At 46.1% G+C, this 1,069,686-nt stretch overlaps 1 protein-coding gene across 1 annotated transcript; it reads left to right on the top strand.

The window, feature by feature from the left end:
- The first annotated feature begins 275,644 nt into the window (after nucleotides 1-275,644).
- Nucleotides 275,645-976,362, top strand: LOC146857530 (uncharacterized). The gene is made up of 10 exons (XM_085648074.1): nucleotides 275,645-275,790; nucleotides 497,472-497,822; nucleotides 653,378-653,689; nucleotides 659,748-659,858; nucleotides 741,129-741,548; nucleotides 773,553-773,918; nucleotides 865,670-865,999; nucleotides 913,648-913,959; nucleotides 969,590-969,908; nucleotides 973,714-976,362. Exons 1-10 carry the CDS (start codon nucleotides 275,691-275,693, stop codon nucleotides 973,772-973,774), a joined length of 2,682 nt encoding a protein of 893 aa, XP_085504200.1. The 5' UTR covers nucleotides 275,645-275,690; the 3' UTR covers nucleotides 973,775-976,362.
- The last annotated feature ends 93,324 nt before the right edge of the window (nucleotides 976,363-1,069,686 follow it).

Genomic DNA, 1,069,686 nt, shown 5'->3' with positions numbered 1-1,069,686 from the left:
CCCTACATTGCCCAAACACCACTACACTGCCCTAAACCCTGAAACACCACCCCCAGCAAGACCCCCTACACTGCCCGAAAACCACTGCACTGCCCTAAAACCTGAAACACCAGCCCCAGCAAGACACCCTACACTGCCTGAACACCACTGCACTGCCCTAAACCCTGAAACACCGCCCCCGGCGAGACCCCCTACACTGCCCGAACACCACTGCACTGCCCTAAACCCTGAAACACTGCCCCCAGCAAGACCCTCTACACTGGCCGAACACCACTGTACTGCCCTAAACCCTGAAACTCCAGCCCCAGCAAGACCCCCTGCACTGCCCTAAAGCCTAAAACACCACCCCCAGCACGACCCCCTACACTGCCCAAACACCCCTGCACTGCCCTAAACCCTAAAACAATACCGCAAGCAAGACCCCCTACACTGCCCGAACACGACTGCACTGCCCTAAACCCTGAACACCATCCCCCGAATGACTCCCTACAATGCTCGAACACCACTGCACTGCTTTAAACCCCGAAACACCACCCCCACACGACCCCCTACACTTCCCGAACACCACTGCACTGCCCTAAACCGTGAATCACCAGCCCCAGCCTGACCCCCTACACTGCCAGAACACCACTGCACTGCCCTAAACCCTGAAACACCATCCCGAGCAAGACCCCCTACACTGCCCGAACACCACTGAACTGCCCTAAATCCTGAAACACTGCCCCCAGCAAGACCCCCTACACTGCCCGAACACCACTGCACTGCCCAAAACCCTGAGACACCACCCAAGCAAGACCCCCTACACTGCCCGAACACCACTGCACTGCCCTAAACCCTGAAACACCGCCCCCAGCACGACCCGCTACACTGCCCAAACACCACTGCACTGCCCTAAACCCTAAAACACTACCGCAAGCAAGACCCCCAACACTGCCCGAACATGACTGCACTGCCCTAAACCCTGAAACACCACACCCAGCATGACCCCCTACACTACCCGAACACCACTGCACTGCCCTAAACCCTGAAACACCAGCCCCAGCACGACCCCGTACACTGCCCGAACTCTACTGCACTGCCCTAAACCCTGAAACACCAGCCCCAGACCCACCCCCTACACTGCCCGAGCACCACTGCACTGCCCTAAACCCTGAAACACCAGCCCCAGTAAGACCCCCTGCACTGCCCAAACACCACTGCACGGCCCAAATCCCTTGAAACACCAGCCCCAGCACGACCCCCTACACTGCTCAAACACCACTGCACTGCCCTAAACCCTGAAACACCAGACCCAGCATGACCCCCTACATTGCCCAAACACCACTACACTGCCCTAAACCCTGAAACACCACCCCCAGCAAGACCCCCTACACTGCCCGAACACCACTGCACTGCCCTAAACCCTGAAACACTGCCCCCAGCAAGACCCTCTACACTGGCCGAACACCACTGTACTGCCCTAAACCCTAAAACTCCGGCCCCAGCAAGACCCCCTGCACTGCCCTAAATCCTAAAACACCTCCCCCAGCATGACCCCCTACACTGCCCAAACACCCCTCCACTGCCCTAAACCCTAAAACAATACCGCAAGCAAGACCCCCTACACTGCCCGAACACGACTGCACTGCCCTAAACCCTGAAACACCAGCCCCAGCACGACCCCCTACACTGCCCGAACACCACTGCACTGCCCTAAACCCTGAAACACCAGCCCCAGTAAGACCCCCTGCACTGCCCGAATACCACTGCCCTAAACCCTGAAACACCACCCCCGCAAGACCCCCTACACTGCCTGAACACCACTGCCCTAAACCCTAAAACAATACCCCAGCATGACCCCCTACACTGCACAAACATCACTGCACTGCCTAAACCCTGAAACACTACCCCAGCACTGACCCCTACACTGCCCAAACACCACTGCACTGCACTGCCCTAAACGCTGAAACACTACCCCCAGCATGACCCCTACACTGTCCGAACACCACTGCACTGCCCTAATACCTGAAACAACACCCCAAGACGACCCCCTATACTGCCCGAACACCACTGCACTGCCCTAAACCCTGAAACACCAGCCCCAGTAGGACCCCCTGCACTGCCCAAACACCACTGCACTGCCCTAAACCCTGAAACACCACCCCCAGCACGACCCCCTACACTGCCCGAACATAACTGCACTGCCCTAAACCCTGAAATACCAGCCCCAGCACGACCCCGTACACTGCCCGAACTCTACTGCACTGCCCTAAACCCTGAAACACCAGCCCCAGACCCACCCCCTACACTGCCCGAGCACCACTGCACTGCCCTAAACCCTGAAACACCAGCCCCAGTAAGACCCCCTGCACTGCCCAAACACCACTGCACTGCCCAAATCCCTGAAACACCAGACCCAGCATGACCCCCTACACTGCCCTAAACCCTGAAACACCACCCCCAGCAAGACCCCCTACACTGCCCGAAAACCACTGCACTGCCCTAAAACCTGAAACACCAGCCCCAGCAAGACACCCTACACTGCCTGAACACCACTGCACTTCCCTAAACCCTGAAACACCGCCCCCGGTGAGACCCCCTACACTGCCCGAACACCAATGCACTGCCCTAAACCCTGAAACACTGCCCCCAGCAAGACCCTCTACACTGGCCAAACACCACTGTACTGCCCTAAACCCTGAAACTCCGGCCCCAGCAAGACCCCCTGCACTGCCCTAAAGCCTAAAACACCACCCCCAGCACGACCCCCTACACTGCCCAAACACCCCTGCACTGCCCTAAACCCTAAAACAATACTGCAAGCAAGACCCCCTACACTGCCCGAACACGACTGCACTGCCCCAAACCCTGATACACCACCCCCAGCACGACCCCCTACACTGCCCGAACACCACTGCACTGCCCTAAACCCTGAAACACCAGCCCCAGCACGACCCCCTACACTGCCCGAACACCACTGCACTGCCCTAAACCCTGAAACACCCGCCCCAGTAAGACCCCCTGCACTGCCCGAATACCACTGCCCTAAACCCTGAAACACCAACCCGCAAGACCCCCTACACTGCCTGAACACCACTGCCCTAAACCCTAAAACACTACCCCAGCATGACCCCCTACACTGCACAAACATCACTGCACTGCCTAAACCCTGAAATACTACCCCAGCACTGACCCCTACACTGCCCAAACACCACTGCACTGCACTGCCCTAAACGCTGAAACACTACCCCCAGCACGACCCCTACACTGCCCGAACACCACTGCAATGCCCTAATACCTGAAACACCACCCCAAGACGACCCCCTATACTGCCCGAACACCACTGCACTGCCCTAAACCCTGAAACACCAGCCCCAGTAGGACCCCCTGCACTGCCCAAACACCACTGCACTGCCCTAAACCCTGAAACACCACCCCCAGCACGACCCCCTACACTGCCCGAACATAACTGCACTACCCTAAACCCTGAAACACCACCCCCAGCAAGACCCCCTACACTGCCCAAACACCACTGCACTGCCCTAAACCCTTAAACACCACCCCCGCATGACCCCCTACAATGCCCGAACACCACTGCACTGCCCTAAACCCTGAAACACCACCCCCGCACGACCCCTACACTGCCTGAACACCACTGCACTGCCCTAAACCCTGTAACACCACCCCCGAACGACCCCCTACACTGCCTGAACACCACGGCACTGCCCTAAATCCTGAAACACCACCCCAGCAAGACCCCCCACACTGCCAGAAGACCACTGCACTGCCCTAAACCCTGAAACACCACCCCCAGCACGACCCCCTACACTGCCCAAACACCACTGCACTGTCCTAAACCCTGAAACACCACCCCCAGTGTTGGACTTGGCCCTTCTGGCAGGTTCACCCCTGGACTTTTTGGCTTTTTATTGGTGACTTGGTATGGTGATTGTTTGGTCTCTGCGCACTTTCCCTGTGTCCCAGGGTAAAGTGCGTGCGTGCGCTGAGTGCATGTGGTGAGATAGGCCTGCCCTCCCATAGGAATGCATGGGGAATGTATGTGTCCCTAGTAGTTCCTGATGCGTGGGGTGTGCAGGCCCGAGTTTGGTATGTGCGGACTCGTGGGAGTGAATGCTGCGCGATGATGTGTGCGGCGTGCATGTACCTAGTTTGGAAGTGCCACTTCTAGAAGTGGGCACTTCTGTGTGCAGTGTGTCTGTCGCGTGATTGGCTGGTCGTGTCATGTGACGGGCTAGGGATTCCCCAGTGTCAGGATGAGTCACCCAGTGGTGAATGGGGAGATCAGCAGCTAGATGGGTGGGAGGAGTCCACCTGGGTCCTGAATAGGACAGGGTTTTCCAAACACAATGCTGGCCCCGCCCCCTGTGGTGCGACTGACGACCCTAGCCCTTCCAGTGAATAGAGTGAGGGGCTGAGCACATCAAGGGTGCTCCCCAACCAGCTGCGACTGGTTTTCCCCCTCACCCTGAACCCAGAACAAAGGGTTTGCCTGTATAAAAATGGGGCTGTGTCCCCACAGAAACTGTTCTCTGCCAGGATCTTACCTGAGGGGGGCTGCTGCTGCTGCCGCTGGACCAGAGGACCGCCACTTGGACTACCTCCCTGCCTGGAGGCCCAGTGAGCTGGCTCTGGGTCCAGCCTTGCCCCCCACCCCTGCCCTGCTGCATGCAGGGAAGAACTTTGCTGGACTTTGTGGTTCTTTTTATCCTAAAGCACCAGGAAGTGCTTTCCTTTCCCTCATGGCGCTGGGAGCGCTTTTCTTGGCTTCATAGCGCTGGGAGCGCTTTGTTTGGGTCCCCTAAGCGCCTGGAAGCGCTTTTCTTTCCCCCAACGCGCTTGGATTTGCCTCTAGCGCTCAGGAGCGCTTTATTGATGCCATCCCTAGCGGGTGCCCTCCCCGCCAGGGACCTTGCCGTAGTGAATTTCACCCCCCCTCGCGGGTGCCCACCCCGCGTCACCACGATCGCATATCACCGCTGCAGCCCGGCTCCGGACGACAGGAAGTCAGGCAGAGTTCTGGTGACGTGGGCGGGGCCTCGCCTCAAGCCGGAAGTCGACGGGAGCCCACCCCGTGCTCCGGTGAGCGAAGGAAGCCACTGGGAAAGGAGAGAGAGCCCCCGAGGAGCGGGAGCTCCCTTGTGCCGGCCGCCACCTACGAGCGCGACGCCATCCCGGAAGACCCTGCCGGGAGCCTCGCCTGTTCCCCCGTGAAGTCCTGGTCCCAGGAGAGGGACCGGGCGAAGAGGAAGCCCCGCAGCGCGACAGGAGCAAGCCGGTGAGTCGCGCAGGGCTGGGAGGCTCCGTGGGGGAGTGCGAGTAGTGCCAGTCCTCCCAGATCAGCTTCTGGCCTGAGCGGGACCGCCGCTGCGGGCCGCTCCACCTGTGGGGCATTTTGGTTGTGCCTGAGCGAGGCCCTTGGTCTTCTGTTGTGCCTGAGCGAGGCACTTGGACATTTCAGGTGCCGGGCGGCCCCGGAAGGCAGCGGGCCGCCCCGACATTGCTTGGGCCTATATTTGTTAAAGAGCCCCCGAGGTTCCAACGGGGGGCACATCATTTTAGAGCGCTGGTGCGCTCCAACAACGGGGACATTATTCATTCGTTTCAGAGCCCTGGGAGGCTCCAACGTTGGCCCCAGCATTTCCCCAGTTGCCCAGCACTTAGTGGGCAACTGCAACGTTTAGGTTGTGGCCTCGGTGTTCTGGCTTGCGCAGCCTGCGCCGGCGCGCCCTGACTTTTCTGGACGCAGGGCGTCCTTGCCCCTACAAGGCCAGTTGGCCTAGGGACTGCCACAGTGGTGGCTAATGTGAGTTTTTGCGCCATTGTACCCTTCCTGCACCTCTGAATGTGTTTATGCGTCATGTGCTTTGCTTTACACCTCTGAATGTTATGCATCATGTGTTTATGTGCTTAGACCCCTACAGGTATTGTGATACTTAGGTGGTTGTTTTCTCCCTAGTACAGGTGGTGCTAGTGAGGTCCTGATTCCCTGCGCAATATTTTCCTAAGGTGGTTAGGGTTGCGTAGGTGGTACTTACCTGATACCAGTAGTTACTGGTTGTGTGCTACATATGTTATTTTATACTACAGTATTATTCCTATGTTCTAAGAGTGCTAATTCCGGACAGCGGTCCAGGTGGCCCTGTCCCCTGTATATATAATCCCTTGTAAATTCTGCCCGTGCCTGTTGGCACATTGTAGAGTGTGTGTTTTTATCTAATGTGTTGTGTATAATACAAAGGCTATTTTTATAGAATACCTTGTGTGGAGTTTCCTTTGTGGTGGGCCTTGGGTGTTGTTGCTGGGTGCGCGCGCAAACGCTTTACACATCGCCTCAGAGATAAGCCTGACTGCTCGTGCCAAGCTACCAAGGGGGTGAGCAGGGGTTATCTTTGGCGTGTAACTTCCTTGCCCTGACTAGAGTGGTGGTTTCTGCCTGACTTTGGCGCAAGCCTTAGCCAACCAGAAATCGCCATTTCTAACATTGGTGATCAGCGGTGGGATTTGGACTTGCGTTTGCGCTGTACCGCAGCAGCAACTGGCCACACTACAAAACTCTGCATTTAGATAAATCACATGGTATAGGGATTATTGTTTTAAAGTTTGTTTTTAACTTGTCATTTCTTTGGAAATGTGTTATTGTGCACTGTGAGTTAGGTGTCCCTAGCTCGGGAGGGTAGATCATCCCCCTTAGTGCATTGTGTTTCTGGATTCACCAGAGGGTGGGATCCAGTGGTGGCAGCGTAATAGTGTCCTGTACATTTGTCCCCCGCCCTGCGCCCAGAGTTGGTACCTGTGTCACGTGGTGGTCAGGTTGAGGAATCAGGGGTGGTAGAAACTGCCTTACCAGTCCGAGGGGAGGGTTGTGTGTGTGGATGAGTGGCACTAGGCAAGTGAGTGTGAGTTCTCTGGGTTAGAAAGCTTGCTGAATCCTTTTGTGAATTGTGTGCTCCTGTGTGAAACTCAGACCCCTAGGTTCCCTGTATAATTGTTACTATAACGTCCGCCAGAATGGAGCCTGCTTGTGATCCCTATGAGCTAGCTTGGCGCCAGAGGCAGGAGTTAGAAAGGTACTGTACAGAGGAAGAGTCAGAAGAGGAGGTAGAGGATGACAATACCTGGACGCCAGTAGAGAGTGAGGACCCCATAGGTAGGGCGTCCCTTGCTGGGTCCAGCGTAGGAGGCAGCGCCTCATCCCTTTCCCTGTCCCCAGAGGAGTGGGAAGATAGGAGGAAAGAAAGGGAGCACCAGCTGGCGTTAGAGAAGCTCAGGTTAGAGCATGCTCAGGCGATGGCGCAGCTGGAGGCCAGGAAGCAACAGCGAGAGACTGAGTGGGTCTTGGCGCGGGAGAGGGTAGAGGAGGCTGAGAGGGCCTCCACCAGAGGCAAAGTAGCTCTGGAGGGTAGACTATCCCCTGCGCGCAGTTTTAATTTTCTGGGCTCCCCAGGGAGGGTTGAGTCCAGTGGTAGTAGCGATGTAGATTCCAGTGTAGGAAATCCCAGTCCCAGTTCCCCCAGTCTGGTACCTGTTCCCCAGGAGGAGGAGTTAAGGTTGAAATTCAGGGGCAGTAGGAAACTGTCTCACCAGACTTGGGAGGAGTTTGTGGATGGATGTGAGGATGCAATGTTTGATTGGATTTCCACAGCAAGTGATTTTGATATACTGTGTAATCTGGTTCTCAAAGAACACCTGCTCAGTTGTTGTGTGCCAGGGTTGCGCCAACACCTGTTGGGGTGTGGATTGTCTGAGCCCCTTGAGCTTGCGGCGGAAGCAGAGCGCTGGGAAAGGGCTAGAGGTTCTCTAGAGTCATTAGGGAGTGACTCCAACAATAGTGGGTCAGGTATCTTCCAGCCCAGCGTGGTGGAAGAGGCTCAGTGTAGCCCAGCTAGGTCCCAGGATAGCGAGGAGGGTGTAGGGGCTCACTGCCTGGCTCAGTGGAGCAGGAGTGAGAGGGTGACCGAGGGTCCCCGGACGTACGAAACCCTGCCTCAGGACTTGGATGGTTCCATGAGGGAACACCAAGTTGGGGACCTAGGCTGTCCTGTTAGCCCATTTGAGGGAGATCTCCTGGTGAGTAGAGGACCTGGAGCACCTGTAACCAGGGCTCCTGTGGTTCTAGAGTCTGGCAGTACCGCTCCGGTAGGGAGGGTACAGGAGTCCAGTGTGAGGAGTGATTGGGGGATGAGTTTCCCAGTGGAAGAGCCTGTGGGTCAGGGACTACCCAGTTGGGCTAGGATCCCGTGTAGTGACCAGGGTGGCACCACTTCTGTTCTGGGGGATCTCCGCGCACTGTCAGGTGGACAGGGGACGGGAGATCAGCGCCAGACAGACAGTCGCTCGACATATGTGTCCTTTGATAGCCTCAGGGGGATGGAGTGGAAATCCCCAGAAGTCCTGGAGTGCCAGGCAATTATTCCACCAAAGGTTCTAGGCCGGAGGTTGGAAGGCCAGGTTCGGGATCAGCCTGACCTGAGGGGTGGGACGTCTGTAACCAGCGTCCCGACCAGTTCTTCTTCCAGAGGTACCGCCCCAGTTGGTAGGGAGCAGGGCTCTGGAAGGGGGTGCAGAGGGTGGGAGAGCCCACCTCTGCCCCCGGTACAACCTGAGGGGTTAAACCCTGGGTTGGGATGGCGTTCTAGGTGTACCCCTCGCCAGAGGAGGAGGAACCCTAGGAGAAGAGGTAGGGGGAGGAGAGCCTTCCCTGAGACTCCTGGTCCGCCTGAGGGTGTAGACCCTAGGCTGGAGAACCAGTGGCAGTCTAGTCCTGTCGTTCAGAGAGGAAGAGTGGAGAATGGCCGCTATGTGCCAGGGGTTACTACCCCCCACTCTGTGGTTAGGCAAAGACCAGTGGCACCTGGGTGGCCTAGGGCCTGGTCTTGGCCGCGGACAGCTTGGGAGTACCAGTGGGGTAGCCCAGTTGGTCCGGACAGTGGTGTTAAAAAGAATTCCATGGGTTCACCGTGGCGTAGAACCGGAGGGTGTCCATGCAGTTGCGGGCCCGCGTCCGTGTTCTATCGCCCCAAGCAGGGAAGTCCTTCACGGTGGTGATTGGTCTGCCCTGCGTTTTGGCTGGAAGGGGGTTGTGTTGGACTTGGCCCTTCTGGCAGGTTCACCCCTGGACTTTTTGGCTTTTTATTGGTGACTTGGTATGGTGATTGTTTGGTCTCTGCGCACTTTCCCTGTGTCCCAGGGTAAAGTGCGTGCGTGCGCTGAGTGCATGTGGTGAGATAGGCCTGCCCTCCCATAGGAATGCATGGGGAATGTATGTGTCCCTAGTAGTTCCTGATGCGTGGGGTGTGCAGGCCCGAGTTTGGTATGTGCGGACTCGTGGGAGTGAATGCTGCGCGATGATGTGTGCGGCGTGCATGTACCTAGTGTGGAAGTGCCACTTCTAGAAGTGGGCACTTCTGTGTGCAGTGTGTCTGTCGCGTGATTGGCTGGTCGTGTCATGTGACGGGCTAGGGATTCCCCAGTGTCAGGATGAGTCACCCAGTGGTGAATGGGGAGATCAGCAGCTAGATGGGTGGGAGGAGTCCACCTGGGTCCTGAATAGGACAGGGTTTTCCAAACACAATGCTGGCCCCGCCCCCTGTGGTGCGACTGACGACCCTAGCCCTTCCAGTGAATAGAGTGAGGGGCTGAGCACATCAAGGGTGCTCCCCAACCAGCTGCGACTGGTTTTCCCCCTCACCCTGAACCCAGAACAAAGGGTTTGCCTGTATAAAAATGGGGCTGTGTCCCCACAGAAACTGTTCTCTGCCAGGATCTTACCTGAGGGGGGCTGCTGCTGCTGCCGCTGGACCAGAGGACCGCCACTTGGACTACCTCCCTGCCTGGAGGCCCAGTGAGCTGGCTCTGGGTCCAGCCTTGCCCCCCACCCCTGCCCTGCTGCATGCAGGGAAGAACTTTGCTGGACTTTGTGGTTCTTTTTATCCTAAAGCACCAGGAAGTGCTTTCCTTTCCCTCATGGCGCTGGGAGCGCTTTTCTTGGCTTCATAGCGCTGGGAGCGCTTTGTTTGGGTCCCCTAAGCGCCTGGAAGCGCTTTTCTTTCCCCCAACGCGCTTGGATTTGCCTCTAGCGCTCAGGAGCGCTTTATTGATGCCAGCCGGTTCCCACCCGGCGTTGACCCCGCTTATTGGTAAATTAATATCCCTAGCGGGTGCCCACCCCGCCAGGGACCTTGCCGTAGTGAATTTCACCCCCCCTCGCGGGTGCCCACCCCGCGTCACCACGATCGCATATCACCGCTGCAGCCCGGCTCCGGACGACAGGAAGTCAGGCAGAGTTCTGGTGACGTGGGCGGGGCCTCGCCTCAAGCCGGAAGTCGACGGGAGCCCACCCCGTGCTCCGGTGAGCGAAGGAAGCCGCTGGGAAAGGAGAGAGAGCCCCCGAGGAGCGGGAGCTCCCTTGTGCCGGCCGCCACCTACGAGCGCGACGCCATCCCGGAAGACCCTGCCGGGAGCCTCGCCTGTTCCCCCGTGAAGTCCTGGTCCCAGGAGAGGGACCGGGCGAAGAGGAAGCCCCGCAGCGCGACAGGAGCAAGCTGGTGAGTCGCGCAGGGCTGGGAGGCTCCGTGGGGGAGTGCGAGTAGTGCCAGTCCTCCCAGATCAGCTTCTGGCCTGAGCGGGACCGCCGCTGCGGGCCGCTCCACCTGTGGGGCATTTTGGTTGTGCCTGAGCGAGGCCCTTGGTCTTCTGTTGTGCCTGAGCGAGGCACTTGGACATTTCAGGTGCCGGGCGGCCCCGGAAGGCAGCGGGCCGCCCCGACATTGCTTGGGCCTATATTTGTTAAAGAGCCCCCGAGGTTCCAACGGGGGGCACATCATTTTAGAGCGCTGGTGCGCTCCAACAACGGGGACATTATTCATTCGTTTCAGAGCCCTGGGAGGCTCCAACGTTGGCCCCAGCATTTCCCCAGTTGCCCAGCACTTAGTGGGCAACTGCAACGTTTAGGTTGTGGCCTCGGTGTTCTGGCTTGCGCAGCCTGCGCCGGCGCGCCCTGACTTTTCTGGACGCAGGGCGTCCTTGCCCCTACAAGGCCAGTTGGCCTAGGGACTGCCACAGTGGTGGCTAATGTGAGTTTTTGCGCCATTGTACCCTTCCTGCACCTCTGAATGTGTTTATGCGTCATGTGCTTTGCTTTACACCTCTGAATGTTATGCATCATGTGTTTATGTGCTTAGACCCCTACAGGTATTGTGATACTTAGGTGGTTGTTTTCTCCCTAGTACAGGTGGTGCTAGTGAGGTCCTGATTCCCTGCGCAATATTTTCCTAAGGTGGTTAGGGTTGCGTAGGTGGTACTTACCTGATACCAGTAGTTACTGGTTGTGTGCTACATATGTTATTTTATACTACAGTATTATTCCTATGTTCTAAGAGTGCTAATTCCGGACAGCGGTCCAGGTGGCCCTGTCCCCTGTATATATAATCCCTTGTAAATTCTGCCCGTGCCTGTTGGCACATTGTAGAGTGTGTGTTTTTATCTAATGTGTTGTGTATAATACAAAGGCTATTTTTATAGAATACCTTGTGTGGAGTTTCCTTTGTGGTGGGCCTTGGGTGTTGTTGCTGGGTGCGCGCGCAAACGCTTTACACATCGCCTCAGAGATAAGCCTGACTGCTCGTGCCAAGCTACCAAGGGGGTGAGCAGGGGTTATCTTTGGCGTGTAACTTCCTTGCCCTGACTAGAGTGGTGGTTTCTGCCTGACTTTGGCGCAAGCCTTAGCCAACCAGAAATCGCCATTTCTAACATTGGTGATCAGCGGTGGGATTTGGACTTGCGTTTGCGCTGTACCGCAGCAGCAACTGGCCACACTACAAAACTCTGCATTTAGATAAATCACATGGTATAGGGATTATTGTTTTAAAGTTTGTTTTTAACTTGTCATTTCTTTGGAAATGTGTTATTGTGCACTGTGAGTTAGGTGTCCCTAGCTCGGGAGGGTAGATCATCCCCCTTAGTGCATTGTGTTTCTGGATTCACCAGAGGGTGGGATCCAGTGGTGGCAGCGTAATAGTGTCCTGTACATTTGTCCCCCGCCCTGCGCCCAGAGTTGGTACCTGTGTCACGTGGTGGTCAGGTTGAGGAATCAGGGGTGGTAGAAACTGCCTTACCAGTCCGACGGGAGGGTTGTGTGTGTGGATGAGTGGCACTAGGCAAGTGAGTGTGAGTTCTCTGGGTTAGAAAGCTTGCTGAATCCTTTTGTGAATTGTGTGCTCCTGTGTGAAACTCAGACCCCTAGGTTCCCTGTATAATTGTTACTATAACGTCCGCCAGAATGGAGCCTGCTTGTGATCCCTATGAGCTAGCTTGGCGCCAGAGGCAGGAGTTAGAAAGGTACTGTACAGAGGAAGAGTCAGAAGAGGAGGTAGAGGATGACAATACCTGGACGCCAGTAGAGAGTGAGGACCCCATAGGTAGGGCGTCCCTTGCTGGGTCCAGCGTAGGAGGCAGCGCCTCATCCCTTTCCCTGTCCCCAGAGGAGTGGGAAGATAGGAGGAAAGAAAGGGAGCACCAGCTGGCGTTAGAGAAGCTCAGGTTAGAGCATGCTCAGGCGATGGCGCAGCTGGAGGCCAGGAAGCAACAGCGAGAGACTGAGTGGGTCTTGGCGCGGGAGAGGGTAGAGGAGGCTGAGAGGGCCTCCACCAGAGGCAAAGTAGCTCTGGAGGGTAGACTATCCCCTGCGCGCAGTTTTAATTTTCTGGGCTCCCCAGGGAGGGTTGAGTCCAGTGGTAGTAGCGATGTAGATTCCAGTGTAGGAAATCCCAGTCCCAGTTCCCCCAGTCTGGTACCTGTTCCCCAGGAGGAGGAGTTAAGGTTGAAATTCAGGGGCAGTAGGAAACTGTCTCACCAGACTTGGGAGGAGTTTGTGGATGGATGTGAGGATGCAATGTTTGATTGGATTTCCACAGCAAGTGATTTTGATATACTGTGTAATCTGGTTCTCAAAGAACACCTGCTCAGTTGTTGTGTGCCAGGGTTGCGCCAACACCTGTTGGGGTGTGGATTGTCTGAGCCCCTTGAGCTTGCGGCGGAAGCAGAGCGCTGGGAAAGGGCTAGAGGTTCTCTAGAGTCATTAGGGAGTGACTCCAACAATAGTGGGTCAGGTATCTTCCAGCCCAGCGTGGTGGAAGAGGCTCAGTGTAGCCCAGCTAGGTCCCAGGATAGCGAGGAGGGTGTAGGGGCTCACTGCCTGGCTCAGTGGAGCAGGAGTGAGAGGGTGACCGAGGGTCCCCGGACGTACGAAACCCTGCCTCAGGACTTGGATGGTTCCATGAGGGAACACCAAGTTGGGGACCTAGGCTGTCCTGTTAGCCCATTTGAGGGAGATCTCCTGGTGAGTAGAGGACCTGGAGCACCTGTAACCAGGGCTCCTGTGGTTCTAGAGTCTGGCAGTACCGCTCCGGTAGGGAGGGTACAGGAGTCCAGTGTGAGGAGTGATTGGGGGATGAGTTTCCCAGTGGAAGAGCCTGTGGGTCAGGGACTACCCAGTTGGGCTAGGATCCCGTGTAGTGACCAGGGTGGCACCACTTCTGTTCTGGGGGATCTCCGCGCACTGTCAGGTGGACAGGGGACGGGAGATCAGCGCCAGACAGACAGTCGCTCGACATATGTGTCCTTTGATAGCCTCAGGGGGATGGAGTGGAAATCCCCAGAAGTCCTGGAGTGCCAGGCAATTATTCCACCAAAGGTTCTAGGCCGGAGGTTGGAAGGCCAGGTTCGGGATCAGCCTGACCTGAGGGGTGGGACGTCTGTAACCAGCGTCCCGACCAGTTCTTCTTCCAGAGGTACCGCCCCAGTTGGTAGGGAGCAGGGCTCTGGAAGGGGGTGCAGAGGGTGGGAGAGCCCACCTCTGCCCCCGGTACAACCTAAGGGGTTAAACCCTGGGTTGGGATGGCGTTCTAGGTGTACCCCTCGCCAGAGGAGGAGGAACCCTAGGAGAAGAGGTAGGGGGAGGAGAGCCTTCCCTGAGACTCCTGGTCCGCCTGAGGGTGTAGACCCTAGGCTGGAGAACCAGTGGCAGTCTAGTCCTGTCGTTCAGAGAGGAAGAGTGGAGAATGGCCGCTATGTGCCAGGGGTTACTACCCCCCACTCTGTGGTTAGGCAAAGACCAGTGGCACCTGGGTGGCCTAGGGCCTGGTCTTGGCCGCGGACAGCTTGGGAGTACCAGTGGGGTAGCCCAGTTGGTCCGGACAGTGGTGTTAAAAAGAATTCCATGGGTTCACCGTGGCGTAGAACCGGAGGGTGTCCATGCAGTTGCGGGCCCGCGTCCGTGTTCTATCGCCCCAAGCAGGGAAGTCCTTCACGGTGGTGATTGGTCTGCCCTGCGTTTTGGCTGGAAGGGGGTTGTGTTGGACTTGGCCCTTCTGGCAGGTTCACCCCTGGACTTTTTGGCTTTTTATTGGTGACTTGGTATGGTGATTGTTTGGTCTCTGCGCACTTTCCCTGTGTCCCAGGGTAAAGTGCGTGCGTGCGCTGAGTGCATGTGGTGAGATAGGCCTGCCCTCCCATAGGAATGCATGGGGAATGTATGTGTCCCTAGTAGTTCCTGATGCGTGGGGTGTGCAGGCCCGAGTTTGGTATGTGCGGACTCGTGGGAGTGAATGCTGCGCGATGATGTGTGCGGCGTGCATGTACCTAGTGTGGAAGTGCCACTTCTAGAAGTGGGCACTTCTGTGTGCAGTGTGTCTGTCGCGTGATTGGCTGGTCGTGTCATGTGACGGGCTAGGGATTCCCCAGTGTCAGGATGAGTCACCCAGTGGTGAATGGGGAGATCAGCAGCTAGATGGGTGGGAGGAGTCCACCTGGGTCCTGAATAGGACAGGGTTTTCCAAACACAATGCTGGCCCCGCCCCCTGTGGTGCGACTGACGACCCTAGCCCTTCCAGTGAATAGAGTGAGGGGCTGAGCACATCAAGGGTGCTCCCCAACCAGCTGCGACTGGTTTTCCCCCTCACCCTGAACCCAGAACAAAGGGTTTGCCTGTATAAAAATGGGGCTGTGTCCCCACAGAAACTGTTCTCTGCCAGGATCTTACCTGAGGGGGGCTGCTGCTGCTGCCGCTGGACCAGAGGACCGCCACTTGGACTACCTCCCTGCCTGGAGGCCCAGTGAGCTGGCTCTGGGTCCAGCCTTGCCCCCCACCCCTGCCCTGCTGCATGCAGGGAAGAACTTTGCTGGACTTTGTGGTTCTTTTTATCCTAAAGCACCAGGAAGTGCTTTCCTTTCCCTCATGGCGCTGGGAGCGCTTTTCTTGGCTTCATAGCGCTGGGAGCGCTTTGTTTGGGTCCCCTAAGCGCCTGGAAGCGCTTTTCTTTCCCCCAACGCGCTTGGATTTGCCTCTAGCGCTCAGGAGCGCTTTATTGATGCCAGCCGGTTCCCACCCGGCGTTGACCCCGCTTATTGGTAAATTAATATCCCTAGCGGGTGCCCACCCCGCCAGGGACCTTGCCGTAGTGAATTTCACCCCCCCTCGCGGGTGCCCACCCCGCGTCACCACGATCGCATATCACCGCTGCAGCCCGGCTCCGGACGACAGGAAGTCAGGCAGAGTTCTGGTGACGTGGGCGGGGCCTCGCCTCAAGCCGGAAGTCGACGGGAGCCCACCCCGTGCTCCGGTGAGCGAAGGAAGCCGCTGGGAAAGGAGAGAGAGCCCCCGAGGAGCGGGAGCTCCCTTGTGCCGGCCGCCACCTACGAGCGCGACGCCATCCCGGAAGACCCTGCCGGGAGCCTCGCCTGTTCCCCCGTGAAGTCCTGGTCCCAGGAGAGGGACCGGGCGAAGAGGAAGCCCCGCAGCGCGACAGGAGCAAGCCGGTGAGTCGCGCAGGGCTGGGAGGCTCCGTGGGGGAGTGCGAGTAGTGCCAGTCCTCCCAGATCAGCTTCTGGCCTGAGCGGGACCGCCGCTGCGGGCCGCTCCACCTGTGGGGCATTTTGGTTGTGCCTGAGCGAGGCCCTTGGTCTTCTGTTGTGCCTGAGCGAGGCACTTGGACATTTCAGGTGCCGGGCGGCCCCGGAAGGCAGCGGGCCGCCCCGACATTGCTTGGGCCTATATTTGTTAAAGAGCCCCCGAGGTTCCAACGGGGGGCACATCATTTTAGAGCGCTGGTGCGCTCCAACAACGGGGACATTATTCATTCGTTTCAGAGCCCTGGGAGGCTCCAACGTTGGCCCCAGCATTTCCCCAGTTGCCCAGCACTTAGTGGGCAACTGCAACGTTTAGGTTGTGGCCTCGGTGTTCTGGCTTGCGCAGCCTGCGCCGGCGCGCCCTGACTTTTCTGGACGCAGGGCGTCCTTGCCCCTACAAGGCCAGTTGGCCTAGGGACTGCCACAGTGGTGGCTAATGTGAGTTTTTGCGCCATTGTACCCTTCCTGCACCTCTGAATGTGTTTATGCGTCATGTGCTTTGCTTTACACCTCTGAATGTTATGCATCATGTGTTTATGTGCTTAGACCCCTACAGGTATTGTGATACTTAGGTGGTTGTTTTCTCCCTAGTACAGGTGGTGCTAGTGAGGTCCTGATTCCCTGCGCAATATTTTCCTAAGGTGGTTAGGGTTGCGTAGGTGGTACTTACCTGATACCAGTAGTTACTGGTTGTGTGCTACATATGTTATTTTATACTACAGTATTATTCCTATGTTCTAAGAGTGCTAATTCCGGACAGCGGTCCAGGTGGCCCTGTCCCCTGTATATATAATCCCTTGTAAATTCTGCCCGTGCCTGTTGGCACATTGTAGAGTGTGTGTTTTTATCTAATGTGTTGTGTATAATACAAAGGCTATTTTTATAGAATACCTTGTGTGGAGTTTCCTTTGTGGTGGGCCTTGGGTGTTGTTGCTGGGTGCGCGCGCAAACGCTTTACACATCGCCTCAGAGATAAGCCTGACTGCTCGTGCCAAGCTACCAAGGGGGTGAGCAGGGGTTATCTTTGGCGTGTAACTTCCTTGCCCTGACTAGAGTGGTGGTTTCTGCCTGACTTTGGCGCAAGCCTTAGCCAACCAGAAATCGCCATTTCTAACACCCAGCAAGACCCCCTACACTGCCCGAACACCACTGCACTGCCCTAAACCCAAAACACCACCCCCGCATGACCCCCTACAATGCCCAAACACCACTGCACTGCCCTAAACCCTGAAACACCACCCCCGCACGACCCCCTACACTGCCCGAACACCACTGCACTGCCCTAAACCCTGAATCACCAGCCCCAGCAAGACCTCCTACACTGCCCGATCACCACTGTACTGCCCTAAACCGTGAAACACCGCCCCCAGCAAGACCCCTTACACTGCCCTAAACCCTGAAACACCACCCCCAGCACGACCCCCTACACTGCCCAAACACCACTGCACTGCCCTAAACCCTAAAACACTACTGCAAGCAAGACCCCCTACACTGCCCGATCACGACTGTACTGCCCTAAACCCTGAAACACCACCCCCAGCATGACCCCCTACACTGCCCGAACACCACTGCACTGCCCTAAACCCTGAAACACCAGCCCCACCACGACCCCCTACACTGCGTGAATACCACTGCACTGCCCTAAAGCCTGAAACACCAGCCCCAGAACGACCCCCTACACTGCCCAAACACCACTGCACTGTCCTAAACCCTGAAACACCAGCCCCAGTAAGACTCCCTGCACTGGCCAAACACCACAGCCTGAAACCCTATGACACCAGCCCCGCAAGATCCTCTACACTGCCTGAACACCACTGCCCTAAACCCAAAAACGCTACCCCAGCATGACCCCCTACACTGCACGAACATCACTGCACTGCCTAAGCCCTGAAACACTACCCCAGCATGGCCCCCTACACTGCTCGAACACCACTGCACTGCCCTAAACCCTGAAACACTACCCCCAGCACGAACCCTACACTGCCCGAACACCACTGCACTGCCCTAATCCCTGAAACACCACCCCAACACGACCCCCTACACTGCCCGAACACCACTGCACTGCCCTAAATCCTGAAACAAAACCCCAGCACGCCCCCCTACACTGCCCGAACATAACTGCACTGCCCTAAACCCTGAAACACCACCCCCAGCAAGACCCCCTACACTGCCCAAACACCACTGCACTGCCCTAAACGCTTAAACACCACCCCCGCATGACCCCCTACAATGCCCGAACACCACTGCACTGCCCTAAACCCTGAAACACCACCCCCTCTCGACCCCCTTCACTGCCTGAACACCACTGCACTGCCCTAAACCCTGTAACACCACCCCCGCACGACCCCCTACACTGCCTGAACACCCCTGCACTGCCCTAAATCCTGAAATACCACCCCCAGCAAGACCCCCCACACTGCCCGAACACCACTGCACTGCCCTAAATCCTGAAATACCACCCCCAGCAAGACCCCCTGCACTGCCCAAACACCACTACACTGCCCTAAACCCTGAAACACCACCCCCAGCAAGACCCCCTACACTGCCCGAACATAACTGCACTACCCTAAACCCTGAAACACCACCCCCAGCAAGACCCCCTACACTGCCCAAACACCACTGCACTGCCCTAAACCCTTAAACACCACCCCCGCATGACCCCCTACAATGCCCGAACACCACTGCACTGCCCTAAACCCTGAAACACCACCCCCGCACGACCCCTACACTGCCTGAACACCACTGCACTGCCCTAAACCCTGTAACACCACCCCCGAACGACCCCCTACACTGCCTGAACACCACGGCACTGCCCTAAATCCTGAAACACCACCCCCAGCAAGACCCCCCATACTGCCCGAACACCACTGCACTGCCCTAAACCCTGAAACACCACCCCCAGCACGACCCCCTACACTGCCCAAACACCACTGCACTGTCCTAAACCCTGAAACACCACCCCCAGCAAGACCCCCTACACTGCCCGAACACCACTGCACTGCCCTAAACCCAAAACACCACCCCGCATGACCCCCTACAATGCCCAAACACCACTGCTTTGCCCCAAACCCTGAAACACCACCCCCGCACGACCCCCTACACTGCCCGAACACCACTGCACTGCCCTAAACCCTGAATCACCAGCCCCAGCAAGACCTCCTACACTGCCCGATCACCACTGTACTGCCCTAAACCGTGAAACACCGCCCCCAGCAAGACCCCTTACACTGCCCTAAACCCTGAAACACCACCCCCAGCACGACCCCCTACACTGCCCAACCATCACTGCACTGCCCTAAACCCTAAAACACTACTGCAAGCAAGACCCCCTACACTGCCCGATCACGACTGTACTGCCCTAAACCCTGAAACACCACCCCCAGCATGACCCCCTACACTGCCCGAACACCACTGCACTGCCCTAAACCCTGAAACACCAGCCCCACCACGACCCCCTACACTGCGTGAATACCACTGCACTGCCCTAAAGCCTGAAACACCAGCCCCAGAATGACCCCCTACACTGCCCAAACACCACTGCACTGTCCTAAACCCTGAAACACCAGCCCCAGTAAGACCCCCTGCACTGGCCAAACACCACAGCCCGAAACCCTATGACACCACCCCCGCAAGATCATCTACACTGCCTGAACACCACTGCCCTAAACCCTAAAATGCTACCCCAGCATGACCCCCTACACTGCACGAACATCACTGCACTGCCTAAGCCCTGAAACACTACCCCAGCATGGCCCCCTACACTGCTCGAACACCACTAAACTGCACTGCCCTAAACCCTGAAACACTACCCCCAGCACGAACCCTACACTGCCCGAACACCACTGCACTGCCCTAATCCCTGAAACACCACCCCAACACGACCCCCTACACTGCCCGAACACCACTGCACTGCCCTAAATCCTGAAACACCACCCCAGCACGCCCCCCTACACTGCCCGAACATAACTGCACTGCCCTAAACCCTGAAACACCACCCCCAGCAAGACCCCCTACACTGCCCAAACACCACTGCACTGCCCTAAACCCTTAAACACCACCCCCGCATGACCCCCTACAATGCCCGAACACCACTGCACTGCCCTAAACCCTGAAACACCACCCCCTCACGACCCCCTACACTGCCTGAACACCACTGCACTGCCCTAAACCCTGTAACACCACCCCCGCACGACCCCCTACACTGCCTGAACACCCCTGCACTGCCCTAAATCCTGAAATACCACCCCCAGCAAGACCCCCCACACTGCCCGAACACCACTGCACTGCCCTAAACCCTGAAACACCACCCCCAGCAAGACCCCCTACACTGCCCAAACACCACTGCCCTAAACCCTGAAACATCACCCCCAGCACAACCCCCTACACTGCCCAAATACGACTGCACTGCCCTAAATCCTAAAACACTACCGTAAGCAAGACCCCCTACACTGCCCGAACACCACTGTACTGCCCTAAACCCTGAAACACCACCCCCAGCATGACCCCCTACACTGCCCAAACACCACTGAACTGCACTAAACCCTGAAACACCAGCCCTAGCACGACCCCCTACACTGCCCGAACACCACTGCACTGCCCTAAATCCTGAAACACCAGCCCCAGAACGACACCCTACACTGTCCGAACACCACTGCACTGCCCTAAACCCTGAATCACCAGCCCCAGCAAGACCCCTGCACTGCCCAAACACCACTGCCCTAAACCCTGAAACACCACCCCCGTAAGACCCCCTACACTGCCTGACCACCACTGCCCTAAACCCTGAAACACCACCCCGCATGACCCCTTACACTGCCCGAACATCACTGCACTGCCCTAAACCCTGAAATACCATCCCCAGCAAGAACCCCTGCACTGTCCTAACACCACTGCACTGCCCTAAACCCTGAAACACCACCCCGCATAACCACCTACAATGTCCGAACATCACTGCCCTAAACCCTGTAACACCACCCCTGCATGACCCCCTACACTGCCCGAACACCACTGCACTGACCTAAATCCTGAAACACCACCCCCAGCAAGACCCCCTGCACTGCCTGAACACCACTGCCCTAAACCCTGAAACACCACCCCCAGCATAACCCCCTACACTGCCCAAACACCACTGCACTGCCCTAAACCCTGAAACACCACCCCCAGCACGACCCCCTACACTGCCCGAACACCACTGAACTGCGCTAAACCCTGAAACACCAGCCCCAGCACGACCCCCTATATTGCCCGAACACCACTGCACTGCCCAAAACCCTGAAACACCAGCCCCAGCAAGACCCCCTGCACTGCCTGAACACTACTGCCCTCAAACCTGAAATACCACCCCCCGCAAGACCCCCTATACTGCCTGACCACCACTGCCCTATACCTTGAAACTCCACCCCTGCACGACCCCCTACACTGCCCGAACACCACTGCACTGCCGTAAACCCTGAAATACCGCCCCCTGCAAGACCCCCTACACTGCACGAACACGCCTGCACTGCCCTAAACCCTGAAACACCGCCCCCAGCAAGACCCCCTACACTGCCCGAACACCACTGTACTGCCCTAAACCCTGAAACACCGCCCCCAGCAAGCCCCCTACACTGCCCTAAAGCCTGAAACACCACCCCCAGCACGACCCCCTACACTGCCCAAAAACCCCTGCACTGCCCTAAATCCTGAAATACCACCCCCAGCAAGACCCCCCACACTGCCCGAACACCACTGCACTGCCCTAAACCCTGAAACACCACCCCCAGCAAGACCCCCTACACTGCCCAAACACCACTGCCCTAAACCCTAAAACATCACCCCCAGCACAACCCCCTACACTGCCCAAATACCACTGCACTGCCCTAAATCCTAAAATACTACCGCAAGCAAGACCCCCTACACTGCCCGAACACCACTGTACTGCCCTAAACCCTGAAACACCACCCCCAGCATGACCCCCTACACTGCCCGAACACCACTGAAAAGGACTAAACCCTGAAACACCAGCCCTAGCACGACCCCCTACAGTGCCCGAACACCACTGCACTGCCCTAAACCCTGAAACACCAGCCCCACCACGACCCCCTACACTGCGTGAATACCACTGCACTGCCCTAAAGCCTGAAACACCAGCCCCAGAACGACCCCCTACACTGCCCAAACACCACTGCACTGTCCTAAACCCTGAAACACCAGCCCCAGTAAGACCCCCTGCACTGGCCAAACACCACAGCCTGAAACCCTATGACACCAGCCCCGCAAGATCCTCTACACTGCCTGAACACCACTGCCCTAAACCCAAAAACGCTACCCCAGCATGACCCCCTACACTGCACGAACATCACTGCACTGCCTAAGCCCTGAAACACTACCCCAGCATGGCCCCCTACACTGCTCGAACACCACTGCACTGCCCTAAACCCTGAAACACTACCCCCAGCACGAACCCTACACTGCCCGAACACCACTGCACTGCCCTAATCCCTGAAACACCACCCCAACACGACCCCCTACACTGCCCGAACACCACTGCACTGCCCTAAATCCTGAAACAAAACCCCAGCACGCCCCCCTACACTGCCCGAACATAACTGCACTGCCCTAAACCCTGAAACACCACCCCCAGCAAGACCCCCTACACTGCCCAAACACCACTGCACTGCCCTAAACGCTTAAACACCACCCCCGCATGACCCCCTACAATGCCCGAACACCACTGCACTGCCCTAAACCCTGAAACACCACCCCCTCTCGACCCCCTTCACTGCCTGAACACCACTGCACTGCCCTAAACCCTGTAACACCACCCCCGCACGACCCCCTACACTGCCTGAACACCCCTGCACTGCCCTAAATCCTGAAATACCACCCCCAGCAAGACCCCCCACACTGCCCGAACACCACTGCACTGCCCTAAATCCTGAAATACCACCCCCAGCAAGACCCCCTGCACTGCCCAAACACCACTACACTGCCCTAAACCCTGAAACACCACCCCCAGCACGACCCCCTACACTGCCCGAACATAACTGCACTACCCTAAACCCTGAAACACCACCCCCAGCAAGACCCCCTACACTGCCCAAACACCACTGCACTGCCCTAAACCCTTAAACACCACCCCCGCATGACCCCCTACAATGCCCGAACACCACTGCACTGCCCTAAACCCTGAAACACCACCCCCGCACGACCCCTACACTGCCTGAACACCACTGCACTGCCCTAAACCCTGTAACACCACCCCCGAACGACCCCCTACACTGCCTGAACACCACGGCACTGCCCTAAATCCTGAAACACCACCCCCAGCAAGACCCCCCATACTGCCCGAACACCACTGCACTGCCCTAAACCCTGAAACACCACCCCCAGCACGACCCCCTACACTGCCCAAACACCACTGCACTGTCCTAAACCCTGAAACACCACCCCCAGCAAGACCCCCTACACTGCCCGAACACCACTGCACTGCCCTAAACCCAAAACACCACCCCGCATGACCCCCTACAATGCCCAAACACCACTGCTTTGCCCCAAACCCTGAAACACCACCCCCGCACGACCCCCTACACTGCCCGAACACCACTGCACTGCCCTAAACCCTGAATCACCAGCCCCAGCAAGACCTCCTACACTGCCCGATCACCACTGTACTGCCCTAAACCGTGAAACACCGCCCCCAGCAAGACCCCTTACACTGCCCTAAACCCTGAAACACCACCCCCAGCACGACCCCCTACACTGCCCAACCATCACTGCACTGCCCTAAACCCTAAAACACTACTGCAAGCAAGACCCCCTACACTGCCCGATCACGACTGTACTGCCCTAAACCCTGAAACACCACCCCCAGCATGACCCCCTACACTGCCCGAACACCACTGCACTGCCCTAAACCCTGAAACACCAGCCCCACCACGACCCCCTACACTGCGTGAATACCACTGCACTGCCCTAAAGCCTGAAACACCAGCCCCAGAATGACCCCCTACACTGCCCAAACACCACTGCACTGTCCTAAACCCTGAAACACCAGCCCCAGTAAGACCCCCTGCACTGGCCAAACACCACAGCCCGAAACCCTATGACACCACCCCCGCAAGATCATCTACACTGCCTGAACACCACTGCCCTAAACCCTAAAATGCTACCCCAGCATGACCCCCTACACTGCACGAACATCACTGCACTGCCTAAGCCCTGAAACACTACCCCAGCATGGCCCCCTACACTGCTCGAACACCACTAAACTGCACTGCCCTAAACCCTGAAACACTACCCCCAGCACGAACCCTACACTGCCCGAACACCACTGCACTGCCCTAATCCCTGAAACACCACCCCAACACGACCCCCTACACTGCCCGAACACCACTGCACTGCCCTAAATCCTGAAACACCACCCCAGCACGCCCCCCTACACTGCCCGAACATAACTGCACTGCCCTAAACCCTGAAACACCACCCCCAGCAAGACCCCCTACACTGCCCAAACACCACTGCACTGCCCTAAACCCTTAAACACCACCCCCGCATGACCCCCTACAATGCCCGAACACCACTGCACTGCCCTAAACCCTGAAACACCACCCCCTCACGACCCCCTACACTGCCTGAACACCACTGCACTGCCCTAAACCCTGTAACACCACCCCCGCACGACCCCCTACACTGCCTGAACACCCCTGCACTGCCCTAAATCCTGAAATACCACCCCCAGCAAGACCCCCCACACTGCCCGAACACCACTGCACTGCCCTAAACCCTGAAACACCACCCCCAGCAAGACCCCCTACACTGCCCAAACACCACTGCCCTAAACCCTGAAACATCACCCCCAGCACAACCCCCTACACTGCCCAAATACGACTGCACTGCCCTAAATCCTAAAACACTACCGTAAGCAAGACCCCCTACACTGCCCGAACACCACTGTACTGCCCTAAACCCTGAAACACCACCCCCAGCATGACCCCCTACACTGCCCAAACACCACTGAACTGCACTAAACCCTGAAACACCAGCCCTAGCACGACCCCCTACACTGCCCGAACACCACTGCACTGCCCTAAATCCTGAAACACCAGCCCCAGAACGACACCCTACACTGTCCGAACACCACTGCACTGCCCTAAACCCTGAATCACCAGCCCCAGCAAGACCCCTGCACTGCCCAAACACCCCTGCCCTAAACCCTGAAACACCACCCCCGTAAGACCCCCTACACTGCCTGACCACCACTGCCCTAAACCCTGAAACACCACCCCGCATGACCCCTTACACTGCCCGAACATCACTGCACTGCCCTAAACCCTGAAATACCATCCCCAGCAAGAACCCCTGCACTGTCCTAACACCACTGCACTGCCCTAAACCCTGAAACACCACCCCGCATAACCACCTACAATGTCCGAACATCACTGCCCTAAACCCTGTAACACCACCCCTGCATGACCCCCTACACTGCCCGAACACCACTGCACTGACCTAAATCCTGAAACACCACCCCCAGCAAGACCCCCTGCACTGCCTGAACACCACTGCCCTAAACCCTGAAACACCACCCCCAGCATAACCCCCTACACTGCCCAAACACCACTGCACTGCCCTAAACCCTGAAACACCACCCCCAGCATGACCCCCTACACTGCCCGAACACCACTGAACTGCGCTAAACCCTGAAACACCAGCCCCAGCACGACCCCCTATATTGCCCGAACACCACTGCACTGCCCAAAACCCTGAAACACCAGCCCCAGCAAGACCCCCTGCACTGCCTGAACACTACTGCCCTCAAACCTGAAATACCACCCCCCGCAAGACCCCCTATACTGCCTGACCACCACTGCCCTATACCTTGAAACTCCACCCCTGCACGACCCCCTACACTGCCCGAACACCACTGCACTGCCGTAAACCCTGAAATACCGCCCCCTGCAAGACCCCCTACACTGCACGAACACGCCTGCACTGCCCTAAACCCTGAAACACCGCCCCCAGCAAGACCCCCTACACTGCCCGAACACCACTGTACTGCCCTAAACCCTGAAACACCGCCCCCAGCAAGCCCCCTACACTGCCCTAAAGCCTGAAACACCACCCCCAGCACGACCCCCTACACTGCCCAAAAACCCCTGCACTGCCCTAAATCCTGAAATACCACCCCCAGCAAGACCCCCCACACTGCCCGAACACCACTGCACTGCCCTAAACCCTGAAACACCACCCCCAGCAAGACCCCCTACACTGCCCAAACACCACTGCCCTAAACCCTAAAACATCACCCCCAGCACAACCCCCTACACTGCCCAAATACCACTGCACTGCCCTAAATCCTAAAATACTACCGCAAGCAAGACCCCCTACACTGCCCGAACACCACTGTACTGCCCTAAACCCTGAAACACCACCCCCAGCATGACCCCCTACACTGCCCGAACACCACTGAAAAGGACTAAACCCTGAAACACCAGCCCTAGCACGACCCCCTACAGTGCCCGAACACCACTGCACTGCCCTAAATCCTGAAACACCAGCCCCAGAACGACACCCTACACTGTCCGAACACCACTGCACTGCCCTAAACCCTGAATCACCAGCCCCAGCAAGACCCCTGCACTGCCCGAACACCACTGCCCTAAACCCTGAAACACCACCCCCGTAAGACCCCCTACACTGCCTGACCACCACTGCCCTAAACCCTGAAACACCACCCCGCATGACCCCTTACACTGCCCGAACATCACTGCACTGCCCTAAACCCTGAAATACCATCCCCAGCAAGAACCCCTGCACTGCCCTAACACCACTGCACTGCCCTAAACCCTGAAACACCACCCCGCATAACCACCTATAATGTCCGAACATCACTGCCCTAAACCCTGTAACACCACCCCCGCATGACCCCCTACACTGCCCGAACACCACGGCACTGACCTAAATCCTGAAACACCACCCCCAGCAAGACCCCCTGCACTGCCTGAACACTACTGCCCTAAACCCTGAAACACCACCCCCAGCATAACCCCCTACACTGCCCAAACACCACTGCACTGCCCTAAACCCTGAAACACCACCCCCAGCACGACCCCCTACACTGCCCGAACACCACTGAACTGCGCTAAACCCTGAAACACCAGCCCCAGCACGACCCCCTATACTGCCCGAACACCACTGCACTGCCCAAAACCCTGAAAAACCAGCCCCAGCAAGACCCCCTGCACTGCCTCAACACTACTGCCCTAAGCCCTAAAACACCACCCCTGCAAGACCCCCTACACTGCCTGAACACCACTGCCCTCAAACCTGAAATACCACCCCCCGCAAGACCCCCTATACTGCCTGACCACCACTGACCTATACCTTGAAACACCACCCCTGCATGACCCCCTACACTGCCCGAACACCACTGCACTGCCCTAAACCCTGAAACACCGCCCCCTGCAAGACCCCCTACACTGCACGAACACGCCTGCACTGCCCTAAACCCTGAAACACCGCCCCCAGCAAGACCCCCTACACTGCCCGAACACCACTGTACTGCCCTAAACCCTGAAACACCGCCCCCATCAAGACCCCCTACACTGCCCTAAAGCCTGAAACACCACCCCCAGCACGACCCCCTACACTGCCCAAACACCCCTGCACTGCCCTAAACCCTGAAACACCGCCCCCAGCAAGACCCCCTACACTGCCCGAACACCACTGTACTGCCCTAAACCCTGTAACACCGCCCCCAGCAAGACCCCCTACACTGCCCTAAAGCCTAAAACACCACCCCCAGCACGACCCCCTACACTGCCCAAACACCCCTGCACTGCCCTAAATCCTGAAATACCACCCCCAGCAGGACCCCCCACACTGCCCGAACACCACTGCACTGCCCTAAACCCTGAAACACCACCCCCAGCAAGACCCCCTACACTGCCCAAACACCACTGCCCTAAACCCTGAAACATCACCCCCAGCACAACCCCCTACACTGCCCAAATACCACTGCACTGCCCTAAATCCTAAAACACTACCGCAAGCAAGACCCCCTACACTGCCCGAACACCACTGTACTGCCCTAAACCCTGAAACACCACCCCCAGCATGACCCCCTACACTGCCCAAACACCACTGAACTGCACTAAACCCTGAAACACCAGCCCTAGCACGACCCCCTACACTGCCCGAACACCACTGCACTGCCCTAAATCCTGAAACACCAGCCCCAGAACGACACCCTACACTGTCCGAACACCACTGCACTGCCCTAAACCCTAAATCACCAGCCCCAGCAAGACCCCTGCACTGCCCGAACACCACTGCCCTAAACCCTTAAACACCACCCCCCTAAGACCCCCTAGACTGCCTGACCACCACTGCCCTAAACCCTGAAACACCACCCCGCATGACCCCTTACACTGCCCGAACATCACTGCACTGCCCTAAACCCTGAAATACCATCCCCAGCAAGAACCCCTGCACTGCCCTAACACCACTGCACTGCCCTAAACCCTGAAACACCACCCCGCATAACCACCTATAATGTCCGAACATCACTGCCCTAAACCCTGTAACACCACCCCCGCATGACCCCCTACACTGCCCGAACACCACTGCACTGACCTAAATCCTGAAAGACCACCCCCAGCAAGATCCCCTGCACTGCCTGAACACTACTGCCCTAAACCCTGAAACACCACCCCCAGCATAACCCCCTACACTGCCCAAACACCACTGCACTGCCCTAAACCCTGAAACGCCACCCCCAGCACGACCCCCTACACTGCCCGAACACCACTGAACTGTGCTAAACCCTGAAACACCAGCCCCAGCACGACCCCCTATACTGCACGAATACCACTGCACTGCCCAAAACCCTGAAACACCAGCCCCAGCAAGACCCCCTGCACTGCCTCAATACTACTGCCCTAAGCCCTAAAACACCACCCCCGCAAGACCCCCTACACTGCCTGAACACCACTGCCCTCAAACCTGAAATACCACCCCCCGCAAGACCCCCTACACTGCCTGACCACCACTGCCCTATACCTTGAAACACCACCCCTGCATGACCCCCTACACTGCCCGAACACCACTGCACTGCCCTAAACCCTGAAACACCGCCCCCTGCAAGACCCCCTACACTGCACGAACACGCCTGCACTGCCCTAAACCCTGAAACACCGCCCCCAGCAAGACCCCCTACACTGCCCGAACACCACTGTACTGCCCTAAACCCTGAAACACCGCCCCCATCAAGACCCCCTACACTGCCCTAAAGCCTGAAACACCACCCCCAGCACGACCCCCTACACTGCCCAAACACCCCTGCACTTCCCTAAACCCTAAAACACTACCGCAAGCAAGACCCCCTACACTGCCCGAACACGACTGCACTGCCCTAAATCCTGAAACACCACCCCCAGCACAACCCCCTACACTGCCCATACACCACTGCACTGCCCTAAACCCTGAAACACCAGCCCCAGCACGACCCCATACACTGCCCGAACACCACTGCACTGGCCTAAACCCTAAAACACCAGCCCCAGTAAGACCCCCTGCACTGTCCGAATACCACTGCCCTAAACCGTGAAACACCACCCCCGCAAGACCCCCTACACTGCCCGAACACCACTGCACTGCCCTAAACCCTGAAACACCATCCCCCGCATGACTCCCTACAATGCTCGAACACCACTGCACTGCCCTAAACCCTGAAACACCACCCCCGCACGACCAACTACACTTCCCGAACACCACTGCACTGCCCTAAACCATGAATCACAAGCCCCAGCCTGACCCCCTACACTGCCAGAACACCACTGCACTGCCCTAAACCCTGAAACACCATCCCCAGCAAGACCCCCTACACGGCCCGAACACCACTGAACTGCCCTAAATCCTGAAACAACAGCCACAGCAAGACACCCTACACTGCCCGAACACCACTGCACTGCCCTAAACCCTGAAACACTGCCCCAAGCAAGACCCCCTACACTGCCCGAACACCACTGCACTGCCCAAAACCCTGAGACACCGCCCCAGCAAGACCCCCTACACTGCCCGAACACCACTGTACTGCCCTAAACCCTGAAACACCGCCCCCAGCACGACCCCCTACACTGCCCAAACACCACTGCACTGCCCTAAACCCTAAAACACTACCGCAAGCAAGACCCCCAACACTGCCCGAACATGACTGCACTGCCCTAAACCCTGAAACACCACCCCCAGCATGACCCCCTACACTACCCGAACACCACTGCACTGCCCTAAACCCTGAAACACCAGCCCCAGCACGACCCCGTACACTGCCCGAACACTACTGCACTGCCCTAAACCCTGAAACACCAGCCCCAGACCCACCCCCTACACTGCCCGAGCACCACTGCACTGCCCTAAACCCTGAAACACCAGCCCAGGTAAGACCCCCTGCACTGCCCAAACACCACTGCACTGCCCAAATCCCTGAAACACCAGCCCCATCACGACCCCCTACACTGCTCAAACACCACTGCACTGCCCTAAACCCTGAAACACCAGACCCAGCATGACCCCCTACATTGCCCAAACACCACTACACTGCCCTAAACCCTGAAACACCACCCCCAGCAAGACCCCCTACACTGCCCGAACACCACTGCACTGCCCTAAAACCTGAAACACCAGCCCCAGCAAGACACCCTACACTGCCTGAACACCACTGCACTGCCCTAAACCCTGAAACACCGCCCCCGGCGAGACCCCCTACACTGCCCGAACACCACTGCACTGCCCTAAACCCTGAAACACTGCCCCCAGCAAGACCCTCTACACTGGCCGAACACCACTGTACTGCCCTAAACCCTGAAACTCCGGCCCCAGCAAGACCCCCTGCACTGCCCTAAAGCCTAAAACACCACCCCAGCACGACCCCCTACACTGCCCAAACACCCCTGCACTGCCCTAAACCCTAAAACAATACCGCAAGCAAGACCCCCTACACTGCCCGAACACGACTGCACTGGCCTAAACCCTGAAACACCACCCCCAGCACGACCCCCTACACTGCCCGAACACCACTGCACTGCCCTAAACCCTGAAACACCAGCCCCAGCACGACCCCCTGCACTGCCCGAACACCAGTGCACTGCCCTAAACCCTGAAACACCAGCCCCAGTAAGACCCCCTGCACTGCCCGAATACCACTGCTCTAAACCCTGAAACACCACCCCCGCAAGACCCCCTACACTGCCTGAACACCACTGCCCTAAACCCTAAAACACTACCCCAGCATGACCCCCTACACTGCACGAACATCACTGCACTGCCTAAACCCTGAAACACTACCCCAGCACTGACCCCTACACTGCCCAAACACCACTGCACTGCACTGCCCTAAACGCTGAAACACTACCCCCAGTACGACCCCTACACTGCCCGAACACCACTGCACTGCCCTAATACCTGAAACACCACCCCAAGACGACCCCTATACTGCCCGAACACCACTGCACTGCCCTAAACCCTGAAACACCAGCCCCAGTAGGACCCCCTGCACTGCCCAAACACCACTGCACTGCCCTAAACCCTGAAACACCACCCCCAGCACGACCCCCTACACTACCCAAACATAACTGCACTGCCCTAAACCCTGAAACACCACCCCCAGCAAGACCCCCTACACTGCCCAAACACCACTGCACTGCCCTAAACCCTTAAACACCACCCCCGCATGACCCCCTACGATGCCTGAACACCACTGCACTGCCCTAAACCCTGAAACACCACCCCCGCACGACCCCTACACTGCCTGAACACCACAGCACTGCCCTAAACCCTGTAACACCACCCCCGAACGACCCCCTACACTGCCTGAACAGCACGGCACTGCCCTAAATCCTGAAACACCACCCCCAGCACGACCCCCTACACTGCCCGAACACCACTGCACTGCCCTAAACCCAAAACACCACCCCCGCATGAACCCCTACAATGCCCAAACACCACTGCACTGCCCTAAACCCTGAAACACCACCCCCGCACGACCCCCTACACTGCCCGAACACCACTGCACTGCCCTAAACCCTGAATCACCAGCCCCAGCAAGACCTCCTACACTGCCCGATCACCACTGTACTGCCCTAAACCGTGAAACACTGCCCCCAGCAAGACCCCTTACACTGCCCTAAACCCTGAAACACCACCCCCAGCACGACCCCCTACACTGCCCAAACACCACTGCACTGCCCTAAACCCTAAAACACTACTGCAAGCAAGACCCCCTACACTGCCCGATCACGACTGTACTGCCCTAAACCCTGAAACACCACCCCCAGCATGACCCCCTACACTGCCCGAACACCACTGCACTGCCCTAAACCCTGAAACACCAGCCCCACCACGACCCCCTACACTGCGTGAATACCACTGCACTGCCCTAAACCCTGAAACACCAGCCCCAGAACGACCCCCTACACTGCCCAAACACCACTGCACTGTCCTAAACCCTGAAACACCAGCCCCAGTAAGACCCCCTGCACTGGCCAAACACCACAGCCTGAAACCCTATGACACCACCCCCGCAAGATCCTCTACACTGCCTGAACACCACTGCCCTAAACCCTAAAATGCTACCCCAGCATGACCCACTACACTGCACGAACATCACTGCACTGCCTAAGCCCTGAAACACTACCCCAGCATGGCCCCCTACACTGCTCGAACACCCCTGCACTGCACTGCCCTAAACCCTGAAACACTACCCCAGCACGAACCCTACACTGCCCGAACACCACTGCACTGCCCTAATCCCTGAAACACCACCCCAACATGACCTCCTACACTGCCCGAACACCACTGCACTGCCCTAAATCCTGAAACACCACCCCCAGCACGCCCCCCTACACTGCCCGAACATAACTGCACTGCCCTAAACCCTGAAACACCACCCCCAGCAAGACCCCCTACACTGCCCAAACACCACTGCACTGCCCTAAACCCTTAAACACCACCCCCGCATGACCCCCTACAATGCCCGAACACCACTGCACTGCCCTAAACCCTGAAACACCACCCCCGCACGACCCCCTACACTGCCTGAACACCACTGCACTGCCCTAAATCCAGTAACACCACCCCCACACGACCCCCTACACTGCCTGAACACCCCTGCACTGCCCTAAATCCTGAAATACCACCCCCAGCAAGACCCCCCACACTGCTCGAACACCAATGCACTGCCCTAAACCCTGAAACACCACCCCCAGCAAGACCCCCTACACTGCCCAAACACCACTGCCCTAAACCCTGAAACATCACTCCCAGCACAACACCCTACACTGCCCAAATACCACTGCACTGCCCTACATCCTAAAACACTACCGCAAGCAAGACCCCCTACACTGCCCGAACACCACTGTACTGCCCTAAACCCTGAAACACCACCCCCAGCATGACCCCCTACACTGCCCGAACACCACTGAACTGCCCTAAACCCTGAAACACCAGCCCTAGCACGACCCCCTACACTGCCCGAACACCACTGCACTGCCCTAAATCCTGAAACACCAGCCCCAGAACGACACCCTACACTGTCCGAACACCACTGCACTGCCCTAAACCCTGAATCACCAGCCCCAGCAAGACCCCTGCACTGCCCGAACACCACTGCCCTAAACCCTGAAACACCACCCCCGTAAGACCCCCTACACTGCCTGACCACCACTGCCCTAAACCCTGAAACACCACCCCGCATGACCCCTTACACTGCCCGAACATCACTGCACTGCCATACACCCTGAAATACCATCCCCAGCAAGAACCCCTGCACTGCCCTAACACCACTGCACTGCCCTAAACCCTGAAACACCACCCCGCATAACCACCTACAATGTCCGAACATCACTGCCCTAAACCCTGTAACACCACCCCCGCATGACCCCCTACACTGCCCGAACACCACTGCACTGCCCTAAACCCTGAAACACCACCCCAGCATAACCCCCTACACTGCCCAAACACCACTGCACTGCCCTAAACCCTGAAATACCACCTCCATCACGACCCCCTACACTGCCCGAACACCACTGAACTGCGCTAAACCCTGAAACACCAGCCCCAGCACGACCCCCTATACTGCCCGAACACCACTGCACTGCCCAATACCCTGAAACACCAGCCCCAGCAAGACCCCCTGCACTGCCTGAACACTACTGCCCTAAGCCCTAAAACACCACCCCCGCAAGACCCCCTACACTGCCTGAACACCACTGCCCTCAAACCTGAAATACCACCCCCCGCAAGACCCCCTATACTGCCTGACCACCACTGCCCTATACCTTGAAACACCACCCCTGCACGACCCCCTACACTGCCCGAACACCACTGCACTGCCCTAAACCCTGAAACACTACCCCAGCACGACCCCCTACAATGCCCGAACACCACTGCACTGCCCTAAACCCTGAATCACCACCCCCCGCACGACCCCCTACAATGCCCGAACACCACTGCACTGCCCTAAACTCTGAATCACCACCCCCGCACGACCCCCTACACTGCCCGAACACCACTGCACTGGCCTAAACCCTGTAACACCAGCCCCAGCATGACCCCCTACACTGCCCGAATACCACTGCACTGCTCTAAACCCTTAAACACCAGCCCCAGCAAGACCCCCTGCACTACCTGAACACTACTGCCCTAAACCCTGAACCACCACCCCTGCACGACCCCCTTTACTGCCCGAACACCACTGCACTGCCCTAAACCCTGAAACACTACCCCCGCACGACCCCCTACAATTCCTGAACACCACTGCACTGCCCTAAACCCTGAATCACCACCCCCGCACGACCCTCTACAATACCCGAACACCACTGCACTGCCCTAAGCCATGTACCACCAGCCCCACCACGACCCCCTACACTGCCCGAACACCACTGCACAGCCCTAAACCCTGAAACAGCAGCCCCAGTAAAACCCCCTGCACTACCTGAACACTACTGCCCTAATCCCTAAAACACCACCCCCGCAAGACCCCCTACACTGCCTGAACGCCACTGCCCTCCAAACTGAAACACCACCCCCCGCAAGGACCCCCACACTGCCCGACCACCACTGCCCTAACTCCTGAAACACGACCCCTGCACGACCCCCTACCTTGCCTGAACACCACTGCACTGCCCTAAACCCTGAATCACCACCCCCGCACGAACCCCTACAATGCCCAAACACCACTGCACTGCCCTAAACTCTGAATCACCACCCCCGCACGACCCCCTACACTGCCCGAACACCACTGCACTGGCCTAAACCCTGAAACACCATCCGCCGCACGACCCCCTACAATGCCCGAACACCACTGCACTGCCCTAAACCCTGTAACACCACCCCCCGCATGACCCCCTACACTGCCCGAACACCACTGCACTGCCCTAAACCGTGAAACACCAACCCCAGCTACACTGCGCGAAAACCACTGCACTGCCCTAAACCCTGAAACACCACCCCCAGCCCGACCCCTACACTGCCCGAACACCACTGCACTGCCCTAAACCCTAAAACAACACCCCCAGCATGACCCCCTAGACTGTCCGAACACCACTGCACTGCCCTAAACTTTAAAACACCACCCCCCGCACAACCCCCTACACTGCCTGAACACCACTGCACTGCCCTAAACCCTGAAACACCACACCCAGCAAGACCCCCTTCACTGCCCGAACACCACTGCACTTCCCTAAACCCTGAAACACCACCCCCAACACGACCCTCTTCACTACCCGAACACCACTGCACTGCCCTAAACCCTGAAACACTATCCCCGCACGACCCCCTACAATTCCCAAACACCACTGCACTGCCCTAAACCCTGAATCACCACCCCTGCACGACCCCCTACAATACCAGAACACCACTGCACTGCCCTAAGCCCTGTACCACCAGCCCCACCACGACCCCCTACACTGCCCGAACACCACTGCACAGCCCTAAACCCTGAAACAGCAGCCCCAGTAAAACCCCCTGCACTACCTGAACACTACTGCCCTAATCCCTAAAACACCACCCCGCAAGACCCCCTACACTGCCTGAACACCACTGCCCTCAAACCTGAAACACCACCCCCCGCAAGGACCCCCCACACTGCCCGACCACCAGTGCCCTAAATCCCTAAACACGACCCCTGCACGACCCCCTACCTCGCCCGAACACCACTGCACTGCCCTAAACCCTGAATCACCAGCCCCCGCACGACCCCCTACACTGCCCAAACACCACTGCACTGCCCTAAACTCTGAATCACCACCCCCGCACAACCCCCCACACTGCCCGAACACCACTGCACTGGCCTAAACCCTGAAACACCATCCGCCGCACGACCCCCTACAATGCCCGAACACCACTGCACTGCCCTAAACCCTGAATCACCACCCCCACACGACCCCCTACACTGCCCGAACACCACTGCACTACCCTAAACCCTGTAACACCACCCCCCGCATGACCCCCTACACTGCCTGAACACCACTGCACTGCCCTAAACACTGAAACACCAACCCCAGCAAGACACGCTACACTGCCCGAAAACCACTGCACTACCCTAAACCCTGAAACACCACCCCCAGCCCGACCCCTACACTGCCCGAACACCACTGCACTGCCCTAAACCCTAAAACAACACCCCCAGCATGACCCCTAGACTGTCCAAACACCACTGCACTGCCCTAAACTTTAAAACACCACCCCCCGCACGACCCCCTACACTGCCTGAACACCACTGCACTGCCCTAAACCCTGAAACACCACACCCAGCAAGAACCCCTTCACTGCCCGAACACCACTGCACTGCCCTAAACCCTGAAACACCACCCCCAACACGACCCCCTTCACTACCCGAACACCACTGCACTGCCCTAAACCCTAAAACACCACCCCCAGCACGACCCCCTTCACTACCCGAACACCACTGCACTGCCCTAAACCCTAAAACACCACCCATAGCACAACCCATTCACTACACAAACACCACTGCACTGCCCGAAACCCTAAAACACCACCCACAGCACAACCCCCTACACTACCCAAAGACCACTGCACTACCCTAAACCCTAAAACACCACCTCCAGCATGACCCCCTACACTACCCAAAGACCACTGCTCTACCCTAAATCCTGAAACACGACCCCTGCACGACCCCCTACCTTGCCCGAACACCACTGCACTGCCCTAAACCCTGAAATACCATCCGCCGCACGACCCCCTACAATGCCCGAACACCACTGCACTGCCCTAAACCCTGTAACACCACCCCCCGCATGACCCCCTACACTGCCCGAACACCACTGCACTGCCCTAAACCCTGTAACACCATCCCCCGCATGACCCCCTACACTGCCCGAACACCACTGCACTGCCCTAAACCCTGAATCACTACCCCCACACGACCCCCTACACTGCCCAAACACCACTGCACTGCCCTAAACCCTGTAACACCACCCCCCGCATGACCCCCTACACTGCCCGAACACCACTGCACTGCCCAAAACCCTGAAACACCAACCCCAGCAAGACCCGCTACACTGCCCGAAAACCACTGCACTGCCCTAAACCCTGAAACACCACCCCCAGCCTGACCCCTACACTGCCCGAACACCACTGCACTGCCCTAAACCCTGTAACACCACCCCCCGCATGACCCCCTACACTGCCCGAACACCACTGCACTGCCCTAAACCCTGTAACACCATCCCCCGCATGACCCCCTACACTGCCCGAACACCACTGCACTGCCCTAAACCCTGAATCACTACCCCCACACGACCCCCTACACTGCCCAAACACCACTGCACTGCCCTAAACCCTGTAACACCACCCCCCGCATGACCCCCTACACTGCCCGAACACCACTGCACTGCCCAAAACCCTGAAACACCAACCCCAGCAAGACCCGCTACACTGCCCGAAAACCACTGCACTGCCCTAAACCCTGAAACACCACCCCCAGCCCGACCCCTACACTGCCCGAACACCACTGCACTGCCCTAAACCCTAAAACAACACCCCCAGCATGACCCCTAGACTGTCCAAACACAACTGCACTGGCCTAAACTTTAAAACACCACCCCCTGCACGACCCACTACACTGCCCGAACACCACTGCACTGCCCTAAACCCTGAAACACCCCACCCAGCAAGACCCCGTTCACTGCCCAAACACCACTGCACTGTTTAAACCCTGAAACACCACCCCCAACACGACCCCCTTCACTACCCGAACACCACTGCACTACCCTAAACCCTAAAACACCACCCGCAGCACGACCAATTCACTACACAAACACCACTGCACTGCCCTAAATCCTAAAACACCACCCCCAGCACGACCCCCTACACTGCCCAAACACCCCTGCACTGCCCTAAATCCTGAAATACCACCCCCAGCAGGACCCCCCACACTGCCCGAACACCACTACACTGCCCTAAACCCTGAAACACCACCCCCAGCAAGACCCCCTACACTGCCCAAACACCACTGCCCTAAACCCTGAAACATCACCCCCAGCACAACCCCCTACACTGCCCAAATACCACTGCACTGCCCTAAATCCTAAAACACTACCGCAAGCAAGACCCCCTACACTGCCCGAACACCACTGTACTGCCCTAAACCCTGAAACACCACCCCCAGCATGACCCCCTACACTGCCCAAACACCACTGAACTGCACTAAACCCTGAAACACCAGCCCTAGCACGACCCCCTACACTGCCCGAACACCACTGCACTGCCCTAAATCCTGAAACACCAGCCCCAGAACGACACCCTACACTGTCCGAACACCACTGCACTGCCCTAAACCCTAAATCACCAGCCCCAGCAAGACCCCTGCACTGCCCGAACACCACTGCCCTAAACACTTAAACACCACCCCCCTAAGACCCCCTAGACTGCCTGACCACCACTGCCCTAAACCCTGAAACACCACCCCGCATGACCCCTTACACTGCCCGAACATCACTGCACTGCCCTAAACCCTGAAATACCATCCCCAGCAAGAACCCCTGCACTGCCCTAACACCACTGCACTGCCCTAAACCCTGAAACACCACCCCGCATAACCACCTATAATGTCCGAACATCACTGCCCTAAACCCTGTAACACCACCCCCGCATGACCCCCTACACTGCCCGAACACCACTGCACTGACCTAAATCCTGAAAGACCACCCCCAGCAAGACCCCCTGCACTGCCTGAACACTACTGCCCTAAACCCTGAAACACCACCCCCAGCATAACCCCCTACACTGCCCAAACACCACTGCACTGCCCTAAACCCTGAAACGCCACCCCCAGCACGACCCCCTACACTGCCCGAACACCACTGAACTGTGCTAAACCCTGAAACACCAGCCCCAGCACGACCCCCTATACTGCCCGAACACCACTGCACTGCCCAAAACCCTGAAACACCAGCCCCAGCAAGACCCCCTGCACTGCCTCAATACTACTGCCCTAAGCCCTAAAACACCACCCCCGCAAGACCCCCTACACTGCCTGAACACCACTGCCCTCAAACCTGAAATACCACCCCCCGCAAGACCCCCTACACTGCCTGACCACCACTGCCCTATACCTTGAAACACCACCCCTGCATGACCCCCTACACTGCCCGAACACCACTGCACTGCCCTAAACCCTGAAACACCGCCCCCTGCAAGACCCCCTACACTGCACGAACACGCCTGCACTGCCCTAAACCCTGAAACACCGCCCCCAGCAAGACCCCCTACACTGCCCGAACACCACTGTACTGCCCTAAACCCTGAAACACCGCCCCCATCAAGACCCCCTACACTGCCCTAAAGCCTGAAACACCACCCCCAGCACGACCCCCTACACTGCCCAAACACCCCTGCACTTCCCTAAACCCTAAAACACTACCGCAAGCAAGACCCCCTACACTGCCCGAACACGACTGCACTGCCCTAAATCCTGAAACACCACCCCCAGCACAACCCCCTACACTGCCCATACACCACTGCACTGCCCTAAACCCTGAAACACCAGCCCCAGCACGACCCCATACACTGCCCGAACACCACTGCACTGGCCTAAACCCTAAAACACCAGCCCCAGTAAGACCCCCTGCACTGTCCGAATACCACTGCCCTAAACCGTGAAACACCACCCCCGCAAGACCCCCTACACTGCCCGAACACCACTGCACTGCCCTAAACCCTGAAACACCATCCCCCGCATGACTCCCTACAATGCTCGAACACCACTGCACTGCCCTAAACCCTGAAACACCACCCCCGCACGACCAACTACACTTCCCGAACACCACTGCACTGCCCTAAACCATGAATCACAAGCCCCAGCCTGACCCCCTACACTGCCAGAACACCACTGCACTGCCCTAAACCCTGAAACACCATCCCCAGCAAGACCCCCTACACGGCCCGAACACCACTGAACTGCCCTAAATCCTGAAACAACAGCCACAGCAAGACACCCTACACTGCCCGAACACCACTGCACTGCCCTAAACCCTGAAACACTGCCCCAAGCAAGACCCCCTACACTGCCCGAACACCACTGCACTGCCCAAAACCCTGAGACACCGCCCCAGCAAGACCCCCTACACTGCCCGAACACCACTGTACTGCCCTAAACCCTGAAACACCGCCCCCAGCACGACCCCCTACACTGCCCAAACACCACTGCACTGCCCTAAACCCTAAAACACTACCGCAAGCAAGACCCCCAACACTGCCCGAACATGACTGCACTGCCCTAAACCCTGAAACACCACCCCCAGCATGACCCCCTACACTACCCGAACACCACTGCACTGCCCTAAACCCTGAAACACCAGCCCCAGCACGACCCCGTACACTGCCCGAACACTACTGCACTGCCCTAAACCCTGAAACACCAGCCCCAGACCCACCCCCTACACTGCCCGAGCACCACTGCACTGCCCTAAACCCTGAAACACCAGCCCAGGTAAGACCCCCTGCACTGCCCAAACACCACTGCACTGCCCAAATCCCTGAAACACCAGCCCCATCACGACCCCCTACACTGCTCAAACACCACTGCACTGCCCTAAACCCTGAAACACCAGACCCAGCATGACCCCCTACATTGCCCAAACACCACTACACTGCCCTAAACCCTGAAACACCACCCCCAGCAAGACCCCCTACACTGCCCGAACACCACTGCACTGCCCTAAAACCTGAAACACCAGCCCCAGCAAGACACCCTACACTGCCTGAACACCACTGCACTGCCCTAAACCCTGAAACACCGCCCCCGGCGAGACCCCCTACACTGCCCGAACACCACTGCACTGCCCTAAACCCTGAAACACTGCCCCCAGCAAGACCCTCTACACTGGCCGAACACCACTGTACTGCCCTAAACCCTGAAACTCCGGCCCCAGCAAGACCCCCTGCACTGCCCTAAAGCCTAAAACACCACCCCCAGCACGACCCCCTACACTGCCCAAACACCCCTGCACTGCCCTAAACCCTAAAACAATACCGCAAGCAAGACCCCCTACACTGCCCGAACACGACTGCACTGGCCTAAACCCTGAAACACCACCCCCAGCACGACCCCCTACACTGCCCGAACACCACTGCACTGCCCTAAACCCTGAAACACCAGCCCCAGCACGACCCCCTGCACTGCCCGAACACCAGTGCACTGCCCTAAACCCTGAAACACCAGCCCCAGTAAGACCCCCTGCACTGCCCGAATACCACTGCTCTAAACCCTGAAACACCACCCCCGCAAGACCCCCTACACTGCCTGAACACCACTGCCCTAAACCCTAAAACACTACCCCAGCATGACCCCCTACACTGCACGAACATCACTGCACTGCCTAAACCCTGAAACACTACCCCAGCACTGACCCCTACACTGCCCAAACACCACTGCACTGCACTGCCCTAAACGCTGAAACACTACCCCCAGCATGACCCCTACACTGCCCGAACACCACTGCACTGCCCTAATACCTGAAACACCACCCCAAGACGACCCCTATACTGCCCGAACACCACTGCACTGCCCTAAACCCTGAAACACCAGCCCCAGTAGGACCCCCTGCACTGCCCAAACACCACTGCACTGCCCTAAACCCTGAAACACCACCCCCAGCACGACCCCCTACACTGCCCGAACATAACTGCACTGCCCTAAACCCTGAAACACCACCCCAGCAAGACCCCCTACACTGCCCAAACACCACTGCACTGCCCTAAACCCTTAAACACCACCCCCGCATGACCCCCTACGATGCCTGAACACCACTGCACTGCCCTAAACCCTGAAACACCACCCCCGCACGACCCCTACACTGCCTGAACACCACAGCACTGCCCTAAACCCTGTAACACCACCCCCGAACGACCCCCTACACTGCCTGAACAGCACGGCACTGCCCTAAATCCTGAAACACCACCCCCAGCACGACCCCCTACACTGCCCGAACACCACTGCACTGCCCTAAACCCTGAATCACCAGCCCCAGCAAGACCTCCTACACTGCCCGATCACCACTGTACTGCCCTAAACCGTGAAACACTGCCCCCAGCAAGACCCCTTACACTGCCCTAAACCCTGAAACACCACCCCCAGCACGACCCCCTACACTGCCCAAACACCACTGCACTGCCCTAAACCCTAAAACACTACTGCAAGCAAGACCCCCTACACTGCCCGATCACGACTGTACTGCCCTAAACCCTGAAACACCACCCCCAGCATGACCCCCTACACTGCCCGAACACCACTGCACTGCCCTAAACCCTGAAACACCAGCCCCACCACGACCCCCTACACTGCGTGAATACCACTGCACTGCCCTAAACCCTGAAACACCAGCCCCAGAACGACCCCCTACACTGCCCAAACACCACTGCACTGTCCTAAACCCTGAAACACCAGCCCCAGTAAGACCCCCTGCACTGGCCAAACACCACAGCCTGAAACCCTATGACACCACCCCCGCAAGATCCTCTACACTGCCTGAACACCACTGCCCTAAACCCTAAAATGCTACCCCAGCATGACCCACTACACTGCACGAACATCACTGCCTCTGCCTAAGCCCTGAAACACTACCCCAGCATGGCCCCCTACACTGCTCGAACACCACTGCACTGCACTGCCCTAAACCCTGAAACACTACCCCCAGCACGAACCCTACACTGCCCGAACACCACTGCACTGCCCTAATCCCTGAAACACCACCCCAACATGACCTCCTACACTGCCCGAACACCACTGCACTGCCCTAAATCCTGAAACACCACCCCCAGCACGCCCCCCTACACTGCCCGAACGTAACTGCACTGCCCTAAACCCTGAAACACCACCCCCAGCAAGACCCCCTACACTGCCCAAACACCACTGCACTGCCCTAAACCCTTAAACACCACCCCCACATGACCCCCTACAATGCCCGAACACCACTGCACTGCCCTAAACCCTGAAACACCACCCCCGCACGACCCCCTACACTGCCTGAACACCACTGCACTGCCCTAAACCCAGTAACCCCACCCCCACACGACCCCCTACACTGCCTGAACACCCCTGCACTGCCCTAAATCCTGAAATACCACCCCCAGCAAGACCCCCCACACTGCTCGAACACCAATGCACTGCCCTAAACCCTGAAACACCACCCCCAGCAAGACCCCCTACACTGCCCAAACACCACTGCCCTAAACCCTGAAACACCACCCCCAGCATAACCCCCTACACTGCCCAAACACCACTGCACTGCCCTAAACCCTGAAACGCCACCCCCAGCACGACCCCCTACACTGCCCGAACACCACTGAACTGTGCTAAACCCTGAAACACCAGCCCCAGCACGACCCCCTATACTGCCCGAACACCACTGCACTGCCCAAAACCCTGAAACACCAGCCCCAGCAAGACCCCCTGCACTGCCTCAATACTACTGCCCTAAGCCCTAAAACACCACCCCCGCAAGACCCCCTACACTGCCTGAACACCACTGCCCTCAAACCTGAAATACCACCCCCCGCAAGACCCCCTACACTGCCTGACCACCACTGCCCTATACCTTGAAACACCACCCCTGCATGACCCCCTACACTGCCCGAACACCACTGCACTGCCCTAAACCCTGAAACACCGCCCCCTGCAAGACCCCCTACACTGCACGAACACACCTGCACTGCCCTAAACCCTGAAACACCGCCCCCAGCAAGACCCCCTACACTGCCCGAACACCACTGTACTGCCCTAAACCCTGAAACACCGCCCCCATCAAGACCCCCTACACTGCCCTAAAGCCTGAAACACCACCCCCAGCACGACCCCCTACACTGCCCAAACACCCCTGCACTTCCCTAAACCCTAAAACACTACCGCAAGCAAGACCCCCTACACTGCCCGAACACGACTGCACTGCCCTAAATCCTGAAACACCACCCCCAGCACAACCCCCTACACTGCCCATACACCACTGCACTGCCCTAAACCCTGAAACACCAGCCCCAGCACGACCCCATACACTGCCCGAACACCACTGCACTGGCCTAAACCCTAAAACACCAGCCCCAGTAAGACCCCCTGCACTGTCCGAATACCACTGCCCTAAACCGTGAAACACCACCCCCGCAAGACCCCCTACACTGCCCGAACACCACTGCACTGCCCTAAACCCTGAAACACCATCCCCCGCATGACTCCCTACAATGCTCGAACACCACTGCACTGCCCTAAACCCTGAAACACCACCCCCGCACGACCAACTACACTTCCCGAACACCACTGCACTGCCCTAAACCATGAATCACAAGCCCCAGCCTGACCCCCTACACTGCCAGAACACCACTGCACTGCCCTAAACCCTGAAACACCATCCCCAGCAAGACCCCCTACACGGCCCGAACACCACTGAACTGCCCTAAATCCTGAAACAACAGCCACAGCAAGACACCCTACACTGCCCGAACACCACTGCACTGCCCTAAACCCTGAAACACTGCCCCAAGCAAGACCCCCTACACTGCCCGAACACCACTGCACTGCCCAAAACCCTGAGACACCGCCCCAGCAAGACCCCCTACACTGCCCGAACACCACTGTACTGCCCTAAACCCTGAAACACCGCCCCCAGCACGACCCCCTACACTGCCCAAACACCACTGCACTGCCCTAAACCCTAAAACACTACCGCAAGCAAGACCCCCAACACTGCCCGAACATGACTGCACTGCCCTAAACCCTGAAACACCACCCCCAGCATGACCCCCTACACTACCCGAACACCACTGCACTGCCCTAAACCCTGAAACACCAGCCCCAGCACGACCCCGTACACTGCCCGAACACTACTGCACTGCCCTAAACCCTGAAACACCAGCCCCAGACCCACCCCCTACACTGCCCGAGCACCACTGCACTGCCCTAAACCCTGAAACACCAGCCCAGGTAAGACCCCCTGCACTGCCCAAACACCACTGCACTGCCCAAATCCCTGAAACACCAGCCCCATCACGACCCCCTACACTGCTCAAACACCACTGCACTGCCCTAAACCCTGAAACACCAGACCCAGCATGACCCCCTACATTGCCCAAACACCACTACACTGCCCTAAACCCTGAAACACCACCCCCAGCAAGACCCCCTACACTGCCCGAACACCACTGCACTGCCCTAAAACCTGAAACACCAGCCCCAGCAAGACACCCTACACTGCCTGAACACCACTGCACTGCCCTAAACCCTGAAACACCGCCCCCGGCGAGACCCCCTACACTGCCCGAACACCACTGCACTGCCCTAAACCCTGAAACACTGCCCCCAGCAAGACCCTCTACACTGGCCGAACACCACTGTACTGCCCTAAACCCTGAAACTCCGGCCCCAGCAAGACCCCCTGCACTGCCCTAAAGCCTAAAACACCACCCCCAGCACGACCCCCTACACTGCCCAAACACCCCTGCACTGCCCTAAACCCTAAAACAATACCGCAAGCAAGACCCCCTACACTGCCCGAACACGACTGCACTGCCCTAAACCCTGAAACACCAGCCCCAGCACGACCCCCTGCACTGCCCGAACACCAGTGCACTGCCCTAAACCCTGAAACACCAGCCCCAGTAAGACCCCCTGCACTGCCCGAATACCACTGCTCTAAACCCTGAAACACCACCCCCGCAAGACCCCCTACACTGCCTGAACACCACTGCCCTAAACCCTAAAACACTACCCCAGCATGACCCCCTACACTGCACGAACATCACTGCACTGCCTAAACCCTGAAACACTACCCCAGCACTGACCCCTACACTGCCCAAACACCACTGCACTGCACTGCCCTAAACGCTGAAACACTACCCCCAGCACGACCCCTACACTGCCCGAACACCACTGCACTGCCCTAATACCTGAAACACCACCCCAAGACGACCCCTATACTGCCCGAACACCACTGCACTGCCCTAAACCCTGAAACACCAGCCCCAGTAGGACCCCCTGCACTGCCCAAACACCACTGCACTGCCCTAAACCCTGAAACACCACCCCCAGCACGACCCCCTACACTGCCCGAACATAACTGCACTGCCCTAAACCCTGAAACACCACCCCCAGCAAGACCCCCTACACTGCCCAAACACCACTGCACTGCCCTAAACCCTTAAACACCACCCCCGCATGACCCCCTACGATGCCTGAACACCACTGCACTGCCCTAAACCCTGAAACACCACCCCCGCACGATCCCTACACTGCCTGAACACCACAGCACTGCCCTAAACCCTGTAACACCACCCCCGAACGACCCCCTACACTGCCTGAACAGCACGGCACTGCCCTAAATCCTGAAACACCACCCCCAGCACGACCCCCTACACTGCCCGAACACCACTGCACTGCCCTAAACCCAAAACACCACCCCCGCATGAACCCCTACAATGCCCAAACACCACTGCACTGCCCTAAACCCTGAAACACCACCCCCCGCATGACCCCCTACACTGCCCGAACACCACTGCACTGCCCTAAACCCTGAATCACCAGCCCCAGCAAGACCTCCTACACTGCCCGATCACCACTGTACTGCCCTAAACCGTGAAACACTGCCCCCAGCAAGACCCCTTACACTGCCCTAAACCCTGAAACACCACCCCCAGCACGACCCCCTACACTGCCCAAACACCACTGCACTGCCCTAAACCCTAAAACACTACTGCAAGCAAGACCCCCTACACTGCCCGATCACGACTGTACTGCCCTAAACCCTGAAACACCACCCCCAGCATGACCCCCTACACTGCCCGAACACCACTGCACTGCCCTAAACCCTGAAACACCAGCCCCACCACGACCCCCTACACTGCGTGAATACCACTGCACTGCCCTAAACCCTGAAACACCAGCCCCAGAACGACCCCCTACACTGCCCAAACACCACTGCACTGTCCTAAACCCTGAAACACCAGCCCCAGTAAGACCCCCTGCACTGGCCAAACACCACAGCCTGAAACCCTATGACACCACCCCCGCAAGATCCTCTACACTGCCTGAACACCACTGCCCTAAACCCTAAAATGCTACCCCAGCATGACCCACTACACTGCACGAACATCACTGCCTCTGCCTAAGCCCTGAAACACTACCCCAGCATGGCCCCCTACACTGCTCGAACACCACTGCACTGCACTGCCCTAAACCCTGAAACACTACCCCCAGCACGAACCCTACACTGCCCGAACACCACTGCACTGCCCTAATCCCTGAAACACCACCCCAACATGACCTCCTACACTGCCCGAACACCACTGCACTGCCCTAAATCCTGAAACAACACCCCCAGCACGCCCCCCTACACTGCCCGAACATAACTGCACTGCCCTAAACCCTGAAACACCACCCCCAGCAAGACCCCCTACACTGCCCAAACACCACTGCACTGCCCTAAACCCTTAAACACCACCCCCGCATGACCCCCTACAATGCCCGAACACCACTGCACTGCCCTAAACCCTGAAACACCACCCCCGCACGACCCCCTACACTGCCTGAACACCACTGCACTGCCCTAAACCCAGTAACACCACCCCCACACGACCCCCTACACTGCCTGAACACCCCTGCACTGCCCTAAATCCTGAAATACCACCCCCAGCAAGACCCCCCACACTGCTCGAACACCAATGCACTGCCCTAAACCCTGAAACACCACCCCCAGCAAGACCCCCTACACTGCCCAAACACCACTGCCCTAAACCCTGAAACATCACTCCCAGCACAACACCCTACACTGCCCAAATACCACTGCACTGCCCTACATCCTAAAACACTACCGCAAGCAAGACCCCCTACACTGCCCGAACACCACTGTACTGCCCTAAACCCTGAAACACCACCCCCAGCATGACCCCCTACACTGCCCGAACACCACTGAACTGCCCTAAACCCTGAAACACCAGCCCTAGCACGACCCCCTACACTGCCCGAACACCACTGCACTGCCCTAAATCCTGAAACACCAGCCCCAGAACGACACCCTACACTGTCCGAACACCACTGCACTGCCCTAAACCCTGAATCACCAGCCCCAGCAAGACCCCTGCACTGCCCGAACACCACTGTCCTAAACCCTGAAACACCACCCCCGTAAGACCCCCTACACTGCCTGACCACCACTGCCCTAAACCCTGAAACACCACCCCGCATGACCCCTTACACTGCCCGAACATCACTGCACTGCCATACACCCTGAAATACCATCCCCAGCAAGAACCCCTGCACTGTCCTAACACCACTGCACTGCCCTAAACCCTGAAACACCACCCCGCATAACCACCTACAATGTCCGAACATCACTGCCCTAAACCCTGTAACACCACCCCCGCATGACCCCCTACACTGCCCGAACACCACTGCACTGCCCTAAACCCTGAAACACCACCCCCAGCATAACCCCCTACACTGCCCAAACACCACTGCACTGCCCTAAACCCTGAAATACCACCCCCATCACGACCCCCTACACTGCCCGAACACCACTGAACTGCGCTAAACCCTGAAACACCAGCCCCAGCACGACCCCCTATACTGCCCGAACACCACTGCACTGCCCAATACCCTGAAACACCAGCCCCAGCAAGACCCCCTGCACTGCCTGAACACTACTGCCCTAAGCCCTAAAACACCACCCCCGCAAGACCCCCTACACTGCCTGAACACCACTGCCCTCAAACCTGAAATACCACCCCCCGCAAGACCCCCTATACTGCCTGACCACCACTGCCCTATACCTTGAAACACCACCCCTGCACGACCCCCTACACTGCCCGAACACCACTGCACTGCCCTAAACCCTGAAACACTACCCCAGCACGACCCCCTACAATGCCCGAACACCACTGCACTGCCCTAAACCCTGAATCACCACCCCCCGCACGACCCCCTACAATGCCCGAACACCACTGCACTGCCCTAAACTCTGAATCACCACCCTCGCACGACCCCCTACACTGCCCGAACACCACTGCACTGGCCTAAACCCTGTAACACCAGCCCCAGCATGACCCCCTACACTGCCCGAATACCACTGCACTGCTCTAAACCCTTAAACACCAGCCCCAGCAAGACCCCCTGCACTACCTGAACACTACTGCCCTAAACCCTGAACCACCACCCCTGCACGACCCCCTTTACTGCCCGAACACCACTGCACTGCCCTAAACCCTGAAACACTACCCCCGCACGACCCCCTACAATTCCTGAACACTACTGCACTGCCCTAAACCCTGAATCACCACCCCCGCACGACCCTCTACAATACCCGAACACCACTGCACTGCCCTAAGCCATGTACCACCAGCCTCACCACGACCCCCTACACTGCCCGAACACCACTGCACAGCCCTAAACCCTGAAACAGCAGCCCCAGTAAAACCCCCTGCACTACCTGAACACTACTGCCCTAATCCCTAAAACACCACCCCCGCAAGACCCCCTACACTGCCTGAACGCCACTGCCCTCCAAACTGAAACACCACCCCCCGCAAGGACCCCCACACTGCCCGACCACCACTGCCCTAACTCCTGAAACACGACCCCTGCACGACCCCCTACCTTGCCTGAACACCACTGCACTGCCCTAAACCCTGAATCACCACCCCCGCACGAACCCCTACAATGCCCAAACACCACTTCACTGCCCTAAACTCTGAATCACCACCCCCGCACGACCCCCTACACTGCCCGAACACCACTGCACTGGCCTAAACCCTGAAACACCATCCGCCGCACGACCCCCTACAATGCCCGAACACCACTGCACTGCCCTAAACCCTGTAACACCACCCCCCGCATGACCCCCTACACTGCCCGAACACCACTGCACTGCCCTAAACCCTGAAACACCAACCCCAGCTACACTGCGCGAAAACCACTGCACTGCCCTAAACCCTGAAACACCACCCCCAGCCCGACCCCTACACTGCCCGAACACCACTGCACTGCCCTAAACCCTAAAACAACACCCCCAGCATGACCCCCTAGACTGTCCGAACACCACTGCACTGCCCTAAACTTTAAAACACCACCCCCCGCACAACCCCCTACACTGCCTGAACACCACTGCACTGCCCTAAACCCTGAAACACCACACCCAGCAAGACCCCCTTCACTGCCCGAACACCACTGCACTTCCCTAAACCCTGAAACACCACCCCCAACACGACCCCCTTCACTACCCGAACACCACTGCACTGCCCTAAACCCTGAAACACTATCCCCGCACGACCCCCTACAATTCCCAAACACCACTGCACTGCCCTAAACCCTGAATCACCACCCCTGCACGACCCCCTACAATACCAGAACACCACTGCACTGCCCTAAGCCCTGTACCACCAGCCCCACCACGACCCCCTATACTGCCCGAACACCACTGCACAGCCCTAAACCCTGAAACAGCAGCCCCAGTAAAACCCCCTGCACTACCTGAACACTACTGCCCTAATCCCTAAAACACCACCCCGCAAGACCCCCTACACTGCCTGAACACCACTGCCCTCAAACCTGAAACACCACCCCCCGCAAGGACCCCCCACACTGCCCGACCACCACTGCCCTAAATCCCTAAACACGACCCCTGCACGACCCCCTACCTCGCCCGAACACCACTGCACTGCCCTAAACCCTGAATCACCAGCCCCCGCACGACCCCCTACAATGCCCAAACACCACTGCACTGCCCTAAACTCTGAATCACCACCCCCGCACAACCCCCCACACTGCCCGAACACCACTGCACTGGCCTAAACCCTGAAACACCATCCGCCGCACGACCCCCTACAATGCCCGAACACCACTGCACTGCCCTAAACCCTGAATCACCACCCCCACACGACCCCCTACACTGCCCGAACACCACTGCACTACCCTAAACCCTGTAACACCACCCCCCGCATGACCCCCTACACTGCCTGAACACCACTGCACTGCCCTAAACACTGAAACACCAACCCCAGCAAGACCCGCTACACTGCCCGAAAACCACTGCACTACCCTAAACCCTGAAACACCACCCCCAGCCCGACCCCTACACTGCCCGAACACCACTGCACTGCCCTAAACCCTAAAACAACACCCCCAGCATGACCCCTAGACTGTCCAAACACCACTGCACTGCCCTAAACTTTAAAACACCACCCCCCGCACGACCCCCTACACTGCCTGAACACCACTGCACTGCCCTAAACCCTGAAACACCACACCCAGCAAGAACCCCTTCACTGCCCGAACACCACTGCACTGCCCTAAACCCTGAAACACCACCCCCAACACGACCCCCTTCACTACCCGAACACCACTGCACTGCCCTAAACCCTAAAACACCACCCCCAGCACGACCCCCTTCACTACGCGAACACCACTGCACTGCCCTAAACCCTAAAACACCACCCATAGCACAACCCATTCACTACACAAACACCACTGCACTGCCCTAAACCCTAAAACACCACCCACAGCACAACCCCCTACACTACCCAAAGACCACTGCACTACCCTAAACCCTAAAACACCACCTCCAGCATGACCCCCTACACTACCCAAAGACCACTGCTCTACCCTAAATCCTGAAACACGACCCCTGCACGACCCCCTACCTTGCCCGAACACCACTGCACTGCCCTAAACCCTGAAATACCATCCGCCGCACGACCCCCTACAATGCCCGAACACCACTGCACTGCCCTAAACCCTGTAACACCACCCCCCGCATGACCCCCTACACTGCCCGAACACCACTGCACTGCCCTAAATCCTGTAACACCATCCCCCGCATGACCCCCTACACTGCCCGAACACCACTGCACTGCCCTAAACCCTGAATCACTACCCCCACACGACCCCCTACACTGCCCAAACACCACTGCACTGCCCTAAACCCTGTAACACCACCCCCCGCATGACCCCCTACACTGCCCGAACACCACTGCACTGCCCAAAACCCTGAAACACCAACCCCAGCAAGACCCGCTACACTGCCCGAAAACCACTGCACTGCCCTAAACCCTGAAACACCACCCCCAGCCCGACCCCTACACTGCCCGAACACCACTGCACTGCCCTAAACCCTAAAACAACACCCCCAGCATGACCCCTAGACTGTCCGAACACAACTGCACTGCCCTAAACTTTAAAACACCACCCCCTGCACGACCCACTACACTGCCCGAACACCACTGCACTGCCCTAAACCCTGAAACACCCCACCCAGCAAGACCCCGTTCACTGCCCAAACACCACTGCACTGTTTAAACCCTGAAACACCACCCCCAACACGACCCCCTTCACTACCCGAACACCACTGCACTGCCCTAAACCCTAAAACACCACCCGCAGCACGACCAATTCACTACACAAACACCACTGCACTGCCCTAAATCCTAAAACACCACCCACAGCACAACCCCCTACACTACCCAAACACCACAGCACTACCATAAACCCTAAAACACCACCTCCAGCACGACCCCCTACACTACCCAAAGACCACTGCTCTACCCTAAACCCTAAAACACGACTCCCGCACGGCCCCCTACACTGCTCGAACACCACTGCACTGCCCTAAACCCTGAAACACTACCCCCTGCACGACCCCTACAGTGCCCAAACACCACTGCACTGCCCTAATCCCTGAAACACCAACCCAACACGACCCCCTACACTTCCCAAACACCACTGCACTACCCTAAACCCTAAAACACCACCTCCAGCACGACCCCTACACTACCCAAAGACCACTGCACTACCCTAAACCCTAAAACATGACCCCCACATGGCCCCCTACACTGCTCGAACACCACTGCACTGCCCTAAACCCTGAAACACTACCCCCTGCACGACCCCTACACTGCCCGAACACCACTGCACTGCCCTAAACCCTTAAACACCACCCCCAGCACGACCCCCTACACTGCCCGAACATAACTGCACTGCCCTAAACCCTGAAACACCACCCCCAGCAAGACCCCCTACACTGCCCAAACACCACTGCACTGCCCTAAATCCTTAAACACCACCCCCGCATGACCCCCTACAATGCCTGAACACCACTACACTGCCCTAAACCCTGAAACACCACCCCGCACGACCCCCTACACTGCCTGAACACCACTGCACTGCCCTAAACCCTGTAACACCACCCCCCGCACAACCCCCTACACTGCCTGAACAACACTACACTGCCCTAAATCCTGAAACACCACCCCCAGCAAGACCCCCACACTGCCCGAACACAACTGCACTGCCCTAAACCCTGAAACACCACCCCCAGCAAGACCCCCTACACTGCCCAAACACCACTGCCCTAAACCCTGAAACACCACCCCCGCAAGACCCCCTACACTGCCTGAACACCACTGCCCTAAACCCTAAAACACTACCCCAGCATGACCCCCTACACTGCACGAACATCACTGCACTGCCTAAAACCTGAAACACTACCCCAGCACGGCCCCCTACACTGCCCAAACACCACTGCACTGCCCTAAACCCTGAAACACTACCCCCAGCACGACCCCTACACTGCCCGAACACCACTGCACTGCCCTAATACCTAAAACACTACCCCAAAACGACCCCCTATACTGCCCGAACACCACTGCACTGCCCTAAACCCTGAAACACCATCCGCCGCACGACCCCCTACAATGCCCGAACACCACTGCACTGCCCTAAACCCTGAATCACCACCCCCGCACGACCCCCTACACTGCCCGAAAACCACTGCACTGCCCTAAACCCTGTAACACCACCCCCGCATGACACCCTACACTGCCCGAACACCACTGCACTGCCCTAAACCCTGAAACACCAACCCCACCAAGACCCGCTACACTGCCCAAAAACCACTGCACTGCCCTAAACCCTGAAACACCACCCCCAGCCCGACCCCTACACTGCCCGAACACCACTGCACTGCCCTAAACTCAAAAACAACACCCCCAGCATGAACCCCTAGACTGTCCGAACACCACTGCACTGCCCTAAACTTTAAAACACCACCCCCCGCACGACCCCCTACACTGCCCGAACACAACTGCACTGCCCTAAACCCTGAAACACCACACCCAGCAAGACCCCCTTCACTGCCCGAACACCACTGCACTGCCCTAAACCCTGAAACACCACCCCCAGCACGACCCCCTACACTGTCCGAACACCACTGCACTGCCCTAAACCCTGAAACACCACCCCCAACACGACCCCCTTCACTACCCGAACACCACTGCACTGCCCTAAACCCTAAAACACCACACCCAGCACGACCCCCTTCACTACCCGAACACCACTGCACTGCCCTAAACCCTAAAACACCACCCACAGCACGACCCATTCACTACACAAACACTACTGCACTGCCCTAAACCCTAAAACACCACCCACAGCACGACCCCCTACACTACCCAAACACTTCTCCACTACCCTAAACCCTAAAACACCACCTCCAGCACGACCCCCTACACTACCCAAAGACTACTGCACTACCCTAAACCCTAAAACACAACCCCCGCACGGTCCCCTACACTGCTCAAACACCACTGTACTGCCCTAAACCCTGAAACAGTACCACCTGCACGACCCCTACACTTCCCGAACACCACTGCACTGCCCTAATCCCTGAAACACCAACCCAACACGAACCCCTACACTACCCAAACACCACTGCACTAACCTAAACCCTAAAACACCACCTCCAGCACGACCCCCTACACTACCCAAAGACCACTGCACTACCCTAAACCCTAAAACACGACCCCCACATGGCCCCCTACACTGCTCGAACACCACTGCACTGCCCTAAACCCTGAAACACTACCCCCTGCACGACCCCTACACTGCCCGAACACCACTGCACAGCCCTAATCCCTGAAACACCACCCCCAGCACGACCCCCTACACTGCCCGAACATAACTGCACTGCCCTAAACCCTGAAACACTACCCCCAGCAAGACCCCTACACTGCCCAAACACCACTGCACTGCCCGAAACCATTAAACACCACCCCGTATGACCCCCTACTATGCCTGAACACCACTGCACTGCCCTAAACCCTGAAACACCACCCTCGCACGACCCCCTACACTGCCTGAACACCACTGCACTGCCCTAAACCCTATAACACCACCCTCCGCACGACCCCCTACACTGCCTGAACACCACTACACTGCCCTAAATCCTGAAACACCACCCCCAGCAAGACCCCCCACACTGCCCGAACACCACTGCACTGCCCTAAACCCTGAAACACCACCCCCAGCAAGATCCCCTACACTGCCCAAACACCACTGACCTAAACCCTGAAACACCACCCCCAGCATGACCCCCTACACTGCCCAAACACCACTGCACTGTCCTAAACCCTAAAACACTACCGCAAGCAAGACCCCCTACACTGCCCAAACACCACTGTACTGCCCTAAACCCTGAAACACCACCCCCAGCACAACCCCCTACACTGCCCGAACACCACTGAACTGCCCTAAACCCTGAAACACCAGCCCTAGCACGACCCCCTACACTGCCCAAACACCACTGCACTGCCCTAAATCCTGAAACACCAGCCCCAGAACGACACCCTACACTGTCCGAAAACCACTGCACTGCCCTAAACCCTGAAACACCAGCCCCAGCAAGACCCCCTGCACTGCCCAAACACCACTGCCCTAAACCCCGAAACACCCCCCCCGCAAGACCCCCTACACTGCCTGACCACCACTGCCCTAAACCCTGAAACACCACCCCTGCACGACCCCTTACACTGCCCGAACATCACTGCACTACCCTAAACCCTGAAATACCATCCCCAGCAAGAACCCCTACACTGCCCTAACACCACTGCACTGCCCTAAACCCCGAAACACCACCCCCGCATAACCACCTACAATGTCTGAACCTCACTGCCCTAAACCCTGTAACACCACCCCCGCATGACCCCCTACACTGCCCGAACACCACTGCACCGACCTAAATCCTGAAACACCACCCCCAGCAAGACCCCCTACACTGCTCGAACACCACTGCACTGCCCTAAACCCTAAAACACCACCCCCAGCACGACCCCCTTCACACCCAACACCACTGCACTGCCCTCAACCTAAAACACCACCCACAGCATGACCCATTCACTACACAAACACCACTGCACTGCCCTAAACCCTAAAACACCACCCACAGCACGACCCCCTACACTACCCAAACACTTCTCCACTACCCTAAACCCTAAAACACCACCTCCAGCACGACCCCCTACACTACCCAAAGACCACTGCACTACCCTAAACCCTAAAACACGACCCCCGCACGGCCCCCTACACTGCTCGAACACCACTGCACTGCCCTAAACCCTGAAACACTACCCCCTGCACGAAGCCTACACTGCCCGAACACCACTGCACTGCCCTAATCCCTGAAACACCAACCCAACACCACCCCCTACACTACCCAAACACCACTGCAGTACCCTAAACCCTAAAACACCACGTCCAGCCCGACCCCCTACACTACCCAAAGACCACTGCACTACCCTAAACCCTAAAACACGACCCCCACATGGCCCCCTACACTGCTCGAACACCACTGCACTGCCCTAAACCCTGAAACACTACCCCCTGCACGACCCCTACACTGCCCGAACACCACTGCATAGCCCTAATCCCTGAAACACCACCCCCAGCACGACCCCCTACACTGCCTGAACATAACTGCACTGCCCTAATCCCTGAAACACCACCCCCAGCAAGACCCCCTACACTGCCCAAACACCACTGCACTGCCCTAAACCCTTAAACACCACCCCGCATGACCCCCTACTATGCCTGAACACCACTGCACTGCCCTAAACCCTGAAGCACCACCCCCGCACGACCCCCTACACTGCCTGAACACCACTGCACTGCCCTAAACCCTGTAACACCACCCTCCGCACGACCCCCTACACTGCCTGAACACCACTACACTGCCCTATATCCTGAAACACCACCCCCAGCAAGATCCCCTACACTGCCAAAACACCACTGCCCTAAACCCTGAAACACCACCCCCAACATGACCCCCTACACTGCCCAAACACCACTGCACTGTCCTAAACCCTAAAACACTACCGCAAGCAAGAGCCCCTACACTGCCCAAACACCACTGTACTGCCCTAAACCCTGAAACACCACCCCCAGAACAACCCCCTACACTGCCCGAACACCACTGAACTGCCCTAAACCCTGAAACACCAGCCCTAGCACGACCTCCTACACTGCCCAAACACCACTGCACAGCCCTAAATCCTGAAACACCAGCCCCAGAACGACACCCTACACTGTCCAAAAACCACTGCACTGTCCTAAACCCTGAAACACCAGCCCCAGCAAGACCCCCTGCACTGCCCAAACACCACTGCCCTAAACCCTGAAACACCACCCCCGCAAGACCCCCTACACTGCCTGACCACCACTGCCCTAAACCCTGAAACACCACCCCTGCACGACCCCTTACACTGCCCAAACATCACTGCACTACCCTAAACCCTGAAATACCATCCCCAGCAAGAACCCCTACACTGCCCTAACACCACTGCACTGCCCTAAACCCTGAAACACCACCCCCGCATAACCACCTACAATGTCTGAACATCACTGCCCTAAACCCTGTAACACCACCCCCGCATGACCCCCTACACTGCCCGAACACCACTGCACTGACCTAAATCCTGAAACACCACCCCCAGCAAGACCCCCTACACTGCTCGAACACCACTGCACTGCCCTTAATCCTGAAACACCAGCCCCAGAACGACACCCTACACTGTCCGAACACCACTGCACTGCCCTATACCCTGAAACACCAGCCCCAGCAAGACCCCCTGCACTGCCCAAACACCACTGCACTGCCCTAAACCCTAAACCACTACCGCAAGCAAGACCGCCTACCCTGCCCGAACACCACTGCACTGCCCTAAACCCTGAAACACCACCCCCAGCACAACCCCCTACACTGCCCGAACACCACTGAACTGCCCTAAACCCTGAAACACCAGCCCCAGCAAGACCCCCTACACTGCCCGAACACCACTGCACTGCCCTAAACCCTGAAACACTACCCCAGCACAACCCCCTACACTACCCAAACACCACTGCACTACCCTAAACCCTAAAACACCACCGCCAGCATGACCCCCTACACTACCCAAAGACCACTACTCTACCCTAAATCCTGAAACATGACCCCTGCACGACCCCCTACCGTTCCCGAACACCACTGCACTGCCCTAAACCCTGAAATACCATCCGCCGCACGACCCCCTACAATGCCCGAACACCACTGCACTGCCCTAATCCCTGAATCACCACCCCGCACGACCCCCTACACTGCCCAAACACCACTGCACTGCCCTAAACCCTGTAACACCACCCCCCGCATGACCCCCTACACTGCCCGAACACCACTGCACTGCCCTAAACCCTGAAACACCAACTCCAGCAAGACCCGCTATACTGCCCGAAAACCACTGCACTGCCCTAAACCCTGAAACACCACCCCCAGCCCGACCCCTACACTGCCCGAACACCACTGCACTGCCCTAATCCCTAAAACAACACCCCCAGCATGACCCCCTACACTACCCAAACACCACTGCACTACCCTAAACCCTAAAACACCCCCTCCAGCACGACCCCCTACACTACCCAAAGACCACTGCTCTACCCTAAACCCTAAAACACGACCCCCGCACGGCCCCCTACACTGCTCGAACACCACTGCACTGCCCTAAACCCTGAAGCACTACCCCCTGCACGACCCCTACACTGCCCAAACACCACTGCACTGCCCTAATCCCTGAAACACCAACCCAACACGACCCCCTACACTTCCCAAACACCACTGCACTACCCTAAACCCTAAAACACCACCTCCAGCACGACCCCCTACACTACCCAAAGACCACTGCACTACCCTAAACCCTAAAACACGACCCCCACTTGGCCCCCTACACTGCTTGAACACCACTGCACTGCCCTAAACCCTGAAACACCACCCCCGCATGACCCTCTACAATACCCGAACACCACTGCACTGCCCTAAGCCATGTACCACCAGCCCCACCACGACCCCCTACACTGCCCGAACACCACTGCACAGCCCTAAACCCTGAAACAGCAGCCCCAGTAAAACCCCCTGCACTACCTGAACACTACTGCCCTAATCCCTAAAACACCACCCCCCCAAGACCCCCTACACTGCCTGAACGCCACTGCCCTCCAAACTGAAACACCACCCCCCGCAAGGACCCCCACACTGCCCGACCACCACTGCCCTAACTCCTGAAACACGACCCCTGCACAACCCCCTACCTTGCCTGAACACCACTGCACTGCCCTAAACCCTGAATCACCACCCCCGCACGAACCCCTACAATGCCCAAACACCACTGCACTGCCCTAAACTCTGAATCACCACCCCCGCATGACCCCCTACACTGCCCGAACACCACTGCACTGGCCTAAACCCTGAAACACCATCCGCCGCACGACCCCCTACAATGCCCGAACACCACTGCACTGCCCTAAACCCTGTAACACCACCCCCCGCATGACCCCCTACACTGCCCGAACACCACTGCACTGCCCTAAACCCTGAAACACCAACCCCAGCTACACTGCACGAAAACCACTGCACTGCCCTAAACCCTGAAACACCACCCCCAGCCCGACCCCTACACTGCCCGAACACCACTGCACTGCCCTAAACCCTAAAACAACACCCCCAGCATGACCCCCTAGACTGTCCGAACACCACTGCACTGCCCTAAACTTTAAAACACCACCCCCCGCACAACCCCCTACACTGCCTGAACACCACTGCACTGCCCTAAACCCTGAAACACCACACCCAGCAAGACCCCCTTCACTGCCCGAACACCACTGCACTTCCCTAAACCCTGAAACACCACCCCCAACACGACCCCCTTCACTACCCGAACACCACTGCACTGCCCTAAACCCTGAAACACTATCCCCGCACGACCCCCTACAATTCCCAAACACCACTGCACTGCCCTAAACCCTGAATCACCACCCCTGCACGACCCCCTACAATACCAGAACACCACTGCACTGCCCTAAGCCCTGTACCACCAGCCCCACCACGACCCCCTACACTGCCCGAACACCACTGCACAGCCCTAAACCCTGAAACAGCAGCCCCAGTAAAACCCCCTGCACTACCTGAACACTACTGCCCTAATCCCTAAAACACCACCCCGCAAGACCCCCTACACTGCCTGAACACCACTGCCCTCAAACCTGAAACACCACCCCCCGCAAGGACCCCCCACACTGCCCGACCACCACTGCCCTAAATCCCTAAACACGACCCCTGCACGACCCCCTACCTCGCCCGAACACCACTGCACTGCCCTAAACCCTGAATCACCAGCCCCCGCACGACCCCCTACAATGCCCAAACACCACTGCACTGCCCTAAACTCTGAATCACCACCCCCGCACAACCCCCCACACTGCCCGAACACCACTGCACTGGCCTAAACCCTGAAACACCATCCGCCGCACGACCCCCTACAATGCCCGAACACCACTGCACTGCCCTAAACCCTGAATCACCACCCCCACACGACCCCCTACACTGCCCGAACACCACTGCACTACCCTAAACCCTGTAACACCACCCCCGCATGACCCCCTACACTGCCTGAACACCACTGCACTGCCCTAAACACTGAAACACCAACCCCAGCAAGACCCGCTACACTGCCCGAAAACCACTGCACTACCCTAAACCCTGAAACACCACCCCCAGCCCGACCCCTACACTGCCCGAACACCACTGCACTGCCCTAAACCCTAAAACAACACCCCCAGCATGACCCCTAGACTGTCCAAACACCACTGCACTGCCCTAAACTTTAAAACACCACCCCCCGCACGACCCCCTACACTGCCTGAACACCACTGCACTGCCCTAAACCCTGAAACACCACACCCAGCAAGAACCCCTTCACTGCCCGAACACCACTGCACTGCCCTAAACCCTGAAACACCACCCCCAACACGACCCCCTTCACTACCCGAACACCACTGCACTGCCCTAAGCCCTAAAACACCACCCCCAGCACGACCCCCTTCACTACGCGAACACCACTGCACTGCCCTAAACCCTAAAACACCACCCATAGCACAACCCATTCACTACACAAACACCACTGCACTGCCCTAAACCCTAAAACACCACCCACAGCAAGACCCCCTACACTACCCAAAGACCACTGCACTACCCTAAACCCTAAAACACCACCTCCAGCATGACCCCCTACACTACCCAAAGACCACTGCTCTACCCTAAATCCTGAAACACGACCCCTGCACGACCCCCTACCTTGCCCGAACACCACTGCACTGCCCTAAACCCTGAAATACCATCCGCCGCACGACCCCCTACAATGCCCGAACACCACTGCACTGCCCTAAACCCTGTAACACCACCCCCCGCATGACCCCCTACACTGCCCGAACACCACTGCACTGCCCTAAATCCTGTAACACCATCCCCCGCATGACCCCCTACACTGCCCGAACACCACTGCACTGCCCTAAACCCTGAATCACTACCCCCACACGACCCCCTACACTGCCCAAACACCACTGCACTGCCCTAAACCCTGTAACACCACCCCCCGCATGACCCCCTACACTGCCCGAACACCACTGCACTGCCCAAAACCCTGAAACACCAACCCCAGCAAGACCCGCTACACTGCCCGAAAACCACTGCACTGCCCTAAACCCTGAAACACCACCCCCAGCCCGACCCCTACACTGCCCGAACACCACTGCACTGCCCTAAACCCTAAAACAACACCCCCAGCCCGACCCCTACACTGCCCGAAAACCACTGCACTGCCCTAAACCCTGAAACACCACCCCCTGCACGACCCACTACACTGCCCGAACACCACTGCACTGCCCTAAACCCTGAAACACCCCACCCAGCAAGACCCCGTTCACTGCCCAAACACCACTGCACTGTTTAAACCCTGAAACACCACCCCCAACACGACCCCCTTCACTACCCGAACACCACTGCACTGCCCTAAACCCTAAAACACCACCCGCAGCACGACCAATTCACTACACAAACACCACTGCACTGCCCTAAATCCTAAAACACCACCCACAGCACAACCCCCTACACTACCCAAACACCACAGCACTACCATAAACCCTAAAACTCCACCTCCAGCACGACCCCCTACACTACCCAAAGACCACTGCTCTACCCTAAACCCTAAAACACGACTCCCGCACGGCCCCCTACACTGCTCGAACACCACTGCACTGCCCTAAACCCTGAAACACTACCCCCTGCACGACCCCTACACTGCCCAAACACCACTGCACTGCCCTAATCCCTGAAACACCAACCCAACACGACCCCCTACACTTCCCAAACACCACTGCACTACCCTAAACCCTAAAACACCACCTCCAGCACGACCCCTACACTACCCAAAGACCACTGCCCTACCCTAAACCCTAAAACATGACCCCCACATGGCCCCCTACACTGCTCGAACACCACTGCACTGCCCTAAACCCTGAAACACTACCCCCTGCACGACCCCTACACTGCCCGAACACCACTGCACTGCCCTAAACCCTTAAACACCACCCCCAGCACGACCCCCTACACTGCCCGAACATAACTGCACTGCCCTAAACCCTGAAACACCACCCCCAACAAGACCCCCTACACTGCCCAAACACCACTGCACTGCCCTAAATCCTTAAACACCACCCCCGCATGACCCCCTACAATGCCTGAACACCACTGCACTGCCCTAAACCCTGAAACACCACCCCGCACGACCCCCTACACTGCCTGAACACCACTGCACTGCCCTAAACCCTGTAACACCACCCCCCGCACAACCCCCTACACTGCCTGAACAACACTACACTGCCCTAAATCCTGAAACACCACCCCCAGCAAGACCCCCACACTGCCCGAACACAACTGCACTGGCCTAAACCCTGAAACACCACCCCCAGCAAGACTCCCTACACTGCCCAAACACCACTGCCCTAAACCCTGAAACACCACCCCCGCAAGACCCCCTACACTGCCTGAACACCACTGCCCTAAACCCTAAAACACTACCCCAGCATGACCCCCTACACTGCACGAACATCACTGCACTGCCTAAAACCTGAAACACTACCCCAGCACGGCCCCCTACACTGCCCAAACACCACTGCACTGCCCTAAACCCTGAAACACTACCCCCAGCACGACCCCTACACTGCCCGAACACCACTGCACTGCCCTAATACCTAAAACACTACCCCAACACGACCCCCTATACTGCCCGAACACCACTGCACTGCCCTAAACCCTGAAACACCATCCGCCGCACGACCCCCTACAATGCCCGAACACCACTGCACTGCCCTAAACCCTGAATCACCACCCCCTCACGACCCCCTACACTGCCCGAAAACCACTGCACTGCCCTAAACCCTGTAACACCACCCCCCGCATGACACCCTACACTGCCCGAACACCACTGCACTGCCCTAAACCCTGAAACACCAACCCCACCAAGACCCGCTACACTGCCCAAAAACCACTGCACTGCCCTAAACCCTGAAACACCACCCCCAGCCCGACCCCTACACTGCCCGAACACCACTGCACTGCCCTAAACTCAAAAACAACACCCCCAGCATGAACCCCTAGACTGTCCGAACACCACTGCACTGCCCTAAACTTTAAAACACCACCCCCAGCACGACCCCCTACACTGCCCGAACACAACTGCACTGCCCTAAACCCTGAAACACCACACCCAGCAAGACCCCCTTCACTGCCCGAACACCACTGCACTGCCCTAAACCCTGAAACACCACCCCCAGCACGACCCCCTACACTGTCCGAACACCACTGCACTGCCCTAAACCCTGAAACACCACCCCCAACACGACCCCCTTCACTACCCGAACACCACTGCACTGCCCTAAACCCTAAAACACCACACCCAGCACGACCCCCTTCACTACCCGAACACCACTGCACTGCCCTAAACCCTAAAACACCACCCACAGCACGACCCATTCACTACACAAACACCACTGCACTGCCCTAAACCCTAAAACACCACCCACAGCACGACCCCCTACACTACCCAAACACTTCTCCACTACCCTAAACCCTAAAACACCACCTCCAGCACGACCCCCTACACTACCCAAAGACTACTGCACTACCCTAAACCCTAAAACACAACCCCCGCACGGTCCCCTACACTGCTCAAACACCACTGTACCGCCCTAAACCCTGAAACAGTACCACCTGCACGACCCCTACACTTCCCGAACACCACTGCACTGCCCTAATCCCTGAAACACCAACCCAACACGAACCCCTACACTACCCAAACACCACTGCACTACCCTAAACCCTAAAACACCACCTCCAGCACGACCCCCTACACTACCCAAAGACCACTGCACTACCCTAAACCCTAAAACACGACCCCCACATGGCCCCCTACACTGCTCGAACACCACTGCACTGCCCTAAACCCTGAAACACTACCCCCTGCACGACCCCTACACTGCCCGAACACCACTGCACAGCCCTAATCCCTGAAACACCACCCCCAGCACGACCCCCTACACTGCCCGAACATAACTGCACTGCCCTAAACCCTGAAACACTACCCCCAGCAAGACCCCTACACTGCCCAAACACCACTGCACTGCCCGAAACCATTAAACACCACCCCGTATGACCCCCTACTATGCCTGAACACCACTGCACTGCCCTAAACCCTGAAACACCACCCTCGCACGACCCCCTACACTGCCTGAACACCACTGCACTGCCCTAAACCCTATAACACCACCCTCCGCACGACCTCCTACACTGCCTGAACACCACTACACTGCCCTAAATCCTGAAACACCACCCCCAGCAAGACCCCCCACACTGCCCGAACACCACTGCACTGCCCTAAACCCTGAAACACCACCCCCAGCAAGATCCCCTACACTGCCCAAACACCACTGCCCTAAACCCTGAAACACCACCCCCAGCATGACCCCCTACACTGCCCAAACACCACTGCACTGTCCTAAACCCTAAAACACTACCGCAAGCAAGACCCCCTACACTGCCCAAACACCACTGTACTGCCCTAAACCCTGAAACACCACCCCCAGCACAACCCCCTACACTGCCCGAACACCACTGAACTGCCCTAAACCCTGAAACACCAGCCCTAGCACGACCCCCTACACTGCCCAAACACCACTGCACTGCCCTAAATCCTGAAACACCAGCCCCAGCAAGACCCCCTGCACTGCCCAAACACCACTGCCCTAAACCCCGAAACACCCCCCCCGCAAGACCCCCTACACTGCCTGACCACCACTGCCCTAAACCCTGAAACACCACCCCTGCACGACCCCTTACACTGCCCGAACATCACTGCACTACCCTAAACCCTGAAATACCATCCCCAGCAAGAACCCCTACACTGCCCTAACACCACTGCACTGCCCTAAACCCCGAAACACCACCCCCGCATAACCACCTACAATGTCTGAACCTCACTGCCCTAAACCCTGTAACACCACCCCCGCATGACCCCCTACACTGCCCGAACAGCACTGCACCGACCTAAATCCTGAAACACCACCCCCAGCAAGACCCCCTACACTGCTCGAACACCACTGCACTGCCCTAAACCCTAAAACACCACCCCCAGCACGACCCCCTTCACTACCGAACACCACTGCACTGCCCTCAACCTAAAACACCACCCACAGCATGACCCATTCACTACACAAACACCACTGCACTGCCCTAAACCCTAAAACACCACCCACAGCACGACCCCCTACACTACCCAAACACTTCTCCACTACCCTAAACCCTAAAACACCACCTCCAGCACGACCCCCTACACTACCCAAAGACCACTGCACTACCCTAAACCCTAAAACACGACCCCCGCACGGCCCCCTACACTGCTCGAACACCACTGCACTGCCCTAAACCCTGAAACACTACCCCCTGCACGAAGCCTACACTGCCCGAACACCACTGCACTGCCCTAATCCCTGAAACACCAACCCAACACCACCCCCTACACTACCCAAACACCACTGCAGTACCCTAAACCCTAAAACACCACGTCCAGCCCGACCCCCTACACTACCCAAAGACCACTGCACTACCCTAAACCCTAAAACACGACCCCCACATGGCCCCCTACACTGCTCGAACACCACTGCACTGCCCTAAACCCTGAAACACTACCCCCTGCACGACCCCTACACTGCCCGAACACCACTGCATAGCCCTAATCCCTGAAACACCACCCCCAGCACGACCCCCTACACTGCCCGAACATAACTGCACTGCCCTAATCCCTGAAACACCACCCCCAGCAAGACCCCCTACACTGCCCAAACACCACTGCACTGCCCTAAACCCTTAAACACCACCCCGCATGACCCCCTACTATGCCTGAACACCACTGCACTGCCCTAAACCCTGAAACACCACCCCCGCACGACCCCCTACACTGCCTGAACACCACTGCACTGCCCTAAACCCTGTAACACCACCCTCCGCACGACCCCCTACACTGCCTGAACACCACTACACTGCCCTAAATCCTGAAACACCACCCCCAGCAAGATCCCCTACACTGCCAAAACACCACTGCCCTAAACCCTGAAACACCACCCCCAACATGACCCCCTACACTGCCCAAACACCACTGCACTGTCCTAAACCCTAAAACACTACCGCAAGCAAGAGCCCCTACACTGCCCAAACACCACTGTACTGCCCTAAACCCTGAAACACCACCCCCAGAACAACCCCCTACACTGCCCGAACACCACTGAACTGCCCTAAACCCTGAAACACCAGCCCTAGCACGACCCCCTACACTGCCCAAACACTACTGCACAGCCCTAAATCCTGAAACACCAGCCCCAGAACGACACCCTACACTGTCCGAAAACCACTGCACTGTCCTAAACCCTGAAACACCAGCCCCAGCAAGACCCCCTGCACTGCCCAAACACCACTGCCCTAAACCCTGAAACACCACCCCCGCAAGACCCCCTACACTGCCTGACCACCACTGCCCTAAACCCTGAAACACCACCCCTGCACGACCCCTTACACTGCCCAAACATCACTGCACTACCCTAAACCCTGAAATACCATCCCCAGCAAGAACCCCTACACTGCCCTAACACCACTGCACTGCCCTAAACCCTGAAACACCACCCCCGCATAACCACCTACAATGTCTGAACATCACTGCCCTAAACCCTGTAACACCACCCCCGCATGACCCCCTACACTGCCCGAACACCACTGCACTGACCTAAATCCTGAAACACCACCCCCAGCAAGACCCCCTACACTGCTCGAACACCACTGCACTGCCCTTAATCCTGAAACACCAGCCCCAGAACGACACCCTACACTGTCCGAATACCACTGCACTGCCCTATACCCTGAAACACCAGCCCCAGCAAGACCCCCTGCACTGCCCAAACACCACTGCACTGCCCTAAACCCTAAACCACTACCGCAAGCAAGACCGCCTACCCTGCCCGAACACCACTGCACTGCCCTAAACCCTGAAACACCACCCCCAGCACAACCCCCTACACTGCCCGAACACCACTGAACTGCCCTAAACCCTGAAACACCAGCCCCAGCAAGACCCCCTACACTGCCCGAACACCACTGCACTGCCCTAAACCCTGAAACACTACCCCAGCACAACCCCCTACACTACCCAAACACCACTGCACTACCCTAAACCCTAAAACACCACCGCCAGCATGACCCCCTACACTACCCAAAGACCACTACTCTACCCTAAATCCTGAAACATGACCCCTGCACGACCCCCTACCGTTCCCGAACACCACTGCACTGCCCTAAACCCTGAAATACCATCCGCCGCACGACCCCCTACAATGCCCGAACACCACTGCACTGCCCTAATCCCTGAATCACCACCCCGCACGACCCCCTACACTGCCCAAACACCACTGCACTGCCCTAAACCCTGTAACACCACCCCCCGCATGACCCCCTACACTGCCCGAACACCACTGCACTGCCCTAAACCCTGAAACACCAACTCCAGCAAGACCCGCTATACTGCCCGAAAACCACTGCACTGCCCTAAACCCTGAAACACCACCCCCAGCCCGACCCCTACACTGCCCGAACACCACTGCACTGCCCTAATCCCTAAAACAACACCCCCAGCATGACCCCCTACACTACCCAAACACCACTGCACTACCCTAAACCCTAAAACACCCCCTCCAGCACGACCCCCTACGCTACCCAAAGACCACTGCTCTACCCTAAACCCTAAAACACGACCCCCGCACGGCCCCCTACACTGCTCGAACACCACTGCACTGCCCTAAACCCTGAAGCACTACCCCCTGCACGACCCCTACACTGCCCAAACACCACTGCACTGCCCTAATCCCTGAAACACCAACCCAACACGACCCCCTACACTTCCCAAACACCACTGCACTACCCTAAACCCTAAAACACCACCTCCAGCACGACCCCCTACACTACCCAAAGACCACTGCACTACCCTAAACCCTAAAACACGACCCCTACATGGCCCCCTACACTGCTTGAACACCACTGCACTGCCCTAAACCCTGAAACACCACCCCCGCATAACCACCTAAAATGTCTGAACATCACTGCCCTAAACCCTGTAACACCACCCCCGCATGACCCCCTACACTGCCCGAACACCACTGCACTGACCTAAATCCTGAAACACCACCCCCAGCAAGACCCCCTACACTGCTCGAACACCACTGCACTACCCTTAATCCTGAAACACCAGCCCCAGAACGACACCCTACACTGTCCGAACACCACTGCACTGCCCTATACCCTGAAACACCAGCCCCAGCAAGACCCCCTGCACTGCCCAAACACCACTGCACTGCCCTAAACCCTAAACCACTATCGCAAGCAAGACCGCCTACCCTGCCCGAACACCACTGCACTGCCCTAAACCCTGAAACACCACCCCCAGCACAACCCCCTACACTGCCCGAACACCACTAAACTGCCCTAAACCCTGAAACACCAGCCCCAGCAAGACCCCCTACACTGCCCGAACACCACTGCACTGCCCTAAACCCTGAAACACTACCCCAGCACAACCCCCTACACTACCCAAACACCACTGCACTACCCTAAACCCTAAAACACCACCTCCAGCATGACCCCCTACACTACCCAAAGACCACTACTCTACCCTAAATCCTGAAACACGACCCCTGCACGACCCCCTACCGTGCCCGAACACCACTGCACTGCCCTAAACCCTGAAATACCATCCGCCGCACGACCCCCTACAATGCCCGAACACCACTGCACTGCCCTAAACCCTGAATCACCACCCCGCACGACCCCCTACACTGCCCAAACACCACTGCACTGCCCTAAACCCTGTAACACCACCCCCCGCATGACCCCCTACACTGCCCGAACACCACTGCACTACCCTAAACCCTGAAACACCAACTCCAGCAAGACCCGCTATACTGCCCGAAAACCACTGCACTGCCCTAAACCCAGAAACACCACCCCCAGCCCGACCCCTACACTGCCCGAACACCACTGCACTGCCCTAAACCCTAAAAAAACACCCCCAGCATGACCCCCTACACTACCCAAACACCACTGCACTACCCTAAACCCTAAAACACCACCTCCAGCACGACCCCCTACACTACCCAAAGACCACTGCTCTACCCTAAACCCTAAAACACGACCCCCGCACGGCCCCCTACACTGCTCGAACACCACTGCACTGCCCTAAACCCTGAAACACTACCCCCTGCACGACCCCTACACTGCCCGAACATAACTGCACTGCCCTAAACCCTGAAACACCACCCCCAGCAAGACCCCCTACACTGCCCAAACACCACTGCACTGCCCTAAACCCTTAAACACCACCCCCGCATGACCCCCTACAATGCCTGAACACCACTGCACTGCCCTAAACCCTGAAACACCACCCCCGCACGAACCCCTACACTGCCTGAACACCACTGCACTGCCCTAAACCCTGTAACACCACCCCCCGCACAACCCCCTACACTGCCTGAACAACACTACACTGCCCTAAATCCTGAAACACCACCCCCAGCAAGACCCCCCACACTGCCCGAACACAACTGCACTGCCCTAAACCCTGAAACACCACCCCAGCAAGACCCCCTACACTGCCCAAACACCACTGCCCTTAACCCTGAAACACCACCCCCGCAAGACCCCCTACACTGCCTGAACACCACTGCCCTAAACCCTAAAACACTACCCCCGCATGACCCCCTACACTGCACGAACATCACTGCACTGCCTAAAACCTGAAACACAACCCCAGCACGGCCCCCTACACTGCCCAAACACCACTGCACTGCCCTAAACCCTGAAACACTACCCCCAGCACGACCCCTACACTGCCCGAACACCACTGCACAGCCCTAATACCTGAAACACCACCCCAACACGACCCCCTATACTGCCCGAACACCACTGCACTGCCCTAAACCCTGAAACACCATCCGCCGCACGACCCCCTACAATGCCCGAACACCACTGCACTGCCCTAAACCCTGAATCACCACCCCCGCACGACCCCCTACACTGCCCGAACACCACTGCACTGCCCTAAACCCTGTAACACCACCCCCCGCATGACACCCTACACTGCCCGAACACCACTGCACTGCCCTAAACCCTGAAACACCAACCCCAGCAAGACCCGCTACACTGCCCAAAAACCACTGCACTGCCCTAAACCCTGAAACACCACCCCCAGCCCGACCCCTACACTGCCCGAACACCACTGCACTGCCCTAAACCCAAAAACAACACCCCCAGCATGAACCCCTAGACTGTCCGAACACCACTGCACTGCCCTAAACTTTAAAACACCACCCCCCGCACGACCCCCTACACTGCCCGTACACAACTGCACTGCCCTAAACCCTGAAAAACCACACCCAGCAAGACCCCCTTCACTGCCCGAACACCACAGCACTGCCCTAAACCCTGAAACACCACCCCCAGCACGACCCCCTACACTGCCAGAACACCACTGCACAGCCCTAATCCCTGAAACACCACCCCCAGCACGACCCCCTACACTGCCCGAACATAACTGCACTGCCCTAAACCCTGAAACACCACCCCCAGCAAGACCCCTACACTGCCCAAACACCACTGCACTGCCCTAAACCATTAAACACCACCCCGCATGACCCCCTACTATGCCTGAACACCACTGCACTGCCCTAAACCCTGAAACACCACCCCCGCAAGACCCCCTACACTGCCTGAACACCACTGCACTGCCCTAAACCCTATAACACCACCCTCCGCACGACCCCCTACACTGCCTGAACACCACTACACTGCCCTAAATCCTGAAACACCACCCCCAGCAAGACCCCCCACACTGCCCGAACACCACTGCACTGCCCTAAACCCTGAAACACCACCCCCAGCAAGATCCCCTACACTGCCCAAACACCACTGCCCTAAACCCTGAAACACCACCCCCAGCATGACCCCCTAAACTGCCCAAACACCACTGCACTGTCCTAAACCCTAAACCACTACCGCAAGCAAGACCCCCTACACTGCCCAAACACCACTGTACTGCCCTAATCCCTGAAACACCACCCACAGCACAACCCCCTACACTGCCCGAACACCACTGAACTGCCCTAAACCCTGAAACACCAGCCCTAGCACGACCCCCTACACTGCCCAAACACCACTGCACTGCCCTAAATCCTGAAACACCAGCCCCAGAACGACACCCTACACTGTCCGAAAACCACTGCACTGCCCTAAACCCTGAAACACCAGCCCCAGCAAGACCCCCTGCACTGCCCAAACACCACTGCCCTAAACCCAGAAACACCACCCCCGCAAGACCCCCTACACTGCCTGACCACCACTGCCCTAAACCCTGAAACACCACCCCTGCATGACCCCTCACACTGCCCGAACATCACTGCACTAACCTAAACCCTGAAATACCAACCCCAGCAAGAACCCCTACATTGCCCTAACACCACTGCACTGCCCTAAACCCTGAAACACCACCCCCGCATAACCACCTACAATATCTGAACATCACTGCCCTAAACCCTTTAACACCACCCCCGCATGACCCCCTACACTGCCCGAACACCACTGCACTGACCTAAATCCTGAAACACCACCCCCAGCAAGACCCCCTACACTGTTCGAACACCACTGCACTGCCCTAAACCCTAAAACACCACCCCCAGCACGACCCCCTTCACTACCCGAACACCACTGCACTGTCCTAAACCTAAAACACCACCCACAGCACGACCCATTCACTACACAAACACCACTGCACTGCCCTAAACCCTAAAACACCACCCACAGCACGACCTCCTACACTACCCAAACACTTCTCCACTACCCTAAACCCTAAAACACCACCTCCAGCACGACCCCCTACACTACCCAAAGACCACTGCACTACCCTAAACCCTAAAACACGACCCCCGCACGGCCCCCTACACTGCTCGAACACCACTGCACTGCCCTAAACCCTGAAACACTACCCCCTGCACGACCCCTACACTGCCCGAACACCACTGCACTGCCCTAATCCCTGAAACACCAACCCAACACGACCCCCTACACTGCTCGAACACCACTGCACTACCCTAAACCCTAAAACACGACCCCCACACGGCACCCTACACTGCTCGAACACCACTGCACTGCCCTAAACCCTGAAACACTACCCCCTGCACGACCCCTACACTGCCCGAACACCACTGCACAGCCCTAATCCCTGAAACACCACCCCCAGCACGACACCCTACACTGCCCGAACATAACTGCACTGCCTTAAACCCTGAAACACCACCCCCAGCAAGACCCCCTACACTGCCCAAACACCACTGCACTGCCCTAAACCCTTAAACACCACCCCGCATGACCCCCTACTATGCCTGACACCACTGCACTGCCCTAAACACTGAAACACCACCCCCGCACGACCCCCTGCACTGCCTGAACACCACTGCACTGCCCTAAACCCTGTAACACCACCCTCCGCACGACCCCCTACACTGCCTGAACACCACTACACTGCCCTAAATCCTGAAACACCACCCCTAGCAAGACCCCCCACACTGCCCGAACACCACTGCACTGCCCTAAACCCTGAAACACCACCCCCAGCAAGATCCCCTACACTGCCAAAACACCACTGCCCTAAACCCTGAAACACCACCCCCAACAAGACCCCCTACACTGCCCAAACACCACTGTACTGCCCTAAACCCTGAAACACCAGCCCTAGCACGACCCCCTACACTGCCCAAACACCACTGCACTGCCCTAAATCCTGAAACACCAGCCCCAGAACGACACCCTACACTGTCCGAAAACCACTGCACTGCCCTAAACCCTGAAACACCAGCCCCAGCAAGACCCCCTGCACTGCCCAAACACCACTGCCCTAAACCCTGAAACACCACCCCCGCAAGACCCCCTACACTGCCTGACCACCACTGCCCTAAACCCTGAAACACCACCCCTGCACGACCCCTTACACTGCCCAAACATCACTGCACTACCCTAAACCCTGAAATACCATCCCCAGCAAGAACCCCTACACTGCCCTAACACCACTGCACTGCCCTAAACCCTGAAACACCACCCCCGCATAACCACCTACAATGTCTGAACATCACTGCCCTAAACCCTGTAACACCACCCCCGCATGACCCCCTACACTGCCCGAACACCACTGCACTGACCTAAATCCTGAAACACCACCCCAGCAAGACCCCCTACACTGCTCGAACACCACTGCACTGCCCTTAATCCTGAAACACCAGCCCCAGAACGACACCCTACACTGTCCGAACACCACTGCACTGCCCTATACCCTGAAACACCAGCCCCAGCAAGACCCCCTGCACTGCCCAAACAACACTGCACTGCCCTAAACCACTACCGCAAGCAAGACCCCCTACCCTGCCCGAACACCACTGCACTGCCCTAAACCCTGAAACACCACCCCCAGCACAACCCCCTACACTGCCCGAACACCACTGAACTGCCCTAAACCCTGAAACACCAGCCCCAGCAAGACCCCCTGCACTGCCTGAACACTACTGCCCTAAACCCTAAAACACCACCCCTGCAAGACCCCCTACACTGCCTGAACACCACTGCCCTCAAACCTGAAACACCACCCCCCGCAAGACCCCCCACACTGCCTGACCACCACTGCCCTAAACCCTGAAACAACACCCCTGCACAACTCCCTACACTGCCCGAACACCACTGCACTGCCCTTAACCCTGAAACACTACCCCAGCACGACACTCTACAATTCCCGAACACCACTGCACTGCCCTAAACCCTGAATAACCACCCCCTCACGACCCCCTACAATGCTCGAACACCACTGCACTGCCCTAAACTCTGAATCACCACCCCCGCACGACCCCCTACACTGCCCGAACACCACTGCACTGCCTTAAATCTTGTAACACCAGCCCCAGCATGACCCCCTACACTGGCCAAATACCACTGCACTGCCCTAAACCCTGAAACACCAGCCCCAGCAAGACCCCCTGCACTGCCTGAACACTACTGCCCTAAACCCTGAAACACTACTCCCGCAAGACCCCCTACACTGCCTGAACACCACTGCCCTCAAACCTGAAACACCACCCCCCACAAGACCCCCTACACTGCCTGACCATCACTGCCCTAAACCCTGAAACACCACCCCTGCATGACCCCCTTTACTGCCCGAACACCACTGCACTGCCCTAAACCCTGAAACACTACCCACGCACGACCCCCTACAATGCCCGAACACCACTGCACTGCCCTAAACCCTGAATCACCACCCCCTGCACGACCCCCTACACTGCCCGAACACCACTGTACTGCCCTAAACCCTGAAACAACAGCCCCAGCAAGACCCCCTGCACTGCCTGAACACTACTGCCCTAAACCCTAAAACACCACCCCCGCCAGACCCCCTACACTGCCTGAACACCACTGCCCTCAAACCTGAAACACCACCTCCCGCAAGACCCCCTACACTGCCCGACCACCACTGCCCTAAATCCTGAAACACCACTCCTGCACGACCCCCTACCTCACCCGAACACCACTGCACTGCCCTAAACCCTGAAACACCATCCGCTGCACGATCCCCTACAATGCCCCAACACCACCGTACTGCCCTAAACCCTGAATCACCACCCCCCTGTACAACCCTCTACACTGCCCGAACACCACTGCACTGCCCTAAACCCTGTAACACCACCCCCGCATGACCGCCTACCCTGCCCGAAAACCACTGCACTGCCCTAAACCCTGAAACACCACCCCAGCCCGACCCCTACACTGTCCGAACACCACTGCCCTCCCCTAAACCCTAAAACACCACCCCCGCACAACCCCCTACACTGCCCAAACACCACTGCACTGCCCTAAACCCTGAAACACCACACCCAGCAAGACCCCCTACACTGTCGAAACACCACTGCACTGCCCTAAACCCTAAAACACCACCCCCAACACAACCGCCTTCACTACCCAAACACCACTGCACTGCCCTAAACCCTAAAACAACATCCCCAGCACAACCCCCTTCACTACCGGAACACCACTGCACTGCCCTAAACCCTAAAACACTACCCACAGCACGACCGATTCACTACACAAACACCACTGCACTACCCTAAACCCTAAAACACCACCCCCAGCACGACCCCCTACACTACCCAAAGACCACTGCACTGCCCTAACCCCTAAAACACGACCCCCGCACGGCCCCCTAGACTACCCAAAGACCACTGCACTTCCCTAAACCCTAAAACACGACCTGCTATACTACACAAACACCGGTGCACTACCCTAAACCCTAAAACACGACCTGCTACACTACACAAACACTGCTGCACTACCCTAAACCCTAAAACACTACCCCAGCACGACCTTCAACACTACCCAAACACCACTGCACTACCCTAAACCCTAAAACTCTAACCCCAGCAGTACCCCCTACACTACCCAAACACCACTGCACTACCCTAAACCCTAAACCACTACCCCCAGCACAACCCCCTACACTACCCAAACACCACTGCACTATCCTAATCCCTAAAACACTACCCCCAGCACAACCCCCTACACTACCCAAACTCCAGTGCACTACCCTAAAGCCTAAAACACTCCCCAGCACAACTTCGTACACTACCCAAACACCACTGCACTACCCTAAACCCTAAATCTATCCGCAGCACGACCCCCTACACTACCCAAACACCATTGCACTACCCTAAACCCTAAATCTACCCCCAGCACGACCCCCTACACTACCCAAACACCACTGCACTACCCTAAACCCTAAAACACTACCCCCAGCATGACCGCCTACACTACACTACACCACTGTACTACCCTAAACCCTAAAATACTACCTACGCACGACTCCCTACACTACCCAAACACCACTACACTTCCCTAATCCCTAAAACACTACGTCAGCATGACCCCCTACACTACACAAACACCACTGCACTGCCCTAAACCCAAAAACACTCCACCCAGTACAACCCCCTACACTACACAAACACCACTGCACTACCCTAAACCCTAAACCACTATCCCCAGCACAACCCCCTACACTACCCAAACACCACTGCACTATCCTAAACCCTAAAACACTAACCCCTGCACGACCCCCTACACTACCCAAACTCCAGTGCACTACCCTAAACCCTAAAACACTCCCCAGCAAGACTTTCTACACTACCCAAACAGCACTGCACTACCCTAAACCCTAAATCTACCCCCAGCACGACCCCCTACACTACCCAAACACCACTGCACTACCCTAAACCCTAAATCTAACCCCAGCACAACCCCCTACACTACCCAAACTCCAGTGCACTACCCTAAAGCCTAAAACACTCCCCAGCACAACTTCGTACACTACCCAAACACCACTGCACTGCCCTAAACCCTAAATCTATCCCCAGCATGACCCCCTACACTACCCAAACACCATTGCACTACCCTAAACCCTAAATCTACCCCCAGCACGACCCCCTACACTACCCAAACACCACTGCACTACCCTAAACCCTAAAACACTACCCCCAGCATGACCGCCTACACTACACTACACCACTGTACTACCCTAAACCCTAAAATACTACCTACGCACGACCCCCTACACTACCCAAACACCACTGCACTACCCTAAACCCTCAATCTAACCCCAGCACAACCCCCTACACTACCCAAACACCACTGCACTACCCTAAACCCTAAATCTAACCCCAGCACAACCCCCAAAAACACTACTGCACTACCCTAAACCCTAAAACACTACCCCCAGCACGACCCCCTACACTACACCAACACCACTGCACTACCCTAAACCCTAAAATACTACCTAAGCATGACTCCCTACACTACCCAAACACCATTGCACTGCCCTAAACCCTAAAACGCTGCCCCCAGCATGACCCCCTACACTACACAAACACTACTGCACTGCCCTAAACCCAAAAACACTACCCCCAGTACAACCCCCTACACTACACAAACACCACTGCACTACCCTAAACCCTAAATCTACCCCAAGGACGACCCCTTATACTACACAAACATCACTGCACTAGCCTAAACCCTAAAACACTACCACCAGCACGACCCCCTACACTACACAAACACCACTGCACTACTCTAAATCCTAAAACACTACCCCCTAGCACGACCCGCTACACTACACAAACACCACTGCACTACCCTAAACCCTAAAACACTACCCTCAGCATGACCCCCTACACTACCCAAACACCACTGCATTACCCTAAACCCTAGAACCCTAGAAAAGTAACCACCACCCCATGCCCAATCCCCCTTAGCTTTCACTCCTCTTGGTTCCTCTCTCTTCGTGGTTCCTGCTTCATGTCGTCTCTGAGGGGCGGTGCACGTCGTTGTGAGGAAACGGAACAGCCTCTGTTTCGTTACAATGATGTGGATCGTCTACAGTTTTTTTAGAACTCATGGTCATTTACCATACATACCTTTACAAAAAAAAATTGTTGGAAAGGCATGCGTGGTAAATAACCATGGGATCGAAAAAAATGCGTAGTAATGACTTCGCGATATACAACACATGCGTGGTAATGCATGCGTTGTAATGGTATCGCGAAGTAAAAAAGTTGTTGTAACGGCTGTTTACCGATTGAAGCTGGCCCCTGTTCTTCAGTGAGTCGTTTATTTGATAAATTAGGTGGAAGGAATGTGTTTTTTTTACCGAAAAGTGCATTCCCGGCTGTTGTATTGTGAAAGTGTCCGTGTGGCCTGGTTTCACTTCCGGTGAGAGAGTGGAAGGGTCTGTTTGGATCTAAAGGGGTTCTGCTGTTGGACGGGGCCGGCGTGACACGTCATCAGAAAACACAGCTAATGGAAAGCGTTTTCCCTGAAGTGTGGAGCAGTGCCATGAGAGGTCAACAAGTGTGCGTCCCACCGCAGTATGACCGTACCGCGTGACCCATGTGCCGCCTCCAGTGTAAGGAAGGCAGAAGCGGCATCCATCGCAGGTCCTCTTGAAGACCATTGTAGCACTAATTCTACATTTTTGAATTAGGGCATTTTAACTTTGTTGTTCCTGCCAGATACAAAGAGAAGATCCTGTGTTATTCAGTGCCCTCGCTACCTTTTCTGTGGGTAGCGGTGCTTGTCACTTTGCTGCCCCGCCGGTGCACCCGACTGGGCTCCCCACCTCGTGTGCCATCTGCAGGGCCTCTGCCCTCGGATCACTGCTTTCTTTTTCTGGAGTGGCAACATAAACAGTTGCTCCAAAAGGACTAGCCTGAACACTTAGGTGAATATCCCCTGCGTCAGCATTCCGCGGAAAATCTTTCCAAGCTCTCCCACGTCGATGATGATGTCATAATAGCACGGCTCCGCTTGCGACACTGTATGAGGTCATAGGAGCCATAAGAGGACCTTGTCGGCGTGCTGACGTCAGTTCCACCCATTTTCTCCGTGCCACCGAGGTAAACAGGTGGACCGACACATTTTGACATGTATATGTAGTATACTAAATATATGAATATATATATATACAAATGCATACCCAATAAAGGCATAAAGAAATAGCAACAGATCAAGCATTTCTCACTATTAAAACATAAGCATGATTAAGACATATTAAAAACATTCATGCCAAACAGTAAAAGCATATTTTTGGTAGAAACAGGTGGACAACGGGGAGGTGGGTGGGACAGTGAGGAATCCACAGGCAGATACTGTATCCACCAGAAAAAGCGTTACCGAAGGTAAGTAACTTGCTCTTCTGATGGATACTTCTGCCTGTTGATTCCTCACCTTTTGACTAAAATCCTCAAGCCGTACCTCACCCGGAGGAGGGTGTCCACCTGACTAGACCAAAAAATCTTGCAAAACAGATCGAGCAAAGTGGCCATCCCTCCTAACCTCCGAATCCAATAATAATTGAATAATTTTTAGTCGAAATTATATTGAAAATAATACTTTAAAAATACTTTTATTAATCAATTTAGACAAACACTTAAAGGAAAACTTTTAGTTATAATTAATTAAAAAATATTTCATACTTTACAAATTATGCCAAAGTCGCAACCTCAGCGTGACTTTTCAAAATGGCTACCGGAATGCGCGCAGCCATCGTGTAGGGTGCGCGAAGGGTGTGCAACTTCTGTACAATATAAAAAAAAAAAAAAGAATGAATATAGTTTTCCTAACTAAAAATTATTCACATTTTTTTAAATATATATATATATATATATATATATAAAATTAAAAAACCATAGGATTGAGGTACATTAGACTTACAAATTTTCATTTAAAAAACCTTTGAAATTCATTGGAAAAACCATAGGTTTCAGGCATGTTATAGTTAGAAATTAGCATTTAAAAAACCATAGAAATTCACTGAAAAAACCATAGGTTTCAGGCACGTTATAGTTAGAAATTAGCATTTAAAAAAACATAGAAATTAACTGAAAAAACCATAGGTTTCAGGAACGTTATAGTTAGTTGGACATTTCACTCGTACAAAACCATAGAAATTCCGGCGTTATAGTTAGTTCAGCTAACTATAACTCACGGCCCTGCAATGCACTGCTGATGACGTCACATATTACATCAGGGTCTTGATTCTATGATTGAGGATGTCATAAGTTAAAGTCTGTGATGATTTTTGTGTTCCCCTCTGATCAGGTGCAACCAACTCTGTGCTTCCGAATCCAAAGGTATGTGCCTATGAGTTGTGAATGACCACTAGATTTGGTGTAGACTGCAGTTCGCAGGGTTCACAATTTAGATTGCGTGGTGATTGTTTATTTACAGAATCCAGTAGTTAAGTAATTAGAATGTCTATTGAAACATATACAATATTGTTTTAGTATACTTGCTTCAAGAAGTTTTTTATATCAGTTATAGGTTTTCTTTGCTTCGTGTATTGCAAACTGTAGACCTCAAGTAAATGCTACGTGACTGTGGGCCCTTGCTGAACTCTCTCTCTGGCCTATACTGCAGACTTCAGTGTTCACATTTGACATTGAGTCGGTATTGTAGATGATGCAGTCCTGTAGGAAAAGACATTGCTCCAGTGTGCTCTGTCTGCACTACTCATGTGCATCATTGCGGGCTCTGCACACTTTTTTTTGTTGGTTTGTGTATTGCAGACCGTAGAGCTCAAGTCAATGCCACGTGACTGTGGGCCCTTGCTGACCGCTCTCTCTGGCCTATACTGCAGACTTCAGTGTCCACATTTGACATTGAGTCAGTATTATAGATGATGCAGTCCTGTAGGAAAAGACATTGCTCCAGTGTGCTCTGTCTGCACCACTGATATGCATTATTGCGGGCTCCGCACACGTTCTTTTTTGCTTCGTGTATTGCAAACTGTAGAGGTCAAGTGAATGCCACGTGGCTGTGGGCCCTTGCTGAACGCTCTCTCTGGCCTATACTGCAGACTTCTGTGTCCACATTTGACATTGAGTCGGTATTGTAGATGATGCAGTCCTGTAGGGAAAGATATTGCTCCAGTGAGCTCTGTCTGCACCACTCATATGCATCATTGCAGGCTCTGCACACATTTTTTTTAGTTTGTGGATTGCAAACTGTAGAGCTCAAGTGAATGCCATGTGGCTGTGGGCCCTTGTGACCGCTCACTCTGGCCTACACTGCAGACAGCAATGTTCACAATTGAGATTGAGTCACTATTGTAGATGAGGTAGTCCTGTAGGAAAAGACATTGCTCCAGTGTGTACTGTCTGCACCATGCATATGTATCATTGCAGGCTTTGCAGACTCTTTTTTGTTGCTTCGCTGACGACAAACTGGGTAGGTGAAGTCACTTTATGTATCTGTGGGTCCTTTGTGACCGCTCTCTATGGCATACACTGCAGACAGCAGTGTTCATAATTCAGATTGAGTCGGTACTGCAGATGATGCAGTGTTGACGGCAACAGATATTGCTCCTAGTACGGCCTGTCTACAGCACGCATTATCGGTGGCTGTGCACTAGGCCTGGGCGAAAATTTCGTTCCGTTCGCGGAAATTGCGTTAATTTGACATTTTCGCGTTCCGCGGAGAGCGCAAAAATGTCAAAAATTCCGGTTTCCGCAGCTTGGCGATAATTTGTTTCTTGCTCGCGCTGTAAAATAATACATTCTCGCGCGTGCGCGATCGCCTTACCTGAATCCCTGCGTTCGCCGACAAGTTTTCTTGATCCGGTCGCGTTCTCCATGAGATGTTGTATTGTTTTTAGCCATTTGCACTGTCTCGCGACAGTTCGCGCCCGCAGTGACGTCATGCGTCGCGCGATCACGTCTTTCTTCTCGCGATCATGCACCGCGAGACAACTCAAAACAAGATGGCCACACCCGCAAGCAACCACATGGGTAAGTTGGCGACCCGCAGCCATGCAGAAAATCTCGCAAACATGCCGGAAAAAAACTTCCGCATCTTCGCGATATTTCCGCTTGTTTGCGATAATTTTAAACATTTTCGCGATAATTTGCGAAAGTTAATTTAGCAAATTCCGCCCACCCCTACTGTGCACATGCTCAATGCTTTTGATGTGGTTATGTGAGTGCACTAGAACTGATGGAGTGTTTATGATATAATCTTTTTGTGTATTATTTCAGATCTATTGATTGTGTGTCAGTATACCACAAGTTGTTGTTCTTTTACGATGGAATTATTTCTGTATTATTTCACATCTACTGTCCCTACCTTACTGCAGCATAAATGATTGAGTCTTTTAATATTGAATCTCTTTGTGTGATCCATTGATTACTGTTGTAGTTGATGCTAGCAGCAACCATTGTCTGAAGGCTGGTTTAGACTTACCGCACACACATCCAGCACAGACGTCACTAAATATGTCACCATAGTAATAAAAAGGAGTCGAGCGTACGTGCCCGTATCCACTTCCACTATCTATCTGTGTCCGTGTGTTCATTATCTATGCATGACACTGTCTCTGGGCCGTAATATATTACGTTGTGTTGTGGACAGCGTATTGAACCATGTTACCTGTGGTATTGGAGAAAATTTCGGTAATGTAACTTTTAGGTGTTATAGTATCATAGGTGGAAGGCTACTTTACAGAGCATAAATATTGATGAAAATGATGGTTGCATGTTGTGTGTAGTGTAAGATATGTGTATATTGCAAAAGGTTTAGAACAAAGCTCTCTAAGTAGAAGAGGTGTGTCTCATGAAATGCAGTACAGATATTGACTAAAATGGGTGCCGTTTTCGAACTGTTACAATGGGAAATGTTATGAACTAATTAAAGTTTTATTTTTATGGTTACAAGACAATCGCACAGCCAGTGCGCAATGAGACCAAACCCGATGTGATTTTGAGAAAATATATTTATTATAATATAAGTTTATTAGAGTTAGAAATATATAACTGTTTAAAGTATTTTTAATTATCGCTTGCTCTCATATACACCTTAAAGTTTTTTACAGATAGTTTTGACACAAAAAAATGAGGGAATGGCGTATGCGGCACGACATCGTACGTCTATGATGTAACACAGGGCGTGGCAGCGTCCACTCGTCGCATACACAACACGCAGCGGGCATGACCCTATACGTACATGATGTAATGCGCTGCTTGGTAGTGCGTACCCGTCGCATACCAAAGTAGCAGCTGGTGTGACCTCATATGTACATGTTGTTATGCGGGACGCGGTGCGACAAACCCATCGGATACGAAATGCGCATCATTTAAATGTGGTGGATAGAGTTCGCATGTTGATCGAGCTTGGTATACTACCGGTACGGGACTGTAGTTTTCTTCCCCCCCAAAAAAAAGACATACATATTTTGTGGGGAAGATATAAAAGATTACATAATTTGTAAAGTTTAAAAAAGGATGATAGAGTTGCAAAATATTAAAAAACAATTTGAAAAAATATAGGTTTTATAAATATTAAAATATGAAATTAACATTTAAAAAACCTTCGAAATTCACTGAAAAAAAACATACGTTTTACAGACGTTATAGTTAGGAACTAGCACTTAAAAAACCTTAGAAATTCAATGAAAAAAGCATAGGTTTCAGGGACGTTATAGTTAGTTGGACATTTGACTCATATAAAACCAGAGAATTTTGCCTGTTATAGTTAGTTGAGCTAACTATAACTCGCGCGCCTGCAATGCGCTGCTGATGGCGTCACATATTACATCACTCATGACATCACTGATGACATCTCAAATGACATCACTGATGACATCATCCACATGATAGTCTGACACACCTCTTCACACTGTAATATAACCTTTGATAGACGCACTCTAAAATACAGACTACCGTTTTGAAAAGCATAGACACACCAATACCAGATACTAGATATCCATCCACTGATTCCTATCTATATATTGTGAGCCAGTTAACACTGATACAGTCACTCATACATGGTGTCACTCATCATTACATCAGTATAATATCCACTCATACATGTATATATACATTTACACAGTGCTACTGATCCATAAAGTTACTCACACATCCATTCAGTCATGCCAAAATCAATCATAAACCCATGTACTCACCTATTCAGATATATACACAACACCTGCCTTATTTATACACACATCACTTTCCTTATTTATATAGATACTATCACATACTTACTCTCTTAGACAATCACTAATACATGTACACATTCGTGTATGTAGACACTCTTGCAATCATTGTCTTTCACGTAGTCAATTATACACCCCAACACTCACATATTGTGTGTAAAAACATATATAGTTACTCACATATATACAACTGAGACATCAATTCACTAATCAACACACCTGTTCACACAGTCAGCTATCTATACAGCCCTTCTGAGATGCACTTTTGAATCTATAGTACCAGTGAATCGGCCATTCAGGCATGTATGCACAAAGTCAGACACCACCCACACACCCACATAGACAGTCAGACCCCATACAGATACTCATACAATCAATGAAAAACAAATATATACACTTATGTAGCTACTCACCAAGCCATGCACCTGCTTACACACCAAGTGAGAGACTAAGAGAGACATTCACACAGTCTAGTCACTAATCCATGCATTCAGTAACATACATTCAATCAGTGACTTATAGAGTCAGTCATGCATCTACTAAATAATGTTTTCAGCCACTTTTACTTCGACTTATTCTTGAATAGACCTTGGCATAGATATATATGAAAAATATTTAAACTTTACAGAAACACACATTTACTGGATGTCATCAGGGATGTCATTTGAGATGTCATCAGTGATGTCACGAGTGATGTCACTGACCATGTCATGAGTGATGTAATATACGACGTCATCAGCAGCGCATTGCAGGCCCACGAGTTATAGTTAGCTCAACTAACTATAACAGGTGAATTTCTCTGGTTTTATATGAGTCAAATGTCCAACTAACTATAACGTCCCTGAAACCTATGCTTTTTTGAGTAAATATATATACATATATATACATTCGCTGAAAAAACCATAGGTTTCAGGCCTGATATAGTTAGGAATTAGCATTTAAAAAACCTTTAAAATTCCCTGAAAAAACCATAGGTTTCAGGCCTGATATAGTTAGGAATTAGCATTTAAAAAACCTTAGAAATTCACTGAAAAAACAATAGGTTTTAGGGGTGTTATAGTTAGCTGGACATTTCACTCGAACAAAACCATTGAAATTCCTCCGATATAGTTAGTTGTACTAACTACATCTCGCGCGCCCGCAATCCACTGCTGATGATGTCACATATTACATCATTCATGACATGGTCAGTGACATCACTGATGACATCTCAAATGACATCACTGATGACATCACTGATGACATCATCCACGTGACAATCAGATACACCTCATCATACACTAGTATAACCTTTCATCACTCACTGTAAAATAGAGAGTGCGAGATTTAAAACCATTGACACACCAATACAAGTTTTTAAACACCCACTCAGTGATTCCTGGATCTATACACACATCTAATCACTTACCTATAGATTCACTCATACATGTTGTCAATGATCAATAGAACACTATCAAATATACTTATACACTTATATCGACATTATACACCAGCACACATCCTAATCACTTATGAAGTCATCCTACTCACTTATGCAAACAATGGATCATACTTACTTTTACTTAGCTATACACTTATAAAAGCACCACTTCATCTATTCATATAGATAATAACTCATACTTAGTGTGTTATAAGAACACTATTACAACTATACAGTTATCCATACAGTCACTCATACAATTACTGAGTCTTATGTATGCTTACAGTTGTTGCAATGGGCAACACAATTTCAAACACAAAGCAAAATTGAGCTCAATGTGAATTTCTAGTCAAATGCAATTAGTTACTTTATGGATTACTTTTCTAACCACAGGACTGGATGCTAGATTCAGTCCTTGGACATCTCCTGTAAACAGTTGAGTAAAAGCGTTTTGGTTACAGTAGTGATTTTTAAGGATTATTATTGTATTTTAAAAGATGACACTTAGAAAATGTTTCACATAGAATCACCAATGTTATCCTACGGCAGAAAATTCACTTAGCAGGTAAGAACTGTTATCATTACTTCTTCTTACTCAGTGGTGGATCCTGGATCCAGCACAGGTGAATCTCCTGTAAACAGTTGAAAGAATGTGTTTAAGTCATACAGACAATTTTTTAGGAATATTTTTAGTTTGTGAAAATAGACACTTAGAAACTTTTCTACTTAAAAGAACACAATGGATTTCTATGGAAGGAAATACATGTTACTGGTAAGTACGCTTAGAATTATTTTCAGGGTCAGTGCTGGTCTAAAAGAGGCAGCCCTGGGTTCTCTCCTGATAACAGGTGAGTAAATTGGAATTCGTAGTTCGGCTGATTTTAGAGTAATATTTGTATGTTTCAAAAATGGACACAGAGAAACTTTTCTGCTGAAAACCACACAATGGATTCCTATGGAAGGAAATACAAGTTACTGGTAAGTACGCTTAGAATTACTTTTCAGGGTCAGTGCTGGTCTAAAAGATGCAGCCCTGGGTTCTCTCCTGATAACAGGTGAGTAAATCGGAATTCGTAGTTCGGCTGATTTTAGAGGAATATTTGTACAATGGTAAAGGAATGGGGCGGGGCCTGAGGTGACGTGTGCAAACATGCCCTGTGGCGCGTTTTAAGTTGGGGAATTAATTCCTCATCAATCCTGCTGTCCCCTGGGGGCCAACTAGCCCACCAGGTACCTCCAGTATGCGCCAAGGAGCTGCGTTGCAGAGAGGTGTTCAGAGGTCACGTCCCTTTTTACAACACTCTGCTATGCAGCTCCGTGGCACTTACTGGAGGTACCTGGTGGGCTAGTTGGCCCCTAGGGGACCTCTGGATTGAAGAGTAATTAATTCCCCAACTTAAAACGCGCCACAGGGCGTGTTTGCACACATATCACCTCAGGCCCTGCCCCCTACCTTCACCACTGTGCAAACGCGCCCGTGGCGTGTTTTAAGTTGGGGGATTAAGTCCCCTTGAATCCTGAGGTCCCCTGGTGGCCAACCTGCCCACCAGGTACCTCCAGTATGCGCCAAGGAGCTGCGTTGCAGAGAGGTGTTCAGAGGCCACGTCCCTTTTTACAACACTCTGCAACGCAGCTCCGTGGCGCTTACTGGAGGTACCTGGTGGGCTAGTTGGCCCCTAGGGGACCTCTCGATTGAAGAGGAATGAATTCTCCAACTTAAAACACGCCACAGGGCGTGTTTGCACAGTATCACCTCAGGCCCCGCCCCCTATCTTCACCACTGTGCAAACGCGCCCCTTGGCGCATTTTAAGTTGGGGGATTAAGTCTCCTTGAATCCTGAGGTCCCCTAGCGGCCAACTAGGCCACCAGGTACCTCCAGTAAGCGCCACGGAGCTGCATTGCAGAGAGGTGTAAAAGGGGCGTGGCCTCATTACACCTCTCTGCAACGCAGCCCCCTGGCACATACTGGAGGTTCCTGGTGGGCTAGTTGGCCCCCAGGGACCCCCAGTATTCAAGGGGAATTAGTTCCCCCTCTGCAAACGCACCAGGGGGTGCGTTTGCAGAGTGGTGTAAGGAGGGGCGTGGCTTCCGGCCCATCCCGTTTTTTTTCCTTCTTATTTGTAGAAGGGGGGCTGTGTAGCCCCCCTTCTTTTTCTATTTTTGTGGCCCTGGGGACCCCATCCCCCAGGGCTTGACCCCAATCTTTATTTCTGAAAAAAAGAAATCGGGAAGGGGGCCGTGTGGCCCCCCTCCCGAGGCAATATTTTGCCCCGCGGTCCCCCACCCCCAGGGCATGGGCCTTTTTTTAAAAACTTTTTTTTGGAGGGTGGCCACTTTAAGGCCCTGGGGACCCCATCCCCCATGGCCGGCCATTGTTTTTTTAATTTAATTTGGGAGGGGGTCACGTGGCCCCCCTCCCGGGCCACTTCTGGCCCCGGGGACCACATCCCCGGGGCCTGGCCTCTTGTTGGAGACCATGGGGGGGTCCCCAATACCCCAACGATCCCAGCCGGCTCCCCGCCTCCTGCTGGAGCCGGCATTGCTTTTCCACATGGGGAGCAGCTAACATGCTGCTCCCCATGTGGAAAAGCAATCTGCTCTGCTTCATTGAAGCGAGGGCAGGTTTCCCTGCTCTCGCTGTAATGAAGCAAAGCAGTTTGCAATGGCAGGGTGGGAGCCGCGAGGCAAAACAGCAAACAGCAGTGTCCCGGGGGTGGGCACCCCGGGACACTGCAGGAGCTGGCCCTGGGGGGTGGCGGTCCCCAGGGCCAATACAAGGCTCCAGGAGGGGGGCTGCATGACCCCCCTCCAACATGTACAAGTTGCCCCAGGGGTGGCGGTCCCCGGGGCTGGGGGGGCCTGAGAGCCCACCCACATCAAATAGTTTTAAGTCCCGGGGGGTGGAGGTCCCCGGGGCTAGGGGGCTGCGAGCCCCCCACCTATGATAACGAAGCCCCGGGGGGTGGCGGTCCCCGGGGCTGCGGGGGGCCGTGAGCCCCCCCCGCATATACAAATTTGGAGCCCCGGGGGGTGGCGGTCCCCGGGGCAGTGTAGTGTAGCTGTGTAGTTTTTGAATCCATAGTGGTAGCAGCTATCTTTAAATCTTCCCCAAATATCAGTTCATAAAATTGCTAGGTAAAGCAACGCCGTTTCTGCTGCTTCTCTCGTGCCACGTAAACCGATTCAGAGTGGCAAGAGAGAAGCAGCAGAAACGGCGTTGCTTTACCTAGCAATTTTATGAACTGATATTTGGGGAAGATTTAAAGATAGCTGCTACCACTATGGATTCAAAAACGACACGGACCAAGATGCAAAGCTGGTATACGCCCATGGGGGCGGGACTATGAACTTTAAAACGAGTGAAAAAATGTAACGCAGCTGTTCTATCTCCCGTAGCCTGCCAGTGAACAAGGGAAGAGGTTTCCATAAACGCGTATGGCAAGAGGCTTGATTATTTGCTGAGATGAGCACGCATTGCTCTGCTGCTGCCTACTGAATAAAGAAGGTATAAAAGTACGTTGTGTGGGCGCTTCTCTGCGTGAGCAGTTTTCTGATGGATTTATAGTGGCCCGCTCTGGTCACGGAGCTGCCCCACTGCAAACAGCAGGCAGGGTGTTTCTAATGTTTAGCACCATGAGGACAACGTAAACCGATTCAGAGTGGCACGAGAGAAGCAGCAGAAACGGCGTTGCTTTACCTAGCAATTTTATGAACTGATATTTGGGGAAGATTTAAAGATAGCTGCTACCACTATGGATTCAAAAACGACACGGACCAAGATGCAAAGCTGGTATACGCCCATGGGGGCGGGACTATGAACTTTAAAACGAGCGAAAAAATGTAACGCAGCTGTTCTATCTCCCGTAGCCTGCCAGTGAACAAGGGAAGAGGTTTCCATAAACGCGTATGGCAAGAGGCTTGATTATTTGCTGAGATGAGCACGCATTGCTCTGCTGCTGCCTACTGAATAAAGAAGGTATAAAAGTACGTTGTGTAGGCGCTTCTCTGCGTGAGCAGTTTTCTGATGGATTTATAGTGGCCCGCTCTGGTCACGGAGCTGCCCCACTGCAAACAGCATGCTGGGTGTTTCTAATGTTTAGCACCATGAGGACAACGTAAACCGATTCAGAGTGGCACGAGAGAAGCAGCAGAAACGGCGTTGCTTTACCTAGCAATTTTATGAACTGATATTTGAGGAAGATTTAAAGATAGCTGCTACCACTATGGATTCAAAAACTACACGGACCAAGATGCAAAGCTGGTATACGCCCATGGGGGCGGGACTATGAACTTTAAAACGAGCGAAAAAATGTAACGCAACTGTTCTATCTCCCGTAGCCTGCCAGTGAACAAGGGAAGAGGTTTCCAGAAACGCGTATGGCAAGAGGCTTGATTATTTGCTGAGATGAGCACGCATTGCTCTGCTGCTGCCTACTGAATAAAGAAGGTATAAAAGTACGTTGTGTGGGCGCTTCTCTGCGTGAGCAGTTTTCTGATGGATATATATATATCACTGAAAAAACCATAGGTTTCACACACGTTATAGTTAGGATTTAGCATTTAAAAAACCTTGCAAATTCAGTGAAAAAACCATAGGTTTCACACACGTTAAAGTTAGCGGACATTTCACTCATAAAAAACCATTGAAATTCCCCCGTTATAGTTAGTTAAGCTAACTATAACTCGCGCACCCGCAATCCACTGCTGATGACGTAACATATTACATCACTCATGACATGGTCAGTGACATCACTCATGACATCACTGATGACATCTCAAATGACATCACTGATGACATCATCCTGTGAATGTGTGTTTTTCAGAAAATGAAATATGTTTTATAGATGTATATCTCAGGTCGATGGAAGAATAAATGGGTATATAAGTGTCTAAATGGATGATTTGTTTTTGAAAAATTGATTGTATAACTGACTGATTAAGTGTATCTTAGTGAATACATGGCTTAGTGAGTAATGTTTAAATATGTAAATATCTGTATCAGTCTCTCACTTTGTGTATAAGTGGCTGCATGGGTTGGTGAGCAGCTACATGGGTGTTTATATAGGATATTAGGTGGTTTTTTGAGTATCAGTCTGAGTGTCTGCATGGTTCGGTGGGGGGTATTACGTAGTGCATAGATGCATGAATGATTGACTCACTGTTTTTATGTGTTGAAGACAGCATGTGTGCATGACTGTATGGTTGGATGAGTGTGTGTATGGGTGTGTTAGTGAGTGAATGACTGTCTCAATAGTGTCTTTATGGGTTACTAAATATGTTTTAAAGAAGTATATTTGACTATTGGTGTATATAAGTGAGTATGTGTGAGAGTGAGAGATTGAAAGAGTTCCTGTATGAATAATTATGTGTTTTTATTAGTGATTATTTAAAAGAGTAAGTATGTGTAAGTTTCTGTAGAAGTACGTGATGAGGTGTGTGTATAACTGTATATGCAAGTAAATGGATGTTTGACTCTTTATTAGCATGAGTGACTATGTGTGTGAGTAACTCTATGGATGAGTGACAATGTGTAACAGGATGTATAGGTGTATGAGTACATATGATGAGTGAGTACATGTATGAGTGACTGTACAGGACTGTTGGTGAATGAGTGGATGTGTATGTGGATCTTAGAATTACTGAAGAGGCTGTTGTAACTGGTATTGGTATGTCCATTTTTGTGAAAATTTCAGTCTGTATTTTTGAATGTTTGTATCAAAGGTTATATTAGGGTGAGAGGAGGTCTACCACTCTGTCACAAGGATGATGTCATCAGTGATGTCATTTGAGATGTCATCAGTGATGTCATGAGTGATGTCACTGACCATGTCATGAGTGATGTAATATGTTACGTCATCAGCAGTGGATTGCGGGTGCGCGAGTTATAGTTAGCTTAACTAACTATAACGGGGGAATGTCAATGGTTTTTTATGAGTGAAATGTCCGCTAACTATAACGTGTGTGAAACCTATGGTTTTTTCACTGAATTTGCAAGGTTTTTTAAATGCTAAATCCTAACTATAACGTGTGTGAAACCTATGGTTTTTTCAGTGAATTTGCAAGGTTTTTTAAATGCTAATTCCTAACTATAACGTGTGTGAAACCCATGGTTTTTTCAGTGAATTTGTATGGTTTTTTAAATGCTAATTCTTACCTATAACATGTGTGATTCCCATGGTTTTTTCATTGTTTTTTTATGATTTTTTTAATACAAATTCTTATATTTTTTTTTTTTTTTTATTTGCAAGTTTTTTGTTTTTTTTAACTTTATATTCTCTTAATACACTATGCTTAATTTTAAAAAATTCTGCAATATATTATTTTTTTTTTTTTTTTTTTTTTACTAAACAGGGAAGATATATTAGTATAACATAGAGATTTTTTTTTTCCTTTTTTTTTTTTTTTTAAGTGCGCGTACGGTAAGCTTACGGTAAGCGTACGGTTTGCGTAATATACGTAAAATTTCTACTCTTTTTGCGTATGGTTACGCAATTTACGTAGCCGTGCGTACTGCGTATGGGGCGCGTAAGCGTGTATGCTACACGCGTACGTTACGCGGAAGTGTTGGGGAGTGCCTGTTATGCGCATGCGCGTGTCTTTTTTACGCGCATGCGTACTTTTACCGTAAGCGCACCGTAAGCGCTCCGTAAGCGTAACGTAAGCGTAACGTACGCGCACGGTGGGTCATGTGATCATGAAACAAAACTTTTGATTGGTTCAAAGTAGTTTCAGTTCTAGAACTCTCCTACACCACACCCATTCCCCTCATTTCTGCTTGTGATCCCTTAGGAGAAGGAGCTGAGTTGTCTTTGGGATACGATGGCAGACCAGCACTCTTCTACTGAGAGTGAGGCTAGCAGCACCACCATCAGGCAGAGAAGGGGGAAACAGAAGAACTCTTTTATATGGGAGTATTTTAGTTTTCCAGAGGGTGAGAAAAAAGTCAATGCTGCTTTGGTGACTTGTAAGCTGTGCCAGCGTGTACTTTCAAGAGGTAATCCTAACAAGAAGTATTCCTTCGGGAATCACACTATGTTACGACACCTTCCCGATGTCCACCCTAGGACACATGCTCGACATACTGGAGGAAACCCTTCAGTAAGTCAACCAAGCACATCCACAGCAGCTCAGCCGAGTCCTTCTTCGGAAGCTCAGCAGAGCCCTTCATCTGTGGGGGCAGATTCACCTTTTTCTGATCCTCTGGAAACGAACCATCGGTTTGCGAGGGTTACAATGCGGTGTTCATTTTGCCATGGTCTAATTGTTCATAGGGAGACCAATCTTCCCCTCATTAACAACAAAATAGACCAGCACATTTGTCCTACCAGCTAATGTTCCCATTCTTCCTTTCCTCTGTCCCTGCATGAACACAACGACTCTTTTAAGAGCCAACCTTACCTCTCAACTTTTTTTTATTTTTTCTTAAAAACTTTTTTTTTTTTTACCGTAAGCGTATTTTTTTTTTTTTTTTTTTTAAAAAACAAAAAAACAATTACCACATTTCAAGATCCTTGAGGGATTAATAACTAAATACTGTAAATCTGTTTGAAGAGAAGTGGAAGAAAGAGACCATCCAATTTTTGACTTACCTGACCCACCCAACAATTTAATTTTTAATTAAAATTTAAATTGAAATTACTTGTAAAAATGGTTGTTTTTTTTCGAAAATTATCTTTGACAATCTGAAAAAAAAGAAAAAAGTATTAATATTTAATAAATCATTATATAACACAGTACGCGTATTTACATATTTTCCTTTTTGCCTTTTTTTGCTGTTTTCAGAATATATTGCATTTCACTATAAATCGTGAAAGCAATTGCATTCATCACTTAACAGCGGGCAAAAAAAAAATAACAATCTCAAAGATTGTTTTAAAAAAGCCCAGAATCTCTTCTCACTTAAACATAACATTATAGAAATGCAAAATATTCAAAAAAATATCATCCAATAACAATAACTATTTCTTTAAAATGCCGTCTGACAATTTTGTTACAGAAGCATAATCACAAAAATAATATATCTCAAATAACTCCACAATACATCTGGTTCCCTTTCCTTTAGGCCAAATGGTAATTTTAAAATTCTTTTTTGATTAAATTTCCAATGGTAATCCAATAAAATTCCAAAATTTAAATTGGACAGATGTTACCGATTCTCTCTAAAATTTTGGTTTCCGAAAGATTAATTAGGAATTAAATAAGTCCACAATAAAATTGATTACCTTTCCTTTAGGCCAAATGGTATTTTAAAAAATCTTTTTTGATGAAATTTCCAATGGTAATCCAATAAAATTCCAAAATTTAAATTGTACAGATGTTACCGATTCTCTCTAAAATTTTTGGTTTCTGAAAGATTAATTAGGAATTAAATAAGTCCACAATACAATTGGTTACCTTTCCTTTAGGCCAAATGGTAATTTGAAAAATCTTTTTTATTTGTAAATTCCAAAGGTAATCCAAAAAAATTGTAAAATTGTTTTGTACAGATCTTGCCAAGTCTCTCTAAAATTTAGGTTTCAGAAAGATTAGATAGGAATTTGCTAAATCAAAAGGCAAACGTTGCTTGAAAATCAATTGGGAATCATTACACAGTGTCCAGCCTTTTTCACATTTAAGATAAACTGTGTAATGTCCAGAAGTTACAGTAGGTCCTTCATGGAAAATTATTGCAACTGTTACAAAAGTTTTTCCTGAAATTGATAATTGCTGTCCTATAAACTTCTTTATTAAAGTATCCAATTTTGAACCATCAGCTTTACATCGTTGCATCATTAAAATTACATACTGTCCGTATTCCTTTAAAATTAACGTTGAAAACATGTCAGATTTACACTCACCGCATTCCATGCTATGATTAGCATCTTTAACTAATTTAGCAAAAGTGACTGTTTTACTGTCTGGCAATGTTAAATAAATAAACCTTTAAGAATCAACATTAGAGCCACATGTATTGAAACAGTTTTCACAACTATGTTCCCATTTATAAGAGACACCAAACATATTTTCAATTGGCACCCCTTCTTCTTCCAGTACCTGAAGAAAATACATCAAGAATTCCTGTGCGTCTTGCTGTACATTTTGAGAAAACTGTGTTCGTCCTGAACATACATCTAAAAGTTTTCTAATTTCAGTAGCACTTTCTATTTGAGTTTTATCATTACTCAGCTTTTGAAAAAGGACACTCAACTCAGAAGAGAATCTTTTTCTCTGATTTACTATTATCTGCTCTTGCAAACTTTCCAGATAAAATGCAACATTCAGCACTACATTAGCGTAGCAGTTGACACCAGAGCTATTTTCAAAATGACATCCTACAACCTCTTCAACATTTTCCTTTTTCTTTTTGCTTGCAATTACATCACTCCTCTTTTTTTTCCTCCTCTCTACATCCTCATTACAGATATTCTCAATTCTCCTTTTTCGAGAAACTACACGTTTCTCTAACACAGGATACTGACCTAAATGAGGAGCATAGGTTCTTCTTAATCTATTATACTCCTTTACACAGTTTGTATCAGCACTAACTTTTGAATCATCAAAGTCTATCATGAATAAACCAGATAATGTTTTCACTCGTGACAAAGCTACATAAGCCATACCTTCTTTGAACACAGTTGAACCAATGTTTACAAATGCACAATCTACAGTCAATCCTTGAGACTTGTGAATAGTTACAGCATATGCTAGAGAAAACGGAAACTGTTTCCTTTGTACATATAAGTCTTTCACAAGCATGAAACAAACTGTACAACGACAAATGTCTATAACTTCTTCTATCTGATCAAATTTTATTTTTAAACATTCAATTCCATCTTTTTTCTGATAATTAATAAAACCCACAACTCTTCCCATAGCTCCATTAACTAAACCTTTTTCAACATCCAAATTTCTCCTTAAAAATACTCTACAGTTCATGCAAACATATAGATTTTTTTCTAATCCAGCAGTTTTGGAAATGTTCTTCTCTAGTGAATCCAATTTATTTTTCAGTTTGCCTGTTAATGTGATAGTAATTCTTCCATCCTGAATTTTGTCCACTGCTTCCGATTTCCTGATATCTTCCTTTTCCAATTTCAAAAGCTCCTCATTGAATATTGAGCATTCACGTAGAGTTGGCATTAAGCAGATGACATTTTTTTTTCTGCAATGTTCTTGTATATCTTCTCTGCAACTATTTCTTCCTTTGGAAATAAATTATGTAGCAACCGACTCTGTAATGCTTTTGTGCCAGCTTCAGTGAGTAGTCCAATTCTGATATTTTTCAGAATACTTCCATATTCTTCATCGTTTGCTTGCCTCATATTAGTAGTAAGTTCCTTGTACTCAAAGAAGGACCAAATATTTGCATTACCAATGCTTCCCAATGACTTCTTTGTGTCTTCATGTGTCACAGTATTAAACACTGGTTGTCCTTTAACTGGAGTAAGCTGTAGAAGATCCCCAAAAACTATGACATGTTTTCCACCAAATAACACGTCATAGTCTGTCCTTAGAATTTGCTGCATTCTTAAATGCACAAAGGCAAGCATTAAGTTTGATACCATGCTCACCTCATCAATAATGAGAACTTGCATCTTCTTCAATACTCTTGAAACTTCCAAGCATGCTTCTCCAGTTAGCTTGTGGTATTGTATTTTGTTCTCATGCTCCACTGGTAACATTAGCAAACGATGTCAGGTGATTCCTTTTATGTTATATGCTGCTAACCCAGTTGTAGCAGTAACCACACAAGACAAAGTTGAATCTGTTTTTTGCTGTAGGTAGCTTCTGATGTCTTTTATTAAGAAACTTTTTCCAGTTCCAGCTTGTCCGCTTACATACATCCTGATTGGATGAAATGATGTGCATGAGCACTCTTTTTTTTCATGTAGTAATCCGTGATCAATTTTGTTTCTGATCTCTTCATAAATTTGTTGCTGCTCTTCATTCAGTTGTCTTTCCAAATTTGGTAAGTCTATAAATTCTTCTTGAGCTTGATTCATAGCCGTTTCCACTTCATTCATGGCTATTGCAGCTTCATTTTCAACGATTGGTTGTCCTAGGGGATCTTGACTGAGTGTTCCTGAACTTTGGCTGTCTTGAGAACTGTCTCTAGCTACTTCAGCTGCAATTGTAGTTTCCTGTTCAATTTCTTCATTTAACATTTCCACATAATTTGTGAATGTACTACATTCTATGCTGTCTTTGCAAGCATTACATGAATCTTCATAGCTTTGAAATTCTCCCAGTAGTTCATCCTCTGTACGCCATGGTTTAAACAGCTGTAAAAGAGCCAAGTAGTAAAATTCCTTTTTGTCAGTAGTGTCGCAACTCAGCTTCCTGTGATTTATCAAACTTCCTTTTGTTTGCTTCACCAAACATCCTTCCTCACCAATGACTTTATATTTTCCATTGTTGATGTCTTCTGTGGCTTTCCGTGAATAAATGTAGTTCTGCAGCACTTCATAAAGACACATGTTCTCTAGGTCAAGACTTCTCTTGGGATAATATGTGTCCAACATGTTTGATTTCAAAATATCTGTACTTTCTGGGTCATTCTCGGCCAAATATTCAATTTCTCCAACAGATTTCAGTACCCGATTTCTCATTGCTGCAAGGCCTAAACTTGCCCAAATTATTCTTCTTGATTTCGAGTAGAGACTTGCAGAAGATAACCTATCTGAACATTCGTAGGATCCAATTTCTCGATGCAATAACATCTTTAAACTGAAACTGTACAGCTTCTTACTGACAGTCTTCTCGTGAGAAATCTCTTCCCACATTTCTTTCAATTCAGTTTTTTCTGATTTAGTAATGTAAGATGTTACATATCGAGCAACAGCAATGGAATTGTCAGCTACATACTGTATATCCATGTTAGCATTCCACATGGATAAAATGACTGGGTTGTAGTCATTTATATTTTTTGATTCTTCTTTTCTTTTAAGGTTGTAGGTATTCTTAGGTGATTTTCTTGTAATAGTATGTCTCACAGATGACATAAAACTGTTTACTCTTCCATTTGAAAGAACAGGTCTAGGAAATCCAAGTCGACATTTAGTGTAGTATTTATCTTTGCTCTTGTATTTCCGTCGACAGTATTTTCCACACCGATGACTTTGGAAACGTAAAACTTGCTCCTTTAACTTTTTCTCTTCTGTGCTTTTTGGTATAGCACATGTTGCATATTCTTCAATGAAAGATAACACTGCTTCATCAGTATCTGTTCCAAACTTTGGGGCATCCTTGATCCACAACAGCATATGAATATGAGGAGCACCTCTTGCCTGGTACTCTTTTCTCCAAAAGAAATCCACTACTTCTCCAAGAGGTGGATTTTTTTATTGCAGATGAAGGACATCATAGCCTCAAATCTATGATTGAAATATCTGCAAACATTAACCGGATCCAATAAGCACAATTCTCCTGCTGTCTTGTATTCGATGTTTTTAATGTTTGAATTTGACTCTCGTAGAAAATCCAGAAGATCATCCCAAGCGTACTCAGCACAGCTTAGGGTAAGGAACCATGTTGGTGTTCCTAAATTCCGTAACATGCATTTTAATTCACCATGGCGTCGGTACCAATATTCATTTGTCCCACGCTGACAAGCCATCAGATTGATCAGTTGTGTTTCCAAATGATCATCTCGGTGCTGCACTTTCTCCATAAAATCCTTAGCAGACACATTTTGTAAATGTACTCCACTTTTTAAAATGTGATTTACTGCATATGATAATGCAGACAAGTCGCTTTCAAATAAAAGATGGAACAAATAAGGAATACTTTGTCGAAATCTGGGATCTTCTGCATATAGTCTTGTAGTTCGATACTCAGAAGCTGGAATCTGTTCTGGACGTTCATCGTATCATCCTCCTTTTCCTGTAGGAAACAGCTGGGGAAAACATCGAGCTTCCAAGCTCTCCTCCCATACACTCACGGGAGTTCCTTTTGCTTTCTTCATCTGAAACAGATCAATATTGTCTCCCATAACTTCTTTTGAATGAAGAGGATGTATGCTAAAATGTTCATAAATTTCTTCTTCCTTAGACTTGTCCACTTTTTCAATTTGTCCAGTTGGTGTTTCTGTGTCTTCTTGTAAATCTTCTTCTTCTATATAAATTGATTCATACCATTTGTTATTCCTTTTCAAATACAAATTTGCTCCTTGTACTTTCCGTACATCTACCAGCTCCTGCCAAATCTTCTTATTCTTTGTAGGTACACCATTAACCAGAATAACTAATGGTTCAGTTTCCAAAGTATCTGCATCAATAGTTTCCATATTTTTTTTCAAATCCAAGGGCAAATACACCACTCTACCTTTTAAACCTCTCAGTAAAACTGAAGGAGGTAATTTACCAGTTTTGGGCTCCATACGTACTATGGTCTGGAACGGATGAACACATTGAATAAGTATAGACTCATATGTATTTAATTCAGAAAGTTCGGCAGGAATAGCATCCAATTCTAAATTATTATGTACAGCTCTGGTCGGCATTCTATTTTCCTCTAACTTGTTGTAACAGTATTTACAAATACGCTGATCTTCACCCAATTCAAAACAATTTTCAAGAAATATATATGTGGCAAAATCCTTCCACTTATAATTATCTTCATTTTCACTTTTTCTGTAGAGATCAACATTCCTGGTTTGTTTTCTATAATGAGTTCTGCGGCAACAAATACAAGTAATATTTGGTCTTTCATTAGAGATTATTGCAAATTTTGTTATGTGATCATTAAATGTCTTACTTACAGAGGGTTCTACATTCTCTTCCACTTCTTCCTCATTTACTGTGTCCTTTTCTGCACTGTCTTGTTCAGGACCAAAGTAACAAAACTGAATTTCATCAGTAACCTTCTCTACATCTGATACCGATCCACGGAACAGAGCCCTATTCAAATCATCTAACTTTATTGCTGGACTTTTAGCAAAATACAACCGTCTCACAAACTTTCTCATTTCAGTATGATGAACAGCCAGCATCCTAAAATGATGAAAAACACTTTTACACACTTTTCTAGATAGACAAGCCAGAGAATGTCCCTGCAAACCAGTATTCTCTCTCACTCTGCATGGATATAGACTTTGAAGCACCTTAATCTTCTGTTTAACACTTTTTTTACTATATTCTCTTAGAAACTCATGAAATTTATCAATAGATTCCTGACGCACAGTGCAAATACTACTACAATTCCAAGTGTACACTGGGGCTTTAGGACGTCTCCCCATAGCCTCATCCGCCATCACTTGTACCTCATCTCTTGGAACCATTTTCTCCTTCTCCATTATACAACCATTTTTCACTTCATAAGCACGACCTCTGGTGTCAACTGCATGCAGCAAATTATTTGGCAATTTGAAAGCACACTTACTACTGTTTTTTTGGCAAGTGATAAGTACTTTTACAGTCTGACACATTTTGAATCCACTTTTCAGATTCTTAAAAAAGCACATGTCCAAACAGCTTTTTGAGACCAGCAACATGTGTAACCTGGGTGACTGACTACACTCCAGCAAGGGCAACCAGCCTTAGTGATGCTGAATGTATTTGCATTACTGACTGCAACCTCAAACCCCACTCGGTTGTGAATACTATGCATGATTCCACAGGATAAGCAGCTGGGTGTGTGCTAAGAGTCTGCTTCTGCAGAAAAAATAGCTCCCCCTTTCCTACTAATGCAACTGTAAAATTACCAGAGTAATACGCAATAAATCTCTGCCTATAATTCCTCTTTGCACACAGAGTCATGGTTTCATATTAGTCAGAAAACGAAATTTCTTTGCCAATTTGAAAGCACACTTACTACTCTTTTTTTTTTGCAAGTGATAAGTACTTTTACAGTCTGACACATTTTTAATCCACTTTTCAGATTCTTAAAAAAGCACATGTCCAAACAGCTTTTTGAGACCAGCAACATGTGTAACCTGGGTGACTGACTACACTCCAGCAAGGGCAACCAGCCTTAGTAATGGTGAATGTATTTGCATTACTGACTGCAACCTCAAACCCCACTCGGTTGTGAATACTATGCATGATTCCACAAGATAAGCAGCTGGGTGTGTGCTAAGAGTCTGCTTCTGCAGAAAAAATAGCTCCCCCTTTCCTACTAATGCAACTGTAAAATTACCAGAGTAATACGCAATAAATCTCTGTCTATAATTCCTCTTTGCACACAGAGTCATGGTTTCATATAAGTCAGAAAACGAAATTTCTTTGGCAATTTGAAAGCACACTTACTACTCTTTTTTTTTGCAAGTGATAAGTACTTTTACAGTCTGACACATTTTTAATCCACTTTTCAGATTCTTAAAAAAGCACATGTCCAAACAGCTTTTTCAGACCAGAAACATGTGTAACCTGGGTGACTGACTACACTCCAGCAAGGGCAACCAGCCTTAGTGATGCTGAATGTATTTGCATTACTGACTGCAACCTCAAACCCCACTCGGTTGTGAATACTATGCATGATTCCACAAGATAAGCAGCTGGGTGTGTGCTAAGAGTCTGCTTCTGCAGAAAAAATAGCTCCCCCTTTCCTACTAATGCAACTGTAAAATTACCAGAGTAATACGCAATAAATCTCTGTCTATAATTCCTCTTTGCACACAGAGTCATGGTTTCATATTAGTCAGAAAAAGAAATTTCTTTGGCAATTTGAAAGCACACTTACTACTCTTTTTTTTTGCAATTGATAAGTACTTTTACAGTCTGACACATTTTTAATCCACTTTTCAGATTCTTAAAAAAGCACATGTCCAAACAGCTTTTTCAGACCAGAAACATGTGTAACCTGGGTGACTGACTACACTCCAGCAAGGGCAACCAGCCTTAGTGATGCTGAATGTATTTGCATTACTGACTGCAACCTCAAACCCCACTCGGTTGTGAATACTATGCATGATTCCACAAGATAAGCAGCTGGGTGTGTGCTAAGAGTCTGCTTCTGCAGAAAAAATAGCTCCCCCTTTCCTACTAATACAACTGTAAAATTACCAGAGTAATACGCAATAAATCTCTGTCTATAATTCCTCTTTGCACACAGAGTCATGGTTTCATATTAGTCAGAAAACGAAATTTCTTTGCCAATTTGAAAGCACACTTACTACTCTTTTTTTTTGCAAGTGATAAGTACTTTTACAGTCTGACACATTTTTAATCCACTTTTCAGATTCTTAAAAAAGCACATGTCCAAACAGCTTTTTCAGACCAGAAACATGTGTAACCTGGGTGACTGACTACACTCCAGCAAGGGTAACCAGCCTTAGTGATGCTGAATGTATTTGCATTACTGACTGCAACCTCAAACCCCACTCGGTTGTGAATACTATGCATGATTCCACAAGATAAGCAGCTGGGTGTGTGCTAAGAGTCTGCTTCTGCAGAAAAAATAGCTCCCCCTTTCCTACTAATGCAACTGTAAAATTACCAGAGTAATACTCAATAAATCTCTGTCTATAATTCCTCTTTGCACACAGAGTCATGGTTTCATATTAGTCAGAAAACGAAATTTCTTTGGCAATTTGAAAGCACACTTACTACTGTTTTTTTGGCAAGTGATAAGTACTTTTACAGTCTGACACATTTTTAATCCACTTTTCAGATTCTGAAAAAAGTACATGTCCAAACAGGTTTTTGAGACCAGAAACATGTGTAACCTGGGTGACTGACTACACTCCAGCAAAGGCAACCAGCCTTAGTGATGCTGAATGTATTTGCATTACTGACTGCAACCTCAAACCCTAAAAGTATTCCTCATTTATAACAATACACCTTATTTTATGGTGAAAACATAGTCCATATTATTTTACATGTTCCTCACATTTAAATTTCTCCCAAAACACAAAACGATAAACACAACTTCAACAAAAGGAATTCCAATTCTATTATTCATTTCTTAATTTACCATATACATCCCCTCTCAAACTCATAACTCACCTTTAAAATTAGTTAGTTGTGAAAGAAATGTGGCACTCAAACAGCAGATTATCAGAGCCAGGATCTCTGTTCTGTACACCTCTCTCCTCTCAGCAGAACCAGATAATGGCAATGTTTCCCTCTCTTTTTCCACACATATACATGTTAATTTCAAATCTCAGTGCTTCCCCCTTTTTTTCAAATGTAATCACACATTTCTATTGGTTGAAAACCAACCCTTTTCCAAAAGTACCCTTCCCCCAACTTGACTTCAGCCTAGTACCCTTCCCCCAACTTGACTTCTGCCTGCTACCATAGCAACAGCTCTTGAAACACTGCTGTGTAGAGTTAGGTCAGAAGTTCACCACACAATGTTTCATTTCCAAAGAGCAGGAGTGCTTGACTTTTCAAACCTAACAGCAAATCCATAGTACTGTTCTTTGGTAACACATTTTTCTGTACCAATACAAAACATACTTCTATAAATTGACACATATAGCCTAGATTTTAGTGTAGAATGGTATGAAACAGCCAATCAGTTCTTTTTATTTAAAAAAAATATGTATGCCTCCATTTCCAAACTGTCTTTCATTTCTTTTTCCCATTCTACTGAAATACACCTCCTGAGTGCATCCAGTTCTCCTTTGAAGATGTTCACAGTGTGGATTGTAGGGCACAGCTATGTCTTCTGGAGTGAAAAGTATGCAGAGAAAACAGGTATGGTGAGAGACCTTGCTTTGCCAAATGTAGACATTAAATGGATTGGTCAGAGAGGGTTAAAGTGGCACCAATTGATGCCATTGGCAAATCCAACACCCTGACCTCATAATAGTGCACGGGGGTGGCAATGACCCAGGCAATTTGACTGGGGTAGGTCTGGAAATGCTTATGAAGGAGACCTTTGCACAACTGTTTTCATTTTTCCCTAAAACTGCCTTTGTGTATTCTAACATATGCCAAAGGCAAAAATGGAACTGGTCCAATCATTTTTGTCCGCAGATTGACAAAGCAAGAAAGCACGTCAACAAATCTGTTTCTGCTTTCCTCCGAGACTATGGTATGGGTTCCATTTACCACAACAACTTGCGTTACGACATGCAAGACATTTATAGAGGAGATGGTGTACACTTCACTGATGAAGGGAACAGAGTCTTCCTCTTGAACCTTAGACTCTGCATCGGTACTTACTTGTAGGTACCACTAAAAAATCAAATCACTTCATAAACACAACGGCTCTTTTTAGAGCCCCCTAATATCTAAACACTTAAATCTGTATTTTATTTATTTTTTTATTTTTTTTTCTACCGTACGCGTACGGTAAGCTTACCGTAAGCTTACCGTACGCGTACCCCGCGATTTTTTAAAAAATTAATAAATGTTTTTTTTGTACTTTTCTGTCCTTCTTTGACCCCCTTTCAAATGTTAGGGGGTCTGTAACTCTCTTCCTTGCCCCCTTTTCAAGTTATCACCCTTTTTTTTTCTGTGTGAAACACACAAAATGGCGGCCGCCGCTTCCTGGTTTTGACCGATTCGAATGTTTACTAAGATCTAACAGCCAATCAGAATCGCGCTCGCGCACGTCACCGTACGCGTACGGTAAGCTTACCGTAAGCGCACGGTAAGCGCACCGTAAGCTGGCTCAGATATATATATTGATTTAAATGCTATTTTCTCAGGAACTACTGAACAGATTTACACCAGACCTACAAAAGGCACTTCCTTGACCTGAGGACTACCTCTCTGCCAAATTTCAAGTAACTCTGTTCAGCCGTTCGGGCTGTAGCTGTGTCTAAAGGTCCTATGGAAAAACGCATGGGAAAAACGCGTTTTGGGACCCCCATTTTTTCTCAGCCCCCGCTTGACGAATCCCCCCGAGACTTTCAGAGTAGGAGCGGAGCGTAGCGCCCCATTAGTTTTGAAAATTTCGCGACCGCCAGTAGGTAATATATGCATATATATTTTATATATATATGCATATATATTTTAGATATGTATATATATATATATACATATCCAAACAAACATACATGCAAATAAATGCATGTAATTTTATATGCATATGCACAAATATATATGCATATATATACATATAGGTAGATAGATAGATATTTCTATAAATATAGATTTGTATATATATATATAAACATGAAGATGGCCTCAAAGCCGTCAAATACTTCTTGGGCAACCGCCCTATCAAACTATGGTCACATACTCAAATGCTGCTCTCCATGATCTCTACTTGCCTGAAAAACAATTTTTTCCTCTTCAATGACCAACTGTACCAGCAGACATGCGGTACAGCGATGGGCACCTGCTTCGCCCCAGCTATGCGAATTTGCATATGGGCTGGTGGGAGGAGCAGGTGGTCAGGGCCATGCATCAGGAAGAATGGGAGGAAAATGTGCTGCTCTGGAGTCGATACATTGACGACCTTTTTGTCATCTGGAAAGGGTCAAAACTAACAGCCCAAAACTTTATTGACAAATTACAAAGCAATGATCTGAATTTAAGTTTCACCAGCACCATCAGTGAAACTGAAGTAAACTTTTTAGATCTTACTGTCTACATCAAAGAGGATAGGGTCCATACCAAACTGTTTAGAAAACCAACCTCCAGCAACACAGTACTTCATGCAAAAAGCTTCCATCCCTATAGCCTGATTAGAAGTATTCCCTACGGCGAGAGCCTCAGGACAATTCGGAACTGTAGTGAGGAAGAAATCACTGAGCAGGAACTCTCAGGTCTAAACAATCGCTTTAAGGCCAGAGGGTATACTGATGAGGTCATTGGACAAGCTATAACAAAAGCGAAAAAAAGATCTAGAGAGGATATTCTCTTCAATGTGAGCCACAATAAAACTAAAAGAAACAACAAGGATATACGAATGATCACTACCTACAGCACAAATCACAGACAGATCAGGGGCATACTCACCAAACATTGGCACATAATTTGTAATGACCCTCTTCTGGGGAAATTTGTTCGGAAAAAACCGGCAATGACTTTCCGAAAAGCTAGATCCTTTAAACAGATGCTAGTATCTAATATGCTGACACCTAAAAAACAAGTGTCCAAAGGCAGTGCCTGGCTAATGAGAAAACCGGGCTTTTTGAAATGCAATAAATGCAAGGCCTGCATTCACGGTAAAAATACCGTTTCTTATGCACTAGGTCTGTCAAAAGGAGTAAAAAAGATCAAAGGTTGTTTCACTTGTAAGACGGATTTTGCTGTCTACGTACTACAGTGCCCTTGTGGCATGCGGTACATGGGCAGCACAATCCATCCGGTGCATAAGAGGATCTTACAGCATCTGAGGGCCATCAAAAACGGGGACCGAACATACCCAGTGGCCCGTCATTTCGAATCCCATCATGCCAAGAATGAGAAAGGCTTATCCTATTTTGTCATCGATTGCATTCTGCCGAATGTAAGAGGGGGCAATCGCGAGAAGAATTTAAGGAGACTTGAATCTTCTTACATCCTTGCTTTAAACACACGTACCCCCATAGGTCTTAATATGGAAGAAGACCTTATTACGCACTTATAAATAGCTTAGTAGGGCATTAATGAAGATTTGCAGCCAAGAAACCTCCCTCGATACTGTTTTTAATGTAATGTCTTTATGGTGTTTGTCCTTTGCACGGTATACGATATATGGAATTCAATCTGTCTGACACAACAAAAGGTTAGACCTTGATGATTATAAATGAACCTAGGCCCACTTGGGCTGTATTTGGTGAAAAACGTGGTAAAAAACGTGGGAAAATATGTGTGGTGAAAATTTAGTAACTTTGGCAAAGTTGGGAAATTAGGCATAATGTAATTTGACTGTGGTCGATACTCCACCAGATGCGGCGATATCAATAGTAATATCCTGTGCAGTTGCACGTAACTTTTTTATCACGATAATGAATGTGCCAACATACTATTTTCCATGAAATAAGATTTGTGTCTATTTATATTAAATCACGTATGTTTTTACCAAAGGTAAATGATTTTCCCGTAGAAACTACGAGTCTGTCTTCCATTGTACTGTGACTGTAGTCACGTCACGTGATTTGGTACGAACACGAAAACATGTAAATAAGGTTTCGAAATGTGTATGAACAGTTGGTGAACAAGCCTGCTGGGCAGGCAAAATGCGTCCAATCCGGCTGTGTATGCAATAAATTTCTTTTTTGAACCTGGACACGGCGTCGTCATCCTTTGACACGGTACAGAGTACTTAGTGATATATATATATATATTCACTGAAAAAACCATAGGTTTCACACATGTTATAGTTAGCGGAAATTTTACTGATAAAAAACCAATGAAATTCCCCCGTTATAGTTAGTGCAGGCAACTATAACTCACGCGACCGCAATCTTCTGCTGATGCTAATACTGTATTTAGACACTTATTTGCCCATGTCTTCTTCCATACATTTTTAGCTATACATATATTACAAATATTTTTTTTTCAAAAAGACACATATGTCATCAGCAGAAGATTGCGGTCGCGTGAGTTATAGTTGCCTGCACTAACTATAACGGGGGAATTTCATTGGTTTTTTATCAGTAAAATTTCCGCTAACTATAACATGTGTGAAACCTATGGTTTTTTCAGTGAATTTGCAAGGTTTTTTAAATGCTAATTCCTAACTATAACGTGTGTGAAACCTATGGTTTTTTCAGTGAATTTGTACGTTTTTTTAAATGCTAAGTTACTTTACGCCATTCGTGGCGTGCGTGCCCACTTAACGCAGTTCGTTCCGTGCGCGCACGGTGCGCTTCGCGCACTGTGCGCGCACAGTGAGCACGCGGTGCGCTTTGCGCACCGCGCGCCCACTTTACGCAGTTAGTGCCGTGCACGCACGGTGGGCACGCGGTGCGCTACGCGCACCGCGTGCCCACGTTACGCTAGATGGGCCATGTACGCACGATGCGCTTCGCGCACCGTGCGCACATGGAGGACATATGATGCACTTCGTTTTGAAAGGTAATATTTTAATTTTTCGCACATCTAATAAGCCATGGACAAATGGTGCCCTTCGGGCACCATTTGCACACGGGGTGGGGAGAGTGTGGATAATTATTTTTTTTTTTTTTACCGTACGCGTACGGTAAGCGTAATCGGCGAAATTAGCGAAAAAATAAAAATTCGGTTTTTGGCCTTGGGGGATCTTTGGGGACTCCCTCAACATGGCTAGGTGTTTTGGAGCTGTCCAAACAGCCCCTTTACATGTTTTTGTGCTTTGTGTTTTAATCATCACTCTCAGTGCGAGAGAGAAAATGGCGGCCGCCGCTTCCTGGTTTCGGCCAATTCGAATGTTTACTAAGATCTAAGAGCCAATCAGAATCGCGCTCGCGCACGCCACCATACGCGTACGGTAAGCGTACCGTAAGCGCACCGTAAGCTGGCTCAGATATATATATTGATTTAAAGGCTATTTTCTCAGAATCTACTGAACAGATTTACACCAAACCTACAAAAGGCACTTCCTTGACCTGAGGACTACCTCTCTGCCAAATTTCTAGTAATTCTGTTCAGCCGTTCGGGCTGTAGCTGTGTCTAAAGGTCCTATGGAAAAATGCATGGGAAAAACGTGTTTTGGGACCCCCCTTTTATCTCAGCCCCCGCTTGATGAATCCCCCCGAGACTTTCAGGGTAGGAGCGGAGCGTAGCGCCCCACCTATTTTGAAAAATTTGCGAGGATTCGTCGACCGGCGCCAAAGTTATTCAAAATAGAATGTTGCGGATTTCCTATGGAAACGTGGTCCTAACTATAACTACCTACTGGCGACCGCCAGTAGGTAATATATTTATATATATATATATATATATATATATATATATATATATATATATATATATATATATATATATATATATATATATATGTATACCTTTTTCAGGAATAATTTCTAAATGCATGCAACCATATATGTATATGCGTGTATATATTATCAAGGTACTATATATATGTATAAAGCATGTCGCTATCTATGTATATGTCTATATGCATATATGTACATATATATAAATCTGCATATCTATAAATCTGCATATCGATATAAATGCATATATACCCATACACATATAAATGAGCATATATATGTACATTATATAAATGTATATATGTATATAAATATGTATATATACATATATATGCATATGTCGACCATACAAATATGTATATATACATATATATGCATATGTCCACTCATATATAAATACATACATATATATGCATTTACATATGCATGTATATCGATATCTATAAACATATATACATCTTTATATCTATAGAACTGCAGATATATACACAAGCACCCATATATATGCAGACATACATATATACACATATATGCATATATATGTGTAAATGTATGTGCATATATAAAAAGTCATATATACACATAAATATGCATACATATATATGCATATAAATATATATATATGCATCTGTCTATACACATAAAATATATATATGCATTTATATATCGATATATCTATATATATATATAAAACTCCACACAAAAGAACTTCATTACTGGGGGCCTCCAACCCTGCAGGGAGGCTTCTGCCTTCAAGAATGGAGAATCCTGTTGAAACATGCATCGCGAAGAAAATTGCAGAAGCCCAACTCCGATTTAAAACCATGCTGTTGCTTTATTCATCATAAAAGTGGCAGCCAGTTGACTCATTCAGTCCTGACGCGTTATATATATAAATATATACATATATAAGCATAGATATATACATTGGCATATCTATATAAAGGCAATTTAAATACATGCATACATATGCATATAAATGCATACATATGCATGTATGCACATATGTTTACACATATATATACACATATATACATGCATACATATATATGCATATATATCGATATAAATATGTATAAAACATGTCGCTATCTAGGTATATGTCTATAGATATGCATATAAATACATATATATACATCTGCATATCTATAAATCTGCATATCTATATAAATGTAGATCTATATGTACATATATATGCATATTCATATAAATGAGCATATATATGTACATATATATAAATGTATATATGTATACAAATATGTATATATACATTAATATGCATATGTAGACCAAACAAATATGTATATATACATATATATGTATATGTCCACCCATATATAAATATATACATATACATGCATTTACATATTCATATATATCGATATATATAAACATATATACATCTGCATATCTATAGAACTGCAAATATATACACAAGCATCCATATATATGCATAGACATGCATGTATACATATATGCATATATATGTGTATATGTATGCGCAGATATAAAAAGGCATATATATTCATAATAAATATGCATACATATATATGCATATAAATGTGTATAAATATATATATATTTCGAAACAGTTGATTCCTGGCCAAGAAAAGAATCCACACGAGCCCACTCGATCATCAAAGCAGCTTTATTCCTCAATATTTATGTATAGATATATATATATATATTCACTAAAAAAAACATAGGTTTCAGGGGCGTTATAGTTAGCTGGACATTTCCCTCATACAAAACCCTAGAAATTCCCCTGTTATAGTTAGTTCAGCTAATTATAACTCACGCCCCTGCAATGCACTGCTGATGACGTCACATATTACATCACTCATGACATGGTCAGTGACATCACTCATGACATTACTGATGACATCTCAAATGACATCACTGATGACATCACTCATGACATCATCCAGTGAATGTGTGTTTTTCTGAAAAGTTTAAACATGTTTTATATATTTATAGTGAAAGGCCTATGGAAGAATGAGTGGGTGTGTAAGTGTGTGAATGGGTGATTTTCTAGGTGCGTAACTGACTCTATAAGTGAGTCATTAAATGTATCTTCCTGCAGACTAGTGACTAAACTGTGTGAATGTCTGTATGTGTCTGTGTGTTGGTATATAAGTTGCTGCATGGTTTTGTGAATATGTATATGAGTGTCTATATGGGTTATTGATTGGTTGTCTGAGTATCTGTATGGGTGCCTGAGTGTTTGTGTGGGTAGGGTGTGTGTGACTCTGTGCATAGATGTGTGAGTGGGTGATTCAGTGGGTGCATGGTTTTAAGAGTGCATCTGTGATGGACTGTATGGTTCGGTGACTGTATGTGAGGGTGTGTTAGTGATTGAAGGTATATCTCAGTTGTACATGTGTCAGTAACTACATATGTGAAACACAGTGTATATGTGTGTAAGAGTATATAACTATTTATATGTGAGAGCGTGTGATTTTGGGAGTGGCTGTATGGATGAGTGTGTGCTTGTATCAGTAATTGTGTAAGAGCTTCAGAATTTGTTAGTATTTTTATGAGTAAGTGAACTTGAGTGTGTTTAACTGTATAGGTGAGTAAATTGGACTGTAATTAATTATTTGCATGACTGACTAGGTGTGTCAGTACCTCAATGGATGATTGGCGGTGTGTGAGTGTCTATATAGGTGTATAAATGCATATGATTGTCCTGCACTGAGTGACTGTAAGTATGAGCGACTGTACAGGTGAGTGAGTGGAGGTGTATGTAGACCTAAGAGTCAATGAGTGGGTATGTAGTTATTGGTATTGGAGTATCTATGGTTTTGAGAATGGCCGTCTGAAATTTTGAGTCGGTGTATCAAAGGTTATATTAGGGTGTGAGAAGATGCACTAATTTATCACATGGATGACGTCATCAGTGATGTCATCAGTGATGTCATTTGAGATGTCATCAGTGATGTCATCAGAGATGTCACTGACCATATCATGAGTGATGTAATATGTGACATCATCAGCAGTGCATTGCGGGGGCGCGAGTTATAGTTAGCTGAACTAACTATAACAAGGGAATTTCTAGGGTTTTGTACGAGGGAAATGTCCAGCTAACTATAACGCCCCTGAAACCTATGGTTTTTTTAGTGAATTTCTAAGGTTTTTTAAATGCCAATTCCTAACTATAACGCCCCTGAAACCTTTGGTTTTTTCAGTGAATTTCAAAGGTTTTTTAAATGCCAATTCCTAACTATAACGTGCATGAAACCTATGGTTTTTTCAGTGAATTTCAAAGGTTTTTTAAATGCTAATTCCTATCTATAACTTATCTCTAAAGATATCATGTTTAATGATTTTCATTGGATTCCTATATTTTTCAAATTCAGTGTGTCAATTTCATTAATTATATTTTTTGAAATTCTTTTTTATCACCATTTTTTAATTTTAGTTTTTTTTAATTAATTCTTTTGAAAATTAAAAAATATTATTTGTTTTTATTGTGTTTTCAAACATATTTTTTTATATTTTTAAAAATATTTCTTTAAGTATATGTTCAAAACTTTATTTTACATATTTTTTTTCCATGTTTTTGGATCCGCGCACCCTATGCGCACCGTTCTCGATCCCTACGCGATAGCATCCGCGCATGGTATGCATTGGGTACGCGTTTAGTGCACGATCGCAATGCGACAGGTACGCGACTCCCAGCCTATACACGACACGTTCGATGTACGTAACGCGATGATTATGCGCTTCCGCGATGCATCATCTGCGTCTATGACACGGTAGGTGCGCGGATCCCGTGAAATATTTAACATTTAAAAAAACATATATATATGTATTTCATGTGAATATTAATTGAAGACAAACTAGTCTTAAAACTAATATATTTTTACATCTAATCCTATAATTTTTTTTAATTCAATTTCGCGTATGCGCGCTGGGTGCGTGATGCGTATGCGTCCCATGTGACCTGCAAAAAAAGAGATTTGATTGGTTCATTACACTTCCTCTTCTAACTATTGAAAGAGCCCACCCAATTCAATCCTTCTTCTTTGACCTTCTTTGGAGGAGCATCTCTTTGCAGAGAAGAAGATTTTTTTTAGACTAAGTTTACACTTAGCTCTAACTTCTTTCAACTAAAAATGGCTTCAGGGCAGCAGGCATCACCTGCATCTCCTCATACATCTGAGGATGAATTTTTGGAGGAGGCACCACGCAAAGAACTTTTTTCTTCAGTGGTGTGGAAATTTTTTACTTTTCCCGAGGGGCAGAATAAGACCAATGTCCCCTTGGTCACATGCAAGATTTGCAAAAGAGAACTGTCGCGAGGGGATCCTAACAAGAAATACTCGTGCGGCACGGCTAGTATGATGAAGCACCTAAGGACCCTTCATCAAAACAATCTTGCACGAGAAGAGTGCTAACGGATGAGAAACACTCCTGCTCCTGCGCCTTCCACCTCATCGCAGCCGAGCACTTCAGGAGTGCATCCATCAGCACAAAATTTGGACATCCATCCTCAATTTCAATTTTTAAAAGTGCTCTGCACTAAGTGCAATGCGACTTTGTGCTACGGTGAGCAGTCGATCGATCTGATCTGCCGCCGGCAAGAAAGTCACATTTGCTAGTTTTTTTTTATTGTTCCCTGAAGTTCATTGTTTGTTTCCTCCTGTTTTGTTTTTTGTTTTTTTTGCAGAAAAACCAAAAAAATTAAAAAATTGTTCAGAAAACCCCCCAAAAAATATAAAAGAAGAAAGAAGAAAAAAAAAAGTTCTTGTAAGAACTAACTTTCCTGGTTTAAAAAAAGAGCTACATTTCTTTGTTAGTGTGTGAAAGTTTAGATGAATGTATATGTAGTACGTAATTGACTAAATGAATGCATTAGTAGCGTATGGTGAATGTATAAGTGCAGAACTATGAGGAAGTGCTGCAGCATCACACAGTAACCTTTTTAACTACAGTGTGCTGTAGTACTTCCGAAGCACAGGGATGCAACATATGTACATAAATATGTTGCACATCTATGCTTCTCTCTGTACGGCTGCTTAAACTGCAGCCATGTGGTGACACAGGCACCCTTGCACCATAGTGCAAGGATATCTGTGTCACACCTTCCTGCACAAAAAACAATCAGTAAAAGCAGTTTTCTCCTTCAATGTATGCTGAACATTGTGGCATGCATTGAAGATATAAAAATGTGGAGAAATGAAAACAATTCTCCTTGTTGTGCTTTCCTACACCAATTTTAGAATGGTGCAGCATTCACACACATATCGAGATTCATGATTTCTAATAAATCTAGACATGTGTCTTGTTCTATGAGTATTCAGTGCAATCATGCACAACAACACTTATAGAACACCCTTTCAACGCAAACTGGTGTGCATAATGAGGTTGTATTTACATGGAGTATAAAAAGTGCACAGAGTGCCTTTTCCTCTCTTTGTAAATATGAAAGAGTGTCTTGCGCAATAACTATGTTACAAAAAGTGACATATTTCCAGTTTTAAAATTCCTTGCGAATGATAGAAGGTAAGCACAGAGTTTTGTCTGCAAAGATGTTCAAAGAAGAATGATTGAAATGATTGCGGTCCTTCAATAGCTACAATGGGAAATATTATGAACCCCTCAAATCTCTTTTTTTGCAGGTCACATGATAAATGATTATGGTCAGATTTTAAAACTACATAGGTATAAACAGAGTGTTTTTACAAACGTGTTTCAACTTTATAGCTTCTTGCAGACCTCCTCATTCTGCATATTGAGACTTAGTTAAACTTTACAGTAATAAGAATAAAAAATGGTATACATTTTTTTCAGATTTTCATTGCAATCTAAATTCATATAAATTGCTTATTTTAAAATTTGGATCTGTGAAAGAAAAGAAAAAATTATAACATGTAAAAATACATTTTTAACAACACAGCATAATTTCCACAAAGTAATTTCTTTGCCTTTTTTGCTGTTCTCAGAATATATTGAATTTCACTAGAAATAGTGATTTCAATCGTACTCATCACTTAACAGCGGGCAAAAAAAAAACAATCAGAAAGATTGTTAAAAAAAACCCAACATGCTATTCTCAGTAAAATACCAGAAAATGCAAATCACACATATATGAAATGTTTACGGCTAACAAAATGTTATAACTTTAACTTATAAAAACTGTAAATATTGCCACATTCAAATATTCACTGAATCAATGACCACCAAAAAGTCCATAATTTAAAATATACCTTTCCTTGAGGCCAAATGGTATTTTTGCACTCCTTCTTTATGCAAATTGTCCAATGGTAGTCCTATTAAATTATAATAATAAATTCCTCAGAGAGTAAATTATCTTCCTAAAACTTTGACTTTAAAAATATTAGGTAGGAATTCTGTAATTCCCTAGGCAAACGTTGTTTAAAAACCAACTGGGTATCATTACAAAGTGTCCAGCCTTTCTCACATTTTAGATAGGCAGTGTAATGTCCAGATGTGGTGGAAGGACCATCATGGAAAATTACTGATTTACATTGGCTACACTCCATGTTTTGATTTGCACCTTTAACTAATTCATTGAAAGACACTGATTTACAATCTGGTAATGGTAAATACAGACATCTCTCAGAGTCTACATTGGTGCTACATGTATACATGCAATTTTCACAATGATGATCCCATTTGTAAGAAAGGCCAAAAATATTTTCTATTTCTACACCTTCATTTTAAAAAATGGTAAGCATATACATTAAAAATTCCTGAGCATCTTGTTGGATATTTTGTGTAAATTGTGTAGAACCAGAACACACATCCAAAAGACTACGAACATCTGAAACAGATTGTATTTTACTTCTATCTGTTGTCAATTTTTATAAACAGAATGCAACAGAGAACATAATTTGTTTTCCTGATTCTGTATAATTTGTTCTTGCAAACCTTCCAGATAAAAAACAACATTGACCACTACATTAGCATAGCAGTTGACACCAGAACTATTTTCAAACTGATAACCAACAATCTCTTCAACAGTGTCCAATTTCTTTTTACCTGCAATCACAACATTATCTTGTTCTTTTCCCTTCTTCACACCTTCAGAACAGATATTCTCTAACCTTCTTTTGCGACCAACCACACGCTTTTCAAATACAGGATATTGACCTAAATTTGGTGCATACGCCCTTCTTAACCTATTATACTCTTTTACACAGTTTGCATCTGCAGTAACCTTTGTCTCATCAAAATCAATCAAAAACAAACCAGATAATGTTCTGACTCGCGACAAAGCAACATATGCCATACCCTCTTTAAATACAGTGGATCCAATGTTCACCAATGCACTGTCTACACTTAATCCCTGAGATTTATGAATATTTACTGCATATGCCAGAGAAAATGGAAATTGTTTCCTACGGACATATAAATCTTTAACAAGCAAAAAACGAACTGAACAACGACCAATTTCTTTAACTTCATCAATCTGATCAAATTTAATTTTTAAAAATTCAATTCCTTCTTTTTTCTGATAATTCACAAAATCCACCACTTTACCCATTGCACCATTAACTAAACCTTTCTCTACATCCAAATTGCGCCTTAAAATTACCCGACAGTTTACACACGCATATAGTGTCTTTTCTAAACCAGCAGTTTTTATGTTTTTTTTCTTCTAAACAATCCAATTTTGATCTCAACTTTTCCGTCAAAATAATAGTGATTCCTTCATGCAGTATTTTATCGATGGCTTCCATTTTTACAATTTCTTCATTTTCCAGTTTCAATAATTCTTCGCTGAATATGGAACACTCACGCAGTGTTGGGATTAAGCAAATCACTGATTTATTTTTAGCAATTTCCACATACACTTTTGCAGGAACTGCATTTTCATTTGGAAAGACATTGCAAAGTAATCGACTCTCCAAAGCTTGTTTTCCTTGTTTTGAAAGAATTCCAATTTTTATATCTTGAAGAATACTTCCATATTCAGCATCATTTGCCTGTCGCATATTTGTTGTCAGTTCTTTGTATTCAAAATGAGTCCAAATGTTCACATTACCAACACTGCCAAGAGACTTTTTAGTATCTTCATGGGCTAGTGTTTTAAATACCGGTTGTCCTTTTACCGGAGTCAGTTACAGTAGATCTCCAAAAACTATGACGTGTTTTCCTCCAAATAACACGTCATACTCTGTTTTAAGAATTTGCTGCATTCTTAAATGCACAAAGGCAAGCATCAAGTTTGAGACCATGCTCACCTCATCAATAATGAGAAGTTTAATTTTCTTCAGCACTCTTGAAACTTCACAACAAGCTTCTCCAGATAGCTTGTGGTATTCCAATTTGTTCTCATGCTCTACTGGCAGCATTAGTAAACAATGTAAAGTAATTCCTTTAATGTTATGTGCTGCCAACCCAGTTGGAGCAGTGACAACACAAGACAAATGCGAATCAGTTGTTTTCTGTAGATAACTTGTAATTACTTTAATTAAGAAACTTTTTCCTGTTCCAGCTTGACCACCCACATACATTCGGATAGGTTGAAATGATGTACATGAGCACCCTCTCTTTTCATGAAGTAATCCATGGTTAATCTGCTCTTTCACTTGCTGATATATGTGTTTCTGTTCAACATTTAGTTGTTCTTCCAAGTTTCCTAACTGTATAGCATCTTCTTGAGCTTGATACATTGCTGTTTCCACCTCATTCATTGCAATCTCTGCTTCATTTTCAACAATTGGTTGTCCTAGTGGATCTTGACTCAGTGCAGCAGAACTTTGACTGTCTTGAGAACTGTCTCTAGCAATCTGAGCTGCAATTGTAGCTTCTTGATCAATTTCATCATTCAACATTTTGACATAATTTGCGAAGCACTGCATTGTGTGCTATCTTTAGAAGCATTAAATGAATCTTCATAGCTGGGAAAATCTCCAAGTAATTCCAGTTCTGAACGCCATGGTTTGAACATTTGCAAAAGGGCTAATTAGTAAAATTCCCTTTTGTCATCAGTGTCGCAACTCAGTTTCCTGTGATTAATTACATTTCCTTTCCTTTGTTTCACCAGACATCCTTCGTTGATGTTCTCTGTAGTATTCCGTTTAAAAGTGTAGTTTTGCAGCACTTCATAGAGACACATGTTCTCAAGATGATGACTTCTATTTGGGTAGTATGTGTCTAACATATTTGTTTTCAAAATATCTGTACTTTCTGGTTCATTTTCTGCTAAATATTCAATTTCTTGAACAGATTTCAGTACCCGATTTCGCATTCCTGCAAGACCTAGACTCACCCAAATGATTCTTCTACTTTTGGAATATAGACTTGCAGATGATAACCGATCTGAACATTCATATGCTCCAATTTCACGATGCGATAACATCTTCAAACTGAAACTGTATCATTTCTTACTTAGAGTCTTCTCCTGAGAAATCTCTTCCCACATTTCTTTCAAATCAGTCTTTTCTGATTTAGTAATGTAAGACGTAACATATCGAGCAACAGCAATGGAATTGTCCGCAACATACTGAATATCCATGTTAGCGTTCCACATGGATAAAATAACTGGATTGTGGTCATTTATGTATTTTGATTCTTTGCTTCTTCTTAAGTTGTAGGTGTTTTTCGGAGACTTTCTTGTGATGGTATGTCAAATAGCTGACATAAAACTGTTCACTCTTCCTTTGGATAATACAGGACGTGGAAATCCAAAACGACATTTGGTATAGAACTTATCCTTCGACTTGTACTTTCGTCAACAGTATTTTCCACACCTGTGGCTTTGAAATCGTAAGACTTGTTGTTTTAAGTTTTTATCTTCTCTGCTATTAGGAAGAGCACATGTAGCAAAATCTTCAATGAAAGACAAAACAGTTTCATCTGAATCTGTTCCAAATTTGGGGGCGTCCTTGATCCATAACAACATATGTATGTGAGGAGCACCTCTTGCTTGATACTCCTTTCTCCAAAAGAAATCCACAACTTCTCCAAGAGGAGGATTCTTTTTATTGCAGATGAAAGACATCATAGCTTCAAATCTATGATTGAAATATCTGCATACATTGACAGGATCCAAAGAGCACAATTCTCCAGGTGTCTTGTATTCAATATTTTTTATATTGGAATTTGCCTCTCGAAGAAATTCAAGTAAATCATCCCAAGCATACTCGGCACAGCTTAGTGTAACAAACCATGTAGGAGTTCCCAAGTTCCGTAGCATACATTTCAGTTCTCCATGTCGACGGTACCAATATTCATTAATCCCACGCTGACATGCCATCAGATTAACCAACTGAGATTCTAAATTATCATCTCTCTGATGCACTTTATCCATAAAATCCTTTGCAGTTACATTTTGAAGATGCATTCCAGTTTTTAAAATGTGATTTACTGCATATGAAAGTCCAGACAAGTCACTTTCAAACAGAATATGAAACATATAAGGGATACATTGTCGAAATCTTGAATCTTCTGCATATAATCTTGTTGTTCGATATTCAGATGCAGGAATCTACACTGGACGTTCATCATATCGTCCACCTTTTCCTGTTGAAAACAACTGCGGGAAACAACGAGCTTTCAAGCTCCCTTCCCATACACTCATGGGACTTCCTGTTGCTTTTTTCATTTGAAACAACTCAGGGGCCGATTCCGAACCTGGAAAAAAATTTCCCGTACGAATCGTATCCGGATTTTTTTCCGTCTGAATCGTACAAGTACCGTACAAACTGGCAAGTACGATTTGCATGGGAAAAAATACATACGAATCGCATTGGGAAAATTCCCCCACACGTCCTCGGGTCGGAAAAAGTGTCCGACACGTCCCCGGACGATTTTATGTACGAATCGGAAAACTGAAGTCCGAGCGCGCAAGTACGATCCATCCCGTCCGTCCGATTGTACAACCGTATGGAAAAAACACCGCACGGAGCGAACTTCAATACCAACCATGCAGACATGTGCCTGCATACGCGCCGTCCCCCCCAGCCCCCCGTATGTACGCGCTGTCCCCCCCAGCCCCCCGTATGTACGTGCCGTCCCCCCCAGCCCCCCCCGCGGATGTATGTGCCGTCCCCCAGCCCCCCTGCGGATGTACTCACCGTCCCCCCAGCCCCCCGTGTATGTACGGTGCATACCCCCACCCCCGTAGGTACAGTGCATACCCCCACCCCCGTATGTACGGTGCGTACCCCCAGCGTGTATGCACCGTACCTACGGGGGTGGGGGTACGCACCGTACATACGGTGGTGGGGGTATGCACTGTACATACGGGGGTGGGGGTACGCACCGTACATACGGGGGTGGGGGTATGCACCGTACCTACGGGGGTGGGGGTATGCACCGTACCTACGGGGGTAGGGGTACGCACCGTACATCCGCGGGGGGGCTGGGGGGACGCACCATACATCTGCGGGGGGGCTGGGGGGATGGTGCGCACATACGGGGGGCTGGGGGGGTACGGCGCGTACCAGGCCCCCAATTCCACTCGCATCGCGGCGTACTTCGCTTTCCCGGCACTTTTTGGGTGCCGTAAAAATATTGCCGTCCGGACTGCTGTCGGTTCGAATCGTACTTCCTGGTTCGTGAAACACAGCCTGAATGCGTCCCGACGTCACGTCGGCGCTGTCTCGGATCACATTGGTATGTATTTTTTCGTCTGTCGGTGTTTTTTATGATTCGTACAGAAATGGTGTTTCCGTGCGAATCGTACTTGCATGTTTGTAAGGTTTTTTTCCCGGGTACATGTCGGACGGAGAAAACGCTCCGACCGACGGTTCGTACCCGGTTTCTCCAGGATCGGAATCGGCACCTCAATTGTATTCCCCATCACCTCTTTGGAATGAAGTGGATGTACACTGTAATGTTCATAGATCTCTTCACATCTGGACATGTCCACTTTTTCTATTTGTCTACTTATTGTTTCAGTATCTTCTGCTAAATCTATTTCTTCTTCTCCAACAAACACATTTCTATAGTACTCTTTATTTTTTAACAGATACAATGACGCCTTTTGCACTTTTCTAACATCCACTAACTCTTGCCAAATTTTCTTATTCTTAGTAGGAACACCATTAACTAGAATGACTAGTGGCTCATTTTCTGCATGGTCTACACCAATAGTTTCAATATTTTTCCTTAAATCTAACAGTAAATACACAACTTTCAATCCTCTTTGCAACTCTGATGGAGGTAATTTACCTGTTTTGGGCTCCATATGAACAATAGCCTGAAACGGGTGAACACATTGTATGAGAATAGCCTCATACGTATTTAAATCTATCAGCTCTGATGGAATAGCAACCAACTCTAGATTATTATGAACAGCTCTAGCAGGCATTTTATTCTCATCTAATTTGTTATATCAATATTTGCAAATACGCTGCTCAGATCCCAAATCAAAACAATCCTCTACCAACAAATAAGTTGCAAATTCCATCCACTTATCATTATCTTCTATTTCACTTTTTAAATACAGATTGACACCCCTAGTCTGATTTTTATAGTGACTTCGCCGACAACAAATACAAAAAACATTTGGTCTTTCACCTGAAATTACCTTAAACTTTGTGATTTCATCCTCAAATTTTTCTGTAATTACGGGTTGTACATTGCCTTCAACATTTTGTTCTACTAATGTGTCAGTTTCTTCCAAAGTAACAAAACTCAATATCATCACAGACCTGCTTCACATCTGATACTGACCCACGCAAAAGAGCACTGTTCAACTCACTTAACTTTAGTGCTGGACTTTTTGCATTATACAACTTTCTCACTAACTTCCGCATTTGAGTATGATGTACTGCCAGCATTCTGAAATGGTGAAAAACACTTTGACAAACTTTCCTAGAAAGACAAGCCAGAGAATGACCTTGCAAACCAGTATGGTTTCTCACTCTGCAAGGGTCTAGTCCTTGCAACAGCTTAATCTTTTGTTTTACAATTTTTTTTAGTATAGGCTCGTAAAAAAATACTTAATTTTTCAATAGATTCCTGTTGTACACTGCAAGTACTACTGCAATCCCAAGTGTACACACGGTTTTTAGCACATCTCCCTAAAACTTCATCAGCTATCACTTCTTCTGCATTTCTTTCAACCATTTTCTCTTTCTCAATTGGACAACCGTCTCTAACCTCATAACCTCTACCACTGGTGTCAACTGCATACAATAATTTTTCGCTCTGTGAATAACTCTCTTCGTTAAAAAAAGGCTCTGAACTGGAACTGTGTTTCCATTCTCCCAAAAAAAATCACACATTTTTTTTTATTACTAACTCTTTTCCTCCTACTTTTGACCTTCATTACATGGATTGGTTTATCTAGTGATCGAATTCTGTTTAATACTAAAATAAACAGTTTCCTTTTTATTTCAAAAGCCTTTTCCACAATGTTTTCAATATGCTTCTTCTTTTTTATAAAATAAAGCTCTCTTTTTATATTTCTTCACATCTTTCAGCAAATTATGCACTACTCTCTTGTAAAATATTTATTGGCGTAATTCCTTATACTGATTTTGTCTTCTTTTACCATACTTTGTCTCCTTTGACTGACCATTTGTTTTTTTGCTTTTCCTCTTATTTTGAATTTTTTTCTTACTTGAACAATTCTCAGTAGTTCCAACATTATGTACATTCTGTTTGGTCCTATAAACATTTTTAATAAATTGCTTTGTAATCTTACCAGAGATTCTTTTCCTTTTAGCCACATTATCTTGTACATTCAATACTTGTGGTTGATGTTTCTTCAAGTAATCCTCCTGTCTCTGTTCTTTTCTTTTTCTGGCATGATTTCTCTATTTTAACGTTGAAAAACAGTATCTGTAAAAAAGAATCACAAATAAATGTATATTAATAACTTTCAAATTTATACTATTCTATTACTGTAGAAACACATTTTATATAAAAACTGACTAAGAAACTATAGCCCTGAAGCACAAGTGTGACAATGGTTAAAACACTACATGCATAGTGCATACTACTTTGAAGCAGTTCATACCCTAAAGCCTACCTCACTAAAAGACTACATGCTAACTGACTGAATGATTACAGTACTATAAGGAAACACATTGGGTGAGTGACAGGGTGTTTGCTAGAAGTGTATGAATACTGACTGGGGAATTGAAGGTGTGAAAGACAAGTGTGTAGGTGGTTAGAGGACTGCATGCATAGTGGATAGGTGTTTGAAGCAGTTCATGTGCTAAGGCCTGGCTCACTGCATGAGTACTTGGGTACTGACTGATTGATTAGAGTACTGCAAGGAGAGTGCCTCGGTGAATTTATAAGTGGTTGGCTTTTGGCGCAGTGAATTGATTAGTACTTGGTACTGAATTGGTCACTAGAGGAGTGCAAAGGGAGTGACAGGGTGTTTGCTGGACTGTATGGATACTGACTAGGGAATTGAAGGTGTGAAAGACAAGTATGTAGGTGGTTAGAGGACTGCATGCTTAGTGGATAGGGGTTTGAAGCAGTCCATGTGCTAAGGCCTGGATCGCTGAATGAGTACTTGGATACTGACTGAATGATTACAGTACTGCAAGGAGAGTGCATGGGTGAATTTATAAGTGTTTGGGTTTTGGCGCAGTGAATGGATTAGTACATGGTGCTGAATGGGTCACTAGAGAAGTGCAAGGGGAGTGACAGGGTGTTTGCTGGAGTGTATATATACTGACTGGGGAATTGAAGGTGTGAAAGACAAGTATGTAGGTGGTTAGAGGACTGCATGCATAGTGGATAAGCGTTTGAAGCAGTCCATGTGCTAAGGCCTGGCTCAGTGCATGAATACTTGGGCACTGACTGAATGATTAGAGTACTGCAAGGAGAGTGCCTTGGTGAAATTTTAAGTGTTTGGGTTTTGGCACAGTGAATGGATTAGTACATGGTGCTGAATGGGTCACTAGAGGAGTACAAAAGGAGTGACAGGGTGTTTGCTGGACTGTATGGAGACTGACTAGGGAATTGAAGGTGTGAAAGACAAGTGTATAGGTGGTTAGAGGACTGCATGCATAGTGGATAGAGATTTGAAGCAGTCCATGTGCTAAGGCCTGGATCGCTGAATGAGTACTTGGGTACTGACTGAATGATTACAGTACTGCAAGGAGAGTGCATGGGTGAATTTATAAGTGGTTGGCTTTTGGCGCAGTGAATTGATTAGTACTTGGTACTGAATTGGTCACTAGAGGAGTGCAAAGGGAGTGACAGGGTGTTTGCTGGACTGTATGGATACTGACTAGGGAATTGAAGGTGTGAAAGACAAGTGTGTAGGTGGTTAGAGGACTGCATGCATAGTGGATAGGGGTTTGAAGCAGTCCCTGTGCTAAGGCCTGGATCGCTGAATGAGTACTTGGGTACTGACTGAATGATTACAGTACTGCAAGGAGAGTGCATGGGTGAACTTATAAGTGTTTGGGTTTTGGCGCAGTGAATGGATTAGTACATGGCACTGAATGGGTCACTAGAGAAGTGCAAGGGGAGTGACAGGGTGTTTGCTGGAGTGTATATATACTGACTGGGGAATTGAAGGTGTGAAAGACAAGTATGTAGTTGGTTAGAGGACTGCATGCATAGTGGATACGCGTTTGAAGCAGTCTATGTGCTAAGGCCTGGCTCAGTGCATGAATACTTGGGCACTGACTGAATGATAAGAGTACTGCAAGGAGAGTGCCTTGGTGAATTTATAAGTGTTTGGGTTTTGGCACAGTGAATGGATTAGTACATGGTGCTGAATGGGTCACTAGAAGAGTACAAAAGGAGTGACAGGGTGTTTGCTGGAAGTGAATGAATACTTACTGAAGAATTGAAGGTGTGAAAAACAACTGTGTAGGTGATTAGAGGACTACATCCATAGTGAATAGGCATTTGAATCAGTCTACGTGCTAAGGCCTAGCTCACTGCATGAATACTTGGGTACTGATTGAATGATTAGAGTACAGCAAGGAGAGTGCCTGGGTGAATTTATAAGTGGTGGTCTTTTGGCACAGTGAATGGATTAGTACTTGGTACTGAATGGGTCACTAGAGGAGTGCAAAGGGAGTGACAGGATGTTTGCTGGACTATATGGATACTGACTAGGGAATTAAAGGTGTGAAAGACAAGTGCATAGTATGTTAGAAGACTGCATGCATACTGCATAGACATTTGAAGCACACTATGTGGTAATGTATGGTTCACAACATGAGTACTTGGAAACTGACTAAATCATCAGACTACTGCTAGGACAGTGCCTGGGTAAAACTTTTAAATTTTCAGTTCTGGTGCAGTGAAGAGAATACTACATGGTACAGCACGTTAGTGTCAAACCCTCACTCATTTTATAAATGCATAACAAAAGACTAGCTTCAAATGCTACTAAAACTTGACAGCATGACCAGTTTTAAAACAGTTATCTATCAGCAAATACACGATCTACCAAATGCTTATCTCACAGTGGTTCCCAAATGCACACAGACTCACAGTGTGATTCTAGACAAGCACCACTATCCCTAGGAGTTTACCAAAACTCATTCACTACTGTGGAAGTGGTAAGGGAAGTGCACACAATCTACATATTTCAGGACTGCACTTTTGTGTCAAAGCCTAACTTATTTAATCAACGCATCAGCAAAGACTGGCTTCTAATGCTACTAAAACTTGACAACATGACAGGTTTTAAAAGAGTTATCTGCCAGAAAATACATGATATTACCAAATGCTTCTCTCACAGTGGTTCACAAATGCACACACACTTACAGTGTGATTCTAGACAAGCACCACTATCCCTAGGAGTTTACCAAAACTCATTCACTACAGTGAAAGTGGTAAGGGAACTGCACACAATCTACATATTCCAGGACTGCACTTTTGTGTCAAAGCCTGACTCATTTAATCAAAGCATAAGCAAAAACTGCCTACTAATGCTACTAAAACTTGACAACAAGACAGGTTTTAAAACAGTTATCTGTCAGCAAATACACAATGTTGCCAAATGCTTCTCTCACAGTGGTTCCCAAATGCACACAGACTCACAGTGTGATTCTAGACAAGCAACACTATCCCTAGCAGCTTACCAAAACTCATTCACTACTGTGCAAGGGGTAAGGAGACTACACACAATCTACATATTAAAGTACAGCACATTAGTGTCAAAGCATGACTCATTTTATCAATGCATAAGCAAACACTGGCTTCTAATGCTACTAAAATTTGACAACATGACAGGTTTTAAAAGAGTTATCTGTCAGAAAATACATGATGTTACCAAATGCTTCTCTCACAATGGTTCCCAAAAGCACACACACTCACAGTATAATTCTAGACAAGCACCACTATCCCTAGGAGTTTACCAAAACTCATTCACTACAGTGGAAGAGGTAAGGGGAATGTACACAAACTACATATTTCAGAACTGCACTTTAGAGTCAAAAACTGCCTTCTAATGCTACTAACACTTGACAACAAGACAGGTTTTAAAACAGTTATCTGTCAGCAAATACACGATGTAACCAAATGATTCTCTCACAGTGGTTCCCAAATGCACACAGACTCATTGTGTGATTATAGACAAACAACACTATCCCTTGCACTATACCAAAACACATTTCTTCATCTAGAAGGAGTACTACATTTTAGTGTAGAAACATAACTCTTTTCACAAATTCATAAACAATGGCTGGTTTCTAATTCTACCAAAATATAAAAACAGCACAGTTATCTGTCTGCAACCACATGAAAAACACAAATGCTTATCACAGAATGGTTTCTACATGCACACACACTCTCAATAAGATTGTAGAGAAAAAAAGTACTCCCTACACTTTAGCAGGAGAAATACATTAGTCTGATTAAAATCAAAATAGTCTACATACATCCCCTCACAATTAAATAACTCACCTTTCTAGTTGTTTTGTAGATTAAGAAGTATATCAGTCACACACCAGATATCAGTCACACACCAGATTTTCTTACACAGAATCTCTGCACTGTGCACCTGTCAGCAGAACCTAATGAATGGCAAAGTTTCTCTCTCATTTTCCCCACATATACATGTAAACATCAAATCACATTCCTTCCCACATAAATTCAAAACCAAACACACATTTCTATTGGTTAAACATTTCAACCCTTTCCAAATGACATACATTTGAACCCTTCCCTCAATCTGCCTTCTGTTACCATAGAAACAGGTCATGGAACACTGTACTGAGCACACAGGTCACAAGTTCAGCACACAATGTTGCTAATCAAGACAGCAAGTGTGCTTGACTTTTCAACATATCAGCTTATCATATATAATGTTCCTTACAATCAGTTTTTGTTAACCAATAAGAATCATACGTTTAAAAAACAGAAATATGCACCCTACCTTTCAGTGTAGAAGGTTGTCAAACAAACAATGATTTCTTGTCTTTTTTCAAAACTGCATCTTAGCCACCCTTTTAGAAAAATCTTACTTTCCAAACTGCCATTTCATTTACAGAGACCATCTGAGTGCATCCAGACCTCCTTTCAAGATGCTTAGAGTGTGGATTGTGGGACACAGCTATATTTTCTGAAGCCAAAGGTATGCAGAAAACAAAGACATTCACAAAAACCTAGGTTTGCCAAATGTAGACATTAAATGGATTGGACAGAGAGGGTTAAAGTGGCACCATTGGATGTCATTGGTGAACTCCTTCATGCATATCCAAAACCCTGACCTCATAATAGTGCACTGTGGTGGCAATGACCTAGGCACTTTGACTGGGGTAGGTCTGGAAATGCTTATGAAGGACACCTTTGCAGAACTGATTTCACTTTTTCCCAAAACTGCCTTTGTGTATTCTAACATATGCCAAAGGCAGAAATGGAACTGGTCCGATCATTTTTGTCCACAAATTGAGAAAGCTAGGAAACATGTGAATAATTCTGTTTCTGCTTTTCTCCGAGACTATAGAATGGGGTCCATTTACAATAACAATCTGCGCTTTCATATGCAAGAGATGTATAGGAGAGATGGAGTACACTTTACTGATGAAGGAAACAGAGTCTTCCTCAACAACTTTAGACTCTGTATAGGTACTTACTTAGAAGTACCAAAAACTCTCAATGAACACAACGGCTCATTTTAGAGCCACTCAAGAACAAAACACTTAAGCTTGATGTTTATCTCCCAAAAATTTCATTTTTTCTTTCCTTGGATCCGCGCACCCAACGCGAGAGAATCTGTGCACCCAACGCGATAGGATGCGCACACCGTGCGCGCATTTCACCGTTATTTTTTTTTAAAAGGGGGCCCAGGGGGTCCTTCTGGGACCCCCTAAGCACCTCTAGAGGGTCAGAGTATTTCCACTCTGCCCCCTTTATATGTTTTACACACTTATTCCCCTCGCTTCTTCAGCCTCGCTTCTACAGATGCAGAAAATGGCCGCTAACAGTTCCTGGTTTCAAATGTAGACAGACACTCGACAGCCAATTAGCATTCAGCGGGCAATCGGGAGGGTGCGCGCTCGGTTCGGGGAGGGTGCGCTTACGGTACGGGTAGGGTCCGCGGATCCTCCCCGGCCATAGATATCACTAACTTTTTTACCCTAATTGTCTCAGGAACTACTGAACAGATTCACACCATTTATGCAAAAGACATGAGTCTGTACTGAGGACTACCTCTTTGCCAAATTTGGTGTCATTCCGTTCAGCGGTTCGGGCTGTAGCTGCGACAACAGATCCCATGGGAAATTGCATGGGGAAAACGCGTTTTGGGACCCCCCTTTTTTCTCGGCCCCCGCTTGACGAATCACCACGAAACTTTCAGGGTAGGAGCGGAGCGGAGCTGGCCAAAAGTTTGGAAAATTTTGTGAGGATTCATCAACCGCGCCAGACTTATTGGGAATAGAAAGTTGCGGATTTCCTATGGAAAATAGGTCCTAACTATAACTATCTACTGGCGACCGCCAGTAGATAATATATATAAATATATATATATATATTCACTGAAAAAACCATAGGTTTCAGGGGTGTTATAGTTAGCTGGACTTTTCACTTGTACAAAACCATTGAAATTCCCCCGTTATAGTTAGTTCAGCTAACTATAACTCGCGCGCCCGCAATGCACTGCTGATGACGTCACATATTACATCACTCATGACATGGTCAGTGACATCACTCATGACATCACTGATGACATCTCAAATGACATCACTGATGACATCACTGATGACATCATCCAGTGAATGTGTGTTATTCTGAAAATTAAATATGTTTTATATATGTATATCTCAAGGTCGATGGAAGAATAAATGGGTATATAAGTGTCTAAATGGATGATTTGTTTTTGAAAAATTGATTGTGTAACTGACTGATTAAGTGTATCATAGTGAATACATGGCTTAGTGAGTAATGTTTAAATATGTAAATATCTGTATCAGTCTCTCACTTTGTGTATAAGTGGCTGCATGGGTTGGTGAGTAGCTACATGGGTGTCTATATAGGTTATTAGTTGGTTTTTTGAGTATCAGTCTGAGTGTCTGCATGGTTCGGTGGGGGGTATTACGTAGTGCATAGGTGCATGAATGAGTGACTCACTGTTTGTATGTGTTGAACACAGTATGTGTGCAGGACTGTATGGGTGGATGAGTGTGTGTATGGGTGTGTTAGTGAGTGAATGACTGTCTCAATAGTGTCTTTATGAGTAACTACATATGTTTTAAACTAGTATATGTGACTATTGGTGTATATATGTGAGTATATGTGAGAGTGAGAGATTGAAAGAGTTCCTGTATGAATAAGTATGTGTTTCTATAAGTGATTGTTTAAAAGACTAAGTATGTGTAAGTTTCCGTAGAAGTAAGTGTGGTGGTGTGTGTATAACTGTATATGCAAGTAAATGTATGTTTGATTCTTTATTAGCATGAGTGACTATGTGTGTGAGTAACTCTATGGATGAGTGGCATTGTGTAACAGGATGTATAGGTGTATGAGTACATATGATGAGTGAGTACATGTATGAGTGACTGTATTGGACTGTTGGTGAATGAGTGGATGTGTATGTGGATCTTAGAATTACTGAAGAGGTTGTTGTAACTGGTATTGGTATGTCCATTGTTTTGAAAATTTTAGTCTCTATTTTTGAATGTGTGTATCAAAGGTTATATTAGGGTGAGAGGAGGTCTGCCACGCTATCACAAAGATGATGTCATCAGTGATGTCATCAGTGATGTCATTTGAGATGTCATCAGTGATGTCATGAGTGATGTCACTGACCATGTCATGAGTGATGTAATATGTGACGTCATCAGCAGTGCATTGCGGGCGCGCGAGTTATAGTTAGCTGAACTAACTATAACGGGGGAATTTCAATGGTTTTGTACAAGTGAAAAGTCCAGCTAACTATAACACCCCTGAAACCTATGGTTTTTTCAGTGAATTTCTGAGGTTTTTTAAATGCTAATTCCTAACTATAACGTGCCTGAAACCTATGGTTTTTTCTGTTAATTTCAAAGGTTTTTTAAATGCTAATTTCTAACTATGCCTACAGAGATAGGTCATGTGAAGAAAGAAGAAAAAATGCACAGAAAGAAACAAAAGAAGTGCAGAAAGAAGCAACAGAAGCCCTCAAATACGAAGATAAGTGCAGGAAGAAGGATAACGTGCAGAAAGAACAAAAAGAAGAGCAGAAAGAAGCCTTGTTGCAAAATCATCCTGTACCCTCAACTTTTTCAGACGGATACTGGTGGTAACTGAGTCTGACTAACCAGTCCTAGAGCCAGTGCTATGTTAAAAGACACTTAGAATACAGTGAAAACACCTACATACACTAGGGAACATTATGCGTTGGGGTCCCCCTGTGATTAGCCTTACCTCCTCTATAAGCCCCTAGTATATAATAGGGCATGGGGATTAAAACTACATCTTAAAACAGGCCACAGGGCGTTTTTGCACACGTTAACTCAGGCCCCGTCCCCTCCTTTCACCATTGTGTAAACACGCCCTGTGTCCGTTTTTAGTTGGGAGATTAAGTTCATTTGAGTCCTGAGGGTCCCTAGGGTCCAACTAGCCCACTAGGTACCTCCAGTAAGTGCCACAGAGCTGCGTTGCAGAGAGGTGTAAAAAGTGGCACGGCCTGGACCACCTCTCTGCAATGCAGCTCAGTGGCGCTTACTGGAAGCACTTGGTGGGCTAGTTAGCCCCCAGGGGCCCTCAGTATTGAAGGGAAATTATATCCCCAATTTAAAACGTGCCATGGTGCGTGTTTGCACACGTCACCTCAGGCCCCGTCCCCTCCCTTCACCACTGTGTAAACGCGCCCTGTGGCTGTTCTAAGTTGAGAGATTAAGTCCCCTTGAATCCTAAGGGTCCCTAGGGTCACACTAGACCACTAGGTACCTCCAGTAAGCGCCACAGAGCTGCGTTGCAGAGAGGTGTAAAAAGGGGCTTGGCCTCAGAACACCTGTCTGCAGCGCAGCTCCCTGGCGCATACTGGAGATGCCTGTTGGGGGCGCGTTTGCAGAGTGCTGCATGAAGGGGGCATGGCCTCCGGGACGATGCCAGTCTTTTATTTATTTTATTTTTTTAAGAAGGGGGGCTGTGTGGTTCCCCTTCTTATTCTAATTTATTGGCCCTGATGACCCCATCCCCCAGGGCCTGTCTCCTAATTATATTTTTTTGACCCCAATCCCCAGGGCCGGCCACTGTTTTTTATTATTTTAAAAAAATATATATTTATAGACACACCTAGGACATGCTGGACAAACCGTACGTACCTATCACCATGACGATTTGCGTGATATTCATTAAAAGGCGACTATGCATGCAATTAATCCACGTGGAATGTATTTACACCACTAGTGAAGCTCTGACATGTCTGATGCTCTACCGTGCCTAATCCCGGTAGACACCCTTGTCGTTTATTTCTACAAACATGGGTAGCTATTGACGGGCACATTTAATACACATGCACACCAAGCCATTCAAAGGGGATTCGACAAAAATTCGACCAAAACTATGCAAGAAACCCCCCTCACAGTTAATAAAACACACATCCACTGCCGGATGTGTAATACTTTTTATTTTACTCTCTGGAAAGGGGACGAACATCACTTGCGAGTCACAGCGCGCTCCTGACAGAGCCCAATGCTGTGTTACACCCACCATTGCCTGCCGAGTGCCACACACCTCTGTATTGTATTCCACTAGCTAGTGCATATGCTATGACACTCTCTAGCCCATGTGCACTGTAACACCACCCCGTGAAAATGTCATGCCACACTTGTCTTCGCACGGGTTATATTGCCCCATCTAACGTGCCTTCCTCGATGCCTATGTTATAACGCACAGTGCTATGCCATACATATTACAATTTGGGATCCATATCTTTGTCACAGTGCATATGCAACGTTACACTCCCCAGCACATATTTTATATTACAACTTTAGAGACTAGTTAGGTTACACAACACTGCCCTGTGCATATTACACTCCAAGGCGCATATCGCATAGCACGCGCTAGTGCCTGTGCTATCTCGCGCTCTCCAATGAATCTGTCATTGCGCAAAATGTATTGCATATTATATTTCACGCCTGGTTCATCTTATATCACACTTTTTGGTGCATAGTTTATACCATACACTATATCTAGTTTTAATTTTCAATCGTGCTCTCAGGACTATGTTCTATATAACACTGTGTTCACCTACCCTTTTCACGGGCATTACATTTTGCGATAGGGGGTGGAGGGTCAGGGGGTGTTTTTGCCAAGTGAGCCCGGAGTCACAGTCACTAACGTCTTCTTCTTCCTGAATAAAAGTGAGATTATGCTGCATACTTGTTCATATTTTAATTAGTTTGCACAGACAAAATGTTTTAAAAACAATAAAGTTTCTAATACCCGCCTTCTCTGAACAGTTAGCTTGCTGCCCCATCCCCCTCCTCCCTATCCTCTGTTGTGTGAATCCATGGACTAGCCTCCTCCCTCCTGCCATGCATGGTCTGATGTGCTGCCACTGCCCTCAATTTAGTATGATGTACCAGTCCACTCCTCCTGCCCTCCATTGCCCAATTCTATGCCCCATCATTGACCTCCTGCTTAAACTCTGTGCTTAGCTTGCTGCCCCTATTCTCCTTCCCCCTGCCCTCCGATGTCTTTGTGCATGCCCCTGCTCCATCCTTTTTGCCCACCATGTCCCATGGACCTGCCACTCCTATCTACTCTGAGTGTTCTGTTGAGCTGCCACTCCCCTCCCACCTGCCTAGCATTGTCAGATGACTGTAACCTGTCCCTGCCACCTCCACCCTGCCTGTCCACATGCCATGCCTCTATCCTCTTCCTCCTGTCCTACATGGTCCATTGTACTGCCACACCCTTCTGCCCTCCCTGGTCTGTTGTGCTGCAACTGCTCCTCCTGCCTGCCCCGTGTGGTCTGTTGTGAGGCCCCTTCCCCTGAACTTTCTTGTCTGTGCACAGGTCCTGACCCTCCCTTCTATCCTCCATCGTCCTTTGTGCATGCCCCTGCACCCTCCTTCTTGCCCATCATAGCCATTGTGCTTCCACTAACCCTCCCACTTGCCATGCATGGTCTTCTGTGCTGCCATGGCCCCTCCCACCTTCCCTGTGTGGTCAGTTAGCTGCCCCTGACCCCCTCCCACCTTCCCTCCATGGTCTGTGTGTATGCCATCACAGTCTCACTGTTGCTCTTCATGTTGTGTCTTGCTTCTAGTGCCCATCCTGCCTGACCTCCATGGCTATCTTGCTGCTCCTGCCCTGCCCCCTTGCCCCCAGCCCTCTGTTTACATGTGCAGACCCCTACTCCCTCCCTCCTGGCTTGTCTGTTCCATTGTAATGCCCCTGATCCGTCCCTCCTGCCCTTTATGGTCTGTTATGCTGCAGCCTTCTCTCCTGTCTGTCCATTATGGTCAGCTAGCTACCATTGCCTCTTGCCCCTCTGTTCTCTGTTGTCCATGTGCATGGTCCTGTCCCCTCCCTCTTGCTTTCTATGGATTGTTGTGCTGCACTCCCGTCCTGCATGCCCTGTGTGGTGTATTGTGTTGCTGCAAACCCTGATGCCTGCCCTGCAGGGTCAGTTTGGTGCACCTCTCCATGTCTCTCCTGTCCTCTGTTATCCAAGTCCATGTCCCTATCCCATTTCCTTCCATGATCCAATGTACCATACTTGCGAACATTTTGAACTTGGTAAGAGGGAGATTTTGAAAAAAAACTGGGGTATTGATTTTCCCCTTTGAGTTACATTGAAAAAGAGGATATTGTAGACAGGAGACAGATCAAATAAAGCCCATTTGAGCTTAAAAACATTAGACGTTTCCTGGCTGTATCGGGTCTGTTGGCATGTATGGTTGTACTACCATTGCCTCTTCCTTCTGCCCACAATGGTCTATTACATTGCCACAGCCTTGAAGGAGGGTAGATTTTGTATCACAGGGGGCCCCTGGCCCGTTCTGTCCACACCTGAAGTATGAGACCCTTGTCCTTGCCCTGCCAGCCGCATTTGTAGGCCGTATTAAATTGACCAGCGGGTCCTGTGTTGCTATATAATTATCCTGAGACATCCTTACCACTCAGCCAGCATAAAACCCCTGTGTAGGCCCTTCTGTTCAATATGTAGGCCTCTTTGTTAAATTGACCATAGCTCTGCAATTTTAGTGTATAGCAGTCTGAAGGCAGGTCTGCGAGGCCTTCTGCTCCAAACTAGTAGCCCCCACCCTACCCGAGTGCTCCGTGCTCGGTATCAAAGTTCAACATCCCCCTGAAGCTGTCGACATACAGTAGGCTGCATCCTGGACTGGTACTTGCTTCCTGGGCAGGTTTCCCGCTTTTAAGGAAGTGGCAACCGCAGAGCGTCAAGTTAGGAGAACTGAGGAGATTTTATACATGAATATATTGAATTCCTGTACAATACCCATTATTTTCTGCTTGCTCTATGGAACTTACGATAAGCGATTGGCCTGAGAGACTGACCTTTTCACCCAGTCCATTGTCAGCATTAAGTGGGTAAATGACGAAATGTCTGGTAAAATCTGCAGACGAAGCTATTGGGTAGCATACGTAGGTAGATGTAGCGTGCAAAGGAGCCCACAAAATGATATAAAAAGGGAGCACCCACAGATATCGACGGACAACCTCGCCGTCTGTATGTAGGTTAACAGGCTGTGCAGGTTTTCCCCAAGAACTGGGAGCTCTTGTCTTCCTTTGCTTAAAATGTCTTGCTCTGCTTTGCTTGAAGTATCTTATTCTATTTTACCTATATGAAATGTCATGTTATGTTTAACCATTGTTCTCTTTACTTTTGCATTTAAAAGATGTTGTATTGTAATTGCAGGTATGCTTGCTCTAAGGGTAAATGTGAGTGTCCCTAGGTAACATTTTCCTTGGTGTAACTTGTTTCTCATGATGCATTTATAGATGTGTTTTCTCTCTCTCTCTGTCAGTACATTAATTGAGATACAGAGAATATCATGACAGCTGTATGATTATCTGGATTCTGTATTTTGTACTTTATGTCTCTATTCTGCGGTTTCTTTGAAGTTGCATCTTCTCATTAAACTGCCATTGTATTCTGCCTCCAATTCCATGTCTCATATGTCTGTTTTCTTCATTTTTGGAGCAAGCGTTCCTAGGCACCCCGGCTCAAATTAAGGTGCCCCTTTTGTCCCTGACTCACTCTCCTGCTCAGTTCTGTGGTGGCTCCCGGGGCTCTGGGGATCGCCCCTAGCTTCCTTGACCCGTAATAGATCTTCCCTCCAACAGCCTCTCTTGCAAGTCCTGTATTGTTGGTTTGTTGCCCCTGCCCCCCTTTCCACTGCCCTCCATAGTCTGTTGTGCTTCCACGGCCCTTCCTGCCTGCTCAGTGTGGTTAAATTTTTGCCTTTGCACCCTCCTACCTGCCTTCAATTTTCAGAGTCCGTGCCCCTGGCCTCTGCCTCTCAACAGTATCCTAATGAACAACTAGATTGCTAACATTCTATATTTATTACAAAAGTGTGGAACGCCTGACATCATCTTAATGTAATCAAAACTGTAATACCTAGAGCATTCCTTTAGAAATTACATATATGAGAGGGTCTTATTGGCTTCAAAATTATGGTTAGTGCTCTAAAAGACTAAAATAAGGACATATTTTCTGAGTTTTCAAATAGCGACAAAGCACTTTTAAATTATTTGTTATCTTTATGTTTTTTTATCTAGTCGACAACTTGATTAAATGTTGCACTTAGGGGAGAGGATGTGGTGTTACTTCCAGAACTGCAGACTTTGCAACTGGGGAACCAGGTTGAAGTTTCTGCTTCAGCTCGACATTCTGTGATTCTGGTCAAATCACTTAGTCTCCCCATGTCTACAACCAAAATGAATTTGTTCTTGTGTGATGTAACCAATGCTCATGTAAAGCACTCCAATACCTGACAAGTCTGCACTATATAACACTGCAAAAACACAAAATAATAAGTGTTTTGCACACTTCTGTCATTGGGCTATATTTGGGCTATATCTGGGTGATTTTGGGCTACATTTGGGCTCTTTTGTCTCCGGTGGCCATCTTGGGAGATTTATTTGTTATGAAGTTTCCTAATTTCCTCATGTACTGCAGTCTCCTCAGTCGGAAATGCTTTCAGTTTTTTACTTTGATTCCATCATGAAGGTATTCAGATATGTCACACATTTGCCATAAATTCTGAATGTTAGCACTCTAGTTGCTCATTAGATCACTGTAGTAAAACTACTGTTCACCATGGAAGTCTGCTCCTGGTATTAAAAGTGCATGTTTCAGTCTGCATGTCAGAATTTTTTAATGAAATAGAAGAGGATTTGAGAAGTCACTCAAAATGTGCCCTCATTTTCTTTCTTCAGCATTAATCATAATTTCTATGGCAAAATGAACCCCCTCATTGTGTTCCTTTTTAAATTAAATGTTTTAAGTGTTACCAGTTTATTCCAATCAAGATGGCTTCAGGTGTGCCATACTTTTGTCATAATGAAGACAGTAAGTGCTCTAGTTGTTTTTAAGAACATTCTTGGACATTCTGTCATTGGGCTATACTTGGGCTACATCTGGGTGATATTTGGGCTACATTTGGGCTCTTTTGTCTCTGGTGGCCATCTTGGGAGACTTATTTGTTATGAAGTTTCCTAATTTCCTCATTTACTGCAGTCTCCTCAGTAGGAAATACTTTCAGTTTTTTACTTTGATTCCATCAAGAAGGCATTCAAATGTGTCACACATTTGCCATAAAATCAGAATGTTAGCACTCTTTTTGCTCATTAGATCACTGTAGTAAAGCTACTGCTCACCAGGGAAAACTGCTGCTGGTATTGAAAGTGCATGTTTCAGTCTGCATGTCAGAATTTTTTAATGAAATAGAAGAGGATTTGAGAAGTCACTCAAAATGTGCCCTAATTTTTCTTTCTGCAGCACTAATCATACTTTTTATGGAAAAATGAACCCCCTCATGTTGTTCCTTTTTAAATTAAATGTTTTAAGAGTTACCACTTTAATCCAAGCAAGATGGCTTCAGGTGTGCCATACATTTATCATACGTAGGACGGTTAGCGCTCTAGTAGTTCTTTGGAACACTCTGGAAAGCTGCAGTAGAACACAAAGGAATCAACTGACAGTCTCTGCCCTTGTTGGATGTACATGTTTTACTGAGAATGTCAGACTTCATTCTCACATGACTGAGAAAGATAATGTGAATTTACAGAAAATAAGCTCTCAGTTTAGCTTATAGATCACCTTCCAAACCTCTGTGGTAAAAGCATGAGAAAATATTTTTCTCTCAATCATGATATCCCAGCAGAAGGCTTTTTCACATGGTGAAATCACCTTAGAACATACCACAATTCCTAAAATGAGTATGGTACCATCAACAAATGATTTATAATGTAACTAAAGTCTTAAAACCTTCTATTAACTGCAATGCTTTTTAATGAGGTGCTATCATGTATATTGGTCCCAAGATGGCTGCCAACACTTCTTGGATGAAGTGCTGACAGCCAATCAGATCTCAGGATGAGATGTGTGGTTAGGCTCCGCCCACATATATATATTGATTTAAATGCTATTTTCTCAGGAACTACTGAACAGATTTACACCAGACCTACAAAAGGCACTTCCTTGACCTGAGGACTACCTCTCTGCCAAATTTGAAGTAACTCTGTTCAGCCGTTCGGGCTGTAGCTGTGTCTAAAGGTCCTATGGAAAAATGCATGGGGAAAACGCGTTTTGGGACCCCCCTTTTTTCTCAGCCCCCGCTTGACGAATCCCCCCGAGACTTTCAGGGTAGGAGCGGAGCGTAGCGCCCCACCTATTTTGAAAATTTCGCGAGGATTCATCGACCGGCGCCAAAGTTATTCCAAATAGAATATTGCGGATTTCCTATGGAAACAGGGTCCTAACTATAACTATCTACTGGCGACCGCCAGTAGATAATAAAGATACATATATAAGCATATATATACATTTGCATATCTATATAAATGCAGATATGAATGCATGCATATATATGCATATAAATGCATACATATGCATGTATGCACATTTGTTTGCACATATATAAATACATGCATACATATATATGCATATATAGATTCACTGAAAAAACCATAGGTTTCAGGCACGTTATAGTTAGGAATTAGCATTTAAAAAACCTTAGAAATTCACTGAAAAAACCATAGGTTTCAGGGGCGTTATAGTTAGCTGGACTTTTCACTCGTACAAAACCATTGAAATTCCCCCGTTATAGTTAGTTCAGCTAACTATAACTTGCGCGCCCTCAATGCACTGCTGATGACGTCACATATTACATCACTCATGACATGGTCAGTGACATCACTCATGACATCACTGATGACATCTCAAATGACATCACTGATGACATCATCCAGTGAATGTGTGTTTTTCTGAAAATTACATATGTTTTATATATGTATATCTCAAGGTCGATGGAAGAATAAATGGGTATATAAGTGTCTAAATGGATGATTTATTTTTGAAAAATTGATTGTATAACTGACTGATTAAGTGTATCTTAGTGAATACATGGCTTAGTGAGTAATGTTTAAATGTGTAAATATCTGTATCAGTCTCTCACTTTGTGTATAAGTGGCTGCATGGGTTGGTGAGTAGCTACATGGGTGTCTATATAGGTTATTAGTTGGTTTTTTGAGTATCAGTATGAGTGTCTGAGTGTCTGTATGGTTCGGTGGGGGGTATTACGTAGTGCATAGGTGCATGAATGAGTGACTCACTGTTTGTATGTGTTGAAGACAGCATGTGTGCAGGACTGTATGGGTGGATGAGTGTGTGCATGGGTGTGTTAGTGAGTGATAGACTGTCTCAATAGTGTTTTTATGAGTAACTACATATGTTTTAAACTAGTATATGTGACTATTGGTGTATATAAGTGAGTATATGTGAGAGCGAGAGATTGAAAGAGTTCAGGTATGAATAAGTATGTGTTTCTATAAGTGATTGTTTAAAAGACTAAGTATGTGTAAGATTCTGTAGAAGTAACTGTGGTGGTGTGTGTATAATTGTATATGCAAGTAAATGGATGTTTGATTCTTTATTAGCATGAGTGACTATGTGTGTGAGTAACTCTATGGATGAGTGGTGTTGTGTAACAGGATGTATAGGTGTGTGAGCACATATGATGAGTGAGTACATGTATGAGTGACTGTATAGGACTGTTGGTGAATGAGTGGATGTGTATGTGGATCTTAGAATTACAGAATAGGTTGTTGTAACTGGTATTGGTATGCCCATTGTTTTGAATATTGTAGTTTCTATTTTTGAATGTGTGTATCAAAGGTTATATTAGGGGAAGAGGAGGTCTGCCACTCTATCACAAGGATGATGTCATCAGTGATGTCATTAGTGATGTCATTTGAGATGTCATCAGTGATGTCATGAGTGATGTCACTGACCATGGTAACTGACATCTATGCGCATGTCCATCCCTGAGACACATGGCCAATTGGATGACTGTGAAGGTGAGTACTAGCTGTGTTCCCATTGCACATCAACAACAATCTCTCAACCCCCCAACGTAGGCACACATCCATGTGTTGAATAGGGCTGTGTGTAGGAGTGACCAAAATGGTAGCAGACCAGGAGTGGTGTCCTACACCACGTGTGACAACAGAACTTCACATCTTATACCTACTTACACACATCTGTGTGGAAACATTCTGTTGTGATATATGACATTGCTCCACATGATCAGAGGTTGTCGACCAGCACCTATCAAAAAACAATATCTGGCCCACAGAGGTGGAGCTTGCCAAAGTGACACCCCCCCATTGCACATGCGTCAGTCAGTTCCTCCCTGTCTAGGGATAATGCTCATTGTGGTACACCAGTGGACAATCGACACAACACACCTCACAGTTAGACACCAGTGCAGTGGCATAGACTTTATTGGCATGGGCGTGTCAGTACGGACGAGGCAACAGCCACAACAGGCAGGGACATGCTTAAGGCACTTACATGCTGCATGGGTACATGTCGAGGTTAAGTTAATGTTGCGGCTGAAATTGAGAACATTCATCACGGACGCCAACGCTCTCAGCCCACCTTGCCTTGCTGGATGAGTCATGTGTTGCTTGGCGTCTGCCCATTCCCCCGTGTGAGGGGGCACGACTCACTGCACATGGGATCTCCATAGTGCTCTGCCTCCGGAGTGCCCCGATTGTCTGCTCTGCTGACAGTGATCAGGTGTGAGTGTCCGCAAGGGTCACATGTCATGTTACATTGCCATGTGTGTGCTCTCCCCCAGTAGTGTGTCCGAATTAGCAACATTAACAAACGGCGCTGTGTTGCTCCGACCATGGAGCTGCCTCACCTTGCACATGTGTGTGTACACACGCGCTGTTCCATGCACATGCATCCAGAGCCTGGACAAAGGCAGACGTGTCCTCTGTTGTGTTGGGATATGTTAGCAATCTCCACAATGAAACAGGTTGTTAGGACATGTGCTGTGGGTGACAATCGGATGTGGCTGCAGGAACGTAGTTACTCGTCCATGAAAGCCCGTGCAGCTTCATGTGCAATGTGTTCCAATAGTACGTCGTTGTCGTGTTCAAGGAACACCAGGGTGAGCCAATCTATTAAGTGGTCTGGGCAGTGATGTAATATGTGACGTCATCAGCAGTGCATTGTGGGCGCGCGAGTTATAGTTAGCTGAACTAACTATAACGGGGGAATTTCAATGGTTTTGTACAAGTGAAAAGTCCAGCTAACTATAACGCCCCTGAAACCTATGGTTTTTTCAGTGAATTTCTAAGGTTTTTTAAATTCTAATTCCTAACTATAACGTGCCTGAAACCTATGGTTTTTTCAGTGAATTTCAAAGGTTTTTTAAATGCTAATTTCTAACTATGCCTACAGAGATAGGACATGTGAAGAAAGAAGAAAAAACGCACAGAAAGAAAAAAAAGAAATGCAGAAAGAAGCAACAGAAGTCCTCAAAGACGAAGAAAAGTACAGGAAGAAGGATAACGTGCAGAAAGAACAAACAGAAGATCAGAAAGAAGCCTTGTTGCAAAATCATCCTGTACCCTCAACTTTTTCAGACGGATACTGGTGGTAACTGAGTCTGACTAACCAGTCCTAGAGCCAGTGCTATGTTAAAAGACACTCAGAATACAGTGAAAACACCTACATACACTAGGGAACACTATGCGTTGGGGTCCCCCTGTGATCAGCATGACCTCCTCTGTAAGCCCCTAGTATATAATAGGGCAGGGGATTAAAACTACCTCTTAAAACGCGCCACAGGGCGTGTTTGCACACGTCACCTCAGGCCCCGTCCCCTCACTTCCCCACTGTGTAAACACGCCCTGTGGCCGTTTTAAGTTGGGAGATTAAGTCCCCTTGAATCCTGAGGGTCCCTAGGGTCCAACTAGACCACTAGGTACCTCCAGTAAGCGCCACAGAGCTGTGTTGCAGAGAGATGTAAAAAGGGGCACGGCCTAGACCACCTCTCTGCAACGCAGCTCAGTGGCGCTTACTGGAAGCACCTGGTGGGCTAGTTAGCCCCCAGGGGCCCTCAGGATTCAAGGGGAATTATTTCCCCAACTTAAAACGCACCACAGGGCTTGTTTGCACACGTTAACTCAGGCCCCGTCCCCTCCCTTCACCACTGTGTAAACACGCCCTGTGGCCGTTTTTAGTTGGGAGATTAAGTTAATTTGAATCCTGAGGGTCCCTAGGGTCCAACTAGCCCACTAGGTACCTCCAGTATGCGCCACAGAGCTGCGTTGCAGAGAGGTGTAAAAAGTGGCACGGCCTGGACCACCTCTCTGCAACGCAGCTCTGTGGCGCTTACTGGAAGCACCTGGTGGGCTAGTTAGCCCCCAGGGGCCCTCAGGATTGAAGGGGAATTATTTCCCCAACTTAAAACGTGCCATAGGGCGTGTTTGCACACATCACCTCAGGCCCCGTCCCCTTCCTTCCCCACTGTGTAAACATGCCCTGTGGCCGTTTTTTAAGTTGGGAGATTAAGTCCCCTTGAATCCTGAGGATCCCTAGGGGCAAAATAGCCCACTAGGTACGTCCAGTAAGCGCCATTGCAGAGAGGTGTAAAAAGGGGCACGGCCTGCACCACCTCTCTGAAACGCAGAGCAGTGGCACTTACTGGAAGCACCTGGTGGGCTAGTTGGCCCCCAGGGTCCCTCAGGATTGAAAGGGAATTATTTCCCCAACTTAAAACACGCCACAGGGCGTGTTTGCACACGTCACCTCAGGCCCCGTTCCCTCCCTTCACCACTGTGTAAATGCGCTCTGTGGCCGTTCTAAGTTGAGAGATTAAGTCCCCTTGAATCCTAAGGCTCCCTAGGGTCAAACTAGCCCACTAGGTACCTCCAGTAAGTGCCACAGAGCTGTGTTGCATAGAGGTGTAAAAAGGGGCGTGTCCTCAGAACACCTGTCTGCAACGCAGCTCCCTGGCGCACACTGGAGATACCTGTTGGGCTAGTTGGCCCTCAGGGACCCTCAGTATTGAAGGGGAATTAATTCCCCAACTTACAACTGGCCAGGGGGCGCGTTTGCAGAGTGTTGCAAGGAGGGGGCGTGGCCTCCAGCGCGATGCCGGTCTTTTATTTATTTTATTTTTTTAAGGAGGAGGGCTGTGTGGCCCCCCCTTCTTTTTCTAATTTACTGGCCCTGGGGACCCCATCCCCCAGGGCCTGCACCCTAATTTTTTTTGTTGAAAAAAATACATTTGGCCCTCCCAAGGCCTTAATCGGCCCCGGGGACCCCAACCCCCGGGTCATGGCCTTTTTTTATTTAAATTCTTTAGGAGAGGGCTGCGTTGCCCCCCTCCTCAGGCCACTTATGGCTCCGGGGACCCCATCCCCCGGGGCCGGCCTTTGTTTTTGTTTATTTTAAAAATATATATATTTATAGAAACACCTAGGACATGCTGGACAAACAGTATGTACCTATCACCATGACGATTTGCGTGATATTCATTAAAAGGCAACTATGCATAGAATGAATCCACATGGAATGTATTTACACCGCTAGTGAAGCTCTGACGTGTCTGACGCCCTACCGTGCCTAATCCCGGCGCCCCCGCCGGTGGGTACTCTCCAAGTAGACACCCTTGTTGTTTATTTATACAAACATGGGAAGCTATTGACGGGCACATTTAATATACACGCACACCAAGCCATTCAAAGGGGATTCGACAAAAATTCGACCAAACTGTGCAAGAAACCCCCCTCACGGTTAATAAAAAACACATCCACCGCCGGATGTGTAATACTTTTTATTTTACTCTCTGGAAAGGAGACAAACCTCACTTGAGAGTCACAGCGTGCTCCTGGCTGAGCCCAATGCTGTGTTACACCCACCAGTGCCCGCCGATTGCCTCACACCTCTGTGTTGTATTCCACCAGCTAGTGCGTATGCTATGACACTCTCTAGCCCATGTGCACTGTAACACCACTCCGTGAATATGTCATGCCACACTTGCTTTCGCACGGGTTATATTGCCCCATCTAACGTGCCTTCCTCGATGTGTATGTTATAACGCACAGCGCTATGCCATACATATTACAATCTGGGATCCATAACTTTGTCACAGTGCATATGCAACGTTACACTCCCCAGCACATATTTTATATTACAACTTTAGAGACTAGTTATGTTACACAACACTGCCCTGTGCATATTACACTCCAAGGCGCATATCGCATAGTACGCGCTAGTGCCTGTGCTATCTCGCGCTCTCCAATGAATCTGTCATTGCGCACAATGTATTGCATATTATATTTCACGCCCCGGTTCATCTTATATCACACTTTTTGGTGCATACTTTATACCATATACTACATCTAGTTTTCATTTTCAATCGTGCTCTCAGGACTATGTTCTATATAACACTGCGTCCACCTACCCTTTTCACGGGCATTACATTTTGCGATGGGGGTGGAGGGTCAGGGGGTGTTTCTGCCAAGTGAGCCCGGAGTCACAGTCACAAACGTCCTCTTCTTCCTGAATAAAAGTGAGATTATGCTGTATACTTGTTCATATTTTAAGTAGTTCCCACAGATACACTTATTAAAAACAATAAAGTTCCTAATACCCACCTTCTCTGAACAGTTAGCTTGCTGCCCCATCCACCTCCTCCCTATCCTCTGTTGTCTGAATCCATGGACTAGCCTCCTCCCTCCTGCCATGCATGGTCTGATGTGCTGCCACTGCCCTCCATTTAGCATGATGTACCAGTCCACTTCTCCTGCCCTCCATTGCCCAATTCTATGGCCCATCATTGACCTCCTGCTTAGCCTCTGTGCTTAGCTTGCTGCCCCTATTCACCTTCCCCCTGCCCTCCGATGTCTTTGTGCATGCCCCTGCTCCATCCTTTTTGCCCACTATGTTCCATGGACCTGCCACTCCTATCTACTCTGAGTGTTCTGTTGAGCTGCCACTCCCCTCCCACCTGCCTAGCATTGTCAGATGACTGTAACCTGTCCCTGCCACCTCCACCCTGCCTGTCCACATGCCATGCCCCTATCCCCTTCCTCCTGTCCTCCATGGTCCATTTTACTGCCACACCCTTCTGCCCTCCCTGATCTGTTGTGCTGCAACTGCTCCTCCTGCCTGCCCCACGCGGTCTGTTGTGAGGCCCCTTCACCTGAACTCTCTTGTCTGTGCCCAGGTCCTGACCCTCCCTTCTATTCTCCATGGTCCTTTGTGCATGCCCCTGCACCCTCCTTCTTGCCCATCATAGCCATTGTGCTGCCACTAACCCTCCCGCTTGCCATGCATGGTCTTCTGTGCTGCCATGGCCCCTCCCACCTTCCCTGTGTGGTCAGCTAGCTGCCCCTGACCCCCTCCCACCTTCCCTCCATGGTCTGTGTGTATGCCACCATAGTCTCATTGTTGCTCTCCATGGTGTGTCTTGTCTCTAGTGCCCATCCTGCCTGACCTCCATGGTCATCTTGCTGCTCCTGCCCTGCCACCTTGCCCCCAGCCCTCTGTTTCCATGTGCAGACCCCCTATTCCCTCCCTCCTGGCTTGTCTGTTCCATTGTAATGCCCCTGATCCGTCCCTCCTGCCCTTTATGGTCTGTGATGCTGCAGCTTTCTCTCCTGTCTGTCCATTATGGTTAGGCCTGGGCGGTAAATTCCGTTCCGTTCGCGGAATTTGCGGAATTTTGGTAATTTCGCGTTCCGCGGAGAACGCAAAATTGCCCAAAATTCTGGTTTCAGCGACTTCGCGAAATTTTTTCTTGTTCGCGTTCTCAAAATGCGTGTTCGCGAGATATTTCTCCCCGAGCACGAAAACAGCAACTGTGAACAGGAAAAAAGCATCGCGAACAAGCAATTCCGCGTGTTCGCGGAATTTCTGCATGTTCGCGGAGATTTTTTACCGTTTCGCGGAGATTTGCGTAACGCGATTACGCAAATTCCGCCCACCCCTAATTATGGTCAGCTAGCTACCATTGCCTCTTTCCCATCTGTTCTCTGTTGTCCATGTGCATGGTCCTGTCCCCTCCCTTTTGCTTTCTATGGATTGTTGTGCTGCACTCCCGTCCCGCATGCGCTGTGTGGTGTATTGTGCTGCTGCAAACCCTGATGCCTGCCCTGTAGGGTCAGTTTGGTGCACCTCTCCATGTCCCTCCTGTCCTCTGTTATCCGAGTCCATGTCCCTACCCCAATTCCTCCTGCCTACCATGATTCAATGTACCATACTTGCGAACATTTTGAACTTGGTAAGAGGGAGATTTAAAAAAAAACTGGGGTATTGATTATCCCCTTTGAGTTACATTGAAAAAGAGGAGATTGTAGACAGGATACAGATCAAATAAAGCCCATTTGAGCTTAAAAACATTGGACGTTTCCTGGCTGAAACGGGTCTGGTGGCATGTATGGTTGTACTACCACTGCCCTCCATAGTCTGTTGTGCTGCCACTGCCCTTCCTGCCTGCCAAGTGTGGTCAAATTGTGGCCTCTGCACTCTCCTACCTGCTTTCAATTTTCAGAGTCCGTGCCCCTGGCCTCTGCCTCTCAACAGTATCCCAATGACCAACTAGATTGCTAACTTTCTATATTTATTACAAAAGTGTGGAACGCCTGACGTCATCTTGATGTAATCAAAACTGTAATACCTAGAGTATTTCCTTTAGAAATTACATATATGAGAGGGTCTTATTTGCATCAAAATTATGGTTAGTGTTCTAAAAAACTAAAATGAGGACATATTTTCTGAGTTTTCAAATAGCGACAAAGAACTTTTAAATTATTTGTAATCTTTATGTTTTTTTATCCAGTTGACCACTTGATTAAATGTTGCACCTTAGAAAGAGGATGTGGTGTTACTTCCCGTGCTGCAGACTTTGCAACTGGGGAACCAGGTTGGAGTTTCTGCTTCAGCTCAACATTCTGTGATTGTGGTCAAATCACTTAATCTCCCCATGTCTACAACCAAAATGAATTTTATCTTGTGTGATGTAACCAATGCTCATGTAAAGCATTCCAATACCTGACAAGTTTGCACTATATAAAACTGCAAATACACAAAAAATAAGTGTTTTGCACACTTCTGTCATTGGGCTACATGTGGGCTATATCTGGGTGATATTTGTGCTGCATTTAGGTTTTTTTGTGTCTGGTGGCCATCTTGGGAGATTTATTTGTTATGAAGTTTCCTAATTTCCTCATTTACTGCAGTCTCCTCAGTGGGAATACTTTCAGTTTTTTATTTTGGTTCCATCAAGAAGGCATTCAGTTGTGTCACACATTTGCCATAAATTCTGAATGTAACACTCTAGTTGCTCATTAGATCACTGTAGTAAAACTACTGCTCACCAGGGAAGTCTGCTGCTGGTATTCAAAGTGCATATTTCAGTCTGCATGTCAGAATAAAAAATTAGCTAGCATTCCCGCCAAGAATTTTCAATTCTATTAAGGACACGGAGGCGAGGATTATGCTTCTCTTTCATTTACTGCAAACCAACAGCAGCCAATGAGAATCATGATAACATTTTAACATAACATTCCCAGAATGCTTACAGTAAGAAAAATCACAACCATAGAGACTAGCTCTATATAACAGTCAGCCAAACCGGAACACTTCCTCTTTCTTTGCCCAATGAGCAGAGTCCAAGTCCATCAGTATAAGTCCGATAACCACCGTTAAACATTCAAACCGCTCCAACAGGATGGAAACCCCAGGAAACGTAGAACTGGCAAGTGAAAACGTGGAACGCACTCTTCAGAGGATCACCATCTGGTCTACTCTCCTTTCTGATCAGCGCCTGAAACAAAAATATCATACTCGTAACAGCTGTCATCGACTGATAACTCAGGGTGGGTAACATGACATTATGAAGCATCACCACTATTCAGTTGTCCCTGAGCGGGATAATCCTCGCCTCCGTGTCCTTAATAGAATTGAAAATTCTTGGCGCGAATTCTAGCTAATTTTTTATTCTATTACAGGACCGGAGGCTTCAGATTATGCTAGTTTAACGCTTATGTAATACCACAGAAGCAACATCGCCCACAGGCTTATAATAAAACTGTTTGAAAGTAGAGCTGGAGGACCAATCGGCCGCTTTCAAGATATCTTGTATACCGGTACCCAGCATGAAAGACTTGGAGGCCATAGCACCTCTGACTGAATGTGCCCCAAACACAGTAACATCAATGCCTGCTTCCGACATAACAAATCTTAGCCATCTGGCAATAGTAGCGGAAGTCACCGGGTTAAACGGTTTCTGCAAGGCAATAAGTAACCTGGAACAACCAGCAGGGCAAATTGGTTGTGTACAATCCTCATATACCTTAAGACATTTGACCACACAAAGTTTTTCATTCAAAGGAAAAGCATTGTAATCTATAGACCTGGAAAAAGTTTTTGTGCGAGCAGTGATAACAAATGACACTCCTTCAGGAGAAAAAATTCTACCCTCCAAATCAAGCACTTTAACATCTGACACCCTGCGGCATGAAGATAAACACAACAACATGGCAAGTTTAGCTGACAGTTGCTTACGAGACAATAATTCATTATCCAGCCATGCATCAAACAGGGTCAAAACATTTGAAACATCCCACAAAGAAGTATACTTAGCCTTAGGTGGATTGGAAACGCAAATTCCTTTCAGGAGCTTACACACCACAGGGTGCATGCCTACCGGCCGGCCATCCAGCTGTGAATGCCCTGCTGAAATGGCGGAACGAAAATGATTCACTGATCTGTAGGATAGGCCCTCGGCGGCCTTTTGAGATAGAAAATTCAATATGTGAGAGAGATCTGTTTCCACGGGATCCAGGTGTCTCTCCAAGCACCAACCCAACCAGGCCTTCCAGGCAGATCCGTATCTCTTTCTGTTAGAAGGGGCCCAAGCTTGCTGAATAAAAGCGGAAGCTTGCTCCGAAATTCCTGGCAACGACCACTGTTGCCGGAAAGCCTCCAGGCCATCAGGGACAGCTGCCCCGCTAGAACTAGCGGATGGAGCTCCCCCTGAGGGTCCTGGAGCATCTGAGGGAAGCTAGGGAGCCGAAGCGGGCAGTCGCACTCCATCTCCAGGAGAACTGGGAACCACGGCTGCGACTTCCAAATCGGAGTAATTAACACAATCTCCGCTCCGTGCCAAGACACCTGATTCGCCACCCTGGGAATCAAAGGAAAGGGGGGAAACGCGTTGTGAAAATTCAGGGACCAATCCTGAGTGAATGCATCCGTCGCTTTCGCCAAGGGGTCCGGCCTCCAGCTGAAGAATGCCTGGAGCTGACAGTTCAGTCTGGAGGCAAAAAGATCCATGTGGAAGGGGCCCCACAGCGCTTCGATCTGATGGAACAGGGATGGATGGAGTTTCCAATCGCTGTAATCCTTCAGGTGGCGTGATTGCCAGTCCGCCACCGCATTGTCTCTCCCCGGAAGGTATTCTGCAATGACCGATATCTGATGCGCTAGGCAATAATGCCAAAAGTCTTTGGCTATCTTGGCCAACATCTGGGACCTGGTACCCCCCAGCTTGTTGATATAGCGTACAGCTGAAATGTTGTCCATTCTCAACAGAATACAACAAGAAACCTTCCTGGGGGAGAGGGTGCGAATCGCAAACGAACCCGCCAGTAGCTCGAGACAATTGATATGAAGCTCCAACTCCTGGCGAGACCATCTGCCCCTGTCGTGACCTCCCCGCAGCGGGCTCCCCAGCCCGACCTGCTGTCATCCGATTGTATGATCACTTCGGGGTGAGATCCGAAGATTGCCCGACCGTTCCATGCCTCCACATGGGTCAACCACCATTGGATTTCTACTCGGGCTTCCTCCGAGAGCGGTACAAGGTCGGAATAAGAGAGGCCCTTGTGGAGGTGTCTGATCTTCAAGCGCTGTAAAGCGCGATAGTGTAGAGTGCCCGGGAAGATTGCTTGTATGGATGATGCTAGCAAGCCCACCAGACAAGCGATCTCCCTCAGAGACATCACCTGCCGGTCGTGAACCTTCCTCAATTCTTTCTTCAGGTCTCTGATTTTGTGCTTGGGCAGAAGCAACTGCGCCGACTGCGTATTGACCACAAATCCCAGGAATTCCAGAGATTGCGTCGGAGCGAGGATCGACTTCTCCCTGTTCACGACAAAGCCCAGACTCTCTAATAGTGACATCGCCAGCTGCAGGTGGAGAGATGCTACGTGCGCTGAAGGAGCCATAATCAGAATATCGTCGAGATAAATTATAAGACGTATGCCCTGCTCCCTGAGATGCGCTACCACTGGCTTCAGGAGTTTGGTAAAACACCACGGAGCCGAGGAAAGACCAAAAGGTAGGACCAAATATTCCAGGCGCCTGCCGCGCCACTGAAACTGTAGAAATCTGCGATGGGGGGGAAAATGGGCACTGTAAGGTATGCGTCTTTGAGATCGAGGCGGACTAGCCAATCCCCCCGTCTCAAGAGATCCGCCAGAAGATGGATACCCTCCATCTTGAAATGTCGATAAAAGACAAAGGAATTGAACCCCTTCAGGTTGAGAACCAGACGGAATCCCCCACCCCTCTTCTGTACGAGGAACACGGTGCTGCAGAAGCCTACGGGACCGCCGTCCTCGCAATAGTTCACTGCATGCTTGCGCAGCAGCTCGTCTAACTCTAGATCTATAAAATGCACGTCTTGTTGGGAAAAATATAGGGGTTTGGGAGTCGACTCCTGACAAGGAGTCTGATAGAAATCTATGTGAAAACCTTGCACTGTTTGAAGAACCCAAGCGTCCTGAGTAAGGGCCTGCCAATTGTGAAGAAAATGGCGAATCCGACCCCCCAGAGGATAAACAGACAAAGACACTGGGCTTACCTGCTGTAATCTGAGGACGGGAGTGTCCTCTGTTGCCACCACGGTGGAAACCGCGACAATTGGATCACCTCGTAGGGTAGAAGGTGCCACCTCTTGTTGAATCTTGAAAGTCTCCGCGGCCTCGGCCATAACCACCTCTCGCGGGACCTTGCTGGTACTGGCGGCCTGACGAGCGGCCCCTGCCTCGTCCGGCCCTTCCAAAAAGCCCAGTGGTGAACACCCTTTTGATATTTGACTGGGCTTTATCTAGACTCGTGAATGTCCCTACATACTTAGAGACGTCTTTCACGAAACGGTCTCCGAAGAGTAAGCCGTCCGCCAGGGGGCCTGGTTCCGCCCCAGCCAATTCCGTCAGGTTAGTATCCATGCGCATCAAGAGGGATTTCCTGCGCTTGGCTGAAATGGCGCAGTTTGCATTGCCTAGGAAGCATATCGCACATTGAGTCCAACCTGCCAAAATGTCAGGGTCAATCAGAGCTCTAGACTCTTTGGCCTTCAGAGCCATCTCAAAAAATTTTGATAATGGGCCCATAGTGTCTAACAACTTATCTTGGCATCCGCGCCAAGCGCGGTCGATGCCCTTCTTAGGGTCCTTCTGAAACTTTTTTAAGAACGCTAACATGTTTGGGTCTATGTCCGGGGTCTCCGCGACCTTGTCCGGAACATCTGGAAGGGGGCATTCGGACCTCTGGCGGTTCCTGACACTCCTATCGAAACTACGCCGTAAATTCTGGTGGATGTAGTCCGCCACCTCCGGAGGAGGCGCCCAATCCGAAGACCTAGGGTGCACTATATCTTGGGGATTAAAGTCAAAGGGTGTAGAAGGCTGATAGACGGGGGCGGGTATCAGTATCCGTGACCACCCTGGACGCCGCAGGCAAAAGATTAGGGGCCCCAGAATATGGGTGGTCCCTAGACGCAGGGGGAGGAAGAGTGGTGATTGTTTGGGCATGAGGCCAATTGGAAGATTTAGATTTAGATTTACCCCCTGACTAAGTAGACGCCTGTATGGTATCTTGGTGCAACAGTCCATGCCGCTTGGCGAAAGTTTCCAGCTGCGCTGTAATGGGCTTTAATGCCACAGCCAATGCTTTATTAACGGTCTTAGGGACCGCCACCTCCACCGCCTTAGTGACGGAGTCCTGAACAGAGGCGTCTAGCGCCTGTACAAGGTTGTCCTCGAGGGGGGCATGCTCCTCCTCATAGTACCCATACTCGTCCTCCACAAAATAGGCCCAGTCTTCCATGTCCACCAGGGGAAGGCGGCACGTCAAGACTTCAAAATATATAAAGATATATATAGAAATCCCAAAGGGATCAGTCAAGGGGGAGCCACCCTGGTGCAAACACACTGGAACAAAGTCTCTATATATGCTCCTCAGCAAAGCTGTACTCAAGACACCCAAAGGGCATGGGGAGCCTAAATGATCCTACCAGCCTGCACACAGCTGGGGGCCAGCCACTATTTTTCAGCCCGGGAAGGCGTCAGCTCAAGGGCACTCTCTCCGGACAACCTTTTGCTCCAACGCGCGAGGCAAAAAACGCGTGGAAAAACGTTGTGTAGCCCAAAAGGAGCCCAAAAGGAGCCCAATTGGGCTACACGACGCGAGGCTCCAGGACTGCGGGCTCAAACTAGGGGGAGCACCGCCCGCCACACTAACGCGGCGAAAATATACTGGCACAGGGAAAAAACGGCGATCGGAAGGTGAGGAGCGCTTCAAAGGCAGAACCACCACCTTCCGATCGGCCACTAAAGCGCGCGAGCGCGGTGCACTGTGTAGACGCGACCAAGCGCGCAAGATTCAAAAGAATGCACAAGGAGAGACGCGCTGGATATTAAATGCCAAGTAAAACCATAATCAAGGCTGCAAATATTACTGACACACAACGCACGAGACAGAGCAAGATATGCAAAATCGAGCACTTATCTCTGTGTAGGAGCAGCAAAGAAAGAGGAAGTGTTCCGGTTTGGCTGACTGTTATATAGAGCTAGTCTCTATGGTTGTTCTTTTTCTTACTATAAGCATTCTGGGAATGTTAAGTTAAAATGTTATCATGATTCTCATTGGCTGCTGTTGGTTTGCAGTAAATGAAAGAGAAGCATAATCTGAAGCCTCCGGTCCTGTAATAGAATTTGTTTATGAAATAGAAGAGGATTTAAGAAGTCAAAATGTGCCCTAATTTTTCTTTCTGCAGAACTAATCATAATTTCTATGGCAAAATGAACCCCCTCATTTTGTTCCTTTGTAAATTAAATGTTTTAAGTGTTACCACTTTATTCCAATCAAGATGGCTTCAGGTGTGCCATACTTTTGTCATAAGTAAGACTGTTAGCGCTCTAGTTGTTCGTTAGAACACTCTGGGACATTCTGTCATTGGGCTATACTTGGGCTACATCTGGGTGATATTTGGGCTACATTTGGGCTCTTTTGTCTCTGGTGGCCATCTTGGGAGATTTATTTGTTATGAAGTTTCCTAATTTCCTCATTTACTGCAGTCTCCTCAGTAGGAAATACTTTCAGTTTTTTACTTGGTTCCATCAAGAAGGCATTCAGATGTGTCACACATTTGCCATAAATTCTGAATGTTAGCACTCTAGTTGCTCATTAGATCACTGTAGTAAAGCTACTGCTCACCAGGGAAGTCTGCTGCTGGTATTCAAAGTGCATGTTTCAGTCTGCATGTCAGAATGTTTTTATGACATAGAAGAGGATTTGAGAAGTCAAAATGTGCCCTAATTTTTCTTTCTGCAGCACTAATCATAATTTCTATGGCAAAATGAATCCCCTCATTGTGTTCCTTTGTAAATTAATTTTTTTAAGTGTTACCACTTTATTCCATTCAAGATGGCTTCAGGTGTGCCATACTTTTGTCATAAGTAAGACTGTTAGCACTCTAGTTGTTCGTTAGTACACTCTGGGACATTCTGTCATTGGGCTATACTTGGGCTACATCTGGGTGATATTTGGGCTACATTTGGGCTCTTTTGTCTCTGGTGGCCATTTTGGGAGACTTATTTGTTAGGAAATACTTTCAGTTTTTTACTTTGATTCCATCAAGAAGGCATTCAGACGAGTCACAAATGTGCCATAAATTCAGAATGTTAGCACTCTAGTTGCTTATTAGATCACTGTAGTAAAGCTACTGCTCACCAGGGAAGTCTGCTGCTGGTATTGAAAGTGCATGTTTCAGTCAGCATGTCAGAATTTTTTAATGAAATAGAAGAGGATTTGAGAAGTCGCTCAAAATGTGCCCTAATTTTTCTTTCTGCAGCACTAATCATACTTTATATGGCAAAATGAACCCCCTCATTTTGTTCCTTTTTAAATTAAATGTTTTAAGGATTACTACTTTATTCCAACCAAGATGGCTTCAGGTGTGCCATACGTTTGTCATAAGTAGGACTGTTAGCGCTCTAGTTGTTCTTTAGAACACTCTGGGAAGCTGCAGTAGAACACAAAGGAATCAACTGACAGTCCCTGCCCTTGTTGGATGTACATGTTTTACTGAGAATGTCAGACTTCATTCTCACATGACTGAGAAAGATAATGTGAATTTACAGAAAATATGCTCTCAGTTAGCTTATAGATCACCTTCCAAACCTCTGTGGGAAAAGCATGAGAAAACAGTTTTCTCTCAAACATGATTCATGATATCACAGCAGAAGGCTTTTTCACATGGTAAAATCACCTTAGAACACACCACAATTCCTAAAATGAGTATGTTACCATCAACAAATGATTTATAATGTAACTAAAGTCTTAAAACATTCTATTAACTGCAATGCTTTTTAATAAGGTGCTATCATGTATATTGGTCCCAAGATGGCTGCCAACACTTCTTGGATGAAGTGCTGACAGCCAATCAGATCTCACGATGAGATGTGTGGTTAGGCTCCGCCCAGATATATATGTGATTTTACATTTGATTTTCTCAGGAACTACTCAAAGGATTTACTCCATTTAAGCAAAAGGCACATGCCTAACCTGAGGACTACCTCTTTGCCAAATTTCAAGTAATTCTGTTCAGCCGTTCGGGCTGTACCTTCGACTAAAGGTCCTATGGGAAAATGCATGGGGAAAACGCGTTTTGGGACCCCCCTTTTTTCTCAGCCCCTGCTTGACGAATCACCCCGAGACTTTCAGGGTAGGAGCTGAGCGGAGCGCCCCATTAGTTTTGAAAATTTCACGAAGATAAGTCAACCGGCGCCAAAGTTATTCAAAATAGAATTTTCAGATTTCCTATGGGACCTCGGTCCTAACTATAACTATCTACTGGCGACCGCCAGTAGATAATATATAAAACATGTAGAGAGATATATATATGCATATATGTTTACACATATATTCAAAAATATGCACATATAAACATATATATATATACATCTGCATATCTATATAAATACAAAATTAATACCTTCATATATATGCATATAAATGCATACATAAGCATGTATGCACATATGTTTACACATATAAATGCACATATATACATGCATACATATATGCATATATAGATATATAAATCGTGTAAAGATACATATGTAACATATATATAAATCGAAATATCTATATAAGTGCAAAATAAATACATGCAAACATATGCATATAAATGTATACATTTGCAAGCACTCTTACACTCCGCGATTCTCCCGCCAGCCACGGAAAAAGAGCACGGACCACAATCCTTAAAGATCGAAGTTTTTTAATGTCCTTAAGTTACATCCTAGTAGCAGCCATTACGCGTTTCGTCCCTGCTCGGGGACTTGATCACATGACGCTGAACCACCAGTTGAATTGCACTTTTAAAGGGGGTAGGGCTACATGAATTTCAACAGTTTTTTTCACTAATGAAACATTTGAAACTTTACTCACTGTCCGTTACATACATCACTGTCCAAGTCCTTAACGTGTCATTTCCTTCGAGTTAATAAAGTGATTATAATAACGATTTAAATATCGGAATGAGCAATCTGATGTTAATCGTGTCATGTTTAAAAAAAGATAAAATCTTCAGAATAAATATATAAATATATATAAATATGTAAACATGTAACGATAAAATCTTGTATAGATACCTAATATACATAGACATTCAGACACATAAAAACGAATAAATATATGCATAAATATATAGTATAAATACGAAAATACCAAGAATTCCGAGTGTAAGAATATAAAATACATCTCAATTTAAAATTCAGTATTGCAGTTCATTTAGTCTAACATGCCCCTGTTAACTGATTAGGTTAGCATATTGGGAGCCACGGTTATTTATGTTAGATGATCACTGACTCGAAAGACTAAAGGAAATAGATAAAAGGAAGGACCAATGAGATTGCCCATTGTAGAGTTATCCCCGATATGTTTCGTCACATAGGAATGATTTTTGTTATTGTTTTAGTAGTTTTCCACTAATTATTTAGATTTTTTTGTTATTGTTTTGGTATCTACTTAGAAATTGGTGTTGACGTGCTAAAAAGTGCTTAAATTGCAAAATTCTAAAAAAGTGACTGGTGATAATTAAATAAGAATAAAAATATGTAAAAATGTGTATGTAATAATAAAAATATCATATATAAAAACAGAGACCTGAGAGAGGACGCAAGCAGCTTATAAAGATATAAGTAGCATCATGGACACTAAAATTGTTTTACAGATATACGTATAGTGACCAGTTGCTAGGGCTTGAAAATAAATTGAGATACAGGTCAACCAGGGATCTTCTTTCAAACCTTGAAATTGATTTAGATTCATAATAAACTGGGGAACATCAAAGAACTGTAGTAATTTATGTAAAAATGTGTGTATCAGGATTATAACATAACTAGGTGTACATGTTTACAGGCTAGCGTGAAGCTCCTCCGAGCTATTCAATCCATGTGGATATTTACTGTCAAGATTAAGAATGTAATACATTTCCAAAACCCTAAGTGATTTTTCGCGGTCACCCCCTCTTTTGTTTTTTGGCACAGAGTCAATGAGAAAGTAACTTAAATCCTTAGGGTTACCCTCATGGAATTCTTGGAAATGACGTGCCACTGGATATGCCTGATCGTGGTTCTTAATGGCACGAATGTGTTGTAATATTCTCTTGTGTCCAGGGAGAATGGTACTCCCAATGTACCTTAGTTTACATGTACATTCCAACACGTAAATTACATGGTCAGATTTGCAGTTCAATGATTTGGTGATCTCCCGGTTGGGTCCCCCAAAGGGTGTGGTGTAATTAGTGGTGGAGATTCCATATTCACAGGCCTTACAGATCCTGCATTTGAGGAATCCCCGCCGTTGGGAAAGCCAAGAGCCCTTGACTCCCACCCCACATGGATCATTGTCTACCAACATATCTTTCATGGAGACTCCTCGTCTATAAGTGATAGTTGGTCTTTTAGGGATTTTTTTACCAATTATTGGGTCCTGTTTGATGAGGTACCAGTTCCTGTTAAGTATTTTCCTTACTGCCCCCTCTTGTCTATTGTATTGGAAGATGAATCTAAAGTTATCAGGTGTATCTGTGTCAGGGGTTTCAAGTTTGGTCGTAGGACAAATCAGAGTATCCCTGTTGACCTGGTTGCATTTAGTTAGGGCTGTGTTTAGGCATTTGATGCTGTAACCTCTCATTTTGAAACGGTTGATGCATTCCTGGTGTGCTACTTTCAGGGATCCTTCATCACTGCAGATACGTTTTATCCGTAGCAATTCCCCATAGGGAATGCTATGAATAAGGTGTTTGGGGTGGGAACTGTTGGCATGCAGGATAGAGTTGCCTGCTGTTGGTTTTCTGTGCAATTTCGTTTGCATCTTGCCTTGTTCTATGTATACCTCCACATCCAAAAATATTATACCCTTTTTACTGATAGTGGAGGTAAATTCTAGGTTTAGGTCATTGGTATTTAGTTTATTAATGAAATCCCTAGCGCCCTGTTCTGATCCCTTCCACACCACAAACAGGTCATCAATGAACCTGAACCAACATTGAATATTACATTCAAAGATGTCCTGATATTTGGTCATGAGTACAAGCTCCTCCCACCAGCCCATGTGTAAACATGCATAGCTGGGGGAGAAGCTTGCACCCGTCGCCACCCCACGTAATTGTTGGAATAATGCATCCTGAAACATAAAAATGTTGTTAGTCAGACATAGTTCAACCATGTTAATTAACATCTGGTTATGTTCAGCGTAGAAGGTTCCTCTTCTTGCTAAAAAATATTTCAAAGCTCTTAATCCATCATTATGTCTGATTGATGTATATAGTGAGGTTACATCTAGCGCAATCAAAAGGTAATCTTCTTGCCATTCAAAGTCTTTTATTTTCATTAAGAAATCGCCTGTGTCTTTAATATACGATGTCAGGTTTTGAACAAAGTCCTGTAGGAAAAAATCCACATATCTGGAGGTTTTTTCAAAGATACTGTTACGAGCAGAAATTATTGGTCTTCCTGGCGGGTTAATTTTGTCTTTGTGGATTTTGGGTATGAAGTATATAATAGGGATAACTGGTTTTTGAGTCCACAAATATTTATACTCCTCAGACGTTAACAGTCCCATTTCTCGCCAGGCCATTAGTTTTACTTGATATGTTGAATTAATTGAATTCCACGTGGCTCTATTGCTCGTCACATAACAAGATTTGTCATTTAGGTGGTTCATGGCTTCTTTCAGGTAGTTTTCTCTTTTTAATAACACCACGTTACCACCCTTGTCTGCATTGCGAATTACTATTTCCTTGTTGTTTTTTATTTTGGTAATCAGTTAATGATATTGTAATTCTTTGATGTTTTTGTTTCTTGTTTGCCTAGCCTTGCTGGTTATTTTGTTGAGATTCTTTAGATCAGCTATAACCTGTTCCTGAAAGCTATCAATTGTATCCTTGATTGTAATAGGGTAAAATTTAGAAGGTGGCTTGAAGGGGGTTAGACATTTGCCCACCCCCTGTGCGGTTTGTTGAAGTTGACTTGTTGACGAGATTTGACTTGTTGGATCATTGTCATTTTGTAAATCATACATAATATCGACTAGCTCTTGTGTGTTCAATGCCTTCTCATTTCCCTCAAGCAGTTGTGATGTTGAGGTTGAAGCTATCGGAGCTGCCACCACCACTTGTCTGTTGGATTGAGCATGAAATTTCATTAGCTTCAATTTCCTGACGCTTTTGTAAATGTCTATGCGTGATTTGGCGTAGTTAAAAGAGCTTTCGGGGCAGAATGAGAGTCCTAGGGCAAGTAATTGAATTTCCGCCCTGTTGAGAGTGAGGTCCGTCAAATTGATAACCGTTGTTTCATCGGTTTCAGTTGGGTTAGAGCATTCTATTTCTTCCAATACCTCTTCGGTTGCTTCTTCTGTAGTTTTTTGTTTGCTCCTTCTCCGGTTGGCTTTTCTTCTCTCATTTCGTTTTTTGTTTTTCCCCGATTTCCGCTGTTCGGCTGTTTTCGTGGTCTTAGTGATTGTAGGCGTTCCAAGCATAAAAAATCGACCTCATCGGTAAGTGAGTGTCTGCGGGGGTCTGCCCGTGATTTGTTGCGTGCCCCAGTGTCAGAGTCACTTTCCACTGCTGAACTGCCTCCCGATGCCGGGGTGAGATCTTGCTCTTGATTGTCATAGTTGTTCCGTTGTTTGCCACTGGAATTGTCAGCCTTAAGCGCATCGTATTTTCGCGCGAACGTGAAGATTCTTCCCTGTTCGTAGTCACATCGATCTCTGTGAAACTTGAATGTTTTTCGCTCTCTTATTATCTCTTCCTCCTTTTTGAGACGTTTTTTCAGATCACTTATAATTTTCTCAGCCTCCTCCTTTTGGTCCATAGCGTCAATTTCTTTTGTTAGATTGTCAATCTCTACTGCTAGTTTAACGCAGTCTTTTTCCGCATATTTCACCAGTATACATAATAACTTCCTGGATGATTCAAGGTTAGTCTCGGCCCATTCACGCATCATGTCTCGATCTGGAGCTTCATAACTTGGGGCGATTAGAATTCTCAAGCCACGGGGTACTCTCCCCACATCAATGTACCTTTGAAGAGACTTTGCCTCCCACCAGCGTTTTTGTTCTGTCCTTGATAGTTTTTCTAATTGCTTGCATTTTTCTTTGAGCCCAGCGTTCACACCCAGTGTTGTTGCATTCTGGGTAGTTGAGTTTTGTGCCGGTCCCGGTTCATCACTGAACATCGAAGCTGCTGCTTCCTCTCTTTCTCTGTAAGCGTCTGCTGCTGACATGTTAGTCTGGATGTGTTAACGTTAAGGGTGTATTGAAAAAATCTCACTCCACGAGTGTTGCGATCACTGGAAGTTATACGATTTATAAAAGGTTTCTCGCTGACAACACCGTGTCAGGTAAATCGTTTGCTTTCAGCTATGGATTACCCCACACCCAACTTGGAGCTTGATATGTCGGGGCTTCGTTGAAACGTCCGTTGCCGGGCGAAGACTCCTTTGAGGCTGGAAAGTCCGTTTGGTGGAGGGGTCCGTGTAACGACAGGAGGGGTCAAAACCTGCCGGTAATATTTGCAAGCACTCTTACACTCCGCGATTCTGCCGCCAGCCACGGAAAAAGAGCACGGACCACAATCCTTAAAGATCGAAATTTTTTAATGTCCTTAAGTTACATCCTAGTAGCAGCCATTACGCGATTCGTCCCTGCTCGGGGACTTGATCACATGACGCTGAACCACCAGTGTATGCATGTATACACATATATATGCATATATAGATATATAAAACATATAGAGATATTTATATCTGCATATATCTTTACACATATATGCATATATATATGCACATATATACATATACATGTGTATATGTATGCACATATATGCATAATGTATACATCAACCCACATTTTATATATATAACAATTCTAAGAAAAATGTTCTCAACACATTTTGTGTCAATCCTATTTTCAAATGCTATTTGTATCCATTGTACTTCTTGCCCTTACCTTCATTATTTCATCACTATTGGTGACATTAACATACATGAATCTGAAATCTGAAACTCGATGAGTATAGAAACACTTGAGTGAGTGGTTGAAAATTATTTAAAAACCACCAATCATACATACATTCATCACATAGAAGGGTTAAACTATCAATAACTGATGGCTCATAATCAATCGCTCATCATTAAAGGTACTTTACCGTGATCTAGATTTATCCCATATTCCATTTGCCAAACCTTAAGTTAAACAATTGTTTAATTTTTATTTAATGTCATCACTTCTCACAGTGGATAATCTATCGTAGTCATTTGATTTAAATCATGTTTTACTTTAAAACAACATATTTCAACTATCGATGCAATTTCGTCCAGTATGTCTTCACTTTCCATCATTGTAATGTTTCTTTAAATGTACACTCTGGACACCGAGACTCTATGGTCCAGTCGAAGGCCGAGTGCCGAAACGCGTAGACCGTCTCCTGTGCGTGTTACTTCATGTTTATTTGAAAATAAACACTAATCGAGTGTCTCCTGTGGTGCTGTGTTCCTTGACGCGACGAACCTCCGGATTCGAGGGAGAAGCGAGAGGATTTTTGTTATATATATATACATATATATTAACGAAAGCTCGCCTCACGTCTCCATACCACTCCGCAGGAAAAAAGCGAGAAAGGACCCAAATAGGTGCTTGATTCGTTTATTTTTACAAGCAACACCCCACCATGACGCGTTTCGGCAGCTCCTCTGCCTTGATCACATGACAGCGCTTACACGGAAGAACTTCATTTTTAAAGTGCTATCGTTGGGTCACATGCTATAATAGACATAGAAAACCAATTTATGTCGTTGCAATGATATATAACTCTAAAAAGAAACATCAGCTTTACAATATTATTGCTAAGCCCCTACATATTGTGATGTATTAAAAGTTTATGACAATTATAAGAATAATATTCCTAAGTGCCATACATTCTAAGTCTTCTGAAAGAATTGATTAATTGCATACATATATATATATCCAAATACCACTCCAAAGCGCTTCACGGCACCTTCTTCTTTGGTTGATACTGCAGCTGCAGTAACGTTTATTCAAATCATTGATTCAGTGCAAACTCGGGAAGACACGTTTCGGCCAACGCAGTGGCCTTGCTCACATATATATATATATATATATATGCATTTATATACGTGTATATCTATATAGATATATATATATATATATATATATATATATATATATATATTACCTACTGGCGGTCGCCAGTAGGTAGTTATAGTTAGGACCCTGTTTCCATAGGAAATCCGCAACATTCTATTTTGAATAACTTTGGCGCCGGTCGACGAATCCTCACGAATTTCTCAAAATAGGTGGGGCGCTACGCTCCGCTCCTACCCTAAAAGTCTCGGGGGGATTCGTCAAGCGGGGGCTGAGATTAAAGGGGGGTCCCAAAACGCGTTTTTCCCATGCATTTTTCCATAGGACCTTTAGACAGGGCTACAGCCCGAACGGCTGAACAGAATTACTAGAAATTTGGCAGAGAGGTAGTCCTCAGGTCAAGGAAGTGCCTTTTGTAGGTTTGGTGTAAATCTGTTCAGTAGATTCTGAGAAAATAGCCTTTAAATCAATATATATATCTGAGCCAGCTTACGGTACGCTTACCGTAAGCTTACCGTACGCGTACGGTGGCGTGCACGAGCGCGATTCTGATTGGCTGTTACATCTAAGTAAACATTCGAATCGGTCGAAACCAGGAAGCGGCGGCCGCCATTTTCTCTCTCGCACTCTGAGGGGGGGGCTGTAAACAAAGGCAAAAAACATATAAAGGGGCTGTTTAGACAGCGCCCATGCACATAGCCATGTTAGTTGAGTCCTCAAAGATCCCCCAAGGCCAAAAACGGTAAATTTTAATTTTTTGAAAATTTCGCCGATTACGCTTACCGTACACGTACGGTGCGCTTACGCTAAAAATTTTTATAAAAAAAAAAAAAACACTCTCTGTGCATGGCATATTATTGTCATCACTTACAAATTAAATTTAACAGATTACCTATCACAAGGAAGCGCATAATATGTCCTCCATGTGCGCACGGTGCGTAACGTGGGCACGTACGGCACTAACTGCGTAAAGTGGGCGCGCGGTGCGCGAAGGGCACCACGTGCTCACTGTGCGCGCACGGTGCGCGAAGCGCACCGTGCGCGCACGGAACGAACTGCGTTAAGTGGGCGTACACGCCACGAATGGCGTAAAGTAACTTAGCATTTAAAAAAACGTACAAATTCACTGAAAAAACCATAGGTTTCACACACGTTATAGTTAGGAATTAGCATTTAAAAAACCTTGCAAATTCACTGAAAAAACCATAGGTTTCAGACATGTTATAGTTAGCGGAAATTTTACTGATAAAAAACCAATGAAATTCCTCCGTTATAGTTAGTGCAGGCAACTATAACTCACGCGACCGCAATCTTCTGCTGATGACATATGTGTCTTTATGAAAAAAAAATATTTGTAATATATGTATAGTTAAAAATTTATGGAAGAAGACATGGGCAAATAAGTGTCTAAATACAGTATTAGCATCAGCAGAGGATTGCGGTCGCGTGAGTTATAGTTGCCTGCACTAACTATAACGTGGAATTTCATTGGTTTTTTACGAGTGAAATGTACAGCTAACTATAACTTGTGTGAAACCTATGGTTTTTTCAGTGAATTTGCTAGGTTTTTTAAATGCTAATTCCTAACTATAACGTGTGTGAAACCTATGGTTTTTTCAGTGAATTTGTACGTTTTTTTAAATGCTAAATTACTTTACGCCGTTTGTGCCGTGCGCGCCCACTTCACGCAGTTCGTTCCGTGCGCGCACGGTGCGCTTCGCGCCCACTTAACGCAGTTAGTGCCATGCACGCACGGTGGGCACGCGGTGCGCTACGCGCACCGCGTGCCCACGTTACGCTGGATGGGCCATGTACGCACGATGCCCTTCGCGCACCGTCTGCACACGGAGGACATATTATGCGCTTCGTTGTGAAATGTTTTCTATTATATTTTTTATAAGTGATATGCCATGCACAAAAGGTGCACTGCGGGCACCTTTTACACACGGGGAGGGAAATATATGGATTTTTGTTTTTTTAATTAAATTTTTACCGTACGCGTACGGTAAACGTATTCGGCGTTTTTTAAAAAAAAAAAAAAAATTATTTTTTGGCCTTGGATGGCCTTCTGGCACACCATAAACAAGGCTAGGTGGTTAGGAGCTGTCTAGCCTGCCCCCTTTTTATGATATCCAACTTTGATTTTCCTCCACCCCTCAGAGTGCGAGAGAGAAAATGGCGGCCGACACTTCCTGGTTTAGACCGATTCGAATGTTTACTAAGATCTAACAGCCAATCAGAATCGCGCTCGCGCACAGCACCGTACGCGTACGGTAAGCTTACGGTGCGCGCTCGGAGCGCGCTTTCAGATATATATATTGATTTAAATGCTATTTTCTCAGGAACTACTGAACAGATTTACACCAGACCTACAAAAGGCACTTCCTTGACCTGAGGACTACCTCTCTGCCAAATTACAAGTAATTCTGTTCAGCCGTTCGGGCTGTAGCTGTGTCTAAAGGTCCTATGGAAAAATGCATGGGGAAAACGCGTTTTGGGACCCCCCTTTTTTCTCAGCCCCCGCTTGACGAATCCCCCCGAGACTTTCAGGGTAGGAGCGGAGCGTAGCGTCCCATTAGTTTTGAAAATTTCGCGAGGATTCGTCGACCGGCGCCAAAGTTATTCCAAATAGAATGTTGCGGATTTCCTATGGAAACAGGGTCCTAACTATAACTACCTACTGGCGACCGCCAGTAGGTAATATATATACATATATAAGCATATATATACATCTGCATATCTCTATAAATGCATGCATGCACATGTTTACACATATATATGCACATATACAAATGCATATATAAATATGCTTATATATAGCGAGTAAAGTCTATGTACATGTTTTTATTAGCACTAACTGGCCGTATGGTTTTGAATGCTGGGTTCCGCAGTACAAACAAGCATCACAAATGCAATAAGTGTTGCCTTTCATTAAGTTAAAGCTGTTTGCTTTGCTATACAATACCATTAGCAAAGCAAATGGCTTTAACTTAATCAAAGGCGAGACCTATTGCATTTTTAATGCTTGTTTTTTGGTATGCCAAGGCCAATTTTTGATCCCAATCTAACCCTGCCGAGTGTAGTAATTCTTGTAAACTGTAGATGCAAAATGGTTGGATTTGTACATGCTTGTTCCTGAATGACAGCACATAAAGAACTTCTATCTTACTTACATCTTGGCAAATAAGTTTAAAAGAGTAAACATTACTACCATCTTTCATGCACAATAAATAGCGCCCTCTAGTGTCAGTTCTTATTTTTGCCCTTGATTCACGATGAAATCAAACTTCTTTCCTGGAACTAAAGCGCTTCTATATTGATATCAGTCACTGTACTTCAAACTTATAAAACAGTTTTAAAAAAATACAGAGACGTTTCTTATTAATTCCTGTTCTCCCAAAAATATTTTAACCAGCCATATCACCGAAAGGCGTTGTAAATTAAATTAAATTAAATTAACAACGTGTGTGTTTACCAATGCCACCTTCTATAGGCAAAGCTGCTCCAATGTAGCATTACTGAAATAAACCCTAATGGGTTGAAATAAGCACCAACTTAACAATAAAGTTCTCTAGTTAAAAATGTTGTCAACCACATTTCGCCCTCCTCAAATCATTCTGTCTACCATCCAAGTTCAGACACTTTGATCTACATGGGCCAGACGGTCACTTCTTGCATTCAAATACCTCCTAAAGGCCTGCAAGTCAAGGCACAGAGGTCTGTGTGGACAACTCCCCACACCTTTCCATCTCCAGGCCCAGGAAACTCTGTAGTCTGTATATATTATGCAAATCTGTCCCTTTTTAAAATATTACTATTACGTACCTGCACCATACCACTAGTAACAGCACAATATATAGCTTTTTTACATAAACAAATAATAACACTGTAACAGACTTTCTGTAACTTATATTGAACAACTACTCAGCAAGCTACAACTTCCAAAAAAACAGCTTATTACTGTTCACATAGGGAAACCTAATGCATTTACCAATGCTTGTTATGAGTATTTTCTCCTGCTTTTAACTCATTTTTTACTTCTTTTGCCTTCCTCCCCCCCTTTTTTTCTGAGTGCTGTATCCTGGTTTTTCCTCGCTTTTCACTGTTTCTCTGCAAAGCAGCTAGCAACTCTAGCGCCTTGAGACCCTCGTGGGTGATTTGCCGCACTTTATAAATCCTGATTTATTGATTGATTGATAATAGCAGCTTTGGCCCTGGTAGAATGAGCATGCAGTTCTTCCGGAGTCTGCTTTTTGACTGATCTTAAAGCAGGACATTATTCAGTGAGAGATGGTTTTCTTCTGCACTGCCTTGCTTTTTTTCGCTCTAGAAAACTCCACAAAGAGCTAATCATCAACCCGGTGTTCCTTGGTATGATCAATGTAAAAGCTGAGGGCTCTTTTGGGACACAAGGGATGGAGCCTTTCCTCCTCCTTAGCGGGGTCAAGTGGAGCATAGAACGCAGGCAGGGTTATAGTTCTTCCAATGTGGAATGGCGGCACAACTTGGGGGGGGGGAGGTCATTATGCTTGTGTCAACATAACATAAGTTTGTCTCAGGGGATGGTAGTGTACGATAGATCGAGACAAGGAGCCTGAAGCTCTTCCACCCACCATGTCCAGGTGATTGTAATGAGGAACACCAACTTAATAGTAAGGAGCCATAAGGGACTGCTGTGAAGTGGCTTGAACTGAGTGCACATCAAATAGGTGAAGACCAGATTGAGGTCCCATTGGAGCAACTGGTGACTTAAACAATGAGGGTTGATCTGCCAACCATAAGAAGGCTGAAAGAGCCAAAAGATAGCCGTTAACTGTACCCAAAGGAAAGACTTGCCGGACAAGAGAAAACGAACAACAAAGTATCAGATAACTTGCCCTACAGATGGTCAATTGGGCACCAGACCACAAATTTGTCTCAACGGCAGGCATATACAGTTTGTCAAGGGATGCCGGGCTGCCAAGACGACATCAACCACCTATGGAGGAAGCTTGAAGGTGTTCAGCCATCGCCACGCAATCTCCAAGCATGAAGGTCAGGATTGCAAAGGCCGGGGTGCCAAACCCTGCCTTGTTGCTGAGACAGCAGGTCCTCCTGGAGGGATAGCCTGATCGGAGAACATAAGCTCAAGCCCAGGAGCACTGGATACCATACTCTCCATGCCCAACCTGAAGCTAGTAGGATGACTTGGGCCCGGTCATTCCTTGTCTTCTTGAGAACTCAGGGCAGGAGTGGAATCGGCAGAAAAGCATACAGGTGTCTTGGGTTCAACTGGAGGCATAACACATCTCCGAGAGAGGGAGGTCTTGGAAACTCCAACATGCAGAATGCTGACACTGCACATTCCTGGGGGTGGCGAATAGACCCAGCCACGATTTTCCACATCCGTCAAACAGGCCTTGTGCCACCTCCGGGTGTAATTGCCACTTGTGATCTGCTAGGCTCTGAAGGCTGAGTTATTCTGCCTTGGGATTGAAAGAGCCCTCCAGGAGGTTTTTCACCAGGAAAATTCCCTAGTGGCCCAGCCATTTCCAGAGGCACAACACTCCCTGGCACAGGGTTTGAGACCCCACCATGCCCTGTTTGTTGCAATTTCACATGGCAGTGATGTTGTTCATGAGCAGTTTGAGCACCTGAACCAGCAGACCCTTAATGGATGAAAAAAGGCTATTAGCACCTCCGTTCCAGAAGCCGCACTCCACCAGAGACTAGAGGCCTCTGATCTTTATCCTTTCAATATAGCCACCACTAGCCATAAAAATACATTGTTTATCACTCTCAGTTCTGGGTGGGGTCGAGAGAGGGGTCTGCCACTGACCCAATCGCAGTTCAGCATCCACCACTGCAGGTCTTTGACAATCAACCACAATCAGATTTCAAAGGAAGAGAAGTCCCCTTAGTATTGGGCCCACTGGGACTTCAGATACCTCTGCAGAGCCCATGTGTACCACCTAGCCTGCTTGGCCAGCAGGATGCAAGAGTAATGTCTCATTTGACCTCATTGAGATTCAGGACCAAAGTGATAGGAACTCTCGTTCCCGGGGGAAGGGCACAAAATAGCTCCGATTAAAGTGGCATCTGAGATGGAGCCAGGTGTGACTTTGGCAGGTTGATAGCGAACCTCAAGGATGATTGGAGGTTCGCAATAGTCTGAATGTCGTTGATGACTTCCTGGGGCAAAGTCGCTTTCAACAGCCAGCCATCGAGGTAGGAGAGGAATGGCACCCATGACCTCCGAAGGTGTGCTTCTATCACCGCCATTACTTTCGTAAACACCTGAGGTGCACTGATGAGTCGAAATGGGTCCACCATAAATTAAGCAAGCATTTGCAATGCAATCGGTCTCGCATTTGTTAAAGTTTGAGCTTTTGGCATCGAAAATGAAAATGTTTTTTATTTTTGTTTTTTATTCAAGACTAGTATAGCTTGTTGAAATGTTTCCATTCTACCATGGTTACATTTGTGAATGTCTGAAAGTGGATTCTTGGAGTGAAAGAAATCCTAATGTCTGAAGAATCTCAACATGCTAGGAGAGTATTTCTGCCACTTGGAAGCCCATGTTGTCTCAAATATGTCAAATGAATTTTAGTACCTCTTTTGCTGATAATGGCAACGCCCTCCCCTCTTTTCAAGTTGTAAATAAATAGCATATTTGTCTGGTGAGTAGGAAGGTAATGAAATGGAGGACAAAGTGACCTATAAACAGGAATATTACATGGTCTACTCTTCCTGAGTTTAGAAAAAAGCTGGTTCCTGTTTTGACTGGAGGGGTGTTGTCATCATATTTTGGCAAGTTTCTTTCTGGACCAGCATTTCACCAGGGCCACCACATACAACACAAATCAAGATGCTAACAAGTGACCATGAATTACTGATCAAAATATCAATGTAGCAACTAAGAGCAGGTTAGCTACTCTGTGCCACAACCTGTGAAATGAAAGGAAATGAAATGAAAAGTAGTATTTATAAAGCGCTGACTGCCACTCCCAAAGGAGCATCCTGGCGATGGTATGGAGGTGAGCATCTTCTCTGAGTTTCTTAGATGAGTGAGCACAACTTTCCATCTCAGCACAGTTATATTAACATCATGTCATAAAATATGCTGCATTCATGTTGTGCCCAGACCCCCCAGCTAAAGACTGACCTTCAGCATTACTTGTGCTTGCTTCCAATTAGTTGAAAAGACCTATGTATGCTGAAGACAAATAATACCTAGAAAAGCGATTCAGCATGGTGAACCTCCAAATAACACACCCATTTCACTCACAGATATGGCATTTACATAACAAAGGTTGTAGATAATGTTTAAAGCAGTGTTTGCACACAATGAACTTGCCTTCTGCATCTGAAGTATTGATGCCAAAGAATATCAGATCAGATCAGATCTTTCTGGCATAAGCAGTACATATGTTATATCTTAACCAGAGCCAGTTAAACCCAACCTCCACCCAGGTAGAAGTCCCTATAAGCACAGGGGTCCAACAGAACAAGGACACAGCTAGTGGACATTTTGTTTCTTTAAAAGACTGACACAATGGGAGAGTTTTGTATGATCCATGTCTTATTATTCTGGACATCCCTAATTAAAAAAAAGTGGGCACAGATGAATGTCAGCAGCGATTTATTGGTCATATGATGCAGATGCACTGTGTATTTGAGGACTAAGAAAGTCGATTTCATCAATAACAAAACTTAACAAGCATTTGCAATGCAATAGGTCTCGCATTTGCAAGAGTTGGAGCTATTAGCAGTGTAAATGACAATGTCTTTTACCTAAGTTGTGTGCAGTGCTGTGCATTGGCCTTTGGGACCTTGAAGGTGTTTAACAACGCAATATATTTTCCTGGGTGCTGTGCCGCCAGGGATTGAATAGCTATACAATTACTATACATTGGGACATGCAGTCTGTGTATTCCCCACAGGCATAAATGAAGACAATGTCACGCATAAACATACACGTGGAGTAACATAAATTTAACACTAAACACCCAGGGGCTTATTTAAAAAAAAACCTGCGCCAAAGGTACGACACTTTTTTCCATGTTAAAAGTGACGCACCTGCGGCGTAAGGGTCCTGTAAATAAGCCCCCTAGTATATGCACTTTGATTTTACGTTGGTAATTTTCGGGGGTAGTAGAGTGAGCTAGAGTTGATGGGCCGGTGAGGGCTTTATTTTACCTGCACCGACAGTTAGCAAGCACAGTCAGCTGGTGTATAGCGCACACAAGTCAATAGTGCAAGGTGGAAGTCAGCAGAATAAGGCGATTGTTTTGTCATGGTGTTGGAAGCCAAAACAAGCCGGTATGCGTGAAAAGACATGAATGTGACAAAATCAGAAATAAAGGGGGTTGGGTACAACCATGTGAGAAAGGAATGAATACATAAAGCAGCACACAACATTGAATACAAATTATGATGACAACTGCAGCCAACCCGTACCTTATACCGCCCCATGCGTTAAATCTGACCATCGGTGACCTCTGTGCTCAGTGGAAGTTTGTACCTCATCCACTTGCGCAATAAATATAAAAGTGCCTGCCTGTACGCTATATCAACAAGCTGGGGGGTACCAGGTCCCAGATGTTGGCCGAGATAGCCAAAGACTTTTGGCATTATTGCCTAGCGCATCAGATATCGGTCATTGCGGAATACCTTCCGGGGAGAGACAATGCGGTGGCGGACTGGCAATCACGCCACCTGAAGGATTACAGCGATTGGAAACTCCATCCATCCCTGTTCCATCAGATCGAAGCGCTGTGGGGCCCCTTCCACATGGATCTTTTTGCCTCCAGACTGAACTGTCAGCTCCAGGCATTCTTCAGCTGGAGGCCGGACCCCTTGGCGAAAGCGACGGATGTATTCACTCAGGATTGGTCCCTGAATCTTCACTACGCGTTTCCCCCCTTTCTTTTGATTCCCAGGGTGGCGAATCAGGTGTCTTGGCACGGAGCGGAGATTGTGTTAATTACTCCGATTTGGAAGTCGCAGCCGTGGTTCCCAGTTCTCCTGGAGATGGCGTGCGACTGCCCGCTCCGGCTCCCTTGCTTCCCTCAGATGCTCCAGGACCCTCAGGGGGAGCTCCATCCGCTAGTTCTAGCGGGGCAGCTGTCCCTGATGGCCTGGAGGCTTTCCGGCAACAGTGGTCGTTGCCAGGAATTTCGGAGCAAGCTTCCGCTTTTATTCAGCAAGCTTGGGCCCCTTCTACCAGAAAGAGATACGGATCTGCCTGGAAGGCCTGGTTGGGTTGGTGCTTGGAGAGACACCTGGATCCCGTGGAAACAGATCTCTCTCACATATTGAATTGTCTATCTCAAAAGGCCGCCGAGGGCCTATCCTACAGATCAGTGAATAATTTTCGTTCCGCCATTTCAGCAGGGCATTCACAGCTGGATGGCCGGCCGGTAGGCATGCACCCTGTGGTGTGTAAGCTCCTGAAAGGAATTCGCGTTTCCAATCCACCTAAGGCTAAGTATACTTCTTTGTGGGATGTTTCAAATGTTTTGACTCTGTTTGATGCATGGCTGGATAATGAATTATTGTCTCGTAAGCAACTGTCAGCTAAACTTGCCATGTTGTGTTTATCTTCATGCCGCAGGGTGTCAGATGTTAAAGTGCTTGATTTGGAAGGTAGATTTTTTTCTCCTGAAGGAGTGTCATTTGTTATCACTGCTCGCACAAAAACTTTTTCCAGGTCTATAGATTACAATGCTTTTCCTTTGAATGAAAAACTTTGTGTGGTCAAATGTCTTAAGGTATATGAGGATTGTACACAACCAATTTGCCCTGCTGGTTGTTCCAGGTTACTTATTGCCTTGCAGAAACCGTTTAACCCGGTGACTTCCGTTACTGTTGCCAGATGGCTAAGATTTGTTATGTCGGAAGCAGGCATTGATGTTACTGTGTTTGGGGCACATTCAGTCAGAGGTGCTATGGCCTCCAAGTCTTTCATGCTGGGTACCAGTATACAAGATATCTTGAAAGCGGCCGATTGGTCCTCCAGCTCTACTTTCAAACAGTTTTATTATAAGCCTGTGGGCAATGTTGCTTCTGTGGTATTACATAAGCGTTAAACTAGCATAATCTGAAGCCTCCGGTCCTGTAATAGAATAAAAAATTAGCTAGAATTCGCACCAAGAATTTTCAATTCTATTAAGGACACGGAGGCGAGGATTATCCCGCTCAGGGACAACTGAATAGTGGTGATGATTCATAATGTCATGTTACCCACCCTGAGTTATCAGTCGATGACAGCTGTTACGAGTATGATATTTCTGTTTCAGGCGCTGATCAGAAAGGAGAGTAGACCAGATGGTGATCCTCTGAAGAGTGCGTTCCACGTTTTCACTTGCCAGTTCTACGTTTCCTGGGGTTTCCAGCCTGTTGGAGCGGTTTAAATGTTTCACGGTGGTTATCGGACTTATACTGATGGACTTGGACTCTGCTCGTTGGGCAAAGAAAGAGGAAGTGTTCCGGTTTGGCTGACTGTTATATAGAGCTAGTCTCTATGGTTGTTATGTTTCTTACTATAAGCATTCTGGGAATGTTATGTTAAAATGTTATCATGATTCTCATTGGCTGCTGTTGGTTTGCAGTAAATGAAAGAGAAGCATAATCCTCGCCTCCGTGTCCTTAATAGAATTGAAAATTCTTGGCGGGAATGCTAGCTAATTTTTTATTCTGACATGCAGACTGAAACATGCACTTTGAATACCAGCAGCAGACTTCCCTGGTGAGCAGTAGTTTTACTACAGTGATCTAATGAGCAACTAGAGTGTTACATTCAGAATTTATGGCAAATGTGTGACACAACTGAATGCCTTCTTGATGGAACCAAAATAAAAAACTGAAAGTATCCCCACTGAGGAGACTGCAGTAAATGAGGAAATTAGGAAACTTCATAACAAATAAATCTCCCAATATGGCCACCAGACACAAAAGAGCCTAAATGCAGCACAAATATCACCCAGATGTAGCCCACATGTAGCCCAATGACAGAATTGTGCAAAACACTTATTTTTTGTGTATTTGCAGTTTTATATAGTGCAGACTTGTCAGGTATTGGAATGCTTTACATGAGCATTGGTTACATCACACAAGATCAAATTCATTTTGGTTGTAGACATGGGGAGATTAAGTGATTTGACCACAATCACAGAATGTTGAGCTGAAGCAGAAACTCCAACCTGGTTCCCCAGTTGCAAAGTCTGCAGCTCTGGAAGTAACACCACATCCTCTTGCCAAGGTGCAACATTTAATCAAGTGGTCAACTGGATAAAAAAACATAAAGATTACAAATAATTTAAAAGTTCTTTGTCGCTATTTGAAAACTCAGAAAATATGTCCTCATTTTAGATTTTTAGAGCACTAACCATAATTTTGATGCAAATAAGACCCTCTCATATATGTAATTTCTAAAGGAAATACTCTAGGTATTACAGTTTTGATTACATCAAGATGACGTCAGGCGTTCCACACTTTTGTAATAAATATAGAAAGTTAGCAATCTAGTTGTTCATTGGGATACTGTTGAGAGGCAGAGGCCAGGGGCACGGACTCTGAAAATTGAAAGCAGGTAGGAGAGTGCAGAGGCCACAATTTGACCACACTTGGCAGGCAGGAAGGGAAGTGGCAGCACAACAGACTATGGAGGGCAGTGGTAGTACAACCATACATGCCACCAGACCCGTTTCAGCCAGGAAACGTCCAATGTTTTTAAGCTCAAATGGGCTTTATTTGATCTGCATCCTGTCTACGATCTCCTCTTTTTCAATGTAACTCAAAGGGGATAATCAATACCCCAGTTTTTTTTTTTAAATCTCCTTCTTACCAAGTTCAAAATGTTCGCAAGTATGGTACATTGAATCATGGTAGGCAGGAGGAATTGGGGTAGGGACATGGACTCGGATAACAGAGGACAGGAGGGACATGGAGAGGTGCACCAAACTGACCCTACAGGGCAGGCATCAGGGTTTTCAGCAGCACAATACACCACACAGCGCATGCGGGACAGGAGTGCAGCACAACAATCCATAGAAAGCAATAGGGAGGGGACAGGACCATGCACATGGACAACAGAGAACAGATGGGAAAGAGGCAATGGTAGCTAGCTGACCATAATGGACAGACAGGAGATAAAGCTGCAGCATCACAGACCATAAAGGGCAGGAGGGACGGATCAGGGGCATTACAATGGAACAGACAAGCCAGGAGGGAGGGAATAGGGGGTCTGCACATGGAAACAGAGGGCTGGGGGCAGGGTGGCAGGGCAGGAGCAGCAAGATGACCATGGAGGTCAGGCAGGATGGGCACTAGAGACAAGACACACCATGGAGAGCAACAATGAGACTATGGTGGCATACACACAGACCATGGAGGGAAGGTGGGAGGGGGTCAGGGGCAGCTAGCTGACCACACAGGGAAGGTGGGAGGGGCCATGGCAGCACAGAAGACCATGCATGGCAAGCGGGAGGGTTAGTGGCAGCACAATGGCTATGATGGGCAAGAAGGAGGGTGCAGGGGCATGCACAAAGGACCATGGAGGATAGAAGGGAGGGTCAGGACCTGGGCACAGACAAGAGAGTTCAGGGGAAGGGGCCTCACAACAGACCGCGCGGGGCAGGCAGGAGGAGCAGTTGCAGCACAACAGATCAGGGAGGGCAGAAGGGTGTGGCAGTAAAATGGACCATGGAGGACAGGAGGAAGGGGATCGGGGCATGGCATGTGGACAGGCAGGGTGGAGGTGGCAGGGACAGGTTACAGTCATCTGACAATGCTAGGCAGGTGGGAGAGGAGTGGCAGCTCAACAGAACACTCAGAGTAGATAGGAGTGGCAGGTCCATGGAACATGGTGGGCAAAAAGGATGGAGCAGGGGCATGAACAAAGACATCAGAGGGCAGGGTGAAGGAGAATAGGGGCAGCAAGCTAAGCACAGAGGCTAAGCAGGAGGTCAATGATGGGCCATAGAATTGGGCAATGGAGGGCAGGAGGAGTGGACTGGTACATCATGCTAAATGGAGGGCAGTGGCAGCACATCAGACCATGCATGGCAGGAGGGAGGAGGCTAGTCCGTGGATTCAGACAACAGAGGATAGGGAGGAGGTGGATGGGGCAGCAAGCTAACTGTTCAGAGAAGGTGGGTATTAGGAACTTTATTGTTTTTAATATGTGTATCTGTTGGAACTACTTAAAATATGAACAAGTATGCAGCATAATCTCACTTTTATTCAGGAAGAAGAGGACGTTTGTGACTGTGACTCCGGGCTCACTTGGCAGAAACACCCCCTGACCCTCCACCCCCATCGCAAAATGTAATGCCCGTGAAAAGGGTAGGTGGACGCAGTGTTATATAGAACATAGTCCTGAGAGCACGATTGAAAATGAAAACTAGATGTAGTATATGGTATAAACTATGCACCAAAACGTGTGATATAAGATGAACCGGGGCGTGAAATATAATACAATATAATATGATACCACACCCTCTCCCTCGGATCCCCACTCGTTCCAGTGCCCACTCCCCAGCTGAAGAGACTTTCTCATGATCGCCGCCAGGTTCTGAACATTTTTGGGATTGGTTTCAGCCATGTCTTGAGGCCGCTGTCGCTAAGATGGGTCTACTAGGAAGAACAGATCAGGAACAGACACACTCAACAGCCATTCTCTGGTGACAGTCCAACAGACTAGGTTACTCACATCTGGTGAGAACGAGACTGCTCAACCACTCTTTACAGTTATCTAGTGACTCTGCCATTACCTGGTCGCCCATGAAACGAGGTAGTGCGGAGGACAGGAGGGGTGGGGCACAACCCTCCTGTGTGGGACAAGACATCACCACATACAACTTGAGGAGCACAAGCAGTTTCGCTGATAACTTGTGCAACAAGCCAACTACAAGAGATGGCGTTTCCCTGGACTGCTATGATTGGATAAAAGTCTTTATCCACGGCAACGAGCCACCTCATTGATGATGTCACAGATAGCCTGCCTCTCGCTGGTAGAAACAAGGTAGGCCAACACAAACAATCCATGAGAAACACTTATGAAAAAGACCGGTGTGGCCGTGAGCAGCGAGGTTGGAGGGAATCAAGGGGTGTTTGGCTGCAATGCTCATACAGGAGGAGGGGCCATCACACGCTGTACAGTGTGATGGCAAAACAAAACATTCTCTGAGTGAAATTGCCAAGGAGGGAGCTAAGCCCACAAAGGAGGGACATTTAAACAAATGCACCAATAACAAGCCAACATTTGTTAATGGCACAGATAACAGCCAATGGCAATTGGTGGGTTTGCCAGAGCTCATAGAAGAGGATACAAAAGTCGGTCGAGGCTTGAGCTAAAAATGCTCCTTTCCCACTACAAACATCAGGTAGTGCCTGCAGGATGGGTATCGGGAAAATAGGCCCCTGCAGGTCTAGAGCCACTGTCCAGTCTCCTGGGTTGACGGCAGATAAGAACTGGACTAGGGTGAGCATTTTAGATTTCTCCTTCCAGAAGAAGATGTTAAGAGGGCACAAGTCAAAAATAGGCCATAGACCTCTATCTTTCGTGCCCTACGTCTGGTGCTAGCAATCTCTCGACAGCTCCTTTGGCAAAAGGGGCTTGCACTTACTACCACAAAATGGATAGATGGTAATCTGTCAGTCATTGTGAGGATGGTGGAAGGTGCAGCAGGGAAGAGAGCAAGGATAAAGCATATCCCCCATGAACGATCTGTATGACCCACCTGTCTGGTGATATTGCCAGCCAACCTCAGAAGAATTGCTGGATTGTGCCTCCCACCGGGTGGCTGTGCTCCTGTAAAGGCACGCTAAGAGGCTTGGCAGGTGGGGCTGCAGGGGAAAGGATATATTGGGAGGCCCAATGACCTTGTGCACCACAGGTTCAACCTCAAAACTGCTTGGTTGCTTGTTGAAGATGGACAGCCTGACAGTATGGGGCACCTCTACCAAAGCCATGAAAGGAACAGTTGAACTTTTGGGGTTGGTGAAGTGGGGCGGACAGGCCCAGAGACAGTGCAGCAGCACTACTCTCTTTAAAATGCTCTTGAGCGGAATCAGCGTATCCCTGAACAGGCAAGTCCATTTGAAGGGCATGTCCATCAGGGAGGACTGGACATCCCTGGAGAACAGAGTCGAATACAGCCATGCATTGCGGCGAATGGCTACACTGGTGCCGATAGCCAGCCAATTGGAATTGGTGGTGTCCAAGCCACAATGTATTATTAACTTAGCCGCATCTTGAATTACCTGAGCAAGAACAGGCTGTAGATCTTAAGGCACACCAAGGAGGACTTGTGGCACAGGATTCTAAAGGGCATGGGAATAGCGCCTCAAAAAGCAGCTGACGTTTGATTGGAGTGCCAGGCTGCTTGGTAAAATAATATTTTCCTCTAAAATTTCTACTGGCCTAGACTCCCTCTTGGGGGAATAATCAGAAAGGTGTTGGGGTTAGACCTACTTGTGGAGGCTTACACTTCTAGACTTTTGGGGAAAGGGTGCGAGAGAAAAGCAGGGTTGCCTGTGGAAGGGCTATGGCGCCTGGCAATTTGTAGACTGACTGGGGGACCAGAAGAAAGTTTGGCCCAAGCTTCTAATAAGGTATCCGTCAATGCCTAATTAAATGTGGGAAGGGGCTCAGAATATGTTTCCTTCAGTTAGATGACTTCTGTCAATACATTTGTCTTAACCTCTAAGATGGAGAGCTGGAGATCAAGCACTTCTGCCGCCCTATGAATGATCATGGTGTAGGAAGTGGATTCCTCTGTGGCTGGCGCAGGTGGTGGGAGCAGGCCTGTTTCCAGAAAGGTATTGTGACCACTAGCTTTCTGTAAGTCATCATACCAATTATCTTCCTGGTAGATCTAAGCATACTTATCATTGAGACTACCAAAATGTTTACAGATCTAGTCTGATGGCTGGGGAATATTCAAAAGATGAGGAATCTGCAGTTAGAACTCTATATCAGAAATTGAGTTGTTAGTTGAGAGGGGAGAGAGCCCTACTTAATAAACACAATCCATGTCACTGTAAACCACAGAAGACACTAAATATCCTCTGCTTAACCCTAAGGTAGCTCAGCATAAAACCAGTCAGGCTTAACTTTAAGTGATGTACAAATACTCTATTTTTCTAAATTTTGTTGTATTTTCACGTTATTACTTTTAGAGGTAATGTGTAGAGACAAGTACATCAAATGAGATCAGGTTAACAACATTTCAATACATAGAACTGGAGATATTAATTTGTAAAGGATGAAGTAAAAATTGCACCAAAAAGCACAAAGTGACTACTGCGGTTTTCTGGTTATCCGGGTCAAAGTCAAAATTTAAGGTGGACTGTGATAGAGTGCAGGTTGGACACGGGGATCACGTTCATCTTGGTGGAAAGTTTACCTTTGTGATTTGAAGCTTTTGTGGATAAAAGTCCTCATTGACAGTGTCGTTGGAAGTTGGGGTGCAGACCGGATCTGGAGAGGGGCTTGTAGACAATCGTTTACTGAAGTCATACTTCTCACTTGGATCTTCACATAGGTGGGGCCGTGTGGGTGAAGTCTACAGGCTGTAGCTGGGTCTCGCTGACAGTCGGATGCAGTTTTTGGTTTGGCCTCTACAAATTCCATTCGCTAGGAGACTGGGGATGGTTGTTGTCAAAGAGAGAAGCTCTGCAGCCTAATTATTCCAACAGGTGATTCGTTGACAGCGGCTATAGTGTCAGCAGCGTCCCAGTATAAGCCTCTGGTTCTTTTGGGGATATGCTTCTAAGTGTTCAGTTTTGCAGTTGTTGGGCAAGAGAAGTACACTCTAACACCACTCATGGGTCCAGGACCACTCACTTTGTGGAGGCCAGTAGCAGGGTCCGAGGTAATTGCAGTTCGAACTGGTCAGCAGGAATAGCATGAAAGTTACAGAAGATGGCTGACGACCTGGTGAGCTAGAGGGACACAACAAGCTTCTAGACACCAACTGACCCTTGGGGTTACTTCAGGGGTCCTGGGTTCAAGTGAAGCAGGCTTTGTCTTCCTTCAGGCTTCAGACATCAAAACAGTCTTCCTTCTGAGTCCCCACAGGTCCAGGAGTCTTCTGATGAGAGCATCAAGGTTTTCCACTTTTATGTACATTGCCAGCCTGTGGGTAGGAGGTACCCTATTTATCTAACCCTAAACTGGTTCTGGTCAGTTCTTCCTTTTCCTCTCGGTCTGTCTCAAGCCTGGCTAGTGAAATACAGGGCAGGCGGGCCCAGATGTGACTTACATTTGCCACTGACAGGGCAGACATCTTCTGAAGTCAGTAAGGACTGGGTACAGCCCACAGGCTATCCTTTGAAGGTCAGAAGCGGACTGGGTACAACCACCCAGGCCATCATGCTCAGGAGTGGAGTTCCTTTCCCCGCACCCAAGGCCCTTTTGTCCACTGTCTGGAAAGAAGACAAATCACACCCCAGAAGAGCCATTAACAGCCATGTGACCCTGGACACTGGCAGAAAGGCACATTTGGTTTAGACAGAAAAATACAAATTTTCTAAAGAATAGGGTAATTACCTTCGGTAACACCTTATCTGGTAGAGACTCTATCTAACTGCAAATACCTTACCTTAAAATATTCCCCAAGTGTCAGACTGAATATGGAAAATCTTGAGCAATACCTCTGCACGCTAGTAGGTGGCGTCAATCGGCTCCACATTGGCAATGTCCTTGCCAAAAATGATGTGCACAGTGCTTATATAGATGCCACCTCAGCAGACTGCTATCACATTTTCATGACATTTCTGCACCAAAAGCACAGAGCTACAACAGGATGCTGATGGACTAGTAGGCAGACACTAAAGACCTACAGGGGCTATACTAGACAGAAAAAGCTATTTTAATTAGGAAGAATGGGAGGGTTGGTATAGAACCTGCAGCTAGATTGAGTCTCTACCAGATAAGGCATTACCGAAAGTTAGTAACTTGTTCATCTGGTAGAGAATTCAAACCACATATTCAATACCTTAGAATAGACTCCCAAGTAATACCTCTCCAGAGTAGGGTCTGTGAACAGAAGTAGTCTAGGAAGTCCTGGAGGACCGAATGCGAAAAGTGACATACCTGACAGTTCAGGTAGGAGTGCTTGGTAAATGTGAGCAGAGATACCTATGCTGGAATCTGACAGATGTCCAGGACAGAAACTCCGCCAGCTAACGTAGGGGTCGCAGCCTTGGCTCTGGTGGAATTAGCTTGCAAGCCTTCAAGGGATTTCTTCTTGGCCAGTGGCTAGCAGGTATAGTCCATCCAGAGAGGGTCCATTTCTGCACAGCTTTTCCTTTCTTTGCTCTGCCAAACCCAATGAAGAGTTGACTGTCCCCCTTGTATTCATTCTTATATCAATGTAAAACAATAACAGTCTTTTGGGGTCTAGTCGATGGAGTCTCTCCTCCTCTTTGAAGGGTGCATCAGAGCAATGAAGGTTGGCAGTGTGATAGCCTAGCCACTTTTGACAGGAAATACATGTATTCTAAGATGAAAGTTTGTCTGGAAAAATGTTGATGTATGGAGGGTGCACAGAGAGTGCCTGCAGTTTGCGAAATCTCCTGCCCGATGTATTGGCCACTAGAAAGGCTGTTTTGGTGGTCAAATGGTGCAAAGGGAAGCTATCCATAGGTTCCTTTTTTTTTTTAGCTTAAACGTAGAATTTTATTTATCCGAAATCCAAAACAATACAAAGCAAAAATAAACAGCAAAAACTATTGAAATATAATGCACAGGGATAATAGTAAAATCAAGAAAATATTACATGGGGGGGGGGGGAGAACAGAGAGAGAGGGAACAAAAGAAGAGAAAAACAACTAATATGACCATAATATTATCGTATTATTCAAGAAATAATAGTTCAAAATTATCAATATCTGCACGTAGAAAATACAATATTATTAAGCATATAAACAATAAAAAAGCATAACAGGGAAATTATCGAAAATATAATCTAAAATTAGATAAAGACAACAATGCATCATGGAGGCTTCCGAACTTCATCAGCAGTTTGGACATGTGGAGTCTTGGGTGAGACAATAGAAGTTAAGTAGGAGGATAGAGGAAACCATAAACGGTCTCTTTTGATGGAAACAGAAATAGGAGTGACAAAATTGGTATCAAGTCTATGATGAAAGCAAACTGCGTTCCACCAGGTTCTGAAGGTGACTTTATCAGCTTGTTTCCAATTTGAGGTAATTAAATGAAAAGCTATTGCTAATAATAAATCAATCAACTTAAAGTGAGAAGGTGATTGAGGCCAATGAGGTGATAGAGAACCTAAAAAAACATTAGAAGGGGAAAAGGGGACATTTGTTTTAAAAATTTTGTTGATTTGGGACCAAACTAACTGCCAAAAGCAATTTACAGGAGTACAGTTAAAAAGCATATGAAACAAGTCAGCATGTGAGCAAGAGCAGGACCAACAGGCAGGAGTACAATCCGCATTAAAGGAGGATAATTTTGCGGGAGTGTATAAAATACGCTGATACACAAAAAAGAGGGATTGAGAAGTGTTAGCAGCTCTGGACGTTTTATGAATTTTGAGCCATATTTTATCCCAAAAAGGAATTGTCCAACAAACCAACAACTCCTTCTCCCAAGCCAATTCAACCTTTCATTTGTTTCTGTCCGAAATAGAAGACAAACCTTTATAGAGAGATGAGGCAGAAGAAGAACCAGATATTAAAGGGTAAAGCAAGGAGCATTTAGAGGATGGAATGGAAGTCATTGGTAAGGAAAGAAGGTATTGACAGAGTGCAGGATATAAATGATCATATTGAACTTTACAAGAAGAAGGCAAGGAGAATTGTGTTTGAAGATCTGAAAAGGACAAAGGAGTATTATTGAAAACTAATTGTGAGATCCAAAGCAAACCTTTGTTTCTCCATACTCTCCAGTAAAGGGAACAATTATTAATACGTAATAAATTATTATGCCAAATGGGCTGTTGACACAATGAAGAAAAGGAAGGAACGGAGGAGGGTAACAATGGAGCAAGAGTTTTACAAGTGTGAGAGATGACTGGGGTCCGTAATAAAGAAATATTTTTAGAAAAGGCAAGAGATTCATTAAAGGTAAATGGTGATAAAAAGTGTCTTTCTATAGTCAACCATATGGGCGGGTGTACATTCTGATCCGAAGATAGCCAACGAGAGGAATGTTTTAATAAGAACGCATGGTGATACTGTTTTAAATCAGGAAACTGGAGACCGCCAGAAGATTTGGCTTTCTTTAAGGAGGATAAGGCTATTCGGGGTATCTTATTTTTCCAAAGAAATTTCGTTAATAAAGTATCAATTTTTTTAAAATAAATACCAGGAATACGTACAGGAATCATAGAAATAATATACAGAATTATGGGAGAGAGCATCATTTTAATGGAATCAAGACGACCCCACCAAGATAGGAAAAGTGGATGCCAGCGATCGATGGAATCAGATAAAGTTTTAATTACATGGTCAAAATTAAGTTTAAGTGTTTCTGGAATATTTGAAGAGAACCACAAGCCTAAATATTTTATCTTAGAAGTTTGCCAAGAGAAACCGGTAGAAGTGAAGTCCTTTTTAAGGCATAGCACATTCAGGGGAAGTATTTCGCATTTATCGGAATTAAGACGATAGCCAGATACTTGGGAAAAGAAATCAACTTGTTCCAAAATGGCCAGAACGGAAGAAGAAGGATTGGAACAATATAAAAGAATGTCGTCTGCATAAGCAGATAATTTAACCTGGGAGGTATTAAGTTGAAAACCGGTAATTTGAGGATCCTGCCTAATCTTGGTTAAAAAAGGTTCTAAAGCAATTATAAATAAAAGAGGAGAGAGAGGACAACCTTGACGTACTCTCTGAAGGGGGAAATAATCTGAGACACTACCGTTAACAAAAATAGAAGCCTTAGGACCTGAATACAATAATGAAATAAAGGAAATTAATTTAGGAGGGAACCCTATCCACTTAAGTGCGTGGAACATAAAATCCCAACCAATCCTGTCAAATGCTTTCTCAGCATCCAACACAATGGCGGCTATGGGATAAGGGAGAGAGGAGGCTTTACTGAGAATATTAAAGAAGACTCTGGAATTATCGGAGGATAGACGACCTTTTACAAATCTGATTGTTCCGATCCGATTAAATGAGGTAAGATGGGATCAATACGAAGAGCAAGGATCTTCGCAAAACATTTATAATCAAGATTAACTAAGGAGATGGTACGATAATTTTTACAGAAAGAGGGGTCTTTATTGTCTTTGGGGATTAAACAAATCATGGCCTCCTGAAAGGTGCCAGAAGAAGTGCCATTTGTAATAAAGGAGTTGAAAAGTAATAGAAGGCGAGGAAGAAGTATATTAGCAAAGTGGGCATAAAATTCAATAGTGAAGCCATCCGGACCCGGGGCCTTCCCCCGCATTAGTACTGAAATGGCATGCGTGATTTCTGACAAAGTGATGTCCTCCTCTAAAGAGGAAAAGTCAATATCGTGAGCTAAAGGAGGAGAAAGATTTTGAAAATAAGTGGAGAGGTTAGCTGGAGTCGGTTGTTGTTCAGGAGAGTATAAAATTTGATAAAAAGAAACAAACTCCTTTAAAATATCAGAATCTTTAAATAAAGAAACGCCAGCGCTATTCTGTATGGACTCAATTGTAGTCCGATCACGTCGTATTTTCAAATAATTTGCCAATAATTTCCCCATCTTATTTTGACCCCCATAATAACGAGCACTACTCTTTAAAAGATAAGTAGATGCGGCTTCAGTAGAGGATTTATTAAATTTGAATTTTGCGTCGATTAGATTTTTTAGGGAAGAATCTGAATTCGAGTGATAATAAACGTATTCAAGTTTTTTAATTTCTGCTAGCATTTGAGAAGATCTGGCCTGAAAGTATTTCCTCTTGTGAGAAACAAAATTTATAACAAAGCCTCTGGCAGCCGCCTTAAAGGAATCCCAAACCATGACAGGAGAAAAAGAAGGGACAGAATTGAGAGAGAAGAATTCAGATGCAAAAGCATTGAATTGACTTGTAAAGTTGGGGTCAGATAGTAAAATATTATTAAAACGCCATCTGCGGGTATGTGAAGTAGGGGGCAGCAAATCAAAATCAACGAAAACTGGGGCATGGTCAGAAATTAAAATGGAACCAATTTCGGAATGGGAAACTTGTTGGGATAAGGACTTACTAAGAAAAAGGTAATCTATGCGAGATTGCGAGCGATGAGGGGGGAATAAAAGCTGTATTCTTGAATGTCAGGATTACAAAGTCTCCAAATATCAACCAAGGCCTTGCGTCGTATAGTGGAAGTAAATTGAGAGTGCATTTTGGTGCTGGAAAATCTAACAGAAGAGTGTCTGTCCAATATGGAGTCAAAAACTTGGTTGCAATCACCCCCAAAAATAATATAATCATCGTCCAACAAAAGTAATTTTTCGGAAATATGCGGCCAAAAATTATTGTCAAAAATAACTGGTGCATAGATGTTGAAAAGAACTAAGGGTATTTGATTAATGAGCAACTTAACTATTATCCAACGACCTTCCAGATCACATTCTTGATAAGTAACTGATAATTGATATTTTTTATGACATAAAATAGACACTCCATTTTTTTTGCCTAAAGCTTGAGAAGAAAAAACATCACCTACCCAACCTCTCTTCAACTTAGATGCCTCAGCGTCAGATAAATGTGTTTCTTGTATCAAAGCTATATTAGCATCCAACTTAGCCAAATGGGTTAATATATGTTGTCTTTTTATAGGATTGTTTATTCCCTTAACGTTCCATGTAACAACTCTAAATGAAACCAACAAAACTTAATTCGAGCATTGGGAGGCAGATATTGAAAAAGCGAAAAAGGTTGCTAGAGAATTGTTGAAAATGAGAATAAACATGCATCTGAAAAACATTAAATCGAAGCAATAACATATGAATAATGAAAAGAGTAACTGTAATATTAAGCAAATAATGAACATTAGAACAACATGAGGGAAAATTAGAAAGCCAGAATAGAAGTGAAAGAGAAGTTAGAAAAAAGAGGCCATCAAGAAAAATAAGTAGAAAGAAAAACAGAGAAAAGAGAAAGGAGAGATAAAAGTAAAAAGAAGATGTGAAGGAAAAAGGAGAGAAGAAAAGAAAACATGAAAGAAGAAAACAAAACAGATCAAATATTAAACGAAAAATTATACGAATGTCAAAAAGACATACCACAAAAGACCCAAGAGGATGGGGATGGAGGAGCCACATAAGGAAGATGGCACACCAAACGGGAAACTCCGAGCGAGCGTGAGAAAGGAGACACATCCACCGGGCAATAAACTACACGGGTAAACATCAAAAAGGATCACCAGACTGCAACTGATAACAAGAAAAGGAAAAAGAAAAAAAAAAAGAAACCATTAGGGGGGAGATTCAGAAGATCACAACTACAGCAAAAACAATCAATTCAAATTATGATCTGTCTCCATAGATTCCTCTCCGCGTGAATTGAGAAATTGCTGGAGAAGCGCAGGATCTTTATAGTTTGTTGTTTTGTTGTTATAAGTCACTTTGAAGAGACAAGGGTGGAACAGTCCGTAACGCGCATTCAAGGAACGAAGAGCAGGTCTCATATCCAGAAATTTTTTGCGGCGGTCAGCAGTAACTTTTGCGTAATCTTGAGCAAAAAAGAGTTTCGAGCCCTGCCATGTGATTTTTCCTTTTTGTTTGGCAGCTAGTATAACCTTGAGCAGGTCTGTATACTCTAGGAAGTACAAGATGACACCTCTAGGCTTCGTCAAAGTGGAAGAGAAGCTGGCAGAACGTGAAAGTTGACCCAAACGATGTGCTCGTTGAATATTCAGGGGAGGAGAACTCGGAAGACCAAGAAGCGTGGGAAAGAAAGATTGAAAGAAGGATATAGGATTGGACCCTTCAAGACCTTCTGCCAGACCGTAAATACGTAGGTTGTTTCATCTATTTCGGTTTTCCAAATTTTCAACCTTTTGTTTAAGGGATTGTATTTCTCTGTGTATTCTGGGCACCTGGTCAGAGATTAATTGTACTGCAGTCATTTTCCCTTCAAGGTCCGCAACTTGTTGTTCCGTGTGGGACCAGTTATCCTCTAGATGTTGAAGACGAGCGTTCATTTCGGCCATATAAGGTTTAAGTGATCGTATCTCATCAAGGAGAAGTTCCATGGATACGGACGAAGATGTATTAGTGGGAGATGGGGGATTCGCCTTTACCCGCTTCCCTGATGTGGAAGGTATTTTGGAAGTAGGTTTAGTGTTTGAGCGAGACGAACTAGGAGAAGAATTTGTTGCTCCAATAGAGTCAATAACTGCATCGTCCATATTATCCTGCAATACACTGAAAGGGTTGACGTCGTCAGATGGTACGCAGTTATCCTAAGTATGATGAGATTTGCTGCGATTAGAGCGAGCCATTATTACCACAGTTGTGAGTAAAAAGGATATCAGCAAGCAGTCACAAGATTTCAAAATGCCGTCTCAAAGGTGAAGATAAATTAAAAAGTTCAGTCAGAGGGCTTCAAAATAAAATCTTTGCCCAAAAATTGTAATCCTAGATCCAACAATGAAGAAATAGAAGCTGCAGAGTAAAAATGAAGTCAATTAATGTATGTATAAGCTGAAGAGATAAGCAAATGAAAAAGTCTCCAAAAAGCCAAAGGAAAGTTATTGCCTCAAGAAGATACAGGAAATTTAATGTTTGAGGAAAACATGAAGAAGATAACCGTTGTTTAGGTTCCAAATCATTGTAAAGTTGAGCAGTAAAAAGAAGTAATGCAGAAACAGGACTGCAGGCTCTCAAAATGGAGGCCGCTCATGACTAACGAGCCGAGTCCGAGGAAAAATGCCGAAATAAGGCAAATGAGCTCACCCCGCAGCACCGCTTCCTCAACATTGCGTGGAGTAGCATTTCCGATGCCTTTAAGTGAAGCGCTGTGTCTGGCGAAGCAGCGTAAGCGCCCGGAGAAGTCCCGTTACTTCACGGGCTCTCGGAGCGTCTCAGAAAGGCGGCCATTTCCTACGGCGCCTAAACCACGCCCGTCTATCCATAGGTTCTAAGGACAAGCACATCAAAAATGTCAGAACTAAGTTCAGGTCCCAGTAGGACGTGACTTGTGTTGGATGTTGGTTTAGAAAACAACAGGTGACTTGAACAGGGAGGGTTGATCTGGCAAACGCAAGAGAGTCAATATGGCTGAAATATACTTAACTGTGCCCAAAGCAAAACCTTGCTGGGCTAATAAAAGTACAAATAACAACACAATAGTCAAAAAAGCAGAGAGGGGATCAACATTTTTGGCAGTACACCACACCACAAACTTGTGCCAACGGCAGGTGAATACTGCTTTGATTGAGGGGCACTTGACTGCCAATATGACAGTATGTGACCTCCCTTGAGAAGTCTGAAATGTCAGGTGCCAATGTTCAATCTCTATGCATGTAGGCGAAGCATGCGCAGGTTCGGGTGCAGGACCTTGACCTGTTGCTTCAGCAGGAGATCCTCCCGCAAGGGCAGCCTGATTAAAGGACCAATGCTCATACTCATAAGTGTGGGATACCATACTCTTCGTGCCCAATCATGAGCCATAAGAATGACTTAGCCTGGTCATTCCTGATCTTCTTGAGAACTCTGGGCAGAAGTGGTAATGGCATAAAGTCATACAGGAGGCCTGAATTGCACTAAAGATGAAATGAGTCTTCTGTGCGCTGGAGATTCCAAGGTGGTTTTTGCTCAAAGTGCTGACATCGCCACCACCGAGAACGCGCAAATAGGTCTAACCAAGGTTCCTCCCCAATCGATTAAAGTGACCTTACACCACCTCCGCATGGAGATGCCATTAGTGATCTGTGACGCGTTGGCGGCTGAGCTCTGCTGTTCAGAGTGCCTACCAGATGTTGTACGACCAGTAAAATGTCCTGATGTTCCAGATATAACCAAAGATGCAGGGCCTCTTGATACTGCTAACCTACGTTTCGCAATACCATAAGGCAATGGTGTTGTCCGCAAACACCTGAAACAACATTCACTTGAGGGAAGGAAGAGAGAGTTTTAATGCCAGGCAAATCACTCTTAACTCTAACAGGCTGATGAGGAGCTGAGACTCCACTGGAGACCTGGGTCCTTAGAGGTGATGTTATGTTTTTTGCATTTGCATGGTACAGCTTGTCACCCGTGAGGGAATCCAGGTGCTTTATCATGAGTGTGGGATTGGCGGTGCTCTTAGCTGAAGAGTCAGGTCTTTAGCTTCTTGTGGAAGTTGAGAAGTGGAGTGGCAGTTCTGATATGTTGAAGAAGTTTTTGGTGGTGATGAAGGAGAAGGTGTGCCCTCTTGGCTTGCTTCAGCAGAGTATCCTGCAAGGGAGAAAGAGGTGGAGCGTATTTGTCTGGAGGGTTGGTAGAGTTGGTCGTTGAGGTAAGCTGGTGCTGAGTTGTGGAGGGCTGCGTAGGCCAGGATGAGCAGCATGAATTGGCAGTCTTTCTGGGTGGGTTATCAGTGGAGTTCAGTCAGGTAGGGTCTGATGTGGGCATTCTGCGGATATCTTGGAGGAGTCTGATGGAAGTGTTTTGGATTACCTGGAATATTTGCATGAGTTGGTTGGGGATGCCGATGTAGAGTGCTTTGCCATGCTGGTGATTAGGGCCTGGGTGTCTGTGTGTCTTGAATGCATGGGGACCCATTTGAAAATCTTACGAAGCATTCTAAGAATGTAGCAGCAGGATACGATCACGCCATTGACCTGTGTGCTCATTGTGAGATTGTCATCAAGGATGATGCAGACAATTCTGGTGTGGCCTGTGGAGGTGGGCATGAAGCCCAGATTTGGTGGCCACCAGAAGGAGTCCCAGGGGAGTTAATATTTCCGAAGATCAGGATCTCCATTTTGTCCTTGTTGAGTTTGTGGCAGTTCTCTTGCATCCAGTTGGCCATGTAGCATATGCAGGTGGTGAAGCTGGTCCTGGTGGTCTTTTTTGTTTCATGAGGGAGAGGATGAGGATGAGGATGTTGATAGTGAACCTCAGCAAATGCAGGAGGTTCGCAGTAGTCTGGAGGTGGGAGATGCAGAGCTGTTGAAGGAAGGCTTACCCCAGGCAGTCGTCCCAGTAGGGAACCACTGGGACCTCTGACCTCCGCAGGTGGGTTGCGACCACTGCCATCACCGTTGTGAACATTTGAGGGGCGCTGATAAGGCCAAAAGTTAGCAAAGTAAACTGAAAGTGCTTACTGATTAGTCTTTATTTCTTTGGATCCTGTGTTTTAGCATTTGTCATGCTTTTAGTCACGCTTTATTTCTCCTTGAGCTTTCATGCCTTTTCACGTGGCATCCTTTTAAACCCCTGGATACTTGGCCCAACACTTCTGTTTTATTTCTATAATGCCGCTCATTGATAACCGGCCGCCCTAACTAAATATTTATCTTTCTTTGCGCCACCTTGTTGGCTCATACATCTTTTTCCCGTAATTGTCACGCCTCTACACGTTGCTACTTTACGCATTGATTATGGGTATTTACTTTATCACAACACTTTGAACTCGGCATATGTAGCTCAAGAATGTATTGCTTAATGCTACGCTTGGTTCTCAGCTTTAGTAGCTTCTACAGATACTTTGAAACTCACTGCATGCCGATGGTGGTTATTATTTTCGAACCCTTACTCTTCGTTCTCTGTCTGTTTTCTTTCGCACTCCTAGACGATTAGCCTGGACATTTGGCTATGATCTTTTGACTGATTAGCCTGAAGCCTTTGCTATGACCTCTTTGGTAAGTGAGAATTGTTCAACAGATTGTGATATACCTCGACATGAATTTTTTGGCAACCTGATGAAACTGTAAATCTTGTCTCACTATTATATTGATATGGCACATATATTCATGAAATGTTTTTACTCTGTACTTGTACCATTGCGTATTTCATATGGGAAGTCCCTTTTTTTCGTTCATAATGTATGTGGGTTTTTATGTTTATTGGATCATGACATAACTGGATACAACATGCCTGAAAACTTAATGAAACTTTATTTCTTATTTCACTATCTGATTAATGTGACACATGTATTCATAATACGCTTGCACTCTATATTTGTACCGTTGCCTTCTACATATGGGAAGTCCCCCATTTTTGCTTTTTTCCGTTTTCAATATGTCTCTCTATACCTTAGAGAATAGGCACCAAGTTATAGGCTTTTGATAAGGATACTGCCTTTGTATATATATATGTTTAGATGGGCTCTGCCTAGTAGGAAATATACTCTTATAAATGATTTAGGTCTCACTTTTTTGTTCATCTAAGATGGTAAGTTTCTTTTGTGTTACCGATGATGACTAATGTTAATTTTATGATGTTTTCTCTCCCCTTTATTTTCTCTTATCCCCCCTTTTCCCTTTGTCCTGGATATTTAGCGCACTTACCCTTGCATGGCACTTTGTTAACAGCTACTCTTTTAGACCTCTGACGTGGAATCTTTGCATATTTGCACAAACATTTCTGCTATTTGGAATTATTGTATTAATTGTAAATTTTAATCGGCTTCTCTTTTAAATACATTGTGCTATTTGCACCTAGCATTTTCAGGCTGTAACTGTGTTTTATGGGTGATTGAACATTGCGGTAGAATTTTTAATCTCACCTCTGAGCACTTAACAAACGATAGAATCTCGGCGTTCGGCCCCTGCGGATCCCGGAAGTTGGTCGGGACCGCACTGCACTGGGGTTGACGCTCTAGTCTTCCTGCCTACCACCGTTATATCTCACACGCATGCGCGTCCGCGCCGCCGGCGCACCTAAGGCGCGCCAAAGGCAAGCCCATCTGCGCCCATCGGCGCCCGAAGCACGACCAGCACCAGAACCCCTGGCCTAATTGGACCAGCTAGATATGGTAGGCAAGCTCTGCTCGATTAAAAATCGAATATATGTGCTCCCCATAACATATCTTCACAACATGACACCGTAGTAGACGCTCCGTGCCCAAACTGTACTTTTAGATTGATCACTGATATAATGCCTGGCCCCATGCCTCTACATGAACTAGAGCAGGGGCGGGGGGTAAAGGAACTTATCAATGATAGAAATGGGGAAATGGGAACTAGAGAGAAGGATGCGGAGCAGAAAATCAGTAACCTTAAGGCAGCAGCAACAGAATATGCTAGATGTCTGCTGGTGAATGCCCGCTCTGTGGTCAAACACAAATATGAATTGGAAGATCTTATTCAAACCTCTTCACCAGACCTAGTTTTCTTAATGGAAACTTGGACTGATAGCACTTCCGCGCCAGACTGGAAGGTTGCTGTTCCAGAGGCTTATGCGCGTTTTTCCCTAGATAGAGTGACAGGCAAAGGAGGGGGAATAGCTAATATTTATCGCGGTAATTTCAAAATACAATTGGAAACGATCTCTACTCTCCCGGCAGAAGCATTGCATTTTCAGATAAAACTTAATAACTTTCAGATCTTTCAAGGGATACTGATATACCGCCCTCCAGGCACTAGAGGTGCTTTCTCCCAAGCCCTTCTGACACTCCTGGAATCGTATACTGATTCTCATTCCATCACTATTCCGGGAGATTTTAACTATTACTTAGAATCGAACAACAATACAGACACTACTAGGCTGCTAGACAATCTTGAGGCGTTTAACCTCAAACATTTGGTAATTGGACCAACCCACCAAGCAGGTCACACGATGGACGGGATTTTTACTAGTAACTTGGATATTACTTTTTCCAATTCACTAGATCTGCCATGGACAGACCACAAGGCTTTATATTTTAATCTGAAAACCTCTCAGATACATCCTAGAGCACAAGCCAGTACCACTAAAATACCGATAAGGCGATGGGATAAAATTAAGGATGGAGTTTTTGAGTCGGCACTTGACTTTTTTCCAACTGTTTTAGACCCTGATAACAACAAGGCAGTACTGCAGTTTAACGACTGGTTACTGTCAGCAGCTGATAAGGTCGCACCAGAGAAACTAGTAAAAATAAAAAGAGTCAAGATATCAGCCCCATGGTATACTACAGAACTCAAAAGTCTAAAGATTAATTGCAGAAAGGCAGAGCGTTTTTGGCGGCAAGACTACGATAGTCAAAAGAAAGCTATTTACAATCACACTATTCTGCTATATAAGGAGGCAATAGTGGCTGCAAAAAAACAGTTTTTTACAGTAAAAATTAAGGAGGCAGGTAATTCCACAAGAGAATTGTTCAAATCCGTCAATCTGCTGGCTAAACCCCAGCAAATTAGTGCTTTTAAGCCAGAACAAAACCTATGTAATAAATTGGCGGATCAATTGTCCATCCCCAGTGGAGACGGTTACCCTTAGACCCACTGTGAAGCTCAAGTAACGTCTGCTGTGGACCCTGGGTGGTAGCATTTCAGTTGTAAGATGCTTATTTTCATATTCCTGTCCTGCATGCCCACAGACAGGACCTGAGCTAACGTGTGCATCCTTGAATTTCTCCTTCTTCGGGAAGAAGTTTAGAGGACAGAGGTCTAGTATAGGGCGTAAGCCTCCATCTTTTTTAGGTGCCAGAAAGTAACAGGAATAGCAACTGCAAATAACTTCTGAGGCTGGCACCCTTTAAATGGCTCCTTTAGCCAAAAGAGCCTTTATTTTTGGACAGATCAGGGAGAGGTGGTCCTCCATCAGCGAATCTGAGGATGGTGGCATAGGTGGCAGGCTTTCTGTGAATGGAAGGGTGTAACCCCCCTGAACAATTTGAAGCATCCATTTGTCTGATATTAGGGGTGAGAAGTTGGCCTGGTATATGCTGTCCACTAATTGTAGTGGGCACCTTGTACCAGTCCAAACAACCCCTAATTGATGATAGTTTAAAGACAACCTTAATTGAAAGTTATCCTAGTGGTAGCTATGGAGAGCAGCCTTCAGGCTAAGTCTTGAAGGAATGTAAAGCATCTTGTTTTACCAGTCTATAATCTCTTGAACGGCTAAATAAAAGACAACCACACCAGGTATATATATATAAAATATATGTATTAATTTCTAAACACCCTCTCCTAGTCTCTTTATGAGGCTAGAGGTCAAAACACCTAAGTTACACTTCAAATATGACAGTAAAATAGCACAACTACACGTCAGGCCCACGGGGCGAGCCAAACCATATATTAAAATAGTGGTATAAGAACTAGACACAAGGCCTAGAGCCTTTCGAATCGCTGGGACCCCAAGGAACCACCCAAGGTAGTGACACAGGAGACCCACGGGGGCCGGGTGCAGTGTGAGAACACAGCCGCGAGCTCCGGTTAGCTTCTATGGGGAAAGTCGCTGTTAGAATTTTAAAGATTAGGGACACTTAGAAATGAACTAGGACCAAACCCTTTGGGACTTAGGAAGTTCTAGGGTCAACACCCACGGGAGCACCGGAGTACTTGTGTTACCTCACCCAGGGAAGCCGGGTGCTTTGGTGTGAAATGGGGTCGGGTCGCGTTGTCGATTTCAATGGGAGCTGGCAAACAAGTGCTGCTGCCGGGAAGATGCGAAGTGTCCGAAGAGATCCAATCCTGGATCGAAGATGAGAAGAAACTGAAGGCAGAGGGGACAGAGTCTGGGTCACTTGCCAGTGACCAGGAGGACGATAGGTGAATGGCCACTTATGTCGGGTGCTTCAGGTGAAGAAGGTGAAGCTTGACTCTTCAGCCACGAGGACCAGGAGGCATCGAGGACAACCAGGAGCTGGATTCGAGCTGTCCCATGAAGGATGTCAAATGCTGCAGTGTTGGTGCCTGGATTGGATACAACAAGCCTTGGTAACAGTAACCCAAGCAGAAAAGAGAAAGATGCTTCGGTGCAGACCATAAAGGTCTGAGGGACTCACCACTTGGTTGGGAGTCAGGGCACATCTGGAGCAACCAGAGAAGCCCAAGGAAAATCAAAGTTACCTTCACAGGGACCCACGAGTCGACGGACCAGGGATCGCGAAGAGACCTCGAGAGGAAACACAAAATGGCAGTCCACGAGTCACTCAGGGTGACTAGGCCAATAATCTTTGGTGGATTCTCTGCTCGAGGTAGGGACTACAAGTAAACCCAAGCACGACGTCGAGAAGTCAATACACTTGCAAAAGTGCACGGTGACCATGAGTTCCGGTTTCACACTACTCGCGAGGACTGCGGGTTTCAGCTTTGCTGGGAACTTGGGTCGGCCTCTGAGATGTCTGGAAATCCTCTTCCTGGGCTGCAAATACTACAGAGTCTTGCGGGAGCTTCGGAGATGCAGACCGGCAAAATGCTTCGTTGGTGCCTGCCAAGCAGGGGAGTCACTCCTTGACCGCAAGGGAGATTTCTTCAGTCCTCTATTCTTTAGTAGAGCGTCGAAGTTCCAGGATTCAGCTTCAGAGTTTCATTCAGGGATATCTAAAGTTCTGGTTACAGAGGTTCCTTACTTATACCTAAGGAAGGGGTTGGACTAGCTCTGGGGACCCACCTATGGGAGGGTTTGTAAAGAGGGGTGGCTACACCCATTTCCTTTGTCCAGTGTTGTGCCAGAGGAGGGGCTGGAAGCCCCTGAACCAGTTTGAGCTGGACTATGCACAGGGACACCAAATGTGTCCCCAGTGCAGGACTTCAAAGCACTCTGAGAGTGCTCCCACCCAGCCCCAATACACATCTGCCTGTCTGGGAGGTGGTTACACCTCCCTGTGACAGGAAACCTATTGTCCAGGCCTCCCCTGCTGGAGTTTCGGTCAGCAGCAGGAGGCCAGACTTGTGTCTGTGGCTGCAGCATCCATTTTGTGATGCCAGGGCTCTGTTAAGTTTCTACTGGGTATACCAGTACTGCCATGTCTCTCCCTCTAGAAGGGTGGGATCATATCCTCACATCAAGAACTGATGTGGGGGTAGGATTCCAAGGTGTTTGACACCAAACACAACATGTTTCCGTGCAGCCAGTCCAAAGTTAGCATTAACCGTTTAAGATATAATGCACTTAAGAGTATATGGTCAGGCTGCACCACTGACAACCCCGGAGAAGAGATTCCAAAGGCTGCAGAGGGGCTCAGCTCATGCCTGGGCACCCTCTCACACATAGCCAAGCACTCTGCCTTCAGGATTGTTAAGGCCTGCCATAGGAGTGACTGATAGGTTTGTATGTGCAGTGATAGGTGAGGTATAGTGAACCTATACCTCAGTAAGGGGTGCCTGCACCACCTTACCCAGGCTGCAGTAGCAGATCTGTGGTGTCATTTTGGGTGGCTTTCCAGGGGTGGCATAATACATGTTTCAGCCCCTGGTAGGCCTCTGGGGTACCTATGCCCTGGGTACATAGTAGACCATATACTAGGGACTCACAAGGGTACCTAAGGATCCAATCTGTGGTGTACCTAAAGTACATGCAATAAATTTAGAGAGGAAGCAGCTAGGCTGGGCCCCTGAATGGCAGGCTCCCAGCCAGACTAAAGTCGAAAAACAGTGACACACCAGCAAAAAGTGGGGGCACCATAAGAGGCAGATCCTACTCTTCTACACAACCCCCCCAAACGCAGGGACATTAAGCTAACCTTGACCAGTTGAGTGTTCATGTTCTAAGTGGAAATATCTGGAGAGTCCATCTGCATTGGCATGGTTACTCCCAGGTCTATGTTCCACTGTATAGTCCATCCCCTGTGGGGAAATGGACCACCTGAGAAGTTTGGGATTCTCACCCTCCATCTGTTTTAGCCATAAGAGGGGCTTATGGTCTGTCTGAACAATGAAGTGAGTCCCAACAAGTATGGCCTCAACTTCTTCAGAGCCCAAACCACAGCAAAGGTGTCCCTCTTAATGGCTGATTAATGTTTCTCTCTGGGGGTCAACCTTCTGTTTAGGAAAGCTACTGGTTGATCCTGACCTTCATCATTCAACTTTGACAGTACAGCCCCTACCCCCAACTCAGATGCATCTGTTTGGACAATTAACTTTTTGGAGTAGTCAGGACTTTGCAGAATGGGAGCAGTGCACATGGCCTGCTTCAGGTCATCAAATGCCTTTTGACAGCTAGCTGTCCACTGAACCTTTTTGGACATTTCCTTAGAGGTTAAGTCATTCAGGGGTGTCACTGTTGATCCGTACCCCTTAACAAATCTTTTATAGTACCCAGTCCATAATGGTCTGGATTTTGCTCTGCAATGGTTGAACCTGGCCTTCACCTACAAGGTGGCCCAGGTACACAACCTGACTCTGCCCTATCTGGCACTTAGTAGCCTTGATAGTTAGGCCTGCTTTTTGCAGGGCCTCCAAAACATTCCTCAGGTGGAACAGGTGATGCTCCCAGGTGGAGCTAAAGACAGCAATATCATCTAGATATGCTGCACTATAGTCTTCTAGGCCTGTAAGGACTTGATTCACCAACCTTTGGTAAAGTGGCAGGTGCATTCTCCAAACCAAAGGGCTTAACCACAAATTGATAATGCCCACTAGGGGTAGAAAATGCTGTATTTGGCTTTGCATCATCAGCAAGTCTGATCTGCCAGTAGCCAGCTGTCAAGTCAAATGTGCTTAGAAACTTAGCTGAGGCCAAAGTATCTATTAGCTCATCTGCCCTTGTGATGGGATGGGCATCAGTCTTAGTGACTGCATTGAGACCCTGTAGTCCACACAAAACCTCATCTCTCTGTTGCCATCTTTGATGTGAGGTTTAGGTACCAGGACTACTGGACTAGCCCAAGGGCTATCTGAGGGTTCAATGGCTCCCAAATCCAAAAATCTTTTGGACTTATGTCCATATACAGTCCCTGACATGATCAGGTTGCCTGTAGATCTTATTCTTCACAGGCAGACTGTCCCCAGTGTCCACTTCATGAGTGCACCGGGTGGTCTGACTTGGAGTCAGAGAACACATAGGTCTGAACTGGCTGAGGAGTTTCCTGCAGTCAGTTTGTTGCTGGACAGTGAGGCTGCCTTCCAAGGCTACACCATCTACTGATCCATCATCAGGGTTCTGAGAGAGCAGGTCAGGGAGAGGGTCACTCTCTTCCTCCTGTCCCTCATCTGTAGCCATGAGCAAGCCCATGTCTGCCCTGTCAACATATGGTTTTAGTCTGTTGACATGAAGTACCCTGTGGGGACTCCTAGGGGTTCCAAGGTCTACCAAGTAGGTGGCCTCTCCTTTCTGTTTAACAATTGTATGGGGGCCACTCAATTTGTCCTGGAGGGCTGCTAGGCCACAGGCTCCAACACCCACACTTTCTGTCCTGGCTGGTAAACAGTCAGTACAGCCTTTTGGTCATGCCAGGCCTTTTGCAATTTCTGGCTAGCCTCAAGGTTTTTAGTTGCCTTTTTCATGTATTTAGCCATCCTGGAGCCGAGACCAAGTACATAGTCCACTATGTCCTGTTTAGGGGGTTTGAGAGGTAACTCCCATCTCTCCTTCACCAGACACAAAGGACCCCTAACAGGATGGCCAAACAAAAGTTCAAAAGGGCTGTAACCAACCCCCTTTTGTGGCACCTCCCTGTAGGCAAACAAAAGGCAGGGCAAAAGGATGTCCCATCTTCGCCTAAGCTTCTCTGGGAGACCTTTAATCATGCCCTTTAAGGTTTTGTTGAATCTCTCAACTAAACCATTGCATTGTGGGTGATAGGGTGTGGTGAATGTATAATTCACTCCACACTCCTTCCACATTGCAGTTAAGTACCTTGACATAAAGTTTGCATCTCTATCACATACTACCTCCTTAGGAAAGCCTACACTTGAGAATACGCCCAAGAGAGCTCTTGCCACCACAGGGGCTGTAGTGGTCCTGAGGGGAATGGCTTCTGGGTACCTGGTGGCATGGTCCACCACCACCAGTATAAACCTGTGCCCAGATGCTGTCTGAGGATCCATGGGACCAACAATATGAATCCCTACCCTCTCAAAGGGAACCCCCACCATACGTAGTGGTATCAGGGGGGCCTTTGTGGTTCCACCTGCCTTGTCATTGGCTTGGCAGGTCACACAGGAGCGACAAAACTCCTTAGTGTCTTCAGACATGTGGGGCCAGTGAAAGTAAGGAACAATTCTATCCCAAGTCTTGTTCTGGCCCAGGTGTCCTGCAAAAGGATTATCATGAGCTAGTGTCAATAGGAAGCTCCTAAACCTCAGAGGTATAACCAACCTCCTGGAAGCACCAGGCTTGGGGTCTGTACTCTGTGAGTAAAGGAGTCCATCATCCCAATAAACTTTATGGGTGCCACTAGAATTCCCAGCAGCTTCATCAGCAGCTTGCTTTCTAAGGGGCTCAGGAGAGGGGCAGGTTTTCTGTTCCTGGCTCAGATCTTCCCTGGAAGGGCCCCCTGACCCAAGAACTCAACCTGGTCAGGTTCAAGCTCCTCTGGGACAGTTCCTTCTTCAGCCTCAAGATCATCTCCCTGAGGAGGCTGATCTGTACTCTGAGCCAGGGAGAAGGCACTGCCTTAACCCTACTGCTCCTCCTCTTGGAGGCACCTGGTCCATTCTTCCAGAATCCAGGGCCTGTCCAGTGTTAGACATTTTGGCCTGTGACCTAGTCACAAATTGATAGTGCCCACTTTGCCACTGGATTCAAGCAAGCCTGGCTGAAGACGGCTGAAATGCCAGAAACCGGTCCTAGGAAGCTTGTTTCCGGTCCGGGGAAGGCATGGCTTGGCAGTTCGGGCTAAACTGTTCCCATGTGGCACAGGGTCAGACTGATTTGCATATGGCCATGTCTGAACTGGGGTGGCAGAGTGGGCTAAAGCACGGTGATGGATCAAACCCAGATCTGTTGACTGGGTGTGAGTGTTTGATTGGTTTTGATGCTCCGTCCATCACCACCCCCTTTTGTACCGCTTTGTTCGCCATAAGTTGGCAGGGTATACTCAGACGTGAGTCCCTTGCTCACTTTGCCACTGGATTCAAGCAAGCCTGGCTGAAGACGGCTGAAATGCCAGAACTGGTCCTAGGAAGCTTGCTTCCGGTCCAGGGAAGGCATGGCTTGGCAGTTCGGGCTGGACTGTTCCCATGTGGCACAGGGTCAGACTGATTTAAATATGGCCATGTCTGAACTGGGGTGGCAGAGTGGGCTAAAGAACGGTGATGGATCAAACCCAGATCTGTTGACTGGGTGTGAGTGTTTGATTGGTTCTGATGCTCCGTCCATCACCACCCCCTTTTGTACCACTTTGTTCGCCATAAGTTGGCAGGGTATGCTCAGCGTGAGTCCCTTGCTCACTTTGCCACTGGATTCAAGCAAGCCTGGCTGAAGACGGCTGAAATGCCAGAAACCGGTCCTAGGAAGCTTGTTTCCAGTCCAGGGAAGGCATGGCTTGGCAGTTCGGGCTGAACTGTTGCCATGTGGCACAGGGTCAGACTGATTTGCATATGGCCATGTCTGAACTGGGGTGGCAGAGTGGGCTAAAGAACGGTGATGGATCAAACCCAGATCTGTTGACTGGGTGTGAGTGTTTGATTGGTTCTGATGCTCCGTCCATCACCACCCCCTTTTGTACCGCTTTGTTCGCCATAAATTGGCAGGGTATGCTCAGACGTGAGTCCCTTGCTCACTTTGCTACTGGATTCAAGCAAGCCTGGCTGAAGACGGCTGAAATGCCAGAAACCGGTCCTAGGAAGCTTGTTTCCGGTCCAGGGAAGGCATGGCTTGGCAGTTCGGGCTGGACTGTTCCCATGTGGCACAGGGTCAGACTGATTTGCATATGGCCATGTCTGAACTGGGGTGGCAGAGTGGGCTAAAGAACGGTGATGGATCAAACCCAGATCTGTTGACTGGGTGTGAGTGTTTGATTGGTTCTGATGCTCCGTCCATCACCACACCCTTTTGTATCGCTTTGTTCGCCATAAGTTGGCAGAGTATGCTCAGACGTGAGTCCCTTGCTCACTTTGCCACTGGATTCAAGCAAGCCTGGCTGAAGATGGCTGAAATGCCAGAAACCGGTCCTAGGAAGCTGGTTTCCGGTCCAGGGAAGGCATGGCTTGGCAGTTCGGGCTGGACGGTTCCCATGTGGCACAGGGTCAGACTGATTTGCATATGGCCATGTCTGAACTGGGGTGGCAGAGTGGGCTAAAGAACGGTGATGGATCAAACCCAGATCTGTTGACTGGGTGTGAGTGTCTGATTGGTTCTGATGCTCCGTCCATCACCACCCCCTTTTGTACCTCTTTGTTCGCCATAAGTTGGCAGAGTATGCTCAGACGTGAGTCCCTTGCTCACTTTGCCACTGGATTCAAGCAAGCCTGGCTGAAGACGGCTGAAATGCCAGAAACCGGCCCTAGGAAGCTTGTTTCCGGTCCAGGGAAGGCATGACTTGGCAGTTCGGGCTGGACTGTTCCCATGTGGCACTGGGTCAGACTGATTTGCATATGGCCATGTCTGAACTGGGGTGGCAGAGTGGGCTAAAGAACGGTGATGGATCAAAACCCAGATCTGTTGACTGGGTGTGAGTGTTTGATTGGTTCTGATGCTCCGTCCATCACCACCCCTTTTGTACCGCTTTGTTGGCCATAAGTTGGCAGAGTATGCTCAGACGTGAGTCCCTTTCTCACTTTGCCACTGGATTCAAGCAAGCCTGGCTGAAGACGGCTGAAATGCCAGAAACCGGTCCTAGGAAGCTTGTTTCCGGTCCAGGGAAGGCATGGCTTGGCAGTTCGGGCTGGACTGTTCCCATGTGGCTCAGGGTCAGACTGATTTGCATATGGCCATGTCTGAACTGGGGTGGCAGAGTGGGCTAAAGAACGGTGATGGATCAAACCCAGATCTGTTGACTGGGTGTGAGTGTTTAACTGGTTCTGATGCTCCGTCCATCACCACCCCCATTTGTACCGCCTAGTCACAGCAGAGACATGAGAAGGGATCCCTAACATTTCTACATGTGTCCTGAGCTCCACTTCAGCCCATCCTGAAGTTTCTAGATCATTGCCAAGCAAGCTTTCAACTTGTAGGTCTGCACCTACCACAACCTTCTTAAGGGCAGTTACCCCTCCCCAGGAGAAGTTAACAACTGCCAGAGAATGGTCTGTTCTGACATTGCTAGCATTTGTCACTTGGTACATTTCACCAAGTATAATCTGCCCAGGATCCACAAGATCTTTTGTCACCATTGTGACACTTGCTCCTGTGTCCCTGAATGCCAAAGCCTCTTTTCCATTAATTAAAGGCTGCAGTCTGTATTTGCCCAAGTTACTGGGACTCACAAATGGGGACATATCTATGCCCCCATCACATATCAGGACAGCCTGAGTTGGAACTCTGACTAGGCCAGAGTCCATCTCAGAACCCAAATACACCCTTATTCTGAACATTACCACCACCAATTGTAGCTGCATTAGGGGGAACAGTTGCCTTAGGGGCAATGGTGGCTGGAGTTGAGTCTTTGGACTTGGTGCAATCACTTGTCCAGTGAGTCTTCTGTTTACAGATTTTGCACCATGGTTTCTTTTGGCCTGTTCCCTTGTTAGACTGTGAATCCCCACCTGAAGAAGATTTTTGGGGATCTTGTGAAGACTTCTGGTCTTTACCCTTCTCCCCATCCTTGTCAGAGTTTTTAGGATCTTGCTTCTTGAGTTCACCACCTTGGTTCTGTACCTTATGCCTCACCCTGGTTCTGACCCACTTGTCTGCCTTCTTTCCCAATTTTTGGGGAGAGGTCAGATCCGAGTCCACGAGGTACTGGTGCAACAGCTGATTTTGACAGTTATTAAGGATCTGCTCCCTCATAATTAAATTGTACAATCCTTGAAAGTCATGCACTTTGCTGCCAAGTAACCAACCCTCCAGAGCCTAAGTAGCACAATCTACAAAGTCTACCCAGTCTTGATTCTGTGCCTTTTGGATATCCCTGAACTTTAACCTGTATTGTTCAGTGGTTAGGTCAAACCCTTCAATTAATGCACTTTCCAGACTGTTATAATCATCTGCCTCCTCCTATCTAACAGTGAGGAGTTTATCTCTAACTTTGTCTGCAAAGGAGAGCCATAAGATTGCTGCCCACTGCTCCTGGGGGACCCTGTGAACTTTACAGGCCCTTTCCAGTGCAGTTATCCATTTGTGGATGTCATCCGCACTCTGGTAGGGAGGGACAATCTTATTCAGGTTTCTATGGCACATTGTATGGAGTGACGCTTGGGTGTGGGCAGGGTGTTTGAAGCAAGAAACTGTGTTTTTAAATCTGTGATTTTGCAAATTTTTTAAACAAATATCTTTTTGCTCATTTGCACATGAAGTACTGACCAACGCTTTTAAAATAAATAATCGAACATCCGAGTACCGACCTGAACTAGCGCCGACTTGCTAGGAGGTCAGCACTCTAGTTTTTTGTCTGTTGGCGGCTATTTTACGTCGCTCTGGAGCGACCGCGCACCACTAGACACATTGTATGGAGTGACGCTTGGGTGTGGGCAGGGTGTTTGAAGCAAGGAACTGTGTTTTTAAATCTGTGATTTTGCACATTTTTTAAACAAATATCTTTTTGCTCATTTGCACATGAAGTACTGACTAACGCTTTTAAAATAAATAATCGAACATCCGAGTACCGACCTGAACTAGCGCCGTCTTGCTAGGAGGTCAGCACTCTAGTCTTTTGTCTGTTGGCGGCTATTTTACGTCGCTCTGGAGCGACCGTGCAGCGGACGCGCACAGCGGGCACGCCGGCGGCGTGCCAAAGGCATGCCAAAGGCAAGCCCGTCTGCGCCCGTCTGCACCCATCCGCGCCTCGGTCGCGCCGTGCGCCACATATGATGCCGCCTCAGTCTCTCTGCCTTGCGAGAATTTGGACGCTGTGCAGCACTGTTACTCCCTGAAGCAGTTGTATGAGTTAGGTAAGTGTAGTCTGATCCCGGGGGTGCCAGAATTAAGGCCGACGCTGAGGAATGCTGCTTGCTCATTTCATGAGGAAGGGCCGAACTGGGGTCTCCTCAACGTTAGGTCTCTCCCTAAGCACGCTACAGAAATTCAACTGCTAATTGAGGAACATAATTTAGATGCATTGTTTATGACGGAAACCTGGCTAGAGCCTGGGTTAGACCTAGAATTGGGTTCAGTGTGCCCTTCTGGATTTAAAGCCTTCCATAAGCCTAGATCTAGTGGCAGGGGAGGTGGAACTGGGATTATCTATAAAGAAATGTGGGACTTCTCGCCACTGGATATTGATGAGATTATGCATTTGGAAACTCTGGGCTTTTCTCTAAAGGACAGGTCTGGCCATCTCTTGACCGGTTTAGTCTGCTATAGACCCCCAGGGACTGTATGTGAACAGTCACAACAGCAATTTCTCGATGTGATCAGTAACATGGCACTTACTCACCACAGACTGCTGATTTTGGGAGATATTAATCTTTGGCCCAATGTAACGTTGAAAACAGTTTACAACAATATTATTCAATCGTGTGCCAACCTTAGTCTACCACAACGAGTGTTAGAGGCCACCCACACGGCTGGCCATGTACTGGATTTGGTATTCGCTGGGGATAACGTGGTGGCCATGGGCGACATCCTACCAGTGGACTGGTCCGACCATCATCTGGTCAAATTCCGAATGCTGCCGGTCCCAAGAAGTAGGCCCCCTTTCAGAGAGGAAAGGAGTGTCTTGGTCAGGGATTGGAAGGCCCTTATGAGGAAGGCCCAATCAGCGCCACTTTTTGATGCGGTTCCCCTCTTTGATCCAGGGAAGTCGGTTGATGATAACTATGGGGCGTTGTGCAGTTACTTGGTAAATACTATTAATCTGTCCGCTCCTCTGAAGCGGCTTAGGAAAAGGGGATCTCCTTCTGCGCCATGGTTTTCGGAGGAATTGCGGACTTTTAAGATTCAGTGTAAACACGCAGAGCGGCAGTGGCGCAGCCAGTACTTAGTTAGTGACAAAATAATCTGGAGGGATCTGCTAGTCAGATACAAAAAAGCCATAGCAACTACTAAGGCGTCGTATTTTGCGGACCTCATACTGAAAGCACCCAACAGTGTGAAATGTGTTTTCAACATCTTGAGAGGCATTACCAACCCAGAGTGCTTGGGTAATAAGATTATTCCTTCACAGGTTTTATGTGATGGGCTGGCAGCCTTCTTCCATAATAAAATTAATGGAATCATTGAGGGTCTGCAATCTGACCCCTTGCTAACCACTAAGGTTGGGGCGGCTTCACTTATAGCCAGCCAGCCCGGCGGCATGGACTCCGGGGATAATCTGTCTTTGGCAGGGCCTTCTCTTGATCATTGGACTTGCCCTTCCGAGGAGGAGTTCACCAGGCTGGCCAAGAAAGTATGCTCTGGTTCTCCATTGGATCCTATCCCGCAGAAATTCTGGAAGGAACTGGGCCCGGAGACTTTTCCGCATCTTCATCAGATTGTTATGCAGTCACTCAGTAGTGGAGTGGTTCCGGCCTGCTGAAAGGATGCGTTGGTTTCTCCCCTTCTGAAGAAACCTTCGCTGGACCCCGCTTGTTACGGGAATTATCGACCTATATCCCTGTTGCCTTTCCCGGTTAAGATAGTGGAGCGCCTGGTTAGTCAGGAGCTCTCCGGTTTCCTGGAGGGCAACCACATGCTGGAGGAGAATCAGTTTGGCTTCCGCCCAGGGCATGGAACCGAAACCGCACTGGTCACCGCTTTGGATGATCTTCGGATGCGTGCGGATAAGGGGTATTCTGCAACTTTGATATTGCTAGACCTATCCGCCGCATTCGATACGGTTAACCACGACATCCTCCTGCAAAGACTCGAGGAGGTGGGGGTCACAGATCTGGCTCTGAAGTGGCTCTGCTCTTATCTTTCGGACAGACGGCAGGCAGTATTCTTGCCTCCGTATGAATCCCTTTTCCTGCCTAATAAACATGGTGTCCCTCAGGGCTCTTCAATCAGCCCAGTTTTGTTTAATGTATACATGCGACCTTTGGTCAAAATCATTAAATCTAACAACATTAGGGCAGTTAACTATGCGGATGACACACAACTGATTATCTGGAGGGTGACCATGCGGACTCTCTAACCACCTTTCACAAATGTATGACAGAAATGGCGTCTTGGCTGAAAAATAATGCCCTGCAGTTCAATAGTGCTAAGACTGAGATTTTACACTGCACAGTGGGCAAAGTGCCACAGGCTTTGCCTTCTAATTTCTGGCCTCTTCCCTTGGACACATCCCTGATCCCGGTGAAGACTGTGCGCAATTTTGGGGTCAGCTTCAATGAGAAGCTGAGTCTTGTGGTAAATAATTTAATTACCGGGACTTAATTTGGTACAGAAACATAATAAAACAGCTCAGTAAATAAGAGGCAGAATCCGTGGTATTAGAGGTTCGGAATGGGCTTTATTCCAATGATCGATTATAATCGGTTGCTCCAAGTTCCGTCACCACGAAGGTTCAGGAAGTGAAGTACATACATTATTGACAAGAAATGACTTTTATAGAACATACAATACAATGAAGCGAATGCGGTAGGCGTAACAATTGATAAGGAAGATGACGATTCACCTGCGTAACCGAAAATGGGCGTAATGAGGAGTAAAAAGGAACATAATTGGTTATGATGTCATATATAGGTGGATCTATAAGATTATACTTGGCATAGATGCGTGCGCAGCAGCATGACGTGTGATTGACGTGCAACTAGGGGGTGAAGGGGACTTGACATTTAGCTCTACATGTGGAGACAAGAAGTCTGGAGGGTCAAGTCAACCTAATCCCAAATCATATCTAACATCCCATGTTTAAAGAACTATGTTATCCACAAAGGGAGAACTCTTGGACAAAATCTATTCTATACTGACTGTGTGTGCGTGCACAAGCGTCTAAGTGTCTAAGTGTCTATATGAGATGCAAGGGGCAGAAACCTTCCATGGTAACAGGGCTATGAATTACTTGCATGAGGACAGAGAAGCCGAGCCTTTGCTCGGTAGCTGGAAGAATGTTTACTTAAACTACTAGACAGGAATGCATCGGGCAGGGAACGAAGCAGATAACTCGAAGGTGAAATACAGTTTTTGGCAGGCAGGCAAACCGGCCGAGGCAGGCACCGTTAGCCGCACAGGGAGTAGGACAAAGTTCATGGATACAGATGTGAGCTCAAACTGAAGCTGTCAGAGGCAGAGAGCAGAGAAAAGCTTGATGGCAGAATCGGGCCTACTCGCCTGAACTGCAAAAATGGAGTAACTGAGCCATATAAAGTCGGTGGCCTTTCGTACTTAGGAATTGAATATCCAGCCCATTCATGGCGGATCTGACAGAGGACATGTTGACGGTGGACGCACATGTGTTTGCGTCTTCAGAACTAGAACTGGAGGGAACATACATGTACTTGTGATTCATACATGGAACCGTTGGGGTCCAAGATAGGGGACATAACTGATCAGAAAAATCCATATTTCCACATTCCCTCCTTGTCCCCTACTTGCCCTTTAAGAGATATCAATCTTCATCAATCCATTGATCTGTTCATATAACATCATTTGTTCTTCTTTCTTCTTCCGTGACGAATGAATTCTTGGTGGTGGAATACACGATGTGGCACACAGACCACAGATCGCTGGTCCACATTGTAGACATAGACAGCAACTGAATAGTATGAGAAGGCCAATACCTAGGAAAGATAGGACCTTCCATCCAAAGGTAGATAATATACTCCAAAACCAACCGGACCAAGTCCAGGTGCCTGGGTTCTGGTGTATCTGGCTTACAATCTTATGAAGGCGAGTTATGGCCTTATATACAGATGGCGAATTTTCTGGTATGAAAATGCAACAGCTTGATCCGATGACCCTACAAGCTCCGCCCCTATCAGCCAGGATGACGTCAAGGACAAGACGATTTTGAAGCACAACAATCCGCATAGCAGACTGCTCTTCTGTTAAATTGCCTAAAGCGGAAATAGTTTCATTCACTACTGCTTCAAGGGTTCTAGTTAATCTACGTATCAGCTTACTATTAGTAACAGTACCTATATAGGGAAAGAGACCTTTATTGAAATCTGTGTATTTTTCCCATGCTGTTTCAGTGTAATCGACTATTGGGAGATCTCTCCTTACTCTACTATTTACTAAATGAATATTTCTGTGATAATCAGGAGGAGCTAAAAAAACAGGTGGCAGAAGGAATCCAATATAGCAAGTACCGTCCCAGTCTAGAGGCAAACGTACATATGCCGTCTGACCACATATGAAATAGGAATGGCGGGAAGCTCTAAATGTGGACTTGCCTTGATCACTAAACTCTACTACAGTCGTGCATTTACTATGGCCCATATGTATGGAACCATTTTTCCTTACACATAGTTCACCCTTTACTGGAAATATTGACATAGCGGGCAAAATTGGAGTAGCTTCGGATTCGACATTTAGGATCATAAGATTAAGCGTGAAATTACCTAATCCATACACTTCGTTTTCTAGATCAGTTCCTGTTCTCTGGGGAAGTCCCTCCTTGTTGGGGTAGCAGACCTTAAGTAAAATTAAGTTCAAATTTCCCCATACCCAGTTATCTTGATAAACTGCAGAATTCGAATCTAGAGAATTAATTAAACTAAACCATGCTCCACAGGAGCCGTTGTGTGTGAACGGGTATGGAAAGAGAGGTAAAATTCCTTTATAATTCTGATAGGGAGGGAGTCGGCCACATATCCAACAATTTGTAGCATTGCTAACCTGATGGGAGTGATGTAACATACTAATAAAAGTGTTATTGCGCAGCGCAAATCTATAAGACAACTCAAGCGGAGGTAATTCACTAAAAGAATGTTCAGCAGTAACATTGTAAACAGGTCTAGAAATAGGATAATATATGTGCAACAATATACTTGCAGTAATTATTAAAAGACTCAAGAAAAACAAAATTAATAACGTCATTATGCAATGGCTACGCAATGATTTACAGTACGCATGTCGCTTCAACATTTTTCGCGATTTTCCATGATTCAGGTCTAAGGGATACATGTCGGAGACAGATTCAACCGCTTCACCTTGGAGAGGACTTAAACAATCAAATCGTCCGACGGTTTAGGCCTGAGTTTCAGTTTATAAAGTTCCTGACTGTTGGCCTCAGCCAAAGGTAGTTTTGAGTCAATGGGTGAAGACACACGAGGTGGGCTATTCACATCCGAAGGAAGTCCATGAAATTTCTTGATATGACTTGAATGCACCCATCCTTTTCTGCCTTTGATCTTCACGGCTGTCCTTGTGGTGAGCAGGACCAATTTGGGTGATCTCCACCTGGGCTCCAGCTGAGTCTTTCGGTCGAAATTCCTCACAAGAACGAGGTCCCCCGGAACTACGTCAAGGGGTTTCACCTCAGTGTTGTCGGGAAAGGCTGCAGCTACCTGTGAACGACAAGATTGTAGTGCAGACATCAAGGAAGCTAAGTAATCTGTCAGCATATTACAGTCAATATCAGTTATTTTTCGTGGCATAGGCGTCCCCCACATATTTGGTGGTCTGCCGAAGATCACTTCATACGGGGATAGCCCTGTTCGAGAGTGTGCTACCATTCTTGTGTAAAAGAGTGTAACTGGTAGTGCTACTACCCAGTCGACACCTTTCTCCCTGCATATTTTGGACAATCTAATTTTCAGGGTCTGATTATGTCTTTCTACGAGACCTGCTGCCTCAGGGTGTCGGACACAGTGGAATTTCCACTGATAACCTAACAAAAGTGAAACATGTTTCATTAATTCGGATGAGAACGGCTGGCCGTTATCTGAGTGAACAACACGTGGTAAACCGTATCGTGGGAAGAATTCTCGAACCAACTGTTTGGCAGTAGTCGGGGCAGTGTAATCTGAAACCGGGTATGCCTCCGTCCAACGGGAAAGAGCACAAACAACTACGAGAACGTATTTGAATCCTCGACATCGTTCCATCTGGATATAATCCATCTGGAGGACTTCAAAAGGGTGATCAGGAGGATGAAATCCACCCTGTTCTACGGGAACGCTTTTTCCTGGGTTGAACTGGCAACAGATCATACAGGTACGGACCTTTTGTTTGGCTGCTGCTCGTAAATGTTTATTGAACCAAGTGTGTTGAATGCTATCTAGCATAGCTTTTTCTCCTAGATGTGCTGGACTATGTATAGTGTTAATTATAACTTGGACCATTGAATCAGGAAGGAACCACACAGACTTTTCCTTCATAATCCATCCTTGATCCGTTTGGATCCCTCCTAATTCGGTCCATTTCTTTATTTCATCTGGTGTAGCATGTGTCTGGATGTCAATTACGTCAAAAGTAGGATCTTTAACTGTCATACAATGTGTCGGCGTCGGGACTATTATCTTTGTCATGTCGGATGTTTGTGTTTGAGCAGTCTGTTTAGCTGTTCTGTCGGCTAGATCATTGCCTTGAGAAATGATATCAGTGACTTTCGTATGAGCTTTACATTTCATAATTGATATTGCAGTCGGTAGATGTATCGCATCTAATAAAGCATGAATGAGGGGTCCGTGCTGAATGTGGGCACCGTGGGAAGTTAAATAACCTCTCTCTCGCCACAGCACGCCGAAGTCATGTACAACTCCGAATGCATAACGTGAATCAGTGTATATGTTGACTTTTTTACTTGTGGCTTGAATACAGGCTTGTGTCAGAGCGATGAGCTCTGCGGCTTGAGCTGACAAAGTATTTATATGATTTGTTTCAATGACTTCAGTATCTGTTGTGACTGCGTAAGCAGCCACTAACTCTCCTGTATTTGTTCTCATACATGAACCATCTACATACAATGTCAGGTCGGGATCTTACAATGGGACATCGGTTAAGTCTTGTCTGGGTTTCGTCGTTATAGTAATAACTTCAATACAGTCATGGGCTAGTGGGTCTGTTCCGATTACTGGCAAAAGTGTGGCAGGATTCAATGTGTTACAGCGTCTGATTTCTATATGTGGCTGGAACAATGTAAGTTCGTACCCTGTAAGTCGCGCTATAGTCAAGTGTTGTGTTTGCGTTCTATTTACAAGAACCTCTACTGCATGTGGTACTTGAACTGTCAATGGATGTCCTAACACTATGGCATCGCTTTGTCTTATTGCTAAAGCTGTCGCTGCCACTGATTTCAGGCACGCAGGAAGAGCCTGAGCTACTGGATCTAATGTACTAGAAAAATAAGCACATGGTTTGTGTGCTCCTGCTTGTTCCTGTGTGAGTACTGACAAGGCAGTACCTTCGCGCTCTGTAACAAAGAGTGTAAACTGTTTTCTGTAACATGGCGTTGCTAAAACAGGTGCTTGACATAAAGCTTTCTTTAGGCTTTCAAAAGCTTGTGTATGTTCCTGAGTCCAAGGGAGAACAGTCGATGTGGCTGCCTCCTGTGTTGTCAACTGAATGAGCGATTTTGCTAGAAATGCATATTGAGGGATCCACTGTCTACAGTATGAAGTGAGGCCTATGAAAGCCCGTACTTCCTTTTGTGTCTTAGGTATTGGCATGTTAGCTATTAACTGAATGCGGTCGGGTGTAAGCTGCCTTCCCTCCTTGGACAGCGAGTGTCCAAGATAAACAACTCGCTGGACACAGAATTGCAGCTTAGAAGGGGACACCTTGTGTCCCTTTTCAGCTAGAAATTGTAAAACTGTCAGTGATGCTTTCTCACATTCGGGTTCGCTTCTAGCGGTGATCAACAGATCATCGACATATTGAAGCAAGGCAGTGTTAACTGGCATGTGGATACTGTCAAGTTCTCGTTTCAGTGCTTGGCTATAGATGCTGGGGCTTTCTGTAAATCCTTGAGGTGCGCGTGAGAATTTAAAGCTACGTCCATTTAAACTAAATCCGAACAAATATTGGCTTTCCGGATCTATTGGGACGCTGAAAAAGGCGTTTTTGAGATCAATTACAGTAAAGAATGTTGCTTCGGAATCAATGGCTGTCAATAATGACGAGATATCAGGGACCACAGGGAATTGTGGCACAATGCACTTGTTTAATTCGCGCAGATCAATAACCAATCGATATACTGGCAGGGCCTTTGGATCTGTTCGTTTAAGAATCGGAATTATTGGTGAATTACATACATTGGAGTCTGTTTCCACAACTACTCCTTGGGCAATGAACTCGTCAATGATTTGCAGCAAAGCCACTACAGCATCTGGGGGTAACTTGTATTGTCGCATTCGTGGTAGTACCACTCCTGCCTTTAATGTGACTCGATATGGTGTAATATTCATGCAACCAACATCAGTAGGGCCTTGTGCCCATAGATGTGTAGGTAAAGTCTGCAGTCGGGGATCCATGTCTCTAGATACATAGTGACCTTTAAAATCACGTAAAAACAATCTTACTCCTTCCGGAGAACAACATATTATGGCTCCTAGAGCTTTCAGTGTTTTTATTCCTAACAGATTTTCTGGACATGATTTAGTAAGCAATAAATCGGTAGTTCGGGTCAAAGGTCCTATCGTAAGTGGAAGAGGTTGTGACACTTCATTAACAATAGGTTTTCCTGAAAAACCAAGGGAAATATTCTGAGAGCCTGAGAGGGGTGCCCCTGGAACTTCACTACGTTTTATGGTCGTTCGACTTGCCCCTGTATCGAGTAAAAATTTTCTGTCTTGGCCTAACAATTCACTATGTACATAAGGTCCTTCTTGATCTACAGGGATCTCGATAAGGGGTAAGTCAACTTCCCTCTCTAGGCTGGTTCATGCGTATCGTTGGTAATCAGGATAGTCGTACTGTGCGGTCTGGTACAGTTGTCGTGTCGTGGTTTGTGTGGCAGCAACAGGCAGCGCTGGTGCAGCCGGCACAAACTGTACAGACTGTGGTGGAGCTGGCATGGACTGTGCATGCTGCGGAGCTCCTTGTTCATTCTGATCCTGTCTAGGTGGCCGTGGTCTTTCTTTTGTATTACCTATGGCGATATTATGTTTCAAAACTGGACAATCGTGTACGTAATGACCTGGCTTTTTACAATAATTGCATGTCCCTTTTACAGGTCCTGCTGAATCACCGGAATGTGTCATACCCTTTTTATGTCCTTCAGCTGGAACTGTCTGAGAAACTAGCATTTTCATTTTTGTGTCTTTCATGCGTCTGTGTTCATGTTCTTGTTCCTCTCTAATTCTATTGTGATGGTACTGTAACATTTGTAACATTTGTGATGGAGTGTTACCTTGCCAGGTACTCTCGAATTTTAATACTCTATTCTTTACTTGGGGCAGGGCATTTTCTACTAATTTTGTTACAAACAGATGTGGGTATGATTCGCTACTTGCTTTTATGCCACTATTTATACCAAAACATTTTTCAAATCGGGCATAGTAATCACTAGTGTCTTCATCTTGCTTCTGTTTACAGGCTGAAATTGTACCCCAATCTTCCTTTTTCGTAGTTAATAAACGTGGCAGTACCTGTACTAATAAACCTGGTAGTGCTTTAGTTTTATCCCCAAGTCCTGCTCCTGCAGTTCGGGCCTTTTCTTCTGCTTCTAATACTGACCATTCTATCTTTTGGTCTCCTACCTCCCACTCTTTTTCCCTGAGTTTCTCATAAATGCCAGCAGGCATTAATACCTTTAATATTGTCATAATGTCGGGATAGGTATACTCTCCCATGAGTAACATGTCTTTAATTTCTCGGTGAAAACCCGCTGGATCTTTGTCATGACTGGGTACCACTTTCTTCATTTCTAACAATTCTATTTTTGATATGGGCGTGTATACAAATACGCGTTTAAACTCATTGTCCTCGCCCTTTATTGGGTGTACTTCTCGTAGAGGATTCTGTCTGTCCATGTAATACGTGGTTCTTTCCTTAATGGGTAGTGAAACATGTTCTGAACATACAAAAAGAATGTATTGCTTTCTTGATTCTAGTATTTCTTTAATTAATTTAGTACCTGAACCTCTCCATCTATTCATGAGTAATTCAGTCAATATATCAGGTAAGGGACCAGGGTCCGAATGCTGACTCTGATATAGTATAAGGAGTTGTTGAATCATATAAATCCCAGCTAAACGCTGTTCATCTGGGGTGAGATTCAAAAATGTGCGTGCTACTGTATCATCACTATATTTTCCGGGACTGTCAACCCAATGGACAGCTGACCTGGCTAATTCTTGTTCATCCATAGAATCGAGAAAATGATAACCCCTTCGTTCTCGGAGTAATTTGTCAGCTGCTTGGAACGAATGCTCGTTAGACCTTATATGGACTATGGGTGTTGGGAAACTCCTGTTATTGTCTGGACATATCGGACGTATCGGGTCAATAAGACATCTATTACTATTACAAGATCTTCCTCTACCTACATAGGCTATAGTGTCTGACTGTCCTGTGGGCAGTCCTGATCCTTCTTCCTCGCTTTGTTCGAACTGGTCTACCGCTAATCTTTCTTCGTGTAGGCGTTCTATTTCTTTTCGGATCTTTCGGCACATGGCTATTATACAATTCTGCTTATCATGTCTTCCTTCTGATATATTCTGACTCCATCTGGTAAGAATTTGCATTGCTTCCGGGTCTACCCCTGGTCGGTCTTGATTTCTGATCACACAATTTATGAGGAAACGTAACAGTTCCCCCTGTATCTCCACTTTCTGATATTCCATAGCTCTGTTAATACATTCAGAATCTCGCCCTGTTTGAACAAAATGATATATATTATCTAGATGCGCAGTCATTCCTGGTAACTTCCCTAGATACACCGCGGCTCGTCTGATACGTAATGATGCCAGGGTCATTTCGTCCTCTTTGCCGGGCACAGGGTCATATCTACAATCTACAAGAAGTTCCTTAAGCGTGCGGGCATTTATGAGTTTGGGTGTACGTGAATGTCCTGACTCTTGAAAAGTAAGTTTATTTATTCTGGGTGGCGTAGAAAAAATGTTGCTAGTACCTCCCGTAGCCCCATCTGGGGTGTCGGGCGTGAAAGGATTCGTTGAACGCGATACAGCAACTATAGGTGTGGACACAGCTATAGAAGTATCTGCAGGGACAGATGTAGAAACAGATGTGCTTGCCGGAACTCGTTGCTGTAGAGATACGGGTACTGGATCTTGGCGTTCAACCTCCCTGACAGGCGGTCTATGTGGGGCGGAATTAGCATACTCGGGAGCTGCGTCATCTAAATATGAGGAAAGAAAAACATCTTCTGCGGTTCTAGGATGCCCCTTAGGATGTACCTTTATTGGAAACAATGGGGTTGGCAAGTCTTTTGGTATCTCTGGAGTAGCCTTAGGTAATCCTTCGGCCAGAAGGAGATACATACCATTCATAAGGGTATTTCTTTGTCTGTCTACTTGTTCTGATTTTACTCGGATACCTTCTTCAATTAATAGATTTTCTCGAACTTTATTTGAACTCTCTTTATTCTTCTCTTCCTGTCGGAGTGCTTTTTCTGTACGTCTATGAGATTCTTTACGCCATAACTCAACGGCATCTTTCTGTGACTGTCTGACTTTCCTTTTCCATAACTCTTCCTCGACTTTCATGATGCACTCTGCATCCCAGGTCCCCGCTGCGGGCCACCTCTGACTTTCTGGTAATTCCTTGGTGTAGTCTACCCATAAATCAAGAAATAATATAGCGTCTAAGCCATGTTTATGATACATGAAGTACCCTGGAGTGTCCCTAGGAGGAATAGGAACGGCTTCTTCGAGTACCCCTTTTCTTGTTGTGATCTGTCTTAATTTTGAAAAGAGCGGCATATTGAGAACTGATCTGATACTTGATTTAAAACAAAACTTAATACAGTAACCATGATAATGAACAGTCATTCACACCACAATATGCAGAACGTACTTAAAACATTTAACATTTAACATTTACCTGAACAATCAATAATGATGACGATCTAAGGAAAACTTAAATCACTAAACATAATACTCGACATTAACTGAATTATATACTTGATATACTGCTAAACAGTACAGATACACTGCTGAAACAGTGCAGACCGGATTTGTGTACCCAAACCCGTCTTGACCGGCACAAACTATGTGCACGTCAGAAAGCCTCCCCAGTAATGGTACTCACCGGGTAGCTCGGAAACGGAAGGCCTCGGAAACTGGACTGAACTTGAACCGGACTGGACTCGACTCGAACACTGCGGAGACTGGACTCGACTTGGGACTTCGGAAACTGGTGGGCCTCTGTATACCTCGGATCTTGCTCTCTCAGCTAGGCTCTGGTCGGGATACTTCGCACTTCTCACCGCCTCGTCTGGGTGTTGATCGCAGCCTCAGTCGCCCCCGCTTGACCGGAGGGAGATACAGGAAATCCTGCTGGTACGCGTTATTGTCCGTCCAGCTGTGGCAGGAGACCGTGCCTGCAACTCACCGCCGGCGCGTGAGATGAGAAAGTGTCCCTATTCGGGCGCCATTCATGTGGTAAATAATTTAATTACCGGGACTTAATTTGGTACAGAAACATAATAAAACAGCTCAGTAAATAAGAGGCAGAATCCGTGGTATTAGAGGTTCGGAATGGGCTTTATTCCAATGATCGATTATAATCGGTTGCTCCAAGTTCCGTCACCACGAAGGTTCAGGAAGTGAAGTACATACATTATTGACAAGAAATGACTTTTATAGAACATACAATAGAATGAAGCGAATGCGGTAGGCGTAACAATTGATAAGGAAGATGACGATTCACCTGCGTAACCGAAAATGGGCGTAATGAGGAGTAAAAAGGAACATAATTGGTTATGATGTCATATATAGGTGGATCTATAAGATTATACTTGGCATAGATGCGTGCGCAGCAGCATGACGTGTGATTGACGTGCAACTAGGGGGTGAAGGGGACTTGACATTTAGCTCTACATGTGGAGACAAGAAGTCTGGAGGGTCAAGTCAACCTAATCCCAAATCATATCTAACATCCCATGTTTAAAGAACTATGTTATCCACAAAGGGAGAACTCTTGGACAAAATCTATTCTATACTGACTGTGTGTGCGTGCACAAGCGTCTAAGTGTCTAAGTGTCTATATGAGATGCAAGGGGCAGAAACCTTCCATGGTAACAGGGCTATGAATTACTTGCATGAGGACAGAGAAGCCGAGCCTTTGCTCGGTAGCTGGAAGAATGTTTACTTAAACTACTAGACAGGAATGCATCGGGCAGGGAACGAAGCAGATAACTCGAAGGTGAAATACAGTTTTTGGCAGGCAGGCAAACCGGCCGAGGCAGGCACCGTTAGCCGCACAGGGAGTAGGACAAAGTTCATGGATACAGATGTGAGCTCAAACTGAAGCTGTCAGAGGCAGAGAGCAGAGAAAAGCTTGATGGCAGAATCGGGCCTACTCGCCTGAACTGCAAAAATGGAGTAACTGAGCCATATAAAGTCGGTGGCCTTTCGTACTTAGGAATTGAATATCCAGCCCATTCATGGCGGATCTGACAGAGGACATGTTGACGGTGGACGCACATGTGTTTGCGTCTTCAGAACTAGAACTGGAGGGAACATACATGTACTTGTGATTCATACATGGAACCGTTGGGGTCCAAGATAGGGGACATAACTGATCAGAAAAATCCATATTTCCACAGTCTGGAGTCGCATGTCAATAAAGTGGCCTCAAATTGCCACATGATTATGAGAGGCTTACGTAAAGTCTTACCACTGCTTCCTTCCCATGTCAGAGGAACAGTGGTTCGCTGTACCATTCTTAATCGCCTGGATTATTGTAACGCCCTGCTGCTCGAGTCTCCTGGCAACTTGATTCGGCGACTTCAACGTATCCAGGCAGCAGCTGCAAAGATTGCCCTTATGAGACCGCTCACAGCTTCTAGCACTAAGGCACTATCAGAGCTACATTGGCTCCCTGTGCAACAGAGAATCTTGTTTAAATCTCTGTGCTTAGTTTTTAAAGCTCTTCATGGGCTTGGCCCTGGACCGCTGCAACGTCTATTCAGCTGGTATGTCCCCACGCGTAGCCTGCGCTCTTCGGCAGCCAGGCTGGCCAGGATTCCTAAGATGAAGAGATCCACCTTGGGGGGTCGAGCTTTTAGCGTTGCAGCCGCCCGCCTGTGGAACAGTCTCCATTTAGAGTTAAGACAGGTCCAGGAATTGACATTGTTTCATAAGCAGATCAAGACCTGGCTCTTCCCCAGAGCATAACTCCTATGGGCTTATTCGTTTCACTGTGTCGTCAGCGCCAGGATGCCCGTAGGGTTACAGTGCGCTTTATAAATGAAAATACATACATACATACATATGGTCATGAGACCTCTCCCTATCTCTAGGGATTTTGCTGCCACCACGGGACTCTAGTCCCAACTTTTTTCTAGCTCTGTAGAGCTCTAGGGCCTCCTTATCTAGGGCTACCTGCTTTCTTCTGATTTCAAGCTGTGCTTCCTCATACTTAAGCAGTCTCTCCCTCCTCTCCTGAGAGGTTTCCCTCCTATGAGAAGAGATAGAGGTCCCTATAGATCAACCAGAATGGTTAGACTCCACTGAGGGAGATTTAGACCTTCTAGGCCCACCACCAACACCCACGGGAGCACCGGAATACTCATGTTACCTCACCCAGGGAGGCAGGGTGCATAGGTGTCAAATGGTGTCAGGTCGCTTCGTCGTCGATTTCAATGGGAGCTGGCAAAGAAGTGCTGCTGCCGGGAAGATGCGAAGTGTCTGAAGAGGTCCAAGCCTGGATCAAAGATGAGAAGAACCTGAAAGCAGAGGGGACAGAGTCTGTGTCACTTGCCAGTGACCAGGAGGACGATAGGCGAATGCCCACCGATGTCGGGTGCTTCAGGTGAAGAAGGTGAAGCTTGACTCTTCAGCCACGAGGACCAGCAGGTGTCGAGGACAAGCAGGAGCTGAATTCCAGCTGTGCCACAAAGGATATCGAGTGCTGCAGTGTCGGTGCCCAGATTGGACACAACAAGCCTTGGCAACAGCAACCCACGCAGAAAGAAGAAAGATGCTTCAGTGCAGACCAGCAAGGTCTGAGGGACTCACCACTTGTTTGGGAGTCAGGGCACATCTGGAGCAACCAGAGAAGCACAAGGAAAATCAAAGTTACCTTCACAGGGACCCACCAGTCGACGGACCAGGGATCGCGAAGGGACTTCAAGAGGAAACACAAAATGGTGGCCCACGGTGTGGAAATTTAGCGTGCACACTGAACATTATCTGCGCCATCTTGCCTCTCCCCAGCGCCACGCATAGCAAATGCACGGTCGCCATTTTAGGCACCCCACTCTCTCTCCCCACTCACTCTCGATCGCCAGCGCTTTCCCCCGGCGCTGCGAGCATCCCCCGCGCGCCGGCCACCCCCGCTCTCTCATACAGGCCATAAACCCTCTCCTTCTGCGCGACCCTGCTACGGGACCACTTCCGACCGACAACCCATACATGGTCATGCCTCTCCTTTGATAACCCCCTTCCTCTGCGCCCCATTGTCCGAACTGGTCCCAGGCCATCACCTAGCCCTGCGGATGCAGTTTATTGCCCCTACTGTAAGGGAAACACCCCGCATCAAAGGGATTACAGTAGATCAAAGCCCCTACCCCCTGAGACCCGGCCGGTTGCACACACCCCCGGGAATTAGCGGAATTCCCTGCTGCGCGATAGCCATCTCCCACTGCGGGTAGGGTGGGAACCTCTACTGTAACCATGTGTGGGATCGGATCTGAGCCGGGGCTTCAGGGGATGTTCTTTCAGGCATCAAGAGAATCTCAAGAATGTACTATATGTAATAAAGCAATAAACCGGTGTATAAGAGACCAGGTCTCAGAGATGCGGTTAGAGCACCTTGTGACGATACCTTGCTGTCTGATCTGATGTGTTCTGCTCCGACGGAATAAAACTTTGTTTCCTGCCTTCCAGTCTCCGGCGCCTGCCTCTTTTATTGGTAAATTATCGAGTGGTATGAGAGGCGATTACCGCCGGGCAAATACTTGAAAGGTTACCAACTGAAACTGCCGCTACCATTTAACAATTGGCGTCCCAAACGTGGGGCCCATCAGCGACACATGGATCCAGTGGGAGAGGTCCCGACGACAGAGTGAACGACTGCAACGATCGGGAGAGCTCCTGCCCAATAGACCCTCGTCTGGCAGCCGATCATCCAAACTTCACTGGTTCCGAGCAGACCTCTCTCGAGTGATCTACGGTCCTGACTGGGAACCATCAGGAGTGCCGCGGCAAATACGGAGAGTAGAGGACGATCGGGCGCTGGAGGCGGAAGACGAGAAACTGTCCACGCGGTCCGGGTAAGGTCGTGATACACGACAAATTGAGAAATAATTGATTGATTGTTTGATGCTTTGGAAATACTAGTATTGCTCATTGATTGTGCTCATTGATTGTTCTCTTTGAGATATTCGCTGTCTACAAACGGGGAGGAGTAGAAATACTCTCTCTCTCTCCCTTTGCAGATAGTGAAGGGTAGGTAACGCAGACTTTTGTCCCCGTTGAAACCCGTCGTGCCTATCTTTATCTCCCCATTGATTGATTGTCCGAACATTGATTGTTTTGGAGAATAGTGCTTTTTGAGATATTCTCTGTTTGCTAATAACGTAGAATAGGAATATTCTGTCTAGTCTTTGCAAATAGTGAAGGGTAGGTAATGCTGACTTTTGTCCCCGTTGAAACCCGTCATGCCTATCTTTATCTCCCATTGATTGATTGATTGATTGATTGTCCGAACACTAGTTGTTCGATATTGGTTCTTTGGAGGTATTCTCTGCTTGCAAATAACGAAGAATAGAGATATTCTGTCTAGTCTTTGCAAGCAGTGAAAAGATAGGTAGTGCTGACTTTTGTCCCCGTTGAAACCCGTCATGCCTATCTTCTCCCCACTGATTGGTAGTTGGTTCTGCCCGGACCGCTTATTAGAGGTGAACCATCCGGCTCCTCTGGAGGGCACCCCTAATAAGGACATGTTCACTAAATATGGACTAGTCGCCGTAGCTTATACCAAGCTATGGCATGAATATACAAAGAAGGACCCCGAGAGTCAGTGGCCACTGATGGGATCCTTCGACGACCATAAGATAGAGGCGCTAGAAATAGCTCTGCGTAGCAATAAGACGACGCCTACTATGCTTGACAGTATCGGCATGTGGCGCAAAGAAGCGACGCAACGGAAAAAGAGGGAAGAAGTAAAAGCAGAAAAGGAATTACGAAAGGCAGCTCACCTTGCCGCTAGAAAGTTAGAAGAAGACATAAAGGAGAGAAGGGAAACTAAACTAAGACAGGAGCCCGAAACCTCAGGCCAGTACGCTGTTAGGACCCCTTCTTTGCTCTACCCTGAGTTGTCCTCCAAGCAGCGAACGAATGACGAGTTACTGTTAGGTCCCCCGATCATTTACATGCCCCCTCCGTATGCACCCTCCCAATCAATAGTGCAACACCCACAACCCCCGAACACGAGCGAAAGCAGTACAGGGGCCTCGGCCCTCACGGCCTCCGCGCCGGCTGAGCCTCTTGTGCCGAACCCAACGTCGACTACAACGCCAGACGACCATGAGATAGGAAAGAAAGAGTCCACCAGAATGAATCGATTAACTAAGGATGAACGAGCAGGAATTGACAAGATAGTAGGGACGCTGGTGGAACGAAAAGAAAGTGAGGAGTATATAACAGACGTGTATAACTCGTATGCCGACAGCCGCAGACGACACTTCGTCGTACGGCTCTGTTATCACGCCCTGAATGCATATGAGGATAGGTACCACGATAAAGGTCCCGAAGGCTTAGCGGCCCTATATAGGAAGGTAGACATTGGGGAAGAAAGAGAGGGCGATGTAACGAACCTCTTCACTCGTACACTCGAGGTCTACCGACACCTCAAAGAACATGGACAGACCACCAAAACAGAAACCCCCATAGCAACTAATCCCCAGGGAGGAAGGGCCGATGCCATGATGCCCATTAAAGAAGCTGCCCCCTACTGGGTCCCCCCACGGGGTCAGGGAACACACGACGACATCAACAACCCAGATGCGAAGGGAAGGGTTGTATATAACTGGGTCTATCAGCCGTGGGACCGACAAGATATTTTGACTTTTAGAAAGACTCTACCCGACTTAAGAAAGAACCCGACTGCCTTCTACACGGAATTGGGTACAGCCTTAGGCTCAACGATAATGACGTTAGCAGATATCGACTTGTTCTTTGGGCTATGTCTGCCGGCTGATGTGTGGAAACAAATCCGGAAAGTTGACCACGCTGAGCCGTTCGGATATACCTGGGTACAACTCGATACCATAGATAAACAGCGAGAGCCAGGACAGAAACCCCCGAAAGCCATCTTAGAGCTCCCAGACAAGATTGTACAAAAGCTGAAGACTCTAATCCCAGAAAGAAAGGTAGACTGGTCGATAGTGACGGCTTGCCGTCAGAAACCCCAGGAAGATGTGTCTGAATACTTCTCCCGATTCGAGACTGTGTTTTCCGATTACAGTGGCCAAGACATGACCACCGCAACCGGACACCACCTCTTTGTCCAGAATTATGTAAAGGGTCTGTCACAAGAAGTTTCCCAGAAGCTACAGACCAGCGAGAGTAGTTGGGCAGCCTCCAAACCCGCAGCAATTCTCCAGATGGCCCAATACTACGAAAACCAGAAGAACGAGAACGATAGGGCGTCAGAGAAGAAGAAAAAGGAACTAAAGGAGAGGGTAATGATAGCACAGTTGCAAGGGGTGACCATAGGAAGAGAACCTCCAAAAGAGAATTACCAACCAACGCCCCTAGAAAGCTACCCCCTAGAGACCATACACCTACACCCTACAACGGACGGAGGGACTTAGATGGGAATCAATGCGCGTTCTGTAGAGGGTCCGGACACTGGAAATCCCAGTGCCCGGTCCTTCTGGAAATGAACAAGAATAGGGACCCCAGAGACACAGCATATGACCCCAGAAATAGAGGACAGGGACGAGGGCACACGAACAACACCATCAACGACAGGCCAGGCAGACCAAACACCTTTGATCGCCCCTGACAAAACCAGTGTCAGCAGTCCGACTATGAAAGCACCCATGACTTCGCATAGGACCGCCAGGGGCAAGGGAGGGATCCAGTCGAACTCCGTGTTGACCAGCAAGGCCCTTACGTCACTGCTAAGGTCTTGGGCACAAAATCCCCATTCCTGGTAGACACTGGGGCGACACGTAGTGCGTTATCCAAACGACTGATCCCTAGGGCACCCTTGTCTGGCTCACATGTAACCTCAATAGGCTTCGATGGAACGCCCTCCACTAACCCCTTATCAGCACCAATCTCCTTTGACTTAGACGATAACACCACTGACACGACCTTTCTGCTCTCCTCCAACACCCCCGATGCTATTATGGGACTTGATTTGCTAAAACATTTTCGAGCTACCATCAGATGCTCCCCAGACGGAGTTCGAGTCATCCTACACGATAACCCAGATCTGTCCAGACCCTGTCACACACGGCGTATGCTCTCTATAACCGATGCTGACATGTCCCTACTCGACACATTACCTTCACATCTATGGGCTAAAACCGACTCAGATGTAGGGCGCATGGTGATCGACCCGGTACACATAACCGTCCGACCGGACGCAGTGCTCCCAAAGCTTCCACAGTATCGGATATCACCCGAAGGCGAGAAGGCATTGGTGGAAATCATCGAGTCCCTAGTCGAGGCAGGAGTGGTAGAAGAAGTAGTGAGTAATGTTTGCAACAGCCCTATCCTACCCATTGTAAAGAAGCAAGGCGAGGGGGATGAGAAAGCCTACCGTTTCATTGTTGACTTGCGAGAGGTTAACAAAGTAGTCATACCCCAGTACCCCGTGGTCTCAGACATCACCACCATCCTCACCCTGATCCCATCCACTGCCACCATCTTTACTGTTATTGATCTCAAGAACGCATTCTTTTCCATCCCCATCCACCCAGACAGCCGCTACCTGTTCGGATTCACTTTAAAAGCCCGTTCATACAGATTCTGCAGGGCACCCCAAGGCTACACTGAGAGTCCCAGTATTTACAGCCAAGCCCTCAAGAGGCAACTGGATGCAGTCCAACTACCCGATGGAGTGGTGTTGATACAGTACGTCGATGACATTCTTTTGGCGGCCGACACCGCTCCACTTGCCGTCACAGCCACCATTCACCTCCTCCACTTCCTTGCGGAGAACGGTCACAAGGTCTCCAGAAAGAAATTGCAATTCTGCCAGCCCCAAGTAACGTATCTAGGCCACCTACTATCCAAAGACGGGAGGAAACTTACCCCTGACCGAATTCAAACCATTCTAGAAACCCCTGTTCCCAAAACTCAGAAGCAAGTGCGGTCCCTAGTGGGCCTCACCTCCTTTTGTCGACAGTGGTTGCCAAATTTCAGTCTTATCGTAAAACCTCTGCTTTCCCTGCTGGCTAAAGACACCCCCTTCCCCCTCCCCTGGACACCCGAATGCCAATCCTCCTTCAAAGAATTACGAGACGCCCTCTGCTCGGCCCAAGTCCTAGGAACCCCAGACTACACTAAACCTTTCTCCCTCTACACCCACGAAAGGGAGGGATGTGCGTTGTCTGTCCTAACCCAGTCCATAGGCCCTAAGCAACGCCCTTGTGCCTACTTCTCTGCCACTCTTGACCCCGTAGCCAGAGCTTTGCCCGCCTGCCTTCGAGCAGTAGCCGCCGCTGCTGTCTCTATCCGGCAAAGTGAGGGGATCGTGCTCTCGAACCCCCTCACAGTATTGGTACCCCATGCTGTTGATACCCTCCTGAACCAAACCAAGACTCAACACCTGACTAGCGCACGACTGACTGGGTATGAACTGACTCTGCTTGCACCCCATATCACATTGAAACGATGCACCACTCTGAATCCAGCTACTCTACTACCTCTCCCTGACGCTGACCCCAATGCATCCCCTATACATGATTGCGTGACCCTCACCGACGAACAAACCAAGAGTAGGGTTGACCTCCGGGATACTGCCTTCCCGGACCCTGACGGAGAACTATGGGTGGATGGCTCATGCATCAAGCTCCCTGATGGCACCACCTCAGCTGCCTATGCAGTCACCACAGCTCGAACAGTTGTTGAGACAGCCCGCATCACACAGCGATCCGCACAGGCGGCTGAACTAATTGCCCTCACACGAGCCTGCACCCTGGCAGCAGGGACAACCGCAAACATTTACACAGACAGTCAGTATGCCTTTGGGGTAGTTCACCACTTCGGGCTCTTATGGAAAGAGAGGGGATTCTTGACTTCTCATGGCACACCCATCCTGCATGGAGATCTAGTCTCTGCCCTGACTGAAGCAGTCCTCCTCCCCACACGGTTAGCTGTGATCAAATGCCAGGCACACAAGAAGGTGACAGACATTATAGGACAGGGAAATGCACTGGCTGACATTACTGCCCGAACCACAGCCGAAAATAGGTCCACGACCCGTATGTACGTGACCAGGTCACAAACTGAGAAATGGAAGGATACTAGGGAAACAATTAGGGATATCCAACTAGCCAGCACACCACACGAGTTAACTGAATGGGCCCGGGTGGGATTGAAGGACGATGACGGTTGCTGGCGAACCAAAGACTTGAACAAATGGTTGTTACCAGATTCATACTTGATCCCCATGCTGACCATGGCACACTCCCCCGCACACATAGGGTCTGCCCCCATGATCGAACTCATCTCCAAAGTCTGGCACAACGACAGAATACCAGACTCAGCCAAACGTCTGGTCCAACAATGCCTAGTATGCCTCCAACACAACCCTGGGAAAGGAACTGCTGTACCCCGGGGAGGGTTTGGGGTCCCCAATCACCCCTTTGAAGTCCTACAAATGGACTATGTCCAGCTAGAAAGGTGCCAAGGTTTAAAGTATGTACTTGTCGTTGTGTGTGCCTTCAGCAAGTGGGTGGAAGCCTACCCAACCCATGACAACACCGCTATGACTACCGCAAAGGTACTGCTGAAGGAATTCTTCCCCCGATACGGCCTTTGTCGAATTTTGTGGAGCGACAATGGCCCCCACTTCGTAGCCGAAGTTATCCAACTCATCTTAAAAGGGTTGGGTGTAAAACAGAAGTTCCATGCGGTCTTCCATCCCCAATCTGCAGGCCTGGTTGAGCGACACAATGCCACATTGAAGCTTAAGATAGCAAAAATAGTCGCCACCACAGGACTAAGATGGCCAGACGCTCTCCCACTAGCATTGCTATCAATGCGTTCCACCCCCACCAAACACCACTTAACCCCCTACGAGGCCGTCTTTGGGCGGCCCATGAACCTTTGGACTGCACCAAAACCAACATCCATCCACGACGTCCCGGACGTCCTCATGTCTGACTATTTGTATAACCTAACTAAGACGTTGTCTGTTATCCATCAGCAGGTGCTGCACGCCATTCCCGATGTTTCCAGGGGCCCAGGACACGACATCCAACCCGGTGACTTCGTCTTAGTGCGTAACTTCCAGCGCACCAAGAGTCTGGAGCCCCGGTGGACGGGCCCCCTGCAAGTCCTGATCACCACCCGAACAGCTCTTCGAGTGGAGGGGAAACGCAATTGGCTGCATGCACACCACTGCAAGAAGGTATCACCGACCCTGACAACCACGGACAACATCACCGCCCAAGAAGAACTTCTGGACAAAGACCGACCATCCCTGAGCCGCTGCCCGGATACAGAGACACTTGAATTGATTGAATATCCCGATCCCACTGTGCCATCCAAAGAAGGGTATAACTTGCGACGAAAGGAGAGAACTTCGGCTAAGCAGACCACAGGCTGAGTGGAAATCTCAGAACGGTAGCCTAGTCACCTCAAAGGCCACCAGGAGAGAAACTAAAACAAAGTCTGTGGTTCTGCCCGCTACCGAGTCTCTTGAAGGTGATGGAAGCACCCGACATGAAGATGATGGAAGCAACCGGACGTCCGAAGATCCACTTCAAAAACCCAAAGACTGACCGAATGCACAGCTTTAAGACAATAGCGCTTTTCATTTCCCTTCTCTTTTGCCTTCTCCTCGTGATCACCTTCTGGATCATGGAGGAGAGCACACCCGCTCATAAGACATTGCTGACTACCGTTCAACCTACCACCACGAAAGAACACCATCTGATCTCACTTTCACCCCAACTCCGAGAAAGGCGTAAGGAGTTCTGGAATAACTCTTTTGTGCAGTTGCTCCACCAACACAATCTTGCCACCAACGCCACTATCTGTGGATTGCTGCCCCATGCCACTGTGCACTCAATCCCCTTCATCCCTTCACCTTTTTCTGTCCATGGTTCCTGCCTCGCCTGGCTGATCCTCCTGCAGGAGAGCTACAAGGACAATGCCACTTCCGGCAGAACCATGTCACACTTCTACCATGGGTTCTGGCTGAACAAAACTGGTAGAACCTCCGCCCTCTTCTGCCCTCTGAGATCAAACACTTCCTTTCACATGGACATCCCCGCCAAAGAACGAATTGAAATGCAAGTGTTCAACAATCCAGCCAGACCCACCTTCTCTTACCTCCGAAAACGGACAGCCGCCACCCTAACAGTGGCCCTGTCCGTCATCAACATCACTGGATCTGTATGCCTCGAAGGCCTGGGGGCACAGCTGGTGGGCCACAGCTCCTGCCTCATCACCCGAACATTGGACTCAGTTGACCCACCCTCCTTTGTTGCCTCCCCGAATATGTACTTCGTCTGTGGTACTAAGGCCTACACCTGGCTCCCGAAAGGTTGGGGAGGCACCTGCTACATCGCCTTTGTCCTTCCTCCGACGTATGTGGCTCCAGCAAACCATCACCGACAGAAACGTGCCAAAGACATTGTACAAACCGACTCCACCGGAGCACAGTTCATGGACGCAGTAAAGGGTCTTGTTCCGCTCTGGGGTCCGATGGCAAACAGCCGTGCCATCCGCCACTTAACCCAGGCAGTCGAAACAGCAATGAACATTACAGCTGGCGCCCTCGCCAACAACACCGCTGAGCTTCAGGCCGTCCGCCTGGTGGCTCTCCAGAACCGCCTTGTTCTAGATGTGGTTCTGGCTGATCGCGGAGGAGCATGCCGCATCATTGGGTCCAGCTGTTGTACCTACGTACCGGATAACTCACCCTCAGTCTACAAAGCAATTGAACACCTCCACAGACTGTCCACAGAGGTCCATCAAGAGCAAGAAGAATGGTCACTGGGGAGTTGGTTTTGGGACACTATTAAAGGTTGGGGATGGAGGCTGTTTTCATTTATCCTCATACCAATCATGATACTATGTGGATGTTGCTTGGGGATTCAGTGTCTGCCACCTTTATGTTCGCTTTTTATGAACTGCATCTGCCCTAAGACTTTGGACTTTGAAACTGAGCGGATGAAAGCTCTGAATGAGGTGGAGGTACGGGGTATTATGGGGATAGATCCAAACTAGGCAAGCTGGCGAGACATGTTAAAAGGGAGGACTGTGGAAATTTAGCGTGCAAACTGAACATTATCTGCGCCATCTTGCCTCTCCCCAGCGCCACGCATAGCAAATGCACGGTCGCCATTTTAGGCACCCCACTCTCTCTCCCCGCTCACTCTCGATCGCCAGCGCTTTCCCCCGGCGCTGCGAGCATCCCCCGCGCGCCGGCCACCCCGCTCTCTCATACAGGCCATAAACCCTCTCCTTCTGCGCGACCCTGCTACGGGACCACTTCCGACCGACAACCCATACATGGTCATGCCTCTCCTTTGATAACCCCCTTCCTCTGCGCCCCATTGTCCGAACTGGTCCCAGGCCATCACCTAGCCCTGCGGATGCAGTTTATTGCCCCTACTGTAAGGGAAACACCCCGCATCAAAGGGATTACAGTAGATCAAAGCCCCTACCCCCTGAGACCCGGCCGGTTGCACACACCCCCGGGAATTAGCGGAATTCCCTGCTGCGCGATAGCCATCTCCCACTGCGGGTAGGGTGGGAACCTCTACTGTAACCATGTGTGGGATCGGATCTGAGCCGGGGCTTCAGGGGATGTTCTTTCAGGCATCAAGAGAATCTCAAGAATGTACTATATGTAATAAAGCAATAAACCGGTGTATAAGAGACCAGGTCTCAGAGATGCGGTTAGAGCACCTCGTGACGATACCTTGCTGTCTGATCTGATGTGTTCTGCTCCGACGGAATAAAACTTTGTTTCCTGCCTTCCAGTCTCCGGCGCCTGCCTCTTTTATTGGTAAATTATCGAGTGGTATGAGAGGCGATTACCGCCGGGCAAATACTTGAAAGGTTACCAACTGAAACTGCCGCTACCATTTAACAACGGGTCACTAGAGATGACTAGACCGACAATCTTTGGTGGATTCTCTGGTCGAGATGAGGGCTACAAGTAACCCCAAGCACGACTTCAAGAGACGACGAGAAGTCAATGCACTTGCAAAAGTGCACGGTGACCAGGAGTTCCAGTTCCACGCTACTCATGAGGGCTGCGGGTCTCAGCTTTGCTGGGGCCTCGGGTCGGCCTCAGAGATGTCTGGAAATCCTCTTCCTGGGCTGCAAATACTTTGGCGTCCAGCGGGAGCTTTGGAGATGCAGACTGGCAAAATGCTTCGTTGGTGCCTGCCAAGCAGGGGAGTCACTCCTTGACCCCAAGGGAGATTTCTTTAGTCCTCTAGCCTTTAGTAGAGCATCGAAGTTCCAGGATTCAGCTTCGAAGTTTCATCCAGGGATATCTAAAATTCTGGTTACAGAGGTTCCTTACTTATACCTAAGGAAGGGGTTGGACTAGCTCTGGAGACCCAACTATGGGAGGGTTTGGAAAGAGGGGTGGCTACACCCATTTCCTTTGTCCAGTTTCGTGCCAGAGCAGGGGCTGGAAGCCCCTGAACCGGTGTGAGCTGGACTATGCACAGGGACACCAAATTTGTCCCCAGTGCAGGACTTCAAAGCACACTGAGAGTGCTCCCACCCAGCCCCAATACACATCAGCCTGTCTGGGAGGTGGTTACACCTCCCTGTGACAGGAAACCTATTATCCAGGCCTCCCTTGCCGGAGTTTCGGTCAGCAGCAGGAGGCCAGACTTGTGTCTGTGGCTGCAGTATCCATTTTGTGATGCCAGGGCTCTATTAAGTTTCTACCGGGTATACCAGTACTGCCATGTCTCTCCCTCTAGAAGGGTGGGATCATATCCTCACATCATAAACCGATGTGGGGGTATGATTTCAAGGTGATTGACACCAAACACAACATGTTTCCGTGCAGCCAGTTCAAAGATAGCATTAACCTTTTAAGATATAATACACTTAAGAGTATATGGTCAGGCTGCACCACTGACAACCCCGGAGAAGAGATTCCAAATGCTTCAGAGGAGCTCAGCTCATGCCTGGGCACCCTCTCACATATAACCAAGCACTCTGCCTTCAGGATTGTTAAGGCCTGCCACAGGAGTGACTGATAGGTTTGTATGTGCAGTGATTGGTGAGGTATAGTGAACCTATACCTCAGTAATGGGTGTCTGCACCACCTTACCCAGGCTGCAGTAGCAGACCTGTGGTGTCATTTTGGGTGGCTCTCCAGGGGTGGCATAATACATGCTTCCGCCCCTGGTAGGCCTCTGGGGTACCTATGCTCTAGGTACATAGTATACCATATACTAGGGACTCACAAGTGTACCTCAGGATCCAATCTGTGGTGTACCTAAAGTACATGCATTCAATTTAGAGAGGAAGCAGCTAGGCTTGGGCCCTGAATAGCAGGGTCCCAGCCAGACTAAAGTCGAAAAACAGTGAAACACCAGCAAAACGTGGGGGTAACCATGAGAGGCAGATCCTACTCTCCTACATTAGGGACTACCGCTGGGCCAGTTGGTGCCTGATCCTGCTGCTGAACAGTTACCCATGAAGGCTGCGGCTGCTGGTGGGGTGGGAGTGGTGGACTAGGCATACTTCGAGCCTTGGGTCCCGTGGGGCTTGTGGGAGCTGAGTCCATTTCCACAAAAGGAGTGCAAAGCCTGTTGGCCTTGATGGCTGGGTAGGAATGAACGAGGTTGGTAGCCCTTACCATAGTCTTGCCAGGAGTAAAATGGTAGAATGGCACCGGTATGGGACTGTGGAGAGTCTCAATGATCCGGCAGTGGCACTGCTGTCTTTAAAGTGCCCGAGCACTGAATCTGCCTTGTCGCCAAAGAGGAAGGTGCCATCGAAGGACATGTCCATAAGGGATGGCTGGAAATCTCCCAAAAAGACAGTACATCTCAGCCAGGCTTGGCTTTGGAGACTCAATGATGAAGAAAGTGCTCTGCCTAGCAAGTTGATAGTAGCCAATCCGTACAGTATGGTGTTAGTTGTTTTGTCCCTGTCATCAGCATTAGCCTGGGTCAGGATGGCTCGGTCCTCCTATGAGACCATGAGCAGTATTTGCATAATCAAATAGCAAACTGTATGAATATACCGCCCAACAGGCATGTGGTTTTCATAGACAACAGTGAAAGGCTGATGGAAAATAACATACTCTTGCCAATGGGATCCAGCCTCTCCGGTGGTTTGGTAGAGAATAAGCCAGCGTTAATTTTGAAGGGGAGGTCTGAGTAGCAGGCTCTCAGGGTGGGGTGCTGGGTGATGAAAGCTGGGTCCCCAGAAGCGGGTGGTGGCGGTGGGCCTAAGCCCTGAGCAGGACATCTGTGAAGGCTTCATTAAAAGAGAGCAGAGGGTCTGTGGGGGTAACAGCCAGCTGAAGCATCTCTGTCAAAATGTTCGTCTTGACTGCCACTGAGGGCAGTGTAAGCTCTGGGACCTAAGTGCCCTCCTCATCACCATGGAAAATGAAGCATCTTCGTCCATATCCATACTAGGAGGAGAAGCTAAGCCAGTGTCTAGGAAGGTATCCAAACAACTGGCATCCACCAGTCCCTCATACCAGTTATCTCTGGGCTCTTCCACAGGTTTAGGGTAGCCATAAGGATCTTCAGATCTTCCCCAATCATACTCTCCATAGGGCCTATCGAAATAAGCAGGCCCTGGCTCTGACTCAGAAGGTAAACTTTTGGCCGGCGCAGGACTCGAGATAACGCCACGCCAGTCTGACTCCATTTCAGAGTTGGTATGACTATGGGGTCGGCACTGCTTTGTGGCGTTGGTGCTGCTGGGATCTGAGCTGAGCCAAGCTGGACCCAGAAGTGGATTCCAGGGGCCCAACTGGAACCAAGGACGAAAATGCTGGTGAAAATCTAGTGGGGTCACCTGTTGAACCTGTGGGACCCGAAGGCGTGCCAAAGGGGTCAGCACATCCAAATATGAGGAGTATGGTGTTATAGAACTTCTTTAATTGGACGCGGGCTGTTCCTGCTCCACGAAATACCAGGAGGCATGGAGCAGACTCAGGCTCCATGGCTGACATGTAGAAGTGGGGCCTAGATCTATGGCATCGTTCCTGCCTCTCGTCTTGGACCAACATGGCATAGTCGACAAGAGCGTTGAATTCTTAGACATTTTAGATTTCTTATGTGACTTCTCCAAAGATGACTTCAACAGCCCATTGACGAGCACTGGGAACAGCTTCGCGAGTGGCCCTGAGACCTTTAGTGCTACTGGGACCTGGAGCGCCGCAGAGTTGACTGTTGCTAAGTGCCCAAGAGGCAAAACCAGGTGGGAGTCCTTCACAGACATCTATCTGTGACAGAAACCACACGGTTTAAACTACACAGGTTTTTAGTGGAAATCCCTATGCATTACTCGGAGCAAAGCTCAAACAATCTCAACAAAATGTTGAAAAAATAGTAAAAAAATGGACTGAGGTAAGTCTATCAATATCTGCGCTGATGGCAGAGAAAGAAAAGAACTGACGTCAGTGTGCAGGAGTGAGGGATATATAGGCACAATGCATGCCACTTCTGGCACAGACCACGCCAACACAGAGCTAGGGGTGGGCGGAATTTGCGGAATTAACCTCCGCAAATTATCGCGAGAATGCAGAAAATCTCCGCAAACACGCCGGAAATATCGCGAAGATGCGGAAGTTTTTTGCCGCCTGTTCGCGGTATTTTTTGCGTGTTCGCGGGTCGCCAACTTACCCATGCGGTCGCTCACGGGCGCGGCCATCTTGTTTTCACTTGTCCCGCCCTCTGGCGTTGTTTACTTCCTGTTCCGGGTCGCGCTATGCATGTTCGCGGTCGATATTTCCTGTTCGCGATCGCTTTTACTTGATCGCGTTGCTTTTTGCTTGCTCAGGGAGAAAATATCGCGCGAACTTGCGCACGTGGTCGCAACGGGCGCGGCCATCTTGTTTTCCACTCTATTGCATGGTTCTGGGGCCTGATTTTCAATCCTCCCTAAATCTTTTCAATCCTTTGTTTATAGCCACTTTTTTCGGATCTTTATTACTTATTATTTCTCTAACTATTTTCCTGTCTCTATATTTTTGGTTTTTGTGTACCTTTTTTTTTGTTTTTTAGCTACTTTTTCTCTTTGTATTGCCTGCTATTTATTTCCTTTACTCCTTTATTTATTTTACCTTTTCTTTCCCGCCCCGTCCCCAGAACCATGTCCAAGGGCAGGGCTGTTCGCCGGCGCAGCCAGAGCCGCGACCGCCTTCCTTGCGGAAGGCGGCGCCCACAAGGGGTGCATGCACGGGCCTTATTTGGGGAGGCGGAGTTGGCTGCACTAATTTTCTTTGTGCAGCGCCACCTCCCCTCAACCCTGGCAGCAGGTGGCAGGCCTGGGTCCGGGTACGGCCTCCGGGAGCGTCGGCAGCGGTGGGGGAAGGTGCGCCGGGCAGTGTCTCGCATCTCTGGGGTCCGGCGCACCCAGGCACAGCTGACGCACCGGTGGTCCGACATCCTGGACCGTGAGCAGGACCTGCTGGACCTGCTAGGAGTGGAGGTTCCGGGGCTTGGTGAGTACCTATTTAATTATTACAACTTTGTGTCTGTTCTTCTGCTCTATGTTATATATTGCGAATATCTTTTTTTCCTTCCAACCAGATAGAATGTTGCTGCTTGCAATACATTCCAGGTTAATAACGTTTAAAAGTCTTCTGTGATTATGACACAGGTGCTCTTCTGCGCTACTACTAATCTTACTTGTTTGCAGCTTTGCGCTTGCTTAGCGTGATTCTTTACGAGTTTATTTTAGAGAAATTAAGTTACGTAATGCTACAGTGACTCATGTCCACTCCTTACTTTGTCCTGTCACTAATAGATAGGGGCGGATTGATACATAGGTTTAGGTACTTTGTATGAGCTTCTAATTGGTTAGTGGTATGCGTGATGCCCCCTCACTCAGTTACGTGACGTGCTGCTAGTACGCCAGTCTTTAGAACCTTTCTAGTTTGTTCAATGAGTGGAGGTAGGCTTTGCAGTTACTTAGCAGTAGCAGATGAGCATCAATCAAACCAAAATTGTGTATATACAAAAAATGTAGTCATGTTAATGTGTCCTCCATGATTGGATCATACACATTGAGGAATACAGTCGAAATGCATACTTAATGTACAATTGGCATGCCTGGAATAGGTGGGCTAGGTTGGGTGGTAGGTTGTACTAATACTTAGGCTTACTTGTAACTTAGTTTTCTGGAATCAGAATGGAAGAATGGATTACTGTTGATAAATAGTAACTTAAGTAGTCGAACTGCGAATCCCCCGATATTACATGTTGACCAGATGAGATCGGTCAATGTAGTTATTGCAATTGTTTACATAAGTGTTTTTTGACCGTTGTTGAAAAAAATTGTATTTGCTTAAGTTGACACCATCCATCAATGTTTGTCTTTCTTATATCTTTCCTGTTCATCAGCACCCAGGGGCAGACGGGCAGGGACTGGGCAGTCGGCGGGACAGGAACACCACGAGGAGGACACCGCTGAGGGCTCCTCTGCTGGCCCCAGTAAGTCTTCTTGTTTTTAATAATATTTCTTATTCCATAACTTTTACTGCCCCATTTCTCCCGAACTATAGTGTGTTTCCAAATGCTATTTTTTTACCACCAATTATCCTTCGATCTGTACGGTTTCAAAAAGCTTATCCCTGCCTCCGCTATGATGACTGAGTACTACTACATACTATCAGTCTGTCTGTCTGTACTGTAGTAGCTAGTCTTGCCCAGTGCCACTCTTTGTGAAAGGTTGTAATATAAAACTCATATTCACCAGTAGCTCGTACAATCCGTTGGGTCGTTGTCTTGTACTACTTTTTACTCTTGTTGATGTTTAGGCTTTGAAAATTCACAGCAACAGCCCTACCAGATTTCTTAATATTTTGATATGATACCCTATAGGACATACAACTGTTGTAGGGATCTTGCACATACATTTGCACCAGAAAATAGGATGTTGGTGATGGTAGGTTGGACCTTCCTTGCACACCTCAATCAGAAATTCCGCACCCACCACAATTCCACTGCTTGACTATAGTACTGTCTTGTCATACCTATTAGGTCTCGGAACCCTCCCCCCAAGACAACCAACAAGTAGACAACCCAGAACATTAACACACCCAACCTCTGTCGTGGAAGCAATTCACATGCACACCCTTACTTTAATTTGCTCAATCGTGTAAGTTAGTCCACTCCACACCAAATACCACAAAGTCTATGTAAGTTTAAAATTTTTATTTCAATTCGAGAAGGTCTGTACACTGTTTTCTTAGCAGCACCAACCGGCAAATCAATAACATTAAAACAATATACATTGTTACACTTATACAGTTGGGAAATAAATCATGATAACTGAAGTGGTGGAAGGCAGCACCACCATCCCATAGCAATTTAGTTTATATACATTTATAAATGAAGATGTGAGTGAAGGGACCCCTCACCTCAGAAGAACCTAGTACTGGTAGTTGGTGCATCGTTCAGAAGCTCTGGTTCGTAGAAGCGAATCTTGCGTCTGTAATGCGAAAAAAGGAAATGGTGTGCGTTAGTATATTGCAACTTGCAAGCATTTCTCAGCCGTGCCAAAAAGTGTAGCATCTATGGATAAGCAATACGGACTAACAGTAACAGTAGTACACCAGTTCTTCCTAAAAAAGTGGCTTGTTAATGTTTGTTGACCGCCTGTACGCAGCGCGTAGACTAGACAGTAGCAGTGTGAGGCAGGTCATGTGGGCTCAAAGGTGTCTTAAGAAGCTGCAAGGTAAAGGTAACGTCACATGTGCATGGCTAGGGCTAATCAAGCAAATGCTACAATGATCATATAACTTAGTGTCTACTCTACTACTACCTGATTTGTACTAGTGATTTATGTTAGTATTAACTCATTTTTCAACCTTGCTACTGATCAATAGGGGGGAGGTGTATATGTTGCCTAATAAATGTGTAATGTTTTCTAGGCGCACTACCGACCACCATTGCTGGGGCCAGCGACGCAGAGGGCGAGGATGCGGCAGTTGCAGATAGCAACGGAGGGGGAGTGGCAGCACCAGTGGCAGGCGGTGGTAAGTTAGATTCATAATCTTTAACTATTGTTGAACTTGACAGCACACTCACTGCAAAGGTGTACTGTATGTATATGTATACTGTAAAGTTGTGAATTAGGGCCCCATTAGGATGGTGGGCGTATTGCCCCCGCCGGGCTGGCTGGAATTCACTGCCGTCACAGCAGGGGCAAACCTCCCGCCATCCCTGTAGAAAATATTCAGACATGTCTAGGCGGAAAAGGGTTCAATATGGCGGTGGTGTCTCTCTCACCACACCGGCAGCCATATAATCTGCATTTTGGAATGCCTTTGCGTGGCGGCATTACCGTCCGCCACGGAAAGGCATGCACACATTGCAGAGTATGCTTGGGGGCCCCCATGGAGGGTACCTACCGATGCTATGGTACCCCCCCGACTTTCAAAGCAAAACGTGACAGGCTCCGTGCGAGGCCCGTCATGTTGTGCTTGGAAAAGCAGCACAACATTTTAGCATTGCTTTCAGCAAAGCCAACCAGAATTTAAATTTAAAATAACAGGGTGCGCCCGCCACTGTGCCGGGCGCCTCATCCTAATTAATTGTCCCCACGGGACCCCCACCCTTTTTAGCAGTCGGATGGCGGGCGGACAAAGTCCGCCCGCTATCCGATGTCGTAAGTAAGTATGAGTTCTTGGGGACGTTTGAAGAGTGAACTAGAAGACTAGAATTCCCTTTAATTGGTATAGGACTAGGAGCCAGAGTATTGAGTAACCAATGGCCTCATCTATCTGATTTCAACTCCGCTTTGAAAGTTTTATGGAGAAGAGCACCTGGTGCACTGTTCAACTAAAAAGTGTAAGACAGGTGGAAGGAAGAAGGACGGGCGACATTTAAAATGTTATGTACTACTGTGCTTTATTTTATAGTGCTACTCTACCATGCCACTATGTGTATAAATAATTACCTTGTCCTACTGTTTTATTAAGACTATATTTTACAATTGTCTTGTTTTTTTCTTTTTGGTACACAGCTACTCCGAAAATCAACCAGAAGGAGTTGGCCGCCAAGGCACGGCGCCGGAAGCTTGAGGCAATCCAGCAGGAATACCGGCGGCTGGTGGTCCTAGCCGAGGAGGAGGAGGAGAGTGCAGCAGCAATTCAAGCCTCCTCCAGTGCCCCAGGCCCCAGCCACCGCCCTCCAGCGGTACGGCGCCACCGTCTGGCGGCTGCCCGCCGCCACCGTGCCATCTCCGGTGCCCCCCCCCACTGTGGCTGCAACTGCCGCGGCCTTAGACGCCGCGTCGCCCATTTAGAGGACCAGATTCGTGTCCTCCTCCAGTCCCGCCCCACCAGTTAGTCCCTGTCACTGCCCCTTTTTTAATTCCTGTTTGTTTCCTCACTCGTTTGGGCGTTCTCTATTTCTATGGACAGTCGTTGGGGTTAGGGAGGGGGGTGGGTCAGCTTTTGTGGGTTTAGTTTATTTGTTAGGGTCAATTAAATATATTTTTCTATGTTACATGCAATGTTGTTAATGTTTTGTAGGTGGGGTAACTGTTTTACATCACACTGTTTCTTTGCTGGTGCATGGCCGCCCATAGCGTGTGTTTGATTTCAATAATTTGCTGACTGTATAAGACACAAACAGATAGATGCGACACACCTCACTCATTGACTGGTCCTACTATGCATTCTTTGGAGTGGTGTTTGAAACTGACATCATTGACAACATGTCCATTATTGATTCTGCCTCCCCCAAACTTCTCTCTTACCGGTGCTTGATGTTTATGTCCAACTGTGGCACAGCACTGGCTGCATGGTGAAGATGGTTTCCTTTTTCATACATGCCATGATTGGGGTGGTGGTGGTAGTATAGTAGTAGTATACACTGGCAGGGTGGCAGCATTTCCAAAAAAAGAAAAGGAGATAGTCAATCGCCTTTGAGAGACTGTTAGAGGAGTAGTTGAATGAAGTACATCACAGAATTTACCGAGCAACAATTATATGCTCAAATATTTGACAAAAAAACTGAATGCTGGATATTATGAGGATAGCCTACTAGACAGAGTTACAAACTATAGTTTTGTCGACTTGGCTATGCCTACAGTCTAACAGTTAGTGCTGTATATGAGGAATGACAACAAACAAATCAAATCAATGCCGGCAATTCATGCTGAGGTATATGTTCCTTTGTTAAATAAAATAACCTGTGAAATATCCTACTCATGGGTGGGCAAGCAGAAGAAGATCATCGCTCTGCATTGAAATTGAAGTAGTGTTGCTTTCACCACATCCGCCCCAGCAAGTGTGTGATTAAGTATTGGTGTACATTTAATTTAGTTACACCTCGACAATAAGTCACACAGCCCGGGGGAAGAGGGTTAGGGTCCGTTGATTGGATGGGAAGGGGGATTTTGGGAAAGTTTTGACATAGAAAAACAGTATGCATACATAGACAAACAAACGACAATCATTGAAGACTACCATACCATATCCATTCCATATGTTAAGGTATAAAAAAGGAAATGCATGCATGATGAGACCCGGATTACATACACTTCTATTTCTTGTTCTGTTCCGGCCTTAATACTTTAACAGATAGCAAATAGAAATTTTAAATATTGGTAGTGAAGAATCGTAAACACAGAGCAAACGTAATGATGATTGATAATAACAACTCCAAGAACACACTGTTGTAAAGAATGTATACAAGATATTAATCAAATTATTTAAAAGAAGTGAAAAGTGGATACTGTTACTGTCTTATCCTGGTCAAAAATGTGGACTGGTTTTTTGCATCTCGGCATTCCTCTTGCTCCTCTCGTCCATCAATCTTGGGTGTGTCGCCTCACCACTCGCCACTGCCCGGCTGGAATAAAAAGGTGATTGATTGGTAAGGTAATTAATATGCATTGTAATGTTTTACAAAGTTTTGGACAAGGCCCGGCCTGTAATTTTAGATTGAAAACCAAAGGGGATATTCAGAAAGAAAGTGAAAACAAATGCAAAAGTGATGGTGTAGTGCAACAAGCACACTTTCCGAGGTGGCATGTATGCATATGCATCATCTCTACTGTAGCCTGTTTCCAGCATAGACCTTCAACAGTAACAGGAGAGATCAGGCCCACAGTGCTTACCATTAGCACATCCTACGTTAACACTTTAGAGTCCTTTTTTTTTTTCTCTCAAAGAGTTGGACAAACGCAAAGCACATTATCCATTCCAGACATAGCATTTTACAGTTAAAGTTAGTAAAATCAATGCACTGCAGTCATCCCACCGCTACACTCTATTCAACTTCTACACAGACATTTGGGTGTGCTGTGGTTGTGGTTCACGTGTTTACCTTTAGGCTTCTCCGTTTTATGCCACTCATGAAACATCCTCCTGACTTCATCATCAGCTCTGATACTTCTACTGACTGAAGATCGGCCTGCAGTACAAGTGTAATTTTTAGAACACAACAAGAGTAGAAATATAAATATTACTGACTTGAGTCATTCTTTATTGTGTACAGAAAGATAGATTAACACTAGTACACTTTGACATCACTTTGTGCACAACAAACAACGCAAACACAAAGACCAATAGCTCAGAGTCAGGTGTCCAATGCATGCCATTAATTATCATCATTTATTACCTGTTACTTCTCATCTTAAGTTAACGGGCCGTCTCTTTCGCCATCATCATGACGGACGGTGCTGTTAAGTCACAGTCATTTGCATTGCGCAGATTGAGTGAGTCCCCTTCCTGTATTGAATTAAAAGCAATGTATCACCAAGATGCAGGAGAGAAGTACACATTTCTTGTTTGCCAGAAGGGGAAAATTAGTAATTACTAGTGTGTTCTGTAGAAAGTTTATTAGTGGCAGTGCACAATTCCATCAATTCATGCGCAACACACCACAAAATCTACATCATTCAGTCTGCTATTCTGCGGCCAATGCATGGCATCAATCATTACCTGTTGCATCTCATCTCGTTAACGCTGCAGGCCGTCTCTTTCGCCATCATCATGATGGACGGTGCTGTTAAGTCACAGTCATTTGCATTGCGCAGATTGAGTGATTCCCCTTCCTGTATTGAATTAAAAGCAATGTATCACCAAGATGCAGGAGAGAAGTACACATTTCTTGTTTGCCAGAAGAGGAAAATTAGTAATTACTAGTGTGTTCTGTAGAAAGTTGATTAGTGGCAGTGCACAATTCCATCAATTCATGCGCAACACACCACAAAATCTACATCATTCAGTCTGCTATTCTGCCGCCAATGCATGGCATCAATCATTACCTGTTGCATCTCATCTCGTTAACGCTGCAGGCCGTCTCTTTCGCCATCATCATGATGGACGGTGCTGTTAAGTCACAGTCATTTGCATTGCGCAGATTGAGTGATTCCCCTTCCTGTATTGAATTAAAAGCAATGTATCACCAAGATGCAGGAGAGAAGTACACATTTCTTGTTTGCCAGAAGAGGAAAATTAGTGTGTTCTGTGGAATGTTGATTAGTGGCAGTGCACAATTACATCAATTCATTCATGCGCAACACACACAACAAAATCTACATCACTCAGTCTGCTTTTCTGCGGACAATGCATGGCATCAATCATTACCTGTTGCATCTTATTTTCAGTTAATGGCCAGTCTCTCTCGGCTCTGAAGGAGGATAGCTATAGAAGTCATCAGATTCATGGTCCACTTGTTTTGGAAGGACGAGGAAAGTTTGAATTTGCTGTTACCATCATCCAATCATCATTCATGAGGGAAATGGAATTGACCAGGAGATGCAGTATGATCGAGCGGAGGAGCTGGATTCTGAGGACTGTAGTGTCAAATGGCAGACACCTGAAACTTGTATCTTAAATTAGAAGATTAGAAGACGGTGATAATGCATTGGTTGCGATTCACAAGTTGATAACCGGAACAACAGACACAAACAAAGGGGGAAAAAAGGGAGGAAGACAGTAAGTGCGAGCCTAATTGTCAGGGAAGTATAGCTCGTCCTCAAACTCTGGGGGATCTTCCAGTAGTAGGTAATCATCTGACACAATACTTCCGTCACCTGAGCCGCTGTCCTCATCTTCCTCTGTTGATTCATGCATTGTGTAATTCGGTGGTATGAAGTGCTGATTCATTTTGATCATTGTTAACCTCTCCACGTTTTTGGGAGATAGACTGGTCCTTCTCAAGGTTACAATGGAACCTGCAGCACTGAAAACACGTTCGGAAGAGACACTTGCGACAGGGCAAGCCAGATAGCTTATCGCCAGCCTGCTGAGCTGTGGCCATTCAGACCTTTTCCTATGCCAATACTGCACTGGGTTTTGATCAACGTACACCTCTGTTGGGTCGTCCAGATAGGCCTGGACCATCCGCTCAATGTTCAGGGTTGCTGCTGGTAAGCTTTTGTGCTGTTTTTTCTGTGCATCAGCACTGTGCTTAAGGCCCATCTTTACATACCAATCTGATAATGATTGTACTCGGCAGAATGATCCAGTTATTGTTTTTGTAGTCGATGGTGATGGTGAGTGTTGCGATTGTGAGCCAACCGCACTGCCCTCAGCCGACGAAGTTGCACTTGATTCTGCATGGCCTGCTTCAGTATCAGTACTTGTTGTGGGTTGATGTGGCGGGCTTTTAATTAGCAGCCCTTTGTTTTCAAACTTGATGGCTGCTTCAGCTATACTACTTTTGTAGCGGGCAACATCAGTGTCGGAAAAAGAACGGAATAGTCCTAATTTTGCACGTGGATCCAGAATTGTGGCACAAATGTAATGGTCTTGTGACAAAATTTTATTTTGTATCCTTACATTTTCTGATAAGCGCCTGGATAAGCTCTCCACCAAGTCATGGGCTTGCCTTCTGTCCTCTACACCTTTGTAGGATTCAGACACATTATTCAGCTCATGCTCTAGCATTTGCAACAATGGGATAGCTTGGCCCATTGTACAGTCCTCCTTGCTGACTTCACGTGTGAAGACCTCAAAAGGAGACAGCATCTCAGTGAGGCATTGAATTAGGGTCCATTGCTCCCTCTGAAGGGTCATGCCTTTAACACTAGCATCACTGCTTCTGTACCAGACATAATCATTGAGTGACCTGTGCTGTTCGTACAGACGATCAAGCATGTAATACGTTGAGTTCCAACGTGTTGCCACCTCCTGGATGAGTGCCTTGACTGGCATCCTACGGTCACGTTGGATGATCCTCAGCTGCTTCCGAGCTTTAAAAGAATGGCTGAAATGAGTGCATATTCTTCGGCAGATGGACAGTAAATTGCTTACTATGGGTTCTTTTTTCAGAAAGTCTTGCACTATAATGTTTATGCAGTGTGCCAAACACGGAACCCTGAAATAGGAACCAAGTTCCATGGCCTTAAGTACATTACTGCCATTGTCTGTGGCAACAAAACCAATACCAAGCCCTCTGGGCTGCAGCCATTCCAAAACCTTGGTGCGAAACTCTTCTAAAATGTTTTCAGCCGTATGAGATTTCTCCATGGCGAACATGGCTACAGTTGCATGTTTCCGAGTACCTTCAAAAATCGCAGCTGTGTCAACAACACCTCGTGCAGATAGTTGATCTTTAACCCCCACAAAAGAGATCCAGTGTGCAGTGATACACATGTAATCTGTGGCTTGGCAACTGGTCCACATGTCTGTTGTCAGGTGGATATTGTGCACAGCACTCTTCTGCAAAGCTTGTCCAACCAATTCCAGCACATCATGATGTAGTGCCGGAACAGCAATTCTTGCGAAATAGGACCGGCTTGGAACTTTCCATTTCGGGCAGATGGCAGACACAAATTCAAGGAAACCCACCCCTTCCACAAATGAAAAAGGAAGAAGGTCCAGCGCTAACATTTTAGCCAGCTTCGCATTGTACAATCGTGCCGTTGGGTGGTTGCGTTGGAACTGCCCCTCCAACCTAAACATGCTGTCAATGGTAGGCTGGCTTACTTTCCTTAGTGGTGCCATTAACCCACTAAGGCTGAACGACACAGATTGTCTCATTAAGGTACTCGCCGCCGGTCGCCTTGGTGTCTCACCCACACTCTGAGTATGGCTCTTACTGCGGTGCCACTCTGATGTTACTGAGGAGGATGTGGGCATTACCACTGCAGTGACTGCACTACTGGAGACAGGGCTAGAAATGCCTCCCTGTTCTTCACCTGCCACCACAATAATATCGCTCCCTGATTCCTGACCAACTTCAAAGGGTTTAGTTTTCCTACTTTCTTTTAACTTAAGTAGGTGATCCTCCCACACAATAGTGTGGTGTATTCTGAGATGACTTGCTTGTCCTCCGGTACCATAGTTTGTACCAAGCTTACCACGCCGAACACCTTGCCGACAAATTGCGCATATAGCAATGTTCTCCTCCTTGGCGCTAACAGAAAAGAAGTCCCAAACTGGGGAGGAGAACTTTCTGGCACTGCTGGATGTGCCACTTTCAACACCAGATGAACTTGAGGGGGTCCTTGAAAATATGTGACCCTGTCCACCTACACTGTGACTTTTACTACCACTTCCTACTGAGGTGGTTGAGCTGGATGTAGGTCCCTGCCGGGCCTTGGAAAATATGGCAGCTGGAGATAGTGGTGGTGTAACCTGTGTTGGTGAGATCCGTGCTGCATCCCGCTCAGTAGCAGCCTTTCTGGATAGGGTTAGAATGTCGGTCTCCAATCCCTTTGGGGCGGGAGTAATGTGCGTGATGACTGGCTCGTCTTCATCAACATCATCACCCCCCTGTTCTACATCTACCTCCATAACTCTAAGTTTTTCTGGGACCTTCCTTTTCAGAAGCAATGTCTTGTGGCGTACTTCACTCTCAGACCGAGCTGGTGGGACCCAAGTGTCATCACGATCATCAGAAGCGGGGCTTGAAGAAGAAGATGATGGACTAAGCCTCCTTTTCCTTGCTGGTGGTCTGGAAGACAATAGATGTTCTGAAACAGTGGTTTGACTTCGCTCCGCTTTGTCTGCAGGAAGCTCGATTTCCTGAAATGCCCCTACGTCAGGAGCAACAACTACTATGGTGGGCTGTTGTGGCGGCTGCTGCTGTTCTGGTTGCGGCGGCTGCTGCTGCTGTTCTGGTTGCGGCGGCTGCTGCTGCTGTTCTGGTTGCGGCGGCTGCTGCTGCTGGTCTGGTTGCGGCGGCTGCTGCTGTTCTGGTTGCGCCGGCTGCTGCTGCTGTTCTGGTTGCGCCGGCTGCTGCTGCTGTTCTGGTTGCGCCGGCTGCTGCTGCTGTTCTGGTTGCGCCGGCTGCTGCTGCTGTTCTGGTTGCGGCGGCTGCTGCTGCTGTTTTGGTTGCGGCGGCTGCTGCTGCTGTTCTGGTTGCGGCGGCTGCTGCTGCTGTTCTTGTTGCGGCGGCTGCACACTGATCTGCTGAGTTTGCGCCTGCGTTGAACTTGATTGTGTACTACTTTGCGGTAATGACATTTCTTCAACATCGCTGCCCGTTAGTAGACTGGCTACCTCTGCGACAGTAAAGCCCTTGGGCCTAGGTTGGTGGGGTTGCTGGACCGCTGTGCTGCTCCCAGCTTGGTTCCCGGACAACGCTTTGGTGCCAAAAAAAACCTTGGCCGGCACACCACCAGTCGTGGTTAATGGCACTTCCTTTTTCTGTTCCTTCTTCTCACCAGCAACTTTCTTGGTACTGGACCTGGTACCTTTCTTTGGGGCCATCTTATTCCGACGTCAGGCAGGAGGCAGATGCACAACAAGTTCTGGTCACACGTGGGCGTGATGCGCAGCAGGACTTCTGTCTGGCTGGCAGTACAACGGGTAGCCAGGTGATGCCGATGACACCTCCTACTCTGTCTTTTGTGCACCTAAAAGCAAAGAAGACAGGAGAAGAACATCAGTGAAATGTTGCATTTGTTTTTGTGGTTCAGTTACTTAGTACTGTACTAGTGCAAACAAAAGATAGTCTAGCCATTTATGATTTTTTTTTAACTAGAGCTATGTTATACTACTAGTACTGTGTACAGCCACACTACACTCTCAGGAAGGTGATGTCTAAAAATTCAACAGATCACATAGAAAACACTTGATCAATAAAGCTGTGGCTACCTGCTCTGGTAGCAGTGGATGAAAGCAGGCCTGTTGGCAGACAAGGCCAGGCAAGCTTGCAGGCCTAGGCCTCAAAATGGCCACCAGCCACATGGCGAGCCAAGACAACATCAGCAAGGCCACCCCAAAAAACACACTTCCCCAACTCAATCCAATGCCATCCATGCCCAAAATGATGTCTAAATTCAACAGAACACACAGAAAACAGTAGATTACTAAAGCTGTGGCTACCTGCTCTGGTAGCAGTGGATGAAAGCAGGCCTGTTGACAGACAAGGCCAGGCAAGCTTGCAGGCCTAGGCCTCAAAATGGCCACCAGCCACATGGCGAGCCAAGACAACATCAGCAAGGCCACCCCAAAAAACACACTTCCCCAACTCAATCCAATGCCATCCATGCCCAAAATGATGTCTAAATTCAACAGAACACACAGAAAACAGTAGATTACTAAAGCTGTGGCTACCTGCTCTGGTAGCAGTGGATGAAAGCAGGCCTGCTGGCAGACAAGGCCAGGCAAGCTTGCAGGCCTAGGCCTCAAAATGGCCACCAGCCACATGTCCAGGCCCAAGAACATCAGCAAGGCCACCCCAAAAAACACACTTCCCCAACTCAATCCAATGCCATCCATGCCCAAAATGATGTCTAAATTCAACAGAACACACAGAAAACAGTAGATTACTAAAGCTGTGGCTACCTGCTCTGGTAGCAGTGGATGAAAGCAGGCCTGTTGGCAGACAAGGCCAGGCAAGCTTGCAGGCCTAGGCCTCAAAATGGCCACCAGCCACATGGCGAGCCAAGACAACATCAGCAAGGCCACCCCAAAAAACACACTTCCCCAACTCAATCCAATGCCATCCATGCCCAAAATGATGTCTAAATTCAACAGAACACACAGAAAACAGTAGATTACTAAAGCTGTGGCTACCTGCTCTGGTAGCAGTGGATGAAAGCAGGCCTGTTGGCAGACAAGGCCAGGCAAGCTTGCAGGCCTAGGCCTCAAAATGGCCACCAGCCACATGGCGAGCCAAGACAACATCAGCAAGGCCACCCCAAAAAACACACTTCCCCAACTCAATCCAATGCCATCCATGCCCAAAATGATGTCTAAATTCAACAGAACACACAGAAAACAGTAGATTACTAAAGCTGTGGCTACCTGCTCTGGTAGCAGTGGATGAAAGCAGGCCTGTTGGCAGACAAGGCCAGGCAAGCTTGCAGGCCTAGGCCTCAAAATGGCCACCAGCCACATGGCGAGCCAAGACAACATCAGCAAGGCCACCCCAAAAAACACACTCCCCCAACTCAATCCAATGCCATCCATGCCCAAAATGATGTCTAAATTCAACAGAACACACAGAAAACAGTAGATTACTAAAGCTGTGGCTACCTGCTCTGGTAGCAGTGGATGAAAGCAGGCCTGTTGGCAGACAAGGCCAGGCAAGCTTGCAGGCCTAGGCCTCAAAATGGCCACCAGCCACATGGCGAGCCAAGACAACATCAGCAAGGCCACCCCAAAAAACACACTTCCCCAACTCAATCCAATGCCATCCATGCCCTAAATGATGTCTAAATTCAACAGAGCACACAGAAAACAGTAGATTACTAAAGCTGTGGCTACCTGCTCTGGTAGCAGTGGATGAAAGCAGGCCTGTTGGCAGACAAGGCCAGGCAAGCTTGCAGGCCTAGGCCTCAAAATGGCCACCAGCCACATGTCCAGGCCCAACAACATCAGCAAGGCCACCCCAAAAAACACACTTCCCCAACTCAATCCAATGCCATCCATGCCCTAAATGTGATTGAAAATGAAATATATTCAAAAAACAAAAGGAACAGTTGCTTCATCATGCACACACACACCCATGAGGCCATGCCCATGGCTAGCTCGGGCCTACTACTACAACCCACAAAATTAAAATAAATAAAAAAAAAAAAAAGGAATGATGATAATTAATTATCAAAAATAAATTGTAGTTACACAACAACTGCAATGCCCACAATCAAACACAACAACCACTTACTTGTAAAATATCCTATTCCAAAAATCCTGAAATCCAATTGCAATGATGCAGCAGACAAAAAGAGTGATCTTTCCAGCTCCAAATCCAAAGGCAGAATGAGCAGGAGATGGACAAAGCACTGGGAGGAGCCTGCTGGACAGGAACAGGAAGTTGGAGAATCTGTGTCACTTCCTCCCTCTCTCCACCTTGTAAAAAAAAAATGACTCCTGGAGTCCTTGCACAAAAAAGGAAAGCCAAATGTGAATGTAAGGAGTTCTTTTCATCCAAAATCAGTATTTGCAGATGGTTTCATGCTGCTAGAGCCGATATTCCTCTCCAAATTGTAAATTTTACGTTGTTGAGTTCTCCAGCTTCACATTACTTCCGCCGGCGTGTCGAAAACGATATGATCGCGTTCTCTTCTTTGTCCCTGTCGCGTTGGATATGACGTGTTCGCGGTCTCTTTCTCCTGTTCGCGTTCGATTTCATGTGCCCGCGTCCTCATTCTCTGGCTCGCGATGTAGAATGACATGTTCGAGATCTCAATCTTCTCATACTCGCGCGGTGCATGATCGCGAGAAGAAAGACCTGATCGCGCGACAAATGACGTGATCGCGTGAAAAATGACTTGAATGCGGCCGCGAACTCTCGCGAGACAGCGCAAAATGGCTACCAAAATCCAACATCTCGTGGAGAACGCGACCGGGTCAAGAAAACTTGTCGGAGAACGCAGGGATTCAGATAAGGCGATCGCGCGCGCGCGAGAATGTATTGTTTTACAGCGCGAGCAAGAAAAAAATTATCGCTAAGCTGCGGAATGCGGAAATTTTGACATTTTCGCGCTTTCCGCGGAACGCGACAATGCCAAAATATCGCAATTTCCGCGAACGGAACGGAATTTTGGCCCAGGCCTACACAGAGCCAATCAATGCCACCTACGGGTGCGCAGAGGTACCGCTCAAGATTTTCTATATCCAGTCTGACGCCAGGGGAATATAAGGTAAGAAATCTATGACTTGAAGTCTCTATCAGATAGTGGCAATTTCAAAATTGTAATTCAGAATCTGAATTTAACACTGGTTTACCTTATTAAGTTTTAAAAGTGACAGTTATATTCTAGATGCGCCCATAATTAATTTTCTTCCACTCAATTTGATTGCAATTTAAAATCCTCTTTAATGGTAGGCTGTGGGAGAGCTAGCATTGCTACAGTGAAGGGTGACTTAGTTTTTTTTCACTGCTAGGACATGTAAAACATGAAATATACATGTCCTACTTTTCATATACCATGCACTGTGTCCTTTGAGCTGCTAGGGCTGACTTTATGCAATACATATTAGTATTAAAATGGAAGGTTTAAGCCTGGCAAAGGTTCATTTTGCCATGCCAAACTGTCAATGATAAAACTGAGCTACAGGCTGCAGTAGCAGGCCAGAGACATTGTGCCACCCACTTAAGTAACAATGGAAAATATGAATGCTGCAGCATTTCATTTAAAGGCCCTGGGTAAATGTAGTACCATTTACTAGGGTCTTTTAAATATCAACCAGGTGTAGACCAATTTTATCATGTTTTATGGAGAGAGCACAAGCACTTTGAACGCTTTACCCCTGCTAACCAGTGGTAGAGTCTTAGTCCCCCAAACTTTTTGCCCTCACACCATTGTAAGAAGTAGAAAATAACAGTCATTAAAGGCATGAGAAGATAAAAGGATTAAGACTTTTGTGGAATGGAAGGATGGGAATGTCCGTGTCTTGCAGATGTATGACCGATACCTTTAACAGTAGGCAACAGAAGAGAGACGAATGGATGGAGAAAGAGTAACAGGAAATGAAAGTGTTTGACAAGAATTTGAAAATGAAATTAAATTGGAGAGAGACATTCTTAAAGTGAAGAAGTGGGCAAGGTTACAATGGGAGATCATTCAGGATTAGGCAGCTGTAAAACAGTTGAAGATTTTGGGCTAGATGTATGAAAAAAGCATTTTGCAGTTCCCAAATTACGAATTTTACTGAATCCCTATTTTGGAAATCGCAAGATGAAATGTATCAAAAAATTCACAACAAAATACTGATACTATAAAAATCGCATTTGCAAATACAGAATCAATTGGTGATTTTCAAATAGCAAATATGAGTTTAAAGAATTGCAAAATTGTGAATCTACTATTTCGATGCGGCATGATGACCGCACAACCAGGAAGTGTGGTTTCCCATGCTGTTCCTGAGGGCCTGAGGCTGTGTAGGATGTTGAGAGCGGGAGCACACCACTCAGGAGAACATTCAGATTGCAGAGGGATGAACAAATAATCTGCATGGCATCACAGGAGAAGGCAAAGGAGGTTGTAGGACATAAAACAAAATTAAAATTCGGCGAAAAAGAATTGGAGGTCCTAATGAGGAAATGGTCAAGATCCATGATCAATAATTTGGTAAAAAAATCCCTCCATGTACCAGAGTTAGAGAAAAGAAAAATGTGGCAGGACATCCAAGCAAAAATAAATGCAGTAGGGGGTCACACAGCGCACAAAATTAAAATTCAGCGAAAAATAATTGGAGGTCCTAATTGAGGATATGGTCAAGACCCATGATCAATAATTTGGTTAAAAAAATCCCTCCATGTACCAGAGTTAGAGAAAAGAAAAATGTGGCTGGACATCTAAGCAAAAATAAATGCAGTAGGGGTCACACAGCGCTCCATTGCAGATTTATGCAAGCGCTGGTATTATTTGGGGTCAAGGGCAAAGGAGAAGGTGGCAAGCAGGCTTGTGGACGCCAAGAAGACCACTGGAGGACCATCCACCTAGCCTGCATCTAAACATCTTGAGGACTTGCTGGAGTCGACCGTACCGTCTAAGTCCACCAGTGGTGGTACGGACATCGACACCTCAGCTGCCCCCTCAACGAGCCATGGTAGGATGCCTGCTAAACTACACTTGCCCCATAACTCACAAAATGCTATCCTAGTAAGGTGAGAAACATTTTTGTAAAATCCCACTCCAGTCCACTTCTTGGTTAACACCCAGCAATGCATCATAGGAGATGCAGTCAGGCACACTAGATTTTAAAAAAACGTCTATCAGCATAGGCGCAGTTGAAAACCACATGCAAGTGACCAATGAACACACCGTATTTTGGTAGATCAAATCCATTTTCATTAAAGTTCTAAATGTCACAAAGCTGTACACACATCATACTGAAGTAGGTATGTTACATTCACAGATACCCCAGCGCCACAAGGTGATGACACAGCAACACATGAGCCAGAAGAGACCCAGGAACAGGCAGGGAAAGAAGAGACAGTCACCACAATGCCAACAACACCTGCACCATGAACACAAGTAGGTAGACTGTGTCCCCACTACAGGAGTTTGAGGTAGAAGGCGAAGACACCCAGGAAGAGTTACAGGCAAGTCCAGATGAGCAGACACAGACCCAAAGTGACCAGTCCCACTTGCAGCATCACAACACCTATCGTAGGAGACGTAGAGCAAGAGCACACTGTGCTGTTGGAAAGGAGAGGGCTACTCTGTCTTTTCTGGGCTGGAGGGCACCATGGTGAAGGTGCAGCATCTGCAACTAAAAAAACATGCGGTCGATACAAACCCAGCTGGTGTGTCTGAAGAACAACATGGTGGACATTAAGGACAGTATTAGGGCGTTGCCCAAATACAGTGGCAGAGGGCCATAGGGCAAATTCTGAAAGTCTCAGGGACATGACAGTAACCATTAGAGACCTCTATAACACCATCCACTGGGGGTATACCTCCACACACAGACAAAGTAACCACCTTTTAGGCAGTTTGGATGGTTACACCAAGGCAATAAACCATCTGAGCAATGCCACAGCTGTCCTGTCCAGACCCACTGTGGCCATGCAGGTGGAAATGGCCCACTGCACATCAGATGTAGCCAGGAGTTTGGTGCAGGTCACCACTGCTGTAGAACAGTTACAGGCAGCTAGTATAGCTGTGACTAGTGGTGTGCTCGGTGCATAGGTTAGTGAGGAGGCCTCCAGCCTCAGCAGCATCACTACCTCAGCGACTGAGACCAGAATGCGGAGAGCGAGGCAAGGTCTGACATCCGAGGCCTCGTCAAGGGAGGCCAGTGTACACACTGACCATTCCAGTGCTGTGCGTGCCCGTAAAATTTAGATAGGAATGTGACCTAGGCATGCCAATGGGTGAGGTAACCTATTGCATGTGATGCTCAGTGTAGATTGTTGTGCATGTTTATTTGAAATCCTATGTTGTCATACAAATTTACACACATGTAACATGATGACGGCTGTGTGCATACAGTTTACCCGAGGTTAAGGTGAATAAAACACAGTAGCAAATAAGTCATGAAGTGCATTGTCACATCATTACTCACTTAAACAATGTTCTGTGCTATTTCGGCACTTCTTTGTCTGCCATCTGCTGCCCTAGCACCGTCTGCTGCTCTGCAAAACTGACGTGGTTCATCCTCTTCATCAGACTCTGAATCTGTCAAGTCCAATGGTATGCCCCTGGTTGTTGCAAGCTTGGCAACATGGCACAAGTAGCCACAATTTTTGCAACATATCTCCGGCCTATACTTTGGTGCACCTCCACTGTTGTGTAGGCAGCGAAACCTAGTCTTCAGTAGGCCGAAGGTCCGCTCTATCACATTGTCTGTAGGCTTATGCGCAGCATTGTATTTCCTTTCACTTTGAGTTGCAGGATTCATGTATGAGGTAAGTATGAAGGAGTGCACAGCCTATGCGTTGTAACCTACAGGTTAAAGGCAATAGAACATGTACTCATTACCTGAGGGGGAACAAATGGCTACATGTGTACCATCAATGCACCCAGTTACATGGGAGAATTGGGCTATCTGGCAGAAATCTAATTTGGTCTGCTGGAATTCTTGTGGTGTAGTGGGGAATCTAATGTAATGGTGTATCCTCTGGGCCATTGCGTCCAGGAAGGCATTGAAAAGGCCTTATGGATGCAAGACTTTGGGAGACCCCTCCTGCTGCTGCTATCACCCCCTGGTAGCTCCCTGAAGCTAGAAGGTGCAGTCAAGATAGAACCTGCACATGCGTGGAAATGGCATTGGTCCTTCAAGTATAATGCTACAGCAGTGGATAAAGTTCAGCTATCAGGTCTAGGATTGTGGCGCGGAGTCTAATCTACATTTGTCATGGATTTCTTCCTCTGTCTGCTGAAACAGTGTTAGGCGCACTCTAAAATTGTTTTATTGTCTCCTCCTCCTTCTCTGTGCTGCTGCAAGAATCCTCATCCTCCTCGCTATGACATACAGCGCTGCCATTGTGAAACATTCTGAGACCCTCTGGGCCTGTTTAAATAGTTTGCACCTGGTTACCACCTGATTGGAAGAGATGGTAATTTGCACGTACAAAATTACAAATTTTGGATCAGTTGCAATTTGGTAATGGTTCATACATTGGTCTGCGATTATCAATTTGCGAATTCGCAATTTGAGTTCGCACAATTATTATTTGCAAAATTACAATTCACATTTTTTGCGATTAGCAATTCTGCGGATGCGAACCCTTTCATACATTGGGAAAGGACATTGTGCATCCGCAAACAACCAAATTTTGAGAACCGCGAATGCAAAATAGTTTCATACATCTGGCCCATAATTCGTAAATGCTGAAGTTGAAAGGGGAAACAACATATAAATATAGGACTCTGCTTGAACTGGACAATGAAAATCAAAATGATTAATAACAGGTCAAAGTATAGGAAAGACAGAGAAAATAAAATAATGCAGGGCAGACCCGTAAGAGCCATCATTTGGTAACATAAATGAATTTGAGTTCTGGCCTGTCCAGCAAACAAAACTGATGCAACCAGAAAGTGAGGAAGGGCACCAAGAGCAGAGGCAGCCATTCTGAACAACAGCTATCTGGAGCAGAGGCTGCCATGAGCAATTAGCCATGTCTTAGCAGAGAAAGGTTACAGTGTCAAGCATAAGTTACAGCCAGTGACAGAAACCACAATGTGTAAAAAAGCTCCTGCTTGTCTTTACATTGTATTTTCGATTAAATACTACAACAGCTGCGAGGATAACATGATGAAACCAACATTGGCAAAGCCAAGAGGCCTGGTGTTGGCTGACAGCCTATTTTTACTTAGGCAATTCTTGTTTTGTTCTGTCACAGTATTTTCAAAATTTTATTGTTGGGGTAGCTGCTGGACCCTCATCAATCTAAATAACATTGAGTAAAGGAAAACATATTTTGGGGGGTTCAAAAAGGCATACATTGCCAAAGCAGTCCCTTGCACTGCTCTATGTGGATTTGCTCCATATGAAATGGAAGCATGTTTTAACTCACAGTGAAGTCTGACTAAGGCTGGAGATGGCAGTGGGTAAAGGAAAGTAAATAGAAAGTATGAAAGGAAAGAAAGAAAAGGAAAAAATAAGGAATGAAACAAGGGAAGAATGAATGGAAGAAAGAAAGAAGTAACGATTTGGTGCGCATCTGTTTGTAGTGCCCCTGACTAGTTTTGAGGGTGCATCGGGTTGCCACAAAGCACAGAGTGGGAGCCGCTGGTGTATGCTATAGTAAGCGGAAGCAAAATATGAATGACACAAAAACCGAGGATGAACAGAAGAGGTTGAAGGCCCCTTTACGTAAGTATATTATACATATACTTTTGGTATAATCAAAAGTTTAGGGCTAACACCAGACCTAAAAAAAGCCAGCTCTAAAAAGAACTTAGAACATCATTAGCAGCAGGAAGGAACTGATAGATATGGAATGTGCCCTGTACTGTGAAGAGCAGGTTAGAAAGCCTTCCACTATCACACCTGGCGCTAAACACAAAGGTAACACTATAGTAATAATTAAGTACCAACAAAAACACTTTAGTCAGAAAAGTAATCCTCTTTGGATAACTTAAAGCATCATAGCAAGTACACCCAATCATACAACTATATCACCAGAACATAACACCTTCACATCAAAAGGGCCGAGTGTTGAACACATTTAAAAAATTCAACTTATGTTATTAAGAATAAAACCAAACATCTGCTCACAGATAACATTATTTGCAACAAATTATTAAAAGTCTTGTCATCAAATTAAAAACATTACATATCACAAATGTTAAGCATACAATTAAAACCGATTCATTCAGTGCAAAATTGGGAGAACCTGCAAGAAAAATTGTTCTAGTCATTGGAAAGGCAAATACATTGGACCAAGATCATTTGTCCAATATTTGATTTTTTATCTAAATCTTTCGATAATCATAACAAATGTCTCAACAGTCTAGAATGCGCCTTTCTATTAAAAAAGCATCAAGGCATTTCGGTGGTTTGTAATTGTTTATACGCCACCTTCTTCAGGACAAGAGACGATATCTCCCAAACTTCAAAAATCGAATCTGTACATAATTATCAACATAAGAAAGAATAAACAACAGTTAACCCCTGATAGATATATACAGTGTTTACATCCTGGTGATACTCATCACAACTGTTCACCACTCTCATACAAGAAATATACTATAGGTAGCAATGGTAAATGATCTTAACACAAGCAAAACTCAGAGACACAGGAGTACCCTAGGGTATCTGTCTCCAGCATATACTTAACACTACATGTGTCTTAATATTATCAATACACACACGCCTCCACAGACACAACAACTATTAATTCCGATCTAGAAACCTTTTTTTGTATCCTAGGTGCCTGTCAGATATAAACAATGGCTGAAAACCTATCCGCAACACTTTAGAGGATGAAAATGCCTCCCTTTCTTTTTCGGATGGACACACCTTATGTTCTGTGAAATAAATCAGAACAAACTGTATCATCATCTTATTGTTGATACAGTATATCCTCCAAAATAGGCTGTTATTATATAAAAAGAAAAACTCTTTTACCTCCAACCTCTTTATTTCCTGCACCAGATAGTTTGATTAAGGCCGGTATTTGCCTTTGTACTAAACAAATACACAGACAGAACATTAATCATTATTCTATCCTGTTTTTATAACTCAAATACTTTGTATGGTCTTACTGCTCCTATTAAAGCCACCTTTCTCACCTACGCACCAACCATCCAAGCATAGACTTGAAGCCCCTTCAAATATCCCTTTATCAGTAGGCTTCGAACTTCAATTTTCTAATTCTTTGGGGTATTTTTTCTCCTACATTTCCGCAATTATTTCTAAATCTGCCCTACATAGAGATTTGTTAACAAACATAATTCAGGCCTGCCTAAAGCAACCACACCAGCCTCTATATCAAATCAAAGATGTGATAAAAAAGAATTAAAGGAAATCAAGGAGTTTCCACTATTCACTAGTAAATCCACCCCTAAATCTCAACATCCTTCACCCTCCTCCTTAGGTGTATCTACTCTAGGGCCGGCTAATACATCAGCTACAGAAAAGGGCATGGGAGGAGCTGATAGTCACCCCGGGATGACGCAACAGATTATCGAAATATCTGGCTCAGTGGCTCTCCCACATCAACAGCTTAATACCCAAATGAAGCAACCTCGACCGCAAGCTCAGCTTCAGCTTCAAATACGAGCAGAGCAGACTGAGCAAAATCGCTTGACATCTAATTCTTCGAATATAATGGATAAAGAAATACAGAATACCGACCACTCGCTTCAGGAGCTACTCAATAAAAACTGTAATTCTATGACAAAGGCACCGACAAGGCCACTTATAGGGTTAGCGGCGGCCACTCCATTGGAAAGTAGGAGAGCTGCCCCAGCTGAGATCGTAGCTCTCCCCTCAATTTTCCTGAGCCAAGCGGTTTCCAAGGCAGGAGAGGTAAATGCGGGCATGAGAGATCAACTTACCAACGCTTGCCAGAGTGCTGAGATTAAGGAAACGCATCAACTAGATATTAAGGATATGTTAAATCTAATCCTCGAAGAAATACGAGACATGAAAAATACACAACAAGCTGAGATCGCTGCACTCCACACAAGATTGGGAAAGATGGAAGAGACAATGGCAGGGCTCCCGAATAGACTGCAGGAGGTGGAGTCTCGGGTTTCAATGCTAGAGGACCAAGTATCTGTTGCTATGGGAGAGGTCAAAGATGTAAAAAAAAAGACACTCACTGTTGAAGCTAAGCTGGAGGAACTCGAAAATTATTCTCGTAGATCGAACCTCAGAATTGTTGGGGTTCCGGAAGGGCTAGAAGGAGCCCAAACAATCCAGTGGGTGACCTCATTCATTAAAAAGCAAGTCCTGCCAGAACTTGATGGAGATCTCACAATAACAAGAGCTCATCGAGTCCCAGCACAACCCTTTCCTAATTCTACATATCCTAGAACAATATTACTAAACTTTGCAGATTATAGAATAAAGGAAAGAATTTTCGCAAAGGCGTTCCAGCAGAGACAGTTTCCAGTAACAGAGACTTGTAAATGTAAAATATTCTCAGACATGACAGCAGCCGCTGCTCGTCGGAGAAAAGAATTTGTTAAAATTCTTCATCTATTTAAAGCGCATGGCGCCCAAGCTACAATTTCACACCAATCTAAACTTAAAGTGCTGGTGAAAGGAAAGTTTTTTTTGTTTTCTGATCTGGAAGAGGCTCAGGCCCTGTTGAAGGAAATCTCAGAAGGTTCTAGTAGATGATGGTGGTTGGTAGATGTAATGTAAGAGATCCTGGGTGTGAGACGGAAAAAAGTGCTGTTGTATACACCCGGTGATTTTAAGGATAGGCCCGGGATTTAATACGACTGCTGGATCAAGTAGGGGGTTGAGCACATAGGGTTGTATATCACTCACAGGATACAGGAGGGGAAAAAATAAATCAATATATGAAAAAAAAAAATGTTTCATTAGAATGGGCGGGATTTGGGGATAAGGGCGGGCTCACCCTGGGCGTAACTCCAAGACGCCCATAAGGTTTTTGGGAGGGGTGCAATGTGGGCAGCGTGGCAGCTAGGAGGGTTTCCACATTGTAAGGGGAGGGTAAGTGGTAGGTGGTGGGGACAGGGGGGACCTCGGGTCAGTAGGGGGGGTGTAAAAGCGAAATAATAATTAGCAGAAGCAGAGCAGAAGTTGAAAAGGTTAAATTAGTTAGGTTATGGATGGTTAAGGTAGGCAGGCGATGGATAGGATATGTTTTTCAAGTAATTGGTGGAAGGAATATTGAATTATATAGGAGATGACAAACTTGTGTAATATATACTCTCTAAATGTTAACGGGATCTTAAATAAACAGAAATACGGGGCCCTTATTAGATGGCTTACCTCCCTGACACCTCAAGTCTTGTTTCTACAAGAAACACATTTAAATTCAAATTCTCCAAATCTATTTCTTCCTCGTTAGTTTTTGCATGTCTTTTTCGCCTCTGCCGGACTGGCCTGCAGAGGAGTTGCTATATATTTTGGCAAAAATCTTCCTTGGGAATTCGGCCAAATAGTAAGAGATCCTCAGGGTAGATGGATCTGGGTTGAAGCTAGATTAAAGGGTGCTACATTTAATTTTGTGAATTATTATGCTCCTGTAATGGATGATAACGCAGCTTTACTAAAAATAGGGGAAACACTTAGGGGGAGACCGGGGAAAATTATTTGGGGTGGAGATTTAAATTTTATCCAAAACTTAAAAAAGGATACCTCAAATAGGAAAAAAAGGAGCTGAAACCCCAAACCAAAAAAGTGTTAGAAGGTTTAATAACAGAACATGTTTTAATAGATCCTTGGCGTGATGCTAGTCCCCTTAAGATGGAATTTACCTGTTACTCCAATAAATACAATACAGCATCTAGAATTGATTTGGGTATAAGAATACAGAAATATTGACAAACCCTTTCTCGGATCATTCCCTAATCAAAGTGGAGATAAAAATTAATGAAGAGGTGAGATCAAGATCCAAGTGGCAAATGGATCGACTCCTCTTACAGGACAGTCAGTGGGTGAATAATACGGAGGAATGGATAGAAGAATTTTTCAACAGAAATGAGAATACGGCAGACATATTTTCTGTTTGGGGGGTTGTTCAAGGCTGCCCTAAGGGGCCAAATAATAGCCTACTCGGCCGCCCAAACGAAGCAGAGGAGAGAAAAAATCAATAATCTCCAACAGAATGTTGAAAAGGCAACAAAGGCAGTAAATAATCGGTCTGTAGCGTTAGAGGAGGATAAAAGGCATCTCATTAAAGCTAAATATGAACTAAAAGAATTTTTTATTATGGAAGAGATAGCTAGTTCAAGAGCTTACCAGCAACGAGTATATGAAGAAAATCAGTTGATTGGTAAAATGCTTGCTGGCTCTACTAAAACTAAGCAAGAGTCAGCAATGATCACTGAAATCTTTGACCCTAGAAATAATGGCCTTTTAACTGAAAAAGGAGAGATTGCACAAACATTCTTGGAACATTACACTAAATTATACGCAACCCAATATCAGGCTGGAGTAGAGCAGATTGATCAATTCTATGAGGAGGTCGATATACCCAGTCTTACAAGAGAAATGGTAGAGCAGCTCCACATGGATATATCCAAAGATGAAATAGAAAAGGCCACAGGATCAATTCCAGGGGCAAAAGCCTGTGGAGCGGACGGGCTCCCGATTGAGCTGTATAAAACTTTTAAGAAGACACTAATTCCCTTTTTTTAAAAAATATTTACTTATATTAAGCAGGGTGGTAAGGTTCCCAGAACTTTTACGGAATTTGGGCTCAGCGCTTTACACCCATAGCCCAAGTTCTAATTCATCCGGATCAGACTGGGTTTATTTTAGGTAGATCTATGTCAACGAATACCCGGTTTTTAATTCAGACTTTAGACTTTGTCACTGTAAATAAATTACCCATTTTTATTACAATGGTCGATGCTGAAAAAGCATTCGACTTAGTGAATTGGGAAGCTCTTTTTATCGGTCTATCTAAGTTTGGGTTCCCTAGCCAAACTATAAAAATGCTAAAGAATATATATCAAGGAGCTCATGCCAAACTGATTATAAATGGTGAATCAATTGGGGAAGTAGAAATAAAACGAGGGACAAGGCAGGGCTGCCCCCTTTCACCCATCTTGTTTACATTTTTTATAGAGCCATTGGCATGTAGAATAAGGGATAATCTTTTAATTAGAGCTCCCATTTATGGGATGCCAAAAATGAAATTATTTGCAGATGACATAATCTTGTATCTATATCCGGATGAAATGAACTGGAGCGAGGCACTAGCGGAGTTTAGAAGATTTGAACAAACAGGGGGTTATAAAATAAATCAAAATAAAACAGAAATGTTAATATAGAATAATGATTATAACTTTCTACCCCCGAATTTAAAACCCCAGGCGATGAAAACAGACCCAATAAGGTATCTAGTCATTTATGTCTCCAGCCAAGTTGATCAACTTTTTAGCTTGAACTATACGACAATGAAATGTAAGATCAAAAGTTTATTGGACAAGTGGTCTATATTACCATTGACTTTGATAGGCCGGGTCGGGCTTTTAGAAATGTCTATTCTACCCTTATTAAATTTCTTATTTATTAATATTCCTCTTAAGATAAATGTAAAGTTCTTTAAAGAAATCGATTCAATGTTTAGAGATTTGATATGGAATAATAAGATTTCCAGAGTCAAGCTCTCCACACTACAATTAGAAATAGATCAGGGGGGATTGGCTCTACCCAATATCCAAATCTATTATGAGGCTGCCCTACTGGACATAACTGCCCGTCTACTTGTTTGTAATGATTTGACAAAAATTTTTTACTATGAAAATATGCTTAGTGAGTCTCGAACACAATTATCAGCTTTTCTTAAAACAACCAAACTACCTAAGAAATCCCGCTATAAGACAATACGGGACTTCTCCAAACGCCTTTTATGCTTCTTTAAACAAATTAACTCTTCTGGCTACATTTTTTTAAATCTCGAAGAAATTAGATCTTTGGGGCTGCAGATGCATTCTCGCCTGTTAACAAAATGGAAGGACAATGTTTTTTTTGAGCTGGGTAGCTTTTTTATAGCTCAAACCTTTATGTCCTGGGAACAGGTTGTAGCCAGATGTGGAAACATGGAGAAACCCGCATTCTTGGAATATTTACAGATCTCGCACCTGATTAAAAAATATGATATTTGCCCAGACCGGGTACCAGGGGGGCTTGTGAACGCGCTCTATAAGATTAGATTGAAAGGCGTAGGAAATTGGTACTCTCTACTCTTAAAATATAGGTCACCTCCTATAGTTGAAACTTTTTTGGGAAAAATCCTTCAAGAAACTAATTGCAAGTTCTCCCATCAAGAGTGGCAGCAGATTGCCCTAATGGGTAGTAAAGCATTGAGAGCGGCCAATTTTAAAACGATGGCCTTCCTTTCAAGGGGGATGGCATATTATACTCCGGCAGTATTAAACAAGCGCCATGCCGGGGTTGATAATAACTGCTTTCGGTGCCAGGCCTTGGGAGAGGGAGACTGGCTACATATTTGTTTTACATGCCCAAAACTTCAGATTTTCTGGAATAAATTTTTTTCAGCTATAAGCTATGCCATTGATAAAAATTTCGATCCTGAAACAGAGGTAGCATTGTTTGGGATCTCTAGAGTAAGAGCTGACCTAAATAAAGCAGAAGCAACGTTCGTGGCTATTGGCGCTGTAATAGCACGGTCATTGATCCTACAAAAGTGGAGAACAGAAGAGATCCCTTCCTACTCGGAATGGTTAATTAAAATGTGGAGGACTAGGAGATATGAAGAAGCATATGCCAAGCGGATTGGGGCAGTAAAAAAATTCACTTTGGTTTGGAGGTTTTTAGATAAGTATCAAGCTATATAGAATTTTAGTATGGTAGTGGCGCAGCACTTTAGCATTAAGCACCTTAGCATTCTGCACTTTATGACAATTTGTATTTTTGCACAATTTATTGTTGATTTGATGAAACAGATTAAAATATGGCGGGAAAGAAGGGTGGGATAAAGCAAATGCTTCTCTTACTGTGGAGTGGAGGCCATTAGACAAATTGTTGCACTTTAGCACATAGCACTTAAGCATATTGCACTTTAAGAAAATTTGTATTTTTGCACAATTTATTCTTGATTCGATGGATAGATTAAAATATGATGGGAATGAGGGGTGTGGAAAATCAGATACTTTCCATATCATGGACTGGAGGTCAGCAGATAAATTGTTATCAATATAAAATTGAAGTCTTATAGAAAGCCCAATAGTGCTGTACACTGCATTTTAGTAGTTTTACACTTTTTTTTAGATTACTTATATGGCATGTACTTTAGGCATTTTTACACAATTTATTGCTGATTCGATGAGAGACCAATAGTGCTGCACACTGCACTTTAGTAGTTTTACACTTTTTTTTTGTTTTTTTGTTATATAAGTCTATATCCTCGATCTTAGATTGGTATGTTAGGATGTGTTGTTCCAGATGCTTACATGTATCAGAAAGAAATTGTAAAATCGTTTAAAAATTGTCTTTCATTTTATCCTGCTCTCCTCTGCTCAATAAAATATTATAAAAAAAAAAAAACATAATTCAATGTATATTCGTTCTTAAAGCTATCTCTCTACTTATGGGTCCGTACTCTCAACCTACAATTTTATTTGGAGGACAGGGACAATAAGTTCCCTTTTCAATTTTATGCTGCCTCCGTCGATGTCATAGGCCTTACAATTTGTATTATCCCAATTATGGTGCCCAGCATCTTCCCAGTATATTATAATCAGTCAGACTCAAGTTAACCTTAGCATACTACTTTCTATACTGGACAAAATTTAAAGCAGCTGATAACCTAATCATCCTCCCTTTCTTTTGTATATAGATGGAATGTAAGCGCAATGCCGTGTTTTTCACACAAGACAGGTGCTCTCTCTTGCCTGCTATTCATCGTATATGTGTGTCGGAAGCCACCTACTTTACATATAAATTGGCGCGCTTGCTCTCTTAACCCGACCACACCACTAACCGGAGCTGAAGCACCCGCTTTCCACTTAGCCTCCCCCTTGCCTGCTAGCCTTTGTATACTTGTGTTGGAAGTCACCTGCTTCCCTTACAATAGGCATGCTCGATGTCTTAACCCAGCAGCACCAAAAACCCGAAGCAAAAGCACCCGCTATTCACTCAACCTCCCAATTTGGGTCAGCCCGGTGTTATACTATCTATATTCCATCTATATACAAAAGAAAGGGAGGATGATTAGGTTATTGGCTGCTTTAAATTTAGTCCAGTATAGAAAGTAGTATGCTAAGGTTAACTTGAATCCGACTGATTATAAGATACTGGAAAGATTCTGGGCACCATAATTGGGATAATACAAATTATAAGGCCTATGACAGCGACGGAGGCAGCATAAAATTGAAAAGGAAACTTATTATTCCAGTCCTCCAAATAAATTTGTAGGTTGAGAGTACGGACCCATAGGTAGAGAGATAGCTTTAAGAATGAATAGATATTGAATTATGATTGTTAACAAATCTCTATTTAGGACAATATTAACCTCTTCGGTGCCCGTGACGAGCTGGACTCGTCATGGGCCGCGGTGGCGCTGTGCCCATGACGAGTCCAGCTCGTCACAAACCCCGCCCGCTAATGTAACGGCCGGCACAGGGCGGGGAAAGGGGCGGGCACCGAAGGGGTTAAGAAGTGTTTTATCTTATTACAGATTTAGAAATAATTGCGGAACTATAGGAGAAACAATACCCAAAAGAATTAGAGAATTGAAGTTCAAAGCCTACTGATAAAGGGATATTTGAAGGGGCTTCAAGTCTATGCTTGGATGGTTGGTGTGTAGGTAAGAAAGGTGGCTTTAATATGAGCAGTAAGACCATACAAAGTATTTGAGTTATAAAAACAGGATAGAATAATGATTAATGTTCTGTCTGTGTATTTTTTTAGTACAAAGGCAAATACCGGCCTTAATCCAACTATCTGGTGCAAGAAATAAAGAGGATGGAGGTAAATTAGTTTTTCTTTTTATATAATAACAGCCTATTTTGGAGGATATACTGTATCAACAATAAGATGATGATACAGTTTGTTCTGATTTATTTCATAGAACATAAGGTTTGTCCAACCAAAAAAGAAAGGGAAGCCTTTTCATCCCCTAAAGTGTTGCAAATAGGTTTTCAGTAAAACACACAAGATGATGGACGGAATGTTGCACATTGGCAAAACATTCACCCCCAGTCACAGATCTGGGTTTAATCCATGGTTATGTTGCTCACCACGCCACCCCAGTTCACACATGGTCATATGCAAATCAGTCTTGACCCTGTGCCTCATGTGAACAGTCCAGCCCGAACTGCCAAGCCATGTCTTCCCTGGACTGGAATCAAGCATCCTAGGACCGGTTTCGGGGTTTCACCCCTCTTCAGCCAGGATAGCTTGACTCTAGTGGCGTAGTGAGCACGGGACCCACGTCTGGGCATACCCTTCCCACATAGGGCGAACAGCAAAACACACAAGATTATGGACGGAATGTTGCACATTGGCAAAACATTCACCCCCAGTCACAGATCTGGGTTTAATCCATCGTTATTTTGCTCACCACGCCACCCCAGTTCAGACATGGCCGTATGCAAATAAGTCTTGACCCTGTGCCTCATGGGAACAGTCCAGCCCGAACTGCCAAGCCATGTCTTCCCTGGACCGGAATCAAGCATCCTAGGACCGGTTTCGGGGTTTCACTCCTCTTCAGCCAGGACAGCTTGACTCCTATTGTTTATATTTGACAGGCACCTAGGATACAGAAAAGGTATATGGGTCGGAATTAATGGTTGGTGGGACTGTGGAGGCATGTGTGTATTGATGATATTAAGACACATGAAGTGTTAAGTATCTGCGGGAAACAGATACCCTAGGCTACTCCTGTGTCTCTGAATTTTTATTGCTACCTATAGTATATTTCATGTATGAGAGTGGTGAACAGTTGTGATGAGTATCACCAGGATGTATACACTGTATATATCTATCAGGGGCTAACTGTTGTTTATTCTTTCTTTCTTATGTTGATAATTATGTACAGATTCGGTTTTTGAAGTTTGGGAGATATCGTCTCTTGTCCTGAAGAAGGTGGCGTATAAACAATTACAAACCACTGAAACATGTCAATGCTTTATTAATAGAAAGGCGCATTCTAGACTGTTGAGACATTTGTTATGATTATCTAAAGATTTAGATAAAAAATCAAATATTGGACAAATGATCTTGGTCTGATGTATTTGCCATTCCTCTGACTAGAACTATTTTTTTGCAGGTTCTCCCAATTTTGCACTGAATTAATTGGTTTTAATTGCAGGCTTAACATTTGTGATATGTGATGTTTTTTATTTGATGAAAAGTTTTTTAAGAATTTGTTGCAAATAATTTTATCTGTGACCAAATGTTTGGTTTTATTCTTAATAAAATAAGTTACATTTGTTTAATTTGTTCAACATTTGGCCCTTTTGATGTGAATGTGTTATGTTCTGGTGATATAGTTGTATTATTTGGTGTACATGCTATGATGCTTTAAGTTATCCAAAGGGGATTACTTTTCTGACTAAGGTCTAATTGGTGCCCTAGTCCTTTGGTGTAAAAGGGCCCCTCTCATTTATTTGAGATATATTGATACAGCCTGTTGGCCGGAGAGTCTCCGGTTTCGGAGTTGTTTTGAGCTAACATCCAATGGATCAATTTAAAACTTTGGTTTTAGTGATGATCAATGTAACAAAATTATCAATGCTAAAAATGAAAATAAAATTATGGTAATCACTGGAAGAGGAGAAAATTGGGGCAAACTAATCAATCTTAAAAAAAAGTTGATTCGAACAGAATCCCATGCAGACTTTTTAATTGAATATGTTAAATCTGGGACAATCCTGATTGGCTTACAGGTTCGCAATGAACTGGGCCTATTTGTAGAAAACAAAAAGAAATTGAAATATGGGCTCAAATTTCGAATAGATGCAGCCGTGACTGGATGCTTCTTATTATCGAAACATCCCAGGAATTGATTATAATAGAGAAGGAAGCAATAGATAAATTAGAGACAGAATTATTGGGTAACACGGCCCTAGAAGACGCAAAAAGGAAACTTGATGAGATAAATAGAGATCTGGAAGGGTATAGAGATTACCTTTTCAATAAGAAAACTAATAAATTAAAAAAGGATATGGGTAGATTTAGTACTGAATCTACTTGCCCATATTTGAAGGAGAATTACTACCAACAGAAAAAGGACCAGGGCTGGGAAAGACCTGCTAACAGACCGGTATATAGTAGAGGAGGAAGGAAAGAAGTTACTTTCTCCGATACGTTGGGGTCAAGCAGTGAGGATGATAATACTTCTAGAGAGGATAACACTAATAGAGGTAACCCAAAGGAATATGGAGTTTTTTAGACCAGAGACCAAGACGAGGGCAGAGAAACAATGGGAACCAGGGGAGGGGTCAACAAACCCTGGGCCCTCCTCCCCCACAACAAGAATATCTGTGGACAAGGAACCAGCGCTACTGGCGTCAGATCGAGCACCCGTAATCAATTTGTCTAATAGAATACTTACGGAGGCAGAAGTTATAGTTTTAGGAAAGGGTTTTAGTTTTGTCCCATCGAATGGAATTAATAAATATCAATTGGAGAAGGATCTTCGAGCCTTCTTTAGGAAGATAAGACTAAAGAGGTTTTTTGAAGGTCGTCCTATGAGGGAGACTGGGAATATGTCTGGGTTGAAATCAAAGTCTTCCTTTACTCCATCACTGGCCATGGTAGTAAAAAATCCTTGAGGTTTTTGAGAAGGCCGTTGAAAGTGGAGTGCAAAATTTTTTATCTGAGAATCCCAGGTCATCCACACAAAATATGAGTAGGATAGAAGGAGACGCTATGAAGTCATTAAAAGAAGATCTTAGTTTGACGATTAAACCCGCCGATAAAGGTGGAGGGGTAGTTGTTTTTAATACCTTTGACTATGAGGCTAGGATGCAGGAGATGTTGCGTGTTGTGGAACAGTATAAACCTGTATAGATGAGTGTACTCACTATTTTAGCGACAGACTGTCTGAAGCTTCTTATGGAGGCAAAAGAAAGCAGCCTGATTTGTGAAGATGAATTAAAATGTTTAAATAACACAGAACCTAGGATTCCGGCTCTATATGGCTTACCCAAGGTACATAAGAGCAGTGAAAATCCCCCTATGAGACCTATAGTTAGCAGTATTAACTCATTAATGGAACCTCTGAGCAAATATATTGATCAGTTTTTTATGTCCATTAGTTAGTGGTCTGAAATCATTTGTTAGGGATTCTTCCCATGTTCTCTCACTCCTGGAGGGGACTCTGTTCAATAGAGAGACTCAATGTCTGGTTACTCTGGACATTGAGTCTCGTTATATGGATATTCGTCAAGAGGCAACAGTTGAAGTTGTACGTAAGGTTCTCAATGATTTAGATCTGGAAGAAATGAATAAGGACTTTATAGTAGAATATGCCAGGATGGTTCCGATGAATAACATTTTTTTATTTAAGGACGAACTTTTTAGAAAGAAGAAGGGGACCAGCATGGGTGCTACCTGTGCCCCCAGTTTAGCATGCCTTTATGTAGGGGAGTTCGAGAAGATGCACATATACAACGAACTCGCACCTTTCTACGAAAATGTGGCAGGTTGGTACCGCTACATAGATGATATTTTCTTCATTTGGGAAGGTGACTCTGAACAGCTAGAGGAATTTTTGGTATGGCTAAACATGGGGGACCCCAATCTTAGATTTACATCACAATACAGCAGGTCTAAAGTTGACTTTTTGGATATCTCCATTAAGGAGAAGGATGGGTCCTTGGAGGTGGAACTTCATACCTAACCAATGGCAAAGAATACCCTGCTTCATTATTCAAGTTTCCACCCCAAGTCCCACAGGGATAATATCCCTTTTGGTCAGTTTCTCCGAGTACGGATAAATTATTCCGATATAAATGATTTTTATAAACTTGCTGAAATTTTGAAAAATAAATTCAAAGATAGGAAATATCCCAAGAAATTAATATCACACTCATGTAAGCGAGCCAGATTTTACGATAGGGAGGCAATGTTAAACAAGACCGGACAAAGAAAAAAAGAAGTGGAGAAGGTAGTTTTTGTGAGCAATTTTGCCCACATCAGAAATAGGATCAAACATGTAATAAATAGTAATTGGCACATTGTAAATGATGAAGAGGAGATGAAACTAGCTAGAACCCTGTTTGCTTTTAAAAAAAACTGAAATTTAACGAATGAGTTGGTCCATACTTACAGGGAGCCAGCACGCAGTACGCAACGTACATTAGATAAAAAACCAGCCATAGGAAATGTCATGTGTGGTACGTGTAATGTTTGTACCCTGTGCATTGAATCTAAGAGCATAGAGCATAGTTGTTGTCACATCGAATCAAAGACCTTGAATATTTGTAGGAGTAAAAATATAGTGTATCTCCTGCGTTGCCCATGTGGCAAGGGCTACGTAGGAGAAACAAGCAGGGAACTCTGAACTAGGCTCCAGGAACATCTATCTGCCATTAGGACAAAAAAACTCAATGCCCCCCTGGTAGCCCATTTTCTTGCAATGGGACATAATAAGCAGGTCATAAGATGGTTTATTTTGGAAAAGGTCATCATTTGTAAACAAGGGGGTGACATTGATCTCAAGCATAAAGCAAGAGAGCAGTGGTATATCTCATAGCTGAATACGGTCCGACATGGCCTTAACTCTAAGGAGGAAAGGGAGCGCTTATTAGGGGCCCCCTAAAATAACTGTATAGATATGTATTGATGGCTCACTGTGTAATATGTTTCCTAGGGCTCTTTTCTGGATAAAGTATAATATGTACGGAGAGTGCCCAATAAATCTTAAGGTGGAGGATAATTAGACCAATAAACCACTGCATTTTATGGGTAGAGTGTTTTTTTGGGTAGAAACTATAGGTTTATTTGATTCGGAATATATAGAAACCAAAAGGGCTAGAGATTGACATATATAGCCATTTCATAACATGAAAAGCTAGGCACTTCAAAATGACCGCCATAGTAGAGATGGCCGCCATGGGAGCATGGGTGTAATAAGCCTGATAGATTTATGTTTGAAGAAAAATTAAAATACTAGTTTGGTTTATCTAAGGGCCTGAATTGGATATAATTGAAGGTTGAGGTCCCAAATTTATAAAACTAAATTAATTCTGTCTTCGTTCCTAATATGACAATGTCGATGAGAAATAGAAAGCTTTATGGCTATTTAATAGTGTTCTAAAAGGAACTCATTTCGAGAATTCTTTTTTTTCAAACGACTATATTTTTTAATGGAGATCGTAAATATTTAAGCACACAATAAGAAGCAGGCCAACATGGCCGCCGTGTTGTCCGGCAGAAAATCGAGGAACAACTCCATGATTACGTAGGTGGTTACATGGTATGGGAGGGGAGCTTAAAAATCGGCTTCCGCTGTGGCCATGGAGAATTTACTCTATTTTGTGGAGGCTATCATACCCTGTATGCAGATAACAGATAGAAGGTAAGAGAGAGCACTTGTTTTAACGGGGATTGTTTTGACAACTGGGTATTTAAATCCTGATTGGTGTCAGTTTATTAACCGTACACGGCGTAGATAGTATAACACCAGGCTGACCCAAATGGGGAGGTGAGTGAATAGCGGGTGCTTTTGCTTCGGGTTTTTTGTGCTGCTGGGCTAAGACATCGAGCGCGCCTATTGTAAGGGAAGTAGGTGACTTCCAACACATTTATACGATGGATAGCAGGCAAGGGGGAGGCTAAGTGGAAAGCGGGTGCTTCAGCTCCGTTTAGTGGTGTGGTCGGGTTGAGAGACTGAGCGCGCCAATTTATATGTAAAGTAGGTGGCTTCTGACACACATATACAATGAATAGCAGGCAAGAGAGAGCATCTGTCTTGTGTCCCAGTGTGAAAAACGTGACTTTGCGGGCATTTAATCAGGCGCTTACATTCTATCTATATACAAAAGAAAGGGGGGATGATTAGGTTATTGCTTTAAATTTAGTCCAGTATAGAAAGTAGTATGCTAAGGTTAACTTGAATCCGATGGATTATATTATACTGGGAAGATGCTGGGCACCATAATTGGAATAATACAAATTATAAGGCCTATGACATTGACGGAGGCAGCATAAAATGAAAAGGGAACTTATTGTTCCTGTCCTCCAAATAAAATTGTAGGTTGAGAGTACGGACCCATAAGTAGAGAGATAGCTTTAAGAACGAATATATATTGAATTATGGTTGTTAAGAAATCTCTATGTAGGACCATATTGAGAAGTGTTTCATCTTATTACAGATTTAGAAATAATTGCGGATATATAGGAGAAAAAATACCCAAGAGAATTAGAGAATTGAAGTTCGAAGCCTAGTGATAAAGGGATATTTTAAGGGGTTTCAAGTCTATCCCTGGACGGTTGGTGCATAGGTGAGAAAGGTGGCTTTAATATGAGCAGTAAGACCATACAAAGTATTTGAGTTATAAAAACAGGATAGAATAATGATTAATGTTCTGTCTGTGTATTTTTTTAGTACAAAGGCAAATACCGGTCTTAATCCAACTATCTGGTGCAGGAAATAAAGAGGTTGGAGGTAAAAGAGTTTTTCTTTTTATATAATAACAGCCTATTTTGGAGGATATACTGTATCAACAATGAGATGATGATACAGTTTGTTCTGATTTATTTCACAGAACATAAGGTGTGTCCAACCGAAAAAGAAAGGGAGGCCTTTTCATCCCCTAAAGTGTTGCGAATAGGTATTCACCTATCGTTTATATCTGACAGGCACCTAGGATACAGAAAAGGTATCTAGATCGGAATTAATAGTTGGTGTGACTGTGGAGGCATGTGTGTATTGATAATATTAAGACACATGTAGTGTTAAGTATATGTGGGAGACAGATACCCTAGGTTACTCCTGTGTCTCTGAGTTTTGCTTCTGTTAAGATCTTTTACCATTGCTACCTATAGTATATTTCATGTATGAGAATAGTGAACAGTTGTGATGAGTATCACCAGGATGTATACACTGTATATATCTATCAGGGGCTAACTGTTGTTTATTCTTTCTTTTTTCTTTTTTATGTTGATAATTATGTACAGATTCGGCTTTTGACGTTTGGGAGATATCGTCTCTTGTCCTGAAGAAGGTGGCGTATAAACAATTACAAACCACCGAAACGCGTCAATGCTTTTTTACTAGAAAGACGCATTCTAGACTGTTGAGACATTTGTTATGGTTATCGAAAGATTTAGATAAAAAATGAGATAGTGGACAAATGATCTTGGTCCGATGTATTTCTCTTCCTATGACCAGAACTATTTTTTTTGAAGGTTATCCCAATTTTGCACTTAATGAATTGGTTTTAATTGTAGGCTTAACATTTGTGATATGTGATGTTTTTAATTTGATGAAAGGTTTTTTAATAATTTGTTGCAAGTAATTTTATCTGTGACCAAATGTTTGGTTTTATTCTTAATAAAATAAGTTAAATGTGTTTAATTTGTTCAACACGTGGCCCTTTTGATGTGAAGGTATTATTTTCTGGTGATATAGTTGTATGATTGGGTGTACATGCTCTGATGCTTTAAGTTATCCAAAGGGAATTACTTTTCTGACTAAGGTCTAATTGGTGTGAAAGGGCCCCTCTCATTTATTTGAGGGCCAACAAAAACACTGCCATTGACAGGAACTACATTTTGTGTTGATGTGCTCTCTGCAAAAGAGAACAAGCATTGGCATAGCCAGTAGGTCTCGCTTTTGGGACCTTATAAGTGTTTAGCCATGCAACAGTTGCATAACTAAATACTTATAAGGTGCCAAAAGCGAGACCTATTGGCTATGCCAGTGGTTCCCAAACTTTTTTGACCCATGGCTCCCTTGACCCATTGGCTATTGCCCGTGGCTCCCCACTGTTAGTTTCTTGGGGAGGGTGGGGTGGATGTAAGCCCGGCCTCGGGAATACTTGCATTTCTCTCCCTGAAAATAATTGGGATGAAGCTGATGAACGTATTATAATCATATACGCAGGGTGTTTCGAATTACTAAGGTGGCGCCTCTAATAAAATATTCCTAGTTACACTTCTTTGCCCATGCCTTTTTTAGAGTACTCTCTCCAACTTTAATATCCTACTTACACTGCGGGGTTTCCCCGCTGGCCGTGGAGGGTGCCAACGCTTCTGACTTCCCACTCAAGACAGCTGGGGGTTGCAAGGGGCGGAGCTGTTGGTCAGCGCTCTAGCTCCCCCTGCACTATTTAGCTGTCAGGCCTTTCCTCTCGCGCAGCGGACGCACGCAGACATATGTCAGTTTCTCCTCTTAATTGCTGAATATCTTGCTTGAATACTAAGCTGAGTGTTTGAACTGCTTGCCTTGTGCTTTTAAAAATTGAAATTGTGTTCCTTGCATTCTGAATCTGTGTTTTTATAGAACTACTCCTGTGCTCTTAAAACAAACGAATCGGTGATTTTACCCTGAACTATCTTTTAAAAAAACAAACCTCAAAACTGCTTTTAACTTAGGCTACCAGCACCTAATTTCGCCCAAATCGTACCTTGCACTCGCCTTCCCTCTGGGTCTCACGCCAGCATCCTGGTGCACTACGGGGTTTCCCCGCTGGCCGTGGAGGGTGCCGACGCTTCTGACTTCCCACTCGAGGCAGCTGGGGGTTGCTAGGGGCGGAGCCGTTGGTCAGCGCTCTAGCTCCCCCTGCACTATTTAGCTGGCATGCCTTTCCTCTCGCGCAGCGGACGCACACAGCGGGGGCGCCACTGGCGCGCCAATGGCAAGCCCGTCTGCGCCCGTCCGCGGCCATCTGGGGCCAGGGAACAAACACTATGCCCTTTTTCATACTTACACAGCGTCTGAACTGAGACACCTACACGGTAACTGGCCCATTAGCACTAGTGCCAAGGCCCTTATCAACAACACAGGGATTCTCAACTGCAGAGACTCCTTTCCAGAGTTCTCTGCCCTACCTGCTGAGCAGGGCTCTTCTGCCCCCATCAAAGTCCCACCCGTACCTACCCCCTCCGAGCCTCGGGAAAATAGGACCCTGGCAATCAGCTACTTAAACACCCGTTCGATGGCTAAGCACCAACTCAAAATCTTCCAGCTCCTAGATTCCGACAAACCAGACATACTTCTCTTGTCGGAAACATGGCTTACTATTGAGTCTGGGCCTGATATTCTTGCATCAGTTCCCACAGGCTATTACATACTTCAGGCCAATAGGCCCTCGGGGAAGCCCGGAGGCGCGGTTGCAGCCAACATCCACCATAAACTCAGGTTTACTGCTCTAGGAATCGCTGACATACCCTCAGTCGACAGCTTCCTTTTTACATTTGAATCGCTACAATCCCCCTTTATCTGTGCTCTCTTTTACCGACCCCCCCACCATATGCCCTCTATTCCACAATTGCTAGGTGAAATGATTTCCCAACTAGTCATTAATCATGCTAAGATTGTTATTATAGGAGACTTCAACTACTGGCCCACTGATGCACAGGAGAGCACCAGCTCCATAGAATTCACGGAGCTCCTATCCGGTTTGAACTGCACTCAGCATGTGCATGTTGCCACCCATATTAAGGGACAGATCCTGGACCAAGTCTGGACCTCCAACTTGGAAATCACAAAACCATTAATCTCCCCATGTCCATGGTCAGACCACTCCATAATCACATTTACTATGGCCTGTACCCCCCCCTCTAAGTTTTCCCTGACGGGTAACCATCTGGCTCAAAACTGGAATCGGGCCAATATCGGCGACTTCTGTACCCTACTAAAAGTCTCATCACCTAGCGAACAAGACTCCCTCTGCAATCAGGCAACAAGCATCAAGAAAGGGCTTGAATTAGCCAGTGACATCGTCGCTCCTTTTAAGAGAACCAGACTGAAACGCCCTCATGATGCTCAACGCTGGTTCTCCGACGAGCTGAAATTAAAGAAACGAGCACTCAGGCAAGCCGAGCGCAGCTGGAGACGAGACTATGCCCCAGATAAAAAAGCCACCTACATTACCCTGCTAATAGACTATAAAAACTCTATCCTCCAGACTAAGGCAACCTACTTTTCCTTGAAAATTACGAACTCAGCCACTAAGACCAAGGACATCTTTTCTATAGATGACGAGCTCTCACAACCCGACAGACTGATATCAAAACCTGTCCCCTCACAATCACTATGTGATACCCTGAACTCGTATTTTATGGAGAAAATTACCACCATCAAAAGCAGCATCCCCAATCCCACACTCTCAACAGCCTCCCCCACCACATGCAAAAATCACCATGTATTGGATCAAATCCCCCTGATCTCCAGAGAAGAGCTTTTTGTCTTACTAAAAAAAGTCAGATCAGGCTCCCCCACTGATTGCTGCCCCCCTCATATCTTACAAGAAGCTTTCCTTACCTGCCCAGACTCCCCCCTCGCGCTCCTCAAGAACTCTCTGAGACAAGGCATTGTCCCTGACACCTTTAAATATGCCGAAATTGTCCCAATCCTAAAGGAACCCAACGCTGACCCCTTGATCCTGAGCAACTTTTGCCCTATTTCGTTACTCCCTTACCTTAGTAAGATTCTAGAGGCCCACGTAGCAAACTGCCTTAGCTCATTCATTGAACGCTCTCTGTTCCTTGACCCCCAACAGGCTGGATTCAGGCCAGCACACTCCACGGAGTTAGTCATCCGAGCAGTCATGGACGAGTTTAGGAGGGGAGCCGATAAAAACATCACTCAGGCCCTGGAACTTTTGGATCTGTCAGCCGCTTTTGACACGGTCGATCATGACCTTCTGATCGATCGTGTCAGTAATGCTGGCATCCAGGGACTGGCTCTGAGGTGGATCTCCTCCTTCCTACACAATCGATTCCAGGCAGTCCGTCTTGCCAACTTCTCAGCTGAGAAACTCAGGTTGACCTGCGGAGTCCCTCAGGGGTCCTCTCTATCGCCACTTCTGTTCAATCTATATATGCTACCCTGGAACTGGTCCTTATGCAATAGTAAAGTTGCCACTTTTAACTATGCCGACGATCTCCAGTTGGTGTTCGAAATTGATTCTTCTAACATCTCAATTTCCAACTTTTAATCCACCATGAGCTTTATTAGCGGATGGATGTACGCCAATCAACTAAAGCTCAACCCTGACAAAACTGAGCTGATACTGACTGGAGGCACCTCAAACCCTTGGAACTATAACTTCTGGCCCCCTCTCCTAGGCAGTCTTCCTCGTCCAGTAGAATCTGTAAAAAGCCTAGGGGTCATAATCAGCAATGATCTGTCTATGAAATCTCAGATTGGCGCGGTGGTATCTACCTGCTTCTTCCACCTACGAAGAATCCGGAAGATCTGCAGATTCCTGACCACCGAGGCATTGGCCTTAGTTCTTCAGGCCTTGGTCATTTCTCGCATTGATTATGCCAACTCACTTTATGTTGGCGTTCCGGCCTATCAACTCCACCGTCTGCAACTGGTTCAAAACCAAGCAGCCTGGCTCATCTTCCATCAACCCAGACACCAACACTTCAGCCCCTTGATGAAGAGCCCCACTGGCTTCCAGTGGATAAACGCTGTGCATTCAAATTGGGCTGTACCATCTTCAAAGCCCTTGCCGGTCACGGCCCTGCATTCATCTTGTCTAGGATCCTTTGCTATGTCCCCTCTCGCGAACTTCGATCATCCCATCTGAACCTGCTCACCATCCCCACTTTTAGACGGAAAAAACATGGCGGCCTTAGATTCTCTCTCCTGGTCCCTCACTTCTGGAACTCCCTCCCCACGGAACTCAAATCAGCAACCTCTTACCCCCAATTCAGAACACTCCTTAAGACCCTTCTGTTTTCTCAGGCATATGTGTAAAGCTCCTGTCATTATACCACTGTCGCCCTCCCGCCCATAGCGCCATAAAACCGTCTGGTGTAAATGCGCTCTACAAATATTTTTAACATAACATACTTACAGTGCTAGATAGCACCCCTATGCATGTAGGCCCCATTGCCAAACTGTTCCTGTGCTTGAAGAATATTTACATACACGTCCATTTCTACCTATGTCATACGTGCCAACACACCTGTCTCAGCAGGGTGACTCATGATTTTTTAAACCACATACAGCTTTTTTTTTGGTGTTTCCTCCCTAAAATTGCCTCCAAATCAATGCAAGTGAAATATATTCCTGAAATTCTTTTTTTTTTTAACATCCCTCTTTCCTGCTTCCAAATGTTGGCGTTATGCCTTCTATGGTGTTTTACTTCCCTGTGCGCAAGGAGGGAGCAGGCCTGTCTGGAAATGTGTGTGTACTTAAAGGAATGTGTACTGGAAGTACCTATGATTCAAGTACAAATGTCAATACTTAATAATATTTAGTGTGTTTAATAAACAGGACTACTGTACTTTCCTGATAACTTGCATTGGTGTAAAATGCATTTGGAAAAAAACTAAACTATTAACGAGTCTAACAAAATAAATCAGGCATCTTCCGCTTACTTTGAGAGTGTTGGAACATGGTGATCCAGTGAAATATGGAGGTCATCTCCCTCGACATGCCATCAGTTAAGCACTACATTTACAGCTTTAGGCATGTCACTTACAAATCATCGACATCATGCGTTTAAGTCTAATTAGTTTAACTGAAGTCAACAGACCCTTCAACATTAAATGCATTAAAGTGCTTGGTGTGCGGCTCCCCTGGCTAGGTTTGATGGCTCCCCAGGGAGCCACGGTGCACAGTTTGGGAACCATGGGGCTATGCCAATGCTTGTTTCTGTTTATTACTGCTCTGTGGACTGGTGGCGCACGGGTGCCACCATTACTACATAGAAGTAATAAACAGGAGAAAAAAAAACGGGCTCACGGAGAACATTAAAGCGGCCATGCGGCCGCGAAAGTGAAAGTGATCGCAATCGCGATCAAACATCAAAGCGGCCGCGAAAGAGAGGCGTGCGCGCCCGTGTGCATGCACTGTAGCTCTATGCTACAGTGGTAGCACTTTTTTGAGCCCTCACAATAAGTCTCGCCAGACCAGCGCATGCGCTGGGTCAGGCGAGACCTAAAAATGCTGTCACTCAAAGTGAAGTTAGCCAGTGGCTGAAGTCAGCTGATCCACTGACCCTTGCTGCATGCTGTAGTAGGTTTGAGCAAAATGTGGCTGGCACAAAACCAGACCAATGGGTGAGCTGGCTGAAAGCCCCTTTGAAATACATACCTACATTTTAGAACAGAAAAGTGGGAGATTCAAAAAATAAAATAACGAAAATGTATTTTCCTAATGAACCTTCTATTGAAGCAGAGGCAATTTCAGGCGATAGACATCCAAGACATTTATTAAGTTAAAAAGTTCGGGAATCTCCCGCTCGAATCCGGTCTGTTGGCACCAATGCTTTAAGTAAATATATTATGCATACATAATTTATGTAGAATCAAAAGGTCTTGGCTAACGCCAGACTTAAAGCGTGCCCAACGCTCTGCACTGCTGGATATTTGGAAGCCCCCTTCTGATCCAGCGTAGTCCTGAGAAACGAGGAGATTGAACCATAATAGACCGTAGTACAAAATTCAGCAGCTGCTGCGTGTGAAGTGGTTTCTCACAGTGCGCTACAGTCAGAATGCCACTTTACCTGTTCTGGGCGTTGCCGGCGCACACGGTCAGAGTGGCACCTTACAGGGTTCCGCTTATCTCAAGCTGCGACGGACGCAAAACAGAAAGTGAAACATTCGCTGCTGCTCTCGCCAAGTTCCTGGGCAAAGTTCTCACTCGGGACCCAGACCCAGCGACCTGAGATGGCGCGTCGTCTGGCGTCGCTGCTCAGGGGGCGCTGGGGCACAGTTACCCTGGCACCCCTGGCGCTCTGCTATCTCGCCTTCTTTATACCTTCTGCAGGTAAAATGTTTTTTTTTGCCCGGGATTTTGGTAGGGCAGGGGATAGGAGGGCGGGCCTGCGGGTTTGCAGAAGGAAAATATATAGTACATATATCAACATAGGTTTATGAATGCAGCTTCATGCGCCGATGTGGATGTTCACAAAACCGAAAAGAAATGGAAACAATGTTTAGGTTGCCCTTGGTGAGGGAGCTTCGGAAGTCTGTGCATTGTGCTCAGGGACACAGATTGTGAATGATCATAGCTGGCAAGTTTTACGTTTGCTTATGTGTGATATTTCAAGGTTTCTGTGTACTTAGGAGTGACACTAAAAGTGTCCACATCTGGCTGTAAAATGACACTTCTCTTTTACTGTGGGTATTGCAATCAATCCGGCCGTATAGTTTAAACTGCGTGTGATTGAGCCAGCTACTTAAAGGCGAAAGATCAATGGAAATACAGACATAATCCTTTTGTTCAACTTAACTTCATTGCCCAACGCTCTAACTCTACTATCGATGGTGCCGGAATCACCTGTGCCAGCTAAAAGTCACTGCCAGGGCAGGACGAGGCTGTCTGTAAAGGACGCCTTGGGACCTGCGGTAGCGCGTGCCGCGGGACCGCCTGGATGCATCATCGTTTCTGTATTCTGCCCTGAGAGCCGTGCTACACCGCAGGCTGTCTTCTGCTGCTGCTGCCAGCCTCTGGAGAAACCACGGCCACACTGCCATGGACGCTGCTTGGGAGACGATTTGTGACAAATGAGCGCAGACTAGCAAACCGCTCGGTCGCTGGCATGAGACTGGACTACAGGGACCCCACCCACACTAGAGGCAGGAGGGCAAGATGAGGCCTTACATCCTGCCTGCAGTGGGACAGTGTGAGAGTGGATTGTCTGTCAGAGCTGGAGGCTGGGGCGGTGGGCCAGGGCTACAGGAGTTTGAACACACTATCAAAACGACCTACCTGACCTCCCCCCTCCCACATTCACTTGGGCACTCTGCAAGGCAGGGGTCGAAGTGCATTAAAAACAAGCATAGGCATAGCCAATAGGTCTCGCCTTAGGGACCTTATAAGTGTTTAGCCATGCAGTATATTCCCCATTATATTATATTAGCCATTGTGGTAAATCAATCAATGGTAAGCAATGGGTGGGCTATTAAGCACCTTAGTTTCCTGTTAAATTCACAATTGGTCTTGCACAACTAGGCAGCTTGCACTGTCTGGTAGGTGAGACCCAAAAACACAATGACAACCCTTTATCAGCAATATGATAGAACAAGAGCTTGAACTATAAACAAACCCAGCCCTTAACAGGTTGGAAATAGTTTGTTTGGACCTAACGATTTTAAACCAAGCCAAAGTTGTTTGGCAATCTATATTTTTTGCAGACACTTATCACATGGAACCCTTAGGCAGGGCTGGCGGCAAAGTAATTACAAATTACTCCTAACACAGGAAGCAACCTAACGAGCAAACCGCAATTTAGTGTTGATGGCTCCAGAATGACAAGGGGGACACTCCCAAACAATCCACAAAATTTAAAAATTAACTAAAAAAGGCATACATTTAGTGCCGTTTACACAGACATTTCACCATTCATCACCCCTGAAAAACATGAAGCCAAACTTAATTAGCTCTGTCCACGATATATTGATTAGTAAGCATTACATAATACATTTTCAGTGAATATATACTTAATAAATAGTCAAGTACTTCTGACACTCCTGTCTTAAAATCAGCCTTCTCCGAGATGTGTCTCAAATAACCATTTCAGAGAAAACACTTCATAAGTGTGCAACCAGCATTTAACACGTTTTTTCAAAGCAACAAACAAGTCTTTGTCGGCTATGTAAGGAACAAAATAGCACAGCTGTGTACTTCTCATTTTAACTACTTTTTAACACGCATGTTTCACATATTATTTTGCGTTTTTCCCATCAATTAAACGATTAAAAACATATATATAGCTATATATAATACATTATTTCAAATTTCAAATAATTGCTAAAAAATAAAAAATATGCGTCAATAAACTCCATCTAAAAATAACCATGCAATGCACTCCTTGCGGTTTTAGCGCCGGATACTGCGTATCTAATACCTGCTCCCCACTGGAAGTTTGTAGAAACAAGACAGAGAGAAATAAACACGATTTGCCCAGGATCACACAATGTTGTTGGCACGGGAAAACATGTTTAAAACCTTGGACCACAGATTGCATAAACTGCAACGTAGCCTTGACAAACGTATGAGATCACATTCCATGTGCATTAATGCACAAACAGTGGCGTCACTAGGGGGTGCGGGGGTGCGGACCGCACCGGGTGACACCCTCACGCGGGGTGACACCAAAGGGCCGGTCACTGTGGTGCAGACTGCAGAGCCAGGGGCGTAACACAGGCCCCCGCGTTGCGGGGGGGCCCCCACGCACCAGGGGCCCCGTCGGCAGCCAGCAAGCACAACACATCAGTCTTGCTTGGATGTGATAGGTTACGTAAGTTACGCTCGACGTCGTTGCACCTCGTCTCTTTTTAAATTAAATGGTGCGCGGCAGCGCGCAGTTGTCTTCACGTCTGCATCAGCTCTTTACCCTTATGGTTGAAAACATTCCTTTATTTGCAGCCTGTCTCATCCTGGTCCCCTCAGATGGCCAGCACGGGCTTCTACAGCACCGGTGTGGCGATCAGTATGCAGTGTTTCTGCTGTGTGGGCTAGTGCTGTGCTCCACAATTTCAGAATTTCCCTGCACCGCGACCACTTGAAATGTCAGCCTGACTGTGACTTTATTCAAGGGAAAGAGGTGGGGAATGTCCCCAAGTATGACATGCGTATCCAGGTTCCACCAGAAGTACCGAGTGTGGAGAGGTTCAGAGCCGGAGGAGCAGAGACTGGACTCCTTCAAGAACTGGCCTTTCTTCGCCAGGACAGACCCCGCGGCACTTGCGAGCGCTGGATTTTTCTTTACTGTAAGTGAGAGTTGTTACCACAGTCTTGTTGTTAAGGTACATGACACGTGCCCCCCATATGTATTTAAGTGTCGCATCCACCTGATGCAACGGACTCCCTGTGCAGACAAACATCCACAAAACATGCTGCATAAATATGTAAACTTTGAACATGTGTAACGTTTAATGTTGCGTTGCTGCGCGGCGCGGGCCTACTTGCGGTAGCGCGCAATGAAATGGAGACCACACATGTAGTTTCGAGGTCGGTGCGCAAGTGCCCCACATGGGCACGCCCCTTTTATTTATACTCCGCGCGTACGCCACCGTCGTGGCGTACGCACGTCACAGGCAACAAGGGCGCTCTAGCGAGAACCGCTAGAGCGCTGACTGCAACATCCCTATCCAACTTTGGCTGAAAAGCTCGGACCAAAAGTTCCTGTTATCAGTCACTTACTTGACAGGCAAAGTGTTTGAGGCGGCTACTTGGCGGGGGGTTCCGCCGCAGTTCATACCTGGCCGTTGCTCGGGTGTTGGTGACCCCCGGGTCGTCACGGGCAGCTTCCTCAGCTCCGGAGCTAGGACCGTCCCGGGCTGCCGTCTCTCCCGGCTGGTTGGGCGGCGATGACTGCGGCCCCACGGGGTCCTGTGCGTCCCCATCCTCTTCCTCCGATTCGGGCCGGTGTCTTGTGGCTGTGGGGATGCGTTTGAACCACGAGATGTTTCGGGTGGCTGACTCATTTCCCCGGCGAACTGTGACCATTGTCCCCTGGCGTCGTTCTACTGTCCAACTGCCCGGCTCGTATCGTGGCTTGAATTTACTCCCCGGCCGCCGATCCTTGATGAGGACATTGTCTCCCGGCTCGAGGGCGCGCTCCCGACACCCTCTCGTCCGGCTCACCTGCTTGTTTCGGTGCGCTCGTCGTCGTAGCGCTTGTTCTGCATCAAACGGTGGGGGTGCCCACCCCGGGATCATGGGTAGACCGTCCCGGCGGGCCCCCTTCAGCATGAGGGCCCAGGGAGTTTGTTTGGTTGAGCAGTGTGGCGTACTTCGATATTCTCCGAGGAAACGCTGGATCTCTCGCTCGGGGTCCAGCTGTTCCGTGATGGCAATGCGGAGGATTTTGTTCAGTGTCCTCATGAACCGTTCGACCTCGCCGTTTGCCTGAGGCCACTGTGGAGTGATCCGCCGGTGTCGTATTCCTTGGCGGGCGAGGAACTCTTTAAACTCGTGACCTTGAAATGGTGGCCCATTGTCGCTTTTTAGTTCCGACGGGCGTCCGAACATGTGGAATATTTTCTCCAACGCTGGTCCTACAAATGTGAACGCAGTGGATGGCAGCGCTTCTACCAATGGATACTTGGAAAAATTGTCCATCACTACCAGCGTGACTCTGCCATCAGGGAGGGTCCCAAAATCAACGCTGACTTTATCCCAGGGGTGTTTTCCGGGTTCCTCAGTTGTGATGGGGGCTGGATGCTCCGGTCCGCTGGTCATTTGGCACGCTGGACAGTTCTTTACGACCTCACCCACCAGGGCATCCACCCCTGGGAACCACACTTTCTCTCTCATCCTGGCTTTCATTCTCTCAGTCCCTTGATGTCCGTTGTGGGCCAACAGGGTGGCTTGGCGTCGCAGCGTTGTTGGCACGACGATCCTGGCCCCTCGTAGGACTATTCCGTCTCTAGTAATGCTGAGCTCGTTTCGTACTCTCCAGATTTGCTGCAGGTCCGCTCTTTCTTCTGGTGTCCACGCGTTAGCGGACCGTAGGAAGTTAGCCCATGATCCGTGCAGGAGGGCTTCTTTGGTTCGGGCCATCACGGGATCTTTTTCCGCTGCTTGTTTTATCTCTTGTATTGTCAGCACTTGTGGGCACGTTAAGGCCGCGATGAAGTCGAGGTGTGCTTCCGCTTCGTCCTCCTCGGTCGTCCCCTCTGGGATGTGCTCGCGGGGGCCTGGGTGTCTGGACAGGAAATCGGCGGGGTTCTTGGCTCCCGGCCGGTACGTTACGTCCATGTGGTACTGTTGCAGCCCGATGGCCCACCGTTCTATCCGTGGCGGGGGGTGCGGAGCTGTTCCTCTGAACAGGGGTACCAGCGGTTGATGGTCCGTCACGACCGTGAACGGATGTCCACAGACATACAGGTGGAAGTGTCGACAACCCCATCGTATGGCCAGCGCCTCCCGCTCAATCTGGGAGTATCTCCGTTCGGTCGCTGTGAGGGCCTTGCTTGCATAGGCCAGCGTGGCCCACCGGCCTGGTTCTTGCTCTTGGGTGAGGACCGCACCAAGTCCCACTGGGCTGGCGTCGACTATCAGCTCTGTCTTCTTCCCCGGGTCGAAGTATACTAGCGTGGCTTGGTCAAGGAGCGCCGTCTTCACGGACTGAAACGCCGAGTCTTCTTGGGGCCCCCATTGCCACGGGGCGTCCTTTTTCGTGAGTTGTCGAAGCGGCTCTGCAATCGTTGCTAGGTTTGGTATGAACCTTCCACAGTATGTGGCCATCCCCAGAATACTGCGCACCTCTGCGGCTGACGTGGGTGCAGGAGCGTCCTTGATGGCTTGTGATTTGCGGGGGTCTACTTGGATGCCGTCATTTGTGAATGTGTATCCGAAAAACTCAATCCGCTGTTGGAACAGCTGGCATTTGTCTTTGTGGAGGGTAACTCCGTACTCCCTGAGGCGTGTCAGTGTGGCTCTGACCCGCCGATAGTGTTCATCTACGGTCGTCGAGTGAATCAGGATATCGTCGCTCACATTCATGACCCCAGGCAGGCCTTGCAGGATGTCTCTAATGGTGTTCTGGAATATTTCCGCTGCCGAAGATATTCCGAAGTTGAGTCGCCGGTATCGCCTTAGCCCTAGGTGCGTGCTGAAGGTAGTGATGTACCTACTTTCCTTGGCTAGTGTTAGTTGGTGATAGCCTGCGTTGAGGTCTAGTTTGGAGAACCACCTCGCGCCGTTCAGATCTGCAATGATGTCATCCATGGTGGGCGTGATGTGCCTCTCCCTCTTGATGGCTTTGTTGGGGAGCCTCATGTCGATGCACACCCGGATCTTGCCTGGTTGGCGTGGTTTTTCCGCGATTACCATCGGGGACACCCACGGAGTGGGTCCGGTGACTGTCTCTATGACCCCTTGTTCTTCGAGTTTCCGGAGCTCTTCCTCTACCAGCGGTCGTAGGCAGAACGGGATTCGCCTGTGCTTCAGGGCTGTGGGCGCAACAGAGCGGTCGATGTGAAGTTTGACCGGCGGGCGTTTGATCTTCCCTAGGCCTGTGAACAGCTCAGGGAACTGATCCAGAAGGTCGGCTGTTTGCGTGTCCTGAACCTTCCGGAGGAATACCAGGAGCCCCAGGTCTTCAGCGGCGTGCCCACTCAGGAGGGTGTCTACCTCTTGGTTAATGATGTGCACTTCAATGGTGATCTCCGCATCTTCCGTCCCCACCGGCACTGTCATCTTCCCTAGGAGGGGCAGCGGGACATCGCTGCCGTACGCATAAATCCGGGCCTTCGAGGTTCTGAGCTCTGGCTTGGGTCGAAGGCGGTTGTACTGCTGCACCCCCATGACGGTGACAGATGCCCCTGTGTCGATCACGGCATTCACCTTCGATCCGGCGACCATGATGTCGCACCGGGGCTGGGGACGTCTCGTGCTCTTTAGTGCCCTGGTAAACGAGACTACGTAGGTCTCTTCGTCGTCATCGGACTCCAAGTCATCTTCTCGTAGGGCTTGCGCGTGCCGCTGCCCTGTGTCGGCTTTGGATGAGAGGGACAGCTGGGACAGTTGCCTCACCATGCCTCTTGTGGGCCTTCTCCCTCGAGCCTCCTTCCTCGTGGCGCGCTTTCTGCACACGGAGGAGAAATGGTTCATCGTACCACAGTTCGTGCACGTTTTTCCCTTTGCTGGGCAGGTTCTTCCCTGGTGGTCTTCATACCCGCAGTAGTCGCACTGTGTCGGGGTAGACTGTCTGGCTGCAGGCCTGCGTTTCTTCTCATGCGTCCGCACTGCGTCTGCGCGCTCTGTTTTGATTGTCGCGCTCGGCCCTGGGCCTCGCGTCAGTGCTTGTTCCATCTATTCTGCCCGTGCGTCGGATAGGTCGTGAGAGCGGGCTAGCACAAGGATGTCGGCCATGGGAATGTTCGGCTGGCGGAGGATGAGGGTCCGCAACTTCTTGCTGCGGATGCCGTAGATGAGCTGGGCTCTTATCTCCTCCTTTGCGCGGTCGCCGACCAGGTGGGTGTCCGCCAGCGCCCTCAGTCGTGCATGGAATGTGTCTACTGACTCCCCCTCCGTTTGCTTGGCCTGGCGCATCTTGAACATCTCGAAATCTGGGTTCGTCTGGGGGTCGAAATATGTGTTGAGGGCCGTCACAGCGGCATCGTAGTCATCCGCGTTACCCGTGTTCGGGAGGTGCTTGAACAACAGGTAGACCTCCTCCCCCGCGTAGTGTAGAAGAAGGGACCTCTTCACTGCGCCATCCGTCTCCCGGGTGCCGATGAAATAGTTGTTCAACCGCCCAACCCACGTGTGCCAGCGTGGTGCGGCGGTCGCCGGGTCAGCCGTCTCGCTAAACGGAGGCAGGACACCTGTGGGCGGGTGGAACGGGTGAGCAGGGAACAGAGCCTCGTCGTCTGCCATTGCGCAGCAACTGGGGAGTGACCCCGGGCAGGTAGAAGCACAGAGAGCGGCCTATGGCTGCACAGCCAGGGCTCAGAAGCAGGCTCGGTGTAGGGCCAGATGGCGGGAATCTTCTTCCGCGTGGTCGCGTGGTCTGTGTTTGGTGCACGTGCTCACCTCGCCGGTCAGGCCAGTAGCGCGAGAAGCGCTGGATCAGGGGAGGTTCGAGGGCCTTCGGTGCGCGATCGCGGGTCTGCCGCGAAGCGCTCAGCGGGGCGCCGTTGAGGGTATGCACGGCGGGTCCGACCGCCTCGTCGCCAATGTTGCGTTGCTGCGCGGCGCGGGCCTACTTGCGGTAGCGCGCAATGAAATGGAGACCACACATGTAGTTTCGAGGTCGGTGCGCAAGTGCCCCACATGGGCACGCCCCTTTTATTTATACTCCGCGCGTACGCCACCGTCGTGGCGTACGCACGTCACAGGCAACAAGGGCGCTCTAGCGAGAACCGCTAGAGCGCTGACTGCAACATCTAACACAACCCAAAGTGCAGTTAAAAATTCCCTTAACACATCAGTCCTTAATATCGGGACAGTTGCTGTTTAACTTTATTCCCGATTGTTGTTTTTAACCCAACAACTACCCTGACTATGCCAACCTCACTCATCCAATACTCAGCCAGTTCTACTCACTTCTACCCTTTTGTATCAAGTGCCCGAAAGGCAGCCTGATGCCGTGATAATAAAGTAATACATAAATAAATCCTCTGCTTTATTTCTTGAAAGGTTCTTGTTGATATGAGGAATTGCCACTTAAACTTAATGTAAATCTAATTTTTGAAAATTAGTGTGCAATGTAAAATAAGGATCAATTTTGATTTCCAAAAATGATGTCTACTCGTTCCTATCAGATAAAGAAACATATGTCATATGCCCCGTTCTGAATGCGGGTTCATTGGAGATACTCATCAGACCAACTTTTACAACATTTCTTGTCACACATTGCTGCCCCAACCATAACTATTACACTTTCTCCCACCAAGTTCACTTCCATTCAATGACGTAGCATTGACCGTACAGGTCACCAATCTAAACTTTCCATAATAAAACATAAATCATATATAAATATTTTTAAAGTAACTTAGAATAGGTTCATACAAAACAACATTCAACATATCAGCTCTTCACTCCTCTACCAGATCATTGGTGCATATTTAGGTAAGGCGTCTGGAACTCTGGAACAGTTGAGTACTTCCTCCTAGAAAGCACACGTACCACTATACTGACCCACTTAACCAAAATTAAAGTTTTTGGCCCTCATTTTTGTCTACAACCCATGCCATGCCAGCCGCTGTGGCATCCACGAAAGGTGTATCCTTTCTAGATTTTTTTCAAGCTAACCACTGACTATGTAAATTATTCCCAAGAAGTATTACATGTAAAATTATCCCCTATGGATATGCAGGCATTCAAGCATGTATCTTGGACTTCTGCTTAAACGTTAGATGCATTTTTTGGTCTGCACTATATCAAATAAGTTCAGTGGTGTAATTTATTGTGCGCTCATAATGATGCCAGGGTGGTGTTTTGTTTTGCCCCAGTTGCCAGTGTATCATCTTTGGTGTAAACTTAGTGCTGCTCAGTTGTGTTGTTGAGCAATGCTTTTTTAAACTATTTTTTCGTAGAGGGGGATATTATTTTGCATACTGTTTGCTATTTTTATGCATAACTGCGACTTTCTTACAAACTAAATGCTGTAAATGTCATACAGTGGTTCATTTGTACAGTTACAATTTTGTATACAAATACAAAGTTCTATGCCGAAGATTGACTCCTTTACCAGATTACGTAAAAAGAGTTATACTTGGCTACAAAAATGTTTTTTAAAAACTCCTGATATTTTAGGAATAATTACCAGCACAGTTGTACATTATTAACACAAGGGTACAACACCATCCCGCACCATTTTGTCTTCATAACAAATTGGCGTTCCAAAGCATGATTGATGTAATCTGGCCCGTAGTTTGAGAAGGATTCTATTTACAGTCCTGCAACATTCACTGCTTCAAAAAGGTAAAGCTTCTCCTTTGCCAAATAGGACTCAGCAGTTTGGATTCATTTATTCTGTGTTGGTTCACCTTGGGTGCAATCTCCCGGATATTCTCTTGGGTGGCTGTGTTGAGTTTTCAATTTCTGGTCCTCTCCATTTCCCTTGGCATGGGGCAGGACATGTTTAAGAAATTAACTCTGTGCTTTTTGCCTAGCTGCCTAATTCTTTGGTTGACCTCTTGCTGTCCCTCAATAAATGGACTGGTCAACATTTCCAAACCTACATTTCACAGGCAAAGATGCACTTCATATTGTCACCTGCCCGCAGACATGTCTTGAACCAGCTAGACAGCCAAAAACCTTTCTTCTTGACCCCTGATGATCATTGGCACCGCAAGTGGCTCTATTTGCCGCAAGTCTATTTGCCTACTTGACCACTCGACAGAATTCAGCTGACTGTATGTCTGGTTTTTGTCAATACAGGTTTATGGCAGTGGTGTCTTTCTCAGACTTACAACCGACTTGGTGTAACATTATAAAGCAGCTAGATTGCTGACAATAGTTCCCCCGGGGAGCATACCTTGACTGTTGTGATCAAATTGTGCGTGTACCCTTGGGACAGAGGGTCAAGTTAAGAGCCTTTGTGTTGATTTGCGCTTTCTATGGAAATGTCATGTTTCTGTTCTCTGTGGCAATTGTCCCCTTGAATCTATTACTTGGTGCTTAACACCCCACTTTCAGCAAAGTGCTAAGCCTTTGCCAAATTTGAGGACGTTAGCTCTTTTACCACCATCTCATATTTTCAATTCTTTGCACCTAATTATTGAAACCCATAATTAACTTCTTTGTACCCTACTGTGGTAGTCTGCTGGTTATGCGTTTCAATCGCATCAGAAGCATTTACATGAAAAAATATCATAACATATAGAATGGGGTCCCTCGGTCTACCAATGTGGTGCCGTATGTCTTGAAAATTCAGAATTGTCCTACCGAAAGAAAGATCCAGAAAAGAGTTAGTCGCAAGGATAAAACATTTACAAACACTGCTTTTATGTTGGACAGTCCACTAATATCTCAAATCAGACATGCTTTAACAAAAGTAATTCATCCAACCTAGTGTTCAGCCATTGACCCATTGGAGGCAATGTAGCCCTTAGAACTAGGATATATCCCTTATCTCCATAGCAGGTGTAAAGAATTCTTCTCCCTTCTGCTTTCGTAAATCACTGTGACTACCATGACTGCATCGTGTGAGGTAGCAATATTGATGGAGGGACTAGGGCGGTATGTATCAGTGCTCTTCTATTTTCCACTAGATGCTCGATCCTTGTAGATTCCTGTTGCTCACAGTTGGGTTTGTGTTTAGAAACATCTGTTATACGTGGTCCTGCCAAGCATCAAATTGGTGGTAAAACGAAGCACCACCAATTTTATTGTTTGGGCTAAGCCCCGGATGTGACACTGTTCACGTAGGGTTTGAAGATCTTGCACCAGGTTCGGGTTTAGTGGAATAGTTTAATGCTTTTGTGTCTTTAGCCATTTTACCGTACAAACCCCAAGGCATGTTTGATCCACCACAGGACAATATTTGGAGGCAAGCTCATTATGTAATGCACACCTTGCTTTAGCTGGTATCAGTCCTCATCTCTTCATCCCATGTGACCTCTCCATCATCTACGGTCCTCTATCAGTGGGTACTGCCTTCTGTGACTGGATGGTTGTGAAGTTTCCCAGTAGTGCATTCTGGCAGGTCTCTGCACAAGAATCTTAGGTACATAATAGATGGTAGTAAAAGGGAGCAGGGCTGATGCTCTAGTTTATGAAAAGATTTACCTACTTGCCCAGGCCAGAAAAGAAAGGATGTGGCCAGAGCTGCTATGCCCACCAATAGGGGACTATTGCAATAAAATATAAAGTAATGAACAAAATGTTTGAACTAATCCCAGCCACTGGTGATTGCTCGGGGCTGCATTCCAGTCCATTGTGCCAATTTAGACTGAGATTAGCAATGTCCAAATATGCAGATATTAATGTTGCTCCTAATGGGACATTCTAGCCCAAACTGCTAAGTCGGGTCTCTTTCAGACAGTAGCATAAGTGACCCCAGACCACTTTCTTGCCGACTCGGACCTCATCAGTGAGGTGCAGAACTTTTCAGAAGAGGTGTAAAAATACAAACTGGGAAAATGGGAAGACTCAGCCCACTAAAAGAAAAAGAGACATGTGACTACTGGCAACAAAAGCCCTGGCATGCTCAGGCCATTGCCCCCTGCTCTTCGGCTACTCTCATTCTTTGGAAGCGCTTTCTACCTACATAATCACTGTTGCTTTACACTTGGGTCCTAGCTTGCAGCGGCCCCCTGTGATGGCCTGTGAAGCTGCATCAAATTAGGTGCCACCTCATAAAACTGGGCAGTGAAACCAAACAAATACAAAAAATTGGGATGTTTGCGCATTCTGGCCACGCCTCTGGTTCTGCCCACTGATCCAATCCTTGGGTTATTCCGGCCCTCTGATTCTCCGCCCACAGTTCCCCTACTTTTTTTCCCCCACTTCAACCACTGATATATCATGTTGCTGGATAGTGGGAACACCACACCAGTAAAAAGTACCATACCTATGATATTATAAATTCCAATAAACTGTTGACTAGCAGGTAGCCCACTGTACAACCTGATTAATGAGTCATTATCACACTGTTGTTAACAGGCACATTTTATAAATATAGGACCTACATTTACAAACGTTACTAAGGATTCTGTATGGTCCTGTTATTTGCCAACTTTGTCAACTTGCGGACTCGGGCGGACTCGGTCCATGCGGTAAGTCGTGAGGGGGTGACACCATGAGTTACCCGCACCGGGTGACACCAACCCTAGTGACGCCACTGTGCACAAACAGGTCATCTTCAGCACAAATGACATCCCAGCTCATGGTAATCACTACAGACACGCCAGAGCCGCGTGACCCTGCCCTGACACCGAACCAAATTAGCCATGCAGCCGGGAGGGGTATTTATTTTCCACAGTACAGGCCAGTAATGAAGAGTGCACAGATGCTGCCATTTCCACAGCAGACACTTTCATTTGAACTACGTGAGGCCGAATGGGCGGGCGGGGGCAGGCTACCCGAGGAAAACACAATGGTTCAAAGTATATGAGAGACAACAAAACACCATGTACAAGGGGCATCCGTGGCCATGCGTGTCAGCCCAGTAACTACCCAGAAAAATAAGCTGTCCAGGAACAATACTGTATAGAGCAAGACTGCGGGCACTGCACCCATGAGCCACACAGCGAACAGGTTCCAACGTCAGCTCTGTGTCATTACACTTTTATCACTGCATGCAGTGCTCTGTGACATCAAAGCTACCATCGCTGTGTGTCTAATCTGTGACAAGCACTTGCACCACTGTATGTACTGTCCTATGGCATCAATTGATTGGAGACAGCAACATTTGTATGAGGAGAAACACATTTGGCAAGTAATGCAATTCAATGGTGTGCTTTGTATATGTACGGGGGAGGCTGCAAAGTATGGTTTTATTTGGTCCCCCTTTTGGAAAAACACACAGATGAATTTGCAAACGATTGCTGAATTCTAAAACATATAAGGGTCACCTAAAGAGAAAGTGCATCACCTGTGGCACCTCCTGACATCCAAGGGCAACGCGCTTCAAGTGTGTTAAAAACAGATTAACATTTTTTCTCACCGAAACAACTGATCCGTGATTTTGCCACACAATGCATTTTGGAACTGCACAAGTGTTTAGTTTAACGAAAGATAGACTCACACAGACTCTCATTACAACCCTGAAAACAAAGGTTCTCTACATTGATTTTACGTAAGCAGCATCACCATCTAACTGACGAAAAAAGACAAGGCAATACATTAATAAACAAGCAAAAGTGAAAGCACGGCACGATTTGTGTAACCTGACCCACAAGGAATGCAGCTGCCACCCTGTGCGCCGCTGCTCACTCCAGAGAGCAAAACACCCTGGGAGCGAACATTAACAAGCATTGGCATAGCCAATAGGTCTCGCCTTTGGGACCTTATAAGTGTTTAGCCAAGCAACAGTTGTTGTTGCTCCTAGGATATTGGGCTGCATACTTAAATACTTATAAGGTCCCAAAAGCGAGACCTATTGGCTCTGTCAATGCTTGTTTTATTAAGCCTTCATAGGAACTCCCATCCCTTCTTTGCTAACTCCATCCCCAATTCCCGCCCCGTTTTCCCATTGCACCTTCGTTCTGTTTTAACACGATTTGTAAGAAAAGTTTTTTTGTTTTTTTTTACTTGAGTCAACTCCAGTCCTGGTACACCTTTCCCATGAAATCTTCAGGAAAAGGAATTTTCATTATATGCATTCCTCAAAATGAAGTTTTGCAGCCTGATTTCGTCAGGCTGGCTTACTTCATTTTGGAATGTCACCATTATATAAAAATTATGGAATTACATTTTATAAAAAAGGTATATTTAGAAGTCTTACAAAAAAGGTGCTCATATATTTTACAAAAGTCTTCTAGGTAAATCGTACAACTCGGTGTTATTGTGTGTTTTATAATAGTGGTGTTCATGTGTAATTATGAAAGAGGTGTCTGACCAAGGCCTGCCTCTCAGATATATCTTGCAAAACAGATTCCCTCATTCAGCCCTAAGAATAGGACTGTTACCCACCTTACAAAACTACACTCTAATTCCACGGAGAAAGATGTGCTTTCATATCCCAAAAGAGATGCTTGACATCAGAGGGGGAGATGGACCACCTCAGGCCTGGACTGGGAACCGAAACTGGCCCTAGGCAAACAGCTCGGTCTGCTAGTTGGAAGCACCACTCCTGTCTCACCGCTGCAGCTATTGTTACAGTGGGCTGATATTGTAGCTACGCTGCAAAACCGGACCCCGCTAACAAAAACGCCCTTCCAGGGGCTCAAAAACGGCCCCCACTCTTGTGGATCACCAGGGAAACGCCCAGTGCCCGCTACGGCCAAGCTGGCCTGGGACTCCTTGATCTGGAGGGACGGTAGGTGCAATGGGCCGGGACGGAGTGGGACGATGGTTGTGCCTGTTCAAATCTGTTCCCCTACGCTTGGCGTTAAGTGCATTTTTTCCATTGGCCCAGTTTGGCTTAAGATCAAGTGCCAATGAGAGAGCTCCGGGGCTGCTTGTTTCACAGCAGGGCCAAGTGACAAACAAAGGAAAATGAGCAAGTGACAAGAAGTGCAAGAGGAAAGGCCTGGCCCTCTGTGTCATAGTTGCACAATCATGTTACGTTTTTGAAGCGTGATGTGGCATTTTTTCCTCTAACTCTAAAGGAATGGGAAATATGTTTTGAAGAACAGTTAAGTCAATTCTCATGAGACTGTCAATGGCAAATTAAGTACGGCCAGGACCTCACCAGCCCTGCTGCTTGCTTTATGTTGGCTTTGAATCAGATTAAAGTTATGTTCATCAATTCTAACTCAGTGACGCCACTGGGACGACTTAGTCCCTTGGCCCTGGGTCCAGAATGATCATTAAATTCATCCAATGAAAAAACTGGGTATGTTATAGGTTCAGTTTTAATCTATGACTGACAGACAGACAGAAATTTCCTTGCTGATCGTAGGGGGCTGTGAGAAAGTGGCTCTGTATATACTGTTCCCAAATAGGTACAGTGTGTACAGAGTCCACAGTCCCCAGATGTTTGGCAGAGGCTAACCTTAAATATAACCTTACTCTCTAAAGTGGTAGCTTGGTCGAGCAGTAAGGCAGTATCAGAGGACAGTGTAAAGCATTTGTTGCACACACTGTCAGCAAATGGTCTCACACACTCAATAACTGAACTCTAGGCCAATGGTTCATATAAAAAAATGTCAGTTTTATTTTAGAACCAACAATAGGTATTAAAATATACTTTTTCAGGATGAGATGCTTTAGTTAAATACTTTTGCAATATGCAATTGACTTTTGTAGATAGTTACAGGTTGTTGCAAGAGGCAACACAATTTCAAACACAATATTGCATTGAGCTCAATGGAAAATTTGTTATTTGCAATAGATTACTTTCAGGATTACTTTTGTAACTTCAGGAATGGATCCTAGATTCAGTCCTGGGACAGTTCTTAGAAACAAGTAATAAAAGTCGACTTAGTTACTGTTGTGATTTTTAGGCAATATTTTGCCATTTTAAAAGTTGACTGAAGAAATTTCATAGAAAAACAGTGAATGATTCCCTATGGAAGAAAATTCAAGTTGCAGGTAGTATGTTCTCGTTACTTTTGTAATCCAGTACTGGGCTCCTAAACTCAGTACTGGGACCTCTATCTAAAACAGGTAAGTAATTACGTTTTCACAGTTAGCACGATTTTAAAAGAATATTTGAAGTTTGCAAAAATCGACACTTAGAAGAAATTTCACAGAAAAACAGTCAATGATTTCCTATGGAAGAAAATTGGGTTACTGGTAAGTACGGTTGTGAATATTTTTCAGGGTCAGTGCTGGGCACCAAGATCCAGCACTGAGATCTCTCCTAATAGCAGGTGAGTATTTTCGTTTTCGTTACTCGGCTGATTTTTGGAGAATATTTTAAGTTTTAGAAACTCCATACTTAGAAGAAATTTCAGAAGAAACCAGTCAATGTTACCCTATGGAGAAAATTGAGTTATTGGCTTTTGGGTAAGTACTCGACTTGCAGAGTTAAGGTTCTGGGCACGGACTCAGGGGTCTCCCAGGGTCAGGTGAGTACAGTTGTTACACCCTCAGTGGCACAGGGGCAGCCGGGTGCAGAGTGAGTTAGGCCCAATGTTATCCTATGGGAGGCAGGGGGGCCTTGGTTGGTGGCTGCTGACTAGCAGGCCACGCGGCTGTGGGAGCTGGGCTCCTGGTCACTTGCTCAGGGCAAATGGGGAAGTAGATGGGTGTAGAGGTTACACTGCCAGGGCCGCTTGGGCGGCTGGGTGCAGGGTGCTTTTGAGCCTTCGGGCGCTCAATGGGTTTCAGTGGGAAAGCTCCAGGTTGGAAAAAGGCTGCAAGCTCGGGGACGAAGATTCTTCAGGTGCCACCACCACTTCGAGAGGTAAGTTGGGTAGTTGGAGGATAGGTAGGTACCCAGGAGTTGGGCACAGGGGGCCGCAGGGCGCCGGGTGCAGGGGTGCCTTTTTGTGTCGGGAAATCTTACCCTCTGTTGATCGCGGTTGGGGGGTACTTGGTTCTGAGGGTGCAAGCGTCAGGAGCGTCGAAGGCAGTCCTTGGGTGCTGGACTTGGGGTCACAGTCGCCGGGGGGTCGTCCTCATGGTCTTTGTTCACTCCGGCACATGCCAGGCTTGGTGGGTGCAGAGTGTGCAGGGTTCGCGGGTTCTGGGCTGATGCCAGGGATTAGAAGCTGATTTTGTGCAGAGCCTCTGCTCATGGGAGTCCCAGGTGCTTAGAGCCAAAAGGTAGCCAGGTCCTCCAAAGTTTGTGAGGTTGCTGGCCACAAAAGGGATGTAGCAGGAGCAGGTTCAAGGTTCGACAGGCCGGTAGGGCTGGGGCAAAAGCAGTTGGTGTCTTCCTCTTCTTAGCAGCTGCACGGCAGATCTACTTTCTTCTTGCTCTAATTTGTATTTTGGAATCTGAAATCTGAGGAAGGAAGGTTTAGGGTGCCCCTAAATACTAGATTTAAGGGCGTTACAGGTAGGTAAAGGGCAGGGACCAATGGGTCCCTGTCCTGGGGTGGGTACACCCCCTATTCTGCCACTCTCCTGTGGGAGGGGGGCAGTTGCCTAGTCCTGATTGGGCAGGGCCTCCCATCTTCAAGATGGCGAGCGCCCGGAGATGTGCTTCACCTCGTCTCCCCCACCTAAGGGGTGGGGTTGGCAGGCTGGCACATCCCCTGTCCTTATTTGGGGTTTCCGGCCAGGCTTCCCGCCAGAGTGGGGGCTGCAAGTGTCCTGGGGAAGCTCACAGAGGCAGCATGCCTTTGAAGCTTCCCCCTGTCCATCCTGGAGGAGGAGACCTAGCACCTCGCCCAGGATGTGCATTGTTGCAGGCCCAGAAGAGCAGGGGCTCTCCTACCCAGGGTCTAGCAACATATCTGCTGGGTGGCAGCCTCCCAGACCAGACGTGGATTGTAGGTTAGGTTTCAGGGGGGCATCTCTAAGATGCCCTCTGGGGTGCTTGGTATATTAAATCCCACACTGGCATCAGTGCAGGTGTAATGTGCTGAGAAGTTTGATACCAAACTTCAGTCTTCAGTGTTGCCATTATGGTGCTGTGGAGCACGTGTTTGATGAGCTCTCAGTACCATGTACTCTTAAATGGCAGCACTGCACTTACAGTGCCCAGGAATGGACCTGGGTACTGTAGGGGCACAGGGCTCATGTGCCCACACCACTGGCATAGGGCACCCAGCTTGAGGGGTGGCTGATGTATGCCAGGGCAGTGTAGGTGGTGGGCATGGCTCACAGGGATGTGTGCCGTGTCGTCTCTGTTTTGTCTTGTACCCAGACACTCAGCCTGCAAGGGCAGTGTGTGTGTGTTAGGGTACAGGGCCTCTAAGGGTGGCATAATGAGTGCTGCAGCCCTTAGAGGCCTTCCCTGGTCACAAGGCCCTGGGTACCTAGGGTACCATTTACCAGGGGCTGACATGTGACCAGGGTTTGCCATTTTGGGTTTGAGGTTTTTAGGGAAGGAACATAGGCTCTGGGCACCTGATTGGCAGGAGTCCAGGGCACACTCAGTCAAAGTACATTCAGCAATTCAGCAAAAAGTGGGGGCATACCATGCAAGAAAGATGGCACTTTCTCACAGGGGCCAAGACACACAAGAGGCTACTCACGAGTCCCCACCCTCAACAATGAGAATAAATAGCATTTTACACTCTGTTCAGGTGAATATGTGCTTTCTGGCATGACATTTATTTGTCTTGTGTATTTGTTTTAAAAGGGTATTTAACTAAAACTAGGATGCAAGGGATTACATTTGTGCAAAAAAGTAAAGTCACTTCGATGGAGCCTTATGATTATTAGGAGACCTGTTTCCCTGTGTAATGTCACTCAGACAAAATGTGGGGCAGTATACATTTTTTCACATCATTTTCGCCTTACTGTAGTTGAAATGTAACTGTTTCACTGTGGTATATATGTGTAAATGTGCTTTTATGCGCAAGGTTGTTTTAAATATTATGTTATTGAGCCACGCTTACTTTCTCTTCTAAGATCTAAACTGATTTTAGTGCAACACATCTATTTACATTCAGAGCCACTTAGCACTTAAAGTATCTTACAGCCAGTGTCTCAAGAGAGGAAGGTTCTACTTAAGACTTTATAATATTGACTTGCTTTATTTCACAAAGCACTTCAAATGCACTTATGCAAAATAACTGGTGTTACTATTACCCAGTTTCACGTTACTCATGTTACCAATGTTGGAAGGCTGAAGGACTGATTGGCCCTACTGTAATTCAAACTTGTGATCAACAATCACAGCAGATGTCAACAGGGAGTGGTTAACCCAATGACAATCTTGCCAGCAAGAACAGTATTCTGGCCCAAATATATCAGGTCACACCCCTAGCTACGTAGACCATGCCCTTCAGATAAATCCTCAGTTATGCTTCCTAAAGTTCACTTTTTTAGACACTGCAAACTTTTTGTTGCATTAGAACTACTGTGTGTTGCCCTGTGGCAATCTAGAATTTTGAAAACGTGGTACATGAATCGGAAATCTCATCCATGTTTGCCCAGGCAGACCTCTTCATTACTCACCTCAACACCACGACTGCCCTCTCCCATGCTAGCCCCAGCATAATGCCTGAGCAGGCACGGCCACGGTGCAATCCACCGGTCACCTAGAGATTGGCTTCTCCTTAGAACTGAAAGCAAGAGAGAATTGGCCATGAGCCTTAGCGGTTCATGCCATATGGTCCAGCTGCAATTACATATTTAAAGGCTATTAGAGCGGGTCTGCAGCTGTTTTATGTCTGCTACGCTGCTGGTAATCGCACTCCGTCATACCATAAGTAGCGTTCCTTAAGGTGTGTGGTGGATTCTATACAGGGTAGGGGAAGGGAAATCCTTTAGAGAGTCATTTTCTCTCTGGATTTCCCTTCTCTTTTTGAAACTCGGGAGCAGCAACATTATCGTGGTGTCACCAGGACTTTAAGAGGAAGTTTTTTCAATATTATACACAAGCCATAGTTGCTGCTTATTGATCTTATGTAATTGACATAGCCAATAGTCCTTACTTGTTGTAGGCACGATGTTACTTGTTTTAGCATATATATGGGTGTCATGACAAATAGCAAAATACAAGTCGGCGGCACACCGTGCTAAGCGCAGATTTTTGGTTTGTGTTTTTAAGCCACGCCCTTAATTGCATTAGCCACGCCCCTTTGAGAGAAACGCCCCCCCAGTTTGTTCATCCCATTTAAAGCCCTGATAAGTTGCGTTCCGTATCAGGAGCGTATGTTGCTGTCTACCAGACCTCGATGTGACCTGTGAGTTGTATGCGCAGAGTGCTCCGAACGTCATTATCAGGGCGCTCACGGCATGCGCACAGCCACTTTTGAGGCAAGCTGGATGTAGGGGGCAGTCAATCTGCACGTGCAATATGTCGAAACCAGAGATCTATATTAGTGGGTCAGTGGGTAAAGCACCCAATCAAACACCCCTGGAAATAGTCAGCCTTGGTAACAAACCTCACCTGCTTGAGGCAATTTTGAGAAGTCTCTGAAAAATACTTCAGTGTTGCTTTTTTTTTTAGTCCCTAGTTCCCCCCCATGCAGCATGCGCAGCACACGAATGCAGACCCGTACCAAGGGGAGGGGGGCTACTGCCCATTGGGAGCGCAGCTCTCCAGGAAACCATGAGCTGGCCTCATTCCCGGAAAGGAATGCATGGGAAACGCAGGGCCAGTGAAGTTCACCAACAAGTGGAGGTGAACAGGTCCACTGCGAGCAGATGGGCAGGAAAATTATTTTAACAGCCTGGTAATTTTGCCATCGAGTAATGTCACCGGCTCTGACAGTTGTGGGAATCTTTCCCCGTCTGACCGGGTAAGAAACAAACATTGGCCGCGCGGAATGCATAGATGGGGGCTGCAGCGGTAGAGAGAGGCGGAGGGAGTTGTGCGCACGGGGAATGCACTTAATGAGCCATGACGGCTTGAAGGCTTAATGAGATAAGAAAGGCAGATGGCGGCTGCGCGCGTTCACGCGCACATGCACGCAAGCTTTAGGCCACGAAAAGCTTGTGGGTAGCACTTTTTTTTTACCCCCTACTAAAAGTCGAGCAAGCAGCACATGTGCTGCTCTAGGCTCGACCTAAAAAGGAAGGTGGGACATGCACCCGCCTTTAGCTATTTGCGTGCTTTCATTAGTGAAAGACACACCAAAAGCCAATTCTTTGTGTGGGAGGAGTCAGACCCACATGGAGTAGTTTAGAATGCTTACAAGAAGCCTCGCAGCGCAGCGCATGCGCGCTGGCTGAGGCTCGGACAAAAAAGTAAGGGAACTGTGATGCTCTGCCCAACGGGGGCTAAGTGAATGGCGTGGCTAAAAAAAACAAATATTCTGTAACTTTATTCGCTCTTTCACCTTCAAGTACATACATATAAAAAACATTTAAAATAAATGCAAGTTAAGATAATTAGTGGGAAATGCACATTCAAACTTTATAAAACCTCTATTAGTTACTGCACTGCAGAGGTCTGTGTCTGTAACCAGAGAGCCACAGAAAGGAATCCTGGTTGGAGCAGCGGAACACAGGTCCCTGCAGCCCCTGCAGTGCAGGGGCCTGTGTTACACCCCTTTAAAAAGCACACACTTCACAGCTCCCCTTCCAAAACCACTCAAAAATAATGAATTTTTCTCATCAGGAAGCAGTAAGTGATTCCTTTAATTAAAGCCTTCAGAGTTCCCTTTACATTTGAAGATGACCGTTCCGGTACTGTTATCTTTCCACAGAAAGTAGGGGAACTGTTTTTCTTAAATAAAAAAAGTATGGGCACTTCCTGCCCCTCTGATCCCACCCACTTTGACAGGTCTGGTGATGACAGTGCTACGGTGACATGACACAGACACAAAGTGCTATCCAAATGACAACAATATGACATGATTTCAAACAATGTGAAACACAGTCTTTCTTGCTGGCTTGCTCTGTGCTGATTTAGATTTATTGTCTTAAGGGGCATAGTGCCTGAAACAATTGTTAGATTCTGACAGGAATTGCACATTGACGAGTGTGACAGAGAAATGTGCTTCAAGGCAGTGTCACTGTGCATATTAGCAGGGCTTTAAGTAGGATGAAAAAAATGGAGGGTCTATCAAAGGAGCGTGGCCAATGTAATTAAGGGCGTGGCTTAACAACACAAACTGAAAAGCTATGTTTAGCATAGTCTGCCGCCTGACTGGTATTGTGCTGCTTCTTTCATTGCATCCAGATATATAATATAGAAACATTACACCAACAACAAGCCAGGACTACTGGCTTTGCCAATGGTTGTTAGATGCATAAGGTAAATAAGCAACAACTATGACTTCTTGTATGGAGTATTGAAAATGATTCAGTTCTAAGATGATGAGACTGTGAAAGAACTATGATGAGTCTCTTTAAAGTTACATCAAAGGCAGTGAAGGGTGGCACTGCTGCAGAGTTAAGATTTTTTATTTTTCACCAAGGGTAAGAGCAAAAATGGAGAGCCCATAGGGACCCATCTCAGCACCTGCTTTTTAGGTCTCGCTGAGTCAGTGCGCATGCGCTGCTCAGAGAGACATTTAGTAGATGAGTTTTCAAAGTGCTGCTGGCTGGCCTAGCGCTTGCGTTCACGCATGCAGCCGGCCGCCAGCAGTCTTTCACGGGTCATTAGAACCGTGATGACTTTCGCAAAAGTAAAGAAAAAGAAAAAAACATCTATTTCTTTACTTTTGCTATAATCGCGGCACCCACGCTTTACTTTTAATGTTCAAAGTAAAGCGCCGGTGCTGCGATGCTTGTTCTCGCGCGCGCGGCCAATGCTTGTTCTTAATTACTATAACACAAAGTCAAGCTTTATGCCCGTTTGTAGTAAGCGCATCGCATCGGAAGCCCTTACAAAACTCTGTAATGTTTACTGCAGGTGTACATTGTTAGGGAAACACATCGCACTTTACATGTGCAATAAATTATCACTGAACAAATAAGACTCAGAAGTTAAACATTAAAACGCAACAATGTAAGGTTACCAATTGCCTGTCATTACAGAACTCCAGTAAACCCTCTTGCATTTTAACACAGCATAAAGTACCTTTCTACTGAATTGCCTGCAGGAATCTTTGCAGTGATGGATTCATCAGATAACATATTCACACGTTCTGAGTCATGCAAGCAGGATAGCAATTTGGAACTCGTTTCATACTATGCTGTACTTCACGTATCCAGTCTAAGGGCTGGTGGCTGGCCTGTCCCTGGGAATATTCCTTCACTCCTGCTTGGTGGTCATTCCTTTTGCATAAAGAGCAGTCCTGGGAACTTAGCACTCTTTAGTACATGTACTGGGAATGCCCTCATCTTCAGAAATGGGTGTTTTTTGTAAAGCTTTCATGTGGCACATTTATTAGGTAGGCATAACCTCTCTGTCTACCTGCAGATGGAGTAATCTTTCAGGGGACCCACATAGATAAGCAAGGCACCTCTGTCTTCTACACCCTTCTGATCTGTCGCTCAGGAACTTGAATTTAAAATAATTATGTGAAGCTTAAGTCAGCTAGTCTGGATTTTCCATAAGCATTGATCAGTGGGGAGAAAAACTCATCACTTGTGACCCAGAATGCGTTCTTTTGCTCTTGGTTTCCCCAATTTTGATGGCCAATGGGTGATGTAAACTCTTCTGTGAGGTCTCATAGCAGATTTGTGCATTTGCACATGTATTTTTGTCTCCAAAGGGCAACTACTCGCTCTATAGAGAAACTCCTCCACCCTCATGAATTACTGGAATGCAATCACAACAAGCATTGGCATAGCCAATAGATCTCGCCTTTGGGACCTTATAAATATTTAGTTATGCAGCACAATATCATTGGTACAACAGCATCAACTGTTGCATGGCTGAACATCTATAAGGTCCCAAAGCCGAGACCTATTGGCTATGCCAATGCTTGTTAGAACTGCCAGCAGAACCCGGCTCACTTAAAGCCCTGCATATTAGCATGCTTTGTGATGGTTTCAATAATTCAATAAGTGCTTCGTTCATTTTTAACGATTTAGCAGGCGTCGGTAGCCTATCATCGATTCAACACGGAAAACAAATGTCCTAAATAGCTATGGCTATCCTCATTTAGCAGTACAGGTCTCGAGCCTCTAGCATACTCAGGGGTAGATTTTCAAACTATTTGCACTGGTTTAGCGTCACAGAAGTGACACTAACCAGTGAAAAGTTTTTTTTAGGAAAAAACCTTCAGCGCATACCTTGTTTTCCGCTGGAAAACACACTAAAAGTAGTGCAAAGCAGCTCAAAGAACTGCTTTGCGAAACTTAGCGCAGAGGCGGTATTACATGGGTGGTACATGGGCTTTCCATTGCACCCACCCATGCCTTTTGACGCAAAACTGTATCTACAAAGAATTGTGGACAGGGCTTTGCACCAAATGTTAATGCCACTTGAAAGGCGGTGCTAACAGGATAAATGTTTTCATTTCTCCATGCTTTTCTGACTTTGCATTTGTGCTGCACTGTGCATCACACATACAAAGTGGAAACAGCTTTTAAACTTGTCTAGGCATAGTATTTTGTGCAGGAAGGGTAGCACAATAGAAGCAGACTGACACAAATGCTCCCACAAAGTACTGCTGCTGAGGAAACGAGCAGAGAGAGAGACAATCTCTGCACAGCTCACTTATTGCCAGTGTGTCCTTTGTTTTAATGGAGCTCCTCATAGAGCGCGACTCCGTCTGCGAGTGCAAATAATTTGTCACTAATGCATTTTAGTGCCGTAATGCGGACAACAGCTCTGAAATACATTAGTCTAACTCCAGATTTGTTGCAGAGCTTAATATGGAACAAGGCACTTTTGTCAGATTATGATACTGTTTAGCCAAGGGTGGGGCGAACTGTGCTGGTAGCTGGCCTTATCAAGCTGTTCATGAGAGTTTTGGGAGAACTGAGCAGAACCAGACGAATTGCCCGTACAAATTATGCGGCAGGAAAGATTTTTGCCTAAGCCAGAGGTAGTTAGTTCACTGTTTTCATTTGCATGTATGCTGTTTTCCATTTGTTTATGTTTGCCCTTTTTTAACGTGCACACAAAGCTGCCAGTGGCCTATTGTTGTGTGTGATAATTGATACGAGTCTTGGATTTTTAATCTGCAGCACTATGTATTGCAATCAGCGGAAGCAACAATTTCTCTTGTCTTGGTCAAGGATGTTTGTATAGTGTCTTCTCTAGCCGCTACCAAATTCAGTGGGGCTTATTTATAAGCCCCTTGCTCCGTCACATCGCTTTTTGTGACGCTTTGGTGGTGCAGTAGCCTGCTCATTTACCAGGCAGCCCTAAGCCACTTATTTGAGTTACTGTTGCCTTGTAAACATCGTTTCCCCCTTTTTAAAATAATCTTTATTCGTTTTACACACAACACAACGTACAACTATAAATACCTCATATTGAAGTACAAAATATAGTGCATCTCCATTTGCATTATTGTTCCCGCTAAGTGGGGGGGGGGGGAGGGGGCAAATCACCACGTTCCACATTACTACCAAGCAATGCACTGCAGAGATTAACAGCAGATGTTACTGTACAAAGCTATACCAGAACAGAATGTAAAAAAGAAAAACAAAAACTATTACATTTGATACCACCTTGCTAGTGTGCCTGTTCTATTGATATCATGAGTATATATCTGCTTAATGTGTCGCCTATGCGGAATGCAAGCCATCAGGGACCTGCTGAAATAAGTGCTACTGGGGGAGCAGAGTTGGGTAGAAGTTATGCAGCACAGATTTTGCGTTATGTGTGGGTGAAATCAGGCCGGGCTGGAGGTGTGGGACAGGTAAATCTTAATGTTGCGCCCGCATGTGTGTGGCCCCACTCTCCAACTACGAGTGTGCCCTAGTGTGGGTATTCGAGATGTCCCAGTTGCATTGGTCAAGAGCAGCAACAGTGTTAGCGACATATCACCCATGGTCATTTGTGTCCTGAAGTCTTGTTTCTATTGTAGTCACATAGTGTTGCCAGTCCACAGGTTGCTTCTGAGCCGCTGGATGTGGGGTTTGAGCTGTCAACGTAAATATCGTTCCCTTTAACACACTTTACTGCATTAAAGGGGCATGCAATGGGTGTTGCTGAGGGCGTTCCAGCAACATCCATGGCATTTTGACACTTCCCCCAGATTTGCAAGAAAACGTAACTCTGAGGCAGCAGCAAAAACTTACGCCTCCCCTTTGGAGGCATAAGGGAGGCACAATGAGGCAAAATATATTAATTTTTGTTTTACCCTTTCCTATGTGTGCTACAGCTTTCTGAGTCAATGTTTGTATTCTCCCCTTCCGTGCCTCTTTCTCTTATTTCATTGGCCACTGCATAGCCTCCTTTTGCCAGGTTCGAAGAGAATCAAACATAGACTGTCTACTTCTTCTTGCAAACAACTTCTCCTGTAAAAAAACAATTTTTTGTTCATCAAAGGTGCCCGTCAACGGCTACTGCAACTCTGCATTGTCCCGAGTCGTATATTTGTGCTATAGTGTACTAAACATAATAGGGCCAAGGCATGCTTCACATACATATCAAAATTCGCAGTGCCTTCTGGAGGCGCCGGCTGACTTTCTTCCAATTGAGCATCTGCAGAGCAACACAGCAACAAGTAACCAAGAATCTGCTGAATCCAGGCATTTTCAAAAGTGAGCCAAATTCGTTATGTTGCCTAGCAAAGTGTTAGCAAACACTCTGTACCAAATCAGTCTTCAGACCGTACCAAATACAAACCAAAATGATACTATATCCTCAAAGAACCAAAACAAACTCACCTGGTGCACACAGGTCAAACAATTTATTCTCCACTGCCGACTCTTCGGACTAAACGGTCGGATCTAAGGGTTTTGCCATTCAGGAACCCAGTCGGGATGACCGCTGGGCGAGGCACCATCTGGCGGGACAGAAGGGACAGCTGCGAGCAAACAATGTTCATCGTACAGGGATCTATGATCCGTCCGTCTGACCTGCTGATGGAACGACCTTCCCACCCGTCCATGGGAGGGGATGGGTCACCCGATGGAGTCCCTGAAGGAAATGACCTGATTAGGGTCACCCTAATGAAGAGTTGGTGTGACAGTAGAGAATAAAAACCAAGTATTTATTCAGATACACTCGAGCGGAGCCCAGTCTGCCCAGTCTCTGTGCATTGCTGCAGAGGGACTGACATGAGAAAACATGGTGATACATTATGTGTGATTCTGAACCAAAGAATGCACGCCCAGACTGGACATTTCCAGATGGAGGCAGCTACACAAAGGAGGTACAGAAGGATACGTTTTGATCATGGGACTGGGCACACACTATATATATGCCATGTTTGTTCTGCCTGCGCCAATTGCAGGACTAGTGGGAGCAGGCCTCTATCTAGTGGGAAAGGTATGTGCTAATAAGAACAGTGTATTCATTAGTACAGCAAGGCCCAACCTTGCAGGAAACAAAAATTACCAAAGCTGCTTCTCGCAGAGACAGAGAGAGAATTAGTTTCGATCATGACTCAAAATGGTGATCAAACATAAAATGGTGCCGCGAATGCTAACTTATGCAGAACAGTGTATAAACAATACAGCTAAGACGTCAGCCCATTGTGTGCCAGCACAGATGAAAAGGACAGGAATGCGCTGTATCTGATAGATACAGCACATTTCTTCCCTTTTCTTTTGCTGTAGGGCAGCACAGCAGGAAGGCCTGCGGTGCTGCCCTACGGCAAAAATTCACAAATGTGGCCCAGTATGTCCATATACACAGCAAGCTTTAATTGTATCCAAAATGTGATGCATTGCAGTTATATTCTTATGAAGCAAATAAGCCGAAAGTTAGAACTGCCATACTTACAGTAGCCCATAAAATGTCTCTATGTCAGTCAGTTCAGCTTTGGTAAGTGTCTAAGACCTACATCATGAGATATATATATATATATATATATATATATATATATATATATTACCTACTGGCGGTCGCCAGTAGGTAGTTATAGTTAGGACCCCTTTTCCATAGGAAACCCGCAACATTCTATTTTGAATAACTTTGGCGCCGGTCGATGAATCCTCGCGAATTTCTCAAAATAGGTGGGGCGCTACGCTCCGCTCCTACCCTGAAAGTCTCGGGGGGATTCGTCAAGCGGGGGCTGAGATAAAAGGGGGGTCCCAAAACGCGTTTTTCCCATGCATTTTTCCATAGGACCTTTAGAACGAGCTACAGCCCGAACGGCTGAACAGAATTACTAGAAATTTGGCAGAGAGGTAGCCATAAGGTCAAGGAAGTGCCTTTTGCAGGTCTGGTGTAAATCTGGTCAGTATTTCCTGAGTAAATAGCATTTAAAAGCATATATATATGTGGGCGGAGCCTAACCACACATCTCATCCTGAGATCTGATTGGCTGTCAGCACTTCATCCAAGAAGTGTTGGCAGCCATCTTGGGACAAATATACATGATAGCACCTCATTAAAAAGCATTGCAGTTAATAGAAGGTTTTAAGACTTTAGTTACATTATAAATCATTTGTTGATGGTACCATACTCATTTTAGGAATTGTGGTATGTTCTAAGGTGATTTCACCATGTGAAAAAGCCTTCTGCTGGGATATCATGATTGAGAGAAAAATATTTTCTCATGCTTTTACCACAGAGGTTTGGAAGGTGATCTATAGGCTAAACTGAGAGCTTATTTTCTGTAAATTCACATTATCTTTCTCAGTCATGTGAGAATGAAGTCTGATATTCTCAGTAAAACATGTACATCCAACAAGGGCAGAGACTGTCAGTTGATTCCTTTGTGTTCTACTGCAGCTTCCCAGAGTGTTCCAAAGAACTACTAGAGCGCTAACAGTCCTACTTATGATAAACGTATGGCACACCTGAAGCCATCTTGCTTGGATTAAAGTGGTAACTCTTAAAACATTTAATTTAAAAAGGAACAAAATGAGGGGGTTCATTTTTCCATAAAAAGTATGATTAGTGCTGCAGAAAGAAAAATTAGGGCACATTTTGAGTGACTTCTCAAATCCTCTTCTATTTCATTAAAAAATTCTGACATGCAGACTGAAACATGCACTTTCAATACCAGCAGCAGTTTTCCCTGGTGAGCAGTAGCTTTACTACAGTGATCTAATGAGCAAAAAGAGTGCTAACATTCTGAATTTATGGCAAATGTGTGACACATCTGAATGCCTTCTTGATGGAATCAAAGTAAAAAACTGAAAGTATTTCCTACTGAGGAGACTGCAGTAAATGAGGAAATTAGGAAACTTCATAACAAATAAGTCTCCCAAGATGGCCACCAGAGACAAAAGAGCCCAAATGTAGCCCAAATATCACCCAGATGTAGCCCAAGTATAGCCCAATGACAGAATGTCCCAGAATGTTCTTAAAAACAACTAGAGCGCTTACTGTCTTCATTATGACAAAAGTATGGCACACCTGAAGCCATCTTGATTGGAATAAACTGGTAACACTTAAAACATTTAATTTAAAAAGGAACACAATGAGGAGGTTCATTTTGCCATAGAAATTATGATTAATACTGAAGAAAGAAAATGAGGGCACATTTTGAGTGACTTCTCAAATCCTCTTCTATTTCATTAAAAAATTCTGACATGCAGACTGAAACATGCACTTTTAATACCAGGAGCAGACTTCCATGGTGGAGTAGTTTTACTACAGTGATCTAATGAGCAACTAGAGTGCTAACATTCAGAATTTATGGCAAATGTGTGACATATCTGAATACCTTCATGATGGAATCAAAGTAAAACACTGAAAGCATTTCCTACTGAGGAGACTGCAGTACATGAGGAAATTAGGAAACTTCATAACAAATAAATCTCCCAAGATGGCCACCGGAGACAAAAGAGCCCAAATGTAGCCCAAAATCAACCAGATGTAGCCCAAATATAGCCCAATGACAGAAGTGTGCAAAACACTTATTATTTTGTGTTTTTGCAGTGTTATATAGTGCAGACTTGTCAGGTATTGGAGTGCTTTACATGAGCATTGGTTACATCACACAAGAACAAATTCATTTTGGTTGTAGACATGGGGAGACTAAGTGATTTGACCAGAATCACAGAATGTCGAGCTGAAGCAGAAACTTCAACCTGGTTCCCCAGTTGCAAAGTCTGCAGTTCTGGAAGTAACACCACATCCTCTCCCCTAAGTGCAACATTTAATCAAGTGGTCAACTGGATAAAAAAACATAAAGATAACAAATAATTTAAAAGTGCTTTGTCGCTATTTGAAAACTCAGAAAATATGTCCTTATTTTAGTCTTTTAGAGCACTAACCATAATTTTGATGCCAATAAGACCCTCTCATATATGTAATTTCTAAAGGAAATGCTCTAGGTATTACAGTTTTGATTACATCAAGATGATGTCTGGCGTTCCACACTTTTGTAATAAATATAGAATGTTAGCAATCTAGTTGTTCATTAGGATACTGTTGAGAGGCAGAGGCCAGGGGCACGGACTCTGAAAATTGAAGGCAGGTAGGAGGGTGCAAAGGCAACAATTTAACCACACTGAGCAGGCAGGAAGGGCCGTGGAAGCACAACAGACTATGGAGGGCAGTGGAAAGGGGGGCAGGGGCAACAAACCAACAATACAGGACTTGCAAGAGAGGCTGTTGGAGGGAAGATCTATTACGGGTAAAGGAAGCTAGGGGCGGTCCCCAGATCCCCGGGAGCCACCACAGAACTGAGCAGGAGAGTGAGTCAGGGACAAAAGGGGCACCTTAATTTGAGCCGGGGTGCCTAGGAACGCTTGCTCCAAAAATGAAGAAAACAGACATATGAGACATGGAATTGGAGGCAGAATACAATGGCAGTTTAATGAGAAGATGCAACTTCAAAGAAACCGCAGAATAGAGACATAAAGTACAAAAAACAGAATCCAGATAATCATACAGCTGTCATAATATTCTCTGTATCTCAATTATTGTACTGACAGAGAGAGAGAGAAAACACATCTATAAATGCATCATGAGAAACAAGTTACACCAAGGAAAATGTTACCTAGGAACACTCACGTTTACTCTTAGAGCAAGCATTCCTGCAATTACAATACAAAATCTTTTAAATGCAAAAGTAAAGAGAACAATGGTTAAACATAACATGACATTTCATATAGGTAAAATAGAATAAGATACTTCAAGCAAAGCAGAGCAAGACATTTTAAGCAAAGGAAGACAAGAGCTCCCAGCTCTTGGGGAAAACCTGCACTGCCTGTTAACCTACATACAGACGGCGAGGTAGTCCGTCGATATCTGTGGGTGCTCCCTTTTTATATCATTTTGTGGGCTCCTTTGCACGCTACATCTACCTACGTATGCTACCCAAAAGCTTCGACTGCAGATTTTACCAGACATATCGTCATTTACCCACTTAATGCTGACAATGGACTGGATGAAAAGGTCAGTCTCTCAGGCCAATCGCTTATCGTAAGTTCCATAGAGCAAGCAGAAAATAATGGGTATTGTACGGGAATTCAATATATTCATGTATAAAATCTCCTCAGTTCTCCTAACTTGACGCTCTGCGGTTGCCACTTCCTTAAAAGCGGGAAACCTGCCCAGGAAGCAAGTACCAGTCCAGGATGCAGCCTACTGTATGTCGACAGCTTCAGGGGGATGTTGAACTTTGATACCGAGCACGGAGCACTCGGGTAGGGTGGGGGCTACTAGTTTGGATCAGAAGGCCTCGCAGACCTGCCTTCAGACTGCTATACACTAAAATTGCAGAGCTATGGTCAATTTAACAAAGAGGCCTACATATTGAACAGAAGGGCCTGCACAGGGGTTTTATGCTGGCTGAGTGGTAAGGATGTCTCAGGATAATTATATAGCAATACAGGACCCGCTGGTCAATTTAATACGGCCTACAAATGCAGCTGGCAGGGCAAGGACAAGGGTCTCATACTTCAGGTGTGGACAGAACGGGCCAGGGGCCCCCTGTGATACAAAATCTACCCTCCTTCAAGGCTGTGGCAATGTAATAGACCATTGTGGGCAGAAGGAAGAGGCAATGGTAGTACAACCATACATGCCAACAGACCCGATTCAGCCAGGAAACGTCCAATGTTTTTAAGCTCAAATGGGCTTTATTTGATCTGTCTCCTGTCTACAATATCCTCTTTTTCAATGTAACTCAAAGGGGAAAATCAATACCCCAGTTTTTTTTCAAAATCTCCCTCTTACCAAGTTCAAAATGTTCGCAAGTATGGTACATTGGATCATGGAAGGAAATGGGATAGGGACATGGACTTGGATAACAGAGGACAGGAGGGACATGGAGAGGTGCACCAAACTGACCCTGCAGGGCAGGCATCAGGGTTTGCAGCAGCACAATACACCACACAGGGCATGCAGGACGGAAGTGCAGCACAACAATCCATAGAAAGCAAGAGGGAGGGGACAGGACCATGCACATGGACAACAGAGAACAGAGGGGCAAGAGGCAATGGTAGCTAGCTGACCATAATGGACAGACAGGAGAGAAAGCTGCAGCATAACAGACCATAAAGGGCAGGAGGGACGGATCAGGGGCATTACAATGGAACAGACAAGCCAGGAGGGAGGGAGTAGGGCTGGGGGCAAGGGGGCAGGGCAGGAGCAGCAAGATAGCCATGGAGGTCAGGCAGGATGGGCACTAGAAGCAAGACACACCATGAAGAGCAACAGTGAGACTGTGATGGCATACACACAGACCATGGAGGGAAGGTGGGAGGGGGTCAGGGGCAGCTAACTGACCACACAGGGAAGGTGGGAGGGGCCATGGCAGCACAGAAGACCATGCATGGCAAGTGGGAGGGTTAGTGGCAGCACAATGGCTATGATGGGCAAGAAGGAGGGTGGAGGGGCATGCACAAAGGACAATGGAGGATAGAAGGGAGGGTCAGGACCTGTGCACAGACAAGAAAGTTCAGGCGAAGGGACCTCACAACAGACCACACGGGGCAGGCAGGAGGAGCAGTTGCAGCACAACAGACCAGGGAGGGCAGAAGGGTGTGGCAGTACAATGGACCATGTAGGACAGGAGGAAGAGGATAGGGGCATGGCATGTGGACAGGCAGGGTGGAGGTGGCAGGGACAGGTTACAGTCATCTGACAATGCTAGGCAGGTGGGAGGGGAGTGGCAGCTCAACAGAACACTCAGAGTAGATAGGAGTGGCAGGTCCATGGGACATGGTGGGCAAAAAGGATGGAGCAGGGGCATGCACAAAGACATCGGAGGGCAGGGGGAAGGAGAATAGGGGCAGCAAGCTAAGCACAGAGTTTAAGCAGGAGGTCAATGATGGGGCATAGAATTGGGCAATGGAGGGCAGGAGGACTGGACTGGTACATCATACTAAATTGAGGGCAGTGGCAGCACATCAGACCATGCATGGCAGGAGGGAGGAGGCTAGTCCATGGATTCACACAACAGAGGATAGGGAGGAAGGGGATGGGACAGCAAGCTAACTGTTCAGAGAAGGCGGGTATTAGGAACTTTATTGTTTTTAAAACATTGTGTCTGTGCGAACTACTTAAAATATGAACAAGTATGCAGCATAATCTCACTTTTATTCAGGAAGAAGAGGACGTTTGTGACTGTGACTCCGGGCTCACTTGGCAGAAACACCCCCTGACCCTCCACCCCCTATCGCAAAATGTAATGCCCGTGAAAAGGGTAGGTGAACACAGTGTTATATAGAACATAGTCCTGAGAGCACGATTGAAAATGAAAACTAGATATAGTGTATGGTATAAACTATGCACCAAAAAGTGTGATATAAGATGAACCGGGCGTGAAATATAATTTGCAATACATTGTGCGCAATGACAGATTCATTGGAGAGCGCGAGATAGCACAGGCACTAGCGCGTGCTATGCGATATGCGCCTTGGAGTGTAATATGCACAGGGCAGTGTTGTGTAACCTAACTAGTCTCTAAAGTTGTAATATAAAATATGTGCTGGGGAGTGTAACGTTGCATATGCACTGTGACAAATATATGGATCCCAGATTGTAATATGTATGGCATAGCACTGTGCGTTATAACATAGGCATCGAGAAAGGCACGTTAGATGGGGCAATATAACCCGTGCGAAGACAAGTGTGGCATGACATATTCACGGGGTGGTGTTACAGTGCACATGGGCTAGAGAGTGTCATAGCATATGCACTAGCTAGTGGAATACAACACAGAGGTGTGTGGCACTCGGCAGGCAATGGTGGGTGTAACACAGCATTGGGCTCTGTCAGGAGCACGCTGTGACTCTCAAGTGATGTTCGTCCCCTTTCCAGAGAGTAAAATAAAAAGTATTACACATCCGGCAGTGGATGTGTGTTTTATTAACCGTGAGGGGGGTTTCTTGCATAGTTTTGGTCGAATTTTTGTCGAATCCCCTTTGAATGGCTTGGTGTGCATGTGTATTAAATGTGCCCGTCAATAGCTACCCATGTTTGTATAAATAAACGACAAGGGTGTCTACCAGGATTAGGCACGGTAGGGCATCAGACATGTCAGAGCTTCACTAGTGGTGTAAATACATTCCACGTGGATTCATTGCATGCATAGTCGCCTTTTAATGAATATCACGCAAATCGTCATGGTGATAGGTACGTACGGTTTGTCCAGCATGTCCTAGGTGTGTCTATAAATATATATTTTTTAAAAATAATAAAAAACAGTGGCCGGCCCTGGGGATTGGGGTCAAAAAAATATAATTAGGAGACTGGCCCTGGGGGATGGGGTCATCAGGGCCAATAAATTAGAATAAGAAGGTGAACCAAACAGCCCCCCTTCTTAAAAAACTAAAATAAATAAAAGACTGGCATCGTGCCGGAGGCCATGCCCCCTCCGTGCAGCACTCTGCAAACGCGCCCCCAACAGGCATCTCCAGTATGCGCCAGGGAGCTGCGCTGCAGCCAGGTGTTCTGAGGCCAAGCCCCTTTTTACACCTCTCTGCAACGCAGCTCTGTGGCGCTTACTGGAGGTACCTAGTGGTCTAGTTTGACCCTAGGGACCCTTAGGATTCAGGGGGACTCTCAACTTAGAACAGCCACAGGGCGCGTTTACACAGTGGTGAAGGGAGGGGACGGGGCCTGAGGTGACGTGTGCAAACACGCACTATGGCATGTTTTAAATTGGGGATATAATTTCCCTTCAATACTGACGGCCCCTGGGGGCTAACTAGCCCACCAAGTGCTTCCAGTAAGCGCCACTGAGCTGCATTGCAGAGAGGTGGTCCAGGCCGTGCCACTTTTTACACCTCTCTGCAACGCAGCTCTGTGGCACTTACTGGAGGTACCTAGTGGGCTAGTTGGACCCTAGGGACCCTCAGGATTCAAATGAACTTAATCTCCCAACTAAAAATGGACACAGGGCGTGTTTACACAGTGGTGAAGGGAGGGGACGGGGCCTGAGTTAATGTGTGCAAAAACGCCCTGTGGCCTGTTTTAAGAGGTAGTTTTAATCCCCATGCCCTATTATACACTAGGGGCTTACAGAGGAGGTCATGCTAATCACAGGGGGACCCCAACGCATAATGTTCCCTAGTGTATGTAGGTGTTTTCACTGTATTCTAAGTGTCTTTTAACATAGCACTGGCTCTAGGACTGGTTAGTCAGACTCAGTTACCACCAGTATCCGTCTGAAAAAGTTGAGGGTACAGGATGATTTTGCAACAAGGCTTCTTTCTGCTCTTCTTTTTGTTCTTTCTGCACGTTATCCTTCTTCCTGCACTTATCTTCGTATTTGAGGACTTCTGTTGCTTCTTTCTGCACTTCTTTTGTTTCTTTCTGTGCATTTTTTCTTCTTTCTTCACATGTCCTATCTCTGTAGGCATAGTTAGAAATTAGCATTTAAAAAACCTTTGAAATTCACTGAAAAAACCATGGGTTTCACACACGTTATAGTTAGGAATTAGCATTTAAAACACCTTAGAAATTCAATGAAAAAACCAAAGGTTTCACACATGTTATAGTTAGCTGGACATTTCACTCGTAAAAAACCATTGAAATTCCCCCGTTATAGTTAGTTCAGCTAACTATAACTCGCGCGCCCGCAATGCACTACTGATGACGTCACATATTACATCACTCATGACATGGTCACTGACATCACTCATGACATCACTGATGACATCTCAAATGACATCACTGATGACATCACTGATGACATCATCCAGTGATTGTGTGTTTTTATGAAAATTATATATTTTTTATATTTATGTATATCTCAAGGTCAAAGGAAGAATAAATGGGTATATAAGTGTCTAAATGGATACTTTTTTTTGGAATTTTTTTTGTGTAACTGACTGTTTAAGTGTATCATAGTGAATACATGGCTTACTGAGTAATCTTTAAATATTTAAATATCTGTATCAGTTTCTTACTTTGTGTATAAGTGGCTGCATGGGTTGGTGAGTAGCTACATGAGTGTCTATATAGGTTATTAGTTGGTTTTTTATCACTATGAGTGTCTGAGTTTCTGTATGGTTCGGTGGGGGGTATTACTTAGTGCATAGGTGCATGAATGAGTGACTCACTGTTTGTATGTGTTGAATACAGCATGTGTGCAGGACTGTATGGGTGGATGAGTGTGTGCATGGGTGTGTTAGTGAGTGAATGACTGTCTCAATAGTGTCTTTATGAGTAACTACATATGTTTTAAACTAGTATATGTGACTATTGGTGTATATAAGTGAGTATATGTGAGAGTGAGAGATTGGAAGAGTTCCTGTATGAATAAGTATGTGTTTCTATAAGTGATTGTTTAAAAGAGTAAGTATATGTAAGTTTCTGTAGAAGTAAGTGTGGTGGTGTGTGTATAACTGTATATGCAAGTAAATGGATGATTGATTCTTTATTAGCATGAGTGACTATGTGTGTGAGTTACTCTATGGATGAGTGGCATTGTGTAACGGGATGTACAGGTGTATGAGTACATATGATGAGTGAGTACATGTATGAGTGACTGTAGAGGACTGTTGGTGAATTACTGTATGTGTTTCTTAGAATTACTGAATAGGTTGTTGTAACTGATATTGATATGTTCATTATTTTGAACATTTTAGTTTCTATTTTTGAATGTGTGTTTCAATGGTTATATTAGGGGGAGAGGAGGTCTGCCACTCTATCACAAGGATGATGTCATCAGTGATGTCATCAGTGATGTCATTTGAGATGTCATCAGTGATGTCATGAGTGATGTCAGTGACCATGTCATGAGTGATGTAATATGTGACGTCATCAGTAGTGCATTGCGGGCGCGCGAGTTATAGTTAGCTGAACTAACTATAACGGGGGAATTTCAATGGTTTTTTACGAGTGAAATGTCCAGCTAACTATAACATGTGTGAAACCTTTGGTTTTTTCATTGAATTTCTAAGGTTTTTTAAATGCTAATTCCTAACTATAACGTGTGTGAAACCCATGGTTTTTTTAGTGAATATATATATATATATATATATATATATATATATATATATTACCTACTGGCGGTCGCCAGTAGGTAGTTATAGTTAGGACCCCTTTTCCATAGGAAATCCGCAACATTCTATTTTGAATAACTTTGGCGCCGGTCGATGAATCCTCGCGAATTTCTCAAAATAGGTGGGGCGCTATGCTCCGCTCCTACCCTGAAAGTCTCGGGGGGATTCGTCAAGCGGGGGCTGAGATAAAAGGGGGGTCCCAAAACGCATTTTTCCCATGCATTTTTCCATAGGACCTTTAGAACGAGCTACAGCCCGAACGGCTGAACAGAATTACTAGAAATTTGGCAGAGAGGTAGCCATAAGGTCAAGGAAGTGCCTTTTGCAGGTCTGGTGTAAATCTGGTCAGTATTTCCTGAGTAAATAGCATTTAAAAGCATATATATATGTGGGCGGAGCCTAACCACACATCTCATCCTGAGATCTGATTGGCTGTCAGCACTTCATCCAAGAAGTGTTGGCAGCCATCTTGGGACAAATATACATGATAGCACCTCCTTAAAAAGCATTGCAGTTAATAGAAGGTTTTAAGACTTTAGTTACATTATAAATCATTTGTTGATGGTACCATACTCATTTTAGGAATTGTGGTATGTTCTAAGGTGATTTCACCATGTGAAAAAGCCTTCTGCTGGGATATCATGATTGAGAGAAAAATATTTTCTCATGCTTTTACCACAGAGGTTTGGAAGGTGATCTATAGGCTAAACTGAGAGCTTATTTTCTGTAAATTCACATTATCTTTCTCAGTCATGTGAGAATGAAGTCTGATATTCTCAGTAAAACATGTACATCCAACAAGGGCAGAGACTGTCAGTTGATTCCTTTGTGTTCTACTGCAGCTTCCCAGAGTGTTCCAAAGAACTACTAGAGCGCTAACAGTCCTACTTATGATAAACGTATGGCACACCTGAAGCCATCTTGCTTGGATTAAAGTGGTAACTCTTAAAACATTTAATTTAAAAAGGAACAAAATGAGGGGGTTCATTTTTCCATAAAAAGTATGATTAGTGCTGCAGAAAGAAAAATTAGGGCACATTTTGAGTGACTTCTCAAATCCTCTTCTATTTCATTAAAAAATTCTGACATGCAGACTGAAACATGCACTTTCAATACCAGCAGCAGTTTTCCCTGGTGAGCAGTAGCTTTACTACAGTGATCTAATGAGCAAAAAGAGTGCTAACATTCTGAATTTATGGCAAATGTGTGACACATCTGAATGCCTTCTTGATGGAATCAAAGTAAAAAACTGAAAGTATTTCCTACTGAGGAGACTGCAGTAAATGAGGAAATTAGGAAACTTCATAACAAATAAGTCTCCCAAGATGGCCACCAGAGACAAAAGAGCCCAAATGTAGCCCAAATATCACCCAGATGTAGCCCAAGTATAGCCCAATGACAGAATGTCCCAGAATGTTCTTAAAAACAACTAGAGCGCTTACTGTCTTCATTATGACAAAAGTATGGCACACCTGAAGCCATCTTGATTGGAATAAACTGGTAACACTTAAAACATTTAATTTAAAAAGGAACACAATGAGGAGGTTCATTTTGCCATAGAAATTATGATTAATACTGAAGAAAGAAAATGAGGGCACATTTTGAGTGACTTCTCAAATCCTCTTCTATTTCATTAAAAAATTCTGACATGCAGACTGAAACATGCACTTTTAATACCAGGAGCAGACTTCCATGGTGGAGTAGTTTTACTACAGTGATCTAATGAGCAACTAGAGTGCTAACATTCAGAATTTATGGCAAATGTGTGACATATCTGAATACCTTCATGATGGAATCAAAGTAAAACACTGAAAGCATTTCCTACTGAGGAGACTGCAGTACATGAGGAAATTAGGAAACTTCATAACAAATAAATCTCCCAAGATGGCCACCGGAGACAAAAGAGCCCAAATGTAGCCCAAAATCAACAAGATGTAGCCCAAATATAGCCCAATGACAGAAGTGTGCAAAACACTTATTATTTTGTGTTTTTGCAGTGTTATATAGTGCAGACTTGTCAGGTATTGGAGTGCTTTACATGAGCATTGGTTACATCACACAAGAACAAATTCATTTTGGTTGTAGACATGGGGAGACTAAGTGATTTGACCAGAATCACAGAATGTCGAGCTGAAGCAGAAACTTCAACCTGGTTCCCCAGTTGCAAAGTCTGCAGTTCTGGAAGTAACACCACATCCTCTCCCCTAAGTGCAACATTTAATCAAGTGGTCAACTGGATAAAAAAACATAAAGATAACAAATAATTTAAAAGTGCTTTGTCGCTATTTGAAAACTCAGAAAATATGTCCTTATTTTAGTCTTTTAGAGCACTAACCATAATTTTGATGCCAATAAGACCCTCTCATATATGTAATTTCTAAAGGAAATGCTCTAGGTATTACAGTTTTGATTACATCAAGATGATGTCAGGCGTTCCACACTTTTGTAATAAATATAGAATGTTAGCAATCTAGTTGTTCATTAGGATACTGTTGAGAGGCAGAGGCCAGGGGCACGGACTCTGAAAATTGAAGGCAGGTAGGAGGGTGCAAAGGCAACAATTTAACCACACTGAGCAGGCAGGAAGGGCCGTGGAAGCACAACAGACTATGGAGGGCAGTGGAAAGGGGGGCAGGGGCAACAAACCAACAATACAGGACTTGCAAGAGAGGCTGTTGGAGGGAAGATCTATTACGGGTAAAGGAAGCTAGGGGCGGTCCCCAGATCCCCGGGAGCCACCACAGAACTGAGCAGGAGAGTGAGTCAGGGACAAAAGGGGCACCTTAATTTGAGCCGGGGTGCCTAGGAACGCTTGCTCCAAAAATGAAGAAAACAGACATATGAGACATGGAATTGGAGGCAGAATACAATGGCAGTTTAATGAGAAGATGCAACTTCAAAGAAACCGCAGAATAGAGACATAAAGTACAAAAAACAGAATCCAGATAATCATACAGCTGTCATAATATTCTCTGTATCTCAATTAATGTACTGACAGAGAGAGAGAGAAAACACATCTATAAATGCATCATGAGAAACAAGTTACACCAAGGAAAATGTTACCTAGGAACACTCACGTTTACTCTTAGAGCAAGCATTCCTGCAATTACAATACAAAATATTTTAAATGCAAAAGTAAAGATAACAATGGTTAAACATAACATGACATTTCATATAGGTAAAATAGAATAAGATACTTCAAGCAAAGCAGAGCAAGACATTTTAAGCAAAGGAAGACAAGAGCTCCCAGCTCTTGGGGAAAACCTGCACTGCCTGTTAACCTACATACAGACGGCGAGGTAGTCCGTCGATATCTGTGGGTGCTCCCTTTTTATATCATTTTGTGGGCTCCTTTGCACGCTACATCTACCTACGTATGCTACCCAAAAGCTTCGACTGCAGATTTTACCAGACATTTCGTCATTTACCCACTTAATGCTGACAATGGACTGGGTGAAAAGGTCAGTCTCTCAGGCCAATCGCTTATCGTAAGTTCCATAGAGCAAGCAGAAAATAATGGGTATTGTACGGGAATTCAATATATTCATGTATAAAATCTCCTCAGTTCTCCTAACTTGACGCTCTGCGGTTGCCACTTCCTTAAAAGCGGGAAACCTGCCCAGGAAGCAAGTACCAGTCCAGGATGCAGCCTACTGTATGTCGACAGCTTCAGGGGGATGTTGAACTTTGATACCGAGCACGGAGCACTCGGGTAGGGTGGGGGCTACTAGTTTGGATCAGAAGGCCTCGCAGACCTGCCTTCAGACTGCTATACACTAAAATTGCAGAGCTATGGTCAATTTAACAAAGAGGCCTACATATTGAACAGAAGGGCCTACACAGGGGTTTTATGCTGGCTGAGTGGTAAGGATGTCTCAGGATAATTATATAGCAATACAGGACCCGCTGGTCAATTTAATACGGCCTACAAATGCAGCTGGCAGGGCAAGGACAAGGGTCTCATACTTCAGGTGTGGACAGAACGGGCCAGGGGCCCCCTGTGATACAAAATCTACCCTCCTTCAAGGCTGTGGCAATGTAATAGACCATTGTGGGCAGAAGGAAGAGGCAATGGTAGTACAACCATACATGCCAACAGACCCGATTCAGCCAGGAAACGTCCAATGTTTTTAAGCTCAAATGGGCTTTATTTGATCTGTCTCCTGTCTACAATATCCTCTTTTTCAATGTAACTCAAAGGGGAAAATCAATACCCCAGTTTTTTTTCAAAATCTCCCTCTTACCAAGTTCAAAATGTTCGCAAGTATGGTACATTGGATCATGGAAGGAAATGGGATAGGGACATGGACTTGGATAACAGAGGACAGGAGGGACATGGAGAGGTGCACCAAACTGACCCTGCAGGGCAGGCATCAGGGTTTGCAGCAGCACAATACACCACACAGGGCATGCAGGACGGGAGTGCAGCACAACAATCCATAGAAAGCAAGAGGGAGGGGACAGGACCATGCACATGGACAACAGAGAACAGAGGGGCAAGAGGCAATGGTAGCTAGCTGACCATAATGGACAGACAGGAGAGAAAGCTGCAGCATAACAGACCATAAAGGGCAGGAGGGACGGATCAGGGGCATTACAATGGAACAGACAAGCCAGGAGAGAGGGAGTAGGGCTGGGGGCAAGGGGGCAGGGCAGGAGCAGCAAGATAGCCATGGAGGTCAGGCAGGATGGGCACTAGAAGCAAGACACACCATGAAGAGCAACAGTGAGACTGTGATGGCATACACACAGACCATGGAGGGAAGGTGGGAGGGGGTCAGGGGCAGCTAACTGACCACACAGGGAAGGTGGGAGGGGCCATGGCAGCACAGAAGACCATGCATGGCAAGTGGGAGGGTTAGTGGCAGCACAATGGCTATGATGGGCAAGAAGGAGGGTGGAGGGGCATGCACAAAGGACAATGGAGGATAGAAGGGAGGGTCAGGACCTGTGCACAGACAAGAAAGTTCAGGCGAAGGGACCTCACAACAGACCACACGGGGCAGGCAGGAGGAGCAGTTGCAGCACAACAGACCAGGGAGGGCAGAAGGGTGTGGCAGTACAATGGACCATGTAGGACAGGAGGAAGAGGATAGGGGCATGGCATGTGGACAGGCAGGGTGGAGGTGGCAGGGACAGGTTACAGTCATCTGACAATGCTAGGCAGGTGGGAGGGGAGTGGCAGCTCAACAGAACACTCAGAGTAGATAGGAGTGGCAGGTCCATGGGACATGGTGGGCAAAAAGAATGGAGCAGGGGCATGCACAAAGACATCGGAGGGCAGGGGGAAGGAGAATAGGGGCAGCAAGCTAAGCACAGAGTTTAAGCAGGAGGTCAATGATGGGGCATAGAATTGGGCAATGGAGGGCAGGAGGACTGGACTGGTACATCATACTAAATTGAGGGCAGTGGCAGCACATCAGACCATGCATGGCAGGAGGGAGGAGGCTAGTCCATGGATTCACACAACAGAGGATAGGGAGGAAGGGGATGGGGCAGCAAGCTAACTGTTCAGAGAAGGCGGGTATTAGGAACTTTATTGTTTTTAAAACATTGTGTCTGTGCGAACTACTTAAAATATGAACAAGTATGCAGCATAATCTCACTTTTATTCAGGAAGAAGAGGACGTTTGTGACTGTGACTCCGGGCTCACTTGGCAGAAACACCCCCTGACCCTCCACCCCCTATCGCAAAATGTAATGCCCGTGAAAAGGGTAGGTGAACACAGTGTTATATAGAACATAGTCCTGAGAGCACGATTGAAAATGAAAACTAGATATAGTGTATGGTATAAACTATGCACCAAAAAGTGTGATATAAGATGAACCGGGCGTGAAATATAATTTGCAATACATTGTGCGCAATGACAGATTCATTGGAGAGCGCGAGATAGCACAGGCACTAGCGCGTGCTATGCGATATGCGCCTTGGAGTGTAATATGCACAGGGCAGTGTTGTGTAACCTAACTAGTCTCTAAAGTTGTAATATAAAATATGTGCTGGGGAGTGTAACGTTGCATATGCACTGTGACAAATATATGGATCCCAGATTGTAATATGTATGGCATAGCACTGTGCGTTATAACATAGGCATCGAGAAAGGCACGTTAGATGGGGCAATATAACCCGTGCGAAGACAAGTGTGGCATGACATATTCACGGGGTGGTGTTACAGTGCACATGGGCTAGAGAGTGTCATAGCATATGCACTAGCTAGTGGAATACAACACAGAGGTGTGTGGCACTCGGCAGGCAATGGTGGGTGTAACACAGCATTGGGCTCTGTCAGGAGCACGCTGTGACTCTCAAGTGATGTTCGTCCCCTTTCCAGAGAGTAAAATAAAAAGTATTACACATCCGGCAGTGGATGTGTGTTTTATTAACCGTGAGGGGGGTTTCTTGCATAGTTTTGGTCGAATTTTTGTCGAATCCCCTTTGAATGGCTTGGTGTGCATGTGTATTAAATGTGCCCGTCAATAGCTACCCATGTTTGTATAAATAAACGACAAGGGTGTCTACCAGGATTAGGCACGGTAGGGCATCAGACATGTCAGAGCTTCACTAGTGGTGTAAATACATTCCACGTGGATTCATTGCATGCATAGTCGCCTTTTAATGAATATCACGCAAATCGTCATGGTGATAGGTACGTACGGTTTGTCCAGCATGTCCTAGGTGTGTCTATAAATATATATTTTTTAAAAATAATAAAAAACAGTGGCCGGCCCTGGGGATTGGGGTCAAAAAAATATAATTAGGAGACTGGCCCTGGGGGATGGGGTCATCAAGGCCAATAAATTAGAATAAGAAGGGGAACCAAACAGCCCCCCTTCTTAAAAAACTAAAATAAATAAAAGACTGCCATCGTGCCGGAGGCCATGCCCCCTCCGTGCAGCACTCTGCAAACGCGCCCCCAACAGGCATCTCCAGTATGCTCCAGGGAGCTGCGCTGCAGCCAGGTGTTCTGAGGCCAAGCCCCTTTTTACACCTCTCTGCAACGCAGCTCTGTGGCGCTTACTGGAGGTACCTAGTGGTCTAGTTTGACCCTAGGGACCCTTAGGATTCAGGGGGACTCTCAACTTAGAACAGCCACAGGGCGCGTTTACACAGTGGTGAAGGGAGGGGACGGGGCCTGAGGTGACGTGTGCAAACACGCACTATGGCATGTTTTAAATTGGGGATATAATTTCCCTTCAATACTGAGGGCCCCTGGGGGCTAACTAGCCCACCAAGTGCTTCCAGTAAGCGCCACTGAGCTGCATTGCAGAGAGGTGGTCCAGGCCGTGCCACTTTTTACACCTCTCTGCAACGCAGCTCTGTGGCACTTACTGGAGGTACCTAGTGGGCTAGTTGGACCCTAGGGACCCTCAGGATTCAAATGAACTTAATCTCCCAACTAAAAATGGACACAGGGCGTGTTTACACAGTGGTGAAGGGAGGGGACGGGGCCTGAGTTAATGTGTGCAAAAACGCCCTGTGGCCTGTTTTAAGAGGTAGTTTTAATCCCCATGCCCTATTATACACTAGGGGCTTACAGAGGAGGTCATGCTAATCACAGGGGGACCCCAACGCATAATGTTCCCTAGTGTATGTAGGTGTTTTCACTGTATTCTAAGTGTCTTTTAACATAGCACTGGCTCTAGGACTGGTTAGTCAGACTCAGTTACCACCAGTATCCGTCTGAAAAAGTTGAGGGTACAGGATGATTTTGCAACAAGGCTTCTTTCTGCTCTTCTTTTTGTTCTTTCTGCACGTTATCCTTCTTCCTGCACTTATCTTCGTATTTGAGGACTTCTGTTGCTTCTTTCTGCACTTCTTTTGTTTCTTTCTGTGCATTTTTTCTTCTTTCTTCACATGTCCTATCTCTGTAGGCATAGTTAGAAATTAGCATTTAAAAAACCTTTGAAATTCACTGAAAAAACCATGGGTTTCACACACGTTATAGTTAGGAATTAGCATTTAAAAAACCTTAGAAATTCAATGAAAAAACCAAAGGTTTCACACATGTTATAGTTAGCTGGACATTTCACTCGTAAAAAACCATTGAAATTCCCCCGTTATAGTTAGTTCAGCTAACTATAACTCGCGCGCCCGCAATGCACTACTGATGACGTCACATATTACATCACTCATGACATGGTCACTGACATCACTCATGACATCACTGATGACATCTCAAATGACATCACTGATGACATCACTGATGACATCATCCAGTGATTGTGTGTTTTTATGAAAATTATATATTTTTTATATTTATGTATATCTCAAGGTCAAAGGAAGAATAAATGGGTATATAAGTGTCTAAATGGATACTTTTTTTTGGAAATTTTTTTGTGTAACTGACTGTTTAAGTGTATCATAGTGAATACATGGCTTACTGAGTAATCTTTAAATATTTAAATATCTGTATCAGTTTCTTACTTTGTGTATAAGTGGCTGCATGGGTTGGTGAGTAGCTACATGAGTGTCTATATAGGTTATTAGTTGGTTTTTTATCACTATGAGTGTCTGAGTTTCTGTATGGTTCGGTGGGGGGTATTACTTAGTGCATAGGTGCATGAATGAGTGACTCACTGTTTGTATGTGTTGAATACAGCATGTGTGCAGGACTGTATGGGTGGATGAGTGTGTGCATGGGTGTGTTAGTGAGTGAATGACTGTCTCAATAGTGTCTTTATGAGTAACTACATATGTTTTAAACTAGTATATGTGACTATTGGTGTATATAAGTGAGTATATGTGAGAGTGAGAGATTGGAAGAGTTCCTGTATGAATAAGTATGTGTTTCTATAAGTGATTGTTTAAAAGAGTAAGTATATGTAAGTTTCTGTAGAAGTAAGTGTGGTGGTGTGTGTATAACTGTATATGCAAGTAAATGGATGATTGATTCTTTATTAGCATGAGTGACTATGTGTGTGAGTTACTCTATGGATGAGTGGCATTGTGTAACGGGATGTACAGGTGTATGAGTACATATGATGAGTGAGTACATGTATGAGTGACTGTAGAGGACTGTTGGTGAATTACTGTATGTGTATGTGGTTCTTAGAATTACTGAATAGGTTGTTGTAACTGATATTGATATGTTCATTATTTTGAACATTTTAGTTTCTATTTTTGAATGTGTGTTTCAATGGTTATATTAGGGGGAGAGGAGGTCTGCCACTCTATCACAAGGATGATGTCATCAGTGATGTCATCAGTGATGTCATTTGAGATGTCATCAGTGATGTCATGAGTGATGTCAGTGACCATGTCATGAGTGATGTAATATGTGACGTCATCAGTAGTGCATTGCGGGCGCGCGAGTTATAGTTAGCTGAACTAACTATAACGGGGGAATTTCAATGGTTTTTTACGAGTGAAATGTCCAGCTAACTATAACATGTGTGAAACCTTTGGTTTTTTCATTGAATTTCTAAGGTTTTTTAAATGCTAATTCCTAACTATAACGTGTGTGAAACCCATGGTTTTTTCAGTGAATATATATATATATATATATATATATATATTATCTACTGGCGGTCGCCAGTAGATAGTTATAGTTAGGACCGTGTTTCCATATGAAATCCGCAACATTCTATTTGGAATAACTTTGGCACCGGTTGACGAATCCTCACGAAATTTTCAAAATAGGTGGGGCGCTCTGCTCTGCTCCTACCCTGAAAGTCTCGGGGGGGTTCGTCAAGCGGGGGCTGAGAAAAAAGGGGGGTCCCAAAACACGTTTTCCCCATGCAATTTTCCATAGGGACCTTTAGTCCAAGGTACAGCCCGAACGGCTGAACAGAATTACTTGAAATTTGGCAGAGAGGTAGTCCTCAGGTCAGGGATGTGCCTTTTGCAGGTCTGGTGTCAATCTGTTCAGTAGTTCCTGAGAAAATCAAAAGTAAAATCATATATATATGTGGGCGGAGCCTAACCACACATCTCATCCTGAGATCTGATTGGCTGTCAGCACTTCATCCAAGAAGTGTTGGCAGCCATCGTGGGACCAGTATACATGATAGCACCTCATTAAAAAGCATTGCAGTTAATAGAAGGTTTTAAGACTTTAGTTACATTATAAATCATTTGTTGATGGTACCATACTCATTTTAGGAATTGTGGTATGTTCTAAGGTGATTTCACCATGTGAAAAAGCCTTCTGCTGGGATATCATGATTGAGAGAAAAATATTTTCTCATGCTTTTCCCACAGAGGTTTGGAAGGTGAGAATGTGAGAATGAAGTCTGACATTCTCAGTAAAACATGTACATCTAACAAGGGCATCAGTTGATTCCTTTGTGTTCTACTGCAGCTTCCCAGAGTGTTCCAAAGAACAACTAGAGCGCTAACAGTCCTACTTATGATAAACGTATGGCACACCTGAAGCCATCTTGCTTGGATTAAAGTGGTAACTCTTAAAACATTTAATTTAAAAAGGAACAACATGAGGGGTTCATTTTTCCATAAAAAGTATGATTAGTGCTGCAGAAAGAAAAATTAGGGCACATTTTGAGTGACTTCTCAAATCCTCTTCTATATCATTAAAAAATTCTGACATGCAGACTGAAACATGCACTTTCAATACCAGCAGCAGTTTTCCCTGGTGAGCAGTAGATTTACTACAGTGATCTAATGAGCAAAAAGAGTGCTAACATTCTGAATGTATGGCAAATGTGTGACACATCTGAATGCCTTTGGAATCAAAGTAAAAAACTGAAAGTATTTCCTACTGAGGAGACTGCAGTAAATTAGGAAATTAGGAAACTTCATGACAAATAAGTCTACCAAGATGGCCACCAGAGACAAAAGAGCCCAAATGTAGCCCAAATATCACCCAGATGTAGCCCAAGTATAGCCCAATGACAGAATGTCCCAGAGTGTTCTTAAAAACAACTAGAGCGCTTACTGTCTTCATTATGACAAAAGTATGGCACACCTGAAGCCATCTTGTTTGGAATAAACTGGTAACACTTAAAACATTTAATTTAAAAAGGAACACAATGAGGGGGTTCATTTTGCCATATAAATTATGATTAATGCTGAAGAAAGAAAATGAGGGCACATTTTGAGTGACTTCTCAAATCCTCTTCTAATTTCATGAAAAAATTCTGACATGCAGACTGAAGCATGCACTTTTAATACCAGGAGCAGACTTCCATGGTGAACAGTAGTTTTACTACAGTGATCTAATGAGCAACTAGAGTGCTAACATTCAGAATTTAGGGCAAATGTGTGACATATCTGAATACCTTCATGATGGAATCAAAGTAAAAAACTGAAAGCATTTCCTACTGAGGAGACTGCAGTACATGAGGAAATTAGGAAACTTCATAACAAATAAATCTCCCAAGATGGTCACCAGGGACAAAAGAGCCCAAATGTAGCCCAAAATCACCCAGATGTAGCCCAAATATAGCCCAATGACAGAAGTGTGCAAAACACTTATTATTTTGTGTTTTTGCAGTGTTATATAGTGCAGACTTGTCAGGTATTGGAGTGCTTTACATGAGCATTGGTTACATCACACAAGAACAAATTCATTTTGGTTGTAGACATGGGGAGACTAAGTGATTTCACCAGAATCACAGAATGTCGAGCTGAAGCAGAAACTCCAACCTGGTTCTCCAGTTGCAAAGTCTGCAGTTCTGGAAGTAACACCACATCCTCTCCCCTAATTGCAACATTTAATCAAGTGGTCAACTGGATAAAAAAACATAAAGGTAACAAATAATTTAAAAGTGCTTTCTCGCTATTTGAAAACTCAGAAAATATGTCCTTATTTTAGTCTTTTAGAGCACTAACCATAATTTTGATGCCAATAAGACCCTCTCATATATGTAATTTCTAAAGGAAATGCTCTAGGTATTACAGTTTTGATTACATCAAGATGACGTCAGGCGTTCCACACTTTTGTAATAAATATAGAATGTTAGCAATCTAGTTGTTCATTAGGATACTGTTGAGAGGCAGAGGCCAGGGGCACGGACTCTGAAAATTGAAGGCAGGTAGGAGGGTGCAAAGGCAACAATTTAACCACAATGAGCAGGCAGGAAGGGCCTGGCAGCACAACAGACTATGGAGGGCAGTGGAAAGGGGGGCAGGGGCAACAAACCAACAAAACAGGACTTGCAAGAGAGGCTGTGGCAATGTAATAGACCATTGTGGGCAGAAGGAAAAGGCAATGGTAGTACAACCATACATGCCAACAGACCCGATTCAGCCAGGAAACGTCCAATGTTTTTAAGCTCAAATGGGCTTTATTTTATCTGTCTCCTGTCTACAATCTCCTCTTTTTCAATGTAACTCAAAGGGGAAAATCAATACCCCAGTTTTTTTTCAAAATCTCCCTCTTACCAAGTTCAAAATGTTCGCAAGTATGGTACATTGGATCATGGAAGGAAATGGGGTAGGGACATGGACTTGGATAACAGAGGACAGGAAGGACATGGAGAGGTGCACCAAACTGACCCTGCAGGGCAGGCATCAGGGTTTGCAGCAGCACAATACACCACACAGGGCATGCGGGACGGGAGTGCAGCACAACAATCCATAGAAAGGGATGGATCAGGGGCATTACAATAGAACAGACAAGCCAGGAGGGAGGGAGTAGGGGTCTGCACATGTAAACAGAGGGCTGGGGGCAAGGGGGCAGGGCAGGAGCAGCAAGAGAGCCATGGAGGTCAGGCAGGATGGGCACTAGAAGCAAGACACACCATGAAGAGCAACAGTGAGACTGTGATGGCATACACACAGACCATGGAGGGAAGGTGGGAGGGGTTCAGGGGCAGCTAACTGACCACACAAGGACGGTGGGAGGGGCCATGGCAGCACAGAAGACCATGCATGGCAAGTGGGAGGGTTAGTGGTAGCACAATGGCTATGATGGGCAAGAAGGAGGGTGCAGGGGCATGCACAAAGGACGATGGAGGATAGAAGGGAGGGTCAGGACCTGTGCACAGTCAAGAAAGTTCAGGGGAAGGGGCCTCACAACAGACCGCACGGGGCAGGCTGGAGGAGCAGTTGCAGCACAACAGACCAGGGAGGGCCGAAGGGTGTGGCAGTACAATGGACCATGTAGGACAGGAGGAAGAGGATAGGGGCATGGCATATGGACAGGCAGGGTGGAGGTGGCAGGGACAGGTTACACTCATCTGACAATGCTAGGCAGGTAGGAGGGGAGTGGCAGCTCAACAGAACACTCAGAGTAGATAGGAGTGGCAGGTCCATGGAACATGGTGGGCAAAAAGGTTGGAGAAGGGGCATGCACAAAGACATCGGAGGGCAGGGGGAAGGAGAATAGGGGCAGCAAGCTAAGCACAGAGTTTAAGCAGGAGGTCAATGATGGGGCATAGAATTGGGCAATGGAGGGCAGGAGGAGTGGACTGGTACATCATACTAAATTGAGGGCAGTGGCAGCACATCAGACCATGCATGGCAGGAGGGAGGAGGCTAGTCCATGGATTCACACAACAGAGGATAGGGAGGAGGGGGATGGGGCAGCAAGCTAACTGTTCAGAGAAGGAGGGTATTAGGAACTTTATTGTTTTTAAAACGTGTGTCTGTGCAAACTACTTAAAATATGAACAAGTATGCAGCATAATCTCACTTTTATTCAGGAAGAAGAGGACGTTTGTGACTGTGACTCCGGGCTCACTTGGCAGAAACACCCCCTGACCCTCAACCCCTATCGCAAAATGTAATGCCCGTGAAAAGGGTAGGTAAACACAGTGTTATATAGAACATAGTCCTGAGAGCACGATTGAAAATGAAAACTAGATATAGTGTATGGTATAAACTATGCACCAAAAAGTGTGATATAAGATGAACCGGGCGTGAAATATAATATGCAATACATTGTGCGCAATGACAGATTCATTGGAGAGCGCGAGATAGCACAGGCACTAGCGCGTGCTATGCGATATGCGCCTTGGAGTGTAATATGCACAGGGCAGTGTTGTGTAACCTAACTAGTCTCTAAAGTTGTAATATAAAATATGTGCTGGGGAGTGTAGCGTTGCATATGCACTGTGACAAAGATATGGATCCCAGATTGTAATATGTATGGCATAGCACTGTGCGTTATAGCATAGGCATCGAGGAAGGCACGTTAGATGGGGCAATATAACCCGTGCGAAGACAAGTGTGGCATGACATATTCACGGGGTGGTGTTACAGTGCACATGGGCTAGAGAGTGTCATAGCATATGCACTAGCTAGTGGAATACAACACAGAGGTGTGTGGCACTCAGCAGGCAATGGTGGGTGTAACACAGCATTGGGCTCTGCCAGGAGCGCGCTGTGACTCTCAAGTGATGTTCGTCCCCTTTCCAGAGAGTAAAATAAAAAGTATTACACATCCGGCAGTGGATGTGTGTTTTATTAACCGTGAGGGGGGTTTCTTGCATAGTTTTGGTCGAATTTTTGTCGAATCCCCTTTGAATGGCTTGGTGTGCATGTGTATTAAATGTTCCCGTCAATAGCTACCCATGTTTGTATAAATAAACGACAAGGGTGTCTACCGGGATTAGGCACGGTAGGGCATCAGACATGTCAGAGATTCACTAGTGGTGTAAATACATTCCACGTGGATTCATTGCATGCATAGTCGCCTTTTAATGAATATCACGCAAATCGTCATGGTGATAGGTACTTACGGTTTGTCCAGCATGTCCTAGGCGTGTCTATAAATATATATTTTTTAAAAATAATAAAAAACAGTGGCCGGCCCTGGGGATTGGGGTCAAAAAAATATAATTAGGAGACAGGCCCTGGGGGATGGGGTCATCAGGGCCAATAAATTAGAATAAGAAGGGGAACCACAGAACCCCCCTTCTTAAAAAATTTAAATAAATAAAAGACTGGCATCATACCGGAGGCCACGCCCCCTCCTTGCAGCACTCTGCAAACACGCCCCCTGGCGAGTTGTAAGTTGGGGAATTAATTCCTCTTCAATACTGAGGGTCCCTGAGTGCCAACTAGCCCAACAGGCATCTCCAGTATGCACCACGGAGCTGCGCTGCAGACAGGTGTTCTGAGGCCAAGCCCCTTTTCACACCTCTCTGCAACGCAGCTCTGTGGCGCTTACTGGAGGTATCTAGTGGTCTAGTTTGACCCTAGGGACCCTTAGGATTCAAGGGGACTTAATCTCTCAACTTAGAACAGCCACAGGGCGCTTTTACACAGTGGTGAAGGGAGGGGGCGGGGCCTGAGGTGACGTGTGCAAACACGCACTATGGCACGTTTTAAATTGGGGATATAATTTTCCTTCAATACTGAGGGCCCCTGGGGGCTAACTAGCCCACCAAGTGCTTCCAGTAAGCGCCACTGAGCTGCATTGCAGAGAGGTGGTCCAGGCCGTGCCACTTTTTACACCTCTCTGCAACATAGCTCTGTGGCACTTACTGGAGGTACCTAGTGGGCTAGTTGGACCCTAGGGACCCTCAGGATTCAAATGAACTTAATCTCCCAACTAAAAACGGACACAGGGCGTGTTTACACAGTGGTGAAGGGAGGGGACGGGGCCTGAGTTAACGTGTGCAAAAACTCCCTGTGGCCTGTTTTAAGAGGTAGTTTTAATACCCTGCCCTATTATATACTAGGGGCTTACAGAGGAGGTCATGCTAATCACAGGGGGACCCCAACGCATAATGTTCCCTAGTGTATGTAGGTGTTTTCACTGTATTCTAAGTGTCTTTTAACATAGCACTGGCTCTAGGACTGGTTAGTCAGACTCAGTTACCACCAGTATCCGTCTGAAAAAGTTGAGGGTACAGGATGATTTTGCAACAAGGCTTCTTTCTGCTCTTCTTTTTGTTCTTTCTGCACGTTATCCTTCTTCCTGCACTTTTCTTCGTCTTTGAGGACTTCTGTTGCTTCTTTCTGCACATCTTTTTTTTCTTTCTGTGCATTTTTTCTTCTTTCTTCACATGTCCTATCTCTGTAGGCATAGTTAGAAATTCGCATTTAAAAAACCTTTGAAATTCACAGAAAAAACCATAGGTTTCAGGCACGTTATAGTTAGGAATTAGCATTTAAAAAACCTCAGAAATTCACTGAAAAAACCATAGGTTTCAGGGGTGTTATAGTTAGCTGGACTTTTCACTTGTACAAAACCATTGAAATTCCCCCGTTATAGTTAGTTCAGCTAACTATAACTCGCGCGCCCGCAATGCACTGCTGATGACGTCACATATTACATCACTCATGACATGGTCAGTGACATCACTCATGACATCACTCATGACATCTCAAATGACATCACTGATGACATCATCCTTGTGATAGAGTGGCAGACCTCCTCTCACCCTAATATAACCTTTGATACACACATTCAAAAATAGAGACTAAACTTTTCAAAACAATGGACATACCAATACCAGTTACAACAACCTCTTCAGTAATTCTAAGATCCACATACACATCCACTCATTCACCAACAGTCCTATACAGTCACTCATACATGTATTCACTCATCATATGTACTCATACACCTATACATCCTGTTACACAATGCCACTCATCCATAGAGTTACTCACACACATAGTCACTCATGCTAATAAAGAATCAAACATACATTTATTTGCATATACAGTTATACACACACCACCACACTTACTTCTACTGAAACTTACACATACTTAGTCTTTTAAACAATCACTTATAGAAATACATACTTATTCATACAGGAACTCTTTCAATCTCTCACTCTCACATATACTCACTTACATACACCAATAGTCACATATACTAGTTTAAAACATATGTAGTTACTCATAAAGACACTATTGAGACAGTCATTCACTCACTAACACACCCATACACACACTCATCCACCCATACAGTCCTGCACACATGCTGTCTTCAACACATACAAAGAGTGAGTCACTCATTCATGCACCTATGCACTACGTAATACCCCCACCGAACCATGCAGACACTCAGACTGATACTCAAAAAACCAACTAATAACCTATATAGACACCCATGTAGCGACTCACCAACCCATGCAGCCACTTATACACAAAGTGAGAGACTGATACAGATATTTACATATTTAAACATTACTCACTAAGCCACGTATTCACTATGATACACTTAATCAGTCAGTTACACAATCAATTTTTCAAAAACAAATCATCCATTTAGACACTTATATACCCATTTATTCTTCCATCGACCTTGGGATATACATATATAAAACATATTTAATTTTCAGAAAAACACACATTCACTGGATGATGTCGTCAGTGATGTAATTTGAGATGTCAGTGATGTCATGAGTGATGTCACTGACCATGTCATGAGTGATGTAATATGTGACGTCATCAGCAGTGCATTGCGGGAGCGCGAGTTATAGTTAGCTGAACTAACTATAACGGGGGAATTTCAATGGTTTTGTACAAGTGAAAAGTCCAGCTAACTATAACACCCCTGAAACCTATGTTTTTTTCAGTGAATATATATATATATATAGTCACTGAAAAAACAACAGGTTTCGGGGTTGTTATAGTTAGTTGGACATTTCAGCCATACAAAACCAGTGAGATTCGGCTGGTATAGTTAGTTCACCTAACTATAACTCGTGCCCCCGCAATGCACTGCTGATGACGTCACATATTACATTACTCATGACATGGTCGGTGACATCACTGATGACATCTCAAATGACATCACTGATTACATCATCCAGTGACTGTGTGTTTCTCTAAAGTTTAAATATGTTTAATATATATAGGCCAAGGTGTATTGAAGAATGAGTGGGTGTATGAGTGTCTGAATGGATGATATAGTAGGTGCTTGACTGATTTTATAAGTGAGTGATTAGACGTATCTTACTGAATGCATGGGTTAGTGACTAAACTGTGTGAATGTATGTATCAGTCTGTCAGTTGGTGTGCAAGCGGCTGCATGGGTTGGTGAATAGCTACATGTGTGTCTATATGGGTTATTGATTTGTTGTCTGAGTATCTGTATGACTGCCTGGGTGTTTGTATAGGTGGGGGGTGTGCGACTCTGTGCATAGATGTCTGAGTGAGTGATTCACTGGGTGTATGGATTCAAGAGTGCATCTGTGAAGGGCTGTATGGGTGGGTGAGTGTGTGTATGGGTATGGGTGTGTTGGTGAGTGAATGGATGTCTCAGTGGTACATGTGTGAGCAACTATATATGTGAAAGGCAGTATATGTGAGTGTTGGAGTATATAAATGACTATATTTGAGAGTGAGTGATTGTGAGAGTGATTGTATGGATGAGCATGTACTTGTATCAGTGATTGTATAAGAGCGTGAGTATGTGTTATTATCTATATGAGTAAGTGAGGTGGTGAGTGTATAACTGTATAGGTGAATAAATGGGAGTATGATTAATTCTTTGCATGACTGACTAAGTGTGTGAGTAACTCTATGGATGAGTGGCGGCATGTGAGTGTCTATATAGGTGTATGAGTGCATATGATAGTCCTGTATTGATGAGTGACCGAAAGTATGAGTGACTGTATGGGTGAGTGAGTGGATGTGTGTGTAGACCTAAGAATCAGTGAGTGTGTATGTAGTTATTCGTGTTGGAGTGTCTATGGTTTTGAGAATGGTAGTCTATATTTTAGAGTGAGTGTGTCAAAGGTTATATTAGGGTGTGAGGAGGTGCATCAGATTTTCACATGGATGATGTCATTAGTGATGTAATTTAAGATGTCATCAGTGATTTCATCAGTGATGTCACTGACCATGTCATGAGTGATGTAATATGTGATGTCATCATCAGTTCATTGCAGGGGCACGACTTATAGTTAGCTCAACTAACTATAACTGCCGAATTTCTCTGGTTTTGTACGAGTGAAATGTCAAACTAACTATAACGTCCCTGAAACCTATGTTTTTTTCAGTGAATTTCTAAGGTTTTGTAAATGCTAATTTATAACTATAACATAGTAGTTGCGTTTGCAGAGTGGTGCAGAAAGGGGGCTCGGCCTTCGACCAGCACTCAGGAATTCTGCTGTGTAGGACATACAGGAAGTACCAGGAGGGCTTCTTGGCTCCCAAAGTCCCTCAGGAGTCAAGTGGACTTCATCCCCCAACCCTTAGTGTGCCATGAGGTGCGTTTGCAGAGTGGTAAAGAAAGGGGGCGTGGCCTCCAAAGACCTCTTAGCAATACCACTGTGTGGGACTTACTGGAGGTAACAGCAGGGGTAGTTGACCCCAAGGATGTCTGTGCGGGCCAACTACCCCTCCTATTATCTCCAGTAAGTCCAACACAGCAGCATTGGTAAGTTCTCAAAGCTGGCCATGCCGTCTTTGCCCACCAATCTACAAACGTGCTCACCGGCGTGCTCTTGGATGAGGATTTAAGTCGCCTTCTATGTTTGGGGTCCTTAGAGGACAACTAGCCTACCTGACACCTCCAGTAAGCCCCAGATAGTGGGATTGCTGAGATGTGAATACAGCCCACGCCCCTTTTCTCCACCACTCTGCAAATGCACCTTCTGGCGCGCTCTTGGTTGGGGGATGCCTCCTGAGGGTCCCTGGGGGCCAACTAGCCCTCCTGTTATCTCTAGAGAGGCCCACACAGCTGGATTGCTGAGAGTGGTCCGAGGCCATGGCCCCGTTTTACACCACTCTTCAAACGCGCCTCCTGGTGCACTGCTGCTCGGGGAGGAAGTCCACTTTGGTCCTGAGGTCCTCAGGACATAAGAGGACCTCATCGCCCCACCAGCAATGCACCAAGAGGCTCGTTTGCAGAGTGGTGTAAAAAGGGGCGTGGCCTCGGAACACCTCTCAGCAACCCCACTGTGTGGGGATTACTGGCGGTACCTGGTGGGCTAGTTGGCCCCTATGGACCCAAAAGGATCCAGGGGACTTAATCCCCCAACTCAGAATGCACCAGGAGGCACGTTTGCAGAGTGGTGCAGGAAGGGGGTGGGGTCTCTGGCGACATTATGGCTTTTTTTCTCTTATTTTATAGTTAGAAGGGGGCTGTGTGGCCCCCCTTCTCTCAATATTTTATGGGCCCTGGGTCCCCATCCCCCAGGGCCTGTAACATTTCTTTAAAAAAAAACAGGAAGGTGGCCGAGCGGCCCCCCTCCAGAGGCCTATTTCGGCTCCGGGGACCCCATCCCCTGGGGCATGGCCTAGTTTTATTAAATTATTTATACGGCAGGGGGGCTGCGTGGCTCCCTTCCTTGGCTCCAGGGATCCCATCCCCCGGGGCCTGGCCTCCTTTAAAAAATATATATATTACAGGAGGGGGGCCACGTGGCCCCCCACCTGAGGCAAAATATGGCTCCGGGGATCTAATCCCCCGGGGCCGGCCTTCCATTTAAAAAAGAAATAAACAAATAAATTAAAAGGGAGGAGGCTTAGTGGCCACCCTCCTGGAACACTTCTGGCCCCGGGGCCCCATCCCCGAGGGCCGGCCCTCACATTGGGGATCGCAGGGGGTGCCCAATGCACCGTGGTCCCTGCCGGCTGCTGACATGCAGCACCCCTTGTCCAAAAGTAATGCGATTTTCTTGGCTTTTATGAGGCACAGCAGGATTTGCAATGACTGTCATTACAAACTGCAATGTCCCGAGGGTGGGCACCCCAGGACATTGCTGGAGCTGGCCCTTGGGGCTCACGGTCCCCAGGGCCATCTATGGCTCCACTTGGGGGCCACACGGCCCCCTGCATCTTATTTAAAGCCCTGGGAGGTGGTGGTCCCCGGGGCGGTAGTCCACTACATACCTTCATATTTAATTTAGTCTATACCCCGGGGAGGTGGTGGTCCCCAGGGCAGCACATGGGGCAGGAGCCCCCCACACCTAATTTATACAAGCCCTGGGGAGGTGGCAGTCCGGGAGCTGCGGGGAACCGTGTGCCCCCGCATAATAATAATCCTGCCTGGGAAGTTGGCAGTCCCCGGGGCAGCAGGTGCCCACGGGCCCCCACATATATTTTACTTATTGCCCCCCGGACCTGGCCCAGCCGGGGGCTTATTAAAACGAAGCATGGGACACCGCACTTTAAAAAAATGTTATGTTCTCTGAGGGATCAGCACACCCAATGCGACTCTAGCAGAAAAAAAATACTTTTTTTGGCCCTGGGTGTCCCTGTGGGACCCCCTGACTAGGTCTAGGGGGTCATGGTGTTTCTACCCTGCCCTCTTTTCTTTTTTTTTAACCATTTTCTTCCCTTTTTTCTTGGGACTCTGTTTTACATATATATATATTCCCCAACAAAGCGTTTCAGCTATGTCACCGTTCTCAATGCCAGTCATATAAAAGTTTTCCTCGTACCACAATTCAAACTCGCCCATCCTTGATTCCTATTGGATAAGCCAAGTTCGACGTGAGAAGACGGAATTCCCAGTCTTGCAACATTGTATCATCCTTTGCAAGATGTCTTTTTTCAACAGTCTTCTCTGAGTGACGGTGGCTGCACGATCATCAATCCCATTTTAGTAATGGCAGTCCCTAGGTAGAAAATGAGTTGTGCAGCCTATTCATTTTATCATTTTGCCTTTCCTCCATTGTTATGTGATATTCAAACAGGATCCTAGTTCCTCGCCCTGCCATACTACCAACTCCCAATAGGTAAGTATCTGAATGAACTGAATATTGTAACCAAGATCCACCCATTAAGTGATAACGACTTTGCCAACAAACACTCAAAACCTCGGCGATTCTAACATTCGCGATACAATTTTTCCAACAAATTGCTACTTTCGCCTTACTGAACAACTTGCGGGTGGGTGCTTCTGTCACGGCAGTGGCCACTATGCATTTGTATAAATTTGGGTATATATGAAATTCTTTTGAGGTACTTTGCCCCAATAAATTGCATTTCAAATGTCAATGATTTAGCCGAATTAATCTATTAAGGGAATACAATAGTCAAAGCCATGTTTTTCTGGGGATAATCATATTATCACAGGCATTTCAAAATGACCAACGTGTCTGTTGAAGTGCGTAGAGAAACGAGGAGAAAACAATTTAGTCTGCTTTCTATGCAATCTGCTAATGAAGCCATCCAATTGAAACAATTGTTTTTAAATATGTTGTTGCATGTGGAGTAGCTGACATTGACAAAGGCCAGGAGGCCGAAATGCGTTTGACCGCTTGTGGTTGCACGCTGAATGAAAGTAAAATACTAAAATGATTGACAAAAGCACTGAGTGCCCAGTATCTACTTGGTGTATGAAATGGTGAACGACCTTCACCCCGCATCCATAACCCCGCATGCTATCACAATGCAGTCGTAACAACGACCGCGTTGTGACAACACATACCATTACCCCGCAAGTCGTTACAATGACTTGCGGATGGGGAGAAGGTGTTGGATTTAAAATCCAACACCTTCCCTATAGTCCACACAGACTGGAGTTGGGATCATAAATTTTACTATTCCAACATCCAGCGCACCCCCTCCGCAAGTCTTTGTAACGACTTGCGGGGTAGTGGTATGCGTTGTCACAATGCGGTCGTTGTTACGACCGCGTTGTGACAACACGCAGGGTAATAGTATGCGGGTGAAGAGACATATTCGTACGAAATATAGGAGGTGCTCACAAGTATTGAGGGGCCACACACGACGTGCATTTAAGCCTTCTTTATTGGGAGACAGCAACAATGCCAGCAAAAGCCCTCCCAGCGTGATCTTGCACCACTTGCCAAACGCGTTTCTGGTAAAGTTCCCTTGCTCACTAGCCTGGTGTCGGGGGGGAAACAGCTGCTGTGAATGAAATCGCACTCGCAATTGTAAGCCATCAGTCCCGCCTTTAGTAGGCATGTTGCAGCTTTGCATCTTGGTCTTTATAGTTCATTGTTACCATACTGGATGCTGCTGAAATTTCCCTTCCAATATAAAATGACAAGGAATTGCTGTTGCGGGCAAAGCAGAATTGTGGCCCCTCAATGCTTGTGAGCACTTTCGTTTGGAATAAATATATATATATATATATATATATATATATATATGTATATATATTAATAATTCGAAGCAAATCTGCTGCCATACGACAGGTCGATTTAGTTTGAAGAGAAAACGCACTCACTCGTATTTCCAGGAATTTTAAGGCGGCTTTATTTTGTAATCATTGCCTTACCCAACGCGTTTTGCCTTGTTCTCAAGGCTTGATCACAGGATGTTACACTCTCTGTGTTGACATCTTTTATTTCTAGTTGCCAACATTTACTTCCTGTTTATAAGCATGGTGCATTATGGTAATTGTGGTGTACTTCTACAAAGAACTTACAAACATGTGAGTTTATAAATAAAGAGAAAAGAAAAAAAACACCTTTTAGTGCATGTGTTACTTTGAGTGCAATAATAAAGCAATTAATATGATTGGCCATACATGCTTTATGTCCGTTTATAGTTCGATGTTTGTTCCATTCCAGCTCTCTAGTGAGCATAGCTGGTATTTGTTCACATCTCACAAATTTCTCAATTTATTTATTTCCATATTCTTATTGTTCCTTTGGATTTTTTAGATTTCTTTACTTTTCTGTATATCAATTTTTCTCTTTGGTGAGTATTTACTTGTTTACCATAATGCACGATGCTTATAAACAGGAAGTAAATGTTGGCAACTAAAAATAAAAGGTGTCAATTATTATTATTATTATTGAATTATTAATACAAACCGGCATGGCCCTGCCGGAGAAAAACGCACCGTCTTAAAATCGAGCGCCGACGTCAACCTTTGGGCTACAATGCGGCAATATATATATATTTTATTTTTTTTATTACCTACTGGCAGTCGCCAGTAGGTAGTTATAGTTAGGATCTAGTTTCCATAGGAAAAGTGTTTTTTAATTTGCCAATATCTTTTGCGCTGTTTGACGAATGTTCGTGAAATTTTCAAAACTAATGGGGCGCTCCGGTCAGATCCTATTTGAAAAGTTTTGGGGGCTGAGAAAAAAGGGGGAGTCCCAAATGCATTTTCTCCACGTTAATTTCCATAGAATTTTTTGTCGTGGCTACAGCCCGAACTACTAAAACGGAATTACACCAAATTTGGCAGAGAGGTAGCTCTTGGTCCAGAGTGCACTCTTTGCTTTAAATGGTGTAAATCCATAAAGTAGTTCAGAGAAATTAAAAAACAAATTATGGCCCCACCCCCTTTCACTACTACTCTGCAAACGTGTCTCCTGGCGTGTTCTATGTTGGGGGATGAAGTCCCATACCCTACTGATGGTCCTTAGGGGTGAACTAGCCCATCTCTTACCTCCAGTAAGCCCCACACAGTGGGCTTGCTGAGAGGTGGTCTGAGGCCTACGACTCTTTTTACACCAATGAGGCACGTTTGCAAGTTGGTGTAAAAATGGGGCGTGGTCTTTGTCCACTCTTAGCAATCCAGCTGTGTGGGGTTTACTGGAGGTAACTGGTGGGCTACTTGGCCCCAGGGACCTTCAGGAGGCAAGCGGACTTCATCCCAACCAAGATCATGCCAGGAGGTGCTTTTCCAGAGTGGTGGAGAAAGGGGGGGCTGTGTCCACCTGCCAGCATCCCACTATCTGGGGCATACTGGAAGTATCAGGTAGGCTAGTTGGCCCCTAAGGCCCCCAGCAGTGAGGTGGACTTTAATCCCCATCCAAAACCGTGCGAGGCAGCGCGTTTGCAGAGTGGTGGGGAAAGGGGGCGAGGCCTGCTATGAGAACTTAGCAATCCTGTTGTGTGGAACTTACTGGAGGTAATAGGAGCGGTAGTTGGCCCCAAGTTTGTCCTTGGGGGCCAACTTCCCCTCCTATTACTTCCACTAAGTCCCACAAAGTGGGATTGCTAAGAGGTCTTTGGAGGCCATGCTCACCTTTCTCTACCACTCTGAAAACACGCCTCCTGGCACAGTACTGGTTGGGGCATGAAGTTCACTTTACTCCTGAGGGACTTTGGGGGCCAAGAAGCCCTCCTGGTACCTCCTGTAAATCCTACGCAGCGGAATTCCTGAGTGCTGGTTGGAGGCCCAGCCCCCTTTCTCCACCTCTCTCCAAATGCAACTACTAGTTAAAGAAGCATTTGCAATGAAATAGGTTTCACATTTGCAAGAGTTAGAGCTATTGGTGTTGTAAATGTAAAAGCGTTTTACTAATGTTTCTTGGAATGAGGAATTATGTGGTATGATGTGCAGTGAAATTATGTGGATAGACTTTGACTTTGATGTGGTTAGAAACTATGTGGTATGTGGTATTTAGTATATAGGATTCATGTAGAGTGGGATTACGTGTTATGGAGAGTAATTATGTGGTATGGTAGTCAGTGTTGTGGAGTGGTAAACTCAGGTTTAGTCTTCCTTGTTTCCATAGAAGCTAAACTATAAACTCAATGAGACAAAAAAAGAAGGAACCACTGAGGAGCACTTCTGAAGCTAGTCAGAGGTATGAGCAGGGCCACTGGATTTATGCGACTGTTTGGCTGCATCGACTTTTGCACAATTAAACATTTTACACATTTGTCACATAATCCATCATCTGCTGCATAATCTGCAGATTTGAACAAAAAACCTTTGTTCCAGCTCAAATGGCTCAAAGGTTAATAAAAATGCAGTAACAAGTGTTACACCGTGGTGGAAGGTCCTATGCAAACCTAGAATGGTCACCTGCTAAATGTGGGTATTAAATTGATACTAATGGTGTGCAAATCACTCTTGCTTCTTTCTGCACCTCTCTTGCCTCTTTCTGTATTTCTGTTGCTTCTTTTGGCACCTTTCTTTCTTTTTCTGTACTTCTTTTGCCTCTTTCTGCTCATCTCTTCTACTTTCTGCACCTCTCTTGCCTCTTACTGTACCTCTTTTGCCTCTTTCTGTACCCCTGTTTCCTCTTTCTACACCTCTCCTGCCTGTTTCTGCACCTCTCCTGCCTGTTTCTGCATCTCTATTGCCTCTTTCTGCACCACTCTTGCCGCCTTCTGTACCTCTCTTGCTTCTTTCTGTACTTCTGTTGCCTGTTTCTGTACCCCTCTTGCCTCTGTGTGCACCCTTCTTTCCTCTTTGTGCAACTCTCTTGTCTCTCTCTACACTTCTCTTCCCTCTTTCTGCACCCCTTTTGCCTCTTTGTGTACCTTTGTTCCTTCTTTATGCACTTCTCTTGCCTCTTTCTGCACTTCTGTTGGTTCCTTTGCACTGCTCTTGCTTCTTTCTGCATCTCTCTTTTAAATTTCTGCACCCCTGTTCCCTCTCTTTGCACCTTTCTTGCCTGTTGCCTCTTACTGCACGTGCACCCTCTTGCCTCTGTCAGCAACTCTGTTGCTTCTTTTTGCACTTCTCTTGCTTCTTTTTGCACCCATATTGCCCTTTTTGTCTCCTTGTGCACCTCTCCTGCCTCTTTCTGTACCCATCTTGTGTTTTTATGCAGGTCTCTTGACTCTTTCTGCACCTCTGTTGGTTCTTGCTGCACTGCTCTTGCTTCTCCTGCACCTCTGTTGCAAATTTCTGCTTCCATCTCGCATCTTTCTGCACCTCTCTTGCCTCTGTCTACACACCTGTTCCCTTTTTCTGCACCCCTTTTGCCTGTTTCTGCAACTCTCTTGCCGCTTTCTGCAGTTCTCTTGCGTCCTTCTGCACCTCACTTGCCACTTTCTGCACTTCTATTGCTTCTTTCTGCACCCTTCTTCCCTCTTTCTGCACCTCTCTTGCCTCTTTCTGCACCATTCTTGGCTCTTTCTGCACCCCTCTTGCTTCTTTCTGCACCTCTGTTGCTTCTTTCTGCACCTCTTTTGCCTGTTTCTGCGACTCTCTTGGCTCTTGCTCTAGTTTTCTTACCTCCTTCTGCACCTCACTAGCCCTTTTTTGCACTTCTCTTGCTTCTTTCTGCACCCTTCTTTCCTTTTTCTGCACATCTCTTGTCTCTTTCTGCAACTCTCTTGCCTCTTTCTGCACATCTCCTGGTTCTTTCTGCACTGCTATTGCCTCTTTCTGTACCTCTCTTGCCTCTTTCTGCACCTCTCTTGCCTCTTTCTGCAATTTACTTCCTCTTTCTGTACCTCTCTTCCCTCTTTCTGCACTTCTCTTGCTTCTTTCTGTCCCTTTCTACCCCTTTCTGTATATGTTCTACATTTGTAGGCATTGTTAGAAATTAGCATTTAAAAAACCTTAGAAATTCCCGGGAAAAAACACAGGTTTTAGGGAAGTTATAGTTAGAAATGTTTATTTACAAAACCTTTGAAAATCACTGAAACAAACCATAGGTTTCAGGGACGTTATAGTTAGAAATTAGCATTTAAAAAACTTTAGAAATGTACTAAAAAAACACGGGTTTCAGGGATGTTATAGTTAGTTGGACATTTCACTCATACAAAACCAGAGAAATGTGGCCGTTATAGTTGGTTGATCTAACTATAACTCGCGCCCCGCAATGCACTGCTGATGACGTCACATATTACAACACTCATGACATGGTCGGTGACATTATTGATGACATCACTGATGACAGCTCAAATGACATCACTGATGATATCACTGATGACATCATCCACGTGATAATCTGATGCACCTCCTCACACCCTAACATAACTTTTGATACACCCACTCTAAAATACAGACTACCATTTTCGAAACCATAGACAAACCAATACCAGTTACTACATACCCACTCACTTATTCCTAGGTCTACACACGCATGCACTCATTCATCCATACAGTCACTCATACATGCAGTCACTCATCAATACAGCACTATTATATGCACTCAACAGTGCCAGTAGGTAGTTATAGTAAGAACCTAGTTTCCAGAGGGAAAGCATTTTTTTTATGCTAATAACTTTTACACTGTTTGATGAATCGCCACAAATCTTTAAAAATTAGTACAATGCTCAGTTCAAGTGCTGTGTTGAACATTTTGGGGTTTTTCGTCAACAGGGGGCTGAGAAAAATGGGTAGGTTCCAAAACTAATTTTCCCCATGCAACTTGCTATATGAATTGCAGACACGAATACAGCCCAAATTGCTGAATGGAATTACACCAAATTTGGTAGAAAGATAGCCCTTGTTCCAGAAAGTGACCTTTTTGTGAATTGGTGTAAATGCATTCAGTAGTTTGAGATAGTAAAAGAAAACAAAATTTATAGAACTAGGTATGCGAATCCTTTGAGGAACCGACAGTCCCTGTGCTGACATGTGATTGGCTGCCAACACTCAAACCAGGAACTGTTGTCAGCCATCTTGTGACTCGGCTCCAGCTGAGTCCCCAAAAAAAGTTAGATAAAAAGGTCTTATTACCTGCTAAGCGACAGCATACACATCTCACTGCAAGACATTTATATTCATGTGTATTATGGTACATCAATTGCAATTAGCTCAGGTGACAAGGGGAGAAATATATCACTTATCTTAGGTGAGCGAGGGAAGATTTTAGTATGGTTACTGGGAATAAAAAACTTATGAATATAACAGGACAGTGTTTTCTAGGATGTTGAGGATTTTTTTTCCCTATAGGGTAATATTGTTGGGGGTGTAGCACCTTTTTTCTTTCATGTGGGATACATCTTTAAGAACAAGGTTCTCAAAGGTAAGAACCTCCAGGGACATACTGCTAGGTGGGGGAATGAAAGTTGACTGAGGTGTTAGATTACCTTCTGAGTGAGAGATGCTTATGTCATTAGTGGAGTAGGTTAACTTGAGTCATGATTTCCAAAAGGATTGCTGAATCTCAATTTGAATTTTAAAAGAGTTGGTTCTCTGTCACCACAAATGATAGGTGTCTGCTTAGAAGTTGTGTTGTTGAGTTGTTGAATTGATCAGGGTGTGTTTTGACAGATTGAAAATGGGTATTGTCAGATAATCTATGGCCCTCTGTGGTCCCCATCGGAAATGTCTTCGCCATTGTTTTGGGTCTGTTTACTCCCCTTACCTCTCTTGTCTCTCCCACTGCTGCAAGAACGATTGCTTTGAGGCATGATCGCCTGAGTTTGAGCCTTCTTTGTAGGCCAGAGTTGTCAGAGCTACCTGAGGACTCTAAGAAGGTCTCAGATTTGCTATTCTTAAATCTGCTCCAGGTTTGACAAATATTGTAATTCTGACTCTGGGTGTAGAATCTTCTGACAGATAGGTATATGTTTTCTCTTTATTATTGTTTCTTATGTCTTTCTGGATCTTGTCTGCCTTCCTTTTGATTTCAAAAGTATTCAATGTATCAGTTTTATTCAAGTTATCAAGCGCTTGTTTAGCGTCATACACGGGATCGGTTTCGACTTGCAGTTTTTCTAGTTCTGCTACCTTTTCGAACTCTTTCTTACTGTGTTCAAGAGCTGTCTTGATCCCAAGCAACATCCAATGCCTAGAAAGCAGGTGATAGTGGTATGGCTGAGGCCCCCTTTAGATTTTGTTATCCTCCCTAAATATCCCGGACAATTTTCTGGACCTGGAGACCTAAGGGAATAATGCCCAATTATAAAAATTTTGTAAACATACTTGCATGTAGCACTGTTCTCACATACTTGTTTTTGCATTTCTCAAATTTTTTAACTGTAGCACCTCTGGAATCTACACTGGCCGGTTTCTTAGCGAGTAATAGTGAGAAGACACTAATAACCTTAATTATATATTTTTCTGTGTAGGTGGGGGCCTCTCAATATTTCATTGTCTAGAGAAGCGGATAGGTCACAATGTTGAAAACAAAAACAAGAAACTCCTGATCTCAAGAGGTAACAGGACATTAAGCTTGCACGGTTAGAGAATCCACAGTTAGCATACAATATATGGCAGAAGCAGTCCTTATGCCAGTAGAACCTGGGTATTTAGTATATACTCAAAATAATGGTTCATCTGGAATTCATTCATACAAACATTGTAGATAATGAAAGAAATATATTCGAAGCAAACATTAATTGTAGTGAAACCAGTATTACACTCTAGCCCTATGGGTGCTTTTAATGAAACCAGAAAAGTATAGTATCTACACCTATAGTGTATTATTTGTGGACCACATAGAAATTGAACAAATGTCACATATATAGTGCAATACGCAGACAAATCAACAAATGTGCGCTGTGTCCCAAGATGAAAAAACACATGAACTGGTGACAATTTTATTTAGAGGCTACAACTTTGAATATATGTTTATAAATGAAAACATATGTGAATCAATGAAAATGACGAATTATTTTGAGCCAGGGATAATCAGTCTGCTAAAGTGTCAATGGCATTTTAAACTCTTTAGAAATGTCAAGTTCTTTTCAGGACAATGAGAAATAGGAAAACCTTTTTGAGAGTAACCATAATTTCATTGGTTCATGAAGGAATGCTATTCCTATTTTCGATAGGCTAGAGTAATAACATAAATATTACCTAATTAAAAGATAGTCACAAGGTTGTGGGTATGCTGGATAAAGATATTTAGGGGCATATCAACAACAACCGGCGATAATTATTGCTGAGCGCACTTAGCGCTCGGATAATTATCGCCGGCCAGCGCCGATTTTTATCGCTGAGATAGCATGCTATTAGCATCGTTTATCTCATCAGCGATAAAAATCCTAGCGCTAACTGGCTAGCGTGAGATTATCGCTGGAAACCCAGCGATAATCTCACGTTAGCTAGTTGAAAGGGACTCACAAACTTAGCCATGATATCCACCTTCCATAGGATATCAAGTCAGTCCTGAAGCAGGCGTAAGGAAAGTAGCGATAACAGGGGTTATCGCTACTTTTCCCGACGCTATGCTTCATAGCGTTAGGCTTGCTGATAGGAGAAATTTCACTTAGCGACATTTCTCCTGTCATGCCAGGTCAGGAACGCCCACTTTGCATCTCATTAGAGATGCAAAGCTGGGCGTTAGGAATCCTGACGCTAAAGCAAGGTTTCACGCGTTAGCGTGACCTTGCTGATTAGGCGATAATTTTTTATCGCCTGCTTGTTGATATGCCCCTTAGTGCATTGTGGCAGACAACGAACAATCAAATGGGCTTGGGTTAACAGAGTATTTAAGAGAATTTAAGTTCATAGCAAAAGGTTTATTAGACTTAGTTAATGTCCATACATAGATATGCCAGGAGATCTGTTTATTTAATTCATTCATTGTTCCCAACATTTACTTTAACAATGTACGTTATACAACAATAAAATCACAATAATATATTATCACAAGTTACATTAATACAGGCCAACATTATGACACAATAACATAGATAATAAGCATCTATTCATTAAATAATAAGGATAATTAGCATTTGCAATGCAATAGGTCTCGCATTTGCGAGAGTTTGAGCTATTGGCTTTGTAAACGACAATGCCTTCGATTTATGTGTCGGTTTTCAAAGCAGATAAATAAAGGCATCGTCATTTACAATGCCAATAGCTCAAACTCTCGTAAATGTGAGATCTATTGCATTGCTACGCGCGAGACCTACAAATGTCAGCCATCCGTACTTGTGGATTAGTCTGCTGCTGCCATTGCTGCTGCAGAGTTCACTGTGCATTATATCCGTAAGCCACTGAAGCATTCCTAACTATAAGACTTTAAATCCACTAAATGATACATTTATTAAAAGGGCTGTGTTTTTATTTTATACTCAGGTTCCCAAAAACTTTACTGTGTCACCTTAATATGCCCGCCTGATCATAGTAGAAAACATGATGGCACAAAGATCATTCAAATAAAGCGAACAACATTATGGGGCAGATTTATGTTCCCTGGCGCATCCCTGCAAATCAGCATGGATGCGCCAGGGAAGATGCGTCACGCAAGTTTGCCCTTGCGCCACCGCAGATGCGCCGCATTTACAATGCGGTGCATCGTGGCGCAAGGACAAGCAGATACATGACGCATCTGCCGGCGTAAGATTGGCGCAGTGCTGAAGTTGCGTCGCAAGCGCGACGCAACACCAGCACTGTTCCAACCTACCCTATCCCTAACATGGTGCGTCAAGCCTTACGCCTGCTTCAAGCAGGCGCAGGGTTTTGACGCATCAGCGTTGGGAAAGTGACTCAGTGAAATCTTATAGATTTCACTGAGTCACCTTTCAGGGGCTTTCCTGCGACGGAAGGCCCCCCTGAGTAGAAACCCCCACATGAAACCTGACGCAGGTTTCATGTGGCGCAGGGCTTTACACTGTGACGCATCTCCATAGATGCGTCACGATGTAAATGGGGCGCAACATGGCGCAGGGTTTACGCCGCCGCTGCTTAACAAAAGTGACGCAATGGCGGCGTAAAAGTGGCGCAAGTCTGATATAAATCTGCCCTGTCGTGTTTTACTATGACAAGGCCTCAATTTCGCCTTATTTAGTAAAGGGCGCAGTTTGTGTTCCATCAGTATTTGATAGGATCTTCTTGACACAAACAACATTTTTTGTGAGATATGAACTATGCAGCGCCCATACTATGAACAGAGATGCGTGGAAGGAGAGCTTCGCGGCCAATTAGTATAAACAGTAGGTTCTAAAGAATGATTAATGCGATTTTAGCGGGATCGATGGTATTTTAATATCATTGTCAAAGGCACACAATCGCTTTGAGCTCACTTGGCTGATTTGCAAGCATTGTCCACTAGATGGCGATGTTGCCACATGTCATTAAAAGCAGTCAAACAGGAAAACCAGCATTCGATGAGTAGGTTATTACTATCAATGCGTGTAAGAAACACCGTTTTTAAAGAAATAGAAAACTCTTTTTTCGCTATAGAGGGACTCAACTTGCCAACGCTCGACACTCCTGCCATGCATACGATTACTTTAATTATATCATCGAGTGTGCCTCACGTAACTCCTGCCCTCTCAACTTTTATCAATAAGTAAAGGGAAAACGTGTTAATAACCCAAATACACGGTTCCAATGGCTCGGATTCGGCTTCCACATGCTTAAGTTTATAGCAGGGCAGGGGCGATAATGGGGTATTTGTAAAGCCTGGATACTTTTCTTTATTGACTCAGTGTTTACCATAACAACACATTGCTGTGAAAACTTCTTGTATGCTTCCTCTTCAGTGACGGCAGAGCTGTGCCGGGTGTGTGAAAAGCGGTGGTGTGTGAAAAGCGGTTGCGAGCAGCAGCATGTTTCCAATTATCGCGCCCGTGTCTGGGCACGATAATTGGAAACATATGCTGCTCCTGCACGTAACAGACACCAATAGGCCATGGGCGGAGCAATGTGCCCGCCTTTGGCCAATTACTTGCTGTCTTTGTAAAAAAGACGCACTCAAAGACCAATAGATTGTCCCAAAAGGAAAAGCACACGCACGAGCGTGTGCGATTCCTAAGGCAGTTTCCAAACCCCCTACAAGAGGTTTCTTGCTGCGCGAGCAGGTCTGCGCACGGCAACACTAGGCGCGAGGCCTAAAAATAGAGTCCAATCCTAACTTCTGCTTACTCCTGCATGAACGGTCAATACTACATGACTAGCACCATTAAGTAGTTAATGCAAAATACCCTGTATTAATGCACAAGACAGCTAAAAATAATAACGAACTAAGATCTGCATGATTGCCCCTTATGCTTTACTGTCCCAGTCATGATTCGAGCACTCCGGATAAGCATGGAAACTGTCCAATATATCACTGGGTGGTCCGCCCTATAGCACAGAGCTAAAGCATCTGCCTCGTTCAATTCATTGTAAGCACTGAATTAGGAAGTAAGCCATTTTATACAGGCAATCAATGTTTTGGGTAGGAAAGACTAAAATGGTAGATAGTTTCCTAATTTCCACTAGCACAGTCACATAATTCATAATTACCCTTAGGGTTACTCCATCTTGCTACATACATTTTTATTGGAAGTGTACCCAGAGGAAATGTCACATATAATAAACACTGTATCTGAGGGTAAATGTTATCTAGATAAGATTCAAAGTCAACATGAGCTTTATGGTTTAGGCATCCCTGTACTGGGGAATGATTTTTACCAGAGTTATAGGCATTTTGAATTTTATTCCTCCAATGGGCCTTCTAAATCCTTGTGAGTGTATCACCTATAATGAAAGAGGGATCCTTATAAATACACGAGCGATTTTAGAATGCTCCAGACATGATTCCACCATGGCATCCTAGACATTCCAGGGTGATAACACGCATTTTTTAATGGATCCAGGTATATACCTGCACACAGTAGCTGCTGCCACTGGACAGGGGTGATGGGGCGGGAGGGGAGGTTAATTAACAAAAAAAGCACTTACCTTGGAACAGCAGGCCGCCACCTCCCCTGCATCCTCTTCCTTCTTTTTTCCAGTCCGGCCGGCAGCAGGAAGCACCCAGCACACAGGCTCCCCTGAGCCTATCACAACACTGCAATGCAGCTTTGTGATTGGTCTGAGCGCCGTGGTTCGGCTCTCAGACAGGAACAGAGAGCCTGTGCATGTTCCTCAGCAGGATGTGTAATGCAGCATTGTGGGGAACATGTAAAGTGCGCATGAACTGTTTGGTCAGCCCAAGAGGGCTGGCCAAACAGTTCAAGCGCTCTTTGGGAGTGCAAACCACTCCTACCCTGCTCTGGCCAGCCCCGCCTGCCCCGCCCCACACTGCACACAGGCCACTGACTGCATGCAATACGAAAAATGAAATGATAACGATACGTTATTGTCATTTTATTTTTCCTTTTTGCACAGTGGGGCAACACTCCTCTGCCTTAGCTCATATGATCCACGCTCATATTGATGACCGGGCCTTGAGAGGTTGATGACAAAAGGGCGTTAGTCCTCTTTAAACAAACTATTGTCAACATATCCCCGTTTTTGACGCCCTCTTCTTGCTCTATACTAGGATGGATTACGTTTCTCAATTCCTAGGCAAAGTGCTTGTGTTTTTTGGGGTAACACCTGACAGCCCTTCTAGTCCTTTGCTTGGATATGAAGGTGTCACTTTCCTCCACACCTTCATCAAAAATAGAGAATTTCAAACTGTTGTCAGTAAAACGAAATGCAATGTGTGGGTTTTGATCACTATCTGGGCAAGGTACTACCCACATATATTTGACCATTGCCCAGGCTTCAATGTTTACTAGAATAAAAGAAGGATTAAACCTCTATCACGACAGTTATATTTGCTGGAGCATCAGAAGGATACTACCATCAAAGTGTCAGAATCCACAGGTCAACATCACAGGCCTGAAGCCTTCACTTAGAGACCTACTCTACCTACTGCCACCCATAACAGCTTCATGTACTCCCCATGAAAGATCTTCCTCAGTGAGTGCACTCCCATATACATCACGTCACAGGAAAATGTTAAAGTCTCCACATTCTCATATAGTGTGCTGTGGTTTTTGACTACATTCAGATCTAATTTTTAAGACTAATTTCTCAAGGTCATCCAATACAGATTTACCTCTTTCTTTCCTCCCTGTAGGGACGTAGACCATCAATAAGTCCAAAGGTCCAAAGGTGAAAACATCATGTAGATCTAGAACTCTACCTTAAATTGGCTGTGAAAATCAAAATGGAGGAAAGGATAGGGAAGATAGAGAATGGAACATAACAGAAGACATGCTTGCAAGGGGCATCATTTGGGAGAGAAATTAAATTAGAGTTCTGCCATGCCCAGCAGGCAAACATTGTGGTTTATGTCACTGATGTTCGATGCTATAACAATTCTTTGCTAAGACATGGTTTATGACCTCAGTTCCGGCTAGCCCTTTTTTAAAGATGGCTGGCTCTGCTCTTGGTCCCTTTATAAACTTTCTGGCTGCACCAGTTACCAGGACGCCCCTGGTAGACTTTACATGGTGGTATTTATTAGAAAATACAACTGCTACAATGACAACATGATGAAACAAGCTTTGCCAATAGGTCTGGCGTCATCTGCCAGCCTTTTGACAATTCTTCTTACATTTTGTCATGGTTTTCACTAAACGTTATTGTGCAGGACGCTGATGGGTATTCGTCAATCTAAAAAAACACATTGACTAAATGCTAAATTGCTTTTTGATCTCCAAAAAGCACAAATTACAATAGCACTCCCTCCCTAGCACTGAAAGGAACTACTTTGTGTTTGGATGTGCTCATAATAAAAGGACAGGATGCCTGAAGTGGGATGACGCATTGTCCCTTAATGCATGCTTGAGTGGGTTGGAGAAAAATGTGAATGACAAAACCACAGACAAATGAATGAAGTGTGGCTAAAACCCCTATAAGTAACTATGTCTTAAACAAGACCTTTTGATTTGATCAAAATTAAGACAGACCTAAAAAAGCGAATTGGTCCGCCATTGGCTGCCAGCCTCTTGGCTTTGAGCAAGAAAGAAAGATAAAAGACAGAATGAAGGAAAGGGGAAAAGAAGGAAAGGCAAGAAAGAAATGGGCAAGGCAAGGAAACACAAGGCATAGAAAGGAAAGGAAAGAATTAAAGTATGAAAGAAAACAGACATAAATGCAGCAAGGAAGAAAGAAAGACAGAAAGCATGAAAGAAAGCAAGAAAGTAGGAACGAATGAAGTAAGAAAGATTGAATGAAAGAAGGAAACAAACAAACAAACAAACAAACAAAGAAGGAAAGAAATGAAAAGAGAGAAAAAAGAAAGGAAGGAAAGGAAAAAGAAGGAAAGGAAGGGGTAAGAAAGAAGACAAAATGGAAAGAAAGACCTAAAGCATGAAATAAAGCAAAAAGAAAGAAAGAAAGACGGAAATAAAGAAAGACTGAAATAAAAAACACAGAAAGGAAATATAGAATGAGAAACAAGAAAAGAAGGAAGGAAAGAATGAAAAGAATGACAAAGCTAGAAGGAAAATTTTATAAAAAGAAAAAAGGTTAGAAACACAAAGGAAAAAAGAAAAAAGTAAGCAAAAAGAAGGAAAGAAAGAAGAAGAAGGGAAGTAAAGAAAGAATGAGGACAAGAAAAAATGAAGGGAAGTAAACATTTTTGAAGCTTTCGGTTTTTGTACAGCATGCATAGTTACAAGAGGATAACCGAATGCAGAACAGTTTCAAATGGACGCAATCTGTTATGGTGTGAAATAGCAGCAGTGAGACAAACAAAGGACACTTGAAAAAGAATTCACAACAGCATTGGCAGGAGACAGGAACTGATAAAACAGGGAATGTGGCCTGTTTTCACATCTGGTTGAGAGGTCCTGCTTTTATCTGCAGCTCTCAACACAAAGCAAAATATAGTAATTATAAAGTAAAAACAAAAACACTGGCACTGAAGGGAACTACTTTGGTGCCGATTAGGATCCTGGAAAAAATTTCCCCAACCGAATTGAATCTGGACTTTTTTCCGTACAAATGGTAAAAGCGCCGTACAAACTGCCAAGTACGATTCGTATGGGAAAAAGTCCATACAAATCGCATTGGGAAAATTCCCCCACACATCCTCGGGTCGGGAAAAGTCTCCGACACGTCCCCGGACATTTTTACGTACAAATGGGAAAACTGAAGTCCAAGGGCCTCATGTAGGTAGCATACCAGTTACCACTTCTAAAATACCGAACGATACCGAATCGGTATTTTAGAAGTGGTAACTCGTATGTAGGTAATGAGTCGGTATTTTTTACCGATTCGTTACCATTCGGTAATTACCGAATCGGTATTTACCGATTCGGTAATGAGGCATACCTTCCCATTGATGGGAAGGTATGCCTCATTACCGAATCGGTAAATACCGATTCGGTAATGTGGTGAACACATGCAAGGGTGGCAGGGTGTCACATTGACACCCTGTTGCACCCCTGATTCGGCCATGTGTACACATGTGGCACACATACATGCCCTAAGGGCATGTATGTATGCCACATTGCACACTGCTACGCGCGTAAAAATGCATAAACACATACATTGATTATTTACCACCAACTATAAGTTGGTGGTAAATACCGACTCTTAAACACACCCACACACTCCCCCTACATCTCGATATTGGTTTCGGAATTTACCGAATCGGTAAAATTACCGATTCGGAAAAGTTACCGATTCGGTAACATCACCGATTCGGTATTATTACCGAATCGGTAATTTTACCGATTCGGTAAATTCCGAAACCAATAATTGTCCCCCTACATACCAATAGCCAAAATACCGGTCGGTAACGGTATAATTACCGAAAATCGGCCGTTACCGACCGGTATTTGGCTACCTACATGAGGCCCCAAATGCGCAAGTACGATCCGTCCCATCCGCGTCCGATTGTACAACTGTATGGAAAAAAGACCGTCCGGAGCGAACTCCCATAGCAACCATGGAGATGTCCAAACAAGTGCCCGGTACGCGCCTTGCCCCCCCCCGCCCCCCGTATGTTCGCGCCGTACCCCCAGCTCCCCCGCAGATGGGCATGCCGTAACCCCAGCCCGCCCGCGGATGGGCGCGCCGTACCCCCAGCCCCCCCCGCGGATGGGCGCGCTGTACCCCCCAGCCCCCCGTATGTACGGAGCGTACCCCCGTACCCCCCAGCCCCCCGTATGTACGGAGCGTACCCCCACCCCCGTATGTACGGTGCGGACCCCCAGGGGTGGGGGTACGCTCCGTACATACGGGGGGCTGGTGGGTACGGGGGTACGCTCCGTACATACGGGGGGCTGGGGGGTACACTCCGTACATACGGGGGGCTGGGGTGTACGGGGGTATGCTCCGTACATACAGGGGGCGGGGGGGGTACGGCGCGTACTGGGCCCCCTAATCAGCTCGCATCGCTGCGTACTTAGCTTTTCCGGCACTTTTTAGGTGCCGTAAACATTTTCCCATCCGGACTGCAGTCGGTGCGAATCGTAATTGCTGGTACGTAAAAACATGCCTAACTCCGTCCGGACGTCACGTCCGCGGTGTCCCGGATCACATTTGTATGTATTTTCCTGTCGGTTGGTCTTTTTTCCGATTCGTACGGAAATGGTGTTTCCGTACGAATCGTAATTGCATGTTTGGAAAGTTTTACAACCCGGTACGAGTCGGACGGAGAAAAAGCTCCGACCCACGGTTTGTACCGGGTTTTTCCAGGATCGTAATCGGCCCCCAAGTGTGCAAATTTGCTCATTTTGAAAGAGCAAAATGCAGCCACTCAAAGAGAAGTTAACCAGTGGCTGAAGTAGGCTAACCCATGAACCCATGCTGTAGTGGTTGTAAGCAAAATGTGAATGACAACAACAGACCAAGGTGCCGATCACGATCCGGCAAAAAATTCCCCCGTGCGACTCGTATCGGGTCTTTTTACCGTACGAATCGTACAAGTGCCGTACGAACTGGCAATCACGATTCGCATGGTAAAAAGTCCATACGAACCGCACTGGGAATCATTCCCCACACGTCCTCGGGTCGGAAAATGTGTCCGACACGTCCTCGGACGATTTACCTTACAAACGTGAAAAGCCAAGTCCGACCGAGGAATCACGATCCATCCCGTGCGTCCGAGCGTACAACCGTATGGAAAAAACACCGTCCGCACCGAACACCTATAGCAACCATGGAGACATGTGCCCGCATACGCGCCCAACACTCCCCCCAGCCCCCGTACGTCCGACACGTACCCCCGTATATGTATACCCCCACCCGTCTAGGTACACCCCAGTACGTTCCAGTCGTACCCCCACCCCAGTACGTGTCGTACCACCGTCAATGTACACCCCCCACCCCAGTACGTGTCATACCCCCGTGTACCTACACCCCAGTACGTTCCAGTCGTACCCCCACCCCAGTACGTGTCATAGCCCCGTCTACCTACACCCCAGTACGTTCCAGTCGTACCCCCACCCCAGTACGTGTCGTACCCCCCGTGTACCTACACCCCAGTACGTTCCAGTCGTACCCCCACCCCAGTACGTGTCGTACCCCCGTGTACCTACACCCCAGTACGTTCGAGCCCCACCCCCACCCCAGTACGTGTCATAGCCCCGTCTACCTACACCCCAGTACGTTCCAGTCGTACCCCCACCCCAGTACGTGTCATACCCCCGTGTACCTACACCCCAGTACGTTCCAGTCGTACCCCCACCCCAGTACGTGTCATACCCCCCGTGTACCTACACCCCAGTACGTTCCAGTCGTACCCCCACCCCAGTACGTGTCGTACCACCGTCAATGTACACCCCCCCACCCCTGTACGTGTCGTACCACCGTCTATGTACACCCCAGTACGTTCCAGTCGTACCCCCACCCCAGTACGTGTCATACCCCTGTGTACCTACACCCCAGTACGTTCCAGTCGTACCCCCACCCCAGTACATGTCATACCCCCCGTGTACCTACACCCCAGTACGTTCCAGTCGTACCCCCACCCCAGTATGTGTCGTACCCCCCGTGTACCTACACCCCAGTACGTTCGAGCCCCACCCCCACCCCAGTACGTGTCATAGCCCCGTCTACCTACACCCCAGTACGTTCCAGTCGTACCCCCACCCCAGTACGTGTCATACCCCCGTGTACCTACACCCCAGTACGTTCCAGTCGTACCCCCACCCCAGTACGTGTCATACCCCCCGTGTACCTACACCCCAGTACGTTCCAGTCGTACCCCCACCCCAGTACGTGTCGTACCACCGTCAATGTACACCCCCCCACCCCTGTACGTGTCGTACCACCGTCTATGTACACCCCAGTACGTTCCAGTCGTACCCCCACCCCAGTACGTGTCATACCCCCGTGTACCTACACCCCAGTACGTTCCAGTCGTACCCCCACCCCAGTACGTGTCATACCCCCCGTGTACCTACACCCCAGTACGTTCGAGTCCTACCCCCACCCCTGTACGTGTCGTACCACCGTGAACCTACACCCCAGTACGTTCGAGTCCTACCCCCACCCCTGGACGTGTCGTACCACCGTCTATGTACACCCCAGTACGTTCCAGTCGTACCCCCACCCCAGTACGTGTCATACCCCCGTGTACCTACACCCCAGTACGTTCCAGTCGTACCCCCACCCCAGTACGTGTCGTCCCACCGTCAATGTACACCCCCCCACCCCTGTATGTGTCGTACCACCGTCTATGTACACCCCAGTACGTTCCAGTCGTCCCCCCACCCCAGTACGTGTCATACCCCCCGTGTACCTACACCCCAGTAAGTTCCAGTCGTACCCCCACCCCAGTACGTGTCATACCCCCCGTGTACCTACACCCCAGTACGTTCCAGTCGTACCCCCACCCCAGTACGTGTCGTACCCCCCGTGTACCTACACCCCAGTACGTTCGAGCCCCACCCCCACCCCAGTACGTGTCATAGCCCCGTCTACCTACACCCCAGTACGTTCCAGTCGTACCCCCACCCCAGTACGTGTCATACCCCCCGTGTACCTACACCCCAGTACGTTCCAGTCGTACCCCCACCCCAGTACGTGTCATACCCCCCGTGTACCTACACCCCAGTACGTTCCAGTCGTACCCCCACCCCAGTACGTGTCGTACCACCGTCAATGTACACCCCCCCACCCCTGTACGTGTCGTACCACCGTCTATGTACACCCCAGTACGTTCCAGTCGTACCCCCACCCCAGTACGTGTCATACCCCCCGTGTACCTACACCCCAGTACGTTCCAGTCGTACCCCCACCCCAGTACGTGTCATACCCCCCGTGTACCTACACCCCAGTACGTTCGAGTCCTACCCCCACCCCTGTATGTGTCGTACCACCGTGAACCTACACCCCAGTACGTTCGAGTCCTACCCCCACCCCTGGACGTGTCGTACCACCGTCTATGTACACCCCAGTACGTTCCAGTCATACCCCCACCCCTGGACGTGTCATACCCCCCGTGTACCTACACCCCAGTACGTTCCAGTCGTACCCCCACCCCAGTACGTGTCGTACCACCGTCAATGTACACCCCCCCACCCCTGTACGTGTCGTACCACCGTCTATGTACACCCCAGTACGTTCCAGTCGTACCCCCACCCCAGTACGTGTCGTACCACCGTGAACCTACACCCCAGTACGTTCGAGCCCCACCCCCACCCCAGTACGTGTCATACCCCCCGTGTACCTACACCCCAGTACGTTCCAGTCGTACCCCCACCCCAGTACGTGTCATAGCCCCGTCTACCTACACCCCAGTACGTTCGAGTCCTACCCCCACCCCTGTACGTGTCGTACCACCGTGAACCTACACCCCAGTACGTTCGAGTCCTACCCCCACCCCTGTACGTGTCATACCACCGTGTACCTACACCCCAGTACGTTCGAGCCCCACCCCCACCCCAGTACGTGTCATAGCCCCGTCTACCTACACCCCAGTACGTTCCAGTCGTACCCCCACCCCAGTACGTGTCATACCCCCCGTGTACCTACACCCCAGTACGTTCCAGTCGTACCCCCACCCCAGTACGTGTCATACCCCCGTGTACCTACACCCCAGTACGTTCCAGTCGTACCCCCACCCCAGTACGTGTCGTACCACCGTGAATGTACACCCCCCCACCCCTGTACGTGTCGTACCACCGTCTATGTACACCCCAGTACGTTCCAGTCGTACCCCCACCCCAGTACGTGTCATACCCCCCGTGTACCTACACCCCAGTACGTTCCAGTCGTACCCCCACCCCAGTACGTGTCATACCCCCCGTGTACCTACACCCCAGTACGTTCGAGTCCTACCCCCACCCCTGTACGTGTCGTACCACCGTGAACCTACACCCCAGTACGTTCGAGTCCTACCCCCACCCCTGGACGTGTCGTACCACCGTCTATGTACACCCCAGTACGTTCCAGTCGTACCCCCACCCCTGGACGTGTCATACCCCCGTGTACCTACACCCCAGTACGTTCCAGTCGTACCCCCACCCCAGTACGTGTCGTACCACCGTCAATGTACACCCCCCCACCCCTGTACGTGTCGTACCACCGTCTATGTACACCCCAGTACGTTCAAGTCGTACCCCCATCCCAGTACGTGTCGTACCACCGTGAACCTACACCCCAGTACGTTCGAGCCCCACCCCCACCCCAGTACGTGTCATACCCCCGTGTACCTACACCCCAGTACGTTCCAGTCGTACCCCCACCCCAGTACGTGTCATAGCCCCGTCTACCTACACCCCAGTACGTTCGAGTCCTACCCCCACCCCTGTACGTGTCGTACCACCGTGAACCTACACCCCAGTACGTTCGAGTCCTACCCCCACCCCTGGACGTGTCGTACCACCGTCTATGTACACCCCAGTACGTTCCAGTCGTACCCCCACCCCTGGACGTGTCGTACCACCGTCTATGTACACCCCAGTAGTTCCTGGCGCACCCCCAACACAACCTCCTAAGTACGGAGCGCACCCCATGCCCCAACATCACAACCGCATGTACGAGTCGTACAAAGCCACACACAAGGACATAATCGTACAACCAAATGGCCCATGTACACACCGTACACACGCTCAAAACGCACGTACACAACCAGGACAAAACAAAACAACACAAGAATACACCATTCGAAAGGCACAAAGCCACTAAACATGGCCAACAACCACTAAAATAACACAATCACTGACCTGCAACTGCCAAAAACAAACAGAGGCCCAATACACCACCACTCCTTATAACACACCCACCCAAACTTCAAACACTGCCACACCCACCCATGGACCAATAAAAAGGGCCCACACACACAAACCATGAGCCTTTGCAACAGACTCACTGCTGCCAGACACCACAGAACCAGACTACAAGCTACACCACACCTTACACTTGCACACCTTCACACGACCACCCTCACAAACACCCTCTCATCACATTCACACAGACACACAACCATCCACACCCCCCCCCAACATCCACACACCCCCCACACCCACACCATCCCCACCCACACCCCTCACCATGCCCACTACCAAGAATCCAAAGTTCAGTCACCGAGAGTTGGAGGTCCTTGTTGATCAAATCCTCAGAGTCGAGCCACAGATCTTTGGAACATTGGTCAGAAGCACCAGCCAGGCAGCCAAAACAGCCATGTGGCAGACCATCGTCGATGCTGTGAATGCCGTTGCGGACACCAGGAGGACCAAGCAGGATTGCCAGAACAGGTGGTACGATCTGCGGAGGAGGGTCAGAGCCAAGAGGCAGGAGGAACACGACCAGGCCAACGCCACCGGAGGAGGGCCCTCCCGCAGAGCCGTACAGTACCATCCCTGGGAGGAGAGGGTGATGGCCATACTGCCGGTGGAGGCAGTTGAAGGATTAGAAGGACTCCGAGACCCGGGTGAGTACACAAACAACGCACCTCACATGGGGGGAACTGCAACCACAACCAAAATTACTAACAGGCACGCAACCACCACAAGCCATCGCATGACTCAACCACACTCCATGAGCAGGCACATGCCACTGCTGCCACCATGCCCCATGCACCCAGCTGGACAATGTCAAGTCACAGGCCACAGAAGACAACAACACATGACACGGTAACCCGGATGGCGGGAGGCTGGGCACCAAAAATCACATAGTGCGACTCCAAAGCAGACAACAATGCCCTCTGCCCATATGGCCTAGGTCACAGCCAGACAAACACTGTGTCCCAACACAGGAATGACTTGCCAGCAAATGGCGGACGCCTTGCATCAACACATGGGGGTGAAGGCACTGTTTTGCACATGACAGCAGCTAATGAACAGCCAACATTGTGAAAGAGTGGCAGCACACACCACCACAGCAGCAGCGCACAGACACACATCACACCAAATGGGTGCCTGGAGATCAGAAACAAAATCACATCAACAGGCCAAGGGCCACTCAAAGATCTGCTAACAGTGTGTGCCCAGGAAGCTGGGCCAAGGTGACAGAGGGTGACACACGGAGGGAGGGAGAGGGGGACACAGAGGGAGGGAGAGGGGGACTGAGAGGGAGGGAGACGGACAGAGGGAGGAGGCTGACACACGGAGGGAGGGAGAGGGGGACACAGAGGGAGGGAGAGGGGGACAGAGAGGGAGGGAGAGGGGGACAGCGAGGGAGGGAGACACAGGAAGACGGACAGAGGGAGGAGGCTGACACACAGAGGGAGGGAGAGGGGGACAGAGAGGGAGGGAGAGGGGGACAGAGAGGGAGGGAGACACAGGAAGACGGACAGAGGGAGGAGGCTGACACACAGAGGGAGGGAGAGGGGGACAGAGAGGGAGGGAGAGGGGGACAGAGAGGGAGGGAGACACAGGAAGACGGACAGAGGGAGGAGGCTGACACACAGAGGGAGGGAGAGGGGGACAGAGAGGGAGGGAGAGGGGGACAGAGAGGGAGGGAGAGGGGGACAGAGAAGGAGGGAGACACAGGGAGAGCAAATCAGTCCTTTGGTGTGTGGGAATGTCTGCTCGTCAGCAGGTGGACTGCGTGCATGTAGACAAGGGTGGCCAGTGCCAGAACCCCCCCTCTTCATCATGGCAAAACGCAGGGCCATGTCACAACCTGTACACGAGCACAAGGACAGCTACCTGCATCATATAAGTGTGTGGATCCACTCCATGTGCACATGTACAGTGCTACAAGGAAGGCGCAAATGCATGGCTCGCCACACCTGCACACTCCACTGCTGACTGCAGTCACACTTGACGCAGCAAGTAAGACTGTGCCACACATAGTTAAAGGGGCCAAATTGGTGCCCAAGGGACACACCCATGCACAAGTGCACTGTGAGTGGAATGCAAGACAGATCCTAATTCCAAGAGGAAATGTGCCAACTTTGAAACGGATGAAACATGGATGTTGCATGGACCAAAATTAACATTGTCTCTCTCACACACAGGTCAACGTCGTGCTGCACCCCCCAACACTGGGGGGGAACACTCACAGGACCCGGATCTGCAGGAGACCGATCCCACCGGCAGCGACCACTCTCACCACTCTGCGGACGACCCCGACCGACCTGGCCCCTCTGGTGTCCAACCACCTGCAGCACCTGCGTCAGGTACAACCGTGCCAACCACCACCCCCACTCCTGCCACATCCCAGGAGACACCCAGGATCCCTGCCCCAACACCACAATGCAGCCAGGCTCGCCAGGAGGGACACGGTGTCCCGGGCACCCAGGAGGAGGCAGGCGACAACGCCAATGCCACCCCTCAGGGGTCCCGGAGACCCGATGTGCCCACAAGTGCAGGCCAGGCGCAAGTGGGCAGGGGTGGTGGGAGTGGAGGACGGCGGAGGCGCGAGCCTGACCAGTTGGCTGGGGATCCGGTATTTTCCCATGTCCGTAACATCCTGGACTCATACCAGCAGGACACCACGGGCATGGCCCAGGTTGTGTCCGTCCTCGAGGGGATCAAGGTCCAGCAGGCCCAGCAACATGCGGAGCTAATAGCCTGTCTACTGGTACACCAACGGAGGATGGAGGACAGACAGGCTGAGCAAGTGACGGCGTTCCAGGGGATTCACGCTACACTCCGTCGGATGGCCGACACCATGGCCGACCCTCCCTGTGCCAGAAGGCGGAGAACATCACCACCCACAGGGAGGGATCAGGAGGAGGAGGAGGAAACATCCGACGGAGCATCCCAGACGTCGTCACGGCCTGCTGCTGAGGTTCCCCGCAGGAAGCCGGGTCGTCCACGGAAAGGACCGTGAGGGTGGCTGCTACATCACCATCTCCCAGGACACCTGGCCTGGCACCTGGCCCACTGGAGCAACAGCATCACAGCATCAAGAGACATTCTCTGCCACATGGCCCTGCTGGTCACTGGCTGACCAATGTTGACAAAGACTGTGGCATGGACTCTGAGGATTTCCAATGGCAAGGACACCAACTCCCCTACTGAACTTTGGATTCCCTAATCCCGGAAAGCCCCTCACTTTGTCCCCCCCCCCCCAATAATAAATCACACTATTAAGAGTAGATGCCTGCTGGTAGCATTATTACCTAACATGTGTCTTGTACAGTCTAAACATGCCTGAGTCATCTGTTCTCTACAACCATCCACACCCTGGGGCCTGAGTCTGGCACAGGACACATGGGTCACAGTTTATTAGGCAAGACAGACATGGAGCACCATACACACCCGTGATGGGCACAACCAGCTGAGGGGGTGGCCGAACAACCGTGCTGACAGACACATTGAGTACAGCAACAGTCATGCGCAGAGGTCAGGGATCCTGGCCAGTGTCCTGGGGGGCACCCAGGTATGTGTAGACAGGTGGCAGAACCATGTCCTGCAAGCTTGAGTCCGGTGGATGCAGAGAATGGGGTCATGGACAACGTTGGATGCATGGGGATGGCACATGTCACAATACCCACACAGTCATGGACATCATGCCCAATACACAGTCTCAGCACACACACATAGCTTGCATCTTGCCACTCGACACATTGACACATAGCCACAATCAGGGAATACCATGCCAGACATGCAGGATGCACCGTGCCAACACACCAGCATTGACTGAGAAGAGGCACCTTGGAGGCATAGGGACACCTTTATTAGTCATGTTTTTGGGATTGCAGAGGCAACTTGAAGTACACATGAACACATCATGTGGAGTGACATGTGGGTCCAACACTGGCACCCCCCTTCTGCAGCACAAATGCGTGATAGCCATGGTACTGGCACACAAGCGTCGGCTAACAGCTAAATACCCACAGCTGCACACGGAGAGCCTGCCATACACCATAGATCCGCTGATGTGGAAGTCCCACACCATGTCAAGCCAATGCTAACCGTATGTGTCCGAGGGCAGTGTCACACACATTGATGCCATCATCACAATCCACTATCCCATCACTGATGACTGTCAACCAGGCAGACCATCTATTCAGGTGTACACAGCTGCATGTCGTGTCCCATGGGGATGCGACATGGCTGCAGAGGAACCAAACCCCGACAGGGGCAGTGTGCACACATCGTGAACAACTGCCACACCCAATACACCCCAGGTGCATCCCTTACCCCATGGAGACTTCCAAACGTGTCCGTGCCTGTAACGCTGAGTCAGCCCACGATGTCATGTCCATGAGGAATAGCAGTGCCACAACAATGCAACCAGCAAACGGCATGCGCAGGTACCTGGGGAAGAGAGACACACAAGAAGTCAGCCACAAAAAGCACAGCCACTTGCATGTGCATTTACTCGACACATGTATGGATGACAACATGCTAGGTCACAATTATGACTGGGGAAATACTACCATCACTGCCACCATCACTCCAGTGACACACCCACACACACCTCTGACCCACGTGCCATACATGCAGGTGGAGACACACATCACAACGCATGCCACACGGGGACCAATGCGTGCACACTCAGACACTGGTACTCACCACTAAGCAAAGAAGTCGCGTATGAGCCGAGTCCGGATGTCCTCTTGCGGCTCCACATCCTCCACATCACTAGCCCCATTGCCAAGCCCTTCGTCCTCCACGGGTGGATGGTCCTCGTCATGTTAATTCAGGATGAGTGGCACAGCTCTTTCAACTGCCATGTTGTGCAGCATGCAGCAGACCATGAAGATCTTGCAGACCTTCGCCGGGGCATAAGGGAGTGCACCGCCGGTCTTGTGGAGGCACCGGAATCGGCTCTTCAGCATGCCAAACGTCCTCTCTATCACTCGCCTTGTCCGGCCATGGGCGGTGTTATAGCGGAGCTGGGCCGGCGTGATGGGGTTGCGGAGAGGTGTCAGCAGCCAAGGCATGTTGGGATAGCCAGCGTCCCCTACATGGGAAGCACATGGACATCGTTAGAACTGGTGAAGCGGTCGTGCTGGTCGGCTATACAGAATACAGGACAGACAGACTGTACCCACCAACAACACATGCCCGTTCGTTGCGCAGCTGCATCATCATATCAGGCATCCCGCTACGCCTCATGATGTAGGCATCGTGTGCTGATCCTGGGAAACGAGCACAGACATGTGAAATCACCATATTGGACAGACACACCACAAGGGCATTGATGGAGTGGTAGTGCTTCCGATTGCGGTACGCCACCTCCCGTGCGTGTGGTGGTACCAAACCTACATGTGTCCCATCTATGGACCCAATGACATGGGGCATCCCTCCCAGGGCATAGAATCCACGCTTGACCTCAGTCATCTGTTCAGGGGTTGGGAACTTGATGAAGTCATCCAGGTGAATCAACATGGCCTCCAAGAAATCATGCAGCACACCGCTGAACATGCTCTGGGACATGCCACCAACATGAGCTATGGTATTTTGGAAGGTACCCGTGGCAAGAAAATGTAGGGCAGCCATTACCTTCAGCTGGGGTGTCAGTGCCGTAGGATACCTGTGCTGCGGTTGCAGGTGTGGTGCCAGTCTCGCCGTCAGCTCCAGGATCAACGGTTGGGTGAAGCGGTAGAGCCGGATCCTGTCATTCTCCTGCATGGCAGCCAAGTCTGGAATTCTTCGGGCAAGAGGTGGCGCTCTGCAGTAATTTGGAAGTGACAAGGAAGAGTGAGTGCACTACGACAACAACTCATGTCTACTGAGCACATGTAAATCTGGCAATACACACATGCAACATAGGGAGTCAGGTATGTGCTACATGTCCAGGACACGTATGGATGCAAGGTGACACTCCTTCCAAGACCCAGCTACACACGGAGATTGAGAACCTCCCCATGCCACGCCATGGGAATAGCTGTGTCCCAGTGCAAGTGAACAGCCCGACGCAAGACAGGAGTGACATACACCCACACATCAGCAGAAGTGGGATGCCGATTGCAGAGACTGGTTGCGGAACACCGGAGCCACAGGTCACATGACATTACACTAGGCCTGCCCACACACCTTGCCATGAAGGTGCACATGTCATGACTCACCACACATTCCTTGTGAGGATGCTGACATGGCCTTGTCACGCTACTCCGTGTCCCATGCATACATGTGCACCTCACATCCGATACCACATGTGGCATGGTGTGCGGAACAGTGTGCAATGACAATCTACACACATACACATGTTGGTTGCTGCAACGGCTGCAGCTTTTGAGGGTGCTACAACATCAACCTGATGAAAATCCCGGACACATAAATGACATAGTCACATTGTGCACTGTGGGTAGTGACAAGTCATGTGTCATGACCCCTGTACCGGGCATCATGGGACACTTCCGTGTGTTGGTGTCCGTGCCATGCCAGTGACGCTCACCCCAAGTGCGCAGTACGACATGCACACATGTCAAAGGAGTCAAGGGCATGCCTGGCACACATTGCACCGTCACACAGTACACCTATGCACATCTCATCATACATCTGGTGCCTTCTCCACTCAGGAGGCATGTTCCACATCACAGCCTGTCACACCTGTGCCCCACACATGTAGTAATGCACAGACGATGCCTTGATGTCCATTCCTGGACAAGTCTGTCCATCCATGGACAAGTATGTCCATCCATGGACAAGTATGTCCATCCATGGACAAGTATGTCCATCCATGGACAAGTATGTCCGCCCTATTCCTACCTGTGTGTCGCCTATCACCACTGTGATGTGTAAAAACCGCCGTACTGCTGCTAAGAGGGCCTGTGTATGTTCCCAAATCACTGTGGGAGTGCTGCCGTATGTGTACCCATCGTGATGGCGAGCGTACAGGCATTTGTACGGTCCGTACCACTACGGGTACGCATACGCGTGCAGACCCATAGTGATAGTGAGGGTAGATGCGTGTGTACGGTCCGTACCACTACGAGTACGCATACGCGTGCAGACCCATAGTGATAGTGAGCGTAGATGCGTGTGTACGGTCCGTACCACTACGAGTACGCATACGCGTGCAGACCCATAGTGATAGTGAGCGTAGATGCGTGTGTACGGTCCGTACCACTACGAGTACGCATACGCGTGCAGACCCATAGTGATAGTGAGCGTAGATGCGTGTGTACGGCCCTATCACTATGGGTCTGCACGCGTATACGTACCCATAGTGGTACGGACCGTACACACGCATCTACGCTCACTATCACTATGGGTCTGCACGCGTATGCGTACCCGTAGTGGTACGGACCGTACACACGCATCTACGCTCACTATCACTATGGGTCTGCACGCGTATGCGTACCCGTAGTGGTACGGACCGTACACACGCATCTACGCTCACTATCACTATGGGTCTGCACGCGTATGCGTACCCGTAGTGGTACGGACCGTACACACGCATCTACGCTCACTATCACTATGGGTCTGCACGCGTATGCGTACTCGTAGTGATAGTGAGCGTACATGCGAGTGTACGGCCCGTACCACTACGAGTACGCATACGCGTGCAGACCCATAGTGATAGTGAACGTAGGCATGCATGTACGGGCCGTTGCCATGCATTTGGGGTGCCCTAGGGCCCCGAAACGCACCGTACCTGTGTGTGATGCTCCAAATTACATAGGGGACAAGTATTAAGGCCTACATGCATGCTGGTTGTCATGGAGACCAAGTTCAAATTTCGAAATTGTTCTGGAAGGTGCACAGCAGAAGTCAGTTGGAATTATTCTACTTTGTTGCAATGTGTTTGTGGGGCTGACATCATGCAGGAGAATGAAACCGATAGAGAACCCACAGACTGCTAGGTTTGAAGGGATTGGTGGAAACATAGGATGCAAATGTGAGTGACCAATCACTCTGTACTCCTGTGCATGAGACTGGGCAGAAGGGCACATATAAGGCAGCCAGGTCCCATGAGGGAGTACTTGCCTGCACATCTTTGCATTCGTCGACCCAGCTGCTGCTACTGATTCCCTGGAACCATGTCAAGGGCTGTGGAGAGGACACAGCCATTCACCCTGGAGGAGAACATGGCTCTGCTGGATGTGATCCTCCCACAGTACTCCATGCTGTATGGGCGACCAGGGTATCAGGTGAGTGCATAGGCCACTGCCACAGACTGTCCCTATGTTGTGACTGTGACTTCTGCCATTGTGTCCAGGTGTAACACACATGCCATGTACTGTCGGTGGGGTCCCAGGGGGGGGGTGCCTGATGTCTCCCAGCAGTGCCCTGAGACAGGAGGGGTGGGTGTGGAGTCCTCCCAGCAGTGCCCTGAGACAGGAGGGGTGGGGGCCTATCACTCACAGCAGTGCCCTGAGCCAGGAGGGGTGTGTGCAGAGTCCTCCCAGCAGTGCCCTGAGACAGGAGGGGTGGGGGCCTATCACTCACAGCAGTGCCCTGAGACAGGAGGGGTGGGGGCCTATCACTCCCAGCAGTGCCCTGAGACAGGAGGGGTGTGTGCAGAGTCCTCCCAGCAGTGCCCTGAGACAGGAGGGGTGGGGGCCTATCACTCACAGCAGTGCCCTGAGACAGGAGGGGTGTGTGCAGAGTCCTCCCAGCAGTGCCCTGAGACAGGAGGGGTGGGGGCCTATCACTCACAGCAGTGCCCTGAGACAGGAGGGGTGTGTGCAGAGTCCTCCCAGCAGTGCCCTGAGACAGGAGGGGTGGGGGCCTATCACTCACAGCAGTGCCCTGAGACAGGAGGGGTGTGTGCAGAGTCCTCCCAGCAGTGCCTTGAGACAGGAGGGGTGGGGGCCTATCACTCACAGCAGTGCCCTGAGACAGGAGGGGTGGGGGCCTATCACTAACAGCAGTGCCCTGAGACAGGAGGGGTGGGGGCCTATCACTAACAGCAGTGCCCTGAGACAGGAGGGGTGGGGGCCTATCACTCACAGCAGTGCCCTGAGACAGGAGGGGTGGGTGTGATGCACAGTGTGAGCCTTGATCATTGATTGTGACATTGCCATCATTCCACCTGTGTACCCACTGTGGCACGTACTGCTTTTTCCCTCACCAGGGGATGATGTCCCTATGACAAAGGTGCAATGCGTTGGCTGCATGACATGCCTTGTTGTAACCAGCTAATTTGTACCCATATGTCTCTCTGTGACATGTGGCTGGTGTATTGATGTGGTGTCACTTGTTCCTCCTCACAGGTAGGCGCCACTGCCAAGGAGCAGATCTGGCTGACCGCCGTCAGTGCCGTGAGGGGTGTGGATGGTCGGAGGCGGAGCCTGCCCCAGGTGAGGAAACGCTGGCAGGATATCCGGTGCTGGACGCGGAGGATTGCACGGCTCCTGCTGGGGGACTCACCTGAGAGCCACAAGAACCGCGTCCGCCGCCGTCTGAGCCACCTCCACAGGCGTGTGCTGCCGGTGGTCTTTCCAGACCTGGAGAGGCGCTTACAGGCGATGCAGCAGCCGGAAGGGGGTAGGTACATGTGTGTTTGTTGTGTGTCACCGGCATTTGTAAGGGCACAGTAGCATGAATTCACTGGCAGGGTTTAAAGGTGCTGTGCAGATCCTGTTTGCCCCAGTATAGCGCTGCGCCCCTGCCACCCTTCCCCTCCTTGCAATGTGTTCCCTGGTCTGTGTGTAGTCACTCCTTCACAAGGTAATGTAGGCTGGCGCTTTGTCCACGAGAACAATGACTGTAGCATCATGTGTGGGGGTGGTGTGTAACAGGTTGTGGGACCTTGCCTGTGCACTGTCAAGTTCACTGCATGTGGGTTCCATGTCAGTTGGCACTGATGCTGACTCCAGACATGGGAGTTGGTCTCTCATGTGTCATGCCTTACAGCGCGCATGTCCTATGTAGTGGCCTGTGACATGATGTGCATGAGTGTGCGATACACATAGTGCAGGGATGGTGACGTGTGTTGCAGTCATTACCATTCAGTAGCATGTAGTTGCGTGCCCACTACTGTCCCCTGGGGCACCTTTTCCTCAGTGGTGTATGTGTCATCATAAACGTGGACAATCTCAGTGTCTACAGCGTAGGTTGTGCTCTGTGCCATTGTCCCCTGTCACCATGTATATAGAGGTGCTATTTTGTACAGGTGTCCACTGTGCAGCCTGACCTGATTGTCCTTCTTCATACTCACAGTTGCCAGTGCCTGTGTGTCTTGTTATACTCATCTGAGGATGGGCACTGGTACCTCATTATTTGTACAGGCGCACCTTGGCTGTTTGGCGTCCAATCTTGCTTTTTGCCTGCCCCTGTGTGTATCACCCAGACTATGAGATGATGGTGCCACCTGTGTCTCAACAATTTGCCTCGTGTAGGGTCTTGTTGGGGCGGGCAATGCCTATGTGTCAAATCCTGATTTCTACTTGCTGGGTCTGGGCAGTGTGTGATGTGTCTGGACACACACGCAATGTGCAGTGACCGAGTCATGTTGGGCATGTTTTCAGCATTACCTATGCAGCATGTGTCTCAAGTTCATGGATATGGTCCCTGGTCATCGGTATTTTCGCCAACGCTGTGTGGTGCAGATGCAGTGCTGGATTGTCCCCAGGGCCTGGGTGCTATGTCAGACTCCGTTTCCTGTGTTTAGCTATTGTCTCATGCTCTCCATGGTATTTCAGTGGCATGGTGGCTCAACCAACTGTGTGTTTCATGCCCTACATCGGTACCTTGTTTAGTAGATGTTAGGGATCTTCCTTTTCAGGCTATGCAGTGTTACCTATGTCGATTGGACTCATGTGACTGATGTGTACAGCTGTCTGATTAATTTCTGTCTCTCCACCCTGCCCACAGCATCGTCGGGGGACACAGAGGGAGACATGGACACAGGCAAGGCGGAGGGACTGAGCACCAGTGCCAGCCGTGACATCGGGGCTGGCACATCGAGTGGGACAGAGGTGGAGGATAGTGCGGCCGAGGACCTGTCGACTGGCACGTCAGAATACGAAGCTGACAGGTCCGAGGAGGATGTCTCCGAGTGGGCGGTGGCTGCACCAGCAGCTGACAGCGGAACAACACCTCGCACCGCCCCCTCAGTTCCCACCAGCCGCCTCCCACTTGCTCGTGTCCCTTCCCAGCGTGCCCGGTCACAGCATGTCTCCTTCCTGCCAGGCACCGCACCCCCTGCCCCTGTCTCCACTGCTGCCGCCAATGCAGAGTCTGTGGACATCCAGCGGCAACTGCAGGTTGGTCAGGCTGCGATCCTTAATGTCCTCCATGCCCACGGCAAAACCCTCACCAACATCGAGGCTTTCTTGGAGGGCATTCATTCATCGCAGGCTGACCAACGCAACTTGCTGAGGTCCATAGACTCCACACTGACTGCAGCAGTGGGTCTCCTGCAGCGCGACCTCCCCCCACCTACCCCTGCCCCATCCACACTTCCCACTCCCATGCCTGTCCCACGTACACCCAGACATCGGCATGCACCCACATCAACGGACACGGGCACCACACCAGCAGGGAAGGTCCACCGCACTCCTCCTGACACGCACACACAGGGTGAGGTAGGCACACCCACTGGGTCGGGGGGCAAACGTGTGACACGCAGCCATAGTGGGAGTCCGCATTCCACCCAGTCCACTCCCTCCAAATCCCCTCCCCTCAGCTCTCCTGGCCACATCTCCCCCAAGGACTCCTTCATGGCCGCTCTGTCCCTGAGCCCCACAGTTACACCACCACGCAAGCGGTCAAGGAGGTCCCCGGTCAGGGTGGTTGAGTCTCCCCCCCTGTCTCCACCCTCCCCCGGTGGCGCTGCGACCCATCCCTCTGACCCCCCCCCTCCTTGGGGCCTGAGGTCCCTTCGGGTGCAGGGGACTCCCTGGAGGACCTTGCAAAGGTGTGTAGTGCCATCCTGGCCTCCGCCTTTGGCACTGACCCATCCCCTGTGGTGGAGTCCTCCATCCCTGCACCCACAACGCCGCCCCTTTGCCCTGATGTCCCTGCGGTGCCTGTTGCTTCCCCCCCCCCCCTGATGCCCTCACCAGTGTGGAAGACGATGCCATTTGACTGTGCAGGCAAGGTAGAGGACACGCATCCCACTGTGTCCCCCATCCAGCTGAGAATCATTGACTGCCCTATGGGCTTTGTGAAGATTGAACTGCCTGCGATCCACGGACATTGTGCTCATGCTGAATAAAGCTTAATTTTGTTTTCATTATCACACTACTGCTATGCTGGTATTGGTGTTGGTGGGGCTGCTACATGGTTTTGGTTGGTGTGTAAGGGTTTGGGTGTGTGGGATATGTAGTAGTGTACTGCTCATTGGTGGGACCCTGGGATCTGTGTGCCATCACAAGGTGTTGGCTAACTTTCTTTGTTCATGTAAGCAGTTACTGCATGGTGCACTTGTCCCAGGGTGTATTCCTTCCTCTGTGTACCCAGCTTTCTTCCCTGCAGGGTGTTCCCAATGTTTAGCGCAGAGCTGTGTCTACATGAGCTGTGTGTGTGACGGAGCCCTTCTACTTTGGCCATGCATGCACGGCCATGTCTCCACCTGCAACAATCGTGGCATCCTTGGTGATCACTGTACTTGTGTGTGGAGTCTGTTGACATGAGTTCATGGGGACATGTTCCCTTGTAGCCAGTATGCATGTGGATAATTCTGGCCTCACACACATGTGTTACACCCCTCCTGTCTCAGGGCACTGCTGGGAGGACTCTGCACACACCCCTCCTGTCTCAGGGCACTGCTGGGAGGACTCCACACCCACCCCTCCTGTCTCAGGGCACTGCTGGGAGGACTCCACACCCACCCCTCCTGTCTCAGGGCACTGCTGGGAGTGATAGGCACCCACCCCTCCTGTCTCAGGGCACTGCTGGGAGGACTCTGCACACACCCCTCCTGTCTCAGGGCACTGCTGGGAGGACTCCACACCCACCCCTCCTGTCTCAGGGCACTGCTGGGTGGACTCTGCACACACACCTCCGATTTCAGGATATGTACGCTTGGAACATACACGGTGGGGGTACGCTCAATGCATTCGAGGTGAGGGTACGAGTCTACTTACACTGGTGTGGTGGGGGTACGCTCCATGCATACGCGGGTGAGGGTACGGGTCGTACTTACACTGTTGGGCTGGGGGGTACGCTCCTTGCATACGCGGGTGGGGGTACGGGTCGTACTTACACTGTTGGGGTGGGGGTACGGTCCGTGAGTCCGCGGGTGGGGGTAGGAGTCGTACTTACACTGGTGGGGGTGGGGGTACGGTCCGTACGTCCGCGGGTGAGGGTTCGAGTCGTACTTACACTGTTGGCATGGAGGGTACGCTCCATGCATACGCGGGTGAGGGTTCGAGTCGTACTTACACTGTTGGCATGGGGGGTATGCTCCATGCATACGCGGGTGGGGGTACGGGTCGTACTTACACTGTTGGGCTGGGGGGTACGCTCCATGCATACGCGGGTGGGGGTACGGGTCGTACTTACACTGTTGGGCTGGGGGGTACGCTCCATGCATATGCGGGTGGGGGTACGGGTCGTACTTACACTGTTGGGCTGGGGGGTACGCTCCTTGCATACGCGGGTGAGGGTACGGGTCGTACTTACACTGTTGGGCTGGGGGGTACGCTCCATGCATACGCGGGTGGGGGTACGGGTCGTACTTACACTGTTGGGGTGGGGGGTACGCTCCTTGCATACGCGGGTGAGGGTACGGGTCGTACTTACACTGTTGGGCTGGGGGGTACGCTCCATGCATACGCGGGTGGGGGTACGGGTCGTACTTACACTGTTGGGCTGGGGGGTACGCTCCATGCATACGCGGGTGGGGGTACGGGTCGTACTTACACTGTTGGGCTGGGGGGTACGCTCCATGCATACGCGGGTGGGGGTACGGGTCGTACTTACACTGTTGGGCTGGGGGGTACGCTCCTTGCATACGCGGGTGAGGGTACGGGTCGTACTTACACTGTTGGGCTGGGGGTACGCTCCATGCATACGCGGGTGGGGGTACGGGTCGTACTTACACTGTTGGGGTGGGGGGTACGCTCCTTGCATACGCGGGTGAGGGTACGGGTCGTACTTACACTGTTGGGCTGGGGGGTACGCTCCATGCATACGCGGGTGGGGGTACGGGTCGTACTTACACTGTTGGGATGGGGGTACGGTCCGTGAGTCCGCGGGTGGGGGTAGGAGCCGTACTTACACTGGTGGGGGTGGGGGTACGGTCCGTACGTCCGCGGGTGAGGGTTCGAGTCGTACTTACACTGTTGGCATGGAGGGTACGCTCCATGCATACGCGGGTGAGGGTTCGAGTCGTACTTACACTGTTGGCATGGGGGGTATGCTCCATGCATACGCGGGTGGGGGTACGGGTCGTACTTACACTGTTGGGCTGGGGGGTACGCTCCATGCATACGCGGGTGGGGGTACGGGTCGTACTTACACTGTTGGGGTGGGGGTACGGTCCGTGAGTCCACGGGTGGGGGTAGGAGTCGTACTTACACTGGTGGGGGTGGGGGTACGGTCCGTACGTCCACGGGTGAGGGTTCGAGTCGTACTTACACTGTTGGCATGGAGGGTACGCTCCATGCATACGCGGGTGGGGGTACGGGTCGTACTTACACTGTTGGGGTGGGGGGTACGCTCCTTGCATATGCGGGTGAGGGTACGGGTCGTACTTACACTGTTGGGGTGGGGGGTACGCTCCATGCATACGCGGGTGAGGGTACGGGTCGTACTTACACTGTTGGGGTGGGGGTACGCTCCATGCATACGCGGGTGGGGGTACGGGTCGTACTTTCACTGTTGGGGTGGGGGGTGCGCTCCTTGCATACGGGGTGGGGGTAGGGTCCGTACATATCCGTCCCCACGCTATGTGATGTTTGTGCGGCCCGTACCCAGGCCTTTGCCACGTGGGTGCGATCCGTCCCGCCATTGTTGGGGTGACGTGTGTGGGCGTGGTCCGACTCGTACCCACGCTCTTCAGGCGTGGGTACGGGACGTACCTGTCTGGTTGTGTTGCCGGTTCGCGTGGTGACGGACTTCCGTTGTGGCGGTCGCAGGCTTATCAGGACACGCCCCCACCCCCTCGTGGTGACCAGGGCATGGGAGTCAGGTATGTCCAGGCCATGTGTGGTGTGTGACTTATGTGGTTGTTTTGTGGCCTGCCCTGGTCCTGCCACCCCCACCCCACCCCACTTTCCCCCCTCCCTTAGTTATTCTGACCTTCTGCGGCGTCTGCGTCGTAACCTGTAGAGGAGGTGGACTGCTATGAGGGCAGGGATGACTCGTAGGTTCGGGTCCATGTCTGTCCGTCGCGTACTGGTACTCCTTGATCGCGTCGTCCTGTCGCGTACGGGTCCTCCTTGATCGCGTCGTCCTGTCGCGTACGGGTCCTCCTTGGTGGCGTCGTCCTGTGTGTCCGTCACGTACTGGTCCTCCTTGTTCGCGTCGTCGTCTGTCCGTCGCGTACTGGTGGTCCTTGTTCGCGTCGTCCTGATTTCCCGCAAAATATTCACCGTGCGGGGTGACGTCGGTGCGAATCGTGATTCCTGGGTCGTGAATGGCTGGCTGCGAGCGTCCCGACGTCAGGTCGGCGCTTTCCCGGATCGCATTGGTAGGTGTTTTTTTGTTCGGTCGGCCTTTTTTACGATTCGTACGGTAATGGTGTACCCGTGCGAATCGTAATTCCTTGTTTGTAAAAATTGACGACCGGGTACGCGTCGGGCGGAGATTGTGCTCCGTCCGACGGTTCGTACCCGGTTTTTGCCGGATCGTGATCGGCACCCAAGTGTGCAATCCTTAACTCTCACAACAGCAATGCAAACCATAACTCGCAGAACAACTGTAATGCTTATCACCTCACAATATTTAAACCAATAAATTTCAATGCCTAAAAGCACAATGCAATTAAATAGCACAAATTCCGAATTATAAATAATACTACATTCGTAGTCATCTTTCATAGTGTTAAGGTTAATATGATATGCACTCTATTGTAATTGCATCCGTCACTTGGCGAGTGAGGTCTTGAGCAATGCATTTGGTATGCAGCAGCAAATGTTTCTAGTCTTGGCCAGCCAATATGAGGTTTTAAGTTTGTGGCCATAAGTTAGGAATCTACAGACCCGTACAGGACAACAGGAAAAATGGCTCCCTCATCCATCAATTGTTTTACGTTTTGGCCTTGCTGAACCAGAAGAAAAGAACATTTTACTAAGTCACCCAGTTAATGTTCAGATGTTTCTGGATTTATTAATTCAAAGTGTTATTCACTGATTAAAATGTTCCTAATATTTCAAGTCATTTATAAAAATTCAGCTAAATGTGTTTTGCAAACCCTTAATCGCTTTTTCACGGCTGAAAACATTTAAAGAAAATAACATATCAATTGATATATGTATGTCACATAGATATCAATAATTTCCTATTCCATCAACATTTAAGTCCTCATTATGAGTGGCTTAGTTAATTGAGATATGTATGGTAACTACTATATCTGAACACATTTATTGAATACTTTTTGGTGGGTCAAATCTGCCAATATTCAGTTAGAAAAAAATCCTCAATAATTATTGGGATATGTAGAGTTTGATGTGTTAAGCAGTAAATCCACATGTAATTCCTCATTTTCAGAGTCAAACTCCGAATTGACTCCATTAGGTTGGAATTTAATGCACCCAATAAATACATTCAGATTTTAACATGTGCAATAAATATTGTCCCAAACACTGGTACTTGTAATGAGGGTCTTAATGTAGATTCATGTATGATAGGATTCAAAAATCATCTACGTCCTCATCAAAATGACCTAGTGCTCATACAATGTTTCACTTACATATAAAGTTCAAAAGTGCCTATCTGAATTTTGAGCTCACCGTTATGCATTGACATCTGTGATAGGGCCCCCATTTCCAAATTGGGGGCAAAAACCAGTCTGGGAGGAATGGAATAAATCGTTAGATTCCAGAAAATCCACCTTAATAGTGTTTATGTGTTTTTCAAGAATCTTACTCACCCAGGGAAGGAGAGAAATGGGGTGGTAGTTGGAAAATCATCCTGATTGAGATTAGGTGTCTTTTGGAGGGCTTTGACCATAGCGCATTTCCAGGCAGGGGGAACTGAACCAGATGAAATGGAGGAATTCACGAGGTCAAGGATAGTAGGACAAATGATAAAGGTGGCTAATGTGAGCATGTGAGGAGGGGCAGGGTCTGTTGAGGAACCAGATTTAAGTTTAGTCATAATTGGGCACAACAGAACGGGATCTAGGGGGGGAATTTCTCTGGTGAGGTTTGGATTCTATGTTGTGATTCTGGCATGGGTGATATAATGTGATGATTCTGTGAGATTGGAAAGTTCAAATAGATGTTTTGAATTTTCTGTGAAAAGAATTCTGCCAGGCTATTGCCACGTGTAAGAGCACCATCCGGCGAAGGCTGTTTCAAGGGCAGTTTGGTGAGGGTCTTAGCGATGTACTGCATCCAGTGAGCCTTGAATCCATAAATTAAAATTCTCAATAGGCAAGTTGAGGTTAGGATCGCTAGCTGGTCTAGTGGTTTCCAAGAGGCGTTTCCACTGATCCATGGAAAATCTAGAGCAGTTCCGTCCCTGCACAGAGATTATATTAGGGGTAGGAAAGGGTCCGGGCATTTCCCAGGTTAAGGGGATCAAAAAGTGATCAGACCAAGGGAGCGGGACGGGAGTTCCTACACTGAGTTTGTTACAGTTACTAAAAACAGGGTCCAATAGATGACCTTTGGAATGGGTGGGTTTCATTACTTTCTTACTAAACTGAAGTGCCAGGAGATTCCCAATCAGCTTGTTGACCATCTTGTCAGATGGGTCATCTCAATGGAAATTAAGGTTACGAGCACCGTAAAGTTAGATGGGGCGAAGGCTAAATTAGCAACAGTGGTGGGAAAAGCATCGAGGAATTTTCTGGGGGCGCCTGGAGGGTGGTAGATTAGGAGGCCCGAAAAGGTGCTAGTCGGGGAGATGTCTATCGAGAAGATAAGACTTTCGCAGTCCAACAGAGGGTCTGCTATAATGCGGCAGTTACATTTATTGTTAACAAAAAATGCTCTACCTCCACCTCTGCCACTCTTGTGGTCCACCCTGTGTATCAGGTTGCCGGGAGGGAGGGTTTGAACGAGGATTGGGTCAGACTCATTGTGGAGCCACGTCTCTATCAATAAAAAGGACATCGGGTTTTAAATCTTGCAATAAAATGTCAAGTTCTGTTGAATGATTTGAAAACGATCTGCAGTTTAGAAGGAACATCCTTAGTAAAGGTAGATTGACCCGACATTTTGATGGAAGGCTGTAGGGAATAGCCACAGTGGTGGCAGTAAGAATCGCCATTGATGACATTCAGAGAGTGTCCGGCATGTAATGTTAAATTCACCTCTGAGTGTGTGAAGATGATGGGAGCTATAAGATGTAACTTTTTCCTGAAAACAGGCAGGGGTTGTGGCCCCTGGTCCCGGCCGAGCACGGACAGGCGCAGACGTGCTTGCCTTTAGCGCCTTTAGCACGCCGCCAGTGCGCCCGCTGCATGCATCCGCTGCGCAGGAGAACAGGCATCAGTTTAAATAATGTCTTAAGACTCCTCCCCCTCCGGTCTCCAGCCCGGAAGAGGGGAACGAAAGGTTGCAGGTATTCCCTCCACAACAATCGGGATAACCCGTGGTGGACCGGGGAGCAGTGCGGCTCAAAAAGGAAGTGCCGGTAACAGATAACAACAACAATAGGTTTTAAAGATTTTAAAAGCACAGTATGCTGAAATATAATCAGCGCTAAGGAACAAATATCACTCAGCTTGCCTGGCCAGCTGCATGCATCCGCTGCGCTGGAGAACAGGCATCAGTTTAAATAATGTCTTAAGACTCCTCCCCCTCCGGTCTCCAGCCTGGAAGAGGGGAACGAAGGTTGCAGGTACTCCCTCCACAACAATCGGGATAACCAGCGGTGGACCGGGGAGCAGTGCGGGTGAAAAAGGAAGTGCAGGTAACAGGTAACAACAACAATAGGTTTAAAAGATTTTAAAAGCACAGTATGCTGAAATATAATCAGCGCTAAGGAGCAAATATCACTCAGCTTGCCTGGCCCGCTGTGCGTGCCCGCTGCGCGGGAGAACAGGCATCAGTTTAAATAATGTCTTAAGTCTCCCCCTCCCTCCGGTCTCCAGCCCGGAAGTGGGGAACGAAGGTTGCCGGTACTCCCTCCACAGCAATCGGGATAACCCGTGGTGAACCGGGGAGCAGTGCAGGTCAAAAAGGAAGTGCAAGTAACAGGTAACAACAACAATCGGTTCAAAAGATTTTAAAAGCACAGTATGCTGAAATATAATCAGCGCTGAGGAGCAAATATCACTCAGCTTGCCTGGCCCGCTGTGCGCGCCCACTGCGCGGGAGAACAGGCATCAGTATAAATAATGTCTTAAGACTCCCCCCTCCCTCCGGTCTCCAGCCCGGAAGAGGGGAACAAAGGTTGCCGGTACTCCCTCCACAACAATCGGGATAACCCATGGTGAACCGGGGAGCAGTGAGGGTCAAAAAGGAAGTGATAGGAGAGAATCCTCAAAAAGTTGGAGGGCTCGCAGTCTGGGGGGACGTAGCGGGAACGTTCAGTTAGGAAGACATGGTGTGTAAGTGGTTGCCAGGTGTGTTTGAATTTGGTATCTGTATGGTAGAGACGGGCTGTCTGTAGTTCCATCGCCATTTGCTGGGAGGACTCTTCTCCTATGTCTGTTATCCATAGTTTTTGGTATGTATGGAGATGGTTGGGTTTCGAGCGTTGTAGCACTTGGTAAGCCTGCAAAGGTTTGAACCAGGGATACAAAGGGGGTAAACGGCCTGGTGGCTTCCTGAGCATGTTTGGGGGTGAGCAACCAGTGGCGAAATTGGTAGTATTGAAGTCTGCTGACTTCAGTAATATGGAAAGATTGTTCGCATTGTTCAAAGGATTAAAATGTATCACCCTCAAAGAGGTCCTGAACAACTCGGCATTCCCCCTGATTCCAGTCTGGAAACGTATGTAGTTGTGAAGCCGGAGGGAACATGGGGTTCCAGGAAATGGGTGTGTTAGGTGAGGGGAAGGTCGTCAGGCCTCTTGGGATCGCAATCATGTTCCATATCTCGAGAACTGTTTTCATGGGGGTTGCAATGTATACGCTGCGGGGTCAGGCTGTTCTGGAAAGCCAGGCTAGGTCTCACAAGGGCCTGCAAGCGACTGCCTGATCCATGTGGAACAAGTGTTTTTCGCTCTCCCGAAACACCCATTCAGATATTTATCGAAGATGGGCTGCCCAGTAATATTCCAGAAGGTTAGGGCAGGCGAGGCCACCGCAATCTCGGGGCAGCATAAGCACTTTGTTCGAGAAGCGCGGATGACCCGTACCCCAAATAAAGGAGGTGAGGTCACGTTGGAGGCTTTGGATGTCTACCTGAGGAATCTGGGTAGGCAGATTTTGAAAGAGGTAAAGTATTTTAGGGAGAAGTGTCATTTTTACAGCATTAATGCGACCCAACCAGGAAATAGGGAGCTTTTTCCAGCATCACCGTTTTTCTCAAACTTCTCTGTGACAGATTGGCCAGTTGGCCTGGGTCCAGATGGAGAGGGACGGGTTCAGACTAAGGCCTATATAACAGAGTGAGTGTTCTGTCCAGTGTATGGGGGTAAGGGATTGGAGTCTCTGTAAATCCAGAGCAGGAATGATGAGATTCCGACCGTGAGATTTGGACATGTTAATCTCGAAGCCGGAAGCTAATTCAAGAGTGGAGAAGCGTAGAGTGCTGGGATAGAAGTAGCTGGGGTGGTAAAGGAGAGTATTAGGTCGTCCCCAAACAGGGATACTTTATGATCATGGTTCCCAAAGGGTACACCCATTATATCTGGTGACAGGTGAATAGCAATAGCTAGGGGTTCCACTGCTAAAGCAAACAGGAGAGAGGAGAGTGGGCAGCCCTGCCTGGTAGCCCTGTGTATCGATATTGAAGGTGTAAGTTGACCGTTAATTCGGAACAGTGCTGTAGGGGAAGTGTAGGGGGCCATGAGTTTGGAAATCATTGTCTGTACTAGGCACATTTTATGGAGCACTGCACGCAGGAGCTGCCAATCGAGGCGATCAAGGAATATCAGACAGGCCAGGATGTCTTGCTTTTGGACCTTTTCAAAAAGGTGGGCAATACTTCAAATGTTGTCAGTCCCCTGGCAGTTGCGGATGATCCCCACCTGATCTGGAGATAAGGCTCAAAGCGGTTCGCTCGTATCTTTGTGTAAATGTTTGCATCAGTGTTAAGTAGGGTAATGGATCGATAAGAAGAGCATAAAGAAGGATCTTTTCCAGGTTTTGGTATGAGAACCACTTCAGCCTCTGACATTGTGGGGCTAAGTCCTGTTTTATCTGAGAACGTATTGAAGAGGTGAAGTTAGTGGTCTTGAAGTTGGGGGAGACAAGTGCGGTAAAAGGTAACTGGTAGGCCATCCGGTCCCGGAGTTATATTTATCTGGAGTTGTTTTAGTGCTCTATGCAATTCGTCTAAAGTGATTGGATCCTCTAGCAATTTCACATGTTGAGGATCCTTAGGATCCCAAGGGCATGTACTGAGATAAAAGAAAGTCTCTTCGGGTGAGTAAGTGGTTGCAGTGTAAAGCTCAGTGTAAAATGTGGCAAATACCTGTCCCTTGTCCAGTTCAGATGTAACCCAGGTGTTATCTATGCGTTTGATTTTGGAAATATGTGTTTAAGGGCCATATGTAGGTAATTTCTATTTACCGATTCCTAAATACCGAATTTTACCGATTTGGTATTTAAGAATCGGTAAATAGAATGTAGGTAAAAAACCGGTAAATTTTACCGATTCGGTAATATTCGTATTACCGATTCGGTATTTGCCGAATCTGTAATAAGGCATACCTTCCCATTCATTCCTATGGGCCTGGAGGCCCATAGGAATGAATGGGAAGCCATTCACTATTACCGATTCGGTAAATACCGAATCGGTAATAGGGGGAGCATATTCAAGGGTGGCAGGGTGTCACATTGACACCCTGTTGCACCCCTGAATCATGCATGTGTGCACATGTGGCGCACATACATGCCATAACTAACTTGTAGTTGGTGGTAAATAACAAATCCTTAAACCAAAAATGCACTCACTTGAGTGCTCCCTACATAGGATTTAAGGATTCGGTAATTTACCGATTCGATATTTTACCGATTTCTTAAAATACCGATTCGGTAAATTACCGAATACTTAAAACCTGCCTCCTACATTAGAAAGGGCTAAATACCGGTCGGTAACGGGAAAATTACCGATTTTCAGCCGTTACCGACCGGTATTTAGCTATCTACATATGGCCCTTAGTAACTTGAGCTCGAATGCGACGTGCTAGGATAGCCCCTACCTTGCCTCCCCCCCTCGAAGAATTTCTGCTTAAGTGACATAAGAGTGTGTTCCGCTTTATCAGTGAGATGTAGTCTCAATTGACCCTGGAGCATTGCGAGGCACTTCTTGCATTCTTTTGAAGATGTGGCGTGATCCCTTTTGTTCTAGGGCCTTAATATCATTGGTTAAATTGTGCTCAACAATGCAAGCTTCTCGGGAGCGGGCAATAGCAATAGAGGATATGATGCCCCGGATGGTTGCTTTACAAGCATCCCACTGTGTGGCTGAAAGTGGCTCTAGGGGGTGTTCACCTCAAAGAAAGCCAAGAATTCCTGACAGACCTTAGCCAAGTCTACTGGGTCCCGTAAGACATAGGGAAGAATTCGCCATCTGTAGGGGACATCGTGTCGTCTACTCAGGGCTCAAAAGGTCACTGCCACTTGGACGTGGTCCGATATGGATGTGTGCGAGATGTCGGCCAATTCTAGGGATTTTATCAGAGAGTGAGAGAGGAAGCGATAGTTAATTCCTGAGTAAGAGTGGTGAACACGTGTGAAGAAGGTGTAGTCGCATACGTCTGGGGAGTGATATCTCTAGGCGTCCATCTGTAAGATCCCTCTTCAAACCATCTGACATTTGCCCCTGTGTTCTGATATGAGGCGGTGCTATGGTCCAAATTGGGGTCTCAAACCATGTTAAAATTGCCCCCTAATCACCGAGCCCTCTGGGGATTGCAAGTGGTCTTTCAAAAGGGATCTGAGGAAGGCATCCTGCGCCTAATTAGGTGTATAGATATTGATAAGGGTCAATGGCTGTGCATCCAGTTAATTTGGAGTTTTAAGTACCGGCCCTCAGCATCCTGGGTCACCCGAGAAGTCTCCCCTCCCAGTCTGGATCTAGTTAGTATGGCAACCCCCACTGTTTTGTAAGTTGCCGACACCCAGTATTGGTGAGGGTATTTCGGGTAGGCCATAAGATAAGTATCTGTAAAATCAAATGAGTTTCCTGGAGGAAAATAATGTCGGGGTCTTGGAGAAGTAGGTATCCCCAAATCTGTCACCTCTATTTAGGACATTTGAGCCCCTTAATATTGAGGGAGAGGAGTTTGATACGCGGATTTGTGGTCACAGTGTTATGGGGAGCATCCGGGGGTAGTGTTATAGCCGTGGATGGGAGATTTATGCTCTCCTGGGGGGGGGAGTAGAGCTTGTGGAACAAGTGGCGGGCACCCCCAGTGTAGAGACTATGCATGATAAAGTGTGAGAAGATCGTTGTGTCGGGCTCGCCCAACCCCAGTGTAGGAAAGGAAGGTGAAATGTGAAAGTAACAGGGTGCGGGCAACAGCGCCCATAGGGTGTACTGCCATTTCTGGATTAGTTTGGAAGTCGAGACAAGAGTCATTCCGAGGATGTCACTCCTCCGAAAGGCACTACATGTCTGAGGGGCTTAGTTAGAGCAAGTGTGAGTATTTCGGGCTCTGCATTCCACGGCCAGGGTTAGAATGGCAGTTGAATACGCCAAGCTTTTATCTGCCAGGGAGATGGATTAGTGGGGTAGTCGATAGGAGCGGGTGGCCTCTATGGCCAACTGTGGTCTCCTATAGACATAGGAGATTATGCCAGGTATCAAGGTGTCTGTGTGCCTGTCGGAGGTGGGACAATAGTGAAATTTGGAGTGCAGAGGAGAGCAAGGGTCCCCTCTGGGAGTAGTGAGTCAGGGGAGGCATTCAAAGCCTTTAATACAGATTAAAGAGTTGTTAGTTGGAATGCAGTGTTTGGAGCAAGGTTCATATAGAATTGCCCCTAAAAGGACTTTTATGGATGGTTCAGGATAGAGTTGGTACTTTGGTGTGACAGTTGCAGTCGGGAGCCTCCGAGTTACAGGCCGGTGAGTGAGGAACCCTCATGGTGGTGAGGTGATTGATGATTTCCTGCTTTGTTTGGGAGGAGATCTGTTCCTTGGCTCAAAATCTGTGTTTGGGGGGTGGGAGGGCGGACCATTCTGGCATTTGTTGCCTCTCTCCAAGGAGTCCACGATGAAGAGGGAGCCTTGCCGTCAGGTTCTGTTGGAATTTGAAGGATCCGATTCTCTTCTTGCAGAGAGCGGAGGGCATGGCGTTTGCCTTCCCATGAGAAAATCATTGCAAAAATATGGCTCCATTGATATTTGATATGAAGATATCATAGTTTGTCTGTGACAGGTTTGAATTCTTTGCGGTGACAAAGAGTGACTGGGGCAATGTCCTGAAAGACTTGGATGGGATGGCCTTTGTACATCAAATTTGTTTCTCCCCTGTATCTTCCAGAGAATGGCTTCCTTTTCAACAAAGAAGTGAACTTGAGTGAGGATATCTGGGACGAAGTCAGGATGCCCCCTTGGGCCAACAACTTGATGTGCTCGATCAAGATGGAGGGGAGGCATTGTCATCAGCCCTGATTGTATGTGGAAGGTCAGCTGTGAAAGCCATAATATCTTGGCCTTCCACCCCCCGTGGGACCTCCCTGATGTAGATGTTATTACCTCAGCTTCTATTTTTAAAATCTTCTTGCTTCCGCTGCAGGTTCTAGTTTGGCGATTCTGCGCCAAGGCTCTCGTGGTCCTCTGTGTGTGCATCCATCGTGCGCAAGAGCGTCCACTCGGGCCGCAATTCCCATGACCTCCTGACCGATCTCTCGCAGGCAAGATTTAAAGTCACTGTTGAGTGATCCGATTTCAGCCTTAATTTCCTGCACAAAAGAGTTCATTACAGCCTGTATAATCGGGGTTATTGTTGAGTCGTTAATTGCAGAGGCACTCGGCGAGTCAGAGGTGAGGGTTGAATTTCAGCCATAGGGATGCCACAGGGTTGTCTTTGGCTTGAGTAGGTGCGGGATCTTTGCCCACTTTAGAGCATAGCATAGTGAAGGATGGCTTTTCCCTGATATTGCAGTCCATAGGGGAGGTTCCAAGGAGACAGGGGGAGAAGTGCTGGCGTAGTGGCAGGGAGTCCACACCGGAGCCGGTATATTCTAGCTTTGACAGGGTAGTTGTGAGTTGAGACCCTATTCGTGCCAGTGAGGGCCCTAGGGCACTGCAAACTGTCTGGGGCCCACCTACAGCCACATCGATGGCGAACCTCAGAGTTCCAGGGGAAGATCAGAGGGAGGGTCTCCAGGCAGCCGAGCGCAGAGAAGGAGAAGTGAGTAAAATCACTGGGTGAGTCCCATAGGTGAGTTCTCCATCTCAGGAGCCAGAGGACAGAGTTTGAATGTTGAAATGCACCGGGGCAAGGGTATGAGCCCAGTTCTAAGGCCTCGTCAGGTGTTCAGCCCACATGGTGGGTGTGTGTAGGTGTAAGTGAGACCTTTGAGCTCAGCAACAAATCCCTGCCACTCCTCGCAATGTCCAACCCTCCAATGCAGCCGAAGTGACCAGAGCCTAGATCTCGACGGGTATCCCACCGCGCAGGGAGTCCCATTGTGTGATCTCCACAGCCGATCCCTCCAGCCTCGAGAGGGTCAACGCTGCGTGTGATCCTCCTTCGTGGGGGCCACCAGCCAACTCAGAGGGCACCAGTTCCAGTTAGCAGGAGGCAACAGACCAAACAGGAGGGTTGAGCGAGAGGGCGAGGCCAGTCAGAGTACGAACAGCCCTCCCGAGTCTCCCCTGGAGGTGTGAAGCAAGGGACAGCCTTGCCGGGTCGTGCACAGTCGCCGCCCGGTTGAAGGTGGTAGATATAGGGCCTTAAAGTGAGCCCACGCAGTGTGCAATGTTCATCAGCGTCGAGATGCCGCAGTGTTATATGCCTGGTTAGTGTTCCATGCGGGGGTCGCTGGTTTCGGCACGGAAGAGAGCCCGTGTCAGGCCCCCATTTAAGGGATGGGTTCAGCAATCACCCCCCAGAGCATCACTGTAGTTAGGTGGCGGGCAAAAAGTTAGCTGTATGTGACAACAAAGATAATGGCTACTCAGTGAAATAAGATGTTTCCCTGGGATCAGTAAATTTGAGACTGGTTTATGGGTCAAGCGCATTAAAATTAGGACAAGTAGATTATTCAAGCCTCTAACCCTATTTCACTTTTTGCTTCTTTATTGTTCAATTAATTAAAATCATTACAATATACTACATTTTTCATGTATGGAGAAGGGAGAAAAGAAAAAAGTTACTGGGGTAACTAAGTTTGTTAAAAACTATAAAATCGTAGAGGCAATAGTCCGAACTAGAACTAAAGTGCTGGTGCGTAGGGATGGCTGCTGCGTCTAGGAACCCAGTTTGCACGTCCTTTGCCCAATAAAGCCCCTAACCCTGTAGGTCTGGTAAGATATATATTTGTTTTCGAGGCTTCATCATTGTAGTCCATGATAAATGTTACATCAGGAAATGTTCTCTGACTCCATGCGAAATTATACCATTCTTATCTACATAATTTAACCACATGACTCACAAAGATATGAACAAGTGGTGGGAAATATCCACACTAAGAAAACATATTGATATTCTGTAAGGACTGTGCATTTCCTTAATGCCTAGCCGAGCTGATACAAGCATGGGTTTATTACAAGAATGTATGGGAACACCTACTAAAACCATATTTAGACCTGTTAGAGATATTGATCAAACATGCCACAACAGTCCTACGACAATTCAGCTACAAATAAAGGGAAAAGAGGCGGATATAGGCACATCGGAACTCACAGATGAACAAAAGAAAGTGTTTGAAATGGCATGCTTTGCACGGTTACCCCAAAACGTTTTGCCTCTCTGCTCCCCTTTTTGCTGAATATGTTTTTGTGGCTTTGGGACTCTTTACCACTGCTAACCAGTGCTAAAGTGCTTGTGCTGTCCTTAAAACATGGTAGAATATGCTTATAAGCAAATTAAATATGGCAATTGGGTTTAAGGCCCTAGTAAAGTGCACCACATGCCCCGGGCCTGTAAATTAAATGCTACTAGTGGGCCTGAAGCACTGATTGTAGCATTTACTTAAGTAGCACTTTAAGCATGCCTCAGGGATGCCATTGCAGAGCCTCTGTGTGTGGTTTAAACTGCCATGTTGACCTTGCAAAACAACCTTTTTTGCCAGGCCCAAACCTTCAATTTAAATACATATAAGTCACCCCTAGAGTAGGGCAGACTGCAATACATTTAAAATGCAGGACTTGTATGTTTAAGTTTTACATATCCTTAAAGTGAAATGCTCTCCAATGTCTTTTTTCACTATTGCCTACAATGGCTCCTCCATTAAGGTGAAGGAGTAACTCCCCACTGTTCTCTCAACAGTTTAGACATGAAAAATAAATAACGGACAGCAGCTGCAGCAGGGAGGAAGAGTGATGGGCGCTGCTGAAAGTATGCATCTCGGTTCTGCTGGCCATCTTTGGATGGCCAAACTGACATGCACACTTGTATCTCTCCACCCGCGCTGTGCTGCACAGACTGGTGGAGAACAGGCACAGGCTCCCAGTCCCTGAATGAGCATCAAACCATCCCACTCAAATCAATCCCAGCACTTATCTAATGCTCAGTAATTGTATTACCAGCATGAAAACAGAGTCTGGATTGGGGTTGGGTGTTGTCTGGAAGTCAGTGCATGGACTGCTGGGAGTCTAGAGGATCAGAAGAGTCCTGAGGCAGTCGGCAGGTAAATGCATTTTTTTTTAATTTTTCTCCCCTGCACTGCCCCCAAACACTTTTCTTTCACAACAGCTGCCACTTACTACTGCAAGGCCTATCACTCCCATAGGAAAACATTGGGATTGCCTTATTACATTTTATAAGTGTAATTTTCAATTGGGCAGAGATGAACCCTTCAAGCCTTGTATCTCTGGGATCACAATTTAAAAACCAAACTTATGGTGAAGTTGGATTTTAAATTGCAATTTTGAACATGCTGCTGTTAGAAAGTTGATATTTTCCTGCCATAACCATTTAGTACCTGTAGCCTGTCTCTGAGTCACATGATTGAGTGTGGGTGACAGTTGGGCTTTGTTTATTCTCCTTAGACAGCCACACACAATGTGAGCGTAGGTGTGACTGGATGGGACATCGCTGGCAAGATGGGAGGTAGAAGCTGGGCCTAGCCCCACTTACACTTGAATAGGCTGTGTCCTGCCTCCACACAGAGGGCTGCATACCCCCTGTAGTTAGTCTGGAGCTGGGGCAGGGAAGTAAGGATATCTGTGCACTTCAATGGCAAGCCTCTAGAAGCTTCACCCCACTTCAAAGACATCACTGTAAATAAATACTGGACCTCAGGTACCAACGTTTCAGTACGCTTCTTCCTGGCAAAGTATCCACAGGTCCAGGACTGCTATGCTGCTGAAAGGACTGCCACTCTGCTGGACTTCTGCTCAGAAGGAACTGCTGCCCTTCTATGCTTACCTACTGCCTGCTGCCCTCTTGTCTGAGGAGGAAGAACTGGACCTGAAACTTCACTCTTGAACCCAGGACCCCAGAGTGACTTTAAAGTTTAGTCTGCTGGCCTCCTGATCAGTGACTGAGGGACATAAAGGGCTCCCCAACATCCTGCTCCAACCCATGGACCAAGCTGCAGTGTGTGCCTGACCCCCATGTGGTGCCCCTCAGGTCCTGGACACTTGGTGTGGCTCTGTAAGCTGGAATTATGCTTTTGGGCTCTTCACGACTTCGAACGGGCACATCCACACTAAGACCTAGCCGCTCCACCGTGATTCTGAGCAAAACTCTGTGCACCCGACTCTTTTAACCCTAGCATCGACTGCTTGTAGGTTCTGCCAACGTGAAGATCCAGCATGACATTCCTTTGAAGCCGGTCAGCTTTTCACACTGTGCCTACAGCCTGTCGCAACACTCTCCCTGCTCCTTGCTGCCCTCTTCAGTGTGAATGGGACTCTTGGCCCGAACTTGAGAAGGAAACCTTCAGCGGGTCTACCTGGTGACTGTAGTCGACCTGTCTTCCATTGCGATCAGCCTAAAAGTGTGAATTTGATCCAGTCCAGCATGACCAGATTTCCCGAGTTGGCACTTTGCACTTTTTAGTGCTATGTTCACTAAATTCTTTAAAAATTCATCACTCCGGTTCTAATGATTGGAATTTTGTTAGTTTGGTCTTGTTTTATTTATTAATTCAAGTTCTATTTTTGTAACCTGGTGTGGGATCTTTTCATGAGGGGTTATCACTCTTTTGCTGTTTGAAGTGTTGCACAAATACTTTACACATTTCCTCTAAGTTATGCCTGACTGCTCTGCGCCAAGCTACCTGGGGGTTGAGCACATGTTAATTTAGGGTTTGCTTGTACCTTACCCTGACTAGGATTGTGGTTGCTGCTTGACCAGGGCTCACACCCCAGTCAACCAATAGCCCAATTTTGTACGGAGTGCATAAGGAAGAATTTTTTTGTTTGGCATTTTGGCACAGTTTTATTTTGTGAGCCGGAGAGCATGCAATCAAAACTTATGCAGATTAAGATATATTTGTTATATATTTGTTTATTGGTTTCCAATAACATGTGACCACAAAGGGGTCTTTTGTTGTTTATGTAGTAAATCTGAAACTTTACATATGCAACCTAGTTTATTTTTTGGGCTTCCATGCTACTTTTAGTAGTATTGTGCTACAAAGATATTTCTATGTTTTGGCCCTTATAACGTCATAAACAATTCCTAACAGCATGCAATATCAAAAATTATCCTCAACATAGTCTAATGTACATAGCTGTGAAATGTCATTATAATCCGTTCAGCCATTTTGCTGTTATGTCCAATGCAGAGAGTCTATGTAAAATGCATTGGGGTCAAAACCTTGTTCGGGACCCCTATTTTCTTTACACCCCCATGACCAAACACTGCATAACTTTCCATCATCTGCCAATATAATGGGGGTAATGGGTCTGGGATGTTTCACTGAGATTTGTCAAATGGTTGCAAAGTTATTAAGGGTCAGAAATCTGAGGAATTCCTAACACTGGCTGCCACCACTCTGTAAAAAAAAAAAAAAAAAGAAAATACACCCACACATATATGTGTATGTGTATGTGTTTTGTGTAAACACATACAAAAAACACATACACATACACACATATATATATATATATATTCACTTAAAAAACCATAGGTTTCACACATGTTATAGTTAACTGGACATTTCCCTCGTAAAAAACCAATGAAATTCCCCCGTTATAGTTAGTGCAGGCAACTATAACTCACGCGACCGCAATCCTCTGCTGATGACGTCAGATATTACATTACTGATTACATATGTGTCTTTCTGAAAAATAAATATTTGTAATATATGTATAGCTAAAGATTAATGGAAGAAGACATGGGTAAATAGGTGTCTAAATACAGTGATGTAATATCTGACATCATCAGCAGAGGATTGCGGTCGCGTGAGTTATAGTTGCCTGCACTAACTTTAACGGGGGAATTTCATTGTTTTTTTACGAGGGAAATGTCCAGCTAACTATAACATGTGTGAAACCTATGGTTTTTTAAGTGAATTTGCAAGGTTTTTTAAATGCTAATTCCTAACTATAACGTGTGTGAAACCTATGGTTTTTTAAGTGAATTTGTACGGTTTTTTAAATGCTAAGTTATGTATTTATTAATATATATTTTTTTCAGGTTTTTAACCGTGCGCGCACCGTGCGCGCACGGTGAACTTCGCGCACTGTGCGCACGCTGTGGGCACTCGATGCGCTTCGCGCACCGAGCGCCCACGATGCGTTGTGCGTGCCGTGCGCACACGGTGCGCGCACCCCGTGCTTTTTCGTAAAAAACAAAATATGTTTTTTTCACCCTTGGGGGTCCTTCAGTGACCCCCTGACAAAGGCTAGGGGGTCAGGAACTGTCCACCCTGCCCCCTTTTCACGTTCTCAACCTTTGTTTTTCACTGCCTCAGACTGCGAGAGACAAAATGGCGGACGACACTTCCTGATTTCGACCGATTCGAATGTTTACTGACATCTAACAACCAATCAGAATTGCGCTCGCGCACGTGACCGTGCGCGCACAGTGCGCGCACGGTGCGCTTATAGATATATATGTACTTTTAACTGAAATTTTCTCAGAAACTACTAAACAGATTGACTCCAGATATTCAAAAGGCACATACCTGACCTGAGGACTACCTCTCTGCCAAATTTCAAGTAATTCTGTTCTGTCGTTCGGGCTGTACCTTGGACTAAAGGTCCCTATGGAAAAATGCATGGGGAAAACACGTTTTGGGACCCCCCTTTTTTCTCGGCCCCCGCTTGACTAATCACCCCGAGACTTTCAGGGTAGCATCGGAGCGCCCCACCTATTTTGAAAAATTTGCGAGGATTCGTCAACCGGCGCCAAAGTTATTCAAAATAGAATTTTCAGATTTCCTATGGAAACACGGTCCTAACTATAACTATCTACTGGCGACCGCCAGTAGATAATATATATATATATATATACATACACATATATATCACCCACAAGGTATCCCACCTTCAAGGACGACACTTGAGTGAACCAGCGGATTCTGTGTATTCAGACAGCATTCCTTTATTCTTTTCAAACCGGAACATCAAGGTGCTCGTGTCAATTAATTTGGCCCTACGCGTTTCGGAGCTCCTGCTCCTTGGTCACGGGCTCCCGGCAATGTTCGAAGATGGATTAGCGTGTGAAAGAGCCCTCGATTCATAGTCCTAGCCCTCTAGTGGGCGTAATCCATGAGAAAGATTTCTGGGACTCGTAGTTTTCAGCGCGCTACTGTTGAATTCCCCAAATGGATTCCATCTTGCTAATACCACACGCCTCCCTCATTTGTACTGAAGTGCGCCACCCTCGCACTCAAAGAGAATTACTTCGAATATGAGGGTAAGCTCTACCTACAGAAGTATGGTACATCAATGGGGAGCGTTTTCGCTCCCAGCATAGCGGGCCTGTATGTTTTCAGCTTCGAGACCAAACATCTGCTCAGCAACAATCAGCCACGTATCCCACATATTAAGTTCTACAAGCGCTACATTGATGACATCCTCCTCATCTGGGAAGGATAGAGCGAATCACTCACCGCCTTCTGTGACTGGCTAAACACATGTGACCCTAACTTACGTTTCACACACAGTTTTGACAGATATCATACCACCTTTCTAGATCTCGACATTCATGCAGTTGCAGGAGGACTCATGAGCAAAACACATTTCAAACCTACTGCACGTAACTCCCTCCTTCACTTTTCCAGCTTCCACCCACGGGCCCTCCGTGAAAACCTCCCGTATGGCCAATTTTTGCGACTTCGCAGAAACTGCAGTGACCCCAAAGACTACAAAATACAAGCCCAAGACCTCTGCCATAAACTGCACCAACGCGGCTACCCGAAACACATAACCAAGACCGCAAGTAAGAGGGCCAGAAATCAAAACCGAGATGGTCTACTGACAGCGTACCCAAAAGAACCCACCCCCCCTCCACTCACATGTGTCACCACTTACAACACAGTGTCCAACAAGGTTGCGCAGATCATTAAAAAGAACTGGAAGATCCTCAACACAGGCCACCTGAAATGGGAACCTCCCCTTCTTTCAACTAAAAGAGCCAGATCCATCAAGGACACCATAGTGTCTACCAGACCAGGGGTCCCCGTCAGACCTTCCAACACGGTGCTTAACGCCTGGGGCCTCCCCAACATCAAGGGGCACTACCCTTGCGGTAACTGCAGCGTATGCCATATCACAGAGACAACCAAATATCTGAATTTGGAACCTGGGAAGACATGGGAGTTACGAAAACACATCAACTGCAACACAGAGAATGTTGTATACCGGATCATATGTCCGTGCAATCTGACCTACATTGGTATGACCATCCGCAAAGTCAAAACCCGAATCTGTGAGCATCGCAGCACCATACGCTGCAAGAAAAACACCACAAAAATGACAAATCACTTCTTGGAAAAAGGCCACACGACCAACGACATGAGATGGGTCATACTCGAAGCCCTGGACAACAACATTCCCAACATCCTGACTCGCCTCCTGGAACAGGAACAAAGATGGATATATCGTCTTTCGAGCCACATCACTGGTTTGAATGATAATATCCCTCGGAACTGCCTGAGAAAGTCCTGACAACCTGATACCACTTTATTACGCCTAAATCTGTAGCTCGTACTGACATCATAGGCTCCCCCATCGTTCGTTCCCGTTTCGGCTTATTCGGCCATCTGACATTTCTACTTTCACACAGGCCCTGGCTCCTACTACACAGCTGGCCGCAGATGCCCATGTCCCCACCCGTAACTCTCCTATTACACCATTCCCGGGCACTTTATAGAATTGTCTTGTCTCAATCCCAACCAGGCTCTCACTCCTGTGTGGGCACATGGTTTTTGTGTTACTTGGTTGCCCTCTCTGCTGTTCCCAGTATTCCTGGGCTCCATTCACACCATTCGCGACTTGTTTCTTTCACGCATGCTCGCGGGACTCCGACTGCTCCTCTGAGCAGGCGCCCCTAACCGCTGGTGACCCTACGCGCATGCGCGCTAGCCTCACGCTACACGTACACGCATGCGTGGTCCACTCGGCAACGCCCTAGCTTGCCAGCACGGACGCACGTACACAATGGCGCTCCTTTCTATTTATTTTCCTCTCCCCCGGGGTCCGTCAGCATCCGGGACTTCGGGAGGCCACAGTAGGTGCAAGGCGATGGTAGCTTCTCAACCAAGTAAGGTGTCTCCCACTCGCTCTAACTGGATACCGTCACTTTCCTGCCTACCTCGCATTCTAATCTTGTTATTTCTTTTGCCTACAGAATTATTGTAAGAGGCGCCCCCCTCCCGCTTCCTGCATAGCGCCTTCACTCAGCCATAGTGTAATTATCCTTTCCCTTTTCCCTCCCCCTGTTGTTTCGCGCACTGTGTTTCTTTTATTGAGCCTGTGCCCATCACTTACCTCTAGCGCTTGGAGGCTATGTTCAGCCCCTTCCCACCAGCGCAGATTGGGCCTCTCACACCTCATGCAGAGGTTTCGCAACCATTGCCAGTATAATCACTTGGCGCTATTTGTGTGAAATTCACCAGTAGTCCTTTATAGTGCCGTAATACCTACCACTTGGCACCCTTAGTTCACATAGCGCTTTGCGTACAACCTAGCATTCCTAATGGTCTTGCCTCCGCCTTTTCGCATAGCAGCATGATACTCCTCATATGTATGTGTGTCACCTACGGTACGTTCATTGAAGACAGGTTTGATTATTCACAGCACCTAAAATCGATTTGTATGTTACCTGCCATCCAGGGCACCAATGTTGATTTCTTATGTGTCTTGTGTGCTGTCTTGTTTTCTCCCACAGGTTTGCGCCGCAGTGTCCGCTATTGTGTTGACACCGCGTTCCACACACCTTAGCGAGTGTGTAGGTAACTTATATTTTTGATTTTTTTCACCACATGGCACATCACCTTTTGCCACTCACTTCACACTGGTCCTGACGAAAGCTCCTTACTACTTTTATTCGTGAGCTGAAACATGTAGACCCACCACATAGCCAACTAACAGATAATTATTTCTCCATTTAGTTGCATCACACATCTTTTTAATCAATACCTTGAGCCGCCAATAATAAATCTTCTAATGGCAAGGATTCTCAGCGGTATTTTTTAATTATCACCACATCACATTTTTGCACTACACCAGCTCCGCTGTAGTCAGGTGTCGCAGCACAACCGGGAGGCATTCAGCCACCCGGTTGGGGCCCCAATGATGAAGCATGACACCAACCAGGTTGGTGTGTGAGGGGCCTTTTAACCCACTTGGTGGGTTCCCAAACATTGCTTCATTTTGACCGTACCACACTACATTGGGTTTGTCCACCTTTGACAAAGCAAACATAATTAATGCACAGTTTTAAAGCTCTCCAGTGAGCTGCAAGTACCTGATTCCGGAAATTTAAAAGATACCAGTTCAAACCTGCACAAGCATCACCGACAGTCCGTGTGCAGCAGCCCACCTGGGTCGTGGTAGGTCGTCCTTACGGCCGGGACAGGCCGTTAGATATCACCCATAAGGTATCCCTTGCCTTTTGCTGGAAGCACTCGCTGGAGACGTGGTTCCACTAAGGAGCTGCTAGCACCTCAAACACTCGACAGTCTCTTGCGACGCGTTTCGGGCCATCCCCGCCCTTCTTCCATGGCAAAACTGTCAATTGGTGGGTCAAACACAGCTTCCAGTACATCCCCCAAATTTAAATGAAATTCACGCCCATGTGGGCCGGCAGAACACACACGCCGTGGCAAAGGATTATGGGACTGGAAGTTTATTGAAAATAAATAATCCATGTGGATCTGTTCAAACCTCTCCAAAAATTAAAACACAAGTTCTTTTTTAGTGCTCAAGTGTATCTCAGCTCCCCATTACCAGGCAATCTCCAGCTCACGGAATCAGCTGTCCCAATAAACAGCACCGGACCCGCAAGGGTATCGCGGTGGTGCTATCCCTCGACCTGGCGGGCCGAATTACATGAAAAACAGGGTTTGCCTTTTGCGGGAAGCACTCGCTGGAGACGTGGTACCACTAAGGAGCTGCTAGCACCTCAAACACTCGACAGTCTCTTGCGACGCGTTTCGGGCCATCCCCGCCCTTCTTCCATGGCAAAACTGTCAATTGGTGGGTCAAACACAGCTTCCAGTACATCCCCCAAATTTAAATGAAAGTCACGCCCATGTGGGCCAGCAGAACACACACGCCGTGGCAAAGGATTATGGGACTGGAAGTTTATTGAAAATAAATAATCCATGTGGATCTGTTCAAACCTTTCCAAAAATTAAAACATATATATATATTTTCATTGACAAAAAAACACAGGTTTCAGGGATGGTATTGTTAGATATTAACATTTAAAAAACCTGCCACGCGGAGGATGTGTTTACTTTTGGATTTATCTATGAGTGCTTGCCAGTGGTACTCGAGAGGCCCCATTCTTTCAAGTAGCGGCAGTAATGCTGGCACTAGCGGCAGCTGCTCGCTTTCATTTTTCCAAGATGTTGGATTAACTCCTGCCCGCCTCGACTGCAGACGAAGCCAGGGACTGCTGCCAGGCGCAGCTTGTGATCTCACAAGAAGTAGAAATCACTGTATCTTCGACTTACGGCCCGACAACAATCTGCACCAGGGACTCGGAACGTTTGGGGGACTCGAGGAAGCCTGTTAACATCATTTTAAACCGGGACTTTCCATTAAACACCCCGTTTTTTCCCTATTTTTTTGCCTTCCCCATGCAGCACTCAGTCAGCAATAGTGCTTTCTGGGTACTGTAGTCTATGTTGGACTGCAGTGAGAGAGCATCCATGTGACTTGGGGTCGGATTACGCCCTCCAATGGGGGTCATGCAGGACACTAAAAAACGAGGGAGGATTCATACACCTGGTAGCAGCAGCAGCATCTGAGGAAGGTTATTATACCGAAATGCATTATGCTTGTGCTGTTTTAAATAAAGGGTCTCCATGTTTTTCCTCAGGTGGCCTCTCAACATTTCTTCACGGAGGATGTGTTTTCTTTTGGATTTATCTATGAGTGCTTGCCAGTGGTAATCGAGAGGCCCCTTTCTTTCAAGTGGCGGTAGTAATGCTGGCACTAGCGGTAGCTGCTCGCTTTCATTTTTCCAAGATGTTGGATTAACTCCTGCCCGCCTCGACTACAGACGAAGAAGTAGAAATCACTGTATCTTCGACTTACGGCCCGACAACAATCTGCACCAGGGGCTTGGAACGTTTGGGGGACTCGAGGAAGCCTGTTAACATCATTTTAAACCGGGACTTTCCATTAAACACCTCGTTTTTTCGCTGATTATTTTTGCCCTCCCCATGCAGAGGATGTGTTTTCTTTTGGATGGATATATATATATATATATAGGTATATATATATATATTCACTGAAAAAACCATAGGTTTCACACAAGTTATAGTTATAGTTATAGTTAGCTGTACATTTCCCCGTTATAGTTAGTGCAGGCAACTATAACTCACGCGACCGCAATCTTCTGCTGATGCTAATACTGTATTTAGACACTTATTTGCCCATGTCTTCTTCCATTAAATTTTAGCTATACATATATTACAAATATTTTTTTTTCATAAAGACACATATGTCATCAGCAGAGGATTGCGGTCGCGTGAGTTATAGTTGCCTGCACTAACTATAACGGGGGAATTTCATTGGTTTTTTACGAGTGAAATGTACAGCTAACTATAACTTGTGTGAAACCTATGGTTTTTTCAGTGAATTTGCAAGGTTTATTAAATGCTAATTCCTAACTATAACATGTGTGAAACCTATGGTTTTTTCACTGAATTAGCAAGGTTTTTTAAATGCTAATTCCTAACTATAACGTGTGTGAAACCTATGGTTTTTTCAGTGAATTTGTACGGTTTTTTAAATGCTAAGTTACTTTACGCCATTCGTGGCGTGTGCGCCCACTTAACGCAGTTCGTTCCGTGCGCGCACAGTGAGCACGCGGTGCGCTTCGCGCACCGTGCGCCCACTTTACGCAGTTAGTGCCGTGCACGCACGGTGGGCACGCGGTGCGCTACGCGCACCGCGTGCCCACGTTACGTTACATGGGCCATGTACGCACGATGCGCTTCGCGCACCGTGCGCACATGGAGGACATATGATGCGCTTCGTTGTGAAAGGTAATATTTTAATTTTTCACATCTGTTACATGCCATGCACAAATGGTGCCCTTTGGGCACCATTTGCACATGGGGTGGAGAGAGTATGGATAATTTTTGTTTTTATATTAATTTTTAATTTTTCACAGAAATTATATGCCATGCACAAATGGTGCCCTTCGGACACGATTTGTACATGGGGTGGAGAGCGTGTGGATAATTTTTTTTTTTTTATTAATTTTTACCGTACGCGTACGGTAAGCGTAATCGGCGAAATTATCGAAAAAATTTAAATTCCGTTTTTGGCCTTGGGGGATCTATGAGGACTCCCTCAACATGGCTAGGTGCTTAGGAGCTGTCTAAACAGCCCCTTTACATGTTTTTGGCCTTTGTTTTTTAACCCCCTCTCAGACTGCGAGAGAGAAAATGGCGGCCGCCGCTTCCTGGTTTTGACCGATTCGAATGTTTACTAAGATCTAACAGCCAATCAGAATCGCGCTCGCGCACGGCGGCGTGCGCGTACGGTAAGCGCACCGTAAGCGCACCGTAAGCTGGCTCAGATATATATATTGATTTAAAGGCTATTTTCTCAGAATCTACTGAACAGATTTACACCAAACCTACAAAAGGCACTTCCTTGACCTGTAGACTACATCTCTGCCAAATTTCAAGGAACTCTGTTCAGCCGTTCGGGCTGTAGCTGTGTCTAAAGGTCCTATGGAAAAATGCATGGGAAAAACGCGTTTTGGGACCCCCCTTTTATCTCAGCCCCCGCTTGACGAATCCCCCCGAGACTTTCAGGGTAGGAGCGGAGCGTAGCGCCCCATTAGTTTTGAAAATTTCCCGAGGATTCCTCGACCGGCGCCAAAGTTATTCCAAATAGAATGTTGCGGTTTTCCTATGGAAACAGGGTCCTAACTATAACTACCTACTGGCGACCGCCAGTATGTAATATATATATATATATATATATATATATATATATATATATATATATATATATATATCCAAAAAACTCCACTGCACGGCGGCTTTGTTGATTTTGACAAAATGGAGCACAGACCACAATTAGGTGCACAGAATCCGTTTAATCTCACCAAACTCTGTCAGCCATTACGCGTTTCGGCTCCGGAGAGCCTTGATCACATGACACGTAAGTATGTCACCTGACTGGTTTTTTACAATTTTTTTCCCATTTTTTTCTTTTCAGTATTCAAACGTGTTAAAGTGACAGTGCAATGAATGAACCAATATCACTTATAAATCAGTAAAACAACCTGAGCCACAATAATAATATTACCGGGCCTCAATCTCCACATGTCGTTTGATTACATGGTGTGTGTGATTCATACAGTCATTTAAACAATTGTCTAAAATCATGGTGTAAATACCATTATGTGCAAAGACGCAATACAACATAATACAAGTTATACAAAGATGAATAAATAGACCTTAAAATGTTATAAAATCTATCTAAGGTAGTTGAATAAAATCCTTATCAACTGTCTTTATAATGGCACTGTATCTATATATGGATTTAAGCCATTCATTTTTTTGAGATGTATTGTGCCATTATTTTGTATAATAAATAATTCAATAAATAAATAAATATGTGTGTTTGCAATTAGATCATTTTTATATGCCCACTTTGTTCTTTCTTTTTTTTTTTTCTTGAAAATTGAAACAATATTTTTACAATTTGCAAGTCGTTTGTAAAGTGTCGATGACCACATACTCATTAATTCTTCTCTTACAATATGTATAACATTGTATTGTTCAATTTAGGTCTTGTGCACAATTTATTTTTGACTGTTTAAGTAGTGGTTCTATGTATGAACCACATTGATTTGCCCCCAGGTTATAGAGCAATAACTCATACTATATTGGCAGAAGCCTCTGCCCTTAGTAGTGTGTGTTGAAGTGAAAAATAAAAATTAAGGGAAGGGAAGTATAAAATAAGATAAAAGCCTTTATCTTAAATCTACTTTTAGGTTTACCAAGAAGTGAAATTTATGTTGTTCTCTACAGAACCCATCTTATGGGATTTTCATATTGATCTCATATAACATATTCAGTGCATGACTCAGTATGTTATGAGACTCATGGTAAATTGACTTCAATAGAATCATGTCAATATAGGCGAACATAAGCAAAGGCAGAATAGATAGTACTACTGAATATATTTAAAGACATGTGTATAAATCTTCAGTTACGTTGAGACCATTTGGATTCTTAGAATCTAGTTCTAAAATATATTTGGTCTCCAAGTTTCGTAAAGTTTTCTCTCTATTGCCTCCTCTTTTGTTGATGGGTTCACAGTCAATTATATAGTACCTCAAATATTTTGGGTCTGCCTGATGGAATTCATTAAAATGTCGGGCGACTGGGTACATAGAGTCCTTGTTTCTAATAGCTTTAATGTGTTGTAAAATTCTCTTGTGCCCCTGCAGCTTGGTACTTCCCACATACCAAAGCTCACAGGGACACTCGAGGACGTAAACAACAAACTCAGTTTTGCATGATAGAGATTTGTTAATTTTTTTTATATATATATATATAATTTCATTGAAAAAAAACACAGGTTTCAGGGACGGTATTGTTAGAAATTAGCATTTAAAAAACCATAGAAATTGACTCAAAATAACACAGGTTTCAGGGACGTTGTAATTAGTTGGACATTTCTCTCATACAAAACCAGAGAAATTCGTCCGTTATAGTTAGTTGAGCTAATATACTCTGGTTTTTATATGTAGAACTTACATTTATATTTTCTTGAAATAATGCTTTTAATGCTGTGAAAGTTATTTTATTGTATTTTTATGCTTTCTTTTTTCCTAAAATCTTTGCACCCTACGCGACCCTACATGATGGGTGCGTGGATTGAGGGTGTGCAAACCCTGCTGGCGCACATTTTCGGAGTCGGGTTGGAGTCGCTACTCCGGCGTAATTTTAAAAGTATGAACTATCATTGTAGAAATGATAGATATAAGTTTTGGTTAAAGACTTTGACTAATATAAGTTAGAAAACAATTTATAAACAGTATTTTTTACTTTTACGAAATTTCACGAGTGCGTTACCCTTCCCGGCGCATATTTCCAGGGTCTCGCAGGGGTCGCGACTTTGACGTAATTTTCAAAGTGTGAATATCACTATACAAAGTTAAAATATCAGTTTTGCTTAAACGCTTTCACCAATATACTTTTTAAAATATTTTATAAACACCTATTTATACTTTATAATTATGTATACGAAATGTTACGGTTGTGCGACATGTACACGACGGGTGCACGCACCCTACGTGACTCCCTGTGACCTGAAAAGATAGCTTCTGATTAGTTTAAATCATTTTCATTCTGTAAGAGGGAGGATCCAACATTTGTTGTATTCCTCTTATTATTTGTCTGTCTTGCTGACAAGACCTGCTTGTTCTACCTCCCTTCACTTCTCCAATTTTTGTGTATTTTTTACTTTTATTTTAAACTATGGTGTCTAGTCATCTAGATGTTGACCCACTGGAACTTGAGGATGATGATATTGTTGAGCCAGTGAAGAAAAGGAAAGAAAGTGTGGTGTGGGCCTTCTTTAGTGTTCCAGAGGGAGAAAACAAGGTGAATGCCAGAAAAGTCACCTGTAACATCTGCAAGAGTACTCTCAAGAGGCTCTGAAAAGAAATATTCATGTGGAACATCAAGCATGAAGAAACATTTGGAGACTATCCATTCCTTACATCTGGCAAGAGAAGTTACACAGAGGGAGAGGAATAAAGTGGCAGAACAAGATCTTAGTGCCCCATCAACATCCTCTCAAGGGCGTCCAATAACACCAAGGCCACACATTGTACTGGAATTGTTGGATGCGACCATAATCTGTAAACAATGTGATGCAAAGCATTGATGTTATCGCCAATGCAATTAAAGCACAGAAGTGTTAATTTTTTTTGTGGATGTGCTTCCAAATTTTCTTTTCCTTTTTTTTCCCTTTTTTTTGGAGCCTTCAAATTTGTTTTGTTTAACGAAAAAGTCAAAAACACAAAAAAAGAAAAAATCGTTAGAAAATACAATTGCTTTTTAAAATTCTTTATTTTTTTTAAAACGGCTCTTACGGAACCACATATATTGGTTAAAAATAGAAAAATTACCTGAGTGATTGTATGAGTACAAGGATACTGCCTTAGTGATTGGAGGACTATTTGTATAGTGTCTGAATGATTGCATAAATGCATGGGTAATGCCTGGATGATTTTGTCAGTGCATGGGTACTGCTTGAGTGATAGTTGGAGTGCATGGATAGTGCCTGCATAATTTTAAGAGTGCAAGGGTAGTGCCTGGGTTTTTGCATGAGCGCATGGGTAATGACTGGTTGATTGCATGAGTGCATGAGTAGTGCCTGGGTGATTGGAAGACTGCAAGGGTAGTGCCTGGGTTATTCCACGAGTGCATAAGTTGTGCCTGGATGATTGGAAGAGTGCATAAGTACTACCTGGGTGATTGCATGAGTGCTGAGGTAATGTCTGGGTGATTGTAGGAGTGCAAGGGTACTGCCTGAATGATTCAAGGAGTGCATGAGTAATGTTTGGGTCATTACATGTGTGTTTGAGTAATGTCTGTGTGATTGGAGGAGTGCATGGATACCCCCTGGGTGATTGGCGGGGTGCTTAGATAATGCTTTGGTGATTGCATGACTGCAGGGGTAATGTCTGGGGGATTAGAAGAATGCATAGGTAATGCCTGGGTGATTGCGTGAGTGTAGGGGTAATGTCTAGGTGATTGTATTAGTGCAAGGGTAATGTCTGGGTGATTGGAGGAGTGCTTGAGTAATGTTTGAGTGATTGCATAAGTGCAGCGGTAATGTCTGGGTGGTTGCATGAGCGTAGTGGTAGTGCCTAGGTGATTGGAGGAGTACATAAATAGTGTCTGGGTGATTTTATAAGTGCATGGGTACTGGCTGATTGTTTGCACAAATACAGGGGTAGTGCCAGGGTGATTGGAGGAGTGCTGGTTGAATGAATATATATATATATATATATATATATATATATATATATATATATATATATATATATATATATATATATATATATATGAATATATATATATATTACCTACTGGCGGTCGCCAGTAGGTAGTTATAGTTAGGACCCTGTTTCCATAGGAAAACCGCAACATTCTATTTGGAATAACTTTGGCGCCGGTCGACGAATCCTCGCAAAATTTTCAAAACTAATGGGGCGCTACGCTCCGCTCCTACCCTGAAAGTCTCGGGGGGATTCGTCAAGCGGGGCCTGAGAAAAAAGGGGGGTCCCAAAATGCGTTTTTCCCATGCATTTTTCCATAGGACCTTTAGACACAGCTACAGCCCGAACGGCTGAACAGAGTTACTTGAAATTTGGCAGAGAGGTAGTCTACAGGTCAAGGAAGAGCATTTTGTAGGTCTGGTGTAAATCTGTTCAGTAGTTCCTAAGAAAATAGCATTTAAATCAATATATATATCTGTGGCAGCTTACGGTGCGCTTACCGTGCGCTTACGGTAAGTTTACCGTACGCGTACGGCGCCGTGCGCGAGCGCGATTCTGATTGGCTGTTAGATCTTAGTAAACATTCGAATCGGTCGAAACCAGGAAGCGGCGGCCGCCATTTTCTCTCTCGCACTCTGAGGGGGGGAAGCAAAACAAAGGTTCAAAACATGTAAAGGGGCATTTTAGACAGCTCCTAACCACCTAGCCTTGATTAAGGTGCCCCAAAAGAACCCCCAAGGACAAAAATTCAATTTTATATTTTTTCGAAAAAACGGCGATTACGCTTACCGTACGCGTACGTTAAAAATTAATTATAAAAAAAATTATCCACATTTCCCCCCCCCCCCGTATGCAAAAAGTGCCCGCAGGGCACCATTTGTGCATGGCATAAAACCTTTTGGATCATAGAATAGTTTACCTTTCACAACGAAGCGCATAATATATCCTCCGTGTGCGGACGGTGCGCGAAGCGCATCGTGCGTACATGGCCCATCCAGCGTAACGTGGGCACGCGGTGCGCGAAGCGCACCGCGTGCTCAATGTGCGCGCACGGTGCGCGAAGCGCACCGTGTGCGCACGGAACGAACTGCGTTAAGTGGGCGCGCACGCCACGAATGGCGTAAAGTAACTTAGCATTTAAAAAAACGTACAAATTCACTGAAAAAACGATAGGTTTCACACACGTTATAGTTAGGAATTAGCATTTAAAAATCCTTGCAAATTCACTGAAAAAACCATAGGTTTCACACATATTATAGTTAGCTGGACATTTTACTCATAAAAAACCAATGAAATTCCCCCGTTATAGTTAGTGCAGGCAACTATAACTCACGCGACCGCAATCCTCTGCTGATGCTAATACTGTATTTAGACACTTATTTGCCCATGTCTTCTTCCATTAAATTTTAGCTATACATATATTACAAATATTTTTTTTTCATAAAGACACATATGTCATCAGCAGAGGATTGCGGTCGCGTGAGTTATAGTTGCCTGCACTAACTATAACGGGGGAATTTCAATGGTTTTTTATCAGTAAAATGTCCAGCTAACTATACCATGTGTGAAACCTATGTTTTTTTCAGTGAATATATATATATATATATATATATATATATTCATTCAACCATCAAAAGTCGCTGACTTTCCCGCCTCTTGTGACTTCGGATACACCAATATTCCTCTCTCCTTACGTTCTCTTAATGATCATAGATGAGCTGTAGCTCAATTCCTTGAGCGCAGTCGCCAGTAGGTAGTTATAGTTAGGACCTATTATCCATAGGAAATCGGCAACATTCTATTTGGAATAACTTTGGCGCCGGTTGACGAATCTTTTCAAAACTGGTGGGGCGCTCCAGTCCGCTCCTATCCTGAAAGTCTCGGGGTGATTCGTCAAGCGGGGGCCGAGAAAAAAGGGGGGTCCCAAAACATGTTTTCCCCATGCAATTTTCCATAGGAACCTTTAATCGCAGCTACAGCCCAAACTGCTGAACGGAATTACACCTAATTTGGCAAAAAGGTAGCCCTTGGTTCACACTCATGCCTTTTAGTTAAATGGCGTAAATCTGTTCAGTAGTTCCTGAGAAAATCAAAAGTAAATTCATAGATATATCTGGGCGGAGCCTAACCACACATCTCATTGTGAGATCTTATTGGCTGTCAGCACTTCATCCAAGAAGTGTTAGGCAGCCATCTTGGGACCAATATACATGATAGCACCTCATTAAAAAGCATTGCAGTTAATAGAAGGTTTTAAGGCTTTAGTTACATTATAAATTATTTGTTGCTGGTACCATACTCATTTTAGGAATTGTGGTGTGTTCTAAGGTGATTTTACCATGTGAAAAAGCCTTCTGCTGGGATAGCATGAATCATGTTTGAGAGAAAACTATTTTGTCATGCTTTCCCCACAGAGGTTTGGAATGTGATCTATAAGCTAAACTGAGAGCATATTTTCTGTAAATTCACATTTCTTTCTCAGTCATGTGAGAATGAAGTCTGACATTCTCAGTAAAACATGTACATCCAAGAAGGGCAGAGACTGTCAGTTGATTCCTTTGTGTTCTTTTGCAGCTTCCCAGAGTGTTCTAAAGAACAACTAGAGCGCTAACAGTCCTACTTATGACAAACGTATGGCACACCTGAAGCCATCTTGATTGGAATACAGTGGTAACTCTTAAAACATTTAATTTAAAAAGGAACAAAATGAAGGGGTTCATTTTGCCAAAGAAATTATGATTAGTGCTGCAGAAAGAAATATAAGGGCACATTTTGAGTGACTTCTCAAATCCTCTTCTATTTCATTATAAAATTCTGACATGCAGACTGAAACATGCACTTTCAATACCAGCAGCAGACTTCCCTGGTGAGTAGTAGCTTTACTACAGTGATCTAATGAGCAACTAAAGTGCTAACATTCTGAATTTATGGCAAATGTGTGACACATCTGAATGCCTTCTTGATGGAATCAAAGTAAAAAAACTGTAAGTATTTCCTACTGAGGAGACTGTAGTAAATGAGGAAAGTACGAAACTTCATAACAAATAAGTCTCCCAAGATGACCACCAGAGACAAAAGAGCTCAAATGTATCACCCAGATATAGCCCAAGTATAGCCCAATGACAGTATGTCCCAGAGTGTTCTAAAGAACAACTGGAGCGCTAACAGTTTTACTTATGACAAAAGCATGGCACACCTGAAGCCATCTTGATTGGAATAAAGTGGTAACACTTAAAACATTTAATTTGCAAAGGAACAAAATGAGGTGGTTCATTTTGTCATAAGAATTATGATTAGTGCTGCAGAAAGAAAAATTAGGGCACATTTTTACTTCTCAAATCCTCTTCTATTTCATAAAAAAATTCTGACATGCAGACTGAAACATGCACTTTGAATACCAGCAGCAGACTTCCCGGGTGAGCAGTAGCTTTACTACAGTGATCTAATGAGCAACTAGAGTGCTAACATTCAGAATTTATGGCAAATGTGTGACACATCTGAATGCCTTCTTGATGGAACCAAAGTAAACAAGCATTGAAAATGCAATAGGTCGCGCCCTCGTTTAAGTTAAAGCAATTCTGTTTGTAATTAGGTGGCTTTTTAGCTTTACTTGTGTTAGTGTTTTTCAAACTTTCATGTACATAACATGCATTTGTATGCATATATGTATATGTATATGTATGCATGCATTTATATTTGTATTTATATAGATATGCAGATTATATATATGTTTATATATGCATGTATATATATACACATACATATATATAAATGCATATGCATATATGTGCATATGTGTGCATGTAGAGAGAGGTAGAGAGAGGTAGAGAGGTGTAGAGGTAGAGACGTAGAGGTAGAGGTAGAGAGGTAGAGGTAGAGAGTGAGTAATAGAGAGTAGAGAGTGAGTAGTAGAGAGTAGTAGAGAGTAATAGAGAAGCAGAGAGTGAGTAGTAGAGAGTAGTAGAGAGTGAGTAGTAGAGTAAATAGTAGAGAGTGAGTAGTAGAGAGTAGTAGAGAGTAGTAGAGAGTGAGTAGTAGAGAGTAGTAGAGAATAGTAGAGAGTGAGTAGTAAAGTAGTAGAGAGTGAGTAGTAGAGAGTGAGTAGTAGAGAGTGAGTAGCAGAGAGAGTAGTAGAGAGTGTGTAGTAGAGTGCGTAGTAGAGAGTAGTAGAGAGAGTAGTAGAGAGTGAGTAGTAGAGAGTGAGTAGTAGAGAGTGAGTAGTAGAGTAGTAGAGTGAGTAGTAGAGAATGAGTAGTAGAGAGTAGTAGAGAGAGAGAGTAGTAGAGAGTGAGTAGTAGAAAGTAGTAGAGAGTGAGTAGTAGAGAGTGAGTAGTAGAGAGAGAGTAGTAGAGAGAGAGTAGTAGAGTAGTAGAGAGTGAGTAGTAGAGAGTGAGTAGTAGAGAGTAGTAGAGAGTGAGTAGTAGAGAATGAGTGGTAGAGTGAGTAGTCGAGAGTAGTAGAGAGTGAGTAGTAGAGAGCAAGTAGTAGAGAGTGAGTAGTAGAGAGTAGTGGAGTAGTAGAGAGTGAGTAGTAGAGAGTGAGTAGTAGAGAGTAGTAGAGAATGAGTGAGTAGTCAAGAGTAGTTGAGAATGTGTAGTAGAGAGTGAGTAGAGGAGAGTGAGTAGTAGAGAGTAGTAGAGAATGAGTGGTAGAGTGAGTAGTCGAGAGTAGTAGAGAGCGAGTAGTAGAGAGCAAGTAGTAGAGAGTGTGTAGTAGAGAGTGAGTAATAGAGGGTAGTAGAGAGTGAGTAGTAGAGAGAGTAGTAGAGAGTAAGAAGTAGAGAGTGAGTAGTAGAGAGTGAGTAGTAGAGAGTAGTTGAGAGCATGTAGTAGAGAGTGAGTAGTAGAGTGAGTAGTAGAGAGTAGTAGAGAATGAGTGGTAGAGTGAGTAGTCGAGAGTAGTAGAGAGCGAGTAGTAGAGAGCAAGTAGTAGAGAGTGTGTAGTAGAGAGTGAGTAATAGAGAGTAGTAGAGAGTGAGTAGTAGAGAGAGTAGTAGAGAGTAAGAAGTAGAGAGTGAGTAGTAGAGAGTGAGTAGTAGAGAGTAGTTGAGAGCATGTAGTAGAGAGTGAGTAGTAGAGTGAGTAGTAGAGTGAGTAGTAGAGAATGAGTAGTAGTGTGTAGTAAAGGGAGAGTAGTAGAGAGTGAGTAGTAGAGAGTAGTAGAGAGTGAGTAGTAGAGAGTGAGTAGTAGAGAGTAGTAGTATAGAGTAGTAGAGTAGTAGAGAGTGAGTGGCAGAGAGTGAGTAGTAGAGAGTAGTGGAGTAGTAGAGAGTGGTAGAGAGTGAGTAGTAGAGAGTAGTAGAAAATGAGTGGTTGAGTGAGTAGTAGAGAGTAGTAGAGAGCTAGTAGTAGAGAGCAAGTAGTAGAGAGTATGTAGTAGAGAGTGAGTAGTAGAGAGTAGTAGAGAGTGAGTAGTAGAGAGAGTAGTAGAGAGTAAGAAGTAGAGAGAGTAGTAGAGAGTGAGTAGTAGAGTGAGTAGTAGAGAGTAGTTGAGAATGTGTAGTAGAGAGTGAGTAGAGGAGAGTGAGCACTAGAGAGTAGTAGAGAGCAAGTAGTAGAGAGTGAGCAGTAGAGAGTGAGTAGTAGAGAGTGAGTAGTAGAGAGAGAGTAGTAGAGAGTAGTAGAGTAGCAGAGAGAGTAGTAGAGAGAGAGTAGTAGAGTAGTAGAGAGTGAGTGGTAGAGAGTAGTAGAGAGTAGTAGAGAGTAGTAGAGAGTGAGTAGTAGAGAGAGTAGTTGAGAGTAGTAGATTAGTAGAGTGAGTAGTAGATAGTGAGTAGTAGAGAGAGTAGTAGAGTGTAGTAGAGTAGTAGAGTGAGTAGTAGAGAGTGAGTAGTAGAGAGTAGTAGAGAGCGAGTAGTAGAGAGTGAGCAGTGGAGAGTGAGTAGTAGAGAGCAGTAGAGAGCGAGTAGTAGAGAGTGAGTAGTAGAGAGTGAATAGTAGAGAGTGAGTAGTAGAGGGAGTAGTAGAGAGTGAGTAGTAGAGAGTAGTAGACTGAGTAGTAGAGAGTGAGTAGTAGAGAGAGAGTAGTAGAGAGTGATTAGTAGAGTAGTAGAGAGTGAGTGGTAGAGAGTAGTAGAGAGTAGTACAGTGAGTAGTAGAGAGTAGTAGAGAGTGAGTAGTAGAGCGTGAGAAGTAGAGAGTAGTAGTAGAGAGTAGTAGAGAGAAGTAGAGAGTGAGTAGTAGAGAGTAAGTAGTAGAGAGTAGTAGCGAGTGAGTAGTAGAGAGTGAGTAGTAGCGAGAGAGTAGTAGAGAGTAGTTGAGAGTGAGTAGTAGAGAGTGAATAGTAGAGAGTAGTAGAGAGTGAGTTGTAGAGAGAGAGTAGTAGAGAGAGTAGTAGAGAGTAGTAGAGATCGAGTAGTAGAGAGTGAGTAGTAGAGAGTAGTAGAGTAGTAGAGAGTGAGTAGTAGAGAGTGAGTAGTAGAGAGAGGGTAGTAGAGAGTGAGTAGTGGAGTAGTAGAGAGTAGTCAGTCAGTGTCAGTCAGTCAGTGTCAGTCAGTCAGTGTCAGTGTCAGTCAGTCAGTGTCAGTCAATCAGTGTCAGTCAATCAGTGTCAGTCAATCAGTGTCAGTCAGTGTCAGTCAGTTAGTGTCAGTCAATCAGTGTCAGTCAGTGTCAGTCAGTCAGTCAGTGTCAGTCAGTCAGTGTCAGTCAATCAGTGTCAGTAATTGTCAGCCAGTGAGTGTCAGTCAGTCAGTGTCAGTCAGTGTCAGTGTCAGTCAATCAGTGTCAGTCAGTGTCAGTCAGTCAGTGTCAGTCAGTCAGTGTCAGCTAGAGCAGCTCTGCTGACCTGGTTCTCTGGCTCTAAAGCAGCTCTGCTGACCTGGTTCTCTCCCTCTAAAGCAGCTCTGCTGACCTGGTTTCTCTGGCTCTACAGCAGGTCTGCTGACCTGGTTCTCTGGCTCTAGAGCAGCTCTGCTGACCTGGTTCTTAGGCTACAGAGCAGCTCTGCTGATCTTGTTCTCTGGCTCTACAACAGCTCTGCTGACCTGGTTCTCTGGCTCTAAAGCAACTCTGCTGACCCGGTTCTATGGCTCTACAGCAGGTCTGCTGACCTGGTTCTCTGGCTCTAGAGCAGCTCTGCTGACCTGGTTCTTAGGCTACAGAGCAGCTCTGCTGATCTGGTTCTCTGGCTCTACAACAGCTCTACTGACCTGGTTCTCTGGCTCTAAAGCAACTCTGCTGACCCGGTTCTATGGCTCTACAGCAGCTCTGCTGACCTGATTCTCTGGCTCTAGAGCAGCTCTGCTGACCTGGTTCTTAGGCTGTAGAGCAGCTCTGCTGACCTGGTTCTCTGGCTCTAAAGCAGCTCTGCTGACCTGGTTCTATGGCTCTAAAGCAGCTCTGCTGACTTGGTTCTCTGGCTCTAGAGCAGCTCTGCTGACCTGGATCTCTGGCTCTAAAGCAGCTCTGCTGACCTGGTTCTCTGGCTCTAAAGCAGCTCTGCTGGCCTGGTTCTCTGGCTCTAAAGCAGCTCTGCTGACCTGGTACTCTCCCTCTAAAGCACCTCTGCTGACCTGGTTTCTCTGGCTCTACAACAGCTCTGCTGACCTGGTTCTCTGGCTCTAAAGAAACTCTGCTGACCCGGTTCTATGGCTCTAAAGTAGGTCTGCTGACATGCTTCTCTGGCTCTACAGCAGCTCTGCTGACCTGATTCTCTGGCTCTAAAGCAGGTCTGCTGACATGCTTCTCTGGCTCTACAGCAGCTCTGCTGACCTGATTCTCTGGCTCTAGAGCAGCTCTGCTGACCTGGTTCTTAGGCTCTGGGGAAGCTCTGCTGTCCTGGTTCTCTGGCTCTACAACAGCTCTGCTGACCTGGTTCTCTGGATCTAAAGCAGCTCTGCTGACCCAGTTCTATGGCTCTAAAGCAGTTCTGCTGACCTGGTTCTCTGGCTCTAGAGCAGCTCCGCTGACCTGGTTCTCTCCCTCTAAAGCAGCTCTGCTGACCTGGTTCTCTCGCTCTAAAGCAGCTCTACTGACATGGTTTCTCTGGCTCTACAGCAGCTCTGCTGACCTGGTTCTCTGGCTCTAAAGAAGCTCTGCTGACCTAGTTCAATGGCTCTAAAGCAATTCTGCTGACCTATTTCTCTCCCTCTAAAGCAGCTCTGCTGACCTATTTCTCTCCCTCTAAAGAGCTCTGCTGCCCTGGTTCTCTGGCTCTAAAGCAGTTCTGCTGACCTGGTTCTCTGCCTCTAGAGCGGCCTGCTGACCTGGTTCTCTGGCTCTAAAGCAGCTCTGCTGACCTGGTTCGCTGGCTCTAAAGCAGTTCTGCTGACCTGGTTCTCTCCCTCTAAAGCAGTTCTGCTGACCTGGTTTCTCTGGCTCTACAGCAGCTCTGCTGACCTGGCTCTCGGCCTCTACAGCAGCTCTGCTGACCTGGGTCTCTGGCTCTGAAGCAGCTCTGCTGACCTGGGTCTCTGGTTCTAGAGCAGCTCTTCTGACCTGCTTCTTAGACTCTAGAGCAGCTCTGCTGACCTGGTTTCTCTGGCTCTACAGCAGCTCTGCTGACCTGGTTCTCTGCACTCACGATGCATGCACCCGACTTCGCAAAAATATATTTAAAAATAATCTAAGTTTATTATAAGTACAAATGTATCATTTTTATGAATATCTTCGATAATCTCTTGCCCTAATATGTATATTAAAAACACATCCATATCATTTTGGAACATCATTTTTTTTTGAGGGAGTCGCGCACCCAGCGTGCCCCAGCACGTATATGATGTCACGCGGGATCCACCACTGCGCAAGCATCTCATACCGTAATTCGAATATGTCACGAATGCGCGGGAGCAGGAGTCGCGGACTAGTCGAATACCAATCGCGCACATCACGTAATATTAAATGTATATGATGTAACTGAAAAACACGCAGCCGTCGCACACCGTACGCGGATCCTTCACGACTTTTCTAAAATGGTGGCTAGAATCTGCGCACCCACTGTTCGGTGTACGCTTTGAGTGCGCGACTCCGAAAAACAAATTGAATTAATTTTTTTTTAAAAGGAAATAATATAAATATATTAAAATAAAAAATGAAAACAAAAAAATTCATCAATATTTCAGTTTGAATTTGTTTTTTATTCTTTTTTTCAATTTTCAGAAAAATATATAATGTTATTTAATGAATAAAATATTTATAAATAAACAGTTAAAAAACTAGAAAATCAGTACAAAAAATAGGTATAACTACTATCACACTTAGAAATTAGCATTTAAAAAATCTTTGAAATTCACTGAAAAAATCCATAGGTTTCAGAGACGTTATAGTTAGAAATTAGCATTTAAAAAAGCTTTGAAATTCACTGAAAAAACCATAGGTTTCAGAGACGTTATAGTTAGAAATTAGCAGTTAAAAAACCTTGGAAATTCACAGAAAAAACCATAGGTTTCAGGGGTGTTATAGTTAGCTGGTCATTTCACTCATACAAAACCATAGAAATTCCTCCGTTATAGTTAGCTCTCCTAACTATAACTCGCGCGCCCGCAATGCACTGCTGATGATGTCACATATTGTATCATTCATGACATGGTTAGTGACATCACTGATGACATCTCAAATGGCATCACTGATGACATCACTGATGTCATCATCCACATGACAATCTGATACACCTCATCATACACTAGTATAACCTTTCATCACTCACTGTAAAATACAGAGTACCATGTTTGAAACCATTGACACACCAATACCAGTTACTACATACCCACTCACTGATTCCTAAGTCTACACACACAACTACCCATTCAACAACAGAATCATTTAAACATGCTGTCACTAATTAATAGAACACTATCAAATGCACGTATACACATATATAGACATTGACACATCACCAGTCATCCTACTCACTCATGAAAAAAATTAATCACACTTAAATTTACTCACTTACACAATTATCCAACAACTCCTCATTTATTCAAACACATAGTAACTCATAGTTAATATGTTAAGAAATCACCATTACAATTATACACACATTCATATAGTTACTCTCACAATCACTGACTCTTACACATACTTATTTATATACACCAACTCTCACATACTAAAACATATATTCGCTCACCAACACACAAATAAATACACTCAGTCACCCAAACAACTGTTTCCACATGCACTCTTAAACCTATACACCTAGTCAATCAATCATTCACACATCTATGCATAGAGTTACACACACCCCATTCAACCACACACAAACTCAGTGTCCCATACAAATACTCACCCAACTAATCAATAACTAATATATACACTTATGTAGTTAGTGACCAACTGATGCAGCATGTTATAAAACAACAGAGACAGTGATGCACACATTCACATAGTTTAGTTACTAATCCATGTATTAAGTGAGACACTTTTAATTACTCACTTAAACAGACAGTCAGACACTACTAAGTCCTCCTTCCAGACAGTTATATATCCACTCAATCAATACCGATTGGTATATATATAATACATATTTAAATTTCAAACTAAACCACATTCACTGGATGATGTTATCAGTGATGTCATCAATGATGTCATTTGAGATGTCATCAGGGGTGTCATCAGTGATGTCACTGACCATGTCATGAATGATGCAATATGTGACATCATCAGCAGTGCATTGCGGGTGCGTGAGTTATAGTTAGCAGAGCTAACTATAACGGAGGAATTTCTATGGTTTTGTACGAGTGAAATGACCAGCTAACTATAACACCCCTGAAACCTATGTTTTTTTCTGCGAATATATATACACATTTTTTTTATATATACATATATATATATATTCACTCAAAAAAACAAAGGTTTCAGGGATGTTATAGTTAGGCTCTGATTTTACTTGTACAAAACTAGTGAAATTCAGCAGTTATAGCTACCTGAGCTATAACTTATTCCCCTGCAATGCACTGCTTATGACCTCACATATTACATCACTCATGACATGGTCAGTGATATCACTAATGACATCACTGGTGACATCATCCACAGAACCACTCACATACCCACTCACACCCCCATACAACCTCTCATACATCCACTTCCACTCCCACACAACTACTCACATGCCCATTCAACTCTGTCATGATGAGCTATTTGACGCGTGCTCTTAGAGTTTTTATCTCTTTTCTTTTAACTATTTGTCTTTTAGATGATTTGTATGTAATATTGCATCTATGACTATAATGTTCACTGTAATGTATTTTATCTTGTATTAATGCAGTATACTTTTTATGCCATTCACTGGCGAAATAAAGTAAAGTTGATTGATTCATTCATTAACATGGTAAGTACTTTTGCACCTCCACAATTGGCTACTGGTGTACCTTTATAAGTCTCTAGTATATGGAACTAAGGTACACCAGCGGCGTCCTATGGGCTGCAGCATGCATTATGCCACCAATAGGAGTACACTTAAACTGTGACTACAGGCATGCCTGTGTGAGTTAGTACTTGCACATCTCACGACAGATATGTGTTTCCTTATATCGGAGGTCACTACACTGCACTACACTGAGTCATCCCTTTGGCAGGCTCTTCACTCCTGAGGGCAGGGTGCTTGGTTACAAGTGTGAGGGTGCTCCTGCATGAGCTGAACACCCCTAAAAACTCCGGAGTTGATTCTCCAGGCTTTGTAAGTACAGTCAGCCATTTTAAGAGATCTAGTGGACATTAGTTCATTACAAGATGTCTAACCATTTTTATGGTCGGGGAAGGCAAGATGGCGGCCGCGACGCTGGCCGAGTGAGCTGACTTTTGGTCCTCTCCTGAGAACTACCCCCCCCCTTTCGTAAGTGGTTTGAGGGGGTGTGGCTTTGAAGGAAAAGGAATCGCCGTACTCTCGGGCATGATTTGGCACTCGTGGCTGTGGCGTCTGGACCTACCTGCATCGTCGCGTTTGGTCTCAGCAAGCCCTCTCTTCTGGGCAGCGGTCTCCACGACTTGTACCTGACTAATAACTCCGATGGCCCAAAAGACGGGAAAGGGATCCAAGACGCGCGGACCTCTGGCAGGGTCCAGAAGCCTGGGAAGGTTGCTGAGGGAGATAATGAGACAAGTAGGTCGGCCGCAGGGGCAGCTGCTAGCCGCCCGGGAATGGAAGGAATCACAGACCGGGCGGAGTAGGTACCTCTGTTCGCGCCCTTCAAACTGTCACCTTGATGTTTAAAGCTCAAACCCAGAGAAATAAGAAAACCGATGATGCAGTTTCTGGAGCCGAACCTTCAGTGAAACGAATGGTGTCCCCTATTTCACCGACGGAATCTGAAATTCCTGGGCTTCCAGATGAGATGCTGAATCATGGTACTGTGACTGTGACCCCTTCTGGGACAGACTCTAACTCTAACGATCTAGCCGTGAATGGCACTGGTGGCTTGGTGGGGCAGGGCATGCTAAATGGAACTGAATTTGCTGAATGTGAAACTGAAGCTAATCAGGATAATCCGGCTAAGACTTTGAAACCAGGCAGCGGAAAAAAACGAACAAGATGCTAGAACATTGCCTTAAGGGCAATGTAGTCTCTCCTTGTGTGGACCTGGGGATCGTGCTGCATATACTGAGCTCAGATCTAATGGCAACGAAATCTCTCTCTGACATCCAAGATATTGAAACGTGTGCTTTAGTCCCTTTGAAGGATGTAGACTCAGGGGATAAATTCTATTCTATGTCGGACCCCTCTATATTTTCAGGGAATGAAAGCCTTGGGAGGGACTGGGCAGAGGATGAGAGTGATACAAGCAGTCTCCGCTTGGTCCAGAGAGAGTTCGGTGAGAATTCTCTTCATATCTCTGATACAGTTTGTAAAAGGGAACTTGGCACCCCTGCTACAGATAAAGTCTCCGGCTCTGCAGGTTCAATGGTCTGGGACTGTTCTTTCTCTCCTAAACTGGATGGAATTGGTGTAATCGATGGAGCAACACCTTTAGGACCTCCAAATTTAAATCAAGCTACACCTAGTGAAATTACCCTCTCTACCATCTACCAGAACATTTCGGCTCCTAGGGAGGAGACTCGTGTGGAGAGTTCACGCACCGAGGGGGCTTACCATAAACTGCAGAATTCAATTCGCAGGGTGGCTAAGACCTGTTCCGACTTCGCCGCCAGAATCGGAGAAGCAGAAGCCAGAATTTCCACACTGGGGTATGAGCTTGTCACGCAAAAGTCTCTTACTCATTCCTTAGAAGCTCAGAAGATGGCTACATTATGGAAATTAATGGACCTTGAGAATCGATCAATGTTAGATTTGGGGGTCTCTAGTTGGCACAGGTATGCACTTGTGGCAAATAGGGACCCTCGCCTCTAGTCAGGGTAAGGGGGTACACTCATAACATAACTCCTGCTCACCCCCTTGGTAGCTTGGCAGAGCAGACAGGCTTATCTCAGAGGCAGTGTGTAAAGCATTTGTGAAAATGGTAGTAGTTAGCTTAAGTCTCTTTAGTTCTTAAATGCGACACTTTAAGTCAATGTACTTTTAGATGCGACACGCAGGGCAACGAAAGTGTTGCAATGATGTTGATGCGATGAAAGTTTGGTGCAAAGTAATAAAGACGTAAAGATCTTCCTGATGCGGCTCACTTCTCCGATGGTCCGAGAAGACTCGACGTGTCAGCTGCAGCAGCGGCACCCTTCTTCAGTGATGCGATGACAGGGGCTTTGGCAGCGACACTCTTCTCCGACGTTGAGAGACGCTTCCACTCAATGCAATAACTGCGGTAGTTCCGACGGTGGCACGCTTCTCTGTGGATGCGAGGTGCTTTTCTTGATGCGGTGCAATGCGACAGCTACAGCGGCATCATCCATGATGCGATGGCAGCGGCTGCGATGGCGACACGCTTCTTCCTCGATGCGAGAGTCTTCTCTTGATGCGGTGCAATGCATTAGCTACGATGGCTGCGATGGCGGGGCGCTTCTCGTGATGCGGTGCAATGCGACAGCCACAGTGGCGACACCCTTGTTCAGTGATGCGATGGCAGCGGCTGCGACAGCGACACGCTTCTTCTCCGTGCGTCGCACTTCCAGATCCTTGCGACACGCAGTCCCTCAGAAGGCCCAAAAGAAGCAGCAGGCACTTCCAAAGAACTCTGGGAAGCTGGTGGTTGAAGTCTGTTGTCCCTGAGACTTCAGCAGGAGACAAGCTCTTTTCCAAGCCCTTGGAGATCCTTCACAAGTTGAGCAAAATTACACACAAAGTTCCTTTCTCCTCTCTTTGGCAGTAGGCAACCCCTGCAGGCCAATCCCCCAGTTTCAGAATGATACTCTCTCCTCAGTTTCTTCTTCGTTCCCCTTCTCAGCAAAGGTTTCTTCTTGTTTCCCAAAGTGATCGAAAGTTCTTGGGTTGGGGTCCCAATATTTATACTAAGTTTTCCTTTGTTCTCTGAAGGCAGAGAGGCCTTTGCCTAGTCCAAACCAGTTCTGGTCAGTCCTGGAGCACATTGTTTACATGACTCCTTCTTTCCTTTCAGAGTGCAGGGCAGAGACATCAGACGCACCACAGGAGGTGGAGCCAGCATTGTGGAGGGAAGGCACAGACCTATTCAGGTCCCAGGTGCAACTCCTCCCTCCCATCTAGATGCAGATCTCTCTATTCACCACTGGGCTACCTCCCCCTGTCTCCTAGAATTCCCCAGCCCTGTCACTCAAACTCCAGACAAGGAATACACAGCCTAGCAGAGGCAGGTTTGAATGGTTAGACAAGAAAATACCTACTTTCTAAAAGTGGTATTTTCAAACACAGAATGTTAAAACCAACTTCACTAAAAGATGTATTTTATCATTCTGAGTTCAGGCATACTGAATTCGAATTTCTACCATGTAACCTGAGTCAGTTAGGATTTTAAGATGTAATAATCGAACTGCTCATTCTGGCCTATGGAGAACAGGTAGCCTTGCAATAGTGAAACACGAAAATGGCTGCAATTCACTATTAGAACATGCCACACACTAGGGCATGTCCTACCTTATCCTTACAATGCACCCTGCCCTTGGGCCTACCATAGGGGTATCTGACATGAAGAAAAGGGAAGGTTTGGGGACTGGCAAGTGGGTGCACTTGCCCAGTCAGCATGACAGTAACAGACTGCACGCAGGCTCTGCAATGGCAGGCCTTAGACCCACTTTTACAGGCTGCTTCTGTGGGTGCCACAACCAGTGCTGCAAGCACACCAGCAGCATTTGGATTTACAAGCCTTGGGCACTGCTGGTGCACTGTACTAGGGTCTGACAGGTATACCAAACAAAAAAATGTGTTATGTAAGCAGAAGACCCATATACCGTGGAGCAAGCGATGGTGGTTGAAGAATCTAGGACTTGAGGTTTTGGCTTGTACCGGACACGACACAACAATTAAGAGGGTAGCTATTTTGGCTAGGCGTGGGGTGGCTTCTTGCAAACGAGTCAAAGTAGATAATCTGGGCTATTGTTGAAATCAAAATAAATAATACCCCTTTTTTACTCTGCTCAATTTATGGATCTAATCTAGATGATACGGAAGTTTTAAACTTTCTAAGCGTTTAACTTGCCCTATGGTTGCAACCATTAATATTTTGTGGCAATCTCAATATCGAATTAAGGGCCGAATTAAGTTTTCTTGTTCAATTACTTAAAATTATTACAATATACTATCATTGTAAAAAAAGGACAAAATTAAAAATCCTGTATATATTATTACAAATTGATGAAGCATAAAACCTTAAAATTAATGTCGACACTGGCTATAATATGCAGATATATTAGACTTAAAGGAACATTTTGTCAAGGTCTCTCTTGTTTGATGGCTAACTGGTTTCTTTTTATAACTCTGTATTCTGCCTCAAAGCGGCTCGAATTAGTTCTATAAATTTCCCCAGACGACATGATACAAGATTGTCCTGCCGGGCCCAGGCTTGATTAAAATCCGCAATGGGTAGTGCAAGAAGTCTCATATAAGTGATTTTTTTCCGGGCCGGGACTGACAGTGCTTGCGCAAAGTAAGGCTGTGGTTTACCCACTATGTAGGTGGAATCCAGTGCTAAGAGATTAGATTGATGGTGTAAACTGTCCAAATCTCTTTCATAGGACATTTTCTTGACTTGTCTGTTCATTGATCTTTTCAATGCAGCAACTGGAATATTTGAATTGTTCAAATTTTGCATGTCTATTCCCAACAATTTTGTGCCTGCTGTCAGCTGCACCTGCCATGGAGAGCCACTTTCTTCAAAAATTATTTTGATGAGCGTTTTTAGAGATGTTACTGGAGCTCGCAAGGTGCTAATGTAATATTTTACCGTGTCCCCTAAGCAGGTAATATCTGGAAGAGTAAGACCCAGCTCCAACCTTACTCTTGCTTTTCTTGCCTGACGTGGAATACCTAATACCTTCTTATATACAGAAATTTGGTGGCTCGTAAGAAGTTTATTGAAGGCACCAGGAAATACCAAGTGGACATAATTAAGGGAGGGCACTGCTCTTGCTTTTAAGACTTTCAGAATTGGTTCTACAGTCGGGCTGTGTAGTTTTCGGTTGAGATTTCTCAGGCAATAGATAATGCAAGTCCCTTTACTTCTCAAATATTTCAAATGGGCTGAGGGTGTGGCCCCCTCCAATATCCTGAGACTCAAATAATTATAACTTTTGCAAGTTTTAATTTGCAGTTCTCCTAGGCGCCATTGAGCTGTCATCTTTCGGTGGTACTTCCCAAAGATTATTATCCTGGTCTTCTCCTGATTCACCAGCAGATTGTTCTTTTGATTAAATCTATGCAGCGCTTCCAAGGGTTTCTGTAGGCCTGTCCTAGTATGATCCATGATGACAATGTCGTCGTCATATTGGAGGATTTGGAGCCTCACTTCCCCAGCCTTGGTGTTAGTAGATTTGCCCCCTCCAGGGCTTTCCCCGGATCAGCTGTGTAGATGGTAAAAAGTAAGGGGGCCAAAACGCACCCTTGTTTGAGGCCATTATTGGTTGGAACCTTGGTTGTTACGGACGTTTGACTGGTTTTAATACGTACCCAGGTCCCCTCGTACAGGGCAATTATTGCTTTTAAAAGCATCTGTGATATCCCCCAGTTGCTAAGTTTTTCCCATAGCTTGCTGCGATTGACTCGGTCAATAGCTGCGCTATAGTCCACAAAGCAGCAGAACAACGGTAGTTGTGATGTCTGGGTCGCACGTGATGACAAGTGTCCCAGTACTAGAATGTTGTCTATGGTGGAGCTTTGGGGCTTGAATCCAGATTGGAAAAATGGAAGGATATTATGATCTTTTACCCAGATTTCTAGTTCCTTCAACAATAGTCTGGCATATGCTTTTGCTTCTATATCTAATAAAGCAACCAGGCGATAATTTTCACGTTTGGTACGGTCGCCTTTTTTGTGGATCGGAACAAGTATTGAGCCTTTCCACGAGGATGGAACTGTAGACATGACGAACGTGTACTTAAAGAGTGGTGTTAACTGGTCCGCCCAGAATCCGTGGGATGCTTTGAGCACTGCTGCTGGGATTCCGTTGGGACCAGGGGCCCCATCTACCTTCATTTTTTTAATCAGGTTGATGATCTCCGCCTTAGTAATAACCGGTATTTTATCGTTATTATAAGGAGCTGGGGTGTTTTGTTGTATTTGAGTATCAGTCATATTCTGCTCTATCGTATATAGTTGTTTTGCATATTTGACCCACTGGGAAGCTGCCATTCCATTTTCCTTACTTTGACCGGTATGGCTCTGTTGTTTAATGTATCTCCAAAGTTGGATGTGACCCTTTTCTTTGAAGAAATTAAAGATTTTCAGCCACTCTGCCTCGATTTTCTTTGATCGTATTTCCCATATAGTCTTCCTGTGTTCCCTACAAAGCGCTTTTATTTCCGTTGTACGGGAATTTATGGCTCCTGTTCTTCTTGCCTTCAAGGTCTTTGAAAGATTCCGCTTGGTTTGCGCTAAGGCCCATGGTTTTAATTGTGACAACTGGTTTTGTGAGGAGACCTGTGCTTTAGGGATTCCAGTAACTTGTCCGAAAACATTTTTTAGGTCATCAAGGAGTGTTTTCCAGAGCTCCAATGGGGATACCGTACTTCTGTCTGTTTGACTTGACTCTTTGTAAAAAAAAATCCACTCCAAAAGCTTTGGGCCTAAGTTTGTGGTCCATTTTATTCTGCTCAGGACTTCATGATGCTCTTCTCCGGTTGAAGCTCCCAATATTTCCAGTTGTTTAGCAGGTTTCCTGTTTAGCTCAAAAGATACCCTCAGAGGTCTGTGGTCACTCTCATCCCTGTTTCCCACTTCACAGTTGTTAAAATAGGTTAGCAAGTTATCCGATATAAAGATGTAATCAATTGTTGACTTGTCCCTGAAGGTGGGAAGTGGATGCCAGAGAGGGTCCAAGGCTTTTTTGATATTATGGGCGGAAACCATGTTTTGCGTGCTAAGAAGCCGCTGCAGCGGGGCCAAAACTGTATTGCTTAGAGGATCCCGTGTTGTATGCCCCAACTCCCTGGTATTCATGTCCCCGACGATAATTGGGAAATGTGAGGCATATTTATTTATAAGGTGGTCCATTTCTCTTGTTAGTGCTTTTATTACTTGTTTTTTTTGCTGAGTGGCGGGGTTGACGTAGCACTTGATTATCAAAAGACGGGTCGAGATGTTATTATTTTTAAGTCCACCGATCAGTACTGCTTGCAAGTTAGAAGTGTGTGTTGTTACTGATGTTACCTCTATTTTACGAACGTGGTTAATGAAAATTGAGAGCCCACCGGATGCTCTCGCAAATATATTACGTTTTATGGCTGCAACATGAAGTTCATAAAAACCTGGGATAATTAGGAGTTCAGTAGCCCACGTCTCTTGTAGGCACAAGATATCATTTGCTTGAAGGTACATACATGCTGTGTTGCAGGTTAGCAATCTTTTTAGCCCTGCGACATTCCAGGATATGATGGACAAATACCTGTTATTTCCCGGTAGTCTGTTCTTCTTCAATTGACAAGCAGCATTTATTGTATTAGAAGTGCCGTCGTGGGGGCTGGCCTCCAGTGCCTTGCGTGGTGCTATGTTTTTGCCCACTATAGTGGACTGACCTTTGGTCAATTGATCTTATTATTCTATAAGCATTATAGGATCTTGAATCCCCGGCTAAGCTTTTCCCTGGTTGATTGTTTACTGTCCCCCTTAACACCGAGTATAACTCCTTTGTTGGTGGTGGTGCTACTAAGACATGTGGGTATTTCTCGGGTATGGGGAAAGCTATATCAATGCCCCAATCAGCCATTTGTGCTATTTCTTTAGCTATAAGCCCCACCAGGGCATGGCGACGCAGCCCTATTGAGGTTGACTCCCCATGTGAGTCACTAGAAAGACTCAAGAACTTAACCCACTCCAAGTCAATTGAGTGTATTTCGGTGAGAGTCGGAATATGCTTAAATAGTCTGAGTATGTTGGCCCTATTTAGAATATCATGTTGGCCTTTTAAGACATATCTGGGGGTAAGAATCACCTCATGCGTCGTTTTACTGACTTGGCTTGCTTTGGGCTGGGTACTTAAATCCATCTCTGGGATACTTAGCTTGCCCTTTAAGCCAGAGACCCGTTGGCATGGTTCTGGTCGGTGAGACAAGCTTTGAATTAGTTGGTCAACTTGTTCTCCTTGTCTCTGATAGCCTGTGGATATAAGTCCCTGAATTGTATTATCCCCGGTGACGTTTCTTGTTTGAACATACTTGGCTGCTTTGCTCTATCATCTTGATGTTTAATATGTTAGATGATTGTGCTTTTATTGCCGAGCCTCATTGACTATGGAAAAGGGTGTACACTCCTAACATAACTCCTGCTCACCCCCTTGGTAGCTTGGCAGAGCAGACAGGCTTATCTCAGAGGCAGTGTGTACAGCATTTGTGAAAATGGTAGTAGTTAGCTTAAGTCTCTTTAGTTCTTAAATGCGACACTTTAAGTCAATGTACTTTTAGATGCGACACGTAGGGCAACGAAAGTGTTGCAACGATGTTGATGCGATGAAAGTTTGGTGCAAAGAAATAAAGACGTAAAGATCTTCTTGATGCGGCTCACTTCTCCGATGGTCCCAGAAGACTCGACGTGTCAGCTGCAGCAGCGGCACCCTTCTTCAGTGATGCGATGACAGCAGCTTTGGCAGCGACACTCTTCTCCGACGTTGAGAGACGCTTCCACTCGATGCGATAACTGCAGTAGTTCCGACGGTGGCACGCTTCTCCGTGGATGCGAGGTGCTTTTCTTGATGCGGTGCAATGCGACAGCTACAGCGGCATCATCCATGATGCGACGGCTGCGATGGCGACACGCTTCTTCCTCGATGCGAGAGTCTTCTCTTGATGCAGTGCAATGCATTAGCTACGATGGCGACACGCTTCTTCGGTGTTGCGGGGCGCTTCTCGTGATGCGGTGCAATGCGACAGCTACAGTGGCGACACCCTTGTTCAGTGATGCGATGGCAGCGGCTGCGACAGCGACACGCTTCTTCTCCGTGCGTCGCGCTTCCAGCTCCTTGCGACACGCAGTCCCTCAGAAGGCCCAAAACAGCAGCAGGCACTTCCAAAGAACTCTGGGAAGCTGGTGGTTGAAGTCTGTTGTCCCTGAGACTTCAGCAGGAGGCAAGCTCTTTTCCAAGCCCTTGGAGATCCTTCACAAGTTGAGCAAAATTACACACAAAGTTCCTTTCTCCTCTCTTTGGCAGTAGGCAACCCCTGCAGGCCAATCCCCCAGTTTCAGAATGATACTCTCTCCTCAGTTTCTTCTTGGTTCCCCTTCTCAGCAAAGGTTTCTTCTTGTTTCCCAAAGTGATCTAAAGTTCTTGGGTTGGGGTCCCAATATTTATACTAAGTTTTCCTTTGTTCTCTGAAGGCAGAGAGGCCTTTGCCTAGGCCAAACCAGTTCTGGTCAGTCCTGGAGCACATTGTTTACATGACTCCTTCTTTCCTTTCAGAGTGCAGGGCAGAGACATCAGACGCACCACAGGAGGTGGAGCCAGCATTATGGAGGGAAGGCACAGCCCTATTCAGGTCCCAGGTGCAACTCCTCCCTCCCATCTAGATGCAGATCTTTCTATTCACCACTGGGCTACCTCCCCCTGTCTCCTAGAATTCCCCAGCCCTGTCACTCAAACTCCAGACAAGGAATATACAGCCTAGCAGAGGCAGGTTTGAATGGTTAGACAAGAAAATACCTACTTTCTAAAAGTGGTATTTTCAAACACAGAATGTTAAAACCAACTTCACTAAAAGATGTATTTTATCATTCTGAGTTCAGGCAAACTAAATTCGAATTTCTACCATGTAACCTGAGTCAGTTAGGATTTTAAGATGTAATAATCGAACTGCTCATTCTGGCCTATGGAGAACAGGTAGCCTTGCAATAGTGAAACACGAAAATGGCTGTAATTCACTATTAGACCATGCCACACACTAGGGCATGTCCTACCTTATCCTTACAATGCACCCTGCCCTTGGGCCTACCATAGGGGTGTCTGACATGAAGAAAAGGGAAGGTTTGGGGACTGGCAAGTGGGTGCACTTGCCCAGTCAGCATGACAGTAACAGACTGCACGCAGGCTCTGCAATGGCAGGCCTTAGACCCACTTTTACAGGCTGCTTCTGTGGCACAACCAGTGCTGCAAGCACACCAGCAGCATTTGGATTTACAAGCCTTGGGCACTCCTGGTGCACTGTACTAGGGTCTGACAGGTATACCAAACAAAAAAAGTTGTTATGTAAGCAGAAGACCCATATACCGTGGAGCAAGCGGTGGTGGTTGAAGAATCTAGGACTTGAGGTTTTGGCTTGTACCGGACACGACACAACAATTAAGAGGGTAGCTATTTTGGCTAGGCGTGGGGTGGCTTCTTGCAAACGAGTCTAAGTAGATAATCTGGGCTATTGTTGAAATCAAAATAAATAATACCCCTTTTTTACTCTGCTCAATTTATGGATCTAATCTAGATGATACAGATGTTTTAAACTTTCGAAGCGTTTAACTTGCCCTATGGTTGCAACCTTTAATATTTTGTGGCAATCTCAATATCGAATTAAGGGCCGAATTAAGTTTTATTGTTCAATTACTTACAATTATTACAATATACTATCATTGTAAGAAAAGGACAAAATTAAAAATCCTGTATATATTATTACAAATTGATGAAGCATAAAACCTTAAAATTAATGTCGACACTGGCTATAAAATGCAGATATATTAGACTTAAAGGAACATTTTGTCAAGGTCTCTCTTGTTTGATGGCCAACTGGTTTCTTTTTATAACTCTGTATTCTGCCTCAACGCGGCTCGAATTAGTTCTATACATTTCCCCAGACGACATGATACAAGATTGTCCTGCCGGGCCCAGGCCTGATTAAAATCCGCAATGGGTAGTGCAAGAAGTCTCATATAAGTGATTTTTTTCCGGGCCGGGACTGACAGTGCTTGCGCAAACTAAGGCTGTGGTTTACCCACTATGTTGGTGGAATCCAGTGCTAAGAGATTAGATTGATGGTGTAAACTGTCCAAATCTCTTTCATAGGACTTTTTCTTGACTTGTCTGTTCACTGATCTTTTCAATGCAGCAACTGGAATATTTGAATTGTTCAAATTTTGCATGTCTATTCCCAACAATTTTGTGCCTGCTGTCAGCTGCACCTGCCATGGAGAGCCACTTTCTTCAAAAATTATTTTGATGAGCGTTTTTAGAGATGTTACTGGAGCTCGCAAAGTGCTAATGTAATATTTTACCGTGTCCCCTAAGCAGGTAATATCCGGAAGAGTAAGACCCAGCTCCAACCTTACTCTTGCTTTTCTTGCCTGACGTGGAATACCTAATACCTTCTTATATACAGAAATTTGGTGGCTCGTAAGAAGTTTATTGAAGTCACCAGGAAAGACCAAGTGGCCATAATTAAGGGAGGGCACTGCTTTTGCTTTTAAGACTTTCAGAATTGGTTCTACAGCCGGGCTGTGTAGTTTTCGGTTGAGATTTCTCAGGCAATAGATAATGCCAGTCCCCTCACTTCTCAAATATTTCAAATGGGCTGAGGGTGTGGCCCCCTCCAATATCCTGAGACCCAAATAATTATAACTTTTGCAAGTTTTAATTTGCAGTTCTCCTAGGCGCCATTGAGCTGTCATCTTTCGGTGGTACTTCCCAAAGATTATTATCCTGGTCTTCTCCTGATTCACCAGGAGATTGTTCTTTTGATTAAATCTATGCAGCGCTTCTAAGGGTTTCTGTAGGCCTGTCCTAGAATGATCCATGATGACAATGTCATCGGCATATTGGAGGATTAGGAGCCTCACATTCCCCAGCCTTGGTGTTAGTAGATTTTCCCCCTCCAGGGCTTTCCCCGGATCAGCTGTGTAGATGGTAAAAAGTAAGGGGGCCAAAACGCACCCTTGTTGGAGGCCATTATTGGTTGGAACCTTGGTCGTTACGGACGTTTGACTGGTTTTAATACGTACCCAGGTCCCCTCGTACAGGGCAATTATTGCTTTTAAAACCATCTGTGATATCCCCCAGTTGCTAAGTTTTTCCAATAGCTTGCTGCGATTGACTCGGTCAAAAGCTGCGCTATAGTCCACAAAGCAGCAGAACAACGGTAGTTGTGATGTCTGGGTCGTACGTGATGACAAGTACTAGAATGTTGTCTATGGTTGTCACGGGCTTCGTTGATCTTCTCCTCGGGATAACGCCGATGCTATGTTAGGGTCCACCTCCCATCCGCCCCCAGTCCGGAATACGTATAATACCCTCGGACTCAGAGGACAGGTGGGCGAGGGAAGGGAAGGATAGGGACTGCAGGTAGAGAGACCTGGAAAGAGATAAGGAGAGGTATTAGACACTTTCCGTTTGTCTCAGGGAGATGCGTGCTGATAGCCCAACGAATGCCTGAAGTGAAGGCAAGTCAAGTGGCCGGCGCTTCTACTCTATGCCCGGAATCCTGGGGCGGAGGAGCGGCGCGGTGGTGCTGGTGCCCACCTCCGCACTGTCCCGTTGCTTCACGGGTACGTGAGGAGTGGAAGGCAAGATCAGGAGGAAACCAGGGTCTGGAGCGGTACGCGCTACCACTCAACGCCCGGAAATCCTGGGGCGGAGAAGCGCTGTGGCGGTGCTGGTGCCCACCTCCGCACGGTCCCGTTGTTTCACGGGGACGTGAGGAGAGGAAGGCGAGCTCGGGAGGAGCTAGGGGCTGGAGCGGTACGCGCTACTACTCAACGCCCGGCAATCCTGTGGCGGAGGATCGCTGAATCCACTGTCGCACCCCTCGTAGGCATTCGAGGAGCGTTAGCGGAATGGAAGGCAAGGTCGGGGTCAGGGTGAACTCGGGACGAGGTTCTGCAAGGCTGCGCCTCTCTCACTCACCTCGACCGGGACCGGCTGGGACTCAGCTGCGCGCGGGTTGCTGTGACGGATGACGATCACTGACGGGATCCGGCGTCTCTTGTCTCGGCTGACCGGAGCGGAGGGACTCGGCTGGACTGGTCTTGGCTGGGCCGTTGATCTGCAGGTACGGGTCAGGAATCATTGGCAACGCCCCCAAGTAAGACGGGACCTTTATCCATTTCCCGGGCTCTTGCGCCGGCACGTGACTTGTGCTGCAGCGCCTTCTGGGAAATGGAGTTCCGTTCTCCGCCGTTTCGCGGCAAGCCTTGGAATCATGACAGCACATCCCGCTTTACCCCGACTCCCGGGGCAGCGGGGCCCCCAGGCTTAGCGGGGGCGCGGCGATGGAAGGCCGCCTCCAGGCGGGCAGCATGCACCGCAGCGGCAGGTTCCCAGGAATTCTCCTCAGGCCCATATCCCTTCCAAGCTAGAAGGTACCATAGCTTGCCCCGAACCAGCTTGGAATCCAGGATGCGTTGAACGACAAACTCCTGGTCGTGGTGCACCCATACCGGGGCCGGGGCCTTCCGAACAGGACACCTCGAGGGCTTGAGTAGCGATACGTGAAACACCGGGTGTATGCGCATCTGTGGGGGCAGATGCAGCTGTACTGCCACGGGGTTCACGTGCCGGACAACAGGGTAAGGCCCGATGAACTTGGGAGTGAAGGCGCTGGGTTTCCGGAACCGAATGTTCCGCGTGGATAGCCACACCCTCTCCCCCTTGTGGTACACCGGCGTGGGACGACGGTGCTTGTCGGCCTGGGCTTTATACCTGTCCTTTGCTCTCTGTAGGTTTGTCTGGGCCCACCTCAAGGCTGAGTGAATGCTGCGGATTCTGTCCTGCACATCGGGAAGAGGCACTTTCTCTTGAGGGAGAAAAAAGGGAACAAAGCGAGGATGGAACCCTGAGGCTGGAAAGAAGGGTGTGTGGTGTGTGGAAGAGTGTTGGGAGTTGTTATATGCTACCTCAGCCACCCACAGCAAGTCGACCCAGGTGTTTGCCGCTTGGTCCGTGTAGCAACGAAGATACTGCTTGAGGGTTTGGTTAAGTCTCTCGGTCTGGCCGTCGGTCTGTGGGTGGAAACTCGTGGAGAGGGATGATTGGATGCCGAGTTGTTCACACCAGACCTTCCAGAATCTCGCGGTGAATTGCGTCCCTCTGTCGGACACGATGTCTCGCGGAAGGCCGTGTAGGCGCACGACGTGTAGCAATAGGAGTTTTGCCAACACCCCTGCCCCAGGCGATAAAGTGACCCATCTTTGTGAGATAGTCTATGACGACCACGATCGCCGTACATCCTTGGTCCTTCGGTAATCCCACCACGAAGTCAATCGAGATTCTTTCCCAAGGATTCCGAGGGGTAGGAAGAGGCATAAGAAGACCTTGTTTTCTTTGATGGTCGGGCTTCATTTGGGCACAAATCGCACACTGTTTTACCCATAGCAAAACATCGGGACGTACCGACGGCCACCAGAACTGCCTTAGGACCTTTTCCAGGGTTTTGGTTCCCCCCATGTGCCCGGCACTGGGCAAGCTATGACACCAGGAGAAAACGAGTTTCTGGAGTTGTAGTGTGGGGACTAGAATTCTGGAACCATACAAGGGAAGACCATGTTGTATGCGCCATTCCTTATGGCTTTTTAGCCAGGAAGTCCATGCGAACGTTCATATCCCTTTCTTTACTCTTTGTAGGAAGGATTCGGTTTTGAGGCAGCCGATGACTTGCTCTGGCGATAAGATGGACTGGTCTGGTGTCTCCGCCGGGAGGTCCGAAACGCTCTGTCGGGATAACGCATCGGCTTTCTTGTTCTGTTTCCCGGGCCGATACGTGACTACGAAGTTATACTCCGCGAAAAAGAGCATCCATCGCTTCTGACGAGGAGATAGGTGCCGAGCTGACCGCAGGAAATGGAGGTTCCGATGGTCCGTGTATACTGTCACCTGGTGTCGTGCTCCCATCAGCCAATGCCGCCATTCCAGAAACGCTTCGCGGATGGCCAGCAGCTCTTTTTTGGAGATGGTGTAGTTGAGCTCTGCCGAGTTTAACTTTTTGGACATAAACGCGACCGGATGCAGTAGACCGGTGTCGGGGTGGCGCTGAGACAGTATAGCGCCCACCGCCTCGTCGGAAGCATCCGCTTCTACAATGTATGGTAGCTCTGGTTTGGCATGTCGTAGGATGGGAGCGGACGTAAAGGCCCTCTTGAGTCGGTCAAAGGCCCCTTGGGCTTCGGAGGACCATAGGAAGGGAATCCCTTTCCGTGTTAACCTGGTAAGCGGGGTCACCGTCTGTGAGAAGTGACTGATGAACCGACGGTAAAAGTTCGAGAAGCCAAGAAAGCTCTGCACTTCTTTCACAGTTGTGGGTTGCGGCCACAGGGCTACCGCTTGTACCTTCCGGTCCGTCATGATTTGTCCTTCCGGGGTCAACAGGACGCCCAGGAATTCCACGGTGGTAACGTGGAATTCGCATTTTGTAAGCTTGCAAAACAAGTGGTTTTCTTCAAGGGCCTTCAATACTGTCTGGACGTGGCCGATATGTTCTTCAGGATCGGACGAAAAGATTAAAATATCGACGATATACACAACTACGTATTTGTCCAGGAATTCCCTCAGTACCTCGTTGAGGAAATATTGAAAGGCCGCCGGGGCGTTGCAGAGCCCGAACGGCATCACCAGATATTCGTACAGGCCGAAACGGGTTTTAAACGCCGTCTTCCACTCATCGCCCGCGCGTACCCTTACCAGATGGTACGCCCCCCGGAGGTCCAATTTGGTGTATATTTTTGCCTCTCGGACTTGCTCCAACAACACGGGAATGAGCGGTAAGGGATACTGGTTCTTGACCGTCATGGCATTGAGGGCTCTGTAGTCGATGCAGAAGCATAACTCGCCGTTGGCCTTTGGTATAAAGAAGAGCGGGGACGCTGCAGGGGACCTAGAGGGGCGGATAAACCCTAGCTGTAAGTAGGTGTCCAGGTATTCTCGCAGATGCCGGGTTTCAGGCTCCGTGAGGGCATAAATCCGACTGCACGGAACGGTGGCTCCAGGAATTAGGTCGATGCGACAATCATAGTCGCGATGCGGCGGTAGGTCTTCCGCTTTCTGTTTATCAAAGACTTCATGATAGGGCGCATACCAGTCGGGGAGGGTCACCTCCTTCTCTACGGCCGTCGCCACGTACTGGGAGGTACTGGTGCCCTCTTCTGGAGCGTTTTCTTGGTGACCGCAGTGGGTCCGGCAAAAGGGAGAGCAAAACCGGATTGTGTTGGTAGCCCAATGGATGACGGGCTCATGTTTTCGTAGCCATGGCAACCCAAGGATGAGGTTGCATCGAGGAGCGTGGATGATGTTCAAAGTGAGCCATCCGCTGTGGTCCTCCCCTATGGCAACCCTCAGGGATGGTTTTGCGTGTCTGATGGAACCAGAGTCCAGCTCCTTACCATCGACGGCGAACACGAGTTCGGGTGTTTCTTTGAGAAGGAGGGGGATCCCCAACCTGTCCGCTTCCCTGCGATCCAGAAAGCAGCCCGTGGCTCCGGAGTCGATCATGGCCCTGACATTGCGGGGCCCATTGTCGAGCATGACTCGCACGGTGATAAAGAAGTGGTCTGGTTCTTTGGAGGTGTCTGCTTCCAGAGAAGGGATGGAGTGATAGCCTGAGGGTGTCCCTTCTGGTACCTTCAAGCACTTGCGTTTCCCGCCTGCCCTTCACTAGCGCTGGCAGCTGTTTGGTTGGCCCGTAAGCGGCTGGTTTTCGGGCGCACCGGGCATTCTCGTAAGAAATGGCCTTTCTTGCCGCAATATAAACAGAGACCCTGTTTCCGACGGTGATCTCGCTCGGTGAGGGTTAGGGAGGCCCTTACCGTCCCTATCTCCATGGGGTCCGTGCGGCTGGACGATGGTTCCGTGGTGCGGGGATGTTCGGAGAAAAGAGGATTTAACAGAACATAAGGGGGAAGTAGAGGTTATCGGTTAGGTTCACCCTCCACTAATACAATTGCCAAAAAACTACCTGAACAGGTCAAGTAGACAGGAACCTAACCAGGAAGAACAAATGGTGTCAGAAACAATTTGTTCCTAAAGAACACCGATTAGAAAGAAAGGGAAGGATTATCTCTTTCTATAGTCCCCTCACTCACCAGGGTTTCCCCACGGTGACATGCTTCATCATAGGGGTCCTCCCAGTCCTCTACGGACTGAGGCGTGCTACGACTTGCGGTGTTACGTAGGAGCACTTAAAAACTGTGGACTATGTGTAGTGTAAGTGAAGAAGTGGTGGAGTGGGATAATTAAAATAATCAGCTAGTGGGCTAAAAATAAACTTTATTAGTGCTCTAAGCTGAAAAAATTAAAACGGGGTAATATGACAAGGAAACCTAACTGTAATGGAAAGGTGTGCCTAGCATATGTTCTGGTCAACTAGTTTCGAGCTTCCCCAGCTCTTCGTCAGGACTACACTGGGACCAGCCCAGTGTCGAGAAACTTGCCACTCCTAGTTAACCTGAATTAGGTGCAATAAGTGTGATGCCACAATTGTAAGGCATGCGTTTTAAAATACATACGTAATGTACGTCAGCACAATGGTCTGTAAGGTACAAAACAAAAGTTAATTAGGGAGAAAAAATATATAATAATACGTATTACTGTCACTAAAAATTGTGAGCACACTACACCCAAGTGTATGCACACTTTCTTATCTGATGTGCCGCTATGTGAAGAAGAGAAGAGATGCAATTATTCACTCCATGCCGGCGAGGTGCTGAAAAAAGTGTGCTGAAATTCGTAAAATTAATAAGTCTGACTTAACACACACATAAACGTACAACACAGAACATGTAACATACTTAAGAAAAAGCAACACTGTGCTTCATGGTCACCGGAGGGGATGCGGCGATCTCGTACATCTAAAGGAGGATGGTAATCGAGATCATTAGGATAATGGCGTACTCCGTAATGAAGGATCGCCCTACGGGGTGAAAGGGAGACGAAGGAAAGGCTCCTCGTACCGTACAGGTATGGAGATTTTTCTCCACTGGTAGCACTTACTTGTACGTTGAACCCCGCATACAATGACACCTACTCGAAGCCAAACCTCGCGGACCGCATTCTGGCGTGTCCTCGTTGCTGCGCTGTTTTTATGTACAGGTGAACCTGTCAAGGGGAGAGAGAGAGAAGAAGGCTCCAGGGCTGGTACGAGAGTGGAGCCGCCATCTTAGAATGGGATGAGAAGGAAGTAAATACTGTAAAGGATTGTAATGTTGGTTTGTAATAAAGTTAATTTAAGTAGCGATAATCCAGTAGAGATGTGCAATCACTCTCAGCTTTGAATGACCCAAAGTAGAGAAGTAGTAATGAGGGCGGGATATTTGCTGATGGAGCGATATTGTTACAACGTTTTTAGTGTAAGGAAAATCTAAAACTTTATTGAGATAGCCGGCAGGTACAGCTCGGCGATAGGTTAGTTAGACAGGCTGTCATGGGAGCCGCCATCTTAGAGTGGGATGAGAAGGAAGTAAATACTGTAAAGGAATGTAATGCTAGTTTGTAATAAAGTTAATTTAAGTAGCGATAATCCAGTAGAGATGTGCAATCACTCTCAGCTTTGAATGACCCAAAGTAGAGAAGTAGTAATGAGGGCGAGATATTTGCTGATGGAGCGATGTTGTTACAATGTTTTTTGTGTAAGGAAAATCTAAAACTTTTTTGAGATAGCCGGCAGGTACAGCTCGGCGATAAGTTAGTTAGACAGGCCGTCATGGTGTTAAGGTTTGTTCCAAATTGGGATGATGTCCATTGTAATGTTTTTTCGTATAGGGAAATTACAAAACTTATATTCAGATTGCAGACAGTTACAGGTCCGTAATCGGATTTGCTAGGTGGTCATTAATATTGAAAATCACTAAGCAAGTCTAAGGTGAAAGTTTTCACAAGACCCAACAGGATAGATGTTAATGGCTTATTATGCTGATACACCTGAGAGGGGGTTGGTCAAGTGACCTGGCTCCAGGGTAAATCATCGTTTAGACCCTTGTTATCTGAGCGTAGCTTAAACACCCAACGTTGTTCCTTCTCATGTAAGTGTTTCTCCATGTTAGGGTGATTCTTAACATGTTCCAAAACAACCCAGTTGAAGTCATTGGGTGTGTGTCGTTTTTCCAGGAAATGGGTGGTCATCTTGGTATTGTCACGTTTACACCTGAAATTACTCCGGTGCTCAATCATTCGGGTGTTTACTTTCCTCGTTGTCATACCTACGTAGTGGAAATTGCAAACGCAGGTTATCAAGTAAACCACCCCTGTTGTGTTGCAGTTAGTGAAAGACCGAAGGTTCCAGGTTATTCCATTATTGCATATCACTGTCTTGGTCACTTTTGTGAGGTGACATACACTACAGTTACCACACGGGAAATGGCCCTCAGGTAGGGGATGGAGCAGGCGTTGGGGGCCTTCAGTTTTCGCCGTGGTAGGACGTGTATGGACAAGATGGTCCCTCAGATTGCGGGCTTTGCGATGGCTGAACATAGGTTTCTGTAGGTCTAAACCCCCACTGTTCAGGATGCGCCAGTGTTTCTTGATTATTTTACTAACCAAGTTAGATGCAATATTGTATGTAGTAATACAAACTATTCAAAAAAGATTGGTCACTAATATCCTGGCATTGCACAAGAGATTGGCTTGTGCTAATTATAAAAACTGCAGCACGCCTCTCTGAAGAAATGAAAATTAACATTCATGATCTGGAGATACGCCTCAAAACGTATCAGAGTACAGCTGAATTGAAGAAAAGACTGGAAGAACTAAATAAAACCATGACCGAGTTTGAAATAAGTCTGAAGGACACATAATACGTAAAACTGCGCAAAGATCAGCAAAACTTCTCTCTAGAAAAGGTGTACCCATACACCAGAGATGATTACGTCCCCACCAATCGCAATCCAGGTTATAATACTGACAGCGATGGCTCCGACACAGGCTCTGATTTATCAGACACTGGTAGAAATTACAACCCAAATAATCGAAACAGACGATCAAGAGGAGGACGTCAGAGAAACAGAGGTGGTCCTGGATTTGGTTGGCCCCCTTATCAGAACATGCCACCATTTGCCCCACCTCCACAGTTTTTCTATGGACCACCACCTTTTCATCAGTCTTTCCCACCCCAACCATACCCATATTGGGATGGACCACAAAATCAAGGACAAAATCAGTCTTTTTTAGGAAGAGGAAAGACCCCAAGAAGAGGAAAAACCAAACAAGGGCAACAAGTACAGTGGGCCCAACCACTAGAGATGACGAGGAGCCATACACGCAGCATGGGACCACCGAACATGCCCTCGACAAGCCACAACCAAGTCTAGCAGTTAACTTATCCAGTATAACCATCACACCCATACAAAAAAGTGTTTTGGAAAAAGGATTAGGTTTTGTCCCTACAGCATCATTGGACAAATTCAAGCTGATATGCGAATTAAAGGAGTTTATTCGTAAAATTAAACTGGAAGTCTACTTCAAAGACAGAGACCCCAACGATAATGTCACCACCGATACAGGACTACATAAAAAATCTAATTTCACCCCTCCACCACATAACCTTTCAGTTGAATTACTGGCTTTTGAGAAAGCGGTTATAAAAGAGGTGACTGAGATAGACTCAAGAACAATAAAAGTCTTTCACAACACAAGCAAAATCGAGCTGGAGGCGATCTACCAACTATCTAACAACAAAGACCTAACTATCAAACCAGCCGACAAAGGCGGAGCTATTGTTTTACAGAACACGACTGACTACCAACGAGAATGCCTACGACTACTGGGTGACGAACGTAACTACCTAGTAATACAACAGGATCCCACTGAACGCCTGCGGAGAGAGATCGCGAGCTTAGTGGAAGAATCTTTGACCAATGACTGGATCAGCAAAAAAGAAGCGGATTTCTTAGAAAACAAGAAACCTGTAACTCCTTATTTTTACACGATTCCCAAAATACATAAATCTATGGAAACACCCCCAGGAAGACCCATAGTATCAGGAATCGGTTCGATTTTGGAACCCTTGTCTAAGTTTGCTGACGCTTTTTTGAGACCCTTGGTTCAGGCTACTGAAACCTATCTACAAGACACCAAAGCAGTCCTTTGCTTAATCCAGGACCTTGAATTCAACCCCATAACTAACATTCTGATTAGTTTAGATGTAGAGAGCTTGTACACCAGTCTCCCACATAAGGATACCTTAGACATCCTAGAGGAGGTACTCTATCTAAACGATTGGGGCTACCACACACCTAGACATGTGGTCCTGGAGTGTTGTCGTCTGGCTTTGACCGAGAATTTTTTCCAATTCAATGATTTCCTGTACAAACAAACCCACGGTACCAGCATGGGAAGCACATTTGCGCCGAGTGTGGCGGGGTTGTATGTGCACCATTTGGAGAAGCAGAATATTCTCCACCAACACAACCCTCACATCAAACATATAAAACTATGGAAAAGGTACATAGACGATGTGCTGTTGATTTGGGAAGGTAATGAACAAGAAGCTGAAAATTTCCTAGTCTGGCTGAACCAACAAGACCCCTTCCTGAAATTCACTTTTTCAATGAGCAGATCCAGTATGGTCTTTTTAGACCTTAACATATCAGCACAAGATGGATATCTCATCAGTACTACACATTTTAAACCCACAGCAAGGAATTGCCTACTTGTATACGACAGTTTTCATCCTCGCAGCCTTAAAGACAACCTTCCGTTTGGCCAATTTTTGCGCCTTAGACGGAATTGTACGACGAGACAAGACTACAACATTCAAGCCAAAGAACTATCAGAAAAACTGATACAACGCAAATACCCACAACATCTTGTGTCCATATCCAGAAAAAGAGCCTTAAATAACAACAGGGAGGCCCTTTTAGAAACAAAAACTGTAGCTACACAGAATGAGCCACGAAAACAAATTTGTATTACTACATACAATATTGCATCTAACTTGGTTAGTAAAATAATCAAGAAACACTGGCGCATCCTGAACAGCGGGGGTTTAGACCTACAGAAACCTATGTTCAGCCATCGCAAAGCCCGCAATCTGAGGGACCATCTTGTCCATACACGTCCTACCACGGCGAAAACTGTAGGCCTCCAACGCCTGCTCCATCCCCTACCTGAGGGCCATTTCCCGTGTGGTAACTGTAGTGTATGTCACCTCACAAAAGTGACCAAGACAGTGATATGCAATAATGGAATAACCTGGAACCTTCGGTCTTTCACTAACTGCAACACAACAGGGGTGGTTTACTTGATAACCTGCGTTTGCAATTTCCACTACGTAGGTATGACAACGAGGAAAGTAAACACCCGAATGATTGAGCACCGGAGTAATTTCAGGTGTAAACGTGACAATACCAAGATGACCACCCATTTCCTGGAAAAACGACACACACCCAATGACTTCAACTGGGTTGTTTTGGAACATGTTAAGAATCACCCTAACATGGAGAAACACTTACATGAGAAGGAACAACGTTGGGTGTTTAAGCTACGCTCAGATAACAAGGGTCTAAACGATGATATACCCTGGAGCCAGTTCACTTGACCAACCCCCTCTCAGGTGTATCAGCATAATAAGCCATTAACATCTATCCTGTTGGGTCTTGTGAAAACTTTCACCTTAGACTTGCTTAGTGATTTTCAATATTAATGACCACCTAGCAAATCCGATTACGGACCTGTAACTGTCTGCAATCTGAATATAAGTTTTGTAATTTCCCTATACGAAAAAACATTACAATGGACATCATCCCAATTTGGAACAAACCTTAACACCATGACAGCCTGTCTAACTAACTTATCGCCGAGCTGTACCTGCCGGCTATCTCAAAAAAGTTTTAGATTTTCCTTACACAAAAAACATTGTAACAACATCGCTCCATCAGCAAATATCTCGCCCTCATTACTACTTCCCTACTTTGGGTCATTCAAAGCTGAGAGTGATTGCACATCTCTACTGGATTATCGCTACTTAAATTAACTTTATTACAAACTAGCATTACATTCCTTTACAGTATTTACTTCCTTCTCATCCCACTCTAAGATGGCGGCTCCCATGACAGCCTGTCTAACTAACCTATCGCCGAGCTGTACCTGCCGGCTATCTCAATAAAGTTTTAGATTTTCCTTACACTAAAAACGTTGTAACAATATCGCTCCATCAGCAAATATCCCGCCCTCATTACTACTTCTCTACTTTGGGTCATTCAAAGCTGAGAGTGATTGCACATCTCTACTGGATTATCGCTACTTAAATTAACTTTATTACAAACCAACATTACAATCCTTTACAGTATTTACTTCCTTCTCATCCCATTCTAAGATGGCGGCTCCACTCGCGTACCAACACCGGAGTCTTCTTCTCTCTCTCTCCCCTTGACAGGCTCGCCTGTACATAAAAACAGCGCAGCAACGAGGACACGCCAGAATGCGGTCCGCGAGGTTTGGCTTCGAGTAGGTGTCATTGTATGTGGGGTTCAACGTACAAGTAAGTGCTACCAGTGGAGAAAAATCTCCATACCTGTACGGTACGAGGAGCCTTTCCTTCGTCTCCCTTTCACCCCGTAGGGCGATCCTTCATTATGGAGTACGCCATTATCCTAATGATCTCGATTACCATCCTCCTTTAGATGTACGAGATCGCCGCATCCCCTCCGGTGACCATGAAGCACAGTGTTGCTTTTTCTTAAGTATGTTACATGTTCTGTGTTGTACGTTTATGTGTGTGTTAAGTCAGACTTATTAATTTTACGAATTTCAGCACACTTTTTTCAGCACCTCGCCGGCATGGAGTGAATAATTGCATCTCTTCTCTTCTTCACATAGCGGCACATCAGATAAGAAAGTGTGCATACACTTGGGTGTAGTGTGCTCACAATTTTTAGTGACAGTAATACGTATTATTATATATTTTTTCTCCCTAATTAACTTTTGTTTTGTACCTTACAGACCATTGTGCTGACGTACATTACGTATGTATTTTAAAACGCATGCCTTACAATTGTGGCATCACACTTATTGCACCTAATTCAGGTTAACTAGGAGTGGCAAGTTTCTCGACACTGGGCTGGTCCCAGTGTAGTCCTGACGAAGAGCTGGGGAAGCTCGAAACTAGTTGACCAGAACATATGCTAGGCACACCTTTCCATTACAGTTAGGTTTCCTTGTCATATTACCCCGTTTTAATTTTTTCAGCTTAAAGCACTAATAAAGTTTATTTTTAGCCCACTAGCTGATTATTTTAATTATCCCACTCTACCACTTCTTCACTTACACTACACATAGTCCACAGTTTTTAAGTGCTCCTACGTAACACCGCAAGTCGTAGCACGCCTCAGTCCGTAGAGGACTGGGAGGACCCCTATGATGAAGCATGTCACCGTGGGGAAACCCTGGTGAGTGAGGGGACTATAGAAAGAGATAATCCTTCCCTTTCTTTCTAATCGGTGTTCTTTAAGATCAAATTGTTTCCGACACCATTTGTTCTTCCTGGTTATGTTCCTGTCTACTTGACCTGTTCAGGTAGTTTTTCGGAGAAAAGAGGAGCCTTGTCTTTTCTTTTGTGTTCCCCTTTTCTTTCCCGGAGTCGATATTCCAGGCGAGAAGCTAGTTCTATCATGGCGGCACAGCTACCAGGTTGGGGGTCTATTTGGGCTATGACATCTTTTAAGTCTTCTGTCAGTCCTCGGTAAAAGATTGCGGCTTGCTTGAACTCGGGCCAGTCGGTTTCAGCCACCAACCTACGAAAGCTGTTGACATACCCCAGGAAGTCGCTGTTGGTTTGGCGAAGGTCAAGGAGGTCGCGATCGGCGGAGAAGGTGTCCGCCCGTCGATCAAAGGTCTTTTCAAATTCATGACGGAATGAGTCCCAATCGTACAAGAGGGCGTCGTCTCTTCTCACGATGGGGACCGCCCATTGTGCGGCTTCTCCAGTTAAGTAGGAGATTAGGAAAGCCACCCTGGCTTGGTTAGAGAGAAACAGTTTTGGTTTGCAGTGGAAATGCAACTGCACCTGGGTCAAGAAGACTTGCACTTTTTGAATGTCCCCGTGAAATCTTTCCGGGGGGGCCAAGGGTATGTGTGTCGGCATCTCCACTACTACCTGGGATGTCTGTGGAAGGGGGATGGTCCCTGCATCAAAGGGATTGCGTTGGATGCGATCCAGGCGGGCATGTAGGGCGGCCGATTCAGCTCTAGACGCCGCTACATCTAGTTGTACTTGAGCCAATGCGGCCAGTACGTCGTCTAACGAGGCCATGCCTTGGCAATGGCGTGATCAGGAGGAGAGAATTCGTGGGCCAATGATTCTGTCACGGGCTTCGTTGATCTTCTCCTCGGGATAACGCCGATGCTATGTTAGGGTCCACCTCCCATCCGCCCCCAGTCCAGAATACGTATAATACCCTTGGACTCAGAGGACAGGTGGGCGAGGGAAGGGAAGGATAGGGACTGCAGGGAGAGAGACCTGGAAAGAGATAAGGAGAGGTATTAGACACTGCGCCTGCGTCCCCACGCTCCCATTCCTTTGTCGGGCTCTTCTCCGTACCTGTAGCTCCTTCCTCCCCTGTGTGGTCTCTCAGAACAATTTCGGGTCGTAGCCTCGACCCAGTTATCCTCACTGGGCGAAAGCTCAATTGATCCGGAGTAGTGTAGGGCTTTCCGTTTGTCTCAGGGAGATGCGTGCTGATAGCCCCACGAATGCCTGAAGTGAAGGCAAGTCAAGTGGCCGGCGCTTCTACTCTACGCCCGGAATCCTGGGGCGGAGGAGCGGCGCGGCGGTGCTGGTGCCCACCTCCGCACTGTCCCGTTGCTTCACGGGTACGTGAGGAGTGGAAGGCAAGATCAGGAGGAACCAGGGTCTGGAGCGGTACGCGCTACCACTCAACGCCCGGAAATCCTGGGGCAGAGGAGCGCTGTGGCGGTGCTGGTGCCCACCTCCGCACGGTCCCGTTGCTTCACGGGGACGTGAGGAGAGGAAGGCGAGCTCGGGAGGAGCTAGGGGCTGGAGCGGTACGCGCTACTACTCAACGCCCGGCAATCCTGGGGCGGAGGAGCGCTGAATCCACTGTCGCACCCCTCGTAGGCATTCGAGGAGCGTTAGCGGAATGGAAGGCAAGGTCGGGGTCAGGGTGAACTCGGGACGAGGTTCTGCAAGGCTGCGCCTCTCTCACTCACCTCGACCGGGACCGGCTGGGACTCAGCTGCGCACGGGTTGCTGTGACGGATGACGATCACTGACGGGATCCGGCGTCTCTCGTCTCGGCTGACCGGAGCGGAGGGACTCGGCTGGACTGGTCTTGGCTGGGCCGTTGATCTGCAGGTACGGGTCAGGAATCATTGGCAACACCCCCAAGTAAGACGGGACCTTTATCCATTTCCCGGGCTCTTGTGCCGGCACGTGACTTGTGCTGCAGCGCCTTCTGGGAAATGGAGTTCCGTTCGCCGCCGTTTCACGGCAAGCCTTGGAATCATGACAATGGTGGAGCTTTGGGGCCTGAATCCAGATTGGAAAAATGGAAGGATATTATGATCTTTTACCCAGATTTCTAGTTCCTTCAACAATAGTCTGGCATATGCTTTTGCTTCTATATCTAACAAAGCAACCAGGCGATAATTTTCACGTTTGGTACGGTCGCCTTTTTTGTGGATCGGAACAAGTATTGAGCCTTTCCACGAGGATGGAACTGTAGACATGACGAACGTGTACTTAAAGAGTGATGTTAACTGGTCCGCCCAGAATCCGTGGGAAGCTTTGAGCACTGCTGCTGGGATTCCGTTGGGACCAGGGGCCCCATCTACCTTCATTTTTTTAATCAGGTTGATGATCTCCGCCTTAGTAATAACCGGTATTTTATCGTTATTATAAGGAGCTTGGGTGTTTTGTTGTATTTGAGTATCAGTCATATTCTGCTCTATCGTATATAGTTGTTTTGCATATTTGACCCACTGGGAAGCTGCCATTCCATTTTCCTTACTTTGACCGGTATGGCTCTGTTGTTTAATGTATCTCCAAAGTTGGATGTGACCCTTTTCTTTGAGAAAATTAAAGATTTTCAGCCACTCTGCCTCGATTTTCTTTGATCGTATTTCCCATATAGTCTTCCTGTGTTCCCTACGAAGCGCTTTTATTTCCGTTGTACGGGAATTTATGGCTCCTGTTCTTCTTGCCTTCAAGGCCTTTGAAAGATTCCGCTTGGTTTGCGCTAAGGCCCATGGTTTTAATTGTGACAACTGGTTTTGTGAGTAGGAGACCTGTGCTTTAGGGATTCCAGTAACTTGTCAGAAAACATTTTTTAGGTCAAGGAGTGTTTTCCAGAGCTCCAATGGGGATACCGTACTTCTGTCTGTTTGACTTGACTCTTTGTAAAAAACAAAAATCCACTCCAAAAGCTTTGGGCTTAAGTTTGTGGTCCATTTTATTCTGCTCAGGACTTCATGATGCTCTTCTCCGGTTTAAGCTCCCAATATTTCCAGTTGTTTAGCAGGTTTCCTGTTTAGCTCAAAAGATACCCTCAGAGGTCTGTGGTCACTCTCATCCCTGTTTCCCACTTCAAAGTTGTTAAAATAGGTTAGCAAGTTATCCGATATAAAGATGTAATCAATTGTTGACTTATCCCTGAAGGTGGGAAGTGGATGCCAGAGAGGGTCCGAGGCTTTCTTGATATTATGGACGGAAACCACGTTTTGCGTGCTAAGAAGCCGCTGCAGCGGGGCCAAAAGTGTATTGTTTAGAGGATCCCGTGTTGCATGCTCCAACTCCCTGGTATTCATGTCCCCGACGATAATTGGGAAATGTGAGGCATATTTATTTATAAGGTGGTCCATTTCTCTTGTTAGTGCTTTTATTACTTGTTTTTTTTGCTGAGTGGCGGGGTTGACGTAGCACTTGATTATCAAAAGACGGGTCGAGATGTTATTATTTTTAAGTCCGCCGACCAGTACTGCTTGCAAGTTAGAAGTGTGTGTTGTTACATTTTATTTCCTCTATTTTACGAACATGGTTAATGAAAATTGAGAGCCCACCGGATGCTTTCGCAAATATATTACATTTTATGGCTGCAACATGAAGTTCATAAAAACCTGGGATAATTAGGGGCTCAGTAGCCCACGTCTCTTGTAGGCACAAGATATCATTTGCTTGCATGATGGTTGCAAAACGAAACATAGCGCAGAAGTGGGGGTCCAGTCAGTCCCCTACCCTCCCCCAATGGTGTGGGGACATGGACTCCTTCATGGTTGCTGAAAAGGCGGTTTATATACATAGGGGATGCCCCAAGAAGTGGACACAGATATGGGGGAAATGGAACAGTTACCGAGGAGACATCCGCGAGCCCCTGAGGGAGGACTCAGATCAAGAACTTAGTGACTAGGCATTCTGGGGGACGGGCGGAGGGGTGGGTGGGTGCAGCTGGGATCTTAGCAAGCGTAATGACACATGGTTTGGCTCTACTATACCTGACAATGATTGTACTGCCGTTTTTGATGTGGAATGACACTACAGTTACGGATGTAATGTTTCTCGAGGTATGCAGTGTCACATATTCTTCTGTATGTTATGAGAAAACCAATAAAAAGTTATTTAAAAAAAAAAAAAGATATCATTTGCTTGAAGGTACATACATGCTGTGCTGCAGGTTAGCAATATTTTTAGCCCTGCGACATTCCAGGATATGATGGACAAATACCTGTTATTTCCCGGTAGTCTGTTCTTATTCAATTGACAAGCAGCATTTATTGTATTAGAAGTGCCGTCATGGGGGCTGGCCTCCAGTGCCTTGCATGGTGCTATGTTTTTGCCCACTATAGTGGACTGACCTTTGGTCAATTGAACTTAACATTCTATAAGCCTTATAGGATCTTAAATCCCCGGCTAAGCTTTTCCCTGGTTGATTGTTTGCTGTCCCCCTTAACACAGAGTATACCTCCTTTGTTGGTGGTGGTGCTACTAAGACATGTGGGTATTTCTCTGGTATGGGGAGAGCTATATCAATGCCCCAATCAGCCATTTGTGCTATAATTCAGCTATAAGCCCCACCTGGGCATGGTGACGCAGCCCTATTGAGGTTGACTCCCCATGTGAGTCACTAGAAAGACTCAAGAACTTAACCCACTCCAAGTCAATTGAATGTATTTCGGTGAGAGTCGGAATATGCTTAAATAGTCTGAGTATGTTGGCCCTATTTAGAATATCATGTTGGCCTTTTAAGACATATCTGGGGGTAAGAATCACCTCATGCGTCGTTTTACTGACTTGGCTTGCTTTGGGCTGGGTACTTAAATCCATCTGTGGGATACTTAGCTTGCCCTTTAAGCCAGAGACCCGTTGGCATGGTTCTGGTCGGTGAGACAAGCTTTGAATTAGTTGGTCAACTTGTTCTCCTTGTCTCTGAGAGCCTGTGGATATAAGTCCCTGAATTGTATTATCCCCGGTGACGTGTCCTTGTTTCTTGTTTGAACATACTGGGCTGCTTTGCTCTATCATCTTGATGTTTAATATGTTAGATGATTGTGCTTTTATTGCCGAGCCTGATGGACTATGCAAAACCCCCACTCGGAGAGTTGACTGTGCAGGCCTTTCGGTTTCTTTCCTCGCAAACACGGAAGTTGGTGCTGTTTGTGTTAAATTGCTTGAACTGTGGTTTTTAGTAAAGATCGGATACAGTTGCATTTTGTCTTTGTTAATTTGTGGATTTTGAATATAAGCTGGTAATAGGAGGGCGGGTTTTTTTGATGCCTTTGACGTTTTCTCTTGTTTCTTTAATTTTTTCTTGGCCCTCCTTGAAAGAGGTTCTTCCATCCTTTTCTGAATGGAGGTGTTACCCTCCTGGATTTAGAGATCGAAAGCTGGAATTACGACTATGTGGACTGGTAAGAAGTTTAATAGATTCTGAAAGTCCTTGTGTCTCAGGCTTTATTGGTGAATTACCCAAGTTAATTCCAGCTGAGTTACCCGGTGGACTGTCCTTGTTTGAAATAGGAGAGATAGTACGCATGTTCGTCGGACCCTTCGTGCATCTTTTTTGAGCTTTTAATGTGTCTACCAAACCTTTTAAGATTTCTGGAAGTATGGCCCATGTATCCATGAGAGCTGAACAGGAGCAGGTGCACGTCCGATTACTCTGAACCTCGCTGAGCTTGTTCTCTATGAAGGCCACCTTGTTGCTCAGTTCTACTAATCGTTGGACAATAGTGGATAGAAGGTCGATTTGCAGTTCCATTTTATTAGATTGCCAGAGCAATGCCTTGGCCATAGTGTGGACTGTTTCTCCAGATGAATTTACTCCTGGGTCATTAATGAAGCTGTCATCATAAGTACTGTGATTTTGGTTACTATGTGTGGGGGAAAAAGAGCTCCGGGATCCATTATTCATTCTAAAAAGTTTTGGAGTAAGCTCCAGTGTGCTTTGTATCTTTGATTCCAAGTTTTGAAGAAATAATGGTGATAAGTATCCCAGATTTTGCGTCTGCACAGTCTCACCTGTCTTTGTTGGGGCAGATCCTGTACATTCAGGTAGTAGTGACTGGACAGCGGACTGCAGGTTCAGTTGTTGCTGACAGTGCTCTTGGGCTGTCACTACCTGCTCATGATTTTTTTGAATTAATAAAGGGATGTCGCCCTGTGGGTCACTTGCATGTCTATTTTTCTTTTCTGGAGGACTACTCCGCCCTGAGTAGGATTGAGACCGACGTCTTTCGATGTTTATACTTCCAGGGTTTGTACTTAGTATTTTTTTTACTGTGAGCTTATTGCTGGAAGGGCTCCCTGTAAGATGGATCACTTTGTTACTGTACTTATCTCTTCCTAGTCGGTCTATCATGTTGTGGACGCTATCACCATTGGGAGGACATTTGTTCAAGAATTGGGTTATAAGACCTGCCAATGGAGATTTAAAAAAAGACTTTCTGTCAAGGACTGTGTTCCGTGCACTCCTTAATTTCCTGGGAGATGCATTAGTCAGGGGTACTGACTTTGCGGTGGCATTTTCCCGGTGCTGAATGTTTTTTGCTTCCTTTTTTTTTTGTCATTCTTTGGTGAGGATACTCGATTTTCAATGACTGTGTAGTGTCACTGATATATTAGACTTGAACAGTCTCCTTAAGGTTTAGAGAATAATTAAGACTAAGAGCAACGAGCCACCAGCAAAAGACCCCAGCTGCAGTAGCTGATTAAAGTGCACCTGGCTTCCGCCGAATGCCAAACTGCGCGGTGAACCAAACGGTAGGCTCCTCATGTGGTAGGAGAGACTTTGTGGAGCTCCTGTCTCCCCCGTACACAATCAGGAGGAGCAATAACACAGACTCAACTGCTGCAGACTGTCAGGTTTTAAAATAGTGCCTTCCGGATTTGCAGTGCCCCACAATAGGTCCGGCCCTCCCACAGCTCTGCTGCCTCCACTCACCACTCACGCCGCTCGACTCGATCCCTGCGGCTCCCCGTAGCTCCCTGCGTGTCCTCCCGGCTCTTCGTGTCTCCCGCGGGTCCCTGCAGAAGTTCAGATGTCAGGTGTCAGGGCTCTCACCACTCGCTCGCGGCTCACAGCTTTCTCTCAGTTCGTGGGCTTCGGCTCCAAACTCCGAGCTCCCGCGGTCTGCCCTCCGCTTGCTGCCGCCTGCCTTCCCGCGCACCACAGGACCCCCACAAGACCCGGGCTGGACTTCACTGACTCAGGCTGTTGTTTATCTGCTCCGGCCACTGCGGAAATGTACTCGCTGCGTCTGCTGTGTTATGAAACAGAAATGCGGCTCCGGACGCAGTCACAAGTGAACTCGTGGCTCCTGCCGCTACTGAAATGTGCTTGTGGCTCTTGCTGCGTTACGAAACTGGTATGCGGCTCAGGCCGCAGCAGAGAAGGGACTCGCGGCTCCTGCTGCGCCTGAAAGACCTTGCGGCTCCTGCCGCAGCTGAAAAGACCTCGCGGCTCCTGCCGCGTTGTAAAACTGAAATGCGGCTCCGGCCTCAGCAGAGAAGGGACTCGCGGCTCTGGCCGCGTTACAAAGCTGAAATGCGGCTCCGGCTGCAGCAGAGAAGGAACTCGTGGCTCCGGCCGCGTTACAAAGCTGAAATGCGGCTCCGGCCGCAACAGAGGAGGGTCCCGCGGCTCCGGCCGCGTTACAAAGCTGAAATGCGGCTCCGGCCGCAGCAGAGAAGGAACTCGTGGCTCCGGCCGCGTTACAAAGCTGAAATGCGGCTCCGGCCGCCGCAGAGAAGGGACTCGCGGCTCCGGCCGCGTTACAAAGCTGAAATGCGGCTCCGGCCGCAGCAGAGAAGGGACTTGTGGCTCCGGCCGCAGTTGAAAGCGGACTGCAAAATGGAGAGGCACGCTCCAGCGCCCTCTCAGGATAGGGATTTCCTGACGTCTCTGCTTCAACCTAACGTCGAGTGCGTTGCCGTAGTCCAGTCGGCTGGTGACGAGGGCCTGGGTGACGGTCTTCCTGGTCTCTGTGGGGATCCACCAGAAGATCTTCCGAAGCATGCGCAGGATGTTGAAGCACGACGAGGAGACGGCGTTGACTTGCCTGGTCATGGAGAGGGAGGAGTCCAGGATGAAACCCAGGTTGCGTGCGTGGTCCGTCGGTTTGGGTGCGGTGCCCAGGGCGGGGGGCCACCAGGAGTCGTCCCAGGCGGAGGGCGAGGAGCCCAGGATGAGGACCTCCGTCTTATCTGAGTTCAGTTTCAGGCGGCTCGTCGTCATCCACTCGGCTACCTCTCTCATCCCTTCGTGCAGGTTGGCTCTGGCGGCGGCGGGATCGTTGGTCAGGGAGAGGATCAGCTGGGTGTCGTCGGCGTAGGAGATTATGTTGAGGTTGTGTTGGCGTGCGATGGCCGCGAGGGGGCTCATGTAGACGTTGAAGAGAGTAGGGCTCAGCGAGGATCCTTGAGGGACGCCGCAGATGACTTCGGTGGCCTCTGACTTGTACGGTGGTAGGCGGACTCTTTGTGTTCTTCCGTCGAGGAAGGAGACGATCCATTCCAGTGCCTTCTCCTGGATTCCGACGTTGCTGAGGCGCTGCACTAGGGTGCGGTGGCAGACCGTGTCGAAAGCCGCGGAGAGGTCTAGGAGGATGAGGGCCGCTGTTTCTCCGTTGTCCATCAGGGCTCGGATGTCGTCAGTGGCGGCGATGAGGGCGGTCTCGGTGCTGTGGTTGGCACGGAATCCGGACTGCGATGGGTCGAGGGATCCGTTCGTCTCGAGGAAGGCGGCCAGCTGTTTGTTGACGGTCTTTTCGATGACTTTGGCTGGAAACGGGAGTAGAGAGATGGGGCGGTAATTCTTGAGTTCGGTGGGGTCTGCTGTAGGTTTCTTGAGTAGAGCGCTGAGTTCGGCGTGCTTCCAGCTCTCGGGGAAGGTGGCGGTGTCGAATGAGGTGTTGATGATGTCCCGCAGGTGGGGTGCGATGACAGCGTCGGCTTTGTTGAAGACGTGGTGAGGGCAGGGGTCGGTCGGAGATCCGGAGTGGACGGAGTTCATCATGTGGACGGTGTCTTCGGTGTTGACCGGGGTCCAGGCGCGGAGGGTGGTGGTGGGTGGCATTGCTGCGGTCGTGGCGTGCGTCGGTTGAGTGCTGAAGCTGTTGTGTATGTCCGCGATCTTGTTGTGGAAGTAGGAGGCGAGGGAGTTGCAGAGGTCTTGCGATGGGGTGATGTTGTTGTTTCCGGCGTTGGGGTTGGAGAGCTCTTTCACGATGTTGAAGAGTTCCTTGCAGTTGTGTGCGTTGTTGTCCAGTCGGTTCTTGAATGCAGTTTTCTTGGCGGTGCGGATCAATTGGTGGTGTTTCCGGGTGGCGAGCTTGAGGGTGGTCCTGTTGTCCGGCGTGGGTTCCTTTCTCCAGGCTTTCTCGAGGGCTCGGCAGTTCTTCTTGGAGCTCTTGAGTTCGTCGGTGAACCATGGGGCTCTCTTATTGCCGGGTCTGCTGGGCGGGGTCCTCAGAGGGGCGAGTTCGTCTGCGCATTTGCTGATCCACTTCGAGAGGTTGTCGGCGGCCTGGCTGGGGTTCGCTGAGCTGGCCGGAGGGTGCTGGCTCAGGGAAGCGGCGAGCTGGTCGGCTGTGATCTTGTTCCAGCTTCTTCGGGCAACCTGTTGCTGGTGGTGGTGGATCGTCGTTCTTCTGAAGGTGAAGTGGATGCATCTGTGGTCCATCCAGTGGAGTTCTGTGGCGTGGCTGAAGGCGATGTCTTTGCTGGATGAGAAGATGGCGTCGAGTGTGTGTCCGGCGAGGTGGGTGGGGGTGGACACCAGCTGCTTGAGTCCAAGGTTGGCGAGGTTGTCGAGCAGGGTGCTGGTGTTGCAGTCGTTGTTGTTCTCCAGGTGGAAGTTGAAGTCCCCCAGGAGGATGTAGTCAGCGGAGGGGAGGGCGTGCGGGCTGACGAAGTCGGTGATGTCCTCGCTGAATTGAGTGCGTGGTCCCGGAGGTCGGTAGATCAGGGTGCCTCTGAGGGTGGTCTTCGGGTCGGTGTGAATCTGGAAATGCAGGTGTTCGGCGGAGGGTGGGGTGTTGTCGGTGCTGGTCGTGATGCGGATGGTGTTCTTGTGGATGATGGCGATGCCTCCTCCCACCTGGTTGGCGTTGTGGTCCCTCCGGGTGATCTTGTAGCCTTCTGGGATGGCGATGGCGCTGAGGAGGCGTTCATCCAGGTCTCCGTGATGAAGGCAACGTCAGGGGCTGTGGCGTCTAGGAGGTTCCAGAGTTCGATGGCGTGTCTGTGGATGGAGCGGGTGTTGAGCAGGATGCACTTGAGGTGGTTGCTGCTGGTGTTCGCCTTCGGCTTTGCGAGGCAGGTCTGGATGCAGGTGAACTTGCAGGCGTGGCAGCTGAAGGGTCCGTGGGTGCGTCGTGGGGTGGCTTGGTAGCATCCTGGGAGTCGACCGGTGTTGAGTGCGCTGAGGGTGGCGGTGGTGTACGTCAGGCGGGTTGGCCGGGGTCCTCGTGGGCCAGGGGTCCTGGCGCTGGGCGCGGTCCAGGCGCGGACGGGCGTAGACGGGCTTGCCTTTGGCGCGCCTTCGGCGCACAATCGGCGCGCCCGCTGCGCGTGACCGCTGCGCGTTCGCACGGTCGCCATATATGGCGAAGTGCGCGGGTGGGCGGAGCAGCTGGGAGGCGGGGAGGGAACAGAAGAAAAAAGGGGCGGGGTCAGCGGTGGTGGTGGGAAGCGGGGAGCGGGGAGGGAAGACGGAGGGCGGCAAAAGGCGGGAAAAAGACAGTCAATACGGCGGAAAAAACAACAATGAACACAAATACAATTCTACAGGCAATACGGCGGAAAAACAACAATAAGCACAAATAAGCACAAATACAAGTCTGCACAGAGAACCAGGGGCACAGGGAGAGGAGCGTTGATCACGGACCACGCCGCTCGAAGGAGGGGGCGTGGTCACGAGCCGGCAGTCGGGCAGCGAGGCACAAAGGAAGGGGGGGCACACGCAGCAGCTGGTGGCCGTGCGGCGCGGGGTTGTCCTAAAACTAGGTCACACTCACCTGCGTCGCACGGTCGCCATATATGGCCAAGTGCGCGGGTGGGCGGAGCAGCTGGGAGGTGGGAGCGGGGAGGGAACAGAAGGAAAAAAGGGGCGGGGTCAGCGGTGGTGGCAGGAAGCGGGGAGCGGGGAGGGAAGACGGAGGGCGGCAACAGGCGGGAAAAAGACAGTCAATACGGCGGAAAAAACAACAATGAACACAAATACAATTCTACAGGCAATACGGCGGAAAAACAACAATAAGCACAAATAAGCACAAATACAAGTCTGCACAGAGAACCAGGGGCACAGGGAGAGGAGCGCTGATCACGGACCACGCCGCTCGAAGGAGGGGGCGTGGTCACGAGCCGGCAGTCGGGCAGCGAGGCACAAAGGAAGGGGGGGCACACGCAGCAGCTGGTGGCCGTGCGGTGCGGGGGTGTCCTAAAACTAGTTCAGTTGGACTATTTTTTTATCTAGTCAACTGGTTGAGACAGTTAAGATCGAGATTTACCCGAGAATCAATTCAGATCATAACCCTTTTTGAGATCCCATTGAGGAGTTATTATAAGGCCTAAAAGCCTTGGACCTTTGAAAGGAAACTCTTGCTTGATGAGGCATTTTGCACTCATATGATTAAGCGGATTCAGGAATTTTTCTCTTTTAATCGTAATACAGCTTCAGTCTCGACTGTGTGGGATGCTTTTAAAGCAGCTGTCCAAGGGGAAACTTTACGTTTCTCCATAACCTGCTAAAAAACAATACAGGAAGAAATAAAAAATTGGGTAGAACAACTAAAGTCAGTGGAGTGTGAGTTAATGAGCAGAATACAGGGGGGGGATAAGCATAGAGGAATGTTATGAGCGTATTGCCATTATAAAATCTAAAATTCATTGTTACTTTAGTGTAGAGGTGGCAGCCAAATATATGCAGCGCAGGGCTGAGTCATATGAGCTGGGTAAGAAATCTGGCAGGGTATTAGCCAAACGACTGCAACAGCGAGAAGTAGCCAATCGTATTTGTAAAATTACGGATCATACAGGGCAAGTCTAGGACTCCCCGGCAGGAATTCTGAATGTCTTTCAGAAATTTTATAGTCAACTTTATGCCTAGGAACCTATTTTGGAAGTATTTTGCAATGGTATGGAAACAACGAAGATAACTCCGAATCAAAATGAGGCACTTGAAGCCCAGCTTACATGGGAAGAAATAGATCTTGCAATAACATCACTAGCCATGGGTAAGGCTGTTGGTCCAGATGGAATTCCCATGGCATTCTATAGGACATTTCGACAAGTACTAAAGTATGATTTTATGCTCTTATTTGAACAGGCCTGAAAAAGTCATATCCCTGATTCTTGGCGGAAGACAACCATTATCGTTTTTAGGAAAAAAGGCAAACCAGAACTCAATCCAGCATCCAATAGGCCTATAACCTTGATTAATTGTGACAGCAAAATATATTCGAAGCTTTTGGCAATTAGACTAGGGAAAGTAATCACCCCTCTGATCTCTTTATGCCAACATGGGTTTATCTCAGGAAAGGACACATCGGATCATGTCCGCCGTGTAATAACTCTTCTCAATTGGGCATAGACCACGGGGTCACCGCTGGGGGTTCTCCCCTTGGACACTGAGGAAGCGTTCGACTGGGTCTCTGATCTGTCTTATGTTGGAAGGGGCTAGGTGGGGGTTTTGAACAAGCAGTTAAAGCAATGTATCAAACTCCAGAGGTGGTGATTCGGATTTCAGGGCAGGATTCCAAGCCATTTATTATAAGTAGAGGCACGAGGCAAGGGTGTCCTTGTTCACCCCTGCTTTTTGCTCTGTATATTGATCCTTTTTTAAGAAAACTTGAGTTAAGCTTCCACATTAAAGCAGTTAGGATTGGGGCGATTGAGTTTAGGGTATTGGCGTAAGCAGATGATATTGCGGTACTTACGAGTGATGTCTCTGCTTTTCCAGTGGTAAGAGATCTAGCAACTCAGTTTGGCGCTATTTCGGGGTACAAGCTAAATGTGGATAAGACTTAAGTTATCTGTTCAGGTATGGTCTGCCCCTCGGACTTCCCAGTTGTTTCAGAGGCTACTTATTTGGGTATCACAATCACAGCTGTGGTTGATAAAATACCCAACTTAAATATCAAACCAATAATTGAAATTGCTAATTAGAAATTGGAGAGATTGGATCATCTGCACCTTTCTATTTTTGGGTGTAGTAATGTCATCAAGAAGTCTATTCTACCCAAATTTCTTTACCTTTTTAGGACCATTCCTCTTGAGTTTTCCTCTTCCGGTTTTGTAAGGTTAGAAAGGATATGTTCTAGGTTTCTTTGGGGTTACCGCAAGTCCAGAAAAGCGGCCAAATGGATGATTCTCCCAAGACAGTGTGGGAGTCTGGCTATTCCCATTTTTTTGCTTTATTACTGGGCCGCTATTTTACAACACATGGCCATTTTACTTGTTGGCACTAAGGCTAAAACATCAATGGAGAGTACCCCCTCTGTATATGCACTGGGTTTGGGGGATAAAGCTAAGGGGTGTCTGGTCTCGTTTCTCGAAACCTAGTTACTATAAAAAGACCAGATTTGAAATTGTGGGGGCAGCATATAAGGTGTGGAAGCAGGTTCGGCGGAAGTTAAACATTTCTAATCTGAATGCTTATACTCCAATTTTAGCCACAGGTACCCTGCCATCATTCTTTCGGGATCGGGTTACTTTTGAGTGGGCCAATAAGGGCATTTACTCGCTGGGGGATCTTTATAGAGATGGGCAATTAGCAACATTTGCAAAATTGCAGGAATAATATGGCCTCTGTAGGGCTGATCTTTTTAAATATCTGCAGATCCGGAGCTTCTTGGGGGAAAATTTGCACCAAACGGCTTCAAACTTTGAAAAGATTCCTCTGGTGGTAGCCATCCAAAAGAAGTCCCGGCTAGGGAAGATTTATCATATCTTACTTGATTCCTTCCCTGATGATATGGTAGCACATTGAGCAAGCGTGGGGAAGAAGTAATTGATATTGAGGATTCTTTGTCCCTAGCGAGCCAGATTTTGATTACTGGGAGCCTTAGGAGTCAACACTTTATGTCAGTCTTTGATTTGTATCATACCCCCACAAAGATTGCCAAATGGAGGGGGATAAGGGGAGGGAAATGTAATAGATGTGATTTCCAAGCAGCAGATAACATTCATAAGTTTTATTCCTGCCCAAAATTGGCTGTTTTTATACATGATATAGAAATATTTTCGACAACTATTATGGGAATATCAGTCTCCGTTACACCAACTCTTCTTATTCTGGGGGTAGGGAATAATACTGAAGTCGGTAGTAGGGTAAGATCTGAGACAGGTTTTTAGTTTATAGATATGGCAATTGCCCGCTTATGTATTACTTCCAATTGGATTAGTGCTGACCCTACAACCTTCTCTAACTGGCGCGCAAGGTTATTTGCTGTATACAATATCAAACCCTCAATTTATAAATTAAGAGGCCGTAGGAAGAAAGCGTTGGGACAACGAATTTGGGCTCACATTGCAGACATGGTTGATTAAAGGAATAGGGAGGCTATTAGTATTTCTCTGTTGTTTTTGCTCTCTAAAAGTTTTTGAAATGAAGTAGGGAAAAAATGAATTATTCAATCCTCTCAAAGATATTTTTGGAATTAATTTAATGGCATGTATTATTTTGCTTATCCTTTACTGTGGTTATTTAATATGGTCTGGAGGCCTGAGAATTCTGTATTTCTCGATGAACTGTATAATTATTGATTGATTATTATATGCTGCAAGGTCATCTCTGTTTTCTTTTATGCACATGGCTTTCAATGCCCCATGTTTTATTTGTATTAGCAGCATTATTGCTTTATGTTTTTGCTTTATTGGAGGAAACAAAACAAAATGTAAAAAATTCAATAAAAAAATATTTGTTTTTAAAAACAAGATGTCTAACTATATAGTGGCTGCATCGAACCTGGTCATGTTTGGTATCAAACTTGTTGGAATCATACCCCAACATAGATTCCCGTGTTGTAATTATGCTCCCATGTTCTGAGGTGCTCCTTAAGGCACCCCTACTGTACTCCTGGTAACAGCCTTTCAGGGTCTGCAAGCAAGCTAGTGCTGCTGCCAACCACAGACATGGTTCATCTCTCCTATGGCTGTGACGAGCTCGAGCAGGGGAAGGTTGGAGAACAGGTTTCCTGTTGCAGGGAGGTGTGACCACCTCCCAGACAGTACTTAGTGTATTGCGCTGGGGTAGGGGTGCTTGCCAGCACCACCAGACTGCTCTGAAGGGCACATTTGATGCCCTCCTTGCATACTCCAGTTTGAGCCAGTTCAGGGAGCCCTTAGCTCCCGCTCTGGTGTGAAACTGGACAAAGGACATTGGATTATCCTCCCCTCTGTCCAGCCCCTCCCCTGGGAGGGACCCCAGAGTTGCTCCAAATCTTTTCCTAGGGTACTTAAGGGATTACCTGTTGGTGGTTCCTAGATTCATCGTTGGATAAGACTCAACCATGAAACTACATTGCTCTTCACTTGTCTGGACACTTGGACTTCATTGGACTTAGACTGGATCTGAGACTGCACCAAGGAAGACTACTGCTGCTCCTGGTCTCACTGTTCTTCAAGTCTTCTTTGTCGTCTATGTCTGTGCTTCATCCAGGTTCTTCAACAGATGTGTGGGAATCAAAGACACCCAAAGAAATCTCAGTTGGAGGAAGGAGTCACTCCCCTGCATCTGCAGGCACTCCAACAAAGCTTACCAGTCTGCCGCTCCTGTCATTCTATCGACTTCCCGTGGCTCAGCAACCCAAGAGGTAGTTCTGCAGCTCTCTCGAGGCCTGACCGGTCCTCTCTGCAATTTTGAGTCCAGTATCCCTGATCGGAACTGCTGGGACTGAACCCCTTTGCACTGCATTGACTTGCCTTCGCCAAGGCCTGTTGGCTCTGAACTCCAGAGATCTTTGGGCTCCAAGAAGCTCCATCCTCCAGCACCTCTATTTCCAAGATTAGCCTCCTCTCTGCATCCTCTGCACCGTGGGCCTCTATCTTTGGTGAGGTGCTTGAGGTCCTCTTGCGACTCCTGTGCCTTCAGGCTGTGGTTCCTCCGGAGGGTCTTCTCCTGCTTCAGTGGGCTGCCCTGCATCCTTGGGTCCTGCTCTGACTTTCCTTCTGTTGGTGAATCCCTTGCTCCTTGCTGGTCCCAACGTTGCTCCTTTTTCATCTTCCACACCAGTTGTGGCTACCAAGGCTTGCTGGTGCTCCCACCGGCCACTGACCACCTAGTCACTGACATCCGATGTGGGACAGCTCGTGCACAGCTCCTGGTGTTCCTCAGCATTGCCTGGTGCTCACAGCTGCAGCAACAAGGTCACAGTTGACTCTTCAGAACTTCCTGACATGAGGCATTGTGTCTCCATGCCTCCTAGTCACCTCTGAGTGGCATAGACTCTGTGTTTTATTTCATTTAAAAAACATGTATTTTATGTTTATTATGGCCTAAATCGCCGACATGCATTTCATTACCGTTTTATAGTTAAACAGTTTAACTTTAAAACGACAATGTAATGCATTTTGGCATGAATTTAGTTCATATGTTTTTGCGCCCATTAGCCTGCCCCCGCCCTCTCCGTAGCTGTCTGCAGCCTCTGATGGCACCTCAGGGGGACAACACAGGCTCTGCAGGTGATCTAGTGGTTTCAACCCGCTTGCTTTGTCACAGCCGAACTCCAATTAATAAGTGGGAGCTGCTTCTATGCCATTTGTAGCAGATGAGAGAAGGCAATTGTAGTTTCCCTACAGTCAGGTGGGTTATAGAAGAGTCTCAACATTAAATGGTATGACATAGGGTGCGCAACGGCTAGGATGGGATCAGAATAAGAGTGGCGAGGTAGGAGTTACGGACTTTTGTGTTACTAGTTAGGTGTCTGCCACCGTTCTTGGCACAGTAAGAGAAGATGAATAAAATTAAGGCATTATCGAGGCAAATTACAAGTTATATAGTAGTAACTTATTTGAAGCTCCTAGGGGCAAATATTGATTCTAAGTTATGTCCCTCAGAGTGTCCCTAAACCAATTGAATTAGGTTTATTAATTCCATGTTATATACCATGGATTTGGAGATTGGCAGTTCAAGCCTTGTACTCAAATCGCCTACTACAGAAAGATTTGGATGTATTTGCATGATGTCTGATACAAAGTCTGTTAGAAGTCCCTGGAATGTTGGATTGTGTTTAAGGTGTGTGTTGAAAAATGAGGACAAATAAGAAGGACGTGCAGCGAATCACTTTCTGGTGCATTACAATGAAAGACTGAATTTGTAGACAGTGGGATACTATGGACTGTGGCAACCCTACCTCCATTCTTTTTACTGCTGTGGTTTTTTAAAGACGGTGATTGATTGTAAACAGTATAGCTTTATATAGAATTTATCTGGAGTTATTTCTTAGCCAGCCCTTTGTATTGAAAAGCAGGTCTATTTTATAGCCAGCCATGAGGTCATGGAAGGTAACATGGTTTTTGCTGATGCATTGCACTTTGATGAGGACACATGAGAGTTAATGGGTTGCCTTTGATGTGAAGTAGCTGTTTTGGGGAGATAGGTTTCACTGGGATTCAGAAGAAGTAAGAGTTCCATCCTTTTCTGTGTCTAGAAGATAACTAAGTCACCACCTCAATGTCAACAAGAAGAGTCAAAGTGTACGTTAGGAGGTTATTTGTTTGAGGGAGAGAGGATAGGGGGATACGATGAAACCTGATAGGCAGGAGGACCCTGGAGCTGGGAGGTAAATGAAAGGATATAAGTAAGACGAGTGTGGAGAGGAGAAGATGGAGAATTAATGTAAAGCCTGGAGGTTGCAGCGTTATGGGCCAGAGACAAAGGAGTGATCTACAGAGGTGATAGAAGGGTTTACGGATGAAAATGTTTGACATAGTGAGTAGTGAAGAGTTCCACTAACAACCGAATCCCCCATTTCATAAAACTCACTATTCCTTCTCACATTTGAAGAGTATTAAAAGAAAAAGAGGCAGAGAGGTAGGACTAAAGTTGAAGCAGTAGCAGGAGTAAAGGTATGCAGTTGGGAGGTGGAAGGGAGAGCTTTAGTTGTTATGTAGGCAGGAGGATGAGACGAAGGAGTGCATAGAGATGAGCATAATAAAGTAGAGGGAGAGCAAGAAACACATGAGGTGGTAGAAAGCTAAGAGGAAGTGGTAGGAGTTTTTAGAGGTTAAGGTGATGCCGTAGAGATATGGGTGGTAGGTGAGCCAGTCACATATAGGGTGGAACGATTTTTGAGATGGGTGATTGAGGGAGCAAGATATGGATGAGGAGTTGACATGGGTGCTTGGGATAAAAAAACGGGGCATTTAAGTAGACAGCAAAGGGTTTATTAGACATATTCATAATAGTTTAGAGTGAGATTACCTGGCATATGTTTGTCTGGATGTTGGCATGTTCAGTTGTTTCTTCAGTGGCAAGGAGATCTGCTGGGATGAATGGTTCAGTGGAATAAGTTACTTACCTTTGGTAACACCTTATCTGTTAGAGACAGGATCTAGCCTCAGATTCCTTGCCTCAAAATACCCCCCAGGCAACAGACTGGATCTGGATTTTTGTTTTATTACAGCATTACCTCTACGTGTCGGTAGAGGGCATCGAGCGACTCCGTAGCGACGTGGTCCACTGGATGTGACGTCCACGGGGTCCATATAAGCCCTCCCCTGACGAGTTGATGTCAGTTTCTTCCGTAACTATTTCTCGTGCCAAAACATGGAGCCACTGCCCAAGGAAACAGTGTTTTCTAAAAAAGAGACATCTTTGTGTCAAACAATTACAAAGTCCTAAAGAAAGGCATTGGAATGCCAAGAAAGTGATCTTGGAGGCAACAAGAAAAGCAGTTTGCAGAGCGGGAAGGATGGATGGGTCAGCAAGAAATCTGCGGCCAGATCCTGTCTCTACCAGCTAAAGCGTTGCAGAAGGTCAGCAACCTATTCATCTGATAGAGACATCTAGCTGTCGATTCCTTACCTAAGAATTAGATACCCAAGCAATACCATCTCCGGAGGAGGAGCTACGAACCTAACTCAGGAAAGATCCTTGAATAGGACTAGCAAGTCCGAAATGGAAGAACAGGACCAACTTGTTTTAGGAATATAGGTGAGGAAACCGAGATGCTCCACAGAAGGACTGTTGGAAGTTCGTAGGGAGCTAAAGCCTGCAAGACTGTGAAAAGCAGGTGGGAACTCTTACCCACAGCAGAGGGAGAAGAAAATGTTGGCGGGAACACTTCAAGAAACAAAAATACTATCTACCCTTACTGAAGGTATTCAAAACAGAACTGAACAAGGCTAAAGGAGCAAGAGCAACAATCCTTACCACTCAGATAGGGCTACAGCTCTGTGAAAGCAACAACCCATACCACTGAGATAGAGCTCCAGCTCTGGGTCATGGAAACTAGTATGTGAGCTAACCCTGCCCCTGCGAAACGCAGAGAGAAAGTGAATCATAGAGCACATCCAAGATGGAGAGAGAGAAAGAGAGACAGAAAAACAATAAATCCTGCAACATAAGAATTGTGAGAAGAGCAATAGCAACAACATTTGGTAGAGACCACTCTCAGACAGAGAAAACCCTACTAGAGAGAAGGTAACCCTCTGGGACTGTGAAGCCTAGAGACCCAGAGATGAAAGGAAAAAGAAATGCAAAGGCAATGGCCATAGTTAAGGTCACAATGGAGCACCAAGAAAAGCGCAGTTACAAAAACATAGACATACACCCTGTGGAATAAGTTCAGCACAGCCATACTTATAATATATACGTGAACATATATACCCAGCTGGATAACTACCATATAAAAAGAGAGAGGGAGTGGATGGTACCATACACCCCAGAAAATAATGGCAATCGCCCCTGAAACAATGCTACTGACTTATAAGGCTACCATTAGGTGCTCGACAGGCAATCGAAAGAAAACAGTAGGTGTGGAAACCCTGTCTGGAAGGGAATGAAGACCACCACCGGGGTCCATAAAAAGGTATAGATGAAATAAAGGTCAACAAATGGAATGCCTTGACAGATAACTAGTCGCAAATACAATACACAGAGATATCAGGCAGAGTAAGACCTGACTGAAGTATCAGTTAAAAGAAGGAGTACATAGACATGTATAAACCAAGCCCACGAAATGGAAGACTGAACAAAGTGTAGGAGAGTAGGGTCTGCTTTCTATGTTCACCCCCACTTTTTGCTTTTGCTTTACTGGTTTTCGACTTAGATGTGGCTGTGGGCCTGCTAACCAGACCCACAGCCCTGCTGTTCTCTCTCTAAATTGATACTATGTACTTTAGGTGCATAACCCATTTGGATAGGATCACCTTATTGGCCCCTGTACAGTGTACCTTAGGTACCCAGGGCATAGGTGTACCCTAGGCCTACCAGGGGCTGCAGCATGTATTATGTCACCCCTGGCCTGGCCTTCCATTATGACACAACTGGCTGATCACTCACCTGGGGCAAGGTCGTGTAATCACTCCTTGCTTAGGTGTAGTATTCCTATACCTAACTTACATATAGACACATGTGTACCTATCAGCCACTCCTATGGCAGGCCTTAACAATCCTGGAGGCAGAGTGCTTGGTAACATGTGAGATGGTGCTCTAGCATGAGCTGAGCCTGTCTGCAGATTTCGGAACCATGTCCTTATAGCTGTTCTATGATATAGCCTACCATATACTCTTAAAGTGCCTTATAATCTTAAACGGTTATGGTAACTATGGTTTGGCCTTATCAAAACATGTTGTGTAAGGTGTCTAACACTTTGGAATAATACCCCCATCCCATTTCTGGGGATAAGGATATTATCCCTCCCTTCTAGAGGGAGAATACATGTTGTAACCTACTTACCCGGTTAAAGTTAACCAGAGCCCCAGCATCACAAAATGGATGCTGCTGCCACAGACACGAGTCTGACCTCCTGCTGCTGGGAGTGATCCCGGCAAGGGAGGCTTGGACAATAGGTTTCCTGCCTTGGGAGGTGCGAGCCCCACCCCAGACAGGCCTTAGTGTATTGGGGCAGGGAGGGATGAAAAGAATGAGACATGCCTGGGGCACACAAGGTGTCCCGTGCATAGTCCAGTTCAAACCGGTGCTGGGGCACTCCAACCCCAGTCCTGGCGCGAAACTGGACAAAGGGAAGGGGGTGTAACCACCCCCCTCCCAGATCCCACCCATAAGGCGTGACCTAGCAGGCAACCCAGCCCCCCAGATTAGTATAAGAGTGGTAGCTGGGCCCCAGGAGATTAGATTATCCTGAACCTGCAACTTGAACAGAAACTCTGGACCTTCGACATTCGACGAAAGAAGAAGACTGAAGAATCTCCCTTGTGGCCAAGGAGTGGCTACCCTGTGCAAACAGGCACCATCAAGAGACTACCCTTTGCTTTGCTGAAGTTCTACGAGGGACCGACTGCAGAGCCCGACCAGAGCCTTGACTTCCAGACTTCTCCGACCCTGATCCACATCCACAGCCGAGCTGAGATCCGTGGAGGCGACGAGAGACGTGGGACCGGCTACCTGGGAAAAGTGGCGAGTATCTTCCAGCGCAGCTTCTGAGGCACCCTCGAAGTTGTGCACCGGGGATTGAGAAGCCCCAACCCCAAGCACCATCTGCACCGAAGATCAGCCCCCCACACTCCACGAGTCCTGCGTGGGGCCCTTCTGCATTTTCCTGCTTGCCGCGTCTGTCCGGTTGCTTGCCCGTTGGCTAGCGGCCTTTGTGACGACGCACCCTGAAATCTTCACTGCTGGTTTGGCTCCTCCAGACTGGCTCCCGCTTCTTTGCAAAAGAGAAGCACCCCAGACCTTCCTGGTCTGCACCAGAAGCAAGTCCTCCGTTCTTCGTGGGTTCCGCTTGCCAAGGCTTGGTGAGTCCTAGTTCAACTTCGACGCTGCCGACAGCAAGAGCCTTCGTGGGACAGCTCGCCTCCTGGTCCTGGTCGTCCTCGACATCTCCTGGTACCCGTGGCTGCAGCGACAAGCTTCACCTTTCACCTGCAATCTTCACGACATCGCCTGGTTCCTTCCTGGTTCCACGTGGTCACTGGCTAGTGACCTTGACTCTGTCCCTTCTGCTTGCAGGTATCCTCTCTTCTTGATCCCAGCCTTGGGATCCACCGGACACTCTTCACTGACTGCCTGTCAGCAACTTTCCTTCAGGCATCCATAGAAGTCCACGACGAAACCCAATGCAAGTTCACACCTATGCACCCGCAGCCCGTAGGCTAGGTAACTTGGGTACTTCGGTGCTCACAAGGGTAGTGACTATCCTAGGGTCTAGTTTCCGAGTCTCGACTCTCTAGCTGCTTCAGAAGTGTCCTTAAACTGTTAATTTCTAACTGCTAGTAATTCTATCGACTTTTACGCATTACGTGTGAGTGTTTCCACTCTGCACCTGAATCCCGTGGGCCTCCCACTTCCTAACTGTTGCTAGTGTAGTGTAGCCCCAGCGATTCCCTAGGCCTAGGCCTATCCTATTTCCGTGACAGTGGTCCTTATACCACTTCTTTAGTATATGGTTTGCGTGGCCCCTAGGGCCTAACTGTATTACTTACCTGTGTGACTTAATGTATGCTTAAATAAGACTGTGTTGTACTTACCTCTAATCTCATAAAGAGTGCTGAGGTTTTGTCTAGAATAAATACACTTTATTTTATATATATATATCTGTTGTGGTGTCCTTTCATTTGGTATTCAAGGGATTATATATGGTATCACAGCTGGCTTCACATGCCATTCAGAGTTTAGCCTAAGACTGCTCTTGTCCATGCTACCACTAGGATAGCTGGTCTATAAGGTTGACTTTACAAACAATCACCATAAGGGTTGTTTGGACTGATATAAGGTGTACACTAGAACTAGTGACATCATACATCAGGCCAACTTCTCACACAAAGGATGACACAACAAGAATGGAGGCCCATAATGAATGTCCCTACAGGAGATGGGATCTATATATAGCCGAACTCACAGTATATCATGACTGAAAAGGAGAAAAGACCAACAATTTCAAAAGGAAGAGAGGGAGAGAGAGACATTTCTTCAAGCAGAAAGGATCCACAAAAATAAGGTGGAAGTGGTATAATAAACCATTTAAGGTTACAACCTTTATCAACCCTTATCACCTCCTATGAAGAGGAAGAATTACCTTCCGGAAATGGATGCTAAGGGAGCCCAAGCCCCCTTAGAAACCTGTCCTTGGAGAGATGGAACGTTAATGTTGAATGGCGACATGTGAAAAACAACCCATTCGGTAAATAAATGTTGTGGTTGTGATTTGAACTGGCACATGAACAATGTCACAAGGCATCCCAGAAAGCAATGAGAACATCCTCTCCAGGGATGAAGCAGAAGAAAGGCAGCAGAGTCAGTGGTACAGGACCAAGCTGGCATGCATCAGTGGCGGGATATGAATCATTGCCAATGCGCCACTGACCTATAGCCTAACAAGGACCCTGAAAGAACATTTTCAGAAGCCTTCAGGTCAAAGTATAAGCGAGAGCAGAACAATACGAAGTACCAACGCACTAATAAGGGCCCTAAGTGGGAACACTGTCTAGGCCAGAACAAAAAATCAATCCTGGCCAAGGATCATGCTGCTTGTTCCAGTGCTTCCACTAAGGGAAGAATGACACCAATAAAAGGAAGAAACACCCCATGGGGACGAGAGATAACTCTTATGAGGATTTGTTATGTGCCTCTGTTAGACCCGTGTAAAAAAGCTGCATATTTTCTAACATTGTCTCTTTTCTGCACAATAATATTATTGCTCCTGACCTTTTGCACATATTCGTGTGCGTGACAATGTTGGATTAGTTTCTCTGAAACTGCTTTGCTTATACATCTGGCTTTGCGCAACAATATCATGATGCCTTGAACACTGAATTCTAGGCTTTAACGCACGATGTACAATTGTCATTCTATCTTCATCCACAGGTAATAGGGCTATCTAAATATCCATAACAAATGCTAATCTGGGTGTACATCACAAGGACACCAGGGGGCCATGAATGCAGAGGCTTCGCCAGGCAGTTGTCTGACATCTCTGTGAGGGGTGTCCAATTCGTGTCCAGGATGAGGGTCTTACATTCTCTCCCGCCGGGTAATGGGGTTGCATCATTCCGTGGGGGGATTCTTGGCTCTACACCTACATACACTCTGAACATACACAGCATAGGGATTGCATAGTAGGAGTACGGCTGAATACTACCTTCTCTTATATGCCTGCATATATACACTGTCTTAGCACCATGGTGGAACTGTATCTGCTATTTACTCTTTTGGTGCTTGTAATCACTTTTATCTGCTTCTGTCTACTGATTAGCCTAGCACATGTATTCTATACAAGAATAACATTGGTTCAATAAATATTTTGAAAAAGTCCCATTGTGTATTCTCTGTATATTTCTCTGAGAACTAGAGTGTACGAGTGTCTGAGCAGAAGGGTTCTGATTTGTTATCATGATCCCTGAGGTGTCAGGGTTGTCATGTACAGTGGTCACGAGAAACCATTTGCTCCCTTGTTGGGTTAGGGGGGCTTATGGTGGCACTGTGAGCTAATTGGTGTCTAGGTCAACATAGACTGTGGGGTGCTCAGAATCAGTTTAGGGACCTCACCCAAAGTTTATGTTGTCCACTGACGCGCAGGTCCATCGGTTTAGTGGGAACTATGCGACATTTTGAGGGAGAGGGAGGTTACATTCTGCTGTTGCAAGGCGAAACGTGCAAGCATTATAAATTCAGACGCAGAAAAAAAGAAGATCTATACTGGGTACTAATACTGAAAAAACATCCTCAAAAATGCCTATAAGGCACACAGAAGATGGTCTCTGTTGAACAGGCAACAAGGCAACAGTGCATATGCCCAATACAAGTAGAATACCCTCTGTAGAATAGGACCTGGGTAGAAACCTAGCTTCAGAAAGAAGCCTGTAAGAGCAGGCGCACATAGGGCCACAAAATATTATATGTCCCAGACAACAGGAACCATAACCTGTCTTTGACAGTATAAGAAGAATAAAAGTACCTGCATAAGTCCGGAACACCTCACCGGGTGTCACCCATATATAGAAAGTGTTTGGAAAAGAAAAGCCATTGGGCTCCGCCCTGGAATGCTTAGGTGTAAATCAAAAACGGACTTCCGCAAACAACCCTAGTAATGGAGAACTAGGGAAGCAGATAGTAGAGTTAGAAGTCTACTCCACTCCAACTATCTCAACATTGCCGCAAAGCAGAGTAAGCATGGGCACCAAACAGATGTGTGCCATCAGAGGGCATGCCAATCACGATGACTTGAACAGCCCCCGAAAAAAAGAAGAGCGCAGCCATGTGTGACGATGTAACGCCACAGAAGAGGCCATGGCTTGACCCACTTAATAAGTGAGTGGAATCCATAGCACAACGAATGAGTAAATTAGCTGCTTGTTGTCTAGCTTGGATTATTTGAGCGTTTTCATCCTGGGTGTCATAGCAGGCTTGTCAATGACTCCCAGAATGCATGGGAAAAGAGTCTGAGAACCCACGACGTATTGATGGATTGTAGTACAGAACTAGTGGAGGAGAAAATATGCCTGCCACAAGTGTCCAGTCTCCTGGAATCTCTGTCATGAGGGTCAGTTGGAAGAGTTGCGGAGGCCAAAGCGGCCTGTACCACAAAACTGTGATGAGTAGGGGGCCGGAGGAGACAAGCCTGATCATCTGGGGCAAGACGGGGCATGTGCAAAGCAGACCGATCTACAAGGGCCCTTGTATCAAGTTCAGCCCAAATCCCCAACAAACTATCATATAGGACTTCACTATAAGGGAGCACATGCTCCACCCCTGATTTGCCCTGATGAACGATTCCTATAAGAGGATTTGTAGCCATTTCCACAGAAGAAGTGTCAACTAGCTTATCCCAGCTCAGTCAACCATCTATCCTGCCAGGGAAGCAGGACAGTGTCAGACATGGGGTACAGAAACTGTTCTCCATTCCCTCCAAAACCGTGCTCCTCTGAAGGAAAAACAAGAGGGGGCTCCATAGAGAGCGGAGGCAGGATGTCCAAATCATGCGCATCATAGGCATTGCATCCGATGCTGAGCGGCTCTGAAGTGGCGTTGTTGCGTCCTCTGGAGAGTAAAGTGGTGTGTTGTCGATTGGTAGCCAGTGTCGTCTGATTGGTTGCAGGCGTTGAAGGTGGGAACCCCGAAGGGCTGTGCGCGAAATGTTTTCGAACGGATTTGACAATGGAATCAGTAGGGCTAAGTGAAGCTGAGGGTGAACCCGCTGACAAAGTCAAGGTACTTTGCACCTCCTTGAGAGGAAAGTAGTGTGTCGGCGAACAGCGTCGCATGCGTCGTATTCGGTCTCGGCTAATTGGTGACAGGTGCGGAAGGTGGGAAACCCAAAGGACTGTGCACCAGTGCCAAAACGGATTCGACAATGGAATCAGAAGACCTAACTGAAGCCAAGGGCAAACCGACTGGGGTAGACACAGTCAAGGCACTTCGCACCTCATTGCGACCCAAAGATGCTTCAGGGGAATGTGAAGACCCAAAGATAGCCTGAAGACAACAGTAATATGCTCACATCTGGGTCAGAGTCGCCCCAGCTCCAGGGAGGTAGGGAGCAGGCGCGCAACACCCATTGGACTCACAGGGCTTCAGCCCCCCCTGTCGTGGGTGGTGTAGTATTCCAGTCTAGTGTTCCATACTTTACTTCACACTACATCCGCGGGCCAGGCGTGGCCCGCGGGGACTGAATAAAAGGGGCCGCCCGATCGGGGGCGTGGTTCTCCAACTGTAACCTGTGGTGGTGTCGTGTGATTGCCTGCTAGCTCCACGCGTAGCGCGGCACCTGTGGTCACCCCAGCAGCCCAATTAGCCCACGCTACACTGGCGACGAGGGTGGGGGACTCAGAATCCCTCCGTCTGCACTTCTGCGAGCCGGGAAGGCTCCGTGGCTCCGAGGACATCGCTTGCGTCGGCTCCCGGGTGCGCGAGCACGCGCGCCGGCCCGTCCTGCACTCCGGAGGCCGCGTGTGCACTGCCTACACTGCGTGAGGCCCCGACTGTGTGCCGTTGGCCCCTGCTGCCTCGGGACCAGCTGCTCTGCACGTCGGTAGCGCTGCTACTATCCTCAGGCCTGCCAGTTTGCCTTATTTGCCCCGCGCCTCAGCTGCGTCACGGAGGCAGCTGAAAGTGAAACCGAAGGAGAAGGAAGGAGGCATCCAGGGTCACAGCACTCGCACCAGCAACTGGAGGGGATCTGAAGGTGGAAAAAGGAATACTCAAAAGGCAGTCAAAGGTGAGCACTGCCCCTACCCACGAGCAACTGCATCTATCCACAAGCACTGGGCCTCAGTGTCAGAGATAGAGGGAGAACTGAAAGCACCCGAGAGGGGGCACAGGCCCACCACACCCACACACGGGAGAACGCCGCAAAGGCCAACACGGCGGTCCAAGGAAGGGGCCGAACACCTGCGGTACTAGACAAGCCGGTCACCGGCACCGGTCACGATGGTTGATAATGCCCAGAGGGGCGCACAAGCACCAGCGGCAGCGGCAGCGCCTGCCCCGGCCCCATTCCAGCACGCCGTGTCAGGAGTATTACCCCCATTCAGCGAGCTGGAAGACCCCGTAACAGCGTCGCCCAGATGGAAGATCTGGATCGAGCGGCTCAACAACTACTTTATTGTGACCAGGGAAACCGACGACGCCATAAAAAGATCCTTGCTTCTACACTACGCGGGGGATGAAATCTTCAAGCTGTTTAAGCATTTGCCTAATACTGGAGCGGCGGGGGATTATGACGCAGCGGTAACGGCCCTGAAGGCCCATTTTGATCCCCAACTGAACCCAGATTTTGAACGGTTCAAGTTGCGCCAGGCTCGGCAGAGAGGGAGAGTCAATGGACGTATTCTACGCCCGACTGCGCAAGCTCGCAAGCACGTGCATGGTAGATGACCAGCCAATGGAGATTCGGGCACAACTCATTCAGGGGTGTCGGAATGAAACACAGAGGGGGCTGATTCTGTGCCAGCCTAAAATCGCACTCGAAGACATGCTGGTACTGGCGAGATCGCACGACCTGTCGGCAGCCAGAGCGGACGAGATGGACCAGGCGCTCATCAAGACCCTGGACAAACCCGAAAACATCAAGGTAGAGCGGGCGGACGCTGTTCGCGCCAAGCCAAGGGGAGGCCCTTTCAGGAACCAGAACACAGAGAAGGCCATGTCGAAGTGTGGGTATTGTGGACACGAACCACACGCCGCTAAGGACTGCCCCGCACAAGGGAAGGTGCGCACCAATTGCGGGATACCGAATCACTTCTCCTCAGTATGCCGGAGACGCACAAGAGACCGTGAGTTCCGAAGCAGGCGACCCCCAACGAAGGCGGTAAGGCACCTGTCGGTGACGGACGAGAGGCCACCCGAAGATACAAGGAGACGAGGGAAGAAGTACCTCGACACGAGCGGAGAGTCGTTGGACGAAGACGAGGGAGAGGCCTTCCTCATTTCATTCGCGTGGGAACTCAAGTTGCGCCGCCGGCCACAACCAACGTGCGTTGTCCACGTGGCAGGAACGGAGATACAGGCGGTCATCAATACCGGAGCCACCATAAACGTCATGGGCCTGCAACAATACCGACAGCTGAAGCCTCGGCCTGTGGTAAGACCATCCAAGACCCGCATCTATGCCTATGGAGCCGACACACCGCTGCCCTTGAAGGGGAAGATCACAGTACTGGTCAAAGCGGACGACTTAGAGGTAACAACGACGATACACGTCATAGACAGGGAAGCGGACACTCTTCTGAGCAGTCACACCGCAGAAGACCTGGGTCTGATCTCGTTTGCAAGGCAGATACAGACTTATCAGTTAGAAGAACTGCTCAAACAGTTCCCAGAACTCTTCCAGGGACTTGGACGCATCAAGTGTAACCCAGTCAAGCTGCACATTGATGAGACAGTCGCCCCAGTCGCATTGCGACACCAGAGAGTCCTGTTCCATTTGCGGCCGTTGGTGGAGAAAGTGCTAGAGACCCTGGAGAAACAAGGCGTCATTGAGAAGGTGACGGGGCCAACCCCGTGGGTGTCACCGATGGTCATCGCGGAGAAGCCGAAGCAGCCGGGAGCAATTCGCCTTTGTATTGACATGAGATTGCCGAACAAAGCAATACGGCGGGAGCGACACATCACGCCGACCATGGAAGACATCATCGCGGATGTGAATGGGTCCAAGTGGTTTTCGAAAATCGACCTAAACGCAGTGTACCACCAACTCCCACTAGCGAAGGACAGTCGATACATTACCACCTTCAGCACCCATCTAGGGCTAAGGAGATGCAAGAGGCTCAACTTCGGCATATCGTCCGCCGCGGAGGTGTTCCAGAACACGATAAGAGAGATGCTGTCTGGGCTGCCTGGGGTGCTAAATGTCAGTGATGACATCCTTATTCACTCTTCCACCGCAGCTGAACACTAAAAACACCTCCGCAGTACACTGGCGCGCCTCAGAGACCACGGGGCAACCGTACACAAGGACAAGTGCCAATTCTTTCAGCCGTCATTAGAATTCTTCGGGTACGTTTTTAACCAGGAGGGTATGCAGGTGGACCAGAGGAAATCCCAAGCCATCCGGGACGCCCCAGCTCGCTGACTCCAACAGAGGTACGCAGCTTCTTAGGGATGGCGACCTAGTGCGGGAGACTCATCCCAGGGTTGGCCACGCGGGCGGAACCTCTGCGAGCCCTCACCAAGTCTGACGCCAAATGGGAGTGGGGACAGAAAGAAGAAGAAGCGTTCCAAAGCATCAAAGACGCCCTCCTAGGAGAAGCAACGCTTGCGTACTTTGACCCCGCAAAACCGACCGAAGTGCTCGTGGACGCCAGCCCGGTAGGGTTGGGCGCCGTCTTAACCCAGGAGCAAGCACCGGGACGGTGGGCAGCACTGTCTTTCGCCAGCAAGTCACTGACTCCTACGGAGGCCAGATACGCACAGATTGAACGCGAGGCCCTGGCGATCAAGTGGGCGTGCGATCATTTCCACCTATACCTCAAAGGACAGCCGTTCACGATGGTCACTGACCTCCAACCACTGGTGCCCCTGATTAAAGGAACGGCACCTCACCCCCCACCGAGGATCGAGAGATGGGCGGTGCAACTGCAACCCTATGAAATGGAAGTAGTATACCGGCCCGATGCCAAGAACCCGGCCGACTTCCTGTCCAGGCACCCGGCTCCGGCGGCGGCTCACGACGATACCAAGGACATTGACCAATACATCCATTTGGTGTCCACTGCGGCCTGCCCGGTGAACATGACCCTAGAGGACATCAAAGAAGCAGCTGCCACCGACGAAGTCTATCAAAGGACCCTAGCCGCTGTCCAGGCAGGAGTGTGGACCAGCTATCTGCGGCCAGGAAATTCCTGGAGCCCGGCAGAGATAGAGTACTCGGGGAAGATGTGGCAAGTACGACATGAACTCAGCGCCACCAATGAGGGGGTCCTGCTGCGAGGGGCACGGTTGGTGATTCCCCAAGCCCTGAGATATCAAGCAACCCGACTAGCCCACGGGGCCACCAAGGCATCACGAAAATGAAGGCCAGGATGCGGGAGAAGGTCTGGTTCCCCGAGCTGGAAACCATGGTGGAAGAATACGTCCGGAGATGCCCGCTGTGCCAGCTGACCGGGGGTGTAGAAAGAACTGCACCCGTGATAACCGAAAGCGCCAGCACCCTCCCGTGGGTGGGGGTGAGCATAGACTTTGGAAGTTTCCCCGGAGGGAAACACACCCTGGTACTAATGGATGAGTTTTCGAAGTACCCTGTAGTGGAGCTGGTGGCCTCGACAGCATTTGCTCACGTGGAGCCAGCCCTTGAGAAAGTGTTCGCAATGTTCGGATTTCCCCAAGAGGTCCGCAGCGACAACGGACCTCCCTTCCAGGGGACCGAGTTTGCTACCTTTCTCAGCCAGAGATCGGTGCGCCATCGGCGAGTGACTCCCCAATGGCCGCAAGCAAACGGCGATGTGGAGCGTTTCATGCGCATCCTAAACAAGGTATTCCGCATTGCAGGAGTGGAGCAGACGGAACCTGAGAGGAGACTTCATGAGTTCCTACGGGAGTACCGAAGTACACCCCACTGCTCCACTCAAAGAAGCCCGTGGGCCCTGATGTTTCAAGGACCCCGAAGAGACCTCTTCCCCACGTGCCCAGGGTGGGCATCGCCACCCACAAACACGGAGGAACTCGCCGGAACCAACGAGCGAGCGTTCACCGCCGGGCCACGCCCAGGACCCTCCGGACCGGAGCTACCGTTCTTCTCAAGGACCGCCGCCCTGGGGGCAAGTTCAGAACGAACTATGAACCTGGTCCGTGGACAGTAACAGCCAGCCGAGGGACCATGGTAACTGCCAGGAAAGGAGGTGATGAAGTATCCAGGAACATATCCTGGTTCAAAGAAGTGCCATCGGGGCAACCAGAGAGACCAGCGGGAGAACCGGCGGAGGGTTCCACCACAGACGGCCCCGGGAGTCCCAAGAACGATGGGGGGGCCGCAGTTAACCTGCCAGCGGAGGACGACCACCCCGCCAGTTCTCAAACGCGGGGATCGCCTCAAAGATACTGCCTAAGGCCTAATCCGCGCCCCAGCCAGCATCTAAAAGACTTTGCCTGTTGAAGACCGCCAAACGCTGACGCCAGAAGACACGCAAGTATTGCCACTCCGGTGGTAGGAACTGTTGTGAACTTTTTCTTTGAATGTTAGAGATATGGTAAATTTGTTTTGTTTTTTTGTTTTGAACCAACTTGGATAGGGATGTAGTATTCCAGTCTAGTGTTCCATACTTTGCGTCACACTACATCCGTGGGCCAGGCATGGCCCGCGGGGACTGAATAAAAGGGGCCGCCCGCTCGGGGGCGTGGTTCTCCAACTGTAACCTGTGGTGGTGTCGTGTGATTGCCTGCTAGCTCCACGCGTAGCGCGGCACCTGTGGTCACCCCAGCAGCCCAATTAGCCCACGCTTCACTGGCGACGAGGGTGGGGGACTCAGAATCCCTCCGTCTGCACTTCTGCGAGCCGGGAAGGCTCCGTGGCTCCGAGGACATCGCTTGCGTCGGCTCCCGGGTGCGCGAGCACACGCGCTGGCCCGTCCTGCACTCCGGAGGCCGCGTGTGCACTGCCTACACTGCGCGAGGCCCCGACTGCGTGCCGTTGGCCCCTGCTGCCTCGGGACCAGCTGCTCTGCACGTCGGTAGCGCTGCCCTATCCTCAGGCCTGCCAGTTTGCCTTATTTGCCCCGCGCCTCAGCTGCGTCACGGAGGCAGCTGAAAGTGAAACCGAAGGAGAAGGAAGGAGGCATCCAGGGCCACAGCACTCGCACCAGCAACTGGAGGGGATCTGAAGGTGGAAAAAGGAATACTCAAAAGGCAGTCAAAGGTGAGCACTGCCCCTACCCACGAGCAACTGCATCTATCCACAAGCACTGGGCCTCAGTGTCAGAGATAGAGGGAGAACTGAAAGCACCCGAGAGGGGGCACAGGCCCACCACACCCACACACGGGAGAACGCCGCAAAGGCCAACACGGCGGTCCAAGGAAGGGGCCGAACACCTGCGGTACTAGACAAGCCGGTCACCGGCACCGGTCACGATGGTTGATAATGCCCAGAGGGGCGCACAAGCACCAGCGGCAGCGGCAGCGCCTGCCCCGGCCCCATTCCAGCTCGCCGCGTCAGGGGTATTACCCCCGTTCAGCGAGCTGGAAGACCCCGTAACAGCGTCGCCCAGATGGAAGATCTGGATCGAGCGGCTCAACAACTACTTTATTGTGACCAGGGAAACCGACGACGCCATAAAAAGATCCTTGCTTCTACACTACACGGGGGATGAAATCTTCAAGCTGTTTAAGCATTTGCCTAATACTGGAGCGGCGGGGGATTATGACGCAGCGGTAACGGCCCTGAAGGCCCATTTTGATCCCCAACTGAACCCAGATTTTGAACGGTTCAATTTGCGCCAGGCTCGGCAGAGAGGGAGAGTCAATGGACGTATTCTACGCCCGACTGCGCAAGCTCGCAAGCACGTGCACGATAGATGACCAGCCAATGGAGATTCGGGCACAACTCATTCAGGGGTGTCGGAATGAAACACAGAGGGGGCTGATTCTGTGCCAGCCTAAAATCGCACTCGAAGACATGCTGGTACTGGCGAGATCGCACGACCTGTCGGCAGCCAGAGCGGACGAGATGGACCAGGCGCTCATCAAGACCCCGGACAAACCCGCAAACATCAAGGTAGAGCGGGCGGACGCTGTTCGCGCCAAGCCAAGGGGAGGCCCTTTCAGGAACCAGAACACAGAGAAGGCCATGTCGAAGTGTGGGTATTGTGGACACGAACCACACGCCGCTAAGGACTGCCCCGCACAAGGGAAGGTGCGCACCAATTGCGGGATACCGAATCACTTCTCCTCAGTATGCCGGAGACGCACGAGAGACCGTGAGTTCCGAAGCAGGCTACCCCCAACGAAGGCGGTAAGGCACCTGTCGGTGACGGACGAGAGGCCACCCGAAGATACAAGGAGACGAGGGAAGAAGTACCTCGACACGAGCGGAGAGTCGTTGGACGAAGACGAGGGAGAGGCCTTCCTCATTTCATTCGCGTGGGAACTCAAGTTGCGCCGCCGGCCACAACCAACGTGCGTTGTCCACGTGGCAGGAACGGAGATACAGGCGGTCATCGATACCGGAGCCACCGTAAACATCATGGGCCTGCAACAATACCGACAGCTGAAGCCTCGGCCTGTGGTAAGACCATCCAAGACCCGCATCTATGCCTATGGAGCCGACACACCGCTGCCCTTGAAGGGGAAGATCACAGTACTGGTCAAAGCGGACGACTTAGAGGTAACAACGACGATACACGTCATAGACAGGGAAGCGGACACTCTTCTGAGCAGTCACACCGCAGAAGACCTGGGTCTGATCTCGTTTGCAAGGCAGATACAGACTTATCAGTTAGAAGAACTGCTCAAACAGTTCCCAGAACTCTTCCAGGGACTTGGACGCATCAAGTGTAACCCAGTCAAGCTGCACATTGATGAGACAGTCGCCCCAGTCGCATTGCGACACCAGAGAGTCCTGTTCCATTTGCGGCCGTTGGTGGAGAAAGAGCTAGAGACCCTGGAGAAACAAGGCGTCATTGAGAAGGTGACGGGGCCAACCCCGTGGGTGTCACCGATGGTCATCGCGGAGAAGCCGAAGCAGGCGGGAGCAATACGCCTTTGTATTGACATGAGATTGCCGAACAAAGCAATACGGCGGGAGCGACACATCACGCCGACCATGGAAGACATCATCGCAGATGTGAATGGGTCCAAGTGGTTTTCGAAAATCGACCTAAACGCAGTGTACCACCAACTCCCACTAGCGAAGGACAGTCGATACATTACCACCTTCAGCACCCATCTAGGGCTAAGGAGATGCAAGAGGCTCAACTTCGGCATATCGTCCGCCGCGGAGGTGTTCCAGAACACGATAAGAGAGATGCTGTCTGGGCTGCCCGGCGTGCTAAATGTCAGTGATGACATCCTTATTCACTCTGCCACCGCAGCTGAACACTAAAAACACCTCCGCAGTACACTGGCGCGCCTCAGAGACCACGGGGCAACCGTACACAAGGACAAGTGCCAATTCTTTCAGCCGTCATTAGAATTCTTCGGGTACGTTTTTAACCAGGAGGGTATGCAGGTGGACCAGAGGAAATCCCAAGCCATCCGGGACGCCCCAGCTCCGCTGACTCCAACAGAGGTACGCAGCTTCTTAGGGATGGCGACCTAGTGCGGGAGACTCATCCCAGGGTTGGCCACGCGGGCGGAACCTCTGCGAGCCCTCACCAAGTCTGACGCCAAATGGGAGTGGGGACAGAAAGAAGAAGAAGCGTTCCAAAGCATCAAAGACGCCCTCCTAGGAGAAGCAACGCTTGCGTACTTTGACCCCGCAAAACCGACCGAAGTGCTTGTGGACGCCAGCCCGGTAGGGTTGGGCGCCGTCTTAACCCAGGAGCAAGCACCGGGACGGTGGGCAGCACTGTCTTTCGCCAGCAAGTCACTGACTCCTACGGAGGCCAGATACGCACAGATTGAACGCGAGGCCCTGGCGATCAAGTGGGCATGCAATCATTTCCACCTATACCTCAAAGGACAGCCGTTCACGATGGTCACTGACCTCCAACCACTGGTGCCCCTGATTAAAGGAACGGCACCTCACCCCCCACCGAGGATCGAGAGATGGGCGGTGCAACTGCAACCCTATGAAATGGAAGTAGTATACCGGCCCGATGCCAAGAACCCGGCCGACTTCCTGTCCAGGCACCCGGCTCCGGCGGCGGCTCACGACGATACCAAGGACATTGACCAATACATCCATTTGGTGTCCACTGCGGCCTGCCCGGTGAACATGACCCTAGAGGACATCAAAGAAGCAGCTGCCACCGACGAAGTCTATCAAAGGACCCTAGCCGCTGTCCAGGCAGGAGTGTGGACCAGCTATCTGCGGCCAGGAAATTCCTGGAGCCCGGCAGAGATAGAGTACTCGGGGAAGATGTGGCAAGTACGACATGAACTCAGCGCCACCAATGAGGGGGTCCTGCTGCGAGGGGCACGGTTGGTGATTCCCCAAGCCCTGAGATATCAAGCAACCCGACTAGCCCACGGGGGCCACCAAGGCATCACGAAAATGAAGGCCAGGATGCGGGAGAAGGTCTGGTTCCCCGAGCTGGAAACCATGGTGGAAGAATACGTCCGGAGATGCCCGCTGTGCCAGCTGACCGGGGGTGTAGAAAGACCTGCACCCGTGATAACCGAAAGCGCCAGCACCCTCCCGTGGGCGAGGGTGAGCATAGACTTTGGAAGTTTCCCCGGAGGGAAACACACCCTGGTACTAATGGATGAGTTTTCGAAGTACCCTGTAGTGGAGCTGGTGGCCTCGACAGCATTTGCTCACGTGGAGCCAGTCCTTGAGAAAGTGTTCGCAATGTTCGGATTTCCCCAAGAGGTCCGCAGCGACAATGGACCTCCCTTCCAGGGGACCGAGTTTGCTACCTTTCTCAGCCAGAGAGGGGTGCGCCACCGACGAGTGACTCCCCAATGGCCGCAAGCAAACGGCGATGTGGAGCATTTCATGCGCATCCTAAACAAGGTATTCCGCATTGCAGGAGTGGAGCAGACGGAACCTGAGAGGAGGCTTCATGAGTTCCTACGGGAGTACCGAAGTACACCCCACTGCTCCACTCAAAGAAGCCCGTGGGCCCTGATGTTTCAAGGACCCCGAAGAGACCTCTTCCCCACGTGCCCAGGGTGGGCATCGCCACCCACAAACACGGAGGAACTCGCCGGAACCAACGAGCGAGCGTTCACCGCCGGGCCACGCCCAGGACCCTCCGGACCGGAGCTACCGTTCTTCTCAAGGACCGCCGCCCTGGGGGCAAGTTCAGAACGAACTATGAACCTGGTCCGTGGACAGTAACAGCCAGCCGAGGGACCATGGTAACTGCCAGGAAAGGAGGTGATGAAGTATCCAGGAACATATCCTGGTTCAAAGAAGTGCCATTGGGGCAACCAGAGAGACCAGCGGGAGAACCGGCGGAGGGTTCCACCACAGACGGCCCCGGGAGTCCCGAGAACGATGGGGGGGCCGCGGTTAACCTGCCAGCGGAGGACGACCACCCCGCCAGTTCTCAGACGCGGGGATCGCCTCAAAGATACTGCCTAAGGCCTAATCCGCGCCCCAGCCAGCATCTAAAAGACTTTGCCTGTTGAAGACCGCCAAACGCCAGAAGACACGCAAGTATTGCCACTCCGGTGGTAGGAACTGTTGTGAACTTTTTCTTTGAATGTTAGAGATATGGTAAATTTGTTTTGTTTTGTTGTTTTGAACCAACTTGGATAGGGATGTAGTATTCCAGTCTAGTGTTCCATACTTTGCGTCACACTACATCCGTGGGCCAGGCATGGCCCGCGGGGACTGAATAAAACGGGCCACCCGCTCGGGGGCGTGGTTCTCCAACTGTAACCTGTGGTGGTGTCGTGTGATTGCGTGCTAGCTCCGCGCATAGCGCGGCACCTGTGGTCACCCCAGTGGCCCAATTAGCCCACGCTACATGTGGCAGCCCGGGATGAGACAGCTTCCCGGCGCACACACAGCCGCACCCGAGCACTTCACAGGTCTTTAAAAGACCATTTGCATGTTAATGAGGCCTCGCTGTTGTTTCACCCATTCTAAGAGCTCCTGCAGCTCCACTCTGCCTATGGCTTAAAAGATTCAGCCCCCCCCGAAATTTGGCTCTAGTTGCGCCTCTGGTAGGGAGGCATGGGGTGGACACATTGATCGACTCCTCAACTAAACAATGGGAAGAGGAAGGAAAAGAGGCTTCACACGGTGAAGTTGGGAGAAGCAGCGACTTCGACTGCCTGTGCCTAGACTCACCTCGGGACGTCCATGGGGAGTGACGTCCATGGGAGCGGCTCCTGGAACAGAGCGTGGAGCAAGAAGGAGGCCGAGGTCGACGGGAAGACTTGAAAGGTTCATACGACATTCCTGCAGCATCTTCCTGTTGTATATATTGTTAGAAAGAGGTATTCACACTAGTGACGATGAGGTGTTTGTAACATCAAATCATCTGGAATCCTCAGTTGCTATGTGTTGTTTTACATACACATTTATATCAGTCTTTTGTACCCTTTGAAAGTTTTTTCATTATAAATTTACTTTTTGAAATATTTACACTTGTGTAAGACCATTTGCAGCAGATTTGTTCTAATAGAAATTAGTCAATTAAATTTCTAAATAACTCAATGTAAGCTACTAAATAGAGCTTGCAATCATTATCTGCATATTGGATAGGGCGTCGTCTCACATCAGCTGGCCTCTGATAGTCGCCTTTACCACCACCCGCAGGGTCAGGGCCGAGTCCACCGAGCTCTTATTGTGCTCACGGTATGTGCAGACGTGGGATTTGAGCAATTCCTTGCCCATTGGATTATTATAGTGGGACAGGCTAAGGCTCCAGGGTATCCGAATCCTCTGTGCCAGACCCAGTTCTGCCCACATGTCAATCAGCAAATGGTCCAAGAGTGCGCCCTCTAGGATGGAAGCCTCATCTACAAGGGGGATCTATGGATGAGCCCCATGAAGGAGTTCAGTTGCGATTCAATGCCTTGGACCGGGGACAGGTAGGTGTACTCTCTGTTTGTCAGGTGCAGGAGTCGCCATGCTTCCTGGAGGCCATGGTCTGCTCTAATGTTACCCAGGAGAGCCCAATCCGCATTATGGCTCATGTCAAATGGCGCCTGTGCGGTCCAATATTGCAAGCTCTAAAACCTTGTCTATTCTGGCTTAAATCTTGGTCTTTCTGTTTTCCTTGCTACTCTGCCTTTGGATCATCATTTAATCAATACTGACAGCAACAGGATACCTTTTTAGGTCAGGCCTTAAAGAAAGCTTTAGTTGTCTTGCCAGACTGATAGTTTAACAGACCAATGGTTGCGAATAGACCAATGGTGAAGAAGGATGACAAAAGGCTTAATATGTATAAGTTATATTAAAAAAAATATCCATAAAAACAATAGTCACTTTTTGATTGGCATGGCACAGTAGGCTATCCACCTTTTCAAGAGAAAAATACTGGCCATTTGTTGTTGTTTTAAGCGTCTCCAAAGTCACTTCAACAATGCCAGAGGGTTAACAGTTAATAAAATTGTACTTATTATTATACCACGTTGTATGCATATTAGAGGGGCCTTGCATATTCCTAGTCTGCCCAGGGCCCCACAAATCATAGAACTGGCCCCGTCTTTGAAACAACTCTAAAGCTTCAAATGAAAAGCAAATTGGTCTCAATGAAAGGGAAAAACCGAGGAGACAGACAACTCAAATTGATTTTAAATTTCTAAAAAAGCATCAGTGAATGTAAATAAAGGTTTGTAACTGTGGTGTGGGGGAATGACGATAATTGGAAGTGAGCAGTGAGGAAGCATGCTGGATACAAAAACAACAGTTTGACTATATTTAAGTGCTTGGACGTGCTGTGCTGTGAAATGTATGCGTGGCATGAAGCGGCGGAGCAGAGTACGGGCACAAACTGCAGCAGTGTTGGAGCACACTGGTCTCAAAACCAGAAGAAAAACTCGTACCTCATGGGTTTAAGTGCTGGAAGGTGCACTGCCACCACATAGCAAGAAGGGGAGGGGCACATTCCTGACTCCTACCCCAGTTGTAGGGTTGCCATCTGACCGGTTTTGTACCAGCACCAACGTACAAAAATAAACCTGCTCTCATTCTCCACCGTTCCCTGCTTCCATAGTGCTGGATTTCTCCCGCCTCACACAAGGGCTCTCCCGACCGGCATCAGCCAGCCGCCATGTTCCCCAACCACTGACCTGTGTAGTCGGGTCACACCTAGTGGAATAAGAGTAAGAGGAACAGGGCGTGTAAACTTCGACGAGACCGTGACGAGGAAACGAGGCACACGGGGCAGATAGCAGCTCTATACAGGTTTGCAGACCGGCAGGAGTCGTCACTGTCACTGCTAACGCCTCAAAACACGAAGACCTGCGATCTGCCGCGAGGTCCGTTTTCCCGGCGCTCTTCCTTTCTAGAAGAATAAAGTTTATCCTACTTATACACAAGGGTGTCCTGGCAATCCTTGGTGGGGGGAAAGCAGCCCTCTATTGACCTGAGTGCTCAACAACATTACAGTGGCGACGAGGCTGGGACCTGCATGCAGGAAGGTGACCAGCAGTGGGGAACCGGAGCACAGACACACCACGTGGCAAGGGGAAGAACAGGAAGGACACCAGAGAGGACCGCAGGAGGATAAAACACCTCCAGGGAGCAGAATAAAGGGAGAGCGTGGCAGAGGCAGCGGCAAGACGTAAGGCGCTCCAAGAAAAAAGATACCAGTAAGAACAAGACGGAGAAGGCCTGTCGAACCCAAGAGGGACCCTGGCGGATGCAGCGGTGCGCAGGGACAGGGGGGCGGAAGATCCCCAACAGCAAGACCGACCGCAAGGTGAGAGCGCGGACACGCCAGGCAGCCCGATAGGCCCAGGGGCAGCACCGGAAGGAGGTGCCAAAATGAGCGCGCAAGCATCCTCACTGACGAATCCAATCCCGTTTCTACCGAGACCAGGGGAACCTCAAATGAAATGGGAAGATTGGAGGGAGTACTTCAAAAATTACATCGAAGCGCTAGAAGATGAAAATGGGGAGGCTTTTTCCAGTGCGCGAAAGAAAAGTATCCTACTGCACAACTTGGGCCCAGAAGGGATACGAGTCTATCAGACCCTAGTACCTGCAGTCAGACCGGACGCAGACACTGATGTTTTCCAACATGCAATAGAAGACCTCGACACCCACTACCGACCCGCTGTAAGTGTCCCCATTGACAGGTATAATTTCCAGCAAAGAAAGCAAGAACCTGGCGAATCCATCGACGACTATGTGTCGGCGCCGAGGAAGTTGGCGATAACGTGCAAGTACGGAGCCCTAACGGAGGAGTTCATAAAAGACCAGATAGTCATGCACACCACCAACAAAAATGTACAAGACAAATTGTGGGCGAACAGTGAAGCGTCGCTGAAGGAGGTAATAGCCTTAGTGAAAAAGGCAGAGATGTCGAAGAGGTGCGCAGAAGCGGCCAAAAGGGAGACCAGTCAGCGCACCACGGTGAACAAGGTGGATGACGCAGGACCGCAGGGTCGGGGCAAAACCATGCTGCCCGAAGGGAAAGGACAGAACAAATGGAAAGGGAAACCGGGACAGTCATGGAAGCCGAGCGGAGAGGCCAGAGCAGGATGCTGCAGGTGTGGGAGTTCAACGCACTTTGCGCGAGACAAACGATGCCCAGCTTTCCGGGCAAAATGCACGTTTTGTGGGGTCATGGGGCACTATGAGAAAGTGTGCCGCCGGAAACTGAAGAAACAAATGGTGAAATATGTGATGCACGAACAACCGGAAGAAGAGGGCGAACAAGAGGAGGAAGACAAGATATTGTGCGTCGACGAACCAGTATTAAGTGTCGGGCATAAGCGATCCCGCAAACCACTGTGCGACATGCGAATAGGCTGCGTGCAAATCAAGATCGTAGCAGACTCGGGATCGCCATACACCATAGTGCAAAGAGCAGTGTGGAAGGAAGACTTCGAGCCCAGCCTAGGATCAAAACTAGAACCACCAGACATACGGCCAGTGTCATACACAGGCGAACCCATTCCCATGGTGGGATACAGGAAGTTGAACTTCGAATTCAAAGGTAGATGTGTGGAGTGCAAGTTGTATGTGGCGGAAAGAGGCCCATCCGTTCTAGGATGGATGGACCAAGGAGACCTCGGGATCAAGTTGGACCCAGGAGGGGAAACGCAAATACTACTGACAGCGCAAGGGAGCTGGCCGGACCTAGACAAAATGAAACGCAAATTTCCTAAAGTCTTTGGAGGGAAAGTGGGAAAACTGGAGAAATTCACCCACAAAATAGTACTTAAGGAAAATTCGAGACCAGTCTCGCACAAGGTACGCAATGTCCCGCTGGCCATCAAAGAAGCGGTGCAGATAGAACTTCGGAGACTGGAAGAAAATGTTATAATTGAACCCATTGACAGCTCGGAATGGCTAGCCCCCTTTGGTAGTAGCCACCAAACCCAACGGTAAAGTTCGTTTTTGTGTGGACCTTCGCGAACTCAACAAGTGTGTGGTAGTAGAGAAATTCCCGTTGCCGCGCATTGAAGAGATGTTGTCAAAAACAAAGGGGATAAAGTGGTTTTCCACCATCGACCTCACTTCCGCGTATCACCAGATTGATCTACACCCTGCCAGCAGGAAATTGACTTCCTTCATAACGCCCTTTGGATGGTATCAATTCTGCAGGATGCCGTTTGGGCTGGCTTCTGCAGCTGCGGTATTCCAAAAATTAATGCATCGCCTCTTTAAGGACATGGAGGGCATCCAATATTTCCAAGATGACATACTGGTGATGGGGTCTGACAGGGAAGACCACGACAGGAAATTAGACAAAGTGCTTCAAGTGTTGGAAACCAAGGGCTTGACAGCAGAATGGGAGAAGTGCTGCCTAGGGATGACGTCCGTCACTTACTTGGGACATGAAATAGGGGGACAAGGCATTACACCCAAGCGAGCAAACGTGAAAGCCATCTGCAACGCCGCGGCTCCGTCCAACAAAGAAGAAGTAAGATCATTCCTAGGGATGGCGGAATATTACAGCAAATTCGTGCAACACTTTGCCTCCAAAACACACCATCTTCGACAATTAATACGGGACAAGTCGACGTTCAGGTGGACAGAAGAAGCACAAAAGGAATTTGAAGAGTTGAAGCGCGACATCAGCCAAGCGGTGCCCCTCCAAGGATACGATCCGCAAGGAAAATCCATACTGACAACGGACGCCAGTGAAAAAGGATTAGGAGCAGTCCTCATGCAAGAGAGAAAAGGAGGGACGACGGAGACCCTCTGTTTTGCATCCAGATCACTATCACCAACGGAACAGAAATATAGCGTGATCGAGAAGGAAATGCTAGCGGCGGTATGGGCCATGGGAAGGTTCCGCCAATTTCTATGGGGCACGAGGTTCACACTCAAGACGGATCACAAGCCGTTGGTCAAGGTGCTTACCTCCGGTGGACATGCCAGCGCCACGCCGCGCATAGCCAAGATGACACTAAAGTTGCTGGAATACCGATATGACGTGGAATATATACCGGGGACACTGAACAAGGTCGCAGATTATTTAAGCAGAGCGGCGGCGATGGAGGAAGCCCCCGACCCAGCAGCAGAAGAGGAAGAGATGGTGGCGGTGATGGAGGACCTCGAAAGGGTCATAAGTAGACAAGAATGGACCGAAGCATACGAAGGCGACCATGAAATAAGGGAGGTCAAGGACCACATAGTTCACGGTTGGCCGGAGAAAAGACGGCTAAGGGAGGCGCTCAGGAAGTTCTATGAAGTCAGAGAGGAGCTGTCAGTGGGAGACGAAGGTATCTTCCTGTACAGAGGAGAGAGAGTCATCCCCCCGGCTGCGTTGGTATCCCGCCTGGTTGGGCTGCTGCATGAAGGACACTTGGGAATAGTGAAAACGAAGATGAGAGTGAAACACATGTACTGGTGGCCTGGAATGGACGTACAGGTAGAGCGGCATGTCAGGGAATGCGACCAATGCCAGAGAGCAGATAAGACACTAAACCCACTAAGGCCGGAGCTGGGGAGATTCCAGTTACCGAAGGATCCGTGGGAAGAAGTTGCGATTGACATTCTAGGACCGGTATTGGACAGCCAAGGGACGCCCCAATACCTGTGCGTCCTTGTGGACAAGTATTCCAAATGGCCTGAGATACACATACGAGAAGCGATGGACACAGAAACGGTGATCAAGTTCGTGACATCAGTATTCCTCAGGGAAGGAATCCCAAGGATCATTTTGTGCGATAATGGACCACAATTCACTTCAGACAAATGGTACAAGTATGCGGAGAGGAACGGAATCAAGGTGCAACACACCCCCGTGTATCACCCGTCGAGTAATGGACAAGTGGAACGATTTAATCGAGTCATCATGGGATCCATCCAAGCAGCCATCATGATGGGCAAGGACTGGGAGAAAGAGGTGCAGAATATGATATGGGCATACCGTATCACCCTCACTGGCACGGGGTATAGTCCTTTCCAAATCCTGAGGGGACGACATCCTTTCACCAAAGACAATGTAGTGTGGAGAGAAAAGACAATAACCAACAAGTGGTCTCCGGCGGTGGTACAGCATAACCTGGAGAAGGCCCAGAAAATATATACTGAGTATTATAACCAAAGGAGGAGAATGAAGACCACCACCATGGAGAGAGGGGAATGGGTGAGAGTCAGATCTGCAATGAAGAAAAAGAAGGGAGAGAGCAAGTACAGCCCTCCTCTACAAGTGAAGGAAGTGTACGACAGAGCGGCTTTGCTCAGCGATGGGAATGTGTGGTCGCAAGATCGTATGACCAAGTGCAACCGAATCGTGGGTTGGCCCCAGGAGGAGACCGAAGGAACGACACAAGAAGCAAGCGCCAGGGAAGGTGAAGGTAACAGTACATCTGTGGAGGAAGGAAGAAATGGTGAAGAGAGCAGTGAGGTGCAGGAGGAGCAAATGACCCCAGAATTCGTGGGACCGAGCAGAGAAGAGAGCAGAACCCCGAGGAGGGAAGAACCGAGCACGCCGAGAAGCCAAGCAGGAAGCCCGGCGGAGGGAGGTACCCCAGAGGAATGCCACACTCCGGTAAGGCGCACCAGAGCAGGCAGAGTGGTGGTACGACCCTGCCGCTTCCGGGACTATGAACTAGAGAGTAGCTGAACTATCTGGGACACAGTAAGACTTTTGTTTGTGTTTGGAAAAGAAGGGAGATATGTAGTGTTGCGCTCTAGTTCTTGAGCGCTGCGTGATGACGCAGCGCACAAGAACGCGTGAGGACGAGCGACTGCGCATGCGCGAAGACCCGCGATCTGCCGCGAGGTCCGTTTTCCCGGCGCTCTTCCTTTATAGAGGAATAACGTTTATCCTACTTATACACGAGGGTGTCCTGGCAATCCTTGGTGGGGGGAAAGCAGCCCTCTATTGACCTGAGTGCTCAACAACATTACATGGCTTACCGGGGTTTCTACTGCCGAAAGATGCGGCTCCGCCCCTTTTGCGGGTTGGAGTCAGGCAGTAGAGTGTTGGAGGAGACTCCGTGCAGCCAAGAGAAACCTCTATGCGGGTAAGAGCGGTTCATTTTTGGCTATCGGCAGGATTAATATTGCATACATAAGGGGAGAAATAATTAAAGGCCTTAAAAGCGGAGCTGCTAAGTCTGAATTCTTTCATCTGTCTCCCAGTAATCCTTTGAGGCCAATCTTCCCTCTCTTTGGCCCCTTACAACACAGGCACGGAGTTAACATTTATATTAAAGGGGGGAAGGAGTGGATGGAGAGGGAGTCCTACCCTCGAGCCCTGACTCCTAATGTACACCACCCCATAACTTTAGGTGAAGGGGGGGTTAGGGCATCCATATCGGATCACGTCTGTCCAGAGGAATCGAGTCCACAGTGTGAGAATACCAATATCAAAGAGGGGAGCTCGCTGCCGGAAAGGAATAGATATCAGCTCTGATCAGCTCCTGTTAAGAAGACGACAGGCGAGGACAGAGCCGACAAATCCTCTTTGGTGGTGACTCCTAAGACTCCTGTTAAGAAAAATTCTAAAAGAGCTAAAATCAAAAAGTCTAGGTCAAAGGAGGTTCGATCCTTACCTAAACCACCTAAACCACCTCCTTCCCTCAGGTCATATTTTAAAATAATGGAGCAGGTTGCAGGCTCACAGTCAGTCATGGGAGAAGGTGAGAGCCTACAAAACCTTGCGGAGAAAACGACATCTTCTTTACCGCAGGATATTCCAATGAGGCTTAAGGATCGCAATTCTCAGCTTGCAGAGGTACAGGAAAATGTATTTTAATTACCTCAGAATGATGTAAGGCTGGAAAATAATGATGCAAACGGGGAAGCTTTGAACAACGCTGTGATTCCTGAATCGTTGTATCCTGTTCAGGAAGAAGCTACTACAGTGGCCTCAGGGGGCCAGCTGGTAGGCTTGATAAATACTTTGAGACAGGAGATTTTAGCTAAATTTGAGACTTCTGAAAGCATTCAAAAGGATATTCAAAATAAATGGTGATTCTTGAACAGAAGATTGATGGATTAGTTAAATGTACAGAGAGTATGACAGAGGAGGTGAAGGACTTAGGTGAGGCCACTGCCAATAATCTTAGTGAGATTGAGAGGCTCAAACAAGGGAATAAGGCATTACAGCAGGATTTGGAAAGACTTGAGCTTCAGGCCAGGCGAAATAATATCCGCCTTCTAGGAATTAATGAAAACGCAGAAGGGGCGGATATAAAGGGTTTTGTCTGTAGGTTGCTGGGGGAGCTGTTCCCGGATAGAACAGATATAGATTGGGGAAAAGGAGCGCCAAAGAGTGCACAGAGACCTGTATAGGTTACAAACAGGGAGGAAAGCTCAGAGGAAGATATTAGTTTATTTTCTTACTTACTCTATCAAGGAGCTTGTCCTGACCCGGGCATTAAAAGAACGGTCACTGATTTACGGGGACTCTACATATTTGAGATGCTCCAATATGGGCAAAAGAACAGCTGAGCGACAGTGGCTTCTAGGCTCAAAAATGAACGATCTCCGCGCCAGGGGTGCGCAAGTGCAAATGAAATTTCCTGCCATGCTGAGGATCATGTGGCAGAATAAAATGTACAAAATTCGAGAGCCAGAGGAAGTTGATGCCCTATTAAACCAGATGGAAGGATCAGAATAGACCTTTGACGTACATCATTTTTGGGTAAAGACATATAGTGTAATTATTTTGTAAATAGCAAATAGTCTTAAACTGAGGCTAGTTCTCCTACACTCTACATTAGGATATATTTCACATCTTATATACAGTTTTTTTTTTCACGACTACACTACCAATGTTTGGGATATAGGGTCATGTAGGGTAATGTAGGCTTTTGATATCTGGATTCAGAGAGGTAGTACAAGAGGGGTAACCATAATTATAAGATCAAACAGTGGTATTCAATTTGGAAAGTCATTATACAGACATGTCTGGGAGGTGGATATTGGCTAATATTAAAATTCAGAATAGGGTGTTAGCGTGTGTCAGTTATAATGGTCCGAACCAGGATAACCCAGATGCGTTAATTAAATTGGAGGCCGCCCTTTTGCGAACTAATAGCCCAGTGATTATCGGAGGAGATTTCAACTTAGTTCAAAGACCAGATTTGGACAGAACATCCAAAGTAAAGTACGTTACTCCTCCAAACTCAATGGCAATACTTAAAACCATGATTCAGGAATTAAACTTAGTGGATGTTTGGAGAGTTAAGATGGGGGATAAGAAGGGATATACCTTTTTTAGCAAGAAACATGGTCACCACTCCCGTATCGGCTACTTTTTAATAGATCAATTCTTACTTGAGGGAGTTGAAAAGGTTAAACATCTCCCTGATACCCTGTCCGATCATTCTGCGGTCTGCCCTTCTTTGAAAATTCAGGAAAAGAGGGCCATAACAAGATGGACCCTGGATCGGACAATTTTACTAGATGAGGATGATCAATCTAAGATCCGTGAGGAGGTCTCGATTTTTTTCAAAGATAATAATGGGTCAGCAAAAATCCTGGTAATTTGGGATGCCTTTAAGGCTTTTTTGAGAGCCTTAGGTACCTCTATTATGGTAGGGAAAAATCGTAGTTCTAGGCAACTAGAGAATAACCTTTTAAAAAACATTCAAACAAAGAAGATAGACCTCCAAAAGGTCTCTTTAGAATCTTTTAGTAAGGTCCCCCTTCTCACTAAGGAGTTAGAATATCTCCAACAAGAATATCAGGGTGTCTTGGATAAAATCTTATTAAATAGATGGAGGGTCAGTAAACTCCAGAATTTTTCATATGGTGAGAAGAGTGGTTGGCTTCTCGCTTGGAAAGCTAAAGGTGATAAAACTCAAAATCAAATAAGTAGTTTAAAAGAGAGCTCAACTGGTCATATAGTAGACACTAATACAAAAATAGGGGCTGAAGTCCGTGGTTATATGGCCAAGTTATATAAAGAGGATATTATGCCAGGCTCGGATAATATAGAGAAATTTTGGGATAATGTTGAATTCCCCTTTTTGAATGCACACCAAAGAGATTCTCTTGCTTCTGAGATAAGCGAAGAGGAGATTCGGACACAAATGAGACGGATGGCAAGAGGGAAGGCCGCTGGGCCCGATGGCCTCCCAATAGAAATATATTCGTCTCTTGAGGATAGCATGGTATCTGTGTTTAAAAAGCTTTTTGATACTATCTTGAGGGATGGGGAGGATCCTCCGTCATCTTGGGCTGAGGCAACAATAGTCTAAATTTTAAAACCAAATAAGGATCCGTTGCTTGCGGAATCTTATAGGCCTATATCCCTGTGAACACAGATTATAAAGTGTTCACAGGGATTTTGGCAGCAAGGGTTGCTAAGAGTGTAGTTCTTAGAGATCAGAGGGGCTTTATTCCTGGAAGGCAGCTTAATGAACTAACCTTTACAATGCTCAGCGTAATCGATTTGGCTGAATCTTTTAATCTCTCTGTGACAGTAGTGGCAGTTGATGCCGCTAAGGCATTTGATCAGGTCCACTGGCCTTATCTTTGGGAGACCCTAAGAATTTTTGGATTTCCTAAGAATTTAATAAAAGCTGTCCAGTCATTATTTGGGGCACCTAGAGCTAGAGTTTTAGTTAACGGGGAGTTAACAGACTGGTTTAGTATTATGCGAGGATCAAGACAGGGATGCCCGTTGTCCCCCCTGTTATTTAATATTTATATTGAACCTTTTGCAGCTTTAATCAGACAAGACAACTCTAGCCTTCCATTTAGGTATAAAGACCTTGAGGTTAAATTAGCTTTATACGCGGATGATCTTATTTTGTATACGCTTAATCCTAAGGAGGCTATCCCCAGTTTGATGGTTAAGGCAGAATTGTTTGGGAAGATATCAGGGTATAGCGTAAATAGAGATAAAACTGAAATCATGGAGTGGAACCAACCTTCTCAGACCTCTGGGATAAAAAAACAAATGCGGTATCTTGGTATCATAATCACCCAGAAGTTACTTGATGTCCCTATGTTTAATTGGAGGAAGATTAGTCAGGAGGTAGGGAGACTATTGATCAGATGGGCAAATCTCCCTCTTAATTTATATGGCAGGGTCAACTTGATCAAGATGATTGCACTCCCAAAAGTTACCTTCCTTTTCAATACTATACCCCTTCCATTTGATAAGGGCGAGGTAGAAAAATGTTTTTCTTGAACCTCAAAGGGTCCCCTTATATCCTGGAAAAGGCTAAGGAGAAAGTTGGAGAAGGGGGGACTGGCTCTCCCAGATTTGTGGATATATATGCACATGTTTTTCATTTTAAGAATTTTCAGATGTTGTTAGATAGACCAGATGACTCTGCATTGGGTATCCTATATGGGGCAATGTTTGGTGATCTAGGGGACGAACAAGAGCAGTTCCTTTTTAAGTTTGGGGACCCAATTTGTTTTTTAAAAGTTAGATTGAAGATTTTGTTGCAGGCAGTGAAGAATTGGGTTTATATCCGGAAAAAACTTGGAATATCTTACTATTCGGATCATGCACCAATTTGGGGCTCCCCTGGCACCCCTGCTTGTTTAGATGATATGCTCAGTCTAGCACTGAAGCAAGCGGGTATCTCATGTTGGGGAGATCTGAGAATAGGTACGGATCTGGTCACTTGAGAAACTTTGACATCATGAACTTAGGGACAACTTACTAGATTTAAATTTTATCAACTTTCTGCTTGGTGGGATAGGCACAATTGGGTGGAACAGAATGATGATTCTTGGTTAATTTAAGCTATGAAAGTTGGTGGTATTAATAAAGAAGTTGCCTTGTGGTATCGAACTCTCATCGAAGCAGAAGACGATATAGATCATGATATCCAAAAGATCTGGAGTGACGATATTTCTAATATTAATCTGAGCGAGGCTTGGATGGGCTCATTTGCGTCGCTTCGAGAGATAGTTAAACCTGCCTTTCTAAAACGAAATCATCTTTTTACTCTATATCGAGTGTATTGGTCCCCAGCAAAATTAACAAAAGTTTCCTGAACTCAGTATGTTTGTTCAAGGTGTCAAGATCCTTAGCAGATGATCGCCATATGTTTTTAATTTGCCCAGAGATTACTAAATATTGGCTGGACCTTTGTGAATTCTTGTCAGATGTAACTGGAATTCAGATAAAAGTAACCCCCTTACTTATATTTTTCAGAATTGGCCAAGACAATACTTTAAAAAAAAAAAAAATATGGTTGCAAGATTAATATTTTATGTCATCTTATTGGGAAGACAAGAGATTTGCAGAGCCTGGAAATCAGCGGTTCCACCCCCTTTCTCTGAGTGTAAAAACAATATTATACGCATAAGCCAACAGGACATGGCATGTGATCCTAGAAGTCGGAAGAAAATTTGGGCTATGTTGGTTGACTGGTGTCAGAGGAATGGGGTCTAATGATTAAGCCAATAAATAGCTGTTGGTCCTGGTCCCCTTCTTCTGTATGGTATGTTTGAGAAGGGTTGGAGTGGAAGCAGCTAGATTTCTTGTGTGGAACGACTCTAGTCCCGTCCGGTTCTCGGTAAGGGAAAGGGAGTATTGTCAACAAGTTAATTGGCAGAATGAGGACGAAAAAAAAAAAAGTACAAAAATAAGCAAAATACACTTAAAATGGTATATTTAGCCCTTATCTGTACATACGTCAAACAGAAAATATAAACAGAAAGCACTTTTAAATGTGTTCTAAAGCTGCATTAATGATCCATGACTACTAATGAAAGTAAACAAAGGCAGAAACTTCATGTTTAAAGCCCTATTTAGTATCATGTTCTGGCCTTTGCAAGAAGCAACTTTCCTGTTGCAGATTCCAATAAGATAATAGAACATAAATAATAGCCCTAATAAAATAAGAACAGTCACACTGGATGGAAAAGCTTGGCTCAGGTTTCTTCAAAACATATATCTTTACTCCAATCTTATATATGTGTTCCAGGTTAGTACGTTATGTATTTTTGTGGTGTTTATAAAGTGCAAACCTAACAGAAAGGCAGTGGAGACCTGTAGAGGGTCAAAGGCAAAGGCAATTAGCATTTATTAGAAGGTGTAGCTGGTTTGTGCATTATTACAGCAGCTCCGCCATGCAATGAGATATGCATCTCTTTGTCAGCACTGTCAACAGATATTACATAATGGTAATTATCAGATTATTTGAGGTCAGGTGATTCATTTAATTTCACCTCACGACCAATGGTACATTTTTTAATCATACTAGGGGTAAAACCCTTTGAGTATACCTCTAGGTATATTTTATACTTTCTTTCTTGCCAAAAAACAGGACCCAAGACTTTGTCCTAGAATTAGATGTATAAGAACTCACAGGGTATAAAATAGCATCCCTTGGTAGAGTCTGCTGGGGTGACATTGTTCCTACCCAGTGTGTGAGGGCCTCAAATGATGAAGCATGCCTTGATTAGTTAAGGGTGAGATGACCTCTCAAAAATCTTTCGATTACCCTCTGCTCAGATGAGTGAGAACTGCAATTGAACAATTGTGACTCCATTATCCTCAAGTAGTTTAGTGTGTGTATCTGTTTACAGGAGGATATATTTGAGAAGCCACTTCCATTGCTCTCCTACAGGGACAGATAGTGTGTGGAGAGGCTCAGCTCCGAGAGGAACCCTGACACTTGTGGTCTTTTAGAACTACGCACAGTGTATCCCACTGGAAACATAACTATGGCAGAAGGCTAGTTGGCAGGTGCTGTGTCCTATAAAGCCACCAAATAAACAGACTTGCAAAATTATTGAATGTAAATTTCTGCTAAACCTCAACCATTTTCCTGTGGGAAAGGTTATTTCACAAGTGCCAGATTCAGAAAGTGCTACTGGAACATGCAAATAGCAGTAAAGCACCATACAACAGTGCTTAGTGGGATAAAGAACAGTTCTGCATGACCCCTTAGTGCCCTTCACAAACAACACAGGAAAAGCTATTTTGGATTGGAAAAGTAAACAAGCATTTGCAATGCAAATAGGTCTCGCATTTGTGAGTTAGAGCTATTGACATTGTAAATGGCAATGTTTTTTTACCTACACGTTTTATTTTTGGAGTGAATGTATGTAGTGTGCAAAATCCCTTGGAAAGGTCCTGCACTTTGTAATAAATATATTGAAAAAGACGCAAGGTGTGGATTGTGTCAACAATTGCTTGGCACATACCGCATGGGTGAAGTGTCGCCACACATGCACACCGTAGTGCTTTACTAATGCGAAACTCATTAATAAAAGTAGTGCTTACAGACTAACCAACGCGATAGGGATCACTCTCCTGCGTCTTGATTAGCCCCCAAACACTGGGAGACAATGAAGTTTGCCAAGGGGCCGGGGGCAGGGGGGCTTCAGAGGTACATGAAAATGTATTCATTGCCTAGTTGTCAAAGGTCACCTGGTGCTATTAGTTAAAAGTGTGAAGATGTAATTAAGATATTAAGAGTACTTTACTCATATCTATGAGGAAATTGACATTAACTAAACAAAATGCCAGAATGCGTGTCAGTTTTCACAGTGTTTTAGACAGTAGTGGATGCTTAGTTTCATTGCATTAATTTTTGTATTTACTCATTTACACAGCATCCAAAGTAGGGTACCTAACCCCAAACCCCGAGTTGTTAAATGACCCATAGAAGGGAGTGTTTTACAGTTGAGCAAATGTGTCCAAATGTAATTTTGGTAGTGCCATGGAATGATCAGCCAATGAGGTACTCGATGAGCAGGTATTTAACTACACGTTCAAAACGTATAGTATTGTGGCCGTTGTTTGTATGTACATAACCACCTCTCTGAATGTGTTTATTAACACAGAGCTTCATCTACCAGACACTGCTCACAGAGGGGCGACTAAAGCACAGAACAAAATGTATTCATTTATCCTGAGTGTGAAGGCACCCGGCAGGCTTAGGTGCCTGCCTGGAGAGGCTAGGGATTTACAGACTCTGCCGTGCTCCTCTGCAGCAGCAGGGCACAGCTCAGAATCTGCCGCTTCTGCTAAGAATAGGTGAGGGGGATGAGGTTGGGGCATGCGAGATTTGCCGGCAGATTTCCAGGTTATTGAAAGTGATGATTCTGACGTGAGGCAATGGAGACTGACTTTGTCTGTTTGTCTGCACCAGTCTATTTCTCTACCATCTACCGGGCTCACTGTCATGTATCCATTCATCTCTTTTTGTTAGAGGTGCGTGAGCCAATATATTAATTAACAGGTAGAGCCAGCCGGAGACTAGCCAAGCATATATGAGCCAGTGGCCGAGCCGTGAAAATGATCAGCATGTTAATCATAAAGTAAACATGATGTAAATGTGCGATAATGTCTCTTCAGAATTCAAAAATGTGCATTTATTTAGCGCGTCAACCTCAGTACACAAAATTATAGCACTGAATTGAGAGGAAGTTATTAAAAGTGCCCTCCTGACAACAATGCCATTTGTGAACTAAGAGGCATCAGTTGCCATGCATACCCCGAATGTTGCCTAGAGTCTTATCATATTTAGAGTAACATTAAATCTAGTTAATTAAACACGAGAAGTTTTTGTACAGCACGCATCTTGAACTTGCATATTTCAAGGTGGCAATAATAAAGATGAAAACGGAAGTGCCGGCAGGCAAGAGAATACAAACGGGATTGTGGGGGGGGGGGCGGGGGAGGGTGAGAAGTCACAGACTGAGGGAGGGAGCGGTGGAGTGGGGAGACAGGGAAGAAAATAGTGTTAGGAGTAAAGGGGCCAATAGCCGTGGAAGGATACAAATGATCAATGAGGAGGGACTAACAAGCCTCAAACCTATCGGAAGGCAGCATTTAAGACAAAAGCCAATGGGCAGAGAGTGGGCGGAGCTTCCACGAAGCTTCCACACTACAGTATATACTGCATGTCTCGCAAAGCGATGGCAGCGCATTCGCACCGCAACGCTAAGCGAGACCTAAAAGAAAATAGTGTCAGGAGTAAAGGGGCCAATAGCCATGGAAGGATACAAATGATCAATGAGGAGGGACTAACAAGCCTCAAACCAATTTGAAGGTAGCATTTAAGACAAAAGCCAATGGGCAGAGAGTGTGCGGAGCTTCCACTAAGCTTCCACACTACAGTATATACTGCATGCCTCGCAAAGCGATGGCAGCGCATACGCGCTGCAATTCTAGGCGATACCTAAAAAAACAGATATTACTTTAAGAGGGAAGTAGGTCCCCCTCCTTCTAAAGGCTCTCTGGCTTACCATGTTAAGCTGAGGGGTGGAGGGTGGAGGTGGATGACCTCAGCTTCCGTAGTTCTGTTCAAGTGAACACTGTAGTATACATATGTGCCTAAATATATTTAAGCTCCTGATCCAATAAATGAACAAGATAAATACATTCTTGGCTTGATAGTTAAGTCTGCTATGTTTGTTTCGTTTTTTTCGTCATCGTGATTTCACAACAAGGTTTTATTTGGAGGCGTCACATCCCTAACCCCTCCCTTGAAACTACACCACTGCACAAAATCTAATGGGCGAAAATGAAGAATGGGACACAACCACTCAAAATGGATCAAAAATTAAGAACATGGCACTGGGAAACATGGAAAGCTTAAAGTGGGTACAGATTGAAAGCAGTGAAGAGTAAAAGCACAAAAACTCAGTAGTAGGAGCAAAAATGAAGCATGTCGGTTTTGCAATACAATTTTTTTTCAAGTAGTGCAGAAAGGAAGGACATTAAATTAAAGGGCCCAGAAAACAAAAGGCGAGCTAAAAGCAGTGCACCGGGTGGGGTGGTGCACAATACTTAAGTTGCTGTCAGAAGCGGAGCAGAAGGGGCGGTGGTGCAAATAGTCAAGAATGGATAAAATGCCCAAAGATGGGTAAAATTAAGCATACTGGGCCCAATTCACAGAACTAACTTAAGACAAAATCCTAAACTTACTACCATTTTCGTATTCACAGAAGTTAGTAGTCCTAACTTTAGGACTCCTAAATGCCTTCTGTGAATACCGAAAGTCTTAAAATTAGGATTTTTCTCAGTTTAGGAGTCCTAAAGTTAGGACTCCTAAGTTTACTATTACTAAACTGAGAAAAATCCTAATTTTAAGGCTTTCGGTAGTCACAGAAGGCATTTAGGAGTCCTAAAGTTAGTAGTCCTAACTTTACTACCACTAAATTGGGAAAAACCCTAATTTTAAGACTTTTGGTATTCACAGAAGGCATTTAGGAGTCCTAAAGTTAGGAGTCCTAACTATACTACTACTAAACTGCGAAAAATCTTAATTTTAAGGCTTTCGGTATTCACAGAAGGCATTTAGGAGTCCTAAAGTTAGGAGTCCTAACTTTACTACTACTAAATTGAGAAAAATCCTAATTTTAAGACTTTGGGTACTCAAAGAAGGCATTTAGGAGTCCTAAAGTTAGGAGTCCTAACTATACTACTACTAAACTGAGAAAAAGCCTAACTTTAAGACTTTCGGTATTCACAGAAGGCATTTAGGAGTCCTAAAGTTAGGACTCCTAACTTCTTTGAATACCGAAATGAGTAAGTGCCTTCTGTGAATACCAAAATGAGTAAGTGCCTTCTGTGAATACCAAAATGGTAGTAAGTTTAGGATTTTGTCTTAAGTTAGTTCTGTGAATCGGGCCCACTGTTCTGTTCCAACCTTTAGTTAACCTAAGGGGTACAAAATTAAGTGGGTCTAATGCAAACCATGTTGGCTTTGGCACTGTAAAAATGTGAAGAAAAAGCAAAGGTCCTGGAGGGTGGGGTAAAATAATACTAGAAGTTGTCTCAGAAGTTATTTTCCTCGAGTTGACGTGAACAAAAAGTCAAGGAAATTGAAGTGCAGTTGGAGGTGGTGGGTAACCAAAACCTCAGCTGGGTAAAAAGAATGAACAGGAAGGTGGGAAGGCCTCAACATTTTGGGGTTTTGTAAAAGCCTAAGGAAAGCCCAGTATGAAGCGTGGGGGATGATGGGACACAAGAAAATGAGGTGGTGGCAAAAACGAAGCACACGTTGTTGGAGGGGCTAAAATCTAGTCAGGCATTTCAGGTTAAAAGGAGGAGGGACACTAATTAATGCTGAGTGCGGGTGGATACGACGTCCAAACCACAAAGAAAACAAGCATTGGCAAAGCCAATAGGTCTCGCTTTTGGGACCTTCTAAGTATTTAGTTATCCAGCACAATATTCTTGGTGCAACAATAACTGTTGCAAGGCTAAACACTTAAAAAATCCCAAAGGCGAGACCTATTGGCTATGCCAATGCTTGTTCTGTGTTTCTTCCTGGCACAATAAGCAGTTGTGATGGTGGAGCACAAGGGGTGAAGATGGCAGAGCAAATAGAGCTGGTGAGCCAACCCCATCTGACCACTTCCACAGAAGCCACTACCAGAGAGTGTGTGCGACATGAGCTTGGGGCCGAGTGACCCCACTACAGTTTTAATTTCACCAAGAAGCATATGACATCATGCATAAACGACTATTTCAGAGAAGTCCGAAGAATATTCACCTAGAAACTGTGTTTGAGACTGTTGTGTCTTTGTATGGGAAAAATTAGGCTATGTATTAATCAATCTCGCCCCATTTCAAAATAATAAAATGCAAATTTTTTAATGCTGAAAAGCATAACTAGTTTATATGGCTTATTTCGCTGAGCAGCGATGAGCCGTGAACGACGTCGAGCACGCGCATTAATCACGCCGGCCAGCGCGCTCGCTGGTGCGGGGTCTTCCGTCCCCATTCCGAAAGAATCATGCACCACTTAATCTCTATATTTAAGGATTATTTGCCAGTTTATCAGCACACTAGGTGCGGGCATAGCGAGAACTGAAGCTCGTCGTGAATAGGAAGCAAAAATATAATAATTCTTGATGTAAACAAGGAGCGTGCGACCATGTCATGTTCATCAAAGGAGGCCTCTTGTGCTGAAGCATTCTCGACACTTCAGTATTGATCTCATGTTGTGGCTCAAGAAGAGATTCGCGCCACAATGCGGAGCCATTGTGCTTCCACTGAATAAAGCACTACAGTAAATGTAATTAAGTACCACCTCCAATACTGAAAGAGAGATAAGAATGAACTGCACATGCTGTACAACCCAACAGCCTTTTCTTTCCTGAAAATTGTACAAGCCTGGAAGCCAAAGGCAAATTCAAAGGTAATTGTCGCCGAAGGTTGTGTGCTGACCACCATTCTGCTCACTCGCTTCTGCAGTCCCTGTTGGTCGTCGTCTTTGATAGAAAAAGAACAATCATTGGCCGCGCGGCAGTAAAAGTAACGCCGCGCGGCCGTAAAAGCGAGTCATCGCGATCGCTCTGAAAGCGAAAGTGATCACGATGACGCGCTAAAGAGCACGAGTTTTCAAAGTGCTGCTGAAGGCTAGCGGTTCCCGCGTGCACGCTCGTGTGAACGCAAGCGCTAGGCCGTCCAGCAGCACTTTGAAATTCCCACATACAAAATGTCTCTCCGAGCCAGCGCATGCGCTGGGCTCAGCGAGACCTAAAAATGACAAGGAAAGAGAGGAAGAAACGTTCCCTAATTCTTAGTCCACTGTGGTTAGCTTCCACTAGCATGCTTTTCTTTTGGTCTTCGAGGAACGTCATATATGACAACTTCTGGGGTCCTGCCGTGGAAGGAGAAGGCCTTAGCTCAGATGAGTCAAACAAAAAGAGAGGAGTATTGGCCAGTACAGTAATAGTAAAGGAGGAAGTGCTCACGGGACACTGCGAGAAAACTAAAGAAACCGATTAAAAAAGAGAGGAAAGTTTCTATGGAGATGAAAACGAAAGAGAATGACTGATTGCCGCTGTTCTTGTTAGTTGCACTGCACAGACATCGATAGGGAGAGCTCATTTACACTTACTAGATAACCTTGTCTGAGCACTATTCTCTGTGTGGCAGAATTCTAGATTGCACATGCTAGACATCTTTTATTACTTACACCGGTTTAGATCCCGCCCTTTGCTTACAATCAGTTGGCATCAGTGTCACTCTAATTTTAAAACTATCAGCAACTCTGCACAGCAGTTCGCTGCTGTACACCATGACTAAAACATTTACAAAGCCAGAAGGTTGTACAGGTGAGAACGGTTGGCTTTGCCATTGCTTGTCTGTTAAGGCATGAAGCAGAATCGCAGGGCTGGGACAGGCAGGAAGTATACATTTCTCAGTCTTGCCACTTCTGTTCTTATGGTGCCTCTTCTCAATAAGCCACTGCAATAGGTTTATATGCCTAGTGGATACTATATGAGATGCCAGAACCTAATTACTTCCCCATGTGGGTCTAGTCCCAGTCCATTTTTAAGTTACACCGAAGCATCTCTTTTTTATATGAAAATTCAGATAGTGAAACCCAGAGAAGAGAATCATTGATTCAGGCTTGTTGGTTTATGTTGGTTTATGTCAGCTGTTTGGCACAAATCACAAAGTAAGAATTGATTGATGTTCTTTCTGGTCCCAGGACATCACTCTCCCCAGCAGCTCAGCGGTGCTCTGCATCGCCTTGCATCCGGCCAGCCTACCTTGATCTTCTTTTTCTCTTCCCGAGTGTTTGCCTAGATATTGCCTGGTACTGTTTTGCGCTATTGTATTTTAATAGTAGTGTGCCCGCTACTGTTTAAGTGTCTTTTTCCCCTCGCTGTGTTCTTGCTCCCCTTCGTTTTTCCTCCGTTTACTGCCACTAACCTCTGACCCCTCCCCTTCTGCCCCGCTCCTGCCTCCCAGCTGCTCGCCCCTCCCCTTCAAATGCCGACCGCTGCGGGGGAGCATGAGTGAGTCCGCAGACCTTGGCCCCAGGACTTCACTCTCCCCGGCAGCTCCGCAGTGCTCTGCGTCACCTTGCGTCCAGCCAGCCCTCTGTTGCAGAGTTCAAACCTATCCTGAACTTCGTTTTCTCATCCCAAGTGTTTGCCTGGATATTGCCTGGTACTGTTTTGCGCTCTTGTATTTTAATAGTATTGAGCCCGCTACTGTTTAATTGTCTTTTTCCCCTCGCTGTGTTCTTGCTCCCCTTAGTTTTTCCTCTGTTTACCGCTGCTAACCTCTGACCCCTCCCCTTCCGCCCCGCTCCCGCCTCCCAGCTGGTCGCCCCTCCCCCCTCCTCTTCAAATGCCGACCGCTGCGCGGACTTGCCTCTGGCGCGCCGAATGCATGCCCAAGCCAAGCCCGTCTGCACCCGTCAGCGCCTGGACCGCGCCCAGTGCCAGACCCCCTGGCCCCTGGGACCCCTACCGGACTCGATGCCGCTACGACGAAAACACCCTCCACGCACTCAACGACGGACGAAATTCCACCTGCTTCCAGGTTGCCCCGAGGATCACTCACGGACCCTTCACCTGCCGAAGCTGCAGCTACACCAGCCAGCACAACACCAGCACGTCCTGCCCATCCCAACACTGCAGGCCACAACCATCTCAGCTGCATACTGCTCAACACCCACTCAGTCCACAAGCACGCCGTCGAACTCTGCGACCTGCTCGACTCCTCCGCCCCGGACGTCGCCTTCCTGGCGGAGACCTGGATAAACACCTCCTCGGCACCAGACATAGACATAGCCATCCCTGACGGCTACGCGATCACATGCAGGGACCGGAACAACAACAAACCAGGAGGAGGAATCGCCATCATCCACAGGGACACCATCAGAATCTCAACCAGCACCGAAGACGCCCTCAGCATTGCCAACACTTACACTTTCAGATTCACGTCAATAACAACACCACCCTCAGAGGAACCCTCATCTACAGACCCCCGGGCCCCCGACCACAGTTCAGCGAATCCATCGCCGACCTCATCAGCACACACGCCATCGCCTCCACAGACTACATCCTCCTCGGAGACCTGAACTTCCACCTCGAGAACGCCAATTACAACAACTCCACAACACTGATCGACAACCTCACCAACCTCGGACTCAAACAACTCGCCATGACACCCACCCACTCCGCTGGACACACGCTCGACCCCATCTTCTCCGCCAGCTACCACGTCACCTTCAGCCACACCACCAAACTTCACTGGACCGACCACCACTGCATCCACTTCTCATTCAAGAAACACACCGCACACAACCAACCACAAAGTATCACACACTGCAGCTGGAAAAAAGTCACTGAAGACCAGCTCATCATCACACTCGCCCGGGACCCTCCACCCGAGTCCTCCCAGACCGACGCAACAGCCCACAACTTCAGACAATGGATCGACGACTGCGCCAACACCCTCGCCCCAATCAGGAAACCCTCCAACAGGTGCACCGACACGAGAGCCATCTGGTTCAACGACGACCTCCAGAACTCCAAGCATATCTGCAGAAGAATCGAGAAGCAATGGCGCAAGGACCAGACACCAGAGAACCATGTAGCCCTCATGAACGCCAGACGCAGACACCACCAGCTCATCAGATACGCCAAAAGAACTTCCTTCAAGAAACACATCGACAATAAGGCACACAACAGCAAAGAGCTCTTCAACATAGTGAAAGAAATCGCGACCCCCAGCTCCAATAACATACCACCGTCACAAGAACTCTGCGACTCCCTGGCTACCTTCCTCCGCCGCAAGATCGCAGACATCCACAACAGCTTCGATACCCAGACGCCGACGATAGACCCCGGCACCCCAGAATCAACACCTACCAAACGCACCGACCTTCTGATCTCCTGGAACATCGTCAACGACGAAGATACCACCAAAATCATAAACTCCGGCTCACCTTCTGACCCCTGCCCCCACCACATCTTCAACAAGGCAAGCTCCATCATCTCACCCCAACTCTGAAAGATCATCAACAACTCCTTCGAGAACGCCACCTTCCCAGAAAGCTGGAAACACGCCGAGATCAACGCCCTCCTTAAGAAACCCAAGGCAGACCCAAAGGACCTGAAGAACTTCCGACCCATCTCCCTGCTCTCGTTCCCAGCAAAAGTAATTGAGAAGACCGCCAACTGACAACTGACCCTCTTCCTGGAGGAGAACAACATCCTGTACTCCTCCCAATCCGGCTTCTGCAGTAGCCACAGCACTGAGACCGCTCATTTTGCCCCCACTGACGACATCAGGACCATACTGGACAAGGACGAAACCGCGGCCCTCATCCTCCTGGACCTCTCGGCCGCCTTCGACACCATCTGCCACCACACCCTGTGCACATGCCTCCACAACTCAGGGATCTGAGGCAAAACCATGGACTGGATCACCTCCTTCCTCACCGGCAGAACCCAGAGAGTCTGCCTCCCCCGTTCCGATCCGAAGCCACCATGATCACCTGCAGCGTACCCCAAGGATCATCCCTCAGCCTGATCCTTTTTAACATCTACATGGCACCGCTCGCCAACATCGTCCGAGCACACCACCTCAACATTGTCTCGTATGCCGACAACACGCAACTGATCCTCTTCCTCAACAAAGACCCGGCCACCGTCAAATCCAACCTCCACAAGGGAATGAAGGCCGTCGCAGAGTGGATGAAGACCAGCCGCCTGAATCTGAACTCAGACAAAACGGAGGTCCTCATCCTCGGCTCCACCCCCTCTGCATGGGACGACTCCTGGTGGCCGACCTCGCTAGAAACTGCCCCAACACCCACAAACCACACACGCAATCTGGGGTTCATCCTGGACTCAACGCCCGCCATGACCCAGCAAGTCAACGCAGTTTTCTCCTCCTGCTTCAACACCCTCCAAATTCTCCGCAGGATGTATAGATGGATCCCCACCGAAACCAGGAGAACGGTCACCCAAGCACTCGTCAGCAGCAGACTGCACTACGGCAACGCCCTCTACGCAGGAACCACGACTACACTCCAGAAGAGACTCCAGCGCATACAGAACGCCTCTGCACGCCTCATCCTCGGACTCCCTCGCCAGAGCCACATCACCACCCACCTAAGAGACCTGCATTGGCTCCCGGTCAACAAGAGGATCACTTTCAAACTCCTAACCCACGCTCACAAAGCACTCCACAACGCCGGTCCAGCATACCTCAACGAACAACTGTCCATCTACACCCCGAACCACCAGCTGCGCTCCGCCGACTTCGCACTCGCTACCTTCCCACGCATCTGCCGAACGACCACCGGCGGCAGATCTTTCTCCCACCTCGCCGCAAAGACATGGAACACCCTCCCCACCCACCTGCGTCAGACCCAGGACCTGCTGACCTTCAGGAGACACCTCAAGACGTGGCTGTTCGACCAGTATCTGCCTCCCCCCCACCCCTTAGCGCCTTGAGACCCTCACGGGAGAGTAGCGCACTCTACAAATGTTTTGATTGATTGATTGATTGATTACAATTCCTTTGTGGTGTTCGTGTGCACCATGAGTGACTGGTAGGTACGTTTAGGAGGACTGTTGGCAAGCAGAGTAATTGTGGTAGATATTGGTTATTCTTCATTTTTATTTCTTCAAATCATTTGTGAACCTTTCTTGAACTTTATGTTCACACATTCAAAGCATATCTCATTTTAATGATTTGTATTATTTTATTTCAGAATCCCAGGATTTAAAGATATTGGATGCAGCAGAAACAATCAAAGTATTGGTGAATGAAAACGTTACTATACCATGCGAATTCGGCTCAGTAGTTTGGGATTTGAGATCAATAACAATTATCTGGTACTACAGACTGAAGGATGGAGAAAAAATAATATATCAATTCGATGGAGATAGGGGAGTACATATTACAACAAGACCTGGATCAACAATGTTAATAGAGGAAATCAAGAAAGGGAATGGAGCGCTACATCTTTCACGTATACAAATAAATGAAGAAGGGGAATACAAGTGTGTGGTCCTTGTTACTCCATCTAAAGCTGAAAGGAGATTTTTATTAGAAGTATCTGGTAAGCCACAAGCCTATCATCTAAATGGGCTTTATTAAGTTTTATTAAGTTGTGATGCATTTTGAATGGCAACGTTGAATTTCATTTCAGAAAATTGTTTTTACTACAGAAACACTTAAATACATGAGATCAGACTAGAATTAACGACGCTGCTTAACTCTCACTTTATGATACAATTTAAAGGTTAAAAGGAATGCTTCTGTTATGCCAATATTTAAAAATGTATTTTCGTCTCTAATTCTTTTTAGCTCGGCCTTGCAGTATTGTACTCTTAACTAATAAGCTATGCTACTTTACTCACTCAGTGTTGTTGCTTATGATCTAAACCTGTGTTCTTTGATTTATGTTATAGCTCCGTCGTACTACAAATTATCTATCTATCTATCTATCTATCTATCTATCTATCTATCTATCTATCTATCTATCTATCTATCTATCTATCTATCTATCTATCTATCTATCTATCTATCTATCTATCTATCTATCTATCTATCTATCTATCTATCTATCTATCTATCTATCTATCTATCTATCTATCTATCTATCTGTCTGTCTGTCTGTCTGTCTGTCTGTCTGTCTGTCTGTCTTCAGGAAAAGATTGGAGTGCAGGCCACCCAGAAAAGCAACCGGGGCTTTGCTAAGCAGGTTTCTCTACACCCCGCACCAATATTGATAAAAACTATTCCTCAGACACTTTGCCGTTGCAAAATAAAAACTCTTGCAGTATGCCAGATTCCAGTGTGACCTGCAATCTGTTTTTGTTGGAAATATATGTTGTATGTGTGTGCATATATACATATACACACACACACACACACACACATATATTCACATACACACATATACAGACACATATATACACACAAATATACATACATATTTCACTGAAAAAACAAAGGTTAAATTAACAGGTGAATTTCTGAGTGACAACATTAACGTTGGAAACTCAAATAACCACAGAAATTCACCAGCAGCGCTAACTATGACTTGTGCCTACGTCATCCACTGCTCATGATCTTGAATATTACATCACTCCTGACATATTTTATGAAATCAGAACCCAACTGTCCAAATATACAAATATCATTAAGCCTTAATTTGTCAAAAACTACAGAAAGGATTTACACCAAATCAAAAAAAGCACAATCTGCGAACCAAGATCTAGCTTCCTGCCAAATTTGGTGTAATTCAGTTCAGCAGTTTTTAAGGTAGAACTGTGTAAAGAAGTCTATGGAAAATGCATGGGGATTTAGGGGCATATCAGCAACAACCGGCGATAATTATCACTAAGCGCACTTAGCGCTTGGATAATTATCGCCGGCTAGCGTGGATTTTTATCGCTGAGATAGCGTGCTATTTGCAACGCTTATCTCAAAAGCGATAGAAATCCTAGCGCTAACTGCCAAACGTGTGATTATCGCTCGAAACCCAGCGATAATCCCACAAAGTTTGACGATAGCTTGCTGATAGGGCCTCACATACTTGCCATGATATCCACCTTCCATAGGATATCATGGCTAAGTCAGTTTCAAAGCAGGCGTAAGGAAAGTAGCGATAACAGAGGTTATCGCTACTTTTCCTGTCGCTATGCTGCTTTGCGTGAGGCTTGATAATAGGAGAAATGTCGCTTAGTGACATTTCTCCCGTTATCCTGGGGAGGAACGCCCACTTTGCATCTCATTAGAGATGCAAAGTTAGGCGTTAAGGGAAATAAGGCAAGGGCGTTAAGGGAGATAAGGCAAGGTTTCATGCGATATCGTGACCTTGCAGATAAGGCAATAAAATTATCGCCGCTTTTCGTCCGAAAACGGACGCAAAAGCGGCAATAATTTTTTAACGCCCGCTTGCTGATATGCCCCTTTGTGTTTTGGCCCCCCCTTTTTTTTCTCAGCCCCGGCTTGACAGATCTCTTAAAAACTTTCTATGCACAAACTTTCCAGAAAAGTGCTCTTTTGGCCTACTTTCGTGGAGATTCGTCAAACACTGCAGAAATTATAAGCAAAATGAAAAAGGCATTTCCTGACCCAACTATAACTATCCAGTGACAACCACCACTGGGTAATTATATTTATGTATTACCTACTGGCAGTGCCAGTAGGTAATTAGGACCTACTTTCCATAGGAAAAGTGCTTTTTGTTTTTCCAATAACTTTGGCACTGTTTGATGAACGTCCGTGAAATTTTCAGAATTAGTGCAACAGTTGGTTCAGCTGCTGCATCGAAAGTTTCAGGGTGATTCATCAAGTGGGGACAGAGAAAAAGTTAGGGATCCCAAGACTGAATTACACCACATTTGGCAGAAATGTAGCTGTTGGTCCAGAAAGCAACCTTTTTGTGAATTGGTGTAAATCTGTTCAGAGGTTTTAGAGTAATAAAAAAGGAAAACAAATTTGTATATATAGGGACGCGTCCCCTCTGCGAATCCTCCCGATCTCGTGCAGAGGTCTGGTTGTCTGCCAAAACTTCAACAAGGAAGTGCTGGCAGCTATCTTGGGACTGTCTCAAACAAAAGGTTTTAAAAAAGAAAAGGGAGCTGGGTAGGAATACACTGACCTCCTAGCCTTTATGCTGGGGCCCACCTGGGATCATGCCAGGGCAAAAAAGCATTTTTATAAACAAATTTGCTGCAAACTAGTGACAAAGTTGCGAATCTGCGGCAAAATGATATATCCAAAACAGGAGCTGTCTCCTGCGCTTGTTTTCAGTATAGGCCCTGGGTGGCCCAGGTCCTGGGGGCATGAGAGGATTTAAAAAATAAAGGAAGGGGGCACAGAGCCCTCCTCCTTGAGCTCTTTTTAGCCCCAGAGACCACCACCTCCCCGGAAGTTTATTTAAATTTAAGAGGGGGGCACCACCACTCCATTGGGCTCATTGAGTCCGGGGGCCACAACCTTCCCGTGACCAAATACATAATTAAAACTAAGAGTGGGGCCACATGGACCCATCCCTGGCCATATTCGGCCCCAGGGAGGTGGTGTCCTGTGGCAATTCCCATGCCAATTAAAGTGGAGCCAATAATGGCCTTGGGGCCCGCCACCCTATGTCCCAGGTTGCTCACCTGGGGACATAGCTGTTTGCTGTGACAGCTCCCACCAAGCGATAGCAAACAGTAACTCCACTCCCAGAAAGGAGGAGTTGTCAAACTGCTCCATGGTCCTGGAAACAGAGTTTTCATTTGTTTCCTTTCCTGCTGTACAGAGGCATGGAAATAGATGAGAGGTTTGATCCTGCACAGAGGCAGCTGCATGTTTAGCAGCTCCTTGCATGCAGGAGCAATGCCAGGGACCACAGGGGCATTGAGGCTGCCCTGCAGTCCCTAACACTGCACACTGGGTGTCTGAGTGGGCACAAGGGCACCCAAACGAGCAGAAAGAGGAAAAACAAAAGTCAGCATCTGGCAGAAAGCAGCAAAATAAAGGTCAAAGCGAGCAGAAAGAGGCAAAATAAGGGTCAGAAACTAGCAGAAATAGGCAAAATAAAGGTCAAAAATTAGCAGAAAGAGGAAAAATTAAGGTCAGCAGCGAGCAGAAAGAGGCAAAATAAAGGTCAGAAATTAGCAGAAAGAGGCAAAATAATGGGCAGCAGAAAGAAGCAAAAATAAAAGGCAGAAGTGGGCAGAAAAACTAGCAAAGGAGCAAGGCAGCAGAAGGTAGCCAGATGTGGGCAGGCTAGACAGGAGAACTGTAGCAGGGGCAGTGGGCACGAGGACCTGCTCCCCTACACTTACATATATCAACATAGCAAGTGCCCCAGCTGAAGATCCACTTCTGTAAAGGACAAATAATCCTGACCTCCTGGGCTTACAAAGGCAATGCAAGTGTGTTTCCTCAGCAATTCTACATTAAAAGACGATCTGAAATGCTTTGTGGAGGTGAGTGCATCGTTGATCTATCGGAGCGCAATCTGTAGTGACTGTGACAAGTGGGTTATATCTTGTTCTCGCCTGATGAGAGCAGAGGCCATGGTTCTCCATTTAAATTACTACGAGTATTCAAATGTCCAAATCACTTGGAAGCTACTCTCGTTTGGCCCAGCCTACCTTAGCAGTATGCATAGGTCTTCCTGCCGTTTGCCAGGATGAAGGACAGCTTAACAAGAAGCCCACCAGTGGGTTTCACGACGATTTCAGTGACACGTTCTTGATGCTGAGGAACATGAGGTAATCTCCACCACAAAAAGAAACACTTTCTTCATATAGTTAAGAAGAAGGACTCTTATTTGGTGGAGTACCTCTATGTACTCATATTGTCTTCTCTCTAGGAAGATTCATGTTATCACAAATTTCTGAATAAAAACGCACAAAGAGCAATCACATTGCCGAAACGCAAACAAGATCATTGGTGGCATTGACTCGTGCTTCATTACGCAGCTGCAGTGTAGAATTCGTAATGGACATCTGCGCAGGGAGGAATCACTTAGTAATTAAACACTAGAAAGTATTCCACTTGGGTAGATATTTTGTGCAAAACTGTGGACTCTTTTTGGATAAAGTGGCATGTGCTTTTGTGCTGTGGCCCAGTCACTGACACACACACACAGACACTTAGACACATACTAACACACTTGAACACTCACACACTCACTCACACACCCAGTGAGACACTCACACATGCACTCACTCACACACCCACTGAGACACTGATGCACTCACTCACACACCCACTCACACACCCAGTGAGACACTCACACATGCACTCACTCACACACCCACTGAGACACTGATGCACTCACTCACACACTCACTGTCAAGGTTACAGTTAGGAAATAAAATGTAAAAAACATGAGAAATTCATTAAAAAACCTAAAGGTTACAGGGGCTTTATAGTTGAGAAACAACCTTAAAAACTGTGGAAATTCACTAAAAAAGCCAAAGGTTACAGGGTTGTTATAGTTAGGCTCAGATTTCACTCTTACAAAACCACTGAAATCCAGCAGTTATTGTTACCTGAGCGAACTATTAACTCATGCCAGTGCAATGCAATGCTTATGACCTCAAATATTACATCACTGATGACATGCTCAGTGATGTCATTTGAGATGTCATCAGTGATGTTATCATCCACAGAGCCACTCACACACCTACTTACACCCCTATAAAACCTCTTATATACCCCCTCACACACCTGCACAGCCACTCACATACCCATTCAAGGACCCATATATTACTTATTCAGCCATACAGCCAGACACCCACTCACACACAGATACACACAGTCACATATCCACTCACATACTATATATGTTAAACTAATACTAAGGTACTACAAAAGTTAAATTACTATATTTAGTGTACTACTAAGTGATACTATTTCTGACATTCTTAAACGTTTAGAAACACTCGGATCATGACACTTCAAATAACAACACTGATGACATCTGTGATGCCACTGACCATGTCATAAGTGATGTAATATGTGAGGTCATAAGCAGTGCATTGCGGGGTGTAATTTATAGTTAGGCTCAGAATTCACTCATACAAAACCATAGAAATTCATCAGTTACTGTTACTTGAGCAAACTATAACGTCCTTGTAACCTTTGGTTTTGTCAGTGACTATATACACATATACAGGGACGTTACAGGTAGGCTGACATTTGGCTCATACAAAACCAGTGAAATTCAGCAGTTATAATCAGCTGAGATAATTATAACTTGTACCACCACAATGCACTGCTTATGACCTCGAATATGGCATGGACAGTGACATCACTGATGATATCTCAAATGACATCACTCATGACATCATCCAGTGAGTGTGTTTTCTAAAAGCTTATGAGTGTTAAACATATATACCAATGTGCTACAAAAGTTAAAAAAAAAATATCACTCATAAGTAGTAAAGAAAGTATACTGTTGTAACTTTTGAAGCATTCTTCTGACTACATTTGATGTTACATCATTATACACCATTATACCTGTTGCAGGGATTCTGCTCATACACAGAACTATGCGCAGGAAACCAGGACCTCAGTGAATTGCGGTGTACCAAAAACTCACCTCAGTACCCAGAACCCCTATCCAACCAGCATCAGTGTCTCATTCGCTCTTCATACCATATAGAAGCTACCAATGATTAGACAATCCAGAACATGCGACTTTAGAGTACTCTCAGGAATGGTGGGAATCAGAAATACCTGTTTGTTATTATTCTCATATCAGTCCACAAGCAGAGTATCAGTGACACGGTAAAGTTTTAAAATGTTTATTTTATAAACTACGTGTCCTAAGATGCAGTACTTTGGCTAACATAAGCAGGAAAATGATTAAAATTAAAACCATCAGCATTGTTAGAATACCATAGAAAATGAAGGGAGAAATCATATTACAAATGACAGTGGAATACAACCACCCTCCCTTCGCTAGTAAACTAGTATTATTAGACTAATCGAAGGTCTCTAGGTTTGAATGGGGAACCCCATTCCGTAAAGATCAGCTTAGGTGAATCACATCACAGGATCAGCTTTGCTCTGCGCCTGGAAAAGTTCTTCTCCAGAATGTGTGTCTAATGCATGCAAACTGCAATATTAAAGGCTCTCGACTTTCAGATATTTGCAGCTGTGTGCGTGTTATGGCTAGAGCGTGGGCCGATCAACCTGAACTCAAAAACATACATTGTTTGGTGTCTCAGACTGTTTCTGTACACAATGTTCAGACCAAGGTCGCAGTGCACGTCTAGGGATGTGAACAACAGACAGTTCTCATGTGAAGAAAAGGCAAGCAAGCAGTTTTCAAATAATAACATGTATCTGCAGCGTCGTGTGCAAAAGCAGCAAAAGTGGCAAGATGGCGTTTCTAACATCTAAGACGCTTATGCTAACATAACAATGTATGTATCTAAAACGCTGCCTCCACTACATACCACATGAGGATAGGCTTATGGCGTTATCTGAAGCTCTAAATAAAAGAACTGTGAAAAAGCCATCAACCAACGTGCTCACCAGCTTTGCAAGAGTTATCCTTAAATTCAACCATTTTACCTTCAATGGTAAACACTGTCTGCAGGTGCAAGGGACTTCCACGGGCACTTGGATGTCTCCATCCTATACAAATATCTTCATGAGCAAACTAGAGAACTAAATACTTGCTACTTCTAGCATCAAACCACTAGTTTGGCTTCGATACATTGATGACATATTTATTTATAATATGGAATGCCGGAAGTAGAACATTTGGGACAATTTACAGCTTATATCAACAGTACCCTTCCTATCATCAAATTCACCTTCAGCAATACTAAACGGAACCATCATCTCCCTTTTTTTGATGTGCTACTCGCCAATAATGAACAAAAAATATAACTGATCTGTACCACAAGCCTACAGATGCTCATTTGTATCTAAACTGAACTTCATGTCACCCACACCACACTAAACTCAGCATCATCTACAGCCAAGCACTAAGAATAAGACATTTCTGCAACAATTAGGACACCTGTAAAGACGATATGCAGGATCTTACTACATTATTTAAAAGGCAAGGCTACCCTCTGCATAGCATAAGAGCAACAAATTTGCAAGTCTTTGCAGTGACCAAGGGAAGCACTTATTTGGAATACCAACAGCAGAAACAAAAGTGACAGAACTCCATTTGTGGTTTACTATCATCCATCAGCTCCCAACTCAGAAATATAATGCTAAAAACATTTGCTTTACTGTCCTTTTGTGAAAAATTGCAAAAGGTTTTTCAAAAACCGCCAGTCATTGCTCACCGAGGAGCTCCCAATTTACAATCACTTATTGTGAGAGCGTAACAAATGTAGAGATTCATTGCTGTGACTTTAAAAGGTGCATCACGTGTGAATACCTTTTACAAACATCATCAGTATCATCATGTAATAAACTAGGTCATAAGCAATGCATTTTGGGGGCATGAGTTATAGTTAGTTAAGGTAACTATAACTTCTGAATTTCACTGGTTTTGTATGAGTGGAATCTGAGCCTAACTATAACGTCCCTGTAACCTGTGTTTTTGTGTGAATTTCTTAGTTTGTTAATGTTATTTCCTATCTGTAATGTCCCTGTAAGATTTCGTTTTTTAAGTGAATATCTAAAGTTTTGGGAAATGTATTTCCTAAATGTAACCACTAACCTTTGACAGTAAGTGAGTGCATGAGCGTCTCAGCAAGTCTGTGAGTGAGTATGTGAGTCTCTGAGTGTGTCTGTGAGTCAGTGTGAGAGTATCTGAGTGGGTCTGTGAGCGGGTGTATGAGTGTCTGATTGCTCTCTGTTTTGCCTTTTTCTGCACTGATTTGCCTTTTCTGCTTGTTTTCTGCTCTCTGTTATACCTCTTTCTGCTAGTTTCTGAGCTTTATTCTGCCCCCTTCTGAGCTTTCTTCTGCCTCTTTCTGCTCTCTGAGACTGGTTGTCCTCTTAGTTTCTACTTGAGTGTCAGGAAAATCTCTCATCCTTTTGAGGAGCATCTATTTGATTGGTGCAGTTCTAGTAGCTAGGTTGTTCTGCCACTTTCACACCTGGAGAGAGTAAAAGGTATTTGCTAGGCAGTGGTGGTTTCTAATCTGTTTTCCTACGTTCAGATCCTTTCATGGCATAAAATACAAGTTACTTACCTTTCATAATGCCTTATCCAGTAGACTGACATCTGACAGATGTTCAGGACTAGGACTCCACAAGCTAGAGCAGTGGTCACAGCTTTAGCTCTGGTGGGGTAAGCCTGCAAACCTTCAGTGGGTGTCTTCTTGGCCAATGCTTAACAGATTTTGATGCATAGTACCAACCATATGGAGATGGAACAAATTAGTGCAAAAGAGAACCAACAAGCCCAACAGAGTAGATAATACTCCTGGATTTCTTTGGTATGCTCAATGTAGAACAATAATGCTCTGTTTGAATCAAGGCAGTGGAGTCTCTTTCCTCTTCCTTGGATGGGTGAGGTGGAACAGAAAGTTGGCAGAGTGATGCTCTGGCTGACGTTAAATGTGGCACAACCTTAGAGAGGAAGGTGGAACAGGTCTGAAGGACTAGTTTGACCAGAAAGAAGGATTACTGAGGGTTGCATGAGAGTGCCTGCATTTTGCTAACCCTCCTTGCAGATGTAATGGCCACAAGAAAGATCATTTTGTTGGTGATCAATCTGAGAGGGCAGTTGTGCACAGGCTCAAAACACATCAAAAGTGTCAGGAATAAGTTAAGGTCCCATTGGGGCATAATGAAAGGCGTAGGGGGAAACGTGTTGTAAACCTGTCAGGAATAGTGTCACAACGGGTGGCATCAATTGGGAGCATTGATGCGGCAAACACAAGAATGCTGAGATGCCTAAAAGGTAACCTTTAACTGTGCCCAGAGAAGGCCTAGCAGGGCAAGGGACAATCTTATCCTAAATTCTTTTGTTTGCATTAGGACAAAGCGTCAATCAATTTGGCAGCACACCAAGCTATGAATTTGTATATGCCTACAGATAGGACACTCTTAGTAGCCAGGCGTCCCTCAACAAACATGACTTTGGGAGGCATATCGAATAACGCCAGCTGTCGCAGTTCAATCTTGACACATGTGGGTGGAGAGTGTGCAAGTTTGGTGGCAGATTCCTTCCCTGTTGCTGTGACAGGATATCCTCCTGAAGAGGCAGCCGAATTGAACAACCAAGACTCATCCTTAGGAGTTGGGGATACCATACTCTCTATGCTCAGTCCCGGGCTACTGAGATGACTTGGGTCCTGCTGTCCTCTTCTTCATGAAAACTCAGGGCAGGAGTGGTATCGGCATGAAGGTGTACAGGAATCCCAACCCAACTCAAGATGAAATACATCTCCTAATGAGAGCGCCTTGAAAACTCCACCACGCAAAAGTGCTGACAGTGCGTGTTCTCTGTGGTGGCAAATAGCATCTTCACCTGGAGGTGGTGCAAGGTCTCTTCCACAAGTGGGGGAGCCTTGGTTAGATGTATTTGTGATCCCTCCAGGCACCTCTGTCTGAGCTTGTCAAAGAGCACGGCTGGAGCTGAACAACCAGGAAAATGTCCTGGTGCTCCAGCAAGTTTCAGAGGTTCAGAGCGGTACAGGGTCCACAACCCCACCTTGTCCTGCTTGCTGCAATACAACATGGTGGCAGAGTTGTCCGTGAACACCTGAACAAGCCTCCCTCTTATGGATGGTATGAAAGCTGTCAGTGCCAGACAGATCTCTCTCAGCTCCAACAAACTGGTCTCCAGCAGAGTTCAAGCTTCACATCACAGTCCTCTGATGGTCATCTCTACCAGATGACTGCCCCCGACCAGAAGTGATGCATTTGTAACCAGTGTGAGATTCTGGTGAGGAAGGTACAGGGGTGTGCCACTGGTCCAATTGAGTTCATGAGTCACTACTGCAGGTCTTGTGCAGTGCCCTGCAATATCAGAAACAGGTTGGAGAGATTCCACTGATGCTGCACCCACTGGGGCTTCAGGTCCCATTGTAGAGCCTGCATATGCCAGCGGACATTTTTTATCAGTAGGATCCAGAAGGTCATGAGGCCCAGCAGTCTCATCTCAAAGTCAGTCTCACAAAAATGCAGGATAGAGGCTGGAACATTGGTATCATAACCTAACTTTCCTGGAATTGCCATTCCAGCGGATAGGCCCGAAATTGGAGCGTGTCCAGAATGGCACAGATGAAAGGAGCATCTGAGAGGGAGTGAAGCGAATCTTCGTTATGTTGACGGAAAACCTCAGTGAATGCAGGAAGTCCGCTGTAGTCTGGAGGTGGGAGATGACTGGCTGGTGTGAGCCTGCCATAAAGAGCCAGTCATCAAGGTAGGGGAAGCCTGGAACACCTAACCTCCACCAAGGTGATGGTGGTGGTTGCAGCCCATCATAGGGAGCTGGTGAGGCCAAAGGGGAGCACAGTGTTCTACTGTGAGCCGCACAGGAATAGGGATATGCAAATAGGCACCCTTCATGTCCAACACTACTAGCCAGTTTTTGCGATACAGGGCTTAAAGACTTTGAGCCAATGTGAGCATTTTAGGCATCTCTTTCTGGAGGAAGTAATTAGGAGGGTTCAGGTATAAGAAGGGGCAGAGGCCTATGTTATTCTTGCTATTTTCTGGTACAGAAGAAAGACAACCATGCACTCTCTCTGGCATGGGCACCCTCTCAATGGCCCTCTTGCCAAGATGGCCTGTATTTCCTCGTGAAGAAAAGCGAGATGGTCCTCCATCAAACATTTCTGGGGTGGCGGCAAGGGTTGGGGGTGTCCTCAATTGATAGTGCAGAAGGGGTATGTATGACCTATCTGGAGCACCCACCAGTTAGATGTGATACTGGATCATTGGGACAGATGATGTCTAATCATACCCCAGGATACATGTGCCTTTTCGAGGGTACATTAAAATGATTTTGAGGCGGAGGACTAAGCAGCTCACTGAGCATGATTTCTGCGTCATCTTGGGGCTCCACAGCTACTTCTTCAAATGGACTTTGGGCAGCGTTTGTACTGGGTAGGGCTGATACTGTGGACAACCAAAATTTGTGCCGCCGTGGCTGCGGTAGGAACAAAAGGATTGCTGTAGAGGCTTATAAATCGGGCAGTGACCCTGCTCTCATGAAAACGGTCTGTGTGAAGGCCGACGTGGAGTTCGAACAGGAAGGGCCAATCGAAAGGCATGTCATTAAATGATGACTGAACATTACCCAAGAACCCAGTGGACCCTAACCAAAAGCGCCACTGTCGAGCCCATGGCACTACCAAGGAAGTCCGTGGTGTCCAGTCTACATCATATGTAAAACTTATCTGTATTACTGCCATCTAGTAAAACCTGTTTGTGGATGGCGCAGCCCTTCTCAAGCAGCATGAGAAGCAGCTGCACAACAGAATCCCACAAAGCATGGGAATAGCAGTCCAAGAGGCATGTAGGGTTCACTGTGCGCAGTGCTAGGCTGGTAAAGGAAAAGATGCACTTCCTTAAGGTATACAGCCTCTTGGATTCCCTATCCACTGGTGTGGTAGGGAACGCACTTGGGTTGAGTTTTGCTATGGATACCTGTCTGGGGAGGGGTGCTTGGAAAGGAAAGCTGGGTCCCCTGGGGCAGGACCATGTGGTCAGACAACAATGCGGTTTACAGGAGCCCCTATACAGGGTTTAGCCCAGGCCCTTAGGATCGTCTCTGTGAGGGTTTCATTAAAAGGCAGTAATGGTTTTGGGGCACCTGCCCCTGCCTGAAGCACCTTGGTTAAGACCTTTGATTGTTCTCGATGGTGGGGAGCTGAAGGTCAAGGGCCTCCTCAGTTTTGTGCATCACTTTGGTGAATGATGCACTTTCCTCCAAGGCTTGGTTTGGAGGGGACAACATGCCAGTGTCTTGTGAGGTGACAAGGCCACTGCTGGCATCACCCAGTTCCTCATACCCAGTGTCCTCATCAGCAGAGTCCTTCTCCAAAGAACCATACACCTTCACCTTATTGCCCCCGTTGGGGTCATAGGATGATTCGAGTGGAGGAAGGACCAGGGGTTGACTGGGACGGGGTGACGAAAACATTGAAAAAGCACGAGGAAGATATTGTGCTGGAAGACCTTAAGTGAACCACATGAGAGAGGTGGAAAGAGTGCGTGAGAGAGCCAGAAAGAGTGGGTGGTGAGAGATGGCATGAGAGAGAGCGAGAGAGGGATGAGTGGGAGGGGCACCCAGCGGGCAGAGGGGAAAGGTGGACTAGTGTACAGCCCAATGAGGTACAGGAAGGCAGCATGTGCGAGCAGGCAGTATTGCAAGGAGATAGGGAGTGAGGGAGAGATGAGAGGGGGCTTTGGGATTGAGCGATGAGAGGGGGTAGTGGGAGTGTGAGACAGATAGAGAGATGAGAAGGGCAGTGAGTGTGTTGTGGAGAGATTGGGTTGGTTGAAGTGCGAGGGAAGATGGGTTGAATTGGAATTGTTTGTAGTGGAATTGTGTGGCATGAAATTGTGTGGTGTGGAGTTGTGCAGTGGAAATATGTGGCATGGAGAGTGGTAGCATTATATGGATAGTAATTAAATAGTATTAAGTGTAATGGAATGATGTATCATTAGATTGTGAATTATGGAGATAATTTTGTGGGATGGTGTTGTGTATTGGCAAGTTGTGGAGTTGAATTATGTGGTGTGCTGTGAAATTTTGTAGAATGATGTGGAAAACTGTGTTGTGGATTGCAAGTATGCAGTATGTACATTGGCTGAAATACCTTTTGCATAGTGTGCTTTTTCCCTAAATTATGCATTTTACATATCTGAAGTCTGTGCTGTTGTTTACTCATAGGAGTTTGTGCTGGAGGATGTACAGCGAGTACAATTCCTAGGCTAGGCACTACTGGCTAACTTTTGTACCATCGTGGGAGGCTGAACATTATGCAGAACATCAATAATCATTGAGAGGACAAAGAAGACTTCAAGTGGGATTACTCCACTTTCAAAAATGTATACTAGAATCCTGAAATGTGTTTCCAAAGAGTGGCATAGATGTTTACCTAATCTGCTCTACATATGTAGGTGTGTCCAGTGCTCAACCCTGTCCCATTGGCACACAATGTGTGTAGAGGCAGGGTAGTTGAAAATCAGACACACACCCAGTGTAATGCAGGGAAGGGCCAAGGGACGCTTGCTGACACACATCTAGTGCTTGTAAGTATATCGGCAGTGTGCACCCACCTACTGTATGCAACTCCTGTGGCTGTATGTATACTCCCAAACAGTGCAGTGTTGGGATGGCGTACACTCAGGCACCTTCCTATGAACAAAACGTAGTCAGTACACACTGACTGACGCACACCTGCTGTTTGTAATTTTTTGGACTGTCTACAGACACCTACTGTGAACAAATCAGTGTACTCTTTCTAATATACACCCTAGAAGGAGGTTTAAGGAACCACAAGGATTACTAGTGTCTCAATTGTTTATTGGTAAATATCCCACTAAAACACTTTTTCCAGCACATCGTAAGTAGTTCAAGCTATGGAGAAATGGCTACATAGACAGATTAAACGCGTGCACTCATAATATATTTACGTGCACTGGTTAACACATGCTGCGGGCAGCTTCTGGGCGCACACTGTGAGACGAGTAGCTAAGGATCGATTTCGTGCTCACTGCATTAATGCATCGTTTGTAGTTATCTGTGTTGGACCGTATGGTCACAGATTCGAATCTCAGTGGTTCCACTCAGTATGTTATCCTTCTGAAGTCGAAAAATTAAGTACCATGGAGTTGGGTGTCACTAAACAAGACACCCAGCGCCAACATACCAGTGCAGAATGCTGCTTTACAAGTTCATATAATGTATGAAGCTGCTTGTGTTTTTTAGTGCATGCGTTGTGTGATAATTGCTTTAGAACACTATCCGCGCACTGGTTATGTATTCACAGTTATCTCAGTGTGTTGAGGGCTTGCTAGCTCTATAAAACCACTGGGCTTAGCGCTGAGGAAGTAACCTTTCAATACACAGCTGGACGGTTCCAAATTGTGACTGCATGCCTTTGCGTGCCAGTTTTTTGGTGCAGTTGAGTATATTTCTGTTTTTCATTGTCTGCGTTAGTCTGGTAATCTGTGAGCGTGCATCCGATGTTTGTGCACACAGAGTGCAGTCAAATATCCTTTTGATGAAGATTGTTTGCGTTCTTAAATATACACAGTGTTGTATAGGGGTGTCAAAGAGTACAGTGACATGTACAGTTTAGTCACGCTCCATCCGCCCCCAAATAAAATGCAAACCCGTACCCCCTTCTCTCAGCTGCACAGACTTTTCACAGAAGCACTCTAAACAGAAGCCCTGCCTCCTGCCGCTCTATCGGCTGCAATAATTAGCATGTTCAGTGTAATTATAAAGGAGAGTTATATGCAAATCATTATGCAAGTGCACTGATATACATTGTATTAGGGGAGGCAGCTTTCTAAGAGTGCTTTGTGTGTACCATTTCTTTGAGGTTGGTAATGCTTTGCCGCTACCTCAAGTGGTCACCCTGGCAGGAAACATCCGGCACTGTGGGTGTACCTGCCAATGATTGTTGGGTTTGCGCACAGTCACGATGCCTGTATACACTGGGTGTGCGAATATGATGGTTCATACAGTCATGAAACTCGCACAAATCAACTTGTGCTTGTGAGTTGACACCTCTCCAGGCCTCTGTGCATACTGTATGTATAACACAATGTGTGTGTACCTGTCATTGCTGGGCACACTGGGTGCTTGCTATATAAAACTGCAGTAAACGCTACTCCATCATGGTTTTACATTTGTTGGTTGGCCTGCTGGGGTTGCCTTCCGTCCTGGCTAATCTTGCTTGTAGGAGCGTGCGCAAAGCTCTGGCCCTCTGTGTGAACTGACCTGCACCAAAACTGACTCAGTGTCGCTGTTAGTTGTCCTAGTCCCCCACAGATGCAGGGGCACAGCCGGCTAGGGCACGCTTTTACTGCCAGTGTTGTGTGTGCTGCATGATCACGCCTCCTACAGGTGAGAAACAGGGCTTTTAGTGGGCCGGGTCCTGCCGGTGCTCTGCACTGGCAGTTCTATAAAGCAGTTGCCAAACCGGGTCTCTATCAGGCTCTCCATTTTTGCCCTCGGGGTGAAAAAACAAATCTTACCTCTGCAGCAATGCTACTCAGCACTGCTTTTGAGGTAACTTCAGGGAGACTCGTTATAGTTCTTTCAGTCTCATCATTTCAGAACGGAAGCATTTTCAATGTTATATACAAGGAAGCCGTAGTTGTTGATGATTTATCTTACACAAACAACAACCATTGGCAAAGCCAATAGCCCTGGCTTGCTGTAGGTGTAATGTTACTTGCTTTATCAGTATTATATATCTGTATGCATGACAGAAGCAGCAAAATACAAGTTGTCGTACACGACCACCAGCAAGGCTCCGTTTAATGGCGCTGTGCGTCTTAATCTCCACGTCTGTCCAGCTGCAGGGTTGACTGTGGCATTGCAACCAGAACTGCAGAACTTGGAATTTCAGAACCATGATTGAATCTCGGCGTGCTCAAAATCCTGTGATTCTGGGCACATCACTTCTCCCCGTGCCTCAAAACATGAATGTGATCTTTTGTAATTTAACCGGTGCTCATGCACAGTGATCCAATATCTTTGTGTGGAGTTCGCACTATATAAAACTGCAATAAACGCTACTCCATCATGGTTTTACATTTGTATTCATCTTGTTACTTAGAGTAGTCAAGCGAAATGCTGCGCATGGGCGACCTGCTGTGCCACTTGAGTGGGCTCCTCGGGTGTCTCTCCTGGCCCCAACTGCATGAAAAACCTCTTGTGTGCCTGCTCAAGTAGCCGCTCTTCCTCACACTTTTCAGGTTACTACTGCTGCACTTTGACTCCAGGGAGCCCTTCAGCTGCATGCAGCAGATCGTCGCTGCCCCCGCTGCTACCCCACTGCTGGGGTCTTTAATGGTGCACTCGTGTGTGCCCCCGACCGAGGCTAACAGAGGGCACCTTGCCCCCAGCACTGCAGCGGTTCATATTCCTCGAAAGCGTTTGCCTCGAGGTTAACTGCAAATGTGAAGCACTCTTAAAAATGTCACTACGCAGCACGCTGTTTATTTGCAGTCTGCACCCATTATTGTGTGTCACTGTGCTTGTACAAATTAACAAAGCAGTGCTTTCTTTTCGATACATAAATAAAAACATTCAGATTTTGAAACGCAACGGTCACTTTATTTTCAGGCGCCATTTACGGGTCCTGTTTGTTGTACATGTTTTGTGTTTAACGCACTATTCATTTATTTATAGCCTGTAAGATTTATCGCCCAATGTTTCTCATTTGTGTGCTGGAATGAGGGGAAAATGACTTAATTGGCGTAAGTTCAACCCTGATGCACAGCAGCAGGGCTGTCAGTTTGTACAAAAAGGGGTACCCCTAATAACGTTTCCTATTTCAGGGTCAACATAACATATGTGAAAAACTATATAGGAAACATGATCAATAGAGGACTGCCGAGTTAACACAAGCAATTATGTAACCAACCAAAAATTATACAATATAAATTTTTATTAATTTTTGACTTTACTCATGTTTTAGTAAAAAGGTTTTTTCCTCTTATTTTTTCATATATTTTATAGAAAGACATGTATCACATAAATATTAAAACAAGTCTGTGTATTTTCGACATGCTATTACTATAGAACTAGTCTGTCTAATGATACTAATTTCACTCCAATGATAAGAATTAATAATGATGTATGATATATCAGTTGCCCTTGAGTTAACAAAATGAGTGCAATATATTCAATCTTCTATATACATAGTATCACTTTAGTCAGACATGATTATTCTTTTTGTTAATTTCGAAAACACATAAACACAAACAGGGGCATTCATATATCTCATGGCTAAGAATGTAATCCAATGTAATCTTACACGCGTTTCGGCCTTATGCCTTCATCAGGTAGCCATGTATAAAATGAAACCTTAGTTAGGAATCATGGGTTCGCTAGTGTTAGGAACGGTCATAAGTGTGGTTGGCTTATGGTCGTAAGCTCCAAAGCTGTCTCTTCTGGTATTGCTGTAAGGATACAGGTTTGGGAGACCTGGAAGTATCCTCTCCTTATGGTTACGTGGGGAATCCCCATGAAAAGGACGATGGGTAGGTCACTTCGGGTCTCAAGCGCAATCTCTATGGAAGTTGGCCAACGCTGGGTCTTTACCAGTGTGTACAGTGCACTATATGCGAGTTGAGGCTTCTGTCCGCCTCACGTCTCACCCGAATTTTTCTCCGTGGCGATGCATAGCCGTTTGGTGAACGATAGTAAAAGGTGGAATCGGAGCTCTAGGGCAGGGCTGTTTCAGAGGTCTCCCTTATGTTGCTCTTCCCCCCACATCTGTGCTTTTATGGCTCTCTCGCCAGTGTGCCTCTCTGCTCCGTGCCCTTCCCCCACATAACGGACCTGGCATGCTGTCCTACTCCTCTGTATTCTTTCTGCTCTGCCACACTTTTCACACACAACAGCTATTTATTTTCTCACATGAGCGCCTTCCGAGCTGGGCCTCTTTGCTTCGCTAGGTGGCTCTTTTCCATAAATGAGCTCCCTGCTGTGATTTATGGCTGCGTCTGCTACTCCACCCTCCTACAGTGAGCCATTAGACTTGACATGTAATGCCACAAGGGCAGTGTCATAAACCCAGCACACTAGCAGATCAAGATTTTGTATTTAGAGTACTATGCACTTTGTATGTCTGAGTTATAATCCTATTTCAAGAAACATGTTTAGAGTTTGCATTTTTAAACATTTGAAATGCTGCTGAATCTTTATTCATTAAATCTGCATTCGCCACCTGAATTATGTCTAAAAAGTTCTTTCTTTGCCACGTCATGGGCAAGGGATGGTTTAAAGTGCTGCATTCAAATTGTAATATCACCTGAAACCCTTCATTTAAGTACTCTTTCTGGCAGCATCTCCAGGATCAGTGTTTATTTATTTTTTGGAAATGTTGTAGCGGTTTCTGTCTTGTAACTTTGCATCCAACAACTTACTAAGGCTAAAACAGGCCCTGCAAACACATATACTTTTTACAGTCCTCCTGCAGCTGTTTTTATCGTTATTCATAAAGGATAATAAAGTACATTCAATATAGCCTTTGCACATACGTGCACATGAATCATTGACACCTAATAACACTCTACTAAATACCAGATAAATACATCCCACATAAAACCAATATGCCACATAGCAACCATCCATACAAAGACACTCCCACATATTCCCATCAGCATAATTTCACTCAAAATAACACACAGTTCCACGCCATGCAATTCAGCTCCACACATTTCCATTCTGCATGACATAATTCAGCAACAAACCACATAATTCAAATCAACACACTTACACAACAAATGCATCCAATCCACACCTCAAAATTCAACATCATGTCACACAATTCAACAGCTCACCACATAATTAAATTCCACTACATACCACGCCACAAGACAACATACCAATACTCATATTTACACTCCATAACACTCAATTCCATTCTACATAATTCCAGCTAATTTAATACGACATAATTACTATCCACATAATTCCACTACACAAATACACACACACACACTATTCCACCCCACAAAATTCCACAACTAACAAGTTCAATCCAGTCCATATAATTAACCTCCACACTACATACATCCACTCCATAAACAAAAGACATTGTCATTTACAACACCATTAACTCCAACTTTCACTAATGGGAGACCAATTGCATTGCAAATGCTTGTGTTATTGTACTTTGTGGCAGATCTGCTCCACTGTATCTCTTGGGGCTCTACAAACACATTTGGTGATGAAGAGTAAATTGTATTTTTCTTAACTTTTTAATTAAAAAGTTCTTCTCTTTAATTTCCTGTAATACCCATAGTTGAAAAAACAAGCATTTGCAATGCAATAGGTCAAGCATTTCGCGAGTTTGAGCTATTGGCAAGTGGGCTGCTGGATGCTGTTGGCGTAGGAGTAGTTGATCATAAGAACTTGCAGGAGACACATGTGAACTCTCGTTCAACGTTGTGTGGTGCAGTGTAGCAGCAGTGCGGTGAGCAGCAGCCCGGCCTGAAAGCACAGAGGAGTGCAGCACGGTAGTGAGGTTTGGGACAGGACAAGGGTCCCTGGTACTGGACACAGTGCAGGTGCAGATAGGCGCAGCTGTGCCTGCTGAACGCATCCTTTCATCATCCGTTTTGCAGCTGTCATTAAGTAGTTTGTGGGAAAGAGGAGGAGTGCAGGGTGCCTGAGCGGGAAACAGAAACCAGTTATGTCACGTCCTGTACGATGGATGATCGGAAATCCAGTGACGTCCCTTTCTGGGCAGATGGTTTATAGGAAATTAAGTTCTCTTTGTAGGTTTCTTCTACTGCCTAGATATAAGCCCTCATTTATTCCCCATGCTTGCAGTGCAATACAGCAGGTTAAACATTCACACTACACATATAGCCAGCGCACCTTGTGCATGACGGCGTTTACATGCATGAGCACATTGAAGCTTTGTACAATCAGACTATAACATTAGTTCTGTATTGAAGTGTTAAAAGTTGGAGAGATTGCGGCTCTTCTCGAGAGTACATATGGAAAGATAAACTGTTTTCAAAGCCTGCGTTCTATATGTTTTATCTCGAGTAACACTGATGCAGGCCATGGAACTGCTAAGCTCATCGTTTCATTATTGCAAAATATCCAAGATAAGGATTGACTGAAAACTGGTAAATATAAAACTTTGCATCACTTTGCAATTAACACAAAGGTTTGTTATTACCATGAGTGCTTGGCGCTGTACCTGTATGCGTTCCATCAGTGCTTGGCACTGCACTGTACTGGCATTCTTGTAAAAAAAACATTTCTGGGGTAAAAATCTTTCACAACAGGGCACATAATTTGACAGATTATTTTCCTCTTCTTACTACCATACTCCCTTCGGTGCACTGTAGTCACCAGCAAGCCACTTTTGTCCTCATGAGAAGGAATGATGGCAGCCGTTTCACCAACTCTCTGAGGAATACGGCTGGGTTCGGCAGGTACCAAGCAGGCAGTCGGAACATCTCGCGAAAATAAAAAAAAGCATTACAAATGCAATAAGTCTCGCCTTTCATTAAGTTAAAGCCATTTGCTTTGCTGTACAATACCATTAGCAAAGCAAATGGCTTTAAATTAATCAAAGGTGAGACCTATTGCATTTTCATTGCTTGTTTTCAAATGTAGGCTGGACCTTCAGAGAGGCAGGATAATTGTGGCAGAATGTTTTTAAATGATCGGGGAAAGCAAGGCAAGTTCCCTCTATATGAAACTGTAAAACAAAACAACCGTAAAAAATCCAAAAATTGCTTTTGTGCCATACGTCCACATTTGAAAAGAGGCGATAAAATGCACTAAGAATATTAACTATTTGCACAGAATTAAAACTCTACGATCCCAGATGTGTGCCGTACGTTCACATTTGAAGAAGCAATACACTTATCAACTCCGTTTTTGCAAGGAAGCAAATCTTTGCTGAATCTGACCCCAGATGTCGGGGCTCCCGAGCAAAAAACGGAAGTGATATATCCAGAGCACCAATCAATGAGGAGTCAGCAAAGAAGAGTAACGCAGGAGTCAGCCTATGGTAAGCAGCAGGCGGGATTACACAACGTAGTGATTACAACATGCCTTGCAGTCAGCTCATGTGTGCTGATGCTCGACCTAAAAAGGAATGTTCAATAAAAAAGTTGACCTAAAAGTGCGTTCGGTAGCTCTCCAGATCATCGCTGTTGACATGGAAAGAAAGGAACTGATGTCACTCTGCCTTCATAAGAACCACCCCACTGACTTCACCTTCGATGCAGACTTCTTCATTGCGAAGCCGATTGACACCATCTAGCTGCGAGCAGAGGTACTGCTCAAGATTTTCATTATCCAGTCTGTTGCCTGGTGGGATATTTTAAGGTGAGGAATCTGTGGTTTGAAGTCTCTATCATTAGAATGTGCCCCTCTCATGGACTGCTTTTGGCCTCGTATATGACACCACTAATGTCATGTTAAATTGTCATGTGCCCAAGTTAGGTCTGGTAGGAAATAGTGCCATTTGACATGTACATGGTATTTTCCTAAAATTGCCTTAACTTTGTCATATCAACTTTTGACACACATTTGCATTCATTACACTTGGTTTAGTTTCTAAGAAACACCAACCATGCTGACACAAAGTACTTTGTGAGAACATTATCATAGTGGTTTGGCATTATGTGCAAGGCCTTCATGTACATGATACAAATGTGTCTGTTATTAGGTCTATATGGCGACGGAACTATCTGTTGAATACAAACAATAGGCAGCCTGATCATAATCACGGCCCGAGGCAAGGATGTCCCTTTCAATATATATCCTTTTGTTTACAAATACAATCAGAGGAGACGCTTCTGCTGACTTGGAGGGATCCTTGCATGCTGAAGCTCTTGCTTAGTAGCTGACTGACATCTCCATGAGGGGTGTCTAGTTTATGACCAAGACGGGGTCCTACATTCTTACCCACCAGATAAAGGGGTGAGATCATCCAGGAGGGGGTTAGGGGGGCAGACCATATGCTCACACCCCAGACATGTAGGTAAGGGTTTGCATTATAGGAGTACGCTAGGTCATTATAATACTGAATATGCATATATAAGCTGTTTGAACAAGATGGTAGAATTCTTTGTTTTATTCACTGTTTTGACGCTCGTTATAACCTTTGTCAGCTTCTGTCTATTAATCATTGCAGCACATATTTTCTATACAAGAATCACTACAGTTCAATAAATATAAAAAATCTTCCCTTCATGTATTCTTTAAATATTTCTCTGATCAGAAGAGAGCACGAGTCACTGAGCGAAAAGTTCTAGGCCTTTTACCACAGGTTCCTGAGGGAACAAAGTTGTGATTTTCAGTAGTAGCTGGAAAAGTTCGCTCCCTGTCCAGATTTAGGGGGCTAACCGTGGAACTGTGAGCTTGCTGGTCCAAGGGACAACATATCCGGTAGGGGTGCATGGATTCAGTCTGGCACCATCCCAAGTTTATGTCGTCCACAAACGCACAATTCCTACTGATTTGTGGAAACTACACGACAAAATGACATCATTAATGACATCATTAATGACATCAATATTATAATTATAATTATTATAATCATACATGATACTGCCTCCACATTTCTTTTTCAAAATGACGTAAGAGTTTAGAAAATACATGTTACTAAAGAGCCTACAGTCATTTCGTAGGCATTGGAAGCAAATGTGGTTGTGCATTTTGAAAGTTACATTGTGCACCATTTACAAACCAGCAAGTTTAGGGTGCAAGTAACACTCCATGTTTCGGTAACGGCTGAGTGAAACATGCCTCTGCAACCCTCATCAGGTGCAAAGTAGGTGGTGGTTTAAAGCCAAAGCCAAATACAAGAAATCTCGGAGAAAAGCCAAAGCTTCTGTTGACAATAGCGTATCCACGAATGTCCATTCAAAATATTTGTAATACAGTGCTGGAAACCAATTCTATGTAACAAGGATGCTTATAAGGTGTGGATGTTTATTTCAAATATGTTTCTGAAGATTTTGAGGCATTTCAGTTTGTTAAATAATGTAAACTGTAAGGATGATCCACCCAGAGTTGGATTCACCCACACAAAGGGGCCGATTCACAGAACTAACCTGAGACAAAATCCTAAACTTACTACTTTTGGTATTCACAGAAGGCATTTAGTAGTTGTAAAGTTAGGATTTTGTCTTAAGTTTGGATTTTGTCTTAAAATAGGATTTTGTCTAACGTTGGTTTTTGTCTTAAAACCAAAACTTAAGACAGACTTAAGTTTAAATTAAATTAAGTTTAAGAAAAAATCCTAACTTAAGACAAAATCCTAACTTTACTACTACTAAATGCCTTTTGTGAATTCCAAAAGTAGTAATTTTAGGATTTTGTCTCACATTAGTTCTGTGAATCGGCTCCTAGATTTGTAAGCATGGCTTGAAGGTTGAATGGCATCAGGAATGTGTGTAAAGTATTTTATAAAGTATGGAGGGTTATCCGTAGGGCCTGGCAGAAGGTATTTTATCAGTGGCAAATACACACCTGTCAACCTCTTGACTTAAAATTGCCGGTCATGTGAAGTTTTTGAGATGGTGATCCTGGCAATGACCCCTGCAGCGCGTCTAACGGTAGACCCGCCCCCCTCCCCCTAGTTCGCCCCAGAGCGCGTCACACGCGCTTACCAACAGTCCATGCACAATCTACCACGGGAACTTCCTGTTCGTCAGCCCCGCACCCTTCCCCCCCCCTTCATGATTCGCTCCCTGCTTCCCCATCTTTCCAGTTTCAGGCTCCCCCCCCCCTCCCTAGGACCCTTCCCAAGCCACCCCGAAGGTGGCAGTTGCTCCCGACGGCAGTTCACACGTCGTTGTCCTAGTTGCATGACCTGACGGTTATATTGGGAGAGAAGGGAACGATGCATAGACAAAATTGGGGAGACAGAGTTGACCCTGAACGAGATGGGAAACATAGGCACTACAGCGATGATATGCATATGGGTCTGTCAGAACACACCTGTGGGAGACATGTTTTTCGGGTCATAACAGGAGGATTCAGTGGCTAATGGACTATGGTACCCGCCCACTACAGGCTGAGCAAAGGTTCATGATGATGTGCTAAAATTATTAACTTTTATACCTGTGTAAGTTCAATGTGGTAAAATGCATGCAAAACCCTAATAAATAAAAAAAATTCAATAAAAAAAAATTGAGCCACACTAGAGGGGTTAGTAGCAAGATGAGATCACCAGGATACCATGCCTCCCTGTCCAGCATAACCCCCCCTTTCCCTTGCACTGGCCTCCCTAAAAACTAATCCACTACTGTAGGTAGGTCCTGGATCAGTTCAAACTTGGATATTGCACTGACCTTCAGGATCCCAACACTGAACTACCCTGCTCCTGCATTGAGAGCCTTGGCTCCAGGTGTCTTACTGTTAGGAATATCTGTACCCCGCCTTTTTTTCACTACTCAAAAAGGTGAGCCAGTTTGCCATAATACCTTTATAATGTTTCCCCATTGAAAGATGGTGCCCATACTAACGTTAGTTTGCAATCAATACCATTGTAATGTTTCACCATCAAAAGATGGTGCCCGTACACAAATCCCTTAGAGATACGAGTCCCCTTTCACTTTCAATTAGCCCTTCCTGTGACTTCGGGGATTTATACTGAGACCATCGGCACTAGATTAACATCATCCCTGGCGTCTGGACGTGGGTAGGTCCCACTCCTTGGTGCTCCTAATTGGAGGTGAGTGAGCGCTCAAACCAGGGCAATTAGATACATGGGAAGTCCCAAGCTGGCATGCAGATATGCCCGCTTACCGTGACTTTTCCCTGACCTCTTCCATTTGAGGCCGTTCACCTTTGAGAATTGTTGACCCAGACCGTGCAGGAGCCCTCTGCTTCCAAAATTGGGCACTTTAGAACCTGCTTGCTTAGACAGGCTGCAATTTTTCCCCATAATAGCCTCTTACAACCCGCACACCTAGCTCCAAAAATAGCGGTCACTTCCACACTGCCGCTACTTCCGCGTCTAGCAGTACTACGGGCGGCCCCACAATCCATTTCTATTTTGCAATCCACCTATTCCAATGCCATGGCAACCCTATCCACCTCCTCACCTTCTCACTCTTCCCCCCCTCACCCCGGTGACTAATTATGCAAATCGTTAGCACACCTGCGCGTTAAAAAGCTCTGCGGGACCTTACATAACATGGCCTTGCAGGCTAACCGGGCAATTTTGTCTACTTTACTTGGCCAATTATACAGCATATACCCGATGCTCAACATGACACTATACAAGTTAAATGGCTCAAATTCTACACCTGGGGAGTTTCCTATAATGAGGTGTTTTAATTCATTTAATTATTAAAGACCCCACCTACTTCTGGATCCTACCTCTTTCTAGGCTACAGCGTTCCATCAGTGTTGCGGTTGGTTTGGATGCACAGGCTGAAGCCCTTCTTCCAGAGCTTAGAGGTGAGTCTCTCTCTACCCCCGTTCCCCTGAGTTAGTTTGGCCATGGGGCACCATGCTATGGTGGACAGTTCTTACCGCCTGTTGCAGGCTGAACCCCTATACCATTTTATCATGAGCCCTTGCAGCAAAAAACTGGTATGTAATCTGCATGTTTTAGTTACTTTTTACACAGGAGCACCAGGTGGTTTCACCTATACTGTTGGCCACTACTGAATGTGTATTTTGGCTAATTGTGTACCTGCCACGTGAGACCACTACACCACAGGTTACTGTAACTGCCTGCAGGTCACTATAACTGTTTACTGCATAGTTTCCTTATTGTTGCCTTCTGTCTCCCAACATTCCTCCCTTCCAGGTTCGCGAGAAGGACGGTTTCTCCCACCTCTGCATATTGTCTCCACTTCTGGATTATCTTGGAATCCATACCATAGGAACGGTACACCTTAGGAGAACACGTTGACCATTTCCTCAATCATAGAGTAGATTAGGTAACCCCTGCACCCCGGTCTTGAAGAAACGCCACTCATTCGTTAGGAGACTATATGCGTGAAACGTTTTGACATTTTTTTTTGTTTAAATCCCTTTCATTGAATTTGTACACAATAAAAGAAAAAGGAAGAACATTAACAATCACCAGGCAGTAAGCAATAAGATGCAGATCATAGCAGGCAAGTTACAGAATATACAATGGTGGTCCATAGTAATGAGGCTACAAGATATGATGCACCGGACAGAACCGTAGAACATGTCGACCTTTTAACCACTGGCACTTCACACCACAGATACAGAGCTGCGGCAGGTTTAATTTTCTTTTCCAGCCTTGACTCTTGTAGTCTTTTTTTAGCCATAGCATCAGTGTTCAGCTATTAAAGTACCTCCCGGACACTCATAGCTATTCTTAAACACACCACCTACACCACTCTACTCACTACATGACTGCCCCAATGCCCCATCACACAGGGCCTACCGGTTTACCAACATAGAAGATCTCCAGCAAAGAGCCCCCCTGCGGGGCCCGTTGGGCATTGCAGTGCCGGCCCAACGAGGAGCTGCCCCATGATGAAGCATGACACCCCTCGAGGTGTGTGAGGGCCCTTGTTCCTTTTGGAGCACACCCATTCCCCACCCGCGTTCCTTCTCCGACTTGGTGTTCTCCCTCCCCTTTACCTTCCCTTCCCCCCACTCAGGAACTGCATACTAATTTGGTTAAGTAATGAGAGAGGTTAGCCCATTAAAGTTTGTGATGGGCATTGTTTGTTATGTGTTAAATATGAGTAAAAAGAGTTTGACATCCACCAAATGTGGGTGACTTGACAGATATGCTATGCTTCCAGGATGTGGCCAAAGGTTATGTTCTTTAACAGTTGATTGGTGATAGAAAATTGGATACAGGTGTAGCATGTTGAAATACTTCAACCCCACAAACCTTTTGGGACGCTATCACAATGACTGGATGATGCCATAAATCATGTCATCAGTGATGTCATTTGATGACACAGGACAAGCTATAGTCCATTCACTAAACTATGACTGGTGAGTTTTAGGTGTTGAAATAAGATAAGAGATAAGAATTAATATGTAAATACCAAAATAACACTAACCATAACATCACTTTAACCTTTGATTTTTCCAATGAATTTCTGAGTTTTTTTTGGATCATATTCAAAGTTGAGAATACATCCAACCACCCTTGGGCAACCTGCAGCTAACACCCTGTTGCTCATGGCTGTCAGACGTACCCAGCAGGCAATTGGGCTTAGCCAGAAGCCTGGTTCTGCTTCCAACTCCCCCTCCAGGGTGATACCAGCCCTCCACCATGTACCGACTTCGGACCTGTGGAGTGGAGTGTTGGCTGCAGCAAAGTACCCCCGGGCACCCAACCACACACTGTGCATGGCCTTTGGACCTGTGCAGCGTGGGGAATCATCACAGGACCTTGCAGAAGGCAAGACCCTATACCCAACATCACCCTAGTCTGTGGATGACCAAGGCCGTGCACAGTAGGCTTGTTGCTTTTAAAAATATGTTTTCTTCAAAGAGCACCTACCTACCTAAAATAAACGTGGAAAATAAAAAAAAATACATAATGTGTGCCATGCTTATTATGGTCCTGTATTACCAAATCGAGGTTCTGGTGACGTTTACAAAGCACCTGGCCTACGGACGTGTGGTTTATGATGACACAGAACCCCTCAATAGCAATATTGGACTATGTCACACAGTTATTCATTATATATGCTCTATATGTGTCACAGATTTTGCATTTCATACTGCATTTCTGTTATTTCTAAGTGTTGTAAAAATAGCAGGTGTTACTAACAGCCAATTTCATGCTATTTCACTAACAGATCAAGGATTTCATTCCCAGCAAGACCGAGTAAGCGTTTCATCTATTCTGTCAATCATCGTATATTTTAGCCTCCAACTATGGTTTACTGAGCCATCATGCCAGCTATAGTCCAGTTTTAGTTTACTTGATACCTGCTGACTCAGGGCCACCTGCTCCTGATGCTAGGGCCACATCTTGTGCCATGCTTTGTCTGTATATTAAAAGATTCTGAATTATTAACTTGGTGGAAGGATCCCACCAAATTAGTAATCTAGTTTTTTGCTATGCCAAAACATGGGCTTGCCACTGGTAGCTATGGCACAAAGCTGCAGGTTGTGCCCACATAAACTTGTGATAGGTATTTAAGCAGCAACTAGCAATATTAAAGTCAAGAAACAGACCAATACAACTCTCAACCCAATTAGTAACAGGTGACACCTTTTAAAATTGACATAAACATGGTCAACATTGGATAATGTAAACCAGTTGGTAACTTTTTAATTCCAGATAAGATAATAACTTCAAATCCTCTCTAATGTCAATGTCAGTCTATGTGCATTACCAAAATAGGCTGTTGGAGGTCCCCTCTGCACCAACTGTAAAGCACCACTGTAAAAAATGTACTAAATGCTTCCTAGAGTTTGGCCATATCTCTCCTTGTTGACACACATGGTGGCAGAAGAGATGTACTTTCACTCAGCTATTGCAGCCGAAATCTTGAGGTATCCTGCCTGTTCAATGATGGCTCATGGCCGAAGGGTGTGATAAGTGGCTCACGGTCATTAGAAACAGCAGCCACTGCACAGTTTTGATGCTTCTCTGCTGTGGAACTTCTATGCGGCAGAGGAGGAAGGCCGCGGATGGGCTCTGGTGTTCATCTTTTGCAAGTTGCAAGGGACTGAAGGCACCTTGAGCCACAGGCCTCACTAGTAGAGAGGAGATCAGAGGAGGAATTCTGCGAGTGTTGCTCAGTGAGAAGCAACTCATGGCCAAAGAGCGCAAAGCCTGCGACACAGATGCAGGAACCCCCTCGAAAATTCAATGAGTGCGACATTCCTAACCCTACCGGAGAGGCCTTGAGGATAGTTTTTGTGCTTGGAGGTGCCTGGCAGCATACTTCCACATGGTGGCCACGAAGGTGAAATGCCTGATTGCTGGCAGGAGGAAACCTCCTGGAACAGAGTGGACCGGGCCCCACAGAAAAAGGCCCACATATATTGTTTATGATTTACCAATTTACCTTGTTTCTTTTTTTGCTCCTGGCATTGGCTGCTTTTCTCATTTTTTCAGGTGGGGGGTACTTTGTGCATGTGGGTCCTTGCAGGGGCACCTAGATGTCACACCAGAATGGGTCCCAAGTTGGGGATCCGGAGTTATCTGCCCAGTGGGTGGGAAGGGGATCATTGCTGAGGGTGTGGTGTTGCTTCAAATAGAGACGAGACGTAGAATAGGTAAGTGGTGTTTATTACAATATACACCTAATCCAACGGTGGTGGCGCAGCAACTGCCAGACCTCAGAATCTTCTCACATGAGAGTCCTCTGAGAGTTCTAACAGTAACCTCATTAGCAAATGAGGTGACACACCACAGAGGGTTACTGGTTTCAAGGTTATGGTTTGTGGTTGGTGGCAACTGAGACATCAAGCATGCCAAACACATGCACATGAGGTGTGAGGGACTGTGGGAGCGCCAGCGGGGTGGTCATACAGTCCCGTGAGGGGGAGATTCTCTCCCCCAGGCTTCCCATCTAAACTATGAATAGGACACTAATTACATGAAATGTCCGGGGGTAAACTAACTGCACTAAACGCTACAGAGGTCAGTCCTACTTTTGGAGGTATAAAGTGCAGGTGGAACTTCTTCAAGAGACTCACCTGCTGAGGACAGAGACCTCACGCTTAGTGAAAAGATAACGGGGACATATGTCTGCTGCTATATATTCTAATTAAACCTGTGGGGTGGCTACATGGATAGTAGAAGGAGTTCCATTCTTGCTGCAGGCGGTATATCTCCTTTGGGGGTCAAGATGTGTTATTGTGGTAGAGATACTGAATGGGTACGAAACTTGTATTGCAAATTCTTACGCACCCAATATTGATTACAAATACTTTTACCCAGGGATGCTGAAACTAATAGCCCCATAACTTTAACATTCTTTCTCTGTGCAGGGTTTATGGGTTGGTAGTGATGGTCTGTGATCAGATTAATGCTGCCTGTGTGGAATACCTGCGGAGGGCTTTGCTCGGGTGCCGTTGGAGGCCGCAGATGATTTGGGCTGGTATCTCCGGTCGGCTGCTCTCCCCAAGTTGGTCCAGAAGCACCGACAACTTGTGGAAGCCCTTATGGGATTGGAAGAGTTGAAGGAAGTTCTAGGGGATATGAAGCAATGAACCGGTGGCCTTCCGGAAGAGCTGTATTAGATGCTACATTCGGTCCCACATGAAAAACAGCTGGAAGTGTATTTGGAGGCAAGGAAGAGGGGGGGTGTTATTAGCTAAAGAGGGCGGAACCTTGCCAAGCTCTCCTCTTTTAGATCACTATCAATGCTGAATATGGACCTTAAGATGCTGTGCAAGGTAGTGGCCAGTAGACTCTTGCGGGTGGTTCAGATGTTCATTCACCCAGACAAACTGGGTTTATTCTGGGGAGGAGCACCATGTATAACCTATGGCACCTGAACCAGATTATGCATATGCTGTCCTCCTTGGAGGATCAGTACATGGTGGCAATCAGCGATATTAAGAAGGCATTTGACATTGATGAGTGGTAATATATGCGGTTGGTCCTACAGCATATGCGATTTGACCCAAACTTTATACAATGGGTGAATTACTGTTCACAGGACCAGTGGCACAGATGTGTACCGTGGTGTTTTGGGATTCCTGTGAGCTGGAAAGGGGGACAAGACAGGGCTGTCTTCTGTCCCCTAAGCTTTTTGCTTTGGCAGGTGAGCCTCTGGCTTGTGTGCTGAGAGCGTAACTTAGCCAGTTGGTAGTCAATCTGGGTGGTACTACTCACATTAGGTCACTGAACACGCGTGATGCCCTGGTCTTCTTATGAGACCCTGAATGGTCAGTTCCAAGGCTACTTTAGGAGTTAAATATCTTTGCAGAGGTATTTGGGTTATTCATGAATAGAACCAAGTCCATGTTGATTCCCCTGGCCCAATTGGGACAGTCTGATGTAGTGCTCCTGCAAGGCCAGAGTTGCAATGGGATCAAGATGCTTTCCAATATCTGGGGATCTGGATCAGACAAGCCCTGAGGCCCATTGTGCCCTCAATGTGAGAAGAATGCTGGGTGGTCTGGCTACCTCTGTTAAGTTCTGAAAGACACTCCCACTCTCCATGATGGGGCGGATCTCTGTGGCTAAAATTGTCTTCCTGCCTCGTTGCTTGCCTGTGTTGTAGAATGTAATGGGCATGGTTCCAAGTTACTCCTTTGTACAACTTGATAAGCTGTCTAGGGCTCTTGGTGCGTGGGTAGGAGGATGAAGCTGGGTAAAGCTTGACACACTGAAGTTGCCTTGGGGGGGACGGTGCCTGGGGCTGGCTAACCTTTTTTTGTACTATACGGCAACACAACTACAACATGTGGTGCAAGGATTCGATGAGGACCCAACATTGGAAAAGAAGCTCCCCACTGGGAGGTCCTCATGATGGGAAATAGGGTCCCTACCTCTCTCCCTTACTTGCTGCAACAGATGGGACAGGTCTGGGAAAGAGTACATAGGTTGCCCACTGCCACTAGAAGGACTGCTCAGAAGCCGTTCGGTGTAGGCGTGGTGCAATTCCTACAGTATGTGAGGGTGGCACACATGCTCGCGGGTTCTGCACTTTCTTTCTGGAAAAGCCATAGGAACACACTGTGATGAGGCAGCTGCTGGAATTGGCAGGCTGTAGGAGGCTAATCACACACCTCCATCCTGCCCTTCTTGCGGATGGAAGGGCAACGGTGCAGATGAGGGAGAGGTGGAGGGTACATTATGTGGAAGAGTTAACCAATACTGAATGGTGTAGAGTATGTGGGCAGGTCTGACAGCTGTCGACCAATGCCCGCTTTAAGCTTATTCAATTTAATTACTTGCATCAAACATATATACCCCATTTGAAACTACCTAAGATATACCCTGGGGTTCCTTTCGGATGTGGCAGGTGTGGTCAGCCTTCAACAGGCTTTCTGGACATGACTTGGTCTTGTGTGAGATTGATGAGCTTCTGGACTGACGTGGTTGGTGCCCTGTCCCATGTTACTGGGGTGACCCTGATACGGATGGAGAAGCTTTGCCTTTTGGCGGTGCTTCCCTGGAGAGGACTAGGGAAAATGCCAACCCAGATGTTGCCGTTTGGCATGGTCCTGGCGAGAGGCCGGAAGCCTCTGCCCAAATGCGAGATTTATTACAGTTAACACTGGCAGATGAGCAGCTTATCAAAAGTATCTGTAGGGACGACAGGGTGGCTGAGGACTTAGTGCCTTGGGTGGAGTTGATTGGAAAAATAATGGACCCTGCAGATGCTGAGTTGCCATAATAGACAGTATGGCAATGCATATCCATGCTATGGATAAATAAATGGTTTAAAATGTGGGGAATGAGGCGGTGGTGGGACGGGCTAATGAAGTCTTGCAACAGAATGATTATATGGAGAAGGGATGTTAAGTGAACCTATGGCACGTCACACTGTTTTGCCTTGTGTTTGTTATATTGTTCCTCGAGAAAACAGCTAGAAACAGCTATAAAACCCTCTTTGCCAGCACTGCAACTTCTCTATCAGGATATAAAGACAGCCAGGCCGAATTTATAAATATTAATTGGTGTAAAAGCCTTAATTGCTAGATTGTTTTGGCAATACCTGCCCCCCCTTGTGAAACTTACCCAACACCAGCTGCAGTTGAGTAATGCTTTGGAAAAGAGTAATTTATAAATCAGTCCTCAGAGTGGGGACGATGGGAGGGTTGGTAAGGAATCTGTGGCTAGATCCTGTCTTATTCATCTGATAGAGACATCTTGCGGCAGATTCTTCATCTTGCGGCAGATTCTTTACCTTTGAATTAGATACCAAAACAAGAACTTTCCCGGAGGAGGGTCTGTGAACTAATTAGATACAAATCCGTAAATAGAGCTAACAAGCGTCTAGCCGGTAGAAGAGAAGTCAGAAGAGACCAACCATCCCATGGCAGGAAAGACAGCAAAACAACTTTGCAGTCTAAAAACCATGGTAGGAGCCACAGGTAACTCAGACAGAGAACTAACAAAGCGTGTAGATTGTACTCCTGTCAGAGGAAGAGAAAAAAATCATCCAGTACAGCCACTGATGCATACAGTCATACAGATATACAGACACTTACACACCCACTCATACACCTATGCCGCCATTCTCATATTCGATCAGTCACCTATACAAATACTCACATACCTACTCACTAACCCATACAGGCACTCACACACCCACTCACTCACCCAATCAGTTACTCACGCATCCACTCACTTACTCATAGATACACAAACACATCTACTCAATCATCTATACAGTCACTGAGACAAGTACATACTCTCCCATACAACCTCTCTCACACTCACTTACTGATACAGCCACACACACTCCCATTCACGCACCCATACAACTAATCACACACCCAATCACTTACCCACCCATTTACACACCCATTCATGCACCCATACAGTCACTTATGTAGCCTGTCACTCCCCCTACAGACATGTATGTACCTGCTCACTCACCTACTCATGCACTCTCTCATTCACCATTTACAGCCACTGACACACACTCACCCATACAGCCACTAATTCATCCTCTCATTCACCATTACAGCCACGTACACACCAACTCACTCACCCTTACAGATACTCACATAGCCACTCACTTCCTCATTCACCCATTGACACACCCACTCACACACACAAAAACCCACACACCCATTCACTCATCTATACAGTCTCTCACACACCTAATCACTCTTGTATATACCACTTACACACTCACTCACTCACCCATATAGGAACTCTCACAGCCACTTACCTTAGTATATGTGTTTAACACTCAGTAACATTTAGAAAGCCCTCACAATCACGGGATGATGTAACCAGTGATATAATTAGTGATGTCTTTAGAGATGTCATGAGTGATGTCACTGATAGGGGTGGGCGGAATTGGCAGAAGGCACTTCCGCCAATTCTCACGAGAATGCACGCAATTTCCGCGATCACGCAATATTTCCGTGATCGCGGAAATTGGTGCTTCCGGCCTGCCGCTGCCGTTACAGTGACCATGTGTGTCTGTAACGTTGACTTGACACGGCGCCGACGTCCCTGGGGTCCCTCGAGTCAGCTGTCCATCAGTGGGGGAAAGGGCGGAAGACGTTGCCCACCGCTGGTGTGTGGGTCGGGGCTTCCATGCAGTTCACATGCCTTTTGTTTATGGGCCAGAGACCGAGCAGAGCAGCAGATGAGGAGACTGAACCTCCTGGTGTCAGAGACTACGCGGGGATTGCGCTAGAGAGAGACTGAGTCATGGATGCACAGAGCTCCATCACGGATCGCAGCCTCAGGTAAGTGACGACGACCTTATGGGGGAAAAGCACACCTGCCCAGCCTCGACCTAGCTCCTGAATGTTTTGTGCTGATTAAAGCGTTACTGAATTTGAGCTTCCACTCGGGCCCCTGCTTTATTTATATCTGTAAGTGCTTCCTGTTGTGGTTGGCCAGGCAACAATTTCCGTTCCCTCCCGGAAATTGCGACAATTCGGCATTTCCGCGTTCCGGTCGAAATGCGGAAATGTCGAATTGTCGCAATTTCCGGGAGCGGAACGGAAATTGTCGCCCACCCCTAGTCACTGACCATGTCATGGGTGATGTAATATGTGAGGTCCTAAGCAATGCATTGCGGGGGCATACGTTATAGAGTTATAATTAGCTCAGCTAACTTTACCTGCAGAATTTCTCAAGTTTTGTATGAGTCAAATGTCATCCTAACTATAACATAGCTGTAACCTTGATTTTTCCAGGCAAAAATAAATAAATTAATTATATATATATATATATATATATATATATATATATATATATATATATATATATATATATATATATATACACATTCACAGAAAAAACCATAGGTTTCAGGGGTGTTGTAGTTAGCTGGACATTTCACTCGTACAAAACCATAGAAATTCCTCCGTTATAGGTATTTCTGCTAATTGTAACTCGCACGCCCGCAATGCACTGATGATGATGTCACATATTACATCATTCATGACATGGTCAGTGACGTCACTAATGACATCACTGATGACATCTCAAATGACATCATTGATGACATCACTGATGACCTCATCCAGTGAATGTGGTTTAGTTTGAAATTTAAATATGTATTATATATATACCAATCTGTATTGAAGATTGAGTGGATATATAACTGTCTGGATGGAGGATTTAGACGCTGTCTGACTGTCTGTTTAAGTGAGTAATTAAAAGTGTCTCACTTAATACATGGATTAGTAACCAAACTATGTGAATGTGTGCATCACTGTCTCTGTTGTTGTATAACATGCTGCATCAGTTGGTCACTAACTACATGAGTGTGTATATTAGCTATTGATTAGTTGGGTGAGTATTTGTATGGGACACTGAGGTTGTGTGTGGTTGGATGGGGTGTGTGTAACTCTATGCATAGATGTGTGAATGGTTGATTGACTAGGTGTATAGGTTTAAGAGTGCATGTGGAAACAGTTGTTTGGGTGACTGAGTGTATTTATTTGTGTGTTGGTGAACGAATATATGCTTTAGTTGTACATCTTCAACAAAGTAAAAAATTAAAAGGCATTGTATGTGAGAGTTGGTGTATATAAATAAGTATATATAAGAGTCAGTGATTGTGAGAGTAACTATATGAATGAGTGTATAATTGTAATGGTGATTTTTTAACATATTAACTATGAGTTACTATGTGTTTGAATAAATGAGGTGTTGTGTGTATAATTGTATAAGTGAGTAAATGTAAGTGTGATTAATTTTTTTCATGAGTGAGTAGGATGACTACATAACCGACTAAGATGACTGCTGATGTGTCAATGTCTATATATGTGTATAAGTGCATTTGATAGTATTCTATTAATTAGTGACTGCATGTATAAGTGATTCTGTTGTTGAATGGGTAGTTGTGTGTGTAGACTTAGGAATCAGTGAGTGGGTACATAGTAACTGGTATTGGTGTGTCAATGGTTTCAAATATGGTACTCTGTATTTTACAGTGAGTGATGAAAGGTTATACAAGTGTATGATGAGGTGTATCAGATTGTCACATGGATGATGTCATCAGTGATGTCATTTGAGATGTCATCAGTGATGTCATCAGTGATGTCACTGACCATGTCATGAATGATGTAATATGTGACATCATCAGCAGTGCAATGAGGGCGCGCGAGTTACAGTTAGCAGAGCTAACTATAACGGAGACATTTCTATGGTTTTGTATGAGTGAAATGTCCAGCTAACTATAACACCCCTGACACCTATGGTTTTTTCTGTGAATTTCTAAGGTTTTTTAAATGCTAATTTCTAACTATAACGTCTCCGAAACCTATGGTTTTTTCCGTGAATTTCAAAGCTTTTTTAAATGCTAATTTCTAACTATAACGTCTCTGAAACCTATGGTTTTTTCAGTGAATTTCAAAGGTTTTTAAATGCAAATTTTTCAGTGTAATAGTAGTTATACCTATTTTTTTGTACTGATTTTCTATAGTTCTTTAACTGTTTATTTATGAATATTTTATTCATTAAATAACATTATATATTTTTCAGAAAATTGCAAAAAAATATTTTAAAAATTACAACTGAAATATTGTTTCATGTTTTTGTTCTATTTTTTTATTTTAATATATTTACATTATTCTGTTTTTGAATTTTTTTTCCACCAATTTTTCAGTGTCGCGCACCCAAAGCGTACACATCACGGTGGGTGCACGGATTCTAACTTCCATTTTACAAACGTCGTGAAGGATCCGTGTACGGTGTGCGACAGCTGCGTGTTTTTCAGTTACATCATATACATTTAATATTACGTGATGTGTGCGATTGGTATGCGACTAGTCCGCGACTCCTGCTCCCTCACATTCATGACACATGCGCACTACGGTACGCGATGCTTGCGTGGTGGTGGGTCCCGCGTGACATCATATACACGCTGGGGCGCGCTGGGTGCACGACTCCCGCAAATTTTTTTTATGTTCTAAAATTATATGTATGTGTGTTTAATGTACATATTAGGGCAAGAGACTATCTAAGATATTCATAAAAATAATATATTTGTACTTATAATAAACTTATATTATTTTTAAATATAGTTTCGCGAAGTCGCGTCGGGTGCGTGCTTTGTGAGCGCAGAGTGCGCGGATCCCATGTGACCTCCAAAAAAAAAGATTTCATTGGTTCATAACATTGCCCACTGTAACTATTGAAGGACCCCACCCATTTTAATCATTCTTGTTGGAGCATCTTTAGAGAGACAAACCTTTTTGCTTGTTTTTTTTTTGGTGTTTTTCAGAAAATATCAAACAAAATGGCATCTGGACAGCTGCAGCAGCAAGAGGAAGTATCTTCTGAAGAAGAATTCTTGCAGGAGGCACCACGTCCACAGAGGCCGGAATCAGTCGTGTGGAAATTCTTCACTTTTCCACATGGAGAGAAAAAAGTAAATGCGAGAAAGGTGACGTGCAAAATTTGTGATAGAGTCCTGTCAAGAGGAAGTGAAAAAAAATACTCTTGTGGCACTGCTTCTATGTACAAGCATCTCCGGACCACACATCCTCTCAATCTTGCTCGGGAGAAAATGAGGTGAGCTGCTTTGAATCCCTCACCTGCTGTGGCAAGTACATCTGGAGCGTCCTCAGGAACACCTGCAATGGACATTTGGCCAGAATTCGCCTTTCTCGAGCAACACTGCGTGAAGTGTAAGAAACTTATATGCTTCGGTGAGCAGTCGGTGGATGCAGTTTGTGCTGCGCAACGCAACCATCGTTGTTTATTTTTTTGTTTTTTTGTTATTTGGAATGATAAGTAATTCCAAATGTTTCCTGTTTTATTCGTTCTTTTTTTTTGTTCATTTAAAAAAAAAAAAAATACAAAATTGTTCAAAAAAATTTAAAAAATACAGAAGAAAAAAAAAGTTCTTATCAGAACTACCTTATCTGGTTAAAGAAAGAACTATAATTGCAAGGTATTGTGTGAAAGTTTGGTTGAATATCTGTATACAGCATGATTGACTGAAAGAATGCATTAGTAGTGTATGGTGAATTTATAAGTGAAGATTTATGAGGAAGTACTGCAGCGTGACACTGCAAGCTGTTTAGCTGCACTGCACTGTGGCACTTCCGAAGCACAGGGATGTGACATATGTACATGAATATGTTGCAACGCTGTGCTTCCCTCTGCACTGCTGCACAAACTGAAGTCATGGGGTGACACAGGCACCCTTGCACCATGGTGCAAGGATGTCTGTGTCGTGTGGAGATTGTTTTTGTGCAGGAAGGGACACCTTCCTGCACAAAAACAATCGGTAAATGCATTTTCCTCTTTCAATGTATGGTGTGGAATGCAGCATGCATTGAAAGAGGAAAAAATGAGGAGAAATTAAAACAATTCTCCTCGTTGCTCCTTGCTACACCAACTCTAAGATGGCGCAGCATTCACACACATCTCCAGATTTACAATTTCTCATAAACATGGAGATATGTCTTGTTCTATGGGTGTAGCGTGGGAAAACCCTCAGCAACACCTATGGGACGCCCCTTCAACGCAAAGTTCTGTGTTTGAAGGGGTTGTTTTTACAAGGAGAGGAAAAACCACGCAGGGTGGCTTTTCCTCTTCTTGTAAATATGAAGGTGTGCCTAGCGCCATCACTACGTTACAAAAAGTGGCGTACTGGTGGCGCAGGGTGCTTGTAAATCTGCCCCATAAGTGCTTAGGTATTGCCAGACTGATACAATAAGAACATAGTGCTGGATGGGTGATTGAAGAATTGCATGAGACTGACAGAAGGTATCCTACGCTGCATGGGTACTACTTCAATATTTAATGAAGTGGACCAATAGTATGTATCTGCTTAGAGATTTGTAGGGATTATGCACAGAATATTTTGTGTGTACTTGTGTTGGTGCCTAGGTCATTTTATAAGAATACCACTAGTAACTGGAATAATGACAGTGCTGCAAACAGAGTGAACACTTAATTTATAAGTGCTTATGTATTGGTGGAGTGATAGGATAAGTAGATCGTGGTAGATACGTGATTAAAGAAGTGCATGGGACAGACTGGACAATTCCTACACTGCATGAGTACTAACTTGGTATTTAGAAGAGTGTATCAATAGTATGTAGCTAGTTAGAGGTCTGTTTGGATAGTGCACAAAATATTATAGATGTACTTGTGTTAGTAGCTAGGCCATTCCATAAGTTCATGACTAGTAACTAGAATAATTACAGTATTACAAACAGAGTGTATAGTGAATTTATAAGTGCTTAGGTATTGGTGGAGTAATAGGATAAGTAGATAGTGCTGGATGGGTGATTGGAGAAATGCATGGGACAGACAGGAGGATTCCTACACTGCATAGGTACTAACTGTGTATTTAGAAGAGTGTATCAATAGTTTGTAGCTGGTTAGAGGTGTGCATGCATAGTGTACAAAATATTGTACCTGCACTTGTGTTTTTGACTACGCCATTCCTTAAGTATACGACGAATAACTGGAGTAATTTCAGTGTTGCAAAGAAAGTGCATGCTGAATTTATAAGTGCTTAGGTATTGGTGGAGTGATAGGATACGTAGATAGTGCTGGATGGGTGAATGGAGAAGTGCATGGGACAGACAGATGGATTCCTAGACTGCATAGGTATTAACTGGGTATTTAGAAGAGCACATCAATAGTATGTAGCTGGTTAGAGGTCTGCATGGATAGTGTACAAAATATTGTACCTGCACTTGTGTTAGTGGTTAGGCCATTCCTTAAGTATTTGACTAATAACTGGAGTAATTGTAGTGCTGCAAAGAGAGTGCATGCTAAATTTATTAGTGCTTAGGTATTGGCAGAGTGATAGGATACGTAGATAGTGCTGGATGGTTGAATGGAGAAGTGCATGGGACAGACAGAAGGATTCCTAGACTGCATAGGTACTAACTAAGGGCCATGTTATCAAGGAACGGTGATAACATTATTGCCGCTTCAGCTGCAGGAAACTGCCGCTAAAGCGGCGATAATGTTATCGACGTTCCTTGATAATATGGCCCTGAGTATTTAAAAGACTGTATCAAAGCTATGTAGCTGATTAGAGGTCTGCATGCATAATGCACAGAATATTGTAGCTGTACTAGTATTGGTGTATCTATGGTTTCGAGAATGGTAGTCTGTATTTTAGGGTGTGAGGAGGTGCATCAGATGATCACGTAGATGATGTCATCAGTGATGTCAATTGAGATGTCATCAGTGATGTCACTGACCATGTCATGAGTGATGTAATATGTGACGTCATCAGCAGTGCATTACTTTAATCCAAAAAGCTGGTGGCCATATTGGCCTGGTCACGATGTGAAAATTCAGGAATTGATACAATAAAGAAAAGAAAACAAGTGTTGATATGCACACAATGTCATTTCAGCGTATCTTGCCCCGTGACCGCAATACCTGTATGTTCCTCAACGTGACTTATTCATAATAAACATACTTAGAATTGCAAACATCAACATAAACAATGGACTACACATTACTTTAACCCCTTCGCCACGGTACGAATTTTGCCGCGGCGCTGGGGGGGTTCGGGGTGTTAGCGGCGCCGCCATGCTCGTGACGGAACCACTCCGTCATGAGCCACGGGCGCGCTGTGCTCATGACGGAGTGGTCCGTCACGACTCCGCCCACTTGCATTGTTCGCCCGCACAGGCGGGGAATCAGTGCCGCGTGGGCGGAGCGGCCGCAACGGCCGCAGCATGACGGAACCACTCCGTCATGAGCACACGGCGCCCGTGGCTCATGACGGAGTGGTTCCTTCATGAACAGGCAAGGGGTTAAAGTGAAAGGCTATCGGCCATATTAATCTGGGCACGTTGCGTATTATAAGGGTTCTTACACGAAAGAAAAGGAAAAAAGGGGTGTTAATATACACACACTATCCCTAAATAAAGTTCTAGCAATTATAGTTCCATTCCATTCACAGCTCATTAGAGATGTCATGAGTGATGTCATGAGTGATGTAACTGACCATGTCATGAATGATGTAATGTCTGAGGTCATTAGCACTACATTGTGGGGGCGTAAGTTATAGTTAACTCAGGTAACTATAACTGCTGAATTTCACTGGTTGTGTATGAGTGAAATCTGAGTCTAACTATACCGTCCCTGTAATCTTTGTTTTTTTCAGCAAATTTCTCTTTTTTTTTTACGTTAAGTAAGATGCATATCACAATTGCTGCTCCTGCCTTCCCTCCTCCTAGCCATCCATTGTCCAAGTCCGTGTCCCTACTCCCTTATTACAGCCTTGTGTGGCCGTTGTTCTGCCACTGGCCTTCCTGCCTTCTCTGAACAATTATCTTGCTGCCCCATCCACCTCCTCCCTATCCTCTGTTGTCTGAATCCATGGACTAGCCTCCTCCCTCCTGCCATGCATGGTCTCATGTGCTGCCACTGTCCTCCATTTAGCATGATGTACCAGTCCACTCCTCATGCTCTCCATTGCACAATTATATGCCCCATCATTGACCTCCTGCTTAGCCTCTGTGATTAGCTTGCTGCCCCTATTCTCCATCCCCTTGCCCTCCGATGTCTTTGTGCATGTCCCTGCTCCATCCTTTTTGCCCACCGTGTTCCATGGACCTGCCACTCCTATCTACTATGAGTGTTCTGTTGAGCTGCCACTCCCCTTCCACCTGCCTAGCATTGTCAGATGACTGTAACCTGTACCTGCCACCTCCACCCTACCTGTCCACATTCCATGCCCCTATTCCCTTCCTCCTGTCCTCCGTGGTCAATTTTACTGCCACACCCTTATGCCCTACCTGGTCTGTTGTGCTGCAACTGCTCCTCCTGCCTGCCCCGCGTGGTCTGTTGTGAGGCCCCTTCCCCTGAACTCTCTTGTCTGTGCCCAGGTCCTGAGCCTCCCTTCTATCCTCCATGGTCCTTTGTGCATGCCCCTGCACCCTCCTTCTTGCTCATCATAGCCATTGTGCTGCCACTAACCCTCCCGCTTGCCATGCATGGTCTTCTGTGTTACCACGGCCCCTCCTACCTTCCCTGTGTGGTCAGCTAGGGTGAGCAGTCTATATATCGACTTTTTAATATCGAGGGACAGAAATATCGAGTCAAAAATATCGAATGTACAAAATATCGAAATAGATAATATCGATGTGAAAAATATAGTTTTTTTTTTTTACTTATATGTCGATGTAAGTAATATCGTTAGTAATAATATCGACATGTGAAAATATCGTCATTGTATGTTTAGTAAATATTTTGAAGTTGTTTGTATAAATAGTTAAAATGTATATAATATGAGAAATATTTATATTGTTTTAGGGGCGGGATGTTGGGTTATAGGGGATAAGGGTGGGGACTGTTTTAAAAAAGTTAATTAATTTTTTTAATATATTGTAAAATTTAATTAGTAAATTTTATTTAAAATGTGAAATGTATATTTAATTTTAGGAGCGGGATGTTGGTTTATAGGGGATAAGGGTGGGAAGTGTTTTAAAAATGTTTATATATTGTTTAATTTAAAAAAAAAAAAATTTAGAAATTGTAAATTAAATTTAGAATTGTACAAATAATTTTAGGAGCGGGATGTTGGTTTATAGGGGATAAGGGTGGGAAGTGTTTTAAAAATGTTTATATATTTGTTAATTTAAAATAAAAAAATGTAGAAATTGTAAATTAAATTTAGAATTGTACAAAAATTTTTAGGAGCGGGATGTTGGTTTATAGGGGATAAGGGTGGGAAGTGTTTTAAAAATGTTTATATATTGTTAAAAAATTTTAAAAACTTATTTAGAAATTGTAAATGAAATTTAGAATTTTAAAAATAATTTTAGGAGCGGGATGTTGGTTTATAGGGGATAAGGGTGGGAAGTGTTTAAAAAATGTTTATATATTTGTTAATTTTGTATTAAAATTATTTAGAAATTGTAAATTAAATTTCGAATTTTCCAAATATTTTTAGGAGCGGGATGTTGGTTTATAGGGGAAAAGGGTGGGAAGTGTTTTTAAAATGTTTATATATTGTTTAATTTTGTTAAAAATTTATTTAGAAATTGTAAATTACATTTCGAATTTTACAAATATTTTTAGGAGCGGGATGTTGGTTTATAGGGGATAAGGGTGGGAAGTGTCTTAAAAATGTTTATATATTGTTTAATTTTTGTAAAAATTTATTTTGAAATTGTAAATTAAATTTCGAAATGTACAAATAATTTTAGGAGCGGGATGTTGGTTGATAGGGGATAAGGGTGGGAAGTGTTTAAAAAATGTTTATATATTTGTTAATTTTTTATAAAAATTATTTAGAAATTGTAAATTAAATTTAGAATTTTACAAATAATTTTAGAAGCGGAATGTTGGGTTATAGGGGATAAGGTTGGGAAGTTAATTTAAAATGTTTATATATTTTTTAATTTAAAAAAATAATTATTTAGAAAATTTAAATATAATTTAGAATTTTACAAATCCCATAATTAAATATAGATTTCAGTCAGAATAGTAAATTAATTAAGTTCAGTGTCCAGCACTTATCTTAATTAAATATAGACTGGAGTGGGAATAGTAAATTAATTAAGTTCATTGTCCAGCACCTACTGTAATTTAATATAGTTTGGAGTGAGAATAGTAAATTAATTAAGTTCAGTGTCCAGCACTTATCTTAATTAAATATAGATTGGAGTGGGAATAGTAAATTAATTCAGTTCAGTGTCCAGCACATACTATAATTAAATATAGGTTGGAGTGAGAATAGGAAATTAATTAAGTTCAGTGTCCAGCACTTATTTTAATTTATTATAGACTGGAGTGGGAATAGTAAATTAATTTAGTTCAGTGTCCAGCACCTACCCTAATTAAATATAGATTGGAGTGAGAATAGTAAATTAATTAAGTTCAGTGTCCAGCACTTATCTTAATTAAATATAGATTGGAGTGGGAATAGTAAATTAATTAAGTTCTGTGTCCAGCACATACTCTAATAAAATATAGGTTGGAGTGAGAATAGTAAATTAATTAAGTTCAGTGTCCAGCAGTTATCTTAATTAAATATAGAGTGGAGTGGGAATAGTAAATTAATTAAGTTCAGTGTCCAGCACCTACTCTAATTTAATATAGGTTGGAGTGAGAATAGTAAATTAATTATGTTCAGTGTCCAGCACTTATCTTAATTAAATATAGACTAGAGTGGGAATAGTAAATTAATTAAGTTCAGTGTCCAGCATCTACCCTAATTAAATATAGATTGGAGTGAGAATAGTAAATTAATTAAGTTCAGTGTCCAGCACTTATCCTAATTAAATATAGATTGGAGTGGGAATAGTAAATTAATTAAGTTCTGTGTCCAGCACATACTCTAATAAAATATAGGTTGGAGTGAGAATAGTAAATTAATTAAGTTCAGTGTCCAGCAGTTATCTTAATTAAATATAGAGTGGAGTGGGAATAGTAAATTAATTAAGTTCAGTGTCCAGCACCTACTCTAATTTAATATAGGTTGGAGTGAGAATAGTAAATTAATGATGTTCAGTGTCCAGCACTTATCTTAATTAAATATAGACTAGAGTGGGAATAGTAAATTAATTAAGTTCAGTGTCCAGCATCTACCCTAATTAAATATAGATTGGAGTGAGAATAGTAAATTAATTAAGTTCAGTGTCCAGCACTTATCTTAATTAAATATAGATTGGAGTGGGAATAGTAAATTAATTAAGTTCTGTGTCCAGCACATACTCTAATAAAATATAGGTTGGAGTGAGAATAGTAAATTAATTAAGTTCAGTGTCCAGCTCTTATCTTAATTAAATATAGACTGGAGTGGGATTAGTTAATTAATTAAGTTCAGTGTCCAGCACCTACTCTAATGTAATATAGGTTGGAGTGAGAATAGTAAATTAATTAAGTTCAGTGTCCAGCACTTATCTTAATTAAATATAGACTGGAGTGGGAATAGTAAATTAATTAAGTTCAGTGTCCAGCACATACTCTAATTAAATATAGGTTGGAGTGAGAATAGTAAATTTATTAAGTTCAGTGTCTAGCACTTATCTTAATTTAATATAGACTGGAGTGGGAATAGTAAATTATTGTAGTTCAGTGTCCAGCACCTACCCTAATTTAATATAGGTTGGAGTGAGAATAGTAAATTAATTATGTGCAGTGTCCAGCACTTATCTTAATTAAATATACACTAGAGTGGGAATAGTAAATTAATTAAGTTCAGTGTCCAGCATCTACCCTAATTAAATATAGATTGGAGTGAGAATAGTAAATTAATTAAGTTCAGTGTCCAGCACCTACTGTAATTTAATATAGTTTGGAGTGAGAATAGTAAATTAATTAAGTTCAGTGTCCAGCACTTATCTTAATTAAATATAGATTGGAGTGGGAATAGTAAATTAATTAAGTTCAGTGTCCAGCACATACTATAATTAAATATAGGTTGGAGTGAGAATAGGAAATTAATTAAGTTCAGTGTCCAGCACTTATTTTAATTTAATATAGACTGGAGTGGGAATAGTAAATTAATTTAGTTCAGTGTCCAGCACCTACTCTAATTTAATATAGGTTGGAGTGAGAATAGTAAATTAATTAAGTTCAGTGTCCAGCAGTTATCTTAATTAAATATAGAGTGGAGTGGGAATAGTAAATTAATTACTTTCAGTGTCCAGCACCTACTTTAATTTAATATAGGTTGGAGTGAGAATAGTAAATTAATTATGTTCAGTGTCCAGCACTTATCTTAATTAAATATAGACTAGAGTGGGAATAGTAAATTAATTAAGTTCAGTGTCCAGCATCTACCCTAATTAAATATAGATTGGAGTGAGAATAGTAAATTAATTAAGTTCAGTGTCCAGCACTTATCTTAATTAAATATAGATTGGAGTGGGAATAGTAAATTAATTAAGTTCTGTGTCCAGCACATAATCTAATAAAATATTGGTTGGAGTGAGAATAGTAAATTAATTAAGTTCAGTGTCCAGCAGTTATCTTAATTAAATATAGAGTGGAGTGGGAATAGTAAATTAATTAAGTTCAGTGTCCAGCACCTACTCTAATTTAATATAGGTTGGAGTGAGAATAGTAAATTAATTATGTTCAGTGTCAAGCACTTATCTTAATTAAATATAGACTAGAGTGGGAATAGTAAATTAATTAAGTTCAGTGTCCAGCATCTACCCTAATTAAATATAGATTGGAGTGAGAATAGTAAATTAATTAAGTTCAGTGTCCAGCACTTATCTTAATTAAATATAGATTGGAGTGGGAATAGTAAATTAATTAAGTTCTGTGTCCAGCACATACTCTAATAAAATATAGGTTGGAGTGAGAATAGTAAATTAATTAAGTTCAGTGTCCAGCAGTTATCTTAATTAAATATAGAGTGGAGTGGGAATAGTAAATTAATTAAGTTCAGTGTCCAGCACCTACTCTAATTTAATATAGGTTGGAGTGAGAATAGTAAATTAATGATGTTTAGTGTCCAGCACTTATCTTAATTAAATATAGACTAGAGTGGGAATAGTAAATTAATTAAGTTCAGTGTCCAGCATCTACCCTTATTAAATATAGATTGGAGTGAGAATAGTAAATTAATTAAGTTCAGTGTCCAGCACTTATCTTAATTAAATATAGATTGGAGTGGGAATAGTAAATTAATTAAGTTCTGTGTCCAGCACATACTCTAATAAAATATAGGTTGGAGTGAGAATAGTAAATTAATTAAGTTCAGTGTCCAGCACTTATCTTAATTAAATATAGACTGGAGTGGGATTAGTTAATTAATTAAGTTCAGTGTCCAGCACCTACTCTAATGTAATATAGGTTGGAGTGAGAATAGTAAATTAATTAAGTTCAGTGTCCAGCACTTATCTTAATTAAATATAGACTGGAGTGGGAATAGTAAATTAATTAAGTTCAGTGTCCAGCACATACTCTAATTAAATATAGGTTGGAGTGAGAATAGTAAATTTATTAAGTTCAGTGTCCAGCACTTATCTTAATTTAATATAGACTGGAGTGGGAGTAGTAAATTATTTTAGTTCAGTGTCCAGCACCTACCCTAATTTAATATATGTTGGAGTGAGAATAGTAAATTAATTATGTGCAGTGTCCAGCACTTATCTTAATTAAATATAGACTAGAGTGGGAATAGTAAATTAATTAAGTTCAGTGTCCAGCATCTACCCTAATTAAATATAGATTGGAGTGAGAATAGTAAATTAATTAAGTTCAGTGTCCAGCAGTTATCTTAATTAAATATAGAGTGGAGTGGGAATAGTAAATTAATTAAGTTCAGTGTCCAGCATCTACCCTAATTAAATATAGATTGGAGTGAGAATAGTAAATTAATTAAGTTCAGTGTCCAGCAGTTATCTTAATTAAATATAGACTAGAGTGGGAATAGTAACTTAATTAAGTTCAGTGTCCAGCTCTTATCTTAATTAAATATAGACTGGAGTGGGATTAGTTAATTAATTAAGTTCAGTGTCCAGCACCTACTCTAATGTAATATAGGTTGGAGTGAGAATAGTAAATTAATTAAGTTCAGTGTCCAGCACTTATCTTAATTAAATATAGACTGGAGTGGGAATAGTAAATTAATTAAGTTCAGTGTCCAGCACATACTCTAATTAAATATAGGTTGGAGTGAGAATAGTAAATTTATTAAGTTCAGTGTCCAGCACTTATCTTAATTTAATATAGACTGGAGTGGGAATAGTAAATTATTGTAGTTCAGTGTCCAGCACCTACCCTAATTTAATATAGGTTGGAGTGAGAATAGTAAATTAATTATGTGCAGTGTCCAGCACTTATCTTAATTAAATATACACTAGAGTGGGAATAGTAAATTAATTAAGTTCAGTGTCCAGCATCTACCCTAATTAAATATAGATTGGAGTGAGAATAGTAAATTAATTAAGTTCAGTGCCCAGCACCTACTGTAATTTAATATAGTTTGGAGTGAGAATAGTAAATTAATTAAGTTCAGTGTCCAGCACTTATCTTAATTAAATATAGATTGGAGTGGGAATAGTAAATTAATTCAGTTCAGTGTCCAGCACATACTATAATTAAATATAGGTTGGAGTGAGAATAGGAAATTAATTAAGTTCAGTGTCCAGCACTTATTTTAATTTAATATAGACTGGAGTGGGAATAGTAAATTAATTCAGTTCAGTGTCCAGCATCTACCCTAATTAAATATAGATTGGAGTGAGAATAGTAAATTAATTAAGTTCAGTGTCCAGCACTTATCTTAATTAAATATAGATTGGAGTGGGAATAGTAAATTAATTAAGTTCTGTGTCCAGCACATACTCTAATAAAATATAGGTTGGAGTGAGAATAGTAAATTAATTAAGTTCAGTGTCCAGCAGTTATCTTAATTAAATATAGAGTGGAGTGGGAATAGTAAATTAATTAAGTTCAGTGTCCAGCACCTACTCTAATTTATTATAGGTTGGAGTGAGAATAGTAAATTAATTATGTTCAGTGTCCAGCACTTATCTTAATTAAATATAGACTAGAGTGGGAATAGTAAATTAATTAAGTTCAGTGTCCAGCATCTACCCTAATTAAATATAGATTGGAGTGAGAATAGTAAATTAATTAAGTTCAGTGTCCAGCACTTATCTTAGTTAAATATAGATTGGAGTGGGAATAGTAAATTAATTAAGTTCTGTGTCCAGCACATACTCTAATAAAATATAGGTTGGAGTGAGAATAGTAAATTAATTAAGTTCAGTGTCCAGCAGTTATCCTAATTAAATATAGAGTGGAGTGGGAATAGTAAATTAATTAAGTTCAGTGTCCAGCACCTACTCTAATTTAATATAGGTTGGAGTGAGAATAGTAAATTAATGATGTTTAGTGTCCAGCACTTATCTTAATTAAATATAGACTAGAGTGGGAATAGTAAATTAATTAAGTTCAGTGTCCAGCATCTACCCTAATTAAATATAGATTGGAGTGAGAATAGTAAATTAATTAAGTTCAGTGTCCAGCACTTATCTTAATTAAATATAGATTGGAGTGGGAATAGTAAATTAATTAAGTTCAGTGTCCAGCACATACTCTAATAAAATATAGGTTGGAGTGAGAATAGTAAATTAATTAAGTTCAGTGTCCAGCACTTATCTTAATTAAATATAGACTGGAGTGGGATTAGTTAATTAATTAAGTTCAGTGTCCAGCACCTACTCTAATGTAATATAGGTTGGAGTGAGAATAGTAAATTAATTAAGTTCAGTGTCCAGCACTTATCTTAATTAAATATAGACTGGAGTGGGAATAGTAAATTAATTAAGTTCAGTGTCCAGCACATACTCTAATTAAATATAGGTTGGAGTGAGAATAGTAAATTTATTAAGTTCAGTGTCCAGCACTTATCTTAATTTAATATAGACTGGAGTGGGAGTAGTAAATTATTTTAGTTCAGTGTCCAGCACCTACCCTAATTTAATATAGGTTGGAGTGAGAATAGTAAATTAATTATGTGCAGTGTCCAGCACTTATCTTAATTAAATATAGACTAGAGTGGGAATAGTAAATTAATTAAGTTCAGTGTCCAGCATCTACCCTAATTAAATATAGATTGGAGTGAGAATAGTAAATTAATTAAGTTCAGTGTCCAGCAGTTATCTTAATTAAATATAGAGTGGAGTGGGAATAGTAAATTAATTAAGTTCAGTGTCCAGCATCTACCCTAATTAAATATAGATTGGAGTGAGAATAGTAAATTAATTAAGTTCAGTGTCCAGCAGTTATCTTAATTAAATATAGAGTGGAGTGGGAATAGTAAATTAATTAAGTTCAGTGTCCAGCACATACTCTAATTAAATATAGGTTGGAGTGAGAATAGTAAATTTATTAAGTTCAGTGTCCAGCACTTATCTTCATTTAATATAGACTGGAGTGGGAATAGTAAATTATTTTAGTTCAGTGTCCAGCACTTATCTTAGTTTAATATAGACTGGAGTGGGAATAGTAAATTATTTTAGTTCAGTGTCCAGCACTTATCTTAATTAAATATAGACTGGAGTGGGAATAGTAAATGTATTTAGTTCAGTGTCCAGCACCTACTATAATTTAATATAGGTTGGAGTGAGAATAGTAAATTAATTAAGTTCAGGCTGTAGTGGGAGTAGTATGTTAATTAAGTTTGGTAAATAGCAAATATTAGAATTAAATATAGAGTTGAATAGGGACAGTTAAATTAATTTGTTTTAATTTACAAAAAAATATGTAGATTTTAGTTTTGGTTGGATAAAAGATAGAAGTTATATCAGAATGCAAATTCCATTTTTTTTAATAAAATAGTAGAAAGGAAAATAAGATTTGTTTTATAGTTGTTGGAATGTATATTCATTAGAGAGAAAATATTGTTTATTATTACGCATATTCTAATAATTAAATCATTGAAATAAACGTAATAAAATTATTAATATTTAACATTTGTATTATAGTCATAATTTTTTTATAATGGATATATATTTGTTTAATGTATATTTTGGACATGAATATATGAACACACAAAATAATTTAAAATAAAAAAATCTGATTTTTATAGCTGTTTAATATTTATAAATTTATATTGTGTACTCTCAAAATTTTTAGCCTTTATTTGAATTTATAAGAAATTGTATGTTTTGAAATATATGATTAATATATTTTAATTATTAATATTTATATTACATAATTAATATTGAAACTGTTTACATTTTAGAATATGTATTTTTTTATTTATTTTTTGGTATGTTGTAGATACAATATATTAATTATATGATGTTCATCTATTTATTTTGGTAATATATACAGTTTTATTGATATATTAATAAAAATATTTTATTTATTATATTTATTTAAATACGTTAAATAATTTTCACATAGATAAAAAAAATAGGTATTCTTTTTGAGTATTTTATTCTAATGTTTTACTAATTTTTAAAGTAATGTGTAATGTTAAAGAAATAGTTAGGGCATTTATTGGTATTTTTTTAGTTGTTATGTTTGTTTGGGTCTTTTATTTTGTAACCGCTCGCTGTTGTTTTGGGTTATTTTGGTCGAATCCAGGTCGTGGTCGGGAGCTGTTTCGCGTTTGAGAAGGTAAGAGTTATTTTCTTTATTATTAAATAGTTTTAAGTGTTTTGTGGAAGTAGTAATGTTGTAATAAGTGTGTATGGATTGATGTTTTAGAAGTTAGGGTGTTAGTAATAGTTTGTATACGGTTTTATAATTTACGTTGTGTTCCGTGTTTGTGGCTTTGTTAGTGTTTTGTTATTTCGGTGTGTTAAAGTTTTATAGTGTTTGAATTACGTTTGTAGTGATGTTTTTAGGTGCCTTATGTGTGTTTGTGTGTGGGTGGGAATGTTTGTTTCTCTTTTGTATGTTTTACGGAGAAGATATTTTCGTCGGTTTCAAACACCTTATTTTTTTTAAAGGAAGTGTGTATTAGTTGTGTTTACTAATCTTTATTTTACACTTCCTTTATTGTTCGGGTTTCCAGGAGCGGTTATTTACCTTTTTAATATTTTTCGGGATTTTTATGGTTAATGGATAGTCGTTTTTTTGCGTAGACGTTGTTTTTGATAAACAGTTGTATTTTTACATTTTATTTGGATTTTTTTTTTATACCTATGGATTTTGAACTACCTGGATTTATTTGGAAGGAATGTTATTATCCCATTGGAGCAACTACACAGGTAAGTTCATTTAAATATTTTAATTGTTGGTGGCCAAACCTTATATATTTAATATTGTTGTTGTGTACTTGGTTTGTTTAATTATGTTGTCTAAATATATGTCGATATAATTGATTTATATATTTTAGACCACATAATTAAATATGTGATATAATAAAGTGGTTTGTTTATGTTGTGATAGTTGTTTTAGTAGAATTGTGGGTTAATATTTAGGAAAGGGTTTAGAAGAGAGTTTGAGCTATTATATTTAAGTACTCAAGTCCTCTTGTGGATGGGTATAGCTGTACCTGTTGTTGTAGGTAATTATACATTTGAGTAGTTTGTCTATTTTGTTTTGGTTTTAATTGTAGGACAGATTGTTGCATTCTCAATTCTTGGAAACTTTGTTCCTTTTGTATGGCAATTAGTAGTTTTTGTAGTGTTGGAGTTGTTCTCCCAGTAGAAGTTAGGAATGCATTATGCCAGCCCTCGACGGCGTTGTTAGTTTTGGCTTGTTGGTTGAGTGTACTTACATATACATTCCACCAAGGTATTTGGAACTTGGGCTGACGTCTATGGCTTGATCTGTGTAGTCTCCCCACCCAGGTATCCTCAAAATAATCTAAGAGGGGAGATAACTTTACTTCATTTTGTTTGTAGAATGGACTTTCTAATAAAAGATTGTAATGTTCTGCAACATCTGTGGTTGGTACATAAGCTAGGGCTGTTAGAAGTTTTATTTGATGTGCAAAACTTATGTTAGTGGCATATTCTACACTTAGTGAAGATTTTTGTAAATGTCTCTATATACATTGGTTTAGATGGAAGTAACATCCTTGGATAGCTGTATGGGGGTACAGTTTTAGAATGCAATTTATCATGGCTTGCTCAAAGTCTATGATAATTCTTTGAGGGTAAAAATCATTTGATTCTTGTTTTAGTTTTCCTAGCATTTCATTATATGTTTTGTTTTGTTTGTTAGGTAATAGTGCATAAATTAAAGGTATGGAAGTGTTGTGATATTGACCGTGTATTGTGTAAAGCTGGTAGAATGGTTTTGGGCATATTGTAAAGGTGCCATCCATCATCCATGTTTGGCATTGTTGCAGTTTAGGTATATTGTTTGCAGTAGCAAACATTATGATTCTTTTTTCTGTGCTTTTGTTATCAAAAAAAATAAAAGGTTCATTATTGTGGGTGATAGTTAATTCTGGTGGAATGATGATCTCTTGAAAAGTTTTAGGGGATGGTATAGTTGTCGTGGTTGCTTTTTTGGTCCTAGCAATAGTTCTTTTTATAGAAGCAATTGATGGTAATTGGCCTCTTGCTTCTTTGGGCACTCTAGGTAATAGTTCTTTTAGGATTACACTTGTAGCAGTTTGTGAACCAGTGCTTAATTCTTTGATATTTTCAAGGGTTCATCTGACTTCTATTTCAGAGAGATTGGGTGGATGGTTATGCTCTCTTGTATATAGTACAGTTGTTTCTCTTGTTGTTGCTCGTCCGTAGCATTTGTTAGAATAATATTTAGTACACTTCCAGTTCACTTTTCGGTCCGTCTGCTTTTCTTGGGTGTATGTGTAACCCATGTAACAAAATAGGAATTTTCCTTTCTGCGAAGTTATAAATTGGGCTTCTTCTGTCATCGTGATGTGTTAGAAATCTGGAAAAAATGTATATGAAAATATATGTAATAGTACTTTATATATTTAAATGAAAATAGCAAAAAAGCATTTTTTTTATATATACTTACCAAGTGTTTTTGGTTGTATTTGAATGAAGATGTTGTTTGTAGACAAAATGCTGTTTAGTTGATGTAGTCTCTGAAAGTTAAAGAACATATATTGTTTTGGTTGGTTTAGTTTTTTAAGTGGGGTGGTATTGCTGTTTGTTATAGACTATATTTTTTTTGTTGAAACGTATTTTATTGTTTTACAAATCAACAACTCAAAAAACATTCCCCCGCTTTCACCTGTCCCGGAAGTACCACACATTTATCATCAAGACCAATTATTCAGGAGAAGGAACAACCTTCCCACCCAGTTCTCTAACCCCCCCCTCCCCCACCACATGTCAATGTTCCCCCGTCCCCTACCCCTCTTACTATGTGCCTCTCCTCCCTAATAAATAAGATGGAGTAGCCCAACCCCTCCCTAAGCAAACAGAGCCTTCCCTCATGCCCAGTGGTATAGACTATGGGTGCCGATCACGATCCGGTAAAAAATTCCCCCGTGCGACTCGTATCGGGTCTTTTTACCGTACGAATCGTACAAGTGCCGTACGAACTGGCAATCACGATTCGCATGGTAAAAAGTCCATACGAACCGCACTGGGAATCATTCCCCACACGTCCTCGGGTCGGAAAATGTGTCTGACACGTCCTCGGACGATTTACCTTACAAACGTGAAAATCCAAGTCCGACCGAGGAATCACGATCCATCCCGTGCGTCCGAGGTTACAACCGTATGGAAAAAACACCGTCCGCACCGAACTCCTACAGCAACCATGGAGACATGTGCCCGCATACGCGCCCAACACTCCCCCCAGCCCCCGTACGTCCGACACGTACCCCCCGTATATGTATACCCCCACCCGTCTAGGTACACCCCAGTACGTTCCAGTCGAACCCCCACCCCAGTACGTGTCATAGCCCCGTCTACCTACACCCCAGTACGTTCCAGTCGTACCCCCACCCCAGTACGTGTCGTACCCCCGTGTACCTACACCCCAGTACGTTCGAGCCACACCCCCACCCCAGTACGTGTCATAGCCCCGTCTACCCACACCCCAGTACGTTCCAGTCGTACCCCCACCCCAGTACGTGTCGTACCCCCCGTGTACCTACACCCCAGTACGTTCGAGCCACACCCCCACCCCAGTACGTGTCATAGCTCCGTCTACCCACACCCCAGTACGTTCCAGTCGTACCCCCACCCCAGTACGTGTCGTACCACCGTCAATGTACACCCCCCCACCCCTGTACGTGTCGTACCACCGTCTATGTACACCCCAGTACGTTCCAGTCGTACCACCACCCCAGTACGTGTCGTACCACCGTGAACCTACACCCCAGTACGTTCGAGCCCCACCCCCACCCCAGTACGTGTCATACCCCCCGTGTACCTACACCCCAGTACGTACCAGTCGTACCCCCACCCCTGGACGTGTCGTACCACCGTGAACCTACACCCCAGTACGTTCGAGTCGTACCCCCACCCCAGTACATGTCGTACCACCGTCAATGTACACCCCCCCACCCCAGTACGTGTCGTACCACCGTCAATGTACACCCCCCACCCCTGTACGTGTCGTACCACCATCCATGTACACCCCAGTACGTTCCAGTCGTACCCCCACCCCAGTACGTGTCGTACCACCGTCAATGTACACCCCCCACCCAATACGTGTCGTACCACCGTCAATGTACACCCCCCCACCCCTGTACGTGTCGTACCACCGTCCATGTACACCCCAGTACGATCCAGTCGTACCCCCACCCCAGTACGTGTCGTACCACCGTCAATGTACACCCCCCACCCCAGTACGTGTCGTACCACCGTCCATGTACACCCCAGTACGTTCCAGTCGTACCCCCACCCCAGTACGTGTCGTACCACCGTGAACCTACACCCCAGTACGTTCGAGCCCCACCCCCACCCCAGTACGTGTCATAGCCCCGTCTACCCACACCCCAGTACGTTCCAGTCGTACCCCCACCCCAGTACGTGTCGTACCACCGTCAATGTACACCCCCCCACCCCTGTACGTGTCGTACCACCGTCTATGTACACCCCAGTACGTTCCAGTCGTACCCCCACCCCAGTACGTGTCGTACCACCGTGAACCTACACCCCAGTACGTTCGAGCCCCACCCCCACCCCAGTACGTGTCATACCCCCCGTGTACCTACACCCCAGTACGTTCCAGTCGTACCCCCACCCCTGGACGTGTTGTACCACCGTGAACCTACACCCCAGTACGTTCGAGTCCTACCCCCACCCCAGTACGTGTCATACCCCCCGTGTACCTACACCCCAGTACATTCCAGTCCTACCCCCACCCCAGTATGTGTCGTACCCCCCGTGTACCTACACCCCAGTACGTTCCAGTCGTACCCCCACCCCAGTACGTGTCGTACCACCGTGAACCTACACCCCAGTACGTTCGAGCCCCACCCCCACCCCAGTACGTGTCATACCCCCCGTGTACCTACACCCCAGTACGTTCCAGTCGTACCCCCACCCCAGTACGTGTCGTACCACCGTCAATGTACACCCCCCCACCCCTGTACGTGTCGTACCACCGTCTATGTACACCCCAGTACGTTCCAGTCGTACCCCCACCCCAGTACGTGTCGTACCACCGTGAACATACACCCCAGTACGTTCGAGCCCCACCCCCACCCCAGTACGTGTCATACCCCCCGTGTACCTACACCCCAGTACGTTCCAGTCGTACCCCCACCCCAGTACGTGTCGTACCCCCCGTGTACCTACACCCCAGTACGTTCGAGCCACACCCCCACCCCAGTACGTGTCATACCCCCGTGTACCTACACCCCAGTACGTTCCAGTCCTACCCCCACCCCAGTACGTGTCGTATCCCCATGTACCTACACCCCAGTACGTTCCAGTCGTACCCCCACCCCAGTACGTGTCGTACCACCGTGAACCTACACCCCAGTACGTTCGAGCCCCACCCCCCCCCCCAGTACGTGTCATACCCCCCGTGTACCTACACCCCAGTACGTTCCAGTCGTACCCCCACCCCAGTACGTGTCGTACCCCCGTGTACCTACACCCCAGTACGTTCGAGCCACACCCCCACCCCAGTACGTGTCATACCCCCCGTGTACCTACACCCCAGTACGTTCCAGTCGTACCCCCACCCCAGTACGTCTCGTACCACCGTCAATGTACACCCCCCCACCCCTGTACGTGTCGTACCACCGTCAATGTACACCCCCCCACCCCTGTACGTGTCGTACCACCGTCTATGTACACCCCAGTACGTTCGAGCCTCACCCCCACCCCAGTACGTGTCATACCCCCCGTGTACCTACACCCCAGTACGTTCCTGGCGCACCCCCAACACAACCTCCTAAGTACGGAGCGCACCCCATGCCCCAACATCACAACCGCATGTACGAGTCGTACAAAGCCACACACAAGGACATAATCGTACAACCAAATGGCCCATGTACACACCGTACACACGCTCAAAACGCACGTACACAACAAGGACAAAACAAAACAACACAAGAATACACCATTCGAAAGGCACACAGCCACTAAACATGGCCAACAACCACTAAAATAACACAATCACTGACCTGCAACTGTCAAAAACAAACAGAGGACCAATACACCACCACTCCTTATAACACACCCACCCAAAATTCAAACACTGCCACACCCACCCATGGACCAATGAAAAGGGCCCACACACACAAACCATGAGCCTTTGCAACAGACTCACTGCTGCCAGACACCACAGAACCAGACTACAAGCTACACCACATCTTACACTTGCACACCTTCACACGACCACCCTCACAAACACCCTCTCATCACATTCACACACACACACAACCATCCACACCCCCCCCCCAACATCCACACACCCCCCACACCCACACCATCCCCACCCACACCCCTCACCATGCCCACTACCAAGAATCCAAAGTTCAGTCACCGAGAGTTGGAGGTCCTTGTTGATCAAATCCTCAGAGTCGAGCCACAGATCTTTGGAACATTGGTCAGAAGCACCAGCCAGGCAGCCAAAACAGCCATGTGGCAGACCATCGTCGATGCTGTGAATGCTGTTGCGGACACTAGGAGGACCAAGCAGGATTGCCAGAACAGGTGGTACGATCTGCGGAGGAGGGTCAGAGCCAAGAGGCAGGAGGAACACGACCAGGCCAACACCACCGGAGGAGGGCCCTCCCGCAGAGCCGTACAGTACCATCCCTGGGAGGAGAGGGTGATGGCCATACTGCCGGTGGAGGCAGTTGAAGGAGTAGAAGGACTCCGAGACCCGGGTGAGTACACAAACAACGCACCTCACATGGGGGGAACTGCAACCACAACCAAAATTAATAACAGGCACGCAACCACCACAAGCCATCGCATGACTCAACCACACTCCATGAGCAGGCACATGCCACTACTGCCACCATGCCCCATGCACCCAGCTGGACAATGTCAAGTCACAGGCCACAGAAGACAACAACACATGACACGGTAACCCGGATGGCGGGAGGCTGGGCACCAAGAATCACATAGTGCGACTCCAAAGCAGACAACAATGCCCTCTGCCCATATGGCCTAGGTCACAGCCAGACAAACACTGTGTCCCAACACAGGAATGACTTGCCAGCAAATGGCGGACGCCTTGCATCAACACATGGGGGTGATGGCACTGTTTTGCACATGACAGCAGCTAATGAACAGCCAACATTGTGAAAGAGTGGCAGCACACACCACCACAGCAGCAGCGCACAGACACACAGCAGACAAAATGGGTGCCTGGAGATCAGAAACAAACTCACATCAACAGGCCAAGGGCCACTCAAAGATCTGCTAACAGTGTGTGCCCAGGAAGCTGGGCCAAGGTGACATAGGGTGACACACGGAGGGAGGGAGAGGGGGACACAGAGGGAGGGAGAGGGAGGGAGAGGGGGACTGAGAGGGAGGGAGACGGACAGAGGGAGGAGGCTGACACACAGAGGGAGGGAGAGGGGGACAGAGAGGGAGGGAGAGGGGGACAGAGAGGGAGGGAGACACAGGAAGATGGACAGAGGGAGGAGGCTGACACACAGAGGGAGGGAGAGGGGGACAGAGAGGGAGGGAGAGGGGGACAGAGAAGGAGGGAGACACAGGGAGAGCAAATCAGTCCTTTGGTGTGTGGGAATGTCTGCTCGTCAGCAGGTGGACTGCGTGCATGTAGACAAGGGTGGCCAGTGCCAGAACCCCCCCTCTTCATCATGGCAAAACGCAGGACCATGTCACAACCTGTACACGAGCACAAGGACAGCCACCTGCATCATATAAGTGTGTGGATCCACTCCATGTGCACATGTACAGTGCTACATGGAAGGCGCAAATGCATGGCTCGCCACACATGCACACTCCACTGCTGACTGCAGTCACACTTGACGCAGCAAGTAAGACTGTGCCACACATAGTTAAAGGGGCCAAATTGGTGCCCAAGGGACACACCCATGCACAAGTGCACTGTGAGTGGAATGCAAGACAGATCCTAATTCCAAGAGGAAATGTGCCAACTTTGTAACGGATGAAACATGGATGTTGCATGGATCAAAATTAACATTTTCTCTCTCACACACAGGTCAACGTCGTGCTGCACCCCCCAACACTGGGGGGGAACACTCACAGGACCCGGATCTGCAGGAGACCGATCCCACCGGCAGCGACCACTCTCACCACTCTGCGGACGACCCCGACCGACCTGGCCCCTCTGGTGTCCAACCACCTGCAGCACCTGCGTCAGGTACAACCGTGCCAACCACCACCCCCACTCCTGCCACATCCCAGGAGACACCCAGGATCCCTGCCCCAACACCACAATGCAGCCAGGCTCGCCAGGAGGGACACGGTGTCCCGGGCACCCAGGAGGAGGCAGGCGACAACGCCAATGCCACCCCTCAGGGGTCCCGGAGACCCGATGTTCCCACAAGTGCAGGCCAGACGCAAGTGGGCAGGGGTGGTGGGAGTGGAGGACGGCGGAGGCGCGAGCCTGACCAGTTGGCTGGGGATCCGGTATTTTCCCATGTCCGTAACATCCTGGACTCATACCGGCAGGACACCACGGGCATGGCCCAGGTTGTGTCCGTCCTCGAGGGGATCAAGGTCCAGCAGGCCCAGCAACATGCGGAGCTAATAGCCTGTCTACAGGTACACCAACGGAGGATGGAGGACAGACAGGCTGAGCAAGTGACGGCGTCCCAGGGGATTCACGCTGAACTCCGTCGGATGGCCGACACCATGGCCGACCCTCCCTGTGCCAGAAGGCGGAGAACATCACCACCCACAGGGAGGGATCATGAGGAGGAGGAGGAAACATCCGACGGAGCATCCCAGACGTCGTCACGGCCTGCTGCTGAGGTTCCCCGCAGGAAGCCGGGTCGTCCACGGAAAGGACCGTGAGGGTGGCTGCTACATCACCATCTCCCAGGACACCTGGCCTGGCACCTGGCCCACTGGAGCAACAGCATCACAGCATCAAGAGACATTCTCTGCCACATGGCCCTGCTGGTCACTGGCTGACCAATGTTGACAAAGACTGTGGCATGGACTCTGAGGATTTCCAATGGCAAGGACACCAACTCCCCTACTGAACTTTGGATTCCCTAATCCCGGAAAGCCCCTCACTTTGTCCCCCCCAATAATAAATCACACTATTAAGAGTAGATGCCTGTAGCATTATTACCTAACATGTGTCTTGTACAGTCTAAACATGCCTGAGTCATCTGTTCACTTCAACCATCCACACCCTGGGGCCTGAGTCTGGCACAGGACACATGGGTCACAGTTTATTAGGCAAGACAGACATGGAGCACCATACACACCCGTGATGGTCAGAACCAGCTGAGGGGGTGGCCGAACAACCGTGCTGACAGACACATTGAGTACAGCAACAGTCATGCGCAGAGGTCAGGGATCCTGGCCCGTGTCCTGGGGGGCACCCAGGTATGTGTAGACAGGTGGCAGAACCATGTCCTGCAAGCTTGAGTCCGGTGGATGCAGAGAATGGGGTCATGGACAACGTTGGATGCATGGGGATGGCACATGTCACAATACCCACACAGTCATGGACATCATGCCCAATAAACAGTCTCAGCACACACACACAGCTTGCATCTTGCCACTCGACACATTGACACATAGCCACAATCAGGGAATACCATGCCAGACATGCAGGATGCACCGTGCCAACACACCAGCATTGACTGAGAAGAGGTACCTTGGAGGCATAGGGACACCTTTATTAGTCATGTTTTTGGGATTGCAGAGGCAACTTGAAGTACACATGAACACATCATGTGGAGTAACATGTGGCTCCAACACTGGCACCCCCCTTCTGCAGCACAAATGCGTGATAGCCATGGAACTGGCACACAAGCGTCGGCTAACAGCTAAACACCCACAGCTGCTCACGGAGAGCCTGCCATACACCATACATCCGCTGATGTGGAAGTCCCACGCCATGTCAAGACAATGTTAACCGTATGTGTCCGAGGGCAGTGTCACACACATTGATGCCATCATCACAATCCACTATCCCATCACTGATGACTGACAACCAGGCAGCCCATCTATTCAGGTGTACCCAGCTGCATGTCGTGTCCCATGGGGATGCCACATGTCTGCAGAGGAACCAAACCCCGACCGGGGCAGTGTGCACACATCGTGAACAACTGCCACACCCAATACACCCCAGATGCATCCCTTACCCCATGGAGACTTCCAAACGTGTCCGTGCCTGTAACGCTGAGCCAGCCCACGATGTCATGTCCATGAGGAATAGCAGTGCCACAACAATGCAACCAGCAAACGGCATGCGCAGGTACCTGGGGAAGAGAGACACACAAGAAGTCAGCCACAAAAAGCACAGCCACTTGCATGTGCAGTTACTCGACACATGTATGGATGACAACATGCTAGGTCACAATTATGACTGGGGAAATACTACCATCACTGCCACCATCACTCCAGTGACACACCCACACACACCTCTGACCCACGTGCCATACATGCAGGTGGAGACACACATCACAACGCATGCCACACGGGGACCAATGCGTGCACACTCAGACCCTGGTACTCACCACTAAGCAAAGAAGTCGCGTATGAGCCGAGTCCGGATGTCCTCTTGCGGCTCCACATCCTCCACATCACTAGCCCCATTGCCAAGCCCTTCGTCCTCCACGGGTGGATGGTCCTCGTCATGTTGATTCAGGATGAGTGGCACAGCTCTTTCAACTGCCATGTTGTGCAGCATGCAGCAGACCATGAAGATCTTGCAGACCTTCGCCGGGGCATAAGGGAGTGCACCGCCGGTCTTGTGGAGGCACCGGAATCGGCTCTTCAGCATGCCAAACGTCCTCTCTATCACTCGCCTTGTCCGGCCATGGGCGGTGTTATAGCGGAGCTGGGCCGGCGTGATGGGGTTGCGGAGAGGTGTCAGCAGCCAAGGCATGTTGGGATAGCCAGCGTCCCCTACATGGGAAGCACATGGACATCGTTAGAACTGGTGTAGCGGTCGTGCTGGTCGGCTATACAGAATACAGGACAGACAGACTGTACCCACCAACAACACATGCCCGTTCGTTGCGCAGCTGCATCATCATATCAGGCATCCCGCTACGCCTCATGATGTAGGCATCGTGTGCTGATCCTGGGAAACGAGCACAGACATGTGAAATCACCATATTGGACAGACACACCACAAGGGCATTGATGGAGTGGTAGTGCTTCCGATTGCGGTACGCCACCTCCCGTGCGTGTGGTGGTACCAAACCTACATGTGTCCCATCTATGGACCCAATGACATGGGGCATCCCTCCCAGGGCATAGAATCCACGCTTGACCTCAGTCATCTGTTCAGGGGTTGGGAACTTGATGAAGTCATCCAGGTGAATCAACATGGCCTCCAAGAAATCATGCAGCACACCGCTGAACATGCTCTGGGACATGCCACCAACATGAGCTATGGTATTTTGGAAGGTACCCGTGGCCAGAAAATGTAGGGCAGCCATTACCTTCAGCTGGGGTGTCAGTGCCGTAGGATACCTGTGCTGCGGTTGCAGGTGTGGTGCCAGTCTCGCCGTCAGCTCCAGAATCAACGGTTGGGTGAAGCGGTAGAGCCGGATCCTGTCATTCTCCTGCATGGTAGCCAAGTCTGGAATTCTTCGGGCAACAGGAGGTGCTCTGCAGTAATTTGGAAGTGACAAGGAAGAGTGAGTGCACTACGAGAACAACTCATGTCTACTGAGCACATGTAAATCTGGCAATACACACATGCCACATAGGGAGTCAGGCATGTGCTACATGCCCAGGACACGTATGGATGCAAGGTGACACTCCTTCCAAGACCCAGCTACACACGGTGATTGAGAACCTCCCCATGCCACGCCATGGAAATAGCTGTGTCCCAGTGCAAGTGCACTGCCCGACGCAAGACAGGAGTGACATACACCCACACATCAGCAGAAGTGTGATGCCGATTGCAGAGACTGGTAGCGGAACACTGGAGCCACAGGTCACATGACATTACACTAGTCCAGCCCACACACCTTGCCATGAAGGTGCACATGTCATGACTCACCACACATTCCTTGTGAGTTTGCTGACATGGCCTTGTCACGCTACTCCGTGTCCCATGCATACATGTGCACCTCACATCCGATAACACATGTGGCATGGTGTTGGGAACAGTGTGCAATGACAATCTACACACAGCCACATGTTGGTTGCTGCAACGGCTGCAGCTTTTGAGGGTGCTACAACATCAACCTGATGTAAATCCCGGACACATATATGACATAGTCACATTGTGCACTGTGGGTAGTGACAAGTCATGTGTCATGACCCCTGTACCGGGCATCATGGGACACTTCCGTGTGTTGGTGTCCGTGCCATGCCAGTGACGCTCACCCCAAGTGCGCAGTCCCACATGCACACATGTCAAAGGAGTCAAGGGCATGCCTGGCACACATTGCACCCTCACACAGTACACATGTACACATCTCATCATACATCTGGTGCCTTCTTCACTCAGGAGGCATGTTCCACATCACAGCCTGTGACACCTGTGCCCCACACATGTAGTAATGCACAGACGATGCCTTGATGTCCATTCCTGGACAAGTATGTCCATCCATGGACAAGTATGTCCGCCCTATTCCTACATGTGTGTCGCCTATCACCACAGTGATGTGTAAAAACCGCCGTACTGCTGCTGAGAGGGCCTGTGCATGTTCCCAAATCACTGTGGGAGTGCTGCCGTATGTGTACCCATCGTGATGGCGAGCGTACAGGCATTTGTACGGTCCGTAGCACTACGGGTACGCATACGCGTGCAGACCCATAGTGATAGTGAGCGTAGATGCGTGTGTACGTTCCGTACCACTACGGGTACGCATACGCGTGCAGACCCATAGTGATAGTGAGCGTAGATGCGTGTGTACGTTCCGTACCACTACGGGTACGCATACGCGTGCAGACCCATAGTGATAGTGAGCGTAGATGCGTGTGTACGGCCCTATCACTATGGGTCTGCACGCGTATGTGTACCCGTAGTGGTACGGACCGTACACTCGCATCTACGCTCACTATCACTATGGGTCTGCACGCGTATGCGTACCCGTAGTGTTACGGACCGTACACACGCATGTACGCTCACTATCACTATGGGTCTGCACGCGTATGCGTACCCGTAGTGGTACGGACCGTACACACGCATGTACGCTCACTATCACTATGGGTCTGCACGCGTATGCGTACCCGTAGTGGTACGGACCGTACACACGCATGTACGCTCACTATCACTATGGGTCTGCACGCGTATGCGTACCCATAGTGGTACGGACCGTACACACGCATGTACGCTCACTATCACTATGGGTCTGCACTCGTATGCGTACCCGTAGTGGTACGGACCGTACACTCGCATGTACGCTCACTATCACTAGGAGTACGCATACGCGTGCAGACCCATAGTGATATAGAGCGTACATGCGTGTGTACGGTCCGTAACACTACGGGTACGCATACGCGTGCAGACCCATAGTGATAGAGAGCGTACATGCGTGTGTACGGTCCATAACACTACGGGTACGCATACGCGTGCAGACCCATAGTGATGGAGAGCGTAGGCATGCATGTACGGGCCGTTGCCATGCATTTGGGGTGCCCTAGGGCCCCGAAACGCACCGTACCTGTGTGTGATGCTCCAAATTACATAGGGGACAAGTATTAAGGCCTACATGCATGCTGGTTGTCATGGAGACCAAGTTCAAAATTCGAAATTGTTCTGGAAGGTGCACAGCAGAAGTCAGTTGGAATTCTTCTACTTTGTTGCAATGTGTTTGTGGGGCTGACATCATGCAGGAGAATGAAACCGATAGAGAACCCACAGACTGCTAGGTTTGAAGGGATTGGTGGAAACATAGGATGCAAATGTGAGTGACCAATCACTCTGTACTCCTGTGCATGAGACTGGGCAGAAGGGCACATATAAGGCAGCCAGGTCCCATGAGGGAGCACTTGCCTGCACATCTTTGCATTCGTCGACCCAGCTGCTGCTTTTGATTCCCTGGAACCATGTCAAGGGCTGTGGAGAGGACACAGCCATTCACCCTGGAGGAGAACATGGCTCTGCTGGATGTGATCCTCCCACAGTACTCCATGCTGTATGGGCGACCAGGGTATCAGGTGAGTGCATAGGCCACTGCCACAGACTGTCCCTATGTTGTGACTGTGACTTCTGCCATTGCGTCCAGGTGTAACACACATGCCATGTACTGTCGGGGGGTCCCGGGGGGGGTGCCTGATGTCTCCCAGCAGTGCCCTGAGACAGGAGGGGTGGGGGCCTATCACTCCCAGCAGTGCCCTGAGACAGGAGGGGTGGGGGCCTATCACTCACAGCAGTGCCCTGAGACAGGAGGGGTGGGGGCCTATCACTCACAGCTGTGCCCTGAGACAGGAGGGGTGGGGGCCTATCACTCACAGCAGTGCCCTGAGACAGGAGGGCTGGGGGCCTATCACTCACAGCAGTGCCCTGAGACAGGAGGGGTGGTGGCCTATCACTCACAGCAGTGCCCTGAGACAGGAGGGGTGGGGGCCTATCACTCCCAGCAGTGCCCTGAGACAGGAGGGGTGGGGGCCTATCACTCCCAGCAGTGCCCTGAGACAGGAGGGGTGGGGGCCTATCACTCACAGCAGTGCCCTGAGACAGGAGGGGTGGGGGCCTATCACTCCCAGCAGTGCCCTGAGACAGGAGGGGTGGGGGCCTATCACTCACAGCAGTGCCCTGAGACAGGAGGGGTGGGGGCCTATCACTCACAGCAGTGCCCTGAGACAGGAGGGGTGGGGGCCTATCACTCACAGCAGTGCCCTGAGACAGGAGGGGTGGGTGTGATGCACAGTGTGAGCCTTGATCATTGATTGTGACATTGCCATCATTCCACCTGTGTACCCACTGTGGCACGTACTGCTTTTTCCCTCACCAGGGGATGATGTCCCTATGACAAAGGTGCAATGCGTTGGCTGCATGACATGCCTTGTTGTAACCAGCTAATTTGTACCCATATGTCTCTCTGTGACATGTGGCTGGTGTATTGATGTGGTGTCACTTGTTCCTCCTCACAGGTAGGCGCCACTGCCAAGGAGCAGATCTGGCTGACCGCCGTCAGTGCCGTGAGGGGTGTGGATGGTCGGAGGCGGAGCCTGCCCCAGGTGAGAAAACGCTGGCAGGATATCCGGTGCGGGACGCGGAGGATTGCACGGCTCCTGCTGGGGGACTCACCTGAGAGCCACAAGAACCGCGGCCGCCGCCGTCTGAGCCACCTCCACAGGCGTGTGCTGCCGGTGGTCTTTCCAGACCTGGAGAGGCGCTTACAGGCGATGCAGCAGCCGGAAGGGGGTAGGTACATGTGTGTTCGTTGTGTGTCACCGGCATTTGTAAGGGCACAGTAGCATGAATTAACTGGCAGGGTTTAAAGGTGCTGTGCAGATCCTGTTTGCCCCAGTATAGCGCTGTGCCCCTGCCACCCTTCCCCTCCTTGCAATGTGTTCCCTGGTCTGTGTGTAGTCACTCCTTCACAAGGTGATGTAGGCTGGCGCTTTGTCCACGAGAACAATGACTGTAGCATCATGTGTGGGGGTGGTGTGTAACAGGTTGTGGGACCTTGCCTGTGCACTGTCAAGTTCACTGCATGTGGGTTCCATGTCAGTTGGCACTGATGCTGACTCCAGACATGGGAGTTGGTCTCTCATGTGTCATGCCTTACAGCGCGCATGTCCTATGTAGTGGCCTGTGACATGATGTGCATGAGTGTGCGATACACATAGTGCAGGGATGGTGACGTGTGTTGCAGTCATTACCATTCAGTAGCATGTATTTGCGTGCCCACTACTGTCCCCTGGGGCACCTTTTCCTCAGTGGTGTATGTGTCATCATAAACGTGGACAATCTCAGTGTCTACAGCGTAGGTTGTGCTCTGTGCCATTGTCCCCTGTCACCATGTATATAGACGTGCTATTTTGTACAGGTGTCCACTGTGCAGCCTGACCTGATTGTCCTTCTACATACTCACAGTTGCCAGTGCTTGTGTGTCTTGTTATACTCATCTGAGGATGGGCACTGGTACCTCATTATTTGTACAGGCGCACCTTGGCTGTTTGGCGTACACTCTTGCTTTTTGCCTGCCCCTGTATGTATCAGCCAGACTATGAGATGTTGGTGCCACCTGTGTCTCAACAATTTGCCTCGTGTAGGGTCTTGTTGGTGCGGGCAATGCCTATGTGTCAAATCCTGATTTCTACTTGCTGGGTCTGGGCAGTGTGTGATGTGTCTGGACACACACGCAATGTGCAGTGACCGAGTCATGTTGGGCATGTTTTCAGCATTACCTATGCAGCATGTGTCTCAAGTTCATGGATATGGTCCCTGGTCATCGGTATTTTCGCCAACGCTGTGTGGTGCAGATGCAGTGCAGGATTGTCCCCAGGGCCTGGGTGCTATGTCAGACTCCGTTTCCTGTGTTTAGCTATTGTCTCATGCTCTCCATGGTATTTCAGTGGCATGGTGGCTCAACCAACTGTGTGTTTCATGCCCTACATCGGTACCTTGTTTAGTAGATGTTAGGGATCTTCCTTTTCAGGCTATGCAGTGTTACCTATGTCGATTGTACTCATGTGACTGATGTGTACAGCTGTCTGATTAATTTCTGTCTCTCCACCCTGCCCACAGCATCGTCGGGGGACACAGAGGGAGACATGGACACAGGCAAGGCGGAGGGACCGAGCACCAGTGCCAGCCGTGACATCGGGGCTGGCACATCGAGTGGGACAGAGGTGGAGGATAGTGCGGCCGAGGACCTGTCGACTGGCACGTCAGAATACGAAGCTGACAGGTCCGAGGAGGATGTCTCCGAGTGGGCGGTGGCTGCACCAGCAGCTGACAGCGGAACAACACCTCGCACCGCCCCCTCAGTTCCCACCAGCCGCCTCCCACTTGCTCGTGTCCCTTCCCAGCGTGCCCGGTCACAGCATGTCTCCTTCCTGCCAGGCACCGCACCCCCTGCCCCTGTCTCCACTGCTGCCGCCAATGCAGAGTCTGTGGACATCCAGCGGCAACTGCAGGTTGGTCAGGCTGCGATCCTTAATGTCCTCCATGCCCACGGCAAAACCCTCACCAACATCGAGGCTTTCTTGGAGGGCATTCATTCATCGCAGGCTGACCAACGCAACTTGCTGAGGTCCATCGACTCCACACTGACTGCAGCAGTGGGTCTCCTGCAGCGCGACCTCCCCCCACCTACCCCTGCCCCATCCACACTTCCCACTCCCATGCCTGTCCCACGTACACCGAGACGTCGGCATGCACCCACATCAACGGACACGGGCACCACACCAGCAGGGAAGGTCCACCGCACTCCTCCTGACACGCACACACAGGGTGAGGTAGGCACACCCACTGGGTCGGGGGGCAAACGTGTGACACGCAGCCATAGTGGGAGTCCGCATTCCACCCAGTCCACTCCCTCCAAATCCCCTCCCCTCAGCTCTCCTGGCCACATCTCCCCCAAGGACTCCTTCATGGCCGCTCTGTCCCTGAGCCCCACAGTTACACCACCACGCAAGCGGTCAAGGAGGACCCCGGTCAGGGTGGTTGAGTCTCCCCCCCTGTCTCCACCCTCCCCCGGTGGCGCTGCGACCCATCCCTCTGACCCCCCCCCCCTCCTTGGGGCCTGAGGTCCCTTCGGGTGCAGGGGACTCCCTGGAGGACCTTGCAAAGGTGTGTAGTGCCATCCTGGCCTCCGCCTTTGGCACTGACCCACCCCCTGTGGTGGAGTCCTCCATCCCTGCACCCACAACGCCGCCCCTTTGCCCTGATGTCCCTGCGGTGCCTGTTGCTTCCCCCCCCCCTGATGCCCTCACCAGTGTGGAAGACGATGCCATTTGACTGTGCAGGCAAGGTAGGGGACACGCATCCCACTGTGTCCCCCATCCAGCTGAGAATCATTGACTGCCCTATGGGCTTTGTGAAGATTGAACTGCCTGCGATCCACGGACATTGTGCTCATGCTGAATAAAGCTTAATTTTGTTTTCATTATCACACTACTGCTATGCTGGTATTGGTGTTGGTGGGGCTGCTACATGGTTTTTGGTGGTGTGTAAGGGTTTGGGTGTGTGGGATATGTAGTAGTGTACTGCTCATTGGTGGGACCCTGGGATCTGTGTGCCATCACAAGGTGTTGGCTAACTTTCTTTGTTCATGTAAGCAGTTACTGCATGGTGCACTTGTCCCAGGGTGTATTCCTTCCTCTGTGTACCCAGCTTTCTTCCCTGCAGGGTGTTCCCAATGTTTAGCGCAGAGCTGTGTCTACATGAGCTGTGTGTGTGACGGAGCCCTTCTACTTTGGCCATGCATGCAGGGCCATGTCTCCACCTGCAACAATCGTGGCATCCTTGATGATCACTGTACTTGTGTGTGGAGTCTGTTGACATGAGTTCATGGGGACATGTTCCCTTGTAGCCAGTATGCATGTGGATAATTCTGGCCTCACACACATGTGTTACACCCCTCCTGTCTCAGGGCACTGGTGGGAGGACTCCACACCCACCCCTCCTGTCTCAGGGCACTGCTGGGAGTGATAGGCACCCACCCCTCCTGTCTCAGGGCACTGCTGGGAGTGATAGGCAACCACCCCTCCTGTCTCAGGGCACTGCTGGGTGGACTCTGCACACACCCCTCCTGTCTCAGGGCACTGCTGGGAGGACTCCACACCCACCCCTCCTGTCTCTGTTCACAGCTGGGAGGACTCCACACCCACCCCTCCTGTCTCAGGGCACTGCTGGGAGTGATAGGCACCCACCCCTCCTGTCTCAGGGCACTGCTGGGAGTGATAGGCAACCACCCCTCCTGTCTCAGGGCACTGCTGGGTGGACTCTGCACACACACCTCCGATTTCAGGATATGTACGCTTGGCACATACACGGTGGGGGTACGCTCAATGCATTCGAGGTGAGGGTACGAGTCTACTTACACTGGTGTGGTGGGGGTACGCTCCATGCATACGCGGGTGAGGGTACGGGTCGAACTTACACTGTTGGGGTGGGGGTACGCTTCGTACGTCCGCGGGTGGGGGTACGGGTCGTACTTACACTGTTGGCATGGGGGGTACGCTCCTTGCATACGCGGGTGGGGGTACGGGTCGTACTTACACTGTTGGGCTGGGGGGTACGCTCCTTGCATTCGCGGGTGGGGGTACGGGTCGTACTTACACTGTTGGGCTGGGGGGTACGCTCCTTGCATTCGCGGGTGGGGGTACGGGTCGTACTTACGCTGTTGGGCTGGGGGGTACGCTCCTTGCATTCGCGGGTGGGGGTACGGGTCGTACTTACGCTGTTGGGCTGGGGGGTACGCTCCTTGCATACGCGGGTGGGGGTACGGGTCGTACTTACACTGTTGGGCTGGGGGGTACGCTCCTTGCATTCGCGGGTGGGGGTACGGGTCGTACTTACACTGTTGGGCTGGGGGGTACGCTCCTTGCATTCGCGGGTGGGGGTACGGGTCGTACTTACGCTGTTGGGCTGGGGGGTACGCTCCTTGCATTCGCGGGTGGGGGTACGGGTCGTACTTACGCTGTTGGGCTGGGGGGTACGCTCCTTGCATTCGTGGGTGGGGGTACGGGTCGTACTTACACTGTTGGGCTGGGGGGTACGCTCCTTGCATTCGCGGGTGAGGGTACGGGTTGAACTTACGCTGTTGGGCTGGGGGGTACGCTCCTTGCATTCGCGGGTGGGGGTACGGGTCGTACTTACACTGTTGGGGTGGGGGTACGATCCGTGAGTCCGCGGGTGGGGGTTCGAGTCGTACTTACACTGTTGGCATGTGGGGTACGCTCCATGCATACGCGGGTGAGGGTATGGGTCGAACTTACATTGTTGGGGTGGGGGTACGGTCCGTGAGTCCACGGGTGGGGGTTCGAGTCGTACTTACACTGTTGGCATGGGGGGTACGCTCCATGCATACGCGGGTGAGGGTACGGGTCAAACTTACACTGTTGGGGTGGGGGTACGCTCCGTACGTCCGCGGGTGGGGGTACGGGTCGTACTAACACTGTTGGCATGGGGGGTACGCTCCTTGCATACGCGGGTGGGGGTACGGGTCGTACTTACACTGTTGGGCTGGGGGGTACGCTCCTTGCATACGCGGGTGAGGGTTCACGTCGTACTTGCACTGTTGGCATGGGGGGTACGCTCCATGCATACGCGGGTGGGGGTACGGGTCGTACTTGCACTGTTGGGCTGGGGGGTACGCTCCTTGCATACGGGGTGGGGGTAGGGTCCGTACATATCCGTCCCCACGCTATGTGATGTTTGTGCGGCCCGTACCCAGGCCTTTGCCACGTGGGTGCGATCCGTCCCGCCATTGTTGGGGTGACGTGTGTGGGCGTGGTCCGACTCGTACCCACGCTCTTCAGGCGTGGGTACGGGACGTACCTGTCTGGTTGTGTTGCCGGTTCGCGTGGTGACGGACTTCCGTTGTGGCGGTCGCTGGCTTATCAGGACACGCCCCCACCCCCTCGTGGTGACCAGGGCATGGGAGTCAGGTATGTCCAGGCCATGTGTGGTGTGTGACTTATGTGGTTGTTTTGTGGCCTGCCCTGGTCGTGCCACCCCCACCCCACCCCACTTTCCCCCCTCCCTTAGTTATTCTGACCTTCTGCGGCGTCTGCGTCGTAACCTGTAGAGGAGGTGTACTGCTATGAGGGCAGGGATGACTCGTAGGTTCGGGTCCATGTCTGTCCGTCGCGTACTGGTACTCCTTGCTCGCGTCGTCCTGTTGCGTACGGGTCCTCCTTGATCGCGTCGTCCTGTCGCGTACGGGTCCTCCTTGGTGGCGTCGTCCTGTGTGTCCGTCACGTACTGGTCCTCCTTGTTCGCGTCGTCGTCTGTCCGTCGCGTACTGGTGGTCCTTCGGCAGTTTTTGGCTGCCGCAAAATATTCACCGTGCGGGGTGACGTCGGTGCGAATCGTGATTCCTGGGTCGTGAATGGCTGGCTGCGAGCTTCCCGACGTCAGGTCGGCGCTTTCCCGGATCGCATTGGTAGGTGTTTTTTTGTTCGGTCGGGCTTTTTTACGATTCGTACGGTAATGGTGTACCCGTGCGAATCGTAATTCCTTGTTTGTGAAAATTGACGACCGGGTACGCGTCGGGCGGAGATTGTGCTCCGTCCGACAGTTCGTACCCGGTTTTTGCAGGATCGTGATCGGCACCTATAGGTGTTAATTTATACAGGTTTTTTAAAACTTAAAAAAGAGAACATGGATTTGTTTAGGGGTTTAGGATGTTTTGGGGTTTGAGTAGGATTTAATTAATATTTTATAAAGTATTTTGATAGTATACTTACTTTTTAGTGAGTCTTTTCTGGCAATCTTCAATATTTTCTTTAGCTGTTTGGAGTAATATCTGTAGTGGAAACATAAAGAGATGGAATATATACGTTAGTTATTTATTTGAGTAAAGATAAATTAGTGTTTTAGTTTAATTTGGCAGTTTAGTTAGAAAAGAATATTTACTTACGTTTTTAGAATAGTAGTAGGATGTAGGTTTCTTCTGTTTAGAAGAGTTTCTTCTTCCTTCAATGCTTTGGTTTAAGGCACAGTAGAAGACTTGTTTTAATTGGTTTATATAGTGGTTTTAAATTGTTTCTTGAATGTTATTGGTTGTTTTCTGTATGTGGCCTTTCTATTGGATGGTTTGAATTTTTTTTAGTTAATTGGTTTCCTTTTATGGAAAATGCTAAGTAAGAGTATATTTAGTTTTAAAGGAGGAGAGTTTTAAATCATTATATATAAAAAGATTGTTTATAATGTGTAGTGAATTTTTTTAAATGTGTTTGAAATGCCAATCTGATAATTATTTCAGTGTTTTTTTATTATGTTGTTAAATATTGAGATCGCTATAAATGTTATGTTTATGTTTAAGTAGAATTTCATTTGAAAAATGTATGTTTTGGGAAAATATTGTCTTTATGTTGTTTAAAGTATTGGTTTTATTAGTATTAGAATTGTCGATATATTTTAAAAAAAACGATATTATTGATGTCTATATTTTGGTTATCGATTTTTGTGACATGTGTCATATTTATTTACTCATGTCGATATTTTGTATTGCGATATTTATGTGTGCGATTTTTGTGTGATCGATATAATTGTATTACGATATTGTAGTGTCGATATTAGTGTCGTTTTTTAAATAAGTATACAATGTCGATATTTTTGATGTCGATATATTTGATGCGATATTTGTGTAGTTCGATAATGTGTCTGTCGATAATATGTCAGAGATCCGTCAGCTAGCTGCCCCTGACCCCCTCTTACCTTCGCTCCATTGTCTGTGTGTATGCCATCATAGTCTCACTGTTGCTCTCCATGGTGTGTCTTGCTTCTAGTGCCCATCCTGCCTGACCTCCATGGTCATCTTGCTGCTCCTGCCCTGCCCCCTTACCCCCAGCCCTCTGTTTCCATATGCAGACCCCTATTCCCTCCCTCCTGGCTTGTCTGTTCCATTGTTATGCCCCTGATCCGTCCCTCCTGCCCTTTATGGTCTGTTATGCTGCAGCTTTATCTCCTGTCTGTCCATTATGGTCAGCTAGCTACCACTGCCTCTTTCCCCTCTGTTCTCTGTTGTCCATGTGCATGGTCCTGTCCCCTCCCTATTGCTTTCTATGGATTGTTGTGCTGCACTCCCGTCCCGAATGCCCTGTGTGGTGTATTGTGCTGCTGCAAACCTTGATGCCTGCCCTGTAGGGTCAGTTTGGTGCACCTCTCCATGTCCCGCCTGTCCTCTGTTATCCGAGTCCAAGTCCCTACCCCAATTCCTCCTGCCTTCCGTGATCCAATGTACCATACTTGTGAACATTTTGAACTTGGTAAGAGGGAGATTTTGAAAAAAAACTGGGGTATTGATCTTCCCCTTTGCGTTACATTAAAAAAGAGGAGATTGTAGACAGGAGACAGATCAAATAAAGCCCATTTGAGCTTAAAAACATTGGACGTTTCCTGGCTGAATCGGGTCTGTTGGCATGTATGGTTGTACTACCACTGCCTCTTCCGTCTGCCCACAATGGTCTATTATATTGCCACAGCCTCTCTTGCCAGTCCTGTATAGTTGGTTTGTTGCCCCTGCCCCCCTTTCCACTTCCCTCCATAGTCTGTGGTGCTGCCACTGCCCTTCCTGCCTGGCCAGTGTGGTCAAATTGTTGCCTCTGCTCCCTCTAAGCTGCCTTAAATTTTCAGAGTCCGTGCCCCTGGCCTCTATTGCTAACATTCTATATTTATTACAAAAGTGTGGAACGCCTGACGTCATCTTGATGTAATCAAAACTGTAATACCTAGAGCATTTCCTTTAGAAATTACATATATTATTTGCATCAAAATTATGGTTAGTGCTCTAAAAATCTAAAATGAGGACATATTTTCTGAGTCTTCAAATAGCGACAAAGCAATTTTAAATTATTTGTAATCTTTATATTTTTTTATCCAGTTGACCACTTGATTAAATGTTGCACTTAGGGGAGAGGATGTGGTGTTACTTCCAGAGCTGCAGACTTTGCAACTGGGGAACCAGGTTGGAGTTTCTGCTTCAGCTCGACATTCTGTGATTCTGGTCAAATCACTTAATCTCCCCATGTCTACAACCAAAATTAATTTGTTCTTGTGTGATGTAACCATTGCTCATGTAAAGCACTCCAATATCTGACAAGTCTACACTATATAAAACTGCAAAAACACAAAAAATAAAAAGTGTTTTGAACACTTCTGTCATTGGGCTACATGTGGGCTACATCTGAGTGATATTTGTGCTGCATTTGGGCTCTTTTGTCTCTGGTGGACATCTTGGGAGAATTATTTGTTATGAAGTTTCCTAATTTCCTCATTTACTGCAGTCTCCTCAGTAGGAAATACTTTTAGTTTTTTACTTTGGTTCCATCAAGAAGGCATTCAGATGTGTCACACATTTGCCATACATTCTGACTGTTAGCACTCTAGTTGCTCATTAGATCACTGTAGTAAAGCTACTGCTCACGAGGGAAGTCTGCTGCTGGTATTCAAAGTGCATGTTTCAATCTGCATGGCAGAATTTTTTAATGAAATAGAAGAGGATTTGAGAAGTCAAAATGTGCCCTAATTTTTCTTTCTGCTGCACTAATCATACTTTCTATGGCAAAATGAACCCCCTCATTTTGTTCCTTTTTAAATTAAATGTTTTAAGAGTTACCACTTTATTCCAATCAAGATGGCTTCAGGTGTGCAATACGTTTGTCATAAGTAGGACTGTTAGCGCTCTAGTTGTTCTTTAGAGCACTCTGGGAAGCTGCACTAGAACACAAAGGAATCAACTGACAGTCTTTGCCCTTGTTGGATGTACATGTTTTACTGAGAATGTCAGACTTCATTCTCACATGACTGAGAAAGATAATGTGAATTTACAGAAAATATGCTCTCAGTTTAGCTTATAGATCACCTTCCAAACCTCTGTGGGAATAGCATGAGAAAATAGTTTTCTCTCAAACATGATTCATGATATCCCAGCAGAAGGCTTTTTCACATGGTAAAATCCCCTTAGAACACACCACATTTCCTAAAATGAGTATGGTCAACAAATAATTTATAATGTAACTAAAGTCTTAAAACCTTCTATTAACTGCAATGCTTTTTAATGAGGTGCTATCATGTAGATTGGTCCCAAGATGGCTGCCAAACTTCTTGGATGAAGTGCTGACAGCCAATCAGATCTCACGATGAGATGTGTGGTTAGGCTCCGCCCAGATATATTTGTGATTTTACTTTTGATTTTCTCAGGAACTACTGAACGGATTTACACCATTTAACCAAAAGGCATGACTCTGAACCAAGGGCTACCTTTTTGCCAAATTTGGTGTAATTCCGTTAAGCAGTTCGGGCTGTAGCTGCAACTAAAGGTTCCTATGGAAAATTGCATGGGGAAAACACATTTTGGGACCCCCTTTTTTCTCGGCTCCCACTTGATGAATCACCCCGAGACTTTCAGGATAGGAGCGGACCGGAGCTGGCGAAAAGTTTTGAAAATTTCGCGAAGATTCGTCAACCGGTGCCAAAGTTATTGGGAATAGAATGTTGCAGATTTCCTATGGAAAATAGGTTCTAACTATGACTACCTACTGGCAACCGCCAGTAGGTAATATATATATAGTAGGTAATAAATATATATTTTTGGTACTTATAAATAAGTACCTATACAGAGTCTAAAGTTGTTGAGGAAGACTCTGTTTCCTTCATCAGTAAAGTGTACTCCATCTCTCCTATACATCTCTTGCATATGAAAGCGCAGATTGTTATTGTAAATGGACCCCATTCTATAGTCTCTGAGAAAAGCAGAAACAGATTTATTCACATGTTTCCTAGCTTTCTCAATTTGTGGACAAAAATGATTGGACCAGTTCCACTTCTGCCTTTGGCATATGTTAGAATACACAAAGGCAGTTTTGGGAAAAAGTGAAAACAATTCTGCAAAGGTGTCCTTCATAAGCATTTCCAGACCTACCCTAGTCAAAGTGCCTAGGTCATTGCCACCACAGTGCACTATTATGAGGTCAGGGTGTTGGATATGCATAAAGGTTTTTACCAATGGCATCAATTGGTGCCACTTTAACCCTCTCTGTCCAATCCATTTAATGTCTACATTTGGCAAACCTAGGTCTTTGTGAATGCCTTTGTTTTCTGCATACCTTTGGCTCCAGAAGATATAGCTGTGTCCCACAATCCACACTCTAAGCATCTTGAAGGGAGGTCTGGATGCACTCAGATTGTCTCTGTAAATGAAATGGCAGTTTGAAAAGTAAGATTTTTCTAAAATGGTGGCTAAGATGCAGTTTTGAAAAAAGACAAGAAATCATTGGTTGTTTGACAACTTTCTACACTGAAAGGGAGGGTGCATGTTTTTTAAACGCATGATTCTTATTGGTTAACAAAAAGTGCGTGAAAGGAACATTATATATGATAAGCTGATATGTTGAAAAGTCAAGCACACTTGCTGTTTTGATTAGCAACATTGTGTGCTGAACTTGTGACCTGTGTGCTCAGTTCAGTGTTCCATGACCTGTTGCTATGGTAACAGGCAGAAGGCAGATTGGGGGTAGGGTTCAAAGTTATGTTAGTTGGAAAGGGTTGAAATGTTTAACCAATAGAAATGTGTGTTTGCTTTTGAATTTATATGGGAAGGAATGTGATTTGATGTTTACATGTATATGTATGGAAAATGAAAGGGAAGCTTTGCCATTCTTTGGTTTTGCTGAGAGGTGCACAGTGCAGAGCTTCTGTATAAGAAAATCTGGTGTGTGACTGATATACTTCTTAATCTACAAAACAACTTGAAAGGTGAGTTATTTAATTGTGAGGGGATGTATGTAGACTATTTTGATTTTAATCAGACTAATGTATTTCTCCTGCTAAAGTGTAGGGAGTACTTTTTTTGTCTACAATCTTATTGACAGTGTGTGTGCATGTAGAAACCATTCTGTGATAAGCATTTGTGTTTTTCATGTGTTTGCAGACAGATAACTGTGCTGTTTTTATATTGTGGTACAATTAGAAATCAGTCATTGTTTATGAACTTGCAAAATGAGTCATGTTTCAACAATAAAATGTAGAACTCGTAGATTAAGAAATGTGTTTTGGTAAACTCCTAGGGATAGTGTTGTTTGTCTAGAATCACACTGTGAGTCTGTGTGCATTTGGGTAACCATTGTGAGAGAAGCATTTGGTAACATTATGTATTTGCTGACAGATAACTGTTTTAAAACCTGTCAAGTTGTCACGTTTTAGTAGCATTAGAAGCCAGTCTTTGCTTATGCATTGATAAAATGAGTCAGGCTTTGACACTAAAGTGCAGTACTTACATATGTAGATTGTGTGCAGTCCCTTTACCCCTTCCACAGTAGTGAATGAGTTTTGGTAAACTCCTAGAGATAGTGTTGCTTATCTAGAATCACACTGTGAGTTAGTGTGCATTTGGGAACCACTGTGAGAGAAGCATTTGGTAACATTATGTATTTGCTAAGAGATAACTGTTTTAAAACCTGTCATGTTGTCAGGTTTTAGTGGCATTAGAAGCCAGTCTTTGCTTATGGATTAATAAAATGAGTCAGGCTTTGACACTAAAGTGCAGTACTTAAATATCTAGATTGTGTACAGTACTCTTACCCCTTCTACACTAGTGAATGAGTTTTGGTAAACTCCTAGGATAGTGTTGCTTGCCTAAAATCACACTGTGAGTCTGTGTGCATTTGGGTAAGGATTGTGAGAGAAGCATTTGGTAACATCATGTATTTGCTGACAGATAATTGTTTAAAAAACCTGTCATGTTGTCAAGTAAGTTTTAGTAGCATTAGAAGCCAGTCATTGCTTATGCATTGATAAAATGAGTCAGGCATTGACAGTAAAGTGTAGTACTAAAATATGTAGGTTGTGTACAGTACCCTTACCCCTTCCACAGTAGTGAATGAGTTTTGGTAAACTCCTAGGGATAGTGTTGCTCATCTAGAATCACACTGTGAGCCTGTGTGCATTTGGGAACCACTGTGAGAGAAGCATTTGGGTACTTCATATGTTTGAATATGCATAACTGCTTAAAATCTTTCCTGTTCTCAAGTTTTGTTAGAATTAGAAGGCAGTTATTGCTTATGTAATCACACAGGAAGTGTCCTTGCAATACTGTAAACATTCAGTTAATATTCAAGTAGTAACTAATTGAGGCAGGCCTTAGCACATGCATTGATTCAAATGCTTATCCACTATGCATGCAGTCCTCTAACCATCTACACAGTTCTCTTTCACACCTTTAATTCCACAGTTAGTATTCATACACTTCAAGCAAACACTCTGTTTCTCCCCATGTACATCTCTAGTGACCCATTCAGTAGCATATACTAAACCATTCACTTTGCAAAAACCCAAACACTTATAAATTCACTCAGGCGCTCTCTTTGTAGTACTCTTATCATTCAGTCAGTATCCAAGTACTCATGCAGCGAGCCAGGCCTTACAACATGGACTGTTTGAAACCCCTATGCAGTATGCATACAGGACTCTAGTCACCTACACATTTGTCTTTCACTTCTTTAATTAACTAGTCAGTATCTATATACTTCAATAAACATATTGTCACTCATCTTGCACTCATCCAGTGACTGATCCAGTACCATGTACTAATCTTTTTACTGTGCCAAAACTGAAAAACTTAACAGTTTTACCCAGGCACTCTTCTAGCAGTAGTCTAATGATTCGGTCAGTTTCCAGGTACTCATGCAGTGAACCCTGCATTACCACATAGAGGGCTACAAATGTCTATGCAGTGTATGCATGCAGTCTTCTAACACACTATACACTTGTTTTTAATAGCTTCAATTCCCCAGTGAGTATCCATGTACTTTCAGCAAACATCCTGTCACTGTGTTCCAGTGACAGTGTTCCAGTGACTTATTCAGCACCAAGTAGTAAAGCATTCACTGCGCCAAAACTGAAACACTTGTAAATTCATCCAGGTACGCTTCTTGCAATAGTCTAATCATTCAGTCAGTACCTAAGTACTAATGGAGTGAGGCAGGCCTTAGCACATGTATTGATTCAAATGTGTTTCCAGTATGCATGGAGGCCTGTAACTACCAACACAATTGCCTTTCAGACGTTCAATTTCTCTGTCAGTATCTATAAACTCCAATAAACACTCTGTCACTTTAATTGCACACCTCCACTGACTCATTTGGCAGTAAGTACTAACCTATTCACTGCACTAGAATCCAAAATCTTAAAAAGATTCACAGAGTCACTCTTTTTTGTAGTACTCTAATTATTCAGTCAGTAGTCAGGTAGTTTTGCAGTGATCCAAGTGTTACTCTATGGACTGTTTCAAACGTCTATCCATTATGGATGTAGGTCTCTAGCCACCTACATACTTGTCTTTCACACCTTCAATATCGCAGACAGTATTCATACAGTTCCCGCAAATACTATCTCACTCTCCTTATACTTCTCCAGTGACCCATTCAGCACCATGTACTAATCCATTTACTGCACCGAAAGGCAACCCCTTATACATTCACCCAGGTAGTCTCCTTGCAGTGCTTTAATCATTCAGTCAGTACCCAAGTACTCATGCAGTGAGCCAGCCCTTAGCACATGAATTACTTCAAAAGTCTATCCAGTGTGCATGCAGTCTTCTAACCACCTACACACTTGTCTTTCACACCTTTAATTCCCCACTCAGTATACATATAGTGCAGCAAACATCCTATCACTCCCCTTGTACTGCTCCAGTGACCCATTCAGCACCATGTACTAATCCATTCACTGCGCCAAAAGTCAACGATTTATAAATTCACCCAGGCTCTCTCCTTGCTGTACTCTAATCATTCAGTCAGTACCCAAGTACTCATGCAGTGAGCCAGGCCTTAGCACATTAATTGCTTCAAATGCCTATCCACTATGCATGCAGTCCTCTAACCACCTACACACTTGTGTTTTACACCTTCAATTCCCTAGTCAGTATTCATACACTTTTAGCAAATACTCTATCACTCCTCTTGGAGTCCTCTAGTGACCCATTCAGCACCATGAAGTAATCCATTCACTGTGCCAAAACCTGAACACTTATAAACTCACCCAGGCACTCTTCTTGCAGTACTCTAATCATTTAATCAGCATCCAAATAGTATTGGAGTGAGACAGGCCTTAACATATGAATGGATTGAAACATGTGTCCAGTATGCATGTAGGTCTCTAATCACCTACACACGTGTCTTTCACACCATCAATATCCATGTCAGTATTCATACACTTCTAGGAAACACCCTGTCACACACCCAGTTTGTTTCCTAATAGTATTGTAATCATTCAGTCAGTTAGCATGTACTCTTTTAGTGAGGTAGGCTTTAGGGCATGAACTGCTTCAAAGTAGTATGCACTATGCTTGTAGTGTTTTAACCATCATCACACTTGTGCTTCATGGCTATAGTTTCTTAGTCAGTTTTTATATAAAATGTGTTTTTACAGTAATAGAATAGTATGAATTTGAAAGTTATTAATATACTTTTATTTGTGATTCTTTTTTACAGATACTGTTTGTCGACGTTAAAATAGAGAAATCATGCCTGAAAAAAAAAGAAAAAGAAAAGAACAGAGACAGGAGAATTACTTGAAGAAAAGTCAACCACAAGTATTGAATGTACAAGATAATGTGGCTAAAAAGAAAAAATCTTCTGGTAAGATCACAAAGCAATTTATTAAAAATGTTTGTAGGAGGAAACAGAATGTACAGAACACTGTATCCACTGTGAATGTTTCAACTACAAAAAAAAAATCAAAATAAGATGAAAAGCAAAAAACAAATGTTCAGTCAAAGGAGACAAAGTGTGCTAAAGGAAGGCAAACTCAGTATAAGGAATTACGAAAAAAAATATTTTACAAGAGAGTAGTACATAATTTGCTGAAAGATGTGAAGAAATGTAAAAAGAGAGCTCTATTTTATAAAAAGAAGAAGCATATTGAAAACATTGTTGAAAAGGCTTTAGAAGTAAAAAGGAAACTATTCATTTTAGTATTAAACAGAATTCGATCACTAGATAAACCAATCAATTTAATGAAGGCCAAAAGTAGGAGGAAAAGAGTAATTAATAGATAAAAAAATTGTGATTTTTTTGGGGAGAATGAAAACACAGTTCCAGTTCAGAGCCTTTCTTTAATTAAGAGAGTTATTTACAGAGCAAAAAATTACTGTTTGCAGTTGACACCAGTGGTAGAGGTTACGAAGTTTGAGATGGTTGTCCAATTGAGAAAGAGAAAATGGTTGAAAGAAATGCAGAAGAAGTGATAGCTGATGAAGTTCTAGGGAGACGTCCTAAACACCCTGTGTATACATGAGATTGCAGTAGTATTTGTAGTGTACGACAGGAATCTATTGATAAATTATGTAGTTTTTTACGAGCATATACTAAAAAAAGTGTTAAACAAAAGATTAAGGTGTTGCAAGGACTAGACCCTTGCAGAGTGAGTAAAAATACTGGTTTGCAAGGTCATTCTCTGGCTTGTCTTTCTAGAAAAGTTTGTGAAAGTGTTTTTCACCATTTCAGAATGCTGGCAGTACATCATACTCAAATGCGGAAGTTAGTGAGAAAGTTGTATAATGCAAAAAGTCCAGCACTAAAGTTAAGTGAGTTGAACAGTGCTCTTTTGCGTGGGTCAGTATCAGATGTGAAGCAGGTCTGTGATGATATTGAGTTTTGTTACTTTGGTCCTCAGCAAGATGAGAATAAAATGCCTGCTAGAGCAATTCATAATAATCTAGAGTTGGTTGCTATTCCTCCAGTGCTGATTTAAATATGTATGAGTCTATTCTCATTCAATGTGTTCACCCTAGTCATTCTAGTTAATGGTGTTCCTACTAAGAATAAGAACATCTGGCAAGAGTTAGTGGATGTTAGAAAAGTGCAAAAGGCATCATTGTATCTGTTAAAAAATAATGAGTACTATAGAAATGTGTTTGTAGGAGAAGAAGAAATAGATTTAGCAGACGATACTGAAACATTAAGTGGAGAAATTGAAAAAGTGGACATGTCCAGATGTGAAGAAATCTATGAACATTACAGTGTACATCCACTTCATTCCAAAGAGGTGATTGGGAATACGATTGAGTTGTTCCAAATGAAAAAAGCAACAGGAAGTCCCATGAGTGTATGGGAAGAGAGTTTGGAAGCTCGTTGTTTCCCGCAGTTGTTTCCAACAGGAAAAGGCGGACGATATGATGAACGTCCTGTGCAGATTCCTGCATCTGAATATCGGACAACAAGATTATATGCAGAAGATTTCGACAATGTATCCCTTATATGTTTCATCTTCTGTTTGAAAGTGACCTGTCTGGACTTTCATATGCAGTAAATCACATTTTAAGAACTGGAATGCATCTGCAAAATGTAACTGCAAAGGATTTTATGGATAAAGTGCATCAGAGAGATGATCATTTAGAATCTCAGTTGATTAATCTGATGGCATGTCAGCGAGGGACTAATGAATATTGGTACCGTCGTCATGGAGAACTGAAATGTATGCTGCGTAACTTGGGAACTCCAACATGGTTTGTTACACTAAGCTGTGCTGAGTATGCTTGGGATGATTTACTTGAATTTCTTCGAGAGGCAAATTGCAATATAAAAAATATTGAATACAAGACACCTGGAGAATTGTGCTCATTGGATCCTGTTAATGTATGCAGATATTTCAATCATAGATTTGAAGCTATGATGTCTTTCATCTGCAATAAAAAGAATCCTTCTCTTGGAGAAGTTGTGGATTTCTTTTGGAGAAAGGAGTATCAAGCAAGAGGTGCTCCTCAAATACATATGTTGTTATGGATCAAGGACGCCCCCAAATTTGGAACAGATTCAGATTAAACTGTTTTGTCTTTCATTGAAGATTATGCCACATGTGCTGTACCCAATAGCAAAGAACATAAAAACTTAAAACAACAAGTCTTACGATTCCAAAGCCATGGATGTGGAAAATACTGTCGACGAAAGTACAAGTCAAAGGATAAGTTCTATACCAAATGTCGTTTTGGATTTCCACGTCCTGTATTATCCAAAGGAAGAGTGAACAATTTTATGTCAGCTGTGCCACATACCATCGCAAGAAAGTCTCCAAAAAATACCTACAACTTAAAAAGAAGTGAAGAATCAAAATACATAAATGACTACAATCCAGTTATTTTATCCATGCGGAATGCTAACATGGATATTCAGTATGTTGCGGACAATTCCATTGCTGTCCCGCGGTATGTAACGTCCTACATTACTAAATCAGAAAAGACGGAATTGAAAAAATGTGGGAAGAGATTTCTCACAAGAAGACTCTAAGTAAAAAATTATACAGTTTCAATTTGAAGATGTTATCGCATCGTGAAATTGGAGCATATGAATGTTCAGATCGGTTATCATCTGCAAGTCTATATTCCAAAAGTAGAAGAATCATTTGGGTGAGTCTAGGTCTTGCAGGAATGCGAAATTGGGTACTGAAATCTGTTCAAGAAATTGAATATTTAGCAGAAAAAGAACCAGAAAGTACAGATATTTTGAAAACGAATATGTTGGACACATATTACCCGAACAGAAGTCATCATCTTGAGAGCATGTGTCTCTACGAAGTGCTGCAAAACTACACTTTTAAACGGAATACTACAGAGAACATCAATGATGGAAAATATGCAGTTATTGGTTCTGAAGGATGTCTGGGGAAACAGAGGAAAGGAAATGTAATTAATCACAGGAAACTGAGTTGCGACACTGCTGATAAAAGGGAATTTTACTATTTTGCCCTTTTGCAAATGTTCAAACCATGGCGTTCAGAACTGGAATTACTTGGAGATTTTCAGAGCTATGAAGATTCATTTAATGCTTGTAAAGATAGTATACAATGCAGTGCTTTTGCAAATTATGTGAAAATGTTGAATGATGAAATTGATCAAGAAGCTACAATTGCAGCTGAGATTGCTAGAGACAGTTCTCAACTAAATGTTGAACAGAAACAAATATATCAACAAGTGAAAGAGCAGATTGACCATGAATTACTTCATGAAAAGAAAGGGTGCTCATGTACATCACTTCAACCTATCCGAATGTATGTGAGTGGTCAAGCTGGAACAGGAAAAAGTTTCGTAATTAAAGTAAATACAAGTTATCTGCAGAAAACAACTGAGTCGCATTTGTCTTGTGTTGTCACTGCTCCAACTGGGTTGGCAGCACATAACATTAAAGGAATTACTTTACATCGTTTACTAATGCTACCAGTAGAGCATGAGAACAAATTGGAATACCACAAGCTATCTGGAGAAGCTTGTTGTGAAGTTTCAAGAGTCTTGAAGAAAATGAAACTTCTCATTATTGATGAGGTGAGCATGGTCTCAAACTTGATGCTTGCCTTTGTGCATTTAAGAATGCAACAAATTCTTAAAACAGAGTATGACGTGTTATTTGGAGGAAAACACGTCATAGTTTTTGGAGATCTATTGCAACTCACTCCGGTAAAAGGACAACCGGAATTTAGAACACTTGCACATGAAGATACCAGAAAGTCTCTTGGTAGTGTTGGTAATGTGAACAGTTGGACTAATTTTGAATACAAAGAACTGACAACAAATATGCGACAGGCAAATGATGAAGTATTCTTCAAGATATAAGAATTGGAATTCTTACAGAACATGGTAAACAAGCTTTGGAAAGTCTATTACTTTGCAATGTCTTTCCAAATGAAAATGTAGTTCCTGCAAAAGTGTACATGAAAATTGCTGAAAATAAATCGGTGATCTGTTTAATGCCAACACTGCGAGAGTGTTCCATATTCAACGAAGAACTATTGAAACTGGAAAATGAAGAAATAATAAAAATGGAAGCCATCGATAAAATAGAGCATGAAGGAATCACTATTATTTTGACGGGAAAGTTGAAAACAAAACTGGATTCTTTAGAAAAAAAAATATCTAAAACAGCTGGTTTAGAAAAGACACTGTATGAGTGTGTAAACTGTCGGGTAACTTTAAGGCGAAATTTGGATGTAGAAAAAGGGTTAGTTAATGGCGCAATGGGTAAAGTGGTAGATTTTGTTAATTATCAGAAAAAAGAAGGAATTGAATTTTTAAAAATTAAATTTGATCAGATTGAAGAAGTTGAAGAAATTGGTTGTTGTTCAGTTCATTTTTTGCTTGTTAAAGATTTATATGTCCGTAGGTAACAATTTCCATTTTCTCTGGCATATGCACTGACTATTCATAAATCTCAAGGATTAAGTGTAGACAGTGCATTGGTGAACATTGGATCTACTGTATTTAAAGAGGGTATGGCATATGTTGCTTTTTCGCGAGTCAGAACATTATCTGGTTTGTTTTTGATTGATTTTGATGAGACAAAGGTTACTGCAGATGCAAACTGTGTAAAAGAGTATAATAGGTTAAGAAGGGTGTATGCTCCAAATTTAGGTCAATATCCTGTATTTGAAAAGCGTGTGGTTGGCTGAAAAAGAAGGTTTGAGAGTATCTGTTCTGAAGGTGTTGAGAAGGGAATAGCACAAGATAATGTTGTGATTGCAAGTAAAAAGAAATTGGACACTGTTGAAGAGGTTGTTGGTTATCAGTTTGAAAATAGTTCAGGTGTCAACTGCTATGCTAATCTAGTGGTCAATGTTGTTTTTTATCTTGAAGGTTTGCAAGAACAAATTATGCAGAATCGGCAACAAAGATTTTGTTCTCTGTTGCATTCTGTTTTTGAAAAATTGACAACAGATACAAGTAAAATACAATCTGGTTTCAGATGTTCATAATCTTTTGGATGTGTGTTCTGGTTCTACACAATTTACACAAAATATCCAACAAGATGCTCAGGAATTTTTAATGTATATGCTTTTTGAAAATGAAGGTGTAAAGATAGAAAATATTTTTGGCCTTTCTTACAAATGGGAACATCATTGTGAAAATTGCATGTATACATGTTCCACTAATGTAGACACCGAAAGAGTTCTGTATTTAACATTACCAGACTGTAAATCAGTTTCTTTCAATAAATTAGTTAAAGGTGCAAATCAAAACGTGGAGTGTAGCGAATGTAAATCAGAAATGTTATCCACATTATTTTTAAGAAAATATGGACAATACATAATTTTAATGATGCATCGATGTACCACTGATGGAAGAAAATTGGATACTTTAAAAAGCAATTTGTAGCAACACAAGTATCAATATCAGGAAGGACTTTTGTACCAATTGCAATAATTTTCCATGATGGTCCTTCCACCACATCTGGACATTACACTGCCTATCTAAAATGTGACAAAGGCTGGACACTTTGTAATGATTCCCAGTTGGTTTTCAAACAACGTTTGCCTAGGGAATTACTAAATTCCTACCTAATATTTTTAAAGTCAAAGTTTTAGGAAGATAATTCGCTCTCTGAGAAATTTATTATTATCATTTAATAGGACTATTATTGTACAATTTACATAAAAAAGAGTGCAAAAATACCATTTGGCCTCAAGAAAAGGTATATGTTTGAATTATGGACTTTTTTGTGCTCATTGACTCAGTGAATATTTTTAAGCAACAACAATTACAGTTTTTGTAAGTTAAACTTATAAAATGTTGTTAGCCATAAGCATTTTATATAGGTGTGATTTGTATCTTGTGGTATTTTACTGAGAATAGCATGTTGTTTTTTTTTAAACAATCTTTTTGATTGTTTTTTTTTTTGCCCGCTGTTAAGTGATGAGTACGATTGAAATCACTATTTCTAGTGAAATTAAATATATTCTGAGAACAGCAAAAAAGGCAAACAAATTATTTTGTTGAAATTATGCTGTGTTGTAAAAAATGTATTATTACATGTTATAACTATCTTTTCTTTTCTTTACAGATCCTAATTCCAAAATAAGCAGTTTACATCTATTTTTATTGCAAAAAAAATCTGAAAAAGATGTATACCATTTTTAATTTCTATTACTGTGAAGGTAAGTTTAAGTAAATATAAATATGCAGAATGAGCAGATATGCAAGAACCTACAAAGATTGAAAAACTTTTTAAAAACACTCTGTTTATACCAATGTAGTTTTGAAATCTCTCTGTTACCAGATATTATGTGACCTGCAAAATTTGAGTGGTTCATAATATTTCCCATTGTACCTATCGAAGGACCGCAATCATTTCAATCATTCTTCTTTGAGCAGCTTTGCAGGCAAAACTCTGTGCCTACCTTAAATTATTCGGAAGCAATTTTAGAACAGAAATATGTCAGTTTTTGCAACATAGTTATTGTGCAAGATACACTTTCATATTTACAAAAAGAGGAAAAGGCGCTTTGTGTACTTTTTCTACCCCATGTAAATACAACCTCATCATACACACCACTTTGCGTTGAAAGGTTGTTCTATAAGTGTTGTTGTGTATGAATGCACTGAATACTCATAGAACAAGACACATCTCCAGATTCATCAGAAATCATAAATATCGATATGTGTGTGAATGCTGCACCATTCTCTAATTGGTGTACGGAAGAAGAACAAGGAGAATTGTTTTCTTTTCTCCTCATTTTTAAATCTTCAATGCATGCGAAAATGTTCAGCATACATTGAAGGAGAAAAATGCGTTTATTGATTGTTTTTGTGCAGGAAGGTGTGTCTTTCTGCACAAAAACAAACGCCACATGACATAGATATCCTTGCACTATGGTGCCTGTGTCACCACATGGCTGCAATTTAAGCAGCCGTGCAAAGAGAAGCATAGATTTGCAACATATTTATATACATATGTTGCATCCCTGTGCTTCGGTAGTACTACAGCACACTGCAGTTAAAGAGGTTACTGTGTGATGCTGCAGCACTTCCTCATAGTTCTGCACTTATTCATTCACCATACGCTATTAATGCATTCATTCTGTCAATCACATACTACACATACATTCATCTAAACTTTCACACACCTACAAACAAATATAGCTCTTTTTTTAAACCAGGAAAGTTAGTTCTTACAAGAACTTTCTTTTTTTCTTCTTTTTTCTTTTTTTTGTACTTTTTGGAACAATTTTGTTATTTTTTTGTTTTTTTCAAAAGGAAAAAAAGACAACAGGAGGAACAAAACAGTCACCTTCTGCAAAAAAAAAATAAACACAAGTTTAGCACTTGTGGTTTGGCTGCGCTCAGCAGATAAGTTCAATTGACTGCTCGCCATAACATAGCAGTTGTTTGCATTTAATGCAACTAATTTTTAATTTTCCAAATTCTGGACGTATGTGAGTGCTCGATGGTGATGCTGCAGAAGTGCTTGCCACTGCTGGCTGAGGCTGCTGTCGGAGTCTTCTGCATTCCTGCATGGCCAGGTTCACGGGATGCAGAGTCTTCAGGTGTTTTAACATACTCGCAGTCCCACAATAATATTGTATTTAGATGGATCCCCTCTGGAAAGCACTCTTTGACATATTTTACATGTCACTTTAGTTGAATTAGTTTTATTTTGTCCTTCTGGGAAGGAAAGAAAATTCCACACCACAGAGGTGTATCTTTCTGTGCGTGGAGGTTCCACAACAAATTCCTCATCGGACGAATGGTCTGAATCTGATGGTGGCTGCTGTCCAGAAGCCATTGTCTTCAAATAATGAAAAATTGCAGCTGTGGAAATCTTCCCCAAAAAGTTTCTTCTAGTTCTAAGGTGTGAGATGTTCCTCCAAAGAAGCTCAAAGAAGAATGATTGAAATGGGTGGGGTCTTTCAATAGTTAGAACAGGAAGTGTAATGAACCAATCAAATCTCTTTTTTCAGGTCACATGGGATGTGCGCAGCGTGCGCATACGCAGCACGCACCCAGCGCGCATCCGCGAAATTGAATTTTAAAGGAATATAGGATTAGATGTAAAAATGTATTACTTTTATGAGTAGTTTACAGTTTGTCTTCAATTAATATTCACATAAAATACATATATATATTTTTTTAAATGTTAAATATTTAGCGGGATTCGCACACCCACCGCATCATACATGCACATGACGTATCGCGGAAGCGCGCAAGCGTCGTGTAACGTGCATCGTACGTGTCGCATATAGGCGTGGAGTCGCGTACCGGTCGCATTGCAATCGCGCACCAAACACGTACCCAACGTATACCGTACGCGGATGCTTACGCGTAGGGTGCGCGGATCCCCCCAAAAAATGGAAAAAATAAATACAAAATAAAGTTTTGAAAATATAGTTTAAAAAATATTTTTAAAAATATAAAAATATATTTTAAAACATTAACAATTTTTTTTAAAAAACCCAATAAAAACAAATAATATTTTTTTAATTTTTAAAATAATTCATTGAAAAAAATACGTTGAAAAAAGGTGATAAAAATGAATTTTCAAAAAACATAATTAAAGGAATTGATAGACTGAAATAGAAAAATTTAGAAAGCCAATGAAAATCATTAAACATCATAGCTTTAGTGATAAATTATAGATAGGACTTAGCATTTAAAAAACCTTTGAAATTCACTGAAAAAACCATAGGTTTCAGGGGTGTTATAGCTAGCTGGACATTTCCCTCGTACAAAACCATTGAAATTCCCCCGCTATCGTTAGTTCAGCTAACTATAATGCGCGCCCCCGCAATGCACTGCTGATGACATCACATATTACATCACTCATGACATGGTCAGTGACATCACTGATGACATCACTGATGACGTCATCCATGTGATAAATTAGTGCATCTTCTCACACCCTAATATAACCTTTGATACACCATTCTCAAAACCATAGATACTCCAATACCAATAACTACATACCCACTCAATGACTCTTAGGTCTACACACAGCTCCACTCACTCACCTCTACAGTCAAACATAATTACAGTCACTCAGTACAGGACTATCATATGCAATTATACACCTATATAGACACTCAGACACCGCCAATCATCCATAGACGTACTCACACACCTAGTCAGTCATGCAAATAATTAATCACACTCCAATTTACTCACCTATACAGTTATACACCCACAAATTCACTTACTCATAAAAATACTACCACATTCTGATGTTCTTATACAATTATTGATACAAGCACACACTCATCCATACAGCCACTCTCACAATCACACACGCTCATATATAGACAGTTATATACTCTTACACACATATACACTGCGTTTCACTTATGTAGTTACTGACACATGTACAACTGAGATATACATTCAATCACTAACACACACATACATACACTCACCCAACCATACAGTCCATCACAGTTGCACTCTTAAAACCATGCACCCATAGAATCACCCACTCACACATCTATGCACAGAGTCTCACACACCCTACCCATAGAAACACTCAGGCACCCATACAGATACTCAGACAACCAATCAATAACCCATATAGACACTCATATACATATTCACAAAACCATGCAGCCGCTTATACACCAACAGACAGACACATACAGACATTCACACAGTTTAGTCACTAGCCTGCAGTAAGATACATTTAATGACTCACTTATAGAGTCAGTTACGCACTTAGAAAATCATCCATTCACACACTTGTCCACCCACTCATTCTTCAACAGGCCTTTCCCTATATATATTAAACATATTAAAACTTTACAGAAACACAGACTCACTGGATGACGTCATCAGTGATGTCATTTGAGATGTCATGAGTGATGTCATCAGTGATGTCACTGACCATGTCATGAGTGATGTAATATGTGACGTCATCAGCAGTGCATTGCGGGGGCGCGAGTTATAGTTAGCTTAACTAACTATAATGGGGGAATTTCAATGGTTTTGTACGAGGGAAATGTCCAGCTAACTATAACACCCCTGAAACCTATGGTTTTTTCAGTGAATTTCTAAGGTTTTTTAAATGCCAATTCCTAACTATAACGTGCGTGAAACCTATGGTTTTTTCAGTGAATATATATATATATATATAATTTTTTGTATGAGCAAAAACAATTGCCGCACTCCAGAGATGAATTTCAAGGTTGTTTATTACACTACCAATGCGTTTCACCTCGAGGGCTTGAACCGTGAACAAGCCCTTGTGGTGAAACGCATTGGTGGTAGTGGTGGGGTAATAAACAACCTTGAAATACATCTCTGGAGTTCGGCAATTATTTTTGCTCCTAAAATTAATATCGGGTGGATTCCACCCGTCTTGCCTGCACCACTTGGTAGAGCGCGCTGTTTTATGGACTCAAATTGCCGATATATATATAAATATATATATATATATTCCACACGAAACTGGATACTTCGGCAGAAATCCACGAGCCCACTCCAACAAGTAAGTTAACATTTTCTTTATTTTAAATTGACAAAAGAACACGTTTCGACCACGTCCATAGTCTTGGTCACCTGACCTATGTACTGGTCAGTGCCCCTTTATAGCTACAGGTGTGGTCAAAACATACCACGTGGCCGTCTTCACAGACATAAACAAAATACTCTCTTGTTTAAGTGAAACCTGTGTTTAAAAGAAAGTTTCAACTTGGTGTGATATAAATTATACGATCATTTCAGTAATTTCGGATATTCTTATTCTCTGAGTTATGTATAGTACGTGCTTATGTCTAAGTGATGCAATCTTTATTTCACCTGCTCTTGTTTGTTGCTCGCGCTTTCATTATGGGTCTAGTGACCAAGTGTTAGCTACTTTAGTTGCATTTTGGAATATTTGTGAATGTTGGTGATGTCCTGTGTGTGGTGCAATGTGCATTATGGTAGTCTAGTCTATTGCTTCAGCCAATTATAGTGTATAGTACCTGATTAGCAAAATATATATATATATGCCTATGGACCCCGATATATATCTATAATCAGAAAATAGTATATATAAGCAAGGACCCGATCTTACCCGAAGATATCTGAGACAATAAGGGTACTGGGTGAAAGCATGCTATGCAACAGGGAAAACAATGGAGAGTGCGAGAACATCACACACAGAAGAATTAGAACGGCCGCTGACACCAGAAAACAAGGCCAACCGACCGATGCAGCTAAAACCAGACCCAGGAGGGCATAATATGAAAGAAGACAGCAAGGACAAAACCCCGCTAGGTAGAAATCAAAACGTGAACATGTGCTTCAGGAAAAAGAAGCAGACACACCAGTTAACTTCCGGAAGGCTAAAACAGGAATGCCTCTGTAACATCCAAGAGAAAGGAATGTAACCAGGACATCGGACAAGATGAAGTAGGTTCATCATCGACAGAGACAAGATGCCCACAATAACGGAAGTCCAATGCAATAGCAAGCATGTAAAGCTGAGCCCAAGAAGGGTTGCAGTTCCATGGACGATACTAAGCATGGAGTCAGGGAAAGAATGTCTCTACAAGAGACAGGGAAAGAAAATGTTCAGGAAAGCAAAGTCAATTGGTAGGAAAAACTCTGACCTTACATAGCATATGGGAATTGTAAAAGCCTCCATTATACCACCAATTATGAAGGACACAACTCCACAAGTTCCAAAGAGAGTGAGGATACAACGAAAGGAAGGAACTCCCAAAAGAAAAAGGGGAGAACCATGATGAGATGTGTGGTCAAAAGGTGTAGGAAAGTTCCTCACCAATCACTCAGAGAGAGAAAAGGACTTAGGGGCAAACATCCCAGTTAAACGATCAACAAATAGTCACCACACAGAATCGGAGAAATGGTGAATCCTGAAGAATAATGTTATAGACAGGTAGTCGCCATTGAAGTTTGCTGCCATGGCAACAAAAGGCCCAGGGATGCCCCCCACAGCAAAAAAACTGTTCATCGCCCTGCAAGGACGAAGTAGTCAAGAGACAGCAAAGGTACCAGAGAGCAGGCCCTTGAATGACAGACTTACAGAATGAGTTGGTGCAACCCCCACAACCATAAAAGACCAGCCGAAAAAGGAGAAAGAAAAAATGACGTCTCATCCATTAGTATGAAGAATTCATAAACATATAGTTTCAGGAATAGTAATTCATAGAATGTCCCTTCCACTTTCTTCTTTTAAAAAAACAAAACGAAAAAAACAAACGAGCACCACAGATGCCTAGAAAAGAATGGTAAAAATCCATTCTGCCAGAAATTCGAAAGTAGTCCGTGTAATTAGTGGAAGTACACGCTGAAAGCAGTTACTGCAAAAAGAGGACTATACCATACGTCTCAAAACACTGCAAGAAAAACAGCATGACCGTAAACACCGAGGGCCATATTATCAAAGTTCACACCAGAACCTGGGCTTCTATGGGAATTCACAAGGGCATATTATCAAGCCCATTATCGCCGATTTAGCGGCAGTTACCGGCCGCTAAAGCGGCGATAATTTTATCGCTGTTCCTTGATAATATGGCCCCATGTAATGCCTTAATTGGAGGTAGTGGTTCATAGAGCAAAGGGAGCTGAATGAGAGATACACCCCAACATATGCAAGGCAGAAAACCATGTGCACTATCTCCCCAGGATTACAATAAATAAATCCCTATAAGGGATACTAAAATGCCATCAGTATTTTTGTATTTTTTGTATTTGTATTGGCATTTATAAGGCGCATAAATCACCCGTAGGTTTCAAAGCTCCTGCAGAAACTCCAATGATGGACAGGTAATCAGACAGAATTAGAACAACCAGGTTTTCAGCAGTTTGCGGAACTTTAAATGATTTGGTTCAATCCTCATAGGAAGAGGGAGGGAGTTCCAGATAAGCGGGGCTATTTTAGAGAAAGATCTGTCTCCGTTTCTGACCGTTCGAACTTTGGGGACGCAGAGAAGGTGCTTGCAGGATGATCTGAGCGTTCTAGTCGAATGATAGGCTATGAGTTTGTTGGCGAGATATAGAGGGCCTTTGCCATTTAAGGTTTCGTGGACCAGGCAACAAAGTTTAAATTCGATGCGCTTTTTTATAGGAAGCCAGTGTAATGACCTCAAGCTTGGGGCCGAGGGAGTGCGAGAGGGGAGATCAAGGACCATTCTAGCAGCGGTGTTCTGCAGGACTTGGAGTTTGTTCAGAAGATTTTCATTAATGGATGCAAAAAGCGCTTTGCCATAGTCCAGGCGGCTAATAATTAGTCCCTGGACAAGAGGCAGGTGGGAGGGAAGGGGAATCCATTTGAAAATTTTCTTCAGGTTGCGCATGAGCCCGAAGCTGGAGCGCACAGTGCTATTGATATGGTCAGCCATAGAGAGTTTGTTGTCCAACACTATACCTAGATTTCGGGCTGACGTTTTGGGAGGGGGACACGGGCCTAAAGTTATAGGCCACCAATCGTCGCTCCAAAATTTGTCAGCATTTCCGAAGAGTAGTATCTCGGTTTTGTCTGCATTCAGTAACAGATAGTTGTTTGACATCCACTCTTTTGCTACGTCCAGTCAGAAAACTTTTGATCCACATTAAAGCTGAGCCTTCGACACCCACCTCCACAAGGCGTTTTAGAAGAATACTGTGTGAGATGGTGTCGAAGGCAGCAGACAAGTCTAATAGGACCAGAATGGAGGGCTGTTTTACATCCAGGGCAAGTCTTATATTATCCACCATCTCAATTAGAGCAGTTTCAGTGCTGTGAAATGCTCTAAATCCAGACTGAGAAGGGTCTAACAGTTTGTTGGCTTCTAAATGTTTGGTGAGTTGGGAATTGACCAGCGATTCCAGGACCTTTCCAAACAGGGGAAGGAGGGAAATGGGACGGTAATTTAAAGGCAGAGTTGGGTCAGCAGATGGTTTTTTCAGAATGGGCCTGATGACAGCTTTCTTCCAGTGAGAGGGCACGATCGATTGGGAGAGTGTGAGGTTAAGGGTTCTGGTCAAGTAAGGGATGAGGATAGGGGCAATTTTGTAAATGATTGAAGATGACGCCGGATCAGTGGGGGAACCAGAAGTAATTCTAGACAGTGCGGATGTTACATCGAGTTCTGAAAATGAATGGAAGTCCTTCAAAATGGTCGAAGGAGTAAGAGGGGTAAAGCTTATTGGCTGCTTGCCAGGTAGGTCAGTAGTGGTGGAGTTAACAAAGGTTTTATAAATATCATTTACTTTGTTATAAAAGAATGAAGAAAGAGCATTGACCCATTCATAGGAAGCAACTGTAGGAGGCAGACAGGACGCAGGACTAGAGAATTCTTTGACTATTTTATAGAGTTCTCTATGGGAATTAGCAGCCCGATCTATCCTGGCACCCAGATAGTCTTTTTTTCAGTGAGTCCAGGAATGCCTATGAGGCATACAGAAGATGTTCCTTGAGGAACAGGGAACAAGGCATTAATGGATTTGCATAGATGAACAAAATATCACAAAACTCAATGTCTGCATGCCATCTGCAAAGGAGAAAACCCTATCAATAGGGATTGAAACCTCTTCGGAAATTAAGGAACTACAATCCAAGCTTTAAGAAAAAGACCCACTGTTAGACCTGGGATCCATGGTTGGCTGAGGTAGGTACTTTAGGCCAAATAGGGACCCTTGTTTCCACGTCAGGGAAAGAAAGGACACCTTCTCAGATAGCTCCCGCTCACCCCCTTGGTAGCTTGGCACGAGCAGCCAGGCTTATCTTCAAGGCAAATGTGTAAAGTATTTGCAACCACGCTCACAGCAACACATTTATATAAAAAGATATATGATAAGACCACACGATATTCTAATATTCCTCCTGGCCGGTTGTTAGGCCAGCCATCCCTTGTAAGTTCTGGCGATATTAATGAGCACTTCTAAACGTTCCACTGCAGTCCTACTGCAATGCTTTGCAGTTCATAATGCTAGAATCAGGCACTTTACAATGTAAAAATAATGCAGTTCTTAATGCTAGAATCAGGCACTTTGCAATGTAAAAATAATGCAATGCGTAATGCAACAATCGGGTACTTCGTTATTCAGAAATAATGCAATGCGTAATACACTAATCAGGTAGTTCGTTATGCAAGAATAATGTAATGCGTAATACACTAATCAGGTAGTTCGTTATGCAGAAACAATGCAATGCGTAATACGACAATCAGGTAGTTCGTTATGCAGAAATAATGCAATGCGTAATACGACAATCAGGTAGTTTGTTATGCAGAAACAATGCAATGCGTAATACACTCCAGCACCGATCACGGTGCCCTAGGCGGTCTCTCCGCCACTCGTGCAGACTCACAGTCAGCCTCTGTCAACAGTTGCCCCCACACGTGTATGGTGTAAACAAAAAGTGCAGCTCCGCACTCCGACCCCAGTACTGCCACTCCTTTGGCACGTACGGGCCGCGATACAAGCCGAAGCAGAGGCTCGCGCTGCAGGAATGGGAGAGGCTGAGAGCGTCTCTCTCCGAGCCTGCACCCCGCCCCAGGCATCGACATACATTACCTAGGGGATGCGACCTTGCTCTCCTCTCCTCTTCCAGCGACTTGGGCCTCCGATGCAATCTTTGTGAATTCCGGGCAGCGGGACTCGGGCCCTCTCTCAACGAGGTTGGTTCAAGGTCCCGCTCTGGCAACGGCGGGCTCAAGATGGCGGCTCCGCTCCTCCAGGGCTGCTGGTCCGGGCTATTGATGCCACAAAGATCTCAGGCTGCAACAGGACACACACACACAGCGTAGCTGAGACCGACTTGAGCTTCGGGTGCACGATCACCGGGCACTCCTCACGAAGGTCTCAGGTTGCACAAAGCACACGCACACAGCGTCGCTGAGACTCACTTGAACTCCGGGTGCACGATAACAAGGCAATCTTCACGAAGGTCTCAGTCTGCACAAACCACACGCACACAGCGTCGCTGAGACTCACTTGGACTCCGGTAAACACGATAACAGGACAATCTTCACGAAGGGCTCAGGCTGCAAAAAGCACACGCACACAGCGTCACTGAGACTCGCATGGACTCCAGGGGCCCACGATCACAGGGCACTTCTTACGAGGGTCTCAGGCTGCAAAAAGCACACAGCGTTGCTGAAACTCTCCTGGAAACTTTTGTGTTCATGAGTTTCCGCAACAGGGAGCCAGCTCACCGTGGGCCCTTGGGAATAAGTTAATACTGAACACAGCACACAGCAAAGTCCGTTCAAGCAGGGGGACACAGCACACAGCAAAGTCCCTTCAGCCTCTCCTTGGTTAAAACAGCAAACTGCTGGCCAGTCCCAGAACTCACACCAAAGGTCAGTCCTTTCCTTCAGTCTCTTCAATTGTTTCTTCCTTGGCAAAGGTTCCTCTTGACCACGAAGTTGCTTCAGTCTTGTTCAAACTTGATCAATCTATTTCTCCAAAGTTGAGGGGCTTCAGCTCTCATAGTTATACCCCTAAATGTCTTTGAAGTCTTTGTGTTCAGGGGGGCACTGACCCCTGTTCAAACCAGTTCTGGGTACCTCCCTGCCAGTGATACCTTCTTCCTTTGATTAGTGGGTGTCTGGATTCTCAATCACTCAGCAGGAGATGGGACCATTGTTTTATGGCAGCAACCCAGACCTCTTCACCTCTAGGGGCTACTCCTCCCCCAACACTCCAGATGCAGGTCAACCAGTGGCTGTCTCACCTCCTCCACTGGGTCAAGACATTCCCCAGATCCTATCACTTTCAAATCCAGACAGTCAATCCACAACCAGGAAGAGACACAGAAAGGTTAGAGCACAAACACCCAGCCACTTCTAAAAGAGTGGCTTCTAAACACACAATGCAAAAACCACCTTCATAAAAAGATGTGTTAGTACATTGTGAGTTCAGACATACTAAACTTCACCTCTCCATCTTAATCCTTTGGGAAGATAGGCTGGAAACATATTACACAGCCTCCCCATTCTGCCCTATGGGCAAGGTGGCCTTTCAACAGTGAAAAACAAAATGGAGATTATTTCACTGTCAGGACACGGTACACACCTTAGTACATGTCCTACCTTTCACATGCACTGCACCCCGACAAGGGGGTACCTTGGACCTACCATAGGGGTGTCTGATGTGCATAGAAAGGGAAGGGCAAGGTCTGAGAAGTGGGTGCACTTGTCAGAACAACATGGCAGTTTAACAAACTGCGTGCAGGCACTGCAATGGCAGGCTCTGAGTTCCCTCTTTAAGGCTACTTGTGTGGGTGGCACAATTAGTGCTGGAGGCCCACTAGTAGCAGTTGCATTACCAGCCCTGGCACACATAGTGCACTTTACTAGAGACTTTACTAGTAAGGCAAACATACCAATCATGGACAACCAATTACTCATACACTTTATACAGGGAGCCCTTGCACTTTGACACTGATCTGCAGTGGCAAAGTGCCCAAAGCATCTAAGTTGGCAACACCATGTCAGAAAAAAGGTCTAGGGGGAAAGCAAAAAGTTTAGGGAACATTAGCCAAAAAGGACCTAGTCCAACACCCACCAAAGGCAGGGACTTTCACCAGCTGCCATCAGAATGTGGTGTTACAATTAAATACGCTATTAAGAAGTAGTATGACTCAATCTGAAAGGTTAGACACATAAGTACGTTCTGTGCAGTCTGAAATGAAAAGAAGAGTAGCATCCCCTGTACTGACCAGGACTATGTGGAGCTAGGGAAGCAGGACCGCTGGGTGAACACACAGAGTAAACAGCACTAAGAGGACTCTTCACCCTGACTGTCACGAAACCCTACAATGCTGAGTCGGCATGGGCACTGAATAGACGTGCACCATCAAAGAACATGTCAATCGAGGTGCTGTGAACAGCCTTCAAAAACACAGAGGTGCATAACCAGGCACGCAAACATAGTGCCACTGAAGATGCCATAGGCCAACCCACAGAGTTAGTGGTATCCATACCACAACAAATGATTAGCTTAGCTGCCTGTTCCCCATCCCGTATCAACGGAAAAAGTTTGTTCCGGGTCTCATCTGGAAGGGAGGGCAGCAGATGTGCCAATGAGTGCCACAAAGTATGGGAGAAGCGTCAGAGGATGCAAGAAGTATTAAGGGCTCGCAGTGCAGAACTGGTGGAAGAGAAAACATGCCTGTGACAAGTGTCTAGTCTTCTGGCCTCCTTGTCTGGAGGGACAGTAGGAAGAGAGTTGATATTTTGGGTGGTGAAAGCGGCCTGTACCACAAAACTATGATGAGTAGGATGTCTGAGGAGACAGACCATATCTCCGGGGGCCGGGTAGTGTCTGTGTGAAATAGAGCGAACCACAGGGGTCCCTTTATCAGTTTTAGCCTAAGCTCCCAACAAAATGTCAAATAAAGCTTCTCTATAAGTAAGCACCAGCTCTACCCCTGTTTGGCCTTGATGGAAGACGCCAAGTAAGGCATCAGTCATCATTTCCATACAAGTAAGTGTCATATCCAAAACGGCAGAGCCTTGTCTGAGCATATCAGCTAGAGAGGAACTCCCCTCCTGGCCTTGCTACAGAGGCGACAGGAGGCCCGAGGCTGGCTTAAACTCCAACCCAATAGGTTAACCCAACTCAATCAACCAACTGGTCTCTATAGAAGGATGGGTCATGCCAGAGATGGGGCGGTGAAACTCCAAATCCTTGCCATCACCTCCATGATTGTGTTCCTCAGCAGGAGCAACTGGAGCCAAGGAAAGGTGTTAGACGGGAAGCTCTACCAGCGCCGCATCCGACCCCACCCGGTGCTGAAAAGGCAATGACTTGGCGTCGGAGAGGTTAAGTGGGCGATGTCGAGCAACGACGACGCCGGCATGGTTGGAATTGGTTGAGCAGACCCAGGCGCCGGAGATGGTAAACCCTAAGGGCTGTGCACCCGCGTCGAAATGGAATTAGAATACGAAGGCTGAACTGAAGCCAAGAACGAACCCGCTGGCATGGACACAGTCATGGCTTCATGCAACTCCTTGGGGCCCGAGGGCACTCCAGGGAAAGATGAAGACCCAAAGATAATATGCAGAGAATTGTAATATTCTCGCATCTGGGTCAGAATCTACCTAGCATCTGGGTATGTCGGGAGGGGTAGACTCGTGCACCGACTCTTCAAGCGCAGTTGGGGAACAGGCTTTATGTGCCGAAGTCAGGTGGTGCCATGACTTTGACCGTTTGTGTCGAGACTTGCCTTGGGACGTCGATGGAGAGTGATGTCCACCGGAACAGCTCTTCGAGCTGGCCTGCTGCTGGTCTGTCAAGCTAGAAGGGGACGGAGGCAGACGGGAAGTCTTGGATGACTGCGACATCCACGCAGCTATGAGCTTCATTCAGCGTTTCCTCAGCGCCTTCGGATGAAGTTGGCGACAGGAGTCGCACTCCTCAGAGTTATGGTGCTCCCCTAGGCACCACATGCACATAGAGTGTGGATCTATAGCAGATATTTGTCGTCCACAGGACCCACAAGGCTTAAACTCCGAGGACATGACAAATTGTTAAAGGTACACTGTTCTGTTCTATGACAATGTCGATACAGGCCAAAAGACAGCCTGAGGAACCGCTTATTCAGATCTGCGCAGAAAAGAAGAAACTGACATCAGCGCGTTGGGAGGGGCATATATCGACTCTGTAGCGACGTCAATTACCGGATGTGACATGGACAGATTTGCTCGACGCCCTCTATGGACTTGCAGAGGTAATTCTGAAAAAAAATTGTGGATCCAGTCTGACACCTGGGGAGAATTTAAAGGTCAGGAATCTGCGGCTATATTTCTCTATCAGATAGAGCTTATTTATGGAGTATGGCGTCTGATCTCTATAGGTACCTAACTCATTGGAAATGCAGTGTGGGAAACTGGCAGTGTTTCCAAGTACAGTTTAAAAAAGTGTACGTAACAATATATGTGATGCGAGCATTGCAAATCATACTAAAACACTTGCAAAATAAGGTTGCTCAATATTAATACATCACTTTAGGAGCATCCCTTCCTAATAGCAAGCCACCATGTAATGTAACATTGTTTTGCGACCGCATTTGCGGCCGCAAAATACTTGCAGTTTACCACCTACTTTAAGTAGGTGGTAAACCACTCGCAAACGGGAAGGGGTCCCCAGCGGACCCTAGCCGCTCTGTGAGTGCAAAAGTATTTTTTAAGAGCAGGCAGTGATCCCAGAGACCACTGCCTGCTCTTAAAAAATTAAACAGAAACGTTTAATTTTTCTTTTTTAAATGCATCCCGTTTTCCTTTAAGGAAAATGGGCTGCATTTAAAAAACACAACTGCTTTATTAAAAAGGCAGTCACAGACATGGTGGCCTGCTGACCCCAGCAGGCCACCATCCCTGTGAGTGCTCGCCATTCCTAATGAGGTCGCAAATGCCTCATGAATGTTAATATGGCAGGCAATTTGCGACTCCATTAGGAATCGCTAACAGTGTCTGAGACTGTTGTAAATTTCATTTTGCGAGTCGCAAATTGTTAATCGCAAAGCGACGCAATTTGCGAGGCGCAAAATGTAAGGGTCTTACATCTAGCCCTCAGAAGCTTAAATGTGATTGGTGTCTAGCTAAATGCTAAACAACATTTTACTTACTTATATGTGAATTTGTGCATTTTAAGTGCTGTAACGAGATTTGCTCTTTTATGGATATGTTTTATCCCGAATAAAGTAAATTGAATTGAATTTTACTTATAGATATATGTTAAGTGGTATTTGTAGAGCACCAAACTAGCTAGAAAGCAACAGAGCACTGAAGAAGGGCTGGATCCATGAGTCGTCATTCAATATCTCATCCCACTTCATTGTAAGTTTGTGAGTGTTAAATCCTATAAGGAGATGTAGTATTCACTGAAGAGTGGGAAATCAATTCTCTTCTGAATTCAGAAGGGTTGGGGCAATTTTGATGTTGACGGGTGTAGTAGGCTGGCTTAGTATATGGTGCACACCTATTTAAGTTAAGCACCTTGCACTAATCCAAGCAACCCTCTTGGTGATTTTAGTGGTCTTAGACAACCTAAGAAAGCTCTCTAAGTGACAGCTGTGGAGAGCAGCCTTCAGGCTTAGACCAGAAGGAGTGGTAAACAGCTTGTTTTACCTGGACTAATCATATAGTGTAGGTTAAACAAAAAGGAACCACACAGTGTAGGTATATAAATAGTTATATTTATTATACACACTCACTAACACATTGGTATATCTCCTACCCTAAGATATAAACACAATACATACATTACTTCAAATGTAAGTACATCCAAAGTCGAGATTTGGCATAGAAGACTCAGAAGAGCTGGAAACACAAGGAACTACCCAAGGTAAGTACCCAGGAACCCTACGGGAGCTGTGTGAAGAGTGCAAACAATGCAAGTCAATTGGAAAGTCGTGGTTAAAGTTTTCAAGAAAACGGTCCCTTCCCAGTGGACCCTGAAGAAACCCTGTGGAAGACAGAAGGTTGGAGAGTCATCCCTCCCGTGCATACCCCAGGATACCTACATCAGGGAAGCAAGGTGCATAGGTGCAAAGTGACGTCGCAAAAAGCCATATGCCACAATGGAGGACTTCAGAAAAGATGTCGCTGGCTAAGAAGGTGAACGAGTCTTGTGGAATCCAAGGATGGATTCTTGAAGAGTAGCACCTGCAAGCAGAGGGTACAGAGTCTATGCCACTCGGAAGTGACAGAAGGCAAGGAAGACCAATGACCACCGTTGACGGAAGATGTAGTGGTGATGACGGTGACCTTGTCGCTGCAGCTGTGAGGACCAAGCAACGCTGTGGAAGACCAGGAGCTATTCACAACCTGTCCCCCGTCGCAAGTCGAGAGCCAGGAGGTCGGTGTCCAGCAGGAGCACCAAAAAGGCTTGGCAGCAATAACTGACGTGGTAAACGAAAAAGGTGCAGCATTGGGACCAGCAAGGTCCATAGGACTCACCACATGCTCGAGAGTCAGAGCAGGCCCCGAGTAAGCAGGGGAGCCCTCTGAAGCCAAAGAAGACCCTCAAGAGGACCCACAGGCCGAAGGCACAGGAGTCCCAAGAGGTCCTCGAGTAGCTCACCAAAGATGCAGGCACACGTTGCAGGGGATGCAGCGAGGAATAAAAGTTTTTTATGGGTGTCATAATACATGCTGCAGCCAATCGGAGATCCCTGGTGTACCTATGCCCTGGGTACCTTAGCACCATATACGAGGGACTTTGAAGGGTACACCAGAAGCCAATTGAGAAGGTACCAAAGTACTTACCACTGTCCAATTCAGGAAGAAAGTACAGTGACTGAGGTCCTGATCCGCAGGATCCCAGTCATACTAGTCCAAAACACATTGACACCAGGCAAAAAGTGGGGGTAACCATGCTAGAAGGATCCTACCTTCCTACAAGAGGTATGTATGTCCAGGTCCTGGGATCATAGTGGGAGAAGTTGTTGACTTTAGATTTCTTTTTCAGTTTTTTGTATTTAATCTGGTTATGTCCTGTCTTCCAGGATGCCGCTGTCCACTAGAGGTAGTTCGTGTTCCATGTATTTATGGGGAGGTGCTGGTTTTGGTGGCATTGTTGGCAATGCAGCTTATTTTGAGGATGATACGGGCATGGAGGTGGATCAATTGATGTGTTTAAACACTAAGATCTTCGAAGAGAGGTGCTGCTGCATGTAGGTTATCTTTCAATGCATGCACTGCCAAATAATCTCCTTTGAATATGATGGTTACTTGACAAAGGATTATAGGTATACATATGCCCTGCTCACCAGCCTCTGACATTCCATGGTCCAAGAGGAAACAGTTGTCTTGAGCGCGAGCCATACAAAAACCAGTACCACAAGTGATTACTGCAAGTAACTTACTGGTTTTCCAGCGAGTGCAGTAACAGCCTGTAATACTGCAGGCTTGTGCTTCTTTCTCTTGAGGCACCTAGTATCACAGGCTGAGCAGCACAAAACTACAGAACTATAGCCCTACACTTGGAGCCCTATTATTGGCTAACTCAAGCAAAAAGCATATGTGGATGGCTGAGATAGGGGTACTGAGTGAAATCGAACCATTTTTGGGTTGCGCATTCACGGGAAAGGTTATTATTTCTTTCTAATACATACTTTTTGGTAGAGGCGGGGGTACAGTGAAGGGCCACTGATGCAGTCTTGTTATTCACTTCTCTGTACTGGGTGGCTTAGTGAGCTCAGATAATGGAGGCAGTCACAACCGACTGCCTTGCTTCTCTGGAGAGTCAAAACGCCAGCCAATAGGCTTATGCTTCATATTGGTCTCTCTGATGTCATACTGGGATCGCCGGAGGAACCTGTATGACAGTGACAGTCAATGTCGCCTCTGCCCGAACGGAGAGGAATCGTTGACCCATGTTCTCTGTATCTGTGAGGAGCTGCACCGGCCAGGGGCGGTTTCTCCCTGAGGGTGTCGGGGCTCCACCCCTGTTACATTCAACAAAAGAAGTGCTCAATGCTCATATTTTATTAAAGAAAAAAATACCCATTTTTTGTAGTCTTCTAAAAAATGTTATACTCTGCCAGTAGTGAACACAAGGTACTGTCTGCCCCACTCATCGATACTGCTGCCGTGACAGTGGCTGTTTTGGAATCTGGATGTATGTCACGTGACACTCTCCTTGCATGCTCCCTGAGCGGGCCTAAAGAAGCCTAAGGGGCATATTAGCAAGAAACGGCGTTAAAATTATCACCGCTTTAGCGGCAGAAATCTGCCGCTAAAGCGGCGATAATGAGCTTGATAATATGCCCTTGAGAACTCCCATAGAAGCCCATGTTCTGGAGTCAACATGGGCTTCTATTGGAATTCTCTGCGGCATATTATCAAGCCCATTATCGCCGCTTTAGCGGCAGTTTTCTGCTGCTAAAGCAGCGATAATTTTAACGCCGTGCTTGATAATATGCCCCTAAGTGTTTGCCGGCTGACAACCTCACAGGCCTGAAGGCTGTGATGTCATCAGCTCGGCAAAGACCTAACTTCATGGCCCAGCTTCCATCCGCGATGGCGTGGAGGCAAAGTTAGCCCCGGGCGTTTTAAAAACAAGCCCGGTATCGCTAACCCTCCACGTCAGTCAGAGAGTGTAGAGCTTGTCACCCCACCCTTTTCCCAACTCATTACAGGGCGTGGTGGGACCCACCCTGTGACGAGTTGGGAAAGGATTGTGGCTGGGGGGAAGCTGAGGAATCGAGTCTGTGCAGACTCGGCCTCAGACTGCTTTGCGCAAGTGAGTCTGCACTGTCCACTGTGGTGGAACTCACTGGAAGGAAGCCATTTGATTAACTGTGTCATGACTCGACTCCAGCGAGACGGACACGGACTCCGAGAGTCCTGAGACACTCCATCATTACTGCAGTGCACCGCTGGCAGCAGCAAGTCCCAATGGTTGCTGCTTGCTGCTGCCACAGCACTGACTAGAATCAGGTTGCTGGACTAAAGTGAACTCAGGAGTCAGCAATTCACCAGTGCAGGTAAGGCCCAGGCGGGCATTTTTTAAAGTTATATTTTGGTTTTGTTGTTTTTTTTTGGTTTGTCCTGCTCGGGGACTGACTACCGGGCGTTTTGGAATTCTGCCGAGCAGAGGGCTGATTTCACTGCAGTGGGGGCTGATTTCGTTGATGGGGACCTGTACTGAACGAAATTCATTTTGCTTTAGATATTTCGAAGTACACGCAGGTCTCCATGAACGAAATCAGCCCCCACTGCAGTGAAATCAGCCCCCTGCTCGGCAGAATTCCAAAACGCCCGGTAGTCAGTCCGGTCCTGCACAGGAAAGTCTACCAGGTGCCCTCTGAGTTGATGTTCTACGTGAATATGGGTGCAATTCAAAGAAAAGTGCCATGAGGAGAAAAGCATCGGATCACATAAAAAACACCGGGTCAAATCAACCCGAAATGTAGTGGCAAGTAAGGGGAAAACAACATTATCACAACAAAAGACAAAGAGGTGAGCACGAAATATTGTTTGTGTTTGTTTCGGGTAGTGTGTGAATACTTAAGTGTGTTGTGTACCTGTGTATGTGAAGTAGTGTGCATATTGTGTGTGTATGTAGTTGGTGTTGATGCACAAAGAGTTTGTGTGGTTGCTATCGATGTGTGCGTGTGTGGTGTATATTTGGCTATTTCTCTATTGTTTATTTTGCTCTTTATTTCATGGCAGGTAAATTGTCATTCCTGCATATCTGTGTCATTTTGCATCTTTGCGAGTTTGTAATGTATACATAGGCCTGTCCTTTGTGCAGTTCTTAAGGTATTCCAACACCTATATGTTTTAATAATATTCGCCTGTGCCTGGCACCTACACCCATGGCATGCATGCAGGTTTCATTCATAGATTGTATTTGTTATGACGTATCCCTCCCATCACTCTCTCCTATAGATACATGGCACTCTTACAAACAAGCTGTTTGCCTGTGTAGGGTGTGCTGCTACAGCCAGTGTTGAGAAAAGTTGGGTAGGAGGGGGCTATGGGGGATTGTGGTGATTTTGTTGAGGAGCTCCTGTCAGAAGGAAGGGGGGGTTTAATGACATGATCGCTGCTCCCCCCCACATGCCAACAATAGGTTTCGCGTTACCTGCAATGATCAGGCTCCAAACCTAGAACTCCATCATCGTGTCGTTCACCTTCTGACTCAGGACCTAAGCATCTTTCCCGCATATCCCAAGCCCAGCAACGCCATCATCGGACCTGTGTACCACCTCCTACTGCAGGGTCCTGCACAAACACCGAGCCCTGCACCACGGTGTTACAACGCTCTCTGTCACACCATCATTGTCAGCACTTGTCTGCACTGTCACACCATCCTTGTGTGGCTAGCTGTCTTGACACTGCACGGGAATGGCATATTAATGATAGCACTAGGGTGACACTAAACATTGGTTCCACTTCACTATGGTGATACAGTGGGAGCGATAGACTATGTGGTGGTGACAACAGGTTGGTACATTGCACAATGGTGACACTACACAGTAGTGACAGAACAGGGATAGCACTGTATGCCGGTTACACTGCGCGGTAGCGACAGCACAGTGGACAACATTGCACCTCTTGCTTGAAAATGCAACATTTCTACACTCCCAAATATCCCTTATGGCGGTCGGGCTCGCCACAGTGTACTCACCGCAACTTATATGCCCCACCACTTTCAAATGTCACCACTGCTGCACCCACTAAGGAATTTCTGCCATCGACCAGTCTGGCACATTCTGAGTATCCAGCCTTGCTGAGGCACTGTAGATGTGTGCCTGAGAAGTAAATCCGCTCAGCTAGCTGCTCACTTTGTGAAATTGATGAAAGCCGCAGTTGCTTTACTGGCCTCTCAACAGCTTTTTGAGACCGCTCCATGCTGAATGTCACAATCTCACAATAATTAACTTGTCTGCACCTTTAAGTCTTTCTAACTAATTTCCCCCCTATTTGGGCCTATAACAGTATCTGAAGGGGCGCAAAGTGGAGCCTTTCAGATTATGGAGGGACAGCATGCTTTCCGGAGACTTTACATAAACGTGAAAAATCAAAATGCAATTAATATTTAAGTCAATAAAGAGAGTTGTGAGTATTTTTAAAGTGTTTTATTTTTCTAGTTAAAAGTTAAGGTTCTCTGACCCTTTATTCATTAGTCAAATATCAATGAGGTTACAGAATTGAAAATAGGAAAAATAGAATTAATACAGAACATATTACAAATTGAATGCAAGGCATTCCATAAAGGAAGGGAATAAAGCATCAAATGTCAGTCAGAATTCTTTAAAGAGTTCAGGAAAATATAATTCAAGAGTGAGTTTTGCAAGGCTAATCAATAATTAATAATTGGCAAAGATCTCCCATAAAGAGAAATAAATGCATAAGACAAATACATCTTTACAAAACTAGTTAGTTAGCCAAACCATAAACTTAGAGTTTTAGCATCTAAATCTAAACCTGTTCCATCAGCTGCTCTCTCCGCCCTGGTCTGCTCACCTGTCTCTCCGTGTCTCACACAGAGGGGCTGCCCTCCCTTCACAAGACCACAGAGGAATGTGATCTGCCTTGCCAAAAATATGACGTGCAAGGCTAGACTATGCTTCTCTGCCCCCTCCTCCCTCTGTCTCTCCTCGGATGCAATCTCCTCCCAGGCAGCACCCGCGACGTTCACGTACCTAACCTATATGATGTCTGGTCTGATCTGCTTCTTCTTCACTCCTCTCTCCTCCTATATCTTCTAGCTTCTTCTAGTGCAACACGCCCCATAAGGGGTCAATATTTATACTCTCATTCTTGACTGACTATACTAATAATGTTGCAGTTTCAGTAGAAACTCGCACGATGATTGGTTAGTGTAGATGACATGAGGGTCTCACCATCCTGTTCTCATTGCAAATCCAACTCATACCGGTTTTAACAAAGAAAGCGTTAAGGCTTGATACAGTCATATGTATCACCATCAATAATGATACAATATTGCAACATTAAGGGGCCGATTCCGATCTCGGTCGGAAGGGCACCGAATCGGGTTCGGCCGGAAAAACTATGAGCCGCACGCGTGTTTTCCGGCCGACTCGTACAGCTGTATGAGCGAGCAAGTACGATGCGAGCTGCATGAAATTCACCGACCGAGTCGTTTCCGGGTCCCAACCGCTCCGTACGTCCCGGTCGGAAGCTAACCGTGGCGTGCAATGGATGCGATTTACAACCGAGCCAGTACGATGCACGCGTTGGACAGCCTGTGCGAGCTGGAGTGTCCGACTCACAAAAGCTCCCGGAGTCGGACTTTGGGGTCCGCATCGGACCCCCTGACACCCGCAGCCCTACGACTCGGACACAGGGGGAGACCTATGGGTCTCCCCAACATAGGCATGTATGGTGCGGATGGCACCGTCGCGTACCCACTGTAGGGGGCGCATTGTTCGAGACGTACCCATTTAGTCAATGGGAGCGCATGTACGCGTCGTACAACTGGCTCCCATTGACTTCTATGGGAGTCCGACAGCATACGTGCGCATTGTACTCGCTCGGTCGGACTGTAGGGGTCCGGCTCGGTCGGGAAACACTCCGGATCCGACTCGGTCGGAGTGCTTTCCAACCCAGATCGGAATCGGCCCCTAAATAGGAAAAAATGTGTCAGTCTATTTCCTTCTCGCTTTCATATCGCACGCAGGGATGACACTTTCCCACAAACATTGGTACATTGGCACGATGACAGGAGTGTACAGTCATTGTGGCCTTGACCCATGTGTCTTCACTTGAAGCACTTGGCAGTTCATGCAGCTGGCATAATCTTCTGCGCATGCATCTCTCATTCAGCACACTGCTAACAATTCTCAGCCATGCTGGATTCCTAGGCAGCCATTTTATTGTGGGCCCAAAATATATACTAAAGTAAAACAAACACAAAAGATTATTAATTTATGAAGTAAAACCCATTATGTTTACCTCCCCCATACTAGTACCCTGTATTAATTATTACCTAGCAAAAGCAGCTTTTCTATTATTTGTGCACAACATGCAAATGTGCAATGTACAACATAACATAAACATGCACCAGTGCAAATTTTCATAGAGCAAACAGTTAATACATACTCATAGCAACATTCTCTAATGTATTGTCTAAATATGCAACAAAGCCAAAGTCTCTTGAGACGGGAACATGGAGTGTAGATCTTATCTTCAAAGCTAAAGAGGAAACTGAAATCATGAGTTTTCTACACTGCAAAAACACATGTTAATTCAGCACAATTATGTGTTACTTTAAAAGTAAAAAAAAAAAAACATTCTCTAAATTAAATATACATTCTATAGTGAGGTTATATCAAAACTAGACACATTAAACATCCATGATTAATTAATTAAGCATGGTTTTTAATGAAAGCATTTCAGACTGAAAGCATTTTGACCAGGCCTCATTTCATGTCCTTCACTTTGCATGCACCAAAAGTGGGCCTCATTACATGTTTCATGTGCCATGTGTTTTCACTTGCACCAAAGTCTGCGTGCCATTTTAAATGCAGTCTGTCTGAAACACAAAACAGAGCAATGCTTAATCTTGATGAAATCTAGCTCTATCACTTCCCCTCTTGTATAGGGTCTTAGAGGGATAGATAGATAGATAGATAGATAGATAGATAGATAGATAGATAGATAGATAGATAGATAGATAGATAGATAGATAGATAGATAGATAGATAGATAGATAGATAGATAGATAGATAGATAGATAGATAGATAGATAGATAGATAGATAGATAGATAGATAGATAGATAGATAGATAGAGTTAACTGACTGAAAATCAACAACAAAAATATGCATGTAAAAAATATTGAGGGAAAAATATAGAATACATAAATATCATCATCATCATCAAAGCTTTATTTCGATAAAAAAAATATCATAAAAGCATACAAATTTGTTATAAAAAATAAAGTTACTGGAATTAAAAAGGAAAGAAGATAAAAGGAATATAATTACAAAGGGAGCAATCATAAAATGAGGGATACATTGCTACACCAAACATTACTACCCCCCAAAAAGACAAACGACAGTCTAAAAAACAGTCATGAATAAATACATTTTAAAAATAAGAAATATCATATCAGCAAGCGTAGAGACCTAAATCTAATAATCCATGACCAGCCAAGAAATTTGGCTACGCCACATGCCAGCAGTGGACTGGTATCTGACTGTAAAATTCTAAGTGCAACACAATAGTTCGCAGTGCCTAGCTGCCTACAGACGGGACTGAGCCATCTTGCACGAGGGTTTTTGTAGGCAGGGCACTCGAACAAAAGGTGCGCTATAGTTCCAACCTCTCCATTGCAACATGGGCAGTTTGCAATAGTTAGATGGGGGGGTTTCCATTTGCTGGAAAACTCGCGAGTAGGGAGTGTGCCAAACCTAAACTGGGTATAGAGTGTCCTATCTCTAGGTTTCTGGGTGAAATCAAAATAGTGCTCCAGCCTAACCACCTGTTTATGTAAATAGAAGTCCCCAGTCAAGCTACCTAAATTTGGAGTACTATACTCCAGGTTGTCAATCCAAGTCCAATAGGCCTTCTTAAGATCGACCTTGCTCAAATGTTTTTCAAGCTCCCAAACTTCTCTTAGACCCATTGAGCAGAAAGCTTTTTTAATATTGGACAACCACCCAATCCTATATGAGCCCGTCAAGCTTATCACTTCTTTTAGGCCATCAACATATTTTGATAGCTCAGGGGTACGACATAAACAGGCCCAAAAGAGCAAGGGACGTAGTCTAGCAAGATCCCTAAATGAGCGCCTGCCCATATCGCTCATCAGGGGCTTAAGGGGAGTACCCCTTGGGAGCGAGACGAAGTCCCTGAGGAATTTATTTTCAGATCTAGAAATTTCATCGACATTGTCGAAGCCCCAAAGTTTGGCACCATAAAGTGCCGAACTAACAGCTTTGGCAGCATAAATCACAAGGGCAGGAGCAATGGGCCTGCTCTGCGAAGAGCGATGTTCCTTCCCAATTGCTCCCGTGACCCGCTTATGATTAAGAAGCATTTTGTCAATGTGGGGTCTCCAACTTAGTCTATCTGAAATTCTAATTCCTAGATAATCAAAAGTATTGACAAGCTCTAGCGGAACACCATCCAACGTAGAAGTTATTTTAAGGGATCTACGGGGATTAAACGAGAGAAGTTTGGTTTTCGAAGTTTGCCACAGTACAAAATATAGGCATTGCGACCGCCTTGGACCGACCTGATGCCTATGGCGGGACCATGGACAACCTGTCAGGCGGTCCCACCACGGATTGGATGGCAGTCGGACGCCATCATAATCAGGCTCTTAGTTGTATTAAATATCGATTTTAAAATATATATGATTTAAAAAAAACATATATCAAATACTAACATTAATTTATCAAAAATATAATATAATTAAATTCAATCACCCCCGTGAGGGTCTCAAGGTGCTGAGCGGGGGTGGGGGTGCAGCTACTGCTCGAAGAGCCAGGTCTTGAGAAGTCTCCTGAAGGTCAGCAGGTCCTGGGTCTGTCGCAGCTGTGTGGAGAGGGTGTTCCATGTCTTGGCCGTGAGGTAGGAGAAGGATCTGCCGCCGGTTGAGGTCCTGTGGATGCGTGGGACGGTGGTGAGGGCAAGGTCGGCAGAGTGGAGCTGGCGGTTCGGGTGTAGAAGGTGAGACGCTTGTTGAAGTATGCTGGTCCGGCGTTGTGTAGTGCTTTGTGAGCGTGGGTGAGGAGCTTGAAGGTGATCCTCTTCTTGACTGGGAGCCAGTGCAGGTCCTTCAGGTGGGCAGTGATGTGGGTGCAGCGGGGTATGTCGAGGATGAGGCGTGCTCAGGCGTTCTGTATGCGTTGCAGTCTCTTCTGGAGTTTGGCCGTGGTTCCTGCGTAGAGGGCGTTGCCGTAGTCCAGCCTACTGCTGACGAGGACCTGCGTGACCGTCCTTCTGGTTCCAGTGGGGATCCATCTGCAGATCATGCGGAGCATGCGGAGGGTGTTGAAGCAGAAGGAGGAGATGGCGTTGACTTGCTGGGTCATTGGGAGCGATGAGTCCAGGATGACACCCAGGTTGCGTGCATGGTCGGTGGGTGTGTGTGCATGTGGGTGCGGCTCCCAGGGCGGCAGACCACCAAGAGTCGTCCCATGCAGCGGGAGTGGATCCGAGGATGAGGACCTCTGTCTTGTTAAGTTAAGTTTCAGGTGGCTGGTCTTCATCCAGTTGGCGACAGGCTTCATTCCATCATGGAGGTTGGTTTTGGTGGTGGCTGGGTTTTTTGGTGAGTGAGAGGATCAGTTGAGTTTTGTCGGCGTAGGAGACGATGTTGAGTTTGTGTGAGCGGACGATGTTGGCGAGCAGTGCCATGTAGACGTTGAAGAGGGTAGGGCTGATGATCTTGGTGGCTTTGGAATGGAAAGGTGGGAGGTAGACCCTCTGGGTTCTGTCGGTGAGGAAGGAGGTGATCCAGTCCAGGGCTTTGTCGTGTATTCCTGCGGCGTGTAGGCGTGTGTGGTGGCAGACGGTGTCGAAGGCGGCCGAGAGGTCCAGGAGGATGAGGGCTGCTGTTTCGCCATTGTCCAGTAGGGTCCTGATGTCGTCTGTGGCAGCTATGAGGGCGGTTTCGGTGCTGTGATTGTTGCGGAAACCGGATTGGGATGGGTCCAGGATGTTGTTCTCCTCGAGGAAGTGGGTCAGTTGTTTGCTGCGTTATTTTTGATGACTTTCACCGGGAACAAAAGAAGGGAGATATGCCGGAAGTTTTGAGGTCCTTTGGGTCCGCTGTGGGTTTATTGAGTAGGGCATTGATCTCGGCATGCTTCCAGCTTTCCTGGAAGGTGACGGTCTCGAAGGAGCTGTTGATGATCTTTCGAAGTTGGGGTGTGATGATGCGGTTTGCTTTGTTGAAGATGTGGTGAGGGCAGGGGTCGGTTGGTGAGCTGGAGTGGATGGTGTTCATGGTCTTGATGGTGTCGTCGTTGACATGTGTCCAGGAGAGCAGGTGGTTGGTGAGGCTGGGGGCGATGGGTCTGCAGTGTTGGTGGCTGTAGGCAGGGTCTGAGTGTTGAAGCTGTCATTGATGTCTGCGATCTTGCGGTGAAAGAAGGTGGCTAGGGAGTCTTATAGGTCTTACGACGGCGGGATGTCGTTGGAGCTGGAGCTGGGGTTGGAGAGCACTTTCACGATGTTGAAGAGCTCTTTGCTGTTGTTTGCGTTGTTGTCGATGCGTTCCTTAAAGGAGGTCCTTTTGGTGGCTCGGATGAGTTGGTGGTGCTTGCGGATGGCGTTCTTTAGGGCTGTGTGGTTTTCCGGTGTCTTTTTGTGGTGCCACTTTTTCTCGAGTCTTCGGCAAGTCCGCTTGGTTTCCTGGAGGTCAGTGGTGAACCAGCTGGCCTTTCTGTCGGTGCGTCTGTTTGAGGGTTTTTTGATTGGGGCGAGAGGGTTGGCGCAATCGTCAATCCATTGCCTGAGGTTGCTGGTGTCGGTGTCGGTGGTGTTTGTCGGTGGGTCTTCCATGACCTTGTTCCAGCTGCGGTAGGGGATCCGTAGCTGGTGGTGGTGCGCAGTGGGTTTCTTGAAGGTGAAGTGGACGCAGTGGTGGTCGGTCCAGTGGAGTTCGGTGGCATGGCTGAAGGTGACGTGGTTGCTGGCTGAGAGGATGGGGTCGAGCGTGTGACCGGCGGTGTGGGTAGGGGTCGTGTCGAGCTGTTTGAGTCCAAGGTTGGCGAGGTTATCAAGCAGAGCAGCAGAGTTGTTGTCGTTGGTGTTCTCGATATGGAAATTCAGGTCTCCAAGGAGGATGTAGTCTGTGGACACAAGAGCGTGTGCGCTGACGATGTCAGAGATGGCGTCGATGAACTGTGGCCGAGGACCGGGGGGTCTGTAGACGAGTGTTCCTCTGAGAGTGGTGTTGGGGTCAGTGTGGATCTGGAAGTGCAGGTGTTCAGCAGTGCTGGAGGTATCTGTTGAGCAGGTCAAGGCTCTGAGGGTATTCCTGTAGACAATGGTGATTCCTCCTCCTGGTTTATTGGTGCGGACCCTTCTGCTGACCTTGTATCCATCTGGGATGGCTATGGCGATGTCGGATCCCGAGGAGGGGTTCATCCAGGTCTCTGTTAGGAAGGCGACGTCCGGGAAGGCTGAGTCGAGTAGGTCCCAGAGTTCGATGGCTTGCTTGTGGACAGAGCGGGTGTTGAGTAGTGTGCATCTGAGGTGGTTGCGTTCTGCTCTGATGGGGGGTGGGGCTTGCGGGTGTTCGGCGGCTGGTGAAGCTGCAGCCACGCCAGGTGAAGGGTCCGTGGGTGAGTGTAGGGCTGGCCTGGAAGCAGTTTGATGATCGGCCGGTGTTGAGTCCGTGGAGGAAGCCGGCGTCATAGCGTCATCGGGTGTCGTGCCTCCCGCGAGAGCCAGGGGTTCTGGTGCTGGGCGTGGTCCAGGCACGGATTGTCGCAGACGGGCCTGCCTTAGGCATGCCTTTGCCACGCCAGCGGCGCGCCCACTGTGAGCGTCCCCGGCGCGACCGGCGAAGCAGTCTGCATTATATAGGGGAGGGGAGGGAGGCTCAGCAGGGAGGCGGGAGAAAGGGCGCGGGTAGAGGGGCAGGGCCGGGGCAGCAGTGGCGGGAACGTGGGAAGCGCGAGGAGGCCGGCACTGATCGGGAGGGAATCAGTGAAGGAGACAAGGAAACAAAACAAAAACAAAGACAAATGCTGGAATTAGCGGACACAGAAAAGCAAAACAATGTAACAAAGTTACACAATTAGCACAAGATCACAAAACCTTGGAAGCAGCAGTTTCGAACACCCAGAGCCGGGGGCTCCACAGGCAGTGACATAGAGCAGGAGCCGTGGGAAGAGTGCAGGCCTATGACCGAAGTCAAGGTCTTACGAGCGCTCCCCCGCAGCGGTCTGCATTATATAGGGGAGGGGAGGGAGGCTCAGCTGGGAGGCAGGAGAACGGGCGAAGGTAGAGCGGCGGGGCCGGGGCAGCAGTGGCAAGAACGGGGTAAAGGCGAGAGGGCAGGCACAGATGGGGAGGGAATCATTGAAGGAGACATGGAAACAAAACAGAAAACGAAGACAGATGCTGGGATTAGCGGACACAGAAAAAGCAAAATAAAGTAACAAAGTAACACAATTAGCACAAGATCACAAAACCTTGGAGGCAGCCGCCTTGAACATCCAGTGCCGGGGGCTCCGCAGGAAGCGACAAAGAGCAGGAGCTGTGGGGAGAGTGCAGGCCAATGACTGAAGATAGATAGATAGATAGATAGATAGATAGATAGATAGATAGATAGATAGATAGATAGATAGATAGATAGATAGATAGATAGATAGATAGATAGATAGATAGATAGATAGATAGATAGATAGATAGATAGATAGATAGATAGATAGATAGATAGATAGATAGATAGATAGATAGATAGATAGATAGATAGATAGATAGATAGATAGATAGGGTTCACTGACAGAATATCGACCAAAAAAATATAGATGGAAAAAATATAATACAAAAATATCGACTTCGTATACTTAAAAATGAAGTACAAAAATATTGAAAATTAATATTGTTTACAATAATATTGGGCCGGATATGATGACGATGGGACCGCCACTGACTACTACTGATTACAATGGTGGGCAGAGGGATGGCGGTCCGAAAGACCGACCACCGCGCACATGATGGGCTCAAGGAGCCCATCAGTGCGTCGGAGGGAGCCACAATCTCTACAATGGTGGCGGTGCCTGCCAGGCGCCGCCTTAGGGATTATGATGTCCCTCCCCACCGGCCGTTTTATGGTGGTTTAGCCGCCATGAAAAAAGGCTGTCGGAAAGGGACATTGGGGGTACGTGGCGGGCCCCCTTTCCTCCTGGTCCTCCGACATGTGACCTGGTGAGCACCTATAGTGCCCCCCTACATATCCCTGCACCATGTGGCAGGCACCGTATGGTGCCTGCCGCGTAGTGCTGGGATATGTGCAGTGTCCCCTTTTTGTACAGTGGCGTGTGCTGCAGGCAGCAGCACCTGCCACAGTACAAAATATAGACATTGCGACCGCCTTGGACCGACCTGATGCCTATGGCGGGACCATGGACAACCTGTCAGGCGGTCCCACCACGGATTGGATGGCAGTCGGACGCCATCATAATCAGGCTCTTAGTTGTATTAAATATCGATTTTAAAATATATATGATTTAAAATAAACATATATCAAATACTAACATTAATTTATCAAAAATATAATATAATTAAATTTAAATTTAAAAAAATACAACAAATAAACTTCCTTTAAAAAATGTAAACACACATATAAATATATATGCATATATAAAAAAATATAAATAAACTAATATTTTAATTAATAATATAATTTGAAAAATCGTAAATAACAGTAAACATATATAAATATACAATAAACATAAAGGGGTGGATTATGATGTCTTTCGGAAAGGCTCCTAACGGCATTCGATTACTCCGAATCTGATTCCGAACCCGCCTTTCCGACCGACTCAGACACTATTCCCAACGAGCGAGTACGATGGCTGGAAAGCATTTGGATTGTCCGACTCAGTTCTGAAAGGCATTGAGAGGAACTTAGTTGGTCGGAGCTGAATCGTAGTGGTCTACGGATCGCGTTTCCTGTCGAGCGGTTAGGATGTCTGGTTCAGACAGCCTATCCAAATAGTTTGTACTGTCGGAATCTGACTTTGGGGGCCTGCAGCAGACCCCCCCTTCGCCTGGTGAACCGCCATGGAAAGGCTGGCGGGGAGGTGCCATCCTAATCTCTGCCACCATTGTAGGGATCAGGAGGCCCTCCGCAGTACCGGCAGGCTCAAGGAGCCCGTCAGATAAGTGGTGGTCAGGCTTTCTGCCATCCTAATCAGCCCCTACGTGAGTAAATGGCTGAATTGGCCACTGGTGTCCTGTGATCTACCCCACAATGGGTCTGCAATCTGAGTCAAACAACCTCAATTGTCAGGTGCTTCTGAGCCACAACCATGTCTGCCCATTGGCTCCCAAATGCAGTATATCCACGGACCTTTAGACTAGACACTCTAAAGCAGAGTACAACTCCATTTTTCTTAAATATTACATTTTAAAATGATGGGGAAACGTTCCACAATAGACTGCTGTTTGTCCAGGTACAGATACACATGGTGAACATTAATAATTCAGAATCTAACTTTTTGCCCACTACCTCTGTGCAGAAAAGAACTGTACTTCATCTGTTGGTCTAATCATGACAGTACTATAATGAAACTATATGTTCTTTAAATCAAGACATGCCAATATGTTAGACTTAATCTAACAATATATATATATATATTCACTGAAAAAACCATAGGTTTCACACACGTTATAGTTAGGAAATAGCATTTAAAAAACCTTGCTAATTCACTGAAAAAACCATAGGTTTCACACATGTTATAGTTAGCTGGACATTTTACTGATAAAAAACCAATGAAATTCCCCCGTTATAGTTACTGTAGGCAACTATAACTCACGCGACCGCAATCCTCTGCTGATGCTAATACTGTATTTAGACACTTATTTGCCCATATCTTCTTCCATTAAATTTTAGCTATACATATATTACAAATATTTTTTTTTCATAAAGACACATATGTCATCAGCAGAGGATTACGGTCGCGTGAGTTATAGTTGCCTACAGTAACTATAACGGGGGAATTTCATTGGTTTTTTATCAGTAAAATGTCCAGCTAACTATAACATGTGTGAAACCTATGGTTTTTTCAGTGAATTAGCAAGGTTTTTTAAATGCTATTTCCTAACTATAACGTGTGTGAAACCTATGGTTTTTTCAGTGAATTTGTACGGTTTTTTAAATGCTAAGTTACTTTACGCCATTTGTGGCGTGCGCGCCCACTTAACGCAGTTCGTTCCGTGCACGGTTTTTATCAACTTTAATAAGCCCTGTACATTTGGTGGCCTTCGGCCACCAAAAGCACAGGGGGTGAGGTCAATGTGGATAGTGTTTTTTTTATTTCGATTTTATAATTTCATGTTGCCAAAATTACGTTTTTTTTCTCTATTAATAAGCCCTGCACATTTGGTGGCCTGTGGCCACCAAAAGCACAGGGGGTGGGGTAAGTGTGGATAGTGTTTTTTTTATTTTTATTTTTTTACCGTAAGCGTACGGTAAGCTTACGGTAAGCGTACGGTAAGCGTACGGTAAGCGTACCCCGCGAAATTGCCGAAAAAAAAATAAAACCGTTTTTACTCTTGGGGGATGTTTGGGGACTCCCTCAACATGACTATGTGGGAGGGAGTTGTCAAAACAGCCCCGTAACATGTTTTTGGCCATCATGTTTGATAAACAACACTCAGTGCGAGAGACAAAATGGCGGACGCCGCTTCCTGGTTTCGGCCGATTCGAATGTTTACTAAGATCTAAGAGCCAATCAGAATCGCGCTCGCGCACGCCACCGTAAGCTTACGGTAAGCGTACGGTAAGCGTACGGTAAGCGTACGGTAAGCGGGCTCAGATATATATATTGATTTAAAGGCTATTTTCTCAGAATCTACTGAACAGATTTACACCAAACCTACAAAAGGCACTTCCTTGACTTAGGGACTACCTCTCTGCCAAATTTCTAGTAATTCTGTTCAGCCGTTCGGGCTGTAGCTCGTTCTAAAGGTCCTATGGAAAAATGCATGGGAAAAACGCGTTTTGGGACCCCCCTTTTATCTCAGCCCCCGCTTGACGAATCCCCCCGAGACTTTCAGGGTAGGAGCGGAGCGTAGCGCCCCACCTATTTTGAGAAATTCGCGAGGATTCGTCGACCGGCGCCAAAGTTATTCAAAATAGAATGTTGAGGTTTTCCTATGGAAACGTGGTCCTAACTATAACTACCTACTGGCGACCGCCAGTAGGTAATATATATACATATATAAATGCAGCCCAGCGCCAAGAAATTGGGGACAATATCGCTGTCCAGAGTTCCACATCACCTGTTTTGGAACCTCATGTGGACTGCATGTACCATCATGCATTGGACCTGGGATTCTAAGTGCAACTAACACACCTGCCTGAGAGAGGAGGAGCTTAGAGTCTACTTCAAATGGAGTGGTCTCTGAAGCTCACGTGGAAACATTAGCCTGTGGGACTGGCACTGATGACGGCCATTCCGGCCAGAAACGCGTCTGCCATGGATGTTCCACGATCTGCAGAAGTGCTTTTATATGCTGAATAAATCCTGTTTTGTGCCCAGAGCATGTGTCCCGCTGATTTCATTTCAGATCAGCAATTCGTGGTGAAGTATAGTCGGGTTCCGCTGATACCGACAGGGGCACGCCCTCTCGTTCAGGAGCTCCGCGCATCAGCAAACTTTTGGTGCAGTACGAGAAGTACAAGCGCGGCGCCCCCCCAAGCAGAGGTATTTCCATTATGGACATTATTCAAGCGAGGGGAGAGAGGAGGCGGCATTGCGCTGCCTGATAAGGGCACAAATCAAGGTCTCAGCGGGATCATCATTTCCAGGACGTTTGCGATGGAATGCAGCCCAGCGCCAAGAAATTGGAGACAATATCGCTGTCCAGAGTTCCACATCACCTGTTTTGGAACCTCATGTGGACTGCATGTACCATCATGCATTGGACCTGGGATTCTAAGTGCAACTAACACACCTGCCTGAGAGAGGAGGAGCTTAGAGTCTACTTCAAATGGAGTGGTCTCTGAAGCTCACGAGGAAACATTAGCCTGTGGGACTGGCACTGATGACGGCCATTCCGGCCAGAAACGCGTCTGCCATGGATGTTCCACGATCTGCAGAAGTGCTTTTATATGCTGTATAAATCCTGTTTTGTGCCCAGAGCATGTGTCCCGCTGATTTCATTTCAGATCAGCAATTCGTGGTGAAGTATAGTCGGGTTCCGCTGATACCGACAGGGGCACGCCCTCTCGTTCAGGAGCTCCGCGCATCAGCAAACTTTTGGTGCAGTACGAGGAGTACAAGCGCGGCGCCCCCCCAAGCAGAGGTATTTCCATTATGGACATTATTCAAGCGAGGGGAGAGAGGAGGCGGCATTGCGCTGCCTGATAAGGGCACAAATCAAGGTCTCAGCGGGATCATCATTTCCAGGACGTTTGCGATGGAATGCAGCCCAGCGCCAAGAAATTGGGGACAATATCGCTGTCCAGAGTTCCACATCACCTGTTTTGGAACCTCATGTGGACTGCATGTACCATCATGCATTGGACCTGGGATTCTAAGTGCAACTAACACACCTGCCTGAGAGAGGAGGAGCTTAGAGTCTACTTCAAATGGAGTGGTCTCTGAAGCTCACGAGGAAACATTAGCCTGTGGGACTGGCACTGATGACGGCCATTCCGGCCAGAAACGCGTCTGCCATGGATGTTCCACGATCTGCAGAAGTGCTTTTATATGCTGAATAAATCCTGTTTTGTGCCCAGAGCATGTGTCCCGCTGATTTCATTTCAGATCAGCAATTCGTGGTGAAGTATAGTTGGGTTCCACTGATACCGACAGGGGCACGCCCTCTCGTTCAGGAGCTCCGCGCATCAGCAAACTTTTGGTGCAGTACAAGGAGTACAAGCGCGGCGCCCCCCCAAGCAGAGGTACTTCCATTATGGACATTATTCAAGCGAGGGGAGAGAGGAGGCGGCATTGCGCTGCCTGATGAGGGCACAAATCAAGGTCTCAGCGGGATCATCATTTCCAGGACGTTTGCGATGGAATGCAGCCCAGCGCCAAGAAATTGGGGACAATATCGCTGTCCAGAGTTCCACATCACCTGTTTTGGAACCTCATGTGGACTGCATGTACCATCATGCATTGGACCTGGGATTCTAAGTGCAACTAACACACCTGCCTGAGAGAGGAGGAGCTTAGAGTCTACTTCAAATGGAGTGGTCTCTGAAGCTCACGAGGAAACATTAGCCTGTGGGACTGGCACTGATGACGGCCATTCCGGCCAGAAACGCGTCTGCCATGGATGTTCCACGATCTGCAGAAGTGCTTTTATATGCTGTATAAATCCTGTTTTGTGCCCAGAGCATGTGTCCCGCTGATTTCATTTCAGATCAGCAATTCGTGGTGAAGTATAGTCGGGTTCCGCTGATACCGACAGGGGCACGCCCTCTCGTTCAGGAGCTCCGCGCATCAGCAAACTTTTGGTGCAGTACGAGGAGTACAAGCGCGGCGCCCCCCCAAGCAGAGGTATTTCCATTATGGACATTATTCAAGCGAGGGGAGAGAGGAGGCGGCATTGCGCTGCCTGATAAGGGCACAAATCAAGGTCTCAGCGGGATCATCATTTCCAGGACGTTTGCGATGGAATGCAGCCCAGCGCCAAGAAATTGGGGACAATATCGCTGTCCAGAATTCCACATCACCTGTTTTGGAACCTCATGTGGACTGCATGTACCATCATGCATTGGACCTGGGATTCTAAGTGCAACTAACACACCTGCCTGAGAGAGGAGGAGCTTAGAGTCTACTTCAAATGGAGTGGTCTCTGAAGCTCACGAGGAAACATTAGCCTATGGGACTGGCACTGATGACGGCCATTCCGGCCAGAAACGCGTCTGCCATGGATGTTCCACGATCTGCAGAAGTGCTTTTATATGCTGAATAAATCCTGTTTTGTGCCCAGAGCATGTGTCCCGCTGATTTTATTTCAGATCAGCAATTCGTGGTGAAGTATAGTCGGGTTCCGCTGATACCGACAGGGGCACGCCCTCTCGTTCAGGAGCTCCGCGCATCAGCAAACTTTTGGTGCAGTACGAGGAGTACAAGCGCGGCACCCCCCCAAGCAGAGGTATTTCCATTATGGACATTATTCAAGCGAGGGGAGAGAGGAGGCGGCATTGCGCTGCCTGATAAGGGCACAAATCAAGGTCTCAGCGGGATCATCATTTCCAGGACGTTTGCGATGGAATGCAGACCAGCGCCAACAAATTGGGGACAATATCGCTGTCCAGAGTTCCACATCACCTGTTTTGGAACCTCATGTGGACTGCATGTACCATCATGCATTGGACCTGGGATTCTAAGTGCAACTAACACACCTGCCTGAGAGAGGAGGAGCTTAGAGTCTACTTCAAATGGAGTGGTCTCTGAAGCTCACGAGGAAACATTAGCCTGTGGGACTGGCACTGATGACGGCCATTCCGGCCAGAAACGCGTCTGCCATGGATGTTCCACGATCTGCAGAAGTGCTTTTATATGCTGAATAAATCCTGTTTTGTGCCCAGAGCATGTGTCCCGCTGATTTTATTTCAGATCAGCAATTCGTGGTGAAGTATAGTCGGGTTCCGCTGATACCGACAGGGGCACGCCCTCTCGTTCAGGAGCTCCGCACATCAGCAAACTTTTGGTGCAGTACGAGGATTACAAGCGCGGCGCCCCCCCAAGCAGAGGTATTTCCATTATGGACATTATTCAAGCGAGGGGAGAGAGGAGGCGGCATTGCGCTGCCTGATAAGGGCACAAATCAAGGTCTCAGCGGGATCATCATTTCCAGGACGTTTGCGATGGAATGCAGCCCAGTGCCAAGAAATTGGGGACAATATCGCTGTCCAGAGTTCCACATCACCTGTTTTGGAACCTCATGTGGACTGCATGTACCATCATGCATTGGACCTGGGATTCTAAGTGCAACTAACACACCTGCCTGAGAGAGGAGGAGCTTAGAGTCTACTTCAAATGGAGTGGTCTCTGAAGCTCACGAGGAAACATTAGCCTGTGGGACTGGCACTGACGACGGCCATTCCGGCCAGAAACGCGTCTGCCATGGATGTTCCACGATCTGCAGAAGTGCTTTTATATGCTGAATAAATCCTGTTTTGTGCCCAGAGCATGAGTCCCGCTGATTTCATTTCAGATCAGCAATTCGTGGTGAAGTATAGTCGGGTTCCGCTGATACCGACAGGGGCACGCCCTCTCGTTCAGGAGCTCCGCGCATCAGCAAACTTTTGGTGCAGTACGAGGAGTACAAGCGCGGCGCCCCCCCAAGCAGAGGTATTTCCATTATGGACATTATTCAAGCGAGGGGAGAGAGGAGGCGGCATTGCGCTGCCTGATGAGGGCACAAATCAAGGTCTCAGCGGGATCATCATTTCCAGGACGTTTGCGATGGAATGCAGCCCAGCGCCAAGAAATTGGGGACAATATCGCTGTCCAGAGTTCCACATCACCTGTTTTGGAACCTCATGTGGACTGCATGTACCATCATGCATTGGACCTGGGATTCTAAGTGCAACTAACACACCTGCCTGAGAGAGGAGGAGCTTAGAGTCTACTTCAAATGGAGTGGTCTCTGAAGCTCACGAGGAAACATTAGCCTATGGGACTGGCACTGATGACGGCCATTCCGGCCAGAAACGCGTCTGCCATGGATGTTCCACGATCTGCAGAAGTGCTTTTATATGCTGAATAAATCCTGTTTTGTGCCCAGAGCATGTGTCCCGCTGATTTCATTTCAGATCAGCAATTCGTGGTGAAGTATAGTCGGGTTCCGCTGATACCGACAGGGGCACGCCCTCTCGTTCAGGAGCTCCGCGCATCAGCAAACTTTTGGTGCAGTACGAGGAGTACAAGCGCGGCACCCCCCCAAGCAGAGGTATTTCCATTATGGACATTATTCAAGCGAGGGGAGAGAGGAGGCGGCATTGCGCTGCCTGATAAGGGCACAAATCAAGGTCTCAGCGGGATCATCATTTCCAGGACGTTTGCGATGGAATGCAGCCCAGCGCCAAGAAATTGGGGACAATATCGCTGTCCAGAGTTCCACATCACCTGTTTTGGAACCTCATGTGGACTGCATGTACCATCATGCATTGGACCTGGGATTCTAAGTGCAACTAACACACCTGCCTGAGAGAGGAGGAGCTTAGAGTCTACTTCAAATGGAGTGGTCTCTGAAGATCACGAGGAAACATTAGCCTGTGGGACTGGCACTGATGACGGCCATTCCGGCCAGAAACGCGTCTGCCATGGATGTTCCACGATCTGCAGAAGTGCTTTTATATGCTGAATAAATCCTGTTTTGTGCCCAGAGCATGTGTCCCGCTGATTTTATTTCAGATCAGCAATTCGTGGTGAAGTATAGTCGGGTTCCGCTGATACCGACAGGGGCACGCCCTCTCGTTCAGGAGCTCCGCGCATCAGCAAACTTTTGGTGCAGTACGAGGAGTACAAGCGCGGCGCCCCCCCAAGCAGAGGTATTTCCATTATGGACATTATTCAAGCGAGGGGAGAGAGGAGGCGGCATTGCGCTGCCTGATAAGGGCACAAATCAAGGTCTCAGCGGGATCATCATTTCCAGAACGTTTGCGATGGAATGCAGCCCAGCGCCAAGAAATTGGGGACAATATCGCTGTCCAGAGTTCCACATCACCTGTTTTGGAACCTCATGTGGACTGCATGTACCATCATGCATTGGACCTGGGATTCTAAGTGCAACTAACACACCTGCCTGAGAGAGGAGGAGCTTAGAGTCTACTTCAAATGGAGTGGTCTCTGAAGCTCACGAGGAAACATTAGCCTATGGGACTGGCACTGATGACGGCCATTCCGGCCAGAAACGCGTCTGCCATGGATGTTCCACGATCTGCAGAAGTGCTTTTATATGCTGAATAAATCCTGTTTTGTGCCCAGAGCATGTGTCCCGCTGATTTCATTTCAGATCAGCAATTCGTGGTGAAGTATAGTCGGGTTCCGCTGATACCGACAGGGGCACGCCCTCTCGTTCAGGAGCTCCGCGCATCAGCAAACTTTTGGTGCAGTACGAGGAGTACAAGCGCGGCACCCCCCCAAGCAGAGGTATTTCCATTATGGACATTATTCAAGCGAGGGGAGAGAGGAGGCGGCATTGCGCTGCCTGATAAGGGCGCAAATCAAGGTCTCAGCGGGTTCATCATTTCCAGGACGTTTGCGATGGAATGCAGACCAGCGCCAACAAATTGGGGACAATATCGCTGTCCAGAGTTCCACATCACCTGTTTTGGAACCTCATGTGGACTGCATGTACCATCATGCATTGGACCTGGGATTCTAAGTGCAACTAACACACCTGCCTGAGAGAGGAGGAGCTTAGAGTCTACTTCAAATGGAGTGGTCTCTGAAGCTCACGAGGAAACATTAGCCTGTGGGACTGGCACTGATGACGGCCATTCCGGCCAGAAACGCGTCTGCCATGGATGTTCCACGATCTGCAGAAGTGCTTTTATATGCTGAATAAATCCTGTTTTGTGCCCAGAGCATGTGTCCCGCTGATTTTATTTCAGATCAGCAATTCGTGGTGAAGTATAGTCGGGTTCCGCTGATACCGACAGGGGCACGCCCTCTCGTTCAGGAGCTCCGCACATCAGCAAACTTTTGGTGCAGTACGAGGAGTACAAGCGCGGCGCCCCCCCAAGCAGAGGTATTTCCATTATGGACATTATTCAAGCGAGGGGAGAGAGGAGGCGGCATTGCGCTGCCTGATAAGGGCACAAATCAAGGTCTCAGCGGGATCATCATTTCCAGGACGTTTGCGATGGAATGCAGCCCAGTGCCAAGAAATTGGGGACAATATCGCTGTCCAGAGTTCCACATCACCTGTTTTGGAACCTCATGTGGACTGCATGTACCATCATGCATTGGACCTGGGATTCTAAGTGCAACTAACACACCTGCCTGAGAGAGGAGGAGCTTAGAGTCTACTTCAAATGGAGTGGTCTCTGAAGCTCACGAGGAAACATTAGCCTGTGGGACTGGCACTGACGACGGCCAATCCGGCCAGAAACGCGTCTGCCATGGATGTTCCACGATCTGCAGAAGTGCTTTTATATGCTGAATAAATCCTGTTTTGTGCCCAGAGCATGAGTCCCGCTGATTTCATTTCAGATCAGCAATTCGTGGTGAAGTATAGTCGGGTTCCGCTGATACCGACAGGGGCACGCCCTCTCGTTCAGGAGCTCCGCGCATCAGCAAACTTTTGGTGCAGTACGAGGAGTACAAGCGCGGCGCCCCCCCAAGCAGAGGTATTTCCATTATGGACATTATTCAAGCGAGGGGAGAGAGGAGGCGGCATTGCGCTGCCTGATGAGGGCACAAATCAAGGTCTCAGCGGGATCATCATTTCCAGGACGTTTGCGATGGAATGCAGCCCAGCGCCAAGAAATTGGGGACAATATCGCTGTCCAGAGTTCCACATCACCTGTTTTGGAACCTCATGTGGACTGCATGTACCATCATGCATTGGACCTGGGATTCTAAGTGCAACTAACACACCTGCCTGAGAGAGGAGGAGCTTAGAGTCTACTTCAAATGGAGTGGTCTCTGAAGCTCACGAGGAAACATTAGCCTATGGGACTGGCACTGATGACGGCCATTCCGGCCAGAAACGCGTCTGCCATGGATGTTCCACGATCTGCAGAAGTGCTTTTATATGCTGAATAAATCCTGTTTTGTGCCCAGAGCATGTGTCCCGCTGATTTCATTTCAGATCAGCAATTCGTGGTGAAGTATAGTCGGGTTCCGCTGATACCGACAGGGGCACGCCCTCTCGTTCAGGAGCTCCGCGCATCAGCAAACTTTTGGTGCAGTACGAGGAGTACAAGCGCGGCACCCCCCCAAGCAGAGGTATTTCCATTATGGACATTATTCAAGCGAGGGGAGAGAGGAGGCGGCATTGCGCTGCCTGATAAGGGCACAAATCAAGGTCTCAGCGGGATCATCATTTCCAGGACGTTTGCGATGGAATGCAGACCAGCGCCAACAAATTGGGGACAATATCGCTGTCCAGAGTTCCACATCACCTGTTTTGGAACCTCATGTGGACTGCATGTACCATCATGCATTGGACCTGGGATTCTAAGTGCAACTAACACACCTGCCTGAGAGAGGAGGAGCTTAGAGTCTACTTCAAATGGAGTGGTCTCTGAAGCTCACGAGGAAACATTAGCCTGTGGGACTGGCACTGATGACGGCCATTCCGGCCAGAAACGCGTCTGCCATGGATGTTCCACGATCTGCAGAAGTGCTTTTATATGCTGAATAAATCCTGTTTTGTGCCCAGAGCATGTGTCCCGCTGATTTTATTTCAGATCAGCAATTCGTGGTGAAGTATAGTCGGGTTCCGCTGATACCGACAGGGGCACGCCCTCTCGTTCAGGAGCTCCGCACATCAGCAAACTTTTGGTGCAGTACGAGGAGTACAAGCGCGGCGCCCCCCCAAGCAGAGGTATTTCCATTATGGACATTATTCAAGCGAGGGGAGAGAGGAGGCGGCATTGCGCTGCCTGATAAGGGCACAAATCAAGGTCTCAGCGGGATCATCATTTCCAGGACGTTTGCGATGGAATGCAGCCCAGTGCCAAGAAATTGGGGACAATATCGCTGTCCAGAGTTCCACATCACCTGTTTTGGAACCTCATGTGGACTGCATGTACCATCATGCATTGGACCTGGGATTCTAAGTGCAACTAACACACCTGCCTGAGAGAGGAGGAGCTTAGAGTCTACTTCAAATGGAGTGGTCTCTGAAGCTCACGAGGAAACATTAGCCTGTGGGACTGGCACTGACGACGGCCATTCCGGCCAGAAACGCGTCTGCCATGGATGTTCCACGATCTGCAGAAGTGCTTTTATATGCTGAATAAATCCTGTTTTGTGCCCAGAGCATGAGTCCCGCTGATTTCATTTCAGATCAGCAATTCGTGGTGAAGTATAGTCGGGTTCCGCTGATACCGACAGGGGCACGCCCTCTCGTTCAGGAGCTCCGCGCATCAGCAAACTTTTGGTGCAGTACGAGGAGTACAAGCGCGGCGCCCCCCCAAGCAGAGGTATTTCTATTATGGACATTATTCAAGCGAGGGGAGAGAGGAGGCGGCATTGCGCTGCCTGATGAGGGCACAAATCAAGGTCTCAGCGGGATCATCATTTCCAGGACGTTTGCGATGGAATGCAGCCCAGCGCCAAGAAATTGGGGACAATATCGCTGTCCAGAGTTCCACATCACCTGTTTTGGAACCTCATGTGGACTGCATGTACCATCATGCATTGGACCTGGGATTCTAAGTGCAACTAACACACCTGCCTGAGAGAGGAGGAGCTTAGAGTCTACTTCAAATGGAGTGGTCTCTGAAGCTCACGAGGAAACATTAGCCTATGGGACTGGCACTGATGACGGCCATTCCGGCCAGAAACGCGTCTGCCATGGATGTTCCACGATCTGCAGAAGTGCTTTTATATGCCGAATAAATCCTGTTTTGTGCCCAGAGCATGTGTCCCGCTGATTTCATTTCAGATCAGCAATTCGTGGTGAAGTATAGTCGGGTTCCGCTGATACCGACAGGGGCACGCCCTCTCGTTCAGGAGCTCCGCGCATCAGCAAACTTTTGGTGCAGTACGAGGAGTACAAGCGCGGCACCCCCCCAAGCAGAGGTATTTCCATTATGGACATTATTCAAGCGAGGGGAGAGAGGAGGCGGCATTGCGCTGCCTGATAAGGGCACAAATCAAGGTCTCAGCGGGATCATCATTTCCAGGACGTTTGCGATGGAATGCAGCCCAGCGCCAAGAAATTGGGGACAATATCGCTGTCCAGAGTTCCACATCACCTGTTTTGGAACCTCATGTGGACTGCATGTACGATCATGCATTGGACCTGGGATTCTAAGTGCAACTAACACACCTGCCTGAGAGAGGAGGAGCTTAGAGTCTACTTCAAATGGAGTGGTCTCTGAAGCTCACGAGGAAACATTAGCCTGTGGGACTGGCACTGATGACGGCCATTCCGGCCAGAAACGCGTCTGCCATGGATGTTCCACGATCTGCAGAAGTGCTTTTATATGCTGAATAAATCCTGTTTTGTGCCCAGAGCATGTGTCCCGCTGATTTTATTTCAGATCAGCAATTCGTGGTGAAGTATAGTCGGGTTCCGCTGATACCGACAGGGGCACGCCCTCTCGTTCAGGAGCTCCGCGCATCAGCAAACTTTTGGTGCAGTACGAGGAGTACAAGCGCGGCGCCCCCCCAAGCAGAGGTATTTCCATTATGGACATTATTCAAGCGAGGGGAGAGTGGAGGCGGCATTGCGCTGCCTGATAAGGGCACAAATCAAGGTCTCAGCGGGATCATCATTTCCAGGACGTTTGCGATGGAATGCAGCCCAGCGCCAAGAAATTGGGGACAATATCGCTGTCCAGAGTTCCACATCACCTGTTTTGGAACCTCATGTGGACTGCATGTACCATCATGCATTGGACCTGGGATTCTAAGTGCAACTAACACACCTGCCTGAGAGAGGAGGAGCTTAGAGTCTACTTCAAATGGAGTGGTCTTTGAAGCTCACGAGGAAACATTAGCCTATGGGACTGGCACTGATGACGGCCATTCCGGCCAGAAACGCGTCTGCCATGGATGTTCCACGATCTGCAGAAGTGCTTTTATATGCTGAATAAATCCTGTTTTGTGCCCAGAGCATGTGTCCCGCTGATTTCATTTCAGATCAGCAATTCGTGGTGAAGTATAGTCGGGTTCCGCTGATACCGACAGGGGCACGCCCTCTCGTTCAGGAGCTCCGCGCATCAGCAAACTTTTGGTGCAGTACGAGGAGTACAAGCGCGGCACCCCCCCAAGCAGAGGTATTTCCATTATGGACATTATTTAAGCGAGGGGAGAGAGGAGGCGGCATTGCGCTGCCTGATAAGGGCACAAATCAAGGTCTCAGCGGGATCATCATTTCCAGGACGTTTGCGATGGAATGCAGACCAGCGCCAACAAATTGGGGACAATATCGCTGTCCAGAGTTCCACATCACCTGTTTTGGAACCTCATGTGGACTGCATGTACCATCATGCATTGGACCTGGGATTCTAAGTGCAACTAACACACCTGCCTGAGAGAGGAGGAGCTTAGAGTCTACTTCAAATGGAGTGGTCTCTGAAGCTCACGAGGAAACATTAGCCTGTGGGACTGGCACTGATGACGGCCATTCCGGCCAGAAACGCGTCTGCCATGGATGTTCCACGATCTGCAGAAGTGCTTTTATATGCTGAATAAATCCTGTTTTGTGCCCAGAGCATGTGTCCCGCTGATTTTATTTCAGATCAGCAATTCGTGGTGAAGTATAGTCGGGTTCCGCTGATACCGACAGGGGCACGCCCTCTCGTTCAGGAGCTCCGCACATCAGCAAACTTTTGGTGCAGTACGAGGAGTACAAGCGCGGCGCCCCCCCAAGCAGAGGTATTTCCATTATGGACATTATTCAAGCGAGGGGAGAGAGGAGGCGGCATTGCGCTGCCTGATAAGGGCACAAATCAAGGTCTCAGCGGGATCATCATTTCCAGGACGTTTGCGATGGAATGCAGCCCAGTGCCAAGAAATTGGGGACAATATCGCTGTCCAGAGTTCCACATCACCTGTTTTGGAACCTCATGTGGACTGCATGTACCATCATGCATTGGACCTGGGATTCTAAGTGCAACTAACACACCTGCCTGAGAGAGGAGGAGCTTAGAGTCTACTTCAAATGGAGTGGTCTCTGAAGCTCACGAGGAAACATTAGCCTGTGGGACTGGCACTGATGACGGCCATTCCGGCCAGAAACGCGTCTGCCATGGATGTTCCACGATCTGCAGAAGTGCTTTTATATGCTGAATAAATCCTGTTTTGTGCCCAGAGCATGAGTCCCGCTGATTTCATTTCAGATCAGCAATTCGTCGTGAAGTATAGTCGGGTTCCGCTGATACCGACAGGGGCACGCCCTCTCGTTCAGGAGCTCCGCGCATCAGCAAACTTTTGGTGCAGTACGAGGAGTACAAGCGCGGCGCCCCCCCAAGCAGAGGTATTTCCATTATGGACATTATTCAAGCGAGGGGAGAGAGGAGGCGGCATTGCGCTGCCTGATAAGGGCAAAAATCAAGGTCTCAGCTGGATCATCATTTCCAGGACGTTTGCGATGGAATGCAGCCCAGCGCCAAGAAATTGGGGACAATATCGCTGTCCAGAGTTCCACATCACCTGTTTTGGAACCTCATGTGGACTGCATGTACCATCATGCATTGGACCTGGGATTCTAAGTGCAACTAACACACCTGCCTGAGAGAGGAGGAGCTTAGAGTCTACTTCAAATGGAGTGGTCTCTGAAGCTCACGAGGAAACATTAGCCTGTGGGACTGGCACTGATGACGGCCATTCCGGCCAGAAACGCGTCTGCCATGGATGTTCCACGATCTGCAGAAGTGCTTTTATATGCTGAATAAATCCTGTTTTGTGCCCAGAGCATGTGTCCCGCTGATTTCATTTCAGATCAGCAATTCGTGGTGAAGTATAGTCGGGTTCCGCTGATACCGACAGGGGCACGCCCTCTCGTTCAGGAGCTCCGCGCATCAGCAAACTTTTGGTGCAGTACGAGGAGTACAAGCGCGGCGCCCCCCCAAGCAGAGGTATTTCCATTATGGACATTATTCAAGCGATGGGAGAGAGGAGGCGGCATTGCGCTGCCTGATAAGGGCAAAAATCAAGGTCTCAGCGGGATCATCATTTCCAGGACGTTTGCGATGGAATGCAGCCCAGCGCCAAGAAATTGGGGACAATATCGCTGTCCAGAGTTCCACATCACCTGTTTTGGAACCTCATGTGGACTGCATGTACCATCATGCATTGGACCTGGGATTCTAAGTGCAACTAACACACCTGCCTGAGAGAGGAGGAGCTTAGAGTCTACTTCAAATGGAGTGGTCTCTGAAGCTCACGAGGAAACATTAGCCTGTGGGACTGGCACTGATGACGGCCATTCCGGCCAGAAACGCGTCTGCCATGGATGTTCCACGATCTGCAGAAGTGCTTTTATATGCTGAATAAATCCTGTTTTGTGCCCAGAGCATGTGTCCCGCTGATTTCATTTCAGATCAGCAATTCGTGGTGAAGTATAGTCGGGTTCCGCTGATACCGACAGGGGCACGCCCTCTCGTTCAGGAGCTCCGCGCATCAGCAAACTTTTGGTGCAGTACAAGGAGTACAAGCGCGGCGCCCCCCCAAGCAGAGGTATTTCCATTATGGACATTATTCAAGCGAGGGGAGAGAGGAGGCGGCATTGCGCTGCCTGATGAGGGCACAAATCAAGGTCTCAGCGGGATCATCATTTCCAGGACGTTTGCGATGGAATGCAGCCCAGCGCCAAGAAATTGGGGACAATATCGCTGTCCAGAGTTCCACATCACCTGTTTTGGAACCTCATGTGGACTGCATGTACCATCATGCATTGGACCTGGGATTCTAAGTGCAACTAACACACCTGCCTGAGAGAGGAGGAGCTTAGAGTCTACTTCAAATGGAGTGGTCTCTGAAGCTCACGAGGAAACATTAGCCTGTGGGACTGGCACTGATGACGGCCATTCCGGCCAGAAACGCGTCTGCCATGGATGTTCCACGATCTGCAGAAGTGCTTTTATATGCTGTATAAATCCTGTTTTGTGCCCAGAGCATGTGTCCCGCTGATTTCATTTCAGATCAGCAATTCATGGTGAAGTATAGTCGGGTTCCGCTGATACCGACAGGGGCACGCCCTCTCGTTCAGGAGCTCCGCGCATCAGCAAACTTTTGGTGCAGTACGAGGAGTACAAGCGCGGCGCCCCCCCAAGCAGAGGTATTTCCATTATGGACATTATTCAAGCGAGGGGAGAGAGGAGGCGGCATTGCGCTGCCTGATAAGGGCACAAATCAAGGTCTCAGCGGGATCATCATTTCCAGGACGTTTGCGATGGAATGCAGCCCAGCGCCAAGAAATTGGGGACAATATCGCTGTCCAGAGTTCCACATCACCTGTTTTGGAACCTCATGTGGACTGCATGTACCATCATGCATTGGACCTGGGATTCTAAGTGCAACTAACACACCTGCCTGAGAGAGGAGGAGCTTAGAGTCTACTTCAAATGGAGTGGTCTCTGAAGCTCACGAGGAAACATTAGCCTGTGGGACTGGCACTGATGACGGCCATTCCGGCCAGAAACGCGTCTGCCATGGATGTTCCACGATCTGCAGAAGTGCTTTTATATGCTGAATAAATCCTGTTTTGTGCCCAGAGCATGTGTCCCGCTGATTTCATTTCAGATCAGCAATTCGTGGTGAAGTATAGTTGGGTTCCACTGATACCGACAGGGGCACGCCCTCTCGTTCAGGAGCTCCACGCATCAGCAAACTTTTGGTGCAGTACGAGGAGTACAAGCGCGGCGCCCCCCCAAGCAGAGGTATTTCCATTATGGACATTATTCAAGCGAGGGGAGAGAGGAGGCGGCATTGCGCTGCCTGATAAGGGCACAAATCAAGGTCTCAGCGGGATCATCATTTCCAGGACGTTTGCGATGGAATGCAGCCCAGCGCCAAGAAATTGGGGACAATATCGCTGTCCAGAGTTCCACATCACCTGTTTTGGAACCTCATGTGGACTGCATGTACCATCATGCATTGGACCTGGGATTCTAAGTGCAACTAACACACCTGCCTGAGAGAGGAGGAGCTTAGAGTGTACTTCAAATGGAGTGGTCTCTGAAGCTCACGAGGAAACGTTAGCCTATGGGACTGGCACTGATGACGGCCATTCCGGCCAGAAACGCGTCTGCCATGGATGTTCCACGATCTGCAGAAGTGCTTTTATATGCTGAATAAATCCTGTTTTGTGCCCAGAGCATGTGTCCCGCTGATTTCATTTCAGATCAGCAATTCGTGGTGAAGTATAGTCGGGTTCCGCTGATACCGACAGGGGCACGCCCTCTCGTTCAGGAGCTCCGCGAATCAGCAAACTTTTGGTGCAGTACGAGGAGTACAAGCGCGGCACCCCCCCAAGCAGAGGTATTTCCATTATGGACATTATTCAAGCGAGGGGAGAGAGGAGGAGGCATTGCGCTGCCTGATAAGGGCACAAATCAAGGTCTCAGCGGGATCATCATTTCCAGGATGTTTGCGATGGAATGCAGCCCAGCGCCAAGAAATTGGGGACAATATCGCTGTCCAGAGTTCCACATCACCTGTTTTGGAACCTCATGTGGACTGCATGTACCATCATGAATTGGACCTGGGATTCTAAGTGCAACTAACACACCTGCCTGAGAGAGGAGGAGCTTAGAGTCTACTTCAAATGGAGTGGTCTCTGAAGCTCACGAGGAAACATTAGCCTGTGGGACTGGCACTGATGACGGCCATTCCGGCCAGAAACGCGTCTGCCATGGATGTTCCACGATCTGCAGAAGTGCTTTTATATGCTGAATAAATCCTGTTTTGTGCCCAGAGCATGAGTCCCGCTGATTTCATTTCAGATCAGCAATTCGTGGTGAAGTATAGTCGGGTTCCGCTGATACCAACAGGGGCACGCCCTCTCGTTCAGGAGCTCCGCGCATCAGCAAACTTTTGGTGCAGTACGAGGAGTACAAGCGCGGCGCCCCCCCAAGCAGAGGTATTTCCATTATGGACATTATTCAAGCGAGGGGAGAGAGGAGGCGGCATTGCGCTGCCTGATAAGGGCAAAAATCAAGGTCTCAGCGTGATCATCATTTCCAGGACGTTTGCGATGGAATGCAGCCCAGCGCCAAGAAATTGGGGACAATATCGCTGTCCAGAGTTCCACATCACCTGTTTTGGAACCTCATGTGGACTGCATGTACCATCATGCATTGGACCTGGGATTGTAAGTGCAACTAACACACCAGCCTGAGAGAGGAGGAGCTTAGAGTCTACTTCAAATGGAGTGGTCTCTGAAGCTCACGAGGAAACATTAGCCTGTGGGACTGGCACTGATGACGGCCATTCCGGCCAGAAACGCGTCTGCCATGGATGTTCCACGATCTGCAGAAGTGCTTTTATATGCTGAATAAATCCTGTTTTGTGCCCAGAGCATGTGTCCCGCTGATTTCATTTCAGATCAGCAATTCGTGGTGAAGTATAGTCGGGTTCCGCTGATACTGACAGGGGCACGCCCTCTCGTTCAGGAGCTCCGCGCATCAGCAAACTTTTGGTGCAGTACGAGGAGTACAAGCGCGGCACCCCCCCAAGCAGAGGTATTTCCATTATGGACATTATTCAAGCGAGGGGAGAGAGGAGGCGGCATTGCGCTGCCTGATAAGGGCACAAATCAAGGTCTCAGTGGGATCATCATTTCCAGGACGTTTGCGATGGAATGCAGCCCAGCGCCAAGAAATTGGGGACAATATCGCTGTCCAGAGTTCCACATCACCTGTTTTGGAACCTCATGTGGACTGCATGTACCATCATGCATTGGACCTGGGATTCTAAGTGCAACTAACACACCTGCCTGAGAGAGGAGGAGCTTAGAGTCTACTTCAAATGGAGTGGTCTCTGAAGCTCACGAGGAAACATTAGCCTGTGGGACTGGCACTGATGACGGCCATTCCGGCCAGAAACGCGTCTGCCATGGATGTTCCACGATCTGCAGAAGTGCTTTTATATGCTGAATAAATCCTGTTTTGTGCCCAGAGCATGTGTCCCGCTGATTTCATTTCAGATCAGCAATTCATGGTGAAGTATAGTCGGGTTCCGCTGATACCGACAGGGGCACGCCCTCTCATTCAAGAGCTCCACGCATCAGCAAACTTTTGGTGCAGTACGAGGAGTACAAGCTCGGCGCCCCCCCAAGCAGAGGTATTTCCATTATGGACATTATTCAAGCGAGGGGAGAGAGGAGGCGGCATTGCGCTGCCTGATAAGGGCACAAATCAAGGTCTCAGCGGGATCATCATTTCCAGGACGTTTGCGATGGAATGCAGCCCAGCGCCAAGAAATTGGGGACAATATCGCTGTCCAGAGTTCCACATCACCTGTTTTGGAACCTCATGTGGACTGCATGTACCATCATGCATTGGACCTGGGATTCTAAGTGCAACTAACACACCTGCCTGAGAGAGGAGGAGCTTAGAGTCTACTTCAAATGGAGTGGTCTCTGAAGCTCACGAGGAAACATTAGCCTGTGGGACTGGCACTGATGACGGTCATTCCGGCCAGAAACGCGTCTGCCATGGATGTTCCACGATCTGCAGAAGTGCTTTTATATGCTGAATAAATCCTGTTTTGTGCCCAGAGCATGTGTCCCGCTGATTTCATTTCAGATCAGCAATTCGTGGTGAAGTATAGTCGGGTTCCGCTGATACCGACAGGGGCACGCCCTCTCGTTCAGGAGCTCCGCGCATCAGCAAACTTTTGGTGCAGTACGAGGAGTACAAGCGCGGCGCCCCCCCAAGCAGAGGTATTTCCATTATGGACATTATTCAAGCGAGGGGAGAGAGGAGGCGGCATTGCGCTGCCTGATAAGGGCACAAATCAAGGTCTCAGCGAGATCATCATTTCCAGGACGTTTGCGATGGAATGCAGCCCAGCGCCAAGAAATTGGGGACAATATCGCTGTCCAGAGTTCCACATCACCTGTTTTGGAACCTCATGTGGACTGCATGTACCATCATGCATTGGACCTGGGATTCTAAGTGCAACTAACACACCTGCCTGAGAGAGGAGGAGCTTAGAGTCTACTTCAAATGGAGTGGTCTCTGAAGCTCACGAGGAAACATTAACCTGTGGGAGTGGCACTGATGACGGCCATTCTGGCCAGAAACGCGTCTGCCATGGATGTTCCACAATCTGCAGAAGTGCTTTTATATGCTGAATAAATCCTGTTTTGTGCCCAGAGCATGTGTCCTGCTGATTTCATTTCAGATCAGCAATTTGTGGTGATATATATATATATATATATATATATATATACATATATATATATATATATATATTCACTTAAAAAACCATAGGTTTCACACATGTTATAGTTAGCTGGACATTTCACTCATAAAAAACCAATGAAATTCCCCCGTTATAGTTACTGCAGGCAACTATAACTCACGCGACCGTAATCCTCTGCTGATGCTAATACTGTATTTAGACACTTATTTACCCATGTCTTCTTCCATTAATCTTTAGCTATACATATATTACAAATATTTATTTTTCAGAAAGACACATATGTCATCAGTGATGTAATATCTGACGTCATCAGCAGAGGATTGCGGTCGCGTGAGTTATAGTTGCCTGCAGTAACTATAACGGGGGAATTTCATTGGTTTTTTATGAGTGAAATGTCCAGCTAACTATAACATGTGTGGTAAATAAAATACCGGACTGAATTTCATACGGAATCCTAAAATAAAGTAAAATAGCTCAAAATAACAAGAGGCAGAATCCGTGGTATAAGAGGTTTTCTAAATGGGCTTTATTCCATTCAAAATGGCCGACTCGAGTCGCGGCCTTCAGGTTCCGTCACCACGAGGGTTCAGGAAGTGAAGTACAATAATTTATTGACAGACATGTATTTTTATAATAAGTGCATTACAATGAAACGAATGTAGAAGGCGTAACATTTGATAAGAAAAAATGACGTGACAGTGACATAATCGAAACTAGGCGTAATAAGGAATAAAAGAAACATGATTGGTTAGGATTATCAGACATAGGTGGATCTATAAGATAATACTTGGCATAGATGCGCGCGCAGCAGCATGACGTGTAATTGACGTGCAACTAGGGGGTGAAGGGGACTTGACATTTAGCTCTACATGTGGAGACGAGAAGTCTGGGGGGTCAAGTCAACCTAATCCCAAATCATATCTACCATCCTATGTTTGGAGAACTATGTTATCCACAAGGAAGGACTCTCGGACAGAATCTATTCTATACTAACTGTGTGTGCGTGTACAAGCGTCTAAGTGTCTATATGAGATGCGAGGGGCAGAAAACTTTCCATGGCAGCAGGGCTATGAATCACTTGCAGGAGGACGGAAAGGCTGAGTCCTTGCTTGTGAGCTAAAGGAAATGTTTACCTAAATCACTTGACAGGAATGCATCGGCTGAAGAGCAAAATAGATAATTCGAAGGTGAAATACAACTTCTTGGCAGGCAGGCGAAAACTAGCCGAGGCAGGCACCGTTAGCTGCACAGGGAGTAGGACAAAGTTCATGGATACAGATGTGAGCTCAAGCTGAAGCTGTCAGAGGCTGAGAGCAGGGAAAGGCTTTGAGGACAGAATCGGGCCTACTTGCCTGAACTGTAAAAATGGAGTAACTTAGCCATATAAAGTCGGTGGCCTTTCATACTTAGGAATCGAATATCCAGCCCATTGATGGCGGATCTGACAGAGAACATGTCGACGGAAGACACACATATGTTTGCGTCTTAGAAACTGGAACTGGAGGGAACATACATGTACTTGTAACATGCATATAGAACCGTTGGGGTCCAAGATAGGGGACATAACTGATCAGGAAAATCCACATTTCCACATTCCCTCCTTGTCCCCTTCTTGCCCTTCAAGAGACATCAATCTTCATCATTCCATCGATTTGCTCATGGAGCATCATTTCTTCTTCCTTCTTCTTCCGACATTCTGAACGAGAACTGTGATATGGAATGCATGATGTGGCACACAGACCACAAATCGCTGGTCCACATTGTAGACATAGACAGCAACTGAATAGTATGAGAAGGCCAATACCTAGGAAGGATAGAACTCTCCATCCCCAGGCTGATATCACACTCCAAAACCACCCGGACCACGTCCAAGTGCCTGGATTCTCGTGTATCTGGCTTACAATCTTATGAAGGCGTGTTATAGCTTTATATACAGATGGCGAATTTTCTGGTATGAATATGCAGCAGCTGGATCCGATGACCCTGCAAGCTCCGCCCCTATCGGCCAGGATGACGTCAAGGACAAGACGATTCTGGAGAACAACAATTCTCATCACTGATTGTTCCTCTGTCAGATTGCCTAGGGCGGCTATAGTCTCGTTTACTACAGCTTCAAGAGTCTTGGTTAGTCTACGTATCAGCTTACTATTTGATATGGTACCTATATAGGGAAAGATACCTTTATTGAAATCTACATACTTGTCCCATGCCGTCTCAGTATAATCGACAACTGGGAGATCTCTACGCTCTCTATTGTGTACTAAATGAACATTTCGATAATAATCAGGGGGAGCTAGGAAAACAGGTGGCAAAAGGAATGCTATGTAACAGGTACCATCCCAATCTAGAGGCAGACGCATATATGCCGTCTGGCCACATATGAAGTAAGAATGGCGAGAAGCTCTAAATGAAGATTTACCTTGATCACTATATTCTACTATAGTAATGCATTGGCTATGGCCCATATGTATGGAACCAACTTTTCTCACACATAATTCACCCTTAACTGGAAATACTGACATAGTGGGCAGAATTAGTTCAACTTCGGATTGGACATTCAAAATCATAAGATTAGGCGTAAAATTACCTAATTTATACACTTCATTTTCTAAATCAGTTCCTGTTCTACTGGGGTGACCCTCCTTATTGGGGTGACAGACTTTGAATAAAACTATATTCAGATTTCCCCATATCCAGTGTTGTTGATAAACTGCTGTGTCTGGGTCTATGGAATTTAATAAACTAAACCATGCTCCACAGGAGCCATTGTGTGTGAACGGATGTGGAAAGAAAGGCAGAACTCCTTTGTTATTCTGATAGGGAGGAAGTCGGCCACACACCCAACAATTGGTGGCATTACTAGTCTGATGGGAATGATGTAACATACTAATGAATGTGTTATTACGCAGCGCAAGTCTATAGGACAACTCATGTGGGGGTAAGTCACTAAAGAAATGTTCATCAGTTATATTGAAAGCACGTTTAGAAACAGGATAATACATATGCAACAATATACTTGCAGTAACTATTAAAAAACTCAAGAAAAACAAAATTAATAAAGTCACAATACAGTGGCTACGCAGTGATTTACAATAAGCATGTCGTTTCACTATGATTCTGGACTCTACATCATTTAGACCTAAGGGATACATGTCGGGACAGATTCAACCGCTTCACCTTGGAGAGGACTTAAACAATCAAATCGTCCGACAGTTTAGATCTGGACCTGAGTTTCTGCTTATAGAGTTCGGTGCTACTGGCCTCAGCCAAAGGTAGCTTTGAGTCAATGGGGGAAGACACACGGGGAGTACTGTTTGTGTCAGGAGGAAGTCCATGAAATTTTTTGATATGGCTGGAATGCACCCATCCTTTCCTCCCTTCGATCTTCACAGCTGTTCTGGTCGTCAGCAGGACCAACTTAGGAAGCCTCCACCTTGGCTCCAGTTGGGTTTTCCGATCAAAATTCCTGACGAGAACATAATCGCCGGGAATTACGTCATGAGGTTTCACCTCGGTGTTGTCAGGAAAAGCTGCGACTACCTGTGAACGACAAGATTGTAGTGCAGACATCAAGGAAGCCAGGTAATCTGTCAGCATATTACAGTCAACATCAGTTATTTTACGGGGTATAGGCGTCCCCCACATATTCGGTGGTCTACCAAAGATCACTTCATAAGGGGATAGCCCTGTTCGAGAGTGTGCTACCATTCTCATGTAGAATAGCGCAACTGGTAAGGCTACTATCCAGTCCACACCTTTTTCCTGACATATTTTAGACAATCTGATTTTTAAAAGTTGATTATGTCGTTCCACGAGACCTGCTGCCTCGGGGTGTCGGACACAGTGGAATTTCCACTGATATCCCAACAAAAGTGAGACATGTTTCATTAATTCGGATGAGAAAGGCTGACCGTTATCTGAATATACAACACGTGGTAAACCGTACCGTGGGAAGAATTCTCGAACTAGCTGCTTGGCAGTAGTCGGGGCCGTGTAATCTGATACGGGATACGCCTCTGTCCAACGGGAGAGAGCGCAGACAACTACGAGAACATATTTGAATCCTCGACAACGTTCCATCTGAATATAATCCATCTGGAGAACTTCAAAAGGATGGTCAGGAGGCTGAAATCCACCCTGCTCTACGGGAACACTCTTTCCTGGATTAAACTGACAACATATCATACAGGTACGAACTTTTTGTTTAGCTGCTGCTCGTAAATGTTTATTGAACCAAATGTGCTGAATGCTGTCTAGCATAGCCTTCTCTCCTAAATGTGCTGGACTGTGAACTGTAGCTATAATGGCTTGAACCATGGAATCAGGGAGAAACCATACAGATTTCTCCTTCGTCATCCATCCTTGATCTGTCTGGATCCCTCCTAGTTCAGTCCACTTCTTTATTTCTTCTGCTGTGGCATGTGTCTGTATGTCAATTACGTCAAGTGCGGGATCCTTAATTGTCATACACTGTGTTGGTGTCTGAACTATTTGCTTTGTCATGTCTAATGTGCGATTCTGAGCAGTCTGTTTAGCTGTTTTGTCAGCTAAATCATTGCCTTGAGAAATGGTATCAGTAACCTTCGTGTGTGCTTTACATTTCATAATCGATATAGCAGTGGGTAGATGTATTGCGTCTAACAAAGCATGAATGAGGGGTCCGTGCTGAATGTGGGCACCATGGGACGTTAAATAACCTCTCTCTCGCCACAGCACGCCGAAGTCGTGTACAACTCCGAATGCATAACGTGAGTCAGTGTATACATTAACTTTCTTATTTGTGGCTTGAATACAGGCTTGTGTTAGAGCAATAAGTTCTGCTGCTTGGGCTGACAAAGTATCTATACAATTTGTTTCAATAACTTCAGTGTCTGTTGTGACTGCATACGCGGCCACTAAGTCTCCTGTACTTGTTCTCATGCACGATCCGTCTACATACAACGTCAGGTCTGGATCTAACAATGGAACGTCTGTCAAGTCTTGTCTAGGTTTCGTCTTTATTTCAATGATTTCAACACAATCATGAGCTAGTGGGTCTGTTCCAATTACAGGTAATAGTGTAGCAGGATTCAATGTATTACACCGTCGGATCTCTATGTGTGGTTGAAACAATGTCAGTTCATAACCGGTAAGTCTTGCTATGGTCAAGTGTTGTGTTTGTGTTCGGTTCACAAGAACCTCTACTGCATGTGGTACTTGTACTGTCAATGGGTGTCCTAATACTATGGCATCGCTTTGTCTGATTGCTAAAGCTGTCGCTGCCACTGATTTCAGGCATGCAGGCAAAGCCTGAGCTACGGGATCTAATGTACTGGAAAAATAAGCACATGGCTTGCGTGATCCTGCTTGATCCTGAGTGAGTACTGACAAGGCAGTACCTTCGCGTTCTGTAACAAAAAGTGTAAAATGTTTGCTATAACATGGCGTTGCTAAAACAGGTGCTTGACATAAAGCTTTCTTTAGGCTTTCAAAAGCTTGTGTATGTTCCTGAGTCCAAGGGAGAACAGTCGATGTGGCTGCCTCCTGTGTGGTTAACTGAATGAGTGGTTTTGCTAGAAATGCGTACTGAGGGATCCACTGCCTACAATATGAAGTGAGGCCTATGAAAGCTCGCACCTCCTTTTGTGTCTGGGGTATTGACATGTTAGCAATTAACTGGATGCGATCTGGTGTAAGCTGCCTTCCCTCCTTGGACAGCGAGTGACCAAGATAAATAACTCGCTGAACACAGAATTGCAGCTTAGAAGGAGACACCTTGTGCCCCTTGTCTGCTAGAAAATGTAAAACTGTCAGAGAAGCTTTTTCACATTCTGGCTCGCTTCTCGCGGTGATCAGCAGATCATCGACATATTGAAGCAGTGCTGTATTGACTGGCATGTGGATACTGTCAAGTTCTCGTTTCAGTGCTTGGCTGTAGATGCTGGGGCTTTCTGTGAATCCTTGGGGAGCGCGTGAGAATTTAAAGCTGCGCCCATTTAAACTGAATCCGAACAAGTATTGGCTTTCCGGATCTATTGGGACGCTGAAAAAGGCATTCTTGAGATCAATTACAGTAAAAAATGTTGCTTCGGAATCAATTGCTGTCAACAATGATGATATATCAGGGACCACAGGGAATTGTGGTACAATACACTTGTTTAGTTCACGCAAATCAATAACCAATCGGTATACTGGTGGGGCAGTAGGGTCAGTTCGTTTAAGAATCGGAATTATCGGTGAATTACATATATTGGAGTCTGTTTCTATAACTACTCCCTGGGCAATCAGCTCATCAATGATTTTCAGCAAAGCCACTACAGCATCATGCGGTAACTTGTATTGTCGCATTCGTGGTAGTACCACTCCTGCTTTCAATGTAACTCGATAGGGTGTAATGTTCATGCAGCCAACATCCGTAGGGCCTTGTGCCCATAGATGTACTGGTAAAGTCTGTAGTCGGGGATCCATGTCTCTAGACACATAGTGACCTTTAAAATCCCGCAAAAACAACCTTACTCCTTCCGGAGAACAACATATTATGGCTCCTAGTGCTTTCAGAGTTTTAATTCCTAACAGATTTTCTGGGCATGATTTAGTAAGCAATAAATCTGTAGTTCGTGTCAAAGGTCCTATCGTAAGTGGTAGAGGCTGTGATACTTCATTAACAATAGGTTTTCCCGAAAAACCAAGGGAAACATTTTGAGAGCCTGAGAGGGGTGCCCCTGGAACTTCACTACGTTTTATCGTTGTTCGACTTGCCCCTGTATCGAGTAAGAATTTTCTATCTTGACCTAATAATTCACTATGTACATAAGGTCCTTCTTGATCTACAGGAATCTCGATAAGCGGTAAGTCAACTTCCCTCTCTAGGCTGGTTCATGCGTAATGCTGATATTCAGGGTATTCATACTGTGCAGTCTGATACATTTGTCGTGTTGTTGTTTGTGTGGCAGTAGCAGGCAACGGTGGTGCAGCTGGCACAAACTGTATGGGTTGCTGTGAGGCTGGCATGGACTGTTGCTGAACTGGCATGGACTGTCCATGCTGCGTAGCTCCTTGTTCATTCTGATCTTGTCTAACTAATCGTGGTCTCTCTTTTGCAATACCTGTAGCTATATTACGTTTCAGGACTGGACAATCATGTACATAATGGCCTAGTTGTTTACAGTAATTGCAGGTTCCTTTTACAGGAACTGCAGAATCACCAGAATGTGTCACACCCTTTTTGTGACCATCTGCTGGTACTGTCTGAGAAACTAGCATTTTCATTTTTGTATCCTTCATGCGTCTATGCTCGTGTTCTTGTTCATCCCTAATTCTATTGTGATGATACTGTAACATTTGTAGCATTTGCGACGGAGTGTTACTTTGCCAGGTACTCTCGAATTTCAATATTCTATTCTTCACTGGAGGCAATGCATTTTCCACCAATTTTGTCACAAATAAATGTGGATATGAGTCACTACTTGCTTTTATACCACTATTTATACCAAAACATTTTTCAAATCGAGCATAATAATCGCTTGTGTCTTCATCTTGCTTTTGTTTGCAGGCTGTGATTGCACCCCAATCTTCCTTTTTTGTAGTTAATAAACGTGGCAGTACCTGTACTAGTAAACCTGGTAATAGTTTAACTTTATCCCCGAGCCCCGAACCTGCAGTTCGGCTCCTTTCTTCCTCTGCTAATGCTGTCCAGTCTATCTTTTGGTCTCCTACTTCCCACTCTTTTTCTTTCAGTTTTTCATAAATGCCAGCAGGCAAAAGCACCTTTAATATCGTCATAATATCAGGAAAGGTGTACTCTCCCATCAGTAACATGTCTTTAATTTCTCGGTGGAAACCCGCTGGGTCTTTGTCATGACTAGGTACTACTTTCTTCATTTCTAATAATTCCATTTTTGATATGGGTGTGTAAACAAATACACGGTGAAACTCATTGTCTTCGCCTTTTATTGGGTGCACTTCTCGTAAAGGATTTTGTCTATCCATATAGTACGGCGTTCTTTCTCTGTGGGGCAGCGAGAGAGAATCTGGATTTACAAAAAGGACATACTGTTTACGTGACACTAATATCTCTTTAATTAGCTTATTACTAGAACCTCTCCATCTGTTTGTGAGTAGTTCCGTTAATATATCAGGTAAAGGACCAGGGTCAGCATGTTGGCTCTTATATAATATAAGGAGTTGCTGAATCATATAGATTCCAGCTAAACGTTGTTCATCTGTACTGAGGTTGAGAAACGTGTGTGCTACGGTCTCATCACCGTATTTTTCAGGACTAACAATCCAGTGAACGGCTGATCTAGCTAATTCTTGCTCATCCATGGAATCGAGGAGGTGGTAACCCCTTCGTTCTCGTAGTATTTTATCTGTGGCTTGAAACGAATGTTCAGGAGACTTCAGATTTATTACAGGCGTTGGATACGTTCTGCTGTTATTTGGGCATACTGAGTGTATTGGATCAGGAAAACATCTAGCATTATCACAGGATCTTCCTCTGCCTACATAGGCTATGGTCTCTGACTGTCTTGCGGAGTTCCCTGATTCGGACACTTCATCTTGCTCAAACTCGTCTGTTCCCAATCTTTCTTCATGAATACGCTCTATTTCTTTACGTATTTTTCGGCACATGGCTATTATACAATTTTGCTTATCGTGTCTCCCTTCTGATATATTCTGACTCCATCTTGTAAGAATAAGCATTGCATTCGGGTCTACCCCCGGACGATCTTGATTTCTGATCATACAGTTTATGAGGAAACGTAACAGTTCCCCCTGTATCTCTACTTTCTGGAATTCCATAGCTCTGTTAATACATCCTGGATCTCGTCCTGTTTGAACAAAATGATATATGTTGTCTAGATGCGTAGTCATCCCTGGTAACCTCGCTAAATACTCTGCGGCTCGCCTGATACGTAATGATGCCAGGACCATTTCGTCCTCTTTACCAACCACCGGGTCATATCTACAATTTACAAGGAGTTCCTTAAGCGTACGTTCACTTACGAATTTAGGTGTACGTGAATGTGCTGACTCTTGAAAGACAAGTTTATTTATTCTAGGTGGTGTAAAAGTACTGCTAGCACCTCCCGTGGCCCTATCTGGGGCGTCGGGTGTGAATGGGTTCGTTGAACGTGACACAGCAACTATGGGTGTCGATACCTCTGTAGAGTCGACTGCGGAGACAGATGCGGAAACAGATGTGCTTGCCGACGCTTGTGTCGGAACTTGCTGTTGCACGGGGACAGATACCTGATCCTGACGTTGAACCCCTCCGCCAGACGGTCTATGTGGTGCGGCGTTAGCATACTCGGGAGCTGCGTCATCTAGATATGAGGAAAGAAAAACATCTTCTGCGGTTCTGGGAAGCCCCTTTGGATGTACCTTAATTGGAAATAATGGGGGTGGCAAGTCTTTTGGTATCTCTGGAGCAGCCTTAGGTAATCCTTCGGCTAGTAGGGGATACATACCATTCATAAGAGCATTTCTTTGTCTATTTACTTGTTCTGATCTCACTCGGATACCTTCCTCAATTAATAGATTTTCTTGAACTTTATTTGAACTTTCTTTACTCCTCTCTTCTTGTCTACGTGCTTTTTCTGTTCGTCTATGAGATTCTTTACGCCATAACTCAACAGCGTCTTTCTGTGACTGTCTGACCTTTCTTTTCCATAACTCTTCCTCCACTTTCATGATGCACTCTGCATCCCAGGTTCCCGCTATGGGCCACCTTTGACTTTCCGGTAATCCCTTGGTATAATCTACCCATAGATCAAGAAATAATATGGCATCTAAGCCATGTTTATGGTACATAAAATGCCCTGGAGTGTCCCTAGGAGGAATAGGAACTGCTTCTTCAAGCACCCCTTTTCTGGTAGTAATCTGTCTTAACTTCGAGAAGAGCGGCATATTTACAACTGATCTGATACTTACTCTTGAATTTTCTTAATACGAAAAACACAATAAATGAACAGTGAACAATGAACAGTCATTCATACCACAATATGCAAGACATTTCTGAATACTTTAAACATTAAACATTAAACATTTTAACAATGATCGACAATGATGACAGTCTGCCTAACTAATCACCACGCTGAATTCTTGACAATAACTGAATTCTTCGGAATACTTGATATACTGCTAAACAGTACATATACACTGCTAAACAGTGCAGACCGGATTTGTGTACCCAAATCCGTCTTGACCGGCACAACCTATGTGCGCGTCAACACGCCTCCCCGGCGATGGTACTCACCGAGTAGCTCCTTGAAACGGAAGGCCTCAGAGAATGGACAGGACTCGATGACTGCGGACAGCGGACCCTCGGGACATCGGGATTTCGGAAAACCTGGTGGGCCTCTGTATACCTCGGATCTTGCTCTCTCAGCTAGGCTCTGGTCGGGATACTTCGCACTTCTCAACGCCTCGTCTGGGTTGATCGCAGCCTCAGTCGCCCCCGCTTGACCGGAGGGAGCTTACAGGAAATCCTGCTGGTACGCGTTTATGGTCCGTCCAGTTGTGGCAGGAGACCGGGCCTGCAACGCACCGCCGGCGCGTGAGATGAGAAAGTGTCCCTGTTCGGGCGCCATTATGTGGTAAATAAAATACCGGACTGAATTTCATACGGAATCCTAAAATAAAGTAAAATAGCTCAAAATAACAAGAGGCAGAATCCGTGGTATAAGAGGTTTTCTAAATGGGCTTTATTCCATTCAAAATGGCCGACTCGAGTCGCGGCCTTCAGGTTCCGTCACCACGAGGGTTCAGGAAGTGAAGTACAATAATTTATTGACAGACATGTATTTTTATAATAAGTGCATTACAATGAAACGAATGTAGAAGGCGTAACATTTGATAAGAAAAAATGACGTGACAGTGACATAATCGAAACTAGGCGTAATAAGGAATAAAAGAAACATGATTGGTTAGGATTATCAGACATAGGTGGATCTATAAGATAATACTTGGCATAGATGCGCGCGCAGCAGCATGACGTGTAATTGACGTGCAACTAGGGGGTGAAGGGGACTTGACATTTAGCTCTACATGTGGAGACGAGAAGTCTGGGGGGTCAAGTCAACCTAATCCCAAATCATATCTACCATCCTATGTTTGGAGAACTATGTTATCCACAAGGAAGGACTCTCGGACAGAATCTATTCTATACTAACTGTGTGTGCGTGTACAAGCGTCTAAGTGTCTATATGAGATGCGAGGGGCAGAAAACTTTCCATGGCAGCAGGGCTATGAATCACTTGCAGGAGGACGGAAAGGCTGAGTCCTTGCTTGTGAGCTAAAGGAAATGTTTACCTAAATCACTTGACAGGAATGCATCGGCTGAAGAGCAAAATAGATAATTCGAAGGTGAAATACAACTTCTTGGCAGGCAGGCGAAAACTAGCCGAGGCAGGCACCGTTAGCTGCACAGGGAGTAGGACAAAGTTCATGGATACAGATGTGAGCTCAAGCTGAAGCTGTCAGAGGCTGAGAGCAGGGAAAGGCTTTGAGGACAGAATCGGGCCTACTTGCCTGAACTGTAAAAATGGAGTAACTTAGCCATATAAAGTCGGTGGCCTTTCATACTTAGGAATCGAATATCCAGCCCATTGATGGCGGATCTGACAGAGAACATGTCGACGGAAGACACACATATGTTTGCGTCTTAGAAACTGGAACTGGAGGGAACATACATGTACTTGTAACATGCATATAGAACCGTTGGGGTCCAAGATAGGGGACATAACTGATCAGGAAAATCCACATTTCCACACATGTGTGAAACCTATGGTTTTTTAAGTGAATTTGCAAGGTTTTTTAAATGCTAATTCCTAACTATAACGTGTGTGAAACCTATGGTTTTTTCAGTGAATTTGTACGGTTTTTTAAATGCTAATTTATTTATGTATTATTTTTTTTATATAGTTATTTTACAATAAACTACGTATTAAAAATTATTATTATTTTTTTTTTTGGTTTTCACCCTGCGAATTATTATTTTTTTTTTGTAAAACATTTTTTTTTTTTTGTGTTTTTCAGGGTGCGCGCACTGTGCGCGCACCCCCGCGATTTAAAAAAAAAAAATTTTTTTTTTGCCTTCGGGGTCCTTCAGGGACCCCCTGACAAAGGCTAGGGGGTCAGGAACTCTCTACCCTGCCCCCTTTTCACGTTCGCCACCTTCCTTTTTTACTCTCGCACTGAAAACAAACAAAATGGCGGCCGACACTTCCTGATTTCGACCGATTCGAACGTTGACTAACATGTAACCACCAATCAGAATTACGCTCGCGCACGTTAGGGTGCTCGCACGGTGCTCGCACGGTGCGCGCACCCTGCGCGCATATATATATATATATGCTTTTAAATGCTATTTTCTCCGGAAATACTGAACAGATTTACACCAGACCTGCAAAAGGCACTTCCTTGACCTTATGGCTACCTCTCTGCCAAATTTCAAGTAATTCTGTTCAGCCGTTCGGGCTGTAGCTGTGTCTAAAGGTCCTATGGAAAAATGCATGGGAAAAACGCGTTTTGGGACCCCCCTTTTATCTCAGCCCCCGCTTGACGAATCCCCCCGAGACTTTCAGGGTAGGAGCGGAGCGTAGCGCCCCACCTATTTTGAAAAATTCGCGAGGATTCGTCGACCGGCGCCAAAGTTATTCAAAATAGAATGTTGCGGATTTCCTATGGAAACGTGGTCCTAACTATAACTACCTACTGGCGACCGCCAGTAGGTAATATATATATATATATATATATATATATATATATATATATATATATATATATAATCTACTGGCGGTCGCCAGTGGATAGTTATAGTTAGGACCGTGCTTCCATAGGAAATCTGAAAATTCTATTTTGAATAACTTGGGCGCCGGTTGACGAATCCTCGCAAATTTTTCAAAATAGGTGTGGCGCTCCGCTCCGCTCCTACCCTGAAAGTCTTGGGGTGATTAGTCAAGCGGGGGCCGAGAAAAAAGGGGGTCCCAAAACGCGTTTTCCCCATGCATTTTTCCATAGGGACCTTTAGTCCAAGGTACAGCCCGAACGGCTGAACAGAATTATTTGAAATTTGGCAAAGAGAAAGTCCTCAGGTCAGGGATGTGCCTTTTGAATATATGGAGTCAATCTGTTGAGTAGTTCCTGAGAAAATTTCAGTTAAAAGTACATATATATCTATAGGCGCACACCGTGCGCGTTCGGTAAGCATACCGTACGCGCACGCTGATGCGGGCGAGCGTAATTCTGATTGGTGGTTACATGACAGTAAACATTCCAGTCGGTCGAAATCAGGAAGTGTCGGCCGCCATTTTGTCTCTCGCAGTCTGAGGCAGTGAAAAACAAAGGTGGAGAATGTGAAAAGGGTGCAGGGTGGACAGTACCTGACCTCCTAGCCTTTGTCAGGGGGTCACTGAAGGACCCCCAAGGATGAAAAAAACATTTTTTTTCCCCAAAAAGCGCGGGGTGCGCGCACTGTGCGCGCACGGCACGGACAACGCATCGTGGGTGCTCGATGCACGAAGCGCACCGAGTGCCCACAGCGCACGCACGGTGCGAGCACGGTGAAGATCCTGAAAAAAAAAAATATTAACAAATACATAACTTAGCATTTAAAAAAACCGTACAAATTCACTTAAAAAACCATAGGTTTCACACACGTTATAGTTAGGAATTAGCATTTAAAAAACCTTGCAAATTCACTTAAAAAACCATAGGTTTCACACATGTTATAGTTAGCTGGACATTTCCCTCGTAAAAAACCAATGAAATTCCCCCGTTATAGTTAGTGCAGGCAACTATAACTCACGCGACCGCAATCCTCTGCTGATGACGTCAGATATTACATCACTGATTAAATATGTGTCTTTCTGAAAAATAAATATTTGTAATATATGTATAGCTAAAGTTTAATGGAAGAAGACATGGGTAAATAGGTGTCTAATTACAGTGATGTAATATCTGATGCCATCAGCAGAGGATTGCGGTCGCGTGAGTTATAGTTGCCTGCACTAACTATAACGGGGGAATTTCATTGGTTTTTTACGAGGGAAATGTCCAGCTAACTATAACATGTGTGAAACCTATGGTTTTTAAAGTGAATATATTTATATTCACTCTGAAAAAAACACAGGTTTCTGGGACGTTATAGATAGTTCGACATTTCACTTGTACAAAACCAGAGAAATTCGGCTGTAATAGTTAGTTGAGCTAACTAAAACTCGCGCCCCCGCATAGCACTGCTGATGACGTCACATATTATATCACTCATGACATGGTCAGTGACATCACTAATGACATCTCAAATGACATCACTGATGTGTTTCTGATAAATTTAAGTACGTTTTATATATACATATACGCCAAGGTGTATTGAAGAATGAGTGGATGTATGAGTGACTGGCTGATTTAGTAGGTGCGTTACTGACTGTATAAGTGAGTGAATAAACGTGTCTTACTGATTGCATGAGTGAGTGGCTAATCTGTGTGAATGTCTGTACCAGTCTGTTAGTTGGTGTGTAAGTGGCTGCATCGGTTGGTAATTAGCTACATGAGTGTCTATATGGGTTAATGATTGATGGTGTGTGTATAACTGTATAATGAGTAAATGGCAGTGTGATTGATTGTTTCGGTAACTGACTAGGTGAGTGAGTAACTCTATGGGTGAGTGGGGGTGTGTGAGTATGTGTAAAGGTTTATGAGTGCATTTATCAGTGGCTATATTGATGAGTGACTGTGTATGAGTGACTGTAGGGGTGAGTGGATGTGTGTGTAGATCTATGAATCAGTGAGTGGGTATGTACTAACTGGAATTGGTGTGTCTATGGTTTTGAGAATGGTCGTTTGTATTTTAGAGTAGGTGTATGAAAGGTTATATTAGGGTGTGAGGAGGTGCATCAGATATTAAGTGGATGATGTCATCAGTGATGTCATGAGTGATGTAATATGTGACATCATCAGCAGTGCATTGCGGGGTCGTGAGTTATAGTTAGCTCAACGAACTATAATGCCCGAATTTCTCTGGTTTTGTACAAGTGAAATGTCCAACTAACTATAACTTCCCTGAAACCTGTGTTTTTTTCAGTGAATTTCTAAGGTTTTTTAAGTGCTAAATTCTAACTATAACGTCCCTGAAACCTATGGTTTTTTCAGTGAATTTCTATGATTTTTTAAATGCTAATTTCTAACTATAACGTAGTAGTCACGTTTGCAGAGCGGTGCAGAAACGGGACTGGGCCTCCGACCAGCGCTTAGGAATTCCGCTGCGTAACAATTACAGGAGGTACCAGGAGGGCTACTTGGCCCGCCAAAGTCTCACAGGAGTAAAGTGGACTTCATCCCCCAACCAGTACTGTGCTTGGAGGCGCGTTTGTAGAGTGGTGGAGAAATGTGAGCGTGGCCTCCGAAGACCTCTTAGCAATGCCACTCTGTGCGACTTACTTGGGGTAACTGGAGGGATAGTTGGCTCCTATTACCTCCAGTAAGTCCCACACTGCAGGATTGCTAAGTTCGCATAGCAGGCCATGCCCCCTTTCCCCACCACTGTGCAAACTCGCTCCCTGGCACACTCTTGAATGGGGATTAATGTTCCCTTCACTGCTGGGGATCCTTAGGGGACAACTAACCTACCTGATACCTCCAGTATGCACCAGATAGTGGGATTGCTGACAGGTGGACACAGGCCACGCCCCCTTTCTTCATCACTCTGCAAACACACCTCCTGGCATACTCTTGGGTGGGGAATGAAGTCCCCTTGCCTCCTGAGGGTCCTTGGGGGCCAACTAGCCCTCCTGTTAACTCTAGTAAAACCCACACAGCTGCATTGCTGAGAGTGGTCCGAGACCATGCCCCCTTTTTATACCACTCTGCAAACGCGACCCCTGGTGCACTGCTGTTCGGGGGTGAAGTCCACTTTAGTCCTGAGGTCCTCAGGACACAAGAGGACCTCTTTGACCCACCAGCAAAGCGCCAAGAGGCGCATTTTCAGAGTGGTGTAAAAAGGGGCATGGCCTCGGACTACCCCTCAGCAAAACCACTGTGTGGGGCTTACTGGAGGTACCTGGTGGGCTAGTTGTCCAGGGGGGTGGAGCCTCTGGCAAGATGGCAGCTTTTCTTTTTTGTGTTAGAAGGGGGGCTGTGTGGCCCCCTTTCTCTTAATATTTTGTGGGCCCTGGGGTCCCCATCCCCAGGGGCATGGCCACATATTTTTGCCTTTTTTTTCCTTTCAAAGGAGGGGGGCTGAGCTGCCCCCCCTCCTGAGGCCATTAATGGCCTTGATGACCCCATCCCCGGGGCATTGCCTCTTTTCCATTTTTGTTTAAAAAAAAAAAAAAATTATTTCAAGATGGGGGACACATGGCCACCTTCCATGGGCCATTTTTGGCCTCAACGTGGGGGACCGCGGGGGGAGCCCCAACGCCCCAATGCCCCCGCAGTCTCCGCTGGCTCCCCACCTTCTGCGGGAGCAGGCATTGCTTTTGGACAAATGGAGCTGCTAACGTGCAGCTCCCTTTGCCCTTTGCTTACATCTGCAGACAAACAACTGAATGATGTAGGCCTGAAAAATACTGAGTTAACTGTCTTAAGTACAACAGCTGGTGAAAGACTGTGGAAGGTTAAAATACTGAAGGGAGCAAGGAGGTATCATGAGAGAGGCTTCTTCATTTGCTCTGACTCCTTTATTGTAGGCATAATAGAAACTGCCTTCACTAACATCTTTTTTTCAATGTAATGACATTTTTATCTACAGATACTCAGGGCAATCATGTGGCCAATGTTTGCCCCAGGTCTGGTCATAGTTCTATGAAATGGGGTGCCACCTCACTGAGGGCATATCTCCTCAGGAAGTTATTTGGATGAATTGAAAATGGAGCTCCATCACATACTCATAACTCTTTCAAAGAAGCGTTGGAAAACAACTGTCCAAAGTACATCACCTATCAATATTACGTTTTTTATTAATAAAACCTATCATGGTATGTGCTATAGTTGAGATAAATTCATCTTAGTTCATGCCCCAATTTGCTTGGATTAAACCAAAGACATTGACAATTCTTGGTGAAAAAATGTTTCTTTAAATATACTATACTGAAAGTCTTTGTGTGCAGGTGGTTGAACTCTCTGAACTTACCCTAAAGTTAAGCAGAACTAAGCCATGTTACATCAGTGGAGCAATGATTTTTTATGGGAGCTTGTGAAGGAAGTAAGGGCCAGTTTTACTAACATTTTGCATCATGGTTGCACTTCCTTTGTGGCGCATCCATGACACAAAATGTTAGGAGATATTTACAAAGCCATGCAATGGGCGATTTTCTCCTCCTTGCATGGCATTCAAAAAATAATGTACGGCAAAGCAGCAGCTTGTGCCGCATTCATATTGTATTACATTTTGTACTGGGCGGTGTTCCATGGGTGGAACATGGACGTTCCATAGCATCCACCCATGAATTTCACGCAAACACAGATTTACACAGGTTTGCAAAACTGGGATTTTTTTCTCCTCGTTATTTCCCCTTTCTTTGTGTGAAGCAATTTGCAGCACACATAGAAAGAAGAATATGCCTCAAGGGATTGCTTTTCTGCAAGGGTGCCTGTGTTGATGCTAAACTTCCTGAAGCGTGCCAGCGCAAGGACAGGAATATGCTGTATGATATTAAATACATTTCATTTGTGCCCTTTCATGCAGTGCAGCACAGGAAGGTGACTTGCTGCGTGAAAGTATGTTAAATATGCCCCTAAGTATGCATTGGTATTAGGAACTGTACTTTGATTGTTGAGGGGTTACATTTTGAAAATCAAGTGATGTAACTATGATACAAAATATGTAGTGAAAATGAAGCTCAATCTGTATAAGCACCATAAATAAACAGATTTGGTGAATGATTGAGCTTTAGTCGTTAGTAACAGATAAATAATGGAGCTTCAGTCAGAATGCTCTCAATTACTGAAAACTAACATAGAAAAACAATAATCATGAAGTTTCTTAATTTAGGTTTGTCAAAATGCCACAAACTATGGTTGCTTCAAACTAATTGTCAGATTTTTTTCATGCAGCTCAACCAATATCAAGCCTGTTACCCAAAGAAGTTGAAGTTCAAATTGGAACAGAGAAATCTGTCTCTTGTCGCATGGAAGGATTTTATCCAAAAGTGTTAAAGATAAGTTGGTGGACAAGCAAATATGGTGTGATCTCAGAAGATACCTGCACTGGATCTCCTGAGAAAAACCAAGATGGCACCTATACTGTGACAAGCTATTTAAGACTGCAGCCATCTATTGAAGACAATAAAAACATTTACATGTGTATTGTGCAGCATAGGTCATTGTCTGAACCATTAATGCTGAGCACTACTTTGACAGCTAAAGGTAAGATGCACTAAATTTGTAAATATGGAGCTTTTAGAGCCCAATTGTGTGACTTACTACAGATGCTGCTGAAAGAAAGGTAGCGCCTGAAAACACTGTGGGCCCGATTCACAGAACTAACTTAAGACAAAATCCTAAACTTACTACCATTTTGGTATTCACAGAAGGCACTTACTCATTTTGGTATTCACAGAAGAAACTTACTCACTTCGGTATTCACAGAAGTTAGGAGTCCTAACTTTAGGACTCCTAAATGCCTTCTGTGAATACCGAAAGTCTTAAAATTAGGATTTTTCTCAGTTTAGGAGTCCTAAAGTTAGGACTCCTAACTTTACTACTACTAAACTGAGAAAAATCCTAATTTTAAGGCTTTCTGTATTCACAGAAGGCATTTAGGAGTTCTAAAGTTAGGAGTCCTAACTTTACTACTACTAAATTGTGAAAAATCCTTATTTTAAGACTTTCGATATTCACAGAAGGCATTTAGGAGTCCTAAAGATAGGAGTCTTAAATATACTACTACTAAACTGAGAAAAATCAAAATTTTAAGGCTTTCTGTATTCACAGAAGGCATTTAGGAGTCCTAAAGTTAGGAGTCCTAACTTTACTACTACTAAATTTAGAAAAATCCTAATTTTAAGACTTTCGGTATTCACAGAAGGCATTTAGGAGTCCTAAAGTTAGGAGTCCTAACTATACTACTACTAAACTGAGAAAAATCCTAATTTTAAGGCTTTCGGTATTCACAGAAGGCATTTAGGAGTCCTAAAGATAGGACTCCTAACTTCTGTGAATACCGAAATGAGTAACGAGGCGAAAGGAGTATCGCACGGCAATGAGGGCGTATAAAACTGCTCTCCGTCTTGCGAAGGCCCAATTATTCGAGGAGAGAATAAAAAGTTCTGCCAACTCCTCCAGAGAAACTTTTAAGGTTGTCAATGAACTTCTTAAAGTTCCTGAGCCTTCGGCAACCTTCGACAGCCCAGGCGAGAAATGTAAGGAGCTGGCAAGCTATTTCAACATGAAAATAGTCAATATTCTTAGCACCCTACCACAGGTTGCCCGAACTACATTTATAGGTAACCAATCTCGAGGTGTCCGTGTTCACTTGGATACCTTCGGGCCAGTTTCAGTGGACGAAGTTTGCAACGAACTGGGCTCATTGAAAAGTGGTTCCCCCAGGGACCCTGTCCCTATGAGATTTTTGAAACAGGTAGCAACTACTATCGCAGCCCCAGTTGCGGACCTTATCAATGCTTCTTTGGCGCAGGGTTCGGTACCACCGAGCTGGAAAAGGCCAGTGGTAAAGGCTCTGTTGAAAAAACCAAATTTAGATTCGTCTGATTTGGCAAATTTCAGGCCTATTTCCCTGCTCCCTGGTCTTAGCAAGATCGCCGAAAGACTGGTGAATCGGCAGTTGTCATACTTCTTGGAGTCTAATGGCCTGCTACGACGTTCCCAAACCAGTTTTCGACCAGGTCAGGGCACTGACACTGCTCTTCTGGCAGTCGTCGAGGAAGCGAGGAGCATTTTGGATTCGGGAGGGTCAGTGGCAGTGATCCTCCTGGACCTCAGTGCTGCGTTCGATACGATGAATCATCAAGTGCTGATCCAACGGCTGGCAGACATAGGGGTGGCTGGTGTGGCGCTGAAGTGGCTTAAGTCATTTCTTTGCGACCGGACGTATCAGGTTTGGGAAGGTAGCGAATGCTCGGCGTATATCCCCCTCCAGTGTGGTGTGCCTCAGGGCTCCTCTCTGAGCCCCACATTGTTCAATGCATACATGGTCCCTCTGGAGGATGTGGTGGCCCCATTTGGTATTAAGATCGTCAGCTATGCTGACGATACGCAGTTGGTGGTCGCCCTACCCCAATTTGTGGATAACCCCGACTCGCTGCACTCTTGCATGTCCAAGGTTCACACCTGGATGTGTGAATCAGCGTTGAAGCTGAATGGTTCAAAGACCGAACTAATACTGCTCGGACGCAAAACCCCCTCTCTTCCCCTGTCTAGCTGGCCCAGTTGCCTGGGAGCTTTGCCGAGCCCTAAAGAAGAGATCAAAAGCCTGGGTTTCTGGCTGGAACGAGATCTTTCCTTCAGGACCCAGGCAAAAAAAACGGCAGGAGTATGTTTTGGTCTCCTCCGCTCAGCTCGGAAAGTTCTCCCCCTGCTACCTTGGTCATCTAGGAAGCTACTTGTTCAGGGGCTTATTGTATCTAGATTAGACTACAGTAATATTATCTTTCTAGGTGCCCCTGAAGCTACGCTTAATAAACTTCAGCAAGTACAAAATGCTGCGGCTAGGCTACTTATGAACACACCAAGGATACAGTCAGCCAGACCCGCTCTGAAGGCCTTGCATTGGCTTCCGGTGCGCGAAAGGGTCAAATTTAAGACTCTTTGCACTGCGCATAAAATTCTGCAGGGGAAGGGACCTCCCATCCTGCGGAATTTAGTTGTGCCTTATAAAGCCAACAGGGCCCTGCGATCTGACCAAAAACACCTTCTTCAAGTTCCCAGAGTTAGAAGGGTGCGGGCCGGGGGGCGAAGATATTCAGTTAATATAGCTATCTTGTGGAATAGCCTCCCCCTGTGTTTGCGCACAGAGACGTGTTTCTTACGATTCCGGAAACTTCTTAAAACTTACCTCTTCCCTGCTTAATGCAGCAGAACTGTTCGGCTTCTTATGTTTGTCACTCTGGACAAAGCGCTGGGATGCCCGAGGGTAACTATGCGCTATATAAATCTCCTATTCTATTCTATTCTATTCTAAGTGCCTTCTGTGAATACCAAAATGAGTAAGTGCCTTCTGTGAATACCAAACTGGTAGTAAGTTTAGGATTTTGCCTTAAGTTAGTTCTGTGAATTGGGCCCTGTGTGTGCAAAGATGCTCATTATTTGGTGTGATTGAGCGATTTCACTGTGTAATAAACTCATAAATAACCCTGGGCGAAGTACACGTAGTGAGACTCTGCCCTGTCAATAAAAAATAGAAAAAAAAACACTTACCTACTCTGGCATCTCTGGGCTGCCCTCCTCCTCGCCGTGGTCTCTCCTCCTCGCCCTCGACGGTCACAAGCCCCTATATTGTATGTCGTGCGTAGACCGCGCAGTCCACGTGAGGCGTACAACATAGGGGTTTGCGACCGGCAAGGACGGCAAGGAGGAGAAACCACGGCGAGGAGGAGGGCAGCCTGGCGATGCCAGAGCAGGAGCTAACTCAGCTCCGCCTGAACTCTGCGTTCCCAACGGTGTGCGGAGTTGTCAAAACTCCACAAAACTCCGCAGGCAGAGCGGAGTTTGCCACCCGGGCCTTCTCATTAACCCTTCTTGAAAGCAGTTAGGCTTGTTTGTAAAAACTTTTGCTCAAAGCCACAGCTACCCAGGATTAAGCTGTCAGGGTTTGTCAAAGGAATGAGTGCAAAGTATTTAAAAGTACCAAAACACTTGACCACAAAATAAAAATGACACAAATTAAATCTGACACCACCCAAACAAACAAAATTCACAGGAGGGTTCCTGAGATATAAATTATTGAGCAAATAATGAATCAATGCTCTTCATTCAAATCACAAACAAGCATTGACAACTACTGCAGTTAGTGGTTTCTTGGAAAACTTTTGTTAAGTTGAGTACAACTACTCCGGCTCAGTCTGGGTGACCAGCTCTAGGAAGGAGTGAGTCACGAGGGCCAATGAGACTTGGCAGGACAGTTACTCTGCAGTCAAAGCAGTCTCCAGTCCAGTTTTAAAGATCTATGGGCCAATCGCCATAGACTTGATTAGAGTGGGTCAGATGCAAGGGATACAGGATGATGAAGACGCTGAGGATGCTGGCCCGGTGACAGGGATCTTCCTGGAGCCACCTCCCAATCCATGAACACAGTGAAATTACTTTGGCCACAGGGGTTTGATTTTCTTTGAACTCCGGTTGAAGTCCAGCCAGAAACCAGTTGCCATTAGTCTACTGGTCTCCAAGTTACAGCAAAACCAGTGGTTCCCTTTAGCTGTTTACCCACAGATGGAGTCACACCTTCTGTTAAAGCTACAGGGCCCCCAATGCTGAAGATGCTACCTTGGTGATTTGGTAGCCAAGATTGCCTGACTGCCAAAGCACAGCCTTGGACACCAAGGCTTGATGCCCAAAAGTTGCACCCACGTCTGCTGGAACCAGTAGAATCATCATAGTGAGGTATGAGTCCAAGAGTCAGTTGTCTGACATCCATGAGCCCCAGACGGGACTGCACCTGCTGATTCTTGGACTAGCAAAGAGGGAACTGTTCTTAGAGAAGGGCACCCCAGGCAGTGTCTTCCTTTCTTTGGTGCAGTCTGTCTTTGCCTGGTCTACTGAACAGCAGGGCAGTCCTTCTTTGGTCCTCTCTCCAGTGCAGACAAGTCAGTTTTGGATGCCTGCTTTTAGGCCCAGAACTGGGCCTTAGGGGATGCAGTGGCTATTAGCCGATGCACTACCATGTCCCCTCCCATGTGACGATAGCTCACTGCAATGTGTGACCTCTAGCTATGCTGGAATAGCCCACTTCCAAGATGGCAGCACCCCTCTCTCACTATGTGGAACTCAGTAGTACTCCCTAGAGGTGTCGGTACTTAAGGACTACACATGTATGGGAAAACGTGTTCAGGTAGGCAGCTTTGGGGACGGAGAGGGAGAAGAAATTGCCAAACCAAAGAGCAGCCCTTCTTGTGTGTGTCCGCTATGTGTCCTTCAAAGGTGGCTTTCCCTTTGAAACTTGTGTTTTGGACTCACACCCTGTCTTGTGGCCAAAAACCGTAAACTGTCACTGGAGAACTTTGAACAACAGAGTGGCAACTTTCCAAAGTTGCCATTTACTTAAAAGATACATTAAATTCGACTTGGGCATCAAATCGGGTTTAATGCAACAATTCTTTTGAAACCTTGAAGTACCAATTTTGGCTGTTTTAATTCAGAAGTTAGCAAAGGTAATTTACCAGTGTGTAACTGGCCTTTATACAGTAAAAAAATAATATTTGGTTTTATTGTTACATATAAGGTCTGACCTTTTAATGCATAGAACCCTGCCTTATAGATTGATCGGCCTGCTTTGGGAAAAGCAAATTTAATAAAAAAGGAAGGTCTGGACTTTTTCATTAATTTAAATGGTAAAGTTGAGTTAACATTTCGAGCACTGCCTTGCCAGCCAGCAATGCGCTGGCAGACTGTGAGTCTTGCTTGGCTTTTTCACACTTATGGCACAAAAATTGTTGCAGGCCATGAGGTACTTATTTATAAGTCCCTTGTACATGGTACCCAGGGACTGTAAGTCAACTTATGCCAATTGAGGGCGAGCCGATTGGAAATATACCTTTGAAGGTGCACTGAGGCCTGCTAAACAGACTTCAGTGCCCTTAAGAGTCAGAAAAACTAGTAGCAACAGTCCAAAAACTTGGTAGTAATCATGCAAAAAGAGCCATTTCCTTACTCACTTCATTGGGGATCTTTTGGTCTATGTGTTTCCTCAAACTGTAATGAATAGGTTGGAAGCTGGGGGATGTAGGTGAAGCACATTAATAACATCTAGCTATATGAAGGTGGACGCAACAAGAGACACGTTAGCCACATTCAAGGTAGATAGCTTATTATTATCCCCATTACATCGCTGTAGACTGTGATGCATTAATACATCACTCAGCAACTGGAAATGTGAGACACAAATTGGACGCAGTGACCTCCCACCCATTTGTTACGCCTCTTTGTAGTCCAGTTAATATGCCCATTGAATGTCTAGTGCTGCTTATTTCCACAATAATGACAACAGCCCTTTCTCTCTCCCACCACAATCACTTAGTTTCTGTCGCGTTCCTAACAGACATGAACAAACGTTTAATGTTGTGGTCAATAGAACTAACTATTTGGCTGTTATGGTAAACATCCTAGAATAGAATCATAGGATAAGCTCTGATCAAGGAGTCACAAGACCTCCACATGTTTCTGAATCTCCATCTGTCTGTTTGTTATCATCAGAAAAAGCTAATTTGTCATCGTTCACTTTTTATTATTAATACTTTGTCTTTATTCACAGAAAAAGACACCTCTTTAAGTGTATTATCTAAAGCACTTATTGGAACTGCACTTGCATGGATGTTAATTGTGATATGCTCTGTTTATGTACACAAAAGGTATCTGAAGATTGGTAAGTGTCCCTTTTCAAAGCCATTACTGTCAGTTTTTTTGGTATGTTTCTAAAGTTGTAAAATGATGTATGCATCATAGGCGGCTCAATCCTCTTGTTTCTATATCAATATCTAAGCTCTTGTGATGCAAACAACTTGATCTTAAATGAATTACACAACCTGTTCTATGATTTACATCTGTTTTTCAAAGTGTAGAATAATGAAGTGGGTGACAAGTGAGGGAGGTTGGAGGAGCAGCAAAGAATGTGGTGGGGCCATGGGGGGTGTTTAAAAAACAGGAGCTGGATAGAGATGGTTGGGGAAGAAACAGGTAGGGGAGAGTTGAAAGGAAGCAATACAAAGGGTGGAAAGGGGACAAAGATAAGGAGGTTGTAGCACTTGGAAGAGAGAGCAAGAAAACACATACAAACTGGTATTGTGCTTAATCCCTAAAGTGCTGAATCTTCACCCAACTGTGCTGAGCCCTTTTCTTGATATTGGGGGTTAGTGGATTCTCCAGTGGGATCCAAGAAAATTGCCAAAATGAAGCCACTTAAAAAAAAAAAAAGTAAAAATGTGCTGGACAAGAAAATTTGTTTTTTTTTCAAAAACAAATTTCATGGGAAACCTATTGTTAATGCCAAGATCCCCCTCTGCCAAGATCTGAGGAACTGGCAGGTTTGTAAAAACAAAAATGTTTTTACCATAGTTTTCTGCAATATTAAGTGGTAGCCAATTGTTTTCTATTTGTATGGTGTCTACCTGCTTATAGTTTATGGTAAAAACAGACCTGAAACTTATGGTTGAACCTAGAAAGCTACACATTTCGGAAAGTAAGTCAAAAGTCTGAATTCTTCAGGGGTTATTTATGTTGATCGCTCACAGTTTTTTCCAAAGAACCAAATGAGTAAGAAAACATAGAAATAGTTGATAATGTTTTTGTTAGAACTGGTGGTCTCTAGTTGGCAGAGATAGGTACCTTTGACCAAATAGGGACACTTGCTTCTAGTCAGGGTAAGGGGGAAACACACTTTAGATAACCCCTGCTCACCCCCTTGGTAGCTTGGCAAGAGCAGACAGGCTTATCCCAAAGGCAATGTGTAAAGTATTTGTACCAACATTCACAGTAACACAGTGAAAACACCACAAATGGACACCACACCAGTTTAGTAAAATAAAATATCTTTATCTAAACAAAACAAGACCAAAGCGACAAAGATCCAACATACAGAAACTCAGTAGAATGTCTATGGAAAGGCTGTTGCATAAATAAACTTGTATATGATCAAATGCGACACTCAGTCTCAAAGTACCTGGGATGCGTAACGCAAAATAAACAAAAGGGGCGCAGAGAAGGCGATGCATCAATTCTTCCTGCGCTCGAGTTCCGATGCGACAAGATGGCGCCCTGATGCGTTGCGATGATCCGGTGCGATGCAACAAAATGGCGTCTTCACTGCGAAGCGACAAGATGGAGGCAATTCGTGCACACCCAACGGCTGTGCGGCGAACTCGGTGGTTTCCTGAGGCGCGACAGACCCTGCGACACTCTTCTCCGGTGATATGATGACACCATCGGTGACGACGACATGCGTCTCCGGTGTTGCAGTGGTAATCAGCGGCGGCACGCTTCCTCTGCGATGCGACCGCCCTGCAACACGCTTCTCCGGTGATGCGACGGCACCCTCTGTGTGGCAGCAAGCTTCTCCGTTGATGCGATGGCAAACAGTGGCAGCGGCGACTTCCTCAATGATGTGACAGTGGCTGCTGTGGCGGTGTCACGCTTCTCTCGTTGGTCGCGCTTCCAGCTACCTTCAGCAAAAAGGCCTCACACACAGTTACAGGTCCTTCTGGCTGACTGGAACTCCCAGCAAGGAAGTTCAGGGAGTTGGAGTTTAAGTCATTTTGTGACTGGGACTTCAGAAACAGGAGGTCAGCTCATCTCAGGCCCTTGGAGACTTTTCTTCAGAGGGACACAGCACACAGCAAAAGTCCTTCTTCAAGCAGGAGACACAGCACACAGCAAATTCCTTTAGATCTCTCCTTAGTAGAAACAGCAAACTGCAGGCCCACCCCAGACACACAGCAAGGGCAGTACTTCCCCTCAGTCTCTTCAGCTGATCTTCTTTGGCAGGGATTCCTCTTGATCACGAAGTAGTAGTCTAACTTTCAGGGGTTTCAGCTCTCAAATTTCTACCCCAAAAGTCTTTTTTCTCTATGTGTGAGGGGTCCTGGACCCAGTCCAAACCAGTTCTGGATGCACTCTGCCAGTGCACATCTTATTCCCTTGTGAGTGTGGGCCAGGGCCATCAGACACACCGCAGGGGGTGGAGCCAGCATTATGGAAGGCAGGCACAGCCTTATTCAGGCCCAGGTGTTACTCCTCCCACCACTCCAAATGCAGAATAGTCTATTCAGCCAAGTGCTGACTCACCTAGCCTTCTGGAGCCATCCCAGCCCCTGTCACTCTCAAACCAGACAGTCAATCCACAAACAGGCAGAGACACACAGAAAGGCTGAACAAGAAAATAGCCACTTTCTTAAAAGTGCTATTTTCAAACACAGAATTTAAAAACCATCCTTCCTAAAAGAATTGTTATTAAATTCTGAGTTCAGGGATACCAGATTCCAAATCTCTATCTTGCTCCTATGGGAAGATTTGCAGGTAAACATGTTACATAGCATTCCCCATTCTGTCCTATGAGCAAGATAGCCTTTCAATTGTGAAAAACGAAATTGGCAGTATTTCACTATCAGGACATGTTACCCACACTAGTACATGTCCTACCTTTCACCTACACTGCACCCTGACCAGGGGGGTACCCTGGGCCTACCATAGGGGTGTCCAATGTGTGAGAAAAGGGAAAGGTAAGGCCTGGCCAGTGGGTACACTGGCCAGGTCAACATGGCAGTTAACAAACTGTGCACAGGCACTGCAGTGGCAGCCCGGAGACACCATCTTAGGGCTACTCCTGTGGGTGGCACAATCAGTGCTGCAGGCCCACTAGTAGCATTTGAATCACCAGCCCTAGCACACTCAGTGCACTTTACTAGGGACCTACTGGTAAAACAAATATGCCAATCATGGATAGCCAATCACAATATCAATTTACACAGAGAGCATATGCACTTTAGCACTGATCAGCAGTGGTAAAGTGCCCAGAGTCCTATAGCCACCAACCACAGGTCAGGAAAAAATAGGAGGGAGAATCAAAAAGTTTGGGGATAACCCTGCAAAAAGTGCCATTTCCAACAGTTTTCATCTGTGATTGTTTGCCACAAGGACTAATTTACAATCCTAATGTACCATTTTGTCCATCATGTTCTTTTACTTTCAGGGATTTATAGTGTTTGTTGCTCAAAGATGATACCCAGAGCTATCAACAGAGCTGCTGTTTATAATGATTTTTCATTATGTACAGACCTAGCATCAATTCATATAGTGAAATCTAATGAATGAAAAATGGGTCTGATGGAAATTTATCCTGGGCACATTTTAAAAATGGAAAACGAGTTTAGAAACAGTATTGTGGTTGACTGTTTAATCTGTCAGCCTTAGGGTGGTCTTCCCCCAAAACTTTTTCCCTTCACTTCTCCTATTTTATCTGATCTTATTCTCGCTGTCCTTTGTGATCTTTAGCACCAGTTACCAGTGGGAGAGTCTTAAGTGCATGTGCTCGCTAAAACATGGCAACATTGACTTACACTGAACTGGCACATTTGATTTACTTATAAGTCCCTGGTACAGCGGTACTACCTGTACCCAGGGCCTGTAAATTAACTACTACTAGTGGGCCTACAGCACTTATTGTGCCACCTGTTTAAGTAGACTTTCAAATGTATCTCAGGCCAGCCACTGCAGCCTGTGTATGCATTTTTATCCTGCCATTTCAACTCGGAAAATTAACCATTTGCCAGGCCTAAACCTTCCTTCTTAATATGTGTAAGTCACCCTTAGGATAGGCCCTACACAGCCCAAAGGGTAGGCCCTACACAGCCCAGAGGGCAGGGTGCCATGTATTAAAAAAGTAGGACATATACTTTTATATTTTACATGTCCTTGTAGTGAAACAATCCTAAAATTGCTTTCACTACTGCAAGGCCTCCCTGTCCCCTAGGATTACATTGGGGTTCCTTATTACATTTAATAAGTGATGACCTTTGATTGGGAGTAGGTAGGAATTCAGAGTTCGTAATTTAAAACCCTCTCCACAATTCTCGAAATGCCAATCATTTACACACTAATTTCAGAAAGTTGCCATTTCTTCATCCCAGACATTTGCTGCCTGCAGCCTGTCTCTTGGGTCACATGACCAGGTGTAGCTGGCTATTTGACTTTGCGTATTCCTCTCAGACAGTGAGACAAAGGAGAGTTATGTGATGGCAGGATGGCTCATATCTGTCATGATTTGGGGGAAGAGCTGTCACCTACCGCACTAGTACATCACAATGAGTCTGCCCCAGCACACAAGGGTTTCACATTATTTCTTTGTGCCACAGCAAGGAGGGAGGAAGCTCCAGACCCCTCTGGTGTTAAAAGCCTCTAAAAACTTCTCCTACATCAGAGCTGGAACAAAGGATAAATAGTGTACCTCAGACTCAGATCATTTCTAAACCTCTGGACTCTGCCAGGAAGGAGAACTGGCCAGGTATGAACAAATGCAGCAGAGCAGTCCTTTGCCCTGTTAGCCTGCTTGCTGAAAAGATCTACTGTTACTGCACCAGGACTTTGCTGCTGCTGTGAACTGCCTTTCTGAACCCAGACTGCCTGTGCTGTCTTAAGAGTTCAAGGATCTCCAAAGGCCAGTTGGCTGACCTCCTAGTCCAGCCACATGGACACAACAGGCTTCTCCGTGCCACACAACTTGATGCAGGACCGCTTATCGCCTCAGTGGGTCTGCAACACAATCCAGTATGCTGCATCTTGATGCCGACAACCGGCCCAGCTTCATGCAGCTCCATGCAACCTGATGCACAACTACGCATCGCAGCTTCTGATTGGCGGCTTCGCAGCACCGACAAGCACAATGCATCTTGATGCCAACAACCGGCCCAGCTTGATGTATCTCAATGCAAGCCCCAGGGGCTTCTTCAGCACTGCCCAGCTTGATGCACCTCGACCTCAGCACCGACACATTGCAATCTAAATCTTTGCAAGCTCCAGCCGCTTCCTCGATAACAACATAGGAACCCGCATCGCAATCACCCATTGATGGCTATCTACTTCGCTGCGCACCACATCTTGATGCAAGACCTCGCATTCAAAGCTCCAGTTTATGGTTCCTGGACGCCGGCCTGCACAGTACATCACAACGACTTCACAACTTGATTCCCTGCTACAAGGTACTGTTTAGTAGACTGAACTCAGTCTTGTAACTTGCTCACGATCCACTGCAGTCTACCGTGACCACATAAGCGATACGGAGCAAAAAGAATCAACCACTGTTTATTTCATCATGACCTTTAAAACTGCATAACTCCAGTTTTACTAATTGGACGATTGTAGTTTTGGTCTTAAATTATTTATTAAAGTGTACTCTATTTTTCTAAATTGATGTGGGATTTTTGTTGTGTTTATGCAGAACTTCAGTGGTAGCTTGGCACCAAAGCAGTCTTACCTGGAAGTCATAGAGTTAAGCACCGGTTAATTTTGGGTTTGACTGTGACTTCACCCTGACAAGAGTTGTGGTTGCTGCTTAAGTAGGGTTTCACCCCCTCAACCAGTAACCCAATTTCCTACATGGTTTATTTATGTTTCCATTAACCATACAACCAGAGGCATATACTACAGTCAAGATCATCACAGTATTCACTCACGTCCTATCACTGATCATATCCAATACCCAATGTGTTAGACCATTGACGTAGGTCTCCCTTCCATTTTTTTGCTGTTGCCTCATGTGTTTTTGCTGGTTATAGATGCTTTGGGCACTGTGCCACTGCTGTTCAGTGCCACAGTGCAAGTGCTTCCTATGGTAAATTGATATATGGATTAGTGACTCCATGATTGGCTTGATTAGTTTACTTGTCAGACCCTAGTACAGTGCACTGTGTGTGCCCAGGGCTTGTAACCAATGCTGCTCGTGGGCTTGCAGCACTCATTGTGCCACCCTCCGGAGCAACTTGTAAAGTGGGTCTCAGGTCTGCCATTGCAGAGTCTGTGTGCAGTCTGGAACTGCCATGCTGACTGGGCAAGTCCACCCAATTGCCAGTCCCTAAACCTTCCCTTTTATACATATTAGTCACCCCTATGGTAGGCCCAAGGGCAGGGTGCATTGTCGGTAAAAGGTAAGACATGCCATGGTTTGTGTGGCATGTCCTAATAGTGTATTACAGCTATTTTCGTTTTCACTATTGCAAGGCTACCTGTTCTCCATAGGCCAGAATGGGCTGTTTGGTTATTACATTTTATAATCCTAACTGACTCAGGGAACATGGTAGAAATTTGAGTTTAGTATGCCTGAACTCAGAATGATAAAATACATCTTTTAGTGAAGTTGGTTTTAACATTCTGTGTTTGAAAATGCCACTTTTAGAAAGTAGGCATTTTCTTGTCTAACCATCCAAACCTGCCTCTGCTGGGTTATGTATTCCTTGTCTGGAGTTTGAGTGACAGGGCTGGGGGATTCCGGGAGACCGGGTGGGTCAGCCCAGTGGTGAATAGAGAGATCTGCATCTAGATGGGAGGGAGGAGTTGCACCTGGGACCTGAATAGGGCTGGGCCTTCCCTCCACAATGCTGGCTCCAACTCCTGTGGTGTGTCTGATGTCCCTGCCCTGCACTGTGAAAGGAAAGAAGGAGACATGTCAACAAAGTGCTCCAGGACTGACCAGAACTGGTTTGGACTAGGCAAAGGCCTCTCTGCCTTCAGAGAACCAAGGGAAAAGGAGTATAAATATTGGGACCCAGACCCAAGAACTTTAGATCACTTCTGGGAATCAAGACGAACCTTCGCTGAGGAGAAGAAGCAGGAAGCTGAAGGAGGAGACTACCCCTGTACTGTGTGTTTGGGGGATGGCCTGCAGTGGTTGTTTCATTGCCAAAGAGAGGAGAAAAGGAATGAGTGTGCTTTATATCAACTTGAAGAAGAATCTCCAAGGGCTTGAACTAGAGCTAGCCTCCTGCCTGAAGTCTCAGGGATACAAGACTTCACCAACCAGCTCCCCCCTGAATTCCCTTGCTGGTAACTGAAGTGCCTGTTGTTGTGCTGGGCCTTCTGAGAGACTGCCTGTCACTGGGAGCTGGAAGCGCAACGCAACAACGAGAAGCGTGTCGCTGCCGCAGCCACTGTCATCGCATCGCCGAGGAAGCGAGCCGCCGCTGCCATCATCGCATCGCCGAAGCGCGGTGCATCGCCAGAGAAGCAGGATGCTGCCACAGAGGTCATCGTCACATCATCAGAGAAGTGCATCGCAGAGCCTGTCGCGGCTCCAAAGATCATCGAGTCGCCGCACGGCCGTCGAGCGTCTCGCATCACACCAACGTTGTCGCATCGCACCGGAGAAGAGTATCGCATCGAGGGGCCAGCATGTCGCATCGCACCGGAGAGCAGTAAGAAACCGACGCATAAACTACCCACACAGTAAGGCAGCGAGCATCAACTCCCCTGCGCAGCAGTAAGGAACCGACGCATCCACTCCCCTGCATGTAAGGAACCTACGCATCACCTTCCCTGCAACCCTTTTGTTTTCTTTGCGCTACGCATCTAGGGTACATTGAGAGTAAAGTGTCGCATTTACAACTTGAGAGAACTGAGCTATTTTAGAAAATTTAAGAGACTATTTTTGAGTACAGTATTGTGGATTTTTGTCGTCTGGTCTTGTGTTAAGTCTATATAAAAATACTTTTTTTATAATACAACCTGTGTGGTGTCCATTTGTAGTGTTGTCACTGTATTACTGTATGTGTTCACAAATGCTTTACACACTGCCTCTGATATAAACCTGCCTGCTCGTGCCAAGCTACCAAGGGGGTGAGCAGGGGTTATTTTAGGAGTGTAGCAAAAGACGCAAAGTTTCCTATTTGTCACAGGTACCTACCTATGCCAACTAGAGACCCCCAATCTAACACAATGCCATTCTTGAGTGTTTTCCCCCATTTTAAAAATCCTTTATTGGAGCTCAGTTTTTCCATTGTTCATAGTTTTACACAGTACTTTTCTTGCCCTCTGCACCACTCTGTCCTCTCTGTCCCTTATCTGCCTTCCCCAGACTAGGGCTACTAGCCCTTGCAGTTCCCTGTGTCTGGCCTTTCAAAGAGGAGTTATAATCATCTACTTTCTGAAACGCTATAAGTGTGTAGGTCACGGTGTCCAGGTCCTCTGACTATCCAGAAGGGAGAAGCTGTAACAGATGTGTGTCTCCTCTCATAGTGCCCACTCTATTGTGTCCCTACTCCAGAGACCTATTTACAGGCTCCTGTCTCTCAGTCACCCCATGGCAATGCATCTTTTGGCTAGGACCAATGCAAGGTGCAGAAACTCCCATTGCCTTTTTTCCCCTGTTGCCCAGCTGGCAATGCCAGGGGGTGTGCTAAATTTGAATCCTTGCTTCTACCCCCAGACATATCACCACTGGCATCTAATAGTCCCATTGACTGGGCACGTCCATGTTATTTCCAGTAAGGAAGCATCTCTTGCTCCATAGAGCAGGCATGTCACTGTCCTCCCTGAATGCATCCTGCTCAACTTGATTGGGGTCAGAGAGGGCTACCTATCATGCCAGATTTAAATTGATACACCTCAACTATGTTCCCCCTGATTAGCTCACATGTGGCTTTCCAGTTTCCATCTGTAAGTTGTTGCTCAATTTCTTTACTTCACCCATGTCTAGATTTAGGAATCCCTCTAACCCTATTTCTTTTCAGGGCAGTATAGAATGTCATACCAAGGTGTCGGGCAGAGCCCACCAGCATCTGTAGAGTCTCTGTCTGAGAAGGAGCATCCAGTAATTTGCTCCCTATCTCTCTGGCTGTCCCCACTAGCTTAGCGTACTGTAAGAATTGATTAGCTCCCAATCAATCAATCAATCAATCATAGGCATTTATAAAGCGCACTACTCACCCGGAGGGTCTCAAGGCGCTAGGGGGGGGGGGTCCGCTACTGCTCGAACAACCAGGTCTTGAGCTTCTTCCTGAAGGAGAGGTGGTCTTGGGTCAGGCGTAGGTCGGTGGGGAGGGCGTTCCAAGTCTTGGCGGCCAGGTGGGAGAAGGATCTTCCTCCTGTTGTCGCTCTGTGGATGCGGGGGACGGCTGCGAGGGCGTGACTGGTCGATGTTGAGGTGGCGTTTGGGAGCGTAGAAGTTGAGGCGGCTGTTGAGGTAGGTCGGGCCTTGGTTGTGTAGGGCTTTGTGTGCGTGGGTGAGGAGCCGGAAGGTGATTCTTTTATTGATCGGGAGCCAGTGCAGGTCTCTCAGGTGTCTGGAGATGTGAGTTTGTCTGGGGACGTCGAGGATGAGTCTTGCCGAGGCGTTCTGGATCCGCTGGAGTCTCTTCTGGAGCTTGGCGGTGGTACCGGCGTAGAGGGCGTTGCCGTAGTCCAGTCGACTGGTGACGAGGGCCTGGGTGACCGTTTTCCTGGTCTCGGTGGGGATCCACCGGAAGATCTTACGTAGCATGCGCAGGATGTTGAAACAGGACGAGGAGACGGCGTTGACTTGTCTGGTCATGGAGAGGGAGGAGTCCAGGATGAAGCCCAGGTTGCGTGCGTGGTCTGTCGGTTTGGGTGCGTTGCCCAGGGCGGGGGGCCACCAGGAGTCGTCCCAGGCAGAGGGTGAGGAGCCCAGGATGAGGACTTCCGTCTTGTCTGTGTTCAGTTTCAGGCGGCTGGTCGTCATCCACTCGGCCACGTTTTTCATCCCTTCGTGTAGGTTGGCTCTGGCGGTGGCGGGGTCGTTGGTCAGGGAGAGGATCAGCTGGGTGTCATCGGCGTAGGAGATGATGTTCAGGTTGTGTTGGCGTGCGATGGCCGCAAGGGGGCTCATGTAGACATTGAAGAGGGTGGGGCTGAGCGAGGAGCCCTGAGGGACGCCGCAGATGACTTCCGTGGCTTCTGATCTGAACGGGGGCAGGCGGACTCTCTGTGTCCTTCCGGTGAGGAAGGAGATGATCCATTCCAGTGCCTTCTCCTCGATCCCGACGTTGCTGAGGCGCTGCACTAGGGTGCGGTGGCAGACAGTGTCGAATGCCGCGGAGAGGTCCAGGAGGATGAGGGCCGCTGTTTCTCCGTTGTCCAGCAGGGTTCGGATGTCGTCGGTGGCAGCGATGAGGGCGGTCTCGGTGCTGTGGTTGGCCCGGAAGCCTGACTGGGAAGGGTCGAGGGAACCAGTCGTCTCGAGGAAGGCTGCCAGTTGCTTGTTGATGGTCTTCTCGATGACTTTGGCTGGAAACGGGAGGAGCGAGATGAGGCGGTAGTTCTTGAGTTCGGTGGGGTCCGCCGTTGGTTTCTTTAGTAGAGCGCTGAGTTCGGCGTGCTTCCAGCTCTCAGGGAAGGTGGCGGTGTCGAGGGAGGCGTTGATGATGTCCCGCAGGTGGGGTGCGATGACAGCGTCGGCCTTGTTGAAGATGTGGTGAGGGCAGGGGTCGGTTGGGGATCCGGAGTGGATGGAGTTCATCGTGCTGATGGTGTCTTCGAGGTTGATCGGTGTCCAGGCGTTGAGGGTGGTGGTGGGGGGCGTTGGTTTGGTCGTGGGGAGCGTTGGTTGTGTTCTGAAGCTGTTGTGTATGTCGGCGATCTTGTTGTGGAAGTAGGAGGCGAGGGAGTTGCAGAGGTCTTGCGATGGGGTGATGTCGTTGGTTCCGGCGTTGGGGTTGGAGAGCTCTCTGACGATGTTGAAGAGTTCCTTGCTGTTGTGTGCGTTGTTGTCCAGCCGGTCCTTGAATGCTGTTTTCTTGGTGGCGTGGATCAGTTGATGGTGCATTCGGGTGGCGAGCTTGAGGGTAGTCATGTTGTCCGGCGTTGGGTCTCTTCTCCAGGCTTTCTCGAGGGCTCGGCAGTTCTTCTTGGAGCTCTTGAGTTCGTCGGTGAACCACGGGGCCTTCTTGCTTCCGGGTCTGCTGGGTGGGGTCCTCAGAGGGGCCAGCTCGTCCGCGCAGGTGGAGATCCATTTTGTGAGGTTGTCGGCGACTTGGCTGGGGTTCGGTGAGCTGGCGGGAGGGTGCTGGCTCAGGGATGCGGTGAGTTGTTCGGCCAATGAGTATATCTCATGAGGCCTCCTAGAACTACATGTACTGCTTCCCAGGGAACAGATCTCCCAATGTACTACATACTCCCTCTTGCCAGGTAGCAACTGACATGTCCCCAGATACACGCTTAAAAGGCTGCAACTTCCACTGGTCTAAATCTCTTGCAAAGTAAGGCTCCCTAAAGACTCTATTGGCCACTCTCTTGCCTATTTCAGTAGTCAGTTGCATCATGTAAAGGAAGTCTAACTCATGTTTAGAGCCTATCATGAGCAGTTCCATCAGTGGAGTTTCCCCGAAGGTACCACCCAGTTGTCGTTTTTCACAATTGTCCTCTTCCGACACCCACTGTACAGTATACGGTTGCTTTGCTGCATAATAGTACAGCTTTATATCTGCTTGCTCCATGCCCCTTCCTCCTGATACACTTCTAATGTGTCAAGCAAATTTCTGCTTCTCTTTCCTGCCCACTCCAAGGAGGTCAATAAGTTATTCAGTGCCTTGAAAATATCTCAATACATCATGCACAGTGACTTTTGGATCGCATTGAGCCAGGTGGGTGGATAGAGTATTTAAGTAATCGCAATTCTTCCTGCAACGGAGAGCAGCAGTGTGTTGAAGAACCTCCATTATCTTATCTACGTTGTAGCAGCGTTGTCTCTCTGTTGTAGATGCTACCATCATTTTCCAGGTAGCAGAATTTCTCAAGTTAGCTCAGTGTCTGACTTGCCTAATCCAAGTTTATTTCTCAGTGCTTCCAAGGGGAACGGCAGCATTTTGTCTGTATTAAACGTGAGTCTTGCTATTTCTCCAAATTTCTCCCATACTTGCTGGCCAGCATTGACAGTGTCTTCCAGGTTCGTAAGGTAAACTAGTGCATCATCAGCATACAACAACAGCAGCATGTGGGTGGATTCACCAACCACAATGCGGCAGTCTCCAAGCACTTACTGGAGTGTAAAGGCTAGCGGTTCAAGAACCAGGGTAAAGATCAGTGGTGAGAAAGGACATCACTTACAGGTTGCACTCTCCACTGCCTGCACCTCCCATACTATCTTTCCATTCATGACCCTTATCCTGGGATCAGTATACAGAAGCTTTACTCAGCTGCAAAAGCTAGATCTAAGACCCATGTGCCCCCAGGATCTTCAACACACTTGACTGGACCCATCTGTTAAACGCTTTTGCAATGTCAACCTAGACCACTACCAAATCACCATATCTATTCTCTGCCATGTGCAGCACATGAGTTAGCCTATGGGGACTCATAGCTGTACTATGGCCAGGTATAAAGCCGCACTGGTCATCATGCACCAGTGTCCTCCTGCACCAGTTTCCCCACCACTGCATGTAGCCGCCCTGCCAAGGGTTTACAGAGGAATTGTATCATGGGGTATCATTCTTCTTTACAGGAGCTCTTGAGAGAAGCCAGGCAATCCTCCGAACTGTTGGGCTGAAACCGTTTGATAAACTTCCACCGGGAAGCCATCTACTCCCAAAGTTTTCTCCCCAGACTCAAACCTAGGGCCTCCCTTATTTCCTCCAGTGTTATCTCTAACTCCATTTCACGTCTTTGCCGCACATAGGAAAAGTAAACGCTATCTAAATGCTGCAATACAATACACACCAACCAATGACTGTCTAAAATATACCACATTTAAAGTTTTCTCAAGAAATAACAAGGATGGGAGATGACAGTCATGAAATTCATGATTTAAGTCAAAGATGCTGCCTTCACTCCACTCTACTATTTAATTTATGTGGCACAGCCACTGACTTGTCACTCAACCTTAACCCCCTTTTGCCATCTTGGTCCTCTTCACACACTTTCATATCTCATTAGCATAAACAGTGGAGAGGCATTTTTAGACTGATTTTGCTTCATCTAAGTGTTGTTAACACAATCCTATTTTTATGTTTATTAAACTTTCTATTTCATGCACATTTTGTTAAATCCAATGTTTTGTTTTAAGGCTCTGTGACAAGTTGCTTTCTGGTGTAGCATCATTGGGTACGGACTGGGATAAGGAAGGTGAACAAGGAGGCGATGACCTACTAGTTTATCAGTAATTTTTATTACCCTTAGTCCCAGACTTCCTTGTCACAGCCCTAAATTTCCCGCCCTTCTCTGCTGCTAGAAGCCCCATATTGTGGTTGCACAGGATGTTTTTTTTTTTTAAATCACATTCCTATTTTTTGGGCGGGGGTGGGCAGATAGAGTCTTTATTAGACAGCTAAATAAAGGTTACAGGTACGTCAAAGTCACATCACCCAGCACCACTGCGATCTCCAGTGGCTTCCAGTACAAAAAAGAATAAAAGTGGGATTCAGCAGTAATAGTTACCTGAGCTAACTATAACTTACGGCCTGCAATGCACTGATTATGACCTCACATATCACATCACTCATGACATGGTCAGTGACATCTCTGATGACATCATTAATGACATCTTAAATGACATCAGTGATATCATCCAGTGAGTGTGTTTTAGAAACGTTTCTGAGAGTTAAGGATATATACTAAGCTACTGCATAAGTTAAATTACTATTCTTTTGTACTATTAATGAGTGATATGGCTTCTAATATAGGCCATCTCAGTGGCACTGTGACTGTATCAGTGTGGGAGTGGGTGTCTAAGTGGCTGTATGGGTGTGTGGGTGAATACGTTTGTGTATGAGTAGCTGTATTGGTATGTGAGTGGCTGTTTGACTAGGTGTAAGGGTAAGTGAGTGGCTGTTTAGATGAGTGAATAGGCGCGTGACTGATTGCATTCATCTGTGAATGGGTATGTAAGTGTTTTGTGGATGATTGATGGATGTGTGAGTGACAGTTTGTGTGAGTGGTTCTATGAGTGGCTGTGTAGGTGTGTAAGCGGGTATGTGAGTGGCTGTATAGGTGTCTGAGTGAGTGTGTTACTGGCTGTATGGGTCTGTGAGTGGCTGTGTGAGTAGTTTTTTGGGTGTGTGACTGGCTGTATGGGTCAGTGAGTGGCTGTGTAAGTGGCTGTATGGGTGAGTGAGTGGTTGTATAAGTGACTGTATGAGTGAGTGTGTGTGTGGCAGTAGTTGTGTGGGTCTGTTAATGGGTATGTGAGTGTTTCTGTGGATGATGTCATCAGTGATTTCACTGAGCATGCCATGATTGATGTGATATGTGAGGTCACAAGCAGTGCATTGTTAGCTCAGGAAACTATAACTACTGAATTTCACTGGTTTTGCACACATTAAATCTGGGCTTAACTATAACATCCCTGTAACCTTTGGTTGTCTTAGTGAATGTCTAACTGTAATGTCCCGGTAACTCTTGTGTTTTTAAGTGAATGTCAATGTTATTTGTTAGCTTTTATTTCCAAACTGTAACCTGTAACCTTTGAGAGTGGGTGTGTGAGTGGCTGTATAGGTAAGGGAGTAGGTGTAGGAGTGTCTGAGTGGTTCTGTGAGTGGATGCATGAGTGTCTGACTGGGTTTGTGAGTGGGTGCACGAGTGTCTGAGTGGGTCTGTCACTGGATGCATGGTAAAACAAGCATTTGCAGTGCAAATCGGTCTCGCATTTGTGAGTTAGAGCTATTGACATTGTAAATGGCAATGTTTTTTACCTACACGTTTTATTTTTGGATTAAATGTATGTAGTGTGCAAAATCCCTTGGAAAGGTCCTGCACTTCATAATAAATATCTTGAAAAAGACGCAAAGTGTGGATTGTGTCAACAATTGCTTGGCATGTACCTCATGGGTGAAGTGTCGCCACACATGCACACCGTGGTGCTTTACTAATGTGAAACTCATTAATAAAAGTAGTGCTTACAGACTAACCAACGAGGTCGGGATCGGAGGATGTGAATCCGCATCCCGGCTTCTCTTTCATTTTCTATACTATTTGACTCACTCTCCTGTGTCTTGGTTTTCCCCAAACACTGGGAGGCAATGAAGTTTGCCATGGGTGCGAGGGACAGGAAGGCTTTGGGGTACATAAAAATGTGTTTATTGCCTAGTTGTCAAAGGTCTCCCGGTGCTATTAGTTAAAAGTGTGCAGATTTAATTAGGATATTAAGAGTACTTTACTCGCATCTATGAGAAAATCGACATTAACGAAACAAAATTCCAGAATGCCTGTCAGTTTTCACACTGTTTTAGACAGTACTGGTTGCTTAGTTTCATTGCATTATTTTTTGTATTTACTCTTTTACACAGCATCCAAAGTAGGTTACCTAACTCCAAAGACCCGAGTTGTTAAATGACCCATAGAAGGGAGTATTTTACAGTTGAGCAAATGTGTCCAAATGTAATTTTGGTAGTGCCATGGAATGATCAGCCTAAGAGGTACTCGATGAGCAGGTATTTAACTACAGGTTCAAAACATACGGTATTGTGGCTGTTGTTTGTTTGTACACAACCACCTCTTTGAATGTGTTTATTAACACAGAGCTTCATCTACCAGACAGTGCTCACAGAGTGATGACTAAAGCACAGAACACAATGTATTCATTTATCCTGAGTGTGAAGGTACCCAGAAGGCTAAGGTGTCCGCCCGGAGAGGCTAGGGATCCCAGCGCTTCTACAGACTCTACCGTGCTCCTCTGCACCAGCAGGGCACAGCTCAGAATCTGCCACTTCTGCTGAGAATAGGTGAGGGGGATGAAGTTGGGGCATGAGGGAGTTGCCGGCAGATTTCCAGGTTATTGAAAGTGATGATTCTGACGTGAGGCAATGGAGACTAACTTTGTCTGTTTGTCTGCACCAGTCTATTTCTCTACCATCTACTGGGCTCACTGTCATGTATACATTCATCTCTCTTTGTTAGAGGTGCGCGAGCCAAAATATTAATTAACCGGTAAAGACAGCCGGAGACGAGCCAAGCATATACAAGCCAGTGGGTGAGCCGTGAAAATGATCAGCATGTTAATTATACAGTTATCAGTCAGTCATATTAGCTTTATTTCGATAAAAACATATCTTAAAAGCTGTAAAACACAATTTAAAAAACTACATTATACAACATACAGAACACTTGATCAAATATTAAAAATATTTAAAAATGCTCTTAGTGGTTGAGTAGCATAATTCATCAGAGGATCCTTATAGTGAAACAAGTGGCAATGATACTAAGGAGAATATTTACAAGATAGAAGTATATAAAAAATACATTAACAAGGTGCAAAATAGCCTTTAGCAGCAACAATATTTAAAGATCAGCTTTCAGAGTTCTCAGTCTGATCTTCCATGCCCAGCTCAGGAATTTAGCTATGCCGCACGCGTATAGGGCTCGTGCATCAGATCTTAGGATGCGCAATACCACAAAGTGGCTATGAGTACCCAACTCCCTGCAAAGCAGTTTAAGCCAGCGATCCCTTGGTGCTTTATAGGCTGGGCACACGAACATGACATGAACTATTGTCTCAAGGTTTGCTTCGCAATTCGGGCAAAAGGCTAGTGTCTTGTAGGGAGCCTTCCATTGAGCAGTCATTGCACGAGTAAGAAGTGAGCCAACCCTGAACTCGAAATACAGAGCTCTGTCGTAAGGTTTTTGTATGACATCTAGGTATGGTTCATAATAGGTGGTATATTTGTGCTGCAGGAACTCCTCAGATAGCCTGCCTAGTTTACAATCTAGGAAACGCTTGTTGCGAACCCAGAACCAATAAGCTATCTTAAGTCCTGCCTTTGGTGGAGAAGTTCTATTTGTCCACGCCTCTTTGAGGCCAAGATCATACAGCAATGATTTTAAATCCTTGAGCCATTTGATTTTGTACCAGCCATCCATGTTCATAATTTCTCTTAACCCCGCTGCATACTTAGCTAAATCTGGGGTCCGCCACAAGCGAGCCCACAGTAGAAGGGGACGGAGTCTAGCCAAATCTCTGAATGAATGACACCCTAGGTCTTGTAGTAGGGGCCTGGTGGGTGTCCTCGGGGCAGCATCATAAGATCTTTTAAAAATTTGTTTTATGACCTCACAATTTGGTCTAGGTTAGAGAAGCCACAGAGTTCAGCACCATAGAGGGCTGAGCTCACTCCTCTAGCCTTATATATATCGATTGCGGGAGCTATAGGCCTACTTGTTGAGGTGCGATGCTCTTTAAGTATTGCCCCCGCTACCCTTTTGTGGTTCAAGAGCATTTTTTGTATGTGCGTACTCCAGAGCATGGAATCAGAGATACGAACACCCAGATAATCAAACACAGTGACTCTCTCTAGCGGGACAGAGTTTAAAACAGGTGGGAGTCTAAGATTCGCGGGAGGATTCAACACCAAGTACTTGGTTTTCTCAGAATTGATAATCAATCCTCTATTAGTACAGAATGAAAACTATCCAACAAACCCTGCGGGGTCTTAGAAATAAGGAGGGTATCATCGGCGAACAGGAGAGTTGGAATTTTTTCGCCCGCCAGGGCTGGTGCGTCAGATGGTATTTGCTGCAGATGCTCCACCACCCAATTCACATACAAAGAGAATAGGGTGGGAGCTAAAACACAGCCCTGTCGGACGCCCCTGTTCACCGGTATTCTATCCGTTCTCTGCCCCTTGGAGCCCCATCTGACCTGAGCCTAATTTCCTTCATGAAGACATACCAGGAGATTTAAAATATACTTGGGAACCCCCTGGTCAGCTAGGACCTTCCACAGGCGCCCTCGAGGAAATAGGTCGAAGGCAATCTTCAGGTCTATAAATGCAAGATAAAGACTGCCTTTGCCTATCTTAACCACCTTCCAATAAAGGAGAATTAACCTGAACACCTGCTCAATTGTCCCTGTGCCTGCCCTAAAACCTGCTTGGTAGTCAGAGAGAATCTTATTTTCATCCGCCCATTCCAGGATTCTCTCCAGCACCACCCTCCCAATGTCCTTTTGCACAGAGTCAATTAGGCTTATTGGGCGATAGTTAGCAGGGTCGTCCCTAGCGCCCTTTTAATAAATAGGGACGACCTCTGCTCCTTTCCAGGAGTCTGGTATCGGGGAGCCGGTATCGATGGCATTAATAAGAATGGTAATAAATTTCGCCCATTTGACAGGGTCTGCCCGAAGAAGATCTCCGGGAATGCCATCCGGGCCTGCTGCCTTAGCTGGAACTATGCGCCGAATGGCGGTTTCGACTTCCAATTCAGAGAAGGGATAGCTGTTTAGATCCCCTATGTCTATTCTGAGATCTGTTAATGTGTCTTTTAATGAAAGATCCTCAGAAGCAGAATAAAGTTTCAGGAAGTGGTCATACCAAATAGAGCTTGAGATGTTACAGGTGATTGAATCGCTATCAGGCCGTGTCTTAATCCTAATGAAATTCCAGAACCGGCAGGCAGCCTTTTCCAGACTATCTGTTTTTAGATCCTGCCAGTACTGCTCTTCCCACTCTTTTTTGGCACTAGCCACTGCCTCCTTATAGTCCCTTCTTGCTTGCTTGATCATAGGGAGCGATTTACTCCTAATTGCCAAAACCAGGGCCGTTTTTTTTTGTCTACTGATTTTCGTATACCACGAATTATGGCTATTTGACTTTTTAGACATTGGACGATAACCTACTTTAGTAGTTAAACAGAAGAAATTCTGGAGAGTACAGATTGTTTTTTCATAGATTTTAGGAATTTTCTCGATAATATCAGGATCCGTCGAGGCACCTCCCAATTCATCCAATGCCTCTGCAACAGTTTCTTTAATGCCACATAGCTTCTTTTCATCCAAAAGGACCCTGTGCCATTTCAGATACCTATTGCAATTAGAGGGAATTACTTCCCTTGTTGGCGTTGGATCTTCTAAAGCCAAACAAAAAGGATTGGGCAACCATAAGGATTTTAAAGTTAGAGATAATGGATTATGATCACTATTAAGTGTCGATGTTATCGCCATATCTATTAAGCGCTGCCACAGTTTATGATTTAATAAGATATAATCTATTCGCGATGAGCGACCTACCCTATTATAGGTGTGGGCCCCTTTTGTATCAGATAGTGACCTGCCATTTGTTGCCCTTAGCCCATATTCTATGGATAAGGAGTTCAGTTGGACAGCGAGCTCGGTCCATCTTTTTATCGGCGGGATGGCCAACAGAGGGATTCCTCGCTTTACATCGTCTTCCTCAATGCCTAACACATCCTCAGCGGCAAGAGGCTCAAAAGTACAATTGAAGTCTCCCGCTACTAGGATGTGCGAGTCATAAGGGCAGTTAGAGAGCTCAGCTTCCAAGGATGTAATTATGGGTGACTCAGCTCCTCCCTTTGTTCCCCGGACATATACATTAAAGATTTCAAGAGTTCTACCTCCTTGATTCTCTCGGATGGTCAATCATAAAAGATCAGAAGAAATGCATTGAATCTGCTTAATTGACCAGTCCAGAGATATGCTAATCCATACCAATAACCCACCCGATGGACGTCCCTTCCCTGTTTGTGCCGATACCGCTGGAACAAAATAAGACACAAATCCTACTTTATGGTGCGCAGTCTTGCTCCACGTCTTTTGGAATATACAAATGTTATAGCCTTCAATAAAATTATTCCAGTCTGGAAGAAAAAGTTTCCTAAAGAGGCCAGCTATGTTCCAAGAGAGGATCTTCAAGCCTGCGCTATCCATCTTTATGGGCCCCTTTTCGACAGATGGTTGGGTATGGGCAGAGTTAGGTTTTAAAGAGGAAATTGTGATACTGGGGCTCGTTATTGCCTGCCCAAAGTCAAAAACCTGATTATTTGTACACTGTGAGGCAGAGGTGAGGATAGAAGCACCATGCGTGGAAAATGGAACGGGGTCGCATATATGAGAGATTGGCGATTGGAGAGTTTCCAACAGTCAATCATTATCAAGAAGCGACCCTCTAGAAGACTCAATGGCTTCATCCCTCATAATTGCAATACCTGCCATTGGAGGACATCTGAATTGGATGTCCGAAGTAGCAGGGGGGCAGGACCTATACTCCAGAGCCAAAAGTCCCTCTGCTAAATGTGGGGATATCAGGGTGAGCTCAATAGTGTCCAATCGTTGGGCAGGGTGAGAATGTCTAGTAGCCTTCCCTATATCCTCTCTTATCAATGAGTAGCAACCTCTAACATGTCTAATCCAGTGTGTGGCCTTATTGATCAGTGAATCCTCATATTCTCGACTCACCACCTTGGGAACATTGACCATAAGAACTGTCCGCTTTGAGGATGTAGAGCAGGGAAAACGTTTATCAGGCGGAACTCCTGGTGCTAATCTATCACGTATAATTGCCTGGGGTCTAGGAGGAACTAAGGCCGGTAAAGCACCAATTGTCTTCCTACACTGTGTCGTTGCCGTGGACTGACTAGACAACCCCACCTCATAGTTTGGGATACTACACACTGATTGGTTAGATGCGGAACGTGTCCTAGCAATTTGCGTAAAATTATTTGGTAACAAATTTAAAATTTGTTTTGGAGACTGAGGGGCGACTGGGTTTTGTGGAGTATGATGCAATGCTAATATTTCCAGGGAGGCTTTTAAATCTTTAACTAAGGCTTTTAGATGCATCACTTCTGCTGATAGTAAATTAATAGTCAATATCAAAGCCGTGGTGCCCCTATTTGTATCCAATCCATCCTCTATTCGGGCACCGTTGGTATCTTCCACTGGACCATAGGTTGTCAGACTGTCTGGGGGAACTGGTTCATTTGCCAAGGCTGCAAACCTATTGGAGCACACTATAACAGTGGGCTCCAGATGGCTTGGCCTGTACTGTGCCAAGGACTGAGTTGGTATCTGGGGGGATGGAATAATTTCCAAAGGACGAATACTCTGTGCACCGTTTAAACCAGGTAATTTGCGAAACATCTCCGGTATATATATAGAATCTACCTTAGAGGGTTTACAGTGTTCACCCTTCTGTAGTGTATTTGGATCTGCAGCTGAATCCCCCAACAAAATATTTTCACAATCTTCAACCAGAGTTTCTATGCGGTCCATCATATCACATTTGGGCATCTTCTTGTTACTTTTCTTTATTTTTTTGGCTTTCCTAAGGCCCTGCGTAATGTTTGTTCCTGAACCCCCCCTATCCCCTCCATGGCTTTCCTTTTACCCATAACAATACAACCAAAGAGGCAATGTGGCAAATCTAAAGTCCTTCCAAATTTATAACAGGGACAGTACCTTTGAGCACAATCAGGGTATCTTTATTGCAGGTCTCTTTTCGGTCCCCTCTGCTGCTACTGACGAGCACAACATTAAGGGGGGAGCCCTGGCCTGGTCCTCCTGGCTGTGATGGGCCCGCCCTTGGCCCGGGCTTCGCCCGCGCGCGTCCCGCAATGCGGGACACAAAAGATGATTTATTACCCTGGAGGTCAAGGGGAGGGGCCGCCGGTCCGGTCACGGGCCCCGCTGTCTCCTGGTGCTTAAAGTCCTGTCCCCCGGCTGCCTGCAATCTGCTGCCACCAGAAATGCCGTGTCTCCCGCAAAGCGGGAGGCGCAAGGAGTAAAAGTAATCCCCTGGAGGTCAAGGGGAGGGGCCGCTGGTCCGGTCACGGGCCACGCTGTCTCCTGGGGCTTAGAGTCCTGCCCCCCAGCTGCCTGCAATCTGCTGCCACCAGAAACGCCGCGTCTCCCGCGAAGCGGGAGGCGCAGGGAGTAAAAGTAATCCCCTGAAGGTCAAGGGGAGGGGCCACCGGTCCGGTCACGGGGCCCGCTGTCTCCTGGGGCGTAGAGTCCTGCCCCCCGGCTGCCTGCAATCTGCTGCCACCAGAAACGCCGCGTCTCCCGCGAAGCGGGAGGTGCAAGGAGTAAAAGTAATCCCCTGGAGGTCAAGTGGAGGGGCCGCCAGTCCGGTCACGGGCCCCGCTGTCTCCTCGGGCTTAGAGTCCTGCCCCCCGGCTGCCTGCAATCTGCTGCCACCAGAAACGCTGCGTCTCCCGCGAAGCGGGAGGCGCAAGGAGTAAAAGTAATCACCTGGAGGTCAAGGGCAGGGGCCGCCGGTCCGGTCACGGGCCCCGCTGTCTCCTGGGGCTTAGAGTCCTGCCCCCCGGCTGCCTGCAATCTGCTGCCACCAGAAACGCTGCATATCCCCAACAGTTATCATGATGTAAATGTGCGATAATGTCTCTTCAGAATTAAAAAAAGTGCATTTCTTTAGCACGTCACCTCAGTACACAAGATTATAGCACTGAATTGAGAGGAAGTTATTAAAAGTGCTCGTTTTAAGCATGAGTTAAAACACTGCCGCTCCTCCCGCCCGACAACAATGCCATTTGTGAAGTAAGAGGCGTCAATTGCCATGCATACCCTGAATGTTGCCTAGAGTCTTATTATATTTAGAGTAACATTCAAATCTAGTTAATTAAACACGAGAAGTTTTTGTAAAGCACGCATCTTGAACTTGCATATTTCAAGGTGGCAATCATAAAGATGAAAGCGGAAGTGCCGGCAGGCAAGAAAACACAAACGGGAGTGTGGGGGGCGGGGGAGGGTGAGAAGTCACAGACTGAGGGAGGGGGCGGTGGGGTGGGGTGGGGAGACAGGGAAGAAAATAGTGTTAGGAGTAAAGGGGCCAATAGCCGTGGAAGGATACAAATGATGAATGAGGAGGGACTAACAAGCCTCAAACCAATCGGAAGGCTGCATTTAAGACATAAGCCAATGGGCAGAGAGCGGGCGGAGCTTCCACAGAGCTTCCACACTACAGTATATACTGCATGTCTCGCAAAGCAATGACAGAGCATTTGCGCTACAACGCTAGGCAAAACCTAAAAGAAAATAGTGTCAGGAGTAAAGGGGCCAATAGCCGTGGAAGGATACAAATTGTGAATAAGGAGGGACTAACAAGCCTCAAACCAATCGGAAGGCAGCATTTAAGACCAAAGCCAATGGGCAGAGAGTGGGCGGAGCTTCCACGAAGCTTCCACACTACAGTGTATACTGCATGCCTCGCAAAGCGATGCCAGCGCATTCACGCTGCAACGCTAGGCGAGACCTAAAAAGGAGGGGGGAAACAGGAGCAGGTCCTCGTGCCAGCTACCCCTGTGAAGGTCCTCCTGTCCAGCTTCCCTGCAGTCTGCTACCCTGTGCGGTCTTCGATTTTGTGCCTCCTCTGTTCATTTTCAACTAATTTTCCTGCCTCCTCTCTACTCGCTCTTGACCTTTATTTTGCCTCTTTCTGTTAATTGCTGACATTTACTTTGCCTCTTTCTGCTCATTTCTCACCTTTAATCTGCCTCTTCCTGCTTGTTTCTGACCTTTATTTTGCCTCTTCATGCTTTCTTCTGACCTTTATTATGCCTCTTTGTGCTCCATATTGACCTTTATTCTGCTACTTTCTGCTTGTTTTTGACCTTTATTCTGCCTCCTTCTACTCATCTATCTATATGAGTGTAATTGTTTACAAACAGCAATATGATGTAAAATAGCTTTTAAGCATTCGGCACTATGCCGCGAGCCGGTATGTTGGAAGACAGACGCATAGAGTCTGTCTTCACGGTCATTCTCTGCACTAGTACTTTAAAACGGGAAAAAAAGCAAATGGCATGTCATGTGATCAAGGGCTTGTGGGCCCGAAATGCGTAATGGCGGCATTTCTTGCATCTAAATAAACAGCAACAGCACTAACTGGTGTCCGTTTCCTGCTTAAGAAGCTTCAGCATATTTTGAAACTTTTTGACAAGTTGGAGTTTGTTTCATATATATATATATATATATATATATATATACACATATTACCTACTGGCGGTCGCCAGTAGGTAGTTATAGTTTCAAAACTAATGGAGCGCTCCGCTCCGCTCCTACCCTGAAAGTTTCGGGGTGATTCGTCAAGCGGGGGCCGAGAAAAAAGGGGGGTCCCAAAACGCGTTTTCCCCATGCATTTTTCCATAGGGACTTTAGTCGCAGCTACAGCCCGAACGGCTGAACAGAATTATGTGAAATTTGGCAGAGAGGTAGCCATAAGGTCCATGAAGTGCCTTTTGCAGGTTTGGTGTAAATCTGTTCAGTATTTCCTGAGAAATTAGCATTTAAATCAATATATATATCTGTACGCGCGTACCGTGCGCGCACTGAGCAAGTCCTGTGCGCGCACCTTGCCGATCGCGAGCGCACTTCTGATTGGTTGTTAGATGTCAGTAAACATTCGAATCGGTGGAAATCAGGAAGCGGCAGCCGCCATTTTGTCTCTCGCATAAAGAGGGGGTGATAAACAAAGGGGGAGAACTTGAAAAGGGGGCAGAGTGGGGAGATATTGACCCACTAGGCATTGTAAGGGGGTCACAGTAGGACCTTGTAGGGAAAAAAAAAAGATTTATATTTTTTTTAAAAATATCGCCGAGTGCGCGCACCCAGCGCGCACCCAAAAAAAAACTTTTTAAAAAAAATAATAAAAAATCGCATTTAAGTGTTTAGATATAAGGTGGCTCTAAAAAGAGCCCTTGTGTTTATTGTGTGTTTTTTGGTACCTACAAGTAAGTACCGATGCAGAGTCTAAAGTTCAAGAGGAAGACTCTGTTGCCTTCATCAGTGAAGTGTACACCATCTCCTCTATAAATGTCTTGCATGTTGTAACGCAAGTTGTTGTGGTATATAGAACCCATACCATAGTCTCTGAGGAAAGCAGAAATAGATTTGTTGACGTGCTTCCTTGCTTTGTCAATCTGCGGACAAAATTGGTTGGACCAGTTCCACTTTTGCCTTTGGCATATGTTAGAATATACGAATGCAGTTTGTGGAAAAAGTGACATCAATTGCTCAAAGGTGTCCTTAATAAGCATTTCCAGACCTACCCCAGTTAAAGTGCCTAGGTCATTTCCACCACAGTGCACAATAATAAGGTTAGGCTGTGGGAGATGTAGAAAGGTTTTCACCAAAGGCATTAATTGGTGCCACTTTAACCCTCTCTGACCAATCCATTTAATGTCTACATTTGGCAAAGCAAGGTCTCTCACCATACCTCTTTTTTCTGCAAATTTTTCACTCCAGAAGACATAGCTGTGACCTACAATCCACACTGTGAACATCTTCAAAGGAGATCTGGATGCACTCAGGAGGTGTCTTTCAGTAGAAAGGCAAAAAGAAATGAAAGACAGTTGAAAAATGGGGGCACACATACTTTTTTTTATAAAAAGAACTCATTGGCTGTTTCAAACCATTCTACACTAAAAACTAGGCTGTATGTTTAAATTTTAAAAAGCATGTATTGTATTGGTTCAGAAAAATGTGTGAACAAAGAACATTAGTTTGGATTTGCTGTTAGGTTTGAAAAGTCAAGCACTCTTGCTCTTTGGAAATGAAACATTGTCTGCTGAACTTCTGACCTCTCTGCTCACACCTGTGTTCCATGACCTGTTGCTATGGTAGCAGGCAGAAGTCAGGTTGGGGGAAGGGTACATTTGGAAAGGGGTTGAAGTTTTCAACCAATAGAAATGTGTGATTTCATTTGAAAAAATGTGGGAAGCACTGAGATTTGAAATTAACATGTATATGTGTGAAAAAAGAGAGGGAAACTGTGCCATTAACTGGTTCTGCTGAGAGGAGAGAGGTGTTCAGCTCAGAGATTCTGGTCTGATAAACTGCTGTGTGACTGCCACATTTCTTTCACAACTAACTAATTTTAAAGGTGAGTTATGAGTTTGAGAGGGGGTGTTTGTGGTTAAATTAGATATAAAAAAAGAATTGTGATTATTTGTTTAAAGTTGTGATTTACATTTTCTGTTTTGGGAGATATTTAACTGTTTTGAATATGTAAAATATTATGGAGTATGTTTTCACCATAAGTTAATGTGTACTGGTAACAATGAGGAATACTGTTTTGTGCCTACCATCAAACCATGAGTCTGTGTGCAGAGAAGAATTGTTGACAGAGATTTAATTTGTGTTGCTGTTGAAAAGTAAGACTTGCAGTTGAAAGAAAAGGACAGCTTCTTTTTAATTGTGATGGTTAGCATTTAGCAGAAATCACTTTGAAAGAAAAGAGAGGAAAATGGCAGCACATTTGAAACAAGCATTAGTTCTGTTAGAATTGATAAGCCAGGAAAGGGGCAGCCTGTGTTTTGTGCCTACCAACACAGCATGAGTCTGTGTGTATATAGGAATTGTTGTCTGAGATTTAATTTGTGAAGTTGTTGTTCAGTAAGAAATGCAGTCCCAGGAAAGGGGCAGCCTGTGTTATGTGCTTAAAATGATGGCATGAGTCTGTGTGCGCACAGTAATTGTGGGCAGAGATTTAATTTGTGAAGATGTTGTTCAGTAAGAAATGCAGTCCCAGGAAAGGGGCAGCCTGTGTTATGTGCCTAAAATGATGGCATGACTCTGTGTGCACACAGGAAATGTGGGCAGAGATTTAATATATGAAGTTGTTGTTCAGTAAGAAATGCAGTCCCAGGAAAGGGGCAGCCTGTGTTATGTGTGTAAAATGATGGCATGAGTCTGTGTGCGCACAGGAATTGTGGGCAGAGACTTAATTTGTGAAGATGTTGTTCAGTAAGAAATGCAGTCCCAGGAAAGGGGCAGCCTGTTGTGTTTACACAAATTATCCCTTAGCACACATGCACTGTAACATACATCCCTGCAGTCTTCATGCAGTTCTGGAAGTCTCTTTGCTCATCTGTCTTGCACAGTCTTCAGAAACACACTCTTGGCACACACGCAGCAGCTTCTCCAACACTCTCATGTGTAGTACTCAGCTCTGTGTGCTGTTTCAGATAGCAATGTGTAATGCAAACACATTCAACGTCACCAAGGCCTCATTTAAATTGATCTAGTCTAATCACTCACCCTGTAACACATGGTCATGGTCTTAAGGAGCTGTTAGGACATGTGCTGTTTTTTGCTTCTGTAAATGATAAGGGAAATGTGTCAGGCTGTAACAGTAATTTGGTACTATTCAGGGACACTGTTTTGTTCCAAAAAACATAGCATGAGTCTGTGTGCGCACAGGAATTGTGGGCAGAGATTTAGTTTGTGAAATTGTTGTTCAGTAAGAAATGCAGTCCCAGGAAAGGGGCAGCCTGTTGTGTTTACACAAATTATCCATTAGCACACATGCACTGTTACGTACATCCCTGCAGTCTTCATGCAGTTGTGGAAATCTCCTTGCCCATGTCTCTTGCAGCTGACAATACATAGTCTGCAGAAACACACTCTTGGGACACACGCAGCAGCTTCTCCAACACTCCCATGCGTACTACTCAGGACTGTGTGTAATGCAAACACATTCAACGTCACCAAGGCCTCATTTTCTTTGCTCTACTCTAAACACTCACCCAGGTTGCAGATACTTATGGTATGAAGTAGCTGTTAGGAAATGTGCTCTTTTCTGCCTCTGTGATTTTCCAGGTAAAATGTGTAAGGCTGTAACAGCAATTATCACTTGATCTATCAGAGTAGTAAATGTGCTTTGAATTTGCAAATCAAATTCTGTTTTCTGCTTAGAAGCACACCATGAGGCTGTGTGCGCACAGGAATTGTGGCCACAGATATAATTTGTGTTGCAGTTGTTCTGTTAAAAAATGCACTTGCAGGAAAGGGGCAGCTTGTTTTTTTTCAACTGTGGTGGTTAGCACTGTGCACAAATTAGTAAATCACAAATGAGAGACAAATGGAAAAACATTTGAAATAAATGAAAAGTAAAAAAAAATATTTTAATGAATTACAATTACAAAAAGGAATTTTTTTTAGTTCCTTGCAGGTATTGCTGAGCAACAGTGAAAAAAAATGCCTTTAAGGACAAGAAAGAGGAAAGAAAAGCAACAACAAGTATATCTGGACAAAACTGGGAAAAACAAAATAGCAGGAGAAGCTGGTGATGGTAAAAAGAAAAAGTCTACTGGTAAGCAGAGCAGAGATTTCTTAAAAAAGATTTTCAAAAAACAAAAAAATGACAAAAATAACTGTAAAACAAACAGAGTTTTATGTACAAAGCAACAACACAGTCAACAGCAAAAAAAAAGCTAATGTACAATCAGAAGTATGTCAAACTGATTTAACACGAAAATTAGATTTTAAAAACATTCGTCGAAAAATGTTTCATAGAAGAGTGATGTTAAATTTGCTAAAGGATGTGAAAAAATATAAGAAAAAAACAAAATTTATTAAGAAAAAAAAATTTATAGAAAATATTGTAAGTAAGGCTTTGGAAATAAAAAGAAAACTTTTTATTCTAATTTTGAATAGGATGCGTAGATTAGATAAATTAGTGAATGCAATGAAGTCACAAAGCAAAAGGAAAAGAGAAGTGAAAAAAAGTAACTTTTGTAAAGTGTTCTTGGGAGAATGGAAACACAGTTCAAGTACTGAACCATTTTTTAATGAAGAGAGTTATCTTCAAAGTAATAGTTTGTTGCATGCAGTTGACACCAAAGGTAGAGCATATGAAGTTAAGGATGGTTGTGTGATGCAAAAAGAGAAAATGGTCCCAAGAAATGAGGAAGAAGTAATGGCTGCTGAGGCTATGGGGAGACGTCCAAAAGCCCCAGTGTACACTTGGAACTGTAGTAGTATTTGTACTGTGCGTCAGGAATCTATTGATAAATTACGTGACTTTCTAAGAGAATATAGTAAAAAGAGTGTAAAACAGAAGATGAAGGTGCTTCAAACACTAGATCCATGCAGAGTGAGAGAAAATACTGGTTTGCAGGGACATTCTCTGGCTTGTCTATCTAGAAAAGTGTGTAAAAGTGTTTTTCATCATTTTAGGATGCTGGCTGTTCATCATACTGAAATGAGAAAGTTTGTGAAAACATTGTATTTTGCTAAAAGTCCAGCAGTAAAGTTGAATGAGTTGAATAATGCTCTGTTCCGTGGATCTGTATCAGATGTAGTGAAGGTTACTGATGAGATTCAGTTTTGTTACTTTGGTCCAGAACAAGAAAGTGCAGAAAAGGACACAGTAAATGAGGAAAATGAGGAACAGAATGTAGAACTCATTATTACTAAAATTTTGAGGATGAAATGACAAAATTTACTATCACCTCTAATGAAAGACCAAATATTACTTGTATTTGTTGCCGCAGAAGTCATTATAAAATTCAAACAAGGAATGTTGATCTGTATAAAAAAAGTGAAAATGAAGATAATTATAAGTGGAAGGATTTTGCAACATATATATTTCTTGAAAATTGTTTTGAATTGGGTGAAGATCAGCGTATTTGTAAATACTGTTATAATAAGTTAGAAGAAAATAGAATGCCGACCAGAGCTGTACATAATAATTTAGAATTGGATGCTATTCCTGCCGAACTTTCTGAATTAAATACATATGAGTCTATACTCATTCAATGTGTTCATCCGTTCCAGACCATAGTACGTATGGAGCCCAAAACTAGTAAATTACCTCCTTCTGATTTACTGAGAGGTTTAAAAGGAAGAGTGGTGTATATGCCCTTGGATTTGAAAAAAAATATAGAAACTATTGATGCAGATACTTTGGAAACTGAACCATTAGTAATTCTGGTTAATGGTGTACCTACAAAGAATAAGAAGATTTGGCAGGAGCTGGTGGATGTACGAAAAGTACAAAGAGCAAATTTGTATTTGAAAAAAAATAATAAATGGTATGAATCAATTTATATAGAAGAAGAAGAAGAAGATTTACAAGAAGACACAGAAACACCAACTGGTCAAATTGAAAAAGTGGACAAGTCAAAGGAAGAAGAAATTTATGAACATTTTAGCATACATCCTCTTCATTCAAAAGAAGTTATGGGAGACACTATTGATCTGTTTCAGATGAAGAAAGCAAAAGGAACTCCCGTGAGTGTATGGGAGGAGAGCTTGGAAGCTCGATGTTTTCCCCAGCTGTTTCCTACAGGAAAAGGAGGACGATACGATGAACGTCCAGAACAGATTCCAGCTTCTGAGTATCGGACTACAAGACTATATGCAGAAGATCCAAGATTTCGTCAAAGTATTCCTTATTTGTTCCATCTTTTATTTGAAAGCGACTTGTCTGTATTATCTTATGCAGTAAATCACATTTTAAAAAGTGGAGTACATTTACAAAATGTGTCTGCTAAGGATTTTATGGAGAAAGTGCAGCACCGAGATGATCATTTGGAAACACAACTGATCAATCTGATGGCTTGTCAGCGTGGGACAAATGAATATTGGTACCGACGCCATGGTGAATTAAAATGCATGTTACGGTATTTAGGAACTCCTACATGGTTTCTAACCCTAAGCTTTGCCGAGTACGCTTTGGATGATTTACTGGATTTTCTACGAGAGGCAAATTCAAATATTAAAAACATTGAATACAAGACAGCTGGAGAACTGTGCTCATTGGATCCAGTTAATGTTTGCAGATATTACAATCATAGATTTGAGGCTATGATGTCCTTCATCTGCAATAAAAAAAATCCACCTCTTGGAGAAGTAGTGGATTTCTTTTGGAGAAAAGAGTACCAGGCAAGAGGTGCTCCTCATATTCATATGCTGTTGTGGATCAAGGATGCCCCAAAGTTTGGAACAGATACTGATGAAGCAGTGTTATCTTTCATTGAAGAATATGCAACATGTGCTATACCTAAAAGCACAGAAGAGAAAAAGTTAAAAGAACAAGTTTTACGTTTCCAAAGTCATCGGTGTGGAAAATACTGTCGACGGAAGTACAAGACGAAAGATAAATTCTACACACAGTGTCGATTTGGATTTCCTAGACCTGTTCTTTCAAAAGGAAGAGTCAACAGTTTTATGTCAGCTGTGCGACATACTATAACCAGAAAATCTCTCAAAAATACCTACAACCTAAAAAGAAATGAATAGTCAAAATTTATAAATGACTTCAACCCAGTCATTTTATCCATGTGGAATGCTAACATGGATATTCAGTATGTGGCAGATAATTCTATTGCTGTTGCTCGGTATGTGACATCTTACATCACTAAATCTGAGAAAACAGAATTGAAGGAAATGTGGAAGAGATTTCTCACGAGAAGACTGTCAGTAAGAAGCTGTACAGTTTCAGTTTAAAGATGTTATCGCATCGAGAAATTGGATCCTACGAATGCTCAGATAGGTTATCATCTGCAAGTCTTTACTCGAAATCCAGAAGAATAATTTGGGTAAGCTTAGGCCTTGCAGGAGTGAGAAATCGGGTACTGAAATCTGTTGGAGAAATTGAATATTTGGCCGAGAATGACCCAGAAAGTACAGATATTTTGAAATCAAACATGTTGGACACATATTACCCAAAGAGAAGTCATCATCTTGAGAACATGTGTCTCTATGAAGTGCTGCAGAACTACATTTTTTCACGGAAAGCCACAGAAGACATCAACAATGGAAAATATAAAGTCATTGGTGAGGAAGGATGTTTGGTGAAGCAAACAAAAGGAAGTTTGATAAATCACAGGAAGCTGAGTTGCGACACTCCTGACAAAAAGGAATTTTACTATTTGGCTCTTTTACAGCTGTTTAAACCATGGCGTTCAGAGGACGAACTACTGGGAGAATTTCAAAGCTATGAAGATTCTTTTAATGCTAGCAAAGACAGTATAGAATGCAGTACTTTCACAACTTATGTCCAAATGTTAAATGAAGAAAATGAACAGGAAGCAAAAATTGCAGCTGAAGTAGCTAGAGACAGTTCTCAAGACAGCCAAAGTTCAGGAACACTTAGTCAAGATCCCCTAGGACAACCAATCATAGAAAATGAAGCTGCAGTAGCCATGACTGAAGTAGAAACGGCTATGAATCAAGCACAGGAAGATTCAATCGACTTACTAAATCTGGAACAACAACTGAATGAACAACAAAAAGAAATTTATGAAGAAGTCATCAAAAAAATTGATCATGGATTACTACATGAAAAGAAAGAGTGCTCATGCACATCATTTGAACCAATCAGGATGTATGTGAGTGGACAAGCTGGAACTGGTAAAAGTTTCTTAATAAAAGTCATCAGAAGCTACCTACAGCAAAAAACAGCTTCAAATTTGTCTTGTGTGGTAACTGCTCCAACTGGGTTAGCAGCCTATAACATAAAAGGAATTACCTTACATCGCTTGCTAATGTTACCAGTGGAGCATGAGAACAAAATAGAATACCACAAGCTAACTGGCGAAGCATGCCTCGAAGTTTCAAGAGTGTTGAAGAAGATGCAAGTTCTCATTATTGATGAGGTGAGCATGGTTCCAAATGTAATGCTTGCCTTTGTGCATTTAAGAATGCAACAAATTCTTAAGAGAGACTATGACGTGTTATTTGGAGGTAAACACGTCATAGTTTTTGGAGATCTTTTACAGCTCACTCCAGTTAAAGGACAACCAGTGTTTAATACTGTGACACATGAAGACACGAAGAAGTCATTAGGAAGCATTGGTAATGCGAATATTTGGTCGTTCTTTGAGTACAAAGAACTCACTACCAATATGAGACAAGCAAACGACGAAGATTATGCAAATATTCTGAAAGATATCAGAATTGGACTACTCACAGAAGTTGGCAAAAAAGCATTACAGAGTCGGTTGCTACATAATTTATTTCCAAATGAAGAAATAGTTGCAGAGAAAATATACCAGAACATTGCAGAAAAATATACTGTTATCTGCTTAATGCCAACACTACGTGAGTGCTCAATATTCAATGAGGAACTTTTGAAATTGGAAAAGGAAGAGATTAAGAAAATGGAAGCAGAGGACAAAATTCAGCATGAAAGAATTACCTTTACATTAACAGGCAAACTGAAAAATAAATTGGATTCACTAGAGAAGAACATTTCCAAAACAGCTGGATTAGAAAAAAATCTATATGTTTGCATGAATTGTCGAGTGATTTTAAGGAGAAATTTGGATGTAGAAAAAGGTTTAGTGAATGGAGCTATGGGAAGAGTTGTGGGTTTTATTAATTATCAGAAAAAAGAAGGAATTGAATGTTTAAAAATAAAATTTGATCAGATAGAAGAAGTTAAAGACATTTGTCGTTGTTCAGTTCGTTTCATGCTTGTGAAAAACTTATATGTACGTAGGAAGCAGTTTCCGTTTTCTCTAGCATATGCTGTAACTATTCACAAGTCTCAAGGATTGACTGTAGATAGTGCTTTTGTAAACATTGGTTCTACTGTGTTCAAAGAAGGTATGGCATATGCTGCTTTGTCACGAGTGAAAACATTATCTGGTTTATTTATGATAGACTTTGATGACTCAAAAGTTAGTGCTGATACAAACTGTGTAAAGGAGTATAATAGATTAAGAAGAACCTATGCTCCTCATTTAGGTTAGTATCCTGCGATTGAAAAACATGTTGTTTGTTTGAAAAGGAGATTTGAGAATATCTGTAATGTGGATGAACAGAACAAAAAAAAAAGGACAGTGATGTGATAGCAAGGAAAAAGAAAAAGGACAGTGTTGAAGAGGTTGTTGGTTGCCATTTTGAAAATAGCTCTGGTGTCAACTGCTATGCAAATGTAGTGCTGAATGTTGTATTTTATCTTGAAAAGTTGCTAGAACAGATAATAATAAATCATGGAAAAAGATTGTGTTCTCTGCTGAGTCTCCTTTATGAGAAGCTGAGTAATGATAAAACTGAAATAGAAAGTGCTACTGATGTTAGAAATCTTTTAGATGTATGTTCTGGTTCTACACAGTTTAAAGAAAATGTCCAGCAAGATGCTCAGGAATTCTTAATATATATTTTGAGTGTACTAGAAGATGAAGGAGTAGAAGTAGAAAACTTATTTGGTGTCTCTTACAAATGGGAACATTGCTGTGAAAACTGTATGAACGCATGTAGTAGTAATGTTGATTCAGAAAGGTTCATATTTTTACCATTACCAGAAAGTAAATCAGTGACTTTTAGTAAATTAGTTAAAGATGCCAATCACAACATGGAATGTTCTGGATGTAAATCAGACATGTTTTCCATATTATTTTTACAGAAATATGGTCAGTATGTAATTTTAATGATGCAACGATGTAGAGCTGATGGTTCAAAATTGGACACTTTAATAAAGAAGTTTACAGGACAGCAATTATCAATTTCTGGAAAAACTTTTCTTACAGTTACAATAATTTTTCATGAAGGACCTACTGTAACTTCTGGGCATTACACAGTTTATCTTAAATGTGAAAAAGGCTGGACACTGTGTAATGATTCCCAATTGATTTTCAAGCAACGTTTGCCTTATGATTTACCCAATTCTTACTTAATTTTTCTGAAACCTAAATTTTGAAAACTAAAAACTGCATCTGATGAAAGCATTTTTTGTAATTTTTTTTTTTTTTTTTTTTTGAAACCGTTTATTGCAATCTCAAGAATATATAAGTAAGGGCCTACAACCTTCCGGCCGGCCGCTAGAATGACAGGAGCATATGACATACGTTCAAAAACACTTGGCCTTGCAGAGAAGCAGAATCAGGAGGTATCAACGTCGTGGGCCACATCACTCTGACCCCACAATACGGTTTCATTTTATACAAACAACACGAAAAATCACACCCGCAAAGCAACCCGCAATCGAAAGTAACAGCACGTGCTCCCCGAATGGGGGACCCCAGCCATCCACAGGAGTCTAAAGAGGGGAAGGGGAACAAATCGAGGACTGGGGGAACTCTGTGCCCGGGGCTGGGGAAAGGAGTCAACTAAGGGGACGGGGTTGGCGAGGCAGCAGGCAGCAGTGGTGGCGCGCAGATACCCCCGCGGTAGGCGTTCCAGGGGCCCCACACTTTCACCCATGCCCCAGGCTTACCCCTCGCCACGTACACCACCTTTTCTCGGAACATGCACCAATCCATGTGTTCTTTCCAGGCCGACACCGCCGGGGGCCTCTGGGATCCCCACAGTTGAGCAATGTCACGCTTAGCAATCATATATCCCAGAGTCACCCATCGCGTCTGCGGAACCGAGTAGTCAGTCGGTTCCCACACATTCAGCAGGCATCTCCTCGCTTCAGGCAGCAGCGCGACATGCGTGACCACTCGCAGGACCTCATGCACACCACGCCAGAATCGCTCCACCTTCGGGCATTCCCACAAAATATGCAAAAAAGTAGCCAAAGCACCACACCCACGCTTACACAACCCATCCTCAGCATAGCCCATACGCAGAAGCCTTGGCCCCGTCATGTAAACCCGGTGGAGTATCTTAAGCTGGACGAAGCGAAGGCGAGCCGGTATGGCCACCTCCTTCGGAGAGGCCACCGCGGAAATCCAGTCCTCGTCGTCCAACTCCAGCCCATCGGCAACCCAAGCCTCGTGGAGGCCAGTCAGCAAGCCCGATCGGTCATTAATCAATTTTTTGTAAATAAGGGAGATCGTGCTGTCCGGAACGTGGCCGTCCAGCACCCTATCTTCCAGGGGGGAAGACTCCGGGATGGAGGCGACGTCTGGGAAGACGGAGCCCAGTGCGTGACGGACCTGCAAGTACCGAAAGTATTCACTGCCCTGCAGCTGAAACTCCGTCTGCAGCGTCTCGAATGTTTTAAATCCCCCCCTCGTCCAGAGATCCCCCACTTTACTGATGCCTATCGTGTCCCACCTCTCGAAGCCCTTCGAGGTCCACAGGGAGCCCAATCTCTCAGACGCGTACAACGGTGATGCCCGGGTCAAACGGTCCTTCCACCCCATAGCTGCGTTAGCCGCGTGCCATACTCGCACCATGACACGCGTAGGTCCCGTTAGGCGGGGGCCGGGCGCGCCAGAGTAGAGCGCTCGATTATAGTCGCCACCAGGCAGGAGCATCTTGTCCATTTCAAATGCCGGGTTTAAGGCGGGCCCGTAAAGGCCATGGTTAATTGCAGCTAGCTGGGAGGCCCAGTAATACCGTTTAATATCCGGGAGGGCAATCCCCCCGTCGTACCATGGGAGCGTCAATTTCGCCAGGGCAATACGCGGCCTCCCGTCCCAGAACAGGCGGTGCTGTAAACTCTCCACCTCACGGAAGTAGCGCGCTGGGACTAAATCCATAGTGTTCTGGAGAGCGTACAGGAAGCGTGGCAACGACATCATCTTAAACAATGCCGCCCGGCCGAGCGGCGAAAGCGGCAGGCGCCGCCAACGCGCGACGTCCTCCTTCAAGCGCTGGAGGGGGGGAAGCAAATTCCGCTCGTAGCGGGCCTCCGGGTCCAGAGTAATATAAACACCCAGGTACCGAAACCCCTGAGAGGCAATCTGGATCGGACAGCCCCGCGGGAGGACGGGAGCCTCCCCGGAAAGCACATACACACATGATTTAGCCCAGTTGATGACAAGGCCTGAGTTGCGGCCGAATGAGCGCAAAACATCAACCAGGACAATCAGTGATTTACGCGGGGAGGCTAGGTACAAAAGGATATCGTCAGCGTATAGGGACACGCGGTCCTCATACTCGGGGGTCCAACGGAGACCACGGATGATTTTTTTTGTAATTTTAAAGGATTATAATTGAAGATATCACTTAAAAAGGATTTTGAAATTACTATTTGGCCTAAAGGAAAAGTAATAAAAACAATTGTGGACTCCTTTGACAGAAATTATTTTGGCATGTGTGCTTTTGCGACAAGGTTTAAAGACGGTTTGTCTAGAAAATTTTTATTCATCTAGAGAAGTACTTGTAATATATATGTAATATTTCTAACAAGGTATATTTTAGTGAGGAAAGTTTTAGGGCTTTTTTTAAACAATCTTTCAGATTGTTTTTTTTTTTGCCCGCTGTTAAATGATGAATACAATTGTTTTCACTATTTTAAGTGAAAAATAAAAAATTCTGAAAACAGCAAAAAAAGGGCAAAAAATTGCTTTGTAAAATATGTAAAAACATGTAATGCTTTTTGTAATGTATGATTGAATATTAATACTTTTTTCTTTTTTTGCAGAACTGGAAAGAAAAAATCAAAATAAAATTCTGTTCCCTTGCAAAATACTTTTAAAATTTTTTTTTCGAAAAAATTTATTTTTTTTAAAAAATAAGTGAAAAATATTCAATCCTCCCTTTTCATGCTTCCATTTCTTCACCTCTTTTTGTACATTAAATAAAAAAAAAAAAAAAAATTTTAAAAAACCTTGGGTGCGCGCAGGGTGCGCGCAGCTCAAAAAAAAAAAAAAAAAAATTCCCCCCCAAAAAGTTTTGGGGTTTAGTTTATAAGTGGCTCTTAAAAGAGCCCTTGAGTTAATGGAGGGAAACAGGAAGAGAAAAACGAAAAAAAAGACAAAACATCTATGGCTTACTGCACTCATGGGCATCAAATTTTCTCTGAATGAAATCAAGACTGGTCTCACACACAGAAATAAGTTTACCGCAATCAGTGCAGCGTGTGGACAACCTAGCAAAACAAGGTGGTCCAAAACGAGGTGTGGAAGAAGGCAAAGGCACCACTGCAGAAGAAGTGCTCGGCTGAGCTGCCGAAGATGTGCTCGGCTGAGCTGCTGCAGATGTCGTCGGTAGAGCAGGTGGAGGGTTTGCTCCAGAAGCTCGACGAAAAGTCACTGGATGCATTTTGTCAACATGCCTCAACATAGTGTGAATGCTAAAAGAATATTTCTTGTTAGGATTCCCACGTGACAAGACTTTTTGACAAAGTACACATGTAACTTTAGGTGCATTTACCTTTTTTTGTCCCTCTGGAAAAGTGAAAAAATGCCATATAAAGCTGTCTTTCTGCTTCCTGCTCCTCTGCCTCTCAAGAGTGTCCTGGTCACTGTCTGAAGATGGTTGCTGTTCTGCCATTGTCTCTCAACAACAGAATAGCTCCTTCTCCAAAGGAATCAGAACTAATAATGAGGGGAGTAGGTGTGGTTTGGGAAGAATCTGGAACTGAAAGTACTTCAAACCAATCAAAAGTGATGATTCTTGATCACATGACTTGCCATGAGGGGATTGGGTGTGGTGTTGAAACAATTAGAAACTGAAAGTAATGATAACCAATAAGAAGTGCTGTTTTATTATGCATAAACCCGAGGTGCGCGCACTGCGCGCACTGCGCAAGCTCCGAGCGCGCACCTCGTGATTACGTATGCACGAACGCGTAGGAGCGCATGTGCATACGTCATATGCGCGTACGTAGCGCGCATACGTTGAACACGCGTATACGCGACCGTTATTGCGCGTAATTTTAGCGTATGCAAAAGTAAACCGCGTGGAGCGCGTAGGACGCACGCACGCATGCGTACGTACGTACGCATACATACTGGGTGCGCGCTCCCAGCGCGCACTATGACGTATATTTGCGTACATAAATAACGTACGATGGTATTCATAAAAAACTTACGAAATTGTACTAGGAGCGCGCTCAGAGCGCGCACTCCAAGAATTTATATATAAAAAAAAAAAGTGGAGAAAAATTAATTGCAAAAATTAAAAAAACTGTTCAACTTTATCCTAATTGAAATTTTTTTAAAAAAGCAAAAACAAATAAAAAGATACAGATAATATATAAAAGAATACATAGGAATTTTATTTTTAATGTAAAAAATTTTTTATAATTAAATAATACAAAAATTAGCATTTAAAAAACCATACAAATTCACTGAAAAAAACAAAGGTTTCACACACGTTATAGTTAGGAATTAGCATTTAAAAAACTTTGCAAATTCACTGAAAAAACCATATGCTTCACACATGTTATAGTTAGCTGGACATTTCACTCGTGAAAAACCAATGAAATTCCCCCGTTATAGTTAGTTCAGCTAACTATAACTCGCGCCCCCGCAATGCACTGCTGATGACGTCACATATTACATCACTCATGACATGGTCAGTGACAACATCACTCATGACATCACTGATGACATCACTGATGACATCATCCTTGTGACAGAGTGGCAGACCTCTTGAGTAATGCTAAGATCCACATACACATCCACTCATTCACCAACAGTCCTGTACAGTCACTCATACATGTACTCACCCATCATATGTACTCATACACCTATACATCCTGTTACACAATGCCACTCATCCACAGAGTTACTGACACACATAGTCACTCATGAAAATAAAGAAAGAAACATACATTTACTTGCATATACATTTATACACAGACCACCACACTTACTTCTACGTGAACTTACACATACTTAGGGCCCGATTCACAGAACTAACTTAAGACAAAATCCTAAACTTACTACCATTTTGGTATTCACAGAAGGCACTTACTCATTTCGGTATTCACAGAAGGCACTTACTCATTTCGGTATTCACAGAAGTTAGGAGTCCTAAGTTTAGGACTCCTAGATGCCTTCTGTGAATACCGAAAGTCTTAAAATTTGGATTTTTCTCAATTTAGTAGTAGTAAAGTTAGGAGTCCTAACTTTAGGACTCCTAAACTGAGAAAAATCCTAATTTTAAGACTTTCGGTATTCACAGAAGGCATTTAGGAGTCCTAAACTTAGGACTCCTAACTTCTGTGAATACCGAAATGAGTAAGTGTCTTCTGTGAATACCAAAATGAGTAAGTGCCTTCTGTGAATACGAAAATGGTAGTAAGTTTAGGATTTTGTCTTAAGTTAGTTCTGTGAATCGGGCCCTTAGTCTTTTAAACAATCACTTATAGAAACACATATTTATTCATACAGGAACTCTTTCAATCTCTCACTCTCACATATACTCACTTATATACACCAATAGTCACATATACTAGTTTAAAACATATGTAGTTACTCATAGAGACACTATTGAGACAGTCATTCACTCACTAACACACCCATACACACACTCATCCACCCATACAGTCCTGCACACATGCTGTCTTCAACACATACAAACAGTGAGTCACTCATTCTTGCACCTATGCACTACGTAATACCCCCCACGGAACCATACACACACTCACACTGATACTAAAAAAAACAACTAATAACCTATATAAACACCCATGTAGCTACTCACCAACCCATGCAGCCACTTATACACAAAGTGAGAGACTGATAAAGATATTTACATTTTTAAACATTACTCACTAAGCCATGTATTCACTAAGATACACTTAATCAGTCAGTTACACAATCAATTTTTCTTAAACAAATCATCCATTTAGACACTTATATACCCATTTATTCTTCAATCGTCCTTGAGCTATACATATATAAAACATATTTAATTTTCAGAAAAATACACATTCACTGGATGATGTCATCAGTGATGTCATTTGAGATGTCATCAGTGATGTCATGAGTGATGTCACTGACCATGTCATGAGTGATGTAATATGTGACGTCATCAGCAGTGCATTGCGGGGGCGCGAGTTATAGTTAGCTGAACTAACTATAACGGGGGAATTTCATTGGTTTTTCATGAGTGAAATGTCCAGCTAACTATAAAATGTGTGAAACCTATGGTTTTTTCAGTGAATTTGCAAGGTTTTTTAAATGCTAATTCCTAACTATAACGTGTGTGAAACCTTTGGTTTTTTCAGTGAATATATATATATATATATATTACCTACTGGCTGTTGCCAGTAGGTAGTTATAGTTAGGATGCAGTTTTCATAGGAAGCGCATTTTTTTGAATTGCCAATAACTTTAGTGCTGTTTGATGAGTCTTCGCGAAATATTCCGGGCAGTCACACCAGCTGCTGTCTTGAATATTTTAGTGTGATCTGTCATGCAGGCCGAGAAAAAGGAGGGTCCCACAGCGCTTTTTCTCCATGTTAATTTCCATAGGCAACTTTAGACACAGCTACAGCCTGAACTGCTGAATGGACAATCTGGCAAAAAGGTAGCGGTTGGTCTAAAAGCATCCTTTTTGTTAAATGGTGTAAATCCATTCAGTAGTTGCTGAGAAATGTAAAGATTTCTCAGATATACAACTGTGGCCGCGGTGGATACGCGATCACTCCCGATCGCGTGCCTGAGATGTGATTAGCCGCCAACACTTTAAACCAGTAAGTGTTGGCAGCCATCTTATGACTCGGTTGAACCGATTCACAAGAAAAAAATAAAATGAAAGCGAAGGGGGCAGGGTAGAATCACCCTGACAGCCTAAGACTCTTGGCGCGGTCCCAAGGGCCTAAAAAAGCATTAAAAAAAAAAACTTTCAGTGGGAATCGTGGTAGAGCGGCCAATTCCACCTAATTTGTTTAGAAAACAAAGCGTGTTTTCTCACACTTCATTTAATTAGGCTCCCAGGTGGGCCAGCTCCCGATGGCAATTAAAAATAATGATGAGGGGCCCATGCAGACCACCTGGAGCCACGGGTACCACCACCTCTGTGGGGCTGAACCCAAAGGAAATGCAGGGGGTGCCATGCACCCCCTCTGCAGCCCAGGGGCCTGCCACCTTCCTTGGGCTAACAAATTATAGTACATGGAGTGGCTCCAGACCCCCACACAGTCCCGGGGACTGCCACTTCCCCAGAGCTTTAATAAATAATAATGTGTGGGGAGCTCCAGCCCCCCAACATAGCCCCGTGGACCGCCACCTCTCTAATGCTAATTGACTGAAATGCTGAGGGCCATGTGGACCACCACCTCCCCGGGGATTCATTTTTGTTGGAGGGGGGGCGGCGCTGCCCTTCTCATGGTGCTGTAAATGGCCATGGGGATCGCCACCTCCCAGGGGCAGACTCAGCAATGTCCCGGGGTTCCCACCCCTGGGACATTGCAGTTTGCTATGGCTTGGGGGAAGCATTGCTCCCGTCAAGCCATAGCAAACTCTGCTCCGGTTCATGGAAGTGAGAGCAGTAAAAAATGCTCTTGCTTCCATGACACAGAGCAGAATTGCTTTTGGACAGAGGGAGATGCATGTTTTCAACTCCCTTTGTCCAAAAGCAATGCCAACTCCCGCAGAGATCACAGGGGATGGAGGCTCACCCACAGTCCCCAAAATGGTGGCCATGCTCTGTGGGATGGGGTCGCTGGGGCAATATTGGCCCGGGAAGGGGGGCCGCGCTGGCCCCCCACCCCATTTATAAAAAAAAATTATGATGCTTGGCCTAGGGGGATGGGGTCCCTGGGGCAGAAATAGGGCTGGGGCGGAGGAGGGATACGATACCCTCCCTTTTTAAAAAATAAAAAAAGATAAATAAAGCCTGGCCCTGGGGCTTAAATTGGCCTTAGGAGGGGGATGCATGGCCCACATCCCATTAAAAAATAAATAAAATAATAAAGGGCAGGCCCTGGGGGATGGGGTCCCCGGGGCCAAAATTTGCTCAAGGGGGCCACATAGCCCCCCCTTCTTTTATGTTAAAAAAAACTACAAAATAAAAGGATAGGCCTAGGCCCGAGGGGATGGGGTCCCCGCTGCTGAATACAGCCGAGGGAAGGGGAGCCACACAGCCCCTTCCCTTAAAAAACATTAATTGAAGCCATTTTTTTCAAGAAACTCAGTCAAGTTGCTGGAGGCCACGCCCCCTTCACCACCATTCTGCAAATGCGCCTCCTGGATTAATGGTGGTTGGGAAATGAAATCCCTTTGAATGCTGAGGGTATTTGGGGGCCAACAAGCCCTCTTGTTACCTCCAGGAGTAGGATTGCTGAGGGGACTTGAAGGCCATGCCCCCTTTCTCCACTATTCTGCAAACGCGCTTCCTGCCACGCTTCTGGTTGGGGAATGAATTCCACTTAATTCCTGAGGGCCTCAGGACTAAAGTGGACTACTTCCCCCAACCAGTAGTACATCAGGAAGCGCGTTTACAGAGTGGTGGAGAAAGGGGGCATGGACTCTGACAACCTCTTAGCAATCCTGCTGTGTGGGTGTTACTGGAGTTGGCAGAAGGGGTAGTTCGCCCCCAAGGACCCTCAAGAACCAAAGGGACTTCATTCCCCAACTAGTAGTATGCCAGGAGATGTGTTTGCAGAATGGTGGAGAAAGGGGGTGTGGCCACAAAGTATCTCTCAACAAACCCACTGTGTGGGACTTATTGGAGTTAAGAGGAGGGATAGTTGTCCACCAACGATGTCCTTGAGGGCCAACTATCTCTCTTGTTACCTTGAGAGCCAACTATCTCTCTTGTTACCTAGAGGTCTTTGGAGGCCATGCCCCCTTTCTCCACCACTCTATAAACGTGGCTCCGCTTTTGGTGTACTACTGGTTGGGGGATGAAGTTCACTTTACTCCTGCGGTACCTTAGAGGCCAAGAAGCCCTCCTGCTACCTCCTGCAAGTCCTACACAGCGGGATTCCTGAGAGCTGTTCGGAGGCTCAGACCCCTTTCTCCACCACTCTGCAAACGGCATTACTGCTTAAAAAAGGTTAAAGGGACGCTATAGGTAGCAAATAGAATGTAAAAAATCATAGAAATTTACTGAAAAAAACTAAAGGCTACTGGGACGTTATAGTTAGGTTCAGATTTCACTCATACAAAACCAGAGAAATTCAGCAGTTGTAGTGAGCTGTGCTAACTATAACTTATGCCCCCGCAATGCACTGCTTATGACCTCACATATTAAATCACTCATGACATGGTCAGTGACATCACTGATGACATCTCAAGTGACATCACAGAGGACATCATCCACAGAACTACTCACACACCTACTCACACCCCCACAAAACCTCTTGTATGCTCACTCAGATACCCCTAGAACCACTGACATACCCATTCACAGACCTATACCAGTACTCACACACCCACTCAGTCCTCCATAGAGCCAATCACACACCCACTCCCTCACTCGCAACCCACTCACACAACCATTCACTCACCCAAACAGCCAGCCATATAACCACACATTCACCCATACAGCTACTAACATATCCACTTTTTACCTACAGTCACACACCCACTAACTCACCCAATCAGCCTCTCAACACAGCTGCTCACTCACCTGTAGAACCCCTCTTATACTCACTCACACAACCACTTAGATAACCATTTGCATATTCATACAAGCACTCACACATTCCTGTACTCACCCTTACAGACATTCACACAGATACTCACTGTCCAATACAGTCACTCACACACTAAGTCACACAATAAAACACCTATTCACCTCACTCACCCATGCAGTCACTACACACCCACTTACCCACTCACAGAGCCAGTTACATGTCACTAACCCACCCATACATAAATTGGCACACCCACTCACTCACCAATACATCCACTCACACAGCATCTCATTCACACAGCTGCTTACACAACCACATATACACCCATACCGCCACTCACACACCGATACCCACAAGGATACATACAGTCACACAGCCACTCACATGATATATATTAAAAGTAGTATCACTCATTAGTAGTACACCCAGTATACTACTTTATGTTTTGTAGTACCTTAGTATATATGTTTAGCAATCATAAACTCTCACAAAATACTTACACTTACTGGATGGTGTCATCAGTGATGCCATCAGTGATGTCATTTTAGATGTCATCAGTGATATCATCAGTGATGTCACTGACCATGTCATGAGAGATAAATTTGAAGTCATAAGCAGTGCATTGCGGGGGCGTAAGTTATAGTTAGCTCAGCTAACTATAACTGCAGAATTTTTCTGGTTTTGTATGTGTAAAATCTGACCCTAACTATAATGTCCCTGTAACCTTTGTTTTTTTCAGTGAAAAATAAAATATATATATGGTGCTAAAACCAGAGCCCACTGGAGGGCATTGAAAGGTACTAATTGAACTGCATCTCCCAGCATACATGTGGAACATTGAATACCGGAGTACACCGGAGGCCAATTAAGGCATTGTTTGAAATGTGCAGGGGAGTGGCAGCGTACGTGATGAACTGGCTTTTAACACACGGCCTCTGAGGAAGGAGACAGACGCTCCGAAATGCATCAGGCCAGGGACATTTTAAAGGGATGCGAATTTGCCTGCTTTGCTTGAATAAAGGTTTGTTGACCTACCTGCAGCTGTGTTGCGGCCTCAAGCGTTTCGGCGTTTTCTGGTGGATATATTATGCGGCTGGTCCGAAGCCGCAGAGGGATCGCGCAACCCGAGAGCTGTGGAGGGTCCAACCGAGGGGGAACTGCCTCACGTGTTGGCGCTGCAGGAGCTTATATTGAAAGCTGGCAAGGTCCTATCCGAGGCTCAATAGAGAGCCATGAACTGTCCTGAAATGGTGCTAAAACCAGAGCCCACTGGAGGGCATTGAAAGGTACTAATTGAACTGCATCTCCCAGCATACATGTGGAACATTGAATACCGGAGTACACCGGAGGCCAATTAAGGCATTGTTTGAAATGTGCAGGGGAGTGGCAGCGTACGTGATGAACTGGCTTTTAACACACGGCCTCTGAGGAAGGAGACAGACGCTCCGAAATGCATCAGGCCAGGGACATTTAAAGGGATGCGAATTTGCCTGCTTTGCTTGAATAAAGGTTTGTTGACCTACCTGCAGCTGTGTTGCGGCCTCAAGCGTTTCAGCGTTTTCTGGTGGATATATATATATATATAAATAAATTCACTTAAAAAACCATAGGTTTCACACGTTATAGTTAGGTGGATATTTCACTCGTAAAAAACCAATGAAATTCCCCCGTTATAGTTAGTTCAGATAACTATAACTCGCGCGCACGCAATCGACTGCTCATGACGTCACGTATTACATCACTCATGACATGGTCAGTGGCATCACTCATGACATCACTGATGACATCATCCTTGTGATAGAGTGGCGGTCGCGCGAGTTATAGTTATCTGAACTAACTATAACGGGGGAATTTCATTAGTTTTTTACGAGTGAAATATCCACCTAACTATAACATGTGGGAAACCTATGGTTTTTTAAGTGAATTTGCAAGGTTTTTTAAATGCTAATTCCTAACTATAACGTGTGTGAAACCTATGTTTTTTTCAGTGAATTTGTACGTTTTTTTAAATGCTAATTTATTTATGTATTATTATTTTTTTTATATAGTTATTTTACAATAAACTATGTATTAAACATGTATTTGTATTTTTTTGGTTTTCACCGTGCGCGCACCCCCGTGATTTAAAAAAAATTTTTAAAAAACATTTCGGCCTTCGGGGTCCTTCAGGGACCCCCTGACAAAGGCTAGGGGGTCAGGAACTCTCTACCCTGCCCCCTTTTCACGTTCGCCACCTTCCTTTTTCACTCTCGCACTGAAAACAAACAAAATGGCGGCCGACACTTCCTGATTTCGACCGAAAATAGAAGACAGACTGCAAGGTAAGACCTTTGTATACAATATACAAGCAAATCCTAATAGGCATGATCAAAACAGAATCCATGTCATGTGCAAATACGCAATTACTAGCAGCAGGGTTCAATAATAAATTACAACACAGACAATAATAGTAATATTGTATAAATATATAAATATATATAAAAATACAAAAATTCAATACTAAAAATGCCATTTAGGGTGGTAATCAAATTCATGCATAGTGCATATTATCCTCCCAAAAGGCAAATTAAATGAACCTATATTGTCAAAGAATGGGCTGTCAAATGTAACAAAAATAGTCAGTGTCCAATACACAAGAACCCAGAAAAAATGAAAACAAAACTAAATGCGTAATGTATAGGACACAATTACGTATAAAATGACAAAAATAGCAGCATATATAAATAAAACCAGTCAAAAGAGACTAGATTTATAAATATATTAAAAAAGCCATTAAAAAGATTACATATATCAGATTCATTTTATAAAAAAAAGATCAATAGCCAAGGAAAGAGCTGAAAATCCAAAATTGGAAAGCAGTCTGAAAAAATAAAATAATATTAAAAAATGCCAGAACGACAATGTACAAGAGGTGCATAGACCTATTCAGCAAAAAAGGGGTTAAGTAGGAAAGAACGACACATAGTTTTCAGACGTCACATAAGGGCCTAATATTCCTTAAAATATAGCAAAAGGGCACAGCTAAAAGGCAAAAAAGTGTAAAAAAACAGAACATAGCAGCACCAAGATACAAGCAATCATAGAAAATTATGAAGATCCTCATTGATATTCAAACCATTTGGCGCTATAGTATCTAAGGCTAGTATAAAATGTGATTCTCTCTGTCTCAATAGTTTATCACGGTTGCCTCCCCGTCCGGGGTTCGCAACTGATCCTATGACAGTGTATTCAAAGTCTTTTAGCTTGTTGTCATGAATGGCTTTGAAATGTCTGGCCACTGGATAATTAGAGTCAGAGTTCACTATTGCCCTAATGTGCTGCAAAATTTGTTTGTGCACAGGAAGTTTGGTACTTCCTATATACTCTAAATTGCAAGTGCAATGAATTTTGTAGATTGCATATTCTGTGCGGCATGTTAAATGTCCTTGGATTGCAATTTCTTTACTGTTGAATGCTGTTCTGTAATGTGTACTATTAGTGGCAAAAGTACAGGCCCGGCAAGAGTTACACTTAAAAAAACCCGTTTTATTCAGCCAGGTGCCTTTGATATTACTTACAGGCATAGTTCTTACAAGGGCATCCCTCATAGAAGGCGCTTTCCTAAAAGTGATAGAGGGTAATTTAGGAAGGATGGGACCCAAAATATTGTCCGTTAAAACAATAGGCCATTCAGAGTAGATAATTTTGCGAATAGCATTTTCTTGAGAACTGAATGTAGTTATTAGGCGAATGGACTTCAGATCTGATTCAGGAGTTACCATGATATTCTTGATGCTAGGTTGAAGAAGAGTAGCCCTGGATATAGCATTCGCTTTATTGAGAGCATGTAACCCCTGTCAAGAAATCTTTCAAAAGCTGCCTTCTGACAGTCAGTTGAGACAGTATCAGAGCTACAGATACGTCGAATGCGAATGAATTCGCCGTAGGGTATACTATTGATCAGGTGACGTGGGTGCGCACTGTCTGCAAATAGAATCGAGTTACCTGCAGTTGTCTTCCTATGTAGTTTAGTGCAGAGTGTATTACTGTCAATGTATACCAAAACATCAAGGAACTCAACAGAACAATTGTCAATGGAAGCAGTGAACTTCAAGTTCAAATCATTAACATTGATATCATCAACAAATCTGCTGGCATCATCCTTTGAACCATTCCAGATAAGAAATATATCGTCTATGTAACGCCAGTAATGTACCACATGGCTCCACCAGTGCTGGTGGGTGGTCCTGAGGACATGCTCCTCCCACCAGCCCACATGCAAACATGAGTAGCTGGGGGAGAAGCAGGCCCCCATCGCCACACCACGCACTTGATTGTAAATTACATTTTCAAACAAAAAGAAATTTGTGGATAGGCAAAGTTCAATCATCTCTAAACTCATGTTGTTGTGATCTTTCATATTGATGTCCCTATTAGCTAAAAAATGCTTGGTGGCACTCAAACCATGACAATGTTTAGTGCTGGTGTATAAGGATTCTATGTCCATAACTACCAACAGGTAGTTTGAACACCATGGGATGTCCTTAATCTTATTCAGGAAATCAGTAGTGTCTTTAATGTAGGATGGCAGTGAGGTCATGTGTGGCTGAAGGAAGAAATCAACATATTTTGATAGATTCTCATTCATGCTATTTTGGGCAGAAATAATGGGGCGACCAGGTACTGGAGTTACTTTTTTGTGTACCTTTGGTAGGAAATACAAAATAGGTGTAACTGGATGTTCAATATTAAGAAAGTTCATTTCATCTTTAGTTAACAAACCAGTTCTTTTCCAAAGGTAGATCTTTTTACGTGTTTTTTCCTCCGCAGATCTCATTTCAAATTTCGTCGTTTGTTTATAGCAAGATCCATCAGACAAATGGCGATCAGCTTCTGCCAGATAATCTATCCGAGACCACAGTACTGTATTGCCCCCTTTATCTGATTTCCTGATAATGAGGTTAGGATTATTCTGCAGTTTCAAAATCAAAGCATGGTATTGTCTATTGCGATAATCCCTCTGTCGTGATGCAAATGGAACTGTTCTATTTAGGGTCTTAAGTTCTGTAATTACTCGATCACTGAAAACATCCACCGCATCCTTTGGCATCAATGGAAGAAAGGTGGAGGTAGGGCGGAAGGGACTAAGATCTGTCGTATTGGAACAACTGAATTGACTGGCCGAAGAAGGATCCCCATCTTCGGTCACACTCGCCAAGTCAAAAAGCAGCTGTAGATTAGAAATGTCCTTGACTTGCAAAGAACCTCCAATAATAGTTGTTTTAGTTGTATTCACAGGATTCTTGACAGGTGATGTATTGAGTTGGAAATATTTAATCAATTTAAGTTTCCTTATGAATTTAAACATGTCAATCCTGGATTGATTATAAGAAAAACGATGCTTTGGACAAAAAGACAAGCCCAGAGATAGTAATTGTGTTTCTGCTGTTGACAATAAGGTATCTGTCAGATTAATGACTGTATTTATTGTCGTATTTCTATATATATATGTCTTATATATATATTCTCTCCACTCTGGGTTAGTGGATTTGCTGGCATGCTTCCTAATCGTCTGTGGTGCAAGAGAGAGGCGATACCACTCACACCTCTATAAACATCAAAGACATTTGCTCTTATTTAAGAGAGGGCCCACACTCCTTGGGACATTTCATTTTTCATTTTATTCAGCACTTGCTCACAGAAACACGTTTCGGCTGATCATTCAGCCTTTGTCAACCCTTGGGTTTTTTTCAGTTTAAAAATTCTCCCCATGCTTGCAATCACATAGATTAGACCAAATACTATCTGCTTTGAGTAATATACATGGTTGTGTGTTCGTACCCACTGATTGCAAGCATGAAAATTAAGAACAATAAAACAATGTAAAAGCTCAACAGCAGTTCATGCAGTATGTTTCGAAATGCAGTAGTGGGAAATGTTAATTTCTTTTTAGTATTTCGGTGCCCTAAATGCATTTGGGGGAAATTCACATGGTGAGGAATATGCAAGTGGAGGTGGCAAGCATATAGGGGCCCTACGTCCCATCCAAGGCGGGATGGAGCTGATGCGGCACCACATGACACTGCAGCTGCCACAGTGTGGCAAATGGACTATATTGCTTAAAGAAGGCGGCAAATCTATATGATGACTGTGGTGGAAATTTATTCTGGCCTCATGGTATGTTATGTTAATGTTATGTTAAAATTTCTTATAAAGCACTCGTACACCAATTAGTTTCTTGCGATGAACTTAAAATTCTTAGCTGGGACCTCTTTTAATTAGTTGTCAACAAGTCTAATTGTATGCTTTGATAAATAGCCAGGTCTTAAGAAGTCTACGGAATCTCACAAATTCCATGCAGGTTTTAATGTCTAACGGAAGAGTATTCCAGAAGCTGGGGGACAATACTGCAAACCTGCAACCACCTATTCGTTTTCGTTTATAGGAAGGGATGGTTAAAAGGTTCTTGTGGGCAGAGCGTAAGCTCCGTGCAGGTAGATATTTTTGGACAAGTCTGGACATAAATTTAGGGCTAGCACCATGCAAGGCTTTAAATATGAGGCAACCAACTTTAAACACACATCTTTGCAGGATGGAGAGCCAGTGTAGCTCTTTCATAGTGGGAGAGATGTGTTCCCATCTAGGTTGATGCCTGGTTCTGAATCATCTGCAGTTTTTTTGTAAGATAGAGCAGAATGCCAAAGTAAAGAGAATTGGCATAATCCAGGTGAGATATCACCATAGCTAGGACCACCTGGATTAAGGCTCCCCGAGTGAGTAATCTCCTAATCTTCCTTATCTTCCTCAGCTGGAAGAAACAAGTGGAGGTCACAGCTCCTATCCGAGATTTCATAGTGAGATCGCTATTGATGATCACTCCCAGACTTTTAGCTGAGGAAGAAGGGTTAGGTAAGGAGCCGAGGTCACTTGGCCAGAAATGTGCGTTCCAGGGGTTCAAAGAACCACCTATCAGAATCATTTCTGTTTTATCTGGGTTCAGTTTTAACTGGTTGTTGTTCATCCAGTCACGTATGTGTAACAATGTTGTCTGGAATTCAGAAATCGATTCAGATGAATTAACGATTGAAAACACCAGTTGCAGATCATCTGCATTATACGTACATACCTTCCTATTTTTCATGGAGTGAAGTAAGGGAAGAAGGTAGAGATTGAATAGGTGAGGGGACAATGAGGAACCCTGTGGCAGTCCACATGTCGTTACCATTTTAGGTGCAGAAAATTGTGAAAGGCGCACTGACTGAGTGCGTTCCTTAAGAAATGACTCAACCCAATTGGACGCCATTCCTTTAATACCGGCCATCCTGACACGGTCGATCAGGATACCATGATCGACCGTGTCAAATGCTGCTGACAAATCCAGCAGCACCAAGGCCTGGGGGAAGCCCTTATCGGCTTCCTTTCGAAGCGTGTCCAGTACAGTGAGTATTACTGCCTCGGTAGAGTGGGCTGGGTGGAACCCTGCTTGGTTAGGATCAAGGTACTCCGACTGCTCAATAAAGGTACAGAGGCATTTGGCCACATGAGATTCCAAAATTTTGGCTAAATAAGGAAGCAGGGAAATAGGCCGATAGTTAGTCAAAGCCCCAGGGTCCGCACCTGATTTTTTTAACAGGGGGACAACTATTGCTTCTTTAAAAGCTCTTGGAACACAGCCCTGAGTTAGAGAGTCATTAAGGAGTGCCAAAGCTGGTCCGGGTAAGATGGTGAAAACTTCTCTTAAGATGTGAGGCGGGCAACTATCTGTAGGTGATCCTGACTTTACTTTAGACAGAAGGTCCAAAAAAGTCTGATTGTCCATTGCTGAGAACTGTTCAAGAGAGCAGGAGTTTTCCACCATTGAAGAGGAGTCCTCAGAAGCAGGGCAACAGGAAATACTGGCTTTTATTTTAGCAATTTTATCAATAAAGAACGAATTGAGGGAGTTACAAAAAGCTTGACTGGAGGTAGATTTTAATGCAACTCTATTCGGATTGGATAATTCGTTCACAATAGCAAATATTTCTTTGGACTTGTTGGTAGAACTCATAATTTTTTTAAAGAAATAGACAGCCTTAGCTGAGGAAATTGCTTTTTTATACTCTTAATTGAATCAAATATCTCTCTTTTTTATCTAGAGAATAGTTAGTTCTCCATTTCCTTTCTGCTTGAAGAAGTGCTAGTTTTTGGCTTTGTAGATCTGGGGAAAACCATTTTTGTGCCTCATGGCGTCTTGCTGACCGAATTGTTTTTAGTGGGGTGTAATAATTGCTGGCCGCAGCAAGCCATGCTGTGAGATTTTTCTCACTTAAATCAATTTGCGTCTGATGGATAGGAACTGTATTTGCTAGAGTGGCATGGAATTGGGTTCTGTTAATGTTATTCCAATTTCTAGCAACTAGTTTTTTAGGCTTGGGGGTTTTATTATAGCAATGTCGTTGATAGTAAACTGAATTAGGGAGTGATCATACCAAATTCAAGGGAAGATGGTCAAAGCAGATACTGTAATGTTGGCTGTCCACACTTGGTCCAATGTATGTCCCTTAGTATGTGTGGCCGCAGTTATTTGCTGACTAAGGTTTAATCCAGCAAGGAGATCATTTAATTCTTTAGCATGGGGTCCACCTTGTATGTCATTGGCCCAATAATTAAAATCACCGATCAGTAACATTTTTGCATTGTTTGTGATTAGCAGAGCCAACTGGTCAGCTATAGAGTAAGGAAACGAGGGCATGTTCTTAGGCGGTCTATATAGTAGTACACAGATTAAAGTGGTCGAGACTGACTCCAATTTGAGGACTGCTAGGCTTGCCTTGTAAGTCTGTAGACCCAAAATCCTCTTTAAGAGCACTAGACTACCCAATTAGGCATTATGGGGGACCAGAAGAAATCCAGACAGAGGCATACATTTTTCAGGGAATGCAGGGCTCAAGAACATGGGGTTTGGAGAGTAGTGCCCATTAGCTATATCCCGCAAGGAGCCGTAATGACATAAAGATACAATGGTTTGCTAAATGGGCAGTTAAAAAAGCTATCAGCATCACAAGACTTGAAAGGATGGAGTATCAATCTAAACAAAGCATAATTTGAGTTAAACAAAAGGCAGTAGGAAAACAGACTCAATTTATTCAATTGACGGAATAGGGCACTGAGCCTACAACCACAATGGCTTGAGGGTTTGTTCTCCATATGATCAGAGTTCCATTAAAGGCCGCACCTTGAAGCACTGCATTAGAATTATTTGTCCTGGTCGATGGAAAGATTGCAGTGTGAGCTTCACTTTGTCTGCCCAGTCTCAGACTTAAATGGGGGATACCTACCAAAGATGTGGGTCTGTTTCACCCTGGTGATTGCAACTGCAGGAGCCATGTGGGTACAGCACAACATGCATGATAATGTCACCTATGTTCTCCATGTTGTTTGTGCACTTCAAGCAACCAACATTACTGAGAATGAAGGAGTGGTTTCACTCTGCAACTTGCTGGTGCCTATAACTGATGGATTGCTGCCAAAGTGATGACCTGGAAAGTGACAGGTATGAGAAATGAGTTGAACAAAGTACTGAGTGAGCTACAAGGAACACCTGCAATGGTGCAAGGACTGGAATCTGCCATGAACGTGACATACAATTGCTGTACTGAAACATATCAATGGAAACAGAATTGCTTGATCCTTAAAGCACTCCTACTTCTAGGTGGCTTGAAGTTCAAAGCCTCCAGCATTCATGTTTTATGTTGCAGAGAAGCACATGGCTACGAATTAAGGTAATTAATCCATAGTTAGATATACGATAGGATGCAAACAAGCTCTGCATGCATCTGATGGCCTAGCGAAAGGGCAGTACCAACTGCAAATTTCTTTTGGACAGCAATGCCCTCCACTCCAAGGTAAATCGGCATTGGGATAATCACCATATTTATACGTTGGGAGTTCTCAGGGTTCATACAATCGGCCTTAATTTGACCTGTGGAACATAGGACTAGCCAGAGCTTGCTGCAGTAAATGTCCAGAGGAGTTCTGTAAATGTGAATCCTTTGAGTATTTTCGGGCACCCACCCTAGCACCTCAATGGCTGCCAAAAGAAACTTGTGAGATTTCTGCCCCCTATATCCACATTATCATAAGCTATTTTCAAGGTCCACGCCATTGCTAGCACCCTGGAGACAGTTAGTAAAGTCTTTATTTTGGTATCCATGCAGATATGGAGCTGGTGACCCCCTTTGTCCTTTCCTGCAATCATGTGCTGCTATACCTATCACCATTGCAGTGTTGATGCAACTCCACAACTGATAGATGCTGAGGGTAACTGCTCTTCAGCAAATTTCACAAATAAATGTGTGATTCAGAGATGAATATTTAAACCACTCAGGAACTGCCTTACAGGTAAACAAAGGAGAAAATCATTCACAGATCTGTCCCTAAAGTTTTTCAAAGAGTGCTCTTGGGTCAGTCTAACCCATCTTTCATGTGTGTGCAGCCACAATGATTCTGTGCCTCTATAACTAAAATCACAGGATTACTCCGTGTAGGGACGGCCAATAAGTTATATGGCGGCTAAACAAGCCATGACTTGAGAGCCTATGGTTGGGGCCTGGAGGTTGGAGCCAAGGACCCGCTACACTGCGGAGAGCAAAGTGGAAGGTGCGAAGCGTGTTAGCACTCAACACCTCTGCAGCCATTGTTGAAGCAGAAGCGGTGGGGGTTTTATCATCTTACTTCCCACACCAAACACAGTTAACAGTATCAGAGGTCCTTAGATGGATCTTTGGTAGAGCTAAAAGGGACTAAGCAATGAAAAGTCGGAGAGCTATTCCCTCATGAAGACCTACAATGAAGAAATAGCTAAACACCAGTAAACAACATTATCATGTCAAAATAACTCATAACTCATAAATAAAGACAAACACTTTTCTTTTCTGTATATATTTTTTCTTTTTTATTCAAAATATGAATTATTACCACAAATACAACAACAGAATGTCATTGCTCAATTCTCAAATGTTACAGGTTATTTACACAACAAGCATAACAGGTCAATTCTCAAAAACATCAAAACATCAGGTATAGAGGAGAGACAGAGAGAAAAAAACATCTGCGAAAAACAGTTCACTTACGAACCTTATAATCGAAATACTAATGCACAGCGTGCAGGTTGTCAGAATAACCAACCCCACGGCTATTAGGGTACGGCATGAGCAGCATCACCAGCCGATGAAGTGCAAAGTCTTTAAGATGTGCAGGATACGCCAGCCAGAGTAATCAGTATCAGCACGGAATACAGCATACCGCAAAACGCGGGGACAGATCACCGAACTTGTGAACGAGCCGATGAACACTTTCCCACACAGGATTTTATAGTACAGTTCTTTTTTATCTCTGAAAAAATATTTCATTTACAACTCTCTGCAAGCCTCTTCATTGGACAATGACTAAATGATGACAGTCTCCTGAGAGTGACTTTACAAATATGCTCTAAGCATCCTTTGTCTAAAAATTGTATAATCTTCCTAACATGGAAGAGGAAGAACTACAGCTACACTTGTATAAAAGTGTAGAAACAGTTTCATTTGTGTCTTCTACATCCCTCACCTAGACAGGAAAACACCTATAAAGTTTATTCAGAAATAGACTAATATCTACAGTCTAAGGAAGAGTTCGAAACATTACAAAGAAGGGAGCACGGAAGCACATCCCCTAACATTTCCAAGGCCTACATTATTTTGGCAAAAGAGAGTATTATTACTAAAAGCTTAAGTAAACTTTCACAAAGAATAAAGCATTATTGTAGGGATCGAAGCTTGATTCTGCAATTCAAGAGACATAATAACATTCAATTAGACAGACAGGATAATTCTCATTTATCATTAATTTAGCGATCATTTTCATTATCTTAGTTACACTACATAATCGCTTTCATGTTATTATTTTACAGCTAGGAGAATCATTTGTTGAGTCTGTCTGCTCATTTTATGTTGTACACTTTAATAATACCTGTTAGTAGTTTCTGTTTAAAGCATACATTTTTTATTAAAACACACACTGGTGGATTTTATTGAGCAGACTTTATTTGCAAAATTCATGCTCCATTACATCAAGTTCCACTAGCCTTTTCTCGTCAAGTGGCTGTTAATAAAGTACAAGTTTCCCCATAGGAACAAAACAATTAAGTCCATTTAAACTCATCTATCATGCTTATCTGTATTCGAGGGCTCATTTACCAACTCTGGTATTTCTCAAATTCTCATTTTTGAGTTACCCGTTCTCTGAACCATCTCCTAGATCCCTGTCATGTGAAGTCCTTCCACTATCCAGTGTTTTGATTTCTGGGACTTAATATTTAGTTCTCTACAATGTTGGAGACCCAATCATGGCACAGCTCTCTGAGAGTTAGTAATGCACAATGAATTCTGGTAAATCCCCATTTGTTACATTATGTCTTGGCATCTGGCCTTGGTTGAAACTTTTTTAATTAGTTTACGCCTTTACTGCTAAATATGTTTCAGTGGTTGGGCTTTTTCAAAGTAAGAAGTCTGCCTAAAAACCTGCACATGGGCTATGGTATCACTCCCATGACTACTTCTAAAGGTGGACCTTACGAAGGTCAAGCAAGGATACATTATAGGGTTGTTTGTTTTCCCCTTAGGTAGTGAATACTCAGTCAAGACTTGCACTGATGGGGGTGCAAAGGTGGGGGTTGTGTGGAGTGCAAGTATACTCAGATCTAAAAGAAATACAATGAAAAGAATAACCACCATAATATCCAAACCAAGCTCATGAAAAGGAAAAATTAAATTTAACTACCAAAAAAATTGAAGAATGTTAATAAAGGGATGATACAACACAAAGCAATATAGGAATACAGCTTTTATTGAGAGCTCATCCATACATAAAATGGCGCGAGTATTCCCAGGGACAATCATACTAGGCAAAAGTTAGAAAACGGTTGCTGTACAAGACAAAGAGGTTTCTGTGCGAGGGTACTGAGCACATGATATTGCAGAAGGCTCCACCCTATGTAGGTACTGCAGTCCGAATGCCCTGTGGGTGGTGTGGTTACAGTACAGGTAGCTTCATGACAGTTTAAAGATGTCATTACTGAGCCAAATAAACAAAGTAATAATAGAAACTTATCATAACTAAATTAATGTTGGTTGTTCCTAATCACGTTCATAAAAGAGTTACATACGTAAGCTTACATGCACCTTAGAAGCACTTCTGTAGTTATAGTTGTCATATAAATTACAAGGAAATCATTTTTGTTGTGTGAATAACTATGGCACCAATGGACGTTTCCAAAATTATGAAATTCACATTGGGTCACCGTAGATAATTTCACATAGGCAGTATGTAATGCAGACGGCGAGGTTTGTAGATTTGAAAAGCGCCCTTAAATTGTGAAATGTACGTTTAATACCTGAAGGAATGTTTTAGCAAAGGCTTCATGAAAAAGACACTGGACAGATCAGCACTTAACCTGCACAAGGGCAGCTGTCACCTGTCCTAGGCTTCTGTTGGCTGTAATGGTTGCAGCCCAAGTGATAGCTGCCAAGGCACCCTCGAGGCAATAGCAAACAGAAAATGGACTTCGATTCATCAAAATGTCAGGGATAGCAGAAGTGAAATCGCTTACCACGTGACCCCCACCTGATGTCACAGGAAATGACATAACACAAACTTTATCCTGGTTACATCACAGGAAGTGACATCACCTGCACTTTGGTACCCCATTAAACAAAAGGAAGCAACATAGCCTGAACTTTGACCTAAATGCATCACTTTCTGTGATATCACTAACTTTTGGTTACTTACATCATACACAGAGGCTAGAAAATCTCTATAGGGTACATCTTTTGTATCTGTAAACAGAAATACTTCAAATCCTGTTGAAAAAGCAGCGGCATACATTCTTTCAGGTAGTATCTTCAGATATACAATGAAGATAATTTAGCATTGATTAAGAACCTATCAAATAGTGTACATTGGAGAATACACAAGTCAAATTGAAATCAACCATAATCAAAATGAAATAACTTATAAAATGGGAAGGTTGATGGCCCCAAAATATTCAAAACAAGTTTGCTTTATCATTTATTTTAGTAACTAAGAGTACCATGTAATTAAATCTAAGTTTTGGAACTTAGATAACAGTGATATTTAGTGCAGGTCAAGTTCTCCCAGCAACCTTCCTTTCCAAGACATGATATATACATACTTCTAAACCTGTGGAGGCATTAAACATTTCCGTAGTGCACAGGGGGGAGGCAGTGATTGCCGGGGGCAGAGGGGACAAACAGTGAGCGTACATAAACTAGTAATGGGGAAAATGTAATTGTAATTGTATTTATATAGCGCTTACTACCCCTGACCCATTCAGAGTTAGTCCATTGAGTATCACCACTCTAGGGTGTTCATGTATCTCATACATTATTGCGCTTCATGTATCATCATGCACTCCTTCGAAATGTGTGATATTAAACTTTCTCCAGTGCATTTTCCACATCTGACCCTTTGTCAGACACTATCCCACCTTCTTTGTATATGCTGGTCCACCACGCTTGGAGGCATATTTACAAGGGGATAGCATCACCTAAACCTCACTTTGTAGCGACGTTCTGGTGGCGCTGTGCCCTTCTCCATATTAACAAAGCGGCATTAAGAAAGTTGTTGTGGCTTAATGCCACCTTGTAAATACAGTGCTACGCAAACAAATGATGGACGGAATGCTGAATAAATCATGCATTCTCCCCCAGTCAAGAGATCTGGGTTAAATCCATTGTTCTTTTGCTCACCATGCCACCCCAGTTTAGACCCAGCCATATGCAAATCAGTCTTGACCCTGTGCCTCATGGAAACAGTCCAGACCGAACTGCCAAGCCAGGTCCTCCCTGGACCGTGAACAAGCATCCTGGGACCGGTTTCTGGGTATTACCCTTCATCAGCCTGGCTAGCTTGAATCCAGTGGCACAGTGAGCAAGGGACCCACGTCTGGGCATGCCCATCCCACTTAGTGGGAAAAGAGCTATGCAAACAAATGGACGGAATGCTAAATAAATCATACATTCTTCTCCAGTCAAGAGATCTGGGTTAAATCCATCGTTCTTTTCCTCACCATGCCACCCCAGTTGCGTAGCACCTTGTAAATACAGCTACTTTACACTGAATACTTAATGTGAAAGGGGTGTGCAATGGGTGTTGCTGTGGGCATTCGACCGCAACACCCAATGCTTTTTGACACTGCCCCAGATTTACAAGTATCTGTAAATCTGAGGCAGTGCCAAAAACTAACCCAAAGCAAGAGAAGGCGTTAAAATGGCAAAACAAGGAGAACTACTTTTATTTCTCCTTGTTTTTGCTTTTTCTATGTGTGCGGCATTTTATATTATGGATTGTTTGTTTATGTACAGGAAGGGGTCCCTTCCTGCACTTAAACAATCTTTCCCTGCAACGCAGGCACCCTTGCACTATGGCGCAAGGGTGTCTGTGTTGGCGTTAGGCAGCTAATTTTAGCGACAGTGCTAGGGAAAACAATATGGCACACCCCTGTGTTGTAAATACGGTGTATCCCCGCGTTTTTCAAATGTCAGAGCACGGCGCTGCCAAATTTGGCACAGCTCCGTGCTCCAACATTTCATTGTAAATATGGCCCTTAGTCTCTTCAAATAACGTAGTGCCTCAAAAGCAGATCAAAATTAAAGGCAGTATATCATAGAGTGCCTAGTAGGGAATCTAATGTGGAACATACCTTTTCAGCACCAAACATCGTATCTAACATCCAGAATGCCGAAAGCTTGAATGCTTGCTTCACAAATAAAGATGTTAAAGTCCGCATTTAAAAATGACTCCATTAAGTACTACTCCTAAAGCAAAACTTTTCACATTTTCAAAATCCATCACACACACAGACAACAGAAAATGTTACATAATGCAAGGGAGAATACAAGGTGTAGGATTCACATACCACCCATACTGGTAGGGACTTTTTAAGAGTGCTTGGTCTGGAGAAGCACAAACTCAGGATTCAGAACATAATACAGTGGCCAGGGTCGACTTTAGTAATAAGAATTAATTTCTACCAAAGCAAATGCTTCTTAGCAACATCAGGATAGAAAGACTGGGAAAAAGCAACTTTCTAATCTGTACCATGCAGCTGTTAGATAGCAGTTCGTAGCTCACTGTGCTAGATTACGATGCAATTTATGAACTGCACAATAACAACATAATCTCTGTGACAAAAGTAGTAACCCACTGAGCTATCCACTTAAAATATTGTTATTCAAGGTGCATGGTACATGTTCTTTGCAGCAGGCATAATAACCATATACGCTACTTTACATTAGTGAAAACTGCCATTAGACAACACTCCATTCCCTCTCCAGCAGGTACATTAATCACCAGAGTTAACTTGACACTTCTATTGTTGCCCGAAAAATGCTGAATATACAAGGAACTTTGTGGTGCTTTTAAAACTGCTGCACTGCTACAAAATTGCCAAGGGGAAGCTCCGGTACTGAAGAGTTAAATATTTAGAAGTGCCGGCCCATGCAAAGAGCTGCCCCTGCTGCTGTGCCAATTTGTTCCTGTGTCCAAGGGCAAGGCCAGAGCCTGCAGCACACTCCCTCCACATAGCAGAGGAAGCATTTCTATTCGGTGCTTTGTCCTTCTTTCCCTACTCTCACCCCCAGAGTGGCAGGCATCTTGTTCTTTTGTGAAGTGTCAACTCTAAAAATAAAGTACAAACTACAATCAATCAATCAAGCGTTTGTTAAGCGCAACTACTCATCCGTAAGGGTCTCAAGGCGCTGGAGGTGAGGGGGTGCAGGTTCCAGTCCATCAAGGAGGGGGTCCGTCGAAGAGCCAGGTCTTGAGGTCTCTTACGAAGATGGGGAGCGATGCTGTCTGTCGGAGGTGGAGCGGAAGGGCGTTCCAGGCCTTGGCCGCGAGAAAGGAGAAGGAGCGGCCTCCCGGTCTGTTTTTTTTGGTGCGTGGGACCACGGCATAGGAGAGCTGGGCTGATCGTAGGGTCCTTTGGGGTCCGTGGAATTTAAGTCGGCTGTTCAGGTATGCTGGCCCGGTGTCGTGGAGGACCTTGTGTGCGTGGGTGAGCAACTACAGATAATCTTACTTGTTGTTGCTTCACACAACGATTTGGATTCACCACCACAAGGGGAGTCGGAGAGTCGATGTCTCGTTCTCACACAACCTGCCCCAGCGTCCAAGGTCCAAACAACTCAGTCAGTCTGACTTGCTTTGCTTGTCATTTTCTCACACACGGCCTGGTCGGGACTGGGAGTCGGTTCAGTTCCCGAACTTGAGTTTGCCCGCTGAAGTAGTCAGTCAGTAGAGGCACAAGTTCGACCGACTACGAGAGATAAAACTACGCACACAGTGGGCGCTGTGTGTCAGCACAGCTTTTAAAGTCTGCGGAGAGTCTGACTGTTAGAAATGGGATTTCTGGTTGGCTAGGGCTTGCGCCAAAGCCAGGCAGAAACCACCACTCTAGTCAGGGCAAGGAAGTTACACGCCAAAGATAACCCCTGCTCACCCCCTTGGTAGCTTGGCACGAGCAGTCAGGCTTATCCCGGAGGCGATGTGTAAAGCGTTTGCGCGCGCACCCAGCAACAACACCCAAGGCCCACCACAAAGGAAACTCCACACAAGGTATTATATAAAAATAGCCTTTGTATTATACCAAACACATTAGATAAAAACACACACTTTACAATGTGCCCACAGGCACGGGCAGAATTTACAAGGGATTATCTGTACAGGGGACAGGGCCACATGGACCACTGTCAGGAATTAGCACTTTGTAGAAATTAGCACTTAGAACATAGGAATAAAATTACTGTAGCACAAAATAACATATATAGCACACAACCAGTAACTACTGGTATCAGGTAAGTACCCCCTATGCAACCCTAACCACCTTAGGAAAATATCGCGCAGGGAACTAGGACCTCACTAGCACCACCTGTACTAGGAGAAAACAAACAACCACCTAAGTATCACAATACCTGTAGGGGTCTAAACACATTACACATGATACATCGCAACACATTCAGAGGTGTAGGGAAGGAAAACACATGATGCATAAAATACATTCAGCGGTGTAAAACAAGGCACATGACGCATAAAAACACATTCAGAGGTGCAGGTTAGGAACAATAGCGCAAAAACTCACATAAGCCACCACCTGTGGCAGTCCCTAGGCCAACTGGCCTTGTCAGGGCTGGGACGCCCTATGTCCAGCAAGGCTGTGCCAGCTGTGCAAGCCAAAAAGCGTAAAGGCCACAACCTAAACGTTGCAGCTGCCCACTAAGCGCTGGGCAGCTGGAGAAATGCTGGGGCACCACTGTGCCTTCTAAAAGCCAGGATCGCAGTCACGTGGGGCCTCTCGGGGCTCTCTAATACAAACAGTGCGCCTTTTTGGAGCCTTCTAGGCTCTTTCGACACTGTGCCCCTCCGTTGGAGCCTCAGGGGCCCTAAACAACAACAAAAGCCCCCTAGAGCCTCTGTGGCTCTGTAAACTAATGTGGGGCAAGGTGGGAGTGGCCCACTGCCATCTGGGGCCACTCAAACATGGAAATAATGCCCCCGACGTTGGAGCGTCTAGCGCTCTAGATACTCATGCCCCCTTACGGTGGAGCGGCCCGCTGCCTTCCGGGGCCGCTCTGATTGCCACCAGGGAAGAATGCCCCTCTGTGGTGGAGCCTCACGGGGCTCTGTGCTGGAGCCTCACGGGGCTCTGAAACAATATGCCCCCGTATGTTGGAGCGCACTCGCTCCGAGCACCACAATGCTGTCCCCACTGGAGCGCACTCGCTCCGAGCACCACAATGCTGTCCCCACTGGAGTGCACTCGCTCCGAGCACCACAATGCTGTCCCCACTCACCGGGACTCTGGCGGCGCTCCTGGTCTTGGCGCGGGGCTCTCTTCCTCACCGGTAGGCGGGGTGGGCTCCCGCCGAACCTCCGGCTCCCCTTCTCTTCCGGCCAGTGCAGGAGCTCGGGGTAGGCTCCCGTCGCTTCCTGCTTCTAAGTCCCGCCCACGTCACAACACGCGTTGCCTGACTTCCTGGCTTCCCCGGGCCCGCGGCGGTGACTTTTACTACGGCGGCAACGAGGGGTAGGCTCCCTCTTGATAGTGGATATACGGCGGGGTGGGCACCCGCCGCAAAATAAACAAATTAGCGGGGTGGGCACCCGCGAGCACAGCAATGCGGGGTGGGCACCCGCTTCAATCTCGGCAACCAGAGGGGCAATCCCTACGCCGGGGATTCCCTCTTTCAGGAGGAGCAGTTCGGCGCCGCTGCAGAGGCGACACGGAGCGCTCTAGAAGCGCTGGGGCACCAACTAAAGCGCTCCTAGCGCTATATGTAAAATACAAGCGCTTCCAGGCGCTTTAGGGGAGAAGGCAAGTCCAGCAGTCCTCTTGGCCAGAAACACAGCGCTCCTCAGCACCAAAATCAAGTGCTCCTTCAGAATGAGAAATAAGGCGCTCCCAGGCGCTGCAGGCAAAAGTCTAGGAAAAGTCTTTCAGATGCAGGGGGCGGGCAAAGACTGGGGCCAGGGGCCAGCTCACAGGGCCCTCCAGCAGGGAGGCAGTCCCCAGTGGCGGTCTCTCCTGGCGCCCAGCAGCAGCAGGCCCCCCTCAAGTTAGGATCAGCAAGAGAACAAATTGTAAGGGGACACAGCCTCTTCTTATACTGTAAAACCCTTTGTCTCAAGGTGCAGGGAAGGGGCGAACCAGTTACAACTGGTTCCTGATCACTTTGTTTTGCTCAGCCCCTCTCCCTATTCACTGGCAGGGCTAGGGTCATCAGTCGCACCACAGGGGGCGGAGCCAGCATTGTGTAGGGAAAACCCAGCCCTATTCAGGACCCAGGTGTACTCCTCCCACCCATCTAGCTGCTGATCTCCCCATTCACCACTGGGTGACTCATCCTGACTCGGGGGATTCCCTAGCCTGTCACATGACCTCAACCAGCCAATCGCCAGACAAGGTACACATTTCATACTGCACACAGAAGTGCCCACTTCTAGAAGTGGCACTTCCACACTAGGTACATGCACGCCGCACACATCATCGCGCAGCATTCAATCACACGAGTCCGCACATACCAAACTCGAGCCTGCACACCCCACGCATCAGGAACTACCAGGGACACATACATTCCCCATGCATTCCTATGGGAGGGCAGGCCTATCTCACCACATGCACTCAGAATGCGCACGCACTTTACTCTGGGACACAGGGAAAGTGCGCAGAAACCAAAAATCACTAACACAAGTCACCAGTAAAAGCAAAAACAGTTTCAGGGGTGAACCTGCCAGAAGGGCCAAGTCCAACACAACCCCCTTCCAGCCAAAACGCAGGGCAGACCATTCACCACCGTGATGGACTTCCCTGCTTGGGGCGATAAAACACGGACGCAGGCCCGCAACGGCAGGGACACCCTCCGGTTTTACGCCACTCTGAATTCACATGGTTCCCTCTGAAAAAACTCAGCGGACCAACTGGGCTACCCCCCTGGTACTCCTCAGCTGTCCGGGACCAGGACCAGGCCCTAGGCCAACTAGGCGCCACTGGTCCTTGCCTAACCACAGAGTGGGGGGTAGTAACCCCTGGCACATAGCAGCCATTCTCCACTCTACCCCTCATCAGGGCAGTTCTAAACTGCCACTGATCCTCCAGCCTAGGGTCTGTACCCTCAAGCTGACCAAAAGTCACGGGAGAGGCTCTCCTCCCCCTACCTCTTCCTCTAGGGTTCCGCCCTCTCTTCCTCTGAGAGGCGACCCCGTAACGCAACTCACCTACCAGCTCAGGACCCCTCCCTGAGAACTGGTCTCCCAGCCTAGGGTTTAACCCCTCGGGTTGCACCGGGGTCAGAGGTGGGCTCTCCCACCCTCTGCACCCCCTTCCAGAGTCCTGCTCCCTACCAACTGGGGCGGTACCTCGGGAAGAAGAACCGGTCAGGACACTTGTTACAGTAGTCCTACCCTTCAGGTCAGGCTGATCCTGAACCTGGCCTCCCAACCTCTGGTCTAGAACCTTTGGTGGAATAATTGCCTGGCACTCCAGGACTTCTGGGGACTTACACACCATCCCCCCGAGAGTAACATATTCCTCATATGTTACGTGACAGTCTGCCTGGCGCAGATCTCCCGTCCCCTGTCCACCTGACCGTGCGCGAAGATCCCCCAGGACAGACGTGTGGTCACCATGGTCACCTCTAGGAGACTCAGCCCTCCCGGCTGGTCCCTGACCCACTGGCTCCTCCACCGGGGAACACAGCCCCATGCCACTCCTCTCGCTGGACTTCTGTACCCTCCCTACTGGAGCGGTACTGCCAGACATCAGAACCACTGGAGCTCTATTTACAGACACTCCAGGTCCTCCATACACTAGGTGATCCTCCTCAAATGGACTCACACGACAGCCTAGGCCCCCAACCTGGTGTTCCCTGAAGAAACCATCCAGGTTCTGAGACTGGGTTTCGGGCCTCTGGGGACTCGAAGTCACACACTCACGCCTACTCCACTCAGATAGGCCGTGAGCCCCTACACCCCTCTCACTACTCTGGGACCTAGCTGGGCTACTCTGAACCTCCACCCTCATCCAGGACGGGAAGATACCTGAGCTACTGCTGTTGGAAGCACTCTCCCATACTTCATCAGAACCTTGGGCCCTTTCCCAACGGTCTGCTTCCTCTGCAAGGTCCCAAGGACTAAAGGAGTTATATTTCAAGAGGTGTTGGCGCAACCCGGGATAAAAACTACTGAATAGCTGCTCTTTAATAACCAGATCATACAGTCCGTCAAAATCCTGTTTCGTGTTAACCTTTATCCAATCATCCAGTGCATCATCACATTCATCCACAAACGCCTCCCAAGACTGGTGAGACAGTTTCCTACTGCCCGTGAATTTCAACCTACATTCCTCCTCTCGGGAACAAGGTACCAGACTGGGTGAACTGGGAAGGGGACGCCCTGCACTGGACTCTATTTCGCTGCCACCACTGGACTCTACCCTCCCTGGGGAATCCAGAAAACCAGAACTGCGCTCAGGGGACAACTTACCCTCCAGAGCTAATTTCTCCCTGGCGAAGGCCCTCTCAGCCTCCGCTATCCTCTCCTCCGTTAAGACCCTCTCGGTCTCAAACTTTTTCTCCTCCACATTCAGCTGCGCCATCTCCTTGGCATGCTCTAACCTGAGCTTCTCCACGGCCAGCTGATGCTCCCTTTCTTCCCTCCTATCCATCCACTCTTCTGGGGACAGGGAAATGGATGGGGTGCGGCTCCTGACACTGGACCCAGCAAGGGACTCCCTATCTATGGGGTCTTCGCTATCTACTGGCGTCCCTGTCAGGTCGCTTTCTTCCTCCTCTTCAGATTCCTCAGGGCTCCCCTCAGACCCACCACCCTCTTGGCGTGCGGCCCGGGCCCTATCTTCCTCACTGCGCTCACGTTCCCATTCATCCTTTTGCCATAGGATCAGGTTGTCCCTCAGTTTGGACTGGGTATCTGACTCACCCACCTCTATGTCTCTCTCTTCACAGAACCTAACCAACTCTAACATACTGTATCTAAACAGACCACAGAAATTAAAAGCTGGCTCCATTTTGGCGGACGTTCTTGAGAAAAGTTCAACTCAGGGAACCTAGGGGTCTGAGCTTAACACAGGAGTACACAATGCACAAAGGGTTCAGTAAGCTCTCTATCCCAGAGAACTCACACTCACTTGTCTAGTGCCACACACCCTTCATCCACACACAACCCCCCCCTCGGACTGGTAAGGCAGTTTCTACCACCCCTGATTCCTCAACCTGACCACAAGTGACACAGGTACCAAACTCTGGGCGCAGGGCGGGGAACAAATGTACTGGACACTATTATGCTGCCACCACTGGATCCCACCCTTACTGGTGAATCCAGAAACACATTTCCACAGAAATGACACTTAAGAACAATTTTGCACAATAATCCCTATACCATGTGACTATCTAAGTGCAGAGTTTTGTGGTGCAGCCAGTTGCTGCTGCGGTACAGCGCAAACGCAAGTCGAAATCCCACCGCTGATCACCAATGTTAGAAATGGGATTTCTGGTTGGCTAGGGCTTGCGCCAAAGCCAGGCAGAAACCACCACTCTAGTCAGGGCAAGGAAGTTACACGCCAAAGATAACCCCTGCTCACCCCCTTGGTAGCTTGGCACGAGCAGTCAGGCTTATCCCGGAGGCGATGTGTAAAGCGTTTGCGCGCGCACCCAGCAACAACACCCAAGGCCCACCACAAAGGAAACTCCCCACAAGGTATTATATAAAAATAGCCTTTGTATTATACCAAACACATTAGATAAAAACACACACTTTACAATGTGCCCACAGGCACGGGCAGAATTTACAAGGGATTATATGTACAGGGGACAGGGCCACATGGACCACTGTCAGGAATTAGCACTTTGTAGAAATTAGCACTTAGAACATAGGAATAAAATTACTGTAGCGCAAAATAACATATATAGCACACAACCAGTAACTACTGGTATCAGGTAAGTACCACCTACGCAACCCTAACCACCTTAGGAAAATATCACGCAGGGAACTAGGACCTCACTAGCACCACCTGTACTAGGAGAAAACAAACAACCACCTAAGTATCACAATACCTGTAGGGGTCTAAACACATTACACATGATGCATCGCAACACATTCAGAGGTGTAGGGAAGGAAAACACATGATGCATAAAATACATTCAGCGGTGTAAAACAAGGCACATGACGCATAAAAACACATTCAGAGGTGCAGGTTAGGAACAATAGTGCAAAAACTCACATAAGCCACCACCTGTGACAGTCCCTAGGCCAACTGGCCTTGTCAGGGCTAGGACGCCCTATGTCCAGCAAGGCTGCGCCAGCTGCGCAAGCCAAAAAGCGTAAAGGCCACAACCTAAACGTTGCAGCTGCCCACTAAGTGCTGGGCAGCTGGAGAAATGCTGGGGCACCACTGTGCCTTCTAAAAGCCAGTATCGCAGTCACGTGGGGCCTCTCGGGGCTCTCTAATACAAACAGTGCGCCTTTTTGGAGCCTTCTAGGCTCTTTCGACACTGTGCCCCTCCGTTGGAGCCTCAGGGGCCCTAAACAACAACAAAAGCCCCCTAGAGCCTCTGTGGCTCTGTAAACTAATGTGGGGCAAGGTGGGAGTGGCCCGCTGCCATCTGGGGCCACTCAAACATGGAAATAATGCCCCCGACGTTGGAGCGTCTAGCGCTCTAGATACTCATGCCCCCTTACGGTGGAGCGGCCCGCTGCCTTCCGGGGCCGCTCTGATTGCCACCAGGGAAGAATGCCCCTCTGTGGTGGAGCCTCACGGGGCTCTGTGCTGGAGCCTCACAGGGCTCTGAAACAATATGCCCCCGTATGTTGGAGCGCACTCGCTCCGAGCACCACAATGCTGTCCCCACTGGAGCGCACTCGCTCCGAGCACCACAATGCTGTCCCCACTGGAGCGCACTCGCTCCGAGCACCACAATGCTGTCCCCACTCACCGGGACTCTGGCGGCGCTCCTGGTCTTGGCGTGGGGCTCTCTTCCTCACCGGTAGGCGGGGTGGGCTCCCGCCGAACCTCCGGCTCCGCTTCTCTTCCGGCCAGTGCAGGAGCGCGGGGTAGGCTCTCGTCGCTTCCTGCTTCTAAGTCCCGCCCACGTCACAACACGCGTTGCCTGACTTCCTGGCTTCCCCGGGCCCGCGGCGGCGACTTTTACTACGGCGGCAACGAGGGGTAGGCTCCCTCTTGATAGTGGATATATGGCGGGGTGGGCACCCGCCGTAAAATAAACAAATTAGCGGGGTGGGCACCCGCGAGCACAGCAATGCGGGGTGGGCACCCGCTTCAATCTCGGCAACCAGAGGGGGAATCCCTACGCCGGGGATTCTCTCTTTCAGGAGGAGCAGTTCGGCGCCGCTGCAGAGGCGACACGGAGCGCTCTAGAAGCGCTGGGGCACCAACTAAAGCGCTCCTAGCGCTATATGTAAAATACAAGCGCTTCCAGGCGCTTTAGGGGAGAAGGCAAGTCCAGCAGTCCTCTTGGCCAGAAACACAGCGCTCCTCAGCACCAAAATCAAGTGCTCCTTCAGAATGAGAAATAAGGCGCTCCCAGGCGCTGCAGGCAAAAGTCCAGGAAAAGTCTTTCAGATGCAGGGGGGGCAAAGACTGGGCCCAGGGGCCAGCTCACAGGGCCCTCCAGCAGGGAGGCAGTCCCCAGTGGCGGTCTCTCCTGGCGCCCAGCAGCAGCAGGCCCCCCTCAAGTTAGGATCAGCAAGAGAACAAATTGTAAGGGGACACAGCCCCTTCTTATACTGTAAAACCCTTTGTCTCAAGGTGCAGGGAAGGGGCGAACCAGTTACAACTGGTTCCTGAGCCCTTTGTTTTGCTCAGCCCCTCTCCCTATTCACTGGCAGGGCTAGGGTCATCAGTCGTACCACAGGGGGCGGAGCCAGCATTGTGTAGGGAAAACCCAGCCCTATTCAGGACCCAGGTGTACTCCTCCCACCCATCTAGCTGCTGATCTCCCCATTCACCACTGGGTGACTCATCCTGACTCGGGGGATTCCCTAGCCCGTCACATGACCTCAACCAGCCAATCGCCAGACAAGGTACACATTTCATACTGCACACAGAAGTGCCCACTTCTAGAAGTGGCACTTCCACACTAGGTACATGCATGCCGCACACATCATCGCGCAGCATTCAATCACACGAGTCCGCACATACCAAACTCGAGCCTGCACACCCCACGCATCAGGAACTACCAGGGACACATACATTCCCCATGCATTCCTATGGGAGGGCAGGCCTATCTCACCACATGATAAATTCAAACACAAATATCTCTACCTATTAATTTCAACACGTACAATGTATCGTCTTCATTAGGGTGCCCACAATTGTACTAGGGCAGTACGATTCAGAACAGTGAACAAAAATAGATTTTAATAGTTTTATTATCAAATTAAATTAAGTTGCGAAGAAATAAATTCAGTACATAAGAAATTTATCAAATGACAGAGAGCTTGCTTTTCGGGGTCCCAGACACATTCAAACACACACTAACAAACACACTCAACCAGATTCATTCTACAGCATAAATACTACAGTCACACAATCACATAAATATCTTACAAAGAAAGGGATTTTTTCAAAATGAGGACATGATTCAATAAATGTTCAACATAGTATTGGCTAACATGTGTCCACAATTTAAGACAAGAAAACAAGGTTTAGGTGGGCCTCATGTATGCGCCGACGCGCGTTTCGGTGAATGCACCGAAATGTGGGTGCCACCTTCCTCAGGGCGAGCAGAGACCATGTGTCAGAGGGACCTATCAAAAACAGGAATTATAATACATTAAAATGGTAAATCTAGAAAACATCATTAATCCAAATCAAAAGAATATAATACTCGCATCAAGAGTTATAAGAGTGGGCAGCAATAGATTTAAGGAAGAAAAGCATTCGTAATAAAGTTCGGTTAAAGAGCGGATATGCTCTGGATTCCAGGAGATTACCAAAAATAGGAGAGGAAAGGCAAAGATAAAATAAAAATAAAAATAAAATTGAAATTAAGTATCAGGAGGGTCATAATAGAATATATACAAGTGTAGAGAGTTCTTTTTTAATATGTATTATTGAGTATTATCCCCCCAGGTGAAGAAAGATGAAGGGACGGGAAGGGAGGAAGGGAGGTGGGGCAAGGAAAAGGAGGGGGAAGGGGAGAGGGGAAGAGGGGAAAAAGGAAAGGAACGGAGGAACGGAAAAAACCAGGGAGGAGGGAGAGGGATGGTTGGCGCTCACCTGTGGAGTCATGAGAAGCGAGTAACACAGGTTAGATGCCATCACTCAAGCCAATAGTTTGAAATAGTTCTACTAGGAAAAGCAAAGTATAAAAATGAGTAGATCATGGCCGAAATACCGTCCAAAATGATAGCATAGATCATACAAGCATACGAGTATTCAAGAATGGTAATTTGGGCTGAGATATAAAACTCTACTGCACATAACGGAGAGAGTTAGAGCTCATTTGGGGGGAAGGGGAATAATGCAATATAACATCACGTCAAAGGTGACGAACCGCTAGGCTTTGCAGAAGTTTCTAAAAGTAATGTGGGGAATACAGGGTTAAATGCTAATGAGGGCAGGTACATAAAAAATGAAATGGAAAAGGGTAAGCGTACAAACTAGTTGCGAACCTTATGGTCTTGTAAGAAGCATGGAGATATCAATGCATCAACGTAAAAAGATAAAACGATACAAAGAGAAAACACAGGGTAGACTGGGAAAGTATGAATACTCAAGTGGTCAGAGGACAAACGCACCTGACGGGGAAACACCCGCTCTTAAGGTTGGTTGCAGATCTCTTACTAGGTGTGCTCCAGGTGCGGAGTGATTGAATGGCCGATTCTGCAGGGAAAGGCGATAGAAACAGAAGAATAACCGACTGAATAACAAGACTAAATTCCGGTGGGTTTAGCGAAAAACAAACGGCTAGGGAAGGGGAAGAACATTACCTTTAATAACAAAGCTTGAATGAATAGGTTAGGAACTTCTGTCCAAAATCTTCAGAATGATCGCTTGAGGCAGAGTTTAATCCAGACTAAAAAAATACAAAGACATAACCGGGTAAGGATACGGGAAGGGGAATTTAAGTTCGTGAGATAAAGCGATGAACAAAGAAGGCAGATGGAGCAGGGGCGTCTTAGCAAAATACCTGATACGGTACGAGTCAGCGCGATGCTCCAAGTGAAGCGCGAGTCCTCAGGTGAAACGAATTCGGCCCGGTAGCACACGTGATGTACGAGGACCGTTTAAATAGGCCGAGAGGCTTGCGCGTCACGGATTAGACGCGGAGCAAAAAAACAGTGACTCGCGTCTTTGCCAATAAAGAAAAAGAAAAGAGGGGGGGTGTGTCCAGGATCAGCGGTAGGACGAAAAGCGAATTTTTCCAAGGGCTAACATAGCCAAGCGAGAATGAAATAGCTTCAGTTTGAAACGTAACAAAATGAAAGGGAGCCAGGTGACCAGGGGCGGTCAAATGCTGCCACAAAAATAGGAATAATTATGTATGTAATGCACGCGCACGAAATGTGCTTGCAGGGATAGGTGGCATCGAGTGGACAGAATTTAGACAGATCTAGAATAAAGGGACAAATGGATGATGGGAATAAAAATGAAGGACATCAGTGACTACAAAGGTCGGAAAATAAAGAAATAACAACGTAATAAGAATAAAAGAATAAAAGAATGGGGATACACTTCACATGACGTTGTGATGAGGTTAGTCATAATGGACCATGTGAAACACAGCGGAACGGACAAGCAGAAGAAAATAGCCTAAACAATTGCATTTTCCCAAGGTAGGGATTCGTTAAGGCCCTTGTCCTTAGATTTAAGAACAAATATCCAAAAAACTTCCCGTTTCTTGCGTACGTTGTTGCTGTCTGTTCCTCTTTGTGTGCGGATCTTTTCCAGAATAGTCCAGCGTAAGTCGGCTTCAGAATGGCCATTGTGAACCCAATGGTCTACTAGGGGGGCTCCAGGTTTGGATCGTCTGATGTTCGATTTGTGCTCACCAATGCGTATCCTTATTTCTCTGGCAGTTTCGCCTACATAGGTGAGAGGGCATGGGCATTGAATGGCATAGATGCAGTTGGAGGTCCTACAGTTGGTCATGTCCTTCATGTTGACCGTATATTCGTTTATACAGATGTGGTCGCCAACTAAGGCATGGGGACATGCATGGCAGGTACCGCATTTATGATTCCCTTTAATGGGTATCGAGCCCTCGATAGATTTTTGTGTGCAGCCCTTAGGTTCAGGTGGTTTAGCTTTGACAATCCAGTTTCGCAAGTTTTTGTTTCTGCGAAAAGCAAAAAGAGGTTTGGGGATATTGGTAGTTTCCGAGTTCAGGTTGAGTAAATGCCATTGCGAGTTGACAATTTGCCTGATTTTATTGTTCATCGCAGAATGTTTGGTGACACAGACTAGCTTGTCTGGTTGGTTTTGTGTTCTAGGTTGAAACATGGAGTCGCGATTGAAATACCGCGCTCTCTTGAGGGCGTTCTTCACCATTCTGCGGGGGTATCCTCTTTGGATAAATTTGTCTTTCATGACTTCCGCATGAGAAAGGTAGTCGTTGATGGAAGTACAATTTCTGCGCAAGCGTAGAAACTGACTGAAAGGTATTCCGTACTTTTGGCTTCTTGGGTGGAAACTGTCGAAATGGAGGAGTGTGTTCCTGGCAGTAGGTTTCGTATATAAAGAGAAACTCAGTTTGGATTGCCGATGTTCAACCCAAACGTCGAGAAATTCTAGTTTGGAGGTGCTGGTATGTGCCGTGAATCTGAGATTAACATCGGCCACATTAATCCATTCAATGTACTCATCAAGGGACCTTTGGTCACCGGTCCAGATAAAGAAAATGTCGTCGATGTACCGGGACCATAGACGCACATTCTCAAAGAAAGGGGCAACTGCATTGTAAATATTGTGTTGCTCAAAATGTCCCATGTACAGGCAGGCGACGCTTGGGGCACAGGCCGCCCCCATGCTGACTCCCTTCACCTGTTGGTAGAATTCTCCATTGTATTCGAAGAAGTTTTCTTCTAGCACAATGTTCAGACACCGGATAAGGAACCTGCCGTTGTGTAAGGTGGGGTCTGCCTCAATCATGTTGGTCACAACTCTACAGGCCTTGGCCTGGGGGATGTTCGAGTATAGGGATTCTACATCCAGTGTGACCAAAATTTCTTGTTGGGGGTTATACTGAAGACCTTCTAGCTTTGAGATGAAATGTCCTGTGTCCTTGACATATGAGTCCAAAGATTCCACCATGGGTTGTAGAAATTTATCGATGTATTTTGATAATGGTTCGGTGGCCGAGCCAATAGTAGAAACTATGGGTCTCAGTGGGGGATTAGTCTGATCTTTATGTGTCTTGGGGATACCATAAATGATGGGAATGCGGGTATGTGTGGGGGTGAGAAAAAGTGCCTCTTGGGTACATATTTCGCCTCTCTCAACTGCTAGTTCAACTTTGTGTAAGATCCTGCGTTTCACCCTAGGTTCTGGGTTGGACATAATTCTACGGTAATGTCTCTGAGATCCTAGGAGATCCAACATTTTGTCTTGATAGTTTCTGCTGTCAAAAATTACAATGCCGCCTCCCTTATCGCAGGGTTTGACAATAAGGTCCTTATTGGTTCTGAGGGATTTCAGGGCAATGTTTTCTTCCCTAGTGATATTAAATGGAGGGGTAGGGACAAATTTAATTGCCTTCTGTACTTTGTTCAGGACAGCTTTCTCAAAAAGACTGACCTCCATCTCACCACATGCACTCAGAATGCGCACGCACTTTACTCTGGGACACAGGGAAAGTGCGCAGAAACCAAAAATCACTAACACAAGTCACCAGTAAAAGCAAAAAAAAGTTTCAGGGGTGAACCTGCCAGAAGGGCCAAGTCCAACACTGACCAATAATTTCTGCCAGGGCCATCATTGGTAGTGGTTTCGAGCTACAAGATTGTCGGCCCTGGGACCCATGCACACTAGGTACACTTATCACACCACCTAAGTTACGGTATAATGCAGCAGGTGGTGGGCGCAGCGCGTTTGCACCCACACATATGTGCTACTAGCTGCAGAATGTGTACTTAGTTTAACTGGCCAATCAGGCCCAGCCATGCTGCGTGTTTAGTGTTCATTCACTCAGGGACATTGACAGGGGTTACATTCTTGATCACCAATGCTACCACTACCACCTGACTGGCACTGCAGCCAGTCCGCCAGCTCAGCTGCAATCAGGACTTTAAGTTTGCCGTGTCCTGCCAGTATTCAGAACCGGCTCTTTTCTAAAAGCAGGTGCCGAGACGGGTTCCTATCGAACTCTCCATTTTTACCTTCAGGGTGAAAAATACAAAACCTTACCTATGCAATAGTACAACCCGTCACTTTGATGTAACCTAAAAGAGACTAGTTTTTCAGTTTTATATAGCGCAAACTTGGAGCGCTTCACATGAGCACCAATTACATTACGGGATATTACTTTTTTGGATCACAGGACGTCAGGCTCGAACCTGTTTTCTCAGCTCGAAGGTCGCCACAACCACACCCACATGAGCGAGTTGCATTTTCAATATGATAGTTGTTGCTTATATATCTTATGCGACTTACAAACATTGACAAAGCCAATAGTCCTGGCTTGTTGTAGGTGTAATGTTTGTTGTATTATATATCTGGATGAATGGACAGAAGCAGCAAAATACCAGTTGGGCAGCACACCATGCTAAGCACAAATTTGTTGCTGAAGTGTTTTAAGCCACGCCCTAAATTTCAGCGGCCACGCCCCTATGAGACCCCCAGTTTTTTCATCCCACTTAAAGCCCTGGCTGCAATGATGAGATAATGTTGTGATGCTGACACTGCTGAGGCGCCACAAGCCCGAGCAGGCAATCAGTCAAGCACTGCTCACTGTCACACTGGCTGATAGATCGGAAGCAAGGTGGCAAGTGTTGAAACGAGTTGCTTATGGGTCGTTGTTGTGACCCTAGGCGAACCCTAATTGACGTCCAAGACACAGAGCACTGGTGTAGCTGTCAGCTGTCCCAGATCGCCTTTATCTTTATTTCATTTTGTGAGGCCAGGACTGCTGCAGCAAGTCAGCAAAACCGAACAGCAAAGTCCTCTCAGCTGCCTTTGAGACCGGTCTTCAAAAGAACTTCGCCCACCTCTGCTAATTGCAAAGCTAGGGCCTCCGCAGTATCATATCTCCACTGTGCTGCTACTTTATTTTATTGCCCATTCCCACTTTTCTTGAAAGTGTCGTCAGTGTGCATACCCCTTCGTTATATTTATATTGCCTGTACACTTAATTTTTGCTTAATAACTTTTAAAAAACTGGATGAAAATTCGGAAAACTGAAAAAAGGCCCCAAATAGAGCTCAGCACTACGTGCCTGCAAACGTTTCAGGTATGGTCTTTGAGGCAGCTTGACTTGTCTTACCAACCCATTGCTTTAAAAAAACAAAAATCATTAGTAATAGATGGGCGTTTTGTCAGCAGGCTTTCAGCAATTGGTCTGTTTTAAATGTCATTTACTTTTTGATTCTACTCTCTACAGCATACCACATGGGTGAGAGCGCTTTACATAGTGGCTTAATAAGCTGTACAAGGGCTGTACACATTGTTCACATCTGCCTAAAAGTAGTTCATTTATCGTATTCTTCATATTTAATACAAAATATGTTTAATAGTAATATTACAAATCGATATATATTAAGGAAAATTAAATATCTGTAGTCACCTGTGATTTGAGTATTTCGTTAAACATCAATGTTACATTGTCACTTTAATACTTCATAGCAAACTTCTTCTTCTGTTTCACAAATAGTACTTCACTAAAAAGTACTGTATATCTGAAAAAGCTTGTTAATTAAAAAACATAACCATTAAAACATGTTTAAGTGACAGCAAATTTACTTTTCTTTCCTATTTAATATCTTTTATTTTGACCATAACACTAGCATGCGTAGGCCAGACCAATTGGCTATGCCAGTGCTTATTTAGACTGTTTTAGAAATGCTAGTGATGAAAGTCTCCGATGAAGAGTTTAAAGTAAAATAAAAAATCATTAGTTTTGCTCTGCTGCTCCTTTTGATTTTGATTACATTTTTAAGGTATATTTGGTCATAGGAATACAGCATCCTCATTGTACTTCTCCTTTTGACCAGTGTCAGCAACTTTTAGCAGAAATTGCTACAAAGTTATGAACGATGCAGAATAGGATTTTCTATTGAATGATGTTTCAATTTTAATTACAGATGTGTCACTGCACCTATGTAAAACATATGACCCTAAAGAATATCTATATATGTTGCCTGGGTTGACCCAAATTCATGCTAGTTAATTACCAGAAAGAGCAAGTCCTAAGGTATAGACCCTATATAACCTCAGATTCCTCACCTTTTGAATACTCCCTCAAGCATCATACTAGATCCAGAAAATCTTCATCAGTCCCCCTGTGTGCTGACCGGTAATGCTGGCAGCTCAGCATAAAAGTTGTTTTGTGCCAGATCTGACATGCATGGGCCTATGGCGACATCGCCCATTCATGCGGATATCAGTTGCTTTCTTGGCTCTGAGTCTGCAGACGCAGAAGTCTCAATTCAATTGTTCGTGACCAGTATGCAGATTCCTAAATTGAGATCAATTCATGTGACAAGACCAGTTCATGGAACAGGGTGATGGGAGGGTCAGTGTGAGGAATCGAGGGATAGATGTCACTATCAGAAGAACATTTTGAATAGATATCCAAGCAATACTTCCTAGGTGGGTCTGTGATCTGAATCTAACTAAAAAGTCCAGAATGACCAAGTTTGCTAGTTCCCTTTCTGGTGGACCTTATTGTCTAAGCAATAGTGCCTTGTGAACATATGTGGTGACGACCAGGTTGCAGCCCGACAAATGGTAAACAATGTGCTGGTTCAGGACAATCTAGTGGTAGAAGCCCTGGTACAATGAGCTCACAAGTCTTCAGGGGGCTGCTTTTTGGTCCGTGCATAGCGAATCTTAATGCATAGTATGACCCGGCGCAAGATGATCATTTTCTGCACAGCTTTTTCTTTCATTTCTCCAGTGAACCCAGTAAAGAGCTGATTGTTTACCCAGCGTTCCCTGGTATGATGGATCCCAAAAATGCTGTCCGCTTCTATATCAAACTGGTGAAGTATCTCCTCCTCTTTAGAGGAGTGAGGTGGAGGAATACCGGAAAATGATGAATCTCCTTCCCTCTGAAGAGAGTGACTCCCTATCATGTTGGTCAGTACAAGTGTGCAGAACCATGTCCATTAGGCTAGCCTGGCCGTCTCCCGAAAAGCCTGTCAATTGCATTTAGTTGTACTTCCGAAAGGCCATACTGGTGCCAAAAGCCCTGCCTAGGGAGTCAGTGAATGACAAACCTCATCTCATTGCAGCGGTCCTGCATAGCCTGCAAAAGGATAGCACGGACCAATTCTGGTACAACTGGAAGTACCTTGTCTACGGTAGGCCACAACTCTCATGCTCTGTGGGACTCTGAATTCCAGTTGCCTTTTACAGACCGAAGGGGCAGACTTGTGGGTGAAAATTGAGGAGGATATCCACTTGCAAAAAGGTCCTGTCAGGGGAAGTAATGGGGAAACATTCTCAAATTTACACTGCTGACTAAAGCCTTGGCCACAAGGCTCTCAGCCATAGGGTGCTGTGTAAGATATTCAGATCACCTGGAGAAGGGCAATGGTGGCTGGCAATCTGGGCATCAAGCAAGGTTTGGCCCGGTTATCCTATAGCATGTCTGTTGGAGCCTCAATACATGGAAGAAGAAGCTCAAAATCTGTTTGGCCAGGTTGAAGTACCACAGTCAAAACATTCAGCATCCTACTCAGGAAGTTATGGCATAGGTAGAGAACCTCTAACTCTCTTCACACAACCATTGCAAAGAAGGAGCTATCCTCAGTGGCAGGGCCTCGAGGGGAAACTATGATACCACCGTTTACACTGGACTGACCATTGGCATCCTAGAGGTCCTCGTACCAGTTTTCCTTCTAGTAAGGCTGTGCAATATCATCCCCAGCATCATAGCCCCTGTTATAAGAGTCTGAGCCAAATAATTCATGAAGAACAAGAGTCCTTCCGGAAGGTGATGGCAAGGTATCCAAAACAGAAGGGTGGTAAAGGCATAGTGGCTCAGACAATGAAGTTCTCTGCCTTGGTCAAGGTTAAGGAGGCGCTGTCTCATTGTCATTCAGCAATGGGTTGGCCGTCGTCATCCAGAGTTGATAGGGTCTGTTCATGTTCCGGTGTGGGTTTTGGCATCGGAGAGAGGACCAGTTCCGAAGTTGGCTCCGGCAGTGCTCTCTGGCTCCGTTCAGGGATCCAGACCAAGGGGCCAGTAACATGTAAAAAAGCTGCAGCATGGTTTTGTAGTAGTTCTCAATTTGCTGCTGCATCGCCGATGGGCCTGGAAATTCTGGTTGCCATGAAATGAGGCTTGGAATAAACTCTGCATTAGAGTGTGCCCCTAGGTCACAGTCCTGAAGTCAGTTTTGCCCTCATGGCTTCTCATGAGATTGAGAGTAGCAGGACAAAGATGAGCTCCGCTTGGAATTCGTAATTCTTGTTCAAATCCAAGAAGTGCAAGATTGCCAACACAATCTGTTGAGCGAGCAGGGCCTAGACCCATCTTTGGACCTCGACGAATTTCAGTGTGGTGTCTTGCAGTGCTTCACTATTAAGAGCTTCGCTTTTCGGACTCTGTGCCTTGATGCAACCCAAGGCCATTCATCAATGCAGGCCTTGGAGTCGTGGTCCAACCCAAGGTACTACAGGCAAATCACATGTGGGTCAGTCACAGACATTTGTTTGTAATATTCACCACAGGGTTTGAATACTGTAATAGTGCAGATTTGGGAGTTGACATATTCCTTTGCACAAAGTTTAGGAAGTTTGCCAAATTCTCTAAATGAGAGGAGGGGTAGTTCCTGATCTGCTTCTTTAGGCGCGGAAAGAAAGGAACTAATGTCAATAAGTATGGATGGCATCTATATATGCCCGCAAACATCACATCCTGTGCAGAACGATGTTGATGCGCAGCCGCCAGCATCACCTGTTGGTCCTCGGGGGTACTGCTTAAGATTTTCCAGATCCAGTCTGACGCCTAAGGGAGTATTCTAATCGCAGCTTCCTCACCTTTTAGTTATTTAGTTAATTAAAACAAATTATATTCTAACGCTCATTCGCACTTTAACTACTAAAGTACAAATGTTCAATTTCATCTCATCCCCCCTGCTTCCCAACAAAGGTATAAATATCACAATCCATTTCAGGGTTTTCCTTCGTAAGCCATGGACTCTGCACTCTAATAGTAGCATTTTCAAACTAGCTCCATCGTCATATGTAATTGCTATTAACAGACATTATATTCTATTGGAAAAGCACTATTATGCTCCAGAATACTGATGAGAAAGTGTATGGTATATTTACTAATTAGTCAGAGCTCTCTCCCTTTCCTGGTCGAATGAACCAGCAATGAGGAGTCCTTCGTTAAGGGTTTGGATGCCACCTCGAGTGCGTGCGCCGAGAGTAAGGTGCCATTAGCTCACCAGACTATTCGGGGACAACGCTGACCAGCAGAACTCTTGATTGGTTCATAAACCTATCAGCTGGCTGCATCCTTTTGCTAACCTCCAACTAAATTTGCTATGCGTGGCAACTCACTTCATTATTGCACGTTCATATGGTCCTGAAGAAAGCCATGTCACCTCTACGGAGGGCACTACGGCTGAAACATGTCAACTAGTATTAAACCATGACTTTTTGCAAGTGGATATCCTCCTGCCATAGTCTACACCTTTTTAATCCTGACCCCTGGATGTCTCATCAATGCTTTTCCCGACATACCAGGTAGTTAGTTTTATCTCACTTTCACTCTCCTTTCACACTCTCACCACGCCCAGCTCATCTGAAGGTTTTAGTATAACTCTTTACCATACTATAAAAACATCCCTGAGCTCCTCCCTCTCAGAGAGGGGGTTGTAGCCCACACTGCGACTAGGTTGGCAGTGATAGGAGGTACCCAATGATGAAGCATGCCACCTACAAGTGGGTGAGGGATACCATCCTTTAAAAGGGATTCCCCGGCACTCCCTCCCATTTCACTTTAGACCCAGGGGTGCTTCAATGTGTTGCTATATTTGATCAGAGGGGAGTCACCCCCTGTTGGTCGTTAAATCTCCTGAGGCCTCTTTTGTGTGTTTTGATTTATATTTCATAATTTGTCATTCAATGCAGAGCAGCAACCAAATTGCTGCACTCCATCCCATGTGAGAGAGTGAACAGAACAGCAACATATCTACTAAAGTATGGTGCTCCTCACTTTCCAAGCGTTTGTGCATTATCATGCCTCCTTTTGCCAACCACACACCTTTGCGCCGTAATGCAAAAATGTGTGCATGAGGTCTAGCATAACTTTTTTCTGAAAGGTTCCAGTTCAAAAACACTATAATCAGAGAAACTTTACATCACACATTCAAAGTGCACAGTAAAACCCTTCGCATACACAAAGTGGGGAATTTTGGAGAAAAAAACAACAACTTTCTTCTACTTTAGCCTCCTTAAGGCAGTAGTAATGTTTTGGCCTACAAATGTTAGTACATAAGGCTTTGCGTGAAAAGCATGGCTGGTTGCATGGGAATGTCCATCTATCAGCCACGGGACACACTCTTGACTTAAAGTAACACAAAGCAGCACATAGTGCACATCAAGTTTTGCAGTGCAATGTAAATAATTAATCAACATTTTGTGCTGGTTTGCAGGATTTTTGGTGCACCGGTGGAAAGTGTTGATACATCTGCCAGCTTGTGTTTATGCAGTAATTTGCAAGTGAGCTTGATCTATTGTCGCAGATGTTCTTTTTCTAATGACATCAATTGACTTTCATTTCTCTTTCTTTCAGTTGCACCAAAGGTATCAGAAATCACAGGGGATGCAGTTTTATTGCACATGAAAAAAGCTACTTTGTCTTGTCTAATTACTGGCTTCAGGCCAAAAGAAATCACCGTCACATTCTCGCTTTCGCAACCCGAAAACATTTCTTCAGTGTTTTATTGTTGGCCAAGTCAAAGACATACTGATGGAAATGATATGGACGCCACAGTGCCTCTTCGGAATAACCTGGAAATGGCTGAACATGTTGGTTCCATTACTGGCCATGCGAACCTCAAGTCTCGCTGCGATGGGACCTATAGCCTTTCATGCAGGATTATTATAGTTCCTGATGCAGACAAACATCACGGAGCAGAACTCTATCTGACTATAAAGCACAAGGCCCTTGAAGAACCTGTTCATCAAACATGTCTGCTATCAGTTGCTAGACGTAAGTAGATTTGCAATTTTAAGACACTGTTGTGCATTAGTTAGAGGTAAGACAAATCGTTTTTACTGATGTTGTAAACCAGAATTTTTAGATTTTTTACATTTAATACCATCATAAATATATGTATGTGTACAATTTATACAAACGAAATCCAAAGGCAAAATGAGATCGCTTGATTCACTTCTATGATTCAAGGCAATCTCAAATTGAATATTTGATTTATTTTCCTTATTCTCTCCTCGTCTAAGCATCTCACTTTTCAGAAGTTTTATTTCTCATGGAGAATATCCATAAGGTGAGGATTCTGCAGAGAAGAATAGCCATGTGCCAGACTTGAGCTTGAAACTTTACCCCAGCTTCTCCAAGTGGCAACATGCATCTCTAGCCCAGCTGCACTCGCTCAAGAGATGATGGCATCTGAACATATAAAAGCACTGACTAAAGTTTTAGCGTTGGTTCCTGTTTTCCCATACCTCATTGAGCTAAAGGTCTCATCTCTGATGGCAACTATGGAGCATTTAGAGAAGACATCTGCCAGAGTTGGCTCCAAAGTTTATAGCCAAAGGCAAATGCTGAAAGACAACCTCATTAGAACAATACGGTCTATTGAATTAGATCACAACTTCTACGCCTCTCTAATGCACCCAAAGGCCTTCAGAAAGTGGGAGGCCAAGTTAATATTGGCCAAGGTCTGCACGCACACACCAAAGCAGTCCTTCTCCACTTCAGGTAAGCCCCCTGACGAGGAACAATCTCGAAAGAGATCTTCCCATAAAATATAGAAGACGACTTTGCCTTCCTATGTGTTTTTTCTTGAGGAAATGGTCAAATTACTGGGACCATTCAGAGAATCAATGCCTTTGCTCCAACTCAAGAGACCACCTTCTGGGAGATTCCAACCTTGGAGAAACTGAACATGGAGTTTGATTCCATTGGTCAATCCAGCACAGGAAGAGCTCTTTGAAATGGCCAAGCTACACATATTTAGGACAACCCTGTAAACCTCTGTGCCCCTTCGCCATGGTGGGCATATTCCTGAAAGTTTAATGATTTAAGAGGCTCCAACCCCAATGCCGCTTGACTCCATGTCTCCAAATAGGTTTTTCTTGGTGCTGTTTCTGAGAAAGCCTACACTTTCCAAAAGCACTTACCCCCAGACACTAATTGCTGCTTACAATGCCACTGACCCTGGAGCTGATTTTGACACAACTTGTAACTCTACTTGGAAGGATTGTTATGAGAGTGGCTGAAGAAAAGATGTGCTCTTGTTTTGCTGATGAAATTCAGTTTGTAGTGCCCTAGGGATGTGCTCAGTCTGTCCGTTTTTTAGACCCGATTCTGATGCTCTTGCCATTTCTTGGGGAGGGAGGGTGTGTGTGTGTATGTGTCTGTGTCTGTGTCTGTCTGTGCAGGAGTAGGGCCACTCCATTGAGCTGGAACTCCCTACGAGAGAGGGAAGTACTGTGTGTTTGTATGGTCTGTACCCAGCAGAGTTGGCGGAAAAGAAGGCAGAGTGGGAATTTCAGCTACAGATGGCCAAGCTCAAGATGGAGAAAGAACTAGCCCTGAAAGAAGAGACTGGCCCATGAGAGTAGTCTTTGCTTCACTTGCTTTTAGGTCCAGCACTCGGAGTCCAGCAACCATGGCAGCAGCAGACCCATGGTGTCTGAAGGGGACAAGCAAATTTACATACATAAAATCAATGCCGCTTGACTCCATGTCTCCAAATAGGTTTTTCTTGGTGCTGTTTCTGAGAAAGCCTACACTTTCCAAAAGCACTTACCCCCAGACACTAATTGCTGCTTACAATGCCACTGACCCTGGAGCTGATTTTGACACAACTTGTAACTCTACTTGGAAGGATTGTTATGAGAGTGGCTGAAGAAAAGATGTGCTCTTGTTTTGCTGATGAAATTCAGTTTGTAGTGCCCTAGGGATGTGCTCAGTCTGTCCGTTTTTTAGACCCGATTCTGATGCTCTTGCCATTTCTTGGGGAGGGAGGGTGTGTGTGTGTATGTGTCTGTGTCTGTGTCTGTCTGTGCAGGAGTAGGGCCACTCCATTGAGCTGGAACTCCCTACGAGAGAGGGAAGTACTGTGTGTTTGTATGGTCTGTACCCAGCAGAGTTGGCGGAAAAGAAGGCAGAGTGGGAATTTCAGCTACAGATGGCCAAGCTCAAGATGGAGAAAGAACTAGCCCTGAAAGAAGAGACTGGCCCATGAGAGTAGTCTTTGCTTCACTTGCTTTTAGGTCCAGCACTCGGAGTCCAGCAACCATGGCAGCAGCAGACCCATGGTGTCTGAAGGGGACAAGCAAATTTACATACATAAAATATGGTGCTCAGGTGTGTGGTAGGTGATATAAACAAGTGTTATTCTGCCTATGAGGTAGCCTGTATGGCTAGGGGGCTAACATGGCGGATGCGAGCTGAGTGCTCCACGCTGCTCCAACCGATACCGCAATCCTCCTGCCATGGAGGGAGACCATTGGCCCCCAGACTCACTGCCTGAACTAGAGGAGCTGTGACAGGCCCGCATGAGTCTAATGTAGCGACCGTCAAATGTCAAGTGGGCAGATCGCTGACTTTATAGCTGCGGCGACGGATGTGAGGCCTCTGGATCGCACCTACCACCACTGCCTTCCCTCCAAGGATTCAGATCTTGATGGTGGTGGTGACCAGATGGCGGTGAGTGGAGGCTGCACAACCCTTACCGTCCACACTCCATATCAACGTGGCCGCCTGCTACCTGCACGGGCCCCCACCCACCACTCCACTCTCCTGCCACACAATTTCACTGGGCCGGCACAGATACTCCCTGGCATGTGCGGGCCCCTCGTTAGTTCCAGGGCCACCTCATAGCGGCCCGAGACTCCCAACGTTGCTTCATCCCTCTGACCTGTGCGCAAGTGCCCCTGCAATCCCTCCACTGCCGGGGCAGCAGCGTGGATCGAATTGCGGGAGGCGAGAATAGAGAAGCCGCCCATAGGTCGAGGTAGGGCGTAGAGTGTGTTTCTAATGAGATGCTCTGGGTGCCCTTCCCACCCTTGATTCATTTCCTGACCCTAAGGGGACATGCCCTGACAGTCCCACTGCTGGCCATTGGGTGAGGGCCTGGGGCAGCCATGACGTTGGGCACTCTCTCTGTCTCCCTCTTTGGGCCCTCAGCGGAGAGACAAACATTTCAGTTCTCCCTGCCATTTCAGACTATCTGTCCCACTTGGTAACTTCCCTGGAGCCTCCGCTTTCTAAAGCCCCATTACTTTCCATATCTGTCTCTTTAGAGGTGTGTGGAGTTCCACCCCCCCCCATTCCTTAAGTACTGCTGCCATTACTGCTCCTGTGGGATAAGAATATACATCCTGAAGCCCAACATGCCTCTAACCCATACTTGCCCGATAACTCCAATCAGGCGGTCAACTACGTTCAAGATAACAAGATCACCCACTATCCACTGGAGACACACCAGACATCTCTACCCCAAGTCACCCACTGGCACAAACCATCTGCAACTTGAGGGGTCACCACCTTATCCTTCTAGGGACCTGAAACTATCACTACTCCTTGGGGGACAGGCCTTATCTGTGATTCATGCTGCCTGCCACCTTGCACTACTCAATGTCACGTCAGTGCTGCCCTGCCTCTTCGTGGCCTCCCCATGCCACTTCATTCCATCATAGAGGCACATCAAACAGACTCATTTGATTTGGAACTCTCCGGCATGCACTACGTCATTCCTCCCACCAACTCCTTGCCAAATACATGTCGGTTTGGGACATCTTCCTCTGCCTCCACTGGACTCCTGCACAGGGCTGCTCATGCTGTGAGTAGTTGAGACCCACCCTGACTCTCATAAGCTGGCCGGTGACCACTGCGCCCATCCTTCAATTCAGGATGACGGACTCTGGACCCTATCACGATGATGAGCTTTAGAACTGGTGCAGCGGCTACATGCATTGGACCGTCAACAACCCCTATGGACTCAGCATTTTTCTGGATCCCATCTCTGTCCAACTGACTCAGAGTCCTTTGCTGCCAGAACCACATCGAGTTTGTTAGTAATCAAGCGCTCATGTACCTCTATGGAGTTGAAAATAGATGCTGTCAGCGCAGACCTTTCTCTCCTATGGAACGATCATTGGAAACTATCAGCTAATGTACGCTCAGTCGAACAATCAGTAACACTCCTCCAGCCGCAAACATCAGACCTACAGACTCACATCACTACCTTACAAGACAGGGTCTACTTTTTAGAGGACTAGGCAGAGGACACTGAATGGTGGTCCAAATGGTACCACATGCCTAGTGGTGGGCCTCTCTGAAAATATCGAGGGGAACTGAAGAGGAGTTGATGATTCACAGCTTTGTCCACGCAGATCCTTTGTATCCTTTCTTCTCTGTGGAGCATGCCCACCGGGTCCCTACATGGCGACCCCCATCAGGTGCCCGCCTCACCCACTGGTTGCATGCTTAATGAACTATCGGGAGCAAGACACCATACTAAAAGAAGCACGCAGGCACAACAACCTGAAGATGACAATACCCGGATAATGGTATTCCCAGACACTATGCTGGCTGTTCAGTGTCAGCGTCATACATTCCTGGAGGTGAAACCCAGGTTGCGGGAGCAGCACATCCAGTACACACAACTCTTGCCATCTAACAAGATGTGCAGACTTGCTTGGAAGACCCATTTCTTCACCGATCCGGCAGATGTTTGGTCGTGGATGGAGTAACATGGATTGGTGGGTGCAGGCCCCTACTCAGATACACATAAACAGCAACCCTCGTAGAGATCAAAGCAGAGGAAATGCATTTGACAGCTAGACATAGTGACCTACTGACCGCATGGATCCCCCTACTTGGAAGAACTCTTTCAGGAACGCCGCAGGGCACACATGTGGCTGCCGACATCAAAGTTCTCACACCATGCTATAGCGCAGACGATAAAAATTCTTGTTCCTCAGGGGACAGTGACTCTCTTACATCAGACACATCCTCATGACACTGATGAGACTCCAACGGTGACTCCTCGCACTTCAAGTGATATCCGTTGAACAGTTCTGTGCCAATATGCCTATGCTTTTTCCTGATTTGTTATGCTGGTCCCCTAACTGATTCTTATATACTGTCTCCTATCTTTGGGTGGGGAGGAATGATAACTCACCTGTCTGAATCCTCTTCTCTCCCTCACCTTAGACAGATCCCAGGGTCTGCATGGGTATCCTGATCCCTAGGCTCGGTCTCCACACCATCATGGGGACCTGGGTGGTTACCTGGACCGATATGTTATCCGCCGCTCACCATGGCAAGTTGCGAAAATGTCTTTCCCTGCCCCTCTTGCCCACCTCTAGACCGGCTCCTCCACACCAGTGTTTTCTGGGGAACAACCTTTACAACGCAACTTTTACAACGCACTACACTTACAACGCAATTTTTAGAACGCAACATCCACTACAACGCATTCCATTACATCGCATGACACTACAACGCATTTTTAAAAACTACCTTTACAACGCATTCCATTACATCGCATACTACCTTTACAACGCATACCATTACAACGCATAATATTACATTGCATTTAAGGTAAGTATTGGATAGTATAGGGGTAAAACCCCTACACTATCCAACACTTACCCTACTGTTGCACCCCCTGGAGTTAGAATAGTAATTTTTACCCCTATACTACCCAACACTTACCCTACTGTTGCACCCCCTGGAGTTAGAATAGTAATGTTTACCCCTACACTATCCAACACTTACCCTACTGTTGCACCATCCGTAGTTAGAATAGTAATTTTTACCCCTATACTATCCAACACTTACCCTACTGTTGCACCCCCTGGAGTTAGAATAGTAATTTTTACCCCTATACTATCCAACACTTACCCTACTGTTGCACCCCCTGGAGTTAGAATAGTAATTTTTACCCCTATACTATCCAACATTTACCCTACTGTTGCACCCCCTGGAGTGAGAATAGTAATTTTTACCCCTATACTATCCAACACTTACCTTAAATGCAATGTAATATTATGCGTTGTAATGGTATGCGTTGTAAAGGTAGTATGCGATGTAATGGAATGCGTTTTAGTGGATGTTGCGTTGTAAAAATTGCGTTGTAAGTGCATGCGTTGTAAAAGTATGCGTTGTAACATCATACATCCGTGTTTTCTTTACTTAGTGCAACAGGCACCTGCTCAAACTGATTGTTTTTCTAATTTTGCTATGTAGACATGCACTCTTTCAGCATACACCCTACACAACACGCGAGTCCACTCTAAGAGAAGCTAGGCCACCCCCTTTGCCACCCACTTCCTCATGGCTGCCACTAACAGTGTCACCTGGAATGTCAGAGGAATCCATGCTCCCTCTCGACGATATGCAATATATTCCTATCTCCACCACAGGCAGGCACACATAGCCTACATCCAATAATCCCATATCACATCATTAGAAGCTACTAGACTATAGAAGAGATGGCAGGGTCAGGTGTTCTCCACCAACTACTCTTCCTATGCCAGGGGGGTACTGATTTAGGTCTGGGTGGGGGTTTCCTTCACTGCCATCCAGACCGTTATTGACCTGGAGGGATGATACTTATTTGTGGAAGAACACTTGAACAGTAAGCGACTACACCTCTGGGCGATATATTCACCCCATGTAGACATTAGAAATACAAGTTATGGTATGTTAAGCGCAGTTTCACCTAAGGGTATCTTGGCGCTGAATAACAGATGTTTATAGTCACCCAACTCAATGGTACTTATATTATCAACCTTTGAAGGATAAAAGGTTCAAATCCCGGTAGATCCACTCAGCCTGTGACCATGAGGTCGAACACAGGACTCTACAGTGAGCGCATTAGTCCACTAATCCACCAGACCCGGCTTGACCAAACTCCTTTCTCCACTCCTTCACCATACTTCTGGCCAGATGGTGCGATATCCCCCGAGTGATAGCTGGGGATTTTAACAGCATATTGGACGTGGGACTTGACTACTCTTTTTCACCACTACCTCGCACAGTAGCTAAGTATAATGCGCTCACTCACTACTTGGCTATGTCACTGGGATCTCTGCGATGTCTGGCATCACCGTAACTCCCACACTAAAATATACTGTCATTATCCTGGCATGGCTGTTGCACACGAGAGTGGACAGATTTGGTTGCACCCGATATATAATCCTATATAGCGTGGACACAGACCAGCTCTGCCGTACTTACTCGGATCACAACCCAGTCCAATTACAATTTAGCTGGGACCACCTCCCACCCCCATCTCCACCTGGCAGTTACAGGTCTCCATGCTAGAGGACCCCCCCAGTTCGCGCTTCCATCTCCAAAGCCATAACTGACTTTTATACCAATGCGGCTCAGCTTCATACCCCCTGGTAGAGCGGGACACCTTCAAACTAACCATATGGGGACACTGTATGGGCAATGCCCTCAATATGTGTCACCACTCATCACTGAAATCACCCATCTGCAGGGTAAATTGTTGAGCCTAGAGAAACTAGCTCGCTCTGCTGCCCCTGCCTGTAAACAGTTGCTTCAATCTCTGCGCGAGCATCTTGCACTCTTAGTGTGCGCTGCATAATTAAGACTGCGGAGTCGTTCTAATCGCATGCAGGCAGATGCCTGGGCACCCTACTAGCCTGGCAGATACAGCATGAAATTGACCCATCCTTGCTCTTCGCTCTGACTCTGGCCAACAGCGCCACACTCAGAGAGACCTATACACTGCCTTCACACGCCACTATACATGTTGTCATCAATGGCTCCAGGAGGTTCAGTGACCGCATTTTTATCTGATATCACGCTCCCACAGATATCACTGGAATCTCAAGAGGAACTCAACGGAAAAATAGCTCTTTTTCACATGCATTGGCCACTAGCAAAACGCCGGGCTAGATGGTCTGCCAGCTGATCACTATGAGATGTATGCCCCACTATTGATGCCCCATCTTAAGGAGCTATATGATGCTGCATTTATCATGGGTTGGAGGGCTGCCGCTGCGAGTGATGCCCAAGCCAGGCAGAAACACACTAGACTTGGGGTCTTAGAGACCACTTATAATTTGTATTCAACAGTGCAAGATCCTTCCTAAAATATTGGCGGACCGCCTGGCCCTGCTAGTGCTGCAGTTAGTGCATTCTGATCTGAATGGCTTTGTACACACTAGGAACACCTCATTGAACCTTCTTTGCTTTTTCTGAGTATTCACCTACCACACACAGCGATATCCCCATCTAGGGTTCTTGGTCTTGGACCTATACAAGGCATTTGATTCCCTTGAGTGGCCCTTTTTATTTGAAGTGCTACGTAGATATGACCTTGGCACCCGCTTCCTCCGACTGGTCAAACAATTTTACACCAACCCCACAGCTAGGGTACAAATTGGTGGCACATATCAAGCCCTCTTCCTAAACAATGAGGGACTTTCCAGGGTTGCACATTACCCTCTCTTCTATTCTCTCTGGCACTTGAGCCCCTGGCACACCACCTGCGCACCCAGGGTCAACACTGGGAGATTCTACTGGGAGATGATCCACATTCAGTCTCGCTTTACACAGATGACATGCTCCTCTACCTCATAGATGTTAGGGCAATTCCCATCACTATAGCAAATCCTCCCACTGACTTTGCAGCCGTCTCTGGACTTTATCCAGCAAACCCCATGTCGTGCCTCTTCCCCTTTAAAACACATACTCCGAATGTGAGCTGCACTGAACTTGAGTGGCAGACTATGATATATACGGATCCCCAAGTAACGAAATGTCACAAACAGGAAGACCTACTGGAGGGAAATCTAGTTCACACGGTCTCTATGATACGTGCACAGATGTCCTTCTGGCAGTCCCTACCACTATCAGTGGCAGGCAATGTAGCACTAACCAAAATGGAGGTCCTGCCGCTGCTGCTTCATTAGTTCGCCAGCCTCCCTCATTTCATACGCCAGCCCTTTTTCTGCTCCTTGGAACACATGATAAGCAAACTCATTTGGCATAATACGCCGCAGGAAAGCGTTGCTTAATTTGCCTTCCAATAGACAGTGGTGGACTTAATTTTCCCAATTTTAAACACTATTACCTGGCTTCCCAGCTCCAATGGATATCATGCTGGTTTGCGGGCACCAACCATGTTAACCCAGCCGCATCACTCCTCTCTTGGAACCTGGAGCATGTATTTCAATTATTCCACCTGCTTGCCAAGGCTCCCCCACCAACCATTCCACTTCTTAATGTTGCACACAGATGCTATAGTGGGGCATTGTTACTTACTCAGTCAATCACGCCATATGCCTTTGCAGTACCCTTCCGTGGATGCCGCACAGCCAAATAGTTCCCTGAGGGTAGTATACGACACCACTGCACGGGCGGTTTTACACAGCGTAGACGACCTGTACAGCAATAGCTCTCTCCTGCCTATAGACGAGTTGACGGCTAGCACTGAGTTCACTACAGGCCAGTTCTTGTTACATGCCTCCATCATCGGCATTCCGACTCAGTCATTGGGTGAAATGCAGCAGGAACCTCCGGAGCAGTTATCCATGCAAAACGTGCATGTAATGGGCACAGGCAGACACCAGACACCCGACCTGGTGGATCGGTTACATATTGCATCACCCCTTACTATATGCTTGGTCACTGGGGCACGGACCTTGGACAAGTACCTGCACAGACAGTGACTGGCAGAATATGCTGTCATATTTCTCCTTTGTCTCTGGCAATGCACGTTTCAAAATGATCCAACATTATATCCTACACCATGCTTACTTGACCCCTAGTAAGGTTAACTAATATTTTAACAATATAGATGCTTCCTAGTCCCGCTGTATGACATTAGATGCAGATATAGTTCACATGCTGTGGCCATGCCCTTCCCTGGCCGAATATTGGCATGCTGTCATAACACATTTAACCCACTGTACTGAATCTACACTCACCTGCTCCTGGGAGGTCTGTCTCTTAGGACTTTACGGATTCAACAAAAAGCGCAGGGCAGTAATGCAAGTTGCCGACCTGGCCCTCCTCCTGGTGAAACGAGTGATCACATGGAAATGGAAAGCAATGAATCGCCCATCGCTTCTGCATGGGTCCTTTCTACACTGCCGTTGACACAAGCGGAGAACACATTACTGCACAGGGAGGAGGCTAAAGGGACTCCACATGCCTCTGAGATGGAGTATTTGCGGTCAGAATCCCGTCACAGAATTTCTCCAAAACGGCGTCCCAACACTTACCTCTTAACCATTAGTGCATACCGGGCCACTTTCTCCCCTCCTACTCTCATATTCTGCCCTGCTTCCTTCCCCGCTCCCCTTCCCCCTCCTGCTGCTTCCCCTGGGCTTAGTGACACTTGTGTTGTACTATTCTCAATGCCCTGAAAAAATGCACTCATTGTTCCAGGTTTCCTTGTTCTTCATTGTTTTTTTATGGGGATATATTGACTTATATGTTTGCAATGCACAATGTACCTGCTGTTTTTTCTTTATGTTACCTGCACACAGATGACCCACTTGCTTAGACTACGGTATTGCATGTTGATTTGCTGGCCTGCAATGCAACTCACAAGGAAACATGATCTGTACACAATTGCAATGTAATCCAATCTATCATACTGTACCAACGTTGTATTTTTATTTTTTAATAAAAAAGAATGTCAATAAAATGTATGAAAATAAAAATGTGGTGGTGTTCCCCACTGTAGGTATATCTTACTTACACCAGAGTGGGGGCAGATGAAGTACCTCCCAATGAAAACCATGCTTGTCACTAAATTTGGACTCACCAAGAGAAATATCACATTCAGTTTAGGAATAGCCAAACGTTCCAGAACCAGTCTTGGGTGGATTTTCTGGATTATGCCCTCAAGGCACTGAAAGGTTGGGTGTGGGGCAGTAAAATGTATGGTTTTAGTGGGCTGTTTAATCTGTTACTGAGAGAGCACATGTTCAATATCTGTTTTACAGAGCTGCAACAGCACTTAGTTCATAGTAAGCTCACTTACCCTAGGGAGCTTGCTAAGGAGGCAGACCTCTGGGTCAGCACTAGAGTGTCCAAAATGGTATTTGGGAGGATCACCAGAACGGCGGTCAGGGGTCCCACCAGAAGAAATTTAAAATAAGAAGTTCTCTAAAAGAGTCACATATCCTCATCACTGTGGTTCTTATCCAAAAGAATAAGATTGTCAATCATTGAGAAACTCAACCCACACAAGCGGGGGTAAACAACAGACTCCTGAAAAAAGAACAGAGATGGATCTATTCATTGCAAACTTATAGAGGAGTACTCAGTGATGACATACCTTGGAACCAGTTGAGCCTCCAGTAGATGAAAAAGATCATTAGAAATAGATATCAGCAATACGCAATATTGGCAGATTTCATTTTTCCAAGCACAAGGGCAATGTCAGATATGCAGATACTCTATATTAGGATTCTAGTTTTTTTTTTCCATAAAGAAAAACCTAGCAATATCCGCATCAATTTATGGCACTAAAATCCTTTTAAGATCATGTCCCTGTTATAACATGGCATGTCAGTACGCACAATATAAATGAAAGCAATAATTAATGAACAGCACACTTTCATTATGAAGTCATATTGTGGCCTGCGAAGGCCAGGAGGTCCATGATGACATTCTTTAACATCTTATACACCTGTGAAACCACTGAAATATAATCAAAATCTACATCATGATAATTTTTCCTGATAATAAGTTTAGTCTGAGAATTTCTAGTCCAAAATTCCTCAGTCCCAGGGTGCTCATTACACTACGCAACAGCCTGTCCGAGCGCCTGCTTACACGTACGTTCTACACCGGGAGCTGTAATCAGCCACACCAGTGAAAACACACACATGGACATCATTGTCCATTTACGATAAGTACTTGCTCGTGAGGGAGGATTCTCTTCAGGTGTAATACCGGCACCGTCCCTGAGGGATTGTCAGAACTCGCACCCCGATTGGTCAACGTAAGTGCAAATGAGGTCCAGCTAGCCTGGCCCAGTAGATAAATGAACCCATCCTTTGGAATATCGTAACCACAAGGCGGGGAAAGCGGAGCTGAATAGGTGGTACGGAGGGTAGGGACCCTTGACAATCTAAATATAGATGGTACTTAAAAATTCAAGGCAATAGCAATTGTGAGAATCTGGCAACATTTATGTTGTTTTTTCCTAACCAGACTTACCTTAAAATGTGATTAAACAGAGTGCTATGGATTCATAATTCTTCTTAAAAATGTACACTACAGTGACATTTTTTTTGCCTAGTGTTTCACTACAGCGTCAACCCCCAATGCCCCCAGAGGGGTAGGAATTACCCAATGGGAGGGTGAGTGATAAAAATTATGCTATAATTTTTAACGCTATGTCACATCTGTTTGTATGAATCCCACAACCCTCAAGGGTCCTCACATGTGTGTTGTTATGTACTGTGGAGCACAGCGGCTAACACCTGAATTGATTTGGCTCAGTTGTGGTTGCACAACTGAAGAATATATGTACTGGATAGCGTGAGTACCAGAATTTTGTTTTGCAATACTGATGCGAAGCATTACACACAGTGTATGGTATGCCCTGTTGAGGAGTGTGGCACCAATAAGTGGCGCACATTGATCACAACTTGATGTTTGTGAAGAGACATGCACATAGAAGAGGTGTGTGCGTCATGCTTATTTGTGCCAGCGTGTGGTTTTATGTTTTATACCATATATTTCGTTATTTTTACAGGCATAGTTCAGATTTGCAAGTATAACTCTTCATGTGCCATGCATTCTATGTCAAGGCATGCACAAAGCAAACTTCAACATATAAAATATACATCACTGGGGGAGTATTAGAAAAACTGACCCGCCTTGATGAAAGCCCAAGACTTAACAGGCCAGTAGCATAGGGCTGACACATGTTGGCGAATTAAAGGGTCATAGAACCACAATATCCAAATTCACCTGTTGGACTTGGCCCTTTTTGTAGGGTCATCCCTGAACTTTTTGCCTTCTTCCTAGTCTTTTTTCTGACACGGTGTTGGTTTTAGGACTCTGGGCACTTCATCACTGCTGTCCAGTGTAAAGTGCATGTGCTCTCTATGGTAAAACATGGTTAGATTGGTCTAAACCTGTTTGACTAATTTAATTTACCTATCAGTCCCCAGTAATGTGGTATCTCATACACTACTGGTGGGCTTGCAGTTCTGATTGCGCCACCCACCAAAGTATCCTTTCAAACCTGTCTCAGGCCACTGCCATTGCATGACCTGCGCACGCAGTTGACTGCCGCTGTGACGTGGCACATAAAATGGGTACCACGTCTGTGACTCCCCTTTTACTTCATTTCAGTCAACCCTAAGGTAGGCCCTAGCTAGCCCTATGGGCAGGGTGCATTGTAGGTAAAAGGTAGGATATGTGCCTTAACTGTGTGGCATGTCCTGGTAGTGACAAACAGCCATTTTGGTTTCTCACTGCTGTGAGGCTTCCCTCTCATAGGAATGCATTGGGGATTCCCTGATAAGTGTTTCAGAGGTAATTCCTGATTTGAGAGGAGTAGCAGGATCAAGTTTGGTATGTTTGGAATAGTGGTAATAAATGCTGCCTAATGGTGTGTGCAGGTTTATTATCACTATTTTAGAAATGTCACTTTTGGAGTTGGCAGTTCTGTGTTCAATGTGTCTTTGTGCCTGCCTGATGTGTATTGCATGTCTGGCTCTGGAGTGACAGGAGCTGGGGAGGTGCAGTGGCTCCAGAGGGGCTGGGTGAGTCAGCACTAGGCTGATCTGCATTTGAAGTAGTGGGAGGAGTAGCACCTGGGCCTGAATAGGATTGTGCCTGCACTACACAGTGCTAGCTCTGCCCCCCTGTGGTGTGTCTGGGGAGAGCCTACGCTAACAAAAGGGTTGGTGTGCACTTGAAAAGGAATGTGTAAGTGCCCTCCAAGAACTGGGTTGGACCGGGCAGAGAGCCCTGTGCCAGGAGGAAGAACAAAGACAATTGTGGTATAAACATTGGGACTGTGACCCCATATCTGGGTGCTGCTTGGTACCTGCTTGGAGCCGAAGGACTGCTGGGCAAGGAGGAATGGCCGTGGGACCCAGCTGCTGTCTCCTGGGGGTCCCTACATGCTGGCCTGCCTGTGCCCAGCTCTGCCCTGATGTGAGGGGGTGAATTGACCTGCAGTAGGCTACTCCTGTGTGGAGCACAAGAAGGACTGGACTGTCCTCCGTCCTGGTTATTCAAAAAGAAGTGTGTGGAGGGCTCAAGGGTGCTCCCCCATCACTTCTACAACCTATGGGTGAAGGCAGGTGTGAAGCACTTTCGTTTTTATTAATGTGCCACCCTTGCCTGTAACTATTGAGGGACGGGTGAGGGGAGCTGAGCCAGGAGAAGTGCTCCCCCACTTCCTGGCAGCCGGTCACGGTCTTTCTGCGGTGTGTGCAGCCGGGGCTCTGCTGAGTGGCCCGGGCTGCGGGAGGTCACGACAAAGCCGGAGGAAGCAGATGGAAGACAGGTAGAAATCAGTGCCTGGTTGCGGGCGGGGCTTGCGGTGAAGAGAGGACCGCAAAACGGAAGTCAGGCTAAGTCAGCCTGACTGTGAGTGGAGCTGCCCCCAGACGAGGCAGCCAAGCCAGAGCTGTGCCAGTGGTGGATGGGCCCACCGAAGGAGATCGGGAAGAAAGTAGTCTCCCCCGCCAGTGAGGAAGCAAGGAGCCCTGGTCCGAGTCGACTTCAACGACGTAGTGGTGCCGCATGGCCACGGGCCGCTGCATCCAGTTCTTCAACATCGGGAGTCACAGGGAGCAACAGAATACAGCCCGATTGGCCCTGCAAGGAGGAGAAGCCTTCATGAGTGGGGCTCCCAGGCCACACGGTTGATGCCGATTTGTGCCAGTTGCACACAAGAGACCCCGGTGAGTGGGGTTTGGAGGGCATCCTGTCGCTGCCTGCTTGTGGTGATCCCCCCTATGAGGGGGCACACTGTTGGTGCTTATTTGTGTGTACAACTGCACCGCCAGACTGCGGGCAGCTGCAACGACGGGGGCATTTATTTCTTTGCATAGGAGAAACAAGGGTGAGTTGCACCCTTGCCCCGATTAAAAGTACGGGCCGGTGGAAGCCACGTGTTCATAGAGCCCTGACTTTTGTGGACAGAGGGCATTACGGGAAAGCCCAAGACTGGCACCCGAGGAAGGTCAGTTGAGGTCAGTTGGCCTGGGATCACTTTGTGTTCTGGTAGGGCGTAAGGCCCGAAGGTGATGTGTGCATCTTGTTAGTGTTACTGGAGTGCACTGCTGATTTAGGAGGAATGCCTAATGTGGTTTATGCCTCATGTGATTTATGCCTCATGTGATTTATGCCTCATGTGATTTATGCCTCATGTGATTTATGCCTCATGTGGTTAATGCCTCATGTGGTTAATGCCTCATGTGGTTAATGCCTCATGTGGTTAATGCCTCATGTGGTTAATGCCTCATGTGGTTAATGCCTAATGTGGTTAATGCCTAATGTGGTTGTTGCCTAATGTGGTTGTTGCCTAATGTGGTTGTTGCCTAATGTGGTTGTTGCCTAATGTGGTTGTTGCCTAATGTGGTTGTTGCCTAATGTGGTTGTTGCCTAACGTGTTTATGCTAGGTGCCTTTACCAGTAGTCACTGGTTGTTTTATTACTTACCTGTTCTAGTGGTGATGACAGTGGCCTGATTGGCCTTGTAATGTACATAATCCCCTGTAATACCTAGTGCCAGGTGGCACAGTGTATATATGTGATTGCATTTTAATGTGCATTTGATTCATACAAAGGCTATTTTTTATATAGCCTTTTGTGGAGTTTCCTTTGTGGTGTGCCAAGTGTGTCGCTGCTGTGTGAGTGTGTTGCACAAACGCTTTACACATTGCCTCTGGGATAACCCGACTGCTCGTGCCAAGCTACCAAGGGGGTGAGCAGGGGTTATCTTCGGTGTGTAACTCCCTTGTCCTGACTTGAGTGGTGGTGTCTGCCTGGCTTAGGCGCTTGCCCTAGCCAACCAGAAATCCCATTTCTAACATCACCTTTTATATTTAGTTTTAAACTATCCCATCCACCCCACTAATAATGGGATACCTTCGGAGTGGATGAGGTATTTGTATTCAATTGTTATGCCACTAAATAATTTAAATCAAAAGTGCTCCCTGGAACATGCTCAAGCCCACCATGATTTTTAGGGGTCAGGGTGAACCTGCTGATGAAGCATGCTCCTATTAGAGTGGGTGAGGGTGATTTATTTCCCTTTTTCCCACCTCCTTTTGAAGTGGTGTATAGGTGTGGCAAGTAAAATCTTCCTTCTTAAAAGTGGATCTTCTAACAAAGGGGTACGTTGATGGTTATTGTGTCCTTTAAAAGCGCCGAAAATAATTCCCAAGGGAACCATAGTAACCAGTCTCAACCTGAACAGAAGAAAGGATTCTTTGATCACAAGACAGTACACTTTGGGACAAACCTCCCTGAGTGCTCCTAGTAAAGACAATCCAAGGGAGGCACAAAATTGGCTAATGATGGGGGGCTGTGCCCTCCTGGAATGACACCTGGGTTGGCGAGTATGCGCTGAGTGCTCATAGGATAGACAATCCAAGGGAGGCACGAAATTGCCCAATGGTGGGGGGCTCCTTCCTGGAATGACACCTAGGTTGGCGAGTATGCGCTTGTGGAGGAGGTGGTACCAGTTAGCTTTGGGGAAGATAGAGGTCACCTTAGGGTCCGTAGGCGATGGGGAGGTAGTAGTATTGGAAGGCATCCATCAATTAGCAAAGGATGGAGGTTCTGAGAGACACATAAGACAATATGCCTATTTTAAAGTGTCATCTGGTGTCCTCTTACCTGGTGGAATGTTTTAGGAATAACCTACTCCTAGTCACAGACAACCAAGGGAGTCACTACCCAGTGACTCTGGTTCCTTTGTGGAGGGGAGGGGGGGCTCACAGCTCACAGCTTCCTTTAGAGAAGCTGTCTGTTATGCTTGTAGATGGTGTGCTCTGGGTCGTTGCCTGACAGTCTGGAAGGAGGTGGAATTCAGGTCACACCTGGAGATGTTAGGCTTCCTTCAATGGGTCTGTATGATTACAAGGTCCATGGCTGCCCGGAAGGGTAGTCAAGGAAGGCCGTAGCCTGGAACAATGGTCCAGGCAGCTGCCAAGAAGAGGAAGGAGAGGAGGCACAATAAACTCCCCAGTGAACTTCCCAAGGCCCAGGTTGAGGGGACACCTGAGGAAGCTGCCCCTGAGCCTGCTTAGAGGTTTCTGACCTTGGGATACCTTCCCGAGCTTGCTGGATAGCAAGCTGAAGGTGGGCCCACCAGGGAGGAATTCTGCAAAGCGTAGAAAGAGTGCCTAACCCTAGAGGGCTTCAGGTGGCAAGCTGAGGCCCAGGAAGCAAGTGACACCTCTAGAACACCTTATTTGGGAAAATGACATCATTTACAGTGAGTATAAGTTTCCTGGGCATGGGGCCGCCCATGTGTTGGTAAAGCCCTGTAACACTGAGGGACTAACTATTGGGTTTGGCTCATGATATACCCTTGGCAGGACAAGACCTTTGCCAGGCTTGTCCCCTACTTCTATTGGCCTTGGATGAAGACCGCTTCGGACATATTCTGCAGACACTGTTCCACCTGCCAGGCCAGTGGGAAAACAGGGAAAACGCTGACGTCTCCGCTGACTTCCTTGTCTGTTGGCACCCCCTTTTAGAGGGTTAGCATAAACAATGTAGGTCCCTTGGACCCCAAGACAGCCCTAGTCAACAGCTTCATCCTGGTCTTGGTGGACCACGCCACATGGTAACGAAACGCCATAACTCTGAGGTCTGATTGGGATTTGTACCCATGTGGGGTTCCCAAAAGAAGTAGTGTCCTCTATGTTGGCATCCCAAACTATCTATTAAGTAAACTGCAAGTAGTGCAGAACGCGGCGGCGAGGTTGCTCGTGAACGTTTCCACCAGATGTAGTGTGAGACATCATCTACGCGCCTTACACTGGCTGCCCATGGCAGAGAGGGTCAGATTTAAGATTCTTGTCCTCGACCACCGTGCTCTTTATGCCACTGGGCCTGGCTATCTTCAGAAACGGTTTTCCTTTTACACCCCTGCAAGAGAACTGCGTTCGTCCTCTCAACTCCTGGCCCAAATTCCGCGTTTCTGCCTGCAAAGGACAGGCGACAGCTCTCTAGCTGTAAAGGCCGCTTTGGCCTGGAACGATCTGCCCTTTCTTTGCGCTTCGGGCATTCAGAACCAGATTCTCTTCAAGAAGAAGCTGAAACTCATCTATTCCCCTAATCTTGGCTCTTAGTCACTCTCTCAAGGCTCGCTCCGAGACACTCTTGCAGTATCTGTGCGCGTTAGAAATGTTAAATAACATAACAGATTGACTTGATGTATGGTGACATGAAGTTAGTGCCTGTGGGGTGAGTGTGGGGTAAACTATAAGTTCTCCCCACCCTATTATCCTCAAACAAATGGGCTTGTTGAGAGATTCAACAAGAGCCTGAAAGGCATCATTTTGGGCCTGCCTGCGCCCATGAGGTGGCAGTGGGATGTCCTCTTGCCATGCCTAATGTTCACCTATAGGGAGGTGCCACACAAGGGGGTTGGATTTAGCCCATTTGGACACTCCTCTTTGGACACTCTGTTAGGAGACTTCTCAGTCTTGTGAGAGAGGGGTGGTAGGAAGTTCTGAGGAAACCCCCTCGGGATGTGGACAGCTACATCCTGGCACTCCACAACCACATTTAGTGCTTCTGGAAAAAGGTGAAAGATAATCTTGGGACCAGTCAGAAAGTAATGAAACTATGGTACGCCCAGAAGGCCACTTCAACCTGGCCAGAAAGTGTGGGCCCTGGAGCTTGTACTGCTCAAAGCTCTCCAGGATCTCGGGATAGGTCCATATGAGGTGAAGGAGGGGAAGGAGGATGCCACCTACCTGGTGAATCTCAGGAACCTTAGAAACCTCTTAAGGATGTGCCATATAAACCACACTTTGTCACCAAAAGCATGGACCTCCCAGATGCCAACCTCGAAACAAGTGGAAGAGGGGAGTGAACCTCTCCTTGACCTCCTGACTTTCAAGGTTCACAATGGGTCAGTAGAGGGTGTTAACCTCTTTGCTGTTCTGGGGTTAGAGCAGAGAAGTGACTCCCCCAACTTTGTTATGGTTCCTACTTTCTCAGCAAGACTGTGCGTTTAAGCAACATAAGCTTCAAAACTATGTGGGACTGAGTCCACTCATACCATGAGAATATGTTGACTTAATTCCTGGCTAGCTCACAATGCACCATCTGGGCCCCTAAACCGACAGGGCACTGGAAAGTGGCTGCAACTTCAGAACATGAAAACCCTAATTCCACCAAGGAAATTGTGGAAAAAATGATTGCCTTTTTGTTTGTAACTCAGGCATGCCCAAGGTAGACAAGAAATCCACAAGTGGCGTTTCAAATATTTATTGAGGCACTTAGAATCTTTTGTAAAATACATACACTAAAATAATAGCATGAAGCATGCCAATGTCACCACCATGACAAGAATGGTGAACAGGATGAATAATTAACGCAGTTGTACAATGGTTGCGATTACTTGAAGACATAATTATCCTCCTACCTAGCTGTGTCTAGCCTAATAAGCACAAAAGTATTAATCTACCAGAATCCCCAGAGTGGTCTAAATCGCCATTTACCTGGTTGTGTGTATCATCGGACAGCCAGATCTGGTGTAGAGCAGGCCGCCTTCCTTCTCAGAATTGGTTTGGGATCCAGCTGGGCCAGAATTTAGGCAGCGTGACCATGACAATCCTGTTAAAATGCTCCTCTGCCTAAGGTCATGCAGTTTACATTTAAAACTAAACTCATGCATTCAACATCTTAGCTCCAGACCTGCCACAACTTGTTTATTCTATCCACCAAGGGCTGTCGGCGAACAGACAACAATCCATAACAGTTTGCGCAGAGTATCGGGGACCTTGTACAGGGGATTTTTAAGAGACGATAATGTGCTTACAAGGAAATGGAAAATAATTACTTACATGGACAATTACGCTGATTTGCAAGTAAAATGTGTTACCAAGGTCACGGTTTAAAAAGAGGTCAACTTTAAACATGAATATTTAAAATGGAAGTGTTTGTGCCCAGGGCCTAAGAAACTGCACTACACAACTGGTGACAGTTTTGTTTTGTTCTCCCTCGCCCCTGGGCTCACACATTTGTGTACCAACGACATATATACTGGAGAAAGTATGTGTGTCAAAAATAAAAAGTATTAGCTGTTGGAGACCTCCTCCTTGATACTGGCCATCACCTTATCTAGGATGTTGGCGTTAGAAGTGATAGAACCCTCCAACAGTTCCTGGTTCAGCCCGGTGGTGCTGATACCCAAGTAGACCATACTAGGCACCATCCCAGAACTCAGTGACGGAATGGAGTCCACAGTAGTCCTTGCAAAACATAACACTGACACACTTTCCATTCCCTGAGATGATGAGATCATTGATAGGCTAGGAGCTGCCAAGTTCCTCAGTAGCTTTAATCCTACATCAGCGTACTAGCAGATTGCTCACCTCTATTTTGCCCCATCAGTCACAGCATTCTCAACCCTAAAGGGCCACTTCCGGTTCAGGGTGATGCCCTTTGAAAGGTTGGCTTGAAGAAAGCCCCTACAGAGGTAGTGATCAGGGTTCTGGCTGGGAAGGAGGTATTCTGTAGCTGTCTTCAGCTCCAGTTGGGAGGAACACCGGTACCTCCTCGAAGAGGTGCTTCAGGGCTTACAGCAGGTGGGTCTGACTATCCATGCCAGTAAGTGCCAGAGAGGGCAGGGTTTCATAGTTTATCTGGGCCACATGGTGGGCGGGGGAAGGTGCAGCCCCTCCAGGCCAAGATTGAGACTATCCTGCCCTGGCAACCCCCCAGAACACAGATAGAGGTGAGGGCCTTCCTGTATTTCCCTGGATATTACAGAAAATGTGTTAAGGGGGAAATAATGGTGCCATAAACCTTAATGGAGCCAATTTCACCTTTTGGGATGTTTCTTTGATCTGGAGAGAGGTCTGTCGGAAAGCATCTGACTCCCTCTAAGAGGCCATATCTACAGCTCTTGTACTCAAGTCTCCTCACTTCATCTGCACAATATACTCCTCAGAGGACACTTCAGAGTATGGCTTAGGGGCTGTCTTAGCACAGTTAAATGAGGAGGGCCTAGACAAACCTGAAGCCTTCATTAGCATAAGGTTACATCCCTGAGAACAGAGGTGGAGTGCTATTAAGAGGGAGGCCTTTGCTGTGTTTTGGACACTGACAGTGAAGAGAACATACCTATTTGGGACTCACTTCCGGGTTCAGAACCTCTCAGATGGCTTATTCAAATGAGGGGTTGGAATCTCAAGCTGTGGAGGTGGTCCATCTCCCTATAGGTAGTGGACTTGGTCCACTGTAATGCTGATAATCTCCCTGGGTCAGACCATACCAGTCTTTCCAGGTTGTTCAGCCTCAGGAGGTTGGGGAGTGTTTTCATCACTGAGACTTCCTTCTAGGGGTGACACATGTTACCCCTGTTAGCCTTAGTGTGGTCTTCCCTCAAACCGTTTGCCTTATTCCTCCATGTGTTTGCAGGCCGAGTTTGGTGTGGAAAGAATTAAAATAAAATCAGACTTTAAAAGCCCTCTTAAATGGTAAAATCATAATCCTGAAAATGCACCTTTTAGAAAGTTGGCAATTTCTTGTCTAAACCATTTGGTTCTGGTTCCTGCATCCTGGGTTACATTACTAGGTGTAGCTGGCAGTTGGTCTTTGTGATGTACAAGAGTGGTAGGTGACAGCTCCTCCCCCTCATCAAGTCGGAGATGGCCCTTCCTACTAACAACTATGGCCTTTTCTTTCACTCTCCGTAAGTGAGCCCAGACAGTTTGACAGTAGTCTAGTGTGAGCCCAGACAGGCTGGGGCCCGGGTAGGGAGGCAGGAAATTCCAAACACCTCTGGGGGTGGAAACGTCCAGATCCTTCTACTACTACAAAGCTGCTACCAGGTATAAAAAAATGGGCCCTTAGACCAAATCCTTCAGTACACCTCTGAACCTGTGGAATACTCAGAAGTACTGCTACTCTGTTGCCTGAGTGGTCCTGGGTTCAAGAAGGAGGCCCGGAGTGACTCCAAGGGCCAGCTGGCAGGCTTCCTGATGAGAAGCCTCAGGGACAGAACAGGCTTCAATCATTTTGAACCCCGTACCTGCACTCAGTCTGTTGTGAGTCTTGTCCCTCATGTGGTGTCACCCAAATCCTGGACTCTTAGAAGTGGACCTGAAAGTGCTTTTTTGTTGGATCTGGCCCTCTCTACAGGATCACATGCAAACATTTTTCCTCCCCCCCCCCCCACATGTTTTCATGTTTGTTGAATTTGTTGGCCTTAGGACTCAGGCACTGCTAACCACTAGTAAAGAGAACAAAGTGCGTGTTGTCTCTCCCTGAACATGCTCAAATTGGCTTACACCCAATTACCATGTTTAATTTACCTGTAAGCCCCTTGAAGAGTGGTACCAGGGGCTTGTAAATTAAACGCTATCAGTGGGCCTGCAGCACTCATTCTGCCACCCACTTACGTAGCTCTCCAAAACATTGCATTCAGGATGCAATGGCAGGCCTGGGGCATTTCTAATTGCCATGTCGACTTGACACAAACACCTCTGCGAAGTCTTATAATTAACTAAAAGGGGGGGGGTTAGATCACCCCGGAGGAAGGCCCTAGGTAGCCCATAGGGCAGGGTGCTGTGCGATTAAAAGTACATGTTCAACCTTTTACATGTCCTGGGAGGGGAAAGCTGCTAAATTTGTTTTTCATTACTGTGAGGCCTACCCCCCCCCATAGGATAACTTTGTGATAAGGAAACCCCTATTTCTGTAATTTCTAGTTAGGAGCTATATCTTGTTTGGTGTCTTTGTGTTCAAAAACCCGACTTTGGTATTCTGGTTAAGAGCCTTATTTTATAGTAATTATAAAAATGCCACTTCTAGAAAGTTGACATGAGACAAATAATCTAGCTGACAGTTTTGAATGCTGTTTCACTTCAGCTACCTGAGACTAAACAGCTAAATGGCTTGGTCTACATAATTTATTATGTTATTTCTTTCAACAATTTTTGTGAAATGCTCAGGTAATTTATTCAAACACAGATCGAGATAGCACTTCGTTAACATTGACATATACAACAAACTAAAATAGGAAAATAAAAATAATCAAAAAAAATATTTACACATGACAATGAATACACAGGTAACAAAAAATGCAAATATTCAACCAGTCAAATTCACACAGCAACCCTTCTCTGGGTTCATAATCCTATTCAGAAAACATTCACAGGTTGCTGACTAAAGGGAAATAGTGTTCTACCCCATGGATTTACAGATTTAGAAATAATCCCCTGTGAGGCTCTCTCTAGTTTATGCACTTGTTTGCCCTATGGTATTGCGTGCCGACGCGTTTCAAATCGCCGGACAATTTTCAGGATTTTCTTCAGGGCTAGGACTGGGTCAAATCTTTAAAAAAAAAACAGAAAACAAGGGTTTTTCCTTAATATTGCCCATCCTTTTGTAAATGTGTCATGGTTACTCCAAATTTCAGACACAGTACCACCTATAGACGCCTTTGCCTTAACAGAAATGCCACATCGTTCGTGTTGCCGACCATCTGGTCTGAAACACAAACGATAACCATTCCATTAGCCTCTAGTATTAATTCCAAGTGGGTCCTGCGTTTAATTGTAAAAAGCAACTAAGACTATGGACTTACTTTTTTGTATTTATTCTGCAAGAGTCTTTCATGACAGCCTCGGATATTGTAATGCAATCTTACGAATCAGTAACCTGTTACAAACAAACGCTTGTCAGTATTTATTTGTGTCCATTTTACGTTTGACTTTGCATTAGATCATTGGCAGGATTTACTTGCCGGTTGCATACAGGGATTTGTTTTCTGCTGTCTGTAACAGAAAGCGATTGATACAAATGTATCAGCTCATGGCTTTGGAGTTGGAAAAGAATCTCTCGGCAGTTGGGCTCGCTTACTTAGGTTGCAGAGCATGTATCTGCTTCAAATCGTCACCTCCAGCGTGCGGCTCTAACCGGTTGGGTGTTTACTGCAGCAATGGAATCAGCTTGCTCATATTTCATAACTTCCGGTTTTCAAACAACGGGCTCGCGGAACATCATGATGGACCCTGGATCTTGCAGTTCATACTTAGTCGTTCGGAAGGTCTTCCTTGCAAATTATTACTAGATACTAAGTTGGCACGTACATTTATATTTTGTCGATTGTCAACATTCAGAAACCAGGAAGATCATGGGCCATATTCTTCATACTTAGAACTACCGCTAGTGAAACTGGCGATTTATTTCTTGTTGCTTTGTCTTTTAAAGAGTTTCAAGTTTAATTCCACAGCCTCCTCTTAATTTTGGAAGTGGAGGACACGCGAATTAGGTCCTGTCGATTTCTGACATTTCGTTTAACCCTGTGATTGCGCTATTGAATTTCAAAATCAAGTATGCCTCCTCCTGCAGCAGTTGAACTTCAACATCTCTTCCTCTGGGGGCAGTACAAAACCTTTCTCAGTGTGGTTTGCTTGTGTAAAATGGCTGACCATCGGCGCATTTTGGACCTTAGTTCGGATTCGGGAACGATGTTGCACGATTCGCACCCTGACTTCTTGGTTTCTTTTTCCAATGTAGATTTTGCTGCAGGGGCTAATAATTGCAAGACAAAAATTTTCGTCTTACAGTTTGAAAAAGGTTTATGTATCCATTTGATATTATTATGCTCAAATTCTAATCCTTCCATGGTGGATTCACAGCAACCACAGTTGCCACATTTATGGTGGCCCTCAATTGGTTTTAAATTCCATTGAGAGAATAGATCTTGTTTTTAAGACAGTGTTGGAATTTCAGCCCGTACCAGCTGCTGACCTATGCTGGTATGTTTTTTCATGGCGAACATTGGTTGATCAAGATACATTCAAAATTTTGAAAAAAGGTGCCAATTTTAAAATATTGTTTCATGAAATCTATTGGCATGTGGCACATAAGTAGCCACACAGACCAACTTGTCCAATGGTTGTTTGATCTTTTTGGACAGAAGGCTTTCTCTAGGTGTGAACCATGCTCTTTTCGTTGCTTGCTTTTGCAACTTTCGGGGATATCCTTTGTCTCTCAGTTGGTCACACAATATTTTTGCATTGACTTCAAAATCCTGTCTACATGAACAATTACATTGGATCCTAATAACTTTCCGTAGGGTAGATTATCCCTCAAATTCCTCGGGTGTGAAGTTCTCTAATGAAGAATGGTATTCTTATCCATTGGCTTTCGGTGTAATGTTGTCCTGAACTCGTACTCAATTAGTCTCACCTCAACATCTAAAAATGCTACGGATGTCCAGATACAGAACCAAGCCTGGTACAGACAGGTCAAAGCGGATCCAACATGAGAAACGGAAGAAAGCATCCAATCGGTTCTTTCGAAGAGACTGGAATTGGGAATATTAGGACTCAAACAAAAAACATCCAAGGATTCTGGTCATATATTTTTTACCCAAGATCCACAAGCAACTAATGAAACCCCCAGGGAGACCCATCGTTTCTGGGATGTGACTCTCTAATGGAGCCTGTTTCCAAATATGTGTACATTTTTCTGAAACCTTTCCTGCAAAAACTTCCGTCCTTTCTGAGGGATAGGTTGGACTTCATAAATAAGATCGAAGGTTATCAATTCAACTCCTCTGACCAATGGCTCATATCATTTGATGTTGTGCCTTTATACACACAGATTCCTCAGAATGAGGCCCTAGAAGCATTAGAGTTTTATTTGGAAAAACATGAACGACCTCACCAGGTGCCTACCGAATTCCTTCTTCGACTGACGGCACTTCCACTTAAGAGAAATGATTTCAAATTTGAGGACAAATTTTGTATCCAAACGAAAGGGGCAGAGATGGGTTGTCCCTTCGCCCCAGATATGGCGGTTCTCTATATGAGGAAAAAACTAACCGAGAGGGTAGTATCACTGTGCACAATACTGTGGGTCACTAAAGAACCCTAATTATGTGAAAACTAGTTTTGAAAAGATTACATTTAAAGCCCAATGTTAGGCAAATTAAACCCTAAGGCTATTAGAAATAAACATAGATTATGATTATTCAATTGCACATAGGTTTTATTAAACCTACTGACAAATTATTTATCGAGGCCAACAGAAAAACTATGCATATATTTAATACTTCAACATGCCATCAAACATTTTTTTACAATATAATTGTTGCATAAAGAACTGAAACTTGAACATCTTATGGAAAAGCCCGATGCATTTCGGGACTGCTACGTCCCATCTTCAGGGGCAACCTCTGGTGCGAATGAGCAGTTACGTTTAAATCGGGCAGAGGAACCCGCGTGAACCCAACGGGCATATGGCGTATTGCTGCAGCAAATCAGCCAACACGCTTATCCAAAGCTTTTAACATACCGATTTCAACATCGTTAACCTCCATAATTTGATTCCCGAGCCGTCATACGCCCGTTGGGTTCACGCGGGTTTCTCCACCCGATTTAAACGTAACTGCTCATTCGCACCAGAGGTTGCCCCTGAAGACGTAGCAGTCCTGAAATGCATCGGGCTTTTCCACAAGATGTTCAAGTTTCAGTTCTTTATGCAACAATTATATTGTAAAAAAATGTTTGATGGCCAGATTCGAGGACAAATTCATCCATAACGACAATCCGTTTGTACAGCACCTTACACAGTGGTACCGCTAAATAGACGATATCTGGTGCTTTTGGAATTGCCCAGAAATGGAAATAGCAAGGTTCTTTGAGAGGCTGAATACACGACATCCCAACATCAAATTCACCCTGACAAAAAGTAGGCCATCCCTAACATTTTTAGATGCTGAGGTGAGACCAATTGAGAACGAGCTCAGGACAACATTACACTGAAAGCCAACGGATAAGAACACCATTCTTATCCGTTGGCTTTCAGTGTAATGTTGTCCTGAGCTCGTTCTCAATTGTTCTCACCTCAGCATCTAAAAATGTTAGGGATGGCCTACTTTTTGTCAGGGTGAATTTGATGTTGGGATGTTGTGTATTCAGCCACTCGAAGAACCTTGCTATTTCCATTTCTGGGCCATTCCAAAAGAAGTTCGTACCCAAGGAATTTGAGGGTTAATCTACCCTACGGGCAGTTATTAGGGATCCAACGTAATTGTTCACGTAGACAGGATTTTGAAGTCAGTGGAAAAATATTGTGTGCCCAACTGGGAGACCGAGGATATCCCCGAAAGTTGCTTAAGCAAGCAACTAAAAGAGCATGGGTCACACCTAGAGAAAGCCTTCTGCCCAAAAAGATCAAACAACCGTTGGACAAGTTCGTCTGTGTGTCCACTAATGGGCAACATACCAATAGATTTCGTCAAATAATATTTAAAAATGTGCACCTTCTTCAAAATTTGGAATGTCCCTTTGATCAACCAATTATTGCCATGAAAAAGGATACCAGCATAGGTTGCCAGCTGGTACGGGCTGAAATTCCAACACCGTCTAAAAAACAAAATCTATTCTCTCAATGGAATTTAAAACCAATTGAGGGCCACCATATATGTGGCAACTGTGTTTCCTGTGAACGGACCATGGAAGGATTAGAATTTGAGCATAATAATATCAAATAGATACATAAATCTTTTTCAAACTGAGAGAGGAAAAATGTTGTCTACACTATTATTTGCCCCTGCTGCAAAATCTATATTGGAAAAACAAACCAAGAAGTCAGGGCCATCCCCATTGTGCACAAAGACTTCTATAAAGTTGCCATTTGTCTGTCCTTAGCCCTTGTGTGCCTATACCCTGGCCTGGGTCACATGACCGGCTATAAGTGTCTGGGAGGAATTCGAAGTCCAACTTGTCTGTCAAATAATAGAGGGATTAGGTGTGCCTGAATGGGCCATCTGCTGGCCGGATTGGGGGGAGCAGAGCACAGTACCATTTACAACTGAATAGCTTGTGCTCAGCCTTTACACACAGGTCCTAATGACCCTCCATTGTCATTGCAGCCTGTTTGCAGCCAGGACAGAGGAGGCCAGAAATTCCATGCACTTCAAAGCCACTGTATAGAAGCTGCCCCCTCCTTCGTGAACCAGGGCACTATGGTATAAGAGTAGGACCTCAGACACCAACTCTTCAGTACACTTCTTCTGGACCTGTGGATACTCTGCCAGGGGCGACCGCTGTGCTGCTGTAAGGACTGCTGCCCTACTGAATTGTTGCCATCAGTGGCCATCCTGCAGTCTTCCAGTTTGCCATGCTGCTCTGCTACCTTCTGCCTGGGGAAAAGGACTGGATCTTCAATTTTCCCAAGACCTCCAGTGTGACTCAAAGGCAAGTTTTGTGTCCCAGTGGCTCTGAACAGGAGGCCAGCAATGGTTTCCTCCATCTTAAACCTATGACTGGACCCAGACGGAGTGAGTCCTGACCCTCCAACTGGTTAGCACCACCAAGGGTCCAGGACTGGTGGGAAAAGGTGCCCAGATAGCCAATTTAAAAAACTGAGGACTTAGAGCACTTTTGAGCCAGATTTTGAGAACCAGGAGAAGAATGGGACCAACCTGCCAGCGCTTCTGCCTGAGGTGCAGTGCTGGTCAGATTACTATGTGACTTCACCACTACGTTCTTCTCCGCAGCAGTAAATCCATTTCAGTGGTCCTTCACTAAAGGGTATTTGACCTCGTGGATCTGTCTTTAGCTACAGCACTCCCTTGTTCCGCTGGCGTCTTTCAACTTCCATTTCAATGACTAAATCAGAATTTAAACATCTTCACACAAGCTTTGGGCCATGGTTATCTGGCGATAGCACTCCCACATTGGACACCTCCTACAGCCTTATTATGCTGATCTTTGCCTTCATAGAAAAATTCATGAGAAACATGTTTGAAGTCGAAGGTAAGCGCTGACTGGGCCAAATCCGCTTCTTATGGCAGACAATTGTGGAGCACGTATAGGACAAATTTTTCGACTTTGGCCCTGTGTCGTGCGCCTAGATGTCCGCAGGTGACACTTTCGATTTTTTAAATTTTTGTTTGTAAAAACTAGCACCTAAAATATCCATCAGTAGAAGCAGAGTTATGAATTTCAAATTTTGGTGCCAAATAATGTATTAAAATGTATTTTAATTTTGTAAATTGATTTGGGATTTTTCTTGTGTTGTGTTTTCACGTTATTACTGTTTGTGTGCTACCTAATACTTTACCCATTGCCTCCAAGTTAAGACTGACTGCTTTTGTGCCAAGCTACCCAGGGTTAAGCACAGGTTGAATTAGTAATTTATTGTGGTTCACCCTGCAAGGGATTGTGACTGACTGGGATGTGAGCCCTTGGCAAGAAACAAACAACCATCCAATTTCTAACATCTTCCAACTTTGCTGTGGTCACAGTGTGCGATGCATCGCCTCACAAAACAGCATTGTAACAGATGTGCGACACATCTTCGACGCAGGTTTACACATCGTAAGCCCTTCGTCAAAAGCATCCTTGATGATGACACATGACCTCTCAATATCGCCTACATCACGAAACCCCTGCTGTGCAATGCATCTCCCCACCAGGACCTCGCATTGCCTCAACTGTACGACTCATCCTCGACGTGGACCTTGCAACGCTCTACAACCAGGATTTAAGGTACTCTTGTTCAGCTGGTCTAACTTGGTCCATCTATCTGGCCCATGTCCATCGTGGTTGGTCTGAACTTGGGGCTTTATTCTAGTCCGGCGCTGCTACCAGAGATACCCACAGTTAGGGCCTCATGTAGGTAAATTACATTTACCACTTCATAAATACCGAATCATACCGAATCGGTATTTATGAAGTGGTAAATGCAATGTAGGTAAAAAGTCGGTAAATATTACCGAATCGGAAATCGGTAATTACCGAATCGGTATTTACCGATTCGGTAATGAGGCATACCTTCCCATTGATTTCTCAATGGGATGGTATGCCTCATTACCGAATCGGTAAATACCGATTCGGTAATGGGGGGGGAGCACATTCAAGGGTGGCAGGGTGTCACATTGACACCCTGTTGCACCCCTGATTCCTGCATGTGTGCACATGTGGCACACATACATGCCCTGAGGGCATGTATGTCTGCCACATTGCACACTTAAACGTGCACAAAAATGCTTTTTTTCACCTATTCGTCATTTACCACCAACCTTTAGTTGGTGGTAAATAACGAATCCCCACACCCACGACACACTCCCCCTACATCTCATTTCATGATTCGGTATTTACCGAATCGGTAAAATTACCGATTCGGTAATTTTACCGATTCGGTAAATACCGAATCATGAAATGAGCCCCCTACATCTCAAAAGCCCAAATACCGGTCGGTAACGGTATATTTACCGAAAATCGGCTGTTACCGACCGGTATTGGGCTTCCTACATGAGGCCCTTAGTGTCTAAAAGCACAAAGCCCCATTTTCCACTTACATCTTTAAAATTGCATATCGCCGTTTCTACTGATTATTTGAGACCCAAATGACAAAAATCCAGAGTAAAATTTGATAAAATTGGTGTGGAGTTATTCTTGTGTTTCGTTTTACACATCGCCTCTAACGGTAATAAAGTGAACATTATTTATACAGCACTTCAAAGTGAAGCCTGACTGATTGTGTCAAGCTACCAGAGGGTTATGCATAGCTGAATTAGGGGGTTGCTTGTGTCTCACCATGGGAGAGATTGTGGTTCCTGCTCGAGTAGGGTTTCACTCCCCTCAACCAGTAACCCAATTTCCAACACATTTTTAAATGAGAAAAATACATCAGCTGCAGCCGACATTTAATTTTAATTTTTTACATCTAATTGACACTCCAATCACTGTCATTCATGATAGGTTCAGCTTGTGAGGGGGGCATCACGGATAATGTTGTGGAAAACTGAATCCTTTACCTGTCAGCCCTCCATGGAGAGCCAGTGGAGGTGGTCAGGCCAGAAAAAGTTGGCCACACCTAAATGCGAGGGGCATGACGGTGACTCTGCTACCGCAGCCTAGAGCCTTACCTCCTAGAAGACAAATGGTGATAGGAGTACAGCACAGGTTGCTCCCGGTACTCCAAAACTCTACAGATGCTGGTCCTATCAGCATCCCACATCAAACCCCAAAAGCTGGTTGACAGCAAGATAAGTCAGTCAAAAAATATGTTACATAGGAAAGGAAGTACAATATCATACAAAGCAATGCAAAGTTACGCAAAAAGTGTCACTTTGCACCGCTGCAAAGTTTTGATAAATCTGCTCTGAAGTGCTCTCTGTATGTTATTTGGTTTAAATAAAAAACTGAACCAATCATTCACCCATATACTTCTCATGACCACACACTGCATTTTTCTCCTACACTAACCCTTCTCCCATACTGCTCCATTCACTGCCATTGCCCCTCATGCTGCCCTTGCCCAAACTCATAGTGCACTTGCTTCTTCATTCATCGAGCCATCGATCCATGCACTAAACTTCTAAGTACAGCTGTCGACCTATGGAGTCTGGATGAATTTGAGAATGGACCAACGGTTATATGGGTGAGAGCCTTCCCCCCATACACCAGGCACTCACCCAAAAGCATGAGTTATCAATGGAGAGGCTCATTCACTTATAAGGTAGACCGGTTGACTTTGTATCAAACAAATGTACACTACATTCACTGTCACTGATGTGAGGTGCGAAGCATATGGTGGGTTGCAGTGTCTCAGGAACTGCACTACAGAGACAACGCAGAATAAGATACATTAATGAATTGAGTTTGCTATGCAACTGTGCTGTCATTAAAACAATTTGACCCGAAGGCATTAATTCTCTTTTTCCTCCATTTTGAAAATTGAAGCATTTTAGAAGCAAAGGCTACGCCTCCTTAAGTTAATATCAGTTTTTTTTATATAAAAAAAGATTAATATCAAATGTTTGAATTCCTTTATCAGGGTCTCCGAATGTGGCTGAAATAATGGAGCCTCCAAGAATTATTCACCAAGAAAGTATTACTCTGACCTGTCCAATTAATGGATTTAAACAAAGTCCATTTCAAATCACATGGATTAAAAAGAAAGAAAGTAAAGAAGAAGAAGTAGTTAAATATGACTCGAGCAAAGATGTGGTCAACTATTTATCTGGGAAGTATTCACATACTAAAAGCGAAACCACTTTCACCGATGGAACCTTTAGCATCCTGAGTGCATTGAGCTTTGCACCGTCAATAACAGCAGACAATGAAGCTGTGTTCCTTTGTAGGATCCTTCATTATGCAACAAAGGCGGAAGCTGAGAAGACGCTCACGCTTTGTGTGAAAGGTACATTATTTGTAAATCACATTCATTGTCTTTCTTATTTGGAAGTGTTTCATGAGCTGTGACATTCATCACATAAATGTAGTAAAGTGTGTTCAGAAGGCAAACATCAGTTGTAATTTTCCTTAAATACTCATGCACTTCTACACTTGTAGATTCTGCCATGCGTACACATGTATCACAGTTCTATGCTAGACATGCCCTCAAGTGCCAAGAAGAACCACAGGTATCCCAGAGCCAGCACTGTATCACAGCTGTGCATCATCATTTGCTGGGTGCAAATCATATGCCAGGAAATACTAACTTTATGTAAGGGCCACACTTCTACCAGGGTCGTGCATCCAGGTACTGATGCTCAGCTAGCCCCGGCTATCTATCAGACCTCTAGGGCATCTGCTTGTCAAACAATTCAAACTGTGCATGCATGATGAACGGGCGTGGCAGCATGTACGTGAAACCTTTTTCCCTCTGTCACTTAGGATCTGGAACTCAGTGACTTTGCAACGCTGCATGGACGGCATTTCAGTCATAGACTTCCAGACCTCAGGAGTGAAAGGGAAAACATTGAGTTGAGTTCAGCAGAAAACTCATGTGTATGAGATGTTGACTGCACTGCCCAGTATTCAGTGGCATCGCCATGCAGTCCAGCAAGTGCTGCCTCGGCGTCCTGCAACTGGTGTTTTATTGCAGCTGCTGCAGCTGTCGTGATTGGCAAATATTGTAACCACTGGAGCAAGCACAGCCAGAACATTCTAATTGAGTTGTGCTGGCTTGCCTAAGTGTTGAAGAATGGTTTAGATTGACGGGATGATGTGGTTGTTATTAACCGAGATTCACAAGGGAAGTGGTATACACGTGCTTGCTGTGGCCCAGTGCCTCTTGGGTAGATGGGTGCTGCTGACGATTTTCACATTAATCTATTTCTCAAGTGTTTTACATAAAGTTGATGTATTGTTGTGCAATGCCAGGATCAATGAAAGCAGGATTGCTTAAAGTCATCCCTCTGTCACTTTGCTCCAAAGAAATTAATTATGTGTGATGGTTACCATCGTATAAATGGAAGAAACTGGGACAAAGACCCATCCTTGCTAGCCCCATATCACTACTTTACTTTCTTTGTGAGCACCCCCTATTTTATCATTTAAATTGTTTGGAAGAACAATTCCCAGTTTTATTAAATAAGCTATGACCATAACCCTTCTCTTTTCTATGTGAATGATACAAATGCATGTCACCACACAATGACAGACCCCCAGAGGACCTTAGTCCCCTTGCCAGACCTTGCTTTCCAGAAGGTCCTGAGCAGAAATCATAGGATTGTGGACCTGGAGTACAAAGGGGAAGGCGCTCGAGATGGTGCAAGCTAATGCTCATCTTGGGCTCTCTGTTGATGACAGCCTCCACGACTGTCCTTTCATGAGATCTAAATGGCGAATGAATGCTGAGCTTATACAGATTGGTTTCCTAAATCCAAGAGCACTAGAGGGTGCGTTGTGGAATCAAGCTATAGATTTGTTATTTTTTACACCAGAGTTTATTCTAAAGTGGGAGTTGGGGATGCGATTAGCTTAACAGAAGTTCATGTCCACCACGGTAAAACAAAACCAATACGAAGCCATTCAGGGCATGTGGAATATCAAAGTGCAGCTTCTGGGCTCTTCTACTACGCTAATCACTGGAGTGTCGAAGATTGTAATACACACTAATGGGTAGCCTCACCCAATGCATTTGTTCGACACCGTCAGACATTCGCATTTTTTATCACTGTATTCAGTTATAAAGACAATAAATTCACCAAAATGTACTTCACTCCTGTGGAGAGAACAAAACATGAGAGTGGGGATCGCTCCAGTAAACCGGGCTAGTAAACCTGTTCTTGTTTGCACAAATGCATGCAGACATATAACTGTGCAGCAGCAGTCTATGCTGTAAGCGTGGTGAGGCTGGCCGGGGCAGGGGGGACGTCGACAGATAATGGAATAGGATTTATTTATTTCCCCTATTCCGTTTACCTGCACGGACCGCCAGTGTAACTGTGAGGAAGCCAGGAGACAAGAACCTGGGGCACTTTTTGTCCTGATGAAAGCCCAGCACCCTAAGTCGTCATTTTTCAATGGCTGAAACATGTCAAAAATTGAGTAAGGTAAGAGGGCCATTATTCCCTATTTTTACCCAGTTACTTAGATGTTAACTATACCAGGCCAACCAATAATAAAGGGAATACCTGGGTTACTTTACATATTTTTTTCTGAAGACCCCCGAATAGTACAAAATATCAAAAGTGCTCCCTGGAATATGATCAAGCCCATCCTGGTTTTAAGGGAGCAGGATGAGACCAGATGGTGAAGCATGCCACTACTAGAGTGGGTGAGGGTCTAACAAAAGAAACAATTTTGTTTCTAGCGTGGACGGCAAAACATTGCAAATGTTTGACAGCGTCAGGCTAATGCATTGGGTGAGGATTATGACTACACAGGAAGAATGTATTCTTCCCCGAGAGAAAAGCCTCCTCCCCTATCTATTGGGAGGCCCTTATGTTGCCTCCTCTTGTCACAGCTGCAGGGGCATTATACACAGAGTAAAAAGAACAAGCTTTGGCATAGCCAATAGGTCTCGCCTTTGGGACCTTATAAGTGTTTAGCCATGCAACAGTTGATGTTATTGCACCAAGGATATTGTGCTGCATAACTAAATACTTATAAGGTTGCAAAGGCGAGACCTATGGGCTATGCCAATGCTTGTTCAAGTACATCTGTTGTCATGAGGTACCAGGCCCTCGCATATTCTTCTAGTAATTCTAAAGCGTGTGCCGTGAAGCATGCTGACCATGAGAGGCGGGCAAGCCAGCAAATAAATAGGGAGCGCCAGGCTGGCCTAACGAACCGGGACATAGAAAGAAGTCTTGTACAAATAACACAACTATCTTTTGTTGATATTTTGAAGTGTTTCTATGTAGTGCAATCGATTCCATTACTGCACTGGGTGACGTACTGAAAACTCTTCATTTATACACCTGAACTTACAAAGAGTCTGTAAAAAACACCGCACTTTCACGATGCCCTGATGATGTTGCCATGAGTAAGCCAAAGACTTTTCAGTGGGTGAATAATGTAGGCAATTTTATTCATAAATGTGGAGCGACATTATGATCCTCTAAGCCATATAGGGGCAGTGCTGTTCTTTTGTAGAGTTCATTCTCTGCACCGTAGTACTTCTAGATGCTCTCGAAATTGTTAAGAAATATGATGCACAACGAAGAAAAACTGATTTGCTCAGAGTGGGGCAAGTTAGGGGTCTGCTGCGAGTTGCAGGTGCACGGGTCCTGAATTCACCAAGTCCAGGCGGTAATTCCACCCCTGTACAATCACAAGTTTAGGGGCCCAGTTTGGGGAATAACCCCACACTCCAGGATTGCAGGCTACTTTTCATGTGACTGTCATCACTGCCGTGCACCTTTCTGCAAAAGGTAGATGGGAGCGGGGTAGCAAAGCACGCTGGGAGGGTGCGTGAGGGCGGACGGCTGAGTGCGTGTGTCATGTCCCCGCGTGATGGAGGAAGGGGTCGTGTGAAAGGTGCCCTTACCGGGTGTGGAAATGCATCTGGCAACATTGTAGCAGGAATTATAGCAATGAGAAGTCCATGCCGGATGGAATCGGCGCCTCCGATGGATGGGGGAGGGTCTGAGCCCAGATGTCCCTGGCACACAGCAGTTCATATACTGTACCGTCCCTCCCTCTCTCTAGTGTTATATAACAGAAGCTAGTCCTTGTGGTTAGCTGACCTACATTATCACACGGTATTCAATAACACAGATTTAAATAAACGCACCACAAGCTAAATCAATCTGACACCAAATACGAAGCATTACTCCCTAGGCAAACCAACCCACCTCATCTCAGCACCCAAAATAGGTTGTGTATGTGAATATGCACTGAGCAATCCAGTAAACGGCACGTCTGGTGTTACTTTCCATAATACAAACGTAAGTGTAAGGCAGAGCGCTCTATTTATATGTTAATAGCAATGTCCTCCATGACTCAGTAAGGGAAAGAGTGAGGTCGGAGGTCCCCGGATGCAACTTGCCAGCAAGTTAAGAGTTGCACATTTGTGAAACGCAGCTGCAGTTCTTAGGTTCACTTTTACTCACTTTTTTAAAAATTCAGTCACAGTTCCAGTGGGAGAAGTTCAAGGAGAAACACGAATTTCGGGCTTGTCCGTTGACATTACTTTTAACAAGATGCTGCACTTCTTTTTCTCTTCAAAGTTGCATTAGAAAGGGGAGGGGGAGTCTGCCCTGGGACCTTGGCTTGGCTCTATAATGACATTGCAGTTCCACGGAGCATGGGCCGAGCCAGACATGTAACCAGAGTCTCACTCGAGCCGTCATTGGCCCGCCCACAAAAATGTATCCTGGTTCATTTTTTTACAAAATGCTTTTGAAAGTATCACCGACAACACATAAACAAACACATTAAAAGCTTTATGACCAACAACACATAAAAAGACAACAGAACATGCAGGGTCAGAATAAATCACACGTAAGGGATGCATTGCCTCCAGCCCGCAAGTGGTCTGTGCGTGAGAGAGAGGGGGAGTTAAGAGGTCAGCCCGCGAGTGCCGCGCGCGCGCGCTTGGGTCAGCAGTCTGCTCATTTTCAAGCACTGCACTTGTGCTTGTGGAGCGCTGCTTCTCGCTCCCGCAAGGTGGATGCCGCCACAAGCACGAATGTGTGCTTGAAAATTAGCAGAGCGACGGCTAAAGGCCCTCCTATGCAGCGCATGCGCGCTGCGTAAGCAAGACCTAAAAAGGATTAGTTGCAGCCAAGCAGACTACACTGTCTGAGATACTAGGATTAGCTTTCAATGACTAAATAGCATCCATGATTTTATCTGCACCTCCTCTAATAAATTAAACCAACGTAATTCAAGCATTAGCACATGCTGAAAGCTGGGAAGAACTAGGTTGAAAATAACCAAGGTAAAACCTTTCTTCAAGGGGCAATCATGAGTGAAAACGTAAGAACAAATGCTGCACCCGTGGGTCTATAGTTAACAATGAGCCAGGAATCTTCTTGGAGGACAAACAATTCAGGAAGGATTGTTCTGTAATTGTATGGTAAAGCTCTAGAGACTGGTTAATTTTAATTATTAACACAGACAAACGCCTGTCCGACGCCATGTTGACCAAAATTAAACAAAATTGAGGACAACTTAAAGGCACAATCAAGACTGGGGTATAAAAAAAATATTGGATGAGGTAAACAAAGAGATTGTTGAGATTGTTGACCTTGCTCTGCATGAGAAATTCCTTGTCGCCTCAAATGTGCAAAAAATAAATAAATAAATAAATAAATCAAGAAGTTCTCATATGTTCCTGCAAAAGAAATGATTACAAACAATATGACACAGAATCACAAAAGGGCACTTATAGAGACCAGAGTTGGTCATCTGGTTCAGACTCATCAGAGCTATCACTAGCCCAACACTCTAAGAGTCCCTGAGGAATATGTGGTGGACGGATAAATAGAAGATTTTACAGCCAATACTTCCAAACACTGGCACCCTACCTAATGATGCTTTAGCCAGGACATTATGGCCCACTCCCATGATAATCTTATCCCCAAACTCTTTTTTAGGGAAGGGTGGAGGGGAAGGAAAGCAAGGCAGAAGAGGAGGGAAACAAGTCCATTGGGAAGAAACGGAACTGGAACAAGAAGGGGTATGAACCTGAAGCAAGACCAGAGAACCCCAGCCCAGAATAAGCAACCAGTAGCCCTGGTAGTAAGCCTAACCACAGAATCTTTGACGTCAGATGAGCTCCAAGTCCTGAATAATGGTTTGGGCTGTGTCCCAACTAACTGCAGGAACATGTCAATGCAAAGATGGGAATTAGTGGAATTCTTCTGCAATATTGGAGTAAAAGTCTTCTTTAAAAACACACCAGAGACTGCAACTGATCCTGGTTACACTGATTTGAGAAAGAAATACCTTTTTCAACTCTCCACAACTGAGCATCTCTGTGTGGATTTTGCCTATGAAGAGGCTGTGATAAAGGACATTGAAAACATTTACACAGTGCAATATCACAATCTGCCTCAAAAAGAAAGAAGGGCTGACTCCCTTGCTAAAAAGGCACTCCTTGTTTTAAAACAAGGGGACAAATGGGGAACTATGCATATGTGACGAATCAGCTGATGATTATAGAGAAGCATGCGTTGTCTGACTTTACTCAGAGACAACAAACTGCAAATTACTAAAAGCAGATCCTACTGAAACACTACAAAAATAAAGTACTATTTTGGAGGACGTGACCAACGATGAGGGCTGTATCAATAAGAAAGAAGCAGAGTTCCTAAGTACAGCAAAAGCCAAAATGCCTTACTTTTAAACACTACTAAACAGAGACCTCATCCACCTGGCTGGCCGATTGTTTCTGGGATGGACTTTATTCTAGAACCGCTCTCCTAGTTTTGTGTCTTTTACGTAGGACCTCATTTCCATAATAAGGGGTAGCAGGAACTAATCCACAAACGTTTACTGAACATAATTTCAGATGTGGATTTTGATATAACTTCAACATCCAAACATAACAAGAGATCTCAAGCATTATACACAATCATACCAGAAGAAAAACGCCTCCGAGTTATTGAAGACATCCTTTCAGAAAAAGAGTGACCATTAAAGCCCCGGTTGATTGGAATTAGCCCATTCGGCCTTATCTAGATACTTTTTCAAATTTGAAGACCCAATTTAACAACAACACAGACCGTCTATGAAAAATACATTTGCACCCAGTATAGCCTGTTTATATGTACATTGGTTTGAAGATCAGCACATAGGGAATAATAATACATTTGAACAGGAACTACGTCTTTGGCGCAGGTAGATTGATGATATCTTCATAATTTGGCATGGCACCCTTGAAGAATTGACTTGTTTCACGGACTGGATTCAAAAATCAATTTCTAAGAATCACCACGACTACTAGCAAGGACGAGATACCCATCCCCGATTTAACTATCAAAGCAGAACATAGTTTTGTGTAAAGTTACTTGGGGATGGAAGGAGCACCAGAAAAATATTCAGGAGATCAGATTAAGTCCGTAAATCTTCTTTATTCAAAAACATGTTAAATCCGGCACTCAGCCAACGTGTTTCTTTCCTATTAGAGAAGGAACTTCATTAGGGCTGAAATAATCACATAATAACACAAAGGGGGATATTCTCAAGAGCGTGTGATAATAATCGCCAACCTAGGCTTACGCAATTTTACATAACGCCGTCAATCGCGGTAAACTGACGCTGTGTTAACGGCGTATTCTCAACACGCCAGCAACAGGCGATAGTTCCCCAATAACGCAGCAAATGTCCATGTTAAAATTACCGGAACACCGATAAAAAAGGAAACCCGAACGTAAAAAAAGTTGCGATGAGCCCAACAGCGATAAAAATATCATCGATAAGCAGCGCCAGGCTTGCAAATCCCTTGTCAGGCGGGAAAATTCACCATAAAAGCTGCAAAAAAGAAAACGAACTGAAAAGTACCAGGGAGGAAGCTGGAGCAGCTACAAAGGCCAACCAGAACCCCACAAACCCCTTGAGGACCAGCCAGGGACCTCAGGGAAGGAGAAGGGCAAGGAGAAGAAGAAGAGGAACCCGCAATTCAGTCCGCAGGAAAACAAGATCCTGATTACGGAGATGATAGAACACTGCCAACAACTGTTCCTCACCTCAACTGTGTCATTGGCAACTAAATATGCAATATGGCAGTCCATCTTGGCCAAGGTGAATGCAGTCGGAGTGAAGTGCCAAGAAGCGCTGGAAGGATTTGAAGCGCAAAACCAAGCTGAAACTCGCTAACAACTGGAAAGCAGCAATGCAGACTGAAGGTGGTAGTCCAGCGCCACAGCAGGAGCTGGATGAGATGGGTGAAATGGTGTCCATAGTCATCAGTGGGGAGATGATGGCAGGAGTTGGGGACCGGACACTGCTCAACATGACCTGACCCAACAGCAACAGAGTGAGTAACGACCAGGGACTGGGGAGACGGTCAGAGATGGGCACAATGGCACACATGCACAATTAAGTATAGCACACAATGACTCTGGATCATGTCCCTGATCTCCTTGGCATACTGCAGCACACATAGAAACAGCAAGTAGGCCCTCGTCGACAATGTGCCCAGAGCGGGCCCTCCCCACACATCTCTAATCTCACAACAAACCAATGCACATGTGCTGAACCCAGCAAAGCTGAGGGTCCATGAGCCACACTGACAATGCAAGTGACACTGCAAGACGATTAGCATGGCTGCAGTCCAAACATCATGACATGGTGCACGCAACGACACTGAGGAGGCTGAGTGTGGACCACATCCGGAAAAGGAGCAGGTCACACTCAGACATATCCCCGTGCACAAACAACCCTGACGTCATCCCTCTTTCGTCCATGTTGCTCATGTTGTGGGACTTGAGTCACAGGGTGCATCTCTGCATCACGGTGGTTCATATTTGACTCCAAATGACACCCGAAATGTCATATTGGACCCCAAATGACACCCTGTTGTCTTATTTTGGACATCAATGACAGCCTTCATGTCATGTTTTAGTACACATGTGATATGCTGATGAGTGGGATTATGTACTACATTTGACACCCTGAAATGGCATTTCGAATACGTTAAACCCTAAACAGCCTCTCTGTACAGAGGTGACATACCCACCATCTTTTTGCTATTCGTGTGTCTGCACTTAATGTTGCACTTACATGTGTCAGAGTGATGTGTGAATGCAGAGGACTGACATGCACACAAGAAATGTGTATTGCAATGAATTTCTTTGCACATGCTGTTCATGGGGTCATTTTGTACTGTTCCATGATTGCTAAGGACAGTCACAATGTGACGTGCTCATGCGAAGAAATTGTTAATGATTATGTTCCTTCGGGCTATTCCTGCTGCAGGTGCAGTGGGGTGTTGGTCACCTGCCTCATCTTCCTCATCATCGTCCGGTGCATCTGGCACCTGGATCCATGGGCCATTGTTGCGTACACATATGTTGTGCAAAACATGCAATGATCATCTTGCACACTATTTCTGGGCTGTACAGGAGTCTTCCACCTGTAATGTCCAGGCACCTGAAACGTGACTTTAACATGCTAAATGTGCGCTCAACAAAGCCACATTGTACTGCCTTTGGGCCGGGGTGTTCAGGGCTCGGAGGGGTGTCATCATCCACGGGCAGAGTGAATATCCATGATCACCTGTGAGAAGTAAGTGAGATTAGTATTAATTGGTGTTTCTGTATACAGTGTTGGCAGACTGACAGGTTTTGTGGCGTGTGATTTGTTTGACTTTGGGATTCATGTTTGCGAAGTATTGCTTCTGGCAAATGTGAGGGATCAATGTGTATTACGTAGCCTCACAGCTGCTCCTCCCTCTCCCCGAGCCTATTTACTTGTGTGCGCTGCGCGGTTGCATCACTTGCACTCCTACAGCACACCATTGTCATGCCTGTCTGCGCATGTCCGCAAGCCTGACAACAACACTATAATGTGGGCCGTTGAAGGTGGGCGGCCACGTGTGTGTAGGCCTTTGTTAAGGATAGGTCGGACACAGATGTAGAGTTCAGGCCTGGCTGAACCCGCACTGCGATTGAGGCTAGGCCTTTGGCTTATGCTGCGGAAAGGAGGATACACACAACAGTTGGCATGTATGAGCCAAGACCCCGTGCGGTCTTGCGCTCTTTTATTCATCCATTCATTCGGGCGAGCCCGCCCTCTGGGTGCATGCTACATTGCAACATTTTCGATTAAGGGCCTGGTGGCGCCGACACTACAATAGAGACACATGCGATAGTTACTTTTGTGGCCAGCCCAGAACTGAACCATGCTCTGAGCCCAGAACTTAACTACGCCCTGAGCCCAGAACTGAACCACGCCCAGAGCCCCAGGCCATTTCTTCACACGCCTACGCGTGGTCCGCCGCTGCTGCGCTGCGATGTCATGCGCTTCGGAGTACATCTCCAGACGTTCCACCCAGGCTTTCCAGCGGCCTGCCTGGGACGGGGGTGGCCCCGTGACTGTGATAGGCTCCAGTGGCTTACAGAGGACATGCTGTTGGCTGCTGGAGACGGACTTGTGGGGTAGTCCCATGAGACGATGACTTGCGGTGCACTGTTAGTCCCACTGGAAGAGCTGAGCAGGTGTGCAGCCTGTGATGATGCCGTGGCCTGGAGGCTGGACGGTGACTTGTGGTGCACTGGGTTAGTCCAACCAGAAGAGCTAAGCAGGTGTGCAGCCTGCGATGATGCCGTGGCCTGGAGGCTGGACGGTGACTTGTGGTGCACTGAGTTAGGCCCACCTGAAGAGCTGAGCGGGTGTGCAGCGTACGATGATGCTGTAGGCCTGTTGGGCAGGACTGGAATGGATTTGTCTGAGACCTGCTGGACTATAATGTAGGACGAAGAGAGCAGTGAGCACACACAGAACTCCACGGTGCGGTGCTGCTGGGTGCGCTGGGGGCCTGGTGCGCGGAAGCCAGCGATCGGCTGAGGAGGCTGCCTAGCTCGTGGGCCTCAGGCTCGAAGAGTGCACCTGCACGTGTTGGGCCCTCTTGGAGACACGCCGGTGGCGGCAGCTGAGCAGTGAGGCCTGGGTGCGCAGGGGTGGGCAATCACCGCTGGGCACAGGACGAGTCTGGTGACCAGCGGGCTGGGGTGCAGCAGGCGCACAGGATTGCCCAGGAACCACCAGTCACGTGACAGGTTTAAGGGCGCCGCCCTGGCAGACATGCCCCTGCAGGCAATGATGAGATGTGCGCCGGGTGGCGTGTGACGTAGCCACCTCATCGCCGGTGCAGATTTGTCTGTTGAAGGTGGTCGGCCACGTGTGTGTAGGCCTATGGTCAGGATATGGTTGACACAGAGACACAAGCAGTATTTAATTTGGTGGCCATCCCGGAAGTGAACCATGCCCAGAGCCCCGGGCAATTTATTCACACTCTTACGCTGGACTGGCGTACGCCAGCCCAGCCCACTATGCTTACGCTTATTGGGGGGGCGGCATAGCTACATGTCCAAGGTCTTCCCCACTGCCTGTTGTAACATGGTTGCATCCACTGTCCACAACACTACAAACAACAGCAGTATATATCCACATGGACATGTCTGTGCTCTGCATGCTCAAGACTGTCTGACACATCACCGCCACCCTTGGCATTGTGTACATTCTTATTCATGGGTCACGTGCCTCCTTCGCACATTCTTGGTTCCCACCTCTCCCCACATTCTGGAATTGTCTGGCCCCAGTTACCACAGTTACTTGTGTTGTCATGTCTGGTAGGTGGACATGTTGTTTGTCATGTTGTATGTGATTTTGTTACGTGTGCATTACCACAGTTGTGAGTTGTATGATTGTGGAGTTGAGGTGTGTGGTGTGTTCTGTTGGTACTTACTGACGAGCAGTCCATTTCCATAGGTGCCATCCTGAAAGCGCTGGTAATGATGGACTGTCGGAAGATGTAGGAATCATGCACACTGCCTGGGAAGTTGGCGACGACATTGGTGAACAGTCCCGGGTGGTCCACTATTGCCTGCACATTGATTTTGTGTGCTTTCTGTTGCGTTAATTGTGTGCAGTGTAGGCAGGGGGCACAAGTAGGACATGTGTGCAGTCAATTGCCCCCAACACGTGCGGGAAGCCAGCTATGGCGTAGAAGCCTTGCTTGGTCTCCAGATGTTCCTACGCAGTGTGGGGGAAGTGAAGGTGCTGGGGTATTAAGCTGATGATGGCATCCAAGACAGGAGTGAGGAACTTTGATAAGGCTGGCTGTGAGACTTCTCCGACTGGTTGGAAGGTACCAGAGGCTAACAAGTGCAGCACAGCCAGCTGCTTGGTCTGCGGAGGGATGTTGGTTGTCCACTATGTTGGTACTGTGGGCAATTTGGGTCAGGATGTGGAGGATGGGCCTGTAGTGAGCAATTACATCCTCTGAGGCTGGTGGGTTTTCAGTAGGTCCGCTGTCTTGTTCAACGTTGCCTCCGTGGTAGTCTGGGGGGGGGTGATCCTGGGGGTGGGGGGGTCCTGGGGGTGGTGGCGGTGGGTGTTGTGGCCCTCTTGGGTCTCCTAGCTGCAAGATTAGTAGCTCCATGGCATCTGTTGGTCTTCAAATGTGGCCCTGGGCTGGGCTCCCTTTCTACTGCAGGTTTTCGTCCTACTTAAGACCAGAAAAAAGCAGGTCTTAAGTTCCTGCTGCTAACGTGCCTTATCGCATATTTTTGGTCTGCATCGCCGATCTGGCTGGTCATTGAGAATATAAGTGGTGTTAGTGTGAGTTTTTGGACAGGAACGCCTACTCTGCATATGATAAGCGTTAGTTGTCACTGTCAGCCTTGGCGATGTTTTTAGCGGCAGCTATCGCAGGTAAACTGACAATGTCGACTGTTAGTGCAGGCTTGTGAATAGGGCGATAAATCAATCACCACTTTCGTGGCAGAAAAGTGCCACTAAATCGGCGATGTCTAGTGTGATTTCTTTATTACAACTTAAGTTATGTGTCATCTCCATGTTGTTTCAAAGCGATATATATGAAAACAGTATGATGTTGTTTTTGCGCACTTTCCATGTATATTATTGCTTTTGTGACGTTTGTATTTTTGAGTTTGAGTTTACTTACTTTGGGTCCTTATGTGATTATTTCAGCCCTGATGAAGTTCCGTCTCTAATAGGAAAGAAACGCGTTGGCTGAGTGCCGGTTTTAACACGTTTTTGAATAAAGAAGATTAATGGACTTAATATGGTTTCCTGAATATTTTCCTGGTGCTCCTTCCATCCCCAAATATCTTTTTGTTAAAGTGGCACCCACTGACGATGGGTGCAGGGAGTAGAAGCACAGGACACTTATACAAGTAGCAACAGGGCTTGATGTGCTGAGCCTTTAAGCCTTGGTCAGCCGTTGTCTGCTTTCTTGGAGACATAGTTTTGTGTAAAGTTTGGTGTCCAGTAGGGACAAACCACCGAAGGGAGAGGTGTGGCGCAGCGGCCAGAGCATGACTCCGGAGCGCTGGCTCACGGTTTTGATTTCCGGCAGCAGCTCAGTTCAGCATCATGTGACTCTGGGCAATAGCTTCTTTAATCTCCCCATTGGCCCCCAGCGCCCTGAAAAACTTAAGGGGTGATATGTTCATGCTTTACAAAAAAGATTGAAGTTTATAAGAAAGATGCTGCAGTACTCACCAAGAAACTCCCAGAAGGTTAATCCAAAGGGCCAACAAAAGAGCAAGGAATAACCACAGGGAGACCTTCCTGATGAATAAAAACAATGAAGACTGAAAAGAACTCTGTGTGTGCATACACATAAATTTTTTTTTTTTACTTCATTAGAAACATTATCTAATAATTGGCGAATTCTAACATGCAATGAGTTGAATTTTGAGAAACACATGTTTTCCATTAAAGAGAATACCAGTCTAAGAAACCTGCTACTACACACAAGACCGAGGAAGAATGTCACCATCTCCCAGGATACCTTGTGGGGGCTCCCCAAGGTCAAAGGCAACGGTCCGTGTGGCCAATGCCCGATTTGTCCCTTTACAAAACACTCCACAACAATTGATCTCAATTTAATACACCATGGATTCAGAAAAACCATATAAATTGCAGTTCCAATAATGTTATCTATCTGATCGAATGGCTATGCAAACTAAGGTACGTAGGAACGACAGCACGCAAGATGAAGATAAGGATTGGAGAACACTGAAGCAACATCAGATGGCAGCTGTCTATTACGAGACTAACAAAACACTATTTGGAAAAATAATATGGGGATAAAGATCTTTGTTGGAAAATTATTGAAGGGATCACTTCCAGCAAAACCAAAACCCTGCTGGAGCGTACGCCATGCTGGGTGTATAGACTTTAAATTCCCCAGAATTGTCTTGTCATTCAGGCCCAATTTATTATCTAAATTCCCTTTGAAAATGGCCATACTGTCAGAAGAGACCTATTCATGAGTTTCAATATTCCTTCACCCATGTTGCGCCTTAAGAAAAGGCACACCTCACATACTATTGGTAATTGGTGGAGTATCTACAAGAGCTAATTCAAGGGGGTAGATTTCATCTCCGATAAACATTGCAGTTGGCTTAAAATGGACTTTTCAAAGACACTTCTCCAATAATTAAATCGTATTTTTAAAAAACGATATCTATCGGATTATTGTGCCTAAAATAAGAAACAGGGGTTGCCACCTTGGCCCAAAACTGTTTCTCTTCTCTATCCTTTCCTTGGAGCTCAACATTGCGTTCAATTTATGCATGAGAATTGTAAGTCATGTAGGTACAATAGACTTCCACCACTGTATGCGGGATTCCGACCACAAGACCACATTGGACCAAAGGGGGGGCGCAGCACAGACCATAGAAGCTCCATGTGTGTGAAAAAGGCCACTTTATTGAAGACAGGTGCACGTTACAACACATTTCCCTGGGCTGTAGTGTAGTTCCTATTTCCCTAATAGGCTCTGCGCATTGGAACAATATACCCTATAGATTTGGCATAGGACTGAGGTCAGTATGCCCCTATTGAGTACATTAAACTTAATTACTTTGTGCCAGCTAACTCAGAGGCAACTAGAAAGTCCTTGTAAACAAGAAGGGAGTAGTTTCTGGCAACTGCATAAACATGACAACTTTGTTTCCCTTTAGAATCGGAACACTCTCAGAATCGTGGAAACAACAGATAACAGTTTCACTCAGTTAATCGTGCATGCTTAGTTTCTTCAGAGTAACATAGAAAGAATAGACGGGCGTTTCAATAAAAAGGATTTATTGAACAGTCTTGTTTCTTGTGTAAGAGATATGAGCTGTTACAATCATAAGACAGTATGCGAGATATATTATGTACAGCGTGAGCAGTAAAAAGAAATAATACTGTGCTAGCTTTATCTTTTAGCTATGAAACATATATTTATAAACATAAATAACATAAGCTAAAAATGCGAGTACTCATAAGATGCTTCTCTAACTAGTCCTACCCCAGTGTACCTAACCTAAGTGTAGTACAATGTAAGAAGTAGGTTATGTATTCCATAGTATGGTAGGCTATAGTATGGTATGCTATAGTCTAGTATGCCAAGTCGGGTATGCAAAGACTCCCTCTAGGTTCTAGTCAGCTCCATACCTTGAGAATGAGAGAGGTGGGAATCTCTTTCCGGGTCTCGAAATCTAACACCCGGCGAAGGGAGTCAGAACACTGGAAGCTGGATTCTCTGCGAGCAGGGATGACAGCATCTCTTATCAGTGTGTCATGCTGGGACACGGCTCCTCTAAAGTCGAGGTCTCCTCCTACTTGCTTGGGCACCGGAAGGTATATTTATACCTGGTTGGTGCCTTGGAATGTTAGCATTCACGTAAAGTCGGGCAGAGGAAGACGTCAGGAATGAACCCTTAAGGAATAGTGGTTCATGCATAATTTCTTGGAGAAATCAATAATCCTGTGCTAGGGGAACTCCCAAGAGCTTAAGGGTCTGGTTTCTAAGAACTCGTTGTGACGTTGGGGTGGACGGATGTAGGTGACCATGCCTGTATTTGGATAGCATGGCTAATGCCTAAATAAAGACTGGGATCTTATGCCTCTATAAGGGCAATGCGAATTGTGCCTACATAAGGACATGTTTCAGGAAACCTATTTACGGACACCTAAAGCAGAATACAACACCCACTTCACTTTCGAATGAACGATAATGCTAAATGTTAAACATTAAACTGAGTACCACATGTTGTTAAAAATAAAACATTTGTAAAAGCATACTAAAAGAAGTTTTTAAAAAAACTTTTTGCTAAACATGTAATGCAAAGGTACTGTACATTTTAAAGCAGATTTTCATTCTAAGCATATATCGGAAATAAATGCAATATGAATGAATAGAAATATATACATATGACAAAATAGTTGACAAATATTCAAAAACCAAAGCCATTTCATAACCTTAGGTACTAAATGAAATTGTGGTAAATAAGGTGACAATGTGTCCCTGGAAGTATTCAAAGAAGTTCGTTCTATATGAATAGTTCTACTGTAAGCAGATTGAATTGCCATGTATTTCCAAAATTTAAAATAAAAACAATTTTACGAAGAGTTCCAAGTTTTGTTCTGTTTTGAAAATATGGAGGCCAAATTCATTGCTTCCTCAGTACACTGTGAGCCGAATCAAAGTCAGTGTATGGGTCCGGCGATAACATGAAATCATCTACTCTTGTAGACAAAAGATAGTGTACCGATGTCGGTGATAGTTGGAACACATCGTTCAGAAGGTTAACTGCACAGAGATGTGAAGCATCGCCTTCAGCATGGGATGCCGCAGAAATATTCGCGTACGTTGTTACCTGTGTGCCTGTTGATCCATCTCGTACCTCAGCAGCAGCAGGAAGCGTCTGTGAGATCTCAACGAATGCCGTCATCAGGATTGGTAGCCTCTGGGGACAACACAGAGCATGGGCCATTATCGGGTCCAGCAGAGTATCGATATCCATTGGCATGACTGATGGGAGTGTTAGACAGATGTCTAGCACGCATTCTTCACCGCAAAGCAGGCAGCGTAGAACAGGTAAGATGCAATCTTGCCAGATTGGTCTAAATGACAGAAACCATGTTGTATTAAGTTCCCGTTGACGAGGTATGGCCAAAAGTGCTCACGGCACTTCCGTTCTAGGACAGCTTTCTCCAAGTTGCTGGGAGTGACGCCAGTGGATAGGCTTGCCATAGCGTAGTAGTAGGAATAGAAAGAGGATTCCTGCAAAGAGTGCTAGAACTAATGGCAGACCACCAAACACTGAATGCATGAAGTTTGGAATGATTCCGAGGACTGCCTGAAAAGGTGTTGACAATCCTGAACATACGGTCTTACATACATGTACAACCCCGCTCGTATCAGACATGTTTAAGATACGTTCCATCATTTCCACAAAATGTATAGGGCAGTTTGTACGAATTAGAGCCTGTGTCTCAGCCAAAGTCCTTGCAATTTGTAGCTCATAGGTTTCTTTGGCCGAGGTCAAAGGCACGGTCTGTTGCAAAAGCATGGCTTTCATTCTGCTTAAAGTATCAGAACATATAAAAGAAACATTTAATGAAGTCGCCACAGAGGCGACTCCCTGACTGTGTCTATTTGGGGAAACAATACTTGCATACAACAAGTAACACTGGAGCTAACCTTTACCAGATATGGGATTCCTAGCAACATGCCACAGCAACTTTGATCATTCAACATGAGGTTAGAAACTTAGAAAGTTGCCCAAACGCTGGATTAATCACAGCAGCTGGTGTACCCTGCAGGGGGCAGGACAAGTTTGCCATAGAACCATTACAAGCCCCGTGTAAAGAAATGTCCTGACATATGAGAGATCCGCTCAGTGCATTTTCACAGTGTGTACCGCTTAGAAACACTTCACGACCCCCACTCCAACATCTGTATTCATAAGGTAAATCCCAGGATGTCTTAATGTATTCTTTACCCAACCTTTCATATTTGCCTGCTTGCATTTGTTTGAGGCAATACTGAAAATAAATAGTAGTGACAGGCAGAGTTATTTTGCCATGGATAAGCCATTCTGTTGCTGGTTTTTCTGCTACCGTAAATGTAAATTTTTCCAGTTTTTCAATGCTCAGCACTGTATACTTTGCTCCCCTTTGTGGTAGTTCAATCTTTTTATCCGTGAGATTGTATTCTGAAAACATAGACGACGTGTTAATAAAACACCAAGGCACATAGTCTGCACGCAAGGATTGCAGCGTCCAGCCTAATAACATAATAGAACGTAACTAAGATTGTCCATGTTGTAACATAGCTAACTCTTGTTCCAGTATGTCAATAGCAGAGGATACAATGTTGTCCAGTGAATAAATTCTGGGTGACAACGTTGTTAACCCATTGTCGACCACAGTGAGAGATTTCTCTTAGTTAATACGATCAAGCTCACGTATTCTTTCTGCGGCCTCTGCCTGTGAAACCTTCCATATTTCATTATAAGCATCGTAAATGTCGGCATATATGAAAAGTTTTTGACACGGTTTTCTTGGTCGTAGCAAGATATCCCTAAGGTCTGCGTCTTCCTTAAGTAAAGATAAGTGTTGTTTCACATCCTGGAGTGTAGATCTTTGTAGCCAGTCAAGGCACAATTTTCCTACACTGTATGTTGTTACTACCCCCGGGTGCTGTTGTTGAACATAACATGGGTCTGGCCTATGGATGGTAAAGCCCTGTATTCTATTCAGGAATCTTTCTTGACAGATGTTTGTATCTGTGGGCCAGAGCAACCATTTTTCCCAATCAGGATCTGATCTGTTGTTTTGTAGTATTGTGTCTACTGTGATCGCTCCCTGTGTAGTGTCATTACTTGCAGGTGTTGGTACAGAAGGTGTTTATCTCTTTGATCTCGGCTAATCCAAGGCAAGACATTTGTTGCACAGTGTCATTCAAAAACATTATTTGCTGAGGGATGATACAAGCTCTAAACAAAGCGTCTATCCCCTGCACTTGCCAATCTTTAGAACCCCAGTCAGATTTTCTGTTGATTGTGTCCTTCCAAAAGTCTAACCCTTGTCTAGACAGTTGGGCGATAAAGGCTGCAGAATAAATCTGTTTTGTATTAGTTAACATATTTTTCTGTCCTGTTGTGTTCACATTTCTATAGAAAAATGTTTCTGGATCAGATGTATTGTACCCTGAAAAATATGGAAACTTATTTGTAAACGTTTCTGAACTACCCTTTGGTGGTGTAGGACAATGTTCCCATTGGTTAAACAAATATATTTCTTGGTGTTGCAGATTTATGCAAGAAATGATGACCATAGTGGTTGTAACAAAAAAGCTGTTTTAATTGTTAGAGAACGCAGCAGACCTTTCTAGATCAGACATCATGTTATTAACAGTCTCAAAGTCCCAATCATCAGAATAGGTACTGGAGGTAATAAAGTCACTTAATGAAATTTTAAATAAATTTGGAATCTTCAGAAGTTCCGTCGGGCCGAATATGTCAAAAACGGTTTTGTCCCAAACTATACCATCCTGTATGGGAACGGCTGTGATGTTCACTGCTGACAAGTCTCTTGCTTCACGATGGGAAGATATGTGTGGCTTTAAAAGTAAGTTCACATTTTTACTTTCAGTGTCAAAACAAATGTATCTGACATTCATAAGCATGCTAAGAGTCATTATCAAAGCAAGCCAAAGCAGAAAGAAAAATATTCCAGAAATAATCCATATTTCAATCCATGGTGAAACCAGATAAGTCTCTTTCAGAAATTGAAAAAAGTCTTGTACTTGTTGTTTGAAAGTTGTTAGGGCTGGCATCGTTTCAGGCTCACTTGGATCCTCAGAAAACGTATCAAAGTTAATGAAGTAGCCAGAAGCAGTTCCGTCAATTGTTGGAATTGCATTAGGATTTGTCGAAATCGCTGGAACCAGTTGATCACGTGTTACGTCGGTGTAGACAGGTGTATCTGGACGAACTGTTACTTGAGTTTCAAGAGGGATGAGTTCCATAGCATTGTTGCTTAGTCCTTCATCTCTTACTGCTGAATTCTTGATGGTTATGAGTCTTTCAGTCTGAACCTCTTGGATAGTAGTGAGAGGACGGCGTCTGCTACTAGGTCAGAGTCCACTCGGCCTACTATTTAATATCGGCCACATAGTGTGGTTTGATGAGGTCAATTGACACCAATCTTTTCTCCTTTTTTCCAGCAAGGAGCGGCAGAAGTACTGTTCTTGTTCCGTGGACGGCTAGGACAGGTACTGGTTTCTGTAAGAAGGTCCAAATTCCTTCTTGTCAGCAATCTTCTCTCTGACTAGATCCCCAACTTTTGGGATCCAGACAGGTCTTGCTGGGACTGCCGGTTTTTCCCCAGTGGTTGGCTTCAGGAACACGTTGCTTTGTTTCGATCTTAGCTCATTTAGATCCTGTAAAACAGCCAAACGATCTTTGATATCAAAGTGTTTATTTTCCACCACTGTGCCTTTACATTTGAGATCAGGAACCCACATTCTTGTCCCAAATAAACTCATATGGAGTGACCCCCCCCAAAAAAACTTCTTGGGAAATTATTTAATGAGCATTGGACCCCATAAAGATGTTTGACCCACCCATCACCCGAACCTAATACTCTAGCTGTTATAGACTGCTTTATGTCCTGGTTTTTCCTTTCCACAACAGAATTTCCCTCAGGATGAAACAGAGAGGAGTACCGCAATGTTACCTCCAAACTGGCCATGGCTTCTTTGTAAGCCTGAGAGCTAAACGCAGGGCCCTGGTCAGAATGCAGTGTGCCAATTCCGTATGTGCTGATAAAGACTCACAAATCTTTTATAACAGTTTGAGCGCCAGCTGAGCGCCGAGGCCACATCCATAGGAACCTTGACTTAGTGTTTGTGGGATAGTATTTGTCATAAAGGACCCCTGCGTGTAGATAGTCTAATGCTGTCTAACAATGGTGTCTGTACTGGGCAGGCTACTTCGTAGTCTTGTGTCTGATGGTGTTCTGCACTATGCTGTCTATTGCAGTCTCTGCAGTCATCGATGAAGATGTGAATCAGTGTATTCATTCCAGGCCACCAGTACATCTCTTTTAATGTTAATATTGTTTTAGAGATCCCCTGATGTGACAGACCCTCCCCAAGATGTGCTTCATAAATCAAAGCTGCTCTACGTTCCATTTTTGGAATCAACCTATCCCCCACTCCAGGGATTCGAGCAAAAGGAACGTTGTTCGCATTAATTACATAAGAGTACTTGAGTGGAAATTTCTTTGGTAACGCTGCACCACTGTCTTTGCTTGAAGCACCGACAGCCAACAATATCTCACTATCTATTTTTGTTTTTGAACGAGTGATCGCAGCTACGGAAGCCATCTGAACAGCCACCTTTGCGGCTTCATCAGCCAATGAATTCCGTAGCGTTAAATTAGTGCCTTACCAAACGTTGGGCGCCATGTAGTGTAGTTCCTATTACCCTAATAGGCTCTGCGCATTGGAATAATATACCCTATAGATTTGGCATAGGACTGAGGTCAGTATGCCCCTATCGAGTACATTAAACTTAATTACTTTGTTCCAGCTAACTCGGAGGCCACTAGAAACTCCCTGTAAACAAGAAGGGAGTAGTTTATGGCAACCGCATAAACATGCTAACTTTGTTTCCCTTTAGAATCGGAACACTCTCAGAATCGTGGAAACAACAAATAACAGTTTCTCTCAGTTAATCGTGCATGCTTAGTTTCTTCAGAGTTACACATAAAGAATATACAGGCGTTTCTCGTGTAAGAGATATGAGCTGCTACAATCATAAGACAGTATGCGAGATATATTATGTACAGCATGTGCAGTAGAAAGAAATAATACCGCGCTAGCATTATCTTTTAGCTATGACACATATATTCATATACATAAATAACATAAGCTAAAAATGCGAGTACTCATAAGATCCTTCTCTAACTAGTCCTACCCCAGTGTACCTAACCTACGTGTAGTACAATGTAAGAAGTAGGTTATGTATTCCATAGTATGGTAGGCTATAGTATGGTATGCTATAGTCTAGTATGCCAAGTCTGGTATGCCAAGAGTCCCTCTAGGTTCTAGTCAGCTCCATACCTTGAGAATGAGAGAGGTGGGAATCTGTTTCCAGGTCTCGAAATCTAACACCCGGCGAAGGGAGTCAGAACACTGGAAGCTGGATTCTCTGCGAGCAGGGATAACAGCGTCTCTTATCAGTGCGTCAGGCCGGGACATGGGCTCCTCTAAAGTCGAGGTCTCCTCCTACTTGCTTGGGCATAGGCAGGTATATTTATACCTAGTAGGTGCCTTGGAATGTTAGCATTGACATAAAGTCGGGCAGAGAAAGACGTCAGGAATGAACCCTTAAGGAATAGCGGTTCATGCATAATAAGTGAGTTCTTGGAGAAATCAATAATCCTGTGCTAGGGGAACTCCCAAGAGCTTAAGGGTCTGGTTTCTAAGAACTCGTTGTGACGTTGGGGTGGACGGATGTAGGTGACCATGCCTGTATTTGGATAGCATGACTAATGCCTAAATAAGGACTGGGATCTTATGCCTATATAAGGGCAATGCGAATTGTGCCTATATAAGGACATGTTTCAGGAAAACCTATATACAGACACCTAAAGTGGAATACAACAGGGCCTTTGCCGTACAAAACTAAAACTCCCTAATATTTTTCCTCCTACCTTGCCTCCCACCCCCACCCCTAAAGTTTCCCGTTTTCACTTCCTTTGCAACAATTTATAACCCCCAACTTGCTCATTCTATGCTGACACATTAACCCTATAACCTCTTCCTACTTCCTAAGATAACTATCTAACTAAACATTTCCTATGCTAACTTCCCCTTCTTGCCTGCTTCCGGAGTAACTTTTTTCCTAACCTAAACTTAACCTGTAAACAATATAAACAACTAGTTACCAAGCAAACGCCAGCACCTGCTTCAAGCGACAACCAATGTACAATTTTCCCCTCTAGCGCACCTGTGCCCAATGAAACAGCCCCTTACAAAAGATGGGGACCTCCCATTCCTAAACAGGGAGGGAGGGTGAGAGAAAAAAACCTTATTACCCACGCTCCCCTGGCTAGACCAAACCGGCCGCCGTGTCACCTTACTGAAATGGTGACACAGCAACCTAAAATGGCCGGTTATATCTCCACTAGCCCAAAATGTAGCCCAACGAGCCCAATTGGGCTCTGGGCTGCACCAATGCCCAAAAAACCTGGGGGGGGGGGAGAAGCCTCCTGGTGGTCGGCCGCCCTCCTAAAGCCCTACTGGGCCAAAGGGGTGGGGAGGGAGGGGGGGGGCCCAAACCACAAAAAGCTCCATGTATGTGAAAAAGGCCGGTTTATTGAAGACAGGTGCACCTTGCAACACATTTCCCTTGGCCTTTGCCGTACAAAACTAAACCTCACTAAATATTTTCCTCCAACCTTGCCTCCCACCCCACCCCCACCCCTAGTTTCCCATTTTCCCTTCCTTTTCAACAATTTATAACCCCCAACGCTGTCATTCCATGCTGAGACATTAACTCTGTAACCTCTTCTAACTAAACATTTCCTATTCTAACTTCCCCTTCTTGCCTGCTCCCAGAGTAACTTTTTCCAACCCTAAACTTACCAAGAAAACACCACTCAAAAAAGTCCCTGCCTCCTTGCTTTTTTGACCCCCCCAACTATGGCCTAGGACTTTTTCGGATAACTTCTAATGTCCAGAGCTCTGTCTAGTACCTCCTTAAACTGAATGATATACAATTCCAAACCACCGCACCTAAAAAAAGACACATATGTGAGAGAAACAATGGAAAAAACTATGCTACCCCCCCCAATCCCCGCAACTGAATGTATTTTTTTAAAGCAATCCGACTTCCATCCTCCCAAGCGCACAATCCTGTCCGTTCCCCAACCTTTCTTGGCTGCATCCGTCGTTACCCCTATGCGAAAGGAGTGAGTACCAAAATCCTTCACCTAAGAACAATAGAGCTCGTCCCATTAACCACAGCAGCTGCGCCTCCGTCACCTGATTTTTGTGTTCCCCTACAGAAAACCGCCCGTTGCCCAGCATGTGCCACCTACTCAACGCTCTTACCCAAAATACTGGACATACCCCTTTGTCATCCGTGGCACCCATCACCACCCACTTCCCCTCTCCTCATTGGTCTGTTTTGGATTGTTTAATCCTCATTTCCTCTTCCCTCAGTTCCACTTCGCCCCATTGCACTCCCTGCATGCCCTTCTTACCCACTAGCTCTGAAACCCGAAAAGCCCCAAAATACATCCAAAACATCAGTGTGGAATACAAAACAGACTCCTGGTTCCTGCAGATCTTAGCTACTGCTTGCAGCAAGCTGGGAAACAACACCTTCGACAACGGTCTCCTCACCCACGGCCTGGCACCCTTTTCTCTCAAATACAACACACAAAAATTCTTGAGTTTGAACTGGAAGAAAGATGTTCAGAGATACTGAGAGAAATACACAGAAATGTCTATGGGCTGATCCCTTTAAGGACGTAATCCCTCGCCCACCATAGGTGGCATGCTTCATCATCTGGGATTCTCCTCTTGGTGGGAAGGTCTGGTCCCACCAAGGGCTACAACCCCCTCTCTGAGAGAGAGGAGCTCAGGGATATTTTAGATCTACTCTGTAAAGGATATACTAAATCCACCAGATGAGAGCGATATGAACTGGGGGGGGCCCTACCAAAAGAAAAAATACTGTGTGGGACATGATGTTAAAACTAACTAGTGAGAACAAAATACATACTTTATTAGTATGTTCCCACTGTCAGGATTAAAAACTGTGCACCTGCATTAAGGTTATAAACTGCATGTGTCAGATGAAACAAAAGGTCAACATGTTTCAGCCGTGATGAACCACTAGGTATCAGGGCTTTCGTCAGGACCTAATTAGATGCTGCTGCAAACAAACAAGTGAATAGTGAACAAATAGTTTAGAAAAAATTATACTGAAATACAAAACCAATTGTACTGCTGTTCTCAGTTCAAAACATAGTGAGCATACCTAAGGGAAACAGATACAAAGAAAAAGAAACATCAATACCTCTGAACAAGTATTACCAAAGCTTAATACACTTGTGGGAACATCAGTCTCACCACAAATCAAAATGCAATTAGCATATGTGGTTAAAGAAATTTAGTTTGCTTACATGTTGCGTGCGGATAAGTTACCTCACCTCTACCTGGCGACAGCTCAGGGAAGGGGCACCGCTCTAAAGAAATGTGGATACACAAATATTATGATCACATCTCACCCAGTCTCATGGTAAAGTGACCAGACTGCGACATTGACAATTAATGAAAGACATGCTTAAAATCTCTCTCAAAAAATGGACTAGGAGCCACAGCATATCCACGTTATTCTTATGTCACTCAGAGAGGCACTAGTGATATCAGGTGTCTACCCTAATTCATCCAATCTGGGACTGTGAACCGCCTATGTAGTACTTGTGTCCGCATGAAACTAAAAATAACAGAATTTTCATGCAAACTTTCTCCCGAGTCAAATGGAAAAGGACTTAGATTGTATCCATATCCTTATTCAGAAAGTGACTAGCCTTGGTAATAAAAACAGTGCAAAAAAGGTAGTTCAAAAAGCCCCAGAGGACGACCCAGCTCACTTCGTATTATTTTATGGGTATGCAAAACAAGTCTGCCATCGGGCACTATCACCATGTAAACGAACCTTCCCATAGAGAGAGAGGCGACAGAAATGTAATTGCGTCTCCTCACATGCTGTACTAAGCATCATCCAATTCCCTGACAAAAGGGGTCACTATTCCAACAGAGGGCTGTCCCTTCCAAACTGCACCCGTTGTAATGGTGCAATATGAGCTTAGGCATACATGTAAAGGCTGTTGGTTACTAGGACTAATTTCCGGTATATATCCCCAACCAAATTTCCAATTGAGAGAATAGCATGTTCAAAAAATGGTTTTAATGAGAAAGCGACACAGACACTCACCTCTTGGTCAGTACCCCAGGCCGTGTTAAGCCATAACCGGAGGTGAGTTACAAGGTGTAGTTGAGCGTCTTAAATACCCTCTTTTTAGTATTGAGTGAATACAGATGCGAAGTATCCCAGGCATGCCGGGAAATGTAGTCAACCCGCCGTCAATGCTCATATTACTGCGCCTGTGTCCACTCAAATCTTCACTCTTTTTAACTTTCAAGCTGATAATGAATGGTTTCAGGCTCAAAAATCTTTATGACAAAATGGAATCGTTAAGGTGTAACACGCTAAGCCGCAAGCCGACAGGAAGAAAGACACAAGATTGTGTAAAAAACGTGTTCGCTTGCGCATTCTCACAGGTTGTCACACTGTTTGTCTCTCTTATTTCGAGAAGCTAAATGTTTCAAGAAACTTTATTACATTTGTTAAATCATTCTGTGAGGGTCAATACACTATAGACATAAATAAAAGATGAAACAAAAGCCTATGACTTAGATATCGGTGGTGAGACTCGAACCCTACCAATAGAGGTACATGTTGTATCATAGGCACCCAGCACTTCCTCTGCGCCACAGATTCTCGCTTGGCAGTATTGTTTCAGCAGTGTGTTGATCCTCACTTATATTCTGTAAGTCAGTATTCGTAAAGAGTAAACGGGAGGTTTGGAATCTATCAGCTGGTTTTAGTCAATTAATCCAGTGTGCACCAGACTAAATAGAATTTCTAGCATGTTCACATATAAAGCCTTTGTTATACTGTTCCTAGGGACCATTGTCACCTATTACTTACACACCCTCACTGAGAAAAAATAGTTACTTGATGTCATCTGTAATGTGATAGGATGTGTTGTTAAAGAGATGAAGGATTGCGTCAAAGACCTTGTCAATTGAAAGGGAAGGCCTCATCAGTTGTTGTTGTTTATGGTATCACTAAATATCTAGTGCGAGTCCCTGTATATGTTAGAGACAAACAAAAAGCTGCAAGATCACAGGGCAACCCATGGAAGATCATCATTCAAACCCGTGGTGTCACTCTGTAATCTATGCACCCATCTCTGTTCTCGTCTGAATAGATATGTCGAGGTATCTGTCACATGAGCCGGGATGTATGGTTGTTCCTGTACCGTCCTCCTGAGATCATCTGGTGCATGATTCTTCTCAAGGAAATGATTTGTGAGACTTGTTGCAGATTTACTGCATCGAATGGTACTCTTGTGCTCTAGAATACGTTTCTTCACCTTGCGCGTGGTCATTCCCACATAGCGCATATCGCAAGGGCAGGTGATCAAATATATGAGTTTGTCGCTATTACAATTAGTGTGGAGAGAGAGTATCCATGGTTTGTTGGTGCCAATCTCCATAGAGAAAGTCTGTTTCGTCTGCGGACATACCGCACAGGAGCCACATGGAAAATGCCCTTTTACTGCTGGTAGACCCCACATAGTGGCTTGATCTTGGGGCCTCTTGGATTTGGGCCGTGTATGGACCAGCTGATCTTTAATGTTCATGCTTCTCTTGAAGGCAAATAATGGCAGTGGAATAGGGGTATTTCCAATGTTCAAGATGTTCCAATTGCAAAATATACTTTTCTTGATTTTATTAGAAAAACGGCAGAAAGTATTCACACATGTGATTCATGAGATCGCTTCTTTCGGTGTCGCTAGCGCTAACAGAGCCTCTCTGTTGTTATTGGCTGCCCTCTTCTTCGATCTCCGTATCAATTTCACAGGATAGTCTCTGTCCTGTAACCAGGAGGTCAAATTCTTTGCATGTTCCTCATATTTTAATCTCAAGGAACAGTTTCTTTTAAGGCGTAAAAATTGCCCGTAGGGCAAATTCTCCCACCCAACCCTCTATTATGCGGCGGCCCAACTCCCCTGCTGAAGGAGCGTAACCTCACCACAGTTTCCCCATGAAAGCGATGCCTGACAGGTTGCCAGCGATAATAACCTTCGACAAGCCTCTGTCTATGAGTGACAAAATAAACTGGACAACCTCCTCCTCCCTAGCCCATTGTTCTGCCCTTCTCCGGGCCCCCCCTTCCAGGAATTCCTTCCATGCCTGAGTATTTGCTCTCAGTGTGGATGCTGCCAGAGACCCTATCACCAGTTGGAGCATCCTTTGTCTCCTACGGACAACATCCCTGCTGGAACTGACGTCTTACATTCGTCCGCCTCAGTGACTAGACCATGGAACCTCTCCCACTGTGAACGAGATAAAGCGTCCGCTATGTCATTGTCCACTCCTGGCACGTATCTGGCTTGAAACAAAATATTGTGTTTCAAACAGCTAAGTACAAAAGCAATCATCAACTTCAGTACCTGCGCATCCCTTGCTGCTTGCCTGTTTACCACTTGAACTACTGACATATTGTCCACCTTAAAAATTACCTTCTTGTCTGCCAAATCCCACGCCCAAACTGTAACAGCCACCACTAATGGAAAAAGTTCCAAAAAGGCAATGCTCCTCCCCCATTCTTCCATAATCAGGCCACTCTTCCACACACCATCTCCCTTCCCAGTACAGCTCAAAACCCGAGCTCCCGCAGCTCTGGGGTCGCCATTGGGATGCCATTGAAATCTTCCAAGAGTGTTTGCCACATGTGCAGATCTTCCTTTGTCCCGACGCATGTGATGGTGTGGCATTGTCAAGCCAGCCAATGACCTCCTCAACCTCCTGCAGAAAGTCTGTCCTGCCCTCACTACCCTAAATCCGAAGTTTAGATGCCCTAGCAGCTCCTGTACCTGCCTGACTGTCACCTTTTTCCTAGCCAATATGTCGTCAATCAACAGTAACATGTGCAGCTTTTTGTCATTCGTAAGGCGTGCCTCCATTAACTCCTAATCAAATTCAATGCTAAGAAATGACAACACTGTACTTGGACCTTGTGTCTTCTCTGGTGCCAGGGGAACTCCCAATTTGCCCATGAGCTCTTGAAAACTTGTCAGCTGGTGCTGACAGTCCATTGAACCAGGCTGGCCCACCATTAAGAAGTCATCAAGGTAGTGTGTCACCGTCTGTTTACCTGTCTGCCATGTGAAAACCCATTGCAAAAATTAACTGAAATGCTCAAATAAAGCGCAGGATATCGAGCAGCCCATTGGCAATGCTTTGTCCACAAATATGAGCCCAACAAACTGTATACCGAGCAGTTGGTTGTCGTCAGGGTGTATAGGCAGTAAGCGGAAAGCAGACTTAATGTCTCATTTTGCCATCATGGCACCATTCCCTACTTCCGCTACTAACTCTCTGGCCACATCTACTGATAAATAGGATACTGATGGCAGGTCGTCCTCTATGAAATCGTTAACCGAATTGCCCCGGGTCTTTCTTTGGCACAACCCCTATTGGAGAAATGTTCAGATCACTGATGGAGCAGACTGCAAATGGACCTGCTATGCGCCCTTCTGCTATTTCCTTAAACAGTTTGTCCCTCACTATTTCTTTGTGTGCGTTAGCTGATTTCAAATTTTCCGCCCATCTGGCGGACCTAGGCCCCTCATATCCTAGTCTAAAACCTTCCCTGAAACCTACTCTCAATAAATCTGCGTCTTCTTTGAGTGGATAGTATGCCAAAAACTGCTCTAAGCATGGCTGTCTAATGGGTGTACAAGCCTTTCCCCATTTTCCCCTGCGCTCCTCTGCCCCCCAACACCCTGCATTTTGTTGTGCACTTTGGTTAAACTGCTGTCCCTGTCTGTTGAAACCCGGCCCGTAGCATTGCACCAAGGGCTGTCTGCCTGCGCACTTCGAGCATTCGTGTCTGAACTTGCAGTACTCCCTGAAACATGTACCCTTGTTGAAATACCAAATCCCCCTTGAACGTTCCCTGTGCTTTTTGCTGTGTATCCCACTCCCCCTCGGGTGGGGCGGCTCTGAAAGAGGCGGTAAACCAGTGGAAAACCATTGGCCGTTTATGTTGTCTTCCCAAACTTCACCGCTTCCATTGTCTGTTGACATAATTCTGTATCTATCTCCCCCACTTTGCCTCTGTGTCCCATGCGAGCCTTTCCCTGAACTCCTTGTAGTAATGTGACCAGGCGTATCCCCCGTATGTCACTTGGGCTCTTCTGATCACGTCGATGTATTTAAACAGTGCAACAGATCTGTCAGGGTATTTTTCGCAGTATACACTAGCGAATATCAAGAAAGCCGCCAACCATTTTTCAATGGTCATGGGTACTCGAGGGGAAGCGGCGTTTACTTAGCATGCGTTACTTCGCATGCCGTTACTACGCGGTCGTTAGTACGACCGCGTTGTTACTTAGCATACCTTTACTTCGCAATTCGGAACTACGAATTGCAGTAAGGGGGGGAAGGTGTTGGATTTAAAATCCAACACCTTCCCTAGTGTCCTCATAGACTGGATTTGGAATAGTAAATTATACTATTTCAACATCCAGCACCCCCTTACTGCAATTCGTAGTTCCGAATTTCGAAGTAAAGGTATGCTAAGGAACAACGCAGTCGTACTAACGACCGCGTAGTAACGGCATGCGAAGTAAACGCATGCGAAGAAAAGTTATATATTCGTACTCGAGGCCTTTTGGCCAGTTCTTGCTCCTCCTCCTTCGACCCTTCTTTGGCCCTCAGCTCCCTGTGTAGCAGCTTCAGCATGTCCACATACTCACCTTTTCAAATCTTTTCTTTGGTAGATAACATAAGCTGTGCTCCCAGCGGCTTAATCACTCCCATGTATGGTAGCCGCTTGAGTTTAATTTCATGGCTCCCTTAATCTCTTCTGCCTGTGCCCCCTTTTCCCCCCTCATCCTTTGTGGCTGAAACCTTGCTTCATCCATCCGCCTGCTCTTCCCCTTGACCACTTGTGCTAGCCCCTGCCTTCCTCTTATCCCCGACTATGTCTAGTGACTCAGGACCTACTCCTGCATCCTTGATGTATAAACCCCTCAGCAGGCGCACCTCCCCTTCTCCCCCCCTGTGCATCCATCCCCACTGACACTTTACGTTTTACGCGACTAAAATTGTTTGTTTCTTTCTTGCACTTACCTGGCGTCAAGGTCGGTGTCCTCACCGGATCCCGCCACCTAACCAGTTGTGCAGGAGATGGCACCACGCTATCTGCAACCATACGCCGGTCTTCCCGGTCCATCTGTAACACACTAGGCACAGCATTATTCAGCCCCCCCACATCCCACCTGTTCTCCCTCCTTATCTTCTAGCATTTCCCCTTCCTCAATGCTATCTTCATCGTAGTCCAACTGCAAATGGCCCTCTGCCATTGTCTCCCGCATGCGTGACTGTGCCTGTTCTCACCTGTTGCGTATAAATTCTTCCAAGTCCAAACCTGCATAAAGCTGGCCTGGCACTAATCCATCAGCCCAGTCCCATTGTGTGTGCCCGAGCCCTGTCCCACTGCCCCTGAGGCCGCATCAACCCATCAGGGTTTTGGCACCACTACTCACGCCTCTGTCCTCCAGGTTGCCGTATCATGCAGGTCCCTCGACGGGGTTCAGCTGCCCGCTCGTGACAGTGCCCTCCCATCATTTCGGTGCCGCGGAGCCGCATGGGACTCACCTGTGTTTGTGGCCTGTTGCCCCAGCAATTTGAAAGTAAGGTCCGACATGCCGGGGTTAATGCCCTCGCCTGCTCCTGACAACCCTAGACAACACTGCCAATACCCAGCCTCCTGCCCCTCCTCCGAAATGTCACATGCCCACGCGATCTGATCAGTCCCCCTCACCCTCTTCCTGCCTAGCCCTGACGAGTGCCTCCTGCCATGCCGGTGATCCCCCTCGCCCTCCCTATGGCGCAAATATACTATTGCCGGTGCCGGGTGCCTATCCCCTGTGCCTCCCTCTTCCCCTCCTGTTCCTTCCCCATGCTCCACTCCAAAATGTCCACCAGCCTGGCCGACGCAAAACCCAATCCCCCCATCCTCCTTGGCTGAGTGCCTCCCATCCAGGTCCCTACCTCACTTCCCCAATACTGAGGGGATCTTGTCCCTTGACCAACCCCCCTCCTCTGACCAGCTCTGCCAGAGCCCTGATGGGGCCCTCGCCAACCACCCTCCCAACTCCAGGGATGGCATTTGCCCCCACTGTGCCTCCCCTTGCCCTTCTATGCTGCTGTGCCTGCCTGCATGGTCCCTCCCTCCTCCCCCTCAACTCGGGGGTTGCTCCTCTTGTTGCCTGGCCCCTCCTCCCCCTTTGGGTTGCCTGTATCCACATGACATGCTGCCTGGGTCAGCAGTTCAAATCCAGCACTTGGTCCCCCTAATGGCCGCTCCCTGCTGTCCTCCCCCCTCCCTCTCTGTCCGCACCCTGCCACTACATCCTTCCTTCCCCCCCCCTCCTTCCCTCTCTGCGGGTCGTGTGCGGCACCCGCGGCTGCCTTGACCTTCATTTCCTCTTTGCTGCCCGCCCGCTCCAGCTGTGAAAGAAAGAGAGGGACACAGCGAGGAGCCCCCGCTCCCCCCCGCTGGGTCTTCCCTCATGTGGCAGCGCTGTCAATGTGGCCGCACACACTCGCCATCCTTTTGACTCGTGATTTTCGGGCCCACGGCGGCGAACATGCCCACACTGCCGCGGCAACCCCCTCAGACGCCCACCGTGCAGGCCTCATATCGAGGTCCACCCGTAGCATATCCATGCGACCTGCTTCAGCGAGCAGACGCATGGCTTCCGCTACCCTGGGGTCATCCGCTGACGCCATCCCCTTTGCAGACTTACACAACTACTGGGTGAAAGAAAAAACCTTATTACCCATGTTCCCTTGGCTAGACCCAACTGGCTGCCGTGTAACCTTACTGAAATGGTGACACGGCAACCTAAAATGGCCGGTTATATCCCCACTAGCTCAAAATTTAGCCCAACGAGCCCAATTGGGCTCTGGGCTGCACGCTCAGTGTTTCTCACCTCAAGACAAGAGGTTGCACTTAACAAGCATTTCAGTGGCCATTTTTCTGTATGTGAGCCATCTTCCTGCTTGTTTTTCTCCCATGATTGCAGAGCCTTACTCCCAGAATGCCTTGGAAGAGGTTTTGTTACAGCATTTCAAGATGGCGACTTTGTCTATCTATTTCACTACACTCCTTTCTCCTGCTGGTGTGTCCACGCTCCTATTGGCACATCCTCGCTCTGGTTGGTGCATCTTCACTGGTTGGTGCATCTTCACTCCTGATTGATGTACCTTCTCTCCTTTTGGCAATTTTGGTCCCTATTTGGATTTCATTGGTTGCTTTGTCCTCATCTGGAGCATCCTGTCTTCTGGTTTGATTCTTCCTTGCTGGTAGTAGATAGCCAGAGGTGAAGCCAGAAAAGATTGTCTCCTTTCCGTTCCGGGAGTCGCTGTCTGGAGTTAGAGGTTTTTTCCCTCTGGGCTCTTTCCTCTTGGAACTCCTTGTGGAAGGCACAGTCTGCTCTGGCATTACATAGTCAGCAGCACCGTGGCTATCGGAAAGGGTAGCCCTTACCTAGGACAGACCAGAACGTTCAAGAACCAGTGCAATAAAGTTGGTAAGAGAAGTTCTGAACGTGACAGACACTCACATGTGACGGAGTCGGCATGAGCGAGACCCTAATTACGTATATGAATATTTGAAGAACAGTGGTTCAAGTGTGGCCTAATAAGGTCCAAAAACTAAAAGGGTGGCCCAGAGAAGGGCACTAGTTTTTTTTAAAGAACAAGAAATCAATTGAGTAGGGAGCAAGGGCAAAAGTCTGAGAGGGTCTGGTAGGTCACGTAGGTGACAAGTATTTATTTATACAAAATCAATTATAGAGTGCTCAAACAGTAAAAAAGCGTGATGAGGAATAGTGAGAGTAGTTTTAAAAAGGCATCGCATTGACAACAATACAGTAGAATTCCGTTAATGATTTATACAAATTATAAGGAATTCATGTTGTGGGGTGGTCGACGGCGTTTCAAACAAAATTATTGGGTTCATCTTCAGGACAATAGTGAGCAAGCTGAAATTAAGAGGGGGAGGGGGAAAAAAAGGAGGGACACATTTGTTTAAGACCCTGTATGCATGTAATATAGAAAATATTAAAAAACAAACATGCGCAGGAGATATAGGTGCCGCCTACAAAGAACAGATAACCTATCCATTCCCCGCCCCCGTGACGGGGGAGAAAGATAAAACAACCACATGGCAAATCTTACCTCACTTGGTGGGTAGTGTTACATCATAGATGCACGGGGAGGGGCCCGACCACTGGAAGGGGCCAACTAAATGGTGATATATGGGAAATAAAAACATTGTAGGCCAACAGTAGACACAAAGTGGGACCAATATATACTGTCTACAAGAGAGAAAAGTCTCTAAAGCATAAGACTGCCAGGAGCTAACAAGTGCTTAATCAGTGCATATAAAGGCATTTTCACACTTTATGACTGGCATCAAGTGGGTGTGTACGCCTCTCAGTAGTGCTGGTGTCGGTGGGAGGTACCTACACCATCATGCAGCCTGTCTGGTCACATAGTAGAGGAACGGAACGCGCTGAGTGGAAGAAGGATGCCGCTAGTAATGAAAAGTCTCCCGGAGGATCGGGAGCACAATACCTGCTCCACGATTGTCAGATATCACAGAGACAACGCTGCCAAAGTAGCAGAGTAACTAAGGAAAGTCAGTGTGAAAGAATACTGCCTATGTCAATATGCAGTATGTCAGATACTATTGCTGGGATCGCGCCCGTGGGCATTTGTCCCTAAAGAGCGGAAGCCCAAATGAAGCTCCGCGATCTAGGCAGTTAAAAGACACTGCTGCAAATGGCGCTTAGTTAAAGCTATGCGATCTTAAAAAGTGAAAGGTATCGCTGCAATTCTCACTGTGAAATTAAGGGCAGCGTGTGCGTATAGTGGTGCCCAAACGAAACAAAAGGTATGGTGTTCGGTGCGCTCTTGAGGTCTTCACTTACCGGGTCGTGGGTGTGGGCAGTGCCAGTACTCCAATGCGTCTCCCCGACGTCTGGATATTACCGGCATTGCACAACCGTCGTCATTTTAAAAGAAATGACCCTCGTGATGCGGAACTCGGAAGTCTTGCGATACCGTGGCTCCGAGCTGTGTCGCCATCTTGTCTCAACCTTACAGTGCCTGACTATGTGAAAAAAGTCTGTCTCACGTATTGTCTCTCAAAGTCCTAATATGACGAAGTCCTATATAGGTGGCTGTGAAATATAGTGTATACCCGTTAAGAGTTTGTCAGGTGTAATCCCTAAGGTTAAAGCCTATCAGTCTAGACGGCAAACTGCCAGCTGGTCAGTGTATGAGTCTATCCTATGTGTGTTATTAAAAATATATAAGAGGGGAAATATTAGATCTTTACGTGTCTTCGCCTCATGAACACAGATGTTCAGTTTTCAGGTATATGAAGGATGTGGGTGTTCTGCATTCCAGGGAAACCAGAGTAAGGTTTCTATAGTTCAGTCCAAGGGATATCGTCATTGAGACCCCAGTGCTGCGTGGACAAACAAAAGATCTATCTTTGCTCAGTATCAAACAGATTCTGTGTGGTCCACATAATGTTGCTTTCAATCACTGTCCAACTCATTTCATCTGCCCTATGCGGGTGAGAGAGATAATGTGTGCTCATTTTTGTCGTTGATCTGCCACACCGTATGTTGCTGCGATCCTCTATATTCCTTGTTTTAATCGGGCGGGTGGTTATACCAATATACTTTAAATGGCATGGACATTCAATTAAGTATACACAGTTCCTTGTGTTACAGTTGGTGTGGGTTTGTTGTGTCCAAACTTTGCCTTCTTCCAAGATTAGTTCTTTGGTCAACTTTGTTAAGTCACACACCCCGCTGTGGCCACATGGGTAGTGTCCACGTACTGGTGTAGTGTTCCACAGGATCCCCTGTGTGTTCTTCTGATGGATTTTTGGAAGGGTATGGACCAATAGATCGCGAAGATTGCTGGTTCGCTTCATAGCAAATCTAGGCATTGGAATGGAGAGTTTCCCTGTGGAAAGGATCCTCCAGTGTTTTCGGATGATCCTTTGGATCCTATTGGACTCGGGTGTGTATGTGGTGACACATGTCATTAGGTCTTCTGATGTTCTATGTTTGGGTTCCAGGAGGGCCTCTCTGTTATTATTGAGTGCTCTCTTGTTGGATTTGTTAATGACATGTACTGGGTAGTCACGGGCTGCTAGGTTAGTGCTCAAAGTAGCTCCTTCTTTTTTGTAGTCCGTGGTGGTATCACAGTTCCTGCGGAGGTGCAAGAATTGGCCGAACGGCAGATTGTCCCTAAGAGCTTTAGGGTGATGGCTCCCATAGAGCAGCAGATTGTTGTGATCCATGGGCTTTTTGTAGGTGTGTGTGGATAGTCGACCATCCCGTAGGGTGATAGTAAGATCTAGGAAATGAATCAATTGCGTTCAGTAATGCAGTTTACCTGGACTTTACAGACTTAAGATGAGTAAAGTTCTCGGGATTACCTGAACGCATCATTGTTTTTTGCCATTTAACTTGACAACGAGACAACAGTTTATGTCCATGAAAGATGCTACATATAAGCTGTTGCACATTGAAAGGTTGGACCCGTTACCATTCTCTATGGCGGAGACAGACTATACTGTCTGGCTCATCCATGAGCTGATAACTCTGCCGTTTTCTCTATTTAAATTTACCTCATGTATGAAACACTATCTACTGGGTCGTTATGAGCCATTGGGCAGTGCGTTCTTGCACGAAGTATGGTCTCTACCTTTCACATACAGATGCCTTCGAGATGTCAAAGAAGTATACCTTACTGGGGAATCATGTGAAAACACAATAGGTCATTCCCTTGTCTGTAAAAATATTAAATTGCACAGCGCTTGCAACCTTACGGCCCCGAATCTGGCATGTGTTTTGAGAGGTACACCCCTATCTCACCGACTTTCACACTGCTTACGAATGGTAGTTATTTGCTTTTAAATAATGAGGACTGCTGTGGCATGTTAGCCGGCATCCCTTACATAGTAACTGTTTCACAGCATGTAGTTTGCTGTAAAAATGTTCTTTTCCCACCCCCACACAGGAGACTCGATAACTCGATTTGGCCTTCCATTCCGACCTTGAGGGTAGATTTCAATAAGTTGATCAGAATAAGAGCATTGTTATACCAAAAAGAAGTTTCTCTCACATCTGCCCGTGAAACTTTCGTCCTTCACGTGGCTAATACTCGTACAGAGATCCAAGCGCTTCTTAATACTGACCTCCCACTACATTTCGGTGCGTTAATTCACACTATCTTCAATGCTTCTAACACTACTGGCATTGCCCATTTTTTTAAAGTTGTGGCCTTGTGACCTCTTTCCAAACTATATTTGGTGTGATACCAGCGTTTATTCATTCTATTTTTTCCAGCGTCTTCGGCGGCTTCCCTTTATTACTTGCCTTAGCCGCTGGGGTCTTGCTGTTGATTTGCCTGCTACGAAATGGATGCACTTCCTGTGGCTCTGCACGGCGAACTCCAGCTGCAGATACGCCGTAGCAGCATGCTTGAATGCTATGGTGCTCTGCCCTTGGCCACACTAAGCGTGGCTTATGGATTATCTTTCCGTGCGGCCTATTTCACTTGCATGCAATCTGTCTTCCATTGCTTGGATTGTCCCTTTGAATGGGCATTGGATCTTTGCCTCTCCAATACGGCATTTCCTCCAGCTGATTTTGAGCTGCTAATGAGTCCCTTAATGGCCCATGAGCAGGAATGTTCCGGTGTTGGGATTATGGTCTGCGCAGCGGCGCTGGGAGTTCTGGATGAATGGGACATCTTTGCAGCAGCAGATGATTTCCTACAACGCAATTATTTTGAATATCACGCAAGCTGTCCTTTAATGGTGCTGGAGGCGCCCCTAACTGAGGAACATGTATGTTCATTCACTCTACTTAATTGGATGGCAACGCTGTTTTCTGCCGAGAATAAGGACTTCCTTTTGGAGGCTATTGCAGCATACTACTCGTACACCCTGCTGGATTGACTCAGCCGCAATATCCATGATGGATTTTTCTTATTATTAGTTTTTTGTGTGTGTCTTTTTGGACACGCCATTTTTTTTTTCCCTCTGTTATCTCGCCTTTTCTTTTTTTCAGTTTCCAAATATTCCTCGCCAATCAATGATATCACTGATATACATGCTCTTTATTCTTGCTCAGACTATTGAAAGCTGTGTTCTCTCTCAGACCACTGTCCCATGGACTGACCAAGGGGAGGGTGTAGTGAGGATGAAGTTAGCATTAGTTGGCCACCATTTTGCCGCTTTTGCTCACGTTACTACATGGCACATTTCGGATAAACACTTTGCTTGCTCGCTTTCACATGAGAACTGTCTGTATTTTATATATTCAGTTGAACACTCTGCTCCTCGTCTGCACAGCGTGTTCAAGGTAAAAAAACAATGAGCTCTGTTGAAATGCTTTGGTCAGTCTCACGTCCCTAGCCATAACAGAGAACACAGCTGCAACTCTGGACAATCTGGTGCTTTTAATATTGCTGTGCATGCATGTTAACAAACTTGGCCAAAACGCTTTCCAGGATAGAAGAGCTGGGCTTGTCCGGAGATGTAGATTCCTGCATCTGAACTTGGAGGTATGGGGTCCCCTGACAAAGCCTGGATGTCTTCTATAATCATAATAACCTAGCTTCTAGCAAGGGGAGGGTGGCAAGGCGCTGTAGTCCTTTTTCCACTATCATATAATATGATTTCTCTTTTTGTTCTATATGGAATTGTAACTATGCTGATTTGTTTGATCCTATGCATTTTGCTGCTAGTACTGGCACGTGTATTGCATTATAATGTATGTTAGTTAAAATAAATATTTTAAACTACACTTCGACTCTATTTACTCATGTTGTAGACAAGTACAAGAGTTTGAACGAAAGAGTGTTCTTGTTCCCACGTATCCTGAGAGAGGAGGGAGTAACATGTTCTAGGATGTCTAATCATTGGTAGCTTCGCTGTAGTACGGAGAACGAATGAGACACTGTAGCTAGTCGGATAGGGGTTCTGGGTACCGAGGTGGGTATTTTGATACACCACTACACACTGAGGTCCTGGTTTCCTGCGCATAGTTTTGCATATGTGCAGAATCCCTGCAACACTGCAAGTAGGTAGTACCTGTCATGGCATAATATAAAGAAGCACTCTGAGCGCATGAAGCATTATCTTCTCTTTTTTGGCAACCTGCAAGCTAAATATTGTGGGAATTGTGCTCTGAGGCTGATTTTGTGATAACCTAGACATAACAAAATCGGAAAGTGCTTAAGGCTCTGAGTAAGGTGAACCGCTATTAGGAATTTTTAACCTTTATGGTTCAAAATAGCCATTTTAGGTCATAAATTCTTAAAACTTCAAGTTTTATCTACTGAATGTGATACAAGTGGACGATTGATAATACTTAATGCCACGGTATATAATAAACAAGTGACCTTCTTTAACATCTATGGGCCGGTCAAACCTGATCCGGATTTTTGGCACATGATCAAACTAAAATTGTCCTCTATTACTAATCCTAATATCATTGTCGCTGGAGATTTTAACAATTGGCTAGACCCTTACTCTGACACGAAATCAAATTGTAAATTTAAACCTGATAAATCTCATAAAGCATTTCAATCTGCTATTGCCTTCCGTCCACTCTATGATGTATGGAAGACAAGTAACCCTGATAAATAAGAGTTTACATTTTTCTCCAATGTACATCATACCATGTCACGTATTGATTATATTTTGGTTTCAAAATCCCTACTCCCCTCTATCCAGTCTTTTGAGATTGGTTCTATTTTTATTTCTGACCATGCCCCCGTCACTGCCTCACTTGATTTGGCCTTTATTAGTTCCAAACATGCTAGATGGAGAGTTAATAATTCCCTATTATCTGACCATACTTTCATCTCAGAGGCTAACTCCTTTATAGATTAATTTTTAAAGTTAAATAAGTCTGATGATACTTCTGTTCACAATAACTGGGACACTTTTAAAGCCTCCTTCCGTGCCTTTACTAGTGCCTACACTAGCAGGAAGAAAAAATCACTAAACTCCCAATACCTATCTAGTCTCCAACATACCAAAACGCTTGAACATGCCTACTTTACATCCAACTGTCCTACACATCTACGGGATCTTATCAAGGCAAATTTAGATTTCAATAAACTAGCTACTAACAATGCATGCAATATTTTACTTAAAATAAAGTCCAAGTATCATGGGGGCCAAAACAAAGCGGGTAAAATGCTGGCTAATTACTTAAAAGTGAAAACGGAAAGAAAATCCATTGGTCCCATTCGTAATACCCTTACTAACAATTTATTCAGACATTGTAAATGCTTTCCAGTCCTATTATAACTCATTATATATGGATGATACTCAGCCTTCTGAAAATGATATTCTGTCATTTTTTGCCGATCTTCCTTCTCCTCCGTCTATACGGGAAGTTAAGAAACTTCTTGAAAAGGATATTTCGCTGCAAGACATTTTGAATGCCATTAAATCTCTAAAAAGAGCTAAGGCTCCTGGTCCTGATGGCTTTTCTATTGAACTCATCTCCTCTTTTTCATCCACTTTTGCCACTCACTTACTCAAATGTTTCTCCTCCTTCATATCAAAATCTGAAGGCTCCTTTCTGGATGCTCCCATTGTAATTATCTCTAAACCTGACAAGGAACACACCTTATGTCAAAATTACCGCCCAATCTCATTAATTAATTATGACTGTAAAATGTTTGCAAAAGTGTTTGCCTCTCGACTTGATGACGTCATACCTCTACTTATTAAACCTGACCAATCTGGCTTTATTAAAGGTAGGCTAACTTCGGACAATGCTAGAATGTTCTCTAATATTCTTACGTTGGGGAAGAAATACCCGGACCCTCTTGCTGCATTATCCCTGGATGCTGAAAAAGCATTCGACTGTATAAATTGGCAATTCATGTTCAAAACTCTCCATTGGTTCGGATTTGGATCCAAATGTATTTCACTTATTAAATTATTATACTCAGTACCTTGTGCCTGTATCTCTGTCAATGGTTTTTTATCTCCGTACTTTAATTTGCACAGAGGTGCTAGACAAGGCTGTCCCCTCTTTTATTTCTTTCATGTCTTGATCCTTTTCTTGAACGCATTCATCACAATCCCCTTATAACAGGTTTTCAACTGAATTCCCACGAAATCAAATGATCTGCCTATGCAGATGAAATTTTGATTTATCTTTCAAAACCTATCACTTCTATACCCCCTTTTCTGCAGGAGATTGATTTATACTCTACAATTTCTGGATACAAGTTAAACTTCTACAAAACTGAAGTTTTGCCTTTAAATTCCTTGTGTAACCAGTATATGGTTCTCTGACACCAACTTCAAATGGTGCCTGTCTAAACTCAAATACCTAGATATTTGGTTTTCACCCAACATCCCCCAAACTCTCAACCAAAATTTTAATGCATTAAAGCTTAACCCCTTCGCTGATAAGGTATCCACGCCAAATTTGCGTCCTTTTCTTCCAACATCATGGGGATTCTAAAAGTACCCAGAGTTTGTGGATTTCCCCGGAGGGGACCCACACATTAGCCAAAATACAGCAACATTTTGGTTTTTTGAGGAAAAATGAGAAAAAAATGTGGCAAATGAAAGCGTCTGGGTTTTTCCCTGCAAATGGTATCAAAAAAGGGTTTGTGGGGCTGAAATTACAATTTTCCCACCTTTTAGGGAATGACAGACTTTTGTCAGAAAACTAAACATTTTTACTCAGTTTTGCAATTTTTCTGGGACATAGCCTATTTTTGCTAGTTTTTGTGCTTTCAACCTCCTTCCAGCTAATGGTAGAAATGGGTATGAAAGCAATAATGGATCCTGGAAAGCTATACATTTTTAGAAAAGTAGGTATAATTCCTAATTCAGCGAGGGGTCATTTGTGTAGATCCATCATGGTTTCTTTATCGAAACTAACAGTTAAATATAGAAAAAATTGAAAATTAATTGAGAAAACAGCCTTTTATGTCAACGTTTTCACCTGTAACTTCTTCTAATTATGACAGCTGTTTGAAAGCAATATACCGTTACATCTGCTGGACGTTACTGGTTGTGGAGATATATAGGACTTGTAGGTTCACCAAAAACCCGACAAAGCCAGTGCCAAAAACTGAGCAGCAACTTGCAATGGTTTTTTATTATGTACCGGGTATATAGCAATTATTCAGGCAAAATGTATACATGGAAAAATCGGTATGAAAGACACCTATGTATTTCTGAAATGGGAACAAAATATAGAGTTTAGAAATAGTAGATATATGCACATTTCTGAAATTGGGAATACTCATACTAGCATGAGAATTATCAGTCATTTTTCAAAATGACTTCTTTTTTACCCATTGTCTTTCATTTGGAAGGCAGAAATGCATCGAAAGTCAGTAGGTAATAGCAGTTGCTTTACAAATCTGAATTACCCTAAGTCTCCCGATAAAAACGGTACCTCACTTGTGTGGGTAGGCATAGTGCCCACGACAGGAAACGGCTCAAAACGCAATGTGGACACACCAAAATTTCGCAGTGAAAAATGACCCTTTTTTGGCAAAGTGCCTAGCTGTAGTTTTTTAACCCTAGGTCTGCCGGCACCTAGGGAATCCTAGCAAACCTATACATTTTTAGAAACTAGACACCCAGGGGAATCCAGGATGGGGTGACTTGACTGCCTCTCATGAGGTTCTGTTACCCAGAATCCCTTGCAAATCTAAAAAATTGTCCAAAAAAACACATGTTCCTCACATTTCTGTGGTGGAAAGTTCTGGAATCTGTGTGGATCCACAAATTTCCACCCACTCCGCGTTTCCCAAAGTTTTCCAAGAAAAATGGTACCTCACTTGTGTGGGTAGGCCTAGTGCCCGCGACAGGAAATGGCACAAAACGCAACATGGACTCACCAAAACTTCACAGTGAAAAATGACCCGTTTTAGGCGATGTACCTAGCTGTAGTTTTTGAACCCAAGCTCTGCCGGCACCTAGGGAAACCTAGCAAACCTACACATTTCTGAAAACTAGACACCAAGGGGAATACAGGATGGGGTGACATGACTGGCTCACACCAGGTTCTGTTACCCAGAATCCCATGCAAACCTAAAATAGTTTCAAAGAAAACACATTTTCCTCATATTTCTGTGGTGGAAAGTTCTGGAATCTGGGTCCACAAATTTCCAGCCACCCCGCATTCCCCAAAGTCTTCTGAGAAAAACGGTACCTCACTTGTGTGGGTTTGCCTAGTGCTCGAGACAGGAAATGGCGCAAAACACAACGTGGACACACCAAAGTTTCACAGTGAAAAATGACCCTTTTTTGGCAAAGTGCCTAGCTGTAGTTTTTGAACCCTAGCTCTGCTGGCACCTAGGGAAACCTAGCAAACTTATACATTTTTTAAAACTAGCCACCCAGGGAAATACAGAATGGGGTGACTTGACTGCCTCTCACCAGGTTCTGCTACCCAGAATCCCTTGCAAACCTAAAAAAAGTCCCCGAAAAACTTTTCCTCACATTTCTGTAGTGGAATGTTCTGGAATCTGCGTTGATACTCAAATTTCCACCCACCCCGCGTACCCCAAAGTCTTCCGAGAAAAACGGTACCTCACTTGTGTGGGTAGGCCTAGTTTCCGAGACAGGAAACGGCGCAAAACGCAACGTGTACACACCACAATTTCACTGTGAAAAATGACCCTTTTTTGTCAAAGTGCCTAGCTCTAGTTTTTGAACCCTATCTCTGCGGCACCTAGGGTGTTGTGATTGAACATTACCTCTCCATTCTATTTCCTGTAATGTTACCTGGTAACTCCAGTATTCTATTTAGAATACAGAGTTTTGGTAGAGTCAGTTGAAGCCTGACCTGCGTCTGGACTGGTGGTTCTTACCTTTGGCTTAATAAACCTTACCTTGGATCATCACCTGTGTGAGGAACTGCGTTTATTTTAACATTGGCGACGAGTGGGTAAACAAGTACCCAAGCATTGACCTCCAGCTCCTCATGAACCCACGGATTTAAGAAGAAAGCATCGTTAACTTCAAGGATTGAAGGATTAATTGAGGATTAATCTCTCTTGGAACTGTAAGTCAAGCGGTTTGTACTATGCCCCCGCTTTTCTCCTAATTCTTTATTTTCAAGAACATTGGCGATTGACTTAAGAGTAACTGTTACCTGCATTTTTCAAATGGAGTGAAGGAGTCTCTTGTGATCCCGAGACCCTTGCTGCCTCGAGCAAACGCTACAGTCTTGCAGCTTCTGTGATGTGGAGCTGCCTGTGAGGACGCGGCGTGACTGGACTTTTGTTCCTCCGCCGTTTTCAGGGCTTCACTGAGGCGGAGCCTAGACAAGAGTTTCCACTGGAAGCGCGGTGTTACAGGACCTTCAGCTTCCGGAGAATCCCGCAATGCACCAAGGGAATTAGCAAACTTGTTCCGGCGTGCATTTTCCTTTGCGATGTGTTAATGCGCGGCGGCGCGCATGACCACTGTACACCAAGGAAATCAGTCAAATTGTTCCGGGGTATATTTATCCTTATTGTATGCTCATGCGCGGTGACACGCACACCTTCTCTTGGCCTCAGTGGTTTTTACACACCATTTCTCAATGTCACTACTCCTTGGATCATGCGCGGTGACGCGCACACCTGTTGACAATTTCATCTTTTGTTGAACAAGAGTGGAGGAGCGCACGCTTGTTTCCTTTATTAAATATTTACCACGGTGATGCGCACACCTTTTCTTTGTTTTTTTTAAACGTTGTGGAAAAGTGCACCATGATATTTGGGTAAAATTTGAAGATCTTCTAGTAATTTTATGGTTAAGCAAATTGTAATTACAAATGTGTTTATTTTTCTAGTATTACCTACTGTAAGGTGACATTTACGGTTTCCTTTTCTACTATAATACATTTATTGTTCCCTTTGTCTTCTACTTCGACAATTTACATAATTACAGTTCACTTATCTCTTGGCAGTTCACTATATATTTGCTATGGCGTCATCTAACATGTCCCAACACCCACAGTTTCTCTCTGATAAGGGTGACCCTACTCTCCCTTGGAGTAGATGGAAATTGTTATATGATTCATATTTGTTAGCCATTGGTGGTGAAAAGTTCTCTGCTCTTAGAAAACAAGCAGTTCTTTTACACAACCTTGCAATTGAGGGTAGGCATGTCTATGAAAGTTTAGATGAGATTGTTTTAGGACGCGGTGAAGTTGAACCTGAGAATGTTTATGATATGTCAGTCATGATGTTGGAGAAGCATTTTGGTGCCAGAATAAATGTTGTATTAGAAAGACATACATTTTTCACAAGGGTTCAAGGCAAATTGGAAAAAATTGGAAACTATGTTGCAACTCTGAAGACGTTAGCTCGCACCTGTAACTTTGAACAACTTACTGATTCATTGATAAGGGATCAAATTGTCAGATGTACCAATGACGTTAAAGTCCAACAAAAGCTCCTAGCTAAAAATCCTGATCTTAAGGAAACCATAGCTATTGTTGAAAGTTTAGAAAATACTAACATGTGGGTGCGGAAAATGAAAGATGACAAGAAAGACGCAGGGTCTAATGATGAAGTGACTGTCAATTAAATAAAAAAGATGAGGTCAACAAAAAAAATGTTGACAATAGTGCCTGTGATAGGGTCAGTGATATTAAGAAACAAAATAGTACTGATTTACGTAAGAAATTTGGTAGTAATGAACACCAAAATTCTGGGCGTGTTCCCAATGGTTTAAAGTGTTTCAGATGTGGTAGTGAGGGACATCTGTCAAATAGTCAGAGTTGTTTTGCAAGATTTGCAATGTGTAAAAATTGTGGCAAAAAGGGACACTATGCCGGAAGCCGGGGGGACGCCATCTTGGGAGAACTCTGTGCCCGCACCAGTCTTTTCTTTCCTGGCAGCACTTAAGCTGATGCTAACACCGGCGCGACACAGTTGTCTCCTGAGGCTTGAGCCGGGAGGTAGTGTTAGCGCTCCTTACTATTACTTGATTTTTAATTAATTATGTGCGCTTGCTTTAATCAGCTGTGTTAAAGTTAGTTTTTCACGTGCTGTGCTTTTAAAAAACGTCACATTCTGCCTACCTTTGCCAGTTGCTCAGGGTGCGTGGGCCAGGCGGTGAAACCAGATCGGCACCCCAGCCTCAGTAACGGAAGCCGGGGGGACGCCATCTTGGGAGAACTCTGTGCCCGAACCAGTCTTTTCTTTCCTGGCAGCACTTAAGCTGATGCTAACACGGACGCGCAGCGGACGCGCGCACCCAATGGCGCGCCTAAGGCAAGCCCGTCTGCGCCCGTCCACGCCTGGACGCCGCCAGACGCCAGGCATGCTGCCAGTTCCACTTCCGTGACGCTCAGCTACACCAGGGAATCGCTGATATCCATTGGCCAATGTATATACCCCTGCAATCCTCATCCTAGATTAGCGACGGAGGGGCCCTTCTGTTGCTATAGGTGTAGGTATAATTCTTACTCCGCGCCGCCCCCTTCACCCTCTAACACGATCAAGACCCCCTTTAAAATTCTCTATTTGAATGTGCGCTCTCTCGTTAAGCACTATAACGAGATCTATGATCTCATTGAGCACGAGTCTCCGGATGTGTTTTTTGTCACCGAAACTTGGCTCAATGAGGACACAGTAATCGAACCTGGCCTCGCACTTCCCTTGGGGTTTACCATTCGAACCATTAATAGAGAAACCAGAGGTGGGGGTTTGGCGGTGATTTTTAAATCCCCCCTGCACTGTACCTTTGTCAGGGAGGACGTGGTAGGGTGCGAGTGCGCCCGCTTTACCTTCTCACTCAACGCTAATTTTTCCTTCTCGGGCCTCTTGGTCTTTCGCCGCCTGGCCCCTCAGCAGAATTCAAAGTAGCAATTATGGAAGCTGTTCATGCATTGGCTATGAGAACAGCTAATTTTAGCTTAATTGGCGACCTAAACATCCATTTTGATCTTTCGTCAGACTCGGAAGTCAGTACCTTGATTGCAGATCTTGAAGCCTGCCAACTAAGACAACTGGTACTGGGACCGACTCACATGGCTGGACACTTATTGGACCCAGTTTTTTCAAACATCACCCCCCTCCTGGTTCAACCTCCCAGCCCGGTTTGTTGGTCCGACCACTACCTCATAGCCATCTCCCTCCCCCAGGTGGGGGCCATGCCTAGAGCTCCCTCCAGGGCCACTCTCAAACGCTGTTGGCACAACCTTAGGCTGGATGATTTGTTGGGCCTTCTGGCTTCCCGTCCCCTTATCCTTGATACCAACCCAGAACAAGCCTATAATACCATTTGTGAGTGGATTTATGCGGCATTGGACTCTCTTATTCCCGCCAAATGGTCTAAGGGCCGTGATTCTGGCTCTAACCCTTGGTACACGGATTCCCTTGCGGCCATGCGGACTGTCTGCAAACAGCGCGAACGAGCATGGAGGAGCAATTACTGCCCTTTAGATAAAAAACAGTACCTGGATGCTATCAAATGTTACCACAAAGCCATACAGTCAGCGCGAGCTGCCTTCATCACCAACAAGATAGCATCTAGCAACAATCCTTCGAAATGCATTTTTAAGATTCTCAGTGATCTTAAAAAGAGGAAGGATCCACCTACCTCTTTCATCACTTCTGGAAAACACTGTGAGGATCTGGCCACCTAGTTTGTTCAAAAAGTAGAAACCATCTATAAAACCTTCCCCAACTGCGCTAGGGTTTTAGAGAGCCCGTTAATACCTATATCCAACGCAACACTAGAGGCTATTCCTTCCATCTCTCAGCAGGGGTTTCTGGCTTTGAGTTCCAAAGTTAAATCAGGCTCTCCTCTTGACCCCATGAGACCGGCTCATTTTAGGAACTGCTTACCTGTACTTCTTACACCTCTACTTCTGACCATTAACTCCTCCTTCAGCAAGGCAATGGTCCCCATGGCCTGGAAGCAAGCCAAGGTGCTTCCATTGCTAAAGAAACCACTACTGGACCCCACTAAGCCTGAAAACTTTCGACCGATCTCTCTCTTGCCCTGGGTTGCTAAAGTGGAGGAGGCCCATGTCAATAAAGTTCTTTCTGACTTTTTAAATAACAATAAGATCTTAGACCGGTCTCAGAATGGCTTTTGTGCCGGCCACAGTACCGAAACAGCACTCTTAGCGGTAAGTGAGCATTTGCGTTCCATCCTAGATGAAGGTCAAACAGCGGCACTCATATTGCTTGATTTGAGTGCCGCATTTGACACGGTCTCCCATCGGATCTTACTGCGCCGGCTAGCGGAAGCTGGAGTAAAAGATCTTGCTCTGGAATGGTTTCGCTCTTTCTTGTCAGATAGATCATTCCAGGTTTATGCCCCCCCTTTCGCCTCTTCCATCCAGCCCATTGAGCAGGGGGTCACCCAGGGCTCGGCCTTAAGTCCGGCTTTGTTTAACCTCTATGTTCTGCCCCTGGCAGCAGTCGCTCGCGACCATGGCCTCACCTTGGTCTCCTACGCGGACGACACCCAGATGGTGGTGGCTCTCTCGGATGATCATGCCAACGGTGCCACCCAGTTTCGGAAGGGCCTTGAGGCGGTTGCTGGCTGGCTGACGGAGAACTGTCTTCAGCTCAACGCCAGTAAATCCGAGGTGTTACTGGTGGGGAAGGATAAGGGGCTTTGGAACACTCAGTGGTGGCATTCTTCTTTGGGCCCTGCCCCTACCCCTAAGCAGGTGGTAAAGAACCTTGGGCTTTGGCTTGATTCTGCTCTGGGTTTCCAAGATCACACCAAAAAAATCGCAGGGACCTGTTTTGGTCTTTTACGTGGTTTAAGGCCTATTTTAGGGTTCTTTAACTCGACTATACGTCAACTTATAGTCCAGGCTACCATTCTAGCTAGACTTGATTATGCGAACTCTTTGCTGCTAGGCATCAATAATGCGGAATTGAACCGTCTGCAGCGCGTCCAGAATACAGCTGCCCGAGTCTTACTTGGACTCCCAAGAACGTGCTCTGGAACGGATGCTGTCCGCCGCCTCCATTGGCTCCCTATCTCAAAAAGGGTCGAATTTAAAACCTTATGCCTCACCTTTAAAATTCTAAAGTTTTCTACACCTGAGATCCTGTCGGGCCTGATTACTCCCTACGTACCTGCTCGCATACTGCGATCATCCGAATTGATCTTGGCTTCTGTCCCCTGAGTCAAGCGAACTAGAGCTGGGGGCAGGGCCTTCCGTCTTCTTGCCGCTAAGCTGTGGAACTCTCTCCCCTTGAAGATTCGCAGCTTAGACTCTTTGATATCCTTCCGAAAGGCTATCAAGACCTTCCTCTTTCCCATGACCTAACCGGACCTCACTTGGAAACTGCTGTCAGCGCCGGGACGCTGTGCGCTCTATAAATGGTTTAACATTAACATGCCCTTATGTGTCGTTGCGTCAAGACTCAGATTGTGCATTGTGTGGAGGAACAGGAACATTTTTTGTTGAGTGTTAAAGAAGATGGTACAGTGGATGGTGATACTTTGGAGATGCCTGTTTGTGACATCATGGTTGGAGGAAAACACGTACCAGTTCTAGCTGACTCGGGGTCTTCTTATACAATGGTGGGGGATAAAAATGGGGAAACGTTATTTGACAAGGAAAATCTAGAGCTTTCTCCAACTGACATTAACACAAGGGTTATGGTGGCAAAAAGATTGATGTTTTAGGCTATGTGGTGATGAAAATTCAATTTAAAGATAGAGAAACAGTGGGTAAAGTTTATGTGGTGAGAGGAGGAGACAATTTGTTGGGGTGGAGGCATCAGAGAAATATGGGTATCACCTTGAATTCTAATTCGCCTGATAAAGTGTTAGTGTTATCTGCCTGTCAGTTACCTGATGACATTTGTGCAGAATTTCCAGGAGTTTTTAGCGACAATTTAGGTTTATTAAAGAATTTTGAACATAAGATTATCCTGAAGCACGGAGCTCAACCTTCTGTCTCAAAAGTAAGGAAAGTACCACATTTAGGGCCTTATGTAGGTGGGCTTGCATTTACCACTTCATAAATACCGAATCATACCGATTCGGTATTTATGAAGTGGTAAATGCTATGTAGGTAATTGGTCGGTAAATATTACCGATTCGGAATAATTCGGTAATTACCGAATCGGTATTTACCGAATCGGTAATGAGGCATACCTTCCCATTGATGGGAAGGTATGCCTCATTACCGAATCGGTAAATACCGATACGGTAATGGGGGAGCGCATGCAAGGGTGGCAGGGTGTCACATTGACACCCTGTCGCACCCCTGATTCGGCCATGTGTGCACATGTGGCACACATACATGCCCTGAGGGCATGTGTGTCTGCCACATTGCACACATCTACGGGCAAAATAATGCATTTACACACATATTCGTCATTTACCACCAACTATTAGTTGGTGGTAAATAACGAATCCCCACACACACCACACAGTCCCCCTACATCTGATTTCTGTATTCGTAATTTACCGAATCGGTAAAATTACCGAATCGGTAATTTTACCGATTCGGTAAATTCAGAATACAGAAATTCTCCCCCTACATACCAAAAGCCAAAATACCGGTCGGTAACGGTATAATTACCGAAAATCGGCCGTTACCGACCGGTATTTGGCTACCTACATGAGGCCCTTAATGATGGAGCCATTAGATCGGGAAATCAAAAAACTCCTTCAAGCTGGTGTCATCGAGGAAATAGAGAGCTCGGAATGGTTGGCTCCAGTAGTTTTAGTGCCCAAAGATGGGGGAAAGTGTGTCAGGATGTGTGTGGACTTGAGGGAACTTAATAAACACATCTGGGTGGACAGACAACCCCTGCCAAATATTTCTGAGACCTTGGCACTAATAAAAGATGCAAAAATGTTCAGCGTGATGGATTTATCGTCAGCATATCACCAAGTGAAGCTTCACCCGGATTCCAAGCATCTAACTTCATTTGTTACACCCATGGGGGCTTACAGGTTTATCCGCATGCCATTTGGATTAGCCTCTGCGGCTGCTTGTTTTCAGAGAGTCATGTGTATAGTACTGGAAGGTTTACATAAAGTATTGATATTTCAAGATGACATGTTAATCTATGGTCGTGATGAGAAGGAACATGACAAGCAGTTGCGAGAGGTCCTTTCTCCATTACAAAGTGCAGGACTTGTGATCAAGAAAGACAAATTTAAATTTCGTGTAACTTCTGTGAACTACCTTGGTCATACTATTTCAGGAGAAGGGATCAGTCCAAAATTAGACTTAGCTGAATGTGTAGTTAAAGCACCTGTACCTTCAAACAAAGACCAGGTGCGATCTTTTTTGGGGCTTGCTGAATTTTGCTCTAAATTTGTTCCAAATTTTGCTAGTTTGTCTCTTCCGTTGAGATCTTTGTTAAAGAAAAACTCTAAGTTTGAATGGAATTTTCTTTTGACAACATCAAGAGAATTATTGGCAAAATGCCTACTCTTGAACATGTTGATGCTTGCAAAAGAACCATTTTAACAACAGATGCAAGTTTGAGAGGTCTTGGAGCAGTTTTGTCCCAGGTTGTTGATGGAGAAACTAAAGTTATAGCACTTGCCTCACATTCTTTAAGAGGCGTTGAAGAGAGATATTCTGTTATAGAGCGTGAAGCTCTGGCAGTATATTGGGCCATCCATCATTTTAAGTTTTTCTTGTGGGGCATACCCATACTGGTCAAGACAGATCATCGTCCACTGTGTCAGATATTTTCTTGCAGGGAAACTGAAAATATATCCCCTCGCATCAAAAGATGGATAGAAGGACTATCTGAGTTTAACTTTAGAGTGGAATATGTTCCTGGCTCAAAAAACTTGCCAGCTGATAGTTTGTCCCATTTGCCACTAGAGTGTACTGAGGTAGGAGTTGAAGATTCTTTAGTGGCTTGGATCTGTGAATCTGCTGTGCATGCTGAAGAATGGGCTCAAGCATGTCTGGAAGAAAAGGAATGGGATGTACTTAAAGAGTGGGTTGTCAAAGGTTGGCCTTTGGATCAGGATGTTGCAAGTATGTACAAATCTTTTTTGAACGTGAAGGATGAGCTGTGTATTGTTGATGAGAAATTATTCAGGGGTGAGAGAATTATACCCCCTCGTAGTCTTTGGAGTCGATTAATTAACCTAGCACACAAAGGTCATTTAGGAAGGAATCTGACCAAGGCAAGGGCACGTGAATGGTACTGGTGGCCTGGTACAGATCATCCGGTAGAAGAGGTTGTTAAAGAATGTTGGGAGTGTGCCAACAATGACAAAAGTAAAAAAACTAATGTGGCTCTCCTGTGGAAATTCCCACTGAATCTTGGGTCAAGTTGGGGTTAGATATTGCTGGACCTCTTGATCTTATGAGACATGATGAACGTTTTGTACTATTGCTGGTCAATTGAACTTCAAAGTGGGTTGTAACCAAATGCGTGACCATGGTTAACACTCGTTCTGTGATTGAGTTCCTTTCGGAGGAATTTTCCAGGGAAGGTATCCCGAAGTGTCTCATTACTGATAATGGGGTACAATTTGTTTCTCAAGAAATGTGTACTTTTCGTGAGGATATGTCTATCAAACATTATAAAACTGCACTGTATTCTCCACAAGCTAATGGTTTAGCAGAAAGCATGAACAAAATTGTGAAGAATTGTGCTCAAAGAGCTTTGCAGACTAGTTCTTCTTTCAAATCCTTGCTTAGGGAGACGTTTTAAGCTCATCGCAACACCCCCAATAATGTAACTTTGATGTCACCCTTTTCCATCTTGAGAGGTAGGAAACCTCATGATAAGTTGAATCCAGCTTGGTTAAGGAGGAGTACAAGTTTGTGCCAATCTAAAGAGGATGTGCAGTCCAGAAGATTGTTACATCAAGGAAAGTATAAAACTAGATATGATTGTAAGAATAGTGTAGATGATAAAGGATGGTCTGTCGGAGATAAAGTCTTGGTCAGTAGGCCAGGTCTGCTAAAAAAGGGGAGTGCCAGGTTTATGGGTCCTTTTGAGATTGTTGGAGTAAGGAAGAATGTTGTACGACTCAATTCGGGCAATGTTTGGAGTATGTTCAGATTGGTTAAGTGGAATGGTGGTAATTCCAGATCTTTTAAAACTACCTATGGTCATTCTTTACCGAATTTGTCCAGTGATCAAGTTCCTGGTCCTGTTGCTCAATCTAATAATGTTCTTGGTTGGGACTCGGGTTAAGGGACACCCTATAAAAAGTTTTGGGGGACACATTACTAGAAGATCAAGGTTTCCTCCTGTTTGACATCATGATTATCTTATGAACTAGTTCCCACCTTTGAGGAAACAATGTTTCTCTTTGTTTCAAGTTTCCTATGTGAATTTGCTTGAATTAACATAAGTTCAATTCTAATTTTCATATCAATCTATATGTTTGCTTATGCAATGTTTTTATGTTGTGTATCTTTTTCTGTTATTGTATTTTCCCTTCATGGGAGGGAGATGTGTTGTGATTGAACATTACCTCTCCATTCTATTTCCTGTAATGTTACCTGGTAACTCCAGTATTCTATTTAGAATACAGAGTTTTGGTAGAGTCAGTTGAAGCCTGACCTGCGTCTGGACTGGTGGTTCTTACCTTTGGCTTAATAAACCTTACCTTGGATCATCACCTGTGTGAGGAACTGCGTTTATTTTAACATAGGGAACCCTAGCAAACCTATACATTTTTTAAATGACACCCAGGGGAATCCAGGATGGGGTGAATTGACTGCCTCTCACCAGGCTCTGTTACTCAGAATCCCTTGCAAACCTATAAAATTGTCCACAAAAACACATTTTCCTCACATTTCTGTGGTGGAAAGTTCTAGAATCTGCGTGGATCCACAAATTTCCACCCACCCCGCGTTCCCCAAAGTCTTCTAAAAAAAACAGTACCTCACTTGTGTTGGTAGGCCTAGTGCCCGTGACAGGAAACGGCGCAAAACGCAACGTGGACACACCAAAATTTCGCAGTGAAAACTGACCCTTTTTTGGCAAAGTGCCTAGAAAACCTATACATTTTTAGAAACTAGACACCCAGGGAAATCCAGGATGAGGTGACTTGACTGCCTCTCACCAGGTTCTGTTACCCAGAATACCTTGCAAACCTAAAGAATTCAAGTACAATAAAGAAATCCGAGGTCTGCAAAACAACCCTTGATACAATTCAAGAAAGTTGCCACTTAGCAATTGCTCCAACAGTTAAATTAAGAAGTAAGCATGTAGAATATCAGATACAAAAGGTGAAGACAAAAGCAGGTGAGGGAAAAGAACTTGATCTAAGGATAATCAGCATCCCATCATTACACTCTGAAAGTGCCCAGTGTCATCATCTGGGGTACCAAACAACTCTTCTCAACAACCTCTTGTAACATAGAGGAGATATGAATGAGTTGAATCCTCTTACCAAGTGTACATCAAAGAAAAGAGGAAAACATTTTAGAGTGCAGTGCAAAATTTCTGGGAAAGAGTTTTTTAGTGTTTTTTTAAAATAGAATAAGCAAATGACAAACAACAAGTGCATAATTCTTGCTTGTGTCTAATCAATCGCGTTCCTGTCTAAAAGCAGTGTATGAAAGAAAATAAACAAGAAGGAACAGTTGAAAACGTTTACTGCTCCTGTTTACTGGTCGACATGTTTCAGCCTTCGGGAAGACTATCCTGGCTTTCTTCAGGACCTCATAACCAAAGCTTCTAGTAGTAGGCTTCGCAAGAAAAAATGGGTTATTACTATACCCTCATAGCTGTTTCCAATTCCTCACTGTAAATATTGATGTATTGTGACATCTAGAAGCAACAGAGAGGTGTGTGTTAAAATTTAAGTTATGCAAATAATCACATGGTATTTTGTGCTTACATCCTTTGTCCCCACTTCTCAAAGTATCTAGAAAAAATAATAATAATAATCATGCTTACCAATATATATTGAGGAAAGAACCCCACCTCACTTGGCACCAGCTCAAGTCAAGAAAGAGGCCCCGCTCTGAAAACAAACGTGAGCCAATAAGAAGAAAAGAAACAGAAAAGTGCAGTCTCTTAACTCAAAAAAAGCAGAATGCAAAACGCAGCCAAACCGCTTGACCATGTCCCTTACTATTTCAGTATTTAGAGCAGGAGCCTGTCAGCGAAGCAACAAATGGTATATTAAGATCAAAATCCGCGGTATGGCACGGGAAAAAATGCAACAGTTCTCCATAATTAAAAGACACCCAAGGTAACCAAGCCCATCTGGCTTTTGATGTAGAGACAATCCTAGCCAAACGGCAAACCAACGCTTAGAATTCAGAGCTACATCTCGTAATCTTAAGCAAAAGTCTGACATTGTTAGTACTAGTGTAATTTAGAACAATGTTGGAACAGTAACTATGACAGTGAAAATCTGTGGCATGGTTCTAGAATTAAGTTCAAGAGCATGTACAAGAGCATGGCCTTCTCTTTAAAGCTGCCAGACATGGCAAAAAAAACGCCAAAAAACTGCAAACAAGCCAGTCATTCGTAAGAGCCACAACAAGATGCTGTAAATCCGTACCCGTCCGTCGGTACCTCCGACAGGGACTCGCGCTGGGATGGAGGTACCGAACGTGACCAGACAGCTTACATTTATACCGTATGCAAACAACCCACAGCTGTCAGCAATCCGGAATAGAACGCCGTAAAGACTTCCGGCGCTTAAAGCATTACGTATGTAGGAACTACAAACCGGCGTCATAGTGGCTGGTAGTTGTAGTTTCCTATGTTGATGCTTGTTTTTTCAACGATATGTCTGTAAGAAGTCTATGTTATTGTGACAGTGTTTGCGCAATGGCAACAAACGGCGCGCGTCCTTCCTGTAAATGCTTGTAGGACTAAGTGCGATAGGGAAAAACATGTTTTGACATATATTTCAATATCATCTATTCCCCGCGTAGGCTAATGTCAGTGCTGAAAAAATAGCGTTGCTACTAGCAACAAGTAACTAAAACAAGATCGATCTTCATGCTATTTACCACATGACAAAAATGTCAATAAATTAAAAGAGCAACGAAGGGGCCCTCTGTCAATTTGTAATTACTTTATGAGGTATGATGGTATTCTCAATGGTGCATTCTCGTGGGCATTAATGTTAGTACTTGTTTGTTAGCAAATTGCTACATACAAAAATGCTTACGTCAGAGTTATGATGCAATTATTCACGTGCAATTTTCTAAAACTACATCAACTCTTACTTCTTATTGAGAGACATCCATAGTATTGCGTCATTCAGACCGCGTACATCACTGGACAATTTAAATATCCATCTCTGCTCTCGTAGAAACAAAAAATTGGACACATCACTGACATGTGGTGGGATGTAGGGTTTCTCTAACACAGTCCAATTGAAATCTCCTGCATTGTGGCCCTTTTCAAAAAAGTGTTTGGTGAGTTTAGTCATGGTCTTTTTGCATCTAAATGTGCTTTTATGTTCCTGCATCCGTAACTTAACTTTCCTCGTTGTCATGCCAATGTACTGAAAAGGGCATGGACATGTGATGAGCTATACCAAGTTTTCACTGTTACAATTCGTGAAATTCTTTTGTACCCATGGTTTGGTAGTGCCAATGTCAACAGTTTTCGATGCTTGAGTCTGTGGGCAGACGGCACAGGAGCCACACGGATAGTGGCCCTGGACCGGAGGTAGACCCCATAGAGTAACATCTGCTGTATGCCTCTGATCGCATGGTCGGGTGTGGACCAATATGTCCTTAAGATTGGTACTCCTTTTCAAGGAAAACAATGGTACTGGTATTTTATCTGTATGGCTATTCAAAATTCGCCAATGTTTGCGAACACTTTTTTGAATCCCATTTGTTAGAGTGCAGAAGGTAGTCACAAAAGTCAAACGCTCCAGTGGAGGTTTACTCACTGGGGGTTCTAAAAGAGCCTCACGGTTGTTATTGGAGGCTCTTTTATAAGCTTGTTTGATCAGTTTCTTGGGATACTCTTTCTCTTTAAGTTGTTGTTTGAGATTGTTGGAATGTGCTTCAAATTTATCACGAGTAGAACAGTTCCTCCGAATGCGAAGGAACTGACCATAGGGTAAATTCTCTCGGAGTGATTTGGCATGTTGGCTGTCAAAGCGAAGTAGCGAATTACGTGCCATTGGTTTCCTGTATAATTCGCTTTGTAGACCTGTAGAAGTGGCGAAAATGGAGAGATCTAGAAAAGTTATCCTGTCTTTTCCCACTTCTAATGTAAATCCCAGAAAATCGTTTCTACTATTTAACCACTCTTTGAATGTGATAATGGACTCAAGACTAACATGCCACACAATTAAAATGTCATCGATGTACCGTTTCCAAAAACGGATCGATTCAAAGAATGGATTTGTTGTGGTCAGGATGTGTTCTTGCTCAAAAGTATGGACGTAAAGATTCGCCAAGCTAGGCGCGAAAATACTGCCCATACTGGTCCCTGACGTCTGCAGGTAGATGGTATCCTCATATTTAAAAAAATTGTCCTTCATAGCCAGTTGGGCCAAAGACATTATGAATGGGACTGGTGTTATAGAGTCCAAAGTGGCATTAGTCAAGATGTTAAAAACAGTGTCTAAGGTCTCATCTTGTGGTATTGACGTGTAGAGTGATTCTACGTCAAAAGACACTAAATAGTCTTGATCCAGGTCAAAATCAATCTCTGGCAGCAAACGCAGAACATCCTTAGTGTCCTGTAAGAATGTCGGCATAGTCTTGACTATGGGGCGTAAAAAATGATCTACAAAAGTAGAAAGAGGCTCCAGAAGTGACCCAATGCCTGATATTATGGGTCTACCCGGTGGTGGTCGTTGTGACTTATGTATTTTTGGCAGGCAATAGAAATACGGCATTACTGGATGGCTCGTATGCAAAAAAGCTGGTTCTTGTGCAGTAATCCAGCCTTCCGAAATGCCTTCTTCTACAAGATTACCAATAATCTTTTTGATCCGTTCAGTGGGATCTTCTTTCAACGGTAAATAAGAGCGCCTGTCTGACAATTGGCGCAGACACTCTTCTTTGTATGTTATAGTGTCTTGGATAACAATCGCCCCGCCCTTGTCGGCGGGCTTAATTGTTATCGTGTGGTCTTTCGTTAACGTCTGAAGTGCATTTTGTTCTTTCTTAGATAAATTGTGATACTGAGATTTTTGATTTTTACATAGCCACATTACCTCTTCTTGTACCGCTTTTTCACATGTAAGTACTTTGTGAGGAACACTAGTGATAGGGGGGTTGAAAGAGGAGCGTTTCTTAAGGCCAGTATTCTTACTCTCAGTCTGATCAGAAGAGGAATCTTTATCGCGAAAGAAATAGAAAAGGCGAATTTTCCGAAAAAACTGTGCTAATTCACAATTTACCTGGAAAGGATCGCCTAAGTTGGTTTCTACAAAGCCTAGACCTCTATTGAGGACTAGGGTTTCCTAAAGAATTGTCAAAAAGAAACACATTTTCCTGACATTTCTGTGGTGGAAAGTTCTGGAATCTGCGTGGATCCACAAATTTCCACCCACCCCACTTTCCCCAAAGTCTTCAGAGAAAAACGGTACCTCACTTGTGTGGGTAGGCCTAGTGCCCGCGACAGGAAGCGGCGCTAAATGCTACGTGGACACACCACAATTTCACAGTGAAAAATGACCCTTTTTTGGCAAAGTGCCTAGCTGTAGTTTTTTAACCCTAGCTCTGCCGCCACCTAGGGAAACCTAGCAAACCTATATATTTTTGTAAACAAGACACCCAGGGGAATCCAGGATGGGGTGACTTGACTGCCTCTCACCAGGTTCTGTTACCCAGAATCCCTTGCAAACCTAAAAATTTGTCGAAGAAAACCCATATTTTCCTCACATTTCTGTGGTGAAAAGTTCTGGAATCTGCGTGGAACCACAAAATTCCAGCCACCCCACGTTCCCCAAAGCCTTGCGAGAAAAATGGTACCTCACTTGTGTGGGTAGCGAATAGTGCACGCGACAGGCAAGGGCCCAAAACCTATAGAGGCGACTTCAAAGTTACCTATCACAAAACAACCTGGTTTTGCAAGGGGGGTCCCATAAGTTTTTGGCCCCAGACTCGGCAGCCATCTAGGACAACCTACCAAACCCACACATTTCTAAAAACGAGACACTGGGGGGAGTCCAGCGAGGTATGGCTTGTGTGGGTCCCCTAGCGTTTTCCTACCCACAAACCCATGCAAACCTCAGATTTAGCTGAAAACATTAATTTTTTCTCAAATTTCTGTGTGGGGAAGTTCTGGAATCTACGTGGATCCACAAATTTCCTCCAACCCAGCATTCCCCCAGGTCTCCCGATAAAAATGATACCTCGCCCGCGTGGGTGGGTCAAGTACCCACGACAGGCAAGGGACCAAAACCTATTGAGGCGACATCAAAATTACCTATCACAAAACAACCTGGTTTTGCAAGGGGGGTTCCATGAGGTTTTGGCCCCGGGCTCGGCGGCCACCTAGGGAAACCTAGCAAACCTATATATTTTTGTAAACAAGACACCCAGGGGAATCCAGGATGGGGTGACTTGACTGCCTCTCACCAGGTTCTGTTACCCAGAATCCCTTGCAAAACTAAAAAATTATCAAAAAAAACACATTTTCTTCTCATTTCTGTGGTGCAAAGTTCTAGAATCTGCGGGAATACACAATTTTCCACCCACCCCACGTTCCCCAAAGTCTTCTGAGAAAAACTGTACATCACTTGTGTGGGTAGGCCTAGTGCCCCGGACAGGAAACGGCACAAAACACAACTTTGACACACCACAATTTCACAGTGAAAAATTACCCTTTTTTTGGCTAAGTGCCTAGCTGTAGTTTTTGAACCCTAGGTCTGCCGGCACCTAGGGAAACCTAGCAAACCTATATATTTTAGAGAACTAGACACCCAGGGGAATCAAGGATGGGGTGATTTGGCTGCCTCTCACCAGGTTCTGTTACCTAGAATCCCTTGGAAACCTAAAAAATTGTCCCAAAAAAAAATATTTTCCTCACATTTCTGTGGTGAAAAGTTCTGGAATCTGCATGGATCCACAAATTTCCACTTACCCCGCATTCCCGAAAGTCTTCCGAGAAAAATGGTACCTTACTTGTGTGGGTGGGTCAAGTACCCACGACAGGCAAGGGCCCAAAACCTATTGAGGCGACATCAAAATGACCAATCACAAAACAAACTGGTTTTGCAAGGGGAGGTCCCAGGAGTTTTTTGGCCCTGGGCTAGGTGACCATCTAGGGAAACCTACCAAACCCACACATTTCTGAAAACTAGACACCCGGCGGAGTCCAGTGATGTATGGCTTGCGTGGGTCCCCTAACGTTTTCCTACCCACATTCCCCTGCAAACCTCAAATTTAGTTGGAAAAATCACTTTTTTCTCTAATTTCTGTGTGGGAAAGTTCAAGAATCTACATGGAGCCACAAATGTCCTCCCACCCAGCATTCCCCCAGGTCTCCCGATAAAAATGATACCTCACTCGCGTGGGTGGGTCAAGTACCCGCGACAGGCAAGGGTCCAAAACCTATTGAGGCGACATCAAAATTACCTATCACAAAACAACCTGGTTTTGCAAGGGGGGTCCCATGAGTTTTTGGCCCCTGGTTCGGCGGCCATCTAGGGAAACCAACCAAACCCACGCATTTCTGAATACTAGACACTTGGGGGAGTCCAGCGAGGTATGGCTTGCGTGGGTCCCCTAAAGTTTTCCTACCCAGAATCCCCTGCAAACCTCAAATTTAGCTGAAAAAAATAACTTTTTGTTCTCCAATTTCTGTGTGGGAAAGTTCTAAAATCTACTTGGATCCACAAATTTCCTCCCACCCAACGTTCTCCAAGGTCTCCTGATAAAAATGATCCCTCAGTTGTGTGGGTGAGTTAAGTACCCGCGACAGGCAAAGGCCCAAAACCTATTGAGGCGACATCAAAATGACCTATCACAAAACAACCTGGTTTTGCAAGGGGGGGTCCCATGAGTTTTTGGCCCCTGGCTCGGCGACCATCTTGGGGAACTACCAAACCCAAACATTCCTGAAAACTAGACACCCAGGGGAGTCCAGCGATGCATGGCATGCGTGGGTCCCCTAAAGTTCTCCTACCCAGAATCCCCTGCAAACCTCACATTTAGCTGGAAAAATCCCTTTTTCCATACATTGGTGCATGGGATCACATTGCCGGCACAAATGTCCTACCACCCAGCGTTCCCCTTGTTCTCCCGAGTAAAATGATACCTCACTTGTGTGGGTGGGCCAAAGTCCTGTGACTAGGAAGAGCCCAAAACTTAGGGATAGCACTGAGAATTCTAAGCGCTATATTTTTTTTAAAATACGTTTTTAGCCAGTTCTGCTTTGGACACCCACACAAGTGAAGTATAATTTTTAAGCCTGGGCAAAGCACTACGCTACGCTCGCGTAGTTTGCGAAGTTCGCGCTACTTCGCACTACGCGAACTGCACGTAGCACAGTGCAAACACGCGTAGCGTAGTGTTGCGTAGTGCTGCGGTCATTTTTTGCTTGCTCGCGGTCCTCAACGTCAAGTTGGTGACCGCGAGCAAGCAAAATGACACCCCGGCGAGACTTTTTCCTTGTTCGCGATCAGCAACATCAAGTTGGCGATCGCGAGCATGGAAAATAAAGCTCCCGGCGAGATTCCCAACGCGAGGAGGTCAGGTTTCTCATTGCGAGTGGTCGCGTATGCTCGCGACCGCTCGCGATGAGAAACTACCAGTTCGCGTTGAGAAAGCTGCCGATCGAGTAAAAATCTACTCGAGCAGCAGAAAACTACAGCTCGCACTGTGCAAGATACCATTTTCAATGATTGCACAGTGCCGGTTGCTTGTCCGCACTGTGCAATCATTGAAAACAACATCTTGCACAGTGCGAACAAGGTACTACGCAGTTCGCGAAGTGCTACGCGTAGCTCACGTAGTGCGAAGTGCACTTTGCGTAGCTTCGCGAAGTGCTACTTCGAGAACTACGCCCAGGCTTAAATTCATTTTACTCGCGAGAACAAGGGGAACGCTGAGTGGTAGGATGTTTGTGCCAGCACGGTGATTCCATGCAAAAATATGTGGAAAATATGGACTCCCCAGGGTTTACGAAAGTGACAGTGGTTAAGTTGAGAGCGGATATAGAAGGGGACCTGATTCCACAGCTTGGCAACACAATATGAAAACATACGGCCTCCACATCTTGTTTGTTTAACTTTTGGGACTGTTAAAAGGTGTTTACCCTCTGATCTTAGGACTCTTTTGGGCTGGTAGGGGTGAACCATAGCCTGAATCAACCGGGATCCTTTTCCTGCCAATGATTTATGTGCAATGCACATAGTCTTAAATTGAATCCTTTCTTGGATTGGAAGCCAGTGTAATGAGGCTAAACAGGTTTGGCTGAGGTGCGTTTCGGAACATTTAATAGAAGCCGGGCTGCACAATTTTGAACAGTCTGTAGTATTTTAGTGGTGGACAACAGAGCTCCAAGATATATAGCATTCGCATAGTCCAACCTTGACAGGATTAATGCTTGTACTAGCAGTCTTCTGGCCAAGAAAGGAAGAATGGGGAGAATTTTCCTGATCATCTGTAGAAGGCCGTAGCAGGTGCCTGCAACTTTCCGCACCTGTTCCTTAAAATCTAGATTAACATCCAGTACGACTCCTAATTTTATGGACTTTTTCGAAGTGGGGGTGGGTCCTAGGCTAATAGGCCACCAGGAGTCTATACTCAGAGGGGCCGCCTTGCCAAGAAGCATAATTTCTGTTTTAGCTCCATTGAGCTTCAAATAGGAGGCGTCCATCCAACTGGCCACTTTTTCTAGACAGGACGTAAGGGCCCCCCCTGAGTTGTCATTTTTGTTCAAGGAAACGACTAACTGAGTATCATCTGCATAGGTGACAATCTCCACCCCAAATGGGGTGACAATATGAGCCAGAGAACTCAGGTAGACGTTGAACAGAGTGGGGCTTAGCGCGGAGCCGTGAGGGACTCCGCAGGTAAGAGGCACTGGATCAGAGGTACAGTCTTCCTCAAAGACAGAAAAAACTCTGTCTTCCAGAAAAGACTGCAGCCACTTCAGTGCGATACCTTTAATCCCAACGCCTCGAAGTCTGCTGATCAAGAGCGAGTGGTTGACTGTATCGAAAGTCTGCGCTGAGATCTAATAAAATACTTATAGCGCAGCCACCGTTGTCAAGAATCTTCCTAGTTTCCTGCACAACCGACAGAAGGGCAGCCTCAGTGCACTGCTGCGATCTGAAACCTGTTTGAGAGGAATGCAGCTGATCATTATTTTACAAAAAGCTCGACAGGACAGATTTTACATGTTTCTCGGCGATTTTGCTAATGCCAGGGAGCGAGGATATGGGTCGATAGTTCGCCCAGTCTTCCGGATTCAAATTGGGCTTCTTCAACAGTACACTTTGGGCAATTTCATGTTTCAGCCACTTGGCCTACCCACACAAGTGAGGTACCATTTTTATCGGGAGACCTGGGGGAACGCTGGCTGGGAGAAATGTGTGGATCCACCCAGATTCCAGAACTTTCCCACACAGAAATTTGAGAAAAAAATAATGTTTTCAGCTAAATCTGAGGTTTGCATGGGTTTGTGGGTAGGAAAACGCTAAGGGACCCACACAAGCCATACCTCGCTGGACTCCCCCCAGTGTCTAGTTTTTAGAAATGTGTGGGTTTGGTAGGTTTCCCTAGATGGCTGCCGAGCCTGGGGCCAAAAACTTATGGGACCCCCCTTGCAAAACCAGGTTGTTTTGTGATAGGTAATTTTGAAGTCGCCTCTATAGGTTTTGGGCCCTTGCCTGTCGCGGGCACTATGCGCTACCCACACAAGTGAGGTACCATTTTTCTCGGAAGGCTTTGGGGAACGTGGGGTGGCTGGAATTTTGTGGTTCCACGCAGATTCCAGAACTTTTCTCCACAGAAATGTGAGGAAAATATGGGTTTTCTTCGACAAATTTTTAGGTTTGCAAGGGATTCTGAGTAACAGAACCTGGTGCGATCCAGTCAAGTCACCCCATCCTGTATTCCCCTGGGTGTCTAGTTTTCAAAAATGTATAGGTTTGCTAGGTTTCCCTAGGTGCCGGCAGAGCTAGGGTTCAAAATCCACAGGTAGGCATATTGCTAAAAACAAATCCGTGCCTAGTCCGCTTTCTGCTACCCTGGGGGGGATATCGCGGGGTGGGGTTGCCCCGATATGCCCCCAAGGGGGGCATAAACACTGTGGCTATTGTTTTGGGGGTGGGGCATTGGTATGCCCATTCTGGGCAGCCCCCACGCATAAAGAAAGACAGCGTAATCGTTGGCGTCTAGTGGGCAGCCCCCACCTTAATTCCGATTAGCCCCAAAAAATCCTTGGCATCTAGTGGGGGGCAGAAAGACTGTATCCCTGGTATCTAGTGGGCTTTCTGCCCCCCAAGGGGCAGAAAGTCTGAGACTTTGTGGCCGGGGGTGGGGGCATTGGCATGCCCATATTGGGCAGCCCCCACCCCTAATTAAAATATAAACGAAAATCCCTGGTATCCAATGGGCGTTCTGACCCCCCCCCCCACCCAGGGATCCACTGGGGAGGGGTACCATTGGAAAGGAGAGATTCTACGTGCTCAGGGGGCTGAGATAGCCCCCTGAGCACATTGAAAGTGAAACTGAAATGAACCTAAAGGTTCATTTTAGTTTCGGTTTCTGTGAAATGACGACAGCGCGAGGTGCATGCTGATCGTCCTTTCACAGAAACCAGGGAGGGGGCCTCGGGAGCTGGGGAAGCTCTTCCCCAGCTCCTGAGGCTCTGGGGGAGAAAAGGAAATCCCTCTGCTGTCTGCAGCAGAGGGATTTCGTGTCCCTGTCCTCATGACGGAATGGTTCCGTCATGAACACAGGAGCACCGATGCTCATGACGGAACTATTCCGTCATGAGCATCGAAGGGGCTAGGATTCAAAATCTACTTACTTCATGGTCCTCTCTCTTTCTATCCTGGTGGGGCAGATTGGATACTATCAAAATGATGATTGTTGCTCTTATTCTTTTCTTGCTTTCTATGCTACCTTTTCAAATTCCGAATTACTATTTTAACCAAATTAGTTCTCTTTGCACTAAATTCTTATGGTGTAATAAACCTGCTGTATTGCTATATCTAAATTAATTAAACCAAAAAATTAAGGAGGGGTACGTTTCCCTAATTTTAAATGATCATACCGCTTTTTTGATTAGACAATTTTCACTTATACCTTGTTGGATTACTTTCGAAACCTCCTTGTTACATCAATTCTCTTTTAATGACATTTGCTTTATGTCCAACTGTACTTTTATTTCTAAATATCCCATTTTAAAATACTCTCAACACTTGATACACTCCTTATTCACTGATGGATCTAACTTTCATCAAGCCTTCCTTGCTTCCTCCATTTGGTACAATAAATTTATTACGTTTTGCCACAAATCTTTCTACTTTAAACACTGGAAAGAAAAGGATATTTTTCACGTTCACCAACTGATATCTCATAACTCTGTCATACCCTTTACTACATTACAAGAACGTTATAACCTGCCCTCATCATATATATCCCAATATTCACAATTAGCACAGGAACTTCAATTATTCCTGATATCCAAAGATTTTCCTTATGACTCCACTCCATTTACCCCTCTGACCCCTTTATACAATATTCCCTCTGAATCCTCCCCCAAAGCTTCACTTATATATAAACTGCGTTTTACCCCTACAATTGATAGACACAAATCAGTAGTTGAACTGGCCTGGGAACAAGACCTCTCGTTGACCCTCTCAACTCAAAGATGGGATAAGTTATGGTACAAAATCTTTACCACCTCTAGAGCCGCTAATATTACTCAATCTTATTTTACCTATACAATAGAGTGGTCCGTACACCCGTTTTTATTCATAAAATCAATCCCTCTTCTTCTTCCCTTTGTTGGTCTTGTCTTTCCTCCGATGGCACACTATTGCATTTAATTTATTACTATCCTAATGTTTTTAAATTCTGGAATTTCATTTGTTCTGTAACTTCTAAGATATTTCAATGTTGTATTCCACTATCAATTCAAAATGTCTTTCTTGGCTCCAAGTCTGATGAATTCTCTAACACTTCTTCAAAGCTAAAATTGTTAGACCTTTTTATTGCTCTTGCCTTTGAAGTTATTTTAACTTAATTCTAAAATTTGTATTTTAACATGGTGGAATCTTATTTGTAATGAACATAGAATTTCTACTGTTTTAACGTTAACGCTATCTCAGAACATTAAGTCTGATTTACTTTTTTCTTCCTTTTACTTCCTACTTATCTTCACACCCTTCTTTACACTAATCCCTTTTTCATTATCTTCCCCCCTCCCTTCTCGTTTTCTTTTCCTTTCTCTTCTTTCTCTCTCTTTTCCCATTCTTTATTGTAAAATCACATATATATCATTACTTGATTTAGTAGGTACCTTTAATTCTTTCTACTCACTTTAATACATAAGGTTGTTTCGCTTTATGTCTTTTTGGATTACACAAATTGTAACATGCTGTTTTTACCATGCTACATTTTCCACCTTATGTTAAATGTAACTTTGGTACTTCCTGTTTATATTAATAAAAAATTATTTAAAAAAAATAAATGGTTTAAAATAGCGCCAAAAAGCATTAAGCACAAGTCACAGTAATTTCGTTCTGCATGACTGGTACAGAGGCGCAAGTTGAGGCCGACTGTGATGGAGCATGGTTCAAATACAGAAACCAGGTTCGACCCTGTTAGAAATTTTACCTTCCGAATTGGAAGTGACAGATTTGTAGACTATTTCAAAGAAAGGCATGGCTGTGGCAGAGAAGAGCTCATCATCATCTGATAGCGTCTGGTTGAGGTCTCAGTGAAGCTGTTGTCTTCTGTTGGGAAAGCCCTGAGATATTGGAGTATCACGCACAGAAAAGGTGCCTTTGCCAGCCTGTTACTTATAGAACCTTCTTCCTGTGAAGAGTTCTACCTTAATCAGTTTTTGGGAGCTTGGATTCTTTGAGAGGGGCAGAGCTCAACGTGGCCACATACCTTCTCTGCAAGGTCCTGCAGATTTACTGCTGCGCAAAGCTCAGTATAGGAGCAACCTGAATATTTTTGCCCAGTGGCTACAAACCTTCGATGGTTCAACTTGGTAGTTTGGTCCGAGTCCTCCTTCAAAGGATCTTCTTTTTCCTGGGTTCATAAGGCTGACCTCATGTTCAAGCAACAGGGAGACAACAAGCTACAAGTGGCCTTTTCTGCAACTGCCAAGCTGACCAGTTCCAACTGGATCTACCCTGGACCCTGATGCTGGCCTCTTGTCATGGAGTCAGTGGTTACAGCATGCAGATTGCCACTAACCTCGGAAGGAAGCCTCCGGGAGCGATGGAGCGTGGTTTATCCCCCCTCGACCCTGAGGCGCAGACCCTCACAGAGCAATAACTACACTGCTGCACGGGAAAGCCCCCCGGGGAAAAGGGAAGTGGATCAAATAACAAAATGTTGCTGCGATATCTTCAGATTCTGCGGCTAAAAGGGATTCTGTCTCTCAGCAGGGAGCCTCTCGGGAAGGAACTATAGAGGGAAGAAAAGCAACAGAGAGGTCAGTACGCGCTGCCCACCCCCTGTCTTCTTAAGTGCTTTAACTTATGATGTTCCCCTAGCAAATGCAACTTACTAAACATAGCAGCAGCAGCAGCTATAAGGAAGTCATCAGAAAGGCATGTCACTGCAGGCGCAAAGGCGAAATGCGAACTAGCATCTCAGGACTGAGCTGTGGCAAAGTTATGTTCCCCACTCTGTTACTTCACAGATGTAGGGGTTTGTAAATAGGGCTTCCAAAAGCACTATCCTGTTCAAGGCTGAAGGGCAGCAGGTTTCTAGGCATAAACGAGTGTTCATGGGAAAGCCAAAACGTATGGAAGCATAAACGAGTGTTCATGGGAAAGCCAAAACGTATGGAAACAAACGAGTGCAGCAAGACTTCATGAGGCAGAGCAGTAACGAAGTTCTCCTGCGTGCCAAGGTGAACAAAAGAAAACAAGCAAGAATCCTTTTATACGCGCTACTCACTGAACGGCGTACAGACGGGAGGCGCCTCGAGCTCCTTGGCGCTAACAGGGAAATGACTTGGAACGGCCTCGGACATGCAACGTGGAATCTTCGAAGAAGTAAACCGTTACAGGTTCACCGGTCCGGAGTTTCGTCGGCGGGCAGAATCCAGCGGGGAATACCTTCCGCTACGAAAATGCTTGAGAGTCGGGACTTCATTGGCAAGCACTGAACCCTGGGAGAAGGAAGTGCTTTATCGTCTTCCGGCTACACCGCCGGGTACTGCTTCCGGTTCTTTGTCTGTGGGCATGCTGGGAGTTGTAGTGCCCTATGCTGTTGTGTGCCACTACATCCCCTTACGCGCCCTGCATATCGAAACGCGCGCTGTAGTCTACAAGGGGACAAATGCATGGTGCGCGCCTCGCCCTGGCCTTTCGCTGCAGCAATCGCGACAGAGCCCCCTCTTGAGGACTGCCGTCTCGGCGGTAGGCCTGGCTTCCCGGGATTTTGAGCATGAAATCGCGTCACTAAAAGAGGGCAGTGTAGGTTACCAGCAGGCTCCCAGGTTCGGTCTTCCACCCCGTATCCTACCCAGTCTATCAGGTATTGCACCCGCCCTCTGACTAAGCGGGAGTATAGTATGGCTCTTACTTCGTATTCTTCCTGTCCGTCTATTTCAATAGGGGCAGGGTGCGAGAGAAGTCTCATGGAACTAGGACACAGTTTAAGTAAGGAGACATGAAATACAGGGTGTAAATGCCAGGTTCGGGGAAGTGACAGTTTTAGAGCGACAGGGTTAATGACTTCCTCTACTTCGTACGGCCCTATGTATTTGGGTGACAGTTTGCCCCCTCCCTTCAAATGTAAGTTCTTTGTGGACAGCCACACCCAGTCTCCTACTTGATACAGTGGTTCAGGACTTCTTCTCTTGTCTGCAAAGCGCGTGTGGGCATCTTGAGCTTTCTGTAGTTGGTTCTTTGCTTCTGACAGTACTATACGAAGATGAGCATGATGTTCTTGAATGGTAGGATGTTTGGAAACCTCAGGCCAATCGAATGGAAGCATGTTTGGATGAAACCCTGACAGACAGAAGAAAGGTGAACAACCCAGGGTGGCGTGTTCCGCGTTGTTGTATGTGAACTCTGCTGTCCAAATTAGAGGGTACCAGTCTAATGAATTCTGTGAGGTAAAACACCGCAGGTATTGCTCCAAAGATTGATTTAATCGTTCTGTTTTGCCGTCGGTTTGTGGGTGGTAACTGGTGGATAACCGGGCATCTATCTTCATGGTGGAGCAAAGTGCCTTCCAGAAACGCGAAGTAAACTGAGTACCCCGGTCAGTGATGATAACTCTGGGAATTCCATGGGCGCGAACAACATGTTGCAAGAAGGTGACAGCCAGTTCAGAGGACGTTGGAAGTTTCTTCAACGGAATAAAGGGACCCATCTTTGTCAGGTGGTCTATGATTACAAGAATGACGGTATAACCTTCGCAGGGAGGCATTTCTACAATAAAGTCCATAGAAACTGTGTGCCACGGAAGGGGAGGAATGGGAATGGGTCGTAACAGGCCTGCGGGTTTTGAGTGACATGCTTTGCTTTGAGCACACACTGAACAAGTACGTATATATTCTTGCGTGTCTTTATGCAGTGAGGGCCACCAAAAGGATCTTTTTAATGCCGCTATCGTCTTCTGTTCTCCCAGATGCCCTCCTAGAGTGGAATCATGAACCCACGCCAATGCTTGGTTTTGAAGGGCGACCAAAGGAACATATAAGGCATGCTTGTGATACGCCAAATGCTCGTGGATTAGCCTATTTTCGGGGTCTTCGTCGATCCATTGTTGAAGATTCACGTTGGTCAAGGCTGTCTTGGTTTCTTCAAGAAAGGTCTGCGATATGGAAGTGGCACCGAGCATTTTAGAAAAGGCCGGCGGGGTAAGATGGAAGGGGGTTCCGTTGCTTCTGTTGGCCCTTCCGCTGTTTCGTCTTGTCGGGATAAAGCATCCGCCTTACCATTCTGAAATCCGGGCTTGAATTTTATAACAAAATCATAATCAGAGAAGAAAAGAGACCATCGGAGTTGTCGGGGCGTCAAGGCTTTGGCTGTTTTGAGAAATCACAGGTTTCTGTGATCCGTATAAATTTCTACAGTGTGGTGAGCTCCCAGGAGATAATGCCTCCACTCTTCGCAGGCCCTCTTGATGGCTAGGAGTTCCTTGTCCGAGATTGAGTAGTTCACTTCACTAGGGGTGAGTTTTTTCGAATAGAAGGCGACTGGGTGGATTTGCCCTGTCGTCGGATGCCGCTGCGACAGTACCCCTCCCAAGGCGTGTTGAGAAGCATCTGTTTCAAGGATGTAGGGCAATCGGGAATCTGGATGACGCTGAATGGGAGCATGGGTAAACCTTTGTTTCAAATCCTCAAATGCTTGGTCTGCTTCTTCGTTCCACAAGAAGGGAGTATTCTTTCGCAAAAGACGGGTTATGGGGTGAATTACTTTGGAGAAGTCTTTAATGAACCGTCTGTAGTAATTGGCAAAACCAAGGAAGCTCTGCACGGATTTCACATTGAGAGGTGCCTTCCATTGGGTTATTGCTGATACCTTTGCCATATCCATCTGGAAGCCCCGGGCGTTAATGATGTACCCCAAAAAAGCCACTTCAGGCACATGAAAAAGACATTTCTCTAACTTGGCGTAGAGAGAGTGTTTTTGAAGGCGTTCCAGCACAGTGCTCACATGAAGGACATGTTCCGAGAGGTTTGAGGAATAGATGAGAATATCATCGATATAGACGATGCATATAGTGTCCAGTAATCCCCGCAAAACTTCGTCCATAAAGAACTGGAACGCTGCTGGGGCGTTGCACAGTCCGAAGGGCATCACTTGGTACTCGAACAGGCCGTACTTGGTGCGAAAAGCGGTTTTCCATTCATCTCCTGTTCTGACTCGTACCAAGTGATATGCCCCTCGAAGATCCAGTTTGGTATAGACGTGAGCCCCCTTCAATTGATCAAGTAGCACTGGTATCAATGGTAACGGATACCTATTTTTCACGGTGATTTTGTTGAGGGCTCTATAATCGATGCACGTTCTCAACTCGTCACAATCTTTCTTAGTTATAAAAAAGAGTGGAGATGAGGCAGGGGATGATGAGTGTCGGATGAATCCTGACGCTAGGTTTTCCTCCAGGTAGTTTTTGAGATACAGGTTTTCTGGTTCGGTAAGGGCGTACACTCGACTACAGGGAATGTCAGCTCCTGGTATTAAATCGATACGGCAATCGTACGGCCGATGGGGTGGTAGTCGGGTGGCCTTTTGTTTGTCAAAGACCGTCTGAAACGCCAGCTACTCCTCTGGAAGTGGGGCTGAGTAACAAGGGGCCACTGTTTCCACCCCCGACGCTAGGTATTCGGCTTGAGTATGTGGAATAGGCTCGCGTGACGTAGGAGGTTACGTGCAATGAATTCTGCAGAACTCAGAGGATAAGGAAATAGTACGATGAGCCCATCGTATAACGGGATCGTGCAGCGTTAGCCATGGCATACCCAAGATCAAATGAAAATGAAGGGCGTCGTAATGCTCTTCGGTGATCTTCATCTCCAAGGGAATGGTCTGGTAACGGACAGGCCCCGAAGTCAACGCCTTCCCATCTACCGCCCTTACCAAGGTAGGAGTCTTTTTCTGAACGTAGGAGACTCCTATATTTCGTGCATTTTGTTGATCCATGAAATTTCCCGTAGCTCCTGAATCAAGCAGAGCAGGTACTCGTAGGGGCGACTCAGATGTTACCCACAGCGTTACGTCCACGTTCATGTGAGCAACAGAGGGCTGGATGGTGTTAGCCAAAACAAAAGGGATCGTAAGCTTTTCAGAACCCAAGACGGAGATCCCGTCCTGACTTGGGTTTAGAAGTTTTCCGCTTCCTGTTGGGTGGTGGCTTGTGACTTGAACGTAGACCCCCTCTCTGAACCCTTGGTTCGGGCCCTACACTCTCTTATAAAATGTCCTCCTTTTCCACAATACAGGCATAGTTTCTGTTGTCTACGTTTTTCTCTTTCTTCTGGGGTCAACGGACCCCGGAGTCCTCCAATATGCATGGGTTCTGACCCGTCTGTACCTTTGGAACGTTCGTCTGTAGACGGCCGAAGTCGAGGTAAAACCACACGAGATTCTCCTCTACTTTTATCCCCTTTTCTCTCTTGTAGTCTATGGTCCAGTTGTACTGTGAGCTCAATTAATTCTTCACACGTCGGCGGCAGCTGGACCACTTGAGATAGAACGTCCTTTAATTCTCCGCGAAGCCCCTGATAGAACAACGAGGTACGCTTTTCTTGGGGCCATGTTGTTTCCACCAGGAGCCGGTTAAAGGTAGTTATATAAGTGAGGAGATCCTGTGATCCTTGTCGTAGTGTCATAAGTTCGTGATCTAAGGAAAGCATATGAGTTTTTCTATCAAACAGTTTTCTCAGTTCGCCACAGAAATCCTGGAAATTGTGAAGCACGGGATCGTCCCGTTCCATTAAGGGTATTGTCCAGTTTGATGCGTTTCCTCCCATATAGGACATCATAAACGACGTTTTGGAGGTGTCTTCTTGAAACACCACTGGTTTACACAAAAAATGGAGTTGGCATTGATGTAGAAATGTTTCAAACTTTTTTGGATCCCCATAGAAGCGTTCTGGTGCGGCTAGGGGGATACCAGGGTTTTGAATCACATGGACTGTTGGGATAGGACCAATACTTGCTGGAGAGGCTGCGGGTGTAGTAAATATGCCTGTCCCTTTGGGCCCCTCCCCTTGGGAGGAAACGGGCGGGGGTAATGTCCAGTCTTTAATATAGGACCCTCTCCCTGTGGTTGCGGGGGTGCTAGTTCTGGAGAGCCCCGCCACTTCTCTACGTAGTGTTCCCATTTCACTCCTAAGCTCGTGGGTCTCCCTACGGGATGTCTGTACTTCTTGCTGGAGAGCATTGAGGCTATCAAGCAGTGAGGACATGACTGTTGCCGTGTCCATCGCTCAGGCAGGCTCGCTCCTTGGGCTTGCCAATCTGTCATGGAGTCAGTGGTTACAGCATGCAGATTGCCACTAACCTCGGAAGGAAGCCTCCGGGAGCGATGGAGCGTGGTTTATCCCCCCTCGACCCTGAGGCGCAGACCCTCACAGAGCAATAACTACACTGCTGCGCGGGAAAGCCCCCCGGGGAAAAGGGAAGTGGATAAAATAACAAAATGTTGCTGCGATATCTTCAGATTCTGCGGCTAAAAGGGATTCTGTCTCTCAGCAGGGAGCCTCTCGGGAAGGAACTATAGAGGGAAGAAAAGCAACAGAGAGGTCAGTACGCGCTGCCCACCCCCTGTCTTCTTAAGTGCTTTAACTTATGATTTTCCCCTAGCAAATGCAACTTACTAAACATAGCAGCAGCAGCAGCTACAAGGAAGTCATCAGAAAGGCATGTCACTGCAGGCGCAAAGGCGAAATGCGAACTAGCATCTCAGGACTGAGCTGTGGCAAAGTTATGTTCCCCACTCTGTCACGTCACAGATGTAGGGGTTTGTAAATAGGGCTTCCAAAAGCACTATCCTGTTCAAGGCTGAAGGGCAGCAGGTTTCTAGGCATAAAAAGTGTTCATGGGAAAGCCAAAACGTATGGAAGCATAAACGAGTGTTCATGGGAAAGCCAAAACGTATGGAAACAAACGAGTGCAGCAAGACTTCATGGGGCAGAGCAGTAACGAAGTTCTCCTGCGTGCCAAGGTGAACAAAAGAAAACAAGCAAGAATCCTTTTATACACGCTACTCACTGAACGGCGTACAGACGGGAGGCGCCTCGAGCTCCTTGGCGCTAACAGGGAAATGAATTGGAACGGCCTCGGACATGCAACGTGGAATCTTCGAAGAAGTAAGCCGTTACAGGTTCACCGGTCCGGAGTTTCGTCGGCGGGTAGAATCCAGCGGGGAATACCTTCCGCTACAAAAATGCTTGAGAGTTGGGACTTCATTGGCAAGCACTGAACCCTGGGAGAGGGAAGTGCTTTATCGTCTTCCGGCTACACCGCCGGGTACTGCTTCCGGTTCTTTGTCTGTGGGCATGCTGGGAGTTGTAGTGCCCTATGCTGTTGTGTGCCACTACATCCCCTTACGCGCCCTGCATATCGAAACGCGCGCTGTAGTCTACAAGCGCTGGGGGACAAATGCATGGTGCGCGCCTCGCCGTGGCCTTTCGCTGCAGCAATCGCGACACCTCTGCTAGAATGAGCCGTGACCCCCAAGTCCCCAAGATCCTGGAGCCTTGGCTGGTGTTAAAGAGGGAGTGCAGGTTCAGTCTTTTAGCGGCAGAAAACGGCGATAATGGGCTTGATAATATGCTCTATGGAATTCCAATTGAAGCCTATGTTAGATGTGAAGGACATCTAACCTGAGCTTCAATTGGAATTCCATAGAGCATATTATCAAGCCCATTATCGCCGTTTTAGCAGCAGTTTTCTGCCGCTAAAGCGGCGATAATTTTATCGCCTGTCTTGATAATATGCCCCCAATTATTTGGATAAAGTATGCGCTATTTAAAAACGCATGTATAGATAAATAAGATCACGCAAGTCTGAAACTCAACACGTTTTACTGGGGCCATCTTGTATCTGCACTGAAATATGACACGCTCATTTGCGTGTCAAAAAAGCTGCACAGCCTGATACACATTTGTAATCCATTTAGACACGTACTCAATAGTTCTCAAAGTTAATCCCATTTATTTTCCATATTTAATCCATTTTTGTCCGTCACGTCAAGGATATAAAGTTTTATTTTTCTAGCATTTTCCTTAGCGCAGGAATTGCCCATCCAGGCCTATTCACAGGCACGTATCAACTTCATTCCTCTGTATTATACATTCAACCCAATGCATTTCGGTCATGTAAGGCCTTCTTCAGGGGTATGTAGAAATGGTTAAAAAACATTTGTTAATCCCAAACATTTATCTTATCACCCAAAACAAAAACTAAATGTTATATTTTTGAACTGTGCCACGTCCCTCAAAACCTTTCCATAAAACACACTCCCTTCTAAACCCAATTCCCTACTCGAGAACGTCTACAAACATATGAGCCTCGATGTTACTCTCGCCTTTAGGTTGATAAAGCCTTTACAAATTAAATGCACCATGTTAAACCTTCTAACCGTTCTCCTCTTACTTCTATCTCCAAACTTTAGTACGCAGTCAATACCCTCCCCGATGTTTACCTCTCAACAACTTGCGATCTGCTCGGTCGCATTATCTCCTCGTTCTTGGCGCGTTTACAACGGAATGATTTTATTCAAAGCGTTTAACGGCTCCACCTGTAATCACCTCGTGTCACATGATACACCTGCCCCACCTTCACCGAATTCAACTCCCACTGAAAACATAAATCAAAACTACCCACATTGCCTTACTCCTTTACTAAAGCGGCGATAATTTTATCGCCTGTCTTGATAATATGCCCCCAATTATTTGGATAAAGTATGTGCTATTTAAAAACGCATGTATAGATAAATAAGATCACGCAAGTCTGAAACTCAACACGTTTTACTGGGGCCATCTTGGATCTGCCTGTTTTCCCTCGTACTGGAACAAAACACAGCAAAAAAACATGATCTCATCTTACTCATACAGTTAAAATATTCATCACACTCAACCTCCATATTAATATCAGTGTACAAGAGTGAGCGTGGTTTAGGCGGGCCGAAAGGGAGGTCTTCTTGATCATTAAAGAGTAGCTTTCTATCTAATTTTCCAATGGTACCTGTTGGACAGTTTGAAAGTGTCCCCGGGTCTTTAGCTGTTAAGTGAGCCCCCGCGGTGCTGGAAAGAGTTCCAAACAGTTAATACTCATGCGGAATTTCACCTGTCAGACAAAGTACCTTAAACTTCAGTGCATTGAGACTGAACACTGCATTCGATGTCTGCTCGCCCCTCATGAGGTCGTTTCTGGGTAGAGACTGAATCAGATTAAGGCCTGTCTTCTCTGATTGGTCCATTACCAGCAGTGCTTCATTTGTAACCGAACAACCCTTCTGCATCTGCCCCTCTTCTAGAGCCTGCTGCCCGCGTAACCCTCAAGCCAGGGGCTTAAGACACATTCACGCTCAGAGCCTGCTGCCTGCGGGACCCTCACTCCCAGAAACTGCTTGCTGCCTGCGGAGCCCTCTCAGCCTCGCGCCCTGTATTTTGCACTTGCCCAAGTTCACACGTGCTTATGTTGCTCGCCCGTCCAAAAGGCGAGACCTATTGGCTATGCCAATGCTTGTTTTAACTCATGGGATAGCTCAGCGAGTTAATGTGCCTCAAAGAGAAATCTGTGTCCAACCTGAAGGTTTTGGGTTAAATGCCATATGTCACCGGTGCAATGCAGTTGCAATAGAGATCTGTGCATAGCCTGCAGGTCACAGATTTAAAACCATTGTAACATTGCTGAGAGGGTCAATGCACTTGCTGCAGCAATCTGCATGTAACCTCAAGGACGCAAGAAAAATCTCGCCACCTTCTTTGCTCAGTGGTGCAACGCTCTCGCTGCTGAAATTATATTATATCGAGCACGCCAAAGGTTTGAGTCCACATAACACTAATCGGGTACAATACAGTTTTTATTTATTTTATTTTATATAGCCCGAACTCGACCCGAAGGTATCAACCAACACATTAATTTTGTTGGGCACGGGGAGACTAAGGGGCATATTATCAAGGGCAATATCGCCGCTTTAGCGGCACTTCTTGCTGCTAAAACGGTGATATTTTTATCGCCCTATTAGCAAGCTGTCGCTAATAGCTGTTAGCGACAGTTTACTGCCAATAGCCCTCCTTTACTTGCCGCTTTGCATGTCAGCGATATTTATCGGTAATGACATGCAAAGTAGGCGTTCCTCACTAAAAGTAAATGGAAACAGTCGCAAAAACAAGTTCTCCCTATTATCAATGCCTGCGTTGCGATAAAAAAAGTCGCGCCAACCCAGATTATCGCCGTAAGCTAACATCTGCAAAAATCCAGACTTAGCTTTACATATAATGGGAGGTGGATTCTATGGCTGAATCCACATCTCCCTATCATTAACGTTTTCCCTATCGCTGCAGGAATATCGCTGGATTTTCAGCGATATTCCCGCATTTCGCCGCTATCGCTGTTTTTTTTTATCGCCTTGGAGATAAGCGTTGATAATAATGCGCTATCTCGGTGATGTAATCCAGCGATAGCCGGCGATAAATAAACTTGCGCTAAGCGCGCTTAGCGATAATTATCGCTGGCCGTTGATAATATGCCCCCACGTGATTTGCCCAGAATCACAGGATGTTGAGAGTCCCTGCCGAGACTCGAACCTGGTTTTCTAGCTTCAAGGTTGACCGCTCTAGCCATTAGGCCACATTCTCTCCCCTTGCTGTGGGTGGATAGCTCTGGCAATTCTTGTTCTTCCAGGTGTCCCAACCACCGAAAGCTCCCATACGATCCTTACAAGTGATCAATCAATCAGGGGCATTGTAGGCGCGCTACTCACCTGTGAGGGTATCAAGGCGTGGGGGGTGTAGTCCGCAGATCTGCTTAGCCGAAGAGCCAGGTCTCGAGGGTCTTCCTGAAGGTGTTTAGGGAGGGGTCGCTTCTGATGTCTGTCGGTAGTTCGTTCCAGGTCTTGGCTGCAATGTGAGAGAAGGATCTTCCGCCAGCTCTGGCTCTGTGGATGCGTGGGGTTTCGGCCAGTGCAAGGTTGGTAGACCGGCAGTTTCTTTTGGGTACATGGCAGTTGATTCTGTCGTTGAGGTATTTGGATCCGTTGTTGTGTAGGCATTTGTAGGCGTGAGTGAGGATTTTGAAGGTGACTCTTTTCTCCACGGGGAGCCAATGGAGTCTTCGTAGGTGTTTGATGATGTGTTTGTGCCGGGGGATGCTGAGGACGAGTGTGGCTGCGGTGTTCTGTATTGTCTGGAGTTTGCGGAGTAGAGACTTGTTGATGCCAGCGTAGAGTGCGTTTCCATAGTCCAGTCTGGTGGTGATGAGTGCGTGGGTGACTGTCTTCCTTGACTCAGGGGGGATCCATTTGAAGGTCTTGCGGAGGATGCGAAGGGTGTTGAAGCAGCTGGAGGGGACGGTGTTGACCTGGCAGTTCATGGTGAGTGATAATTCGAGTACGATGCCGAGATTTTTGGCATTGTCTTAGGGGGTAGGTGGGCTTCTGAGGGCGGTTGGCCACCAGGTGTTGTCCCATGCTGAAGGGGTGGTTCCAAGGATGAGGACTTCTGTCTTGTCGGCGTTTAGCTTCAGGCAGCTGTTGGTCATCCAGGCTGCGACATCTTGCATTCCTTTCTGGAAGTTGAGTTTGGCATTGGTGGGGTCTTTGGTGAGGGAGAGGATGAGCTAGGTGTCGTCAGTGTAGGATACGATGTTGAGGCCATGTTGTCAGACGATGGCTGCGAAGGCGGCCATGTAGATGTTGAAGAGGGTCGGGCTCGGTGATGACCCCTGTGGGACTCCGCATGTGATATTTGTGGGGTCAGAGAGGAAGGGTGGCAGTCTGATCCTTTGGCTTCTTCCGGTGAAGATGCCGGCGTTGTGTAGTCTGGTGACTAGTGTTTGGTGGGAGACGATGTCGAAGGCCGCTGATAGGTCGAGTAGGATGAGGGCTGCTGAGTGTCCTTGGTCCAGGGGGATGCGGATGTCGTCTGTGGCAGCGAGTAGTGCGGTCTCGTTGCTGTGGTTGCTTAGGAATCCGGATTTGGAGGGGTCGAGGACTGCGTTCTCTTCGATGAATCGTGTCAGTTCCCTGTTGACTGTTTTCTCTGTGACTTTGGCTGCGAAGGGGAGGAGCGAGATGGGCCGGTAGTTCTTTAGGTCGGTGGGGTCAGCTGTGGGTTTCTTGAGCAGGGGCCTGACTTCTGCACGCTTCCAGTCGTCTGGGAAGGTGCCTGTTTTCAAGGTGGTGTTGATGATGAGTTGTAGTTCGAGTGCGATGGCGGCTGCAGCTCTGTGGTAGATGTGAGGAGGGCAGGGGTCGTTGGGGGCCCCCGAGTGGATGCCTTTCATGGTCGAGGCGGTATCTTCGGTCGGGATCGGTGTCCAGTTGGAGATGGTGGGCTGGCTGGTGTCTCTGGAGGGCGGGGGTCCGGCTATGGCATCTGGTGGATGGTCAACAAAGTTGTCGTAGAGGTTTCTGAACTTGAGGTGGAAGTAGGTTCCGAGCTTGTTGCAGAGGTCTTGGGACGGGATGATGTCTGTGGCTTCACTGCGTGGGTTGGTGAATTCCTGAATGACACTAAAGAGTTCCTTGGAGTTGGTGGAGTTGGCGAGGATTTTGTTGTGGATAAAGTTCCTCTTGGTGGTTCTGATTTGGTTGTGGTAGTCCGTCATGGCGTCCTTGTAGGTGGAGTAGTTTTCGTCTGTCTTGGTGTTTCACCAATTCTTCTCCAGGCGTCTGCAGGTGCACCTGGCTTCTTGAAGATCAGTAGTGAACCAGGTGGCTTTCCTGGGGCACTGTTTGTCGGGGTTGCATAGTGGGGTGAGCTCGTCTGCGCAGTTGGAGATCCAGGTGTAGAGTCCTCTGGCTGCGATGTTTGCCTCGCGTGCCCACGTGTGGTTGTCTCGGGTGAGGGTGGAGTTGAGATGCTCGTCGGTGACCTTGCTCCAGTTCCTTCGTGGTGGGCTTGGGGCTGGTTTGGGTGCCTCAGATTTGTTGACAGTGAAGTGTACGCAGTGGTGGTCGGTTAATGGCGGTTGCATTGTGTGGCTGAAGTGAACGCTGTTTCCTGCGGTGAAGATGGGGTCGAGGGTGTGTCCTGCTCTGTGGGTCGGTGTGGTGACGAGTTGTTTGAGTACGATGTTGGCGAGGTTGTCACGAAGGATGGCGAAGTTGGGGTCGCTGAGGTTGTCGAGCTGGAAGTTCAGGTCTCCAATGAGTATTTAGTTCATTGAGGCGATAGCGTGGGTTGCGATGAAGTCGGTGATGGCGGTGGTGAAGGGTGTCCGGGGGGCTGGCGGTCTGTAGACAAGGGTTCCAGAGAGCGTTGCGGCTGGTCTGGATCTGGAAGTGCAGGTGTTTGGCAAAGGGAAAGGTTTCACTGGAGGTGGTGAGGCGGAGGCTGCTAATGTGGGCGACGGCGAGGCCCCCTCCAAGGTGGTTGGGGCGTTCCTTCCTCTGGATCTTGTATACTTCCGGGATGGCGGTGTTGATGTCGGGGGCGGAGGAGGCGTTGGTCCAGATCTCCGTGAAGAAGGTGATGTTGGGCGAGAGAGAGTCGTGTAGGCTCCATATTTCCATGGCGTGTTTGTGTATGGAGCACACGTTGAGGAGGATGCATCTTAGGGTGTCGCCGATGTTGGCATCAGTGGTGATGGAGGCCGGGGTGGTGGTGAGGGTCTGGCGGCAGTGGAGGCAGGAGAATTGGCCGTGGGTTGTGCTCGGCGAGGCCTGTTGGCAGTCTCTGAGTCTTCCGGGGTTGAGAGCGAAGAGGGTGGTGGTGTCGTAGCGATGGATGGTGTTGATGTTGGGGGCGGAGGAGGCGTTGGTCCAGATCTCCGTGAAGAAGGCGATGTTGGGCGAGAGAGATGCCTTTGGCGTGCCTGCCATTAAGAAGGGGAGGGGGGGGCGGGACGAGAGGTAGGGAGGCAGGATCTAGGGCTGAGTAGGGGGCGGGGCCGCAGGTGTGCAGCGGAGGGGAAACGGTGAAGCTTGGGGTTGGCGGGGCCGAGGAGGGGTAATATGACGATTAATGAGGGCGGAAATGAGAAGGAGGGCGCGAGAGGGCGCGAGAAAAGATCAGAGGAAGTAGGGGGTGAGGGCAGAAACGTGTGCAGCTTCAGGTAGGAGACTGGAGCGGGTAGCTGGTTTAAACCCTCACCAGGGGGAGGACTCTGTGCAGTGGAGAGGCGCACAGCAATGCGTAGTTGCTGGGGAGAGAGCTGGCCTGGAACTTGCTCCGGCTCACACAGTGGGTCTGTGGCAGAGCCGCGACAGTGGCTCAGTTGTTATGTTCCCATGTGCTCTCCGTTGCACTGCTCTGGTTTCAGCAAGGAGTATATTTTAACACACCTTTGTTTTCCATTCAACGTGGCTGTTCCTAGGGCAGGCCTATTTATTTTAAGGGGATTGCGTTTGTTCCCACTGGACAGCTCCCTTTTCAGATCCCCGCGTCGTGTGCCAGCAGCATCTGATCGCAGACAAACATACTTACACGAGTGATGCCCAAAAAACGCTTTTCATGTGGAAATTCAGAAAAAAAATATGTCATGCCAGCAAAGAGAGTTTGCGCTGTGAGGTTATCAAGGCGACGAGCGCCAAACTCCAGATGAACAGTGCACGCTAAACAGGAAAACAACGAGGCAAACTTTATTTCAAAATAGCCGAGAGGAAATGGGCCAGAGAGGTCGGCCTGCCCATTGTGGTGCACTTAGTGGGTGCATGCCAAGCACTGACAGGCACAGATGGCATTTAAGGGAGAAGCCGAAAAGAGCAAGTTTACTCAAACATCTGATGGCGCTGGGCAAGACCAGTGAGTCCCTGATGCTTTCTAAGCATTTATCTATTCATTCATCTATTCACTCTTCCACCTAGCCATACTTTATCCCACTGTCTTTTCACGCATCCATTCATCCATCCATCCAGTCACCTTTTCACCTACCCAACGACCATCCATCCACCCAGCCACCCACCATCCACCATTCATTCCTGAGCTGTGTTCCCACGATTTCAAATCCGAAGCGCAAACCCGACCCTCTGTCCTACTCTGGTCAGTATATTGGGTACGAGTAACATCATCTTATTTACAGCACCTGAAGGAGCCAAAATTGTCATATAAAGCACTATATCAAAACAAATTATTGTCTTCAAACGGTGGAGTAGCGATTACATTTTGAATGTCTCAGCCCTTCTAGTGCATCTGGTTTGTTATATCTTTAATTTGGCAGTATCAGAACTTCTAAGCAGAGGTGATGTACTTTCACTAGTGCAATACTGACAGCAGTTTGAAGTCTCAGCAAAGATGCTCATATTTGAATGGACGTGGAATGTTTATTACTTGTACACTTCAGCACCTGTTGATGGGTTATGGTACTGTGTTCACAAGAGAGCTGACTGCAAGCTTCTCTCATGACAGATCAGTTGCAGCTCAGGTAGCAGCTGTGCAAGCTCTTCCGACGTACACACAGCAGGTACAGTACATGTCGTAGTGTGCTTCGTTGCGACACAGTGGGCTCGGCCAGCGCTCGGATAACTGCAAATCCAAGACTAAAAATCTGGAGATAGCCAAATCTTAGCTGTAAATAGTATTCCTGTCTCATATTTGTATGTAAACCGAGTAGACCCCTTAATAAAGATATAAAATATATGGGTCCATAGGTTCGGCCGGCCTAGTCTAAAGCACAGGTCTTTTATGTGTGCGAACCAGGATAGTTTTCCCACCCATGGGAGCCCCAAAAATGCCTTGAGTTGCGACTGGTAAACTGCTAATAGGGAGTCGCCCATAATCGGCGCCAAAATGTCAAAAGTCACAGCCCAATCTCCTCGTCTATGGGTCTGAGCCCAAGGTCCATACATAGGGGGATAAGAGGAGTGCTTGGCAGTAGGCCCAAATGCTGTCTCATAAACTTGTTCTCAGATTTGACCAATCCACCTATGGGGGGTGTCCCCAAAGTTCTGCCCCATACATAATAGCACTCTTGATTTGGACTTTATAAATCTCTGTCAACGAACCCGGTTGTCTAGATATGGAGTTCCTATATAGTTTTGCTAGACCCCCGGCCATCTGTGCTAGCCTCAAGCCTGCCTTTTCTTGATACGAACCCCACCCAAAGGTTTCCGTCAGCATGACACCCAGGTAGTCAAAGACTGCCACCTTCTCCAACTGGGTACCATTTAGGGTGGGGTTAGGGCGAGATGTTTTACTAGGATTAAATACCATGTACTTGGTTTTTAATGTATTAATCTCTAGACCCCTGCTTTTGCAGAATAAAGAGAAGGTGTCAAGGGTCTTTTGGATACCCATGGGCGATTTGGAGAGTAACAAGATGTCGTCCGCAAACATCATTGCTGGCATCTTGTCACAGGAGAGCTTTGGGGCATCGATGTTGGCAACTTTCTTTAGTTGGTCCACCAAAGCATTAATAAAAAGTCAGAACAGTGTGGGGGCCAGAACACACCCCTGCCTTACACCCCTGTTCACTGGGAAGCGAGGGGTCAATTCCCAGTATTTCCCGTATCTAACGTGGGCAAAGTTTCCAGTATGCAGTCTCTTAATCAAGGAGAGCAAATAGGGCGGAATGCCCAGTTGCTCCAGAACTACCCAAAGTTTGTCACGAGGTACCAAATCGAAGGCTGATTTAAGATCAACAAAGATCAAATAGAGGATCCCACCCTCTATTGTCACTGTCTTCCAATATAATAATTGGAGCCTGAAGATTTGGTCAATAGTAGAAATGTTTTTACGGAAGCCTGCCTGATACGCACTCAGAATCTCGCGCTCGTCCATCCAGGACTGAAGGCTCTCTAGAATGATCCTGGCAAACAGCTTCTGAGTTACGTCAATCAGGCTTATTGGCAGTTTGTGGGCAGGAGGCGAGAGCCCTTTTTGTATATTGGAAAAACTTCGGCCCCTAACCAGGTATCGGGGATTTTCATGCCGTTTAATATGGCATTAAATATTACACATAAATATGGGCCCCAGATGTTGGGCTCTTCCTGAAATAGGTCCCCGGGAATCTTGTCCAGTCATGGGGCCTTTCCAAGGGGTAGCTTCCCAATAGCACTCAACACCTTAGTCAAAGTAAACCCTACATCATCTTCAAGGGGATTCTCCACAACAGTTGGCAGAATTCCCACTATGGGCTCCATGATGTCCTGAGTGGAGTACAATGATTGGAAATGAAGTTTCCAAGCTTCTGCAGCGATGTTTGGCTCGATAGGCGAGCTCTCTGACGAACTAGCTGTTTGAACCAAGGTCCAAAACTCCCTCATATCTCTGTTAGTGAAGGCCTGTTTGATCGCGTCCCATCTTTCAGACTCCCACTCCTTTTTGGCGGACTTCAGACTATTACTATATAGGACCCTCCTAGTTTTTATCAGAGATCTATCTTTAGTTTTTATGGCATCAATGAGGGCACTCTTTGCCATACGGCAGGAGTTATTAAACCAAGTGGATTTAGGGGACCTCTTGCCTTTGGAGTGCATCAGGGGATTAAAAATATTGGTTAGGCTGGTGGTCAAATCCACATGGACGGCCATAAGTTGGGTGATAGTGTCAGGAGTATTAAGAGTCTGGACAGCCTTTTCCATTACCAACAAAGGGGGAATAATTAGGGAGTAGAGGGCAGCAACCTTAGCTGGTGACTGCCTCATAGTATCCCACCTAATTCTCCTTCTGTTTTTATCTAGGGATAGGCTGGTATCAGAAAGGGAGCTAATGATGGGAGGACTATAAAAGTGAGGGAGCTTAAGGTCAAGTACCAAAGCATTATGGTCGCTGTCGTGTGTTGGCCAGAGAGCGAAGTCAATCACCCAATGCCATATGCTTGCTTCCACTAGGATATAGTCCAGTAAAGATGATTGCCCCGGTCTTTTAAAAGTGTGTTTTCCTGGTTGATCTGACTTGGTGCGCCCGTTACAAGCCCTCAGTGCATGAGTTAGTGTTACTGCATTGATCTGTAAAACCAAGGGGGTCCATGCTCTAACCGGAGGAATTTGCGGTGCAGGAATTAACCAAAGAGAATCCTCGGTGGAGAGCAGAGAGTCAGTAGGAAGGGCTAGTGGCTCAAATTGGCAATTAAAATCACCTCCTATCACCATCCTAGTATTCGGGGGAACTAGATCAATAAATGTGCAGAGCATGCCTATGGTCGGGGATTCCTGTGCAAAGGTGACCGGACGGGAATAGATGTTAATAAAAGCAATCGTGATCAAAGCACTACAAGTGAGGTGGGTACACTGGATATCATCCGACGAAGTATCCAGCTGTTCAACGGTGCAGTCCAGGTGTGTGGCAACCCACGTGCCTAGCCCTCCCGATGGTCTACCTCTACCTCCCATGGTTGTTAACACATTAAAAGGTGCAAAGCCCATCTTAACAGTATCCTAACTAGCCCGGGTCTCCTGGAACATACACACATCATGATTTTGTACAAATTGTATCCAGTCAGGGTTTTGAAGTTTGTTTTTAATACCGGCAATGTTCCACGTCAGCACCCTCAACTGGAGGCCAAGGCTCGAGATGGCGTCTTGCACAATAGGACCCGAAGAGTTCGGGGCTAACGTGGGCTTCTGCTCAATCTCAGGGTCCGATATTCCCACTTCCGGTGTAGAACTATTCCTGGCCATAGATGTAGTTATAAATTAAGAGGTGTGGGAGGCTTGATTTTTTAATACCCCTAAGGCAACACCAATGGATCCTTGTGGTCCCAGGTGAGATTTGTGCTGGGGCTCCATTGATGTAGCTTGTGTCACATCAGCAATATTTATGGGCTGCAACCCAATGATATTCGGATTAAACTCTCTTTTGTTCCCCTTTAAATGCAAAAAGGTTCAGCACTATACAGCATATTATAAAGATGCCACATCAAATTTCAAGACAGCACACGAAAAGACATCCAAATCCAAGATGTGTGTTTCTTGAAATGGTTTCTCTTCATTTTTCTTAAAAGTATTTTTCTTTATTTTCCCAAAGGCAGAGAATCATAGCCATAGCCAATGCGTTTGTGCAGTTCAGGTGTTTGAAAATCCAATATTCGAAAAACTTCTCTCGTATTGAAACACGAGGACCACACAAGCTGCGGGTTATTATGCCACTGCTGACATTGTATACTTTATAGAAGTTTTTTCGAATTTTGGATTTTCAAACACTTGAACTGCACAAAAATCTATATGATTTTACTTTGTGCCACACTGGGAAGCCCTGAAGAAGTCTCTTTGGGAGACGAAACGCTTTGGCGATGGCTATGATTCTCTGCCTTTGGGAAAATAAAGAAAAATCCTTTTAAGAAAAATAAATAGAAACCATTTCAAGAAACACACATCTTGGATTTGGATGTCTTTTCGTGTGCTAACTGTCTTGAAATTTGATATGGCATCTTTATAATATGATGTATAGTGCTGAACCTTTTTGCATTTAATGTTGTTGTAGGACTTGTTCCTAGTTAAGGAGTATGGAGGGAAGTGCTCCTTGGTTCCTTGCACTACTTGATACCTTGAGACACTGTTCATTTGTTAGGTGCGGTCTTTAATAGCCTCTACCCTCATCCTTTTTGTATTCACTCTCTTTTGGTCCCCCCTAGTCCCTGTCTAGGAGTGTAATCAGATGGAATCGAGAGTCAATCCCCCTCTTCAAGAGCCCCAAACCTGTTTGCTACTGCAACATTATACTAGGTTCGAGAAGATTGGCCGGATGTAGGATGGAGTTGGAACCAGTGTGTTGGAGCTCTAGTGCATGGGGTTCATGGTGGTGGGTAATTACAAGTATAGAAAAAGTCCAAAGTGTGTATTTGAATCCCTGTGGGCGTTGCGTGAAAACTGGGAAACTGATCAGCCAAAAATTGGACTGTCCGTGGGTTGCTAAAATTAATGACTATACAGTTATCATTAATTGACTTGGAGTTCTTAGCGACCCAACTCACTCTTCGAACCAGTAATATCTCGCCAGCCCTGTCATAGGGGAACTGACATGCCTGGTGATCCAGAAAAGGCCAGGTTTTGTTTCAGGTACACCAGTTAAAACTATAACAAAAGGGAGTGAGGCTGGGGGTAAATTGATTGTTGGCAAGGCCGAAGAAACGGAGCCAGAGCTCACGCTATGTGCTGGGATGGGCGCTGCCCTGTCTGTCGTCTGAACAGAGTGTGCGGGTTCATCTCTGCATGGACCTCCATGGTTCGGGCCGGGTGGGAACTCGCAGTTTGGATGTTGGAGTCCATGGTACTGGAATTGTCTCTCCTTGCTTGGTCCTGATGTAAGCCGGGTCCCTCACCAGGAGGGGGGACATTACCCTCTTGTGCAACGTTGCGACCCCCTATCTTGACAACATTCATAGAAGGTGGGCATAATGGGCTAAGAAAGGGGGCACCTCTGACTAGTGGGAATTGCCCTGTGTACTGCAGTCTTTCTTCTCCGCTGGAGCCAGCAAAGTATTAGCCAGAGGATTGTTCAGTGCACACGGGGCAAACATCTGGCCGCTATTTCAGATCCCAAGATGGAGCGCTAATTCTTCTTCAACAATGGCTCTCATCTGTGCCTCTTGTTCCCCCATCAAGTTCCTCACCCATGAAGGGCAGTCAGGATTTTTATAAGAATTGGAGGAGTATTCTACCACTCGTCCCAGTTTAACTGGTTCACCCTCACTGGGGCTAATTTTGAAACTAGTCTTTTTGTTTGTACCTATCCCTTTGCCCATTTTCTGTCTCGCGGCTTTGGGTAAAGTAGTGTTTACTCTACCTTTACGAGTTTTTGGGTTTTACTGGGGAAGGTTGTGGGGGAGATATCAAAGACTCTCTGGGTCCGGGTAAGGATTTTGATGGACTAGGAGTCGAACCCGAACTAGATTGTACAGAGATTGGTGACTCAGTGGATTTGGAGAAAATATCTGGAGTTAAAGAAAGACGCCTTTCTGTTAGCTCGATTTCAGTCAAGACTACCCCAAAAGCTCTCTAGAGCATCCTGTCAATAGAGGTTTGGGGGAGTGGGGCCGGTATTAGTACTGGAGGATTTATTTTGGGTACACAGCCACGCTTCCCCATATCCAGAGGAAAAGGAGATTGTGTAAACACAGTCCTAAACAAAATCTAACCCCAGTAAAAGATAAGGTGCGACGAGCTTAAAGATTTTGGCAGCAGAGGGGCATGTAAACATAGACCAGAAAGTGCAAACTACTGAGGCTAAAAAGACCTTGACCCAGAGGTCAAAAGTGCAATGTGCCTAATATGTTTAGCAGCAGAGGGGCATGTAAACATAGACCAGAATGTACAAGCTACTGAGAGTAAAAAGACCTTGACCCAGAGGGCAAAAGTGCAATGTGCTTAATATGTTTTGCAGCAGAAGGGCATATAAACATAGACCAGAATGTACAAACTACTGAGGCTAAAAATACATTGACCCAGAGGGCAAAAGTGCAACTTGTTTGATGTATTTTGGCAGCAAAAGGGCATGTAAACAGATTACTGTCATTAAAGTGTGTCATATAATATCCCAGTTTAGATGTATAGCAAGTCCCGGGGTGCCCACTCAGACCACGCTGGATTAGAAGAAAGTTGATGGAAATATGTCCAGTCAATTTTGGCAAATGCAAAGGCAAAAGATAAAAGTAAAAGGAGATTCACATTACCTCTCAGCCGTCTCTAGTGAGGCACTGGGACCTGGGCCCTTAAAAATATAAGAGGGGTTGCCCTGTCCTGCCTCTTCCTGGCAATGACGGGCAAGAAAGGGCCCGCCCTTGGCCCGGGTGTGGCCCGCGCGTGTCCCATGCTGCGGGAGGCTGGGGGTGAAGATATGGCACCTCCTGGCACGCTGCACAGCGTCAGTGGCAGTGGCAGGCGACAAGCAAGGTGTGCTGGGAGTTGTGGTTTCGATAAGCCGTTCCCCTCACAGCTGGTGGAACCGTATATCTGCGCTGCTGGCCGTTGCCCTCACGACGGTAGTGCGGTGATACCAGAAGAGAGTGACCCCTTCACTGCAATGTAGCCCCAGGTAAGGATAACTGTGGAGAGCGTCCCCAAAGTGAGGGAGTCAGCACTAAGTTATGGGACTCACACACCAAAAGGGACAAAAATTGCTTCTTTTGGGGGTTTTTGGATGCAGAAACCATCACCTCTCCAGCATTGCTAACAGCCCTGTGGGATTACTAATAATTTCCTTGTACACACATATCATTTGCCCGCCCCATCTTCCAATAGATGGTTGCACTCACAGTGCTGGCTCGGTAGATTCTCTGGCTGTATAACACATTTTTAGCTCGAGACTGGGCAGCACATGCACTGCTCTGTGAGGCATGCTGTATTGAGGTAGGGACTTGAAACTCTGCCCACTCTCTGCCCACATTTTTCATTGGCTTGTGCCATTGTCCACCGTGAACTGTGGCTGTTCATTAGTCAAAAGGCTTAGTAGTCCTTCCTTAGTACCGCTCTCTCCTAACACTTTTAAAAATAAAATGTGCACGCATTTGCAATGCAATAGGTCTCGCATTTGCAAGAGCTTAAGCTATTGGCATTGTACATGACAATGCATTTATTTATCTGAATTAAAAAACAACACAAATAAAAGGCATTGCCCTTTACAATGCCAATAGCTCAAGCTCTCATAAATGTAAGACCTATTGCATTGCAAATGCTTATTATAAATTGGGACCACCTCTGCACCCTACCAAGACCCGGGGACCGGGGCACCGCTAGCTTTTACGTTTGACAAAAGTAGAATGTACTGGACCCAGTTTGGAATATCAGCTATGAATAGGTCCCCCGGGATACCATCTGGTCCTGCAGCTTTGGACGGCACTATTCTGCCTATTGCGGCTTCTATTTCTCCCAAGGTAAAAAAATCATCATCTACAGGAAGACTGTAGAAATCAGCCGCCACCACTGCAGGCATATCCCTGGAGGTTGTGTATAGCTTCTGGAAGTGGTCATACCATTCCTGGCCGGTGCTATAATTAGGGGGTGATTGGGTTCCTGAGCTGCTACCACAGGTGACTAAGGACAGGAATGACTTAGCATCCTTCGATGCGCTTCCCTCCTTGAGTTGTTGCCAGCGGGATTCGTCCCACGCCATTTTTGTTGAACGCAATGTAGCCTTACTTTGCTTCCTAGAAGCTTTGATCAGAGGCAGTTCTTAGCTTTGATTGCTAACGTTAAAAGGGATCGCTCGCCTCTGCAATCCTTTGTGTACCACGAGTAAGCTCCTCCTGGTGAAATGTTGGACTTGCGATTGGACCCGTGAACATTAAAATATGATCTAAGTTGGTCGAAAGTTCAGGAGTAAGCCGTGGATACATCGGCCATTCTGTGGTTTCTAGAAACCAAGCACTGGAGCCGGGAGGTGCTTACTAACAGGTCATGTTGAATGCCTTTGATCTTGTTATCTTGCAAGGCCACCTTTCGCCATTATTAGGATCTGCTGTTCTTAGAGGGAAGAATCTCTCTGGTGTAGGTCGGGGGTGAGTTGCTCTTGAGGTAAGAGGATTGTGGTCACCCTCTGCTATCACACCCACGCTCATATTGATCAAATCTCTCCAGAGCCTCACATCGAGGAGTATGTGGTCGATGCGAGATGGACAACTAACTCTGTTGTATGTGTTTGCACCCTGCCTGTCCGACGGGTACTGCCATTAACTGCCTTCAATCCAAACTCAGCATTTAGAGCATTAAGGTGAAGCGCCGTCTGGGTCCATCTTTTAACTGGGGGTAGATTTAAGCGGGGACAGACCATTTGAGGTCATCGTCCTCAGAGCCTAATAGATCTTCTTTATCAAGAGGCTCAAAAGTGCTATTAAAGTCACCTGCTACTATAACTCTTGAGTGAGATGCACATCTATCTAAGCTTTCCTCCAATATGGTGAGAGTAGGTGAAGATCTGCCCACTTTGGTTCCCCTCACATACACATTGAACAACTCAGTTGGGTCTCCCCCACACGGGTCCCTTGAAGCCAATCCCCAGGATATCTGGACAGAACTTGGATGGAGGATGATCTGGCATCCCAATGCAATGCCCACCCCAACGATCAACCCCCCTGCTGGGCGCCCTCTCCCTATTGTTGTTGCTGGTGAGCACTAGCATACATAGCCCAATTTAAATAGGGGAACTAAACTCTGGGTCTCTTTGTAAAATGCAAATGTCATATCCCTCAATTAGGTCGTTCCAGTGGGGGAGTGACATTTCACTATTTAGCCCAGCCACATTCCAGAATATTACCCTAAGCTGTCGATGAGAGTCTAAGCTAAAGGACGATGCAGCATTTGGGTTGGAGGAGTGATAGTTGGTAAGGGCCTGGGTTTGTGTTGAGAATTGTAGTTCGCACAGGGGTCCGCACTCTCTGGCCCACTAGATTTGGTAGCAGCACTGATCATGCTTGCTTCTAGCAGGGGTCCATCCTTCCTTAGATATGACACCTTCTGCAGGGCCTCAACGCTTGGGCAGATATCTACATGGGAGGAGGGGTGGTCAAGGTTACTGGTGGTCTTCCTTCAAGAGTCAATTGTTATGTTCTAGGAAGGAACCACTAGATGTTCTGCCCAGGAGTAAGGATGGAATTAGCTTACTCTGGTCATGGGGAATAGTAGGCTTGAACTGGATTGAAGAAGCGTCGGGAGCAGGTTCGATATTCTATGTATTTAATGGTAATTTGTAAGTAGAAACATCCATCAGTACACTTTGGAAAGCACTAGTGGAGCTTGAGTGTTATTTGGGTTTCACCAGGTTTGCTATTTGTATCCGCTGTTGGCTGGGTACCTCTTGTATCCATCATAGAACTATAATTGAAGGAGGTTGAGAGACCCATAAATGAAATTATGTTTTCATTAACTTTTGACTGACCCCTACTACTGAAACAGCATCAAATATAATGGTGTTCTCTGTCTGATCATTGGCTTGTGGCAGGAGGTGAGCTGAGCTATGCAGAGAAGCAGAGTATCTCACACAATCACACACCTCAGCAACTTGTGGTTTTAAAGGTCTTTTTTGTTGAATGGGTAGCTTCTCTTTCTATCCAGAGCTACATGGTTAGCAGCTATTCTAAACATATTTGGATATAAAAAAATCAAAATGCCCCATTCTTTCTCGGGTTCAGTGTAGAATGGACATCAGGGATACCTTCAAAGTGAGTAGCCTTAGTAAGGACAATGAAATCTGGGATGGATTTCTCCAGTTAGAGGGCATGGCAGAATTCATGCCTCCGTCTATGATCTCTTTACATCCTTCTTTAATTCAACATCTGTCTGTGGACTATTTAAAAAAGAACCCCCAGGGCACTAATCATTTTAGATTACATAAAATATTAGTTTATCTGCCTCACTGAAATAGAGTGAACACCATTCATTGCAGAAAATATTAAATTTGGCTATCTTAATGGTCTCTAAGGTATTTGTCTCTGATTTCTATGAAGAGAAGTAAATTAGTGTTTAAAGAGGATGCAATGTCATGACACCAAACATAACGTTGTATGTATGCAATGGAAGATATACTTTAAAAAATCACAAACATAAGGTACACAGGAAAAGGGAGACTTGACATAAACTACTGCTTCATTTCCTATAAGGATGCCTAATAATGCAATAATATGTTACTCTCATCATATTTTCTAGCTCGGCCAACATTGGACCCTATACAAGCTGTTCCAGAACTACCTTGCACTGAAGACAAGCTTACATTATCATGCAGGATCCATTCCTTTTTCCCACAAACTCTTGACGTGAAGTGGTATGCAAATGATGACGATGAGCTTGAGAACATAAGCATTAGCGATATCACCAGGGGACCAGATGGACTTTGTAGCTGTACAACAAGCATTGCATTTACTCCTTGTAAAAAAAATGTTGGGATGGTGTTCATATGCAGAGTTGGCCATGACAGTCTGAAGAATCACAAAGGTTTTCTCATACACAAAGAAGCTAAATGGATGCTTAAAAGTCTGAGTAAGTAAAAATAAGCTTCTTCCTCTTGTTAAAGTCTCTTGTACTTGACCGTTTTTATTTGGAATTTCTCACTTTCAGTAATGTTATGTGCTTTACATTCTTTTATACTTTGTTGCAATCAATATTATAATGTTGTCAGTCTTCTTTATAATCACACTCTCTGTCAAAAGTGTATCCCCTTAATTGAGACATCCATATCCTCTTTATTACCATACTCACAACATCAGAACAATGAAGACGTTTTTGCTGGGCCAGGGTCATCAAACTGAAGCAGACCCTTCAGAGGATGAGGTAAATAAAAGACCAGGCAGATCCAGTATTGGGCTAACTAGGGGTATTAGTTGTCCTGTGGTTAACTTTTGTTATAATTATTTACAGATTAAATTGCAGCATGACCACGGGCTGTCAAAAATAACCTTGCCAATAATGCCCCTTCAGCCCCACACCCTTTTGAAAGTCCTGGCCATAGTACATGGGGTACATTTCAGGTGAGCAAACAGAAAACACCATCTTGTTATTCTATTTGTCAGTTCCCACCTAATCCTTCTCTTTAAAGAAGGCCACTGGATCTAAGGGAGGTAAGATGTCCAATCAGACACTGTCAGAAATGGGACAGGGGCCAACAAGAGACCCAAGTAGGGACCATAATCCAAGTCAGGGTAAGTCAGATACACACCCTAAATTAAGCTGTGTTCACCCTTTGGTAGCCTGGCACAGAGTAGTCAGGCTTACTTTACACATTGCCTCTTATTATTATTTAAGTGTTGCACAAATAACTTAACTCAATTAAAACACCACGATAAGACTCCGCACGGGTTTATAAAATATAGCATATTTATATGATTAAAACAAGACCAAAATAACTCAAATCCAATCAGTAGAAGCCAAGATATGAATTTCTAAAGATTAAATGTGAAAACAGTGACTTCTGAGCACTAACTGTTACTTGAGGTCACAAGGGACCGGTGCAAATTCAAGGTCCAGGCTGACTGCGATGGAGGGCAGGCCGGCTACAGGACCCAGACAGTTCCCGCTGAAGAAATACCTTGGATGGAGCTTTTGTCAACATCGAGAGTCTACGCATCTTGATGACAATGCAGTAAAGGCGGTCCCGCATTGTCGTTGAGCTCCGTTGAAGTAAATGTAATGTGTCATAGTCGAGGCATTGTGTAAAGTGTTTGCACACCATAATCACTGAGAAGGTACACACATCACCCCGGGCCATACGTCCAGCCACAACACAATGCGACCAACAGGCAGACTGGCGGGCCCCTTTGGGGGCTTGTCTTGGGCTTCCCTGTAATGCCCTTCATCCAAAAAGTCAGTGCTCTCCCTACTCCGTGTATCCTATAACACAGGGCCTCCAAACTGGCCCCCCTGGCTGCCGATGCAGCAGAAACACGTGCACCATTCAAAGAGGTCCCCAAGCAGGAGTGCCCCCACTTTGTAGCTGCCCGCAATCTGGCGGTGCAGCTGTGAGAATAAACAGGCAACAACATTGTGCCTTGTAAGCCGCACTCACTGGGGCCTCTCCTCGGGCTTGCGTCGGTGAGCAGGTTCTTCCCTGGCTGCTCCAGCGAGCCTGCAAGGCTCCGTCTCCATCTTGGCCACCTGTGGGGCTCTCCTCCTCACAACGGAAACCCAGCCTTGATCCAGGCACAGGGTTGCCTTACTTCCGCTCTGGTGGTACTTCCTCCAGCCGGCCCACAACCAGGCCGCTACCGCCTGTCTTCCTCTCTGTGCCCACGGAAGCCCACAAACGCAGGGTAGGCTCCCTCTCGACTTTGGCGATTCACGGCGTCTCTCTCGCTGAAGTGAACCCCGACCACCATCAGGCACAGACTCTGCTTGACTTCTGGCAGGTCGTCCCACAACCAGGCAGCATGGAGGAATCCCCACGCCGGGATTCCTTCTTAGTGGAATTCCGCGATAAAGCGGGCTTCGCTGCACAGCACTTTCTAGCGCAAAACCCCTGAAACACTCCTCATGCTTCGGGCAGTGCAAGCCCACACCTGGGTCTCAAGTTCCATAGGAGAGGGTGGCGGTGCCCATGCTGCAGGGAACAAAGCGCTCCTCTCTTCACCTGGCACTGCGGCTCCTGGGTGCTGCAGGGTAGGATCCCCCCAAGCCCTGAAGGAAACAGTTCAAGTGCTCACCACGCCCTGAGCCCCCAAAGTCTAGGGGGCAGAGATGGGCACAGGCAAGCCAGCACGTAGGGCCCCCAGGAGACAAAAGATGGGTCCCACAGCGGTTCCCCCTCGCCCAGCAGTCCTTCAGCTTCCAGCAGGTAACCAACGACATGGGGTCACAGCCCCAATATTTATAGCGCCAATGTGTTTGTTCTCCCTCCTTACACAGGGCTCTGTGCCCAGTCTAAACCAGTTCTGGGGGGCACTTAAATATTCTCTTTACAGTGCACAATAGCCTCCTTTGTTAGTGTTGGCTCTGGCCCCAGAAACACCACAGGGGTGGAGCCTGCATTGTGTAAGGCAGGCACAGTCCTATTCAGGGTCAGGGGCTACTTCTCCCACTACTCCAAATGCAGATTGGCCTATTCAGCATAGCGTTGACTCACCCAGCCCCTCTGGAGCCACTGCACCTCACCAGCTTCTGTCACTCCAGAGCCAGACATGCAATACACAACAGGCAGGCACAAAGACACACAGCACACAGAAATGCCCAATTCTAAAAGTGGCATTTTGAAAATAGTGAGAATAAATCTGTGAACACCATTACGCAGCATGTATTACCACTACTCCAAACATACCAAACTTGATCACGCTACTCCTCTCATATCAGGAATTACCACTGAAACACATATCAAGAATCCCCAATGCATTCCTATGAGAGGGCAGCCTCACAGTGGTGAGAAACCAAAATGGCTGTTTGTCACTACCAGGACATGCCACACAATTAAGGCACATGTCCTACATTGCACCCTGCCAATAGGGTTATGTTATGTTATGTTAATTTATTTATAGAGCACACGATTACCCTGAGGTGTCCTGGCGCTAGCTCAACTCTACTGAGAAACATTGTGGTTAGGTAGGGCCTACCTTTTGGGGGTCTGATATGTAGTAAAAGGGGGGTCTCAGACGTGGCACCCTCTTTATGTGCCACTTCACAGTGGCAGTAAACTGCACACGCAGGCCCTGCAATGGCAGAGGCCTGAGACAAGTTTGAAAGGCTGCTTTGGTGGGTAGGAAAGCAGCGCTGCAAGCCCACCAGTAGCATTTAATTTACTGGCCCCGGGTATATGAGATACCACTTTACAAGGGACTGACAGGTAAATTAAATACGCCAAACAGGTGTAGACCAACCTTACAACGTTTACCATAGAGAGCACATGCACTTTACACTGGGCAGCAGTGATAAAGTGCCCAGAGCCCTAAAACTACCAACACCAGGTCAGAAAAAATACCAGGAGTAAGGCAAAATGTTCTGGGATGACCCTGCAAAAAGGGCCAAGTCCAACAAGTACTCATACCCAAAAGTGCCTTTCATGTAGGGGGTGACTTCAAGGCAGGGATCCTTGTGCACTTCAGAGATCTTTCAACCCAGCCCTGTCTCCCAAGCTACCTGCAGGGGGTAATCAGTCCTTTGTGCGGGGACAGGACACAGCCTGTGCAAGTGTGCGCTCTCCTCTCCCCCTTCCTACCTAATCTGTCAGAACGCAGATGAGTCCTCTGTCGCACCCACCCTTCCTGTATTTGTGCATTCCTTCTAGACCTCTACAAAGTGTAGCTATCACGCAGCCCAGGCGTATATTGAAAACAGGCTGCGGTCTCACAGAGCAAAGTTAAGAGCAAAGAAATGTCCACTTTCTAAAAGTGGCATTTCTAAAACGGCAATGTCAAATCCAACTTTACCACTAAAGAGAATTTATCACCACCATTCCAAACATCTGAAACATAATACAGCTACTCCTTTCCAATCAGGAATTACAGCTTAAAAGGGTTTAAGGAATTTCCAATGCTAGCCTATGAGAGGAGTCGGCCTCAAGACAGTGAATAACAAATGTAACTGTTTGTCACTACTAATACATGTATAACTTAAACATGCATGTCCTGCCTTTTAGTTACACAGCACCCTGCCCATAGGGCTACCTAGGGCTGACATAAGGGGTGACTTATTGGTAGTAAAAGGGGAGTTTAAGGCTTAGCAAGTGTCTTTATACGGCAAGTTGAAGTGGCAGTAAAGTGCACACAGCCCTGTCATTGTGGACTTGTGAGCCAGATTTGAAAGGCTACTTGTGTGGGCCACACAACCAGTGCTGCAGGCCAACTAGTTGCATTTAGATTACAGGCCCTGGGCATATGGTATACCACTGTACAAGAGACTTACATGGGAACTAAATATGGCAACAGGTATACACCAATTATACCATGTTTAGAGGAGAGAACACATGCACTTGACCACTGTTTACCAGTGCTAAAGTGCTCAGAGTCCTAAATCCAACAAAATGAGGTCAGAAAAAGAGGAGGAGGAAGGCAAAAAGTTTGTTGGAAATAGCCCTTTTTTCAGGGTTATCTCAGACACTCTAAGTGGTATCAAGCCAGGTAGGCCAGGAGCTCCTTACGTGCCCCGCTGACTGACTTGTAACTTTACCAACAATCCTGTGTGGTAGACCTCCTAGAGATGATGTAATCACAGCTCCCAACAGGATCCAATGGCCTCTCTTTACCAGATTTCCTGTCTACCGTCAGAGCTCCCGCTCAACAGAGGCTGGGGTGCATAATGGGCCTGGAGTTGTTTAGCCCAAGCGGCCTTAAGCACCAGCCGTGTCAAAAAGGAGCAACTAGAGATATGAGTAGTATCCAAAGGTTACATTTCCTGGGTGTGATGAGCCTGTTCATAAAGATAAAGCACTTAAGCGGCCAAAGGGCAACACTGATGCAGTATACGACCCCTCAGGCTTATGGCGGCCAATCAGGGTTTGCGTGCAGTATTGGAAGGGAAAATATAGACTGTGCCATTTAAGGTCAGTCTGCTTTGACATCTTGGGAAGGTCTTGCCAGAGTGGGTGCAATTGGCACCTTCAAGAATCTGACGCTCGAGTGTAGAAAGCGACCAGAACAAACATACTGGAAAATAGGGAAAAAGATGCAGAGTGCCACTTTCTCTGAAATAACTCTCTCCAAAAATCCGAGAAACAACAGGTTGATGACACGGCTACAGAATAATTTCTGGAGGAGTGGGCCTGATGTGAGCTGCAGCCACAAAGACTCTCTTGACTGTTTGTGGTGAAGAAAGCTCATCGGTTGCTGGTCCAGAGATACCCTGGACCCTCAACATGAATTCTTAATTAATCGGACCATGACTATGTTTCCAAACTGGGAATATAGTGAGAATCATGCTATTGCTATCTAACTGAAGGCTGGAGATGATCCAAAAGCTGATGAAGCTGAGGTTACAGGACTCCCTGTGTGGTGGTGCAGGATGATGAGACTTTATGGCCAGTGGACGAGACCTCGTCAAACGAAGTGGGGAGGCTGGAGAGGTTGGCTGGAGTTCTTCCGGAAACAACAGACCAAGAAGAAGGAGCTGGTGCCAGCTGATGTGATGGTGCAGAACCTGAACTGATTAGTTAAAGGTGGTTTTTGGGGGAAAGTGGGTAGGCAGATGCCTGTATAAATTTGGCATGAAACATATCCCCTAGGTCAACATATGATATTGCACAATAATCTGAAAAGTATTTCATACGATTGATACTAATTATGGCAAGTGGACGGGGCATTTGAAACAAGGATAGACAATATCATGTAGTGGATCGTAGACAATATGGTGGATTTAGATTAGCTGGGGAGCAACCTTGGACAGGGACAAGCATCTACCTGACTGAAGCTACTTGCAATACGCACAAAGTAGTGATATGGGGGGGTTTGGGATGCTGAGGCTCATGGCACACTGGGGCAAATGCTGAGTTGGGGGGGCAGTGTTTAACCTCGCACCTAATGGTAGACTTTTTTTATTGCAAACTGGGGAAGTTCCCATATCACAGGAGGGGAGACTAAGAAACACAGATAGGAAGACACTGGTTGGTACAATTCACTGCTTTGACCAAATTGAAAGATGAGAAGGGAAATGTATGTCCTGAAACTTGTGGAAACTTAACACATTTCCCAAAAGATACAGTTTTTACACTTTGAACAACATGTCTTTTCATGAAACAGGTAATGTCCCAGGTAGATCTTCATGTATGATGCTGAAAACGTGTCAATTATCTAATATTATGCAGGACCTAGCGTACTCTGAGCACCACTATGCGCTTGTTGCCCTGCACCTGCAACATGCGTTTAACTATAAATATGTCCAGCTCACTAGGTCAGTGCATTCTAATTTCATTGGCTGGGTAAAATTGCCCTACACGGACCCAACGGCTAGGGTGCGGACAGCAGGTGTGATCTCAGATGCATCACGCTTAGGCAGGAGTACTATACAGAGCAGTCCGCTCTCCCTTATGCTGTTTGGACTTGCAGTGGAACCACTTGCATCCCGGCTGCAAGAGTATGTAGCTGGGCTCCCATGTGGATTCCCTAGATCCCCAAATTATGTGTCTCTCTGCACCAAGATACATTATTATATTTCATGGACCCTTATCACTCAGTACCCCGTGGGTTTACAGAACTTGAATTGCTTGTAATCCCAAAATCCTCCCAAACTAATCCTTCTGAGGCCATCCTGGAACTGGAAAGGTGGGGCTGTAATACTGTAGGGGATTTGTACGTGAATGGCAGATTCATGTCCTTCGCCCGGTTGCAGGAATTGTATGGCATGGGCCCAGGGCAGTTCCTACAATATGCCAAAATAGAGTACTAGGTGCATAGGAAAGGTAGGCCAAGGCCCCATGTGCTGTCAGACCATGCTCTTTTGAAACGCATATTGAAGGTTGTTCACACTACTATATACAATACACTATTGGAAGACGATAGGGGCTCTGGGCATTCCTCCGCCCACCTTTATGGGCTCGGTCTGTACCATAGGGTTGTTTCCAATCCCCGGCAAAGATATCAAGGGGGTCTCCCCGAATGATGCTTGTTTGAAACTGGATCAACTTAACTTTCTGAATAAAATACACCTCACTCCCCAGAGGCTGACTTGAAATTAAGCTCATAATCACACTTTGCCTGGAGTTGCTGAAGCCTGGCGATGTGGGGAGGATGGAACAACATTTCTCTACATCTCCCATACAAACCTTTGGGAACAAGCACGTAGATGTCCTCTGTATGTGGCTGGTATTGAGGCAATGGTCACAAAATGCTACCTGAGTGTATTTCAGATCACAAAAAGGCAAAAATTGAGGTTGAGCATATTAGTGCTGGGGACAGTGCTGGCAAAACGCTGTATAGTTATTCATTTAGTGGCACAGCTGCCTGCTGCATTTCAGAAATGGCACAAAGTTTTACAAGAGCAGGCCCTGGCAGATGAGGATCATATCGAGCTATTGAGAAGAGCTAAAGTAGCAGAAGTTCTAGTGGAGTGGGCTGAAATGTTGATTAAAGTATTATTCCTGATCAGGGAAGTCTGTTGATTAAAGGGTCCGCGAGTTCCATTTCTGTGTGGGGTGGGCTGCCTTTAGAGATGTACAGGGATCTATTAGTATTTATGTTCGACTGCATATGATAAGAATTAGGTTGTATATCTCGGGATGTCACGAAATGTAAAAGGTAAAGTAAAATCAGTTTGATGCATATGTAACTGGAGCTCCTGTAAAGGGATTGGTAGAATGTCTTTGCCTAAGGTTTTATTGTACTCCATATTAACAGCAACAGTACGAAAGAATTACATTTTTTAAGCCCCCTCCCCATCTGTCCTGCGATATATATATATATGCCATGTTTGACCCATCTCACACTTTAACAATTACTTTAAAAATGGATTAATCAGTGCAAAAATGGGTATATTGTTGTTCTAGAGTGCAGACCTGAGCCTGACCCTTTTCATTTATGCTAGCATTCACAATTTTTAGGTCTCGCATAGGCAGCGCAGCTGCCTCTACGAGGCATCAAGTAATCAGTATTACTACTGAAACTCCTCCCATTGCATTTGTCTTTGTTTTGTTGCTTGCCATTGGTGGAATCTGGCATTGCTGTTCTTATCCTGCTCATTGTTGGCTTGTGGTCCGAGACATCACTTCCTTTTTCTTCTGTTTCTGGAGGAAGCAGCATCGACCAACTACAGTTAACTTACGCTGCTGGCTGTTATCTTTTTATTTAGGGACTACTTTTTTTCTTTGCTGCTCGCAGTTCCACATATGGCAGCTTCCTACACTTACCCACCCTGTTTATTTATTTATGTTTAATTAATTCATAATTAAATCACACTTAAATGATGCAGCCCATGCAAGGCTTGAATCTTGTTTTCCTGCTCCAAAGTCAGCAGCGTTATTTATTGAGCCACCTCCTCGCATCGTTTGTTGTACTTGGTTTCAGATACTACATTTGTCCGTCTCAACCATGTTTTTTTTTATTGTATCTGTCTCCCCCTCCATATGTATTTTTTTTTTTAATTTGTTGACTGGTTGGTTGAATTTTAATCCTAGTCTCCTGACTTGACCACATTGTTTGTGATCGTGGGCAAATGACTTGCTCTGTGACTAAGTTCCAATATATGACGACGATGAACCCTGGGATCAATCGCTCTTTGAATGAGTAGATTTAAAGTTCGAGTGTATACTTTTACGTATTTGTTTACCTTGAAACTTTCTTAGGAAACAAGCCTGCAAAACAGTTGGCGGTTTCCTTGTGGGAGTCGTCGTCCTCAGTGAAGCAATCACTGCACATGCTCTGCGTGACAAGATGTGCTGGGGATGATTAGTTTTCATTGTGTTGTCTTTCGTCTATTGAATTACTCATTTTCTTTGCACCACTCCAGGGGACAACGCGCTCAATGAGGAAACGTAATGACTGGCTGATACTAAGCAAGGTGTGCCAGAGTTACATCTATTCGTTTAAATAAGACTATTGTTACAAGTGATGTTAAAACGCTCTCTCTCCTCCAGCACCCTGAAGGAGTGACTCACATCTGCCGTAACCAAGCTGTGGGATGAACAAAAGCCTGGGAAAAGCAATATTTAGCATGCGCGCTCACAATTGGTAATCGCTGGTTTATTCACATGCAAAGGATGTGATTGCTCCACAGACTCGTGTGAAAGAAAATTACTGCTTGGCACAATGAAACTACACGAATGTAGCGACAATTTCAGATGTTTCCCACCCATCTCTCCCCCGCCTCTTACTTTTCTCACTGATTCCGCCCTTCTACATCCACCCCTTACCGTTCCCTCTCTCTTCTCTGTGTAAGGTTTTATGATTGTTCTTCCGCTCTTACATCTACATGTCCCAGTCATGTACTGCCATTCACCTCTCATTTCTTTCTCCAGCCTCCTAAATTATTTTTGCTGGTCTGTCCCTTTTACATCCATCTGTCCTCTTTGACCCCCTCCGCCTCTTACCTTGTCGCACTGTTTCTGCCTCTCTTATATCCACATCACAAAAGTCTGATGCCGCAGGCTGGTGGGATACGTGGGCCTGCATGGGGCTGTTGCTGCAGTACCGTGGAATGGAAATCCGGAATGTGACTGTGAGTGTCTGACCCCCTGCCCTTAGCCTCCATTATCATTATTAATGTCTAGCTCAACAAAGACTCCCTCCCCAACCAAGGGGTCTACTCCCTCCCCCTAATACCAGCATAAACGATCCCCCTCCTTTGCCCCATCACGCATCACTTCCACTTCTTATATCTGCCATACATGCTTCTCCTATTTACCAATGAACTAGCTAGCACCTGCTACTCCTCTAGGTGTGACTTGCGAATGTGGAAAAATCTGATTATTTGCAGTATTCCCGCTATCGCTAGTGAGCCACCTGCACAAAATACATCGTTTCTGAAACACTTGCTGGGTTTGTCGCATGTTTTCCTTTTTTTTTTTTTTTAGATGGACATTAAAAAAATTATTGCAAATCACACCTAAAATGTGCATGCAAGGGACGCAAACATATACCGCAGCAACTCAAATAGACTTGGGAACCTGCATTTCCAAGTCATACCTGGTCGCCGGCAGAATATTTAATGAGCAACACCATTATGCTTACTGACCTGTGAAAGTCAAGTGCATTAACGCATTTAATAACATGAAGCCTACATGAGGCTTCTAAACCTGAACAACAAATACATAACCTACATAGGCCACCATGATGCGTCCACAGATTTTTTTTGCATTGCAATAGTAAATTTATAAAGTATGACAACACAGCGTGACGCCAAAATACATATCAGTAGCTTTGGGAGCAGCTTCACCCTGACTATGCTTTTTACAAGTATCCCCAGCCTCCAGCATGTACCTCTACCTTTCTCTAACTCTCTTTCAATCTCTATCTCATTCTCTTTCTCTCTCTCTTCACTCTACCTCACTCTTATATACGCAGATAACTCTAACTATCTCTATATAGCAACTCGCTCTCCCTTTCTATCATTTTCGCACTTGCTCTCACATAAGTAAAATACATTTCCATTACAACGCCAATAATTCTAACTCCTAAAAAATGCGAGACCTATTGCATTTCAAATGCTTGTTGTTAGAAAGAGGACTCTATGGGTACCTCCTGCCCATCATAATGTTCTCTGAGAATTGAATTCAGCTTGAACTAACCTATTTTGGTAAAAACATTTTTGTTATAAAAGCCTAATACAAAATACTACTATACAATGTTCCCAATCCAAGTCACACGCAACGTATAAAGGGTATCATAAGAATCAAATTCCCAAAATTCAATTTTAGGAATTAGAATTGAATACAATTGTAGCTCCTGATGAAGCGACAGTATGGTATCAGTGTTCCCCATTTGGCTCCTGGACTACTTCATGTTAGTTAAATGGAGGCAAGGAACACCACCTGTGAGCATGCAGGGTCACTCAAAGACTTGCATTATTCAGATACTCAAGAAGCTATGGGTAATGTTACTAAAGTAGGATTAAACGTTATGCATACACCCACTTCAGTGAGCTTCACTTTAAACAGCTAGATACAGTTTCTGCTGCAATCCTCTAAGCTCAAAATTCAGATAAAGACTGGGTTAGTCTTTGTGCAATGCCTGTTGTGTGGTCTTATGGAAGGTGAACCTTCCATCGGCTTTAACATACCACTAGGGCAGCCTCACAGGGACTGAAGCTTGCAGATGATTGAATCCTCATTGGAAACTGTAGTGGCCCTCAGCTGCCAAATACATTTTGTACCATGGCCCATAAGCTTCTCACGATCTGAGTGACGTAGTTTACATAAGGCTGGCTGCTAGTGGTGTGGTGAAGATGGGTCCGCTTACACCGAGACTGCAGCGTTTGTCAGCCTTATGAAGAGTGGTACTCAAATGGCTTAAATTCCCTATTTGATGCCAAAGTGGCATGCAACTGATCAATATTTACTGAATTTGGTAATTTACATAGAATTCCCTGTTTACTGCACTTAGACTGCATCACTATCAACCTGCAAGACAGGGACGAGTGAGAGCGAGTGGATCCTACAAGTCATCCGTACAGGGATTGCTTCTCACAGGAATAAAATTGCTCAATGTACGCCTGGTGGGTGGACTGTGAACTGAGAGGAAGCCATTGCTGCAGTATTTTGCAGCTGTAATTTCTTTTATTTTTTACTGTAAAGTTCGCTTTTTACTTTGACTCTTACAATTTCTTGCTTATTTGCCAATTCTTGATTGTGATTGCTCATAGTATGTGGGTAACAGGACTTGAAGGACATATTTATTTTCTCTCCAAATTAGGATTAGGGGTGAGGTAGACAATAATAAAAATTATTGTAGGATTATTTTCTAAAAACATAAATACTCGTAGAATGAGTTGTGAGTGACAATTTGCTCTTTCTGTATGCAGTTCTCCAAACCTGTATGAATGGAGGATCAGACTTCGCTCATGGCATACTGATTGGGAACTATCATGAGCTCAAACACATCTTTAGTGTAGTTGTCCCAAAGTTGCTGTGACCCTAAAATGGAAGGAATTTTGCAAACTATGTGGGGCTTAAAGTAGCTTGTTATATACTCAGATCTTCTGCCCCCTCAAATATATCGAAATTCTATTAGTGGGTGGCACATTACCTGTTAAGGAACAACTCAATCTTCTATGAACTGGTGGTTTTGCTGATCTAAAGATTCAGGGCCTCATGTAGGTAAATAAATTTTACCGGTTCTTAAATACCGAGCCGTACCGAATCGGTAAATTAGAATCGGTAAGTTATATGTAGGTAAAAATTCGGTAACAGTTACCGATTCGGTAACATTCGGTAATCACGAATCGGAATTCACCGAATCGGTAAATACCGAGGTGGTATTTACCGATTCGGTAAATACCGAGGTGTTATTTACCGAATCGGTAAATACCGAGGTGGTATTTACCGAATCGGAAAATACCGAATCGGTATGTACGGATTCGGTAAATCAAATCACATGACTTGACGAAACAGCTAATCCAGTGCAACGACAGCCCACCCAACCAGGAAGTGCCCACACCCAGGCAGGTGTACATAATTAGCCGAAGTGGCCACACCCAGGCAGGTGTACATAATTAGCCGACCCTGGAGAAGCTTGGAGCGCAGAGGAGAGGCAGGGAGCCGTTGCATGTGCGAGCGGGTAAACGAACAGCATGTCCAGCCAGAGAACACAGAAAGACGGAGGGGAAAGGAGGAGGAAGCTGAAATTTAGCCCCAAGGAACTCCAGGTGCTGGTGGAGGAGGTGGTGAAGCAGCACCAGAAGCTGTTTGGAAGGCAATCCCTGCAAGTGCCTGAGGCCGAAAAGCGCAACATATGGCTGGCCATCCAGGCGCAGGTCAATGCTGTGGGAGTGACCCACAGGGACATTGAGGTCCTCAAAAAGCGCTGGTATGACCTCCGGATTGTAACCAAGAGGAAGATGGGCGACATCCAGAAGGAGGCCAGCCAGACCGGAGGTGGAACCAACAGGGCACCTGCCCTCACCGAACTGGAGGAGCTGGTGGCGGCCACAATCGAGCAAGAGAGCGTCGTGGGTCTTGGGGACGCCGACAGCTCTGCCAGAGCCGCAACACACCAAGGTAAGACGAAAGCACAGCAATGTAGCCCCCCCTACCCCTATCCCACATCCCCCATTGTGAAACGTGAATCACACTGCAGTCCACACGTGTCAGTGCAGACAGGCAATGCATTCCGGGAGATGTAGTCAGGGCAACACTAACCATGACGTAAATGTTACAGGGCAACAAGGCATGTCACGCACTCGAGGCACAAGGAGACAGGGGACATATTGGAATGTGAAATGATTTATTGTGACGCATGCAATGCAGCCCTTCGGGGACACTGAGCCAATGTTGTATTTCTGTCCACAGATGTGACATCATGCAGGACAGGGCATGCTGCAGGAGAGACGGCACACCGGCCACATAAATCACCTCTAGCCAGCACCAGTTCAGACCAGGGAGCAGGCCCACTGGCAGCCGCACCACCAACACAGCCAGCCTCGCCGCACACAGAGCCAGCATCACCTCACCGAGAGCCAGCATCACCACCACCAGAGCCAGCATCGCCACTCATGTTCGAATCACCGGCCACATCTCCGCTTGCAGGTGTGAGAATGAGGAGGCGTCCAGCAGCCAGGCTACGAGCCTTAGACACCTCGTCAGACGACAGCATGGGCCCAGAAGACCGCACCGGGCCCCAGGAAGGGAGCCATGCCACTGTGCCCCACACCTCACAGGCAGCACAGACGGAAGCAAGAGGGCGCCGCAGGTCGCGTGTCCAGAGTCCACCAGCACCCACTGACGGCCATGGTGTCTTCTTGGGGCTCGAGGGCCAAATGTTGAAGCAACAGCGCCTGCAATCAAAGGCAGTCATGTCAGTCCAGAGGCACATGCGGGTGATGAAGACAACATTAGTCAACATGGACACCAACATTAGCGGCATGGCTGCGGGCATTCGGGACATGTCCCAGTCAATCCAGCAGTTGTGCAGCAAATTAGATGCTGACATCGAAGCACGGCGCCGGGAACGCCAGAGAAGGGACACTACCAGCAGGGCACTCAACCGTCTGGCAACTGCGACTTCTCTACTGTGCCGGCGCTCTGTGACGATGCAGGAGGGCCTAACACAGTGCTGCAGCGACCTGTCTCGGGGGATGGTGCAGGTGACAAGTGCACTAGGGGTGCTATTGACTAGTCAGGCATCGACAACTGCTGCAGGGGATGCTGCGGAGAGCATCGACACCAGCAGCAGCATCACACCCCCCGTCCCAGAAGCACGCAGGAGCAGCAGGCGGCTTGGGGTTGGCTCCAGTGAGGATGCACAGGCCGTGCAATCCACCACTGCAGCGCGTATGCGCAAACATTGATGTAGCCCTGCTTAGCCACTTCCCATTGGGTGACGTAACCCTGGACATACTCCTTGTATAGATGGTATATTGCCAGATTGGCCTGTTCATGTGTTCATGGCGTGGTGCCACATTAAAACTACGTCAGGACTTCTCACAACTCGCTGTGTCCCCTTACTTACTCAGAAATAGTTGCATGTGATATCTGCCCGTCTCTCTCTCCCATCGATTGCAGTTGGCACTCTAGCTGCGTTGCCCTCTGGCTGGCCTGACTCATCCTCGTTGTCCTCAAAATATGTCAGTTCCACATCTGTACCTTTTTTCGTGGCAAGGTTGTGCAGCATTGCACAAGTGGCAATAATCTTGCAGCAGGTGATGGGTTTGTACTGGCGTGCGCCTCCGCTCTTGTGCAGGCAGCGGAACCTGCTCTTCAGTAGTCCAAACGTGCGCTCCACCACATTGCGTGTTGTTTTGTGTGCCACGTTGTATCGTCTCTCACTCTGGGTTGCTGGGTGTAGGTAGGGAGTGAGGATGAATGACCGGCATGCATATGCACTGTCGCCTGGATGAGTAAAAGGGAACCATCAGTAACATGCCTCTATGCACTATGATTTGCAGGTTTCAAGGGGCGTCACTGTTACTTACCTAGCAGGTATCCCTCTCCGAATTCTCCGGCACTCAGTCGTGTGTAGATCCCACTATTCTGGAAGATGTAAGAGTCGTGGGTGCTCCCAGGAAACTTTGCAACAATATCTGTGATGATGTTCCCTGCATCACAGATCACCTGCACATTGATGGAGTGGGTGGACTTCCTGTTCCTGTAGATGTGCTCTGTATCAGCTGGTGGACATATTGGGATGTGTGTACCATCAATACAGCCGATGACATGGGGGAACTGTGCCATGTGATAAAAGTCTGTTTTTGTTTTCTGCAGTGCAGCCTGTGTGTTTGGGAAGCTTATGTAGTGGTGCATTCTCTGCATCATGGCATCCAGGAACTTCCTGAAGAAACGTGACAGGCAACTCTGGGATACCCCACCCACCGCAGCTATCACCACCTGATAACTGCCGGATGCCAGCAGATGTAGGCTGCAGAGCACCTGCACATGTGGGGGTATGGCGTGCGCCCTTCTTATTGGATGGTCCAGGAGTGGCTGTAGGTCCCTGATTAAGTCCATGATGGTTTCGGGGTCTAGCCTGTACCTCTCATGTATCTCTGCATCAGTCAGCTGGAATAGTGTGATGCGCTGTCTGTAGATTTGTTCCTCCCGTCGCCACACCCTCAGTCCTGCTGCCTGTAGACGTAGGCGCCTTGCAATGACGTACATAGCGGCCATGTTGTCCACGCTGTAGCATTTTGGGATTGCTTATATGCATTGTTGATGGTTACCACCTGCTTTCAATCCGTGTTAATTACCGACTCTAATTTACCGATTTTCTTGGATTTCTTAATTACCGAGTGCTCCTACATGTCATTTTCATTTTTACCACTTCGTATTTACCACTTCATATTTACCGATTCGTTAATTATGTATTCGGTAACTCTGAATCGGTATTTTGGAATTCGGTAAATATGAATCGGTATTTACCGCCTCATATTTACCGAAAATTGGTTTTGGGACTCCTACATCTCACTTGTCTGAATACCGGTCGGTAACGGCATATTTACCGAAAATCGGCCGTTACCGACCGGTATTTGGCTACCTACATGAGGCCCTCAGTCTTTTCAAGCCTTGCTCAGTTGCTCGTCTTTCCTGAGGGAAAAATACATATTGTAGCCACCGATTGGATAAATGGAAAATGCTCTTTCATCAGTTTTAAATATGGTGGTATCAATGTGCCATAATTTGGATGAAACAGTAGCTCCTTCAAATGCAACTGTAATGTATTTCGTTTGGTAGTGCTCCATACAACAAAGGACGTTTTACAGAAATAATTTCTTCTTTTTAACTGTGAATAGTCTCCCTATTCTCTGCATAATACTGAATTTATGGCAATAATGTGAGCGTTGTTCATGTGTTAGTGTCTTATCATTCTAACATATTGCTTTTGTTTGATCCATTTACATTAAGTTTCTGTTCTTATGAAAGTTTTTCTCCTTTTCATTTTTGACATTACTGTTTGGTTCTCCCATACTTCAAATATATGTTATCTCTTTTGTATGTCATACCTACATTTTGTATTGAATTGGCCTTTGGTTAATTTTTCCATCCCGATTTAACTACACCTTATGTGTAATATATTGTGAAAATAATCCCTTACAATTTCTGAGGAAGCAACACTATACCAATTAGCCACAAAACACGTGTTGTCTTAACCTTGTCCATTGCTAAAGTGACGTTTTTCAGTAGATATGTAATTAAAACTGTCACAATTCACAAATCTAGTTGTGGTTTTTTCCAGTAACATTTTTGTGATAATTGTGGGCTTCAGAACCTGTCTTCCATGACTTTTGCTGGCATAGTTATGCACTCTGTCCACGTAGGGACCACAATTCTAGTCAGGGTAAGATAGATACACACTAAAAGCTAACCTGTGTTCACCCTCTGGTGGCTTGGCACAGGGCAGTCAGGCTTATCTAACGAGGCAATGTATAAAGAAAAATAGAGAATAAGTGTATGAGTATAACTAAACCAAAAGAACAGTTATTGATTTTTAAAGATTAAGCACTATATTTTCATTTGAAGTCATCAAGTGCAACCAGATGTCCCCAGCTGGCGCTTTATCGAGGTAAATCAAAAGGTTCAGACCGACCATGATAGAGCATGGGTCGGATACCGGGACTAGCCTTAGCATGCTGAAATAGTACCTTTGGATGAGGGCTGCGTCAAGGAAGCGTTGCGAAAAGCAGGAAGGCGATGTGTCGTCAATCTGAGGGATATGTACACGATGCGTCGTCGTTGAGCCGCGCACTCGGGGAAGCTTTGGCGACGGTAACAAAGAAGGGTACAAAGTTCCTCATGTACAGTGACGGAGAAGAGCAGGTACAAGAATACCTCAGCTGGTTGATGCTAAGAGAGACCAATCAGAAGAAAGCAAGGGAAATTCCCTTAATTTGAACTAGTGCTCTCACACACCCAGCAAGCTAGGTGTCATGCTTCATCATATGAGCACTGCCCCTCGTCAAGTCGGCGCTGCAATCCTTGACGGGCTCCCGAAACCGGGGCTCTTTATCGGGGATCTTTTGTTCCTGCCGAAGGTGCTTGGGGGTGAGGGGCCTAGTGGGAGATGATGTAGCAGGAAGGTAAAATTTAAAAGGGGGTCAGTTGGTCCTACTTCAACTTTATTCCAAAGGTCAACTGCCCTGTTAAAAATGTGTAGAGTGGCTAAATGCTAGGAATTAGGTATCTAGACAAAAGCTCTACTCTATATGATCAACATGTTTCTTGCCACAGTAGTCAGGAAGATCAGGGCAATTCATCAGGATCAAAAAAATATACTGTCTACAGAAATATAGGTGGTAAGGTGATTTCTACATACCACTTCTTATGGTTTGTTCCTGTTGGTGAAAAAAGGAAATTCTTTATAACAAATAAATGTAGATCTTCATACTGTACATCGCTATGAATATTGTGTCAAAAGTGATCACCGTGCTCAGGCGTGCAACACGCAATATCATTATATAGTGGTGTCTCGAACGCCATTCGGGAGTGTGGGGTTAGGGAGGATCAAATAATATCCAAAGAATTCTACAGAAACCAAAGGGACTCACCTATAAGGGTTGCTACTGTTGTTAGCAACGGTACTGGCGGTAAAAAGGAACCCAATTGGGTCCTAGAAGGGACAAGAAGTTGTCAGAACACCATCTCTGTTAGTATCTAGATGTTTAAGGAAGTATATCAAAAAGTTTATAAAATTGGATTCACCAAATATGAGGTGTAGGCGCGAGAGGGCAGTCGGAAAAAGCCGCAGTAACCAAATCCCTAACCGGTCCATCCGTGTCGGACACAAAGAACGAGGCAGGAGGTGCTGGCCTCGGTACAAAGAGTCCGCTGGAGTAGACCAGGAGGGTTCCGGTGGGCAATAGGTAGATGTGGCTCCTCGGGTGTAGGAGGAAAATACAAAATAGAAAATCAAATAGAAATCTGTACTCACCGACGTGAATCCACGTACAGGTGAGCGACCAACCCAAACCGCCAGGAACCGGGGTGGTAGGGTCTGAACGGGAGTGTGCGAAGATATGCATCGTTTCCGGGTACGTCATCGAGTGCGTGGCACGTCGTGACGCAATGCGTACAGAGAATGCATTCCTTTGATTGGTCCCAGGTCAGGAGGAGCGTTATAGTTGCTAGGCAACCACATGACGTTGTCTCAGGGTCAATTAGAGTGTCTCGCTGTTGAGTAACGCGATGTCAATTAGTAAGTGACCATCATAGTCTGACGTTCTACGCAAATCGTGTACGGACACGTAACTGACCCCAGATACCCAGGAGCGTCTTCGTTGTTAAGCAACCTGAAGACGTGCGGTACATGAAGCGGCTGACTCTCGGATAAGGGGGTCAGAGACCAGGGTATGACGGAAGCGTTCATAACCGGCAAGGGAGCATTTTAATAGTGAAATACATATAGCATATAATGCCTCAGATGATAGGATTTAATAATCTATCACTCCCGAATGGCGTCAAAAATGAGACACAATTTTCACATGTGAAATCCATACTAGTCGTGTATCGATCAAGAAGATAGTAGCTCATTATTGAGGATGTAAGGATATTACTTAGCTAGAGGGCTAGGTCATGTAAATCTGTATTTATCCGATATGGCATATGGTATCAATGTTGTGGTCCTTGGGTGGTGTATCAGTAATCACACAGGACGTGGAATGGTCCAAAAACAAGATTGGAAGAGTGGTCCTGTACTTAGTGTGTTCATGTAAAGCAATATGGGAGCACAGGGACAAAAAAGGAGCCTAGTATCCTGCCAAAAAGGAAGTTAATATCATGAACTATTCAACAGAATGGACCAGCGTTCAGAGTGGAATAGGATCAGGAAATAGAAGCATACAGTTCCCAGTTTAGGATAGGGTGCTCCAGGGTATGTCATCATTGAGGCCCTCGACATGACTAGATAATCTATGTACCCATCTCTGTTCGAGTCTGAATAAGGAGGACTTAGATATCTGGGCATGAGATTCTAATATGACCCAATGTAGTGAATCTGAAGTATGTTGTGTCTCCATGAAATGTCTGTACAGTCTTGTAGTTGTTCGTTGGCAACGTATGTTACTCCTGTGTTCAGTTATGCGAATTTTAACTGGACGCATGGTCATCCCTATGTATTGTAGATCACAGGGGCAAGTAATCAGGTAAATACACTGTTTGGTGTTACAATTGGTGTGTTTTTGTAAGTTCCACTTAAAGTTGGGTCTTAACGCAATTTCTTTAGTGGCTGTTGTGAATTTGCACACTGTACATGTACCACAAGGGAAGTGTCCTTTGACCGGTGGGAGGCCCCATAAGGTGGTTTGTGAAGGGGTAGTGTGCTTCTTGGGTCTTGTGTGGATCAAGATATCTCTCAGGCTACTTGTTCTGGTGTAGGCAAACCTAGGTGTAGGTATCTGCAGGTCACCTGTGTTTAAAATGCCCCAATGTTTCAAGATAATCTTTTTGGTGGACGTGGAATTGGGTGTAAACGATGTCACACATGTGATGATGTCCTCAGGTTGTTTCAGATGAACTTCTAATAGTGCCTCTCTAGGACTATTTAAGGCTCTCTTCATTGAGTTCCGTATCACCTTCTGTGGGTAGCCTCTTGTCCTTAGGTTGTTGGCTAAAGAGGAGGCTTCTAGTTTATAGTCACTCGTAGAGGTACAGTTGCGCCTGATACGTAGGAATTGTCCCACGGGAAGGTTATCTTTTAGCGCTCTGGGATGGTGGCTTTGGTACAGGAGAAGGCTATTGCGATCTGTGGGTTTTTTATAAAGGCTTGTAGAGAGTTGTTCGCCTGATAATTTAATGTTCAGATCGAGGAATGCAATGTGTGTGTCTGAGATTGTATGTGAAAATTTCAGAAATGGATTTTGTTGATTAATCCACTGCACAAATCTGTTGCAAATGTCAATAGGGCCCTGCCAGAAAATCAAAATATCATCAATAAACCTCTTCCAAAGAATAAGATGTTGTTGAAACGGGTTGTGTATAGTATTGATGACTTCTTTCTCAAATGTTGCCATATAGAGGCAGGCCAAGCTCGGCGCAAAAGGGCTGCCCATCGATGTACCCTGGCATTGGTGGTATAATTGCCCATTGTACTCAAAAAAGTTCTCAGTTAGGGCTAGGGACGCACAGTCCATGATGAATGTTATTGGGGTAGGTGAATCCCATTCTAACGAGTTCAAAGCCGCTTCTACAACTGTCAGTGTATCTCCCTGAGGAATGTTAGTATATAACGCCTCTACATCCAGTGTGATGAGGAGGTCGATACAGGATGAATCCTCTATGGAGTCTATGATTTTGAGGACGTCAGTTGTTTCCCTGATGAAGGACGGGATGTCTCTCACTAAAGGCTGTAGGAAATGATCCACGAATTTGGAAAGTGGTTCCAAAATTGAGCCGATTCCCGACACTATTGGGCGCCCAGGAACCGGTGTCGTGCCTTTGTGTATCTTTGGTAGAGTGTAAAAGTAGGGCGTCCTTGGCTCTGTGGCAATCAAAAAATCTGCCTCTTTTTTGTTAATCCACCCATTGGTTAATGCCTCATTAACCAACATGGAAATAGTTTTAGAAAGGCGAGGGGTGGGGTCAGTAGCAATGGGGGCATAGTAACGGTCATTGTTCAATTGTCGTTTGCATTCCCCATCATAATCATCAATGGACTGAATGACAGTTGCCCCACCTTTATCGGCTTGTTTAATGATTATGGACTCATCTCTTGCGAGAGCATTCGCAGAGCCAAGGACGCCCTACTTTTACACTCTACCAAAGATACACAAAGGCACGACACCGGTTCCTGGGCGCCCAATAGTGTCGGGAATCGGCTCAATTTTGGAACCACTTTCCAAATTCGTGGATCATTTCCTACAGCCTTTAGTGAGAGACATCCCGTCCTTCATCAGGGATACAACTGACGTCCTCAAAATCATAGACTCCATAGAGGATTCATCCTGTATCGACCTCCTCATCACACTGGATGTAGAGGCGTTATATACTAACATTCCTCAGGGAGATACACTGACAGTTGTAGAAGCGGCTTTGAACTCGTTAGAATGGGATTCACCTACCCCAATAACATTCATCATGGACTGTGCGTCCCTAGCCCTAACTGAGAACTTTTTTGAGTACAATGGGCAATTATACCACCAATGCCAGGGTACATCGATGGGCAGCACTTTTGCGCCGAGCTTGGCCTGCCTCTATATGGCAACATTTGAGAAAGAAGTCATCAATACTATACACAACCCGTTTCAACAACATCTTATTCTTTGGAAGAGGTTTATTGATGATATTTTGATTTTCTGGCAGGGCCCTATTGACATTTGCAACAGATTTGTGCAGTGGATTAATCAACAAAATCCATTTCTGAAATTTTCACATACAATCTCAGACACACACATTGCATTCCTCGATCTGAACATTAAACTATCAGGCGAACAACTCTCTACAAGCCTTTATAAAAAACCCACAGATCGCAATAGCCTTCTCCTGTACCAAAGCCACCATCCCAGAGCGCTAAAAGATAACCTTCCCGTGGGACAATTCCTACGTATCAGGCGCAACTGTACCTCTACGAGTGACTATAAACTAGAAGCCTCCTCTTTAGCCAACAACCTAAGGACAAGAGGCTACCCACAGAAGGTGATACGGAACTCAATGAAGAGAGCCTTAAATAGTCCTAGAGAGGCACTATTAGAAGTTCATCTGAAACAACCTGAGGACATCATCACATGTGTGACATCGTTTACACCCAATTCCACGTCCACCAAAAAGATTATCTTGAAACATTGGGGCATTTTAAACACAGGTGACCTGCAGATACCTACACCTAGGTTTGCCTACACCAGAACAAGTAGCCTGAGAGATATCTTGATCCACACAAGACCCAAGAAGCACACTACCCCTTCACAAACCACCTTATGGGGCCTCCCACCGGTCAAAGGACACTTCCCTTGTGGTACATGTACAGTGTGCAAATTCACAACAGCCACTAAAGAAATTGCGTTAAGACCCAACTTTAAGTGGAACTTACAAAAACACACCAATTGTAACACCAAACAGTGTATTTACCTGATTACTTGCCCCTGTGATCTACAATACATAGGGATGACCATGCGTCCAGTTAAAATTCGCATAACTGAACACAGGAGTAACATACGTTGCCAACGAACAACTACAAGACTGTACAGACATTTCATGGAGACACAACATACTTCAGATTCACTACATTGGGTCATATTAGAATCTCATGCCCAGATATCTAAGTCCTCCTTATTCAGACTCGAACAGAGATGGGTACATAGATTATCTAGTCATGTCGAGGGCCTCAATGATGACATACCCTGGAGCACCCTATCCTAAACTGGGAACTGTATGCTTCTATTTCCTGATCCTATTCCACTCTGAACGCTGGTCCATTCTGTTGAATAGTTCATGATATTAACTTCCTTTTTGGCAGGATACTAGGCTCCTTTTTTGTCCCTGTGCTCCCATATTGCTTTACATGAACACACTAAGTACAGGACCACTCTTCCAATCTTGTTTTTGGACCATTCCTACGTCCTGTGTGATTACTGATACACCACCCAAGGACCACAACATTGATACCATATGCCATATCGGATAAATACAGATTTACATGACCTAGCCCTCTAGCTAAGTAATATCCTTACATCCTCAATAATGAGCTACTATCTTCTTGATCGATACACGACTAGTATGGATTTCACATGTGAAAATTGTGTCTCATTTTTGACGCCATTCGGGAGTGATAGATTATTAAATCCTATCATCTGAGGCATTATATGCTATATGTATTTCACTATTAAAATGCTCCCTTGCCGGTTATGAACGCTTCCGTCATACCCTGGTCTCTGACCCCCTTATCCGAGAGTCAGCCGCTTCATGTACCGCACGTCTTCAGGTTGCTTAACAACGAAGACGCTCCTGGGTATCTGGGGTCAGTTACGTGTCCGTACACGATTTGCGTAGAACGTCAGACTATGATGGTCACTTACTAATTGACATCGCGTTACTCAACAGCGAGACACTCTAATTGACCCTGAGACAACGTCATGTGGTTGCCTAGCAACTATAACGCTCCTCCTGACCTGGGACCAATCAAAGGAATGCATTCTCTGTACGCATTGCGTCACGACGTGCCACGCACTCGATGACGTACCCGGAAACGATGCATATCTTCGCACACTCCCGTTCAGACCCTACCACCCCGGTTCCTGGCGGTTTGGGTTGGTCGCTCACCTGTACGTGGATTCACGTCGGTGAGTACAGATTTCTATTTGATTTTCTATTTTGTATTTTCCTCCTACACCCGAGGAGCCACATCTACCTATTGCCCACCGGAACCCTCCTGGTCTACTCCAGCGGACTCTTTGTACCGAGGCCAGCACCTCCTGCCTCGTTCTTTGTGTCCGACACGGATGGACCGGTTAGGGATTTGGTTACTGCGGCTTTTTCCGACTGCCCTCTCGCGCCTACACCTCATATTTGGTGAATCCAATTTTATAAACTTTTTGATATACTTCCTTAAACATCTAGATACTAACAGAGATGGTGTTCTGACAACTTCTTGTCCCTTCTAGGACCCAATTGGGTTCCTTTTTACCGCCAGTACCGTTGCTAACAACAGTAGCAACCCTTATAGGTGAGTCCCTTTGGTTTCTGTAGAATTCTTTGGATATTATTTGATCCTCCCTAACCCCACACTCCCGAATGGCGTTCGAGACACCACTATATAATGATATTGCGTGTTGCACGCCTGAGCACGGTGATCACTTTTGACACAATATTCATAGCGATGTACAGTATGAAGATCTACATTTATTTGTTATAAAGAATTTCCTTTTTTCACCAACAGGAACAAACCATAAGAAGTGGTATGTAGAAATCACCTTACCACCTATATTTCTGTAGACAGTATATTTTTTTGATCCTGATGAATTGCCCTGATCTTCCTGACTACTGTGGCAAGAAACATGTTGATCATATAGAGTAGAGCTTTTGTCTAGATACCTAATTCCTAGCATTTAGCCACTCTACACATTTTTAACAGGGCAGTTGACCTTTGGAATAAAGTTGAAGTAGGACCAACTGACCCCCTTTTAAATTGTACCTTCCTGCTACATCATCTCCCACTAGGCCCCTCACCCCCAAGCACCTTCGGCAGGAACAAAAGATCCCCGATAAAGAGCCCCGGTTTCGGGAGCCCGTCAAGGATTGCAGCGCCGACTTGACGAGGGGCAGTGCTCATATGATGAAGCATGACACCTAGCTTGCTGGGTGTGTGAGAGCACTAGTTCAAATTAAGGGAATTTCCCTTGCTTTCTTCTGATTGGTCTCTCTTAGCATCAACCAGCTGAGGTATTCTTGTACCTGCTCTTCTCCGTCACTGTACATGAGGAACTTTGTACCCTTCTTTGTTACTAGCTATATGGGGTATGTACACTGGACCTCTTTAAACAACAACACCCCTAGTCCCTACCTTTGATATAAGACTTTGCACGGTTTTCCGTGGGACTTCGATAAAGGATACCAGCGGTCTAGCAATTTCTAGCCAGTCTGGACCATACCCGTGTCAACTACTGACTTTTTTCCAATCCACCCCCCCCCCCCCCACCCCCCTCCCTCTTTTCCCCTATGGACAACCAAGGACTCAGCTTCGGGGACGAAGTAGTGTCTGATATACTCGAAAGGACACCCTCACTTTTAGGTCATGATGGCAACGCCGCATCAGGTTCCCAGTCAGATGACTGGACCTCACTGACACTATTAAAAAGGGAGTGGTTGAAGATCACACTCCATGGCGCCCTTATGACAGAATATTTACGTGCCAATATCGCCCCAGCAGGGTTGATTGTCAATAACTTCCCTAGACTATTCCTAGATGATGCTACCTTCAAAAAGGAATGGTCGCTTATCGCATGGAAATGCACCAGAGACCTACTGGTTCTCATCATTAACACGGCGAAACGCCTAGCAGATGCTCTCCTCATTAGGATACAGATTGCGGAAGGCGCATTAAAATCCACCATTCAAATTACAGCTTATAAAAACAAACTCGCTGAGATTAATGCTGAGATTACCGAAAATAAAGAATACCTAATGAAACAAAAAATCACAAAACTGCAGAAAGATATCGATAAATTCGATAAAGAAAAGGTATATCCTTATTTGAAGGCTGACTATACATCGGTTAAGGACAGTTATTCCTCCGATGAAAACTCTGACAGAAGAAGTTCTGCCGACAGTAATTCCAGCACGGGAAGTTGGGGCAGTCTTAGTGGCCGGCGAAACCCACGCGCCAACTATAACTACAATGGCCCGGCTTTTCACGGTCCTCCTATGTTTCCAGGACCGCTTCCGCCACCCCCCTATTGGCAATACCAACCATTTCAACAGGGACCTCCCCAGTTCTTTAACAACGGCCCTCCACCCACTTTTTTAGACAGAGGCTGGGGCAGAGGAAGAGGTCGAAACAGAAGGAACGCACGGAAACAGGTTCATTGGCAAGACCCCCCCACTGGGATGGACACGAGGAGCAAAACATTGAACAAAAGAAATTAGTTGTAAATTTATCATCACGTGTCCTCACGGACCCTGAGATATCGATATTACAAAAAGGATTAGGTTTTGTACCTACACCCAAAGTGGACAAATTCAGGGATGTTTGCGAGGTCCAAAAACTTTTCCGCAAGATAAGACTACGTTCTTATTTTGTGGATAAACCACCAACCCCCGTGGATGGCTCTGGACTGAGCAACCCGTCCACCTTTACACCTCACAACGGGATGATCCCGGTTGAGGTTCTAACCTTTGAGAAGGCAGTTCTAAAAGATCTGGCATCTTTACCATCCCCCACTCCTTTTTATAATTTGTCAAAATCTGAGACAGAAACAGCGAATGCTCTCGCAAGAGATGAGTCCATAATCATTAAACAAGCCGATAAAGGTGGGGCAACTGTCATTCAGTCCATTGATGATTATGATGGGGAATGCAAACGACAATTGAACAATGACCGTTACTATGCCCCCATTGCTACTGACCCCACCCCTCGCCTTTCTAAAACTATTTCCATGTTGGTTAATGAGGCATTAACCAATGGGTGGATTAACAAAACAGAGGCAGATTTTTTGATTGCCACAGAGCCAAGGACGCCCTACTTTTACACTCTACCAAAGATACACAAAGGCACGACACCGGTTCCTGGGCGCCCAATAGTGTCGGGAATCGGCTCAATTTTGGAACCACTTTCCAAATTCGTGGATCATTTCCTACAGCCTTTAGTGAGAGACATCCCGTCCTTCATCAGGGATACAACTGACGTCCTCAAAATCATAGACTCCATAGAGGATTCATCCTGTATCGACCTCCTCATCACACTGGATGTAGAGGCGTTATATACTAACATTCCTCAGGGAGATACACTGACAGTTGTAGAAGCGGCTTTGAACTCGTTAGAATGGGATTCACCTACCCCAATAACATTCATCATGGACTGTGCGTCCCTAGCCCTAACTGAGAACTTTTTTGAGTACAATGGGCAATTATACCACCAATGCCAGGGTACATCGATGGGCAGCACTTTTGCGCCGAGCTTGGCCTGCCTCTATATGGCAACATTTGAGAAAGAAGTCATCAATACTATACACAACCCGTTTCAACAACATCTTATTCTTTGGAAGAGGTTTATTGATGATATTTTGATTTTCTGGCAGGGCCCTATTGACATTTGCAACAGATTTGTGCAGTGGATTAATCAACAAAATCCATTTCTGAAATTTTCACATACAATCTCAGACACACACATTGCATTCCTCGATCTGAACATTAAACTATCAGGCGAACAACTCTCTACAAGCCTTTATAAAAAACCCACAGATCGCAATAGCCTTCTCCTGTACCAAAGCCACCATCCCAGAGCGCTAAAAGATAACCTTCCCGTGGGACAATTCCTACGTATCAGGCGCAACTGTACCTCTACGAGTGACTATAAACTAGAAGCCTCCTCTTTAGCCAACAACCTAAGGACAAGAGGCTACCCACAGAAGGTGATACGGAACTCAATGAAGAGAGCCTTAAATAGTCCTAGAGAGGCACTATTAGAAGTTCATCTGAAACAACCTGAGGACATCATCACATGTGTGACATCGTTTACACCCAATTCCACGTCCACCAAAAAGATTATCTTGAAACATTGGGGCATTTTAAACACAGGTGACCTGCAGATACCTACACCTAGGTTTGCCTACACCAGAACAAGTAGCCTGAGAGATATCTTGATCCACACAAGACCCAAGAAGCACACTACCCCTTCACAAACCACCTTATGGGGCCTGCCACCGGTCAAAGGACACTTCCCTTGTGGTACATGTACAGTGTGCAAATTCACAACAGCCACTAAAGAAATTGCGTTAAGACCCAACTTTAAGTGGAACTTACAAAAACACACCAATTGTAACACCAAACAGTGTATTTACCTGATTACTTGCCCCTGTGATCTACAATACATAGGGATGACCATGCGTCCAGTTAAAATTCGCATAACTGAACACAGGAGTAACATACGTTGCCAACGAACAACTACAAGACTGTACAGACATTTCATGGAGACACAACATACTTCAGATTCACTACATTGGGTCATATTAGAATCTCATGCCCAGATATCTAAGTCCTCCTTATTCAGACTCGAACAGAGATGGGTACATAGATTATCTAGTCATGTCGAGGGCCTCAATGATGACATACCCTGGAGCACCCTATCCTAAACTGGGAACTGTATGCTTCTATTTCCTGATCCTATTCCACTCTGAACGCTGGTCCATTCTGTTGAATAGTTCATGATATTAACTTCCTTTTTGGCAGGATACTAGGCTCCTTTTTTGTCCCTGTGCTCCCATATTGCTTTACATGAACACACTAAGTACAGGACCACTCTTCCAATCTTGTTTTTGGACCATTCCACGTCCTGTGTGATTACTGATACACCACCCAAGGACCACAACATTGATACCATATGCCATATCGGATAAATACAGATTTACATGACCTAGCCCTCTAGCTAAGTAATATCCTTACATCCTCAATAATGAGCTACTATCTTCTTGATCGATACACGACTAGTATGGATTTCACATGTGAAAATTGTGTCTCATTTTTGACGCCATTCGGGAGTGATAGATTATTAAATCCTATCATCTGAGGCATTATATGCTATATGTATTTCACTATTAAAATGCTCCCTTGCCGGTTATGAACGCTTCCGTCATACCCTGGTCTCTGACCCCCTTATCCGAGAGTCAGCCGCTTCATGTACCGCACGTCTTCAGGTTGCTTAACAACGAAGACGCTCCTGGGTATCTGGGGTCAGTTACGTGTCCGTACACGATTTGCGTAGAACGTCAGACTATGATGGTCACTTACTAATTAACATCGCGTTACTCAACAGCGAGACACTCTAATTGACCCTGTGACAACGTCATGTGGTTGCCTAGCAACTATAACGCTCCTCCTGACCTGGGACCAATCAAAGGAATGCATTCTCTGTACGCATTGCGTCACGACGTGCCACGCACTCGATGACGTACCCGGAAACGATGCATATCTTCGCACACTCCCGTTCAGACCCTACCACCCCGGTTCCTGGCGGTTTGGGTTGGTCGCTCACCTGTACGTGGATTCACGTCGGTGAGTACAGATTTCTATTTGATTTTCTATTTTGTATTTTCCTCCTACACCCGAGGAGCCACATCTACCTATTGCCCACCGGAACCCTCCTGGTCTACTCCAGCGGACTCTTTGTACCGAGGCCAGCACCTCCTGCCTCGTTCTTTGTGTCCGACACGGATGGACCGGTTAGGGATTTGGTTACTGCGGCTTTTTCCGACTGCCCTCTCGCGCCTACACCTCATATTTGGTGAATCCAATTTTATAAACTTTTTGATATACTTCCTTAAACATCTAGATACTAACAGAGATGGTGTTCTGACAACTTCTTGTCCCTTCTAGGACCCAATTGGGTTCCTTTTTACTGCCAGTACCGTTGCTAACAACAGTAGCAACCCTTATAGGTGAGTCCCTTTGGTTTCTGTAGAATTCTTTGGATATTATTTGATCCTCCCTAACCCCACACTCCCGAATGGCGTTCGAGACACCACTATATAATGATATTGCGTGTTGCACGCCTGAGCACGGTGATCACTTTTGACACAATATTCATAGCGATGTACAGTATGAAGATCTACATTTATTTGTTATAAAGAATTTCCTTTTTTCACCAACAGGAACAAACCATTAGAAGTGGTATGTAGAAATCACCTTACCACCTATATTTCTGTAGACAGTATATTTTTTGATCCTGATGAATTGCCCTGATCTTCCTGACTACTGTGGCAAGAAACATGTTGATCATATAGAGTAGAGCTTTTGTCTAGATACCTAATTCCTAGCATTTAGCCACTCTACACATTTTTAACAGGGCAGTTGACCTTTGGAATAAAGTTGAAGTAGGACCAACTGACCCCCTTTTAAATTTTACCTTCCTGCTACATCATCTCCCACTAGGCCCCTCACCCCCAAGCACCTTCGGCAGGAACAAAAGATCCCCGATAAAGAGCCCTGGTTTCGGGAGCCCGTCAAGGATTGCAGCGCCGACTTGACGAGGGGCAGTGCTCATATGGTGAAGCATGACACCTAGCTTGCTGGGTGTGTGAGAGCACTAGTTCAAATTAAGGGAATTTCCCTTGCTTTCTTCTGATTGGTCTCTCTTAGCATCAACCAGCTGAGGTATTCTTGTACCTGCTCTTCTCCGTCACTGCACATGAGGAACTTTGTACCCTTCTTTGTTACTAGCTATATGGGGTATGTACACTGGACCTCTTTAAACAACAACACCCCTAGTCCCTACCTTTGATATAAGCTTTGGCGACGAGCAGCACTGAAGATAGGCGATGCATCATCGTTTGGTAAATGCGCAGTTTCGGATCAGTGCAAAGGCAGCAGTGCGTTAGCGTTGAGAGTTGCAGCACTGAAAATCTCACTTCCAAGAGCCCAGGACTGGATTGGTACCACTTGGCAGGGCCAGGGCTCACAGATGGCAGAGTCCAGGTACTGTTGCAGGAAGTCTTTGATATCCCTGAAACTTCAGAAGAGAGGGCAAGCCAGCATGCCCCTGGAGTCACTCCTGGTTCAAGTAAGATGAGTCCAGTCCTTTCCTCAGCAGGACAGCAGGCAGCAGGGCAGCACATCAGAGCAGAAAAGTAGTTCTGTCAGGGCAGCAGTCCAGCAGAGTGGTGGACCTTGTAGCAGCACAGCAGTTCTTACTCCTAGCAGAGTTCTTCACAGGTCCAGTAGTGTCTGGTTTGGTGGGGTCAGAGACCCAGTACTTATACCCAGTTGTGTCTTTGAAGTGGGGGTGACTTCAAAGAAGGGTCTTTGAAGTACACAGAGGTCCTTTTGTCCCAGCCCTGGCTCCTGACTATCAGTAGGGGGTAGTCAGCCCTTTGTATGGGAACAGGGCCCTGCCTATTCTGGTGTGTCAGCCTACTCCTTTCATGCCCAGGAAGAGCCATCAGAATGCAGATGAGTACTCAGCCACAAACACAGGAAGGTTAGGTGTGTCTGTGTGGGGTGGGTGACAGCTACACTTTGTTCATTCTATCTAGAAGTGTATTGACGACAGGCTGCAGGCACAGAGCGCTTTAAAAGCAGAGAAATATCCACTTTCTAAAAGTGGCATTTCTAAAATAGTACTGTTAAATCCAACTTTAATAGAAAAGAGGATTTATCATTACCATTCCAAAGGTATAAAACATGACTCAGCTACTCCTTTGTAACCCAGAATTAAATTGTAAAAGTGTATTAAGGAATCCCCAATGTTAACCTATGAGAGGAGTAGGCCTCGCTGCAGTGACAACGAAGTTAGGTGTTTTTCAGTACCAGGACATGTACTTTTAAGCTGTGCATGTCCTACCTTTTACTTACACAGTACCCTGCCCTAAGGGCTATCCAGGGCCTAATAAAAGGGGAGTTTAAGGCTTGGAAAAGGGTTTTAAATGCCAAGTCGAAGTGGTAATAAAACTGCACAGACAGGCTCTGCAGTGGCAGTCATAAGATATGTCTAATAAATTACTTGTGTGGTTGGCACAATTAGTGTTGCATGACCACTAGCAGCATTTAATTTACAGGCCCTGGGTTTTTGGTACACCACTTTACATGGGACTTACAAGTAAACTAAATATGCCATTTGTGTATACACCAATGGTACCATGTTTAGGGGAGATGCACATGCAGTTTGAGCACTTTAGCACTGGTCGGCAGTGGTAGAGTCCTAAGGCCAACAAAAAGAATCATCAAAAATAGAAGAAAGGCAGGCAAAAAGTTTTGGGGAAGACCACCCTAAGGGTGACATCAAAGGCTAGTGCTTGACCTTTTTGTTAGATTCTTCTGTTCAAATGGAGATGCTGCTTCCATTATAAAAGATGGAGCAAATAGAGGGCTGTTTTCTTAATACTATATGGAGCAATTCTCATGCTTTTGGTAATTTTTTCTGTCTAATTATGCTTGCTTTCAGCATAGCATGAGTTCTGCCCCTTTCAGCCCTATTCTTGGTCAGTGCTTCCCAAGCTTTCAGAACCACAACCCAATTTTTAGAACAAACTTTAAAACCTAGCTTTAACTGGCATATGGTGGGCAATTTTTAAATGTAACTAAAGCATTGTGAATGACTGTGTGGTAGGTAGGCGCACTAACGACCGCTAAATTTCCCATTGTGTTATTTTATAGGAAGAGACATACAGTTTAATCAGTTAAACTATATTGCACACAAATGATAAATATTCACTGAAACCCAATTTCCACACATTACTAGGTGGTGCACAAATGATAGATTTTAATACACACTGCCTGTACCCCAACAAGATTGTAAAGTTAATTATTTAACAAACACTTCCCACTTTGCTGCTTTTTCTTAACATGGGTATTGTTGTTTGCCTTCTAACAAATTACAGTGAGAGAAAGCAAAGGAGAGGTCAGGTGTCAGGTTATGTTTGGTGCATCAAAGGTGATAAGATAAATGCAAAATTTAAAGGTGCATTTATTTATTGCTTGAACTTTGCGACCCACCAAAATGGTCCCATGGCCCACCGGTGGTGGGAAACACTTCTCTAGAGACTACATACACATCCTTGGCTGACTAGTTAATGCCACGGTTAAGGGTCCTCCTCCTGCAAGACAATGACTCAGCCTCTGGCAGCAGGACAACAGAATTGGGCTCAACAGTGCCACTTATGGGGGCGTGGCTAGCAGCCGAGGAAAATGGCAACTCCTGGAGGTATGTCAGTGGGCGGCGGCGTGCATCCAGCCCCCAAATCGACTCCGGGAAGGAAACCTCGATGACTGGCACCCTTCGCCACCTCTCTCCTTCCCTTAAAGAGGCGAACAGACTGACGCAGTGCACATTCCCTACGAAACACCCGAGCAAGGGCCCGGTCGGAGAAAGGACGAAGGCCTGAATAACCTTCAGAGAAACGCTGGAGGGAGGCAGAGCTCATCCAGCTCTCCCATCCGCCCTGCAAATTACAACTCGGGCATCCTTCACCACCTCACCCCCCTCCCTCAGACAGATACATGAAATGAGCAACAGCGGCCCACTCCACGGAGCCAGTCAGCTGGGGGAGGAAGAAAACGAAACCTCCGAGCGGCACAAGACGTTCAGCCACATAAACTCAACAGTCAGGCCTGGGTGCAAGACAGTCGGCAGAGGGAAGCTTCCCTCAACGCGAATCAACTCCTGGATGCCTGGCACCCTCCGCCACCTCTTTCCTTTCCTTAAAGAGGCAAGCGAACTGGTGAACAAACATCTGAGGAGGGGCCCGGCAGGAGAGAGAACAACAACTTGAGCAAACTCCAGAGCGATGTCCTCAGGGCGGCGGAGCTCATCTGGCTCTCCCAACAGCCCCGCACATCACAACTTGGGCGCCCTTCGCCACTTCTCCCCCCTCCCTCCAACAGGTACACGAATGGTGCGAAGGCAGCCGGCTTACCGGGGCCACTTAGTTGGGGTAGAAAGAAAACAAAACCTCCGGGCGGCACAAGACATTCGTCTGCATAAACTCACCTGTCAGGCCTGGACGCATCAACGGCAGGACAGTCGGCAGTGGGAAGCCTCCCTCACGAAGCGTACTAACTCAAAGTCCAGGGACACATGAAAGCGGCAGGAAAGAGGCAATGGTCTTCATCTTAGTGCCAATTACGTAAAGGGAGGAGGCCAGCAAAGTGATCGCGGGGCTTGAACCAAAAAGCCACAGCCTTCAAGAAGGAGTATCAAATACATAGCGAGGCCAGGCCACAACGCAACTAGTGGGGAAGGGCCCCCCCCACCCCCCTCATCACAGCAAGCCGGCCTAGTAACTCGGGGGATATTGCTAAGGAAGGAAGATAGGGGGTTGCCCTACCACTGCTGGAGGGACCGAAGAGAAGAAAGAATCTGCAAGAAACATGGATCACAAAACATAGGGGAGACGGAGTGACCACATAAAAGACTCAAACCAGCAGAAATAAGGCCCAATAGGCTGACAAGGGTAGCTGGGTTGGAAAATCACACAAGCACACCAGGCTGCACAGAGAGGGTAAGCAAAGACAAAGTAACAAGCTCCAAGACATGACTGCAGCCATCGTGCATATCTAAAGCAGCAATTAAAGATCCCTCCCACCCCCAAGATGCACGGGGAGCAACATGAAAGCAGGACAGTTCGAACAATGCAGTCCCCAAGCGAGAAGGCCCACTGGAGGAAACCGGCAGGCTGCTAGGAATAGAAGCCTAGGCAAGCGACGGTGAATAACCAACAGCCGATATCGGATTGACCACTAGAACCACACCACACAAGCACAATGATGGGTGGTAGGGGGGCACATCCCAAACTAGCCCAAGTTGATAATTTTCATGGCAAAAATCTCAGAAGGGGGCCAGCAACCAAACAGAGCCTGCACAAGTCCAAGCAGGAGCAGACCAAGGCAAACTTACCTTGCAGGATATAATGACAGCCATCACCACGGTGAGTACTTCCCTTGAATCACGCATTGACTCAGTCTACACAGAAGTTTCACTAATCCGAGCCGATCTCTTAAACATGGACACTAGAATCAAAGAAGTAGAAGAAACCACGCAATCAGGAACAACAAATACTTCAACACTCCAGGAACAGGTCCTGGAACTCCAAAACACCAGAAAACAACTTATTGCACAAATTGATGACTATGAAGGCAGGTTGAGACAAAATAATATCTGAATTCTTAGAATTCCAGAAAGAGCCGATGGCCAAGCAGCAGATTTATTTGTGTGAGACCTAATCACGACCTATCTATAGAAATCGCACACTGAGCTCCGGGAGGCCGACCTAAACCAGGTGCACCACCATGACCACTACTAGCTAGGGTCTTCAACTTCAGAGACAGAGACAATATACTACAGACCACCCGCTGCGCTCCACCAATTGAATATAAAAACAATACCATAACCTTTTTTCCAGAATTTGCTCTCCGAGTAACACAACAGAGATGTAACTTCCTGGAGGTAAAAAAGGCCCTCAGGGACAAAAACTTGAAATGCGCCATGCTATTTTCAGACAAGCTACGAGTGGAAGCAGAGGGCAAAACATGGTTCTTCGAGGCCCCAGAGGAGGTATGGGACTGGCTGGATGGCTTGCGCAGAGTGGGAGATAGAGAAAACAGCGACAAACATAAGCAGCAAATGTGGAAGACACCGACAAAGACTGATCACACCCTGGAAGAATCACAAGCTGGAAGCAGCAGACCTCAAAAGAGTCCTGATAGTGTGTAAATCTCCAAAGAATGCTGAATGGTAACACCTATCACAAGACCATCAAATCAGAGACACTACAATTATGTAAGACACATGAACTGCAAAGTGGTCATCAGCTAAGTATTCGTTCTGCGGAGCCCAATTCTGTAGTGCCTTAGCAAATATATAGAGCTGGGGATCGCGGGCGGGACAACCAGGTCCACAGCCCTACTGACATGGGGAGGAAGGCCGACAGGCACTCTGCAAAGTTGTGGGGGGTGCAAAATGTATTCACTGTCATGCAGGGAGGGGGGAGTGTAGTTCTGTTATTTGGAGTAGGTGTAGTATTGATTGGGTTATTAAGGAATCACAACTAAACAGTTTCTTATTTGGTACAGAGACAGAGTAATACCTGTATACACATTTGACATCACCCACAAACTGACCCGACGCTCCGCATGTACAACTGCTGTAGCCACACAACAGATACCGATCTCAAGCACAACACAAACTGATACCACCTCCAACTACGACACAAATAAGGAATACAGAGAAATCACTGAAACTGCTCTCCTGGAACGATAACGGCTTGGGAGACAAAATTAAACGGGGTGTAGTCCTCCAATGTATTAAACGTCATCAGCCCGATGTGGTCCTTCTGCAAGAAACCCACATAGTTGGACACACCTGCAAAGTACTTAATAGATGGGGTTATAAACTGATCTCACACTCCGGTTTTACTACCGGTTCCAGAGGATCAGGCATACTTTTATTCAACAACTTCCCACTCCTAGTGGACAAAACCCACACAGACCACTATGGTCACTTTGCGGCCGTATCCGGCAGATGAAGTCTTTAATATTGTAGCAGTGTATGTCCAACTGGCAATTCACAAAACTGCACTAGCAGACATGAGTACGATGATGATGAACTTCATGCTGGGAGGCATTATACTTGGGGAGACTTCAACATGACGCTTTGTGATCAAGAAGACTGATTGTCACCTAGAAACACTTCCACACCCAACTACCAACTGAAAAGGTCTCTAAATTCACTAGGGATGGTAGATATATGGCGCAAAAAGAACCCTCTTGCACATCAAAATACATTCTATTCCGGGGCTCACAATAGCCACTCGCGAATAGACCAGTTTATTGCACCGGGCTACCAGCTTTCCCTATTCAAGGAAATAACCCACTTAGCAAGAGGTATCTCAGCCAGTCATCGATCTGGGCACGCTACACACTGGGGAGAGTACCCGAGCGACAATCTCACTTAACCCATGGTACCTCAAGGTTCCGAAAATTCCAAACACCCTCACCAGCTCCGCAGATAATTATTTCAAAGAAAACACGGGATCCGTAGATTCTCCTCAAGTACTATGGGAAGCATTTAAAATGGTAATAAAGGGGCTAGCGCTTTCATCAATAACAGGCCATAAAAAAGAAAAGACAACTCGAATGAATGAATGAATGAATGAATGAATGAATGAATGAATGAATGAATGAATGAATGAAAATAATTTTATAAAGGTGCTGTAGCGCTAAAGAAGAGTGCATGAAGAAAAAGAAAAAGAGGGCGGAAAATAGAACACTGTAAAGTTGGTAGGACCGAACCTGGCAGCCTATTCTACTAATTTCGGTAACAGCAAACTTTTCAGCTGCTTCCTAAATTGCATCAGGTAGGCTTGCCCTAGCAGCGAGAGAGGGAGTAGGTTCTAACATTTACCTGCACATATGGAGAAAGCCCTACCCCCCCATCTAGCTTTGTTAAATCTGGAAGTGTTAACAAAGCGTAGAAAGCTGGATCTAAGGTTTGTACTTGGCATATACCAGGAGAAACGCTCTTGTAGGTACTTTGGGCCAGTCAGATAAAGGGCCTTGTGAACCATACACATGGCCTTGAAGATAATCCTTTTCCGTACTGGGAGCCAGTGAAGATTTTGTAGTGATTCAGACACAGAGCAAAATTTTGGAATTTTTAGAAGTATTCTCACTGCTGCATTTTGCAAAGCCTGCAGCTTCCGTATAACACACTTTTGAGCACCCCGACACAAAGCATTACAGTAATCCAGCTTAGAAAAAATAAGAGCTGATATAAAATGTCTTCTGAAGGTCATGGGGGATAAATGGGAAGATTTTCTTTAGAATCTTTAGAATCTTCAACTCCAAAAAACCAGAAGAGGTGATAGAATTTATTTGTTTTGAAAAAGATAGTTCAGTATCAAATATGACTTCTAAATTTCAAACTTTCTGGACCGGAGTAGGTAACGTGCCTAGGCTTAGTGGCCACCATGAGTCATTCCAGAAAGAGGTTTCCTTTCCAAAAAGCATTTTGTCTGTATTTAATTTTCAGACTATTATTCTGCATTCACAATGCCACTTGGGTCATGCAGTTGTTGAAATTTCTAGCCTCTTTATCCACGTCCGATGAGATGTAAACCACTATCTATGTATCATCGGCATAGGAGAACACAGCTAGTCCTTGACTTTGAATGAGCTTGATAAGGGGGCTAACATATACATTAAACAGTGTGGGACTGAGGGAGGACCCCTGAGGAACACCACAGGGTAAAGAGAAGGATGTTGAACTCATTTCCCCCATCTCCACTGGTTGCTGCCTACTGCTCAAGAATAAGCTTAACAAAGTCACAGCCGAGTTTCTAAACCCAAGCTGCTGGAGACGTTTTACGAGGAGTGAATGGTGGACCGTGTCAAAAGCAGCGGAGAGATCTAATAAGAGCAGTGCCGCTTTTCCACCCTTATCAACTACCATTCTAACTTCCTCTGAGGTTGCTACCAGGGCCGACTCCGTACAGTGGTTTGCTCTAAAGTCATACTGTGAGGAGTCGAGCAAAGAGTTAGCATCCAGAAATGCTAGGACATCCTCATTCAGCACTTGAGACAGATTTATTACAGGCTAAAAACAACTTTACACTAATTCCCGGCAGCCTCACTAAACACGTACTTGAAATCAAAAGGCAAGAATACACAGACCTTGCAACAGAGACAGCCAGAGCTCGATACCTAAACACAAAATCTATGAACACAGGGACAAGGCCGGGAAACTACTCACCTGGCTGGACCAAAATGAGAAAGCAATTAGATGAGTGAACACACTACTGATAGTTGGCTCAATGATATCTGAACCACCCAAAAATAGCAGAGGCCTTCGCTACTTATTTTGAAGATCTATACCCCTCTACGGCCCCAGCTACTGCGGAAGAGGCTAAAGATCTCCTAGCCGACCTCCTCATGCCACGACTCTCTCAAGAGGATCGGCTGCAACTTAATGCCGACTTCACTGGCGATGAAATCGCAATGTCGATTCAAAGCATACAGTCAGGGAAAGCTATGGGACCAATGGCCTGCCCATAGAATTCTACAAATTAACAGCTACTACTATAACCCCATATCTACGACAAATGTTTCTCGATAGCAAACAACAGGGTAGGTTACCGGACGACCAGCGACTAGCATCCATAGTTGTCATACATAAAAAAGGTAAACCACCAGAAAACACAAACACCTACCGGCCCATCTCACTCCTCAACGCAGAAATTAAAATTCTAGCTAAAATAATCGCAACACGAATGCTCCAAGTCGGGACTAAATTAATCCACCCAAACCAATCGGGGTTCAAGCGGGCCGAAACACCACCCTTAATCTGATGCGCCTCCATGGGGTGACAGGGCGACGAGACACAATTGAAGAAGATGCGGTAATATTCTCCTTGGATGCCAACATGGCCTTCAAAACAATCAAATTACCATATATGTTTGCGGTATTAGAGCGAATAGGAATAGGACCCCAGCTCATGGCCTGGATCCAACTCCTATACACAGACCCATTAACGCAGGTGGTGGTCAACGGCCACATATCCAAAAAGTTTTCTCTCCGGTGTGGCACAAGACAAGGATGCCCCCGTCACCCATTTTATTTGCTATCGTATTAGAGCCCCTGGCAGTCTGTATACGAGGAGACCCACTGATCCGAGGTTTGAGTTGGACGAGGGGATGGGAAGACAACATTTCCTTATATGCAGATGACGTCCTAAAACATGCGGCGTCGCCAAGTGCCTCAATCAGCAGATTACTCCAAATATGCACCTACTTTGGGAATTACTAAGGGTATTCCATTAACTGGTCAAAATCCACTACCTACTTAAAAGGCCCTCCCCAATCCTACCTCCAAACTATGAAGTAACAATAGTGACGAAGGGCTTCCAATACTTAGGCATATATATAACAGCTGACACAGATCTTTTCTATGCACACAATCTTGCGGGTCTGATGGAACGCCTGCAACAAGACGTGCATCATTGGAGTTCCCTGCCTCTGTCCCTGCTGGGCCATGCAGCCCTCTTTAAAATGATGGCCCCTCCTCAATCACTCTACATACCACAAAACACACCATATAAGCTCCCGGAGACCCATTTCCACATGCTAGATGGTGAAATCAGAACACTACTATGGAATGGTTGTGCACCACGCATAGCAAGCCACAAATTGACCCAGGGATGGTATGATGGTGGGATAGCATTGCCCGATGTAGGACATATTACTGGGTGGCCCAGCTCATGGTTGTAAATCACTGGGTACACAGGCCTGGATGGCTCATAGGCCCTGGGGGCAATAAATCCTCCCTATATAACAATCCACACCAACAGACTGTAACAGGCCCCTCAGAAGAGAAAATCGGCCTGTGGCACTGAGTGACGAAAAAGCTAGGATGCCACAACTAACTGACACATGCTACCCCACTCTGGGAGGCAGGAATGTTGGGAAATCTCTGTACATGTCAGGGATTCCGTAAATGGGGTATCATCGGAATATCCACGGTGGAAGATCTCTGACGAAGAGGGAAAATAATATTTGCCGAACTCCAGACAGAGTATGAAATGACAAAAATAGAAATATTCCGCTATACACAAATCAAACACGCATTAACAGCAGCCATCCCATCTTACCAAAATCTGCCAGAGGCCACCCTGCTAGAAGACAGATTGCTCACACACTACATGGCTCGGAAAGCCATTTTCATGATGTACTAGAAAATAACCAACAACCTCCCAGATCCACTAACACGACTTCACTCCAAGTGGCAGACTGATTTGGGAGAACTTGAGGAAGACGAATGGGTAAAAGGGATAGCGCTCTATGCCTCAGAAATTGTAATCAAGTCGGCACATACTACCACATGATGTGGGCATGCCCGAAAATCCAACATTACTGGGAGGGAATCACGACACAGTTACAACAAGTATGTGGTATGGAACTGTCACCCCAGCCAAAACTATGCCTCCTTAATATATGGGATGCAACAGACCTGTCTAGTGTTTAACAAACATGGATAGCTTTAGGGATGGTCATTGCAAAACGAAACATCGCACGTAGGTGGGGGGCACAAGAAATGCCAACAATTGAAGAGTGGAAGCACGATATGGATTGGTGTATGCTGGCGGAAAAAACGGTCTATGTTAATAGGGGATGTCCCTGGAAATGGGATCGAAAGTGAGGAAACTGGACTGCATATAGAGGCTACATATGTATCTCCCCCTCAGCACAAAAAGAAATGGACAGGAAGGGCGGCGGGGGATGTCGATATCAATGTTGATGACATTTAAAGCACAAATGACCGGTATTGCAAGTAACAAAATATGGACTGTAAACTGTAAATATTTTTGGAAATGTAAATTGCAGTTGTAGTATGATTCCAATTTCAATCAAAAGAGTTTACAAAAAAATGCCACTTTTGAACAATAAGCTATCTGGTTGGGTGGTGTATGAAAGTTCTCCTTTCTTCTGCTAGAGGGTTCAATCTTCATTTGAAGAGAAAATGCCAAATGTGGTTGTCTCTGGGAATCAGCTGTAGTTCCTGCCACTCTAGATTGAGTCCTCAGCAGGGGGCAAATCTGGTTCTAGCACTTAGCTGCCGTAGACTAGTTCCTCTCTCTAGCTTGTGGCGATGAGATGGTCCTATCCTTCTCCCAAAGAGGGAAGGACATTTTGATTGATGGTGCTGGGAAGGTTTGCAGTAAACTGAGAAAGGAAGCAATGAAAATGAAGGTGGGAATTTTGAATAAATGTAGGCAGGATTGGGTATAAGGACTTCTCCAACACTTAGGGCCTCATGTAGGTAAATAAATTTTACCGGTTCTTAAATACCGAGCCGTACCGAATCGGTAAATTAGAATCGGTAAGTTATATGTAGGTAAAAATTCGGTAACAGTTACCGATTCGGTAACATTCGGTAAATACGAATCGGAATTCACCGATTCGGTAAATACCGAGGTGATAATTACCGATTCGGAAAATACCGAGGTGGTATCTACCGAATCGGAAAATACCGAGGTGGTATCTACCGAATCGGAAAATACCGAGGTGGTATCTACCGATTCGGAAAATACCGAATCGGTACGTACGGATTCGGTAAATAACATCACATGACTTGACGAAACAGCTAATCCTGTGCAACGACAGCCCACCCAACCAGGAACTGCCCACACCCAGGCAGGTGTACACAATTAGCCGAAGTGGCCACACCCAGGCAGGTGTACATAATTAGCCGACCCTGGAGAGGCCTGGAGTGCAGAGGAGAGGCAGGGAGCAGTTGCATGTGCGAGCGGGAAACGAACAGCATGTCCAGCCAGAGAACACAGAAAGACGGAGGGGAAAGGAGGAGGAAGCTCAAATTCAGCCCCAAGGAACTCCAGGTGCTGGTGGAGGAGGTGGTGAAGCAGCACCAGAAGCTGTTTGGGAGGCAATCCCTGCAAGTGCCTGAGGCCGAAAAGCGCAACATATGGCTGGCCATCCAGGCGCAGGTCAATGCTGTGGGAGTGACCCACAGGGACATTGAGGTCCTCAAAAAGCGCTGGTATGACCTGAGGATTGTGACCAAGAGGAAGATGGGCGACATCCAGACGGAGGCCAGCCAGACCGGAGGTGGAACCAACAGGGCACCTGCCCTCACCGAACTGGAGGAGCTGGTGGCGGCCACACTCGAGCAAGAGAGCGTCGTGGGTCTTGGGGACGCCGACAGCTCTGCCAGAGCCGCAACACACCAAGGTAAGACGAAAGCACAGCAATGTAGCCTCCCCTACCCCTATCCCACATCCCCCATTGTGAAACGAGAATCACACTGCAGTCCACACGTGTCAGTGCAGACAGGCAATGCATTCCGGGAGATGTAGTCAGGGCAACACTAACCATGACGTAAATGTCACAGGGCAACAAGGCATGTCACGCACTCGAGGCACAAGGAGACAGAGGACAGATTGGAATGTGAAATGATTTATTGTGACGCTTGCAATGCAGCCCTTCGGGGACACTGAGCCAATGTTGTTTTTCTGTCCACAGATGTGACATCATGCAGTACAGGGCATGCTGCAGGGGAGACGGCACACCGGCCACAAAAATCACCTCTAGCCAGCACGAGTTCAGACCAGGGAGCAGGCCCACTTGCAGCCGCACCACCTACGCAGCCAGCCTCGCCGCACACAGAGCCAGCATCACCTCACCGAGAGCCAGCATCACCACCACCAGAGCCAGCATCGCCACTCATGTTCGATTCACCGGCCACATCTCCGCTTGCAGGTGTGAGAATGAGGAGGCGTCCAGCAGCCAGGCTACGAGCCTTAGACACCTCGTCAGACGACAGCATGGGCCCAGAAGACCGCACCGGGCCCCAGGAAGGGAGCCATCCCACTGTGCCCCACACCTCACAGGCAGCACAGACGGGAGCAAGAGGGCGCCGCAGGTTGCGTGTCCAGAGTCCACCAGCACCCACTGACGGCCATGGTGTCTTCTTGGGGCTCGAGGGCCAAATGTTGAAGCAACAGCGCCTGCAATCAAAGGCAGTTATGTCAGTCCAGAGGCACATGCGGGTGATGAAGACAAGCTTAGTCAACATGGACACAAACATTGGCGGCATGGCTGCGGGCATTCGGGACATGTCCCAGTCAATCCAGCAGTTGTGCAGCAAATTAGATGCTGACATCGAAGCACGGCGCCGGGAACGCCAGCGAAGGGACACTACCAGCAGGGCACTCAACCGTCTGGCAACTGCGACTTCCCTACTTTGCCGGCGCTCTGTGACGATGCAGGAGGGCCTAACACAGTGCTGCAGCGACCTGTCTCGGGGGATGGTGCAGGTGACAAGTGCACTAGGGGTGCTATTGAGTAGTCAGGCGTCGACAACTGCTGCAGGGGATGCTGCGGAGAGCATCGACACCAGCAGCAGCATCACACCCCCCGTCCCCGAAGCACGCAGGAGCAGCAGGCGGCTTGGGGTTGGCTCTAGTGAGGATGCACAGGCCGTGCAATCCACCACTGCAGCGCGTATGCGCAAACATTGATGTGGCCCTGCTTATCCACTTGCCATTGGGTGACGTAACCCTGGACATACTCATTGTATAGATGGCATATTGCCAGATTGGCCTGTTCATGTGTTCATGGCGTGGTGCCACATTAAACTACGTCATGACTTCTCACAACTCGCTGTGTCCCCTCACTTACTCAGAAATAGTTGCATGTGATCTCTGCCCGTCTCTCTCTCCCATCGACTGCAGTTGGCACTCTAGCTGCGCTGCCCTCTGGCTGGCCTGACTCATCCTCGTTGTCCTCAAAATATGTTAGTTCCACATCTGTACCTTTTTTCGTGGCAAGGTTGTGCAGCATTGCACAAGTGGCAATTATCTTGCAGCAGGTGATGGGTTTGTACTGGCGTGCGCCTCCGCTCTTGTGGAGGCAGCGGAACCTGCTCTTCAGTAGTCCAAACGTGCGCTCCACCACATTGCGTGTAGATTTGTGGGCCACGTTGTATCGTCTCTCACTCTGGGTTGCTGGGTGTAGGTAGGGAGTGAGGATGAATGACCGGCATGCATATGCACTGTCGCCTGGATGAGTAAAAGGGAACCATCAGTTACATGCCTCTATACACTCTGATTTGCAGGTTTCAAGGGGCGTCACTGTTACTTACCCAGCAGGTATCCCTCTCCGAATTCGCCGGCACTCAGTCGTGTGTAGATCCCACTATTCTGGAAGATGTAAGAGTCGTGGGTGCTCCCAGGAAACTTTGCAACAATATCTGTGATGATGTTCCCTGCATCACAGATCACCTGCACATTGATGGAGTGGGTGGACTTCCTGTTCCTGTAGATGTGCTCTGTATCAGCTGGTGGACAGATTGGGATGTGTGTACCATCAATACAGCCGATGACATGGGGGAACTGTGCCATGTGATAAAAGTCTGTTTTTGTTTTCTGCAGTGCAGCCTGTGTGTTTGGGAAGCTTATGTAGTGGTGCATTCTCTGCATCATGGCATCCAGGAACTTCCTGAAGAAACGGGACAGGCAACTCTGGGATACACCACCCACCGCAGCTATCACCACCTGATAACTGCCGGATGCCAGTAGATGTAGGCTGCAGAGCACCTGCACATGTGGTGGTATGGCGTGCGCCCTTCTTGTTGGCTGGTCCAGGAGTGGGTGCAGGTCCCTTATCAGGTCCATGATGGTTTCGGGGTGTAGCCTGTACCTCTCATGTATCTCTGCATCAGTCAGCTGTAATAGTGTGATGCGCTGTCTGTAGATTTGTTCCTCCCGTCGCCACACCCTCAGTCCTGCTGCCTGTAGACGTAGGCGCCTTGCAATGACGTACATGGCGGCCATGTTGTCCACGCTGTTGCATTTTGGGATTGCTTATGTGCATTGTTGATGGTTACCACCTGCTTTCCATCCGTGTTAATTACCGACTCTTATTTACCGATTTTCCTGGATTTCTTAATTACCGACTGCTCCTACATGTCATTTTAAATTTTTACCACTTCATATTTACCACTTCATATTTACCGATTCGTTAATTATGTATTCGGTAAACATGAATCGGTATTTTAGAATTCGGTAACTATGAATCGGTATTTACCGCCTCATATTTACCGAAAAGTGGTTTTTGGACTCCTACATCTCACTTGTCTGAATACCGGTCGGTAACGGCATATTTACCGAAAATCGGCCGTTACCGACCGGTATTTCGCTACCTACATGAGGCCCTTAATGTGGCTCAATGCCACCTTGTAAATAAGGCCCCCTTTCACACTACACTTAGCGTGAAAGTGGCATGCAATGGGTGTTGCGGTGGGCGTTTCGCCGCAACACCCATTGATTTTGATGCTGACCCCTATTTACAAGGGTGGCTTACATAGGAGGCAGCGCCAAAACTAAGACCAGAGAAAACCTAGTCTTAAAATGGTGAAACAAGGAGAAATTATTAATTTCTCCTCGTTTTTGCTGTTTCTATGTGAGCTGCATTGTGCAGCACACATAGAAACAGCAAATCACCATGAATGATTGTTTTTGGGCAGAAAGCTGTCCCTTCCCGCACATAAACAATCATTAAGAAAATAAAGATTTGCGGACGATTGGCCTGAGGCACTCTGTTCCCCTAGGGAGGTTGCTATGCTATCTCGTTTCCGCCTAAATGGTGGATCCACACGAGGTACTGTATGGGGAGCCTGTCGCCCTCAGCTGCCAGGTCATGGGTTGTGATCCCAAAGACCTCACTGTCACTTGGTTTCAGAATGGTGACCAAATTCTGAACGGATTAAGTTCAAGGATGCTACCACTTGATATAAAGGATCATCGCATCAAATACTTCTTTCTTGATCTGATTCCTACAGCTTTTCACTACAACAAGGAATTTGTATGCAAGGTGAAACACAAGAATCTGCAGCAGTCTATTAACAAACGGATGTATCTGCCTCTTAAAAGTATGTATCAAAAAATGCTTGGTTTGTACATGATTAATGAGCATTGAGTTAATAGCCATTATGTATAGCCTATAGCCAACAAAACCAGGGTCAGAAAAATAGGAAGCAAAAAGGTTGGGGATAAACCTGCAAAAAGGGCTAGGTCTAACACTAGGTCATTATATCTTTTTCTTGTTTTTCAGTGTAAAAGTTTTATTCCTACAGTGTAAGTTACTGCTCCACATCAAAGATCCAGGAGCTCCTCTGATATGGGTATAGCAGGTAGCTTCATATCCCAGTGCGAATGTAAACACATTTGGGGTCCAGCCAACATCCTCTTGGGATTCTTATTGAAAACTCCAGTGTTCACCACACATGCCTTCCAAATCTACTTTTAAGACTCTGCATAAGTGACAGAAAATCCATAACCGTTTCCGCCTCATAAAACTTAAAGTACTCCATAGAACATACCTCTCCTGCATTACATTAGCAAAGATGGGTAGGCATTCAAATCCTCTCTGTAGGAGGGGATGCAGCCAGGAGGGAACGTTTTTCATATAATTTGGACCGGTCCACAAATCCAATCCTACTGGACTAGGATAACACAATGTCTAAGTGGGCTTTATGGAATTGAGTTGCCATTGTCTGCTAAGCTGTGTCTGCTTAATGTGTGGGAGGCAACAGATTTAGGAAGAAGGGAGAGAATTAATGCAGCTTTAGCTCTGGTGATCGCTAAAAGGAACATAGCACTCAATTGGGGCAAAGAAGAGACACCGAGATTGGAAAAAACATATGGTTTGGTGCATGGTGGCCGAAAAAAACCGTTTATCAAAATAGAGGCTGTCCGCAGAAGTGGGGCCAGGTCTGGAATAAATGGAATGAGTATAGGGACTTTCCTTGCACAGCCCCAGCGGCCCCAATAGGACAAGATCATTTGGTGGATGGGAAGGAATGAAGAGAGACAGTGGGGAGGGGCGGGGGGGTTAAGGAAGCAGCGATACTATATCTTGGGGTCGGTGGAGGAATCGATGTAACACTATATGTTGTTATAAAGTCTTTGTCATGTGGTGGTGTAATGCAATATTTTTTGATTGTAATAAAAGAATACAAAAAAATTATACTTTGCAACTTTTATGTGTGCTGCACAATGTAGCACACATAGGAATTAAAAATCAATATTAGTGATTGTTTATATGGAGGAAGGGAAACCTTCCCACACATAAACAATCATTCCCTCAACGCAGGCACCCTTGCTCTAAAGTGCAAGGGTACCTGCGTTGCGCTAGGCTGCTGATTTTCGCGCCAGCACTAAGGAAAATGCTGGGGTACGCCGTATCATTGAAAATACGGCGCATCCCTGCGTTTTCAGAATGGCGAAGCGTGGCGTGAGCAATTTTTATTTTAAGCCACACTTCCCTATTTGCTTGTAAATATGCCCCTAAGTCTTGAACAACCGGCTCTGGGTCCAAAAACTAATGTGTGATGTTCCACAATGTGCTAATGTACCTTTTTATTTGGGATAGCACTTCTGACAGTTTTTTAATGACCAAGCTTTCCTGTCATGATCATGTTTTCTTTTCTTTTACAGACTTTCCAATTGCAAAAGACATTATGGTGGATCCACACGAGGTACTGTATGGGGAGCCTGTCGCCCTCAGCTGCCAGGTCATGGGTTGTGATCCCAAAGACCTCACTGTCACTTGGTTTCAGAATGGTGACCAAATTCTGAACGGATTAAGTTCAAGGATGCTACCACTTGATATAAAGGATCATCGCATCAAATACTTCTTTCTTGATCTGATTCCTACAGCTTTTCACTACAACAAGGAATTTGTATGCAAGGTGAAACACAAGAATCTGCAGCAGTCTATTAACAAACGGATGTATCTGCCTCTTAAAAGTATGTATCAAAAAATGCTTGGTTTGTACATGATTAATGAGCATTGAGTTAATAGCCATTATGTATTGAAGCATATACTGTACTTTATGTTTGAGTATGATTTTCAGCATTCTAGGTGTTAGAAATGGGGTTTCTGGTTGACCAGGGTATGCAACTAAGCCAGGCAGAAACCACCACTCTATTCAGGATAAGGGAGTTACACACCCAAGATAACCCCTGCTCGGCAGCTTGGCAGAGCAGTCAGGCTTATCCAAGAGGCAAGGTGTAAACTGTTTCTGCAACCCACACACCCACACACACACACCAGTGACACAATAAATACACCAGGTTATACAAAAATATCTCTTATATTGTATATAAACACGTAGACCACAATCACATAAATCACAAATCACTTTGCCAACTACTCAATTGTCATAACATTATAGGTAGTGCAAAAAGTTTATACTTATAAGTTGCACATGTCATTAGAAACAACCTACACCAATACTGTCCATATTATGCAGGTCCTGAAATAGTACGCGTTATCCTGACAGTGCAGGCATGAAAAACAACAAACACATCAGGGCATGAAATGCAGCAGATTAGTCCTTCTACTGCTCTAGGCAGGAGCAGCAACTACAGGGAGACCCACCCCATACACATAAGGGGCAACGCTCCTTACACAGCTCTCCCAGTTATTCTTCCAGGCAGGTTCCTTTTTGATCTAGAAAGGATTTTTTTTGAAGTCTTTGATTTTCCTGAGACTTCCAACAGGAGGCAAGGACACACAAGCCCTTGGAGACTGTCCCAAGCAGGATACCACAACAAGGCAAAAAGAGTCAGTCCTTTTCTCTGCCCATAGATAGAAGCAGCTACTGCAGGACAACCCACCTCTCACACAAAAGAAAGGGTAGTGCTCCTCCTACAGCTCTTCTTCTTAGGAGGGCCCTCTTGTTTCCAGAAGTGATCTAAAGTCCTGGGGTTTTAGGTCCAATACTTATACACCAATTTCTCATAGTTCTCTTTGTTTCAGAGGCCCTAAGCTCAGTACCAACCAGTTCTGTCCCCCATGGTCCAGCTTGACCACAGGGGGTGGAGACAACATTGGGCATAAGAGACAGCCTATTCACGTGCTAGTGAAAACTCCTTCCACCACTCTAAATGCAGAAAGGTCTATTCCGCCTGGCTATGAGTCACCCAGGAAAGGCAGGTCACACCACAACACCCTTGTGACTGTCTACAGTGAATACACATCCCCAGCTCCTGTCACTTCAAAACCAGACAGTGAGCACACAAACAGGCAGAGGCACACAGAATGTTAAAGCAAGAAAATGGCCACTTGAGTGGCATTTTTAAACAGAAAATTTAAAAACCACCTTCACTGAAAGTTTGTTATTAAATTCTGAGTTCAGAAAGCCTAAACACCATTTCTCTATCTTGTGCCTTTGGAAAGATGGCAGCTCCCATGTTAACCTATCGAACAGACAGCCTTTCATCAGTGAAAAAGAAATGCACAGTATTTCACTATCAGGACCTGCAAAACACACCAGCAAATGTCCTACCTTTCACATACACTGCATCCTGCCCATCGGGGTACCTTGGGCCTACCTTAGGGGTACCTTTCCTGTAAGAAAAGGGAAGGTTAGGGCCTGGAAAGTGGATGCACTGGCCAGGTCGACAGGGCAGTTTAAAACTAGATTATGCATACTGCAGTGACAGGTCTGAGACACATTTACAGGGCTACTCATGTGTGTGGCACAACCAATGCTGCAGACCCACTAGTAGCATTTGATTTACAGGCCCTGGCACACTCAGTGCACTTTACTAGCGGCTTACCAGTAAATCAAATAAGCCAATCATGGATAACCAATCATAATCACAGCGGCGCCTCTCTAGGAACAGGGGTGGTGCGACGGGGGCAGGAGGATTACAAATTTAAAAAAAATAATTAACTAACCTTCACTGCCGCGCTGCCGACACCTCTCCTCCGTCCTCTTCAGGTCTGCTACAGCACGAGAAGCACTCAGGCTTCCAAGCTCTCCCAGCCAATCACTACACTCCAGGACCAGCGTTGTGATTGGTCTAAGTGTCCTGTTGGGACGATGAGACAGTCCCTCAGGAAGGCTGGGCATGTTCTCCACAGGGCTGTGCAACACAGCCCAATGGGGAACATGCCAAGTGCGCATGTCAGTTTGGCCGGCCCTAGGGCCGGGCAAACTGTCATGTGCACTTAGAGGAGTGCAAACCACCCCTCCTCTGCTCTGGTGTCACAGAACCAGCTCCGCCTCAACTCCTGCATAGAAAAAGAAAATGATGATAACATCCTGTTATTACCTTTTTCTTTTTCTTTTTCTTTTTTGCACTGCTAAAATAGCAGTGAGGCCACTGCATAATCACAATTTACATAGAGAGCATATACACTTTAGCACTGATCAGCAGTGTTAAAGTGTCCAGAGTCCTATAGCCAACAAAACCAGGGTCAGAAAAATAGGAAGCAAAAAGGTTGGGGATAAACCTGCAAAAAGGGCTAGGTCTAACACTAGGTCATTATATCTTTTTCTTGTTTTTCAGTGTAAAAGTTTTATTCCTACAGTGTAAGTTACTGCTCCACATCAAAGATCCAGGAGCTCCTCTGATATGGGTATAGCAGGTAGCTTCATATCCCAGTGCGAATGTAAACACATTTGGGGTCCAGCCAACATCCTCTTGGGATTCTTATTGAAAACTCCAGTGTTCACCACACATGCCTTCCAAATCTACTTTTAAGACTCTGCATAAGTGACAGAAAATCCATAACCGTTAATAGTGTTTCCCCTCAGACTAATGTCTGAAGATTATATAATATTTTACAATAAAATATAGAGGAACTATGCTCCGACAAGTGACCTGCACTGAGAGTGTGGTACTTAAATTCTGCAGGAGAACCCGATAACCTATTTCTATCAGACTTTGAAGTCATGAACCAGTGGTGTACTCTCAGTGGTTAAAATTTCTAGAGGCCCGTCAGTAACCTTCAATAAGTTTCTGTAATTTCTAGTTCTGCACGCCTTTTTTGTGAGCTAAAAAAACCAAAGGTTTAGGATCAACTATCTTATCAAGCAATTGCTACAGAAGAACAGATTCTTCTGCAGCCAAATCACACCTAACATTATGTGACAACTGTTGTGGTTCGAATTTCACATGATCTCCAAATCTTGTCAGTAATTACGCACAGCAGAATGTTTTCTGAGCCAATGTTAGCTTTAGCACAAACGTGGGTGCAGAAATTTCCTGGCACAATGATTAGATTTTGCACCTGGTGCATTGTTGGTAACAATGGGGCATAATGGGCACAAATGAAGATCACATTCATTTCATTAATATGTTTAATGAGCTTCTAATGCATAGTAAAATGGAGTGAACACGATAACCCCCAGAACAAGTGAGCACAATGGCTCAAGATTTTCAGCTTCTTGACGAGAGGCAGACACCCAACTTCTCTAAGGCGCTGATTTAAAAAATCAAATCAGACAATATGCTATCTAACAGTGCTAACATGCACCTTTGTGGCCTTTAAAGTGTTTTTCCAGTTCTTGGCAATGCCTTCTTAAAGACCCCTGCAAGTTGGAACGTAGGGGCATATTATCAAGCAGGGCGTTAAAATTATCGCAGCTTTGCCGGCAGAAAACTGCCGCTAAAGCGGCGATAATGGGCTTGATAATATGCCCTTGAGAATTCCAATAGAAGCCCATTTTGACACCAGAACATGGGCTTCTATGGGATTTCACAAGGGCATATTATCAAGCCCATTATCGCCGCTTTAGCGGCAGTTTTCTGCCGCTAAAGCGGCGATAATTTTAACTCCGTTTCTTGATAATATGCCCCCTAAAGTGGGCCACATTTGCTCTCCGAATCTTTTTCGTGTCAGTGTTCGTCTGAAACTGTGGTAGCGTTAAAGCGAGTTTCACTGATACTAGCACCTGAGGGGCAAATTCTTAACTTTCTGCCTGCCTTTGATGAGGCTGACACCTTTACAAATAGTGACCGCAGGGACCCCTTGTGCTTGTCATTTTTAAGGGCAGTTTGACCAGTTCTGGACTTTGGTCTCCTTGCTCAGCCTGTTGTCCAGCGTGAGATGTTTTGGGGATGAGTGAGTACCCCAATGGACAGAGTAAGGAGGGCCCAGAAAAAGTGCAGTGGTCGGTGAAACATTCAGAAGCATAAAAAAACACATCTATCAACTGCTTGCCCCTCAATCCAAAATTAGTGCAGATTACAGCCCAACCGCAATAATCGAGCACCTCCTCACTCATTCTAATTTGCAGACAGCCTCTGGGGGAGCATCAGTACTATAGCTTCATACCTTTGCTTGTCCATTCCATCTGCCTTTCATACATTCTATACCAAATCTAGTAATTTCTCAAAGTGACCCAACATGTCACTTCCATGAAGATAGTATGGTCTCTAAGAAGACCAGAGATTCACATCCATGTGTACCACAAGAACTCCTACAAAATAGCCATTCTATAAGCATTTAGACTACAGATCATAGCTTCCGCTAAACATTCTTCTCATACTGACAATTCCATTCAAGTTAATGTAATAAAAATCATGTGCCAGCGACACAGCCCACTAATTGTAAGAATCATCAATGCATCCTTGAAAGAGGCAATATGCCAAACCATGCTAAAATTTACTAAAATATCACCTCTCCTGAAAATCCTTAAACTAGCAGAGTTCTTAACTTTGACCCTAAAGTTTGCATAACCTACTTCAAAGGTGAAATCATTGAAAATATAGTCTTGTTACAACACCAATCTCACAATTACAACAATGATATTCTGAAATCCTTCCTATATCGTCTCAGCCCAGGTACAGCACAGAAACCAGCACCCTACAAATTCAGGATGAAATCCCACATAAGGATGAGGAGGTCAGCTGTGTCAAGTTCTACTTGACTGGTAAAAGAATTTTATAAGACTTCTTATCTCCTTGCTGACCATCCTCCCATCAGGATTGGAATAGAATGAAGAGGACCGTGGGTTGCTTCACATTGTTTCTATCGTCAACATCTGTTTGTTAAATTGGGGTTGCTCAGATATCTCACCCTTCCCTTACAATCAGTGTGCGTTGGAAGAGGGCGGAGGTGACAGAGCTCCAGGATAGCAGCGAGTCTAGTGAGCTTCGGCACAGCTCTACTTGCACAATTATTTCTGTACCAGGAGAGGGTGGGGGAGGTGCAGGCATGAGATTGGCTTCCCTCAGGACCAGAGTAAGCAACCCTTCACCAGTGTTACTTGGCGGCACCTGAGAAGCAGACTTTACACCTGATGATCCAGAAGCCTCTTACCTCTCCAGGACATAGTGATGATTGCCACAACAGGCCATGAATGGTGCAGCGGATTGCTGCAAAATAAACCAGGAGGGAGTAAGTGCTGCAGGAGAGGTGTGGGGCGCATGATTAATAGGCCCGGCTTTTCTCACCCTGCCCTGAGATAATTGGAGGCCAATGTTAACACTTTAGGGCTGTTCTATACTGAGATGACATGAAGCTGATGGACCAGAGATCAAAGTAGGGGAGGAACCCAAGGAACTTTTTCTCCCAGAAACCACCTCCTTAATAAGTTTCTTGCAGGGATGACAATGAACAGCATTTAGAAAGAAGTGAACACAAAACCAGGTGAACCGCTGATATTGAGAACTTTGTGGCCACTTTGGGTGTACTATATGATATGGCAGTGAGGCCCTATCATGTAATACACTCACAAATACCATCTTGCGTCCAGTCAGGTACATTTACTTAACCTTAAACTCCACCCTGCGGAGCTGTGGCTGTCAGCAGTAATGCTTAGAAAAGGAAAAATGTTTAAAGCATTTAACAGCACCAAACAACTAAAAAGTCACCTGACACGAAAGAATCCAGACACCAATTTATAAAAATAGATTATATTTTTATGAATGTTTAGAGACCATAAGCATCAAAATCCACCATAGGGTTGCGGAGATTCAGATTTTAGTAGCAATAAGTAACTTTTATATCAACCCCAAACAAGCACTGGCCAACAAAAAGTTTGGAAACTTTTGAAAAGTTTTAAATAGTTAGTTCAGCAGCTCCCGCCGGAGTTGGGCGACCAAGTCAAACAGGACAGAGGTCTAGGAGGCCAGAAAATTTACTATGGATGGTTACCTGGCCACCAGAGTGTTTTGAAAGCAAGATCCAAAATTTACAGGATGACCGCCATAGATATCAACTGAGCGCTCCTGATGCTGAGAGATTCAGGTAAAAAGATGCTCAAAGGATGCTCTGGTACTGGTGCGGTCGGTACTTGTGCCTTTGTGGGTGCTGCTGAGTCCATGGGTGAAGTGGGGCAAACTTGGCCACAGAGGTCGGGTCGCTTGAAGTCAACAGGTCAGTTGATGCTGGGCTACTGGTCAGTCTGTACCGCAGTTTGGTTAAAACCATTTGGAGAGGGCTAGTGTCCCTTCGGTATAAGGAATCCGGTCCTGGAGATACTGATGCATATTTTGGCTATCTCTGATTTGCCCTCTTGGGTGCCCGGCGAATGGTAACAGTAAAACGTCTGCAGTGGCTACCAACTTGTCGGTTTGGGCTCTTTCAGCTCTTGTTTCCCTGGAGCTGGTTCCAGGCGATCAGCCAACAGATCCTTGGAGTGACTGCTGTTGGGAATCAACTTTTCTCCAAACCAAAAGCCAGAGGCACAGTCCAAGCTTTGCCAGCCCAAAGTGGAGCCAGTGAAGTCCTTCTGAGCGTGCAGACTCTCTTTGTGCGAGTCCAAGGGCAGCTGGGCAGTCCTTTTCCGGTCCTCACTCTGGTTCCGGTGTAATCTGAGGGTCAGGATAACAAGGGTGCCATATTTATCCAAGGAAAGTGCCCTGAAGGGTTTACGCGGTCACTAGCCACTGGGCTACTGGGTCACCTCCTACAGAGTGACAAAGTTCCTGTGCTGTGTGGAATCAGGCTATTCCTGACTGCCACATTCTTGCCCCTTTCAAGATGGCATTACCCTTATTTGGTTGTCAGGAGCTTGGTAGCCCACCCTAGAGGTGTGGCTACATGAGGGCTTCAGCCGAAGGTAAAACCAGTTTGGGGGGAGCTTCCCCTCACTTGTTCCTGTAGACAGCATAGAGATAGGGCCAAAGGGATCCTGCTGAGGGGTTTTGGGCCGGGCAGCTTCCCCACTGAAGCTCGTCTCTGGGCTAACCCCCGCCAGTGGCCATTCTGGCAGAGGAGGTGACACCTCACTGCTGCGGCACAGCTTTCTGACCACCTGGGGAGACGTGTAAATGACTCCCGGGCTCAGGAACAAAGCAGTTTCTGTGTGTGCGCCTTTGTGAGGCTACTGGATGAGCAGAGCACAGAGTGGCAACTTTCTATAAGTTGCCTAGCTTTAATAGTGTTTTAAATTTCAACCTGCCCAGCGTTATCGTTATACTACCGTTATTTTGCCATTATGTCATAAAAGACAGGCAAACATATTAAAAACATTAAAAGTATACAGTATATGATACGAAAATATCCACATATAAAATATTATCCTTCTTCTCCATGTTCAAAAAGGAACACAAATAACTTTTTAAACCATTAAAAACTTGTAGAGAATATCATAGCTTAGCATAAAAATGATCAACCTATAGAACTGATAACATGTGGACAATTAATCACAAGTAGGCAATATATAAAGTGCATATCCTGACGAAAAGGGTAAATACTGTTCATACTTAACAATAATGTCTCTGATATGCCTAAACCAGGGTAAATCCCTGCCCCCCCACCCCACACAAATTTATTTTGTCTCTTTTAGCCCTCGTCAATACGTATGCTATTCCGGGGTAACCCATATCCTTCTTCAATATAATCTGGGCTTATTGTCAGTCCCTTCCAAATTGGGCTAAACCCCATATCTAGCGTCAATGGGATCAGTGCCGTGCTAGGTGAAAGGCTTAATAGCTGCCACAAGAACCCATTCTCTGTCATTGTGGGGCATTAACTGTTGTATGCCCCCAAAGCTCTGCACCATATAATGTGGAACCCAGGGCCCATAGACTTATAATACTAGAGAAATGGGTTTGTGGCAGGACCCCTGAATAATTTCAACAGCGCATCAGTATGTCGCTCCATGGTGAGTCTAGGATTGGAGATGTGTGCTAGCCATTCCATATTCTCACCCCGGGTGATCCCCAAATACTCATATGTGTGAACCTGCTCCAAAGCAGTCCTATTTAAGGTGGGTTTGGCTCGTGTAGAGCATCATGGGTTAAACACCATGTACTTTGTCTTTTCAATATTTATTTCCAAGCTCCTCTGCAGTAGCTTCTAAATTGATTTAAGATCTTCCGGAGGCCCATTGGAGACTGCCATTCGTGAACATTAAGGTGGGCATTTTCATTTTATCCAGGTTGGGGAAGTCATTTTCACACTGATTCAAATAGGGAACAAGATTATTAATAACCAGTGTAAAAAGTGTTGGGGCTAATATGCACCCTTGTCTTACTCCTCTGGTTACAGGAAAGAGATTAGTGACTTCCACGAGCGACTATGGACCTGGGCATAGTTCTGCTCGTGGATTCTTTTATAATTGCACAAAGGTAGGATAGAGCTCCCAAATCAGCCAGGGCTCTCCATAAAATTGTTCTCGGGACCAAGTCGAAAGCTGATTTCAGAACAACAAACACCATATAAAGTCTGCATTTCTCAAGAGTGATAATTTTCCAATAAAGAAGTTGCAATCTAAAAACTTGATCGATGGTAGAAGTGCAATTACCAAAACTAGCTTGTAGTGGGGTTAGTATCTCATTTTCATCCATCCATTCTTGCAGTCTTCCCAATATTATTAACACTGTCCAAAAGACATTTAGCAGAGTAAGACTGATAGGTCTATCATTGGATGAGGATAGGGGGCAACTGTTTTTAAAAATGGGTATTATCTTGGCCCCCACCTAAGAGTTACAAATGGCCATCCCTTCCATGATGGTATTGAGAAGTACCATGAAATAAGGTCCCATATGTCAATAATTGGCAAAAATAAATCTCCAGGTATTCTATCCCCCATTATCAGCTAACTTCTTTTTATCTAAGGTGGATTGCTTCACTATCAGAATTAGAGTGGGACTGGGTCTGTTTCCGATGTACAGTTTCGAGAAGAGCTCTATCCAAATATATGCTTCTGTATTGTTTTCTATGGCAGAAATACTTTCTCTATTCCCTGTAACCATAACAATCCAGAAGAAGGAATGGTTGTTACACTTAACAGCAGTTAATAAAGATCACCATCTACTTTGAGCCAAGTCCTTTTTTGCGGTGTTGGTAATCTCATGCCCTATATTCATTTCCTATCTTGGGCCTAAATTGCATTGATAAGGGCACTTTTTGCTTCTCTGCAAGTGTTATTATACCATGATGGTGGATTCCTCCCGGAATCCCTGTTTTTGAATTCTGTATAAAATATATCTTTAGGAGCATCCAATAGTTTTGAGTGAATCTCACTGATCTTTACCATTGAAACGACCAGGCCCTGGGTTAGGTCAATGTTAAGTAGTTCGCCCAGGGCCCTTTACACCAGGTGATAGATGGTTTTTACTATAATCTGTTCCGCTCAATTACTCTCCATTTGATTGCTCATCTATTTGTGGTCAATTGGTTCCTATTGTTGAAATGGTCAGGCCTATTGCTTGAAGACTTATGTGTAGGTAGGTTAAGTTCTAAGGAGACCACATTGTGGTCGCTGTCATGTCTCAACTGGGAAACAACCTTTACAATGCAGTCATTACATCGCACTACCTTTACATAGCAGTCATTACATCGCAACATCCTTTACATCGCATGTCATTACAACGCAGCCATTACATCGCATGTCACTACAACACATGTCATTACAATGCATGTCACTACAACGCAGGCATTACATTGCAAGACATTACAATGCATACCATTACAACGCATAGTACCTTTACACTATCCAACACTTACCCTACTGTTGCACTCACTGGAGTTAGAATAGTAATTTTTACCCCTACACTATCCAACACTTACCCTACTGTTGCACTCACTGGAGTTAGAATAGTAATTTTTACCCCTACACTATCCAACACTTAACCTACTGTTTGTCATGATCTCGCCCGCTTCCTCGCTCCCGACAACCGGAAGCGAGGCTTTCCACGGGACGAGACTCCTCCTCCTCTACTGGATCCACACAGTGTAGCGGTCTAGTGGCTGAGATCGACTCTGCCACTGCCATTGGCCGTCCCACACTTCCGGCGGATTGTGTACTTTAATCCGACAGATGCCCACGCCGGTGCTTCGGATTCTTCTACGGAGCTTCGCCGGGTACGCAGGAGCGTAGCGAAGGCTCTAACAGCAACCAGACCTTCCGTCTGGACCGCGCATGGGCGCCGACAGCTGCTGTTCTCCGAGACTCGGGTAGAGTCTCCATCGCATTTTTTGTTCTTTCTCACAGCGCAGGAGCGCTAACATCCTTGCCTCTCACAGCGCAGGAGCGCTAACATCCTTGCTTCTCACAGCGCAGGAGCGCTAACATCCTTGCTTCTCCACGACTCGTGCGACGGCACGGAGTCGTCCCTACTTTGCCCCTCCTTCACTGGCGCAGGTGCGCTTCCCCCTAGTGCACCCACGTCTTGTGCGACGGCACGGAGTCGTCTTCATCTTGCCCCCCTTCACGAGCCCAGGAGCGCTTCCACGCCTGGTCACACACAAGCTTTTCCCCCATGGACCTGTTCCACGATTCCTTGTACCCAGAGCATACAGCGCAGGAGTGTAGACTTCCAACACGCTGACGCCCTCTCTCGCTTCCCACCCTGAAGTTCTTGCCGTCTTGACTCATCTTTCCTGCGCAGGAGCGCCACCTTCAGGTAACACTTGCAGCGAGCGATAACCAGGGGGTTAGTGTTTGCGTACCTGTGCCTATGTTTCTTTCCCTTTCCTGGCACCGCGCTTACCCCTATCCTCTCTGTCCTGATTAGGTGGTATTCGCGCCCGACCCAAGACCCCGGTTGTTCAAGGGAGGTGCCCCATCACGACACATCACCCTCACCTGCTTCGTGGCAGCCTCCCCCAGCTCCCTCTCTGTCCTGGTTAGTGCACTCGGTCCTTCCAGGAGGAAAAGGGTCCAGGAGGGGGTTGTCCTTGTCATCCCTGTGGGATCTCTCCACAACAGTAAGGTAAGAATTGTGGGGACCTGACAGAATCCGAAGCCCACGTATATATATCCCACCCGGGTAACATGGACAACCCCGATATCACATAGCAGCCATGTTGGTTAGCATCCAAGCCGAGAATCGTAGTCTGCGACACGACATGACCACCCTACAAGGGCAAATAGGTACGGGGAACGTAGGACCCTGGGGTCCCTCTTCCGCACGCCCCCGGCAAGAAGGAATACTAAGGCCTCCTATATTCAATCCAGGGGGCTCCCCACCATCTGTCTCGACTACTTCTGCACCCATTCAGGTCATAGCTCAAACCACCGCCCAGCTAGCCGCACCAGAACGATTCTATGGGGAGAGCGCGAAATATAGTATATTCTTGAACCAATGCCATCTACACTTCATGGCCAGAGCATCGGCCTTTCCCGACGACGCCGCCAAGGTCGCGTTCATCCTATCGTATTAGGGGAGGTGATGCCGCGCAGTGGTCTATTCCATTGGTAGAGAATGACGAACCACTCTTATACAATTATCCGGTGTTTAAGGAAACCATGCGTCGTATGTTTGCCCGCCATACGTTCGTGCAAGCGGCGGACAACGAACTACTCAATCTAAAACAAGGCAACACCGACCTACTCCACTACATTACCACCTTCAACCGGCTAGTAGTGGAAGCCCATTGGCCAGAAACAAAACAAGTATCAGTATTCTATAGGGGCCTACGTGAAGAATTGAAAGACCACATTTCAGAAATGACCGACCCACCAGAAGAGATAGGCCCATTCATAGACATGGTAGTAAAACAGAATTATCGCCTACAAGAGCGGAGGACAGAAAAAACCAAAGGAGGAGAGGCCAGAGTCCCTGTGTATAGAGACCCACCAAAACCCCGTGACCCTCCTGAGCCTATGCAGATCGGGGGTATCCGTGCCCCCTTGACAAAAGACGAAAAAGAAAAAAGACGGAAACAGAATCTATGCCTCTATTGTGGCAAAAGCGGCCATTTCGTGCGGGATTGTCCTGCAAAACCCCGCCAACCCAGAGAGAGGACTTCGGCAGTTCTCCCGATCACCCGAGGAGACGGGTTGGGAAACGGGACATCCCAGTAGTGAACGGGGTCGGTCTACTGGGACTGTTGGCAGAGGAAAAACAGACCCCAACCCTTTGTGCCAACCACCATCACATGGGCTTGCCGGTTGTCTTGCACTCATCGAGAGGCCCATCATGGCACGTCGTCGCCTTGATTGACTCAGGAGCAACCGGAAACTTCATCGATGCCCAGTACATGACGGGCCTGGGCATGCAAAAACGAACCAAAAGCAGGCCCGAAACGGTGAAAGCAGTGGACGGCACGGATTTGACCTCAGGGCTAATCCGATACCAAACCGAAGACCTGGTAATGGTGCTAGAAAACCAGCACACAGAGAACATCGCCTTTGACATCATTGATGCTCCTCAATTTCGGCTCATATTGGGCCTTCCATGGCTGATTCAGCACAATCCCCTGATTCATTGGGCGACTGGCAAAACAGTGTTGGATTCGGTCCACTGCATTCGCTATTGCTACCCCCCGGAGAAGAAGGCCATACCGAGGGAGATCCAGGCCTGTGCTCTACCACGGGAAGGAATGGGACTGATAACACATCAGAAAGTACCTAAGGAATACCAAGACCTGGCACCCGTTTTTGACGAACAAGGTGCTAACACCCTACCTCCACATCGTCACTTCGACTGCCGCATCGATTTAATACCGGGATCCACGCTCCCCTGCAGCCGTGTTTACTCCCTCACGGAGAAGGAAAACGAGCATCTTCGCGCCTATCTCGATCAGTACCTACAGAACGGGTTCATACGCCACTCCAAGTCTCCTGTCTCTTCCCTTCTCTTCTTCGTGGCGAAGAAAGAAGATGATCTGCGCACGTGTATAGACTTTCGGGCGATGAACGCCATAACCATTAAGAACAGGTACCCCTTACCGTTCATACCCGACCTACTGGATCAAGTGAAAGATGCGGCCATCTATACTAAGCTGGATCTACGTGGGGCATACCACCTTGTCCGAGTCTGTGAAGGGGATGAGTGGAAAACCGCCTTCCGAACACGATATGGATTATTCGAGTACCGGGTCATGCCCTTCGGACTCTGCAACGCCCAAGCCGCCTTTCAATATTTCATTGATGAGGTGCTAAGGGAATTCATCGACAAATGCTGCATCGTGCATATCGATGATATACTGATTTACTCCGCAGACATGAAGGAGCACCGTCAACATGTACGGGCGATACTCCAGCAACTACAGCAACAGGGGCTGTATGTGAAACTAGAAAAGAGCGTATTCCACACCACAACCGTGGAATTCCTGGGACACATCCTCACACCAGAAGGCGTACAAATGGACTCCAAGAAAGTTGACGCCATATTACAGTGGCCATCCCCAAGCTCCGTGAAACAAGTCCAAAGGTTCCTTGGATTCGCGAATTACTATCGCCGTTTTATTTCAGGCTTTTCCCGGATTGTTACCCCCATTACCTGTTTGTTGCGAAAAGGGACACGTTTCCAATGGAACACCGGAGCGGAAAGAGCCTTTCAGGACCTAAAAAACAGGTTCACCTCAGCTCCGATACTAAAGCATCCTGATCCCAACCGCCCCTTTATTGTGGAGGCCGATGCCTCACAGAACGCCGTAGGGGGTGTCTTATCACAAAAAGACAGTAACACCAATCTACTCCACCCAATAGCCTACTATTCCAGGAAGCTTCAACCAGCTGAATGCAACTATTCCATCGGAGATAAAGAGCTCTTAGCCATAAAAACGGCATTTGAGGAATGGCGACACTACTTAAAAGACGCTAAACACCCAGTCACAATATTCACCGACCATAGAAACCTACGGTTCCTTCGATCAGCCAGAGCACTAACAGCGAGACAGCTACGATGGACGTTATTCTTCAACGAATACGATTTCCAGATCATCTACCGTCCCGGGAGGGAGAATGCCAAGGCGGACGCCTTGTCCAGACTGGAGGAAACGAAGACCAGGCACCCACCACAGATCCAGTACCTGTCATTCCCAGCCGATGTTTCCAGGGGACGGTGACCTCGTCCTCCTTCTTATCCCAGCTGCACCATGATTTACAACAAAAAAGACCTACTGAGTGGATCGGAAACATCCAAGACCTTACAGAGCGAGATGGATTTCTGTTGAAAGAGGGACGGTATTATTTACCTCTACCTACCCACCAACAACAAGCTCTGGTTCAATGCCACAATCACCCCCTCTCCGGTCATCCTGGATACCAGAAGACCAAGGACCTGCTGCAACGACACTTCTGGTGGCCTTCCCTGAACCATGACACACAGGCCTACATAGATCGCTGCACCGTCTGCACACAAGGAAAGACGACCTCTCAACCCATAGTAGGACTATTGCGTCCCATTCCTGTTCCCCCATGCCCGTGGCACACGGTCTCGATGGACTTCGTAGTGGAACTTCCTAAAACCACTAGGGGAAACACGACTATACTAACCATCGTGGACCATCTAACAAAAATGGCACATTTTGTACCACTACAACGCCTTCCTTCAGCTGCGGAATTGGCAACCATATTTATGCAGAACGTGATACGACTTCATGGAATCCCGTCAGTACTGATAACAGACCGTGGAACTCAGTTCGTGTCCAGATTCTGGACGGAAGTCTGCTCTCTTCTGCACATGGAAGCCCGTTTGTCATCCTCCTATCATCCCCAAACGGATGGGCAGGCAGAACGCACAAATCGTACCATGGAACAATACCTCCGTTGCTTGCTGCTTCCCTTGGACTCAGAATGGTCCAATGTATTGTGGATGGTGGAATACGCGTATAACAACAACACACACGCTGCCATCGGGGTGTCCCCGTTCTTTTGTCTCCAAGGGTACCATCCCAGAACGACCCCCTGGGAAGAGACACGGACCTGTGGTATACCTACCATACAGGAGCATCATGCCTTCCTCCGTACCATATGGCAGCAAGCCCGATTTGAGCTAGCCAAAGCCAAAGAAACATACAAACAACATGCAGATAAACACAGACAAAAAGAACCCACCTACGCTGTAGGGGACAGGGTATGGGTATCCATCAAGAACCTCAACACGCGAGGGCCCAAGAAACTGTTGCCGCGGTACATAGGTCCCTATCCCATAACACGGGTTATCAACCCAGTGGCCATGAGGCTATCACTGCCTTCTCACATGAAAGCACATCCCGTCTTTCATGTCTCACACTTACGTCCTGCCCATCCTGACTGCTTGATAGCGGAGCCCCCTCCTCCAGTTCCTGTGGAAGACCACGTGGAATACGAGGTACGGGCCATCCTTGACTCCCGTAGAACTAAAGGGAAACTCTATTACCTGGTGGATTGGAAGGGGTATGGTCCTGAAGAACGCGCCTGGGAACCCCTTTCGCATGTCCGTAACGCACCTGCCTTAGTTCGCGCCTTCCACGCTCGGCAACCCCTGAAACCCCGTCCTGCTGTCCCTCTTTGACAACCGGGTAGGACTGTTTTAGGGGTGGGTGCTGTCATGATCTCGCCCGCTTCCTCGCTCCCGACAACCGGAAGCAAGGCTTTCCACGGGACGAGACTCCTCCTCCTCTACTGGCTCCACACAGTGTAGCGGTCTAGTGGCTGAGATCGACTCTGCCACTGCCATTGGCCGTCCCACACTTCCGGCGGATTGTGTACTTTAATCCGACAAACGCCCACGCCGGTGCTTCGGATTCTTCTTCGGAGCTTCGCCGGGTACGCAGGAGCGTAGCGAAGGCTCTAACAGCAACCAGACCTTCCGTCTGGACCGCGCATGGGCGCCGACAGCTGCTGTTCTCCGAGACTCGGCTAGAGTCTCCATCGCCTTTTTTGTTCTTTCTCACAGCGCAGGAGCGCTAACATCCTTGCCTCTCACAGCGCAGGAGTGCTAACATCCTTGCTTCTCACAGCGCAGGAGCGCTAACATCCTTGCTTCTCCACGACTCGTGCGACGGCACGGAGTCGTCCCTACTTTGCCCCTCCTTCACTGGCGCAGGTGCGCTTCCCCCTAGTGCACCCGCGACTTGTGCGACGGCACGGAGTCGTCTTCATCTTGCCCCCCTTCACGAGCGCAGGAGCGCTTCCACGCCTGGTCACACACGAGCTTTTCCCCCATGGACCTGTTCGACGATTCCTTGTACCCAGAGCATACAGCGCAGGAGTATAGACTTCCAACACGCTGACGCCCTCTCTCGCTTCCCACCCTGAAGTACTTGCCGTCTTGACTCATCTTTCCTGCGCAGGAGCGCCACCTTCAGGTAACACTTGCAGCGAGCGATAACCAGGGGGTTAGTGTTTGCGTACCTGTGCCTATGTTTCTTTCCCTTTCCTGGCACCGCGCTTACCCCTATCCTCTCTGTCCTGATTAGGTGGGATTCGCGCCTGACCCAAGACCCCGGTTGTTCAAGGGAGGTGCCCCATCACGACACATCACCCTCACCTGCTTCGTGGCAGCCTCCCCCAGCTCCCTCTCTGTCCTGGTTAGTGCACTCGGTCCTTCCAGGAGGAAAAGGGTCCAGGAGGGGGTTGTCCTTGTCATCCCTGTGGGATCTCTCCACAACAGTAAGGTAAGAATTGTGGGGACCTGACACTGTTGCACTCACTGGAGTTAGAATATTAATTATGACCCCTATACTATCCATCACTTACCTTAAATGCGATGTCAGTCAGTCATAAGTCATGCGATGTAATGGTATGCACTGTAATGGTTTGTATTGTAAAGGTATAATGTGATATAATGGAGTAGGTTGTAAAAGTAGTTTCTAAAAATGCGATGTAATGGCATGCGATGTAAAAGAATGCGTTGTAAAGGATGTTGCGATGTAAAAACTGTATTGTAAAGGCATGCATTGTAAATGTATGCGTTGTAACGTCATACATTTGTCTCAACTATTAGCATATAATTAATGTAAGGTGAAAGTCTAACATCTAATATATAATCTATTAGACTAGAAGACCCAATATGGTTGCAGGCGCGCCTTCCCCCATTAGAGGCACGGGTGCTTTGATTTAAAGTTGAAGTATTCATTTGAAGTGCCAGCGGGGACTATTTTTCAATGGGTGGTATGAGCAATCCTAGAGCTGGTGATATTTGTTCCTTCTGCAACATAGTATCATTGGACTTGGCGTCTAATGGTTCAAACTGGCAGTTAAAATCACCACCCACCAGTTCAAAAGCTACCCCTGGCAAAGCAGCCATGTGTGCTACTAGCAACTCCACAGTTTGCGATTTCCCCTTGTTCCCCATGGGTCTTGAATAAATATTGTCGATGTATACATGAGATTTTTGTGGGAATGTGAGGTGAACACAAAGAATGTCATCAGAGGCTGTATCTATCTGTTTCACTGGGCACCCAAGGTGTACTTCTACTCAGGTGGTTAAGCCCCTTGAAGGTCTGCCCTTTCCCTTCCCACTAACTATTGCCTCTTGGCAAATGGAAGCAACCCCGGCTTTTTGAATTTTCGTATTGAGGCAGGTTTTTTGTAATAGACATACGTCATAGCGCCCTATAAGTTGGCCCCATTCTGTGCAGTCGAGTTCGAGCCAAGCACAGAAATATTCCAAGAGAGTACCCTCACTAGGCATTTTGGTTGAACCTCTTTCCCGTACTTCTGTGTCCTTACCCCCCTGGATGACTCTCCCTGATTTGAGCTAGCCATCCAGGGGACTCTGTCCTCAAGTCTCCAACCAAATTATCTCTACTCAATATATTTGGTCCCTGATTGTTCTCCACCACACTATTCTCGACCATTACAGTGCCCCTCATATGGTTGTGATGATGCTCATGGAAATAATGCATGTTTGATGTTTGGGTGGGTGTATGGATTACTCTATAGATATGCGAGGCCGTTTACCAAGTGGGTACCATTGGCCCGGATCTGAATACAACTGGAGAGTGGTTACTATGGAATTCCCACCTCCAGTAATGGTAGTTGTCCCTTCAATATCGATTCCTGTATCTTTTGCCCCAAGGCAAATACTGGACTGCTCAATCTTTTCGTTACAAAATCAATCGACCATTTTCAATGGGTTGAACCTATTTGAAACCGGATAGTAAAATTCCTGTTGTAATTGTATTGGCCATAATGAGATGATGTAATATTTGCTGGGCATTTTGGGCTAAGGATTGTGGTGACCCCTTTTAGCAACAAACCTGGGTTTGTAGAAGTAGCCTAGAAGCAAAAGCACAATGTTTAGAGATATACACAGGAAGGAAGGGTATTCAAACAGCAATCTTTGCACGATGTCCGGGTTTCCAAAATTACCAATAATACAGTCCTCTGTCCTTTCCACCCTTCCCTTCCCAATCCACCCAACCCTGCGAACTAAAAGAATATGTGCCAGCAATAGCGGAAAATTCCTATTAATTCCAAGCCAGTACAAACATTTGTTTAGCAATTCATCGTGTGACTCTGGTGTTCCAGAACTACGTGAAGGCCAGTCTGATATAACTATGACATATGGGCAGGACTAGTTTGCTAGGTTGCTGACTAGAGGTTTTTGGCTGTTCCCTTATTTGACAGTTCTTGAGCACTCGGTGCTGATTTCCCTCTGGCAGGCCCAAGTCTCCCCCTGCTTTTCAACTGTACGCTGGACAGGGAGTACTGTTGTAATGTTTGATGGTGGTGACAGGGCAGTACGACCAGAGATTCCGCAGTTGTTCCTCAAAGCAGGACCTTTAAATTGGTCTGACTGAGTCTCTTTGAGAAGCTTTTTCCCCTCTATCATCCTCATGCACCTGTGGTATCACATTTGCACAGGTATTTTGAATTTGTTCAATTCAATTCAATATATCTTTATTTCGGTTCACATAAAACCATAAAAGATGCATCATTAAAAAAATGTATACAATTGTTTGAATATAAATGTACAAATATAGCAACTTCACCTATATTTGTTGATACTTCATCGAGTTTAGGGCTATCATTCAAAAGAGTAAATTCCATTTCCTAGCCGCAGAAATCAACAATATCAAATGTATAAATAATTAAAACTAGGCATAATAAAAAATTAAAAATTCATTTTCAGAATCATTTAGATTAGTATCAATTACTCCATATGGGCTCATAATCCATTATATGTGGCTCTAAGTAATATTTATGTTTAGCGCAGGTTACCATACTTTAAAACAAACAATTGGTACTCAAATTTCCTTATGGCACCATTAACCTAAAGTGCATATACATAAATTACTGGAGTCTTTAACTTGAGACTACATATTCTTTAAGTTTTAGGCCTTACAATTTTAGCCCTGCTTTTGCCCTTATAAGACTTACATTAAACAAAAATCTCCTCACACTAAAAACAGTTTTTTGTGAAGTATCAGTTTTCAGTATTCGTCCTGCTTCTATGCAATGTCTAGTATTCATGTTGCGACAAACGGTAAACCCATTTGTTCCTCGGTTTGGCATACGCCGGGCAGGAGAATAATATGTGTAAATCATTTTCCTTGGACATATTTTGGCATAGTTCACAACATTCATTACTGTTTCCATCTTGATTTGTAGCCCAGTTTAATGTATTTGTGTTTGTTCGTAGCACTCCATATCTGTACTTCATATATAAGGATTTGGCCAATTGTGGACGAACTTCATCTAAAAAAGACTCAAAACTGGTTACCTCTTTAAACAGAAGGAACTTGATTGTTAATGAGCCATTGGCCCTAGCATAAAACACATTGTTTTGGATGTAAGCCCAGAATGTTGATTTAAGCAGTGCCCTAGACGATGATGTTAACTGTGTCGGGAACTCCCATAAATGGTACAGGCCCAGTTTCTCTAACCAAGAAGAGACATGTTTAAGCCACAGAATGTTCTTGCTCTGGTCAAAACTTAGGATCTCCTCTAGACCTTCCTTGTAATAAATCAATTCTGAAGTTGACCAGAGCCGCACCCAATACAATAAAGGTCTTAATATTGCATGATGGTCTGTTCGTTTAATATTTAGATCCATAACAATCGGAATTAGGTGTGTACGTACAGGCAGGCTTAACAATCTTCTAGAAAATGTATTCTCTTCTGATTCAAAACTCTTTTTACAACTGTGCCCCCATATTTCTGCCCCATAAAGAGAAGCTGATTGAGCTCTATGTTTAAAAACCTCTAGGGCGGGAGACACCGCCTTTGAGATGCAGCTTCCATGTTTCTTTATTATGGGCAATGTGTTCTGGAGCAGAGTAATCTTGTTTTTTTCTAGTTGTGGCTTCCAGGACACCTTTGTGTAAAAGGTTATACCCAAATAATTAAAAGATTGAGCATATTCTAATTTTTGATTATTAATTGCTAAATTCTTTCTAAATGACTTATGAGGGTTTATTGCCATGTATTTCGTTTTGCTGGCATTTATTTCAAGGTCCTTACTCTTACAATGTGTATAAAAAGAATCCAATAAGCATTGTAGGCCTTTGGGGGTTTGTGATAGTACTATTGTGCCGTCAGCAAATTCAAGTGCTGGCACCAAGTTCCCCCTCCAACTTAGGCGAATCATTGGTACATCCGAGCAAGTATTTTGGAATGTCATTAACATATAGTGAAAATAGGGTGGGCGCCAGTACACACCCATGGCGGACGCCCCTTTTGATCGGGATTGCCTTGGTGAGTTCGCCCCTCGGACCCCATCTTACTTTGCCATAATTGTCCTCATGTAATCTTTTTATTTGTACGAGCATTTCATCCGGTAATCCTTGAGATTGCAATGATTCCCAAAGTAAGTTCCGTGGTATGAGGTCGAAGGCGGCCCTGAGGTCTACAAAAGCAATATACATATGGCCCTTTTTTAAGGTAATATATTTCCAACATAGACAAATAAATCTAAAAACCTGATCAGTTGTGCTTATTTTTTATCTAAATCCCACCTGGAATTTGTAAAGCACACTGTTCTTATTGAGCCAGTCGTTTAATCTCGTGCCTAGCAACATTTTTTTGTAAAATATCGATTAAACTTATAGGTCGATAATTTGCGGGATCATAGCGATTGCCCTTCTTAAAAATCGTAAGGATCTCTTCATAAGTCATTTATTTATGGCCCCCAAATACTACTGTCATGCTTCAGCATATCCCCCGGAATTTTATCGGGGCCAGGCGCTTTCCCTGGCTTGACTGCATTAATTGGTATTAATGTTTATTCCAAACTAAAATGGAGATCGTTAATGTTATGATTAGCTACAAAAGCTGCGCTTACAGAAATTTCTTCATTTTGAGCAGCCACGTAAAGGCTGGAAAAGTGGTCCTCCCAGGTTTTAGCATCGTGATAAAGATCCTTAGTATCCCTGCCAGCCTTATTGCCCTTTGTAATTAGGCGCCAGAAGCCTGCTTGGTCCTTAGACTTAGCTGCACTAATTAAGTCCACCCAAATATTATCGTCCCATATTCTTTTCGCATGGGCAAGAGTATGTTTGTAATTGAACCTTTTCTCCCTTATGCCCATTAGGTTATTTGTTTTAAGTGCCAATTTGAGATCGGCCTTTGCTTCCCGACACTCTTTGTTGTACCATTGGTTGTCTCTTATCTTTAGGTCTCTCCCACTACGGTCTTTGATTATTCTACTCACAATCGGAGCTAAAGCTTCTATCAATGCATAATGTGCAGCCAATATCGTGAACTCGACTGCTGGTGAGACCATATGTAGGGAGACGACCTCAGCAAAGGTGTCATATATCTGCGTCATTGCTTGGATATCTCCTAAAATATGTGGCCACTTTACGGCTCGGCGATTGTTACTAACTAAAATGCCATCAGTTGAGATATTACTAACTTCGTTATTCTCATTAAAATCAATAAAGTGATCGATTGCTAATGTCAAATGTAAGGGACGGTGATCACTATCGGTTCTGGAATCTATTTTCAGATCAAGTACATTTAGCCAAAACTTGATTGATACCAATAAATAATCTATGTTGTTCTTGCAATTGTCTCTACTAAAAGTAAACTTTTTTGGTCTGTCAGAGGGTAAACGACCATTGCACACTCTGATTTCCTGCCCTGTTGTCAATTTCATAATTTGTGCGGCAGCTATTTTGCAGGGCACTGTTGAACTACTTTCAAGAGCAGGGATGTTATTTGCTATGTCTTCCTCTTCAAAGAGGTCCTCAAAACCCACCACTGGTTCAAAGTTACAGGTCAAATCACCCCCTATAATTATCAATGCCCCAGGCTCTAGTGAATTAAAAAACGTATCAAGATGTTTAATTACCAGGGATTCTTTTGTGGCTGGACTCGGCCTATTGTAGATGTAAATCAAGTATATTGTTTTTTTGTTCCATGTTTTAATTTTCACACCAATCAGATCCTGAGATGGTATGTCCATCTGGGTTAACTCTATTTTAAGAGTAATTCTTATCCATATGACAAGACCCCATGAGGGCCTGCCTCTGGCTGATTGGATAGCATTAATGCTAAAGGTCTTAAACCCCACCTTATGAGGGGTATCTAATACCCAAGTCTCTTGTAATAGGCAGATGTCACTTTGTTCGATATATTCTAGCCATTTAGTGTCCCTTAGATTCCTATTTAAACCTGCAATGTTCCAGGAGGTTAAACGTAATTCTGGTATCTTCTTTTACTCCTGTCTTTATATTATTGGAACTAGGCTGGTTGGATGTTTCCTCTAAAGGGGGCTGGAAGATGCTAGACGGTGTCCCACAAGACTCTTCCACCCATAATTGACCATTTGACTGTAATAATGCGGCCATTCTCCTCGCCCTGTTCCTCCTTTGGGCACTGTATAGATAGGGAGCATATCCGCTCAGTATTACAACTTGGCTGATTTGTAGCAGAGGGGTAAGTGTCATTTTCTACATGGGTTAGTTGTCAGTCTAAGGCGTCTACGTCGGATAGCGCCTGGAATCTATTTGAGAGAAATGTTGGGGTGTTGGCTTGTACAAAATTCCTGGGGTGTGGTTTGTAAAAATAGCCTAAAGAGAGCACACAGACACAGGATTTTTTTGAGGAATACCACCTCTTGCATATTTAGCAATCTTTGAGCCATATGGGGTCGACGGAAATGTATTATTATACAGTCCCCATTAATCTTCTTCTGGGATTCACCAATCCTCCCTACTCTGCGGACCATCAGAATATCGTTTGCGTTCTGCGGGTTAAAGTTTTTATATTTGGACAGCTAGTTAACAGTCTTATTTCGCAAGTTAATCCATGATTCGTTCTGTTCCTTCCTTAAAGCAGGCTCCCCAGCTAAAATTAGTACATAGGGGCATGAAGTAGGTGGTAAACCTATAACCTCAGTATTTGGGGTTGGGGTTGAACTTTGCAAGTCTTTTGCTAGATCAGAACCTGAGCAATTTGCCAATGTATATGACGCTCCCTGTTCGGAGCAGATTACTTGTCTTTTCCCTAATCTATTATCTGGTTTCTGTGCCTTGCCCCCTGTACTTTTCTCCCTATTTCCTCTTTGTGATATGGAATTTTCTACGTGTGTACCATTGTCTCTGTTGTTCATTCCGGCTAAGTTAAGGGTTGTGGTACCTTCCAGATTTTTTGGTTCACATGCTTCTTCTATACCATCCAGCTGACTAATTTCCTTACTTCCTCCCATATTTTCTATCAGTGTATATAAATGATCGATCTTTTTATCTAATATTCCAAACTTCATATTTATTAGTTCAGTGATTTGTGATAGCATAGACCCCAGTGCTGATTCTAGTATTGTTGTAATTTTGCCATCATGAACCCCTGAACTTTCATTCATTACTAAGGTAGAAAGGTGGGAGACGACAACCGTCTGAGTGCTAGCTGTATTTAATGTCATTGCAACTTGGTCATCTACATGAATAGGTATTTGGAGCATAGGTCCAGATCCCACTGAACTCTTAGTTTTAGATTTTTGGTGACCCATTGCATGCTTCTGCTTTGCTCGATAAACTTTCCCGTTTGGCTCTTCTAGTACTTTCGGGGCTCGTGATCTTGTTTCGATGCCCTTACTAATATGATCATTTGGGACTGGGCTTATCACTGACGGTGATGTATTTGGCAAAGCTGGTGTCAACGGTTTGTTTTGATCAATTATCTTTGGACTAAGTCAGAGCGGGTTGGCAGTAGATGATTGCATATATGTTGAGAGTTGTGTAGGATCAAGTGACAGCCTTCTCTCAGTCATTTGGATTTTGTGCATCAGTAGGGATTCTGCTCTGGTTAAAAATGCATCTAGAGTGCCCGCTGCGCCCTTGCGCTTCCTCATGGTCAAGGATGTGTTTAGTAACAACAGTCGTAAGTTTCTAACTTAAAAAGACCAGTCTATCAGTCCTACCAAGTTCTAGAGCAGTGCACGCAATCTTATAGTCCTACAGTCTTACCAATAGTTCAATATGTGATGGCAGTTCTCAGAGGGGTGGCACACCCCAGTTTCCTCCGGTCGCTGATGGGCGCGGATGGGGCATGCCTGCGCGTGTCCCGTGCCACGGGAGTGCAGCGGGGCTCTTAACGCGCCTCCTGGCGTGGTTGCGGCGTCACTGGGTGTGCGAGGCTCAGGGGATTCTGGGGGTTGTGGTCCCCCAGTCAGCCGTTCCCCTCACGGCGATGGATTGGAGGAAAGGCGATGGATGGCCGCAGGTAGGCGAAGGTGGCCGTTCCCCTCACGGCAGCAGTGGATAATGCAGACTGGCTTCCCGCACCGCGGAAGTGCAGAGGGGCTCTTAACGCGCCTCCTGGCGCGGTGCGGCGTCACTGGGTGCGCGAGGCTCAGGGGATTCTGGGGGTTGTGGTCCCCCAGTCAGCCGTTCCCCTCATGGCGATGGATTGGAGGAATGGCGATGGATGGCCGTTCCCCTCACGGTAGCAGGTAGGCGAAGGTGGCCGTTCCCCTCACGACAGCAGTGGATACTGCAGACTGGCTTCCCGCACTGCGGAAGTGCAGCGGGGCTCTTAACGAGCCTCCTGGCGCGGTTTCGGCGTCACTGGGTGTCCGAGGCTCAGGGGATTCTGGGGGTTGTGGTCCCCTGGTCAGCCGTTCCCCCTCACGGCGATGAGTTGGAGGAATGGCGATGGATGGCCGTTCCCCTCACGGCAGCAGGTAGGCGAAGGTGGCCGTTCCCCTCACGGTAGCAGTGGATACTGCAGACTGAAATTTGTTCTATAATTAATAGACGCACCAGTATTGGAGTTAGCTCTGGGCTCATAATTTCTTTAACCTTTTCTGCTATCTCTGCCACTATTTGAGCCACCCAGCTAGGACTGGGATCTAAGCTACCCCTAGTTGGATCTGTAGTTGCTTTTGTCATTTTTGAAGTAATGAAAACATTGGGCGGGATAACAATTTTTGATCCTGACTTCCCTGTCTTTGGTTGCCTGCTGTGAAGAACCCTCCTCTTTAAATAGGTGACCATTTGGGGCTTCAGATTGAGGTTCCATAACCTCCGTTGGCCCACTCGGGCCATGCTCTTGGGTGGTAGTGGCATCCTCTAATTCAGACGATCAAAGTAATAATGGTGCTCCAACAGGTGCCCCTGAACCCAGTGAAAGTCTCCTCTCAACCAGGTCAATTTCTGTTGCCACTACCCAATTGCCCTTTGCAGCATCAAGACAATTGATGTTGATTCGGGGGGGGGCAACCAACTGGGGCCCACCATCACATTTCTTTTTCCCCATGATCTTTTATTAGGTGCAAGGCATCACGAGATTGTCAAAGTAGACAAAATAACAGATTGAGTCCTTAGTTTTATGGGTGGGGGGACAACTAATAGTGTGGCAATGTGCCAGTAGAGATAAGTTCAATAGTATGGAAACGCTTAAAGAAGGAATCAAACCGATTGGCACACTCACTCACCCAGTTTATCAGGCAGTGGCGTTTGAGGCTGGGCTGGGCCATCCCTCTAACGGCAGCGGATGGGTGCAGATGGGCCTGCTTTTGGCCCAGGAAGGTGCCCGGGCACCTCCTGTGCTGTAGGACTATCACTACGCTTTTAGCATGTATGCAGTGCCCCTCCCCCCCCCAGCATGCCGTAGGCTGGGGGTGGGCTCAGTCCCACCCAGCCAATGCAGGCTAGTGTCCTGAGGCAAGAAAAGGATGCTGGGTAGAGGAACCCGCGCTGCAGGAGTAACGGAGCAATTTTAGCACGTTTGCCGGTGGCCCCGCCACTGTGGGGGTGAGATGGGCTGGGGACCGAGTCCCAACCCAGCCAATGCAGGCTAGTGTCTGGAGGTGGCTTGTATGGCAAGGAAAGGCCACTGGAAAGTGGAACCTGGCAATCAGGTCGCATTTAATGCTATGATTATTTTGATACCTTACATGACCCAGTTAGGTAGTCCCATTGAGGAGCTAGAGTTACCGGGTGGCATCCCAACATAATGGGCTACTAACTTTACCCACAGCAAAACTGCAATTTGGAAGTGTTGTTGGAAAGACATATCAGAGAACCTATGTCTTACTTAAAGAAATACAGCTCCCTGCCATAGGATTTCATTGGCCTTTCTTAGGAGAGACACATATGTTAAGGGATAGGGTAACTTTGCCATTGGTTTCAAATGGCATATTCGAACTGGCATGAAAACACGGTCCTTCCAGTCTGCAGTGGCCATTTTGTCTTTTGTAAAATCAAAAGTGGCACAAACAGCGCTACAGCCCCGAGTGTACACTTTACTGTGCCTTACATGCCTGTGGTCCCATTTACTAGGGACTTATAAGTAAGCCAGGTCTTGCCAATTGGGTGTATCCAATTCGACATGTAATTTGTATAGGGTTAACACACTGGCACTGAGGTCTGGTTAGCAGTCCTCCGTGCATTCTGAGTCGCAAAACTAGCAGCATCAGTCCAAAAATGTGGAGGTGAACGTGCAAAAAAAGGATTTCCTTACAGAGGGGGACCCTGGAATCTCTCAAGGACTGTATCTCTGAAGACTGTGCAGATGCTACCATCTTCTTGTTAGACTTAAACTGCTGACACCTCTGGTTTTCATCAAACTCACAAGCTGATCTAAACCTTCCGTCCCCAGTTTACGAATGAAAGATGAATGACTTGAAAATGAGCAGGAAGGACTGTGCAGCATGGATCAGGATCCTGGGGTAGCTGTAGATGGAATTTAGAATTTGATGACTACGATAAAGAGTATTTTTTTAATACTGTGAGACTAGAGGGCACGAAGGAGGATTCCGTGAAAGACAATCAAGATGATTTGATCACTATCAAAAGGACTTCTGGTAAAAGTGCAACAAAAGGCACAGTACTGGTGGAGTAAGGGTACACAAATCAGAAAGAAATTGTTCCCAACCTAGCAGTAAAGAAAAATAACAAGAAAGTTGAGGGGTCCAACATTATTATTTCCTGAAATTGAGCCTTTCGACCTTACTGAGGAGGAAAGACCTGTAGCTATTAAAGAGGGACTCTGTGGCTGATGGGATGGAAGCTACTGCAACATTGTGTTGTTGCGGTAAGAAAGACCTATTCTCCAGGCCCAGTGCTGCTAGGGACGACTTGAACTCTGTGTTGCAGTCATGAAAAGATGCACCCTAGTTAGAACAAAATGATGCTCAATGTCCTAATTCTGGCTGTACAGTGGTATTCCACTAGTGGACGTTCTGAACTGAGAAATCCTGCCAATGAAAGCTTGAAGACCAGAGATAAGTTTTGTTTATTTCACTTGCACTACCTGTTTATGGGCTTATCTCTACTGGAAGTGCATTTTTGGAGTGAGGAGAAGACACGAGAGGAAAAACCACCAATCTGATTAGGAGCTTGTCGTAGAAGTGTGGTTGCAGAAATGAGCCTGCTAAGTAATGAGACTAAGAAGTTAACAGATTTCTTTGGTGGTGATATACAAAGTTCCTTGCAGCATTTTGTATACGTCTGGGATAACGACTGGCCTCTAAAAACTCTCCATGTTAGGATTTAAAAGGACCCTGTATTCCTTTCTATCCTATCCATATGCTGCAGAGTACTACATCTGTTTATTTTCTCCTCTGCCTTCACCTATCCTTCCTTACCTTATCAAATCTGTAGTCTCTTGAGGAATCCTGGATTTCACCTGACTTCATTTATCTGCTGATACTGAGGGCTGAGAAATCATCTAATAATAGTGATAATACAAACAATTAACATTGATTTGGGCACCTATTTACCACATCACAGCAGATTTTGCTCCCACTACCTCTGTTGCATGGACATTGATTCACCAAAATAGCAGGCGTAATGGAAGAGACATCAAAGTCCTTTTGACCTATGAGTGATATCACATGAAGGGACATCATAGAAGTGAGTTCATGTGACCTTGGACACATCACACACTGTCAGCGTTTTCTGGACTACACCATTTTAATGCAGTTCTGACTAGTTCTAAAGTAGGTACAGTACTATGCCCTATGACCAGGACAAGCTTGTTGTCAAGTTGGCCTTTCTTCAGTTTATCGGAAGGTCAAAAAATGTGCTTCTTGCTGAGACCCTCGAATAGTCATCACCCAATCCAATGATTTTCAATTTAACTGACAGATTAAGAGGCATACATAGTTCTCAGTAAAAGAAATGCATAAAGCAACACCAGAAGTAATTGCAGCTTTTTAGACCTGGGCAATATGGCAGAGTACTATGCCATAAGCACATGACAGGTTAAGGCTTACCATTCAAAAAGTGCACAATGCAACTCCCTAGCTAAAATAAATTAGCTCTAAGTGAACATCATAAGGTTTGTTGCAGCTGTAACACTCTATAAAAAACATGTCCTGTGCATTTGATTTAAAGGTGAGATCAGTATAACAGTGGCGGCTGGTGCAAATCGGGGGCAAAAAAACCAAGAAAAAAAACGTACGTGATTGCTGCGTCTCTCCTCCGTCGTCCCTCTGTCGTCTCTCCCAGCCAGAACAGGAAGCAGGAAGCACGAAGCACCAGGCTCCCCATAGCCAAACACAATGCTGCAATTCAGTGTTGTGATTAGTCTGAGTGCCATGGTTCAGCGCTCAGACAGGCAGTGGGAGCCTGGGCATGTTCTCCGCCCAGGCTGTAATGCAACCTGTGTGGAGAACATGCAAAGTGCGCATGACTGTTTGGCAAACAGTCATGCGTACTTTGAGTGGGAAAATCACTCCTCCTGCTCCTACCACACCCACAAAGCCGCCACAGCAGGAAAGCATAAAATGATAATAGCATTGAGTTATTATCATTTTATGTTTCTTTATTTCACTGCTGCAAAGCAGTGGGGCGAAGCTCCTCCGCCTTAGCGGAGGTGACACCACTGCTGTATTAGCTTTTGAAAGCGACATTAGTAAGCAATCAATCAATCAGTAGATTTATACAGCACTCTACTCACCCATAAGGGTCTCAAGGCTTGGGGGCGGGCAGAGCCGAGGTCATCCGAAGAGCCAGGTCTTGAGGTCCTTTCTGAAGGCTTGAAGTGTGGGGTTTCATCTGATGCTGAGGGGGGAGTTTGTTCTAGGTCTTGGCCGCGCTGTAGGAGAAGGATCTGCCCCTCTCTCTCGCTCTGTGGATGCAGGGGATTTTGACAAGGGCTGTGTCAGCAGAGCGAAGGTTTCTCTTGGGGCGTGGAAGGAGACACGTTCGTTGAGGTATTGGGGTCTGGTGTTGTAGAGAGATTTGTAGGCGTGTGTGAGCAGGTTGAAGGTAACTCTCTTTTCGACTGGGAGCCTGTGGAGGTCGCGGAGGTGCTGGGTGATGCGGTCGTGTCGTGGGATGCTGAGTATGAGTCTGGCTGCGACGTTCTGGACAGTCTGTACTATGTGAAGGAGAGATTTGTTGTTTCTGGCATAGAGAGCGTTTCCGTGGTCCAGCCTGCTGGCGATGAGTGTGTGGGTGACGGTCTTCCTGGAGTCGGGGGGATCAATTTGAAGGTCCTACGGAGTCTGCAGGGGGTGTTGAAGGAAGCGGCGTTGATCTGTCGGTTCATGGTGAGTGAGGAGTTGAGTATTATACCAAGGATGCAGGTGTGGCCCGTTGGGGTGGGAGGGTTTCCGAGGGCAGGGGGCCACCAGGTGTTGTGCCATGTGGTGAGGGTGGATCCGAGGATGAGGACGACATCCTTCATTCCTTCCTGGAAACTGTGCCTGGTGATGTTGGGTTCCTTGGTGAGGAAGAGGATGAGCTGGGTGTCGTTGGCATAGGATACTATGTCTTCTGACGATGGTTGCAAGGGGGCCATGTAGATGTTGTAGAGCGTGGGGTTGAGGGAGGATCCCTGGGGTACACAGCATCTGATCTCTGTTGGTTCGGAGAGGCAGGGCGGGAGTCTTATCCTTTGTGTTCTGATGGAGAGGAAAGAGCGGATCCAGTCTAAGTGAGTTCCCTGAATGCTGGCGTAGTGGAGTCTGGCGCCTAGTGTGCGGTGGGAGACGGTGTTGAAAGCTGCTGAAAGGTCTAGTACAATGGGGGCTGCAGTGTGGCCTTGATTAAGGCGGGTACGGATGTCGTCTGTGGCTGCTAGGAGGGCGGTCTCAGTGCTGTGGTTGCTGCAGAATCCTGATTGAGATGAGTTGAGGATGTTGTTGGTTACTATGAAGTGTGTCAGCTGCGTGTTGATGATTTTCTCGATGACTTTGACAGGGAAGGGGAGGAGAGAGATGGGCCTGTAGTTCGTGAAGTCCGTCGGGACTGTGGAGGGTTTCTTGAGGAGGGGTTTAACTTCGGCGCATTTCCATTCATCAGGAAACTTACCTGTTTCGAGGGTGCAGTTGATTTCCGTTGTAGTTCTGGCATTGTGGTGGAGGCTGCCCTGTGGAAGATGTGTGGCGGGCAGGGGTCAGTGGGTGCTCCGGAATGGATGCTCTTCATAGTCTTTGAGTTGTCTTCTGTGGTGGCAGGGGTCCAGGTGAGGAGAGTCGGCTGGGTGGCGTTGCAGGTGGAAGGTGTTGGGTTGGTGCTTTGGTCTATGTCATCGAAGTTGTCGTAGAGTTTCCTGAGGTTGTGGTGGGAGAAGGAGCTGAGTTTGTTGCAGAGGTCCTGGGAGAGAGGGACGTAGGTGGTTTCGCTGTGGGGTTTGGTGAATTCTTGTATGATGGTCAAGAGTTCCTTGGATTTGGAGAGGATTCTGTCCTGAATGAAGTTTCACTTTGTAGATCTGATGAGTTGATGGTGTGCCGTGGTGGCGGCTCTGTAGGCAGTATGTGCTTCCGGGGTTTTGCTGTTTCTCCATGCTTTCTCCAGTCATCGGAAAGAGCGCCAGGGTTCTCGGAGGTCCGTGGTGAAACAGGTTACCTTTGTGTTGTGTAGTCTTTGGCACAGTCGGCAATCCATTGGTGGAGGTCGTTGGCTGCAGTGTTGGCGTCTGACGTGGTAGGGGAAGAAGTGCGGCTGAGGTGAGGTGCTCCTCTCCGATCTTGCTCCAGTTTCTGCATGGGAGGCATGGTGTGGGCTTGTGTGCGGTGGGTTTCAAGAAGAAGTGGACGCAGAGGTGGTCCGACCAGAGAGGTTCCGTGGTGTGACTGAAGCAAATGTTGTCTCCTCTGGCGAAGATGGGGTCGAGAGTGTGTCCCGCCGTGTGGGTGGGAGTGGAGATGAGTTGCTTTAGTCCAATGTTGGCAAGGTTCTCTAGGAGGGCGGTGGAGTTGGGGTTGTTAAGGTTGTCAAGGTGGAAATTCAGGTCTCCGAGCAGTATGTAGCCCGTGGAGGCAAAGACGTGGGGCTGCGATTTTGTTGGTGAAAGAGGAGCAAGGTCCGGGAGGTCTGTAGATGAGTTTCCGCTGGAGAGTCGTTCTGGGGTCAGGCTGGATCTGGAAATGGATGTGTTCCATAGGGGGTGCGGTGTCGTTCAGGATAGAGGTTGTTAGTCAGAGGTAGCTTTTGTGGACGATGGCAAGGCCTCCTAAGGGTTGTGGGGGCAAATTTTCCTCAGGATCTTGTACCAATTGGTGATGGTCGTTGCAATGTTGGGAGTGGAGCTGGCATTGGTCCAGGTCTCTGTGAGGAAGGTGACGTCAGGTGCGAGGGTGTTGAGTAAAATGGAGCTAAGAGCTATACCCAGTGCCCATTAAAACAGATTGTTTCCTTAGCTTAATTATTGCATTATACAGTGCTGGGGATCAAGTACTACATTTAAAAAACGATTAGCATGACAGCATTGTTTTAATGATCATGTTGTAAAAAGGTTTAGCAACTTAAAACAAAGACATTGAGGCCACTTTTTATAAAGATTTAACATGTAGGATGTAAGCATTGTGTGTTACTCCGTGGGCATTGAGTGTGGTTTTTGTCTTCTGTGCTTCAAGGAAAACTTGGAATTTAATTAAAGAAATAACAGTGTGTACAACTGATACGTGTTAACAGACTGGAGTTAATCCTACAGCATAAAAACCATGGTTTAATGACACTGCAAAGCATTTTGCATTGCACTGTGCTTAGAGTAATTTTGAGCTATCCCTACCTGTATATATGCTACAGCTCAATCTCAGTTTCCAGAGTCTAAATGCATGGCAGAGGACCCGTACCCATGCAGCTCATCTTTCCTTTTAGGGCTGGAGAGAAAGGGAAGGATGGGGGAGTTCCATTCAAATCCTTCTCTTTGGCCCTTCTGCTACAATTTTTAAAATAAGCTGATGAAGTGTTTGGAGTTGGAAAGGAGCACGGGCAGCAAAAAGAAAAGAAACACAGCTCTCAAAAGACAGTAAACATGGTCCTTAATCTACCCTGTACAATCTCTAAAGTAGAGGCCACAAAGCAAATGCTAGGGGTAGCAAAGAGAAAGACTGGAATCACAGTTGTGACCTCTGGCTATTCCCAAATTATATCCATGTTCTATTGTCCGTCTGACAAGATAAATTGCCAATGCTATGATCTCTGTGGTCATAAGAGGCAGAGCCATTACAAGGACACTGAACGGCCATCTCCCATTATTTACTCCATCTCTGAACTCGCATATCACCATAACCCCAAGAACAATCAACTACATATCGCTGTGCTCTTCATCAGCCCCTACAGAGCACCCAACAGAACAAATAATATAGGAAAATACTGTTGAGGCTGCATACGTTATAGAAGGAATGCAAAGCATTATTCCGGTCATTTCTGGGGACAACCAGAGGAATCGTTAAAGCTACCTAATCCCTGAGGTATAGCGCAAACCTTGGATCAGATCAAGAATCACCTTTCCTCCACTTTGTACCTGCTTTCTTAAGGTTATCACATTGTTTAGAGTCCACATATATGACCAACTATTGGACTCCAAAAAGACCTCATCTTCATCCTGGAAACCAGGCTGTGAGAAGATGCCCGACAAGTATATATGAATCTATGAAAAGATGCCTCGTCAATTACACAGGAGGTCATTTCTAAGGTATACCCAACACTAAACAATTATCAACACTTCAAAACTGGCAGAAAAATAGTTCTGGTCAATAGAAATATTTTACAACACCCATTATCAAAGAACCACACAACCAGGTTGTGAGAATCCCTATTGATGCAGTGTACACCAAGTTAAACTTTTTCATCTTCCTCCTTGTTTATTTTCTGATCAGCCCTTCACATCAATATCTTTCCAAACGGCCTCCTTAATCAGGACTCCGACAGTAACATTGGCCACACAAATATGTGCCTTTTGAGTGACTTAATTATCAGGTCTGACAAATCCGAACTGCATGAAATTACATCATCTCTAACCATCGCCACAAAATACTTACTGGAGTAACTTACTCAAGAGGACATACCGTTGATGCACTAATATATAGCTCCAGGTATTAGCCTAACAGAAACTGAACTTGATGATGTGCTAATAGGGGAAATTTCCTGACACTGAGATCAATATCATACATCCCTCACCAGCAGCCTCTCAGAGATATTAACTGACTGATAATGGTGAAAATAAACCTGGGCACATCTTGGATAGAGCTGAATGATATATGACTGTTTAATCACTTGATTGCAGTTAACCAATTCCGCAAAAGGCCCATAGATGACTGACAAAGGTGTTCACCTGAACACCTCATGAATTTGGCCACATTGGAGGGTGTGCATGCATGCTCTGGAGTGGTTCTTTAAGGTATATATTAGAAACATGGCATTAATGCATTGGACCCAGCAAACCACAGAACCATAACCAAAATCCATTGCTTAGAGACTTGTGCAAGGACATTGAAGAAATGCACACTTCAAACACAACAACCCCCTCTCTGACAAACAGACTGGCATGTGCCCCCAAAAAGGCCCAAAATCAGCAAAAATTACATTCTGAGACAACCTCAAAAATGAGGTCAATTTCAGTGGCATGGTTGTCTCCTCCTTAAATACCCTTTGTCAGCATCTAAAACTGGGCCATAGGCTATTGTTCCATAGGTTGAATGGAATCGAAGGCGCATTCTTTGGACACAATGTCATTCTACGAGCTAGGTCTAAAACGATCACCTTTCTCTTTTTTTGTGCACCAATTTTCTAACAAAGTTGGCATTATCCAAGGATTAATGGTATCCATGTTCACTTTTAATGTAAGGTTTCCCCCAATTCTAGAAGTTGTCCACACTTTCAAGCTAACTTTATATACTTATGCCAGCAACACCCAGCTCATCCTATAGGTGGAAAACCATCAGACTTGGACATACCAAGACTTAACCAATGCGTAAAAGTATCAGCCACTAGCATGCTACAGAATCACCAGACTCTAAACTCCTCATAAACAGAGTGCCAATTGGGGATGAAACATGATCCCATCTTACTTAATGAAAGCCGGCTGATCACCACCATCAGGCCTAAAGAAATTAGACCGCCTCAAACCCCTTTACACTAGTAAAGAATTTATGAGGTTTCTTGGATCCAACCTCTCTCTCCAACCATTCATTAGTCACTATGAGAATCCTCTGCCTGATTTGCCATCGCCTGGTATTGGTTTTTGCCTCTTGATGCCTAAAGTTTTCACACATCAAATATGCCACTTTTTCAGGCTGCACTTGAATGTCTATTATACACATGTAACCACTCTCAAGACTTTGCTTTTCATTCATGTATATTCTCTTGTTACCTATGAACTGTGAACTGCTCAGCAGTCCATGTGAATAGGTCCACCCAATGAAAATATCTTGAATAAATATTAATTAAAATAGCACCAAACATATGTTTAGTATCATAGCTAAAATGAGTCCGCTAAGAAATTGGGTTATTAGTTGGGAGGGGTGGGAGCACCACTCAAATAATAAACACAATTTTTGTCAGGGTGAACCACAGGAAGTCACAAAAAATGTACCTATGCTTAACCCTGTGGTAGCTTGGCACAAAAGCTGTCAGGCGATGTCAGCGATGCATAAATATTTTTACACATTGCCTCTAGCAGTAATAAAGTGAACACAGCTGCAGAAAAAGTAGAAAATAAATTGTTAATAAATGATTTATGAACTGAGTGTGGCGGCGGGGCCAGTGTGTCATTGCTGCTGAGGAGTGGCCCCTTCGTTTAAAGTCCACATGTAAGTTTAGCAGGCTGAGGGGTGGAGTTAGCCACACCTGGAGATGACCGCAGGTTGGGTGTGCTCCTCCGGCCATAAGCCCTTTCCTGCAGCTATCCTAATCACATGACTGCAAAATCGCCCAACTTCACCACCCTACTGTCCCGAGAGGTGACGCCGACCGGTAGACCTATTCCTGGCCGACGGCGATCGACCCCCGCTGAGAATGACCGTGGCAAGACTCACACCGCACTGTGGCCGGGGCGGCGGGGGAAGTGCCTCGGCGGCGACGTCTACTCGAGCGTCGGGGCCGGAGTCTGAAGCCTCCGGGCCTGCTCCTTCTGCGGCGTAGCCGGAGTGGATCGAGCCTGCACCATCAACTTTTGCCCGGACTGCTGCCTGTGTGGGCTGTCACCCGGAGATAGCCCCTCGAGGGAACTGGGCGCGGCGAGGCCCGCGCCGCGCTGTGGCCTACGCGGTGTGGGACGCTTCAGTGAAAACGGCTGCCGAGCGCCAAGGCCGACACCGGTGGCCGCCTCGTGCCAGCTCAACCTACCTCTGCCGGAGTGCTGCCTGCTAGAGCCAACGCCTAGAGACCGCCCATCAAGGTGAGGGTTCAGAGCGGGCCGGCGCTGCGCTGAGGCTAGCGCGTCGGGGGCAGCGGCTTCTACTTGGGCGCCGAGACCAGCGCGTGTTCCAATTGGGCCTTCTCCCCCTGCGATGAGCCTGTCCCCTGCCAGGCCTACTGCCCACTTGGTGTGACTCTGTCGGACTGCCCTGGCTGTGGGCCCGCTGCTGCTGAGGTCCGCGCCGTGCTGTGGCCTGCGTGGCGGGGGCGGTGCCTCCGCGGTGGCTTCTACTCAGGCGCCGAGGCCGGTGCATGAACCACTGGGCCTTCCCCACCTACCCGAGTTGCTGCCCGCCTAGACACACTCTGCTGGGGTGACCTGGCTGTGGGCCCGCCACTGCTGGGGCGAACGTGACCTGGGCCTCCAGGAGAAATTTAGCGCTCTGAGCCTGCCTGTAGGGGTGTCAATGGGCCATCCCGGTCTGCGCTGATTGCTGGCTGCTGTGGAAGCCTTGCTGGGGGCCTTGCTGCATATGCCTTGTGCCTCACTCAGACGGAGACCTGCTCCTGGTCGGGAGGACCGTAAGGCCCTACATTATCCTGCGGGACTGGCCGAGGAGTGGGTGCCCCTGCGGGTTGCCGGGACCCCGCACGCTGCTACCCTGTTTAGATTGACCTCTGCTCCCTTGGCCTGACTCTACATCACTGGCGCTCCTGCATACCCCTTTAGAGGCCTGAGATACGGTCTGGCTGAAGCGTGCCAGCACTGACCTCCACCTTGTGTCTATCTGCAACTCACTGGTGGCACTCACTGGACCCTGTACTGCATACTCCGATTGTCATCCTTGGCCTCACGCTGTGGTTCTCGTCATGGGGAAATCGGACGACCCTCCGAGCAGTCAAGCGAATGCCCCGACGCTGTGAACCGATACACCTATTGACGGCCACTCTATATTCACAACAATTCAGTCCACTTTATCCAACATCGATGGGAAAATCAATTCCCTGACTTATCGAGTGGACCGCATGTCTGAACGCCTGGATAGGCACACAGAGAGGATTGACATGGCGGAGCGCCGTATATCGGATTCTGAGGATGCGCAACGTCAAATGGAGGCGAAACAAGAGAAAATGGATAAAGCCATGGTAGCCATGTTGGCAAAGCCAGAAGACCACAAAGCGCGCTCTCGCCGTAACAATCTACGCTTTATGGGAGTTGCAGAGTCGACCAACACGGGCAATATGGAGCGCTATATCGAGTCACTACTGATCGGGCTCCTCGGCAGAGAAACCTTCTCGGAGTTGTTCATAGTGGAGAGAGCTCACAGGTCACTTGCGCCTCAACCTGCACCCGGAGCGAGACCACGACCGATAATTGCAAGACTCCTAAATTATCGAGATCGGGATGTGGCGCTCCGCAAGGCCCGAGAGATGGGTCACCTCAACCATGAAGGGATGGACCCATCTACCCCGACTTTACCTCCCAAGTGCAAGAGGCACGGAAGAAATTTGTGGAGGTAAAAAAGAAAGTCCGTGAAACTAATATCCCATACGCGATGCTTTATCCAGCCAGGCTACAGGTGACGGATGACGGCAGGAACAGAATCTTCAATGATCCAAAAGAGGTGATTAAGTTCCTCCGCTCTAAAATCACTCAACCTCCACGTCGGAAATCCCCTAGAGGAGCAGAAGAAGACCAGGGGGCACCTCGGACATTGAGTAACAATGGTCTTCTGTCCCCGACGCAGGTCATATGGAACATGGCACTACACGAGGACCCCTGTGACATTGTTATCGAACTCAGATAAGTATGGTGTTTCAGTAGGCAGAGACTTACAACCACTATATGTATGTGTGATAACTGACGCTTGTTCACGGAACTTGGAACGCTGTTTTAAAGTTGGGAATTATATCCTGTTTTTAGGGCTTTATGCCCTTTCTACCCTCTGTGGTCCAGTTGACATACAATTTATTTGTAACTCCGAAGGATGGGCTAGACGTCCACCCGTGGTCTTAGTTAGCCCCGGAGTTCGGCTGACAGCTATCGCCCCGAGTATATATCACATAATAGAGAACATTGCGGAAGAATCGAGGAGGGATATAGTGTCAGAGAGGAGTGCGATGCAGGAATCATATCTAGAAGAGGTCACCTTTCCTGTCCTGAATCCTGTCCTGAATCCTGCCCTGAAGGCTTCGGTCTCCTAACCTGTCCCAGGGGACCCTTTCCAGCTCCTAGGCCAAGGGTTTGGTTTCCACACCATCCTAGGTAAATATAACTCTGTGTAGTATGTCATTGTATTGCTCTCTCTGATTTTCTTCCTTTCCAGTTACTGTCATTTCCTAATTTAGTTCAAAGTTTCTGAATAATCTGATTATTCCTTCCTTGAAAGAAAACGGTGTACGAACTGTACTTTATGCATCTGGTTTCACATGAAATTTATCATATAAACATTTAAACCTGTTCGAGTCTGTGGTCATTTAAAAGTATTTACTTGATGGTAATTACACCTAAACTGCTTACAACTATATCCATTGATCAGAGGAAATTATTTTCGGACGAAAAGAATGGTAAAAATTGGTGAGGTAAACTTATCTTGCAGGCATTAACACACAAAATGTTACCGAGTGGCGCTTACTAGCTTAAGTATGTATGGTTATGGGCCCAGGTGAGTATGTGGATAGTGTGTATCATTTGGCTGGTAACCCTCCATCAAGGGTCAGAGGCGGACCTATTGCTGGGCTGCTGCTTCTGCTGAAACCCTCACAGTAGCCATATATACAGGTCACATATAATGATTATTTGGTGAGAATGTGAGGTGTGGCTTGAGCTGCACACCATGGGCAAGAGAGAGGACCTGAGCAGAGTAAACGGCTCTTTGAGCAGGGAAAAATGCCCCACAACATACTTCGGTCTTGGATACTGAAGATGACGCTACCGGAGCCTCCTCTGACAGGGCAGACACTGCTTGAACTTGTAGCAGGCTTACAATCCATTGATTACATGTTGACCAGGTAGGACAAGAGCACCTGAATAATCAAAATGTTAGGCTCGATGGTGTGAACAGCACATATCTGATCTGGGAGATGACTCCACAGCAACCACAGAGCGTCTCAATGAACTGGAGAAACTGCTGCATAACACCTTTGCCAAGACTGAAGACCTGGAGGTGCGCTCCTGCTTCAATAATGTCAGGATCTTGGCAGTGGCCGAGACAACCAACATGGGCCACCCGACACATATGTGGAAGGTCTCGTTAGCGACCTCTTTGACAGGTCCAACTTTACAGATATGTTCATGTAGAATGGGTGCGTAGCTCTCTGGGACCATGTCCACCGCCTGAGGCCCCACCGAGACCCATCATTACCAGACTGCTAAACTACCATGACAGAGAGAGCATGTGACCGTTAGTTAGGGGAGCGGAGCCCATTACACTAACAAGGAGCCATGCTCTCTCTACTCAGATTTCATATAGGTGGTCCAAGAGGCAAGACAGCATAGGTTTTACATCTTGAAACATCTACGTGATAACGGCGTTTGAATTGGTATGTTGTACGATGCAGTGCTAAAAGCCGACCATAAGGGGCACAAGCATTTCCTCCTATTCTTCAGATGCCGCAAAGTTTTGCAAAACTCTTCACAATAGGAATGGCCTACTTCCCTCTGAAACATGTCTCCCTCACCTGTAACTTCAAGTCTGTGAGTAGACCCACATGATCCAGACTAGCCTGGTGGTCTGATAAATTACCCAAAAAGGTCTATGAGGCTGCTATGGGGCCTTGACACCAGGACTATGCACCCTGCTTTGTGATTGTTCACTGCCTGCACTTTTGACCTTTTTGATTGCTAGGGCTTCAACCAATCTATAAATTACAAGCCAGTTGATACATATTTGCCCAATGTATTCTATCTGCTGTTAAATAATTTAATTGTTTAGGCTTGGTTACAGAGCTTTGCCAACCCTATGTTGTGTATCGCCACTAAGATGGAGCTGAGCATTGTTTTGGGGCATAACCATTGGAGTTAGGGAATGCAGTGAGGTAGGTGGGTGTATGGGTCTGGTAGGAGGTGGCTAGTGGTGTACGTTTTACAATTCTTGCACTATAAACCATGGGTGCTAGTTATGTTCAAAACATGCATCTGGAACATTCCCCTGGGACTGTATCACCTACACAACACCGGCAAGTAAATCATTGACATGTCTCACTTGGAACATCTGAAGGCTTATCCACCCATGTCTAAATAGACAGATTATGGCTTACCTAGATAAACACTGTCAATATAGCCTGCTTGCTGAAAATCCATATACCGCCCAGGGCCATCCTTAACTTTTCTTCTTGATGGAGCAGAAATAGATGTTTTGCTTTTTATAGCTCCTATGCACATGGTGTTTTTATTTTGGTCCATAACATGCAGAACTTCAAGTTACACCAACAGTATGGGGAAACCCAGGTTCCCTACCTGATGTTCAACTAAGTGCTTGGGGACCTACCAGTGACGATGGTTAACACATATGCCCCTAATGTGGATGCCCCAAACTTTTTTCATGATATTTGGGTGTTCCATTGCCTCCTTAAATCTGACAAGATTTTATGGGGGAGACCCCAGGCGCCCCATGAAAACCACCTGGTTCACCACCGCTCTCCAAGAAGCCAGACGCACCTGCAGATGCCTGGAGAAGAACTGGAGAAACACCAAGACAACCAAAAACCACACCACCTACAAGGACGCCATGACGGACTACCACAACCAGATCAGAGCCACCAAGAGGAACTTCATCCACAACAAAATCCTGGCCAACTCCAAGGAACTTTTCAGTGTCTTTCAAGAATTCACCAACCCACGCAGCGAAGCCACAGACATCACCCCATCCGAAGACCTTTGCGACAAGCTTGGAACCTATTTCCACCTCAAGATCAAAAACCTCTACGACAACTTCATCGACCATCCAGCAGGCGCCACAGACGGCCCCCCGCCCCCAGAAACACCAGCCAGCCCACCATCTCCAACTGGACACCGATCACGGCCCAAGACACAGCCTCGACCATGAAAAGCATCCACTCGGGGGGCCCCCACCGAACTCTGCCCCCTCACATCTACCACAGAGCCGCAGCTGCCATCGCACCCGAACTACAATGCACCATCAACACCACCTTCAAAACAGGCCTTCCCAGATGACTGGAAGCGCGTAGAAGTCAGACCTCTGCTAAAGAAGCCCACAGCTGACCCCACCGACCTCAAGAACTATCGGCCCATCTTGCTCATCCCCTTCGCGGCCAAAGTTTCAGAGAAAAAAGTCAACAGGAAACTGACACGATTCATTGAAGAGAACGCCGTCCTCGACCCGTCCCAATCCGGATTCCAAAGCAACCACAGCAGAGAGACCGCCCTACTCGCTGCCACAGATGACATCCGCATCCTCCTGGACCAAGGCCACTCCGCAGCCCTCATCCTACTCAACCTATCAGCGGCCTTCGACACTGTCTCCCATCGCACACTAGTCGCCAGACTGCACGACGCTGGCATACAAGGAACATCCCTGGACTGGATCCGATCTTTCCTCACTGGAAGAAGCTAAAGGATCAGACTCCCACCTTTCCTCTCTGACACCACGAAAATCACCTGCGGAGTCCCACAGGGTTCATCCCTAAGCCCCACCCTCTTCAACATCTACATGGCCCCCTTCGCAGGCATCGTTCGACAACACGGACTCAACATCGTATCCTATGCCGACGACACCCATCTCATCCTCTCCCTCACCAAAGACCCCACCACTACCAAACTCAGCTTCCAGAAAGGAATGCAAGACGTCGCAGTCTGGATGACCAACAGCTGCCTGAAGCTCAACCCCGAGAAGACAGAAGTCCTCGTCCTCGGTACCACCCCTTCTGCATGGGACAGCACCTGGTCGCTGACCGCCCTCCGAAGCCCATCTACCCCCTCAGACCATGCCAAGAACCTTGGCATCGTACTCGACTCATCACTCACCATGAACCAACAGGTCAACACCGTCACCTCCAGCTGCTTCAACACCCTCCGCATCCTCTGCAAGATCTTTAAGTGGATTCCCCTGAATCAAGGAAGACAGTCACACCCAGACCCATCACCAGCAGACTGGACTATGGAAACGCACTCTACGCCGGCATCAAAAAGTCCCTACTCTGCAAACTCCAGACAATACAGAACACTGCCACCAGACTCGTCCTCGGCATACCCCGACACGAACACATCAGTCAACACCTACGAAATCTCCACTGGGTCCCCGTGGAGAAAAGAGTCACTTTCAAAATCCTCACTCACGCCTACAAATGCCTACACAACAATGGACCCAAATACCTCAACGACAGAATCAACTTCCACGTACCCTCCGATCTTCCAACCTCGCACTGGCCAAAACCCTGTGCATCCACAGAGCCAGAGCAGGCGGAAGATCCTTCTCTCACAATGCAGCCAAGACCTGGAACTGTCATGGAATTACTGACATGTGAATGCGCGAACGCATGGTGGGTTCCGGCAGCCGGAGTCTTGCACCGCGAGGGTTAGCGGTCTAGTGCCAGCAACAGGAAGCACTGACGCACTTCCGGGCGAGACCGCTGATAGCCGCGGCGCTCGCTCCCGTCAGTGCTTCCAGTTTAGTTACACCGCTGATGCCGTTGCCGTTTGCCTTACTCCTGAAATATCAAGCCTTCAGATCCAGCTTCACCATTCGGACGGACCCCTACCGAGAACCGGATTAATACCGCGGCACGCATTTGAGAGCGTTCCACGGCGGTAGCGACGTCTTGCACGGCGCTGAAAAGCCAAACACTTCTATCTTCCGTGCCACGCGGAGAAAGCGTGGTCACGGCTCTTGTCGGCGCAGGAGCGCCATTTCCTCTCAGAATCCTCACACGGCGTTGAAGTGCCAAACTCTCCTCTCTTCCGTGCCACGCGGAGACAGCGTGGGCACGGCTCTTGTCAGCGCAGGAGCGCCATTTCCTCTCAGAATCCTCACACGGCGCTGAAGCGCCAAACTCTCATGTCTTCTGTGCCACGCGGAGAAAGCGTGGGCACGGTCACTTCCTGATTTTGCCAGCACAGGAGCGCTTTTTCTTCTTGTTGTGGATTATTCCTTCCATGGCACACACAGGGAAGTGTGTTCATGGTTTCCTTTGGTTCACGTCTATTGCGCAGGAGCGCCCTTGTGTTTATCACTGTCCATGGCCAGCATGTACTTCTGCATGACCCCTTGCTGTCTTCATAACCACAGACGTCGGGAGCCTTAGACGCAATCTTCTTCTGGGCACTCCACAAGCGGAGCCCGATCGTCAAAGCCAGGTGACTTTTGGATTCTTGGTTACTTTGTTCTTGCTGAATGAAAGTTGTGTATGATTGCATGCCCTATAGCAACAAGGTAGACGCTTCTAATAGCTTCTTTCCCTTGTGTAGCCGGCAATACCCAGAAGAACAGCCCCAGCCTGGTGGGATCCTTACCCTGGTCTTCCTTCACGACATCCTTTCCCGACCCATTTTTGGCACCTTCCCCTGATCCCATCCTTGCCTGGGTCTAAGTTGTCACCTTGATCAGGTAGGGAGAGGAACTGTGGAGGTTGTTCACGTCGTCCCTGCGAGATAACTCCGCAAGCAATACAGGTAAGGCTTGTGGGGTTCTGACAGGAACGAGCTACCGGCAGACATCAGACGCTCCCCCTCCCTGAACACCTTCAGGAAGACCCTTAAGACCTGGCTCTTCGGCTAAACAGATCTGCGGACCCCCCAGCGCCTTGATACCCTCACGTGTGAGTAGCTCGCTTACAATTCCCTGATTGATTGATTGATTGATCTAGACATAGTATCAGACTTAAATCTAGATTGTTCCCACACTCGGAGCGCCACAAAACCATCCTCCCTGCACTCCTTGATGGAGATAATAGCTGTGTTATGCTCCATTCACAGAGTGCTGGTCTCTCTTTAATGGTAGTGACAATATAAATTCTTCTCTTCACCACTTGGGACTCAATCTTGCAAAGATTACTGGCTGGTCTCTGATGACCTACTGTCCAGTGTAAGTAACATTTTACACCTCTCACGCACACTCTTTAACCACTCACCTGTTTTATTCCAATTGGCCATCCCTTGCTCAATGCACCACCACCTGTGCTGGAGATTCCCTAGTGAGACTTCTTGATTCCAGTGTTCCGGGGTGAGGTCCAGGGAGACCATTCTAGAATATTTCTCACATAATGTCGGGTTGGTTAATACACAGTCATCCTTATAAGAGTCCTTCAAAGTCAATATTTGCTGCATGAGTATAGCCAAGCAATTTGGAATACTGAAAGATATTCACTTGCAAATGACAAGACTCAGTCGCTTGCCAAGGTAGAGAATAGGCTAACGCAGCAACCAAAGAGTGATTTCCTACACGGGCATCGTTAACTTTCACAGTCTTACAGAAACTTAGCACACAGACAGGTGGTTTACCTAGGACATATGCTTTGCTATGGGGAGGGAGAGAGGCCTGTCAATACCCTAGCTAAACTCTTGAAGGTGATGAGGTCAAATTGTTCAAATGCAGTCAACAGATGGAACCATGCTGTTTGAAAATTATGACCAGTTTCCCCAAAATGTCAACAGCTCTATACTATCCAATTTTCAGAGAAACCAACATCCACCCAAGAGAATCTTGATGAGATGGCAATTGTGTGGATGGGGATTGCCATAGGCAGTTTCTGGTGCAGCATATAGCGCTATTGGAAGTAATGCTGGCCATTGAGCGGTTGAAAGGTTGTAAAGTACCGGAATAGGATGGGTTAACAGGAGAGTTCCGCAAAACATAGAGTTAGAACAAGTTTAGGATGAGTATGTGCTTCTATACATAGTCACTGGAAACTGGATGCTGCTGCCAGCTCTTAAAGAGGCTGTGGTTAATTTGCGGGTAAAACCCTGGAAAGACCCTACATTCAGCTCATCCTATGGACTAATGTCCCTTCTAAACATTGCCAATAATATTTTGGCCTCAATTATAGCTCCAAACACAAGGAGATGATGGACGGAGCACTGAAACTTTTCAGACACTCACCCCCAGTCACAGATCTGGGTTGAATCCATCATCATTCTTTAGCTCATACACCAGACACGGACTCAGAGGAGGACGTACTTGAAGAGGGACGGGGAACCCCAGATCACATGATTGAATAGATTGACAAACTTGCTATGGGCTAATGGTGACAATTATTGTGTAGGATATTGCAACCTCCAGTACAATACTGCCCCTGCTAGACAATGTTGTTAAGCTACACAGGGAATTATGTAATTGATTGTACTGTATATACTTTACGGCGCACCGGTAGATGGGGAGGGAGGGGTGAGGGGGGAGAGTTTGGAAAGGAACAGCACGCACTATAATATGCTGGATAAGCCGTTGTATTATTGATGCTGTACATGGTGCTGTTTGTTTTTTGGGGGGAAATGTAATAAACACATTTAAAATAAATAAATAAATCATTCTTTAGCTCACTTCGCCACCCCAGTTCAGACCTAGCCATATGCAAATCAGTCTTGACCCTGTGTCTCATGGGAACAGTCCAGCCCGAACTTCCAGGCCAGTTCCTCGCTGGACCGGAAACAAGCATCCTGGGACTGGTTTCAGAGTAACACCCCTCATCAGCCAGGCTAGCTTGAAACCAGTGGCAAATTAAGCAAGGGACCCATGTTTGGGCATACCCTGCCAACTAAGGGCAAACAAAGCAATCACAAGGAGATGATGGACAGAGCACTGAAACTTTTCAGACACTCACCCCCCTGATAAGTTTCAGCACTCAGTCCATCATCTCCTTGTGTTTGCACAATTATAGCTGATCAGCTGTCCCATCTTATGAAATGGCTGATCTCATTGGTACAATCGGGCTTCGTGCACCACAGATCAGCAGCAATCAGTCTCTGTACAATCTTTGCCATTCTGCATCAAATATCACCTGATTTGCAAGCAGCAGTGGCATCGTTCGATGCAGAGAAATCGTTGGATTGTTTGGAGTGGCCCCTTCTGATGGCGGTGCTGCACTGAGTAGGCATGACGCACAATTTTATGCAACCCACCAAACTACTGTATTCTCAGCCAGTGGCCTAGATTCGGGTTAACTGCTTGATCTTGGACCAGTATATACGTTCACCAGGGATATTGACAGGGCTGCCTCATATCACCCCTCTTGTTTATACTAGCCATGGACCCCTTACATCCACACCTTCAAGAAAGCCATATTCATAAGGGAGTAGGTTTTCATTCTGATCTCCTGCTGCTGCCTATGTATGCAGGTGACACACTTCTATTCATCAGGGATCCCAGAACCTTTCGCCTATAATGTTAGAGGTCATCTGAAACAGCTGATACTCTGGAATCCTGATTAATTGGGCAAAATCTGAAACATTCCCATTCCTGGAGAGTACAGTCCAAGTGGAACTGGAATATCCAGTAAAATGAAGGATAGAAGAAGTAAAATATTTAGGTATCATGCTCCAGAGAGACAAAGACACAACGCTCTGACTGAATTACAGGGCTCTGGTGGCAAATTGTCTATACAGAGGGTTGTATAAACCTACACCTGTCCCATTGCGGGATGGAGTTGCAATTATCAAAATTGTAGTGCTTTCTAAATTGCTTTACCTCTTCCTTAACATTCCATCCAGATCATTTAGAGCTTATATGCAATTCTAAGCGACCTGTTAGTTAGACTTTTGTGGGCTGAGCACAGTCCCGGGCACACGTAGTGAGGATATCACAGTGTTGATAGAGTCAATATAGCTGTGGTCGACACCAGTTCAGAGTTCAAAAGTTTATTTAATGACGCTATGACTGTATAGTATACAAATGGCCAGCCGACACGTGTTTCGTCACAGGCATTGGTTCTGTGACTCTTCAGGGCTGGGAAGGATACAATACAAAGGTTGAGGGGATGAAGGGAATAACACATTGTATCCCTAGTCGATGGCGTCTGAGGGGAGCAAGGGAAAGGAGATCACCCTAAAGTGCCTATGGAGAGTACGAAGAGACTCCTGGAGCAAAGTGCGAAACAATGTGACTTCAGTGGGTGTGCCGCTGTCATGGATTAATCATCATGAAAAAGTGCGGGAAAAACAATACAGAGTATGGTGTAACATCATACAATAGTGTGGACACACGTGACCTTGAGTGATTAGAGCAGAGTCAGTGGGCCTACAGGGAGGACAGTATAAGGTCCCAATGTACCATATTAACTCATGTAAGACATAACACAACACTGGGTAAAAAACATGTCTGAAAGGGAGTTGAATTCATTGTGGACAGATTTCGTATAACATGACGGGAAGAGAACAAAAACATTTAGGTAGAGATCTGGGTCTCATAGGCGAAGAGTAGAAAGGGTGTTGGTCGGCAGGGAACGGAGTTCTATGGGGGAGCAAAAAGGAAGTAAAGAGTTGCTAATCAAGGCCTATATCCAAGTACAGCTATTACCTGTATGGCGTGTATAAGGATGAAGTAAGGCGGTCCCTGTGTGAGAGAGAAATATGCGAATATTGTGATATCCTCACTACGTGTGCCTGGGACTGTGCTCACTTTGCAGTGTGGACTCTGTGTGGTCCATACAACTCCCAGGGGTTATTGGGTATTCCCCCCGACCTGGCAGCACCGTACATACCTAGGTTCATTGCAAACAGCGCGCACATCAGGCAGAGCACCAGTCTTCCTGCCCTCACTAAAAAACCCTACCCCTAGCCTTCAGACTTTTGTGGGCTGGTTGGCAGCCTCAAATCAGTTGGAACCTATTAGAAGGAAGATTTTGAGGTCCCAGACATCAAGCTGTATTATCTGTCAGCACAATGCCTTATCGCTAGGACCTGAACAACTCTCATGCTACATTTCCATATTTGATACAGGATCAAGATCAAACGCAGCAGACTAGCATGGGAGACAGATTTAAACTGAACCCTCACAGACAAACAGTGGATATATTACTGTAAGCAGACCCAAATGGTGTCCATAGATCATCAAGATTAATGGCTTCATTTCAAATTCCTTCATAGAACTTACTTCCCACCAGAAAGACAGACGTGGATAGATGCCTCTCGATCACACCACTGCCCTAAATGTAATGCAGAACATGATGAGGAGATTAAGTGATTTGCCCAGGATCACAGGATGTTGAGCGTCGTTGCTGAGAGTCGAACCAGGCTTCTAGGTCGACTGCTCTAGCCGTAAAGCTACATTCTCTCCCCTAATTACTGGCAGGTAATCTGGACATAAGCACTAAATCCATGTTCTTCGTTCCCATCCTTAACATTTGAGGATGTAAGCAGAAGTTAGGATGGCATTAATGAACAGCAACTCTGAATGTATACCTGGTTGAGGAATTTATGAATAACTCATTGAATGGAATCCAGTGCCTGCACTTTTAGTTGAAGAGGAGGAAACCCCCGACAGGCAGTAAACACAGACTAACTTTAACGGAGTTTCATTATTGTGCTGAAATACATAGAGAATGTGGTGAGATTGAGCACAGAATTGAGATTGGAACACGGTAAGGACCTACTAGACCTGCTACTGACAGCAGCAGTGAAAATGGTCCTCGCCAATTGGAAAGACACAAGAAAGACATCTTACAAAGGTTGGTTCAACTGGATCACGCATCTTAAAGGAGCGGACAACATTGCACTACAGAACTCACCCTGGAAACCGGCCTCCAGAAGGATGTGGAAATCTCTCGACACATGCCAAGCCTCTTATGACCCTCCATGAAAACAAGATAGGTCGGCTTAACACATTCTGGTACCCTTATGAACGCACCACTCAGACAATTGAATTTAACTGGGCCCTACTGGTTGCAACCAATATGGCCCTCTCGGGCCTGCATGTGTGGCAACATGTGTACCAACATCCCCACTGTATGTCAGATGTAATTAATAAGTAACACAACTCTCAGTGCCTGTCCCCTACCTCTCCTTTCACCCCTTGCTTTCCTGCCCTTTTCTGTCTACCTTTCTCTCTTTTTCACTATATAACGTCATGTGGGGTTAGCTAAGCAAACATGTCATAATGTATCAGGACACTGATGTATAAACTGCGATTGGTACAATCTATGCTAACCCTGTAACAGAATTGCTAATGTGCTCTTGTATAAAAATAAATAAAACACGTTGAAATCTGAGGATGTGGTGAGATTCACGTTTAGCAACCGGGTCACCATTGAGGTTTCAGGGATGTTATCCAACTAATTCCAAATCAGTACATGGCATCCTACATTCTCACCCAATAAGTATTAACCTGCATAATTCACGACACATGGTTAACATGGAGAAGGCATTATCGCAAAATAATTGCCCACTACCCAGCCCCGGGACACAGAGTCAAAAGCTAAATGCTTTAAGAAGATGAAAAGATAAAAAGATGAAAGGTAACTATCTTCATGCCACTGCGTCCTCCTCCTCCCGGGGCACTAAAGCTATCTACATGTTCATGGGGGAGTCCCCATGGCCCACTCTGGAACAGAAAGAGCAGCGGGCAATAGCCAGGCTGCCACTGGCCCCAGCAGAGGTGTAACGCGCCCCTGCCGTCTCTGATGCATCCCCCAGCTCTTGACAGCAGCCTTCACTGAGGTATTGAAGCTGAGCACGTGCCTACAGGCCACGCCCACTGCAGCTGTCACTCACTGCCTTTGGAGAAAGGACGTGCAGATATTCAGACAGCAGGCCGTTGCCATTAATCACAGTTTGCTGCTGATCCATTGTTTCACTTAGAGACATGAACAGTTGCATGCCAGGGCCCAACGGGACGCACAGGCCTCTGGGGCTGGATTGGGAAGCCCAGGGCCGCTCCTGGTGTCTCTGTCACACTCCGGCCTGCCGAGGTTCATGGCAGCAGGCACAGGTATGCTCCAAGAGAGAGTGAGGCGAAGGATATGGCAAGGTAGAGAGAAAGAAGATAGAGAATGGATGGCTGGAAAGAGAGTGATAGCGTGAGAAGACGAAGGGAGGGGGTCTGGTTTGACCATTTGTAGGTGTCGCTTGTGACTGCGCGCATGCCACACAGACAACACCAAAAGACACACAATTGATGGACAGAACAAATCAAAACATTCACCCCAGTCAAGAGATCTGGGTTAAATCCATCATTCTTTTGCTCACCTTGCCACCCCAGTTTAGACCTCTGCATTTGTCACCCCAAGTGGGATGGGTATGCCCAGACGTGGGTCCCGTGCTCTCCATGCCACTGGAATCAAGCTATCCTGGCTGAAGAGGGGTGAAACTCCGAAACCGGTCCTAGGATGCTTGTTTCCAGTCCAGGGAGGACCTGGCTTGGCAGTTCGGGCTGGACTGTTCCCATGAGGCACAGGGTCAAGACTGATTTTCATATGGCTGGGTTCAAACTGGAATGGCATGGTGAGCAAAAAAACGATGGATTTAGGCCCAGATCTCTGTACTGGGGTGAATGTATGACATTGTTTTGCATTCTGTCCATCAATTGTTGTTTTTGCATTTGTCACCCCGAGTGGGACGGGTATGCTCAGACGTGAGTCCCGTGCTCTCCATGCCACTGGAATCAAGCTATCCTGGCTGAAGAGGGGTGAAACCCCGAAACCGGTCCTAGGATGCTTGTTTCCAGTCCAGGGAGGACCTGGCTTGGCAGTTCGGGCTGGACTGTTCCCATGAGGCACAGGGTCAAGACTGATTTGCATATGGCTGGGTTCAAACTGGAATGGCATGGTGAGCAAAAAAACGATGGATTTAGGCCCAGATCTCTGTACTGGGGTGAATGTATGACATTGTTCTGCATTCTGTCCATCAATTGTTGTTTTTGCATTTGTCACCCCGAGTGGGACGGGTATGCTCAGACGTGAGTCCCGTGCTCTCCATGCCACTGGAATCAAGCTATCCTGGCTGAAGAGGGGTGAAACCCCGAAACCGGTCCTAGGATGCTTGTTTCCAGTCCAGGGAGGACCTGGCTTGGCAGTTCGGGCTGGACTGTTCCCATGAGGCACAGGGTCAAGACTGATTTGCATATGGCTGGGTTCAAACTGGAATGGCATGGTGAGCAAAAAAACGATGGATTTAGGCCCAGATCTCTGTACTGGGGTGAATGTATGACATTGTTCTGCATTCTGTACATCAATTGTTGTTTTTGCATTTGTCACCCCGAGTGGGACGGGTATGCTCAGACGTGAGTCCCGTGCTCTCCATGCCACTGGAATCAAGCTATCCTGGCTGAAGAGGGGTGAAACCCCGAAACCGGTCCTAGGATGCTTGTTTCCAGTCCAGGGAGGACCTGGCTTGGCAGTTCGGGCTGGACTGTTCCCATGAGGCACAGGGTCAAGACTGATTTGCATATGGCTGGGTTGAAACTGGAATGGTATGGTGAGCAAAAAAATTATGGATTTAGGCCCAGATCTCTGTACTAGGTGAATGTATGACATTGGTGTACGTGCGCTCTATAAATAATTTTAACATGACATGACATGACATTGTTCTGCATTCTGTCCATCAACTGTTGTTTTTACACATACAACACCAGCACCCTTCATACATGTTCTAATTGTGATGAAACTAAGGACCCTGGCTATGGGGGAGTGATAAGACTGCGCACAGGGGTGAGCTGGTATGTAGTCTGCGCCACCGCCACACGGTACAGTAAAAAGTCAAAAAGATGACATGCTGACACCATTGTGAATTCCAGGTTGCCAGGAAAAGGGAATAGCCACGTCCTCAGAAGCACAGCTAAACTCCGAGGTCAATAATTACAGTTTAATGAGAGACCCTCTAGTGGGATTATAGGATTGTGAAGACTACAAAGCAGGAACAATGCACAGACAGGGCTGTCAATAAATATATAAGGGCGGCACAGGTTCACAACCCATGCAGTTGACCTTTGTCCCAGCTTAGAACTTCAGAGACCTCCACTCAGATGCCAACTTCTCCTCTCTCTGGGAATCTCAGCTTCCTCCTCTTCTCTTCAGTCAGCGCCACAGGGGTCCTTCATTGTGTAGGATAGATTTCAGCCATTTAGGAAGTCAGACAGCAGCAAAGATTCTGGACTTAGAAACCAAAAGCAAGCTTGTATAACAGTTTAAAACGTCCCCAGTCCAGAGGAAATGCATCTTTGACTTTAATATTTTTTTCACAAGTTGCCTTGCAATGTTAGGATGCCCTGGTCAGTCCAGTCCATAGACAGGCAGCATATTAGAGTCATGGATCTCACTATAGTCGACAATGACACCAAAACCCAACAGGACAAAATAGAATGCGGTTTGTTTCAGTGATTGGGCAAAAGTGTATTTCTCAGAATAGAAGGAATAGGTAAACCTCCCCCAACTCTCCCAACTCACAGAGCCAGAGTGACCATTCTGGCACTCTGTCAGTTCCTTGGTAGACTGCAGACTTGGGCTGCTTTCAGAGCACGATGGGCTACCATGACAGCTGAAAGTGTAGTGGACCGAGAGAGAGAACCCCTCCCCCCCAGGCCGGTGGAGAGAAGCAGAGACCCCCAGGCTGGTGGAGAGAGACAGAGAGACCCCCAGGCCGGTGGAGAGAAGAGACCCCCAGGCCGGTGGAGAGAAGAAGAGACCCCCAGGCCGGTGGAGTGAAGAAGAGACCCCCAGGCCGGTGGAGAGAAGAAGAGACCCACAGGCCGGTGGAGAGAGAGGGAGACCCTCCCAGGCTGATAGAGAGAGGGAGACCCCCACCCCAGGCCGGTGGAGAGAGAGAGACCCCCCCGACCAAAAGGGAGAGAGAGGCCCCGGGCGCCCAAACCAGGAAGGAGAGAGATCGTGATCACCCCACCTGCATCAAAATCGCCCAGTAGTGGGCCAGAGATTATTCAGGGAGTGCCCCGTTACTGCCTTGAGACTGTGGTGTGCAACAGTCCGTTGCAGGCAGGAGGAGAGTCCAGCACTCCGAGTGGCGCGTCACCACTACTGACGCAAGAAAAGGGAGATACTTACCTCCCACAACAATACTAAATTAGAGCCGGAACATACGGATCCCTCAAAGCACGCCTACTTCCACTACTGTCCCTGAAATTGGAGGACGCACCTGAGAAGACGCCCCATCCTATCTGACAGAACTGGACCAGTGAGAGGTCTGTGGTGGGAGCAAATGCAAAGCTCAGAGAACACGACGGAGTGAGCAGGAGATCCCTACAAGTCTGCATAGCCTTCTCGCCACATTTTCAGAAAAGATACGAAGTGGAGAAATATAGGACGGTAACGGTCCTAGGACAAGAAAGCAGACGACAACTGGTGCGCAGTGAAAGTCAACAAAGGGACGCCGTTCACCAGAGTGCACCTTCTAACACACGCCAGCCACTGGGGTGCGGGGACATCATTCATTTCAGTGACCGTCAGCCACCTGTTGCCGGATGCGTAAAGGAAAGGGCATCCCTGTTCTGCTTACACAAATGCCAAATCGGAATAGCTGCACCAAGTGTCCGACGGGAATCATGACTGCAAAGATTCGCCAGTCATCCCTACTCACTGCCAGTCATCACCACCTGTTGTATGAGTCGTCTCATGGCATCCACTCCATCATCTGTCATGTGCAACACTACCATCCTTGGAGCATCAAGTACAATAACTGAAGTCCTACACCACTGGCCAGAACAAGCGACGATCTGAAGATACAGTGACCATCTGTTTTAACCGGCGCATATCCTGATCCTGGTAGTGAGAGCATGTTTCTGACCAAGACACATCCACCCCTGAAGTTTGCAAGATTGGTGAGGCGGCGGCTCCAGAGTCAGAGCCCATATGCAGTCCCGGGGCAACTCATCCCAGGGGTCTCCCAGAGCGTGAGAGATGGACGTTACTTTGCCCCACCAATGGATTCCAGGAAGCAGCCAGGAACCTGCAACAGAGAATCAACAGATCACACCATGCCAAGACTGTCGTTAAAGGATCAAGTGACACAATCGTCCGGTGTGTTACAGTGGACTCATCTATATGCTCCTGATGCACCCATGTTGAGCAATAAGACACTAATTTCCTCACAGCAAGAGTACGCTGGACCGATGAGCATCACTTAGGTGGACCATCCCTCAACTGAAGCGAAGCTGAAAGGTCCGGACATCATCAGCACCATGTTCATCCCCAGATATACCTGGTTAAAGTATGGACATGTGCCAAGACGTCCGGGTGCTCCAAGCTGCACCTGTCCACCGCTGTCCTGTGAGCTACATCTCTGAACTGTGAGACTTCTTTTATTTTAGTTGTTTTCTCATTCCTTCCCATGGGTTGGACTTTTGTTTGTTGTTTTTCGTTTTATTAAAATTTGGCAGGAATGTTGTGTCCTGCTGGACACAGTCTAGTGTTTCTGCCAGCCACTCCCCCGAGGGCTGGCCCACACACACACCCCCTCACCCATCCAACATGGGCGTCACCAGTCAGGTGACCCCGCAAAATAAAAGAGCCTGAGTGCACGTGCTCTGGGCTAGTTACCAGTACCACACTCCAGTGTCTGTCTTCCTCCTTACACTATGCGGGCCTAGGGCCCAGAACATAACACCAGCCACGCTCTCATGGCCCCATTTTAGCTGCATCCTTCCGCAGTGTGAGGCTTTTAAACATTTTTGGCAGGGCTGGTTTTAGATTCCAGTGCGCCCTACCAGTAATTACAATTTTGGGCACTGGGTTTTAAGTGGTCTCCGTACATGGATGCAGGCTCAAAACAAGGTAGAGAAGCAGCTGCATGCTGCTAGCTAATGCTAAATTATTTTTTTTTAAAGCTAGAAAATTGCATTTTTGTAGTGTATCAGAAGCACTGCGCTGGAAAAAGCCTTTTTGCCTGGAGCACTGAGTATCCTTACACTATTTTTAGGTCGAGCCTGGGCAGCGCATGCGCTTCTCTGCGAGGCATGCTGTATTCGAGTATAGACTTGAAGCCTCGCCCACTCACTGCCCACAATTGTCTTTGGCTTGGGTCATTGTACTTTGTAAATGCTGGATTCTGATTCATTAATAGACTTGTTAGTCCCTACTTCGTACCACCTTGTCTTCATTTGTAACCTCCCATGAGGACTGGCTCTTTTACTTTGGTTGTTACACAGTATGTCTTATTTAGTCTGTAAGCACTATTTTATTTAATGCGTTTCTACTACTGCAGGCACCACATGCTTTCCTGCAACATTGAGCGCACCATGCGCGCTTTCACTTTCCAAGCAAAAGGTCCCGCACTTACAAGAGTTTGAGCTTTTGACATTGTAAATGAACATGCCTTTTATGTATGTATTAATTATCAAAACAGATTAATAAAAGGCATTGTCATTTACAATGCCAATAGCTTAAACTCTTGCAAATGCGAGCCCTATTGCATTGCAAATGCTTGTTGAAACTGCCACCGGCCCAATTTCACATAAGAAGAGAGAGTACATAGGTAGCACTGTGACAGAGAGGCATTTAAGGTTAGAAGTTCTGAAAGTTGAACATTATTTAACCCTAGAGAGTTTTATAAAGGTCAACAAGTGATTACAGGTTCAAGCATTGTATAACTGGTTTTGAATTCATGTTCTTTCATTGTATAACACTGTATTCCTTTTTATTCCACTTTAGCCCAGCCACCCGTTTTATCGGATATTATCATGACACCTGCAGAACCTGGCACGACTAAGAATCTGCATATGTGTATTAATATATCAGACTTTGCGCCAAAAGAAATACAAATAAAATGGTACAACTCCTGGACGGAATTTCCAAAGGGAATGGTTACCTGCTCAGAGCCACAAATTGGAGCTAATTTCTTATATTGTGCTTCAAGCCAAGCTGAGTTTAAGCCAGAACTAAGTGACAAAGAGATTAAAATTCGGTGTGAAGTCACGCACAGCAGTACAAAAACTGTCTTGGAAAAAATAATGTACTTCAACTTTCAAGGGTAAGATGTGGTTTTATGTGTATGTCGTTTCTGCTCATTTACTAAGACTGAACTGAATGTGATGTAAACTAAAAGTGATAATGCTCAGAATTTCACCGAGGATACTTGCTGATGGCAGATAATTGGAAATAAAAAAGGGAGAAACGGGAAAGACTAGCTTTGGAAAGTTAGAAAAGGTTGTATGTACCAGCCTTTGTAAATCAGGTTGCTGTGCATTACCAAAATGCTGCATTTTGATTTGCCCCCAGCTGGTCAATATCAACTAGCAGATACCTAGACACGCCCCATTACACGATTAACCCACAAATTACTATGTTTCTTCTGCTAATCGCAGCCCGTGAAGACCACAGAATTCTAATAAAAACTAAAGTATTCCCCTAGCTCACAGAATGTGCCTTCAGTATGAGACCTACAGCTGGAGAATCGAGCTTTAGAATCCTTGACTTTCACGTTCAGAAGGCAGGACAAGTATCTGAAAATAGGTCTAATCTCTTCCTTCAAGATCCTGAAATTAAGGATTCCTTGAAAACCTTAATTTCTCTGTTTTTTTATTGGATATTAAAATTGATTCCAGGCTGTGAAAATTGTGTAGTCCGTGATAGTTTTCACTGTTTATAAATAAGACCATAATGAGGCACGTATTTTCAATGCCACTTGATATAAAATATGTTATAAATGATATTTAGTAGTTAATTGAAAGGTTTCTACAGAGACGTTTATAACAAAACGTGTATCTGCAAAGTGCATATTCACCCAGAAGGGCATCTTGGCACTGAATAACATATGTTTATTGTTACCCAATCAAATGGTACTCCATTTATCGAACTCCGAAGGATGAAAGGCTGAGTGGACCCGCCGGTATTTGAGCGTGTGAGCAAGAGGTCAAACACAGGTCCCTAGAGTGGCCGCATTAGTCCATTAAGGCACCAGACCCCGCTGATCCTTTATGGGTCTCCCTTGAGTGTCCCTTTAAAGCCTTATACAGCTCTTTCAAGCTTTACCTCCACTTTTTGTGTGGAAGGACACCCGAGGAGTTTGAGTACCTTGCATGGACCCTAACAACATACTTTCTTTGAAATGCATGCAAGGGTCACACCCAGTATGAACCACAAATGACCCAGATGTATAGCATCTCAAAGGATACTGAGGCCAACAAAAGTGTCAAGGGAGCATCTGAGGCAAATAGTCCTTACTTCAGAGTCGTGAACTGGACCATACCTAGCACTACTTGAGGTGAATTGTTTCGTGCTTTCTCTGAACCAGATTTGAGCATTTTGGACTAGGTGTGTATAAAAGTCTCTTGAAGTCAAACTTGCTTGGGCCTTCAGCTTGCTATGCTGTTGTGGGTCTATGTTAGATGTGGGATTCTTGGTACTGTACTTTGCTCATCAGGCTTTTCACTGTGGTTTTCCTTCTGAAGTACATGCAATGAGTGCTGTTTTGCTCCAGCAGACATATTTGTGGGCAGTTGGGGTGTCTATATGGAACAGTGCCCAGCAAAGACTTTGACAAATGTATGGAAAAATATTTTAATAGGTCAAAATACCAAGGCCAAGGATGGGCGATTTGGGGGACAAGGTTTTTTCCGGTGGAAAGTTTACATTCTAACTGGACAAACCTGCTGGGCACATCCGATCCAAGCTCCAGCTAGGTCCCGGTAAACAATGATCTCTGACTGATGTTTACATTTTTTTGGGTGGTTTTTCTTGTAAAAATCCAAAAAGGGGTAGGGTAGATATTCATTTTTAAATATTCGTCATTTCAGTGTTATTTCGTCCTAAGGCCAGTTCAAGCACAACCAAGATGTCTGCGGTTGGCGATTACTAATTTTTTATGCCATTTTGATTTAAAACATTAAAAATTCTCATATCTGGTTCCCTCTATTAGATATGCACCAATTTTTCAAAAAATTATTTTTATTGAGATTTCAAAACATAAGAAGGCAGTACAGTACAAACCAATGGCAGGTTTAGGGCAGTACACAATCAGACAGGTCAATGAGGCGTAGTCAAGGCAAATCAGTAGAGACAATTAATAATTGGGAACAAAGCACATACAAGCCTGCTGGGCACATCCAATCAGCATGCAATTCCCACCAATGGTTATTCAGTAGTCCCTCGAAACTTCTGCCATGGAAGCCAGATTTGTCCATATTTTTGGGGGCATTCTCTGCCAGTATATATCATTATTTCTGCTAACATGCACCAATCCATGTCTTTAATCTTCAGTGCACTTCTCGCTCCCCACATTTGAGCAATGTTATGCTTGGCCACCCCCAGACTCAGGGACAACCAGAGCTTACCATATCTGGGCAGGGAATAGTCCCCCCAAATATGCAGGATACAGCATTTGGCTGTGTCAGGGACCCGTGCCCAGGATTTCTCTCATAATTCCTCGAAACACTGACCAATAGGATCGTATCTCCGGATAGGACCCTATTGTATCACAGAATGTACCCGCATCCTCATGTCCCTCAGGGAAAAGATTCATTGGTCATCTGCCCATGGTATGCAAAGTTGTGCGGAAATAGTAGGATCAGTGCAGGATACGCAGTTCGACTAGTCTAAATCCTGTTTAAATAGCAATTTCCCTGAAGGCACCGGTGTCATCTTTTGCGCCATTTTCTTCATAAAAGCATTCTCTATTTTTATAAATTATGGTGGAATTGTCACGGTGTTGTGTTTTTAACCTTTTTAAGTGTTTCAGTACTTTTAAATACTTTACATATTTTCTTAAGTTAAGCCTGTCTGCTCTGTACCATAGCTAGGAGGGGTTGACCACAGGTTTAAATTACTGAAACTTTTACTGGAACTAACAGGTTAAAGACTTTATTACTTGTAGTAGGCTAACTTCCACGCCAATACTTCACATCCTTGCAATCTACATAAAATTTCATTGATATCATTTCACCTTGATCGCCTTTTGTTCTGCACATCGTGCAGTGTATGTTCACCTGAGACCTCTGCTATTGTACTAAAGACTTCGCAAAGACTTTTAAATTCCAAGGGGGTAATGGGCAAGCTTGCCTAGTCACTCTTGGTCATCCCCTTTCCGATACCAACTGCTACCCACCACTGCTGTAGAAGACAATTTATCAGAGAGTGCCTAAATCCTGTAGAGAACTGCAGATCATAGATAACATGACCTCCCATATGGAAGACCACGTTAGATAGGCTCATGCTTTCGCCGCATATACAATATCATTTATATGTCTATGTATTCTGGCTTTGCCTTTTTTTTTTTGAAACCTTTATTACAGAATGCAAAAGATATACAAAGATGGGCCTACAACCTTCAGGCCGGCCTCTATGGCTTTGCCTTTTTAATCATCTTCCTTCTTTATAGTACTCTCTCCAGAAAAGGACAAAGATTCATAATTAATTGTGAAAGAAGTTTGCACTCTGGGCCTCCACCCCCGGCAGTCTCCTAATGTTCAGTCAAACGTTGAGACACAATAGATTGGAACACCACTTCTAGGCAGATAGTAAAGAGCTGGGTTTTCAGAACAGAAAGAATGATGATATTGTATTAAAGAATTAAAGATTAACAACTGTTTCTTTAGTCTAAAATGATATATGTTTCTGTAAATCAATAGGTAACGTTGACTGGAAAGTAACGACTCGTACTTCGAGAATCATATGTTTCCCCAAGCATGTATAGATTTGAATGGATAAGTGAAACTCATTCAAAGTATTTTAACTCAGTTAAATGTTCAACTGTGCCTGGATTGTCAGCTACATATTACATACCGTACTTAACTGTTTAAATTAAGTTCTTTATATGTTTTTCAATTAATACTTTTCAGGATGTTAACCAGAAATTCAAAAGAAAGAACAGTCATCAAAAATTCAGTGCCTCACCAGTAATCCTAAGGCTGGGGAAATTGTTGTACTGAAATATTTTATAGCTGGACGCAGTGCAAGCAATGCCGACGTGTCGTGGTTTGATAGGATTTACCCCATCGACAAGGACTTTATTGAAAACGTGGATGATGAGGACAGTTCTGGATATACTTCAACAGTAACTTTTCGAACTGACCCAAAGAAAACAGGCAGGGATTGTGATATCAAATGTATAGTTATGAAAGATGATGAAAAGACTGAGAAAATATACATTTTAAAACTCACCTGATGTTTCAATGGAGGTACACTTAGATCAATCCCTTTACTTTATGTTTAAATGTCTGGGTTGTATGAAACTGTTACAGGTCTTATCTTACTTACTGAGCAGTTCTTGGACTCTTGAAGAGGTTTCTCTGAAGGCTTGTTTCCTCAAACACTACTCATTGCTATGGAATGTGTAGGGGGACAATTTCCAAAGATACTTAGGGGGCCACCAAGTGTCCTATTTTTAAAGTTCTGAGCCTAAAAGTGCTTGCATTGCATACCTTTTGAGACTTGGGTGAGGATAGGGAGTAAAATGATTTGTTTCTACTTGACCATTTTGCATTTTCATATGGGAATGTAAGCAAATTGTATTTCTTTGAGGGTCCTATTGACAGCTGCAATTTCATCTGATGAATCGAATCACGCTAACATTGCAGAATCATGCTCCAGCAGTAATGATGAACCTAAATGTTAACAGTATTGAAGCTGCCAAGTTCTCTTTGCAGCTTTGGCATGTCTGAAGAGTCATATCATCTGGTGGATTCACTTTGTGGCATTAAGGATGTTAGGCAAATGCTCACTTTTTTGTTTCGTATAAAACTACCTACCAAGCTAAGTGGCACCTTTAGGGAAAGGGATCCGTTAACTTGTGAAGTTCGTACTACAAGTGTAGGCCAATGCCAAGCCACATGCTCATGCCTAATGGGAAGCCAGAACACATGTGGAGTCCGAGGAAAAGGATGCGATCTATTCTTCAAACCTAGAACAAGAGCTTGCGATGCCGGAGGCGGAGCAATAACTGAAAGTTATTTTTTTCTCACGGAAACAGTCGTGAATACATTGTATATGATTTATAGCAGAAAGGTGACAAATTTGGTGAACTAATTATACAAATGTTTTTCAAAGGCAACAGGTCAGGCCGTTACAAGTTGGTGTGAAAGTAATTTTTTTAAAGCAAAAGATGTGCCACAAGAAAAAAATGAAAACATTCTGTGTCCTAGATGTTATGGTCATATGCTTGCAGTAAAAATGTTAAATAAAAACAAAGTATTGGTTATACTTTTAGTAGAATGACTTGCAGGGGTTTCTATACCATTTCTTAGTTTTAATGCACATCACAGGAAAATAGAATTCTTAGTGGTGCAAATATAAGGTACAGCTGGCTTTGCTGTGAATTACTGTAACCTGAGCAAACAGATTAAACAAACAGGACAAACATTTGAAAGAAAAAAGCATAGGCAAAGTAAAGTATCTGCCCACCAACCCTAACACTAAAGTGCACTTTTTTTGTTTAGGTGGATGGGCTCACGTGTTCAGGCTCTCATATTATTGGGGCAACTGTCTTTTGCATTGTATACTTTGGTGGATGGAAGCAAAACGTAACTGACTGGTTCAACATACATAAATTGAGGAGCTTTAGGTCAGCCCTCTTGATCTATTGCTTTGTTTACTTTTTTTTAATCACTAGGGGTTGGCAAGACAGATAACAGTCTTTAAACCTGACCATACAGATATGAAGTAAGCCACTGTAAATCTATAGATCGTGTTCGGCCATAAACTCACATGCATCAGTTTCTATATTAAAATTGTCTCCCTCCTACTTCCCTCGACCAATTGAGAAATAGATGGGAGACATGGCTGGGCCCATTGGAGGAGGAGGATTGGAGGGATGCATTGATGGCTGCTAAAACCATCACTGTCTCACCTAAACTTCGCCTGGTCCAGTTCTATTACCTACACGCCTCCTATCTTGCCCCCAGCCGCCTACACAGAGCAGGCCTATTTCCACACCCAGCATGCACAAGATGCAGATTTCTTTCACATGGTATGGTCCTGCCCACACATAACCCCTTAATGGGCCGCACTAGAACCAGAGCTCACAGAGGTGCAGAGATGGGAGGTCCCACACAACCCCCTGAACATATTATTGGGTATCACTGACGAGTTAGATGAATCCAGAGCAGATAAGGCGTTCCTGGGAACCGCTCTAGTAGTAGCCAAACGCGACATCGCAGAAGCATGTAAAAACCCCACCCACCATAACTGGGTGGTGGCAGAGAGGGGACTGGTGCGCTACACAAGAACTACCATTATATGAAGTCAGAGGTTGCCCGGCCAACCACCGGAAGGTCTGGGGCAAATGGTTGGGAATGTTAGATTGATTGACTTCCTTGTTTCCCTGGGGCTAATTCTATGTGCCCCCTGGAAGAGGAGGAATAATAATGTATTTTGCTGGAAACTGTATTATTCACCGAAAGCCACAAGTTGTGGTGCTACTCGTCATGCTTTACTATTTGCATTCAAGTTTTTATCATTCTCTTTTTGCAAAATCAATAAAATTGACTATCAAAAAAAAAATTGCCTCCCAGTGGTATAAAACCTTTCATGTACTACACAAATGAGAAAATATTTCGACAGTGATCACTATAAAGGGTTTTTGTGATGCTGACAAGACAGACATTTTACATTGTGATTTGGTTGTACAAAGATCAGCGTGGCCCTGTAGCATGTGTGACTTTGAAGAGGAAAGAGCTACTGTTTAAAATGTAGGTCTGGCATAGACAAAAGTACTTATCATACTGAAAGGTGAAATTGTACGCTGAGACAATTAGGCCGTTTCTTGTTAAGAGCCATTCATGACATGAGGCTACTTGGCAACTGAGGACTGCTTAATATATTTTGCAACAGATTGGAATATAAGAAACTATAGCTCTTAGAAACTAAGCGCACACATGTCTGTGGTCTTATCCTACTATAGAATGTTCCAGTGTGTTTGTCAACAGTGTGATATTGTATCGTGGTTGAATTTACAAAAAAGAACACTTTAGATGGAGGGATATGTGTTATTTATGAGTAATTTGTCCTTATTATTATATAGCAATATAGCACGTATTACTAGTATTGAGGCACAGAACCTCTTTTCTGTCAGGGTGTAGATGTTGGTTTTCTTATTTTAAAGGGTATAATTTGTTTGTAGTTTCATGTTGTACAGTGACTTCTGTTTCTGTCATGCAGATTTATTGAGCAGATTTTATATGGGGGGTGTTAGGGTGTCCTGTATTGGGGTTGTTTGGGTATTTCACATGTCTAGCAAACTTGTCATGCAACTCGATGTTCCATTTGTGATGAATGTTAATGAGTAGGTCAAGCTGATTTAATTACATTTTCAAACTTTACTATTTTTAATAGTAGCAATACAACAATATACATTGTATTGCATCAAAGCAAATTTTACAAGTTATGGCGAAGTTAGAAAAAAAAACACAGGTTTGTCACAGATATATCGCTTCCTTAAGAACAGGAAGTGAAGCTTAACTGTCTTCTTTAAATTTCCTTGAGCATAACTAGGCAGGAACCACCATCAATATAATTTTAGTCTTAAACGTTAGCATTAATCTATTTACAGGACACTTCAGGACAAGATATGTTTGCAGAGGGTCCCATATATCACCTGGCATGGCCATTAGCTGTTGCAAAGTCTGTTGCCATAGTTTTGCTAGAGGCCGCATTCCTCAACCAGTCTGTTACTTTAGGAGCTGGGCCTCTCATCTAGGTCATCGCCAGTCATTTTTTGCCATTAACTCTATAACTGCCACCAGCTGTCTAGTTGGTTGAGGTATTTGCTTAGTAAATCCTAGCAACATCAATCTGAGGGTGCATTCATTTAGATGACCTACCATTTCAGCTGCCCCTGGACATTGCCATGCTAACTGATTAAATCAAAACATACAGGGTTTTAAGTTCTCACATTGGGGGGGGAGTTACTAGGGTCTATTTATGCAAGCAACTAAGAGAGAAGTACATTGTGTTCAAAATTTGTAATGTCTTAGTTCACATCTACAGTTAATAGAGACCGGCATGGTTTGGGCACAACAATATTTTCACTTTTCTGGGATCATTAGTTCACCGGAGTCTGCCTCCCATCTTGTTATAACAGTGGTAGCTGAGACTTCCACAGCCTCTATAAACTACCACTATAATCTAGAGACCCAGCCTCTCTCTTTTAGGTCTTTAATAATTTTCATCGGGAGGGAATTCCACTAGTACTTCTGGAAATGTCAGCTAATGTGCCCTAACTGCACGTCTTAACCTGTAGTGGTCAAATAGGTCTATGAGGGGCTAGATTTCTTTCTACCCTAAACTTCTCTAGGGTTATACATTTAGTATCAATACATAATGTGCTGACTTTCCATATCCCTGCCTGTGTTAGTATGGTCTTTATGCCTTTGTCCCTGGTAGGTGAGAGGGAAGTGCTCTCAAGCAGAGCCATCTCTGGGGAATAGATTTGCATACGCCCCCGGGCTTTAGCAGCCATAGTCCACAACAACCAAGGTGTGCACCTAACAGAATAACCTGTGTCGGCCTACAAGGTGGAGTTGTCATGCTGGTTTGCGGAATGCTGCCTCCGTTGGGTCTCTCATGTGAATCTCTATTAATGTACACTTCCACAAGCAGCATAATACCATGGCAACAGAACATTTTAAACAGTATTCCATCTCTTCCAGAATACAGACTCTTTAATGATGGCTTTGAAAAAACTATGGGGTGCTTAAATACATTAAAAATAAATAATTCTCTTTCCTCCTTTCAGCTCCAAATGACTCCAAAAAAATCTGTTTTCCTCTAGTCAAACACCACCAAATTTGATTTAATATTTTCTTGTTGTGAAAACTAATAAAACATTAGTATTCCATTTAACACAATGAAAAAGGCAACTGCAATAACACCATTAGGAATAAAGTCTTATCTTAATTATACACAAACAGTTTCCCTTCCTTCTGTCTCTCCTATGGGGGGGGCAAGAGAGGGCGGTCATGGAGGAACACTTCGAGCTTCCGTGTCTTTAATAACATCTATTTTCTTTCCACTACCAGATGGTGCAATCATATCTTTATTGCAAGACCAAAGGCTCTGATTATGTACAAGTTCAAAGCCCTTGCACACCACACTCAAACAGACAGCAGAATACAATATATTTTGTGATCTACCTCTCAAAGAAAAGCCTTCCATGCCACAGTTCCTCTTGTAGAATTTGCTACAAATAGCCCCACATTCACTCCAGCTTCCTTCATTTCACAACTGACCAACCTTGCAATAGTAGCAACAGGTTTGAATAGTCTAACATAGGAAATCTAAAGTTGTGGTTTCACATCTCTCGTGCCTGATTAATACTCTCTAATGCATGGCATCCCACAAAACCTCGGAGGGCCCCTTTAAAAAAATATTCTACCACTTTACAGCCAATCTTTGATCTTTTGGTAATATTGAATACTCCCATCTACTATTAAAGGAGCAAAAAAATCAGTGAAATCCAGAAACAGATTGATGTTGCTAGGATTTACTATGAAACTACACCAGCCAACTAGTGGCAGTAGTAGTAGAGTTATTGGCAAATCAATGACTAGGAGCTGGACTTCTCATCTAGGCCATAGCTAAAGTAACAGACTGTTTAGGGTTGCGGCCTCTAGCAAACTATGGCAGCAGACTTTGCCACTTTGCAGTATTTAATGGCCACACCAGGTGATAAATGGGAAACCCTGCAGACATATCTTGTCCTGAAGTGTCCTATAAATAGATAATTATTAATGTTTAAGACTAAATTATATTGATGGTGGTTTCTGCCTAGTTATGCTCACGGCAATTTTAAGAAGACTGTTATGCTTCAATTCTTGTGCTTAAGGAAGGAATATTTCTGATACAAACTTATGTGGTTTTTTCCCAACTTCGCCATATTTGAATTGAACCTGCAAATTTCATTTGATGTAATAGGAAACCAAACACAGCAAGATAATTGCTTCAAACTCAAATTGCTACTATCTGGCCAACTTTTAGGTAAATGTAACACTAATCTAACTTTCAATGAAACTGAATATTTCGGCTTAGGAAGTCTCTTGAAAAACATGCTTCTCAAATGTTTACATACCAAATCATTCCAACAAATGGAAACTCCAGGTTCCAAAAAATGAATTGCTGCAATGTATATGTATTCACTGGCCTATTTGTATTCGGTGACTTAGTAAAGGTTTAGCCTACCAAACTTTCTGCAAGAAAATTAACTACCTTAACTACAGGTGTTATGGTAACCAAGTTATGTTGATACTCCAGCTTCTAAAATGTTGAGTTACTTTGGCCTAGGCAAATTAAGTTGGGTGAATGCACCAGAAAGGGAGAATCCAATGTTCAAATAATAAACCAAGACCATTAAAGAATTAGGTATCTCTAATTCTACATTTTGTTGACGTTTTCAAATATTCAAGTAACCATTACATCAAGCAAAAAGATAATTAAACAAGGGAAGGTGCATATGTTCAATCACAATATTAAACTCTAAATACAAACAAAAACATGCATGACTAGCCCTCTCTAGCACAACAGATATACTCCTTTTCAGAACAGAACTAGCTGACTAGATTAATGATGTGAGCAGCGCCTCACTACAGTATAAAAATAGTATTTCTTTTTTTCCTGAACATGGGAGAAATATGGCAGCCGGCTGACACAGCGACGGACCACAATAGTGAAGAGATTGAGACTTTGATGGTGCGGGCTACTCAGTTACTAGAATAATCGCTCTGCCATTCTGGAATAGGAGGGGAAAGATAACTTTCGACTAACTAGACATACAAATCGATGGATTTTGGAAATCGGCTGTGATAGAGGTGAGCGAGCTAACAGATCATCAGACTACTGCTGGGCGTGGGCAGCCGACATGTTGAGACATGGCCGCATCATAGGAACAAGGGTTTGCCTCCAGGGGGACTGTAGACAGAGTAAGCACTAAGGGGCCGATTCCGATTTCGGTCGGAAGTTCCGCCCGAATTGGAAGGTGTCAGCCATTCTGATGGGCTCGGTCGGAAAGGAATCCGACTCGGATTTCCGGATTGCGGACGACAGGCTCAGAGAGACCGTCCGCTGTCCGGAAATCCCTCAGTAATCCCCCGGCCGCCTCTTTGCGACCAAGGGAGTACGATGGCAGTTTTTCACTGCCTTTTCGTGCCGGTCTTACCGGCACTAAAAAGCAGTCAGAAACTGCCTTTGGGGGCCCCCAGTGGGGCCCCCATGGGTGTGAGGCTGCCGAATGAAGGCCTGGGGGCACCTATGGTGCCCCTCTGTGGATCCCTGCACCCGGTGCCAGGCACCTTGGGGTGCCGGCCACAGGGTGCAGAGATGAACTGCACCCCTGCTTTTTGCACTGCAAGCATGCATTCCGCTTGGAATGCATGCTTGCATCATGAAGTATACGAATGCGACCGAACCCTTTTCGGGCGCATCGTACTTGCAGGGCTGTAACCGACAACAGCAGGCCTGTCGGTTACGGCTCCTGACCGATGTCGGACGGACCTGAGTCCGTCCATCATCGGAATCAGCCCCTTTGTGCATGCGAAGCCAGTGACAAGAGACTCCTGGGGATGGAACACTACACTTTCCGAATAGTGGACAGACAAAAGAGGTTTTCTTCAACTCCGGTATTTTCTTAACACCCCCAGCTTACCTTACATAAATGCAGCAGCATCCTTCAAATTTGGGCTGGGGAGGGGGAAGAGCACTAAGCCGCCAGACACATAATAATATCCCATGCTGCATGTTGGAAACGGCCCTTTTTGCAGGGTTATCCCTAAACATTTTGCTTTTTCCTCCTATTTTCTCCTGACCTGTGTGTGTTGGTTTTAGGACTCTGGGCACTTCACCACTGCTGATCAGTGCTAAAGTGCATATGCTCTCTGTAAACTGTGTTTTGATTGGTGTTTCCATGATTGGCTATTTGATTTATGTGTCAGTCCCTATTAAAGTGCACTGCGAGTGCGAGGGCCTATAAATCAAATGCTGTTGGTGGGCTGCAGCACTGGATTGTGCCACCCACGCAAACAGCCTGTAAACTGTGTCTAAGGCCTGCCATTGCAGAGCCTGTCTGCAGGCTGGGGCTGCCATGTCGACTTGGCAAGTGCACACACTTGCAAGTCCCTAAACCTTCCCTTTTCTACATGTTAGTCACCCCTAAGGTAGGCCCAAGGTACCCCTGTGGGCAGGGTGCATTGTATGTGAAAGGTAGGACATGCCCTGGTGTGTGTGGCATGTCCTGATAGTGAATTACAGCCTACTTCGTTTTTCACTATTGCAAGGCTACCTGTTCTCCATGGGCCAGAATTGGCAGTTGGATTAATACATCCTATAATCCTAACTGACCCAGGGAACATGGTAGAAATTTGAGTTTAGTATGCCTGAACTCAGAATGATAAAATACATCTTTTAGTGAAGTTGGTTTTAACATTCTGAGTTTGAAAATACCACTTTTAGAGAATAGTTATTTTCTTGCCTAACCATCCAAACCTGCCTCTGCTAGGTTGTGTATTCCCTGTCTGTTTGTAGTGCTTACATTGTATTACTGTTGGTTTTGTGCAAATGCTTTACACACCGCCTCTAAGATAAGCCTGACTGCTCGTGCCAAGCTACCAAGAGGGTGAGCAGGGGTTATTTTAGGAGTGTAACTCCCTTGTCCTGACTAGAGAGGTGGTTTCTGCCTGCCTTGGATGCAAACCTTAGCCAACCAGAAATCCCATTTCTAACACTGCACCTTTAAGCAAGGGAGGCATTACTACAGGCACAAAGACCTCTGTTCTTAACAAATACTCTGAGGTTGGCACTTGTGAGACCGCAGGCAAAGGAGTCCCGGGCAGGGAGGATATGAAGGGCATTCCGCCGAGGAAAGTACAGCTAACAAAGTCAGTTAATGAATGACTGAATGAAGTAATTTTATAGAGCACGCATTACCCGAAGGTGTGTTAGCGCTGGGCGAATCAAGGGCTGATGAAGGAGCATCAAACCTGGTTAGGTCTGAGTGACTTTGTTGTTTACAGGTGGAAATAGCCAGGTCTTTAGCTGCTTTCTGAATAACTGGAAGCTGGGTTTGGACCGGAGGGCAAGAGGAAGGAAGTTTCATAACTTTCCCTCCCGAAGGTCAGTGTTCTACCGCCCCAGTTTACTCTTTTAATTCTGGGAATCGGGACCTTATGTGCCGAGCTAGATATGAGTGTCTTACTGAGCGCATACTAAGTAAATCGCTCCTGAAAATAGAGCGGGCCAATACAGTGAAGAGCCTTGTGCATTAGGCACAGAGTCTTAAATGAGATTCTCTTCTCCACCGTTTGCCAATGAAGGCCGTGTAACAGATGAGATACTGGTTTAAACTTAGGGATTTTCAAAAGGGTTCTGCTTACCGCATTCCATAGGGACTGCAATTTTTTTCAACAGGTATTTCAAGGTGCCAAGATAGAGGGCATTGCTGTAGTCCAGTTTTGAGCCTAGGAGGGCCAGCATTACGGTCTTCTGAAGGTCCGTTGGGATGAAAGGGAGGATTTGTTCGAGAACCCGTAAGATAAAGTATCCCCCAGAGGTCACTGCATTGATCCGAGCAGCGAAACATAGTTTGGTGTAAAAAATTACTCCCAAATTTTTAGCCTTCTGCGCCGGCTTGGGCAGATCACCCAGCTCCTGGGGCCACCAGGATGCATTCCAGAGGGAGGTCTCTTTCCAAAAGAGCAGCACCTCCTTTTTATTCAAATTCAATTTGAGACAATTCTCCCTCATCCAGCTTGCAACTGCTGCCATGCAACTGCAGAAATTGTTAGCAACATTTTAAACCTGAGACAAGACCGACACCACTATCTGTGTGTCATCTGCGTAAGATAGTACGATCAGGCCGAAGCTCAGAATAAGCTGCAACAGGGGGGTGACATACATGTTAAAAAGAGTGGGGCTGAGTGCCGATCCCTGCGGCACCCCACAAGGGAGGGAAAAGGGGCTGGATTTTACATCTCCCATCTCGACCCACTGTTGCCTATTTTCGAGAAATGAGCTCAGCAGAGATAGTGCAGTGCTTCTAAAGCCTAAGGAGTGCAGGCGTTTCTTACGAAGCACGTGGTGGACCGTATCAAAGGTGGCAGAGAGATCAAGTAGAATTAATGCAGCTCTGCCAACCTTGTCCACCCTCATTCTAATTTCCTCCTATGCAGCCACCAGTGCAGACTCTGTGCAGTGGTTCACTCTAAACCCGTATTGAGTGGGGTCCAGCAATTGATGGGTGTCCAGAAAAGTTAGAATTTCCACAGACATGGCCTTCTCTAACACCTTAGCTGGGAACGGAAGTCGGGCATTTGGTCTGTAACTGTCCACCAGCTTGGTGTCCAAGGAGGGTTTCTTCACTAAAGGAAGAATAGAGGCCTTTTTCCAGATGTCAGGGTGGTGGCCTGAACTCAGTACTTGGTTCAGTAGATCTTTAAGTGGCCCATCCACTTGACTAGCCGGCTTATCGATGATTCCCGAAGGGCAAGGGTCAGAGGGGGCCCCGGACTTTATGGAACTCATGACCTAGACCTAAGAATAAGAAAGAAAAACTGGAGAGTTACATAGCAATCAGAAAAGCATTGCCCTCATTAAACTCATTTTCTAGGATTATGGACACGAACAGGGAGGAGATGCAGAAGGGCAAGGAGGAAGGAGTATCTAGGGTGTTAGATGGGAGCGAGGACTTAACAACAGTTGGTGGACCATCCATCCTATGAGGGAATATGTTTGAGGGCCTCCAGTCCCTGAGCACAACAGCCCGGGGGAAGAACATCATAATGAGGAGGTGGGTCCATAGCTTGTGTCAGAGGACAATAGCTCTTCTGAAAATCTTCAAACCTCACAACTCTCATAAGGAGTGGACAGTTCGGAGTTAAGGAGTATTATCTTGAGCCTTAAGAATTAGGTAATATTGAGATTTGAGACCCAGACGCGGAATCACAAGGACATTCAAGGAGCCTGTGAGGCTCTAGATACTAAACTCGATGACTTGGCCAAAAAGCCAAGATGTTGGAGGAAAATATGGAGAGTGTAAAAAGGTGTCACTCAGAAAACAAACAGATTGAGTCTCTAAACGATTGAATAGAGAACTGATGGATGACGTGAAAGATTAGAAATGCATACCAGGAGGAACAATTTAAAAGTTCTTGGGGTTCCTGAAGGGGCGGAAGGTACAACTTAAAGGAATTCATAGTTAAGGTATTGAAAGAGAGACTCCTGAAAGACATGCACGATATTGTCTTAGACAGGGATATACAACTCTCATGGGTGAAGGACCAGTTACTTACCTTCTGTAACCCCTTATCTGGTCTTATTTACAGATAGTAAGCTAGTGCAGGAATCCAGATATCTCATCCTCCTGTGTGTCATAATGGGATAGATACATCTAGCCGCAGATTCCTTACCTTAGACAGCAAGGCAAGTAGGAGGTGTAATGGAAAGGTACACTGAACCATTCAAGCACTGGGGACTTTTTAGGCTTTTGTAGTTTCATACCACTTTTAGTGTATTATCAACAACAATCCATTTTGAGTATCAGAGTCTGACATACAGAGTGCAGGGGAACAGGTTCCCTCCATGAGTAAATAACACAATCTATAAATTTAAACACAAACCATTCCAGCCTCAGGGCCAGTCATTTGCGCAAGCATCTAAAGTAGGGTTTGGCAGCCTTGGATGCTGTCAGACTCTCTGATTAGCTATCATGAGCAGCATAATGTAATGCATATTACTACCATCTTGACAGAAATTATATTCACACAGAGGTAATGATGACCTTAAGATGCTGTGAACTTAAATGACAAACGAAAATATTGAATGCGAGTTTGACTTACCATATAAATTGATGAAAAGAATGCACAACGCTTGTGGACTATTTTAAAAAAAAAATCTCAGCAATGCAGAGAAATTCTCTTGATAAACACTGCCACTGCTGGTCATTTAGTATATTCTGCAGATGGAGAAGTCCACTGTTATTACATCTACAATTATTAGGCCTTGGATATTTTCAAACTAATGCAATATAACAATATAACAAAAAAATGTTTTTTAGAAAGTGTTAACAAATAGGTACTATTGTCTGATATATTGCAATAATCTGCAGCTCACTAGAAATTCACATCTCAATGTGTGTTTTCAACCTATCATACCTCACTCACCCTGTGCCTCATTTGCTACCACACTCTACACAATTATAGCATCTACATTAGGAGATAGATAAAATGGTCTTCTTTGCAGCCAAGTAACAGCCTACCGTTCTCAATCCAATTATTTTTGGTTATGCTACACCGATAGCATTTAAGTCAGGTGATAAATTGAGAGAGGAAAGATTTTGTTACCGTTAGTGGAAATGATACAAATTATGATTAACACATTCTACCATCTTCATTTCCACAAATTCCTAGCAGCTAAGCCAAATAAAGGGTAAGAAGACTATGATCAACCTCACCTTCATACAACTTTTTAAGTCTCAATCAATGCCCTCATTTCTTTCCTTTGGCATCCTAGTCTTCACTTGGGCATCCTGTCTACCCTGCTACCCATAGCAATTCAAAGATAAAAGTACCCTATTGCATGCTAGGCAATTGATTGCCACTTATGTCAGATGACATCCTGCTATAACTTTATGATGTCAGGGCACCACTTGACCAATAGTCCTGTGTACAAATAACACTCAGGAGGATGAGATATCAGCAATTACGCACAAGGTTACTATCTGTAACTATGACTGCAAGTGAAGTAGGTGGTGTAATGAGAAAGCATTGGGGCCATGGAGTTATGAAAACACAGTGTATCCTCAACAATCCAACTTAAGTACTAGAGTCTCACATACAAAGGGCAGGCAAACAGGTTAAATGAGCTTCCCGCCAAAGAGAAAGTAAGTCAATTGCTTTAACTTAAGATGATCCATTCAAGCCTCAAAGGCAGGCATTTTCTCTGAAGACATATTACTAGCACAAGAATATAAAGCAGACTTTCTCGGCCTCCAAGGCAGTCAATGTCTTTGATTGACTATCTTGAGCAGCATAATGTAATGAATATTACTACCATCATGACAAATTATATTCACATGGAGGACCCCACTATAAGGTAGTGAGGACCTTCAGATGCTGTGAACTTTATTTAAATGACAAACGCAACTATTGAACGTGAGTTTGACTTACTATATAAATAGATTAAAAGAATGCAGAATGCATGTGGACTATTTGCTTTTAATCTCCTCAGCAACACAGAGAAATCCTTTTGTACGTCACTGACACTGCTGGTCACTTAGTGTATTCTGCAATTGGAAAGGTCCATATTTTAATTACTACCATCAGGATTAAAATATTATCAAGGTAATTCCATGTTACAAATATTTTCGTAAAGTGTTTATAGATAACCACAACAATTTCTGGATTATTTTGGAAATACAGTTTATTACATATCCAAATCTAATTTTGTGTGGTCTTCATCCCCTGCAGGAAACAAGCTGTCTCCTCTTCCAATGTGTCCTCTTCACCAAAGGTAGTTGCTAAAGTGTTACTCTGACTTCATAAATCTATTTTTGTACTGAGAAGGATGTCAGAGGGGGAAGAGCAGAATAGCAAAAGAAGGCTCGGATGGAGGGATGGAGGAAATAGAGGCACAATTTTTTTTTTTTATTATGCTGCTGCTCTGCATATAAATCTAGACCTATTTTTGCTTTCCTTTTAGGATTTTACAAAGATGAAGAGGTTAGCAGTTTTATTTACATATTGTTTTATTCCTGCAAATGGTAGTTGAAAGTCTCCTCACCCAAGGTAAATGTTGTTGGTGAATCCTAAGATAATAGAATTGCATTGAGGTGATAGGATCTTTTGATCCATTCAGGACTTTTCTTTTTTTCCATGTCTTAAGACAGGCGCTATAGATGTTTAGAGAGTGGAAGCAAGTAAGGAATGGGACTTAGAGATGTATAATGTGATGAAAGCATAAACAAATTCATAATAAGCTGTGGATTTTTAGAATAATGCAGACTTCATGGTGGTTATCTATTATGCCATAACAAAAATTACATTTTAAAATATTTTTTAGTTTGTAACTGTGTTATAACCCTAACCACTCATTAATTCGCCCGCACAGCGGGGAAATTTGCGCAGCGCGCAAGGGGTTAAAGAGGATCTGCTGCATCACATAAAGTGTGTGTACTTAGCTTCCAAAACATTATGGTATGGGGAGATGGATGCCTACCACCAACACAAACTATGAGTTATGCTGGTCTGTGAACCAAGGTAAACATGTACAAGACTTGGTCCATGATCAAGTAATTAACTAGGATTTATATTTAGAAGATATGACAATTCTCATCATTGTTCAGACAACTGAACTGATGATTCACAACAAAGGAATTTAACTATAATGACTTTGAGCAGGTGTACTACACAACATGTGAATTATATTATAGATGCAACCTATCAACTCTTACTGTCAGAGCTTACCTCGAACCTTACCTTACACCATCAGTGTGACCTCAGAAACGAGATAGGCTAACTCCACAGTCCCTAACCTCTTACTTGCAAGTGTATGTTGAACAAGGAAGATAAGCTGGGCCCTAGCGGAGGAGATCCTGGATTTTTGGATTGGATCTCATTATATGTACAACTGTGAGCCATAACAACAAAAGCATTCATCAATCACTGTAAGGACATATACTAATACCACCTGTGTGAACCCACCCTGTGGAACTATAAAATGTCTACCTGTAATTCACTGTGGCTCTCACACCAGCACACCTTGTGTATTCACTTGTTTGGGAGATTGTGTGATGAGGAACAGCTAATTACATAAATAACCCAGGAGAAGTGGATTTTATAATGTAATCACACAAAGTAAGAATTGGGCACACACAAACACACTTTCTATAAACACGGTACATATACATACTAACCTTAGATCTCCACCACTGAGGATTTGTCATCATCTCTTCCTATTTGCATAAACACAATGCATAAACGCTTTGGAGAATGGTATTTTCACACTCTCTTAGACTTTGGTATACCCCACCCAGTCCAAAATAGTATGCCGTAACCCAGTTACGGTTTCACTAGATCCAGGCTCCCTTAAGAAAGTATATATCGAATGCATTGCATCAATTAAATATCGCAAATGTTGGAATGTGGATCATTGATTAGATATAGCATGCACTCTGATTAGGGCAGTGTCTTTGCTTGCGGTCGGATTAGGGCAAGTCGAACATGTGCTTTGTTTTATGGCAGAATATTGGCATGCACTTTGATTACAGCAATGTGTTGTAATGATTTAATGTGCTGCTCTAGCCTGGCAGCTCTATCTCCATTGTAGTGTCTTGTTGAAGACAGTTAGAACCAGGAGAGCCGACAGGCTGGCAGCAAAGGCTGGTGGTGCTATGCTTATAGAAATAAACATCTCAGTAACTTACCAGTATCTGTCTTCCCTAACACTGGCGACGAGTGAGGCTTGTGGGGGGAAAAGCTCACTACCAACTTCCCTCTTCTTGGACCCAGGGACTTCATTTTCTGCATTCAGGGCACCATGAGTCGAGTGGCTCGTGTGGATTGTTTTCTCTTCTTGTCACGAGGATTCCAGGTTTTCGCTGTTTTGTCCCCGTTTTTGAGTGAACTTTTGGCTTGATTTGGGCTCATTTTTGGGGATTGCTCTCCCAACAGCTTTCTGGGTCGCGTGGCGATGCTTACAAACTTGCTCGTGCACACATCTGTGACACGCAGGTTACCGTGTGCATGTTGTCATCACCGCGTCATGTACACGTACCCGCGTGTCGCCATTTTGTTGTCAATCTCCATGACAACAAGGTACAGAGCTGCTCGAAGCTGGATCTCCGAATCGCAATGAGACCTGAAGAATGAATTATTTACTGAAAGCTAAATCCAATGCGCTTCAGGTACAGTTTTACCTTGTTTTCACTGCTGCTGCCATTTTTAATTAGCATAAGACTTTTAAGCATTTTATTCTGTATCACATTTGTGACTCTTACCAGCTCTACTTTGAAGTAAGTGGACATTCTACTTGGCCATGTGGTGCACCCTGCTGATATAACCACTTCATACATCCTGCATATTTGATCCTCATTTGGTTTTTGTTTAGCAGACAATTATTATTATAAGTCTACCAGCATGTCAGACACATCAATGAGCCAGCCCACTCCTTTTTTATGTGAAAAAGGTGAGCCACTACTACACTGGCAAAGAAGGAAATTGCTATTTGATTCTTATTTAGTCGCTACTGGAGGTGAGAAATATTCGGCTCATAGGAGGCAAGCAATTCTCCTCCACAATCTTGGAATTAAAGAGCGCAACATATATGAAAGCATTGACACGATTCCTGTTGGCGAAGGTGATGGTGAACCATCTGACGTATTCGAAATGTCTATAAAAATTTTGGGAATTTATTTTGGTCCCCGCATCAATGTTGTCTTAGAGTTTTTCATGAGGATCCAAGAACCCAATGTGAAGGTTGGGAATTATATTGCCTCACTTAAAACACTTGCTCGCACCTGTGAATTTGGCAAACTTACTGACTCCTTGATACGTGATCAATTAGTCAGATGCACTAACAGTCCTAGAGTGCAGGAGAAGCTCTTGTCGAGAAACCCTTCCCTCAAGGAAGCTATAGCCATCATAGAGGGAATGGAAAATAGCTCTGGCTGGGTTAAAGAGATGAAAGCCCATAAAGCAGCGACTGATGATACTCCTACTCCTAGTAGTATTCATGAGCTTACTCAAAAGGAAATACTTCAAGACTCTATTGACAATGTCTCCAAAGCAGTATGCGGGACTAGAATCAGGCCTACCACTGACTTTTCAAAGATGAAATGTTATAGGTGTGGGAGCCTTAACCACTCCTCTAATTACCCTAACTGTTATGCTAGGAATAGAACCTGCCACAAGTGTGGAATCAAGGGTCACTATGCTAGGGTATGCAAGTCTAGTGGAAAGTGTTGAGACCACTAATGACACTTCAAGAACCGTTATGCTGAGCGTTAGAGGTGATGGCATGGTAGATGCAGATCTCATTAGTATGCCTGAATGTGAAGTGATAATTGGTGACAAATTAATTGTAGTTCTGGCAGATTCTGGCTCCCCTTTTACTATGTTGGGCAACGAACTTTGGGACAAAACCTTTCCTGAATTACAGCTTTTTGCCCCTGACGTTAACCCGGTCAGCTATGGTGGCTCACACATTGATGTAATTGGGTATGCCATTTTGAAAATACACTTCAATGGAAGGGAAACTTGAAAAGAAGAGCCTTCACAGGTTTCTTGAAGTTTAAGTAGGTTTATTCTTAACTCAGCATCCCAGCAAATTACAGTCTCCACATCTCAATGCTCTCTTCAGTAACCGCTCCCCATCGGAACCCTCCATCGTTTACATTCTACCTGTAGCTAGGTGACCATCCCACGCCATCAGCACTACATTACATATCTCTACATATCTCCTTTTCTTACAATAATAAATAACACAAAACAAGCATTAATAATATGGACGGAAATAGCAAGTACTAACTAACTATATACAATATTCAGACAAGCTCTAACTTTAACCTGAATAAGTTTTAACATATTCCAGATACATTTATAAATAATCCTACGTGATTGACACATCACCTCACATTTTTTTTTTCATGGTTGGCACACTTTGCAATATTCCCCAAACTCCAAGTTGTACCATCTTCCAAATCAACAACATTGGATCTTACCCCTTTGACTTGAAAAGGTCCAAGGTACTTGCTTTCGCCTTTACGAACCCACTCATTCTTCCGCACTACTACCCAATCTCCTCTTTGGACACCCACTCTTTTTACACCCTTCCTAGAATCATAAATATCCTTCATCTTTTCCTGATTTCCTTGCACCCTTTTCGACACTTCCTCATGATCAACCCATACCTTCTCTTTCTTACACAGCCATACAGGACACTCTTTCTTTCCAGGCTCTCTTCCTTTGAGTGATACAAAAGGAGCTACCCCTGTACTGGAATGGGGAGTAATCCTATGCATCCACATCATTTTACTCAACTCTTCTCTCCACGACAATCCATTAGCAAGCGACAATTGTATATTTTCCATAATTATTCGATTAGTTCTCTCCACTAGACCATTTGCTTGCGGTCTGAAAAGAGCCACTCTCTCATGTACAATCCCCAACTTGTTTAAATAATCAACCATTTCTCTCGATACGAACTGCACCCCATTATCAGTTACAATTCTGCCTGGTAATCCTTCTTCCATAAAAACCTTCTCAAGGAATCTTATGACATTACCAGTAGTAATTTCCCCCATGGTTTGTACTATGAACCACTTGGAATGATAATCAACCAGGACCAAGATGAATCTATCCCTCATTCCTAATTTATTAATTGGTCCAATGAAATCCATGGATAATTTCTCCCAAGGTCTTGATGGAAATTTGGTATATTCTAGAGGAGGTTGACGTACAACCTTCGATTTATCACTATTCAAGCAAAACTGACAATTCTTCACTAAAGCCTCAACTTCACTATCAATTCCCGGCCACCAGAATGATTCTCTAATTCTTCGTTTAGACATCCCTTGACCTGGATGCCCCTCATGGACTATATCAAAAATCTGTTTCCTTACCTCCTTCGGAGGTATGATCTGCCATCTCCTCATAATGTTATCACCACACAGACTCAATTCCTCTTTAACTTTACAAAACTCTATCAAATCTAAGTCTTTACAATCTTCCAATTTCCAGCCCTGAACAATCCTCGACTTCACTTTTTCGAGCACCAAATCACCTTTCATAGCTTTCTTCCAATCTCCAGACAACAAGGCACTCACCCCTACATTACCACAGATATCATCATTTATATCACCACAAACTTCCTCAGAATCGTCTTCCAAGGGCATCCTCGATAGACAATCTGCAATCAAATTTTTTTCTCCCTTGACATATTCAACATCATAATTGAATTCAATGACAGATAGTAACCATCTAGAAATCCTTGGTGTTACACTTCCTTCCAATCCTTTACCCCCTTAAAAAATGTACAATAGGGGCTTGTGATCAGTCCGTACTTTAAACGGAAGACCCCACAGATAACATTTGAAATGGCACATACCCCAGCAACACGCTAAGGCTTCCCTCTCTATTACTGAATATGACCTTTCTGCACCTTGCAATCTCTTACTAGCAAATCCAATAATTCTTTCTTCCCCTTTAATCACTTGTGATAATACCGCTCCAATACCAACACTACTGGCATCAGTTGTCAAAATCGTTCTCCCACCGACTTCAAACCGTCCTAATGTGGGTGCTTCGGAAATTTTCTTTTTTATAAGTTCAAAACTTTTTTTACATTTCTCTGACCATTCAAAAGGAACACCCTTTTTCATGATTTCTCTTAAGGCCTCAACCGTCTCTGAAAAATTACTTACGTATTTTGATCAATATTCTGCTAGTCATAAAAGTGACCTAAGTTGATCCTTATTTTCTGGTTCTGGTGCCAAAGTCACTGCCTTAACAATACCTTTTTTTGGTTTTATGCCCTCTGCACTTATTTCATGCTCCAAATAATCTACTATACTCTTTCTCAACTGACATTTTTCTTTCTTTATGGTTAAATAATACTTTTCGAGCCTTCTCATCACCTCTTCAAATAACCAATCATGATCAGAATGATCTCCACCAGCAATCAAAATGTCATCTTGAAAACACCAAACCTTCTTCATGTCCCCAAAAATACTTTTCATTGCCCTCTGAAAGACAGCCGAAGCCGATGCCAGACCAAATGGCATCCCTTTATACCTGAACGCACCTAAAGGTGTAGCAAAGGAAGTTAAGTGTCTAGATGATTCATGCAAACTAATTTAATGATACGCCGCCGACATATCTAAGACACTAAAAACTTGTCCCTTGCCCATGGTTGACAGCATTTCAGATATGTTGGGTAAAGGCTCCCTATCTACCCAAATGTTCTTATTTAGATCGCGCAAGCCGATACAAAGGCGAATTTTTTTTCCTTCCTTTGGCGCGATTACAATCGGAGCCAACCATTCAGAGGCTTCTATTGGCTCGATAATACCTTGATTCAATAGATTATCAATTTCGTGGAGGTTCTAACATTAAATTGGGTACATTTCTTACTTTATGGACAACCGACTTCGCATTGTCTTTTAAAATTATCTTGTGTGAAAATCCTTTTAGCAATCCTAATCTGGGAGAGAACACATTGGGATATTTATCAAATAATCCCTTGTCATCAGATATATCTTGTACCTTTGCTTTTTTTAAAACCATAACTGGTTCTTTAGCTTTTGGATCAATGACGATATTTAAATCTTTTTGATGTCTCCATCCTAGGAGGTCTGATCCAAAATCTGTAATGTACACTCTACCCTTGACTGCCTCACCTTTAAATCGTAAAGTCATTCAGCACATTCCTAGAATCTCTATTCTCTTTCCCGCATATCCTACTGCTCGGATATCAGACTTACACATAGTCGGATTATGGCCTCTAGGCCAGTTTTTCTCAAAAGAATCTTTTGACACAAGTGTATATAAACTCCCTGAATCAGCTAATATCCTAATCTCCTTTCCATCAAGTGTGACATTACAGTGAGGTTTTTCTAATTTATCTGTACTCTCCATTTTCACATCACTACAAGATAATGTTTTTACCTCATTTTCTTGAACCTCTTCGACATCAACCATTAAAAAAATATCATCAACATATTCACAGACACTCTCTACTTCTTGAACTCTATTTTTCCCAATACTTTTCGTTCGACACATTTTGGAAAAATGTCCCCTTTTCCCACAATTCCTACACAATGTCCCCCTTGCAGCACAATTAAGACTAGTAGCTATATGCCCAGGAGTCCCACATCTGAAACATTTAATTTCTCTTGCTTGATAATTCGTTTTAGAAGGTTGGGGTGGCAACCTCTTATTCTCAACATTAGTTTTTACATCGCTCTTGTTGTCATTCCTCTTTTCAATAAGTTCTACTTTGTCTTGTTTAAAACTATTAGCAGGTTTATCCATTTCTTTTATCCAGATATCAGTATGTTCCATTGCCTTTGCAATCCCGATTGTCTCATCTAAACTGTACTCTTTTGTCAACAACTTTTCTCTTATTTTTTTGTTATTTACACAGCGTACCAATTGATCCCTAATTAAAGAATCGTTTAGCTGTTCAAACTTGCATGTTACTGCTAACCCTCTCAAAGTGGAAACATATGATTTTATATCTTCACCCTCTTTTTGGTTCCTAGTGAAAAACTTATGACGTTCAAGCACAACATTTGTTTTTGGTTTAAAATGCAATTCTAACATTTGTAAAGACATATCATATATATTGGTAGGTTGACCATCTCCCATACCTAATGATATTTCTGGTATTTCTTCATATATTCTTCTACCTTCTACTCCTAAATGATGCAAAAGGATTGCTTGTCGTCTAACAGGACCATATTTATCACCCCCTATGGCTAAAAGGTAAGTTATAAATAATTTCTTCCATTGTAACCATGGTATAGACGACTCCCCTGGTGACACTAAAAAGGGAGGCGGAGATGACATGGATTGATCCGACATTATCTTTAAAAAAAATGAAACTAAAATAAGAATCTAAAACAATAAATTAAAATAACAACTTGAACACTAATAATAATAGAATAATAATAATAGCTATTATTATTATTCTTATCTTCCCTTTTTCTTTTTGTTATTTAAAATTAATATTCCAAATTCCAACTTCTTTTGATGGAGCGGTCTTTCTTTAATGCTTGTTGTAAGTTTTTGTCCTCTTTTTGTGTTTGCTGCTTATGTACTTGTAGTTGAAAGTCCTTCCTCAGTGTTGTTGTAAGTTTTAGTCCTCCTTCTGTGTTTATTGGAGCTTTATTGCTACATTCAATTGTCACTGAAGAACCAACGAGACAGAGTGAAGAACTAACAGGACGAAAATCCACGATTTGTAAGTATACAAACTTCAGTTTGGTGTTTTAAATTAACTACAGTCTTTTTATAGCCTTCGTTGCATACGCGATGTATTCCAACTTGTGATCTCCGGGAAAACAGAATGCGTAATGAGGACACGTGCTCAATCTTACTCGTGACCTTCTAGAGAACGGAATGCGTGATGCACGCGAGCCTTTAAGTTTAATTAAAAACAAAACGCTTCGCGTGATGCAGACACAAACGCCCCCATGCATGTGTATTCCATATTCAACTTAAAACCAAACACGTGTCTGAATAAGTACACTTAAAGGCAGCCAGGCGTTCACAATTTGAAGGCAAAAACGAAGGTAGCGTGGAGTGTGATGCAGCCAGAAATGCTTGAAAGTAAACACTTAGATTGTTGAAGCTTGCTCTGTGTACGCGCTAGTATTTACTTAAGAATCGATGATTTCGGTTGAGCGTTCCACAGGAAATGCTTAAAATTATACACTTTAAGGAATTGATGTCTACGCGCTGGTATTTTGAACATTAATCCTTCAAGTATGCACTTCACAACAACGCGTCGGTGACTATTGAGAAATTGATCGTTTTTGTAGAGCGCTTCTTGGAAATGCTTGAAATTACACACTCTAAATAATTAAGTCTGCTGGTGAACAAAAGCGAACAACAGTGGTTTATTTCAAGCAGCGCAAAACCTTGATCTTTTTAAATATTCAGTTCACGCTCATGGCATACATGGATATGTTCACCTAGTATACGCGTGGATAATAATCAATAAAGTTTTAAGAGAATAGTCTTAAAGTCTTAAGTAGTTTCAATCTGTTTTGATCTTGCCTTAATCTTTTGTTGTGAATCCAAGGATGAGATGCTGATTTCTGCTCCTTGCGCAGCTTCCCGTCGCCATGAAAAGAAGAGGCTTCACAGGTTTCTTGAAGTTTAAGAAGGTTTATTCTTAACTCAGCATCCCAGCAAATTACAGTCTCCACATCTCAATGCTCTCTTCAGTAACCACTCCCCATCGGAACCCTCCATCGTTTAGATTCTACCTGTAGCTAGGTGACCATCCCATGACATCAGCACTACATTACATATCTCTACAAAACTATTGGAAAGGTTTATGTGGCCAAACGAGATGATAACCTCCTGGGGTGGAGGCATCAAAGAGACTTGGTGATAATCCTCAACCCTAAAACTCATGACTCACTAAGTCATGTTAGTTGATCATTCTACAACCTCCAATAGGTTGTTTGAGGAGTTTCCCCAAGTCTTTTCTGGCAACCTTGGTTTACTTAAGGACTTCGAGCATCGTATTGTCCTTAAACAAAATACAATACCTATCGTACACAAGGTCAGGAAGGTTCCCAACATGATGCTAGAACATCTAAGGAATGAACTCAAGAGACTGGTGACTTTGAACACAATTGAGGAAATCGAATCCTCTGAATGGTTTGCCCCAGTGGTTTTGGCCCCCAAGGATGGAGGGAAAAATATTAGAATGTGTTGACCTGAGGAGTCTGAACAAGTGGATATGGGTGGACTGTCAACCCCCTCCTAATATATCAGAATCAATTAATATGTTTGATGGTGCGAAGATCTTCAGTGTGTTAGACTTGTCCTCTGCATACCACCAGGTACCCCTCCGTCCAGATTCCAAGCACTTAACATCTTTTGTGACACCACTGGGGGCATTCCATTTTATTAGAATGCTGTTTGGGTTGGCCTCGGCAGCTGCTTGTTTTCAACGCATTATGAAAATGATCCTGAGAGACATGTCTAATATCCTGTTTTTCCAGGATGACATCTTAGTACATGGAAAGAATGACTTGGAGCATGATTGTGTTTTGAGAGCTGTTCTACAAAGACTAGCTGACAAGGGTTTGACTGTAAACAAACTAAAATGTAAAATTGGTGTATCCACTGTCACATATTTGGGACATGTTGTTTCAGGGGAGGGCATCCAACCCAAGCTGGACCTTGCAAAGTTTTTTGTTGATGCCCCTGCACCGACTGAATAAAGAACAGGTGAGTTCTTTCCTAGGCCTTAACGAATTTTATTCTCAGTTTGTTCAAGCTTTCGCCACCATTGTTGAACCGATCAGAGCCCTGTTTAGAAAAGGTATACAGTTTGTATGGTCGAAGGAATGTGATGTGGCTTTTAACTCTATCAAGCAAGCAATAAGCAAGATGCCCACTCTTGGCCATTTTGATACAAAAAAAACTGTTCTGACAACAGTTGCTAATTTGTGTGGTTTTGGAGCAGTGCTTTCCCAATTCGATGGAAACAAGGAGAAAGTTGTTGCATTCGCCTCTAGAGCACTGAAAAAACCTGAGCAACAGTACTCCTGCATCGAAAGGGAAGCTCTGGCCATAGCTTGGGCGATAAAGCATTTAAAACTTTACTTATGGGGCATACCTTTCTTGGTGAAATCCGATCATCTCCCTTTGGTCCAGGTATTTTCTTGCGTGGAGAGTGAAAGACTGACATCCAGGCCTAAACTCTGGAGCGAAGGAATGGAAGGATTTAATTTCCAAGTACAATACCTTCCTGGCTATGCAAATAAGGCTGCGGACTGCTTGTCAAGACTGCCCATTGAAAGTTGGAAGGATGTTCTGGACATGGAATCTGTTGGAGTTTGTTGGGTCCCAGAGCCTGCTATCCAAGAGCTTGAATGGGAAAAGGCCTTATCTGAGGAAGTTCTGCTTCCTATTGTGGTAGATTTTGTCATCAAGGGATGGCCTGACTGCAAGAAACTTGACTCTGATTTATTATCTTTCTGGTCTATTATAAATGAACTCACCCTCTGTCAAGGTCAACTCATGCGTGGTGAGAGAGTGGTACCCCCTAGCATTTTGAAACACAAGCTTATAAACTTTGCCCATAAAGGACATTTGGGAAGAAATCTCACCCAGTCCTGGATAGCCATGTTGAGAAGGTATTTAAAGAGTGTTACCAGTGTGCCACCAATGACAAATCCCAGGTCACCAACACTATCTCCTGTCGAGATTCCACGAGAACCTTGGATTAAGCTTGAACTGGATCTTATGGGTCCCTTTGAGCTATTAGGAGCCGCAGAAAAATATGTAATTCTTTTGGTGGATTACTCTTCTAAGTGGGTTTTCACCAAATGTGTGAGTTCTATTAGCACCAGAGTAGTTCTTGATTTCCTTAAAGATGAGTTTGCCAGTGTGGGTATTCCCCGTTTCCTCATCATAGACAATGGGGTGCAATTCATCTCACAGGAGATGCAAGACTTTTTAAAGGATTTTGGCATTATCCATCAGAGAACCGCACTTATTCGCCGCAGGCCAATGGACTTGCGGAGCGCATGAACAGGGTGGTCAAAGCATGTGTGCACAGGGCAGTTGATATGAAGGTTCCTCTCAAGGGTGTCCTGAGGGATACTTGGTGGGCACATCGCACTGCCCTCAATGTTGTTTTGCAAAGATCTCCTTTTCAAATATTGAGAGGCAGACTTGCCTTGTCCAAACTCAATCCGGGTTGGTTACCTCTCATTAAAGGTCCTGTTTTGGACAAGGAAGGGATAGGTGCCAAAATCGAGTCTTACCAAAAGAAGTACAAGGAAAGGTTTGATTGTAAAAAATCAACTAGAACCACCACATGGAGGGCTGATGATTGGGTACTTATACAGAAACCACAGAGGCACACTAAGGTATCACTGAATTTATGGGCCTTTTTGTCATAACTTCTGTGTTCAAGAATGTTGTCACTGTTCACAATGGTGGTAATGGAGCATGTTCCGTCTTGTGAAAGTTTGAGGTGACAAATCCTTGTTTCCTTCTTGTCCGGATGTTTTGTGAGGTCTCGATTTGCCCATGTGTAGTTCTCCTCCGGATTCTCATGCACGGGGCCTTCCTTCAAGGTCTTGTTGTCCTCCTAAAGACTATGTGATGTATTGAACCATTGCAAGTGTTTTGTCATGATCTATATACTTGTTTCTTCTTCCCTGTTTTTCCTTCTCTTTTTACTTTTGCTTCTGCTTTTCCTTTACTTTTAGTTCTTTGTTCCTTGCCTTCTTTTATATTTTTAGTAAAGGGGATGTGTTGTAATGATTTAATGTGCTGCTCGAACCTGGCAGTTCTATCTCCATGGTAGGTTCTTGTTGAAGACAGTTAGAACCAGGAGAGCCGACAGGCTGGCAGCAAAGGTTGGTGGTGCTACGTATGAAGAAATAAACATCTCAGAAACTTACCAGTGTCTGTCTTCCGTAACACAATGACATTGCATGTGCATCGAATTGAGCAATTAACTGCATGCGCTTTGGAACAAAATTGTGGCAGACTTTTTGAATAGGACAAGTACTTTCATGCACTCTTAGCAGTCTGGGCATCCGTGCACATATCGTTCTTCAGTGTCGACAGAGGTACCTTCAAGAAAGCTGGTTAATAAGTCTCATGTAGCAGATGGATGTGGCAGATTACAAGCAGCGGACAGTCGGGCTCTCAAATATCCAAACAAAAAGGACATTTTCTCCCTATGGTGTAGTGCAAGCGCTTACGCTGTGGCTTCTCAAGGCAAAGGAGTGTTGAGACTGCAGGCGCAGCTTAAGTAACAGACACTGTGTCCGACCCAAGATGGCTGCCGTGGTTTGTCGAGGTCTCGCAGGATCTCAGCGACTCACTGAGTACACCGATAACCTCTTCTGCAGTTATTCCTTATGGACGTCTCTACATCTATCCAATACCCATTCAAGGACACACAAACAAACATGGGGTAAACAGTTCAGGATTCCATAATGCCACGTCATACTAAGGACAATGATGCATACATAATTACTCCATCCATTACACTAGACAGGTGTGCTGAACAAACCAGCAGGACCATGATCAGACCGTGACACATACTTGGGAATCATTTTTTAAACATACTGACAGCCAATTATTGGGGGGAAGGGTCCTAAATTTTGCAATAGTACTTAACAAAACACTGTTATTATGTTTTTGGTAAAATGCTTTTAGCTGGTTTGCTTTGCCATCATTGAAACAAGGTCTCCTCAAGAAAAGCATATGCTTGAAATGCACTGGGGCTTTGGAATTAGTTATATCCTATTTCTTGGATGTTGCAAAAGTAAAAAAATGAATGCAATGGTATGAAATAAATAAGGTGTGAAAAAATGTTGAAGACTTAACGGAATGGATTTTTAACAAAGTAGCATCGATAAAGCATATTTATTTTAAAGCTGCATTCAAGACACTTTACACCATAACAAATCACTGTTGTGCTGCCCAGACAATTGCCAAGCCATGCCAGCTTGACATTTTGTGAGATAATTTGAAGGATTTCACCAACCAAAGAAACCAGTCCTTATGCACACAACAACCAATAAAGTATCTCAGGTACCCGATCTCATACACTACTACCACATACAGCACTACCTGTCTGACAATAGCCCTGCCCTCACCAGACACTACCCACCTGCCAAACACCTCTGGCAAATCCATATACCCTAATCATCTGCCACCTGTTGCCCCTCATCCCACCTTAGCCAATACCAGCCTGCCTCAGCCACTATTATCCACCTGCTCCCCCAGCCTCATTCAGTACACATATGCCACCTATCTGTTGCCCCACTGTAGGAAAGTAGGATCCTTCTGCATGGCTACCCCCACTTTTTGCCTAGTGTTGTTATGGCTTCTGACTAGCCTGGCTGGGTTCCTGTTAATCTGGACCCCAGTCTCTCTGCTTTCTCCCTTAAATTGGTTATGGAAAGTACGTAGGTGCATCCCAGATTGGCTACTGGTGTACCCTTATAAGTCCCTAGTATATGGTACTGAGGTGCCCAGGTCATTGGTACACCAGGGTCTCCCATGGGCTGCAGCAGGTATTATGCTACCCACGAGAGACCACTCCAATTGCGACTAGAGGCCTGCCATTGCAGCCTGTGTAAGGTGGTGCTAACACCACTTAAGACGGATATAGGTTTCTTATATTTGAGGTCACTACACTTAAAACCTATAAGTCACCCCTAAGGCAGGCCTTTCAATACTAAAGGCAGGGTGCTCGGTTCTAAGTGCAAGGGTGTCTCTGCATGAGCAGAACACCCCTAAGACCTTCGGAGTCCATTCTCCTGGGTTGTAAGTGCATCAGCCATGGCCATACATAAAGTGGCCATGCGTCATTACGCGATGACCATCTCTAAACTGGCTGGAACGAACCCTGTCGTATTTGGTATCGAACATGTTGGAATCATACCCCCACACTTTAAACAGTGTGGGAGGTAGGATTCAATGCACTGTAAAGCTCCTCTGGAAGGCACTCAGTGCTCCCGGTACCAGTCTTCTAGACCCGGACAGTAAACTATGGCTGCTGCCGACTAGAGACACGATTCTGCCCTCCTGCTACTGAGCCAAGGTCGAGCAGAGGAAGGCAGGACAATAGGTACCCTGTCACAGGGAGGTGTGAATACCTCCCAGACAGAGCTTAGTGTATTAGGACAGGGTGGGGGTGCTTGCCAGCGCCAGTCAGTCTGCTTGAAGTGCCCATTTGGTGCCCTTCTTGCATACTCCAGTTCAAATCAGCTCAGGGAGCCGTTGGCTCCCGCTCTGGCACAAAACTGGACAAAGTACATGGGAGTATCCTCCCCACTGTCTGACTGCTCCCCTGCTGATGGTAGGCGCTATATGAGGGATTTGATGATGCTAAAAGGGGAACCAAGAGTTTACGGGAGTGGGAAATAACATTTTAGAGAGGAAGCAGCTAGGCTGTGGTTCTGATTAGCAGGGCCACAGCCAGACTAAGGTAAAAAAAACTGTGAAACACCAGCAAAAAGTGGGGGTACCCATGTGAAGCAGATCCTACTCTCCTACACCGGGATGTTGTCAATGTTGAGGTGCACTTATGCTTATGTGCGTATGCTGCACGGTGGGCGAGTCACTCCTGCGGCTCTGATTTGTCTGCCAGTGGTCTCTTTCATGTGGTGTGCCTGTCGGTTCTGTTCTTCCACTGTGCTTGGATGTTGTCGGGTACATGTTGCCCTCTGCAGTCGGTCAGGGTGCATCCGTTGTACTCCGCAGTTGATGTATTTTTTTTCTGTGGCATTTTCCGTATGCTGTTCTTGTGCTTTTTCCTGCATTACGCATGAGTATTGCTGTCCTCGCGCTGGTTGTCACTGTTTTCTTATCCCGCTTTGGCCCATCGCAGGTTTTTTTGTGTTGTGGTTTGTGTTTTTATCTCCATCTAGATGGTTGTATCGCGGACATTTTTGCGGTTTCGGCAGACTATCGCATGGTACCGCCTTGTTGTGAATTAGACGTTGACATGGGGTTATTTTCCCGCGATAGGCTGCAATGCGTAAAGTTGTGTTAACATATTTTGGTGATGTTTAGCACACGTTCTTGTGAATATACCCCTACGTGTACAACTGGATGCCAGCACAAAACAATTCACTCGTGTGAAAGTTGGCACCATTGTATTGCAGTGGAAAATCCTTTTAAGCAGCCTTCGCCAAGGGTGCTACAACTGTGCATCTGTAAGTGATGCTACATCCATGCAGAGTGTGTGTGCATGCAAGAAATTCTGCAACTGAGAAGTGTGTGATTACGGTATTAAAAAAACGCTTCTACATTTATCTAGGTCTGGTGTGCTAACCCCACATAGTCATTTAACAACGAGTGCGGTACAAAAGGTTTTCAACACATAGTATCAAATGATCACAATTGTGAAAATGGGACCGAGTATCCAAACTGCTGAGAAATGTTTCCACATTCGCTTGTGCCAGACTGAACATTTTGCTGTTACAAAAAGGCCTTTTGCTACAATAGCTTGTCAATTTTTAATGACAGTTGATTTGTTAATAAATTCAATACAATTGTACAGTAAGAGACTCAGTAGCATCTGTTTTGCTGAGCCCAACTGTACACATGCGGTGCATCATAAGAGGAGCTCAAACCTGTACAATGAACACAGAACTCAACAGCAATGTATGCAGAGTAGTCCATGAGACAAAGGGCATAGATGCAGTGTGGCATCAAGAATCAGAGAGCTCCCATACAATAACATATAGCGTTCTAACAGAGTGAGGGAAACAGCAACGCTGTATGCAAACACTGCAACTCTAAAGAGACCCTACTGCACACCGACAGTGTTCGTGACAAGATCTGCCTAAAAGATACAAACCGGCAGAGACAGATGTGGTGCTGATTCCAAAGAGGCTTTTACCAATGGGCACCATTGATCACTGACCTTTAATGAAAAGCAGTCGTAAAAAAAAAAAAGAACATTGATATGACCTTAACCTGACCGCACTTTCACTGCATACTTTCTAGTTATTTCTACACTTGGGTGCTCATTGCAAACTAGAAGGGTGGGTTATTTACCACATTTAGTAAGTACTATGTATTCAAGGCGATAATACAAGTGTGGCAAATACCTTTTATTACTGCAATTGTGAATTTTGTGATAAATATCGTCAGGTCAAACATACCAATATTTCATTGGTGGAAAAATGCCCTGCATTTACAGGAACATCTCGATGTTGGTGCAGTAAACATCAAAGTCTGCATAATAAGTAACCCTGGGTGTAGTTTGCGTAGTAGCGCTACGCGTAGCTACGCGAAGTGCACTTCGCACAATGCATGCTATGCGTAGCTATGCGAACAGCATAGTGCGGTAGGGAAATGCTGTTTGGACTAATTGCACAGTGCCGGATGCTTGTCCGCACTGTGCAATCATTGCAAACGGCATCTTGCACAGTGCAAGCAGTCGTTTTCTGCCGCTTGAGTAGATTTGTACTCGAGCGGCAGCTTTCTCAATGCGGACTAGTAGTTTCTCACCGCGAGCGGTCGCGAGCATACGCGACCGCTCGCAATGAGAAACCTGACCTCCCCGCATTGAGAATCTCGCCGGGAGGTTTATTTTCTACGCTCGTGATCAGCAACTTGATGTTGTTGATCGCGAACGAGGAAAAAGTCTCGCCGGGATGTTGGTTTTGCTCGCTCGCGGTCGCCAACTTGATGTTGAGGACCGCGAGCAAGGAAAAAATGCCCGCTACGCTACGCTTTTTTGCACTGTGCTACGTGCAATTTGCATAGTGCATAGTAGCGCAAACTACGCATGCTCCGCAAGCGTAGCGTAGTACTATACCCAGGGTTAATAATAAGCCACAAAAGCTCGTACTTGGGAAGTATGTATCTCACCCCAAACATTACAACTCCCCAGAGGAGTTTATCAGGTGCCATAAATAGCACTTCAATTACGAGGCCTTGTAGGGTCACTGATTTTAAGATTCTGAATCTTTTCTACAAGTGCCAGAGACCTACCTCTATTTACCTCTCATCTACACCATCTTTATGGGGTGGTTGGTGACCTCCTTGGGTGGGGGGCACAGGTGGTTTCACAGCTTTTCAAACCGAAGGGGAAATAGGCAACAGGGAGCAAGAGCGGGCCTGAATCTTTTGCGAGCCCTCACCTTGCAGATTGTGCCTCCAATAAAGGTCGCCCACTTGGGGTTGCCACCTCAGCAGGTTTTTCTAAGGAGATCAGCAAAAAAGGTGGTAACCCTACTCCCACCACACCAGTTGTATCTAACATTTCTTTTGTTTCCCTCATCTCTGTATTTCCAAACCCTTCTTTACCCTCTCTCCTCCCATCCGCTCTCTCCGCACACACACACTTATGCGTGAACTTCTAAAGCCCAAGTGCAGGCTTCTTAACACAATTTGACAGCCTAGATGAAAAGACTTCATGCAGTGCTCACTGCTGGTAGGTAGGTGACAGAGGCACGGAAAAATCGCTGATACCGTGTAGAAGAAAGAAAATATACCACCAAATCTTTTGGTGAAAAAGTTTGACTTTAAACGTTAACACAAATTGAATACATAAAAAAGTTATGTTTTGTGAATACAGATTTATTTCTATTATATGGTGTCCGGAATGTCCAGGTGAAATCCAAATGCGTTACTACCGGTTCACCATTTTTCTCTTTTTATTTAATAAACTTCTCATTCTTCTTCCTCTTTTCATCTTCCTCTTCACCCAGTCAACCCTCTCCCTTTGCTTTTCTCTCTAGTGTGGCAAAACAACATGCTGCCCCCCGTAGAAAGAATGTCAAGAGGGCCCCCCTGAGTCTCCCACATCTATTCACTGTCCATGGATTAAACGGTGGCCCTTTTAAGGGGTTTGTACCCCCCTCGCCCTACACCGCTCACCTCTCTTCTGGGCCTTATCAGAAGTGCTCATTTCCCATCACCCCTCGCTTGTTAGGCAGGCACCCTCCTCTCAGCCTTACTCTTCCATCCATCAGTTGTCCTACTCTTTACCCCCTCTCTCAGACTGCACTCTCTGCTTCACCCTGTCATTCCTCCCTTCTCCTGTCCCCCCCACTCCTCACGTGCGCCTCGTTGAAATGCTGTTGCCTCGGTTGTGCCTTGAGAGGGCAGGGCTGCGCAGGCTCTGGAAGGTTTGGTGACTGTTGATGACGCGTTAACATACACAAGAATTCAATAATTTAGCTTTAAATAGCCTAAAGGGAGTCCATAAGCAATCAAATAAAATAAATGTATTTGTTTGATATATAGAAACAGGCAACCATCCTGAGACGTTATTCGGCCAGATTTTCCCGCCAAATATCTATGGATAATACAATATCTAATTATTTATTCCTAAAAGAAGTTAGGAAAATAATATTATCATTTGTACTTCCATTAAATTTTTTATAAAAGAGAGATACAGCATGGGAAGAGGAGGCCAGAGTTTGTATGTATACAGCCAAATCAGATGTCGCATTCTGGGGGAAATTATTATGGAAAGAGTCTAGTTTTGAATTACACAAAAGTTCATATTTATAACTATCTGTAGATTTTAGTTTGAACAATTGTTGTAGTTCCCGAAAAGATAAAAAAAGCATTGTCACTGTATATATCTTTCAAGTAAAAAATACCAGCATTAATCCAGGTATTCCAAAATGTTGTGGATCTATTTAACTTAAGTCTAGGATTATACCATAATGATGAGTGTAATGTAAATGCCATTGTGTACTGAAACATTCAATCAAAATCATTTAATATCAACTTTGTAGATTTCACCATAGTTGATTTCTGGAGCAAACTTGTTGAATTAGACATGGTGACTAATGCCAGCAATGGAAACGGGGCAACCAAGCTTTGTTCAATACTAAGCCAAGTAGGAGTATTATTAGGTGCCACAGTTTGAAACCACAATGTACCTGCTTTAAAATGAAAGCTTTATGATACTTTACAAAATCTGGTAAACCTAAACCACCATTGTTCTTGACAACCTTCAATTTCATATAGCATATACGAGGATGTTTGTTATTCCAAATAAATCTGCAAATAATGCTATCAAGTTTTTTTATAGGATTTAAGAGGAAGCTGTGTGGGTATCATGGATAGAAAGTAAAAGATTTTCGGAGCAATAACCATTTTAAAAGAATCTATCTTCCCCCACCAGGTTCAATAGAGTGCAGACCATTTTTGAATAATTTTTTAATGATGCACCACTTTCTATTGCATAGAGTAACATGTTTGATCAATATGTACAATGGAATGCAATACTGAAGCTAATCTTGTTGCTAGGATGTTTGCATAAAGTTTACAATACTGATTAATCAAGGAAGTAGGATGATCGTTTCAAACCATTTAGGGGTCTTTATCTGGTTTTGGAAGGACTATATTTAAAGCTTCTGTAAAAGACCCTGACGTTGTTCCTGTAAGACTAAATGAGTAAATAATTTGAATAAATTTGGTGACAGGAGAGTAGCAAAATCTTTATAAAACTCCGCAGGAATACCATTCGGGCCGGGAGATTTACGCAACTTGAGTGATTTAATAGCTGAGAGTACTTCATCAATAGAAATTGGCATATCCAAATTATCTTTAACTGTTTGAGAAATTTTAGGTAAATCAAACTTCTCTAAAATTGTATCAATAAGTGATAAATCACTTGTGGGAGTTTTATTATATAACTCTGAATAATACTTCATAAATTCATTCACTATTGCTGGATGAGATATGGCTGTTCGTCCATCCGATTTGTGGATCGCACTAATTTGAGTTTTATCTTTCTTAATATGCAAATAGTTTGCTAAAAATCTTCCAGATCTATTAGCATTAAAACAGAATTTAGCTTTTGAATTAGAACTGTATATGTCTGCTCTAGTGCTTAATATGGAATTCAGTTCATAGCAAAGTTTTTGTAAGTGTACTTTGTATTTAATGTTACTGGATGTAATAAAAAGACATTCATATTGAGCAATTTTTTTGTCTAATTCGTTAATTCTTGTATTAAATGTCTTATTTGTATGAGCCATAATGGAAATTGTAGCCCCCCCTAATGTATGCCTTAAAGGCATCCCATCTGTTTACGATTTATGTAGAACCTTTAGGGTTAAAGATAAAATATTAATGAGTTGATGATAACATTTTGTGTTTGCTCTTGTTATTCAGAACATTATTTGTGTTCATGCGCCATCTTCCTCGAGACTGTTGAGATACTGTAGGATGTTAAATGCATGAGACAAGTGCATGATCCGAAATATCAATATTTTGGATAGTGGATTCAGAAATAGAGGCAACTAAATGACAGGATATTAATTAAAAAGTCTAGTCTAGAATATTAGTTATGAGGATTGGAAAAAAAAGTGAATTGTTTGTTTTATTGGGTGATGTAAACGCCAGATAGCCACTAATTTAGTTGCTTTAAAAAAAGATTTAAGAACAATAAAAGCTTTTGGAGGACGATATTTAATTTGAGAACATCTATCTAATAAAGGATCACTTATAAGATTGAAATCGCCTCCAATAATAAGTGGAACATTATCCAATTTTAAGACTTCTGAAGTAAAAAGAGACCATAACTCAGGGTCATCCTTCGAGGACCATATATATTAATCAAGTGTAGGACCATGTCATCAATTGTAATTTTAATTATGAGGAAACGACCATTAGAATCGGAATACTTCTGTCACATCTAAAGATGTAATTTGCAAATAAGATAGCAACTCCATTTTTCTTATTGAGAGCAGGTGAAGAAACAATATTACCTAACCATTTTTTGTTCATGTACGCTAAAATAGTGTCATCGACATGAGTTTCCTGTAATAAACAAATATCAGCCTTATGTCTAGCCATGTAATCCAAAACTTTAGTACTTAACAGGAATCCGTAAACTTTTAACATTAAACGACACAAGTTTAATACCATGAATATTAGACATAATTGAAAGAAATTAAATAGAGAAGAAAATAAAGAATGAAAAGAAATGACAAAATATATGTAGTTCTGTAGAAAAAGAATGGAAAAAACGGACCAACATATAACAAAGACAACATATACACAAAAATTGAATTCTTGAATCGCACACATGCATAACAAGAATAACCACTCGAAACGAGCCCAGTAAAGAATGACATCAATTTAGGCTAACTATAAATGTGTAGTAATCTAGTTTTTCAAGTAAATTTTCATTAGTTTTCATGGAGAGCGGCGAATGTTGGTCTAAGTATAGACGAAGATCATCCTGACGTTGAAAGGACTTCGAGAAGCCATCTTTCCATATTCGCATAGTAGATGGGTCAAAAAGTCCATATTTGAATCCACAACTTCTCAATCTTGGACGAAGATCAGTAAATTCCTTACGGATTTTTACAGTTTCCTTTGCAAAGTCTTGATGAATAAAAATGTTATTTCCGTTGACTATCAAAGATGGAATTTCTCTTTACGCTTTCCGTATTAATACAAGATGTGAAGGAATTCTATGAGCTTTGTCAATCTCAAATTGTTCCGTAAATTTTAGCCGTAAAAGATCAGGCAATAGGTTTTCTAAATACCTTCTACAGTCATTACCTTCCACATCTTCTGGCAAATTGAAAATTCTTAAATTGTACTGCTGATTACGATTTTCCAAATCAAGCAATAATATATAAATTGGTTCTATTTTCGCTGCAACAGGAGTAAGAGCATCTAATTTGGTTTTGTTGTCTTGAATTTTAATTGTATTGTCAGAAACTTTAATTGAAATACTTGCCATATCTTTGCGCAAATTCTTCAATTCTGATGCAATAGTCTCTGTGTTAGTACTAATAGCCTGCATTTCATCAAACAAATTAGTTAAGGGTGGTTCACAAGAGGCTACAATTTCAGACTTGACTGGTGGAGGTGAAGTAGTATTTTATTTTACGTTTGTTAAGAGCCAAAGGAGTATTTTTACCCTCCATAGTTACAAGTTAATTATTTACGGTAGTAATCTGTTCAATTTAAAGTTTTCAAGCCCTTAGAAATGATGCAGTATAATATAGCTCTCTGCAGCAGCTAAAACCATATGTGGGAGTATCCAGGCCACAGCCGCTCCCTTTCCTGCCTGTGGGCCCACCCTCCTGACAGAGAAAATCAGCAATACCTGAGTGGAAGCACTGCTGGGAGGATCATCTCCACAAATCAACCTCAACCTCACTAAAAAACGGGTAGAAAGGCCTCCAATGGATGTTGATTGTGTTAAAACTCTCCAGGTACCTTTATTTAATTGAAAATAGCCCTTCTGGCTATACTTTTTGGCGTTTAACGGGCCGAAATCGCCGAGCTCACTCCATACGGCCATATTGATTTACACGCTCGTGCGAGTCCGCTGCATTACAGTTCTAAGCAAGAATGAGATGCGGAATGAGATAGTGAAACGTAAAACAAAAGAAAAAATGAAACGGGAACCTCGAAACAAATAGGGAGAGCAAGAAAAGAATATTGCAGTGGAAGGAAATGTGGTGAAATAAACACGAGGAAGAGAATAATGGAGAGAAACAATAGAGGGGTGGTAAATGAAAGTCAGTAGGGGAAAACCTCCACAAACAGGAGAGAAAACCTAAAAAGCGAAAGAAAGGAATGAACAATAAAGAGATAGGAAACACGTTGGCTTTGTTTTTAATTTTAAGAATTAAAAGTTTTACACTTCTTGATTAACAGACACTTTCAGGTACATTAGGGCAGCTGATGGGTATGTTCTGCTTAAATGCATATACACGATAGGTATTCCTTACTGACAGCCACATCATGCACGTCCTGTGTGACATATATTTAAAACATACAAGTTGCATTCTGAGACTTGTAGTTTCTCTTTTAACGTTGGCCGTATGGGCTGAAAAAGTCGAAGCAAGAAACTTGCCTTTGGCTACAAAGTCACGACTGGCTGAATATGTCACATAGTGTCACTTGGCAGCTGTGCGTGCAGTGGGGGGGATCAGCAGTCTAAGGGTCCTTAGGTCACACGGAATGGGTGCAGTACCGCCTGTAGCACTGCAAACTTCCCCCAAACACAGACTAGTTACAACCAAGAGTTATAGTTACAGCCATTAGGTAAACTCTGTGGTTGCTTATGGCACTATGATAAACGAATGTCCAATTTGATGGAAAAAAACCATATTGTTGAGTGGGAATTTTAAATTAAAAGTTAGCCTAGGTCATCCTTTGTGGTTTGGTTGGAACGTTTATTCAATCATTCACAAACGGCACCAGATGTTCGTAACTTGTCTAAATTGCCCATTGATGATCGAAAGTGCTTCTCCTGTAATAGAGCATCTAGTAGTCCTCATATCGCATTACTTCACATGGTAAATAACATGGCATAAGAATGGAAAGCCCAAATGCAATATTGGAGTGCAGCGGGTGAGACTACCAGTAGACAAAGAGGTTATGTTATCCATCTGTGTACCACTCACTTGTAAAGCATCAAATATAGCAATATATTCAGATTTGTTTGCAGAATGCATCTGTCAAGCATGTTTTCCACAGGCTATGTAGTTAAGGGTTTAACAAAAAGGCTTTTTCTAGAAGAACGGTGTGGGATTTAAATGTCTAGTTCAGGCTGTACATGTATCACAATAAACATATTGTCCATGCAGTGTTACTATTTTAAAAATATATAAGGATTTTCTTATTAAGGATGTGCACGAGTTTGAGTTATCACAGTTTGATATCTGAAAGTCCTTATTATCCTAGGTTCCAAGGGTCAGCAAGAGCTGGTTCTGGTAATGGGCACACAGTAATTTGGGGATTTGAGATGCAGGAGTAAAAGTTAGGACTATACAGAGTAGAAATTAGGGGAAGGGAAGCGGTAGGAATACGAGGTATTTGAGCCACACTGGCTTAACAGCCACTCGAAGAAATGGTGCGATGCATGGAGGTCGAGGCACACACGTTACACATGGACATCAGTCACTTGAAGAAAGGCTGATGACCTGTCCACAGTCATAAGTGGTTTAAAGAAGAGCACGAGTCAGACACACGGCCATGCCAATCTTTTTTCTGTGTGATATTTTGTCCACATGAACATATACATGAATTAAAAGAGACATTTTCATCAAACCAACTATAAATTACGAAAGTCCAATTTCCTTTAAAAATCAGTAACATCAGTAATCACAAAATGATCTTGTAGGCCAAGAGATTCACAATGTCTTTTACAGACATGAGCCCCAGCTCTGGGCACAATGATTCCATTACTGAGCTCACAGAGAAGATAAGAGCTATAGAGCTGATGAATACAGACGGTTTAGGCACATGGGCCTCTCATGATCATTGGATGCAGGCAGGGCAGGGTAAGTGATTAGTTATGTGATCGAGGAGAGTCTGTATAGTCTGGCATTTTGCCAAGCCCCCTCCTGAGATGGCGGTACCTAAACAGAGTCCTAGGTGGCTCCTCAGCCCTGCATTCCAGCCATGCTTTATCCTGCTGACGTGCTTAATCTGTCTGGAGCCCAGGGAGGTATAATCCGAGCGGACGTTTGGGGGGCGGTTACACCCCTCAAATAAATGTATTTGTGGCTTGTTAACTGGGTCTGGGGACCCTGGTTTGCGTCTGCTACGTCTGTGTTCGCCTTTCTTGTCATTCTGATTTCCTTAAGAGGTTTAAATATGTTCATTTTTGGGATCAGGAAACTAAATATATATAGTGACCAGTTTAACAAAAAAGTAGTACATGTGCACCCATAGAATACAGAAGTACTCCTTGAATGGATGCAAATGTACTACTTTTTAGAATTCACAAACATTGGCTGTAGTAGGTTTGGAAAAGTGCACTAGTCTCTGGTTTCCAGGATTACTACTGCCCGTCAAACACCTGAAACTTGAAGGGATGAATGTTTTCAAATAGTTTAACCACTGACACCCCCTCAGGGTAGCATTACAACCCATTATTGTTCACCCACTGTGCTACTCTAGACAGATGACCTGATTTAGGGTTTGGCAAAGGGAGTACACGCAGACAGGTGATAGAGCACTTACGTCCGCCACCCTACCTTTACTCTGCCTGCCAAATTTACAGAAGTCCACCTGTCTGTGGGCATCTCTATACATTATAACTCATACTATGTGTAGGACAGCATAACTATGTGTAGAAAAGAGTGAATAAAAAGTTAGGTGAGCATGGCCATTATATGGACGTAAACCCTCACTCACCCAAGGGTGACATGCTTCATCATAGGGTTCCTCCAACACAAAGGGACCGCAAGGTACCCAATGTGGGCTACAACTTCCCAATCGGGAAGGAGCGGGAGTGTTCTCAAAACAAGCACGTTATTGTAATAGCCTCAAGAGGTGTCAGTGAGGGGCAGAGTGCAAAAAACAAGAAAAAGAGGTATCAATCCTCTCCTGTTGAAAGGGTGACAGGGCCTGCTAATAAGAGCCTGCAACTTGCCTTTAAATACAGTTCTGCAGAGATGTGCTGTGACTGTCCCACTAAAGTTCAGCAGTCCTCTTTGCAAATTGCATTAAATGTTCCATTAAAAATATAGTAGCCCTATCAGCAAGTGCTCCATTGTTTAACAGAATTGTGCTAAACTTACTGAGAAATGCCAGTACTATTTAATGACATGTATAGAAACCCCTCAGAGAAGTGCTTATAGTATCCAATTAAAAACATAGTCGTTGGATACAAAGTGCTGGTTATAATTCAATAAAACCTCAGTGGCATTTCTGAGAAGTGTTGGTATTGCAGCTCTTTCGAGAAGTTCCTGTGTTTTCCCAAAGAAAGTCCGGTTTGGAATTTTATTTGTCTATTGCTAACTGCCGTGGATTGGGTTTTGTGTCTACAAGTGAAACACTATCAATCAATGGTTCACACCATGGATCTCTCCATTTTAATTCACCATCTGGTGGCAGTAGGCCTACATGAAGATGCCCTATCCCAGGTTTTCTCCTTTTTTACCAGTCAGAACAATGTATTTGTGATCCCACTATTACATTACACCATTCTGTTTGTAAGTTTCACAGTTTTTTCTCTTCCAATATCTAACTGCTTGAACATTTATTAAATCTTTCAGTGTGAACTACCTTTCTTACGCCGCTGACTCTCGATTTATCCTGTGGTTTGACCTGCCTCCATCTCCATTTCAGCACACTTTCCACTTCTCCTTATCTGGACTTGAGGTGTCATTAGTAACTTACTGAAGCTTAATGTCACCAAGGCGGGTATAAGATATTTGGCCAAGAGAGGCTGTAATATCAAGTCTTTTGGCCCAGTGAGATGGGTAGATACTCCTCACCAGTCCCAGAGGTTAATGAGTCTGGCTTTTGCTTTGATAAGTTGCTGTCTTTTGGGGAACAAGTGAGCTCTGTAACCCCTTGAGTTTTCAGCAGATGTGGCTGCTGGAAAAGAGCTTTACTTTCATCTGTCAACATATGCACGCTCTTGTGGTGGGAGCAGAAATTCTGTTAATAGGCGACTATGCTGGGGCTTACCTTCTAATATGATTCAGAGATTGTAGCTGACCAAGAATATTGAGCTTAGGTTGGTATTTACCCTTCATAAAGGTCTCCGAAGTTTTCCAGCTTCCTGTTGAGTAGTGGTTCACAATGAAGGGTATTAATGTTGCCACCAGGCCTTATATTATAAGGGTTCTAAATGTATTCATGACAAACTTTCCCAGCATGGAACCCCCAATCACTTTGATCTGGCTCTGTGCTTTTGCTGATTGTCTTATGTTTCAACAAGCACTCTGAGCTTGGTGGTGTGGCATTTTCTCTTCTTGCCCCACAGCTTGAGAACGGTCTTCTGTTGGCTTTTCAACAAATTGCTAATCAGCGAAGGTTTTTAGGGTGCTCAAATTCCATCTTTTCGGTTAGCTGCATTTCTTAAGCATTCCTGGAACATTGATGTTTTCATTTAAATATCACAATCACAAGTACTCATGCAAACGTTTGACACCACCAGTCTAATTTAGTGTTTTTATCCTTGTCTTCTAAATCGGACCTACAGTCAACATTCTATGGGCTTCTGAAAGGAAGAAGGAGCAATACCGATACATGCTTAACGCATAATATTCAGAGATCTGTTAAGTTACATCTCAAGTTCATATGTACATAAATGCTCACCAATTATTAGACATTTAATATATCAGTTACAAAGGACATTATAAGAGCAATATATTCGTCTTCAACATAAATGTATTATTTCAAACAAAAGAGCCAATACATTTAATTAAAATAAGCATTGCCAAAGCCAAAAGGTCTCACCTGTAAGCTCTATTGGCTTGGCTAATGTCTTTATACATGCTGTAGATAGAACATCTCAGTTGCTGTACAGCATGGCCTAAATAAAAAGAGACACAATCATTTTGTAGGCGATAGCATGCGTTCAACACACTGGCATGCGCATACCAAGGAACAATATTTTTTTTATTTACCCTTCTAAGATGCATCAGCAAACAATTTTTTTAAAGTAGCCCCAAAGCACTGTTTTAAAAAAGGAACAAAAGCACTATAAAAAAAACTTATCATGGATAAGCGGTTTGGGGAGGGAAGCGAAACAACATGTTAGATCAAGGTGAAGCAACACAACAGGAGGGCAGGGGAGAAACAACAAGAGAGAACACAGGTAAAAGAGAGCAATGTGAAGCATGGATGGAGACAGAAGCAGACGGGTGAGAAAAAGAAACACAGGGGAGTTAAGCACATGGGCAGAGACAGCGAGTGTGGGAAAAAAGCACACAAAGGAGATGGCTGGACAATGCATGCACTGTCATGGAGTGCTTGAACAAAAAGAAAAAAATGGTTCTCTAAATAAAAGTGGAGGAAGCCTATAAACCAGCCAATCAGAGATGTCTGGAACTCTCCCATTAAAATGATTGGAGCCATGCTGAAAAGTGCCAGTATAATCCCATACAAATTTAAAAAAGTGCAGGTACTGAGTACCTGATAATACCTGCCCATCTAAAGCACTGGGGGGGAAGTGCTATTAAAGGCATTGCAGCACCAAGTGAAGGGAGTTTGCAGAGTAATGGTCTCTAAGAAATATGGATTTTGTCCCAATGAAAGTATAAATAACAGTTATGTTTTGAAGTGCTGACACAATTAAATTATAAGATCCCAATGTAGAAGCAAGAGTACTGTTCCTTTAAGACTTAATAGCAGCGCTGCTGAGAAGTGAAGTTAGCATCCCATGCTGTCCATCCGTATGCCCGATATTTACTGAGAAAGAAAAGGTGGGGGTAGGGGTGTGGTGGCAGGAGTTGCATAAACTTACAATACTTGGCCTCTCCTGTTTAGATATCCAGCAAGTAACATACATTCCGATATGTAAATAGCGCTACATGCATGGGCGTGAGACTTTAAATAGGCGAAAAACTATGTTTTTAGGTTTAACAACTGGTGTGGATACGGATTTATGACTTGAAAAACAGCTTTTAAGAAGTAATCTTGGAGAAAGATTGTGAATTCATGTTTTGTATGCCAGAATATAGTCATGTATTTTTCACATTTAATAAAAACTAGCAAGTGCAAAGACACATTTTAACATCTCACCCTGGCAAGGAATGTTTTCCTGCTGTTGACAAGAGTAAATCTCCCCAGAATAGAAAATGGTCTGAAATTGGGTTCTGACTAACCACAAACATGTACGTTTGTGGAAGTTGAAAAATGTCATAGGCATTCGAGCCTTGGATCAACCAGTCACCACCCACAGAAACTTTATCTCACAAAGACTGAATCATTTTACAAGTCCAAATTTCTAGGAGGAACGAAATTTGCATTGCACTGTAAAAAAAAGATATATGCGAAAGCTAGTAAAAGTTAGAAGCCCAAATTGAGTTCTGATTAGAGACCTATATGCTCCCTGATATAAGAAATATTGCACATGGTGATAAAGCGAATGACAGAAGATGAAACAATGAAGTGCAATGGAGAAGCCAGTATAAGAACTCAGGTAGTCAACCTAAATATTGCAACATGCTTGTATCCTTTTTAAGCATATGATGTTACAAAATGATTAAAAAAACACATCATTATATTTAAACATAATAATTATAATTAAAAAAATACTCTGATCTATTTGTTGTGTGAAGAGTTTCGTATTGGGAGCCTGTAGCTCCTTTGCCTTTCTGCTTTCCTTAGTCAAATGTGCGACACAAACTGGACTGAAAGCAACATAAATCATTCTCTGCTGCTAGCAGCGGCAGATAGGCAAATGAAGTTGCACAGTTAAAAGGCCATAAACGAAATATCTATTTATCCCAAGAAAGTCTGCTAAGGTCATTTGGGGGCAAAACATTAAATCAGGCTGGCCCAGCTGTTAGCGGGAACGCTTTACCGCCCGCCAGCTGCCTGCAGGTCACAAACATCCGCATATGCAGGTATTTCTTTTCCTCTCTCTCTTGAACTGAACGTATGCTCGTATTCTAGATTGCATTAGAATCTATTTCTAAATATAATACGGTATTTCCTTTGTTCCTCTCACTCAGTAATCCTCGGGGCCGCGTACACGAACACCCACAAGATGGAGCTAATTCCTTTACTATGAGGACACTTGTAGAAGGTACGTGCTGTTAGTTAGTGCAAGTTAAATTGGCCTTCGTTCGCAGGCGCATTAGGCCCTAATGCCTAATGCGCCTGCGAATCGAGGGCCTCTGAATCGACTTTTTAGGCAGCACTAATTAGGCGCGCTACCGATTTAGCATCACTTTTCAAGCCGTATTATTATTATCATTTCAGGTCACGGCTGAGCGCTGTGTTCACCTCGACAGTTCTGTGAGCCGAACCATTCTTATCTCAACGTTTTCACTTCATTAGCCACAGTCTGGACCGCGGGTTCGCTTTTCTAAACAGATAACCTCCAGACCTTCGGAGATAATATACCGGTAAGATGCGTACTTTGCTGCAATAATGTTCTCGTCGACCTTGCCCTTTCTTACTATATCAAGCTTTCTCACGTTATCGTGTCCTTGTTTTTCTGTTTTGTATTTTTGACACAGGCTACATTCTACTTTTTAAAAACATTAGTTGTTCTAGTTTGCCCGGATCTTTTTCATCTGTACCAGTATCCTTCTATCCGAGCATAATAGGTTTGTATATTCTCTTGATTTTTTTGTGACAATATATGATTTAGCTTATGTTTTCCTCAACTGCTTTGTCGTTAGTTACCTATATATCTTTATTTTCATCTTTATTTCATGTTTTGCACAAAGCGACGATAATTTTATCGCCTGTCTTGATAATATGCCCCTATATTTTTGTATGCATTTGTCTCCTTTAGATTTTAATGTCTCTTGGTTAATTTTTCTAATTTAGAATGTGACCCTCTGCCTGACCATTGCTCTTTTGTGATTAATGTACTATGTTATATGTTGGAATATGCAAAGTGAATATATCCTGTAAATCCTAATGTCCTTTGACAGGTCCCACTGCCTCGTCTAATGAAAAATGTGTTACATGTGCCCTGAAGAAGGTGATACCCCAAAAGGAATAAGGGTTCCACCGAAATGTGCTTTGGCGCTCTGAAGCAGTTCCCTACTTTATCTGTTTTTTAAAATTATATCACCGCTTTTAAACGTTTTTCATTCTCTTAACAACTCTGTAGGACAATAGCTTTGCCTGTTTATATGCAGTTCTTCAAATTAATTTCTTAATTATTGTGTTTCCTATTTGAGATAATATTCTTGTGGCACATTGGTATCCACCGCTGAGGGGCCTGGGTGCATATTATGCATTGTTGGTATATATGTGATGGTTGCATCTGCGGGTTCGCGTGACTATGTTTGGATTTAAAGGGGATTGAGTGAGAGTTGTGCAATGGGATCTGATCTTTTTAGCAACGATAAATATTTATGAATGTATTAATGTTTTTGCACTGAAAAGCCCAAAAATAATAAATTAATTAATGGCTAAATAATTCTGAATTATGTCTATATTTGCAATGGTCAAGTAAGAGTGGTCAATGAAAACATATGACGTACAGTATATCTTAAATTAACAAAGGTAGAGGTCTTCTTTGTGTGTTTTTAGTCCAACCCGCACAGCCTCCCCCCTTAGCTACGGCCCTGCAGTGGTCTAGTTCTTACTGCTTAAAAGGGAGATAATTACAGTGTCTATCGCTGGTTTTCTTCCTCTACTCTGAGAACTCCCATAAACTAGAGCAGCCAGATCATATCCAGCCCTGGTGATAGCTGGCTTTTCCCAATGTCTAATCAAAATCCTCACCAGACCTTTGGTGGAATGAATCACTGTGTAGTGCAACATGCTGTTAATTGGTCTGATCTTCATGGCATCCATTTGGAGGTAAGCAAACACAACGAGATGATGGACAGAGCGCTGAAACTTTTCAGACAGCGTTCTTTCGCTCACTTCGCCACCCCAGTACAGACCCGGCTATATGCAAATCTGTCTTGACCCTGTGCCTCATGGGAACAGTCCAGTCGAAACTGCCATGCCAAGTCTTATTTGGATCGGAATCAAGCATCCAGGGACCGCTTTCGGGGTAACACCCCTCTTCAGCCAGGCTAGCTTGAATCCAGTGGCAAAGTGAGCAAGGGACCCACGTCTGAGCATACCCTGCTAACGTAGGGCAAAAAAAGCAAACACAAGGAGATGAAGGACGGAGCGCTGAAACTTTTCATACACTCACCCCCAGTCACAGATCTGGGTTGAATCCATCATCGTTCTTTAGCTCACTTTGCCACCCCAGTTCAGACTCAGCTAACCTGTGCCTCATGGGAACAGACCAGCCCGAACTGCCAAGCCAAGTCTTCCCTGGACTGAAATCAAGCATCCTGGGACCGGTTTCGGGGTAACACCCCTCCTCACATAGGCTAGCTTGAATCAAGTGACAAAGTGACCAAGCGACCTACGTCTGGGCATACAAAGAAAAAACACAAGACGATGATAAACGGAGCACTAAAACTTTTCAGACACTCACCCCCAGTCACAGATCTGGGATGAATCCATCATCGGCAGTGTCTGAAAAGTTTCAGCGCTCCGTCCATAATCTCCTTATGTTTGATATGTTCGCCCTAAGTTGGCAGGGTATGCCTAGACGTGGGTCCCTTGCTCACTTTGCCACTGGAGTCAAGCTAGCCCGGCTGAAGAGGGGTGTTACCCCGAATTCGGTCTCAGGATGCTTGTTTCTAGTTCAGGGAAGACCTGGCTTGGCAGTTTGGGCTGGACTGTTCCCATGAGGCACAGGGTCAAGACTGATTTGCATATAGCCGGGTCTGAACTGAGGTGGAGAAGTGAGCTAAAGAACAATGACGGATTTAACCCAGATCTGTGACTGGGGGTGAGTGTCTGAAAAGTTTCAGCATTCCGTCCATCACCGCCTTGTGTTTGCTTTGTTCGCCCAAAGTGTGCAGGGTATTCCCAGATGTGTGTCTATTGCACACTTTGCAACTGGAATCAAGCCCCGGTGCAGGTAAGTTTTCGATGCCCTCTTCCATCCGCAGGCTCCTACCTGCGCCTCATCGCTGGTGGTCCAGTGGGAGAGTCTTGCTCTTCTGCTGGCCGCTGCTGTCTGTCTCTGTCTTTGTGCAGTTTTTCTGACTTTCTGTGCCCGTTTTTTCTGTCTTCCTTCTAGCCACTTCACTGTCTGGGTTTTGTGCCTGTCTTGTATGTCCTATCTATTGTGCCTGTGCCTGTGTTTTCTTTTGCCGTGTTCTGTCTTCTGTGCCCATCGTACTCTGTGCCCTTTTCCTACTGCAGCTGCTAATGCCCCCGTGGTCCCTCCCCCCCTTGCTGGTTCCCGCTCCCGCCTCCCAGCTGAGCTTCCTTCCCCCCTCCCCTCCTTAAGTCGGCCACACACAGCGGACACCCTGCTGGCGCGCCTTTGGCGTGCCAAAGGCAAGCCCATCTGTGTCCATCTGTGACCCAACCAGCGCCAGGAACCCTGGATCTGCGACCTCCCACCACTACAGCTCCGCTGCCCTCCTCGCACTTAACCCCGGAAGGAACAACAACTGCCAGCGATCGACGCTGAACACCACCCACAGCCAGTTCTCCTGCTGTCACTGCCGACAATCCTTAACCGCTGACCGCACCCTCATGGCCCCCCACCGAACGCCAACAACACCGAAGCCCTGAAGTGCATCCTACTTAACATGCGCTCCCTGCACAGACACGCCGTAGAGATCTGGGACCTCCTCGACACCCTCTCGCCAGACGTCGCCTTCTTTACAGAAACCTGGACCAACGCCTCTTCTGCCCACGTCATCGCCACCACCATCCCCGACGGATACAATCTCCACAGGGAGGACTGCACCAACCGCCCAGGAGGAGGACACGCCATTGTACACAAGAGCTCCCTCCGACTCTCCACCTCCACCACAAAGAACTCCTTCCTCTGCACCGAACACCTTCACTTCCAGATCCAGATCCAGCCCAGCCCCAGAACCACACTCTGTGGCACCCTCGCCTACAGACCCCCCGGACCACACGCTTCATTCGCCACTACCATCGCCAACCTCATTGCACCCCACGCCATCGCCTCCATGGACTACATACTCATCAGAGACCTGAACTTCCACCTCAACAACCCCAGCGACCCCAACTCCTCCGCCCTCCTGGACAACCTCGCCAACATAGGACTGAAACAACTCGTCACCATGCCCACCCACTTGGCACATGGTCAAAACTGATTTGCATATTGCTGGGTCTAAACTGGGGTGTCATGGCGAGCAAAAGAACGATGGATTTAACCCAGATCTCTTGACTGGGGGTGAATGTATGATTTAGTCAGCATTCCGTCCATCACTGGTTTGCGTAGCACTTTTCACCCTAAGTGGGATGGGTACGCCCAGAGGTGGGTCCCTTGCTCACTGTGCCACTGGATTCAAGCTAGCCTGTGAAACAAAAATAGCTTTGCAGTTTGGTTTGGACTGTTCCCATGAGGCACAGGGTCAAAACGGATTTGCATATGGCTGGGTCTAAACTGGATTGGCATTGCGAGCAAAAGAACGATGGTTTTAACCCAGATCTCTTGACTGGGGGTGAATGTATGATTTATTCAGCATTCCGTCCATCATTTGTTTGCCTAGCACCCACAAGGCAGGACACACCCTCAACACCATCTTCGCAAGTGGTAACAACATCCACTTTAGCCGCACCACACAACCCCCTTGGACAGACCACCACTGCGTACAATTCCACGTCGAAAAACCCACGCCACCCAAACCTGCTCCGCGCCCCCCACAAAGGAACTGGAGCAAAGTCACAGACTAACAACTCAACTCCACCCTCAACCGTGACGCCCCCACCACGTCGACCGATGCCAACCTTGCAGTCAAAGGACTCCAAAGATGCATCACCAGCTGCGCAGACAAGCCTGCATCACTACGCAAACCTGACAGACAACGCCCCAGGAAAGCCACCGCTCACCTCCAAGAATCCAGGCGCACCTGCAGATGTCTTGAGAAGAACTGGAAAAACAGCAAAAACGCCAGAAGTTCACACCATCTACAAAAACGCCATGACGGAATACCACCAACACATCAGATCCACCAAGAGGGCCTTCATCCAAAACAAGATCCTTGCCAACACCGGCAACTCCAAGCAACTCTTCCGCGTCATCCAGGAATTCACTAAGCCCCCCAGCAAAACCACGGACATCACCTCATCCCAGGACCTCTGCGACAAGCTTGGCTCCTACTTCCATATAAAAATCATGGCACTCTACGACAACTTCAACGACCAGACACCCAACTCTGAAACCACTTCCTGCTCCAGCAACGCCATCCAGTCTACCATCTCCTCCTGGACCCCAGTCACCACCGAAGACACCACTTCGACCATGAAAGGCGTCCACTCAGGGGCCTCCATGGACCCCTTCCCCCGCACATTTTCTACAGAGCCACCATCGCTCACGAACTACGACACACCATCAACACCATCTTCAAGACCAGCATCTTTCCCGACGACTGGAAACACACAGAAGTCAGACCCCTGCTCAAGAAGCCCTCAGCAGACCCCATTGACCTCAAGAAGTACCAACCCATCTCCCTCCTCCCCTTAGCGGCCAAAGTCACAGAGAAGACCGTCAACGCAGAACTAACCAAATTCATCGAAGAAAACTCCATACTAGACCCTCCCAAATCGGATTCTGCAGCAACCGCAGCACCGAAACAACCCTACTCGCCGCCACAGATGGCATCCGAACCCTCCTTGACCAAGGACACACCACGGCCCTGATCCTACTCGACCTCTCTACAGCGTTCGACACCGTCTCCCACCGTAAACTCACCGCCAGACTCCACGATGCCATACAGGAACTGCCCTTGACTGGATCCGCTCGTTCTTCACCGGGAGAACCTAAAGAATCAGACTACCACCTTTCCTCTCTGAACCCATGGAAATCAACTGCAGAGTGCCCCAAGGATCATCGCTCAGCCCCATGCTCTTCAACATCTACATGGCCCCCCTCACCGCCATCGTCAGACAGCACGGACTCAGCATAGTAACCTACATCGACGACACTCAGCTCATCCTCTCCCTCACTAAGGACCCAATCACCACCAGACTCAACTTCCAGGAAAGAATAAAGGATGTCGCATCCTGGATGAGCAGAAACTGCCTGAAGCTCCACTCGGAGAAGACAGAAGTCCTCGTCCACAGACCCTCCCCCTCGACATGGGACAACACCTGCTGGCCTACTGCCCTCGGCAGCCCCCCCACATCCACAATCCATGCCCCAAACCTCAGCATCGTACTCGAATCCTCCCTCTCCATGACCCGACAGGTCAACGCCGTCGCCTCCAGCTGCTTCAACACCCTCCAAATTCTCAGAAAGACCTTCAAGTGGATCTCCCCTGAATCAAGGAAGGCCGTCACCCAAGTGCTCATAATCAGCAGACTGGACTACAGAAACGACCTCTTCGCCGGGATCAACAAGTCTCTGCTCCGCAACTCCAGACCACACAGAAAACCGCAGTCAGACTCGTCCTCGACATTCCTCGACACGAGTACACCACCCAACACCTACGGAACCTCCACTGGCTCCACGTTGAGAAGAGAGTCACTTTCAAGATACTCACCCATGCCTACCTCAACAAGAGAATCTCCTTCCACGTACCCAACAGAAGCCTCCAGTCCACCGACCTCGCCCACACCGAAATCCCGCGCGTATCTGCAGAGCCAGAACAGGTGGAAGAACATTCTCCTACATCGCAGCCAAGACCTGGAATGTGCTCCTGCTGAACATCCGACACACACCGTCCCTGAACATCTTCAGGAAGTTGCTCAAGACCTGGCTCTTCGACTGAACGGAGCTGCTTATCCCCCACCCCCCAGCACCTTGAGACCCTCACGAGTGAGTAGCGTGCTTACAATTCCCCTGATTGATTGATAGAAGCTAGCGTGGCTGAAGAGCGGTGTTACCCCGAAACCGGTCCCAGAATGCTTGTTTCCGTCAGGGAAGACCTGGCTTGGCAGTTCGGGCTAGACTGTTCCCATGAGGCACAGTGTCAAGACTGATTTGCATATGCTGGGTCTGAACTGGATTGGCGAAGTAAGCTAAAGAACGATGATGGATTCAACCCAGATCCGTGACTGGAGGTGAGTGTCTGAAAAGTTTCAGATCTCCGTCCATCATCTCCTTGTGTTTGCTTTGTTCACCCTAAGCTGGCAGGATATGCCCAGATGTGGGTCCATTGCTCACTTTGCCACTGAATTCAAGCTAGCCTGGCTGAAGAGGGGTGCTGCCCTGAAACCAGTTCCAGGATGCTTGTTTGTGGTTCAGAAAAGACCTGGCTTGGCAGTTCGGGTTGGACGGTTCCCAGGAGGCACAGGGTCAATACTGATTTGCATTTAGCCGAGTCTGAACTGAGGTGGCGAAGTGAGCTAAAGAACGATGATGGATTCAAACCAGATCTGTGTCTGGGGGTGAGTGTCTGAAAAGTATCAGCGCTCCGTCAATCATCTCCTTGTGTTTGCCTTAACCATTTGGAGGTAACACTGCTAACTTCTCATTTGTGGGTTCCAGGTAGACAGGTGCTGTTTCCAGTGGAAAGCACTGGGTACTGGGGAGATCCAGGGATTCATAGTCCTTCCATGAGAGGTGTTACCCCTGCTAGATTTCCAGGCCATGGTCTTTATCTGGGTCTTGTTCTCTTTCCGGGTCAAACCTTGTCTTGCTACAATTGATTTAGTTTCAGTTACTGATAACAAAAAGTCCTTCCTCTAAAGATGATTCAAAATTAGATACAGCACATGATTTTAGAAAGAATTCCGCTGGGAGACCGGATATAAGGAGGAGCATAGTGGAACAAGTAGGGAGAGAGAGGTAGCTAATTCTAGCTATCCCCAAAAATATGGAGCACATACAACTTTTAGAGCTATATAAATTGGTGTCTCATATAATCATATAATATCGATGACAAAAATATTGTGTGGACTCAATATTATGTCAAAAATAACGTAAATCAAAATATTGAGAAGCTAAGTGCAAATAGTTAGGTATAGCTTTAGTATTAGTAACTCCACTTCTACGTAACTTGAAAATATATATATATAGTCAAGGTACATATATGTGGAGTTAAGAATAGTAAAGGTTTGGTTACTCATAGAAACTTACATTTACAATATTTTTGTCCTCGATAGTCTTGACAGAATATTTTGTCCACACAATATTTCTGGCTTAATATTTGTCTAAAAACCATATATATGCAAGAGGAACCCCATCATGAGTACAGAACCTCACATGTGGCTCCAAGCACATTCAAGCATGCAATATTAGACCTGACATCCTTGGTGTGGTTCCACCAAAATCTTTTGCCTTCACTCCTCCTATTTTGCTGAATTTGTGTTTGCGGGCCTTAGGACTCTGTGCACTTTACCACAGCTAACCAATGCTTAAAGTGCTTGTGCTCTCTCAACTAAACCTGGTAAATTTGTCTTACCAAGTGGTACTGCGTGTACCCAGGGCCTGTAAATTAAATGCTACTAGTGGGCCTGCAGCACTCATGCCACTCACTGAAGCAGCCCTTTCAAATTTGTCCCAGGCAGGCCATTTGCAGCCTGTATGAAGTTTCAAACTGCCATTGCAACCTGGCAAATAAACCTTTTGCCAGACCTAAACTTTCCTTTTTTATCAGGGCTAGACTGGGATCGCAATGCAGCCCTAGCAAATTGTGTCAGACCAACCCCTATACAGTGTATAGTGAGTGCAGAGAGTGAACCCCCCAATGAAAATTTGGGCATAAATGGCGCATTCTACAACACATTTTACATTATATATTCAACTGTATTAGCTTTTAAAGCATAGTAAATGATGACCCTAGGGTGCAACAGGATTCACCAATATTTGTTGCCCCTTCAATGATTCCTTCACTACCACCCTTCAACAGTGCCTCTCATTTCTCCATAGCCCCTCTCTCACATGCATTTAATTTGTTTTATAGCAACTCTCATACCAGTGCAGGGTGTTGGAACACTTTATATCACACACAAATACAAGGACAATGAATAATATGTGTGTAAATTAGTGTGTAGAAAATGTTACAAAGACAAAGGGAAATACAAGGTGTAGGATTCACATCATCCATACAGATAGGCATTTTTTAAGAGTTCTTGGTGTGGAGAAACACAAAACCAGGATTCAGAATGTAACTCAGTGGTTAGGGTTGGCTTTACTAATAAGAATGTATTTCTACCCAAACAAACCCTTTTTAGCAAAATTTGGATAATGAAAGACTAGAAAAAAATTATAACTTTCTAACCTGTACCATGTAACAAAAGGGTCTCTGTGACAAAAGCATTAACCCATTAAACTATGCACATAAAATACTGTTCTGTGATCTGCATGATAGATGTCCTTTGCAGCAGGCATAGTAACCCTCTGCACTAACTTAGATGAGTCAAAACTGCCACAATACAAAACTCTGATCTCCCTCTAGCAGGGATATTAATCACCAGAGTTATCTTGACATTTTTATTGCTGCCTGAAAACTACTGGATATACAAGTAGCTCTGCAGCGGGTGCCTCAAAAATGACTGTACTACTACAAAAACAGCCCCCCCCCCCCACTTGGGGAAATGCCCGATGCCTGGTACGGCAAGTCCGGCCTTGCTTTTTATTTCATATAAGTCACATATAGAGGGGGCCCTACAAAGTCCATAGGGTAGGAGGCAGTGTATTTAAATAGTTTGACCTGTAATTTTTAGTTTTACATGTACTGGTAGTATACAACTCTTACATTTGTTTTTCATTACTGCAAGGCCTACCTCCCCAAAGGGTAACATTAGGTTACCTTATTACATTTAATAAGTGATAACTTTTGATTGGGACTAGGTAGGAATGTCATATTTACATTCAGATGAATTGTGATTTAAATCCCTATGTAATAAACCATCTCATTGGCCTGCTTCCTCACTCTGCGCATGCTACATAAGATTTTCAAATGGCTACCCCTGCACACTAGACGCACCATGACACAAGCCCTCATCTCCAGCCGACTAGACTGCGATAACGCTCTCTATGTTGGATTCGCCACACACCTCCTACAGAGACTTCAGATCGTTCAGAACGCCAAAGCCAGACTCATCCTCGACCTTTCCAAATGAACCCACATCACACCCCACCTCAGGCAACTCCACTGGCTCCCGGTACAGAAGAGATGCCAATTCAAGCTGCTGACCAATGCACACAAGGGTCTACACAACCAAGGACCCACTTACATTAACCACCACCTAAACTTCCACCAACCGTTGAGAAGACTTCGCTCTGCCTCCATGCTCTGGCCTATGCTCCCTGTATATACCGAAGCAATAGTGGGGGGATGCCCCTTTTCCCACATCGCAGCAAAGACCGGGAATAGCCTCCCCATGCAAATCTAGACCATCACCTCACTGCCAGAATTCTGAAGAGCCCTCAAGTCCTGGCTATTTGAATGAGCTTCTGAGATCTGCAGCCAACGGGATGCCTTATTGGGTGATCAGCTTTGAGCTATAAATCTCTCATTAATCGATTGCTTGATTGAATGGTGCAGTCAGATTTTAAGTCACAATTCTGAAAATGCCACTTTTAGAAAGTTAGCATTTCTTGTCCTAACCATTTGGTACCTGCAGCCTGTATCCTGGGTCACCGGACTAGGTGTAGTTGGCAGTTGGCCCTTGTGTATTCCTCCCAGACAGTATCACAATAAGGAACTGAGTGTTGGCAGGATGGCCATCCCAACCGAATGGGAGGCCGGAGCTGCCACCTATGCACTTGCATATCAAAGGAGCTGCCTCAGCACACACACAAAGAAGTTCACACTAGCCTTTTGTGACTCCAGAGATTCTGCGATCTGGACAGGGAAGGGAAGGACATTTTAAAACCAGATGGACAGTGGGAAGTCTAGAAGTTTCTTCCACTTCAAAGTTGCCACCAGGGATAACTTTTGGACCCTCAGGCCAACTCTTCAGTGAAGTCCTTGGCCTGTGCCTGTGGATAGTACAGAGAAAGCACTGCCCTGCTGTCAGAGAACTGCCCTGTTGCTGAAGGCCTGTCCTTCTGTCTGCGAAGGAAGACTGGACCTGATCCCTTCATCCCAGGCTACCTGAGAGACTCCAAGAGTCAGCTGGCTGACTTTTGTTCAGAGCTATAGGGACATAACAAGTTCCAGAGGCCTCCCTGCAACTGCTCAGATGAACTGCTGCACTGGGCCTGCCTGGACCTGCAACTGGACCTAAATGAGCCCTGCTGACCCCTACTAGAGTGAGTCCCTGATCTCCAAGAGGTCTCTCCCCAGGTCCTGGGTCCTGATGTTTTGGGCTTTTTGTGACCGTGAATCGGCCTGTTTGTGGCAAGATCTTGCCACTCGTTGGGACTGCGAAGCGCCAATGAGCCCAACTCCGCGCACCACAGCGACAACCGGCAACTTGAGATATGCACTTTGCGCTACAGCATCGACAGCCCGCGGTGGTGACCAATTTGAAGCTTCAGCAGCAATCGTCCTTGACGCCCGACAGATTCTTCATGCTACAGTGATGACCGTCCATGATGCCCGGCCTGCTCTACATGCTACAGTGATGACCATCCATGACCCTCTCCCTGCTCCTCGCAGCCTTCTCCATCACGTACTGGATTCTTCATGCCCCACTTTAAGAAGGTACGATTTTCAGTGAAACTAAGTGGTCCCTGTATCCCGTCCATGCTCCATCGTGGTCGGCTTGTACTTATGACTTTCACCTGGTTTAGCACGACCAGATAACCGCAAGTGGCGCTTTGTGCTTTTAGGTACTATACTTACACAAAATCTTTACAATTGCATATCTCTGGTGTTACTGATTGGATTTTTGTCATTTTGGGGTCAAATAATTGATTAACTGGTACCCTATTTTTCTTAATTAGTGTGGAATTTCTTTTCTGTTGTGTTTTCACTTTTATTACTGTTTGTGTGTTGCATAAATACTTGATGCATTCCCTTTCAGTTAAGCCTGTCTGCTTTTGTGCCAAGCTACCAAAGGGTTAAACAGGTAAATTCAGTCACTTTTGTAGTTCACCCTGACAAGGATCATAGTTGTTGCTTGAGTAGGGTTTCATCCCCCTCAACCAACAACCCAATTCCTCACAATATATTATCAGTAAAATGAGGAGTCCCAGCCATAACATACTGCACAGATTATTCAGGGATTAGGTACAAATGCCTTTATCCACTACTATAGCAAGCTGCCACCAACTGGTTGCAGTGTCCCTGACCACAAGGACGGTAGTAACCCACTCAGAAAGGAATATTACTTTGTTGGGTCTCCAATTTAGTACTCTGTTGGTGAGCAACATGTCATAATTGTGTCAAGCGTTGGTTAAGGAACATGTGACATGCGTCTCGAGCACCAGAAGACATACTGGGTCTGCCCAAATGTTAAAAAGAAGAGCAAGTTGTTATGTGGGCACTGCACCATGGGACATTCACCCTTATAGCATCTGAAATGAGTCCAGTTGTGGAACCCTCATTTTTATTTTGTCCACATCAGAAGGGGTCGTCTGTTGTACTGTCTCTAATTCTAGAGCAAAAGGCTCATGAGCTGTGGCCAGTTCTGAACGCCACATGTAGAATACTGTGTCAAGCACCTGAAGTCATCTCTGAAGAATACCTCTATTTCTTAATGCCTTTTCTGCATTATTGCTCCTATATTTAGAAGCACTATATTTAATTTTGTGGTCCATTCATGTGTGTAGCAAAATGGGTTCTGCACATTTTAGTCCATGCTGATCGTTTGCTTTTGATCACCATGTTTTTAGACCTTTACTGTGGGTGAGTTGCCCTATCTGAGTTTCACTCATGGTAATTGCATGGTAACTTGGCTGAGTGTGTTTACCACCAATGTCTGCCTTTTAAGATAAGGCTGCTGCAGAACAACTAGGATATGGGTCACTGGGATGGTTACATGTGTGCAAATGCATGTGCGCACATGTGTGGGCTGCATGTGCGAGACTCAATTTGTGCACAGCCAGTAATTGCTCACAGCTAGCTTGGCACAGAAGAAACCCTGCAAGAATTGGGGCTGTCCTGAAATAGGCCTTATAATAGTAATGGGCATTCAGAGATAGGTCAATGGGGCTTACTGGAAATCTCTAATGTCACTGTATTATACACAAGTTCAAATCTGCCTTAAAGTGCAGTTTTTTTCCACTTAGACCTACACAGTCCAGCAAGGTTGTAAACTAGGGTGAAACATGCCCGCCAAGTTTGAATAGGCAGGTTCCAATCATATATGTGTAAAGTTTTTGAGTTGTCCAGAATTGTCATATTTATCTGGCTAATCTCAGAATCAGATTCCACTCTTTTTGTCCACGAGCTGGGCATAGTTAATTACTCTGCTCCCCAGCAGAGGAAACAAAGGCTTCCCCATACAAAAGGAGCAATTAACAGTGATTGAATCACTTCTTGGGAAAGAAAGGGAGGGGACGAACATCTGCATCTAGTAATTAGATGTCACACTGCACCTGGGTTGTGACAGCCCAAGCCAACTGAACAAAGGAGGAAGCCCAGACATTTGGAGCCAACACATGTGAGGCTCTCCTTTGCAGTTTTGGTGGGAAGCAATGGGTGGAGATAAGGCCCTGAGAGGAACTCCCATGCACAGAGAAAACTTAACTGTGCCAATTGGAGTATCCCAGAATATTGTGCAGGAAAGATAGGGCAGGGTGGTGGAGGAATGGTGTGCCATATAAGGATTGGCCAGGGGTGCCTGGGATCTAGAACGTTCCACCCACACTTATAAACTACTGCAGAAGGGAGAGACAGGAAGCAATACCATGGATATGAGAGGTGGCAACACCAGAATGATGGACAGCTAGAAGGAGCCATCTGATGTACCTGATGGAGTAAGGACTGTGCCTACAGCTGGCCCCCAAATTAGAAGGGTCTCTGCAGGGCCAGTGGCCCTGGCCCCTTTCACCCCCCGAAGACCAGCGGGGGAAAGATGTGGTCTCCACTGCCACTCCAAGTGCCCTGCAAGTTAGTCAGGTGGCTCAGGGATTGAGAGTGTGAGCAGGAGGGGGTTGTGCTGGCTGGGAGAGGAGAAGCTGTGCAAGAGGTCCCACCAGTGCCAGGAAAGGCGAAGACTAGGTCGGAGACAGTACAACCACCTCCCCACAAAGAGAATCCTTTATAGGCCAGCAGTCCTGTTGAAACTACTCCAGGTGGCTGGGGCTCGTCACTAGGAGTAATTTGATCCCAAGATCAAGAAAATCAGCCCAATGGGGCACATGCTATGCATTCTAGAAGATTTGTCTATTGCAACATGCTACTATGCATTCAAGAAGATTTGTCTATTTCAACATGCCTACTGGTGCCGGAGTAATGTGAGGCTCCGCTGCATCCTCCTTCAATTACCCCCAGGGTGGGTCAGTGCCGAGAGTCCACTGAACTTTAATTAATTATTTTGGCCGGTAGATGGTGTGGATGTGCCCTCTCCCCAGACGCTCATCTGATGCTGGGGACCCCAACTCCTGAGGTCCTGCCACTAAAAAATGTCATCCTGGAGACACCATCACCCAGGACAGAAGACAAGGAAGACCTAAGAGGGCCAAGAGCTCCACTGTGCTCATCAAGTACTGCTTCTGGGGTGGCCAGAGCGCTGGAGCGACAACAAGCACATCCCATCCCCTCTGCCTTGAGGGAAAGGTGGCACTCAGCACGCTCCACCACACCCATGCTTCATGCAGGCAGGAGAAAGAAGAGTGGATGGTTCCTGTGCCGGCCACTGGAGTTAGCCGGGCATGAGGGAGCCATGAGGGAGTGAGCCAGGGTCGTGGGGGCCTTCGGGCTCTCCCCACAACCCCAAACAGTAAAGCTGGCTTTGGGGTGTTCCTGGAGGGATTGGGACCCCGTAATACAAATGAGAAAAACCAAAACATTACGCTGCAAGGCCGTAGAAGACAGTGGAGCAGAACAATCCCAAAATAATCACTGCTCTGTGAGAAGCACCCTATAATGCCCTGTGTTAGAAACTGGGTCTCTAGCTGGCTGTCAGGGACTAACTTGTAAACATTTACTTGCACAGGAGCAGAACGACGATAGGTCCCAATGCCCTCTTCAGAACACTTCCTGTAGGCTATTAATTCCGTACCAGGTAAGTTCCAAGGGGGGAAAGGGGAATTGGACAGAGAAGAGACAGCTCCAATATCTGCCTGTAGCTTCTTCTTTCTTCTTACAGGTCTGATAACAATTACATCCCAATTAGTACTTACTTGAAACTAGCTAGGAATCTCATTCACTATTTAACACTATTCCTTATCTTACCAGAATGTCTTGGATGCTTGCTACTCTTCGTACTTCTCTATACCTTTGCTTGGAAGAGAAGCCCTCACTCACGCTCTTCTGATTTTAAGGCCGTGCTGCTCAGGACTGTTCTTTATCCTTACGTGAGAAAGAATAAATAATTAGTGTGGTATTCTAGTTGTTTTTAAAATTAAAAGGATAACCTCCCAGCCTTTTCCCAATGACTTACTGTTTTAGGGCGGGAGTGAGGTAATGTATTGTGGGTTCTGATTGTCGAGAAGAGTAGACTGGAAAATCTTCTTTTCAATAGTATATAGGAAGCTAGTATTTTATTATTGATTTCCCTTCACATTAAACTCTTAATGCTCTTGGTGTTTATTTCTATTTAGTTTGGAGAACCTTTGATTTTCTGCTCAGATAGTTGAGAAAGAATTTGTAGAGTGTTTTTTGGGTCTTGCACACGCTACTGACTCTCGCATCCTAGTCAGGGGAAGCCTTTACTTGACTAGACGCGAGGCGTCTCCTAGGTTTCCTGAAGGGCCACTAGTCCTTCTAATGTTTCTCCCTTCGAATGATTCCTGTATCGGGTAGAAGTTGCCAAGTCCCGAAACAAGCTTAGGAATTTCAGTCAGAGACGCGACGCTTGAATTTATGCGCCCACGTCTGACTCTGAGAGTTTCCCGAGACTCTGACGTCCTAACGACTCCCAACGCGTAAACAAACGCGTTCGAGTCTTTTACCTCAAATTGGCTCGAACTCTGAGGAACGAATGAATTTAGTTTAACCTCCTTAGTGGCAGCGCTTGAATGGCTGCGCTCGCCACCAAGGTTCAATTGTCATTTATTTCACAACCAAGCGCACGAGATGAGTGCTCCTGACAGAATCCTCACTTGACACACCACTGGATTTAAACTGTCCTAAACTGACAACATATTAGTTTATCTCCACAGGTACATACAGTGCTCTAGTCTTTTACTCTGAGGGAAACTTTTGACTTTGGCTATTTACTAATAATTTTTATTCTTTAGAATTCAAATGAGAGTTTTAGTTTTTTCTCCACTGACCTGACCTTGTAGGGAAGAGACTGGAACCGTCGAAACTAACCCCGCTCATTCGCAAACTACCCTAGCTGACTAACACGACGCAGGAATTCAGGTGTTCTTCCCTCAGCTTCTTCAGTGAAGTGCACAGTAGAATGTTGGAACACACTTCACCAGCTTCCTAGAATCCTAAAAGACTAGACTGCTAACAGCGGAATGCTGTAGCAGAACTGTACAAGTTGGCAGCCATCTTGGAATTCCGCCGATGCCAACATGCACCCCAACTCAATGAATTAAAACACTCTTGATAAACTTGCGAACAAGAGGTTGAAGCCAGAACAGCGTTATTGGGAGGAAACCTCTTGTGGGTCCTGACAGTACCCCCTCCCAACGGGGTTTCCTCCAAACGCGGCTTGGTAGGGAATTTGGCATGAAATGCTTTGATTAAACGGGGGGCATGGACATTAGTGCTCTTTTCCCAGGAACGTTCATCAGGTCCATAACCCTGCCAATCAATGAGGTAGAAAAGTTCGTCATGTACTATTTTAGAATCCAGAATTCGTTTAACTAGATACTCAGCCTCGCCATTAACAATCAAAGGGTCAGGAGGGGAGGCCCTGCGCAAACCTGGATGAATCGGTTTAAGGAGAGAAACATGAAAAACTGGATGGATTTTACTAGTGTTAGGAAGAGATAATTGGTAGGTGACTGGATTTACAACCTTCGTGACTGGATAAGGTCCCATAAATCGAGGTTGAAATTTACGGGACCCTTTAAGTTTAAGATTTTTAGTACTTAACCAGACCAGATCCCCAACTTGCAGTTCAGGTTGTGGTTTGCGTTTGCGATCAGCGAAGAATTTGTAACGATCCTTCGCATTAGACAAGGACTGGGTCACTGAGTGATGGATCTTAGTTAGTTGACGAGCTATATCCTGAGCAGCAGGAACCTCAACTTCATCAAAACTAGCGTGAGAATTAGGATGTCTGCCTGAGTTGATGAAGAAAGGAGAAAGACCAGTGGAAACATTAATAGCGTTATTGTGAGCATATTCTGCAGTCCACAAATGATCAGGCCAATCACCCTCCTCGTCTAACAAATACAGTCTGAGGTGCTGTTCTAAATCTTGATTAGTACGTTCAGTTTGGCCATCGGTTTCAGGATGGAAACTTGTGGAATACCGATGGTCAATATTGAGACCCTTGACATAAGCCTGCCAGAAACGAGATAGGAACTGGGAACCCCTGTCCGAAATGAGTACTCTAGGAATGCCGTGAAGGCGAATGACATGTTGGTTGAAAAGTTGGGATAATTGTTTAGCAGGCGGAGTGCCCTTGAAAGGTATATAATGAGCCATTTTACTAAAGGTGTCAACAACCACCAGATTGGTATCATACCCTTGGGAGGAAGGCAAATCCACAATTAAGTCAAAGGAGACTGTGTGCCAAGGATATGGAGGAGTCGGTAAAGGTTGCAAAAGACCTTTGGGGGCCTGCCTATCGGATTTTCCCCGTGCACAATTGTCACAGCTTAGCACATATTGGCGAATGTCACGACACATGTGGGGCCACCAAAAATATCGTTTTAGTAAGTCTTCAGTCTTTAAGATACCCTTGTGTCCAGCCAACGGATTGTCATGACATTCCTGTAGAGCCTGGAGTTGAAGTTCTTTGGTAGGTAAGTACAAGGTGGTACCCAGATAAGGAAGGCCATTGCGAATAGAACGTTGAGAGTCTTCTGCCGCCCAGAGTTCCAATTCGCGGTCGTTCAAAGATCGTCGAACAAGCTGTTCAAAGGGTGCTAAGGAAATTGTGCCAACGAATTTCCCATCTGGAATGATTTGATGATTTTCCACCTTGATCGATTGATTATCCGTGTCAAGTCGAGAGAGGGCGTCAGCTTTCCCATTCTTCGATCCAGGGCGAAAGGTAATGACAAAATCAAAGTCAGCAAAATAGAGGGACCAGTGAAGTTGACGAGGCGTGAGGGTTCTAGCAGACCGTAGAAATTTTAAGTTGCGATGGTCAGTAAACACCGTCACCTTGTGCTTTGCCCCCATTAAATAATGTCTCCAGTCTTTGAATGCATCTTTGATCGCAAGGAGTTCTTTTTCCGTAATGGTGTAGTTACATTCCGGAGGGTTAAGCTTGCGGGACCGGTAGGCCACCGGGTGCAACTGTCCCGTGTCCTTGTGCCGCTGAGAGAGTATACCGCCGATGGCAAGGTCAGATGCGTCTGTCTCGAGATAGAAAGGTTCAGAGGGATCTGCATGCAGCAAAACAGGCGCTGTGGTGAAACTGTTCTTCATTAACTGAAAGGCAGCTTCTGCTTCGTCGGACCAGTGGAATAGGACTCCTTTCTTCAACAGACGGGTCAAGGGAAGAATCTTCTGGGAGAATCCATGGATGAAACGTCGGTAAAAATTAGAGAAGCCAATAAAGCTTTGAACTTCTTTAATGCAGGTAGGGGATTTCCAATCTGTGATAGCTTCCACTTTGTGCTCATCCATCCGAACTCCTACAGGGGATAATACAAAACCCAAGAATTCCACTGTATCTGTATTGAAGAGACACTTCTCTAATTTCACAAATAAGGAGTTCTCCCGCAATCGTTGTAAGACAGCTCTGACCTGGCTTCGATGTTCCTCTACAGAGTTAGAATAAATCAAGATGTCATCAATGTAAACAATGGCACAGCGGTCAATAAACTCACTTAAGACATCGTTGATGAAGTACTGGAAGGCAGCTGGAGCGTTGCAAAGGCCATAGGGCATGACCAGATATTCATAAAGGCCAAATTTGGTTCTGAATGCCGTTTTCCACTCGTCACCTTCCCGAAGTCGAATCAAGTGGTATGCTCCTCGCAAATCAAGACGAGTGTAAATTTTGGCTTCCTTAACCTGATCGATTCGCACCGAAATAAGGGGCAATGGATAGCGATTCTTGACAGTTATTCTATTAATGGCCCTGAAGTCGATACAAGTCCTGAGGTCGCCATCTTTCTTTGGTACAAAAAAAAGTGGGGAAGAGACGGGAGACTGTGATGGTCGGATAAATCCATTTTCCAAATGTTTAGTGAGATATTCTTTCAAATGGGCGTTCTCCTTCTCGGTCAGGGCATAGATTCTGCTGCAGGGTAGATTGGCCCCTGGTTTCAAATCAATTTTGCAGTCGTAGGGCCTGTGAGGGGGTAAGGTTTCTGCCCTAGCTTCATCAAAAACGTCTGCAAAATCCTTATAGTCTTCGGGTATCGAGGTAGCGTGAATTACACACACTGAACTTCCACTATTACACAATGGCGTGGCTGCACCGGGTATAGGTGAATGCGTGGAACTATCGAAACAGTGGCTAGTGCAATAGTCAGAATTCAATTGAATTGTTCGGGCTCCCCAATCAATTAAAGGATTATGTTCCGTAAGCCATGGTAACCCTAAGATCAATTGAAATTGAGGAGCATCAATTAAGTTGAAATGCAGATACTCGTGATGTTCTTCAACAGTGGTCATGTGCACCAATTCCGTATGACTGGTTATTGGCCCAGAAGTAAGGTCTGTTCCATCCACAGCTCTAACTCTTTCAATTTTGTCCTTCTGGATGGCTTGCAGACCAATTGAGTGAGCAAACTTGAGGTCACAGAAATTGCCAGTCGCCCCCGAATCCACCATCACTGATATTCCTGACAAAATTTTACTTCTGAACCTTAAGGTCACAGTCATAATCAAATGGGGAGAGGAGACTTGAAGCGTATTTGCCAATTGATGATTAATTGGAGTCATTTTCACAGTCGCATCCACAGGTTCAACTCCACTAACCTGTGGTGCCTCTAGTTTCCCTTCTCCTTAGCAGGCAACTTAGGTCTCTTTAGACAGTTTTTGACAAAATGGCCACTTCCACCACAATAAAGACACAGTTTATTCAGCCGTCGTTTCTCTTTTTCTTCTTTAGAGAGGGGACCTCTGACCTCCCCAATCTGCATAGGTTCTACTCCCGAAGAGGTCTCAACTGCTCGCGTGGGCTCTGTCTTGACACGGTCAAAACGAGGAACACTTGGCCTAAACTCCTTCCTCCGTTCTCCTTTCCGTTCACTCTGCCGATAGTCAATTTCTAAGGTAAGATCCACTAGGGCCGAGATGTATGTGGGGCGATTTGGAATTTGGGAGAGTGCGTCTTTTAGTTCCTCTCGCAACCCTCTGTAAAACACTGCCGCTCTCTTGTCCTCAGGCCAATTGATTTCGACTACCAGCTTGTTAAATTGAGCCAGATAGGCTACAAGGTCTCTGTTTCCCTGTTTCATTTCCAATAATTCATTATCAGAGGCTTGAGACGCAGTCCGTCGGTCAAAAATTCGAGGGAATTCTTTCTTGAAGTTATCTAAGTTGTATAAGATCGGATCATCTTTGGTTACCAACGGCATAGACCAAGAGGCAGCGTCACCGCTCAGATAAGACAGGATGAATGCTACCCGTGATTGTGCATCGGGAAAAATCGTGGGGCGGCACATAAAATGTAAGGAGCATTGTGTTAGAAAAATTTTAGCCTTATGGGGGTCTCCATTAAATCTCTCAGGAGGGGCTAAGGGTATTACAGGAGATAATGAATGAATTACTTGAGTTGGGGTAAAGGATGAAGTACTAGCGCCTTGACTCGGGGTTCCAAATGACTCAGTTGGTTGGTTAGAACCAAAGGTTGGTGTACCGGTTTTAAAGGTAATTAATTCTTGTCTCAAAATCTTATTTTCTTCCCTCACTGCCTCCAAATCCCTCTGTATACTCCCCAGAATCTCGCCTAAATTTTTTAAATCGAAGCCTTCAGCCATTCTGCTCGGGTGCTTGCACCAACGTGGGCACTTCACTCTGTCAGGGACTAACTTGTAAACATTTACTTGCACAGGAGCAGAACGACGATAGGTCCCAATGCCCTCTTCAGAACACTTCCTGTAGGCTAATAATTCCGTACCAGGTAAGTTCCAAGGGGGGAAAGGGGAATTGGACAGAGAAGAGACAGCTCCAATATCTGCCTGTAGCTTCTTCTTTCTTCTTACAGGTCTGATAACAATTACATCCCAATTAGTACTTACTTGAAACTAGCTAGGAATCTTATTCACTATTTAACACTATTCCTTATCTTACCAGAATGTCTTGGATGCTTGCTACTCTTCGTACTTCTCTATACCTTTGCTTGGAAGAGAAGCCCTCACTCACGCTCTTCTGATTTTAAGGCCGTGCTGCTCAGGACTGTTCTTTATCCTTACGTGAGAAAGAATAAATAATTAGTGTGGTATTCTAGTTGTTTTTAAAATTAAAAGGATAACCTCCCAGCCTTTTCCCAATGACTTACTGTTTTAGGGCGGGAGTGAGGTAATGTATTGTGGGTTCTGATTGTCGAGAAGAGTAGACTGGAAAATCTTCTTTTCAATAGTATATAGGAAGCTAGTATTTTATTATTGATTTCCCTTCACATTAAACTCTTAATGCTCTTGGTGTTTATTTCTATTTAGTTTGGAGAACCTTTGATTTTCTGCTCAGATAGTTGAGAAAGAATTTGTAGAGTGTTTTTTGGGTCTTGCACACGCTACTGACTCTCGCATCCTAGTCAGGGGAAGCCTTTACTTGACTAGACGCGAGGCGTCTCCTAGGTTTCCTGAAGGGCCACTAGTCCTTCTAATGTTTCTCCCTTCGAATGATTCCTGTATCGGGTAGAAGTTGCCAAGTCCCGAAACAAGCTTAGGAATTTCAGTCAGAGACGCGACGCTTGAATTTATGCGCCCGCGTCTGACTCTTTTACCTCAAATTGGCTCGAACTCTGAGGAACGAATGAATTTAGTTGAACCTCCTTAGTGGCAGCGCTTGAATGGCTGCGCTCGCCACCAAGGATCAATTGTCATTTATTTCACAACCAAGCGCACGAGATGAGCGCTCCTGACAGAATCTTCACTTGACACACCACTGGATTTAAACTGTCCTAAACTGACAACATATTAGTTTATCTCCACAGGTACATACAGTGCTCTAGTCTTTTACTCTGAGGGAAACTTTTGACTTTGGCTATTTACTAATAATTTTTATTCTTTAGAATTCAAATGAGAGTTTTAGTTTTTTCTCCACTGACCTGACCTTGTAGGGAAGAGACTGGAACCGTCGAAACTAACCCCGCTAATTCGCAAACTACCCTAGCTGACTAACACGACGCAGGAATTCAGGTGTTCTTCCCTCAGCTTCTTCAGTGAAGTGCACAGTAGAATGTTGGAACACACTTCACCAGCTTCCTAGAATCCTAAAAGACTAGACTGCTAACAGCGGAATGCTGTAGCAGAACTGTGCAAGTTGGCAGCCATCTTGGAATTCCGCCGATGCCAACATGCACCCCAACTCAATGAATTCTTGATAAACTTGCGAACAAGAGGTTGAAGCCAGAACAGCGTTATTGGGAGGAAACCTCTTGTGGGTCCTGACACTGGCAGAGGTATGCACCCTGTCCAAGCAGGGATCACAATGCTAGTCAGGGTAAGTCACAACACAACACAAATTACCCTGTGCTTACCCTCTTGAAACTTGGCACAGAGCAGGCAGACTTAACTTAAAAGGCAACCTGTGAAGTATTTGTGCAGTAACTTATACAGTAACACAGTGAAAACACCACAAAAAGACTCCACAACAGCTTCGAAAAAAAAATATGAATCTCGGTAAAATAAGACCAAAACAACAAAATTCCAATGAGTAGAAGTTGAGATATTGCATTTTGAAGTTATCAATGCAGTAAAGCGCTTATAAGCAAATAGCGCTAAAAGTTTACTTTAGATTATGCTGGACTGGGTCAAATTCAATGTTTGGGTCGACCGCAATGGAGCGCCGGCTGGGTGCAGGCCCCAGTGAACAAAATACCTTTCCTGGCTGCAAGAAGCGAGATGTGTTGATCTTCATGACGCAGTAAAAGCAAAGTGTTCGTTTCAAAGATGGGTGCCGGAGTCGGGAGGCATCGAGCAATGCACCGGTTTCTGCCACGCAGTCGAGGGGATGCATCGAACTCACCAAGCTGCAGCGGCAGCTATATGCTGTCCGGTGTGTCTATCTCTGGAGACAAAATGCTTGCTCCGGAGTGATGCACCGATTTTACTCCTGCAACCCGGTTGATGCACCGGTTCTGCTACATGCAGACAGGAGATGCGCCAAAATCCATGTTATAAGTACCTGGGTCATTTCCAGTGAGTCAGGCACAGGAGAAGGGGTAGAGACTTATTTCCCTGAGTCTCAAGCAACAGAAGGCAAGCCAACGAGCCCTTGGACTTCACTTGAAAGAAGGCAAAGTATAGCTCTACTTCAGCAGAGACAGAGAGGAGCAGGGCAACAAGCAGAAAAGCAGCCTTCAAGATCAGCATTCCAGTTCAGTCCTTTGAGCAACACAGCAGTTCTTTTGACAAAGTCCAGTTGTAGGTCCAGAAGTATCTGATTTGTGGGGTCAGTGGTCCAGTACTTATACCCAAAAGGGCTTTTGAAGTGGAGGTGACATCACAGGCTAGCCTTTGAAGTGCACACAATCCCTTTCAGCCCTGTCTGTCTGCCAGGCTAACCCTGGGGGTAAATCAGTGCTATGTGTGGGCAGGACACTACCTATTGAAGTGTAAGTGCCAGCCCCTCTCATTCCTCCTTGCCAAGGAAGACCCATCAGAACAGAGATGAATGCAGATGAGTGATTAGAATGCAGACGAGGCTCACCTTCCTGTTTAGTGGCTGTCAAGAGGAAATGAAGTGCAGCTGTCACCCAACCCAGACGTGTATTGGAGACGGACAACAAGGCACACAAAAGCTAAGCAGAGAAAGGTCCACTTTCTAAAAGTGGCATTTCTAAAACAGTGATGTTAAATCCAATTTCACCAGTGAAGAGGATTTATCAAGACCATTCCAACCACATGAAACATGAAAAAGCTACTCTTCTCTGATCAGGAATTACAGCTTAAAAGTGTATTAAGAAATTCCCAATACTAGCCTATGAGAGGAGTAGGGCTCACAGTAGTGAAAATGAAATAGGCTGTTTGTCACTACCAGGATATGTAAAACATAAAAGTACATGTCCTACCTTTGACTTATAAAACACCATGCCCTTTAGGTTACCAAGGGGCTTCCTTAGGGATGGCTTATATGTAATAAAAGGTGAGTTTACAGCTTGGCAAGTAGTTTTAAATGCCAAGCCAAAGTGGTAGCAAACTGCACAAACAGGCCCTGCAATGGCAGGCCTGAGACAGGCTTGAAAGGCTAAGTGTGCGTGTAGCACAGTCAGTGCTGCTGGCCCACCAGTAGAATTCAATTTACAGGCCCTGGGCATATGGTATACCACTTTACAAATTCCTTGCAGGTAAATTAAATATACTAAACATGTGTAAGTCAATCATAACATGTTTAAGGGAGAGAGCACATGCACTTTAGCACTGGTTAGCAGTGATAAAGTGCTCTATGTCCTAAAATCAGCAAAAACTAGTACAGAAAAATGGAGGGAGGCAGGCAAAATGTTTGAGAAATACCACCCAATTCTGTCAGGTTGAGCACCCTGCAAGGGCATTGTTACATATTTTCTCCTGCTCTGGGTAGGGGGAACCCCCAACATTTGGCCACTTGTTCCGGGGGATGCAGCCCCCCTACTCCGACCACCATGGCTTTTACAAAATTACCCTAAATCTCAGGGTACATGAAAAACGTGACCCTCAGAAATATTTTCATGATATTAAAAACACCATTTGAGCTGAGCCCTTGCTCTTTAGCTCTTGAGTGCAGGGACCCCTAGAGGTTGGGCCTATGGCTTCAATATGTGGCTTAAAGTTGTAAAAGAAAGACTATAACACATGTCTAGTGTTATTCATCCTGAATACAAATGCTTTATTGATGGCTTTTGTGGATGGAAAATTGTAGGAAGCTGGCTCTCTATATTGTGTACTATAATGAAGGACACTGTGCAGAGAGTCTGGGGGATCCCCAATAGGTGTGTAGAGGTGAAAGCAGATAATTCTAATGCTCTATTTGTGGTAGTGTAGCTGAGCAGTTAGGCTTATCAGAGGGTAGTGCACACAGAGGCAAAAAATGAGACACATACTCAAGAATAAATCCGAGACCAATTTGTAAAATAATAATGTTGTATCTTTATATATAATTTTAGAAACCAAGAACTTCATTCCTCAGTTGATAAATGCTTTGTGTGTTGATTTTTAACCAAATGCAGTCCAAGACACAAATGCTTACGAGTTTTAAGCAACAGCGGTCACTGCCGTCAGGCAGAGACTGTCGTGGTCAAGGGGAAGAAAAACATAGGGTTAGATAGTGCAGTACCACCAACAAATTTACCGTTGGGGTTAAGGGAAGCAACACTCTGCCATGGAGGCATGCTTTACTTAAAATGACACCCCCTTATTAGGTGATGTTGAATCTTGTATAGATGTGGGTTGGTAGGATTATGGGGATTCAGACCCACTAGGGGTTAAATGTTATTTCAGAATGTCAAAAAAAAGTATTTCCACCTATCTGATGTCCATATTCGTACAATAGTGTGTAGTATTTATTGGTGTGTATGTAACAAACATACTTTTCCTTTTTCAAAGAAAAAACACTGGCTTGACAATCATATATTGAGTGCTTTTATTGCATGCCAGCGATTGGAGATTATTAGCCCACACCACCTCGCCTGAGTAGGCCTTGGGGTGTTCCGCTTCGATACCCTGAGAGGCAAGGGCTGCAATGTGGTACTTGGCTCCCAAAAGGAGACAATTGTGGACCTATTACTTGCTTAGGACTCACATCCTGCACAACTAATAACCAACTTTGTTACATAATGCCATATTTGAAGTTCTGTTCTTATTTGTATAATGCCTGAAGGGCCGTTTGATATATTTAGTGATCTTCTCAGTGTATTCTCTGTGACACTTCAACTGCTATTAGGGGCTGCATCTGGAGTACTGTGTCCAGTTTTGCAGACCCCCTCTTTGGTCTTATGTGCAGATCTGGAGGCCACTTGTGAGGTTGTGAGTTTTTTTTTGTTGCCAGTTCTTTTTGTCGTATTTGGAGAAGTGGCCATTTCTGGAGGTTAAAAGCGTACTACTGTTTATGTTTGAGAGGCCAGCAATGCCATATCATGCCTAGTTCCAAGGATTGGTTAGGATATTCTCACTTATGTTTAAAACTGTGTCCTCGTTATTAATCAATTCTTGCTGGTGCCTTGTAGCAGATTGTTCTGGGTAACCATGTTTTGTACTTTTTAGGTCTCGCTGAGCCAGTGCATGCGCTGCCCTGCGAGAAATTTAGTGAGTGGCTTTTAAAAGTGCTACCAGATGCTTTTCCTGGCCTCAAGCTTGCTTGCCTGTGCACGCGTGCAGCCGTCATGTGGGTTTCTGTCAAGGCTCATTAAGCCTTGCGTGCCTCTCTCCACACTTCAATTCCCTCCCCCACCACAGATCGCATCACTCTGCCCCCCCGCCAATACCCGCTGCCACACCATCCCATCCTCTGCCCTGCTTTAATTACCACCAACATTCCTCCCTCGACCCTCGCGTTGCTTGTTGTTGTTATTCTATTTGTTTCGTGCCTAATGCTCCTCGCATGCTCTGCGGTCAACGTGGAAGTTTCTCACAAGATCAGTGCTGCATTGGTGACATAGGGTATTTTTCAATTTCTTTTTTTGCTTCTTTTCTTTCCTTCTCGGAGTTCTGTGCCTGCTCTCTGTCCCCCAGCCCTCCCCCATCCCACAGCCCTTTTCTTCCACTCGACGCACAGCCTGTGTGCAGCTTCCCAAACGGTCGGACATGAGATTGCTTACTGGGAAGCAGCTGCACCACAGCAGTGACAGGCTGGTTTGCGAGCTTCCTGGCACACAGTCCCCTGATTTCGGCCAAGTTTGCATCCCTAATGTGTGCTATGAACTTTGCACAGACGGGATGTATTTTCTAAATTCTGCTGCTGTTTTTGCAAGTCAATATCCTTACAATGTTGAGGGGTTAAGGACATCTGTCCCCAATATAATGACTGTACATAGAAAAATAAAGTGTGTCTTTGTTTCAGCAGCACTTTTGTTTTTAGCTGAACCTCGTTAATTGCTTCCAAACGAACTAGGATTGGCTAAAAACACAAGCGCTTGCAGCTTGTGTTTTCAGCTGCTCCTCGCCCCTCCCCTCCAGCCCCTCTCTCCTGGTTTACTTTGTTTTCATCAACCACGCCAAGCATAGTCCCTATTTCGCTCCTGCCATTGCTGCTCCGTCGCTTGTTTTGGTTCCTTCCCAACCCCACCCCGCCTACTCCCTGCTGTTTCTGCTTGCTTTTTTCACACCCGCTGCCACACCATCCCATCCTCTATCATGCTTTGGTTACCACCAACATTCCTCCCTCGACCCTCGCGTTGCTTGTTGTATACACATATTTACTATTTATGTATGATGTTTTACTATATGAGGATAAAAAGAGAGCTAAAGCGGTCTCTAGGCCAGATCTTAAAACAAGCATTGGCATAGCCAATAGGTCTCGCCTTTGGGACCTTATAAGTGTTTAGCCATGCAACAGTTGATGTTGTTGCAGGAAGGATATTGTGCTGCATAACTAAATACTTATAAGGTCCCAAAGGCGATACCTATTGGCTATGCCAATGCCTGTTTGGTTTCTTCCCAAGAGACCCTGAGGTCTTTGTTATTTCCCCTTTCACAGCCTCTGCCTCTCTCTGAAAAAGAAGGCAGGCTTCATATTCCTTGGGAGAATTTGACTGCATCATATGCGGAGGGGTAGGGAAGTAGTATGTCTGTGGCCACCCCATTACGGTTCCCAGTGGCGACTGGCATGAAGGCAGAGTGAGGGTGCCGGCATACGTGAGGTTGGTGCATGCATGCATGCAAGGTGTGTGGTGTGTGTAAATAAAAATAAAAAAACACTTACCTTGCTTGCTGCACGACCTCCGACTTCCAACCCCTCCCAGCTCCGGGCACCTCGGGCTCCTATAAATTTCCTTAAGAAATCTTGGCGCTGCTCTAATTTTTTCTTGTTTGAATCTCTTGATTACTTTTTTTGTGATTATCTATTACATTGCCAGCTCACATAACAGTACAGATGGCAAATAATCATCTGTTTCGTTATACAAAAATATACATTTCCAATGTGATTTTTGACAAACGACAATTGTAATATGGAGCCGGGATCAATGACAGTGATTGCCCGCATAGCACCCAGATTGCTACTGCATTATACATTTCCATTGTACAGGCATCAATGATAATAGCTTGGTCTGTTGTATATTTCAAGATTCTTAATTATTGATAAATGAAAGAAAACTTCAGCGTAAACTTGTGTGCCTAATTTAAATCTACTAACGTAATTATTCTCAATCTTGTCAGTTCCTCCACCCACAACCAAGAACATCGACGCTTACTTTGAATCATAGATGTTCATGTGGCATCGAACAATCATGTATTTGTTGTACGCAGTGTGATAGCGCTAGTGTCCAGCACCTGTGTAGCTGTTGAGCAGTGTTCGTGTCCCCTTGCCCGCTGTCTTTGCTTCAATCATCTGTAGCCTGCGTCGACAGTCGAACATCCGCAAGTATTGCATCCCAGTTTTGTGCCACTGGATATTTGCGCAGCCCTAGTGTATCCTCCCTGTGTTGTTCTGTATTCTCTGCCTGCGCCCATACAAATAATGATTGTATCCAGACCTTAACTGGAGGAAGGTCTGAGTTTTTCCACCTACGGGTAATGAGCCGTTTAGCAGTAATAAAACCGAGATCGAGGAATCAGGAAGTAACCCTGTGTTTCTTGGGCCTGGGATAGAGCCCCTGTAAGCATGCCTCCCATATGCGTAACTCTGGGCATCCCATGCAGGTGTATAAGTGAGATGTGATATCCGGCCAATAGGTGTGTAAGGTAGGCACACACATGTGGAGCAGGTCCGCTCCAAGCTCAGCGCACCTGGGGCAGGCTGCATCTGTCCGATGTCTATGTCTGTGTGGGGGTACTTATAGAGTGCACTGCTACTCCAAGGAGTGTCCTGATGCTAAAAGCTGGGGGGTAGCAGCGGGGAAGAAGGATTACTGGCATGAGTAGAGCCAGGTTTTCAATTTTTTTCGGAACAGGGGTGTAGATTCAATGTTTCTCAGATGGAGGGGCATTTTGTTCCAGAGGGAAGGTCCAAGGTAGGAAAATATTGATTTATTTCTACGGGTGTTAGGTATGCTCTGTGCATAATATAAAACTGTATGAGTCGAAATTTTTCATTTCGTGTAATATGTGTAGGTCCTGGGGGTGAGTGTTTGAAAAGTTTCAGCACACTGTCCATCATCTCCTTGTGTTTGCTATGTGTTGTCCTGCCATGATTGATATCCATTGGCCACCTGTCCACGGACGACCGCTGTCTTCCTCCCATTTGGCTCGTAAGTGTGTGAGTGGAAGTGTTGTGTGCATCAGTAGCAATGCAGATAACAAGTGCACAATTTGGCTACCTGTCCCCATGACCTGTAAATATTGTACTATTAAGTGTGATTGCCGTCCATTTGTTAGGTCGCCCATGTTCGCGTCAGCGTGGCCAGCATTGAGTTGTGTAGTCGAAATTGTCCCGGGGCAGGTCTGCGCCCCCGCCAGTTCCTCATAAGTCAGCAAGACACCATCTCCATATGTCACCCAGTGTGTGTAGCCCCGCCGCGTGCCATGATGTGAGTTCCACTCTGGACATGATAGCACTGTGTCTTGGTGTGCATAGCAGGGGCAGCGTGGGCGCATACAAGTTTGCCGATTGCGTGAGGTATAGGCTACGTCGGTAGCAGCGGTGCACGACAACTAACAGCATGGGTCCTGGTACACTAGTTTTAGTGATCGGGTGGAATTGGTGATGAATATTAGGCATTGTCCGGGCCAGTAGCGTAGTAGCAGTGTCAGACAGCTGAAGGCCTGATTGCCATTTGGCCACCCATTGTAGTTGAGCTGCCAGATAATTAAATTCTATATTTGATGCTGCCAGGCCTCCCTGTTCCATAGGTGCATATAATTTTTTCAAGGCTGCCCTGCAACGTCCAGAATTCCAAATGAGCATTTTTTGTTCAAAGTCATGGAAAGTTTTAGCTGGGACATAAGTGGGCAGGATTAAAAAATAATACAGAAATCTAGGAAGGACCACCATCTTTAGTAAGGCGATCCTAACCATTACAGATATTGGTAACGTCTTCCGGAACCCCATCTGAGACCGAATGGAGGACAGCGCACGCATGAGGTTGCCCACAAGTTTATCATTTGATGAGTGCCAAATGAGAATGCTCAGGTGGTAGAATGAGGTAGGTTGTCAGGGTACCGTTACGTCATTAAAATCTAGGCCTGGGTCTGGAAGGTTTTGGTCAAAAGGAAACAGGCAGGACTTTCTCCAGTACGCCCGAAGTCCCGACTGTCTTGCGAGTTTGCGCAGTATTTCGGCTATCGCACACGGCACATTGTAGACATCCCGGAGGTATTGCAGTAAATCATCTGCATACAGAGAGACTACATGCAAGCTGTCGCCCAGTCGTATGCCCCAGTCCGTGCCCCTTTTGCGAAGTTCCTCAGCTATTGGTTCAATCGCCAAGGAGAATAGCAGAGGTGAGAGAGGGCATCCTGACGTGTGCTGCGACCAATTTGTGTTGATTCAGATATTAGAGGGCCAGTTTCTATCCTAATGAGGGTCTGCGCCTATAGCAGTCTCACAAGTTGTATGAATCACGGTCCAATGCCATAGTGATGTAATATTGTGAATAAGAATGGCCATTCCAATTAATCAAAAGCCTTCTCAAGATCTAACACTAGGCATCCGGCTTGAGCCCGGGAGTGTGGTGTATATCTGAATTCGAAAGAAGCGCCTGAGATTAATGGAGGTGCTACGTGTGGGCACAAACCCATTTTGATCCAGATGTACCAGAGTCTGAACGAATGGAGCCAGATGGGCAGCCAAAATCTTCACCAGAATTTTGTAATCAGTGTAGAGCAATGCAAGCGGTCTGTAAGATCCTAGCTCCGTCGGATCCCTGTCAGGCTTAGGGAGGGAGACAAGTAGGGCCTCACTTTGGGATTCCAAAAGGGTAGAAGTCAATAATGCCTCTTCATACATAAGCTTTAACTGCGGTGCGAGCAGTGTAGCATAAGACTTCTAAAATTCAAATGGCAGCCCATCAGGACCCAGAGTTTTCCAGTAGCTAGGGCACGGATACTGGCCAGGATTTCTTCTTGAGTAATCGGCTCATCTAGTTTCAGCTGTTGCTCAGGGGTGAGGCGCAGGAACTCTAGTTAGATAGGAACAGACGGATCTCGTCTGAGGTGACTTCAGTCGACGACTGATAAAACTCTGAATAGTGTCACGTGAGCTCTGCATGTATCTCTTTTTTACATATAGAACAACGATCCATTGGAGGAGCGAAGAGCCGCAATGAATGTCCTGGATTCTTCCTGACGTATGATCTAGGCCAATAGTAGCCCGGCTCGATCTGCTGCAGTGTGTCTGTGGGTAGAGTGTACCTTGTACTTTAAGCATCGTAGTCTCTCTAATAGGGATTTGAATTCCGCCCATTGGCCTATTGCTGCTGGAGAATCTACAGCTTGGGCTTCTTCACGGTGAGCCCCTTTTTTTACCCGCTTACAGTCTGCTGCAATAGATTTGCACAGACCATACTGTGTGCTTAAGCAGTGTCCCCAGATTACTACTTTAATAGCGTCCCACTCTATGAGACACGAGGACGGTGTGAGATGGTTGTCTCTAAAGTAGGTAATTATGGCAGTTCTCAGTGCTTCTCATAACGGAGGGTCTTTAATTGTCTCTGGTTGCAGGCACCACGTGGAAATTACAGGCCCGTCAGCATCCCATGTTAGTTGCAGAAATTGTGGGTTGTGTTCTGAAAGGATCCTTCCCATGTATTCAGTCCTAGTCACCAATAATGCAATAGAAGATGTGCATACTAATCTGTCAAGTCTAACATCCAGCTGGTGCGAACTCGAGAAGTAGGAGTATATTCTATCTGTGGGGTGGCAATGCCACCAAATGTCTACTAACTGCCTGTGCTCCAGCTATTCGCGTAGCACCTTTGCTACCAGGACTGTGAGTGCCCCTGGCAGCGGAGGAAACGAGTGATCCTGAGCTGGAGCAACAACACAGTTAAAATCTCTGCCTATTAACTACGCTAACCCGTGCCAGCAGGATGATTTGTTAGATAAGATGTAAAAAAAAGTGGCTAGGTCAGAGTTCGGTGCAAAAATTTAGCCCAAGAGTATATGTTGTCCGTCCAGACTTCCTTTCACTAAGACGTAGCGCCATTCTGTGTCTATGACAGTTTTGTCCGCTGCAAAAGGTGTCCCTGGTTTAATCCATATTAGTGCCCCCATGTATATGCAGAATATCCCGTGGCCAAAAGCTGCCCCCGCCAATGTCTTTGGAGTCTATCTATTTTGGGGAGTGTCAAATGTGTTTCTTGCAAGAAGGCGATATGGGCAGAAAGGCGCCTAAGATAGGAGTACCTGCGCGCAGGTGTGTGACTACCTCAGACATTCCAAGTTACATATTTAGTGGAAATCAGTAATATAATTGGAGATGGACTGGGAGCACGCGGTGCCTAGAGGTGTATGGAAAGTTTGTGTATCGGCTTGTGCCTGGTGTAGGCAGGGTAACCTTTTCAATCGCTGACTCACATACACAACATGCCAGAAAAACATAATTAAACAATCAAAACATAAGCAGTAGCCAACAGACGCCATTAATTCCATGAGGGCAGGCGTGAAACACACATCCGTCCAAACCATGAACCAATCCATTACGCCTCAGTCAGCGAGTAGGGGCACGGCCTTGTGTGTGGCAGGGGGTTGTGGTACAGGGGTTGTAGACTCTGGGTATGTTAAGTGTTGGGCAAAGTCACGTAACACACATGCCCCATCCCACCCTGCATATTTGCTCCAGTAGAGGAGCAAAGTTTGACCCCCAAAGGGGGACAGAACAAGGGAGTTGTGGGATACACATTACACAATGAATAGATTACTATTTGTAAAACATTGCCACTAGATGCATACTTTAATGTACTAATTTATCTACTTTCGGTCAGGTACAAACAACAGGCTGCACAGTCCCTTTTCAATCATATGATGTCATCTGCTGTTTGTGGGGCTTCTTAAGGTATGGCAGGGGAACCCGGCAAGGAAGAAATGGCATCAACAGAGTCTTCATCACTGCCATGCTCTGCGGGGCTATCACTAGAGTCCAATACCTGCTGGAAGTCCCATTTTGCAGCCGCTGTTGGTAGGCCCCTAAGTTGGTCCAGTATCATTTGCTCTATGTCAGATGCATGTACCAATTTTTCTTTGTGTTTTCTGCGTTGTTTCCCTCAGCGATTTCCATGGGAAGCTACGACCTGTGTTCCTCCATGAAGTCCTGGAGATGCTAGTTCTTAGTTCAAGCTGACAGAGTCCAACCACTCCCAGGCCGTAGTGGGGGCGTAGAAGAAGTGGGTCTTTCCATGTGGGAGAACTCTCAGGCGTGCTGGAAACAATAAGGAATATTTGAGGTCAAGGTTGATGACGTTTCGCCACTAGCAATGAGTTACTTTGTTTTTGCACTTCAATGGTGTAATCCAGGAAGAGCATAACATGGGCATTGCCCACTTGTATAGACTGAAGCTCACGAGTTTCCCGTATTATCGAGTCTGTCTTTGTAGTACAATAAGTGAAACATAAATGTTCTTGGATTTGAGCCCGGTGGGGGGTGGGCTTTCACTGGAACTCTGTGCGCCCTCTCCACTGAAAAATATTGTGACAGTGTCTCTGGTGGGATCATACCTTGGACCCATCGCTCGACATAATCAGTAGCGTCTTTTCCTTCCATTCCCTCCGGTAGCCCCACCACTCGTATATTATTTCGCCTGGTGCGTCACTCTGCATCATCGACTCTGCGCTCACGGGCATGTACCCGGGCTGTTAGTTCCGGAAGTGATGTCTCTGTTTCACTGGTTTTGGGGATCACTTCCTCCAGAGTATCCTCCATTGAGTGAGTCTTGTCTGCCAACTTATGATGGTCCGCATGTAGTATATTGAGATATGTTACTACAGCATCAATTTTGTTCTCTAGTGAAGCCCTTGTATGTTCTAAACTTGTCCCCAGCTTTTCCACCACCGTGAGTACTGCATCCAGTTTACTGGCCATTGAGTCGGTGGGCTCCACGCCTGCAGGTTTGTCTAGTGGAGTTTGCGGGGCTTGCGCCTGTGTGGGCGCCCGCCAGTCCCAGAGCGTAGGTGGCCCATCACGCCAGATAGAAGCTTCAGCACCATCTCTGTACTGGAGTATGCCACTCAAGGGTCTTATTGTTGGTTACCACTGGGTCAGACCCCGTGTACTCGTGGAGGGGTACAACTCAGCTTCAGGAGGTTGCACCACCAGAAGGATTCGAGGGGGAAGGTCAGCAGTGATTATTTATGGCCACACAAAGCAAACACAAGGAGATGATGGACGGAGTTCAGACTCAATCATATGCAAATCAGTCTTGACACTGTGCCTCATGGGAACAGTCCAGCCCGAACTGCCAAGCCAGGTCTTCCCTGGACTGGAAACAAGTATCCTGGGACCGGTTTCGGGGTAACACCCCTCATCAGCCAGGCTAGCTTGAATCCAGTGACAAAGTGAGCAAGGGACCAACGTCTGGGCATACCCTGCCAACTTAGTGTGAACAAAGCAAACACAAGGAGATGATGGATGGATGGAGAGCTGAAACTTTTCAGACACTCACCCCCAGTCACAGATATGGGTTGAATCACCCAGCGTTCTTTAGCTTACTTTGCCACCCCAGTTCAGACCCAGCTATATGCAAATCAGTCTTGACACTGTGCCTCATGGGAAGAGTCCAGTCCGAACTGCCAAGCCAGGTCTTTCCTGGACTGGAAACAAGCATCCTGGGGCCAGTTTCAGGGTAGCACCCCTCATCAGCCAGGCTAGCTTGAATCCAGTGGCAAAGTGAGCAAGCGACCCACGCCTGGGCATACCCTGCCAGCTTAGGGCGAACAAAGCCAACACAAGGAGATGATGGACGGAGATCTGAAACTTTTCGGACACTCTCCCCCAGTCACAGATCTGGGTTGAATCCATCATCGTTCTTTAGCTTACTTCGCCACTCTAGTTCAGACCCAGCATATGCAAATCAGTCTTGACACTGTGCATCATGGGAACAGTCCATCCTGAACTGCCAAGCCACGTCTTCCCTGGACCGGAAACAAGCATCCTGGGACCGGTTTCAGGGTAGCACCGCCCATCAGCCAGGCCAGCTTGAATCCAGTGGCAAAGTAGTCAAGGGACCCACGTCTGGGCATACCCTGCCAACTTAGGGTGAACAAAGCAAACACAAGGAGATGATGGACGATTTAGGGCCGCAACATTGATGGGTCCGCTCAAAGGTGCCTTTCGAGTAGCAGTGGGCCAGCTGTGCCCGTGGTTTTTGAAAGAAACGTTTCTGTAGTTGTGACAGGGAGCTGAGTGCTATGCGCAAATGTGTCTACCCCTTCACTTCCAGGCATTTATATGTTGACTCTGGCTATACAATAGCGGTGTATTTAAGTTACTCCATATTGGGCAGGGCCATGTTTTAGGCTGAGGGTGTGGACATAGCCTGAGGCAACACAATCCAACTCACATATTACGTTCAATTTCTCCCCACTGTTTGCCTCATCCGGGTTCAGCGCAGTAGCCAGCTGCTTTGCCTCACACAAGGTACAGTATTTCAATGGACAAGGGCCTGTACAGTGCTTGGAGAGTTGGCCCTCACAGTAGCCCTCACACGTCTCTTGACACCAGATTCTCAGAGACAGGGTCTTTATCCCCCAGTTTCTGTGCTTCCCCCATCCAGGAAACCCGCAAGCCACTTCTGGGCTCACCTCTGTGGGTTAGAATGTCGTAGTAGCTGCCCTGCAGCTCTGCTGCTCGTCATGTCGGATCTGTTCTTTTCCTCCAGTCCCCACAGAGTAGGCTGCACGGGCGTCCGATGAAGCTGATCTTTTAGTCCCAGTAGCATGGGAAAGATCTGTTGAGCTTCTTCCACGTTCGGCGGTCCCATGTAGGAGTTGAGCCGACACGCCCAGTATCGCTCTGAAGGGTCACGTCACTAAGATCGCTCATCAAGGCTGGGGTCGGCCGTAGAGCAGTGTCCTCTGGGTTCCACACTGCGACAGTCAGCCCTCCCCTAACGTTGGGTTCCTCCTTCTCCTCCGGTCGCAGCAGTGTGGGCTGTACTGGCACACAACGATCCCTGCCTCTCCGGGTCTGGACCCGTTATGATGCTTCATAGCTCTTCTCCCATGTCCAGCAGTCCCCTGCAGCGGTTAGGTCTGTCTGCTCAGCACGGGCCCACAGGGTCATGCCACCTAAATCACACAATTCGGTGGGGCCAGCAACAGTGCAGCTCTCTGTGTCACTCCATGACGTCTGTTACTCCCCTAGACTGCGCAGTGCATGTCGGGCCCGGACCAGCCTCAATGTATGCCACCGACAAGGCAGCTGATTTTCTCATCCAGCAACGTATTCAGTCCTTCTGGGCTCTCATCCACTCAGCAGCATGCAAGGGGGCTATAGGTGCATTCTGTGTGAATCCGACCTTGCTTTTTTGCTAGTAAATATCGGATTATGGGGGATCAATAGAGGAGCTTTAGTGAAGCGCGTCCGCCATCTTGGCTCCCCTGGCCAGGCTCCGTCCTTGGCACTGCTCTCATTCTGGTAACCAACATGAGAGCAGCGCCAGGATTGGAGGGAACGGCCTCTCTCGGCGCTCTCAAGAGCACTGGGGGCCTTTGCTCTCTCTAACCCAACTGTCTTAAGATAGCTAGGTTAAATACATTTAAAAGATGCATGTCTGGCTGGCCGTCGCAAGACAGCCGGCCCAAAATTACAGGTGCACTTTAAACTGAAGTACGCAGCTCCCTGCTGCCACTCGTAGCAGTGCCCTCCTCTCCCCCCGTCCTAACACTGGGTTCAGGATGGGAGGATGGAAAATAAAATGATTATAAACTAACATTATTACCATTTTATTTTTCATCCCTGGGGGGTCATTTTGGCCAGTGGGGCAACGCTCCTCCATCCTAATGGAGGACCCGTTCCTGAGGGTCCCTATATGGGATAAGGACCAAATGATTGTGGGGGGAGAAATCCCCTTCTTGGGCCTTTCGTGCCCCTTGATATGAATTTTACACTGGTACTGGTGTCAGATTCTGATGAACTGGTATTCCGGGAAGACACATCGGATTGTCCATTGCCATTAAACGCATAGTCTTCTGTTAACTAAGAATAAGTAGTCTCATGCAAAAACCTGCTAATGTCCTTCTGAAATTTCGAGATTTTTGATTGCATCAGGAATTGTTATTGGCCTCTTCCAATTTCTTTTTGAAAGTTGTGGTACTGATTTGAGACATTTTCATTTTTTTTTATAACAAGATTGGGCAAAAGCTTCTTTCCTGTTTTGATTATCAAGATTAATCATTCTCTGGTGCATTTCCATGCTATCAGAGACCAGTCCCTACAGAGCTCTTTATCTTTGAAGAAGACTCTAGGATTTGCTACTATAGTTCCCAATGGGGCCCGATAATCAGTCATAATTGTACTGAGCAGTAAAGTTTTCATTTGTGTCTTTTTAAGTTCACACAAAGTGTCCAATCTCCAATCTAGGCCATGGTCTGTTTAAGTGTAGAATCACTGATCAATGGTGGTGCTGCTAAGATAGATGAAACATTGTCTTTGTCGTATAGGAGGCCTTCAGCCATGTTAATGCCCAGAATTTCTGGGAAGGATACCCTTATTGGAGCAATGATTGCTCCTTAAAATACTCTCACACCTGATTTGTTGCACTAAATCAGTGTACCACAAGTACAGTACAGAGAGAAAGAGAATTTTCACTATTGCACGTCCTCCATAACATTCATCAACCACACCAAGAATTTGATGTGTCACATAAACCGGCTATAATTGGAAACAGGAGAGGCCAAAAAAAAACTGAATATTATATATATTGTACGAGAAAGCTTCTCCCACACTTTTGTGGCACACTTCATCATAGGCTATCTTGTGCCACTCTGATACGATGATACCGTCAGGGTGGCCTCAACTTCAGTGTGAAGAAGTTCAAGACAAATGTTACTGGATAAATAAGGGATCCAGAATACTGTTAAAACAACCTGTGGATATACCCAAAGGATGTCCCTTTATTTTAGGGTCCAAAGGGCAGGACTACATTTTAAAAAAGAGAATGAAGAGGTAACGTCACAATCATTGTATCAGGAACTAACATGTTTGATCCCTCTTAATAGCCCTTAAACAGTCTTGGGCTTTCATCAGGGTTTGAAATGGCGGGATAAGTGTGTGTATGTAAAGCTGTAAGAATAAATCTTACCTTGCAAGTCAATTATTATTGTCATATCACTTATGGGGATAATACATAACAATGTTTATCAGTGAACATACTTTTTTATTTTTTCCACTGGTGCATGCCTAATATATGCATAATATATAGACCCCTAATGGTTCATAATAATTGGTGAAACACCCGCGAAGACATGGCAAATGTGCCCGATGCGGGAATACACTCACAAGGGGGCATATTATCAAGCCAGGCGATAAAATTATCGACGCTTTAGCAGCAGAAAACTGCAGCTAAACCGGCGATAATGGGCTTGATAATATGCTCTATGGAATTCCAATTGAAGCCCATGTTAGACGTCCTTCACATTTAACATGGGCTTCAATTGGAATTCCATAGAGCATATTATCAAGCCCATTATCGCCGTTTTAGCGGCAGTTTTCTGCCGCCAAAGCGGCGATAATTTTATCGCCTGGCTTGATAATATGCCCCAAGGTTTCCTTACTGACTCTTGTCTAGGGGTTGATATTGCAGAGGCCGCCCCCAAAGGGGGCCTCGAGGGCAGGCGCCATAACCGATGCCGAGCCCTGGAAGTATCCGGTTATGGGCTCACTAAAGCGCCCAGAAGTGGGATTGGTGTAGCCCAGCACATTCACGAGCGCCAGAGAGGCACCAGGCCCCCCGACCAATGGGGGGGTCTGGCGAGATACAAGCTCCCCAATGGGGAATCACCACCAGTAGAGGCGGGAAAGTGGAGGGGGGTATAAGGCACCACTAATCCTATACAGCTCTTATCATCGGGGAACAGGGGAGAGGTGCCATCACCACGTCAGGTTGGGGGCAGGGGTCAAGCAGGACCTGGGTATGGGGAACACATAGAGAAGGCTGGGTGACAGCCAAACAAACGGCCCTGTTCACAGATGCAGCGGGTAGCACAGGTTTCGGGGCAATCCTTGGCGACAAATGGTGCGCAAGGCAATGGCTGAACAGTTGTCACAAACATGGCATCATACAAAAATCAGAGAGGGGGGAGAATGGAACACTTGTCCTGTAGAACCAGGGTCTTTGTTCGTGTGGGAACAGTCATAAAAACCCTCATATATGTACACAGGCAATTGGCGGTATATCTTGATTCTCCGCCTCAGTGTACTGTTACAGTATGTGTAGAGAACAAGGGTACCCCAGTAGTAGGACCAGGGGTCATAAGTGTAGTAAAAAGAGCAAAGGTCTGGGAGCCTGGGCTACTATTATTTAAAGTATAGCTTACGTCTAGGTTTAGTAATGACGAGGGAGTCCTGGTAGGACCGGAAAGACAATGTATGAAGGGACACAAGGTTGTATGAATGACATCACATTTATTAGCATCATAAACGGAGTATCATCCACTATTAAGTAGCTGGTCCTGGTGCTCACACATATACAGTGAAAGTGCGTGAAGTGATAGGTGCTGGTGACTTCAAATTTACAACGCATTGACAACATTGACTTCAAGTTCTTCTTACTCTAAATAATAGTAGTCCCGGCTACCTGAGGACCTCTGTAGCCTCTCCCAGATCAGTGTATTGTTACAGCATCATCATTGGGTATTTATCTTTGTAAATATGCTGACCTCCACCTGGAGGAAGATTGGTTTGTCAGTAGTGTCTAGATATGAAAAAAAGGGCGTGTACGTGCTCTGGTGCAGTGAGTTAACATTCCCTACATCACTTTATCACAAGTATTTATTAAACTCTTGAGGCTTTCGTCAGGACCGAGGTGTGTTTTAAGAGCGCCTTGTGGCTCCTAATCAAGTGGTAAACTTACCACTCTTGTAATGTAAAGTCAGATCTGTAGTATCTGTACCTGAAGAGAAAAAGAAATGTACAATTGTATCATCATTATCCATTCCTGCTTTTATATGCATAGGAAATTCTGAAACAGTTAAATGTAATCGTATCTCAAATCTCCATATTTGGGGTGAGTTCGAGCTGCGTCTAGTTAGCGCAGGTGGTGAATACATAAAAACTGGGCTTAATCAGGTTAAAATGGCAAGTGTACCAAGGAGGGGTCCTACAGAGGATAGAGTGCGTGATTCTCATCAAACTATTCAGAATAATGGTTGCTATCAATGGGGCTCGTACATGTCTTTGTCAAGGCCCTGGTCATGTGGGCGCTGACAGTTACTCTACTTAGTTTCATCGTTTGTCTAGTCTTCGATTAAATGGAATAAAGTAAATAAAATAGGGCGCTATTTCAAAATGCGGTGAACATGATGAATTTATAGGTGAAATGCCCATAAGTCCTGACATTTTTGTTACCTTTTAATTGTAGTAATGGGCCTCTTCGGGGTACCGATGAGCAAAAGGAAACCCGATTCTGTGGAAATAAACAAACAAGGCATCACCAATAACATCACATTTCTAGAGCTCCCTTCCATCATAGTGGCCCTCAGAGTCTGGAGGCGGGAACTGAGGGACATGAAGCTGATGTCTTGGTCAGATAACAAAGGGGTTGTACAAGCAATCAACAGAGGTTCAGCCACGTGCCCAGATACGCTTAGATTAATGTGTCAATTGGTTAAATTGCAGTTGGAGGGGAACGTAGATCTGAAGGCATGCCATGTACCAGGAGTGGAGAACGCAGTGGCGGATGCCCTTTCACGAGCACAGATTAGCAGATTTAGGGAATTGGCTCCAGGGGTTGAACAGGTAATGACCTTCTTTCCAGAACAGATATGGGGCCTGGAGGGATAGACCTGTCGGCTCTAGTGAACCTATCTCTTGCCCAGTGCTTAATTTGTAAAATAATAGGTGCAGGTGCTAAAGATTTCTCAGAACTTGAAGCCTGCGGTCAGTGCTATCAAAGGTCGAGGTGGTGAATACTATGGCTGCGTTGTCTCGATTACACCTCATGCCTCTCTCATTCAGCACCAGAACCCCCCCTTTACCTCACTCTTTCCCATTCTTTTTCTCCCTTTATCACTGTCTTTACGTTTTTCTCTTCTTCTACTTTTAATGAACCGATTGTCAATATATGAGGCACTTTTCAGCAGAAGCACATTACACTCAGTGGGAACAGATACTTCAAAAACATAACTACGTTACATTTACTAGGACACAGCCGCAATATATTCAATAGCACCATACACCCGCACATGCACACACGCATGCACGCACACACGCACACCCTCTGCATGAACCCCCTCCCTGTGACAGCCACTTTACTTTTAAAGGCACAACACAGCCCAGCAGTACTTACTACATGCAACGAAGAGACTATCTCTTCCCAGCAAAACAGCTACTCTTCTTTCTTGTACATTTGGGGGGCCTGTTCTGTGTTAGTGCTGTGGAATAGTCCACGCAGCGCTACCCCAGGTCTGTTAGCTCCTCCACCTGAAGGAGCTGGAAGGCGCTCGCAACTTTGGCAGTTAAAGGAGTGGCGGTGGCTTTGGAGCACGGCTGAGGTTAAGTTAAACTAAAGGGCCTGCACTGGCCCCTGCCGTTTTACAGCCTTCTCCGGGCCGGGCAGTGGCATTTTACTGGCACACGGTACCCGGCGCCGGAGGCATGATTGCTCAGGGCAGGCCTTGGACTCGTCACCACTGAGTGACGTGTCCAAGGCCTGCCCTGAGCAATCATGCCTCCGGCGCCGGGCACATGGCCCATGACGATGTGAAAGTAAAATGCCACTTCCCGGCCCAGTCAGGGCAGGAGAAGGCTGGAAGAAGGGCAGGGGCCAGTTCAGGGTCTTTAACTTAACCCAGCCGGACATTATGTGGAGCCGAAGCTACCACGCCGGTGACTGTCGTGTCGCGCCACCCACGAGCCTCTACACCCAAGGCAAAAAACGAGCAGTGTTGGTAGTGGCTTATGGCTGCTACTCTGCTTAATTTGTGCCGGTGCTTGCCGGTGTACCGGATTTTTACGGCCTGCGTGGTCAAGTGGGCCGGTCATAGTCAAAATTAGAAGGCATATATATATCAGTGAAATGTCTAAGATGTCTCACAATTGAAAATGTATTTTGAAAGTGGGTTCCTGTAGGTTTGGAGTTTCAGCTGGAATGGTGGACAGTGAGTGCTGCAGGAGCTAAAGAAGAGGAGTCTCTAAGAAGAAGCACAGATCTCAGTTTTTGAAATCCAGAAAGTCCATTTATCGGTTCCAGACACATTTTGGAGCACATCAAGGTAGGGAGGTTGCCCAGGCCTCCATCTAGGCAGGTTACGCGCCAGATAAAAGGGCTGTGAATAGTAATGAGGTTCGCCTGTGCAAAACCAAGGATAATGCTCTCCTTGTAAGTACAGTGGTGCAGATAGCTACCAGGAAGGGTCAAAGTTTAGCAGCTCTTATCCACCCATCCGTGCAAAGCCTGCAGGCTTCCATCTACAGAGCCTCGGTGCGATCCGGGGGTCTCAGGAACATAGCGGGCTGTTTCTTGTACGTCGGGACTCTCCCAAGATGAGTCCCCCCTGGTGCCCCCCATGCCTCTGCGCCAGAGCCTCACTTAAGGAAAAACCACACTGCCCGTCGATGTCACATGCGATGCTGCGGAGTGGTCAGCTAGCAGTAAAACCTAAGCAGAGGGTCCCATCTGCGCAGTGAGGTACAGTTTCACTGCCCACACGCCCCGGTCGGCCTGCCCCGCACTGGTGCTTTCCAGCTCCTTCAGGTGAAGGAGCAGAGCTGGAGCCGAAACTACCACGCTGGTGACTGTCACGTCGCGCCACCCACGAGCCTCCATGCCCAAGGAAAAAAAAACGAGCAGAGTTGGTAGCGGCTTATGGCTGCTACTTACATTTACTGGTAGTGGTGGGTGGCCGGGCACTGGCCGGCCGGCCTGCCTAAATACCTTTATGTGATAGGCGGCGTAGGCCTGCTGCTGCTGCCTGCACTCGACGTCTAGGCTGCGCTAACCACCTCAACCGCTGGCGACTCGTGGCGCGGTGCATGCGGGCGGGCTGGGAGTGGCATCTTGAGAAAAATTCGACACACACTGCCTGCTGCACAGCTTCCGCTGCAGACCCCAATCCAACCCCCTGCCCAATCAGTGTCCCGCCCACTGGCAAGAGATGCTGCCTAAACAAAAGAAATTTCAGAATGCGCATCGTGACCGTCATGACTGAATTGCTCTGTGGATCTGATTATATTGGATTCATTCATTGACTAAATACATTATGAGTCGGACTGTCTGGCCAGTGTGTGATGCGCCGAGTCACTGAGGTAAATCCATTTTTAAAAACTGTCTAGTCTACAGCTACACCACATTCACATTGCCATATGACGTGCTGTCATTTGCAGACAGGTGGTGTTATGTAGACCCGGTCCTGATAAATAAGTGCCGGTGCTAAGCACCGGCACAAATTAAGCACTGCTCTTTCCCCAGAAGCAGCCAGGCGCCACAAAAAATACACATGGACAGTGATGCAAATAGGAGGAATCCAGACACTGGTAAATATGGGCGAAACAAGAATGGCAGTCGAGCAGTTCATCCATTGGGCTTTCACCAACAACAGGTCTAGATCATGGCGCAGGCCCACTTGTCCGCCATTGCCCACTTCACAAAGATTTGCTCTGGCCAGGGCCCTACAATCTCTTACTACATCAAACACAATGGGGGGTTATGGAGACACACCGACAGGGCAGTGTGTGGGAGTAGGGCCACTCACTTTGGGATGCCTCACGGCAGGGTGAGTTGGCCTAACAAAAAAGGGGGTAGCAAACGGAGATGGCACTCGCAGCCCAGACCCTGCCAGATGGCAGCGAACAAATGAGACTAATAGGATAGCGAGTAGGGGCCTAACTCTGGGGAGAAGCTACCCCCCCCCACACGCAAAGAGCGTGGAAACCAACCAAACAATGGTATGACCCAGAAGTGACAAAAAAAGAGATAAGCCCGCAAAAGAACTAACCAATGAACTGTCGGTGCGATTTACCAATTTGTGATGTACATACGATTTACGGCAAACAATGTGTATGACATGCAAAGTATATATGATTTAAGACGCCCAAAATATGACAGTTCATAAATGATTATTTATGACCAAGGGTCATACAAAGTATGAACAAAGTATATGCATTTATTTGTTCTAAAACTGCGGCCAACAATGACCACTATAACCACAACGCATGTTGGCTGTTTATTCTAAGGAGTACAAAGAGAGGAGAGTACATGTATACTGAAGTGGTGTCAGAAATGGGATTTTTGGTAAGCTCAGGCGTGGGCCAAATCCAGGCAAAAACCCTCACTCTAGTCCGGATAAGGGAGTTACACTTCTAAAATAACCCCTGCTCACCCCCTTGGTAGCTTGGCATGAGCAGCCAGGCCTATCTTAGAGGCAGTGTGTAAAGCATTTGCACATAACCAACAGTAATACAGTGTACGCACTACAAAAGGACACCCAATATTTTTATATAATTAAGACAAGACCAAAAACAATAAAAATCCACAATACAATGCTTAAGAGTTCCCAGTTCCAAAAATACGCTGATTAAAAAGAGTTCCTTGTGTGGATAGCTCCGTCCGGGCAACCACGGCGTCGTGAGCAACAAAATCCAACAGTTCTGGCTGGTCGCGGGGTCGCGGACCAGCTACGGTGTCGGGAAGTCCCGCAAAACAGTACCTGTGAAAAATGCAGGGCGTTGAGACCCTAGAAGTCACTTGCGTTTGCAGGTCGAGCTCCTCTCTGGTGGAATCAGGAGCGCTGGCGCCGCCAGGTGTCGGGTGCTGAGGTGCGAAGCGCAGCGGTGCGGTGTGCGGTGCCCCAAGGTCCCAGTGCGAGCAGCGGCTCGTGGCGGCGTCAGATGACGTCGTCGGTGAGACCAGGGTCACGGTGCAAGATGAAGGCGGTGCTCGTCACGGCGCTAGCCGGTCGCGGTGTAAGCAGCGTCGTCGTCATGGCTGAAGCGCTGTCGTCGGTTGACAAACTGGAGTCGATGGTGCTGGTGTTGGTAGGCCAAGGCTGCGGTGCGGGATGAGGGCGGTGCATCTTGTGACTTACGAGCGGTGCCCTCGAACCATGGTGCAACCAATGGCGTCGATTTCAGCAGGAAGTGGCGGCGTCAGGCAGGTCAAGGCGTCCTCGTAAAGCAAGGCGTTGTGGAGTGCGGTGCCCACAGGTCGCAGTGCGAGCAGTGGCTCGGTGGCGGCGTCAGCAGGCGCCGTCGGTGGTACCAGGGTCGCGGTGCAGCGTTGCGTCAGTGCTCTCTGTGGTACCAAAGCTTCGTCATGAAGTGAGGCGGTGAGGAGTGCGGTGCCCACAGGTCGTGGTGCAAGCAGCGGCTCGGTGGCAGGGTCAACAGGCGTCGTTGGTGAGACCAGGGTTGCGGTGTGGCGTTGCCGCGGTGCCCTCTGCGGTGCCTTCAGGACACAGAGTTGGCAGTGGCGTCATACACGTCGTTGAGGTGGTGTTCTTCAGGTTTCAGCACAAAACACACAGTCCCAGTGCTGCGGGTTGAAGAACTTGAAGTCTGTGCTGTTCCTGAGACTTCGTGAACAGGGGACAAGCTTTACCTCAAGCCCTTGGAGAGACTCACAATTTAAGTTGCAGAAAGTCCAGTCCAGGCCTTTCACTGCCCAAGACAGAAGCAGCCACTGCAGGTCAGCCTAGCAACGCACTCAGCAAAGCAGTTGTTCCTTTTCGCAGCTCCTCCGGCTCTCCTGTTTGGCAGTCTTCTTGTTCCAATGAGTTCTAAAGTTCAGGGGTCTGGGATCCAGTATTTGTATCTAAAAATCCTTTGATCTTTCAGGCAGAGGGTGTCTGTGCCCGGCCATAACCAGTTCTGCCTTCTCTGGTGTGATTTCCTGGCAGGAGGTGGAGACGGCATTGTCAGAGGCAGACCAGGTCCTTTGAGGTGCGAGGAAATCTCCTTCCCCTTCCTCCATCACAGCCCAGGTCTATCAGCTCTTTCCTGACCTACCTAGACCATCTGGAGCCCCTCAGGCCCCCCAGCCTTCTGTCCTCCAAAACCCAGGCAGGCAATCCACATTTCAACAGAGGCACACTCGATGACTGAGCAAGAAAATACCTATTTTCTAAAAGTGGTATTTTCAAACACAGAATGTAAAAAATCACCTTCACTAAAAGATGCAGCTTTAGATTCTGAGTTCAGGCAATCTAAATTCTATTTTCTTACCGAATTCCTGGGGCCATTTATGTTTATAAGATGTTATAACCAAACCTCCCATTCTATCCTATGGGGAACTGGTAGCCTTGCAATAGTGAAAAACGAAATTGGCTGTAATTCACTATTAGGACATGCCACATACACCAGGGCATGTCCTACCTTTCACATACATTGCACCCTGCCCACAGGGGTACCTTGGGCCTACCTGAGGGATGTCTGACATGTAAGAAAAGGGAAGGTTAGGGACCGACCAGTGTGTGCGCTGGCCAATTCGACATGGCAGTTACAAACTGCGCGCAGACTCTGCAATGGCAGGTCTGAGTTACCGTTTTCAGGGCTACTCATGGGGGTGGCACAACCAGTGCTGCAGGCCCTCGGGTAGCATTTGATTCACCGGCCCTGGCACACGCAGTGCACTTTACTAAGGGCCATCAGGTAAATCAAATATCCAATCATGGTAACACCAATCTATAACACAGTCTACACAGAGAGCATATGCATTTTAGCACTGATTAGCGGTGGTAAAGTGCCCAGAGTCCTAAAACCAACTCAAACAGATCATGGAAAATAGCAGGAAAAAGCTAAAAGTTTGGGGATAACCCTGCAAAAAGGGCCATTTCCAACAAGTGGGCACAGTGCGGGGGTTATGACCACATAGCCTCTACCGGAGAGGGGCACACGGGGAGACCTTTTGTTGTCACTCATTTGGTTGGAAAAACAAAAGTTAACGTATATGACACAAAATCCAAATATATTAGCCAACGCGCATTTAATGGTTATTGCTTTCAATCGTCCTAAAATCCTCAGGGGGCTGTCTCCTTAAGATACAGTAAAAAACACACATTCTGAATTTGTCTTTTGTATTGGCATTTGTATTTTAAGGCATCTTACAAAACATTACGAATCGCCAGAGGTAGCGAGCGCTATTTATATACAATTACTATACAGCGCTTTGCTCATAGTAGGGTTGCATTATTTATAGCGCTTCATATCCTCGCGAGGTCGTGAAGAGCGTGGACTTGTATAGGGCTCCTGAGCATGCACTTCTGCCCAGATTCCAGGTCTTCTTTTAGTTTGTGGCAACGCTCTTGTAAACAGCTAAAGATGTCCCCCTCTGCGTGTTTCAACGGCTCCATCACTATCTCACTCTATAACAACAGTACTGTCATGATCCAAGCCAAAGACACCTCTCTCTCTCTCTCTCTGTTCACCTCTTCCCTTCCCCACTCTCCTCCCCTGCGACCGGGCTATCCCTTGACTCTTCATCTAGCTCCACCCATTACTCCCTTTCTCCTCCCCTGAGCCCCCTACACTCCAATAGGCTGCACCCTCGGGAGGCACAGGTCGACCCTCTTCCCTCCCCCTCCCCCTCCCCTGTGCCCTCCTCTCCCATTCGTCCCCCCTCACAGTATGCCCCCCCTTCATCACTTCAGCCTTACCTCTAGCTAATACGCTCCTCGTCCAATCTGCACCGTCCCGGTACTCCAATCTCATCTCCTCCCCCCTATCCCTACCTGCCACCCCCCTTTTAAGTCCATCTCTCCTCCAAATTTCTCCCCTTGTTAACTTTCCTTACGTTCACCTTATTCCCTCCTCTTCTCCTCTTCTCTACCCCCTCCTCCCCTCGCTATGTACCCCGATTTCTCCACAAACCCATTGCATCTCTCTCCTTCACCCACTCCTCCAGCAATGCTGTGCTACTCCATTTCCCCCCTTGATAACCCTTTCCCTCCATCGGGCCTAGCAGAACCACTTCCTTTCTTCAACTTCCCTATCTCCCAACCCCCCTCACTCTGCCAGATGCCCGTTCCCTCACAGCCACCTCACCTAGCTGACAGGGCCTCTCCAACCCCCTCCCCTCTTTTCCTCCCAAACCACCTTCATTCCTATGACTCCACACATTCCTCCCCTCTCCCTCCGCCCCACCGCCTCGCTCCTCACCTATCTCCCCCTAACTATGTCCTTAATTCCTATCCTTCTTGCAACGCCAACAAAGACAACTGTCCTTTCACCTCTGATGAACCAATGCCGGCTCTCAACCACCACCTTTCCCCACCTCTGAACCCTGTACTCCAACTCCCCTCCCGTTCCCCCACCTCTCCCTGCCTTCCACCGTCAATTGCACCCCCTCCTGTTTCCATCGAGCCACCCAACATGCCGTGCTCTGCCCTACTCTCTCTGGAAAATAAGCTAGGCTCTCTTATCACCTCCATCTCCCAACTTGAAGCTACCATTTCACTTTTAAGCTCCCAGATTTCCACTTTTCCATACACCTCAATTCCTTTGGAAAACACTCACCTTCCCACGAGATGCACCTTGCCCCCACACTCCATAATAGCCAAGCATAACCTGTCATCTGCAAACATTGCAAACTCACACAAGCCCTCGAACGCCACCCTTCTTCCACTTTCATCTCCAAGTATCCCTACTATCTACACTATTCCAGCCATCTCCTCTGTCAGAACCACTCATCCACCTAAACCCTACCGAGCACCCTTGTATAAGTACATTATCCCTATCACCCCTCATAGCCCAAGTGCCCCCGCCACCAAAACAGTCTCGACAGAGCTGCGCTGTCTGCTGCAATACAACACAAACTTGAAATCTTTGATACCATCATCCTTCACAATATTGACATGCTCTTCCTCACAGAGACCTGGTTCAACGATACCTCTCACTCTATGTTTGATCTCCTATTACCCACAGGCTATTCTATATTTAGAAATTACAGAATTGACAAAGTTGGGGGAGGTGTTGCAGTCATCTTTAGAAACTCCCTTCAACTTAAGGCTTTTCCTAACAGCTCCTTCCGCACTTTTGAATGCCTATCTCTTGAGCTTCAATTGCACCACCGCTCACCCCTCATATTCCATGCCATTTACCGCCCGCCTGGTAGCGGCCCTTCCTTTATGGAGGAACTCACTGACTTTATCAACGACCAATACTCGCAAAGTGACAATCAGATCTTCGTGGGTGACTTCAATCTCCACTGGGGCTCGCCTCAAGACTCTTCTGCGAATTTGCTGGCCACCTTCCTCTCTGCAAATGATCTTATCCAACACTGCACAGAAACAAGACACTCTAAGGGCTCAATCCTGGACCTTGTTATTTCTAAAGCAGGCATGCTTACTATCGCTACTCCTATTCATGTAGACTGGTCTGACCACCTCCTCATCCCATTCTCTCTTTACCTATCTCACAATCTATAACTCTCGGCCAACCTAAGAGGGTTACCTCCTGGTTCTGTGACACTAAAAATATTGACCTCGGTACCCTCTGTGAATCAGCTTTGCTATCACTTCCAAGGCTAGACCCGAACCTAGATGTTAACAAACTCACCTCCCAATGCCTCACAGTCCTTGCAGTCGAAATCAATAACGTCGCTCCTCTCCAAAGCAAAAAGAAAAGGCCTACTCCCTCAGCACCTTGGTTCAACAAATCCCTCTATGAAGAAAGGAAGTACCTAAGATGCCTGGAGAAACAATGGAGACAAGCGCCCTCCACCGATAATTTGGCCACGCTTCATTCAGCAAGATCCAAGTACCACAAACACATCTTCCTTGGAAAAGCGTCGCACTTCAGAACCCTCCTCGACTCAGCCAAAAATAAACCCCAAAAACTATTTGATCTCATCAAGACTCCAAACTGCTCTCCTCCAACCTCCAAGTTGGAGGATTCTACAAAGAAAGCAGCGGAATTTGCTATATTCTTTGACGAAAAAGTGAAATCACTTGTGGATCAGGTCATTCATCCTACCCCTCCAGAGGAGCGCAAATCCTTAGCCATTTGGCAGAACTTTGACCCCATCTCTGAAGATGCCCTCCTCAAATGCATCCTCGAAACAAAGCCCTCCAACCATTCTCTTGACCCCATCCCTAGTGCCATTGCCATTGACTTCTATACCCATTCTCTTTCCTATTGGACCACTCTGGTTAACGTCTCCCTCTGTCAAGGCTCCCTTCCTGTTTCCTTCAAAACTGGGCAGTTCACCCCTCTGCGTAAAAAACCCACCGCTGATGCAAACGACCTCAAAAACTTCCGCCACATCACTACCCTACCTTTTCTTGCGAAAATCACAGAAAGATGTGTAGCGAAACAACTCTCCCGTCATATCAAGGACAATGATCTTCTTGACAATTTCCAGTCCGGCTTCATTCAAAACTGCAGCACTGAAACAGCCCTGCTGCAAGTGATTGGTGACGCGCTGCGGATACTCGATTCGGGGGAGTCTTGTCTTCTAATTCTCCTTGACCTTTCTGCAGCCTTTGACACTGTCAATCACAACACTCTCCTTAACACTCTTCAACAGAGAATGGGCATGGAGGGCACTGTGTTTAAATGGTTTGCTTCCTTCCTCTCCGATAGATCCCAAATGATCAAAATAGCAAACAGTCTTTCATCTCCTTTGGCGGTAGGTCAAGGTGTTCCTCAAGGCTCTTTACTTGCACCCACATTGTTCAATCTCTATTTAGAACCATTGGGAAATCTCCTAAGTAAATCCGGGATCCACTATCATCTCTATGCGGACGACACCCAAATCTACTTTAAGGTGGTCTCCACTCACGATCTCTCCATCTAAGCTCTACTCTCGACTACATTCAAAACTGGATGTTAACTCATCAACTGATTCTGAATCCCTCCAAAACTGAATTCCTCCTCCTCTCCTCCTCACTTTCTCCTCAATCATGGATGGATCAGATAAATTTACTTAACAATAAACCCATCCTTGTTGACAGTGCAAAATCCCTTGGTCATACTCGACAAAAAACGTAATCTACTCTCCCACATCAATTCCATTGCAAAGTCTGCTCGATATCAACTGTGCCTTCTTTGGGGGATTTGTCGCTTCTTCCTGGAGCAAGACCTTAAAACCCTGGTCCAATCGCTGGTTCTCTCCAGACTGGACTACTGCAATTCTCTTCTTACTGGCTTCCCCAAATCCCACCTGTCCCCCCTTAAATCTGTTCTCCATTCAGCAGCTCGCTTCATATATGGGGCCAAAAGAAGCGACCACATCACACCCATTTTATCCACCCTCCGTTGGCTTCCCATCGAGGCAAGATCTATCTACAAGACTGCCTGTATCACCCACAAAGCCTTGCACTCCACCTCTCCTCGCTACCTGGCGAATAAACTGAAACTCTCTGGAGGCTCTAGACCATCACATAATGCGGAAAATGTATTGCTTGAACCTTCCACTTTCAAGAAGGAAAGATCGATGGCCCAATCCTTTTCAGGCAACACGGTGAGAATCTGGAACTCACTTTCGCCTCAGCTTCGGACCACCACCTCTTCCCAGCCCTTCAAAACTGACCTCAAAGTTCTCCTCCTTCAAAGACACTTCCATACTTAATTCACGCTTTCTCTATTATCTGAAGGAAGTCCTTCCATTATGGGAAGTTCTGTTCTCCATGACTATAGAAGTGCCTTTCCAGTGTGTGTTCTTGTGGTTTGAGTGTCTGTCATTTATGGCAGTATTATACTTCTACTTGTATTTTGT

This window comes from Triturus cristatus, chromosome 3_2 (assembly GCF_964204655.1).
Source record: "Triturus cristatus chromosome 3_2, aTriCri1.1, whole genome shotgun sequence".
NCBI lineage: Eukaryota > Metazoa > Chordata > Amphibia > Caudata > Salamandridae > Triturus > Triturus cristatus.
Note: the sequence above shows the minus strand (reverse complement) of the source record. Positions and strands in the feature narration are given on the sequence as shown.

Coding starts and splice junctions, on each gene's coding strand:
- LOC146857530 (XM_085648074.1), top strand. CDS start 275,691: ATGGCGCGTCGTCTGGCGTCGCTGCTCAGGGGGCGCTGGGGCACAGTT. Junction 275,791..497,471: donor CTTCTTTATACCTTCTGCAG/GTAAAATGTTTT, acceptor ATTTTATTTCAG/AATCCCAGGATTTAAAGATA. Junction 773,919..865,669: donor GCTCACGCTTTGTGTGAAAG/GTACATTATTTG, acceptor CATATTTTCTAG/CTCGGCCAACATTGGACCCT.